The sequence below is a fragment of the Eulemur rufifrons genome, chromosome 18 (genome assembly GCF_041146395.1).
Source record: "Eulemur rufifrons isolate Redbay chromosome 18, OSU_ERuf_1, whole genome shotgun sequence".
Lineage (NCBI taxonomy): Eukaryota > Metazoa > Chordata > Mammalia > Primates > Lemuridae > Eulemur > Eulemur rufifrons.
In genome coordinates this window covers 52,033,903-53,186,299 of record NC_091000.1, presented here as the reverse complement: position 1 = coordinate 53,186,299, position 1,152,397 = coordinate 52,033,903, and the positions used below count along the sequence as shown (strand labels likewise).

General features: G+C 38.7%; 3 protein-coding genes and 2 non-coding genes across 6 annotated transcripts; 3 read left to right on the top strand and 2 right to left on the bottom strand.

Annotated features, from left to right (window-relative positions):
• The first annotated feature begins 138,002 nt into the window (after nt 1-138,002).
• E2F3 (E2F transcription factor 3) lies at nt 138,003-213,039 on the top strand. 2 transcript variants are annotated; one of them, XM_069493780.1, is made up of 7 exons: nt 138,003-138,740; nt 202,216-202,327; nt 203,546-203,765; nt 205,160-205,318; nt 208,292-208,406; nt 209,719-209,854; nt 211,165-213,039. In XM_069493780.1, the coding sequence occupies exons 1-7, from the start codon at nt 138,354-138,356 to the stop codon at nt 211,425-211,427; spliced, it is 1,392 nt and encodes a 463-aa protein (XP_069349881.1). In that variant the 5' UTR covers nt 138,003-138,353; the 3' UTR covers nt 211,428-213,039. The 2 variants fall into 2 exon arrangements, with proteins under 2 accessions (XP_069349881.1, XP_069349882.1); XM_069493781.1 differs by lacking the exon at nt 138,003-138,740 and adding an exon at nt 139,725-139,936 and having other exon boundaries at nt 203,564-203,765.
• Nucleotides 180,010-180,113, bottom strand: LOC138399213 (U6 spliceosomal RNA). The gene has a single exon (XR_011236110.1). It is a non-coding gene; the product is annotated as a U6 spliceosomal RNA (small nuclear RNA).
• Nucleotides 213,040-252,486: 39,447 nt separating the features above from the next.
• Nucleotides 252,487-834,722, top strand: CDKAL1 (CDK5 regulatory subunit associated protein 1 like 1). Its single transcript, XM_069493178.1, has 15 exons — nt 252,487-252,518; nt 265,034-265,208; nt 267,018-267,130; nt 344,633-344,717; nt 412,169-412,265; nt 430,915-430,963; nt 448,013-448,133; nt 505,418-505,521; nt 593,153-593,319; nt 626,765-626,910; nt 686,198-686,378; nt 725,980-726,042; nt 803,846-803,929; nt 806,926-807,090; nt 834,255-834,722. Exons 2-15 carry the CDS (start codon nt 265,039-265,041, stop codon nt 834,444-834,446), a joined length of 1,737 nt encoding a protein of 578 aa, XP_069349279.1. The 5' UTR covers nt 252,487-252,518; nt 265,034-265,038; the 3' UTR covers nt 834,447-834,722.
• On the bottom strand, nt 603,528-603,631 carry LOC138399259 (small nucleolar RNA U13). Its single transcript, XR_011236147.1, has one exon. It is a non-coding gene; the product is annotated as a small nucleolar RNA U13 (small nucleolar RNA).
• Nucleotides 834,723-1,110,068: 275,346 nt separating the features above from the next.
• Nucleotides 1,110,069-1,112,982, top strand: SOX4 (SRY-box transcription factor 4). Its single transcript, XM_069493304.1, has one exon. It carries the CDS (start codon nt 1,110,812-1,110,814, stop codon nt 1,112,258-1,112,260), a length of 1,449 nt encoding a protein of 482 aa, XP_069349405.1. The 5' UTR covers nt 1,110,069-1,110,811; the 3' UTR covers nt 1,112,261-1,112,982.
• Nucleotides 1,112,983-1,152,397: the final 39,415 nt, after the last annotated feature.

Here is a 1,152,397-nt window from a genome sequence, read left to right as displayed (position 1 = left end):
CTTTCCTCTGTAAAGGCTCCACGTAGCGCCTTTACATGGTGCTTAAGGTGGCAAGATGGCCGCCTGGAATTTCAGGCCAACATCCTATGTAACAGAGTGTTAGCAACTGCAACATGCTAGCAACCAGTGGGCTTCTGTCCTCCCAGCAGAAATCCCAGGATGGAGTCTCATTGGCTCTGAACCAGACGAGGTGGTGCATTTCTCTGATTGGCCAGGCCTCTACCATGTGCCCATCCCTGGAGCTTGAGATTGAATCAGCTCCACCTAATTCTTTCAGACTCAAAGGGAGGGAGGGGTAATTTCCCAAGGAAAAAATAATGTTCTGTTACCAAAAGAAGGGGGAATGGATATCAAGTTTTCAATAAAATCAGATGTCCACTTCAGCTCTACATTTTGATGATATTCATCCCTGTAAACTGAACTCATTGTTTTAATTCTAATGTTGATGTCTCTAACTTTATGGTTTTAGTTAAACCATTTTACCCCTTTGAGTCAATTTACTCACTGTAAAATGAAGAAGAGAAGAAGGTGAAATAATCACTAAAGCTATTTTCACTCACTTCTCTCATTTTCTGATGTATATGTTAAGTGCTCGGAGGAAAACAAGACTTTAAAATGTATTCTCAATTGAAAGCAAAGATAAAATTGAAATTCCTGTGGCTATATAGTTTATCAAGTATGCTAGCTCCCTGGGAATCCCTAAATTAAATTCTAGAAATTGTCATTGAGTGTCTACGACCAATTAATTGGCAAGTACTCCTGTAAATGGAAAAAGGCTCTTGGGAAGTATTCAAGAGAGGAATTCAGATTTCATAATTGCAAATTATCACCAGAAAGAAAAAAGAAGATGAAGATCTAAAGAAATAATTTTAATTGCGGGCTCTATTAAATTCAGATTTTTTAAAAGATAGGAGGAGGAAAAAAACTAACACAAGCACAAAATGATATTAACCTACAAGAAATATCAGGAAGTCCGCTATCCAGAATAATTTGAGGCATGACTTGCAAAACTTGGCATGGTAAGAGGCCTTGGCTCAGACAGAATTGCATGTAAAAGTTTCTCTGCTCTTACTACTTGCTGGCTGCAGGAACTCAAGCAACCTACTAAGCCATTTGAGTCTGTTTCCTTGTCATTAAGATGGATATAATGATTTTACCTCAAAAGAATGGGAATTATATAAAATTAAGCCCCTGGCACTAAGAAGTCATGCAATAGATTCCCCTTCATCCTTCAATAGGCCTGACCTTAAAAACATTTTTATCAATGACTTGTATGAAATCATAGAGAGTTTTGTTGTTGTTGTTGTTGTTGTTGTTGTTTTCCTTTTGAGATAGGGTCTCACTCTTTTGCCTGGGCTAGAATGCAGTGGCATCATCATAGCTTACCTGAGCCTCAGACTCCTGGGCCCACGCAATCCTCTTGCCTCAGCATCCAGAGTAACTGGCACGTGCCACCACACCTGGCTATTTGTCTATATTTTTTTTTTAGAAACGGGGCAACTATGTTGCCCAGGCTGGTCTCCAACTCTTGGCCTCAAGCATTCCTCCTGCCTCGGCCTCCCAAAGTGCTAAGATTACAGGCATGAGCCACCATGCCCAGGTAAGACATTCTCTTGATATCATGAATGATATGAAACTAAAAGGGATAGGAATATTAGATAACAGTCAAAGTCCAAAAAGATGTCCTACTACCTGTGTGATTTTTGACATCCCTTGAACAATTTAAACGTTAGTTGCCTCATCCATGAAATTTAAATAATAATTACATTTACCTATTTTACAGATTATTGTGAAGAGCAAATTATACCACTTTTGTAAAAACCTTTTTTAAACAGTAAAGTACTGTATAAATCAATGTTCATTTAGGGGTACCATGTGCAGACGTGCAGGTGGTGCACTGCACAAAGAACTGCATTTAAAGAGGCATCATTCATTTCATAGACATCATAGAATTGTATATCTACTGCAACAGTTTTCCGCTTGGTGGCAACAAAATTTCTCTTGATACAAAATTGGTACATTACAATTTCCTACAGAGGAAAGTGCCTTGAAAAGGGAGAACCCTTTTATCATAATTTTTTGCACGAAAGCACCTCATAAGCTAGCAGTGTCCCTATGGCTATTTATTCTAATTAACTCTAAAACACAAAACTAATGCATAAAAACTATAGAGGAGAGTGTTTGTAATAATCATAACTCTGAAAACAGAATGGACAAAGTGAGTTCCCTGTCCTTTGGGGTATTCAAGCAAAAGCTGACTCACCATTAATGAAGGATATTATACTAGAAATGCCTAGAGCAAGTAAAAAGTTAAAATTACTCATCTGCACAAGGAAGAGTTAATGTTTATTAAGCATCAGCTATGTGCTAGGTATTGTGCTAGAAGCTTCACATACTGTTATTGAATTCTGTAAAAGTCCTTTAATGTCAGTGTTTTGAAGTGCCTGTTTTGAAGATGAGGAAATCAAGCAACTTGCCAAAATTCATATAAAGCTGATAAGTGGCACCAGGGACTGTCAGATTATTCTTTTCCTATAGCTCCGGTAAGGAATTTCCACAAACTTAGTGGCTTAAAAACAACACAAATTTATTATGTCACAATTCTCGAGGTCTGAAGTCCACAGTGGGTTTTACTGGGCTAAAATCAAGTCGTCAGCTGGGCTACATTTCTTTCTGGAGGCTCTTGAGGAGAATCTATTTTCTTGCCTTTCCCGCTTCTAGAAGCTGCCCACAACTCCTCGACTCATGGCCCCTCCATATGCAAAGCCAGCAATGGCTGGTTGAGTCTTTCTCACATCTCATCACTTTGACACTGACTCTCCTGCCTCCTTCTTCCATCTTTTAGGGACCGTTGTGATTATATTGGGCCCACCTGGATAATAGCCCTCCTTCCAGGTCTGCTGATTGACAACCTACATTCCATCTGCAACCTTAATTCCTCCATGCCAAATAGCCTTTTTTTTTTTTTTTTTTTTTTTTTGGCTGGTCAAGCTAAGCAGTGAGAGTGGAGAAGGTGCAAAGGAATCTGTAACTGGTACTGATTGTGATCAATTACTTGTAAACAAAATAGCCTAATAGGTTCCTGGGATTAGGACATAGACACCCTTGGGGATCCATTATTCTACCCACAGAAACTTTAAAGCCCATGTTGTTTCTTTATCTCATACTCCCTTATCGCTACACCTCTAACATCCTTTCCAATTCTAAATGAGGACTATGGGAAAAGTAAAAGACATCATCCCTGCTCTTAAGGAGCATCCAGTATAGGCCAGCTCAGTGGCTCACGCCTGTAATCCTAGCACTCTGGGAGCCCGGAACGGGAGGATCGCTCGAGGTCAGGAGTTCGAGATCAGCCTGAGCAAGAGTGAGGCCCCCCGTCTCTACTAAAAATGAAAGAAATTAGCTGGACAACTAAAAACATATGTAGAAAAAATTAGCCAGGCGTGGTGGTGCATGCCTGTAGTCCCAGCTACTCGGGAGGCTGAGGCAGGAGGATGGCTTGAGCCCAGGAGTTTGAGGTTGCAGTGAGCTATGATGACACCAGGGCACTCTAGCCCGGGCAACAGAGTGGGACTCTGTCAAAAAAAAAAAAAAAAAAAAAAAAAAAAAGGAGCTTCCAGTATAGTAGGGTAGCAAGACTCACTCAGGCCCAGTGCAATGCTCAGTTCAAATCTGTGAGGGAAAAGCCCTAGGATAGAAATCACAGCTCTACCTCAGTTTAAAGAATCTCTGGCTGCAGAAACCTGATGTACCATTTTTGAAGTCCTACCACTGCTGTGGTCACAGAGACAGCAACTTTCTAATTCTGTGAACCCAAACGATGACATAGAACCCGTTTGGGGACTGGGCTGCAGGGAGAAAGTGATGTCCCAGAGGCAGGAGGACAGGGGGAGGTGCTGAGGAGGCAGCAGGGTGGGGGCTCAGGGCAGGAAGGTCCCGGGAGGGAGCGTGAAGGAGGGGTGCCACGGGGGTGGTGAAGGGAGAAGAGGCCACAGGGGAAGGGGAAGCCTTTCCTAGCACAGACACCTCAGGGTCAGGCCAGACGCTGAAACCCTCCTCGTGAAGTTTCTGACAAGAAGCACGCCCTCGGAACGCTTCCGCTGTGGTCCTGGGGATGGCAGCAAGTTTAGGAAAGGGGGCCGTCGTCCACGGCCACACCACCCTGAACGCGCCGATCTCGTCTGATCTCGGAAGCTAAGCAGGGTCGGGCCCGGTTAGCACTTGGATGGGAGAACAGGGGGCCGTGCCTAAAGATGGAAATCAGCAGTCAAATTCTCAAGCGAGTTATGAGGCCTGTAAAGGGAGGGTTTTGAGTGTTGTTGAAATGAAAAAAGAGAGCATCCCATGGGAAAAGAGCCACAAAAGGAAAGCGTCTAAAAAGAGAATAAACAAGGAGAGCGTCTCACAGAAGGCTCTTCTGCCAGTGGGTTGTCGTTGTGCGTCCCCAAGCCAGGAGCACTAGAAAAGCACCCTTAAGGTAAGAGGCCCTCGGCTGCAACAGGCCTCAAAGCAGGCTCAGACTCCATCTGCATCAGAATCGCTCTGGGGCACTTGTTAAAAACGCAGATTTGACGGAGGTGGGGGTGGGGGGAGGGGGAGGGGGTGGGGGACGGGATGGGTGCATACCTACCTGATGAGTGCGATGCGCACTGTCTGGGGAATGGACACGCTTGAATGTTCTGACGGGGGCGGGGGATGGGGGAGGCATGGGCAATATATATAACCTGAACTTTTGTACTCCCATAATAAGCTGAAATAAAAAATAAATAAATAAAAACTGCAGATTTGAGGGATGGTCTTCCTGTCAGCCCTTCCCAGTCAGAATGGCTGGAGCTGGAGACCAGGAATATTCATTTCAAACAAGACTCTCCAAGGACACACAGAACCAAGGCGGCGCACTTCCTTCACTGTGGAGAGGGACCATTAAAAATAGAATAACACCTCACCATCAGGTGAAGGTCGAGAAACTGGGGCAAGAGGGAGAAAATGTGAAGGAAAAAAAGCTTTTGGTTTCCTGGAACTGTGGCCGCCGCAGACAGCAGCCTTGAGAACCGCAAACGTGGTTGCTAACAGACAAACAGGCTAGCCTCCCTAAACCGTCTGCTTTCAGACCCAAACTTTTGTGCCACCGATTACTCAGTAAGCCACAGCTTACTAAGAAGGTAGGAACAGAGCTGTATTGTGCTCATTTAAATGGTGTTAATTTAATCATTTTATCTTGTATAGCTATAACAAGCATATGTAATAATTGCAGCGAGGAGAAATATCAACAGCATTTAAAGGGAGTGTATACCCCGTCAAGCATGCATTCACTGATTGGCTGATGACTGCTATAATTTTTAGGCAAATTGTAACAAAAGTAACCACATGGATGCACACTGGATATGGCTAAAAATTTTTTTAGTAAAAAAAAAAAAAAAGACACAAAACAACAAATATATTACTATGTTTGCCATTATTGATTTTATTCCAGATGGGCTTCTAGATGTGGCTCAAAATTCAAACTCTCTTGAGCTGACTTACCTTTTAAAATCCTTTAAACATTCAACACTACTTTTTATCATAATCTGCAAAGAGGAAGAAATGCTTTCACATTGCTAAATTGCACCACACCTTTCTAGAGTATTTTGTCTCTAATGGGTGTGGCCAAGGCTACAGCTAAGTCTTTTGTATGTTCAGGCCAACTGAGAATTCTGTGGCTGGAGACCAATTCTTTCTGTTTTTTGGATGCTTCATCAAGACAAGTTGAGCTACATTTTCAAACCTAGATAGGTTCCTCCTATCGTATGTACATTTAACAGAGAGCATTTTATAGGGCCAGAGAGAAATTTCTATTTCTCTTTCCTCCTTTCATTTCTTTATATTTCATTCCATGGTCCATTTTCTTAAAAGATTCCACTTATTCTGGGTTTTTTTCCTTTTTTTATTAGAGATAGGGTCTCACTGTGTTGCCCAAGCTGGACTGCAGCGGTACAATCAGAGCTCTCTGCAGTCTTGAACTCCTGGGCTCCTGGGCTCAAGCAACCCTCCTGCCTCAGCTTCCCAAGTAGCTGGATTACAGACTCATGCCAATGCTCAACTAATTTTTCCTTCTTTCTTTTTTTTTTTTTTTTTTTAAAGATGGGGTCCTGCTCTGTTGCCTAGGCTAATCTCAAACTCCTGGCCTCCACCAAACTGTCCACCTCAGCGTCCCAAAATGCTGGGATTACAGGCAAAAGCCACAGTGCCTGCCCCCCACCTATTCTTTAAACTTTCAACCCTTGATTCATTTATTCTCCAAGAATGATGTTTGTTTAGGTGTGTCTTGCCATATTCAAAGTTCACAGCCTTGGCTATGTACCAGGATCACCTGGGGATCTTTTAAAAAATACTGATTCCAGGGCTCTATTCCAGACCAATTAAGTAAAAGTCTCCTGGGGTGATCCCCAGCAAGATATAGGCAAGCTTATTGCAAAATGTATATGGAAAGGCAACAGACCTAGATTAGCTAAGACACTTTTTGAAAAAGAAGAATGAAGTGGAAGGAGTCACTCTAACTGATATTAAGTCTTATATAGTTACAGTAATCAAGACAGTATAGTACTGATGGAAATATAGATACCTATGTGATCTGAGAGACCAAAATAGATGCCCCTTATAAACTAAGATCTTAAGGTTAAGGAAACAAAAGTTACCTATGGGTTGAGGGTTCAGGACCTGGCTGGCATGGCAAATTTCTGAGTTCCTAAGACTACAAGAACACCACACCCTTGCTAATCTTCCTAACCATAGGAGCTATCAGGCTGATTTAAAACCCAAACCACTGCAAGTCTGATTGGACAGAGGACTGGCCTTAGAAACATTCTTTTCCTAGTAAGTAACTGCAGAACTTAAGCCAGTTTCAACCAGTGTACAGAGGCTGCATACAAACTGGCTTTGTGCCCCACAGTTCACCTTTTGACATAAAGAGCCAAATTCCACCCCACTTTCATGCTAAAACTCTGCCCCAAAATGAACATGGGATGTTTGTTACATATATGTTTACTCAGTGTGCATGCACTCAGCTCCCCTTATAAATATGTATAACTTTTCCCCTAAAACCTGCTAAATATGTATGACTCTAGTGGGTAATATAGACCCTGAAGCATGAAAACTCAACCTGCCCCTCCCTTTTCAGAAAGCACCTTCAGCCCACGCTGTAGACATCTCTCACCGGTTTGCAAACAAGCTCTTCTTTTTACTATTTAGCCATCTTGGTGGTCTTTTGGATGATACTATTATTGAAACCACAAGGAGGTTTCAGCCCAGGTTTAGTTGCTCATCACATAAAGATCCAATCATTGAGACAATGAAGATTGCCAAGGGAGAAGGGACTTTTTCAATATGAAAGACATCTTGTCGGGAGAATGGGAGAAGCTGCCTCAACTCCATCTCCCAGACCAACGGAAACCATGAGCTTTTTAATGAGGGGCTATGTGCCTTGTGCCTTAGGGCAGGTCAAGGGCGCTGGTGAGTCTTGGCATCAGGAAGTCTGCCCTGGGCCTTCAGAATCTCACCTCCTTTGTCTTGCAGAAAATCCACAATTTCTGGGAAACAACTCAAAAACTCAAGTAGTTAATTAAGGGAGAAGATTATAAAAAACATAATAGGGGTTATTAAAATTTGTTCTTGGAGCCAGTTATAATACATAGTGTTAGGCTTAAAGAATTCACCCTCCCCAAACTTCCATCCAAACCTCCTATGAAACCTATTCCTCTCCCCTTCCTAGGGGTCTATTAGGTAGCATTCGCCAGACCCCTAGGGAGATAAAGGAATGGAACGCAAGAGGGGAACTTACTTTCCTTATCCCTCCTGGTTGTTTAAAAAGAATTATATTTACTCCTCCCAGAAAAACCCTGCATAAACCCAAGGCTCTCCCCTTTTCTCTCAGAGACGCCTTTTTCGGCCTCCACCCGTCGGCACCAAGATGCTCAAAATAAACAGCATTTTGCTACACCTGAGGCTTCGTGTGTCTCTCTCTTGGCTCCGGACCTAACACAGATCAATGGAACAGAAAAGAGAAACTAGAATGGGACCCACACGAATATGCCCAACTGATTTTTAAAAATTATCTTTAATCGATACATAATAATTGTACATATTTATGAGGTATATCATGATATTTTGATACTGAAGGAAATTATAAATATTTTACCCCAAAATATAGCATTTTGACATGTTAGACCGACTGAAGAAGTCTCAAGGTCTCTGTGACCTCCCCCTCTCCCCCACCAGCTTTCCCAAAAATATTGGTTTCATTATCTTCCAAAGATCCAGATCCACTTAGGAGAACAATTGTTCTTTTATTTCCCTCCCTCTAAGACCAGGAATATGACCACACCTGAACAGACAACTTAAGAAGAGTATGTCTCTCAGACTCATTCAAATTCCACAGACAACTATTTACAGTTAATCTTTGTTCCCCATCCATTCATCTTCCTAGCAATCCTTTATTGTCCCTCAACAAAATTTCTCTTTTCCCCCTTCCCATAACCCATTTTACCAGAAAGGCATATAAGCTTCTAAACCCCACTGGGGAGTTGAATCTTCATCCTGAGTATTTCTGTGTATACACTTTAAATAAATTTGTATCTTTTTCCTCCTACTAATCAATCTGCCTCATGTCAGTGATTTTTTTCTGGCAAACCTTAGGTGGAGAAGAGCCTTGCTCCCTACAAACACGTGTGTAATGTGTAATGATCAAAACAGGGTAATCAGCATATCCATCACCTTAAATATTTATCATTTGTGCTGAGAATATTCAAAATCCAATCTTCTAGCTATTTGAAAATCTATAATAAATTGCCATTGATTTTTGACAAAGGTGCAAGAACAATTCAATGGGAAAAGGATAACTTTTTCAATAAATGATGCTGAGGCAATTGGATATACATAGACCAAAAAAATGAACATCAGACTGAACCTCACAATTTATACAAAAACTAACTGAAAATGAATCACAGACCTAAATATAAACTATAAAACTATGAATCTTATAGGAAAAATGTGGGAGAAAATGTTCAGGATCTAAAGTATGATCCATTTTTATTCACACAACACTTCTGACACCCAATGTGTGAGTTTTTTCCATAGCACCAATTCTCCAACTCTCCAAATACCAACTAGTATTAAATCCTACAGATAAAGGACTCAGTCCCACAAGACTGCCCCCACTTGAAATGTGTCAAAAGACAAAATTACAACCAATTTAGTTATAGATCTATTGTAATTGGCTTTTATTTGTGATCCATGACTTGGGTAACCTTTATTTTATGAAATAAAATGAGAGGTCCCACCAAGCAATAGCAGAACAATGGGCTCTGTAAGATAGGAACAGGGAAATAGAACAATAGAAAAATAAATAATTGATTAATAGCAAGTTACTTCAGATTACTTTTCTTGGCAAGGGTTAAAGCAGAGCCTGGCCTATTTGGGAATTTGGCTATTATCTCTCTCTCTCCTGATTTCTCCAAAGGTCAATAAGCAACTTGGTTCCGATTTGGTGATGTGGAACTATAGCATGAGTGACTCCATTTTGGTTTTTAGTCTGGTGTGTGGGGGCCTACTACAGAGCTTACTCCCAGACAATGGCCTCCCGCGATTTTTGCTTAACAGATGCCAATTGCAAGTCCTGGGCCTGCTATCCTCCTGACTGGCTATACATCAGGTTCCTGTGACCCAGGTTTAATAATTTGCTAGAATGGCTCCCAGAACTCACTTATTTACCAGTACCAGTTTATTATAAAGGATAGTCCAGAAGGTTCCCAAACACAGTAGCTTCTGTCCCTGTGGAGTTGAAGTGCAACACTCTCCTGGCACATGGATGTATTCACCAACCCAGAAGCTCTCCAAGCCATATTGTTTAGGATTTTTTATGGAGGTTTCATTACGCAGGCACGATTGATTACATCATCAGTCATCGGAACCCCTGGATGTTGGAGTAGTGGGACTGAAGGTTACAACCCTCTGATCACAGGGTTTGTTCCTCAGACAACCAGCCCCCATCTGGAAGCTACCAAGAAGCCCACCAAGACTGACTTCATTAGCATAAACTCAGGTGAGATTGAAAGGGGCTTATTAGGAATAACAAAAGATGCTCCTTTTACTATCACTCAGAAAATTATAAGGGTTTTAGGAGTTCAGTGCCAGGAACCAGGGACAACAACCAAATATATATTTCTCAGTATTTCACAATATCATACAAGGCTAGGTAAAGAGTTCTTAGACTCAATGCCAAAAGCATGAGCCATAAAAGAAAAAATTGAACAATTGGATTTCATTGAAATGAAAAACTTTTGTTCTGTGCAAGACTCACAAGAGAATAAAGAGGCAAGCTATAGAGTGGGAAAAGATATTTGCAAACCACATATCCAACACAGGAGTTGTGACTCAAAAATATAAAGAACTCTCAAAACTCATAGCAAAATAGCAAACAATCCAATTAGAAAATAGGCAAAAGTCAGGAAGAGACATTTCACCCAAGAGGATATACAGATGGTGAGTAAGCACATGAAAAGATGCTCAATGTCATTAGCAATTAGGGAACTGCAAATTAAAACCACAAGGAAATATCATTACATACCTATCAGAATGGCTAAAATTAAAACTTGTGACACCACCAAATGCTAGCAAGGATGGGGAGAAACTAGACTACTATAGGAGAGAAAATATCATTTCTTTTCTTCCCCTTGTGGGTTCTTAGTTGAGACATTCTCCTGAAAATAAAAGGATGATCAACAAGAGAAAAACCATCAGAAATTTATTAACAAGTGCTGTACCCATCCGGGGAGACAGGTCTCAGTTCAAAAGTATCTCTCTCTTCAGGCAGTGGCTTAGGGGCTTTGCTTAAATAGTATTTTAACAAAGAGCTGTAAGTCTTATGTAGTGACAAGACAGGGAACACTCATTCTAACTTATAGAATGGGTGTTGCTTGATTCTAAAATAAAATTTAAAAAAAAAGAAAAAGAAAAGACCATTTTCAGGCTTCCAAAGGTGAGAAAATGTGGGAAGGTAAATTTATGGGAAGAGTAAAGAAAGTCTGCTTGTAGATCCTCTGATGTGGCTGTCTCTGAGCTCTGTCTCTGAGCTGATAAGCAAGCTTTGTAAAGGGGCCTGGTTTTATAGGGAAAGGCAGAAGGAGTCAGGAAGACCTTTGTCTTCGCAAATTGCTGTCCTGCCCTCAAGCAAGTGGAGGGAGGACAGCAGAGTGTCCTCTTGCATTTTAACTTTCTTCAGCTCGACAATCCCCAGTACTTTAGAGAGAAATATTTTGGTTTCCTTTACTACTCATACACTGCTGGTGGGTATGTAAAATGGTACAGCTACTCTGGAAAATAGTTTGGCGGCTTCTTATAGAATAAAACACACATTTACCTTACAACCCAGCAATTCCACACTTGGTCATTTATACCAGAAAAATGGAAACTCATGCTTGCACAGAAACCTGTACACAAATGTTTATAACAGCTTTATTCATAGCAGCCCCAACCTGAAACAACCCAATTATCTTTCAGTGGGTGAATGGTTAAACAAACTGTGGTATATCCACACCATGGAATACTATGCAACAATAAAAAAGAACAAACTTGATATATGCAACAATTTGAATGGATTTCAAGGGAATTTTCCTGGGTGGAAAGAGCCAATCTCAAAATGTCACATCCAGTATGGTTCCATTTACATAACATTCTCGAAATAACAAAACTCTTAGAGATAGAGAACAGGTTAGTGGTTGCCAGGGGGTTAGAGATGGGCGGATAGCATGAGGGAGCCTTGTGGTGATGGCCGTGCTCCGTATGTTGATTGTAGTGGTGATTATACAAATCTACACATGTGATAAAATTCCACAGAACTACACATGTACACATACACACGTATATATGAAACTGGTGAAATCTGAATAAGTTCTGCAGATTATACCAATATTATTTATCTACAATTGATATTGTATTATAGTTATGCAGGATTATCATTGGAGGAAACGAGTGAAGTGTACATAGGGCCTTCCTGTACATTTTTCCAACTTCCTGTAAATTTATAGTTATTTCAAAGTAAAAGTTTATACTTGCATATATTGTTCATGCTGAAGCACATGACCAATGATACAGAGACGTTACTAGGAAGAAAAAGAAATAGTTTTAAAATAAATGTATATCTGCAAGTGAATGTCATCTTTAGTGATGATCTTTGGAAATATTACCATTTTGATGACAATGCTCAAAATAGTCCTAGAACTTGTTTGTTATAAAGCTCTAGACACAATCTTAGCATATGCAGAACCTGGAGCAAGAGTACAAATTGAGACCCACATACCATATGTCTAAATAATTAAAAGTTATAAATCAATCTAACAGTTAAATAATACATGTTCCATTCTTCTCATTTGACAATTATACCTTTGTAGTAAAAGAAAAGAAAACTATGTGAAAGACATGGTTTTTATATGCCTGAAAGTCAACAAAATGTCAAAGGCAACTTAGTCTAATTATTATTGCATAAGTTTGGATATTTTGTTGATGCATTGGCCAATTTGGATAAGTAAAAAAAAAATATGGTACACAGAATTAGTAAGTTATTCCAGAACAGTTATTTTTCTTTCCTGCCTATCAGCAAACATCACCAGTTATGTTGTCCTAATCAAGATTTTCAGATAATTTGTGTCCTATTGTTGGTAATTATTTAAAGAATTAAAAAATGAAATGTATTTTTAATCAAAGTTTATATTATTTGAGTGCATTTTCCTTAAAATGTAAATTAAAACAACAGTTACAAATCAAAAAGTTAAAATTATTTACCTCTAAGCTTTCCAAAAATGTCATTTTTCTTCCAAACTTAAAAAATTATCTATGAAAACAAGTGGTAAGTTACAAATTATAATTAATGAATGTTAAAATTTAAATCAAAATATTTGAATAAAGCTGACATTTTTTGTTCTTTTTCCAGATTTTAATTAAACATTATTAAATAGTTATAAAAATATAACTACTCATGATTCTAGTCTTCATTGTCCATCTACAGTATCCCCCATTACCTGGGGTTTCACTTTCTAAGGTTTCAGTTACCTGGGATCAACCTCAGTCCAAAAATATTAAATGGAAAATTCCAGAAATAAACAATTCGTAAGGTTTATATTGTGTGCTATTCGAGTAGGATAATGAAATCTTCATTCCACCTGGGAGGCGAATCATTCCTTTGTCCAGTGTATCCAGGCTGTGGATGCTGCCACTTAGTTACTTAGTAGCCACCTCGGTTATCAGAGCCACTGTGCCTCTATCATAGTGCTTGTGTTCAAGTAGGCCTTATTTTACTTAATAATGGCCTTAAAGGCAACAGCAGTGATGCTGGCAATTCAGATATGCCAAAGAGCAGCTGTAAAGTGTTTCCTTTAAGTGAAATGGTGACCTTGATGTTCCTTGGCTAAGGTTCAGAGTTCAGTACTATCCTAGTTTCAGGCATCCACTGGGAGTCTTGGAATGTATCCCCCTCAGATCTGCGATAAAGGGGGACTACTGTAGTTGCTAATGTAAATATTTAGTATCATACTTCGTACATGTTACATATATACGGGTAATATGAATTATTTAGTATTTTAAAATATTTCTCAGCCACCATGCGCAATTCTGTGGACTGTCTCCTCAATCACATATTGTAACACAAAGAGATGGGGGAAAGGAGACACTGGACGCTAATGGGAAACGATACTTCCTTAAGCAAGAAGCTATTGCATCCAGCTCTCTGAGAAAATGTGTTTGAGCAGTTCATTGATTTATCTGTTCTCTTAGTTTATCTTTTGAGTGCTTCCACTGCTCAAAACTCCTGGGCTCTCCAAAGCATTGTCCACAGAGGTACAACCTCACAGTATTTAGACATAGTTTCCTTTTTTGCAAGGTTATCATAGGTTTTGTGCAGAAACTGTTAAGAAGTATTTTCCTGGGGCCGGATCAGTGTTAATCATGAGACAGCTGTTTTACAGTTATGAATTGCACATGCTAGTGCTGAGCACTGGATCCTGAGTGATAAAGGCTCCATGTGTTCTTCACTTTTTCATGTGTTTGTAATATATGCAGAGCCCCCTAAATCATGGGCCCATTATCTTAAGTGAAACAATTCAGACAGACAAATACTGCATGTTCTCACATGTAAGTGGGAGCTAAATAATGTGTACACATGGGTGTAGAGTGTGAAATGATAGACAATGGAGACTCAGAAGTGTGGGGGTTGGGGGTGGAAGATGAGAAATTACTTAATGGGTACAGTGTAAATTACTTTGGTGATGGATACACTAAAAGGCCAAATGTACCACCATGTAACAAAAATATGTAACAAAATTACACTTGTACTCCATAAATTTATATAAATAAAATTTTAAAAATAAGTAAATTATGGGCCCAACAGAGAGCCTCTTCCTACCCAGTTCAAAGGGTAGAATTGCACAGATTCCATAAAATAAGTCTCATTTTATTGTTTATCTCTCAATTGTATGTATGATCCATTTGATTACTCATCTTTATTTCCTATAGTGGGCTCATAATAAGTTTGATTGTTCTAAAAATTAAGCTTGTCCACAAATGATGGTCTTTTTACCATTCAAAGATTTCCAAAAAAAGGCTGGGCACAGTGGCTCAAGCCTATAATCCTAGTACTCTGGAAGGCCAAGGTGGGTGGATCATTTGAGCTCAGGAAGTTCGATACCAGCCTGAGTAAGAGCGAGACCCTGTCTCTACTAAAAATAGAAAGAAATTAGCTGGACAACTAAAAATATATATATATATATAAAATTAGCTGGGCATGGTGGCGCATGCCTGTAGTCCCAGCTACTCGGGAGGCTGAGGCAGAAGGATCGCTTGAGCCCAGGAGTTTGAGGTTGCTGTGAGCTAGGCTGATGCCACAGCACTCTAGCCCGGGCAACAGAGCAAGACTGTCTCCAGAAAAAAAAAAAGATTTCCAAAAAAAAAAAAAAGAAATCCAGAATTGCTTTGGACTTACAGGAGAATCCAAAAAAAGGTTGAACAGTGGCAGCATCCCTGGAATATCTGTGTAGTTTTTCAAGGTAAAGCATTTCAAAGTAAGAATATTGATTTGCTTATTAAATATCATGTTATCTTAAAATCCTATCTTGAAAGCTCACGAATACCTGGCTACCATCCTGCAAAAACTAGATGAGGCTCAGAAAGCTGCTGAGAGAGAAGTTTGAAGGTTACTGCAATTGAGCTTGATGATACAGAGAGAGAGAGAGAGAAGGTGGAGTTCCAGGTGGTGTAACTCACAGGAGCTGAGCACATTACAGGTGAGGTAGATTGGAAGTAAGGGAGGGGCTGCTGGGTTGGTGGTGGTTGTGCAGGACTTGGGAAGGCAAAGTGCTGTCATTGAGAGATGGATAAACAGGTCAGACTGATGGGCCAGAATGTAAACTGTCCAGATGCTGCTAAAAAACAGCGCTCTCAAAGGAAGGCACATGAGCAACAGATAGAGTCTTATCGTTAATCCAAAGACGCAGAGATTAGGTTGTGCTTGACGCGAGATTGATAGCCACAGTGGAAACGGCAGTGACTTGGAAGCTGAATTGAGATGCACCAACAAGAAGCACCTCTAAACACAAAAAATCTTGGGCTGGGTTTTGCTGATACTGAGTGAGGTGTGGCGCATCCTCATTCCTGTGCTCAGCTGCTCCTTCCTGACTTCACCTGAGCCTACCTGTCCAAAACTGACCTTTAAACTGGAGGCTCACCTTTACCTGGAAGGTGGCTTTCTTCTCCTTCCTTCCCAGATTGTTTGTGCCACTCTCCCCAAAGATCCCAGCTAGACTCTGGGCCAAATATCTTTGGGAACAACACCGAAGAAAATGTGAGCACAAGGTAAGTGTCTCTAAAAACATGTGTTGTACACATTTTGCAGTTACCTTTATTGATGTTGTTTATAAAACATTCCAGATAATTCTACAGCTCTTAAGCTATATCTAAGCACTTTCTCAATTTTCAAAGGTAACTTTTCAGCCTAATGTCTGTTGGTCCCTCTCTCCTTAACAGAGCCAAACACAGAAACTTCCCTTAACCACCATCCTTTTAGGCAGGGCCTTCTGCAACTAAATCTCCTGCCCCCACATCAAAACCATACTATGACACAGAAGGAGGACAAATCAGAATTAAAAGACGGTCAAATATCCTACCTTAGTATTGTATGTTTGACCTTTCTTCCTCATATCTCTGAAAACCCAAACTTGATGTGATGTTTCACAAAGTGCTCGAGAGGTTCCCCTGAGTTTTGTAGGTGGAACATCTTTTCCAGACCCTTGAGAAGGCATTTTTTTGGTTCTGTGGTGGCCATGTCACCTCAGAAGTAGCCCAGCCAATTCCCAGCAGTGACGGAACCTGCTCCCTGGGAAGATTACCCATCATGCCTCTCTGCCCTGCACCACCCTGCACCTACCAGCACCCTCAGCCAGCCTTTGGGGGCAGGAGGAATCCTGAAGCATAGAGAAGTTCTTGCTCCTTCAGAAGTCCCACTCCTTCTACCAGTCACTTTCTCTCCCTCAGCTAATTGACTGGAAGTTCTAGTCGCTCTATAACTGCCATTTTTGTGGTGTAATTTCCTCGGTGGTAAATCAAAATAATGATATAAGAGCAGGTGTACAGAATGATTTGATGACTTATAAAAATGATCAGGTCTTCAGAAAACCTGTGTGCAGGTGTTTTATTATGAGGCATTTCAAACAGACAATAAAGCAGGGCGAAGAAAACAATAGGCTCTCAGTCACCACCATCCAGATTTAACAAATGTTCCCATTTTCCCAGGTTTACTTCAGATGTTTTGAAGGAAATAAAATATCACAGATGTAGTCAAAATCCTCTTTATGCCTGTTCTTGAAGTGGCAGTTATTATTTTTAATAATAAATAAAATTTTAAACTTAAATCCTTAGGTTGTGAGCACAGCGGTAATAAATCTGAAAACAGCATTCAAAGGCGAAGTGAAAATTTTATTCTCATGTTCTATGGGCTTTAATTTAGCTAGTCATAGAGCTATATTTCCCTTCTCGTTTATGGTGCCATTCTTTTTCAGTTTTCAAAGAATCTCAAATCCAGAATTAGAATTCATTGTGTGCTATTAGACTGTGAACAAAAAGCAAATCTAAATTTGCTGTGAAATTCCTACCTGCCTTCAATCTAAATTATGAAAGTTTAAAGTGTCCAAAGATATCATGGAGATCTTGTGTAATTTCACAAGTTAAGATATTTGATTTTATATTTTACTTCCCCATAGAAATAACCATTTAAGGTTGCATAGCATTAGGTTATTAAGTACGGAATGTCCTATTTCCTTAAGTACTAAGTTTGACAATTGATATCTCTGACATTTCACTTTGACTCCTCTTTTTTTTTATGTGAAAATACATCCTCATTCTTTCAAATGCATGTTTTGTTTTGTGATTATCTTTCAAGTTTTTTTGAAGAGCAATTTTTGTGAAACCATAGATAAGTCAAAAATTTGTGTTATTTTTGAATATGAGTTTGTCATGGAATCAATGCAGCACAGACAGCTCAAAATATCCACGAAGTGTTTGGGAAGGATGTGACTAATGAATGCACAGTACATTGATGGTTTGAGAAGTTCCATTTTGGTGACTTTAATCTTAAAAATGAGCCATGTAGTCTCCCTGAGACCAAGGTGGATAATGATGAACTGAAAGCTGTAGTGGAAGTGAATCCTTCTCAACCTATGTGTGAATTAGCAGCAAGGTTTGATGTTACTAGTCCAACAATATTGGACCACTTGAAACAAATGGGCAAGGTAATTAAGCTGGATAGATGGTTACCGCACGAATTAAATGAACGTAAGCAGAGAAATCATCTCCAAGCTTGTCTTTCTTTGCTGTCACGACATAAAGGCAAACTATTTCTACACTGTATTGTTATGTGTGATGAAAAATGGATTATTTTTGACAATTGTAAGTGTTAAACACAATGGTTGGATAAAAATGAAGTGCCAAAACACAGTCCAAAACTGAATATTTATCAAAAAAAGGTAATGGTGTCTGTTTGGTGGTCCAGCGCTGGTATTATCCACTGCAGCTTCATGAAACCTGGTCATTTGATTACAGTGGATGTCTACTGCAACCAACTGGACAAAATGATGAGGATGCTTGTGATTAAGCAGCTGAGATTGGTCAATACAGACAGGCCAATTCCTCTTACAAAAAGACAACACTCAACCACATGTAGCACAAACAACACTGCTCAAACTACAGAGACTGGACTTGGAAACTGTCATCCACCATATTCACCAGACCTGGCACCAACTGACTGACACTTCTTCTGGGCTTTGGACTATTTCTTGCGAGGAAAATTATTCAATTCTCAACAAGCTGTGGAAAATGCCTTTCACAATTTCATGGCCACTTGCTCTCCAGGCTTCTTCGCTGCTGGCATAAACAAGCTACTGTTAAGATGGCAAAACTGTATGGATAGTTTAGGTGCATACTTTGATTCATTGTACTGCTTCTTGTTTGAGATATAATATACTACACCTTTTATTTGAAATTGGACATGTCATATTTAATGACCTAATAGCTGAATGCTAAACAAATAAACAAAAAATTGAAAAACGGGAGGGGCAAAAAGCCAAAAATTAATAAATAAAGAAATAAATGGGGGGAAAAAAAAAGAAAAGAAAAAACTCCTGAGTGCTGCTCTTGCCCAACTGAATCTTTCTATTTAACTCAGTTTTTATTCATTTCCATCAAAATCTGAATGTTTACTAATTCATTCAAATTTACATAAATCAGGGAGAGAGCCCAGAAAATTTAATAACAATGTATTTTTTGTTACTAACTAAATTTTAGTTAGCATCTAAATTTTTACATTCTATAAGATTGAACTATCTAGATGTTAAAAGGTTTTTATTATTTTCTAAGGACCCATTTGGAAAATCCAGACTTACCCTGAAGTTCATTAATTTAAATTATTCTTTAAGAAATAAAAGGCATCTAAATAGAAAAGGAAGGTAGTGATATTGTCACTGTTTGCTGACATGATCTTATATATAGGAAAACCTAAAGACTCCACTAAAAAACTGTTAGAACTAATAAATGAATACAGTAAAGTCACAAGATACAAAATCAATACACAAAACTCACTAGCATTTCTATACACTAACAACAAATTATCTAAAAAATACATCAAGAAAACAATCCTACTTACAATAGCTACAAAAAATAAAATATTTAGGATTAAATTTAACCAAGGAGGTAAAAGATCTGTACATTAAAAACTATAAAATATTAATGAAAGAAATTGAAGAAGACACAAATAAATGGAAAGATATCCATTGTTCATGGATTAAAAGAATTAATATTGTTAAAATGTCCATACTGTTCAAAGCAATCTGCAGATTCAATACAATTGCTATCAAAATTCCAATATCATTTTTCATGGAAATATAAAAAAAATCCTAAAATTCATATGAAATCTCACACACACACAAAAATCCTGTATAGCCAAGGCAAAATTGAGCAAAAGGAACAAAGCTAAAGACATCATACTACCTGATATCAAACTACATTACAAAGCCATAGTAATTAAAACAAAGCTGTAATAATTAAAACTGGCAAAACATAGACACATCGACTAATGGAATAGAATAGAGAACTCACACATTTACAGTCAACTGCTTTTCAATGAAGGTTCCAAGAACACACAATGGGAAAGGACAGTCTTTTTAATAAAGAGTGTTGGGAAAAGTGGATGTCTATAAGCAAAAGAATGAAATTGGACCTTTATCTCACACGATATAAAAGAATCACTCAAAATGGATTAAAGACTTAAAAACATAAGACCAGAATACAGTAAAGTCTTAAATATAAGACCTGAAACTGTAAAACTACTAGAAGAAAACATAAGGGGAAAACTGCACGACATTGATCTGGGCAATGATTTTTTTGGATTTCACCCCAAAAGCTCAGGCAACAAAAGCAAAAATAGACAAATGGATTATATCAAACTAAAAGGTTTCTACACAGCAAAAGAAACAACAGAGTAAAGAGACAACCTGCAGATTGGGGGAAAATATTTGCAAGTTATACAACTGACAAGGGGTTAATATGCAAAATATATAAGGAACACAACTCAATAGCAAGAAAACAACCCAATTAAAAATGGACAAAGACCTGAATAGACATTTCTTGAAAGAAGACATACAAATGGCCAACAGATACATGAAGAAAATTCTCAACATTACTAATTATTAGGGAAATGCAAATTAAAACCACAGTGAGATATAACTTCACATCTGTCAGAATGACTGTTGTCAAAAAGATGATAAATAACAAGTGTGGGTGAGAATATGGAGAAAAGGTAACACTTGTACACTGTTGGTAGGAATGTAAATTAGTACCAACATTATGGAGTACACTATGGAGGTTGCTCAAAAAACTAAAAATAGAATTATGATAAGATCAAACTATCCCCCTTCTGGATATATATCCAGAGGATTTGAAATCAGTATTTTGAAGAGATATCTGCATTCCCATGTTCACTGCAGCATTATTCATGATAGCAAGTTATGGACTCAAACTAAGTGTCCATCAGTGGATGCATGAATAAAGAAAATGTAAAATATATACACATATATATATGCACACACACACACACATACACAAAGGAATGCTACTTAGGGTCTGAGAAAAAAAAGAGATACTGACATTTGGGACAACGTGGATGAGCCTGGAGAACATTATGCTAAGTGAAAGAAGCTAGACACAGAAAGACAAATACTGCATGTTCTCACTTATTTGTGGAATCTAAAATAATGGAACTCATAAAAGCAGAGAGTAGAATGGTGGTTACAAAGGCTGGGGGTGAAGGGGAAATGTTGAGATTTTGGTCAAAGGGTACAAAGTTTCAGTAGATAGGAGGAATAAGTTTTTTGAGATCTATTGCATAACATGGTGACTATAGTTGGTAATACTATATTTTTCAAAATTCCTAAGAGTAAATTTCACATGTTCTCACCACAAAAAGTGATAAGTATTTGAGGTGATGGATATGGTAATTAGATTGATTTAATCATTCCACATTGCATGCACATATCGTAGTATCACTATTTACCCCATAAATATATACAATTATAATTTGTCAAAATACAATAAAATTTTAAAAACCAAATTATTATTTGACAAAGCATTATGGCCATTCTCAAAGAAGGAAGTCACCATGGGCATGTAATCACTTTCCCCACCTAGAAGCCAAAGGGTAAAGCAACTCTTAGTCTTTCCAAGAAGTTCTTAAACCTTCTAAATTATACAAAATTATTCTTACTTTCCTCCAATACAGGAGTTTCCATAACACTTTCTACTTCTTTTAATTTGTTATTACATTCTTCTATCTCATAGTTGTGAACAAGTCCTATATTCCCTTTTAGACATTGGAAATCTTAAGGGAGAGCTCTATATCTTACCTTATTTTTAATTATTTTAATCTTCCGTGGCACCTAACTCCATGTTTTGCACAGAGGAGAAGGAGTGAAGGAATGAATGACCTAATGAACAAAGAAGCATAAATGTGGAGACAGATGCTCACTCATCCCTATATGGTCTTGCTTGTTTAAGAAAAGATGACAACCGTGAGATGTTCCCTGGCAGGAAGGGAAGGGCAGTGGTGAAGGACAAAGCAGTGCTGATCCATAGGAAGACCGTGACCTTGGGGATCAGATTCTTGCCTTTTCCAATCTTAGCTCTGCCATCAGCCATTCAGAGAATCTTTGGTAAGTGGCTTATTTTCTCTTCGCCTTGTTTTCCCTAAAGTAAATATCATACTACCTATCTTGCTAAGATGTGTGCATACTAAGTAACATAGCACATGAGAAAGTGCCTTGCTTTCATAATAGATAAATAATAACTATCATGATTGTTCCTGGAGAGGGTGCTTGCTCAGAGCAAGATGGAAGATTCAGACTCCAGCCCTGGTTTTGCCACAGGCTGAGCAGCTGTGCAACCTCAGGCAAGTCATTCACCCTCTCTGGGCCTCCCTTTTCTATTAGTGAAGTTGAAGAGATGTGCGTGTAATCTTTGAGGTCTCTTCCAGCTCTGGGACTTAGAAAATAAATGTTTAATGTATCAATTCATCTTCATAGTATTTCTGGGTTGAGGAACTCCATAATTTCTCTTGTCTTTTTTAATAGCAACACACATGACAAATTTATGGTAAATACTACTAAGTTTTGTTTCACTCCATAAAAAAAAAATAATCCAATTTTTAGAAAAATCTATGCATCTTTCAGAGAGAAGTATTTAATTGTCTCTTTATATGATACCATCCATTGAGCATGTCTTCAACATATTTTTCCTGAATGAATGAATGAATAATGCTTTAGTGGGTGTTCGCCAAAAGTTCCAGGAATAGTAACTTATATTTCCTGCTAGTTTTGATTCTTTATAGACAGTCAGCTTAGCTTTTTTTTTCCCTACCAAAATTGGTTTAGAGTCACTGATATGAATCATAACTTTAAAAAACAGGTTGAACCTGAAATTGCCCTGGCAGGAAATGAGCTAAGGAGCATAGAACAAGTGAAAAGAAGAAGCCCCCCACCAAGAACAAAGCAAAACAAAACAAAACACAAGTATTTTTTTCATTTTCTGGTTCCCAATGTGAAATGAGGAAACGTCAACAAGCAGCTTTATTCTCATCTCTCTCATGACGGTTGAAATAGTAAAATCAAATGCAAGTGCACAGCAATTCAATCTCCAGGATCCCAGAGGCATATTTTCCAGGTGTGGCTGCCCTCCCCACTCCACCCCCAGATGAGTCACCCAACGGGAGGTAAGCAGAGGAAGAAGGATTGGCGTCCTGTGAGCGAGCAAAGGTACAGACTAGGCTTCAAGGGATCCAGGTCAGGCTTTGACCCACAAAGAGATCACTGATGCCCGACAGGGAGAGACTGATGGGAAGAGCAGAGCACTGACTATGAGAGAGGAGCAGATTATCTAGCGTGGCTGGCCCTGCTGGCATCCTCGAAAGGGGAGAAAGAGCAGAGCAGCAAGATGCAGAGGTGACTCGGGGTGGGCGTGGAGGGTCCTGCCTGGTGGATGGAGGCCACACACTTGCTCATTACAGATGCTTTGCCATGTTTCAAGAAGGATCCGAAAAGGTAAGACAGAGGTTTCAGTTCCCTGCTTTCAACATCCTCTCTGCAATCCAAGCTTCCAGTAATATCTGGCAGTTTCTTAGGAAGCCACTTTGCCCTCTCCTGGGCTATTTTCCCATGGTTCATGGCATACCCTAGGTTTTTACAGAAGCCCACAAAAGTAATTATTCTAGGAAAGTGAGCAAGACACTCTGGGAGAGTAGAACGCAGTTAATAGGAGCGGGGTGGCTTTCAGCCCTTAGTCAAGGCAAGGAAGTTTCCCAGTATCCACCCTACCACGTGGCTAAGAAGAAACATGGACCTCATGTTTTAGAGAGTTCACTCCACTCTTCTCTGGCCATGACCTCCCTTCAAGGCCAAAGGGGCACACCTGCCTGGAGCTCATGGCCTCCCTTCTAGATCACACTCCAGGTACTCAAGACCCCAGAATTCCCTTTCCAAATGGCCCTGAGTCCTCCCCTAGGTCACTGGTCTCTTCCCTGGATCTACCCCAAAGGAGAACAGAACAGCTAGAGTACCCACCCTAGTGCTAGCCCTGTGGGTGGCCCTGGGTAGCCGTTGGGGAGGCAGTGGAAGGTGGATAGAGCTTGTCCATGGAAGACTACAGTGTCCATACATGCACCATGTGCCACAGGCCTCTGCAGTACCAGAGAGGCCAGTGGTAAAAACAGCAGAGGGGCTCCCGGGGGGACAGGCTGCAAACTGGGGACTAGACCAGCTCTCCCCACATAGCCACACTTCAGTGTGCAACACAAAGTAGTCCAAGAATTCTAAATTGGACTTTGCCTTCTACGTGTCATGAAAGTACACTTGTTAGTCAATATAGGAGGATAGACCATATTTCATTTAACAAGTTATTAGCTTGGTTTATAACCTTTAAACCTATGTCATGTGGGCCTCCATTTGCACTCTTGCTTAGGTCCTGAAAATGCTGGAAAGCGGTGGGCACAGCCTGTGTTTCAACCCAAGACTGGTTATTTATTGTTTTTATGGTGACAGAAGGATTTGAATTTGGTCAGTAACGAAAGATTGTTTCTTGGATACATACCAATTTTTCAGTCTGTCCAAAAGATTGTCATGCTCTATATCCTAGAGAAATATTTAATCTAATGTCAATAATTCATGACAATACCAGAAGAGGGGGCTAGAGTTTTTAGTGTAAAGGAAAAATGAAGGTGTTAGGTTGGATTATGGCTTCAAGAAGTTAACTCTAGTGATAGCTTCTTACTGTATTTAAATTTCTAGACACTTTTTCTAAGCATCTTTATTAAAAGACTTTGTGAGGTTGAGTATTTAGCAGATTAATAAATATTCTGTATTTTAGTTTATTTTCAAGAGAGCACTATCAAAATATTTAAACATCTTTAATTCTAAAAAAAATGTTTAATGAATCTCAAAATTTGCACTAGTTATTACTATAGCAACTATCCGGGGCCGCTAAGCTCATTTATCTTGCTGCTCTACAAATCATAAAAATACCAAATAGACACCAAAGGCTTGTTAAATGCATCCTGACACAGTACAGAGTTCTGTTTTGTCTCCAACACTGTTTCAGGGGCTTAGCTGCCAGGGAACCTCATCATCACAGGCTCTTGCTTGTGCTGTGGTCCTAACAGCAATCTTGGGGGACAACATCATTGTAAAATGCCAATTACCGTGAAGGAAAATGCTTTGAACGTCTTTAAAAAGAGGCAGAATATATTTTACTTTTCTTAGCTTCATTGTCATAGTTATCTGGGCTTTGTGCATTTAATTAATGATTCTGTAATAGAAATTTCATTCCATTGTCTTATGGGTTGGATCACGCAAAGTATAGTGGTAAAAAAATGTCCCAGAGAGAATATGAGTTCACTCACTAGCCAGCTGAGACCCAGTAGATAAAGATCATTCTTTTTCAGTAGACAACACCACCGGGCCAATTCAAAGTCTTCAGAAGGAGGGGAGAGGTCCTCCCTCATTTCTCCCCTTCCTAAGGAGTGCATGTACCCCAGGGATCACCACAGATGGGCCCTGCCAATGACATTCCTCACCCTGACCCTGCCAGCCATCACCAATGTCACCACCTCTGGCCCTGCTGGCTCTTTACAGCATCAGTTCCTTGGAGAAGCTAAAAAAAAACGGAGAAGGCACAGGGGGACATATAGGCTACAGACTTTCTGCTCACCGCATCTGCTCACTGCAGATCCTTGACCTTGCTCTTTTACTGGAACGGCAGGAGTCAAGGCAGCCTTCTATCCTTCTGCACAGAAAGGCTGGACAGTTCCACTAATTTGCTCTGATTACAGGATACTCTTTAGCATCTTGGAGGACCCCTACCATACCACGTGTCTGTACTTCCTTGTATTTAGTTGACCACAAGCTTTGTGAGGGCAGCGATTGTGTCTACCTTTCAAATGGTTATATGCCTAACACCTGGACCTGCCACACTGTGAGTGCCCTATAAATGTTCCTTGAACTCAACTGAACCCCAAAGTTTAGGATGACAATGGTGTGGGAATCCCTTCAACACCACAGTGGGTTGCATTTCTCTTCCCCAGCTCTCATCCACCTTCCCCACCCAACAATCTCTTGTTATGGTCAAAGAGAAACCCCTTTGTCACCTATAACCAGCCCTGGTGTCTACACCCTGTGTCCCAGGGCATCTGCACGGTGTTCTGGATGGCAGGGTTGCATTTTAATCTTGGTGATTTTGGTTATTTAATACAACTACTCAAAATTAGAGGTGTGACCTGGACAGGAGGGGGAGGCACGTTTTGTTTGGGTGCAACAAGGGACAGAGCACAAGCTCCCTGCTCTGGAAGCCACTCTCTCCATTTTAAGGGCTTTAGCTTTCAAGCTGTGACACATCTGTGTTGATTCATTTGACTTGTCTGGGTAGCAAAATGGGATCAGGAGAGTTGGGTGCTATAGAAATGGAATAGAAGAATGGGACGTGGAAGAGGGATGTGTATATGTTCATTCTTAACTACTGATAAAGTCATAATTAACAAAATTATAACTTCATTATCCTCCAAGAGGGAGATAATTCTAACTTTCCTTCTGGCATTCAGCATTTGTGGGTGATACTATTCAGAACAATTCTTATCTGAGTGTGGAACATGACGATATCCACCAAGGCAAGCCCAGCCAACTTACCATTTTGAGATGCACAGATTGTTCCTTCGTTTGGAGTCACAGCTGCCATTTGCAGAACCATGATGATTTTATAAATCATCAAAGAGGCTTTGTGGGTCTTGGACATAGAATGTAAAAAGACATGGTCCCTGGCCCCGGGTAGCTAATAGTTTTATGTGGGAGAAAGACCCAAATAAGCCAGTACTTACAGCATGTTTACTTGGTGTTATGATGGAGTTATACTTGGGGTACAGAGAAATATCTGGAGTACAAAAAAAGAGCATTCAGCTGGGCGTGGTGGCTCACGCCTGTAATCTTAGCACTCTGGGAGGCTGAGGCAGGAGGATCACTTGAGGTCAGGAGTGACCAGCCTGAGCAAGACGGAGACCCTGTCTCTACTAAAAATAGAAAAGAAATTAGCCAGGTGTGGTGGCACATGCCTGTAGTCCCAGCTACTTGGGAGGCTGAGGCAGGAGGATCACTTGAGCCGGGGAGTTTGAGGTTGCTGTGAGCTAAGCTGATGCCACGGCACTCTAGCCTGGGCAACAGAGTGAAACTCTGTATCAAAAAAAAAAAAAAAAGCATCCATTCAGACTGAGGGAGGGAGTATCAGGAAATGCTTCCAAGGTTCGTGGTTCAACTAAATCTCAAAGGCCAAGGCTGGTGTGGAGGAGGTACGGAGGGGAAGAGGAGGGCAGGGGCATCCTAGGGAGAGACTTTGGTACATGCAGAGGCACAGCAGTGCAAAGGCCTGGTACATCCTAGGAACTGCAAATACAGCAGGTCAGGGAACAGTGGGAGGTGAGACTGCACAAACTGGAGCCGATGAGGGAGGATCTGACATGCTAAGCTCAATTTAGAGGCCCACAGACTGGCTTAGGCTACTCACTGTACTGTAAGCTCCACAGAGGGCAGAGAGCTTACGTTCCTCGTCTATTTCGCATCTGCAGTGTCTGGTCCATAGTAAACGCTCAACAGATGTGTGTTGGATAATTAGATTAATTAATTAATCAAACCCTATCAGTGGGAGAAGAATGCAATATTTATCATGACAAAAACAACAGCTTTTACTTCCATTAGTGTATGATTACTGAAGGACAAAGGAAAAATAATGTGAAACACAAAGTTGCTTTAAATTAAAGATAACAAACATTCAGCACCCACCACAAGTCATATAAGGAGGTTTAGAGTCCATCTCACAGGCCCTTTTAAGGATGGAAGGAGTTCTGGGGAGTTGAGTCTCTTTTCTTGTCTCATCGGAATCACAGCAGAAAATATCTGTGAAGTTTAAAGTGCTGTGCAAGTTTTCCTCTGAATTCTACATCCACACGCCATGTCCCATGCAATACCCCTTGCTTACACTAAAAAATTATTCATTGTTTATCTGACATTCAACTTTAACTGGATGTCTGTACAATATTTTATCTGGAACTGTATTTTATGGTCAAATAGGTTTGGGAAATGTTGAATTAAAGTAAAATTAATACCTTTTCTGCTGGTCTTCACAGAGCTACTAATATGTTCTGGTAACATTTTTATAGCATGTATTTATTTATTTATTTATTTTTTGAGACAGAGTCTCACTCTGTTGCCCGGGCTAGAGTGCCGTGGCGTCAGCCTAGCTCACAGCAACCTCAAACTCCTGGGCTTGAGCAATCCTCCTGCCTCCACCTCCCAAGTAGCTGGGACTACAGGTATGTGCCACCATGCCCAGCTAATTTTTCTGTATAATTTTAGCTGTCCGTATAATTTCTTTCAATTTTTAGTAGAGACAGGGTCTCGCTCTTGCTCAGGCTGGTCTCGAACCCCTGAGCTCAAACAATCTGCCCGTCTTGGCCTCCCAGAGTGTTAAGATTACAGGCATGAGCCACCACACCCGGCCCATTTTTATAACATTTAATAACATTTCTCTGAGAGGAGAATTAAGGATGCAGTTTTTCCCAAACATATTTGAACAAAAAGTCCATTTTTTTCCAATGAGCGACCTCAAAAAGCTAATCTGAAGGGCAATTGCTCAATTATTTTTGGAGGTTGTCTGTCTATTTACTAAGTGTTTCTATGATTTCCTATTAGATTCTGATCAAATCATTTCCCCATTTAATATCATCAAACCATTTCTCCTAAGAGGAAGTGCGAAATCCCTAGCATGAAATTCAGGGCCTTTCCCAACCTGTCAGGTAGCTTTCTAGCTTCGCTCCCAGCTTCTCCACGCCAGCACACGCACACACACACACACACACACCACCCTGCCTGAGGGTCTTGCTGAGCTCCCTCGCACCTCCAGGACAGTCCACGCTCTTTCAAATCCCTGTGGTCTTTGCACATATTTCCTCTTTCAGAAAGGCCTTTCCCCAGCTCCCTGTCGTCTCATGGAACCTAATGCTCTCACCCTTAAGACAGGTGAGTGAAGCTGCTCCCGACGTCCCACCAAGTGCGGTTAGTCCTTCCTCCCTTCCTCCTCTCACAACTGTGTCATTTGTCTGTATTTGCCTCACTGTATTATAGTCATCCATTTACAGGTCTTTCTCCTCCAGTAAATGGTCAACTCTTCAAGGGCATGGTTTACCTTATTCATCTTTGCATCCTCAGCTCATAGCCTGGTATTTGAAAGACAGCAGATGTTCAACAAATGATTGATGAATGGATGAATGAATGAATAGTAAATGTGATATAAATGTAGAGGCAATGAAATTAGGTAGATTTCTGCAAACATAGTATTTATCTGTGCATCCTTTGCCTTCCCATTGATTATGGTTATATTATAAATTACTGAATGATCCTGTTCTTTAGTTACATAGTAACATATTCAAAGAGGTTTACTGACATTTAATTAACCTGTTTTCTTCCAAACGTGAGGCATTTTTATTCCCGCTTTAAGAGGCATGAAGGTGTAAGACATCTCACCCAGAGGAGGAGAGGCCCTCTTTAGGTATTAGTTTCTTCTTGACTGGCTTGACCACGGCTTTGGCACAACTAGAGACCATAAATGTTGCTAGGATTATCTGACTCTGGTATCTCTCATAAAAGATATGCAAAGGGATTACTTCAAAAATTCAGGACTTCATAAATTCAACAAAAGGACTAATTGAAAAGAATGAACCCACACTACAGAAGGAACAATATGCAATTTACTAACCACAGACACATCAGTAAAGAGTCAGGTACACAGAACCTTCTCCCAGCTGAAATTTGCTCTCAAACAAAGTTCTTATGTGTACAGATTTATTTTTCAATACATTTTCAAAGTAAAAGGGTTTCATTTTAAGTGTATGAAAATTGTTACTCCCTCTGTCGAGGAAACTTAGAAAAAGAGAAAATTAGAGACAAAGAAAAGAAAAAGGGAGTCACATGGACAGTAGTAGCATGCACAGTACTTGGTATACAGTAGGCCCTCCAGTGGTGTTTGCTGCACGGAGCTGAATGAAGGTGGGGACACAGGGGTTTGTGCAATGAAGCAAACAGAAAGATAAAAAAAAAAAAAAAAAAAAAAGCTGAGGGAAAGTGAATCCAGGCCTTAGAAATGTGCTATTGGATATACTAGCAATGAGAAGGCTGTGATGAGTAAAAGAGGGCCTGTCTGACAGCAAACAGATGGCCCTGAAGCCACCGAGGGTGGCTGTAGAGCAGAGGGAGGCTGCTGTAGAGCAGAGGGAGGCTGCTGTAGAGCAGAGGGAGGCTGCTCAGAGACGTGGCCCTCGCACGTCAGCAAAGCGTTGTCTGGTACGAGCACTCAGGTGAGGCTTTATCGCTGGAACCCCATAAGGACCCTAAACGTGGGGAATGAATTGTTCTCCATCGGAAAACGAGGACTCTAACTCCGGGCTTGGAGGTCCGGAAAGGCACGAGGCAGCCTCAGAGCCCCACTGAGCACCTTTCAGGGAAAGCCTGGGTGGCTGATAGTGCAAAAGGTGACAAATGGACAGTAGCTCTACAGACCTCATGGTCTGCAAAGAGCACGGGAGATAGCATGGAAATTGTCCTTATGAATGGGTCGCCTTTGTGGTTCGATTTTAGTGACATAGGTGTTAGTAATGATAGCTAATTGTTCATTTCCAGGCTTGTTCTAAAGGCTTTACATATAGGGAGTCATTTAATCTAATTAACAACCCCATGAAATTGGTGCTGTTATTATTTTCATATTATAAACAAAGAAACTGATACAGAAGAAGATGGTTTGGCTAGTAAGCAGCAGGGCAGCAATGCGAGCCCAGGCAGTCTGACTGCGCATGCGCACACCCAAACAGCCCCGGGGTGGGGTTCTGCCCATCTCTCCTCCTCAGTGGAGTACTAGGAATGACGGAGCCGGCGACTCTCAGGGACCCGTCGTAGGGCTCTCCAACATGAACAAGCATCCCAATGGTCCTGTCTATGCTAAGCCACCTCCTAATATAGAACCTGTTCACTCTGGGCCCAAGAAGGGAGCACAACTCGGGCGGGGTCAACATGGAGCCCACGCGCAGACCACAGTGCCAGTTCGAGAGGTGGGCGTCGGAATCCAGTCTGGACAGTCTGAGCCCTTCCCTGGGATCTTTCTAACCGAGACTGAGAAAAGTATCTTTTCATCTCTGGTCCCAGATCTTTCAGGATGTGACTTTAACACTTGCTGACTGCTGTATTTCCTGCTGGGCAGAGAATGTCCATCTCTATTAGCAGAGAAGGAAGCTTAGGTGGAGCAGAGGGGAGAGAGACAGAGAGAGAGAAGCAGAGAGAAAAGTGAGCTGATAATGTTTGGGTTCCTGGTCCCACGTCCTGGGACCCCAGAGTGGCTCTGAGTCCTGCTCATGATCCTTTGGGCTACCCCTGTGTTCTGCAGATAAATCACTCTTTTTGCTTAACCAGGTTTGGGTTGGTTTTCTGTCATTTGCTGCTCAAAGTGTCCTGTCTGAACACTCTTCTCCCATTACAGAGCTCCTTCAGTTCTTGTCCTTGTTCTTGGCCACCTGCCAAGGTGCTTCTGCATTCCACGTGGACCACATGCCACGACAGCCCCCTTGCCAATCCGTACCTGTCCACACCACACTGTCTGCATTCTGATTTGTGTATTACAAATGAGCTTTCGGCCACTTAGGCCTGAGATTCTCAACGTTTAGCTTCTCAGACACATATATTTCATATTTATAGTGCCATCACTTTAGGTCTCTCTATTCTAATTGCTAATCTAAGAAAATGTAGAGATGCAGGAAGTACTACAAAATTTGGGTACTTTTCTTTCTTATGATGAAAAGCTTGAATCCTTGTCCTCAGGTAGAAAATAAGTAACTTGCAGGTAAAATGCAAGCTGGAAAACTTTTTCCTAGAGGTCTGTCCCTCCCTAATTGATAGTCTCTGGTGGGGGTTAAAAACAGGCTATTTCCTTCCTCTCTGGAGTTTTGTTTTTTAACTATTTAATCTCTACCATATGGAAGCCACAGTATGACTAAATATTTTGCCTAAAGTACAGCTGATTAATAGATAAGTAGGTCTTCTCCCTCAGTCTATGTCCTCGTAGGCAACACTGTCTCTAAATATGTACACAAAAATTAAAGGACTTGAAAGTATAAATTAGCAAGTAGATGAATCAAAGTTAAAGATGACAGCCAATAAAAGTTGAGATTTAACTGACTTGTATTGTTTCTTCTCATAGTTTGCAATAAAAAGCTAAATCTTGGATAACAGCCAAGTTCCATGGCATTGGGTTCTGCCTTTTTCTTGCATGGTTTTGTACATGGTAAACTGATAGAAGCCTTCTCCTGACATGGACACAGCTGCTTTGATCAACTTTCAGCATTCCAGCCATGAGCACAGGAACCTCCTGACCCTCCCCTCTTTTGCTCTGGGGACAAGCCTGCCTGGTAAAGCAATCTAGAAAGTGATTTTGGTTTCTGAGTAATGCAGAAGAAACCCTCTTATAACGACTACTTAAGCTGTCGGTCGGGAAATATTTATTGAGAGCCACCTTCAGGCCCTTCAGAAAGGAAACAAATGCCAAAGACAACAGAGGAAGTCAGTGCCAAGGGTGTCAGCCACCCCCAAAGGCTCTAAGTAAAATTGAAAAATGGGAGAATTCTATATGTCTTCTTCCTTTCCTTTTTTTTTTTTAAGTTACATTTTTTCTTCTCTCATTCTGTTTATTTAAATGTTTTACTTATGTATGTATTTATTTTAGAGATGGGGTCTTGCTATGTTGTCCAATTTGGTCTTGAACTCTGGGCCTCAAGCAATCCTCCCACCTTGGCCTCCTAAAGTGCGGGATTACAGGTGTGAGCCACTGCATCTGGCCCTTCTTCCTTTCTTTATGGCCTCCTGCTCCCTCTGCACCTATTCCTTTTCTAATGTAACCAGTGTCTGCATGCTCTCCCACCCCCCCATCCCCCTGCCATTCTGTCATTCCTACATGCACACACTTATTCATTCAATAAATATGTATATTGGCCACCCACTCTGTTTTAGGCACTGTTCTAGGCAATGGTGATATAGCAGTGAATAAACAAAGTCCCCAGCCCTCAAAGAGCTTATATCCCAGTGATTTAGATCAGCATCAGGGACTATTTTGGCATCAGGGACTATTTTCATGGAAGGCAATTTATCCATTGACGGGGGCGGCCGTGGGGGGGGGGCGGGTTTCAGGATGATTCAAGCTCATTACATTTATTGTGCTCTTTATTTGTATTATTATTACATTGTAATATATAATGAAATAATTTACAGCTCACCATAGGCTGGGGACCCCTGATGTAGACAGAGAAAATGAAATACACAATAGGTCAGATGTTGCTAAGTGCTGTGGAGAAAAATAAACTAGGCTGAGAGGGACAAAGAGCAGGTAGGCGTATATGTGCTATTCTCTTGCAGGGTGGTCAAAGGTGGCCTTGTTGACAACATGATATTTGGGCAGACACACAAAGGAAGTGAGGACGCCAGGGCATGTGGCTGTGGGACCCTGGGGTAGGAGGGTTCAGCCAGAGGAAACCACGAAAGCCAAGATGTGAGTCAGGAGAGGGCTTGGAACGTCGCCGAAACTGCAGGGAAGCCAGCAAGGCTGGAGTCCAGTGAGGGAGGCGGGCGGGAGGAGACGAGGGCAGGCCAGACCCTGAGGACGGACATGGCGGGATTCAGCTTCTCTGTGGGAGATGGGAGCCCTTAGAGAGTTTTGAGCAGAAGAGTAACAGAAGCTGCCTTACATTTTAGCAGAATCATGTTGGCTGTTTTGTCAAGAACAGCTGGCCAGGGCTGACAGAGCGGCAGCAGGGAGATGGGTGGAAGCCGTGATGTGATCTAGACAGAAGGTGGAGCTAGTTTCCAAGATCTTGAGAAGTAGTCAGATTTTGGTTATATTTCTGAAGGCAGAGCCAAAGGGATTGAGTGATGGAAGGGAAACCCATGCATGGATTATTCTACTAAGATAATTACCCTGGCAGAGTTTTATAGGTAGAATCATAGGAGAACGTAGATCTGGCTAAAATGTAGGTTCTCCATGGAAACATGAACTCTCCTCAACATTGTGTCCTGAGCTTCTAGAAAGGGCCCAGTATATAAAATGTGCTCAATGTGTGTTGAACCGAATTCAGCTGGGGAAGTTAGTACAGGCTTCAGAGAGGAGAGGGTTTTTGAGCTGATACTCAAAGGGTAAAAGGAGTTTTCCAGGTGACAAATGGCCCATGGGCTAAATTTATCAACCATCCTGACACCTCTCCCCGGCCCCAAACCAAAATGATCTTTGCTTACATAGTATAAACTTGGGGAGAGGGAGGAGGATTTAAATCACAGATCTCTGAGTTCTAAGATCTTTACATCTGTAAGTATGCAAGATGGGTGTTAAGAAAATATGGGAGGCCGGGTGTGGTGGCTCATGCCTGTAATCCTAGCATTCTGGGAGGCTGAGGCAGGAGGATCACTAGAGGTCAGGAGTTCGAGACCAGCCAGAGCAAGAGCGAGACCCCATCTCTAATAAAAAAGAAATAGAAAGAAATGATCTGGACAGCTAAAAATATATAGAGAAGAAAATTAGCCAGGCATGGTGGCGCATGCCTGTAGTCCCAGCTATTTGGGAGGCTGAGGCAGAAGGATTGCTTAAGCCCAGGAGTTTGAGGTTGCTGTGAGCTTGACGCCAAGGCACTCTAGCCCAGGCAACGGAGCGAGACTCTGTCTCAAAAAAAAAAAAAAAAAAGAGAGAGAGGATATGGGAGAAGGTATCTTTGACCTCAAGGTTAGGCAGAAGTCTATAAACAAAACCCAAAAGCATAAACCGTAAAAGAAAAGACTGATTAAATATTGTGGGTACATTAAACAAAGTGACATGATACAGATGGGGAAAACATATTTAGAATATAACTGAAAAAGGTTATACAAAGATTTCTAATAAATCAATGAAAAGAGACAACCTCATAGAAAATGAACAAAGGATGTAAACTGTCAATAGCCAAGAAGGAATTCCAAATAACAGAGAAACATGAAAAGATGCTCAATTATTAGCAACCAGGCAGATGCAAATGAAAACAATAGATAAATGCCATTTTCTACCCATCAGTTAGGCAAAAATCAGTTTGATGGTAGCAAGTATTGGAAGCATGTCCAGCAGCAGAAACTTATTATGTCTTAATATTACTGGTAACTTGTTACAAGCATTCTGGAACCCAATTTGGCAATCTCTAGTAAAGCTGAACATGCCATTCCTGTGATCCAGCACTCTTAGTCATAGTTATATAATCTAGTGAAATTCTACAGATATTTGTACAAGGAGACAAGACCAGTAATGCTTATGATAGTATAAAGAAAAATTAATTTGAAATATCTTAAATGTCCATTAATCATTAAACGTATTTATAAATTATAGGGTTTCTAACAGTATAACTATCAAGATATCCTTAAAAAAATCATTTCACTGAGAAACACCCAGACACTGGATTAACTACAAAAAATAATTTTTAAATGCATTGCTAAGTTATAAAAAGTAAAAGAAATCCCCAATGAAATCCCACCATAGAAAAAATGTACAGGTTTCTGAAACCAAAGTGGTCTGTGACTACAGAAGCTGGGACTTCCCTGGGAGCAAATGCCAGTTCCAGGAATGCAAACCTTTGAAGATCAACTGCCAGCTGCATGAGGAACAGGATGCAAGGCCACAGTTCCTCAAAAGGTAGTGTAAGGGGTTCCAAACCCACATGCACTTAAATCTGTGACCGTCAAGGGCCCTTGTTCTCTGTGAAAGGGTGGGCTAAATGAAAAGCTTCCTGACTGTATAGCAAAGAGAACAAATAAGAAATCAATCTCTCTACCAAGGAAGCAGAGGGGCAAAAATTCTTCCCTAAGAATTAATATCACTGAGTTTGTGTACATATGGATCTCTGTTTTGAACTTAAATATATGGGCAACTGCTAAATCCTCAAACTGAGAAATTATTAATAAATCAAAGTGGACCCAGGTTATTAGTACCACCCTGGGCCAAAACTAAACAAATGAAAATCCTCTTTGGAGGAAAATATCCTCATCTCGGGGCTTCTAGGATTCCCATAGATCAAGTTCACAATCAAAAGGTATGAAGCACTTGGGAAAGGAAACCCCATAAACAAGAGTCAGTAGAAACAGCAAACAAAAAGATTTAGAGTTCCCAATGACTCAGATGTTGAAATTATGAGATATTGTATTATCAGAGTATAAAATAAATGTGTAAAATGTTTGAAGACATAAAAATAATTTTAAACTATGAAAGAAACATCAGTATTAAATATGCATAGGCAGATTTAATAAAAAATCTAGTAGAAATTCTGAAAAAAATAAGATGTTGATCATTGAAAGACAAAACTGAGTAGATACGTAAAAAACAGATAAGTGATGACTGAGGTAGGTAGATCTGAAGAAATTGCTCATAATTTGGCACAAAGTAAAAGCAAATGAAAAATATGAAAGAAAGTTTAAGAGCCATGTAGTTTAGAATAAGAGAGCCTAAAGCACATGTAATGTGAGTTCTGAAGAAGAGAATAGAAATAATAGGCTTCTCTTGAAGAGGTAATAGCTAAGAATTTCCTACAATTGATAAAAGGTATAAATTCTCAAATTTGGGAAAAATAAAGATAAATCTATACCTGAACACAGTATAATAAAACTTCAGAATATCAAAAATATAGAAGATATCTGAAATAAGCACCAAATATATTGCTAAAAAGTACTCATAATGCTGGAGGAAATGCAAAATGGCATCGTCATTTTAGAAAACAGTTTGGCAGTTTCTTGTAAAGTTAAACATACAGTTACCTTAGGACCCAGAAATCCCACTCCTAGATATTTACTCAAAAGAAATGAAGCCATATGTTCATAAAAGCTCTGTAACTATTAATAGGAACTTTATTTATAATCACTAAAAACCAGAAAAAAATAAATGTTTTTCAATTGGTAAATAGATAAACAACTTGTGTTGCATCCATACATGTAGATACTACTGAGCAATAATAAGGAAGAAACTACAGAGCTATACAACAACATGGATTAATCTGAAAACATTATGCTAAAGGAGAGTAACCAGACTTAAGGGCCATATATAGTATGATTCCATTTATATGCTATGCAGGAAAAAGAAAAACTATAGAATAGTGTTTGCTAGGGCCTGGAAATGGGAGATAAAAACTGATTACAAATGGGCATAGGGAATTTTTGAGTTGATAAAAAATATTCTGTATCTTGATAGTGGTTGTGGCTGACAAATTGAATATATTTGTCAAAATTCATGGAACTGTACATCTAAAATGGGTCTATTCTACAGTTTGTATATTATACCTTGATAAACTTCACTTTATTGTTTAAATGTTTAAAGAACAAGAAAAAGAAGCATCCAGAGATAAAAGACAGATCACTATAAAGGAATTAAAATTAGGCTGACAGCAGACTTCTCAACAGCAACAGGAAAATCCAAATGACAATGGAATAATAAATGATGAGAGAAAATCACTGTGAACTTAGAATTATATAACCCCCCAAAAAACTTCCTTTCTATAATGAGGGTAAAACTAATTTCAGATTAAAAAAGAAATAGAAAGAATTAACCTTCAGTGTGCACTGAGAGAGGCATGACAGCATGAGGAGCTCTGCAGATCTGCTTCCCAGCAAAACTGCTGAAAATTATTTAAAAGAAAAGCAATGAACCATTTAAAGTTTCTTTAAATGGACCCAAGAACATGCAGCAAATAAAGAAACAATTACTCCAGAAAATCTAAAATTTCGTAAGAACAGCAAGAGTCTGTGGTATTTGAACAGCCCCTCCTTCCTTACTCCCAATTCAGTAAAATGGCAACTCCACTCTTGACAAGTGCAGCCAAGAACAGGGCAACCTCTCCCCACAGCTGGATCAGAAGCCTATCTTCTCAGGAGAACGAGGACATTAGCATTTCTCATGCTGTTCTCAACTATCTGATGCTGAGGCAAAGTTCCAGACAAGAGTGGATGAGAGGTGGGAGCTCCCTTCTTCCACCCAACTTCCATTTGTGGGATAGAGGCTCTACCTTGGCTGTGGCACTGCTGAGAATGCTGGGACTCTGATTGTCCTTGCCCCAGCTCATAGGACAGTGGTTTCATACCAGGACAAGCTCAGAAGACCTGAGACTACTGCTCCCTCTCCACCAAGAGCTCTGCTCTTAAGTGGGGGTGTCACTCAGAGAGAAGTATGCCACTGTCCCCACCCCCATCTCCAGCCTCCAGACAGGCTCAGAGATCTTGTCCAGGGAGAGAAACAGGCAATAAAATAAATAGCTCTTAATCTCTTCCCAAAGGAACTGAATTTTTTTGTAACAGGGTGTGGAGAAGTTCAAGCCAAAGGACATTCACAAACAGTGGAGGTTGTGGTGAAATGTAATTGGGAGGAAGTTAGTAGGTTCATTGGACATATAGGCTAAACTATAGTCTGATTAGTTTTCCTGAGAGAACTGGAGAAAGAGACAGCTGGGAAGAGCCTGCCTAGGTTCAGAATAAATCTCAAACACCAACCTCAGAAATTATCCCTTCAAAGAAACCTGAGTTTAATTTGTTCAGTCTATGGAGCAATGTATGACCCAGGGCATTGTGGAAAACAATAGAGCAATCAGCCAGCAACAGTGGAATTTAACAACTAGTTGTCATAAAGGAAAGAGAAAGTCAAAGAGGGCCCACACTACCATCATTCCAGGCTGACTATGGGCATACTCAAAGCTGAGCCCCCTGAAGAGCAACATCAGAGGCTTAACACTAGGGGAAAGGGGGAAAATCAACTGCTCTAAAATCATCCATTCAGTCACTAAATAAACAAATAGATAAATAATAACAAGCCCTAGAGTAGGGGGATTACTACCAAGATTGCTGCAATATATTACCTTAAAAGCCCTGTTTTGGCCAGGTACGATGGCTTGTGCCTATAATTCCAACACTTTGGGAGGCCAAGACAGGAGAATCACTTGAGCCCAGGAATTCAAGACCAGGGCAACATAGTGAGACCCCATTTCTACATAAAAATAAAAAAGTTAGCTGGGTGTTATGGTGTGTGCCTGTAGTTTTAGCTACTTAGGAAGCTAACGCAGGAGGATTGCTTGAGCCCTGGAATTCAAGGTTACAGTGAACTATGATCATGCCACTGCACTACAGCCTAGGTGACAGAGTAAGACTCTGTCTATAAATAAATAAATAATCCAATTTCAACAAAAAATTACATGACATGAAAAGACATACAAAAGTATTACTCATATGCTTTAAAATAGTGGGCATCAGAAACTGCCTGTGGCATCAAACAAATTGTAAGATTTAACAAAGCCCTCAATGTAGCCGTTATAAATATGTTCAAAAATGACAGGAAACTATGACTAAAGAAGCAAAGTATGATGACAATGTCATGCCAAATAAAGAAAAATTGAAATTTTTAAAGCCAGGAGCTTTTTAAAGGAGCTCAACAGAAACTTGGACTGGTAGAAGAAAGAATTAGTTAACTCGAAGAATGCTCAATGTAGATTATGCAACCCTAAGAATGCAGAAAACAAAATAAATAAAAATGAATAGAGTAGCAGATCGTTATGAGAAACCATTAAGTGCACCAATATAGATGAAATGGAAGTACCAAAAATAGAGGAGGGAGAGAAAAAGAAATTTAAAAATTTTTTTGAAGAAATAATGACTGAAAACTTCCCAAATTTATTGAAAAACAATAATTTATACATCTAGGAAGCTCAATGAACTCCACGTAAGATAAATGCCTAGAGATCCACAAAGAAACACATCAGAGTCAAATTACTGAAAGCCAAAAACAAGGAGAAGATCTTGAAAGCAGCAAGAGAAAGATTAGTCATTAATTACAAGGAAACTCCAATAGGATTAACACCTGACTTATCAGGAGAAACAATAGACTAGTAAACAGTGGAATAATGTATTCAAAGTGCACAAAGGAAAAAAAAAAAAAACCCTTCAATCAAGAATCTTATATCCAGCAAAGCTAATCTTTCAAAAATGAAAGCAAAACAAAGATATTCCCAGATAATAAAAAAATTGAGAGTATTTGTTAACAGTAGACCCACCTGACAAGAAATACTACATTCTTCAGGTGGAAAGGAAGTGATTCCTGATGATAATTCAAATCCATGTGAAAAACAAAGAGTACCAGTAAAGATAATTATGTAATTTAAAATGACAGTATAGATTCATATTTTTCTTTTCACAACTGATTTGTAAAGCAATTTCTCAAGAAAAAATATATAATGTATTGTTGAGCCTATAACATTTATAAATGTGATATATTTCCCAATAACAGCATGAAGGATGTGGGTGGGAGCAAAGCTGTACTAGACTAAGGAAATGATTCCAGATGGTAACTCAACTCTATAAGAACAAATGAAGAGAGCCAGAAATGATACTCTGCTTATGAGATTATCACAAATTATATGTAAGCTTAATATAACAAAAGCTATAGATATATACTTGCTCTTGTTTCTTTTCTCAGCTTTCTTAAAAGACATAAAATTATATGAAGTAATAATTATAACAGTGTGTTGTTGGGTTTGTAACATTTATAGATATAATATGTAAAATGATAATACTACCAAAAAAGAGGAAAAGAGGATACAACTAAATAGCAGTAACATTTCTACATCTCACTGGAATTAAGATCATATAAATCTGAAACTGATTCTGGTAAGTTAAGATATATATGATAAACCCCAGAGTAATTCCTTAAAAAAATAGTGATAAAAGACAATAAAGTGGAGAAAAGCAAAGCTAATTCAATGGAGAAAGGATAGTCTTTTCCACAAATGTTGCTGAAATACCTGGACATTCACATGTTAAAAAAAAAAAAAAAAAATCTGTCTAGACAAAGACCTTACACTTTTCACAAAAACTAGCTCATAATGGATCACAGACCTAAATGTAAAACTGAAAACTATAAAACTTCCATAATATAACATAGGAAAATATCTAGAATTTGGTAATGACTTTTTAGATACAAACCAAAAAGACATTTCATGAAAAAAATAATATTAATAAATTAGGTCAAAGAAGAAATTCAGAGAGATATTAGAAAATACTTGGAAATGAATGAAAATGAAGATGTAGTATATCAAAAGTTATGGGATGCAGATAAAGCAGTGCTTAGGAGAGAATTTATTGTTGTAAATACATAAATTAAGAAAGAAAAAAATCTTGAATTATAATCTAACCATTCACCTTAAGACACTGGAATAAGTAAAGGAAACTAAGTCTATAAATAGAGCAAATTAAACCTAAAGCAGAAAGAAGGAAATAAGATTAAAAAATAAATTAATGGAATAATGAATATAAAATAAAAATAAAAAGCAATGAAGCCAAAAGCTAGTTTCTTGAAAAGATTAACAAATTGACAAAACTTAAGCTACACTGACCAAGAGAAAAAGAGTGAAGAATTAAATTACTATAATCAGAAATGAAAAAGGGGAGATTAGTATCAACCTTATAGAAATAAAAAGGATTATAAAGGATACCAGTTCTATGCCAATAAATTAGATAACTTAGATGAAATGGACAAATTCCTAGGAAGACACAAAGTACTGAAACCATCTCAAGAAGAAATAGACAATCTGAATAGACATATAACAAATTAAAGGAATGAATTTGTAATTTTGAAAAAAAAAAACTACCCACAAAGAAAAGCCAAGACTCAGAAGGCTTCACCACTGAAATCAAGCAAACAGTGAAGAATTAATATCGATTCTTCATAAACTCTCCCAAAAAATGGAAGCGGAAGAAATATCTCCTAACTTATTCTGTAAGCCCAGAATTAACCTGATACTAAACCAGACACGGCATCACAAGAAAAGAAAACTAAAGATTATCTCATGAATAGAGATGCAAAAATCTTCAGCAAAATACTAGCAAACCCAATTCAACAATTTTAAAAAGAATGATACACTATGATCAAGAGAGATTTATCCCAGGATGTAAGGTTTGGTATAACATCTGAAAATCAATTAATGTAATACACCATATCAATGGAATGAAAAGAAAAATCCACAAGGTCATCTCAATAGATGCAGAAAAAGTTTTTGACAAAATACAACATCATTTCATGATTAAACACACCAACAAACAAGGAATAAAAGATAACTTATTCAACCTGATAAAGGACATCTACCAAAAACCTACAGCTAAAATTATACTTAAGGTTGAAAGACAGGATGTTTTCCTCCTATGATTAAGATGAGTACAAGGATGTCTGTTCTCACCACTTCTATTCAACATTTGTAGTTATGGTGGTTAGGCAAGGGCATCCAGATTGGAAAGAAAGAAGTAAAACTGCCTGTTTTCACAGATGACATGATCTTGTATATAGAACATTCTAATGATTCTAAGAAATTATTAGAATTAATAAATGAGTTCAGCAAGATGCAAAATCAATATACAAAATCAATTATATTTCTATACTCTTGCAATAAATAATCCAAAAATACAATTAAGAAAATAATTCCATTTATAATAACTTAAAAACACAGGAATAAATTTTAAAAAAATGTAACATATACTCTGAAACTATAAAACAGTTTTTAAAAAATTAAAAAAGATATAAATAAATGAAAGAACATCCAGCGTTCATGGACTGGAAGACTTAACATTGTTAAGTTGGTAATAACACCCAAATTGATCTATGGATTCAATGCAATTTTTGTGTCCCAGATGACTTCTTTGTAGAAATTGACAAGCTGATTCCAAAATTTATGTAGAATTACAAATGACCTAGAATAACCAAAACAATCTTGAAAAAAAAAAAAAAAAAAAAAAACAAAGTTGTCAGGTTCACATTTCTTGATTTCAAAACTTACTACGATGCAACAGTAATCAAAAGACAGTGTGGTACTGGCATAGGATAGACACATAGATCAATGGAATAGAATTGAGAGTCCAGAAATAAAATCATGTGTCTGTGGCCAAATGATTTTTGAAAAGGGTACCATAACCATTCAGTGGGGAAAGAATAATCTTTTCAATAAATGGTTCTAGGACTACTGGATAAACATATGCAAAAGAATGAAGTTGAACCCTTACCTCACACCATACACAAAAATTAACTCAAAATGAATAACAGATACAAATGTTATAGAGTTTTATAGCTAAGACAACTGAGAGGTAAGTCTTCATGACCTCAGATTTGTCAATGGATTCTTATATATGTCATCAACAGCATAAGCCACAACAAAAACAAATAAATAAATTCAGCCAGGCACAGTGGCTCACGCCTGTAATCCTAGCACTCTGGAAGGCTGAGGCAGGAGGATTGCTTGAGTTCAGGAGTTCGAGACCAGCCTGAGCAAGAGTGAGACCTCATCTCTACTAAAAATCGAAAAATTAGCCATGTGTTGTGGCACATGCCTATAGTTCCAGCTACTCGGGAGACTGAGGTAGGAGGATCGCTTGAGCCCAGGAGTTTGAGGCTGCAGTGAGCTACGATGACACCAATGCAATCTACCCAGGGCAACAGAGCAAGACTTTGTCTAAAAAAAAGATTGTATACGCACACACATATATATAAAAATTGGAGTTCATAAATATCAAACACTTGGGTTCAAAGGGCACAATCAAGAAATTGATATGTTCTGGTACTGTGAACACAGAAAGAAGGAGAAAGAAAGAAATAATTTAAAGAAGAAAAAAATTAAAAAAAATAAAAAAAAGAAAGAAAAAAGGAATTGAAAAGACAATATCTTCCACAGAATGGAAGAAAATATTTGCACATCATATATCTGATAAGAGATATATATCTAGAACATATAAGTAATACAACTCAAAAAGGCACATAAGCCAATTAAAAAACTTGGACAAAGCATCTAAATAGACATTTCTCCAAGGAAAATATATAAATGGCCAATAAATATACATGACAAGATGCTTGACATCACTTGTCATCAAAGAAATGCGAATCAAAACCACTATAAGATTTTTCTTCACAACCACTAGGATATCTAGAATCAAAAAGTCAGATAACGACACGTGTTGGTGAGGATATATAGAAATTGGAACCTTCACACACTGCTGGTGGGAAAGCAAAGTGGTGCAGCCACTTTGGAAAACAGACTGGCAGTTCCTAAAGTAATTAAACATAGATTTATCATTTGATCCAGCAATTCCACTCCTAGGTATATATTCAAGAGAAAAGAAAACATATGTGTCCACACAAAAACTTGTACCCAAATATTTACAGTAGCATTATTCATAATAGCCAAAAGGTGGAAACAACCCAAATGTCAGTTAACTAATGAATGAGTAAACAAAATATAGTATATCCTTACGATGGAATGTTTTTTGATCATAAAAAGAAATGAGGTATTGACTCATGCTATAACATGAATGAATTTTGAAACTACTATGCTAAGTAAAAGAAGCCGGATGCAAAAGGCTACATGTTATACGATTCCATTTATATGGAATTGCTCAGAATAGGTAAATCCATAGAGATAGAAAACAGATTAGTGGTTTCCAGGGGCTGCGGAAAAAGGGGAATGGGGAGTATATTAGTTTCCCAGGATTGCCATAACAAATGATCACAGACTGGTGGCTTGAAACAACAGAAATTTATTGTCTCACAGTTCTGGAGGTTAAAAGTCCAAAATCTAAGATATCATCTGGGCTACTCTCTCTTGGGGTGCTCTAGGGAAGAATCCTTCCTTGCCTCTCTCTTTCTAGCTTCTAGTAACTTCCAGCAGGCCCTGGTATTCGTTGGCTTGTAGCTGTGTCTGTCTTCATAAGGCCAGCTTCTCTGTGTGTCTCTCCTCTTCTTACATGGACACTAGTCATTGGATTTAGAGCCCACTCTAATCTAATATGACCTCATCTTAACTAATTACATGTACAAAGACCTTATTTCCACATAGGGTCACATTCTGAGGTTCCAGGCAGACCTGAATGTGGGGAGACACTATTCAACCCACTGTGGGGGATGACTGCTAACAGGTAAAGAGTTTCTTTTTGAGATTACAAGAATGACCTAAAATCAACTGTAGTGAGGATAGCACATATCCGTGAATATACTAAAAAATGTTTAATTATACACTTTAAATGGGGAAATTGTGTGGTATGTGAATTATATCTCAGTAAAGCTATCTAAAAAAGCAAAAGGAATTAAGATTCAACAAACTCCCAGTAAAAGAACTTCTCAAAGAGATACAGGAAGGAGAAGGGAAATGATTCCAGGAGGAAGGTGTGAAGGTAAGAAGGAACAGTTAAAATGAGCTGGAAATTAAGCCCTGGAAGGTCAGGACTTCATCTTGCTCACTGCTGGGTCCCCAGGGCTGTAGTAGGTGCTCAAAAAATATTTGCTAGATAAATAGTTGATGAGCAAACACATTGGTAAATAGCAGCATAAATCTAAATAAACGTTTTATTAAATAATAATGTCTAGTTTTTGTGATTAAAAACAAGAAGATAAAACAAAAACAGCAGACCATAGCACGTAAGCTGGGAGAGTGTGATCAGAATTCCAGCAATGAAATGTCTTGGAATTTTTGAAGTATAGGCTAAAGATACTGAATAATTTGGGGCTCTGTAAGTGAAATATGCATGAAAATATTTCAAAAGTAAGCATTAAGAGAATAAAGAGGGTATAACTTCCTAGCTAACTGAGCAAAAACTTGGGGAGAAAAAAGAGAAAGAGAAGCTCGATCCAACAGAATGCTGGGAAGGAGGAAAGTATAGACAAGGTGGGACATTCAAAAAGTAAAAAAATGAAAAGAGAGGAAAAAAATTCAAATATGTCAGAAATAGCTTTAAATAGACTAAATCTTTCATTTAAAAGACAGCTTGTAGATTAGAAGCAAATCCAGCTAAATGCTACTTAAAGATATATATCTAAAACATAATACAGAAAAGATATATTTTTATATACATAGTTCATATATATATAGGAAGAGAAAGAGAGAGAGAACGCCACAAACTCTTAACTCAAACCCTAGAGCGAAATGCCAAATGTGTTTCAAATTGAGATTAACTTTAAGTTAAGGAATTAATATAGGGCATATGTCATATATTACATAACACCTGCAGTGGGGTTTAAGGCAGCACCCCGTAATCAAACAGTAATATTTCTGAAAGAAACATATAAATATTCACACTAAGTAGAATAAATAAAGACATAAATAGTCTCACATCAGCTTAGATCAGGCTTGACTGCCAAAAGGATTATAAAAATAACTTTTTTTTCAGTGCCTTTTGATTTTTCAGAACTGCAGATACGCAATCACAGACCTGAACCAGGCAAATATTAGCAGAGTCTGCGTACCTGTGGCAATATCAAACACAACAGATTCTCAGGCAAACTACATTATTAGCGGTTACCAAATAATGATATTTTTAAAAGCTTCAATTCACCAGGAAGATAAAACAATTCAAAAATTTATAGGGTTTTACTGAGATAGCGTCCAAACACATAAAGACAAATTGATAGTACGACAGGGAAATTTTGGTAGACACATCAAATAACTTCAATTTATTATACCTTATCTGTTCCATCTTCAATGTGTGTCTTGTCTTATAATAGCATATAATAAATCAGTGCTGAGTGGGTGGCGAAGCAAAACAGCAGGGTGCTTTCATGGACCGCCTTCGGGGAAAGGCTCTGGCCTGGCCTCTTCACATGTCCTCCTTTGAGCTGCATGACCTTGCAAAGTGGGAATTGTCCCTTTGTTGCAACAAGAAAAATTAAGTAATTTGCCCTAATTACCAAAGTCACACTGCTAAGTATGAGAGCTCAGATTCAAACTCAGCTCTGTTTGTCTCCAAAGATCCAAGACCTTTTCAGTGTATCGTGAAATAAGCATAAGAGATTGTTCCTTGATTTAGTGAAATTTAAATGGCAGCCATTCTATAGGGTGGACGGAAGTTGGGAGTAGGGATCCTATACGAACTATCCATTTATTATCATTTCCCAGGAGGCGTATCATCAAGTGTCCATGCCTAAGAGACACGTTCTGAGAGCTCACACAATCGTCATCCTTCCCCCAACCTTACCATTTTCTCCCTGACCTTAAGACATCGTCTAAAATGAGAGGAACTCACAATCCCAAGACATTCTGATATTGCTCAGCCTTAAACATACATTATGCTTTTAATACAAAAACAAAAGAGTTATCTGAATAGGGAGTGAACTTAGAATTTAAAATGTTAGACCTTTTTAAACCTATTTAAAATTTTCCTACTCTCATTCACTAATTATCCTCCATAAAATAGAAAGGGAAAATATAACTAAAATTGGTGGCAGTAACAGCAGTTGGCATAAAAATATACGGTCAAAAAATAAAGTCTAGAAATAAAAACAGCACATCTGCCCTTACGTTTAAAGAACATCAGAGACTACTCAAGAAGTAACATCAAACAGGGTGTACTGCTTTTCACCCCAGACGTCAGAAAACGCCCCGCCACGAAACACCGTTCACGTCTCACAAAGAACATTGGAGAAAGAAGGAAACGCGCATACTCACAATTCACCACAAGAGGGCGATCATCAAAAGGGAGTGAAAGGTCACCCTGCCCGAAGGCTACACCAGAAGAGTAAATCCCTTAAGGGGTTGAGAATATTTTTATAATCAAGGGCTGCTGCTAGAATTGATAAATTCATGATCCAAATTAAGATTTGTTTTTCGATACTATTTTTGTGTTTTAATCCCATTTCGATAATGAATTCTTGGAGAGATTATAGAGAGACTAACAATTTTTCCCGTCTATGCAGTGAAACAGAAACCAAATGAATTACTCACATAAAGCAATTCCAGTAAGCCTCAGCATTAAGTGGGGATTTTGTTTGAGGTTGACTTTACCAAAAAACGGAGAATTAAAGGGATTCAACCTGCATTCGGGTTTTTAAAAGATGTGGATTTAAACAACCTTGTATCCCTTATAAACTTTTGAGAAGTGAAAAACGAGTTCAGTTTAGCGGTGGCTCAAGCCTGTAAATCTAGCACTCTGCGAGGCCGAGGCGAGAGGATCGCTTGAGGTCAGGAGTTCGAGACCAGCCTGAGCAAGAGCGAGATCCCGTCTCTACCAAAAATAGAAAAAATTAGCTGGGTCATCGTCGCACCAGCTGCTTGGGAAGCTGAGGCAGGAGGATCACTTGTGCCCAGGAGTTTGAGGTTGCTGTGAGACACGATGATGGCACTGCATTCTAGCCAGGCCGACAGAGTAAGGCTCTGTCTACAAAAAGGAAGGAGGGAGGAAAGGAAGGGAGGAAAGGGAGGAAGGGAGGAGAGAGAGAAAGACAGACTTGAGTTCCAATCCCAGTTTTATTATCTTTCAAAAGTGGGTGAATGGAGCAGCTGTCTCTCCATGTCATCAATACCGGATTTCTCTTAGATAACTCATTCCTTCAAATGGCTTTCCACTGACAAATAATCCAATTGATCTGACCTGTCAACCAAGAATCCGCTGGGCTTCCAGGAGCCAGCTCTGTAGGATGCGGTGTGTGCCTACAGGGCAGAGCAGGCTCTGGGGGCTGCGTCTCTGTGTTCTAACACATTTCCAGGTTTGAACACAGGCTACACTTCCTCCTGGCCATATATCACCTTGGATCAGTCTCTTAATCTGCCTGCGCCTCTGCTTCCTTATCTGTAAAATGGGAATAATAATAGTACCCACCCCCCAGAGCGATTGCAAGGATTCAATGAGACAAATAATGTAAAGCGCATAGCAACGTGTGTAGTCCAAGAATAAGCTCATTAATGTTAATCATTATAATTTATTTTTTCACAAATATTTATTGAGCATGTATGATGTGTTATGTACTACTCTAGGTGTTCAGGATGTAACCATGAACAAAATAGCCAAGGACCCCTGCCAGTGCGGGTTTGCGTTCTAGCAAGAGGAGGCAGACAGTAAGTGTTAGCATTCTAAATAAGTAAAATATGCTAGCAGGCTAGATGGTAGTAAATGCTGTGAAAAAGAAAAGACACAGCAGGCTGTAGAGACTTGGGAGGGGCAGTTGCATTTTAAAGGGGGTGGCCAGGTAAGCCTTATGTAGAAGGCAGGGCTTGCTTAAAGAAGTAGAGAAGGTGTGGGGATACCATGTAAAACATTTCAGGCAAAGGGACCAGGCAGGAATATGCCTGGCCTGTTCTAGGAACAGCAAAGGAGCCCAAGGCAGCTGGGGTGCAGAGAAAATCTCCAAACTGGATGACCCATTCTTGCATCAAACTACACGAGGTCCACAACAAAACATTGTATCCCCCTCACCCCACCCCATCAACCCTACTGTTAAATTTCCCCTCTTTATTAATGCTAAATTCTTCCCAAGATCATAACTCTGAAGTCACTGTTTTAATCTTTCTCTATTCGATTCCTTATGTTCTATTTGTGTGTGTGTGTGTGTGTGTGTGTGTGTGTCTTTGGGTTTAGCCGTTCTTTCCATCTCCACTATCGTGACACAGAGACAAATTATTAATAAGACCTGACCTGAGGACCAAAAAAGGTATGGTGCCCTTCTTTGTAAGTCACGAAGGTCTATAAAACTTCATGAAAGCTGAGGATTTCTCATTTTTAGGCTTTGTCCCTGAGTATGTGCTTAATTGGCCAACCAGGATTCCAAAAGTGCCGTTGCTCTGTCTGTATTCTTATCACCCGCCTCACTGGTTAGTTCCATTATTTCTTCCATACTCTCCCCCTTCAGTACCTCCCAGCTATGATCTATACGACACAAAACTTTCTGACTGCCGTTTTTGTTTCATTCCTTAATCATCTCTATGCTTAAGGACCCATAATTATCATTTATTACTTACCAGGGAAAGTCTAAATTACAATGTCCTCATACTTACGAACAACTTGATGTCAGAAACCTACTTTTAAACTTCTTCTGTAATCTCAGAAATGCTTAGTATGTCAGTTTACATAGTGACTTTCGGGTAAAAATAAATATTAAACAAATAAAGAAAAAAAGAAATGCTTCGAATGGTAGGTGATACATGTAAACATCCAACACTTGTTGAATTGATTTGAGCAGAAAAGAATATTGAAAGAAGAAAATAAAAAATGAAACTCACATAGCACCAAGTTCGTCTAGCTCTGAGGACTATATTGATTTTTTTAAATCATAGAATATAATTTACATACAGTAAGATGGACTCTGCGGTGTACAAATCTCTGAGTTTTGACAATTGTATATGGTCACATAACCGCCATCATAATCAAGATATAGATCGGTTCTCTCACTCCAGAACATTCCCTTGTGTCCCTTTGTAGTCACCGCCTGCCCCTGCCTCCGGCAATCATTGATCTGTTTTCTGTTCCTATAGATTTTCCTTTTCTGGACGTCATAATGGGATCATCCAGTATATGGGCTTTTGAGTCTGGCTTCTTTCACTTAGCATACTGCGTTGCAGATTCACCCATTTTGTTGCATATATCAATAGTTTGTTCCTCTTGTTGAGTAGGATTCCACCGTATGGATGGATCATAGTGTGTTTATCCATTTATCAGCTGAAGAACATCTGGATTGTTTCCTGTTTGGGGCAATTATGAATAAGGTTGCTATAATCATTCATGTCCAGGTTTTTGTATGAACATATGTTTTTATTTTTCTTGGGTAAATACATGGAAGTGGAATTGTTGGATCATGTGGTATGCTTAACTTTTTAAGAAAATGTCAAACTGTTTTTCAAGGTGGCTGTAACCACTTTACATTCCCACCAGCAATATATGTCAGTTCCAGTTGTTCCGCATCCTCACCAGCACTAAGTATTGCCATTTTTTTTTTATTTCACCAACTTTAATAGGTATATTTTATTGTGGTTTTTAAAATTTCTTATAATGTATTTTAATTAAGCTAATATATCCAAAATATTATTATTTCAATCTTTAACAAATATTCAAAATCATCAATGAAGTTTTTTTATTGATACATAATAGTTGTACAAATTTCGGGAGTACATGTGGTATTTTGATACACACATACAATATGTAATTTTTGAGCCAGGGCAAATGGGACATATGTCACTCCAAACATACATCCCTTCTTTGTTCAGGGAACCTTCCAAGTTTTCTCCTCTAGTGATTTGGAACTATACAACAAATTATTGTTAACTACAGTCACCCTACTGTACTATCAAACAAGAGATCTTATTTCTTCTATTTAACTGTATTTCTGTACCCATTAACCAACCTCTCTTCTTTCCCCCCTCCTCCCTACACTTTATAGCCTCTGGTAACCACCAATTAACTCTCTGCATCCATGAGATCCACTTTTTTAGCTCCCACGTATGAGTGAGAGCATGCAGTACTAGTCTTTCCATGCCTGCCTCATCACTCAACATAATGACCTCCAGTTCCATCCATGCTGCTGCAAATGATAGGATTTCATTCTTCTTCTGACTGAATAATATTCCATTGTGAATATGTACCATATTTTCTTTATCCTTTCATCCACTGATGAACACTTAGGTTGATTCCATATCTTGGCTACTGTGAATAGTGCTGCAGTAAACATAGGAGTGCAAGTATCTCTTCGACATACTGATTTTCTTTTGGATATATATATGCCCAGTAGTGGGACTGATGGATCATGTGATAGTTCTATTTTTAGTTTTTTGAGGAATCTCCATGCTGTTTTTCACAATGGCTGTACTAACTTACATTCCCACCAACAGTGTACAAGTGTTCCCCTTTCTCCACATCCTTGCCAGCATCTGTTATTTTTTGTCTTTTTGATAAAAAGCCATTTTATCAAAGATAAAGATAATATCTCATCATGTTTTTAATTTGCGTTTCCCTGACAATTAGTGGTTGAGCATTTTTTCATATATATGTTGGCCATTTGTATGATTCCTTTGAGAAATGTCTATTCAGATCTTTTGTCTATTTTTAATCAGATTATTTGGCTTTTGGCTTTTGGCTTTTTGGGGTTTAGTTCCTTATATATTCTGGTTCTTAATCCCTTGTCAGATGGATATTTTCTCCCATTATGTGAGTGATCTTTTCACTCTGTTGTTTCTTTTTCTGTGCAAAAGATTTTTAGCTTGATGTAATTCCAATTGTCTAATTTTGCTTTGGTTGACTGTGCTTTTTAGGTCTTATCCCAAAAAGTGTTTGCCCAGACCAATGTCTTGAGGCATTTCCTCAATGTTTTCTTCTAGTAGTTTTATAGTTTTGGGTCTTAGATTTAATCCATTTTGAGTTGCTTTTGTATATGGTGAGAAATAGGGGTCTCGTTTCATTCTTCTGCATATGATTATCCAGTTTTCATAGCACCATTTATTGAAGAGATTGTCCTTTCCTCAGTGGATGTTCTTGGTGCCTCTGTTGAAAATGAGCTGGCTGTAAATGGATGGATTTATTTCTGGGTTCTCCATTCTGTTTCATTGGTCTATGTGTCTTTTTACGCCAGTACCATGCTGTTTGGTTACCATAGCTTTGTAGTATACTTTGTTCTTTTTGCTCAGGATTGCTTTGGCTATTAGGGGTCTTTTGTGGTTCTCATATAAATTTTAGCATTTCTTTTTCTATTTCTGTGAAGAATAGCATTGGTATTTTGATAAGGATTGTATTGAATCTGTAGTTCACTTAGGGTAGTGTTGACATTTTTAACAATATTAATTCTTCCAGTCCACAAGCATGGGATATCTTTCCATTTTTTTGTATCCTCTTCAATTTCTTTCATCAGCGTTTTATAGTTTTCCTAGTAGAAACCTTATACTTCTTTGGTTAAATTGATTCCTAGGTATTTTATAATTTTTGCAGCTATTATAAATAAGATTGCTTTCTTGATTTTTTTTCAGATTGTTCACTTTTGGCATACATAAATGCTATTGATTTTTGTATGTTGATTTTGTACCCTGCAACTTTACTGAATTTGTTTATCAGTTCTAAAAGTTTTTTGGTGGAGTCTATAAGTTTTTCTAAATATAGTATCATGTCATCTGTGAACAAGGATAATTTGACTTCTTCCTTTCAAATTTGTATGCCCGTTATTTCTTTCTGTTGCCTAATTGCTCTGCAGAGGATTTCCCATACTATGTTGAATAAAAGTGGTGACAGTGGACATACTTGTTTTGTTTCACATCTTAGAGGAAAGGCTTCCAATTTTTCCCTGTTCATTATGATGTTAGTTGTGGGTTTGTCATATATGGTCTTTATTGTTTTGAGGTATGTTCTTTCTATGCCCAGTTTGTTGAGAGTTTTCATCATAAAGAGATGTTGAATTTTGTGGAATCACTGTGGTTTTAATTTGCATATCCCTAATGACAATGTTGAGCATCTTTTCGTGTACTTACTTGCCATCTGTACATGTTCCCTGATGAAGTGTCTATTCAAAACCTTTGCCATTTTTAATTGAGTTGTTTGTTTTCTTATTGAGTTTTGAGAACTACTTTTTTTTGAGACAGAATCTTGCTTTGTCACCCAGGCTGGAGTGCAGTGGTATGATCATAGCTCACTATAGCCTTGAGCTCCTGGGTTCAAAAGATCCTCCTGCCTCAGCCTCCTGAGTAGCTAGGACTACAAGCGCATGCCACCATGCCCAGCTGAATTTTATTTTTGTAGAGACAGGGTCTCACTGTGTTGCCCAGGCTGGTGAGAATTCTTTTTATATTCTGGGTACACATCCTTTATCAAATATATGCTTTGTAAATATTTTCTCTTAGTCTGTGACTTGTCTTTTTTTATTTATGTACAATAGAATTGACATTGGTGTACAATTCTATGAGTTTTAACACATGCATAGATTCTTGTAACCACCACTACAAACAGGATACAGGACATTCCAACACCCTAAAAATTCCCTCATGTTCCCCCTTTGGTCAGACCCCCTCCACACTCCAACCTCTGGCAACTTATTCTCGGTTCTTATAGTTTTGCTTTTTCTAGTATCTGAAATAAATGAAATCACATAGTATGTAATCTTTTGAGACCAGCTTTTTTCACATAGCATAATACCGAGCAGTATTCTATTATCTAGATATGTCATAGTTTATTTATCCATTTGCTCACTGAAGGACACTTAACATTGTTTCCAGTTTGGGGCAATGAGAATTTATGGAAAATACATGCTATTTTCATGAGGAATAAATGCAAAATATGAGATGGTCATCAGGAAAGTGGAAAGAAAGGCTACCATGGGACTGGCTCAATTAGAATGATATACTTACAGGAAATGAGAGAAACCAAAAATCAGTATGAGGAACAAGAGGAGCCAGGAGGGCAGCCCGGGTCAGCACTGGACCCTGGCTTGCAGCTGAGTGCAGGAAATAATGTTGCACATTATGAGGCGACAACCACATCAGACATTTTATTAATATTTATGTTTTTATAATTTCTCCTCCCTTCTTCTCAGAGATCATTACAATAAAAAGCTATTTTTCAGTAGGACAGCTGAAAACTAAATCATAAATAAAGTTCAGAAGCCACACAGGAAAAAAATCGGCTGAGAATCTGAAATGAGATGCTTACTTATTATTACTTATGATCTAGGGCAAAAAGAGATGATGATTTTTATTCTTTTGATTGTTCATTGAAAGAACATCAATTTTTCAGGAGAGGAAAACTTTTTTCTGCCCCTAAATCTTCAGATAAATTTGTCACATATAATTTCAGATATAAAAGATCCATAAGAAATATTAAATAACATCATGAAAGACAACAGTTTTGCAAGGGTTACCAAAAAAAATGTCTTCCTGTAAGAAGTTATTGCATCTGCCTTCAACATAATCCAGTGGAACACAGCATGCAAAAATTTGGTGCATTCACATCCAGCTTCTCAAACATGGTCAGCGGTATCACCCAGATCAAAATCACCTGGAGCTACACAATAAGCATACAGATTTCTAAGTCCCATCTCAAATCAACCACATCAAATCTGGGGGAGACAGGTCTCAGGAACCCAGTGCATTAAATTTGAGAACCAGTTCTGTGGAAAAGTGCGGCTGCTTTTAGGTCATGTGGTAATGCAGAAACAGAAATGGAAAGATTTAGAAAAATGAGTAATTTTTTTCTTTTTTAGATGGGTTTTCGCTATATTGCCCAAGCTGGTCTCGAACTCCTGGGCTCAAGGGATCCTCCCACTTCAGCCTCCCCAGTAGCTGGGACCATAGACATGTGCCACCACACTGGCTAATTTAAAATTTTTTTTAGAGACAGGGTCTCATTATGTTGCTCAGGCTGGTTTTGAACTCCTGGCCTCAAGCAGCCCTCCCACCTCAACCTCCCAAGTAGCTGGGATTATAGGCTCGAGCCACCGTGCATGGCTGAGAATTAATAAACATGTCTTTGAAACCATCTCTCTTGATACTAATTGCTTCCTTTGTGCTTTTGGCAGCCCATTAAGGGCTGAGTTCTTCGGTAAGAACCTCGGGTACAAATCTTTGGTTTGGTATTATTGACTGAACTTTGGTAATTTAAATACTTTAAATTGTGTAAGTCTACAAAAGACACTGTACTATTGCTCACCTCTTAAAAAAATCTCCATAAGCATGGAGAAATAAAGAAAATAAGAGGGTTCATAATATTTTCATGTCTATTTGCTCAAGCAATCTGCTCTATGCATGTTAGCACACTGTGTTAGTGTCTACACCGTCCATCACAAATGAGACATAAACACAGACCAGGAGGCCCTTGACATGGAAACACCTTGCCTGCAGCTTTTGTTTATGTATGTGCCTGAAAGTAATAAACTACAGTTCTTTAGAAATATTCTCTGGTTTAGATTGTGCTCCCAGTGTTAGTCAAAATTATTGAAGTGTCACAGTTGGTGTTTTATGAATCTCCTTGTTCTTACTTCAAGAAACCAGTAGAGGATTTGGCAATTTTCTCTTTAAAAGCAGGATAAATAGATGAGGCTAACTAGTGAGAAATAAGCGGAAGTTTCAAGTCAATAAAACGTATTGCATTTATACTATAATCCCATTTATTTATGCTTAGATCTTGATATACACGTACTTCCTGGGAGAAGATGTCAGCCTGTATATTTGAATTACTGATTAGAATGAACTTGCATTTCTATTTAACCCAATCCTTTTTGCCCCATGGGTTGAAATATTCTAAGTTTCCTACCCAATAAGGGACACCCTTTCTTTTCTCCACTCCCACCTTTGACTCTTCAGGAATGTATTTCCTAAAGGAATTTTATGGTCTATATGGTCTATATTCTCATTTCTGCACTATATGCTGTATTATTTATACATAGAAATATGTGCTTTGTGATTCTTGCCCCGAAAGAGCTTTGGTTTGGCTGGTTACCCTGACAGTCAATTTCTTTTCAATCATGCCATTGACAATAGCTGGAAGTTCTCTTAGATAGTTGCCCAATTTTTAAACATTAAATATTTTAGACTCATTCCGGGCCATTTCCTTTTCTAGTCCTTGACTCTTTCTTGAAATGACCCCTTTTAGTTCAGCCAAATGTAAACAAAACTGAATTTTCGCTCTGCTCTTAGGAGAGCTGTGTTTAGACTATGATTTGCTCCAGGCCAATGCTTTTCAAAGGGGAGATTTTGATCTCTGGAGAGTCCTTAAAGGTGAAAGATGCCAGGGATAGAAAGCCAAGATTTTAAAATATATATACATATTTGTTCATCATAACTTATGTTGGAATAAAAAATGACATTTATATGCAAGTAAAAAACATCCAAGCATGGAGGGCCACATACATAACTCAAAAATGCAAAATTATTTTATAATTCTTTGCAGTAACAATTTGGACTCCCACCTAATTTCAAAATGGATTTTATGATTCCATTTGTAAGAAATGTCCCAAATAGGCAAATCTATCAAGGCAGAGAGTAGATTGGTGGTTGCCTGGGGCTGGGAGGTGAGGATGGGGAAATGTGGAGTGGCTGCTAATGGATAGGGGGTTTCTTTTGGGGTGATGAAATGCTCTAAAATTAGCTAGTGGTGATGGTTGCACAACTCTGCGAATATACTAAAAACCTCTGAATTGTACACTTTATTTATTTATTTATTTATTTTGAGACAGAGTCTCGCTCTGTTGCCCTGGCTAGAGTGAGTGCCGTGGCGTCAGCCTAGCTCACCGCAACCTCAAACTCCTGGGCTTAAGCGATCCTTCTGCCTCAGCCTCCTGAGTAGCTGGGACTACAGGCATGCGCCACCATGCCCGGCTAATTTTTTCTATATATATTTTAGTTGGCCAGATAATTTCTTTCTATTTTTAGTAGAGACGGGGTCTCGCTCTTGCTCAGGCTGGTCACTCCTGACCTCTAGTGATCCTCCTGCCTCGGCCTCCCAGAGTGCTAGGATTACAGGCGTGAGCCACCGCGCCCGGCCTGAATTGTACACCTTAAAAGGATGAATTTTATAGTATGTGCCTTATATTCCAATAAAGCTGTAATTTTAAAATATGGATTTACATAATTCCCATCAGTCAATAGGAAAATGATAAACAATATAATAGAAAATGAGCAAAGGATATGTATTGGAAATTCGCAAAAGAGGAACCACAATTACTTATTTGCATGAAAACAGACACAGTCACAGAAGTGCCTGGGAAAATGGAAAACAAAACAAGATATTTCAAATCCATTGTATTGGGGAAAACTAATAATTCCAAATGATCGCAGGATGTGAGTATGAGAATCTCATACGCAGCTGGTAGGAATGTAAATTGATACAACAGCTTTGGAGTGCCATTTGGCAACATCTCAGAGTTGAAAGTAAGTATCCCCTATGACCCAGTAGTTTCGTTTCTCAGTGTACTCTCACATGTACAAGTAAAGATATATGCACAGGAACCTCCATCAGCATAGGGAAAAACGCAAGCAATTCAAATACCTATCAACACAGGGACTCAGAATTAAACTGCAGTACATATATGCCATGGAATACTATGTAGCACCAAAATTAATAAATTAGATTCACTAGAAAAGAAATGGACAAAACACATGCCACAGGATTTTTCTAAGGGAAGTAGAATAGGAAAAATAACATTAAGCTAAGGGTTCACACGATGCATGGGGCAAAGTGTGGTTCACCTGTTCTAGATGATTTGGCTTTAAAGATTTAGCAGCTAACATAAAAAAGGAAATGTGATCAATGACAGAATTAGACTGTGTTATGAAAACATACAACTATTCCTGGCACTAAGATCAGAGAGACATTTCCTCCAGGGCTCCTGTAAAGAGGCCAGCATGTAAGGGGAGTAATAAGCAATATCGCCAGCCTCATTGTTCCATCCATGGGACTGATTCGTGTTTCCTCAAAGGCGTGTTGGAGTGCTGCAGTCTCCAAGTGTCTGGCTTTATCCAGACATATCACATTCATTTTTGGGAGCAGGTGTTAGAAATTGGTGTACCCAAAGTATTTTGTTTGGCCAGAACAGTGTTTAAAAATTTTGCATTTGAATGCCTTAGGTGAGACTACTTTTTAGAATAGCGCTGGCAAATGACTTTCTGCAATGATGAAACTGTTCGGTATCTACACTGTCCAGGATGGTAGCCAATAGCTGCATGTGGCTACCTACCAAGCACTTGAAATGTGGCTAGTGAGATGGATGAACTGAATTTACATTGTATTCAATTTTAACTAATTTTAATGCAGGCAGTCTCATGGGGCTAGTAGCAATGCTACTGCACACTACGACCTTGGAGAACCACGGGTCCCACCGTTCTCGACCTTATCAACCCCCCACCCTCAGCATCTCACATTTCAGTTCTCAATCTGGCTCCGGAAGGTGTTTTGGTTTGTGATTTGTATTTTAAAGTGTTGTGTCTCAAGTAATGGATAGATTGTCTATCATCCTTTGTTCTTTTATTCAACAGATACTCCTTCTACGTGAGAGGTATCGGTTCTGTGTCTGACACAGCACTTACCATGAGAAGTGGACCGTGGACCAGGGGGCAGCACCTGAGGTAGGAGACGCAGGAGGGAGAGGAGGGGTATGGCCCGCAGGCAGTGCACAAGAAGGGGCATTAGAAGGACTAGCCTGCACTCGGTGAGACAGAGAAGTGCCCTCTCAGGGAGAGCTAAGGGTAAAGACTAATCGAGTCAGTGAGGTGGGGACCAGGTCTCAGAAGAGGAAATTGCATGGCCTGGTCTAGGGATTCAAGGAAATTCACTAGAATGCAAAGTGTGAGGGTGGGGGATTCTGAAAGACTGGCAAATCTTGAGATCCAGATCACGCAGGATGTTTGAGCCATGTCAAACTGACTTTGGACTCGGTTCTGAGGACAAGAGGAAGCACTGAACATTTTTAAGCAAAGAAGTAGACTTCTGTTATCTCTACATGCAAAATAAACCCACCAGAATTACCATATGATCCAGCAACCCCACTGCTAGGTATATACACAAAAGAATTGAAAGCAGGGGCTCAAAGAGATATTTGTACACCCACACTCGTGGTAGAATTATCGACGAGCCAAGACCCAAATGTCCATCAACAGATGAAAGGAAGAACAAAATGGGATATCTACATCCAATAAAATATTATTCAGCTTTAAAAAGGATGGAAAGTCTGACACATGTTAGAACATGGATGAATCTTGAAAATAGTTTACTAAGTAAAGAAGCCAGACACAAAAGGCCACATATTGTATGATTCTATCTTTAGAGAGAAAGTAGAATAGTGGTTGCGAGGGGCTGGTGAGAGGAGAGAATGGAGAGTTAGTGTTTAATGGGTACAGGGTTTGGTTTGGGAGGATAAAAAAGTTCTGTGATGGATGTTGGTGATGGTTGCACCGCAATGTGAATGTCCTTAATGCCATTGAGCTGTACACTTACAAATGGTGAAGATGGTAAATTTTATGTTATGTATATTTTCCCACAATAAGAAAACGCAATAAAATAAATCCACCATTATCTCTTGCCAAAACCATGCATAAGCCTCCTAACTAATCTCCCTGCAACCATCCTTGATCCTGAACAGTTTATTTTCCACAGCACCGAGAATGATTGCTTTGAAACATGAGTCAGGGCTTGTCTCTCCCCTGCTGAGAGCTGTGAGGGGCCCTTGTCACCTCCCTGGCCTCATCACCTCCGTTCTTCCTCTGACTCACTCCACTCCAGCCTCACTGACCTCTCTGCTGTTCTTTGAGCACACAAAGCAAGCTTCCACTTCAGAATCTTTTCCACCCTGGAACATTCCTTCCTCGGATATTCACCTAGTTTGCTTCCTCCATTCATTCTGCTCAAATATCACGTCTCCAGCCCCTCCCTTGACCACACGATCTACAAACATCCCTTTCTTGTTTTCTTCTATAGCACTTAGCCTACACATCATTTTGTTATATACTCATTTGCTAGTTTGTTTATTATCCGTTTTTTCTACAATTTCCATGAAGGCAAGGACTTTGCTTTGTACAAAGGCCTCGAACAGTACTCAGCATGTGGGAAATATTCAATAAATATTCGCGGAAAGAAAGAATAATTCAATTTGCATCTTAGAAAGATTGCGAGATGGATTGGAGTGGGAGGCCACAATAGGAGACACCACTCCGGTGGCTGCCATCATCCTTGCACAAGTGACAAAGAAAGCCAGGATAGTGACAGGGGGCAGGGAGAGATTTGGGGATACAGAGATATTGAGAAGGGAGAATTGAGAGTCTAGATGGAGGGTCCATTCACTGAGCTAGAAATCCAGGAGGAGGAGGAGCTGGTTTTTAGGAGAAGAGGATGAGCTTGGTTTTAAGCTCATTCATAGACTATCCCAATAGAGATGTTCAGTGGGTGGCTGGGTACGTTCAGCAGAGAGATCTGGGCTAGAAACATGGACTTAGCAGTTCATGCATATAATCTTAGTGGAAAGTCTGCTAACTGCTAAGCAGCAGTTAGTTGGAGCTTATACATTTGAATAAGTACTATAATGCACATATTCAGTGTTGCCAATTAATGTCAGATTCATGTGCTTTCATAGTCTGCCAAGCTGGTCATATTTTAAAAACCACGTATGGAATGCAGGAAATGAAACTTCTATTTTAAAATAAAAAGTCATACTTTTTGTTCATTATAACTGGATTAACTTTAATGGATGATATCCAATTCTAAGGCCATATATTCTTTAATGCATCTAATTAAATATGTAACTAATGTTCAGCCTTTATGGGGACATCCTTATCCTTCACATTTAAAGGAGGTCTCCTAACACAACTTCAGTTCACACATGAAAATAAAATCCCAGAGACATTAATGACCTGACCAAGATTACACGATTGGACAGTGGCAGAGCCAGACCAGGGTACAGGTCTCTTACTCTGTTGCTAAGCAGTTCATAATTGTGGGCACATTGTTTTGATTTGTGTTTCAGTTTATCCTTGGAAAGACTTCATCAAAATTGCTCATTGTGATCGTGCTGCAGTTCATCAATAGCAAGGCTACCTGGGTGTCTTGCAGTTGTCCATCTGTTTCACCCAGCGAAGCCGTTGTCAGACACTGAGTTTTCATTCTTTATTACCTTTCAGCAAAATTTAATTGCCTGTTGAATATGTAGTGGAACTGCTGGAGGGAAAAGATACGATCTCTGAGGCGTGTTCTGATTTCACACTGCTAAAAAGAATGGCCATTTCTACCTTGCAGATTTAAAGTCTAGACTCGGGTACCACTCAAAGGCTTGTCTTGAATGAGTTTCCCACTTCATGGAAAAGTGTTATCAGAGGGTGTCCCTAAGGACCAAAATTTAGTGACTGCTTTCAGCAATGAAAATCCTATATTAAATGCAGAATAAAGCGTGATATCAATTGTCAATCAGACACAGCTGGTAACTTTTTTGTTCTTTCCAGAAACTAATTGTCACAGGTCCTTGGAATGGCTACCCCTAAAACCACAGCCTCTTCTCCTTGCCTTTCCTACTGGCAGTTCTTCCTTGAAACTGGAGATGGTCAAGAGACCCAATTCAGGATCCCAAGATATAGGCAGAAGCCTTTCTGGACGAATGCTTGAAAGTTGGCATAGTCGCCTTTCTCATTTCGCTTCCCTCCATTGGGACAAGACGGCTTGGGCTGCAGTGGCCGTCCTGTATTTATGAAGGAAACGGTCAAGGGGGCTCCCACACTGGAGGTCCCAACATTGTCTAATTGCTAAGCAAAAACCTACCAACTACAGATTTCTTGTTGTATGAGAAAAATTATTCTCTTTTTATTTAAACCACTATAGTTGTATTTTCTGTTTTCTATAGCTAAATACCATTCAAACCAAAATACTAATGAAATAACTCAAGTTGAAAGGGTTAGGAGTTGGGATGGGGTCTATCAGAATATTTGTGGGTGGGCCCCAGGTGTGTATATATATGTATGTTTGTGTGTGTGTGTGTGTGTGTGTGTGTGTATTTTTTAAGGTCCCTAACACTCTCGCTTCCCAAATGGAAGCTACTTGTGTAAGATTTTCTTTATAGCTCCAGTTTTGTCTCTTTTACACAGCCACAATCAAGAATGAAAAAAAAAAAAAACCTAGAGAGTTGGTATCAGAAGACAACTTCCACACACATGGAAACTTTTCTAATTTGGTAAGCTGTGACTATCACTAAAGGATTTGAGATATATCCTAGGAGCATGAAATTATAAAAACTATTAGAGACATTGTCAGAGAATTTGTGAAGCTCTATAGGGCTGCACCCACGTGACCCAGTGCTGAGGAGATTAGGGACAATCTGCTTTGCCCAGCCGGGACTTGGGTGCTGCTCTTGTCCTTACACAACCTTGGAACAGCCCACTCCCTCGTCTGTGCAGTCAGCTCCAGCTGACTAAGCAGTCGCGAGCCCTGGGCTCTGTTGCTATTAGCGCCTTGGCCAGATCACCATAAACCATCTGCTGGCTCTCCCTGCATCCATCATTCTGCAAAGATCACGGTTCAATCTGTTCTACCACACTGAGGCCAAAGCTCCTCGATTGACAATGTTAGTCAATTCAAAAGTGAGGATCTTGCCAACAAATGGCTTCTTTCTTACATCCTTTGTGCTCCCCTCTCCCAGTTTTACAACAGCATTGACAGTAGGCTTCTGAAATCCAGAGGCATGTCCTAGGTTCTCTAACGTTGCAGGAAACAGCTGGGCGGATGTCTGAACAATATTTCATCATCCTTCTTGAATTTACCACCAGCCCACTGTGAAACGGGTGAAATCTGCCCCTCCTAGCTGTGCTAGAACACCCCTAAGCACCCTCAGAGCTTCCTCTTCTTGCAGCCTCCACCTTGGGACCCCCTGACTGCCCAGAACCACACCCTGGAGAGTCTGTACACAGGTCTCCCCAGCCAATCGTCCGTCACATCAGGAAAAGTGGTCTCCTGAGCACGCTAGCCTAGACTTAAGGTTTTATACCATCTGGACACGGGCTCTTTTAATAACCACTTCAGATCCAAAAGAATGAACCTGGTGATACTATTTCCGGCACCAGTGACAGGCTGCTGGGAGATATTTTGCACCAATACCAACCCCAAGCATGCCTAGACTCAGCCCGCCTTCATTAGGGAGGCTCTGTAGTCTCACTCCTGTGAGACGATTTGATTATGCTAGCACTGAAAAAATAACAAAATAAAAATAAATACAATCTGTGTGTGTTTCATTTGTCCTCTTCCATCTATCAGCTATTGCTTAAATCAAGGCATCTCTTTTGTTAATTGTACGAGTTAGATAATAGTGTCCATGTTTGCGGTGGTGGAAATCCTAGAAGCTTATGGAACCAGTCGATCTGTACCACACCACTGTAACCACACACAGGCAAAACTTTCTATCCAAGTGAACCCGAAAAGCAGTGCACTGGGTCACTTGCTTTCAGATCAGTGGCTCTAAGTGTCATTCGATTGGTCTCCCATAACATGAATGTTCTCCACTGTGACCTACTCTCTATTTTTGTTTCATGAATGAATTCCTTTGTTTATTCTGTTTAATACACATGAAACATCATTGGATGATTCTCTCATTAAATGCATCATTAGGCTCTCCCACTAATTCTGGAAATTATTCTTTTCAGTGGTATGTGGAAGCTAGCAGAATAAGTGATCTGTTGAGTATTTGTCCCATTGCAGTGGCTTTTGAAGAAAAAAAAGAGCATGACAATTATGATAGCAATGTTTTGGGGTACTTAAGGCTGATGTCATAACTAATTTCAAAAGTCCTTAAAATCACAACCTCCTCTCATATCTCCTGCGAGATTTTTTGGGTCTTGTTAAGAGTGCTTCTAAAATCATGAGAAGTATGTTCAAAGTAATTTAAGAAAACAAACTTTACACCTTTGCAAAAATAGCCCACTGGGACTTATTGGTGTCAATTCCAAACCCTGACAGATTGCCTGGTGTGAATTTCACCTGCCACTTGTTAGTACCCAAGGGCTTCATACAGGGCAGCCTGGGAAATAAACAGACTTGTGTAAATATAATTAGAAGGGGACCCCTTGTCCCACGAGTATTTTTTTATTTCCTCCTTGCTCTCTGTAGAATGAACTCCCAGCCTAAAGATGCTACCCGTTAGAAGAAGCCTAACAAGCAATGGGCAAATGCACTCCTGTCTGTGACGCAAAGCACACTCCTGCTCTTCACTCTTACTGGGGAAAAAAAACAAACCAGCGTGTAAACAAAATGCACCAAGCATGTGAAGTCATGGATAGAAGATTTCACCTTACAGGCTGTTATGTCACGTGGTGGCAGGTGCTTAAATGCATTATCCATCCTATTAACCAGTCCTGCTGCGTGCCCTTCTCTCTGCATATTTCCCTGGTGAGCCCTCAGAGGAGGTTTCTGTTCTTCCAGGTGTGAAACAAGCACAGCGATAATCTCACACATTAGGCATGTCACCAAGGATCGGCCGCACAGCCACATCACCGTCACCGTCTATGTCTGTGTCAACTTCACTTGCCTGCGCCTGCAGGAGGCACATGGAAATCTGCAAGGGGAATTTCTGTTTCTTTCTCTGTCTTCATCACAGTTTCTTTTCTTATTCCTGCTGCCGATTCTGTCTTTCTAGTTCTACTAACTTCCATCTGGCTGCCAATTCCGTCCCACAAAGCCAGATGGAATTACAACCCAACACTGTACAGTCTGAATGTGGGTTACCTACTTGTCCTATACATTCTATCTGTACTTGGATAAAATGAGAATCTTTGGACATCATAAAATGATTACTTTTTAGTGTTGCGTGTTCAAAGGTCAAGAAAAAATATAGGAGGAAGAGTCGTATTCAGTTTCTTTTTTTAAACTGTACATTTCCAATCAATCCAGTGGGATGATGTAGTAAATTTGTGTAAGAAGTAATTTTGCATCGATTTGCTGCTAATCTGAAAAAACATGGGGAGAAGGATAGTGCTTCAGTGCAGTGAATTAGCTCAGGCTTAATAAGTTCCTACAATGACTGCTTTGCTAGGTAAATGATATTTTCACATACCTTAAGGATTAGAAAAACCTAGTGCTAGAAGAACAAAATGGATCTGTCAAACAATGCCAACCCTGCCAGTAGTTTTCCTTGCTTTTATTTCTGAAGGGAATTGGGCTTAGTATAATTTTGTGACAAATTTTTTAAACCTAGGATCAAATTATTGCTCCCTCCAAAAAATCACTGAGGGCCATGTGTGGTGGCTCACGCCTATAATCCCAGCACTCTGGGAGGCTGAGGTGGGAGGATCACTTGAGGTCAGCAGTTCGAGACCAGCCTACGCAAGAGAGAGATCCCATCTCTACTAAGAATAGAAAAATTAGCCAGGCATGGTGGCATGTGCCTATAGTCCCAGCTACTCCAGAAACTGAGGCAAGAGGATCGCTTGAACCCAGGAGTATGAGGTTGCAGTGAGCTACGATGACAACACTGCACTCTACCAGCGGCAACAGAATGAGACTTTATCTCTTTAAAAAAAATCATTGGGAAGGCTAGGTGCAGTGGTGCACCGGTAGTGCCAGCCACTTAGGAGGCTGACGCAGGAGAACGTCTTGAGCCCAAGAGTTCGAGGCTGTAGTGGGCTATGATCGCACCTGTGAATAGCCACTGCACTCAGCCTGGGCAACATCTCTCAAAGAAAAAGTTTTAAAAAAATCTTTGAGAAGTAATGCACTTAATAATGCAATACTTAAAGGCAGTGTTTGGCTTCAGACTGACATAGGTTCAAATCCTGACTCTGTCATTCACCAGCTGTATGAGGCTGGATTGGTTACTAAGCCTCAGTTTCCCCATCTGCGAGAGGAATGAGAAGATTTCTGTGAGGGTTAATGACACTGTGTATATGAAAGCGGAACAGCATAAATGGTGATGTGGAATTCCTGACTTGGGATCAGATCCAGGCACAGCTTACCAGTTAGGTGACTTTGGGAAAAGTACGTAACTTCTCTGAGCTTAGATGGTGCTATGATACATACACCACAGGGCTGCTGAAGGATTCAACAAGACTTTAATACAGGGGTCAGCACATTTTTCTTTCTTTTTTTTTTTTTTTAATTCTTTTTTTTGTTCAGATGGGGTCCCGCTATGCTGCCCAGGCAGGATCTGAACTCCTGGGCTCAAGTGATCCTCCCATCACAGCCTCCTGAGTAGCTAGGATGACAAGTGTGAACCATCACAGTCGACTAAACTTTTATTTAAAAGCTAATATAGTAAATATTTTAGACTTTGTAGGCCATGTGGTCTGTGTCACAACTACTCAACTCTGCCCTTGTTGCACAAAAGCAGCCATAGATAATATTTAAATGAACAGCATGGCTGTGTTCCAATAAAATTTACAAAGGCAGGTGGGTCAGATTTTATCTGTGAGCCATAATTTGTCAATTCCTGCTCTAGTAGATGATCAATAAATGATAAAACTCTAGTAAGAAATACAATCATTTTAATTAAGATACTTAATAAAAGATGAGATATAAAGTGAAACCATTAAAGATTATAATCTTTCTTTAAACATACGTAATTTTTACACAATTACTCCATGTTAGATTCTCAAATGAATTCTATGAACAATAGTGCAGGTCATTTCCTTCTGACAATATCTTTTTTTTTTTTAAAGTTGTAATTTCTGGCAAAAAAAAAAAATACAGAAAGAACAGAGACAAAAAATACAAACTTTCAAAACAATAAGAAAATCTAAATGTTTTTATTACAGAAATCAAATAAAAAGAATTACAAAACTGAAAAGGAGTGGAAAATGATAGAAGACAAATTATGCACAATAGTGGAATTGGCAATACTCCCCAAAGACTCCAAAACAATAAGAAATCATCTGATATTAACTAGGCCATGAGAGAGAAAAGAAGAAAATGTGACTACAAAATAACACATGGCAATACAGAAAGATTTCAATCAACTTGTAAACACTGTGAAGAAACAACAAAAGAAGTCCACGAATTTGTAAAGAATAGAATTAATGGAGAATGCTCCATGGTGTGCTTAGAAAACAAAAGTCACACGCAAATAATGCAGCAATCAATAAAAATGGAAAAATAAATGGCAAATTCAAAATAAAGACTAAGAAGACCCAACTTAAGGATAATAGAGAAACTAAACAGATAAGGCTGTAATGGAAACTACTGCGTGCAGACACTTTTAGTTGCCAACTTGATATCACTCTCATGAACACGAGAGAACCATCAGGAAGAAAGCCATATGCTAAGAATGGCAGAGTAGAAAAATTGAAGGAAACTGGGTGATTGATGAAAACCACGATTGATGACATCATGGAGCTGCTAGACCAGCCTGGGACTGTCTGTCTCTATACTTCTTGGCACATGAGAAAAATAAACTGTATTTGATTATTTCACTTTAGTTCAGGTTCTCTCTTATGCAGCTGCTTATAATCCTTAACTGATGTTCACACCAGATGTTATCAAATCTAAGATGCTGTAGATTGTAAGATGCCCCATTATTTTGTGCACAATTTACTAAGAAAAAAATATTACCAAGTATGCTATAGCACAATGCCAAGGTAGTCATATTAGCTGTGTGAATTGACCATACTTGGCTTTCTTGCTTTGAAATTTATTCCGTTTATTCTGAAGGATTTTGCAGTTTCTTTGGCCATTCATTTCATTGCAGGGGGATGATATGCAATCTGTTTACACATGTCAGTGACTACACCAAACCTACTTGTGCGCATCTTCTTTCCTTAGGTCCCACAAAGCACTTGGCTTTTGCTTTTCTAGGCTCCTGCGCACAGTTGTGTGGTCTGTGCTTTGTACAAAAGCACCTGACCAAGTGGGGAAAACGAGAGCTGAAATCGAGCTTGAACTCTTATATTCTGGCATGTGTATGCCACCAAACGGAGAGAAGGAAAACTTTGGCAACTCATCTGCCTGGAGAGAGAACTTTCTCTGATTTGCACAAAGGTTCCATGTGTGGTGGCTGCAGCCCTGGGCCTGAGAATATGGTAGCGGAAAGGAAAGACATGGCTCTTGAATTGATAGCTTTTGTCTTATGGGCAAGAAAGATCGCAAATAATGAAGTGTGCTGATGGCTATGAAGGAGAAGATGGAGGCTCTGGGAACATGAGACAAGAGTGCCGAACAGTGGGGGGTCAGTAGAGGCTGAAACCTGCCTGTTGAAGGGGCTATGGTGGGAGGAAGAGAGAACCACATGTGTGATGGCTCAGAGGAATGAAAGAGACATGCCGCCATGGAGGACAGTGTGACTTTATGAGGAGAGCGTGGACGTGGGGATTTAAAAATAGTGAGAAAATGATATGTTGGCCAAATAAGGTAGGGATGTGTGGGCCGTGATAAAGATTCTTAGACTTCATCCTGAGGCAAATGGAGACCCATTGAAGAATTTTAAGCAGGAGAATGGTATGACTAGGCTTGCATTTCGGAAGACAACTGTGGAAGAGTGGATTGGCGATGTTAGTTTAGGAATCTAACACATAGTCCAGGTAGGATGTACTGGTGGTTTAGATAGGATTGGTAGCAGAGGGATGGAGAAGAGTGAATGGATTTGAGAATTATTTAGAAGGTGCAATTGACAAAATAAGGTGAGATTGGCTTGTGTGGAGGGCAGGGTCTGGGGAAGAAAGGGGTGAGAGGAGCAAGACAACAGCCTGGCAGAAGAGAAGAAGGAGAGGATAGGCAGTCGTGCCACTTACTGAACTGGGGAAGAAGAGCAAGTATGGTCTAGGGATCATGATTCCACTTTGCACGTGTTGAGCTGGGGGAAATCCTGCGATACCCAGGCAGAGACAGGCCTTTCCATCTCTCCTCACTCCCCCACCTCCTGGCACACTCCTCCTACCTGCATTTCCCCTCTTCCATGCTCTGTTTCTCTCCTGGGTCCAAAGCCTCCCAACCTCAGGTCTTCAACTGTCATCAGAGGAAGCAAACAAAAAAATTTTAAAAACCATATAAATGAGATGGATTGACTATATAATACTCCCAGAGAAGACAGTCCCAAGAAGACACTTAGCAAACTATTTCATATCCGAGTCTGAAACATCCTCAGTTGGAGTACGTCCGCTGGTCGGGAGCCTCCCCAAAATGACAGTTGGGTGCTCACCTTGTATCTGCTGAGGAAAAACAGTCTCTGGTGGGATCTTTCTCAGGAGACAGCAAGAGAGTAACTGAAAAACAAATTCCAGCTTCTCTCCTCAGAGCCACCAGGGATTCCAATTACCCTGGTGCACGTATGACAACACAACTGAATTAGAGCCATGGTTTTTCCATGGTGTTCAGTAGTGGAAACTTTTGTCCAAGGACAGGTTCCCTAGAAGTAGAACCTGAGATGGAGATAGTTGTGCAGGTGACCTGTGGAGGAAGCGTTTGTAGAGAAGAGGGTGAGGGGAGTGGGCTGGGGGAAAGGCCGAGCGGGATGTGGTCTCTGCGGAGCCTCTCTGCAGCAGATGCCCAGGGGCCCCCAAGCCCAACTGTCCTCCTGAGTCTAACACCCTGGAGGCAAGGGGCAGCCTTCTCAATCTCATCAGCTGGTGATGGGGGCTGAGGGCTGTTGGGTGGGGCTGTAACTTCTGCAGGGGGGAATGGAGGGGAGCCCCAAGCCCAGGGGCGTTGTCTGGAGCAGGGGGAAGCTCTGGGGCATAAGCAGCCACCGCTCAGCAGCAGGGGATGCGCAGGGAAGCCATGGCTTTCTTTAGACAATGCACACACTCACACTCAGGGACACACACACTCACACACACACTCTGCTGGTGGACGGCCCAGCCTGTGCCTCTCTCTGCCCCTGAGGCAGCTTCACAGAAAACCTTTTGATTCCTCCTCACCCCCAGTAGGGGAGAAAGTTCACCAGTTCGTATGAGAAACCTACAGGAGTAAGTGTTATAGTAAACACTATGTTTAAATAATTAATGTTTAAAAATGTTAGAAAAGTAAGCAAATTAGATAAGATCATCATCATCTCAAAGGAAAATTATGAATTTAAAGCATACATTTAAAACTCTGTGAAAGAAGGAAGAAAGAATAGCAAAAATAAGGATAAATTTTACAAAGAGATGCCAAAAAAGAGGACGGATCAATTACTGGACCCAATAATTGGGTGCTTAGTGAAGATTTGCTGAATTGAACGGAACTGAATTGAATATCCCCCCAAACATCATATACCAGATGTTTAACTTTTTAAATTTTTATGAGAATACTTAAAACCTACAGACATAAGCAACCCAAACGTGACAGCAGCAGTTTCCATGTGTCGTCTGCTGTCCCCATCCAAGAAAATGCTCTTCCACAGAGATCCCTGAGAATTGTTGTTCAGCCACAGAGCACTTTAGCACGTTAAGGATCTGAGAAGTCCTAGAAAAAAAAAATCCATTTAAATATTTTCGAATTGATGTGTCCCAAACTTATATGATCCCAAAATTCCTTCAAGTTAATTATTAATTTGCTGTTAAGTGTTGAACTATGACCCCTCAAAATTCATATGTTGAAGTCTTGACCCCCAGTACCTTAGAATAAGATCTTATTTGGAAACGGGATCTTTACTGAAGTGATCGAGTTCAAATGAGGTCATTAGGGTGGGTCCCATTCCAGTATGACTGGTGCCCTTATAAGGAGGGGAAATTTGGACACAGACGCACAGAAGGAAGACGGTGTGAAGAGACACAGGGAGAAGACGGCCAAGGATCCTTCCCTCTCCACCTTCGGAAGGAACCAGCCCTGCCCACACCTTGATTTTGGACTTTGAGCCTCCAGAACAGTGAGGCAGCACATTTCTTCTGCTTAAGCCACCCCGGCTGTGGTGCTTTGTTCCTGCAGCAGCCCCAGAAGACTGATGCCAAGGAACAGATTTGGGGACAATACCAAGGAAGGGGTGGTATAGCCTGCATGTTTGATTATTAAAAAAATTAAGAGTTGCTGTCTCACTATTTGATTTCAAAATGAAATAATAAAGTCATTATGTAATGATAAAAGGTACAATAAAAGGTGCCTGAGAACACCAGAACATCATAAAAGGAAAACATAGGCAGAAACAGAATTATAATTTGAAATGTCAGTGTTCCACATGGCAAATCAGGAGTATCCAGATTTAACGAAGAAAGTGTGGAGTTGATTAGTATAATAAATTAGGTAAGGGCAGTGGGGCCTCCCGAGGCCCTGTGGCCGTGTTGCTCAGCAATATAAAATTTTAAAAAAAGAAAAAAAAATTAGGTAGAATTAACAAACATGTAGAATCATAGCAGAAATTACTATATTTTTTCCAGTGAATGGGTCATCAAAGATATTGATCAATTAGGGCACAAAAAATTTCTTCATATGAAGAAAAAAAGAGACAGAATCTATATACCATATTACCAAAATAAAAAAGGATGCAATTTGAAATAAAGAACAATATCAACATTCATTAAAATATTTAACTAATCTCTTAAATAATAACCTACATCAGAGAAGAAATCTACAACATAGTCCCAATATATTTTAAAAAATATATTTCTATTACATAATGTACACATATGGTCAACAATATAAAAAGTGCATATGGCTTACACATAATTATGTAAATATATACAAGTAAATGCATCAAAATAACCATGGTTGTCTTAGGGTTGTGGCACTGAGCCATAATTTTTCTTATTTTATAACTTTTCTAAATTACCTGTTTCTTAAAAAGAAAGAAAGGCATCAAGGGAAAGTAAGAAAAGGAGAACGAATAAAGCAAGCATAAATAAAGTGGGAAACCTACGGAATCATTAACAGAAGGCTCTCTGACAATTTTTAAAAGTCTTAATCATTGAAATAAAAGGAAAACCCAAATTATTAATATTCAATATAAGAAAAACTATTATAATTCAAACCATAATTTTTTTTATTTCACTGAAATAGAGAAATATTATTTCTAATTATATGTTAAAACACTTGAGGTAGGGTGTGGTGACTCATGCCTGTAATCCTAGCAGTCTGGGAGGCTGAGAGTTTGAGACCAGCCTGAGCAAGGGCAAGACCCCATCTCTACAAAAATAGGAAAATTAGCTGGACATGATGGTACATGCTTGTTGTCCCAGCTACTTAAGAGGCGGAGGCAGGAGGAGCACTCAAGCCCAGGAGTTTGAGGTTGTAGTGAGCTGTGATGATGCCACGGCACTCTAGCCCGGGCAACAGAGCAAGACTCTGTCTCAAAAGACAAACAAACAAACAAACAAACTCACACTTGATAACCAAAATGAAATGCAAGAGTTTTCAAAAATATAAAATACAAAAGCTAACAAAACAAGCAGAAAAATAGACTTCATTCCCACTCAAGCAGCTTCCCAAAGAACATCTCATGAGATTTTCTAAGAACTTCTTTAAAAAGTTCTCTATGGGCATCAATTACCTTGGTTATTACACCCTGGAGTGAAAAATTAACAGATGATTTATTATAATAGACATATTATAGCAGGGTGGGGGAAGCTAACAGAGAGAAAGAGAAATTAGCCAGGTGTGGTGACGTGCGCCTATAGTCCCAGCTACTTGGGAGGCTGAGGCAGGAGGACACTTAAGCCCAGGAGTTTGAGGCTGCAGTGAGCTATGATGGTGCCACTGCACTCTAGCCTGGGTGACAGAGCAAGACCCTGGAAAGGAAGGAAGGAAGGAAGGAAGGGAGGGAGGGAGGGAGGGAAGAAAGGAAGGAAAGAAGGAAGAAAAAAAGGAGGAGAGAAGCCCTTGGCTCTGCTGAATTTGCAGATCTTTCAGATAACAAATAATTTCAAATAACAAATAACATGTTGATTGCTTAAAAAAATTGAAAAAGACAATCTGTTCCTCAACTGATTTTATAAGTTAAATATGGATTTGTTTCCCAAGGCTAAGACCAATATAAAAAAAGAAAATTATCAGTACAGATGCAAAGGAAGAAAGGGGAAATGGAGGAAAAGGGGACATGAAGGAGGGAAGATGGGAGGGAGGAAAAAAAAGAGGATGTAAAAGGAGGAAGAAAAGAAAAAAAATGAAATCATTCCAAGCACCTAAAAACAATTAATCACTGGTGACCAAGTAAGGTTTATTACAGGAATGCAAGGTTAATATAATACATAAAACATTATCAAGATGATTCATCATATTAACAAGACAGAGTAAAAATCATATAATTAAATGAGTGGGTACAAAGTGTTTGATTAAATCCAAAATATTTTCTGGATTAAAACTCTAGGAATTCTTCTTTCTTTTTTTTTCTTTTTTCTTTATTTTTTTCCTCAGTTCCGAAAACCAACAAAAATCTTCTTTCTTAATATGATAAAGAGTATATATTTAAAACTGATAGCAACTATCACACTTAGCACAGAACATTAGAACATCAGAAATGTCAAACTTCCCTTTGTCATTAATTCTACTTAATATTGTACTAGAAAAAGTGTCCATCATTATTTTTTTGTCTATCAGTATTTAAAATAATCAATGATATGTAAATATAGAAGGAAAAAATAGAAGGGAAAAATAATATATCACTTTTTGCAAAACATTATAAATGAGTTTCACAAAAAAGCAGGCTGTAAGAAAGATTCATACATTTTAATTGACTTGCCATATATTAGTGACATACCATAAAAAACAACCAATGAAATCAAGTAGATGTTTTTTTCTAGAAACCAGCCAATGATGAAAACCAAGAAAAGAGTACAAATTGGGAAAGGATCCACTATTTAATTAATATTATTGGGATAACTGGATATCAATATCAAGAATTATGTGAATTATTACCTTATATCATACAATGAAATAAAACTTATTTTAAAAACTAGGAGCTTTAAGAGAGTTTTACAGCAATGAAGGGTTGATAGTAACTGTTGTCAATAAAAGATAAGACATCAAAGGAGATATCTTGAGAAAATACAGCGTGAGAAAATGTAGCAAAACAGGCCAGGCGAGGTGGCTCATGCCTGTACTCCTAGCACTCTGGGAGGCCGAGGCGGGAAGATCGCTCAAGGTCAGGAGTTCGAGACCAGCTCTGAGCAAGAGCGAGATCCCATCTCTACTAAAAGTAGAAAGAAATTATCTGGACAACTAAAAATATATAGAGAGAAAATTAGCCAGGCATGGTGGTGCGTGCCTGTAGTCCCAGCTACTCGGGAGGCTGAGGCAGGAGGATCACTTGAGCCCAGGAGTTTGAGGTTGTTGCTGTGAGCTAGGCTGATGCCACGGCACTCTAGCCTGGGCAACAGAGCGAGATTCTGTCTCAAAAAAAAAAAAAAAAAGAAAGAAAGAAAGAAAAGAAAATGTAGCAAAACAGCACATACAAAATTCATAGGCTTACCATCAATTATGGAAATCAAAATTTAAATAACCCTAGGATTAGGGTTAGATTAGCTTGTTGAAGTAAACTACAATAGAGCCCAGGCCTGAAGAATCCCCAAGCAGATAAAGCCAGGTAGGCCTCATGAGTGCTCTTAACCTTGCTCCATCTGCTAACATTAGCCAAACTTAACTTGAGCCATTTCTTGTGAATACTTACATTAAAGAAAAACTGAACTTAAGCTCAATCAATCAGAAGTAGCCAAAAAATATATAATTCTATAACTAGGGACTTTCCAGCAGGATAGACCAAATAAGGCAACTTTATAACCAACCAATCAAATATTTTTTTGTATTACTTCCTAATTCACTTTATAAAAACCTGTTCTTAACATTTCTTCAGCGGAAACCAAAACTTCTTTTGGTTTGGTGCTTCCCAATTCATGAATTACTATTTTCTCACAAAAACTCTTTAAAATGTTGTTGTGCATCTCTAATCATCAGGGAAATGCAAATCAAAACCACAATGAGATATCACTTAACCCCAGTGAGAATGGCCTTTATCAAAAAAACCCAAAACAACACATGTTGGCGTGGGTGTGGAGAGACAGGAACACTAATACACTGCTGGTGGGACTGCAAACTAGTGCAACCCCTGTGGAAAGCATTATGGAGGTATCTTAAACAGATTCAAGTAGACCTGCCATTTGACCCAGCAATCCCATTACTGGGCATATACCCAAAGGAAAAAAGGTCATTCTGTAACAAAGGCACATGTACCCAAATGTTTATAGCAGCACAATTCACAATAGCAAAGATGTGGAAACAACCCAAATGACCATCAATACATGATTGGATTAGTAAACTGTGGTATATGTATACCATGGAATATTACTCAGCTATAAGGAATGATGAAGATACGACATCTCTATGGTTCTCCTGGAGAGAGTTGGAACCCATTATATTAAGTGAAGTATCCCAAGAATGGAAAAACAAGCATCACATGTACTCACCAGAAAATTGGTTTCCCTGATCATCACCTAAATACACATCTGGAAACGACACCAATTGGACATCAGACTGAGGTGGGGGGTGGGGGAGGGGATGGGGATATGCCTACACAATGAGTGCATTGCGCACCGTTTGGGGAGTGGTAACACTTGAAGGTGCTGACTCGGGAAAGGGGGAGTGGGGAAAAAAATATGACACTATTGTTTTTTAAAAAAAAAAAGTTTTAAAGAAAAAAAAATTGAAAAAAATATTTAGAAATTAAACATTATATTTTTAAATAAAAAAAAAAAAAAGAAAAGAAAAGAAAAGAACCTGAACAAGGCTTACGTTGAACCTTCAAAATGTTATTGAAAATACTCAGATATCAACATCATGAGATTTGCATCATAAAAGCAGTGGTTAAATAAATATGTACTCAGTGTCACATCCTTGAAAAAACTTTTAAAATATTTACTGGCCAAAAAATTGCATTCTGGTTTGTTTACTAGCAGTAAAAAAGTAATAAAATAAGTTCATGATCTTCATAAAAAAAAATAAAAAATAAAAAAAAAATAAAATGTTGTTGTGCTTCGGTTTACCTTTAAACAAGCTAAAAATTGATTTATGCTATAAAAATCTGATATATTGGGACTGTATACAGAGGAGTGTACTAACAATAGTTGGTAAGCTATAAAGTGGTGTGCCTTTCCAGAAAACAGTCAGACAATATTTGAAAGTATTATAAAATTGTTTTGCATGTTGACAAAATAATAATTGAGATATATAATCCCATTCCTCCCTAAATTCCAAATTATAAAAATAATTTATACAAGAATGTTCACGGCAGCATTTTAATAGCAAGATATTGGCAACAGCCCAAATGCTCGACGGTGAGTGGACGCCCAAACATATGATGGTCAATGTCATGTTAAGTCTCTCCTTTCTCTTTCTTGCCGTGTCTCAGTGAATGACAGGATCACCCACATAGTAACCCAATGGAGAAACCTAGGACTTCTTCCTTTACTTTATTCCAGGCCTTCCCCATCTATCAGCTTCCAACTGGTCTCTGTCTCCAGTGTCATCTTCCTCCAGCTCATTTTCCGCAGTGGTGCCAGAGTGCTAATCATGAAACTCAATTCTACTTAAAATCCCACAATGCCCATCCCCCTCTCCACAATTGCCCATAAAAATGAAATTCAGACAGCATGGCATCCAAAGTCCTCCAAGACCTGACCCAGTCTACCGGTTTGTTTCTTCATCATCACACACCCTACTCTCCAGCCATCTGGACTATTTTCAGTTCGATGAGTCCATTGCACTATTTACAACCCCATTGCTTGCCTAGAATGCCCTCCCTGGCCTTCTCGTCCTCCTGACAAATGCTCCTCATATTTTGACCTTAACTCAAGTTGAGCTTCAAGTCCTCATGAATCCTTCCTGATATAGCAGGGTTGAAAGACATGCACATCCACTCACGTATGCAAAAATAGGATTTTCTTTCTTTTTCTCTCTATTATACTATATTATTCGTGCTAATGATAGGGGCAGTGGAATGGGATAGCCCCAGTTTGTCAATTAAGGGTAATTCGGTCTCTTTAGGTTTACAATTGTTACTTTCAGGAAGCTAGGGAAGGTTCCAACTTCCCATGAGACTATAAGCTCCAACTCTTCATCAGACAATTTCTTCCCTTTCAAAGAATCTCACTCACCTCCAACACTTGCCAAGATGGCATCTCTATGCAGGAAAATATATATCTTCATTTCAGTGAAGTGACATGCTTCAGTTTCCTCCCTGGCTTTGCTGAGATGTCACTTGCCTTATCAGGTTTTTGAATATCCTGAACTGGCAGCTGCCGAGATATGGCCTGTCCAGCTTGGGTTTTTTTTAGACGTTGTGACGATACCAGCTGCAGGAATCCATGACCTCTGACACCCCCGGTTGAAAGACCCATATTCTGAAGCCTCTTCATTCTGAGCCCAGGGGGCTTTTCTGACCTCCTGGCCTTCTGAGCCTTTAACAGCTCTGTACCGAGGCTTACGGAGCTGCTTCTGGTTGTCCTCAGTGCCATGTGCAGGTTGTGGGCACTTGGCGGGCTCACTGTCTCACTCCCGCCTATTTGGGCCTGTCTTCTGCTGATGCTATTCCGCTGTTCCTGTGGCATATTAGATGTGATGACCTGATGAACTGCCCCCCAAATAATGCCCAGTGAAGCACAGAATATGCCCCAATATTCTTGGTTACCGCAAAACTATTAATACCCGAGTGCTCCTATACCTTCCCCCAGTCCTGAAGAGGGAGTCCAACATTCCCGCCTAAACACTTGCCCTTCTCCTCCTCTCTCCTCAGCACCTTCTTTCTCTTAGCGCTGGGATGGGTTTCTAATCTCCCTTCTTGATTTATAAGAGTTTCCCTGGCCAGGTACAGTGGCTCATATCTGTAATCCTAGCATTCTGGGAGGCCGAGGTAGTAGGATCACTTGAGCTCAGGAGTTCGAGACCAGCCTGAGCAAGAGCAAGACCCCATCTCCACTAAAAGTGGAAAAATTAGCTGGGCCTGGTGGTGCGCACCTGTAGTCCCAGCTGCTTGGGAGGCTGAAACAGGAGGATCACTTGAGCCCAGGAGTTTGAGGTTGCAGGTGAGCTAGGCTGATGTCAGGGCACTCTACTCAGGGCAACAGAGTGAGACAAGTTTCCCTACATCAGTGAATATAAATCACCTGGGGATCCTATTAAAATGCAGATTCCAATTCAACAGTTGTGGAATGAGGCCTGAGAGTCTACATTTCTAAGAAGCTCCCAGGTGATGCCAACCAGGCTGATCAGGGATGACTCTTTGAGAAGCAAGGCTGATCATTCCTCCTCTTTCCCCAGATTATAGCTGCTTGTCCCATCCCACTTCCATGGGATAATAATAGCAGACATGGTGCAAGGAAAGAAAATAGGTGAGCAATGGGAATATACGTCAAGAGGTGTTTCACAAATATCATGTCAATTGCGCTGACCGCCACCACTTCTTCCCTTCCTGCTGGAACCACCACTGCTTCTTGGGGACTCATATGCTATGTAAATTTCAGCCATTTCCCCTGTATTTGATTATATGTGTTCCTCCCTAACTATACTGTAATTTTCTTGAAAGCATAGAGCAGAATTCCCAAACTGGTGGCGACAGGCTGCATATGGCCCCACAGATGTTTTGTTTTACCATCCCAGTGTTTTTAAAATATATGAATTGGTTGCCAAATGTAAAGCACTGATTCTCAACCCCAACTGCACATTAGAACCACCTGGGAAACTTTCAAAAAATGTCAGTGTCTGAGTCCCCCCCCCTTAGCAATTCTGCTTTAATTTGTCTGAGAAGGGTCGTCAACATCAGTATTTGTTTTTAATAAAGCTTTAACTTTGGAACAGTTTTAAATTTATAGGATTATTGCAAAGATAGTACAGAGTGTTTCCATATACCCCACACCCAGTCTCCCCTCTTATTAGCATCCTACATTAGTATGGTACATCAGCCACAATTAATGAACCAAAACTGCTACATTATTATTAACTAATGTCATACTTTATTCAGACTTACTCAGTTTTCCTCTAATGATTTTTTTTTCCATTCCAGGATCCCATCCAGGACACCACATTACATTTAGTTGGCGTGTTCCCTTAGGCTCTTCTTAGTCGTCATAATTTCTCAGATTTATCTTGGTTTTGATAATCTTGACAACCCTGGGGAGTAGTGGTCAGGTATTTGTAGAATGTTTATCACTTGGGGTTTGTTTGATGTTTTTATCATGATTAGATGGGGATAGACATCCGTATTTTATAAAGGATTCCTTGGTTATTCTATTGTCCAGCTAGTGTTAAAAACTATTGATTTTAAGAATGTGAAGAGTTTGCAGGAAAGTTCAGACTCTGGCTTCTCCTGACTTGTGGGGAGAGCTGACTACATGGAGACTGCAACTGTCCATGGAAATAATGGATTGACAATGAGAAGTGGCTGCTAGCACCATCCAGTACTCCACAATCTGCTTCAATATTGGTTATCATCTTCCTGGCCTCTCCTTGCATTCTTAATACATTGACTACCACACTAGAATAAAACAAGTTTTTCCTTGGGGCCATGGAAAATAAAAACTTCAAAAACAAAACTATCCTTTCTAATTTAATGAAAAATTTGTTATCTTGCATTGTTTCATGTGTTTTTTCAATAAAAAGGTAATATAAAAACTTGAAAATTAGTAATGTGAAAAGTAATGTGAAAACTTGAATAATAGTTCATAAGGGTAAAGTGTTTTTCTTGACTTGTCAGGCTTAAGTGTAATTTAAAGGTAAACATAAATAGAATAACGAAATGTATTGACCTCTATTCATTTAATCCATGTTTTTAGAATTAAATGGTAAATATTAATTGTAACAATAAGAACATCAATAAGTTCGATTTTCACAAACCAACTGCAGGGTTTTGCCTAGGGGGCCACCCATCACATAATGTGTATGCTACAGCATGGCAGCGTGAGTTGCCTGTGCACCACACGGCTCCCAAGGTAAAGAGACATGTGAGTTACATATGCGGGCCAGGCGCGGTGGCTCATGCCTGTAACCCTAGCACTCTGAGAGGCTGAGGCAGGAAGATAGCTTGAGCTCAGGAGTTCAAGACCAGCCTGAGCAAGTGCAAGACCCCGTCTCTACTAAAAATAGAAAAATTATCCCAGTGTGGTGGCACACACCTGTAGTCCCAGCTACTGGGGAGGCTAAGGCCGGAGAATCCCCTGAGCCCAGGAGTTTGAGGTTGCTGTAAGCTAGGCTGATGCCACAGCACTCTCTAGCCCAGGTGACAGAGTGTCCATCTCAAAAATAAAATAAATAAATTAATAATAAATGTTTAAGTAAATGAATGAATGAGTTTATAAAGAAATGAATATGTAGTTACTGAAAATGACAAATTTATGGATTATATGATCAGGTTAAAATGTTCCAGATTGATTTACTTGACATTCATTCTTTCTACTTTCTGTATAATAGAGGCTTGAAAGCTAAAAATTACATTTTCCAGACTCCCATGAAGCTAGGTTTCCTCTTGGGAGAGTAGTTCTAAGATCCTCCTTGACAAACTTGGAAGAAGGAATGAAGCCACGTGAGAAGAAAGCCATGCATACGTAGGGAGATGGGTTTTTCTGGAAAGCACAGTAGTGGAGACACTTGGTTATTCTAAGACCAGCAGCTTCCTGGCTGGTACAGAGGCAGCACGGTGGCGGGCCCAGAAGCTGCCAGTCCTGCGGTGTGGTTCTGGGAAGTTGTTCCTTGAAGCATAGCCTCATTGAGTCTGTTCTTTCAATCCTACCAACAATTTCTCTGTAAATTTATAGGATGAATTCTGTTATCTTCATTTATTCAACTTGAATGATACAATAATTGGATAGAAGCTGCTAATTGCCTACCTGAAATCCATTCTCATCTTCACTGACTTCTGTATTTGGGAGGTGTAAATATGTCATGCTTTAAATATATATTCTATTTCCATATTCCCTTGCAGAATGGAAGTCCAAGGAGATGAAATGGAAGATTTGGGACAGGGCTTCTGGGCAAGCTCTTTAAAGGGGTCTACTCAGCTGGCAAGCACTCATTTGCCCTCCTGTTCCGACTTGGATGTGGCGTTTTTAGCTGCAGCAGCCATCTTATGAAAATAGGAGCCACATGCTAAGGATGGCAGAGAAGAAAGACAGAAGGAGGCTGAATATGGACACCACTGGACACCACCATCTTACCTGCCCTTGACCATCTACGCCCAGACATCTTGTCATGTGGGATAAAAACAAAATTGCCTTGTCTAAGCTAGCATTATTTGGAAATCTCAATTCCTAAGACTATAAAGCAGTTTCTTAATAATATACAATGCAGGAGAATATCCAGCTGGAAATTAAACTTTTTGAGTGTTTTTCAGCTCTAGCAAGAGGTGCACCAGAAAGTCAACTTGGCCTTTCACCTGCCCAGTCTAATCTCCTTTGAGTCATCAAAAATATCTCCCTCCACTTTCAGTGCTGTTTAAGTTCTCTGGACACTTATGTGGGTAGCCAAGGCTAGGAGGGTGAGGGACAGCCCTGTTATCTGGCAAGGAGATTTGTTATCAGCTTCTTCATATTTTCAGAAATCCAGACAGAGCCCTAGGGAGAGATTAGGAAAGGGAAGGCAGGTGGAGCTTTGAATTTATTTATTTACACAGTGCTTCCTAAGTATTTATTATGTATCTACTGTATGCCAGGCATTGTCTAGGCACCGGGGTGCAGCAGTGAATGAAAGACAAGATCTCTGCCCTCATGGAGCTTCCACTCTACTGAGGCTTTTGCAAGGAAGCTGAGCTGTGTCACAGAATCAGCTCAGTGGGGTGACTATGCAGGAGAACCTGACCTCAGCTAGCGAAGGTGCTGCAGCCTGGAATAGAGACCCTCGCCCTTTGGGGTGAGCCCCGTGAGTCTAGGAATTTAGTACTTTTCAGCAGATCTTACTGAAGAGTACATCCAGCCATAAGAAATACTTGACAGTGCAATAAATATATTTGCCTTTGCTATTTCTGTCATTTACATGACCTGTTTTTGCTGTGGAGGGGGCTTAATGCCAATTACTGCTTCTCTAAAGAGAGAAAAACATTTTCCTTTGCCATTTTCACTTGCTCAGTCTTTGACTAAGACTGTGCGGTCTTCAGCAATATCCGCCAGTTAATGGAAATGCACAGACTAGGGGAAATTGGAGAAGAAAAGGAGTTGCCAGAATTTTTTTCCAGACCACTGGATCCTCCTAGAACTAATTAGCTTGAGGCATGTGAGGAAGAGAGATTGTGTATGTTTTATGGGCAGTAGGAGTGTAGGCTAGTCACCAACTGTTACCCTCCCCAGGCTGAGGGAACTTACTCCCCCGGACAGAATCAATCTCTCTCTCTGCTCTACCCCCATCACACTCAGAACACAGCTCTACGTTTGCACTTACCACACCGTTGCGTGGTCTGTAGTTTGCATGTCTGCCCCCCCCAGCATCAGAAATGCTGTCTTTTCACCCATCTCTATGTCAAAACTCAGTGTTGATGGCAAATGATATAAAAGCTAATTCAAACTGGTTTAATCCATTCTTGCCTGATGTCTGTTAAATAAAAAGAAATAAAAAGGAAAAAAAAAACTGGCTTAATCCAAGGAGGAGTGGTGGGGAGGAGGAAATCCCTGGCCCTAAACTCGTCCATCTATAGTTGACGTCGTTGAGAATCTATAATTGAAGAGTTCGGGGCTAGGGCCAGATTGATCTAGCCTGGATCTAGCAGCTCTAATAATAGCTTCAGAATTCCATTTTTCTCCATCTTAGTTCTGCCTCCTGCAGTGCGGGTTTTAAGTGCCATGTGGGGGCTCCGAGCAATTCCAGGATCACTTCACCCTTTCTGTAAGTAACCTGGCGGAGAAAAATATCTTCCTGGTACTTCCCGGGTAAGTCCTGGGTTCATTCCGATTGGAGGAACCCGTGTGACCCAGTCCCCTCTAAACCAATCACTAGCCGGGGGAATTCAGCGCGGTGATTGGCCAGCCCTGAGCCACAGGCTCCCTGGAGCCAGGGGTGGGTGGCGCCCACCTAAGCCACGTGGACTAAGCAGAGAATGATTCCCTCAAGAGATGCAAGGAGCTATTACCAGAAGAAAAGGTGGATTGGATAGTAAGCGACAAAAATAACACGTTCCCGCAGTATCCCCGCTGTCTAACACAGGGCTTGACACACAGTAGGTGCTCAGAAGTCTTTATCCAATTTATTGTTGAAGAAGGAAGTGTTGCTAGGTGCAGCCTTGGGCTAGGAGGGGTGCTGTCACTCAGGCACCCTGTAGTGTTGGTGAGTGATGCTCGCCGTGGCTTTCTCCTTTCTCTGACTCTCGTCCTCTGTGTTTCTGACTCAGCCTAGTAACCTTCACTTGATCCTGGGTGACTTCCTCTGTTTCATAGCATGCCTTCTATTTTCCATTCATGACTAATCTATCCTCTTTCAACTGAAATAGAGCTCTTTAAAAGGCAAGGCCCAAGTTGCCTCCCTTCCTGGTCTGTGGAGCTTAACTGGACCTGAGCTGTCTTGGCGAGACACAGTTGGGCCGGGTACATTGCTGTGCTCCCGGCTGAAGGTCGGGTAGTAAAGGAATGCCAGAACTGAAATTCTATTCCACAGATCCCCCATTCCATCCTCTTTCCAAGCAGCCCATGGCCTCTTCCCTACAGTTTATCTGGATGATACCTTGAGAATAAGTACAGTGGCCTTTCAAGATGGCAGCAGTTAGTGTCTGAACAGCTGCCCCGGTGAATTTCCATCTCGCAATATTTTATAATTGATCCAGGGACTGTTGTGCCCTTGGAACATTAAGTCCGTAGCTAAGCCCTGCATAGCATCCATGAGAAGATACACTCATTTCCATGCTGCTATGATTTTGGAGGCAGTCTTTACAACTCCAAAAAGAACTTGAAGTTGACTTGAATCATCCTATAAAACTCTTATGCTAAGATAGCATGACAAGATATTAACAATTCTCCTTGTTTTCCTACAATAATGAATTAAATTTTCTTATCCTTTTTAAATCAATGCCCTCATTTAAAAATTTAATAAATTTTTCAATTTATTATTTTCTATAATTTTTTATAATATGTTATCTATAATTTTAAAAATTAAAAAAAAGGAAAGGCAAATATACTTATTGCACTGTCAAGTATTTCTTAGGCTGGATGTACTCTTCAGTAAGATCTGCTGAAAAGTACTAAATTCCTAGATTCACATGGCTCACCCCAAAGGGGGAGGGGCTCTACTCCAGGCTGTAGCACTTTGGCTGGCTGAGGTCAGGTAGCAGATTTCATCTCCATGTTCACCTCCACTGAGCTGATTCTGTGACATAGCTCAGCTTCCTTGCAAAGGCCCCAATGTATACACTGCAAATTATAACAATGATTGAACTTTATAAAAAAAAATCTACTGTGCTCCACAAGATAAAATATCCAATTTCCTATTTTCACAACCCATATGCTTTTAAATAAATCTGCAATTTAAGACACTAAATATAGATCTGTATTCCGGTTTGGGCTTCATATATAAACCTTGGAGTAACTAATAAACTTTTGATTCTTATGCATTCCAAATAAGAATTTTAAAAAGAAAATGGGGAAATAATCATCTAAGACAGGGAACTTCCATGAATACCTGAGAATTTGTCTTAGAATATTGCTTTAGAAACTGAAAGTAAAATATAGTGTGGCTTACAATATGAGGTGTATCCCATATCTGTGCAGTACATTTCTTCATAGCATTTTGTAATCCTTATCTTGATGATCTTTATAACTACAAAGAGAGTTGAGTAGGCAGTCCAATGACTCTATTTTACAGATAAAGAAATTGAGGCACAGAATAATTGTGTTTCTCAAAGTCACATACATCAGAGATAAAGCTGGGAATCCAATCCAATCCCTTAATTATCAGTCAGTCCAGAACTTCACCAACTCATAGTTTTAAAAGCTAAGACCCATTCAGCTTGCTTATTAACCTTTATTCTGCATGCTGTTATTCTTTCTGTCTTCCTTGAAATCCTGTTCTTATTTGCTTCCCACATGTCAATTCTCTCCTGACACCCGAATTTTTTTTTTCTAATCTTTAGTTGCCTCTCGGTATAAATTGATTTCCTGTTTGTGCTCCTGAAGCTCATGAATGCATTCATTTTACCAGCTAGAAGACACAAGCGCAAATCCTCGTAACATAGATTGTAATGCAGTCAAGTTGTTAAATGGAGCACAAAATGTTGCAAAATCAAAATGCAAAGGTGTACGGGTACCCAGTGCACAGGTTTTATGCTCTTCACCACTGATTTCCAGGAGGCACGTGTCTGCCCTTCCCTGATGTAAGTCTAAATGTGACAAATTTATCTTTATTTAGCCAGTGTTAAATAACTTTTAATTTCCCAGGAGAATAACTTCCCTTAGGTGTTACAGGAAAATGTCTTTGCAATGCTTCATCCTGGCTAGGTGACAGGAAAGTTGAATCTTTGGTTTTTAAATACGCTTTTGACAAGCAGTAAGTACAATTTTCAGAATGTTTCCTATGGCTTGCACTCAATACCAAGCTGTTTCTTGATCATACCATTTGTTCTTCAACATAGGGCACCCTCCAAAACCGGGAAGCATTCATTTAGCACTGATGGCCTTCTAGGATGCAGGGTCTTCTAGGCGCTGTCTCCCTGATCAAAAATGTATTGTTGAAAATTAAATACAGTGAATAAAGAATCTATATTTGATTAGGCCTCTGATAGGAGGGTAGAGGATGTTGGTTGACAGCATGGGCTTCTGAGAGATGTGGATTCAGAGCTTAGCTCTGCTGCCTTGGGAAAGTCACTTGATTCCCTGTGCCTGTCACCTTACCTATAGAACAGTGCTAAGGATACCTCCTTCCTAGCATTGTGATGAAACTAAAATGAGATGACATATGTAAAGTGCTTATTATGCTCAATGAATAGCCACTGTTTGAGGGTACACTTGAAAATAAATAAGGGCCAGGCATGGTGGCATGCGTGTGTAGTCCCAGCTACTTAGGAGGCTTGAACCCAGGGAGGATCGCTTGGGCCCAGGAGTTCAAGGTTGCATAATCAGGCCACTCCAGCCTGGATGACAGAGGAGACTCTGTCTCTAAGATAAATAAATAAATAAACATAAAAATAAATAAGGTTTCAGAAGCTAAGCAGGGTCAGGCTTGGTTAGTACTTGGATGGGAGACGGCTTGGGAATATCGGGTGCTATGGACTTTAAAATCAATAAACAAACAAATAAATAACTCTATTAATTGCCTTTGTGTGTATGAGAGTATTCAAGACAATTTATTCCTGAGGATTGGTGATAACTTGACCTCTGAATCCTGTTCTGTTCATTTTACCTATACGGGTATATATCAAGCATAAGGTAACAATTCACTGGGTTGTCCGTTTATAGTTTGTAAAAGTATAGATAGTCTAGCCCTCTGATCTGCATGTGGCAGAGCGTTATGTTCCCATAAAAAATGAAAAAACTGATTTCCCATCTTACAGAGAGGAGGTAGACAGAGTTCCTTCCACTTCCTCTGGGGTCACCGAAAAGTTCTATGCATCCTTGAAGAGTAGAGACTGGTTACCTTTTTTTTTAGATAGAAAATCTTTGTGGATGTGAGGGAATTGAATTTAGCTCTTTTTGCAAATAGTCTAATATGAAACTTGGGGCAAATTAAGGCAAACAAAAAAATCTTCACTAAACATTGAACTAGAACTGGAGCTTTTTATACAACCTTTGGCACCGCTGTAGCCATAAAATGGCTGAGCCACAAGGGCTTAGATGCAATCTAAACTCAGTTTCTCTCCCATCTCCTTCTCTGTCTGGTGTATTCTGCCTGTACTTCTGTGCTCTGTCTGTACTTCCTTACAATCCACAAAGCAACTGGAATTGCCACCAGCGGGGCTTTATTCATGAGCCTCCGAGGTGTCCGTTCAGGCTCACTCTGCTACAGGCATGGAGTGCCCTGTAGATGCACAACGGGTCGGGGTGCTGGAGATCACAGCGTGGGTGAAGCTTGTCAGCACGCCCATTGCCTGTGTGAATGGGCCAAGGTCATGGTGTTCTATCGGGTAGGAGCCAGCTGCAGTTAGACCAATAACCTCCTATGAACCACCGGCCCCCTTTACCCCCTGGCTGGCCCACCTGTGGAAAGCAATACCATCGCAGTGACATCCCCTTCACTAGGAACCAAGTCGACAGGATTCCTTAATGTTGTGGGAAGAGGACAGTCCTGCTGGAGAAAGCCCCTCCTACTGTCATCATTGGGAACAGCAATGCTAAGTGTGTATTAGGAATAAAGTGGGAAGAGTAAGGACTTGGAATGAATCGGGAAGCAGGATTCAGACAAATAAACATCAAGTAATGTTGGTTAGCTATTGTTATAGTACACTATTTTTTTAACCACAAAATGTGTGCATGGGGGCCACAAAAGTCAACTAGTATCTGTCAAGCAACAACCTTGAGCACAATATTGAGTTAGATGTGGTTGGAAGTACATTAGAAGTATCTAAATTCCACCCATCTTTTAAGGTCCAACCTAAGCACCACGGCTTCGGAAAGCCTAACAACACAAGAATTGTCCTTCCCTTCTGTGACTCTCCATTCTACTCATTGTCTACCACAAAGCTTTCACAGTCTTTGAAGCCATAAGATTTTTTTTTTTTTTTGAGACAGAGTCTCACTCTTGTTGCCCGGGCTAGAGTGAGTGCCGTGGCATCAGCCTAGCTCACAGCAATCTCAAATTCCTGGGCTCAAGTGATCCTCTTGCCTCAGCTTCCCAAGTAGTTGGGACTACAGGAGCAAGCCACCATGCCCGGCTAATTTTTTGTTTCTATTTTTAGTTGACTGGCTAATTTTTTTCCATTTTTAGTAGAGACAGGGTCTCAATCTTGCTCAGGCTGGTCTCGAACTCCTGACCTCAAGCAATTCTCCTGCCTCGGTCTCCCAGAGTGCTAAGATTACATCCATGAGCAACCATGCCCAGCCAGCCATAAGACTATTGTGGACAAAAATTCTACAGAAGCCAATGTGGAAAGCAGACACAAGACGAAGGGTTCTGCTAGCTGCAAGGTGTGGCAGCCTGAGCATCTCTCTGTCGATAGCCTGAGGAACCCTGGGGTACTATAGAACACAGTTTGAAAATTTCCTGTATCATTTACTTGGCAGTTCATCCTACACTGTCCTATGTTTTCCCTTGATTCTTGTAGATTTGCTAACTAGATTACAAACTTCTAAAGGGCAAAGATTCAAATGAAGGACAACAGAAACAGCAAAAGCTGGGAGGGGGAAGATGGAGGTTCCGTGCCTGGCACTGCCACCAGCCAGCCCTTGCATGTGAGCGTGCTCAGTGTGCGGGGCCTGTGAGGGCTAGACAGTACATGAGAAAAATAACCACACTTCCCATGATAGTCCCAGCTTACACTTGCTTAAGATCAAGTAATTATTTAGGACTCCTTGCACTCCCCAAGGTGTCCCAATTGGGACGATCAATCATATGATCTCCCTATATATATAAGGCTCTCTTTGATTTGTAATGCCATGTGTGTGCTGCACCCTACTCATTCACCCCACCCTCGGATCTAGCACAGGGCAAAGGACATGATAAGGATTCAGTATGTATTAAATTAATTCAGGATAATACGTAGTTATCACTCCAGAGTAGCCTGAGACCCAATTGAAGAGATGATGACTTACACAGATGAAGCTTCCAGAAATCAATACAAACCAGTGTGTGCATGAGGGAGGGGGAGGCGGTTAAGTTGTGAGACACATGAGAAGGGCCACAGGCACACCCCATGTTTTCTGAACTGCAAGCAGTCCTTCATTCCCATTGGAGCACATTAGATTTTGAACATGAGAGCCAGGGAGAGAGGCCAGATGAGGCATGGCCAGACACCGGGCAGACCACCTCATGGAACACGTGGTTGGGCAATGGAGTTACAAGGCGGCGAGTGCAGGGGGCACAGTTGGACGGGCCTGGGTGGATGTCTGGCCGGCTGGCAGCACTGCTTGGGGGGAGGCAGTCGGCAGCGATCCAGGCAGGCAGTTGGTGTCAGCGAGGTCCATATGCGGGCGGACCCACAGCAGCGTGGGCAGCGTGGCAGGGGAAAGCCAGGCACCCCACGCAGCCTCCAGCCCTGGAGAAAGGGAGCACTGAGGCGAGAACAGAACACTGCCGCTTGGGGAGGGACTTTCTGAAAGCTGGGGGAATGCGGACTCTATAATTTGGGCTGATTTGCCTACAGGGCATGCGGGGGTCTCAATGGTGGGTAAGCACTGAAAGAATGAGCTAAAAATTGGCAGTGACCAAGCACGAGGGATTAATTTGGTTTTGGGCCCGGCCCCCAGGAAAGGAGCCAGCTGTCCAAACCACAAACGAGGGTCTGACATGGGCTGGTGCCAGTGTTCAGATCTGCCAGCAGGAGCCCAATCCCTGTTTGTGCTGTCAGGCAGGAGCCGGCAGAACTGCTGGGGCAGATCCCATGCACTCTGGTAGGTCACCGGACAGGGCATGTCTTACCCGGGGCGATGGTTACTGGGGCTGAGGCTAACGGCAGAGGCTGGGAGTCACGTCAAATCTTTGATAGCAAACCCAAAACCAGGTCATAAAACAAGTTCAGCTGGGAATAGTTTCTGAGTTAAAGAGCCCAACGGGAGATCATGAAACTAGGGGGAAATGAAGATTAGAGGATCAGAGAATACAGGATACTTCCCAAAGCAGTTTCATAGCAAAGTACAAGCTTTTGTGCAAGCACCATACATATATGGTGGCCTTATATGTAGTAGTCCCAACATGGGCTGACATGCACGTGCTTGAGCCATGTAAGTGGGGGGCTGACAGGGTGCAAAGCAAGAACACATAACCACCTCCATGTAGGAGTCATGCGTGTGGTCATACGGGAGAGGGGATCTTGGTCTGGGAGAGTCTGGCAGGCTGAACACAAGACCCCATCTGGCAGCTGGAGGGAACAGGTTCAGCCCCCTGGGGAGAGGATCTAGGCAAGGCTGGGGACAGATGTGAGGGTCTCAGCAAAGTGAACTGGAGTCAGGGCAGGGTGAAAGTCAGGACCCAGGGCAGAAGCACAGTGACACAGGCAGGGCACACACACGTGAGGGTGGGGTGGAAAGCTGGAGCTTGTTGGATCCACTCCAGGCAGACCTGATATTGGCCAGGGGCGGCAAGATTTGGGGGCAGTGGAATTCAATCTATGCTGTGGACTCGACTAATTGGGAGTTTTAATCTTGATTCTATCATTTACTGGCTGTGAGGCCATCAGCTAGTTAATTAACATCTCTGAGTTGTGCTTGCCTCATCTTTAAGATGGGGGCAACAACATGTATTTGGCAAGGTTGTTGGGAAGACTAAGTGATGTAATGTGTATGAAGCACCAACCTTGGTGCCGGGCACCATCACAGATGTTCCATAAACAGAGCTATTACTATCATTAAGGCAAAACCCAAGCCACACCTGAGGGAGGGAAGCAGGGATGGGAAACACACTGCCAGGCTGGGCTGCATCCCCAGAGGATCTGAATGGTGCTGAGCCTGGGATGTAGAGCTGGTGCTGAGAGAGTGCTGAGAGGGTGAAGCACTAGCAGTAGGCTTGGTCCTATGGAAAAAGCAAGGGCATATTTCTAAAACAGAAGGTCAAGTTCAGAGAAGGACTAGCTGTGAGGTGCCGACTTACTGGTCTCTGTTTCCAGCTTAAGGAGCACTGAGCCTACAAGCAGGTTCAAACAACTTTTGCAAAGAGGGAAGAGACATGAGATGAGGGAATTAACCAACCCGAGAGTCAGTGGACCCTGTTATCCCCAAATTGCCACCTCTCCTTAATTCAGGGGCAACATCCCCCCAAATTCTACCATTATATATTCATTTCTTTTACTTAAATATTCTCCCCAGGCATAATTTTTCCAAATGTAAGTGTTGCAGGATATGGAACACACTGAGTCCCTCGTGCATCCAGGCCTTGATCTGCTGAGGTGCCTGCAGCTCACCCAGAGGACCCGTGTGAGCATCCACCTTGCCAGACACAGGCAGCCAGCACGAGACAAGAGGAAGCACCTGCAGGACTATGACGCCTTGGGAAGAAATTGGGAAAAGGTGGAAGCTCACACGATGTTTGTTCTCCTCTTCCTGCTGGCATTGGCAGGATTTTGTGGGATCTATTTTACACATTCAGTTACCTTTATGGCATAGAGGGTCCCAAGCAGCATGAGAACTAGGGGTCTGGTTGTGGGGAAGGTGGTCTAGAAAGACAAGGAGATGACACTGTCTGTATGATCCTCTCCCTGGGGCCCAAACCCTTGATGGGACCTTCCTCCTTTGGTCTCCAAACTTCTGCTGAAGACACTAGTATCTATAATCCTTGGCCATAAAGCTGGCGGAGGTAGCTTTGAATTTAGGCACCAATGCCACATCGGAAATGTGTGTGTGTCATCGGCTTGCAAAGGCGAGTTTTCGCCCTAGTCACATGTGGTTCCTGAGCCCTTGAAATGTAGTGGGTCTGAATTGAGATGTGCCGAGTATAAAATACACGCTGAAGTTCAAAGACTCATTATAAAAAGAAAAAGAAGGTGAAATGTCTCTTTAATCATTTTATATGTTAATTACATGTTGAAATGATCATATTTGGGATATTTTGGGTTAAATAAAATATACTATTAAAATGAATTCCACTGGTTTTTTTTTTTTATTTGTTTAACGTGACTACTAAAAATTTTTAAATTCCATATATGGCTCGCATTGTAGTATTTCTATGAGATAGTGCTGTTTTAGATAAATTAAAGAGTTCCTTTTGCCCAAGGAGACCCAGCCTCTGAGGGTCTGACCACTCCCACTGTGACTCATCAACCTGGTGTCTACCTGACCTTTGGCCAGTCACAAAGGAGTCGGCTCCTCTGGGGACAAGCAGGGTGGTGGCTCTAGGCAGCCAAAGATAACCAGACAACCCCTTATCCCTGCTGCTGGGATCTTTTAGGGGAAGCACTATCTGTCCTCTCATCAGACAGGAAGAACACACTTAGGCATTTGAGACTCTCTCCTAGTCCTCTCTGCCAGTCATCACCTTATGACCCCCACTTGAGAACTGGGAAACAGAAACTTAACTTTCCTGGTTTTCACCCACTGGTACTTTGGAGGGACAGTGTTGTTGTTAAAGCACCTTGTGGTTTTTTGGGTTTTCTTCTTTCATTTTTTTGTCTTGGTGAGTTTGAGGCTGTACGACCCTCTCATCTGAATCAATAAATCTGCTCTAGCTCCATCTCAAAAATGAGAAAAACTACCCCCTTATTAGACTAACAAAGGTACAAGCTCCACCTCATTTCTTCATTCATTCAGCAAATATTCAGGTAGCATCTACGACATGCCCAAGATGCAGGAGGAGAGGTAACAAAACAGACGTCTGGTTCTGTCTAGCTGCAGCATCTCATGCCTCCACCTCTCCTTCCTTCTTGAAAAACTTGCTTTGCTTGACCTCTGGACATCCCTTTGTGCCAGTTCTTCCTATTTCACTGCCTGTTCCTCCAGTTCCTTAGCCGGTTCCTGGGTGTCCCGGTCTTTGAATATTGGTATGGCCTCGGTCTCCAGACCTCATCTTCTGTAGCATCACAAATTCCCCGAGCATTGCTTTATTCCAGTGGCCATTAAGTCCAGTCTGTGCCCTGACAACACCTCACTTCCTGGTAACCAGATGCCTCAGCCCTTTCTTGGACCCCGGACTCATATCGGGCTTCCTCTGTTCAGCATTTCCACTGGGATGTCTGGTAGGTGTCTCAAACATAACACGTCCAAAGCCAGATTCTGCTTTCTCCTTCACAATCTGTTCACGTTTGATATATTGAAACTCAATTCTTCTAGTTGTTTAGGTTTACAAAAAAAAAAAAAAAAACAACTTAGGATCATCATTGACTCCTCTCTCACATCTCACTTCTAATCTGCCAGCAAATCCTATCAGTTTCTCTTAAAAATCTATCCAGAATCTGACCACTTCTCTGCATTTCCATTCTGGCCACTCAACTCCCTTGGGTTAATTCACCGTCCTCCCATATGGAGGATTATTGCAATGGTTTCCTAATTGGTCTCTCTGCTCTTATCCTCGTCTTCCTATATAGCCTATTCTTAAGTCTACAGCCAGAGTGATGCTTGAAAAATGTAAGTTGTAGCCTATCTCTCCTCTGCTCAGAACCCTCCAACAACTTCCATCTCTCTCTAAGTGAAATATGAGTATTTACTGAGTCTGCCAAACCTCCCATACATTCAATATCTCTGAGCTAGCCACTCCCACCTGCTTGCTTTTCTCAAACAGGCCAGCGAAGCTGTTCTACCTCAGAGGCTTTGAATTTGCTGTTGCAAACCTAGAAAACTCTTACCCCAGGTATCTGCATGGCTTGCTTTCTTACTACCTTTAGGTCTCTGCTGAGATGTCACCTTCTTGGGGAGATCTTCCCTGACCACCTTGTAGAAAGTAGCACCCTGCGCCATAGCTTTCTATCCCCTTATCCTGCTGAGTTTTTCTTCCTGGTGCTCGTCTCCACCTGACATGTTGCATCTTCACTTGCATGTTGTTTGTCTGTCTCCTGTTAGAATATGAGTTCCCTGACAACAGGAATTGCATCTTTTTGTTCATTGCTGTTTCCCAGCATTTGGTACAGTGCTTGGCACGTTGTAAGTGCTCAGTAAATATATTTGTTGAATGCAGGAAGGCTAAGAAATGGTTTTCCTTCATAAAGATAACAAGCAGAGGGCAAACAAGAATAAATATATTTTGTTACACATTGTGACAAGCACTATGAGAAAGCTGACAGGTGCAGTAATAGAGCACCTATTTTAAATAGGTTTTCCAGCTGGTCAAAGGGGACATTATGAAAGAAGTGACATTTAGTTTGGGATTAGAAGGGTGAATGGGGCCAGACCTGCAAACTGTGGGAGAAGACCATTCAGGGAGGAGAAATATAACACATTCAAAAATCCTGAAGCAGGAATGAGTTTGCTATCTTCAAAGAAATGAAAGGGAGCTAATGGGAAATGAGAAAAGTGACACCAGGTGATATTGAAGAGGTATTAAGGCCAAATCATAAAGGACCTGGTAGGCTGTGAGTTTAGATTTCATCCACAGTCTTGTCTAAGGCTAGGCTGGTTAGTAGCAAGTTGAGGAAAATCTGGGATGGTGTCCAGAGGTGGGATTTGGATTTCTGGACCATTAGCTTAAGCTTCTGCATAAAGTTTCTTAGATGGAAATGGAGCGGTCTTCACAAGGTGAGTGCAGACCAGTTCTCCTACAACAGGGCTTCCAAGATGCTAATTCCTGCACAAGAAACAACAGCTTTCTTCCTCTTTCAGAGCCAGTCCTCCATTGCTCATACTCTTCTATTACTTGTTCCTTCTTTAATTATGCAGCCAGCCTGATCTCCGACTACAACAAAATGTCACCCATGGCACTGCCAATCTAGTGGCCTAGTCCTTGTTCTCCTCTCTGTATCCTCACTGCTGTCCCTGGGCCTTTACTCATGCTGTTTCCCTGCAAAGAAATGTCTTTTGCTTCATCCATGTCTCCAAAATCCAGCTCTAATTCTACAGTAACCATGAGATCAGATTTATAGGCCTTGGTCATGATCTCAAATTTACTTTATTACTATGGTAGGCTGAATAATGCTCCCCCCCCAAAAAAAAAGATTTCCACATCCTAATCTCTGGAACCTATAAATGTGAATTTATATGCAAAAAAGTACTTTGCAGATGTGATTAGGGATCTTGACATGGGGAGATTATCCTGGCTTATCTGGGTGGATCCTAAATGCAATCACATCTGTCCTTCTAAGAGGGAGAACACAGACAGAAAAGAAGGCAGTGTGACCGTGAGGCAGAAATTGGAGTGATGCAGCTACAAGCCAAGGAACACCAGCGACCAGACTCTGGAAGAGGCAAAGAACAATTCTCCCCAAGAGCCTCTGGAGAGAGTGAGTGCACCCCTACCAACACCTTGATTTTGGCCCAGCTATAATGATTTTGGATTTATGACCTTCAGGATTGTGCGAGAACAGCTTCTGTTGCTTTAAGCCACCAGGTTTGTGGTAATTTGTTGCAACAGCCACGGGACACTAATATAATTACCTTGCCCTGTACCTTGGTACCTGTCTTTCATATCATCCTTAACGCTTTCCTGTTGCCCTTCTTGTTGAAGTGCCAGGTACAGCTGCCCTGCATCTGTGGGTTCTGCATCCACAGATTCAGCCACCTGCAGATAAAAACTGTAGTTAGGGCTAGGATGGTTGTGTCTGTACTGAACATGTATAGACCTTTTTATGTTGTCATTATGCCCTAAACGACACAACTATTTACATAGCATTTACATTGCATTAGGTATTATAAGTAGTCTAGAGATGATGTAAAGTATACAGGAATATGTGCATAGATTATATGCAAATACTTTGAATTTTGGTATCCATAGGGGTCCTGGATCCAATCCCCCAAGGATACCAACGGTCAACTGTATTTCCTTGTTCTCTTGTCCACTCATATTTAGTGCATACTAGTTTCACAGGTTTATGTAGATATTTTATTTCTCCCACTCTTTTCATTTGCAAAGCCACATGATCAAGCTAGACAGACTCCAGGCAAATAAACTCATGGTAACAATAAGCAGGATAGATCATGGCTGACGGGCCTGGAGCCTGAAGCCCGGGAGGAGGCCACTTCAGTAACCCCTCCGAGAGCAGACAGAGGCGTGAACTAGGCCGTGGCTTTAGCTGGTTAGGTTGTTCTGTTTTTTGAACTTTGACAGTCCTAAGTGCCTGAAATTGTTATCTGTTATCTGCCTTAGCAGCCTCTGCACAGAACTATTCACTTCAAACAAAGTCTCCAAGCACTATTATGACCAGGGCTTAGGGACCTGAAAAGCAAAAGAAGAACTGACAGGACTTAATGGCTGAATGGCTCTAGCTGCGTCCTCAACCCCCTGGCCGAGGCCCAGTCTGGTCCGTGGCCTGTTAGGAAACAGGCTGCGCATCACCGCCAGAGCTCCTCCCAACCCCCCACTACACCCCACCCCTCCATCCTCGGTCTGTGGAAAAATTGTCTTCCATGAAACTGATTCCTGGTGCCAAAAAAGTTGGGGACCACTGCAAGAGGATGAAAAAAAAAATAGAAATATCAGGTCTTAAGCGTGAATCACTGGGAAAATAGTAGTACTATTTACAGCAACAGAAAAATTAGGAAGTAATGAGTTTTAGAGAGGAAATTATGAGTTCTTTATTTGACGTGTTGAATTTTAAGTAAAGAAATGACCACTTGAAAGTCATCTCCTATGGGAAGTTTCCCCACCTCCACCCTCAAGTCTGATGCTTCCAGAATCCTCTGGTTATACCTTTCTCCTAGCAGTGATAACCCTGTGTCATGAGTATATGTCTACTTTTCTGTCTTCCCTGACAGTCTGTGAGCTCCTTAAGGGGTGAGGCTGTGTCTTATTACATCTCCACCATCAAATATACTACCTGGCATCTAGGAGATTCTCCATAAATAAATTTTAAATGACTTAAAGGCAAGGGATGGAGCTCAAACAAGAGGTCTAGGCTGGAGATGAAGATCCTGGAGTTTACTTTCACAGCTGAGAGTTGAAGCCATGACAAATGGCACAACTGAAAGGATGACAGTTTGATCTGTCATCAACTGAGCTCCACCATAACAGAAGGTGGTTCTAGCTAAACAGTTTTTAAAACGTTGACCTAATATTCAGGTGTCAGGGATCATGATAATTGAATAAGGAAGAAGACAGGAGGCTGAGACTGCCGTCTTTCCAGGGCTGTCACGAAACTAAAAGTCATTTTTCACTTGCCAGCCAGTTCAAGGTTCACTCACCCTTATCAATGTTGTCACGCAACATTATAACAAGCAACAGTCAGAGGCATAAAGATATTCTGCGTATGGTATATCTGGCTTCTAGGTACTTATATTTTGTGCCATATCAAAAATCTGGTCAGGTGGGAAACTCTAGGGGGAATATACTTTTTTCTCAGATATTGCTACTTCTAAAAAGCTGCCAAAGATATGGACGATTCTTAAAAATGCATTTCAAGCACTATAGAATTCCCTCCCTTATATTCCCAGTCTGGTCCTTTTTATACCCTTGTAGACATTAGGGTGTGGGGGTCAAATTCTTTTGAATGACAAAAAAGATAGACAATAATCCTGGCTGGGTAGACAGTGCTCTTAGCTTTCTGGCCTTGACTTGCAATCGAATTTCCTTGGGAATTTTATGATATATTGATTGAACTTAATTAAGTCAAGGACCTGCTCTCTGTTACCTGCCTTTAGCAGCCTCTGCGCAGAGCTATTCAATTCAAATAACATTTACTAAGCTACTAATAAGTACAAAGCCCTGTGCTGGGCCTCTGTGAAACACAAAGATAAATAAGTTGTAGTCCTTTGTTCTCCAGCAGTCCACAGTCTTAGAGCAGTTAGAGGATATGTACAATATACAGTTAGAGTATATGTACAATATACAGTTAGAGTATATATACAATATACTCCAACCCAGGAAAACTAAGGTGAACGCTCTAGAAGAAATGTACAGAGCTATCAACCTTAGCACAAAGTTGGCCATTAATTATTGGGTTGAAATGGTAAAGACCTAAATGACTTGTTTGAAACGGTAATGACTCATTCTACACCTTTTAAAGCGTTTGTTCTTTAAACAGCATGTAAGGAATACTGAATTACTTGGTATTAGGTACCTGTGATTTCCTTCATAATTAACCCCGACACATTCTTCTGGTAACCATCATTCTCGTTCCTCTACTTCCAGAGCCCTTGTTTGAACATACACAAGCAGACTGAGGATTATCTCCTAGGGGAGTCAGGAACATTTTTAGGATGACCATGGGTAACTTTTGTTTCTGTAGCTGCAGAATCTCTTTTTCACATTCTCATTACTTGATTTTCGGTTCCAGTAGGTCAGCTGCAAGTTGCCCTGAAACTTTGGACCAGTAAGTTTTGACTTTCTTACCTGTGACTCTCCTCTCCATAGGACGCTCCCTACTATCTTAGCAAAGACTGGGTGGTGCTGAGAAGTGCTTCCCAATTCTTTCCTGCTTCTTCTCCCTTCTTTTTTTTTTTTTTTTTTTTTTTTTTGAGACAGAGTGTCACTTTGTTGCCCTGGCTAGAGTGAGTGCCGTGACGTCAGCCTAGCTCACAGCAACCTCAGACTCCTGGGCTTAAGCAATCCTACTGCCTCAGCCTCCCGAGTAGCTGGGATTACAGGCATGCGCCGCCATGCCCGGCTAATTTTTTTCTATATATATTTTTAGTTGGCCAGATAATTTCCTTCCACTTTTTAGTAGAGATGGGGTCTCGCTCTTGCTCAGGCTGGTCTCGAACTTCTGACCTCGAGCGATCCACCCGCCTCGGCCTCCCAGAGTGCTAGGATTACAGGTGTGAGCCACCGCGCCCGGCCCTCCTGCTTCTTTTCTTTTCTCTTGAACCATATATGAAGCTGAAAAATTTTCTTTTTTTCTTTTGAGACAGAGTTTCGCTGTATTGCTCCAGCTAGAGTGCAGTGGTGTCAGCCTAGCTCATGGTAACCTCAAACTCCTGGGCTCAAGAGATCCTCCTGTCTCAGCCTCCCTAGTAGCTGCGACCATAGGTCCATACTACCACACCCGGCTAATTTTTTCTATTTTTAGTAGAAAGGGAGTCTCACTTTAGTTCAGGCTGGCCTTGGCCTCCCAGAGTGCTAGGATTACAGGCGTGAGCCACTGTGCCTGGCCTCTTTCCTGCTCCTTCTCATGAGAAAGACTGATGTTCTTACACGCCTCTATTACTGCCAAGGCTCCAAGCCAGGCATTTAAGAATTAGATAAAACCAAACTTTTAAACAGATATCTCTCCACACTAACGTTGAAGAAAAATTATGTTCAAGGAAAATAACAGCTATTTCTCTAGAATATCATTTTGCATAACCCTATCACATAACTTCAAGATAAATGGTACTAGATTTATAATGTGTGTATGTATACATGTATATGTATATGTGTGTGTGTGTATACTAACGCCTATATACAATGTGTGTGTAAACTTGTAATTTCAAAGCTCATGGTTATTTTCAGAAACAGCACCCATAATTAGAGCAGACTACAACCAGACACTAAGAGCTTTGATTGCATCACGTAGACTTCCAGACTTAAACTGTACCTGTGGTTAATTTAGAAAGTGATCACCATGCTTTCCCTTAGCATATTAGCTTGAGCAAGTCACTTAACCTAAGTCTTTGTTCCTTTTACAAAGTGGGAATTCTAACACCTGCCTTTCTGAACTTTATTTTTTTTAAATTTTTCTTTTACAATTTTTTTGCCTTTTTAAAAAAATATCGTTTTCTTTTCTTTACTTGGTTTATTACGTTTTGTTTTGTTGTTTTGGTTGTTTTTATTTTTCTTTTCCAGTGAGCAAAGAGCTCCAACCCTTCTGAACGTTCAAGGTGGTTATAAGGAACAAATAGGATGATGTTAATAAAACCACCTTATCTAAAAGAAGTTGTTATTATTCATAAGTGTCTTCTAGACCTTTGCAATCTATAGATCACCAGGCAATTTAGCCATGGAGGGTATTAAAGGTGGACTTCTTTCTGTCTTTCCATTAAAATTACATATAATCTTGGACCCTAAAACATCTAAGACCAGAAGCTATTCCACTCAGAAAATTCTAGAACCTTACCTGACATTTATTCAATAAGTGTTTTATTAAATGTTCCTCTGTACCAGGTATAGCAACAGACCCGGGAGATGCTAAGACAAATAATTCACAATCCCTGCCTATAAATGGCTTGGAATCTGGCAAAAAGAAACAAATAAATAAACGCAATAAAATTTTATCAAAGCTAAATAGAGGCATGTATGGAGAACAAACAGCCAAGAGGAGGGAGTGGTTGAATTTAGCAGTGGCCTGGGAGTGTTCATTGTGGCCTAACAATGATTCTTCCCTTTCCTTCTCCCACTAAGTAAACTGGAAAGTCAAATGCTGTACTCCCTTCCTCATTGTTCTTAGCAACTAAGAGTGCATGTGACATAGACGTGTTCAATGAGATATAAGTGTAAATTTGCTGAGTGGTTTCTGGGAATGTGTTGATTTCTTAATCCAAGAGCTTGTAGCAGTTTGTGTTTTTCAGAGATGGCCATAACAATATCTCCCACCCCATGTCCTCTTGCTACAGTGCAATCTTAAATCTCCTCCCCTTAGGAGATGGGCTCAATGTCCTCTTTCCTCTTCCTTCCTTGATCCTGGAGTGAGCTTTATGATTGTCTTAGCCAATAAAGTGTGGTGGAAGTGACACTCTGTGACATCTTAGGCCATATCATAACAATGCCATGCATGCCCACTTTGTTGTTTCGGGATACTTAATTCTGGCAGCTAGCAGCCATTCTGTGAGGAAGCCCAAATTAGCCCAGGCCAAGAGACAACAGGGAGAGGCCATGAATAGAAGTTCAGGATGACGGCCCAGTGAAAGTCCCAGCCAATAGTCTGCATCAACTACCAGACATGTGAGTGAGGACATCGCTCAATGATGGCAGCTCCCAGACGTTGAATCACCCTCAACCCTCAGGTCTTCCTACTTGAGACCCCAGACATTGTAGAGCAGAGACAACCTTTCCCACTGTGCCCTCCACAAATTCCTGTGCCGCAGGATCTGTGAACATAATAATATGGTTATTTGTGCCACTTAGCTTTGGGGCAGTTTGTTTGTTTCATAACTCTAGTAAGTGGAATATAAATATGGCCTTTCTCTCTTCTTCTAGCCTTGATTCTAGGAGCTGGGCAGGGTGGGAGTGGGTGACATCTTATGACCACATGCTATAAAAGCATAATGTTGGCTTTGACAATGTTGATTTGCTGAGCCAACATCCACAACTATCTATCCTCAGACCTCTTGGAATGTGATAAAAATAAATAATCTTGTTTGTTGAAGCCACTGAGTGCCAGATGATTTGTTACTTGTAGTTAGAAGTACCCCCACCCCATGCAAATGACCCCTACTTGAAAGATTTGGTGGATTTGTGGCAGATAAAATTCAATTTTAAAATGTTGATGAATGTCTAATGAGAATAAAAGTTGAGATAGCAATTGTAGCCTAGTCTTCTAAGAAGTTTGGCCATAAAGAAAATGGGAGAAAGAAATTGGTAGCTAGAGGAATCCTAAGGGCAAGTCTTAGAATCTGTGAGGAAATATCTAGTAGAACCAGAAAGATTAAAAACTGGAGCAGATTAAACACTGGAGCAGTTATTGTTACAGTTCAATGCTGCATTGGCCCTTCTGTCTTCAAGACGTCTCAAAGACTCTTGGAAATTTTTAAAAGCAGGACCAGCTTCATAGACTTGTGACTAGTACAGTTGTCCAGGACCCCATGCTTAGAGAGACCCCATATTTGAATTAATGCTTTACTGTCGCTGTCTTGAAATTAATAATTTTTGAACAAGGGGCCACACATTTTCATTTTGCACTGAGCACCACAAATAATATAGTCAGTCCTGCTTAAAAATTTCCTGATCCCACTTATGTGGGTGCTTAGAAACTATGTGGACTCTGATTACCAATGGATCTCTGTCTTAAGGACATCACTTTTTTTTAATTCACATGGCCCTTGGATCCCTTGAATTTATTCTGTATATTTATGTAAACCAACATGGCTGTTTTTATTGGAGGCCTATTTTCTTCTGATTTTAAATCACACGCACAAGCTGTCATATATACATTTGACTCTTGAACAACATGGGTTTGAACTGCCTGGGACCACTTAGAAGCAGAATTTTTCTATAAAAGTGACCCTGAGTGTGCCTGCCTCTCCTGCCTCCCTTTCTACCTCCTCCACCTCTTCTGCCTCTGACGCTGAGACAACAAGATCAACCCCTTCCCCTCCTCCTCCTCCTTCTCAGCCTACTCAACATGAACACAATGAGGATGAAGACCTTTATGATGACCCACTTCCACTTTAATGAATAGTAAGTATATTTTCACTTTCTTATGATTTTTTAATAACATTTTTTCTCTAGCTTACTTTATTGTAAGAATACAGTATATAATACACATAACATACAAAATATGTGTTAATCAACTGTTTATGTTATTAGTAAGGCTTCCAGTTAACAGTAGGCTATAAGTAGTTAAGTTTTTAGGGAGTCAACAGTTATATGCAGATTTTCAACTGCACAAGAGCTGGGGGTCAGTCTCCCTAACCCTTGTGTTGTTCAAGCATCAACTATATGTGTCCTCAGATAGCCACTAAGACAGTGACCTTCTCCAACTGGAAAATTTTCCAGCCCTGTGGAATCCTGGGCTAGATGACTACAAACCCAGTTAGACTCTTGTCGCTCCTTGTTAGAACCCTGCCACTCAGGCCCACGCATCCTCTGCCCAGCACCTGTAACATGTGTCCACCATTATAGTGTCATACAGAATAGTTTCACTTCCCTAAAACCCTCTATGCTCCACCCATTCATCCCTCCCTCCCCCTCACCCCTGGAGACCTCTGGTCCTATTATTTACTGTCTCCATAGTTTTGCCTTCTCCAAAATTTCACGAAGGTGGAATCATACAGCATGTAGCCTTTTCGAGTTGGTTCCTTTCACTCAGTGATATGCATCCACATTTCCTCCACGTCTTTTCATGGTCTCATAGTGTGTTTCCTTTTAGCACTAAATAATGCTGTCTGGATGTACCACCGTTTTTTTATCCATCCACCTATTAAAGGGTATATTGGTGGCTTCCAAGTTTTTGTAATGATGAATAAAGCTCAGTGACCATTTTTAAAAAAATAAATTTTAGCATTTGTTTTTTAATTACAAATGGAGAAGTACTGTCAGAAAACCCAAAAGCAGAAAACAGAATTCTATCCATCCAGAGTAAAAGCCCTGGGTCTTTGGTATATATCTTCAAGACCTCCATTCCCCCCCCCCCCTTTTACTTATTTATTTATTTAAGTTTTTTTGTACAGACAGGGTTTCACTATATTGCCCTGGCTAGTCTCAAACTCCCAGCCTCAAGCAATCCTCCCACCTTGGCCTCCCAAAGTGCTGGGGTTACAGGTGTGAGAGACCATGTCCAGTTATCACTCAGCCCTAACACCTTAAAGAGGCATGTGATCCACAGGTATGCTTTGGTTTTTTTTGAGTCAGAGTCTCACTCTGTCACCCAGGCTAGAGTCCCGTGGCCTCAGCCTAGCTCACAGCAACCTCAAACTCCTGGGCTCAAGAAATCCTACTGCCTCAGCCTCCCGAGTAGCTGGGACTACAGGCATGTGCCATCATGCCTGGCTAATTTTTTCTATATATTTTTAGTTGTCCAGCTAATTTCTTTCTATTTTTAGTAGAGATGGGGTCTTGCTCTTGCTCAGGCTGGTCTCAAACTCCTAAGCTCAAACCATCCACCCGCCTTGGCCTCCCAGAGTGCTAGGATTACAGGCGTGAGCCACTGTGCCTGGCCCACAGATATGCTTTTAAAATCCCCTTTTCCTCTCCCACCCACTGTCCCACACACAACAGCTCAGTTTTTGCTTCTCAAAACCTCCCAGAAAATATCCTCCCCCAACCCTATCCAAGGTGCCTCTTATCTTTCTTCCCCTTGTTCTTTCCTCTCAATTCTTATCACAAAAACCCTAAGGAGTTCCTCTGGCAAGGTAGGTTCTTCCACAGAAGATGAGGGAAGGAAAGAAACCTAGTGGGCAGAGTTAGAATAAGTCTCTTTTGTGAGTGGAGAGAGGGGAAAGGTGAGATCATACACACTGGTATTCACTTTCTTTTTGAGACAGAGTCTCACTCTTTTGCCCAGGCTAGAGTGCCATGGCATCAGCCTCGCTCACAGAAACCTCAAACTCCTGGGTTCAAGCAATCCTCCTGCCTCAGCCTCCCGAGTAGCTGGGACTACAGGCATGCACCACCATGCCTGGCTAATTTTTCTATATATATATATTTAGTTGTCCATATAATTTCTTCCCATATTTAGTAGAGACAGGGTCTTGCTCTTGCTCAGACTGGTCTCGAACTCCTGAGCTCAAACAATCCACCCGCCTCGGCCTCCCAGAGTGCTAGGATTACAGGTGTGAGCCACCAAGCCCGGCCTGACTTTCTTATGTTATATGTGCATTTTTAAAAAATGGATGTCTTTCTACAACAATAAATAGTGTTCTGCGGAATAATTTTGAATGGCTTTAGGGTATTCTGTTGTATAGATAAACCATAATTTCTTTAAACAATCTACTATTTAGTGTATTTCCAACTTTCATGTATATAGAAAGATCTGTGATAAATTTCATTGTTACCTGAATCTTTGCACATATCCTCAATTACTAACTTAGAATAACTCTTCAAAGGTAGAGATTCTGGTGCATTAGTTACGATATTTTTGGCTACATGTATGACAGGCAGTGGCTTAAATAACATTAAAGTATATTTATATCTCAGAAACAGTCAGAGCTAGTATGATGATCCCATGGTGTCATGGACACAGGTTCTTTTGATCTCATGGTCTGCCATTCCTAGATATATTGCTCTGTCCCTCAGATCTATCATCACATTGTATTCCAGGCAGCAGGACAGGAAAAAGGGGGAACAAAAGACCACACCCCTGTCCTTTTAGGGCTCAACCCAGAGGTTATACATATCACTTCTGCTCTCCTCCCAGTGGCCAGAACTTTTTCAGATACCCATTCCTAGCTGCAAGAGAAGTTGGCAATACAATCTTTTTGTTCTGGGTAGCCTGGCTAAAAATCTGATTACCAGGGAAGAAGGGGCTAACAAGCATACATATTTTTAAGGTTATGGGTATATGCTACCTTATCAGTCTGCAGGGAGATTATAGCAATTTAGGTTAATACTTCCACCACCCTTACCAACATAGGACATTTAAAATATCTTGCCTAATTAAGCTGGGCACAGTGGTGTGAGCCTGTAGTCCCAGATACTTGGAAGGCTGAGGCAGGAAGATCCCTTGAGTTTAGGAGTTCAAGACCAGCCTGGGCAACTTAGCGAGATCATTGTGCTATTTTACTTTGCATTTTCTTAACTTCTAGGGATGTTTGTATCATTTTTTTCTATTGAAATACATCTCAGAAGTGGCTACAGCAATTGATTTGGAATGCAGGGTTAAGTGGGAAGTCCAGATTTAAAGATTAGAGACTTGAAATTCCCACCACCTCCCAGGGCTGTTGTGTTACGGACAATTCTAAGCCTGGTTCTCAGGTGTTTCCCTTTCCCTTTGCCTCGTATGAACTTACTGTTGCCAAGTAGGTCTGCCCTCAGGTTTTACTATTCAAAGACTTTCATGGCATGGTGAGGCAGCCCCCTTGAGGCTAGGAAGAAATTACCTGGACCTTGAAAGGACTCTTCCTTCTAATTCCAGCTAGACTAGGTTCAGTGCTATCTTTGTTCATTTAGTGTCACAGGTCACCCAGGATCACCACCCCAAGTCAGACTAGACAGCCTGATCCAGGTCCACTCGAAGTCCTGCCGGGTCTGGGAGATGTTCCTGTATCTGTCAGAAAAGACTCAGTTATGCTGAGGTAACACATACTCCCAAATTTCAGTGGCTTAAAACAATGAAGATCTTTTTATGCATATGTTATTGTCCATCTTGGGTTGGTGTTGGGGGGGCCCTATTCCATGTCATCCTTATCAAGGGACTGAGAGCCTCACCATCTGGAACATGGCCAGTCATACACTTGCTCAGAAAGTCACTTCCTCAGAAGTGACATATGTTGCTTCCACTCACATCTTATTGGTCAAAGCAGGTCACATGGCTACACCTAGCTTCAAAGGGGAAGGAAGTGCAATTCCACCATGTGCTCTAAAGGAGAAGAACCAGAAATACTGGGGATAGTGCTAACAACTACCATATTCTTGTTCTATGGAAGTGGGTGGTGGAGAGTGGGCTTCAGGTTTCAGGAGGGAGTGTCCAGAGTCCTGTTGGTTGGTTTCCTAAGAGGTCTAGGCATGCTTTCCCTGGACCTTGTCAGCCTACAAGCTCCTTAGAGACAAGGTCTTATCTTCCTTGTTTTGCATCCCTGGCACTTGGAGCATCTATTAGCATGTGGTAATTGCTTAGCAAACATTTATTGAATGAGGAATGAGAGAGGGGATACTATTCCTGCAGTAGCTATTATATAGAAAGATTTGGAGGCTGGAGAACATTGGACTGAATTGTTAGGAAGGGTGGTCTCTTACTTGGGACAGTCCAAGGCACCACATTGGAAGGAGCGAGAAGTAACAAGTACATGTACTATAACTAGAAGGTGTGGGGAAATAGCAGGTAGCGAGCTAGAATGGCAGAATATTGACCCAGTACTGTCACTGTCACACACCCATACCTGTACAACCTTTACTCACACACACACTCCCAGCTTAAGTTCCAATGATCACGTAATGCTACGGGTACATATAAACATGCACACACGTACACCCAGTACTAGCTGATTATAAGTCTTTTGTTCACTCTTAAAAGAGGCTTGGTAATAATCACCACCACCTTGAAAAAAGCAAGAATAGAAAGCCTAAAAAGTTTCCATGATTTAACTCTTCCTAGATAAGAGGCCAGAATGAATTAATTCTTTATGTTTTATCTTGTTAATCTTTTAACTAAACAAGTCATACATATTATGTCCATAAAGATACTTTTGCAGAACACCCTGAAGTTAATTTAGGCTAACTTAAACCAAAGATAAAACAAACAAAAGAAACTGGGTGATCCTAAAATCAAAGAACCTCCTAAAGCCTCAAGAAAGACGGAAACCAGGGAAATTCCAGGGGTCACTTATGGCTCTGCCAACAGATTTGATTCTAACCACCACCCATCCCTATGTATCTGTATCAAGGTTCAGATTCCAGGAAAGTGCCTGATTCACAAGGCTTAGCTAGATATATATTCACTTTTATGTTGGGTGGGGTTGGGAAGGTAGAAGAGAAGGGGGGAATTTTCTTAGTTCACAGGACATCCAGAATCACATGGACTGAAGGTAGGCATGGCACTTACCCAAAGGAAGGGACACTGGTCAGAACAAAAGTAATAGATGTTTATGACATGTGCATATATTTTAAAAAAAATAGAATATCAATATACAGAAAGAAAATAAAAATCACCTGTATTCCTACCGCAGTTCATATTTTGGTAGTCCAGACATTTCTCTAAAACTATATAATTTTTTCCTTGCAAAACTTGAGTTATATTATATATCCTGCATTATAATTGCCTTTTTTTTTTTTTACTTAAAAATATTCTGTGAAAACTCTGTGTAAAGAGTGACAGGATCAAAAGATAATTCAGGGTAGGGAGACTCAAATTAATTGCAATCAAAGACAGTGAGCAGTAGGCTAATTAATCAATGTTATAGTAAGGATTTTGGAGTCATGATTTCTAGACCTATAGCCCTACCCATGAACAACTACTACCAATACATCTGAATCTCCATCTCTCTGTCTATATATCTGTCTACCTGAATACATACCTGTCCATCGTCTAGCTAGCTACCTACTCTACTGATGATTGGCTAGATTGTGATCCAGTACCAAACAACCGAAACATCAATAGCTTCATAAGTGTTTTCCTCCATTTTACCATGTGTCCAATGCAGATTGGGAAGACTGTGCTCATTTAGACAGTTGAAATAGGCTCCATTTCAACCCAGCAGAGAGATAGCATATGGCAAAGCACACCTTGGCTCTTAAAGCTTTACCCAGAAGTGATACATGTTTTTACTTTCACTCACAATTTATTGGCCAAAGTAAGTCTCATGGCCAAGCTAACACCAAAGCAGCAATCCTGCCATGCAATCCTTTCCTGTCCCCAGAAGAGTCTAGAATATTTGCCAATGGCCCAGATGACACTTTGTTTGAGTTTATAAACAATTTCCTAGTAGAAATTGGGTTAGAATGGAGAGTAAAATCTTTCCCGATTTGAAAATCCTTTAAGAGGATCAAATGATTTAACCATATTAGTCAGAGTTTGCATCATAAATCATTCCCATTTCTGTCTCCAACTATACTTCGTCCCTCCCCAATCCTCTGCTCATACAATATCAAACAAACCAGAAAGTACGGAAGTAGATGTTGGTAATTTACACAGAGGACGATTTTGTGATAAGCTAAAAATCCCAGTGTTATTCATTCTATGTGATCTAAAACAAAATACATATAGTTTTGATCATTTAAGTAGTTTTTAAAATTATCCCAGAGAATTGAATAGTAACATTAGAGCACTAAAAGGAGTAATTCAGACCAGGAAACTGTTATGAAAATAATAATAGTAGTAATATGTAGTTTGGATACCAGTTTACTTCAAATGTTGCCTAATGAATATATTGACTGATAAAATGTTTGAGATCCTTCCACAAACATTAGTATAGTGGTTAAAGAAAAGAAATGAAAGAAGTAACAATATTTTTATTCTAAAAATTAAAAATGTTTGAGGTCTTTTTTAAAAAGTAGTATATTATATAGACTATGAGAAAACTACATCTTTGGCTACTGTATTATGAGTCTAAGATATTATGATCTATTAAATTTATTAATGGGTCCCAAGATACCTTGGCCTTGGGGAAAAGAACAACATGATCAGACATCAGAGGGTACCTGAGATGAGGACAACTTGGATATTCATTGGAGCCAAAGTCTACAGCTGTCTGTCTTAGGTAGGAGCTGAGACAAGAAGTGACAGTAGCCTGTTAACTGTTGTTGGAAGCTACAGACTTTGAGCAGGCAGTTTCCAGGTATGCCTCTGGTGAGACTAGACACATATGCTCGTTTAGAACCAGCCTCATCAACTCACTGGCAAATGCACAGGAAGAGCACAGGAAGAGCAAAATGGTAGAGATGGTGGCACTCCAGTAATGATAGTTTGCAACTCTCAGAAAGGAAAAATATGAACATTTTCCTATGCATTAAAAAACTCTAACACTATTTCAATGACCATTCAACATCTTAGTGATTTACCAATATTTGTTCATTTTCCTATTGCTAGTCATTAAGTTTGTTTCTAATATTTCATTATTATAAATTATACTGAAAAGTATATATATGTGCATAAAGCTTTGTCTACATTTTGAAATATTTTGTTAAGATAAATTCCTAGAAGTGAAATCATTGGGTGTTGGGTCAAAAGACATCAACATTGTGGCAGTTTTGAAATATGACCCCAAAATTCTTTGACACTCTTCCCATGGAGAACTGCGGTCTTTTCCACTCCCTTTTAATCTGGGTAGACTTTGGACAACTTCAGCCAACAGAGTAAGCAGAAGTGATGCTGTGTGATCTCTTAACCATGCGGCTGGACCGCTCAGGCTTGGAGCCCTGAGCCACCATATAGACAATCTGACTACCCTAAGGTCACCATGCGGTGAGGAAGCCAAGTCACATGGAGGCCACATGAGGCACTCCAGGTTCCTAGTTTTTGTGTCACACCAGTCCAGGTGCCAAACTCGTGAGTGAACAAACCTTCAGAAGGTTCTAGCCCCAGCCTCTGAGTCACCCCTTTACCGGCTGACATGCTACACATTGTAGGGCAGAGACAAGTCATCACCACTGTACCCTGTCCAAATTCCTGATCCACAGAATCTGTGAGCATAATAAAATGGTTGTTTTAAGCCAAGTTCCTGAGTAATTTTTTGTACAGCAATAGTAACTGGAACAAACATTTTTAGGGTTCTTGATGTCTCCAGTCAAATTGTTGTCTAAGCAGCTCGTAGCAATTTGACTTCCCACCTAGAATATATGAGACTGCCCATCTCACTGTACCTGATCCACACTGACACGTTTCAGAGTTCATCTATTTCATTATTTTTAAGGTTTTATTGTATAAAATGAATATTCACAAAAATGAGAGAGTAGTATAATGAATACCTGTGTACCCATCACCAAGTTTCAGTAATTCCTGCTTATTTGATCTCTCTGCTTCCTGTTCCCATTCCTGCTTCCTATCAGCAGAGCTGTTATATTTCTATATCATTTCTCTTAAGTAAAAGTATATTTGCTTCTTCTGGTCAGTGAAGACCAGGAATAGCTAGATTAGGTACTAAGCAAATAAACAGCAATAGAAGAAAAGAAGATAATAGCTCTTATATAACAAATAGTTACAATGAGCTAAGCTCCATTCTAAATATATTACACAAAATAACTCATTTAAGTTTCATAGGAATCCTAACAGGTAGGTAAAATTAATTCTCATCATCCCATTTTACAGATGAGGAAATAGAGATACAGGAAACCAAATAACTTGTCCAAGTTTGCACAGCTTGCTAGTTAGTGGTAGAGGCAGAAACTGAACTTAAGCAGTCTGGCTCCAAAATCTGTACTGATAATCGCTCTACTCCATCACTGCTCTTCTGGGAGACCTGTTTCTATGGCTGGTTATAGCAAATTAGTTTGTGCGGCACATTGAACCGATTCCCTGCTCTACCATTACTTCAGTTACTGAGGAGATATTTGAAAGCTGGAGATAAAATACGGTGCCATTTGATTAGGTGGCTCGAGAAGTATTACTGGTTTATGTGCAGAGCCTTGTAAAGAAAAAGCCAGCCCAGAGAGAAATTATAGCTTAATAAGGTCAGGGTTTCTATGTCATAAGGAATAGGGTCTCATCCATGCTAAAAGGAAAAAATACAACTTCTGGATTAATATGGAGGAATGATGCTGCCTCGTGGCTAATTCCAGCAGCAATTAAACGAGGAAAAGAGCACATTCCAATACCATAAACCTCAAAAAAAGGTGGTCCAGGAAGAAAACAAGATTCTGGAGCTAAGCAGGGCAGTGTCTTGGTGGGGCTGCCAACCCCAACTCCTTTTCTTATGAGCCATAAAATCCTAAGTATTCTCATCAATATTCGAAATCTGCAAAGAGTCAATCTGTGTGCTTTATCCTTATCTTTCCTGTTTTCCAATCATAGTTAATGAAAACGACCGCTGGGGAGACATTGGGTGATACAGTCAACTGGAATAACATGAATGGGGAGATTCCAGGGCTACGCTCTGAATCGGAGCAGGGAGCCAAAGCCTGTGGACATGGGGTACACCGGGGGGAGTGAACGCTGAGATGGAAATAAGCATGAGCTCAGGTTATCTAATGAAGAGTACACACAGTCTCAGCCAAGCCCCCTACCATGCAGAAAAACAGGAAACACTGAGCCTGCAAATTATGGCACTTTGGGGAAAACAAACTGGTCTCAGACAAGGTGGGAGGGCAGTCACGAAGTTACCCACACTCCATCAGAGCAAACAGGGGCTTTGAGAGAGCTGCCCGAACTTGAGCAAGATAAAAAGAATCAGCCCTGGCAAGGAGGCGATGGTGCCTGCGGGGCTGGGGGCGGAGAGGGGGTGGAAGGAACACAGCCTCAAGAAAGTCAGCGCACACCGCAGCCTGCACGAAAACTCAACTCAAGGAAAAGAAGGAATTGCCCTTACCAGAGTCCCAAGGCCAGGGCAGAGCCAACCCGCAATCAGAGATTTCAAGAGAGGACCACTATAGAAAGGAGACATGGAGGAGAAGAGAATAGAGAACAAGAGAATCTCCACATGAGACTTGCTCTCACTCCTTTGTGTGATTCAAGGCAGTGAGTCAGCTCCAACGTGAGGCCCCCTACATGAACCCTTCAGAAGACAGCTACTTGAGCACACAATGTGAGAAGAGCACTCATCTAATCCTTACGGCAACCCTACAGGATAATTGCTATTATTGTCCCATTTTACACATAAGAAAACTTGCCCAAGAGCTCACAACTCTGGATCCAGAGTCTATGTTCTTATCCATTAAACTCCCCTGGCCCTCCTTTACTCAAAAAAGAGGCTTAATCTTCCTCCAGAGGTGGAGAATCCTATGGTTTACTGGGTAGACAGGAGAACTAGGCACAGACTGCCCAGCCTGGGAGAGGTTAAGAGTTCTTTGATTTTCTTCCTACTCCTATCCCCAGAGAGTGGCTGGGCAGGAAGGAGGAAGGCAGCCCCATCCGGTTACACTTTCTTTTGCTAAGAAACCTTATTTTATATGTAAATAACCTGTTGAAATTAATCTGATCGCTACTAAGTGTTAAGATCTTTCTCTTAGGTAAATGAAAAATCCCTTCACCAACAGGTTTAGCTTCCCAGGCTGTAGACTACACCCATGCATAAAACACCCACACAGGCACACACGGCTTGCAGCAGTGTTTTAATACAGACATAATTATGACTCACAAATAAGCATGGCTGGCGCATAAAGCACTCAGCTAGAAGTTACATAAGCATGGATGACATCCATTTTCTACTTGAGCAATACCAACATGATGCATTGTGGATCGGAGATTAAATTAACAGAGGGCAGAGTAGGCCATTTATTGTGATGAATTCCTGCAAGTGGGGATCTGCCTTGTAATCACCAGTCCACTGTGGGGGTGTAATAGTCCACCGATTAACAATAAACCCAAATGTTGCTTCCAGAAAGGCACTTGGCCTGCAAACCAGTAACTCTAGAAGCTTTCTCTCTAGACCTCATATCTGCTGTTCCAGAGTTGATTATCCTTCAGTGATCCCATTACCACCAGTGAATAATGATGGATTTCGATAGCTCCAAGAAAGTATCTAAATTATATCAAACTCAAGTGAAAAATACGAAAGATGAACAAAGCCAGGACCCTCAGTTCAGAAGTGTGGGGAAACTTGAAGTGCCTACAGCACGAAGGGTAGCAAAAATGGCCCCAATGTTGTTCCCTCCTCCCTAATTAGCCACCTCTGTCTTATATTTGCTCTTTGATCCTTCTCTAGAATTTTTGATGTGTGAGTATGTGGAACACTTGTGAGTATAGGAGAGATAGCAGCTGATTACAGCCCTACCTCCAATGAGCTATTCTCTATAAATATTATTATATATTATTATCATTACTGTAGAGAGTGCCAGTGACCTTACATGGAGGACAGTAACTGAGAGCTACATTGGCACAGGTCACAGGCCCTCCCTGAGGGATGTGGGCTGGTACAGGAAATGCTCTCATATCTTGGGAGACTCTGAGGGCCATCCCTGAGACAGTTTTGGGTGTTTAGATTCAATTTAGAACAAGTCAGTAAGGACTACTGCTATATAGGGACATTTGGGTATAAGAGTATTGGGGTGTGTAAATGTTTAGGGGACAGAAGGAAGTACATCCGTGGAGGAATTAGAAAGAGCACAAGAGAAAGAGAAGGATCAGAGGGAAACCCACAGAAGCCAAGAGAGTAGAGAGTTTCAAGAAGGAGGGGGATCAGATCATGCTGAAAAACTGAAACAAAAGAGAAAAAAAGAGGGGGAGAGTTAAAAGTGTCCAAATATTAGGCTTCTGGAATCTTTTGACTCCTTTAAAAAAAAAAAAAGTCCTTTCTGGAACCCACACATACCCCTCCCACTCTCTCCCCAGCTGCTATCCAACCACATTCTTCCTCAAGAGCCCGTTTCTCACTCTCAACCAAATCCCTGATTGATTGGTTCCGACCACCTCTTGTCTACATGCTGAAGACTCTCAAATCTATTCCTCCTGCCTAGACCTTTCTATCCCTGTGGTTTAGGCTTCCCCCCCCCCCAACTGCCTGCTAAATAGTTTCACCTGGGATTCCCACCGTCACAGCTGAACTCGTTTTATTCTTCTCCTTAGTCTATAGCTCTCAGCTGGACACACCATTATCTAACAAGTACCCAAGCTGGAAACCTGGGAGTCATCTTTGATAACTCCCTCATATCCAATCCCTGAGACTTGATACTTTTGCCCTTGAACATTTCCAAGTTCATTGCCCCTTTTCCAGCCCTAGTACCAGCCTCATATCTCTCTCTTCTACCACCCCTTGAGTCTCCTGTTATTGGTCCGCCATCTCTTGTCCTGCCTCCCTCAAATCCTTCCTTCCCACATCCTCAGAGGCAGCTGGATGCACAGCTTACCATTTCACTCTCCTGCCTATTTTTATTTCTGTTCTATTAGATGCTGAGCTCCTTGAGGACTTGCTGGATACTTTCCCTTTGCCCATCCACATTCATTCTCTGCACGTCTCTTTCCAGCTATGCTCCAGGAGGCTGATTTATGGACACCATCAGGGGGATTCCTCCCTCACTGGTTCCAGCTGGTTTGGAAGGAGCACCGGTGGGCTAAGGAGAGTGAGGTCAGGGTACTTCTCTCCCAGCTCTCTCTTTGCCAGGCAGCCATGGACTGCCTGCATCCTTGACTTACGGTCATACCCCATCAGGAAGCATCTCCACACAGCTTGCTGGTGCTTCTCTCTCACCTCCATGTTCCAGTAGCTCTGCCCCCTTCCCCCTTTTCAGCCTAGGATGGTAATGGATTCCCACTATTGCTGACCTTAGGAGACTACACTAGCCTGTGTGGTTTCCCTAAACTCTTGTCTATGTTTTCCTCAAATTACCCATTTTGAAATGCTGCCTGTTTTCTGCCAGGTCCTAACTGGTACAGGGACAGAGGTGGCTTCTTATTTATCTCTGTAGCCTCATACCCAGCATAGTGCTTGGTATACAGTAGGTGCTCAGTAATGGTTGTTGAATAAATAAATGTGTCATCCTGCTGCAGTTCACCAAGTCATGCCCAGTGATGTCTGAGATACCAGAAAATGTGGTAATTAGTGAACTCATTGAACTTAGGTTTAAGAAGAGATAGAAAGAGATGCTTCCAACAGCAGAGGAGGGATATTAGTCTCAGCAAGGGGATTTATAATCAGTTAAGATGAGAGGAATGGGAATGCTCTGAATTTTTCTGGCAAATTGAGGAGAAAGGAAGGTTTGCCTCTGGAATGTGAAGAAGTGGTGGAACGATTTGATGTGAGAGATGAGGTATGGAAGATATAGAAAGAAGAACAGTCAATTGGCAGAGAAAGCTGAGTGGATGTTAGTATTTGTTTGCATTTGTGCGTATTTATAGTAGGCCAGGGCAGTCATTCTCAGACTTAGACACCGGAACCAAGTTCAAAGAAACATTGATGAAGCGCTCCCAGGTACCAGGCATTCCGCCTAGGATCCAGAGACATGGTAGTGAATAAGACTCGATTTCTATCCTCAAAAAGTTCACAGTAGAGTGGGGAAGACCAACACATAAATAGATCGTTTCAGACCACCTGGTAAGTACTGAAATGACAGTATGTAGGGAATGCCAACAGATACGGCGAGAGCCATTCAACACAGCCTAGAGCAGAGGATGAGAGAAAAGTCCAGAAAGACTTTCTGAGGGGTTGAGCTCTGAGAGGTGTCCCAAAAGAGTCAGCCAGATGAAGAAGGGCAACCTGAAATTGGGGCTAGATATAGTGAGCAGCGGAGACAGTCCAAGGGTTGAAAAGCACAGGATTCGTATACCCTAACCCAAGCCCGACATCCAGACACTATGGCCTACTCGGAAACATCTGCCATTTTTTTAATCATTGGGTTTAGTTACAAAAGATAAGATTAAAACATATCTATAAACAATTCAAAGAAACCAAAAGAGGTTTTCTGAGTAAAACTAGAAAGTCTGCTTTCACCCCACTGGCAATCCTCCTCTTTCCCAAAGGTAAACACTGCTAATAGCCAGACAGGTGTCCCAGATCTCCTTCTGCGTGTGGTGCGACAATACTTTGGCAGATCAATCACTATGATTTTGTGTTCAATATTTCTTGTTTTAGTTTTTATTGGTTTTAAAAAAATACTTCTTGTTTGTTTTAACTCTTTTTGTCATACTCCTCTCTACATTAAAGCAGGGCCATGAGGTGGGAGCATTGCAAGAATCAAGATGACTCATGGCCAAAGCTTTCAACTCCACAGACCTGAGCTTTGGGGAAAATAAAAATATTTTCAGTTTCCAAATGTCTCTATTAAAAATCAAAATCAGGCCGGGTGCGGTGGCTCACGCCTGTAATCCTAGCACTCTGGGAGGCTGAGGCAGGATTGCTTGAGCTCAGGAGTTTGAGACCAGCTTGAGCAAGAGCAAGACCCCATATCTAATGAAAACAGAAAAATTAGCTGGGCATGGTGGTGTGCACCTGTAGTCCCAGCTACTCAGGAGTCTGAGGCAGGAGGATTGCTTGAGCTCAGGAGTTTGAGGCTGCAGTGAACTATGATGACACCACTGCGCTCTAACCTAGGAAACAAAAGTGAGACCCTGTCTCAAAAAAAAAAAAAAATCAAAGTCCTAAAGTATTTGGGGCTAAAAGCTCATGGCATGAATAGTCATTTGGAAATAGAATGGATGAAGAGCCCAACTTCCTTGCCTTAGAGAGTAGACAAGAAGTAGAGTGACAGATGGGACAGGGCATGACAGGGGCCTATGTGGCTCAGGATGAGGGGCAGGACTGGATGCAAGCACAGCAATAGGAGAGGGGACTGCCACCTTCCTCCCTCGGAGCACCAGAAAGCCACCAGAGGCCAGAATGCTGTCTGCAGGGGCTCCAGCAGCCGCATGAATGAGCAGAGCCAAAGAATACTTCAGCAGTTCTTCCTATGAACAGTAGCCAGCTGGATGGCCATCAGCTGTGCAGCAGATATGAGCCTTGTTTATGCCAAGGTCACTCACAGGTCTCCAAGATGGAAAGTGGAGCCACGATACATAAGAAGGCAGTGTGAGAAAGCAAGCCCCAGCATCCACATTGGGTAGACTGAGGAAAGCCAACTTGAGACTTCTCCATAGCCTGGACAGAAGAGCCCCCAGCTCAATATACATTTGTACACAGGTGCAGATAATTGTTTAACACTTATTGGATCATATTACATGGACTATTCCATAATGTAATAGTTTTAACTTTCAGCACCTGCAACCACGAGGATGAAGTAAGTCCTCAATAAACATTTGATGGCTAAATGGATGATACATGGAGTGATCTTTCCATGCCAGAAACATATAGATTTCCATTATTCTTTTTATTGGCTGCATAGTATTCTATCTTATTTAACTATTCCCTACTAATGGATATTCCAGAAAATCCATTTCTGTAGATTAAATACAAAGTACAATTGCTGAGCCAAAGTACATGGACATTCTGATAGACACTGCCAAATTTCCCTCCAAAGAGGATGTACAAATTTCCACTCCTAGCAAAGGTAAATGATAATGATAGCTAATGTTGACTGAGAGTTTATTGTTCTCAAGGCACCAAACATTATGCATGGTTTGATTTGTTTATTCCCTAAAACAGTCTTTTAAGATAGGTATTTTGGTCTCCCATGTTACATATTTAGAAACTGAAGCATAGAGAAGTCAAATAACTTGACCAAAGTCATGGATTAGCAAGTTGGAGTCTAGAGCATGTCCTTACCACATGCCTCTGTAGGGAATGTACTATTTCCCCACAATTTCACTAGTAATTAGGACTTAGGCATTTTTGTCAATCTCTCGTGAGATGTAAGTGAACATACTATATGATCTCTAAAATGGATATAAAGGATAAGTTAGAAAGTGAACTCCAGGTGGTTACTTCTCCAATAGACCCAATTATTTATATTTTTGTGACTAAAAGAAAAGTTCTAATATTCTTGTTGGCAGTAAAAGAGTATTAGTTGGGGATCTGAGTTGCAGACCACAGAACCTACTCTAGCTAGTTTCAACAGAAATAGATTTATCATTGCTATCTAAGCTTAGAGTTTTCAAGAGGGACAGAACCAAGTTTGGTGGCCACACAGCCAGGAACAGTGCCACCCAACCACACAAGGACCCTAACACCAGGAAACCTCTCAGCTACTGCTGAGACCAACAAATCCCGACAGCTATGCCACCATCATGGCTGCCCCAGGAGAATGACAGTCTCCACCACAGGGTCCTATCTCCCCATGGACTGTCACTCATATTGCTCACTCCATCTTCCAAGTTTCTGGTGGAAGTTACTTGCTACAGTGTTTCAGAAACGTTGTTTTAGCTTTTCAGACTCTGAGATACAACCCAGAGTGAGTTCTACACAACCAGTAAATTCTACTACAAGAAAACATATAATTTTTCTCCCTAAGGAGTCAATAAAATGTCCTCTGTGCATGAAAAAAAAAAAAAAAGAAGATGTGATTTTTAAACATCTTTATTTTTCCTGAATTGGCTCTCTTGTGATTTGTCCTAAACTTTAGGGCAGGGCTGAGCTGTGAGTGAGAATTGAGTGGCCTCAGCTGTGAGAACAAAGAACAGACTAGGAAACCAGTGAAGATATAACATTCCCAAACCAAGATAGCTGAGCACCTGTTAATACAGATATAACAGCATAGGACATCAATGCATTGTCCACCCAGCATTGCCCTCCTGCTCCTGAGGAGTGCACCTCCCACCCCTACTGCCACCCATGTGGCCACTACAAGACCTGCCTTACTCATTTGTGCTCTTCATAATTCTTGCGTGATTACATGTCCCTGGCCAAATGTGATCCTTCCGATCTGGTGTGGGCACCTGACTCAAGCTAAGACAACTTGACTGGTTTTGAATTTGCAACTCAGTGGTAAAACTCATAAGATATGAAATTACAGAGCTGTAGGTAGCCCTGTCACTTGCCACGTTGGCAAAGCCAGTCTGCAGTGAAAGAGAAATAAACCCAACCCAGATGAGGGGAGCCAAGGTCACAGAGAGCTCCAGTAGTGTTTGCACTTCTGGTTCAAGTAGTCCCTGAGACCCAGATGCACTACACTGACAGTCACAATTACTTTCAGGGTAATTTGATGCTCTTTGCAATTCTTCTGTAAAATAATTTTTCTCTCTCTTGAAACTTACCATATCTGATCAAGTTTAAGACACTATCAATTAAAAGGTGCACCACTATATTGTGTGTATCTTCCATGTAAAATACACTTGCAATTAAACGATAATGTATTATCAATCATTAGACTCATTCTGTTTCAGAGATATTGGAAAGAAACATAAGGCAGAGTTTAAAATCAATGAAATAGAGTAGTTATTCAACTCCTCCTTGGAGCCCAAGCAAACTCAAGTTGGCTTGCTGTGATGTATGGTCACAAGCAGAACTAGTATATTATGGACTTACGTATGTGAATATGATGCAGAGGAAAGTTCCAGCCTGGGAATAGGATAATGTGAAAAAGACTCGGCAGTAAGTACTTCTTAAGGGAAAAATTATTTCACAGAAGAATTATAAAGAGCATAAATTACTCTGAAAGTAATTGTGACTGTCAGTGTCCTCGTTTGCTCCAGTATTAACTTAGAAGCACTCTAGTGACCCATCTTGAGGTAAAGAACTAATGACAGTAACGACAGTTTCAAGCAAGCCAATTAAGATATTTGCCTATAATTACCACACATAAACACAATTTTGGATATTGGATAATATCCATGAGCTTCTTCTCCAGAGTAGGAAAGTCCTCAGCATCCATCATCCTAATATAATTAAATTTTGTTGATAACAATTAGTGATGAAAGAATGATTCAAACTGAAAAAAGCTTTGCAACTCTACAAATAAGCCAATTTTCTTTGGTAACAAAACAAGTTGGAAACTAAGATTTACCTTTGTCAGTGCAGGTAAAGGGCCCTGTCTGAAAGGCTGCAGACATTTACAAGCTGTTAAAGATGGTAGCCCCACCGAGAAGACCGTAGGCAGCTAAAGGAGAATTCATTCTCGCAGGTACGACTGTCCTGTAGCCCACTTTTACTTTAAATTTGGCTTGTGGTCTTGCTTCTTGCTGTAATGTGAGCTGTGAACTCACACAGCCTGCCAGATGGCAGTGGGAAGCCCATTAGTTATGCATCACACATCCTGATCAAAACTGAAAGAAATTATGCTCAGATTGAGAAGAGAGGCTCGAGAGTGAGGCGACGATTAGAATTTTCTGTATTTCTACAGAAAAACGTCACATGATCATTGTCCATAAATAAACTCATTCTTATGATCTCCAGACCCAAATCTGGGATAAGTTCCAGAGAACCTCCTCTCATGATTTGGGTCATAACACACACGTTCCCGTGGTATTCATTAAGGAATGCCGTAGAGCTGATGCCCTTTCAAGGTTATCTAGAAAAGTCTGAGAACCAAGGTGTAAGTTAATACATTGCAGGTTGTGCCTTTCAGAGGAGATTCGTGCTTTAATAGGTGCTGGGAAGGAAATAGAGGGATTCAGTTACAAGGGAAGCTTATTAGGATCTTTTGGAGAGAAGCAGCTTGATGAAAATACATGGGAAATGCAGTATATAAATACTGCTGATGAGGAAGATTCTAAGTAGTACTTTGAAAGGGGCTGAGGGATCCAAAGTGTATAAAATAACATTAACTGATTGTAAAGTTTATAATCTTTCAAATGAAACATAAGATTGTGTTTGCTGCTCAACACAATCATGAGATTGTATTGTAATCATACGTTACCAGTTTTCCACTAAATGGAAGACATTTATATCAGGGCTTATTCTAATGTACTTTCCTGAGAAAAGATCTTTCTTTTTGTTACTTAAGGAGAACCAATCACCGTAAATATGTCCATGGAAGCTAGTCCCAGCACTGCTTCAAATTTTTAAATTGTCTTTTTTGGCAGGAAACAAATGAATAAATATCCCTAGTCCTCAGTTTTCCCATCTATAAAATAAGAATGAAATGCCTGTCCTCCCTCACCCACCGAGATGCTGTGAAGAGAAATGAGTAAGAGAGAGACATTTCAAAAGAAGAAAGCTCTGTCTCAGAGGAAGAGAAGCAAAAAAAAAAAAAAAAATCTTTCTACCCTATTCTCAAATTTTCTGAGAAAGCTACACTAGGTTAACAGACATTCACTGAGCATCTATTATAACTCTAACAATCCTTGTAACCCAAAATCAGCTCTGAGGGAAACGTAGCAGACCTCAAACATGCAACTGCAGTAACAGAGGTAGGGAAATTCGTGCTGGGGTCTAAGGTGAACATTGACCTCCAGATGTGAGGGATGCACGTGAACTCTCCCTGCCTTTGTGGAGCATCCAGTCCTGTGCTCAGTGGCGCCCTGGAACTGTGGTTTCCAAGCCTGGCTCTGAATCAGAATCACCTACGAAGTTTCCTAAGGACACCGATCCCTGAGTGCCTCTCCCCAGATCCAGTGAACTGAAGTTTGCAGAATGGGGAGGGGCGTGGCTGACAGAGGTGATTGAATGACGTCACTGGACTTCCCATTTGGATTTGCATCAGTGTAGCTCTGCCCTTATTTATGCTCAGCAAGATTTCATCTGAACAGAGAATTCAACATCTAAAACAAAACAATATCAAAAAGCCCTTTGATTGTGAAAAGCCATAGGTCTAATGGGTTTCCGCATAGGAAATTATTTCTAGAATTTCTTTTATTCATTTATTCATTCAACAAATATTTATTGCATGCCTGCTTTGGTGCTGGGTCTCGGCAGTGGAAAAGACAGGCAAAGACCCAGTTTTTAGGCATCAATCCCCCACACAAACTGGACATCCAGGCCCCCAGCTCTTTCTTTCTTTGGGGTTTATTCTTTAATTGAACCAGATGTTCTTTCAATAATTCCATGCATTCCTTCTTACCCCCACCCCCTCTCTGCCACCCTTTCATCCCTACAGAAATCCATTTCTATTTATTTGCAAACACAGATTCTAACGCTTGTTCATCTGAAATATATTAGTCCCTGCATATTTCTGCCATCGGCTCTGAACCACGCGGCGCAGTAAAACAAGCATTGTCTGTGTAACATGTGCGTGTTCCCTTGCTTCGTTTTCTTCTGCATGATTTGATAGGCAATGCAGACATAATCAATCAATCAGCAATAGGCATGGAGACGTTCCTGAAAATAGAAAACAATATTCTCATTCTCAAGGAGCGTATGGAGCCTCCAGGGAGGGCCACATCCCTTCAGGAATGTGAGCAGAAGGGAAGGAAGGATTTTCGAAGGTGAGGGGCAGATTATTACCTCTTGTAGTCCAAAGCCAAGACAGTGACTGCCTCATAGAGAACAGCTTTGGTAGTAGGGTCTATTTTTGGTTTTTTTTTTTTTTTTTTGGTGCCATGCAAGAACAGGACTAGTGGGTGACAGAGGGACAGATTAGATTTTCACTGTTCCTGATGGCAGCTTACCAGCTTTGGGCAGGACAAATATAAGGTCAACTCTAAATAAAACCAGCTAAGGGGAAAGATGACCCTCTGAGCATTATTTTCTATTTGTTCCTCCTGCTCCCTCTCAGCTGTGCTTTCCTGTCCTCAGCGCCTCATCAGCGTCCAGCCCCATCATTCTGCTCCTAGAACCCTGTGTGCTCCCCTCCTTACTAGGGTGTGAGGACGCAGCATTTGCAGCATACAGACTCACCCCCAACCTCCATTCATCAACAGGACCGACCCAGCCACTCCTTGGTGGGCTGGGTGGCTCTTCCTTCCTCCTTACTCCAGATGTCCCTCCTGAAGCTGGCTGGTCCAAGGGAGAGGATGACCTTCCCAGACAGAGAAGGACCACTGTCCAAACAAGAAGCCCGCCAGTCTCTCCAACAACCCTCCAAGTTCTTGTTACTGTGTTTTCTCCACCACCAAACAGCCTCTCTGATCCAGATTCTTTGACATTGCTGGTAACTTTTAGCAGATCAAGTACATTATTCCATGCTAAGCGGCCAAGGGGAAAAGAGCCATAGAGAATCTAAACACTCACCTTCTACCTTTCTCAGATGTCATCTGGGAATTATTCCAACCTCTAAAGACAACAAACAAGGTCCTGACGTTTATTCTCTAACCCAAAGGAATGACTCTAAGAAATTTCAGGCTAGCATAGGAAAGGGCTGGAAATACATTAGAACTGTAGGGACCTTCACCTTATACTACTATATATAGGTCATTATCACACAAAACCAGTTCAGAAGAAAAAATTCAGTGACCTTCTTACAAGCCATCTTCTGCAAGGAGAGAAAAAAATAATATATACTTCAGATAGTATTCATGCTTTATAAATTTTCTGCCATAGTTTAAGTTGAAAAGGTTTTCCTACAACCACAATGTATAAGTATTTCTCTACACTTTTCCAATAAAATGACCTCAGAATTTTAAAAAATGTTGTAATAAAGCATTGGGGAAAATAAGCTTAGAGACTATCAACTATTTGCCATTAAACCAAGGATTCGTTATTTTCTTTGAACTCTTAAACCATCATTCAGTAACTGAAAGCTATAAATTTTTGTGTGTGTTTGTTTGTTTGGTTGGTTTTTGTTTTTTTAGAGACAGGGTCTCACTCTGTCACCGAGGCTGGAGTGCAGTGGTGCATACAACCATAGCTCACTATAACCTTGAACTCCCAGCCTCAAGCGATCCTTGTGCCTTGGCCTCCCAAAATGCTGGGATTATAGGCATGAGCCACCATGTGCCTATTTTTGGCTTTTTATAGAAGTTTTGTTTTTCCTTTTTTTTTTTTTTTAACAACTGAAGATATAAACAGAAAATATTACCCTGAACAAAAGAATATGATTTTTTTTTAAAGAAAAAGTTTTTAGCCAAGGCATTTACCTTTGTTGTGTAGGATTTATTAGAAAGGAATTTACTTGGTGTGTTAATGTCCTCGGGCTACCACAACAAAGTACTACAAACTGGGTGGCTTAAACAACCGAAATTTATCATCTCACAGTTCTGGAGACTAGAAGTCTGAACAAAATGTTGTCAGGATCATGCTACCTCTGAAACCTTCCTTGCCTCTTTTAGCTTTTGGTACTTTGCTGACAATCTTTGGCATCCCTTGGCTTGCAGCTGCATCACTCCAACCTCTGCCTTCGTTATGAGATGATGTATTCTCTGTGTCTCTCTCTGTGTCTTCGTATGGCTGGTCTTCTTATGAAGAAGCCAGTCCTATTAGATTAGGGGCTGTCTTCTTATAAGGATGTCAGTCAGTCATATTGGATCAGCAGCCTACCTTATTCCAGTATGATCTCATTTAACTTAACTAATTATGTCTGCAATGACCCTATTTCCAAATAAGATCACATTCTGAGGTATTGGGAGTTAGGACTTCAACATACCCTTTTGGAGGGACAAAATTCAACCCATAGCATATGGGATCTGCAGTTTTATTTGAGAATAACTTGGAAACAAGATCTTTCTCTCTGGAGAAGCTGAGTACTCAGTTTAAACCAGTTTTCCATTTTCAGAGCTGTGTCATTTATAGGCCACTGGGCTTCCATTGAATCAAGAGTATGAACATCAGAGTTAGAAATTCTGCCATCTAGCAGGTATGTGGCTTTGGGCTAAGCATTTCATATTTGTAATGCTGTGTACTAGAGAGGGTAAAAATACCTATGCTTTGTAGAAGTAGTGTTACAGAGCCTCATTACTTACTGTGAATATTTTGTTTGAATTTCTTACAAACAAGAATGTATTCATATATTACTTTAAAATTAAGACATTTTCATCTATAAAGCATAAGGCTTTACAATCTGTAAAGCACGCACAAATTAAGATATCATTATATTTAATAAATCAGACCCAATATCTTTAACATGTTAATATTCCTTCTTACGTATCTACCGTTCATCTTAGATTTCGCTGGTGCAGATAAATGGCATCTGAGACCCTTGTCCATAGCACTTCTACAGTTCTGTATTCTACCTTTTTTCTCTTTGTCCTCTGCTCTTTCACCTTTCCCACTTGTTCTTCTTTTACTTTTCCTCTATGGTTTCTCTTAGGGCTTCTTCTCCACCCAAGGGCATTCCTAAAAGCACTTAGGATGAAAAGAGATTGCTGGCCACTAACACAGAATCTGTCCCATTTGTAGCCTACCCTCTTAGTGCCCTGTGTCACACTCATCCCTGACACACCTTTGATTTCAGAGTAAATGCTGTGGACAGTTCCACGCACCCTGATGCTGTTGCACCTCAGGTATTCGCCCAATATCTCCTTACTCTTCTGCCTGGAGTTTTCTCCAATGCTGAGGAAGCCTACTCAGCTGTTGCACCAGTGACCCCAAATTATTGAGGAATTAATGACCCCACGGTTAACTCCCAACCAGTGAGGGATTATCAGAGGTGCTGGATAAATGCCCCAGTTTCCTTTCCCTTGGAGGGACAATTCTGGGACATTCTACCCAGAGTATCCCCAGCAGGACTGAGCCCCAGTTGCCCTTAGTAGGAATCAGCTCATTAACAAACCCTCTTTATGGGCTTTTCCTCTTTTACTCTCACTGTTCCGTCACCCCTGCTTTCTGATATCATCTCCCCCAAAAAGCTGCCTGCACCCAATTACTATCTCGGGCTCTGGAACCCAGACTGAGACAACATCTAACAGGCTTGAACTCCGTATGTCTTTAGATACGAACCATCCCATTTGAAATAACAGAAAGCCAATTCATACTAGCTTAAGCAAAAAGAAGGTACTTATTGACTCACATAATGAAAAAGTACAGGAGTCCAGTTTCAAGTATACCTGGGCCTAGGAGCTCTAATTATATTATTAAGACTCGAGGCTGAGTGCAGTGGCTCACACCTGTAATCTCAGCACCTTGGGAGGCCAAAGCAAGAGGATCGCTTGAGCCCATGGGTTTGAGGTTACTGTGAGCCACAATTGCACCACTGCACTTCAACCTGGGCAACAGAGCAAGACCTTGTCTTAAAAAAAAAAAAAAAAAAAGAAAAGAAAGAAAGAAAGAAAGAAAAAGGATTTGGATTCTCTTCTCTCTCTCAGTCCCATTTTCCTGTGTTGACTTCATTCTCAGGCTTTCTGTCTTCAAGTGGTAGCCCTTAAATCATTTAGGCTTATTTCCTCCCAGCTTCAAATAGAGCAGAAACAAAAAAGGGTTCCCTTTTTCTAGTAAGTACAGAAAAGTCCTAAGTTGAGTTTCATTGGCTTGGTTTTACCTGCCCACCCTTGACATGAGATTCTACTTCTATTATATGTTGTATGTATGTATGTATTTAGGTGCCATGCAAGGACAGGAATAGTAAATACCTGGAGGGGTAAACCTTTCACTTTTCCTGATGAATATCTCAGCAGCTTTAGGCAGGACAAAACCAAAATCAACTCTAGGCAAAATCAAAATAAAGGAAAAGATGGCACACTGAGTTTTTAAGTATTAAAGCCAAAGGCCTAGAAAAGACTGGCCAACCCCAGAGCACATTCTCACCCTTAGTCTGGGGGTAGGGGGGACTTGATCTCAGCTAAATCAAGTGGGATAGGAATGGTTCCTGGCAGTAAAGAATAGGGGACCAGCTATTAAAAGCAGCAGATGCTATCTATCTATCTATCTATATATATATATATATATATATATATATCTCCATATATATATCTACACATGGGAATATCGCACACATAAATAGACATACATCCATTTCTTCAACCAACGCTAAGCCAGTACTATGTACTAGGCACTAAAAAGACAAAGTTGACCACAGAAAGAATAATCTTCTTTCAAGATGTTCACAGTTTAGTGAACATCTTGAGAGTAGAATAGAGAAGAACAGAAAACAATAAGAAATCAAGACGATGTCATCTTAATTCACACACCGTGGAAAAGGAGAAAAGAACACACATGCATTGGCCTGGGTTGTCTGGCTTGATTCACTAGGTTGTCTCACCTAGATAGATCAGGAGTAGGCAATTTTTTTTACGTAAAGGGCAAAAGAGTAAATATTTTCAGCTTTGTGGGCCGAACTGTCTTTGTTGCAAGTACTCAACTCTGTGTGTGTAACTTGAAAGCAGCCACAGACAACACGTCCACAGATGTGCGTGGCTGTGTTCCAATAAAATGTTATTAATAGAAATAAAAATTGAATTTCATTTAAGTTTTCACTTGTCATAACATATTCTTCTTTTGATTTTTTCCCAAGCATTCAGAAATGTAAAATTGTAAATATCATTCTTAGATTGTAGGCTACGCAAAAACAGAGGTCCAGATTTGGCCCAGGGACCACAATTTGCTTATCCCTGGCTTAGATTATTGCCAAAGTCCTGGCCCCTCTGCCCCTCCAATGCATTCTCCATACTGTAGCCAAAGGAATTCTTTTTTTTTTTTTGACATGGTCTTACTCTGTCACAAGGTTGGAGTGCAGTGGCACAATCATAACTCACTGCAGCCTTGAATGCCTGGGCTCAAGCAATCCTCCTGCCTCAGCCTCCCAAAGGGCTGGGATTATAGGCATGAACCACTGTACCCAGCCAGGAATTCTTCTTAGACCAAATCTTATCATGCCACACATCTGTATGAAATTTCCTAATAAGTTTTCATTGCCCTCAGGATAAAATTCAAATGTCTTGATAATTGTTTATAAGCTTTTTCAGGATTCCATGCTGAACCACTTTCATTTCTTCCAACAAGTCATGAATTCCATGTTCCCTGTTCCCATCCCATATTACCAAAATAATTCCTACTCCTTCTTCTACCATTACCTCCTCCAGGATGCCTTCCTAGGTGCTCCCCCAAGCCTGGGTTAGGCATCCTTCTGCAGTATTTTCATACCACCATGTATTGCCTCACATTATAGCACTTATGCATTCTTATTATTAATATTACATAACATATAATCCTATTATTAATATTAGTCCCTGTTTGCTAGACTATATCTTCAAGCTTGATGAGGGCACCCTTAAGTCTATCTGTTTCTCACATCCAAAATTTCTAAATCGTGGTCTTGCACAAAATAGATGCTATGCTGAATAAACATTTATTGGATAAGTGAATACTATTGGGAGGGAGGTGACCTGAGGACATGTTCTAGAGAAGGCATTGCCTCAGCTGAGTCCTAAACAATAAGTAGTAATTTACATTCACAGGGGAATGGTAGGCATTTTCAGGCAGTGTAACAGCTGTATCAGACATGGAAGTGGGAGAGAGCATTTGAGGAACTGCAGGTAGTTTGACATGGTTGGAGTACATTCTGCCTGTTGGAAAATGATGTGAAATGAGGCTAGAGAGATAACCTGAGAACTTGGAGGCTAAGATAAAGAATTTAGTCTTAATTCTTCAGGTAAAGGGGAGCCTCAGAAAGACAAAGTTTTTTGGATTCACATTTTAGAAAGTTTAGAAAGATCTCATTGCCCATGTAGATAGTCTAGATCCAATTAAAATGTCTTGGATAAAGTAGACAAGATCATCTTGGCAGTAGAGTTGACTGGAATTTGATGCCAGCTTCACATTAGGAGATAAATTTGGAGTCTGCAGCAACGGTTCATATAAGAAGTAAGGGCCGCATGAATTAAGAAAATGTTCATGGAAACATATTGGAAGTATGTATTTGAAACTCAGAAAAAATGGTCAAATTGGAAGTACTGAATTAGAAAAAGCCACAGCCTATAGATATATACTGTCCAATACACTAGCCCACAGGTAGCTATTTAAGTTTGAATTTAATTAAAATTAAATAGAACTTTAAAATTCTGTTCATTGGTCATACTAGCTATATTTCATGTGCTAGTATGGCTACCATATTGGACAGTGAAGAATTATAGAACATTGGCACCATTGTAGAAAGCTCTACTTGACAATACCACATAGACTGTAGTTAATGTTTTAGCTTAGTTCGAGATTGTGCAGTGAGTTTCTCAAAAAGTCAAACATAGAACTACAATATGACCTGGAAATTCCACTCCTAGGTATATATCCAAAAGAAGTGAAAGCAGAGACTTGAAAAGATATTTATATACCAATAGTCATACCAGAATTATTCACAATAGCCAAAAGGCGGAAACCACTACCCAAGAGTCCATCAACAGATGAATAGATAAACAAAATGTGGTGTGTGTGCATATACACTGTGTGTATATATATATTTACATACACACAGATATATATATATATATATATGTATATATACAGTGGAATATTATTCAGCCATAAAAAGGAATGGAATTTTGATATACAGGCATACCTAAAAGATATTGCCGACCATAGCAAAAACAAATATTGCAATAAAGCAAGTCACATGACTTGTTTGGCTTCCCAGTGCATATCAAAGTTATGTTTACACTATACTATAGTCTATTAAGTGTGCAACATCATTATGTCTTAAAAAAGAATGTACATACATTAATTTAAAAATACTTTCTTGCTAAAAAAATGCTAAGGATCATCTGAGCTTCCAGAGAGTTGTAATCTTTTTGCTGGTGGAGGATTTTGCCTCCATGTTGATGGCTGCTGCCTGATTAGGTGGGGGGTGCTGAAAATTGGGGTGGCTGTGGCAATTTCTTAAAGTAAGACAACAATGAAGTTTGCTACATCAATTGACTCTTCCTTTCACAAAAGATTTCTCTAGCTTGTGATGCTGTTTGATAGCATTTTACCCACAGAATTTCTTTTAAAATTGGAGTCAATCCTCTCAAATTCTGCTGCTGCTTTGTCAACTAAGTGTATGTAATATTCTACATTTTCTGTTGTCATTTCAACAATGTTCACAGCATCTTCACCAGGAGTAGATTCCATCTCAAGAAACCACTTTCTTTGCTCATCCATAAGAATCAACTCATCCATTCAAGTTTGATAATGAGATTGTAGCAATTCAGTCACATCTTCAGGCTCCACTTCTAATCTAATTTTCTTGCTATTTCCACCACAACTGCAATTGCTTATGCCACTAATGTCTCGAACCTCTCAAAGTCATCCATGGGGATTGGAATTAACTTCTTCCAAACTCCTGCTAATGTTGATATTTTAACCTCCTCCCATGAACCAAAAATCAATCTTAATGGTGCATCTAGAATGCTTAATCCTTTCCAGAATGTTTTCAATTTACTTTGTCCATATCTATCAGAGGAATCACTGTCTATGGCAACTATAGCCTTATAAAATGTATTTCTTAACTAATAAGACTGAAAAGTCATAATTACTCCATGATCTATGGACTGAAGAATGAGTCTTGTGTTAGCAGGCATAAAAACAACATATTAATTTCTTTACAACTCTATCAGAGCTCTTGGGTGACCAGGTGCATTATCAATGAGCAGTAATATTTTGAAATTTTTCTGAGCAGTAGGTCTCAACAGTGGGCTTCAAATATTCAGTAAACCATAGTATAAACAGATGTGCTGTCATCCAAGATTTATTGTTCCGTTTTTAGAGCCCAAGCAGAGTTGATTTAGCATAATTCTTAAGGACTCTAGGATTTTTGAAATTGTAAGTGAGCATTGACTTCAATGAAGTGTAACCACCTTCATCGGTGATCTTAGCTAGACCTTCAGGATAACTTACGGCAACTTCTACATTAATGTGACTCTTCCTTTCACTTGAACAATTAGAGGCCATTTAAGGGTTATTAACTGTTCTAATTTCAACATTGTTGTGTCTCAGGGAATAGGGGGGCCTGAGGAAAGGGAGACATAGAGGAAAACAGCAGTTGGTGGAGCAGTCAGAACACATATGACATTTATCGATTAAGTTCACCGTCTTATATTAGCATGTTAAGTGGCACCTCAAAGCAATTACAATAGTGACATCAAAGGTTACTGATCACAGATAACCATAATAGATATAATAATAATGAAAAAGTTTGAAATACTGTGAGAATTACCAAAATGTGACACAGAGACATGAAGTGAGCCTACACTGTTGGAAAAATGGGGCCAATTGACTTCCTTGACACAGGGTTGTCACAAGCATTCATTTTGTAAAAAAACACATCTGTGAAGTGCAAGAAAATGAGACATGCCTGTATGTTACAACATGGGTGGACACTGAAAACCTTAGGGTACGTGAAATAAGCCAGACATGGAAGGACAAATATTGTACGATTGCACTTAAATAAGGTACCCAAAAGAGTCAAAGTCATAGAAACAGAAAGTAGAAAACTGGTTACAAAGGACTATGGAAGAGGGGAATGGGGAGCTTTTGTTTAATGTGAACAGAGTTTCTGATGGGGATGATGAAAATGTTTAGGGTATAGATAGTGGTGATGGTTATACAACATTGTGAAAGTATTTAATTGTACAAAACAAACAAAGGGTTAAAATAACATATTATGTATATTTTATCACAATAAAAAATATAGTCCAGGGAGAATGTATAGAACAGGAAGAAGAGATTTTTAAGGCAATATAGAAGAAAATGAAGCCATCCGTGCGATCTGGAAAGTCAGAGGGGCAGAATGGGAATCGAGAGAGAGAGTGCTGTCAAGGAAACCAAGGGAGAGAAGAAAAGGTAATTTTCTACCCACAGGCCCATTTATGATATGCTGCCAACAATGTTCCCTATTTAAACCCACAAGAAAGAGGTACGATCAGCCTACTAAATATGAAAAAGTAGTGTGTGTTCCTCTGCTTCCTCCCAAAATGTGTGGGGAACCTGCGGCCTCGGGGCCACGTGTGGCCTTCTGGATCCTTGAGTGCGGCCTTTTGACTGAATCCAAATTAATAAAGGGATTTGTTCTGTGAAGTTTGGATTGGGTTGAAGGGCCACACTTGGGGATCTGGAGGGCCACATGTGGTCTTGAGGCTGCAGGTTCCGCACCCCTGCCCGGCAGTGGGAGTTCTTTGACGCCCATCTTTTCCTTCAACTCACTTTGGCAAGTTGTCTCTGAGAAACTGGGAAGAAAACCACTCATAATTCTCCTTTCCTCTAATGCTTGGGGAAATGCCTGCCTACATGACATTGTTTCCATGGCAATCCAATATGGTGGGTTCAAAGTACATGTTTAAAAGGGAAAGGAAGGTCAGTCTGAAGATGGGGATGAGGCAGCATTGCTCTCCCACCTCTCCTTAACCCCACAGGCAAACACAAAGGACTTCTAGATAGCAAAACCAAAACCCACAGGCAATGTTTACAACAGAGTAACCCCACGAATCCCAAAGTACAAATGGGTGGGGACAAACCACCAACTGCCAAAAGAGCTGTGTGGTGTCAGCAGTGAGGAAGAAGGAAATCAGATAGTGCCTGCCAGACCTAAGAACAGGAGAACCCCCGAGCAGCCAACAGGTCTTCACTGGGATGCCAGCGAGCTGGTGACATGAAGACGGCCCCAGAAACCAAGAGGGGTTTTGTCCTCCAGCGGCAGATGAGAACAAAGGGCTGTGGTAGGAAGGCCTGAAGGTGCTGGAGCCGTCTAGCCTGCCTCCCTCTCAAAGCCGACCCCACCCCAGGGTCCTACACTGAGGACAAACTGCTGGGAGTGGAATCAAAGTTGATCAGGACAGGAATGAGAGAGAAGAAAGAAAGGGAAGGTCTAAACTAGACTGAAGTAGGGAGTGGGGCAGAAAAAAACAGGAAATCTCAGAAAGTCAGCCTCCATATGCATGAAAATAAAAGGAGATGGAGCTCTGTGCAGTTGGACAAGCTTTTCTGAACGCTTCTCGCTCTAAAAGTCCAAGAACACTAACTTCACATAAAAACGAGCAACAGATAAGTACTAAGGACAATTTTTTTTTTTTTTTGAAACAAGATCTCGTTCTGTCACCCAGGCTTGAGTACAGTGGAGTCATCATAGCTCACTGCAGCCTCCAACTGCTAGGCTTAAGTGATCCTCCCGCCTCTGCCTCCCAAAGTACTAGGATTATAGGCATGAGCCAACACATCCAGCCTAAAGACAAATTTAAATACAAAATTATTATAAGAAAGAAAAAAAGAAAAGGAGCATGATGATTGCTAAGATCACAAAATGAGGAACCAGCTGACACGATATGCCTCAGATTTGCCAAAGGGATCAAACCTGAGTGGGATTCACCCTGCGTGTGCAATCTGCCAATTCTACCATGAAGTTAAATGGCTCAGGTTCTTTGAATGAGTTTCCTGGGTTCATTGTAACAAAATACCACAATCCTGGTGGTTTAAAACAATGAAAATATATTCTTTCACAGTTTTGGAGGACAGAAATCCATAATCAAGATGTCTTCAGGTTGGTTCCTTCTGGAAACTCCTAGGGAGAATCTGTTATCCCCTCTAGGAGTTTCTAGTGGCTGCCAACAATCCTTGGTGTTCCTTGGGTGGTAAACACATCACTTCAGTCTCTGCCCGCAGTTTCACATAGCCTTCTCCTCTGTGTTTCTCCTCTTATAAGGCCACTTGCCATTGGATTAAGGCCCATTCTAACCCAGGATGATCTCATCATGAGATCCTTACATTAACTATTCTGCAAAGGTTCGTTTTCTAAATCAGGTCAAATTCACAGGTTCTGGTGAACATATCTTTTGGTGGAGCCACCATTCAACTCACTACATTCTTTAAGATAAATTATAAGGTGAATGACAGGGATAGATGAGGAGCCATAGGTGAAAAGAGACTTAAAGGACATATCAACCTTTTTTAAATGGGCAAGACTAAACTATATCTCCTAGAGATGCATATTTGCTTGGTGGAACTTTAAAGAAACACAAACTAGTGAGGATTGACAATGTCAGGCTAACAGTTACTTTAGTGGGAGGGAGAGGGTTGTGCTCAGGATGGGGCATGGGAAAGGGATTTCAAGGGTGCAGGCAAAGTTCTATTTCTGGACCAGGCTTTTAGTTATAAGGGTGCTCACCTTACAGTAATTCATTAAGCCATACATTTGTTTTGTTTTGTTTTCTTTATATGTATATATATGTATTTTATGATACAATAAAAATCTGTTTCAAAAAGGCAAGGAAACACATATATTTGAGATAATACCTTTCTTTTCGATCCAGTATATTTTGTCTGAATCACATTACTTGTTAACTGAGCAAGAAGAGCTTTAGTAAAAGAAGCAATCTGCAATCACTGTACAGTCTAAATAAACAATTACACTAACAATGGTAATATTTGTTGCTCAAAAGATATTACCTGCAAGGGAGTTTTCCATGCCATAATTGCCAGATAAGCCAATTTACAGTGTAGAGATTGCTAGGTCATGGATGGCAGTGTTTCTCAAAGTGGGTTCTGTGGACCACCTGCATCAAAATTATCCTGCTTATAATGCAGATTCCTGGATCCCCACCAGAGATTCAGATTCAGAAGACATAATTGAGAACAGTGCTCTATGGAGAAAGTTCATCCTAGATTTATTTAAAAATACAGAATCTCTATCCAGGCAGTACCTTCCTGGTCAATAAACTGAGGACAAGAAACTCTATACTGGTATCTACATCACTATCTATAATGATTACAATGGTCAATTTTGTAGGATAAGTACTTAGAAATTTTGTTATTGGTGTTTGATGTGGTAATGGCTAAAGGAAATACTCCTCTTTCTTTCAAACCAGGAAAATACAACAGAGAATGTTATTTCTTTGTGGGCAACCAACTGAATTGCAATTAAAAAAGAAAACCTTTAAACTCCTAAACTTGTCTTCTCTAGACCCTAAAATTTAAAATGATACACTGCAAAACTAATGCGGCAACCAGATTTGATTGAACTAAATTAAAGGCACATTTAAATTCTTGATGTTCCAAAGACTTTCTGGGCTTATGAGCAGTTTCCTTAATCTCCTTAAACTATAATTTTTCCATCTGAAGATGTAACATTGAATTCCCATGCAACTGTTGAATAGTATTGTTTCTTGGGAGTCATTTATATAGACCTTATGGATGTTGGTCAAATTGTTTCTAAATTGAAAACGAAGACTTTTAGAGAAAATTGTAATGTCAAATTTTATATAGACAGTATGTATATGTGTGAATATACATGTATATATAAACATTTGTATATATGTGTGTGTGCATATGTATGGTATCCAGAGCTTATGATAACTGACAAGATGGGAAGGGAAGGAGATTAGAAACACCCACCAAGGCATTTAGGCACAGGGCTGGCGATTCTAGCTGTAGCAGCAGGAAGTAATAGGAAGAGGTCTTAAGGCATACAGCTGACTCTGGCCTTTGGGCTCTAGAAATTACCTGGAGGGACTTGTGAAAAGCAGATTCTCAGGTCTTGTCTCAAAGGATTTTGATTCATTAGATTGGAGTAGAGCTCAGGAATCTACATTTTCACAAGCTCCTTAGGTGAGTCTGTGTCTGCTGGTTAGCAAGTCTTGCTTTGGAAAATCTCCAATAGGGTCTATAGTTCAGGCTAGCAATTCATATCATTGGTATCCAGCAAGGAATGATGGTATCTTGGCAGGAATAAAAACAAGTAGAAATTGAGAGTAGAAGTCGAGAGAGGGTTGAAGTTTCAGGTAGGCAGGATAACAGGCTGTATTAGTTTCCTAGGCTGACGTACAAATTACTACAAACTGGGTAGCTTAAAACAACAGAAATTTATTCTATCACAGTTCTGGAGGCCAGGAGTCAAAAATTCAAGCTGTTTGACAGGGCTCTGCTCCCTCCTGAGGCACTGGAACAGATTCTGTTCCTTGCTTCTTCCAGCTTCTGGTGGCTGTTGGCCTTCCTTAACTTGTGGCTGCTCACTCCAATCTCTGCCTCCACCTTCATGTGGCTTTCTCCTCCTCTCTGTGTTTCTCTCCTCTGGGTGTCTCCTGGGTGTCCTATCCAAGGACACTTGTCATTGGATTTAGAGGTCACTCCCAGATAATCCAGAATGATCTTATCTCAAGATTCTTAAACTTACATTTGTAAAGACTGCCCCCCATTCCCCTACCAAATAAGGTTACAATCACAGGTTCTGGAGATTGGTATATAGACATATCTTTTGGGAGGCCACCATTCAATCAACCACACAGGCCAATTCTGGCCCAAGTGAAAGGGAAAGGGGATTTTAGTTGGTAAGAACACATTGGCTCTAGTGCTAGAGGAATTCATCTTCAAGGCAAGGTGAGGAGGGCTCAGACTTAGGAAAAAGCCAGAAACTGGCCACTAATAGATAAGCAGGTGGGATGAACCTGTTTTATGTTATTATTCTGAACTTCTGTATCAGGGTTGTATAATCCCTACTAACCAGGACGTGACTGCACTCCTCCTCTGGGACAAAGCTAAGCTGCCCCAGCAAATGAACATCCAGGAGCTCTAAGAAGATCAGAGGCTGGGAGTAAGCCTGGAGTACAAAGAGTTGCAAAGCATGGTCCCACAAGTAAGTAGAATCATAAATAGCTACAATTTATTGAACACCTGCTATATGCCTGGCATTTTACATTTATTATTGCCCAATTTCATCATAATCTTGCAATATGAGTATTGAAATATGGGTTCCCATTTAACATATGAGAAAACAGCCTTTTGAAGATTAAAGTTATATAGCTAGTTAAGTGGCAGAGCCAGGATTTAAACTCAGATCACTCTGACTCCAAAGCCCATTATCTTTCCACTAAAAACATGCTACCTCTTCCACAAAGTAATAGCCTACCTCCAATTTTAGCATCTTATCTTCCCATACCTCCTCTCTTTGAACTCTTCTCTCCATCTCCTCATCCTGGGGTTCACTAGACATAAAATGTCAAAACATTTGTTTCTCTACCAAATACCCTACATTAAAAAATATAACTTGGGTAAAGTAGAATGGTAAATATTTCAAAGCTTTCTAAACAAGAATTCCAGGTATAGGTCTGGGGTGTGAACACTTGCTTTCTTGTGGCTGTGTCATATTTATCTTATCGCAATCACTTACAGGAGCTAAAGCAGAGATTCTGTGCATAGTCCCAGGCTCATCTCTAATCCTAAAATGCAGGTCTCTACTGACTGTGTATGTTGCACCACTGCTCCCTCACAACCCCTACTACCAACAGCAAATGCATGCTCCTGGTGAGCATGCAGATGGCACCATCCAAGTAGTGACAGTACTAGTTTCTTCCATAGGTACCCATAGTGGAAAGCAACATTGATGGAACAAGATCAAGGAAGTTGCAAATATATTACATCTCCAACTCAACCAGGAATTGATAACCTTTGAGCACCACTTAATTTGCCCTAAATATAGTGTCAGTTCTATCAAATGTTTGGTTCCTAGGCCATGGATCCTCAACTAGCTTGAATGCAAGACCAAAATATTCCTGAGCCTGATGAAAGATTTAATAGTGCTTTAAACTCATCTTATTTCAGAAAAGGTAACGGGACTGTAATATTAAGGAGTCCTGGCCTAAACTGACATTATCTTGTCAGGCCATTCAGAGCATTCTGAGTATATGAGTTTTGGGAAATTAATAACAGTCATAATAAAAATAATAATAATGAAAGTCTTGTGAAAGGGCTCAAAGTATTGAAATCCTCATGACCCACTAAGCACCAGCTCAACGGCTGTTTACCACAATTCTCAGTGACAGGAACTATAAATAATTACCTGGTCGCTATACATACACCTTTCCCCACCTTCCTGCAGGAGTCTCTTTTCCTGCTTAGTCTCATAGGAATAGGAGCAATCTTCAATTTTAAGACCCATGAATCCTTGCACCATTACAGAAGTCAGTTCGACAATCATTCCATAATATTTTTCTTATGACAATTTCTAGTTCACAAAAAAAAATATTTTAAAATATTTTGGGATGGGTTTGGGTCGTTGTGTTTGTTTTCAGAATTTCATAGGAAACCGAAGAAGTGAAGCGCTCTCGCCCAGGCGTGCAGCGTTCGTTGGGGGCAAGACGTCATTGTGGGAAGCGTGTACTTCCTCGGATTACGGCTTGGCGGATTAGAAACCCGCAGATCGGTTGTAGGTTAGCCCTGATTAACTTGCCCTGGGTGCTTCTGGGCCAGAGGGGGTGTCTGCTGGACTCTCACCAATACTCGTGGTAAGACTTCATTTGACAAAAGAGTTAATTTTTACTTAAACCCAATCCAGGCTAATAATGAAGCTACCAGGAATGATCTGGAATGTTAACTAAATGGTGCCCGCAATCGCGTCTGCTGAACCTTCTACCCCCACGATTCTGTCTGCCCACATGCTTCTGTCTATCAGCCTCGGCCTCGGGATCAGCTCTCGCCGCGTCACTGGTTGGATTTCAGGAAGGGAGAAACCCACTATTTAAAGGGCTCCTTCTCCACCTGCCAGCCATCGTCCACATGGTCCAACTTGCCTTTGGCACATATTTGGAAGAATCTCCTGCTGTTCATATATTACATTGACTGGTCAAAGAAAAGAGAGTTCCCGAAAGTGTACCGTTGGTCACCTTGACAATTTCCAAAAGCGAAACTTGCGCTCTAGACTAGATTGACACTGAGTCTGCGGGGTGCGGAGTCCCTGCCCAGGTCAGTAGCGCCGGCCCTGCGGGCGGGCGGGGCCGAGGGCGGAGCCCGGGTCAGGCGTGGTCTGCCGTGGGAGAGAAGGAAAGGCTTTGCCCCACCCCCTAAAAAACCTGCTCTGCTCCCAGCCAATCAAAGGGGCTTATGCAAATAGGGCCCCTGTCGCCCGGGTAACCGTGATGCATGGAGCCAATGGAAACCAGACAGTCGCGGCCCTGCTCCATGATTGGGACCGAAGTAAGGGAATAGAGACCCAATGGGCTGTGCGAACGGGCCTCGGCGGGTTGAGGGGCGGGGATATGCAAATATAGTTTGAAAAGCCGGCGGGAAATCCGAGTTTCGCGGGAGGACCTTGGCGCGTAAACCGTATCCCTTCATTCATTGTCAGCAGCAGCTTCCTGGAGCCATTTTTCAGCTGCCGGCCGCAGCACCCGGGCTGCCGCCGCCGCCTCGCAATCCGTTGCATCGGCCGCCCCCGACGCTTCCATCCCCTCTCCGGGCCCGATATCCGTGCGGCCTGGACCCTCCTCTCTCCAGAGCCCCGATTATTTTTGGCCCCCGGGGCCTGTGCGGTGCGGAAAAATAAAAAGAAAAGAGAGAGAGGGGGCTCGGAAGCGCCGGGCGGGGAGGAGAGAAGGAGAGACTTGGAAACTCCGACTGCAAATAATAAAGAAATTGAAAACAATACGTTAATATACCGTAACACTAAAAAGAGCAGGAGCGAGAGATGAGAAAGGGGATCCAGCCCGCCCTGGAGCAGTACCTGGTGACCGCCGGGGGTGGGGAGGGGGCGGCTGTCGTCGCCGCCGCCGCTGCAGCCTCCATGGACAAAAGGGCACTGCTAGCCAGCCCGGGCTTCGCCGCCGCCGCCGCTGCCGCCGCCCCGGGCGCGTACATCCAGATCCTCACCACGAACACTTCCACCACCTCCTGTTCCTCCTCCCTCCAAAGTGGCGCCGTTGCCGCCGGCCCCCTCCTCCCCAGTGCCCCCGGCGCGGAGCAGACCGCTGGCAGCCTCCTCTACACCACGCCGCACGGACCCTCCAGCAGAGCCGGGCTGCTGCAGCAGCCACCAGCGCTGGGACGCGGCGGCGGCGGCGGCGGCGGCCCTCCGGTAATACCCTCCCACCCCACCGTCCCCAGCCCAGGCGGGAGGTGGGCTCGCACCGCGCGGGGTGGTGGGCGCGCTGCGGGCAGTCCCAGGAGCGCGCGGGGCCGAGCATCGTGGGCCTCGGAGGCTGCCCCTCCAACGAGGGCTTATTGTTAGACTTGTGTGCTCCCCCCAGCGCCAGGAGGGTAGGGGGGCTCGGCCAGGCGCGCGGGGCGGCGGGGATTGCCTTGGCGCGAACCACATCAAACACTCCAAAACTTTTCGCTGCCCCCCTTCTTTTCCTGCACTTTTCCCTACCCCCACTCTCCCTTCCCCTCCAACTCGAAGCTTCCTCTTTCTCGGGCGTAGGAAGGGGTCACGCCCCGGATGGAGAAGGGGTGGGGGAGGGAGTAGTGAACTGGGGGGTGGGGGGCTCCGGGGGGTGGAAACCAGGGGACTGTAGGGGTGCTCGTCCTCGGTCGGCCTCGGAGGCCAGTTGGCGGCCGGGGGTCCCTGAGGCGTGCTCCGAGTGCAGGGGCTCCGCTGGGCTGCGCTTGACACATTTTGGGATCTGTAACTCCGGGCAACAAAGGGGCTGGGGGAGGTGGAGGGGAGTCGGGGTGGGGGAGGTGGAGCTGGAAGCCGGGTGCGGGTTGGGGCGTGGGGCTGTCTGGGTGAGAGGCTATGGGCTGGCGCTCCGGCCTGGGCGCATCCTGGCGGTGGCAGCAGCGGCGCCCGCGTGGCCCGAGCGCCCAGGCCTTCGTCGCTGGGCCCCGGGCCTGCCCTTGACCCGCCTCTCCCCTTGCCCCTTCCTTCCCCGCCCTGTCCCCCTCCCCGCCCCCCGGCGACGGAGGGCGGGGGCAGCCGGGTTCCCGTCCCGCCGCCTGGGTCTGTCCCTCTCCCCGGGACCCGCCGGTGACGTTTCGCACACGTGCGCGGAGGACGCGCCTGTGACTGGGGAGGAGGCGGCGGCGGGAGGGGGCGCTGGAGGGGGAGAGGGGGGCACCCACTTCCTCCTGCTCGCCGGCTCCCTGGCCTGGGACCGTCCCGGCGCCCTCGCACCCGCCCCCGGCACCGCCACCCTCCCTCTCCTCTCCCCACCGGCGCCCGCCCTCGCCCGGCGCCGCTGGTCTGTTCGGCCCTCCGGGCCCCCTCTCCAGCCGGCCCCCCCACCTCCCCCCGGAGCCAGGCTGGTTTCGGAAATGCCCTTACAGCAGCAGGTTAGTGACCCGGCCGGCTCCGGGCCGCCGACGCCGCGGGGGCACCGGGTTCTGTTGGGGGCTGAAGCCGTAAGGGTAGGCGGTTGAGCGGGGTTTTGGAGTGGGAACGGGGGGTTGGGTGCTCGAGGGAAATGAGTAAGCAAGAAAAATCTAACTAAGTAAATGCCCCGGCCTCCGGTCCTAGGAACCTCGGGGTGGGAGTGTCCGCCCCAGGAGGTGGGTATGGTGTTTACGTATATTTTTTCCAGGGGGCGGATGGATGGGCGATGGAAAACCGGAGGGGGCTTCTCGCCAATGGCCGAGTTGAGCTCTGTTTTCTGTCTTCCCTTGTGCTGGAGGGGGAGGGGGGCGGGTCAGAGGGTAGGGTGTCTGTAGGATTCCCAGGCCACCCGCCACCCCCTCCCTTTGTCCCTGTAATTTATAAAGCGCCTTTGAGAGATGATTTAGGTCAGTATGCGGCTTCGCTTTTTGTTGGTACTAGAAAGAAGTGTGGCCCGGAGGTCTCCCCCTTTCTCCTTTTCTCTCCTTCATTCCCTTCCTCCATGCCTCCTGGTCTTCGCCCTCGTGGTGAGGTTTGGCCTCCACGAGGCTAGAACCGAACCAGACTCAGATAAATGGTTGCTTGATAATACCAGGCGTGGACCTCACCTTGTCTCAGCTCCAAATGGGTTTATTTTTTGGAGAATCAAGATTTCGTGGGGGTCTTTAAGAAAGTCTCTGCATAAGCCAGGCAACACTTTGGGAAATGGGATAGGTTTGGGAATAATTAAAATTTTTCTATTTCCTTGCTGTTCTCAATTTCTCTCCGGGTTGGATCTTAACTGCTTTCCAGCCCCAGAGATACTTGCTGGGGATGCGTGATGTAGTGTTAGTCAAAGAAGCTCATCATTTTTTACTGACTGGGGTCTGCCAGCAGGGGGGAAAACGGAGTATAGTACCTGCTTACACATACAGTATCCGGAGTGCTGGACTCGCAGTCACAAGAATATTCCATGCTTCTATTAGCATTAAATACTCTCACTGACTTAACCCGATCGTGTATGGGCATATTTTAAGCATATTTGCCCCTTGCACAGTTCTGTTACTCTGTTATAAACCTTAAACAACCAGGTATTGACATACTTCTTGGATTGGATTAAAATTTATTGGGGGGGTAGTTTTGATGATGGGAAATTGTGAGACCACTAAATGGCTTTATTAAAAAATCTTAGAGTGCTTGCTGGGCCAGGTCTCCAAGATTGTCTAGTCAAATTTATTATATATAGTTCATTGTATTTAAGGTATAAAAAATTGCCCTCGCCATCTTCCAAGTTATTTCAAAAGTTTATCCTCTTTGCCTTGAAATTATTATTCTGGGAATATATATCATTTTGGATTTATGTGCTCACAAAATATTTTTCATTACAGGAATGTAGATGTTACTTTTATATATACTTATATACGTATTCAGAAGCATTTTTATATAAGATTGCTATGTATGCTGAATCATTGGTTAATCTACACTATTAAGAGCTATTTCTTCTGGGAGAGTATAGGGAATTTATCTAGTCAATGCATATAAATTCCTAAGCACTGAATATAAAGTTTGATTTTTTCCTTATAAAATTATATTAAACTTCCATTTAAGTCTTGGGATTTTGTTGATATTCTTTTCCCTAAGCAGGACCAATGGGATGGGGATAGATAGCTAAGTGATTGGCTGAACAAAGAACATTTAAACACTTTGTGTCTAAGACAAGGTTGAAAATTCTTCAGGTGGCCAGAGTTGCAGACCCATCTGGTTCTGATTTCAAGTTCTGTCTCAAGAACATGTAAGAACTTAACCAGAAGCAAATTCTTCAGCTTTTTTTTAATGGGAGAAAAATATACGAGTACTACCTTACTACCTATATAGCCTCTATTGTTTGAGTTTTTAGGCAAATAACTTCATCTCTCAAAGCTTGGTTTCTTCCGTAAAATAGGGGCAATAACAATACTAACTTTAAGGTTCTTTATGAAAATAAGAGTTAAATATGATGATGCTTATAAAATACTTAGCACAGTGCCTGGCAAATAACAGATAGCCAATAAAATTAGTATTCAGAAAATTATTTTTTCTAACTTAGAGAAAATAGTATAAGACCACATGCACACTGTCCCTTTGTCACCTATATGAGCAGAATGGTTAAAAGTTTCTAAAGATATACATAATTAATTATACCTGATTCATTTGAGTTTTAAAATTTATAAAGCACAGTTATCCTAGCAAATGGGCAAAATAGGGACATTTCAGTAAGACATGCCCATATAGAGATGGTGGTGTTGAACTGTCTGAACATGTGCCTTGAATTGTGACAAATTTAGGTCAAATCCTCCTTACTTTTTTGCCAGAATTCCACCCCTCCCATGACTCCATGGATCTGCCAACTTTTGGGTGCAGTTTATGCTTAGTGGCTTTTGTTAGAACTGAACTTTCAACCTTCACCATGTCAGAGACATGTGCTAGATGAATTCAGTTTTACATGGTGAACTGTTGGGAAATTTAAGAACTCTAGAGAAACTGTAGTCAGAAGTGCTATTCACTGGGACAGGTAGGGCTTCATCATTTTATGCCTCTTCATTCTAAAAAGAAGCTGAACTTATTCTAAAAAGTTTGGGGTCTATTAATGCAAGAGACCATAGCCTGTCAAAGTCATAACAACCTACTGATTATACTTTGGGAAAGATCCCTCAATGCTTGAAGTTTTCATCTAAGAATGGAGGAACCATAGGTGCTATTTCAGCAGGGTCTCTTTTCCTCTACAAGTATAAAAGAAGAAAAGTGCTGGGTTCCTGTGGTTATGTACTCAATAATCTTGCTTCTGCTGAGATATATGGTTGGTGCCAAGTTTAAGCTGGGAGAGAATTTTTAGTCACTACATACCCCAAAATGGAAGTTTTAATATAATGCGGTGCCCAGACTTGGGTAGTACAAATAGCTCCACTATAATCAGTACCAAGGGCGCCACTCTAATCATCCTTTGAAACAAAGCACCCTTAAATGTGGCACTGCAAGCTGAAGAACCCAAGTTTGTGAACAGGAAAGGATTTTTTGTTTTTCTATAAATCACCACCTTGTGTAATACTTGGAAGAGTAGATTCTGAGATTAATGTTGTGCTGTGCAAAGCTAACTTGAAAACAGAAAATAATACTCTAAGCTTAGACATGAATAAATAGCACCTGGAGATTGAAAGTCTGGGGGCAAAAGATTTTATTGTGGTTTCTCAGATACTGCCATCTGTAAAGATAATGCCTTTAACCTCTTTCCAAGGGACTTGGACCCATTTGGCAAATAACTTCAAATATATGGACATGAAGTTAGTTTTCTGGCTGGCTTTCTAACTTAACCTGATTTACAAATACTCCATTTGTATGACCAGTTTATATTCATTTTCCCAAGCTAACCAATTTCCATTCCCTTTTAACTATCTACCTTCTACTAACATTTTTAACTAGGATGAATGAAAATCATTTGCCTGTGCTCACCAAGACAAGTCCCCCATAGAGTCTCATGAAACCACCCATGCAAATAGTGCAAGGTAAAGAAGGTAGATTTCATTTCTTATCAGATTCAGTTTCATTTTGTTTTTCAAAGAGGGGAACTTCCTTGAATTCTTTGAGGTACTAAGTATGTGGTTTAATGCATATTTTTATGCTTGTTAGCAGCTTAAAAATAGTGTTTCTGGGATGTATTTACAATTGCTAAAAAGCATTTCATCTGCTTATCATTCTTCATGGAACTAAGAAGGGAAGATAACTGGGAATGCAGTAAATATAGGAAAACCACTAATGGTATCTCCCTCCTACCCTGATCCTCTCTTTGGGTTCAAAGAGTGACTTGGGAAAATATATCTTACACAAAGGAAAGTTATACAACAGAAGGTATAAAAAAGCAACAGCTGAGATGGGGGACGGGAAACTTATAGCATGGATGTGAGGGTGATTAGAGAGGGATAACACACCCATCTATTATTTCAGTAAGAGGGAAATCGGTTTACTTTCTGTTCACATTTTTGCTTCAGACACTCTCCCATAAAACCAATGTGTTTTTAGAACTGAAGGAATGTATGTTACAAGAATGCATTGTCAGTCTCCCCCCAACATCAATGGGGGGGTCAGTCTTGCGACCACCCACAATCGTCTACTCTATAACTTTGAAGGAGAAATGATAAAGCCTACTGGTTGCCAGGTTGTATCATAAAGCCCCCATGCACTTTGCTCTGCTGGAGAATCTGAGCAACACAGGCCCCACTTAGTTTTGTAAACTAAGGTAGGGGTTTGTGTCACCTTGAGATTGAGAGCAGTGAGAAGAGCTGATGGAATAGGGAGGGGAAAAAAGGATGATTGACTTTAGTCTGCTTTCTATTACTGTAGCCCAGCTGTCTGGGGCCATTTGTCTGGTACAGGCAGCATTCTTATAACTTGATAGTACTTTGGATTAGCATAGGCAATAATTGATATTTACACTGGTGCTGGAATCATAACATTTGAGAGCTGTAAAGCTGCAGAGTCCTCATGTGCCCAACCCTCTTCATTTTGCAGGTGAGGAAATTAAGGCCCAGTGCTGTCAAATTACTTGCCCAAGGTCACTGGTCTTAGGTAGTGGCAAAGCCAGAACAAACTAGAGACTATTGAATTCTTAGAAGAATCCTCATTCACCAAGAGAAGGTTCACTATGTCTCATGACCCCTACATGGGAAAACTGGGATGTGTAGAATACATTTTGGGTTTCTTTCAGGAGCGGTTACATTAAATATATATATATACACACACACACACATACACATATATATATGAACTGTCTTTTGAACAGTTGGCTGTGGTATAATAACTTATTCCCAAAGACACAAAATAAGCAAGGCTACTTTAGAAGTTAAGTGAAAGGAGATTTAAAAAAAAAAAAAATAAAGAAAGAAAGAATGACTCTTGAAAAGGAGATCATATTTTTAAAGCTTTATATTTGCAAATTGTTTTCTATGGTTATGACATTTCTGGTGCCCAAAAAGTGAAACATATACTTCACAGAGAATAGAATCTAAAAGGGTTTTTGAAACTTTCTTGGAGAGAGGGACACAGTGCAGCTTTGGTATTGGAGCTTTTGTCCTGGCGCATCCACATCCTGAGTGACTGTCGTGGTTTTCAGAGGTGCCCAGGCCCTTGCCCAGTAACACTGAACAAGGTGCTCTTCCTCTGATTAGCTCCAGGAAGATTTCTGCTTTAACAAAGTGGCGGATCAGTTAACTCTTGCAGAGGAAGTCATCATCCCCTAAAAGCCAGAACTACTTTCCTTAAAATGCCTTCTTTTACTTGTTGAACCAAGAAAGCTTAAAAATAGAATTGCTGAAGCCCGAAGCCTGAAAGTGAAACATAATCCAACATGGCTGTGGTTCATTGACTCGTTAGGGGCAGGGATATATGGCTTATCTATAATCCACAAACCAGAAAGGTGCCCTGTGTGGACATAGTCTAACAGCCAGTGAGCATTAAGTAGCAATTGATGAAAGTGTGGTTATCAGTGAAACTGATTTCCTCTAGAAGATTTTTTGGCAAGTGGAGTCTGTCTTAGGGAGTGGAGTTGAATGCCTTGGTCCTCCCAGCCAGGTGCTTCTTGACTGACTGTTGAGAAGGGCTTCTCTCTGTGCTAGTTTTCATGATCCCGAAGTATGGTGGCTCTGGACTCCGAGGATCGTGGGCAGTGAACTCAGGGCATATAGATTTCACTCCACTCTGCCCTTCCTCATTTCTGATGCTTTGGAGCTCCAGGAACGTATAACCAGAGCAGCATCCCTGCAGCCCACGCCATCCCATCCCCTCTGAGCCTTTCTGCATCTGGCAGCCCCTTGGAGAGAAGGAGGCTCATGTATATATAACCAGCACCCCCCCCCCCCCAAAAAAAGGCAAGGTGAGGGGCAACTGTGCGTAAGGTAAAGTGACCAGACCTGGAGCCAGAGTGCCTAGGTTCTTGTCCCGGCTCCACTCACGTGGTGGAGTTGCCCTTCCTTTCCACAGCCATGTCTTGGGCTGTCCTTGTGTGCTTTATTTTCTTAACTAGCCCTTAGTGTTTCAACCCTGCTGCACCTGTCTGGAAGCGGTGGCGATGAAGAGGAGTGAGCTGTGGGACGGCTTAGGCCTAGTGCAATCTTTAGGGTCTGCAGAGCCTTTGTGTTTCTTTATAAGCTGTCCATTGACTTGGGAGAAAGAACAGAAGAATAAGCTTATTATAGTAGTACTATCGATAGTAATAGTGTCATGAATAAACCTTTATTTCTGTGATTAAATGTGTTAATAAAGTGGCACTATCAGCACGAATTACACTATTAACATAATTTCACTTCTGTACAGTAAACCATGGCTTCAGTCTGAATGGCAGAAGTCAGGGTGTCTGAGCTCCTGGACTCTGGGTAGACTCAGTGGCCCCGGTCAGCATGTGCATGGGGGGTGCGGTGGGGGCCTGTCTTCTCGCCCCTTCTCATCGCCCTGTCACCCCTCTTTTTTTAAATGTTATATCTGTTCCTTCCCCGTCCCTCTCCCTCTGCCAGGCTCTTAGAAGAATGCAGAGCCTTCAGTGGCTGCTTCCCGGAGTTATCAAATTAATTACAACCTTTTCCCGGCGTGGAGCAATGCTGAAATCTTGCCTTTCCTGTCTCGTTTCCCATTCCTCCCCACTGGGACGCTGCTGTGGTGCAGTGTTTCCAGTGGCTGCAGGTTGCCTTGAGTGCATCTGCTCCCACGCAGCATTGCTCCTTTTGCCACCCTGCTGCCCACTGGCCCATCGAGACCCATATCACGGGAAAGCTCCTGGCAGACCCTTCCTGGGATCCCCAGGGGCTTAGACCTCTCCCTCCCCTCAGGTCACTGCTTCTTTCCTGTGGCACTTCATGGTCTGCCTTGCACCCTGATCTTTCTTGTTCTTGACTTACTCCTCCACACCTGTAAGTGCTGAGCTATGAGTCTGCCCTGTTCATCGTGTGGTCCATGCGGTGCCTTCCACACTGTGGGCTCAGATGTTTGAGAAGAGGCGTTTTCATTAGGCACCTGCAATGTGCTTGGCACCCCATTAGTCCCGCTGGGGATGCACAAGAAGTATGAGGTGTGATCCGCCCACTCTTGAGTTTACAGTCTGTTTGGGGAGACAAGCTTTAAACACAGTTGATCTGCAAGCAAGACTAAACAGGAGTCGGGAAGAAAACAAGACTCATCTAGTCCTTGGTTATATGGTGTCAACAGGGACTACCAGAGGAGCAGGCAAGAGTCACCGGACTCCAGCTGGCCCCTGGGAATGAGGAGGCCACAGCTCCAAGGCTGTCAGTCTTAGAGCACATTAGGGCTCACATTCGAATCTCCCGGGTGCTTTTTGAAAATACTGATACATAGGCCCCACCCAGACTAATTAGAATCTCTGGGGGTGGGATTGAGACATGGGTTCTTTTTTTTTTTTTAATGTCCCAGATAATTTTAATGTGCTATTTCAGATGGAACCGCTGGGCTACAGGGAGAGGGAAGGCTGGGGCAGCTGTTCCTGGCCAGGAAATCACAAGCCAAAGGTAGGGAGGCGGAAAGGCTACCATGAAGAGGGACCAGTTGGACTAGAGTCACTAAGGGAGAATACCAGGACCGAGCCTTGGATATGTTGGTAGAATTGGTCTAGAATTGGAATTGTCTTGCTATGAGGGCCAGGCAGGGAGTAGATTGGGGGTGGGGGTTGTGTTTGAACAACTCAGGGGGCAGTGGGACCAGGCAGTGGCTGCCAGAGGTGGCGGCAGGCCCTATGGGTTGCCAGATCTTCAACCTTCTCAAAATGCCAGAAATCTACCAGTTTTAAAATGTTGGCTCAATTAAAAAGAAAAATGCGCAGGCCCAACAAAATAGGTCTTTAGGCCAGATTTGGCTGAAGGGTTGCCACTCAGCAGTCTCTGGTCTATGGGATAATAATAGCTAATGTTTATCGAGTGCCCGCATGTGTTGAGGGCACTAAACTAAGTGCTTTCCTCGCATTAGCGCATTATCCACATAACAGCCCATGAAGTGGGTATTACCATCCTTGTTCTACACGGGAGGAAACGGATAGCCAGGGGTTAAAGGGGCTGGCTCGGGGCCCCACTCATAAGTGGGGCAACCGAAATCAAACCCAAGGAGACTGGCTCCAAAATCTCAGCTTTTTTCTAGTTTTTATCCTCTCTCTATGGTCTCTGGCATTGTATGAAGTAGTAGAAACCCAAGATACCTGTCAAAAAGAAAATCCAGTGTTTTCCGAGTTTACCTAGTAATAAGAATAAGAGAAGCACCAAGATCTTCGGAAACATTTGAGAAGCACTGCTGTAGGTAATTGAGCACAGGTGAATGTTCTGGAAGCCAGATAGTCCAGGTGAAGAGTGGAGCCTTCTGCAGAGTCCTGCATATAATGCCTACCTCAGCTCTTCCTCGGTTGGAGAGCGCAGGCCTGCAGGCCCCAGGGAGCCAGGCCTCATGCCTATGCTGGTGGCAGCAACTTACGGATTTCCAGGTCATTGCCAAGGCAAGCCGAACAAAGGAGGGTCACCTGAAACTTAAAGGGACAGAATCAAGAAGAGGTTCCCAATGGGAGAGGTGTGGGCACAAGGAAGGAGATGCTCCAAAAAAAAAAAGAATAAGAGGTTCCCAAGTGGTTGAGAATCTAAGCTGGGGAGGTCGAAGTGGGCACAGTTGCTGCGTGCCAGCCACCAACGCCAGCTGGGTACCTGCCTTGAGTGTTTACTTTGTAGTAGGAGGGCTTTCCATTCTTGCTGGTCTGGGCCTGCCTGGAACAGGTAACCAAGTGGACAGAAAGCCAGAAGTTTGAATGAGAATAGAACCAGGGCACATCATTTAGAGTATGGGTGCTGTAGAGCTGATGAGTCTGGAAGCAGGATGGCAACAGTGACAGTGTGACAAGGCAGGTGGAAGTAAGGGACAGGTTAAGGAAGGAAGAAGTCCAAGACCTTTGACTCCCCAGATGTTCAACTCCTGGAGCTGGAAGATGGGATGAGGCTGAGCTTCTCCTCTGTCTGGGCGTGCAGTGCATGGCAGGACGGCTTAGTTAGAATGGTTGACTTGGTTGTGAGTGATACCATGGGCCGCCCAGCTTCCTGGGGGCCTGGGGCTGAGCACTGGAAATGTGACTTTGGCAGAGAGGGTTATAGTGGAAGTCTAAGGCTGAGCGCAGTGGCTCACGCCTGTAATCCTAGCACGCTGGGAGGCTGAGGCAGGAGAATTGCTTGAGTTCAGGAGTTCAAGACCAGCTTGAGCAAGAGCAAGACCCCATCTCTAATAAAAATAGAAAAATTAGCTGGGCATGGTGGCATTCATCTGTAGTCCCAGCTGCTCAGGAGGCTGAGGCAGGAGGATCCCTTGAGCCCAGGAGTTTGAGGTTGCTGTGAGCTGGGCTGACGTCATGGCACTCGCCCAGGGCAAGAGTGGGACTGTCTCAAAAAAAAAAAAAGAGAGAGGGTTATAGTGGAAGTCTTGATGAACAATAGCAGGCCAACTGGTCTCCCTAGCTTAAAAAAAATGCAGTACCACAAAAACCCTTCATCATTTTCACTTCTCCCTCTGTAATATGAAAACGAGACAAATTCATCAGGTTGATTTTTGGGGATCGATACTGTCAGGGCTCCGAGAGACGAGCCATCAGATGTTATTTATTACATGCTCTACCAGGGCTGCGCCTGGCTCCTAGCTGCCTTGAGAAAGCGCACCGTTTGCAGCCTCTCAAAGCTAAGAGCCAGCTGGAGAGTGTTGTGCGTAAAGAAAGGTCACATAGTTACGTCCTGAACCAAGATGGCTCTTTTTACCATTGTTGCCTATGCTTTCTGATTTTGCTGATTTAAAAAAAAAAAAATCTCAAATTTATTTTCTTAAGCTCTAGCATATTAAAGTTTAAAACTGAGAGTCTTTGAGTGCTCCTCTGGAGGAAAGAGCCATGTAAATTCTAAGTATCTTTATAATTGATTTTTAAATATGTAACTTGTGTTTAAGCCTATTTGCAGCACTCCTTGAATTGACTGATTTGGTTGCTATATTGGGTAGCAAAACCTGTGACACTCACAGTAATGTGGTAATGTATCTAACCTTTCATGCTGCTGTTTTCCTTGTTAGCATCTCAGGTACCCTAATTCTGGAAATGGTCCCTAGGAGGCAAGCTTTTCAGCCCTGAAAACCCGTGTGCGTTGGTAGTGATGTGACATGGAAGGCGCTTGGACTTAGATCTGGCTCCAGAAACATGGTCTTCCGCCTACTAGTGTGTGACCTTTTACAACTTACATCTGTGAGCTGAAATTACCTAAAATAGTGATCCTCTCTCCCTCACTGGTTGGAAGGATTAAATGAGATAGTGTTCATAGGAAAGGTACTTCTGTGTTCCTTAGTGCCTCCGGCCCCATGGTGGGAACTCCTAAGTGTCTGTCGAATCTGAACTCTCAGCATTTTTGCCGCCTTCAGGGAAAACAAACTATTGGACAAGCACTTACTGAACACCCACTTTGTGTGGAATGCAGTTCCCAGCACTCTGGGGGGTTCCAAGGTGACGAAGGTGTCCTCCTGGCCCTCAAGGAGTTCATCAGGAGGCAGGGGAGATGGAACATGTTCTTCAGTAACTAGGATACAGTAGAAGGCTGTGAAGACTATAGGAAAATATTAATGAAGTTTCTTAGACACCCCAGCTGGCAGGAGAGGACAAAGAAGGCTTTAGGAAGCCTTTTTTCTTAAATTGTTTTGGTATTGGTTTTCTTTTCTTGTATAATATTTATCTTAGGAAGTTTTAAACTAGAGCAGGGTTTCAACATTATTGACATTTTGGCCAAATACTTTTCTGTGGTGAGGACTGTCCTGTGCATTGTCAGATGTTTAGCAGCATCCCTGGCCTCCGCCCACTTAGATGCCAGTAACGCTCCCAGTTACGACAATCAAAGTTGTCTTCAGATACTGCCAGGTGTCTTCTAGAAGCAGAATCACCCCCAGTTGAGAACCACTACACTAGACCCTGAACAAGGGGCAGAAATAGGAAATTGTGTGTATATCTTCTACATATAGTACATATGTAAATTTTAAAATACGGTATAAAATTTTAAAGCAAATGATTTCTCATAACTGGATTTTAACTTTGGAATGCCTGACCATGCCGTGGAACCCAGAATTGGGATTCGCTACTCCCACTCTTGATAGTGCTCTGTGTAGCCAACTGAAGCCCTGTCTTTTTTAAGATCAAACACATTAATTGGCTGCTGGAGCCTCTCTGTAACTTGGAGAAGAAAGAATCAAAGTGTGCAGTTCAGAGAAGGAAGTTTTGCACTTATCATTGACCCAGCTGGGTAATTAAGAGAGACCTTCTGCTCAGGATCAACTTCTCATCATGGTTTTTAATCTCAGCTTCACCATTGCACAGTTAGATGATTCGAGTGCATCACTCTCCCTCTAAACCCTGTTTCCTCGTCTGTTAAATGAAGAAAATTATGTTTTCTACCTCATATTGTGAACATTGAATGCAATAATGCGTGTAAAATGGTGGCTCCAGTCCTGGCCACATGCTAAACACTCTGACATATGTGTGGTCTTCATCGTCTATATCGTTATTGTTGTCATCATTGTTACTAAGTTGAGCTTCCCTTTCAGGGCAGTTCTGCAGTGAGCGGTCACTCCCTTTGCTAGTGCTTCTGCAACCGCTTTCCTTGCTCACCCATCCCCACACTGGCCGTGGTTTCAGCTGTGGGGTGCACTGACTCATTTGACTTGTTTAGCAGATATGTATTGAGTACCTAGTCTATGCCGTCCACCATTGTAGGTGCTGGGGAGGATACAGCAGTGTCAGAACAGAAAAAATTCCCTGCTTTCATGTGGCTTGTGTCATTATCAATGAAGATTTTGCCATGTAATAAATACCCTGTTCTTGTCTTTGTTGGTTTTCTGGTCTGTTTTTTTTTTTTTTTTAGAACAGTGGTTCTTAAATGCGTGGTCTTGAACCAGCAGTATTATATTTGAGCTTGTACCCCGGACTTACTGAGTAAAAATCTGGTGGGGTGGAAGGCAGTGGTGTGTGGTTTAACAAGTCCTCTGGGTCATTCTAGTGCACCAAGTTTGGGAGCCATTGTTCGGGAAAAGGAGTGGGAAAACCCCAGGGCTTAATTGGGCTGCAGTGTTACGTGGTGCCGTCATATAAGGTATTGCTCATATCATGTGATTTGAATAACATCAGAGTGTGCAAAGGATAGTCTTAGGTGTACCAAGGCAGTTAAAACTGGCAGTGCCCTTTGATCTTTTCCCTGGGCCTGGCCATCCCTCCTGTAAATGGAAGGGCTTTGGGAGGCCTCTGAGTCCCACAGCGCAGGACTCAGTAACAGAAATTCTGAGCCTTCCTTGGGCCTTACATTGCCTGATGTACATACAAGGAAACTCCAAAGACTTTTTACATGTTTGTTTGACAATTATTTTTCTTCTTTTAATTCCTTCGCTTTTAATTGTCCTCTTACCTGGCATCTTTAAAAATCTTTCTGTCTGTAATCAAGTTACCGGCCAGATGCACAAGGCTTATCTGGAAATGAAATGGTGGCTCTCCTTCCATGTCTGGTAATTGGGGTATTTGAAGATATTGTGAGGAGCAAATGAAATGAGAGACCATGGGAAACACTCCAGCCTGGAGCTGGGCACAGAGGGGCCATTCGATAGATGTTGGTGCATTCCTGCTCTATCCCAACTCATAAAAACCAATCAAGTCATTAAATGGACATCACAGTTCTTTGTAAGAAAAGCTTTGGATTACGCCCAATTTGAATGAGTAGGAATAACCATCAAATAAATTATAACCAACATCAGAATCAGAACTCCGGATTACTCAAAACTTTTATTTTAAAAAATATGTAATTAAATATTCTTTAAAAATATGTTACCTGATTTTTCTTTTCATGATGGATTAAAAAAAAAAACCCAAATAAGATTGGCCAAAATACTTTACTTCTGCACTAGCCCCAAACCTGGGTCTGCTTATAACTAACTTGTCCCTTTAACAGCCATTATTTAATTGACAAACACTAATTAATTACGGCCATGTTAAAAGGAGTGTTTGGGATGGTTTGGTGGTTGCTTTTGAAAAAAGACTGTATCTTAACAGTGCATGTGAAATATTATGGCCCAGGTTTGTCTTGGTGGTTCTTTTCTAAAAATATCTTCCTGGCCATTGGTGGGCATTTCCTCTCCCTTTCTGTTCACCTTCAGCCAAAACAACTTCTGGTTACAGTGACAGTTTTAAGTTTGCCCATTGTGATTGATTATATTATAGAGGTTGGGAAAGGAAGACAAGCTGTACTCACTTGTTCCTTCCTGCGTTGCTTTAGAGTGTAAGGATCAGCTTCTCTAATTCCTTGATTTTCAAAGTGTGTTGCTCTATATAGTGAGGGTAGAGGAGATATGGCCCTTAAATGCCACCTGGAAGCCTGGCGTGACTCAGCTACTGCCACCCGTTCCAAAACCAGCTCTGGGGACCGAGGTATGGGCCTCCCCTCTGACCTGTGAAGAAAGAAATTGGACTAGAGGAGGCACTGTCTATATAGAAGTTTTATATAATGAATATTTGTCAGATGGATCTAGAGACACATTATCAATTTGACGGTAACAAGTGGCCAAATGTTGAGCTCTTTTGAGTCTTGCTCTTCATTTCCTGTAATGTAAGAATAACAGTATTAAAATGGCTAGCCAGTTGGCTGCCTATTTTAGGTAAGGCAGGTCTGCAATTTTTGCACCTTAGATCTCTGTAGGAATAGATATAGCCCCCAACTGTGCAGGATTAGGAATTCAGATTTATTGCTCTAGAGGACTACTTTGTATTAATCAGAGTTCTGGAGGCTGATGAACTAGAACGTGAACTTACTAATTTACCTTGAGAAATAAAGCTGCCAAGTGGACAGTTGCAGAAATTGGTATTGCCTGTGTTTCTGATCAGAAGGTTATTAGCTGAGTCAGAATAAAGGCGTTGAATGATCCTATTAGTATCCTCCAGCTGTGATGGCTTTTCTAGCGTGTACCTGCAGAGGCAGGGGTGCTGCTGGCTGTTTAAGGAACATATGAACACTGTCATTGACTCAGGTGTCCAATTCTGTGACTCTGGTATAAAACACTGAATTTGTTTGTTGCCTTTTTTTTTTTTAAGAAAATATTTGTTTTCACTACATGCTTATTTTTGAAAATCAAAGACTATATAAGGAAGTGGAGTGATAGTGAAAATACTCGCTTCATTCCTTCCTCGTCTTGATTCCTTCCTAGAGAGAACCATAATAACAGGTTGGCCTTTTCATTTTATAACTGTTTGAAAATATATATTTTATATAAAAGTACAAATGATGCAAAAATACAAAAGAAGTACAAATTGTGGCTTACAGTTTTTTTTAGCAAGGTATTAGATGTATTTCCATATCAGTATATAGTGATGATCATTACTCTTTGTAATAGCTGCATTGCCACTCATTATATGAATATGCCAGAATGCTTTTAGTTATTCCTATTTGATGTCTCTTTTCTATTCCTCTTGTCTATTCCTATTTCTGTCTCTTTTTTTTTTTTTTTGAGATAGGCTCTCATTCTGTTGTGCAGTGACATCATGATAGTTCACTGCCACCTCAAACTCCCGGGCCTAAGCGATCTTCCTGCCTCAGTCTCCCAAGTAGCTGGGACTACAGGCGTGCACCACCACACCTAGATAATTTTTCTGTTTTTTGTAGAGACAGGGTCTTGCTATATTACTCAGGCTGGTCTCAAACGCCTGGCCTCAAGTGATCCTCCTTCCTTGGCCTCCCAAAGTTCTGGGATTATAGGCATGAGCCACTACGCCTGGCCATTTCTGTCATTTCTAATTTTAACTTTTGCTATTTTAAACAGTGCTACATGGGATATCCATGCACATATGTTTTTGTGCCTATGTGTATGTCTGTAGGCTACATTTCTATATGTTGAATTTTTGTATCACAGGGCATATACATTAAAATACTGATCCATAGGGCAAAATTGTCCTCCAAAAAGGATGAACCAATTTATATTCCTACCACTAGTGTAGAAAACGCCTGTTTCCTCATACTCTTTCAAACACTAGATAGCATTAGTTCTTTTTGCAGTTTTTCTAGTGAAGGTTTTGCTAGTATGCTAGGTGGTATTTTCTTTCTTTCTTTTTTTTTTTTTTTTTGAGACAGTCTCGCTCTATTTCCCAGGCTAGAGTGCAGTGGTGCAATCATAGCTCACTAAAGCCTTGAACTTGAGCGTGCCTCCTGCCTGAGTGAGACTCCTGAGTTGCTGGGACTACAGGTGTGAGCCACCATGCCCGGCTTTCCTTATTTTTATTTTGTGTTTCCTTAATTATTGCTACTGCTATCACCACCACTGCTATTGTTACTACTACTGGCTAATGTTTATTGAGTGTTTTTATGTGTCAGGAATAGTTTTAAGTACTTCAAGTGAAATTTACTAATTTAAACTTCAACATCCCTATAAAGTGAGTATGATTATTGTTGTTGTTTTATAGATGATGATAAAGAGATGGACTAGCAAATTTAGGCATATCTGCCCATATTTGCATTTTTGTGAATTGCTTCTTTGAATTCTTTACCATTTTTGTTTACAAGGCCATTTACGGTTTTCTCACTGAATTATTGGAACTTTTAGTGAATTATAGATAATTGGCTTTCTCTGGTGTATGTGGTAAATATAGGCATACCTCAAAGATATTGCCAGTTCAGTTCCAGACCACAGCAATAAAGTGAATATCACAATAAAGCAAGTTGCATTAATTTTTTGATTCCCCAGTGCATATAGAAGTTATGTTTGTACTATACTGTAGTCTGTTAAGTGTGCAATAGCATTATTTCTTTAAAAACTTAATTTAAAAATACCTTAATTTAAAAATATTTTATTTCAAAGAGATGGTAACAATCATCTGAGTCTTCTGCAAGTCATAACCTTTTTGCCGGTGGAGGGTCTTGCCTCAATGTTGAAGACTGTTGACTGACGCATTAGGGTGGTGGTTACTGAAGGCTGGTGGCTGTGGCAATTTCTTAAAATAAGACAACAGTGAAGTTTGCCACATCAATTGACTCTTCCTTTCACGGAAGATTTCTCTGTAGTATGAAGTGCTGTTTGATAGCATTTTACCCACAGTAGAACTTCTTTCAAAATTGGAGTCAGTCCTCTCTAACCTTGCTGCTGCTTTATCAAATAAGTTCATGTACTATTCTAAATCTTTTGTTGTCATTTCCAAAATGTTTATAGCATCTTCATCAGAGTTAGATTCCATCTCAAGAAGCCACTTTTTTTGTTCCTCCATAAGAATCAACTCCTCATTCATTCAACTTTGATCATGAGATTGCAGCAATTCAGTCACATCTTCAGGCTCCACTTCTAATTCTAGTTCTCTTGCTATTTCCACCACATCTGCAATTACTTCCTCCACTGAAGTCTTGAACTCCTCAAAATCACTCATGAGGGTTGGAATAAAATTCTTCCAAACTCCTGTTACTATTGATATCTTGACCTCCTCCTGTGAATCACAAGTGTTCATAGTGGCATCTAAAATAATACAGCCTTTCCAGAAGGTTTTCAATTTGCTTTGCCCATATTTATCAGAAGAATCAATATCTGTATCCTTATGAAATGTATTTCTTATATAGCAAGACTTGAAAGTCAAAATTACTCCTAGATCCATGGGCTGCAGAATGGATGTTGTGTTAGCAGGCATAAAAATAACATTAATCTCCTGTACATCTCCATCATAGCTTTTGGGTGACCCAAGTGCATTGTCAACGAGCAGCAATTCTGAAATCTTTCTGAGCAGTAGGTCTCAACAGTGGGCTTAAAATATTCAGTAAACCATGCTATAAACAGATGTACTGTCATCCAGACTTTGTTGTCCCATTTATAGAGCACAGGCAGAATCATTTTAGCATAATTCTTAAGGGCCCTAGGATTTTTGGAATGGTAAATGAGCGCTGGCTTGATCTTAAAGTCACCAGCTGCATTAGCCCCTAACAAGAGAGCCAGCTTGTCCTTTGAAGCTCTGAAGCCAAACATTGACTTCTCTCTAGCTATGAAAGTCCCAGATGGCGTCTTCGCTGAACAGAAGGCAATTTCATCTACATAGAGAAGGTGTTTAGCCACCTTCACCAATGATCTTAGCTAGATCTTCTGGATAACTTGCTGCAGCTTCTATATCATTAGCACTTGCTGCTTCACCGTGCACTTTTATGTTGTAGAGACGGCTTCTTTCCTTAAACTTCATGAACCAACCTCTGCTAGCTTCAGGCTTTTCTTTTCTTCTGCAGCTTCCTCACCTCTCTCAGGCTTCACAGAATTGTAAAGAGTTAGAGCCTTGCTTTGGGTTAAGCCTACTTTGGCTTAAGGGAATGTTGTGGCTGGTTTGGTTTTCTATCCAAACCACTAAAACTTTTTCCATAAGGCTGTTTCACTTTGTTATCATTTGTGTGTTCACTAGAGTGGCACTTTTAATATCCTTCAAGAACTTTTCCTTTGCATTCACAGCTTAGCTAACTATTTGGTGCATGAGGCCTAGCTTTAGGCTTGTCTTGGCTTTCAATACGCCTTCTTCACTAAGCCTAATCATTTCTAGCTTCTGATTGAGAATGAGAGACATGTGACTCTTCCTTTCAGTTGAACACTTAGAGGCCATTATGGGGTTATTCTTTGGCCTAATTTCAATACTGCTGTGTCTCAGGAAATAGTGAGGTCCAAGGAGAGGGAGAGAGATGAGGAATGGCAGGCGGGGTGGAGCAGTCAGAACACAGGCAGCATGTTATCGATTAAGTTCACCATCTTATATGGACGGGTTTGCTGGTGCCCCAGAACAGTTACAGTAATAACAGTAGTGATCTTTGGATCACTAATCACAGATCATAACAGACATAATAAAAATGAAAAAGTTTAAAATATTGTGGGAATTACCAAAATGTAACCCAGAGACATGAAGTGAGCACATGCTGTTGGAAAAATGGCACCAATAGACTTGCCTGATGCAGAGTTGCCAGAAACCTCCAATTTTTTAAAAAAACAAACAAAAAAAATCTGTAATGTCTGCGAGGCGCAATGAAATGATATATGCCTTTATATTTTTCCCAAGCCTCTTGTCTTTCTTGATTTTTCTTGATTCTTTTAATGATTTTTTTTCTCACTACAGAAGCTTTGTACATTTTTTATATAGTCATGCATCACTTAACAATGGGGACATGTTGTTAGACAGTTGTGTCATTGTGCAATCATCATGGAATGTACTTACACATACCTACAGGGGTATAGCCTATTGCTCCTAGTCTATAAACCTGTGAGGCATTTTAGTGTACTGAATGCTGTAGGTAGTCGTAACACAATGATAAGTATTTATATATCTAAACATAGAAAAGGTACAGTAAAAATACAGTGTCATAATCTTATGGGACCACTGTCATACTCAGTCTGTTGTTGATAAAAACATCATTATTCCTCAAATGGCTGTATATAAAATTACAACTTTTATAGTTTGAGTTTGGTGGCTTGCTTTAGGAAATCCTTTCCTAATCATCAAATTATAACAATGTTCTATATTATTTTCTCTTGACGTCATAATTTTATTATTTTTACCTTTAACCTCTGCAGGGGTGTGTGTGTATGTTAGTTAAAGGTGTGACTTTATTTTTTTCCTACATGGATAGCCAGATATATTGGTGCTGTTTGTTGAATGGTTCATTCAGCCTTTCCCCTAGAATTTAAAATGACCATTTCTCACATTCAAGAGAGAGTGTATACGTGCGTGCATATGTACTGTGTACACATGTGTGCCGTGTGCATGCATGTCTGTGTTGTTCTGTATCTGGAGACTCTGCTCTGTTGCATTGATATCTTTGTCTTTTTATAAAGAAATAGCACACTGTTTTAAATACAGTAGCTGTGTGGGAAAATCTGCCCTCTTTTATCATATACTATTTTTTTCATTAAAATTACAGATTTCATGATTACACTTTCTTGCATTTTTACAGATTGGGGCTCCTTCTTCCCCATCCACTATGAGTTTAGGATTATAAGAAAGATAGTAACTGTCTACACTTACTGGATAGTTTTCTGCACTGGGAATGCAGTAAGTATTTATAGTTATTATTTCCCCTAATACAACAAACCTTGAGAATTGGTGCCAGTATCCTCTGTAGATGAGGAAAGTGAGGCTCAGTTATTAAGCAGTTTGTCCAAGGCTGCACTTCTGGACATTGGTAGAACCAGGGTTCCAGACCAAGTCCAGGTGCTTTTGAAACCTCTCTTGACATTATGCAACCCAGACACATGGAGTTTTCTCATGGGACAGGCCACTGTCTAGGATGGGTCATCAGGCGCTTCTGCATGTCCTGCGGGTCAGTCAGTGACTTTTACAGGGTAAGTGTGTGTGAAGTGAAGACCTAACAATTTACTCTCCTAAGGAGGGTGGTTTGGAATACAAAGGTATTGTATTCTGACACAAATGTCAGACACAGCCCTGGACATTAAGGATGGGGCAGTGTGCTGGGAGAAACCATATGTACAACCCTGGGAATTTTCTGCTTTTTTGAAGAAAACACAACATGTGGTAGCTCTCTAGTAGAAGCACAGAGGTCTGAGGTGGATCTAGAAATGCTTTACCGTGGAGGGGCATTTAAACCGGAGCATTACTCATGTGTCAATCAGTCTACCTAACAATCTGTGTCTTCCCTTCCCCCCTGGGCGGTAGCCTCTTGGTTTGGATTCTCTCAGGTGCCTTCTGTTGGTTCTTAGGGGTGAACATCAGGACAGTAATTTTCTTTGGAGAACTTTGAAGCTGCCTCCCAAACAAAAGTCCCACTGAGCTCCCACCGGGAGTCTTGGAAAAGTAATCCTATTTATTAGGAGTAGCGTATTGATTTTGTGTGTAAAATGGACCCAGAGGCCTGTGACAATGAGTCCATTTCAAATTATAATTTTAAATATCCAACAGAATAGCTGTGCAGAAATACTACCCCAGAATATAAATGATTAGATGCTTAGTGAATTTCTCATGTGCATGTAATTAATTGGCAATTTGGGGGGGGGGATTCAAGTTTGTTTTCAAATCCTAAGTCCTTGAATTTATCTTTTCTTCAATAATTACAAGTGTAAGTACAGGGAAATTAAATCTTACAGGCCTTCATAAAAACATATAGTTTTGCATTGTCATTCATTTATTTGTTTATCGGTCCACATTACCCGATTTTGTGTTATACAACAGAAGGCACCTAATCAGAGACTTCTCATTTTTATTGCATGGCTACACTGTTAATTTTGTGAAAGCATAGAGGGTTTCCTTCCAGATTGGAAGGTAAGTGAATAACTGTTTTGTTATTTATGTAGCACATGCTGCCCCGACCTTGTTTCTTATGTCTGAAACATTTACTTTATTCCCAGACTCCCCGTTGGTGGCATCTGTCTGATCACCACCTAGTGTCACTTTGGGATTATGGCGACACATGGGCCTTCCAGGGCCCACTGGTGCTGGTGACCCTGAAGTCTGGGCTTGGCCTCGCTGTCCAGGCTTTCCCTCATGCCCAGGGCTTAAACTTGAACTCTGCCCACTCTGTTAGCAGTTTTTCTTTGTATTTCCTTTAAAATATACTTTCACTTCTTCCTTCCCATCCCCCCCAATACAACTGCCTGGCATGCTGGCTTTTTCCATTCTTGACAAATGATCTGTCCACTGTAACTGTAGCTCGGCTGTGCTGATATCTGTTGAAATTAGACCTAGAATCTAAATGTGGCTTCATGAAACTATGGTTGAGACATTTTTCTCTTCAAATAGTCTGTGGTCTGTTGGCACCCAAAACTGCCTATCAGTATCTTCTCCACTGTGGTGTTGGGGGAAGAAAATGGGATAAAAGTGATTTAGAATTAAAGGTTCTATATGAGGTACAGTGTTAGCTGGTTTTTGCATCTATAATAGAGAAACATTCGCCACCACTGCTGCCTGCCTCCCCAAGCACGTTGAACTGACTCCAACCTAAATGCGTTTTCTTATCATGTAATAGGAATCACAAACCCTCCCTATGTCCCCTCCTACAGCTCCTTCTTATCCTAATGAGGCTTTGTAACCAAAAGATTAAATGTTTCACTTATGCTCCATTGACTGAGTTACCCAAACACTTTGTATTTGGCCCTTTTCCTCTTAGAAGTTCAAAACAATAATTTAGTCCTGAAATTGCTCCTGCAAAATCTAGGTCCGTGACAAATGTGACTCCGTTACGCTGGAGGCGGGCCAGACTGCGCGGTGATTACTTGGACCGCGCACTAAGGGAACGGCAGGCAGCTTAGGGAAGAGGGGCTGGCCAAGGCAGGGGCAACCGTGGGGTTTGTTGTACGGTCAGACTTGGGGCACCTGGGACCTGGCACGGGTCGTGGTCTGGCTGGGTGGGATCAATTCTTCCACCTCTGGGCTCCAGTTTCTCATCTGTCAAATACAAGTGATCTTTAAGGCCCCATTCCGCTCCGGCGGTCTTTGATTCTGCCCACTGAGCCGCAGGGACTGACTGTGTCCATTGAGTTCTTGGGGACTGTGGCGAGGTTTTGCTGCCAAGATGGCCACTCATTCTGCCACTGTGCTTTTGGCCTGCCATTTAAAGTGACTCAGGCCTGTGCGAGAAATGTCACCGTGGGAGTTGGTCCCTCCTACCACCTGCCAACCCCCTCTACCGCCAGACTTGACGTCCCTTGCTTCTCCTCTATTCAAAGTCCTCGGGGTTACTTATGATATTTATTATTTACATACACATTCCTGAGTGTGCTCTTTCAAAGTGAGTTGGCACCAGTTCATTTTAAATTTTAAAGTAGATCTCTGAATTAGGGTGTGGTTCTTCTTCCCTTTGAGATGGGCAGTGCTCAAATGTAGCAGGCCTCGGTGACTGTCACTGCCTGCTGGGTGCTAGGACTTTGGTCCCTGCCTGCCAGTGACTCAGAACTGCCTTTAAGTTCTTAATGCGGCTCTGTGAAGTCCTGAAATGTCATTTCGGAGTTAACAGGTGAGGAAACCAGGTCAGAGACATTTAGTGATTTTTCCCCCGAGGTAAGGGGAGCGGTTAAAGCCTTGGACTTTGGAGTTACTTGGGTTTAAAGTCTTACAAGCTACAGGAGCTTAGGCAAGTTATTTCACTTTTCTAGAGCTGAGTTTCCTCATCTGTAACATGGGACAATTAAGGACCTACCTTGATTGGGGAGCAGGTGGCTGAATGAGAACACACGTCTAGAACACAGAAAGGGTCAGAAAGTTTAGCACTTCCTGGGTATGGTGAGCCAGGAGAGGAGGTGGAGTCTAAATCTTCTATTGGCACACAACTTCCCATGTATAAAGAAAATTAGAGGCAGTAAGTAGATAGACCTATTTGTTTTCATTGTTCCATAAATATATTTAGAACAATTTTAGTCAGCATGGATTTGGTACAAATTTCATTGTAGCTTTTTTCCCCCCCTTTTGTTATTCTAAGCTGCCCTAGAATATTTTTAGAAATTTCTGGGAACTCAGGACTATGTAATTGCCAGGGCAGAGCCAAGACACTGAAGGTTCTCCTAGACCAGTGGTTCTCAACTGGGGACAGTTCTGCCCCGCAGGTGACATTTGGCAACCTCTGGAGATACTCTGAGTGTCATCACGGCAGGTGGGGGTGCTCCTGGCATCTAGTGGGTTGAGACCAGAAATGCTGTTAAATGTCCCACAATACACATGACAGCCCCCCTCACAACAAAGAATTATCTGTCCCCAAATGCCAAGAAATCTTCTCAGGTAATCTTGTTTCTGTTGCAGACAGTCTTTCTCCCCTAATTGCAAACTATATAAGCTTTCCCGAGCTAGGTATATAGTAGTCTCCACTTATCACTTTCCATGGTTTCAGCTACTTGAAGTCTGAAAACATTAAATGGAGAATTCCAGAATTAAACATTTCATAAGTTTTAAATCGAGCACTGTTCTGAGAAGTGTAATGAAATCTTGCACCATGCTGCCTGGGACATGAATCGTCCTCTTTGACTAGCATATCCATACCATATATGCTTCTCCCTCCCCCTTTACTGTGTAGGAAAGAAACATAGTGGATATAAGGTTTGGTACTATCCGAGGTTTCAGGCATCTACTGGGGAGTCTTGGAAGTATCCCTCTCAGATGAGGGGGGACTACTGTATCTTGGTTTTCCATGTGAATGATCTTAAAAGTCTTGAAAATCTAGGACCATTTCTCTAACTGTAAGGGAAGGAGGAAATTGGAGAGGAAAGCATTTTTCTGTTCTTCCACATAAGTTTGAGGTAGGTAAAACTTTGAGATCCCGTCAGAAATTTTTCTTAACTACTTTTTTTGGTGTGTTTTTTTCCCCCAATATCATAATCCACTTTGATGTTTTAGTTTCTATAAGCACTATAGAGTGGCAAGCTATACAAATAAAATGTGTACTTTTACATTTTAATTGCTTTTTTTTATACAAGTAATACATGGCTTTCTGTTCTTACACATTGATTCCTAGGGAAATTTTAATATTTTATTGAAATTTTTTCTTTCAAATTGAACTACTCTAGTTGTTATAATGAAACATTAGTTCTAAAATGAATCCTCTCTATTAACATAGCAGCTTGTTCTAACTAGCCATGCTTTGAGTGTTCTGCTGTGGTTAATCAAAGTTAAAACGAGAAGTTTTATTTTAAATACCAGTTCTACTTTTAAATTCTAATTTTGCTAATTTTCCATTCTGGACTATTAAGATAGGTAGGGTTGCCAAATAAAATATAGGATGCCAAGTTCAATCTGAATTTCAGATAAACAACAAATAACTTTTTTAGTATAAGTAGGTTCCATGCACTGTTTGCGATATACTTATTGCAAAGAAATTATTTATTGCTTGTCTGAAATTCTAATTTAACCGGTGTTTTGTATTTTTATTTGCTAAATCTGGCAACCCTAAATATAGGACTCGGGATAATTGGAACATACCAGGAAATAGCATTCATATTTGACATCTCCCTGCATAACTTTATCTTTAATGTTATACTTTATGAAAGTGTTAAGTAATAAATCTCAGATAATTTGCCAAAAAGAAGAAAATAAATTTCTGAAGGTAATGTAGAAAATTTGTTCCATAATCACATTTATTGGTCTTAAAGGGTAGCTTGTATAAACTGGATTTAGTAATCTAGGTGACATTCAAAAGTGCCATATTTGATCTACCACTTCAATTCCAGAGGGGAAACCTGGATGAGAGAGAAAATCCTTTTTATGAGTTGGCTTTTAGGGATTACCTAGAATTTAAGTGAGATGATTCTACAGTATCTAAACTCTTTCTGCTTTTCCTAAGTAGTAGAATTCACTCTAGAGCGGAGGGCCGGTTACAACAAGTGGAACAGATTGAGTGTAAAAGAGTTAGATTAGCTTGGGAAAATAGCACAAAAAAAGCCTAACCAAAATGTTCATAATTCACGAGAGTCAACTGAAAATAAGCATGCCGAGACACTTATTCTTCAACACTTATCTCCATCGTCTAAAGACACCCGTGTATCTACCTTTTGGGAAGAAAGCGACTGTCCCAGGCTATCTTTGTGGCCTCAAAATGGGTCCATTTCAGAATCTTCCTACCTTCAGCGACCTTAAAGATTTTTTTTTTGCCTCTGGAGGAGGAACCCACTGCGTCAACTATGATCTGCTAACTACCTGCAGTTTTCCCTCTGGTCCACCTCTTATCCCCAGGGCCCACCATGGTTTTCAGCCAGTGTCCTGTGAGCTGAGATTCAGCTCTGCTGACAGTGTCTTGCCTCAGGTGCACGCAGCACAGCTTTTTGCTTTCTCCCTAGGGGCAGAATGTTTGTACTGCACACCTGCAACCTACAAGCTACAGGAGTTAATGCCCCCAGGGTGTCCCTCCACCCAGTGAGAGTGGAAGCCAGGGTATGATCCTGCCTCCTACAACAGTTCTAGGGGGCTTTCTGGATACTTCTTGGGAGGCCTCAAAAGAATGAAGCTCCTGTTAGCTGTAGCCCGTGACCTTATTCACACACCCTTAAACAATACACCTGCCTCACTCTCCCTGCTCCTGGGATCACTTCCAAATAAACCACCTGCACCCAAGTCCTTGTCTCTGTCTTTGCTTTTGGAAATATCTAAATTTAGACACCTATTCTATTAGTGTGGAAGGGCTGCCATGACAAAGTACCACCGACTGGGGAAACTATCCTCTCACAGTTCTGGAGGCTAGAAGTCCAAGATCAAGGTGTCAGCAGAGTGGATTTCCTCCAAGACCTCTGTCCTTGGCTTGCAGATGGCGGCTTCTTTACAGGGTTGTCTCTCTGTGCACACGTGCCCTGGGTGTCTTTTCCTCTTTTTGTAAGGTCACCAATCTGATTGGGTTTGGGCCCACCCCAGTGGCCTCTTTTTAAATTAATCACCTCTTTAAAAGTCCTTTCTCCAAATACAGTCACATCCTAAGGCACTGTAGGTTTTGACTTCAACATACAAGTTTGTAGGGACGTAATTCAGCCCATAACATTTGTGAAGAAGAAAAACTTGATCTAGAACACAGACTACCCCAATGTAATTACTCGGCCTCAAGATTGTGGCTGTTTTCACAATATTTTCCTATCTGTCTAAACTTACCTACTCTAGGGCCTTGGGGGTGTGGGTCTGTGAACTGCTCGGGGAACAAATCATATTAGTTGGCCATCTTCCTTTAAATTTATTGAGCAGCCGCTATGTGCTCACTTCTGCTCTGTACATTCCGGAGGAGACATGGAAGACAAGGCTGCTGCTAACCTGAAGGAGCTTCAAGTGTAAATAAGAAGACAAGACCATTAGATATCAGTAGAGAATAATTTAAGTTTGTTTGAGACAGACACATGGCACAGACCACAAACTTAGAAGTGTAGAGGAAACACACTGCTTCAGTGGGGTCGAGTTTCTTGTTATAGAAGGAGTGGTTGGAGTTGATGATTTATGCAACAGCTTCTGCCCTGAAATCCTCTGATGGAGAGACTGGTATGCCCTGGAGTATGTGAAAATGTGGTGGATGGAGGGAAGGTTATGGGAAAAAGAAACAGGGCCTCTTCCAGGATCTTGAAGAAACCAGAAGGTTTATATGAAGAAATGTCAAAAGGGTGTGGTATGGTGAGGTGTGTTAGGAATAGGGAACTTTTTATATGTTTGAGCATGAGGTGAGGAAGGCCTGTGCCAAGCTTCTTCCTGCCTCAGGGCCTTTGCACTTGCTGTTCCCTCTGCCTGGAATGGTGTTGCCTCACATCTTCCCATGTAACCTTGGCACCTTGTCATCACTGATTGAACTGTCACTTCAGAAAAGCCCTTGATACCATCCAGTCTACCAGTCATTCTTTATCCTATTTTGTTTTGTTTTCTTAACATTCATCACCATCTAAAGTTAGATTCTCGTGTTCACCCATAGCCTAGAATGTTGCCTGACACTTGGTGCTCTGTGGATATTTGCTAAGTGAACGAAGAACTTGAAGTAGGCTGGCAGTGGGTGGACTAGCTGAGATTTGGCGGTTTGGAAGATTACTTGAGGCTGCATTGGCCCCTTTCTAATAGTTTAAACATTTTTAAAACCTGACTCTATTTGACTCAGTTTAATTCACACATTTGCTAAAGTGCCTATTTGTGCCATGCACTGTGCTAATTAGATCTCAGAAATAAAAAAAAATGAACCAGACCTTAAGGAGATCATAGACCAGTTTCATATCCAGGTTCTTCACATGGATCCCTGAATAGAATTCTAGATATTACTTTGTATTTTTACTGCCCTCTAACTGAAATTTAGCATTTCCTTCCATTATGAATATAGGCAGTAAACCATGGTAGAATTGGCAGTATCTGTGACTTTGTCACCCATAGAAATCACAGATATTTTCATATCACATTACACCCTTGTTACAGAGATCTCAGAATATTGTTTATGGTCATCATGACTTCAAAATTGCAGTAATTTTTGACCTGCTGGCTCTTTTTACTTAATGCCCTAACAAAGAAGCACATAGATGACTGTGTCCTAAATTTCGTTTTGAAATATTTTGAATAGCTATTTCAATACGAAGTGTTTCCTTTGTAATCTTATGTCTTTTACTTTAGGTATATAAAAACATTGGTCTGAGAAAAGGGGTCCACAGCCTTCTACCAGGAGGCCAAAGGAGTTCATGGCACAAAAAAGGTTAAGAGCTCTGGTGGAATTATATAAAAAGAGAGGTCCTATCACCTCATCTTAACTGACATTCCCAAAGATTCCTATCAAAAGTGATCTCCACCTCCTGCTCTGGGCTTGTTATTTCCCTTTGAATCTTCTCCCCACCCCCATCTTTGTTACTTTCAGGATGGACTTTTGTGAGAGATTCTTTTTTCATAGTTGGGTTGGAAGGGGTGCTCACCTTATATCAGGACTGTAAGAGGATATTGTAAGCTTTGATGATGGAGCACAAAAATCTTAGGACAGCTGGTCAAAACAAGCTTGTCCTGCCTTGTGGGAGGGACAGAACTTTCCAAATGATCTTTTGGTTAAGACCTTAATTAAAAACAGCCTAAATTCACTTGTGGCAAGGATTTATTAAAGGAAAATAACCATGAACAAATTCATTTTGTGGTGTAAAGAAAGCAGTACCCTTGTGGGAATCTGGCTTGACTTCTGGTGAACTTAGCACAAAGGAGCAAGAAACTTTGGACTGGTTACTTAACAATTTTCGATCTGTATAATTAGGGGGTGGATTGATCTCTAAGATCTAAGAATCTGTGAACTTAAAGACACTATGATTTGTGGTATAATTAGATGTAGCTTAAACTGTGATATCAAGGTGTCAGAAGAAAACTGTACAAGAAATACATGTCAGTTTCTTTTCTCCTATACTCCTTAAATTTTAAACCCACAAAAAGCATCTAAATACATCAGTGGATTTTCATTATTACCAAAAAGTGTTCTGCTTGCTCTTTCTCTATAAACCGTAGAGAGAAACACAGGTTTCTCCCACAATGCCTTATTAAGTTTAACTGTTGTACCTACGGTAGAGCTTCGATTCTTTGGTTCATTTAGGACGAGGAGGGCCCCAGGTAGCTGAATACCCCTTGCCTGCCTTGACACCCTGTTCACTGCTGTGGGCTTTATGATGCTTGTGTTCATCCTTGGTGTGAATGAGCCCTGGGGACCGCACCGTGGGCAACGCTGAGCAGAGCCAGGCTTCTGCTCATCAGAACTAGCAAAGGCGCACGCACGGAGTGAGAGCACGGCAGATGGGAGGGTGGGGGACCTAGAGAGGGACCAGTTCCAGGCCTCAGCAGTGGAGAACAGGGCACGGGAACATGATGCCAGAGCCAACTCACTTGGCACCAGCCCCAGGTCCTCTGCACAGCACCCAGTTGCACATGGGTGTGGCCCGAGACAAGAGAGGTCCTGCTGGATTATTTAAGAATATTTCTTTGTGATTTTTATTTGTTCTTCCCAGCAACAGCTCTTTGAAGTAGTTTAGTGGTGTATCCATTTTACGGAGGAAGAACTTGAGACCCAGGTTGGTTAGAACATGCCCAAATTCATGTACAAAATTAATAGTCAACCCAGAATATGTGGGAGACTTGAGTATTGCTGGGCCTTTTGATTTGATAGTGAAACCAGATCACTTTAACATAATAAAAATTAGAGCTGGTTACCCAGCCAATTTGTTAACTTAAAAAAAGAGAGGGTTACCCGAGCGTGGTGGCTTGCGCCTGTAGTCCCAGCTGCTTGGGAGGCTGAGACGGGGAGGATCGTTGAGCCCAGGAGTTTGAGGTTTCTGTAAGCTGTGATGAGGCCACTGCACTCCAGCCTGGGTGACAGTGAGATGCTGTCTCAAAGAAACAGAGAGGGAATAAAAGACTTGTCCTTATGACGAGAATGTTTGACTTCTAGCACATTTATGGTAGAATGGAGGTTCTAGATTGTATTCCTCTGTCTCTCTATACTGGATGCTTTCCTACATTAGTAACCCTTTTCCCCTCTCCCTTAAAATTACCAGGCGAGAGTAGGAAAACTTGAATTCCAGAAAGGGTTTAATACGGACTTCTATGAAAGCATAACTATTAAGTCCACTTAGGCAGTGGGGAAGTCTTTCATACTTTTAAAAACATCCAAAGTCAGTGTTCCCAGGTGGGATGTACTACTGAGAAATAGAAGTCTCTCAGTTGGACCTAGCTTATATGGAACATTAAAACAGCAGTCATTGCTGACTATAGGTGACAGGTAATTTGAGCAAAATTTGATAGCTTTTAAATGGCATCAATTTAAAAGGAGCAGTTTTTGTTTCTTAATCCAGGGCAAGGCTATTCTTAATTCTGGTTTCTATCTGAAGAGTATAAAAATTGGCTGATGCAAATCAAGATTGGAAATGCAACTGAGCAGCATAGTCACCCACAGAAAACATTAAATAATTCTAAAAAATGTCTGTCCCGCAGCGTTTATGTATTGTTTTCCTACTTAAATTAGGCAAAAATTGGTAAAAATGCATTTTTAGAACCCTATTTTCATTTAGTTAAGAAGAATGGAGAGCCATTGACTTGGAGAAGCTTCTAATATCCAGAGGAGGAAGCAAAGTGACACTTTACATTCTGAGCAAGCGTGAACAGGAAAAACAGAAGCCACTTAGTTTCATAATCAGCTTGATGCGAAGGGACTTGAGAGGTTCTCTCCATTCTCTCCCTTTACTGGTTAGGAAGCTGAGTCCAGGAGAAATCCCTTGCCCAGGGTCAGGTAGAGCTAATGCAAAGCAGCCTTCATCGTTACCACCCTCCCGAGCACTCTGCACTTTCGAGCCAGGCGTGGTTGTAAGATTTATTTAACGACACGTGTGACTCTAAGACTATTTGTGATGGCGAATACTACAGATTTGACTGGGTAATGTGATATTTGTTATTTGCTTTAAGTTAACTTTAGCCTTTAGCGTGGTGTGATGGAAAGGGCACTAAACTTGTGATCCAGAAGACCTGGGTTTAAGTTTCAGCTTTGACATTAGCTTCCGCAAAGCTGACAGCCCTATTTTCTTAATCTATGAAATGGGAATAATAATACTCACCCAAGTTACCTTATGCAGTTGTGAGGATTAATTGTGAAGGGCTTTGTAAAAGTATAAAGTGCTATATAAACATAAGGGTGTTAATCTCATGTTTTTGGTGACAGGCTAAAAAGACATAGTTTTCAAATTTCGGAAACTCTTTAATTTGCATAATCTTACACATTCTTTCTCTATTTTTAGTGTATTTTTTCCTTTAGAATTTCTTTTGTCAGGAATTATAATATCTCTCTTCATCTGGGCTTTGTCTCAAGGTATAAACTCAAAGCATTTCCCTGTGTGCAATCTGTGAGTCCTTTGGCATATTTGAAATTTTTGATAAGTTTATTCAATATATGAAAGCCATATCCTATAAGGCCATAGGACACTTACACAAATATTCAAATTTATATTGTGAAACTTCTAGCATGCTCTTTACTGGGGACGAAGGATTGAGGATAGTTTGTCATACAATCACTGCCTTAAAACAACCCACCTAAGCACAGCCCTGGCAGCACAGATTGGAAAGGGATTTGGTAATTACACTCTTTAGTTCTTCTATGAATATAACCAATCTGGGCAATTTGGGCACCAGAGTGAATTTTTAGGCATGAATTATCTGGTTAAGTTAGCCAGATAATTGCCAGCTGTCTCCTGTGCTCTCTGCTTTGTAGACCCCAGCCTGAATAATTGTCTTCTGTTTACTCATGCAAGCAAGTCGCTGGTTTCCATTTTCAAACAAAAACTAACTGCATGTTAGAATGGTATTTTAATTGAGCTATTTTTGTTGCTGATTCAAAGATCTCCCGCCCTTTGCCAAAGGAGTTGCCCAGATCAGAACCCATTAATTTAGTTGATTGGGGGGGTCTTCCCTTGTTGACTTTGGGGAAGACTTAAATGTAATAAAAGAAATTTGTAAGTTAATGATATGAGGTTTTGTGAAACATTCAAAACTTATCTCAAATTCTGACCAAACATTTTTCTACTAATTTTCTTAACTAAATGGAAACTCCAGCTGTATAAATAATGATTTTTGTTTGAAAATATTTCTTCCCTTGTTTTAGAACCATCAGGGGAATTAAATTATAAATAAGTAGCAGCAAAGAACTAGTTTGTCTATGTGAAGCAGAATGCAAAATTGCTTAAATTCTGAACTTGAATTACAGGACGTAGAGACCACCTTTTAGCCTGGGTTGACGAAGCAAGCTGCTCTTTGGGGAAGAGGAAGAGGCTGACTCAGATGTTTCCTTTTTTGTTTGTTTCTTTATTTTACTTAATTAATTTGCCCATTTCTCTGTCAGATCTGCAAGTCTTTCCATATACTCTTTACTGATTACAAGTGCAATGATGTGTCCCTCTGCAACCATCATTTTTTTCTTAAAAAAAAAAAAGGAATTAACATTTCACTTACCTCACAAACCTCATCCTGTTTACACATATATAATGGAAATATTTAAGTTTGTGACCAATATTGATCCTTTTCTCTCTATAGGTTTGAGTTTTGGGATATAAAGTCCAGTGGAGAAAGCAAGGGCACCTCGACCCACCAAGGTGCTCTACTCTGTCCTTCCTCATCTCTTGCAGCAAAACCTCCTCATCAAACAGTACATGCTACCTGGCCCCCTTTGTCATACTTCTTCTTGCACTTTCATTATTGTATATCGAAGATTTACCCATGTCACTGAACAATTGGTTTTTCATCATGTATTTTGAACTCATCTTTTGTTTAAGGGAGTTGTTTTTTATTATATTCTTCATTCCACAGATACTTAGCCAATGCATATTTTGTGACAGGTACATTACTACCAAAGAAATCGTAACAATAGTTATCCTGAAAAATTATAATAAGTTAGTAGTGCCAACATCATCTTACTTTAAACACTTTTCCAGAATGTTCCAAAGGAAACAAATGGCCGCAGTGAATTCGTTAGCCCCAACCTACTTCTGGGCCAAGGCAGTTGTCCCTGCAGAACTGTATCCCTCAGTGCAAAGCAAGAGAGGAGAAAACTTGGCCCCTGCGTCAGGGAGGGTGAATTCACCGTTCTGCACCGGCAGGCTTTGCTCCTCCTCTGGCCTCTCAGGCTTCTTGTTAGGAAGTCAGTGATACCCTAGAAAAAGGCTGACTCTCTTACTTAGGATCTGGTCTGCTCTCTGCAACCCGCTAGAGAAACTGAAGTTTTCTTTCCATAATGATGTGAAGTGTTGATAGTTGCCATTTCTGTGAAAGCTCGTTAAGAATGACTTATTTTCCTTTGGAAGAAGAGCTCTGGCGCTGGAGCTAGCAGTGGAAATGTCAGGACTAAGGAGCATAAGGCTTCTGCTGTGACTCTGGTTTCCAGATTTATTTGAGCCTATTTCTGCCAGGAGTGATTCTGTGGGCATCTTGAACGTGGAAGCGTACAGATGGCCAAAGAGAGGGAAAGTGGTCACAGATAGGGGGAGAAGACCCCGCAGTCCAGACCCGGCAGACAAGGGAAGGACCTGCAGGGGTGAGGGCATACACAACACAAAAGTTACTATTTCAGCCATTTGTAGGTGCACCATTCAGTAGCTTTAGGTATATTTACAGTGTTGTGCAACCATCACTGCTCTGTCTCCAGAATTTTTTCACCATCTCTAACAGAAACTCTGTACTGTTAAATACCAACTCCCCTCCCCTTCCTTCCAGTGTCTAGTAAGCTCTATTCTACTTTTTGTCTCTATGAACTTGACTACTCTGGGTACCTCAGTGTAAGTGGAATCGTAAAATATTTGTCTTTCTGTATCTGGCCTATTTCACTTAGCACAGTGTCTTCAGGTTTCATCCATGTTGTAGCACATATCAGAATCTCATTATTTTCTTACGGCAGAATAATATTCCATTGTCTGTATGTACCACATTTTGTTTATTCATTCATGCATCAATGGACATTTGGGTTGTTTCCACCTCCTGGCTGTCATAAATAATGCTGCAGTGAACATCGATGTTTGAGTATCTGTTTGAGCCCATTTTCAATTCCTTTGGCTTTATACCCAGAAGTAGAATTGCTGGGCCTATGGTAATTCTGTATTTAACTTTTTTAGGAGCTGCCAAACTATTTTCCACAGTGGCTGCCCCATTTTACATTCCCGCTAGCCCTGCACGAGGAGGGAGGACCCTTGCTTTGACCCCTCTGAATGTCACCCAACTGTATTATAATTTGCTAACCAGGTCTCATCCTCATTCATCACTGGGTCTCCCGTAACTGTTTTTGCTCTTTGGTGAGTCTGCCTGCCCCTTTGTGTTGGCTTTGGCTGCAGAAAAGAGCATATCTGTCTTGTCCTTGACCTGGTTGGGTATGCCATTCCTGTTGGTGAGGTGTTGGAAGGCTTTCTCTGGCTGGGGAGTCAGGTGTTGTGCGCCTGTCTTCAGTGTGAAGGCGAGCCGGTGTGGCGAAGCATGCTCGCCCTGCCTCCTCCAGAAACAATCTGCCTTTGAGTGTTTTCATTCTCCTGGTAACCGTCTTCCTTATTAGCTGTGGCTTCATCTAAATGAAAAATTTATCTTGTGCTGCTTACCCAAAGGAGAGGCTCCTCACATGTCAGATATTATTTCACCAATTATCTTAGTAACTTCTGCACTTTTTATTCCTTAAAGCAAAGTTTAGAATGATAGGAGTTTCCATAACATGGAACTTCTTACGAATTTTTATTACTATGTAGTTCTAAGAAATGAAACAAAATTTAGAATTATCTGAAATGATTTTAACACCTTCAATTTAATACGTAGTTGGGTGTATATTCATGTCAGGACGATTCTTTTCATTGGCCAGTGTAGACAAAGCCTTTAGCTAGAGTGCAGTGTCGCAATCATAGCTCACTGCAACCTTGAACTCCTGGGCTCAAGTGATCCTCTTGCCTCAGCCTCCCGAGTAGCTGGGGCTACAGGCCCGTGCCACCATGCCTGGCTAATCTTTCTATTTTTTGTAGAGTTACAGTCTTGCTATGTTACTCAGGGTGGTCTCAAACTCCTGGCTTTAAGGGATCTTCTGGCCTCGGCCTCCCAAAGTGCTGGGATTACAGGTGTGAGCCGCCACGCCCGGCCTCAAATCCAGTTTTTAAATTTAGCCTTGGAAACAGTTGTGTGATGCACATGGCCCCTAGGCACCATTGTCTTCTTTTGGCAGATGAGGAAACTGAAGCATGTCTGTCCACACGGAAAGCCGGACCTGCCCAGGAAGTGCTGTCGGGCACACTGGGAGGGAAACGAGCGGGGAGTGGGGTCCCAGCTCTGTGTGCGTGACTTCCCTCCACAGACAGACCCTTCTCAAAGTCCGTGGCTGCCCTTTTTGGGTCCTCATTCTGTTTCTCTTCGTGGAATTATTCTGTGGGGTCTGTACATAATTCTGCCTGCTGACACATAACTTTCCCCATACCTCATTGTTTACAAAATACTTACTTTCTTGGTCTGAAATCCCTGTAGTTTCTTGTACATTGTCGGTATACACCACATATTTATGATATGAAATGGTATTTTTAGGCAAGGAGATTTTTTTAATATTAACGACTCATGATTCATAACAAGTTCAGTCTTTATGAAATAAACTTCATTCAAATCCTTGAATTCCATTTTGCAGTGTAGCTACATAGTTGACACATTAGACAAATTAAGATGGTCTGCTATCTTCATTCCTTCAGAAAACAAGAATGTCTAGTATCTAATATGATCCCTAGTGGGCCCTCAAAAAATATTAGTTTCCGCCTCCACCGAAAGTCGAGTTGTGGGTTCTTTTATCTTTATTCCATTGTTTGTGCCTTCCTTGTTGTAGCTGTATGTGGAAGAAAATGCAGAAAATCAGTGTGGTTCCTGCCCTTGCAGTTTTGCACAAGCTGTTTGCATCCTCACCCTGAAGCAAGATCCTTGGAAATGAAATGTTATATCAAAAACAGACAATAAAACAACCAAAACACATTTTCATAAACATTTGATTCAAGACTTTGTTAAATCTTGGGTCTTGGAAAATGTTGCTAGTCAACCCAAAGGTCTTGGGAAGTCCCCCTGAGTCATGAACGGGTGTGGTAGTATTGGGATGTGTACCTCTGGGCTTTGGTTCTGATGCGAAGTCCCCTGAGGGCAGCAGTCTGCAAAGCAGCTGTTTGGTCTCTTTATCCCCAGGCCCAGCCCAGTTCCAATCACGTAATATTAATAGATGCTCATTCCATGGCTTTTTTTTTTTTTTTTTTGTTGAGACAGGATGTCACTGTATTTGCCCAGGCTAGAATGCAGGGGCACGATCACAGCTCACTGCAACCTCAAACTCCTAGGCTTAAGCAATCCTCCTGCCTCAGCCTCCAGAGGAGCTGGAACTACAGGCATGCGCCACCATGGCCAGCTAATTTTTCTATTTTTTGTAGAGATGAAGTCTCACTATGTTGTCCAGGTTGGTCTGGAACTCCTGGCCTCAAGCGATCCTCCCCCTCAGCCTCCCAAAGTACTTGGATTACAGGCATGAGCCACCGTACCTGGCCTCATTACATATCTTTTGAACTGGCCTGCATTGACCTCGCCACGCCTCCAGACCCTTGGACAAATTATAGTCTTTGGTCACAAGTTCATTCTCAGTTGGGGTAGGGAGTGGGGAGCAGGTCCTAGTGAGTTGTTCCTTTTGTGTAAGAATCCCTGGCAGCGGTAGCAGCACCCTGTACTCAAACAGAATAGTATCAGCATCATCTTCCTTTGCAGGATTACAAGGCTTTGCAAAAATTAGAATGAGTATATTTTCTCCATTTTGTAAGACATGCATTTTTTTCATTTGTACATATGTCTCTCAGCATTGATCTCCTGCTACATTTATTTATAAAACAGTGGTACATCTTGTAATCAGTAGCTTCTTAGAAATGAGGAATTCATTTTCTCCTCACTCTGGGAGGCTGTATAGCTCAGTACAGTAAGTCCTCCCTTAACGTTTTCGATAGGTGCTTAGAAACTGAGACTTTAAGCCAAATAACATATAACAAAACCAATCTGACCACAGGCTAATTGATATAAGTAAGAGTTAAGTTCCTATGATGTGTTTCTAGTCGCAAAAACATAACCAAACTTCTAAATAAAAACCAAAACACTTCTAATATTAAATTTGGAATTAAAGATGAAGTATACATACATTTAAGAAAGATTAATAAAAATAACTATGTTAGTTATTTACCCTGTCAGGCATAGTGGCTCATGCCTATAATCCCAGCACTTTGGTACACCAAGGTAAGAGAATCATTTGAGGCCAGAAGTTCAAGACCAGCCTGGGCAACATAGCAAGACCCTGTCTCTGCAAAAAATTTTAAAAATTAGCCAAGCATAATAGACTATAGTCACAGCTATTAGGGAGGCTGGGGCAGGAGGATCACTTGAGCCCAGGTGTGGGAGGCTGCAGTAAGCTGTGATCGCACCACTGCACTCCAGCCTGGGTGGCAGAATGAGACTCTGTTTCTTAAAAAAAAGTTATTTAGCCAATTATTCCAGTTCCAGTTCAGTGTGGAGAGTGGCCAAAGCCTATGCCGGCAGCACAGGGCCCCAGGTGGGAACCAGCCCTGGACAGGAAGCCGTCCCACGGCAGGTGCACTCACATACCTCACACTCACGCAGACAGGAAGCATGTAGACATGCCAGTTTACCTAACATGCACGTTTCTGGGATGTGGGAGGAATCCAGAGGACCCTAAGAAAACCCACAGAAACATGGGGAGAATGGGCAAACTCCACACAAGACAGCGGCCCCGGGTGGGAATTCATTTACTTATTTATTTTTTCACATCAATGTTACAGCAAAACAACATTGAACAAAATGATGTTATTTGAGGACTTGGCTATAGTTACAAATTGGGCGTTAGACTTGTTCAAGTCTCCACTTTGCCACTCTAGCTGACGTTAAGTTTCTCATCTGTGACTTAAAAGTTTAGGGAAGATGAAATGATATGGTTTAGCACAGCAATCTGACTTACAGCAGAGGGTCAGTACATATAAACTGTAATTGTTTTCACAAAATGATCTCACCAAAAGCTTAGGGACTTATCCTTGAAGGCATTAGGTGTGCCTACTTGACACATGCAAGTGTTATGTGTCACACCGCAGGTAGCACTTAAGGTTAGAATCATTGCTGACCCCAATGTAAAATACCTATTTCTGGACAAGGAAATGGAAAGTGAAATTTGCAATCCATCCTCTGTATTATTTTTGACAGGATAGACACCTCAACATTTGGAGGGGACCTAAAAAGTTAAAAGTAAAAACAAATCTTTATAACAGAAAGCAGCTTCTTGAAATGTCAGTTTTACTGCATCTTTATAAAGAATTGCAGCCACCTTAGAGACTCACAAGATGATTCTTTTTTTTTTTTTTTTTGGTCTTTCTTAGGTAATATCAGGATGCAGTGTAATAAGTTAGATTAACATACTAGCTTGCATCTTTTCGAGGAAAATAGAGCACAGAGAAGGGAGGGACCTCCACATTAATTACCCTGTCTAATGTCATACTGAAGGGAAGTATGACCAGCCAATGCCTGGTGCTCTGTAGCTTGGCACAGATGTGGGGGAAGGATACCGCCTTTCTGGTGAGGTTTCTTGCCCAAGGGAAGCTAAGCAATCCTGCATTATTAGTGGGGGTGTGTGTGTGTGTATGAGAGAGAGAGAGACAGAGAGAGAAAAGAATACACACAGACAGGGCCAATAAATCTTGCCATTTTGCTTTCTATCAGACGACCCGCCCCCAGCCCTCAGCACAGGAATGTAGTCATAACCCCAAGCCACTGCTTTTTCCTCTAAACTTGAGCAGGTCTTGGGGGCAGTTCGCCACTGCACCAGACAGACCCATAGCAATCTTTTGGGATTTTTTTTTTTTTCCTTAATGGCAGCGATTTGCACCGATCCAGCCTCCAAGGGTGAGGGCCATGATGAAATAGAGAATTTATTTTTATATTATATCATCTTGTGCAGAGACTGCTGTATAATCAGGAGTCAAAAATCTAAGGGGTTAGGCTGTGAAGTCATTTTGTCCATGAGTTGGGTACAACACATTCATTCATTGTAAACAATCGCCAACAGTCACTGCCATAATTTATTCTTACCAGTAAGTTGGGTTTTCAAGTGACAGAGTAAGCCATCAGAATCCAGCAAGCACGAGTTTTCAGTGCCTGAGTGCTGGCAGAGACTTTTGTGAGACTTCAGGTACCCCCACCGCAGCTTGGAGATGAGCAAATGGAAGTGAGCTCCAAGGTCAATACTGGGTTTGGGCCATGTTGAGGACTAAAGCACTGGTGATTCTTGACACTCTGTCCTTTGGCCTTGCTACTCCACTTCCTGATGACACAGTGGATAGGATTTTGCTCCAGTTTCATTCCTAGGGATTGATATCAAACTTTTTTCCCTTGTCTAACCCCATTCTCTTTCTGCAAGAAGATTACAGGTGGTAATTTGAGAAACTGAACAAGGGATGCGGAAACCTAGTTTGTAGTGGGCTCTTTTTGGTTTGGTTGTCATGAGTGCTCTTGATGCATAGCTTAGAAACCTCTCCAGAGAAATAATAATCAGCTCTCCAAGGAGTGCTTAGTGCGGACTGGCATGTTGCTGTGCTTGCTGGTGTATATCTTCCAGTAAATTCCCGGTATGGAGAATCTGTACTGGAGAAATTGGCTGACTTGTTTTCTTGCACTGTTGTATGACAATCATGGAAATATAACTCTGGTACCTTGTGATGTGCCCAGAGTAAGTTAAATGTGTTTGCCTTTATTTTATACACACACACATACACACACAGAGCAGTCTGAACATAGGAGGTGCTTTTAAAATATGATATTTTAGAGAATATGTAAAAACTTCCTTCTCTTCAGATAGACATAGATGTGTTAAAAAAAACCTTGGTTACTGTGACTTATATATTCTATGTGGTGTATTTTATACAGTATCTAAAGGTATTTCCTCATTTTAAATTAGATAAAAGGCAAATTTGAGATTTGGGGTAAGGGTAGGTTGTATTTCTTGTCTGATGTGGGGAATTCTATATTCCTGAAGTCTATAATTAGGTGCGTGTGCTGATTGTTTATTTATTAAAACGAAGCTGGGGGCAGGGGTGAGGGGAGTGCCACATAGTGAAGAACATTCTATGGCAAACATCTCGGCTTCACTTAAAAGCATGGGCTGCAAAGAAATGTAAATTCATTGGCTTAATTAGAAGAGAATATTTATAGAAATTGAATGATCCAGTAAAACTAAAAGCCTGGCTTCTTTCGTCTTCAGAGACCTGCTTTAGTAAATGCTGTTCTGAAAAGCCCTTTCCTGCAAAGTGGACTTTGCCATCTAATTTCTGGCCTCCTGGAGGTCAATAACTTTGGCCTAGCCCTATCACTTGGCTCGTATTTACTAAAGTACTTTTCTTTTTCAGCTTTGGATTGTAATGAAAATGTACATGTAAAGAAAAAAATGTTCATGTACACCAAATTTTTCTGGTTTTTTTATATGGTTCCATAGTTTGATTTTAGTAACTGTTATAAAAAAACTTTTCTGAGAAAGTACACTTTGCACATCTTCCTGTCCAGCCTGTTCCCATGTACCCTGCCCTCCTATGTCTTTTATAGATCGGGATTTCCATTAGGTTCATGTAAATTCTTCTACTATTTATGCAAATTCAAAACATTAAAACATGCTTTTTATTTTTTCTTCTTTCCTTAGAAACAGTGACTAGATGTTATTGTTCACCTTGTTTTTACCTTTTACTTTAATGAGCTTGTTGTGTCAGTACATACAGAGCTGCCTCCTACTTTTTAGTGGTGTGTAGTATTCCACTGAATGGACATCTCCAAATTATTAACCAGTCCTGAATAGACCCCTTCATTCTTTCCATTTTCTGCTATTACAAAGTTGCAGTGAATAATTTTGTGTGAATATCACACATACAGGTCTATCTGTAGGGTAGTTTCCTACAAAGAAGATTGAGATTTTGGCCAGCAGATATACATACATACGTATTTGTGATAGTGTTACTTTCCCTTCCTATGGATTGTTTTTGTTGTGGTTTTATGGAACACTTCACAAATTTGCATGTCATTCTTGCACAGGGGCCATGCTAATCTCTGTATCATTCCAATTTTAGTGTATGTGCTGCCAAAGCAAGCACCCCATGGACTGTTTGATTTATACACTTCTACTAACTTACAAGGGCTTCACCAACAGCGTGGGCTTTACCAACAGTGTGGGCTTTACCAACAGCGTGGGTTTCAAACTTGTGGATTTGTACCAGCCTCATACGTAAAATATACTATATTGATAGGGTCTAAGTTTGCATACCTTTAAAAAAAAGCAAGAGGTTGAACATCTTTCAATAAATTTAAAAGCCACTTGTATTTTTTCTTTTTCTGTTTTTTCAAACTGTATATTCCTGTACTTGATTTACTCTTTTATTGGGTTGTTGATCTTTGATTGATTTGTACGGGCTCTTTACATGACAGGGAGATTAGCTGTAAGTCTGTGATATGATCTGCAAATATTTTTTTCAGTTTATCATTTTCTTAGGTCTTTGACGGTTTTTATTTGCCGCACAGAAATTAAGCTTTATGCAGTACATTTTTTCCATTCTTTATTTTATGGTTTCTGGGTGATTTTAAGTCACAGAAAGCATCTTCCACTAACCCCCGTCCACATACACACACATGCAGGAATTGATCTATATTTTCTTGCAGAATTTCTGTGCTATTACATTTTTTTTACATTTAAATATTTGATTTGAAGTTTATCCTCTTAGTCTTTGAGTGTGGATTCAACTTTTTTTCTAGATGGCTACCCAGTTGCCCTAACCTCTTTGTCAAGAAGCCCACTTTTCCCCCACTAAAATGCCACCATTATAATAAAATAAACATTTTGTAAATGAAAAATAGCCACTAATCCTTTGTAAAACAAGAAACCACAGGTCAACAATTTTTGGAAAGAATGTTTAGGTCCTTATCTTTTTAACTTAACACACCTCTTCCACCTTCTCTTCCAAGGGTAATGTTTACTCATGAGTGAATGAATGACGTAAACTGAACCCACCTGTTTGTGACTAGTAGGGGAATGAAAAAATTTTACCTGTTGGCACAAATGCCAGGATTTATCTTGAGACAGTGTCTCCTTTCACTCAAAGTATTTGTTTCTGTGTCACAACGCCTGAAGCAGCAGTAGAAACATTTGTTACTCAAGGACCGTGCCTTTTGTGAGCCCTTAGAACAGGAGCTCTCAGTGTGGTCCTCACACGAAGAGCATCAGCATCACCTGGGAACTTGTCAGAAATGCAGAGTGCCATCCTTGACCTGCAGAATCAGAGATCCTGTGTGGATGGACCCAACAGTCTGAATTTAACGAGCCTTCCAGGTGATTCTGAGCATGCTCAAGTTTGAGACGCCCCCCATGACCTTAGAAGTCATATTTAATTTCATAATGGCAAATTGCAACCCTGTAGCGCTGCCTTGTGGGTGGCTAGGTTTAGTCCTTATCTTCTTGACATGTAAAAATGTAAAGACTAGCAGGAAGTGACAATATTGGTTCTTTGACAGTGATATTCTTAGAGTGGGAAACTTCTCTGGGTTTTTTCCAGAAGTCACAAAGATATCTCACTAGTGCTTTGGATTAGTACATCTTAACTTCCAAAAAGTTGCCACTGGGTCAGTGCTTCCCTTTGTCATATAGTAAAAAACCAGCAAAACTGGTTTCTGTAATATGCTAGGAAGTTTTGTAGCATTGAAGACTTGTCTTACCCCCACAAAAGCATCATTGTTTCTTCTCATCCCTTGCCCCTCTGCCTTTAAAAATAATTTGATACCAGAACAGAATACCTCTTATGACTGTTAGCCACACCATAATGGCACTTATATTTGACAGGTTCAGGCAGAGTTCCCATAAATAGCAGTACCCTCTGAGCCTAATTGCCAACCAGGGTTCAGCTTAGAGCAGTAGTTCTAAAACTTTTCTGTACAGTAGAATCCACTGAATAGCTTTTTAAAATCCTGCTACCCAGGCCACCCATGTAACTAACTCCGTATCTCAGGGATGGGGAGACCCAGGGATCAGGATTCCAAAAAAATTTCCCAGATGTTTCCAAGGTATATCCAAGTTTGAGAACCAGAAACTTATACATTTGTTTTAAAAGTAATTTTTGTTATCATACCAAGGACCGTAAGAGAGACCAAATATCACATGCAAGAAAGTGGTCCTGAACGCTGGTACAATCAGAATAAGAAATTTATAGTTTAAATAGCAAGTTGCTTGCAAATTAAATCACCTCCTTTTGGATGGCTTTCTCGTCTAAAGAACCCACATTGTAGTATGTGTTTCTCTCTGCATCCTGTGTATTTCATTGTAATAGTCCTGCTGATTGATTTTGTTGGCTGCAAGCAAAGTGATAAAATGCCAGTGGACGCCTGTGCCAGGGAGGTTAGCACTGGACTTTCCTATTTGGCTCCATTTTGATGCATTTAGCAGATTGAATCCAACCCTCTTTGGAGACTCTGACCTACTGAAGTTTCTGCTGTCTTTGAGAGCTCCTGGGAAAGCTATAGTCCTTTCTAGATCTTCTCCTACCTTTTGACCCTTCAGATAGTGCCTTGTCCACAGCAGCAGTTGACAGTCCTACAGAGAAGTCCATCATATTCATTGACTCTGCTGCACAGTTTTCCCTGTAGCGAGTCATAGTTGGCTGAAAAGGGAGATGAGGATTAAGAACAAAACTTTCTAAACATCCTGCTTTGCCTGAAGACAGAGCACAATCGTAATAGAGTAAGCATTCTTTTGCACAGGCCCTGGAGCAAGGGTGTCCCAAATGCTTGGACAGGGGTGCCGTTTGGGTCATAAATAGTGTGGTAATAGGGCGGGGACAAAAAGAAATTCTCTCATCCCTTTTACAGCTCTAGACAATTCTAGAATCAACCCTTAGGAACCCGGGGAAAGAACTCATGAAATGACACTCAGCTGAGGCTTGCCACAGCCACCCCTCAAGCTTAAGCCAGGCAAAGAGCTTATGTGATTGGCCACAGACTAAGTCACAAGTCAAGAGACTTTTGGTATTCTTCAATTTTTGCTTTGGATTCTATGATGGTTTTCGAAGTATATTTTGCTTACTTTATGTTCTTCACTGTAATCTAGTAAAAGTTTCTGGTGAATTTAGCATTTGCCAGGTTCTGATCAGTCTTGCTCAGAGATGGCAAGGGGAAATGAACAAAAGAGGTAAACCCATTAACTATGATCACTATGTGAGGCTTCAGAGCCTCTTACAGGCATTCAAGCCCTGGAAATATTTCAGGGAATTTTCAGTCTTCTCTTTACTTTGTACAAATGAAGAAACTGAGGCCCAGGGAGGATCTGTAACTTGGCCAAGGTTTCTTGCCAGTCCTTCAGTCCCTCAGTTAAAAAAAAAAAAAAAAAAAAATTAAGTTATATTTTGCATACTGACAAAAAGAATTACACAACAGAAATAAAACTCATTTTAATGTATCCGTTCTTGTAGTTTCTTATTTTATTCACCTTTATAAACGACTCTGAGAACACTGTCATAAAGAGAATTCTCCTAAATTGGAATGTGATTCAAATAGTCCTGTCTGTTTTCCTCCTTGCTTTTTATGAAATGACTGCCTACACACACTCACACACATATTTTAGTGAGCAATGCAGTGTGTGAATACAAATAGAAACAGATTATGTAAAAAAAAAAAAATGTCCATTAGTTGAAAAAAGTACCAGTCATTTTAAGATTCATTAACCATATGTTTAATAAAACTATCAGGGTTTTTTTTTAATTAGGTAACTTTAACTTATAAATAATGTTCTCATATTGGTAAACTTTAATTGATCTGTACAGATCATGAAGTTTTATTTATTGCACAGTTAAGTATCCATTGCTTTTAAAATAACCAGGTACTTATTTTGCATTTGTAATGATTTCATTGCAAAAAGTTAACCCTGATAATAGGAATCTGAAGATGAATTCTCAGGTCAATCTCATGTGGAGTTCTTTGAAGTTCACTTGGGGTCATTCATCAAGAAAAGCAATGCATTTCGGGTTTGTGACCTCACTTTGCCCACAGGTGAGATTTCCAGGCTGTGAACCAGCAGGAAGAGAGGCAGTGCAAGGATGTGAGGTAGGTAGGGCTGCAGAGATGAAGAGAGTTTCTCCTCCGCACCCCCCTTGCCTACATCTGAAAATAAGTATAGCCTAGGGAGAAATTGTTCTCCGACTTGTCAGTTCAACTAGAGTACCTCTTGAGATCCTTGGTTCTCTCTTTAATCTTCCAATTAACAAGCATCTATTGAGGTAGCATCTAGTGCCTAGAATTGTTGCAAGGTATATAGAGTAGAGGTAGTGAAGAGCTAAGTGGGTTGGAATGTAAGTGCTTGTAAAAAGGAGACAAACTCTGAGTGGCCACCTAGCTACACCTGCCACTGTTGCCCGCCTGCCCCCCATGCCCTGTTTGCTCCATCTGAGCTAAAGTCCTGTTCAAATAAATTGTTGCTCTTCCTGTACTCATCAGGCTGCTGCATGGAGCCAGGGGTCTTGATAAACTTTATAGTTTGTTATTGACTTTATCATTAGTAAAGGTTAGTATTATCATTATTCCTTTCCTGCACAACACACTAGCATTTTTTTTCCAAAACTTATTTAGATAAAGAACATTTTTCTTTGTATACATGTTCAATGAATTCAGTATTACCAAGTTGGTTTATTTTTATAGCTTCTGGATCACTATTCCAGCCCGCATTTTTTAAAAAGCAATTTTTTTCCTACTATTTTTTTCAAGATCTTTTTATGTGCATTTAGAAAATGAGCATGATTTCCTATGTATTCATTAGCAATCAACTGCCGTAGGCCTTTCAGTTTGATTTTTCTTCTGAACCTCAAAGGTAGTGGCTCGTTATGAAGTAGAAAAAGGCTAAGACCTTGTTCTGAATCTATGGTGGGCAAGCCAGAGGCTTCTGAACCATCATCTCTATCAAAGTGTTTGCCCACATTAGCCTAACAGGGGATTACAGTCTGATTGAGGATGTGACTGGGGGAATTTGGCGCCTTTGAAAGAATTGTGCGTGCATTTTCTATTTTGATGGCTGGATTGTTTTGCCCGGTAGATTTAAGAAGAGGAGATTCATACTTTGTGTACCCCACGTGGAGAGGTCAGGAGTCGCTCTGCCCATTGACACTCCTGCCCACTCACCAGCCCAGCTCTTCTCTGTGCCTCCCTCCCAGACCATTTCTCCATTTCCTCGGCCTTAGGAAAAACAGCTCACTCAATGTGCTCACTAGCGGAGCTTGGAGATAATTTTCTGTTCTTTGTTTTTGTTTTTAAGAAAGCAGAATTCTCTTCTTAGAGCCATTGTATCTTATCAGTGGAACTTTACTCACTTTCTAAGGATTCTATTCTGTCCTTAAAATACTAAATTTCTCTAGTATAAATAAACCTGTTGGTAAAGCTGTGTCATGACAAAAGGGCTAAAGTATTGCTTTTGTATGTGGTTAATGCATTTTTAATATTCTGCTCCCCAGAAATGGTTCCAGGATGCTTCTCTGGAAGTTTCAGGGAAAAACAAATAGAATAAGGGAGGTTCTTCCACTGTCTGCCCCCGTGTGGATATTTTGTTTTAGGATGATCCTGTCACCTCAAAAGTTGTTTAATCCTGTATTTACCTTGTTTGGGATCCTATGAAATGAGGAGTATGTCAGATTTTCCACAGTTGTTTTTTCTTTAGTGATATGGCCAGGAAGAGCTTCAGGGGGAAGAATAGCAGGAGGAATGTCAAGTCCCAGGGATTATCGGAAAAGACTTAGTGATCCCAGAAGTGATACCATCTGTAACCAAGTACCACTTCTACCCTTAGATGAAGAGCCTGTTCTGAAATTCTCCTGTTACCAATAAATTAATTAAATAGTATAGTTCTGAATAGTCAGTGCATTAGAGAATTGACATCACTATGTTTACATTTTTAAAAATTTTTTTTCTTTTTTTTTTTTTTTTTGAGACAAAGTCTCTCTCTGTCACCAGGCTAGAGTGCAGTGTCGTCTTCATAGCTCACTGCAACCTCAAACTCCTGGGCTCAAGCCATCTTCCTGCCTCAGCCTCCCCGGTAGCTGGGACTACAGGCGCTCACCACTATGCCCGGCTAATTTTTCTGTTTTTAGTAGAGACGGGGTCTCGCTCTTGCTCAGGCTGGTCTGGAAATCCTAACCTCAAGCAATCTTCCCTCCTCAGCCTCCCAGAGTGCTAGGATTACAGGCATGAGCCACCGTGCCCAGCCTACATTTTTTAAAAAATTTTTTTCATCTTAACAAATTAAAGGTTTGTTAGAGCAGGGGTCCGCAACCCATAGTGAGGTTGTATAATTATTTCATTATATATTACAATGTAATAATAATAGAAATAAAGTGCACAATAAATGTAATGCGCTCGAATCATCTAGAAACCATCTTCCCCATCCCTGGTCCATGGAAAAATTGTCTTCCATGAAAATGGTCCCTGGTGCCAAAAAGGTTGGGGACCACTGCCTTACTAGATAAAGCAAAGATGTACCTTGCCCATTAAATACTGTAGGTACGTAATGTTCTATATTATGGATATATAATATAGAATGGTTACATAAACATTCCCTTATTAATGAACAATATAGTCATCTAGATTGTTTTTAACTTACTGCTATTAATTACAATGCTGTAATAAACATCCATATGTATGCCTCTCTGCACATTCTTTAGTATTTCTCTAGGATAAATTGATTCCCGGAAGTACACTTGTAGAGTCAAAAGGTTATTCATGTTTAAAATATTAATATTGCCAGATTATCCTCCAAAATAGTTATAGTAAGTCACATGCTCATCCTTCTCCCTCACTAGTTGACTTCTCATTTTTAGTTTTTAAAAATCTACTTTAAAATATTTCACACATAAAGGGTAGAAAGAATAGCACCCATGTAATAACATTAACAATAGTTAATAAAGATGCTTTTGTTTTCCTCCCCACTTCGTTTTTTTCCTACATTTCTCTGTGTTTCTCATATTTTTTTATCTGTATTATGTATATGTACTTTTACTATGTATTGATTATTTTAATGCTATTTGGTTTTCTTTTTTTTTTTTTTATTTTATTTTTTTAAGACAAGATCTCACTATGGTGCCCAGGCTGGTCTTGAACTCCTGGACTTTGGCAGTCCTCCTGCCTTAGCCTAGAGTAGCTGGGACTATAGGCCTGCACCTCCGCGCCCATCTTCTAATGCTATTTAATAATGTTTTCAATGTTTTAAAATTTTATAAAAGGATATCATATGTATTCTGTGGGGTTTTTTTTACTCAGTATTATATTCGTGTGATTGATCTGTATTGATAACTATAGCCAGGTACTAATGCTGCTCTACAAATTCTTGTTCACATGCCCTTGCGAATATGTACAAGAGTTTGTGGTGCATGCTGAGGAGTTGATGAAAGTCACTAAATAGTGATAAAACTGTTCTCCAGAGGAGTCACCCACCACCTTGCCTCAAGCAGGGTGTCATGGTTTCTCAGGTTTATAGCACTTGGTATTCTCAGACTTTATAAGTCTTGTCATTCTGATGAATGGCCAGTTTATTTCATTTTTATTATAATTTGTTTCCTTGATTTCATAACTAATATTTTCAATCATATTTAGTATCCTCTTCTGGGAATCACCTATTCCTATCTTTTGTCGAATTTTCTCATGCCCTTTTCTTACTGGTTAGAACTATAATAATTCCTTAACCTATTCTCGATAATAATTCTTAGATGGTTATGTGCATTGTCCATATCTTCTCCTAATGTGTTACTCAACTTTTCATTATATTGTGGTCTTTTGATGACCAGAGTCAATTTTAATATAGTTTTATACATGTATGATTTGTACATTTTTGTCTTCTTTGAGCCATCCTTCCCTCCTGTGCAGTCAGAATATTTTCTTCATTGTCTCTTGCTCCCTTCGTTAGGTCTGGAGTTGAATTTTGTGTGTGATTTGAGGGAGGGATCCATCCAATTTTATTTTTTCTTCTCAGATAAACAATTTGTTAAATAGTCCATCCTTTGCAGTGATCTGCCCCGTTTGCAATATATGACATTCGCATGTATTAGTATGTGCAGAATTGTTTCTGGGTTTTCTATTCTGTTCTCGCGGTCTGTTTGCCTATCCTTGTGCCAGTACACATTCCACTAGTTACTACAGTTACACACTAAAAGTCTGGATATCTGGTAGGGCAAGTTGCTCTAACTTGTTCTTTTTCTTCAGAATTGTCTTGGTTATTCTTGGCCTTTTGCACTTGCCCTTGCTCGCTCTAGGCTTGCTTAATGCTGTACCCCTTACCTTACAATGTCCACTGCCATTTCTCCCCTCTGACTTTGATGCTAGTAATGTGATGCATTTTACTTACACATATGTTGTTATGAACTGCACAATACAATGTACTATTTTTTTAGGTAGTCAAATATCTTTTGAAGAGATTTAAATATAAGGTGGGGGGAAACTTAACGTATTTACTCACATAATTACCATTTCTGATGCTCCTAATTGCTTTGTGTAGATCCCTATATCCATCTGGCATTGTTTCCTTCTACTTGAAGGACTTCCTGTAATATTTCTTCTAGTGCAGGTCTGCTGGTGAAGAATTCTTTTAGCTTTTGTATCTCTGGGAAAGTCTCTATTTTGCCTTTGGATTTTTGAAAGATACTTTTGCTGCAGATGTCTGAGAATTGTAGAGGAATAAGCAAAATCAGTTTCTCCTGCTATACTTTCCACAACACGATTCTGACACCAGATATGTGGAGGGTTCCCCAGACATCAAGGAAGCAATCAGTTCTGCCGAGGACACCAGCTGGGTGTCCTCCAATTCAATTCCGACACCGTCTACCTGGACAAGCGTCAGATCCCACAGGCTGAGGGCTCAGTCCCACAAGACTGCCCCCCCCCCACACTTCCACTGCCAATCACAAGCCTCAGGCTGTTTCTCCTGTGCTTCTGACCCACCGGCTATAAATCGGGGATCCTATGACCCCGCTCTTCGGGTTGGATTAATTTGCCAGAGCGGCTCACAGAACTCAGGGAAACATCTATACTGGTTTATTATAAAGGATATTGCAAAGGGTACAGATGAAGAGATGTGTAGGATGAGGTATGGGGGAAGGGGTGCGGAGCGTCCGTGCCCTCCCCAGGGGCACCACCCTCCAGGCACCTCCACGTATTCAGCTATTCAAGAGCTCTCCGAACCCAGTCCCTTTGGGTTTTTATGGAAGCCTCACTATGCAGGCATAACTGATTGCATCACTGGACATGGGTGATCCAATAGGATGATGTCTGTTCACCTTGGAACTGCCATCCATAAACACAGCAGCTTTGTCGGTCAGTTGAGAGCTGTTTGTAGGGCACTGCAGAATCCAGCAGCTCCTCATAGTTGCAGAGTCAGTCCTAGGGGAAAAGAGGCTCCTTGCTCGTATCTCCTCCTTGCACTCCCCGGGTAGCATGATCCTGCATAACCACTCCCGTTTTATTATGGGACTCTTCCTGGCACTGCCATCCCCCTTATAGTGTTTCTCTGATATCACCCAAAACATGGGTATTTCAGGTTTCAGGATTATCTTATGTTCGTCACTCATAGGGGTAGCTTCAATAATGTCCCATAGCAAGGTAGTAAATGTCCCTCAAGTGGCAATTCTCTAGTCCAAAGTCCCCAGTAGTTGTTGCTGGGAGGCGCTTACAGGCTTTTGCCATAACACCTAGTGTAAGCTCCCCCAGGGCTATGGCACCGGGAATTTGTCCCCACCAGGACTCTGGGCTCGGGCAGTCTTCCTGGTTCCCATTTAGTGTGTCTAATTAATATTGCTTGAGAGGCAGATTTACATGGCTCTGTTTCACAGTCCCAGGTAGGGACCTGTTCCCCAGGCAGGGACAGCGTCCATCCCCATAATACAGTCAGGTAAAAGAGATGCAACCACTTCACGTGGGGTGTGTTCAGATATACCGCATCTCCTATAAACTTTTATCTTAATTCCGTCAACCCTCACTTTCCTAACTGTAGCCTCCATTCGGCCTTTATCACCAGGCTTTGGTTTTATTAATACAGTACTGGGTATGGGAAGTGTCCCCCAGCCAGACACAACGTGCATTCCTGTAAAGCATTTAGGTAAAAGAGACATTTGTATATGTAAAGCCTATTTAAATATCCCAACTGTTACAGTCCTGTCAGCCCTTACATTCTCACATTCCCTCAATCTAAACGTAGCCCAAGTGCAGGCTTCCCCAGTGGGTTTTGGTACCACGGTGCGTGGCAAAACATGGGGCTCCGTAGCAAGGAGTCCCGGAATTTTCTACAGCACCCCCCGGCCTTTTTCCCACTTGCACACATAAGGCTTTGGGTCCCCAACAGGGGGTTGGACCAAGAGACCCTTGCTGTTGGTCAGTCTTTATCTTGATTCATCTATTACCCGAGGCAATTTCAGATAAGATTTTTCATTGTACTTTCTGCCTTCTGACTTTAAATTTCTTCAAACTAGGATAAATACAGCAAACTTGTTTGGAACCCCTTAATGTTGGGAAACCAGCTTTGCTCCATCCAACCTTCTATAGTGTTGCGTTAATAAGACCTTTGCTTTAACACCATTTTATTCCAATCCATTTTATTCATCTCATTTCTTAATAACCGTCGAAAGATTTCCACCCTAATGGGATAAGTCCCTTGACTTTCCTGTTTCTTTTTCCCTTTAGTTTCATCCTTATCAATGCATTCTTTATTCACACTATTTCTTAATAACCATTTAAAAATTTCCACCTTCCTGGGATGATTCCTTTGACCCTGCCCTATGCCTTTCCCCGTTCTCTTGTTAATTAATTAACCCAGTGTTTTTATTAGTATCTGTAAGACTCACGAGGGGCAGCTGAAACAGTAAATCTCACAAGGCTTCTTGAACTGCCTCTCGATTTTGCAGCAGCAAGTTTATATGGGGCGTCCACATTAAAGGGACACCCATAGCCACAGCATTTGCCATGGCCTGGGTAACAGGCATGTTCAGCAGGTGAATGAATATCCCGGTTGTCATAGAGTCAGTTTCACATGGCTTGAATACAAAGCATATCAGCTACTTCATCTGGGGTGCTGCACTTGGCATTTATAGGTGGGGTCTGGCAGCCCCCCTTCTTAGGGTAGACAGACTTTGCAGTCCACCAGGCTGGCTGTTCCCTCAGGAATGCCCTCCTGTGTGTGTGGAACATGTACAGCTTTCTGTGGTTGCTCAGTAGTGAGCTGTGGGTCCCCAAACTATGCTCTTCCACTCTGCAGCACTCACAAAGACTCTGCTCCCAAATTAGTTACTCCCAGAATCCACGTTGGTAAAACCTCTTCAGGAAGCTGATGGTACCGACCTACAAAATGAAACAGTTCCTTCCCACGATAGCCTCTACTGTCAGTAGTCTCTTGGTTTTGCCCTTCCCCCACACTGGCTGCCTTCTTAGTGACCAAAGGTCCTAGAGGTGCTTTCTGATTCCCCTGTATAATTTTTCCCTTGGGGCATAGCGGGAGCTTGGAGGCTGGTGGCCAAAGCTCAGACCAACTGAAATCTGAGCTTGGACTAGCATCAAGGTCCAACCCAGCACCCTTTTTACTTTCGTTTTAGCTATCACAGATAACAATAACTGAGGGGATCGCACGTTTTCCTTTTTTCTTTTTTCTTACTAGTTTGCATTTCTTAATACATCCAGTGAAACAACTCGCTGGGAGGCGAATCATTCCATCTCTAAATTCCCCAGGTAACTTTTACGGTTAGTAACTCATTGTTGATTGCGGCTCAGCTGCAGCTCCATACCATGGGTGACCACGTGGGCACCTAGGAATCCAAGATTTCTCATCCCCCACCCTTTTATCCTTTTTCTTCCTAAACCACCTGTTTCTGTGAGCCAGGCTGCTCTAGCAATCCCAGCTGACACCCATTCTGAGACTATAGAGGGAAAAACAAATTCAGTTTCTCCTACTATGCTCTCACAACACACTTCAGACGCCGGATTGGGGTTGGGAGGGGATCCCCAGACATCAAGCAAGTAATGCATTCGGCAGTGGACACCAGCCAAGTGTCCTTCAATTCAGTTCTGACATTACTCAGAGAAGCATCAGATCTCACGGGCTGACGGCTCAGGCCACAGGACTGCTCCCACTTCCAGTGCCAGGGTTGTTTTGCCTGTGCTCCTGACCGACCGACTGTAAATCAAGGTTCTCACTGATTGGGGAACACCTCTCAGGTTTGATTAAATTGTTAGAGCAGCTCACAGAACTCAGAGAAACACTGATATTTACTGGTTTATTATGAAGGATGTTACAGAGGATACAAATGAAGAGATGCATAGGGTAATGTATGAAGGAGGGGGCACAGAGCTTCCATGCCCTCCCTGGGTGCACCCCCCACCTCCAGGCACCTCCACATGTTCAGCTGCCCAGAAGCCCTCCATACCCTGTGCTCTTGGGTTTTTATGGAAGCTTCCTTACACACACACACACACACACACACAGACACGCATGATTGATTTAATCATTGTCCTTTGGTGATCAATTTAACCTTTAGCCCCCTCCTTCCTCCCTGGAGGTTGGGGGGGTGGGTCTAAAAGTCCCAACCCTCTAATCATGCCTTGGTTCTTCTGGTGACTGGTACCCGTCCCGAAGCTACCAGCCATCACTGAACTCATTAGCACACAAAAAGTTACTTCATCTTCTATAGTAGGTGGCTTGTCTCACATCAAGACAATAAAAGTGGGAGATCTTCTAAACCTAGAAGAGAAAGTTCAGGTGCTGGGCAGGCAAATAAAATGACAAACGTCCACCCCAGCCTTCAACACTACATACGGTGAAGGAAAATGGCCGAACGACAGCCATGCAGCAGGCTTGGAGAGCCTGGAGTTGGTGTCAGGTCTAGATAGCAGGAGGTCCAAGAGCTTCAGGCAGGAGGGAAAGTGGGCACTTGCTAGAATATCTGATATGATGGTGAGGTGGAAAAATGTTGAGGATTTGGTGAAGACAAATGGTACCAAAGAGCAAGAAAGACAATTGGAAATGCCAAGGAAAACAAACAAGCTTTACAAGAAAGGAAAAGCAATCTCAGTATAGTATTTGACCCTCTGGCAAACAATATTTATATAATCCTGATGTACAGCACTGTTTTTTTTATTTAACCAAAAATAATGGTGTAATTCTTGGGGGGAAGGGAGGAAGTACGGTAGGTGTCAGTACATAATAGCTGAAATAGCTAAACCAGAAAGAACTGTGTAAGCATATTAGAGATACAAAGAAATAATAAAGTTGATTACCTCAAGGAGGTAGCCATTATAAGCTCTCGGAACTAGTGGACTTTTAAAACTCATGTGCATCTATTTATTTTTTAATTGTCTTAAATTATTCTTAAAACCAAAATAAATGTATATGGAAAGGAACATCCTTTCTTCTGCCAGGCCAGGTGACCTGTAGTCCTGGCTCTGCAGGAGGATTGCTTGAAGCCAGAAATTTGAGACCAGCCTCAGAAACATAGGGAGACCCCATCTCTAAGAATTAAAAAAAAAAAAATTTTTAATAAATTAATTTTTTTTTAAAAAAAGGAACACAATCACCAGTTCATAGGTAAATGGCTTCTACTACAAAAGTTGTAAGTCAGTTTAAGATAACTTTTCCTTTAGAAACATACATATGTATGTGGTTAGAGTCCCAAACTGGTCTTCAAATAAGCCTATAGTGAAATTTAAATACCCTAGATATTTTAGAAATCAAAATGACCAACTTTGGAGTCCATCCTATTAAGAGTAATCCAAGTGAGAAATGATGGAGGCTACAGCTAGAGTTCTCTGCATACCTATTCAGTTCACCATTTATTCTTTTCTAAGATAGTTTGGTTTCTGATTAGGCTTCTCACCTAATTGCTGCTCTGATGAGATTCTGAACTTACCTCTCCCTGAAAGAAGCTGAAGACCTTGGAGCTCTTCATCTTAAGTAACCTCATCTCCATGACAGGTTGACAGGGGAGCATGGTTATTAGCGTAGCAAGTAAGGGACTGTGAGCCGGCCCCTTCCTCATCTTTCTGCACCCAAAGCCCTTCCCTACCCACCAGCACCTCCAAACCAGGGGTCTTCAAGTGTGTGTGCTTCTGTCCTTGTTTGGACAGCCCATTCAACTCCCCTCACTTCACTCCTGCAAGACAAAGCTCATTCACCTACGAAGACACAGCTCAGATAACCCACTTAGATCTCCACCACTTCTCCATGCAGCCCTTCTTCATGCCCTCCTGGAACCTGCCCAGAGCTCACTGCAGCATTTATAATGCATTTCCCAGCTGGGTGCAGTGGCTCACACCTGTAATCGTAGCACTCTGGGAGGCCAAGGCCGGAGGATCTCTTGAGCTTAGGAGTTCGAGACCAACCTGAGGCCTGAGCAAGGGCGAGACCCCATCTCTACTAAAAATAGAAAAACTTAGCTGGGCGTGGTGGCACACACCTGTAGTCCCAGCTACTCAGGAAGCTGAGGCAGGAGGATCACTTGAGCCCAGGAGTTTGAGGTTGCTGTAAGCTAGGCTGACGCCACGGCACTCTAGCCCAGGAAACAGCAAGACTCTGCCTCAAAAAAAAAAAAAAAAAAAAAAAAAATTGGTTACCCAGATTGAGTTAATATATAGTCACAACTGGAAACGAGGTGTTCTTTTCTTAAAATCCTCATGCCCTGACCCACTGACCTAATGGCCAGAATCCAAGTGAGATTCGGCTGTGGTCTGGACTCAGGCTGGAAATCTCCTTTTGGTTATTTCACTGAGGTACTGAACTTGTTCCTCATTCTGTTCATTTCCATTTTCTTTTATTTTCCCTCTTTCTCTTTTCAAAATGCCCTGTCTCATCTTTGGCTTGGAGACAAACTGTACCATGTATCTAGTTCTTTCCCTCTCCCAGATCTCTTAATTAACCAGGGGGAAGGGAGTTGATTTCAGCAGTCACAGTTTGTTAACATACAGCAGGCCATGCCTTGTTCTTGATTTAATTTTTCCTGTGGCTCAGGTGCATGGCAGATATAAGAACATCACTTCCCTTCCCACCATGAAGCTGATCTCATTTCTGTTTTGAACCCGTACACATTGAACAATATATAAGATGTTCAGCAGTCTAAAAAATAAACCACCAGACTTCTTTTGTTTAACCCCAAATGGAAATGATTTTTGCTTTGCTTGTTATGCAAGTAACCCACGCTCACTTTAACATGATTTTGAAATATAAAAAGCTAAGAAGATGCAAGTAAAATCACCATAAGCCTACCACCCAAAGATTAATGCTGTAAAACTATTTGATGTGTGGTGTGTATCCTTAGTTTCTTGCTTTCTATGCACATAATTTCCCACAAAAAATACAGGTTTACTATTCACACCTGCTTTTTTAAAAAAACTTACATATATAGATGTGCATCATTATTAATTGTATAACATTCCATTATATAAATGTACAGTAACTTACTGAATTTTTCTTTTGAGGTTGGGCATTTATATTGGACATAGGTGGAAAAATACAAATAATAAACTGGCTGTGGTATTTTTAATAAACAAACCCTGGAAACAACATAAATATTCAAGATGTACTCCAAGAAGTGGAATTGCTAGTTTGAATAGTATAAATTTAATGTATGTAGACACATCACCTTTTTTTTTTTTTATTTTTAGAGACAAGGTCTCATTCTGTCACTCAGGCTGAAGTGCAGTGGCACCATCATAGCTCACTGCAGCCTTGAACTCCTGGGCTCAAGTGATCATCCTGCCTCAGTCTCCCAAGTGGCTGAGATTACAGGCATGTACTGCCAAGCCTGGCTAATTTTTTTATTTTCTGTAAAGATGGGGTCTCCCTGTGTTGCCCAGGCTAGTCTTGGATTCCTGGGCTCAAGCTATCCTCCTGTCTCAACCTACCAAAGTGTTAGGATTACAGGCATGAGCCATGACACTCAGCCAACATATCACTTTTTAAAATACAATCAAATGCTGCAGAAATTAAAACATGAAGTCATTACTCCATCTTTAATTTTCCTTCCTGAGATAACTACCATGAGCATTTGATGTGGATCTTTCTAGACTTTTTCCCTCTGTGGATATATGGAAAATTATTTATAATGAGCTCTATAGTTTTATGTTAATAGGTTTTTACCCTTATGGGATCATACTATACATATCTTTCTACAACTTTAATTTTTCCCCTTTATATTTCTTGACAATCTTTTCAAGTCATATGTAGAAATTAAACTCCAGCCTCTCTCTTGATCTCTTTCCTTATTTGTTTGTTTATTTATTTATACACACACATTCCTTCTCACACATCTATCCCTTCTGCAGGTTGGTAATGCTGGAGCTTTGTAATTTAACTGCTAAGGGACTTTGGGAGTTTATTCCTTGGTTTATTCAAAATAAATAAGTCAATCTGATGGAGTGCATGGTACGTGCTATATGCAAGGCTCTGGGGAATCTAAGCTGCTTATGACCTGAGCTTAGAGTCCAGTGAGAAAACGTGGAGTGTGTATTTGTCAAGACGGTAAAATCATGCAACAGCAGCCCAGAAGTTGCTGTGGAAGCAGAGGAGGGACATCGCAATAAGGCCAAGGAAGTGGTCACTGACAAATTATTTGAACGGACCAGGGTTCAAATCCTGGTATCTGTCACTTATTAACAGATACCTCAGGTAAATTCTTAATTTCTCTGCCTCAGTACAAAATGGGTAAAGTATACCTACTCCACAATGCCAGCATGAATATTCATTGGGAAAATGATTATAGTAGAGGAATGTTGCATGTCCATTAATAGATGTCTGGTTAAGTGAATAAATCATGATAGATGAATTAATACAATATTATGCAGCTATGAAAAATAAGTCATTTCTGTATGTTCCAGTAGGAATCAAATTTGGACATCTGTTATTAATAGAATAGTGTGGTTTGCTGCCGTTGTGTAAAGATGCTTTAAAAGGTATATGTCTATACACGTGCTTGCATTTGCCTAGAGTATCTGAAAGAATATCCAGGCAACCGAAGGTGCTTGCCTTTGAGAAAGGGAACTGGGGATGGGGAGTGGGAGAGAAGCTTGCTTTCCATGTATGCCCATTTGTGCTAAGTTCCCATGTGCATTTATTATGTAAAGAAGACCTTTTAAAAATTATGAATAAAATGAAGTTACTTAAGCTTATATTAAGATGTTGTCAATTTAATATAGCTTTTCAATGTTTTTATATGGCAATTTTTCATAATCTTTTCATGAAGTATTAAATAGTTAATAAGCACAGACTTTAATAGGCATACTTACCTATTCCACTTTCCAGCGGTGGAATCTTGTTAAAGTTATTTAAGCACTCTAAACCTCAGTTTTCGTCTGTAAAATAGGAAGTAATAATAACTACCTTATAGAGTTGCTGTGAAAATGAGATCACATAATTGAGTGGGAAGCAGGTTAACATGGTATATTGTAAAGCATTCAAATGTTCATTGCATAATAATTAATTCTAAAGGTCTGTATCTATCAGATATTGATTGCAAGTGTGAACAATCTAACGCAGCTGCCTCATACCAAAAGGAATTTGTTGGCTGACACAATTGAAATTCTGTGGTATATCTGCCTTTGGGCATGGCTGTATCTAGCACCTCTCTTGAAGGCATTGGGACTCAGCCTCTCTCCAGCTCTTTCTTCTTCTATGTTGGCTCAGTTCCCAACTGTGTCCAGGCCTACATCCTAGTGACCTCATAACTCCCAGTGAAAAGAACCCAGTACTTTCCCAGTGATTCCCAACAAAAATCCCAGGTTTGACTGATTCATCCCGGGTTATTCCTGGGCCCATCCTTGCACCAGACACTTTAGCCCCAGGATTGGAATACACTAATTGCTGGGCAAGATAACAGTACTTACCTCTGCAGCCTTGATGGGAAGGATCGGCCTAAAATGTTGAGCAATCTCAGGCCTTTTATTTTCAGGCTTGGAGACTCTATAGGAACCACCTGAACTAAGAGCTGTGGAAGAGTTCCTTCCCCAAAGGAAAACAATAGGGGCAACAAATACCAGGCAGGCAGAAACTGCAGATGCTCCCCACAACCCACTGCATGGCTGCCCAAAAGTGACTCCTCTTTTCATACGTATGTTTTCAGAAATGCTTAACATTATAACTGTTTTGTTACAGAGGCATGTTATCTTACATGGGTCTGAGGTTCTGACGTTAGCACATACCTTGATTATAATCAAAGTTACCCTTAAAATACTGTAGGAAGGTGCCAGTGGAGCTCTACGTAGCATCTCACATATCCAGCCTTTACCCCTGCTTGGAGCTAAATGGCTGGTCCTTCCTTGGAACACCAGATAGGTTAGTTGTTTTACTGCTCAGGGCCACGTAATATGAAGATCTGCATAGAAATGATAGAGTAGCCCTCCATTCAGCAAGATGCTCCCACTATAAACAAACAAAAATTGAGATGGCAGAGGAGATTATCATCTATTTAAATCCTACCATCTAGTTTTTTGTTTTACCAAGCATGTGTGCTTGAATTTGCTAAGTTAAGCATTGAAATAATGATGCTCCATCATGTATCAAAATTCTTAGCCCTTCTTCAAAAGGGAGTCTGATTATTGCACTCATGTTCAGATCTGGGACCAAACAGGGAATGTGTGGTCCTCTCAAATCCAGTTCAGCCCTCCCCATTCATTAAACATCGGGGGAAAGGTAACCATTTGGAAAAGGGGAAACAATGTCAATTGGTCACCTTCCAGAGCTTGTCATGTCCTCCTCAACAGGGATGGCAGGCACTTGGTGACTTGTTTTGGGGCCGCTATGACTGCCCTGAGTGCCACCCTCTGGGAGGAATTTCTGAAGCTGCCTTTCTTAAGACGTCATAGTCCTTTGCTTTCTAGATTTAGCGATTCTCTGGCAATAAAAGTGCCTTTAATTTTAGGAGATTGTCTTATCTACTATTTAGGTTTGTTCAATTTACGGCTTGGTGCTTAGTAATCAAAGTCACACATTGAGCCTAGTCCTAGTCCTTGAAGTTAGATCTCCATCTCTTAACTGGAGAGCTCTGCAATGTCCCTAATCTACAGCTAAATGCTTCCATCAATCTGAAACAATAGCCTGGAATGAAAAGGCAAAGCTAATATGCCCTCGGGCTGCTGGCCAGTGGCTAGTTCTCATGGAGAGTACAGCCTTAGGGGCCCAGGAGTTGGGATGGGAGGCAGTACCCCAAACCCTTTTCTAATTTTGTTATCCTTCTGTTGACTTTAGTTTGGGCAGAGGATGTAGCTCTATGTCTTCTTGGATTGTTTTCTACAGAGAAAAATGGCCTTCATAGCAAAGCCGTTTTCTTTTAGGTGAACCAGCCTCAACTGAAGCTTATCTCTGTCTGTCATACCTCCCTGATGACCACAAGAAGTGACCAACACACTCTGCCCCTCTAACAAGGCTTGCCAGCTCCCCTTTGCATCATAGCCCAACTAGACTCAGCCAGTTCCACAGGCTGTCACTTGCAACACTTCCAGGTTCCCAACTCAAAGTGCTGTAAGCAAAAAGGAGATTTTCTTGGCTAATGCAACTGTAAAGTCTAGGCAAGACCAAGTGCCCAATGCATGACTGGAGTCAGCGTTTCCGTGGTGGTCTGGGTCCCTTTCTCTCCGTCTCTCTTCTCTGCTTTCCCCCGGGGAGCCTCCATTCTCAGGTAGCTTCAAGCCACCAGCTCATCAGCCCTCCTGAAAGGACATACCTGCTCTTTGCCAAGTAGTTCCAGAAAAATGTCTGGGGTTAGCCCTTGTTCACCCAGGTTGGGTCACGTGCCACTTGACCCAGTCACTCTGGCGGAGAGGAGGAGCAGGATGGGACACAGTGATTAGCCGGGCCTGGGTCACCTGTGTGCACAAATGTACTCAGGCTGTGAGAGGGCAGGGGTGGCTCCCCAAAGGACAGTCACAGGGCTTCTACTTGACGAAGAGGGAATGTTTGCTGGACCAATCAAAACAATAGGCCCACACGAAGATTTGACAGAATAGCCGGGAGGGCAAAATGAAATTGAGAAAGCAAATTGCCAAACTGTCCTTCCTGTGCCGGCACAGTAACGTTCAGCTCAGCGCTACCCAGTAGAAAGATAATGAGCGCCCAAAATGCAGCCACATAGTAGAAAAACATATGAAAAGACACAGGTAAAATAATTCCCATACTACAGTTGACCCTTAAACAAAACAGAGGTTAGGGGTGCCAACTCTCATACAGTCAGAACTCCACATGTAACTTTGGACTCCCCAAAACTTACCTAGCGTAGCCTACTCTTGGCCGGAAGGCTTACCAATAACATTAACAGTCAGTTAACATATATTTTATACATTAAATGTAATATGTACTGTATTCTTACAATAAAATAAGCTAGAGAGAAGAAAATATTTTAAAAATCGTAAGGACGGCCGGGCGCGGTGGCTCACGCCTGTAATCCTAGCACTCTGGGAGGCCGAGGTGGGCGGATCGTTTGAGCTCAAGAGTTCGAGACCAGCCTGAGCAAGAGCGAGACCCCATCTCTACTAAAAATAGAAAGAAATTATATGGACAGCTAAAAATATATGTATAGAAAAAATTAGCTGGGCATGGTGGTGCATGCCTGTGGTCCCAGCTACTCGGGAGGCTGAGGCAGGAGGATCGCTTGAGCTCAGGAGTTTGAGGTTGCTGTGAGCTAGGCTGACGCCACGGCACTCTAGCCTGGGCAACAGAGTGAGACTCTGTCTCAAAAAAAAAAAAAAATCGTAAGGACGAGAAAATATATTTGCTATTCATTAATGGAAGGGATCATCGTAAAGGGCTTCGTCCTCAGCTTCACATCAAGTAGGCGGAGGAGGAGGAAGAGGGGTTAGTCTTGCTGTCTCAGGGGTGACATATAAGTGGACCCATGCAGTTCAAAGGTCAATTGTATTTTTCATTTAGTAATATTTTATAAAACCAAAATATCATTTGCCATGTAATCACTATTAAAATTGTTGTGATAGTTTACCCTTTTTTATAGTAAGTCTTCAAAATCCAGTGTATATTTTACACTTAAAGCATGTGTCAATTTGGATGAGCTAGTGGCCAGTGGCTACTGGGGTGGACAGCACAGGTTTAGCTGATAACAGAAGCTGGATATCTGTCATCGGCTGATAAGTTATCACTGGTGTTTCCACATCACGGGGAGTTATTTTGAAATTGCAGATCCCCTCACTGGAAGAATCTACCGAAACACACATTGCCATGCCGGGTGTCTGGTTGGAGCCACTTCTGCCTAAACCCGTCATACTCATATAGTCAGTACTTAACAATTACTAATTTAATCATCTGACTTCTGGCTGGACTCAAGGCCTGCAGAAGGCAAGGACCCTTATCTATCTTGCCCATTGCCCAGTACACAGAAGGCACTATGTGGATATTTTAAAAGTGAAATGGAGTTAAATTAAAAACTTAAGCAATGACATCTCGTTTGCCAGGCTTAATGACAAAATGGAGAAAGTAATATTGGTTGAAGCCCAAGATTGAGTGTGTGCGATATTTGTTTTTCTGATGAAGGACCATTTGTAGTCTGTGGCTAGTTGTGGTACTATTCAATCACTCTTTCTTTCGTTGAATATACAGTATATAGAGAGAGTGATTGAATACCTACCGAGACCCAGGCTCTGTGCCAAGCACTGGGTATACAAAGATAAATGGGAAACAGTCCCTGCCTTAAAGGAAATGAGAAACAGATAAGTAAAATAACTCTTACGGTAATACCCAATAAGTGTTATGGTACCCATAAATACAGAGTGTTTGGGGAGCCAGAAGAAGGGGGTCCATTGCCGCCGATCAGAGAATCGGAGGTAGCCAGGAACAGCTCACTGGGGAAAAGTGAATTTAAGTTCTACGGCGCCTGCGATATTCTTAGTATCTAGCCCCATGCCCGGCACGTTTGTTGAATCAATGAGTAGATGAACAAAGTGTCTCCCAAACCTATGGCTAAAGAATCACTGGGTTTGTCCATCTGAGTGTGGACAGGTGACCGCGGCAGGCGAAGAGAGAGAGTGCGTGACAGCCAGGCCTCCAGAGCCAGGCTCCTGGCTCCAGGGAATGACAAGATGCTGAGTGGGGTGGAGCAGAGGGGTGAGAACTGGCACGAGGCAGCAGCATTTGGCAGGGCAGACCACTAACAGCCTCCCTTCTTGTTATTGTCCATATGACCAGTGACGAACGAGCACACTTTCTTATTCCAGGCAAAGCGAAGGCTGGAGCTAGGAGAAAGTGGTCATCAGTACCTCTCAGATGGTTTAAAAACCCCCAAGGGCAAAGGAAGAGCTGCACTACGAAGTCCAGATAGTCCAAAAAGTAAGGATTCTTTCATCTCTTTCCTTATTCTCCTCGGTGTGGGATTCCCAACTTTCAAAGCTTGTGGCTGGAAGGATGCCAAGGTGTGAATAATTTTGGCATGTTTTGTTCTTTTTCATTTCTTTCTGTGCTTATCCAAAAAAATAAATACAACGTCTGCAGACAGCCAGCGAAAGGCTACAGAGTCACTCTGGTATCTGAATACTGACATAAAGGACGGCTTCTTTAACTGTATGCAGTTTTCATTTTTTTAACTCAGAATACAAGCTTTGGGCATCGTTCTATAATCAAATTGAATTTTAACTTCCCTTAATGGACATTGCTTCAGAGTCTGAGGCAAACTGGGTGTCCATGAGCTATGCCAGAGTCGGTAATGTCTGTGCCGACCTCAATCTCCAGCTCAGCATATGGTAGCATAAGAATTGATTAAGCCCAGTAAATTGCAGCTTTTCTCCCTTTCCATTAAATACTGTTATTGTTTCTTGAGAGAAAGAGAGAGAGAGAAATAGGTTACAAATAGCCAAATAGTTCCTTTATGCATGTTGCGGTTAACGTAAAGACTTTGTTCTTTCCTGTCCTGCAGTTTATGCATTAGGCAATCCACAAATTGTGTGTGATGCTAAATTAAAACCTGGATCTGTGTGCCTGGAAGGGAATAAGTGCAATATTAAATAAGGAAATTTCATCTAAGAGAGATGGGGAGAGTTGATAGAAAAACTGCCAGGTATTACTCATCAAAATGCAGCATCATTTGAAAAAGTAGTGAACAAGTGATACACACGCACAGATACTGAAGCCTAAAAGGCCAGGTAAGACGGGTCTGGGTGAGACCCTGTCCCGCAGCGCTGGGGAGATCCCTAGCCTGGCTCCCTCAGGGGAGACCCCCATGCTGATCCCCTGAGGCCAGAGCACTTTTTTGCTCAGCAGATATTTTTGAGCACCTACTGGGTGTAAGATTACTCATTAAACCCAGGGTAAGCCAAAGGAGAAACTCAGAAATTCAAAGTGAACTGCTTTAATCAAACACAGGAATTTTTATGGTGCCTTCCTCGTCTAATAAAGCAATTCCATAGCTTTCTATCACTTGCCGAAAACAACAACGACAGCTTTGCTTGGGCTGCAGTGGGAAAGAGGGCTTGCTTAACTGCAAAGACACCCTTCATTTCTTTACCTTTCCCCCTATCCCCCCCACCCGCTCGGTTTTTGTTTTTCTTTAAGCTCCAAAATCTCCCTCAGAAAAAACGCGGTATGATACGTCCCTTGGTCTGCTCACCAAGAAGTTCATTCAGCTCCTGAGCCAGTCACCTGATGGGGTCTTGGATTTGAACAAGGCAGCAGAGGTGCTAAAAGTGCAAAAGAGAAGGATTTATGATATCACCAACGTTCTGGAAGGCATCCACCTCATTAAGAAGAAGTCTAAAAACAACGTCCAGTGGATGTGAGTAGGAGTCTACGGCCTCCCCGGGCCCCAGGTCTGAGGGGGTCATTTCAAACTGCCCGTTCCAGCTTTCACATCCATGCCCACACATCACTTCTTCTCTCTCTTTCTCTCTCCCTCCTCAGCTTCTCAGCCGGAAGTTCGAAGTCTCTTTACAAAGAGACTCTCTGTTTAGATATTGTCAGAGGTACAAGGATTTGTATTTGTTCAGTGTCCAGCAAGGGGACCCTGCAGTTGTAACTGGAGCGCTGTTCACGGGTTACGCAGATGTCTGTGTGTCTGCTCATATGATGCCTACACATGTCTTTGGCTTGTTTCTAATAGGAATTTGGAAATTAACTGTGGCTTAAGAGTCGTCTGTGTGTACATTCACATTCGCACAATCACAAAACATCTTTATTCATGGTTATAATAAGAGATTAACTCACTTTCTGTATCAATTAAGGCAAGACTTAAATGTCTCAGTTTCTTCTGCAAAGCAGGGATGAGAACACTTGTTACCTGTACGCCCACACGTGTGATAATGTCATTTGTGAATTTTGGACAGAGCATCTGAACAGCCAATTTTTATAAGGACAGGATTGAACTATTAGAGCATATTGGAAGTAATAAATCTGTTATGGGGTATCTCTGAAAAAAAAATACTAATTCAGACATGATAATCGGTAACTTCTTTGCGCTTTTTGGAATTTTGTGACAGTTTGGTAATCCATTTTGGGCTATGATTTAGAGAAACATACTGGGCACTGGTCTTTGTTCTTGCATACACCACACACATCTGTTTCCTTTGCTTCCTTTTCTTTTTAGGTGTTGGTATAAAACCCTCAGAAATTACCTGAGCCTTTCATGCTTTTTGGATGATTTGTTTTGAATTTTGAACCGTTTTGGCTGGGCGCAGTGGCTCACGCCTATAATCCTAGCACTCCGAGAGGCTGAGGCAGGAGGATTGCTTGAGCTCAGGAGCTGAAGACCAGCCTGAGCAAGAGTGAGACCCCGTCTCTATTTAAAAAAAAAAAAAAGAATGAATTTTGAACCATTTCATCTTTTCTGTGTTTCTATCCTTTCTCCCACCCCACCTTCCCCCCCCTTGGAAGGCATGTTGGGGAGGAGTGGAGGTGGCTGCCTTCTTTTGCCCTCTGGATTCGAGCCCTCTGAAGAAAGAGGCCTCCCCTGGAAGAAAGAACCCTGAAAATAGCAATGCTTTTTCACTTAATTTCTATGGTGTGAAAAGTGCAGGACTGTATTCATGAAAAAATGTATGTGTTCTAATTTTAACACTTGGCCAACAAGCAATGTGACCTCCCGTGTCAAGAGGGGACATTCACCCAAACGGCCATTTCTCCCTCGCCTCCCTCTCATGAGTAGCCATGAAGAGTCTGTGTTTGGGTTTCCAGGGGCTGCAGTCTGTCTGAGGATGGGGGCATGCTGGCCCAGTGCCAAGGCCTGTCAAAAGAAGTGACCGAGCTCAGTCAGGAAGAGAAGAAATTAGATGAACTGATCCAAAGCTGCACCCTGGACCTCAAACTGTTAACCGAGGATTCAGAGAATCAAAGATATCCTTTGTGCCACCAGTTCGTTGGGGGTTAGTGCTTTCCAGACTATTTCCAGTGTTGACAATCTGATTTATACACAAGGTACATTTTCACTCTGGTTTCATGCAAATCAGTGTGTGCGTGTGCGTGCGTGTGCGTGTGCGTGTAACCCACTTAGCTTTACCTAAGAAATCGGTATTTATGGTAAGATAGTCATCAGACTGGATCCTATCCTTATCTAGTTTGATAGCCAGGTGGGAACTGCTTTTTAAAGTATTTTATTCATGTGTGGTTGAGACATATGGGTACGCTCATAGCGTAAGGCCATACTATTAAAAGATACATAAGGTGTCAGTATTAATATTAATGACAACACTAAGCAGATTCATCTTTGGCTTTCCAGATTTTTGGTGGGTGTTAGCTGTCACTGTTGGGGTTTACACATTCTATTTTCTTTTCATCAGATATTATAGCAATTGGAATTTGTTGAATCTGTCTGATGGGACTATAGTTGAAGGTTTGAAAGAATATAGGAAAATCATACTATAACTTTTAAAGTGCATTATGCTGATTCCCAGCACCAAAAACTGATTTCGGAAGCACTCCCGAGACCTGAGAAATCTCAGTTCGTCTGTTCCTTTACAAACATGAGTCCTCGGAAATAAAAATATGAAAAGCCAATTCTCGTTTCCTACTTGCTGAAAATCTGTTGACCATCTCAGGAAAACTTGCTTTTTATCACCTCACTACAGACAAAAGAGAGAGATTGCCTCATTATGCTAGCAAGATTTGCCTATAAGTTCAGTTACTAGAAGACAGAAAACAATATTTTAAGTTACCCCATCTCTAGTTTGAGTTCCAAACTTCTGATGATTCCACATTTACCTTTATTAGACAGAAAATGAAATATATTCTGCCCAGATTCTTCTAATGTCTCATCTTGAACAGGCCCTCCCTTGAAAGGTACAGGGACATTTAGTAGCATTTTCCAATGCTGGCAGTTTTTTAAACCTGCAATTGTTCATTTCCTGTTGACCAAAGAATTAACCTTGTCAGCTGATAATTAGTGAGATGGAGAAGAGGTGTGATGATTTGGCCTCCCAGCAGTGGCCAGAGTGGGTTTATAGGGGGAAAAAACCAACAATTGGGCTGTTTCATTCATTGTTTAGTTGGGAGCCCCATTGTGGAAGAGATGTGTGGTTACACATGATTGGCAGCCTTCTGGAACATGTGGTTTATACCATTGTCACCTATATGGCTTTCTCTGGGGCCTTTGTTGTAGAAAATGAAAGCGTCCTTGCAGGGGACTGTGAACCCAAGGAGCAAATTTAGGAGGGAGCCACAAAGGAAGCACTAAAGTTTGTAAGATTAGAAAATATGTTTGCACAATTTATTTCAATTCGCCATTCAGTTCCCAAATTGGTACAGCTTGTTCACAAATGTGTTGAAATTTTCCTTCCTGCAGCATGTTGAGTAATTGTAGATGAGTTTTTATTTTAATAAGTTCTTGTCACATAGCTTTCTGACAGTGGGCTGTAGAGTAAGTACCTGCTTATCAGTTTTCCCCAGTGTTCTCAGTCAAAATTCGGAATTGCCCAGTTTTCTGTAAAGGCATGAGTTGGCTTTGTTGATGGGATAAGTGGCACCCCCAAACCCAGAATCCTGCAAGAGCTACCACGATTGAGCTAGCTCAACACTGAATTGGCTACTATGCAACTGTAGAGACTTGAAGAAGACAGTCTGTAATAGATGCCCCTAAATGTATATGCAGATTTTGTGTGGATGTGCTTTTTATCTGGGGAACAGTTTCATAGCTTCCTTCAGCTAGTGATAAGAAGCTACTTTTCTAAGGGACATCGTTTCCTCTAGGCTGTCTAATCACTTTTTCTGTATTAAACTTGTTAGATCATAGACTCTATTTGCTGTATTACCTGCAAAATGCCTTCAGTGATTTGTTATTTGCTGTTTTATCCTGGAAATTTTTTGTGGGTTCATACAAAAAAAAAAAGTAACTGGCTAAAGACGTTGTACATCAGTTGTGTTGCTCCATGTCCCTTATAAGAAAGCCATGTGCCAAGTGTCAAGCTCACATGTCATATAATATCACTTTTGTCATATAATAAGTACCATATTCTTTTATGATATCCTTTTAGGCTTGGCTGCCAGTACAGTTAAAAGAATTATTCAGTGCTTAGAAATAAATAACCACCAAAAGTACTGAAATATCATTCTTTTCTCTTTTCTTAAATCAGTATTTCTCAAATTCATTCAGGTCACAGAGCACCTGGAAGCTGCTTTCCTCCTTGTGAACACTGAAATATCGATAGAGTTACTAATATGACACAAAGGATAATTTTTCTAACAGAGAAATAATGACACTTTTATCTGTGGGCAATATATAATCACAACCAGCCCAGGTGCACTTAAGAAAACAAGCTGTCTGAGCGGTATCTTTGAGTTCTTCCACTAATATATTTGTTACTTATTCATTTATGTGTAGCTGCTGACACTTGCTAATAGCAGATAGAAGTAACTGGAGTTTCAAAAACATTATGGTTAGTAGAGCTGAAATGTTTTCTGCAAATTGGGATCTGTCATCATTCAGTTTGAGTGACAGAACACTTCACTGGAGATCATGGAAAACCTGTGTTCCAAAAGACCCTGGTTTCAAAATTCCTGACTTAAAAGGGTTTTGATTTTCTTTTGATAGTTTATTTTAACTATTCCATTTATGCATTTATTCAGTATTTTATATAGCCATAGACTCTTTAGAAATGGGCAAGATAAAGCTATACATTTCTTTTGTTGTTTAGAATATCAACCAAAAAAGAAGATTCATGGGGGACCCAATATATTTGAAGATCCAGAAAGGGAGACCTATATGTGCTTATAAGTCATAAAATACTTCAGATTTTTTCCATGCATCTATTTTGTCATTTTCATAATTGTTACATCTGAAGCAATTAGGTGGAAGATTTCCTTAACACTCTTTACGTTAGCTTATGTTACATATCAAGATATTCGAAAAATTAGTGGCCTTAAAGACCAAACTGTTATAGTTGTGAAAGCCCCTCCAGAAACAAGACTTGAAGTGCCTGACTCAATAGAGGTAAGGAGACAGCGTCTTTGTTCATCTGCAAAGATCTTTCTGGAATGCCTAAAATTCATGAATCATTGACGTGTAAAGTCTGTCCCCTCCTAAGAACTTGATCGTTTTTTCCTATTTGTTTTACTTAACCCTAAATCTAAAAACATTTCAACAGCTCAATGTCTATTGACTGTTCAAACAGTCAAATTTAACCTGGCAGGGCATTCAGTTCAAACTATTATAGGATGTCCTGTCCCTCATGTACTTCTTCTTTTTCATAATTTGTTATTTGGTGGTTCTGATCAATTTGAACGACTTGTGAAAGTTTATATTGATTACCCTGTATATGGTCCCCACCATGAATAGAGACATGAATGTTTTAAAGTATCTCCCTAACTTAGAACATTTTAAGAATTTTTTTTATTATTTATAACATATTTACTTTTAAGAAATAAAATGGGGCTTTAAGTTAATTGATAGACTAGAATATTTTAAGACAGTAGGGAGCATATTTTTCGATTTTCAAATATACTTTGATAGTATAGGCCTAGACTTAACTATGAGATAAGAACTATAGTAAAAAGAAAATACATGGAAGATAAGAAAGGGATGAAATTTACAAGTTCCCATCTGGGGTAGATGTCTCACCTTAAAAGATAATAATAGCTCTCTGACCTAGATGAAAAAGAATTTTAAATATTAGTGTGCTGTATTCTCTTATTAAATGCAGTTCTTAGCACTTAAGAATACTATCCATCAGTTGGTTGTTAAAGTTCAATATTAAAAGCCCTATCATAGAGAACAACATCATGGAAACACTGTATTTGGAACACTTAAAGAATCTTTTAATAATTTGCAGGAAAAGAATATATTTAAAGAACACAATTTACTCCACCCATAGCACCATTTTCAGACTGACCCCCCAAAAATGTTTTCTTTCTCTGGGGCAGAACTCAGCAAACTTTTTCTTTAAAGTGCCAGATAGTAAAGATTTTTGATTTTATGAGCCATACTCTGTCCAGACTACTCAATTACTCAACGCTGCCATTGGAATATGAAACTAGCCAGAGGCAATACATAATCAATTGGGATGGGCATGACTCTCTTCCAATAAAACTTTCTTTACAAAGCCAGCTGGTGGACCAGCTTGGCCCTCAGACTGTAATTTGCTGACCCCTGGTCTAGCAGGTGACAGTCATTGATAGAGTTAGACTGGCAGGGAAGAGGCAAAATGAAAATGAACATTACTCTTACTTTCCGTTTTTAGATGAAAATTACTATGGCTTTTATTTCTAAAAGAACGTCTGGTTTGAACTTCTGCTTCTGTTCATAGAGCCTACAAATACATTTGGCAAGTACCCAAGGACCCATTGAGGTTTACCTGTGTCCAGAAGAGACTGAAACACACAGTCCAATGAAAACAAACAATCAAGACCACAATGGGAATATCCCTAAACCCACTTCCAAAGGTAAAAATTCCGCTTTTGTCTTTTGGAAACTATGTTAAAAGTGAAGGTGACTAGAAGGAGCCTGTATTGGAACCACAAGTCTAGGCAAGAAGCACGAACTTCTGTTTTTAAGGTAACATTTTAAAAAAGATACTCTGGCCGGTTTACAGAATGAAATGATGATTTGGGGCAAATGGCTCCCTTCACCCACTTACAGAGTCGCTTTAGGCTTTTGCTGTTGGCAGAAAACATTTCCTCACGGTGTTTTGGAAAACCAGCAGGAGTGAGAGCTAAGCTGTGAGCTGTGCTTGGTGTATCGTCAACTACACTCGGCCACACACCTTTGAATGAGACTGCAAAGATTGTTAGAGAGGGACATGAAAAAAGTTTGGACAGAAGAGCCTTGGTCAGAGAATTTTTGTCTTATTTCTCCCTCCAGTGAGTTGGGGGAAGGATGTGGGAAGAAAACCCCCCAGGACAATAAACCTAACTTCTTCTTCCCTCTCTGTCCCTGGAGCAAAGGAAGCTCTTTGCAGTTTGGTTTTTTGAGGGTTTTGGTTGTTGCTGTTGTCTTCAGTTTTAGCCTGGGGATATGTATTTAATTTTTTTCCCTGCTACATCCCATTCTAGCAGCAAGAATAGGGATGATTTTACATGAACAGTTCTGATTTAATACTGAGCAAAAATACAGCACCTGAAATGGTAAAACAAAAGGCCATCTTTTGCACCACAGAAATTCAAAGTGGAAATGTCTTATTTATATGTATTTTTGGAGGTAGCTTTGATAAGCTGGTTGTTCAAAAAAGACTGAGTTAAAATTGGTGAGTTTTGCCTCTATTCCCGGCTACTTGGGAGGCAGAGGCAAGAGGATCGTTGGAGCCTAGGTGTTCGAGGCCAGCCTGGGCAACATAACAAGACCTGTCTCTTAAAAAAAGGTGGGTTTTTTTTTTTTTTAATTAGAAAAAATTGGTGAGTTTCTATTAAGGAACCAACTCTTTAGTAATTATATTTTGTTTTTTGAACTTGTTAGCCTCTTCTCATTGAAGCTATTTGCATTCTTGTTTGTTGACAGTATTTTAAAAAAGAAGTGAGTAGACTAGGCCAAAGAAAGGTCACAAATCACTCTTTTGTGTCTGTCAGCATAAAAGGCGATCTGCCTCATTGTCGTTATTAGCAGAGAGTATGTGCTTTTTTATAACAGCGCATATTCATTCTTCTAGAAGAATCCATTTGATTTTTCTCCTATAACAGCGCATATTCACTCTTCTAGAAAAATCCATTTGATTTTTCTCCTAACTGATTTTTTGTTCCCACCAATATTTTCCTTTCAGACTTGGCTTCAACCAACTCAGGACATAGCGACTGCTCCATTTCTATGGCAAACCTTTCTCCCTTGACCTCCCCGGCCAACCTTCTACAGCAGACTGAGGACCAAATTCCTTCCAACCTAGAAGGACCGTTTGTGAACTTACTGCCCCCCCTTCTCCAAGAGGACTACCTCCTGAGCCTTGGGGAGGAGGAAGGCATCAGCGATCTCTTTGATGCTTACGATCTGGAAAAGCTCCCATTGGTGGAAGACTTCATGTGTAGTTGATTACGCTTTGTGTGAACTCTCCTTACAAACCGGTATTTTTTTATCACGGAACCAGAACATCTGTCATGCAGTGTTGTCCCTTCCTACCTTCTTCCTCCAAGAGAGTATCATGAAGTAAACTACAAACTTCAGAAGAAAGCTGACATTTTAATGCATTTTTTAAAAAATAAATAAATAAACAAATTGTCTAAACGCACAGTTGCAGGCTCCCTTGGGAAAGCCCTGCTTTGCCCAGGCTCCAAGATCTCCTGGATTCGTCAGCAAGTGAGAAAATGTGCAATCAGGTGTCTCTCACCCAGACTTTTCCTTCCTGCCCCGCTCCCTTCCTCCCAGATTGGCTTGCTGTGCCTGACGGATGGGCTGTAGAATGGGGTCTGGCCCACTCGGAAACAGCAATCTTCCTTAATAGCATTTCAAGCCGTGCCTTCTCCGCAGAATGCATGTCTTTGGGGTCTGCTAATATGGAATGGAACTGCAGCAATTGCAAACTTGAAGTCATGCAAAAGTATGAAATGAATTTCTTCAGCTCTTCTTAGGAATATTTAAATTACTGTCATAATTCAGTGTAAGCTATGGACTGTGTGTCCCACTAGGAGGTCAAGAGAACCTCCACAGCCTTTCAGATGAAGAACCTGTTTTCAGATATACTTGTTGCAGATACAGAAGACTAATAGAGTTCTGCCACTCTAAGCTGTTGTGGATTTTCCTGTCTCCATAAACCACTCCCACTCCCCTATCCCCAACGTGTTTGTGAGTCTCCATTTGATTTGTAGCAAATACCTACTTAGGAGTTCTTTGTGGATTGTTTTAGACTTTTTATTTTTTTAGCTGCCATTTAAGCATTCCTGTGGCACCCATCACCATTTCAATTTAATTGTTTACTTTGAAGCAGTTTTTGCAAATTCACATTACTTAAGCAGAGGGAGAGAACCTCTACTGATCAGAGCATCTAAACCTGTGTGATCAACGGTCTACCAGCCTCTGCAAGCATCGTCCCATCTTGCTTCCTTTCCCGGTAGGGGGAGCTTGGAGCGAGTCAGTCCTGGGGCTCGCTGACAGGGGTGGCCCATCAGAAAGGAGAACCAGGTCAGATGACATAGCAGTCCCAAGGAGCAGCAGGCATGGATCCCTCCGTCCTTGGGCTTCCCGGGCCCCTGCGACCGGGGAAAGGGCTCTCTTACTCCGCACTCAGGGAGACCACTTCTCAGGATGGGGTCAGATGGAGAGGCCTCTAGGTAGAAAGACATCCCCATTGTGTGAGTGGCATTTCCTTAAGCTGGTAAGAACAAGGAGCTCCCACTGTGTCGGGAGCTGGAATAGTTCTGGCCAGAACCCGTCCCCCTTCCTCTGTGAAGGAACAAGTAAGGGAAGCTGGGACGTAGAAAATGAAGGGAAAGAATGCCAGGGCGTCTTCACTTTACTCTTCAGGAATGGCAGCCCATATTGGGGGCTTCGTGTCAGCTCCAAATCCTACAGGTTATGTCCAAGAATGGCTTTCCCGTTGGCAGGTGGCCCTGGCCATCTCCCACTGGGAATGTGGCATCATAGAACCTCCAGTCCATTCCTGGGATGCTACGGACTGCGGGAATGAGGGAGTCGGTTAAAGAACAAACCTCAGTAGGAACAGTTAAATTGAAATGCTGTGTGCCTGCCCCAGCGGCAGGCACCGTAGTAGGCACTCAACTCATACGTATTTAATTGAATTGAAAATATCCCTTAGGAAAAAAAACAAAAACAGAAACCACAAGAGCCCCAGCCAGTTTACTCTAGGTAGATGTCCACAATATGCAAAGTGGTGGTGGGGTCAAGTCCGATGACACCAGCACTTTAAACTCTTTGTGTGGGTATGCATGGGTGTATGTTTGGGAAGAAAAACAAAGGTGCAGACTATCTTCCTTTTTCTTCTTCAGCCTCCATCCCCGGCCTCCTCCCCTCACACACACTGGACTTGGTACAAAATATCGGTGTGGTCCGAGATGAAGCTTTGGGGTGGGGGAGGCAGGGGGAGCTTTGTGTTAAGTGCCTACTGGAAATGCACTGTGGGGTTTTTTCCTGTATGGGAAACCATTTATGCCAAGCTTTTCCCCATTTCCCATATTTATCTCATCTGGTTAGCTGCCTCTGCTTCCAGCTTTGTGTCATTCTCTTTGCCAGCTGCACAAAGCTGATTTTTTCCAAAGTCTAAAGACTGAGCTCACCTGGCTAGGTTGCTGTGTGTTTTGTTGACTTTCTCGTTGAACCTTTTCGTAATGTAATGCCATATTTATTGTTTTAAAAAATGAAAGGAATACTAATAAGTCTTAAAAGTTCCTTCATGCATAAGATTTTTCCAGTTACTGGGCGTAACTGGTGTACATTAATTAGATGTCCATACTGTATTCTGTTTGCATTAGTCATTTTCTTTTTGACATAGTATCTGGCACACAAAGTGGGTTAGTACTACAGTATTTGTGTTACTTTAAGTACTAAGTATGCAGGTCTCCTGGTACCATTGAGTTGCTGCTATTAAAGCTCACACATGAAATGGCTAAAAGTTACAAGTGTGCGAATTATGACTGCGTGAGCCTTAGAAAATGAAATGTATAAAGGGCAACACATGAGCTGTCAAACAGTGTTAGGTGTGTGTTTATATGTACAGAGTTGTGCATAGCGATCGTTTTATTTAAGTTGATATGTAGTCTACTCACATTTTCATTATTTAGCGATTTTGTACAAAAATAGCAATTAATTTGTAAACACTGCCAGAATATTTTCTAGCTGGTTTGTAATTTTTTAAGAGTGTTATTTTGTTTGGTTTTTTTGTTTTTGTTGTTGTTGTGGTTCTTGTTTTCATTTTTGTTGTACGTGTAGATCTGTAAATAAAATTGCAGTATTTAAAGCTTTAGCTTTCAGGAAAAAGAAAATAAGAACTCAGTGTGTGCATGACAACTCGTGTGTATGAGAGGGAGGGATTTGAAGGAAGATGCCTTGCAGAGTAAGTCGGGTGGCAATTGTCAGGGTGTGGGAATTTCTTTTCCTACGGGGTACATGATTTTGTAAAAAGGAAGTATTTCTCCCAAAATTGGGAGTAGGCAAACTACTAATCAGTTTAGCTTTGTGTTGTATGCTAGTTTAAAAAAGAAAATATGTAATATAATGTAAAAAACAAAAAAAAAAGCTTTTATGATGGATTTTGTAAATAGATTTGTTACAGGGTGACCTGTTCTCTAGCTGTGATCTTACCACTTCAAATGGGTGTAATTTGAATAAATTTTGTATGGTAAAGGATCAATAAAATAATTTTTTTTATGAGTTCAGATGTGTGGATGGACTTTCTTAATATTATCCTATGCTCCTACATTAATTTAATTTTTAAAGACAGTCTTTAACAAGTTAAGGAGAAAGGTTCAACAAAAGCTCAAAACATCGTGTGCTTTACGCTTTCTTTGGGACTCTGAGAACATTAAGCAAGTATTTGAACACCTGTGGTGTGCTCTGCACTCTGAACTTACCCTGTCCCTGTGACCTCATGCAGAAGCCACTCCTAGGCATTGAAGGAGGATTTTTACACTGAGAAAGTGACAAATTTTACTCCTCATAAGGGATATGAAGCCAATAAGTTTTAATTCTCATTTCGCAATTACCTAACATGTTCTAGATTCTCTATTTCTTATAATGCCATCTATGAGATCAGAATTATTTGACTGCCATGTCACACACTATTAACTCTGAACTTATCCAGAAACCCCAAAGTGCTATGTATTGTACACACACACTCAAAGTCAATATGGAAGGATACGAAGTAAAACAAATACAAAGGAAACCTTACCTGGCACACCCATCGTATTCACCCAAGATAACCACTGTTCTTACTTTTCTTGTATCATCCTTCCAGTCCACGCATTTTGTAGGCATGTATAAACACATGTGTATGCATTGGCATGTGTATTTTAACATGGTTTTACATAAATCATATCATATGTGCTGTTCTGCAGCTTTTTTTTTCACTAGATACATCGACATCTTTCCATGTTAGTACTTATAGATCATGTTCTTCAAAGACTGCATAGCATTCCAGTGATTAAAAATTTATTTAATCATTTACTTACCCAGGTAATTTACTGTTTGAGAGATATTTTTGTTTGTTTTATGATAATATTTTGTAAAATTTATAGAATGCTTATAATAATTATGTCAGGTACTATTTTTTTAATATGGCACAATACACAAAATTAACCATTAGTGACATTGAACACATTCACAGTGTTGTACAACCATCACCTCTGTCTAGTTCCAGAATATTTTTGTCACCCCAAGAGGAAACCTTGTACCCATTAAGCAGTCACTCCCTATCCCCGCCACCCCCAGCAGCCTCGGGCAACCGCTAATCTGCTTTCTGTCCCTATGGATTTGCCTAATCTGTATCTTTCCTATAAATGGAATCATATAACATGTGGCCGTTTGTGTCTTCTTTCACTTAGCATAATGTTTTCAAGGTTCATCCACATTATAGCATGTATCAATAGTTCATTCCTTCTCATAGCTGAATAATACTCCATTGTATGGATATACTGTGTTTTGTGTATCCATTCATCAGCTGATGAACATTTGAGTTGTTTTTAGGAATGCTAGGAACTATTTTAAGTGCTTTATACAAGGGTACTATGTTTTTTCAAAGCAGCCATCACTATTTCTTCCATTCGCTCTCTCCCTTCTAAAATGTGAGCTCAGTGAGGAGAGGTGCAGTACTTTGTATGGCTCACTATTGTGCCCCCAGTTCCTGGAATGATGCCTGGCAAACAATAAGCACCTAATAAATACTTGAACGAAATATTCCTATTTTGCAGATGAGTAATCTGAGGTTTAAAATTTTTTTTTTCAAATGCCCCAAAGCAACACACAATGACATAGTGAGCTCAAAGGCTTTTTCCCATACACTGTCCTCATCTTCCTCATCTTGTACTTTTTTTTTTTTTTTTTAACATTTTTGCATTTCATCTTCTTTAGTTCGGTATAGAGTCTTGTTTACCCAGACTTTGGGAGCCTGATTTCTGTCATCCAACATAGCTGCTGCCCTACCCAGGAGTCTGCATATTTGGTCAGCAGGCAGTCAAGCCAGTGATAAAGCTGAATGAAACAGTACAAAAACATATCCCTTCGTCCACGTAGACTACTGATGGGGGAAAAAGCCAGCAGATAAAACAAGAATTGCCCATCTACGAACGCAGGTGAAAAACAGAGACAAGATGAATTTGAATCAATCATGTAATGCTGCTTTCTTTAAAAAGGTGAGTACAGGACTATAATATGTATAAATATTTTATAATTCAGAACCTTACCCAAGTACTGTTTTAGAAATGGGCCTCAGTAATATTAAGAGAGAGAAAATAGGACTATTACGGAAAAGTGAATTATATTAAATGTCCATTAAGGGAAACAGTTATTCATTTATTCAGTTGTTCAGTCACTCTTTAAATCCATATAAAGTGATGACTACATGCCAGGCACTGTTTGGGTGCTGGCGTCCAAATTTTAAAAGGCATGGTTCCTGTCAGCAAGAGGAAGTTTGCAGTCTAGTTGGGGGAGAAGCAAGTTTGAGCTAGGAGAAGCAAAACGGAGGGCCAGATCTCAAATAAGCTATTTTTCTTTCTGAGGCCGTTTTTGGAAGAATTGGAAGGACAGATGGTTAGAGGCCAAAACAAAAATGGCAGGTAGGTGTAGCCTTGCCACCAGAAAGCTTTACAAAACAGCAGAGATCCTGAACTAGAGTGGTTTGGGGGCAATTGCCAGTCCCAGGCCTGTGCGTCTGAAGGCAGGAGGGCTTGCAGAGGACTGCCCAAGGTAGGCATGACTCAAAATAAACTAATGGATTCATTTTCTGGGATCAAGGATCTGGGGAACCCCAATCTACTTCTAAACTACAACTCTGATACAAAGGAAAATGACAGGATTAAATTGTAGGACATGCTTCAGGATATTATGGAGAATATGAGCACCTAGAACTGACCCTCCTGGAGGCAATCAGAAGTTAAAGGAGTGGCATTCATAGCAGGAAGTTACAGAGCTCCACAGAATACCATCAGCAAGACTTCATTGTGCCCTTAAATCTAGGACTCGAAGACTGAAAGGCAAACAGAAGAATTTATTAATGTATTCTGAAATTTTTACCATACCAGGCATCACTATTATGCTTTTTGTAGTGTGTGAAGCACACTGTCAAAAAGTTCCGGAGTTCCTGATGCTGGAGTGTCTGGGCAGTGCTGTGGGAAACAAAAGGAACAAAGTCCCACGTTATCAGGGACTTGCTGCAGAAGCAACATTGGAAACCCCAGCATTCCTTCTGCCAGGGTGTTCTAGGGCTTGGGCACGTATTCTGTCACCGAATAGACAGAGTTAGTGCCTAGTTGAAGGACGAGCTGTATCTTCTCTTCCCTATGTCAACCACAGTGGCTGAGTTCACACAAATCAGGAGTACAGAGACACGGGAACTAAAATGTAAGAAATTGAGATAAACCAACAAAACCATGTCAGCTGGTAGAATCAGATACTATAGAATCATAATATCTCAGTTGGAAGGCCACGTCACATCCAACAAGGAGCTGGTTTCATCATGTGACAATTCAGTGATCAGTTGGGTTATTTTTTTCCCATCAATAACAGCTTCTATCCTCCCTCCAATGCTCTTTCTCTGTATCTGTAAGGTCTCTTAGTTCCCTACTTAGATATGCACATAAGAAACCTGCCTCTTCCCAGTGTTAGCCCTGGAACCATAGCCCGGCTGTCATGATTAATTAATCATTTTGAATTAACATGAGCTTCTGGAAGATCCCTGTTTATATTCTCTACCGGCACTGTAATTCCTTCTGCTCTTCCATACCATGTTTCATTGGTGCATGGTGGTCATTATACTATTAGCCTGTGTGCAAAGCAACAAATTGGGAGACATGGAAACCTTTAGGAAGCATGAGTTTGGAGGCCTTCTCAATGCTTCTTTTGTCCTTAGTATTTGATAAGAATGGATTTGCTCTATTTAAATGGAGGAAGAATCAAATTGACAGCAGCTTCTAAATAGGGTGTTCCATTTCCTCCTTGAAAGACTTCTCTTCCTCTGTAGACCTCTTTTCAGCTTCAGGAGGCTTTAAGACAGTTTTTCTGCATAATCAAAGTCAGGGGCATTTGCCTCAATTGAAGCCTAAATTATACTATATATCTTATGCCTGAACAGTCCTTAGCATTGTAGGAGGCTGTACAGTTTGCAAAGTATTTTCACATGCCTGTCTCTTCATTTAACGCCATTGGTAACTGATGGCAACAGCTGCAAAAGTAACTAATCAATCTGAAAATGACAGAACAGTATGTGGGCAGTGCTGTAAATGGAGGAAGAAAAGCATTTCGTTCTGAGCTGTATGTACCCTAGAGACCCAAGGACCAAAAAAGAGCACTACAGTTCCACAGGAGAGACCTGAAATAATGATGTCAGTGAATAAAAGTTAAACTATGCCAACAAAGAGAACATGTTTAAGTGGGTGGGAATAAGAATAGAGAGAGAGAGAGAGAGAGAGAGAGAGAGTATGTGTTTACAAATGGGAGGAGACAGAAGGAGACCCAAGATGTTTAAAAAGAGCCACAAACTAAATTCTGTCCTTGGTAAGAAACCAAAGAATGAATGTTCCTTTAGTCAAAGAGGAACTACCAGCACCATGGACCGAGAGCTTGGGTATCTGTTAAGGGAAGAGAGTGGGTGCTAAAGAAAAGGACAAGCAAAGGTGTGTAATGAAGGAAAGGGGAGGTAGAAAGTTTAGAAACAAGTCCCATGCCTGGTCCTGGGAAGGAGATGAGCCAGCAAGTGGGGACCAAACTTAGATGTAAGTACAGAAAAGAGAATTGGGTGGCACTTCTGCTGCTGGCTATATGACAAATTAGATAACCAGGAAACTTCCTGTTATAAAACATCTAGATTCAACCAAAAACATAATTTTGTTTTGTTGCTGAGATTATAGGAAATTCCCAAAGGACCAGAAGAACAAAAAATAACACTTAGCTGAAAAGAAAGGTTGAGAAGCATGCATGTGAGAAAGACACCTAAGGACACCTACCAATTTTGTTGCCAATATTGTTACTGGAATTGAGAAATAAAGTCTTGGGCCAACAGAGAAAGATTGAAGAACTGAACCTAAGACTCCCAAATTAAGCCAGAGAAATTGGAAGAAGGCTCTAGTGCTCTCAGATCATAGTCATCTTCCTGGCTATCAGCAAAAGCAAACACAAATCCTCTCTGGACAAGGCATCCTTAACATAGTATCAAAGATGGGATCTACCAAATATGAGCTCACAGTCAAAGATCATCAAATATGTAAGGAAATAAACCACAATTAATAGCAGAAGCTACAAACGTCAGATTTAGACTTGAAAGGATTCAAATAATGGAATTATCAGATACAGAATATAAAATGAATATGTGTGAAATGCTTAAAGGAATAAAAGATGGTATCACAAAAATGGCTGAGCAGCATGAGATGATCATAAATTGCCAGATAGATTAGAAAAAAAAATTTTTTTATGTTAGAAATTAAAAATACAATTGTCAAAGAAAAGAAAAAAAACAATTGATAAATAAACGAGCAGATTAGATCTAGTGAAAGAGATAGCAAACTAGAAAATAAATCTGACAGAATTACTCAGGATGTAGAACAAGGAGAAAAGAACATGAAAAATATAAATGTTTGGAGATTTGGAGCAGGGTTTAGATTTTTTCTTTTCCTGTAAAGAGCCAGATAATAAACATTTTAGGCATTGTGGGCCATAAGATCTGTCAAAACTACTCAACTTTGCCTCTATAACATGAAAGCAGTCATAAATCCTATGTAAATAAATGAGGATGGCTTTGTTTCAATAAAACTTTATTCATGGATGCCAAAATTGTATTTTCATGTAATTTTCACTTGTCATGAAGTAATATTCTTCTTTTGATTTAGTTCAACCATTTAAAAATATAAAATTCATATTTAGCTCATGGGTTGTACAAAAGTGGCAGGCAGTTTCCAGTCTGCTGTGGCTTTGAATATTTGTCCCCTCCAAAGCTCATGTTGAAATTTAATCCCCAAGGTGGCGGTATTGAGAGAGGGAGACTTTAAGAGGTGACTGGGTCATTAGGGTTCTGCCTTCACGAATGGATTAATCCATTCATGGATTAATGGATCATGGGAGTGGGACTGGTGGCTTTATAAGAAGGGGAGGAGAGATCTGAGCTAGCATGTTCAGCCCCTCACCATGTGAACCCTCGTGCCACCTTGGGACTCTGCAGGGAGTCCTCACAAGCAAGAAGGTCATCCCCAGATGTACCCCCTTGACCTTGGACTTCCCAGTCTACAGAACTGTAAGAAATAAATTCCTTTTCTTTGTAAATTACCCAGTCTCAAATATTCTTTTATAAGCAACAGAAAACAGACTAAGATAGAAAATTGGTGCTGAGAAGTGGGGTGTTGCTGATAACAAATACCTAAAAATGTGGGAGCAACTTTGGAACTGGGTAATGGGCAGAGGTTGGAATAATTTGGAGGAGGAGAATAGAAAAAGCCTATATTCTGGTGAGGGCTTAGAAGACAAGAAGACTAGGGAAAGTTTGTAACTCCTTAGATATTGGCTAAGTGGTCATCACCAGAATGCGGACATAAATATGAACAGTAGAGGCCATTCTGACAAGGTTTCAGATGGACTTGAGGAGCAAGTTATTAGAAACTGGAGTAAAAGGCTATCCCGGTTATAAACTGGCAAAGAACTTGCCAGCATTGTGTTAATACCTTAGGGCTTTATGGAATGCAGAACTTAAGAGCAATGAATTAGACCATCTGGCAGAAGAAATATCTAAGCAGCAAAGCACTGTTAGCAAAAGTTGCTGCATGGCTACTTTTAACCACTTACATTAAGCTGTGAGAGGGAAAAAATGACTTAAAGACTTTAATTTATAATATAATTAAAAAGGAAACAAAGCAGAAGCATTGGAAAACTCTCAGCCTAGCCATGTAAAGTTAAAAAGCATGTTCAGGAGAGGAAACCAAGGGTGTGGCCCAACATCCTTTTGCTAAGAGTAGTTCAGAGAGTAGAGATCACCAAAGCAATGGAAGAAAGACCTTGAAGGCATTTCAGAGATCTTCAAGGCTGCCCCTTCTACCACAGACCCAGAGGCAGAATGGGTTTTGGGAGACAGACAGATATCTGCACTTCTCTGTTGGATTGCAGCATTATTCACAATAACCAAGATGTGGAAACAACATAATTGCCCATCAATGAATGAATGGATTAGAAAATGATATGTACATACAATGAAATATTATTCAACCTTTAAGAAGAAGGATGTGACAACATAGATGAACCTTGAGGGCATTATGCTAAGTGAAATAAGCCAGTTACAGAAGGGCAAATACTACATGATTTTATTTATATGAGTATCTGAAATAGTCAACACATAGAAGTAGAGAGTAGAGTAGTGGTTGCCAGGAGCTGGAGGAGGGGGAAATGGGGAGTTGCTAGTCAAGAGATCTAAAGTTTCAGTTATAACAGATAATTAAGTTCTAGAGATCTAGGGTACAACATTGTACCTATAGTTCACAACATGGTGTTGTACACTTATAAATTTGTTAAGAGGGTAGAGTTCATGTTAAATGAGAGCACTTACCACAATAAAAAATTTAAAAAATATATAAAAGTAAAGGGATGGAGAAAGATATACATCTGAACACTAATCAAAGAAATCTGGAGCAGCTATATTAATTTCAGACAGAGCATACTACAGAGCAAGTAAAATTATCAGGGATAGGGAGGGGCATTATATAATTATAAAGGGCTCAATTCTCCAAGAAGACATAACAGTCCTTAAGGTGTATGCACCTAACAACATAGTGTCAAAATACAAGAGGCAAAAATTTATAGAACTGTAAGGTGAAATAAACAAATCTATTGTGATTGGAGATTTTAACATCCGTCTATTAGTAATTAACAGATCCATTAGGCAGAAAATCAGTAAGGACATAGTTGAACTGAATCAATTGACTAGATCTAATTGACATCTATGGAATATTTCATACAACAGCAGAACACACATTCTTCTTAAATGCACATGGAACATTCACCAAGATATAATAGAATACTTTCTGGACCACAAAAGATACCTTCACAGATTTGAAAGGATGGGAGTCACACAAAGTATTCTCTTGGACCACAATGAAATTAAACTAGAAATCAATGACATAAAGATACCTAGAAAACCCTCAAACACTTGGAAGTTATATAACATACTTCTAAATAACACATGGATCAAACAAGTCTCGAAAGAAATTTTAAAATATTTTTAACTAAAATGAAAATACAACATATTAACATTTGTGGGATGCAGTGAAGGCAGAACTTAGAGCCTTTGTACATATATATTGGAACAGAAGAAAGATCTAAAATAAATCATGTAAGCTTCCACCTTAGGAAACTAGAAGAAGAAGAGCAAATTAAATCCAAAGTGAGCAGAAGAAAAGAACTAATGAAAATTAGAGCAGAAATCAATGAAATTGGGAACAGGAACTCAGTACAGAAAATCAATAAAACCAAAAGCTGCTTTATCGGGGAAAAAATGATAAAACTGATAAATCATTAGCCAGACTAAGAAAAAAAGAGAGAGAGAGAAATTGCCAACATAAACAAAAGAGTGGCCATCACTACAGATCTCATAGACATTAAAAAGATAACAAAGGAATATTATTACTAACAACTCTATGACTGCAAATTTGATAACCTAGATGAAATAGACCAACTCCTTGAAGACACAATCAATGAAAACTCATACAAGGAGAAATCTGAATAGGCCTATATATATTAAAGATAATGAATCATTAGTAGTCTTCTGAAATAGAAATCATCAGGCACAAATAGGTTCACTGGTGTATTCTAGCAAACACTTAAAGGAGAAATTACACAAATTATCTATAATCTTTTCCAGAAAATGAAGCAGAGGGAATATTTCCTAACTTATTCTATGAAGCCAGCATTATCCTAATACTGAAACCAGACAAAGACATTACAAGAATCAAAAACTACAAATATCTCTCATGAATATAGATGCAAAAATCCTCAAGAAAATATTAGCAAATCCAATGGAATAATCTATAAAAAGAATTATATACCATCACCAAGTGGGATTTATTCCAGTTATGCAAGGTTGCTTCAACATTCAAACATCAATTAATATAATTTATTATACCAACAGACTACAGAAAAATCACATGATCTTATCAATAGATGCAAAAAGAACAGTTCACAAAATCTAATATCTATTCATGATAAAAACTCTCAGCAAACTAGAATTAAAGAGGAACTTCCTCAACTTGATAAAGAACATCTAAAAAACCGATAGCTAACATCATACTTAATGGTAAGAAACTTAATGCTTTCCCCCTAAAATTAGGAACAAGGCAAGTATATTTCCTCTTACCTATTCTATTCAACATTATACTAGAAGTCCTAACTAATGCAATAAGACAAGAAAAGTAAATAAAATGTATACTGATTGAGAAGGAAGAAATAAAACCATGTTTGCAGATGACATGATTGTCTAAGTAGAAAATCCCAAAGATCAACAAGAACAACAACATAAAAAAACTAGAATTAATGTGATTATAGCAATATTGTAGGATATGGTGTTAATATACAGCATTAATTGTATTCCTATGTGCCAGAAATTAACAATTCGAATTTGAAATTTAAAATACAACACTATTTACATTAGTACCAAAAAAAGAAAAATACTTAAGTATAAACATAAAATATGTACTAGCTCTACATGAAGAAAACTACAAACCTCTGATTAAAGAAATCCAAGATCTATAAAAATGGAGAGAGAGTCCACATTCACGGATAGAAAGATTCAATTATTTTCAAGATGTCAGTTTTTTCCAACTTGATCTATAGATTCAACTCAGTCCCAATCACAACCCCAGCAAATTGTTTTCTGGATTTTGACATATTCTTTCTAAAGTTTATATGGAGAAGCAAAAGCAAAAACCCAGAATAGCCCATACAAAGTTTGAGAACTGACACTACCCAATTTGAAGAGTTACTATAATGCCACAGTGATCAAAACAGTATGGCATTGGCACAAGAATAGACAAATACACCCATGGAACAGAATAGAGAGTCCAGAAATAGACCCACATAAATATAATGAACTGATCCTTAATGAAGGAGTAAACATAATTTAGTGGATGGTCTTTTCAACAAATGGTACAATAACAACTATATAGTCACATGAAAAAAATTTAGACACAGTCTTTACATCTTTCACAAAAATCAACTCAAAATGGATCATAGGCCTAAATATAAAATGCAATCTATAAAACTTCTAGAAGATAACATAGAATAAAATATATGTAACCTTGGGTTTGGTGATGACTTCTTAGATACAACACCAAAAGGATGATCCTTGAAAAAAAAAAACCTCATTAAGTTGGATCTATTTTGATACAATAGTATTGGTATCTTGTTCTTAAGTTTAGTTCCCAGGTGCTCAATTTACTACTAAGCATCATAATTTACATTTATATTACAGATACTCTTTTTATATATGAAATTATTACATAATTTAAAATAATTTTTTTAAGATTGGGTCCCAAAATACCAGAAGGATAAAGGTAAGCGACTGACAGTCTTTTAACAACCAACTGGTCCATAGGGGGCCAAATGTGATGCTTCCTTACCCAATGTATTGCTAATCTAATTATAGTAAAGATCTAATGAAGTATCCCAAGAATGGAAAAACAAGCATCACATGTACTCACCAGAAAATTGGTTTCCTTGATCATCACCTAAATACAAATCTGGAAACGACACCAATTGGACATCAGACTGAGGTGGGGGGTGGGGGAGGGGATGGGGGTATGCCTACACAATGAGTGCATTGCGCACCGTTTGGGGAGTGGTAACACTTGAAGGTGCTGACTCGGGAAAGGGGGGGTGGGGAAAAAAATATGAAACTATTGTTTTTAACTTGCACTGTTCACTTAATAATTTATCATGAATATTTCCCATATTATTTCATATCATTGTACAAGAAATAATGTATACATTATGAGGACATACTGTATCTAACAAGATATACTGTTAGACTCTTTGATTCTGTAAAATTAAATAAAAAAAAAATGTAGCAGAAAAAAAAAAGATCTAAATTAGTTATAGAAGAATACATATCATAGATTGAGTTAATCTCTTAGTCTTGCTGTGTGCTGCAATAAAGGCTTCTGATAAAGAGAGATAAAAATAGAGAATTGAGTTGAATTCAGAGAAGGGCAAAGCTTTAAAGTTCTTTCTTTTTTTTTTTTTTAAAGCCAAGAATTAAATCAGAAACAGAAAACTTAGAGGTTTTATTGCATCAGGACTATTGAGTGCTTTGCTTAGCCCTTCTCTGAAGGGCTGGTATGTGCAGATGGTGACAGGAACTGTCCTTGATAAAAACTGCTTTTCCTCCAGGCCCCTTGTCCAGCTGTGTTCAGTTACCTTCTCCTCAAAAGCTCCAGGCACGACTACTGGTTGGTGGAGAGATGCCAACAGGGAGGGCCGATGAGAGCAGGAGGCGCTAAGCAGCAAGAAAGGCTACTGATACTGTACCATCTACCCTGTCCCTTTCTTAGTAATTTCATGATAATACTAGGGGGGCGGGCGGAAACCCTCGAGTTAGAAAGGCCTTTCTAAGCCATTCTTGCTGATTTATTACTTCTCGATTCTGTCTCACCTTCAAATTTCATGGCCTGCTTCATATGTCCTTTGCTGTCCCTCATTCTTTCTTCTCCCAGGCTGGTGTGTGCTTGGCCTGGATGTACCTGCCCAGCACTGCCACCTTTCCCTCCCCGCGACCCCTGCAAGCCCAAATCTCCTCCTGCCAGCCTGTGTTGGGACTTGGCATCTCAGATCTTACTATTCCAGTTCTGGCTTTCACAGCATGCAGTTAATGGAAGAGCAGAGACAATAAAATAATATTCTTATTAAATACTTTTTGGAAATAGCCACTCAACTCAGTTTAATATCTGCTTGAGACATCTGTTCTTTTCCCCCCTCTATTTATTGTAGTTTGGGGGAAAATGTCATGTGATCAATATATACTTTTCATCCCTTAATTATTCGGCTCCTTCAATAAAAATGACAAAAATATTCATTTCATGGTGAAATTATCCATTTTTTCCTCTCATATTTCTTCAGGTGACTATTTGGCATATCTGAAATGGATAGTACTAACTTTTTATGAAATTTTGTGTTACTTATAAAAACTTCTGTTTTAGGACTACTATTTTTTTTTTAACCAGGTCAAGGAGGTGACAGGATGATAGAAATAAAAATGGAGATTATCTTCTGGCCTCTTCTTATTTTGGCACATACCATATAAAGCTGCCACACGCAAAGACTGCTTGCAGGACACTAACTGAAGACAATATGGAAAGCCTCAATTCTTAGAGTATCATAGTGAAGTTCCTCTGGCGTTCTTTACCAAATATATAGTGGTTTCAATGTAATCTCCCTCACTTAAATTATATAACTAGATGGAGGTATAATTAAGGAGACTTTCCAGATTGTTCAGGAAAATTCTAATGCCAGCCATGTTTATTGAACAGATTCAGATATCATCACACATCTCATTCTTCTCTTGGTTCGGTTTTTGCTCTCAGCTCCTCTCTCTTATTTTTGCCTGATTTTTCAGTTCTGCCACTACTGAACAAAGGGCCACTTTGAGAAGTCAACATTTTTGAAGATCTGAGAAAAAGAACATATGTTTTGAGATGGGAAAGGAAGAGCAATTTAAGCTGGTAAAAAAAAAAAATTGCCTGAAGGTGTTTTGACAACATATTGCAGCATTGGACACTTGACTTTCATTATGCTTTGAATGGTAAGAGATTGATGGTATATACTGAGTTTCTTTTAAAACTGTAAACAGGAATTCTGGAATGGAAGGGATGTGGGAATCAGATCATCTGACGACTTGAAAAATATCAACTGCTCATTTCAGAATCAGTAAAAATGAAGGATGTTGGTCTTTGCTCTATGAAAAGTAGATCATGAATTTTGACAAGTGCTATCTTTCTTTATTCATTCATACTCTTCCCATAAAGGGGTGTTAAATAAAATAAACTTGACAAACTAGTGAGGCAATCGAGAAATGAAAAATTCGAGTTGTCTTAAAGATAATATGTAGATAAGAATAAGATTAGTGTACAAAATGCCTCTGTTGGGTACTGCACATTTGCTAGAAAAGAAACACTAATCCAACTCCAACTTTTCTAGAACTAAAATGAAAAGAGAAATATGATCTGTTACATGATTCAGGGTTCATGGGATAAAACAAACCAGGGCTCAGGAGAAGGCCTATTACTGGTTCTGAGATCCTCAAATCACAATTTCTCTGATGATCTTCACAGAGTGAACACCATTTAAATGTAGTGGGCAATAAAAATAGTTCGATTCGACAAATGCTTATTGAGCATCTGTGATAGTTAATTTTATATGTCACCTTAGCTGGGCCATGATGCCTAGATACGTGGTCAAACATTATTCTGGGGGTTTTAGTGAGGGTGTTTTTGGATGAGATTAACATTTAAATCAGTGGATTTTGAGTAAAGCAGCCTGTCCTCCCTGATGTGAGTGGGTCTCATATAATCAGATGAAAGTCCTAATAGAATGAGAGACTGACTTCGGAACAAGAGGGGATCCTACCAGCACACTGCCTTTGGACTTGAATTACAACACCAGCTCCCCCTACCCAGGTCTCCAGCTTGCCAGCCCACCCTTGAAGGTTTGCACTTACTAGCCTCCATAATCACACTGAGCCAATTCCTTAAATAAATCTCTTTATACACATACACATACACACACACACACACACACACACATCCTGTTGATTCTATTCTCTGGAGAACCCTGAGTAGTACAGCATCTACGTAGCAGAAAGTTTCTTAGTGTCTGCCCTTCCTCCGCTATCAAACCACAAGGTCACAGATGAGTCCCTCATTATCACATGACCGTCAGCTGATTGAACACATTCCCTTCCTCAGAAATTGGAATTGGTGTTAAGAGAAACTAGCGTCATCTTGAATGGAGGAGATGTAACCATTCAGGAATGTTGCTCAGCCATCTTCCAAGTGAACTGAGTAGCACAGAAAGCCTTGGCAATTAGAGAAGAAAGAAGCCCAGGAGTTGAGAGAAACAGATGAGAGACAAAGAGAGAGCAATGGGTTCTTGAGCTTCCTGAAGCCAGCTGCACTCTGGCCCTGGAATTCCCATCACAACAAATCCTTTGTTGCTTAATTTGGCTTGAGATTGTGTCTACTATTTGCAACCCAAAGATCCTAACTAATATAATCTAGTGTGTCAGATAATTTGCCAGCCACTAGAGAATCAGATATTTAAAAAAAAAAAAAAAAAAAGATAATGGTTTGCATCCTGCCATCCTCCCAACCCCTCACCAAAAAAAAGACATGGTCCCTTCCTGCAAGGAACTTCCAGTACCCTAAGGGAGGGGAACACACGCAGGTAGATAAAATCTATACAGTATAGCAAGTAAGGAGATATTTAGTCTTATTTCTAAATCTTGCCAGATTTAGAAAATAATAACAAAAACAGGATGCCTGGTTAAATTTGAATCTCCGATAAACAATGAGTAAATTTTTAGTGTGTGTAGCAAATATTTTATCTGGCAACCTCAGAGATATACAGTATACAGGTGTCAGAGAAGGGGGGCTTACCCCAAGTGGAGGCATCTTAGAAATCTTATTTTATTTATTTAGTTAGTTAGATGGTTAGTTCTTTCCTGGAGGAAAAAATGCTTGGGTCAAGTTTTGAAGGATATGTACGAATCCACCAGGTGAAGAAAGGTCGGAAGACTTATGTGAGTGAGAAAGAGAAAACAATAGAGAAGGCACAGAAGCATGACACAGCAGTGTGTGTGTGTGTGTGTGTGTGTGTGTCTGTGTGTGTGTGTGTCTGTTGGGAACTCAAGTATTCTGGTGTCACTAAAGCTCACAAGTGTTGTGCTTAACACATTGGGTTGGGATTAAGATGGCATGGTAATCACAACGATGTCCTCCCTTCCTGTGCATACCCCTATTGGAATGTGAAGAAAGATGTTTTAAAAAATAGTAGTTCATAATGACACTAGAAACCTAGAAGGGCTTAAGCAGCAGACAAAAGATTTGAGAAATTCCTGGAACAGAACATTTATAGGATCAGATTAGCAAAGAAACAAGATGGAGAAACTATAGCCAAACCCCCCAACAGGAGAAAGTCACTTCAATGATATTTCAAGGGGAAGAATAGATTTTCCCAAGGAAACCCCAAGTTCATTGTCAACAAGTAAAAAAAGAGAAGAGGCTGAATGCTTCATCATTACCAAAAGACCTGACCTGAAAGAGCAGGACCTGTTGGCTCTCTGTTCTCTCCCCATGTGCCAGACCACAGTTTGTTCCCAGGATAAAACCCTGAGAATGTGTTTTTCTAAACATGGCAAGGAAGGGTTAGGGTTAGAGTTAGAATGATCATGAATATTTGGGTCAGAGAGCAAAGCAAGGAAGAGCCAGAGGGAACATTAGACTTTGGCCAAGACTATAAAGGGTGAAAAATTCCAAGCTAAAGTCATGAGCACCGCTCTCTGAAGAGCTGTGTTTCAGAAGATAACTAGAATGCCCCAGGTAAGAGTAAGGTGCCTCCATAACTTTAAGGCATCTGTGTGCTTTCTCTCTCTCTCTCTCTCTCTGTATTTATATATATATATAAAATATATATGCTATCTTTCTACCTTGACAAATACTCTTTTGTAGCAACAAAATTTTTTAAAGTATGCAAAGCTATGATTTTGCAAACTATCAAAGATATCTGACTTTTACTAGTATTACACCTGTCTGTATATTTGTTATGGACTAATCATGTTTAGATGTATTAAAAAAAGACATGAAATTCATAAATTATTATATATTTATTCCATAGAATTTATTTTTCTTGACTTATTTCTATAAAAACACTATATTGTTATAATCAAGATTTTCACATAATTTGGGATCTATTGACAGTAATAATATGAGGGGTTAAAAATAACATGTAATTAATTATATTTAAAGTGTACAAAATTTAACTGGGCACACCCATAGTCCTAGCTATTCAGGAGGCTGAGGCGGAAGGATCAGTTGGGCCCAGGAGTTTGAAGCCAGCCTGGGCAACATACTGAGACCATGTCTCTAAAATAAATAAATGAATAAATAAATACAGTGTACAAAATTTTAAATTGTCTTTATCAAAATGTGTAAGTTAAAGTAAATGAAAAAATTGCCAAGTGAAGGCCGGATGTGGTGGCTCATGCCTGTAATCCTAGCACTCTGGGAGTCCGAGGCAGGTGGATCACTCGAGGTCAGGAGTTCGAGACCAGCCTGAGCAAGAGCGAGACCTCGTCTCTACTAAAAATAGAAAGAAATTATCTGGCCAACTAAAAATATATATAAAAAAACTTAGCCGGACATGGTGGCGCATGCCTATAGTCCCAGCTATTTGGGAGGCTGAGGCAGGAGGATTGCTTAAGCCCAGGAGTTTGAGGTTGCTGTGAGCTAGGCTGACATCATGGCACTCACTCTAGCCCAGGCAACAGAGCGAGACTCTGTCTCAAGAAAAAAAAAAAAAAAAAAAAAATTGCCAAGTGAAATTATTTTTCGCATAAGTTTTTGAAAAATGTTATTTTCTTCTGAAGTATTTAAAGTTATCTATTAAAGTTAAATGACAAACTACAAATAGAAGTTAATGAATATTGAATTTTTAAGTAAAAATTTTTTAAAACGGAAATTTAATTTTTTGAAATTTTAATTAAATGTTATTAAGTTTTAAATCAAATGACACTAAAAGCTGCTCACAAATCTAGTTTTCAGTGTCCACCTTGCTGCCCATGTAGAGCCAGCATCATGCTATGTGGCTATTATGTTTAGACCTATTTATACAAATCTAAGGGTAATGTGAATTATTTCATATTGCAAAATTTTATTCAGCTGTCATGGACAATTGTTTCAAATATTGAGCTAATCCAGGAGAACCTCCAGATCCACAAAGACAAGCGAGAAAATGAATGCTCAGTCCTCTTAGGGAATAAGGCTTCATTATGCAAGAACCCATCGCATTCATCTAGAGAGGAAGGATTTCTCACGATAATTTTTTTTTTTTTTTTTTTTTTGAGACAGAGTCTCACTCTGTTGCCCAGGCTAGAGTGAGTGCCGTGGCGTCAGCCTAGCTCACAGCAACCTCAAACTCCTAGGCTCAAGCGATCCTCCTGTCTCAGCCTCCCAAGTAGCTGGGACTACAGGCATGCACCACCATGCCCGGCTAATTTTTTCTATATATATTTTAGCTGTCCATATAATTTCTTTCTATTTTTAGTAGAGATGGGGGTCTCGCTCTTGCTCAGGCTGGTCTCGAACTCCTGAGCTCAAACGATCCGCCCACCTCGGCCTCCCGGAGAGCTAGGATTACAGGCGTGAGCCACCGCGCCCGGCCTATCTCACGATAATTAATTTGTATTTTCTCTTTCGGCAGTGTGTCTGTCTGCCTCTCAAGTCCTCCATGCTGAAGCAATATTCATGTCTGAACTGGATGGGGCACCACTCACAAACCTTCAGACATTTGGACAGCATTGTCTTCTTTTGTTTCAAGGTCACGGACATGAGATAAGGAAAAGTGTTTCTCTGAGGCTTGAACAGTGTTAGCCTGAGAGTAGATGTTTAGGGATGGAGATTCTGCTGTGCCAGGACCGAATGCCATATCCTGAGTGAAAAATGCACCTATGTAGTTTTTAATACCTTAGTTTTGTGCAGCATCCTTCACGTTCAGGTCTAAGAGTGTGAATGCTCTGCATTGCACCTCGCCGCGGGACCCCGCTCTCAGCTGCAATCATCAGAAATAGCTTCCCGTGATCACAAATGGAACCCACAGATAGGGGTTCAAGTCTCATGTGAATAGAGAAACAGGCTGTGTAATCTAGACCCACACAGCAATAACGAACAAGAAAGAAAAAAGCAAACAAAGCAACAGCCACCAACGCTACAGAAGAGAGTTGCAACAAATAAGAGAACTAACCCTTGAATACACCGTGTTAATGAGAGGAGAGGCAGACGGTAGCCAGGTCCTGACAGGCCTTATAGGTCATGCTAAGGAGACTGGACTTTCTACAGCTGTCAGAGGGCTGCTGAAAGGTTTTCACCAGGGGAATGGCTTTATCATATTTGTGTTGTATACAGGTCATCGGCTGCAGTGTAAACAGTTTTGAGGGGGATAAGATTAGAGGCAGGGAACCATTTAGGAATCTATTTAATAGTCCAGATGGGAGTCGATGGAGACCTGAACTAAGGCAGTGGGAGTAGGGATAAAGAAAATAACCTGAAAGTACTTAGTAGTTATAACTATTAGAACATAATGGTTGACTGGATTTGAAGAGTGAAGAATAAAATCAGTCAAGGATAATTTCTGGTGTTTTGACTGTCTGGATTGTTGTGTTACTAATGGATTTTGAAAAACAGGAGGAGAAGCAGCTTTGGTTAAAATTAAAATTTAAAAATATGCAGTGGCTTGCACCCGTAATCCCAGCTACTAGGGAAGCTGAGGTGAAACAATCCTTTGAAGCCAGGAGTTTGAGACCAGCCTGGGACATATAGCAGGACCCTTGTCTCTAAAAAAAAAATACAAAAATAAATAAAATAAAATTTAAAAATAAAAATATTAGTAATAAGAATAACAGCAAATAATAATAATGTATGACATTTATTGAGTTTCTACCATGAGCTATGATTCCATTTTAGTCTTTAAATTATCTATAATATTTCATTTAATATTATAAACATCCTAAGAAATGGATACTGTTATTAGTCCCTTTTTTTTTTTTTTTGAGACAGAGTCTCACTCTGTTGCACTGAGTAGAGTGCAGGTTAAATACTTCGCCCAAACTCACAGACAGCACCTTAATGAATAGTGTTATTATTAATACAGAAAATCATTAGGGTTGTGTTTTATAATATCTGCTTTGATCTATTGCTGCCTAACAAAACATCCCAAAGCTTATTGTCTTAAAACAACAGTACAGTTTCTGTGGGTCAGGAATTCGGGAGCAGCTTACCTGGGGTGGTTCCTGCTTAGGTGTCTCATGAGGTGGCAGCCAGGATGCCAGCCACGGTGGTCGTTATTTGAAGGCTTGTCTGGGGTGGGAGGATTTACTACAAGTTGGCTCACTCTCATAGTTGGAGGCCTCAGTTCCTCCCCATGTGGACTTCTTCATAGGGCTACTTGAGTGTCCTCATGAGTGTCCTCATGACATGGCCATTGACGTCCCAAGAGCAAATGATCCAAGAGCAAAAAAGCATACTCTATAATGTCTTTTATGACCCAGCCTCAGAAATCACACGGTGTCATTTCCTCAATACCCTGTTGGTGAAGCAGGCCTGCCATATTCGATGTGGGAGGGGCATGTACATAGGTAAGGCTCATCGGGATCATCTTGGATACTGGCTACACGTGTCCCTTAATCTGGCCATGTGGCATTGAGTCACAGCACCTTTCAACAGTGCAGTCCAGCTCTCAACTCATCTGACTTAACCCACAGAAAGATTTTTAGAGACAGGCATGCACTCCATACCCTTAAGGCAATCCTCTGTTAATATTGTATCTGTCAACCAAGCTTTAGTCAATGTTGAGCATCAGGCAATTTGTCATTACAATCTCTGACAAGTTTCTTGAGGGCAATAAATATTTCTTGCTGGTTAAGGGTAATGAAGGCCCAGCGTAGCTGATCTCTGCCTACTTCTAAACTCCATCTCATGCCGCTCTCACTTCATTCATACATGTTCCAGCCTCACCTGCGTTTTCCCCACCTGAGAGCCCTTCAACTTGCAGTTCCTTCTGCCTGGAACGTTTTCCCTGGCTTCCTCACACTCTTGCTCCCCTTGGCTCCTTTTTACTGTATGCTTCTGCTTAAACATCACCGCTCAGAGAGCAATCAACCATACAGCCTTCCCCAGCACTATGATTGAACAAAGAAAGTGAGTTTTAAACAAGGGAATTCAGAAACTTTTTCTTTTGTGCCCACCATGCACAAAACACAGAGTCAGGTACAGAAGTAGATGTAAATCTGGGAGCTTTTCAACATTTGTAGAAAAGCAATGAACAAGTTGTTTTAAGCTGTGCCTCATCAAGAGACAACCCAGGTGGTAACTGCCAGACTCTACAAAGCTTCAATATACATTCCCCCTCGGGTGGGACCCTTAGAAAACACCTCACACCACCTAAACTCAGGTTTTGGTGGCCAGCACCCATCCACCCTGCCTTTAGTGACAGTGCCCATTTTGCTCTGGGAAACCTGGCCTCCCAACTTGCAGTCCAGCTGCTTTAAATAGTGTCATTCCATGTCCTACTTCCAAAGAGTTCATACGAGGTAGATTTTATGGCACATGAATTGCATCTCAATAAAGCTGTTACTTTGGAAAAAAAAAAAAAAAGACTTCCTGTGACTTAGTCTGGCTAATTAGAATATTACATTCTTCTAGCCACATGAATTTGTTCAGGGATAGTTATAAAACCCAATCAAATGAATGCAAAGAAATTAGACCTTTTCTGGAATTATTGAAAGGCACACTTTAAATTTTTTTTTTTTTTTTTATTGAATTGAATCTGGGAAGATGACACTGCCAGCAACCATCTTGTTATCCCATGGAACCGAAGAATAACACCAACCTTCTCAAGACCAGAAATTGACATGGTATTTCTGGATGACATTTTGGTTTAACCTTCCTCCCAATCCAGTGAAGGGGAGGAAATGTAATTTATTTTCTCAACCCTCATAAGTTTGTAGCTGGGACATCTCTGTAACAAAAGAAAGACTGACAAGAGAAAAACAAACTTATTTATTTAAATTATGCATTTGTGAATTTATTTGAAATAGGGTCTTACTATGTTGCCCAGACCAGAGTGCTGTGACCCCCATCATAGCTCACTGCACCCTCAAACTCTTGGGCTCAAGTGATCCTCCTGCCTCAGCCTCCTGAGTAGCTGCGACTATAGGTATGTGCCACCATGGCCAACTAATTTTTTTGTAGAGACAGGGTCTCACTATGTTGCCCAGGCTGGTCTCAAACTCCTGGTCTCAAGCAATCCTCCTACCTGGGCCTCCTGAAGTGCTAGGATCGAAGGTGTGAGCCACGGCACCCATCCTGCATTTTCATTTTTAATGCATGCTCTGCCCATCACACAGAAGAAATCTCTGTTTAAAAGTATCTCTCAAAATGGTGGCTTAGGGTCCTGGCTTATATAGCATATGTAACAAAGAACAATACATTTAGAAGTGACAAGACAAAGGAACAAGCAGCATTAAGCTTCCAAAAGGTGGGAAAATTATGGGAAGGTAGTAAAGTCTGCTTCAAGATCCCTTTGGCCTGGTTGGCACCAGTCTCTGAGCTCCGATAAGCTTAAGCAAGTGATAATTCACATGTCTGTCTTTATGTGGAGAGGGGAGACAGAAGCCCTTTTGCATCTTTTTCACAGGAATTTTTATGGTCTGCCATAAGTAAGAAAGGGCAGCTCAGACAGCCCTTTTCTGTGACTGCTGCTTCCCAACTGTCGCTAGCTTAAAAATATTTATGCCGAAGAGGCATATTTTGGGGTGAAATATTCTGGTTTTCTTCACTAGCCTTGGTTGAAGCAAGATCTAGACCAAGATTTTTCAGTTACATAAGCCAATAACATATCTTTTTTAAAAATTTAAGCCAATTTGGATTGTGTTTTCTGTTATTTGCAACTAAAAAGAAGTTCTAAATGATGAAGAAATTCATACCAGAATTGGATATAAAAGCCACTAAATTGTAGAATCACTTAAGATTAAAGGGAGTTTCAAGAAGAGTAAAGACCCCTCTGTCCTAGGCTGAAAGTTGGTAATCTCAACCCTTCAAATGAAGTGGAAACAGCTGGTCAAATGACTGTCATATATTTTATCTTGGAACACAGACCATTTATGGACAAGGGATAGAATGTTAGAGACCAAGGTACAACAATGTCAGAATTTCAGAATGTGTTGGCTATTTCTTGTGGCTTATGTCATGGCGCCCCAACAAGGAAGGCTTAGGTGGAAAGTGGCTCATCTGAAATCTAAGAGCTAGCGTCAATATTTTTAAATCTTTTCTGATCCCGTAGGTCTCATTCAAATACCTCCCTAATGCACTTCTGCCTGACAAAGTGGGCAATTAGCATCTACAAAACTGTGGCTGGAAGGCAGGCCTGGAGCAGATTGGCCTCCCCTACCTGCCCCAGAACATCATTTTAAATTGCTTTAAGACAGATGCAGAGATGAAGGCCATTAAGCTAAGGGCTAGGAAAGAAAGATGGAGCATTAGAGTCCGCTGCTAAGAAATAGAAGCCCATATATCCAGTTCTAGACTCTACTGGTTATCTGGCTTTGGTTTTTAGCTCAGAGAATTGCATGGAAGCAAGAGCTAACTAAAGCCCAAGCCCAAGTCTGACCAAAAAAAAAAAAAAAAAAAAAAAAAAAAAGACTGGCGATTATTTCACTTCAAATACACTTGCCACACTATTGGTAGTAAGAAATTCACTGTACTGGCAGGGTTGGGGAACTTGCTAATCCTGTCCAGATGTTTATGATGTGTACTAAGGACAGGGGACCACTTTATTTTTTACCTATTCTTCCATTTTCCCAAAAAGGGTTGACAGATGCCAGTAACAAAAACAAAAGATGACTGACACAACACTACACCACTTCTACTACTGATTCTGTTCTCCAGCTACTTTGATACTGGGAATAGAGTGTTGTGTTCATTTGGGTTATACTACTGTAAAAAAAGATCAGGGCTAATGCATATAAAAGATAAAAAGAGAGCAAGTAGGATTGGGTAGAGAAAGCCTTCAGTTAGCAATGCAGATTATACAGAGCCTGGGCCAGTGTAATGGAGAGCTCTGTAGCAAAAATTGTGGTATAGTCGTCTGCGTTGGACAGAAATGGCTGGGTATGAATAAGCCTGTCATGCTTAGTCACTGGCTGGGGGTTGCTTCAGCTGGAAAGCTGGGGTGGATCCTGAGGGTGCTGCCATGGAGGCTGTTAGCTAATTGCACTCCTCGCAGCTGAACAGCAAGTTCTCTCTTGAGAACTCATCTGAGGGTTGTACTTCCATGGCGGCCACAGGTGTAGTGGCCAGTTGATATGACTATGACAATCTATGAAATTTGTTTCTCTCTTTTTAATTTTTTTTTCTTTCCAGTTACAACAACCAAAATGGCTCTCTCTTTACCATTATACCTTGCATATGCTGACGTGTGTGTGAGTGTGTGTTATTTTTATCACTTGAGTTGGGCTTTGCTAGATGATATAACGTCACCCAGAGAATTTAGACATGTATTTCAGTGAAGTAACTAGACAGGACTTGGAGTTGTCTTATTTTAAGGATGGAGTGGTTGTGTTTTGGCTGCATATGGTATTTCAGTATGAAAGTGTGGGCATGTTTTAAGGTATATTCTATGGGAAGGAGAGTGTGTGGGAATGTTGAGCAGCTAAAAGGATGTAAGTAGTGAAAATCCATTTTGCTACCCAGCATCCAGTCATCATTCTTCTAGCAAAGTACCCCAAGTTTCCTCTGTGGAACTACCCTGTCCCACACAACCAGCCCAGATGCTTTAGAGAGAGCTCATGCCACCCTTGCTTCTGGGAGTGGGCATGGCTCACCCAGGGACAATTAGGGAACTGCATTCCCTGTGCCTAGAGATTCTACAATGATAGCAAGACTCAAGTCAGAGCCAGTGATTTGCAGTGAAATCTTTTTTTGAGATTATTGAGTAAAGAGTACATTTTTTTTCTTTTTTCTGGGACTTGAACCTGGAAATTAGCCTGTAGGCTGACAGCTATCTTGACATGTGGTGGTGTCTGAGAATGAAGTCAAGATGAATGATACAGTTAAAAGATGGAGAGATATAGGTCCTGGGTGAAATCACTCGGGGCTCTAAATCCATTTTTGCCTGAAGCATGAGCCACTCTAAGATTTAAACATTTCCTGTTTTACTTAAGACAGTTTGGTTAGTATGTACACACACACACACACACACGTTATATACTGTGTATCTGCATCCACAGGTCCTGCATCTCCAGATTCAACTAACAATAACAATTGTTATTGTTCAACAAAAAAAATAAAAGGTATCAATGCAACAATAAAAATAATACAAATAACCAGTATAACAACTATTTACATAGCATTTACATTGTGTTAGTTATAAGTAATCTAGAGATGATCTAAAATATAGGGGAGGCTGTGTGTATGTTATGTGCAAATACTACACCACTTTATAGAAGGGATTTGAGCATCCGAGGATTTTGATATCCTCAGGGGTCCTAGAACCAATCTCCTAGGGATACCCGAGAGGACTGTATATATAATATGTATACACACACATATGTACACATGTTGTTCCATTTATATTTATTTCTTTATCTATTTCTGTATATTAAGGACCATGAGTTCACACTGACATCATCAATTCAAATCTAATACCACAGGGTTCATTCTTAGTTTCTCTCTTTTCCTGTATATAATTCTCTTATTTGAAGTAAGAAACTTGGTTCTCGTTATCCTCAATATATTAACTTACTTGCTTAATTCTCCAGCATGTAACCAATCTCCCATTGTGGCCACCATACCTTCTCCCCTGCTTCCCCACTTGGAATCTGACACCCCATGCTGTGTCAGTCACCACCCTCCACTCCTTGGCAAACACCATTCTTACCCTGGTTGGGTTCTGACACTTTGTACCAGGCTGGTATTGGTGCCATCCTATAGGGATGTCCTCTTCACCCCACTTCAGCTTTGACATTCTAAGCTGGGTCCCCACTGCTCAGCAGTCAGTACTCCATACCATGCAGGTACCATAGTTTGTTTAACCATTTGTCTATTGAAGCCCATGTTGGTTATTTCCAGGGTGGGGCTATTACAAATAAAGCTGCTATGCGTATTTGTGTACATGTTTTTTGTGTGAACATAGATCTTCATTTGTGTGAGCACAGATCTTCTGGGATAAATATGCAGGAATGGGATTGATTAAGTCATATGGTGAGGGAGGGTATGTTTAGCTCTTTAGGAACTGCCAAACTCTTTTCCAGAGTGGCTCTATCATTTTACATTCTTGCAGTCTAATAGCTCTTTCACTAAATTGTTCAGGAAGGGGAGGGCAAGGGAGGGGAGGGAAGACAAGGGAAAGTAAGGCAAGGAAAAGAGGATAAGGAATAGTTAGTAATAAATTATTATTTATATTTAAGTCTTTGGTCTCTCTAATTTTTTCTTTTCATCTAGATTTCTGTTTTCATACTATTTTCACATTATTTTAATTTTTATTGCTATGTAACATTTTCTTGTAAAAATTTTTTACCTGTAATTTTAAGCATTATTCTTTAATATTTTTCCATTAAATTTTTTAAAAGTTCAGTTTATTTAGGTAGAATTTGTGTATGGTAAAATTCACCATTTTTAATGTACAGTTCTAAGAGTTTTGACAAATGCATATAGTCATATAACAACCACCCTTATCAAGATATAGAACATTTTTAAAACTTCAAAATGTTCCCTCATGCTCCTTTATAGTCAACTCCTTACCTACCCCCAATTCCTGTTAATCAGCGATCTGTTTTCTGTCCCTATAGATTTACCCTTTTCAGAATGTCATACGAATGGGATCATATAGCGTGTACCCAGTAGAGTCTGGCTTCTTTCATGCAGCATAATGTATTTGAGATTCACGCATGTTGTTGCATGTGTTGCTCATTCATTTTTCTTGCTGGGTAATATTCTGTGTATGTATGTATATAGCAAAGTTTATCTGTTTACTAGTTGAAGAACATTGGGTTATTTTCTTGGTATTTTTCACAGTGAATTTTATAAATATTTCCCTGATTCCTACAAAATTCCTTTGTATGATTGTTTTCCCTTTTAATTTTATATTCCTTTCAATTTTCTTGCCACATCTGCCTTCCTGTTTCCAAGTATGTGTGTGTGTTTCTCTATATTGTTATATTTGTCATTTATTCACTTTGTTTCTTTAAAAGAATCTTTTGATTTTGTTAAGTGTATTTAAAATTTTTAATTTACTTACATATGCTTCTAGTTTTATTTCACTCAGGATTTAAAAATTTTCTTCTCTAAGATCTTACACTGAATGTTAATTGTCTTTCTCTTAATAATAATTTAATGGCATGGGTTTTTTAAGAAGAGTTTTTCTGCATTTCATGGTTTTTGAGAAGTACAGTTGTCTGAGAATACCAAAATCTGCAGATGCCTAGGTCCCTTATATAAAATGGCATATTGCTTGATGACTTTGGACACAGAAAAAAAATGGTGCATATAACTTACGCATTTGTATATAACTTACGCTTAGCCTCCTGCACACTTTGTTATTATTTTTTAGAGACAGGGTCTCACTCTATTGCCCATGCCGGAGCACAGTGGTCATAGCTTGCTGTAGCCTCTAACTCCTGGGCTCAAGTGATCCTCCCATCTCAGCCTCCCAAGTAGCTGGGACTACAGGTGTGCACCATCAGGCCTGGCTAATTTTTCTATTTTTTGTAGAGACAGGGTCTCACTATGTTGCTCAGGCTGGTCTCAAGGCATTCCAAAGTGCTGGAATTAGAGGTGTGAGCCACTGTGCCTGGCCTTCCTGCATACTTTAAATTATCTCTAGATTAGTTATACTATCTAATGTAATGTAAATACTGTGTAAATAGTTACCATACTGTATTGTTTTAAAATTTATATGATAAATATTGTTTATATTTGATTGTTTATTGTTATTTATTTATTTTTTAATATTTTTGATCCAGATTTGGTTGAATCTGTAGATTTGGAACCTGCAGATATGGAGGGATGATTATACTTTTATCATTATTTTTTAATTGACAAATAATAATTGTACATATTCATGGGGTGCATGATGATGTTTTGATACATGTAATGTACAGTGATTAGATCATAGTAATTCGCATACCCATCATCTCAAACATGTATCATGTATTTGTGTTGGAAACATTCAATATTCTTCTTCTAGCTATTTGAAGCTATATAATACATTACTGTTAACTGTAGTCGTCCTACAATGCTATAGAACACCAGAATTTATTCCCCCATCTAGCTGTAATTTTGTATCCTTCTACAAATCTCTTCCTAGCCCTCCCTTCCCCCACTACTCTTCCCACATCTAGTATCCCCTACTTTTTACTTCTATGAGATCAACTTATTTTTTTTTTAGCTTCCACACATGAGTGAGAACATATGATATTTAACTTTCTGTTGCTGGCTTATTTCACTTAACACATTGTCCTCCAGTGCCATCCATGTTGCTGTAAATGACAGGATTTCCTTCTTGTTTGTGGCTGGATAGTATTCCATTGTGTATATCATTATTATTAGTTCTAAACAGACTTTTATTGTGTTCTTGATTTTCTTCCCGATAAGTCTATTTTTAGAAGAATTAACATTTCTCATGTAATTATTTTGTTTTATATTTTGTTAATAATTTGTGTTTTTATCATAACTGAGTGGTCTTGAAAACATTTTTTATTAATCTATCATAGCTGTACATATGTGGGGGGTACATGTGATGTTTTGATACCTGTATACATTGTGTAACGATCAAAACAGGGTAAATGGGATATCTATCATCTCAAATATTTATCTTTTCTTTGTGTTGAGAACATTTTAATTCTTTTCTTCTAGCTATTTTGAAATACACAATAAATTATTGTTAACTATAATTTCCCTACTGCACTATTGAACCCTAGAACTTATTCCTTCTATCTGACTGTGTTCTTATAACCCTTAAGCAACTTCTCTTCATTCCCGCACCTCTCTTCCCTTCCCAGCCTCTGGTAATCACCATTCTACCCTCTTACCTCCATGTGAGCCACTTTTTTTAGCTCCCACATATGAGTGATGTCATATTTGTCTTTCTATGCCCAGATTATTTCACTTGACATAATGATCACCAGTTCCATCCATGTTGCTGCAAATGACAGAATTTCATTCTTTTTATGGCGGAATATTATTCCATTGTGTATCCATACCACATTTTCTTTTCTTTTCTTTTTTTTTTTTTTGAGACAGAGTCTCACTGTGTTGCCCTGGCTAGAGTGCCGTGGCGTCAACCTTGCTCACAGCAACCTCAAACTCCTGGGCTCAAGCGATCCTCCTCCCTCAGCCTCCTGAGTAACTGGGACTATAGGCTTACACCACGATGCCTGGCTAATTTTTCTATTTTTAGTAGAGACAGGGAATCTTGCTCTTGCTCAGGCTTGTCTCAAACTCCTGACTTCAAGCCATCCTCCCTCCTCAGTCTCCCAGAGTGCTAGGATTACAAGTGTGAGCCACTGTGCCCAATAACAAACACATATTCACCGAGGATTTTACATCTGGTTTCTTAGTCTCAGAGTTCCTTTATCTCTATTCAACTATTACTTCTTTTTAACAACCCACTCTTTCAGCCACATCCTGGACCTTGCTGCAATTTAGGACTCCTCTGCCTTTGACATCTCACTGTCAGAACACACCCTCCTTTCTTCCCTCTCAATACCTGACTCCCGCAAGGCAGCAAATTCATCTAACTCTGACTGCCAGCCTCAGCCCTGTCCCTTCTTCTAGTTGGGTTTATCCTATTTTGAATTCTCTTCTCAACCCAACTTGACCCTCATTTTCAGCCACTTCATCTGTGTTCCCACTGGTACCTTCAATCTCCTTCCCCTCCAGTCTTTCTACTCTTATCTGCCCTATGAATTCCCACCCCTGGATTAACACATCCATCTGCCTTCTCTGCTCTGATCTGCAGGGGCTGCAGAATTAGTAAAGAATCTTGATTGACAATGAGATTTCAAGGGGAGCTAGCTTCGAAAAGGAAATTAATACGATGATTCAAATTTGTACCCTTAGAAAACCACGGGTCAAGAATGTTCTGCTCTGGATTTGAAGGATCAGAATCAGTACATGTCTCTTCAGTTTTTGTCTCTGCTTCTCTCTGCCTGACTGCTGCTTTCTTCTCTTGTTCTCTCTCTAGAACAACTTTCTCTTCTCCCATAGTCATGTGGAGGCTCCCTAATATAGAACTCTGTTAAAGTGATGTCAAAACTGATACTGGAATCTCCTAGTCTTAATTTCCAATTCCTGGGGAAAGAGCTCTGATTGGTCCAATTCGGCCAATTCCGCTCTACTCTAGACAGATCAGCTAGGGCCAGAAGGGCATGGCCATATTTTATAAAATGACAGCTGGGAACTCACAGCTGTTACCATGTGTCACCCATGAACCTATTGCCAGGGGGGATAGGATATGCCGTACATGAGCACATGTACAGGGTTACATGTACTTATGAAATCCACTACTGTGGCCAGAGGAATACTAGGCTCTGATTGAGCTGGTCTTAGTTACATGCTCACTAGTAGAGGTTGACATAGTCCATGCACACCTGAACCGCACAGAATTAAAATAGGTAAGAGGAGGTTCTTCTGAATAATGAGAAACAATGACTGACACAGTTGCTAAATGACAGATAGATAAGGAAGCTGTGAAATTTCCCGGTGATTAATTACCATGCATCTATTGCAAGTTTAATATGTGCAGGGCTAGGCTACGAGCAGAATATATTTTTACTCAGTATGGTTTCATTGCTTTATTTGAAGTTTTTGAAGATCTTAGAATGTTAAGAATACCCACATTCATTGCTACACGTCAAACAATTTTTTTTCAAAATCAAATGTAAGTGACTTTAGATTATTTTGGATTAACTACACCATTGTTTCCCTCCATTAGCCAAGATAATCAGTAATCAGATAAACTCACATATGTCATTTGTCTAATAATACATCATAATTATGTAAAAACAAATCAACTTCAGGGAGTACTTTTGCTTTGAGCAAACTCATTTCAGATATGAATTCTGCCCATGTTTATACATAATTAAATATATGCTTTGAAAATAAATATTGTATTATCCAGTGAGTGCCTTTTTAATAAGCATTTTTATGCCTTCATAGCAATCATTTATTGAGAAATTATAGAGGGAAAATATCATAATACAACAGAGGATAAAACAAAAAAGTCTTTTTCCTGTATTTTGTCCCAGTTTGCTTTTTCTATTGATCTTTGCTTTTACTCTCCTATTGAAAGGACAACAACCCCAACGTGGGCCTTTGAGAAATTTAGAATAAGCAAATAAACCAACATGAATACTTCCCTCTCCTTCTTCTCTCCCAGCTATTGCAGTTTAAATCTGCTTTTTCTGTAGGTTCAGGGAATAAATTCTCATGAAATCAGCTGCTGCAAGGATTCTGTTCTGTTCTCTGACAAAGAGCTTCTCACTAGTGAAACCCTCCTTGGCCTTTGGTATTCTCACCACTGACTCTCAAAGAGAGTTGCTCTGGGTGGAATTGCAAATCTCTGAATTTCTCCTACAGATTTATCACTTGTAAGAAAATATTTGGAAAGAAGCCAGTGAGAGATGTAGCTAATAGAGAACATTTAGTGAATGCATTTTTTTCCCTTAAATAAAAGCCATGAGTGCCTTATGATTAAAAAAAGAAAAAAAGGGGAGAAAACGATTTTCTCTTTCCATATCTTCCTGGCAGTGACCACCTTCTGATACTTGCCAGTGGAATATATTTCCCGTATAATATTATACTTTAGTTGACTGTTGACAGTCACTTCTAATGTCTTATTAGAAAGCTCTAGTTTTTTTTAAATCACATTTCTTTAAGGGAGGGTTTTAAAATGACAGCCAAATGTATTTGATTTTTACAACAAGGTAAACATCACTTACTTATTCTCCAACTATTTATATGTCAGGTACTATCACACAATGCTTAGAAAATTGTCACAGCCCTTTCTCAAGAATATCAATTCAGTGGTTCCTCCCTTCTTTCTGCTATGTGATTAATTTCCCTGTCTCCAGAGGATTGTTGCTATTTAGCATATAAGCATGCTTTTATATGCTAAATTTTCTCCTATCTTAAAAAAAATTCTTTCCTTTTGAACCTGCTTCCTCTACTGCTGCAGTCCCATACTCTGCTTCTCTATGCGGCAAAACGTCAAGAATTGTCTGTGCTCAGAATCTTTGGTTCTCTCCCCTTCCTCAACCTCGAATTCGCTCCATCCATCTTTCACCCACATCACTTCACCTAAACTGCCCTTCCACGTTGCTCAGTAAGATAATCAATCCTCAGTCTTCATCTTGCTTGACCCATCAGTATCACTTGACACAGTTGATCACTCCCTTTTCTGTGACATGCTTTTATCATTTGGCTTCTGGGACACCGTACTCCTAGTTTTCCTCCTACCTCCCTCATGGCTCCTTCCCAGTATTCTTTGCTGGCTTATGTTCTTCTCCTTCATCTTAATATTGGAGTGTCTCAGGCCTCAGTCTTTAGTCCTTTTCACTACTTATTAATGAACAACTCCCACATTTATGTCTATAGCCCAAACTTCTCACCTAAAGCTCAGAATCATAAGTCCAACTGTGAAGTTAACAATACACTTGGATGTCTAATAGACACTTCAAGGTTAGCATGTTTAAAACTGAGCTTCTGAAGCAGTGACACCCAACAGTAAGGAGCATACGTGGTGCCCATCTCTTGGTTTCTAAATACTATTTTGTACCAACAGGAACCACGGCTCCTTGGAGAACTGGCTTATTCCAGGGTTGGGGAACAGAAAGTGCAAAATGAGCACCTTGTAGTTCCAGAAAATAAGGAAGTGCTAAAAAAAATACATATAGATGTATATAAACACACACACATACAATGTAGACATCTCAAAAGAATACAGAAGCCAACCTAAAAGCCAATGTCCAAATCTGGGATAATTTGAGCAGCAAAATAATGCTAGTAATGGATTATACACCATAGCATAAAATAAACATTCATGAGTCCACACTGATATAAATAAACAGTTGAGTAGATAAATTCATGGGGGAGAAGGGACAGCTTATCTAATAATGTCAGTAGAAGAAATGATGGGAATGGAAAGTTACCATTTGGCAAACACCACAGTAATAATCGTTGCCTACAAGTATCATTAACAGATGCTAAAATTAGTGGGCAATAACGTGCTATGAAACAAGATACTTATGTAATCTCAAAGTATCTTCCCACAAGGCACTTACTAATAACAAAGGGAAAAACAGTAATTCCACAGTGAAGAGAGCAAGTGTTCAAAGTATATCATCGCTAATGAGACATGTGCCTCCTGATGCGATGGACCGAGAGGGGCACAGCATCGCCTCTGTAGTGTTCTTGCCAAAAATTCATAACCTGGATTTAGTCACGAGGGAACACTGGACAGACTCAAATGGAGGGACATTTTACAAAATAACTGGCCATTATTCTTCAAAAAGTGTCAAGGTCATGAAAGACAAAGAATGAGGAGCTGTCCCAGATGGGAACAGTTAATAGTTATCATGGCAATGTTAATTTCCTGGTATTGATCATTGTAATTTGGTTCCCTAAGATGTTAATGTTAACATCTGCGGAAGCCAGGTGAAGGCTATACTTGAATTAATTGTAATGTTTTTGCAACTTTAAAACTGTCTGGTTATTTCAAAATAAGTCCAAAAAATTAAAAAATTAAAAAAAACCCCAAATCCTAAATTCCTGATCTCCCTCATTTCTACTCCCAAACCCACTCCTTCTGCAATCATTTCAATCACCGTTGATGGCAGTTTCATTGTTCTTGTTCAGGCTAAAAACTTTAAAGTCATTCTTTCTTTCTTTCTTTCTTTCTTTTTTTTTTTTTTTTTACTGTATCCCAATTCCAACCTTCAGGACATTCTGTGGGCTGTATCTTCAAGCATGTTGAGAATCAAAGTGGTCCTCCTCACCTCGACCGCTGCCCCCCAGTGCAGGGCATGGCCAGCGCTTGCCTGGATTATTGCAACTGCTTTCTAACTGACCTCCGTGATCTCCTCCTCTTCTCCTAACCCTTTAGCGGCTCCCATTTCTTTCAGAGTAAAAGTCAAGTACGGCCTGTGAGGCCCTACATGTTTTGTTTGCTGTCTACATGATCCCATTTTGATATGTTAATGCTCACTCGCTCACTCTCTCACTCCATTCAAACTGATCTTGCTGTTTCTCAAGCAGGTCTGGCATGCTCCTACCTTTAGGGTTTTTTCACGGGCTGGTCCCTTTTCCTTGAATGGCCTTCCCCCTGACATTCCTTGGCTGACTACTCACACTTTTCAAACCTTTGCTTACAGGTATTTTTCTCAGCCTCCTCTGACCACCATCTTTAAAAATTGCATGCCCTGATTCTTGCTTCTTAATCTGCTGTAATTTTTCAGCAATGTGTATCACCTTTGAACATACTATATCATATTTGTTATGATTTGTCTATCTCTACCTGTGAGCATATAAACTCTTAAGAGGGCAGCGATGCTGGTCTGTTGTGTTTCCTGAGCATTTACAACAATAGTCGCTATACTGTATGCACTCAATAAATATTGACATGTTATTATGTAACTCAGTAAGTTCACAATTTATGAGGCATATATTACTGAAGGACAAAGAAAATATTACATGTCCCCTTCCTACAGATACGTATAAGCAATCAGGGAGTTAGACAACAGATGTAAATCATTATTTTTTTAATCATTAAGAGAATATGTAACAAGAAGAAGTTTGGCCAGGAGTCTTTTGATTGCTAGTCATAGAAACCCACTCAAATTTGCTTTAATTAAAAAAGGGAGGATTTACTTGTTAACAAAACCAAACAGCTTAGAAGTAAAGTTAGCTCCAGGCATGCTGGATGTAAGGGCCTTACAGTTGTCTTCAGAACTTATTGGTTTCTCCCTTCATCTCTCAACTCTGCTTTCCTCTAAAACATTGCTGGTCTCAGGCAGGTGTTCTCCACGTGGTAACTCTGGAAGCTTTAGCCTCCGATTCTCACAGTTGACTGACAGCCCAGAATTCACCCTGGGCTGGTGTGGGTTACACGCCCAGTGGCAAGGGAATGTAGTGTTCTCATTGCTCTGGCCTGGGCCACAGGCCGCTTATTCAGCCCCTAAATCACTTGTACTGAGAGCGGGAGAATGAAAAGATAAAATTAATTACAGAATTGAACCAAATCTATTTGTGTTAAATTGACAGACTAGAATAGCTGATATTAGAAGTATAACACTCTGACCCCTAGTGGTTAGATTATACAGAGAAAATTTCAGCATTAATCCAAAGACAACAGGAGGTTGATTTATTTCACATCATGTTTTTATATGATTTTTTTAAAATTTAAGATTCTTCAGGCTGACATATGATCTTTGATCAGTTTATTTAAGAACATAAGCATTCTTTCCTTTTATTCTCTACATTGAAACATTCACGCATTTTTTGGCAAATTTTCCCTGGAACTAGATCTTGTATTTCTTCTTCTTTTTTTTTCTTCCTATATTCCTACTGCCATCATCTTTCTTCTTGGGTTCATCCAACACCTGAAAAATCTTCCCAAGAACTGCTTTAGTTGTATGGTGTCCAGCTGGGGAACTTCATTCTGACACCCAATTTATTAGATATTATCAAAATCTTTGGATCTAGCATTGATTTTCATGTGTTTCTGACTCTTGTTGCTTAAGAAATCAGAATTGGATTTTTGTGGCAAGCCATGGAAAGCTAATATAAATAACAATATATTTGCCTGATGCATGGTGACCTGCTGAACCTTAAAAATTAAGATCACTTATTATTTATATTTTTCACATTTCATATAAGAACTAGATTAGTTCCTTTAAATTTCATTCTACTAAATTTAAAATTTATCTAATCTTCTACAGAGAAAATTTTTTGTATACTTCATTTTTTTTTTTCTTTTTAGAGATAAGGTCTCACTATGTTACCCAGTCCCGAGTGCAGCGGCACAGTCATAGCTCAGGGTAGTCTCAAACTCCTGGGCCCAAGTGATCCTTCTGCCTCAGCCTCCCAAATAGGTGGGACTATGGACACATGCGACCATGCCTGGCTAATTTTTCAGATAATTAAAAAAAATTTTTCGTAAAGATGGAGTCTTGCTATGTTGCCCAGCTGATCTTGAACTCTTGGGCTCAAGTGATCCTTCTGCCTTGGCTTCCCAAAGTGCTGGGATTACAAGTGTGAGCCACCACACCTGGTTTGTTTTTTTTTTTTTTTTTTGAGACAGAGTCTCACTCTGTTGCCCAGGCTAGAGTGAGTGCCGTGGCGTCAGCCTAGCTCACAGCAACCTCAAACTCCTGAGCTCAAGCGATCCTCCTGTCTCAGCCTCCCGAGTAGCTGGGACTACAGGCATGCACCACCATGCCCGGCTAATTTTTTCTATATATATTTTTAGCTGTCCATATAATTTCTTTCTATTTTTAGTAGAGATGGGGTCTCGCTCTTGCTCAGGCTGGTCTCGAACTCCTGAGCTCAAACAATCCGCCCACCTCGGCCTCCCAGAGTGCTAGGATTACAGGCGTGAGCCACCGCGCCCGGCCACCACACCTGGTTTGTCATGTACACTTCTTATAATTTTTAAATTTTATTTACATTAATTAATTACTATTAATGATTATTGTTAAATTTATTATTAAATTAAATTTAAATTTAAATTTTAAAGAGTTTATTCAACAGATGAATTATTTCTCATAAAAAAGTTATTGATTACTTTCATTTATGAAATTTATCTATTAAAAAATTTTTTTTAGGGACATGGTCTCGCTTTGTTGTCCAGGCTGGACTGCAGTGGCTATTCACAGGTGCAATCATAGCTTACTGTGGTCTTGAACTCCTGGCCTCAAGAGATCCTCCCACCTCAACTTCCTGAGTAGCTGGAACTGTAGGCGTAAGCCACCACACCTGCCCTATTTTTTGAATAAATAATACATTAACATGGTACAATAATAAAAGCTTAAAAAAGGATATATAGAAAAAAGTAAATGTCCCTTGAGCTACTCAGTTCCCAGAGACAACCTCATTATCCTATTACCCAGTTTCAATTCCCAGAGACAACCACATTATCTGCTACTTACATATCCTACCAGAGATAATATATATATTTACTCCAGTTGCTATGTACAACACTGTATATACCCCATCTTGCAACTTGCTTTTTCCACTTAAGAATGTATCTTGGATAGTACATTAAAAGCAGATTCCTTCTTTTTCAACAGCTGTACAAATACTATAAATATGGTTAACCAGTTCCTTGTTGAGGAGCTAGAGAGGGTTTTTTTGTATTTTGCTAATATAAGCAATGCTTCAAAAAATACTGTGGAATATAGGTCATTATGCGTATTTTTGCAAGATAAATTCCTAGAAGTAGGGTCACTGGCTTTTCACTTGATTTATACTAAAAGGGCCTAAAGAGATAGATTTCACTGAGGAGGTATTTGTGTTAGTTGCTTTAGCCAAAAATTTGGAAACATCCTTGTATCCTCTTTTTAAACAGCTATCAATCACTAAGTCTTCCTGATGCTACCTGCTCAATCTCTCTTCAAATCTGTCCTCCCTTCTCATTCCTCACAGCCAACAACTCAATTTAGGCTTTCATTATCACTTCCTGTCTGAAGTACTGTCTTCAAACCCACTCTCCTGAGAGAATAATCTATTCAGACACTTTTATGTTGCCTAATAATGAACATCTAGAATTAGGTCTAATGTCCTTGTTTTAGCATACAAGGTTCATTTGATCTGGTCTCTGCCCTTCCCTTTTCCTGCAGCACTCTTCCATCACCAGCTTCACTCTTTACCTTTCTACTGTAGAAGAGTTCATCGTTTCAGGTGTGCACACCTTCATTTGCTTTCACTGTCTCTCCAGCCTGGAATGCCTTCATTTATTTCCCTTACTTCACCTGTGGGCCCCTGTGAGTTCATCCTCCGTAGTAATTGGTATTTGCTATTGAAATGATTTCCTTGCAGTAGTCTTTTCTTTCTTTTTAGCTTCAGCATCTAGCACAGTGCTTGTGCTTACAAGATGCACGCTCAGTAAAATTTCCTTAATGGAACTTAACTAGATATTGAGGAAAAGGGGTGGAGTCATTCATTCATTCGCTGTATGTTTATTGTGAGGCTATTTGGTACAAAGCTATGTGCTAGGCAGTGTGATTACAACCAAGAAGATAACTAGGGCCTAATTTCGGTCTAGTGAAAGAGATGGGGCAACATAAACACACACTTCTAATTCAGCTGGGTTAGGACTGCATTGGATCCTAGGTAAGTTTATTTTATGGATATGGATAAGCAAAGAAAGGGGGTGGCATTTTGATTAGAGGAAATTGTACTAGGAAAGGTATTTGCAGAATAAGATAATTGCTCCAAATCACCATGAAACCCAAAGTTAGACACAAAACTCGTGATTTCTGACTCCTGTTTCTGGCTTGTTACCTTTACTTTTTAAAGGGATGTTATTCTGGTAAACAGATGGTCAAATATAGTTCTTGGGTAATGAATAATGAAGTGAGATAACATGTGAAGCAGAAGTATTACAAAACAAAAACCAGAAAAACCTTCCTGATGCTAAATGATCTTTATTAAGTTTAATCTACCAACTGTTCTTACTGTATCCTCTTCTACTCTCTTACATGAACAAAACCTCTTTTCACAAAAGTTTGAGGAAGCTAGTAAAATGTAGTGAAAAGAGCAGGTTCTTTGGAAGTCAGGCAAAATCAGATTCAGCTCAGGCGGCAGTCACTACTAGTAATTTATAGCAAGTACTTAAACTCCCAGTTTCCTCTTTTGTAAACTGGGAACAATAATAGTAAATAAATTGTGAGATGTTTATGAAAAGTGCTTAGCACATTGCCAGATACATAATAAGAGCTCAGCAGAAGTTAGCTATCATGCAATTCTAAGAACCCGAGGACTTGGGGGTGTTATTTTCGCTCTGGCAACCAAAGGAACTGAAGTGTAATCATTACTAAATTAGGTTAAACGAGAACTCGCGCTTTCAGCAATGATGCAATTTGATCTCTTCGGGCCACCGTCGCCGAGCATGCGTATATAAACGTGGCGGGACGGATGTGTCATGGCGCTCTCCATCTAAAGTCTGCAGTTTCCGGTAAGTGGCGTGTTGATTCTCTCACTTTGGACTGGTTTTTATTTTCCGACTGCTGGGTAAGAGTGGCGATGGATCAGTGTAGGGCAGAGTGTGGCCAGAGCTCCTTTTATGGCGAAGCCTTGTTTCTCTAGTTCCAGTCTTCTCGGGCTTTTTGCTAATTTGTTTCCTAGTTAAAAGGGGACTTGCCAGCTGGGATAGGGGAATTGGGAGGCAGATAGGGCTGCCAGAGTGAAGACAGGGTCGTCGGCCTCAGGTGCTGCCGGGTTGTTAGGAGTATTTAAAGTACCGCTTGTAAGGCTGGAGGCAGGCATTGTTTTTGGCAGGTCTGGTGGGCTTTTTCCATTAGGGAGAGGAGGGGTGAGACCAGCCTTACATCGCTTTCCTTCCTTATTGTCAGATTTAACTTCATTTGTTCTCCCACTTTCTACGTTAGTGAATTTGTGGATATGAAAAGGCTTTCGCAGTTTTTTAACTTTCACAGAGCAGTAGCATAATAAGAATTTAAACTGAAGTTGGCCAGAGGAGCAGGTGTCTTGCTCTTTCACTTTTCTTTCTCCTTTACTCATAAAACCTGAATCTCGGGATGACACGTGTCTTTCGGTTGAAAGGTGATGTGGATACCTACCTTATTGCCTTATTCTTGTTTTGTAGTTGTTGGTTACTCGCACTATGCAGACGTTGTAGTGCTGGACGTATTTATTATTAAGGGTAGACACTGGATCACAGTCTTGGCAAATGTCAACACACCTGTCGTAATCAGTAAGAAGTTAGAAGTATTATGGAACATCATTAACCCTCCTGTATAAAGTGGTCTTTTGTGGAGTTTAATTCCTTTTAGGTAGTTTTAAAGAGTCCTTGTAGTGGTTTTGTGAACTTATGGGATGCTTGCTTTTCCTAAGCAATTTTTGTTTTCCAGAATCATCTTTCAGGAGGACTTTAGACTAATTGCAGGTAATCAAAGTGCTAACTTATTTTAAACATTTTATGTTTGAGTGGCATGTTACACATGAGACTATGCAGAAAGGTAGCCCAATTTCTTAGCCATTTGCCACCATCATTTCATGGAAACAATATGATTTCCATACCACTACATCCAAGAGACATTTTTGTTTATTTTACTTAACCTTTCATTTTCATTCAGCAGCCCTGACCATGTCCACCTCCTTGACATGCCGCCTTCTTCCTTTGCCTTTTCTGGCCCACTGATTTTTTTCCTTCTCTGATGGCTGTGGCTTGATCTCCATTTTAGGCTGGTTCTCCTTTACTTGCTAGTTAAATTTGGAGTTCCTCAAGGCTTGGTCTTATACTCTTACCCAACTCTGTTCTCTTTTTCTTTCCCTCTGGGTAATCTAATTCACATAGTTGTCAATACTTGTCTTTCTGATTCTAGCCATTCCAGTGGGTGTGAAGTGGTATATCATTGTACTTTTGTTTTGCATTTCCCTTATGGCTAATGATGTTGATATCTGTTCATGTGCTTATCAGCCATCTTTGTATCTTCTTTGGAGACATGTCTATTCAAATCCTTTGCCCATATTTTAAATTGGGTTGTCTTTTTATTATTGAGTTGTAGGGGTTCTTTATATATTCAGATACAAGACCCTTACCAGATATACGATTTGCCAATATTTCCTTCCATTTATGGGTTGTCTTTTCACTTTCTTGATGGTGTCTTTGAAGCACGTAACATTTAATTTTGTTGAAGTCTAAACTATTTTTTCTTTTGTTGCGTGTGCTTTTGGTGTCTTAACTAAGAAACCAGTGCCTACTATAATATCAGGAAGATTTACACCTATTTTTTTCCTAAGAGTTTCATAGTGTTAGCTCTTATATTTAGGTCTATGATCCATTTGAGTTAGTTTTTGTACATGATGTGAAATGAGGCTCCAGCTTCATTCTTTGCATATGGCTATCCAGTTGTCCCAGCATGATTCGTTGAAAAGACTGTTTTTTCCCCATTGAATTGTCTTGTCATACTTGTTGAAAATCAGCTGACCAGGTAATATATTTTTTGACATGCATTCTGTGTGATTTTTATGAAAGAATAACTCTGGGACAGTGATTATCAAACTTCAACGCATATCAAAATCACGTGTAGAGCTTGTTAAAGATTGCTGGGCTTTACTCAAAATATCTGATTCAGGACATCTGGAGTGGGCCCAAGAATTTTCATTTCTAATAAGTTCCCTATGATGTGACTAGTCTTGCTGGTGTGGGAACCACACTGTGAAAACCATTAATCGAGGACGTTGGTTTGCAACTGTGGCTATACACGTGAGAATTACTGCAAAGTTTTTTGACAAATGTTGATGCCTAGGCTCCATTTTGAGAGATTGATTCAGCTGGCCTAGGGCTCAGGTGTTGGCAATTTTCAAAAGTGCTTTAGGTTAATAGAATGGATGTTCAAGATTGAGAATCACGGCTGTGGGAGAATAGTGGTTCTTTTTGGTTTCGTTTTTTTGAGACAGGGTCTTGCTCTGTTGCCTGGGCTAGAGTGCAGTGGTGTCATCATAGCTCACTGCAACCTCAAACTCCTAAGCTCAAGCGATCTTCCCACCTCAGCCTCCTGAGTAGCTAGAACTACAGGCACACACCACCACGCCCAGCTAATTTTTTAAACACTTTGTAGAGATTGGGGCTTGCTATGTTGCCCAGGCTGATCGCAAATTCCTGGCCTCAAGGAAGCTTCCCACCTCGGCCTCCCAAAGTGCTGGGATTACCGGCGTGAACCACTGTACCCAGCCAGAATAGTGGTTCTTAATCAGGGATGATTAGTGGAATTACCTGGGTGGTTTCTGAGTTCACGTGCCTCAGGTCTACCCTTGCAGATTCTAATTCAGAATGGAACCTGGGGATTTGATATTATAGAAGCTCCCCTAATAAGTCACCTATGTAAGTAACCGCTACTCTCTGATATCATTTTCAATATTTCCTTTTTTACTATTTTCATTCCCTTTATCAAACTTGATTTTCTCTACCTTTGGGAATACATTTTATGTGATCCTTTTGCTCCATTTAACTATCTTGTTTTCCTTTTATTTTCAAACTTCTCTTTTTATAACTTATTTAAATATTTCTGAAGGCTAAATAATTCCCTCTCCCAATGTGTTCGAAGTAAAAACTTTATTAATAGTGATGAGTGAGATTGTTTAGGTGTTTATGATATGCAGCTAAGTTTAGGAACCTCTGCATTATATTTGTCTTGTTTGTCTCCCTGGAGGGAATTTCTAGAAATGGAATTGTTGGGTCAAAGGATATACATGTGTTAAAGTTTGATATGTATTGGCAGATTGCCCTCCAGAAAGGGCATACCAGTTTTATCATGCTTTCAGCTAACAGTAGCGTGTTTTTTTTTTTTTTTTTGACAGAATCTCACTCTGTTGCCCAGGCTAGAGTGCCGTGGCATCAGCCTGGCTCACAGCAACCTCAAACTCCTGGGCTCAAGCAATCCTCCTGCCTCAGCTTCCGAGTAGCTGGGACTACAGGCATGTGCCACCATACCCGGCTCATTTTTCTATATATATTTTTAGCTGTCCATATAATTCTTTCTATTTTTAGTAGAGACAGGGTCTCGCTCTTGCTCAGGCTTGTCTCGAACTCCTGAGCTCAAACAATCTGCCCGCCTCGGCCTCCCAGAGTGCCAGGATTACAGGCATGAGCCACCTTGCCCAGCCAACAGTAGGGTTTTTGTCAGTCTTTTATCAGTGAGGTAGTTGAAAAATAACTCATTTCAATGTTTGCTATTAGTGTGGTTGAGCATTCTTTCCTATTTTTATTGGCTGTTTGTATTTCTTAAGTGAATTGCCTGTTTTTCCTTTGCCCATTGTTTTCTGGGATGTGTTTACTTCTTTGTTTCATATTAGACTCTTGCATTGTTTGTGCTTTGCCAGTGAGGCAGGGCCGTAGTGGAAAGAGCATGGTATTGAGAAGAGGCCTAGGTTCTAATTCTGTCTCTATCAGTGTACACATCCTTTTGCTTCTCTGGACTTCAGTTCTGTAAAATAAAGAGCTTAGCAACCTTCTCTACTTTCCTAACTCTGTAGTGATAGGGTATGTTTACTGCAGTGGACTCCTGTCATCCTCTTATTCCATTCTGTTTCTCTTCAGTGGATCTATACCCAGTTGGGTATGGGATGTAAAAATTGTGTAATTAAAAAAAATGGCTTTTAATGTTATTCAGTTATTCATAATTCTTCAGTAGTTCCTTAGTAACATTCAAAGATATTACCTAGTCTTAGCCTTTCTCAATTTTTTGATAGAATAATAGTGATAGAAGAAATCCTAGGGGTTAGGCATTTACTTCAACTCTCCACCCAATGTAAGAATTTCCTCCTATGTTATAGGAAGACTAAATTCAACTTAAGCATTGTATTCATTCATATAGTCAGTAAATACTGTGTGTCTGCTGTGTGCTAGGCATCATCACAGGTGTTGCAGAGATAGTACTGAAAAAGAGAATGATGTCTTTGTGCTTGTGGAACTTACATTGTAATGAGAAAGACACATGCAGTAATAAATATGGTGTCAGGTAAGTGCTATGAAGAAAAATGAAACATGCTTGGGCAAGGTGGTTATTTTAGATAGGGTGATTAGGAAAGGCCTCCTTGAGGAGGTGTTATTTGAGTGCATAAGTGGACAGCAAGACATATTAATACAAATATCCGGGGGCTGATATTCCGGCAGAGGCATAGCAAGTTTGAAGGCCCCTGAGTCAGAAACTGATTTGGCATCTTCAGAGTATCTATATCCATATCTTGTTAGACTGTGTAACCTACATTAAAAAATGTTTATTTTTAGAGACAGGGTGTCATTTTGTCACCCAGACAGGAGTGCCATGTTGTGATCATAGCTCACTGTAGCCTCAAACTCCTGGGCTTGAGCAATCCTGCCTTAGCCTCCTGAGTAGCTGGGACCACAGGTGTGTGCCACCGTGCCCAGCTACATTAAAAAGTATTTATTGAGAATCTACAATATGCTAGACATAGTTCTTAAGCACCTGGGATAAAGCAGTTAACAAAGCACACACAAACCTTTACCCTCATGGGGTATATGTTTTAGTAGAAAGAGATAAACAGTAAAAAACGAAAACAAATAAATATGTAAGCAGGTGATAAAGTGCTGTAGCTAAAAAACAGGCAGGGAAAGGGAATAGGAAGCGTGTGGGGGAGTGAGGTGGGGGTTGCTCAGAAAGTCCTCTCATGACATTTAAGCAAAGTCCTGAAGGGCTTGAGTGAGTGAGTCATTCAGGTGTCTTGAATAAGAGCATTCCAGGCAAGAATAAGACTGTGAAATGAGTGCCTGGTGAGTAGAAATAACAAGGAAGCCTGTGTGACTGAATGGGGAGAGAGAGGAGAGTGGTAGGAAATGAAGTCAAAGAGGTAACAGAATTGTTGATGTCCTTGCAGATTTTTGTAGCAATTTTGACTTTTTTGTTGTTGTTTTAAAGAGCTGGTGTCTTGCTAGGTTGCCCAGGTGGCATAATCACAGCTCACTGCAGTCTGGAACTCCTGGGCTCAAGCAATCCTCCTACCTCTGCCTCCCCAGAGGCTAGGACTATAGGCACTAGCCACTTTGCTTAGCTTGTCTTTTTACTCTGATCTTGAATACCACTGGAAGGGTTTGATCAGAAACTTGAGATGAACTTGGGTTTTAAAGGGATCCCTGACTTCTGTGCTAAAAATGCTCTTGGGGAATTAAAGTTGAAGCAGAGAGACTACGTATTGCAATAATCCAAGCAAGAGTTGATGTTGGTTTGGACCAAGAATGTAACAGTGGGTGTGGTCACATATAGATTCTGAATATATTTGGATGATAGAGCCAACAGGCTTTTGTTGGTGGATTGGATTTATGGTGAAGGAAAGAGGGGAGTCAGGGATGATGCCAGGATTTTTGGCCCTAGCAGGTAGAACATTAGCCCCCAACCTTTTTGGCATCAGGGACTAGTTTCATGGAAGACAGTTTTTCCACAGATCGGGGAAAGGTGGGCTGGGAGGATGGTTTCAGGATGATTCAAGTGCATTACATTTATTGTGCAGTCAAACCTCTCTGCTAATGATAATCTGTATGTGCAGCTGCTTCCCAATGCTAGTATCACCGCCTCAGCTCCACCTCAGATCATTGGTCATTAGATTCTCATAAAGAGCGTGCAAGCTAGATCCCTCGCATGTGCAGTTTACAGTAGGGTTCGTGCTCCTGTGAGAATCTAATGCCACTGTTGGTCTGATAGGAGGTGGAGCTCAGGCAGTGATGCAAGTGATGGGGAGCGGCTGCAAATACAGATGAAGCTTTACTTGCTCACCTGCCGCTTATCTTCTGCTGTGCGGCCCTTACCTTCTGCTGTGTGGCCTGGTTCCTAACAGGCTACGGACCGGTACTGGTCTGCAGCCTGGGGGTTAGGGACCGTAGAGGTAGAAGGTTGGGATTACCTTTAAGTGAAATGGGAAATTTGTGAGAGGGTCAGGAATTCAGTTTTTTTTTTTTTTAATTTTTATGTATTTATTTTTGAGACAGAGTCTGGGCTAGAGTGCCATGCTGTCAGGCTAGCTCACAGCAACCTCAAACTCCTGGGCTCAGGGGCTCCTTCTGCCTCAGCCTCCCGAGTAGCTGGGACTACAGGCATGCGCCACCATGCCCGGCTAATTTTTTTCTATATATTTTTAGTTGTCCAGATAATTTCTTTCTATTTTTTTAGTAGAGACGGCGACTCGCTTTGCTCAGGCTAGTCTCGAACTCCTGAGCTCAAACGATCCACCCGCCTTGGCCTCCCAGAGTGCTAGGATTAAAGGCTTGAGGCACCGCGCCCGGCCTAGGAATTCAGTTTTGACATTTTTTTTTTTTTTTTTTTAGAAGTTCCTATCAGAGGAAGATTGTTTTGACTTTTTAAAAAGTCAAAACAATAATTGAAATTATTCACAATAAGTGAAATAATTACTAGACATTCAAGCAGGGTATTGAATCGGCAGTTCGACATATGAGTCTAAAGTTCAGGGGAGGAGTGGAGCTGGTTATGTAAGCATATGGTTGGTGTTTTGAGGCCATGGGACTGGATGAGGTCAGCTAGGGAGTGCCTGAAACTAGAGAAGAGTCCTGTAACAGAGCCATGGGGGAATGTTAATGTTAAGTTGGAGAGATGAGGAGGAACAAGCAAAGGAGACTTGAGAAGTGGCTAATGTGGGAGGAGGAGAACTAGGAGAGTATGGCTTCCTGGAAGCCAGTGAAGAAAATGCCTTGATGAGGAAAGGGGTTTATAGTGTCACATGCTACAGATGGGGTCTGGTAAGATGACTGAGAATTGATTATTGTGTATATCCTTGGAAGTCACTGGACTCAATAACAGTCAATTTGGTGGAGTGGTGTGGATGGAAGCCTGGTTCAGTGAGAGAATGGGAGGGGACACTGGAGACTATACGTGTAGACCTCTTGCAAGGAGCTTTTATTTAAAGGAGAGAAATGTGGTAGAGATCAGAACAGGAGGAAATGGGGTCGAGAGGGGTGTTTGCTTTTGTTTTTATGTCTTAAATGGGAGAAATAGCTATTTTTAGATGGCAATGATTAAGTAGAGAGGTAGTGATGATACAGGAAGTGGGAACATTGCTGGAATTCTGTGCTTGAGTTGGTTAGAGTAGAAGGATTTCTCTTAGGGAGGTGGACAGTTCATTCATTTTTTAAAATTTTTTTGAGACAGAGTCTCACTTTGTTGCCCAGGCTAGAGTGAGTGCCGTGGCGTCAGCCTAGCTCACGGCAACCTCAAACTCCTGAGCTCAAGCGATCCTCCTGTCTCAGCCTCCCGAGTAGCTGGGACTACAGGCATGCACCACCATGCCCGGCTAATTTTTTCTATATATATTTTTAGCTGTCCATATAATTTCTTTCTATTTTTTAGTAGAGATGGGATCTTGCTCTTGCTCAGGCTGGTCTCGAACTCCTGAGCTCAAATGATCCGCCCACCTCGGCCTCCCAGAGAGCTAGGATTACAGGCGTGAGCCACCGCACCCGGCCTGGACAGTTCATTCCTTAACAGATTGGAAGGCAGGATATGGACAAAGAACCAGTTTCTGGTAAAAGAATGAAGTCATCCATCTGTGCAGGATGTAAGAGGGGATTTGAGGGTCTTTGTTGTTCAGGCCTTCTATTTTCCATCCCATCTTTCCTCAGAGGAGATTTGTGAAAAATGGATTTTTAGAAAATTCCTAAATGAATTTAAAGTTTCTTTACTGTAGTTCTTCTCAGTCTTTAATAATGTGCATTGTGAATCTAGAAGAAGGCAGAATTTCCTAAATTTATTTGGCTACAGAATCATTTTTTCAGGTAAATAGCACCAGTTGGGGAAAGACTACCATGCTTCATTTTGCCTTACCTCAATTGCTGAGTTGGCCAGGGCTCTCGTTTGCAGGAACAGAAAACCCAGCTCGTACTGATTTAAGCCAGAGAGGGGCTGTATGGGCTCGCGTGACTGGGCAGAGCAGGGCTGCATCTGTCTTCAGGCATTGGTTGGATCCAGGTGCTCCAACAATGTCAGTAGGGCTCTTTATCTTTCTAGCTCTTATTCGGCTGCATGCCTTAGGTAGGCTTCCTCCCTGTGGCAGGCAAGATGGTCCCTGGAATCCCCAATTTGACGTCCTTCCAACTTAGCCACTTCAGTTAAAAGAGAAGCCATCTCTTCTGTTAGGTCTCACAGTGATTCTGATTGGCTGGGCTTGTCATGACCTGCTCTGAATGGATCATTGTGGCCAAGAGGATGGGTTACTCTGGCAGGCTTAAGTCATATGCTCCTTCCTGTGTCTAGGGAAAGGGAAGTCTGTGATTGATAATCCCACCATGACCACGTGGTATGCATGTTAACCAGTCCTTTACTGATTGACTTTTGGGTTATTTCAAATCTTTTTGCTTACAACATAAAGCCAGCTGAGATTTGAACACAGGTTTTCTGATTCACAGCACATCATTTGTCATGGTTGTAAAGAATGCATTACAGAGTAAAGGAGCCTGGCTAGAAACCACTCTGTTAATGGAATGATGTGAATGGAAAGATGGGAATCTAGTAAATGAAGAGAAGGAAAGTTCATCAGAAAGGCTTGAGGCTAACTGAAAGAATATAAGATCCTTAACATTGTTCAGATGACTCAGAGGAGGAACAGTGGTCATTCAGTAGGCACACATTAGGCAGTAGAGTACTGTGCAGCGTATGGGCTTGGACTCATCTGGCACGGAATCCTCGTTTTGCTTCTTTGGGCAAGATTGCTACTCTGCGTTTCAGTCTGCTCATCTTTAAAGTGAGGCTAATAATACTACCTACCTCATGGAGTTCTTGTGAATGGTTGATGAGATGACCCTGTAAAGGACTTGCTTTGTGTCTGGATTCAGTAGTGGTAGTAGTACTATCATTAAGTGTATCCAGCAGTATATTTTCTTTGTCTTTTTATCCTAGAAAGTGTTTTTTCTTAATTATTTTATTTTAACATAATTACAGATTCACATGCAGTTGTAAAAATTATGCAGAGATCCTTGTACACTTTACCAAGGTCTGTCAATGGTAACATCTTGCAAAACTATATATAGTACAATACAGTGTCATGGCCAGGATGTTGACATTGATATAATCAGGATACAGAACATTTCTGTCACCACAAGGACCCCTCATATTGTTCTTTTATAGTCATACCCATTTTCCTCTCACCCCATCCTCTTTTTAATCCCTGGCAACCTGTTCTCCCTTTCCATAATTTTGTCATCTCGAGTTTGTTATACAAATGTAATCACACTGTGCATAACCTTTTAGGATTGACTTTACTCAGCATAATTCTCTGGAGATCCACCCAGGTTGATGCATGTATCAATAGTACATTCCTCTTTATTGCTGAGTGGTGTGTATGTACCACACTTTGTTTAACCATTCACCCTTTGAAGGGCATCTGGGCTATTTCTAGATTTTGGCTGTTATGAATAAAGCTGCTATAAACATTCATGTACAGATTTTTGTGTTAATGTAAGTCTTTATTTCTCTTGGATAAATACCCAGGGATACAATTGCCAGATTGCATCATAGTTGGATGATCAGTGTTTTAATAAAATGTCAGACTATTTTCTGTAGTAGCTGTACCATTTTACGTTCCCATGGGACCGTATGAATGATCCAGTTTCTCTGCATCCTTGCTGATGTTTCACGTTTTCACTATTTTTAATTTTAGCCATTCTAATGGTGTGTAGTGATATCTCATTGTACTTTGCTTCCATTTCTGTGGTGGCTCATGTTAAATCTCTTCCTGTGTGCTTATTTGCCTTCTGTATATCTTCTTGAAATGTCTTTTCATGTCCTATATCGATTTTCTGATTGCGTTTCTTTTTTTACTGTTGTGTTTTGAGTTCTAGACACTAGTCCTTTGTACTTTCTCCCACTCTGTAACTTGACTTTTCATCTTCTCAAAGGGTCTTTATCAAAGCAAAGGTTATACATTTTGACATTCAGTTTATCAATTTGTCTTTTTATAGATTGTGCTTTGGTATCAAGTCTAGGAACTCTTTACCTAGCTCTAGATCCAGAAGATTTTTCTCCTGTGATTTTTTTCTAAAAATTTTATAATATTATGTGTTATACTTAAGTCTGTGATCCATTTTGAATTTTTGTATAAAATATGAGACTTAGGTCAAGGTTTGTTTTTTTGACCCATAAATAATCCAATTGCTCTAGCACTAACTGTTGAAAAGGCTACCTTTCCTCCATTGAATTGCTTTTGCACTTTTGTGAAAAATCAGTTGGCCATATTTGTGTGGGTCTGTTTCTGGGTTCTCTGTTCTGTTTTCTTGATCTGTGTTTCTGTACCTCCACCAATACCACAGTCTCGATTACTATAGCTATCTAATAAGCCTTAAAATCAGGCCAATTCCTCTTACTTTACTCTTTTTCTTTTCAAAATTGTTTGAGATATATTAGTTCCTTTACCTTTCCATGTAAGTTTTAGAATAGTCTTAGCTGCGTCCCCAAAAAAGTCTTTTTGGGATTTTGATAGGAATTATTTTAAACTTGTATGTAAGTTTGGTTTCCACTGACCGTGTGGATCTTTGTTACTGGTTGGTTGGTTGGTTTGAATGTCCGGGGTCCCTCCTTGGCCTTCTCTGATTCTACTCTGGTGGGGTGTGTTGGGTGCTTTATGACAGGGTGGAAGTCAAGGCTCCCTCCCTACTTGGCCATTGTGGCTTGCCTGCCTGTGTGTTTGGCTGGAGTAGAATGGTTAGTATCTATAAGTTTTCTGTCTTTCTAAGTTGCCTTTTTCTAGTTATTTGATGTGAAAGCAGGTTTTTGTTGGGGGCTTTTATTTTCTCCATCTGTTGGCATTTCTGGATTGCTGGCCTTTTCAGTTCTAAGTCTGGGTTATAGGAGGCAAAAGAAAACCCAAGGAACTCACTGTGATGTTCCTTGGGTCCCGAGGTCCCTAGCCATCTGCTGCCTTCTCTGCACCTTTCAAGGTCATCTTATATTTGTTTTAAAAATGATGTTCAGTTTATTTTAGTTGTATTTTGCTGAAGGGATAGGGAAAAGTATGTCTACTTTGTCTTCCTGGAAGCTGTGTTCACATTTTCTTTTTTGAATTATAAAAACTTTGGGCTGGGCTTGGTGGCTTATACCTATAATCCTAGCACTTTGGGAGCCCAAGGTGGGAGGATTGCTTGAGACCAGCCTGAGCAATATATCGAGACCCTGTCTCTACAAAAAATGGAAAAAAAATTGGCTGGGCATGGTGGTGTGCATATGTAGTCCTAGCTACTTGGGGGGCTGAGATGCGAGGATGGCTTGAGTCCAGGAGTTTGAGGATGCAGTGAGCTATGATGATGCTGCTGCAATCCAGTCCCAGGCAGCAGAGAGGGACTCTGTCTCAAAAAAAAAAAAAAAAAAAAAAAAATTCTTTTTGAAGATCCGGACTAGAATAGGATATTGAATATCAGCAGACCTATTTTCTAGATTTAAAAGTTGTAAATGTTTTTCCGTCTGTCTTATTCTATTTTTTTCTGAGCTGTTTTAAAGTAAATTGTAGTCATAATGACATTTTACTTTTAAATCAATATGCATCTTTAAAAAAATTTTTTTGACCATATAGTATTTTATATATAATGATTTATAGTAATATTCTCATATTATCGAATATCCAGTTCATATTCTGATCTTCCTAGTTATTCCCAAAATGTCTTATAGCGGAATGAACAGAGATCCAATCAAGAACATAAATTGCACTTAGTTGTTAGGCTTTTAAGTTTTCTTTAATCTTGAACAGTTCTCCTTTTTTATTTCCATGATACTAATTCTTTGAAGAAATAGTTCCTGTTGAACTTTGGAATCCCACTATGAATAGGGCTTGTCTGATTGTTTCCTTGTGTTTCTTTATCTCATGAATTTTCTGTAAACTCGAAGCTAGATCTAAAGGCTTGATTAGATTCAACTTTGGTGAGAATATTTCATAGGTGATGCTATGTTAAGCAGATTTTCATAAGCTTGTGTTATTTACAACTTCTTTATGTGATAGAGAAGATGCCTTCTGCATCCTGTGATACACTGCTGGATGACATAGAAGATATCGTGTCACAGGAAGATTCAAAGCCACAAGATAGGCATTTTTCGAGAAAGCATGTTGTTCCAAAGGTACGAAGGCGAAATACCCAAAACTATTTGCAAGAGGAGAACAGACCCCCGAGTGACAGGTAAGCTTTTTTCCTTGAAATTATATTCAGTTTCATTCCTGGGATATACATAATATCTGTTTTTTAGAATCTTTGAACTTTTGACAGGAAGTACAGGCTGAGTATCCCTTAACTGAAATGCTTGTGACCAGAAGTGTTTTGGATCTCGGATTTTTTTGATTTTGGAATAATTGCATTATGTACTTACCAGTTGAGCATCCCTAATCTGAAAATCCAAAACCCTCCAACGAGCATTTCTTCTGAGTATCATTTTGGTGCTCAAAAAGTTTTGGATTTTGGAGTATTTGCATTTCAAATTTTTAGATTAGGGCTACCCAACCTTTTTTTTTTTTTTCCTTCATGTTTTTAAATTTGGCAAGGTAATTAGTTAAAAAAGAAAAAGATGTCAAATTAGATGTTCCTTGCAGACAGGGCCTAGGACAATGGAAATCTCTTTGATGTAACTGTAGTTGGTATGTAATTGTGTTACTTCCAAATTTTTATTGGAAGTTGTGATTTATTTATTTGTTTTGAGACAGGGTCTTGCTCTGTTGCCCAGGTGAGAGTGCAGTGGCACAATTACAGCTCACTGAAACCTTAGACTCCTGGGCTCAAGCGATCCTCCCGCCTCAGTCTGCTGAGTAGCTAGGACTTCAGGTGTGTGCCACCATGCCTGGTTAACTTTTTAAAGTTTTTGTGGAGATGGGGTCTCACTATATTGCCCACGCTGGTCTCGAACTCCTGAGCCTCCAGTGATCCTCCTACCTCAGCCTTGAAGAGTGCTGGGATTACAGATGTGAGCCACCACGACTGGCTGGAATTTGTGATTCTTATGAGACATTGTTTTGGACATTTGATTTTTTCTTAGCAAATTTACAAATACCTATGGATTTGTGCAAATAGGTACAAATACCTAAAGGTACAAATTAAGTACAAATACCTAAAGGCTTTGGGCACAAAGAAATTATTGCCCTACTTATGCTATTTTGGCAGGTCTCTAGTCAGTGAAATTCTAAGACAGCCTAACTAGAAAGGATTATGTAATTGCATAGTGTTAATAAGCCTGTGTTTATCTAGTAAATTGTTGAAAAGTTTTAAGATACTTATTTTGTTTGGAATATTAAGCCTTTACAATCTCTGAATTTAAATTTGCTTATAGTTTAATGACTAATGTTTATCAAATTTGTCCTGAACATGTCCTTAAGGTAAATTCTGTTTACTTACAAATTATTAGAACAATCCAAGTTGAAAGTTTGTTTCTTTCTTCCTAAAAATGTTACTTTTTTTTACAACTCTATTTTTATAGAGTACTTTCAATAATAATGCTTTAGGGTGATAGTTTTTAATTTTGATTGTTATTTATTACATATCTAAGTTTTAAAGGAAAGATTGTAACTAGTATATACGAGTCTGTGAACAAATATTTGTAATTTTTCCTTATTTGCTATTGCTGCTAGAACCATTTTCTTGGCTATTTTTATTTGTACATACCTTTCTAGGAGTTGAACTTAGTGATAGTAAGTTAGTAATATGAATTTAAAATATAATTCAGAGAAAAAGGTTTTTTTTTTTTATGTAGAGAGTCTTAAAATTTTGTGGTTATTTTATCTTGATTTTTAGAGTTTTGATGTAACAACAGATTTTGAATTAAGTTGGTGCATTTAATGGATAGCTTGTCAGTTGATTGCAGTGAGTTCATGTGTGCGTGTGTGTATGTGTGTGTGTGTGATGTGTGTGTGTGTGTGTGTGTGATGTGCCCTGAAATCATCTAGTGTTTTTTATTCTAAAAATCAATGAGACTTACTTTTTAAAAAATTGATTGTTTAACAGCACAATTCCAGGCATACAGAGAATTTGGATACGAACATGGGGTTGTTCTCATAATAATTCAGATGGAGAATATATGGCTGGACAGCTAGCTGCTTATGGCTATAAAATTACAGGTAATGAGATTTGTAATGTATTTTATTGATTAAATTTTTCAGAGTTAAGTGTTTTGGAGATATGTATTCTAGCTTCAGAGACTAAAGGATATTTTAGCATAACTTACTGATTTTAAAGCAAAACAATGACTATTATAATTGCCTAGATAACTATAGATATCATTTTTTAAAACTTTAAAAAACTGTTTTTAAGTTGAGACTTTGTGAAAATAGAATTAACAGAGTTCATGTGTACCCTTCACTCAGTTTCCCCTAATATTAATATCTTACATAATTTTAGTTAATAAACCAGGAAATGAACATTAGTGCAGTACAATTATCTAAACTATAGATCTTACTTTAATTTTACCAATTTTCCCATTAACTTTTTCTGTTCCAGGATCCAATCTAGAGTCCGAACTTACATTTAGTTTTAATGTCCCCTTAGTCTTCTCCAATCTGTGATAGTTCCTCAGTTGTTCTTCTGTGACCTTGCCATTTGTAAAGAAAACATTATTTCTTCTGAAGACAACGTTACCTTGACACTTCTGAAGAAAATGATTTGTTATTTTGTAGAATGTCCCTCAACCTGGGTTTGTCTGTTTTCTCATGATTAGAATGAGGTTGTATATTTTTGGCAGGAAGAGCACAGAAGTGTTTTTCTGTCCTTCTGAATGTGTCATGTCAGGGGGTTAGGATGTCAGTGTATCTTATTACTGGTACACTAACCACCATGCCTAGCTAAGAAGATAGCCTTAAAAAAATAGTCTGGGGCCATCGGTCTGGCCCTGGCCTCGGCACCCCACCAAAAAGAGGGGGAAAAAAAAAAAAAAAAAGCCTTTAAGATAATGTCCTAAAATGTCAAAAAAATTAGGTGTTGACTTTTCCTACCTGATGTTGAATATCTAATACATTTTAAATTTTAGTCCATTAGCAGTTTGTGTTTGGCCTTATGACAGTATTCTTCTGTATAAAATAACAATCATGATACAAGAATATTAAGCTTTGTTATGCACACCTAATTTTGGTTTCTTTTTTGAGAATAGTTAAGGGAGAATTAAGGAAGCAATTATTTGAATGTGAAAATTTTTTTGCTAATGTAGTGTATTACTTTTATATACTTATATTACTGATATATATTTGCATTAATTTTATCTACTGTTGATTGTCCTCACTTTAGAAATTCATAGTCAGTTTTTAATTCTATCCTAGCTTGCATGCAGCAGAATATAGGACCACTAGTCTAGGTGCTGTAGGCCCGGAAAACATAAACGATGTTAGCTTTTGTAAGACATGTAAGGAAATCTCTCTAGATCTTACCTTTAGATTAGATATATGATTTGAATAATTTCTGGATTGCCTATGCCAGTAGTATCTTCCATTATTATGGAATAATGGGGGTTTATAACAATTATTATTTAATTATTTATGTTTTTGTTAATCAAATGTAGACCCTAAAATCAAATGTGTAATTGATATAAAATATGGATTATGTATAATGTGTAGAGATTATTAAAAATAATATGCAGAGAAATTGAAACTATCTCAATTACCAGTTATAGATATTTTTACTATTTGGGGAAAAAAGATTATGTGTGTATATATTTGAAATTGCTACTTTTAACTATGTGAATCCAGGATATAATTATTCCATAAAGAAACTTTATAAAGACTTAGAGCAGTTAATTGTTCATTGCCTCTTTTCAAACCCTTTTTATTTTGAGGAAAAAGGTGCTTTGTATCTTTTAAATAAACTATTTTAAAATAACTCCTGCTTGCTTCTGTTTCAAATAATGAAACCTATTGAGGAGAAATGATGTTAGTCCCTAAAACTCAGAACAATTAATTGTATCATGGGTATGTGGATGCATGATATAATTAAATCAGTATCATGGGAAGCAATTAAACTTTCCCTGTGGGCACCATGGTTTTTTAAAAGAAATATGACTTGAATGCATACATTCCATGAATGTGTTCTTTTTAAATAAGCAATTTTTGTAGAGTAGACTACGTTTTTTTTTTTTTTTTTTTCCAGCAATCCTTTGATTATTGTTTTTGGTTTATTTCTTTTGGGGATGTTGGTAAATTATTTTCAGTGTCCTCATCAATGGCAACTCTTCCTATCTTGAGAGTACATTTAGTGTTAGAAATGGTCACAGGTCATTTGAGGCCAAATCTTGTGAATAAAGTATGTGCTGTGATGTTGAACAATGCTGTTTTAGTTAAAGATAGGCCTTTTTGTTTATCTTGCTTGAATTTGGAAACAGTTCTAAATGAATTCTGAAAGAGGACCAGTGATGCTTTTACTTTTTGGATTTCTTCAGAACCTCACAGCTCTTAACAGTTTCATCAAAGAATGCTTAATTCACAATTCATAATTACCCAAGTCAGAATAGAATGTTTAGATTAGGTGCCCACAGTTTCAGAAAAATCATTTAAAAATTGCTGGACTGTTAAAGTTCTTGATAGCTTCTTTTGTATATTTGTAGTTTATTCATTCAGCAAACATTCTCTGAAGATGATATGTGTTATAGGGTAGAATGCTAGGAGGCATGAAGATAAGAAAATGGACTAGCCATGGATTCCAGAGGACAAGAAGTTTATTATTTTTTGGCAAAGGAAAAGCTTTCATATTCAATATTAAAGCTTAGAAGTTGTTTTACTAAATGCTGAAGCTCTTTGTGGTCTTTCATTTTTTATAATATATGGGAAGTAGGAGTAGGACCTGCTTTATTAAAAGAACTTTTACAGTTTATATTTTAGAAATGCTTTGTGATAATGTCAAGTCAGAATACGGCATCTTCTATTTGAATTAAGGAAATTAATATCTCTTTGGAGAAACAAATACGTACTGATTTATTTGCTTTAGGAAATTTACAATGGAATGACCAAAGTATATAGCATATTTCCTGGTCCTGGCTGTTTAATTTGAAGTAGCTTTACATTTTTGTGACTGAGGTCAATGGGATATGTTTGATTGATATATAGAAATGTTTCATAAGGAATACACAAGGAACATACTAATGATTAGTAGAATTTAAAGGACATTAAAACTATGCTTTTTTTTAAAAAAAAAAACAACTCTGCTTTTTTATCTCAGTTTTAAGAACTGGTGACTATGATATTTTTACATTCATATCTTGAGTTTATTTATATAATAAAATATATTAAGATAGGGAGAAGATTCATTCTTTGGGAAGCTCTGCAGTAGACTCCTCCAAATACAACTTCTGCAGAATATACAACTAAATGAAAAATGTGTGAAAAATGCTTCCCTTAGGTGACACAATGTTTTGGGCAGGCTAGTTCTAAGTGAAATCAGGATTTCTGTACACATATTTAGGTAGGGGAGCTGAATTAGTTAAAAGCCTACTGTGTGTTAGGCATTGTTATTGCAAGGATCAAATGAAATGGCTGTGGCATGAGGTTACTGCATATTTTAAAGTGAGGAGATTGAGACAGGGAGAAGGAAGACACGTGACCTATACTTCATCCCATTAATATGTGCTGGAGCTGACACTGACACTGACACAGGTTTGTGTGTCAGCACAGCCTCCTCTTTGCATTATGCTCTCTAGTCTCTCAAGAGTGATGTTTTCAAGGCAGTTCAGGATGTAAATTTACTAATATTAATGGTTTTTATTAGAGTAATTTTTGCTACCCAGCGTTTTGAAATTTTTTCCCTTTTATGATTTTTTTTTTTTTAATACACGACCCTTATTAGAAGCCTTTCCCTTTGCTTTTTTTTTTTGGAGGGTGTAGGAAGAATACATACCACTGTAGTCTGGGCCACAGTAACATGCTCGGTTTATTAATTGCAGTGCTGAGATGGGAGTTGGAAATAAGCTGTTTCTTTAGTTATAGATAGCAGCGTCAGCAGAGAGGTACCTGGTCCATTCCCACCTCCTTAATCATAAATATAAAGTCATCACCCAGTGGAACCTGCATAAAAAATCCTCCTGATTTTTGTATTCTTCTTGAACCTCTAGTGGAATGCAATGAAAGAATCATCAGCTATCTTAGCACAGGGCTGTTAACTTGCTTTCACATATACCTCTGTAATCTAGCCTTCTTGCTCCTTCACCATCACCATGGTTATTTACATTTATACAGTGTCTTACAGGTTGTGAAACACTTTTGTATCTATTGCTAATTTTATATAGCTTGTGTCTGAAGATAAAGGCAGGACAAAGACTTTAACTGAGGCTTTTAAAAATTACTTTACAGTATCCTGACATTTTGGTTTTTGACTTAAAATTATATGTATTAGTAATAAGTATTTACAATGAGGTATTTAGTTATGTGTTGGATAAGTACATTTTTCTTAATGTAACTCGATTTCCTTGCAGAAATTCTTTATTCTGTAGCTAAAGGTGATGATGCCTTTTATCTTAAAGTCCTGAAGTCCACCTGGAATTATAGTGAAAATAAATTCTACTCTGACCACGTGCAGAGTGTCTACAATGCAAGAGGTGACCATCAGCTTATAGATACAGTTGAATGTTAGCATTATCCTAAGGCTCAGAAGTTAAATGCAGAAAGAGTTATTAAAACTGGAACTCTATCTGTTGATCTGTAAAATGTCCTACTATGTGTATTTCCAGCTAATTTTATAAGCTTCTTTATACACACAACACACACACACACACACACAATCTTCTATGTGCTGCAAAACTGAAGTCTCAAGATCACTATTTAAAAGTACTTCCTTTAACTTGCCAGTAATTCACTCTCACCTTTCCTTCCTGATTACTGTGGAAATATTCTTATATTAGGTTATTTTTATGAATTGAGATTATTATTCATTAAGTTTAATATTTTTCTAGTTGTTTTTGCCACTGTTATTTCATGTAGGAAGTTGAGAATTATATTCAAAGCTGCCTTTGTGTGAGGATTTGACAGCATAGGGATAGTAGAAGAAAACATTTTTCCAGAAAGTGACTCCCAACAAAATAAGAGTGAAGTACCAATTGTGGGAGAGTTGGCAGTGCTTATTGGGTAACTGAGCTATATTCTATCAGTTCTTTCCAACAGTCTCAGCTTTCAAGGAGGGGGAGATAGAAGTCTTTTTTTTTTTTTTTTTTTTTTTTTGAGACAGAGTCTCACTCTGTTGCCCAGGCTAGAGTGAGTGCCGTGGCGTCAGCCTAGCTCACAGCAACCTCAAACTCCTGGGCTCAAGGGATTCTCCTGTCTCAGCCTCCCGAGTAGCTGGGACTACAGGCATGCACCACCATGCCCGGCTAATTTTTCCTATATATATTTTTAGCTGTCCATATAATTTCTTTCTATTTTTAGTAGAGATGGGGTCTCGCTCTTGCTCAAGCTGGTCTCGAACTCCTGAGCTCAAAGGATCCGCCCACCTCGGCCTCCCAGAGTGCTAGGATTACAGGCGTGAGCCACCACGCCCGGCCAGAAGTCTTAAATAGGTTTGGTAGCTTCCCTACCTTTTATCTGCCCAGACAACAAAAATAAAACAACAATGTTAGGATTTGAGGAGGGAAAGTAATTTGGAGATTTCTAAATGTCAGATGAGACCTCTAGGCACATTGCGTTGCGGTATGTATAATAAACAATTGGTGTTGAAACAGTAAATGTGTGAACTAGACAGCTTTTATTTTTTTGGCCAGACCTGGTGTTATAGGTGAATGAATTTGGGAATCCTATACTTGGAGTTCTGGAATGGCTAGCCTGAGCCAGGAAAAATCCCTTTATGATCTCAGAAGGAATTAAGAAGATTTGTTCCTCACACCACATTTTCCTGTTGTCAATGGAAGTAAACTGGGAATAGTGACAAAGTAAAAAATGTTTTGGTTGAAGTTGTGGAAGATGAGCAGCAATTGAAGGGGGTTAAAATACATTTTTAAGAGTGGAAATTGCAGAGAATAGACTTGATTTCCTAAATAAAACAGGATTGCAATGAAAGTCAACCTAAGAGAATTAAGTAGGGCCTATTGTCTGCATGCATATATCTGTGTGTGTGTATTAATGAGTGACTCCATCATTTGGAAGGATGTGGACACACTGTGTACTTGAAGAACCATTTATATAGTACAGTCTTAAAAGTGCTACAATTTGATACATAGAAGTCCATTGATACATAAAATTAATTGCTGTAACTTTCTGGAAAACTATCATTGTTGCCTTTGTGGCCTCAGGGATAAGTACACCTTGAAGTACAGTAATGTTATGTCACTGTCAATGGAGCCAACTATATACATTTCTTAAGAAAAGCACTGTGGTAAAGATATTGCATAGCTTAATTTGTGTATTATGACCAAGGTTTTTCTTATAAATTTTGAACACCTTAATCAAGTATAATTTACATTAGATTTACCCATATAATTTACCTGATTTACCTATTTTACCTATAAGATCTTGTAAGGAGGTTGTCCTTATTTTAAAATGAGTCCAAGATGACTGAGAAGGGGGCGGAGGGGAAATGGCTTTTTCTATCATATGGAATTATATTATATTTTATTTTATAAAGACTGAATAGGATTCTCTATTCAAGTTCCTACAATTTAAAGTCTATATGTTGAGAATTTTGTTTAAAATTTGCAGTGCTTTTAGTAGAATATAACATTTCAGAAAGGTGTTTTAATGTATTTCAAAAGGGTGTTTAATACCCTTCATTACTGTGATACAAAATAGATTGCATGATTTTTCTGATCTCTACATTTTAGCTTTTTTTCCTTCAAATAGAGCACAGAAGTATTTAGTTTGTTATTTTTCATATTGTTGGCCCAGGAATTTCCTCTTTTTGTCATTTTATGAAGCACAAAACTACTTATGTTTGAACTAATAAACTAAGTGGCACTAGTTTTGATTTTGTACTAAGTTGTGTGTTATTTTTACAAATTAAATTAGCATCGACCTTTTTAAAAAACTTCTGAGCAGTATTTTTCTTATGTTTGAGAGTGGACTTGTATTAGAATCTTCATCTTTTGAAGGGAAAGAGAAATCTCATTCACTCTTGTGAATTCTAAGATATTTTGATTCCAAGTCCTAATTTTTCTTACCCTGGCATTGTGTCCAAAATGAATGCCCAGTAATAGATAATAATGCTTATGGTAATTAAATTATTTTGATAAAGTTCTTAAACTCTTGTTCTTAATTTTTCCACTAGTAAAGATGTGGGAAAAGTTCATCACTTTCTATTGTCTTTCTTTGTGAACTTGAAGGTCATTTTTCATCCTGTTCAACTTTTGGCCTGACCTTTTCAGGTCACTTACATGTCTGGTTTACACTTTTTGTAGCATGTGAGAAATATTACAATTCACATGTAATTGTATTTTTGTGAATAAACTGCTGTGGAGTGAGTGCTAAACTGTTACGATGCCTTGTCATTTCAAAATTGCTGGCATTCTGGTATTGAACAATTTAAAATATTTTCTCCTTTTAATATTTTAGAATTTTTATGAGAGAAATCAAAATATACTCAGATTTTCAGAGACTTGACATTTACTTAATTGCTTAATAATTCAAATTACCTTTAGAGATTTGTAAAATTTTTTTGATAATTCATTTAGAAATAGCCTATGTTTTAACTTTAATTTTTTTTTTTTTTTAAGGAAAATGGGCAGATGATAAGTTACCATGAAAGCTTCATTTAAAAATATATTTCTTTCAATTGTCTTTTTTAATTTTGGGGAGAAAAAAACTTCTGAGATGTTGGCAGTTGAACATGTAAAAAGCTGTTGGCTCTTTTTTTTTTTCTTTTTTCCCCCACTCACATTTTATAGATGAGACCTTTGGCTCTTTTAAAAGGCCTTTAATTTAAAATTATAGTGGGTTTGGATTAAAGACGTTGTAATTTTAGCTATTGGACAACAGATGGCAGTGTTGCATTACCTGATCAATGCAGCTCTATTACATATGAAAAGTGAATTTCATGTTACAAATGTTCTTCTAATAAAATTATAAGAAGTCATTAAATTAGTTAACACTTTATCCTTTCTGATTTATTGGTTTTATTTTCCTAAACATTTTAGCAGTATTTATATAAGAATTGGACAAATTGACCTTTTCAGAGGCAGCATGATCATGTGCTGATATCAGCCTGCAACATGCATGCTGGGACCAGACATGAAATTATTCAGTCATTGGTTACTGCTTGACACCTTTGTTGCTCTGTTGCCCTGACTGAGCTTGTCTTAGAATCTGGTCATTGTCCTCTTTGTCCATAGGAGCACATTAAAGTGGGAGGTTTTGATCTGTGAACAAACATTTGTTACCTTCACTGCTGCATTTCTTTCACACTTACTAAAAGCTAAACCTTTGCATAGGATGCAACTTGTGCATCTCGTTAATCCTCAGCTCTGTTAACATATTATGGTTAAGGAGACATAATATTAAAACAGAATGGAGTAAACTACTGTACTTTAAAGTTTCCTACCCATTTCTACTTGACCAATGTGTGTTTGATGGTTAATCTAAGGGGGAAATGAGTTGAATGTCCAGGCATTTGCAGAAACTTTCCTTTTGCCCCTCTTTCATTGTAGCTTGGTCATTCTCAAATTTAAGAGTTTAAGAATTTTTGCACAGTGCTGTATACTCAGGTTAACGTATATCATATTGTTGATTTAAGGGCTTTTTTGGTGATAATTGTGACTATACATGATTTTTACCTAATCTGATTGTTTTAGATCTTAACTCCTTGTATAAGCTGCAACTCTACTTGCCCAGCTGCCATTAGCTTCTGTCCCCTTGCTCAGAGGCAGAGACAGACACTTCAGCTAGTCCCTATCTTAGGGTAATTTATCTGTTTTACATTTTCTTTCCTATGGTGTGTGAGTTCTATCTTACTCATTTTTACCTTTGACATCTCAGAGACACTGTTGCTTAGTGATTAAGAACAGACTGTAGCCAGCTATTAATATTTAGCCAGACTGTAAAACCAGCTATTGCCATCTATTAGCTATATAACTTTGGGCGAATTGCAGTATGTCTGTGCCTCAGTATCCTTATGAAAGGAAGATGACAACAGTAGTCCTTCCTGAAGATTACATACAGTATATGTAAAGTGTTTAATGTGTACTTTGTATTATTATCATCATTAAACATGGTACCTGGCACAAAGTAGGAATTCAGGTGTCTTTTTTTGTGTAGTAGTGAACAAGTAAAAGCAGTATTTTGAACATAAAGTATGGAAGTAACTTTATTTTTTTTTATCTTTAAGGAAGTGTAAAAATTAAAGTATATTCTAAAGGTTAAATAAACATAGGGTGTCTGTGTGAAGCCCTTGGGTTTTTCAGTAGAATCCTATTTAGGTGGCTGTCAAGTCCTGTCTGCATAGTCTTGACATGTCTTGGATAAGATCCTCATACTATCGCTTTCCCTGTCATGGTCACTACAAATTATATTGAATCAGAAATCTAATTTAATCCATTCCTATTAAATTGGAAGCAGTAATTTCTTTCAATTTAATGGGATTGGATTCAGTATTAGAAATTTTGATGTTCCTTCAAACTTAATAAAATATGGCTATATATATCTTTCCATTTATTTGTGTGTGTTCCCATGTACTTGCAGAGAGAGAGAAATGATCTTGAAGTATTACATGTATCCACTTAAGTTATTTGCAACGATTGGTAAAGGGGCATATTATAAGGATGGGAATGAGAATGGCACTTTCTCATTCTTTTTTCACTTTCTACCAAGGGAATAAAGCAGAGAGAAATAAAAATAAGGGCTTTCAAAATGGGATTTTCATCCACTCAGAAATAGGAGAAGGAAATTAAGTCTTTAGAGAAGATCTGGAATGCTGTTTACTCTTGAGGGTGAACATCCAGCCCTCCTAAAGATGGGGGGAAAAGAGCTTTGGGGTGAAATGAAATCCTTCAAAAATTTAGCATGTTATTTCAATCTTCCCCACTAAATCATATTTAGAGATAGCTCTAAATGTGTTTGCCAATTTTCATGTCTTATACTGTACTTGAATATACTGTGGACAAGAGATAAGGCTAATCAATGAGCTAAATGCACTTCTGAGTCGGTGTCTAATTACTGCTCCTGATCGTGGAGTTCCATTTCACAGAAAATGTAATACTTGTGATTCATCCTTCTGGTTCTTCCTTTGTTTTCACTCCTTCAGTGTTTTCAGTAGCCATTTTGGTGATCTTTTTGGCTGTTTTCTTTCTGTTCTTTTTAATGGAGTCACTGTATAATTTAAAATGGAATCATTATGTTTTAACCGTGATTTTGAAGTCTGCTCTATAAAGAACTATTTGATGACTGCAGTTTAAGTAAAATTCATGGTAAGAAGTGAGTCAAAGACAAGGATAGGTGATTGGGAATATTTTCTCCTTTGCATGTGAAAGCTGAATTGTCAGCTGGCTTACAAAAATGAAGGAACTGTGAGGGTGTTCTAGAATAAATATGACTTAATAAAACTATTTGGAAAATCATTGAAAAATATAAAAGTAGAAGATACTGAAATGGTATTATGGACATCTAATAGATCAAATTAAGGAAAAGAAGCTTTAGGGAGAGTATGTGAAACTTATTTCGATCTCATTTGCAGCAGCTTTTTATCTTGTGACTTAGGTAAGGTATAAATCACGTGCAAGCCATAAACAGGGGCTTTTTTAAAGGGGAAAAAAATAAAAGGCTTTGCAGTTTTCAGTGAAGGGTTTTGTTTTGCATTAGCATAGTGATAGGAAGAATACTGTATTAGATTAAAAGTTTTTGCATTTGTGAAATGTAAACAGCTACATGAATGTAGTCAATGTTTGTATATCCTTCATTTAATAATTTAAACATAAACATTTTTTCCCAGCCAAATACATACAAAAACATTGTGAAAGCAATGAAACTATTTTACAAAATCTTATGTAATATAGAAATGTGTGCGTTACTTGTAATGCAGGACAACTATATAATTTGGCTCATTGTGTAAGTTTAATGAATTAATGTTAGAATATAAAAACTAGCCATTTTTAACTGTGGGATTTCTGGGTCAGTCATTAAAATTTTCTGAGCCTCAGTTTCTTTAAAATGGAATGCTACTCTACCAACTTCATGAAACTGATGTGAAAACAAACATGAGGTAATATGTTAGATTTTGGAAATATTTATAAGCTTATAAATAGCCTGCCAGATGCAGTGGTGTGTGTCTGTGGTCCCAGCTACTTGAGAGGTTAAGGTGGGAGAATTGCTTGAGGCCAGTAATTCAAATCCTGGGCAACATAGTAAGACCTTGTCCCTGAAAGAACAAAGCAAAAAACCCAAGCTACTGTGTTTATTAAGCTTAAATGTTATGAAATTATGAACTGATGGGTTTTGAATTCTTTGCTCTACTCCCTTTCATCTGTGTTAAAGATATTTTTGTAGAATTTAGCTCCATTCCTAAATATACCAAAAGATGGCAGTGTTTACCTATGTTTAATATTTTAATTTTTTTTTCATGGAAAAGTATGTTGGATGTTTTATCTGCAAATATATTAAATTGAGGTTATATTTTTTGCATTTAATTTTCTGTTTTGTAGGTGGATCTTTAATTCATGTAAAGTTTACTAGGACCAGGTTTCATTTTTATTTTGAAATGGTTTGGAAATTCGGATATTTGACAATCATTTTGTAGCTACAAATTTCTGTGTAATCCAGCATAATTAATGATAAAACCTTGCATAAATGTGACAGCTAATGTTTCATGGAAAACATAGTTGCTTTTGTATAGCAACCATTAATTTTTTTAAGCTTCTAAAAACAATCCAATGATTAAAACATAAGAGGCATAAATAAATGATTTGTGTGGCTTTTAGGTCACACCACCTGGGTTTATCCATCTTAGAAAGTTATTTTATGTTAAGAGTACCTTTGAAAATTTAACAAAACCTTTCATTGCTTGAATTTCCTACTGGCAGTATTGTGATGAAAAGAGAACGTAGGTTCTGTGAGTAGCTTCTCTAGCTGAGAAATGCAAAAAATTAGATGATATGAATTTGACTTGAAGTGAGGATTATTTATATAGCAGGATGTGGTAAATACACTTCCCAGTTAGGTGAAAACTTCCTGATTTTTCATTCATAGAGCATATCATGTCCAATATAGTTTATGACTCTAGCAAGAGAATACAAGTAGGATTTTTTTGGTTCAGTCAAAGCTATCTATAGTTTTTTAATATAAACAGCATTTGCCAGTGGTTTTTACTGGAAGTAGAAAAAACACAAAACACTTCTGTTACTTTTGTCATAAAATGCTTGACTTTTGGGTGAGTTTAGAAATCCAAGATAATTTCAGGTGTACTTCCACTGTTTTGTTTATTTCAAACTAGCAACTGTTTTGAGTCAATATAACTTGCTCCTTTCAGTTATTATTTTTCTCTGAAAATCACTTTTTAGGGTACTATGTCTTGGAAATAAAGAGTTTACATCTTTTCCTATGAACACCCGTCCTTATAACTGAAGTGACTGTTTCAATTACTAAATATATGTAGTTGGGGGGAAATGAAGACACACTTGGCAGTTAGAATTTTGTGTTCATGGGAGTATATGTGCTTATATTTAAGTGTTCACTCTTGCTGCCTTTGTTAGTGATATGATACATATGTGATTTGTATGAATTGTTTAAAAATGCATAATTAAAGGAGGATTTGATTATTCAGCAACAGTTCCAGTAGCTGAAGACTATCATCTAGACATTTTCTTCCAGTATTTGACAATGGTTCTGTGATCTGTGGATGGTGTGAAAAAAGGAATATGTTGTGACTCTTAAATATTTGAGGCCGTATACTCTTAGGATATTCTTATTGTAGAGATTAAAAAACAGGGCTTTAATTATTTAACAAGACACTGAATTGCTATTTCACCTCTTTTTGTAGTTGTAAAATTCTGTGGGTTTGGTACATAACAAAGGCTTATTTTCCTAAATGGCTATGTTTCCAGATTTTTTTTAAGGAAAATTAGAAAAAACAAAAATGCTGCCTGGCACAGTGGCTCACCCCTGTAATCCTAGCACTCTGGGAGGCCGAGGCAGGATTGCTTGAAGTTGGGAGTTCTAGACTAGCCTAAGCAATGTGAGACCCCATCTCTACCAAAAATGGAAAAAATTAGCTGGGAGTGGTGACGCACACCTGTGATCCCAGCTATTCAGGAGGCTGCGGCAGAAGGAGCCCTTGAGCCCAGGAGTTTGAGGTTGCAGTGAGCTATGATGACACCACTGCACTCTATCCAGGCAACAAAGTGAGGCTCTGTTTAAAAAACAAAAAGGAAAAGGAAAAGTAAAAATGCTCCACAGTGATTTTCATTTTTTTAACCTTTGTTTCTGGACAAATGGACAAGGACAACTTAGTGTTCCCAAAATGGTTTCAACAGATTTCCCCCTCCGCATACATACCCAGGCTGTCCATAATTTCAAATTTGCATCTCAGGGTGGGAGCTGAAGTAGTAAAATGTGTTATTAGACTAGCAATATTTTTTCTCCAAATAATACTTGTTATTAAAAGAAATTCAATCAACCAGTGTTTCATTATAAAAAAAGATTTATCATGCAGATTTTGTCTGGCTCCTTCAGATGCCTTGTAATCATGTGCTAATTTATGGTGATGATCTTACCTTATGACCCTTCTGTGTGGCCTAAATATTTTTTTTTTTTTGAGACAGAGTCTCACTCTGTTGCCCAGGCTAGAGTGCCATGGCATCAGCCTAGCTCACAGCAACCTCAAACTCCTGGGCTCAAGTGATCCTTCTGCCTCAGCCTCCTGAATAGCTGGGACTACAGGCATGTACCACCATGCCCGGCTAATTTTTCTATATATATTTTTAGCTGTCCATATAATTTCTTTCTATTTTTAGTAGAGATGGGGTCTTGCTCTTGCTCAGGCTGGTCTTGAACTCCTGAGCTCAAACAATCCGCCCGCCTCGGCCTCCCAGAGTGCTAGGATTACAGGCGTGAGCCACCATGCCAGGCCAGCCTAGATATGTTAATATGTTATAGCTTTTTAATTTCAATCATCTGTGTTGGTTAAATATGCTTGTTAGTCCATAGTACCACTCACCGGTCTGCATCAAGGACTGGAAAAGAGCAAGAAAAATGTATCTCAGAATCAAATTCTTTAAGCATGCATTAGTAATGGAGGAAATTATAAAATAGACATAATTTTAATAGGATTGTTATGTCTGAATATTCACTGAAAATAGTAAGTACTCCAAGTACTGTGAGCTTTTAATTAGGAAAGAGAGTTGGGTCATTGGTTATATTAAACAAGGGCTTATTAACATCTTTTGATTTTTTTCTTAATGTCAAGGTGAAAATATTACAAGAATGAAAACTAGACACCATAGGCAGTTTTTAAAGAAGGAAACCACTTTTATTACACCCATTTTTCTATTCCCTGAACTTTGAGGGTAGTGCATCTAACAGTGCTCCTGGAAGGGAAATTCTATTTGTGGTTGAGAAATTCAGGACCTCATGGTGAAAATCTATTTCACCAATCTATGTCTCTAGGGAGACCAAGACATAAAACAGATGTGAGAACTCAAATATTTAAAAAAATATATTAAACTTTCCATAGAAGCAAAATAATACTTTATATACCTTAAATATAATTTTATTATCTTTCCTCATCTATAGAAGCTTCTTAATAATCATTTGTATCTCTTCTATAGACAATATTTATACTTAGGAAGGATATTTTTTCCTTCTTATATTTGGCCTTTTATCTGAAAGTGTAATGTAATAATCATTTGTATCTCTTCTATAGACAATATTTATATTTAGGAAGGATATTTTTTCCTGCTTATATTTGGTCTTTTATCTGAAAGTGTAATGCCGCTTTAGCTTTATCTTGAAGTTATCATCTCCCCATTTTTGGTCCCATCTTGATCGGAAAGACACTGATTAACTCAAATATCTGAAAATCTTGGTAATTTTTAAATTGACGTACTTGGCATACTGAATAAGTGTTTCTTAAACCTCTCTAGGCCTGTGATTCCTTGTCTCTGAAATGGGTTATAACCCATTTGTTGTTGTGACAAAGAATGGTTTGTAAATATTACCTATTATTAAAGAAAATTCACTCTTAAATGTAAATGTTTTAAATTTGAGTCCCTGAAATTAACTGGTAACTTAATGAAGTTGGATTTCAACACGTGTTTAATCCATTTTAATCTGCTTAAATGTCTCTAAGTTTTAAGTTTTTCTCTTGTGCACCTTTTTCTGATGGTGAGTGTTAATTAGGAAATGAAGCAAAATAGGATATATGATAGATGGCTTCTTTTGGTAGCCAGTGAGGCAGAATGGAGTGACTTCATAGAAGGAAGACCAGATTAGGAATAGGAAGATTTGGTGTCTTGCTCCATAGACCCCAAATTTGATTATTGGGGAACTTACTGATCTTTTCTCAGCTTTTAAATTTTCATCTGTGAAATAACCCCTTTTGACTGTTTCAGAAAGGTGAGGGGACAGGTCGTTTTTTCATACTCATCTTACTTTGAAAGAAGTAAATAAAGCACTGTTTTAAGAAATGTCAGGTGTGCAATCCTTGAACATTTTAAACTCTATTCCTTCCTTCCCTGCCCCCCAAATCAAGCTTTTCCTTAACACACTACTGTGAGCTAGCTTATCTTTATCTCTTCTTGTAGCACTTATTAGACTCGATTGCAATTATTTGTTTATGTAATTTGTCTCCTATTAGACTGACCTTGAGTACAGAGATAGTCCATTTTCCTTGTATTCATAGTACCTACCACCATATTTGGCCTAAAATAAGCACTCAATTAGTGTTTGTTGAATGAATTTATATCAATATTCATGTCATTCACGAGAAATGAGTGAAACTTATATAGAGTATAAAGGTGGTTTCTCATTGGGTTATTTGTGTTTTTACTGTTAGATCTAAAACATTGAATGATTTGTTACCACCTGAAAGAATTAAATTTAGCATTTTTCTTTTATAAGGTTTTGGGACTGTTTATGAACCTGACCATAGAAAACGGCCTTATTGGAGTTTTCCAAATGTTGTGATTCATGAGCACTTAAGTATAAATTTCATGGTTAAAGTGACTGAGTAAAATAGACACATTGTTCTTTGTTCGTTTCTTCAATTGATTCTTTTCATTTTCTCATTCTTACTGGTGATTCCTTGAGGCATCTGGCCAGTTTCGAGTATTTCTTCCTGACTCATCATTCTTTCTGCCACCTGCCAAAGAAATGCTTTTATTATACTTTGGTCAAGAACATTTGGAATGAGTTAGATTTCATTATTGGTGTAGGTTATGGACCACCTGATAAGTCTAGGCATGTCATATTAATTAGCATTGACTGCCAATCTCCAGAATCCTTAATTCTGGTGCTATGCTGTTATAATCCTAAAAGTGTTATGGAGTATGGAAAATTTTTTTCTCTGAATATGAAACTAGGTACTAAATTTGGAGATCTCCCCGTGCTATTTCCCTTTGTGTGAAATTTCAATAGATTATATTAAATTTACTTTTAATAAGTCTTTCAGAATCATCAGAATTTTTTTCCTGAGGTATATCTAAGTCACCTTTTTGGAGCTGATTTAGAAAAGAGGAAATTGAGGATTGAGAATTAAAAAGGAAGAAAAATGGCTGGTAGTTAACATGTAAAGGTTTTAACCTTTCAGCTCTGGAGAGAATTTTGGGCTCTGGTACTTACTGTCTTGTATCTGAGAGCTGGGAGGAAGCTGTGTTGGATGGTCCCTGGGACCTGGTGGGACCTCAGAAAATGGGGATCTGTCATGAAGTAAGAAAGGCATCCACTGGACTTAAAAATGTTTGGATACAGGCGAGGTGTGGTGGCTCACTCCTGTAATCCCAGCACTCTGGGAGGGCGAGGTGGGAGGATCGCTCGAGGTCAGGAGTTTGAGACCAGCCTGAGCAAGAGTGAGACTCCCGTCTCTACTAAAAATAGAAAGAAATTATCTGGACAGCTAAAAAATATATATAGAAAAAAATTAGCCAGGCATGGTGGCACATGCCTGTAGTCCCAGCTACTCAGGAAGCTGAGGCAGAAGGATTGCTTAAGCACAGGAGTTTGAGGTTGCTGTGAGCTAGGCTGACGCCACAGCACTCGCTCTAGCCTGGGCAACAGATCGAGACTGTGTCTCAAAAAAAAAAAAAAAAAAAAAAAGTTTGGATACAATGAAAGCTTTTTAGAATGCATTTTATCTGCTGCAAGTCAAAAATTTACTCACATTTGAATGAAACTGGAGAAGGGAAATTCTGAATTTTCTAGATAACAAGCGATGGTTAGAGAACCTTAAAAATGTTGTATCCATCGTTATGAACTGAAAGGGTAAAATGTCACCTTATAGTTTACTCATTTAGTGCAATGTCTTTATTGTGGTAAGTTTTAAAATATCTATAGGGGCTTCCATAGGTTCTTTTTCTACTTTTGGTCTCCCTATCCTATCTTCCCACTAGATCTTAAAATTCCCCCAAAATATATTCTCTTATGGGGATTTTTTGAAATGTTAGCCCCCTGATTGGGGAGGGACTACTTTGTACCTATATTTTTGGAAGAACAAGCCTATGTAAATCTCTAGATCTTACAAAATAAATACTACAAGTAGAAGGAAGATTAAGAAAAAGCTTGATGTTAAAGGAGCATCCACTGAGTTTTCTTTCTGTAGGCTGACCAGCTCACCTTGTGATCTTAGACAAGCTATTTAATCTTCCTGAGCCTCAGTTTATTCATATATAAAATGAGCAAGTTCAACTCCAGTGTTCTCTGGTTCTTTATAAATTCATTTATTCTTAGATATTCATCATACTCCTGCTGTGCTGTGTATTCAGCAGCCAACAAGACAGATACAGTCTCTTCCTTGTAAGAAGACTTCTGTTTCCCCTATCTCTGTTGACCTATCCTTCTCCTTGTTTTCTTATCTAGTACTTGGGTGGATAACAAGGAAATAAAGCAGTATGAAGTGATTAACTAGAAATTTTGCAACTCTGCTATTATGTACAAAGTGGATCAACTTTTTTTTTTTGGGAAAAACCCCATGAAAAACATAGTTTATATATGTTAAAATATTATTAAAATGAAGTGAATTAATTATCTGTTGGTGGTAAATTAATTGGATGACTTGAAAAGAGTGAAACACTGAGCTAGAGAATGATCTTATCTAAATCTAAGTGTAGCAGGCATAAAATGGAAAAGATTTGTCTTTGATGTAGAAAAGTAATTTTTTAAAGTATTTGCACTTCCTGGGAGTAGTTACTCATACTGTTGTAAATGCTGAAGTTCAGATGTAATTTGTTTTTTTTTTTTTTTGGCAGGGGAGAAAACCTCTTTGGTATAAATCAGGCCTAATATCTTGAGTTTTAATTGAAATTTATTATCTCACAAAAGGGAAACATAATTTGAATGGAGTTAGTACAAATGAAAGGAGTAAAATTTCACTTAATTTAGAAATACAGTGAGGCATCCAAAATGAAGAAAAATCCCTTATTTGGCCTCCAGATCTAAAATGGTATTCTGATCTGTATGGGTTGGTTCAAGAGCATTTTAACTCTGTTGGAGGCAGCCAGGTTAGCTTCACAGAATTTAAATCTCTGACTTCTCTCAAGGGACCGATGAAAGCAGCTAAATTTATTGGTTATTAGGCAGCAAGAGTAAGTTCAATTTTCTCTAGACTTGTGACAATTAGAGGTTGGTTCTAGCATATCTAATGCTTAAGTTTCAAGGCTACCTCTATTTGAGAGCTGTTTTGGGGAGATAACCTTGTAACACATACATTTTAATGAGTACATTACTTTTACCACCTGCTGAAGTCGACTTGGGGTGACTACTGACCTGAAGTGAGTGCCTGTGTTCAATATTAATACGGCATGTCTGGATCCAGACAGCAATCTTTCATTTTGACATGCACATAGTCAAAGTAAATTAGTGTTTAAAACCCGAACACTTTAAGTTCAGCCAGTGTGTGCATTCCATAATAATCCTTCAGAAGCAGTTTACATAGAAATGCTGAGTGCTTTCTTATACTTTATTCATCATACATATTGGGTCCACATTGCAGTATTTGTAACAAGATTTGTCCAGTGCTGTTTTTGTCATTTGTTTTGCTGTGGCTAAAGCAATTCTTTAGGATTTAGTTTCTGCATATTTTAAGTAAAAGTGTACTCTATAAAAATATATCCATATGCCTGGTAAGACAGTATTTCAGTGACTAATTTTCAGTTATATTATTTTTAGATTTTTAAGTCAAATTCCATACTTTATTTCTCCTCAAATAATCATTAATTCTTAAAAGTATAGTGGTAATAAAAAAAAAAAACTAGGTCCAGAGACAGTATGTATGTGTGACTATCTATGTAACAAGGATATTGTAGAGAGGATTTTCCTTTTCTTTCTTACATACCATTTTCTAAACTTGCTTTTATTGGTTAGAAAACATTCGTGGCAGATGTAGTAATGGGAAATTATATTAACATTTAAGTATTAAATTAGCTTGTAGCCAGAGTCTCCTACTAATATGATGACATTTAGCAAGTTCAGGATTTTAAGGACCATGTTGCGTAACTCATTGTTACACATTTCCTGTTTGCCTTTTTTGAAAAAGTATGTTAGATCTGGTTTCTCAGATTGGAAATTTCCACTGTGGATGTCAATGTTATTATTTTACCTTGCTTGTCAATGTTGATTATTTATGTATTAAGAATATGTGTATAGTGACCATAATGAGAATAGGTTGTGATTGGAGCCGTATGCAAATGACAGTTTTTGTAACACTTTTGCAGTTTAATTTCAAAGGAAAATCTCAAGTTATATTTATTAGCAAATATATTTCAGTGAGGGAGTTTTTCATGTTCCAAAAAAGATGGCAGTTGGAAGTGAACCTAATATGTGTTCAAAGAAAATATGCTGCACTTATTTAAAATTATTTCTCTTGTATCAGCATGGTGCTTTATATGTTGTCTTAGGGCTAAAATAAATGCCATACTTTTGCTGTAAAAATAAAAATTAGATTTCTATGTTTGACAGAATTTGTTTTCTATTCGGAAATAAATATGCTATTTGTATTAGGATATAAGACGTCAAATAATAACTGTTAGATTATACTTAATCTGATATCATTTTCTGAATTTTGGATATCCCTAACTTCAGAAATGTATGTGCTTTACCCACAGCATAGTGGATTTAGCTTGGATTTGGAAACATTGTACAGAGAACACCCATTGTTTCCATTGCATGAAGCATGCCTTACAGAGATGAGCTTTTTGACCCTCTGCTCTTCCAGTAGGAATGGATTTGCACTGATTTGAGCAGAATATCCTGTTTGGTCCTGTTTTCATTTCTCATATGGGATGGCTGGGTAGCAAAATCAAACATCTGCTTTGGGGCTGTGGAAGGCAGTGTAACTAGCTGGCTCATACTGGTTCAAATTTACAATGTTGGCTTGGTTAGTTTTTACTGTCACTAGCTGCATTAACTAGCTGTGGATAAATTGTCTGTATTATTTGAACATGTTCATTTTTGTTCTGCATTGAAAAATATTTGTCCTCATGTAAGGTTTTATAAAATGTTTTATTACCTTGGGTTAATTGGAAAATAAGCATTTTAACACTACCTCTCCTCCAGTCAGGGACTTTGTGAATGATTTCTCCAGAAAGAGAATATAAAAGAGATGAAGTGATTGGGCCTGTTACTCCTGATCTGATTTTAATTTGCTTACTTTTATAATTTTTCCACCAAAAAACAGCCATATTATACCTCTCAGAAAGTAAGAGGATGTAATCCTAGCTCAGTATGGAGTCCTCATGTCTTGGGCTATTTTAATGGAAGCTACCCCTTTACCTCCATGGATAGAAATGTGATGGGGCAGATATTTTCTTTGGTTAAAAGTATAATAGATCATGGCTGACTGTGATATCCACTTCTTGCAGCCTTATGAACTTACTTCAAGAGGACTGGTTACTGAGAGCAAAATATGTGCTTGATTACATATAATCAAGGTTAATTTTTATCAAGGGTCACCATGTTTTTGCTATGGTCTGACAATCATGACCTACATTAAAAGAGCCCTGTGGGTCTGTCTGGTGTAGTTTTGCTTGATGTCTGGGTAGTTTATTTCAGATGCTTGTCAGTTTCATTATATATTATTGTTTGGGGTTCTTGTTGATTTTCAGGTATACCATAAAAACACTGCTCTTTGCAATTAGATTGTCATGAGGTAGCTTCTGTTTTATGGTGTGTAAACACTCTTTAATCTTGAAGGGTGAGTAATTTTGGGTACATTTTCTATTTGGTGTTCAATTAGTAGATTATTTTGGTGTTATGTTCAATTAGTAGATTATTTTGAAATAGAAGCTCTACAACTAAGATTCTAGATTTGGTTCAGTTAATTCCTCTTTAGTGAGTTTTTCTTGGAAAAATATTTTAGAATTTTCAACTCAAATGCATTTTACTTAAGAAAAATCCAGATGAGTAGTTTATTTCACAACACAACAACTAAATAGGACTTATAAGGCAGAAATTTGCAAATATTTTCCCCTTTTGCTGGGACAAAGGCAGTGGTAGGTGATTTTTAAAAATGTGAGTTAGGACATTTTGGCAACTCAAAGACAAACCTTAATGGCTGTTAAAACTGGGTATTTGGTTTTGTAGTTTTGAAAGCATATTTAATTTTGGCCATATCTATCTTATTTAGTAGTTTAACGGGTAAACAGTTCAAACAGTAAGAAAAAAGCAGTTTGTGTTTTGTCAGTTTTCAACTTTGGATATCAGTAAATCATTGCTGTAGCCTTCTTTATCTTTTGTTTGCACAAAAAACCTGTTAGAATTATGTCTGGGGGGACCATCTGCTGTGGTTCCCAGTCTTGTCAGTGTGATAAGGGATAAGCTGTATAAACAGGGGCACCACAAAAAAAAAAAAAAAAAAAAAGAGAAAAGAAAAAAGCAGACTGCTTTTAAGAGGGGAAAAGTATAATGTGGATTTAATTTTATAATGTAGCCACAAAAAGTCAGGATTTTGCTCATAATTTATCAGGATTGAGTTGGTAATATATTTATTCAGAAACCACAGGTCCAAGTTATTTCTGTGGTTTATTTTCACATTAATATTATATCTTTCTTTTTGATTATAGGGTTCCTATTTTGGAGGTCAAAGCTTTTAAAAGTTCTCTGAAAATATATCAGTATAGCCCTTGACATTGCAATATTTCCTAGATTATCTATTTAGTTTTTAAATCTTTTTTTCCTAGCTGATTAATTTTTCTCTCAGCTGAATCCTCAGAAATCATCCTTTTCCTTTTTCATTTGCAATGAGGTCATGGTGCTTCATAAGGAACAAGCCAGTCATTTCCATGGCAACACATTCTATCAAAACATCACAAATCTGTCTTGCCCCTTACCTTTAAACTCTCAAGTGTGAGAAGGAGGAGGTGTATAAGGAGCGGTATTGTTCTTACAGCACACAACTGAGAGATCACAGGAGGAAGAGGAAAGTCAATTAAAGAAAATTAATCTCAAAAGTACCTTAAATTCACTTAGCTATAGACATATGTAAGGGATTTATTTTATATTGTATTAAACATTGTTTTTAGAATGGAAAAATGAAGATTCCGAAAAATTGATTTAAAAATCATCATTTAGTGTCTATGAGAAGAGTAAGAGAAGAATAAGTGGCTGAGTTGTGTTATACATGTCAACATGTCACACAGTTGCTCTAGTCATGAGAAGTCTACCTTTGCCTAAAGGCCCATGCACATGTCTAGTCACTTTGGCTTAAGCTAGAATTTCAGCAGGATAGTGGCACATTGAACTTTTAAGTTGAGTTCCAGAATTTTGTCAGTTTTTTTTCCCACTAGAAGGTACTATTGAGAGAGGGTTTGATTACTTGTTTATGGTATAGGACAACAATTGTTGTTTCATCATTACTGAAAATTTTATGCCCTCTGACAGCAGGCATGAAGTACAGTAAAATTAAGTAGTTTCATGAGATTTTATGGTAAAGCAGTTATTTTATTAACTTTAAGTTTTCAGTATCTTTAGCATTTCCTTTTATTAATTCTTCCATAGCATTTTATTTCTGGGTAGAGCATTTATTTGTGTGACCTGTGAAGATGGTACATGTTGGGAGACTTAGTGTCTTCTGTTCCCTGTTGTTCCTTGTCTTGCCGTGCACTCTGTGCCAGGCCTTAGCCTAGAGCGCCCCCATTCTACTCTAGAGTCAGTTCACCCGACTGACTCCTCCCACTTCACTGCAGCCACCTTGGAGGCAGGAGTTTGCTTTTCTCTAAAAGTGTGTGGCATGGTGTGAAATAAGTGTTTGTTGACAGAATAATTGGAGTGAGTTGATGATAAACTTTTTTTTTCCCCCTGTGGTAAAGGTATTAAATACACATTTTAATTTTTTTCTATGTATGCATAAAATGAAGTTGGAATATGTTCTCCATACCCGTTTTGTCATTTCTTTTTTTGTAAGTATATTTTGGTATCTTGGTGGGGCATCTCCTTCTGCCTTTTCAGGCCTCATGTGCAGCTATGCCAAGAGGATTCCTACGGCTGTCTCTGCTCCCTATTTCCCTTTGTTGCTGGCGAGCTCACCCTAGCAACTGTGAGCTGTCTGTTGTGGGAGAGGGGGCTGCTGCCGGGGAAGGCTCTCAGTCTGCAGGCACTCCTTGGTGGCCAGCATTAACAGTTTTTATTGTGAAATATTTGACAGAAAATGATTAAAAGAATAAGGTAAGGAACAGTTATGTACTGCCTACCCAGATTTAGAAATAAAACATTACCGATATAGTTGAAGCCCCCCATGTGTGGGATGGGGGTGAGGTGGGAGTAAACATGTTTTTCATTTTCCCTTTTTGCCTTTTTACTCCAGAAAAGCTTCAGCCTTCAAAGGAAATCATCTCCTGCTCTGTGCTTTCATAGGTACTACCCCAGGCCTGAGCGTGCTATTGAACCTGCCAATGTATTATAACCATCTGTTCAGATGTCTGTCACCTCTACCAGGCTGTACTTCATCTTTGTGTTTTCAGCCCCGGACAGAATAGCTGGAATGGAATAGGTGCTCAGTAAGTGCTTGTTGCATGAATGAGTGAATGAATGAATAGGTACAATTCTTTTCTAACAAACACCATGTTAATGTAGGATTCCATTTAGCAAAACTATTTCCTTGTCTAGCCCATAGTTATAGGGCTTTGCTGCTCTGATTTGAACAAATTGAATTAAACATAAAATTCTGCAGAACAGATGCATTTACAAGTCTCTGCTCACACAGCTGCTGGTCTATTTAATAAAAACATTGCTGTTTTGATTGGGTATTCATAATCTTTCTTTTTTGTTAACTCTATTAGTATCATGGTGTAAGCAGAGACTACAGACTAGAGGAGATGAGTGGGAAGAATGAGCCAGTGATCAGAATCAAGAGAGACAAAAGGAGATGCATGCAAGGAGAGATAGGGAAAAGGTTTTATTCTTAGGTGTAGTTACAATAAAAACAACAAATACATATATTTGTCTTCCGTGAGCCATAACTCGTAAGTCTTTGACTCCATATTTCTCAGGCAGTTACTCTAATCTTCCCTTCTCTAAGTCACCTAAGTGTGTATAACATTCCTATTCTAAATTACAAAGAGTATGTACTGATGCATTTGCTTTTTAAATTTTCTAAAATTTCAGGTACAATTTATATCCAATAAAATGCATAGATCTTAAGTGTTCAGATCAATGATTTTTTTCCCCACTTATATAATGTACCTATGTGTCTGCCGCCCCGAACAGGGTAGAGAATGTTTCTATCATCCCAGAGAATTTTGTCATCTGTCTTTTCAGTCACTTCTCCTGATTCTGATCTTGCTTGTTCTTGGGAGTCATATAAATGGAATCATAGTATGTACTTTTATGTCTGGCTTCTTTCACCCAAAATAATGTTTTTGGGATTCATCCATGTTGTTGCAAGTATTAATTTGATTTGCATCTAACAACAAAAATGTGTACACTAGCAATCAAATACAAATTTATTTTTACCTTAAAGATGAGAGATTGAATAGCACTTTTTTTAGGAGAATTGTTAGTAGAATTAATAACTTAACATTTATAGAGTGCCAGTCCCTATGCTAAGTGCTTTACGTGCATTATCTTATTTAATTATGTTTTGTGATTGCTTATTTACTTATATCTCTATCATGTTTACTTATATCTCAGTCCCATGAATGAAAGACTTAATGTTTCCAAAAGAAACTCTTTTGTGATGTAAAATTCAAATTGTTTTCCTCAGGACTAAGCACTGTTTATGGCAGGTGTTGAGCTTAAATCAAGAGCCAGGAGGAAAAGTGTAAAGGGGCAATGGCAAAGAGACATTGGGTAGGAAAGAGAGCAGTGCAGTAGCTCATTGTGGGTTCCTTTTGTACTGGTTGTGAAAAACTTGCCTTTCTTCACAGAAGAAAGTTGTGAAGTATATATGACAGTTGTGTTAAATCTTTCAAAGATGCTCATAATTAATGGCCGCCTTTCCGTTCAGAATTATGTGAGCTCAGTTTTGAATTTTTGTGTATAACATTTATTTTACTAGCACTTATATAATACCTGATATGTGCCATTCTCTATCCTAACTGCTTTACATACATTCTCATAACTTCACAAAATGATCATCTTTCCTTTATAATCTCTGTTTTCCACATGAGGACACTGAGGCAGTGAGAGGTTATAGGACTTGACTGAAGTCGCGTAGGTAGTGGGGTGGAGCTGGGAATCTAAGCTGGTGGGTCTGTTTCAGAGCCTGGGCAAGAGCTTTGTATGCCACAGTCTCCCCATACCTGGCACAGTCCTCACTCTTCCTTGATCCTGGTGATGATGCTGGTAGAGTTATTTCAGGGGCTAGCAAGGATCCACAATATCAAAACAGATGTAGTCACTGGAACTTTTATAATTTCTATAATTCACAAACTAAGTCTTAAAATTGCATAGTTCAGGTTTTCTTGTGGGGGAGGGGGAGGGTAAATAGGAAGGCTTGATTAACAATTTGAAATCTGTGGCAGTAGTAGTCAGAGCGAGTACCTTAACTCTCAACAGAGCTAAATGCGTAACCAATTTTGTGGTTATGTGTGTAGTCATAGTGGATTGGTGCTGCTTGGCTAGTTGGCTGTAGGGAGGGTCTCTGAATGTATGTCTGTCTGAATTACACAATGGCAATGGAAAGTATTGTAATACCACATGACGTCCTTGTACTCAGAAAGATTGGGCACACCTACAGTGGGTCCTTGACATTTGTGAATTTAACATTTGGGGTTTCAGTTATCTTTGAGCATCCAGAAAGTCCATGACATTTGGTAATTTGTTATGAGAAAAATATCAGTTTCATAGAGTTGTGGGGTTATGAGAATTAAGTAAAAATAATAAATGTAGGAATGAGCTTCATGCTGGTCATTTGGTTAGTGAGTGAGGCTAGGAGAGGTTCTCACTTGTCTACCTGGGACATTCATAAACTTGGGAAGGTCTCAGAATGCATCATTTGCCATGTCAAGGGTGCCCTGTTGCCATTCCTTGTCCTCCCAGGTCTGCAAGTTTCTTCCCTTGACTCAGGCCTGCAAGGCTACCTCTGCCCCTTTGTCCTTCATGGAATGCTTACTTTTTACTTCTGTTTGGTCTTTAAAGATGAAGTTCCATTACTTTTTATTATCAGACTTCCTCTCCAGGTTATAAATAGGCTGTTTTTGGCCATCACCTTTCTTAGCTATGGGTTAAAGCACTGTAGATAGTATTTTCTCCTTTTTATCACTGTGCCATAGCCTTTGTGTCTCTCCCTTTAACTCATGGTTAGGTCAGTTTCACTGGCACTTTGTCTACTTTTTACTTTTTTCACTTTAAAATACTTTATTACTTTTTCCAAGAAAAGCCCAGATGTTTTTGTAGCTCGACCTCCAGAGCCTTGGTCCCCGGATGCAGTAGATCATCTCCTTGCTTTCTACTAACCTGGAACACTGGTTGTTGTTTGTAAAGGAGTAATTTTGCCATTTACCAACTCGTAAAATAAGCTGCCTGTGTTTATTTGGTAGGAAGCCTTATCATCCTTTGCATTTCATAAGGAATCATATTCATAGAGCCCTTTCAACATATACTTACTGTGTAAAAGATACCAAGTTAGATGCTGCGGGGCCGCGGAGATGAAGCCCTGTTCTTTCTTGCAAAGTGTTCATCCTTTTAAGACCCTTGCTTAAACTCATGGTTTGGGGAAACCAAATATCACTCCTTTTCTTAGACTTTAGGTAAATATTTGGAGAAAAATTCTATATCCGATACTAAATTCTTAATTTACCACAAGTTTCACTAACCTTCATTTTTAATGCTGTTCCTCATGAAATGCCAGTGTTAAAGTGACCCCAGTAGTGTGACAGACAACAGGGTCAGTAGTGACAGCTTCTTTGGCAGCATTCAGAATTGAGCAGTGGGAGATTTACAGCCAATATGAACTGCCTGCAGTAATCATTAAAGTATAATCTTTAGTTTTGGTATTATTTTACTTATCTATAATTTATAATAAATGTCTTGGAATTGCAGGTTTTTTTCTTTTGCAATGAAATAGAAGTCAGTAGATTTTGTCACAACCTTTAACATTTGAGTTTTTGGTTTAGCAATTCGTGGTAACTCCTAAAACTTACTTAGGTTTTACTCTGTGCCAGGTGTTTTTCTGAGTGCTGTACATACATTAACTTTATCTTAAGGATTAAGCCTAGTTGGAAAAATACAACAAAGTTGCCTTATGGACCCTGGATTTGGAAAGCCGCCTCTTTTAAAACATGTGCATTCAGATGTATAGATAAATATATTTTCAAAAATAGACACACAGCAAATTCATAAGTGATTTTGAGGATCAAATATTTTCTTCATGTATCTAACCCATAAAAATATTCTGATTTTTTTTTTCTACAATACGTTTTATGGAGACTTTTTCATTTATATGAAGTAAAATCTATTATATTGTTTAACTTTGTAACATATTTGAATATCTGTGAGATACTATGCTATGTGCTAAGAGAGATAATTAAAAAAATAGAAAAGATTTGATCCTGGTCTTTATTTTTTCAGTTATTACAGGTGGCAAACACAGATGACTCCAGTATAAAGTGAGACCTCCATTTTCCCAATGAGAAGATTAAATGACATGTTTTGGCTAACTCAAATATATAAACTTTGGGAATAAAGATGAAATTGTCACATATCCCTATATTTAATTATGTTGTATGTACATATTTAAAATAGCAGCATATAAGATAATTTTAAAATACTACTCTTCTCCCTGGCTTTTCATGAAGCAATTTTAAACTCTTAAAGTGTATCTTCAATATAAGGGTTTTTTTCTTCCCTAGAACCTCTTTTTGAGTTGTCTGACACAGTTTTCTGGGCTTCATTTCCATTTGACTTGTTTGAAATCTGGCATAGTTTTGTTTTATTTATGATGTGGTCACTGGAAATTTTCTCCTAGGTGCCTGTTCTCATAATTTAAGAACAGTTGGTTTTGTTTTTCTTGTTTTGGAAGCATATATGTTGATCTCTATAGTGTAACCACTTATTATAATGCTTTTTTAAAAAGTCATCTTTGAGAGGCTTGTTTACAATGAAACCAATATTTGCCAGTGTGAGACAATATCGCTAGGAGTCAAATCAGGGTTGAATCTCATTGCAGCATTTACTGCAGTTTTACTGATTCAGGTGAGTGTTTCAGGGGACTTCTCTAGGCTTCCAGAGATCCTGTTGCTCAGGGGTAATGTCTGCTCCAAGTGCTACTCTCTTACTCGAAATAAGGAAATTGAGAGAGTAAGAAGAGCTCTTGCTAATAAAGACTTTATAATGAACTTTAATAATAGAAATACAAAATAATTTCTTTTCTGAGGGATAATATTTTGGGAAAAATAAACTTTGTGTTTACTTTTGGCCATTTGTTTAGTTGCCAGCTAACACCCTGGAGAGGAGAGGGTAGATTGTGTTTTAACCCATTTTTTCCTTGCTATTCTGTTCACCATTGTACACTGCTTTTGCTTGCCATGAATATTAGCTCTTCTTACCCAATTCCTCATTTTCACATTTTTCTGCTTCATATTACCTTGTTAAGACTTTTCCTCCTTGAGTCAGATGAAGAACATTTATCAGATTTGATGTCTTCAGTATCATAAATATCTGTAACTCTTATTTTGGGTGTAAGAATAATATTCTGATTTACTGTTAAGACTCTACCAAATTGACTTTCAGTACATATTGATGTATTTCTGGAATGAATGTTCCTGTGATCTTTGCTTGCTGTTTAAAACCTTAATATTTGACTCAGACCGGTGCAATGTGGAAAGACAAAATACACTCTTGAAATTATTTGCATGATAATCTACTATGGAACAAAAACACTTAGTGGGAGTGGTGGTAGAATGTTTCCAGGATCAACACTTGAATGCTATGGGAGAACAATTTTTTTTTTAATGGATGGCAGGTGGCAGGGTTGAAAAACAGGTTTTTATAATGGAAATGCTAAGTCTTAGCTATAGGCTTGTGAATGGTATTGTTAGTATAGATATAATGGATGTATTGCATTATCTTATCTAATCAGACACTTTTGTTAGTAAAAGCTTCCCCCATTAATTTCAGTCTGCCTTAGCAGAGAGTAACTACTCTCAACAATTTTTGTTACTCACAAATTTTTTGAGATTAAAGATGTTTTTTATCTTTGTCAAATTTTAGCAGATTTAGTAAGCATAAATTTATTTTATTAATATTTTGTCAGGAAAGTAAGTATAGGAAACAGACTAGCTATATTAGAGGATATGCATTTGCCTCTTTAATGAACGTCAGTTATGTTGGTGATGTTCCGCTGGTGGTTTTTTTTTTATGTTACTAATATTTCACATTTGATTTATTTTCAATATCCTTATTCTTAGAGGCTCAGGAAATTGAATTACATTTTGTATGTTTAGTTCCTAACCTCATTCTTATTTTAAAATCTGTACAAATTCTAAAGATTTTTTGTAAATAGGGATCTGTGTTGTCTATAAATCTGGGGGGCAAGGAGGGAATCACACAGGAGTCAGGCTTGAATAAGGAACTGTACAGTATGCTTAAAGGCACAGGGGCTCAGTTAAACTCTAAGAAAGAGCAGAACTGGTTGGCTTCTTCTGAGAAAACAGGGCAGTGTCTGAGAGGTCAGGTAAAATAGGAGTGGATAGTTACTATTTTGGGATTTTGATACAATAGGAAGTACTTTCTGTATTCGCAGGCACACAGCCTTCCTACTCCATTACTGAGCAGTATAGTGTGGGGAAGGAAAGAGAGGTGGGATGTGGTTGCTGATAGCCGTGACCCCTTTTCTTCTGTGTAATGCTGAGTGTTCACAGTTCAGAACCAACTGGTAAGTCCTTGGTGAGTTTTAAGGCTTAAGCTGAGGTCCCTGGGTAGTTAGGTAGTTCTAAGAATGTATTTGTTCAGTAGAACTCTTGAATAATTTAATGTGTACCAGCTTGTTATTGCTAGGAACACAAAGACAACTAAAACAGCCCATTCCTTTGAAAAGCTGTCAGTCTAGTGAGGTACATAATTATTTAGAACATCAGATGAGAATATCAATACTTCCTTGCACCAAATCTACCTGCCTGTGTGAATTCATTTTACATACAGACTCTGAGGTTCCTCCTTGGCACTTGATGATTGGTCTGTATTCTTACATGAGGCCAGCTTTATCGCTTGTGTAATCATCCCCTTACCTGCTCAAGGTCATTGCTCCTGCAGTTTTTCTCAACAGAGGGATCATTTTCCCTCTTTACGGGATCATTCCTATCATCAAACATTCTGTGATATATCCTACCTTAAGCTAGTCTTCTTTCTTGACACCATGTACCTCTCCAGCTGTTCTGTTTCTTTTTTCCTTTTTAATAACAAAACTCCTTGTAAGGAGTTGTTTGTACCTGCTGCTGCTTTTTCTATTTCCAGTTCACTGTGATCAGGCCATTTTACTTAAAAGTGCTCTTGTCAAGTTCACTGGTGACCTCTGCGTGGGCAAATGCAAATGTCACTTCTCAGTCCTTATAGTCTTTATCTGTTCACACTTCCCATAACTGATCACTCTTTGTTTTTAGAAGTACTGTCTTCACTGGGCCTCCTGGACACTACTTCCCCTCGGCTGTTGGTTCTCTTCCTATTTCACTGGCTGTTCCTGTTCCTTCAGTCATCTTTGCTGGTTCCCCCTCATTTTATGATACTTAAATGTTGGAGCATTCCCAAGGCACTTCTTTTTTTACTTCTCCACCTGTACTCACTTATTTGCAATTTTATAAAGCCCCACAGTTTTTAAGTGCTTTCTATAAGTTGATGCTTCCCAAATATATATTTTCTTTGAACCCTGGGCTCTCTGCCTACATAACATTTCAGTTGAATCTTTAATAAGCATGTCTATTTACCATGTCTAAAACTCTTAATTACCCCATAGGTCTGCTCCTCCGTAGCCTTCCTATTTTAGTAAAACGAACCTGTGTCTTTTCAGTTGCTTGGGCCCAAAACTCTGGAGTCAAGGATAACTACTCTTGTTTTCACATCACACACTGAATTGATCAGCAAATCCTGGCTGTGCCTTTAGGACATATCCAGAATCCTATCATTTTGTTATCACTTCTACTTACGCTACCACCTAGGTCTAAGCCAGAATAATTTCTTGCCTAGATTATAATAGTTATCTGATTTATCTCCCTGCTTTTCCCTCTACCATGTGTTTTCCACACAGCAGTCAGAGATTCTTTGAAATCCTAAGTCAGATTGTTTCACTCTTCCCAAAATTCACAGTGCTGTCCAGTAGAATTTTCTGCAACAATGGAAATGTTGTACTCTACCCTTTTTAATATGGTAGCCACTGGCCACATGTGGCTGTTAAGCACTTGAAATATGACTAGTGCAACTGAGGAACTGAATTTTAAATTTTATTTAATTTTAATTAATTTAAATGTAAATAGCCACATGAGTGAAAGCCAACGTTTTTATCATGTTCTGAAGTTAGAGGAGTTGGACAAGCAGAACTCCTCTTCTACTTCTGTTGGCTTTATCTCCTAACGCTACTGTCACCCTCATTTTCTTGCTGTTCTTTGAACATACCAAACGTGTGCTCACACTTGCTGTTCCTTCATGCCTGGAACATTCTTCCCCCAGGTATACACTTGTTTTGTTCCCTCATTTTAGGACTTTGCTCAAATGTTACCAGAGAGGCCTTCCCTGATTACCCTATGTAAAATAGCACCCCCTCATGTCTAACTTTCTTTATTTTCTTTTAGTAATGATCACTACCTGAGGTGTTATGTATTTATTTCTTCACAATCTGTTTCTTCACACTAGAACGTAAGTTCCATGAGAACAAGAGTCTTGTCTGGTGATACTGTTGTAGCAGGACCTAGAACAATTGCCAGCCTGTAGTAGAGACTCAGAAATATTTAGTTAATGAATAGTAATTAGAGTCAAGGTGATATGCTTTTGTTGGCACATGAACAAAGATGGAAGTTGCAGAGTTGTAGCGTTACAGAGGAATTAGTAATGACTTCTGTTTCAGGACTTGGGAGGGCTTCATAGAGACAATGACACTTCAGTTAGGCCTTACAGAATGAGTAGAAATTTGTCTAATTTTAATAGATTAAAACTACCTGATTAACTTTATGTTTTAGTTTTATCTTGTTTTAAATAATGAAGTTTAGGCAACAAAAATAAGTGTATGAGTTCTATTATCTGGTGAACACTTTGCTGGGCCATGGTGATACCAAGAGGAATAAGGTGAGAAAGATGCTCTCACTTCTTTAGGGAACTCAGTGTACACAGTGTTACAGTGGTAGCCACTGAATGGTACTAGAGTAAAGTAGTGAAAAGTTCAAGTTCAGCTTTATTTCTATTAGCCTTTAAAATGGTATATTTAAATATTGAATAATTAAGAGATTAATATGTAAAACATATAGTAGGAGAAATGTGTCTTTTTGATCCCATCAGCACCTGTGTAAGCACCTATGTGATCATTCCTCCTAGTAGTAGTTGATTTGCTCCAAGTTGTGGTTGATAGGGACTAAATGTTTCTTGATTTCATCTCCCTCCTTCTCGTTATAGGATGGGAGTTCTAAGCTAATGGAGATAATACAACTCAATAATTGTCTACAAACTTTCAAAAATTAAAAAACTGAATTGTTGAGATTTTCATTTTAAAAGAGAAGATCTAACTAGGTTTATATGATAATCTTGGACTGTTACAGAGTAGATGCTATGTAAATACTTGATGACTTTAATGCTTGTTAAACTTCAGTAGAAATAAATTAAGGCTGTGCCTTGGTTCCCTTTTCATGTTATTGTGGTTCATTTAGGTGTTGTGGGTGATGTATGAGCTTTTTAAAAATACTCTTCCTTTTCTGTAACCCAAAGAGTATATTCTTCAAAGCTACCTTCTACATCTCTGCTTCACCCAAGAATTCATCTTTCTTTCTAGCTGCCTTATGTAACTCCTATTTCTTTGTGCCCACCTTTGAATTTAGGACTTGTAAAATTATAAACATTTATGAATGTTTGATCTCTGTGTTCATGGGACAGCTTTAAAAATCTTTAATCTCTGAGATGAGGCAGTGAAGAAAATAAGGCATCTTCGATTACAGAATCTCTTTGAAGTTTTCTATTTCAGTTTTTCCCTCTAGCACTCCTATTTCGGGGCTCTGAGGTGGATTTTTTATTAAAATTGTTTTCCCTTTTGCTTAGGTGTCTTTGGCAGTCTTTCAAAAGTTGAGACAAAATTAGTAAAATTATACTTTGAACTTTATTTTCTAACTCTCCTTCTCTACTAAGTTGCATGGGATAGAGAGAGACCTCCTTCTAAAATATTTTCATCTATTTTACATTTTATTGCTGCTTCTGTTGTGGATATCATAGTCCTAAGAATGAGCTGTTATTTTCCTTGACTAGACTGGAAAGCTCAAATTAAACAATATGTCTTGTCTAGTTTAGCTACTGTCTGTTTTTGTTTTATAGGATTGTATGCTTAAGTTTATTTTAAATCTAATAATGTAAGATTATTGTTTGTGGTTTTACATGAGTCAAAAAGTCCTGGTGCAGATGACATAAAAATCTCACTACAAAAAGAAAGTATCTTTTTTTTTTTTTTTTTCATGCAGGCAACCCTGCGTGAAATTATTGGTGGTGGTTTTGTCTCCATGAATATTTACTGCCACATTGAGAAATTTTCTTTGCTTTTTGTTACAGATTCTCATATTATGAATGTTCAGGCTAGACAGCATTAATTAGAATTATTAAAATATATTTATCATATTTTGCATATTAATGTTATGTTTTTACTTCAGTGGTAGATTCACTTCTGTTTTTCTTTTTCTTTTTTTTTTTTTTTTTTGGAGACAGGGTCTTGCTTTGTTGCTTGGGCATGAAGGGCAGTGGCGTGATCATAGGTCATTGCAACCTCAAACCCCTGGGCTCAAGTGATCTCCCTGCCTCAGCCTCCTGAGTAGCTGGGACTATAGACGAGAGCCACCACACCAGGCTAATTTTTCTGTGTTTTTTTTTTTTTTTTTTCCTAGAGATGGGGTCTTCCTATGTTGCTCAAGCTGGTCTTGAACTCCTGACTATAAGCAATCCTCCCGCCTCAGCCTCCCAAAGTGGATTACAGGGCACCACGCCCGACCTGTTCTCTTTTTTCTTTGAGACAGAGTCTTGCTCTCTTGCCTGGGCTAGAGTGCCATGGGGTCAGTCTAACTCACAGCAACCTCAAACTCTTGGGCTCAAGCAATCCTCCTGCCTCAGGCTCCCGAGTAGCTGGGACTACAGGCATGCGCCACCATGCCTAGCTATCTTTTTCTATTTTTGGTTGTCTGGCTAATTTCTCTTTTTTATTTTTAGTACAGACGGGGTCTCGCTCTTGCTCAGGCTGGTCCCGAACTCCTGACCTCAAGCGATCCTCCCGCCTCTGCCTCCCAGAGTAGTGCTAGGATTATAGGCCTGAGCCACCATGCCCGGCCTCTTTTTTATAATTGATATTACACACACATAGTCTCTCTCTCTCTCTCTCTCTCACACACACACACACACACACACACACACATATTCTGAGAAGAAAAGTTTCAGATTGCTTCCTATTTGAATTTGGATGTAATGGATACCCATACTGAAAGAAAGCCAGTGAAATTCAAAGGCTTAACTTTGTTAGTAGAGTTTTTGTTTCTTTAATTCTGTAGTTGATAATATTGTTTCTCAAGTTTCCTTTGGCCAGTATTCTCATGGAACATTCCAGGAACTTGTATAATACTTCTTGTTTGATTAGAAAATGATTCATTACTTGCCTTTCAGCCCTTTAGGCAAGTGTAGGGCCTCCTAATTCACATCAGTGGAATTGAATTACAGAAAAAGAATCTATTACTAAAAATACTTTTGTAATTATTTTGTTAGGTAGTTTTTCTCATATCTCAATAAAATGTTAAAAGTGAAGTCTAAATTTATGTTTAAAGGTTTGCAGTTATTCACTGACTGTAGAATTGCATTGCTTTATTTTAGAGATTAGAGAGGTGGTACAGCATAGCAGTTAAGGATGTGGGTGATGGCACCAAGAGCCACTTAACTACTTGTGTGACCTTGAGCAAGTTGTTTAACATCTCTGAACCCAGTTTTTTCATCTATCAAATAAGGATAATAGGGCCTATTCCATATGATTGTTGAGTAATAAATGAATTTAACACAATGCCACACTAGAATTTTTTTTTCCTTCGAGCTGTGGTGTTTTATTACAAAAATAGAATAAAAACTTCAAAAACAAAATGATCCTTTCTAATTTAATGAAAAATTTGTTATTTTTTATTGTTTTCTGTGTGTGAGTTATATACAACTTAAAAATAGTCCACGTAGCTCCCAAGGTGAAGATGTGTGAGTTACATATGCTTCATGAAGCCCTGGGCTCAAAACTAACGTGAGTTAAATACAACTCACATGGCAGTTCATGTGTTAAAATATTTAAGGTACTTAGAAATGCTTAGAAGTGTACCAAGAAGAAATACTTAATCCAAAAGTAGTAGGCTGCTGCTACTTTATTGTTGTTATTAGTATTAACAGGTAGTCCTGTGCTTTAATTCTTGCTTTGTCGTTTGATAGTCATGTGACTGTCCCAGCTTACTTTGAGTGTGGTTTTTCATCTTTAAAACGAAGATTATATTATGTTGTACCTAATAAGATCATCATGATGATTAGAGACCAGATACGTAAGTGCCTACTATGGGCAGAGTAGGGGCACCATAATTTTATTAATAGTAGTTAGAGTTTTTACATTTTTTTCTCCTGAAAACCCTGCCTGATATCCATTTTCATTTTCTTTATTATAATGTTTAATGTATCTTGCTAAGTGGATATCTGTAGAGTTTCTAAAAGGAGGAACTCTTTTGAGATTCAAAGCTTTAGACACGATTGAAATAAATGTCTCTCTAATTGTGGCGGTGAGAGAAACATGGTAGTGATCAGATCATTAAGGTTCCACTACTGAGTGTTAAAAAAGGATGTGAGTGCTGAGCCAACATTTTTCTCTTTCCTTTATCACCTTTTATTCCTTCTTCTGTGTCCACTAGTATCTGTTGTGAGGTGGTTATGGCGGCTGGAGTTACGGTGCAGACCTGGCAGTGCTTCTAATATGAACTGCAGTCCCTTCGTTTTAGAGTGAGGACATGGGGGCCACAAAAGCTGTAGAGTATTGGAGCAATAGAAGAGTTTCAGAACTATTATAAGAAAGATGAAATTGTATTTCCTTAAATTCTTACATTTGTGATGGTTATACTTACAAAAAGCATTGGAATAATCTGGAATCTAGGGAAAACTGTGATGTGGGCTGCTTTTGTGTCAGTATTTGCTTTCATTAATGTCACATACCAATTTTCTTTTTCCCTAGAAGGGAAAATTGTTTCTAAACTGGAACCTCAGCTTACTGAGCTTTCATATTGATTTTGAGGACTGCATAGTGATGACTGAAAAATAGGTTACGGCCATTTTTGAATATAGAATACATTTGAACTTTTACATGTGATACATGTCTGATACATCTTACTAAAGCAAGTCATTAATGACATGACCTCCTGTCATGAGCATAGACACATGTTTTAAATTCTTAAATGGTGGCTTACTGAGAAATGTCTCTTGTGTTCATTAAAATATGCATATGAAACTATAATCAAATTAAACATTTCAAGTAGCTAATTTTATCAACTCTTAATAATTAGTTTTTAGCCCTGAAAATGAAGATAATTAAAATAGATTTACTACATGCTATAAGATTTTTGCCTCAGGAAGATGAAGGGGGACAATTATTTTTCATATACTTAAACATTGGCATTTCTACTGTTCTGTGGGGGGTTTTGTGTATAACAAGATTTATTGAAATTTTTTATTATAAGCTTTTTAGTCTGCCGAAGTTTAATTTCAGGCTGTTGGAATGTTAAAATTTCATTTTAAATTTCTACAATTAATAAAAAAGAGTCTTTTCTGCTGCTGTGATATATTGTCATGTCATTTTATTTACATTTTTATTTAAAGTGGGTCATATCATCATATCATTTAAAATACCCAAAATATAATGACAGAACTTTTGTTCCTGTCTGAATTAATTATTTGCTTGGTTGTCATATACTCTCCAATTAAAAACATTAGTTTCTTGTCTATCCTTCCATAGTTTATACAAATGCAAGTAAGTACGAATACATATTTTACTTTTTCTTTGCTTTATCACATTTTAAAAAGTATAAATCCAGAGATATTAAGTAATAGATAATAAATGTTAGGTGTTAGATAATAACTTATAAAGAACAAAATCATAATATTTTTATACTTGTAAATAAATTCATTCAATTACATGTCCCTCTTTCCCACCATTTATTTCAGGTTAAGTATACGTGTTTGCTTCATCTTCAAAATAGAAAGTTCCTGGAGAAGACCTACCCTTTCTATTATAGAACTGTTTTTGTTTGACCCATCCTATGCAAACTTAGTCATTCAGGCAAACAGTGGGTGCTTTTTACAGATATTACCACCTGTATTTTTTATTTGTGTTTCTCAAAGAAGTTTTGGTAAAATTTGCATAATGACTTGGCGGCTCATTTAGCTTTGTATATTGTTAAGAGTTCAAATGTTGTGGATATGAAAGATTACAGTGTGTACCAAATAAAAAGGTGCTATGACAGGCAGTGTTCTCAGGATAACTCTGTCTTAGGTATTTAAATCTAATTTGCATATTGAATCTAGACCCATGATTATTAACCCAACTCCATTTACAGTTGATGAAAATTTGCATAAAATTGGTCTCCTTGATAGCTTAAGGTATAGTGAGCAAAATGTTAACTCCTTATGTAGCATGTGTGACTTGTATGATTGTCAAGATGAAAAGCTAATCTAAGTACATTTGGTTTACTGATAATCTTTCTAGAAATTAGCTGTGCTATCATGTCAGAATGTTAGAAACATTTCTGACAGTTTACCTTTTCGTACTGGAAATGGTAGATGGCATGTTTCAAATTCTAGCAGCTGTGCTGAATCAAATCCTCTCTATGTGAATCTCACTCTTGGTAGTTGGATCATTTTGGAGTGGTACTGTGGCCTGAGATTTGTTTTATAATTTTGAAAGAAATTACACTAATCTTCTGCACTTTATGTTGACTCCTGCTTTATTATAGGCTTTATTTCTGGCATAATGGATAACTTCTCAATCATTTGGTCCTTTTTGTGGTGGTGGTTGTTTGGAGAAGGTGATTCTTTTTATTAAGTATTTATTATATGAGCGTATGCATATGGAAGTTTACTGGGCAGTAAGCTGATACAAATATCCTTTTCAGATGAAGTTCACAAAGGTTGATTACTTCTGAGAATAGTGATCGCCTCAGATTTGCAAAGGCAGAGGAAAATCACACCTCTTATTTTACTTTTTTCCATCTGTGGTTAAACCAATTATAAATATATTGGTAAAGGTTTTAGGCACTTGAAGAGGCCTCTGTATTTGAACAGTTTGATTCTGTCAATTTCATTGAAGTCACTATTGTTTGTAGGAGCTCAGGATGAATACTGCTGTCGAGGCAGTGACTGAATAAACTTCTGTCCTTGAATATTTTCTATTAAAATTTTCTTTTATCATATGAGCAGTCTCTATGCATTTTAAAATAAATTTTACATAAGATGATAGTTAAATAATATCCAAGATATGATATTTACTTTTATTTATAAGGATTTGGTTGCCTTGAGCAAATCTAATGATCAAAAAAAGCTGAATGGATATGAGAGAGAGAGAGAGAGAGAGGGGAGATAAATTATTCTGTAACAGTATTTATACATTCTTTAGTTCTGGCTAGCAAGCATGCTTAGTGTATTCGAAGTATTAGATTTCTAAAATTCACTTTATGTACAATGTTAGATTAGGATGAGTGTTACATAAACTGAGGCACTCTTCTATAAAGCCTGGCATATTTTCGTTCCCAAATTCTGTGTGCTGAATGATAAACAGTCATGTTTTTAGTCAGATTGATCCTGGATACCCCGAGGGAACTGGCACTTTCCCCTGGATGGCATTGCTAAGTCTTCAGTTTTCTTTTTGCCTTGCTATCCCTGTGGCCCACACTTAGATCAGTGAGAAAATCAGTATTATTGATGAATGCCTTGTACATGATTATAAAAGTCTCAATACATCTGAGAAAGAGCAGAAACACATAATTAAATGCAAATGGTGGCAACTTGTTTAATCTTGAGTTAATGTAGGTTAATCTAGTGTCATTGATCACTTGGGGGTGGCACCACTTGAGGTCTCTCTAATAAAGATCATAATAAGTTCTTATTTTTTCTTGCAGATTAAATTAATATTTAAATTTGAGGATAGCAAATTTTTATTTCAGAACTAGTGCTTAAATTTTGTTTTTTTATTTTGTTTTTGTTAAGTTTTAACAAAAGAGTATTTTTTGGTGGGGAGAGAACGGTATATGATGATTAATGTTGTGAGTTTAATGAATGGGAGGAAGAAAAATAAACAGAATTGATTTAAATTTCTCTGTGGAGAAGAGAGGATTCAGCATTCTCAGAGCCTCTCCTCTGGTAGTTGGCTGGTCGTTGATGAGGATGATGATATAAGCAAAAATCTGGGAGGACCAAGCATAGGTATACTAATAACACAAAACTTTAAAATCTGTGTGTGGTTATTGCATTGTAGCATTGTAAAGGAGAAAAGAGCTCTTGACAACAGTTAACTCAAACTTGTTTTATAGCTAAGAAAACTAAGGCCCACAGAGATTTGGAGACTTGTGCCAAGTCATTGAATGAGTTACTGGTAGCCTGGAATTCAGATCATATTTATTCAACCTTGCGCCATTCTCTGCAGTACTCTCTTTTCATGTTTATTGCTTATACATACAGTAATTATTGTTGGCTTGCCAGATGGTTAAGTATGATTGAGAAAGGAGGTAGGAAGACCTAATGAAAAAGTTTATTTCACAATTCTGCTGAAGACCAGGGACACTGATAGTTTATAAATAGTAGCTAATATAGCATTGAGGACTTGCTATGTAAGAGGCACTAGGCAAAGAGCTTTGCATGTACTTATGTGTAATCCTCAAAAGAGATCTGTGAGGTAGAAAGCGTTATGCTATTTTGTAGATACAAGGGCTGAATCTTAAAGAGATGAAGTTATTTTTCTAAAAATACATACCTACTAGGTGTGGGAGCACAGATTTGAACTCCTGCCATATTCCATTCTGCTTCCCATTGTTTATCAATCAGCATTTAAGAGAGGGCCTTTGAACAAATCCAAAGCCCTTGTCAGCTCTAAAGTCCAGTGACTACTGGATTTTAACTTTTTTCCCCTCTTCTTTTTCTTTAAAAATTTTTAAAATTATAATATTAAAGTCAACTAATTGAATCGCACCCCAACTTTCAAGGGTTTAGACTCCTTCATGTGGTAAAGTTCATTTAGAAAGATCTACCAGCCCCCAGGGAGGAATGGGATTAGCTTGCTGTTATCTGGCCCTTAGGATTTCAGGCTTTTCCCCACTGGTTAGTGGTTTATTTCCGTAATGATTATAATCTATAAAATGACATGATTAAAATCTTTTGAGGATTGATGGCAAATGGACAAGTTACCCAGTTTACCTTTGCTTAAAAAATTGGAACACTTGCCCATCTCTTGTCTTTCCACATTACCTTCTTTCTCCATGATTCCTCAGAGGTTACTTACGGATTTGGCAGCCTCACCTGCTTGTTTTTTCATTACCCTGGCATATCAGTTCTCTGGGCTGGGATTAGAGCAGTGAGGCACTTTATTCTTCTTACCCATCTTGGCCTCTAATTCCTTCTAACCATATTCACTATATGCTTTTCTCTTCTGAAGAAGATGGTCATAGGCCGTTTCTCAATGCAGGGATAAAAAAAACTCAGTAGTAATCTTTGTTTTGGGTCTACTTATTGATGAGGAATATAGTCCTACTGATTAAATATCAGAAAGATGTAGATTTAGGGAGTGGCATCCACTTGTTCCCACTGAATTTGGAAACGAGGATATTGTGAGCAGAGGTTGTACTCAATGATTTTTTTCCCCCTCCTACCTTTTCCTTTTTCTGCTTATTATTTGCCTCTGACAAGTGCCAATAAAAGAATTGCAGGGCAGACCTCTAGGATTTTAGAGCAAATCCATGCCTTCTTCGTAGATAATGGTTTCTCTTTTGAGAAATAGCTCCTGGCTTGCTATTGGGCTTTGCTAGAGACTGAACACCTGATCATGAACTATCAGGTTACCATGTGGCCTGAGTTTCCCATCATGAATTGTATGTCGTCTGACCCATTTAGCCATAGCTTGAGCACACAGCAGTGATCCATTATCAAATGAAAATGGTGTATAAGATACCAGGCTTAGGCAGGTCCAGAGGTATAAGTAAGTTAAATGAGCAGGTGGTGCAGACTCCTTTGATGCCAATTTCTGTTTCATTGCTTTCTTTCCTTCACTTCATGCCTCTGGCTTCCTGGGATATTCTTTATGACCATTAGAGTAAAGAAAAAACTTGAGCCTGGTTTAAAAATGGTCTGGATGATATGCTGGTATCACTTAAAAGCAGACATTGCAGCACTAAAGCTTCACTCAAGACTGACCATGAAGGATAGTGGTAAAAGAAAATCCACCCAGTGGGCAGAACTTTGAGCAGTATGTTTTGTTGCCTAGTGTATCTGGAGTAGATAACCAGAGATAAAGATCTACCTTGGTTAATGGGTAATTACTAATGTTTTGTTTTAGTGATCAGAGACCTGGAACAAACAGGATCTGAAGATTGGTAATAAGGAAGTCTAGGGAAGAAAGAGGTGTGGACCTCTCTGAATGTCCACTGATTATGAAGATTGAGTCCCATGTGAATGCCCACCAAAGGGCATCTCTGCAAAGGAGACTCTACTGATGACGTGGACAGAACAATGTGCTCTGTGAATGTTGGTCTCTTTCTCCAGCAACCTTAGGCTTGCTCAGTGGGCCCATAAAAAGTGGCTATGTTGGCAGGGTTGAAGCCTCTTCATGTGTTCAACTACAAGGACTTTCCCTTAACAAGACTGACCTGGCTAATATTACTGCTGAGTGCCTAATTTGCCACCTGCAGAGTCCAACATGTGTCCCTGATATGGCACCATTCTCCAAGGGAACCAGACATCTATCCACTGGTGGTTGATTATATTGGACTTTTTCATTAAGAAGAGGGTAAAGATGTATCCTCATAGGAATTTTCACATATTATGCATATGAATTTGCTTTCTTTACCTATAATATTTCTGTCAGCACCACCATCTGTGGACTCAGAAAACTATCCACAATTATGGCTTTCTGTACCCTATTACCTGAAAGTGGCTGGCCTAATAGAAAGATAGAATGGCTTACTGGGTACTCTTATTACAATGTCTGTTAAGAGACAATACCATGAAAAGATGGGGTTCTGTTTTATAGAATGTAGTATACACTTTGAGTCAGAGACAATTATATGTGCTTTCTCTACAACAGCCAGAATTTATGGCTCTGGGAATCAAGGGGTGGAAGCGAGAGTGGCTTTGCTCACTATTATACCCAATAGCCTCCTTGTAGAACTTTTGCTTCCTGTCCTGGAAATACTGAAAGCTTTGCTGAGCTCTGATTTGGAGACCTTAGACTGTAAGGGGAGAATGTTTCCACAGTAATGGTTCCATTTAATTAGAACTAAGAGATTGCTTCTTGGCTATCTTGGGTTCCTTACACCACTGGACCAACAGTCAAAAAAAGGGGCTGATTTCCTCACTGGAGTGATTGATCCTGATAATCAAGGAGAAATTGGGTTTCTATTATACATTGTCAAGGAGACAATGTCTGGAATCCAAGGGGATTCTCTGGGCATCTCTTAGTACTTCCATCCCTAATAGTAAAGGTTAATAGAAAACTACATTGGCCATAAAAGGGCAGGATAATTTGTGACTCAGATCTTTCCAGAAGGAAGTTTTGGGTCACTCTACCAGGTGAAGAACCCAGAGCAGCTGAGGTAGTTGCATCTCTGGAGCTTTGATTTGGGTCTTTTTATATATATATTATATATATATATGTATATATATATATATCTTCCCAGTCTAGGCTTAGTTTTTGTATATGTTAATATAGTTGTAATAACTTTTTAATAATTTGTCTGTTCTAACATCTGTGTCAATTCAGAGTTAGTTTTGATTTAATAATTTTTTTTCATGGGAGCATAGGGATCATATTCTCTTTATTTTTTACATGCCTGGTAATTAGATGTTAGACCTTGTAAATTTTACCTTTTTGGATGGTGGATATTTTTATATTTTTACAAATATTCTTGAGCTTTGTTTTGGGGTGCAATTAAATTACTTGGAAACACTTTGGTCCTTTTGAGCATGACCTGAGCCATGCTCAGTTAAGGGCTAATTATTCCCTGCTACTGAGGCAAGATCCTTCTGTGAAGTCTACCCAGTGTCCCATGAATATTGAAGTTTTCATGTCTGGCTTGACAGAACAGGAATTATCACCCGAGTGAGCTCTGGGCAATGTCAACCTCTATTCTTTTGAGGTCATTCTTTCCTCAGCTTTGGGTTTCCTCACTTGTATGCAGTGAGTGATCAATACTCAACCGAGTACACTGAGTACTCCTCTCCAGTACTCTGTCTTACAAACCATGGCAAGCCTTGGTTTCCTCAAATTCTTAACATTCTCTTTTCAGAGTGGAGTCCTCTGGACTGCCTTACTTAACTGCAGCTCAGGTCTAGGCACTGTCAAGGCAGTAAGCTGGGGCAATTGTAGGGCCCACTTGGTTTGTTTCTCATATCTCAAGGATCCCTGTCCTTCACTGTGTTGTGTTCAGTGTCTTGAAAATCATTGTTTTATATGTTTTGTCAGGTTTTTGGTTGTTTCAGGTGGGAACTTTTAATATGATTTTTGAGACTGTATCTTCATGTAACATTTAATAGGCTAAGATTACACAGAGAACATGTTGATTATTTAGAAAGTTAAAAGAAAACCTTTCTGCATAATGGGAGTCTATTGTTAGTCATTTAGAAGCACTTCTTAATCACAGCAAGATATGTTGTTTTATTGAAGATTTATGTCTCTTCAGATTTTCTCCTTATAAATAGTAGAACATAGAGAAGAGAGCAAGCAGATAAGATCGACCTGATTGTCTCTGCAGGTTTGTGTACCTAGGGAAGATGAATGTGCAGAATTTCAAGAAGGTATAGAGAACTCTGGGAGTAGTTTATCCGAGCACCAAAAGAATCATTGGTAAATAAATGCAGGAGGAGGAAAGTGGAGAATCAAAAGAGAAGCCTTTGAAGCACAATATTCCTATGATCTTGTCTTAAGGATACATTTATTTCTGTGTTTGTTTTTTTTATTGATTTGAGATCTGCTTAGTGCATGTTAGAAAATTTATGGGGCCAAAAGAGTTGATCCTAAAATGCTGCAGAAAAGTTGGATATGAAATGGGAAAGAAAACTTTCATGAAATGCTTCATAAAAATCTATTTCAGTTCTGGTTGAAATTGCAAAATTGTATGTCTGCCAGTGAGGTTTTTTGATGGATACTCTGGCTGTGTGAGCCTTATGAATTGAGGTTTTCTTTATTGGGCTTCTTTTTTCCTGACTTTGTGCCAGGTACTTTACATATGTCATTTCGTCTTGTCCTCTTGATAAATCCTGTGAGGTATGTGGTATTAATCTCATTTTAAAGATAAAGATTTTGGGGTTGATAGGTTTAGGTGGTTGACTTAGGTCGTAGGTAGTAAGCAGGGATTGCACCTGAGGCTTTGATTGCTAGGCCTCATCACACTCATGGGCTGCTTTTTCTAAAGGTAATAAGATTTCTTTCCTTGAGTAAAAGAGCAAAAAATGAAGAATGAAAAGTAGTTCTTAGGTTATCAGTTTCTTCCGGTCACCAAATTAACAGAAAAAGGGAAGTATAGACTGAGTAGCCTATGCAACCTAGGCTTCATGTTTCCTCTATTATTATTCTGACTAAAGTAATATTGAAATGCCCACATTTATTTTGTTGAAATGATCATATATGTTTTAAAATAAAATTGTTACATATTTTTAAATGTATATTTTAGTCAGTTAATTATGCATTCTTATTAAATGATGCATAGATGATGAGATTTTTATATCAGCTGGCACCTGGAGTCACAATGTTAGCATTAGAAAGAAGATTCAGAGGGCCCTTTTTCCAAATAAAATTATCTGACCCTGAAGTACAGTTTAAATAATACTATAAAAGCAGAGTTATTAGGAGAGGGAACAGTGGCTACAGATACTTTGCCCTTTTTTCTTTTTGGGGTTTTGTAAGAATGGAACACATTCAATGCCTCTATGTTTTTAAGCCTTTTGCATCATTATTATTATTTCTTTTAAGAGATAGGTCGTGTTCTTTTGCCCAGGCTGGGCTCAAGTGATCCTCCCAAGTAGCTGGAACTACAGGTGTGTTCCATCATGCCTGGCTAATTTATTTTTTGTAGAGATGAGGTCTCAACATGTTGCCCAAGCTAGTCTTCAACTCTTGACCTCAAGTGATCCTTCCGCGTCAGCCTCCCAAAGCACTGGAATTACAGATATGAGCCCCTGAGCCCAGCTTCTTTTGCATTATTAAGAGTGTTAAATACTGGTGTACTGAGATAACTCTCAATAGATACAGAGATATGTCAAGACACTTTAAATCTGAGCATGTTCTGGTGTTCCTGAAATAAATTAACATGTATATTAGACTCTAAGTTATTACCATTTGGATAGATAGAAGTTTACTGAGGATGAGAGTTTAGTGTCTGTCATATAAACAATATCATTACTTTAGGTAATGTCTGAAGTCTGTAGGCAAAGTGAGAAAGTTTTTGAACTGATAAAAATAAATTTTCATTGTGAGAGTGACATTAAGTACTTTGTGATAAATATATATGGTTTGTATAGGAAATCGAAAATTTAAGAAATTAAAAATCTCCTGCTTTTTAGTACTTTCAAGGTTTTTCCCTGATTCCAGGTTAGTATCAGTTTATATAACTGCATTGTACTATGTTCTCCTCTATCAAAAAATAAACAAGTAAATAAAATCCAGTGCGTTATATCCTTGACAAGAACACTATTTTGTTGCTGACATATGGTTAGTCATTAGTTGTATTCAGTACCATACCTTCCTCGTTTAACAGCACCATCTGTTAAAACTATGGCTGCTACCAGTAGAGAGGAAGCCAATTATTTTTTAGTTTGCGAGCATGGGATAAATGAGAGTATGTCTGAAGTTGCCTATAGTCAAGTACTTTACGACTGGTTTAGTCAAACAATTGGAGCTAGAGCTACCTTGGGAAACCCCATCAGGAAGGAACATAATGCTTATTTAGCGTCTTTATCTACTCTTAAAAAGGATGTTATGTGTTATAAAAAATAAATGAACACTTATTTAAGTTATTCACAAAGATTTGCATGATATGGTTTGTTTTTAATGCTATGAAACTGTTGGTGTTTGAGGTTTGTGATCATAGCTGACATAATGAGAGTTGGTAAAGGTCTTTTCACGATGAGGCAAAACCTTTACAGGAATGATCTTTCATAGGTATTTTGGGCAGTGTTAAAATAATCAAGTAGATCTTAAAATTAGCAGACATTTATATTTGGTTCTTTTTCATGTCTGTGACTTTATCAGTGTCATGAAACAAAGTTTTAGCATGTGTGGAATTATAGCAGAATTACTGGCCTTGAGGGAGGACATTGGTTTTTTTTTTTTTTATTCCAGACTTCTGTCTGTCTGTGTGGTGGCAGCAAGTATATGTGCCATCACTTTTTTGTTGCCTCCACCTGGGCTCTTGGAACATTATTTTTTTTTTTTTATAGTAATGACTTCGAATTATGTGTGGCTGTGTTTTTGTCCAATTGCTCCTCCCGCTTCCCTCCTCCCCAAACTCATTTTGGGACCAATAACCCATACCAGGCCAGGCCTTTTCTTCTCTCCCTCCCCCTCCTTTTCTCCTCTCTGTGCATAAATCTTATCCAGATGGTAAAACAAAAATTAACAAAATATAACTGGTAGAGAAATAATGGCAAGAAAATTCTACTTTGCCTAGGCTAAAATCTAATTCTTGAGTAATTCAGGAGAGGTATGGGTGGTAAATTCTCTATGCTCTTACATGAATGAAAGTGTTTCATACTTGTTGGAATGGGTCTAAATTTTTAGATTGGAAATCATTTTCCTTCAGAGCTTTAGGACATTTTTTTTTTTTTTCATTTAGAATTCATTCTAATAGTTAAGAAGTCTGATGACAAATCTGATTTCTCTCTCTCTCTCTCTGTAGATATCTTTTCATATTTTTTTCTTTTTCAAAAGCTTTTAAACTCTTTTAGCCATAGTCATCTAAAATATCAGAAGGGTATTTCCAGTGTGGATGACTTTTCAGCTGCTGTTCATGCTTAGGACTCTGTGGATTCTGTCAGTTGGGAGGTTGATGTGTTAGCTCTGGAAAGTTTCTTATTTTGTTCTTTATTTCCATACTTTTATTTTCTTTATGATCTCAATTTCCGGCAATCGTAACATATATGGGTAGCCTTTGTGGACTAATCCTCTACGTCTTTTACTTTCTCATATTTTGTTTGTCTTTTTGCTTTGCTTTCTGGAATTTGCTTGACAGTGGTACACCAAAATGTAAACGGTAACAGTTCCTTTTATTAATACTGCATATTTAACAATCCGTATGTGCATTAACCTTGCCTAAAGCAATCTGTATTCAGCATTCCATGTTTTTATGCAGATTATTCATGTATTTTCGATTATGTGTGCATAATATCTTATATGCTAGGATGACCACCTCTTTATTTTATCATCAGTAACTTCTGAGCTCATCTTTCATTCCTCTCTGAAACTCTTCCGCATTTCCCTGCTGTAGGTTGCTTTCTTTTAACCACTTAACTACCTTTTGCTTTTTTTGCCTACTTTTTCTGCCCAGAGGAAGTGCTTTAGTTCACATATACCCACTCTGGAATAATTTTCTTCCAATTGTGACCACCTTATCATTTTACTTTAGTACAGAGAAAGTTACAGGGAAACTATGTATTGCTCCTTGATAATCTATGTTATTAATAGTAAATATAATGGATAGTAGATTGTGCCTGCTACCTCTCTAGATGTAGGAAATATTTAGATAGTCTCAAGGAGAGCAAATTAGAGATTAAAGATTATTTTAAAGTGATAGTGTTATTTTTCAGGAGGCTAACTCTATTATTGATATATTTTAGATGGGGGGGGCGGATTTTTCCTGTGACCCAGGATAAACACATTTGTCATGTATTTCAGTTTAAAATTAATAGTGTATGTAACCAAGACTCTGGTGTTTTACTATTACTGTCATGCTTTTGGATCAAACTAAAAATATTAAAAACATTTTTCGAACAGATATTCACATGGCACAAAATTCAAAAGGAACCAACAGTTATATAATACTAAGACTTCATCCATGTGCCTTAGCTACTATGTCTTTCTGAAGAAACCCAGTGTTACAACTTATATCTGTCTGTCCATCCATTCATCCATATATAAAGGAGGATATGGATTTATAAGAATAAATGTACACATATATGTTTTCTACCTCCTTCTTTTACATAAAAGCTAGCACACGATACACATGGTTTTGCACCTTGCTTTTTCATTTAACTATATGATTTGGTGATCACTTTCTATCATTTCATTACACAATTCCTTATTCTATTTTTTGAAGTAGTATTGTATTCCATTATATGGAAATAGGATAGTTTATTTAAGGAGTCCCTTTATTCTAGACATTCATGTTGTTTCTTTTCTTGTCTTTTGCTGCTACCAAAAATGATACAGTGATACCATGTGTGTGTATATATATTTAATCATTTTGAACACTTGTAAATATACTTTTAGAATAAATACTTGGACTTGTAATTACTGGGTTAAAAGGTGTGCAAATTTATAATTTTGATAAATATTACCAAATTGCCTTCCATAGAGATTGTATTAATTTATTGTCCCATCAGCAATGTATGAGCCTGGCAGTTTCCCCAGAGCCTTGCCAATATAGTTCTATATATTATGAGCCTTTTTATCTTTCCTCATCAGATGAATGAAAAAAATGGTATCTCAGTGTCTTTTAATTTGCATTTCTCATAAGAGCCATTTTATTTCCTTTTCTGTGACTATGCATATCCCTTTATAATTTTTTTCTATTCGATGATGCTTACTAATTTGTAGACTCTCTGTTTGGGAAATTAATCCTTTGTGATAGGATTTGCAGATTGTCCCCCCTTTGCTGTATTTGTCAGTTGTTTATGGTTGCTTTGCCCTCAAGAAAGTAATTATTTTTTACGTAGTTGATTTTATCAGTGTTTTCTTTTACTCTTAGATGATGATGATAATTCTGATTGTTCTGCTGTTACTGTAATGGTTTCGTTTTCTTATATTTAAATCTTTGAGTTACATGGAACTCCTTTTGATTTATGCATGATGGATGGATCCAGCTCTCCTTCCCTGCATATGACTGTTTTTCCTGATACCATTTATTGAGTAATTTATCTTTTCTCCTCTAATTTGAAATGCCACCTTTATCACATACTAAATTGCTGAATATATTCCTTCTTTCATGTTTGAGTTAGTGTTTGTTTATTATCAGAAAGTTCAGACTTACACACAAGTCGAGGGAATAGTTCAACAAAACTCCAATAATTAAGATTTTTCTTTTTTCTTTTATTTATGTTTTCGCTGAAGAATTTTAAGGCAATCCCAGATACCATGTCATTTGACCCTTATGTACTTCTGTGTGTAGCTCTAAAACATGTAGACTTTTAAAAGATAAATTAAATATTTGACTTTTTCTTCCAAATTAAAGAGAAAAACTACTCAGGGATGACATTTGGTGTCTCTGCTTTTAGTATAATACTAATCAGCTGCTTCAGAAAGTGATACCATATCAGCCTTTTAATTGCTTAGTGTTTTATCATCATGAAGCTTTCTCCCCACACTTGTTTTTAGGGGAGATCTATCTATGTGTACTATGGTATTGGAATGTTTTGTTAGTGTAGAGATGTACAAATGATTTCATTAAATAAGATGGACCACCTAATGAGCAGTCTGTGTAGGCTGTGTGAATAATAAAATTGTAAGCAGTGGTTAGGTATAGCCATGTATGGATGGGAACTGAGGAAAAATACAAAAACACTTCAAATGTAGCTTAATCTATTTTTGAAAGTGTATATAAGACTTAATGCTGGAAATTGATAACATTTTTTTCAAATTCATAACTGCATTCTTGAGAATAAGGGTGTAAGGGCATATGTCCTATTTGATTCTAGAGTTATACCACTAAAATTCATGCTCAGTTTCAGTTTTATCAATTTCTTATGAGAAAATATACTTCCATGATATTGATGGGTACAAATATTTTACGTAACTATACATTTCAGTTTAGATTATATTTGTCAATCAGATTCCATGGATGACATGTCTACCCTGATAGGACTTGTTATTGGTAATTGAGATATATCCTCAGATATACTGTTGGATGTCCCTCTATTGGAATTTGTCTAATGTTTTTCTCATGATTAGACTGGAGTTATGGGTATCGGGAGGAAGATCACACAAGTAAAGTGCCATTTTCATCATAGCATATCATGAATATATATTAACATGATTTACGACTAATAATGTTAATCTTAAACCTGGCTTAAGTAGTATTTGTCGGGTTTCTGCACTATCAAGTTACTCTCTTTTCTCCTCCTTTCCATACTGTACTCTCTGGAAGGAAGTTCACTATGTGAGCCTACACTTAAGGAGTGGGGAGTTATGCTCCCCTTTCTTTAGAATGGAGTGTCTATATAATTTATTTGGAATTCTTCTACACAGATTTGTGTCTTCTCCTACATTTATTTATTCAGTCATTTATATCACTGTAGATACATGGATATTTATACTTCAGGTTATAGTTCAGTATTACTTTTATTTTGTTACTTAAATTGTTCTAGCTTTTTCTGTTGGAAGATTTTTCAGTTGCTCCTGTGTCCCTTTAACATAACGCTCATCAGTTTTTGTTTTTGAGCACTTTCTGGCATTACAGGATGCTCCAGGCTTATCTTTTGTATATTTCCTGCCCTTAGTCCTAGACTCAGCCATTACTCCAAGAAGCCCTAGTTCCTTTTATTGGAGAATGGTATTAGAAACCAATATCTGGGTGCTAAATGTGCTTGTTCTTAGTGGGGCATCATTTCTTTTAGACCTCAGTGACAAAGCAAGTAAAAAATATGTGTATATACTAACCTAGAGATATACACATATATATCAGTATTTCTATATTTATCTATATGAAGTTAAACATGAGTTATTGATGTCTCCAACTCTAATTCATCGCAACTCCTACTGTTTAAGGGATTTTAAAAATATTTTAAAATTTTATGGCAGTTTTATCCAATCCTGTAACAGATACATTTTTCTTTTGTTTAGCTGTGGTTCTATATTTAGATGGACTCAGGGTTTACTGCTAGTTGTGTCATATAAGGACTTCTTCATTCCTGAATTACTTTTATTCTTTCACTTGTTAACTAATTTTTTATATGCAAGTCTTTGTTTCCTACCCAAAAAAGTGTTCATGGGTACTGTATTTCCTACCTTTTTACTCACATGTTTGAAATTATAGTTTTTTTAAAAAACAAGAATTGAATCTTATCAAAGTGATATTTGAGAATTTTATCCATTCACCTTTTTATTCTCATAGTATTGCTTTTTGATTTTGGATGGATAATGTAGAAAAAGGGAATGGAGAATAGCATTGGGTTGATTACTGAAATATTTTGCTTTTTGTTTACTCTGCTTTCAGGTGACATTTTTCAAAAGTTTATAGATTAAGTTTGAGGCCGTTCCCTAGTTAGAACACTCTTGGTGTTTTCTTTGCTAATTTTATTTCTTTTATTTAGTTCATTTGGTTTTGAGAAAGATAGGTTCAGTGATTCTGTATTATTCTGTCATCTTTTACTTTGACCAGCATGGTTTTTTTTGCCCCTTAATGCCCTTTATTATACCTTATTGCCTCCGCAAATTTGCTATTTATATTTAAGTACAGTCATTTTATCTAATTGGTATCTTAGGTGTCATCTAGTACAACTCTCATTTTATGGATGAAGGAACTTAATTGGCTATTGATCATTTGCATTAGAGACTGACTCAGTGATTTTTTTTTTCTCACTAATAGTCTCAAACAAAAAACCACTTGTCTTTGCCAGGTTTTTTTCAATAAATGTTTTTGTGGCTAAGCATATTTGTGGTGACTAATTATACTGTTTTTGTATGGATTTTTTTGGGAAAGGAAATGTATATTAAAGGTTTTTTGTTAGTAGGGTAAAATAAGTCTTTGTATTTCCAGGGCATAGCAAGTATAACTTCTCTTCGAACAGATTGTTTTAGGCAACTTTGGTTGTTGTATAAATCTCATTCATTTTTTAGTAACAACAGAAAAAGAGCTTAAATTTTGGTGAAATATATACCCTTATTTGGGAAGAGTGATAATTTTTGAAAAGTCTTAAGATAATCAGTATATAAGCTAATGTTTTAAAAAAAGCAAACTAATAAAAGTTTATGCATTGATGCACTGGGGTATGGGGAGTAGGACATGACATCATAATATAGCATAAGTCTGCCAGTTTAGACTTATTTTGTAGCACTTACGATGTTCAGTGTTTTAAAGGTTTTAAAATGTGATCCTTTACAATATACTTTCCCCAACTCGTTGAGAAAAGGGAAAGTGCAATGTTGTGTTCAAACCTTGTTAAAATCTTATCACTATAGTTACAGAAGAGGCATAGTGATTTAAAAAATATTTATACAGTGCCAGATGCTTGCTGTATATGTTTTACAAAGTAAATCAAGGTGGGGGGATAGTTATTTAATAGGGGAAGATTTGTTAGTTCTTAAGCCATGGTGCTTGACATAGAGAAACTTAGCACTATGTGATAGCCCTTTATTTTATTATTGATGTGTTTCAATGTGCTTTTAAATGCATTTAACAGCAGTGGTGATTAAGGTTGCAGAGTCTGGAGTTAGACTGCTAAGTTCAAATCTGTGTTCCATCAATTGTTAATGTGTAGCCTTGGCCAGGTTACTTAAGCTCAGGTTCTTCATCTGTAAAATGGGGATAATCACGTACCTGCCTTGTAGAATCCTTGTGAGGATTGAATGAATTTATGCATTTAAAGCCCGTAGACCCTGGAATAAAGAACATGTTCAGTAAGTGATAGCTATGTTTAAATCTTTTTTTAGGAATGTTGGCTTATTATCATTATTATTGTTTTGAGACAGAGTCTCGCTCTGTCACCCTAGCTAGAGTATAGTGGCATCATCATAGCTCACTGCAACCTTAAACTCCTGGGCTCAAGCGATCTTCCTGCCTCAGCCTTCTGAGTAGCTGGAACTACAGACATGTGCCACCATGCCTGGCCCATTTTTCTATTTTTTGGTAGGGATGAGGTCTCGCTCTTGCTCAGGCTGGTCTCGAACTCCTGACCTCAAGTAATCCTCCCACCTCGGCCTCCTAGAGTGCTAGGATTACAGGCATGAGCCACCTCACCAGGCCCAGGTTTATTATTATTATTATTATTATTATTTTCAAGAATCCTAATGACAATCAAGTGTTTTATTATGTATATGTTTTCTTTGAAAGACTGGAGAATTTTTGACATGCAGCTTATTGTGGAGTTCTTTTTTTTGACATTAGATCTTATGCAATTTAGGAGTGTTTACTACTTAATTCAAGAAGTTTGTTTTCAAAGTTTATGAGCAGATGTTTGGTAGTTTGGGGTGACCATGAGGACGAGAAACTATTATATACAAAGGGATGGCTGGTGAGCTCTTGGTAGAGACTTTTTTTTCTTTCTTTCTTTTTTTTTTATATGGTGGATTAGTGGTGTTTAGAATTGAGGCCCATGGAGACAGCCACCACCACACCATTCATCATTAGTCATACCATTTCCCATCGTTAGTTAAGAAAACTCATTAGATTTTATGGTTTTTTTTTTTTTTTTCTTTTTTTGCTTAGTCTTCTCTTCTTGTAATCTTCCCTTCTGACTCAGGGGCAGTCTAGGCAGACAACAGGTATATAACTTCTGCTCCATCCTATATATACAATGTGAAAGTCCTGCCTTTGATGCATTAATCTTTGGGTCCCTGGTTCTCTTCACTGTAATGTTTCTTAACAACCTGCCACTACCCTGATCCCCACAAACTCATTTGAAACTGGGCTATGATATCACAGGTTAGATCTGAGGGCTAGAATTAATTAAAAACCATCCATTTTTGCAAATGAAGGGCATAGTGGGGAAAAAACAGATATGAATATTTGAGAAACATTTCAAAGTACATTAAGATTGCTTGGTACTCAAATTTTTTTACATTAGCTTCGGTATTTAATTCTGTATAGCACCAAATGTCTATAGAGTGAATGGAAGCCAAATTTTGGTTGGTCTAATTAAGTTTATTATATTCACATCAACAACTGGTATTAGGGTAGGCTATGGAATAGGTATATCCTCTTTGTAATAATGATTTTGTTGACAAAAAATTCTGTCTCTAATGCTTTTATATTTTTGGCATAGATTATATCATTATGGTTTATAAAATAGTCTCACCTCCTGTCTTCATCTGTTTTCTGAGTAGTAACATGATTTTCCAGAATACCTAGCACACCTAATTCAATAAGACAATATTTGTCTTTGCTCTGGTTGCAACAAGATAAAACTCTGAAGCATCTGGATAAAGATATTACAGAAAGTGAATTCCTAGGAAAAATTATTCTATTTCTGTTGGAGGAAGGTATAGCTTTTTCTAAGATTATACCATAGATGAGACTGGTATCTGTTTTTGTAACTCTAATCTTACATATTCTATTCTACTTCAGCAAACATCTTTTGAGTATATTATAAAGCACTCAAATTATTTACCTAGGTTCTCTTTATCAAATATTAAAAAGCTATTAGAGAAAAATTTATTAGTGAATAAGTTAAAATATTAGTGAAAAGTTAAAATCAGTGTGCATCTATTTTACATTTTCTACATGGGTTAGTTGAACAAGAATACCAGAGGTATATTTTAGTATGTTATGGTTCACAGTTCTCCCCAGGGAAGCATGTGGAATTTACTAAATTAATTGAAAAGTTTTGAATATTTTTTGTAACTTATGATAAATCCCTGAAAATTAGGGCTTTCTGAGGAGTTAAGTTATATAGATAGTATTTAAAAAGGGAATATATTGCTATATGGTACAGTTTAGTATGCATTTAGACTATTTGGCTGAAATATGTTCTGTGTATTTTAATCCTCTTAAGTGATTTGTAATATTTAGATCTATTTTTCATATGGGGTTAGGTGGAAGTAAGACATTTCAATTAATGAATTGCTTCTGGGTAGGGTTCAACATGAATAAATTTTGCTGTAGCAAAGATTATAAAATATCATCTTGGAAGAAAATGTAGACTGATACGTAAAAAAAATTAAGTCAGGTGTTACAAAACTTGTAATTGGGAAACTCTCTACCCCTTTGACCCACTTTAACTTATAAGCCTTTCTTACTAGCTGAGGCTTAAAACAATAGCGCTGTCTCTAAGACCGTCTGTCTTGTGTTCCTCCATCCCCAACCATTAGATTCTAACTTAGGGTCCATGTTTTCTTCGCTGCAGTTACTTTGGTGGGTGGTGTAGAGGTTCAAGAATGTGAACAAGTGTACCTTTTTCCTACTTCTTTTATTTTGTAATTATTTTACTTCTAACTTCACTTTTGTTACTTTTTTCTTCCTTGACTCACTGAGCTAGAGTTAGTCTCATCATTCAGAAGCTCCCTTCCTTTACTGTTTCTTTTTTCCAATGCCTGTGTTATATGCAGAACCTAGCTTCATTGAGTCATAAATGTTGTTGTTGGGAGAGATCATCTCCCATCTTTCTCATTTTGCAAGTGAGCTTCCTGCTAGAAAGTTGCCTGGGTGGAAGCAGGGACCTTGACTAAATTTTGATCACCCTCTGTTTTCCTGGCACGTAGAAGAGTGCCTGCCGTACAGTTGGCACTCAGAAATACATGTTCAGTGGGAAAAGGGGTTTGAGGTCCAGAGACGTTAAGTGAAATAATACACGGGAATGTACAGCATACAATATCATATGAATATATGTTGTAAAAGTAATTGAAGGCTTTAGAAATATTAGTTGTTTGTTATTAGTAGTATTAGTGCAATAGGATTTTTTGGTATATGCTCCTTACGTATTTCAGATAAATCTTGTCTAACTTTCTGAGTGTTTTCTTATCATGAATGGGTGTTGGATACTTTGTAGGTATTTAAAAGGGAAGGGAAAGTGGATGTTTCTTTTTTTAGTTGCAAGTAGGCTAGTATGTGAATACTAGAATGATAACGTCTGAATGTTGTCAAAGACATATAATACTTAGGGTACCAAAGACATTATCTGGCTCTGAACCAACTTCATGTATTTCTTCCTATATAGGGAAAGATTTATTAAAATAATTACATGTGAATATTCTCTTTTCTTGGCTTTTAAAAATGAATGTTCCTTAACATAAACATTTAAAAAAGCACATTTTCTCGGTATTTTTTTTTGGTCTTGCACTGACATTATTCCCATAAAACTGACCCTCATTTTACTATCAGGAAAAAAAATACTTCCATGTGGTCAGAGAGTCATGTTCCATGCTTTATGGTGCCTTCCATTCTCTTGCAATTTTTTTTTGTGGTAGCTGTGTATTCTTATATTGCAGCCTGCCTCTTTAATCTTTTCTTTGTTTTAAAAATAAAACTTAAAAATCTATAGAAAAGTTGCAAGAACAGTACAAAAAACTTTTTTTTTTCTCCTGAGCCATTTGATAGCTATTTACTTGATGCCTCATCATCTCTAAATGCTTTAGTATTTCCTATAAAATCATTCTCCTACACAACACAGCCATCAAAAATTGTGAATTAACATTTAGGCATTACTACTACCTAATCCTCCGACCTCATTCATATTATTGCCTTAATGTCCTTTTATGGTAAAAGGATCTGATTTGAAATTACGTTTTGCATTGAATTATTGTGTCTCTTTAAGATACCTTTAATCTGGACCAGTTTCTCTTTCTCTTGCCTTTATATCTTTGACTTTTTTGAAGAGTACAGGCCAGTTATTTGAGAGGTTGTCACTTGATTTGAGTTTGTCTGATATTTTCTCCTGAGTAGGTTCAAGTTCTACGTCTTCGGCAGGAGTATCTTCAAAAGTGATGCTTTCTTCCTCTCAGTGCATCCTATCAAGTGGCACCTGACTTTGGTTTGTCCCATTATTAGTGATGTTAACTTTGATCCATTGATTAAAGTGGTGTCTGCTGGGTTTCTCCACTGTAAATTTATTTTTCCCCTTTGTAGTTAATATGTGTTTTGTGAGGAGGTTCTTTGAGGCTCTGTCGATTTCCTGTTCCTCTTCAAACTTTTACCCCTTTTGAACTCCTGTGCTTGGCACCTTGCTGCCCCTCTACAGGAACACCCTTCTCACCCTTCCTGGGTTCCAACACCTGGTAGGGAGGCTCTCCTGAAAGCACACGGGGCCATCCTTCTGCATGGATATAATGTACCCCTCGCCCCATTTATGCTCTCCTGCCCCATATGGGTGCCCTTTTCACTTCCTGGACTTTGACACTCCAGCTGGGGTGTCCTTTTGTGCAGATACACATCTCATTGTGCTCCAGCTCTAACACCCCGGCTGCAGAGATTCCCATCTTGCTCTTTTTGGACTCTGAGACTCTGTGCTGGGCAGCCTGCCTTGGTGGATGGTTTCACCCTGTTGAACTCTGACACCTCATGCCAAACTGCTCTTCTTTGTGGCCACCCTAACCCTTTTTTCTCTCCAGTGTTGATAACCCATGTCAAATCACCCTCATACAGATGCTTTCCTTATCCTGCTTGTGCTTGGATACCCTCTTCCTTCTGGGTGGGCTCTCATATACTTCCCGAGGCTGCCCTCCTGCCTTCTCTTGGCACAGCTGCCTGCCTTCTTTAGCCCCATGTAATGGCTTTATGTCAAGCTGGTATAGAAGGGTAGGGAGGGTAAGGGCAACTCCAGTCTCCCCTTGCTATTCTTAATCAGCCCCCTGTTGTTTGCCTTTTCACCCATTTTTTTCCTACCTTTTCATGAAGAGTAGAAATAATTTATAATATTGTGAATGTAAAATTTATTTTTCTTATTGGAAACTAGGTGACTATAGTACATTGAATAAATGTGCAAAGCCTGGTTGTTTCAGATATTATGAAAGAAATAATCCCGGTATGTGGGTGTTAAGACAACCAATATCACAATACCTTACTTTGGATGGGAAATAGGTAGTATAGACTCAACTTGCCTCAGTTCGACCTTCAGAGCCAAAGATCCATCGCTGGCCCTGCCTCCTGGTTTCCTTTGCAAGTCACAATATCTCTTTGTCCTTCTATCCCTGTTTCTTCATCCGTAAGATGAGGATTATAAATACTTACCTCATGCAGCTGTTGGGGAGCTCAGATGAGATTATGTATTTGGAAATGCTTTTGCAAGTGGTAAAATGCTATGTAAATGTTATTTGGTTATTTGGTTCTAATTTATAACATAGTCAAAATTGAAATGTATAGAAAATTAAATCAAGCATGTTAATTGCACTTGTGACTTGTAGGCAAATTATCTCTGATTCATAAGGCAGAGAAGAGGTCAGCATAGTTTTTGCTTTTTGTTACCACTTTATGTCCATTGTTCTGTCACCATTATTCAATCAGGCAAACACTTCTCTTTTGAAGCCCTGCCCACCCATTATGCCCACCCAAAGTGACATATTTCTACTTTGTAGGTGATTTTTACCCCTGGTGTATGATTGTCCTCCCCATCCCAGAGCCTGCCGTCTGTCATCTTTAGTGACATCAGCATCATTGACCTTCTATGAGTTCTTTCATGCATTTATAATTGCTTGTGGCACAGTTCTGCTTGTATATATCACCTGATAGGGATCTTAGAGTGAACAAGTCTAATGCTGAAGGTAATGCTCTTCCCCTCTGACCTGCTCCTCCCTGGAGCTTCCATTTACGTTACAGGTGTCACTCTTTGTATTAGCCTTCTGAGTTGGAAACCTTTAACTCTTTGCTCTGTCATCTCCTGTACCTAGTCAGTCACTAAGTTCTTTTATTTTTGCAAAAACCTCTTTACCACTCGAGCCTTCATTTTCCCATAATTAACAGTGTACCTGTGGCCCTTATGATAGAATCTCTGAACTTGTGACATAGCCGTTTTCAAGGCATACATTAGGACCTTAGCTTGCCAGGTCCTAGCCTGGGCCTCTGTTGAATATTTGGATGAAAAGACCCTTGGGGCCTAAGCCAGTTCTCTGAGAAGCCAGCCCTTCCCAATGAGCCAGGTGATACAGAACATGTCTCCAGAGATTTGTGGAAACATCCAGAGGGTAGGGTTCAGGCTTGGAGAAGACCTGCCCTGTCAGGCCCAGACTCATGCCTGGAAGCACCTAGAATCTAGAAAGACCTGATCTCTAGAGCATGAGTTTCATCCTCTAAATATAGCTACTGGTAATATTTTGGAGCATTTTCTTCTTATCTATTTTTAATGCATAGTTTTTTTTTTTTTTTACTTTTTCTATAATTATGCTATATGTATAAATTTTTATAACATCTGTTAAATGAAAACTTTTGAATGATATTTTAGTAAGCGTGATTTTCTTTCTATTGGTGTGCAATACAGTTGATTTTCGACTTAGGATGGGGTTACATCTCTATCAACTCATTATAAGTTGAAAATGCATTTAATACACCTAACCTGCTGAACATCATAGCTTAGCCCAGCCTCCCTTAAACGTGCTCGGACACTTACATTAGCCTGCAGTCGGGGAAAATTATCTGCCAACACAGTACACCAGTGGTCCTCAACCTTTTTGGAACCTTGGACCAGTTTCATGGAAGACAATTTTTCTGGGGGAAGTGCGGAGGGGTAGGTGGAGCTCAGGCGCGATGCCAGCGATGGAGAGGGGAGTGGCTGTAAATACAGATGAAGCTTCACTAGCTCACCTGCTGCTCACCTCCTGCTGTGCCCCACCCCCTTCCTAAGTTTCGTGGAAGGCAATTTTTCCATGGAGCGGGTGGTGGGCGGCAGAGCCCTGCAGCCTGGTCCCTAACAGGCCACAAACCGGTATCACCTGTGGACAGGGGGTTGGGGACCACAGCAGTACACTGTAGAATATCTGGTGTTTACTCTTTTGATGGTGTGGCTGACTGGGTGTTGCAGCTCACTGCCCAGCATCACCAGAGTGTTAACACCGCATATCACTACCCCGGGAAAAGATCAAAATTCAAAATTTGAAGTTTGGGTTTTACTGAATGCCTATTGCTTTCACATCATTGTTAAGTTGAGAAATCATAAGTTGAACCATCATAAGTTGGGGGACTGTCTGTATTTCATGGAATGAAAGGGTGTGATTTTTGTTTCTGTTAGAGCAACAAGATCCCCTGGAAGAAATACTACAGTCTCTATCAGAGCTTGACCCCAGCTTCTGCTGAAAGTGTTTGTCTAGCATTAACTTTTGAATGCTGATAATTAGTTTGTTTTCCTCCTAACTTGATCTTGATGCTTACTCATTACCATACCTTTCTGCCTTCTTGGTCTTTGCTTGTATGTTTGTTCATTCATTCATCAATAAGAAGAGCATATTCTTTCTCTTCTATGTCCTGAGCTGGCTATGGGGATTTAAAGATGAATAGTCCATTGAGGGACTATTTATTTTTAGTTGCCTGGATATGCCACATGCTCATCTGTGGGCACGTGGGAAGTAGTGCCTTCCTCTTTCTGGAAGAAAGCTTTCCAGGTGGGAGGAGATAATGGGTAACCTGATCTGTGAAAGATGAGTAGGAGTTTGCTAGGGCAGATGGGTGGAAAAGATATTTAGACAGTGGGCACAGAAATGACAACAGTGGGGATGGTGTGGATCAAGCTTGTCTCTAGGTAATTTTTTTTTGGCGGCATTATTGAGATAATTCCTATGCCATAAAATCCACCCATTTAAAGTATACAATTCAGGGGCTTTAGTATCATTACAGAGATGTGTATCTATTGCCTCAGTCAATTTTAAAATATTTTCATCACCCCACAGAGAAACTCCACATTCTTTAGCTGACCTCGCCTTGGTTCTGCTATCCTCTTGCTCCTAGGCCGTCGTCACCAGGCTATATTCAGTGCTACGGATTTGTCTTTTTTGGACATTTGATTGACATAGGATCATACAGCATATGTTCTTTTTGTGACTGATCTCTGTGACTTAGCATAATGTTTTCAATTTCATCTATTAGGTCATTAAATATGAAATGTTTTATTTTGAATCAAAAGTATAGTTTATTACATCTCAAACAAGAAGCAGTAAAATTAATCAAAGTATGCACCTAAGATGTGAACACAGTTTTGCCATCTTAATGGTAGCTTGTTTATGCCAGCAGTGAAGAAGCCTGGAGAGTGAGTCGTGATGAAATCACCAAAGGCGTTTTTCCACAGCTTGTTGAGAGTTGGATATTTTTCCTTGGAAGAAATGGTTCGAAGCTTGGAAGAAGTGGTAGTCAGTTGTTGCAAGGTCTGGTGAATATGGTGGAGGGCAGAGAGTTTCCAAGTCCAGCTTCTGTAGTTTGCGCAGTGTTATTTGGGCTCATATGGTCACATGTTGTCTTGCAAGAGTATTGTCCTATCTCTATTGACCAGTCTCCGCTGCTTAATCATAAGCATCCTCATCATTTCGTCCAACTGGTTGCAATCGACATCCACTGTAATGGATTGACCGTGTTTCATGAAGCTGTAGTGGATAATACCAGCACTGGACCACCAAGCAGACACCATTAGATTTTTTTGATGAATATTCGGTTTTGGACTGTGTATCGACACTTCATCTTTATCCAACCATTGTGCCAAACACTTGTGATTGTCAAAAAGAGTCCATTTTTCATCACAGGTAATGATACAGTGTAGTGCTGCCTTTGTGTGATGACAGCAAAGAAAGGCAAGCTTCGAGATGATTTCTCTTCTGATGTTTGTTTAATTCATGCGGTAGTAACCATCTATCCACCTTCTTTACCCTGCCAGTTTGTTTCAAATGATCCAATATTATTGGAATAGTAATGTCAAACCTTGCTGATAATTCATGAGTAAGTTGAGATGGATTTGCTTCCACTATAGCTTTCAGTTCATCGTTATCCACCTTGGTCTCATGTGGATATTTTCAAGATTAAAATCACCAGAATGGAAATTCTTAAACCATGGACGTACTGTGGGCTCATTAGCCACATCATCTCCAAATACTTTGTGGCTATTTCGAGCTGTATGTGCTGCATTCGTTCCACGATGGAACTCATATTCAAACAGAACACGAATTTTTAACTATCCATGGTTTCACAAAAATTACTCTGAAAAACAATTTGAAAGACAATGAGAAGCCAAAACATGCATTTGAAAGACCGAGGATGTACCTTCACAATAAAAATAAAACCAGAAGTGTCAAAGTGAAATGTCAGAGATATCACTTGTCAAACTTAGTACTTAAGGAAATTGGACATTTCATACTTAATAACCTAATATGTTGCATGTATTGGCACTTAATTTTTTATTTTTACTGCTGGATAATATTCCACTGTATGAATGTACCACATTTTGCTTGTCTCTTTACCAGTTGATGGACATTTTGATGTTTTCCACTTTTTGGCTATTAGGAATAAAGCTGCTATGAACATTGATGTACAAGTTTTTGTGTGAACATGTTTTAATTTCTCTAGGGTAAATACCTAGGAGAAGACTTGCTGGATTATATGTTAATTCTATGTTTAACAATTTGAAGAACTGCCAGATTATTTTGCAAAGTAGGTACACCATTTTATATTTTGATTAGCAGTGTGTGAGGGTTCCAACTTTTTCACATTCTTTTCAACACTTACCATTTTTTTTTTTAAGTATACCCATCCTAGTAGATATGAAGTGGTATCTTATTGTGGTTTTGATTTGCATTTCCCTTATGGATAATGATGTTGAGCATCTTTTCATGTGCTTATTGGCTATTTGTGTGTCTTTGGAGAAATGTGTATTCAGATCTCTCTCCCATTTTTGAATTGGATTATTTCTCTTTATCATTGAATTATAATAGTTGTGTATATTGTCTCTAGTTTTTTTGAAGCAAGATTGGGAGTAGAATACATTATATTTGACTTTTTAATTAGGGAATATAGTGAAACAAGTAATCAAAATAAATTTTGAATCACCTAAAAGAAATAGAATTTAAATCTTAAAGGTAGATTTGGAAGGGGATATTAGTATTAATTTAAAAGTTGGTAACAGTAATACATTTCATAGGTCAAATTCCAGTTAAATGATCTTAGTCATTTTATTAAGGTAATTCTCTCTACTGATGGGCTGGGCATGGTGGCTCACACCTGTAATCCTAGCACTCATGGAAGCTGAGGCGGGAGGTTCTCTTCAAGTCAGGAGTTCAAGATCAGTCTGAGGAAGAGCAAGACCCCATCTCTACTAAAAAATAGAAAAAAATGAACCAGGCAACTAAAAATAGAAAAAATTAGCCGGGTGTGGTGGTGTGCACCTGTAGTCCCAGCTATTTGGGAGGCTGAGGCAGGAAAATTGCTTGAACCCAGGAGTTTGAGGTTGCTGTGAGCTAGGCTGACACCACCCACTCTACCCCAGGCAAAAGAGTGAGACTCTGTCTCTCAGAAAAAAAAGGAAAAGAGAATTCTCCCTACATATGTACAGTGGTGTCAAATAATTAAATACCCACTTCTCTCCTCAGGAAGTCCCCAGCTACAGTGACAAATGAGTAAGGTTTTCTAATAATTCTTCTTTCTCAAACAGTCTTGTAAGACAATATTCTTTTTCTTTATGGCTACTTATTCTTTGTCTCAAATTGATGAAATGTATTTGTAATCTTAGAAAGTTCAACATTGTCATTTTGTTATTATTTCTGAATATCAATTCAACAACATTTAGGTATACAGCTGGCACATTTTGTTTCTCTCTGGAGGTCACATTCAAAATATTGACCATGGGCATGCATGAGCACTGGTAAACCAGAATGGACACTGGCCTTGACTGTGTACTTCATTCTTTACATTCACTTTCATTATTTTATTCATTAGATCTTTGATGTTATTCTTTGTACTTTGAAGTTTAGCAAACCTATACCTAGTCCAAAGCTTTATTTTTGATCTGAGTCTTTCCTATCTTGGCAATTTCCCATGAGTATTTTCTTTTTAGTTACTAAATTGGTAATTGTTTAGATTCGGTAAGTTTGCTAGGTGAAAATCCAGAAGTCATTCTTCTATTCAAGATCATATTCTGGACGCCATGGCACTCTAGCTTGGGCAACAGAGTGAGACTGTCTGGGGAAAAAAAAAGTCACATTCTGCAGATAACCTAAACCTCTTTTCAAGGAGGTGTTTCTGTACTGCAGAATTGGTGATGATCCTGGAGGTGTACCATTCTGAGATGATTCAAGTTATTGATTTATGCTGAGCAGTTGAGGGTTGTATATAATCTGAATGGAAACCAGATGTTTTGGCAATTTGCTAGTGAGTGAGTTTTTCTTGGTTAAGATTTTCTCCTTGGCTAAACAGGCTCTTCAGTGTATGTATCACTTTAAAAATATTTGCGTAAGGAAGGAAGTTTTTTATGAAATACACAAATTTAAGGATACAGTTGTATTTTTTAAAACTCTTTTTTTCATGTGTAGTAAATTCTCAGTGACTTATTTTCTCTTTCATCAAAGTAAATGTTTAACTAGTTGCAAATAAGTATGTATTTATTCACCCAGTTTTCAGTTATGCACATGTATAGATCATCCGTGACTATTCAAACAACTCTTGCTTTCCTTTGGTTTGTTGCTTATTTTCTGAGTTGTTTTAATGGAAACCATAGGGAGAAAGGAGATTATTGCAATGGTCTGGTCTGGGTGTGACATGATGGGTTATATAAGGGTGGTGGCAGTGACGATAAATAGCAGATGTATTTTGCATTCTTTTGGATATAAAATCCACTGGAAATGGTTGGATTTGCTGTGTGAGATGGTGAAGTGAAAGGAATGATTAAAGATGATTTTCAAGTTTTTACCATTTGGGTAGATCTGCCATTTATGGAGATGAAGAAGACTGGAAGAGATGAGGTTTAGTCAGTTACCCATTGGCTTCAGATCCAGTTCTCTGACCTCCTCTGTCCTGTTCTGTACTTCATGGAACTGCATTTTCCAGATGTCCTTACCTTTTGGCTTTTGTGGGTAGATTTGGGCAACAGGAGGCACTGATGGAGGACTAGAGGGTAAGAGTCGGGGGAAGGTGGCGTATTTTCCTCCCTCTCTTTTTGCTCTGGGTGGTGTCCTGGGAAGTGGCAGTTTCATTCCTGTGGCTTCAGCTCCTGTCATACAGCTCCTTCCTTTGTAGTCCCAAGTCCCAGTGGGCAGCTCCTGCTGCTGTTCCAGCCCCTGTTAAATAATCCCAGCTTTTGGGCTTTTATAATAACAGACTGAGTATTCCTTATGTGTAATGCTTAGGACCAGAAGTGTTTTCGACTTTGGATTTTTTTTTTTTTTTAAATTTTGGCATATTTATATACTTGTTGAGCACCCATAACCTGAAAATCTGAAATCTGAAATGCTCCAATGAGCATTTCCTTCGAGCATCATGTGAGTGCTGAAAATGTTTTGGATTTTGGAGCATTTTGGATTTTAGAATTTTGGATTGGGGATACTCAACCTGTACCACCTCTTCCAGTGAGTCTCTGCAGCCCATAGGCTGGTAGTGGTTTCCTGCTGGGCAAGGAGGGGCAATCTTTTTAGGTTCTCTGGGTGAGTCTGAAAATCAAATTGACAAAAATTAGCAAGAGAAAAACATACAAATTTATTTAGTGTAAGTTTTATGTGACCCAGGAGGCTTCATAAGGAAATGGTGACCCAAAGAAACAGTTAAACCTCAATGTTTTTTTTATGGTAGGTTTGATGAAAAGTGGAGAGTTGTGGGGAAATATGATAGGGTAAATGAGTATGTTCTAATGGTAATAAACTGGGAGAAACTCAACCTGGCCTGTTCATATTCTTCTCTGTGTCCCTTCATTTTCAGAGATAAGGGTATTCCTTTCCTCCAGGTATAGGAGGGCATATCTCCCATGAGGGTCTTATGACCTACTTCAGAGGAGGGTCAGATATTTTTTTCCTAGGTTTTATGACTTTCTTCTGGGGAAAAGAGAGGGAGAAGGTCAGAGAGGCCTTCCTGCTTGTGCCATTTTCTAAATTCCTTTAGTTTAAAATACTAAGTATGCCAAGGTGCCATATTTTTGGGGCAGTGTGTTCTGAGCCCTGTCACTGCCATTACTCATCGTGGGGTTGCTTCATCATTCCTCATTTGGGGTCTTGGCTCTTCCATTGCCCATGTAACCACATTTTTATATTAATTTTTCTCTGTTTTAATTCGTAGAGTGGCTTTTGTTTTCCTAACTAGAACTTGATGAATACAGGCTGAAAATTAGAGAGTTCAGTTTCGTGATTTGTGTCAAGTTTAATATTTCTGTGATACATTCCAGTGGCAATGTTGTTAGGTGAGTTGGGTAGTGAGCTCAGATGCATGTCTATACTCGAAGTATAGATTTGGGTATCATATTTAAAACCATGGGAGAAATGGATGGAATCATCTAGTAAATAGAAGAGAAGGGAATCCAAATCTAGGTCTTGAGGACCTCCAGCTCTGGGGGGATAGGGTTGGGAAGGGAGGTGGAGAAAGTAGAGAGGCCGAGGAGGTAAGAGTTAAAATAGGAGAGTGATGCTATTGCTGCCATACAGAAAGGGTTATTTAACTACAGCAGACATTTTGCCAAATGTCTATGGCATTTGGTATCAGTTACCTTGATGGAAGCAGTTTCAGGGAAATGGTGAGTGGATGAGGGTCTTTGCCAAAAATGAAGCAGTAGAAGAGCGAATGGGAAGATGACCTGCAGACAGTTCTTTCAATATGTTTGTCGATGAAGGGGAGTCAGGAAATGGGGAGATAGGAAAACATTAAGACGAACTACAGTTTTTATAATTGTCTTTATTTTTAATATATGTAAATTTAAAAATAGATTTCAAATAAAAATGTAAGTTATACAAGGAAAAGCCTTCCTTTTATTTTGTCTTCCATTAGCCTAGTTCCCACTCCTTCCTCCCAGTTCCAGCAAATAGAAACAGCTATTTGTTTCTCACATATATATAGAAAATTTTTTTTATGCAAATACAAGCAAATGTGATTATGCATTCTATATTTCCCCCTTTTTCTCCCCAGGAGTAACATACTGTGTATATTTTTTAGTGTCTTTTTCTTTTCTCTCAACAATATGATCTGGAGCTCTCTCTACTTTGGAACTTAGAGATTATTTTGATTTTTCTTTTGTGAGCAGCTTTATAGGAGTCTCCATTCTGAAGATACTAAAATGTCTCTAACTAGTTACCTTTTACTAATACAAATAATGCTGCAGAAAATAACTATGTACTTGTGCAAGTATGTTTGTAGTAAGCTAAATTCTTAAAAAGTGGGACTGCTAGGACAGAGGATATACTTTTGCAATTTCGTTAGATACTATCAAATTGCCCCCATAGGTGATGGTCTAGTTTCTATTTCCACCAGCAATGCATGAGAGAACCTGTTTCCTCACAGTTACATTTGTATAGTGTATTATTAGACTGTTGGATTCTTGATAGTCTAGTAAGTGGAAAATGGTACATTTTTAAACTTAGTGCAGTCTTACATTCCATTTATTAAGAATGAGGTTGGAGTTTTTTTGTATGGTCAGAAACCATATATGTTTCCTTTTTGGTGAACTCTCAGTTCATATATTTTGCTCAGTTTTTTCCTATTAGATTTTATTCTTTTCAGTTTTGAATTTTATATGTTAGGCCAGGAGCCTAAAAGCTCAGTGTGACGGGAACGTAGCCTGCGAGATGGGCTGATGAGCAGTGGCTTTGCATAGGGGTGGTGGCCAGATTATGAAGTACTCTGTAAAGTCCATTTGGTCTTTATATCGGCTCTTGGTTTATAAAACTTATTTAACATATGGAAGTAGATATCCTATTAGGAATTCTTTAGACACAATAATATCTGAAGTAACTATGTTACGGGATCAACAGAGCAATTTAATTTGGAATGAGGACAGGGGAATATTAGCAATGTTCTTTTCTACATGGTAAGTCTAAAGTCTGTCTTATACTCTGATTTTGATTATGTCCAGGCCTACTTAGCTATATAATTAATTTTCAGTAGTTATTGGTAGAGCTGGGCCAGCTATTATTTTTCATTTAAAAGAAAAAAAATTTCTTTTTCCTTCATACAATAAACAGAGTTCAAGCTGACCCTTGGTTTCCTCATCTTATTTCTGTGAAGTGCTCAGCAGGACTATTTTAAAAGAACAAACTCATTGTGTGAGTAATTTCCAAGAATAAGTGCTTTTTCTAGGAGCTCCTATGCTCTGCTTCACTCAGAGACTCGCCATACAACCACCAGCACTGTAGGGTGGAGGGGTGAGTTCTTGCTTGGAGAATTTCAGATTGGGAGTGTAGGTACTCTGTCAGTCTGTCTCTCTTTCATTTCTCCTCTTCCTTTCCCTCTTCTCTCCTCCTTCCTCCTCTTCTTTTCTCCTCATCCTCCCACTGCTCCAACCTTAGCCAGCTAAAGGGAGAATACCTTCTCATGAATCACTAACATTGCCCTTAGAAAACAGATTTTTGAAAGCATGGCTACTCAATGCCGAGCATTATACAGTCCATATAAAGAATAATAAATGAAATGTAGAGGAAAAAAAATTTATCCATTGACCAGAATTTTTATTTTATCTTTTATTTAAGGAGTTATTTTTTCAAGATGCATCTTAAAGATGGTTTTAAATTCTCTTATTAAAGCGTACGTGATTCTCTAAGTTTTTAGTAGGCACTCATTGATTGTATTATGTAAGTAAACTCCCTGGGTATGATTAAACGTAGTACACATTTAAACTGGACTTGTTTTGTCTTCCAGAGTTCTGTGGTAAAGAAACTCTCAAAAAATGCTTTTGGGTCTAAAACAGTCAAACTTTTCTCTCTCTTTGTTTTGTTCTTAGTGAACTTTTATTTGTATCAACCTACTTACCCTCCTTATTTAAATCTATGAATAGACTCCTTTTATTGTTTTATGTTGCTCCTCTGGTTGGCTTTCAGATGGAACAGTTGTGTAAGATAAATGTTTTGTTCTCCTGAGTAGAGTTGATGTGAACCATGGTGTCCCTGCCATAATGCCACCGTTATGCAGAAGCCTGCAGGGGGAAGGGAAGATTGGTGGTTGTGTGAGTCTGCCAGTGCTTTGGGGTAATAGTCCTGCATTTGTTATTAATTCTCCCTTTACTTCTGTGTGTCCCGCTGATTACAGAGGGCCAGGAGCTGACATGTTCAAAATCTTAGAAATTATGAATAGAGCAAAACAGCTGCTTTTGAAGCTTGATTATTGGTTGTCTTAGAAATATCATGAGGCAACCTTAAGGCAGTGTAATGTATTTTGTTTTTAGATATTGTGTGCATTATTTTTGATCAAGAGGCAAAGAGCCACTAATGAGGCATTCTAATTTCCTTAAATTCATAGTCTCTGGAGTCAGTTTGTCTGGATTTCTAAGCCTGGCCCACCCTCTTACTGTGTGATTTTAGGCAAGTTGCTTTTCTTGTCTAAGCCTTAGACTACTCCTCTGTAAAATTGGGAAGATTACACACAAAAATGAATATGACATGCTTGGCTCATTGCTAGACATATAATATGTACTCAATACTGTTAGCTATTGTTATTACTAATCAGATTTTTAGTACTCTAGATTTAAAAATAATTTATTGTATATGTAAAGAAATAGTTTGGAAAGTAAATGTGTTTTGATTAAAACAAATAATAATTTATTTCTCTTTCTTGGTTCAGAGAATACAAAAGCTTTTAGCAGCAGGGAGAAAAGTCCCTTAGAAAATGTATATCAGAATACTGTTTTCCTAATGGAGGACAGCTGGAAAATAGTTTGTTCTCGCCTGAAAATGAAAGGAAGCTGTTGATTATAAGCTGTATGGAAAAGGAAATTTAAAAAAAAATTAAAAGGCTTGATTAGTTTTTTAAAGAGAAAACAAGCAATGCATGCTTTTAAAAATTCAAACAATACAGATGAATGCAAATTAATTATTCATGTGTCTCTTTTTGGAGTAAACTTTAAAAAATTAGAAAGGTAATGTCCATGCAAGTTTTAAAAAAAGAGAAAGAATATAAAGGATGTACATGAATATCATATTGGAGGACAACTGAAATTTCATCTTACTTTCAAGGGGCAAACACCTCAAATAATTTTGTATATATGCTTCTATAAATTTTCTTTGTTCAGAACAGAATTTCCCTGTTTTTCTTTTTCCTTTGTAAAACACAATTGAGATACTGGGCCCTTTCTTTTACACCTTGCTTTGTTTCACTTGATGATATAACAGAGATTATTACAAATTACCACTTAGAGATTTATCTTGCTTTCTGAACAGGTGCATGATATTTCAGCTGCAGTGCCATAATTTATTTAACCAATCTCCTTATAATGAATATGTAGGCTTTCTAGGTTTTTTGCCCTGTCAATAACCTTCAGTGAGAATATGTGTGTGTGTGTGTGTGTGTGTGTGTGTATGCATGTGCGTGTGTGTATATGTATGTATGGGTATGTAATGCAAGTATCTCCTACAAGCATGTGTATGAGAAATTCTAATGTGCATTTAAATGTTTGATAGCAATTACCACCTTGCTTTCCAAAGAGTTTCATCAGTGTTGACTGCCATCAGCAGAGGAAGAGATCGCCAGTTTCCCTATTCCTTTGCTTGTACTAGGTAGTATCATACTTCTTAATATTTTCCAATTTGACATGAGAATATAAGATCTTATTTCATTTTGCATTTTAAAAATTAAGTGATATCAGTGTATGTCAGGATAAATTCCTAATGGATCAGGGATCTAAATGCAAAACCATGTGTGTATTAGAAGAAAATATGGGTGAATTTCTTAGTAATTTGGGAGTAGAGGAAATGTTTTAGTTATGAGTCAAAATCCATGAGCAATAAGAGAAAAGGTTGATACTCTTGGTATCCTAGAAATAAAAAAGTATAATATGAAGAAATGCTATAAAAAAGTAAAATGACAAACTGGGAAAAAATGTTGCACCTTTTTCATAGACATAGAATTAATATCCACTGTGATGTGTGTATATAAGTAAATTAAAATTTGATATGAAGACGATCATTAGCCTGATAGAAAAAATGGGCAAAAAATAGGAACAAATGAAAAACAAATAACTGCAACTGACCCTTAAACATTGGAAAAGGCGTTCAACTCATTCATAATTAGAGAAATGCACGTTAACCCCTTACTGGGGTCCTGTTTCTCACCATATTGGCAAAGTCCAAAGGTTTGATAACACACTCTGTGGGCAAGGCTGTGGGTAAATGGCACTTGCGTATCTTGCTCATGGGAGTGCAAAGTAGCACACCCCTTATGGAGGGGGATTTGATGGTATGTAATGGAATTTCATATACATTTATTCTCTGACCCAGAAATCCCACCTTTTTGGACTTGATTCCAAAGGCAACCTGGGGAAAATAAGAATGATATATACACAGTGCTACACATTGTAGCACTATTTGTATTAATAATAGCAAAAGACTATAAATAATCAAATATTGAAGTCTAGATTCTGCCTGGCTAGCCTGAAGTTTGCAGCCTTCCCAACTGGACCTGGTATCCCAACTCCGGCATGGACAACATTCGGCTTACGTGCAGACAATTTTCACTGCAAACAAGGGGTTCTCAGTGCTCTCGGCCAAATGTCAGAGTAGGTAGAATTCTTCCTTGGGTCCTCTCCAAGTCTGTGCCTTCAAGTGTGGTGCCTTCTCACTTCCTTTCTCTTTCTTGGTCCATTCTTGACCATCTCCTTAGTGCTTCTTTCCCTAACTGTTCTTCTCTAACATTGCTTCTCCTTCCAAGGCACTGGAGAACCTGGCATGAATGTTCGGAGTAAGGCAAGACCCAGTGTTAACCTTCTCTTAGATATTTACTCCAATAACCAAATCATCTAAAAGTGGTAGTGTTTCTATACACTTTATTCCACTTCCACTCCCCCAAAGTAATGTTTGAAATTGGAATGTATCTTAAAATCAGTAAGAACATGAATGTAATGCCCCACCCCTCTGGAAGAGCAGTTATAAAGCTGATAGTGTTTCTTGCATTTGATGGCATCTTAGAAGCCAGGAAATGTGTTCATGAGGGGGTAAACCACGTGGAATTCTTTATTTGCAAATAGCCATATAGTTTTTCTTTTCGGTTTTGTAGTGAATTTGTTGTATTACTTAATAAAAAGGGCCTCTTTCAGTTGGCACAGAGAAAGCAAATACTCTAAATGGAGAAAAGAAGAAAAAGTATGGAGTATTATCATTTTCTTAACAATATTAGCATTTATATAGATATATCTTGAACTAGCATTTAACAGAATTGATTCTTCCCTCTTTTTAAAAAATATTTTCTCCTCGGGGTTTCTGTGACACCATGCTCTCTAGTTGTTTCCCTTCTATCTTAGGGCTACCTTTTTTCAATGTCCTTTTCTTATTTTTTGTACCAGACCTTTGAATGACCCAGTGTTCTTTCTCCTCCTCTGCCTCTCCCCTCCCTTTTCCTCTTCTCTCCCCACCCTTCCCATCCCTTTCCCCACTCTTCTCTCCTCCCCCAAAACTTTCTCCTTAGGTGGGCTCTTTCATTCCTGTAACTTCAAATATCTTCTGTAAGGTGGTGATTCTCTCATTTATGTCTTCAGCCTGAAAGACTCCCCTGAGCTTCAGTTTCCTATATACAAATGGGTGATCAGTATTTCCAGCTGGATATTTAATAGAGATCTCAAACGGAACATGGCCAAAACACTACTGATTTCCTGTTCTGCAAATCTGTTTCTTTCTAAATCTTCCCCTTCTCAGTAAATGGCACCATAAATAGCTGATGCTCAGGCCAAAATTCTTTCCATGTTCTTAGGAATCCTATTTGATTCCTTCTTGCATGTCTCATGTGCAAATTCTCAGTGAGTTCTCTAGAGTCCACCTCGAGAATATGCCTCTAGCTTACTTCCCACTCCTGCCGTTGCTCTAGACCCAGTCTTTTACTTACACTTAGACCAGTGCATCAGCTTCCAGCTGGGTTTCTTGCCTTTACCTTTTTCCCCATTAATTTTACTTTTGCTGTCTCTATAGTCTTCACAGAGCTACCAGAATGAGTGTTATGAAGTAGAAATTAACTCATGTTTGAAATCCAATGGTGGCTTCCTGGTACACCTAGAATAAAATTCAAAGTTTTTAATGTGCCCTCGTAATCTGGTTCTTACCTACCTCTCTGACCTTTCTCTCCCGGCTCTGCCTGTGTCCACTCACATTGGTCTTCTCTCTGCTACCAGAACATGACAAGCTTGGTCCTGTTTCATGACCTTTGCATTTATGGTGTTGTCTTCTCAGAGCTTGTTTTCTTCCAGTCTTTGCATGACAGATTCCTTCCCATCATTTACGTCTCCACTCAGATTTCAGCTTCAAAGGGAGGCTTATTTTCACCAACAGCTCCAAATTATTCTCTATCACCCACTTTTTTTGTCCTCATATCATTGACCAGTGCCTGAAATGATCTTGCTTGTTTCCCTGGTTTTGTTTTTCAAAATTCATTTTTAATTTTTAAAATCAGACTTCCTCTTCAGAAGTGTAATCCTGAAGGTAGAGTCTCTTTTCTCTGCCATATCCCCAGTTCCTAGAGTAGAGCCTGGCACAAAATATAAATCCTCATTGTATGGTGGTTCCTGACTGACTTATGCCTCTAAGGAGAACTATCTTTTGATAATATTAAATAAGATATTAAATATACTAACACAAAACTGTTCAGAAATAATTAAGATTGCGCTGTGTTCATTGGAGAAGGGACATTCTTTTTTGGGAGGTGGTTTCCTAAAAGGTTATGTAATTTTGTAGACACTTGTTGTATTCACAGGATTCCTTTTGATTCCAATGACTGGATCATCAAGCGTAATACAGTCATGTATTGTTTAATGGCAGTGATAAGTTCTGAGAAATGTGTTGTTTAGCAATTTTGTCGTTGTGTGAACATCATAGCATGTATTTACACAAACCTAGATGATACAACTTACTACATCCCTAGGCTGTATTGCTCGTATGTTACAAACTTATACAGCATGTTACTGTACTTAATACTGTAGGCAGTTGTAACACAGTGATATTTGTGTATCTAAATGTATCTAAACATTAGAAAATACACAATAAAAAATACATAAGATTAAAAAAATGGTACACCTGTTGTAGGGTACTTACCGTGAATGGAGCTTGCAGGACTAGAAGTTTCTCTGGGTGAGTCAGTGAGTGAGTGGTGAGTAAATGTGAAGGCCTATTGGACATTACTGTACACTATGGACTTTATAAACACTCTACACTTAGGCTACGCTAAATTTATAAAAAAAATACTCTTTCTCAATAATAAATTAAACTTAGCTTACTATAATTTTTTAGTTTTTTAACGTTTGTAATAACATTTATCTTAAAATATACAGCTGTACAGAAATATTTTTTCTTTATTCTTCTATAAGCTTCTATTTTTAAATTTTTTTATTTTTTTACTTTTTCAACTATTTTGTTAAGAACTAAGGCACAAACATACTCACTAGCCTAACACTACACAGTGTTAGGATCATCAATATTACTGTCTTTCACCTTCACATCTTGTCCTACTGGAAGGTCTTTAGGGCAAAGACAAGCATGGAGCTGTCATCTCCTAGGATAACAATGCCTTCTTCTGGAATACCTCTTTAAGTACCTGCCTGAGACTGTTTTACAGTTACCTTTTTTTTTTCATAAGTAGAATTATACTCTAAAATAATGATAAATAGTATAGTATATACTGGTGATAGGGATTTTTTAGCTTCATTATAATGTTATGGGATAATTGTTTTATATATGCAGTCTGTTGTTGGCCAAAGCATCATTATGTGCTTCATGGCTGTATTCACTTTATTTCAAAAGATAGCATTGGCAGAATTCCAGACAAAATATATTACTTTGCCTTATTTATTGCCAGAGTGCACCTTGAAAGGGTCTATGGTAAGAGTTGTTTAATGACTTAAAGGTGACTAGGTAGAAGAATGTGCCGGTCTGATGCAGATAGTTCTGTCATTAAGATTGATTGTTTTTTGTTTTTTTTTAAATAAATTGGCAATCACTATATATTTTTTTATTGTTAGCTAACAGCCATTTGTAACTTTTTCTTACCTGCATAATTCATTGCGCATAGTATTGCTTTGTCTATTGAAATTCAGCATTCATTCAGTAAACATTTAATGAGTATCTACCATGTGCCAGGCACTGTAATAAATGCTGGGGATATATCTGTGAATAAGGTAAAAAGTCTCCGTCTGAAATATTTGTTAAATAAATCAGTGACTTTCTTGAAGCTCAATTCAGAAGATGAGTATGGCCTTCAGAGTTTTGGTTGGTAGAAGTGCCATACACATGTGGTCCCACACATTCTCCCTCTGTCATCCTTCCCTCATCCTGAACCTACTTGGACATCGTTTAGTGTTTCATGGCGATTTAAACATCTACTCTGTGCCCATCACTGTGTTAGGATGTCGACATTCAGAGATGGGAAGAAGGTGGCTAACTTTGGGTAGGCCTTGGATACCAATTGGAAATCACTGGGAGATTGAAATAGTGCTAGGATCAGACTGATAGCAGAGGAATGTCATTCAGGTGGCATGGTGGGGAATAATTTGGGAACTAAGGAAGTAGGTGACTACTCATCTTTTCTGAGTTTGAGCAGGGAAGTGACAATCAGATTTATGTTTTATATAAGGCCACTTTGCTGACTGGGAAAATAGAGCATGGAGTGTGCATAGGGGAAAGAAATGAGAAGGAGGGAGACAAGTTAGATGAGATCACAGTATTCAGGGATATATATTAATAGTTTTAAGGAGCTTCCCTTGCCTTTTATTGTTTCAAGAATTTTTTGATACTGCCTTTTTATAAAAAGATTTGCCATCTTTATAATAAAATGTTGGGGAAATGTTTTTTTTTTTCCAAGTTAGATGCTCTGATGTGCTCACCATCCTTCTAAATGTAATGCTCTTACTTGAATCTTCCTTCCCACATAGAGAATGTACACACAGACGTCTGTATGTCTTCGTAGTTCTTCATGTCACTTGACCTTAGCTTCTGTTCTTACTGAGATACTGTTGAAGGTGCTGCCATTTTCAATTTTGGTTTTCCTTTCTTTATGGTAATTCTATTTTAATGTATAAAGTCCTTTTAGGCACCTAAAGCATCTAAAAGGCAGGTGACATGGCACCTTTAGATACTATAAATTTAGATATTTATAAATATCTAAATAGCACTTTAGATATTTATAAATTCATTTTAGTTAATATGGGTTTGGATTATTTGTTGCATTGCCAGTGACTTTATTGTAGTTTATAATTATTTAATCAAATTGGTGATAGGAATAAAAGGCTCACTTTGAGGTAAATCATTAATTTTCAAGGCAGACAAGTTACATTTTTAATAACTTCTCCAGTTAAAGAAAGGTTGGTATATGCCAATACCTGTGCCTGAAAAATCTTAACACATACTCCAAAAGGGGGCAATTAATCTTATATTCAGAAGTAAGATTAGGGCCAGTTTCACTTTAGTTTTTGGAAGTTATTAAATGGTACTCTTCAAGGATTAAAAATAAAGGAAGGGAAGAGAATGCTTATCCTCATTACATTTTAAGTGGAAAGATATAGCACAGATTATACATTTTTATATTTATTGCTCAGAAAAATTTGTTTTATAGCAATTGCCTACTGTGTTGCATTTCCTGTTTACTGGACTCTGCCCCTCCCCCAGCAGTCCCAGTGCCATCCGAGTAAGCACTTGGATGTTTTTGAATGATTAAATGTGCTACTTACTTTTCTTTTTTGTATTCCTTTTTTTAATAGAAAATGCATCAGATGCAGATTTATGGCTCCTGAACAGTTGCACTGTAAAAAACCCAGCTGAAGACCACTTTAGAAACTCGATTAAGTAAGTAGAAGTTGATTTTTTTTTCCTATTTTATATAATTAAAGTAATAATTAGTATCAGAAAATTAGCTTTTAAAAAACTCCTAATGTCAATATAAATACTTAATATATATTACAAAAAGTATGAGTTGGACTTTTCAGGTTATTGTGTTTTGAATTTGTCTGAGTAAGAATGATATTTTAATGTGGGTTTTTCTAACAGATGATTTGAGTATTTGTGAAGTTAGCTATAGGTGATTTGAATATTTGTTAAGTATTAACTATATGCTTTTCTCAGAGAATCCAGTGCATACTTTGTGAAATTGCCTGACATTGCCCTTGCCTCTCCTCTCTTTGCTGCCTGTTAGCACTGTTATAGGTGCTATAACCCCAGCCTTCAAGAGAATTACATCTTGTTGAGGAAGGCGGGCATATATATCCTTGTTGCTTTGTCCCTTCAAGTTAAAGTGGAAAAAGTATCCTTTTTTTTCACATGTGCTTTGAATCTTATCCCCACCCACCTTCTTTGAAACCTCCTTCTGTAAATTATTTCCTCATTCTATATTTTGAACCTCTCCAACTCTGTTGGTGCTTTTTCATTGGTATTTAAACACACGTAGGTCTAATCAGCGCCATGTACCCCTGTTAACTATTGCTCTTTTTTTTTGTTTTTGCTTTCCCTGCCAGACTTCTTAAAATTTTCTACTTCTTAACTTTACTCTCATATTCATTCTTTTCCCCATTTATTGTGAAATATATTTTACATATGTAAGCGTTTATAAAGCATGTACAGTTTAAATAATAATAAACTTAACACCTATGTATCTACCACCCCAAGAAAGATAACATTGTCAAGATCATAGAAACTGCCACGTGTCCCTCTTTCAATTGTACCCCCCAAGAAGTAACCTTTTTCTTGACTTTTGTGAGTCATTCCTTTACTTTTATTAGTGAATTTATTATTTATTAAGTGTATCTCTAAACAACATGTTATTTTGTTTAGCCCTATTTTGAACTCTGTTTATTGGACTTGTACTGTTTGTGTTCTTCTGAGATTTACTTCTTTTCCTCAGCATTATCCTTTTAGATTTATGCACGTTGATGGGTGTAAAATAACTATGGCCGTTCATAGAATTTGCTACAATTTATACATTTTATTATTGATAAGGCTTTGAGGTTTTCTCAGTGTTTTGCATTTATGAACACTGACACTATGAATGTTTTAAAAATGTTTTCTGGTGCACATGTGCAAGAATTATTCTAGGATATGTACCTAGGAGTTGAATATTGGGTCACAGATATGTGCACATTAAAACTTTAGTAGCTAATGCCTATGTCTTTTTCACAAATGGATGTACTAGTGTTTATTCCCACCAGTAATGGATGTCTGTGTGTGGTGTTCTCTATTCTGGCCAATACTTGCTATAGCCAGGCTTAAATTTTTGCAAGTCTGTTGGTGACGATGGTATCTCACTATGGTTTTAATTTGCATTTCCATGGGTTTATTAATGAGGTCGAGCATCTTTTTATGTGTCTGTTGGTCATTTGGATTTTTCTTTTTCGTAAAATGGCTTTCCAGGTCTTTTGTTCATTTTAATGTTTTTTTTCTTTTATGTATTTGTGGGTATGTATTATATGTCTTGTATATCCTAATTGTTAGATATTATACGTGCTGCAAATATCGTCTCCCTGTTGTGGCTTATCTTATAACTTTCTATAATGATGTCTTCTGATGAAGAGAAATTCTGGTTTAAAATTTATCAATCTAGTCCTTTTGGCCTATGTTCTTATTGTTTAGAAGTCTTTCCTTACCCTGAGGCTATAAGATATTCTCTTATATTTTCTTCTAAAAATTTTGTGGTTTTACTTCTTACATTTAGGTCTATAATGCATCTGGAATTGATTCTTTGTGTGTCTGGTACCAGGAAGAGGTCCAGTTTTATTTTGTGTTTTTCTGTGTAGATATCCAATTGTTTTAGTATCATTTATTGTTTTTTTAAAAAAATTTATTCTTTCTCCTTTTATTTGTGCATTACCCGTTCTTTCATATGTTGAGTGTCCATAGATGTTTGGGTCTGTCCCTGGATTCTCTGTTAAGTTCCATTGATCTATTTCTTTATTCTGGTTCTTGTTCTACAGTCATAAGTAGTATAGGTTTGTATTAAGTCTAGATATTTGATAGTACCTAGTACTTTTTTGTTTCTCTTTAAGAGTATCTTGGCTCTTTCATTGCCCTTCCATATAAATTTACTATCAGTTTTTAAGTTCAACAAGGAATACTATTATACTTTTGATTGTGATTACATCACATTTTTAGGTGACTTGGAGGCTAATTGAATCTTCACAATTTTGAGTTTTCCAACCCATGAATTAAATTATTTAGGTCTACTCTGACATTTTAAGGATTTATAATTTTCTCTGTATAGCTCCTGTGTGTCTTTTAGATTTTTTCCTAACAATGTAGATATTGAGTTGTTCCAGTATCATTTACAAAAGTAATCTATCCTTTCTTCTTTTACATGTGCACTAAGTATTTTATATCTTTATACTATTGTAAATGGTAAACTTTAAAACATTTTTATTTTCTAACAATGTTTACTCCCGTGGTCTCAGAGAATTAATTGTAGTATCAGTGTGAAGGATAGTTGTGTGTAATTGTAAGGAAGAGCGTAGATCAGGGGTCCAGTTAGGACAGAGTTGCAGTAGTTCAGGTACAGATGGTTGCATCTAAAGACCCCCATCTCTACAAAAAAAAATTAGCCAGGTGTGCTGGCGTACGCCTTTAGTCCTAGCTACTAAGGAAGCTGAGGCAGGATGATTGCTTGAGCCCTAGAGGTAGAAGCTGCAGTGAGCTATGATCGTGCTAGTGCACTCAGTCCTGAGCTACAGAGCAAGACCCTGTCTCTAACGTAACATAACATAACATAAAATAAAAAATAAAGTGGAGACATTCAAAGTTGGAAGGAAGAATTCTTTACACATTCAACATTGTTGAAGATGCCTCCAAAGTCTCTGGCTAGAATGAAGTAAGACATTCCAGAAGGGGAGTTCAGTTTGAGAGATTACATGTTTTGGTTTTGAACATGCTGTATTTGAAGTCACAGCTCAGTATTTTAATAAGATAATGAATATATTTGAGTTTTATTGAGTATCTTCAATGTGACAGGCACTGTCCTAAGTCTTTACATGAATTGGATATTGTCTAGCTTAATTCTTGCAGCCTATCTATGAGTTATGTATTCCATTTTTATTCCCGTTTTACAGGTGAAGCAGCATCTCTTTTACAGATTAAGTTCTCTAAGGCTGTTCAGTTCCTAAATGGTGGAGGTGAAATTTTACCTAGGTAGTCTGACTAGAGTCTGTACGTTTAAGTATTCTATTACTGTGCTTCCCAGATAAGGATGTCTGGTAAGCAGATGTAGAATCGAGGCAGATAACAAACAGGTCAACAGTAGAAATACAGATTTAATATTTTTTTGCATAGAAGTGATAGCATCCTCAACTCAGAAAGGAAGAAGAACACAGGAGTTCTTACTCGATCTATGGCAGGAGGCAAGGGAAGGGAGGATGGAACAGGGGAGTTAGTGTCGTATTTAGGAGCAGGAAGAAGTAAAGTAGAGCAGAGAATGGTGTTCACTAGATACCATCCATTTTTCCATTTTTTCAATATAGGAAGGGTAAATAAGATAGTGTTACTAGAGAATATAGTTTCTATAATTATCAGTTTTGTAATGTAATTAATGGGTATACTTCTAGACTGTTTCTAAATGTTTATTTAAAAACTCAAATATAACTTATGTGAATGGGTTTTGTTATATATATAATGTGGTTCAAAGCAATGATATGCTGTTTGAGTGATCATGTAGTAATGACACATAAGAAAAGTTTGTCATTTTAACATTACAAAGGTAATGGTAGCAAACACAAGTTCCTTAATGTACTATTCTACCTGATTGAAAAAAATGTAAAAAGAATATTATATATGATTAAGTATTTTTTAATGGCTTTGAAGGCTTTTGATCATCACAACTATTTCATCATCACAACTAGTTCCTATTAAGGTAACACTTAAATTAACATTTGATTTGTTTCCAGAATAAATATAGTCCTGTAAAAGGCACAGTAATAGTTAACATTTAGAAAACATCAGATTCAAGTGACATTTATACATTTGAAGAGTTTCAGTGATAGATTACTGCTTTATTTAGATGCTTTACCCTTGTTCTCACCATTTCCTAGCTAAGAAGTACAAAGATGAGTAGTTCATAAACTTCGTTATATGTTAAGTCATGCTACACGTTGGTCTTTTCTCACCCTCTCGCTCCAGTCTTTCCCTTTGGCCTCCTCTCTTGCATGTATATTTTTTTCTCCATGTGATTGGGGTGAAATTGAAATTCAAGGAGAGTCTTCTCCTTAAATTCAAGGATGGTTCTTCTTCTGTTGCACCCAGTCCTTTATGCTCAAATTCAAAGATTCAAGACAGCAGAGTAGGAACTGTTTTTTCTAACCTGGACTCCCTCCCACTGATGCCTTCACTTTGCCACTCATTCCTGAGTTTTATCATCTCTGATCATCAGCTTTTGTTTTCCTTCCAATGTATTCTTGGTATTTAATTGTTTTTAATTACATACCACTTCATTTTTGTCTCCCTTGAACCAACAAACAGAAGACCACCTTGTTTTAGCAGGAGTAAAGAAAGATAACACTGAGGAACTTAACTGTCTTTCATGTTATTAATACAGTCTCATTGATTATGATCCGGGAAGTGTACATTTGTGACAAGACAGCCATGGACTGAATTTTTCGTTTGTTTTTTGTTTTTGTTCTTTTAGGAGTATTTTTCCTAAGATTTCACAATGTTTGTATTGTTGATATTCAGATTGATAAAAGAGTAGGAGTTTTAAGTAGCAAAAATAGGAGAATATTTTTTTGGCTGCCTTTTGAATTTGAAATCTTAAATGTTATTGCCTGTACTGATTTAGAAAAAATCACTAATGAGCCCCATGGCCTATGAGGCTAGCCTACTGAATGCATACTCTTTCCTCTTGAGCATTTGTCAGTTGCCCCAGCCTTGATTTAGACAACATGGCCTTTAAGTTGAGGAGTTCTTGAGTAAATGAAAAAGATCAAAAGTTTCAAAAAAATTAAATTTGCTCTTAATGAGTGTATCACATAAGAAAACTCTTTTGGTTAATGCTTTATAGAAATGTGGAATCTTTTCCATGCCACCTAAAGGAGGTCATTCAAAGGCTGGTGAAAATAAACACATCTTGTGTGTTCTATATAAATGACAGAAAGAATAGCCAGCTTGCTTTGATCATAGACCATCAACCTCTGCTTGACCTTGTGCATTATTAACCCAAATGGGCACTGTGGTTTAGCCATACTGATAGTGGACGGACAAGAGTCACTCGTTTGTACTGCCTATGCCTGTAGAAATAAATGGTAATGTTGAAGGGATGGCTTAGATGTATGGGTGAAATTACTTAAAAGAATAATTGAAAATAAAGGGAGAACTGGATAAAGAAAAATGTGTTTGAGATAGAGGATACCTGCTTTGTATAACATCTTTATCTATACAAAAGCTCCTTAACATTCTGTTGAGCAAATATATAAATTATGGGATTGCCATTCCTATTATGCAAATATTTTTTGTTTTATGTAGATTTATCTTTCAGTTCTTTTTCTTCATACGTTGAAGGTGGGGGAGGTACCAGAATATTATTTCAACTTAAATTTGTAAAGGAAATTGCCTTCAAAAAAGCTGTCTTAAGAACAGAGAAGTGCTTTTGCTTTCAGTTAGTAATTATCCAGTTTAAAAGAAAATAAAAAACTCTACTGATTCTATTGTTAACTAGATTCACTAGTAATCAGGTTTTTTTTTAAACTAAAAATTTTTTAGTCAATTTTTAATTAAAAAAATTTTGGCATTGGAAGCTAAAAACCACACTAGATTTTGGGTTGGCCTTTTTAGGGAAACAGGTTAGATTATGCAAATTATTTGAGTTACGCTTTTTAAAATACTGTACTTTGAGTTTTGGTTAAACTTAGATATTTTAATTTTTATTTTCCTAGTTGTATGAAATAGCTTTAGTATTAGTTTTATCTTATTGTTTAAAGTGGCAGTAGCAGATACAGTGAATCACTGGATGCTTTTACTAATCAGCTCATTGTTTCAGCTGTCCTTGCCTAGCAAAATTTTTCCTTTTTGTGGAAATTTAGTTCAAAATATTGGACTATTTGAGTTAATATATATTATTGATCAGGTATTGTGTAATAAGATTTTTTTTCTCTAAATGGTGCTATGCTTGGTATGAATTTACATTTTCCTACCATTTCTCATCTACTTCCATATTTAGATACCCTCCAAATGCAGATTACTACCAAATCTTTGTTTCTGACCTCAATTTGTCCTTCCAAGCCCCAGACTTGTATTCCCACTGCTTCCTGGACTTCTCCATTTGGATGACCCATGGACACCTCAAGTCATCATGTCAGAGCCGCCTCCTTATCTACCTCACCTTCTCCCCAGCTAGTGTTTACATGAGCATTGCCTATCTTATTTGGTTGCAGTAATCTGAAAATTGCATATATTAATAACTTTTTAGGGTAACAAGGTATTTTTTTATTTGTTCCATGCCTACCTATCCTACCTCTTTTCTTGCCACTCCCCCATAGAATTTTACCTGCCACTGCATTATAAAGTTTTCCAAGCACATAATATGTTTGCATATGTTCTTCCTTTTTCTTGGAATATCCTCTCCCTTTCACCCAAATGCGTGTGTGTGTGTGCGCGCGCGCGTGTGGGCACTCACACTCACCCACCGCATGTTAATCCTGCCTGGCTGAAATATTAATAGTTCATCTTTGGAACTTGTGTCAAAGGTAATGTCATCTGTGAGGTCATTTCCCTTCTAACCCTCACCTCTTACCTCCAAGGTCCACAGAGATAATCATTCTCTGTTTTGTGCTACTTCTTTATCCCATACAAACATCTATTGTTGCACATTACATTTTATTATTTGTTTACCTCTTTGGGTCCCTACTAGATTGTGAGTTTTGAGATCACGGTATTGACCTTAGGAAAAGTCTTGACCCTCTGAGTCTACTATGTAATGATTTTCCTTGTCCTGGGAAAGAGGTACCATTAATAAACTAATACTGCTTGTCAGCTCTTCTATGAATGGTCTCCAAGGATGCTGTGAGTCCCTGGACAGGCACAGGGTATATATTTGCAAAAAGAGGAGAGAACATTCCAATTTTCAAATTTCTAATTTTAAATTTCTCATATTGTATTAAAGGGCCCCCTTTTAAGAAATCATGTTGTTTTGCTTTTTATCTCTTGCTTTATAGGAAGCTTGTGTTTGTCACTATTGGTCTTCGGCTTCTTTTCTGAGGGGCATAGTAAAAGGGGTAAGAATACTCCTTCATTCTTGGGGTAGTCACCCAGTCGTGCTGCACAAGCTTGGCTGTGAATGGCAGGATCTTGTTCTCCTCACTAACCTAAATGAGCTGGGCCAGCTTGAGGATCCTGGCCATTGGGTTAATTGAAGCGTCTCATCTTGAGTCAGAGGGTAGGAAAGGTGGATAAAAAACCTGGTAGTGTTTTGCTTTGAGTTTAGCCCACAGTTATTGAGCACATATTTATATAATTAGGTTGAACTGATTCTTCCCTTTTTTTAGGAAAGAAGTTTGGTATTATTTTGTTGTCATTGCATCAAGTCATTGTTAATGTATTATTTTATGTTAAGTGTATTATAAATTATATAAGCAATATAACTATTAAATATATTAATAGCCAAACACTTGTCTTACATGTGAGTATCAAATTGTCCAATTTTGATGAATGAGCAGAAAACACCAGATAACCACCAAAATTGGAGAAAAAAATCAACCGGCTGTTTGGGGGAAGAAGTAGAAGTGTTGGAAAGGTTAACTAGATCTACGATCTTGTGAGAGGAGTGTAACGTCTGTAAGGATAATGTCGTCTGTCTTCTTTACTGAGGTATCCTTGGTCTCTGGAACAGTCCCGGGTAAATAGCTAGCATTGGGTTATTCACTGAACTGAATTGAAAGCTAATTTGAGGAAGGCCAAATTTCTCTGGATAGATTGTTGTTTATGGTTTAGATCTTTTTATCCACCATATGTGAATTTGTTTTATTTGAGTCTCGTGTCACAGTTCTGTTTAGTCTGTTGTTGCTAGGACTTTCCCCCCATGAGCTAGTTTGGAGATGATGAAATTGGAGGGACAAGCTTTCTGGAAACATAGATGATGAGTTTTTTGTTGATTGCTAAAGTGAGGGGTGAGAGTTATGTTCAGAATAGATTTTCCTATAACAGGCTCTAAGTTGATTGTCTTTTAACCATGGAAGCATGTGGAGATAAATGAGAGGGAAGGCAGATTATTGTGATGTATTCTAGTGAGAAATTTGATTGGAAACAATAGGAGAAACTATATTTTAGTGTTGAATTCCTGGCTGATTAAAAAAAAAAACAAACTGAAGGAATAAACTTACAGTTAAAAGATTAGTAACTTAATTTGCAAATCAGGAACAGCAAAAGCAGTTCAGAGGTAGTAGGGCATTTTAAAATGCAAAACTGAGTTTTACAGTTATCTAAAATCTTTTTGAAGAATAGTATTTTGCATATTTCATGATTACTGTTACATCAACAGTTGCTTTGTTTTTGCCATTTTAAACAAGAGTGAGTGAAAGAGGTCAGTGTATTATGTACTGGCAACAGCTGGCTGATAGCATTGAATACTTACGTAATTAAATATATGTGTTGGCTGTTGTCCTAACAACTCTGTAGGTGGAGGCTCCAGAAAGCATGCAGAAACTTGCTTTAGCAGGATTAAAGGAGAAATCAACATGATCTAAGCCTGTTCTTTCAGCCAAGAGTGATTTCCTATTGTTTTGGTTTGAAAGACATTCTACTTATTCTTGGTGTGTGTGTTTATACAACAGCAGGGAAAAAAAAGACACTTGTTTTTTTTCTTCCCTTATTGTGTGTTCTATGACAAACATAATCTTTTCTAACTTTTAGTAAGTCAGTAGTGCTGTTTAATAACTGATAATAAATGAAATAAAAGAGAAACACATTTTCTTTAAATCCACAGGACATGCTACTAAAGTATTAAATATTAACTGTTTTTGTTCCTTACTTATGATTGCACTTAGGTTTAGGTGTTCTCTGGGACACAGTAGCTAAGTTACTTAGATTTTAGATTATATTAGAGCATGGTTTTCTATGATTCTGGAAAATTGGGTATAGGAGGCAGTGAAGGAGAAATAAACTCCATAGGTTATATGCAACTCTGCTTTTAGCTAGTAGATGTGGATGCAAATCCTGCTCAAAGTATACTATATTTTCATATTTTACTGTTTTTATAGCTGTAAGGCTGAGGCTAGTTCCTGCTGTACCTGTGATGAGAGGATGCCACCTTTGTGGGTGTTAGAGTGTGTAGACACAATCCAGCACAGCTATGTATGGCTGCTCCATATTAATAACTGTACTTTAATAATCTCTTTCTCTGTACCCCTTTTCAAAGTTCCTTAGTGGGAGCCACTGTATCTTTTATCTGTATCCCACCACCTAGTACAGTGGTTGACAATGATAGTTGAACAAATGAATGAACCATCTTATATGTTCGCTCCGTATATATATTTATCTTCCCAATCCCCTACACCCACTTCCTCTGTCAGAACAGAACTAATGTCTTCCTCTGTGGATTTTCATAGAACTTTTTCAATATTTCTATCTTACTAGATTTTAAGTTCATCTATCCTAGAAAACCTAAAAATTAGAGGCTTAAATAAGATAGGAGATGTATTTTTTTTTTATACGATGCAAAGTCCAGGGTTAGGAAGTTGCTGGCTTTCGTTTACCAGTTCTAAGGTATGAGGGTGTTGAAGTCTCTGTAGTTTTATTGGTCTTTGCCTTATGATGTCAAATGGTTGCTACTCTCTAGCCATCACATGTGCTTTTCCAAAAAGAGGAAGTACCAAAGTGAGCATGCCAGATGAGTCTATCCTTCCTTTAAAAGAGCTTTATGGGAAGTCCCCCTCAAAACCCTGCGCTTGTATCTCACTGTATGGTCACATCACAGGACTACCTCTATTTGTAAGGGAGGCTGGGAAATGTAGTGTTTTTTCATTTGTTTTATACTGTGCAGGTAGTTGCACTTAACAGAATTGGGATTCTGTTAGTGAAGAAGAAAGGAGAAATGTCCATTGAGGGCTAAGGTGATGTTTCTTCTATAGGGTGTAAACTTTGGGGAAAGATACACATTTTATTTATCTTTGTCATTTATTAGGACCAGTGTATTGGAGGAGGTCCTCAACATACTTGTGAACAAATGACCCTTCTTTCTCCTGTTACCTTTATTCTGAACATTTAAGAAATAATATAGTAGACATTTGAGAACCTTTCTTCTTTTTGTTTACTCTGAGTGGTGTCTGATGAAGTCATAAGTAAATACACAGGAGAACTTCATGACTCAGATGTTACACACATAAATTTAAAAAAAATTGGGACTTCCAGGCCGGGCGCGGTGGCTCACACTTGTAATCCTAGCACTCTGGGAGGCTGAGGTGGATGGATCACTCGAGGTCAGGAGTTCAAGACCAGCCTGAGCAAGAGTGAGACCCCTGTCTCTACTAACAGTAGAAGGAAAATTAGCTGAACAACTAAAAATATATAGAAAAAATTAGCCAGGCATGGTGGCGCATGCCTGTAGTCCCAGCTACTTGGGAGGCTGAGGCAGAAGGATCGCTTGAGCTCAGGAGTTTGAGGTTGCTGTGAGCTAGGCTGACACCACGGCACTCTAGCCCAGCCAACAGAGTGAGACTCTCTCAAAAGAAAAAAAAAAAATTGGAACTTCCACATATTTTATACTCTTAAGACCTGCATTGAACATATTTGAAGTGGAATCTATAAGGAAAGCAGGTTTGTCATTCATTGTTGCTGAGATTCAGTTCAGTGACATAATAATTATAAACCTGGTTGAGAAACTAGAAATTTTTAAAAGATTTTAGACAGAAAAGTATAGTTTATAGTGATTGCCATAGAGGGTCTTAACCAATTGGAAAACAGATTGAACAGAGTTAAATTCATTTTATAATTAAATGTTAGAAAATAGCATTTTGTGTAATTCTAAAAAGTTTAAGTTACAGCCAAGAACAATGCTTCCTTTTACTGAGATTGAAATTTGTTTCAGATTTAACTTGAAGAAAATGGAGAATTAGATGTAACCAGTGAAAATCTAACCAGTGGGAAGAGTCCTATAAAACTTACTGTGGATTTTCTGTAGGTTGGTACGATTGGATATTATCAGAGGGAAGATAATGATAATCAAATTCTTATCCTAGAATACAACTGGCACATTCTGCAACAGTGTCTTTTGTGTTTTCCTGTAGAGATATATTATTGAATCATTGTCCTGGACAACTGGACACAATTATGTTCTACTGGCATATTCTTTAGTGTTTTTCTTCTGATGTGTGTGTGTGTGTGTGTGTCTGTGTCTGTGTCTGTGTCTGTGTTTGTTTCTATTTGCTTTTCTCAAAGTAGGTGCGTTAAGAAAGAAACTGACAGAATCACATGATAGAAACTGGATGTCAAGAATCTCTTTAACAATGTGTTTTAGAAGTCAACAGTTTATCCTTTGTGCCAACCAATGATTTGCTTTCTAGCTCATAAATTTCTATTACAAGAAGAATCAGATAAGCAAGTTTATGGTAAAACAGAAAAGTTTAATTTGGTGCTTTCTTTAAATGCCTGTTAATATTTTATGATAATTACTGAAGAAAAAGACTTATTTTTCTTTAGATGAGAAAATTGTTTGAGTCAACATGTTTTATAGTATTTTGGTCATCCATGGTAGAAACATTGATTAATTTATTGTTCAGAAGTTTTTACCATTTTAATAAATAACAAAAGATTTGGTATCATTGATAAAGTAAATTTAAAAAAAGCTAATTTTAAAACATTGGGAATAGAACTGTGGATGGATATTCATTGCATAAGTTCTAAGAAACTTTTACAAATTCTTTTTTCCTTCTAGGCTATAAGCTTTTTCTTCTTTATCTTGTTATTTCAGGTAGTTGTATATAGAGAAATTTGTAGGTGGTAATCAGTGGCTTGAGAGGTATACAGTATAATTAAGACTTTAAAAACTCAGAGTGATCCTGGGCAAATGGTGCCCCGAGTACATCTTTCTGATCCCTTCATTGTCACACTGCCTAAATACCTTTGGACAACTGTTAGAGCCATAAAGCCTGGTGTTGTAGGAGAACACAGACGCAGCTGAGACGCTGGGTCTTGGGCAGAAGGTGCACTGTATAGATGGGGTGGGGGACCTTATATTCCTGGTGGTGATGGAGAAGAGAGGGTCCAAGTCCAAGAATCTGGAGAGTCTTAGCTCTCCTGAAGACCTGGGGCAGTGTTTCTGAACCTCATCAGACTCAAGGATCCTTTTATATAACAAATGTTGTACAATGTTTCCGTTATTACTCTGAAGTGAAATTCATGAATTACAAATCAGCCCAATGCTCTGAAAGTAGTTAATGTAAGGAGAAAATAAACAGAAAAAAATGATAATGTAATATATGTTTCAAAATAGAAATGTTCAGGCACAAATACACTAGAAGACTTAATGAAATGGCCTGTATGTAGAAGTACAGTGAAAGTGAGAGTAATGAATGCAGTCTGGTATGTGTGTAGCTTTAACAGCTTCAATACCGAGAACAGCATTGCCTTAGCGATATGTCTTTCCAGAATGGATGACAACTCTTGCTAAATTTCTTAATAAAACAAAGTATGTTCTTTCCTTCATTTTCACAGAAGTGGGATTCCTGAAACTATACAAGAAATACATTACAGTAAGTCCTCACTTAACATTGGTGATAGGGTCTTGGAAATTGAGACTTTAAGTGAAATGACACATGATGAAACCATTTTCTTCTCATCAGTATAACAAAATGATGTTGAACAAAATAATGTTATTTGAGGGGCTGCTGTATGTCATTTTTCTTAAAATTACAGTTTCTAAGAACCTTTGGTGACATTACGTGAGGCCTTACTCTATGATGAAACCAATTTTACCATAGGCTAAGTGATATAAACAAGAATTAATCCCCTATGGCATATTTCTGGTCACAAAAGCATCACCAAACTTCTAAGAAAAGACCAAAAAACTTCTGATATTAAGCATTGAAATAAAGGTGAGCTGTATATACATTTAAGAAAGATTAATAAAAACAAGTAAGGTAATTGTTTACACAGTTACTCCAGTTCAGGCTCACAGGTGGGGGGATCCTCTCCTGGCAGCTGGGGGAACAAGGTAGGAACTGACCCTGGAAAGGACGCTGTCCCATGGCAGGGCGCACTCATGTGCATGCCCAGCTTACTCAGACGGGGCCCTTTTAGACACATCGGTTCACTGAACGTTCACAGCTTTGGGAAACCAGAGTACCCAGAGAAAACCCACCCAGACGTGGGGAGAATGTGCGAACTGCACACACAAGGGCCCTGGCTGGGAGTCAAGTGTTTTTCTCACCAACGTTATAATGAAATGATGTTATTCGTGGACCTGCCATATGTAAAATAGAGATAGGTTCTAATGAGATATTGTAAGTATGTTTTTTACTCATGTGCCTGTTATATGGGACATGCAGAACTCGTGCAGAACACGTGGAATTCTTTGTCCAGCATAGATCTGTGCAGTGGAAGACGTCTCTGACTTCTGCCCATTTACTAGCAATTGCATCTTCCAGTGTCACAACCAAAACTATTTGATAGATTGAACCACCTACTGATGAAAATTTCTATGTGGCCTGAAGCACCCAAAACAAGATAAAAAATAACAGGAGAATATGGATATGAATAGACACGACATGATTATCAGTATAAATAAATACTGTTAAGGAGCCCCTTAAAATAGACAACTTAATTGAAAAATATCCAAAGGGTATGAACAAGCAATTTATGGAAGAGGAAGTGCAAATGACAAAATAAACATGGAAAGATTTTCATCCTTATCAGCAGTCAGGAAAATACAGATTAAAATCGGATACTGTGTTTTTCTTTCTCACTAGACTTTTTTTTTTTTTTTTTTTTTTTAACCCCCAATAGGTACAGCACTCCTGAGAATGTGGGGAAATGTTTACTCTGATACATTGCTGGGGGGAGTTTGGAATTGCTGTAATCTTCTGGGAAAGTTACTTTCTGATAGGTATAGAAATTAGAAATATATCTGCCCTTTGATTTAGCAGTCCTGGGGTTTATGATCCTTTCTTACAGATATTAAAACACCTGTCTGCAAGGATAGGAACATAAAACCATTTATTGCATCATTGTTTATAATACAAAAAGTGTTATAACAAATCTCATACCTTCTTAGATATTCTCTTTGGGCACATATTAATACATTTTAGAGTAGCTAATTATGGAATCTGCTTACATAGGTTTGCCCAGATGAGAAGCAATTTGAGGGCTAATCTACTGTATTTCAAAGCATCTTCTTTCTGATTTATTGGTGATAGGGATGACATTTCCTTTTATTAAACTCATTCAGAATACACAGAAATATGCCCTGATGACGTTTTTGAAGTGTCTGGATTGTATTTGTTGCTGTTTACAGATTTAACTAGTTCTTTCTGTTAATTAAGATTTAACTGTGCCAGCCTCATCTTACCACTAGAATAGCAGGAATGCAGTTTGCTTCATCTTTCCATTTTGGGACTGGTCAGAAGAGACAGATTTCAGACATAGTAACTAACTGAACATTCTTCAACATAATAGATTTGGAACTTTTATCTAAAATAAATGTTTATGTTCTCTGGCCTCTGTGTTAAATATGTATGGTATGTCTCTTCCATTTGGTAACAAATATTCATTGTGTTTGATTTCAGTTTTCCCTGCCCTTGAAAACAAAATATACTTGTCCTGAATGACAGTCTTATGGGTTTTCCAAAGTAAATGATGTTTGTACCACATCTGGCCATTTTTATGTGATATGTAAAAAGAGTCAGTATTCATTAATTTGACAAATGTTTGTTGAATGCCTACTATGTGTTACAGCCTTCGGTGAATCAGAGATTAATTTTTAAAGACATAGTCACTGCTCTAGGGAGATGGTTAGTAAAAAGGGCAGAATGTCAGCCAGGTAATTATTATACTGCGAGGTAAGTGTGGTAAAACTACTCTGTGGACAGTGATATCTGAATGCGTATAGATATATTTTGTTGTTAAAAATCTTAGGTCTTATTCAAGTCTATGCTCATGTTATCTCCATGTATCTTATTTCACATCCCTTGTCCTCCGACAATAAGCAAACATTATCATCTCAGACAACAAGAAGTCTGGAGGGAGGGCAGCTCCAGGTTTGATTAATTCAGGGGTTCGAAGATGTTATCAAAGAACCTAGGCACTGGGTACTTTCTATTTTTTCCTTTTTTTTTCTTTTTTTAATGTTCTGTCATATTCAATGTGATGGCTTGGTCTTCAGCAAGGTTATGATTTACCACATTTATTTTACTTTTCTTGTATATATGATATTTTCATGATGACTAAAATTTCCAAAGAAACAAAAGGGTATGCAATGGAAACTTCCTTATAGCTCTGACACTAGCCACCTTATGCTCTCCACCATAGAATATACAAGTGAGTGTGTAAATACCGTTCCTCCATTTCTCCTTTCTCTTTGTTCTTCCCTCCCTCCAACTGCATATCCTGGAATAATTCCATACAGGTATATAAAAAGTTTCCTCATTCTTTTATTTATGGATTCATAGACTACTTTCTTAATTTTCTTATTTATGCATTCATAGTTATATTTTATACATAGGAAATTTTATTTCACCATTCACCTATTGACGTATGTTTAGTTTTTTCTAATAATTGGTTATATAAATATTTACAGGTTTCTACTAAAACTTTAGTTACTTATATAGTATTTAAACAATTTTTGACTTGCATCTTGAAATATGCTTATTGAAAATTTGCCAAAATAATGCAAAGCCTTCCCATAGACCTTTTACCCAGTTTCCTGTAATGTTTAATATTTTACATAGCCATAATGCAATTACCAAACCAGGAAATTAATATTGATACTATACTATTAACCATTATATGGACATTGTTCACATTTTGTCTTTTTTCTGGTTCAGGATCCAGTTTAGGATCCTACATTGCATTTAGTTGTCATGTCGCAATCTCCTCCAATTTGGGAAACTTCCTCAGTCTGTCTTTGTCTTTTATGACCTTGACACTTCTGAAGAGTACTCATCCGTTGTGTTACAGAACATTGCTCAGTTTGAGTGTGTCTGATGTTTCCTCATGACGAGATTCAGATGTTATGCATTTTACCAAGAATTCAGGAGTGATGGATGTTGTGCTGTTCTCTGTGTCATACCAAGGAGATTCAGGATCTTGATGTATCTCTGTACTAGCTAACTTTAACATCTAGCAACTAGGTGTTTACTTTATTTGAGTTGGTAGCTGTTGGTTTGCTCCACTGTGAAGTTACTATCTTGGAATTTGGAATTAATAAGTATTTTGTGATTCTTTGGGATTATGCAAATATCCTATTTCTTACTATGCTTTCACCGTTATAATTTTGGCATCCACTGGTTATTCTTGCCTGCAACAATTAATACTATGGTATTTATCAAGCGATTTTTCTATTTTCATCATACCTTCTCCATTTATTAATTGGAATTTTACTATAAAGAAGAGCTATAGAATGAGAATGAGTCTCTTTCCCCCCTTTTATTTATTTATTCATTCAGTTATTTATATCAATATAGCCTCATGGTTATTTATTTTGTGGGACATGATCCATAACTATCATTATATTATTTGCTCATATTGTTCTGGATTTGGCTAATGGAGGCTTAAGTTGATCTTATATCTTTTTTTTCTTACTAGAGAGGATTTTAATAATCGTCTTAACCATTTTTAAGTGTATAGTTCAGTGTTAAGTCCTTTCACGTTGTTATGCAATGTTCCTGTGTCCTATTAACAGGTCTCTTTCCTTAGTTTCTGGCACTGTAAGATAGTTCAGAGTCATCTTGTACTCTCCTTGATTCACGTCCTGAATTGAGCCATTTCTGCAAGGAGCCCTGGTTTCTTTCATTGTTGAATGGTGTAAAGGAACCAGGGTCTGGGCACTAGGTATGCTCATTGCTACTGGGATGTCACTGCTTCTGGGTACTCCTAGTGAGCAGAACTAGGAGATGTATGTATGTACACAAACATCGGTATCTATTTCTATATATCTGTATATGTATGAAAAAACATGAGGTGGTACTATTCACTTTGATTCCATTTCAGCTGCACAGGATTCATTCTAGCAATCTCTCTCTCTTTTTTATACGTAACTGCATTCTCTAACAATGAAAAACAAGTCTCATATTCTACAATGTATTTATATTGTTTGTTCAGTCCTATTAATCATATACAGTGGCTTCAGAATTACTGACCCATCCACATGTGAACAAGAAATTTTACAAACAGGAATATAATATCTATGTTCAATTCCTTTTGTCAAGTTACCTAGGTTCTTGCCTTTGCCACCTTAATCAATGTGGTTCTGTTATTGATTTGTAATACAATTAGGTTAGTTTGTTACCACTTTTATTCTATTATGGATTCTGCTCACTTCCTGCTTGGTTTTAATTTTTTAAGTATGTGAAATAATGGCATGGTTCTCAAAGTCAGAACTATATTAGATGGTTTACTTAGAGACGGCACACAGCCCACTCATCCTTTTTATTACTGTAATCCCCATTACTGCATTCTTTCCACCCTGAGCCCACCTGTCTCCTGTTAGCTTCTCACTTCTCCTTCCTTTTTTGGGGGGTGGGGTAGAGGTACAAACAAGCAGAAGTAAAGTGGTGATTTTTCTGTTTTGATCATGCCTTCTACATTTGTTAATTGGAATTTTACTATAAGGAAGAATGGTCTCTTATCCTCCACTTATTTATTTATTCAGTTACTTATTTTTATCAGTATAGACTTATGGTCTTAGTTATTTATTTTGTGGGTCATAATCCCACTGAATAAATACACAGAATTCTGTGTATGGAATCTATGTAAGTTTTAAAAATTTCCCTTTAATTTTTACTTAAATGACAGTATACTATAGGTATTCTTTTCTTTACTTTTATTTGGTAATATAACCTGGGAACTCTGTGTCAGGTGATAGAAGTCTTTCTCGTTCTTTCTTATGGCTGCATAGTACTCCAGTTAGTGGAAGTATAGTGGTTTTTTCAACTATTAATACTTTCCTATGTATGTGTGGGCATCTAGGTTGTTTCCAATATTTTGCAGTAAGAAACAGTGCTGCAATGAGTAAACTTTTACATAGTATTTTTATACTTTTGGAAGTATATCTTCAGGATAAATATCTAGAGTAGAGACTACTGGATTGAAAGGTAAGTACATTTGTAGATATTGCCAAGTTACTCTGCAAAAGGATTGTAAAAATTTGTATTTTGGGGCCGGGCGTGGTGGCTCACGCCTGTAATCCTAGCACTCTGGGAGGCTGAGGCGGGTGGATTGCTCAAGGTCAGGAGTTCGAGACCAGCCTGAGCAAGAGTGAGACCCTGTCTCTACTAAAACTAGAAAGAAATTATCTGACCAACTAAAAATATATATAGAAAAAAGTTAGCCAGGCATGGTGGCGCATGTCTGTAGTCCCAGCTACTCGGGAGGCTGAGGCAGAAGGATCGCTTAAGCCCAGGAGTTTGAGGTTGCTGTGAGCTAGGCTGATGTCACGGCACTCACTCTAGCCCGGGCAACATAGTGAAACTCTGTCTCAAAAAAAACAACAACAAAATATATATATATATAGCTATTTATTTTTACTGGAAGAATGTATCTTTTAGAAAACAATATGATCAATATGTTGATTTTTTTTTTAAAACTTATTTTGTAGTAATTACAGTCTCCTAAATATTGGAAGTTTTTAAAGATTCACCTTTATATTCGAAATTAGTTTTCTTACAAATATGTATCAAACTAAGGAAAATTGAAGAATTTCCTAACAGTAAAGCACTTTTAGCAGTGTTTGATTTCTTACATTCATTGCTTAAGCCACTACTATTCTAGAACTAGTCCTTTTTAAGGATGGTTAAAACTAGGGCAGGTTGTCACTTATCTAGAATTGTTCTTTCTATAGGGAAGCCTTTATTAATGCTGAATGTTGTCCCCCCTCTGTCTGTATCTGTGATTCTCTTAAAGACACTTCATTCTGATTGAATGAAAATCTTTGCTTTCTACCTGTATGTAGCTTTAGATAGAAACCTGGCACGACAGGGCACTTCTGGATCAAATCCTGAGCCTTAGTAAACACTGAAAAGTATAATCTAACAATGATGGTTTTGTTCAGCAAGGTGAGGCTATTTTTGTAGCAGGGCAAAAGTTAAACCTGTGTTTCTTGTTTGCTAGCCCACAAGAAGGCATCTTGCTTTATTATCAAAGTTTTCTGACATCAGCATGTGATTTCAAGAAGAGGAAAATACAATTTTTGACACCAAAGATACTAAAGTATTTAATGCCTTAAATGAAAATCAGTATTTGTGAACAGTGAAAAAACAGGTTAGGAAGGATACGCTGTTTCTTTTTTGTTTGTTGTATCACATTGGTTAGAAATATTTAGCTTAAGCCTCTTCCCTGTTGGCCCACCTCACCTCAGTTGTTTCATTGTTGTTGTGAATGTATTCACTGTTCTTTTAAAAGATGGCCTAAGTAGATGGATCCTTATAAAGAACATTATAGAAAGTTGTTGTAACAACTCTATGTGTAATCTGGAGTCTAAAATGTTTCTGTGCAGCAACAATCCTTTGCACGCTTGACCTTTGGGAAAACCAGTTCTCTCCTGTTGCTTATTTGCATTCTGACACTGTCACCCCTCTTGTGCCCAAGCTGTCTTGAACCAGTATCTGCCTGACTCTAAATTTTGTATTCTTTCCATTTTAGTGTGCTTTACAAATTTATTGAATTACTACTTTATACCAGGCATTGTGTTAGGGGCCAAAGATAAACAGATGAATAAGGCAGAGTCCTGTCTGTTATTCGATAGGAAAGACAATGTGCCAGTTATTGTTTTTCAGTCTCTGATCCAGCCTCCTTTGCTCTGCTTTGTGGAATGGGAAGTGGACCCTGAGATTGTTGTGCTTTGTTAGCTGGTGTAATGGTAGCTTTGTTAGTACAGGGTGCTAGAGGTAAATCACAAGGTGATAGCAGGAAAGCACTTTTCTTCTGGGTTCCAGTCCTGCATTTTTCATGCACCACAGGAACAAGGAATGGGTCTGTGGAGGGCCTGGGGGAGCTCACACGATAGTATCAATCCTGCCTTCTTTACAGTGACATTGCAGGCTGTCTTAGTCAGCTTGGGCTGCTATAACAAAGTACCATAAAGCAGGTGGCTTATAAACAGTAGAAATTTATTTCACAGTGCTGGAGGTGTGGAAGTCCAAGATGCTGGCAGATCGGTGTCTGGTGAGGATCCGCTTCTTGGTTCATAGATGGCACCTTATAGCTGTGTCCTCACATGATGGAAGGGGTAAGGCAACTACCTTTATGGGGTCTTTTTTTATAAGAGCACTAATCCCATTCATAAGGGTTCCACCCTCATGACCTAATTACCTCTCAAAAGTTCCACTTCCTAGTATCATCACATTGGGGTTCAGGTTTCAACATATGAATTTCGGGGGAGACACAAACATTCAGACCATAGCACAGGCCATATCCCTCAAGAAACTCTGGTTCTAGCTGTTAACAGTTATTGTGCTTACCTGGTCTTCCATTCCTTTGCTAACTGTATGACATTTAGCTTTTACTATCTAGATCCGACAGCACTTCCCTGTTGAAATCTTCCCTAAACTCCCAGCCCAAGTTAGCTTCCCCAACCTGTGCTCCTTTAAGGCATCCTGAATTTACCATAAACTGTATTATCCTATTAAACTGTATTATAATTTTGCTTGGCTTGTGTTTTTCCTCCTGTAAACTGTGAGCTCTTGTTATTTTTTATTTTTTTTGCCGAGGCTAGAGTAGCTCACAGCAACCTCAGACTCCCCGGCTCAAGCAATCCTTCTGCCTCGGCCTCCCGAGTAGTTGGGTCTATAGGCACATGCCATCATGCCCAGCTAATTTTTCTATTTTTAGTAGAAATGGGGTCTCGCTCTTGCTCAGGCTGGTCTCAAACCCCTGACCTCAAGCGATCCTCCAGCATCAGCCTCCCAGAGTGCTAGGATTATAGGTGTGAGCCACCGTGGCTGGCCTGTGAGCTCTTTTTTATTTCAGTATCCCCAGTGCCTAACAGCTCACAAATGCTTACTGAATTGTTTTATTCTACTCTTTACCCCTTCTTTCCACTTAGAAAAACATAGTTTTTTTTGAATACGGGTATCTCTTATTAAGTAATGTGTTAGGCCCTTTTATATACTTTGTCTTATTTAATCTCATTGAAACTTAAGGAAACAAGTTTAAAGAAGTTAAGTATCTTGTCTCAAGTTGACATGGCTAAGAAGTGATGGAGTTGATTTTTTAAACCTGGATCTTTCCTACTCCAAAGAGCCTTAAAGATCCAGAAGATAATAAAAGTTAAATCTTTGGCATATAACTCTTATTTGTTTCTAATGTTTATTTTCATTGTAATTAGTATAGATCCATTAGTACCATAGTAATCCAGCATTTGGTGAAAAAGTCCTAGTTTTATTTATACTTAGAGATTTATTTGTTAGCAGATTATTGCTTATTGATAGTGTCTTTTACTCTTCAAAATCAGAATTAATAAAATGGTCCTTTCATCTCTCCCATAGTGATTTTTTTGAATAGACTTTATTTTTTAGAGCAGTTTTAGGTTCTCACCAAAATTGAGAGGCAGGTACAGAGATGTCCTGTATATCCCCTGCCTCCACCATTATCAGTGTTACCCACCAGGGTGGTACATTTGTTACAACTGATGAACCCACAGTGGCACATCATCATCTCCCAAAGACCACAGTTTACATTAAGGTTCACTCTTGGTGTTGTACATTCTGTGGGTTTTGACAAATGTATATGACTGTACAGTGACAGGTATCTGCCATCCTGGTATCATACAGAGTAAATTCACTGCCCTAAAAATCCTGCTTGCTGTGCCCCGTTCATCCCTAACGCTTGGCAACCACTGACATTTTTACTGTCCTCCATTACTGTCTTTTCTAGGATATCATATAGTTGTTTTTCAGATTGGTTTCTTTCCCTTGGTAATATGCATTAAAGTTTCCTTTATATCTTTGCATGGCTTGATGGCTCATTTTTTAGTGCTGAATAATATTCCATTGTCTGGATGTACCAGTTTACTTTATCCATTCATCTGCTGAAGGTCATCTTGGTTGCTTCCATGTTTTGATAATTGTGAATAAAGCTGCTATAAATGGTGTGTGCAGGTTTTTATATGGACATATGTTTTCAGCTCTTTTGGGAAAATACCATGGAGGGGGCAATTGCCAGAACTTTGGTAAGAGTATGTTTAGTTTTAGATTACGTTTAGAAATTGCCAAACTGTCTTCCAAGTAACTATATCATTTTGCATTCATCCCAGCAGCAAATGAGAGTTCTTGTTGCTCCACATCCTTGCCAATATTTGGCATTGTCAGTGTTCTGGAGTTTGGCCATTGTAATAGGTGTGTCGTGGTGTCTTTACATTTTCCTGGTGACATGATGTGGAGCATCTTTTTATGTGCTTTTTTGCCATTTGTATGTCTACTTTTGTGAGGTGTCTGTTAATGCGCAGACTGCTGGTTTTATACAATAGACACATTGGCAATGGGCTCATATTTAGAGAACACTTCTCGTAGATCTCTTTCTGTGGTGTACAAGCTCAACCCAAACACTCTAAGACAACAGTTGGGGTCGGGATTCGCCCAGTTCTTAAGATGATGGCTTCGAGTGGACATGGAAGAATGACTGTGGCTGTGCCTTCTGTGATAATCCTGACTGTAAGACCTGCTCTGGGATTATCTATGGGAGCAGGAATGAGACTGTGACATTGTACAATGCCTTTGAGAGCTTATTCTGGATCTAGACCTGGATTCAGATTTGGACCTGGACTTTGATCTGGAACGCCTGGAATCTTCCTTGGAGTGAGACCTTGCAGGGGTATGCCTTACAGATTTCCTCTAACCGCGAGCACTTCCACTTCTGGAAGCAGAACGGGATTCTTAGTGTAGTGCTTTCTGATTCCAGATTACTTCTTAACTTCATTTTTATTTCTCTTCTTCATTCTTCCATTTCAAATTCTGACTTCTTTCATCTTCCCCACTTCATACAAATTAACATTCTACAAATGGGACATCTGGTCTGATAATTAGCATGCATTATTTCTTTCATTTTTTCAAATTTCAGCTTCACTTCTTCCTGAGCTTCAAATACTCATTTATAAAACTTGTCAAATGACTACTTCTGCGTTTGCCTCCTTCAACTTTAACCCACTCATCGTAGTTCCGCTTGCTGCTGTCACTTCTGACTCCTGGCTGCTGTTGCCACTCGATGTGCTTCAATCAAAGCTGCCAACCTCTTGCGCCTTCCTTAAAGAGGCTGTGCCACAGCCTCATAACAATTTGCTATTACTTTTTGAGGATTTTGCATCCCATCCATTTTCATGAGAAACATTCATCTGTAGCTTTTCTTGTGTTGTCTTTGGTTATGGTATTAGGATAATGCAGGCCTCAGGATGAGTTAGAAATTAACCCTCTGATTCTAATTTCTGAATGAGATTACAGAGAACTGGCATAAATTTTTCCTTAAATGTATGGTATAATTCACCAGTGAACTCATCTGGGGCTGATGCTTTCTGTTTTAGAAGGTTATTAATTATTGATTCAATTTCTTTAATAGATACAGGCACAAGTGGTCTTCCCACCTCAGCCTCTCAAGTAGCTGCGACTACAGGTGCATGCCACCATGTATGGCTAATTTTTAAAAATATTTTTAGAGATGGGGTCTTGCTATGTTTCTCAGGTTGCTCTCAAACTCCTGGCCTCAAAGGATCCTCTTCCTCAGCCTGCTGGGTAGCTGGGATTACAGGTGCCAGCCGACTCAAGGCACTGTGCTGGTTTGATAATCTCTTTTCATTGGTGATAATCTCTGGTAATAGTCTAAATCTGTGGTCCCCAACACCCCCCCTCCCGTCTGCAGAGTTCAGCCCCCCTTTCTGTGTCCTTTAGGAAAGGGGAGGGGCACAGCAGGAGGTGAGTGGCAGGTGAGAGGGGCCAAGAGGGAGTGAGGGAAGCTTCACCTGTGTTTACAGCTGCTCCCCATCGCTGGCATCGCTGCCTGAGCTCTGCTCCCCCCTCCCCAAATCCATGGAAAACTTGTCTTCCATAAAACCAGTCCCTGGTGTCAAAAAGGGTGGGGTAGGGACCGCTGGTCTAAATGATCATTGACACTGAAAGTGATTATTGATGTAATTGGATTAATACCTACCATATTTGTTGCTTTTTTGCTCTTTGTGGCTTTAATTAAGCATTGTGTTTTATTTTCTCTCCACATATCAGTTATACTTTTTTTTCTACCTTTTTTAGTGGTTGCTCTAATGTTTGTGGTATATATTGACAACTAATCCAAGTTCACTTTCAAATAATGCTATACTGCTTTATGGGTAGTGAGTACCATATAATAACAAAATAATCCTAATTCCTCCCTCTTGTTCCTTGTATCATGGCTGTCAGGTATTTCACTTTTACCTAGCATAAATATGCACATACATACACAAGCGTATGTAGTTGAATATGTTGTTGCTCTTATTAGTTTGAACAAACTGTTATCTTATCAATTACGGATAAGCAAATTAAAAATTTTTATTCTGCCTTCACTGTTCCTTCATTGATGTTCTTCCTTTCTTTATGTAGATCTGCATTTCTGGCTTATATCATTTTCCTTCTCTGTGAAGAACTTGTAATATTTCCTGCAAGGCAGATCTACTGGCAATAAATTCCTTCAATTTTTGTTTGTCTAAGAAAGTCTTTATTTCTTTTTCACTTTTGAAGAATAATTTTGCTGGTTACAGAATTCTGTGTTGGTTTTTTTTTTTTTTCCTTAACACTTTAAATATTTCACTTCACTTTCTTCTTGCTTGCATGGTTTCTGTGGAGAAATCAAATGTAATTCTTATCTTTGCTCCTGTATAGATAAAGTGTTTTTTTATCCTCTGGCTCCTGTCAGGATATTTTCTTTATCTTGGATATTCTGTAGTTTTAATATGGTGTGCCTTGGTAAATTTTTAGGGAGGCGTCATCCTGCGTGGTGTTCTCTGAGCTTCCTGGTTCTTTCAGTTGCTATATGACACTAAGCTAGGGAAATTCTTAGTGGCCACTGTTTCATTTATTTCTGCTGTTCCTTTATTTTCTACATCTTCTTCTGGTATTCCTGTTACATGCGTGTTATATTAACACTTTTTGTAGTTGTCCCACAATTCTTGGATATTCTATTCTGATTTTTTGTTTAGTGTTGTTTTTATCTCTGCTTTCGAATGAGAGATCCTCAAGCTCAGAGTCTTTCCTCAGCCATGTGTGTCCGGTCTACTAATAAGCCTATCAAAGGCATTCTTCATTTCTGTTACAGGGTTTTTGATGTCTGTCATTTCTTTTTGGTTCTTTTTTAGAATTTCTATGTCCCTACTTTCATTGCTCATTTGTCCTTGCATGTTGTATATTTTCTCCATTTAGCACCTTAGCATGTTGATTATTATTGTCTGAAATTCCCGGTTTGATAATTCCAACATCTCTGTCATATCTAAGTCTGATTCTGATGCTTACTGTCTCTTCAGATTGTGTTTTTGACTTTAGTGTGCCTTGTAGTTTTTTCTTGATATCCAGACATGATGTACTGGGGAAAAAGGAACTGCTGTGCATAGCCCTGTAGTAATGTGGGATGGGGGAGAGTGTTCTGTAGTCCGATGAGGAGGGCGCACTCTTTTCTAAGCCTGTGTTTCTGTGCTGTGACCTTAAGTGCTTCTCAGCTACCCTCTTTCCCCAAGACCAGAAGGCAGACCTTGTCTGGAGTTGGGTATTTCTTTTCACCCAGGTCAGTTAGGCTCTGATCAAACCCCAGCAGTTTAGGCTGTGGTTAACCAGTTTCTCCTGAGGGCAGACTTTTTAAAGAAGAACAGAATACCCTGTTGTGTTTCCAAATGGTTTCTTTTACCCTTCCCCTGCTGGGAGCATGAGGGGATTTTTCTCAGATACTCACTTCAAGAACCAGGTCATGCTCTGAGAGGTAAAATTCACACAAGTGTGGGGACCCCAGTGACTGAGTCACCCTGGAGGAGTTTTTAATTATAAGTTGTCCACACTGAGCCTCCAGCAATTCAGCAATTACATGGTAGCTTCTCCTACCTCAGTACTGGCTCCTGGAGAAATTTCTGCTGAAGGGGTTTCTGCTCACGCACATTGTGATTTTCTGTATCTGCCTGTCAGTATCTCAATAGTAGGGGTAGTGGTTTGTCTGGCGACCTTAATTTGCTCACGTATCTAAGAAGAGTTGTTGATTTTTCATTTTGTTTAGTTTTTTTTTTTTTTTTACCTGTTGGTAGGATGGAATAGCAACTTCCAAGGTTACATGCTGAACCAGAAACCTGAAGTTCTCACGGTTATTTCTAGGGGAAGAAAATCACTGGGGAAAAACTATAATGTTAATGACTACTGTATAATTCCATCTGGGGGTAAATGGTGTTTTTGTTATCATCATGTTGTTTGTTAAAGGTTTACATTATGACACTGATTTTCAAAGAAAATTTCATGTGTATATTTTAATTTTCTTTATGGGAAAATGGACCCAAAAAATAGAGAGGTATTTAATTTCAATAAACTGGTCCTATATCCCCCTCTCCCAAAAGGAAAATTTCAGAGTAACTCAGAATTGGATGATAAGGACTTCTGTTTTTCTTATATAGGGCTTATCAAGCTGGTCTTAGTGTTAGAGAATAGCTAATTTTCAGAAATTTCTTTTTTCTTTCTTTTTTTTTTTTTTGAGACAGAATTCTCACTCTGTTGCCTGGGTGAATGCCGAGAAATTTCATTGTTAATCCATGGACTTCTAAAACTCTTTTTCTTCCCAATTATAAAAAAATAGCTTGCATCTTGTAGAACATTTGGGAAATATGATATAAAAGTCACCTGTATTCCCTTTTGTAGTGGTTACCATGGTTAACATTGCCGGCAAATGACTTTCTAATTTTTGTCCTATATTGATTTCTCTTTTACATAGGTGAAATTGTTTTTATATATTTTTATATTCCACTTTTTAAAAGACACATTTATTACATGACATGATATTTTAAATAGCTGTATAATATTTTATTATATGTTATATATAATATACATATTATATATATTATAATTTATGTATGTTTCTTGACTGAGTACTTAGATTTTATCCAATATTTTATTTGCTACTACAAATGCATTATAACCATCAAATAAATGAACATCTTTAGCTCTCAGTCTTACTCTTCATTTCCGGTTATTGCATTTTTTTTTTTAATGTAGATCAGAGTCCTGAAGGTGGAATTTTGGGTCAAAGAATGAGAATTTTAAGAACTCTAGATGTATTTTGCCACATTGTTCTCTAGAAAAGATGTTATCAGTTAGCCTTCCTACCAGCAGTATGTGAAAATGAGGGAGACACACTTCTCCTTCATGTGCTTTTAATACTACCAATTTCGTTTTTGCTAATTTAATGGGGATTGGAAGGAAGGCTCATTGTTTTAATATGTATCTGTTGACCATAGAAGAAATTGAACTTTTTACATTTATTTGGATTATTTACCATTTATATTGTCTTTATAGACTTCATGTTCGAGTATACCTATGAGCTTCTTATATATTGAGAATTAGCTATAAGGTAACTTTTAAAGTCTTATCTGCTTTAACATGCTCATAAAAACAATTATAAAGAATGAATTTAACATTCAGATCTTGAGAGAAGGCTTTGAAGATATAATATGAATTAGTTGAGTAATATTCCTATGTATCTCCATGTGTGCTTGAGTAGTTTCATTACTACAAAAAAAACCCAAAAAAAAATGTCAGATTCTAATATGGTATGCTGATTATTTTGCTCATAAATAAGGATGAATATACTTTTAAAATAAGATGAAATTACAAGCACTAATACTATTTTAGTAGATTTTTAGAAAAGCATGAGTTATCAGAGGTAATATGCAATAACGACTTTGAAGTTCTTTAGGGACTGTGGGTGGGCAAAATACTTTATGTCCCCCTCCTCCCAAGAGATTATGTGGCTCCCATTTGTAAGCTGCCATTTGTTGTCTTGTGTCTTGTCTTTGGCTCGTTCCATCTTTTCTTCCCAAATCTTTGGACTAGTTCCTGCAGAAAATATGAATTCACAGTGGTGCCCTCCAGGCCCAGGCATATCTGGGCCAGCAGGCCCTGAGCAGCTACTGCTGCTGAGAGCAGGTGTGTGTACAGATGGCATGGTGGGGCCAGCCTGCCTTCTGCTTGGTGATGCTGGAGAGGGTGATTGATAACAGAGCTTATGCTGAGTAATGGTCTGAGGCAAGGCGAGCTTGAGTACCTGGCTAGGTGGAAGTCATAGCTGGCAGAATGAATATATACACTTAATTTAGTCTGTAGTTTTATTAAACTTCCTCATCATTGCCCTTAACCAGTGACCTTGGTGCTTGCTGTTTCACCTCTTTGCCTTGTCTCTTGCCCTGTGTCTTCTGCAGGAGGTGATAGTAACAGAGAAAGGCTGAAAGCAGCTGTCCTGAGTTTGAGAAGCCTTTCAGTCGTCAGTGCTTGTGTAATTTAGAGTGGACTCCAAGGCCACAGTGAAAGGCAGCTGACAGTCTAAGGCAGCCTGTCACCTCTCTTCCTCCACTCTAATTTCCTTTTCTCACTGTTTTGTAGCCAGGATTTTAAACTGAAGTTTAAAATGTCAAAATGACTAACAATTTTAGAGATAACTAGTATAGAAGTATTCTCAGTCTGTTATTTAACCTCCAAGTTTACCTGCAGTTTTATAACTATTTTAGGCAGCATGAGATCTTGTGAATTCTGTCTATTACTAATCAATAAGTGTAATGAGTGTAATTTATCTCTGGTTTTCTTCATTTTCAGTTCTTTTCATCTGCTGTGCCTATAATGTTTGGAACCATTCTGGGCTTTTGATTTGGTAATCCGCAGAATTTCCTTCTTGGTCATAAAGGGATTACTTGTTTTCTAGAACTCTGAAATTTCATTATTTTTGAGCTTCAAAAATCATGAAACCTAAAGTGAAACTATGATAGAAGGCTTGCTGGTGGGGTATATCAGCTATGAAGGTTTATAGTAATTATCATTTTTATACTTTTTCCTGGGATAAATCATTTTTTGAGGCTTAATTTTTAGTTTAGCAGCGCAGAACATAAAGAAAAGCCTAATTTTTTGGATAAATTTGGAAAACCAGTGTTTTGAGGGGTCACAGTGCAGAGATGAGAACTTCCATAATGTTAAGAAGTTAAAAGAGAGCCAGAATTCACACTGGAGCAAGGAAGAGGATCTCGGGCTGTGCCTCATGGAGTTATACTTCAAAGTCTAAGGCAGCCTCTCACTTTTCTTCCTCCGTCCTAATGTCCTTTGCAAATATTTTAAGTGTGCAACTATTTATTGCCTTTTCTGGTTAGTCAGAAATATTCTCCATTAATCAAACTACTAGTCATTTCTGACCATTTACCCTGTTGAAATAAGATAGTTCTTGTTATTCAATTTCAGGCCACCAAAATCCCTCTAATATTAAACTTATAGAACTATCAGTTATTTGAACTTCTTGTGTGCTTTTTATTAAGAGGAAGAAAAAGCAGTCACTTTTTCCTTTCCCAAAAAAACAGGACAAATGACAGAATTATCTTTCCAGGTAGGTGTGTTTCTCTTAGGGACAAATGCTCCATATTCCGTTCTTTTTAGTTAGTATACTTCATATTAATGTGTGCTCAGCACTACACACAACAGCAGCCTTCTTTTCTTACCTATGGCTTGGTGAAGGTCAAGACCACAGAAATACTTTTGCCTTCCCTTGTCATGTCTTCTCCATTTAATGAGGATGATGGAAGTCTAATACTAAAAGCTTTTGTAAGACTTAGTTGTACTTGATTTTGGGATTACTTAACTCAGAAAAGTTCTTAGTTTAATTAACAGGTAACCTGTTCATTGATAGGAATCATGCTTGGCACAGGTTTTATTGAGAACCTGCTAGCTATTTTCATTAGAATCAACGTTTTTTACTCTGGATCCAGGGAGACCCCTTCAGTTCCACAGAAGGAGAAGAATGAGCATCTCTACCTGTGCATCAGGATGTCATTCTTTGAATTGTACAGAGAAAGTTCTATTCCCACAGCTTTCGCATATTCTCCATATCAGTATTATTCATGTTATGAAGCATCAGCTCAACAGAGGTAACAGGAGTCATAGCTACATTAATACCAGGGCTAAAGACCTCCCCCACTTCACCAAATAGACCATAAAAGTAATGAGGTAAGTCATGACCCCACGTGCATTATAAATACCACAATGAAGGCCTTTGTCACTGCCTTTCATCTCAGTGAAAAAGTGGTGAATGTTTTTAAGTCCCTGTTTAAAGCAATACTGGCCGGGCATGGAGGCTCACACCTGTAATCCTAGCACTCTGGGGGGCCGAGGCAGGTGGATTGGTTGAGCTCAGGAGTTTGAGACTAGCCTGAGCAAGGGCGAGACCCCACCTCTACAAAAAGTAAAAAAATTAGCTGAGCATGGTGGTGCACTCATGCAGTCCCAGCTACTTGGGAGGCTGAGGCAGGAGGGTTGCTTGAGCCCAGGAGTTGGAGGTTCCAGTGAGCTGTGATCACACCACTGCACTCTACCCACAGAGCAAGACTCTGTCTCCCCCCTCCCACCAAAAAAAAAAAAAAAAAAAACCCCACAAAAAAACAGTGCTGCTGCTTTTCTAGCCAGTAATTGTGAAAGATGTAGATATAGTCATACAGTTATTAGGACTGTATGACTTTTTCTTTCTGGGAAGAAATCAAGTTGTCTGTGGCCTTCTGAACTGGATTTTCTTATTATTCTAGACAGCATTTGGCACTGAGTATCCACAATTGTTTCCTAAAAAGTATCAAGGGCATTTGGCCCACCAGCCACTGACCCTTTATTATCTGTTGCATCTCTCCTGTGTATATCCTCTGTTTCTGTTCTACCCAGCTGAAGGACTTGCTATCATAACCATCCTTTTGGACTGCTCAGGTTAGAGGTCTATCCACATGTTCATAAATACACATCGTTTTCTCCTTTAAAGCTGAGCCCAGATATCAAGTTATAATGGAAGAAATGATATTTGTACACCACTGGAAAGCTCTGTTTGTTCATATCTGCCAATTTATTTGTACCACCTAGTTTCTTGATATCTGTTCCTTCTGCTTCCATTATTCTTTGGGGTTCTGGGTTTTTTTTTTTTTTTTTTGTCTTTTTTCTCTGGCCAGGCAGATATACTCTGGATTCCCAACCATTCCACAGAGTGCTGAGGGCAACCATTCTGGTTTTCACTGATGTATTTTTTTTTTTATTGTGGTAAAATATACATAAAATTTGCCATTTTAACTGTTTTTACCATTTAACTTTTTTGAGTGTACAGTTCAGTGGCATTAAGTATATTCACATTGCTGTGCAACCATCACAATTATTCATCTCCAGAACTTTTTCATCATCTCAGACTGAAACTCTGTACCCATTAAATAGAAGCTTTCCGTTCTTCATTTCCCTAGTCACTGATAACCAGTATTGTACTTTCTGTCTCTCTGTATTTGACTGTCCCAGATACCTCATATAGATGGATTCATTGATATTTAAAAAAGAGATATGGACAGGCACGATGGCTCATCTCTGTAATCCTAGCACTCTGGGATGCTGAGGTGGGAGGATAACTTGAGGCCAGGAGTTTAAAACCACCTGAGCAAGAGTGAAACCCCAACTCTACAAAAAATAGAAAAATTAGCTGGGTGTGCTGAACCTGTAGTCCCAGCTACTTGGGAGACTGAGGCAGGAGGATTGCTAGAGCCCAGGAGTTTGAGGTTTCAGTGAGCTAGGATGACGCCACTGCACTCTAGCCGGGGTGACAGAGGAAGACCCTGTCTCAAAAAATAAATAAATAAAAAATAAAAAAGAGATGTATAATAGCTACTGCCACATTTCTTGAGTGCATGGCTTAAATTACAGGTTAAGTTTGCATTTCTTCTCTTAGCAATGGCCCAAGGCATTCCACATTGGTCAGCCTGGAGCAGGAGAGCAAAACATGGGGAGATCCCAGAAATAATGTGCCTTCCTCCTTTTAATAAAGACTGATCTTGAGAGCGCATCTAAAAACTAAGCAGATTTCTTCCCCATATTAATTTTATATCCCTCTGTGATAGTTCCAAAATAGGGAGAATTTCATGTTACCTAGGCTCTACTTAAGCTCTAAGTTTCCGGAGATTTTTAAGGCTAGACAGTGAATTTTTTAAAGAAATCCAGTAGCTAAAGGCATCTGAAAATATTTAGTGAAAGAAATGAAACCCATCCTTTAGAAAACAAAAATTAGAAGTTAGCCTGACAATTAACAAAGACACTTTCCTTTGGTTGAGTCTCTAAAGCAAGAATACATACTTTTTATTTTGAACTTATTTCCATCATTTCATGCTTGGATTAGAGAAGAAAATGTTTGTATTTTTAAGTTTAAAAAATATTTTAGTAAAAATTGTTTAAAATTTTAGCAGATATTTTTAAAATTAATTTTAAGGCAAGATGTATTAAATTGAAAGGTATTATAGAATAAGAATCACAACTTATATAGTATTTAAATCAACGTTGAGTAACCCTTTCATTAAATGTTTTACAAGTAGTCTACAACCCTGTCTGCTACACATTTCTTTCCACCTTTCCCCAGTTAGGACTTGATGTAAACAGAATGTGTTGAAGAGTATTTTGTATGACATGGGTACTTAGCATTTTCCATCATATTCACCTGTAATGAATTTCAGCATTTTCCATCTTTGCTCATGAGTATTTAAAAAAGTCCTATACATTGCTTTATCAAATACTTGACTACTGAAATGATAATCTGACTGTTAGCAACATTGCTGGTCACTGTGTAGAATGTTACTTCCTTGTACTATTTCATTCAAGATGAAAAAAATCACTAGTGAGATGCAAAAGGAAGAAAATTGGCTGTTCTTTTCTAGGATTGGATGAACTGGAAACTACAGGATGTAGTGCAAAAACTTCGTGTGAAAGTCCTGTAAAACATGACTGAAATAAACTGATTTTTGTTAACACTTACTTTGCTGAGATATATAAACCATTTGCATCTCTAGGTAAAATAATGGTTTGCCATCCAAAAATGTATTGTGCATCATTGTTTGAAAATAATGGTTTCTTCTTAAAGTTTGTTTTCAGCGTTAGGTAAGATGTTTGAAATGTCAAGTGAATTGTATCTCCCACTAGTAAAGATTTTATCTGTTTTTCAAAGATATGAGATAATTTAGATCAGAAGAGAAGGCCACTTTTTTGGGAAAAATACAAATTGTGTAATTTAAGGGACAACCGATTTTAATTTTGAAGAAAGCATTGCTGGTTCACTTGATTTTTCAGGACTATGGTTCTTGATGATTTTTGAGTCACAGACCGTTTTAATAATCTGATAAAAGCTATGAACATTCTGCCCCACACCTTTAAAAGGAGCAGATTCATAAACATGTGAAAAGTTTTTATACAATTTTAATTGGATTTCTGGAAGGCCATACAAGGATGTCAAGTTAGAAACTCTATAAGGGCTGTCATGAGTTGATAAAAGTCAACTTTGTTATTCACATAACGCTTAGTTTTTGCCAAAGAAGTTTCAGGTGAGTGAACTACTTTTCTACAAGACTCAGACCCCATTCTGCTGCAGAAAGATACTTATTAATCATTGCTATCTCTTGAAATGGGATTCTGATTAGAGATTAGAATGCCCTGGGGTTTGCCTTCTTGACCAAGGCAGCTGAATGCCGTTAGACTTGAAGTTTGAACTACACAAATCTATCTCAGTCTTTATGCATAAGTATTTTAAAGTAACTCACAGATATTGTAAAGGACATGGCAGTTTATATGCTTTATATCAATGGGGTACCCATATCCTTTTAATCATTTTCTTATCAGTAGTGGATTTTAGTCCAGTTTTATGATATTCCAGTGTGTTCACATTGATTCTGTCTCACAGTGATGTTCCTGGTGCCTTGTGTTGTGCCTGGCTGCAACATAGTGGCTATTCAGTGAATTTGGTTGAATCAGCATTCTAAACCCCACTAAACAAAATTTTAGACAACATTTTATTTTAGAATAACTTTATATTTACAGAAAAGTTGCAAAGATAATGTAGAGAGTTTCTGTATACCCACACCCAGTTTCCCTGTTGTTAACATCTTACATTACCATGCTGTTTCTTACAACCAAGAAATTAACATTGGTACGTTCCTATTAACTCAGCACCACACTTTATTTAGATTTTACTAGTTTTCTCCTGATGTCTTTTGTTCTGTTCCAGGAGCTCATCCAGCATACCACATTGGGTTTGTTATGTCTTCTTAGTCTCTATTCTAGTCTGTGACAGTTTCTCAGGCTATCTTTATTTTTGATCCTTGACAGTTTGGGGCTGGTCAGCTCTTTTGTAGAATGTCTTTCAATTTGGGTTTGTCTGACGTTTTTCTCACCTTTAGAGTAATGTTGTGGGGTTTTGGGGGATGACCACAGAGGCGAAGTGCCATTCTCATCATAGCATGGGAACATACTAAACAATGGAGAGATGGGAACAGCAAGAAGGTAAAATTTAAATCAGTCAGTTTTGCCATGGTAAAAATTGTGGTAAAGATAAGATGAGAGAACTGAATCTAAAAGAAAATGTATATTTATCTGGGGGAATTCAGCCCTTGGTATTTCTGTCATGCCTCACTTTGAATGTTTAAGAGTTGGTAGTATTTGCTTTATTTAAATGATATAAATCAGACCCATGAAAAGGCCAGTGGTTTATAGATACACATCAAAGCAGAATTTGCAATGATAATTTTTAAAGTCTCCCAACCAATATTTTTTTGAAGTCAGAAAAATTCTTAATTGGATTTCTTCTTTTTCCTCTGCTACTATATATTTTTTCTTTCCCTGTGTTCTTTTGCATTGCAGTTTATGTTTTTCAAGTTCAGTGAATGATATTGAGAAATATTTCAAAGCATCTGTCACCAGAGTGGTTTATCCTTTAATAAATGGTGAGGTGGTTTTGCAGACAGGTGACACATTTTAATGTATTACAGAGACTAGTCCTGATAGTTATTGATTAGTCATGAATAAATTACTGCCATTTTTAATCATAAGAAAATTTCTTTTGGGGATAATTAATCAGATTCATGTACTTCTTAAGCAGTGTAGCATTATCATCTTTTTTAGTTACAAGAATGAACTTGCCTGCCTCTGCCTTGAGTAAATTCAGGGCAGAGGCAGACAGGTTTCTAGATTTATATTTTGATCTTTACTTTTATTAAGCAGATGAGAAGTGTACTTGCTTAAAAATTACTTCAAACTGCCTTTCCTGTTGAGTAGGTTTTGAACTACCTGCTTGACAGATGGTATTGGAAGTAATTACTGAAATCATGTGTTTACCTGCTCATGGACATGTGTTCACCAGATGCACCCTGTTTACCCAGGGCTGCTGATTTCTTAAAGAAACATGCACCTTCTGGATAGAGTTGCATAACTTAGGAGAATAAAGGCTCTTCAAGCCAGAGCTCTCAATCTCTCTGTGGCAGAATCAGCTGTAGTGAAAAAGATCCATTTACATTTCTTAATGAGTGGTCAGGTTAGCCCACAGAACCACTTTCAGCATTATTTTACCTTTCTTTCTTTTGATTCACTTAGTACTTTTCATTTTGCCTGTCTACTGAATTATTTAACAAGTAGCTTCCTAAATTGTTGATTGAACTGGAGGCAGTAGTGACTAATCAGTCTTTTTAACGTGATGGTTTTGGTTCATTATGATGTTGTGTTATTTTTTAAAACATGTTTTCCATACCACATGTTAAAAATGTACCCCTCTCCCCCAATTCTAAATTCTAATTGTGGAGGTCTGGCTTTTGGATTAAGCATTTGTATTTTTTTTTTTTTTTTAACAACTCATGGATAATTCCTATGTTCATGAAGATTGAAAATAGCTACTTTCGTATTTTATTTACTAACCATCCAAACCTAATTTATTTTTCCACCTTATTTCTATTTCACGTGAGTTAAGACAAGTTGAAAAAACTGAGTGATAATGATCCCCCTTAACATGTGTGCCTTAAGTGTTCAGTTTTGAAACTGAGTACATTTAACTGTCTATAAACCCTAAGAAACAAGGAAAGTCTTTGTTTTAGGATTTTGACAGGTGCAAAACTGTAAATAATTACAGGCCTGGGCAGAAACTAGAACAGAAGTTGCACAGCAGCTGGGAGGCCTGACCTGTGACGGGTCTGACCTGAGTTAAGTAGCCCAAATTTCATGGCAAGCTCAGATTTGTTTTATAGTATGAAATTCACCTTCTGCTACAGAACGATTCTACTGATGGAGGCTTGATAGCTGCTGAAAAGGGAATAACATATCTGCCCACTGAGCCACCTTTTGTATGACTTCAGGACCAGATGGGACGTGTATAGATGAATTTTAAAATCAATTTACATTTTTACTGAAATAAATCACTCAGCACCAAATGGTATGCAGTGGTTATAGCTGAGGAGGGTGGTCTGGGGGATTTTTTTTTTTTTTTTACTTTTTATGTATTTATATTACTAAAACATTTTAATTTTTAGACTTAGGAGCATATCTGACTTTCGTGAAAAGGAAAACAATTTTAATTATTTAATATTTTGGAAATACCTGAATTGTACTTTTCTTGGTCTTCATAGAGAATAATGCAAAATTTTTATGAGATTTTTATCACCTTCAGGTTTCTAGGCAGTTCCCCACCTTAAAACACCAGATTTGTTGCTTGTCCATAAAGAAGCCTCCCAGCACTTTCCGCCCCCCACACTGCGCTGTGACCCTGGAGAGCTGCAGTTTAGAAAGGATGGGGTTCTATTAGAGCAGGGAGAAGAAGCTGATGATTTGTGGGCTCAGTCTAATCTATAGATGGATTTTCTTTGGCTTGCACAGTATTTTAAAAATTTGACAGTTTTACATTTAAAAAAATCTGTTTCTGGTTCTTGGAAAACCTGATGATTTGGCAACACTGGGCCTGCGTTGCCACTATTGGCTGGAACTGCATAGCAACTGCCCCTTTTAGAATCTGGTTTGCTCCAGGCCTTATCATTACCTGTTGCACTTTCACTTCTGTGACCTTCCTGTAGACTTTTGAGTTAATGACCCCTGGACTAGAGGATATGGGCCTCAAACCTGCAGAGAAAGGACAATTTTATAGGAGCAGATTTGTGGTGCCTTCATCCAGTTAGGATTGGTTTGCCTGTGGTACCTGCTTCCCTCCTACCCTCTCCAAGCTTTTCCCATTTTTTCCCTACATGATACTTGCATTTCCCCTCTTCCTTGTTATGAAAATTATACCCACTAGAACTTTGAATTATGTTCTCTCTAGCTACCCTTAGTAAAATAAATATCCTGAGTATATGGAGTAAGACTTCTGTGAATGTTTACTAGTCCTTACTAATGTGAGTACACATTAGTATGTTTAATCAGCTAGTTTTTCTTCTTGTTTTTAGTAGAAATCAGCTTTATTAAAGGATGAGAGATTGATTAGAAACTCAATATAGACGTTTTTAAAGTTCTGGGAACATGGGGAATCAGGTCATGGTGTAATGCTGTAGTGGGTGACTTGAGAGACTGATAGCAATGGAATCCTTACAGAGGATAAGAGGAAGTGGAAAGATGCCAGAAATTAAAGTTTTTGCAGAAAAGGGAGAATAAATGGCCTTCTTTCTTCTTCCCTTTCCTACCCCTTTACTATTTGGTGTTTTAACTCTTAGAACCCAGAATCTATGGAATAAATATGATTTGTTTTTGTTCCTAATTGGGGGAAGAGAGGAGAAGTGAGGAAGAGTTGAGTTTCACTTGCCTAAGAATCTCACAACTAACTGTAATATGGTTTCTGTTGGGATATATGTTGTGGATATATTAAAAGTTAAAAACAAAACCTCCATTGTAAGTTGATTTTTGGCAGATAGGTCATGCATAAATTGGGTTGTTCTGGGCTTTGTTAAATAAAGTTACTATAGAGGAGGTGATGTAGACTGGGGTTTGGCATACAATGGCCCTCAGGACAAATCTAGCTTACTGGCTGATTTCGAAAATAAAGTTTTATTGGAACAGGATCGCACCCATTAGTTAACGTACTGTCTGGGCTGTGTTCATGCTGTTAGGGTAGAGTTGAATAGTTGTGACAGAGACCATCTGGCTCACAAAATCTGAAATATTTATTATTTGGCCCTTGGTATAGATGGTTATGTCCAAAAAAGACAAGAACCCAATCCTTTTATGTGCTCTAAGGTATTTTTTTATAGCAACAGAAGAAATTGGCCATGTGATTCATTTTACATGGCTTTTTATTTTGAAAATGTTTTATAGAGTTGTTATTCCATTTGAAGTAAAAATTTTATAATATCTTGGACTACAATTGGACTACAATTTCATTATGTCATTGACTATAGCTTTTTTTCCTAGGGAAGATTATGATAGTTAACAGGAAAACATGAAGTAACATAAATAGTAAAAACATATTAGTAAAAATTAGTAAAATAGAAATTTTATTTTGGGTCACAACTTTTTTGGAGGGAAGACTATAATAATAGTAAGAGTAAAAACATGCCACATAATTAGTTTTACGTATTGTATTTTGAGGAATATATTTAATACACAAATGTGTGCATATGGCCCATTGTGGTGTTAATTTAAACCTTGAAATCTAAAAATAAATAGTGAATTTTCATTTAGTTATAAAATTAAACACTAATAAAATTATGTCTTTATTGTTTTCAATTTTAAGAGCATTTGAAAAGAGCAGGGCTGTACATTGTGGAATTCATTCAACAGAATTATTGCATGTCTCAAGTATTAAGCACTGTTTTAGGCACTGGGATTTCAGTACCAAATAAAACAGAACACTGCGTAAGCTTACATGGGAGGGGGAGAAACAAACATTCATTGACTCAGTTATTTATTGAATCATACGAAGTACTTTTTTTAAGTTTTGGGGTTACAGCAGTGAACTAAGTAAATTTTCTACTTTCATGTAGCTTACATTGTAGTTGGAAAAGAAAGGTAACATAGAAGTCTGGTAGCACATGTTATGAAGGAAGTGAAAAAAAGGTCTTCAGAGAGATGGAGGTTGTTCTTTTGGGTAGCATGGTCAAGAAAGACTTCTCTGACGAGATGATATTTGAGCAGAGACCAAAATAAATAAGGTAATGAGTAATGGGAATATTTGCGAAAAGAACATTGCAGAAGAGGGAATAGCAATGGAAAAACAGTGGGGGAAGAGTGTGCTTTGAATGTTTAAGGAATAACAAGGAGAAGCCAGAGTGGCTGGAATAGAAGGAGCCAGAGGAAGAATGGTAGGACATGTGTTTATTTTCTGCTTGAGGAATGGCCGTGAATATGTATCAGAGGTAAAGTCATATGAGACCAAGCTAAATTCTATATGAAGTGACAGCAGTATAAAACTAAAAATCAAGGAGCTATGGAAGAGGTTTCTAGACCAGAAGTCAAGAAATAATAGTTAATTTGCTCATTGTTCCTCAAATTAAATCTCACTTCTGTGAATCTCTTTGTGATTTATTCTTTCTAAGTGGAATTTTAGATGGTATAGTCCAGTGCCCTGAGGCCTATACAAATTGTTGAATTTATGGTGTGCCCATACCATTATAGGGTGGTCATCTGGTTAATTTGCAACAGAGAGTATGAGGCTTGGAATCAATGGGTCAGAAAGCCTGACTAAAATGAGAATAACAATTCACATTCAATTAAAATGTGCATAGCCTGCAATAATTTCTCATTGTACTAGGGTAAAGGGGAGAATAGAAGTAGGATGATAATTAATAGTTGTAAATTTAAAAGTGAGCTGTATTCTAAGTGTTAATTTTTCCTGGAAGTGTTGTACAAAATGGTCAAGTTCCTGAAATTGTAGAAACACTGGTCATGGTATTTATAATTGCAAGGCTTGCTTGGTAACTGACCTCAGGTGTGAACTAATTAACTTAGGGTTTGTGTAATGTGCTTTAGCAAAAGTAGATATTTCAAAATAACTGACTTTTTTTTTCATTTTACAAATGATATTATATATGGCATTTTAATTTTGTTTAATATTGCTGAGCATAATTTTTATGGTCATTCTTTCAATTTTAAAGCAAGTATCAATAAATGAAATTTTGTTTCTGGCATGATGAGATTATTACTTAAGCTTGTTCACACAATATATATTTTTAGAAAGAACATCATCAATCACCACCATTATTTAGTTACTGTTTGTGGACAGTGCAGGTTTTTGACACTCAGCAGTTAGTAATGATTATTTAAATACCATACAAAGATAAGACAAATGTATAACATTCAGACATTCAGAGAGGTATTCAGGTTGGCCCCTACATTTAAACAGGTTAGGTTAAAAAAAAAAGCTCCTTTGCAAACACTTGCTGGAACTCAGGACACATTTTTACTCAGGAGTAATAATACATACGGTAATTCCATTCTCAGGCAAACCCAAAATGTATTAGGAATCTGTATACATTTCGTGGATTTTAAAGGAGTCTATTGCTAGTTTTGAGCAGGTCTAATTTCATGTGAAAAACCTATAGCTTTTCTTTCCCTTGGTGTACGTGCTTCAGTAGAACAACCCTTCTCAAGTCTGTTTGGGATGACTTTTGTTTGCTGTCTGTGTCAGTTGTCCCAGGTGGTGGGTCTGGTAGTCTGCGTTCATAGAGAGTTGCTTTATGAATTGGATCCATAGGTGAGGCAATTATTGACATTGCCAAACATTTGAGCCCGTCAGTAACTCTTCCAAGGGCAGCAAGTCTTACCCATGGCTGCCCATGCCCACGATTATAAGCCACAGGAAAGCTGAGGTGGTGGTGAGGGCCATGTCCTGGAGCAGCCATTTGGTCTATTCTTGATAGGACGGTAGTGAGGTGGTGACTGTAGGCAGGCACAGCAGACTGGGACAAGCAGGCCCTCTCTACCTGAAGCCCTGGGGTGCTACCTGGGAAAAGATCCCTTTGCCTTAAGTTGGCTGCTTTATCAAAAGATACCCGTGCCCCTCACTAGCCTTGCCTGGTGTGGGGAGGCAAAGCTGTTTGGGCTAGACCTTGACTGTAGGGTTCTGTGGTAGTGGGAAGTAGGAAGAAAGGAAAAAAATTTCTCAGCCTAACTTCTTTTACTTTAGACTTTTTTTTTGGGGGGGGGCGGTGAATTTGAGGTGTTGACTCAGATACCCATAGGCTGATCCAACCAGCTTCTGCTTACTTTCCACTCCTACATTTTTAGCAAAAATATCCTACAATTTGAATTTCAGTGACACTGGACACATTTTTCTCCTCATTCCTCTTTTTATTTCAGATTTATAACATTTTACCTTTATTTACTCAAACCAAAGTGCCATTTAATTTAGTTCCCTACTTTTACAACTGGGGTAATAGAATACCACCAAATATATAATTCCACTTAAATATATCTGTGTATCCCTGTGTTCATGTATATCATTATAGATCTGTTACACAAAGTCATAAATAATCCAGGAGTACAGCATCTGTCTCACCTGCTGCTCTCTTTATGATGTGAAGTGATGAGTCACATGAATAATTGTATTACTTGTATAAAGTACTTGGAAGACAGTTTCACTTGCATAAGTCCTGTGCTGCATGTCATAAAGATGAAAAGTTTGAGCCATCTGTTACTTTAAAAAAAAATTACCCAAGTATACCACCTGGTGTTTAACTAGGCCTTGGGATTTGTTCCACATACAGCACTGCTTCATTGAACAAATATTGGGGTGAGGGTGGGTAGGGTTTGGTGATTACTTCTGGGGCTTGGGAGGGACTGAGTCCTGAGCAACGTTATTTGGATCATTGTTATTTCCTATTGTGGTTTGTCTGTCATTAAAAACAATTTTGTCTTAATTTTGAAAATTGGATATGAGGAGTTACATTACACAAAAACAACATTATACAATGATGGAGATAATGTTCTGTGCAGCATGATTTAATTTGGAGCAGTGGATGGCCACCTGCTAGGCCTTTGTTCTTGTGGCGGTCTGGCAAGTGGCCCCAGTGTTTTGGTTCTGTTGTTGGTCACGTGGCTGTTGAGATCTGCCTGGGTTAGTTGCAAACCATTAATCCAGTAGCACAGAATGATGGAATATTTGACTACTGGGTGTTTGAATTAAGAAAACAAATCCCTTTTAAAGTTATTATTCAGCAATCACAGAATGCTTTTATCATGTTGATACAACATCTGAGTCTTTACATTTTATCTAAGGGTAGCTTATTCTTATCTACAACATAAAAAAGAAATCTAGGTAATATTTGGCATTATGGTAACTAGCTACCATATAGCACCTGTCTGCTTCCCCACTGTGGTGGGGTAACCAAATAATTCAGTGACTAAAATGGGACTCTTAACAGTGACAGAGAGCTACTAATAATTATGCTGGCTTAAGAGATGTAGATAAGGGTATATGGTCATTCAACTTACTAGGTATGGCCATTTTTACCATACTCTGTGATCAAGAATAACTAAATATTCATGTATTTAAGGATAATTCCCATTTTTAAATTGCATTAATTGTGGCTCCTATGGTATCTCATACAAAATAGATAATAAATAGTTGCAAATTGAAGAAATGCTTATACTTAATAAAATCTTAAAGTTTCTTGCCAAATATCTTTAAAAATGTGCATTTTAGGAGAGCTTTGGGTTAAGAATTCTGTATATATTTTCTTGACATTAAGGCCCAGACTCAGGCATCCACATAGTATTATTACTTACTGACCTGTGATTTGAACTCTAAAACCATTTTAATATAGGAAAAGCACTTAAAAATTGCAATTACCTATTGTTCTGTCTAAAATAATTTAAACTACATGCTAACAGTGTGAGCCATTTAGTCCAGTGCTTATGACTTACCCTGGTAACTTATTTACTTTACCTTTTTACTTGAAGCTGTTAAACAATTCAGTGGCTACTTAGTAATTCCTTAAATTTCTTCTGAGAAAATAAGGAAACCAAGTCATTTGATTTACTTGCCTGATAATACCTTGTTAGAGACTTTCATGGTATGGAAAGAAATTTTGGATAATTTTTCTGCAAATTTTTAATTTTTGTATGACTTTTAGAAATTTTCTTTCCTTTTAAAAAGCTCCTCTCTCCTTACAAGCCCTACTTTACTATATATGACCTGAAAAAGTGCAGGAATTTCTATCCTTTTCTGTGTGATGTTTCTTGCCTCTCTGGCTAGCTCATGAGACAGATTGGGTTTAGCTCAGCACTGGAATGTGGGTTTTGGAAAGTCAGTTGTGGTTGAGAGGGACTCTGTGAAGTGAGCTGGGAACTTTGGTCTATTCTTCTGATCTAAGATAGGGTTTTTAAAAAAGATGTCAGAAGATCTCAGGTTCAAGACCATGTTAATTGTTTTAACATCCCATCTGTCCTAGTCTCCCTATTTCAAATATGACAGAGTTGAAACAAATGCTATTTAAATCCCCATTTCTTTATTCCTTTTTTTTTTTGTATGTGCATGTCTGATGATTTTATAGTCTTGTTCTTTCTACATCTTTCCTTTTTTCTACAATTCTGTTCTGATTTATTTTACTTTCAGTTTTTTTATGTGTTTTCTTTTTGACTTTTTTTCACTTAAGTGAAAGAGTTTACCAATTCTTATATATGTCTACCCTAATTGATCATAATATTCAGATACTGGTCATGATAAAACTTGCTTGGGTACTTCATGATTTTTATATAGTAGAACTAAATTTATGAAGAAGATATTTACTTATTAATTACCTCGCTTTTGCAGTGTAAGCTTCAAGGACAGATACTATGTTTTGTTTACAGCTGTATCCCCAGAGCATGGAAGTGTGCTAGGTGCCTAACAACTATTTAAAAAAATGAATAAAAATGCTTTAGTTTCCTGATAGTTTACCAAATCAGATATTATTTGGGGAGAGTCTTAGAGCTCATTTGCTCTACAGAAAATTCCAGAACCTTGGCTAGTATTTGAATCATCTAATGAAGGAGAAAATACTTTTTGAGAGGTTCTTTTTTGTAATACCGTAGGTTTATACAAGTTGAGCATCCCTAATCCAAAAATATGAAATCCAAAATACTCCACAATCCAAAACTTATTGACCACCGAGATGACACACAAAGGAAATACTCATTGGAGCATTTCAGATTTTGAATTTTTGGATTAGGGATGCTAACTAAGAATAATGCAGCTATTCCAAAATAAAAAAAAAAAAAATACACACTCTAAAACACTTCTGGCCCCAGGCATTTGGAATAAGGGATGCTCAACCTGTAGTCTTTTCCCTTTCTAATGCTCATTGTCCCTACACTTGGTTTTACTACTTTATCAGTTAAGATGCTTTTTGCTTCCAGTAATAGAAATCTCAACTGAAACTCATTTAAACAATAAGGAAGTAGATTATGTTGCACAGCAGGAACTCCAAGAAGGCTGATTGAGTTCCTTGTTGTCAGAAGAGACTCAGGTTGTTTTTTTTTTTTTTTTTCCCCCTTCCCTTTGCCTTCTTGGCTTCATTCTTAGAGCTGATTTTTTCTTTGGTTATGAGGACAGGAACAACAATTGGATCCACATTTTTATTGTTTATATCTACAAGGAAAGAGGCTGACCTATCTTCCCTTGCAGACCTGAGCAAGAACTTCTTTATGTTTTCTTGGTCCAAATTGGCTTCAGACTGTTTTCTCCTAAGTATTGGCAAAGGAGTTGAAATTATAGCAATTGGCTTGGACTGATCATCTGAAGTGAAATGAATGTTGGAATCAGCTATAACACTCACTAAAATCTCATGTGAATTAACCTTTATAAATAAATTTCTAAAGACTGTTGATTTCCTGATCTTCAAGTTAAGACTTCCCAGAGTAATTAGGGTCATAACCAAGAGTATGCTGAGTGCAGTCAATATTATCATGATAGTTACTTTATGAGGAAAAGTATAGCATTTAAATAAAAACATTTCCTATCACTTTGTTACATTGTAGCCATCATGACATTGTAGCACAATTATTTTTTGATAAATTTAGTTTAGCCTCAGTGTGCAGTGTTTATAACGTCTACAGCAGTGTACAATAATGTCCTAGGTCTTCACATTCACTCATCACTCACTCACTTGCCCAGAGCAACTTCCAGTCCTGAAAGCTTCATTCATGGTAAGTGCCCTATACAGGTGTACCATTTTTTATCTTTTATACCATATTTTTACTGTACCTTTTCTATGTTTAGATATGTTTCAATACAGAAATACCATTGTGTTACAGTTGCCTACAGTATTCAGTACAGTGACGTGCTGTTTGTTGCCTAGGAGCAATAGGCTCTACGATATAGCCTAGGTATGTAGTAGGCTATACCATCTCGGTTTGTATAAGTATACTCTATGATGTTTGCACGACAAAATCGCCTAATTTCTCAGAATGTATCCCCATGGTTAAGTGATGAATGACTGTATATAAAAATCAGTTAGAACCATGATTCTGCCTTAAGTGTGTTTGAAGTGATAACAATTAGTATGTTTGAGTTATTTAAATAAAATAAAATCTTGACTAGGAACATGGAAGAGATAACTAGTACATAGTGTAGCTTACTTAAAAAATAAAAAGTCAATATATAAGGTAATGTGCATCTGCTACCTTAACTTACTAAAAGGTTTTGATTTACTTGAACATACAGTAATGGATTATTTCTGTTTGGCCAAGTACTTTGGGTAAATATTTAATAGGCAGCTTGGATATTGTGGAGAAAGCACTGAATTAGAAATTGGAATCCAAATTTCTAGTTCTGGTCTGGTCCTGTCTATATGATTTCTAGAAAAACATTCAAACTCAGCCATCATTTGTTTATCTGTAAAAGATTACATTTTTAGTTTTCTAAAAATGTCTTTTTCTCTTCATTGGTTGTAACCACCGCTTTCCTGGGAATTGAGTGACATATGTCTCTCCTCTACAGGTGTGGCTTTTTAGTGGAATTATTATATGTGATTTAAGTTTATTTGAGTAAGGAGGGGCAGGTAAAAAGCAAATCAAAGTTGTGAGATAAGTATGTATTCTGTTGTCAGTACATACAGTGATTGTAGATAAGAGTATTTCTGTTTTGAGTGTTTTGTAGGCGTAAGGATGTTACATTTTCCCAATACTTCTGGTACCTTTTTAGCCAAATATGAGCTGCTAATGACAACTGGCATCTGGAATGATGTCAGACTAATAAGTTTGTAAATAAAAGGCAGAAGCATAGATTCCCTAGATCACCTGTAATACAGTAAAAAGAGGTTTAGATTTAGAGCCAGAAGACTGGAATGGAATCCTGGCTCAGCTAGTTGAAAAAAAAGTATGCTAGTATAGTGGAATGATAATCTGAACATGGGAGTCAAGCAGAGGGAGAAATGGGTTTGATTTCACCACTTACATAAATGCATTTTGATGAAGCTGTTTCAGTTTGGATACCTTTGGCCGTATGGAACAGCAGACTCAACCAAAAGTAGCTTGAATTATAAGAGTTTCATCATTTCATATAACAAGTCTGGAGATTAATTCTGTGGCTTAATGATACGTGCAGCACAGGAGCCTTCCACTTTTTGGTTCTGCCATTCTTTCTTTGTGATATCTTCCTTCAAGGGGGTAATATTGATGCAGTAGCAATAGTTTCAGATATTATATGCAGTCATGACAGCCAGTGAAGAGAGGTATTTTTCTAATGATTCAGAAGTGAGTTTCCCTTTTTCCATCCTCCACTGGCTTTTTTTTTTTTTTTTCATATTTTCTTTTAATGCTAGTATCTTAAATTCTTTAAAAATGATACTACATACTAAGAAGAGTACACGATGTGAACCCTTCTTGGCTTCTCATACTTATTCTCCAAAGATGTAGACGTTGTATTAGGAGATTGATATCCTTTTTTCTTGTTACTTGGGTAATACATTGGCCAGTATATTATGGAGAATGCTTGCAAGGCAAACCAATTTTTCAGGTAACTCAGAAAAAGAGTATAGTGAGCAATTTTACAAATAAATACTTGGTACACTAGGATTCATACAATGTACAATGATAATTAAGATTTTATAGTGATTTTGACTTATGTGTTTTAATTTTCTTTTCTCTTCTTGCTAAAAACAAAACAAAAATCTAAGCTCAAGAGATGTAATAATTACAACCACAATAAGAAATTCAGACATGTTCTTCATCTAAAGAGCTTTATAAATACCTTGTCACAAATCATCACAAGATGAGTGTGTGTGAGAAACTAGAATCACCTACTTGGTTTGGTTTGTGTAAAACCCAAATGTGGGAAGGATACCTATCTTTTATATTAGCAAGGTCTTTGAAATATATCAGTGATGCTCCTTTTAATCATATTTGGTCTTCTAAAAACTTATCCTCTCTTTACAAAAAAAGAAAAAAGAAATGCAAATGCAAAGAAAATGATTTTCTAGGATTTTTTTAAAAATTAAAGTTCTTTTGTCAAGATAAATTTACACTTAAAAAAAATAAAAAGCAGGATATGTTGAGCTGGATAAAAAATGTTTGTTTTTATCATCACATTAACATGAAGGACAAATCACCACCAGCTTATGGGGAAGAGATAAATATTTTAAAAATATTATGCTAAAAAATGGTTTTTGAGAGTGTCCAATTGATCCAGAAGAGAGTAGCATAACTCTGTTAGCTGTGCTAGCCTCTTTTCTTCAATATTGGAATAATTTTTGCATATGAATTCTTTGTCATAATCAGTGATGGTCCTGAACTTAATGCTTTTGTTAATATCGATAATATTATTATCTATTCTTGTTTCACCACCATGAGCCATTCATTTGGTGTGGGTGACATCTTTGCTTTTTTCATTGAAGTGAAAGTTGACGGACTTTTCCTGCTTCTTTAATTCCTGCAATGTTAACTAATGTTTTCCAGTCTAGTACTTTAATTTAAAAACTAATGTCTTCTACTTCTACATTAAAATAAAACACTTGACATACATGTGAGTTTATAATCTCTGTACACCTGAACAGTGTAGTGACAAGAAAATTGGGGATGATTTTGAAGGTGAGGAAATCACATCTATCATGCTATGATTCTGTTAAACTGTTTTTATTTTGTGATGTAGTAGCCTTTTTCTAAAAATAAATTTTATTGTGTATATTTAAGGAATAGAATGTGATAAGGTACACATATATAGTCAAATTGATACTATGGTGGAACAAATTAACACATCCATCATCTCATAATTACCTATTTTCTACCCCCTCCACTCCATGGCAAATCCATTAGTAAATTTACTAATTTAGCAAGAATCCTGAGTATAATACACTGTTATTAATTGTAGGCTTCGTGTTGGATCTTCCAACTTTTTCATACTACGTATTTGCTGCTTTGTATCCTTTGCCTATATCTCCCCATTTCTTTCCCCCCACATACCCACTGTTTTAGTCTCTCTCTGTGTTGTATTTGACCTTTTAAAAATATTCCACATATAAGTGGGAGCATACAATATTTTTCTTTCTGTATCCAGCTTATTTCACTTAACATAATGTCCTGCAGGGTCATCCACGTTATCGTGAATGGCAGCATCTCCTTCTTTTCTAAGGCACAATCATATTCCATTATATATATTCATTTTTCTGTTTCCATTTGTCTGTATCCATTTGTCTGTTGATAGACACTTAGATTATTTTCGTACCTTGGCTCTTGTGAATAATGCTGTGGCAAACATGGGCATACAGATATCTTTACGAGGTGCTGATGCCATCTCCTTTGGGTAAATACCCAGAAAATGGATTGCTGGGTCATATGGTAGTTCCATTTTTAATTTCTTTAGGAACCTCCCTACTGTTTTCCATAATGGCTGCACCAGTCTGCTTTCTCACCATCAGTGTACAAGGGTTCATTTTTCTCCACACTGTCACCAACACTTACCTTTTTTGTGTGTGATCATATAGGATATTCTTTAAGTATTTAAAAAACATTCTTATCTTTCCAGGTCAGTATTTTCTGACTTTTTCCTCTCTAAGTTATGTGTATTGCTTTTGTAATAAACAGAAGCATTAACAGAAACAATTGAATAATATTGGAAGAAAATGGAAGATATTGTAGAATTTACCATTTTGCTCCGGGTTTATTTTATTATTTGTAGTGTAGATTTGTATTATGGTTTCATTCATAATTTTAGTTTTTTTTAAACTTAGGTGGGAAGAGGAATGAGAATGTGAGAGACGGCTAGTGTATAATCATGCGATATGACATTTGAATGGAAAAGGATTTGATTCAATTTTAGGCATTTGAGAAAATTATTTGGCGCCTGCAGTAAGCTAAGTACTGTTCTGGCTATGTGTCTATGGTGATGATTAACCGAGTTTCTCAGCCTTGTGCGGAGGAGAAAGGAAATAAATAGTTTAAAAATAAAAACAGTATTTCAGGCTTGGCATCGTATCTCAGGCTTGTAATTCCAGGAACTTGGGACTAAAGTGGGAGGCTCACTTGAGGCCAGAAGTTCAAGACCAGCCTGGGCAACATGGTGAGACCCCATCTCTAGAAAAAAATGAAAAAAAAAAATTAGCTGGATGTGGTGGTATGTACCGTTAGTCCCAGCTATGTTGTAGGCTGAGGTGAGAGGATCTTTTGAGCCCACAAATTCGAGGGCACAATGAGCTGTGATTGTGTCACTGCATTCCAGCCTAAATGGCAGAGCAAGTCCCTGTCTCTTAAAAAAACCAAAACCAGAAAAACAGTATTTCAGGTTTGGATAGGCTCAATGATAAGAAAAGGAGGCAGGCATAAAATAATGGGAGTACTGAGGTCAGAGGGAGCCTGTTTTATGTGGTATGGTCTGGGAAAGCTTTTAGAAAAGGGTGTTGTTTGAACAGACTTGAATACTGTGAGAGAGCAAAACTTCACGAAGATCTGGGGAATGAGATTGTAAAATTGTCATGCTGGTGCACAGAAAGTACAAGCAAGAGATGACTGTGGTGACAGTGGAGATGAGAAGGGCTTGGATTTGAATTCTGTTTCAAAGGTAGAGTCAGTAGCCTTTGCAGGTAGATTGAATGTGGAATGTGAGAAAAAGAGCAATTAAGGCTAACTCCTAGTTTAGTTTTGTTTTGGTTGGGGAGGGGTTGAGTATTGGGCATATGTTGGTAACATTTATCTGAGATGAGAAAGAACAGAGGAAGAGTTTTTCTGTTTGTTTCAGGTAGGGCAGGTGTGGGAATGGGAAATCAAGGATTCTATTTGGATCATGCTTAATTTGAGATGCTTACTAGATAACTGAATTGATGTATAAATGAGGTTGGAGTTCGGTATATAAATCTGGGAATCGTATACTGTAAATGGTATATAAAGCCATGGGACTGAAGATCACCTAGGGAATGAGAGGAGACAGAGAAAGAGAGAACCAAGGACTAGGAGCCAGCAGAGGAGGCTAAGTGCTGATTAGTACAGGTGGAAGAAGCCAGGAGAGTATTTTAGCGAAGGATGCCTTTCCAGAAGAGGGAGTGATCAGCTGTGTAAGTGCTGCTGAGAGATTGAGTTAGATGAAGACTGAGAATTGATCTATTGGATTTGTCAAGAGGGAACTGGTGGTGGTTCTTGATGAGCAGCTTTAGTGTAGAGGCGGGGATACAAGACTGATTTGAGTGGTTTTAAACAGAATGAGAGGCAAGTAAGTGAGACAGAGTACAGATTGCATTTTAGAGGAGGTTTGCTATCAAGGGAAACACAAATGAAGCTAGAGCTGGCCTGGGTTGGGTGGAGAATCAAGGGAGAGTTTTTATTTTGTATTTTTAAGATGGGTTGTTAACTGCATATTTGGATGCTATTGGGTCTGCTTCATTATAGAGGGAAAAATGCTTAGTAGAAGGAAAGAGGATAATCACAGAAACAGTATGCAAGAAGGGCTGGGGTCTAGCACACCAAGCAGAGACATCACACTTACAGGGGAATAAGGACAGTTGATCTGTTTTAACAGGTGGGGAAACAAATATGTTAATACAGAACAGGTAGTTTGATATGGTGTAAAGAAACAACAGTTCCCTTCTGATTGTTTCTGTTTTCTCGGTGAAATAAGAAGCAAAGTCACCTGCTGAGACCCTTAATTGGGGGAGGCCATGTTAGAATAATATAAAAGGTTTTATTATTAAATAATACCTTACAAATATATTCTTCATTTAACTATTGGTTTTTTGTTGTTATGTAGTTAGCAATCTATGCCTAATTATATTTTATTTAAACAGGGAGAGTTGAGTCACTGGGCCATATATGGTATAGATCAGAAACCTCCCTTTGTGAATATGGGGAATTTGAAATCCAGAAACCTTGTAATTTTGCCTTCTCTCTCTTCTAGTTCTGTTAATTTTTCAACTGGCACCGAGTACAGGATGAGAGGATGGTGTCACTTAGTCTAGTGAGCTCATTCAGCTGTTCCGCAGCAGCATTTGGTTGCTTCCAGGACTTGAGAGTTGTGAAGCATCATCCCTTGCACTGTGAAATGTCCCATGCTGGGCTGCACCACTGTAACACAGATGCCTGGGCTGAGATGTTCTTTTTGTTCAGGTTTTAAAGCGAAGTCCCCTTCTCCTTCATCAGGTATAGTCCCCCTAAGTATATTCTATTTTCTTTGAAAGTTCCAAGTGCCCCCTTTTGCTTTAAGTAGTAAAGGCCAATGTGAAGTCATCCCTTATTCTTGTATTTCATTTTCTAATTCACTTCTCTGAACCACATTTTCATTATTTTTAAAAATTTATTATTTCTTTAGAGACAAGGTCTTGCTCTGTCATCTGGGCTAGAGTGCTGTGGTGACATCATAGCTCAGTGTAACCTTGAACTCTTGAGCTAGAACAATCTTCCTGCCTTAGTCTCCCAAGTAGCTGATACTACACGTGTGCATCACCACGCCTGGCTAATTTTTTTTTTTTATTTTTGTAGCGATAGAGTCTCGCTATGTTGCTCAGGCTGGTCTCAAACTCCTGTCCTCAAGAGATCCTCCCACCTCAGCCTCCTCATTTTCCTCGTTTATGAAGTAATAATTCCTCACTCATGGTTTCTCCATGAGGGTCTCATGAGGCAACATGTGATACATGTGAAAATTGTTCTGGAAAAGCCTAAAACCCTATGAAAAGAGAAATCCTATTGTCATGGTCATAATTTTTATTATTCTCTAGAAGATATTGACAGTTACACAGGACCACTCCTTAAACATGTCTTCCTTGTTACAAAGACATTTGTTTCTCATTTTTTTTCTTCTTCTATTAGAGGCTTAGTGTAGTGACTTGGGTATTGTTACGGGTTTTGAAATATGGGGTTGAAATGTGTATGCTACAAACTGGGGGTGAAAGAAAGGAAGCCATGATTATATTGCCTGTTTTCAAACAGTTTATTCTTCTAACTTTTAAAAACTACAAACTCTCCTTCTTATCAGTTTTACAATTGGATAAAATGAAAGTTGGTAGAATAAAACCAGAATTTAGCATGTTAAAATGTACTTTGATTTTACATTTTCACTTGCTAATTTTCAAATCTGCTAAAGATAGTGTCTCTTGTATCAGCTGAGTATAAAAAAACACAGATTGCAGATTTTGGGGTGGGGGGTTTCAAAGAAATTTTACTTTTTCTACTTAAGAAAAGCCTTTTACTATTTGGAAAAGAAAACATTTCTGATGACATCATTTACTATTGTGGTGTTTCTTCTTAATCTTACTGGATTTCGATGGCCAATGCTACCTCTGGATGCAAATATTTCCCATCATAATCATAGATTTTTAGTGCTCGAATAAGTCCTCAGGGTTCATGTTGCTTAACCATTTTTATTTAATATATGAGAAAATTAAGACTAAGAGGAGATTTGTCTTTCTCTCAATTCATGGTAAAGTCAGGATCTGAATTGAGGTCTCCAGACAGTTATTGTAGGGTTTTCCTTCTTAAAGTGCCCTACCCTGCTTTTAGAAGCTTAGTTGTGTTCTCAGAAAGAGAAATAGTGAAGTTGCCCAGACGCAGTAAGAACAGAGGTGTGTTCTGTGCACCTTTGTGTGTTTAATTTTCCTGTCCTCTTGAGGATATAGGTTTTAATTAATTATCACAAAAATATAGAAAGCAAACAATTTCTTTGGTTGTCCTCTCTTTGAAGTCTCTTTAATAATAATTCTGAATTAGTTGGTCTTTTTAATGTCATCCTGGTTACCTTAGATAAGGATGGTCAGAGGACCAAATACAGTTTTGCTTCTGCAAGCATATATCAGAGTTCTTCCAACTGACTGTGACATCCTGTTTATGTACCATGGGTTAAAACCACTTTCATGTGGGTTCTGAGATATACATAAGAAGGTTCAAAAGACTTTAGAGATGGCTACCGCAGTTTTCTCTTCCCCTTTTTGTTTGCTGGGAATTCTTGGTTATTCAGTTTTAGAATTTTTTAAATTAAAATATTTATTTTATTTTTAACCTTTTTATTATAAAATACAATAAAAAATTGAAAAATCATACAAAAGTTCATAGGTTAGCAAATCATTTTAAGTCAAATACCCTTGTAACTGCTACTCAGTTCAAGAAATAAAACATTGCCAGCCACTCTGGAAACCCTTTTATGTTCCTCTTGAAATCACGGCTCTCTTCCTACCTTTGTAAGTAACCATTATTCTGACTTTTATAATAATCACTTCTCTATGTTTCCTTGGGGTTTTTTTCTGCTTAAGTGTTTGTCCTTAGACAACAAAGTCAAATCTTGCTCTTTTAATAAAAACCTGATATGTATTTTAAATCTCTCTTAATCTATAAGTTCCCCTCCATTTCTTTATAATTTACCTGTTGAAGAACCTAGGCCTTTTGACCTCTGGCCTTTTCATAGTCTGGATTTTGCTGATCCCATATTCAAAGATGCCAAGAGCATGATTGGCTTCCGGGTGGGATAAGAGGGTTGCTGGTCTTTTAGGTGTAGTTTTTGGCCCTGTGGTGGCTTTGAGTCATTTGGTGGCACTGTTCTGCTTGCTGGTTGCAGTGCTAATGCTTACAGGTCCATTTATAAGAACTTCTACTTTCATATTTAGAGCTGTCCATGTGATCTCAACTTGCGGGGGACTCTGGAAGCCAACTGCTGTGGGGGCTCAGGGACTAAAATTATTATCTGTCCATCCTTAATTATGGAGGTTTGCTTTCTCAGCCCCTTTCACCTTTGATTATGGCTTTTCTTTGGAAATGTGCTTTTTAAAAGTTTTACACAAATTACCCCATGAGTTGGGTTATTCATGGTCCCTTTCCCAGTTTTTCATCTGTGCCCTGGGTTTACTCTCATTTATATGTATATTTTTGTCTCATCTGTGGAATTCTGGGAAGAAACAAAGGTATGGGCTTCTGTTCATTTGGGCATCTTCAATCCTGTACTGCGATAAAACTACATAAATTGGCTTTACCTTTTAGAAGGATTTAGAAGATAGCAAATTCACATACTTATTTTTTGTATTTTACGCAAGGCTATAGTCACAGGAGCTACTGTGGTCCAGTTATAACTTGTTCCTCCTTAGTAATTTTTCTGTAGTAATTCTCTTGTTTTGTTCAGGGCCCATTCCTTTTGTTTCTAGCTTCAGATTAAGAATTTTTTTATATTATTTATGTGACTATAACAGTTTCATTCTCTTCATGTGTAAAAATACAAACAATATGTAGCCCCTTGATTATTAGTCTGAGATTAAAATGAAGTGACATTAGCCTAATAGAGTCTTGGTTTTCTGTCTCATATGTGCATGCATGTACATGTGTATATATGTATGTATATACTCGCTTCTATGCAGTAGTAAAATATACAGTTACTTAAAGGAACTTAATTAATTTCAGTAGAATTCAGAGAAAAATCTCCAGAGAGAAATGGAGCTTTTAAATTAACCATGAATGTCAGCTCACCCTAATAATTGAAAAAGCATCACAAGAATCACATGCTTTGTTTGTACACATAAAGTCAAATGGATAATTAATGGAATTACGTAGTTAAACCAAATATATTTTCTTCATCTTTAGCGGACATAATTTTTGACTCCAAATATTTTATACCTGCTAAATAGTGATTGCTCAATAACTATCAGTTGATTAGATAAAAATTTCCTACTGCTACAGTCCTATGTATCATTTTTCATGTATACATAATTATTTTTTAATTTTATTTTTTAGCCTTTTTATTGTTGTAGCTGTTCCTTAGGGAGATGACAACATTGAACCTAAAAGAGGCACTCTGAACATGTTCTTTTCCAAAGCTAATGTGTCTCAAACCTAAGTCCCTTTCTATATGATTCTGCTGAGCTTAAGTTTCTTCTACGTAATGGACAGTGGCAATAATGAAAGAAAAACCTGGTATATTATGGTATGCGTTGGTTTGTGTAGGTTATGTTGCTGAATGGTGAGTGTAATTCTCTTGGTTATTTCAGTTGATAATTTGAATTGATGTTAATGTGAGTTAGTTTTTTGGCTGGCATTGCAAACAATAGAAACTTGACATTTCCCCAGTCCCAAGATGGATTCTGTTTTGTCCATTAATGTTGGTATTAGGACGTTTTCACACAGAATAGTGGGCAGTGTCCGTTTCACAAGGTTGCTGTGCTCTCTGGGATTAGAAATCGAAGGTTTGTCTGTGTCCAGCTATGTTGGCTATTATTGTAAAAAAGAAAAAATCCCCCCTCTAAATTAAAAAACGAGTTGCATTATATTGCATAGCTTTGTGATGAATGCCATTCAGATTAGGTCAGATTAGTTACAAACCAATAGCTTTATTAGTTTTCTGAGGATATGATGAAAACAGAAGTTGTGTTTTTTTGTTTTTTGTTTTTTTAAGAAGGAGAAATGGAGGGGGCAAAGGGAAAGAGTTGGAAGGAAAATGGTGCTGTACTAACCTAAGAAAATAATTTTTTAAGAATATGATAATCTTATAAACTATTTCTTAGATTTGTGAAAATGAAAATAAAGAGTTTACCATAAAATTCAAACATAGATAAATGACATTGACGCCAACCAAATACACTTCATCTGATTGGATTATCTGCATTTCGGATGATGAAAAAAACATGGATTCCTTTTTAATGATGACCTCATTAAATTTCAAGAGACAAAGCATGGCTATTAATCACAACTTACTTAGTAATTGATTCTATCATTATTTCTTGGCATTGGCTTTTTTTTCATTTATCAAATTGCAGAATATTTCTTGACAATGTACTCTGTGTTATGTAAAGTGAATCATATCTAGGCCTTGCCCTCAAGGAGCTTATAGTCTAATAGGGAGAGATGTACATAGAAAGAACTAGTGTGCTATAAATCAATGCAGAATGTTTTAGATCATTTGCCTTAAGAACAGTCCAGGTAATTTGGGATAATGATACATTCTGAAATAGCTAGTTCACCAAGACTATGTTAAAAAGGAGTTCTTTAAAGTATCCTAAAATACTGATATTCTCTGCTTCTTGCCCCTCCAGTGAAACCTGCTGATCCTGCAGGAGTTATAACTTGCTGAAGCCCAGTTGAGGCAGCTTTGAAGGAAGTTAATGTCTTCTTTTGTCCCTGTCCAGTAGGTGGGGGATTTCATGACTGTGAAACTTAGCCAAGGAGACAACTCCTGCAGATTCTTCTCTTTCCCAGGGGTCAAGTGTCTTTTGCTTTACCTCTTTTTATTTTATTTTAAATAACAAAGGGCTTTTCTGTTTCTCCCTCAAGGGATCAGCTTTTATATTAATACCTCTTTTGAAAAGTGACTTTGAAAAAGATGTAAAAAGAATCTTTGTAAAAATTTTTAGTGACCTTTTATAAGTTTAAAATGACTTTTTATTCAGATTATATAGCCAATTCTAAATGTGTCTGGGTCTTCCACCAGACACCAGGTTGGGCTCTAATAGTATTCCAGCTCAGATAGCATGGAGGTAGATGGAGCTAGAAATAAATCCAAGTACACATTTTCTTCAGGACTTCTTAACACTAAACCAGAAAATATTAGAAGTATGTTATTAGCCTTATCCCTTTAACTTAAATTCTTCATAGGAAGGAGAACTGAAAATTTCCTCCTCCCCTACCCAAAAATGTAACATAGATGTATGTCCTCATTTACTTTTAGTCATTCTTGGTGAATGTGATAAGTGCAATAAGATATGCAAATTGGATGGTGAATTCAATAAAGGTAACAGCTGATTCGGCTTCTCTTCTCAACATCACTTTATGAAGGTCTTCTTCTTTTTTTTTTTTTTTTTTTTTGAGACAGAGTCTCACTCTGTTGCCCAGGCTAGAGTGAGTGCCGTGGCGTCAGCCTAGCTCACAGCAACCTCAAACTCCTGGGCTTAAGCGATCCTACTGCCTCAGCCTCCCGAGTAGCTGGGACTACAGGCATGCGCCACCATGCCCGGCTAATTTTTTGTATATATATATTTTAGTTGTCCATATAATTTCTTTCTATTTTTAGTAGAGACGGGGTCTCACTCTTGCTCAGGCTGGTCTCGAACTCCTGACCTCGAGCGAGCCACCTGGCTCGGCCTCCCAGAGTGCTAGGATTACAGGCGTGAGCCACCGCGCCCGGCCTATGAAGGTCTTCTGATACATACTGATGTACACTTGAGTCTCCTTTTTTTTTCCTCCTTTTCTTTCCTCTCATTTTGTCCCTGTTGAAAGATATTAACTTCTACATTATTGTTGAGAGTAGAGTATCAGGATATTGGTCTTAGGGGATGTGAATTAATTATAGATTTGGTTTTTCCATTTTATGGGGATATTCTTCAGAATAGGAATATACAGTACATGTCATATACTTTGGGTTATTCGTTTATGTTAATTCTTTTAAGAAAGGAGTGCTTTACTTACTTCAGCTTGCTTAACAAGAAGGAAATAATTGATTCAAATGCTATGTGCTGTGCATGGTGAGTTTTGAATACACCAAGGTATGATATGTATAGTAGTCTGACTCTGCCTTGGTTTTTGAAGTTACATAAAAATAACATTGAACTTTAAACTTTATGATATAGGGGAGGAAAAAAGCTCTTCCTCTACCCTTTTGGTTCAGTAGCTGGGGTCTGTGAATCAAACTGATAAAAGACAGATTAACAGGAGTGAAAAACATAGTACAATTCCATATGGATGTATGGAATTTCACAAAGGCATGTAACTCAAGGAGGGAATTGGAATTTGGGGCTTTTACACCGTATTAACAGAGGGGATAACTTGTAGAGATAGAGGAGTGGAAGGAAGAAGGGTGTGGGGCTTCTGGAGAGGCTAAATTGTGGGAAAGTGACTGAAAAAGATATGGTAAATAAAGGTCATTTGTAGGTTTTTAATGCAAATTAGAGTGTTCTTAGTTGTTATGAGTTGTCTCCAGAGTAGCTCTGTTCTGTACTGGAGAGGGAGACACCTTTACAAATGGAAATTTATGTCCTGCTTTTTAGCCAGAGAGCTTTTCCCCCTGTGTCTGTGGTTTCTTAAATGCCTTCAGCTCCAAGTAATACTTATGCTATTGTGGTATTTTGGGGTGGAATATTCTGGTTCCCTTCCAAGAGGAAAGAAGTTCTTAGGTGACTGATAAAATTACAGTAGATTTTATGAAGGCTGTTAATCCTCTATTTGGGCCTGCAAAGACACCTCTCTTTGGACTCAGAACACTAATTTTCTTTTGCAGTATTTCATTTAAAAAATACACCAATTTTAAGGTATATTTTATAATGTGTGCAGTATATTACTATAATATTACATGTATGATTTTTATACAATTGTATTAATATGTATTATTAATATGTACATCAGGTTTTTTTTTAACTGGTGAGTGCCTTTGTAAAATGTCTAGTGGCCACTAGTCTGCAAACTTATTTGTACTTATTAATGTACTAAACTTTTACTTAAAGTGTTCATTTTTATTTCTACATAATTTGCATATTTCATTTTGGGGAGGTCCTTTTCAACTTCCTGTGTATTCTTTGAAGCATGAATTCCTCTTGGTATGACAGGCCTCTAAGCCTATATTGTATACATAACAGGCATAAAATAAATATTTGATTAATAATTTTGGAAAAATCATATATAAAATGAAGTTGTTGATTTTCATCCTTTACTCCAGAAATTTTCATAGATTCATTGCATAGCAGTTAGAAATGGCCACGGTAGATTGAGTAGACAGGTGAGAAACTGACATATTGAAAAGTAATAGCTGACACCTGCAAAAGAAAGAGAAGAATCAATATATATGACCTCCTGAGATTATTTATTATGGGGCCATAAGGCCTTATGCATCTTGGTAGCCCCTAGCTTAGGGCATTATTATATGGAAGCGAAGGGCAGTGATGGATGACTTCCAGTCCCGACTCTGTCTTTACCTTGACCTGAGGCAAGCCATTTAATCTTTCTGATCCTCAGTTTCCTCTTTTATAACCTGAAATGACAGGGCTAGAAAGTTGTGGACGTCTCCTACAGATGTGAAATTCTATATCCGCAGTGATTATCTAAGGCAATCAACTACAGGTTCAATTAGATTTGCTGTATTCTCTGTAATAAGAAATGTGAGCATGTCACGTATCTCAGAAACATTTCCTTTAGAATGATTACATTTTTTGGCCAAAATGATTTGGGGTGTAAGTCCGTGTAGGGGATAAAGCTTTTTGAGGTTAAAGAAGGCAAATTAGGATAGATAAGTGGGAACTATATGGAGGTAGAGTTTAATAATCATAATGTATAGTGTTCCGTGATTAAATAGGAAATTTTGAAGTAATGAACTCCCTGTTTCTGAGGAAGTAAAGCAGAAATACGTGGCCACTTACAAGGGATATTGTAGAGAATATTGAGCATTTGGATAAAATCTGTTTAATTGGGCAATCTTCCTACCCAAGAGAAGCTCTACGAATGTTGGGGCAGTCTTTGAGGTTACCTAAAGCAAGGTAGGAAGGTAGATAGGGAGGTGCTGCATATGACACACATGTCTTCTTAGATTGGTGTTGATTGTGGGGTGATGCCCTCTGTGGAACTTATCAGGATGCCTTACCACAGCTGCTGGGGGTCTCTTTCCCTTTGTTCTGTTTTGGTGTCAAGGATTTAACAACAATGTTGGACTCTCTTCTTTATTTTCTTAATGTCTTATCCAACAAAGGTAGTTATTTACAATTTGGAATTTTTTGCATTTACAGTATATTCTGTGCGTATATCTTCTCGATACCTTCTTTATAAAAATGGGACGTAGTTTACATTCTGTTCTCTATATATCTTGCTGCTTCCTTGTAACCATATATTAGAGACATTTTTTCTTGCTAGCACTTGTAGATCTCTATAATTCTTTTAAATAATAGCGAATGTTTTTAAAGTACTTACTATGTGCCAGCACTTTTAAAAGTGCTTTTCATGTACTAACAACATTTAACCCTCACAATCTCATGAGGCAGGAAATTTTATTGCAGATGAAGAAGTAGAAGCAGAGAGATGTTAAGTGATTCCCCTGTGGTTACGTAGCAGATAGCAGACCAGGTATTGGAAGCCCGGCAGTCTGGCTACAGTCTGTGCTCTTAACCATTTCACTGCCCCGCTTCTCTGATGACTGTGATGTTCCTTTATATGCCTATGTCATCATTCATTTTCGTTACTCCTCACAGTTCTACTTTAGTTTCCTCCCCCTTCCTTTTTGATACTACAATGTGCTAGGCATGGTCTAAGTCTGGTAATACCCCTGTGAGCCAAAACACACAAAAATTCCTGTCTTTATGAAATGTTTCCTCACAACAGCACCAAAAAGAGGGTTGAATCAGTCTGTCTCTATACAAAGCAAGCAGTCTTCACTACTCAGCATGTGAGAATTCTCTGCATTCAAATATTCAAATGAGAGGACACCTATATTTTGAGTACTGATGTGTAGGCATGCAGCTGTGTGAAACACATGAAAACACCTATGCAAATAATGTAAGGGAAAATAACTAAGAAGCTATGCTTTTGATATAACTCATTGACCGTGATGCCTTTCCTAAATTTTGGAAGCAGTCAAGGAGGAAATAGTTTGCACCAATGCAACTGTCTACCTACGTGATCCTGTTGTCAGAACTTGGAGAGTTAGACTATGAGCTGTAAATAGTTGGAAAATAAACTTATTCTAAGACTAATAGGTTTATCAGTCTGAAAAAATAATCCACCTAAATGTATTCATATATGTAACTGGGGATGTATGGAGAGATGCAAATCCAAAGTAACTGGGCTACAATCTCAGGATCACAAGACTGTATGTTATTTTAACTAACAAATCTAGAAGATAATTGCACATTTTATGCCTTGTGTGAAGAAAGAACGTTGTAGCAAGGGGAATAGTCTTCCGTACACTTAGTAAAGAGGAATCCAAAGGGTAAACATTTCTCAATGTCAGTGACACTAGCAAGCAGAGTAGGCACCCTAGGCAGACGATTAAAATAGCGAATCCTCTTAGACATAGACAGGCATTTAAGTGTATCGACATACGACAGCCTACCACACACTGATGAAGCCACCATATAAAACGACTGAAGAAATCCCCCTTTGATTCCAGGTTCCACTGGTTTCCTTTATTGTACTTATTGCCAATACCTATAAGAACAATTGTTTATTAAAAAGTCAATAATTCAGTATTTTGTGTTTTCATTCTATCATTCATTCATGTACCACATGCCAGACACAAGGAAAAACAAAAATAAAAAGATAGTCACTGATCTCAAGTTCAAGTTCACGGTCTAGAGCAAGAAGGAAGAAATGTGTTTAGAAGTCAGGTTTTCATGTGAAAAGGAAGATAGAGATCCAGGGGTAGCAAGGAGAGCTGCAAGTAGTCCTATAGGGCAATCAGCGTGCACCTCTGTCAAGAGACCCAAGGATACCAGGATTAAGAAGAAGAGGTGGCTTTTCCTGAAAGCAGGGCTGCCTCATTCTGATTCCCACTGAGGCCCTGAGGGACCAGGCCAGTGGCACTGGGAAGGCCATGCAGCTGAGACCAGAGTCCTCCATCCACAGTGCAACCCATTACTGTGCGTTCATCCACTTTACATAGCAAGGGTCTGTGAAAGATTTTGTTTGAAGAAAAAACTTTGTGGCTTTATTTTAAGGGGAAAAAAATGAAATCTTTAAGGATATAGGCTTCTGTGAAGAGGTTAAAGGAAAGTTGGTCCATTATAAAAAGGGAAATTCAATGAGACATACAAAAAGGTTTTAAAAAGAAGCTGTAGGGGGAAGTGAAGGGAAGAAGTCGAAGGAAGTACCAGCAAAAATCAGAAAATGGTGGCTATGGGGCCTGTACACTGGGTAGAGGATGAGAAGCACAGTTTAAAAAAATTAAAGCACCAGGCTTAACTAGTCTCATGGCTCCAAAGGGAACCAAGTGCAGACAATAGGAATGATTCCTTAGGCTTAATGGAAGAGGCTTCTCACTGAATCCTGCTAGGCTGGCTGGAAGTTGGGAAATTGGCATTTCCCCAGGTGCCTTGGCTGCGGGGGCAGGGGGCGATCCCTGTAATCCTGAGGGGCTGGCTGCTGGTGGCTATGGTCTCATGGGCCTCCATGACAAACTGAACTGGTGAGACCTGTTGCTCTGTGTTTGGTGCATGGGCCTATTTAACTCTAGGTAAACCTACAAAATCAACCTCCTGAACCTGCAAAACTGAATGTTTTATACCCTGGAAATTATTGACAACATCTAGTTACATCACCTGGAAAGCCAGCTTGCCTCTATGACATATGTTTCCACTTCTTTAAAAGTGAAACCCCAATACTTCAAGATAATTAAGCAAACATACCATCTGGCTTCTAAGACTAGTGGCTGAAAAGCTGTATCTGAAGTACTGAAGGCCATCGGTTTGTTCTTTGATTCAAAAATTCAGCATCAAGACACTTGTGTAAATTCACAGCAAATCAGTCAACAGTAAGTCCATCCTTCCAGTTCTTCCCCAAACTCTTGGAATTTGTTCCTTCACATTCAACCCATTAGCAAATCCTGCACACTGTACTTTGGCAATATGTCCAGGTTCTGTACAAATTAGTTCTTACATTTGATGCTTGGAAGAAAAGAGGGAAAGGCCTCTTTGTTTTCTGTATTACTCAAGTTAATGCTCTAGACAAGGATACATTTCTATTTTTTTTTTTTTTTTTGAGACAGTCTCACTCTGTTGCCCAGGCTAGAGTGAGTGCCGTGGCGTCAGCCTAGCTCACAGCAACCTCAAACTCCTGAGCTCAAGCGATCCTCCTGTCTCAGCCTCCCGAGTAGCTGGGACTACAGGCATGCGCCACCATGCCCGGCTAATTTTTTTCTATATATATTTTTAGCTGTCCATATAATTTCTTTCTATTTTTAGTAGAGGTGGGGTCTCGCTCTTGCTCAGGCTGGTCTTGAACTCCTGAGCTCAAACGATCCGCCCACCTCGGCCTCCCAGAGTGCTAGGATTACAGGCGTGAGCCACCGCGCCCGGCCTACATTTCTATTTTTATTTAGAAATATGTTTCAAGAACATATGAACCATTATATTAAATTAACTTTACATTCAATTTTTATTTTAACTAACATTTCAAGGCTATCTGGAAATTCATATCATCTTAAACTTTCTTAAGGTATTAATATTATCAACATTCATATTTTGAAGGATAATAGCTATTAAAAACATGTCTGTGTCAGGCACATTTTTTTTGTTTCCAGAGCTATACAAGAGGATGTCAGGTACATTTTTAAAAGGAAAATTTTTTTTAGGTTTTTATTAACCTGAACAAAGCTTATTAAACAAAGAGAGCAGTGTGTAAGAAGGGAATATTTAGGACAAGAATACTCTCAGAATTTGCATTAAAGCTTTTGCTACTTTATTTGGTCACATATAAAGTGTGCTATTACTATTCCATGACAGGTAGGAGTTTTGGCTTATAGTTCTAGTCTGTCCTAGCATTTTAAAGCCAAATTTAATAAAAGCACAAAATAATATTTTTAATACATTATTTAATCATGCATTTCAATTTTGAACTTTTCCTCTTAGTTTTATGGTGTTCTTACTCCCTTGAAATCAACCCTGGCCTGTTTCGTGACCTAATCTGGTGTTCATGTCACCAGAACATTTTCCCTGGGTTGTTATGTATTAACTGTACTGTTTTCAAATATTCTGCATAACTAACTACATAATGGTTATTACCTTGCTGAAGTACCATTGTGTTAACCACAATTATTATTGTTACAGTATTGTTGTTGGTATTTTTCCTTTTTGGTTTTCTGTAGTGTTATTTTTATCTGACAGAAATGTTTCTACTTAAAGAATCACAATGTTTTATGTGCAAATGGATTCTGTCCACATCCTTAGGGACTGCTGCATCACTGTCACCACCCATCACTTTGGAAAAACATTTCCCAAATCCACCTCCATCTTAATTCCCAGCCAGCTGACTTGCATTTCCAGAGATTTGAAGGACATTACCAGAACGCCAGATTTAGCGTCCGATGTGAATTTATTACCTTCTATCCCAATACTCAGTCAGTTCTGACAGCTAGTGGCACTACTATTCTTCTCTTTTCTTAGGCTGGGGATCAGCAAACTATGGCCCACAGGCCAAATCTGGCTTGCTGATTGTCTTTGTAAATAAAATTTTATTGGTACACAGAAACACCCATTCATTTAAGTATTGTCTAAGGCTTCTCTTACACTCAGGTGACACAGTTAAGTAGTTGCAACAGAGACCTATGACCAGTAAAGCCTAAAGTACTTCCTGTCTGGCTCTTTGTAGAAAAATTTGCTGACCCTTGCGTTAGACTTTGATTCTTCCATTGGGATTTCCCAAGTATATTCTAGTAAGAGAACTAATCTCCTTTTATTTAATAATTTAAAAAAAAATCTGTCACATGCATTCTGCCTCTCATATCCTTTTGTGTAGGATATTAAATTAATTTCCCCACCTCTTGGCTTCTTTTCCCTTGTATTTCATTTTGCACTATGCTACCAGTGTCATGTTCTCAAAGTTTGGTTCCACTCTATGTCCACTCTGCCACCAAAATTTAAGAAGTTTCCCCATTGCTCACTAAATTAGAGACTCTCCAGACTCTTCCTTAAGGCTCCTTCCATAGTATAATCCCTATCGTTCTCCAATATGCAGAAGTGCTTTCTATAATATAATGAAATACTTTCCCCCTTCTTGTCTTTCTTCATGCTGTAACAACTGCCTAGAGCTTTCTCTGCCTCCATTTCCATCCTCTCCTACTCCTGTCTACCAATAAAATCCTCCCAAATTTCTTTGTGAAACTTTTTCCTGTGTTTTTTCTTGTGTGTACACATTCTTTTTGCCTTCATGGCATGTTAATTGTACAGTTCTCTGTCACTAAGGGCATCTTATTTGATGCTGTGTTGTTTATGTTCTTTTACATCTCCACGTTATAAACCATAAACTTGTTGAGTGCAAGGTGCTTTACTTCCTCATCATTATGTTCCCTTAAACACTTACCATAATGTCTTAGATGTGCTTAATAAGTAATTGAATTGCATTATAGAAAGCAGGCTTTTTAATTTGGATTCAATTATCAGTGATCTCAGAGTCTCTCTTGGATGTTGGGCAGTGATTCTAGGAGTTATAACTAAAGTTCTTGAAGAAACTAGATTTTAACTTTTTTGGGTAGACTGCTAATGAAAATGGAAATTTTTTTTTTGTTTGATAAATTATTTCACATTTATTACAAGAAAAGTATTTATGTGCAGTGATGTGTTTGGTACTGATAAGAAAAGTAAAACCAGGGGGCAGAGCCAGGCAATAATTCTCTTGAATGTTGTTATGCAATCTACTAAAGTCAGATTTTCAAAATTTCGTTAAGTTTTTTCAGGATCCCAAGTGGAAAAATGATTTCAAAGTGCCCTTAACAAGTTATTGAAATGAAACACAGGTGCTGTTAAAATAGTATTTTTTACTCTGCATATTCTTTCATTTACTCATTCTCTGCATACTTCCCAGAAGATTTTGATATGGCTATTTATCACAAAGAGCTAGTCCTGTTAATCCCAATTTGTTGTTAATTTATAGTTCTGAATTTGTACTCTTGAAAAAGTTGACAAAGACAAAAAAGTGTGCAAAGTGTAGAGATTTTTCACTTCATAGTTGTATAGTCTAAAGTCACACGTCTAGAAAGTGGGCTGCTGATACCCTCAGCTTTCTCCTTAGGCTTCAGAAACCTGGAGATTGCTGAGGGGGCCGGGGACCCGGTTTGGTGCATAAAATGCAATACCTCAAGACTCGGCAATAAAAATAAACAAAGCAACAGAACACCCCAAAACACGTATTACATTAAACAGAATTGAAGACTTGAAAATTTAATTTTAAAAAGAGCAATGGATATGAATAGTTTCTAGGAAAAGATATAAGTTCTGCTTTGTTCACTACTGTCTTCTAGGACAAAATCTATGTTTGCTCTATACATTGCATGCCTGAATGAATGAATAACATCCACATAAAAAATATATTGCCACCTCCCTCTTGAGTAAAGAAATGCTTAATAAAATAACTAGATAATGTATACCTTTGAACCAGCATTTCTACTTCTTAGAATTTATGCCAGGAAAATAATTACACAAATGAGCATAGATTTCACATCTAGGTTTCTGTAATCCAGAAATACTTTCTCAAATATTCATATATATGTATATAAAAACAAGTCTGTTTGCACATATATGCTTGCATATGTGAGAGAGTCTGGAGTCTGGGAGTGAGCACAAGCAGTCAGTAACTGCAGGTTTTCTCTGGGGAGCAGGTCTAGGGAGATGTGGGCATTCCCAGGATGTAGGGTATCATGCCTTTTATTTACTCTTCTCTCCTGTCTGAATTTTCTTAAGGTGTATTTTACTCTTATATCGGACAAAAGACTAGGAAAGAATATATTAAATTTTAGGCATATTTTCATTAATATTTGAAATAAGTAACTTACTTGAAGGGTTAGCTTATCTTTGTGGAAAATAGGGTTTTCAAGACTGATTCATATCCTTGCAAGTCATGTATAAGGGATTTTTGTTTTGTTTTGTAATGAGATGCTAATGAATAACATTATCAGATTGGACTGCTATTGTATTCTTTATGATAAATAAATTACAGAAGTCTTACTATATAATACGCTTTCTTTAAGCAGTTGTAAGAAAATCCTGTTTTGTGCTAGATGGGCCTATTATAATATTATTTGGAGAGTTTATATGCACTATCAACAGTTTCCAAGGGTATACTTGTGAGCAAAAGAATTCACACTGTTTTTTTTCTTTAATCTTTTAGAAAAGCTCAAGAGGAGAACAAGAAAGTCGTGCTGGCTGGATGCGTTCCTCAAGCCCAGCCTCGGCAGGACTACCTCAAAGGACTGAGTATCATCGGGGTGAGCTTGGACCTGATGGGGAAAAAAGAAAATCGCATATTGTTAACACATATAATAGCTCTACATTTTATTTTCTATTTCTAGGTTATTTATAAGCTATGTTACACTTACAGCTGTCCTAAACATACTTGCATTATGGCCCCTGAAACTTAGTCATGTCTGTGTAACTTTTATCTTAGCACAAAATGTGTTCTAGGCTCTCTCATTAAGAAAGAGTGACGCGATAAAAAGCCGTAGTATGGAATGTACATACCTTAATAACCTGGTCTTTTTCTGGATGCCCATTACTATTTTTTTCCATATCATTACAATTTCCCACCCACTGACCTACTTACTTGTCGTCCTTAGTATGCAGATGCCTTTTTGGAATGCCCCACCTCCCTATACCCACCCCCACGTCTCAGCTCCAACAGAACATTCTGTAAAGCCTTCTCCGAACACTCTGTAGTTCTGCAGAATCCTGTCTCTGGATTCCCTCTGCTTATGGTGCAGTTCCTGTTGTTTGCTCTCTTAGCACAGAGTTGTGATTCTAGGTTTACTTACATGATTCTTTGAATAAAACTCCTCTATTTAAATTGTTAGCCTGAGTAGGACAGCTTTTCAGTCTTTTTTTTTTTTTCTCTCACCGTGTTTCTCCAGCCTTTTCTGCAGTGCCTGACACACCGCAGGCACTCCTGAGTATTTGTTGACAGACTGAAAAACCTTCCTGTTATATTTTTGTTACTGGCATGGTGTTTTTCCTCTTGGGCAGTCAGCTCTCTGAACTCAGGAGACTATTGTCTATTCTCTAACTTATTTTTTGTAGCCAATGACTATTCGCAAAATGCTCTCTGGTAGTTGACGTTCAGGCAATACTTGACCAGATGGTGGTGCTTCTTCCCTCCCTCCCTCCTACTGCAGCCGTGCTCAGTAAGCTCATCAAGGATCTTCTTTTAAAAAAGACTTCATTAATTTTTTTAAAAAAAGTATTGTATGCTCATAGGAAAAGTTTATATGAATAATTGGTGTCTGAATTAAGTTTTATAATGGATTTTTCCTTATTTGATGTACTATTGACAGGTTCTTACATTGTGTTCTCAGTGTAATGAATTTGTTTTCTGCTGTGAAGTCCTTACTCCACTAGCAAATTTAATAATCTTTGAACAAACATTCTCAATTTAAACAAACAAAACCTGTATGTTTGGTAACTTTAGTTTGTGTTCACTCTTTGTTTACATTTTGATTCCTCTTGGTTTAAGGAATGAAATGAGTATGGGACTCCTGAGTTATCTTTGCCTGTTGGACTAACTTTCTCTATAAACATACTCCTGCTGTGTTAGGGAAATAGGAAACTAGTTAGAACTCTGTTTCAGAGATGGAATGTGGTTAAAAGCTGGGAGTTCGTCTTAGATTTCATCTCGAGGAATTAAGTTACTGGAATAGCAGAATTTCCTTAGTGTAGCAAAAGCCTCTTCTCTGCATATGTTGTGGTAGTGTTTTTTTGAACTCCGTTGTGTGTAGGGAAGAGCTTAGTATATGTTAGGATGTAGAGGAAATCCTCCAGATACAGTACAAGGAGGACACCAGTGCTGTTAATGTGAAGACAGCTTTTAGGGCTCATACAAAGCTGTGACACTGGCAGATAGACATTTTTTTTCCTGTTTAATCTAGCATCCTTTTTGTTCTGTCATGTCCCATTTTATTACCATTGACGTTCTTTAGATTTATTTTTATTTTGTTCATTTATAATTGGGGAAATAAGAACACATGTTTTGAAAAGCGAATAGAAATAAAATTCATACTTCTGTCACCCTAATGCAATTATTATAACTTTGGCTGTCTCTTTCAGACTTTTAACCTTTGCATCTTTTACTTAATTGTAATCTCAAAACTACTTTGTATCCTTATTTTTCTGTTATTCCATGAGATGTTTAACCATTTAAAATCCAGCATTGATGTTCTGTTGAAGGATGTACAATAATTTACTTAACTATTACTTAACTATTGGATATAAGTATTTTTTAATTTTTAGGAAATATACATAATACATTAATGCCCACAGTGGACTTTTTATTTTAATCTAAAATTAGTATATTGTGAAAAGTTTCTAAAAGTGGGATCATACTATCATTAACATTTTAGAGTTGTAATTTAATTGTATATTCACCAGCCTTAAGTATTATTAAAGTATAAGATTATTCTTTGTCAATATCATTTCATAGAGCATTTTTTCTGTGGCAGTTTTGTGATATTTATCATCAGTGACTTTATATGTATGAAAATTATGCCCACAGAATTGAAAATTTTGAAAAATTTAGATTAGGAAACTAAAATCATCTATTATTTTATGTGTAGAGAGACGTACTTCTGAATAGAATTATTAGCATTGCTACAAAATTAGAAACCTTCTGAAATTTAATGAGTTAAAATGAAATAAAGAAATGAATTATTTTATACCAAGAAAAATAATTCTGAAGTATAAAAATGTTTAAATTCAGTGGCTTGGGATACTGTTTTTAGCAGGGAGTTTGGAATTATTTTGGATGATTGGTTTATGGACTGAGTAAAGAATGTTACTCCTTCACAAAATTTCTATGAGGGAGAATGTTAGAGGTAGAAGAAAGAAGTGCTATAATTGCATTCTGTGCTTTTACCTTCTGCTAGCATTTGTCTAAGTCACCTCATAATACAGAGAGGATGTGTCAATTCTTGACCAGGTGTGGGTGAGCAAGCTACTTATTGCATACCTGAGTTAAAAGACTTACTATGCCTACCCATATTTGAAAGTACTTGTGGAATAAGCATTTAGGAAGATATTTAATAGATAAGAGGAGATCTTACTACCATCATACCATGGTAATTTCTATCAATACCAGCCTTTAGAAATGGGGCATTTAATTTGCTTTAGTAATCAGAGCTAGCAATGTGGTGAGAGCACATGGTAAGCAGTGATTTGACCCCTGGGCCTTTTCTTATCATCTGTCCCACTGTCTCCTGGAATTATCTAGTTGTGATTAATATTATTTGTGTGATGATGCATGGAAAGAAAATAACAGAAAATCAAAACCAGAAGTAAAGCCTATCATCCTGTGGGTCCAGAAGCACTGGCTTTGTTGGCCGTAACCTCTGTACTTCTCCTACCCTGGAGCACAAATCTGTGCACCAGCCTGTCTAATTTCTTCACAATGGGAGAGGAGAAAGAAAGAACAGATTTGAAAACATGAATGTCTTGAATAAAAAGATCTTTTTTTATCCCAGAGCCTTTTCTTAGCCCAGAGCTTTTTCTTAGCATGAAGTTTATATTTTATATCTAGAATATATTTGTTTATAGGTGACCAGTAGAGAATCAAGATCTTTTTTTATTTTTTCAGGATCTTGAAACATTTTACCTTACAGTGAAAAATTTTCCTTTGGATAGTTAAGGTTAACCATCTACCTTACAATTTTATGCAATGCTATTTTTTATTATTACTGTTTGTTTATATCAGTCACTCTGTAGCTAGCTGTAGTTAGTTCCATGATCTTGTGACTATATTGAATGCTACTTTTTTTCTCTTGGGTTAAGTTGTTGGTGGAAAGTTTCTTTTAGTCAACCAGAAAACAGGATAGGAGTCAGAAAGCCTGGCTTCCTATCCTAGGCCTGCCACCCATTATTTCTTCAGTTTGGCAAGTGCTTACTAAGTGCCTACTATATAGTTGGTACTGTTCTAGGTGCTGGGAGTACAGCAGTATGTAAAATTGTCAGGAATTTCTATCCTCATAGAGCTTATATTCCAGTTCTTGGAAATGACATCTGGTTTGAGCCTAGACCTTTAACCCCTAGAGAATCTGGTGGGATGGGTCTCTAGAACATAGAAAGATTGACTAGTTGGGAATTTCTCATTAAGGCTTACATGGACCTATACTTTGTGTCTATCAGTTGGGAGTTGTGTTAAGGAGAGATGGGTGAAATAATATCTATGTTGAGTTCTTCCTAAGAGTATTATTTCTCAGTTATTACAGTATACTTTACTAATAGCAAAGGCATTTATTAGAAAGACTGTTGTTACTTTTAGAGGAAAGCATGTTTATAAAACTACATTTTGTGTAGATCTGTGTTAATAACAAGGACTACATTTGAACTTGGTCTTGGTGTTGATTCACTAGACTTATCTTTATAACTGATTTATAGCTCCAGAAATCTTAAATAAACTGCAGATTAATACAAAAGTTCTCACATTTTAAAACATGCAGTTTACAGCAGAATATATAATTTGATATTGAAAATTTGTAACTAACACAACTTCCTCATGTGCCAGCTGTGAGCCCTGCAGGCTAGTGGACATTTTCTTTGGAGACTTGAATAGAAATCTGGTTTAACACAAGTGTCCTCTTATCTCAGGGACTATTACCAGGTTGATGGGCAGTGTTTTTTTTTTTTTTTTTTTTTTTTTTGTTGTTTGTTTTGTTTCTTGGGTTTTTTCTTTGAAACAGATTCCTGCTCTGTTGCCCAGATTAGACTGCAGTAGTGTCATCACAGCTCACTGCAACCTCAAACTCCTGGGTTCAAGCCATCCTCCTGTCTCAGCCTCCTGAGTAGCTGGGACTGGTGGTGCGTGCCACCATGCCCAGCTGTTTTTTCTATTTTTTGTAGAGACAGGGTCTCACTCTTGCTCAGGCTGGTGTGGAACTCCTGGCCCCTGGCAATCCTCCCGCCTCTGCCTCCCAAAGTGCTAGGATTACAGGTGTGAGCGACTGCACCCAGCCTTGCAGTGGTTTTGAACATCTTTTCAGGCAGGCTTCTCTAATCCTGAAATGTCAAACGGGATTGACTTTTGACTTTTTCAAATGTGAACACTTTAATTTTGAAAATCATGTGTATAATTGAAGCAATATATGAAAGAAGCTAATATTTCTAACTTATGCCATGTTGCAAAACATAAACACATTAGTAAGTGGAGCAGTGTCACAGTAACAATAGCATTGATATTGATAGCAAAGCTTGAGAAACTCTGTCCTCCTGTGAATCCCTACTTCCTGTCTTCTAATATTTCTTCTTGTCTTATTCCATAAGGCAATATTGTAACAGAATGACCAGTAAGTTTAAAAATCCATTTGTTTTTCTCTTCCTAGACCTGTTGCTTTCACTTTTTCATGGCCTCTTCCAGGCTTACCTATATACATACACATTTTTCACCAGTTAAATTATTAAAATGTATATCATAGTGATTAAGAGCATGTTTTCAGGAACTAGATTGCATGGGTTCCTATCTCTGTACTTCTTAGCTGTGTGACCTTGTACAAGTTACTTGACCTTTTTATACCTCAGTTTCTTCATTTGTTAAGTGGTAATAATAACAGAACCTGACTTTTTTTTTTTAAGCATTAAATTAGTTAATACATGTAATGGGTTTAGCATGGAGCCTGGCCCATAGTGCTCTGTATTAGCTATGTTTTTAAAAATAATGAATTCATTTACTAGTAGTGCACATTGAGTGCACATTGAGCACAACTATGTGCCTGGAATGAAACAGTTTTCTAGAGACACCAAGCTGAAGACAATGTATCTTTTCCCTAAAGACCATGAAATCTGATGAGAACTGTAAATCATGATAACTACGCTTAGGGACAAAGGGCTGTGGGCGCACAGAGGATGAAGCTGTCCTTGATTTGGGCTTCAGAGGTTGAGTAGTTGTTTAATGAGTGGAGAAAGGAGAAAGAGCTTTCAGGCAGAAGCAACAGCATGTTTAAGAAAAGACATGTATTCATTAAGGGTGCTTGGGGGCAAGAAGGAACAGCAAGGAGTGAGTGGAGTGGGAATGTTAAGAAGTGTAGATTGGAGTAGCGCAGACTCGTGGAAAGTAGGGAAGTGAGGGTGGAGAGAAGGGACTGCACTCAATGTAGTGTGTAAGTTAGAATCAATGGGACAGGGTGAAAGGCTGTGTTTGGGGGAACATGGCATGAATAGGTGAGTATGAGAGGCAATATGAGATAGTGGTTGTCTCTTCCTGCCCTTTATTCATTATCCGTTCATTATGGCGATATCAATCTTTATTAAGTCACAGTTATTGAGGTATAGTTAACAGATAGATATTCACCTTTGATGAATTTTGATAATCATGATATAGAACATATCTATTGCACCAAAAAGTTCCTTTGTGCTCTTTTGTAGTCAACCCTGCCCACTCCCCTCAAGTCCTTGGCAATCATTGAAATGATTTCTGTCCCTATAGTTTGCCTTTCCGAGACTGTCAAATAAATGAATGTTATTAAATACTTGCATCTTCTTTCTTTCACTTGCATAGTGCATTCAGTATTCATCCATGTTGTATTGTTTATCAGTAGTTTTTCACTTTTCATTACCTAGAATTATTCACTGTATGGGTGGGCTACAGTTTATCATTCACCAGTTGATGAACATTTGTGCTATTTTCAGGCTGTTATAAATAAAGCTGCTATTAATATTCATGCACAGGTCTTGGTGTGGATATGTGTTTTCATTTTTCTTGGGTAAATACCTAGGAATGGGATTGCCAGGTCATATGGTAAGCATCTCTTTCGCCTTTTAAGAAACTGCCAGTTTTCCGAAGTGGCTATCCATTTTGCATTTCCAACAGCAGTTCCAGTTGCTTCACTTCTTCGTCAGTACTTGGTACTGTCAATTTTTACAATTTTAGCAATTCTACTAGGTGTGTAGTGGCATCTCATTGAAGTTTTAATTTGCCTTTTTCTGTTGACTAATGATGTTGAACAGATTTTTATGTCCTTATTTGCCATCCATACATCTTTGGTAAGGTGTTCAAATCTTTTACTATCTTACCCCCCATTTTTTTGTGACCTTGAGTAAAGAAACCCTTTCTTAGAACACAAAAAGCACAAACTGTGAAAGAAAAGAAATTGATAAATTTGACTTCATCAAAAATAAACATTTTTGTTCCTCAAAAGATACTGTTAAGAAAATGAAAAGATAAGCCACAACTGAGAGAAAATATTTGCAGCACATATATCTCCTAAAGGATTTATGTCCAGAATATATAATGACTTCTACAACTCATTAGTAAGACATCAGCCTATTTTAACATGGGGAAAAGATGTGTCAGTCTTTTTATCATTGTTTTAAAAAATATTTTAAAAATAAATTTTATTGTGTATATACCTATACTGTATAATATAGTGGAGTAATTACTATAGTGAAGCAGAATAACTTATCTATCATCTCACATAGTTACTATTTTTTTGTGACAAGAGCAGCTAAAATCTACAAACACAATCCCTAATATAGTACAATTTTATTAACTATAGTCCTCCTGTTATACATTAGATCTCTAGACTTGTTTGTCCTGTGTATCTGCTACATTGTATCCCTTGCCTTACATCTCCCCATTTCCAGCCCCCTTCTTCTGTTTTCATTCTTTCTTTGTGCATTTGAACTTTTTTTTTAAAAAAAGATTCTACACATAAGTGAGATAATGCAGTATTTTTCTTTTTGTGTGAGTTATTTCACTTAGCATAATATCCTCCAGGTCCATCCATGTTGTGGCAAATGGCAGGATATCTTCCTTTTCTAAGGCTGAATATTATTCCTTTGTATATGCACCACATTTTTTTTTTTATCCATTCATCTGTTGACAGACAGGTTGTTTTCATATCTTGACTTTTGTGAATAATGCTGCAGTGAACATGGAGTGCAGATATCTTTATGAGGTGGAGATTTTATCTCCTTTGGGTATATATGCAGAAGAGGGATTGCTAGGTCATATTTATCATAATTTTTCATTAAAATTTTGATATATTAAAGACATGGAATTTTGAGGGTGGGTGGGTAATTTGTTATGTGGTTTCAACACTTAAAAGTTATGTGCCCCAGAATCTGGAGAACATATCTGATAAAGTAATTAATTTTCTCTCTCTGGCCTTTTTTTTTTTTTTTTTTTTTTTAAGTTTGGAAAGGATTTATTCAACTCATCAGTCTATTTGCAGCTTGCTGTGGTGGATATTTATTGATAGACTCCATAAAGCCCTGGATTTTGTTATTATTTTACATTTTTTTATACTTTACGTGTACATTCTGTGATTAGTATAATATCTGGCTTAGTAAATATTTGTTGAGCGAATGTTTGTTAAACTTAAGGTATTTATTTAACTTTAAATTTTTTCAGATTGTTTCTAGTTATTCCAGTAGTATTTTAAATTTTTTTGTTTTCTCCTTTTATGATGTTAACTCTCTCATTTGTTTATTTTTTAATTAGCATATTAGTTTTCTATGCTGTTCTAACAAAATATCACGAACATAGTGGTTTAAAACAACATATAGTATCTTATAGTTCTGGAGGTCAGAAGTTGGACATGGGTATTACTGGACTAAAATGGAGGCATTGACAGGGCAGCATTCTTTTCTGGAAGCTCTAGGAAAGAGTCTGTTTCTTACCTCTTCCAGCTTCTAGAGGTCACCACAGTCCTTGGCTTGTGGGCCCTTCCTCCATCTTCAAAGGCAGCAAGGCCGTATCTCTCCAACACATGTTCTGTCATTGCCTCTCTTGGTACACAGGTGGAAAAGTTTCTCAGCTCTTGAGACTAATGTGATTAAATTGGGCCCAACTGGATAATCCAGGTTAATCTTATCATCTCTGGTCCCTAATCTTAATCGCATCTTCAAAGTCCTGTTTGCCATGTAAAATAACATTCACAGGTTCAGAGAATAGCACTTGAACATCTTTGGGAGGCCATGATTCTGCCCACTACGTAGAACACTGTTTATTAGTTGATATTTTATATCTCTAATGTGTGTTTCTGTTTTAGTTCTAGTAATACTGTGTTTGCCTTTAGTATTACTTTTAAGATAATTTTTTACTTTATAATATATTTTATTATTAAGTAGGAGTATTCTGATGTCCCAAACAATGTGATTGAGGTTAGCCTGTTGAATTTGGTTTTCATTGCTGAAATGGTTTTTGTCTCATGTGCCCTCATCCCCCACCCCTGCAGAAAGTTTTATAGATGTTTTAATTGGATTTAAGAGGAAGAAATGTTCCTGGTACTGATCCTCATTTTGCTGGCATCCTTCTAGCCTGCCCTCATCTTTCATTAGTAATTTTTATCTCTAACAGTGTTAGTCACTCACTGGTACCATTCAGGTAGAAAATGTGTTTTCAGTGATGTGAGGAATTTGCTGTCACATAACTTTGGTTGAAAGGGCTGTTTCTACCACTGGGAAAGAATCTCTTTGAATGAAGAGATGAAAGATGATGAAAATATACCAGCAGATGAGAAAGTTTTGTTCAAATTAAACCACATGTAACATCAAATACTCTTTTGTGTAACATATTAGCAGACTTATTCATAGGCTTGTGAATTCAAGAAATGTTTCTTGTAATAGAATTGAAACGCATTAAGTTAGCTTAGTGACTGTTGTGAACTTCCCCCAAATTTAAGAGCTTTGGAATTTGAGTTCTCCCCCAATACCATTTAAGGTAGGGACTTTCTGTAATGGCTTAGGGCAAACTTTTAAGAGAAAAACATTTTTTTGTAGAGAAGTTAATATTGAATTTTTACCTATCAGATAGGTAACTCACTCAATCACAGCTGATTATTGGATCAAATTCCCATTATGATGAAAGCAAAAAATTTGGACATACATTTGATGGAAAAGACTTTATATGTACAGATCTTACAAGGAATGGAAAAAACATTTTCCCCTTTTTTATTGTGTGTATTTAAGGTATACAACATAATGTTTTGATATGCATACATGAAATGATTACTAGAGTCAAGCAAATTAATCTGTCTGTCTTCCATAGTTACTGTGTGTGTTTGTGTATAATAAGAGCACCTGCCATCTACTCTCTTAACAAATTCTCAGTATACAAAACATTATTATTAACTGTAGTCCTCTTGATGTACATTAGTTCTCTAGACTTACTCATCCTGTATAGCTGAAAGTTTGTGTCATTGGACCTACTCCTCATTTCTTCCCTCTCCCTGCCCCTGGTAATTCCCATGCTACTCCTGTTTCTATATATTTGATTTTTTTGCCCATTTTTTAATCTTTTTTTTTTTTGGTATTGTATGAATTCTTTGTATGTTTTGGATATTAGCTCCTTCTTAGGTATATGGTTTGTAAATATTTTCTGTTAGTCCATAGGCTGCCCTTTTATTCTGTTGAGTGTTTCCTTTGCTGTGCAGAAGCTTTTTAGCTTGATATGGTCCCACTTATTTACTTTTACTTTTGTTGCCTGAGCTTTTCGTGTTACAGCCAAAAGATCATTGCCAAGGCCAATATCAAAGAGCTTTTCCCCCTATGTTTTCTTTTAGGAATTTTAATGGTTTCAGGTCTTATGTTTAGGTCTTTAATTTGTTTTGAGTTGATTTTTGTGTGTGGCCTAATACACAGATTCAGTACAATTCCTATCAAAATTCCAATGGCATTTTTCACAGAAATAGAAAAAAACAATTGTAAAATTTGTATGGAACCATAGAAGACTCTGAATAGCCAAAACAATCATGAGAAAGAAAAACAAAGTTGGAGCCATCACACTTTCTGAGTTCAAATTATATTACAAAGCTATAGTAACTGGCATAAAAACAGACACATAGACTAACAGAACAGAATAGAAAGCTCAGAACTAAACCCAAGCATATACAGTCAAATAATTTTTGAGAAGGCCACCAAGAAGACACAATAGGGAAAGGATAGTCTCTTTAATATTATAAATGGTGCTGGGAAGATGGGGTATCCACATGTAAAACAATAAAATGCGACTCTTACGCCATTTTTTTCTTTTAAAGGTCAAATGGAGTTTTCAGGTGGTTTTTAAAGTTTTGGTCTGGTATTTCTTTTTCCTTTTCTTGGAGAGGGGAGACAGTCTGGCTTTGTTGCCTGGGCTAGAGTGCTGTGGCTTCACCTTAGCTCACAGCAACCTCAAACTCCTAGGCTCAAGTGATCCTCCTGCCTTAGCCTCTCAAGTAGCTGGTACTATAGGCACACACCACTGCGTGCGGCTAATTTTTTCTATTTTTAGTAGAGACAGGGTCTTGCTCAGGCTGATCTCAAACTCCTGACCTCAAGTGATCCTCTTGCCTCGGCCTCCCATAATGGTAGGATTACAGGCATGAGCCACTCTGCCTGGCCCCTGGTATTTCTTAATTAGAATGAAAATGACAGGTTTTCCTTTCATTAATATTTATATACAATCAAGATTAAGAGAACTAATGAGAAAGTTCCGTGTGTGTATATGTTTATGTAGATCTATAATGAATTAACCTGTTATACTCCTGAAAGAATTTGAGGTATTCTTGGGACAAAAATCAAGGGATAGTAAATCCCCAGCCAGATTCATACAAGTATATAAAGAATCACATCAAGTAATAGAGAAATGTGGACAAAGCACAGGCTTTGCAAATTGCCAATAGAATTAGCTGGAATAATGCTGTTAAAATTGTTCTGTTAACCCTCCAGTGGCTTTCTTTTGCCAGTTGAATAAAATCTAAACAGCGTAGCATGAACTACAAGGTCTTACATAATCTTCCTTCCCTAACTGTCTGCCCCCATTTCCTACCACTCTGTCCCTCATTGCTGGGCTACTTTTGACCTCACAACCCCTCTGTGTCGGTCCAGTCTCTCAGTCCTTGTACTTACATTTCCCCCTGGAGGTTCACATTGATGCCTCTGCCTTATGGGTCGGGTCTCTGGGTTAATGCTACCTATTCACGTGTTTACTTGGGCCACTGTAGCAAAATTATCCTATCCATCTCCTTCTACTCCTAGATTTTATTTTCTTCATAGCATCTGTCATGATAGGAAATGAAGATTTTCAGTTATTTGCTTGTTTGTCTCCCCAGTTAGAATGTTAGGTCTGTGAAGCAGGGACTTTGTGTTTTTCACCATTATGTGCCTAGTTCTAGGACAGTGTGCAATGCATGGTTAGTGTTTAATAAATGTTTGTCAAGTGAGCATATTCATGGCAATGGTGACTTGGGGAGATTTGGGGGGAATAGTTACTGCCTCGGTCTTCTGAAAGTCCAAGTTCAGTTGGATAGCATTCTGTGGTCATTTAGTAGTGACCTCCATGTGCATAGAAAAGGGAAATTCATCAAGTGGGCCATCTAGGTGCCATTCCTGGACAAGATCTACTGAGAATAATTGACAAAAATGGAAATAGCCCTAGTATCTCTTGCCTAGAAACATTGTGAGAATTAAATGTGATAATGCATGTGAGGTGTCAGTACAAAGCCTGAAACAAAGTAATTGTTTAAGAAATGTTAGCTGTCACCGTGTTATTCCTAGTCATTAACTTATTTAGCTGCTGGTTGTTCAGGAAAAAAGATACCTCATGTGCACACTAAAGCAGAACCTCTCACTACAGAATAGTATCAGCTTGTTCTGTGATAGCCTCAGGTCAGTGGACTTTTTTTTCTTTTTTTCTTTTTTTTAAAAGCCTAGTTGGCAAAGTTGTGTTTGAGGTATGCATTAGTTACCTAGGGCTGCCTTAACAAATTACTGCAAACTGGATGACTGTGTTACCTATTCCCTAAACCCGTACAGTTTAGTGTGGGTGCTGATAGCCACACATGACTATTTAATTCAAATTTAACTAAAATCAAATTCCACTGTCACAGTAGCTATGTTTCAAGTCTGTAATGACCACATGTGGCTAGTGACTACCATATTGGGTGGCCCAGCATATAAACATTTCTATCAGTGCAGAAAGTTCTCTTGACAGCAGTGCTCTAAACAATTAGGAACTTTTAGAATAGCACTTTTTATTTGCTTTAGGTGCCATTGTATAGGCTTGTTTCTTCAATACATGTTTAGTTATAAATTTAGAGTAGTTCATAATAGCTGAATAAAATATTTTTATGGCTTTCTTTTAAAAGTTCTGCAGCAGAATGACTCATTAATGTTATTTATGAATTGTTTATACACCAACTCCTTTCTTCATTGTTGAGAACATATGGAGTCAGTAATAGAACAGACTGCGTGTCTTTTTTTCTGTATATTTATAACTAAGTGCCTGAAGGACACATGATACTGCTTTATTTATTTTATTTGAATTATATGCCAGAGAATAAGCTTTTGTGTATTCAGGGCCTCAATTTATAGTATTAATTAAGAACAACTTTCCTTTTCTCCCAGAATGAATTTAATATGTTCTTCACTACTATGTGTGAATTTTGAGTTTGTCCTCTTGCTCATGATTGTTTTTCCCCCTTTTCTTGCCTTCCACCCTGTAGTTCTTTGCCTCCTAACTTCTCTCTCTTGCAGGTAACTCCTCTTCCCCTTCCACTTCCCTCCCTTTCTTCTCTGTCTCCCCTTTTTTCATTCTTTTCTCCCCACTGTGTCCTCCACACTTGAAATAGAAGTGGACATAGTATTTTCTTTAAATCATTTTATAAACTTCTCCCCTGCTTGTTTGTAGTCAGATAGTTTTTTTTTTTTTTTCTTTTAAGTTCTGTTAGGCCATTCTCTTTGAGGTCCTGGAGTTCCCCCACACCATCCAGTAATTTAAATTACCATGTGTGGGCAATATCTAACTTTTTTTTTTTCTTTTGCCATTAAAAGAAAATCTAATTAGGTACTTCTGAAAAATTAGCAGATATATTTTCAGTTATATGCGTTCACACAAATTCTGTGTGACCATCAGGGTAAAAGAAAATCTCTCTTCATTTTTTCCATGCACACATACTTAAACCTTTTATTTGGACATAATATAACCCTTACAGAAATGTTGTAAAAATAAACAGGGTTTTCATATACCCTTTACCCAGTTTTCCCAAATGTTAATATTTTAACAAATTTGCTTATATTCTCTTTCTATGTATGCACATTTTTTCTGATCCTTTTGAAAGTGAGTTGCAAGCCTCTTACCCCTTTATTTCTAAATATTCAAAAACCTGTATATTTCAAAAATTAGGACATTCTCTGATATCACTATAATACAGTTATCAAAATTGATGTAATGCTATAAGCCAGTGTATGGACTTTATTCAGATATTGTCAGTTGTTTCAATAATGTCCTTTATAGGAAAAGAAAAATCCCATATTCGTAGTTGTGTTCAGATCTCTTTGCAAGCTCCTTTAGTCACGTCTTTTTAGTCTCCTTCAGTCACGTCTGTTTAGTCTCCTTCAATCGGGGACATTTCCTCAGTTTTTCCTCCACTTTCCTGACTTTGACATTAGAAATTTGACCCGTCTAAATTTTTTTTTTTTTTTTTGGTAATAACAACTTTATTGAAACATAATTCACACACCCTACAACTTACCCATTTACAAAAGTGTATAATTCAGTAGTTTTTAATTTGTTCACAGAGTTGTACAACCATGACCACAATCAATTTTAGAAAATCTTCATCATTCTAAAAAGAAACCCAATATTTCTTAGCACTCCCTTCCATTTCTCCCTCTGCCCATCCATAGGTAATCACTAACCTCTGTGGGTCTCTGTAGATTTTCCTACATTTGGACATTTCATATATGTGACTTTTGTCTGACTTCAACATGCTGTACAGTTTGTAACCTAGGAACAATAGACTATATCATATAGTCTAGGTATGTAATAGGCTCTACCATCTAGGTCTGTGTAAGTACACTCTGTGATGTTCAGACCATGACAAAATCACTTAATGATGCATTTCTCAGAACATATCCTTGCCATTATGCAATGATGGATGTGTTTCATTGTGAAGATATGCCACGTTTTGTTTGCTTAACAGTTGGTGGACACTTGAGTTCTTACCTTTTGACTATTATGAACAATGCTGCTATGAACATTTGTGTACAAGTTTTTGCTTGGACATATGTTTTCATTTTTCTTAGATGTATATCTAAGATTGATATTGCTGGATTATATGGTAACACTATGTTTAACCATTTGAGGAGCTGCCAGCCTATTTTCCAAAGCAGCTACATCATTTTATTACATTCCCACCAGGAACATATGAAGTTTCCAATTTCTCCACATCCTCACCAACGCTTGTTATCTGTCTTTTTGATGATAACCATCCTAGTGGGTGTGAAGTAGTATCTCGTTGTGGGCTTTTTAAAAATAGTGGTAAAATAAAACGTACCATTTTAACCATTTTTAACCGGAATTATTCAATGGCATTAAGTACAATCACATTGTTGTGCAACCATCACCACCATCCATCTCCAGAATGTTTTCATTTTCTCAGACTGAAATTGTGTACCCATTAATCACTAGCTCCCCATTTCTCCATTGTGGCTTTGAATTGCATTTCCTGGTTGGCTAATGATGTTGAGCATCTTTTCATGTGCTTTTTGGGCATTTATGTATCTTCCTTGGAGAAGTATCTTTGCGATTTTTTTCCCATTTTTAATTGGTTTATTTGTCTTTTTATTCTTGAGTTGTCGAAGTTCTTTAGGTATTCTACATACAAGTTCCTTACCAGATACATGATTTGTAAAAATTTTCTCCCATTTTCTGCTACCTTGTGACTTTCTTGATGTTGTCCTTTGAAGTACCAAAAGGTTTGAATTTTGGTGATATCTAGTTTATTTTTTCTTTGATTGCTTGTATTTTGGTGTTATATCCAAGAAACTATTATCTAATTCAAGCTTTATGTAGATTTGTGGCTCTGTTTTCTTTTAAGAATTTTATAGTTTTAGCTTACCCTCAGTTGTTTAACAGACTGCGTCCTCTACATGTTGTTCTAACTCTTCTCTAGGAATATGACTTCTTATTCAGTCTGTGTGCTACAAGAATGGATGCAGTGCTCCCTTTGAGCTTTTATATTTCTCACTGCATAGGAATGCATTTTTGTTCTGGCCCGTCATTGAATTTTCTCCTGTTTTCCTCCTTGTATTCCCTGTCTTTTATCCTCAACTGATACCTTGGTTATTCACCCACATTCACTGGGAAATTGACCAACTCTTCCTTGTCCTACCCACGTCTCTATTATCCTGGGCAATCTGAGCATCTGTATGTAATCTCTTACCAACATTATAGCCTCTCACTTTGTTATATCTCAATCCCAGTTGACGTCACCTCCTTCTCTGTTACAGCAACCTGTTCCCTTTGCCAGATCTTGGACCTTGCTATACTGCAAAAAACACTAAATGCCCATATCTGCACTCTGATTATATTTCCTATTCTCTTTCTTTTCTCTTTTTTTCCTTCCTTTCTTTCCTTCATTCTTTCATTACCCCAACCCGTAGGCACTTCATTTCTTCTTTCTGACTCTCTTTATTTCTCTGTCTAACCTATTCTCCAAGCTTCGTCTCATCCAAAATGCATAGTAAACTTTCATTCTTCCATTTCCTTCTAGTCCATTCCATGAATCTCTTAGTGTGGTTTCCTCAGCCCTTTGAGCCATTCTGGTATATATTAGATGGTCAATGAATGATGAGTGAATAAATAGCAGAATTAGCAAACCTAGGATCCATTAGACAAAATCCATTTGTCTCTTTGGCTCCTACTCTAGAACTGCTGGGCCTTGAGAAAAATCACAGCTGCACATTGAGTCATTGTTACAAAATCATGGTCTCTAATTTCAACTGGTAGCTCAATACTGTCTCACAATTTTTACATGTCCCTAGTCATCACTCTTTTATTTTCTGTAACAGTATTTATAAACATTCAGTCTGTTCTTATTTCACAATATGCTTTTTCACTCTTAGCAGATGAACTTGCTTCTTTTTTCACTGAGAGAAAAATGAGACCAACAGGTGGGAATTTGCTTAGCATCCTCCCTGCCTTGTACAAGAATAGTAGCATCTGTTCCCAGGCTTTCCTCTGACCTCTTATTTCAGGAGAAGACAACTTGGCCCTTTTTTCATTTGGGCTTGTGTCTCTACCTGTGTTTTCCTTTACCCTGTCCTCCTCTTGAGGGGCCTTGTTCCATCAGTTATTTTTCCTATCTTCAACTCGTCTTTGTATATTGCCTTTCTCCCCTCAGCATGTAAACTTAAAAAAAAAAAATGAAATAGTTAAATGTACTAACTAACCTAAACCAAAACAGACATTTATTCAATATTGTCTAGCCACCAGGAGTCCTGTTTCTCCTTCCCTTTCTACCCAGCTTTTTGTAAGAGTAGTCTTTATTAGCTGTGTCCATTTTCTTATTTATGATTCATTACTACTGAACTCACTGCTTCTCCTGAGTTTATTGACTCCCTTATTGTTAAATCAAGCATACTCACTGTAGTCTCCATGTTAACTTATGTCTGTAGCATTTGACACTGTTGGCCACTCCCTATTCTTTGCAATGTCGTCTGTTCTGCTGGCTGTTTTTATCACATTTTATATGGAAGTCACACGGGCTCTCTTAAGAAAACCGAGGCCTAATGGTTGCAACATTTTCAGGTAGACGCATCTGCAGTTAGGTAGGTTTGTTGAACAACAAAGACCTAACATTTTCTGAGATTTACTTTGTCTATAGCGGTTACTCAGTAATTATTGCTGCAACTAATACCATGCTGAGCTGAGTGGTCAGAGGTAGAGGGTGTCCAAGTGTGCTCTCCAAAGTCTTTATTTCCTAGTAGGCATCCATAGTAGGCAGCTAATAAGATGAAGTAGACCTATATGTACTGGTGATGTATAGGAAAAAAAACTCAAGGGACAGGTTTATTTTGTATATATATTTATATATTTGTACATACATGTGTTTTTTTCTCCCTTATCATTTGTAAAAAAGAATTACACTGCAGAACAGATCTATATATAAATATTTGACACCAGAAAATGTCTTGGTATCTATTCATCAAACTATTATAAGTGATTTTATCTGAGGAGTGGAAATAGAGAATGTTATGGGTTATTTTAACTGTTTCCTCTTTATATTTCTATTTTGTTTGAATTTTTCCATGATATTTCTTTTATAATAAAACAATGATAATTTGGAGAATTAACTTTGACTTATTCTTCTTTTAGCTTCTTGAATCATAATATTACTTCACTTTTTCATTTACCTTTGAAACTCTAGCCATGTTTACTCAGTCTCCTTCATGGGCTTCTCCTCTTGTGATCCTGTTTTTCATAACCTCAAGAGTCACCTCTGGTTCCCTAGGCGGCATTCCTGGATCACTCGGTCTGATTTTATTACCTTTCCTCCGTGTTCCTGTGGCACCCTGGGAAATCTTCCTGAGTCACTGGTGTATAGAACAGGAGCTGTATTATTTGACTTTGCATTTCATGGAACTGAGTGCAGTACTCAGCACATGATAAAAATTCATTAAAAGAGTTTTGAATCTTAATAAAAACACAGAATTTGGAATAGATCTCTTTAATACTAGCATGTCTTTATGTGTAGGTTGTCATTTTTTATTTTATTTCTTTTTCTTTATACAAACTATAACATCAGTCCATGATAGGTTGTCATTTTATGCCATTTTTCATGAATTTCTGTGTGAGAAGACATGTTTTAATTAAACTGAAGTTTATATCTCAGGATGTATTGAGTTTATGTTGATAGGCTATCCTAACACAACTCCAGACAGTTTATTTAAATGCTATATGATTTTTTTAGTTATTACTGGAGACAGGAAGGTGATAATTTCATACTTCATTGTAACACAGAACATTAATATAGAATATCTTTTGTAATATCTCCAAATGCATTAAAGAAAACCTTCATTGATATGCTTAGAAAATAAGTAACATTGACACAAGCAGAAGGATAAACATAAATTTTTCTTCCCTGTGTGAATTTTTGCCTAATAGTTTGTTTTCTTTTCTAGGTTCAACAGATAGATCGTGTGGTAGAAGTTGTGGAGGAAACAATTAAAGGTAATTGTTGACAGTGAGCAGAGCAGATGTATATATTTTCTGAACTACGTTATAAAAATACTCAACACTGAGCATCTTTATAAAGTTACAGTTTTAGATATAAAATCATAAAATTTTTTCCTTAGCTTCATGCATTCACTAATGTAATATTGGAGGCAGGAACTCGATGTTTGGCTTATAAATAAATCAGATCATGGTCAGGCTTTTTTAAAATCTTATTTTTATATAAAATGGATTTAGTTTGAATCTCAGATCAGAAGACAGAACTTAATCAATTTTAAAATAAGGAAATTTTATTTGCATATTTTCATCTCACATAATTTGTAGTTTTTTTTAAGTACTTTTAAAAGCAATATTTAATTTTGATATGCTTCAAGATGTAATTTTTGTAGTTACACTAGACAATAGAATTTTGCTTAGGTATTTCGTTAGCCAATCTCAAACAGATTCTTATTGAAGTCACTGAGAAATAAATCATCCTCAATTTTGTGTTTTAACATTAAATATTTATAGGCTATTTTTCCTGTGTTAGATTAGCACAAATAAAAACCAGTAATATGACATTGAAATAAGTGAATTGAAAATCTCACTTAAAATTGCTGTTTTGTTATAAATGAGAAGTTTATGTTTTTAAAAAACAAATAGACTGCATCTACCCAATTGAAATTTTTAACTCTATACTTTTCCTGCTGGCTTGTGTCTACTACCTTCCACATGCTTTTATTCATTATTTTTGAATTTTTGATTTATACTAAAGATTGATTATCACAGAATATGAGAATGAGACTATACCTTAAGCTTTTGAAATTCCAAAATAAAATGAAATATCAGGATTAAAAATTTACAGCAATGATAATTTTGAATGTTTTTTCAAAATATACTTCAGGTCCCATCTTGGAGAATCCAGAAGTACCAGCATTTATTGTGTACTTAGAGTGTGACAGGCACCCACTCTGTATCTTGATCTGTGTCCCTGGAGGCTGACCTGTATGGATTGCATCGGTAGGATCCTTGCCATGTGGTGTCCAGTTGGATTCAGCCAACTGGAGGTTGGAGGGTGTGACAAGAGAGAAAGATGGAATATTCATTCTCTTCTCTCCCTCCCTCCTTGCTTGTTTTGGGTTGGCTCCTTTCTTTACCTGAAAGCCAAGCGCTAGTCTGGTAACCCTCTCTATTCATCTCCTTCTCCAGGTTCCTGTAACCGTTCTCTTTCTTTGCCTCTGGGTTGGAAACAGTGCCACATTGTTCTCTGCCTTAGAGTATTGCATTGCATTGTCTCCTGTTGGTTTTCCTAAGCCTGCCCAAACTTTAGTAAATAGTTCCTTTGTGAAAATCTCTTAAGTTATGCAGTGTGCCATCTGCTATGCTGGTACCCTGACTGATAAGAAGTTAGCCGTGGAGAAGCAAGGCTCAATCCAGAAGGGCCAGATGGAATGCAGCCTTACAAGAGAATTTTGCTATAACTGTCTTGTTTCCACATTTGATGACTGAGGAGCTCTCTTCATATCTCTTCCTTGAAGGGGCTTTGGACATACAGCCTCTGCCACAGCCTGTTTGCATTCTTCTTATTGCTGCTTATATTACACCAAGTAATATTTTAAAATACTTTAATATTTTAAAATAAGGTACACTGCTACTGACAGCATTTAAATCTATTGTAATTAACATAAAACCATACAAAACATGTTTTCATTTGTATATGTCTTGGTTGCATCAAAATGGCAAATTCTAAGTTATTCTGAATGAATCCTCCTTGTTTCAGTAGTAGCCTGAAAATTCTGTCCATTTATAGTTTTTGCTTTAGGAGATAACACATTATAATGAATTTAGGATCTTTTCCTGTATCATTTTGATAATTTAACATGATACGTAATTGAATCTAAGGGAAGAAATACAATGTCTAAAGGATTCATATTTATTTCTTTTTTTTTAAAAATATTCACATATGCTTTAGTCTTGGCTTACATGGTCATTAAAAACTTTTATTGTCCGAAAGATCTGAAGGGAATAGAAATCTGCATTTCTTCCAAAGTGTACATGAAGTCCTCCGAAACAAAAAAATCATTAAAAATAATCTCGTCTTTGTAAAAGGATAGTCTAATTGAATCATTTATGACAAATGAATGCAAGTAAATATTTCCTATTGAAATTAGAAAAAAGTTTTTACTGTTAAGTCATAATTCTTCCCCATTCAATCACTGTTAGAAGAGTTCCCTCTTACTATTAATGTGTTTGCTGGCATTTCATTCAGTCTAATAGCAAATACCTCAAATAGTGGTAATTCAGGGTTTTCCTATCCCAATATGGTAAAATCTGCAAGTTTAATTGATTTTCTGTTTCCCCTAACTTCTGAGTAATTGATACCATCTTGTATTAGACTGACCTAAATTCCCAGGGTACTTTACCAAAAGCTTTCTTATTTAAGACATTGCTATTAATCTTCGCTTTGTCAGGTTTTGTGCTTTGCATGTGATACTTGTTCAGAGCATAAACTCTTTATAAATTGAGACTGGAAGGCAGAACTATATCAAGTGTGGTTTATCAGTGTTAATGACTGAGTAATCGCCCTACAGAATCCAATGCAGGTTTATTTGAGGATGTTTTCCTAATTTAATGAGTAAGTGATTGAGCTTGAATATGTAGCATGGTACATCTGGGACGATATTGGGACAAAAGCACACCTGTTTCTTCAGTATTTGTTTTTCAATATAATTTTTATTAATTTTTAATATAGGCTTTGAAAGGGCACTTTTATGCATTCTCTTATGTATAATTTCTGATACAATTACTATCATCTGGACATAGTGGAAAAGTTTGTGTGTTAGGAATGCTTTCCAGTCTTACTGGTGTAAGTAAATAGGTGGTAACTTCCACCTTTTAGTAACACAAAGAGCCAGGGATTTATTACTGTTATTTATTTAGTTTTTTGCAATGAGCCTGTTTAAGTTTATGCACCATGTGAATAGGTGATTACAGTTTGGTAACCATTGTGTTTTGCCGCCACCTTTAATGCAGTTTGTGTCCTTGGCTATCTTCTTTCCTTTCTGTCCCCTCCTTTAGTTCTCCCAAATTAATAAGATTCTAGCTTTACTTATTTGTCTTCTATATGCCTACATACATTATTGCTAGAATAAACTTCTTTTTATTCATTGTATCTCTTTTAGGTAGCATTTTTCAAATCATAATGTTTTTAACAACAAGAGCAGGCAAATTTCTTTGTGATCCCAAACAGGAAAATTTTACCATAGGACTTGTAGTTGATTTTTCACATCACTTCATTTTATACTTTGGTTTGAAATAATGGCTGGGAAAGACTCTCTATTAGAGAAACCAGCATATCATGGCTTGTCTGTATTTCTGTGACTTATAACTTTATTAGCCAAATTATTATATTAGTCCCGTTTCCAGCTACACACATACTGACCAGAAGCAGCGTTATCTGTCTACTGCAAAATATGTAATGGATGCTCTAGAAAAATTCTTCTTTAAACATTGTAAATAGTCATTTTTACTGTTTTTTTTAAAAATGAAAGTGGTTAAGTAACTAAGTTTTTCTAATATTTTTCAGCCATTAAAGCTTTTAAATTGCAAATGAATATTTTAACATTTCCCTCAGGTAGATTCTACTGCTTTCAAATTGTTTTGTGTGTTTTTGGTTTGTCTTACTTTTAATTATACTGCTTTAGTGTGTTCATCGCTTATATTTCCATTTTTGCTCAAAGATGCATTTTTTTAATGATGTGAAGCCACCTTTTATTATTAATGGAATTTATTTATATGAAGAGTATTTCTCTACCTTTTGATTTCTTCATTTTAGGGTTGGAGGGGGCATAGTGTTAAATGGTTTAAGTTGATAGTCTTATTGTAGCTTTTAGATAACACACTGTCATAAATAGTTCCCTGGATGTGGTTGTTGTAAACAAGGAAATGAAATTCCTTTAGACTTGAACCTCACAGGCTTCCCATGCTACAAGCCTTCTGTTAATAGTCTCACTAAACTGGTTAAGTAGCCCCATCTTTCCTTGTATACATATTAACAAGGACTTGCCTATTGTTAAATTGGGCTGACATGTTAACTTTTGTTAACATGAGAGTATTTTTACAGATTGTGTGAAGGTGGGACTGCAAGTGTTGTTAATTCTTTAAAAATGTATTATTCTTGTCTAACCTTTTGTGGAAATTATTAATGTGAACCAGTTTATGTTTAAACATCTTTGCTTTTAAGTCTGTATATCAATTGTTTTCATTTCAGGTATTAGGTATTTTCAGATATGGCAACTTCTGGGTCTCAAAGTTCTAATTTCACAATCATATTAACTTTTATTAATACATAACTTATATAAAACATCAGGCCTAGAGAAAATTTGTGTTATACCTAAACTTTATACTATTTACTCGAATAGGAATTTTCATAAAAAAACACCAAGTATATCAATCATATTTTGAGCCTTTCATACAAAACATGTTCACTTAATGTATATATTTTTAAGAACTTTAATATACTTTGAAAAAAGAATTTTTTCATATGACTTTGTTATAATTAACTTTTAAGAGAATTGGCATTTGGTACACCACTTTTCTACACTGCACACATGTGCTTTATTATGTGACTGGAGAAATTTTATTCTTCATTTAGAGAATCTGTTTTTAACTAGTAAAATGTAGTGAGAATAGTTGAGACTATAAACTTAGAGTATAAAAATACTGGCAACTTCATTGTGCATTTTTCTTGTCTTTTTCTTTTCTTTTTTTTTTTTTTTTGAGATAAAGTCTTGCTTTGTTGCCCTGGGTAGAGTGCAGTGGTGTCATCATAGCTCACTGCAACCTCAAATTCATGGGCTCAAGCAATTCTCTTGCCTCAGCCTCCGAGTAGCCACCACACCCAGCTAATTTTTCTATTTTTAGTAGAGACGGGGTCTGGCTGTTGCTCAGGCTGGTCTGGAACTCCTGAGCTCAAGCAATCCTCTTGCCTTGGCCTCCCACAGTGCTAGGATTACAGGCGTGAGCCACCGCGCCAGGCGCATTTTTCAAATAGAGGGTGAAGTTGTACATTAATTGTGGTATTTTCTGTTTTGTTTTGACTGTTCTTAACACAATAGTAAATTGTATTGGTAATTCTCCTTTAGTACGTTATAGCTGAGTTTCCTAAAAATAGAAATACAAAGTGGAAACCGGGTCATGTTAGAAATGTAATATCTAAAGCTTTGATAGGAAAACATACATAAAATGATCATCTTCAAATAAAAAACAAAGATTTTATTGTCAGGGAAATGATTTATTATATCAACAGCCATGTGAAAAAAACTGCAACATAGAATAATTTTATAGCTGAGAAATTTAAATCTGATTTTCTCTTTTTCTTGAAATATTTCATTTGACAATTAGAATAATTTAATCAGTTATAATATGACCTCTCTTTAATGACATAATGAACCTTTCTTTAGAAAACCTAATATTGATATTAATTGGCACAGGGTAAGAATGTTCAATTGATTTTAACATTTTTTTTAATCTAATGTTTTGCACATTTTTTCTTTTAAAAGTTCATTTTGTAACACTACAAAGCATGCAGCAGATAGATAGGAATGACTTCTGAGACTGAGAGAATAAATATCAATTTCATTTACTTAGTTTGAGGGGGAAAAACTCATTTGCAGAACCTCCAGTTAGGGTATCAACTCTGGATGGATTTTAGGTAGAAGTTTATCTCAGTACTACCATTTTATAACAAAGTATACGTTTTATTGAGTGATAAAGAAATAGTAATTGAAATGTCCTTATAAAGGATGGTTTCTAACACATTAAATCTTTATTGTAACTCTGAAAATTCAAGTGCACCATTTCTTTAAGCTGCACTGAAAAGTCGGCTGCTGTGAGGGGTGAGAGTCCTGGATTGAGACTCTGAAGAGCTATGTTGAAAAGCTTGTTTCTACTACCAACAATGTCACCTTTTTTTATTTTTTAATTTTTAATTATCATGAGTAAAAAGTAGTTGTAACAATGTTATCTTTAACAATCCATGTCATCTCATTGGTTCTCAGTTTCTTGAGTTGGAAATTGTATGACATGGAAGGTCCTTTCCACCCTGAAATCCTTGAAGTGTATAAATCTATAATATAAAATTGAGCATCAGAGTCTGTCATTAGAATGAGACATTGACATTTTAGACGGTGATCTCCAGCAAAAGTTATTAGAATGTGACTAGCCTTTTTCTAGCATCCCAGTCTCTACATGTCAGATTTTACTTTTTCTTTCCCTATGCCTTCCTACTTAGAAAATGAAGCTGAAGCTGTTTGAGGCAGACATACCCCGTGTTTTTCTTTGGTGTATCTCTGTATTGTCTAGCGAAGAATGTCTTGAGTAAAGCCTAGTTCCCGGACTCTTTTGCCTTTACTCCATTCAGTTGTATTACAGTTCTGAGCTGGGATAGGCAGTGTACTTGCCAGCATTCCTCACGAATTTTGTGTGTCTTTGAAACTTTCATTTCTTCCACGAGGAATGTTTATTTTCAGGATTTGAGGCAGGTAGTTTTAATCTTGGTGGATGACTTTGGGTTGCTGAGGGAAAAAGTTTGTGAAGATTTAATGTAAGGTAAGAAATACCACCTGGAGCAGTGATTCTCAAGGGTGTTTGCTGGGAGAGGGATGGTGGCTGAATGGGACCCTAATCAGAAAGGGGAGATGACGGGCTGGTTGATCAGAACCTGGGGAAGCTGGGGTTTGGAGATTCTGCCCTGCTACCCCTCACCTAGATTCTTGGCCATTGTGATCCACTGTTATGGCTGAGTGAGGATCATACCACTCAGGTGTCCCCAGGTAGAAAACCAGTCATGATACTCCACTGTGCTTGTTTCTGGGTACATGTGCTTATTTATTAGACTTACCTAGGACCATGTGCAGTTCCAGGTTCACTGCCTATGCCTTCTTCCCCTTCCCTCACATTCAGGAAAGTGTATTACAGTACAAGTGAGTGATTTCAAAGGGATGACCTTGAATCTACTTTAATTTATATATTTAACAATATATTTATATATTACATTTATATAATAACAAACTTGGTTATTATTGTCCTATTTCCTAGCCCTCCAGAGCTTTTAAAAGAAATGGGTCTTACTTAAACTTCTAGTGTTTAAAAGTTTTGAAAACCTCCTTGCCACCTTGCCTTTGAGAATCGTCATTAGCACTGTAGGTCTTGATAGGAGTACAGTTGCATTAATTATAGTAGCAATTGTAATTAACTTCTGTCCAGCTCTTTGTAGCTTACTCTTTTCATTTACATTAATTCATTTATACTCCACAGGAAGCCTGGCATTACTGACTACGCAGCCCAGCAGCAGTGTACTATAATTTGAAACCTAGTCCTCTTGTCCCAAATACCCTATTCTTTCTATTCCACGTAGCTGTTTATATTAAAAGGAGGGAAGTGAGAAAGTGAGGCCCATTTATTATTTCCTTTCCTCATGCCTGGTCTTTAAGATAGCTGCTCACTTTTTTCTAGTTACCTTTAGATCCTCTCTCAGATATTTCGTTTCTTCATGTGTCTCATTTCTTCTTTGATCTCTTTTTCACTCTTCCCTTTCTGTTTTATTTGCCATTTTATTTTGTGCCAATATAAAAACGTTTTTGTAAGAAGTTAATAAAGAGTTGTTAATTTTTTTTTTTTTTTTTTGAGGCAGAGTCTCACTCTGTTGTTGCCTGGGCTAGAGTGCCATGGCATCAGCCTAGCTCACAGCAACCTCAAACTCCTGGGTTCAAGCAATCCTCCTGCCTCAGCCTCCCTCGTAGCTTGGACTACAGGCATTCGCCTCTATGCCTGGTTGATTTTTCTCTATATATTTTAGCTGTCCATATAATTTCTTTCTATTTTTAGTAGAGACGGGGTCTTGCTCTTGCTCAGGCTGGTCTTGAACTCCCGAGCTTGAACAATCCTCCCGCCTCGGCCTCCCAGAGTGCTAGGATTACAGGCGTGAGCCACCGCGCCCAGCCAAGAGCTGTTAATTTTTAAAAGAAATTTTGGGTAAAATATTTTAGTCTTACTGTGCTGTAAGGATGCTTAATTTACAAAATGAGGAGTAAAAGTATTAACTATAAGCTAACAATAAGAAAGTAGTCTAAGCAAGAAAAAGCTAATGAAGAGATTCTACAGAGAAAATTCTCTTGAGTGTGTGTTTTAAGGATAATTTTTGAAGGTTTTAATGTGAAACATGCTTTTTACAATTTTTACTGTCATAGGTTAGTTAGTTAAGAAAATTCTTCCACATTTTTTAAGGATATGTTTTAAATCCTGTATTCTAGATCCTAGTTATATATTTAGGCCAGGTATCACAGCTGTAGCCAGAGTATTTTAATGTAGATAACTTTCAATTTCTCACATTTTGTAACCAACACTGTCATTTCTTTAAATTTTAAAATAATGTTTGATTAGTCTTTTTGTCTAGAACTAAGAATCTCAAGCCCACATAATTTCTACTTCATAAATTATATTTAGAAGCATTTTCACTTTGGAAGGTGTGGTTTTTCACTCTAGGGCCCTTTCATGCCAAGTTTTAATAAATCTTTTCAGCAAATTCTGTTTTTAGCGATAGGCTAACTAGATCGGTTTTAAGAAGTGGAAGATGAGCCAAAAGCAGGAATTTTAGCAAAATGTACCGTGAAATAGACATAATTGTGTATATAAATTGTATCCTACCTGCTCAGCCTCACAGACTATAATATCACCTCTCCCTGAAGCCTTTCCTGATTTTCCCTGGGAGAGTTGACCGCTCCCTCATAGTGTCCTTCTGGACTTAGAAACATTGATCAGACCATCCCTGACACTTCATTCCAGTTATTTATTTACGAGTCTGCTTTCCTCAAAATCTTAAGTCCCTTTAAGGCAGAACTCAATGTGGCGGCTCAGGATGGAGTATGCTTTTTGGAGAGAGGGGTATATTTTGGGAGGCTTTATGCTATATTTAAATATTGATAAGATAATCTATGCATCATTTTCTACATTCGTATATGTAACTCACATGGCAGTTAGTGTATTAAAGCTCCAGATGCCTCCTCCCGTTTAGATTGCCTGTAGTACAAGACTGTTCAGCTCCTGACTGGAGTTGAAATGAATGGCAGTAAGGTCAGGCAAGCATTTTTAAAGATACATGGATGGGACCAGTCTCTAGCTTTCTCTGCTTCCCATCTCTTCTGTCACACTTTTTGGTGGGTTGAGTTGAATAATAGCGGGAGGAAATATGAACTTTTCATTGGTGATCAAAAGTGGGGATCTGAGCTTCAGTTTTAACAGTTAAACATGGCTTACAAGTTCCTTATGTCTTGCATTTTCCTATTCTCCAGCAGCTTGAGTGTCATTTATCCTAAGGTCTGTTATCTCTGCTTTCATCACTGGGTACCGTAACTTTGGGAATATAGGTTTGAGCATGAGAAATGATCATGTTTTTTATTGCTGCCGTGGATGCTTTACATACTGAAACAGAAGCATTCATGGGCTTTGTTTTTGTAAACACAAAAGCCTTGGAACTATTTAACGAATGTAGAATTCAGGAGAGTCTATTGTAGCAAGACAGTGAATGATCTGAGGAGTCCGATTACGAGTCAGTACTAATGCTGAACTATTGATGTAGGACTGCTTTGACTTTTGAATGTTTTGATATGTACTTGATGTAGATTGTGAAAAATAAATTGGCACCACACATCTTCTCCCACTGTCACAAAAAGCATATCTGCTTGCAAAAGATATAGTAATTAACACATTAACTGCCACGTGAGTTGTATTTAACTCATGCTAGTTTTGAGCCTGGGACCTTGTGAAGCATATGTAACTCACAGATCTCTTCACCTTGGGAGTCACAAGAACTAATTTTCAAGTTGCATATGATTCACGTACAGAATGCAGTAAAAAATAAATTTTTCATTAAATTAGAGAGGATCGTTTTGTTTTCAAAGTTTTTATTCTATTTTCGTAGTAAAACACTGTGGCTCCAAGGAAAAAATTTTTTTTTTCTAGTGTATCAGTCAGCGTGTTAAAACGTAAAATTAAATGCTTATTGTAATTTGCCCCCATAAGGCATCTCTATTTAAGAAATGTGGAGTATTTGTTATATGTATCCTTTGTTTAATATAAATTATTATTATATTTGCAATAGTGTGCAATTAGAAAAAAAATTGCCTAGGAAAATTCCATTCGAACAAATGTTTTCATCTTTCTGTGTTCTTTTCTATAGGTCCCATTTGTATGTAAATTTCACAATATTATAGATTTTTTTGTGTGTAATAGGAGTTTTAATATTAAATATTTCTCAGATTTCCAGGGATTTAAACTGTGTACTATGATCTTATCTTAGTTTGTCTCTTCCCCAGTCCACCTTCCTGCCAGGTAAGGCGTTGAACTCTGGAAATGTGCCGAGGTAACGTCCGTACCTTTGTACGCCCTCTTCACTTACACTCTGATTTATGCTTTGAGTTCCGTCTTTTTGGACAGTTGATTCTTATTGTTTCCTCATTTTAATATCTTTTTCTAGGTATCATTGTTCTAATTAACATTTAAACTCCTCATACTTGCTGAAAGAAATTGTTTAAGTAGCTAAGATTTAGAACTTAAGTTGTAATGATGTGGTGGTGTTTTTGAGTTAATTCTAGCATTACATGTACAGTTTTCTAACCTAGACTTGTAATCAAGCTGCTGCTTCCATTTAACCCAATTTCCTTTTTTTATATTCCTTTCTTCTTTTAATATGAAAATATTTCAAGGGAGAGTCACACTTTAGTATGAATATCAGAAAATTCTTTTTTTCTCCTGGGAAGTGCCTACATATGAGGAGTGATACTTTGACTATAGGAGTCAAAGGAGGCAAACTTTGACTATACTTTTGGTTTTCTTTGTAATTGAGTAGTTAAAAATGACTGTTGAGGACAAGTCCAAAGATTTTGTAGAAACACAGATTAAATTGAACACTTATTGCATATTCTTAAATATTCAAATTGATATGACCAAATTTACTTAAATGAGAATTGATGTCTGTAGTCTATTTACTCATTGTTTTTCTTTTTGCTTGAATTTGCTGCCAGTCTTCTGCGCTCTGCCCCACCATCTTGTTGGATTGCTTTACTAGGAAGATTTCCAGCAGGCCGACCCGGAGCTTAGGTTTCAGACAAGTCTTCTCAATGTGTACTTAACAGAACTGAATTTGTGTGAAGTAAGAGCAGTCAGCAAGAGATCAAGAAAACTTGGCATGAGTCCTCTCTCATGGTGGTGGAGGTGGGCGGTCACGTATTCAGGAAACAATGAATGGCCTTTAAAAATAGATGGGTTGAATAAAGCATTGAAGAAACGTCTGGCTGTTTATAAAGCTTTTAGAAGAAAAAGAAATTAAAGGGAAAAAAATAAACATTAGGAGTCCAAGTTGCCAGATCATCGATATTTCTGTAATATGTAATGATATGCTAAAGCTAATATGTACCACCCTCTTTAAAGCTTGTGAGAATTAAAGGAGGGAAGACTGGTTTGCGTATAGGAGCATAATTTAGTTAATGGATGTGTTTTATAGGCAGTCGTATTTCTATCACCCAATTAATATACATGCTTATGTTCCAGGGGTTGGTTCTTTTCTATTTGTGAATGACCAGTATAATTGGCTTCCTGATTTGGGCTTTCTAGTATATATGGGTGGGATGTTTTCCCTCAGCCCTAGTAATATTCAACGCAGTTAGCTCTATGGGATTTAGAAAAGATTTTTGCTCTTAAAGATCAATAGGCAACATTGAACATTGATTCAACTAGTATGGCAATTATTGTACAAATAATGTACAGTGCTTTGGTCTTTACATGGGTTTTTCAGTATTGTGAATTCAGAAATGTGCACACAACAGTGAATTTTATAAAAAGCTTTTTGGTTCAAAATTTTATAATATAATTTTAACTGGTAACATTCTTTAGTGGATTAGATCAAATGTAAAAGCCAGCATGGAATCAGGGGTTTGTAGCTGATTTATAAATAACTGCTGAACCTGAAGGCTTAAAATTGAATTTGGTTTTAACAGGGTTGAATTTTATGTGACATTGTAAGTAACAACTTAGAGAGATGTTTAATAAAGATGGTTAATAAACCTACGGAGACACATTTGACCATTATTTAGAGGAGATAAAATGTGAATTTACATTTAAAATGGAAAAGATAAAAGATCTCAGAAAAGTAACATTTGATTATGTCTCCTTCTGTATACATGGCAGTCTTCTTTTTGTATCCCTGTATTAAAATTGCATGTCCCTATTTTAATCACTTTACATCTTTATTACCATCTCCTCAGTGGTCTCATGTCATTCATTATCAGTTGATCTGGTCACACTGTGCATCATTCTTCCCCATCTGTTCCTATTAATACTTCCTCCTTTAATTTGTTACTGCATGGGATTGAAATGATGTAAAGAAAAAAAAAAACCCCTCACTCCCTTGTTCTTTGCAACTCTGTTGTCCTGGTTTCTTTCTTTTCTCTCTTTCCCTTCCCTCCAGCCAAAAGAGTGATCCACAGTAGTCACAAAATCAATCAGTTCTCATTGAGTAACCATCCTTTTTCTACCACAGCGCTAGATATCAGTGGCTAGCGAGAAGGGATCAAAAAAGAAGGGACGTGTAAGTGTGTAATTGTGGTCTTTGCTTCATGGTCCCCTCATAAGTGTAGCATGTTCATTTTCAGGGTAAATTTGCTCCAAAAATTTCTTTTTTACCTTTCACATCTCAACTCCCTCAGCATGTTTCTCTGGGGCTGGAGTCCTTGTTTCCTCGCCTTTTCTTTCCAAAGACATCATCTCTTTAAGGCATCTCATTCAGTTTTATTCTTTAGTCTGTCAAATTTCAGTTTGTTTACATGGCAGCAGTATTTATAACTGCATGTAAAATAGGTAATGATTCACAATATGTTTTGATTCTGTCTTCTATGGATTTAAGGAATTAATTTGAAACACCAGTTGTGTTTGAAAGAGGATTTCTAAAAGAGATGGTATATCACAAATAAAAGTTTTATTCCACTAGTCTATTTTTAAAGAAATCATTGTTCTGTGGTTGAATTTTCTTCCTTTCATCTTCGGCCAGATATAACAAGTGACTTTTATGTTATTTCCTACTTTGTCTTTAGTGTACTATATTTTTCAATTAAAAAAAAACACAGAGTATTGTTAGGTCTGCTGCTCTTTAATGAATCATTGGATTAGAAAATAACTCATTATATCACCAGGCAGAGATATGTTCCTTTATTTGAATGTAGACAGAGAAGATGAATAATTTATCAAATGTTATTAGTGCAGGCTGCATATTACTGGAGTCTCAGCAGGATATAATGAAATTTTTCTCATGCTAGTATGAAAATAGCATGCCTTTGCATAGTCATTATTGAACTTTTGGCATCTCTCAGAGAACTATTATGGTATCATGCCAATCTTGCTCACCTCTTCATTAACTGGACTTTTGACTGAAGAGTTTAACTTATCTTGAAAATCTGTGGAATCTGTTATGCCAAATGCTTGCTTGACTCTAGTATGTTTCCATGTTAGTGCGGAAATTTGCAGAATGAATGAAGTGCTTAATGTTTCTTATTAAAGTGATTAGTGCAAAAAGGGTATGACTGATGGTTTTATTACTACTTCTGGTCATGAAAAGCTATGTATACAGGAGATGCTTAAGCAATATATCTTTCTGAAATAAGGGGTGATGAAACATGTATATAATTACTTAGAATCTTATATCTGTACTAATTATGTATTTGAAATTATCTTAATTGCTTTTAAAAAGTTGCATTTCATTTGCCTCTGGCATGATTGCATGAAGAGGTGAACAAATCTTCTCCCCAAAAGCAATGATAAAACTGGACAAATGGTCAAAAACAAATTATGTCAGTACTCTGGATATCCACTAAACATGCTCAATAAACTGAGATATGTGTATTCATGAAAACAACTGAGCTTTGGGTAAGAACTGTGAGTCTGTGGTGTTGGTGCTGAGGCTGCTCCCATTTTCCGTCCTCAACTCTGGGCAGGATTGTTCAGCTAGGGCAAAGCAGGCTGTGAAAACCAGGCAGCTCAGCTGATGTGGAGAACTGTTAGGTACAGTGGAGACTGTGATGGCAAATGACAGGGAAAGTATGCGGCTCTACTGGACTGAAGTTGCTGGCCTGTTCAGTGCAAGCAGTGGACAGGCGGACTAGCCAGGGATTTAACAGGGAATTCTGGGAGATGAGGCAGCAATAGGAGGCTTGAGAAGCTCTGCACATACCTAGAGTTGACTGGAGGTTGTGCACATGCACAGATTTATAAGAAATCTAAAGAAAGTTCTTCAGGCAGAAAGGAAATGGTACTAAGTGATAACTTGAATTCCAAGGAGCAATGGAAAGTGCTAGAAATGACACTTATATGGGTATATATAAAGTATTCTCTCTATGTTTTTACATTTTTTTCTTATTTAAAAAACACACAATTATATATAAAACAATAATTATAGCAGTATATTTTTGGCTTTACAGTGGCCCCCCCCTTAACCATGGGGGATACATTCTAAGACCTCCTGAAACCATAGATAGTACCCAACTCTGTATATGCTAGGTTTTATCCTGTACATACATAGCTATGATAGTTTCATTTATAAATTAGGCACAGTATGAGATTAACAATAACAATAATAAAATAGAACAATTGTAACAACATACAGTAAGAAAAGTTATGTGAACATGGTCTCTCTTTTTCTCAAAATATCTTATCATACTTATTATTGAAACTGGCAAGCAAAACCACAGATAAGGGGGACTACTGTATACAACTATATATGTTAATATGCACCACAACAATAGCACAGAAGAGGAAGAAGGAAAAGAAATAGTACTGGGACAATTGAATATTCATATGAAAAAAAATGAACTTAGGCCCTTACTGTATATTAAATACAAAAAGTAATAAAGTGGATCCTAGACTTAAATATAAGAGCTAAAACAATGAAACATTTAGAAGAAAACATAGGAGATATCTTTGTGGTGTTGGGATAGGGAGAGTTCTTAGATGTGTCACCAGAAGCATGAGCCATAAAAGAAAAAAGTTGATGAATTGAACTTTATTAAATTGAAAAACATTTACTTTTCAAGAGACACCCCCATGAAAGTAAAAATATAAGCCACAGACTGAGAGAAAATATTTATGAATCATATCTGATAAAGGTCCTATAATCGTAATATACAAAGAATTCTTACAACTTAATAAGACATACTCTAATTAAAATATTGGCAAATACTGGAGTAAACATTTGTATTAGTCAGGACTGATGTGTATACAGAAAGAGCTATATTATAAGGAATTGGCACACACAGTTATGCAGGCTGAGGAGTCCCAAGATCGGCAGTGGACAAGCTGGAGACCTGAGAGAGCCAACGTGTAGTTCCAGTCTGAGTCCAAGGCCTGAGAACCAGGAGAGCCAGGGGTGTGAGCTCTAGTCCATACGCTGGTGGTCTTGAAACCCAAGAAGAGCCAATATTTTAGTATGGATCTGAAGGCCGGAATGGACCAGTTTTCTGGTTCTTACGGTCAGTCAAGAGGAACTCAGCCTTTTTGTTCTGTTTGGGCTTTCATTTGATTGGATGAGGCCCATTTACATTGGGAGGGCAATCTGCTTCACCCATTCTACCAATTCAGATATTAATCTCACACACCCCCAGAGTAGTGTTTGGTCAAAATGTCTGGACACCCTGTGGCCCCGTCAAGTTCAAATATAAAATTAACCATCACAGCATTTTACTGAACAAAAAATACATTTTGCAAATAATCACATGAAAATGTGCTCAACATCACTAGCCATTTTGGAAATGCATATTCAAAACACAATAACGTACCAATACACACCTATTAGAATGGCTGTTATCAAGAAAAGCCATGATGTATTGGCAAGGATATGAAGAAACTCAAAACCTCACACATTGCTGTTGGGAATATAAAATGGTAGCACCACTTTGGAAAACAGTTATTTCTTAAAAAGTCAAATTTACCACATGACCCAGCAATTCTACTCCTAGGAATCTATCCAAGAGAAATGAGAATGTGTGTCCATACGAAGACTTGTATGTGAATGTTGATAGAAGCATTATTATAATAGCTATTAATTGCAAAAAATCGAGATGACTGTCAGCTGGTAAATGGATTAACAAAATGTGCTATATTTGGTATGGGAATAGAGATGCACTGTAATAAGCTTGAAGGAATTTTTTTTGGAGTGATGGAAATGTTTAAAAACCGGGTTATTGTGGTGATTGCAAAACTGTATAAATTGATTTAGAAGCATTGAATTATACTCTTACATTTTATAGACTATGCCTCAGTAAAGTTATAAAAATAATATGTCTGTATATAAAGAGCAAATGACAAAGTAAATATGGTAAAATAATAATTAGGGAATCTGAAGGGTATAGGAATTCTCTGTACTATCAAATTATTTCAAAATTCTGTAGCTCTTAGAAGTGGTCTGATTTCCTCTGGGAACATTTTGTAAAAAGAAGTTTAAAAGTTTTGTTTGTTTAAAAAAAGAAATCTAGCCCTAAAGTGCCATTTTATCTCATCTTTTTGATTGTTTACTTCTTTGATTTGTTGTTTGCTTTGCTTTGAGCAGATACTCTGGTTTTGCTTTTTTTTTTTTTTTTTTTTTAACTAATTTTTTCTGCAATGCAGGCAGGCAGGCCCGCTGCCCAAGTGAACCCTTCCTACTACGCATGCATGTCTGGTCTGTGCTAGTGAGCATTTATGCCTGCAGAATGATATTTTGAGTATATTTCAGTTTCTCGTTCTCATCTGTGCAATATTAAAGTACAAATATTATAAGCAAAGCACTTTTGCCTGTAGGTCTTGAACACAGCTGTTTTTCCTTTTGACAATATTTTTTAGGCTTAAATAATCACATGTTCTCTAGATTGTTTTTTTTTTTTTAATCCACAAAAAGAAAAAGTTAAATGCAAGCATTAACACATTTGTTGAAAGCATTAAATTAAAGGGAAGTGTGTGACTCATGCTATTTATGTGCTTGATTTGAAGGTCACTCTGTGAGACTGCTGGGTCAGAAAAAGGATAATGGAAAGCGGTTGGGGGGAGCACGATTGGATTTGCCCAAGATTAGGAAGAATCCACTGATAGAAATCATTTCCATCAATACTGGGTAAGTGTCTCTGAAACTTCCTCATAAAATATTCAGTATATGCCATTAATTCAATTTTTTTTCCTGAACATGTGACATAGAAAAGTATTTGAACATTTTCTCTGGAAAGAAAAATCACAAAAAGCTCCAAAGCACTCGAATATGGTTCCTTCTGAAATGTTCCCTGTATGTAAATTACACTTATATTTGCAGCAGGGTTTTATATCTTTGACTAATATTCTTCTTATTTTTAGTAATAAACATGGCTTTCATTTTCCAGCTATGCCCTTGGTTAAAATCTTTGAAAAAAGAATATTCTGTGAAATGGTTAACAGACCTGTCATCTTCAAATGTTTTCAGTAGAGTTATGGTAAATGTTGCCCAAGATACTAACCATGCTTTGATTATTAACTATATGAAATGCATATTTTAAAATGTTATACTTATCAGTTTTAAACTAAAAAGCAGCATCAAGACTGAATAGTAAATATTCTTTTAACTTCCACACCTTGGTCTAAAGTCTTTTCTGGTTATAACTCTTGGTATACACATTTTATACTTATTTAAATTTGCATTTATTGAATTTGGGTTCTTTAAATTATAACTCCATCTGAAAAAAACACTTTTCCCTGAAAATTTGATTAGATTAAGGGCTTCTATTCTGTAGATCACAAGGAGTACCTACTTACCCATACAGCCACCTCACATTAAATTTAAGCTGTTCTGTTATTTTTTGACTTGATCTTCCCTCTTATTTGAAGTTGTTCTCCTCCTGTCTCTTTCTTCATGCTACTTCCCATTGAGAACCGTGGATTTAACTTCCTTCTCCGGTATCTTCCTGTCTCTAAGTCAGTGCCTTCATTTCTTCTTTAACGATGACACCTGTGTTGTCATTGGTCATCTTTTCTCTAGTCTCACCTCTTCTGGTTCATCCTTCATACTGCTGCCAACAACTAGAGAAGGTTTAAGAAGTCATTTGGTTTTCCATGAATTGCCCCATGGGTAGCATTCACTTGACTTGGTGGTTTTTTGATCTTTTTGATGTGTGGTTTGGTTGAATCTGTGGATGTTGAACCCATGGATACAGAGGGCTGACTGTACTCAATAAATATTTGTTGAATAAATGTTTTATTTTACAGCTATTACCATTTTTGTTGCTATACATTAATTAAAAATTAATTCTAAAATTATTTTTCAAATATTTATAATTTAAAGTTTTAATCCATATAGCCTGGAATTGAGATATGAGTTTCTATCCTTCTCAGACTGCTAATCATTTTCTTGAATCATTTGCAGCCTTACCATTTAATGCTCCAGTGAAAGTACCCTCATGATTGTCCACTTAGCTTGGATTTCATTTTTTTACTGCTTGTGTAGCTCACTGCTATTTTTCATTAACTTTTAAAATGGTTATACTTATTATTTTTCAGTAGAAAATTATCCTTCCCACTAAAATCCTAACACTTTTCAAAGTTTTATTGCTTTCAAATTAAATGTGGAGATAAGCTTCTATAAATTTTCAACTTTTCATTTAGGAAAAGGGTCCCATTTGCAGCAAGTTTTATTATATGTATTAGTAAGTTATTGACGTTACCATCAGACTCTGCAGAGTTTTATGCTTTGTTATTTTTTCTAACTTAAAATATAAAAGGAGTACTTTAGTTTCTTTAGACAAGAATGAATTTGAAAATTTCATATCACGGTCAATTTGGATGAGCACAACAGGATCAGGTACGTGTGAATATTTATGTAGAGTTAGGAAAAAAAAGTGTCAACCAAGTGGTTGGTGTAATAGGGAGTGAACATGTATATAAACGAAAGAAGTGAGGTGAGGTTGAAAAGCTCAGTTTTGTCAATGTCCTCATTTGTGTGATTCCCTTATTTTTTCTAGCAGTGGGAATGGATTGTGGAGACAGAAAGGCAGGGGGTAATGTAGGGGATGAAAGTAAAAAATTGGAAATTGGAGAATAAGGAAAATATGTGTTTTATTTTGCCTTTTCTGTCACTATTAAAGTCATAATTTTTGACAGTCCCTTGGCAATTTTCATCTCCCAAAGCCAAGAGTTGGATACTGTTTAGCAGATCTTACATAAGTTATATCATTTTGTAGATATGCCTATCAGATTATTCCTAGTTTGAAGGTTTGAAATCCTCCCTCTGGCTAAACACATCTTAGAAAATACTATCTGACCCTGTAATACTTTACTGATGCTTTATCTTTTAACATTTATCTTTTTTTTTCTTATTCGTTGCCATCAATCAGACATAAAGGTTCCCATATATCACCATTTTAAGAGGAATCTAATTTTCTTTGAGATTATGTACTTGAATTTATTATCTCTTTTTTAACAGTATTTACTCTGCTCCCCCTGCCCCCATAACATCCTAGCTTTGGGAAAACTAAGTTGGATGTTTCATTTTCTTTCTGTAATATCCAGAATTTATCCGTCTCTATTTCAGTTCCAGATACATAGGCTCTCTGTAGATATTTGAATGAATGAATGACTAAATGAAAGAACAAGAATATAAATTTATCTCACATAAGTGAAGTTGTTCTTAGAGAAATATAATTGCTACTAATAGCATTTTGTTAGCTTTCTGGTTCTAAGGATTAAAACATAAAAGAGTATTAAACAGATACATTTGAAACAGTACATTTGAAAATATAATTATTATGTGCTTACTACATTATGAAGTATTTTGTTAGGCATTATGATACCTACAAAGATAAATAAATGTTTCCCAAATCAACAGGTAACTGTCATGGAGTGAAATAATCAAAACATGCAGCTATAAACACGGAGTTAATTGCAGGTCCTGTATGGGGAAGATTTGGATTTCATCTGGTCTTTGTTTGGGGCAATGCTTTTAGGTCCCTGCATGAGTGTCTTTCCAGGGGTGAGAATACTCAGCAGTGACTCCTTAGACCTCTCAATCTAAGAGCTGTTAGATGTGCAGATGTCCTCTGACTGCCCCTCTCTCTGAGATGCAGTGGCAGCTACATAGTAAGAGGGCTGCTTCTCCTTGACCTCTCCCATCAAACCAGGCTGCTGCCGTCATCAGTACACACGTGGGAAACATAAACCTCAAATGCTATCTTTTTCTGTTAGTCTTAAATTATAGCTTTCGGAAAATTATATTTTATAGAAAAACTATTTTTGAGGTATTTAATTAGAAATATTTTTTAAAAACTTGAATTGATGTTCCAGGGAATCTTGTCAGAAGTTTGAATATATGTGACATCACACTTACACTATGGTGAGTCTTTTTAATATGTTGGGATTTCTTATGATCCTTTTGAAAAGACTACACATTTTACTTTAGTCAATACTGATTTATTGAGTCATTACCTTATATCTTAGCATGGTGCCAATAACCAAAGACACTCTTATTTTTTCAGTTCATGCTAGACTGTTGTTCAGATATTCTGATTATGTAAACCATGGCTCTATTCTGAATGTGCTCACTTGAGGGTAGCTCCTTCAGCCTCATTGCTATCCTCAGAGACAACTGTTAGATCATGACGTCTTTGTCCAAGAGGCAATATCTTAAGGTAAAACATTTCTCAAAAAGAACTCAGCATACTTTATAGTCATTTATTAATTTTAAAATTATGGGTCAATATAACTTTTTGATTATTATTATTGTTTTAGAGACAGGGTTTTACTCTGTCACCCAGTCTGGAGTACAGTGGCACAATCATAACTCACTGTAACCTTGAACTCCTTGGCTCAAACAATCCTCCTCCCTCAGTTTCCTAGGTAGTTGGGACTGCAAGCATGTGCTACCACACCTGGCTAATTTTTTTAATCTTTTGTTGACCCTCGGTTCTCACTATGTTGCCCAGTCTAGTCTCAAACTCCTGGCGTCAAGCAACCCTTTTGCCTCAGCCTCCCTAAGTGCTGGGATTATAGGCATGAGCTACCATGTGTGGCCAATATCATTTTTTATATATTGGGTTCTGATGGTTGCATATTAACCTAGGCCAAATTTTGTCATGTAAAATTCTTAGTGGGTTTTTTTTTTTTTTTTTTTTTTTTTTTTTTTGTTATGTAGGCAATAGTAGCTACCAATGAGGATTAGTTACTTTTCTACAACTCAGCTGTCAGGTTATAATGAAAGCAAGCCCCAGCCCAAAATCTGCAATAAGAATTTATTAAGCAAGCTGCCATAGTCCAGCTTTTCCTTGTAAGCTTGGTGAAGTCCTCATTCTCTATTTTTTTTATTTGGGTGATTAAATCACACCTTGTTCTAAAGGTTCGCTTGAGCCAGATGAGACAATATGGTGTCTTATTACTACTACAGATAGCACATCCTCAGGCAATCAGAGTCATCTATCCAGTATCTGGAGTGAAGGTAGGTCAGGGATCAAGCCAAGATCACATCCTTAGTGGTCTAGGCCAGTGCTAACCGAGGTGTGTTCTGTGGACCAGTTGTCTATTGATTGCTGGGCTGTGACAAATACAGGAATTGAGAGCAAGCATTTTAGAGACTTTTAAGGCAGTTTCACATTGCTGCAATGTCTTGTATTTCCTTTTCATTGTATTTTACACAACTACTGGTTTATAAGAGGTTAGAAATAAAAATCCCGGTCTGTCACTTTAGATAGTTCGAGAGATACTGGTGTAGGCTAGTCTGTTGCAAGATTCTTTACCCTGTTCTGGAAAATATTTTAGCCAATCTTCTTATCTTGAGTGTCCCTGATTTCACTCATGAGATCCTATTTCTACTATCTTTTATTTATTTATTTATTTTTTAGAGACAGGGTCTGTCTTTGTCACCCAGGCTGGAGAGCAATGGCATGATCATACCTCACAGCAGCCTCAAACTCCTGGCCTCCAGCGCTCCTCCTGCCTCAGCCTCCCCAGTAACTAGGACTACAGGTGCACACCACCATGGCTGGTTAATTTTTAAAATTTTTTTATAGAGACTGGGTCTCCCTATGTTGCCCAGGCTGGTCTCAAACTCCTTGCTTTGAGCAATCTTCCCACCTTGGCCTCCCAAGTTGTAAAGGTGTGTGCCACCATACCCAGCCTCTGCTGTCTTTTATGCTATTAGTTAACTACTTGTGATTAATAGTTCAGCATTACTTTCAAAAGTGAAAACTTATGTCTATTATTTATTATGTTAACTAGGAAAGCCTCTAGAGTTGGCCAGAGTTAAAAGATAGCTAAAACCATACACAGTAGTCTCTTGTGGAAGGTTGCCTTTCTGATTAAATACTAGCTAAGAGTAGCTTAAACCAACTCACAATTTAGATTATGCTTTCTACATTATATTCTTTCAAAAGTAAATTTATAGACGTCTTGACATGGTGCTTCTGAAACTTAAAATCTAGATGTTATAGCTGTTACATTGGCACATCGCTAAGATGAGTGCAAGAGTATAAGAGTTGTTTTAATTCATGTTCTTCTATAAGCTTATGGAGGCCAGGAAACTTATCTTTCAGCCGTGAGCCTACAATGGGACACCAGCCTATTCTGGAGAAGGTGGTGAAGTCTATGGTACGGTGGAAAGAGCGCCGCACTTGGAGTTTGGAGTCATAGACACTGTTGTTTTCCAGCTGCAATGACTCAAGTAAATTAGATAAGATCTTAAAATTGATGTCTTTTCTGCCATGGATACAGTGCTACCTACTATATGTGTAGCCTGACATATTAATAAGCATTTTTTTTAGAATATCGATACTAATGTATCTTACACTCTGCCAACATTCTCTAAGACCTCTTGTCGTCTTCATTTCCTTTCATTCTTTCTGCTATTTAGGCAAGAAATTTGCTGTAACTAGAATGTGAAGTTAGGACTTTATCCTATACATCATCAGTTCTTCAATTTCCTATTTTACCTGTTCCATTGTAAGTGAATGTTTGGCAAGCAAACTTAAAAAATATCATCTTAATCTCTCCTGTAGCTTTTAGTACAGTGTCTTCCTCACAGTATTCACTCCATAAATATTTGTTAAGTATTTTAGTTGACAGCAGTGTTACTTAAATGCAGAAAAAATTTTCTGGCTAAGCTGGAATATAGTTCTAATTGCTTCTCTTGCTATAGATGATTGTTTTGTAGAAAAAAGAATATGTTAATTTGGACTATGAATGAAGCGAAACTTATCTCAAACAATTAAATGTGTGAAATTGAAGTATTTATGGCAATTCTGAACTTGTTACAGCATTTTTACTCTTTTATCCAAAAACTAGTAGTCCTGAAATTTGCAGCCTTTTACATGTCTTCAATGGAATTCCAAAATATCTTGTTTTCACTTAAATATTGTACAAATGAAATTTTAAAATAATGCCTATTTCTAGTGCATTAAAAGACTGTGCTTGGGAAAGATCATTTGTAGGAACAGTGGATGGCACTATTGGCTCATACCTGTGAAGTAGTTATTCTTAAGTTGCAGAACTTTCGAATGTAAGCTTGATAAATGTTTTTGGAGTGAGCGGCTTAGTCAAAAAATTTAGACGGTATTAGGATGGGGATTTTATGTTAATGTTAACTCTTCATTAATCATCATTTTATATCAACTTTGAAATGAATGTGTAACTTTCTTAATCACTAGCATAGGGAAATGGCTAATTTTTAAAAATTGTTTTACATTCTGTCATGTTATGGGATTCTATTGCCCTATCTAAAAAGCGCGTCTTGCTTATCACATTTTTGGCAAACAAAACTATTTAGTTTGAAGAAGTGAGAATAACTTTGAGTTTGGATAAACAGCAAACATTTAAAGATACTCAACTTTAGTTACACCATTAAACCTTAGTTTAGAGTTGAGTAGGATGGTTGACACTTTCTTCAACCAGTTCAGTTCGTGGACCGTATAGTGAGGCTATACATTAACAGGAAAACTTAGAGATGCATTTATAGTTTAGAAAGTTTATTATATTTGTAATTTTTACAAATCAGCTTATTTTTTTCATATGTAAAAGTTTTGTATGTTTGTTCTTTAAGAAAACTGAAGGTGGCCGGCGCGGTGGCTCATGCCTGTAATCCTAGCACTCTGGGAGGCCGAGGCAGGTGGATCGTTTTAGCTCAGGAGTTGGAGACCAGCCTGAGCAAGAGTGAGACCCCCGTCTCTACTAAAAATAGAAAGAAATTATATGGACAACTAAAAATATATACAGAAAAAAATTAGCCGGGCATGGTGGCGCATGCCTATAGTCCCAGCTACTAGGGAGGCTGAGACAGGAGGATCGCTTGAGCTCAGGAGTCTGAGGTTGCTGTGAGCTAGGCTGATGCCACGGCACTCACTCTAGCCTGGGCAGCAGAGTGAGATGCTGTCTCAAAAAAAAAAAAAAAAAAAAAAAAAAGAAAAGAAAAAAAAGAAAACTGAAGGGCCCTGCACCCGGACATTGATTTACTCAACAAATGTAGTTGAACATTTATTAAGTGCTGAGGATAAAAAGATGAGTTCATCTGGTGTCTGCCCTTGAGCATCCCACAGAACAGGGAATGAAACAAGTGCAAAACAATTAAATTATAACCTAACATTGTACGTACAGTAATACAGGAGTGAACAAAGTTATCTTAGGACCATGATGGATTGTTTGGATGAGTTGGAGAGGGCCTTCCATGGAAAGTAATATGTAGACTGTGTCTTAAAATTTATCTTATAGTTGGGTTCAAGGCAATTCAAGCAGAGTGAGAAAAACAAATCCAAACCTGTAAACAATGGTGTTGAATTGTGAAAGGCCATGTCTTGCACAGAAAATGATGAGTGAGTCAGTGTTTTGGATAAGGGAATAGAAGAAAGGTTAGAAAGGTAGTTTGAGATTGCTTGGGTTCAGATTGGCTTAAGTTATCAACTCCTCTATAGGTTTTCATTTCCTCATCTATAAAATGGGGATAATAATAATCTTGTGAGAATGAAAAGAGATTGTATGTTTAAAGTAATTAACTCAGTGCCTGAAACATAGTATCTGTTCGATGCACAGTATTATTATTAACTTTATTACTATTGCAACTACAGAAGGACAAACCTCAGGCTTAATTAGATTACAATTTGCTTAAGGCCACAGAACTAGTAAATGGCAGAGTCATGACTTGAACCACGTCATCTGACCAGTTCTTTTCCAATAAACCACAAGGTCAGTGAATTCTAGCCCTGTTTTCTATTCTTGGATTGGCACTGTAGTTGTTTGGTTAATTGAAAGAAAAGCCACCTAGAGCTAAAGTTTGAGACTCATCTAGAGGATGGCCTATCAAATCTGAGAAAAATGCTGTAGGCACCAGATTTTACAGAGAGAATGGAGAACGTGAGCTAATGTAGTGAGTCAGTCAAGTGGAGGTGGGCTATGAGAATTTCTACTGCTTACTTATATTGTATTTTGTCAGATTCCTCTTCAGATGCATTTATTTTGTCCAGTGGAATGGAATGTGAATTTCCTGTTCTGATTTTAAAGGATGGGACTGCTAAATTATTTAGGTTTAGAGATATATGACTATTGTACCCTCCTTTCTTGTCCTTTTTTTTTTTTTTTTTGGTAACCTCTATTTGAGTTAAGGTGTATGGAAATGAGTTGCACTTGGAAGGACACAGTAGGAGTGGATGATTGGATGTATCCAAAGAGCCACCATCTGTCAGTTTTCCTGTTGCTTTAAGAAAACTTGTTTTCCAGCCCTATCAGGAGAGGAAAAAAAAAAATCCTAAAACTTGTGTAGGCTGACTTTAATTAAGTATAATTGGATACACATGTGATTGTGGATGAAGGCCTGTCAGTTTTTTCCAATACAAGAATAATATATGTCTCATATATTTATTTTTGAAAGCACTTTGCTTTTATTATCCTACATCTCAGTATGGTAGCACCAGTTGTTTTATTTTTTCTAACCCTGACAAAGCAGAATGTTTTGTTTGGCTTTTTAAAAAGGCAATAGTGCATGTAGTTAAGACCTCATTTGCTTTATCTGATGAAATAGTCTCTGAGGAGTGTCTGTTTTTCTGTAAATATACTAAGGAAACTGGGTTTAAAACAAGGTCATTTTTAAAAATACTGGTTTCAGTTTTTAAACAATATATGTAGCTTTGTGATTTGTAATGTATATTTTTGTGGTTCTTTTTAGGGTAACCTTAAAATAAGTATTAATTGTGACATTATATAGGTTTAGGAAGCTGTTTTTCCCTTGTAAATACCTTGTATGTATTGTTCTGTTACTGCTCTTGAGGAAAACATAAACTATCTGAAATGGGATTTTTAGTTTGTCCTTCTCTCCTAGTTCCTTTTACTCATCTATTATTTTTTCGTCACTCATCTGTATAAGTTTGTAAGAACAAGGTATGCAAAGATGGATTGATTTATTTAGGACCAATAGACTCTTGTAACTGGAAGATATCCCAATCAAGATTGGTGGTCTGTTTTATTCATTGGTGCATTTATATATTTGTTTGTTTATTCTTTACTCATTCATTCCACACACATTTGCAGCACATCTATATGTATTGGAAACTGTACTAAGTGCAGTAAAAGAAACAAGACCTACCTAGTGTATCACTGCTCTTGAGAGTCTTACAGTCTAGTGTAGTTTAGTTAATTGGTAAATAGTTTTGTTTTAGTCTTCATGTAATATATAATAAGAGTGCTTTTTGTATATGTGGGACTTAGAGTTGTGTACCTAGAAATTACCACAAATATAGATAATATATAAAATAGGACTTGTTTAATATATGATGGCTGAAAATGGGCTTGTACGATAATAATGTACAACGTGCGTATCATGTTAGCTAGTAGGGCTCTCTTTGGTAATTGGCCACTGTTGAGAATCAGTCACCACCTTCACTTACTGTTCTCAGTGTGGAATGCAGGCAACCCATGATCCTTTGAGTGTTGATTTTATGCTTATGCTCTCAAAATTACACCTCTGATTTCACTTCCAAAGAATAGAATTGTTAAAGCCCTTTTCGGCCTACTTCAGCTTCTTTCTCATTCTTATTTCTACTTTTGGGTTTCTTTTTTTCATTTTCCTACCTTAATTCTCAATTATATGCAGGGGAAGAGGCAAAACAACAACAAAAAAATGACAAGGTGTCAATAGCAGCACCGGTGTTGACACATTGAACACATCTTGGAAAAAAGAGGTGTCTGTCTGTGTCAGATGCCCATGAGGAAAGAGTCGGGCTGAGATTCTGCTGCTGCTGGAAGCAAATTTTACTGATGTTTCTGGGATGCATAATAGTGGCTACATTCTGTTTGGCATATTGAGGGTCTTCTGTGCAACTGAGTTGACTTGTACTTAAGTAGTTTGCTTTTTACAGTTATTTATCTAATTATTTTCTTAATTTTACTGGAGTTTTTTCATCCAAATATCCTATTCAGGATGTAACTCATGTACTTTAATACTTCATTAACTTTCAATCCTAATGATAGAATTTCAAGGATGCATAATGGAAAAAAGAATAATGTAGCTGTTTTTAGGTTTTGATCTTTTTTTAATTTTTAATTTGATTTTATTACATTTGTATATACCTAATTCAGAATCCAGCTGGGACTGGGACTCATACATAGAATATTTTCCAACATACTTCACAAATGCTTGTTTGGAGCAGCATCAGTATGGCTTGCCTAATTTCGTATTAATAGTTTCTTTTCTTTATCCCAATACTGCTTTGCTTGTTATATCTTAAAGTTTCCTAAACTTAGAATCCTGTAGATACTATGCAACTTTAAGTGATTGATCCTTTAATATTTAAATTTTTTGTTCCTTTATCTTGTAGTCTCTTTATCTTCTTTAAATTATTGCTTTGTTCTCATCCTATTTTTCTATCTTCCGTGTCTTCTGTCTTTTCTTTTTGAACCCACACTTTTGTATAATTATGATGTTTTATTAAAAGTCTCTTTCTTTTGATTTAGTAGATGAGAAAAAACTAGTTGAACTTAAATGTATCTACTGTAAATATATGGATTTGTCCTTTGTAACATTTCCTTGCCAAGTATTTGGGTGGATAGTGGAATAATATGATAGTTTGCATAGTGAGCAGCAGTTTGATTTAAGCTATTTATTAATGGGTTATACTGCTTAAGATCTTTTGCCAACTAATGAGAATGGTCTGAGGCCTTTTTTTTTTTTTATAAGGGATAGAAAAAAAAACCTTTTAATTAGGGATAGACTTTGTAAAATATTTAATAAGTTTCTTTATTATTTGTAGACCTATGGCCAAATACCAGCTGCCCACACTCCTTCTTAATGCAGATGTATTCTTGGATAATTAAAAATCCCTTTGGCAGGTTCATATATTCATAGACCATTATAGCTAGAAAAGATTTCAGAGATTTAAAATCTTCTTTTCATAGATGACAAAACTGAGGCCCAGAGTGCCTAAAATCCCAATATTTGGTGGTGCTTATATTACACTCACTTTTTTTTTTTTTTCTTCCCTTCCCACCCCTCTACACTCACTCTTAGAATAAGGTTCGTGACAGAAAAAGGTTATAAAAATGATACTTTATGTTAGCTTGTATTGAAGTATATCTAGGTCAAAACATGAGAAAATAGTATTAATGCAGGCAACAATGTTTGGTGAATAAACAAAGGAAAACAATGAGATTATCTTAAATGGATTTGATTACATGAGATAAAGATGCTATTGAGACTTCTCTTTTGGTGTGTGAGCATCTTCTCAAGAATTCTAGACTTCCTGTCACCTGTGTTACTCTTCTGTTCGCTCATTATTTGCCTTTCCCATCTACATTCCTGTTCCTAACATTTACCTTTTTATTCCTATAGGTTTGTATGTTTGTATTGTTAGCACCTAATAGTGACCAGCTTATGGAAGTTCTCAATAAAAAGTTTTTATGACTCAAGTTTCCAAATGCTAGGGGTATACTTTCATTCTAAAGTGTCTCTTGCTGTTTCTTGAGTCTTCACCATCTATTCCACCCTTTCTCAATTTGTGTTCTCGGAGAAGCCTAAACTTATACCCAACTGAATATTCTGGCTGGGTGCAGTGGCTCATGCCTGTAATCCTAGCACTCTGGGAGGCCGAGGCAGAAGGGCTTCTTGATTGCTTGAGCTCAGGAGTTCAAGACCAGCCTAAGCAAGATCGAGACCCCAGGTATACAAAAAGAAAGAAAGAAAGAATGTCCTAAGGCTGCAGTCTCCAACCTCTGGGCCACGGGCCTGGTATCAGTCCGTGGCCTTTTTGGAACTGGGCTGCATAGCAGGTGAGTGGCAGGCGAGCCAGCAAAGCTTCATCTGTGTTTACATCCCCTCCTCATTGCTCACCTCACTGCCTGAGCTCCACTGCACCCGCTGCCCTGCCCCTAGTCTGTGGAAAAATTGTCTTCCATGAATCCAGTCCCTAGTGCCAAAAAGGTTAGGGACTGTTGCCCTAAGACATTCATTGTTTGTGCTGAATTCACTTCTCTCCTAGGCATCCAGAATGATAACAGCTGTGTACCATCCTTGAGAGAATTAAAAAGTGGTCACTCAGATTATTTTCTGTAGTACATAGTTCTCTTGGAATGCTGGGTGAGAAAGGATGATTTAGTCACTTCATCAGATACTCCTAATAACCACCTTAAAGCTTGCTTTTCTAAAAAAGGCCATCATTGATTGACTTCATTCTAATGTTGTTATTTTACTTCACATTTCCTTAGATGGCATAGAATTAGTTTTTACTAAGGGCTATTGCTAAGTTGGTATTATGCTGAATGGGTTAGAGTAAATGTGGCTTTTTCCTTAAAAGGAAACATAAGCAATAAGTATGTAATAGATTTCTCATGTTGATGTATTTTTCTTACGTAAAGTATATGCCACTTGAATGTTAAACTGGTCCTTGTTTGGGTGGGTGTGCGTGGGAGATATGCTAGGTTCATGACAACACAAGTCCCAAGGGCAAAGGAAGGAGACTGGAACTAGTAGACTGAGCATGCTTAACACTGACTTGGCCACTACAACTCACCCTTGAGAGTTAGCTCTGCATTTAGGCATGGCATCTAAGGCTAGTAACTGCCTGAGCTTATTTCCAAAGGAGTCAATTTCAGATGTGTCAGGACCAAATTATATGAAAATAAAAAAAGAAATATAACCACACCTATCCACAAATGATGTGGTTGTCTACGTAGAAAATCTCGTGGAATCCATAATAAAACTCCTGGAGCTCATAAGTGAGCTTAGCGAGGATACAACATAAACCCACAAAAATCAATTATATTTCTATATACTAGCAATGTATAATTAGAAACTGAAATAATTTTTTTTTTACACAATAGCGCTAAGAAAAATGAAACATTTAAGTACAATTCTAACAAATCATATGTATGATATGTGTGTAGAAACCTATAAAACACAAGAAATCAAAGAAGACCTATATAAATAGACCATGGCATGTTCATGAATTGGAAGACTCAATGCAGTACAGGTGTCAGTTCTCCTCAAATGCATGTATAGATTTAAAGTAATTCCAATACACATTCCAGTAGGATTTTTCTTGTAGAAATGGACAAGCTGATTCTAAGTTTGATGCAGAAAGGCAAAGAAAGTAGAGTTATCTAAAACAGTTTTGAAAAAGAATAAAGTTGAAGGACTCATACTACCCTATTTTAAGACTTATAATAAAGTAGCAGCAATCAAGACAGTGTGATAGTGGTGAAGGGATAAACACGTGAGTTGTTGAAATCAGAATAGCAAGTCCAGAAACAGACGCACACAAATATGACTAAATGATTTTTGACAAAGGTGCAAAGTCCATTCAAGGGAGAAAACAGTGTTTTCATCAGTTTGTACTGGAATAATTGGATATCCATATAGAAAAAGAATAAAATCTTTGACCCAATCTTCTCATATATGCAAAAATTAACCCAAAGGGGATCAAACATCAAAATGTAAAACTGCAAAAATTATAGAAGAAATCATAAGAGAATATTTTTGTGACTTCTGGTTAGGCAAAGAGTTCTTAGACATGACACCCAGAGTATGCTGTATAAAAGGACAAAAAGTGGACTTCATCAAAATTATCAACTTTTGCTCTTGTAGTGATGCTATTAAGAGACTAAAAAGCAAGCTACATGCTGGGGGAACATATTTGCCAATCACATACCCAGCATAGGACTTGTACCAGAATACATATGGAACTCTCGAAACTCAGTAGGAAAATAAGTTAGCCAATTAAAAAAATGGGTGAAAGACTTGGACAGACATTTCACCAAAGAGGATATACAGATGGCAAATAAGTGCATGTAAAGTTTTTCAAGATCATTACCGTTAGGGATAGTACAACTAACCTAGTAGATGAGCTAAAATATTTGACAGTATCAGGTTGCAAAGCAACTGGAACTCTCATACATTGTTGATGGAGATGCCAAATGGTACAGCCATTCTGGAAAACAGTTTAGCAGTTTCTTTAAAAAGTTAAACATACTTTATCACATGACTAACATTCACTTTTGGGTATGGGAAATGAAAACTTAATTTCATAGAAAAATGTATATATGAATATTTATAGTAGCTCCCTTTTCTAATCACCCAAAACTAAAAACAACTCCTGTATCCTTCAGTAGGTGAATAGAAAAATAAACTGTGCTATGTCCGTTCAATTGAATACTGCTGAGTAATAACAAATAGTAAACAACTGATGCCCTGGACATCTTAGATGAATCTCAGAAGCCTGATGCCGAGTGAAAGAAGCCAGTCATCAATGGCTGTATATCATGTGATTTGTATATATGACATTTTCAAAAAGACAAAACTATAATGATGGAAAGAGGGCCATGAGGGAGTGTTTTGGGGTAATGGAACTTTTCTGTGTCCTTATTTTGGTGGTGGTTAAACATATCTACACATTTGCTAAATTCGTAGAACTATACACTCTCCAAAAAAATTAACTTTACCATATGACAGTTTTTAAAAAAATTAATTGATCCTACAAAGAAAATATATTAAGAAATGTTTATTAAGTCTCATATATGATTCAAAAGAAAAGAAATGTTTATGTGGAGAACCAGGGTAGATTGAAAATTATGTTAAAAAGGTTTGCATCTCATTTAAATAGGAAGCAAAGACTTCTTGGACAGAGAAGAAGATGGATTTGGCTCTGTATATTTGAGAAGAGCTGAGCTTTGGAACAGTTACTGAGGGTAAATGAAGCATTACTGAATTTATCCTCAGTAGTGAATGGAATAGTGTCACCTCTAGGTAATATGAGAAAATAATAAGACAGTTAAATATCAAGATTATGTCATGATTTGATTCATTAAATAAAACTTTTTAATTACTTGGTGTCATTTCCCATTAGAGAAAACGCTTTCATTTTGGCAATTCCCGCCAGTTCCCATTTGTTAATCACAAGACAACTTTCAGAAGCATTCTATTGCTGCTGGAGGTGGAAATGGGCAAGGGTAGAATCCAGTTAGAACAAAAATGTCACAGTCACAGAAGAAAGGGTTTGGCTTACAAGTCAGCTGATATGTGTGTCCCGCCCTTACTTTTATGCCCACTTATATACCAACTTTATGATTTTTCTTGCTACTTTTTGCATAGAGAAATAATTATTGCTTTGGAAATTGTGCCTGTAAAAACTGCAGAAGTCTAAAAGTATATGGCCACTTTGCTCATGATGATTTATTTAAATCTTTTTCCATCTGAGTAGATACTGTGAAACTTAATCAGGTTCTCATATTTACCATTTAATCATTTTAACCATATATTTGGAAAATTGCAAATCCCTCTTGTGCAGGGGCTCACTGTAAAAGTCTACATAGTGGTAAAGCAACAACATGGATTCCCCACAATATCTGAGAGCATCTAACTCTGCTGGAGCTGCCACACCAGCATATGCCTGCCTAGCTGACTTTTTTTTTTTTTTTAAAGCAAATGCTCATAGCAGCTTTGTTTGTAATAGCCAAAAACAGGAAACAACTCACCATCCATCACCAGAAGAAAGAACCAAGAAACTGTGAGACAGGCATTCAGTGGAATACTACACAGCAAAATAAAGGAACTAACTATTGATACATGGAAAAGCATGGATGAAATTCAAAATAATGATGCAGGTAAAAGAACCCAGACAAACTGATGGCATACTACATTATTTTATTTACATAAAATTATAGAAAATGCCAACTAATCTCTAGTTAAAGCAGATCAGTGGTTACCTGACGCAAGAAGGTCTGGGAGCAGGGAGTGGAGGGATTACAAAGGTGCATGGAGAGATTTTAGGGGAGTTACGTGTATGTTCACTGTCTCTATTACAGTGATGTTTTCATATATATGTGTGAAACACTTCTGAACTGTCATGCCCATTTTCTTTAATTCTTTTGATACTTCATAGGAATTTTTAAATGTTTTATTGTCATTCTTTCATCTTTTTCCCCAAAACATTTCCTATCTTCATCCACCACCCTAGTGTCTTCCTTAGAATATAAAGAAAAAATCAGAAGAGAGAAAAAGAGAAGAAAGCAAGGAGAAGGTGTAAACTAGATCTCATTTTGCTAGTAACAGGCGACCAGTGAACAGCTTTATTTGCTTTCCTTAGCTGTGCGTGTGTGTGTGTGTGTGTGTGTGTGTACACACTCTCCTGGTGTTTGTGTCTAGGCCTCTTAGGCAGTTATTGGCACATGGTAGGTAGGCACTTAGGGCTAACATATTTGTGACTGTTCCTTTCTGAATCACTTAGCTTTGTACATTTATTGACTCTCTTCACAGATTTCATTTAGAATCCAGTTAGGGCTCCTGAATGCTTGTTATGGGGTACAAGGAAGACGATAGAAAGCTCCAGTGTGGAAAATTACCTTCACAGGTAATTCAGCCCACTGACTTATGGACAGAGAGTTAGTACTGTCATCCTCATAAATACCTTATTATGTAATATACCTATATCTATAAATACATTTCGGTGATTTTTTTTACCTGTTTTAATTCATATTTGATTTCTGCTGTGGACATTCTCATCAGAAAAAGAAAGGACACACACACATAACATTTTAAATGTTTCTATATATTTTGATGGGGCTCATAGAATCCTTGAAACCTTTATGTATGCCGTTAGGGATTTAGGAACCCATATTAAAAACCTCTGGCGTAGGGGGTGATATTTATGATTTCCTACCTCTTTTTACCTATCGTCTATTTGCCTTGGCTGGCTAGAGTTCCAAGCCAAGGGATTACATACTTGTGAGAGATCTGTTTATTGGATGGGACTGCCTGAAAAGCATTGTTTTAGTTTCCTATTAATTTTTACCCATAGACATAGTCATATAAAAAGGTACAGAAGAGAGTCCCCAAAGTCTGCACTCCCTGTAGCAACCCTGTCCCTTTGATGGGAAAGTTCAGTCTCCCTGAGCCAACATCATATCCCCTCTCCACTTTCCTGGAATCATCAGGTGTGTTAAGTCTCAGCTTTCAGTGCAGTGGAAATATCATCAAGACCCCTAGCAGAGTGATCCTCAATGGCTATTAACTCTTCCAAATTAATTCAGAATCACAGGGAGTTTTAATAAAAACATTAAAGTGGGTGATCATTAGGTGTAATTGTGAGAGGCACTATCCTGCCGATATCTTTGGGTGTCCAGATGTTTGTTTCCAGGCAAGAGGTAGAGTATACACCACATCTTGCTAGACAGGGTTTTAGGCTTGCTGAAGAGGATCTGTAGATGCTACCACAGCAGACTTATTTACATTTTCTCCCCAAATTTTATTAAAAATTTCAAACAGCCAAATTGAAAGAATTTTACAGTGAATACCTGTATACCCACCACGAAGATTCTGTCAACATTTTACTGTCCATATTATCACATCTTTCTTCATCCATCCATTTCTGTTCATCCATCAGTCCTTTATTTTTTTCAACACATTTCAAATTGCAGACATTAGAACAATTCCCTCTAAATACTTCATCAGATATGACATCATTAACCAGAGTTCAATAATTATTTAAAGGTTTTTATGTAAAATTTAGAAAGAATAGAATAAATACATCTTAGTAGTATATAGCTAAGTTTTAACAAATACACATACCTGTGTAACTCACATCTCTATTTTTAAAAAAACCGTGGACTAGATACTTGGTATTATTTACCATAATTTATCTATAATATTTGCAATAGGAATATAGTAACCCTTGATTTATAAGAAAGTATTGGTAAATATCCCATATTTGCTGTTTCAAGAAAGCACTGTAATCCCCTTCCTTTCTCCCTCCCTCCCTCCCTCCCTGTAATGATGGAAATAATAGATTAGTCAGTTTTATAATGTCCTTCTTAAATGTGTTAAGGATTTTCAAGTGTGCTACTATGCAACATACTAGATAAAATAATATTTTCCTTAAAAATATGTTTCTTTACTACTTGCAATATTTGCCATTAACTCTTAAAAAGTGTGAATGTGAGTTATTTTCCTTTAGCAAATAATTTTTTTCAGGTTACTTTCTAAAATACTGAATGCATGCTTATATCCTTACCCTATACTCTCCAAAAAGAAAACAAAAAACACTTTCTGAAATATTCTCAATTTTTGTATGTATTATATGATTAGACAAATAAAAAGCTCATTACAGTCTTTATGCTATATATGTCCTGAAAATTAACCATTCTTTCCAGTTTGGTGATTGCAAAGGGGTACCACAAAATAGTTAACGGTAAGTTGATTTAAAATACCTTGACTCACAGGCATTTACAAATAGTTCAATAGAATTTTTTTTTATTTCAAAGTATTATGAGGGTACAGATATTTTTGGTTACATGGATCACTTTTATAATGCTTGAGTAATGTTATCTATAAGTATGTTCTTCTAGATATTGGCCTAGGCAAAGAATTTATGAAGAAGACCCCAATGGCAATTACACCAATAACAAAAATAAATAAATGGGGCTTAGTTGAATTAAAAAGCTTCTGCACAGCCAAGGAAATAATCAACAGAGCAAACAGACAACCCACAGAATGGAAGAAAATATTCTTAAGCTATACATCCAAGAAAGGGCTAATACCAGAATCTACAAAGAACTCAAGCAAATCAGCAATCAAAAACTCAAACAACCCCATCAAAAAGTGGGCAAAAGACACAAAGAGAAGCTTTTGAAAAGAAGATAGACAAATGGCCAATAGAAATTTTTCATGTTCATTTTTGAAATTTTTAATATTTTCCTTAAAAAAAAAAAAAATCAACAACAAACAAGTTCTCACTGTGTTGCCCAGGCTGGTCTCAAACTTCTAGGATCAAACCATCCTCCTGCCTCAGCCTCCCCAGTAGCTGGGATTACAGGTGAGAGCCACCTGTCCCAGCTGATATTCTATTTTAAAATGCAAATGCATTTCTCAGAGCAGGAAGTAGCCTTGTAAATAAATCTGAATGCTGTGTCTATAGATGGCTTTTTAATTGGATAGAAGGAGGGTACTGCTGGAAGTACTTGAAAAGGAGTTACGTTTCTAAAAGGCAGGGCAGGCGCCCTTACATGTTGTCTTGTCAGAGGCCATGATTATCTGGGGGCAGTAATGGGCTTGACCTACAAGGAACTGATAGAATGTCTAAACCTAATCAGAAATTATATTACTATTAAATAATCTGTAGCCATACTTGTTGCCATTTCTCAAGTATATATTGAAGTCATGAGGAATTTTTTACTTAACATTTGCTTGTGTGTGGGTATGCATTTATGATGGAGTTCCAGAGTTTTCAAAGAAGTTAGAGGAAAAGTGTTAGCAAGACTGGCAGCATCTTAGGGTGTTATAAAAGCTCTATGCCTTCTTCCAGCCCTCTCTCTCCTTTCCCTGTTATACCTAACGCTCATCAGTGCCAAACTGCCTATCTCAGCAGACTATTCTATAACATGTGTTGATGTCTTGGCGTATGCTGCTGTTTCTGCTAGGCCTGCTGTTGTCTGCTTGGCCAACTCTACTTATCTTTCAGAACTTGCTCAGATATCACCTTTTTTGGGGAAGTCTTCTCTCATTCTCAAGGAATAGTTGTTCATCTTCCTCTTCAGTGCAATTTTTTTCATGACAAATTCCCAGAAGATTGAAAGAGACAAACAGTTGACGAGAACTAAAAAGAAGCCATTGGAGTTGATAGTAAAGAGTTCATTGGTAACCACCTGCCAGCAATTCCAGGAGAGTTGTTTAGGTGACATGCAGACTGGACTAGCTGGATGAGTGGGCAGGAGGCGAGGCATGGGGACAGCAAGCTACCTTTTAAGAAGCTGGGTGCCATTGGGAAGGGTAGAAGTGGGGCTCTAGTTGGGGAGGATCAAGGAAGCAGATGTTATTCTTGTGGTTTTAAGAATGAGAGTGATAGATAATGTTACGTTCAGGAGAAATAGCTACTGGGAAAAAATAGAGACTAAATGAAAAGGAGGCTGTTTGGTAGAGTAAGTCTGTGGTGCATATGGGATTGGGAATGTATGTGGAAGTACTTAGGATAGCATAACACTTCTATGGTGGGAAGATACTTAGGAAAGGAGGATGGATGAATTTTAATTTTTTTATCCTGTTTAGGGAAAAAGAAAATGAAATATAATAGAGCATTGGTCAAAAAAATTTCCAAGGTTATATTTTTTATTATTTTCTCTTTTATTGACATCTATGGTATCCTGTTAAATCTTTGGATATAATTACACCATACCATTTTACAATGACTACAGATTTTAGAAATATCTTTAAGGTTTAAGAATTGCAATATAGGCATTCAGCAAAAATACCTTGAGTACTTACTGTGTGCTAGCTACAATGGTAGGTGTAAGGATACAATGATGAAATAAAGAAACGGTTGTGAGTGAGTTGTAAAAATTCAGAAAAGAAACAATGGTAGTATGAACTCAGGGAGAGACAGTAGAAGGAGAGAGGCAAGAATAACTGGGATTGAGAACACAGAGGGTGGGTTAGTTCAAGGTTTGGCAAACTACAGCCTGTAGGCCAAATCCAGCCTCTGCCTTTGCTAATACAGCTCGTGATCCTAGAATGGTTTTACATTTTTAAAAGCTGGAGAAAAATTCAAAATAAAAATAATAATTTGTTACTCATGGGGATTACATGAAATTTCAATTTCAGTATCTGTAACTATTTACAGGTATTTTTTATTCTAGAGAAACAGCCACAGTCACTCATTCGTTAATTGTCTTTGTCTGGTTTTATGCTACAGTGGCAAAGTTGAGCAGTTGCAGCAGAGAATGTGTATCATGTGCAGGAAAGAGTTAGTAGAGCAGGTGTGAGTCTGCCATCTTTAAAAGGATCTGCTTGGGATTGGGGGTGTGGGGATTGGGGTTGGCCATCTGGTGGCATTTGGAAACTTGACTTCTAGAATTTTCCCTAAGTTGATGAAAGCATTTTGCCTGCCTGGTGTACTGAGCACTTGCCTTCCTCTGGGGAGTCTGCTTTTATGATAGTCGTGACTATTGTGCCTTGGTGGCCAGTCAGAAATAAAGCCCTGGGCCTCTGATAGGCTGTCCAGGGCAGAAATATTACGTATGTGTGTTATTGCATTTCATTGTTGAAGGAAGGAGGGTGTTCTGTATGTCTCCTCCTGGGAGGAAAAACATAGGGAGTTTGTGTATAGATTCCTCCAGACTTCACCTGATGTGTCTTTTTTTCTTACTGATTTCCATAGTAAACTATAGCCGTGAGTGCAGCTGTCTCCTGAGTCTGTGAGTCCTTCTTTCTAGTGAATTATTGATTGTGTGTCTAGGGTCCCCTGCAACAGGAGCTTTCAGTGTTTGCATTGCTGCTCAGCATGCTACAAATTGCAGTTATAACTAATTCAACAGTGTTTTGAGTGGATATACGTCACTGTTTTTAATTTTACTTCATTTTTTATTAGCAGGGTAGACCCATTATGCCAAAAGTATACTTTGAATTTCCCACTTTTAAGGCACCGTGGAATGGGAATTACTTTGTTATCAAATTAGATGGCAAAGCATTTGTTTATTATGCAGTGACTCTATAGCTGTGCTAAAAGAATATAGTATGTTTCAACATTAGCAGACTAAGCATTCATCACAGTATTCCCAATTCGCAGGAAAGCAACAGTCAGAAAAATTAGACAGCTTAAAATGGAAAATCTATTCACAGCAAAATTTCTTCCTAAAAGTAAAAAATGAAAATGAGGCTTCAACCAAAGTAAGTTTCTGATTGGCACATCTGTTTGCCAAGCAAGGAAAGCCATTTACCATTAGTGATTTTATTAAATCATGTTTGATTGTAGCAGCTTAAGAAGTGTTTCCAGTGAAATAAATTTAAGACTATTAGCTGTTAGGTGAAAGTGGTTGCTCAAAGAGTTGAGGATATGGGGAGATAGATTAGTCATTAATTTAAAAACAAGGCAAATGATTGCAAATGGTTTTATTAGTCAACAGATGTTTCCAATGCTGGTTGATTGTTTATTAGGGAAGTTAATGACTAGTTTGAAGTGAATGAAAGATTGGCTTATCTGAATAGGCTGTGTGGAACAACAGCAGGTGAGAAAATTTACGAAAAAAGTCAGTGCAAGCTGAAGTGGAATCTGCTAAGATGTTTTGTAAAAGATAGGGTAAAAATATGTGTGGAGCAGAAAAAGTCTTAGATTTACAAATCTGTGAAAATATAGCTTCTTTAAAGCATATAGCTATTATTTGTATTTGTATTCATTGCATTTGTATAGTTATTTATTGCATTTGTAATATTATATTTGTATTCATCAGCAGATACAGATGAAAATATGTGTTTGTCACGTGTTGAACCAATAGTGTCATTGGTAAACTTCATTTACTCTTGAAGACTTAGCCTTTGTCAGTTCCATGAATTATTATCAGAAACTGAAGCTGAATATCTTGACCTACCCTACTACACATAGCAGTTTGGTGGCTTAGGAATGGCAAAATTTCAGTGTGATTTTCTTCTTTTTTTTTTTTTGGGTCAGGGCTAAAATTGAAATTTTTCTGAATGAGAACTGCCCTCGGCTCCTGTTTCTGAACGCTAAATGGCTTTGGAGATTAGGTTTTGCTAAAGTTTGATATTTCTTGATGAAATTTATCCAAATTTAAAAGGCAAAATGGCACTTACATGTAAAATATATTACTGTAAAGTCTTTTTGATAGCAACCAATGTTTGCATTATACATAATGTCAAGCTGCTTTCTACACTTCATGTGCTGTCAAAAGTTAAAGCAAGAGGCAAGCTCCTTATTCCCTCCCAAATTTGCAGATGATAAGTATTCTGAGCTTGAACTACAGTACTAGCAGCATTTGTTTGGACCTCCATACAAAAGCAAAGTCAATTTCCATACTTTGAAATCCATTTACATGTACAGTGAGCAACTCCCACCTAACCTTCATTGGAAGTGATGGATCTGCATTGTAAATGACATGCTAAAAGGCAAATATCAAGACTAGAATTCTATAAATGCCTTCCAAGTGATGAATTTGCTCAATTAAAATCACATGCTTGTTGTTTGCCATCAGTATTTGCCATTACCTGTGTGAAATATATTTTTAAAGGTGAAATAAGTAAAATCTTTGCATGTGTCAATATTACCAGATGAACATTTGTAATTAATTTTGTTGACAGGGAACTTTACCTTTGTACCCAAATAAGTAAAAATACTAATATTCTCCCACAAAACATTCCATTTTTCTCCTTAATTGACTTGTATTACCAAAAATTGTATTTATTTTATTATTATATTTTAAATGTTGTCAGTAAAAAACTTTAGGAAATAGGTTTTCATTCTTATTATATAAGTACCTACATAATAACTTTGATATTGCCTTTTGTCCTGGAAAACCTGGCCTGGAAAAATATTTACTATCTGATTCTTCACAGACAACATTTGCCATCCCTTTGTTAGTTGATTGGATGTGGAAGGCGGGAATGATGGAAACAGGGAGAGGTGGTGCCCAATGTTTCTGGAACATTATAGCACTATTCTTGCAGAGAGTTAGAGGGCATAGGAGGTTTGGTGGTGGGGCAGCGGTGAGTTAATTGAACTTTGGACCAGTGTTTGAGATGCCTGTGAGTGATTTTCAGCAGTCAGTTGAAAATTTGGGCCTGGGTTTCAGAAGAGAAATTGGGGTTGGATGGGTTGTTATTAATATAAGATGGTAATAGAAAAACCATGGGTGTGGGTTTTTTTTTTTTTTTATTTCCTATTCTGTATTCCTTTGGAAAATAAATCTATTTTTCTGTTATATTTTCTCTTTTAAAACAAGGCTAATTTTTCTTTGAGCTCCTGAAATAGACTCTCATCCGTAAGTAACTGCTGTGCTTTGATTTTTGTACTGAGGGGAATGTTTCACATTCTCTTCTTGACTACAGGACACAATTCTTTTTCCCTACATACAATTTTAATTCTCAGGTATAATACTTGAAGTAGAATCTAGAAAATCTTTTTTGAAGGCAGAGCATACATGCATTTTGGCTCCACTGATACTGCTTACAGAAACCGCAGTGTTTTTATCAGAGGGAAAGCAAAATCTTGTTTACAGTGGAAAGCATAACAAAATCTGTGATCTTTTTGCCTGAGGACTCTTTCCAAAACAACTTACTATAACAGACATCTAAGGTCAGTGTTTCCTAATTAAGAATATTCATCTGGAGCTTCCAGTCCCAGCCATCACTCATAGGGCCTTTCCTTCCTTAATATAGTGTATATTTTAAGTTATTAGTCAGCATCCAGTAGCCATATGTTTTTTAGTTTAAAATAACATGATGAAGAATTTTGTTTTACTTTGTATCACTAATGATTTTTAACTTTTTGGGGGTGTCTTTTTCTGAAACCCAGTTCAGAAGTGCAACGTGGCAATTGGTTATTTCTTTTTGTTAACCATCTTCGTGTAGCCATCTTTAGATGGCTAACAAAAAGAAATAGATTGACATTTTAGTATATTAGGGATGATTTTTAGATCTGGAGTAGGTGAGGGTGAAGCCCTTTTTTTCTTGGCCTCTGAGGAGACAGCATAGTTTTCTCCTTTTTTTCTGTTCTTTCTTGTTCTCAGAATGCATCATTGTAGTGAATACTTAGTAAATATTTGTTCAGTTGAATTGAATAAAATCAGCAAATTAGCAGGCTCACAATTGAAGAACACAAATGTAGGAAGAAAGGAGATACAGATGAATGGCTCTAATTCTTTTTTTTTTCTTTTTTTTTTTGAGACAGAGTCTCACTCTGTTGCCCAGGCTAGAGTGAGTGCCGTGGCGTCAGCCTAGCTCACAGCAACCTCAAACTCCTGAACTCAAGCGATCCTCCTGTCTCAGCCTCCCGAGTAGCTGGGACTACAGGCATGCACCACCATGCCTGGCTAATTTTTTCTATATATATTTTTAGCTGTCCATATAATTTCTTTCTATTTTTAGTAGAGATGGGGTCTCGCTCTTGCTCAGGCTGGTCTCGAACTCCTGAGCTCAAATGATCCGCCCACCTCGGCCTCCCAGAGTGCTAGGATTACAGGCGTGAGCCACCGCACCCGGCCGGCTCTAATTCTTGAAGAGTAAGTATATCAAGTGACAGAAAATCAGAAAATGATTTGAGTCATCCTTACTTTTTATTGTATTCTTAGCTGATTTTTGTCTCTTTCGAGGTATAGGACTCCCTGAAGAAAGATATTTTTTATTTTTGAGGTCTTATGAATAGAAATTTTTCAGAAGTATTGACTGTTTAGCATTCAAATTTTATAATAGGAAAAAATTTTTAATAGATACAAAATGGAACAGGAAACAGGAAGCTGGTTTAAAGATAGATGCAGACATTTCTAAGGATGTACTGAATCACATGTACACTTTTATTTTGTGTCCTATTTTTCTACCTTCTACTCTTCTACGTTTTTTAATCCTTTATTTTTTTGATTATGGAAAACTTCAAACATATAGAAAAGAGAAGGTAGTAGAATGGACCCTCAAGTACTTACCAAGCTGCCACAATGATCAACTCATGGGCAATCCATATTATTTCATGTCTACTACCACCCCTACCCCTTCTTCTGCCCTTGTACAACTGGGTCATTTTGAAGCAAATTCCAGACATTATATCATTTAATTGGTAAATATATAAGTTATATATTGCTAAAGAAAAGTTCTTGTTTATTCTTTCTCTCTCCTTCTCTCTGGAAAACAAAACAACCCAACACTATTGTCACACCTAAAATAAAATTAATTAGATTTCCTTAGTATCATCTAATACCCAGTCAGTCTTCAAACTTTCAGCTGGTGCTCTTGTTCATTCCCCCTCTCCCTTTTCTTCTTTCCACCCACCCCATCCCCAATCTTTACAATTGGTTGTTTTGAATCAGGACCCAAACAATATCCATGCAACACTCTGGTTGGTATGTCTGCACCCCCACAGCTCTGGTTCTGTTCCAAGTTGCCCATCAGACCCATGAGACTCAAATGGCTTTGATTTAATACTGCTTTTATTTAGATTCATGTAAGGACTACAGGCAAGAGACACAGCAGGTACAGCATCTGCATGGCATCAGGAAACCTAGCAGTACCCCAATATATAGCTGTTTTTAGTTCCTCACCTAAATTGTTTCAGCTGTCATAGACAAGAGCCAAAGCGTGTGAACGCCACCTTGACGTGGCGAAGACCCAACCTCAATTTTTCACTGATTTTTATACTGTTCTAGTTAAGTAGGCCCAAGGCCTGTGTACCATTTCACAGCTTCCTCAATCCGGGGTCGGTTTCATACAGAAAATGAAGCAGACATAACATTCGGCATTTATCTTAACTATTGTTTCCAAGGAAACAAATGTCAGAAGAGGGGCACTGAGGTCATTCCCAAGAAAGTGTTCATCAGCCCAGACCAATGTTAACCCTTTACTCACATTGTCTGTTAAGTATCTTTTCATCTGTTGTTTCGTTTTTTATTATTTCTTCTTCTTTTTTCTTTTTTGTAATTTATTTATGCAAATCATTTCATTTGTCCTGTTTCCCACATTCTGAATTTTGCTGATTGCATTCTCACAATGTTATTTAATTTGTTTCTTTATCCTCAGTTTCTGCTCTGAATTGGAAATTAGATCTAGACACTTGATCAGAATTCTGAATTTTGGCAAGAATGCTTTATGTATATTGTGTCATGATAGGATGTCATGATATATCTGTTTGTGTTTTGTTAATCTGTGGGTTATGTGTTGTTAATTTGATCTAGTCTTTATAAAGTTTTATCAACCTTTTACCTAATGGTAAAAAAAAAAAGACTGGATTATTGCCTGGATCAGAGGCAGGCAAACCTATTCTGTAATGGACCAGATAATAAATATTTTAGTTTTTGCTAGCCACATAAATCTCTATCAATTAATTTTCTTTTTAGTTCCCTTTACAAATATAAAAATGATTCTTAGCTCCCTGGTCATACAGAAACAAGGCATGGCCCAGATTTGGCCATTTGGCTGTAGTTTGCTGACCTCTAGCCTGGATCTATTATTTTGATAAGGATTGCAGAATAATGATATTTTAATTCTGTGGCTTTTTCATCTTTTAGTTGGAGCTCCTCTGAAAGGAAATTTTTTTCAATTATTTGGTCACCCTGCTATATAGTTCCGATAGAAAAGGCAGGATGAATGCCTGATTGTTTCTGTTTTATTTACAGTATTCAAAAAATAAATTGGTTCTCTAGCATTCTCCAAGGGTACTTAAGTATTTGGGTTTCTTTTTCTTTCAATTTTTAACTGAGAATCATTGTTCACTTATGGATTTACTGTAAAAAAGGACTTTTGATGTGGTTCAAATCATTGCATATTGGCTAGCGGGGGCTTCTTCAAGAAGCCTCTAGATCTTTTAACATGGTCCCAGCAGTCTTTCTAGAGTACACCCATGAAGCCATCACCACAATAATGATTCTGAACACTTTCATCACCCCCCAAAATTTCTTTATACTCCTTTATAATCCATTCTTCTCTCCATCTCTGTCTGTAAGATCTGGTCTGTTTTTTGTCATTATAGATGAGTTTGTGTTTTTTGGAGTTTTATATAAATAAAACCATACAGTATGTTTCTTTTTTTACTGGTTTCTTTAATACAGCGTAGATTATTAGATTCATTTTTATTATTATATATATAGTAATTTATTCTTTTTTATTGCTGAGTAGTATTTCATGGTAGGGACTCAAATTTGTTTATCCATTCACCTGCTGATGAATACCTGGTTTGATTCTGTTTTCTGATTACAAATGCAGTTGTTTTGAACATTCATTTGTTAATCTTTTTGTGAATATATGCTTTCATTTTTTTTGGGTAAATATCAAGGATTGAAATGGCTGAACTGGTTGTACCATTTAAGAGAGGTCCAGTTGCTTCACATTGGCACGAACACTTGACATGGTCATTGTTAGCCATTGTAGTGGGTGTGTAGTTATATCTCAGTGTGGTGTGGTGGTGGTTGTTATGGTTTTTGAACATCCACATATCTTTTTAGGTTAAGTTCCTGTTCAAATCTTTTGTCCTTTTTTATTGACTTGCTTGGCTTACTGTTTAGTGTTAAGATTTTTTTAATATGTTTGACACAGACTATTTACTGGATATATATTTTGCAAATATTTTTCTCCCATTATGTGACCTGTCTTTGGATTTTCTTAACATTGTTTTTTTTTTTTGAAAAGCAACAGTTTAAAATTTTGGTGATGTCCAGTTTATTATATTTTAAAATAGAATTTGTACTTTTTGTGTTGTATATCTAACCCAAGGCCACTAACATTTTCTCCTGTTTTTTTTTTTTGTTTGTTTTTCCTCGAAGTTCTAGAATTTTAGCTCTTACATTTAGGTCTCTTATCCATTTCTGGTTAATTTTTGTATGTTAATTAGGTAAGGTTCATTCTTTTGTATATGGATATACAATTGTTCCAACACCAATTTGTTGAAAGATAATCCTTTTCCCTTGTCTTATAACTTTCTCAATTGACTGTATATATATAAAATGTACACACACACACACACACACACACACACACGTACTTCTGGACTCTCTGATCATTGTTCTCTGTGTTTCCCTTTATGCTTGTGGTCCTGAATCTCCAGGCCACAGACTAGTACCAGTCTGTGGCCTGTTAGGAACTGGCCACACAGCAGAAGGTGAGTGCCTTTTCTAGCTTCTGTGGGTTGCTGGCAGTCCTGGGTGATCCTTGGCTTTTGGCAGCATAACTCCATTCTCTGTGTCCGTATTCACGTGCCCTTCTTTTCTCTTTGTATGTGTCTAAATTTCCCTATTTTTTAAAGGACAACAATCATTGGATTAGGGTCTTACTCTGTTCCCATTTGACCTCATCTTAACTTGAGTGTATCTGTAAGACCCTGTTTCCAAATGAGTTCACATTCACAGTTTCCCAGTAGATGTGAATTTTGGAGGCATACAATTCAACCCAGTACAGTGTTCTATTGTTATTTTCCCTACTATTGATTTCAAAGCTTTCTTTGTACTTTATTTCTATAAGTGAATTTTACGGTCTGCTGCTAGGTAAAATCAATACTGGAGTAGATCAGCATTGTGATGTGCTAGCAGCTAGTTAAACTACAGTTTACCCATAAATACAAATTTCCATCATGACCTAAAAATGTGTCCTCATAGAAAAGAAAATCAGAGCTCATTAAATTTACTTAGAACTTATATCCTGCATACGTTTAAATGAGAATGTTCTTTTTTACATTGAAAATAATTTAATTGTATTATGTCTTTAAGTGAATGGAATAAATGAATGTGATATTTTTTTTCAAACCCAAATTAAGAATCATAAAAAAGCAAATAGAGGCAATCATTTTGGATTAGAAAACACACACAAAAAAATGGTGGCTTGAGTGTTTTTGTTTGGTGTGATATAACAAGCCATTCCTGGACTTTTGTTGTTGTTGTTGTTTTTGGTGACATTCATCCTGGTTTTTATGTAGGCTACAACACTCTTTAGTTATCTTCCTTACTTCTTGGACAAATTTTTTATCTACCATCTCCATTGCTGTTTTTGTTATCTCAATAGTCAGTAGCTATTCAATATTGTGATGAATTAAATATTTATTGTTGTGGCTGTGTTTAACACTATGCATTTTAATTAGTTCTATATAGGGAATTGTGGAGGGAAGGGTATTGGAAAGGACCCCAAATTCTTTGAGGACACTGTGCTGTGTTACATGTTATTTTTCTTTAACTCCTGAAACTATCTGAAAGATAGGCATTACACCCGTTTTAAATATTAGAAAAATGAAAGCAAAATCATATCACTAGTTAATGGTATAATTGGAACTAGAACTCAAGCCTTAACTGCTAGTATTTTGCTTGTAGCACTTGTTCCTTTTTTTAAATTAATTTATGTACATGCAGGCTCCAGTGTAAAGATAGGGAATGTGTATAAACATCCTCTATAAAGTCTTTTATAAGACAACCTATTTTTAAAAATTAAAGTATAATTTTGCTTAGTTTTTTTCTCTTAATTGTTTAAATTCTCCTTCGTGCACTATCTCTTTATAGCAAATTATAGGTTAAAAAAAGTTCTCTATTAGCGGTCAGGGTCATGTTTTTATGCTACTGAATTTTTATGTTATATTAAATGATATGGAGAATTTTAAGTGTTTGCAAATGTCTGAAGAGAGTTCACTGATTATTATCATTTGAAGGGTGAAATGGTAATATAAAGTTGTCCTCTACCTCCAGCAAACATACAAACCATACCATTTGTCCACACCGCTTGATGTGAACCAAGAAAGCACAGATTTACTATTATTTACTAAGGGTTTTTATGGTTTACATCAACAAGGAACTTTTATCATAGGGTTTTTGTGGAAAAAAGAATTGCTTGATCTTATGGAATACTTTTTGTGAATAATGGCAGCCTGCAGGAACGTGATTATAACCTGAAGTGCCTGGCTCTCAAAGAAGCCTCCTCTTCCTGAAGAAAGAGGCTTCAACTCTTCCAAGTCTTTCCCTCTCACTCTCAGTCCCCATCAGTCCTCTTTACCCCGTACTCATTTACGTTATGCTTCATAGTGCGGTATCAGCTGTTCCCAAAGGTTCTCTCCTCAAAATAGTGAGTCATCTCTATGACGATGACTTATTTCAGAGCTTTCGCAATTTCTTATTTGGTCTTGTGGGACCAGACATCAAAGTGTCACAGTCAAGGGCTAGCTTTTGGTTTTTTGATAACATGTCTCAAACTGGAGTTAGCAATTTCTTCACTTGAAGTATGTTTCTGGGTTGAAGTCTATGAACTAACTGTTCAACAGTCATAATGTTGTGTGTCTCACATTTTCACTTCAGCCGTTACTCATACACTATGGAGCAAAAACCTCAAATTATTATAACATTATTAGATCGTCTATATTATAAATAGCAATCCCATATCCACCAATTATCTTTTTTGTCTAAGTGTTTTGTCTTGAAGAAAAGTGATAAGATTCTTCTCATTAAAATTGAGCTATCATTACATTTATATCTTTAATAATTGAAATCAGTTACTTTTAAAAACATTATAGATCTATGTTATGACCACTGAAAATAAAGAAATGTGATTTCTTAATTGCCCAATCAGGTCATAAAATTTATAACGCATCAGCATCATTCATGATGAAAGAGTAGGTTTTGTTACAAGAGATCCATTAAATTTAAGAAAACATTTAAGATTTCATACTAAAAATTTTATAAATATATTAAGCTACGGCAGTATGGTACATATATTTTTTTTAAATTGCTCTGTTACTGTGAAGTCACAGTGACATGGTGTGGTACCCCAGAGAGCAGGGAGAGAGGTTCTCTGCTCGCTCTCTTATGACATGTTTTGATGATTGCATTATGTTTAGAATTTAGGTTGTATAGAATGTTTTAAAATCTTTAAAATTTTAACTAGTATGTTACTGACTAGTATAGGAATGTTTCATTAGTTCATGGATGATGCAAGTGCTTGGCTGATTTATGCTTTAAATTAAAATACTCATTTCATTGAACTAGAGTTATTTGTGTTTCACAACATACTCATTTGATCTGGTTGTTCAGAACAGTTTCTGAGAATACCATTTTCACATGGTATTTTTTCCCCTTCCATGTAGCTACCATACATTATTGCAAAACTTTGGTTTAATTTCTGCTACTTTATTTTCCCTTGTTTTGTGAGCTTAAATGCTTATCTAGAATATTTTTTTGACCTATATTAGTGAATAGTTTTTGACAAGACGACAGTCTTTTTGGAGTATCCTAAAGAATTTTAGCTGTGTTTTAAACAAACATCTCTCTTACTTGGATAGACAAAATAATCAATAGTTTTGTTTTGTTTTGTTTTGTTTCTTATGAAGCAGGGTCTTGCTGTCACCCAGGCTGGAGTGCAGTGGTATGATCATAGTCCACTGCAGCCTTGAACTCCTGGGGTCAGCAGATCCTCCTGCCTCAGCCTTCTGAGTAGCTGGGACTACAGGCATGCATCACAACTCACCTGGCTAATTTTTTTTAACTCTTTGTAGAGATGGGGTCTCACTATGTTGCCAAAGGTAGTCTCAAACTCCTGGCCTCAGGTAATCCTCCTCCCTCGGCCTCCCAAAGTTCTGGGATTGCAGGTGTGAGCCACCACACCCAGCCTAGAGTGTATTTTTGGAGAATCTCTGCTAGATGTGCCTTGTGGTTTCTTCTGACTCTGAGCCACTGTGAATATAGTTATTTCCAATTTTTAAAAGATGGAGCATTATATTAATTGTTATTGGCAAAATGTGTTTTTTGCTTTTATTCATTTAGGGATTTGTCTCCTGTATTCCTGGTGGCCAAACTGATGCTTGAAGTTTGCTGCACACGTTTTGTGACTGAAAAAAATTATCCAAGTAGATGTTATGCCAAGGTGACCAGGTATTCAGGCATGAAGTAATCTAAAAATCATTATACACATGCCTCTTATGCTATATTAAGAGCTTTGATCAGTAAACAAATGAGGCTCTTTTCTATACTTGAAAATAAATGCAAAGAATGAAGATATTTTAAAATGTATATGAATTTCTTTGTACTCTACAGATGGATTTTCATTATAGAAATAGGAAGATGGCAGTAACTATGATGTCAAAAATTTTTAGTTATTATTTTTGTTAGCTATTTAAGAAGCAATCTTGTGGACCACACCCTCAGCTAGAAGCCTCACAGCAGTGCCAACCCCATCAGTAATCCTCGTTGCCCCCCCTAGAAGAGGCTTCCTCTACCTGGAACTCCTGTAGGATTAGGACACCACTTCACATGGGCAAAGTCTATTGTGTAGCCTGTCATTGGGACCAGTAGATTCCCTCCGAGAGTGTCGTCGTCTTGTTTTTTTTTTTTTTTTTTTTGAAACAGAGTCTTGCTCTGTTGCCCAGGCTAGAGTGAGTGCCGTGGCGACAGCCTAGCTCACAACAACCTCAAACTCCTGGGCTTAAGCGATCCTCCTGCCTCAGCCTCCCAAGTAGCTGGGACTACAGGCATGTGCCACCATGCCCAGCTAATTTTTTTTTTCTATATATATATTTTTAATTGGCCAGATAATTTCTTTCTATTTTTAGTAGAGACGGGGTCTCACTCTTGCTCAGGCTGGTCTCGAACTCCTGACCTCAAGCGATCCACCTGCCTCGGCCTCCCAGAATGCTAGGATTACAGGCGTGAGCCACCGCGCCCGGCCTCGAGAGTGTCTTCTTGCTTCCTCTCAGTGCTTCCCAGATTCCCCTAAAGTAGATACAGGATCATGGACCTAAAAGTGTGTAGGCAGCATTGTCACCTCCCACTGTTCCTCCCACACAAGGATTGCCATAGTGCTGGCAGAAGAGGGTGTAGATTTCTGACTCTAATCACACCTTCACACCTCCTTTTGCTACCTCTGGTTATGTCAGAACATGCAGTCTGGTTGGAGTCAAGTTTTCATGCCTGAAAGCCATTCCCCTCTAATAATAATAATAATAACAACAATAATAAACACTTGGTGAGTACTTACATTGTTTCAGTCTTGTTCTAAGTAATTTGCAGATGTTGTTTATTCTTCCTGTCAACCTTGTAAGGTTAAGGACTCATATTATTCTGAATTTATAGATGAGGCAAATAATGATTAAGTAGTTTATTTGCTTAAGTTTACAAAGCTAATACCAGGTTGGTGTTCTTAACCACCAGGCTAACTTGCTCTTAAAGTGATACAGCCACACATGATCTAGACAGGGCTAGATAATGTGTGTAGATTTATTAATGACTTCTCTATTTCCATTTCCATTTCCGTGAGGACATGCCTTAGGGGCTATTTAGCGGGAAGCGTTGGCCCCGGTGTCCAACAGTTTTAAGCTCGAGTCCTGGCAGGGCCACTCTCTCGCTGTGTGACCTTGGCAAAGCAGGCGGAGGAGATGTAGAGCTATTTTGGATGGAGACATTTTAGGGATGGCCTTTGAGGTACTGATGTTTGGTCTGAGATAGGAAGGAAGTGAGGCAGAGACCCATGAGGTTATCTGAAGAAGAGTGTCTCGGGCAGAGGCAAAAGGCCTTGGAATGGAAAAGCAAGGAAGCCTCTATGAGCAGTGTTAGGAGGGAAAACGGCAGGAAATGAGACTGGAAGGCAATGAGGAATCAGCTCAGACTTTGGATTTTACTCACCATGCAACAGGAGTTGGCATGGACAGTTGGCATGACCCGATGAATATTTTGGAAGCATCGTTTGGCTGCTGTGTGGAAAAAATCCTGTAGTGGAGTCAAAATGAAAGAAGAGAGAATCAAATGCTACTTTAACAGTCCAGGTGAGAGATGATGGAAACAGCATCCTAGTTTGAGCCCCTCCTCTGGAGCAACAGTTCCCAGCCTTTGTGGCACTAGGAACCAGTTTCATGGAAGACAATTTTTCCATGGACAGGGATGGCAGGAGGCAGAGCTCTGGTGGTGATGCCAGTGATGGGAAGCTTTGCTCGCCTGCTGCTCACCTCCTGCTGTGTAGCCCAGTTCCTAAGTTTCATGGAAGATGAGTTTTCCATGTAAGGGGGTGGGGAAGGCTGAGCTCAGGCGGTGGTGCTAGTGATGAGGCACAGCTGCAGTCTGGTTCCTAACAGGCCACGAACTGGTGCCCGTCCACAGCCCAGGGGTTGGGGACCGCAGCTCTGGAGGATGTTTCTTCCAGATGTCCCAGGCCTAACCTGGCCACACTACTTAAGACTGCCACTCCCCTCATTCCCTGACATGCCCAAGTCTGGTTACTTTTCTCTATTTCTTTTCTTCATAGCACTTATTACTCTCTAACATATTGTGTCACTTATTTATTAGGTTTATTGTTCATTGACATTTATCACTCTCTAAAACTTGCTCCTCAAGGGTAGGGATTTTTCTGGTTTCCTCTGTCATGTGTCCCATGCACCTTGAATAGAGCCTGGCACAGAGTGTGTGCTCGGTAGGTATTTGCTGAATGGATGGCTCAAGTGCTGATGGAGGAGGCGAGAAGAGGTTGGATTTGGGGTGTATTTTGAAGACAAAGCTGACAGGATTTTCTTTTAGATGTTTTCATCCGTTTCTGGAAGTTATTCTAATAGATTAGAGGTAATAGACTTAACTTGGTACCTGAGATACAATACAACCTCACTAAAAATTGACACCATTATATCATTATAAGGCCAATCTGCAGAAAAGAGTTACATTTTATTCTTTTATATGAAAGTAAATTAATGGAAGAAAATATAGAGTAGAGGTCAGCCAACCATGGCGCATGGGCCAAACCCAGCCCATTGCCTGTTTTTGTAAATAAAGTTTAATTGCAACACAGCCATGCTCACTCATTTATATATTATCTATGATTATTTTTGCTCTACAACAACAGAGTTGAGTAGTTGTAACAAAAATGAGTGGCCCTCAAAATCTGAAATATTTACTGTCTGGCTCTTTACAGGAACAGTCCCAGCCCCTGATACAGAACATTATACTGAGTTTGTAGTGTTATATATTTTATAGTACAAATCATAATACCACTTGAAAAGTTGTTATAATGAAGTAATATTGATGAAAGCAAATATTGGATAACAAGAATGTATTTAGGTATGAATCAATATAGACTTATCTCTACTGAATTGGTTTATTTACAAAATATGAAAAGGCAGAATTGAAAAGGAATTTCTTTAATTGATTAATCAAGTTGAAATATCACCAAATATTTTAGGTCTCCATTTGGTTCCACACTCCATAATCACACTAGGCAACGACATAAGTCTAGCCCAAGGGTTGCTTCTCAGATAAACAGTTCTTGAATCATACAACACCAGGCCGAATGGCAAACAGCACCCTTTTCTCTAACCCAGTGTGTTTAAAATTTTGCTATGGATTTATAATAAATTAAATACAAACTTCTCAGCCTGGTGCTCAGTCTCCTCTCCAGCCTGACTGTATCTTAAAATCTCTCTTTTATACTCGTACTCACATACATATTCTCTCTCTCTCCCCACCTCTCCCCCTCTCCCTTTTCCCCCTCTCCTATCTCTGTTTCTCTGTCTCTGTCTTGTTCTCTCTCTCTCTCTCTCTCACACACACACACACACACACACACACACATGCGTGCGTGACACGGCAGTTTGTCACCTTCTGAAGAGAGAGTGTCATTCTCTGTAGCCATATGTGAAATTCTGCCTTCTTAGTCAAGTCCTGTCTAAAATGCTGTCTCCTTCATGAAGGCTTCTCTGGTTCCAATTATGGTTGTTTCCTCCCTAGATTTGGCCATTCCTATGGTCCTTGTCATATTTCCTTACGTAGAGTTACCTGTGTACTTGTCTTATTCCACCCCATTAGATTCTTCTGATGACATACTGCTTTGTACAGAGTGAGTCCTTAATAGTTGCACAATTGAATTGATATAATAAATGTTTACATGTGGTGCGTTCTAATATTTTCTCATCTATTTTCATAATTAAAAAATAAAATGCTGATAACTCACAATTTAGAAAACTGCTTTAAGGTATTTTTGTGGTTGACCAAGATATGTGGTTACCGTTGTGAGTTCGGAGATCCCCTGTAAGTCCACCCTCAAGTGGATTCAGATGTGGGGTAGGACTACCAAAGTGTGTCCCTTATTGCTGCTGCTGTTTCTGCTACTCTCACTGATGCTTTAGATGGTCTGGTCTGTAGTGTAGCTAAAGTTATGTGAAGCCTCTTGAACCTCCGTCAGAAGGACTGTGTTCTTCTGGCCATCAGGTAATCATATAGGTAGAATGGTTTGACAAATCTAGAGGCCCTATATGAGTTATCTATTGCTGTATAACAGAATTGCTGCAGACATAGCTGCCTGAAACAGCACACATTTACCATCTCACCATGCCTGTGAGTCAGGAGTCTGGGCGTGTGTAGGGTCTTCTGCCAGGCTGCAGTCAAAGACTACGGGTCTCATGTGAAGGCTTGGCTAGAGAAGGAAGCTCTTCCAAGCTCACATCATGGTTGGGAGCATTTAGTTCCTTATAGGCTGCTGGATTGAGGCCTTCAGTTTCTTGTTGGCTGTCAGAGGCCACCCTCACTCAGTTCCTTGAATGTGGCCTGCTCCATAGGGCAGCCTACAACGTGGCAGCTCCTTCAAAGCCAGCAAAGGAGAGTTTCTCTGCTAGTCAGATGTTACCATGTTATATAACATAATCATTCAAGTGACATCTTGTCACCTTTGCCATATTTTATAGCGTAGAAGCAAATTATAGATCCTGCCTGCACTTCAGGGGAAGGGATCACACAAGGGCATGGATTCCAGGAGGTGGGATTATGGAGGCCATTTTACAACCTGTTGTTAAGAAGCACATACAAGTATAACATTTTTATTAGCGGAATCTATCTAGAAGGAGTGCTATGGTTCATTCAGTTATTTCTATTTAAAAAACTCTTGACTGTGAAAATGGCACGTTTGTGATTATTAGCAAAAAGAAGCAAGATATGTTAGCTACAACTTTCTAGCAGATAGGTTGTAGTTAATTAATAATTCTAGTTGAATTTCTATTTCTATTTCTGCTGTTTCCTACCAACTCTTCTAATGAATAGGCTGGAGAGAGAATGTACCAGATCTTGACCTCTTGGCAGGATCTGAGATTGTTGATGACTTCTTCATCTTTAACCCTTTCCCTTAGCTTCCAGGTATCTCCTCTTCTGGTTCTCCTTCCTTTCTTTTTGTTCCTTTTCCTCCTCCTCTCTTGAATCATTTTCTTTTTTATTGTAGTTTAATCACTTTTGTATTCCCCATACACACTTTATATGATTAGTAATGGTGTGTGGAATGTATGATTTAAACAACAAGATAATAATTTTGAACTTGATTTAATAAGCCCGAGGTTTCCAAAATGGGTTCTGTTGAAACTGCAGGATTCTCGGGGGTTGGAATCGAGAAAGCTAAGCAGGTAGAGCTATAAATCAGTGCTGTTCAAAGTGTGGACTGGTACTGGTTTGAAGGATTGTTACTGGTCAAAGACAAGCTACAGAAATAGAGCATGTTTAGAAACTTTTGTAGAGTTTCCGTTTTTTGTACTTCAGTTGTAAGTAATAATATTCCATCATGCTCTATGCTTTTAGAACAGCTCTCATGAACTTTTAAAGTATGTCTTGATTCTTCTTGGCAGTGCTTGTGACATGAAAGCATATCCCTTGGTGACAGGCAGTATTTACTGTAAATACTCTAAAAACTGTTGCAGACAATATGAGTGTAATTAATGAATTTTAAGTGGTCCAAGTTTCCAGATATTAACCCAAGTTGATTATTAGTTGTGATTTAATAAAATATTGCCAACTTCCAAATATGGGCAAGCTACATAGACAGGTCCCCAAACCCCCTGCAGTCTTATGATTATGGCACTTCGTGTTGGGTTTGTATCTCTTCTCCATTCTATTTTTTACTAGATCACTTTGGGAAGATTACTACATTACATTATATTTCATTTTCAGGAGAGTAGCTACTTTCTCTTTACTCACAGATAGGACCAAATTTGGTCACATAAGAAGTGTTCTTGCTACATGTAATTATATCATGTACTTTTCAAGGAGAATGCATATTTAAATAGATGTAGCAATCTTTTGGACTAACCACAGCTTTTCTCCGTTGAGGTAGAAACTGGAGTTTTGAGGAACAACTTCTCTAAGCAGAAGTCAGTTCTCCATACAGTGGACTCAACCTAGATGGTTTAGGATATAGTTGACCTCAGTGAGTTCACGTTAATACAGGGAGGTGGGAACCCGCTCAATGAATACAGTCGGTGTGATAAAAGTCTTTTTAGTTTTTTTCTTTCTAAATACTCTAACTTCTTACTGTAATGTTTTATCCTCTGGCTTATAAAGTGTGTTTTTAGTTTTTCTTTCTTGTCTTGTGAAATTTGCTATTTTCAGGTGTTTTGAAATTTTTTTGGAAGTTACAAATGAACTTGTGTTTTTCAGAGAGGTCAGGTTTAGAAGTCATTACTCATCATGTGCCTATCTCTCTTTTTTATTTTTAAATGGCACACGAGTGTATGACTCGCACATGGTATTTCTTGCTTTGCAGGCTGGTGCCAGACTCAGTGTCTTTTGTTTTTAAGAGATAAACGTCTGGTGGTTTTTGTTTTGCTGTGAGATGCCTGTGAGTCATACTTAACCATGAACTCTGCCCTTCCTCCAAACCTCTAATTATTTTGGACAATTTACGTACACCTCAACATCTTGAATCTAATATGTTGAAAATTTCAATTGCATGTCTGTTTATAAAAGTTCTGATTTGTCACTTGCACTTTTCATTTCCTTATAGGTTTATACATTTATTTCTTTGTGAGCAAACTACCAGTCCTGTTGGCTTCGTTTTTATGCTTGTTTATTGATTGCAGAATTAGCAAAATATTTAAAACAATTAACTCTTAATCTCTGTGGCTTGCCTTCTCCTTGGTCATGGATAGCAAAAATCTAAATTTTATCAGTGTCTTTAATGCTGTGACTAACACTCTTCTGGTACAGTGGCTGATAGTTAAAAAACAAACAAAACCAATAATAGTATGACCAAAAAGACAACTGAAATATTTTACACTATCATTAAAGAGCATGTTCAGCATTATCAAAATCATCTTTATTTCCCCAATATGTTATGACAGGTATAATGGTTAAGAGTATGGATGTTGGAGCCAGACTGTCTGGGCTCCACCACTTAACTGGCTGTGTGATGTTTGTGATATTTGCCAACTCACTTTACATCTCCATGCCTTAGTTTCATCTCTCGAAAATAGGGAATAGTAGTACCTACCTCATAGGATGGTTTTCAGGATTAACTTAACTAATATATGTAATGTGCTTATAATAGTCTCTGGCACTGCCCTGTATGTACTGTATAAGTCTTAGCTATCATTGTTCATCTTTGTGATTGTCTAGTTTTACCAATGGTTATTTTAAACAACAATAAATCTTTATTATGAGATATTAAAAGCACTCATTAGGATTTAAGTTTTTTAAGGTAGAAACTTCCAGTAGAAGTTTGTTTTCTATAACTCTTAAGCAATGAACAGTTGAAGCTAAACACTTTTTCATTATTAAGGGCTTTTGTAAAGTAGTGTTTTGAACATTAAAAAAAAAGTTGTTCCTAGAATTACATGGAAGACTAAGTAGTAATGTGCTTTGCCTTTTTTTTTTTTTTTTTTTTTTTTTAGCATTCTGTGTTCTTTTAACATTTGCTAAGTTCCTAAATGGAGACATAAGGATAGGTGATTTTTCAATGAGGTAGCTATAAAGTTTTACATGTCCTATATCTAGAACTGAAGTTTTCATTGAGTTACCTCTTATTTTCTTAAGACTGTTGATACACTTCCACGTTATTGTTTTAAATAGTCTTTTTTTATTGGGAACATTTCCTTGAACATTCACTTTGAGTATCAAAAGAAGTTTTTGTTTGTGGTTGGAAAAAATGTCTTTAACCTGCCAACAGAACTTAAAATTGCATAAGAAAATGGGTGTTGATGCTGAGAAATGGTGTGTAGGCAGCAGATCTCTTGTTCTGTCTGAAAACAGTGATGAAATACAAACAACAAATGGGGAATTGCTGTTGCTCTATTTTAGTGTGGGAAAGACAACTTCAGAATAGTGAGGACAATTTCTGCTGTTTCAATAAACTTTTATTTAGGCATGGGATTTAGTTGGCAATCGTTACAGGGATAACACAAAGCTAATTTCTACAAAAAGTACTATGATGCCTGTTTCATTATCTTTGTGTTGAAATTTAACAGGCATCTATAACTTGGGTTTCACTGACGATCTTTAGGTGATCAGTGAACTTTTGAAATTGTAGAATTTTATTTTCCTCTTGAATCTTTTATGATGCATTGGTATCATTAACCAGCCTTTTACTCTTTTGTTTTTTTTATTGTGGTAAAGTATGCATTACATAAAATTCACCATTTTAACCATTTTTAAGTATACGGTTAAATGGCATTAAGTACATTCATATTATTGTACAACTTTCCTATCTTCTCAACCTGAAACTCTGTGCTCATTAAACAAGAACTGCCCATTCTCTCTTCCTCTCAGCCCCTGACAACCACCATTCTACTCTCTGTCTCTATGAACTTGACTGCTCTAGGTACTTCATAAAAGGAGAATCATACATTATTTGTCATTTTGTGACTGGCTTTTTTTCACTTAGCATGTTTATCAAGATTCTTCTATGTCATAACACGATGGTCCCCAACCTTTTTGGCACCTGGTATCTCAAACTCCTGGGCTCAAGTGGTCATTTTTCCTCAGCCTCCCAAGTAGCTGGGAATATAGGCATGTGCCACCATGCCCAGCTAAATTTTTCTATTTTTAGTAGAGATAGGGTCTCGCTTTTCCTCAGGCTGGTCTCAAACTATTGGCTTCAAGCAATCCCCCTGCCTTGGCCTCTCAAAGTGTCAGGATTACAGGCGTGAGCCACTGTGCCCAGCTAGATTTCATTTTTTAAGGCTATATAATATTCCATTGTATATATTAATATATACAACATTTTGTTTATGCATACATCTGTCAGTTGACATTGGGTTGCTTCCATATTTTGGCTATTGTGAATAATGTTTGCTATGGTCCTTGCTATACAAATACTTGTTTAAGTCCCTAGTTTTGATTCTTTTGTGTATTTCACCAGAAGTAGAAATGCTGAATCATATGGTAATTTTATGTTTAATTTTTTTAAGCGATTGCCATACTGTTTTCCACAGCAGCTGCACATCATTTTACGTTCCCACTGTCTGCAGAATTTTTTATTGTGTATATTTTTCTTGAGAATTGGTCATCAGATTTCATTAAAGCCTCAAAGTGATCTGTTCTGGTATTTGGTCCTTAAAAGAATTCTTTCAATTCCTACATACTTAATACAATGAATAATACAGATATTAGTTATATTAGGCCTATTTACTTATTTCCTTATTTCACCAAAACTTTCCTGGGTAGGTGCAATGCAAAGCATTCAACTTTAGACATATAGGTTAACATCAAAATAGGCAACTCTAGGATTAGGTAGAATCTTGTGTGCAGGAATCTAGAAAAACAGTATTATTTATCAAGCTCTTCAAAATACTAAAATGACAAAAAAAGTAGCATCAAATATTTTTTCTGAGGTCCTTCTATACTGAGATTATGGAAGTGGACTGGCATTAATAATTTTGATTTCTAGGATGATGGCATTTTTAGACAATAGTCTCCATCCTCCTCATTTGCTGGCAAATTAATAAATTCCTTTTTTCTTCCTCTCAAACCATGTCTTCTCGTTCTTCTGATAGGGCCTCGAAGACAAGTGTTGAGCTTTCTGTAACAGACTTGGTGTGCCTGAGTGGGCTTATTGGTGGCACCCTGGTGGAATGGCACCCTGCAACTGCTGGAAGAGGCAGGGAGCAACTACAGGTCAAGCTATGGGCAGGAGCATCACCTTTTTGAGGAAGCAAGAAAGAGATTCTCCCAGAAGGTACTGGGGCCTGTTTAGCTCCAGGGAAGTCCCATCTCTTTCTCCCTGAATGGATGCAGCTCTGACCAACCTGAACTGAATTGAGGGGAAGGAAGCAGATTTGGGAAGCGTTGCAGCAGCCATAGTTATTTGTAGGTAAAGTTACCCCAGATGCCGAGACCCTGTTTCTACCCATATGGGGGACTTCAGAACTCCCTGTTTGATTTGTTTTGAGGTGCCAATTTGGGATGGGAAGTCAAGAGGTTGAACAGAACTAGGGAACCTGGTTTGGACTGAGCTCATTTGTGGTTCCCAGGAAACTAGAGGGGATTGGAAGATGTTGGTTCTTTCATCTGAGAGAATTTGGTTCTCGATTTATCCCCTTTGGACTAGGAGAATTCAATTCTCATTTTGTGGTTCCCATTTGGTCAGCCATGGGAACACAGCCATTTTGTGTTGGGGATTCCCTGTAGTGTCTGTGTTTGTTTGTTTGTAAAGTTGTGTTGCAACATGAGAAAGTTCCATGTAAAAGTCTCCTGGGAAAAATTTTAGCTGAATGGTCAACTTATAGCTACAAACCTATGTGTAAAGGGAATAGGGTTATTATAACCCAATATATGTGCTGGAGTGTGAGGAGAAGTGGCTGTTAAATGAAAATTATATGAAAATTAAAAAAAATAATTTTGATTTCTCAGAATCATGGAAGAGATAAAAGTCTAGAAACACTACCGTGTGCCTTTTTGGGTACTTTAATAAACTATTTACAATGTGAATATGATAATTAATTTATGTAAATTGATTTTACAGTAGGTTTGTTGTTTACTTTAAAATGGATTATTATCTATCAGTTACATTATTATAGCTGCACCTTTTTGGAACCTAAACTTTAGAATGATGACTATCAAAAAAAAATGATAGTAGAGGTATGACTCCCTTCTTACCTTTTTCGAACAAATAAGAGTAACCCAGTTATAAACAAAAGTGCAACAGTATCTTTTGTCTTATACTTTTATAGCACTTTACAAAGATTATATGAAGTTGAGAATATTAATCTGAGATATTATTCAAGATGCCATTCATTATACTCTGTTTCCTAAGGTAAAAGAATTTGTATGATATGTTTCATAAAAAGTTTTAAATAAATTTTATAATCATATATTTTAGGACCAAATTTTAAAATCCAATACAAACTAACAGAAAATTGGGTATAACTTCTAAAGTAATAAGGCCACAGTGAAAGAAGTTGTCCCCCTCAGCAGCATTGGTTATGTTCCACCCCTATCCCCACTCTCCTTTCTTCCTATTAAGGATTACTGTTGCTGGTGGGACTGGGGCATATCTCATTGTTGTCTTTGACCAGGAAAAAGGGTTGAGACTCGTTGGTGTGGAAGTGTTAAACTGCATTTCAGAAAACCTGAGTTTTGTGTCTTCAGATTAATTAGCTGAATCACTTGGTCTCCATTTCTTATTTTTAAAATAAGAAGATTGAACTATAAATATGTACTTTTTGAGGTTCTAGCTCTCATTTTTTTCTTATGATGTTTGAGTCGTAGCAAAACACAGAATTCAGAAACCTAATAGATTCCCTGTGCCATCTATTTTATAGAGTCTCTGTATTTTGTCTGCCCTATAGTACTTCTCTAGTTTGAAGTGAGCAACTATCTATTCCTTCTGTAAATTTCATATGACTCAATACAAGGTATTTCTTAAAGTTGGCACCTAGAAAGATTCAAATACAAAGATAATTGCTCAGGTTAAGGAGGATATAAAATTACTGTGGTCAACACCATTTCGTTGGTTCTTTGAAGCTCTTCATGGGTTCTAGACTTTTATATTTCAACTGCAGGTTATAGGTAACCTGATGATAATGAGATGTAATGACTTGTATAACGTAAAGTTAAGAGGTGAACCTTAATCTACTATCTTGGCCACATTTTTCTGTGATTTTCCTGGGTATACTGCCTCTGGCTTTTAGTCTGAGAATCAAATGGTCCTGAGTGCAAACTTGTCATGATATCTAAAAGGAAAGGACTCTATTTTATGAGCAAAGCAGCATTTTCCCCAGAATCCTCAGCACATTTCGTTGATAGGAATTTTGTCTCATGCACATTTCTGGACTAATTCCCATTTTGATGAGAATGCTATGTGCGGATTAGGTCTGAGTTTCTGAACTAAGCATTTATTGGAAGAGGAAAAGAGATTTCCCTTCGATTAACAATGCTCTACTCTAGAACTGGTGCTAGGATTAGTTTCCCTTGCACTTTATGGACTGCGTGAGAGAAGAATAGATTCCTGAACAAAATCAGTATTTTTTTTAGGAAAGAGAGTGGAGATAAGCCCTGAGTAGGAATCTAGCAAGATGTACCATAGTTCACCCCTTTTGCCCCCAAACATCCACACACATCCTTCCTCCCATACAAATTCCTAACTAAAACTTGCCCTTAAACAAAACACTCTTACTACCTCCCTGAACAGGAACACTCAAAGTCTCACCCATTTCAAGAGCTAGCTCTCCGGGTGATACCTAGTCCTTTCTCTCAGGTCTGATGTGGCTCTTCATGATCTTGCAACCTATAGCTAAATAAGTCATGTAGGTCTATTCATAATGCTGGAGCAAGAGTAACATGATTGCAATAAAAATTCCCATTTTAAAAGGATAACAGATAAAAACATGCTTTGGTCATTCTTTCATAATCTAGGAATGCTAAGTACTCTCTGTACTTGGCAGGAAGCTAATTTCTTAATTTCTTAGCATATTTGATAACAACTGATTTTTTTTTTTTTTTTCCTCTCTGAGAGTGTCTCCTTTTCCTTGTCTTCCATGCCACAGCTGAGCTGGCCTTTGGGAAAGACCATTCATTTGGGGACAGCAACTTCTAGCAGCCCCGTTATCATTACTGTGAGGTTGGGTGGGAGAGAGCTCAGGTTGCCTTGGGACAGTGGTTCTTAGTGTGGTCCCAGGACCAGCAGCGTTAGTGTCACCTAGATGACAAAGTTTTGGGTGTCACATCAGACTTCCTGAATCAGAATATGGGGTCCAGCAATCTATGCTTTGACAAGAATTCCCAGAAAATCTGAGGTACTTTCTTATTTAAGAACCATTGGCATAGACATTCAGCAGGTTTCTGTGGTTTCTTTGGCAAATCAGTTCCCTTAAAACTTAGCCAGTCTATTTGCAAACCAGTTCTGTTTGCACTGACCATAGTCAGAGACCTTGCCTGGTCATCCTTTCTGAGCCTGGAAATTTCTCTGTCACAGCAAGAAACTTCCACCCATACCCCAGGACCTTAAATGAAAGGCCACTACCCTATCTTGGCGTCTGCTTGTCCCTTGCTTTTAGGCTACACCTCAGCTGCATTTTCACAATGAACTGCTTTGTCTGTGTTGGGCAAGGGCATGCTTAGCTGTGCTTGGGAAAGGACAGCTGTGGGGGTAGGAGTTAGATGTCCTCTGGGCTCCAATCTCATCTCTTGTGGAATCTCTAAGTTCCCAGTCTCTGCTTTCACAAACCTAAGCTTGACTTCTGCAATTTGGCTTTCTGTTTGTTTGGTTGGTTTTTGTTTTAACCCTACTGGAGTCCACATTACCAGACTTTTCACAAATGGGTGTTAGAGAGGCAAAGAGGGACTTTCATATCAGTGGTGTGTTTTCTCCCTTCTCTGCTTTCAGCCTAAGCTTATCTTTATCTAGACTAGAAAAAATAGGCAACACATTTTATCACTCTTAATTTTTCTACCATTTAAGGTTCTTTTAGTTGAAGCAGTCATAATAAATACTTGGAATAATCATGAAATTTAAGGCATTAGTTCATTGTTTACAAGTTTTGATGTTACACTTTCCCCATCAGAGTTAGAAACTAGTGTTATGAATAAGGACAGGAAGCAAATTAGAAAAAGCAAGTCCCTTCTCTCTTGTCCAGCCTTTCTGTCTCTCTCTGTCTCCCTCTACTATCATGGCCTCATAGGGAGCAGCTGGCAAAGCATGGAGTCCATGGAATCGTACTCAGCAATAAAAAGGAACGAACTATTGATGGCATTCTGCAGTGTGCATGGAAAAGCCAGACAAAAGGAGTACATACTATAGGATTTCACTTATATAAAATTCTTGAAAACAAATTTATCATGAATACTAATTTATAGTGAAAGAAAGTAATTGCTTGTATACTGGGCTGAGGGTACCAGAGGGACTGCAGGCATGGATGACTGCAGGCATGGATGACAAAGAGACACAAAGAAACCTTTGGGGGTGATGGATATGTACATTATGATTGTAGCGATGGTTTCCCAGATATATTCACATATCAGTGCTAACCAGATTGCACACTTTTTCTTTTTTCTTTTATTTGGAGACAGAGTCTTGCTCTGTTGCTGGGGCTAGAGTGCTGTGACATCAGCCTAGCTCACAGCAACCTCCAACTCCTGGGCTCAAGCGATCTTCCTGTCTCAGCCTCCCGAGTAGCTGAGACTACAGGTGTGCACCACCACGCCTGGCTGATTTTTTTTTTCCTTCTATGTTTAGTCACCTGGCTAATCTTTTCTATTAATATTAATAGTAGAAACAGGATCTTGCTCTTGCTCAGGCTGATCTTGAACTCCTGAATTCAAGCAATTTCCCCCCCTCCCCCCACCCAACCTCGGCCTCCCAGAGTGCTAGAATTACAGGCATGAGCCACCTCGCCTGGCTTGCACACTTTAAATATGTGCCGTTTATTGTATGTCAAATTTACCTCCATAAAAATGTTAAGATTTTAATGTAATTATTCATTAAAATAATGCATATTAGGCAGTAAACAAGGTTGCTCCCATCCCCCAAATTAAAAGAACCTCTTGAGTCATTTCTTATCAATAAGAAGGGGTGGGTACAAACACTAAACCTAGCCCTCAATTAATCTGTGTCTTATAACCCCCTTTCGATGTGTTTTCTTATTTGAAAAATGGAGCTTCTACTGCCTGCACCAAGCATCCCTCTTAAGGAGGTGGTACATCATCAAAATGAGATGTGTTTGAGGGAGCCTTGCTTTGTGTACTTTGACTTAGTAACTACTTTGTTCTCCTTTTCTTTCTCCTGATTGTTGGAAAGATACCCAGGCGTTTCCACTCTCTCAGGCCTCTTTTTTACTCTCTCTTATGTAGGCAGAAAGAAAAAGTGAGAATGTATCACGTGTGGATAGGTCACACCTAGACTTTTGGATGGTGAATTGGTAGAGCAACTGTGTCATTAACTTGGAGATGCCCTCAAGAATTAGCAGTGGGAAAAGAGAAGCCTTGAAGTAAATCAGACTAACGATCGTGTTCCAAAGGCTGGTTGATTTGCTGAGTTTCAGTCATCATATTACCAAAAATATGTCTGAATATTGTAAAAATATTTCCTTTAAATAAAAGCACAAGCTCTAAGGTAGCCATATGTAGAAACTTAGCTTAAACTGCAGTTATTCTGTGACAAGTTCAGTGGTGTTACAGTTGAGAAAAAATAGAGGTCAGGAAGCCAGGGCTTTCTTATGATTCACTTTTGCCTCTGTTATAGGATGTCCTCTCCAGGGTTACACTCCATGGACGTGACTGCCTCTTGGGAAGGAAGATCTCAGCTGGCATATTGCTCGCTCATCTCTAAAATATTAGTCTTTAGCATTCCTAATTTAAGGTCTTAAATTAACATATTTCCTCCATCTGAGATGCATTTTCCGTCTTAATATTGCTGCAGACAGCATGGTTCTTTATAAAGGATCGAATTCTGTATTTAATGCGGGTAGTTTTATCACTCCCTTCCCCTGTCGCAATAAAGAAAGAAAAGATCTCCTATTGAATTGATAGGGATTCCTGCTATTAGTCCAGGAAATAAGGTGTGTAGGAGCCAATACACTAAAGTGCATCTGAGGTCTCTGTGGGCAAAGCTTTCTTCTCATGGATGTTTCGGTGCTCGACTTGATAGCCAGTGGATTGTATGTTAAGAGCCTGCTCGTTCCCTCATTTCCTCTCCAGTAAGTGACATTTTGTCTTGGTTACGCTTTAGGTAGTAATCTCCAAAAGGTAAAGATGGGCAGTTGAATTTTACTGGAATTATTGTGATGTTAGTTAGAATTATAGTTCTCAAATTTGGAGAATTGTTTGAAGTTAAAGTGGTGGATAATTGCATAAATGCTTAGGCGTTACTTTTTCATTTCAATTTAAAACACCTCATTTCTCTTCCTTATGTAATTACTCACACCATTATTTGACCCACACAATTTAAGTTATTTTCCCACACAGGTTTGACGTTTATCTGAATTTAGCTTTCTAGTTTCAACACCCTTGAAATATAAGATTTTTTTTTTTCTTTTCCCAGGATGTTTTGACCAGTGTTAGAACAATACCTTTTATCCCAGGCGCCAAAATATGGTACCTGTTATATGTTATAGAATTAGCTTCAACCAGTGTTTCCTGTGAGATTTCACCTTAGCAGACGTCAGCCTTCAGAGCCACTGAGGAAGCAAAAACAATAGCTTTCGTCACTGAATCTCTTTTAGTTTTAAACTATACTTTGCGGTCCATTATTCAGATTTTTTTGGTTGGTGTATTTAGCATGTGGCTTAGTTAAATTTTCAGATTAACCCTATGGTTAATCTTTGTTAGAGATGACATCCCATATGTTGACCTTTAGAATATTTGAAGGTATAGCTTTAGTTATGTTTAGTTTATAGCAGATGAGTGTTAACTGTCAATTTACAGGAATAACACTGCAACAATACTGTCATCACAAATTTGGCTTCAACTCAGTGTATGATAATAGTACTACTTTTTACAAATATGTATGTTTTGTTTACATTCTTGCAAATTCTGATTCAGTAAGTCTGATAAGGGGGCTAGATATCTCACCAGAAAACAAAAAGCAAACAAATTTCAAGACAGAACAGTTAGGGATGGAAGTAGGAAGAAATTGTGTGTGTACTTGTATGATAATTTATATATGTGTGTGCAACTACTTGGTTTTATAATTTTTAAAAGGTTTTCCATTGCTCCCTTTTTAACTTTACAGTATATTAGAAATGTGCATTACATGAGAATTTTATTTTTAAAGGGTAAATTATGTCTATATATATGATTAATATATAAATAAAATCTCTTACCATGGTAAGAGTTATGTAGTTGCATCCATAGTCCTGAGTTCTTTTTCAGCTTTGACATTCACAAGTTAATTCAAATCTGTAGTGCAGAGTCACTTTCTATGGGGTCTCCAGCTGAAATGGCCATCCAGGTGTCTTTGCTTCACCAGCAAATATTATTTGGCAACTGTAGCTATCTCCACTGCTATGTTTGAAAGGTATAGATAATATTTTAGTCTTAATTTTTTGACTGTTGTCATTGTTTCATAAAACTAAAAAATGTAGATGGACAGAAGAAAATCTTTGAAAAGTATGTGCTGTACGGTTGACAAAATTTCCTCATCTTTCACCATGCTATTTTAGTAAACACAGTCAGAAAACAGTTGCTGCTGTTATGGGTGTGGGACTTTGTCTCCCAGGGAGTAAACCACTAGCTACAAATAGAACATGTTGAAAATCCAACTGCAATTATCGCTGCTACTTATTAATTCTGTTTATTCTACATGTTGTACATCAATTAACATATTAGCTGGTTGAGGTTAATAGTCAGTTAAAGAAAGCCCTTTTCTTGTTATTTATTTCTTGTACCTCTTCAATTCTAAAGATTATCATCAGAATGTACGTAAAACTTAGGGAGATGTTAAAGAATCATCTGCAGCAACAGTTTCTGTAGACCTTGATGGATTTTTGCTGGTCTGTGGTAAAATGAGAAAAATACAGTTTTTCATGAAGCTGCATGTAAGCTTTCATTATGATATTTCTCCATTTTGGTGTTGAAATCATCTATTTTCTGTAAAATAGCAGTGATAGTACAAGGTAGTTTTACTTTTTTAAAAAATGTTTCACTTGGCAAAATCAAATGTTGGGACCCTGTTTGGTGTCCAGTTTTATGTGTGTGCATTTTCAACGTGTTGCTCCATAACATCCCGAGGTCTGGAAACTACTGATGGAAATTGGAAAGATAGTGAATATTGAAAATGGATGATTTTTTTATTTTTTAAGAGACAAGGTCTCACTCTGTTGCCCAGGCTGGAGTGCAGTGACATCATCATAGCTCACTGCAACCTTGAACTCCTGGGCTCAAGGGATCCTCCTGCCTCAGCCTCCCGAGTAGCTGGGACTAAAGATGAATGATACCAAGACGGGCTGATTTTTTAAATTATTATTATTATTTTTTGAAGAGATGGGGTCTCACTGTGTTCCCCAGGCTAATGGATGATCTTTGATAGATACTAAGACCCTTTGATTTCTCTTATTTAGTAGTCTTTTTGGCATGGTATACAGATTGTATTGTTTATATCCTGTGTAGAGTCCCTGATCTTGTAGTTCTAGTTCCAAGCTTTAGATTCCTGTTCCCACCTTTCTGACCTCTAAGAGTGTTGATTCTTTTGCCTGGCAGGATCTCTATATTGCGCCATGCCGTCTCCATTCCTGACTTCCCTTTCCCTGTTTTGTTGTGTCTTACTGGTTACCTTCCTGCTTAACACTCCTCCTAGCTGTGTAGCTAAGTATTAGCTTGACAACTGGTTTGGTCCACTATGAAATCACCAAGAGCTTTCAGTGTTTATTGGTATTAATATTTTAATAGTGCACAAGGCACTGTGTTAAATACTACAGCAGATAGTAAAATGAGTGAGATATATACCTGTTCCCTAAGTAAACTGCAATTTAGTAAGAGTATTAAGGTAAGCACAATCATCATGTATTCCTACACAGAGTAAGTCATTGTGTCTTAAGATAAGCACAGAGTACAATTAGTGATAAAAGAATTTCAGATGAGAGTGGATGGGTCTTTGACTTAGCTAGCTGTGTAACTTTGAGCACGTTTATTAATCTTTTTGAACCTCAATTTCCTCTATGAAAGTTAGGGATAATAATACTTAAATCAAGATTGATTGTTGAGGGTAAGAAACAATGTGAAATGCATAACTTAGTATTATGCATTTTAGGTAAGCATTCAACAACCGTCTTTTACTATTATTGTCCATTCTTCTACCCAAAGCGATTCTAAAGATTGTGACTATTTTTACAGGGATGGATGAGTGATAGTGATAGGATAATTCGTTCAAGTGGAGGGAATGATAAACAAAGGTAGGGAGTTAAAATATGCTGGAATAACTTTTTGAAGCAAGGGATTGTAGTTAATGGGGATAGAATAGGAGAAAATATAGCTGCAATTGTTTTTTAATTTAGTACAAATATTTTAATGCAGAAGGAAAAGAACTCCAGAAAGGGCACAATTAAAGACAGAGATGATAATTATTAAGATAAGACTCTGGACTTGGGCGAAAAGGTTGAGTCAGTAACCCAAGTGGGGGATTCATTTTAGGCAAGAGGAGTTCTGGCCATAGGAAGTGAAAGAAATTCGAGTTTTGTAAGTATATTTATTCTGCTAGTTTTTCAAGTATGTCATTTTTCCTTTTCTTGTTAAGGATTTTGATCTTAGCACACAGGCATTAATTACATTATCATTTGAAAATCTAATCAGATTCTACTGGTAAAAGTGTCTCCTGTATTTCTGTGATAGACAAAAAAGTTTGTAATTTTCTTGGAAAAATGTTTAAAACCAAGATGAGAGTTCACAATAAGCTATATTTACCAATTAAGCCTGGCACAGCCTACATTTTGTGAACTTTTTGTTTCTTTGGTTTTTATTTTTTCTTTGCTTGGTGGTGCTTCCATAGGGAAGAATGTGACTAGACCACAGTAGGTTTTTTCCAAAGTTTAGCTCTTATTAAAGGCTTATTACTTTGTAACATTTGAAGCTTTGAGAACAATTATACTCTATCAATTTATTAAAAATAAGGATTAAAATATGTGAGTGGAATGGAATATGCTGGTTTGAAGCACTAAGGCTTTAGTCCTAATAGTTTTTGCACATTCTATTTATTTTTGACCTGAAGCAGAGAGAAACAGAAGACTGGGTCAGATAGGCTTTTTTCCCCTCTCAAACAAAAAGATATAAGTATGGTTGACTTTTTAAGAGTATAACTCTGCTTTTGAAATTATTCCAGAAGTTATGATATGTAAAGATACTTTCTTAAAAAAAAATTGATGTTAAAACTCTTAGTTTTCATTTGTTTTATGTAGTGTGAATATTAAACTGACATGTTCTTATATGTTCAAACCTTTGAAATAGTTTATGAAAATTCATTATTTCATTTGTTTAGTTTATGTAACATTCTGCCACCGATACACAGAGTTCAGAGTTATACTGCTAAATTAAATGCTTAATCTCTCTATGCATTTGGGATTTTTAGTTATTTCTTGGCCTGTGTCCATACAAGAACCTGTGCCAAGATTAGTAGGTGTAGTGTGCTAGCTTTATCCTTTCATCACATCAGTCTCCAGGCCTATTCAGGATTTTGCATCTTCCTTGTAGTTCAACAGCCATCTCAGTTTGGGTTTGGCTTTCAACAGTCAACCTTCAAAGATCTTTTGTTTTCTGACGGTTGAAGAAACTGGCTCAGTGTTCCTACTCTTAGACAATTATTTAATTGTTTACAGATAACTGAAACTATCTAGTGAGGGTTTCTATTATGAATTTCTTTATTTTGTGGGAAGCTTGTCATGTGGAAGTGACTGGTTAACATAATTCCTGACTATTGAAAAAATTGTTTTTAAACCAAAAAGCATCGAAAAGCTCATTCTTTTCTGATTTTGTACTGTATGTTTTTTTCCTGTGTATTATAACAAATCTCTCTCCTTTTTAAAAGTAAGACATGGCAGATTTAATGCTTGAGTCGGTACCGTTATAGCATGCTTAAAGAAATGTGCTTTTTAGAAATTTTTGCTATTTCAACATGGTATAAAGTATTATTTTGATAACTGTTGGTAAGGGCGAACTCATCTTATACAATAAAGAGTTGGAACTTCAAAAATGTGTCCCCAGCCATAATTAACCCCAGGGGAATGGTTTAGTGAAGAATATGTTGAATTCTTAATGTGATATTTATGTTTACTGGCTTATTTTGAGTAATATAAATGTTTCAGAATATCACCTTGTTTAATTTAAACTTTTTAGTTCATTTTCATTAGTGATTTTCCATGAGGGATACATTTCTACATTTATTAAGTAAGACAGTAGGAAAATATGATTTGGTTTCCACAGTTGGCTTTTAAGTCAACCTATCAGCAACACATCTTTTCCGTAAAGTTGGTTACACCTGGAACATGATAAGGCATAATTATTTCCTTACAGAATTGTTTAAAAACAGTCACATTAAACTACTGGTGTCCAATACTTACCAATCACTTAACTGGATACGGACACTATTTTAAGTGTTTTACATCACTCTATTTATGTTATAAATGTTCAAAATATGTTTCCCTTCTCTCCTCCTTCCTGGTTTCCTTCCCCTGCAGTGTCCCTAAAGACAGTAACTTTTAAGAAGTAGCCCAAGTCAGAAATACTAGTATAGGTTGAGTATCTTTTATCCAAAAGGCTTGGGACCAGAAGTGTTTTGGATTTCAGATTTTGAGAGATTTGCATGCATACAATGAGACATCTTGGGAATGGAACCCAAGTCTAAACACAAAACTTAGTTATGTTTTATAAACATCTTATACATATAGATTTCATACAATATTTTAAAATAATTTTGTGCACGAAGCAAAGTTTTGACTGGATTTAGACCTTAACTCATCATATGAGGTCCGGTGTAGAATTTTTCACCTGTGGTGTCAGGTTGACACTCAAAAAATTTCAGATTTTTTGTAATAGAACATTTCAGATTTTGGATCTCCAGATCATAGATGCTCAATCAGTAACTTCCATTAAGGTTGTCCATTTAATTTACAGAGCTGTCCATGGGTAACAGGATGAATAAGAGAAAGAGATCATGAGACCTGCAGTGGTATTAGGAGGTAGACATGGCAGATTGCTTGGAAGGGTGTGGATTTAATGTGGGTGAATGCCAGTCATAGCGGGAATCACAGGTGAATGACAGGGCTTGCTGCACTGAGTGGACCATGAGACACTTGAGGAAACAAGCAGAGAGAACACTGGGCTTCCAGAGAACCCAACAAACAGCTTTGAGAATCTGTGCTGTAGAATTTAAAACAAGGCAAGTCAGATGAGGTGACACATTTTGCCATAGAACCAGCAGGAGGATGAAAAACCGAACCTGGAAACAAGGATGAAAGTAACATGTTTGGCCCAGTGGTGGACAAGAAGTCTGGCCGTAGATTTCCAAAGAATAAAGGAGACAAACATATATTTTAAATAAATAGCTTCATACACAAGAGGATAAGTGCTGGCTGTATCTTTGCATATATATGCTATATTACTTCATTTTTTGAAATAAGAGGTGGAGTCTTTCTCTGTCTCCCAAACTGGAGTGCAGTGGTGTGATCATAGCTCCCTGTAGCCTTGAACACCTGGGCTCAAGCAATCCTCCTGCCTCAGCCTTCTGAGTAGCTGGGACTACAGGTGTGTGCTACCAGACCTTCCTAATTTTTTTATTGTTAAGTTTTTTTGTAGAAGTGGTGTCTGTCTGTTGCCCAGGCTGGTCTTGAACTTCTGTCCTGAAGCGATCCTTCTGCTGCAGCCTCCCCAGTAGCTTAAATATGCTATGTTACTTTGTATCTCATGTCACATGATTTGACAATCTTATTTGTATTTGTATGTAGTTAGAATGTTTGACACACACGTATTCTCAGGTGGGGGAGCAGAGCTTGGTATGGAAACAGTTTGGAATTTGAAATCTGACAAGCCTGGATTTGAATCTCAGCTGTTATGTGGCCTTGACCAAGCTACTTATCTGATTTTTTGAGGTAGATTCTTGTCCATAAGATGGAGATAAGAACATCCCAGTCTGGAAGGGTTAAATGAGATAATATATGTAAAATATCAATAACAGTGTCTGGTACTCAGTGCTTAAACAGAGGTGAGTTACCCTCCCAAGGAGAGGACAACAGAATGGTTTTCTCCTTCTTGTTATGAAAAGGATAGAAATTATAAAGAGAAGACACTTGTGGGGGGTGGGGGGGCAGAGCCTCTATTCATAAGAGAGAGGCCATACTTTTTGTTCATTAAAAGATAGAAATTGCTTAGGAGGAAAGAAGTGTTGGCAGTTTAAGATTATGTGGTCAAATAGTAAAACACATTTCAAAATGTATGTGTTACTTAAGGATTCCATGCAAAAATTATCAGAAATTAAGCATTGCATATTTGCTAAGTATAGTGATTCATCTGTATTTTAAAGGTGTTTATTAATAGAATTACATATTGATCAGGTTCAATTATTAAAAGTTCAGGTTTTCTCATTGTGAAATTTTAAAGCATTTGTATAATGATGGTCCTTTAAAACCTTGCTACTCATTAAAGCAATTGAATTACTGAAGAGATGTTCTTTTTTGTCTTGTTTAATGTTGTTGAGCCATATCTTTTTGGCATTCAGCCTTTTTACTGTTTTGTAACTGTTTCTTTCATTTTGTAATAAGAAATTTATTTAAATCATATTTTAAAATTATAAGAGCAGAACCAGCATCTTAGTTTTAAAAAGACAGTTTCCTTATGTCTAAAGACTATTGGAAAATAAGTGTTTATAAATTTTTTAAAGATAATATTGTCATTATGCTTTTTTACTTTGACGGATGTTATCCCAGAGAACATTTATTGGATACGCTTTAATATTTTTTTCTGATTTTAAGGAGTAAAATATATTGTCTAAAAATTGCTAAGGGCCTATTTTCTTATGAGAATGCTATGTTGCCTATATGTTGTTACATCATTAGTTAAAAGTTAAATGAGTATGCTTCATCATTTCTGAATAATAGAGTATGTATAAGTGATACATACTCTAGTTTCTAGTTATATGATGACCAAAGAAATGTCAGTGGTTTACCAAAAAATAATGTGGGTCTTGAATTTCTTTTGATTAGTTAATCATCGTAGACATTTATAAACTATGTTCCTCATGGATATCTGCATTTTTAGATAATATGTGATTTGTACAGCTGTTCTTAAGTAGTTGAAACTTATAAGAATTTCAAATTTCTGTGCCTGGTGGAAATAAAATAAATATGAGGCATGGTAAATATTTGTTTTTTGAATCTCTTTTTTTTTTTTTTTGAGACAGAGTCTCACTCTGTTGCCCAGGCTAGAGTGAGTGCCGTGGCATCAGCCTAGCTCACAGCAACCTCAAACTCCTGAGCTCAAGCGATCCTCCTGTCTCAGCCTCCCGAGTAGCTGGGACTACAAGCATGCGCCACCATGCCCGGCTAATTTTTTCTATATATATTTTTAGCTGTCCATATAATTTCTTTCTATTTTTGGTAGAGATGGGGTCTCGCTCTTGCTCAGGCTGGTCTCGAACTCCTGAGCTCAAACGATCCGCCCACCTCGGCCTCCCAGAGTGCTAGGATTACAGGCGTGAGCCACCGCGCCTGGCCTGAATCTCTTATATAATGTAAACAAATGTTACTAAAATAGTACTTCATGTTTTGGGGTTCTCCCATGTTGAGTACACATTATCTTTAAAAATTTGAGTCTTATTTTTTGCTGTCATTTGAACAGGTGCCTCAACGCTTGTACCTACTGCAAAACTAAACATGCCAGAGGAAATTTGGCCAGTTATCCAATCGATGAACTAGTAGATAGAGCCAAACAATCTTTTCAAGGTAAGAGTTTCTAGAATTATATGCAAAATTAGTCTTCTTAATAAGTTGTATTAGTCTTCTCAGTAACACTTCAATTTAGATAGCTACCTAGCTTTCTGAAGAGTTTACAAATATTTCAGCTTAACTAATAGAAGATGGTAGCAGATTTAGTCACTCAGGTATGTTTACATCAATTACTCTTCTTTTACTGTTCTTCTATTTTCTTATCTCTCGAAAATAAGTGACATATTTCAAACTTTATTATCTATCTCTAGACTCCCTGGAAAAGACAAAACATAAACAAATGAAATAAAATCCATGAGCCTCTGATATCTGTTAAGATTTTATGGACTGAGTGAAGTTCTCAGATTTCTCTTCTCTTTCTTTGGTATTTTTGGACCATTTGGAAAATAGAGTTAATTAGGGTTTCCAGGAGTCTTGAAGGAGAAAGTGGTAGGTTTTCCTATCAGCCAATAAAGGAGGCTGCCCTCCTTATTTACAGGAATGTTGGACCAGTAAAGCGTGGTTCTAGAGGGGAGTCTTAAGGAGAATAATGCTTTGTGTGGGGAGGCTAGCTACCTCTGAGTCATCGCAGGCTGAAAAACGTGATTATCTAGGTGTCTGTCAGCTTATAGTAAGACTTATCTTAAACACGAGTCACAGTTGCATTGACATATAATTGGTTAAACCGTAAACTACTACTTTTGTCTTTGTGTACAAGATGTGTAGGTAACAGTGGTGTGCTTTTACTGCCAACATGAGATAACCTGTTGTCTCTTAATCTTGTGGGTTAATAGTTACTGGCAACGTACTTTTCCTTTTAGCAAATAACTTGGAGTGCTACTTTCAGTACTTCAAACCCTGAATGTCAGAAAGTATGAGTTCTAAACTCATTTCTTTATTTAGTGTATATAAAGGTTTTAGCAACATGAATTTGGAATGTTCCTTTTAATAGAAAGAAATATACACTTGGTTGATTTATTGACACCTCTCAACAATTTTTTCTCTATATTCTCAGCTCAGTCCCCTCGTCTGTTCATATTCAACTAGTATTGAAAGACAAATAAAGGAAACTCATTGACTCTTGCCAATGTTCTATTTTTAGAGCCAAGTTATTGTCTAATGTGAGGAGAAACCTGGGTGGTTATCTTTTCTGCAACATGACTATTATAAGAATTTTTTAGAAGGGGCAAAAATTTGCACAGAAATCTAATCTGTTTGAAAATGATATCTTTGCATTCTTAATTGGTATTTTTCCATGTACCAGGTAATGAGGGTATTAAACATATATGATCTATCTAACAAACATCACAAATTAGAAGGCATGCAAATTAGTACTTTTTTAACGTTATGCATTTCTAAGTGCAACTGTGTATAACTTTTTAAAATCTTCTATTTCATTTTACTTGAAAATTAATTTGAAAGACATAGAACTGTAAAATCACCATGTAGGAAGTGTGAGAGTATTCTCTTCACTCTGCATATCTATCCTCACCTGTAACTTACACTAACATTTTGGTCTGATTGCTCATGACTTTGTATGGACACATTTATGTATTATATGTGACCTGAGGAAAAAAAACAGAAACATAATTTCTACAAACTGATTATAGAATTTTTCTGAAAATGTTTAACTTAGCTCTCTGATTTATCTTTAGAAATGCCTTGTGAGCAACAGAGGTACAGTGTGTTGCTTCTGTAGGACTTCAGTTAGGTAACACTGTCACATCCTAGTGGGTTGGGCCAGTTAAGGTGAGTGGTTCAAACAACATATCAGAGGTTAACGGTGATTTAGTTGTGGTTTGCAGAGAAAGTATTAGAAGATTAGTCTTATCATCATTGGTAAGATATGTATCTTTTTATTTCCAGCCATAAGGCTTTTCAGTTGTCTTGGTATCCGTATATTAAAGTTGAAACTGAATGCTAGTTTTTGGAGCCAGTGTGTTCAGGAATATTTTTAAGTCCTCGGTTATTTGGTGCTCTTTGCTATAGGCAGAGCTTGGGTTTGAAACACTGCTCTGCTGCCCACCAGCCACACGGTCTAAACGAGGTATCTGACCTTTCCAAACTATGGTTTTCTCATCACTGCAACATTCAGTGTTGTTTGTTGTAAGAATTTGAGGTAACGTGTGTGAAGTAATTGGCTGTGTCAATATTATAAAGACAACGTGTTACTTAAACGAATTTAAAGTGAATCCAGGAAGTCTAATTTTGAGTGAGAATATTAGAACATCCATAACAGACATTGATTAGAATCAAATGACAGTTTTTCTTTTGATTCTAAAATGGTTTATGAAAAATTTCTGTGTAGGTAGAAATTATTTAGTGTGACAGTTATCTTTCATTTTCTAAATTTGAGAAATACAAATTCATGCTAAGGATGGCCTTATAATTCCTTTTCACCAAAGAAAATAGCAATCAATAAGGCCACATTTTAAAGACATTGAGTTAATAGCATTATCTTTTTTCTGCAAAAGGCATTGGAATTTTAATGGTCTTACAGAAATCCCAAGTTTGATCTTTAAAATTTTGAAGAATAATTATAAAGGTAAATATAATAGAAGAAATAACCCATTTTCTTATTTTTATGACTTTTGTCTATTTAGTTCTTTAATAATTCAGGTGTTAGGAATATTGTTAGGGCCAGAAACCCTTAAATTCTACATTCTACCATGATTAGATTGTCTGTTCTATAATGAATAACAAACACAGTTCTATGAAAAGTTACTCTAAGATGAAAAATCTAAATATGCTGCCAGTGAATTTTAGTACTATGTTTAAAGTCACTCTGTGGAAGTTAAATTTCCCATCCTTAAAATGACATTTCCTTTCTTTCCTTTTCTTAATTTTTTTAATGGCTCCTGTGTGTCAGAAATACACATTGATTTTCAAAACTTTAGGCCAATTGTAGAGTGGGATTAGAACCCAGCTTGCCTGTCATATGATGGATCTTATTGATATTATATACAATGAGATCATAATTTTATTCTGAATAGCATATTTATGAGATTTTAGTCTAATGAATGAAGAGACTAAGGGCTAACTCAAAGGCAAGAAAACATTCAAAAGAGGTTCTGAAATAAGCATGAAATCATTCTGAATATAAAATAGTTTCCCCAAATACTAAAAATGTGCTGAATGTGCATTCAGCTGCCAAAAAAATGAGAAAGAGGGCTCATTAATTTCTGAATGGATAGCACTAAAGTAAAAATTATTTATATTATTACAATAGAAACTTTAGTTTCTCTTGTACATAAAATGTATTTAATTGGTTTCCTAGCTTTCTCTCTCTCTCTCTCTCTCTCTCTCACTTAACCTAGTCCTCTTGATGTTTTCATTGACTATTTTTACCTTCTCGGTGAAAAATGTTTTTGGTTTTTGTGGAAAGTTCTGCATATGAGTTTAAGATTTTACCAGGTGACTTCTGGGTGTCATCTCATTGTTCTCACAGATTGTTGGGGACAATCTTCACTGCTCACCTCTGCTGACATTCACATTTTAAAAATTCCTAAGATTAACAGTGTTTGGAGGCCGGGGTTGCTGGCCGTGACAAGGTTGCCTTTTAGATATCTAGAAAAACATGTCAAGCGGTGACCAGGACTTTGTTGGGGCCAGAATGAATTTACAAGCTAGTGTTTTCTAGGATATTTGTATTGATTTTTCTCTAGCAGCTAATCAATCAGTTTCAGTTGTATAAGTGATGGAGCAAACCTTTTTAAGTGTGCTGGGTGAGTGGTGTGGAAACACCACCTTTCACTGCTGTCTCTGGCATCAAAATGTAGAGATGATGGATGAGCTGTTTTTATAGCTTTCGTGTGCTTTTCTAGATCTCATTTGTGTGTTGCTACTTTTTTTTCTCTTTCATAAATCTGAAGAGCCCCTGCAAGATAAGTGGCATAAACTGGTTATGGAAAGGTAAAATAAAGATGAAATATTCAGAACAGGAAGAAAATTTCTTGATGCCTAGTAATTTCAATATTAATGTTGGAATTTAAAGAAATAAATTCTGCTGTATTTTAAGACTTGTAAAGATAATTTCTATTGTATATGAGATTAACTATGAAATACAACTGGAAAACATTGCTTCCTGCCTTTGTAGAAGTAGGAAAGAATATGAGCAATGTTTGATTTTCTGTTGTATAAGCTTCATGTTGTTCAGTTATATGGTTTATATCAAGCCCCATTTGACTTTAGAGATGATTAGTATATATTGATTTTGATCCAGGATCAAAAAGTGGCCAATAACTGCATTCTATTAATTTATATGGCAGTTAAATTTAATGTCTCTTTAATTCCTTTGTCTTTTCATTTGTGCTGTATTTAAATAAAATTGAGAAATCCATGTTTTCTATAGGATTAATGATGTTAATTTGCATGTCTGTACATTGTCAGCTTCCCAAAAGGATTTTGGGCAGCTTGTACTAAATGATTGTATGTATTAGACCATGGAAATAAAAGCTGTATAAAATGCTGTATTATGTTTTGAAAGAGAGAAGGTAATTTTACCAACTGATGAGTCTTGGCTCATCAGAAGCATAGGGAAATAGGGTGATTTATATAATTTAATATGAGTATATAAAAGGAAGTAAATAGTTTACCATGAGAAATCTACGTGTTTCTAGGCTCTAAACACTGAGAAGTATTTTCATACATCATTTCCAAAGAGACATTGAATAACATAATGAAAATGCTTTTGACTAGTCATATATAGAAATTAAAGATATGTTCTCTACAGAGTTTTTTCTCTGTTGACTCTTAAAAAACCCCAAAAATATAATATTAAAATGTAAGTTTACAGAACATATTTATGAGAATTAAATAAATGTAATGTACGTAATACACATAACTTGATAGGGGTCCCAGTGCCTAAATAGCTATTTATCAGATATTCAGTTTAAATAAGCTAAGAGTAATCACTTTGATGTCAGGGAATGTTAAGGCTATCCATGACAACAACAGTATAGTTTACGTGGCCTTTGCCTGTTCAGATTTCTGAGTTTCTGTCAATGGTGTTCAAACTTTTCTTAGCAACAAAATGAACCCTTCTTCAAATGAAATTTGAAATAGTAGAGACAAAACTGCTGTGGTTGAAATAGAGGTGGGGCCCCATTTAATGAAGCCTTTCCTAGTAACTTAGGATCCAGCCAGAATCTGCTGGTTTAGATTAGTATTTCGTTGGTGTGTTCCTTACCGCTGGAAACCAGAGGTGGTAGACTTTTCCTTAAATGGCTAGATAGTAAATATTTTAGGCTTCATGGCCATAAGGTCTCTGTTGCAACTATTCAATTCTGCCCTTGTAGCATGTAAGTAGCCACAGTCAATATGCATAAACGGATGTGGCTACGTTCCAATAAAACTATTTATAATAGGAGTTAATGATGAAGGGGCTCCATGGTCAACTTTGGGGAAAGCTAACTTAAAAAAGATTCTATATGGCACAACTTTCTGTTGTCTCCACTATGCTAACACATTGTAAATCCCCAAGAGAAGGATATAATCTTTAGGAATTAATGTTGATCTAGAAGAGATCAGTGTTCTCAAATCTGGCTATTTGAGTCATTTTACAATCTTACAAAACCAAAAACAGATTTATATCTGTGTCCCATCCCTGATAATTGCATCACAATTTCTGTGGATGAGGCCCTTGTGTTTTCTAAAATACAGGTGATTCTATTGTATAGCCAGAGTTGAGAACTAGGACTGAGAACCACTAGTCTAGATAATTGTTTGATTAAAGATATAAAATGAGCTGACCTTGTCAACTCTGTAGTGAGAGGGACTCTGAGGAGGAACCCTAGTTGACCATAAAGAATGGCTAAGTTAGGATAGTTGTCAATTTGCTGATACTGCCCTAGATAGGTAATGGATGGTTTCAAAATCCAGGTGCTTATTTAAGTTAAAAGGCTCAATGATTTTTGTTATCATTCAAGGCATCACAAAGAGTCAGCTGACATTTAGGGAAGTCCTTACTGTGCTACGTGTAGGAATTAAAAAGATGAAAACCACATGGTCCTTGTTTTTAAGGACTCCTGCTCCTCCTAGTTTAGAAGGAACGAGAATAGCAAGTTGGACGAATGAAAATTCAGCTGTACAGAACCAGGAACCAAGTGTTGGGTTAACAAAAATTATTGAGACTGTTAATTTAAATAAGTACCTTTGGATTTTGAAGCCATCTCTTATCCATCTAGGGTGATGTCAGCAAATTAACAACACTGTTTTGCCCCTCCACATTCCCTAACCCAGCCTATTCTTTACAAATCCACCAGGGTTCCTCCTTGGAAGCCCTCTCTGCAGAGTTCTCATTAGCCACTGCCACTGGATTATGCTTAGTAGTCAAGATAAAATTTACTCGCATTCGGAATCCCAAGGCTTATGTGATGCTAGAGGTCTATGAAAGAAAGAAACCAAACATTGGCTGTGTAACTGAAGTAACTGTTGGAACTATGTAGTTGTTATTTTTCCATTCATCCAACAAATATTTGTTGAGCATTTATTAGAAGCAGTTCCTGTTTCTGCTAATAGGCACATGCTTCAGAAAAGCTGTGATAACAATACATTATATACAATCAGTCTTTGATTACTTCTGCCAATGAGGTGGGGAGGACAGCAGGCGAGGTTTGCTGATAATTGAGCAAACAGCTTATCCTTGCTGTGGGAAACAAGGACATGATCCCAAGGCTCTTTTACAGATGACATTTGTTCATAATTCTGAGTTTTCATAGTTCAGAGTATATTTAACCCAAAGTACAGAAAATTTGGAGCCTCTAGAAATATCTTTTTATATCTACCCTTATGAAAATCATAGTGTAATCACTCCTCACTGCTGTTGGTGTTATTTTTTACTCTGTTGTGTTCTACAAAACAACTTATAAATATACAGTTAAGTATAAAAGGTACATAAAATGATGAGACCCTGGGGAAACAGACGAGAATAGGAAATTCAAGACTTGGTGGGAAATTGGGACATAGGAAAGTCCACCATAATCACATGTGATTTCTAAAATCAAGCTGCAGTTTTGACTCTGAACTTCTTGAAAGCTTGTTGTCTTTAAGGGGGAAAAAATACCAGCTTGGCATTAGATTGGAAAAGAGTTTTCACACAGGAGCTCAGATAGCGAATACTGAGGGTGGTAGTAGGTCTCAACAGCATCCCTTCAGCACTCACATCCTGTGTTTCTGAAAGTTGTCTATTTTAGCATTCCTGTTAGAATTTGAAGGCATGACTTGGAAATCATCATACCCTGAAGAGACTTCTTGGGAGGCTAAGGCAATACAGAGTATTTGTGACGCACTGATAACTTGGCCCACTTCCATGGCCATTGGGTGACATAAGGGAACCCTCATAGAGGCACACCGTAGGTCTGTGGTCCCCAACCAACAGGCCGTGGACCAGTACTGGTCTGTGGCCTGTTGGGAACTGGGCTGCACAGCGGGAGGTGAGTGGCGGGCAAGTTAGCAAAGCTTCGTCTGTATTTACAGCAGTTCCCCATCTCTTGCATCACTGCCTGAGCTCTGCCTCATGTCAGATCAGTGGCAGCATTAGATTCTCACAGGAGCACGAACCCTACTGTAAACTGCGCATGTGAGGGATCTAGGTTGCGTGCTCCTTATGAGAATCTAATGCCTGATGATCTGAGGTGGAGCTGAGGTGGTGATGTTAGCACTGGGGAGTGACTGCAAATGTATTAAATGTAATGCATCTTAATCATCTCAAAACCACTACCCCCGCTTCTGGTCCATGGAAAAATTGTCTTCCATGAAACTGGACCCTGGTGCCAAAAAGGTTGGGGACCAGTACCATAGGTCATTTTGTGAGGTTATATATCTAGATGCAGGAAGAAAGATTAGAATTCATATTTATTTGTAATTTTGCATCCTTTACATTTTTCTTTTGTGTGTGTTTCATATTGTATATAACATGTTAGTACAATAGTGTGTGAACATAGTTATTGTACATCTCTGGGAATACATTTTAAATTTTTAACTGATTTTCAGGGAAGTGATACTCAAAAATGTGGAAACTACTGATTTAGAGGAACAAATGGCCTGCCGCAGCATTTTCCATTATAAACATAATTCTTTTAGCCAGGCATTTGGTTTGAATAGGGCAGCAGAGTTCTGTGTTCTCTATCAAGATCCTGAAGTGCTTGTTCTGGTTTGATTGAGTGAAAATCCATCTGCCTTTGAGATCAAAGAAGCAAATAATGAAGTTTATGCCCTTTGGAGGAAAACTGATGCACTTAATGAAGGCTCTTGCCTTCATCTTCAGACAGCCATGTATCCGTGCTCAGAGGTAGAGAGAAATGTTGCTTTATTTTCCCATTTCTTCCATCTGTGTTTTAGGGCACCAGAAGAGTGAGCCAAGAGGGAATTACTGTCAGGCCTATGTGGTAGTGTGTATATGGGTAGGGGCTCAATGACTATTGAAAGGGTGTCTAATGTAGACTTGATTATGCCTGATGACATTCCGTATGTGACTTAGAACCTATAATGAAAATATAGTATGGAAAAGCCATATTTCTAAAGTGGGCAAGAGATATTGCTTAGTTGCAGCTGCTCTTCCAGCACAGTTGAACACTCCGTCTCATAACATGGGGCTGATATGTAGTGGTGGTTGCTTTCCGCAATTTGCAACAGAGAAAATAACTCACTTTGGGAAATCATTTCCTGATAATTAACAGTTGTCTAACATTTCACTAAAAGGGCAAAGGGTATGTCCACTTAGGTCCACATTTATAGTTATAAATAAATATATATTTGCTTAGATATTTTTCTTTTACTAAACAGAATTCTATGAACAATTTTCAGTGACAAGAGATAAAAGTTAACCAAGTGTTTGCTTTTACTGTCTGAACTGAGGCTGATCAGTCTCTGGAATGATGTTGGTGAACTTTAAAGGCTGCAAGTTGGTTTTGGAAAGTTGTTTAATGGAATTTTAATAGCCCTGGAAAGATGTGAAAGTGATACTGCTACCTGGTGGTTTGTAAACCTGACCTTTGTGAGATGTTTTCTGGGCAAAAGTACTACTTTGTGATGCCAGCAGCTTTTATTGATTCTGCAGACTCTGCAGTTTTCTAACACTGGCTGTCAATTCATTCCAGTTGAAAAATTATTAAATTTCTTCTCTTGCTTGTGTGGATATTAAATTGCAGTAAACATACTTGCGCAATGTCAGGTACGGCGAGCACAATTTTCTGCATGGGAAAAAAATGTTTGTTAGTGGGACCTTGGCTGTTCTGCAGAGGTTATAAATTTCTGCATTTCTTTTTATTTGTTGCTCTCAGTTATGTTTTTTATTTCTCTTGGTAAATTCCAACACATTTCTTGTTATTTGTAATATAAAAAAGAAAAGTTTGATTTAGATTGCTGACTTTTTAAAACACACCCTTTAGTTGATCATTTCTGGAAGGTCAACAAGAGTGAAAGCCCAGGAGTAAGAGGATTTAACTAGTGACAATATAATTGGGTACGAATGAGAAAGATTTGATGAAAGAGTGAATTGAATGAAAAAGAAATGAATGATTAAATCATCATACACGTCACATAGGTCTTTTTGATTTGTTGAATTTTAGTTAAGGAAGGTGAGTGATGGTGAGATAGTAATCATTTTATAGAAGTAGATTTTAAACTTTGTCTCTGAGAATATCCCCTGGACCTTTGGGATACCTGGCCAAATTCCCAATTCAGTAGCCTTGCCATAGACCATGCAGTCTACATTTTGCAAATGAATCATTCCAAATGTTTGGGATGCAGATGATACAAAGACCACTTCTAGAAACTTTTGTCTAAGGAACTCTCTTGATTAAATATACTGAGACATGTGATCAAAGTATTAAAGGGAAGTGGGGAAGACATGTACCATTTATGTGAGGTAATGAAAGTGTGAGCCAGTTTTCCCCATGTGATGGATGTGGGGACCAGCTCCATTCCTCCCACACCAGACCTTTCATCAGATTCATTTGGCGAGTTTTAAAATACAGATTCCCAGGCTCCACCTAAAAAGATTCTGATTCTGAGCTGGGCTTACATGCCTGGGAATGTCTATTTTAAAAGCTCCACCACTGTGGAAATTGCTAACCTAGATCTTTTTCGGATTTTAGCTCTTTTTAGTCTGTATTGATTTTTCCGTCTTTATCACTTTTTTGGTACAGTTTGAGTCGAGCCTTTCAAGGAAGAATATCACACTTTTAAAATTAGAAGAACACAGGGAACTTTAAGTCCCTTAAACATATTTTATGAAACAAATATGCCTGTATTATGCAAATAATTCTTCACTCTTTATCAACATGGATGAAGTAATTAGTTCATTTGTTTTTATAGGTATAGCAAGAATATGATTTGTGTAGTCTTGGAAGATATCTTTATTTCCTTGAGATAGGGTATGCCTTTGTGTATTTTTCTTTATTTGAGAAGAATTAATTTAAGAAATGCTAAATCTTATTGTAGTGGAAATCTATATTTCTACTAGCTTAGAAATGCTTAATTTTAATACATTTACGTGATGTATTATTATACAATTGTGTATGATAATGTTTACAGACTTTAAAATAACCTGGAAAATGAAATGTTGATTAAAAATTATGCTGTGAATTCATATGTACTATATGTTCGACTATTTTTAAAAGGAAGTAAGCAAAAAGAATGAAGAGCAGAAAAAGAAGTAATTAAGCCAAAATGTTAGCTTTTGTTAGAAAGACAAAACAATTTTTTCTACTTTTAATATTTTCTAAATTTTCTGTAAGTACATATCACTTTAGTTGGACTATATAAACAAAATAAATTTTAATTTTAAGCTATTGCATATTATCAGTTTTTCAGTATGAAAATTAAATCACATATATTTTAGAATGAGTTACTGTTTATTACATGACTAAGACATGGAGACAGAAATATGACCCTGAAACATTTGATGAACTAAAACTTATTGGTACATAACTTTGAAATTGGTGGTTTCTCTCTGATCATGAGATAGCCTGATACTTTGAGAATTTACTTTTAACAAATAATAGACTGGGTGTGGTGACTCATGCTAGTAATCCCCGCACTTTGGGAGGCTGAGGCAGAAGGATCTCTTGAGGTCAGGAGTTCAAGATCAGCCTGGGCAACATAGCAAGACCTCGTCTCTACAAAAAGATAAAAAAAATTATCCAGGCATGGTGGTGGCTAGCTACTCGGGAGACTGAGGCCCAAGAATCACTTGAGCCTAGAAGTTTGAGGTTGCAACGAGCTATGATCAGGCCACTGCACTCTAGCCTGGATGACAGAGTGAGACCCTGTCTCAAAATAAAATAAAATAAGAAACTGTATTGTGAAGACTTGCTTCAGGAGAAATCTGGAAGCCACCTGGCTTTCCTTTTCTATTTCCTGGCTACAGGAAACTCTATAGTCTTAACTACGAATCTATGAATAAGTGGAAAGAATTATAGAATAGGAGGGAAGCTTGGCTATTACCTTTAGCCTTTCATTTCCAGGTGAGGAACATGAAACCTAAAGAGTTGGTAGGCCCATAATAAATACTTGCTGAATGAATGCATGAATAAAAATAATTTATAAGTTAATAGAATCCTATAGAATTTAGATCAGTTTAAAAACTTTTTTTAGGAGCATAGTTATGTAATGGTTGTCTGAATGTTCATCTTATTAGGAGAAATGTGTGTGCAATGGGCAAAGCCCACTTTTGACATGAAAATTATTTGAAATATTTAAGCTTAGTCAATTTTTTACTATGCATAATTATTTGCAGATTTCATAAATATATTTTTAAAGAATCAAAGATTTAACAAATCTGGAGAATCTACAATTTCTGCTTTCTTCTCTCTGTATAAAAAGTAGATAAACTCATCTCAATTCTCCTCTTCAACCATCGTCTCTGATCATTCTGTACCACATAATCTGTTCTTCAGTCACCAGAATTTTTTCTTCATAGATCACTAACAGTGATTACCAGGTTTAGATAAAATGATTTGTTTAAATGTTTATATCTTCTACTTTACCTCCTCTGCCATTAGAACTGCTCAGGTCTTATTTATCTTGATATCACAATTAATGTTCAATAAATGCTTTTTGAATGAATGCATGCATGCTTGCCCCTGTGATTCTCAGAACCGTAGAATGGAAACTTCACCTTTTGCCTTACTAACTGGAAGTAGTGAGCATTCCCAGAATGAGCTTTGAAAATGTCTGGCTGTGGGTCCTGGAGTTTGAAGGAATAGCCAGCAAGTACTCTTGATTGGTAATGAGAAAAAGATGGATTGTGAATATTAATATACACTCATACTATATTATATAAGCAAATAATGGCAAACTTAGGTAATATTTGAAACAAAGTAAATCTTCTATGTAGGAAATGTTGAAGACAAATGGAATTATTATGAAAGAAAATAATTTTCCTTTGAAAAATTAGATTGCTACATATTATATACAAGTGAATTCATTTCTGTCTTTACATCTATATTTGTTCACTCTGAGTATATCTGTTCTTTTTCAGACTTGAACTAACTTATATGCAATGGCCTGACCTTCATTTACAGTTGTACTGACTTTGAGATATAATTCATTGTCTAATTAGTTATAGTAAAAGGGAAGGGCAGGGATTGGAGAAACTTGGCACTATGTTAAGTAGAGAATAAATTGATTAAAGTTTTAAAATAATTTCTCAAATGGAATGCCCAGCATTTGAATGTTTCCAGCAATAACATATCTGAAACTAAATTTTCAAATAGTAAATACTTTTTGTAAATTCATAAATATTGCAATCACATGAAAAATATCCCTTTCCCCATGAATTTTGTATATTTGTAATTTTTTTACTCAGATCATCTAACATTTTGCATTTTATTGTGTTTCTTGATTTAAAATGATGGCATTTAAAATAGATTTCTTTGAGTAAATATTAGAGAATGAGATTTTTTTTTCTAGCACATTAGCCAAGGTTAGTGTGTACATTAATCCTAATTGTTACTACTATTATTTGTTTATTTAACAAATATTTGTCAAGTACCTATTAAGTGAAGAGTTTGTGATAGTGAAATGCTGTTTACATTTTCTGTAGTGAATGCTGGAACATTAGAAAAAGATACTTATAATTTCTAAATATGATTGATAGCAAGTTATGAAACAAATATATATATTTTTTCACTGAAATATAAGACTGCTAATAAATAAGGTGTTACTTAATGATGGCTGGCTTTTTCAGAATAAATAAAGGGGAAACTAAATGGAAATATGGACCAATGTTATTTCTCAAGTTGGATAGCAGCTAATTCTTGACATCTTATAATATAGGCAGCCACCATATTGCTAATTATTCTTAAACATGGACTCCAGGAATCAAAATTACTGTCTCTAAATAAATATAAATTTATTTTATATGCTGCTTAGTATTTATTGTATCGTACCAGTAATACACATAAAATAACACATCACTGATTTTATTCCTTATTTTCATTCTTTTTTAAAATAATGATTGGTTTTTATGAATACAGATGTGATTATAAATATAATTCAGGCATTATGCTGTTTTAGGTGTCCTTATATAAATACAGTTATCTAATAAGTAGTTATCAAATAATTTTCTTTGTACTTTTACATCTAGCTTTTCATTTCATTCTCATAGTCACCTAGTGAATTATAACTGCTGGTGCTTGTTATCCCTATTTTACTGAGGCACAGGGTGGTTGTATTTCAAGTCCGAGGAAGAGTATTAAAAGAGAGATTTCCTGATTGATGGGCCAGTGCATTTTGCACTATCGCATGCTGCTCCTCGGGGGAAATGATGTACTCAAATACTTGGTATTGCAAATGTATTGGTTGCTATAGTGCAATTTAGTTTATTATGATAACTGGGGTCATTTCATCAGTTGGGATCATTTTGAGAGAAACCCTTAGTGGAATTGCAATCATATGGTTCTTGAACAGCGGCTCTGACACATTTCCCGGGTCCTCACTTTCATTGTCCATAGCTGTTTCAAAAGATTAGATACCTGTTAAAAACAACAGAATGCTCCAAATCAGATGCAAGCAATAATTTTAGGCCCTGGGAACCTTACTATATTATGAGGAAAGTGTTTTAATATATGTATTAGTAAACAAGATACATTTAAGTACATTCACTAAAAAGTTCATTGAGGTACATTTAAAACTGAATGCTGAAATTGTAAAAATACCCATGTTTGTCAGGTTTGGAGATTTGAAAATATTTAAAGTAAAAGAAAACTCTATTTCATATTTTAGAAATGTACATAAAAAGGATATACTAATGATGTTAATGATGGAGAAAGATTAGTTCTGCTACATATACCTATTAATTTGAGGCTTGGAATCCATGAAGATAGTCTCCAACGTACCCAATCAGAATAGCTTGATTGCCTAAAATCTATGTTCTCCTCATGGCACAGACTTGCATTAAATGAACTGCGAATTTTAATTTGAAATGTATTTGCAAACCAATTCCTATAAAAATGGATTTATAGCTGGAAACCAGGTACTTCAGAAATGCTGAGTAAATTTTGTTGATCTCCAGTTGCTATTTGTGCCTGTTTTTAATTTTAGGCGATTTTATTTGTGACCTGCTCTTGTTTTGCTTTACTTTTTCAGAATCACTGCTCCAAAGAAAGAAAAAATAAACCCACTTTTGTTCCTAGTTTATTTGCAAACCAGGTCAGCCTCCCTTGATTAGCTCTCAGTTGGAGGATAATTTGAACCTTGACAGATTGAACCCAAACAGCAGGGTTTCTCTCGTCTGGCCAACAGATAGAAAAAATAAAATAAAAGCTAATTCCAGTTCACAAGCTGTACAACAAGACTGAATAAATGTGCAACTGTTAATGAATAGCTATTTCAAATATTTACAAAAGGCCCAAGAAAAAAGAAAAGATTAGCATCTTAGGCAGCTGTTCTAAGGGAAACCTATTAAAAATAAACATGATAAATGATGCTCAAGAGCTAATATATCTGTCAAATATCAAAAACACTCAAAGAAAAAACTGTTTCAAAAAAAAAGCTGTTAAGATGCTTTTGGGCACAAGAGCTACCTTGCTTTGTGTTTTACACGAGAAATTTGTTCTCATTCTTTTAAAAATTTATCCTTTCTAGCTCCTTAAATAGATTCACACAGATACTATTTTATAGATTGTGAGGCCATGGGTGAATGAATAGAATCATTTGAGTTGTATCCATTGTGATTAAATTGGTTAGAAATTTTAAAATGCACCCATATATCATTTAGATGAAAACATACTGTTAATTGTTATTTTATGGGATTGCAGGTTATATAATGGTTTGACTATGACAGTAACATCACTTTAGCATCATGGCAATTTTCCTAGGAAATGCTACATAAAAGCGGAAATTATTACTGAGGGCTTGGTTCCCAATGCAGAGTACAGGTACAGTTGTTATACCACATTGCATAAATGTGCTTGACAGTGTTTCTACAAACCCATTCCAGTCTCTGTGTAAAATATCCTTTTCTCACTAAGCTAAAATTAAAGCAAACTGTACTTGACAAGTATTAGTGAATTATATAGTGGAACCTTGACGTTCAGGACTAACCATTCTTGTTTTTAACTATCTCTCCATACCCTGAAAGTCTGTGAAGAGAAGCGATTTGAATTTTCTGGGGCTTGAATTTGTGTTTGAATAGCTTGTACTCTGAGGTTCAAATGGAGGATCCAGTCATTTATTTGATGAGTGAGCTTAGCCAGCAGCTCAGCATTTATATGTTACTGTAATAGAGAATAAGTCTCCTACAGTTTTTTTAGTTGTAAATTAATAATCTTTGTTTCTGTGTGGAAAATGTCAACTAAAGGAAAGTCAATTATTAGTGGTATAACCTTTGTGAATTTAGAGATTTGTAAATAATAAGGATCCTACTGTATTAATATTTGAAAAATTGTCAGATAATTTAGTTATTTTGATTTGCGGTCATTTCTAACTTATCAAAGTGTGATTCTTCACCAGCGTGTGTCATTTTGTGAAAGTTCAAAAAACGTATTTGTCTTTGGGGTATTTCCTATTCAGGGACTGATGATTTCTCTGGTGTAGATATAAAGCAGTTTAGTCATGATCTCAGGTAGAAGGCAGTAAGATTAGATATATTGTATTATTAGGGCCACTATATGTTTTCAGGCCAGTTTCAGAACCAATGCAGGATTGTGGCCATCCTTAGCCCCTTTTAGACAGGGTAAGTATTATAGCAGAGACCATGGTGAAGGCTGACAAAGAGTCATGGGACTTCGTGGTCTGGCCCTACCTAGCCTATTTCTCTGACTTGACATTCCATTCCTCTCTAGGGGTGCACTTGTTTCAGCAGTATCTTTATTGATCTAGTTCCTCTGTCCTCAACCCAAACTGGCATGATCAAAAGCATTGTAATTACCTGTCACCTAGAATAGCCTTTAATCACCAGTAATTCACTTTTGCTCACTAATGTAAAGGTTAAAAAATGGGAGGAAAATGAATAAGGAGCATGATCAATAGATCATATATATCTATACATCTATATGGATGTATATATAGGGATCATGAATAAGTAGGAAGGAGGTAAGGAAGAAAGCTAGGCAAATTTATCCTTTCTTTTGAGCCACATGTTGCTTCTGTATAATAAACAATGCTATCCTTATATTGATGTTTAATTAGTTCAAATGCACATATGGGCGTATACTCATACATAAGGCGAATTATAGTATGATTTATACATATAAGAAGGGAAGTAGGAGCACTGTTGATATTTTTAATGATGACTTCCTATTTCTGCCGTGTTGAGAGCGTACTAAAATATCACCCCCATTCTAAAAGTAGTCTTGGTGAAATCTGAAAGGTCTGCTCCTTTTTTATTTGATCTGGACTCCATTGATAACACTAAATTTTCATGCTGCTCTGAGGTTATATTAGACCCTTAAACTTAGACTCTCTTTGTACTTCATCATTGTAATTTACACACTGGGTTGGTACATTCTCTTCAAGACAGTTTGTCTTGCGCCTCCAGCTGCTCCCCAGTAGCCATTGTGCTGAATAAGCACTTATTTCAGTATGTCCTTGATACAATTAATGCAGGCATCTGCAGAAGCGGCCGTGGCAGCAGCAGCTGCAGTGCCTTATGGAAGCCAACTTCTGCTTAGCATTGTGATAAAAGAAATAGTTTTGAGCTGGAAGCTAATGTTGGCTTATTTTTAGCATAAAAAGAGTTGCACCTGCCAGGGCTAGCGGAGGACTGAGGTTTGTTGATTACACGTTCTTGTTAGTGCCATTGTTATTGGTAAAATGGGCATGATGTCATCCTTATCAAACTGAATTGGCACCCTGTAGAGTGACAAATAATTTACCCTCTGTGGTTTTATCAGCATGGGCCGTGTGTTAGAAGTGACTAGAGTGCTGAGTTTTCACAGTTGAATGCTATGGAACTGCAGAGGTGTATGAAAATGAAAGGGATTGATACTTGTAATCAGTGCACATAGTAATGGCCAAGGTGTAATGAAACATAAGTGCACATTTAGGGTAATTATGCTGCTACCAGGTGGGGCCCTGGGGCTTTGCATGTATAGAAGCTGCTTGAGGTGGCGGATGTGCAGCGAGGAATACTGCGGCACCATCTGGTAGATTCTCATTTTCTCATTAATTCTTCTGTCCCCTAAGTCTGGGCTGCATTGACTTTGAACAGCACTTCATCTGTTCAGTATCTCATCTCATTTTAGTTGGGAGTTGCTCTCAACAGTGGTATTGATATGATGTAATTCACAGTCTTGGCTATGTGAAATGTATTAAAACAAATCATCTAGTTGGTTTTCTGTTTGAGTAAAGCTAACTGTCCTTGGTAACATTCACATAACCATTTAATTCTAAACCATTTACCACTTTTATAGTTATTTTTTAAATAAAATAGAGTCTGTGTTTAATTTATAATGAATTAGCCAAATGACCTTTGTCTTTCAAAATAATTTGTAAGTGTAATATATATCTAAAGAGTAAATAGTTATTAAAGTTCATTTTTGGTCACTTTTTATGTATGTTTTATTTCTATAGGCTGATATAGTTTTTGCCTCAAATATAAAAAAAATTATTTTTTAGTCAAGCTTCAGAATAAGAAAGTATATGGTGATGGTTATCCAACAATATGAATATACTAAATGCCACTTAAGAAATGTATGGTAATCACAAAAAGAAATGTAATAGTATTCAAGGGTTGTATATTGTATATGGAAGTAAAATGCTTAAAACTTGGTAAATTAATTTTTTATGAATAGTTTCACACAATATTAAAAATAATATATTTAAGGCACCTAGCATGTTAGTAGGTAGTTCGTATATGGTTGTCTTCTTTATCAATGTGAATATTAACATCAGGAAAAAATTTAAAAGAATCTATAGTATATATTCATATCATAACACAGTCTCAATGAAGTAGCATCTGATGGCTGATTTTTTATACTATTTTATGACAGTATGCAGTATATCAAAATAATCTGGACAGTCGTCTAGAGTCTGAAACTGACATAAGAGTGATTTCACAATTTCTTTAATAAGTACAAATATAGCATTTATATGGTCTGAGTGCTTTAAGAGCTTTCTATAAATAATAGAAATGCCTCCATTAAAATTTTCCACTGAAAGAGTCGCCATGCATTTTGTCATTTTATTTCCATAAATATTCCTAAAATGGAAAATAAGTGAAAAACATAGTAGCTTTTTCCAAAAACCACATGAATGCTCCCAGTGATGTCCCTGAGGTCAGTATTTGTCAGTGTAGTACCACAGTGGCGTGGAGAGCTTTTCAGTTGATGACACTGCTGGCATTTGAATGTCCCTTCACTGATTTCCAGCCTATGTCCAGATACCTCAGGATCCATGAAAGGATAGAGTTACAAGCTATTTGAGCACCTTTAAATGCCCAACTAAGTTTTTTTCCACATTTACTCTGAATGAGCTCACTGTAAAAGATTAATAAAATGTATCTCATTTCCCCCTACTCTATTTCTATAAACTCATTTAGAGCAGCGTTGATAAGTGTGTTATCTTTTGGAAAATTACTTGATTATTACATAATGTATATTGTGGTGGTAGACAGAAAGTTTATCGGCAGTACTTTAATTTCTCTCCTGAAGTTTATTCATTTGTGTACAAAGCATTAAAATAGCAGGATTTTTTCCCTCATATATTCCATCCACATTTGCTAGATCACCTATTTATTTATCAGACTGTGAGTGTAGTGAGAGCTTGGGCAGTGAAGTTACACCACTTGAATCCTGACTTGGGCACTAGCCAGGTATGTGAGTTTAGGGTAATCTAACATTTCCAAGCCTCACTCATCTCATCTATAAAATGAAAATAATAATTCTTTACCTTACATAGGATCTGTGCATAGGCAGTCAGTAGATGGTTGCTCCTGTTATAGTGCATGTTTACCAACAAAGACCCATGGCACAAAAATGATTAAAAGCCATAATCTAATATTTAGACTATCTTCACAGAAATCATTGCACAGGAAAAACACGAGAATAAGTCATTATCTTATATTTGCTAGTACTGCACATTCATCAGGGGCAAGGATGGTCTCATATACCTGCACAATTCCATCGTGTGATGGACAAGAAATGCCCACTGACTGAAGGGCATTAATCAATTAGGAGAAATACTTGTGGATCCCTACTCACAATGACATTTTTAAATGTATAAAATAAAATTCATAGGATTAGAAGAAAAATGATACTGAAATATCATCAATGTATGAAAAAAACATTTTCATAATATAGTAATATGTGTGCTTCTTTATGTTAAATAGCAAGATGCAGCTGTGTGTGTAATAATTATCATAATTTCAAAGTAGTGTATGATATTTCAAGATATTTGAAATAATTGTAATGTGATAGGAAAATATCTGTAATTTCTTATGGACAAGGTCACAGGTACTGCAAATAGCTATAACTTGTTGCCTACATTCATAATGGTAGAAATGCTAAATTTTGAATTTTGGCAAAACATAAGTGAAAACAAAGTGGGATTTTTTATTTTTGGCATCGAAGTTAAGGCTTTCCCCAACCCCCTAAGTCAACAGATACCTTTAGGATTTCTGGACCCAAGATAAGAACCCTTGATAAAGTATAGCTTTAAACAACAACAACAATGACAAAAACTTATAAAAATACTTATCAACATCAAGAAAATAATCCAAAACATGATTCAGACCAGAAGGTTTGAGTTGTACTGGCCCTTGACCAACACTTCTAGTTGATGGGTCCTTCAGTGTTACCTCTGTCAATCTCTTTCTAAAAGATTATCTGTGTCTTAGGTATTAGTACTAACTAGTTCCTTGTTACTTGATTATGATCCAAATGTACTTACTATTTTATCTGAACTAGAATTCAAATTTTCCATGAAATTAACATCATTTCCTTTTGAATCTATTTAGCTGTCACAGCTCTATAACGTGCAGTTAGTTTAAAAACAAAATATCTGTCCCTTTACCTATGAACAGAGAATGTTAAGAACACAATAAGCTTGGAATTTGCAAATGGTTTGGCCTAAGTTTGAGTAGATACCTAAACTAAAATCTTGAAGTTATTTTGCCCAAACATGGAACAAGAGAAAAGACTCAAGCATATTCCTTAGAGATTGTAGTAGTATAGTTTTAAGATTTCTTTAACTATAGAAAGACATAGCCACAAAAATATATCATGTATTTAAAAACGTATCCAACAGCTTGTATTATTGAAATTATTTTAATTTAAAAATATGTATTTTAGAACAGTAATATTTTCTTTATTACTCTGAAAAAAACTTATTTTTTGTAATTATCCCTAATTAGAAAGCTTACTTTTCTATGTCCTGGTTATCTCTTTAAAAGGTTAATTCATTTTTACAATTTTGATTATCAAAATTGTACTCAGAACTAAGCACACAAGAACTTAGCAAGGGTCATCAGAGTATGTACAAAGAAAAATTAAATTTGTCTTTCAAGATGGTGCAGAATTACAGAGGAGGTGGCCTTTAAATTAGGTTTCAGAGGACACTTTGGGTTTGGTAGATGGGACAGTGATCTGGAAAAAGACATTCCCATTCTAGGCTGGAGAAATAATACAAGCAAATGCTGAAAGAAATGGGCATGGATGTTTAGTCAGGGAACACTGCAGTCTGAGTAGCTGAGTGTGATGGGATTCTGTAGGGGCGAAAGTTTTGAAGTGTTATGTCCTGTTCTAAGAAGCTTAACCATTATTTTCTAATTATTGGAAAGAAATCAACTTTTCCTTTATCTTTTTAATCAAAGAGAACATATGAATGAATGTACATTTTAGGAAGATAATTCAGGTTGTAACATAAAGGATGGTGTGAAAAGGGAAGACGTGGGAGACAAGGGAGATCATTAAGGGCTGTTAAAATCTTCCAGGTGAGAGACTTAAACTTTGGCAGTGGTTATTGGAAAGGGTGGGTTAGAACCAAAGGATATTTTAGAATACAGATTTGGAAGAATTGGAGAATAAACAAAAGAATGCAGTCACAAATGACCGAGGATTGTAGCCTGAGTGATTGGAAAAGGTTGTGTCAGTAACAGAAATAGAGATCAAAAAAGGAGCAGCATGATTTCAAGGAAAGGGTAATTTTAGTCTCGGGCTCCAGTGTAGTGTTGTAAGTCTTTCTTTGTAGAAAAATATAGCTGTCCATTCCAGATTCTCATCGGAAGCTCAGTTTAAAAATTCAAGTTCAAATGAAGTTTTTGAGAGTCAAACATTGGGGCCGAAAGCTGAAAAGATGCCAGCTATTTTGCAGAGGTAGAGTAGGATAAGGTTTAAGAAGATATCATTGAGGTGACAATTAGGAATTTATTATATTAAGAGAACAATTTCATTAAACTAGTCATTCTCAGACTTTAGTGTGCATAAGAATTATGTAGGAAGCTTGTCAGAATTATAGATTTGGGAATTCTTTATCATAGGTCTCTAGAACCAAAGTAGGTTCTAGAAGTATGTATTGATAATCACTCAGATGATGAGGATGAAATGATGATGATAATGGTAGCTGATATATATTGAAGACTTCTTATATGCCAGACATTGTCCTAAGTTGATTATATTTGTAATCGCGATCTCAAAAGAACCATACTGAGTATGTACTGTAATTTTCCTGTTTCACAAATGAGAAACTGAATCACAAAAAGGTTAAATAACATTCCCAAATTTACATAGCCAGGATATGGTGATTTTGCAGCCAGTGATTTTTTTTTTTGGAGACAGAGCCTCACTCTGTTGCCTGGGCAAGGGTGCTGTGGCGTCAGCCTAGCTCACAGCAACCTCGAACTCCTGGGCTGAAGTGATCCTCCTGCCTCAGCCTCCCGAGTAGCTGGGACTACAGGCATGCGCCACCATGCCCGGCTAATTTTTCTATATATTTTTAGTTGTCCAGCTAATTTCTTTCTTTCTTTCTTTTTTTTTTTTTTTTTAAGTAGACACGGGGGTCTCATTCTTGTTCAGGCTGGTCTGGAACTCCTCAGTTCAAACGATCCACCTGCCTCGGCCTCCCAGAGTGCTGGGATTACAGGTGTGAGCCGCGGTGCCCAGCCTGTGGCCAGTGTTCTTGATCATTCTGTTATTCCCCAGGAGTGTTGCGAGTCAGTCTGTAAAGCAGGGCCCCAGCAGACGTACTTGCTGAGGGCCATTGGTCCAGCCTCACATCAACTAATGCCCGCAGTCATTGTGTTTATTTCTGTGGGTGTTTTAAAAGGCATTGTTTTGTTTCATGTTACAATTCTTTGTAACACTGTTTTGACCTTGCTTAATTTTTAATATTCTTTGAGCCTTAAATGTAAGTGACCAGGTTTCTTTTAACTTCCAAGAGGCCCTAGTGAGTGATGGCATAGAAAGTTGGATTGCAGTGAATTGAGTTGCTGAGGAGAGATGAAGAAATCAAAGTAGCCAAGATTTAGAGGTTAAGGAGTAGTGGCAGGTCCAGAATTCTGTGTAGAAGGAGATTAAGAGTGGCAGTCCCAGAGTGGGGGCTGTGGTTTTAAAAGAGTACACTGATTTTACTTAGAGTTATGTTTATTTGTACTGGCCTGAAGGCCATTGGGCTTGGGATATAGAAGTAAATAATTGGGGTTTTGGGGGCGAGTTGGGGGGAAGATTGCTAAAGCCCCATAAAAGCTACCCTTTGGTGCCCCCAACTATGGAAAGAACAGAAATGGTATGATAGATGATGAAATTGTATGGAGGAAATGATACCTTTACATTGGGGGCTATTTATGCATGTTTCTAGATGACAAGGAAGTAGAAAGCAAGATTTTACTATTACTGGAGAGGGGCAACTTAATTGATGGGAGGGACTTCAAAGGAGATAGGAAAGGATGGTAAGATTGGACAATCAAAAGACTAGGGGCATTTCCCACTCTGACAAAACAAGGAAAAAAGAGAGTTTATGTCAAAAAAAAAAAAAAAAACTTGAGAAATTTTGAACTGATGAGAGGAAGGTTAAAGACTTTCAAAATGAGTAATCTCTAGCTCTTTTAGTAAGTAGGTAGCAAGATCATCTACTCTCGTAAGCACTGGGCATTTGAAGAGAATGGTTTTATATGACCTAATCATTATATATCTTTGCAGACCTTTGAATTGATAAAAGAAAAATAACAGGAGTGCTTACAAGTCTTATAAAATGTTTCAATGTTTAGAATTAAAATATTTCGCCTTCACTGTTGTTTTGAGATGTGGCGGGGAGGGAGGTTGGAAGACTGATTCCAGGAGGGGGCAGCAGCGCTGTAAGCATTTAATTTGGGTATATTCATTCTCTTGTTCACTTGGCTTTTAAAAATTAGGTAATAATATGTTTTGTGTCTCTATTACCTTCACTAATGAAAAAAAATAGGGTCTGTAAAGCTATTTAATAATCTTACGATTTATTAATTTATTAGACTCACATTACTAAACACAGCAATTGTGGAAAATACAAAGGTACTGAAAATTATCCTCCTATATAATAGTTCTATTTGAAATATTTTGGTATGACTCAAGCCACATTTGTCCTAACTGTATGTGTGATTTTCATAATGAGAAATTTTAAAAAGGCTCACCAGCTTAAATAGCTTTAGAAATATGAACTCTGGGAATAGAGGACTAATTGGGCTTCTTGAAAGGGTTTTTGACATATAAACATTAATTTTTATTGAGCATGGACAGAATTGAAAAAGGCTAAACTTACATGTTAAAATAATGTGGCAATCTAACTACAGATTCAAAATTTCTGAAAATGTAAATAAATTAAAATGTAGGCCATGTTTTACCATCTGTAATGAATTAGCATTCCATTTTTACCAGCTGCCGCTGGGGTTTTTGAGCCTGACTCAGGATCTGAACACACTGGTGAGTTGCTGCTGATAAATACAAGAACCTGTAGTTTAGAACTAGCCGGGCTGGACTGGTGATTAGAAAAGTCACTGCAATTTTAAGCAGCAGATATTTCCACTTGGGGCAGGAAATAAAGGTATATTTTCTGTAAAGATGTTGCCAGTAAACACTGAGGAGGATGGGCTAGTACTACTTGCTGCTAACATGTCAGAACATTCAAGATATCACTACTGCTCAGTATGGAATTATCCTTGGAGGAAAAACAATTTCTTTTAGCAGTTGTCTCTTAGGTAGTGGGACGTACGTTAGCAAAACGGCAATATTTGTACATTGATGGGAAATTGCGTACTCTGGATTAAGTTTGTTAATATTTTTTCTTCTTATACTTTCTCATTTCCAGAGCTTTTATTTTAAGCATATTAGAGATAATGATTTTTTCGGAAAGAATATGAGTTTTGAAGTCAGGCAGACCTAGATATGAATTCAGATTCTGTCACTTCTTGGCCATTTGATCTTGTCAGACAAATTTCTTAAATTTTCTGAGCCTCAGTTTCCTCATCTGTAAAAGAACAGTAATAATATCTACCTGAGAGAGTTGTAACAATTCACATTCCTTGAAGAGCCACCTCAGTCTGCCACTATTTCTACAGGCCTGAAAATACATAAATAGAGGGAGAAAAACAACCTTGGCCTGTTTTGATCACTGTGCCATTCAGAGGGAATAACGCCTATCTAGGTGGTCCGTTAAGGTCACACACCACGTTGAAATTTGTGATACTCCGACGAGTAATGAAGAAATAGGTAGGAAGGTTTAGCATTTGTTATATAATAATGTATCCAAATTAGTATATTAATCTCACAGATAATAAATTACTTTTGTGGTTAGTATGTTATTACTGCTTTTCCCTTGGATGGAATTATTAAAAGGAAAAGTTTTTAATGAAAATTTTTTGTTTGCTTCAGAATTGAAACAAAATGTTTAATGATTTAAATGCTTATACATTGTTTCTTGCAAACTCAGTGTATTATGATTCTGTAAGTAGTAACAGATAGACCTAGAATTCAGAGTGTAATCATTAAACATTTTGTCTTCTTTCCTTACAGTGATGAGGACAGTTAGTTTTCTTCTGAGCATTTTGCTTTAGCACCTTTAATTAATGAAAAACAGTTAGTTGAAAGGTTGACTAATTCCTGATATTGTGGCCACATATACACAGAGTCTATCTATGTCTCCTCTCTCACTTCTTTATTATCAATCTTCCTATTACATATTAGACTTCTAGGTATTATAAATTTAAGTGCTAATCAGAACCAGGTAAAAAATCAATATACTTATTCAATCAACACATTTATTTGGCATATAGTATGTGCTGGGTATTGGAAGGCATGGTGGTGACAGTTCCAATTCTGGCCTCATGGAGCTTATATTCTAAATGGGGAATGGGGAATGGTGTAGACGATTGTGAATACGGGAGAATCAATAAGCATTTATAATGTGGTGTGATCAGTCTTGTGATGGGGGAGATTTGTGTGGTTAGGGAAGCTTTCCTGCAGGCAGTGATGTAAAATATGGAACACTTCACCAAAAATATATTGGTAACAGCAATTATGACTGAGGGATGTGAAAATGCCTCAACTGTTAAATAAGCACAGCGATTCTGACCTGGACAGATTTGTAAATGTCATATACGAGCCTTTATAATCTAAAACCTAATGAGATTTAAGGAATTTTTATTCTAATAACTTCAAAGAGTCCCTGGAGTTTCAGATCTTCCCTTTGTCTAAAATTGCTGGCCTGTTCCCATCCATCATCACCGAACCTTCCGGTGTCACAGGCTGACTTAGGACCAAGATGTACCTATCTGGCCATTATACAGGTTGGTCTGAGCTCACTGCCCTGGGGCTAAGACCTGTGTCATTGATTTACTAGTGACTCACTGTGTGTTACCCTGGCTGGCCCTGACTCTGCTTCCTCATTTGTACTTCAGTATGAACTCAGAAAACCTGTTTGCAACCCTAAATTAGTCCTGGGTACACTTTTTACTGTTACTTATCCATGCATGACTCATGACTCAGTCCTTGTTTTAAACTTGTGCCTCTGGGTCATTGAGTCTTCCTCCCCCTAGAAGCAGAATCTCTTACTTATCCTGTTTTGACTCGGCCCTTGAATGTTTGAAACGTCTGTAGTTGGCTTTGTATGGTTATAATCCTAGCTCCTTAGGCTGGGAATTTTGGCCATTTGTGGTCTCTATTTCTGGCCTTGGCCCCAACCACCCCACTTCCTGCTGCTCCTGTGAAACACCTGCTTACTTCTCCATGTACGTCTCCCGCTTTCCTACCAAGATGATGGGTTTTTGCTGACGCTGTTTTCTTCCTTCAGGCTTAAGCTCAGAATTGCCACATCCAGTTTGGGAAGCTGCCCTGATTTCTCCTACCAGAAAGAATTGCTCTCTTCCTGGCACTATTGTGTATTTAATGATATTTTACTTTTCTTCACTTTCCATAATAGTTATTTGTGCTATGTCTTATCCCCCCTACTACAGTCTAGTAAGATGTTTTTATCTGTATTCCATATGGTGTTTTATACATATAGGTCCTGAGTACAGTTTTGCTAGTGGGCTGGTGTGGAGACCCAGACTGTAGGCAGTAACTGAGAACAGCTAGGTTGAATGCCTTCTTATCTGTTCTTACCTGATAAGCTTCTCCCTCTTTCCCTGCAGACTTTGATCCACAGCAGCCCTTTCTATGCTTACTTACCATAGAACCTACCCTGACCTCCTTCTTGTCTACACCATTGTCCTGGACTCCTTCAGGTGTTAAATAAATCAATAAATCTTTAAAGCTAACCATAAAAAACCCATCAGATTTTAAATAAATCACCGCCATTCATGAATGTTCCAGTACTAAGAGGATAAAGAAGTATTTGCATAGTCTTAGGACTGCTGTTCAAGTGTGCTCTCTTTGCGTTTCTGAGGACCCAGAAAACCTCTAGTACCAGCGACAAAGCCAGGCTCCCAAAAGTGGCAAAGGCCACTTTGGTAGGGTGAGGAAGGGGCAGTAAGAATCTCTAGTTAGTTTTGAAGTGTTGGTTCTCTCGAGTCAGGAGCAGTAAAGTACATCTCTTGGGTTCAAAACTGTTCTCATATGGTTAAAAAACACTCAACTAATAATATTTCCTGCCTATTATGTAACAGCCACTTCAACAGTTTTTGTGCCATTTAACTCTTCAAAACAACCTTTTTGAATAATCATTATTCCTATTTTTATAGATGAAGAACTGGAGATTCAAAGATTCATTAAGGAAGCAAAAACGTATCTCCTGGGGTCAAGCTTACTGTTGTCTGGCATTTTGAAATTTAAACTTCATTCTTCTTTGACACTTGATATCAGCAAATTCTTTTCTCTCCTTGCGGGATATCCTAGACTTCTTGCTGGTACCCTCCTCTGGCTTTTCTTTCCTCTCTGGTTCTAAAAATCATCCCGATTCCCTAGATTTCTGATTCCTGTTCTGTGCAGTGACCCTTGCTGTTTGCTACCCTGCCTCGGATCCAACCTACCGAAACAAGAAATTGCCTAAAGTTTTGAAACAGAGCCTTTTCCTTATAGTCAATTAAAGGTTCACTGTGTTTTTCAACCAGAGCCCAACACTTTGATAATGATTGTCTTTCTACTTCTAACCTTTCCTCATTTTCTGTTTTATTGCATTTTAAATCTGCATGCCTTTTCTCAGTTTCAGGCCTCTCTGGGTGTCATGAGCAGAATTGTCTGCCATTTTCTTGCCATTGTCTTGCTGTCAGAAAATGATGTTTTGCTTAAGATAGTAGTTTCAGTTTTCTTAGAGTCAAGTGATTTTTTAAAAATCATTTAAAAATTGAGCAATTAAAAAAAATCTTTTTGTAAATAAATTCTGTCTTCTACATTACATCCATCTAGTAAAGCACTGAGGGGCATATTTTGTTATATTAGAATTTCTATAAGTAATTCCCTTATGCATCAACATAAAGAAATTTGCCAAGGGTTTCAGAATGCTTAGAGTGGGAATGAGAGGTAATGGTAACTATTTCTATGTATTTTATGCCATTTTTTATCCCATCTCAAACTAAATTCTTTCAGTTTTTATAATGTTTAAATATATAACCAAGATGCCATAATATAGCATGATATGGAACTTTTCTGTTATTTATAATTTTTTCTATGACCTATGTCTTATACTGTATATACAAAGCCTCCTAAATTTATATACAATGTGGATCTGCAAATATTTGAAAGTTGATTATCTAAAAGTCAAATAATTAACTTATAAAGAGGGAAGAGTTGCTAAATAAGTTTTAATAAAGCTATAAAAAGTTTATAAAATTTGTTAATATTGGTTCATGCACACTTGAGCAACTCAGCAGGTGGAGGAGCATTCACACGTGACTTGGTGGATGGCTTGTGGGCTTCCTTGCCGCGGGACCATCAACTCTTTGAGAATTAAGGGAGTCATCCAGGGATCTTTCTTTCCCATGAATTTTAATTTTATACACAAGAGCCAGATAATCTTTCCCAGTAACTCATCAACTCTTTATCTATCTGGAACTTTATATATCTCCCTAAATATGATCTGATATTATATCCTTCCACATAACTAAGCCTTTCTGCCATCACTGTTCATTACATAGACCAGGGATTCTCTAAGTGAGATCCCCAAACCAACAGCATCAGCATCTTGGTTTTCAAACTTTAAAGAACATCACAATCACATGGCTGGCTTGTTAAAAACTGAGATTGCTGGGCCCCATCCCCAGAGTTTATGATTCAGTGGGTCTGGAGTAGAGCTTGAGAATTTTCGTTTCTTTCAAGTTCCAAGATAATAATGATGCTGCTGGTCCAGGATGACACTTCAAGAAACACTAAAAAAACACGACTTTCCTTTCATTGTCAGTTTATGATCCCTCTTTGCCATATGTATTCATAGCATATATTTTGTGTATGTAACTCGAACAGCTTTCATTTTTAGATTCTCAATTCTATACATTTGTTATTAAGGATTGATTTTTAGCTCACTCTTCTTGCGAGTGGACCCTTTCTGTTGTATCCTCTAACTTCATCTCTTGTATGTGGACAAGTTATTGATTTTGCTATATTTATCTAGACATTTGATTGAACTTGCTTATTAATTATTAATGCTGTAGCTTTTTAGTTGATTCTTTGGAGCTTTCAAGGTAAACAGCCATATTATTTCTATTTTTCTCTCTGAGCTCTGCCTATTCCTAAAATGTTTGTGAAACGTCTTTCACATCTGTTAGCATTTTACTTTCCTTCTCTCTCTCTCTCTCTCTCTCTCTTTCTTTCTTTCTTTCTTTCTTTCTTTTTGGTTATGGTTCTTATTTTTCAAATATATCCTCTTTAATTTGTTTTTATGCAATCTCAAATCTCCTGTTTGAGCCTGCAAAGTAGTTAATACTTTTTTTATTCATATATTAAAATGGACTCTTTTTGGAATCTGTAACCATCACTATCATCAAGATACAGAATAATTTCAGCACTCACCAAAATTCCCTTCCTGTTAAACCCTCTTCTTACTACCAGCCCTGACAACCACAAATTTGTTTTATGTTTCTTTGGTTTTGCCTTTTCCAGATGTCATATAAATGGTATCATATAGTACATAGCCTGATAGGGTTCAGAACATGTCACCCCAAAGTATGGCACATTGGCATATTAAATATTTTAAGCTGAAGGGATGTGAGAATTGGCAGATGGAGGAAGGATTCTCTGACCTTCACTGGGGACATAAGATCATCATGTAAGAGGTGACTCCTCTATACCTGAAGTAAAGGAGCACCCTCATTCCAAAGCCAGAGGGACACTGAGGAATCCAAATAAATAGGCCTTGCTAAGCCTCTCTCACTTTGCTACCTTTAGCTCATACTCTTTTGTCCTATCACATTTTTCCAGTCTTTATCAAACCTAGTATAAAAACACTACTGTTTAACCATTTCCTGTTTAACCATCTTCATTTCCTTATGAAGACTCCTGTGTCACACAACACTTATATTAAATAAATTTGTTTGCATTTCTCTTTTTAATGTCTTGTATTGTTCTAATTTGTAGGGCAGCCAGAGAACCTAGGAGGACAAGGGCAAAAGATATTGTTTTCCTCCCCTACAAGCCCTTTTAGTCTGGCTTCTTTCACTTAGCATAGTGTATCTGTCCATATTGTACCATGTCCATTCCTTTTTATTGCTGAGTGGCATTTTATTGTATAAATGTAGCACAATTTGTTTGTCTGTTCATCAGTCGAAGAACCCTAGGTTACTTCCAGTTTTAGGTGATTATGAATAAAGCCACTATAAACATTTACATAAAGATTTTTGTGAAAGCACGTCCAGTGTACTTTCTGATTTTCCTACCAGGTTTTTCATTTTCATGTAGTCTTTACTTATTGTGATATGTTTTCTTCTCATAATGGTTTTCTCTAATTCCTAGAGTCAGTGTCCTTTTGTGTGTTAAGAACAAGATTCAAAAGCTGAACAAAATTATTTTTTTATTTATATTTTGTACAGATAGGAATTAGTCTCTCTTTGGCACTTTGATTTCTTTTCTTTTTTTGCTTCTGAAACTTATACATGCTCTACACTGGTTTTTCTTTGCTTATCCATTATAAAAGAGAGGTCTACAGTCATTTTTGCAGTACAGATAAAACTGCATATTTAAGTATTGCTATGAGTTCTGACACAGATTGGTACAGTGCCCCGCCGATAATTCCTCCAAAAGGACCTTCCCAAATCCATAATGAAGGAAATAACAAAACTCAACTCTCAATGGGTGGCTGGATGGGAAATGGAGCATGGGGAATGAGATTTGAGCTTCAGGCTTCTCATTTTCTCTGTATACGTTGTCTTCCCACTTGTTGCATTTTAGTCAAGACAAGTATGACTAATTCCAGGCAGATGCCCCTTTCCCACATATGGTAGGCAACGTTTTAAAACGGTCCCCAAGATTCTCACCCTCTACTGATCATACCTGGTATGGTTCCTTCCCCTTGAGTGTGGGTGGAATTTATAAATGTGATGGGCTATTCTTCCAGTCATTATATAGCCACATGGAGCTGTTGAACATTGAAATATGAGCAGTGTCACTGAGCAGCCAAATGCTTTATTTATTTAATTTTAACTCATTTAAAAATAAATAGCCACATGTTGCTAGTGGCAGCTCTGGTTAATAATGTGTTTACCAAAGTATTTTGGGTGAAGTGTACTAATATATACATATTATTTTGAAATGCATAAAAATGTAAGATGGATAGTTATGTGGTAAAACAAATATAGTACAATGTTTAGCATAGAATCTAGGTGGTGGGTATATGAGGTTCACTGCAAAATTATTTCACCTTTTTTGTATATTTAAAAATTTTCCTGAATATGGGAGGAAAGCTTTCAATGGACTTTACTGGAAAAAAAAAAAAAAATTATACCCAGTAAAGAAAAGTCTAGGGCCAGATGGCAACACTGGTGAATTCTATCAAAGACTTAAAGAATTAACACCAATCCTTCTCAAATTCATCCAAAAAAAAAAAAAGAAGAAGAGGCGGGAACACTTTCTAACTCGTTGTAATAGTGACACTGTGATGCAGCAATTCTACTTAATTACCGAAAAGAATTTTTTAAAAAATGGTCCTCAAAAGACTTGTCCAAGAAAGTTTATAGCCATTTGATTCATAACAGCCAATAATTACCAAAGCCATGTCTCCATCAATAGAAGAATGGATAAATGGAGTTTATTCACAAAATGTAGTATTACTTAATGATTAAAAGGAATGAACTACTGACTTAAGCAATAACAGGGGTGTATTTCCACAATATTATGCTAAGTAAAAGAAGTATTACTCAAAAAATGCACAGGGTATTATTCTATTTACATGAATCTTTAGAACTACTCTGTGGTGGGGAAAAAAATCACAATATTTGCTGTCTCCAGCCATGGGTGTGTGGAGAGATTGTCTGATAAGGTGCATGGGATCACTTTCCAGAGGAATTGGTGTGGTCTATATCTTTAGAGTAATTTGGGTTACAGAGGTGTATACATTTGGCAGAACTCAAGATTTGTGCATTTCATTTTATGTAAATTTTGCATCCAATAAAAAACTAGTTAATGATATGAAAGAAAAAATAATCTGGAGCTTCGACGATGTTAGTCACGCCGTGACATAAAACAACTACATGTTTATGGGACTGTTAGCACTTGCCTTGGGCATTACAGCCTGGTGTTTTACAGTGTACTCACCACATGTGTTAGTAAGTAGCACTGAAAGCTACATCTTGTTTCTTATTGCTTAATTATCAATTTGTGGACTCTAAGCAAAATGCACAAATAGTGTTTATGGAAGTTTTCCTTCTCAAGAACTTCCTCTCTAGTGAAAAAATAGTTGGTCCCCAGATTGGAATACTATAAGCATTTGTGAAGGAAAAAAGTGCTCAGCATTATATGTGGAAAAATCAGTGTGCAATTGATAATTCGGTATATTTTCAGGAAAGAAAATGCATTTACAAAATCACATTTTTCTGTTAATGGCCACTGTAGTTTCATGCAATCTGATGGAAAATAAATGTAGTGGTTATCATAACCTTCTGGTGACATTCAGAGTTCTCTCTCCAGAGCGCTCTAGTGTTTCTTTAACATTCCTTAAAATAAGAATCACCTGGAGTGTGGGTTCAACAGATACTTCCCACACTGTCTTCCTGGAGATTCTACCTTAGTGGGTCTGGGATGAAGATCGTACCAATTAGGCTTTTTAAGTGTATCAGGTGATTTTCATCAGATTGTTTGGGAACCATTGTACTTAGATTATAGGTAAATCATCAGACAGGAAGTACTCTTGTAATTCTTAATGTTGACCAATAATAGGTTAATAATTCAATATAATAAAAAACAAGATAATACTGTTGGATGTTTATTAGGCAATTACCATATTCCAGTCTCTCTTCTGAATGCTTTTTTTCCCATTAACTTAATCCTCACGAAAGACAAAGGTGCTATTATCATCTCCTGTTACAGGTGAGGAAAGAGGAGAGAGAACAAATAATTCCACCTCCCACTCTCAACCCCCCTCCCTGCCACATACAAACCTGGCACAAAAGTAGTAGGTGACAGGGTCTGGTTTTAAACCCAGAAATCCTGGCTGCAGAGCTCATGGTTTAGCCAGTAATTTACATGGCTGAATATGGGTTATGGAAGGAATGGCTTGTTCATGTTGGGGGTTGGAAGGAATTTTTCTACCAGAGATTGATGAGGTGCACTCATGGTCCAATGCCCTAGTCCTCCCTCTCCATATCTCACCACTCTTGAGCACTGGTGATCTTGAGCTGAATAGGAGTTGGAAAGCTTTGGATTGAGCTCTCTCACGATCACTTGTTAGCAGCAAGAAGGTGGGCGCGTCATAGCCTGACCTTACTGTAGGTGAATAACACTCCCCATGGTGTGCAGATCATGGGAGGTGATGCCTCTGAGAGCACTTGACAGATGCCAGGTGGTGTCAGTCACCCTCTGCTTCTTATGCCATCTTACTCTGTTTCCCATCCTGCTGATTCCTTATGTGCATGTGGGGCTCTTCTGCTTTTTTGATGGTCTTCTATTTTTCTTGTTAGTCTTGTCTCCAGAGTTTCTCCCCCTCAACTCTGCTTTCAGTGGCTGCAGCATCCTTAGAGTTGCTGTTATTTTTGGCTTGCCTCTTCTTCAGCATTTTTGTGACTTGTGGTTGTTGCATGTGTATCTCCATTAAAAACGAATGTTTCCACACCCCCTCCCCATGAAGGAAACTTACTAAAAAGTTGAATTTGATTATGGTAATGTAGAAGACATGGGGACATGGTACACTACTCTTCAGGGATGCAGTCAGCAAAATCCAAACTGTGAAAAACTTTACAGGACCAAAGACCCGGTTCTTCAACAATGAAAGAAGTGGGGAGCAGTAGGGAGGCAATGGGTGAGAGAGATATGGAAGTGGGGGCTTTACAGATTAAAAGAAATTTAAGAGACAGTTTCGATATGTGGACCGTATATGGATCCTTACTCAAATAAACTTTTAAGAAATGGACCATTATGAGACAGTTACAAAATTGAATACTGATTTATTTTAAAAGTTATTTACAACTTTTTAGATATGATAATGAAATATTTTTAGATGAAATGACATATCTGAGCTTTGCCTCAAAATCCCTGCGGGGAGGGTGTGGATAGGTGGCCATGGATTGATACTTGTTGAAGCTAAAAACATGAGGATTCATTATACTATACTGTGTATTTATATACATGTTTCAAATTTTCTGTAATAAAAAATTAAAATATAGGTTCATAACCCTTCTTCTACACAAACCTCCAAAATTGTTAAAGCAGTTCTCAATTTGAAATTGATTCTAAGGAGTTTTCATTTACTTCATGTTTACTATCCACATCCACCTTGGCCTGGTAAGATTTTGTTCCAGTATTTTCTGACAGGCTTTTTTCTCGATAAGACAAACTTCTTGGAAGCAGTTGCCTTAAGCATCTGTCAGTAGAGTCTGATCAGGTTGGTTAAATTGAATGAATTAACTGAGGCAAAGTCAAGTGGATGAAAACCTCCTGGTCTTCCACTAAACATCTGCTCCTTGTGACAGGCTCACAAAGGTCACTTTTACTGATTTACCTGAGTTGAATTTGAGAGAGCAGGTGCAGAGTTGTTGGCTTCTTTTGTCCTGCACCTGCCTTACCTCAGGTAAGTAGAAACAGCTGTTGAAAGCAGAATAGCATTACCCTGTAGGTGGGTCTGGAATGATCCCAAGTATGTGGCTGTTTGTGCTGCCTCATTTTAAATAGCTGATATTTTTGACTTGGCATCACAAAAGAAGCACATTAGGACATCTTAATAACACACTAAATTCTTTGGGATTTTGACTGGAGTCAGTTAGATAATCATGATTCATTCAAGTTGCTGCACTGAATGCAGTTTATAACCTACTGCCATAGAGGGTTTGCTGGCCCTTTGCTTGCCTCAGAGCAAAAGAACAATGGGGTTTAGTGTGCCTGGCTCCCCGACCTAACTAAATGGTTCTTGGCATAGTCAATTTAGATCTCATGCCTGTAGCAACTGCTTTTTAGTAACAAGAATAAAGAGTAGGAGTTATATCTTAAGGGTATAAGTATATGGCTGGATTATTTGAGCTGGAGGGCCTGACCATGGGGGAAAGATAATGTAAATTTTAAAGTGTATTTGCCTCATTGTATAATTTTTTGTTCAGGACATAACTACACTTATCTATGTTGTTTCTAGGGTTTTCTATCTGGTAGTATACAGAATATGCAGTGGTTAAATACTTGACTTCTGTAGCCCAATGAAGCACCGTTCTTCTATCTGCTAAATCTGTGTAACTTGGGATAAGGTATTTAACATTTCTATCCTCAGTTGCCTAATCTGCAGAATGAGAATAGTAACAGAAGTAACTTCATATAGTTGTGGTGAGGATAAAATGAAAAAACATATGCAAAGGGTGAAGCACAGTACTGGGCATGGAGTAAGTGCTCAGGAACTTGTGATTATTATTATTAGTAGTAATAGTAATCTAGTATGTGAACAAAAAGATTGGATGTATAATTTTGGACCTTTCTTATTAGAACAGAAATTAACATTATTTTAGTCTAATAATATGGTCCTAGTCAAAGCCAAAGTGGTATGATTATAAATGAAATTATAAATACATAAACATGTTTCAAACTTTTTGACATATAATTGTGTGCTAAGTACATTTTAATTAGAGAATAGAATTATTGTAGAGGATGTTAGTACTTCGTTAGCTTATTGGCTGCATACTAAGTATCTGAAATGTTACTTTGGAATCAGCCTGATGCAGTAGTTTCTAGTTCAGCATGTTATTGACCTCAGCTGTTTGATTCTTTAAAAAATTAGCTTACCTATTTTTTAGTTAGGAATTGTTTTATAGATTAGTATATATATTCAACAATTTTTTTTTATTCTTACCATACCATTCAGATGGTCTTAAATTAACAGTGATAAATTTGCCAGTATTACAACTTGGAAGAATTAACCTCTTAGGTTATATTCTTTTTTTTGTTGTGCTTTCAAATGTATAGTAGATAACTCTCCATGTGGTCTCAGGCAAAAAAAAAAATATTAACACCTTAAATTGTTGTTTGTTCTGCTTTGTTTTTATAAAGATGTTTGAGTAACACTCAAGGCTACTTTTCTGTGTCAGAGATTTTCCATTTTGGAAAGTTCAAAGAAGGTCTTTCATTTCATGTTTAGGTTATAGGTATAGCAACTGCCCCCACATTTATAGAGATAGCAATTATTTTAATTTGTACACTAAGTTATACACTTTTTAATTTTAGTTTTTGACAAATAAAAATAACACATAAAATACAAAATGTAATATAGCCAACACTGGTGTATTTTCCACAAAGAATAAAAAAAAAGTTTTGTCACATGCTATTTAGATTACTTTTGTTTTTTAAATGAAATAATATATTACAGATGTCATTCTCTGTGATCTCCTACCAGGTTCTACTCACCTACTTCTCTGCCAAAAATAACTGCTGTCATTAGTTAGGTGTGTATCTTTTCCCTGTGTGCTCATATTTGTGTATGTTTTGTAAGTTTATAATAATAAGAAAGGGTTTCATACTCATATTTTTCAACTTTGCTCTTTTCACTCACCATTTTGTTTTACAGAACTATCCATATTTGTCCATATATCTGTTTCACTCATTTTAATAGCTCTATAGTATTCCATTATGTGAATTTATAATTTATTCATTCATCCGGGGATGGGTATTTGGGTTGTTTCCAGCTGTGAACAGTGAAATTTTAATGAACATCCTTGTACTTATCTTCTTTTATACACATGTGAGAGTTAGTTCAGGATACATTACCCTATAAGTGAAATTCTGAGTTAATGAATATGCTTATTTTAAACTTTGCTGGATATTACCTAACTGTTCTCAGTAGTGTGTGTTTCCATTTCTCCACATCCTTCCTCAGCTTTTTATTTTTAGAATTCAAAATCTACAATGTCTATCAAAACAATGAACTTAAATACCTTATATCTTTGTAAGATGATAGATGCATTCATTCAGTAGGTATTTATCACCATTGCGTTGATAATTTCCATTAGATTTAGAATTTGCATGTAACATCTAACATTGGCAGTTGTGTGAGTTCTCTCATGTCTCCGTCTCTTTAGCATTGTTAAACTACTACTATTTATAATCATTCCTGGAAAGAAGGGGAATGGCTTCCCAAAATAATCTGCCCTCCTGCAAGCACTACAGTGTCCAAACACACACTTGGGTGCATGATTATTCTATGGAAATATACATATTTTAATGGTCACTTCGTAAAGTTTTGTTCTTCAGCTTTCCTTACCCATTGGCTCTTTTGATAAAATTAAGTATCTTATTTCCCTCTCTCCACTGCAGCCTCTGATATGCTGCCACTCACAGCTTGGTCTCCAACAGCATTGGAGCTGTGTCAAAAAAAAATTAGCATTCTGGGCAGTGACTGAAAGTGAACACTGACAGATAAGAATGCAGAGATTGGGATTGGAAGTGGCTTTTTTTTTTTTCTTTTGAAATCATTTTATGCAATTTAAAAGTAGAGTGAGGGTGAATAGATAAGAAACCTTGGTCAAGACAAATTTGTAAGTATAACATTTGTATATGTCTATTTGACATAAAATGCATATTGTTGCAATTTCTTAAATGAGTAGTTTCTATTGCTAAATAAAATAAAGAGTTAAGAATACTTATTTAAAATCAATATTGAAAGCCATGGTTTAAGTTTTGTGGGTTCGAAATAAATAAATATAGTTGGGTTTGATTTGTGAACTCATCAAGTTACTGTGGTTCTTTCATTTTTCAGTTAACATTTCAACTCAGTTTAGGTTTCTGTGCCCCATTGTCAGAGACTGAGACTGCCAGATATCGCCAGGTTGAGAATGGAGAGTGGGAGAGATCATGGGAATGAAAACTCCCTCCCCTCTCCCTACCTTTCTCAAAATAAACCTTTCTTCTCAAAGAGAGCTGTGGCCTTGGGACTCTTTTATGTACAATTCAATCAGGTTAAATGTTCTTGGGTTCAGAAGATGGTCTCAGAAATTATTTTCTACCTGGACCTGTGCCTTAGTGCATTTGGGCTGCTATAACAAAATACCTTAGAATGGGTAATTTATAAACAGAATAAATTTATTACTCATAGTTCTGGAGGCTGAGAAGTCTAAGATCAAGATGCCAGCAGATTCGGTATCGGCGAAGGCTTGCTCTCTGCTTCAAAGACGGCACCTTCTAGCTGTGTCCTCCCACGATGCCAAGGGGGAGTAAGCTCTCTCAGGCCTCCTTAATATAAGGATGCTAATCCCATTCCTGAGGACAGAGCCCTCATGATCTAATCACCTCCCAAAGGCTCCACCTCTTCATACCAAGAAGACCCCAATCCATAGCCTTTAATTAAAGATGATTCAGTTTCAGAGATTTGTTCAGAAGTGAGTTAAGTCAAATGGGACACCACAAGAAAAGAAGCTGTGTTTCCTAACCTCCAGTAGAAATGAAGAGCGCATGAGCAGGGATGGGAGGTGCAGGCTCAGACGGAGAATTGACTGGCATGCCAAGCCCCTTAAAGCAGGGGCTGTTCAATCCAGCCCCAAACCAGACTGAGAGTAAGGTCACATATCATGGCCTCCGTGACCTTGGGAATCTGGTGGGCAGCCAGGTGCCTCAGACAATGTACATCTATAATATAGAAAAAATTAAATATTAATTAGGGAAATCTTCCTAGAAATAGTTCTAATTTTGTGTCTTTTTCTCACCAAATATTCAGTTTTATATTCTGAAAATAAATCTACTTTCTAAAGTAAGAGACCACAATATTATCCTAATTATATAGGAAAAACTGATGTCTGTGTGTATATAGTGAAAGGACTAGATTGAAATAAAATCTCTAAGTGATTATCTCTCAGTAGCAGAATAAAGTTATTTTAATTTTGTATTTTCTGAAATTTTTTTTACTGTGAGTGTCCATTATCTTTATTTCTACAGTGAATTGAATTAGCTTTGTTTCCTAATTATAAAATAATTTAAAATACATTTAATTAATAAACACATTTTAAAGTAATTAAAAACATAATAAAAACCTCAGATTGGATTATATGAATGACCCAGTCAAAAATCTAATGGATTGATAAAATTATGGTTCTGAATCTGTAGAGAGGACCATAAAGTGTAGCTACTCTTCAGGGTGCAGTCTTATTAATCACAGATATTTACTCATTAATTTCTATGTGGGGAAGCATAGCTCCTCTTGGGTACGTGGTTTATGATAGCTGCATTCTGGAATAAGGGACTAATTGGGCTCTTTTTAATGTTTTTACTTGGGCTGAGTTTTGTTTCATTTACTCCTACTTACCTCCTTGTCTCTTGTTGGTTTGTGTATGTCTTCCTGTCCTGCTTGTCTTTCTCCATACCTCTGGATACTCTCTTGGTCCTTAGTTATGCTGTATATTTCATATTCTCTCTCTCTCTCTCTCTCTCTCTCTCTCTCTCTGTCTCCTATGACATTATGTTTGGAATTTCTTCTTGTTCCTGATGATTTTTGAAAAAAAATTTTTTTTAAGTGTGAAACAAAGTTTATTGAGGAAGGACAAGTTAAGTTTACAGAGCAAGAGCACAAGATATAGGTCTACAGAGTAAGAGCAAGATACGTTCGCTATAGAATGGCCAACAGGCCTCTTGTTGTAACAAAAAGGGCCTTGTTCCTGATGATTTTGTAGCCTTTTCCAGTTGAAATACTTTAAATGAATTTTTTAGGCTAGATAATAACTGGAGCAGATTCTCTAAATAAGACTGTCATTTTGAGAGTGGCTTTCTTCTTAGGCTTCTCATGTATTCTTCTCAAAATTCTAAAGTAGTCTACTCTTGACTAATAACTATTTTTCTTGGCATCTGAAATTGAAGACATGGAAACTCAATTCCTCTTTCTAAATGCTGTGAATTCAATAGCATTAGGAACACTAAGAGTACTTGATAAACCAAATGTTACTTAGATGATCACATAATATAAAAAATATTATTTTTTATAATTAATTTTTTAAAGTAATTTTTTACGAATGTGGAGACAGGGCCTCCCTGTGTTACCCAGACTGATCTCAAATTCCTGGCCTCAAGCAGCCTCCCTACCTTGGGCTCCCAAAGTGCTGGGATTACAGGCATGAGCCACCATGTCTGGTTCATCATGAAAACTATTGAATAGAGTAATGTTTTGTGCTACTCAGCCACAAAAACCGATGATGATCTAGCACCTCTTGTATTATCCTGGATAGAACTGGAGCCCATCCTACTAAGTAAAGTACCACAAGAATGGAAAAACAAACACCACATGTACTTACCATCAAATTGGTATTAATTGATCAAGACTTATGTGCTCATATAGTAGTAACATTCATCGGATGTCGGGCAGGTGGGAGGCAGGAGGAGGGGCTGGGTATATTCACACCTAATTGGTGCAGTGCGCACGTCTGGGGGATGGACACGCTTGAAGCTCTGACTTGGGCGGGGCAAAGGCAATATATGTAACCTAAACATGTGTACTCCTATAATATGCTAAATATGTAAAAACTTTTAAAAAATGGAAAAAAAGAATATTTTGTGAAATCAATCATATATTAGGTCGTTAAATACGAAATATCCGATTTCGAATCAAAAGTGTAGTTTATTATAGCTCAAACAAGAAGCAGTACAGTTAATCAAAGTGTGTGCTTAAACTGTTGACACAGTTTTGCCATCTTAATGGTAGCTTGTTTTTTTTTTTTTTTTTTTTTTTTTTTTTTTTGAGACAGAGTCTCACTCTGTTGCCCGGGCTAGAGTGAGTGCCGTGGCGTCAGCCTAGCTCACAGCAACCTCAAACTCCTGAGCTCAAGCGATCCTCCTGTCTCAGCCTCCCGAGTAGCTGGGACTACAGGCATGCACCACCATGCCCGGCTAATTTTTTCTATATATATTTTTAGCTGTCCATATAATTTCTTTCTATTTTTTAGTAGAGGTGGGGTCTCGCTCTTGCTCAGGCTGGAATGGTAGCTTGTTTATGCCAGCAGTGAAGAAGCCTGGAGAGCGAGTGGCAATGAAATCACCAAAGGCGTTTTCTACAGCCTGTTGAGAATTGAATATTTTTCCTTGCAAGAAGTGGTACAAAGCCTGGAAGAAGTGGTAGTGGGTGCAAGGTCTGGTGAATACGGTGGATGAAAAAGAGTTTCCAAGTCCAGCTTCTGTAGTTTGCACAGTGTTATTTGTGTGACATGTGATAGAGTGTTGTCTTGCAAGAGGATTGGCCTGTCTCTGTTGACCAGTCTCGACTGCTTAATCACAAGCATCCTCATCATTTTGTCCAATTGGTTGCAGTAAACAACCTCTGTAATTGATCGACCAGGTTTCCTGAAGCCTGTAGTGGATAATACCAGTGCATGACCACCAAACAGACACCATTAGCCTTTTTTGATGAATATTCAGTTTTGGACTGTGTTTCAGCACTTCATCTTTATCCAACCATTGGGCTGAATGCTTGTGATTGTCAAAAAAAAATCCATTTTTCATCACATGTGCCAATACAGTGTAGAAATGGTTCACCTTTATGTTATGACAGCAAAGAAAGACAAGCTTCGAGATGATTTCTCTTCTGACGCTCGTTTAATTCATGAGGAACCCATCTATCCAGCTTCTTTACCTTGCCAATTTGTTTCAAATGGTCCAATATTGTTGGAATAATAACGTCAGACCTTACTGCTAATTCAGGTGTAGGTTGAGATGGATTCGCTTCCACTATGAATTTCAGCCCATCATTTTTCACCTTGGTTTCAGGTCACCCATGTGGCTCATTTTCAAGATTAAAATCACCAGAATGGAACTTCTCAAACCATTCATGTACTCTGCATTCATTGGCCACATCATTCCCAAACACCTTGTTGATATTTTGAGCTATCTGTGCTGCATTCATTCCACAATGGAACTCATATTCAAAAATAATACAAATTTTTGATTCATCCATGGTTTCACAAAAATTGCTCTAAAAAACAATTTGAAAGATAATCACAAGCCAAACCAAAGACTGAGGATGTGCCTTCACAATAAAAATAAAACCAGAAATATCAAAGTGAAATGTCAGATATATCAACTGTCAAACTTAGTACTTAAGGAAATTGGACATTTCGTACTTAATAATCTAAATATTTTCTTATTTTTTTTATACAATAAGAGTCTTGTTTTTATTTTTAAGAGATAGGGTCTTGCTCTGTTGCCCAGGCTGGTCGTGAACTTCTGTCCTCTAGTGATCCTCCCACCTCAGCCTCCCAAAGTGCTAGGATTACAGGTGTGAGCTACTGTGCCTGGCCAGATTCCGTATTTAAAATGATTTTATGATGAAACTTTTTATAAAACAATTTCCTACTAATTTATGTTAGCTCAAAGTAGCTGACATTAAGATTAAAGGGCTCCCAGAGTTTCACCTGTAACAGAATATTAGTGCCAAGAGGTATCTTGATGATCATCTTACTGAATTCCACATTTTATTTGAATAGAAACTGAGAGGCAGGGGGCCACGTGACTTGCTTGTGTTATATAACTAGTTCTCTGAACAAAGTACGACCAAGACACAGTTTCCTGGGATCCTTTCTCTTCTAGTTCTTTAGCTACCACATCACACTGCCTCTAATTAATGAACTGTTATTTTCAGGGCATAATGTGTCTTGTGCCTGCTGCAGTGAATCTTGTAAACAGAATGCTCACATTTAGAAAGCATTTATTGAAAGTATAATATTTAAAGCCATTTATTGGAAGTATAATATTTACCGGTACAATGCTAAGCAATTTCTATATCATCAATTTTATTTTTATTCTCACAATAACTATGACATTGTTACTATTATCCCCATATTACTTATGAGGAAACTGAGGCAAAGAGGATCTGAGAGATTTAACCAAGATAACATAAGTTTTTACTTTTTATGACTGCGTTGTGTTAGCTTTAAGCACTGATAGAATGCTCCGTGACTAAAGGTACTTCCAGCACTCTCTGTTCTTACTACCTTGGGGAACAGTTTATGATTATATTTGATCTCTCAGTATTCTAGTCCTTAGCTTTTTACTTGTGATAACTTTTATTCAGAGAGAGTTTGAAATTAAATAGCACCTTTTTGTTCAATTTGCACCACATAGAGTTTGGCACACATACGCTACCTTAGATATTGTATAGTGGCCCAATCCTTATAAAAAGTTGCAAGAAACGTTTACCTAGAATCATATTAAAGCCAATTTCTAAAGCTAATAGGTAAAGTGATGGAATGAAAACCATTTTTTGATGGCTTCTACCATTTAAAAGATAGTCTCCCAAGGGCTGTAGTGAAATATGTCAGTGCTAAAGATTCTGCTGCTTTCTTTAGTGTTAATCAGTTGTGAGAAGCTCAAGCCTTCTATCCTGATGAGCGCTGTCACGTGGCTGTGCTCTGGAGCAGTATGCAAATTAAAGCACCAGCACCTTAAGTAGATATTGCTAGTGGCACATCATATATGGGCCACTTGAGTGAAAAGGGCTGCTGTTAAATTTAATGATGAGGCTGAGTGTCATTAACTGTGTGCTTATTCAAAGAATTCCCCCTCTAAACATCTGTTCCCTTGTCAGAAATGTCACTTTTAAACAACACCTGTGTGGTGGAGTCATTTCCAACTTTCTCTTCATGGCATCACCTTGTTTGTGCTCGTGGACTTCTTGGTAAAGGAGGAAAACACAAACTCTCTTTTTCAAAATCTTACTGTAGTATCTCTGCCTAAGTAATGTGCTGTAAAATGTAAGAAAATGGATAACATTCTTGAAGGACATCTTTTATAACTTATGATAGAATGTTTTATTATTTGTGTGAATTTTTTTCCTGCAAGTTAAATACTAAAATTAAATGAGAAATCATAATTTTTTAGGGTTTACATAATTTAAAATAGCTTTAAGAGCAGTCATATACTGAAAATCAATGGAACATGTCCTCTTTCATATTCAGGAAGAGGTAATATCCATTGGAGCTCGCGTATTAAAATATAAGCATTTGATTTTCCTTTAAAATCTAGAGATGACAGCCTCACTAGTGCTTGCTCTGTGTGGGAGAGAGAGAAAGAGGAAGAGGAGGGGAGGTAGCATGTGGGCTGAGACTGGTCAAGAGACTGATGCATGCCAAGTAGCCCTTTTGGTGATGTATGTATATAAAAATAGTGTTTTTGTGACTGTTGCCTCTATTTGCAGAGTCTGCATTTTTCCTCCTGGATTTTTGTTTAATATTTTTATTCAACTATAACATAAATACAAAACAAAAGTACAACTCTTAAGTGTACAGTTTGGTGATTTTGACAAACTGGAAACAATCATGTCACCAGCACCCAGATTTCAAAACAGAACATTCTCAGCAACTCAGAAACCAGTTTCTTATCCCCCAGCCATCTACCTAGGGTAACCACTATCCTGATATCTAACACTGTGGATTAGCATTGCCTTTATAAATGACCAGAGATTAGGGATGTTGAACTTTAGCCCATGAACTATGGGAAGTTATCAAAAGGTTTTAGGCGGTGAGATGACGTCCTCTGATTTGCATTTCTAAAAGCTCAGCAGCTGCAGTGTGGAGAAGAAATTGTAGGGGTTCAGAATGTAACTAGGGGGACCAGATCAGAGGCTATCTGAAGAAATTACATGGTGGCTTGACCTAGCACCATGGCAGTAAAGATGGAATGAAATGAACAGATTTTAAGATAGACACACACACACAATTTATTTATTAGGTTAAAGAAACTGAATTTAGACGTGGGGTGTGAGCAAAAGAGTGGGAGGCATTGATAGTTCCCAGATTTGTTGATAAGGTATAATGTACTGAATGGGGGAAACTGGAAGATGCAAATATTTGAGTAAGAAGTTCTAGAGTTCCAGTTCAGACCTGTTATTTTGAAATGGTTGTGAGCTACCAAAGGGGAAATACCAGGAGGCAATTGAATATATGGCTACATCTGAAGTATGAAAAAGGAATCTTGGCTGGAGATCTAAATTTGAGAATTATTGACATACGGGTTACATTTAAAACCATAATACTGATGAAATCTCTTAGAGATGAGTATAGAGTAAAAAGAAATGATAATATAGGTATGACATACAGAAAGGGAGGCACAAAAATAGGAAGGTTTCAAAAAGGCAATCACAGAAAAATGGTCATTGGCAAAGGGGTGACAGTGGGTCATTTGGGCAGTCTAAATGGATGACAGATGAAGGATGTATTGGGGCAGGACCCACCTAGCAGAGCAGTGAAATGCTCAGTTGCGATCCTAGGGCTTTGGCCCACAGTAGTAAGTCATCCCTCTGTCTTCTGCTTTGGCTGTCGCTGTATTCTATAGACTGAATGGCATTCAGCTGTAATAGGAGATTACAGATTTTTGTTGGAAAATGGACAAGTTTGAATTTGTGACTTCAGGGTGAAATAGACAAATTATTTTTAACATATCTATTTGCCAGTCCTGTTCATCAAAAGTCTATGCCAAATGTCTGTATTTGAATAGCGAAATTGAAAACATCTCCCCCTCTCCTCCTCTCTCTCTTTCTGTCACACACACACACACACACACACACACCCCTTTAATGCTGAATATCTTAATTTTTATTTCAAAGCTTTTCTGAGAATGTTAGTGTTTGAAACACTATCTCCTTTAATCTTCCCAAGCATCATTATTTAGAGATGTGTTCTTAAATAAAGTGCTGCTGGAATTGGTAAATGCATGTTCATTACTTTACTCAGCCTGAGTTCCTTTGAGATTTTATAATTGAACATTAGTAATATGCATCATTTTAGAAGTCTTCAGAGATCGATCTTGATGTTCCGTATTTTAGCCTTGCTGCTTTTACAATGCTCCTTATGTACTTATGGAAAAAGATTAGATGATTTTCTGCTCCTATATGCTTTAGTTTGATTGCTCATATACTTGAACGTAGTGACTAAGAAGAGAGAATTCTGGTAACAAAGGTGCTGCTTCTAAATAGTAAATGTTTTATTCAAAAGTGCTTATAACCACTCCTAACGAATAAATGAAATTCTGAAGCCCGTGTGCAATTATATCACAGGGCAGAGTTGCACTTGCTTTATTTTGTCGTAATAAATATATACTAGAAATTATAGTCTGTAAAGTGACTATGCAAAAGGAGATTCTGGGAAGACTACAGAATAGAAAGCACCAGGAATCTGTCTCCCCACTTAAGCAACAAATGCACTGGCAGAACCTGTTTGTTGTAACTATTTTGGAACTCTAGAATCTGTTGAAGGCTTGGTACTTCTAGGGGAAGGCATGGACGATAAATTGTGATTAATTTTGGTTAATTTTAGTTCTTAGCAGGGTAGCAGCTACCCACCCCCATTCCTCAGCCCTGAGGCTGGCAGCCATGCACTCCTTTCAGGAGAAGCTTGCATGCAGCTTGCAGGAACTAGTATGGGCAAAAAGGACCCTGTCCTCCAAATATCGGGGATATATGTGCTGATTGCTGCTTTTTATCACAGAGCTGCAAACAAAGAAGTGGATAGCCATCGTTGTGGTACCTCCCCCCATTGTTGCAGGCCCTTTCCCCTTCAGCTGAAGTGAGTTTCATGGAAAATAAAGGTCTGGTCCCCTTTTTTCCCCTCTTCATTTTTCTCTTTCTTTTCCCCTTTTGGGAATGAGAGTTTGGAAACTAGGACGTTCAAAAGTAACCACATATATGAGGGAAATTAGAAAGTCACCACATTTAGCCAGGGAAAGGCACAGGCTCAGAAAAGATCTCAGAGGACCTTAAGTTAACACCTCCGGCTGACCTTGGCCGGAGACAAGACAAAACAAAACAAAAAACCCAGCAAACCCTTGGGAAGGGAGAGAATCTGATTTCCAGGGTTACCGCATTATTGGATTGGATATCTAGTTTTCAGCAAAAAAATCACAAGGCATATAAAGAAACAGAGTATGGCACATTCACAGGAAAAAATAAAACCAACAGAAATTGTCTCTGAAAAAAGACCTGATGGCCCGTCTGCTAGTCAAAGACTTTGAGACAACTGTCTTCAATATGTTCAAAAAAACCAAAGGAATACTAAAGAAGTGGGTGAAGTTAAGAAAACAATGTATGAACAAAATGGAAATATGAATAAAGAGATAGAAAACCTAAAAAAAAATTCTAAAGCTGAAAAGTACCATAACCAAAATGAAAAATTCACTAGAGGGATTCAAAGGCAAGTTTCAGCAGGCAGAAGAATGAATCAGTGAACTTGGAAATAGGACGATAGAAATGATCAAGTCTGAGGAACAGAAAAAAGACTGAAGAAAAGCGAATGGATGTAAAGGGCCTGTGGAACACCATCAGGCAGACCAGGTCAAACATTGTAGAAGCTTCAGGAGAAGAGAGAAAGGGATGAGGAGAATGTTTGAAGAGGTAATGACTGGAAACTTCCCAGATTTGATGAAAGACATGAATGTAAATATCCAAGAAGCTCAACAAACTCCAAGAAGCTCAGAGACCCACACCGAGACACATTATAATCAAACTGCCAAAAGAGAAAAAGAGAATCTTGAAAGCAACAAGAGGGAAGAAACTCTTCACAAAATAAGCCTTAATAAGATCATCTGCAGATTTCTCATCAGAAACTTTGGAGGCCAGAAGCCAGTAGGCTAATATAGCCAAAGTGCTAAAAGAAAAAAAAACCTGACAAAGGGAGGAGGAAATTAAGATATTCTCAGATAAACAAAAGCTGAGGGAGTTTGTTACCACTAGACCTGCCTTGCAAGAAATTTCAAAGAGAGTCTTGCAGGTTGAAATGAAAGAACACTAGACAATAACTTGAAGGCATATGAAGAAATACAGATTTCAGTAAAGGTAAATTCATGGGAAATTATGAAAGCTAGTATTATTGTAACAATGGCTTGTAACTCAGCTTTTTGTTTTCTACATGATTTAAGAGACTAATACATTTTTTAAAAAGGCAATTATTAGTCTAAAAGCTAGTATTATTATAACTTTGGTTTGTAATGCCACATTTTGTTTTCTACATCATTTAAGAGACTCACACATTTAAAATTTCTTAGTTTATATTTTTGGAAACAATGTATAAAGATGTAATTTTGCAACATCAGCAACTGAAAGGAGCAAGGACAGAGATGTAAAGGAGCAGAGTTTTTGTATGTTATTGAAGTTAAGCTGGTATAAATCCAATTAGAGTGTTATAACTGTAGGATATTAAATGTAATCCCCATGGTAACCACAAAGAAAATACCTATAAAATATTAGATGCTCTTTGACTTACGATGGGGTTGCATCCCAATAAACCCATTGTAAATGGAAAATACCTAAGTTGAAAATGTATTTAATATTCTGATAAACCCATCATAAAGTTGAGAAATTGTACATTGAACCACCTCCTATCCAGATATCCCTTGACTTATAATGGGGTTACATCCTGATAAACCCATCATAAATCAAACCATTGTAAGTTGGCAATCGTTTGCACACAAAAGGAAATGAGAAACATTTCACCACAAAAAATCAGCTAAACACAAAAGGAGACTCTAATACAGGAAATGATGGACAAAAAGCTTAAGGCATTTAGAAAACAAATAGCAATGTGAAAGAAGTAAGTCTGTCCTTGTCGTTCATATTCTGACATATGCTACAAACAGAGAAGAAAACTTTAACATATGCTACAACATGAATGAATCTGAGGACATTATGCTAAATGAAATAAGCCAGTCACAAAAAGACAAATATTGTATTGTATTAACACATGAGTACTTAAAATAGTCAAAATCATAGCGACAAAGTAGAATAGTGGTTGGCAGGGACTGGGAGTAGAGGGAAATAGGGAATTATTTTTTTAATGGATACAGAGTTTTGGTTCGGGAAGTTGAAAAAATTCTGCAAATGGATGGTGGTGATGTTTGCACAACAGTATTAATCTATGCAATACCACTGAACTGTACACTTAAAAATAGATAAGATGATACATGGAATATAACATTAAAAAATTGATAAAAGGTGAGTGTGAAGGAAAAATAGTAATAAACTCACAAACCAATAAAAATCCCCTAGGTAGTCCTCTCACAATTGTGTTCTAGAAGGTATGTATGTATGTCAATCAAGCGAAGCTGAACCACCGTGAGTTACGGGACAAGGGCTTTGTTACAGGAATTAGACCTCCCTCAGTGCGGGAGGGGCTGGGAGCCAGAGGTCCAGGCGGGAGCTGGAGGATGAGCAGCTCTGGGGAGCGGTGCCTCTGTGGTTTGCTGCCAAGCACTTGGCGGTGGGCCTCGGGCTGCTGTTGGTCACCAGGGTCAGCTGGGACAGGGGAGCTGGACGCAGGACAGACGACCACGAGCATGAGCTGGGACCCGCCTGCCTCTCTGCATCTTGTGTCACCACTTCTAACTCTGACGACCTTGAATCGGAAAGTGTTGGCTGCTGCTTCGCTTCTGCTGCCAGTTCTCGTGTGAATTTCTCCTTGGGCCAGTATTAACCCAGAACCATTCAGGGAGGGCCTTCTGGGGACCCCACCATTTGACACAGAACAAACTACCATAGGATAGAATCTGAAAATTGATATTTTTTATCTACCACTTCAAATACCACTACTATTAAATGGAGACCAAAGAAAGGTGAATGTATTTTTCACCAGAAAGCAAATGACAGTCTTGAATATGCAAGATCAATGTAAAAGAATTGAGAACTGTCTATATTTATCACATTTGGATGGGCCTAAGTATAATTACTTAAAAATAGTTAGTATTGATTAAAAACGTCCTGATTTGTTTAACATAGGCAGGAATTCTAAGTACAAATTTAATTGAAGAATTATAATGAATTCTTTGCTGAATCTTGACTGACAAGCAGATGAAACAGCACACTGGGCTGGACGTCACTTGATCTAGATTTTAACACTGGCTGTGTCGTAAATCAGCTGTGTGACTTTACATAAATATTTAATTTTTCTCATCTTTAGATTCTTTATGAAAATTAAAAGAAATAATGTATGTGGAAACTATGAAGCATTATACAATGTTCAGCTATTGCCATGCCTTCAGGGAAAAAAGTTTATTCCGCTGACTTATATTGAAGTTGACTTACACAATATACATTTTAATCCTAAGTAACAATTTTTGAAAGACTAGACTCCCTGAATTACATATTAAGTCTGATTCCATTGTAGTCAACCTCAAAGTGATTGTAATGTGACAGAATATTTTTATTAAAATTTAAATAATCTTATTTCTTGGTTATTTTTCTAAGAGGAATTTTCATTTATATTTTCAGTGAAAGCACTGGTTTTGCTTTAGTCATGAAACTATTACTCATTTTTATCTTAGAAGTTACATCCTTGGGTTTTTTTCTACAATATATGTGAATGAGTACTAGGCATTGGTTCTGTTTTAATCAATTTTCTAACTTTCTGGTTGTATACCCATTGTTGCAGCATTCTTTTCTAATAAAACCATATGAAATAAAAATGCAAATACTATAAATTAAAATCCTAAAGCTACAATAATCTGTAATATGATGAATGTGTGTATGATTTGTGTATGAAGTGATATATTTATATGTATATATAAAATAATTTTGTTGAATTTAAGCCTCTATAGGACAGAGTTCAGCTTACGTAGACCTCAGAAATCCTTCTAAACATCTAATACAAGGGGAAAAATTGGGATTAAGTAATCAGAATTGCTGAAGGGACCAAAAATGGGTCAGACTGTCCAAAAACTGTATCACAATTTGGCATCTTTTAGAATTAGTGCAAGTCTTTACTTGTTGAATTCACTATATTTGGTTTTACAAAGCAATGATGTTTTACTTAAAAAGGCCACTAGTCACATCTAAACTATTATGGCACGTGAAGTCAATGAAATTTATTTAAATGCTTTAGGTGCTTTATTTAAAGTCAACTTAAAACACAGATTTTATTTTAATGTGGCACTTGCCTTGGTTTTGCTTGTTTTTATTTTTTCAGTGTTGGAAACATATTTTTAGTTCTTTGAGCTGCAGTGAGACCCCTAGGCAGAGTTCTACCCTTAGAGTCTACACTTGTAGGGAGAAAGATTGTTTCCCTGTGCCTGGGAGGTTGAGAGTCCGGAGGCAGCGGGAACACCCTCCAGCGCAGGCCTCAGATAGCATCTAGGGTGTAGTGCTGAGAGGGCCAAACATTTGCACCGGGTGTGGAGTGAGCCCAGAGGAAAACAGTCTTACTAATAATCACACCCACTCCCACCTCCCCAGAAGGTAAGCATTATTTATGGTTATCTAGTCCTATTTCCTATGTTCTCACATTCTAAATTAGAAAAACATTTGTTATTCCCAATAGTTAATTTCTTGATTTTTGTTTTCACTTTATCATTCTTCTTGTACTAACTGCTCATCAACTGTTTTTTGTCCTCATCTAAGCCATTGTTTTCCAGATGTCTTCTTTTTTAATGAAATATGTACTTTCCAAAAAATTTTGGTTTTTTATTTATTATTATCTTACCCATTATCTCTTCTCTTACCCTTATCGTCCCATCTCTATCCCATAATGCTTGTGAATTACCTGGTATATATCTTTCCATACTTCTCTGTATATTTGTGGATCTATATTTATCTACATCAGGAACATTTCAGTAGGCATTTTTGAGCACCTACCACCTCAGTGTGAATGAGACAAAAGAAACTTAATCCCCTAAGTAGTTTATTGAAAAGCTGGGGAATGGTCTCTGTAAGATCGTTTACGACCAGATGCTGCCTTGCATAGTGCGGATCTTGGAGAAGAGTTGGGGAAGGAAGAGGTCAGCATGGGTAGTCGCAGTCGGGGCCTCTGGTAGTTTGTACAGTCTGGATAAGCAACAAGATTGATAATTTCCCAGATGTCTTTGATAAGAATTACCCGAGCTACTGACTAAACACATAACTTTTCAGATCCTCCAATGAAGAATATGATCTGTGGGTCTAGGATGGAACCTGGGAATTTGTATGCATGTCAAATACCTCAGGTAATTTTGGGGGAAATTTAAGTAATGCTGCCTGACCTTGAGAGCTCAGCATGGCATGCAACCCACCTATGATTGGGGTGGCAGCTAAGGAAATAAAAATACAGGAGGGTCATGGGACATACTCACACTGAAAAACTATTCATTGTTTATTTGAAATTTAAATTTAACTGGGTACCTTATCTGACAATCTTACCTGTGGAGAAAATAGATTTATGACTCAGGATCAGCTATTTGAACACGTCACCTGAAGGCCAGATGAATCTAGCCAGGAGTCAGAGTTCCCTTGGACTTAGGAGGGAGGTGTTGCATCAGACTCTCTATGTGTGCCCTGATTTGCATGGTGTTAGGGGTTAAACTGTGTCACCCCAAAATATATATTTAAAGTTCTAACCCTGAATACCTTCGGAGTGTAACTTTATTTGGAGAAAGATTTTTACAGGGGTAATCTAGTTAAAATAAAGTCATTTAGGTAGGGTAGGCTCTAATCCAATATGACTGGTGTCCTTATGAAAAGAGAAAATTTGGAGAAAGACGGATACACACAGGGAGAGCACCATGTGAAGATGAAGGTTGTGATCAGAGTGGTGCTTCTACTTGTCAAGGAACGCCGAAGATTGCCAGCAACCCACCAGAAGCTAGAGGAGAGTCATGGAACAGATTAGCCCTCAGTCCCTTAGAATGAACCATCCCTGTGGATACCTTGGTCTTGTACCCCTAGCCTCCAGCAGGAATTTCTGTTGTTAAAGCCATCTAACTTGTGGTGCTTTGTTAAGGTAATCCTAGCAACTAATGCACATGGCAATACAGAAATTGGGCTGATGAACTCCCCTCTCATTTGTGTGGTAAATCTATGGAATGTAAAAGCTGAAGCTTAGAGTGGTTAAATGACTTTCCCAAGCTAGTAATACAACAAACCATTAAGTTCATATTTACCAACATTTATTAACATATAAATATGGAATATATGACTGCAATAATAGCCTTTGTAGAGTGATTATCATGTGCCAGATACTTTGTATGCGTTATCTAATTTAATCTTCAGGATGAACAATGAGGTAGGCACTGTCATTAATTCCATTTTACTAATGAAAACTGAAGCTCAGTAAGAGAACACGTGGTATAGTCAAACAGTAGCTACTTACTAAGTGGTGGAACCAACAATCAAGTCCAGGTCTTCTCGTTCCAAGCACAATTATTCTACTCCTACACAGGAAAGGTGCTCACCAGTTATATAACTTCACAAAAGGCTAGATGAGGGAAAGGACACTCTTTGTTTAGTGATTATTTTCTTTTTGCTGTAGAATTATGTCTTGTTTCACATACTAACTTTACATCTATGCACATGAATCAGTAATCTTTGATGTAAAGAAGATCACCCCAAAATGCCTCTGTTCATGAATTTCACCCAGAATTGAGGGAATTTGAAACATCGTAAGTACAGTTTTCATATTATTACAGACATTCTTATTTACGCTCTTTTAGTTTTACCCTTCAACCAGAATAGACATAGTTAAATTTATTTTCTGAGTTTTGTATTCTTGTTGGTGTCTAACAGTCTCCCTAAAGGATTGATGGCAATAAAATCTTTCTGATACGGGGAATAAGACGGATTCTACCTCCCCCCTTTTCCTTTCCTGTATATTCCCCGACCTCTCAGATCTGTGGCGCAGACTTTGACTCCTTTAGGTTTTCCTTGTAATGTTCCTAGTCCGGCATTCTAATAGTTAATGTTTGCCTAGTGCATTGGAAAGGAGACGTTCTCACCAGAAGTGATTTCTGGCCTGCAGAGTGTGTGGCTTCTGATATTTATTATTTTTATAGGGTGGAGAAGTTTCTCCAGGCTATTTCTGTGAATGAGAGATCAAAGTCAGACAGATCTGACAACTTTCCTCTGAGAAAGACCACCCAATAGTTTGATAGTTCTTGTATTTTTCTACCACATGGTGATTGATGTACCCATGATTTACTGCCATTTTGTTTTGAATGAAAATGTATGAAGAAGCCCCTATTTCTGCTGTTGATTTTTACCAGGCAATTTTATTATTATTGTTTCATTCAAATTCATAAAAATTTCCAATGTTCCTCACCCTCTACCCCCCCCTCCCACTTTGTGTTTAAGCTAATATTTTTTTCTTATCCCTTCATTTGAAGTGGAGATCAGTTAAACCTGTCTGACTTCCCCTGCCTGGGTGGGGAAGTAGCAGGCTTTCTTGGGCTGGGTCCTAGGGTAAAGGGCCAAGCCTCTCCTGAGGTGAGGTTGGTCTCTAGTTTCTGCAGATGAGTAATTTCATGAGGGAAGAGGTATGCTGGTCAGGCCTAAGCGAGGGTGAGGCATGCAGGAGTCTAGACACAAGTGAGGGGTGGAGGTGAAGTCCTGATTCAGGAATAGCTGAATGAGGCAGGTAATCAAGAGTGAAATCAGAGGCACCTTATGAAAGCCAGATAGCCCAGTAAGCCGGAGGTAAGAGTTAGAGGCCCAAGTGGTCAAATAATGGAACCGAGGATCAGCCTTACTGGAGAGAAATTTCTGAGGATCTCTCTTTCCATCCATCCCGTGTAGGAGGTTACCCCTGGCTTTAAGGAGTCCATGTTATACTCACATGTCACCTTCTCAGGTTTTCTTTGTCCACCTTCTTTAAAATAGTACCCACCACTGCCCACACCTCCATCTTTTAATCTCTTATCTAGTTTTACTTTCTAAGAATTTATCATGATCTGGCTATGTTTGTCATTTTTTCCCTCTACCCCATCCCAACCCAGTGTGGATTCTGTGAGAATTTGCACTGAATGTTTTTTTTATTACTGTATCCTCAGAGCCTAGGACAGTACTCTGCACATTGTATTAATAGATGGTCAATAGAAATTTGTTGCTGAATTTTTGAATGACTGTCTTCATGGCAACGATGTTAGAAGTACCTGGCTATTTCTGCATTGTTTTCTGAAATGCTTCTATTTAGGCAAGTTTAAAACAATTTTTACTACTGCATAGAACATAATAATTTTCTGTAGCTGGATGTAGCCCCCTAAAAAGGTCTTTAGTAGGCATTTGAAATTTTTCCATCTTTTTAATGTGTAGATTTTTTCATAACTCTGATACCACTTTGACAAAATTTGAATATCTTTTATATCACCGAGGTATTGCCCACCTCCAAACTCACAGAATATGCTTGAACATATTTTTTTACTTAGTTTGCCATGGTGAATGTAAAATTAGGTATGTGGTAGTTTGTTTTTACTCCTTCTTATAGAATTTACTTGCTGAAATACTAATGGACTTTAATATAAGATGTTCTTACCATTTTTACTGATTCTCCATTAAATTCTTAATTCTCAGCTAACCAATATGCAGATATCCAAAAGAAATATGTTAATTTATTATAAATTTGTTTATATTTTAAAATCACAGATTATATAATGGGAGGAAAATTAAAAAGAAGTGATGAGCGCAGACATCCCTTCCTATTTCCCAATCTTAGGATACTTTAGGTAAGGGTTCTCTAGAGATACAGAACCAATTGAACCAATTTTATGTACATAACCAAGTTTATATGTATGCAATTGGTATAAAAGAGACAGAGATTTTAAGGACTTGAGGAATTGGCTCATAGAACTGTGGGAACTGGCAAGTCTGAAATTTGCAGGGCAGGCTGGGGCAGGCTGGAAATTTCAGTAGGAGTTATTGTTGCAGTTTTGAGTCTCAAGGCAGAACTCCTTCGTCTTCCATGAACCTCTCAGTCTTTTATCTTTGATCCTTCAACTGATTGAAAGAGATCCACCCGTGTGGACCCCCCCATGGAGGGTCATCTGCTTTGCTCAGAGTCTACTGATTTAAATGTTAATCACATCTAAAAAATATCTTCCCAGCAACATCTAGACTGGTGTTTGACCGAACAACTTGGTACCACGGCCTGGCCTAATGGAATTAACCACATAAAAATTAACCATCACAGGTACCATATGACCCAGAAATCTCACTCCTATATATTTAAATTACAGAAATGAAAACTTATGTTCACACAAAAACCTATACATGAATGTTCATCACAGCTTTATTTGTAATAGACCCAAACTAGAAATAACTCAAATGACTTTCAAGTAAATGAATAAACAAATTATGGTATATCCATACAATGGAGTATTACTCAGCAGTGAAAAGGAGAGGTATTGATATATGCAGCAAATTTGTTGGCTCTCCAGAGCATTACGTTGAGTTTTTTAAGAAGCTAGTCTCAAATGAGTACATATTCGTGAAGTGACAAAATTATAGAGATGGAGAACAGATTAATGATTACCAAAGTTAGGGAGAGTAATGACTACAAAGGGATAATCTGAGGGAGTTTTTGGGTAGTGAGGGAACAATTCTGTGCACTGATTGCAGTAGTAATTACATGAGTTTATAATGCAGTAAAACTCATTGAATTATAGTCCCTTCCCTCCCTAAAAACGTGAGTTCATGATGAAAAAAGTCCTGTGATTGAGTTAACAGAATGGTAACAATGTCAATTTCCTGTTCTTCATAAATGATACTATGATTATATAAGATGGTATCCCTGGGGGAACCTGAATCAAGGGTACATGGGGACTCTACTATTTTTGCAACTTCCATGTGAGTCAAACTAATTGAAAAATACAAGTTCTTTGAAAGGGTGGAGAAAGTGAGAATTTACAAATAGTAGAGAAGTCACTGATAAGTGGCAGATTTGATGGGCAGGAGGCAGAAGAAATACTAATAACAAGAGCACGGAAGTTGGACTGAGCACTGGGGATGAAGGTCAGCGAGGAGAAAGGCCGATGAAAGAGGATTATGTGCTGAGAAGTAGGCGGGAAGATGGGATGCATAGGGTGGGGCCTCGTTGCAGGCCTCAGTTACATGCTTGAGGCATTCGAAACCTTGTCTCCAGTGGAGAAAATAGAGAGCGTTCATAGGATTTTTCACTAACTCAGGATCTATTTAAAAGGACATTTATATTTTAGGTCTGAAAAATGCAGTGCATCGAGAAGCTTGAAAGGCTGTACTTAATAATGGTACTACTGAAGTATTCTAAGAGCATTAGTCCATTTGTATTTTCTTTTTTGGTATTATTTTGTGTACTTAAGTCCTAACATAGATTTATACACAGTGAGACCTTTCTTTGCAGGATGAATTTCTGGTAATAATAAATAGGAGATAGTGCAAGCAATACAATCAAATGTCTTTCTAGTGGCAGGCTTTTTAGATACATTTCTTGCACTAATAAGTGAGTAAAAATGTATATATTTTTAAATTACACATTTAAAAAATTCATAAAAATAAGCTCTGTAATTGCTCATGGTTATATTTATATCACACATATTTTTAAGAGATTGAATATACCTGCTATGGTCTGAATGTTTGTGTTCCTCCAACATTCATATGTTGAACTTAATCCCAAAGGTGACAGTATTAGGAGGTGGGGCTTTTGAGAGGTGATTAGGTAATAGGGACAGAGCCCTCATGAATGGGATTAGTGCCCTTATAAAAGAGGCCTGAGAGAGCTTGTTAGCCTCTTTTGCCATGTGAGGACATATAGAAGAGGCCATCTATGAGAATCTGGCCTTTATTAAACACCAAATCTGCTGGCACCTTGATCTTGGACTTCCCAGCCTCCAGAACTGTGAGCAATAAATTTCTCACAAATTATCCAGTCTAAGGCTGTGGTTCCTAACCCCCAGGCCATGGCCTGATACCGTCCTTGGCCTATTAGGAAAAGAGGGCCGGCATCACTCACCAGCCCCCTGCACCACCCCTCCCCAGCAATCCGTGGAGAAATTGTCTTCCGTGAAACTGGTCCCTGGTGCCAAAAAGGTTGGGCACCACTGGTCTAAGGTATTTGGTATAGCAACTTGAATGTACTAAGACAGTACCCTTCAAATATTTCAAGCTTTACCCGATTTAAAACTTTCTCCAGTAAACGTACATACAACAATGTTATTTTAAAAGGAAAATGAGAATCATAATAATCTTGAATTTTGTTGGACGATACGAGTTTTTTTTATATTGGGAACTATACATAAAGTCTACCTGTTTTCCTCTGATTGGAGAGCACAACACATGTTCATTGTGCATCGTAAAAATACAAAGAAGAATAAAACATACACATTCTGTAATTCTACCTAAATAAAAGTGCTGTGAAATTTTGTGTGTCCTTCTAATTTTTAAGTCATATATGTGCAAATTATTTGTTTTGGGACTTTAGGATGAAAGTGATAGTTCTCTTACTTCCACTTCTTGGTTTCTTTACTTATATTCTATCCCTAAATATGGTTTGCACATGAGAGGCTACATAATTTATGTTTCATGATGGGCCTTAGGAAACACTGATCAGTCCATCTGCCTTGTGTTTGTCCATACAAGGTGCTGAGGTGAGGAAGAATGCCAGCACTTAGTGTTCGTGGGCATTTCCACCTTCCAGTGTTGGCCAATAGCGATATCATACCCTGGAATCCTTCACTTCTTGAGTCAGAACAAAGTATTCATATTACATAGGTGGTTTCGCTGGTTCTGCTTAAATGCACATGCTTAAGGATGAAAGTGGTTTTCTGTGAGAACTCAGTGAGAACTACTGTCAGTAGTCATATGGATTACTATAGGTGTAAGGAAAAGGAGAAAAGGAAGGATTAAAGGGGACCAAATTAGCCAAGGTGTGACATAAGTCAGGATAGGGGTCACGAGCATCAGCAGTGCCTATCCATGTCTAAAAAGTCAAGAATAACTGATAGGTATTGGAACTGTTGGCACTAGGCAGTTAAGAACACTATAGATTTTTAATCTGCATTATTCATAGCAGACTTAAATCATAAATGGAGACATTTGCTGTATCCAAGCCATATTTGTTTGCTATGTTTATGATTTAATTATTTGCTTTAAAAGCACATCTCTTTTCCAGAGTGAAAGAATGAAGACTGTTCATTTTTTTCTGTATGTGGGTGTTTATTTGGTATTTAGCAATTTATAACCCTGCACAGTTGGCATTAGTGGTGTTTTCTGGGTGCCCAGTACCTTTTGAACATTCTTGCTATAATCTGGGGAATTTCTAACCTTATGAAAACCACTTCCCCGTGACAGAACACAGAGAACTAATCTGCCTTGTACCTAAGGCACCAGAATGTAACCTAGATCCTACCAACAAACCTAAATTCTAAAATGAGCAACTTAAGGATGGAGGCCCCACCTAGAATCCAGTTTTGCTAACGGGAGTGGCAGTAGTGGCATCTGGCTCTTAGGGGTGGTAGTGTTTGCAGGGTTGAATTCTTGGTGCAATAGCACTGGCAGTTTTCTCATTAATCTCTTTTGTGGTATGTTGGGCATTGTTTCTGGAAGCTGAATATTAAGCCTCATTCTTAATATCCTTTGAATAAACTTGCTTTCCTATGTGATTACTCACAATCACTTGCTGTTGCTTACAGCTAAATAGTGAAGGATCTTATTTGGTCTGGCTGTGTTTCAGGTAATAGCAGAAGGCAGGGTCTGAGCTCAAAAGTTGAATGATGTCATTTTTAGAACTAGACCTAGAAATGGAGACCTATAAATAAGAAATGAGTTAGACATTGAGGTTTGAGTAGGAATAGGGCCCTACCATAGGAAGAGCTAACTCCAAGATGAGGTGAGGATAGAGATCAAAGTCAGGGAAGTGAATGGAATAGATGAGATTCATGCTTGATGGACAAGTTGATATCTGTGTAATTTTTGTCTTGGCATTAGGAAATTTTAGATTTCAATACATTCTTTGATTCTGACTTCCCTTTGTCATATTTCCAAGATTGTAAACCTAAAATAGTTTCAAAGACTCAGGTTCTTTATCCAATGTATACAGATTTGACTAAACCAAAATTATTTTTATTTTTTTATGATTTACTGACATCTACAATTCTATTTAATTAGTATTAAAATAATGATGCTAATTTTCTAATTGTTAGTAGGCTGTATACTCAAGAAAGAACTTAAAATGAAAAAATACTTCCAGAGAAGGTGGACCTATGAAATCATTATTCAAATACTCTTGGTTTATTTAGTACACTGATTCTCATATTGAGAGTTTTACTTACCCTTTATAGAGAGAATTACAGACCCAGTAATTTGGGGATATGGCAGTTAGGAGACTGTTACTTTAGTAATGTGGCTCAAACTGCTAAGTGCCTATCTTTCTAGAGATTCATGTGGTTTAGATAGTTAAAGACTCTCTCATAAATATATAACTGAAAATTTCCTCTGTAAATTTTCTGATTAAAAAATAAAATGATAACAATAATAGTTTCCATTTATCAAGGGCTGACCGGGTGCACTGTGCTAGATTCTTTACATGAATGATCTTTGAGCCATGTAAAACCCAGCAAGACAGGTTGTTATTCCTGTCTTACAAAGAAAACTAAGGCTCAGAGTGGTTAAGTGACTTGCTCATGGCTATCCAGGTTTAATTTTAAGTTGGTGTTTCAGGGTAATTTTAAGGAGCCTAAGGTTCTCTTCTTAGGAATTTTTAATTGTTATTTATTTTCTCAACCTGATCCTGGAGTCTAAGTAGAATGGCCCTTAGGTCCATCCTAACCTGTAACTTCAGAGAATAGTTGTCCTTAATCTAACCAGCTCTGCGGCTTGATTTCACAGGCTATTTATCTTTTAGCAGCTGGCAATGACTACAAAGATTCATTTCATTTCACTGCCTGTTGAAGTAATTTTTCAGATTTAAGCTTTACTTTCTCTAGTTCCTAGTCTTCACACATGGCCAAAACAACAGATGAGTAAGAGAATGCTAAGTGGAAATTTTAACTTTCTTTGAGTAGTTTTTCAACAATTGCAGATATCTCTGCTATTTTCTTCTTTTAGGAAGGAGGAGTAACTCAAACTTTTCTTCTCAGAGTGGGAGATGCCAGGCCTGATTTGCAGTTACTTTAGAAGACCTAATTTACTTGTATGCTGTAACTGTCAGTGAAATACCTCAGAGAGATTTTCCACAGCTGTGTTGTTAAAGGTGCAAAACATTTTGTATAAAGCATAACAGGATACTTGAACAAAATTTAAACTGGTTTTGTAATAAAGGCATACATTCTTCACCAATGACAGAGAGAAGAAGAACCATATCACACTTTTTCAACCCCGTGGTACTATTTGAGGAACAAATTTTTTGTTTGAACAAATCATTGCCCCATTAACATTCAACGAGTCCACTGCACTTCCAGAATGAATCACATATTCAAAGTTAGACATAAAAGAAATCATTGTAAAAGGTTTTTGACATCTTAGGCTGTAAGGAAATACTGATATTGAAATTTTTCTTTCTTCACTCTCTTACAGTATTCCTGATTGCTGGGAAGTTTGGGTCAGAGTAGGAAAGAAATGTAACAAAGCAGGGAACTCACTTAGGAAATATAGGAGCCATAAGGAGGAGATGTTGTCTAAGTGAAGATTTTTGAGTCGTTATGCATCTAGTAACGTGTGTGTGTGGGTATGTGTACTGTGTTGTGAAGAATTGCAGGCAAGCTGCGTAGGGAATGAATAGCAAGGGGAAATTGGGGGCTGCTGATTTCCCTGTGCATCGCATTCAATATTAAGCTTTAATTGTTCGAGTCAAACAACTCATTTTTTACCCAAAGCAGTCTGCCATTTGCAAGATCTGACTTGGGACTGGGATGAGAATAGAGAAATAAAAGTTGAATTTTATAACTTGTGTTTATGGTTATTTAAGCAACAACTCATCTTGGGATACTTTTTTTCATCACAAAAATAGCTTGTTTTAGGGAGTCCAAATAATGCACAGAAAATTGCATCATTTACTAAATGGTTTATAATTTAAGCTGCATCTGTATATCATTTGGAATGACTTTTTTTAAAAATGTTTTTAACCCTCTTTATTGTTGTTGATTTTTTTTTCATTTCAAAATATTAAGGGGGGTACAAATGTTTTCATTACATGGATACCTTGTATAATGCTTAAGTCAGGGTTTTTGGTGTGCTCCTCACCAGAATAGTGTTCATTGTACCCAATAGGTAAGTTTTTATCACACACCAGCCTTCCTTCTTGGTTTCCAATGACCTTTACATCTTTTTGTGCCCATGTGTGCCATCATTTAGCTCCCACTTATTAGTGAGAACATGTGGTGTTTGTTTTTCCATTCCTGGGATACTTCACTTAGGATAATGGTCTCCAGTTCCATCCAAGTTGCTGCAAAAGACATTATTTCATTCCTTTTTATGGCTGAGGAGTACTCCGTGGTGTATGTGTATTAACAGGAGTTTGCAGTATGTTGATTCTGACCCTCATGGATGATGTTGAGGGGTTCAAGACTTCAATGGAGGAACTAGCTGCAGGTGGGGTGGAAATAGGAAGAAAACTAGAATTAGAAGTGGAGTCTGACGATGTCACTGAATTGCTGCAATCTCATGATAAAACTTGGAATGGATGAGGAGTTGCTTCTCATGGATGAGCAAAGAAAGTGGTTTCTTGAGATGGAATCGACCCCTGGTGAAGATGCTGTGAACATTGTTGAAATGACAACACAGGATTTAGGATGTTACATAAGCATAGTTGATAAACCAGCAGCGTTTGAGAGAATTGACTCGAATTTTGAAAGAAGTTCTACCGTGAGTAAAATGCTATCAAACAGCTTTACATGCTGCAGAGAAACATGTTGTGAAAGGAAGAGTCAATTAATACAACAGACTTTATGGCTGTCTTGTTTTAAGAAATTGCCACAGTCACCTCAGCCTTCGGCAACCCTGATCAGGCAGTAGCCACCAACATTAACACAGGACTCTCTGCCAGCAAAAAAATTACAACTCGCTGAAGGCTCAGATGAACTTTAGCATTTTTTTAGCAATAAAGTATTTTTAAATTAACATATGTATGTCATTTTTATAGACATAATGCTATTGCACACTTAACAGACTACACTACAGTATAAATATAACTTATATATACTAGGAAACCAAAATATTCGTGTGACTGGCTTTATTGCGTTATTTCCTCTATTTCAGTGGTCTGAAACTAAACCTGCAGTGTCTCTGAGGTATGCCTGTATTTAAGATCTTCAAATTCTAGTAGAGAATATTGATATAGTAACAGACTGATTTGTCATGTTAAATAAATAACTCTGTGGCTTACATTGTAAATACTATGATAGTGATATTTAGGAATGTACTTTTTGTAGAATATACTGTTATAAGAGTAGAAAAATCGTAATACCTTGTTTAATAAATGGGAATGTACACTTATTTTACATTTTTACTTCTGAATAAGGATACATCTTGTAATTGAGGGAATTTTATAATTATTTGAAAGCCTTTTACTGTTTTTTCCTTAGTACACTTTTTTAAAAGGTATATGTTTCATTGTTGATATCTTAGATTCCATAAAATACAGTAATTCTCTTGTAAATAGACTTACATATAAATGATGCTAATGATAAGATATGGGAAGATACTAGAACCTGTTAATAGTCAAAATATCAAGCCAAAGATACTGGTCAGGATGTACTATGACATTTTGAAGAATACTTCTAATCAATTTTGTTTCTCTCTTTTATGATAGAGTGATGCTCCATCTAAAAATCAGGGAAGAAATGAATGTTAACTATCTTGACATAAATGAAAATGTTAACAAGTTCTAGCATATTTTTTTCATAAGTATCTTAGAAAAATAAATTTTTACATGTTGTAGGATATTATATAGTGCTCTGGTAATAGCCTGCGAATGGTTTTCCCAGGTATTATTAGCTTGGAATAATAGTGCATTTTATTTAGTAGGTAGAAGGAAAAACATACAAAGGGTATTGATGCATGACATTAGTATGGGAGAAATTGGTAGCATCAAGAGAATAAAAGAATCTGTGGAGATTGGCTGTGGAAGATTTGATCAAAAACATGAATAGCTATTTAGCATGTTGAACTGTAGAGTTGTTTATGTAAAGAATTTGGGCTTGGCACTAACCGCCAGGAAAAAATCATCTGGGCAGCACACTTACATTATGTCAAGGATATGTTGTTCTTGTAAGAGTTAATGTTACTTTGGGGTATATAAATATTGAGAAATAATTATTGTGTTACACTGTGGAGAAATTCAGTCAAAAATGGTTAGAAAGAGAGACCTCTGAGAAAAATTAAAAGAAGTTGAAATTGTTTGATTTTGACAGAGTAATCAAGAGATTTGGAGTTATAAGGAGAAGAAGCACCAGCTGTTCTTTATTTCTGTTAAGATAGAGTAAGAATAAATGGATATTCATGAGAGTGGAAAATATGCTGGTTGGTTGTTAGAACTGTACTAGAAAAAAAAGGAGCATCTTTCCTTGGAAATTTTGAATGCAGTATGTAATTGCATCTGATAATAACTATATGTATTCATTTGATAAATACGTATTGGATAGCTTCCATAGATAAGTCTAATGTTAAGTGCTGATTTCTGTTTGAATACACGAAACTAAACCTGGGACTCGATATAAGGTTCTTTCTTGTTCTGTGACTTTTCCAAACATTCTTAGTGTGTTAAGTGAGACTTCTTGAGAAATGGAAAACCTGTTATCATATCCTTTCAGTGAGGTAATGTACCAAGATGTTTTATATATTTTTATATACATGTAGTATAGAATAGAATGGCTGTATAAAGTTAGTCACCCTATGATGTCAATTAAGCTGACCTTCATATCTGTGTCTTTTTAATATTCCTTATGAAATGTCAAGAGAAGTAAGAGAAGTTTAGTAATGCTGCTCATATTTTTTGTCATTATGTACAGTGTATTATGTATACAGTGTAATCCATCAGCCAACTTTAATTTCATAAGCTATTCATTGTTTTTAAACAGCGCCTTTCTTATATTAAATATTTATGGCAGTCTTTGGGAAGAATACATTAAAATAGCAGATGGGGGTCGTTTTAAACATTTCCTTGATTGAAAGCAAGGGGACCCCCTTGTGAATTTATAGTCTGCTTTCAAAGAAAGTTCACAATGTCTGATAATAACCCAAGGAGGCAAGAATTCCACCAATTCCCAGCACTGTGATTTCAAAAAGCAATGGCTGCAAACAATCTTCATGCTTCAACACCTCCCATTTTGAAACTGTTTGCAAGGGCAGTGAAGAATGGTGAATGAAAGCGTTTATAGTTGTATTGCCTATTAATAATTCAATAGGAGTACACCTCTTTTGCATTAATATTACTTTTTAATCGATTTTTAACCACAAAAGCAAAGATAAATGGAAAATCAAATTTTTGACCTATGTGGGACAGGAAGATGTATCCTAGACCCTGGAATTCTAAAACTTGAAAGATATTTTGGGAATTATGTCCTAGATTTCCTAAAGCAGGGATGTGCTTTTTTGCATTATATTTTCTATTTGCTTTGGTAACTAATAAGTCTGAATCTGGAAATAATGGTTATTTTTCTCCCTAGAATGGTGTCTTCTCCGAGTTTAAACTTGGAAGAACTATACATTTTTAATTACATTATTTTCTTTAATAGTCATCTAAACCTTTATAAGCATTACTGAATATAAAAGTTGTCAATTTTTATTAAAATCTTTGAAGATTATTTATTAAACTGTCATTTGACTGTTGATAGTTGAGGTGGTTCTTTCTTAACCAATCTTACTCAGTTTTTCTAAGCAAACAGCTTGCGTTTGGTGTAAAAGGGAACGGTTTATCTATGAAAATCTTGTTTTAGCATTAACCAACTAGTTCATTAATATTTGGTGAGAGCTTTGAATGTTTCAGGCCAAGGAGATTATGACTCCTGTAGTACTGAAGACACTTGCTAATCAACAGTGGCTATCCTCAGCTGATATAGTGATCGTTTGACAATCATGTAGAATGTCAGGGTGTGTGTGGGTACCATGGACAGACTGGTAATATCAGAGTCTCTTTAAACTTACATTTTGGGAGTAATTGTTCAATGCTTATTTAGTGGGGAGGTAAAGAAACTGATTTCCTAGTAGTAAAAATTGTATACCTTTTTTAAGAAAAGGTTTTGTTATGTGCACTGACTGTAACGTTACATTTTAACATATAGTCCAGGAGTTTTTACCAGACGAGCTTCCAAGGATCTGTGAATCGCCCAAAACATTAAGCCAAATGTTGTATGTGGCTTGTTTTTGGAAGAGTATCCATACCTTCCATCAGTGTCAAAGGGATCTTTAACCCCAAAACTTGACCTATTTTGTCTAAGCTCCTTATTTTCAAGGTGAAGAATCTAAGATGTGACAATATCAGTGACTTATTTAAAGTGAGACAATATTGGAATAGCTACAATTAAAATCATTTTTTTCTACTGTAAACTCTCCCCTGAGGTTTCCAATATTGTTTTGTAAGTTGTTTAGAACTTGGAATTGAAAAAATTGTGAACCTTTTCCATACAGAAATCTATTTAACTCCAAATATATATGAACTAAAGTCCTGGATTCATAACTCAGGATATTATTTTGAGTTCCATCTGAGCTTGAGGGTGATATCTATAAAGCCAGCCAATATTTATTGATATCTTCTAAGTGAAAATATACCCCCTCCCACATTTTTGACCCTACAGAGTAGAAGTGTAGCCTCTCCTTCTTTTAGCAGTTATTAGAATAAATCCTGACAGTTCCAGGCAGCATGGAAAATTCCCAGCAGACATGGAAAAGATCCCCACTTGAAAGTCCATGCTTAGTTTGGTAACTTTCCTGGGCAGATGGTGGCAAGAGATGACTTTAACGTATGCAACCGCTGCTAGGCTAGATTTTCTTTAGTGGTATTCCAAGTCTTCCCTAGGGAGAGCACACATAAAGGTATTGTCTTATTCTTCCTGGTAATAAAGATTAACCTTGGGGGCAAGGCTAGCAGTTTCCTGTGCAGCACAATGTGGGAGACAATGGAAGGGAAAACCCAGAAAAGCGGAGATGTTCCCCAGCAAGAGCAGTAGTAGGGAAAGTAAGATAGTCAAGAAAGCAACGAGAAGTGCGTGTTTAGACAGGGGCACTCATTCACAAGGAAGAAATGATAGCAGATTGGATGTTTTTTGTTTAATCTGTGTCTTGTGTATTTGATGTTACTAGCGGTGATTTTTGCTTTATATTTGACTTTTTCTTTTATGTTCATAATTGTCAAAATAGACTTTGTTATTGTTGCTTTGTAGCAGGCAGCATGCAGGCTGATTCATTATTTTTATTTTAATTTTTTCTGGCTGATACCTGAAGATCTACCACCTGTCCACTTCAAGGGGCAGCGGCAGGTGTGTTCTTCCCTACTGGCAGATGGGCTGCAGTGACCCCTTCTACTGCCCGACTTGACTTAATGTCTTCTCCCATCCTACTCTCTAAAGAACACAAGAAAAAAGGCTCACAGACTTAGCACACTATTTTTAAAGCCATGTCAGTTCCTGATTTATGGTTTTGGTACTTGTTTAAATACTCCAAAACTGTGTTTTCTTTTTTCCTTTCATTTAAACTTGTCTTCATAAAGTTGGTTTACAAGAAAAATTCTTTATCAAGTTGATTTGGATTTTCTGGGTCAAAAGTATAAGTGATTTCTGGACTTTTTTTTTAACAAAAAAGTACCAAGAAAAGCTGCATTAAAACAACAAATCTAATTTTAAAAACACTTAATGAATTAAAAAGCAGACTCAAACCAAACTAATGAAAGCTATTTAAGAGAAGTCGGTTGAAGTGGTTTTAAGCATTTATTTCATGCTTTTTTAACTCCTTGACTGTTAACACCATAAACGTGAATTTGAAAAAAATTAACTTGTTTTTGAACTCTATAAAAAGTATTTTTTTTCTTTTAATTAACTTTATTGTTTTTTAAAGCCCTGCATCAAGCTCTATTTCTGTGCTTGGGTAGTTCCCATTTGCAAATAGAGCAATTTATGCATATAGGTCTAAACAGGCTATGCCACAATTATCCTTTTTATTGTAACTTTACTGTCAAAGAAGTAGTTTTCCTCTTCAAAATGGAGATTCTAGAGTAACTCAAATACCTTAGTAAACATATTGTCATTTCCTGTTTCCAAAGGCAATGGCCCCTGATCCAGCAAACAAAACCCATATTGGGACCTGGAATGGATCCATATCCTCTCATTGTTCTTTTGGTATCCTATATAATAATAACACTTGCTAGCATTTGCTTTTTACTGTGTGCCAGGCAGAGTGGGAACTGTATATATGGATTATCTCATTTAATCTTTAACATCACCTTTATGAGGTGTAAGTGTTATGATTATCTAAATTTCACAGCTGAGGAAACCTAAGCTCAGAGACAGTACTTGAGGCTACCTTGGCTGCCTAGCTAGTAAATGCTAGAGCCAGAATTTTAACCCAGGCTGAGTCTAAAGCCTAGCCTAACATGAATCACTATTTTATACTGATATGTGGTATGTACACTTATTGATATGTATGCGTTGTTTTTCTAGTTACAGTTCATCTTTGAAGTCACTTCAGCTAAGAGGAGTTACGCTGTATAATAATTGGCCTTGTGCCAGCCTCAGGCCCTGTGCCGGCAAATTTGTTGTCATTGAATTGTAATAATCCAATGTCACCACACAATTTTATAAACAGGACCTAGGAGATATTTATGTGCTCATTGTCACTGCCTAGTAAGAGCAAGATTCAGGGGAGGCTTTCTCCAAATGAAACTATTCTGTTGCTAAGAACTACTTGAACAAACTACACAAAGAGATTAAAGTATAACTAATTTCTTTCTAAAAATGTGGTGGTATTTGTCTCTGTGGCTTCTGATTATCTTTAGGACACTTTCTAACAAATGATTTCCAACCCACAGTAATATTGGAAAAAATTATTTTGAAAAACTTTTCCCTTGCCTAGAAGGTGAAACATTTGCAGCATTTCCCTCCTTTCTGTCCCATCCCTTTCCTTCCTTTAGCAAACATTAGTTGAGTACGTATCATGTGCAGTAGTCACTGTGCTAAGGGTTTGGTGTACCTAAATGAACGAAACACAAGACCCTTATCTGAAAGAACCTCAAAATATTTTTTGAGCAAGTACTGTCTAGTACTTTCTTTGAAGATTATAAATAAAGGAGTAAAGTTTCAAAAATCTTTAATAGATTTTACAGTACAGATTATCTCCACATATTTAATGTGCATCTCAAATGTCAAGTTCTGTCTCTGCGCTTTAGTACCCACACATAACTGTAAAAATCTTGCCTTTGTATCATACTGATCTCTCCCAATTCTTCATTTCTTTCAACTGTAGTGGAAAACCTATATATCATGGTGACACAGGAACAATTTCTAAGCTATTTTTAAGAAACTGGAGCCTATAGTCCTTTTGAAGATCAATAATTGAGAAGAATGAAATCATAGTGTGAGTGTTAACTAAATTTATGGAGGGACTCTTAAAAGTTAAGTCGTTGTTGCTGTGTACTCTTATAAGCCCAAACCTCGTCTTCTCAAAGTTAGGTTGTCAGAATCACCAAGACACACAGTCTTGGACGTCACCCCAGACCTGCTTAACTAGAATCTTGTTCACTCTGCTTCCCACTTGAATTTTTAACATGATTTACAGGTGATTCTTAAGCATAGTAGCCCATGAGATCCATTTTCTTGTTGATTTTGTTTATATTTAAGCATAGACAGAAATGTTGGTTTAGGTAAAAAAGTAATTACACAAGGATACCTGATGACTTGTGAGCCCTAAACCTCAATTTCTGTAAGTTGAGTTGACACAATGCTATCTGGCCCAACACTTGCCTTCCTTAACAAAAGGGAGTTTCTTCAATGGTTCTAAACTAGAATGAGCCCAGATTCCCCTAACACCAAATTCCAGAGTCCTGAAAACTCTCACTTTTTAGAGAGTATAATTTCCCAACCAACACCAAAAATGTTTCCTTAAAGTAAAACGGAGGGGAGGATATTTTCTACTTAGTTCTGAGAGATCCCTTTTTCTGATGAATTCATGTAATCCTCATAGATGCCTCCTAAGGGAACCCAGCAAAGAGTACTAACTTTTATTATTAATATATACTTGCTATGGAGCCAGGACATCTATTAGGTGTTTTTTATGTCATTCAATTAGCAGTCAAATGAAATGGTTATTATTTATCTTTAGGTTAGTTGAGTAACTTGCCCAAAGTCATTGAGTGAAGGAGCTAGGAATCAAACCCTGGTTGGCTGGATTTCAAAACTGTCTTACGAAGGAGAAAAAAAAAAAAAAGGAAGACAGTGTTTCACACTCTGAATCACAAAGAAAATAAATAAATAAATAAATAAATCCATCCCAGGAAGTCACCATCAGCAGAGTAGCATGGAATAAAAGGACTATCTTCAGCCATCCTGAAGAAAAAGGGTCATCTCCTTTCTTGAATTTAAGTGTTTACTTTGCACAGAAGAATACACTACCCTTTGCTTCAAGGAAATAAGATAATTGTTTTGGTTTCAAAGGTCGGTCTTCCTGACTCTTACAGGATTAGAATAAATAGAGGTGATGTTTATGTCAACAATGTTATTTAGCCAAATAGGTGACACTGTCAGTTTGAAAGCTAGATGGTAGTTGACCCTAAGGGCTGAGATACTTATTAACCAAGACTTGAGATTCAAAATTAAGAATGCCTTTGCAACTGTAACTTTAGCACATTTGCCTGAATGTTATAATGTATTCACTGTAAAGTCTAGAAGCCTTATAAATATATGACTGGCAGTTGCCTCAGGCAGAAATCTTTTACTGATGCAATGAGATAAAAGTAATTAAGCTACATGTAGACTGATGGGTAATTAAATCCATGTGAAGCATTTTGTAACTAATTGCTATGTTCTAATCACAGATTGCTTTCTATTTGTCAAGGTAAGTGTATATAATTACACAGTCCTTATTTTCTTTAATCTGAAATCATCCCAGTTGGGTGAATATTTTTAAGCACTGTGAATCTTAGACTATTTAGTACATTTCTTGCATAAAGATAATTTGCATATTTTGTAATTTGAGGGCCTTTTATAGTAAAATAGCTTTTAGAGTCACTGACACCAATTATGTGGTCAGTAGAGATTTCTGCAATCTAGGTTCATCGTTCATTGTTTTATCTTTTTTGTAATAGTAAAAAGTGTTTTGTTATTTACTGAATGCTGGTAAGATTCAAGGCATTATATGAACTGTGGTCCATATAGAAAAGATCAAGGATCAGTAAGTAGGTTAAAAATAGATTTAGATTGACACAGAATGTAAAACAAGCAAACAGCTTTGAAGACTGGAGAGTCTCAGTATGAGAGAGCAATGTGATTCAAGGTATGGTTGGAACTCCTCATCAGATTGTAGCTGGTGTGACCAGGGCATTTCTACAGTCAGGGGACTAGAGTAGATTTCCTCTCTTGGTAGGAATAGAATTGTGGATTTAGACAACCCATTCAAAGCCAGGTTTTTAAATACAAGTTGCCTCTGCTGCTATGAGACTCTAGACAGTGCAGGATGTATGTCTTATTCATCTTTGTGCTCTTAATGTGTTGCCTAGCTCGTGGAGCCCACTCAGTTAACATTTGTGGCATCACTATGAGTAACATGTAGACCACTTGGGAATCAAAGGTCATTTCCTTCCTTGCTTCCTTTTTTTTTGAGGCAAAGTCTCACTCTGTCATCCCGGGTAGAGTGCAGTGGCATCATCATAGCTCACTGTGACCTCAAACTCCTGGACTCAAGTGATCTTTCTGCCTCAGCTTCCCAAGTAGCTGAGACTACAGGTGTGCACCACCATGCCTGTCTAATTTTTTTTTATTTTTGGTAGAGATGGGGTCTTGATTTTGCTTAGGATGCTCTCAAACACCTGACCTCAAGAGATCCTCCCACCTTTGCCTCCCAGAGTGCTAGGAATAATCCTATAAAGGCATGAGCCACCACGCCCCATCCAAAGGTCATTTTCTAGGTTTATCTTCATTTGTGAGCTTCCTTTTCTCATTTCTTAGTTGGATAGAGAGCCTGTTTTCTGACCTTCAGGGCATATACATTAAAAAAAAAATCCTGTATTTAATTCTGCTTTTTACATACTTTTTACTAAATCAAGTATTTCACATCATTTTTATTGCTAATGACTTTTAATAGCCTTGTAATGTATAATGAATGTCATTCTAAGTTTGGTCTTCTCTAAGTGGTAATTATTATGAAAGGCATGGTTTTCTAAGGCTAAATTGTAATATATTTGTTAGAGAGCCAGGTCTTTTCCCCCTCATTCTTCCCATTTGTCATCCAACAATTAAAGTTGCCCTGTGTAGTGTGTGGAATTGGAGTCATCTGCTCCCTGCATACCAGACTGGCTTCCCTGCACTCTGGTTGGAAGAGTGTGTTGCCAGCCTGCTAGCCAATGGATTTTCTCTTTTTCAGATACAAATGCTATGTTGATTTGTTCATGATACTAAGCCTTGTCCCATAGCCTCTTCTTTGTGTTAGTGTAGATACACACATGCACACACACACACATATATATAGGATAGAGATGTAATACATTTTATGTTCACTGTATCTACGTTTAATACCTCAAAAACATAGAATAAGTATTCTTTCCCAATGGCCACTGACATCATTTTTGCATCTGTCTGGCATACTGCTTTTGGTTATACTTACCTATTTTATAAATATTTAACTTAAAATTTTTCTGTACACTTATTTTCTTTAATTCTATGTCATAAGTCTTTTTCCAAATATGTCTTGGGAAACTTCACCTGGGGCTTGGTAGCAACTATTAATACTTAGTAAACACTATTTGGTGATGATAATGGCAGTATTATGACATGTTTCAGAAGGTGGTCTTTTAGTTCCTAATTGCAAATGGAGGATGTAAGAAATGCTCTTTTTTATGTAGTGTGTGCGGCTTCTTATTTGAAAAAGAATGTGTGTGTTTGATGGATTTCTTAAAATAAGTTAATTTTTAGAAGCATCCTAACAGAAGCTACTTTAAATCAGGAAGCTTCGACTCAGTGCTGAGAGAAATAGGTTCTTGATTTGCATTAGGCAATGACTGTGTTGGGCCTGCCTTACTTAAACTTCACCTGAAGCTTGTGGAGTAAAAGTTGGTAAGCAAAGGTTTCACATCCTCTGAGTCCTTTGCCCTAATAACCAATACTCTGCCTTAATCTTTTTTCTTGTGACTTACAAAAGTGTTGTAAAGATAGTACAGAGTTCACATTTACCCTTCATCCAGCTTCCTCGAATATTGATATCTTAGCATGACTGTTGTACAACAATTATCAATACCAGAAGCTTAATGTTGGTAAAACAGTTTTATGTGATCTACAGATCCTATCCAAATTTCACCTGTTGTCCCACTAGCATCCTTTTTCTGGTCCCAGATTCAATCTGGAGTCCCCCATTACATTTAGTTGTCATGCGTCCTTAGTCTCTTCGCTTCCAGGTCTTCTGTCTTTCTTTGTCTTTTATAATTTTGATATTTTTGAAATGTAGTGGCTAATTATTTTATAGCACCTCTCTCAATTTGGGTTTGTCTGGTGTTTCCACATGATTAAATTCAGGGTATGTGTTTTTGGCAAGGGTACCACCGAAGTGACTGGAGTGCACTATGCAGGGCATCACGATACATGATGTTAAGATGTCTCGTTTCTGGTGGGCTTAATTTTACCACTTAGTTAAGGTGATACTACATTTCTCTAATGTGAAATTATTACTAATACTTTTCTCATTTTAATAAGTACCTTATGGGGAAATACTTAAAGGCGATTCAACCAACCTCTTTCTCCTCACTTTTGCCCACTAACTTTACCATTCTTGCCTCTGACGATTATTACTGTGGTGTTTGCCAGATGGTGATTTTTCTATCTTTGCTTTTACATTTAGTAATTGGAATTATATTATATGGAAGAACTGTGTGTTGTCCTCCATTTATTTTTTTAGATATTTATTTCTGTAAGTATGGACTCATGGATATTTATTTAGTTCTCTACTTTATATTCCATTACTATCATTATTTATTTTATTGCTCAAATTGTCCCAGATTGGCCTTTGGGAGCTTCTTCAAGTTGGCGCCTGTGTTCTTTTGATATGCCATCATATTTTTGAACAATTTGTTACTTTTTGGCACCAGAAAACATTCCAGGTTTGTCCTGTACTTTCCCTAACCCTAGTCCTGGGGAATCACCGATTTCTCTAAGCAACCGTGTACTTTTTATTGGGGAATGGTGGTTTGAAACTAAGATATGATCGCTAGCTGTGTTCATTGTTTCTGGGGCATCATCTTCTGCCTTGATCTTTTACATTTCGAATTTGTGGAGGTGTATTGAAACTGAAAGATAGCCAGTGCACTTCTGTGTGGACTGATGATCTTCAAATGAGTCTCTAGTGAAACTCTCCTTTTTTCTAATTAAAATGCTATTTTTTCTCATTTTAAAGGGAAAATGGATTAAGTTAATTAATAGAATCATTTCGAGTTTTTGCATTTTTCAGAAAACTTTTTATCGTTTTGATGACTACTCTCCATTTGTTTGGATGTATAAAAGGTGATAAATGAGTGTGTAAGTAGGAAACAGATATTAACAGAAGCTCAAACAATTTATTATTTTTACAGCTTGTTTTGTGGGGAGTTTTTCTGTTGAATACATATATTCTAGGCATTCTCTGTATAATTTCTAATATAATGGGAATAAGCATTTATATCTTGTGTTCCGTTTGAAATACTGTGTGACTTTCCTGTTTCCCACCATGTAAACACATCCGAGAACTGCAGCTGTAGGCTTCTACTTCATGTTCTCATCTTGGTATCTCCTCCTCCTTTCCTGCCCCTGGTATGCTTTCCTTTCTTCCCATCTTTTTATTAATTTATTCATTCAGTCAACAAATATTCACTGGATGCCTAGTATGTCCTCAGGCACTGTTCTATTGCAGGAGATACTTTGGTGAACTAAACAGAGGAAAATCTCAGTGTAACTGTATCTTTCATTCTAGTTAGGGGAGGAGTGAAGAGGCAGTACACAATAAACATAATTAGAAGTAAATTACATAGTATGTTAGAAAAAGATACTTCTCTCCGTTTTTTTTTTTTTTCCCTGTCTACTCCTCCCTCTTGCTACATTTACTTGAGTAATTGCTTTCCATAGGACACAGTTAGAGATCTTTAAAATAAACAATGAATGAAAGAGACCCTCTCTAGGAGCTCCTTAATCCCTAAGCAGCTGAAGCCACAGGAAATAACACAAAAGAACTGGGGAGTTACAGAATGCGAAATGAAAATTTATTTTACAAGGGTTTTGTAGAATATTTAAGTGAACGCAATTTGAAGCATCAAAATGGTTTTTCCTAGAAGAGATTTGGCAGACTTAATAGAAGTAAATAAAGCATTTGAAAAACTTAACCAGCACACTTATGAAAGATAACAAAATGATTTTGCTGTAATTGGCTAAGTTTGGGCCAGTGCAATTATAAGTATTCTGTTTTCTTTTTAAATCATAGTAAGAAAATTCCACAGTAATATATTGGCTGCAGAAAAGGAGAAAGGTAGAGTGGTTCCTTGTAATGGTTTTATGGAGGGGAATTGAGGGGTGGTGAATTTTAGTCTTAAGTTAACATGAGTGCTTTGATAATGATATTTCACATTTTCCTAAAAAGTTGTATAAGTCACACTTGGAAATTAGGATCCTTTGTTTTTTAATGCCTCCAGTATATCCGGAAATGGGAAAGGAGCCTTTTAAAAGATTTCTATTCCACTCATGTATTGGTTAATCATAGGCAAGTCACATATTGTACCTTTATTCTATATTTGTTTTCTCATTTATAAGTTATGAGATAAATGCTTGTTTATAATTAGAGGCAATTTATAGATCTTTGTATCAAAAGTTAGGAATGCTATTTGCAGTAAAAACAACTAGACGTGTATTTTAATAGTGAGATTTAAGGAGTCAAAGAACTTTCAAGTATGGTTTTAAGTGGAACAATTGTCTTGCTATTTTTAAGATATTGTGAGCCGTATAAAATGTGCATGTCTGAGATGACGTAAAGATAATACACGAAATGGTTCTTGTAGAGTCTAGGGGTTGGTGAATGGTATTTTTTAATATATTAACTTTATGTTATATAATTTTGTGAATCTTAATAAAATATATCGATACAATCAAATAAAATAAATATTCATAAATGAAGTACAAAATTTATATGTATAGCATCTTATATCTATCAAAATCATATTATTTAACCATGAAGAATTTTGAGTTTCTGTTGATTATTTAGAATAAAATTTATTAATATATTTTTGTCATTTGAATTAAAATTCATGTTAATTCTTTCAGTGTTTTGTTGTAGACAGTTCTGTGGTCTATAACAATGCTGTCCAATAGAAATACAATGTGTGCCATGTCTGTAATTTAAAAATTTCTGGTAGCCACAGTAAGAAAAGTAAAATGATACAGATTAAATGTATTTTATTAAGATATTTTAATTAACCGAATGTATCCAAAATAATCATTTCAACTTGTAATCAATATAAAAAATCTGAATGAGATATTTTACATTTTTTTCGTAATAAGTCTTTGAAATTTGATATGTACCTTTGCACTTGCATCACATCTTAGTTCGGACTAAATGCATTTCAAGTGCTCAGTAGCCACATGTTGCTCGTGGTTATATTGGGTAGTTCGGGTTTATTACTCTTAATGCATCTCATGTTATTTACACATTGTTTTGGTTTTCTACAGTCCTTTCTTATTTCTAATGCTACTAACACTTTATTTTGAGGTTTCAGTTGGTACTTCTCAAGTTGCCGTAATTATAGTCAACATTTTATAGGTGTTCTCTTTGAGTTGCTGAATTGGCATAAAAATAATTTTTTTAATTATTTTTTATTTCAGCATATTAGGCGAATACAAATGTTTAGGTTACATACATTGCCTTTGCCCCACTCGAGTCAGAGCTTCAAGTGTGTCCAACCCCCAGACCGTGCATACTGCACCCATTAGGTGTGAATATACTCTTCTCCTCTTCCCCGCTCCCATGTGCCCTATACCCAATGAATGTTGCTGCTACATGTGCACATAAGTCTTGATCAATTAATACCAATGTGATGGTGAGGACATGTGGTGCTTGTTTTTCCATTCTTGTGATACTTCACTTAGCAGAACGGGTTCCAGCTCTATCCAGGATAATACAAGACCTGCTAGATCACCGTTGCTTTTTGTGGCTGAGTAGTACTCCATTGTATACATATACCATATTTTATTAATCCACTCATGTATTGATGAGCACTTGGGTTTTTTCCACATCTTTGCAATTGTGAATTGTGATGCTATCAACATTCTAGTGCAGATGTCTTTTTTATAGAATGTCTTTTTTCACTTTGGGTAGATGACCAGTGATGGGATTGCTTGATCAAATGGTAGTTTTACATGTAGCTCTTTGAGCTATCTCCATATTACTTTCCACAGAGGTTGTACTAGCAGGCCCACCAGCAGTGTATGAGTGTTCCTGTCTCTCCACATCCACGCCAACATTTATTGTTTTGGGACTTTTTGATAAAAGCCATTCTCCCTGGAGTTAAGTGATATTTCATTGTGGTTTTGATTTGCATTTCCCTGATGATGAGAGATGTTGAGCATTTTTTCATATGTTTGTTGGCCATTAGTCTGTCTTCCTTTGAAAAGTTTCTGTTCATGTCCTTTGCCTACTTTTTAATGGGGTTTGATTTTTTTCTTGCTGATTTTCCTCAGTTCTATATAGATTCTGGTTATCAGCCCTTTGTCGGATGTGTAGCATGCAAATATTTTCTCCCATTGTGTAGGTTGTCTGTTTGCTATCCTGGTAGTTTCCTTGGCTGTGCAGAAGGTTGGAATTCCTTCTTGAAAAGTGAGAGACTAATTCTAATGCCTGCTGTGCTGCTGCTTATTATATCACTTTGGGCAGGTCTCTTAACCTTTCTGATCTTCACGGTCTGTGTTTGTAAAATGAAGTGGATAAAGTCTTTTGGCATTTTCTAACCACATAATTCTTATTTCTTAAAATTATCTATGCATTTGTTATTCAAATATATTGACTATTACTCTAATATGCATTGTGTTAGGCATAGTACCAAAAAAGCCCCATCTAATGGGATCTATTGTTAGTGAACCATGGTGGTACACCATAAAGAGACAGAGAGAGATATAGAAGTAGCCTTAAATCACTCTCAACTATGGGATTATTGCAATCTTATATCATATCTAGGTACAAATTAGAGAGCCCTGATTTGGCTAATTGGGACAGGAAAAGGTGAGGGCAACAGAGTTGTTGATGTGTTTTTTTTCTTCAGTCACCAACTGTATTTTATTTTACTTTTTAAAAGTTGAATTTTTGATGATGAAAATGATCATTTTTTCCCTCATGAGATAGGTTTTTTGTTTTGTTTTGTTTTTTCAAGAGACCGGGGTCTCGCTCTGTCACCTAAGCTGAAGTGCAGTGGCGTGATCAGAGCTCATTGCAGCTTGGAATGGAGATACTTCTGCTTTGACCTTCCAAAGTGCTAGGATTACAGGGCTGAGCTCTGCACCTGGCCCATAGTCAATATTTTCTTACTTGTCTGCATGCCTGGTAATTTTTCTTTGGGTGCCAGACATTTTGAATTTTACATTGTTAAGCTTTGGATTTTTTTGTGTTTCTTTAAATTTGTTTTTACTTTGTTCTGTGATAGAGTTATTTGAAATTAGTTTGATTTTTAAAAGTTTATTTTTATTTTTTTAGAGACAGGTTTTGCTCTGTCGCCTAAGCTGGAGTTCAGTGGTGCAGTTGTAGCTCACTGCAGCCTTAAACTCCTGGGCTCAAGTGATCTTCCCGCCTCAGCCTCCCAGAGTACTGGGATTATAGGCGAGAGCCACCGTGCCCAGCCAGAGTAGCTTTTAGCTTAACATTAATATCTCTCTACCACCGAGGCAGTACCCTTCTAAGAACTCCATCCAACAACCCAGACATTCTAAGGTGTGTCTTTTTGCTTGTAGGAACATGAACTGTGCTCGGTTCGGTGTGACTTCTGGGAATTGTTTGACCTAACGCTTTTCCGTGTTTCTTTCCCCAGCTTTGGGATTTAGTTGCTTGTCACGTACACCTAGTCTCACCCAAAGACTTTAGGGGAGGCTTCTTATCTGTGGAGCTCCATCTTTGTCAGCTCTCTCCTCTATGGTATTTACCCTGTGCATTGTAACCTTGTGAACTCCAATCTTTGACTCTTCTATTCAGCAAGATCATCGAATTCTGTTTGGTTTCTGACTTTCTGTATTGTGCCTGGAAAATGCCTCCAGACAGTAAGATGGGAAGTCATAGGGCTCACCTCATCTGTTTCTCTCACCATTCACAGTCCTGCCCTGCCTGTTGTTCCTTGTCTGATGATTTGTTGTGCCTTATATTTTGTCAATTTTTCTAGTTGTTTACAGCATTAAGGTAATTTCCGTAGCACTTGATCTTTCCTATGTAGAAATGGAAGTCCTTACAATATTTTCTTTTAATTAAATTTTGGTGTTCTCATTAATATGGTCAGAGTCAACAATTTGTGCTGGATATTACATATTCCTGTACATAAGCAGATATGTTGGTAGATAGAATTTTGATTAGCATAGTTTTGACCAAGTTATAGAATTCCTTATTAGAATATGTTATTCTGTTGTAATAGATATTCAGATTACTTTTTATTAATACTAGCTGCAAGTGTTTGTGGTGCTTTGTTCTTAGAAATTTTAAACTGAAGAGGTAGTTGATTATTAAATTCTTGGAATCTGGGGTATCTGTCACACTGTCCTATTCTGATGATTATTCTTCTCCTCAAGGCAGAACCACTAGCTGTTTCATAAAACTTCCAACTTTTAAATATTTCTCAGTCCTAGAGTTGCACTTTACGCTTTCTTCATGTAGAAACCGTGTTCCCACACACATACACAAACCCCTTTTTATTCACCAGAAAACATGACTGTCTTCTGATCTGTGCTATATCCACCATAAGAAAGGCACATAAGACTATTTTAACTAACTCACTTTTTGGTTAGTTGTCAATTGTAGTACAGGTTGAGTATCCCTAATCTGAAAATCTAAAATCCCAAAAGCTCTAAATCTAAAACTTCTTGTGCACTAACATGACGCTCAAAGGAAGTGTTCCTTGGAGCATTTTGGATTTCAGATTTTTCAGATTAGGGATGTTCAACTGATAATGTAGTGCAAATATTTCAAAATTTGAAAAAATCCAAAATCCGTAACACTTTTTGGTCCAAGCATTTCAGCTAAAGGACATTCACTTGCAGTGATAGTGCATATTCATTGCATATGACATTGCATAGCTTATCAACATGTCATTTTTGCTGTCTTAGCCTACCCCATGAGCTTGAGCCTCTTGCAACAACTTCCATCCATACTGGCTCCCATTTTACAATTCTTTTTCCCCACAAACGCCTGCGTTCTTTCTAGGGGTATGAAAAAAAGCCCGTATATGGGACATAACACACTGTGGTATAAGAAAATAAACTTAATCTGCCTCATTCAGGCTTATTTCATGTTTTCAAGACTGGAGAGTCAGATACCTTGTTTTCAGAAAGTGTGTCATCTTTTCATGGTGTTTAGTTTGTTTTTAACTTTCTATTATTTCCAAATTCTTGCAGAAGTATGGAAATAAACAATATTCTTCTGATCACAACCTTTCAAAAAAATAGATTGTTTTTGTTTAGCAACATTATTAATTTATGCCAACAATTTTTTGTCTGTGATCAGGATAATCACAGTTGTCAAGTATGTTCTAGAAATACCATCTCTTTGTTAATAACTCTTCTTATTAAGTCAATAAAAATAGTTTTAAACTTTAATTGTTTTATGGGTAATTGATCTATCTGAACTTAATCTTCATACCCATAAGTACAAAGATGGCTCGTATTCAGTTGCTGTGCTATTCAGCTGTCAATGTCGGCTAATAATGAACCTTAAGCAAGACTGGTAATCTTGTATAGAAGTTAAGGAACTATGCAACAAACTTTGCAACATTCAAGCTGCATTTCCTTATTGTCCAAAGAATATTCATTTTGATATTTTCTCATTTCATAATATATAACCTTCTCTACTTTTGTGCACAAACTCTCTCTCTGTATATGCGTGTATATGTGTGTAACACATTGTCACATATGTGTTTGTATGTATGTATATTTATATGTGTGTAGGAGAAGATACTTTTCAAATGTTAGCTGAAATATACACTTAAGTGAACTGTGCACATCTTTTTTACTGAAAGCAAACTCATCAAATACATTGATTGAAGGAACCAAAATGTATCAAGGGCTTGCTGTGTGCTAGGCATCATAGTAAGCTCTAGGTATACGCATTTTAGTAAGATTTTTGCACTTCTGCATGGGAGAGGTTTTTATCTTGAAAGGGGAAACAAACCAACCAATAATTATAACACATTGTGTTACAGAATCACTTACAAGATGATTGGGAGTACAAGAGAGGAAGATCTAAATTAGTTTCAGTGGTCAAGAAAGTTTCCCGGAAGAGATATTCCATATGTAAAGGAGAGTAGAAGGCATTTTAGGTAGAGGATACAGCATATGCCTAAACCACAGAGGCCTGAACTACAGTGACTTGCCCAAGGAACTGTAGGTAATTCAGTCTGGCCGGAGTGAGAGTACTAACTGCATTGTGATTATGAGGGAGAATGTTCTAGATTTCAGAAGATATATGCTGATATATTTAGAGGTGAAGTGCCATAATTTCTGCATCTAATTCTCAAATGGTTCAGAAAAAAATATACATGTGTTTGTGGATATGGGAGATAGTGCTCACAAATGTAGCAAAATATTAACTGATGAGGCCAGATAAAGGAGGTACAGATGTTCATTGTACTGTTCTTGAAACTTTTCTGTAAATTTAACATTGTGCAAAATAAAAAGATAGAGTAAAAATACTCTCAGGTCACTAATAAAACTTTTTTTAAAAAGTGTGCAATAGCAGTGTAAACATGTAATTGGAGAATTAACTAATAATTATTAATATCTTGTATAGTGGCCTGTGAATTGGGTTTTTCTCAGTGATATTATATAAAAGATAGCCTTGGTTAGTCCTATTATGATACTATCTTTTTTTAAAATTTATTTTTATTTTTTAGAGACAGAGTCTCACTTTGTCACCCAGGCTCAAGTACAGTGGTGTGATCATAGCTCATTGCAACCTCAAACTCCCAGGCTCAAGCGATCCTCCTATCTCAGCCGACTGAGTAGCTGGGACTACAGACACGTGCCACCAAACCCAACTAATTATTTTATTTTTTATAGAGACAAGGTCTCACTGTGTTGCCCCGGCTGATCTATAACTCCAGGCCTCAAGTGATCCTCCCACCTCACCTCCCAAAGTGCTGGGATTACAGGTTACAGGTGTGAGCCAGCGTGCCCAACTGATGCTGTCTTCAATAAGATTATTTAAATCCTTTTTTATCTAAAAAGAAAACATAAAACCCATCCATTAATGTCTAATAATAGGATTAGAAGGGACTAAAAAGTTATATAATTTGCTATTAAATGAATAGGCTAAATAGGCATATGGCTGTCTATACAATAGTCCCCTCTTATCTGTGGTTTCACTTTCAGTAATTTCAGTTGCCTTACGTCAAAAATATTAAATGGAAAATTCCAGAAATAAAATTCATAGGTTTTAAATTGTGTGCTGTTTTGAGTAGTGTAATGAAATCTCACATTGTCTCGCTGTGTCCTGCCTGGGATGTGAATCATCCCTTTGTCCAGCATATCTGCGTTGTATATGCTGTGCACTCGTTGGTCACTTTGTACGCTGTCTCAGTTATCAGGTCAAAAAAAATGTAGTATATTCAGTATAGGATTCGGTACTATTGCAGTCGCAGGCATCCACTGGGGGTCTTGGAATATATCCCCCATGGAAAAAGGGGGATACTTAGAAACACCCCTTTGAAGAAATTTCTGTGACCTTTCTAATGCTTAAGCAGAGGGTCACATTATAATAATTTCTGAATGTTCTAAGATTATTTTTTAAGAAGAAAGAGCCCATGAGAATCTAATTAATATGCACTGTAACCCTTAGAAGAAAGTGGCAGAGAGTAAAAGTAGATAATTTAATGCACATTAAATAAGTATAACATAATACCTCTCTAATTTATAGTTCTTAGTGGGAGAACGAAGGCCGGAATGGATGGTGGAGAAAGAATTGAGGATACAATTGAGAGGAGAAGGGAAAAGACAAAGGATAGGAATGGAGAACAAAAGACAGGGCGAAGCAGAGGAGTACCCATTGGGGAGTAGAAGATGGATTTGGCAGATTCTGAGGTGTGTTTTATATTATGTGCAGTTGATGTAGGTTTCTCTGCCATGTAGTTCCCTTTAACTGTTAATCCCTGTAATCGTAGTTTCCAGTTTTTTTATGTTTTTTATCCATATTTTTAAACACTACTCATAATAGGATAATTGAAACAAGTTATAATGTGGAAATTTTCTTCAATGATAAAGAAAATGCTACTAGAGAAATATCACTTCTCTGACCAGATGAAATCAGGCTTCACCCATATTTTAATTTATTACAATGAAACTCACACATAAGAAAAGTTATAGGGAGTCGTAATCTTTTGAAATTGAGTTTTGGCAAAGTTTGACTTTTCAAACAGGATTTTCTATGTTATAAGACTATTTTATTGAGGATATTATCTTTCTTTTATTATTCACCTTTAATGTCTTCTACTTTTTCCATCCTATGTCATCTCAAATTACTGTGGAGCAGAGATTGGAATTCAGCTGTTGAGATTGCTATCTATTCAGGGAAAAATAGCTTTGTGTTTCACCTACAAGCTGATCTGTAATTGCTTGGGTAATATGATAATGGATTCTAATAACTAAACTTTTTTAAAGGGTTTTTTCCCTGTACAGTACATTTTGTTCTTCCTAGTATTTGCTTTTCCTTTTAGCAAAATTAACACATCAAAAGGATGATAGATGATATGATGAACCTAATGTTCATTTAAAAAGTCAAGTAAAATGAACAATTTTAGGAAAATGTACAAAAGTCAGGTAGGTGGACAATTTTAGGGAAAAAAAAAATTTCTCCTTGGATGCTTTTAAAAAAAAGCTAATTTCTGTCTCCACTTTCCTACCCACCGCTTTCTTTTCTTGCATGTATTTGTTTTTACAGGCATGAGAGTTTTTAATGGACATTCACTTCTCTTATCTTAGTTCTTCCTGCCTGCTTCTCTTTTTCATTTTCGTGTGTTTATTTTTCTGACATGTATTAATCAAAGTCCAAGTTGCACTGCAGGCTAGAGCTATCTGGTTGAGGCTGAGGTTTTATCTATTTCAAGCCCTGCTGGCCCTTCATTTTGGCTTCCAGGGCTGTGTTCTCCAAGACCATCCCCTTCTGCCCCCCCCCCCCCCCCCCACCAATAGGGATGGACTTGAAGTTCCCAGGATGTCTGTCAGTGTCCCCTTGCCAGCTCCTGGCTAATAGCCAGTCTGAGATCACAGAAGTTTAATGGTGAATTCCTATCTGTCATGAACTAGAAGGGCTGTTGGGCACATGGTAGGTAAGAGCCTGATAAATGTTTGTATGAATAGAGAAATGAATGTGCAAAAGAAGATAGCTCATAACTGAAGTCCTTAAGGAATGAAGCTGTTTAAGCAAGCACTTCTGCCCATAAGTATAGCCAATTAAGTGTGCAGTTACAAGCATGCATGTGTGTCAGTGTGTTTCCATTAGATTACTGCAGCCCTCAGGTTCTCTGGTGAGTTTAGATGCAAGCGTGGCCTGGCTGGAACTGCTTGTGCTATGAGTAATCAGGAGACTTCCCAGGAAAAAGGATGTCAGAGGCATGGGGATTCCACATTTAGCTTCACTTTTAGTATGAAATGACTTCTATATCCTATCTATTGGAGGGACCAACTCTCATTAGAATTAATTCTTGAAATACAACCTTGCAAAGTCCGAACTTTCTCACGTTGCCTAAGAGCAAGATCGTCTTTGATAAATTTTTGCATTGAATTGGCAAGGCAAAATTCTCCCCAAGTCTAGGGGTTTCACATTTTGCACATGCTCTCTCATTCCATTGTGGTTTAAACCAGGTTGCTATTATACAGGGTATTTTAGCAGCCTTGATCTTGGAGACATCAAGACCATTATTCCTGTTGTTGCTGATTTAGTGTTACAGCTGCTTCCTCTTTATGTGATTTAATTTGAAGTTTCAGCCCACCAGGGGGCTATTGGTCCCCACCTATGCAGCTTTAAGAGCTGGCTGCTGTTTTGTGCTTGGATGTTATTTCCATTCCTATTCATAGTGATTTTTCCCCTTCTATATTCATCTAGCAACAGCAAGGCACTGTTCCAGGAACTCGCTTTCTCTACATAAGGCATAACATGGAACCATTTGGATGGAAAAATTATAAATTAAAATTATTCTGTTCATTTTAAAATATTCATATTGTGTTGCTCAAATGCCAGTAACTGGAAAATCATGGATAATGTCCTGTTTTTATAACCTCTTTCAGAATGTTTTAAAATCTGTTTATGTTGTTACTTAGCCATCTCTTTTCCTGGAGTGGATTTTGTGATAAGATTTTTTTTTTTTTTTTTAAAAAGGTGTATTAATCCAGTGTCTGTGGCATATATAATATTAAAGATGATACCACTAGTTGCAATCCGTTTTTAAAATAGAAAAATATTCCATGTACAGAGAATATTTATAAAATTATAAGACTAGAAAGATAGCCTGTGGACATGCCAGACTATTTCTTTGGAGGATAAAGCTTTTTATTAAAACTAAGCAAAGGTTTCTTATTTCTGGAACTAGGTATTTAATTTAAACTAAGAAAACCCATATATTCATAAAACTACTGATTTCAAATACTAAAAACATTTCCAATTGTTTTTTAATAGAGCTGTTTTTTGATGTCTTCTATTCTCAGTGCTAAGTTATCGATTCTTTAATTTTGGGAAACTAAAATTTTATTTCTATTCTTGTATTTTCCATGTTGTGTGGGTGTGGGTGAGGATGTGCATGTCTCAGAAAGATAGACAGGCGGGAAAAGTGAAATGTTTTTATGTGGTTTAGATAGTTTTTTGTTAAAGTAAATATATCCTTTATTCTAAAGGAAAGAATAGTGATTGGGGACCTTAGCTTTATGCTGTGTATTTTTCCACCTCTGTGGAACATACTAAAGAGAATGAAGATCTTTATTTTTCGCTTTTTTATTCTGTAAGTTTTAAGTCCACATTCACATAAAAGCCATGTGTTTTATTTGTTGTCTCTCTTGGCTAGGAGTATTTAAGTGTATTTTTGAAACTCTTCCATCAACTAAAGACAATTTAAAGTTATTTTAAGACACTTTCTAGAAACTTACACTTTGGTTCAGGCTAAAGTCTTAGCTTGTGTGCCTGTGTATGTGTAGAGGTTCTTCAGAAGCAGCAAATCACTTGAGCATGAACAAATTTCACAGGCTCATTTCGTTGTTTGTTTTAGCCTTGTGAATCATTTGGCTTTTTAAAATAGCTAATCTTTTAACGGAGTATGCGTTCAGAAAAGTTCTGTGTGCCATGAAAACATGGATGGTTCTTGCTAACTCTATTTTATTTGTTTTAAATAACCCTAGGTGATCCAAAAGTATTTCCTCTCTATTTTTGAAGGGATATTATGGCAGACTTTAATATTTGAAGTCAGGATTCTTTATAACAACAAACACACACACACACACGTATATATATGTTTTCCTAAAGTCTGATTTATGAAAAATAGGATGCAAGCTGTCAGTAAACAAGTTTTCCAACATAAACACTCAGTGTATGCAGCAACTGACTTTTTTAAACATAGCAATAAAATGAACACTGTTTTTAATTGGATAAAGAAGATAGATTAGAATAGTTATAACAGGAAAAATGGCTACCTTATAATTAATAATATGTGAGTTAAACCTTAACTCTACTTGACATTTTTCCTTGGGCTGGCGACACACTGATTAGTGAGTTAACTGCTGGTAGTCTCTAATCTGTGGAGTGACTGTTTCAGTTCCAGGGCTTATGGTGTTCAATAATATGGGTATTCTCTGAGGTGGGAATGAAGCTTTAGTCTTGATCAAAGTGCTTTGGAGGAAGCACAGTTGAACTGATTGGCTGTGAATGTTAATCACTTCCTAGGATGCACTGATAATTTACAGCATTGTTGTAACTCTCTGGTGTTCATAAAATGAACTTAATAACCCACTGCCACCATGGGATAAGCTGCTTTTTCTCTGCAATTGAATACCCAGACTGCCTGAATAATAGGGTTGAGAAATACTGCATTAAAAAGAGTGAGCAGCTGTATGATGAAGGAAACAGCTCTGCAACAGATTTGTTAATTATCTCCTTTGATTCACAGAGGGTGTTTGTGAGATATGGTTGACCAGTGAAGACACAGGGGCTTATGGCAGAGATAATGGCACCAATCTCCCCACACTCCTGTGGAAATTGGTTGAAGTGATTCCCGAGGGAGCAATGCTGAGGCTTGGCATGACAAATCCACCCTATATTTTAGAGCATCTGGAGGTAAGGAAAAGCACCCCATTTGCATGCTGACACAGACACTAACCAATCCAGACAATGTGGCAGCCTCAGTATCGTTGCATGAGCTTCATTTAAAACCACTTTCACATTTTTTTTTGTAGCCCCATATTACCAAGAATGAATTGAGACTTTCAATCCGCTGCTTTGGCAGTCAACACTTCTTGTTTTTGCTTCCTCATCATTAAATAACACTGAGCAGATTTTTCGGTACTTGCTACTTTGTCATGGTTCTCTGTTTCTTCATTGTAGCCCTTCAGTTTTCCAACACATAAATTTGCCCGCTCCTCCATTTTGAACCTTTGTCTAATTCAGAACTGCTAATGTGTTGTGTTAATTTTGCAACCAATAGTCAATGTTGCAGGTTTTTGTACTACTTCTGTACTACTTTTAGCCATATGAGTAAGAATACTGTGCCTTAAGGTTGAAGATGAGTTGTCAATTTCATCCCATCATCTGGAGATACTTAGGGGTGACATGGAATCAAAGGGACATAGAGCTTGGTACTCTTCTGCTAGATTTGTACATAATTTACTATGGCACCTGTTTTCCCATTGCAATGCTTATTCCCAAATAAATCATTTTCTTTTAGAGAGTCTCACTCTTTGTTATTTAGGTTGACATAATGGTGATCACTGTAAACAAAAAAGGAGGTGATTCTGAGATCCCTGGTTTCATGGTTATCCCTTCCCTGGATCAGGATGATTACCCTTAAGTAGCTAACTGTCAAACTAGAAAAATGGGCGTGTGTCCAGGTAACTGTGGGACCTGAGGACAAATGCCACAGTAAATATGAGCAAAGAATATGGACAGGGAAGCAACCATGTAAATGAAAAAGTACATACTAGGATCTGTGACTCTTATTTGAGAAATAAAATAATTACCCACACCTGTAGTCATGGACATGGAACCTGGTAAGTGCTGTGGGAAAGTCACTTTTCTTTTTAATCAGGTGTGTTTTTTGCCATATGTTTATCCAGAAAAATAGCATTCCAAAAAGCTGTAAGCAAGTACAGTTGCTGAAATTTAATGCATAAATGCTAGTGAATATCTACACATTTAAAAGATTGTTTCTGTTGATTTGATTTAGGACTGTACTTGTTGAGGCTTTTATTGAACAGCCTCCTTAATATCAACAATGTATTTTAGAAATTCTGAAAACAGCGTTAATAATATGACTGTAATTTAGCAATTTCAATTTTGTTATTTATGTTTTCCTAGCTAGATCTTTGTAGTAAGGGCATATGATTTATATGTTAAGTTTGGTACTTTAGACAATGTGAGATGATTATGATTTGCTATTTAAAAATAAGTTGCAGGCATGTCAACTTTTACTTAACACTTTGACTCAACACTTGAAAAAGCAAGTGATTCTCTGTAAAAAAAAAAAAAAAAAATCAAATATGCTAAGAGCTGTGGCAGTCTTGCTGTGTTTGCAGTAAATGTGAGGCATAATCATGAAGACCAGGAGATGTGCTAGATGTGTGGTGGGTAGGAAGAGAAACAGGCCCCACCAATGTACAGCGTATTATAAGATGCCAGTTTCTCTGAATTGAAAACGATCTGATCAGGGATCCAGGAACCCCGGGACCCCTAGTAGCTAGAGTCAGGGAAGTTCAGGTAGGGAGTAAACACAAAGGAAAAAAATCACATATTGGCTCAGAGGTGACTAACCAAATACTTCTTGGAATGAATTTAGCATTTTAATTGATTGCAAGATTGCAGCAGGTGATGTTGCATTTATAGCAGATCCTAGCGCTCAGCACCTGACCAGAGAGAGTCATTGACCTCTGAATAGATAACTCTGGGAGAACTTCTAACAATCAATAGAAGATATAAAATATAACTTTATACTTTACCTGGAAAACACCAGATGTTTAGTTCATAGATCATAGTTGGAGTGATAACAAGTTCTGATTGTCACAATATATTTTTTAAAATCTTGCTTCAAAATATGTGTAATATTTGCCTTCCCTGTTATATTGACATCTTGAGGCAATGACCTTGTCATCTCCATCTCTGGATTGATCCCACCCAATAGTGGCTCCATAAATGAGTGAATAAAAGAATAAATAAAGGATAAGGCCTCCTTCATAAAATAAACTGTAGAACCCACACTATGGTCTTACACTTTGAATTCTTAACACTATGGCCAGAAGAGGCAGCCAAAGATGACGAATTAAATGGGCTTCAAGGGTGAGAGTTTGCCCTCAGAGAAGGCCACCCACTCCTATACTCTACAAGCCAGGGATGATCCAAGCTGTTGTACCACACCAAGCCATCCAAAGGAAACAGAACAAAAGGAAATAAACAAAGGTACGTAAGAATCAAAGATCCACGCCATCCGGAACTAAGAGCTTTCAAACTCTTCCTTTGTCACTTTGACAAGGCCTTCACACCTTGGTGTTTCTTCCCATCCTCCTCTGCGTGGCAGAGCCCAGAGCTTGCCTTGTTACACAAACACATCCTCATGTGACAAAGTAGAGGTGACTGAACCCCAGAAGGTGTATGCGGCTTCCCAGTGTCAGAAAGTGCGTGAGGAAGGGGCACCTAAGCCTGGTGATCCTCAGTCCGTGCCCAGCAATACATTGTGTTTTTCCATTTTCCTCTCACTACGCTTAGCCCACTCTGCAGAAAGCATTATCTGGAGAGTGCTGAAGAAAGTTCACCGATAAGAAAAAAAGACAAAACCCAGAAGATGAAAGTGATTTTAGAAATAAATAAATAAAACCACAGTGAATGTAGGGACAAAAGGAACCCACTCTTGAAATAAATGCCCTGATGCTTTAATACCTTCAGCGTAAGGATTTCTTGAGAATTTTATTGGTAGGACTCGAGCCTTCTTGTGTTTCTGCAAGATGCTTCACACGACAGACTTTAATTATAGAGCACTTCACTGGGCTGTTTTCCTTCCTCTTCGTTCTGTTCACTTCACCTGACTCAGATTTTTTTTTTAAATGCTTCACCAGCTTTTTTTTTTAATTGAACAGCTTAAAGGAGAAAAGATTTAAAGGAAAACACCAGTTTCTATCATATTATTTAAAAATATGCTGTAGAAAGATCTGTTGAATACATTTTATTAAGTTTCCCTAAGAGTAAAAGGTACATATTACATTTAACATAGGATGCACTTTTAAGGTTTTATGAAGAGTCTGACACTGTGTATGGTATTTTATGTAGTAGATATTGAATAAATATGTACTGAATAAAGGAAGGAAGGGGAAACTCTAACAGGCAGACAGGTAGTGAAGTATCTGTCTGGAACACCTACAAACCCTATTTTTTTACTTATCACTGCCCTTAAAAAGCAATATAGGATTCATTTAAATTATGACATAGATGACAAAGAGATATCTCAAACATATATATAGTGGAAAAACACCCTGGAATTGAAGAAACATACCTAATTTGCATATGATAATAGAAACAATAGATAAAACAATAAATTAAAAAAACTGTTTTACTTCATCTTAAAATCTACTGGTGTCTCTCCATTGCCTCAAGGATAAAGATTTATACTCTTGAAATTTTTACTTTACCTTTTTGCCATTCCATACTTACCATCTGATGACAGTTGGTGGTAATGTGTTAATCAGATATACTAATATTTGCTGCTGCACGTCTTGGCTGATATACTGCCCTTATAGTGGCAAATAAGAGAGATTTTTCCTGTGTTTGCTTTCCTGTTGATAGTGCTAATGTAATAACCCTAGCATATTCCTCTTTAATAAACTCTGACCTTATAGAAAGTGAAGCAGCTTTTGAATTTGATCACTGTTGAAACTACATTGCTTAGTTTTGCCCTCCTGGTGGCAGGTAGCCCACAGCTGAGGTATTAATTCAGACAGAAAATAATGCATGTGAACCCAACAAGGTGTGATGAGACCAGCAACAGCGATACAGTGGCTGCTAATGAGGCACCAGAAGGCACTGGTAACTTTTCCTCCAGACTGAGTACAAATAATAATAATGACAAAATCTGTATACTTTATGGAGTACTTGTTAGTTTCAAGAAACCATGCTGATTGCTTTACATGTGATCTCTTTTCCTTCTTACAATAAGCTAGCTGTATAGATATTATTCATAGTATCCTTATTTTTTTTCCCCATTTTTTAGAGATGAGTTGCCCAGGCTGGCGTACAATGGCTGTTCACATGCACAATCCCAGTGCACTACAGCCTTGAACTCCTGGCCTCAAGTGATGCTCCCAACTCAGCCTCCCAAGTACCTGGGCCTACAGGCGCACACCACCGCACCTGACTATTATCCTTATTTTATTAATTGAGAAGCCAAGTGTTAGAAAGGTTAAATAACTGGCTATACCGCATAGCCAGCAGCTGCTGAAGTGGTTTCTAATCTAGTCTAACTCTAAAATGCTCGTACTATACTCCATCTTCCGTGAAGCCTTCCCAAGCTCTTCCACACACCTTCTGTGCTTAGTAGTACCCCTGTTCAGCAGACCTCTGTCAGTACTCATCATGATGCACCAAGACTGATTACAGATGTGCAAATTCAACACAACTGTTATCTTTAGGGAGGTGCTGTCTTATTTGTCTTTGCGTTTCAGTGCCTGTGATAACACACACACTTGATAAATGTATATTGAATGATGTGGTAGCTCAAAATTTAACTTATTAACTGTTCCTTGACTATATGCCTCATATATTGAAATATCTTCATGTCTGCTGAGCATGTGCTTTTGGAAGTTTTTAGGAATGGTTGGCATATATATTTCTCATAAGTCATACTTCTGTGAAGATATACTGGATGGTGGGAGAAAATTCATGTAAAGGATACATTTTATTTATTTGCCCTGCTAACATACCATAGTGATAGATAGTATCTTTAGGACTATCTAGAGCAAATGAGCTCATTGTATTATTATTATTGAATCTGTAGATTATCTAAGCTATTAACTTCTTTCTTCTCCTTCCTGCTTCTTAGCTTTTGCTGCTTTCTAAAATCTCCATTAGAGAAGTCAGCAGTGAATAGTCAAGGAGGAGAAATTAAAATCAGACAATTTGTCTTGGTTTTAGTTTGTGGATTGGCTGATAGGGAATAGACAGTTGAAGCTCTTGGGCGGTAAGGAATATGGGAAGCGTCTGTGGATTTTATTTACCTAAGGTATCCTGGTCCTTCATGTGTTATGAATACTTTAACAATTATCTGCCTTTAGGAGACCTATATGTCTCAAAATCATAGCAGAATTTTAGTGTATCACTTACAGCCTGCTCCAGAGAGGGCGAGTTGATTAATGTAGAGTGCAAGTGCTTTTGATTAAGGACTTTATAATTATAATAAAGCAAATTACATATTTTTAAATTTATATTACTTTTTAAAATATTGCTGAAAAATATTGATACTAATATTCACATTGATATTATACTACATTTTATTTGCTTGAATTAAAATGTCTAGTATTGTTCAAGATTTACATTTAATATGTTTATGTTACATGTGATTGTAAGGTTAATTACAATGATATTTTAAATATTCCATCTGTGTTTGGTTTGGAAATCTTTTAATCACTATAGCAAATCAGCTTCCTGCTACCTTTGGTTTTAGTTAAATGACCTTATATTTTTACTTAATTATATATTTAGCCAAATAAATATATCTGGTAAAAGACAGTAGATACTTGTCAAGGATTTTTGTTGCATGTTAATTTATGAACATTAATAATATGTTTGGCTTGGCAGACTTTAAAAATGCCTCATAGTTTCAAAATAATAGCAAACTTAGTACCTGCGGTGCTTGCATTTCATCGAAGCAATACAGAATTTCCAAACTGAACTCAACTGTTCAAATGGGGTCTATAAAATTGTTTTTTCTTAGGGTTTATACTTTGCAAAATAATAGAATAATATGTAAGTATATTCTGTATATTGTATACAAAATATTTTCTCCCTTTTGATGAATGAAAGGACATGCTAGATGATTTATTTTGAGCAAAGAAATAGGAAAAATCCTTTATTTCTGCCATCCACATATAGCTTTTGAGACATGTTGGTATGTGGTTTGATCAGACTGTTGGTACCTCGTTTTTCCCTATTCATAATCCTCAGTGCTCTATTTCATTCTTGCCCTGGCAGTCGTGAATAAATTTCAAGAGGTCAGTGAGCATTCTAACTGTTCAACTTCTCAAATGGATCTGGGTATGAGCATCAGCAAAGCTTTAGGCAGGTCCTTCCACTAAAAAACTTGTGTCTCTGCCCTTGTGTCTCAGCCTCTTGGTTCCTGTGATATTCTCTTGTTCCCTTGTCCAGGTGTCAACCCCTAATTCCAGCCCTACGTAAGAAGCCTAAGCTTTTCTTGAGCTAAACAACCCCTCAGAAAAATTTACATTGCTCATTGCTTCCTACTGCTACTGAGCCTTGGTTTGTAATGTTAAGTCTGGATGATTAAGCATTATGATCATACACAAACTAAAGGATCCAGAAAAGAAATGAACTCCTAAATAGATAGACTTGATTTCAGAACAGATTACTCTTTGTTGCTGCTGCACTTTATGTTATGCTTATTGTCCCAAGTATGTTTTCAGGAGAAAGTGAACTATTTTGTAGGTGAATGTTTCTCGTGTTGAAAATATTGGATATCTCTGTCTTCCTTAGCAACGCAATGGAAAATGCCTTGTTTAAAACTCCTATTTATATGGCCATCAATTATTTATACAGAGACCTACCCTGTGCGCTTTACTGCTACTCTCAGTTCCAGTGTCTAAATTATAAGAAAACATGCATGGGAGTCTAGACCCAATGTGGGAATATCAATGGCCAACATTTATGGTTCTTCTATTAGTATAAAATGCTTTAATCCACGTTGTAATATAAACTTCTGAACTTCTCAACCACTATCATTCAATTCTCTTTCTCTTGCCATTGGGCTAAGTTATTGAATATTCCTCGTGAAATACAGTGACACATGGATATTCATTCCCAAAAGAGATAACTTTCCTGAGAGGAAAAGAACATAGGGATAAATTGGGTGGCAAGGTGATGAGTGAAAAGGCCTTAGCAAGGCCTTTATAAGGAAACTGATGTTACAGTTGAATATCCTGAGCCATGTCTGTGTTTATATCTTTTAAGAAAACTTAAAAAAAAATATGTATATTTCATTCTAGCATACTTGAGAAACCTGGGAATTTACATACTTTAATCGTGGCATACATATATTCCTACTTTCATCTTTTAGTAGTCTAGTGTACATTTCAGTTTATATAGGAGGCATTAGGTATGTATATGGTTTAATTTGCATCTTAAAAGTCACTTCACATTGTCAGTCCCCTGAATCCTTAATCTAATCAGAGTAGCTGAGAAGACTTCTATGTCATCTGTCAAAATTAGTATAGTTCAAACTCCACAGTACACCATCTGGGAGCTTTATCTTCCTCATTAATTTAGGAAGTCAGTTGTACTCAAACCATTGAGAAAAGCTGCATTTGATTTTCCTTCACAAGCACAGAGAATGGCTAACATATAAAGCAATGCATGTAGTTTCCTTTACACTTTTTTTTCTTTTGATTCTAAGATCCTTTCAGTATTGACTTCTTTGCTCTAATAGTCTATGAAAGGCTACTTTAGGCACTTGCTAATTCAGCACTTAGTAAAATGAAATCCTCATATTTTATATCAGGTAGGTAATGGAATTTTCAGGTGATTCATGGTGTAGAACAGTAATGTTGATAATGAAGTTAATGGTTCATAGAATAGTTGAGGGACATTCTGCCTATTTGTCAGAAAGCAAACTTCATTTCCTTGGTATGTTGCTGTTTGTTTCAAATCTACTAAATTGTGTGCTTAGGTCTGATATGTATATCTGTTCTTTTCTCCACATCTTCCTTTCCCTATCAAAGAAATAATCTGCATGAATATATTAAGCTTTCAAAATTTAAGTCCAAAAGTTCTTTAATGTCATTTAAAGTAAATAATGATTGTGTTCTAAATTGGAAACAATAGGGTTCTTATTATCATTATTACTTCTACTGCTAAGAACTCCCTTATCCTTTATTTGCATGTGTTGTATCAGAACTATCAAATAGATTATAATGGGCACAAATAGTCTATGTGTCATAAATCATTTTTGGCATCAGAGGATGTTGCATGGAGCCCAGAGAAAATCATACTGATTGTTTAGAATAATGTTGAAAGTTCTCCAGTTGTTCATTAGTTTGAAGGGAAAAAAATCTATTTCTTTTTATAGCATATTTATTGTATATTTTTAAAAATTACTGTGGAACTTTTACTTCGTATATAACATTGATTAGAGAAAATACTGTGGATAAATCTGCAATCAAGAAGTAATATATGATAATCAAGATGCAATCTTCATAGTTTATGTGTTAAAATATGTTCAAAAGCAAGCTTTCTATCAGCTTTTATTTTGCACTGGAATATCAGCCCGTTCTGATCAGTTGAAATTTCAGATATTAATCTTTTAGTTAAGTGGCTCATATATTTCTAGGCTTCATTTTTACTACCTCAGCAGATCCTTGTTGATTTTTTGTTGTTTTTCCTCTATTCTTCCATTAGTGCCTTTGTATTAGTTTAGCTGCTGTAACAAAGTACCACAAACTGGATAGTTTCAAATTTAAAAAATTTCTGTTAGTGAGAAATCCAGGCGTTAGCAGGGTTCATTCCTTTTGGAGGCTCTGAGGGAAAATCTGTTCAATTCTTCTCTCCTAGCTTCTGGTGGTTGCTGACAATCCTTGACATTCTTTGGCTTATAGACATATCACACCAGTCTCTGTCTAAGTCTTTACATGGGATTCTCTCTTTCTGTGTGTCCAAGTGTCCTCTTCTTATATACTGGTCACTGGATTAGGGCTCATCTAATTCAGTCTGACCTCATTTTAACTTGATTACATGCTAAGACCCTATTTCCAAATAAGGTCACATTTGGAGCTACTGGGGGTTAGGACTTCAAAATATCTTTTTAGGGAATACAACTGAACCTATAATAGCCTCCTTTTGTGGTAAGTAGAAATTCTTTAGTGTGCCATTCTAGTTCCTTTGTTTCTTCTTTTACTATTTTTGTTGTTATTGTTATTTTTATACTGGCTACCTTACGGATTAGATAATACTTAACATCATAATTTACAACAATCTGGCTTGGATAAATATCAACTTAATTGTAATAACATATAAAAACTTTGCTCCTGTGTAGTTCCCTGCCCTCCCTGCTTCTTTGTGCTGCTATTGTCATAAGTGTTACATCTCCATACAATGTATGTATGCTCATCAACACAGATTTATAATTAGTGCCTTATATAGTTGTCTTTTAAATCAGATAAGATAAAAACACGAATAACAAGCAAAAACCACACTTACACTGTCTTTTGTGTTTATTCATGTGGTTAACTTGTGCCCTTTATTTCCTCACGTAGAGTTTCTCTCAAGTGCCCTTCCATTTCAGCCTGCAGGACTCCATTTATCGTTTCTTGTAAGACAGCTCTGCTAACTACAAATTCTCTCAGTTTTTGTTTTCTGGGAATGTCTTAATTTCTTCATTTTTGAGGGATAGCTTCTCTGGATACACAAGTCTTGGATTACAGGTTTGTTTTTGTTTTTTTCCTTTTGGCACTTTATGTCATCCCACTGCCTTCTAGCCTGTGTGGTTTTTGACAGATCGATTATTAATCTTACTGAAGATTCGTTATCCATGATAAGTTGCTTCTCTCTTACTGCTGTCAGGATTCTCTCTCTGTCTTTGACTTTCAACAGTTTGATTATGTTTCTAGGTATAGATCTCCTTGAGTGTATCCTACCTGGAGTTCCTAGAGCTATCAGGATGTGTAGATCAATGTTCTTCAAATTAGGGAGATTTCAGCCATTATTTGTTTAAATATTTTTTCTGCCTCTTTCTTTCCTCTCCCGGAAATTATGTGTATGCTGGTATGCTTGATGGTATCTCACAGATTTTTAAGGCTCTGTTAATTTTTATTTATTCTTTTTTTCTTTCTGTTCCCCTATCAAGTAATCTCAAATGACCTATCTTCAAGTTTGCTGATTCTTTCTTCTACTTGTTCAGATCTCTTACTGAGTCCTTCTAGTGATTCTTTTATTTAGTTTTTATATGATTTATATCAGAATTTCTATCTGGTTGTTTTTATCATTTCTTTCTTATTATTGATACTCTATTTGGTGAGACAATCTGTTGCTTTTCATTAATTTTTTTGAATTAAAATGTTTTTTCATGTCAGATGAATAACATGCCAACATTATAACAAGGTTTGAGGGAGACACGTCTCACACAGGTGTATGAAAACCCAATCATCACCTTTGTGAACTAAAAAAGGATCTCTGTTAGTTCTTGAGACATGGTTTTCTTTAGTTCTTTGAACACATTTAAAATGCTAATTTAAAGTCTTTGTCTAGTAAGTCTAATATCTGGGCTTTCTCCAGGATGGTTTCTGTTGACTGCTTTTTTTCCTGTGTATGGGCCATATTTTCTTGTTTAGAGGTCTTTGGTGTGGTTTGTGGGTAGAGAGAACATTTTGTGATGTTTTTGGGGGAAAAAAAACAGACATTTGAGATAATGTGGCATCTCTAGAAATCAGATTCTCCTCCTTCCTCAGGGTTTGTTGTTGTTTAGTGACTTTCTGAACCACCCTTGAACAACATGGGGGTTAGAGGCACCAATGCCCCACTCCCTGTGTATGCAGAAATCCATGTATAACTTTTGACTCCCCAAAAACTGAATAACCAATAGTTGGTCATAAGCCTTACCAATAACATCAACAGTCAATATATATTTTGTATATATATTATATATTGTATTCTTATAATGAAGTAAGCTGGAGAGAAAATATTATTAAGGAAATTGTAACAGAGATTAATATATTTACTATTCATTAAGTGGACGTGGATCATCATAAAGGTCTTCACGTTGCATAAGCAGAGAAGGAAGTGGAAGAGGAGGTGTGTTGATCTTGCTGTCTCAGGAATGACAGGGGCAGAAGAAAATCTGTGTATAAGTGGACCTGCACAGTTTAAACCCATGTTGTTCAAGGGTCAGCTGTAACTCTGTAAAGTCTGTACTTTGTCATGTGTGGCCAGTAAAATCTCTACCCAGGTAGCTTAATGGTCAGCTAATGTTTGGACAGAGATTTCCTTAAATGCCTGTAACCAATAAGTCTCTCAGTTTTTGCAGAAGGGTCCCCTGTGCATATTGGAGCATGCCTTTGATGCTCAGTCAGGTAGCTTACAACGCCACCTTTTTTTTTTTTTTTTTAAGAGAGAGGATTTTACTCTGTTGCTCAGGCTGTAGTGCTGCAATGTAATCACAGCTCACTACAACTTTGCACTCCTGGGCTCAAGTGATCTTCCTGCCTCAGCCTCTTGAGTCGCTAGGACTATAGGCATGCACCACCATACCTTTCTAATTTTTTAAAAATTTTTTGTAGAGATGGGATTTTGCCATGTTGCCTAGGCTGGTCTCAAACTCCTGACCTCAAGCAATCTTCCCACCTCAGCTTCCCAAAGTGCTGACATTACAGGCATGAGCCACCAAACCCTGCCTACAATTCCACTTTTGCCTTTACTTCCTGTTTGTGCAATGTCTCATCATGTTTAGCCGGAGATGAGAGCTTAGTGTCTTCTCAGCTACATACTGAGCATGTACACAACCTGAACACACACACACACACACACACACAGCCCTATGCATGCATGTGACTTCTAGACTTGCAGGACTATGTCAGTGTTTTTCAAAGCCCCCTGTGGATATCACATTCCCTACCTTTTCTATTTAAGCTTTTGGGTTTGCTTACTGTTTGCCCCAGCTGTTACACACAGCCTCAGGCAGCCATGATGTTAAACAATTGCAGCTGATTATTTTTGACAAATACCCTTGGGCAAAAGACTGTTCTCACTGGTAAGGACCAGGTCAGGTTAAATAAGCAAGCTGTGTGGGTTGAGTCTTCCTTGGAACCACCTGAAAGTTCAAAAAAAATGACAGTTTTCTGGGAATGACAGATTTGAGGGAGCCTTAACCCTATTGTGCCCCCTCCAATGGCTACCAGGCTGCTGGTTTTCACCGTGATTGAAGGCTGTTGTTTTTCAAGGCTACTGTGGAGCTGGGGAATAGGAGGTGAGAATTGGGTAGGTTAAAAACACAGTATAACTCACTGTTCTTACCAAACTTCAGTTTTTCATGAACAAACCCTACCCAGCTTGCCGCCAGCCTTTAGTTAATTTCCAGAGTTCTAAAAAAGACCCTGACAATTTTTATCAGTGCTCTCCTTGTTTTTATGGAGAAGATGATTTTCAGAGGCTTTTATTCCACAATTCCCACTGATGTCAGTAAAAATTATTTATGCCTGGAAATGGACTGCCTTTTTATTTGTCAAGACATTAGCATGTGGGGTTGAAACACTTTTGGTTATTTTTTGTGCTCTATGTCAGAGGTACACATTAGCCCTTATAAGTTTTTGAGGAGGAACCCATGTCATCCGCAGGTTACTGACAGCAAACAGTCACTATTAATTGAGTCACCATCACAGAGATTTACAGACCGAAATGTATTCTTCATTAGATCCTTACAGCTCTGGGTACCATACATGAAATAATGTGGCATACATAGACTAAATCTTGCTTATGACATTTTTGCTTCTCTCCCTTTTAAATATTCTTTTCTTAAGAACCACATCAAATATTATGTTGTTATTTCTATTCTAATAGATTATTCAAGTTCCACAATCACTGTCTGACATGTAGTTGAAGCTGCTGTTGGTTTAGATTCATTAAAAAAGTTTTGTTTTCATGATAGATGACGTCCCCTTCACTATGCCATGTCCCATCATCTGTGTGGTCTCCCAAAAGCGGTGCACATCAATCAATTAAGCATTTGTTAATCAGAAAAAATATGTTTGCTTTTGATGCTGCTTTACTATATTAAAAGATTTATCATACTTGAAATTAATAGCTATAGACTCTAGAATTTTTAATAAACCACTGGAAAATATTGATATTTCAGAATATTCATTTCATGAACTAAAGACTCATATTGAAATCTGAAGTACATTGTTTTACTGTCATCGAAGTAAACACAGATTTTTTAGAGTGCATCAATTTTATTACCAGTATATTTATTATATCTGTATTATGTTTTTATTCTGTTATCCTTCCAACTGAATGCATCATTATTGTATTGAAGTATTCACTGAAGTAGAAGCTTTGAGTCTGAATCAGTTTTGTCATTAATCTGGCAAATTAGTTGAATTTTGACCACTCTATTCACATCTAACTCTTTCTGAAAGGGGAATACCATTTTGAAAGGTTTAAGCTGAATGAGGTAGATATTTAATTTTCTACTTGATCTCTAATTCTGAGTCTTCTAAAATCTTTTCAAACTCATTTTTTACTGGATGTGATCTGGAATTTAAAAGAAAAAACTTACATGTCAAAAAACTGCAGTGCCATTTCATTATCTGGTATTTGGTGTGAAATAATCATCTCAATACTTGCTTCGACAGTGGTGTATCATTTGTATAACCCTGTGTCAGAGAGGCCTGAACGCCAAGGGCTTCTGTGTTTCTATAGTGAGCTGAGAGAATCACTCGCTTGACCTGAGTCCTCCACCCAACGTCTGAGAAAGAAGCATTCCTTTTGGATAGCGTGGCTTTCCTCACTTGGAAGTGCTTTTCATGCTGCAAATAATACAGTGTAAAAACCAAATTTACAGAAAATTAACTCTCAATGATCTCTCTATTACTCAAGGACTGATTGTTCTGTAGACGGACTGGACTCTTCTTGTTCCCCACCCATGGCCCTGGAGCCGGACTGGGCATCATTTTGGTGGCCAAGTTCATGAGGCCTCAGACACAGCCCTCTGGTAGTCACTCCCCATCACCCAGGCTTGGGACACTCTCTTGGCTCTTTGTGAGCCTTTATAAATTTCCCAGGTACGTTCTCAGTTTTATCAGTGGAAACCTACCATCTTCTTTTTATGCTGCTTCTTCCCAAAGAAGAAAAATATCCTTCAGATTTTTTGAAAAAAGTTTTAAAAAGAAAACTTGATAAATAATAACTTATTTTTATTTCTTTCTTGCTCTTCCATCAGCCTAGCCCACTTTCACCTCTATTCGTTCCCTCAATGTCAGGTGCATTTCCTGCTTGGAACATGGGTTATCAATGAGTTAATCCATGGCCCTCAGTGTTTATCTCATGGACCTCCCTCCTCTTCTCTTAGGCAGGTATGCTTGATTTTAGAACTCAAAGAGAGTCCATAAAAACAGAACTGAGTGTTGCTGATTGTTTGATGTCAGGGCCAGTCTCTGATATAGCCCTGGATGTGCAGCTGATTTGCGTGGAGCACTGGACAGACTCTCACATTTCTGTGGATTTGGATGTGTTCGCATATCAGCTGGGGCATATTAGCAGTTACCCTGTGTGAAGAATATTAGATGATATATCAATAGTGCCTTGTGAGATGCTATGTAAATTTAAGATTTTATATAATAGAGTAGCATTATTTAGCCTATAATAGAGTAACATTGGTCAAACAATGAATTGATATATGTAGAATACTTAGAATAGTCTCTGGCACGTAGTAGGTGCTTAATAGTTATTAGCTATTATTATTGGGATTTTGTAATTTTACCTCAAAAACAGCGTGTCGGATCTGAAAATACAGAACTTATTCTATATTTTTCTGTGTAAAGATATCTTGTAGATCAACTATTTCCAATTTTTATGTATTTTCTCATCAGAAATCTCATGATTCATAGCACAAGCCAAAGTCTAAAGGGCCTCTTGGGAGGGAGGAAGCTAGTCAGTGAGGAAATGGAGCAGGACCTGTGGGGAAGTGTGAGATTTCCCAAAGGCTGTGGACGGAAGGGTGGCCCCAAGTGCCGGTCACTGCCAGCACACATTAGAGGTATGCCCATGTTCACCTGGGCCTCTGCTTCAGCTGCTACCATCTTGGTGCCGTAACAGAGGGTATGTGTTCATAAGCAACATAGGTTATCATTTCTAACTAGCAAGGACTATAAAAAATGTTTAAGAAATTATTATAGAAGATATAAAGCCATGCAGTGTTATGTAGAAAATGCTTACATTGAAGCCTTTATTAGCAACGTGTCTGTATTAGTTAAGGAAAATCTGAATAGGATTTAACAAAGAGGCCCCAGTGGTTTATAGAAGTTTACTTCTATCTGATAATCACAGTGCAGAGATGGGCGGTCCAAGGCTGCTCTGGAGGCTCTGCTGTCTTCAATGTGTCTTGCCTCTCTAGGTCTAAGGTGGCTCTTCTTTGCCCTGCCATCATGTTTGCATCCCCAGCCAGCGGAAGGGGAAAAGGCAATGGAAGGACATGCCCATTTCTTCTACTGGCGTGACCCAAAAGTGACCAATCTCTTCTGCTCATATCCCTTTGCCCCAACTTAGTTATATGGCTGTATGGGAAATTAATCTCTAGATTGGTGGCTATGGGTCTACTTAAAATTTGAGAATTTTATTACTGAAGCAAGAAGAGAAAAAGGATATTAGTAGGTAATCAGCAGTCTTTGCCACAACTTCACATTGGATGGGGAAAATGAAAAGAACATTGTGTTCCTTTTCTCTCATGATAATGATAAATATTTGGTTGTTCAATGCTTTTTCTTGATTCTCAGGCTCAATGTTTGAGAAATAAGAATTATGTTCTACAATTAATAGATAGCATTAATATGGTAATGTTTCTGGTTTTTTTGTTTTCCCCTTGAAAGGCTGTTATTGAATTGATGGTGTGGTTTATGATCAGCTGCATCTTAGAAATAAGCTAATTGGACCATGGCTTCAAAATAAGAAGGCAATTTTTAGCAATATGTTAATATACATATTTATATTACATGCTTGTATCTGCCTCGAAGAAAATCCATTTGTTTATAATTGGAGCTAATTGGGAGGAAAAATACCAAATTAGAGCTAGATCTTTTGGCCGTCTAGACAACTATGAACCCACTGACTGACCAGCTATTAATAATTTCCATCGTCTCCAGGTGGCACGTATCATGCATTATTAATAGATGTCACTGCTACAATAACCAGGTTCATTTTGGGTTCCAGATTGCCTAATTTCACCATCTAGACTGTGCTTTTCTTGTGTATTCATCTTCAGACAAGTTCATTACTTTGTATTTAGTAGTCCTTTCTTGAAACTGTATCTGTGATATGCTCTGATATATAATTTATGTTGCCAATAATTGTATTTGATTTTACTGCATTAGGTAACTGAACTCATTATATATATAGTACATATGTTTCACATATATATTTCATTCAAATGTTATTGCACAAATAACATCTATTCAATAACATCAGGGCAGTTCTCCAAGATGTGTGAATATAAAGTGATTTTAAGCAACAAGTATCATTATTATTATCATTAGAATAGAAATAGTCTCTTTGACTTAGTCATTTCATATTTAAAAAGTTGCTAGAAATTCTATAGATCTTCAGTTGCACACTTGAAAAGAATTGCTAAACATGGATTAAATGCATGCTTTCCCTGGCAGTTAATAATTTTAAGGTACAAATATTTAAAACGATATTTGACCAAAACCAAAATACCTAAGAGTATTTGATTCACTATTTGACTTGTTCCCTAAAGGGCCAGGATTCTTGGAGTTGTACCTTATAGCACTCTTACCTAGGTTGTTACTACTCCAATTCTGTTGTTTGCATTAAGATTCACTTTTGATGTTGTGTGTTCTGTGGGTTTTGACAGATGTATAATGACATGTCCCCACCATTATGGTATCATACTAAACAGTTTCACTGCCCTGAAAATCCCATTTGTTCCACCTGTTATCTCTCCCTTCTCTCAAGCCCCAGACAACCAACTAATCTTTCTACTGTCTCCAGAGTTTCACCTTTTCCAGAATGTCATATAATTGAAATCACATAGTGTATAGCCTTTTCTGATTGGCTTCTTTCACTTAGTAATAGATATTTAAGTTTCCTCCATGCCTTTTCATGGCTTGATAGCTCATATCTTTTTAGTGCTGAATAATATTCCATTGTCTAAATGTATCACAGCTTACCAGTATAGAATTTTTATTTTAAAAATATTCATCATTAGATATTATATTGTTAAGTAAAATAATATTTACAAAGGGGTAAATAGGACAGAACAGGAAAAACTTCCCAAAATCAAAATCTGCCACTGGAGTTAGAATAAATGAATTCTGTTCCTTTGTTCCTGACAACTGGACCACAGCTCCTAGACTTCCATCCAGATCTCATACATGGTGCCAGCCTTTACTTCCTTTTTAAAAAAAAAAAATGATACAACATTTTATTGTGTATAACGAATACTCTAAAGTGTGGTGATCTTAAATGCATGGTGAACCTTTACAAATGTGTACTTGGTTGTGACTACCACCTGATCAAGAACAGAACATTTCCAGAGTCCCATTGATTTTCTTGTGCCCCGTCACAGTTAACACGCCCAAGAGCCAACCACTGTTCTGAATTAGAAAATTTTGTCACCATTAATTTTTGCTTATTCTTGAATTTCATGTAAATGGAATCACACACTATGTACTCTTTTGAGTTTTTCTTTTGTCCAACAGAACGACCATGAGAGCCATCTATGTTGTTATGTCTTGGTAATTTGTTTCTATTTTATTGTTGAGAAGTGTTGTGTTGCACCACTTCGTTTACCCATTCTCCTTCTAAATAGTAGGTTAATTTACATAGTTCAACTATTTTGAATAAAAGTTTCTGTGCAAATTCTGTACATGTTTTTTTGTGGACATATGCACTCATTTCTCCTGGATATAGCAGAATGGGCATAGGTTTGGCTTTAATAAAATTTGCCAGTCATTTGTAAAAGTTGCCATTATTCTATTAAGTAGACTTTGGATGGGAAATAGTAAAGACCCTTGAAAAAAGGTCCCAGAATAATATTCCCCCCAAAGGGGGAAGTGTTTGGGATTGGTTGTGATTTGTTTTTTTCCGATAGGTACTGAATATGATGCCTGTTCAAGGGAATGAAATAATTCAGAATATAGGGATTTTATTTATGTTAGCTATAATGGTGGCAGATTGAATATTTGAGCCTCATGTTCTATTAGAATACATGTTGGTACAATGTAGTTAAATCTATAATAAAAAGACACAAGTTGTATTTAAGAGGGCATTGTTCTGAAAATCTGAAGACCTTGGTTCTAATTCTAATTCTAGCACTATATAACTGGGTGACCTCAGGCAAATTTTATAACCTCTTTAGATCTTTATGTCTTTATCTGGAAGTAGAAGTGATGGGAGGAGAGTTTAGTCTGTATGATCTCATAGATTCTTTCCAGTTTCCTCATCTATGATTTTTAAAATAAGTCACTTAAAGTTACTTAATATGTTTTGTTGCCTTGTACATCTAATTCATAAATTGATGATCTAATTAATTAAATTTCATGGACTCAAGGAAGAGAAAATAAACAGTTACAGACTCAAAGTCATGGGAGTAAATCTAAAATTTCAGACTACTGAGATGATACAGGGTTTACTAAACTAAAATTGTATGTTTTTTAAAAAAAATACTAAAAACTTCACTGGCAACTTCTTAGGTTTTGTAATGTTTCACAGATGTGCCTACTTAGCTACTACGTAATTAGAATCCTAAAGGATATTCCACATATAATATTGCAAAGTTTCAACTTTGGACTGGGTTTTGTAAAGTCAGCTTGAAACAGATTCAACTAATGTGTGGCTCTTCAGATCCTACAATGATTCAGAGCTTCGCATGTGGTGAGTGTTTTTCTTAAAGTTATTAGTAGGTGCCACAGTGTAGGAAAAGGGCAGTCAGCTGTTTGTTATGATTAAAGGTAGACGTTTCCTTTCACAGTCTTGCCATTTCAAAATTTGATTCCTTTATTATATCCAGATGAGACTGCAGGAGGCTTGATTTTATACTTTTTCTTACTGCATAAATATATATCTAGTAATGCAAAATGCTCTGTGAAAATATAAACAGGAAACAGATGTTAGGTTAGATGTACAGATATATAAAGTTGAGCTATATTTGAGACTACCGGGTTTTCATGCTGTCTTTGTAGTATGAGCTAATAATTTTATTACTGAGTGATGAAATATAGTCTTTTTCCTTTGAAGTGGACTGTGGGAATTTCTCATGTTGCACCGCTTTAATGTGCAGTGAAAAATTAACATGAATTTAATCATCATTTTATAATTGCTGTTTTAGTGACATGAATAGTAAAATGGCTAGTGAATGTGGAGTTGTGTTGTCTGAAGGAACGTTGTTTGGTCACTGGCATAGTGTTTGAGTAGTATCCTCCACTCTTCAGCTCATTTTGCTCATTTGTGACCTCCTTGCATATTGTTTATCTTAAAAAGGATTTTAATTTCAGGCTCCTATAATTTAGTCATTCATAATTAGTCTTTCATACTTGCAAATGATGACAAATTATTTTGGGTTAACGGTTCATTAAGAAGTTCTCCTGTATAAAAAGTAAGAGTATAATCTTCAAGTTTAAAATGCAGAAATTTAAGTATAAACTATCTAAAGTTGAGGTTTCCCTAGAGGCACATGCCAGATCATTGATCAAGTCAAAATGAAAATTATTTGTCTGTAAATATTGAATTGATGGCTGTTTCACTTAAGCATGACTCTTCATAAAATTAGCTGCTGTTCAACTCAGTTCAACAAAAAGTTACCAAACTTTTTATATATGATGTAGTATTGGGATTATTGGAGAGGGATGCTAAACAATTAATAATGTAGAATGTGGTAATTGCCTAGTAGAGATACAAAGTACTCTAAATGAGAACAGAAAAGAAAAGATTAAATTCCTTGGGTGCATTTGGAAACACAGGAGAAACTGACGATCCAAGTAGGGATGTAATTTTAGCAGGCAGGGGTAGCTTGGAGGTGGGCAGTTGCATTCTAGATTGAGAGTAACATTTGAACAAGGGCCTGTGCCCATTTGAAGACCCAGACTTACATTTTGGTTTGTAAGACAAAATTGTGAGGCCTGGATAGTACAAAGTTATGTTCAGGATGTCGATATAGCAAAATAAGAGACTACTGAGGAGAGTTGGGTAGCATCAGTAACACATAGCAACTGATCAGGTATATTGGATAAGGATGAGAAATTAGAGATTTTGAAACTGGGTAACTGAGGCAAGAGGAGGCTGCGATGTTTTGGCAAGGAATATTGAGTTCATTTTTTGTTTGTTTTTTTTGGAGACAGGATCTTTTGCTGTCACCCAGGCTAGTGTGCAGTGGCATCATCATAGCTCACTGCAACCTGCAACTCCTGGGCTCAAGCAATCCTCCTGCCTCGGCCCCTCAACTAGCTGAGACAACAGTGTGTGCCACAACACCTGGCTAATTTTTGTATTTTTTGTAGAGACGGGGTCTCACTATGTTGTTCAGGCTGGTCTCAAACTCCTGGGCTCAAGAGATGCTCCCACCTCGGCCTCCCAGAGTGCTAGGCTTACAGGCATAAGCCAGCACATCTGGCCTGAGTTCATTTTTGAGCTTCTTATATATAATTGGTGATTATGGGAAATCATTCAATAGCTTATTAAGGAGAAAATAAAATCAAACATCCAGACAGGAGTATCCCATTTGTTTTTATTTTTAATGAGTCACTTTGAATGTGTAATCACTGAACTTCTAAGGGATTGAATTTCCCTTTCTTCATTTCACTCAGACATTCCAGAGTGTTAATTTTACTCAGGGTGGTTTCGTGCTTAGTATATGCTGCTTCATCTAGAATGCGTTCTCCCGCTTCTTGACAACATGAGTCAAGGGACACCCCTTTCAAAATAATTCCCAGTTTTTTTCTCTGATGAACTGTGCTATTGCTTAATTCTGTGGAGAGATGATTTAGGGACCTGTGAGGATGGATGGGGCAAAAGCAATCATCTAAACATTATACAGAAAGTTGTCATTGGTCATCCTCTCCATCCTGGTTCACTTCATATTATACATTCTCTTAGACTCTTCTTTGAAATATTTCTTTTATTCCCTGTCTTCTGTATTCTCAGTCTCTAGCTAATTTTGAAATATTAAAAAGTCAGAGTACTTGATTTGGAAATCACTTCTTCTCACCTAAGGTAGAAAGAAATTCTTAGCACGTAAAGTAGTGCATTAATATCTCCTTAATCATTATTATGTAGACTCATGCTTATCTAATTCTTTAGCCACATAAAATAGTCATAATATAATTCATAACACATTTTCTCATTGGAAAGGTTTGATCATTGGCAACACATTGGAGAGTGCAAAGCCTGCTCTACTGGTTTTCTTTTTAATTTAATCCTATAACAATAACCAAATTTAATGTTTGAAAATGTTATGTGGCCAGGCGTGGTGGCTCACGCCTATAATCCTAGCATTCTGGGGACTCGGGGAGGCTGAGGCAAGATTTCTTGAGCTCAGGCATTCGAGACCAGCATGAGCAAGAGCAAGACCCCGTCTCTACAAAAAATAGAAAAATTAGCCGGCATGATGGTATGCACCTGCAGTCCTAGCTACTCGGGAGGTTGAAGCAGGAAGGATCACTTGAGCTCAGGAGTTTGAGTTTGCATTCAGCTATGATGATGCCACTGTACTCTAGCCAGGGCGACAGAGTGAGACTTTGTCTGGGGCAAAAAAGAAAATATGCATCAAATTATTGTTTCTGTTAGCATTAGGCAGAACCTTGCATAAAGGGTGAGTTATGCAAGTTACAGGAGCTCATTGTGTTTAAAAAAGTAGCAGGTTAGAATGTCAGAAAATATTCTGACAAGGTGTTCTTAGACAAACCAGTTTACCGTGCAGTAACTGGAAGTGCTTTCATTTAAGTTCCAATTAAAAACTGACACGTGACAACACTTTTACCAAGTGAAAACAAGGTAGAACAGATATAGAATATGTCCTTCTTTGTTGCTTTATTTAAAAAAAAAGCCTGTTTATCAATTTGTACTTAAAATCTATATTTTTAGTAGCAAAATACTTCAAAGATTCCATTAATTTATTATCATTTAATTTCAAGTAATATAGTAAGAGCTATTTAATTTAAACATCTGAAAAAATCCACACATTTCTGACAAAACTGACCTAAGGAAAATTTTGCAAATTAGCAAAATTAAAATTATCTTAATACATATAATGTTACATATAATATATCAGAGACTATAATATATCAGAGACTATAATATACATTATGTATTTTTTATGTTTTATTTTAGAGAGACTACTCTCTACTGTTTTTTTCCTCATTAATCCCTTAAACAATTTATTAATATCTTCATGCAAATTAGTGTGTGCTATTCCTCAAGAATGACTGTAGGCCTAGGGAGGGCCACAGACAGATCAGTCCATAGGAGTGATGCTTTTGTGAGACACCTTTGATGGAGCAATGTCAAGGAGACTGTGTTTATATTCCAGCTCCACCATTGTGCCATGGGCATGGTAATCACTCCTCTGAATCTGAGAGTGAGTAAAGTAGAACTGCTTCCCAGCTTTGTTCTGAAGTTTAAATGAGATGGAGTGTGACTCCGATAGTGTAGTGTCTAGCACATAAAGAGGGTAACTGCTACCATTACTGTTACTACTACTGCTGCTACTATTATTACTTCATCACTAATAGTATTATAGTTTTGAAAGGGCTGGGGAGCTTTCACTGTTCCTCTGTAATCATTCCAATTAAATGACTTCTTATGGTCCATATTTTTATACTTTTTTTTTGTAATTGACACATTGTAATTGTACATTTTATATGAAGGGTGAAATTCTATGTTTCTGTTCATATATATGTTGTATAATGATCAAATGATGAGGGTATTTAGCGAGACCGTCACCTCATGCATTCATCATTTCTTTGTGGTGAGGACATCCAAAAGCCTCTCTTCTAGCTATTTTGTAATTATAGTCCGTGTTTTTAAGACCTGAGGTCTTAAAAAACTTTTAAGTCTCCCCTTACATTACAATAAAATTGGGAGGTGGAGAGAATTGCCTATTCCTCTTTTCTCCTTTTACTTTCCATCTCTTTTTATACTCTTTTCAAACAAAGACATTATTTTTCATTTTTATGTCTATTTATTTTTTTCTATTCTCTGATCATAGGTCCACCAGGGACAATGTTGCTGTACAGATAATAACTTCTTCAGGAATGATTCTAAGATGTTTTGCTGGTGCTTATCTTTGATTCTCCTTTGTTTTCTGTTTTCATATTCAGATTTCTTTCTCCTGTTATGCTAATATGGAAGCATTATGAACCCCTTGAGTATAAGTGATTGGGTGATAGGGACCTTGCTTAGAAGAAAGGTTTTTTCTTCTTTTTGAAGAAATTGAGCTTGGACCTAATGATGTATTGTCAAGAAATATTGTTAGTCTTTGAAAATCATTTTACTTTGTCCAAACTCACTAAACAGTATCAGATATAATTTTATAACTTGGTTGTTTTAAGATGATAGAAAAGTGGTGAATTTTTCTTTTAATGATTGTCTTTGGCAACAATTAGTTTTTCCTTAGTGTATTTTTCTCTGTATTTCAAAATTTTAAAAATGCATTGCTTTTATAATAGAGAAAAATTCATTTTTTTAAAACATAGTTTTTTTTTCCATTATTTTATGTGCACTAATTACTTTATCCATCTTTTTTCTAAAGGAATGGCACAGGTTCAGCCTTATAAGATACTATAAGCCCAACCTTCATATGAACAATTTTCTCTTTAGAACGATTTCAACAAAGAATGTAGTAATTGGTATATTTAATAAAAGAATAAAGAGATTGAGAATTATTAAGTGATCCCTAAGTATACTTATTTTTCCCAAATGTACTTTTAAAGAGATATGATGTTAGATTAAAAAAAGCAGAACTGATAAGGCAGGTCACTGGATTATTTTTTAAAATATACAGCCCTTTCAGACACTGGGTATATTATGTGTGTCAAAAATAAAATCTGATCGACTTAGAATTTTAAGAGTTTATCATGCATACAAAAGAACAGTTCATGAACTGGGAGACCTCAAACCAAAAAATGGCACAAAGTTTCAATTTTGCAGCAGCCACAGCACAGTTTATAGACCATAAAGGAGGAAGTATTTTGACCTTTTTCCTGACTGGCTGTCATATATTTTTTAAAGCAAACAGAGGTGTGTAAACTGAGTTGTCATAGCTGAGTGGTTTAATTTCAGAGTCATCGGGACAAAAAGCTGATGTGAATGTTTTGTTTAGGCTTATTGTTTTGGGGAAATAAAAATGACTTAAGTTTTGATTACCTATAGACAGTTGGCATTGGAGCATCTAAACCATGGCTTCTGTTTTTATTTATTTTTAACATATATCTGTTGTAGTCTGCCTGGAAAACTTTTTATTTATCATTCAAAATTGAACTCCACTTGGGGTAAAGCCTTCTGTTACCCATATAACAGTTAATTTCTTCCTCCCCTATTCTGCCTTTGTTATTGATACATACTTTCATTTCAGTATTTATTGGAAATTGGTTAAGAAAAAGGACTCTGTGGTCCTATAGACTTAGTTTCTAAATCCATTTATTCCACTTAATGCTGTTGATTGTAGATATATTATTTTAAATGTCTCTAAACATTGGGATTTTTTTCATATGCTGAGAATGTGTCTGTGGATTAGTCAAAGTTCACCAAAGAAACATAATTGTGCGTGTGTGTGTGTGTGTGTGTGTGCGCGGGTGGGTGTGTGTGTATGAGGAGGTTTATTAAGAGAATGGTTCATGCAGTTGTGGAAACAGAAGTCTCACCATCTGCTGTCTCCAAGCTGGAGAACCAGGAAAGCTGGTTGTGTAATTCACTGAGTCCAGAGGCTTGAGAATCAGGGAAGCCTGTGGTGTAAATTCCAATGCGAGGCCCAAGGCCCGAGAACCCAGGGGGCCCACTAGTGTAAAGTCAACGATCCAAAGGCCCAAGAACCAAGCATTTCAGTGTCCTAGGGCTGGAGCCGGTGGATGTCCCAGCTCAAGAAGAGAGAGAGAATTCGTCCTTCCTCTACCTTTTTGTTCTTTCAAAGCATCGAATTTGGGCTTTCAAAGAATTGGATGCTGCCTGCCCCCGTTGATGAGAGTGTATCTTCTTTTACTCTCTCTGCTGGTTGAAATGCTCATCTCTTCTGGACACACCCTCACAGATACCCAGAAATAATGTTTTATCAGCTATCTGGCCACTCCTTAGCCCAGTCAAGGTGTCGCATAAAATTAACCATCCACAGTCAGTAAGGATAAACTAGGTTCTGTTGTATAATAAATGACCTATATCTCAGTGGTTTATAACAACAAAAATTTCTTTATTGCTCATGTTACATATCCATTGTGTACTGGCTAAAGTTCTGTGCGTATGTTCTCCACTTCAGAACTTAGATTGTAGAAGAAGGGTGGAGGGAAAGAGACATAGAGAACAACTGGTTTTAAACCTTCCATCCTGAAGTAGCACATGTCACTTCTGCCCACATTTCACTGGTCATGGCAAGTCACATGGCAGCTGCTGAGTGTAGGCAGGGACTACACTACTACTCCCACAGGGATGGAAGCCAGAATATTTGGCAAACGATGCAATCTACCATAGAAGTAGTAAAAATACCTCCATCACAGAGTGATGAGTGAAATGAGATACAGTTAAACTGTTCAACAGAGTGCCTAACCCAGGATAAATACTTCATTGTCAAATGAGACAATAATGTGTTTAAATGTTTATAAAATGTGGAGAGGAGTTTATTGTCTGCTTTGCATCCCCAATCACAGAAAGATGGTTTGATGATTAGGAAGTGCCTGCCTAGCTGCATCGTTTTGTGTACCAAGGAACTCATAACTAAAGCACTTAAATCACTGTACCACTTTCTACCATGTACTGCCTAAAACGTGAAACAAAAGTTGTCTAAGGTAAGCCTCAGTTTGTATAATCAGATCATAGATAAATGACTTCAGTATTTTAAAATGAATCTTTAACATCTGCCTTTCGATTGGATTCCCTAATTATTTAATCATATTTAAGAGAAGCCAATTTAAGACAATAGAAATATCTGAGCTGACTATGCAATCTAACTGGGTTGCCCTTTCTCCACTAAATTGATCAGCTATTGATTCATTCATTTAGTGTTTAGTATACCTAATCTTTTCTTAAATGGAAAAAAGTAACCTATAAGTGGATTATACATTTTGTTTAACATATACCTATCCATATCATGTAGTGTTTGAATCACAACAGATTTTCCTGTTTTTCTCTGTTATTTTATTTTAAAATTAATACAATAAAATTGACTTTTAGGTATGTGTTCAGTTTCATATAATTTTAGGATATGTATGGATTTGTGTAACCACTACTATAATCAGGATACAAGAACTGTGTTTTCATTTCTTGGCCTTAACCAAAGCAGAATCATAATTTAAAAATAAAATAAAACACTGAGAACATCGGTTGAAAATAAATGTGTTTGTGTGCATAATTATAACTCTTAGCATTTTGACATTAGTATCAAGAAGTGTATTTTTACCTTGGTAATGTAAAGCCTGATTGTTGACTCTGACACTGAGACGAAGTGGTCCTGGTGAAGGAGCACTGAGGTCCTTTTGCATTGCTGTGAAAGCTAATTAGAACAGACATTTTATTTCAACCTGTTTTAGTGCAAATGCTGAAAATGTTAACTCTTTGCAGCTTAGAAATGAATTTTCTGTTATAATTATTATAGATCAAGTGTAAATTAGAATCTGTTCTGAATATCTATTCCTTCCCATTTGGGGCATAATGATTGGAAATTTTCCTTCCTCTGCTCCCCCATTCACTCTCTGATGCTATTAATGATAATTTATTATTAAATGGCTAGAGTAAACGTAGGTACTGATAATTCACTTCATAACTGTTGTGATGTAATTAATGAAGTGATGGGTGAAATATGTTTCTTGGTTTATTCTATCTTGACTTATATGACTTTGTGAGTGTTGAATGTGACTCCAAAATAGGATCTCCTAGAACACTGGCATTGCTGTTGTGACCATTACCTAGAAACCTTTGTAGGACTTACCCCAAAATAACCATGTTGATTAACTGATTGAGGCATCCAATCCTTCATACATTCAACTACAATTTAAGTATTTAGGGCCAGGCGTTGAGCAAGGAAACAGGGAGATAAAGATAAACAAGATAGTCCTGTGGGGTTTGAGGATGTATGGTTTAATTGCAGGACGGGAAAATAAGTGCAAATAGAAGTCTACACAGTGTGCTCTGGCATTGAGAGTAGAGCTACCAACTGCCTGGAAAAAGAGATATAAACAAGCAGCATAATATTGCCACTGGAGGGATGAACCTTGAAAACATTATGCTAAGTGAAATAAGCCAGAAGCAAAAGGACAAATATTACATGATTTCACTTACATGAGCTATCTAGAGTAGTTAAATGCATAGAGACAGAAGGTAGAATAGTGGTTCCCAGAGGCTGGGGAAGTGGGGAAGGGAGAGTTGTTGTTTAATGGGTACAGAGTTTCATTTGGGAAGATGCAAAGGTTCTGGCAACAGATAGTGGGTAATGGTTGTACAACCTGGTGACTAAACTTAATGTCACTGAATTGTACACTTAAAAATGTTTAAAACAGTAAATTTTATATATATTTTACCACAACAAAACAAAAAAGAGTAAGAAGAAAGCCCCACATAATATCATTATCATTTATAGCCCCTGTTGTTCTCATTTCAAGAGAACCAATTTTTTAAGGAATTTTTATATTTTCCTCCCATCTTTTGTCTATTAAAATTTTCTAATAAGATCTATACCCGCTAATCTTTAGCAAATTAATGCCATTAGGATATTTCTGTTAAAGCCAGTAAGTGTGGGTGAACCTTGCTTTCCCATTGTAGTGAAGCTAATAATATTCAGAACATATGAAATAGTTTTGCATGAAATGACATATTTAATAAATTCTAAATTTCTATGTTTTATTGTTTAATTGAAATAAGTGCTTAGATGCTACAACATAGATGACTCCTGAAAACATTATAAATAAAAGAAGCCAGTCACAGAAAACTATATATTGTATCATTCTATTTATATGAAATGTCCAGAATAGACAGATTTATAGAGATGGCAAGTAGACTAGCGGTTGTTCAGGGCTAGCAGAAGGGTTCATGAATAGGGGAGAATGGGAGTGACTGCTAATGGGCATAGGGTTTGTTTTAGGGAGGAACTGTTCTAAAATTAGATTGTGGTGATGGTTTTACAACCCTGTGAATATACTAAAAAAATTTAATTGCATACTTTGAATGGATGAATTGTATGGTATGTGAATTATATCTCAAGCTATTTTTAAAATGCTTAAAGGGAATGGTATAGTTTCTCTTTTTTTGAAGATTTTTTTGCTTTATCATTTAACTTAGATTAGTTGAAAACAACAAAGCACTGTAAAGTTTAGCATTTTAAACATGCATATACTTCATAACTAAGCTATAATCTGAGAGGGCTTTATGATAACTATCAGTGAGTTGCAAATGAATCTGAATGCAAGTATTAACATATTTTATAAACTCTCACATACTGAGTGATTTTGTTAAGCTGATAGTGTATGTACATTCAAAACTAGGTAGAATATGATGACTAATTTGATTTCATTTTCAATAAAAATGAACTTAGCAGTTCTTTTAAAAATGTACCCATACATAGGAATGCTTTGTAAAATTAAATTTGTTTTCATTCAGTTTATTTTTTATTTATATTTTAAGTTCAGAAAAAATAACAAACATTTGGGATGACTATCACTGTGCAAGAAGAGAACTCCAAGTAATAGTATCAGATAGAAACACTGTTTTATTGATCTGACTAGCCATTCTCCAGTCCCTGCCTATAAAAAAGTCACCATGTATATTTTAAGCAGCTTTGATACGTCAATCCTTAAATTATAAAAGACTTTATATTAAAACAGCTACTTTTTCCATGCTAGTTGCTACCAGAGTGCCTCAAATCCTCCATCCCACACCCAGGCACACACCCTGTGTGCACACACATGCCCACTTACATACCTGCCCTTCTGCTCAGACTCACCCAGCTCAGAGCACACAGTGGCTCATGGCTGCCGTTCTTCTGTCAGCCACGATTTGAACTAAGTACTGCTTTTTCCTTTGGTGAATCTGGGACCCTTTTCATCATTTACAAATTACTTCCATAAGAAAATACGTTGTGACTCCAATCTAAAGAAATATAACCCATGATGAGGCTAGCCACCTTTAAAGTGTCTTGACTTTTACAGTCATACCCCAGAGATACTGCAGTTTTGGTTCCAGACTACACCAAAATATGACAAGTATCGCAATAAAGCAAGTCACACAAAGTTTTTGGTTTCCCTATAAAAGTTATGCTTACAATGTACTGTAGTCTATTAAAGATACATTAGCATTATGTCTTAAAAAAGTGTACATACTTTGATTTTAAAATACCTTATTGTTAAAAAATGCTAACGATCATCTGAGCTGTTAGTGAGCTATACTATTTTTTTTTGCGGAGAGTCTTGCCTCCATGTTGATGGCTGCTGACTGATCAGGGTGGCGGTTGCTAAAGGTTGGGGTGGCTGTGGCAGTGGAACTTCTTTCAGAATTGGAGTCACTCTTCTCAAACCCTGCCTTTGCTTTATCAACTAAGTTAATGTAATATCCTAAATCGTTTGTTGTCGTTTGAACAATGTTCCCAGCATCTTCACAGGAATCTGTTCCATCTCACGAAACCACTTTGTTTGCTCATCCATAAGAAGCAACTCCTCATCCCTTTAATGATCATGAGATTGCAGCAATTCACTCATATCTTCAGCTCCACTTCTGATTCTAGTTCTCTTGCTGTTTCCATCATATCTGTAGTTCCTTCCTCCAATGAAGTCTTGGACCCTTCAAAGTCGTCCATGAGAGTTGTAATCAGTGTCTTCCTAACTTATGTTAATGTTGATATTTTGACCTCTTCCAATGAATCATGAATGTTTTTAATGGTGTCTAGAATAACAAATCCTTTCCAGAAGATTTTCAATTTACTTTACAAAGATCCCTCGAGGAATCACTATCTATGGCAGCTATATAGCCTTACAGAATGTATTTCTTAAATCATAAGACAAAGTTGAAATTACTCCTTGATCCATTGTCTGCAGATTGGATGTTGTGTTAGCAGGCTTGAAAACAATATTAATCTCCTTGTACATCTCCATCAGAGCTCTTGGATGACCAGGTACCTGTCATTGAGCAGTAATATTTTGAAAGGAGTCTTTTTTTTTTTTTTTCTTGAACAGTGGGACTCAGCTGTGGAATTAAAATATTCAGTAAACCATGCTGTAAACAGTTGTGTTATCTTCCAGGCTTTGTAGTTACACTGACAGTGTACAGACAGTCAATTTCACACAATTCTTAAGGGCCTAAAGATTTTCAGAGTGGTAAATGAGCATTTTTTCAACTTAAAGTCTACCAGCTGCATTAGCCCCTAATGAGAAAGTTAGCCTGTCCTTTGAAACTTTGAAGCCAGGCATTGACTTCTCCTCTCTAGCTATGAAAGTCCTAGATGGCATCTTCTTCCAGTAGAAGCCTATTTCATCTACATTGAACATCTGTTTAACGTAGCCACCTTCGTCAGTTGTCTTAGCTATATCTTCTGTGTGAATTGTTGCAGCTTCTACATCTGCACTTGCTGCCTCACCTTGCATTTTTATGGTATAGAGATGGCTTCTTTCCTTAAACCTCATGAACCAACCTCTGCTAGCTTCAGACTTTTCTTCTGCAGCTTCCTCACCTCTCTGTCACGTACTGATGAGAATTTGTCTTACTATCAAAAAGCAATTAAAATTTAAATATCTTTTTATGCATGTTGATGTAATTTTAATACATATCTATTTTTGAATGTTCAGTGGTGTGCTAAGCACAGTGCTAGCTATCGCAGAGATCCAGAGAGAGGAGTAAAATAATTCCTGCCCTTGCAGAGCTTTCAGTTCTAGAGATTCATTATCATCTTGCCAGGTAGGACTAAGTACACATTTTAGTAACGCCAGGAACAGGTTGCTGAGAGATCATAGAGGAAGAAGTTTTTGAAAGGTGAAGAGAACGTAGGTTATCCTTAACCAAGAGTGCTGAGTGAGAAGGCGGGTAGAAGAAAAAAGAAAACAAAAAATAACCTACTGTGTCTCTTTGGGGCACATTAATCTATGCTAAGTCATGCTTCTCTTCATGGCAGAAACATAGATTTTAATTAAGGGGCAGGTTTATTTTTATTTTGTGTGCTTGTGCCTAGCAGTATAAAGTTGCAAAGTCTGTAGTATAAAGCTGAAAGTAATTACTAGTGGAAAGGTTTATTTTGAGAACCAAAGGGAAAAACCACCACATTTATCCTACTTGTTTGCTATTAACATTTTAATTTGTAAATTGACACACTGTGACTGGGCAAAACTTCATCTAATGCAGTATCCTGTTTACAGTAGGAGGCCACCCTGAGTGTTTCTAAGAGAAACTGCACTGTCTTTTCTGGCCTGGGGTCACGTTTGCTTGGGTACCCCTTTAAAATTTTTTGTTATGAAAATCAGCACCAGTTATCTCTCCTTCTCTTGCTAGTTAGGGAACTAGCTTATTACTGATAAGGTTCCCATTAATCTGGATGAAATTACGGTACCAGGAACTTTAAGTACTTTCCAAGGAAGAGGAATATTAGATGATTTATATACTGAATTGCCCTCATTTATTTTCACAGTAGCTCAGTAACTCTATGAGGTGGATATTATCACTCTCTCCATTTTACAGATGAGAAAAAGGCACAGAGACTGAGAGTTAAGTTTCATCTCACAGTGTCAAGATACCATTTCTCACCACAATAGGTATGTCAAAAGCCATCTAAAGCTGTGAGTCCTGCTCCTTGAGAAAGCAAAGATCTTAGTACAATTATTTCACCATAACTTTTGGGGGATTTTGATGTTCCAGTGTGAAAAAGCTGAAGGGCAGAGAATCATAGCGGAAGGCCAGCATATTCACTGTAGGGTACGAAATGGTAAGTGTCACAGCTGTCTACCCGGTAGGTGTTGACTAAAGATATATCCAGTTATTTTTCGACTGAATAAGAAATTCTTCAACTTCAATTCCAATTTAGTAGTCTATATATACCAATGTGTATAAACATATTCTTGGTAGAGAAGATGTGAATAAAGGATATCTATCTATGAGTAATTTTATTTGGCAATCTGAATTTCTAATTGAAAGGATATTTCTTTAGACAACCAAACTACTGCTAAGAAGGTGACTGATTTAAGTTAATCTCTGGGCTTCCACTTTGGTAAAAATGCTCACGTGCACAGTCGATAGAAAGAAAATGGAGAAACAGTGCGTGGTTGGTCCCTGTGCATGATTGACCCCTGAGTAACTAAGAAGTAACTATGGAATGAGCTGGCTCTTTGACTCCATATGATCCTTCACAATATTGTTTGAAGGTTGAAATGAGATAACCAATTTGAAAGTACAGTACTTAGAAAACTAAAAATCAATGGACACATGCAGGTTATTAATGAGCATCTCCTTTTTGACATTTTTATTCACTGCTGGACTCTGTATGCTCTCTCATTTTTCTCCGTCTCTTTCAGTGTCTCCTTCCCTTTCTCCTCCTCTCTCCCAGATTGATGAGCTGATTGCCTGCAGCAGTGGGAAGGGCCACGTTAACCGGTTTTCGTGATGCTTGCATAGATGGTTAAGTCATACAGCTTTACTTCTCTCACTCCTTTTTGCACCCCCTTCGTATCCTCGGAGAAATTTTAAGAACACTCTTGAGTTTCCTAGTTTGCTTCACTCGTATTTGCTCTTTTTAACTTTGCAAGATACATTCGTCTTCCCCTTCGAACCTTCTGTGTCTTCTTTTTTGCATCTTAAACATGGATGTCAGTAGGTGCCCATGGTGAGCTGGTTGGTCTGGTCTTGTGCCTTTTGCATAGTAGAGTCTCAAAAAATATGTTCGTTAAGTGACTTCAATAAGGAAAAAGAAACAGGTGAGTTGTAAGGCTTTTTTCTTCCTTCAATATTAAAAAAAACTGTGTTGTCTTAACCTAAATTGGGAAACTTTCTCTATTCAAGTACTTGGGATTATGAGGTCTCAACTGTTTGTCTTAAATATTGTTGTTTCTCCTTGTAATGTAACAGGCAGAACATAAAACTTCTTTGAAGTGAAGTAGGAGTGGTGTTTTTTTGAAGTACTCAAAAATCTTTTTTTACTCCTTAGGAATTATATAACTTAATCTCTGTTTTGTCACCTAGGGAAGATAATGAGCATGAGGAAATAATTCTTCTGTGGAATTCTGGGAAAGTAATATTAAATTCTAACATATCATCATAGAGTATTACCAATCAATGTTCACTTTAAGAGCCTTGATGATTGGTCTGTTTTCAACTAGTATGTTTATCTGCTTGCACTTGTGAGTGTTGATCTGAAGGAATCCATTCCTCGATTTGTTGAAATGATTAATGTTTTCTCCTTCCATTTTTTTTTAAGGAAATGGCAAAAATCCTCAATCATCCCAGAGTCTACGCTTTTCTGCACATACCAGTCCAGTCCGCCTCTGACAGTGTACTCATGGAAATGAAAAGAGAGTACTGCGTGGCGGACTTCAAAAGAGTAGTGGATTTTCTGAAAGAGAAGTAAGTCTGTTAGTACTTAAGAAAATAACCATTTCTTTTTTCTTTCAAAAGCATGTGGCAAAATGCACTTACTGCTGCCTCACACTTAAAGGTACAAGAGAGGAGGCGAGACTTTCCAAGCTTTCAAAGCCTTTAAGTTTCCTTGGGCCCCTTTGATGTGGGTTTTTCTTTCTCCTCAGTTTATATCCACCTTCCATCTGTACATGACACACCGTTAATTTGTGTAAGATTGCCAGTCTTTTTAAGGTAATGCGAAATGTGATTATTTTTATACCTGAGCTGGTAGATGAAAACTGCTTTAGCTTTGCTCTGCTTAAATCTCCTTTAATGTGGCTTTTTGAAGTTGTGAGCTGATTTTGACATGGAGGTAGGCCAAATCGTGTCACTACAAAATAGATAATTTTCTACTAAATAGCATTTTTTTTTAATGAGTATCTGAAACGTCTTTTCTTTTACATACTAATCCCTGTAGTTTGCTTGAAGAGTTGTGATTTATAAGGAGGTCTGAGGATTCTGTTTTTTAAAGTTCAAATTGCTATTGACCAAAATTAAGGCATATTTACACAATCTCAGACATGAACGATAATTTTGTTTCCACAGAAAACACTTGCAGCCCATAATTATGTTCTTCAAAATCCTATTTCTCATCATCACCAAACACTGTGTGCCTTCTGTGATTATGCAAGGCAGGAAACAGAAGTGCTGGCCAAGGTCATACAGAGTCTTCTCAAGTCTAGGGCACTGTTCTTCCCCCTGGGGGTGTATCTTTTATCTCGGCATATTTGTGGCATGGGTCCTCCTACTCTCCATAAATTTTTTCCGTAATTTTTCTTCTCTCGTTTTTCTTAATTAAGATACAATTTTTCATTTCCATCTTCTTGTTTATAATTATGTACCTTTGTACTATGTTGAAGTACTACATGGATATGATTGCTTTATACAAATTGTAAACAATTATTTTTTCCAACTTTAATTAGTCATTTATCCTTACCGCATATGACTGTTTTCAAATCTTTTTACTTTTTCCTTCTTTCTGCATCTTTCTTTCATGTATCTTTCTGATTTTTATTTTTATTTTTTTTTTTTACCTTTAGGCATTTCTTGACTATCCTAACTACTGATAATAAAGACACTTAGTGTGCAAATACAGCTGATCTTTCAAATATTCAAATCAGTGACTAGAAGGGATATTTATTAGAAGATTTTATAATTATTTAGTACATACAGCCTTCAAAGTAGAAAACAATAACAATAGATCTCTGCCGTCTCTAATATTTTCATATCTTGAACAGAACTGGACAAGGCTAAAAAGTAAAGCTTTTTATGTTACATGTTTATTGTTGGTGCACATCCCTTCCTTGCATTTATTCTAAATTACCGCAGGTAAACTTGTCTCGTGCAAGACAGTTTTTTTGGGCACACTGGTGCTAGTGAACAGAATGTTTTCAAAATTGCAAAAAAATTGTTTTATCTATGAAATTTCTCTTGCCTCTTTGCTTATTAAAGCAGTGGCAAATAATGTGCACGATTCATACTTGTTACACAATACATTGCCAAGTGTAGACATGCACCCCATTGTGCAGAATAGTCTAGAACACTTTCCAAATAGTTTTTTCATTAGTGTTATTACATGAGGTTAGGGAATTAGCACCTCTCTTTTATCTCCATTTGGGTGAGTACTGACTCAGTTGTTTGGGGAATTACTGTGACTACTTACCTGGGCAACAATTTCACAACAAGTTCTGGCCTTTTATGTTGCTCTGAAGATGGACCTGTTAAATCTGTTGCATCTTGAACAGTTTCATCAGCCTCTGTGAGCTGTATAGAGGTGAAAAGATGATCACAATAAGATATTAAAAAATAGTCTCTTGCCTATATTTATGGACTAAAGTCAGGGCTAAAGTCCGAAAGAAATCCTTTCTTTGGATTATGAGTCACTGTGAGGCATCCATGTAGCTCTTCTAGAAGTGTTCGACTAACTGGATCCTAGAACCAAACACATTGCCCAGGGACATCCAGTATTTCCAGCAACAGAAGTATCAGAGATCCCCAGAGAGGATATTGGAGATGCCTGGTGAAGACACCCCATCCCATACCCATCCATCCACAAATTCACTTTCAAATGCTGTGAATCACTAGAATTGTGGAGTATGAGTCTAGCCAGTTAGCATCTCCAAGAGACTTTAAAATTAGCACTGTATTGTGTATATGCAGCAAGGGCAGAAGCAACCTGGGTATATAATTTCACATTTAGATTATTATAAGTAAGATATAGTGGAAAACTGTAGCAGGCAGCCGATATGATATGCCGGTATGTATATCTGCCTACATGGCAGATGACTGAAAAATTTTCAGGTACCTTATTTTAAAATAGAAGAAGAAATCAGGTCATCACTGCTAATAAAGTGATCCTTGCCTAGTTTTAGACGATTCATCAGAACCATGAATTGTGTGTTTCATCCAGTCCATCCTGTTGCTTGTGAAGAATAGTACAGCCTTACTCCTGTGAGGACAGTATAATATAGTTTTGCCCTTTAGTAAAAAAAGAGTTTTCCTATCCTCTTGGGTAAGTCCATCCAGTGAGTAATTTTCAACCCCTATGGACATTTAAAAATAAATGAAATATTTTAAGCAAACTTTTCTTATATTTGGCTTACTTTTCTCCATAAAAACTAGTATAGCTTTATGCCAGATAGATTAGTATTTATTTTGGAAACACCAAAGTTTCAGGGCTTTCTATAGAACCATTAGTCTGGGTAACTGATCTAGCACAAATTTTATTTGTCCAGCCTTTATTAAAATTCAGTACAATATCTTCATTCTTAGAGGGCCTAACACTATCATGTTGCCCAGATTTGTGCCTAACACTCGTTCATAAAATGATCTTGACTTAAAATAGTATGTTTGGTGCTTTCTTCTTCTATTTGCTTTTAAATCCTGTCTAAATGTGGACTTTTTCGTTTATATTTCATTTGCTCTGAAGTCTTTGAAGCATTTTTTGTAATTAACCTTTGACAAATAAGAGTTTCTCTCCCTCTCTCTCTCTCTCTCTCTCTCTTTTCCTGTCTCCAGCAGTGTGAGGCTTCTCAAATAGTCATGATATGAATTAGGGACAAGGCATTACCTGATCTGTTTCCTCGACAAAAAATCCAGTCTTTAAAACAACCTACAGCATTTAAGACTGAAATCCAACCTATGGGAGTTTACCTGAAGCTGTAGGCTTTTAAACTTCTAATTCAGTGATATTTTTAGAGCCATGTTTCACAAACAGTGGAGGTGAAATCTTTTTAATTAATTTTCTTTACAGTTGAAAATGGCCCATGTTTTAGCTGGGAGCAGTGTAAGTTTACATATGAGCCAAGTTGAAGCTGATTCATTATTCTCTTCAGTTGTTTGGAAGTTGGCAGCTATTACCATAACAGCAGCTGGATCAAAGATAACCTAGTAGTGTTGGCACATGTTGAGGCATATGGGAATTTATTAAATCATGCAACCTTTGCAAAGAGAAGTGTGTAAATTACTTAATATACTAATTTAAAACAGCTGGTCATGAACAATCATATGACTTACATTATTCTATTCAGATTTATTAATCCAGTTTAACATTAACTAAGTAATTTGATGTTTTTATTTAAATGGATAAAATGATTTTTTGAACTGTATGATGGGATTTATAGGACTATTGGAAGAAAACTATTAATACATAGAATAAGCAAGAGGTGCAAGTCTAGTTTTAGAAAGAATCTGTACTTTTATATTTTTTAATAAGTACCTCATAAATTTTACTACTTTCACTCATTATCACTTAACTGATATCTCTGTTATCTTTTTAACATATTACTGGAAACAAAGAAGAGTATAAAACTTGAATGATTCGCTTTTTTTCATGTCATCTTGAGAGATTTTGTGCTTCGTTATGTTAAGGATGATATAATTAGGGTTCCCAGGACCTTGAGGCCTTGGACATGGACTTCAGTTGGGCCCCTCTCCTTTGAGCAGCCGTGAATTTACAATCACTTTCCAACATAAACCGTGTGTTAACGTACACCCAAAAAATGACAACATGCAGAGTTCTTAAGCATATGTTTTAATGCTAAGTAAAAGAATCTGAATCCTCAGATTCACACGTTAAAGTGTGAAGGAAACATATAAGAATATCCTATTGATAGATATATTTTAAAAAATGAAAGTTTATGTATTAAAAGACCTATCTGTTTAGACAAATTATTTTGTTGGAAGTCCAGTGAGTTTTTGGTTTATCTTAACTAGACCTTAACTAGTTAACATCTCCATCTTCCTCACTTAGTAAATACATTTTGAATGAATTAACTGACAGTTATGTATTTACCTGCAAGTTGCACGGATCTAGAGTAAGTTTCATCTTCCTGTAGCATTTTCATGTTGATCTTTAATCCTGTGATATCAGAATTTGCCATTATCATTTGTTAATGTACTGTGTCCTTCAAGATTAATTTGTTTTGTTTTTGATAGAATATTAACCCTTTTAGCACTGTGAGATTCGTTCCTATTCCCCTAAGTTTATCATACCCAGAGATTCCCAGTGAAATGCCGCAACTAGTAAGCAATGAGCATCTATTCAGGGGTAAAGGGGAACCCTTTTTATTTATTTATTTATTTATTTATTTTTGGTGGGAGAGCAAACTAGAGGGGAAATGGCAGCCTTGCAGAGAGTTTCATCATCTGACCTCTCCACTGTGCACTCATACATGTGAAGGGGCACAAGGGCACAAAGCCAGTGTCACTCTGGCAGGATGAGTTCTGTGAGTCACTGAGTTAACTCCTATTGTCCAGCCTATCCTGTGACCTACTTTTCCTGTCTTTCTGCAAAAAATGATGGTAATTTATTAACATCCTGAGTTATTTTTCTCTCCCATTAGTCCCTGTGTCCTTATTGGAACATAATCTTATAAAAGAGAAGTTACATTAAGTGTGTATTTTATTATTCCTTATTCATCTAGTTTTATTCCTAGTGCTTGGAAACATAAGCAGAATGTTTGTCAGAATAGAGAAAAAGAAATTACAAAAAGCAAAAAGACCCACACATGATTCAGCAAGGATTAGACAATTATGTTTTCTTCCAGATGCATTCCCAGATGTGTTTCTGTTCATTGAAGAGCCACCTCCAAAATAATTTAGGCAAAATACTTCCCTTAAAAATGTTTTCTGGCTTTTATTCATCATTTCTAATCTCTGTAAGTAGATTGTTGTTTTGGGTATCCCTAAGGTCTTGTTCACTGTTTTATCTTTGGTCAAATGTCTTTCTGAGGTAATGAAGTTCTTTCCCCCTCTTTCCATTGCTACTTTTAGAACTTTTCAAGATAATAAATATCTATTTGATATATCATTGGAATAGTTATCTAGTAGGAAAATATATTTACTTTTTTTCTTTTTCAACATGATTTTATATTTAGAAGATTATATGCTGAATAGATTGTGACATCATGTACTATTAATAAATACCATATGATTTGGGGACTATCTCAAATTTGATTAATTGGTTGACATCAACTATGTTTTCTCTTGATTCAGTTTTCCATTTTCCTTCTAGCCTCATCAGGAGAGAAATCTCGTCATTCCTAAACTCCACTTTATATCCATCCTTTATCATATGATTGTGTTATTCCTTTCAGAAACCATTTTTCTTTCGTCCTTTGTACATTTTTCCTGCCTTAGTGTTGTATCATAAAAATAAGGGTCAAATCACCTATCTATGAGGTAGTATACTAACACCATTTTTCCTTTTATTGACAGAGTGCTTTTCCTGTTCCACAGAGCTTGTATAGTATCTCATGATGGTGTTACAAAAACTTAGTCAAGTAGGTAGGATAAATATTTTTAATCTGCATTTCATAAAATGTCAGAGCTCAGAATGGTTAAAAGTATTTGTTGAAAGCCCACAATGAATTAACACATAAAAGGACTAGATCCTCAGTTTTTGCTCTGGTTCTTTTTCCTGGTTCTAATAACATATGTTAATTAAATGATTCATTTTTTATCATTTATCAGTTGTGTGCCTAGAACTGTAATAAATGCAATAATTAAAATACCAATAATAATATAGAAATAAAATTATCTAATATTTTTCAGTGTTTACTTTTGTGCCAAGCACTACTGTGAAAACATTACATGTGTTGGCTTATTTAATCCTCAAGGCCCAAAGATGTTAAGTAATTTGATGTAGGGCATACAGTTAATGATAGAACCTTAATGAAAATCCTAGCTGGGCATGGTGGCTCACGCCAGTAATCCCCGCACTTTGGGCAGCTGAGGTGGGATGATCACTGGAGCCCAGGAGTTCAAGACCAGCCTGGGCAACATTGTGAGACCCCCATCTCTACAAAAAATTTAAAAATTAGCTGGACGTGGTGATGTGCACCTGTAGTCCCAGCTACTTGTGAGGCTGAGGCAGGAGGATCACTTGAGCTCAGGGGTTAGAGGTTGCAGTGAGCTATGATTGTGCCATTGCACTCCAACCTGGGCAACAGAGTAAGATCCTGTCTCTAAAAAAAGAAAGAAAGAAAAAGAAAATCCAGGCCATGTGTTTACCCAGCCAGTGCTCTTAATCATCGTGTTGTACTGTTGGTCTAATCTAAGGCATGTTGCTCTAGCAATGGAGACAAAAAAGTGGATTCAACAAATATTAAGGAGATGAAATTTACAGTGTACACTTAGAACAGAGGATGAAGAAGGCTTACATGTGTGTCAAACATAGCTCCTTGGTATCTTAAGTAAGACGTGGTGGAAAGTGATACAGTTAACCAAGAAGATAGGGGAATGAGCCCCCTTACACTCTAGAAAATATGGGTCAGGTGCCCAGAAGAGATATGAGGGACTAGAAATAAATGCTTGGGAGCAATCAGCATTTGAGTAGTAGACGAAGCTATGGACGATGATATCATCTGGAAGAAAGAAAGAGGAAAGGTTGGAATAGGAATCTAGGGAACACCAATATTTAAGTGATGGAAAAGGAGAAAAGACTCTGTGACAGGTTGAAAAGGCAGGGTCAGACCAGTGTAGGAGGAGACCCAGGAGGAAATTTAATAATACCACAGAAGCCAAGGTTTGACACAGTTTTAGGAAAAGGAAAGTAATAAGGGTCAAATGTCAATGAGAGTTGCCTTTTGTAAGCAAGCTCTGGGCTAGGTACTCTGGGGAATATGAAAAAAAGGTATTGTTAGATTATTTTCTTTTCCAAATACTATGAATCTTCAAAAGCTGTTGGGGTGTGCTGATGTCTAAAGTCAGAAGCCTTCATGGTCCTTTGTTAACTGCTGCATCCCCAGATCCTAACACAGTGCTTGGTTTTCCCTCTCTGACACCCACACATCTCTATATTGTGTACATGGCAGGGAGGGTACAAGAGCAAGAAGCAGGCATGATATTTATTCATTGAATGAATGGCACTTACTCTGGGCCCAATAAGAGTAAGGCCCAGAGTAGTATTTCTCAGTCTATGTTAATTAAAGCTCTCTTTTCGTAAACAAGAAAATTCTCTGCTCCTTGCAGAGAAACTGATATATTCCCTTTAGTGGAACATAATACTTCTTAGAGATTCTGTGTTCTGTGAAGCCCTGCTGGCTGATAGCTAACAGTAATTATTAGCCTATTGAGCCTGTAATATGTGGAAAGCAGTGTGCTAAGTGCTTTGTGTGGATTAACTCATTTAATTCTCACAATGGCACATATTAGGTAGAAAGTATTATTATCTCCATTTTACAGGTAAGAAAATTAAGGCAGATAGAGGCTAAGGGACTTGCCCAAAGTCACAGAGTTAAAATTGGCAGAGTTGTGATTCAAGCTCTAGCCTGTGAATCTCCAGACTGTATTCATTGCTATTATAATTATTTCCAGATAGGATAATTTTTGGAAATATTATAACAGGGATGATAATTTTCCAATTAAAAATTTTACTATGCTATTAAATAGAAAATTTTAAATTATACATGCCTTCTCTTAGAGGTTCAATACATCTTTTTATAGTCAGTATCTCTTCCTTTTTACCTTCACTCTCTATCCAGTCACTGGGTAAAAGGGATGATAAGGTTCTGTGTTTATAAAAACAGAACTACCATATGCTCCAGCCAGCCTACTACTGAGTATCCAAAGGAAAGGAAGTCGGTATGTCAAAGGGATGTCTGCACCCCCATGTTTACTGCAGCCCTGTTCACAATAGCCAGGATACGGAATCAACCTGAACGTCCATCCTCAGATGAGTGGATAAAGAAAATGTGGTATATGTACCCATTGAAACACTATTCAGTATAAAAAGAGAATGAAATCTTGTCATTTGCACCAACATGGATGGAACGGTAGGTCATTGTGTTAAATGAAATAAGTCAGGCACAGAAAGACAACTATCACATCTTCTCGTATGTGGGAGCTAAAAAAGTTGATCTCGTGCAGGTAGAGCGTAGAATGATGACAATTACTAGAGGGTGGGAAGGAGTTGGGAAGATGAAGAGGGGTTGGTTAATGGACACAAAGATATACTTGGATAGAAGAAATAAGTTCTAGTGTTCTATAGCCCAGTACAGTGCCTGGAGTTAGCAACAATTTCTATTTCAAAATAGCTAGAAGAGAAGATTTGGAATGTTCCTAATACAAAGAAATGATAAATGTTTGAGGTGATAACTAACTAAATAACCTGATTTGATCATTATACATTATATGCATGTTTCAAAATATCACATACACCTCCACAAATATGTGCGATTCTTATGTATCAATTTAAATACAATTTTTTTAAAGAAGCTGTGTTTGAATGTGACCATGAGGAGAAAAACTACAAATAGAAGTAATGAGTGTTTTATTTGTAACAACGCCTTTGTAAAACTGTAGAGTTTCTTAATGCACTTATAAAACATGCACTTATACATATTTTAAAATAAAATGTTGTCCCAGTGGTTGTTACAGATTACAGAGCTATTATCCTTCGCAGTCTGCTATGTTTCAAAAACTTTAAGTCCTCATTTCTTCCTCCTACTTATTCGTCCTTCTTAGAGCCGAGTATGTTAAATATCTAGCTCAAACTCCTGCCCGTGAACATGCTACGTTCCTAACCACTGATCCATTTCACCACTTGCTGCAGGCTCAGAGAGAAAGAAAGAGTCAATTATTGGTCCCTGTTGCCTCCTCATACTCATCCTTATCATCATTCTCTGTACACATTTACTGAGTCCTCATTATTTGAATGGTCTACGAACTTTATCGTCCTACTGAAAACCAGGAAGAAATAAAGGGAGCATGTACAGTGCATGTAATTTTTGAATGTTCTACTGGACTTTGCAGTAATTTCTGAAAGATACCATTAATTAGTAAAGTCAGCAGCAAACAGTGAGAAGAAGACTGGGTGATGTAACCCATAATTGTTTTTTAAGACTGAATCTCACATTATTAAGATCTGACCAGTTCAAATTCTGGAAGTAAAATGAAAAAAAAAAATTGCTGTTTATTAACATTAATTGCAAAAGAGCCTAAGTTTTGCATCTATTCAACTAGTACTTTTCAGTCATAGAATATGTGTTAGGCACTTGTAAGGTATAGAATACTGAGAGTAGTAAAACTTGATAGCTGTCTTCTAGGGACTGATAAATCATGATTAATACTATATATAAATGCTTATAGCCAAAATGTTTGATAAGTGTAAAACAGTGTTAAATCTGATATGGGAGAAACATGCCTGTTTATTATAGGCCTATTACGGTTAAGAAAGAAATACTGAATTACCATTCTTAGATAGGTTTAATTTTATTTGTGGTATAATTAATCTACCAGTATAGGGAAAGGCTTTAACTAGGTTACACACATACACACGTGTGCACAGATATATCTATTTATGTATATAAAAGTCCTACTTTGGCCTCATTGCAGTGACCAAAAAGAGTTATGGCATAAAGAAAATAGAAGTTTATTTTTCTGTCAAGTAAATGAAGTTCAGAGTTAGGCGGTGGGACTCAGAAAGGCTCCAGCGTGTCAGGGATGTGGGATAGAACTTTCATCTCGAGGTCCAAGCTAGCTACTTAATCTCCAGCCATCAGATCTGCATTCTAGACAATAGCAAGACAAGGTGTGTTAACAGGGGTGTGTGTTCTTTCCCTTTGAATGCTTTCTGAAAGTCACACGTGTCACTTTGATTATATCCAATTGTCAGAACTTAGTCATATGAGCACACATACTGTAAGAGAGGCTAAGAAATGTAGTCTTTCGTTCGAGTTGTCTTGTGCCCCTCTAAAAACTAGAGTCTCTTGGAAAGAAAGGGAGATGAGATATTGGGGAGCAATTAGCACTCTTTGCCACAGTCTCCCCTGTTTGGCCACTCTTCTTGCTGCGTAGAGAATTTACCCTTTGTCTAAGAGATAACCCCAAGTCTTCTCTAGTTACCCTGTCCTCTTATGAGTCCATGATCTCTGGGAGATGCTCTGTCCTTTCCAGGAAGTCTAGGTCTGGCTTCCTGTGAGCTGATAGACGTAAACTAAAAAGCAACCCAACCTTCCCAACATAAAATGGAATAGAAATAATTTTTAAAACTCCCATTTGAAAAATGAGAGAATGTGAAACACACATCAGCTTTCAGCAGGAATTATAAAATGCTGCTTGGTGGAAGTCATGAAGACTTTCTGCCCTAGCACTGAAGGACATTCTCTAGTACCTCATATGATAGTGTCAGGTTTGTGTGTTTTTCCTGGTTCTTTGCCTCCATGCTTGGAAGAATCACAAGCCGGGCCAGGATGATGGAACACTTACAAGCAAAAAGTGATTTATACACATGCAGCCTTTATTGTAAAGCGAAAGTACGTTCTGAAAAGACAGTGTGTCTATTTCTGAGAGTGGAGACGACCCTGAGTTTAAAGACAGAGTAGAAAGTATAGTACACTCTCAAAGTCAGTAGACAGTGGACTGGCCTAATAAGGAACAGCATTACCCCAGGGTTAGGTTCTGTTTTTTATGCTAATCCCTAATAATACGTTAAGCTGGGGGTGGAATACTTGTGAATTTGGAGGGAAAGGATAGAGAGTTTTTGGAATGGTGAGTCCTCCTGATTTTTAACCTTGTAAGGCAATTTCTGGAGGTTGCCATGGCCTTTGTACACTGTCATGGCACATGTAGGTGTTATTTTTACTATGCTAATGAGGGTGGGTCACTTGAGAACACTGTTACCTTGTTTGTGTGTATGCTTCAAAGACCTCCTTTTGTGGCCTTGATCATATCTGCACTTTATGGGTTTTTTTGTTTTGTTTTGCCTCTTTCTGGTTGGTCAGTCCTTGGAGACCCCCTATTGTAGACCAAACATCTGTTCAGTCCTTGGAAGCCCCCTTGACATGGCATCTGTTCCTTCTTTGAAGCCCCCTCTGGTCAGTTTGTTCCTCCTATTGTAGACAAAGCATCTCCTAGTGCCATCTGTTCCTCTTCCTCCTTAACCCTACCTAACAATAGCCCCTGGTTTTCCTCTGTGGAAAATAGTCCTTAGTCTTTTGTCTCTTGTTGCTTCATCCTCTATGGCCATATCTGAGGTAGGTGCTAAGGGGTACGCTTTTCTGGTCTGATTTGAGCCCTGGAAATTGCTTTAAAAGTTGTACAGTAGCAGGTGATACAGACCATCCTGTATGTTGGGAATCCACTTCTCTGACAAACTTTGTAGGCTTCTAGTCTGTTGCCTTTTGGTTCCATGAACAAGTATAGCCAAAGTTTTTATCTGGACATTTTTGAACCTTAAGACTGTCTTTTATTTATTAGCCTTTGTCCTCTGTCCCTCTCTGCTCTTGTGAACTTACTGATGACTCCCTTGAGGCCACGTGAAGCACTCTTAGTCCCTTCTCTGCCAGGAAACTAAGCCAGTGTATGATGGGGCACCAGTCTTCTGAGGTGGCTATGGCATCATAGCCAATGCTTGTATTTGCTTTGCTTGGCTTTTGCAGACCTGCAAACCTCAAAGTCAAGGGACTCTTAGTCAAATTTGATTGTAATTCACAAGGAGAGAGGTTTTTAAAAGAAAATCTCAGTTTGCAACATTGTAGCCTCACTGAGCTTGTTGCTAAGAGCAATAAGATGGAGCCAGCTAATATTTAACATTCTGAATTGTTTGTAACACCTTTGCAGCTATAGACTTAGCTAACACTTCCTCTGTCTTCCAAGGTTCAGCAGGGGACAATGTAACTAAATGTTTTGCCAATATATAACATTAATTAGCTTTCTAGCCTGCTGTATGCGTCCTTGTTTCTTGTAGCTGCCCAACTAAACTAGGGCCACATTTTTAGGTTCTGTCGTATATAGTAGCCCACATTAGATTGGATTGCTATAGGCTGTGAGTGACCAAAAACGTAGAACAATGTCTCAGACAAAATAGATATATGTTACTCTCTCACATTAAACAAAAGAAAAAAAAAGAAAGCTTAAGAGGTAGCAATCTTGTGCTGGTGGAATGGTCCACAATATCAAAGACTCAGGATTCTGTCTTGTTGCTCAGCTATCCTCAGCAGGAGTTTCTATCTCATGGTCCATAATGAGTGCTTAAAATCCAGCCATCAAGTCTGCATTCCAACTAGCAAGAAGAAGAGAGAGAGTTAAAGAAGTGTGTACCCCTCCCTACCTTGAAGGTTACTACCTTGCAAATTATACGTGACAGTTCCACTTATATCTCATTGATTTTAGGACATGGTCACCCCTAACTGCAAGGGAAACTGGGAAATATAGCATTTCTTGCAGGCATCTGTGTGTCTAGCACAAAATGTATTTCTATGGAAGATGAAGGGAGTGGATATGGAGGGGCTACCAAAAATCTGTGCCACAACATGTACTTTTTAACAGTTCTCATGTTACAGTTTAATAACTTCCCCTCAAAAGAACTGAATTTATAATCATACTTCTAATTCTAGGTATCTAGGTATTTTCTCTTGAGCATCATACCTGGTTTTTTGCACATGACCCAATCATTTGGTTTTGTTCTTGGTTGATGCAAGTTTCATTTTAAAAAAATGTGTACTTACTAAAATAACCTCACAAATTAAAGAATTTTTGGCTGATTATCAGTTGTCTATTTTGAGTGCCTATCAGAAAATACTGCTTTATATAAAACGTAAAAAAATTTAACTGCTAGGGATTTTGTCCCTAGTATCAAACAGGAATCAGTGTCATCTCAGTTTTCTCATGTCCTAGATTTCCTTTTTGTAGTGTGTATGTAGCAATTGTCTCAGCCTCACAGTGAGTCCCTTTTATGGTTCTATACCATCTAGGGCATATCCTTCCACCCACTGCTTCCGTCACTCTAGACTAAAAATAGATGCAATCTTTATATATTTCTTCTGCTACCATTTCCAATTCGAGGCAACTAGTACATTACAGTTAGCATGCTGCCAGAATTGCTAAATACTTTTACGTTAGAACAGAAGAGAGAATCAAATTTTTCTTCGTTTCCAACCCAGTATTTTCTCTGATTTGTGTGAAGTTATTTATGTGATCTGCTTTTGCTTTTATTTATTTTATATATCTTAGATTCTTCAAGGCATTTTTCTCCTTAGAAACCTTTTAATTGATTTTGATCAGTGAAATCAGTTTTTTTGTTAGCAGCCTTTAAAGAGGTAAACAGATTTCTTTTCCCTTAATTATTATTTAGAGCAAATTGTTTTTAGTCTAACCACGTAAATAAGACCAAACATCTAATTTCTTTCAGAAAATACTGTTTCCATTCAACTAATGATGACTTTTTCATATGCTTTTTTCTAATTTATTGTGATTTAATCTCTGAAGTGTATTATTGGCAAAATATATTATTCTTTTTGAGTTTTGTTTCTGAAAAAAATTATTTCATTGTCCAGTTTGTTCTTTTATCAACAGTCTTGTTAATGGGTTTCTTGATTTTTTTTTCCCTTTTAAATAATTTGTGCTTTCAAGAATTATGATATAATTTTTGAAGAGTTTATCTACTTATCAAAAAGTCAGACTCCATCTTAAAACCTTTCATAGTGTAATCCCCTGCATTAGTATGCTCACTGCCTTCGAATAATAATTCTGTTAATTACTAATATTTATTGAGCATTTAAAATGTACCAGTCACTGTTCAAATTGGTTTATGTATGTGAACTCATTTAATTCTTACAACAACCCTATGAGACAGGATCTCAGTGAAACGCTATTGACATCCATATTTTGTAGATGAGGAAATGAAACACAGAGAGCTTGAGGTTACATAGATGCTAGGTAGTAGAGAAGAATTTGAACCCAGGTTGCTAGTACAAGAGCTAGTACTTTGCAAACTTTTTGTCACTACTCCACACCAAAATTACTACTGAAATTGAAGGCAGGCACTTAAAAACTTTTGTCATCATTTCATATTCCCAAGGCATCAAATTTATGTTTTTTAGTAATTGATTTTAATTGTGTTTTAGAAAAGTATCAGTCCATGTGGATTAGGGGAAAACTGGTTATTCACTACAGATAGTTCAAGAAGTGCTGTTCTAAATAGAGTACATTTTATGGTCATTGGGTGTTTTTAAATTCATAATCTCATTCAGTTCTCACAATAACCCTGCAAGGTAGATGGTCCCTACTGTTCCTGTATCTTAGCCTGGGAAACAAGATGAGAGAAGGGACATAGATGGTGGATCTGGAAATTAGAGCCTGCTTCTAACTCCCACTATTTTATTTTGTTCCTGGTGGCATTCATAGTGGAAGATTTAATTACATATGTAGATTTATTACATTCTTTCCAGATATTTTTTCTTTGTACCAATTATCTTTATAAATGAGAACTTAAATTGAATAAACAAGAATTCACAAAAAAAAGACTCATGAAACCTAAAGAGAGTAGTGTAGCATAGTTATTTATTCTTTGTTTTGATTTTTATTGTGACTAACACAGGTGAGTCTTACTTTAATGTTTATTGGCAACCCTGATTCCACTTATTACTAAATATTTCTAATCTTCGAATGGGAAACTCAGATTTTTTTATTTTTGCTACTGCTTCTAATTGTAATGGCTGAAAGTGAGTTAGCATTCCCTCAGTTTCTTCATCTGTTAAATAAAAATGATGAGTTAAATTATTTTAAATTCCATTCTAGCTCAAAACCTCTATAATTTTTTTCTTTCCTTTGTTAGCTCTCTCCCGATGAGCTTTCCAGTTATCTCTGTTCTCCAGAACCTGGTGTTGAGTCTGCACTGGCCTCTGTGACCTCCCCGCTTCACTCCTGCTCCTTGCGCAGGTCTCTGAAGAGTGGCCTCCTCCACCTTCCCACCTTCCCACCTTCCCACCTTCCCACCTTCCCACCACTTCTCCATCCTCTGTACTCTGGTTTCTGCTTTCTCTCCTTCACTGTATCTGCTCTTGTTAAATTCCTAATAGTGGACTCCGGCAGGTGATCTTCCATCCTTATTTTTTCTTTCTCAGGTTGGCCATCCCACTCCTCCTTAAATCAATCAATTTCAATCAACCAGTCCTCCCCCCTCCTATATCTGTCTGTCTGATTGGCTGTCTGGCCTGGGTGTGCTTCAGGCACTCATCCAACCAACCTAATGAAAAGCACGGTTTTTTTGGACTTCCTTCTTACCGGCTCCCACCCAGCCTAATGTGCCACTGGTCCCCTCAGTGTGATCTTCTAAATGACTCAGATCTGTTTTCTTCATGCCCTCTGTCACATCCCTTAAGAAAGTGTAGGTGAAAAGTTCTCTTGAATTGTGTTGCCTCCCAGATTCCTTTCATAACTCCAGGCTCACTCTCTTTAATCCACCTTTCACTGTATTGCCAGAAATGTTCTTTCTAAAATAGAAACCTTGCATTTCTTTGATCAGAATTCTTCCATAGCTCCCCATTGCCTATGGTACAAGAAACAATAACAACAGCTATTATACCAGCTACCACTTACTGATTTATACTATTAGGTTGGTACAAAAGTAATTGCGGTTTCAGACCATGAATTTTAAATCATTATAACTAGGCTCATACACATCTTTATTAATCAAAATAGGAACCATTACAATCAACACGTTTTTGCCGATGAGAAATAAGTTTGTTTGTTCCTGTAGTGTAAAAATCTGTGCTTCAGGATTTGCTGAACTCCTGGAAAGCATTTTCTGCATTCTGCTGATTGTGGAAGGATTTTCCCTGCAAAAAGTTGTCGAGATGCTTGAAGACGTGGTAGTTGGTTGGCGAGAGGTCAGGTGAATATTGCGGATGAGGCAAAACTTTGTAGCCTAATTCGTTCAACTTTGGAAGCGTTGGTTGTGTGATGTGCGGTCAGGTGTTGTCGTGGAGAAGAATTGGGCCCTTTCTGTTGACCACTGCCAGCTGCAAGCATTGCAGTTTTCAGTGCATCTCATCCATTTGCGGAGCATACTTCTCAGTTGGAATGGTTTCACTGGGATTCAGAAAGCTGTAGTGGGTCAGACTGGCAGCAGACCACCAAACAGTGACCGTGACCTTTTCTGGTGCAAGTTTGGCCTTGGGAAGTGCTTTGGAGCTTCTTCTCAGTCCAGCCACTGAGCTGGTTGTTGTGGGTTGTCATATGAAATCCATTTTTTGTCGCATGTCACAATCCAATTGAGAAATGGTTCATCATTGTTGCATACAATAAGAGCAGATGACATTTCAAAATGACAATTTTTTTGATTTTGGGTTAGCCCATGAGGCACCCACTTACTGAGCTTTTTCACCTTCTAATTTGCTTCAAATGCCTAATGACCGTAGAATAGTGGAGGACATTGAGTCCTTTGGCAACTTCTCATGTGGTTCTAAGAGGATCAGCTTCGATGATTGCTCTCAATTGGTTGTTGTCAACTTTCAGTGGCCGCCACTGCTCTCCTCATCTTCAAGGCTCTGATCTCTTTTGCAAAACTTCTTGAACCACCATTGTACTGTATGTTCGTTAGCAGTTCCTGGGCCAAATGTGGTGTTGATGTTGCAAGTTGTCTCCGCTGCTTTACTACCCATTTTGAACTTGAATAAGAAAATCGCTTGAATTTGCTTTTTGTCTAACATCATTTCCATAGTCTAAAATGAATATAAAATAAACAGCAAATAAATGCACATGAAAATGATGTATAGCATAACCACATTTATTTAAGAATGTATTCCAGTATCAAATGGGAATTTTCAACAATGCTAAAACCACAATTACTTTTGCACCAATCTAATACACGCCAGGAATTGTGCAAAGAATCTCACATAGACAATCTCCTTATAGATTATCTCCATTGTGGCATGTGCCACATTGTTCCATTTGTTTGTACCCATGTAGCCTCCCTTAGAGACCCCTCCATATAACTTCATGAGTCTTTTTATGTATACAGGCTCAGCACCTAGTATAGGGCCTAAAATGTAAGCTCCTTAAATCCTTGTGGAATGAAGGGTTTCTGTTGTCATAGAACTAACTTGTGTTTATTGGATGTGGAAACTTCAGAATCTTGTAGTGGAAGGAAGTAGAATCCCACAGGAGGGACAGCAAAGGTTTTGCTGACTTGGGCAGAGTACTAATCTAGGTCAAGGGAACCAAACATCCTGTTAGCCACCTCTTTTAAGTCCTTATGACTGCATCATCACCTGCATAAATGTGGCAGGATTTGGGTAATGGGTAAAGATGACTCTCTAGGGTTTGTTCAGTACATACAGCCTGCTGGTGGCAGTTGCACACCTAGATGCCCCCATATTTTAAGGCAAAATGTTAATAATTGTATTCTGGAGGAAATAGGCTTGTAAAGTTGATTGCCTTCCTAACGCTGGTTTGTCTAATCCTTCATTAATGACTCTCTTCACTAAAAGCCTGTGATTTCATTATTACTATTGTAAGACAGCTGGTTCTTCCAAGCTGTTTTACATTAATATTTCTCAAATGATCAACCTTCACACAGCATTGGTATCACATGTTTAGCAGCAAAAACTGTTCTTACTGCACTTACTTGGGTGCTTAGTTTAAAATATATAAAATTTAATTTAATCCCTCCATTTCTGAGATGTTTTAAAGGGTGTAAACTGAGGTTACCAACACTTTTAGGTCAGGTTACCAATAGGAATTTGACATTTATATGAATAAGAGTAATATCAAGTGTTACAAAAGCTAATATGGAATTGCAAGGGCTATCAAGCTCTGTGCTTGAGGCCATAAATTGATTGCCAGCAGGGGTCAAGCAGGAGGCTCTGCTTTCTCCCTTGGGCAAACCACTATAGTATTCGGTGCACCAGCAGAAAGGGCAATGTGAATTTACACCTTCCTCAAAACAAATGGCTGGAATAGTCACCTCTTAAGAGAGCTGTGTATGAATAGCACTTCTTACTTAATAGCTAAACATAGAGTCCAAGATTATTTTTCTAGAAATAATAGTAAGCCAAGGGAAATAAATTTAATAATTTAGTCAAGTGTATGCAGTCAGACTCCGTTTGATCCACACTGGTATGTTTGTAGACAGGGTTATATTTCTGGTTTTTGCTGTAAAAGCTGCTGTGAAAACGAACTGATTGGGTGCTAATTTACCTAAAGCAAAGTGCTAATGCCAAAGTTGGTTTTTAAAGTACAAATATGGACATGTTGCAATTTTCACTGACGTCATGTCACCTTATTGGAAAATATTCTTCTAAAAATGAAATTCCCTTTTGTTGTTAAGTATTGGAATAAGCTTCTGCCTAAGTAGTAGCAGATACATTGAAATATAAAATGGAAGGATTGCCTACTCTCTTGCAAATATTATGACACTGGGTGCTTTTGGTAAAATTAACTCTTTTAGATCAGAACAAACCTTTAGTGGCCTAAAATTGAATAATACAAGTTTGTACATTATTATGTTTCTAGTCATTGGTTTTTATTATTTATTGTGGTAGTGTTTTTCTTTGTGAAGGTATGGAGTGACCTTTTTGTTATACACTTCCTCACAGGTTATTTAAATGAAGTTCTATCCTCATATAAAGTAGGTTTATTTTCTTAGTGATAAAAAGGGAGGATGTACCTGGCCACCGTGTTTTACCTCTTTTGTTTTATTATCTGTTGTACTCCTTGTTTATTAGGCATTTGTATTTTTTTTAATTAATTGATTTCTTTTATCCTAGCCATTGAGTTATTCGTTTTCTCACTTTCTTTCTCTGTCTTGTTTTTAAGAGAAATTATTTCTACAGGTGCCCATTTGTTATAACACTGCAAACATATTACATTTTTTCTCTAATTAAGATCCCTAGTGGTAGTCTTTCTACCACTGCTTCAGGTGCTGCGTGTAGAATTAGAGTTCCTAGAGAAATTTTGTTTTGCACTAAAAAAATAGACTTGAGGCTATATAACATAAGTATTAGTGATTTAGGCTATGTTTAGATACATGAAATTTAAATAATACCTTTGCCAGAGGCCTTAGGGGTTCACTCAGTTGTAGCAGTAGCCTGTGGTTCTGTTGTGAATGATTAACTGCTGTCTTTGCATTACAGTGATTTTTTTAAAAACTTTCTTCTTATGCAGTTATTTGGGTGTACATAGGAATCGTCATCCATACAGCAGCAGGCAAAATTTAACCTATTTAAGTTTATCCTTCAAAATGTTTCATATGCCAGCAAGCCACTAGGAGATGCTAAATAACAATATGGCCATCTAATGTACTTGTTTGAACTAGCATTGAAGAAAGAACTTTAAAAGTTGCTTCCAGCTTAATTTTTACTTTTTTACTTTTTTTCCAGAGCATTGTGTTTATATGGTGGACATCGTCCATTTTTTCCCCTTTGTTATCCCAAAAATACTTTATCTCCAATGTAAAAATGCTTTTGTAACACCAGTGTTTTAAATGGTACTGTTCAGGAGTCTGGGAAGCTGTGGTGCTAACCCTATTAGAAACAAATTTTTCTTTCTGTTTTCCTTTTCTTTCACTTGTTCCTCCAGAAAACAAAACGAAATTAAGGGCTAAGATATATATTTTTGCCAATTTAATCAACATGATCATGACCATGTTGGATTAGATGGAAGCTTAGAAGTCATAGTGTATCCTTCATTTTCAATTGCCCAGAGAAGTTAATATTTTTTTCTCTCTTTCACGTATATTTCATGACCAAGTCAGTCACTGGTTTTCCTTGGCCCCAGTGGCATAAAGTCTTGTTTACTCAAAATGTTAGACAGAAATATATAAGTTGGTTGTATTAGAGATAGCCCCATATCTTCAACTACTTTTTGCTGTTTTTGACAGAAAGAAACTCTAACAGATTCATAGGTACTATTATGTAAATAAAAATGAAGAGCCAAAGAAAGAATGCTAAAGCAAGTATTTGATATATCTGCCACTTGGGTAGAGATTAATTGAAGTGAGGTACTATCAGAATTTTCTTCCAACAAGAATGTCTGTGTGGGAGTAATCGAAATCAGAATATTGATGATAGAGAATTTAATTTAGCCCAGTAATTGAGAGCACAGGTCAGATAAACTGATACACAAATTAGATAGATAGACATTAAATCCCGACTGTCTTTGTGACGTGAACCAGGTTACTTAACCTCCCTTACCTTGGTTTGCTTGTCTGTAAAATGAAGATAACTATACCTCTTCTTTAAGGTTTTCGTGAGAGTTAAATGAGATAATATGCGTTAGGGTGGGCTTAGCATACTCCCTGGTAAGCACTTATTAAATGATTGCTGCTGCTTTTTCATCTAGTGGTAGCAATAACAAAAACAACAACCATAAAACAGAACATGCCTAACAGATAAAGACAAAAATTTGATGTAGGTTAAAGGAAAGCCAACACTCATGGCCCATTTAATCTGAAATGCACAAAAGAGTATGAAGGAAGAAAAGCACACCAAAAATATTTTTCTGTTTTATTTTCTTTCTACAAGTTTCTGTAAAATGTCCTCTTAGACTGAAAGTACAGTTGAATGGGTAGAACTCACCCAAAAGATTGAGAAAGCAGGGTGAGTAGGTAACAGTTACCTATTAATTGATGTTCACTAATGTCCCTAAGAATGATGCTATCAATTGGGGTTCTCAGAGTTGAAATTAGATTTTTTTTTTTTCAGGACCAGGGTTTTCATCACCATTTCTAGACGTTTTTTTCCTTTATTTCCCTCATCTAAGGTAGCACCCCACACCCTAATTCAACCCCTAGGAGTGCCAGCCTTCCAAACATTTCAGTCTTTGCTCTTATACACCTTTGCTTTCCTGGGACACCTCATAGTCCTCATCACTGGAGGTTAATTTTGTATGAAGTCATTCTCTTTGAAGTGTTGATGGTTGATAATGCCTGGAAACTTATCTTTCTTAACTATAATTTGCATTTGGCTGGGGTCTTTAATGTCTTAAAGCAAAAGAAGAAATAACAGAATAGGTTAGGAACTCTGAAGAGCCAATGTGCAAGATATTTTTGTTCAGGAAGAAATTTCAGCAACTGTGGCCCCTGAGCAGAAATTACGAATTTTTTATGACGTACTCACCAACACATTTTAGCAAAGCTATCAAGATATGGAGGGTAGTGACTCTCAGCCCTGCCTCCTCTTTTCCAGGTCCCCAGATATGAAATTTAGTTGCACTTAAAAATCAGAATTAGTTCTCTAATCTTCACATAATGTTAAGCATTATCTTGTTCCACTGTTTGTTTAAAAATAAATGAAAGAGTGTTTGTCCCGAGTTTTTCTGCAGGTTCACACCCAGCCACAGAGTTAATTTGGAGCATTATTTGCAGTGCAGGGGGTAAATTATCTTAAAAACTCTCATGGATTGGCTACTGCCCAGAGTCCTGAGAGATGTAATCAGTTTCAATTAATTCTAAACAATAGACTGTGGCGGGAACTCGGCTAAGTGGCGGGCTGACTGCACCCAAACTGTTGATATAAGTGGTCAAGAGAGCTTGACTCATGCATGCTTAGATCTGACACCAGTTCGGGTCAGCTGACTTAGCTGTAAACCATTACCAGTAAACTGTGTTTCTTTTGTATGTGAGAAGGAAGAGGATGACCACTCTGGTCCGGGTGTCTCTCCTTGAACTTGCTGCAGACTCCAAGGCTACGAGGTTCTTTGAGACTTTTGCTGTGTTCACACTTCAGTCTCTTCACTCACACATGCCCATCGCTGGTTATCTGGCCATAGGCCTGAGTGAACAGCCAGGACAGTGTGTGCTTTGTGTGCTTGCTATTCAGTTTTGTTGATGATATTTAATAGGAAACACATTGTTATTCATATATATATATATATATATATGTCACTTCATGCTTTTCACAGAGAACTCATATCTGTCCAATATATTTTAGGCTTGGGCAGGGCAGGAATTACATTGCATCAGCATTAATCATCCTTGTTACCTTTTGATTAGACCATTCAGGTTAAATACTGGAAGAATGATCTAAGGTTGAAAGCATGAGGATAAATATTGGGAAAACATTAGCAGTTTGTTTAATGTGAGGTGTTTTTTTTTTTTTTAAAGTTTGAAGATAAATGTTTCTCAGTTCATAATTTAATTTGTTTTCTTTCTACCATTAGCCTTTGAACATTCGTAGCAGCAATTTATTTTTATTTAAAAATTTATACGCAGATATAAATGGAAACTTGTTAAGCCTTGGATACTAGCTTAAATGTATTTACTCTGAGGTGATTAATGCCCACGTGTAGGTGTATTTGTTTCAGTAGGTTAGATGAAAGGATACCTTAATTTATCGATGAGGTACTATGAAGAACTGAACAGGGAAGGGAACCAAGGTGACTGTAACCTTATGCTCTCCTGTTGGTACCTGGCTCAGAGTCTCAGGAAACCTTGAGGGCAGTGTTTTGATATGAATTGCCTTTGTGTTCTTTCTGTAAATTGGTTTTTGGTATGGAAAGCCAGAAAGCTCAAGTCCTGTAAGTACATAAGTCAAGTGGTTTTCTTTTTCCATATCCCTATCAAACTTTGTACACTTATCTTTTTCCTTTTATAATTTTGAAAATCTCCAAATCATTCAAATGATACACTTCTCAGTTATAAAGGTTCCATTTTCTAATGACTAGAATTTTGTCTTCTAGAGAATATCTGCTAAAATTCTTCTTGATTTTTGTTTTACTTTTCCAATTTGGTTTTCATTTATCTTAGAACAGTGTAAAAATTTCCACCAAGAATAGAAACAGTAAACAGCATGGCACAATATATTTTTATTTATTATAGATCATATCCATTTAAATTTTTTATTGCAAAATGGAAACAAATCCATCGGGGCTCTTTCATCATTTTCCATTGTGCCATTCACTTCAATGGGGTACGTTAGTTACTCACATGATGTGACATGGGAAAGGAAAGTTACGATTGTTTTTCTTTGGTTTACATACTGTCTTCAAATGAAGGGAAACTGTCCTCAGTTGAGGAAAGTTTCATGAATTTTAATGTGTAGCATTTCCTTTTCTATTAATTTGTAAATATGTGATAGAGATAGTAAAATAGCAGAAGATTTGGTAGTTACATTTTAGCCAAGAAAATAGTAAGAAATACATATTTCTTTATGTTTAGATTATACTTTACTATTATGAGATGAGGATTAACTTTAGAGATTAGTTAATAAAGATATAAATATTAGAAGCCACTTTCTTTCCTGGAACAAAGTATAGAACAGATAGGTGACATGAACCTGTGCAATGTTGGCCTACTAATAGAGTTTATTTATTTATACCAGGAATTGAAGCAGTTTACAGAGAAACGTGAGATGTGGGGTTTTTTAAAAATATAGTTGAAGAAATCAAGAGAAACGGCAAAATTAATGTAGGAAAAATGAGGTGATTCCAATGGTAAAGTTACCAAAAAAATTACATGTCCTGCAGTCTCTCATACACTATTAGAGTTGGACTTCATATTTGACCACAAACTTTCTATTAATAGATGCCAATGCAAAGAGGGAAATATTTTCAGTTATATGATTTACACAGTCTGTAATACAGATTGAAAACATCTGCCCAGAAACACAGCTATTCCTGGTAGTAAAACTGGAGTGAAAATTCCACCTGTGATCCTTCTTATGACACACCGTGTCCTCATCACTGGTCACACAGGAACTGTCTTCCTTCCTTCCTCCTTGTGGGTGACTGAGCACCAAATCACAGTTCAGAAAAAGTCCAGGTACAGTCTTTTCACAGCATCGCTTAATTCAAGAACAAATTTAAACCATCTAGAGGAATTGGTGGACCCCACATCCTTCAGCCAGTCATCTGCTATTTCTCACAACCATGTTTTTGATAAAATATTAGGTAGCAGAAAGTGTGATATTGTATTATCTGAACAAAACCTGGAATACAGATGTATTTTGTTGCCAATGAAGGACAGAGCCACAGGCTTAAAAAAATCCACTTGTCTGATATAAGTTTAATCAATTCTTACTGTTTATGTGAAATAAATCATGTTATAATATAGTTCTAATTAACTGTGGCTTGTACATTCAGTCACCTCTTCTCCATCCTTTCTCCTCCCTAAAATTCTCTTTGCTTTTTGGACTATAAAAATCAGCTAGGTTAGTATCTTTTATCATTGTCATTAATAGTCAGGCACGCTGTTTTTCTTATTAAACATACTCTTATCCATATGCTTTTCTATATGTTTCAGTTTGGTTTTCCTTAAAGACTTGCATGTCTGCTCTAGTTTTTTGGTTTGGGTTCAGTTTTGCTTGTTTATTTTTATTATATATTTGAGCAAGTTTTAAAGAAATGCGAAAGTAGATGAATAGCCCTAGTTTCCTTCTAGAACAGGCCATCCTGTCTGATTTCTCTGTCCATTTGGAAACACATAGATTTTGGTTTGTTCGTTTGGGAATAGTAAGGTAATGAATAATGAAATGATGATGAACAAAAAGACAGAATTCAAATAATTATTTTCTCTAGGTCCTGGAAACTAAAGTTCTTAGTGTGTTGTTTGAGCATTTAGTTACTCTAATCATTCTCATTGAAATAAACAAACAGTAGAATGATTTTATAAGCCCCTGCCACTATTTGTAGCTGTAAAGAAACTTATCAAGAGAAAGAAAGCTTCATTCCAAACTTCCCTGACAGCTTGCTCATTCATCTACTTGCTTTTTGTTGTTTTATATTATGGACATGGAACAACTTTATAGAAAAAAGAATACAATCAATGCTAAATTACAACTATTTATATTGTTCTCTGCATTCACAACTGAATGCCTATTAATTTTTATTCCATTTCTCTCATCATTATTTTGAATGCACATTTCTGTGATTCAAGATATATTTATCCTTTTTTAGGGGTTACTTAACATTTTATTTACATTCCTTTCTTTGCTTAGTCATTTCTGATTGTTGAACATTTGGATTGTTTTCAGTTTCTGTCATGTAAAGAGTGGGGCTATGAATTCATTTTCCATTATTTGAGGTAGAGATCATAGGAGCAAGTTAAAATCAAATATATATAACCAATATATTCATGTTAGATAACAGCAGCTAATATGTTAATATTAGGTAATATAAAACTATGATAGAATACAGTTGTATTTTTCTGTTCTGTAGGTTCATTGCTTTTTTTTTTTGAGATACAGTCTCACTCTGTCACCCTGGTTAGAGTACAGTGGCATCATCATAGCTCACTGCAGTCTCAAACTCCTGGGCTCCAGGGATCCTTGAGCCTCAACCTCCCGAATAGCTAGAACTACAGGCCCATGCCACCTCGCCTGGCTAATTTTTCTATTTTTTGTAGAGATGGCAGGGGGATCTCACTCTTGCTCATGCTGGTCTCAAACTCCTGAGCTCAAGTGATCCTACCGCCTCGGCCTCCCAGAGTGCTGGAATTACAGGTGTGAACCACCGTGGCTGGCCCACATTGCATCTTTATATATTCAAAATACACTGTATAATTTTGCTGGTTTTGTGGGATTCTTATGAAATAGGCTCTGAAGACATTTGGGGATCAAGAAATAAATTTTTAGTTGTTCTTGAATTGGGAAAACTGATTTAATCTGATTTTGAGTCTCATCTTTTGAATGAGAGGACCAGATTAAGCAAACAGGTTCACTTTTGCCCTAGAATTTCATAATTTTAATATCTTGGTATACAGTTTTACTATTTTAAATCATTATACAGGTTTATTTCATTTTTGCCTTTAATATATATTCTTGGTCTTATCAATAAATTACTTACTACAGAGTCCCAATCAAGAGAAAAACAATGTTTTTATTATTCCTGTGAGAAAACGCAGACTTTTATGATGCATTTTCCAGAAATTCACTGGAGAAAAAAGCAGAGATTGCTTGTGTATGAAACCAGACATATTTGCAATCTTAACTAAGATGTTATCAGAGAAAATTGTTTTCCTTCTAGACACTTCAGGTTGTTTGGCCATCTTTATCTGTTATTGGACATGACTTTATGAATTATTTTGTCCATTTGCAATAATGACTAACTGCCAGAGAGTGCCTCAGACACTTAGTGTGCTTCAGCCCGCCTCGTGTTCTCCCGTTCCTGTTCTTCATCCTTATCATGAACTCCCTTCATTTGACTTCTCCTAACTTCCCAGTCTTCTGGCTTCTACCTGGCCAGGACCCCATGTCCTCTGTTTGGTGATGCCTTTCGTAGCAGCTGTGGCATCCCTTTACTTCTAATCCCGCTCATCCCCCAGCCATGGCCCTGCCCTCGGCACCAACCTTCTTCATCCTCCCTCCTTCACAATTCTAAATGTGCTTGTCGAAGCCTGGCTTAAACCTTAGCAAAGGAGTTGTGTTGATATTATTTAATTTCCACTGAGCTTTCTTTGCTGTCCAGTCTGTTTATCTTTTCAGTCCATTCCTCCATGTCAGCCATATCAAATCATCTTCATTCACTAAAACTATAATTCTCCACCTTGACCCAACCTGTTCTCAGCAGCAAGATGGGACTTCCCAACATGTAACACCTCAACACCCCTCCTTATCATCCTCAAAATGCAGTTATATATTGATCATTTTCTCCATCCTTTCTGCCTAAGAAATTGTCCCTCCCCTCTTCAGCAGGCTGAACTAGATGCTGATGGGCAGTGCTATGGATTGAATATCCCCTCCCAACCTCATGTTGAAATTTAATTGCCATTGTGATGGTGTTAAGAGGTGGGGCCTTTAAGAGGGCTTTGCCCTCTCGAATGGATTAATGCTGTTATCATGGGAGTGGGTGAATTATCGTGAGAGTTCGGCCCCCTTTTTCTCTCTGTCTCAAGCACTCACTTGCCCTTCTGCCTTCCCCTATGAGAAGGTGCAGCACGAAGGCCCTCAGCAGATGTTGTTCTCTTAGACTTCTCAGCCTCCAGAACTGTGAGCCAAATAAACTTACATTGTTTATAAATTACCCAGTCTGTGGTTGTCTGTTAGCAGCAGGAAATGGTGTCAGACTGGGGGGGGGGGGGGGGCGGGGAGGAGGTAACATGCGTGGTAGTGACAGATCTGGAGACTCTGCCCCATGCTCCAGAAAACAGAATCAACCGGGGAAGAGCCTGTGCAGAGTCAGCCAGAGGCTCTGGCCTAGGAGCCCGAGGTAGAGCTCGCTAGGCCCAGGCTGCTAAGTAGAGCCAGAGTGGAAGAAATAGGGTGGACTAAGCACAGGAACTGGAGAGGGGTCTGAGGACCAAAGAACAAAGCACGGGGGCCCAGGTACTAGGGGATCTGAAGGAACTTAGTGTGATAGGGTCATCTGGGCAGAATGTATGTAGTCACTATGATGAATGGAAGCCCTATATCTTACTTGGAATGTTGAAAGAAATTCATAATTGGTCATTTTTTTCTAACGCTGGCTCACCTCCTACATTTCCAACAATGATGATACTTACTGTTTAAGGGTTTGCTCTGTGCCAGGCAGCATCTTAGAATGGTATAGACATTATCTCATTTGATCTTCGTAACATTCAGCTAATGTATTTATTATTCTGCTCAGGCTGCTGTACAAAATACCATCGATTGAATGGTTTAAACAATAGAAATTTATTTCCTCATAGCTCTAGAAGTTGTAAGTCCCAGATCAAGTTGCCAGCAGATTCTGTTTTTGGTAAGGGCTCCTTTCCTGGCTTGCAGATGGCTGCCTTCTTGTCATGTCCTCACTTGGCCTTTTTTCTGTGTGTGGCATGAGGGGAGAGAGCCCTGGTGTCTCTTCCTCCTCTTAGAAGTACACAAATCCTATGGGATTAGGGCCCCACCTTTGAGACCTCATTTAACCTTCTTACCAAAAGGCTCTGTCTCCAAACACAGTCATATTGCGGGGTTAGCGCTTCAACATATGAATATTAGGGGAGATACAGTTCATTCTCTAACAGCTAGTTAGGTATTATCCTCAATTTGTAGATTAAAAAATAGAGACTTAAAGATGCTTAAGGTTACATAACTAGTTACCAAGTGCCTGGTAGACTTTTTAACCTGGATGTCCTATTGACACTTCAAATTCAGTTTATCTAAGACAGAAATCTTACTCCCTTGCCCAAGCAAGCTTCACATCTTTAAGGCCCTATTATTTCTCTTTATTGTACTTAGGCTTTCAAAGTCACTGAGTCTTAAGTCACCAGGACTTAAAATTTGGAGATTGAGCTTGATACTATTTTCTCCCTTGCACCTTCCATCTGGCATGTAACTGAATGTCACTGGCTCCTTGTTTATGGTAACATTGATCAGTCTCTGCATGAACAAGAGAGAAAAAGGAAATAAAATGACAGTAAAAGCAGGCACTGGGACTCTGGGTGTAAAGGCAGTCATGGGGAAGAACCATCTACTAGGAGATTTCCTCCAAAACTCCTATTTAGGGTTTGCCCTTTACGATAAGCAGGGTATGATATATGAGTTAATTCCCCTGACTTCAAGCTCATGTGAAGGTATCAGCATCAATTTTCTATCAAATCCCTTCTTTTGGTGCTTTTTTAAACTCACCTGCTGATACGTCATCACAAATATATATTTTTTTATTTTGTAGTAGGGAATGCATACATGTGCAGGGGAGAATGAAAAAAATTTTGAAAGGGGATACATGGAAAAAAGTAAGTCTCTCAGTCCAGCCACTCTCTCTGGGGGATTTAAGAGGGGACAGGAGTTGATTTAATCACACTTCTGGCCTTTCACTTTTCATTGGAGTTGGCAGGGGTGCTGGTGTATGTCTAGTATTTCCCTCATTTCATACTCTGTATTTGTTTTCTATTGTGGTGTAACAAATTACCACAAATTTACTGGCTTAAAATAACACAAATGTATATTCTCACCATTTCTGTAGATAGATAGAAACTGTGTTTGGCACAGTGCGGTCGAACTTCTCAGTCTCACTGGGCTGACATCAAGGTGCTGGTTGGGGCTGTGTTCTCATCTAGGGCTCCAGGTCCTCCCCCAAGCTCATTGGTTGTTGATAGAGTTCATTTCCATGCACTTTGATGACTGAGGCCCCTGCATTTCTGCTATTTGCTGGGATCATTCTCAGCTCCTAGCAGCTGCCAGCATCCCTTTGCCACATGGCCCCCTCAGGTAGTTTACAACATGGACGTTTGCTTTCTTCCAAGCCAGCCAGAGCATGTCTCTCTGACCTCCCTCTCTGCTTACAAGGGGAGAAAACACTCTGCTTTTATTAAAGGGCTCACCTGGTTAGGTCAGGCCCATCAGGATAATCTCCTTATCTCAATGTCTACTAATTTGGGACCTTAATCACATCTGCAAAATGCCCTCATAGCAACAACTAGATTAGTGTTTAGTTGAATAACAGGCTGGGAGTGTGGGGACCATCCTGGAATTCTGCCTATTGCACTTCAGTTTATGGTTTGTCTTGGATGATGAGGGCCAGGCCTGGCTTGGAGATAGGGTGGAAAACAGCACTTTGGAGAGTTCAGGACTCGGAGTGGGTGGAGCTCAATGGAGTTGATTATTTCCATGATGTAATTGGTTTGTAAGTCTGCCCCTTGGTTTGGAGGTTAAACAACCCCTTTCTTTATCTCCTGTACTTTTATCCCTGTAACAGGCCCGATCTCTTTCAGTGGATTATTTGCATGATTTTTGAACATTATTCAGAAAATGCCTCGATGTCCTAAAGTTTTCCAAAGGTGTGAGGTCATCCAGCCCTTTATTCCCTCATTACTTATACTTTGTTTGCTGAAGGCCATTCTGCTTATGCCTAACGTGTTGGCATATTTATTAATAGTGTCTGCATTTGGAGGATAAATTATATATAGACACGATATCCATGCCATTTAGGCTCCTGTAAGTCCCATCTTTCTCAGCCTCTCCTTCCTACCATCCTAGTGCTGTTTATGTTATATACTGACAACCCATGGACCTTTAGCTCATTCCAGCCAAATGGAATGAGGAATTACCCACTCCCGGCCCTTTCTGTGCCTCAATAGCAGGAGTGGCTATTTTGGTTTCTCTCTATGTTGACATTGTGCCCAATGGTGCCTGCAAGCTTTGTATTTGTGTTGAATGTTGGAAAAAGCTATAGGCAGGGAGACTTAGCTACTTCCCCTTTGTTTCTTTACTCCAGAAATGCTCTAAAGGGTAGAGCTCTGTCCATTTTTGTTTAACACGTTACTTAACCATTCTCCCTTTCCTAATCTCCCAAATGGAGCTGATTATAATACATATCCTCATCAGTTTGTTATAAAAATTAAAGAGATTTTTTTATATCCAGTAATGCACCACATAATGACATTTCCGTTAACAAGAGACTGCATATAAGTCAGTGGTCCCATAAGATTATACTTGTTGAAATCTTTCTTTTTAAACTAGTGATTGACTAGTTATAAAGGATACTACAGATTGACTCAAAGTTTTCTAGCTTGGGTGGCCAAGAAATAATTGATGTCACTGAAAATAAGACACTCACAACCTCAGAAGGGAGAAAGAAGCTATGGGTGGACATGGGGGATGGACTTTAAAGGTACCTGTGGAGGAGGAGGGGAAGGTTAAGGAATCTGAGGAAGGAAACATATGGAATAGTTCCCAAGTCAGTGTGAAACCCAAGCTCAGGAAACAGTGTTGCAAGAGGAGGCCTCCGTGTCTTGTCATTTTCTTGGAGTACTGTCCCTGCCTACCTCGCTAGGTCAGGTCCCTGCTGTTTCTGTTCCACCACCCACTTCATTCCTAGACTGTGCACTCTGTGAAGGCAGCAGCCACAGCCCCAGAACCTGGCGTGTCATAGGTGCGCAGTATACACTTGTCAGATGCACAGTTGAGAAACGGATGGTTAATAGTGTCAACTACAGTAAATAGGTCAAGTGGAATTAGGACAGAAAATAACATTAGTGGCGTTGCCAGCGATGAGATCATAATTCAATCAGCATGTTGGGGCAGGAGCCAGGTTACAGAGGGTTTTCCAGGAAGTTAATAGTGAGGAAGCAGAGGCAGCAGCTATATTCCGTTGCTCCAGAAGTCTGGAAAGAAAAATATCTGGAACCAGTTAGAGAAAGGGGATAGAGGAGTTGGGCAAGACAAGCTGGGTTGATTTGTCCCTTAACATATTGAGCCTGAGTTTCAGGGGAAGCGTGTGACAGTGCTAGAGAAAGAAGCAAGGAGAAGAACAAAGTCTGTCAGGGGTTCTAGAAGAATGGGATCCAGAGCACAGCTATCAAGAAAACAGCAAATGTGTTCCTCAGAATCTGGAAGGAAGATAAAGAAAGTTAAACCAAACTACGTTGACACATGTAGACGAAGACAAAATTCTGGTGTTGCCAGATGGTCTCTGTCTTCTCAGTGAAGGAGCTGGTTTTATCTTCTGTATCTACTCCTGAGCTTTGTAACGTTTATGAGTTCCAGCTTTACCTTTGAGCCATTACTGTCTTATCTCTAGAGATTCTAACATCCTTTACTTTAAGTATTTTTAATAAAAAAAAAGTTTATAAAATAAAAATCAGTGTTTACAATTACACCTGTTTATTTTCAACTAAGTGGCCAATTAAAACAGCTCACAGATGAGCTAGTCTGATAGGTTTTATTTTACAGAGATGAATACAATTTTTTAAAGCACATATGTAGCTTGATACCAAGAGCCAAATCACTAAGGAAAACATCTGTTTTGTTATCAGGCCAACACAAACTGCCTGCAAGTTTAACACATAAAAGACTTGTTCATGTGAGTATAGGGTTAGCTTAGTACAGCTGTTTGTTCATCTAAGCAAAAAAATGGATAATCTAATCTCAGCAAATTATTTTTGTTGCTGTAATTTAAAAAATAACCCATCTTGGTGTGACTTGATAAATACAAAGAAGTCAAATATGAATAATTCACATATGACATTTTCTCTATCTAAACAAAAGGTACAAAGGTATAAAAATTCATTTTAGGAATCTTGTGAATTATAAACTCAATTACTTTCAAAATCTTTTAATCTGTAAGGTTTACACTATGGTGGATTGTCTACATGTCATATATGAAGAGATAATTTTTTTTACTGGGGCCCATTTTAGTGAAATAGAACAAAATTGAAATGACATATTAAGAATTTTTTATATTGAAATATTTATTAATGTTTATGCATGTTGATGTTTGTGCTTGAGATTCACTATGGATTTTATTTTAGCATATTTCTTCCTATCAACAGCAATCTTAGGCAGTCACAGGAACATATAATTAAATATTGCTTCAAGAGTTAATTCCTCCATAAACAAGTTTTCTGAGACCCATGTCTGGAGACTGGGCCTGTTTAAAACCTGCTCAACTTCTCTTTATAGAATTTTTCAGAATAAAGCATGAACAGTTCCTGAGACAAGGCACATCTAGCCTAGTACCCTTTTGAGAATCCCCTACATGCTGATGCTTTTCTTTACTATTTTAAAAAATTACTGAGTGGCCATAGATTTTTGTTTAAAGTATAGCTGATATTTGAGAGGAAAATTTTACTTCTACGTATACTTTAAACTATTCAGGATCATTAGAAAACCATCTAGTCTAAGGATCAGCAAGCTTCTTTTGGTAAAAGGCCAGACATTGTGTATAGGTGGGGGTCAGGGAGTATCAAGAAGAAAACACATTTCTACAAATTTTTTATTGATGAAATTTAAAATATAATATTAATATAGTATTATTTTTTTTAAATATGGGTCTGTTAGTAAGAAGAATAACTTTATTTGGGATAAAACATTTCACTTATTAGAGTTCAAAGTTTAGTGTGCCCCTATCATCAAAATCAGTTGTTAAGGTCGATTTGTCAATGCTGACGTGCAATGAGATTTTACATATTTCATCTTTGAAAATGTCTTTTCACACAGATGCATGCTGCCAAATACTGGTGTCAGTTCCTGATATTAACATATCATGGTTTTAATTGAGCATTTATCACTTGGAAGGCATTTAAAGAATTCTGTTAGATTCTTCTCTTTCTGTTGTCTTTTATCAGATCAGTCACTTCCAATTGAAGGTTAGGTGGAAACGCCTCTCAGTTACACAGTTAAATGGATTTTTACATATGGGCATTTCCTTTGCTTTTGCATCGAGGTCTGAAAATTGCTGTTGGAAATGTAGTTTGAGCTCAGGAAATATATCCGCTCCATATTTGTGTGGGAGTAGAGATCATGCTTGTTGCAGCATGGTAAATGTATAAAGCAGCTTGATATTACTTGTGCTTTAAATGTTAGTTGTTGTTACAAATGACTTTACTATGCTGTATGTTTAGCATAAAAGCAAAATTTTTCCATGTAATTTCAGGTTGAATTCATTAAGAAACATTATCAAGTCTGTAATAAAAGTTAATTTACAAGTGTTTGATAATAGTGGCTGAAGGTGGTTCTTTCCCCGGAGAAAATTTTCAATCTCAGCCATGAGCTCAAAAAAAAAGAACACAATGAAACTTTACCACTGCTAAGCCATCAAACTACTATGTGGCAGGGAAAGTCAAGATATTCAGTTTCTGTTTCATACAAAAAAATCACAGAACTAATGAAAGTTAAGTCCACGAGAATGAAATCCACTGTTGAGACTACTGGCTCAACAACATATGAGATTCAAATATTTTCCAATGTACCTACTGATAAATAACACCATAAGTTTATATTTTCACAAACTATTCTAAATTAGTTTACCTTTCTGTATTTCATACATGTTTTTAGCTACAATCAATTGTAACACATCATAGCAGATTCCACTTCAGGTTGGAATGAATTAAGTGCGTTCTCAACTTCTTTGAATATATTCTTGCCTGTAGTTATTCATAGAGGCTAATTTTTAGTCACTTCAATTTTGGCATTGACTCCACAGATAAACAACAACTTAACAATATTGGTAACATTTGTCAATTCATGACAGACAAGGAAACCCACTCAAAATCATTTGCTTTGTTTTATAGCTGACTGTTGATGTTGGTCCCAATGTCTTTAACTCAGAGTGTGTAAAACATCGAGAAGAGGAAGGTAGTGTGAGGAAATGAGACCAGAGGAGTCCGATTATGATGGGCCTTGTTTGCTTGTCATTCATAAAGGCTGGAGATGTATCTTCCAGGACATTGGTTTTTTGGACTTTTTTTATTTGTTTGGTTGGCCTCATTCATAGTCCTTTAATGGGAAAAAAAAAAAAAATTTAAAGGGAAACCAAATATGTAACAGTTAAATCAAAAGCTGTTTTGGTTGGAAAGTTGATAAGTGGAAGGCCCAGAACCCCACAGTCCTGAAGTGCCACCCAAGCTCTTTCTCTTTCTTGCAGAACAGTTTGAAAACCATTGTTTTTATCACGGAGTAAAAAAATAGCAGTTTTACAACAGGGGAGACTGTGATAAGATATACTTTGAGCAAAGTGTCTTTGCATTACAAGAGAAAGGGGAAGTACATTTGTTTGATCACCTGTTCCATGTTTGATACTAAGCTAAGTATTTTAAAACATTTCATTTGATCTTCATAGCAACACAATCAGTAGATATTATTGCCATTATATAAAATGAGAAAAGATCATTTAAACATATAGTTATGGATCGATTTGGTTTTTTTTAAGTTCTGTCAGTTACAGGATTGCAACTCTCAAGAATAGTGCTGTCCAATAGAACTTTCTGCAGTGATGGAAATGTTCTCTATTTGTGCTGTCAAATATGGTAGCAACTAGCCATATGTGGCTGTTGAAAACCTCAAAGGTGGCTGGCTAGTGCGACTGTACCTGAGGAACTGAAATTTTAATGTATTTGCTTTTAACTTATTTTAATTTAAATAGCCACGTGTAGCTAGCATATGCTGTATTGGATAGTTCAGCTCTAGATAACAGTCTCATTCAAACTGATTCATTCTCCAGTGATTCTGCCTTACTTTGTAACTTGCTTTGAAAGAGTATTATATGATTTACATTTACCTTAGACTATTTTGTTGATGTATCACATTAATATTTAATTTCACCTACTCCAGATAAAAAAGTTGACAATCAGGTCTCAATAAATATTATTTATGGGATTTGATTTTTCTTCCTTAGAAAGGGAACTAATTAATAAGTCTTTCATTGACTCATTAATATGTTTTGAGCACCTACTTTCTGTCAAGCACTGGGATAGGAGTGTTGTAGCATGTAAGAAAGACATGGCCACTGTCCTCAAGGAACTTAACAGCAGTCCTAGTAGAAAAAAACTTAGAAATAATAAGCAATTATAATCGAACATTAGAAAATACAGGGAGTTTGGCACCTTGGAAAAGGCACCGATGATAGTCTAAGTTCAAGGAAGGTTTCCTAAAGGCATAGTTCTTTACGTAGAGGCCTGAGTAGGGTGGAGTTTACCTCTGTTGAATAGATTTAGAGGAACAGTGAGGAGAGCATTCCATGTGTGAAGGCCTACAGGTTAGAGAGCACAGACACTGGGAGAAGGAATTGAAGTTCAGTGGGGCTGGACCGCAATGCGTGAGGTGTAGAACCTGTGTGGTACATTCTGTAGGGGAGAGCCTTCTGGGATCACGGCAGGGCAGACAAGGGGCTGGGGGCGGGAGGGACAGAATTATCAGCACAAATCATAAACCTAGAAGACATTTAGAATTTTAACAGAAAGAAAACATTTTCTACAGTGGTATTCAGAGATCCCCTTTTTTGTTCAAATCTGAAATTTATTTTGAAATGGTCATTCTCTTTTTCTTAAACTGCCCTAACATATTGTAGAACTATAAAGGTTAATTTGAAAGATAACCAATGTATAAAGCTTTTCCCTAGTTTTACACTTAATCCTTATTTCCTTATCTATGAATAAAGAAAATATTAATTATCCAGTATATCTAGCACTGGTTTAGGTAATAGCATTACCTAGGAATGAATATCCAAGAATCAGTATTATATTACATTTATTCTCACACTTAGCTTCTTTGAGAGCTGAGTCTTCAGAAGCTGCTTATACAGGTATCATGCAAGTAGTATAAATTTAATAAATGTTGGTGATATTGATACTAGGAATTTCACTCAGCAGTTAGTTTTCTTGTTCTTATACTGTTAACCTAATGGAGAATGGGCAAGCCATCATTGCTCTCCACAGCTCACCAGTAAGCTTTATTATTCTCCTTATGGAATATAGAGAACACTCCATGTCCATCTTTATCCCTGTATTTTTGTCTGTTTAGTTTCTTGTTTAATAAACTCCATAGTTTCAAAAAGATTTGATTAATTTTAACTTTTGGAATCATATTAATGTATAAAATATGGAAGCAAAAGAGTATCATGCCTACAGGAATCACTCAAAATGTTTTTTTAGAGACATGCAAAGTATGATTGAAACATGGGGATGATGGAACCATATGAACCGATGTCAGTCAATAGACGTGCCATATAATTTTTTCTATTTTGATGTCTACTATTCCATTTTTTCTGTCCATGCATGACAGCTTTAATGTTTTACATGGAGGAGTTATAAAAAAATTAGTGTAGTTTCGGTGGCTGATTTTGTGCAGAACATTAAGTCAGTTCCCATGAACAGCCCCCTGGTGCAACCCTTAATAAATGCAAACTTTATTTTTAGTAATGACCTTTCGTAATGTGAGCCTTGATCCGTTGAGATGCTTTTCACTTTTGATGCATCTCCAAATCCCTTTTTTTATGCATTTTAAATCAACACACGCTTGCTCTGAATTTATGCATGTGGATAGACGGAGATGTAATTTAAACACATCTGTTCAAATATGCATTTCAGATCAACTTGGTGCCGATTCTCATAATACGATGGAGTTTTTGACGGGTATTATATCCCTAAAGTACACAACAGATGGTATTTATTAGAGAATGAATAGAAATGAAGTTTAAGGATGTTGAGCTTTTTGTCTTAAGTCACTCATTTTTTTTAGTCATAAAACAATAATGATCTGAAGTCCTGTGTCCCTATGTTAAAGCTTTGTGTGAGACTGTTTTCTTTATGAATGTCTGTCTCTCAGTCAAGTTGAGATTAAATATATATTTTTGTTGAGTAGTCACCATCACTGAGAAAAGTTAGATGAGAAAGGAATAAATAATAGGTTATTAACAATTAAATACTAGCTACAATTAATACTTAATAAGTCATGTAAATTATGGATTGAAATAGATTGACCAGCCTCACTAAACTCCTCATTCACTTTAGGTATATGTCAAAGAATAGTTTCAGATTTATTAAAAATAATTGTTATACTTTGGGGTTATTATTTCAGTGCCTAAAATAATATTTCTTTCTTAATCTCTAAAGCTGACTTTTTTTTCCCTCAAATACTTGTAGTAAGAATAAATGACATAATATAGCCATAATATGGTGACCTAAAATTCTGATACAGAAATTCATTGCCTTTCAGATTTCCCATTTTCAATTGCAAGCTATACCTAAATGATTGTCATTTCAACAAATACAGAAAAAGATGCCACAGACATGTATTGTTGTTCCCCTAGTTCCTCACACCCCTGTCTTGTTCAAGCACTGTGCCCCCGTCTGCCTTTCTGCCCACACCTGAAGATGAGAAGCTGACATGACTACAGTTGCCCATGTGATGATAAACCCTCTGTGGGAGACCAGTGATTGTTGCAGGGTTTGCAGAGCTGCAATAACTAGCTCTTAACACTTTTTTCCCCTCTCTGGAATTTATAACATTGGGAACCAGTTCAAAAGAGCTGGATCAAGGATAAGAAACAAAATATAGATCTATATATGTATGCCTTTTCCTTGCATTTGATAGAAAGCTATGTTCTCACGTCTGCAATCAGATGCAAGTAAACCAGACTAAGATTACTTGTAAACTCTTATTGACATCTATGCACAACATTACAAATAAGTCTCTTTCTCACAGATTCAGACAGAGTGCAAAAGGAAAGCAGTGATTTGTGAGGTAACCTGCAGTTATGTTAGGCAGTAATAGAAAACATTTTAAAATATTTGAAATAATATAATTGCTTTGCACTGGGAACACGTACATGAATAAAAGATGTTAGCAGGTGTCCTGCTAGTATGGAATCTCATGCTGTTGTATTTATTGGAAATATGCACACCATCAGCAGATTTAAATTTGTAAAAAGTAATCGAAACAGAAGGATTGAATAAAAAACCCAGTCTTGAAATCATGTAACTCCTTTAAACTGAATTTTCAATTTAATAAAATACAGTTTTTGTATCAAATTTCCTTTCTGTATTAGATTTTTTCAGTGTTACTCTGCAAATCATATTTTTTTTTTTTTTTTGGTATTCCAGATTTATTTTTCTTTAAAGTACTTTATCACACAACATACTTGTCTGTCATATTTGGTACTGAATAATTTGATAAAATGTTTTGTAGCATTTTTAATTTTTGATGAATAGGGACTTACTATTTAAGATATCTTTGGGCTATAATTTTTGTGGTTCCATACAATCTTATAAAATCACATTACATCAAATCAAAATACAAAGAAACATTCATTTCCTTAATGTTTCATGTTCACTCAGTAAATTGATTTTGTTAAAATAAATTTCATTGGTAACACACAGATTTAGCTGTTTATATTTTCAAATCTTTGATGCAGAACTTTAAGGACATATCCTAGGTTGGAGGATATATGGTATTCATTTTGAATCCGATGTGTAAATGCAGCCATCTAGAATGTAATTTGTTTTCCGATGAAAGTGTTTTCCTTCTTCTTTTTCTGTGCTATTTTTATTAACATCTCTTTATTTTTTTTTTTAACTACCAGGGTAAATTTTGAGTTGAGGTGCTCAAGTCTTAATTCATTTTGAGTCCACTGTGGCTCCTTTTCTAACACTTCTTATAAATCAAATACATAAATTCCATTTGTTGGCCCTCTAGCTCATCTTTTAACTTCGCACTCATCTCCTATCCACCTACTCCACCACCACCTCCCATCCCATCCCTGCTCCTCTAGGAAAAAATGCTGTTTTAAAACTTCACTGCGCATCACTGGATGTAACCTGGTCCCTGCCCTCACGGCACTTACAGTTCATCACTTATACAACTTAAACCTCTTCATGCCACTGGGGACCGTGGTAGGTGTCTTGGTTAATGGCCTCACTCCCCTTCCAGTCACTTCCAGGGTTAAAACCCTGGAGTCATTTTGACTCCCTTTTCACTGTCTCTACTCCCTCCCCCACCCACCTCCACTGAGTCAGTCGCCTAATCAGCTATTGTAGTTGAGGCCAGCACTGTCTTCTATTCCAGCATGTCTCTTTCATCTATAGAATTCTTAAGATATTTCCGGAATCATCTTACTGATGCACAGCTTTAAAGGTGATACTCCCCACAAAAGCCTTTGATATCTCCTTTTTGCCAAGTTTGTTTGTTTGTTTAACCTGAATGCCTTTATTCTTGCTTTTCCTTCTGTTGAGCGTATATAAAAAATAAAAATAGAGATGATAATAGCACTGATCTTATGGTAGTGCTAGGAGGATTATGAGAGTTAATATATGGAAAACACTTAGAACAGTATCTGGGACAAGGTGCAACATAAATGTTTTCCACAACTACTAATGTTACTATTACTAAACTGCTACTTCTACTACTACCACTTCTACTACTACTGGTGTACACCTGACTTACCTGTGATGTGAGGTCTTTGAGGGAAGATACAGCATCTTGTCTTTGGCATCTAGCCTACTGTTAGGGCATAGAAGGTCCTCCTATGATGTTGATTAAATTGATTATCAATTTAATTGGTAGTGTTGATTAAGTTGAATTTTCCAAGGGAAGTCATTAAAGGCCAAAGTAACTCTTCTGCCCACATTTTTTTAAAGAAAATGATTTCATTGTGAGGGGGACTACTTGAACATTTAAGGTTCTTTCGGACCCCAAACTGTATAATACTGGCTCTTCCTTCTTCCCACTTTTATTCCCTTAGGGATATTTCCAGGGAAGCACATGTAAGTATACTTCCAAGGCTGCCCCTCTCTCCCTTTTCAAAAAGCATGTTTAACTCACTTAATGTCGTATCTTCATGCTTTCATCATTTGTCTCTGAACTTTTATGCCTCTGAAAATTATTCTGTTCATCATCCCTAATTTAGTGGCAGGACATGCCTTTGCATTTTGCTATCTCAAGAGTCATTTCCTTGTGATTTGCTGTTATATTCAGTTTATTTATGTTCACACTTTGTAAAAATGTCATCATACAATTAAAAACAATTCTTTTCAAGGCTGGAGAATGTGACATTGTCTTTAGGAGATCACTTAGCGCAGGAAGCATGGAGTCACTATACCACACTGTCTTGGACCTTTAGCTGCGATGAGATATAATCATTACTTTGTGTTTTACCACCCCAGGTGTTTTCATTTACTTTTTTGATCAGAAATTGATTTCGTTAAAGCCGTTTGCTAAAGGAAATGTTTACTGTAATTGGAGCTACATACATAGATTGGAGTAAAAATTATTAATAATAACATTATTCATTATAAAGTTGATATAACTAATCACTAATAAATATTTATAATTAATAAAATTGTTATGCTAAATAATTTCTGAAGGCTATAAGTTTAGCTGGTTTGAGAGGCAATTGTGCTCAAATCCTGATTCCTCTGTGCAAATACTTCACCTTTCTTGAACCTCTGCAAAGTACACATGTCACCCCTTCCTTCTCAGAAGATTATTTCGATGTCTCAGTGTCTTAGTCCATTTGTGCTGCTGTGATGAAATGCCCGAGACTGGGTAATTTATAAGCATCAGAAATTTATTTCTCACAGTTCTGGAGGCTGGAAAGTCCAAGATCAAGGCGCCAGCAGCTTCAGTGTCTGATGAAAACCTGTTCCTCATGGATGGCGCTGTCTGGGTGTCCTCACTTGGTGGAAGGGGGGGAAGGGCAAGAAAGAGTGCTCTCTTGAAACTCCTCCCTTTTTAAGGGTGCTAATCCCATTCATGAGGGCAGATCACTCATGACTTAATTCCCAAAGACCACACTTCCTGATACTGTTGCATTGGGGATTGAGTTTCAGCATGAATTTTAGAGGAGACCCCATCATTCACACCATGGCACTCAGTAAAATAACATACAGAAAAGACTATTAGCAGTGGTCTTTTGTGAGTCTTTATAGTCATTGGTTGGATATGAATTATATGGCAGAGATACTTTGGTTTGTGTGTCCAGCTATGAACTCTTCAGTAGCTGGTATCAAGCACTGCTATAGTCATCCAAAAAAAAAAAATAGTTTCAGATTCTTCTGCCAAAAATGATGTAATCAGTGCTACTTTCTAGACCTTATGATTTGGGACATGAGGCAAAGTGTTAAAAATTAGCAAGATTTGTTGTTTTCTCACTGACTCTCTAAGACAGCCTAGTTGTATCTATTAATGTTTCTAGTATCACGGGGTCTTATCTCTCCCCCATTTTGGCACCACTGAAAATGTGGGTGATGAAATCTGAGCTTTCATGGATATCTTTTTGTTGGCTGCCAGCACAGATATGTTATCTGGTGAGGATTTTTTTTTCTGTATTTCTTTTCCTTGGCTAAAATAATAAATGTATAGTAAAGCAAAAGGAGTCAGAAAGCCTAATCCCAGGCCTCCTCTACTGTCAACTAACTCTGTGACGATGACCAAGTGACCTTATCCTCAGTGCCCCTGGTTTCAGACTAATAATCTATTAATGGAAGAATGAGAAGATAACATTATGTGGCTATTTTTATCTAGTAGTCACTAGGGGTCATCAGATGGCACTTGTGCTTTTAGACGGGAGTCTCAAATGAGTCATTGTTCAGTGACACCTGATAGTCATTTTTTCCTGAGAAAGTAGACCTTTTGGAACAAATGTATCTGTTACTTTTTGATATTCACTGCCCTCCATCAGTAGGAGGCAGTTTGTCATTTAAGATAACAGACCATGAAAACAGTGAGGATTCAGATCCAGACTCTACTGCTTATTGCTGTGTGACCTTGGGCAGGTTACTTAACCTCTCTGCTTCCATTGCCACATCTCTACTAAGGAAAATATTGCCTATCTATTGACTACTCTGAGGATTAAATGAGTCGATATATGAGAAGCACTTAGAAGAGTGACTGGCATGGAGTAAGCACCCAATAAATGTTAGCAATAACTTATTAAACATACTACTCTAGGTTCAGCAAGGCTGATGTCAGAAGACGCCACAATATCAACTCAATGGTGAGCTAGTTTATGTGTGACTGATGCTGTTTTCTTCCCTAAATTGTGATTTGGGGGATTATTGTAGCGTCCTGATGTTCTCCAATGTGGTGACTTTGTTCTTGAGTTTTAAAATATTCCTTGGTTTATGGTCATCTGCCACCAGCATTAAAGCGATGGCCAGTATTCGAGCACTGCTGAACCCAGTATGTAAAAAGAAGAGGGCAGCAGGCTGCCTCCAGAGCAGCAGTGTGGCAAGCGTAGACCTGTGCTACTCACCATCGGGAAGAGCCGAGGGGTGTTCTGTGGGCCGTGAAGCCTGTTGTAGGCAGTGCCGCGTGGCTGTGCGGAGCTGTGAAACAGCTGCAGCTGGCAGGCCAGCCAGGCGTGGTGTGAGACAAGACAGAGTTGCTCTTTTTGAGGCAGAGATTTGCGCCAAATGGGAATCCAAGAGGCAGTGTCGTAGTGAGTGACAGGCCCTTCACATAAAAGCTACAGTGTCAGAGGAACAGGCATATTTCATGGAGCTTCGCATGGAAAGGGCTCTTGGCTACCTCTGCCTCTGCCGAGGCAGCCCTCGTCGGTGTTGACTGTTGGGAACTGTGCAGAGAACACACCGTCCAGCTAATAAATGAGTTTACAATGATGGGACTTAGCTCCTTCAAAAATAGAAGCAAACAACTGTAGCCTAGAATTAGAATGAAAACTCCTTTCCATCTCCTCCTTGGAAATCTTGCTTCAATTTCAAAGACTCCATCTTATACCTCTTTCCTCAAAATTTTAACTGAAAGTTGCAAGTAAGCTCAGGTTATTTAAAATGAGCATTGACCAAGTCTCAACATTGTAATAGTTTCTAGAAATAGAAATTGAAGGTGAAACGATTTTTAGTTAACTGCTACTTTTTTTACATGAAGTATTCACTTGAGAAACAATGGCATCATTGTCAGCAGTGCAAGTTGGCTCTGGGATCTGGTTTCTCGGCAGCGTCGGCCTGGCCTGTCCCCGGTGGCAGCTGTCATTTCCAAAGCCCTGTGACTGCCCACTTTGCCCTTCCCTGCCCGAGTTAACTTCTGGGACTTTAAAGTAGAATGTTAAGATAGATGTTAGTCAAAAGAGAGATTAATCATTGATAGGTAAAGAACACCTACTGCTTCACTGAATCCATTTATTCATTTTCCTGTCTTTTTTCCCCAAGTTCTCCCTAGTACTTCACCTTTAATTCAATGAGCACCTTTATGGAGCCTCAGCTATCCGCGTGGCTGCTGTCTCATTGCTGCCGAGTGTGAGAATATGAATATGACCCCATCTTGTCCACCAGGTGCTTACGGTTTACTAGCAGCCATAAGACTAGAGAACAGATGTGAGAAGTACCAAGCAGATCACAATAGGGACATCACAGAGTCGCAAAGGAGGGACTGGAAATGAATCAGGATGCAGAAAGAAAATCAAGAAACATTTCATCACAGAGGCAGGCCACAGAGGGTGAACAGTATGGATAGGTGCACGTAGCTTGTGCAGTGGGATTGCTCCAAGAGGAAGTATTCTGATGTGAATTGTATCAACAAGAATGGGGTGATAATGGAAAGGTTGATTAGGGCTACATTTGGGAGAACATCATATGCCCACCGGCCTTCTATCTCGCCCTGGAATGTTCCTGGGAGTTCCTATCAAAAGTTAGGGTTGTGGGTCTGGTTGGTTAGAATCTTAGCAGATGGTAAATAATTTTGACTTTGTGGATCATGTGGCCTCTGTAGCAATTTTCACAACTACTCAGCTCCGCTCTTACAGCAAAAGCAACCCTGAACAACATGTACATGAATGAGTGTGGCTGTGTTCCAATAAAGATTTATTTGCAGAAACGCAGTGGTCAGGTTTGGCGCATGGGCCATAGTTTGCCAACCCCTGATCCAGTCAGGTCAACTGAATTTAGGGTAAACTGAATGTTTAAAAAAAATAAAACGACAACAGAAATGAGTTCAACTAATAAGAAATAAAGTCATTATAAATCTGTTTTGATTTAATAGATTTTATCATTTCTATTCATAGATATAGCTCTTAGTTTCTCTCCCTAATATATACATATATATGTGTATATGTGTATATTTATATTCCAATTTGTATGTATTGCTGCTCAGTATTATTTAACATGATGCTATACAAATTCTACTTTAATCTGATGTAAGACTTGACATGTAATATGTCTAAGTGCCATTTGTTAATGATACCACTTCCATTAAAAGTAACAATTTGCCTAATTTCTTAATAATGGACTGGATATATTAGAGGCAACTGCATTATGACTGTGTTCTTTTATGAATTATTCTTCCTGAGACTTGATGTTTAATCACTTCCACTTATGCTTTCCCATTAAAGAATGCTATGATCTGGGTTTGAGTCTCTAAAATTTCAATAAGTGAGGTTTTTTCCAAAGTTTAATTTAAAAAGATTTAAGAACTTGCCCAACTTTGTAGATTTTGCCCTGTCCTGATATTCATTTAATTGGTTCTGCTAATGTGAAAGTCCTTTCAAATATGAAAAAATAAAGCCAGAGAGAAAAGTTGATTATTTCTATAATTGGATTTTTTCTTGAATAAAATGATTTTACTCACTTTATCTTTCTGACTTAAGGGGTGGGGATGGGGATGACTTTTCTTTCATATTAGAGAAAGAAGCAGACAGAAGGAAGTATAGTCTGTTCCAAGGTATCAGAATGGTGTTTTCGTTGTAATTAATTACTGACGCTGAATATACTCTGGCCCCTGCTTTCATCCCCAAATCTAAATTTCTACTGTGTGTAAAATAATTCCATCCAGGAAGAATTCTAATTACTTTAGTAATTATCATCTTATCTCTAAATGAAATTCAGACATTTGCTGTAGTTTATGAATGTTAGAAATGTTTCATTTCCTTTTCACCTTGAATAACAAAAATACACATTACTGAATCCAGCTTCATTGAACCTTATAATTCACGTTACCATGGAAACAGAAAAACTCATATAAGGATACAGTACCATAGATAGTAAATACCTTCACTTTAACTAGCGATATCATAAAATGATTTTAATAACAGATGTGTAAAAATTCTGTGAAATTTAATATGATTCCTTTGAAATATTATAACAATATTATCCAGTATGCTCATTATTAATTTTTAAAGCAATATCTTTGGTCTTATGTAAGGCTTTCTGCTTATTTCAAAATATTTGCCGTGGAATGCAAGCATAGTGTTACAGGATAAAAAAACTTACTTAACATAGTATTTATGTAATTTTTAGTTAGCAGTGATGACTCATTTGATTTTTGCTTGAAGCCAAACCGTATATTGTGGATTTATACCATGTTTAGAAATGTAATGGATGACACTAAATTTTTTGGTGTCATCTCACCTGGTTGTCCCCCACCCCTTTTTTAGCCTATTTGACAGCCACTTTTCTTTCTGGGTTTCAGAAACAATTTTCACCTACACTTGATCAATTTTTACCACAGTTATTTAATAGTTGAATTTAGTTTGCTTTTGGTTTTTTGGTTTGTTTGGTTTTTTGCCATTTTAAATTCTGATCTCTCAGAATGTCTAGAAATTTCCAAAGCTTTACAAACCATTTGTCACTTTATGTATTTCTCCTTTTCCTTGGGTCATACCTATTATGTTTTTTACCTTAAAAGAGTGAAATTGCACCAAATTTAAACTAAATAACCATCTATATTTTTATTTTTGCTTATTAAAAGTAGTTTTATTACTTTCACAGAGAGAATTATTAAAAAACTAACTGCTACTAAATTTTCCTCAAAGACCTTGAAGTGCTATCTTTGATTATAAATATTATGTATAATTAATGTTAGTTATATGTTAGCATATAGATTTTGCCTAATATTTGAGAACAATTTTGTCAAACAAGTAGATTTAAACTTATCTCTAAAGTACAGAAATTGTATAGGTATTCTACTGTGCAAAAGATCATACCTATTCATTTATAGGAATATATTTACATTCTTATATTCAGTTTTCAGACAAATTGAGTTGAGATTTTTCTGTACCTTTTTATTAATTTCTGATTTATTATTTTATATTAAGAGAATGTGAACTGTGTAAATGTGATCTCATTAAAGTAGCAGAATATGAACACTGGTGAGTTTGATGATTTTGATCAGTATTTCTAACAGAGGATATTTAATATAGGTAATTGGTTACACAGATGTTGAAAGACCAGAAAAGCAAAAATAGGGAGATGCGGCAACCAGAGAATACTAACTACAGGCCTAAGTTACTGCCACTGGGGCTGGGAGAACAGAAGGGCGTGTTACTCAGAGCTTGGTGTACAGACCAAGGGGTTGCTGCCTCAGAAGCAGGAAGGAACCACTTCCAGAGACACAGAAGCTTCTCTCCCACTGCCCCCTTCCAATTTCCTGTCCATGTTTCCTTTCTCAGGACCTAACCGGAAGCCAACTGCCAAAGGAACCTAGGAAATGTACTTTTTGGATTTCTAGCTCCAATATTACAATACAGAATATATGACAATAGGCATAACACCAGTTTTCATCATCTCTGAAATAATAGTTAACAGAGTGGGGACTCATTTTACATTAATGACTTTCTATTAGGTTAAACGATATGAAATTGATGATACCTGGCTATTTTTGATTTGCCTCCCTGCAAAAGCAATATCATATGGCTCCACTTACAGATTCTACTAAATCTACTAATGCAAAGATGATTATTTCAACCCAGATTAGTCAGATGAACCTTACCTTCTCTGTTTAAAAAAAAAAATGTGTAATACACAGACTATGTAATTAGATCAAAAATTACCTATTGTCCTATATAATCCATTTTTTCTAATATTTTCTTGGTTGATCCAAAAGCATTCGCAGAAATGTTTACTAATCTTATTTGGGTCTCAGAAGCCTTTAAGAATCAGAAGAAAACTGTCATCACTAACTTCAGAAAAATACACATTCAGTTTTGTGTACAATTTTAGAGTTCCCATAGACACCAAGTAAATAACCTTAGAGTAACCTTAAAAAAGGGGGGGGGGGGGCAGCGTTAGCAAGGCACTTCATTTACTTTGCATTCCTTTAATCTTTATTCACTATAAGCATGCCTACCTGAAATGCTGTACTGCACACTTATACCACCCTCTCAAGAATTTACAATAGCAAAAGTGATTCTTAAGCAATGAATATCTCAGATAGAGAGGAGGATGAATGGATGAATGGACAGACGGATAGATGAATGAATGGACAGATGTTTATTCATTTGAACAAACGTTACCCAAAAGAAAATTGTGATGGAATTGCTATTTTAGCCAGTTATGTTCTGAATAAAAACCTGTCTGAGCTAAGATTATTTTTAGCTTTTATCTTGTATTGACCGGCATTTAACTGTGCAATCACTTTTAACATAATAAACTTCCCAAAACAAACTAAATGCCAGTATGACTCCTTCATTCGATATTTTAGGACTTTTTGTCCATTTGCACCACAGCCAGAATATTATTCAGAGCTAGAGCATTTTAGAATTTCTTACACTTTATACATAAACCACCTCACCAAATGTCACTGTCTTCCAATTTCGATTAATATTGTTTGTGATAAAGAAAATCAAGCTAGTCATGTTATAAAAACTCTCTTTAAGTGTCTTTTGTATTCTGATTATATACTCCTTCCATAATGTTCTGCTGTTTACCTGCCATACCAGATAACAGAAGAAATGAGAGCAGAAATATGAGCCATGGTGTGGTAAAAGTGAAAGAGTCCAGGTTCAGGGTAGTTGGTGCAACTTTGATCCTCACTTCTGTTAGTCTCTTAAGAGGAGTGCAAAAGCAAATTGACATCTGTTGAGCACCTACTGAGTGCCAGCTGCTATTTTTTTTTTCCTTTTCATTAGTTTATTCCATCATAGTGCAGTCAACATTTAATGATTTATAAGATCTGAGAGAACAGATTCTTCCAGTTAAAGACATTGATATTTCAATGATTCTGGTCAGTAATAAGTGTAATTTGGAAGATGAAAGAATTGTGGGAAAGGAAAAAGATCCAAATCTAGCAAAACAGTGGACAACTTTGCATTCTTAGAATCTTCTGGAAATCAAAAATAAATGTTAATGAGAATTTTTATGACCTAGTGCAGCAAGTTATTTTTTTTATTTTGGCATATTATGGGGGTACAAATGTTTAGATTACATATATTGCCTTTGCCCCGCCCAAGGCAGAGCTTCAAGCATGTCCATCCCCCAGATGGTGCGCACCACACCCATTAGGTGTGAATATACCCACCCTCTCCTCCCCCTCCCACCTGACACCTGATGAATGTTACTACTATATGTGCACATAAGTGTTGATCAATTAATACCAATATGATGGTAAGTACATATGGTGCTTGTTTTTCCATTCTTGTGGTACTTCACTTAGTAGAATGGGCTCTAGCTTTATCCAGGGTAATATAAGAGGTGCTATATCATCATTGTTTTTTGTGGCTGAGTAGAAGTCCATGGTATACATATACCACATTTTATTAATCCACTCATGTATTGATGGGCACTTGGGTTGTTTCCACATCTTTGCAATTGTGAATTGTGCTGCTCTAAACATTCTAGTGCAGATGTCTTTTTTATAGAATGTCTTTTTTTCCTTTGGGTAGATGCCCAGTAATGGGATTGCTGAATCAAATGGTAGTTCTACTTTTAGCTCTTTAAGGTATCTCCATATTACTTTCCACAGAGGTTGTACTAGTTTGCAGTCCCACCAGCAGTGTATGAGTGTTCCTGTCTCTCTGCATCCATGCCAACATTTATTGTTTCGGACTTTTTGATAAAAGCTGTTCTCACTGGAGTTAAGTGATATTTTATTGTGGTTTTGATTTGCATTTCCCTGATGATTAGAGATGTTGAGCATTTTTTCATAAGTTTCTTGGGCATTAGTCTGTCTTCTTTTGAAAAGTTTCTGTTCATGTCCTTTGCCCACTTCTTAATGGAGTTGTTTGATTTTTTTCTTGCTGATTTCCCTGAGTTCTTTATAAATTCTAGTTATTGGCCCTTTATCAGATGTGTAGCATGCGAATATTTTTCCCCCTGCTGTAGGTTGTTGTTTGCTCTCGTGATAGTTTTCTTGGCTGTGCAGAAGCTTTTTAATTTGATCAGGTTCCATTTATTTATTTTTGTTGTTACTTTGATTGCCTTTGGGATCTTCTTCATAAATTCTTTCCCTAGGCCTATGTCTGTTTTTCCAACATTTTATTGTAGAATTGTGATGGTTCGGGTGGGTAACCTCACAACTAATGGACGCAGTGAACCTTGTAGAGGGGAAGGGCATGCCTCTAAGCCTCGCTTGGGTGAGGCAAAGTCATAAAATGTAACCAAAATGTTTGTACCCTCATAATATCCTGAAATAAAGATAAATTTTAAAAAATGGAATTCTGATAGTTTCATGCTTTGGGTTTAAGTCTGTTATCCACCGTGAGTTGATTTTTGTGAGAGGTGAGAGGTGCGGATCTTGTTTCAGTTTTCTATTCTAAATGCTTTACATTCATTACTTAATTTTCACAATGATCTCAGAAGGGATGTGTTGTTACCCCCATTCTGTAGAAGAGGGTCCTCAGATCAGTAAGACAACATGGCTGGTAACTGTGGGCCCAAATCTGTCTGGGTCTAAATCCTGATTTCTTTTCACTGACACTATTGCTTTCTTCCTCTGAGCCATCTGTAAATAGGAAGAATTGTATCTTTCATGAGTGAGATGATAATGATAAAAACAAGAATAAGAATAAATTTAGTTGGGTTATAACCATTTCGGTTTTAAATTGCCTTTACATTCACAGGGTGAGTAGTGGAAAGAACACAGATTGAAGGAAGAAGGTTTGGGGTTGAATTCTGATTCCACCAGCAGTAGCTTGGTGACCTTTTATAAATCACTTGACCTCTACAGACCATAGTTACCTTCTCTTTAATGCAGGCAAGTTTTACTATATTGTAGTAAATTGCTTTACAAATATTTTATTAACAGTAAGTTTTGTTTTCTGTTAACTTATGATCAGCCAACGCTTATAGTTCATCAATTCAGTGAGCACATTGGTGACACCAGTAAGAGATAAGGCTGCCTTGGGTAGTGATTAAAAGCTTCAGATCACATCCCTCCTTTACTGTTTACTGATTCTGTGACTGTGGGCAATTTACTCCACCTCTCTGAATCTTATTTCTCTAATAGTATTTTCCCTATTTCTCATGGAGACTGAAATAGGATCTATCTTCTAGGAAAGTTGTATTAAACAAGATGTAAGTTGTTAACATTTTGTTTGGCACTTAGTATTATATAATAAATGAGAGTTGTTATCATCTCTCTGACAAGGTTATGATAACAGCTAATACATATTAAGCACTATGTGACAGGCACCATCCTGAGCAATTAGTACATGTATTAACTCATTAATCTTATCTATGAACACTTTCACTGTATCCATGTTATAGAAGAGGAAATTGAAGCATACTAAGGCTAAAGTAGTTTGCCCAAGACCATGCAGCTAGTTAATAGTGAAACATCTTAGTAATGCAAAGGAGGATTTTTCTCCTCAGTATTCATGTTAAAAGATTAAGAATAAACTCCCAAGCTATACCTGTCTGTCTTTGTCTTCATGACTCATGGCTTTTTAACCTTCATCTAAATGTGTCAGTGCTTTTCCTGTTTTTAGCCCAGGTCATTTAATAATTTTTTTTCACAAAATTATGAGAATAAATTCAGAGCTGCTGAAAATATTCTTAAATTTATTTGAAAATGTTGAATTGTTTCTTTTTAAATTTCCTCCTTCAGTATAAGTAGAATGATTCCCTGTTATGATGATACTTGGGAAATAGGTCCAAGTTTTCCATCTTCGAGTCCTACATGATTTTATTCTCTGCACATAATTCCTTTATGCCTTGTTTTTTTTAATTATCTTTGCCTTTTGCCCCTGTTTGTTTTCATTTCATTCTTGGATTACACCCTGTCAAAAGTTCAGCTATTAAGACTTCTTAAAAGAATAGGTTATGGAGGATTCCTGCTATCTTGCTGTCTTCAGAAAGTTTTTTTTCACCTTTAACTGATTTATTGTGGATATAATTTAGATAGCATACAATAGTCACCCCATGTAAGTGTATGGTTCGAAGATTTTTAGTAAACTTATACAATTGTGCAATTGTCATCACAATTTAGTTTTAGAATGCTTTCATTTTGTCAAAAAGTTTCTTAATGACTATATGCCGTTAATTCCTGCTCCCACCTCCATCCCAGACAGCCCTGATCTGCTTTCTGTTTCTTCTAAGTCTTACTGCTTTTAGAAATTTCATATAAATGGAATCATACAATAAGTAATCCTTTGTGTCTTCCTTTTACTTAAGGATGTTTTTGAGATTCATCCATGTTGGTGCATACATCAATTGTTGGTTCTCTTCTATTTGGATGTAAATTTCCATTGTTTGGAGGTGCCACACTTGGTTCACTCACATTTGGACTATTTCCAATTTGGGGCTATTATGAAGATTGCTGCTATGAAAATCCACATACCAGTCTTTGTGGGGATGTATGTTTTCATTTCTCTTAGATAGAAAGCTAGGAATAGAATTGCTGGGTCTCAGTAAGTGTATGTTTAACTATTTAAGAAACTGCCAGATTGTTTTCAAAGTGACTGCACCATTTTAAATTCCTACCTATAGTGGATAAGGATTTCAGTTTCTCCGCATGCATACCAACATCTGTTATTTTTCAGTCTTTTTTCAGTACAGCCATTCTTCTGGACATGTGGCATCTTACATGGTTGAACTTGCATTTGTCTGACGACTAATATTGAGCAACTTTTTATGTACTTATTAGCGAGTCACGTATCTTCTGTAGAGAAGTGTTGGTTAAAATCCTTTGCCCATTGTATGATCATGTTGTCTTCTTATTAGTGAGCCATAAGAGTTCTTAACATAGTTTGAGTACAAATCTTTTTATCAGATATGTAATTTGCAAATATTTTCTCCCAATCTATGGCTTGTCTTTTCATTTTCTTAATAATGTCTTTTAAATAAGTTTATCAGTTTATGCAATTTTTTTTTGGATTGTGCTTTTGGTGTTGGTATTATAGCTAAGAAATATTTGCCTAACCCAAGTCCACAAAGACTTCCTTCCATATTTTCTTCTAAATGTTTAGTAATTCTTACTCTTACATTTGGGTCTATGATATATATTGAAATATTTTTGTGTATAATATAAGGTTCCAATAATTTGTTGGTGGTTTTTTGCATATGGTATAGTTGTCCCAGCACCTTTGTTGAAAACAGTTTGTTTCCTGCCTTCACTAAATTGCATTGGCAATTTTGTTGAAAACTATTTAGCCATGTATGACACATAGGTATATTTTTGGAGTCTCTGTGTTGTCTTATTACTCTATCCTTATACTGATACCACCCTGTGTAGATTGCTGTAGCTTTATAGTAAGTCTTTAAAACTGGTTCATTCATTCCACCAACTTTTTTATTTTGCAAAATTGTTCTGGCTATTCTAAGTCCTTTGCATTTCTGTATAAATTTTAGGATCAGCTTATCAATTTCTGCAGAAAAACATGCTGGTATTTTGATAGCAGTTGCATCGAATTTGGATATCAATATGGAAAGGCTTGTCATGTTAACAATATTGAATCTTCCAATCCATGAAAACGAGATGTTTTCCATGTATTTAGATCTTCTTTAATTTCTCTCAGCAAATTTTTTTCTTTACCGCTAGGTTGCTGACTCCCTTTTGGCTCTAGGTGGCGCCTTAAACTCGGGTTCTCCTCAGCTCCAGTAAACAGGGTGCTGCCCTTCCAGAATGGGATAGTTCCCAAAAGGAATGTCCTGGCACTGGGGGAAGGCTGGCTAGGAGTTTGTACCCAGGGGACCTGTGTGTTGAACCTCCTAAAATATGGTGCTGCTGAACAGCCAGTCCATCTTGGCATCACTTTTGGGCCAGTTACAGAGTTTCCAGGGCTGGGGCTGGTGACCACCTACCCGCTGTCCTCAGGGATATTTTTCCCTTGGAGCACTCCCTGTGCTTCCTGAAAGTTAAGGCGAGGACAGGTCTCCTGCCAGAGAATCCAAGATGGTGGAGAAGCTGGTTGTCCACCTCAATCTTACCCTTTCCAGTGTAGAAACAGTAGGTTGGGGGAAATTTTTCTACATGCCTGGTGTCAGGCAGAAAGTGAGGAGGGTTGTCACAGATGTAGATGTCAGATTCTGTTATCATCTACTTGGAATTTTTTTGACTTCTCTCTGTTCATGGGAACTGTCTCATCTTCACATTTGAGTTCTGGGATATTTCTGGTGATAATCTTGGGGCTGTATATTTGTTTTTGGTTTTTTGTTGCGGGGGTGAGGGGGTGGTGTGAGGGGAATGAACCCAGCTTGCTTCTGTGCCACTATTTTGGAACTGGAAGTTCTTTCAAATTTTTCTTTAAATTTTCTCAGTATTTAGCATAGAGCTTATACTTCTCTTTTCCAAATTTATTCCTAAGTATTTTTTATTCTATTGGGAATGGAATTGTATTCTTGATTTCATTTTCAGATTGTTCAGTTCATTACTAATGTTTAAGAATATGATTTATTTTTGTATATTGATCTTGTACCCTACAGCTTTGCTAACTCACTCATTCTAGTAGGTTCATTAGATTCCTTAGATTTTCTATATGTGAGATCATATAACCTGCAAAAAAGGATATACTTCTTTCTTTTCAACATATATGCCTTTAATTTCTATTTCTTGTTTTTCTGAACTTACTAGAACCTCCAGTAATATGTTGAATTGAAGAAGTGAGAACAGAAATCTTTTCTTTGTTACCAATCTTAGTGGAAAAGTATTTCATCTTTCACCAATAAATATATTAGCTGTAGGTTTTTCATAGCTGCCTTTTATCAGGTTAAGTAGTTTCCTTCTGTTTCTTATTTACGGAAAGTTTTGATTTTTTTAAATTATAAATGGGTGTTTGATTTGTCAACTGACTTTGCTGCATTTATTACGATTACCATGAGGTTTTTGTTTTGTTATTTATTATTTTCATGTGGTGTATTACATTTATTAATACTTGCATGTTAAACCAACCTTGCATTTCTGGGGTTAAAAACATAGTCATGATACCTAATTCTTTTTTATTATCCTGGGTTCAGTTTGCTAATCTTTTGTTAAGATTTTTTTCCTCTGTATTTATGAGGGATATTGGTCTAGAATTTATGTCTAATCTCTTCTTCTGATTTTTATAACAGGGTACTGCTGGACTATTAGATGAGTTCCTTTCTTATGTATCTTTGAAATGATTTCCATAGAATTGATTTTATTCTTTCTTAAATGTTTGATAGAATTCACCATGAAGCTATCTGGGCCTGAGTTGTTTTGTTTTAGTGGCAAGATTTTAAATTAGAAATTTTTGTAATCAATAAAAGAATATTCAGATTTTTTTTGCCTTCTTGAGTTCTTTTTTATAATTTACATCTTTCAAAGAATTTGCCCACTTCATCTATATTGTGAAATTTTCGGCATAAAGTTGTTCATAATATATTCTTAAGTGTCCTTTTAATATTGGTAGCGTCTGTAGTGTTGTCTTCATGCCTAATATAAATGCCTGGTCATTTATATCTTCATTTCTCTACTCAGCCTAGCTAGTACTTTGGTTAATTGTATTAAGTTTTTTTTTTTTTAAGCTACACCTTTTACTTTTATTGATTTTTCTCTATTTTCTATTTCACTGATTTCTTCTCTTTTACTATTTTCTTTCTTTGTCTTATTTTGGATTTGATTTACTCCTCTTTGTTAGCTTGTTGAGATGTAAGCTTAGAGCTTTCAATTTATATCTTTCTGATAGACATTTAAATCTATGTATTTCTCCTTACATACTGCTTTAGCTGCATACCATATATTTAGATATTTTATGATTTCATTTCCATTCAGTTAAAGATATTTTTCTCCCCTCCCTCCAGTTTACATTTCCCAAAAGTATTGAATAATTGTTCTGGAGTACATCTCCATAGAATGAAAAGTGTTTTAATCATGGGTTTTGTTTATCCTAGTAATTTTGATGGGTCCAAGTCTTTGCTGATCATGTTTTTTCTTTTTTCTTTTGAGATAAATAGCATGTGTATTAGTCCTACTTTATTCACATGTGAAATTTGAAGCTCATAATTTACTGATCTAAAGAATGAAGTAGAATCATCATTTTTCAATTTTTGCCACTGAAACACCAAATTGCAAGTGAAAACCTTGAGATGAATTAAAGCACATTTTACATAGTGTTTTAAATATTCAAAGTGTGGATTCTGTGTACTTTTATTCAAGATAAAATAATTAACTTTTATAATATTTAGGGCTTTCTTAAATCCTAGCCTAGAACCAGCAAATAGTGTGTATCGTCGACATGTTCCTGATAGATCTTCATAAATGATCATATCACTGTTTTTGACAAGGTCAGATGTATAATTGGAATCTTTCTTATTCCATTCCCAAGTGAGTTAATAAACCCATTTTCCAATACATATAAAACAGAAAAAATAATGGGTCAAAATTTCCCTGTTATTTAACTGAACATTTTCATTTTCATCTTTCTTTCAGAATTATTTTCTAAAACTAGTATGAAAATGTAAACATAGAAAGTTTTTAAAATTTGAGAACACATATTACTTAGTAATTACATACATTACACTCACAGCTTCAATAAATTTGTGGAAATGATCATTTAAAAATTTACTATTTTGAAAATTCATGGCATCTCAAAAACAGCATTTACCCAGAATTAGCATCTTAAATATTTGCATTAATATTCTATTTTGCACCGTTTATAATTTACTCTTAGCTACTTAAGTCATATGCTATTAATTTAGAATTTGTTCCACTTCAGACTTCTTTGATTTTCTCATATACTGAAGAGAATTATTTGCTAGGCAAATTAACACTGCAAATGAGATTTCAGTTGGTTCACCTAAGGAGCCAAATTATTTTCAAGAATGTAAGTAGCATCATTTGCATATGTAAAATTAATGTATAGATGAGCCTCATCTAACAAAGTGTAGTCTTTAAAAACATAAGCAATCAGTTTATATTATATACTTTGAAACCAATTGAACTGCTTTTACTTTTAAATATTGACTAGTGTAAGTCACTAATTCATAGTGGCCTCCTCCCTCTCCTGTTATTAGTCAACTTTTTATATAGATTATCACATATATCCATGCATTGAACATCCCCTTCCTCAATATTTATTATGAATTTTTTAAAGATTTGTCTTTTCTTTTTCACTGTGGACCTTAAAGCCAAAGTAAGCAGGTGTTACATAACACTGAGCCCAACCATCATGGATCAAGAAGGATGGGGGGAAATCAGTAAGGTACTTTCCTTTGGGAATACCCCTTAATCTAGTGCCAAACTCATTCCAATTTGTAGCTTAGGACAATAACCTTTGTTTTTGCAGTATTTCACAGGCAGTTTAGTTTCTAAGATTTATTTTTTTTAATTTCCTGGGGGAAATAGACTTTTCTTTGTCATTATCTGCTGTGATCCATTACTTTTATTTTTAGCTATAGATTTCTTTTGATCAGGAGTAGTTAAAAGGCAAGTGTAAAACTAGCTAATTGAAAATCATTCACATAATTTTTCTGTTTCACATGCTTTAGGTAGTCTAGAAAAATGGTCTTTTGATCTATAACTTACTGTAAAAGCATGATTTTTATGACTTTACAAATATAATTGTGATAATTACCCTTAAAGAAGAAACAATGTGTTTATAGCACGACAAAAATTTAAAATTCTTTTTCAAATATATTGTTTTATTTTGTCCCTTTTTCTATTTATCATCACAGAGAAAAGTTCCAGTCCTTGGAATTTATCTTACTAATTAAAGTACAGCCAAATTAATAGCTAGGTGAGACCAAGTAGAAATCAGGAACAAAATTTTTTTTTTAAATAAATTTGTCATACTTCTTTCACACAGGCATTAAAGTAGTATGCCTACAAAGTAGGGAAAGCTGTTGTTTTTATGAAGCTGTTTCTACTAGGAATCCAATAATTTGACTATGCTCATTGATACATCTCTTGTTCTGTCTTATGCTCTAAAATATCTCACATAATTAGATAAACTGTTTTATTTGTCCACATAGAACTGCATTTAGGTGATGGGAAAATTGATATAGCTATTTATTCAGTGATTTGAAATGTTTGCAGCTGTTTTCCCTGTTGTTCATGGATTCAGAATAATACTGGATTTTTTTTTTAATACTGTGAATGTCGTTCTGTTGTTATTATACTCTTAAAACACAATAGGATATTGTAGCGTACTTACGGAAAAACTGAATGACCACAGAAAAATGACTTCCAGATTGCTAAATTTGAGCCTATCAAAAACAGGACAGCTTGCTACCTAATCATTCTATGATGAAAAGCATTCAGTGCTTTGCTCTTAAATATGAAAGGACAGCTAGAAATTAGTATTTATTGGTGGAAAGTCTGAACCATGAATGTGAGAGACCAAATTCACAACTGCCGTCACTAGAAGAAAAATTGCAAAAAACTTTGATATCCTCAGATAAATAAGATGTTGCATCTCTAAAACAAAAATAGGATGCTGTAAATAGGAGAATTAGAGAATGAGAAAGTTCTGAGAAATTTAAACTATAATACTGAATTAATTTTTTTTTCAATAGAAGAGATGGTCAATCCAGTAGTTTCAACATTCAAAGTAGAGGAATCCCTGAGAGTGGAAAATTATTAAAGAAATTATATGAGAAAATTTCCTAGACCTAAAGACCATGAGTCTCCAAATTGTACCTTGTATGAAAATTTAAAGAGACAATCCAAGGCAAATTATCATGAAACTTTAAAACATTGAGAATGAAGTTAATATCCTAAAAGCTTTCAAAAAGAGAGTGATGTATGCACATGTAAAGAAATGTGTATCAGAGTGAATCTAAACATCCCATCAGCAATTTTTCCAGCATTAAAAAAAAGAGCAATGCAAAATTCTGATGGATAACACTTTTCAACTTGGAGTGCAATGCACAACCTTACCATCAATCAGTTGTGAGGCCCAAAACATGTTCAGACATGCTAAGACAACAGCAACACCATCCCTGGTTCTCTTTTTGATGAACCTTCTGAAAGCACACTCCACCAAATGAGGGAGTTAATCAAGAATTACGAAAACATGGATCCAGGAAAAAAGGAAGTTGAAAAAGGGACACCAAGGAGCCACATTCAAGGATGGCAGCCAGTTCATTGTAAAAGCAACAGACACTTGAAGAAAGGAGTGGCATTTCTAGGGGAAAAAACAGGACTGGTGAATTGTATAATACATTGAATATTTAGAAAATAGTATTGGTTTTTGATAGGTCTGATGCAGCTTCTAGAAAACATTAGCATAGGTACCTAGAATATTAAGCATTTTTTAAAAAGAGATAATTCTTAACTCTAGGACAAAGTAAACATTGTAGAAAAACAAAACTTGATGGTATACCAGTTGGCTCTACACATTATCTTTGCAATCATACCAATGGAAGTACTGTATTATTAATTTAACTGGAAGTTGTTCAGTGATTACTTGGGGGGGAGGGTAAAGATAGAGTAGTTTAAGAGCTAAAACCTCACTTCCCATAATAGAGAAGTCAGTAACTATTGCCTAGAAATCAATAAACCTGGAAATAGCAGAATAAGCATCTATTTTTAAATATAGAGGAAAGAACAAAGAAACATTTAAAAGAATTAATAATGGATGTGTCTGGGAATGGCAAGGGGCCACTATTTCTCATTTTAATCTTTTAGTATTTAGAGTTCTTTAAAACTATTTGTTAGTGTCCCTTTCCTAAAAATAAATTTTAATTACCAAAATAAGGGTATTTAAAATGTCAGGGAAATAGAATAATTATGGCTTGTAGTCAACTTTTATCCATTTTTGTCTTGTTATTTTCTAGAGTTCCTGGAATAACTATTGCTACAGATATTATCTGTGGTTTTCCTGGAGAAACAGATCAGGATTTTCAAGAAACAGTGAAACTTGTTGAAGAGTACAAATTTCCAAGCCTCTTTATTAACCAATTTTACCCAAGGCCAGGAACTCCTGCTGCAAAAATGGAACAAGTTCCAGCGCAAGTGGTAAGATATTTTTCTTGTAAGATATTTTTTTTTTTTTTTTTTTGCCAATAGCTGTAAGAATGCAACTGTGTTGTCTGCCTTCACACAACTTGCTCATGGTATAACCCTTACAAAATACAGGGAGATTTCCAAGTTGGGGTCAGGGGGACCTTGGATGAGTTAAATAGCCTTAGGCAACTAAAATATAATCACCTTTTTCTTCTTTTGAGGAGTAAGATTCAGATGACTTTGAACAAGAATTTTTTTTCTTTTTTTTTTTTTTTTTTTTGGCAGACACAAGGTCTCACTGTATTGCCCAGGCTGATCTTGAACTCCTGGCCTCAAGCCATCCTCCTGTCTCGGCCTCCCAAAGTGCTGAGATTACTGGCATGAGTCACCACACCTGGCCAAAAAAATTTTTTTTTTTTATTTTTTGTGGTAGAGTCTTGCTCTTTTGCCCAGGCTAGAGTGCTGTGGCATCAGCCTAGCTCACAGCAACCTCAAACTCCTGGGCTTAAGCAATCCTTCTGCCTCAGACTCCCGTGTAGCTGGGACTACAGGCATGTGCCACCATGTCCGGCTGATTTTTTATATATATTTTTAGTTGTCCAGATAATTTCTTTCTATTTTTTGGTAGAGATGGGGTCTGACTCTTGCTCAGGCTGGTCTCGAACTCCTGACCTCGAGCCATCCTCCCGCCTCGGCCTCCCAGAGTGCTAGGATTACAGGCGTGAGCCACCGTGCCCAGCCACCTGGCCAAAATTTTTAACTGATGTCCAGTATTTACCTGTGTTTGTAAGTTAAACTTTTAGATGTTTCAAAATAAGGCAACATTTAGATATTTGTGAGTAAATGAAGCTTTATATTTACCCTACTTTTTAAATAATGTGTTACTTATTGAGGGTCCCATGGTTTTCCTAGTTCTCCCTAGGATAGATTTGATGCTCTCTCTCTTTCTAGCTATCTAATTTTTTTTTCAGGTGCATGTTGCTTTCACAGTGAGCCGCCATTTAATTTCATCCTTTCATACTTACAGATGTATTAGAATAAGATGTCTCAAAATAAATGTGAATAAGTTTGAGATCCAGTAAAGGCCAACTATTTTCCCATAATATCTCAGAAATTAATGGTCTCAAAACCAGTATTTTATAGATTCATTGGCTGAATATGGGAAAATGTAAAATAAACCTTAAGAGGACATAGAATTTTTTGTAACTGAAAATTTTCTACTCTGTTTCTAATAAGTAAAAAAAAAAAAAATTATACCCTATCATTAACTTTCCTCAAATTTTTTATGAGTAAATATGAAAAGGAATAACTCAGAGCTTACTATTATTTTTCTTATGCCATATCTGAATATTAAACATAACATTTATATGTATATTTCTCATGTCTGTTTTTCCCAAAACCAAAAATGAATGTCATAAATCCAAAGTGAATAGCATTCTTTGTTTTTCCTGATTTTTTTGTTTGTTTTAATTTTACAAGTTTCTGTCAGTACGAGGGTAAGAAGATATTTTGGAGATAGACCATTTAATTTTCTTTCTAATTTAATGAGAAAAGTAGATTATAACACCACAGATAATTAAGTTTCCACAAACATAAAAAGAAGCCAAATTCATTCATTCTCTTTTATATCCAAAGTATTTATTGTTTTTTTTTGTTTTTGTTTTTTTTTTTTTTTTTTTTTTTTTTGAGACAGAGTCTCACTCTGTTGCCCAGGCTAGAGTGAGTGCCGTGGCGTCAGCCTAGCTCACAGCAACCTCAGACTCCTGAGCTCAAGCGATCCTCCTGTCTCAGCCTCCCGAGTAGCTGGGACTACAGGCATGCGCCACCATGCCCGGCTAATTTTTTCTATATATATTTTTAGCTGTCCATATAATTCTTTCTATTTTTAGTAGAGGTGGGGTCTCGCTCTTGCTCAGGCTGGTCTCGAACTCCTGAGCTCAAACGATCCGCCCACCTCGGCCTCCCAAAAAGTATTTATTGTTGAGGTATAGCTTTCCTACAGCAAAACTCACTCTTTTTGGTATGCAGTTCTATGAATGTGGCAAATACCTACAGTAGTGTAACTCTATCACAATCCAGGTATAGAAAGGTTCCATCAGCCTCCAAAATTCCTTCTTACCCTTTTGTAATCATCTGCTCCCTGCATCTCCAGCTCCTGCCAACTACTGACGTGTTTACTGTTTTCATAGCTGGAGTCATTCTTTTTTTAATTCTACTTCTTTAACCAAAAAGTTTTTTGTACTATAGCATCGTTACAAAAAAGTATATGGCTGAGCATTTTCATAAAGTGAATACTTCTGTGTAAACACCAGTCAGATGAAGAAATAAAACATCGCCAGTACCGCAGAAGTCCCTGTCACACCCTCCATTTACTGTCCTCTGCCATTCCCCAGAGGAAACCACTGTCCCTCATTCTAACCCTATACATTAGTTTCACCTGTTTTTAAACTTGATATAAATGAAAGGGTTTATCTATGTTTGAATGTTTGAGTTTGAAGGTTTGTTTGGTTTGGCTTGGTTTTGCTTAACATTATGTTGGTAAAACTCTATGTTTTTAAAAGTAGCCATACTTTCATTCATATTCATTGTTATATAGTGTTCCATAGCATGCATATATCACAGTTTCTCTCTCCTACTGTTAAAGGGGAATTGGGTATTTTCAACATCCTGATATTAATATTGCAACTAATATAGCTGTCAACATTCTTGTTTTTATCTTTTGTTTCAATCGTGTGGAAACCTTTCCACTGGGTGGTTAGCTAGGAGTGTATTTGCTGTGTCGTGCAGAATGAAATTGATCTGCTTTACTGGATACTGCCAAATAGTCTTCGAAAGTAATTGAATACATTTACAGTCCCAACAGCAATGTATAAAAATGCCAGAAGCTTCATATCCTTGCCAGCACTTGGCATTGTTTTGTCTTTAGTGTTAGCCATTCTGATGGGAATATAATGTAATTCTAATTGTGGTTTTATATTACCCTGTTAACTAATGATATTGAGTATCTTTTATATGTTTATTGGCTATTTGGATATCCTTTCTCGTGAAGTACCTGTTCAAGTCTTTTGCCCATTTGTCTGTTGGCCTACGAGCTTAATTTTTTCCCACCCCCCTGATTTACAGAAGTTATTTAGGTATTCTAGATACAAATCCTTGGTAGGTCATGGTAATTTAAATATCTTCCATTCAGTCACCTGACTTTTCATTCTTTTCTTGGTACCTTTTGAAGAACAGACATGCTTAATTTTAATATAGTAGAAATTACCAATATTTTCCTTTTTGTGTTAGTCCTTTTTATGTCCTGTTTAAGAAATGTTTACCTTTTCCACACCAGTATGAAGAAACCCATCAATGTACTATTGTAGAAATTTTACCATTTTGTCTTTTACCTTTAGATCTAAAATCAACTACAACTTATTTTTAAGTATGAGGTATGTTTGGGTTGGGGGGGGAAGTTCAAGGTTGTTTGCTTCTTTTTCCATTCATGAAAATATCTATTTCAGTCAATGCCGTTTATTGAAAATCTCATTCTTTACAGGTCACCTTAATCATAAATGAGGTGTCTGTACATGTGTGGGTCTGTCCTCTAACTTTATTCTCTTCCTTGGTCTGCTGCTCAATCTGTCCACCAACACTCAGGGTCAAGTACCATAGTTTTATAATAAGTCTTGACATTGGTAATATAAGTATTTCAACTCTGTTGTTTTTTCTTGAAAATTGTCCTAACTATTCTTGCTCCTTTGCTTTTCTTAATTTGTCAAGTTTCGCCAAAAATTATGCTGGAATTTTGATTAAGGTCATTTGATTCTGTAGATCATTGGGGGAAAATTGACATTGTAATAATATCAAGTTTTCTATCCGTTTTGATCTTCTCTAACTTCTATCAATAATATTTTATAGTTTTCTGTATATAAGTCTTGCATATCATTTATTAAATTTATTCCTACACGTATGTTCCCTTTGATACTATTTAAATGGTTAATTTTCATATTGTTATTGCTGCTACTTGGAAATATGATTGTATTAAATATATTTATCTTTATCTAAGTAACTTATTAATTCTAATAGTTTTTCTGTAGTGTTTTCTTTTCCAGATTTTCTATGTATACAATTAGACATCTAATAGTTACATTTTGTTTTTTCCTTGCCAATCCCCATAACTTTTATTTCCTTGTCATGTGTTACAGCACTGGTCAGAACTTCTAGTACACTGTTAAATAGAATTAAACATCTTTGTCTTTTTCCAAACTCAAGAGAAGGGTTTTCAGAAGTTTACCATTAAGTGTAAAAGTTAGCTGTAGTTTTGTAATTAGGAAAGTTACTTTCTGTTCCTAATTTTCACAGAGTTTGTGTGTGAGTGTGTATTAATCATGAATAGGGAATGGAATGGAATTTTATCGCATGCTTTCTCATCTGTTGAAATAATGGTATGATTTGAGGTTTTTTCCTAATCTGTTAATATTATGAATTACAATGAATGATTTTCAAATGTTAAATCAACCTTGCATTCATGGAATAAACTTTACTTATGTATTACTGTTGATACAGTGTATCTGTTGATCTGGTAATATTTTGTGAAGATTTTTGGCATTTTTGCTCATGGAAGATACTGATCTGTAGTTTTCTTATAATGTCATTTTAATTTTGGTAGCAGAGTAACATTGGTCTCATAGAATGAATTGGGAAGTCTTCCTTCCTCAACATTTTTCTGGGAGACTTTGTATAGAATTAGTATTATTTCTTTCTTAAATATCTGATGGAATTGCCCAATGTGGTAAGCAGAATTCTAAGTTGGTCCCCAAAATTCCTTCATCCCCTTCTTGCCCCCAGGGTACCTACCCTGCGTAATCCCTGGGACTGTGAATTTGATATTTGCTCTACCTTTGGTTGCTTGGTTCCACTCTGTTGAGTCATCTTCCCTTTTTCATGAAAGGTGCACATGTTTTTACAGCTGTGTAATTTTCTCAGCCTGATCCTACCACTAGAATGTTAAGAGTCCGACAGCCTCTTTTTATTTAGTACTGTCTGTTTCTTTTAGTCTACACTGGCAGTGGCCTTTTTTAGATTTGGGTTTGGGGCTTTTTTTGTTTTGTTTTTGTTTGTTTTTTGAAACAATTTTCTCAATAATTTCATGGGTCTTCCCTGGATTTCACTGGAATTTACTCCATTAGACAAAAGCAAGTCTGTAGGAGATAATCCCTGCTCTGCCTGAGCCTCCTGCTGGCAGTACCTTTCTTTATATTCATCCTGCTTGGGATTCTTGGTGCTTTTTTACTCTGTGCCCTCTTCTCTTTCCTAAAGTTTGATAACCTCAGGTGTTCATTCTTCAGATATTTCTTCTACTCTATTTCACCTCATCTCTTCTGTGATTTCAGTTATACATGTTAGATATTCTATGTTCGCCATTATCTGATATATTCTTTTCTATACTTTGCGTTCTTTGTTCTCCATGTTTCTATCTGGATATTTTCTCTTCACCTGTTTTCTGGATTCCTGGTATTCATAATTATCCCTGGGCCAACAGCAGCAGCGCCCGGTGTGGTTCCTGAGCAGCTGCGCTAGCATCACCTGTGAGGCTGCCAGGAATGCAGATTCTCGGGCCCCACCCAAGGCCTGTTCGGTCACAGTCTGCATCTCCGGGGGATTGTGTATACATTCAAGGTTGTGGGGTGCTGTTCTAGTTCACTAATCCTTTCTGCCTCTGTTTTTCAATCTGCTGTCAAACCATCTGTGGAATTTCTAATTTTAGTTGATTTATTTTTTACCTCTAGAATTTCAGTTTAATTTTTTCATAGATATCAATGTTCTAGTTAAATTCTTCATATTTTTCTTTGTGTTTTTTGAACATATTACTCAATTATCCCAAAGTCCATTTCAATTCTCTAATATCTGGATCTCAGATTGGTTTGTCTCTGCTGTCTTTTTTGTTTTTGTTTTTTCTTGATCCTCGTTATTTGTCTTCTCTCTGTGTGTACCCAGTAATTTTTTTTTATTGAATGGTAATCATTGTTTATTAAAAAAACAAAACAAAACCCTATACATTTCTAGACTATCATGTGTCTTCCTCCAGGGAAGATTTAATTTTGCTTCTGTGAGGTGCTAAGGAAAGGACTGATTATTACAATCTATCTGAGATTGATTTTTGAGATCGTTTTGCACTCTTTCTGAGGATTGGTTTATTTCTGGCTTGCCCTTACTTGTTGAATGCAGCCAGTGATGTGCTGGTAAATGTTTAGCAATTGACTCTCAGGAGGAGGGATTCTGATTAGTAGTGTCTGGCAATTCCCATTGTGTAAATACTTCCACTGTTGCCAATTTCAAACTACCAGTGTGACATCACTGAACAGGGAATTGGGAAGAGATGCACACAGCTAGCTTTTGTGAGCTGCCACAAGCTGAATCTAACATACCACCAAGAGTTTCTCTTCCAGATCCCAACTGAAATTCTGTGGTGCCTTTTCTTCATGGTAGATCTTCATCTCTAGTTTTCACCTCCCTGGGCTCATGAGAATGCATCCGGCATAGTGTCTCAGCCTCTTAGCTTTTGCTTGCCTGCTCATCGCTCAGCCACTACTTACAAATTTTTAAATGCCTAGCCAGAAAAAGTCACTCAATATTGAGCTCTTTCTGTGGGCTCTCCTTTTCTCTAGGATCTTGATCTCTCAGGTCCTCACCACCGTGGTATCTTTTTGATGTTATTCACCTTTTCTAATTGTTCTTGGCAAGAACATTGGTCAGATATAAGCTAGTTTGCCTTAGCCAGAAGCAGAACTCATTGCATAAGATCAGCCTTCAAATGCCTTTTTTGTCTTGTCTTTTATCTTCTAAACATAGCCCCTTAGCATCTTGCTCACATTTTTAGACTTCAGTCACCCAGTCCTGGCATAGCAGTAATACTTTTTTTTTTAGAGTTTATTTTTTAAAGCAGTTGTAGGTTCACAGCAACTCTGAGCAGAAAGTACATAGAGTTCCCATGTGTTCCCTGCCCCCACATGTGCACAGCCTCCCCCACTATCAGCATCCCTCACCAAAGTGGTGCATTTGTTACAATCAGTAAACCTACATTGACATATTATTTTCATCCAAAATCCATAGTTTACCTTAGGATTCACTGTTGGCGATATACATTCTATGGGTTTTAACAAATGTGTAGTGAATGTATATTCCATTATAGTATCATCAGAATAGTTTCTCTGCCCCCAAAATCCTCTGTGCTCCACCTGTTCATCCCTCTCTTCCCCCGGCCCCTGGAAACCACTGACCTTTTTACCAGCTCTATCGTTTTGCTTTTTCCAGAATGTCATATATTTGGAAACATATAGTATGTAGCTTTTTCAGATTGGCTTTTTTCACTTAGTAATATGCATTTAAGATTCCTTTGGGTCTTTTCATGGCTTGATAGCTCATTTCATTTTAGTGCTGAATAATATTCCACTGTCTGGACATACCACAGTTTATTTATCCTTTCACCTACTGAAGGACATCTTGATTGCTTCCAAGTTTTGTCAGTTGTGAATAAAGCTGCTATAAACATCAATGTACAAGTTTTTGTGTGGACGTTAGTTTTCAGCTCATACCAAGGTACGTGATTGCTGGATTGTATAGTAAGAGTATGTGTAGTTTTGTAAAAAAAACTGCCATACTATCTTCTAAAGGGGCTGTACCATTCTGCACTCTCACCAGCAATGAATGAGAGTTCCTGTTGCTCTGCATCCTCACCAACATTTGGTGATGGTAGTGTTTTGGATTTTGGCCATTATAATAGATCTGTAATGGTATCTCATTATAGTTTTAATTTGTCATTTGTCATTCACTAATGACATACGATGTTGAGTATCTCTTCATGTATTTATTTGTCATCTGTATATTTTGTTGGTGAGCTGTCCTGGTCTGCTGCCCATTTTTTGATGGTGCTGTTCATTTTCTTATTGTTGAGTTTTAAGAGTTCTTTGTATATTTTGGATAACAATCCTTTATTAAATATGTGTTTCGCAAATATTTTCTCCCAGTCTATGGCTTGTTTTCTCATTCTTTTGAAGCAGAGTCATTTTTGTTTATTATTTAGCACTTGTTGGGAAATCATCAGCTTTCCACTGTGCTCCAATCTGAAATAGTAACCTTAGGTTCAGGGTTGTCCTTGGCCAAATGGTGAAGCTGTTTAATTTTATCATTCTCAGTTACACTGTTTTGTTCTCAAGAGCCAATGTTTTAGGATTCTCTATCATTGTTCTCCCCCTCACACAGCTTTCTCTTTATTAAACCTCTTTGTATCAGTTTCCTAGAACTGCCGTAACAAAGTACCACACACTGAGGGGAAGAAAGTTTAAAACAACAGAAACTTACTGTTCTACAGTTCGGAGGGTAAAAACAAGTCCCCCAAAAATGTCCCCGATAAGTGACATGAAATAAATTTTAGTATATTTTCCCTTCATAACTACTTTTATGTAAATACTAGCATTAATATAAATAAATTTCAGTATTTTAATGTATTATAGTAGAGCTTTGATAAATGAACTAAATTACATGTATTTCTTAACCATTTAAATCACCAAATGGATAAAGCACCCTTAAGTTGCGTTTTGCTTTTGCATGAGGGGCAAGGGTGAGTCCTTTGCCAATCCTTTATTTACTTACTGAAAAAAAAAAGTATAACCCTCTTAAGTTTATAATGAATACAAATTAAGTGTTATATTTTCATAAACAAGGTAAACTAAAATTTTTTTCTTACCTTTTTCAAGATTATTAATGAATAAAGAGATTAAATGGAGAAATTCCTAAGCCAAATGAGAGAGTGACCTTGGACTTTTAGATGAAAGGTCAAATTTGCATGTTTATATTTCCTATTCCATTAAATCTTCCTTCATTAGTCTTCATTCAAGTAATTCCAATAGTATTTTTAAATTGTGGTTGAGATTCTTAGTCTGCCTAGAAAAGGTCACTTAAGTTTAAAAAGTCTTTTGATCCTTAGCTATCAATTCCAGACTTCCCTTTATAGAAAATTTTGATGAAAAATAATAAAATTGTCATAAGAATATTTAGACAGAATGAGTGGCTGTTAGAATGTTTTTATTGGTTTTAAATGTTTATTTATGATAGTAAATCCACCTACTTGCTTGTCTTACATCTTAGAAACAGAGTAAAGGTAATGTCTCTAAATATATGTAAGCATAAAAGAATCATAGTTCACTCACCTGCAGTTTCTAGAACTTTTGCCCTTAGGATAACAAGGCCACGGTGGACACTTCCAGCCCTGAGGAGTGTGAGTCAATGTTCCTAAAAGGACTTGAGGGACATTCTTGGGGTGGATAGAGGCAGCTTTGCCAACACTGTCCATGATCAATTTTCCTGTGAGGGGTTTTATTGTTGCTGTAGGTGTTCAAACCAAGGTAATATGACCACTTGGAACAGATGTTGAATAAAGAATGTTCTTAAATCATATACAGAAGCTTGTTCAGTGACAATATAATGGCTCTCCCAAATCTAGCTGCCTATGAACTCAGTACATACACACAATGTGTTTATTTTAAACACATACACACACAGAAAACAGGAAAGCATAGCATATAGAAAAGCTTTGTCACTTTCTTTTTGTGAGAAAGTTTTTGTTTCTGAGTATGATCCTGAAGTTTAACAACTCAGTATTTTAAAGAACATCAAGTTGCCTTAATGACCTGGGCATGGTGGCTCACACCTGCAGTCCCAGCACTTTGAGAGGTTGAGGCACAAGGATCACTTGAAGCCAGGAGTTCAAAACCAGCCTGGGCAACAGGAGACTGCCATCTCTTAAAAATAAAAATTTTTTTTTTTTTAAATTAGCTGAGCAGGGTGGTACACACCTGTAATGCCAGCTACTCAGGAGGTAGAGGCAGAAAGATTGTTTGAGCCCAGGAGTTGGACGTTGCAGTCAGCTATGATTGGGCCACAGAGCCAGGCAACAGAGCAAGACCCTGACTCTTAAAAAAAACAGCAAAAAAAAAAAGTTGCCACAATGGAAGAAATCTTGATGCTCTTAGCTTACTTGATAACATAATTACATTATTTATGCAGTATCAGATTTTCAAATTAAATATCTTTCTTAGAGGGAGAGGAAAAAAATATTTTGAATTAATTTTATTGTGGGTTGATTCCCAAGCACGGCTATAGGGAAGCCCCTTTTCTCAAGAACTTTTTCATCTTCCCTATTTTTAGAAGGGCTATCTTGGCATTCTTATCCAATTGTATTTGATCACTTCCAGCTGGTCCTTTAAACTTTTCTGGACACATGATTTGTCTTTTTGCTTCCATTCTTAATAGCATTTTTAGCCTGGCCATAATTTTGTTGTATCTAGACTTCAGGAGATCACTTAACAGAATTTTTTGTGGAGATTTTTTTGGTAACAGTAGGAAAGTATGAGCCAGATTATAATCAGAGAGATGGTTGAGATCCCCCTACCTTGTGAGGGTTTCTATATAGATGATATTCATTTAACAAACAGCAAATCGAACTTAATGATCTCTAAGGCCCCTTGAAATGCTTGATAATCTTTGATTCTCTATCATATGGTTTTGAGGCCACTATTCAACCTATATGTAGAAAGGTTTAGGTGCTTTGTTTTTCTAGATGATTGGGTTAAATATGTGATCTCCATTTCCCATTCTTTCACCTCCTACTCTATAAATCTGATGACTGTTTGTTTGTATAATCAAGTGATCAAATTTTTCTTGAATTTAAACTAGAAATACTAAAACATAATTATTAGTCATTATGGGGGCTCAAATGACAGCAATGAGACCAGCTGTGGTAGACAGAATAACGGGCCCTGAGAGATATCCACATCCTAATCCCAGTATGAATATGTTACCCTACATGGTAAAAGAACTTTCAGATATGATTAAGGTAAAGCTCTTGAGATGGAGAGATTATTGTAGATTGTTTGGGTGGGCTCAGTTTAATCACAAGCATTCTTATAAGAGGAAAGCAAGAGAGTCCAAGATAGAGGAGATGTGAGAAGAGAAGCAGAAGTCAGAGTGTTAAGCTTTGAAGGTAAAACAAGGGGCCATGAGCTAAGGGAGGCAGGTGGCCTCTAGCAGTTGGAAAAGGCAAGAGCAGATTCTCCCCTGGAGCTTCCAGAAGGAATGGAGCCCTGTCAAAAACCTTGATTTTAGCCTGTAAGGCCTGTTTCAGATTGCTCACCTTCAAAACTGTAATATAATAAATTTGTGTTGTTTTAAGCCACTAAATTTCTGGTAATTTATTACTGCAGCAATAGGAAACTAGTACACCAACTGTGGCATATTTTGATCTGAGAGCATTGCTTGGCTTTTGGAGACAGCTAAATTAGTTGATCTTCCATTGCTTTATGCTACCAAGGGTTTGCTGCGCCACTGGATGACACATCATTCCTGGGTCTGTGAACACTTATCTAAATGCTACCCTACAGTCATAATAATGTTTGGGCCTAATCATAATAGTGACATAACAAAAATAACAGTAAGAGTTGGCATTTAGCCATGAGTATGTGTCAGACATTGTCCTGAGCACTTTGTATGTATTATCTAATTTCATTCTCACAGCAACTCTCTGAAATAAGCACTCTTATTATTGTCATTTTGCACATCAGGAAACTGAGGCTCAGAGTAATGAATTAACTTGCTCAAGTTCACAAGAGGTTCCTGACTGCCTTTCCACTCTTGGGTCTTGCCACTCCTTCCAACACTCTTTCTGTTCCCACAACATCTGACCAAGAGTAGTTCCCAACCTATTCATCTCCCCTGCCTCAAATTCCCTCCTCACCCTCCCACACAGTGGAGGACACGGTGGGTGGGGAGGAGAACTTGGATCAACTGCACTCATCACTTAAGCCTGTCCCCAGGCTTCCCCGGTCACCACACCAGGTTATCCTCCTCCTCTGTGTTCCCGGGGGTTCTGTGCTTATTAGTACCAAGTCCACTTATGATGTATGGTTGCTTTTGAGCAATTTGGGGACCAATCTTCCTATCCATGTGCACCTGGCACATTACCTGGCATATAGCAGGAATTCAGTGTGTGTTGAATTGACAAATGCTGTAAAATTGAATGCTGAAGGTTGAGGTGCTGTCAACTGTGAAAAGTGGAGGGTGTCTGTGTGAGAGAGGAAGAACAGTTACCAGTTAGAGGGAGCAGCATGTGATGAAACCTGGGCACAAAGAAAACATGGAACACTTAATGGGCATAAAATTGATCCTCTTTGGGGCAGGAAGATGTGTTAGGTTTTTGTTTGTTTTTGCCGGGGTGGAGAGCAACATGCAGGAATAGGCTATTGTCAATAAATGAGTCAGGAGCTATAGGTAAGGCTCACGTGAAGATGGCCTTACACAAATGAACTGTCCTGAGAGCAGTAGGGAGCTGCTGAATAGTAGTGGTCCTGTGTTTGTCTTTGAAAGCTCTTTCTAGGTACAGTGCGGAGAATGAAGTAGAGAGGGAACAAAGGAGTCAGAGAGCCCAATTAGGAGATAGTGGAAGAGACAGGTTTGGAAACTAATGAGTGGAGTGAAAGAATCTCTGTGACTTATTCCTGATACCTTAGATAAACATTCTCCTTTTGGACTTAGTAATTCTAAGTCCTAGACTTAGCTATGTCAGCAAAGTTAGTCTGTGGAGAACAAATAACTCACTCTATAGAATTGGCTTTTCATTGACTACAGACTCACAGATCAAATATTGGTAGGTCAGACCATTTTGAACATTGCCTAAAATTCGGGGCAATACAAATTGTTTCTGCCTTTTTCTCCAGATGGTGCTGTTGACGTTACATTTCCTAATGGTCATGAGACTGCTCTTTGGACCAGGCCTGGACCTCTTCTACTCTGGAGTAGAAATGTCAACCCCTCCAGACCCCGTCCCTAGTACACTCCCTATCCCTTCCCCGGCTTGATTTTATCTTTTTCCAAGCTGTTTCAACTTGCAGCTACAGTATTGGCTTTTTCCTTGTGGCCTCCTTATCTATCTTTGTGTTTTTGTTGTTCTAAGTGCCACAAGATAAGCTTATCAAGTGTGTGTGTGTGTGTGTGTGTGTGTGTGTGTGTTTGAACCTGTAAAAAAACTATCTGGATTTGGGAACATTTGGAGAAGCTGGACCTCTGTCTGGATTGTTCTTTTTTTTTTTTTAATCCTACTTAAATTGAGCACTTCTGTTATCCTTTTATCCACTCTCACACTAAAAAACTAAAGGAAAAGCTGGTGATAATGTTGGGAACTTTGAAGAATGTGAAGGTAATAAAAATTGTTGTTAAGCCTCAGCTGTATAGAGGAAAGTTTGTCAACAGTGATAAATCCTTGGCTTTGCCAATCCTATCCAACCCTTTGTCTACCGTCTTGAACCTGAAATGTTAGATAATTTAACCAATGTGATTAATCTGGAGCAGAGTGTCTTGTCATGCTCTCATGAAAGAAAAGAAGTGCTATTTCTAAGAAGGTGGTGCTCTTCGGGGTAGAAACAGTGTGGGTGGTGTGGGCTGATGCAACACCTCACCCCCCAGGGACCTGCACAGGGACCCAGTGAAACATCGCAGTAAAGAGGTGTCATCAGTGAGAACTCTGTTAATTTTTACTGCCTCCAGTGTTTTTTTAAGAGCATGCTCCTGATTCCTCTCGCTCAGAATCACCCTCTCAACATCCCAGCCTTTTCCCTGTATACCCTCACTGTGCCCCCTCATTTTCTACCCCCTGAGTCTGACCTCTTGCCTACCTGCTATAGGGGACTGCCCAACTTTTTCTTCAGCCCTGATGTGACAATGATGAACTGAATTCTATTATTAATATCATGTAAATCAACTTTGTGTAGTCAGACCCATAGGAAAATACAGGTACTGTACAAGTACAGACTAACCCTGGGATGGAGCCATGTTTTTGTGGGATTGGTTTTTGTTCAGGATGGTAAAGATAAGAAAAAAAAGCCCACAAATTTTTGTTGATAGTAAAAGCCCTTTCATCTGACTCTTCTGTTAATTAACAAGCCATTGCAAGAAAAAAACAGAGGTGACTATACATGGGAATGTATGATTGGTCTTGGGACTCTTAGCATTTCAAGTTTTCTAAAATAACCCACCTTTAGGGATAATGAAGAGTCAGGTGTGTTTTGAGAGCCTTGACTTCAATGATAGTTTTAATTTGTGCATTGCAGTGAGCTTATAGAAAATAATTTTTTTAAAAAACCTATAAAAGAAATATACTCATCTCATTTCTTATGAGTGTTTATTTTTTTTGCTTTCCTTTTGGCACTTATTTTTTTCCTGCTGATTTTGTGAATTTGTAATTATCAAAGGAGTAAGAAGATATATGGTTCTCTTAGGTACTGAATGATGGTAGATATTAGGGTTGAGAAAGACTGAGTGAATTTATATTAAATAAAGAGAGTATAAATTCTATCCTTTGAAAAGTCATCTTTATTATATTTCAGTCTAACTTTTTTCCAGTGGTGATTACATGCCTTGTTTTATACAAGTTTCAGAAAAATTGCAAGGATCTACATAATTCTTCTATGTCTTTTATATGAACTTGATTTATTAAAATTGTAATATTCAATTTGAACTCATTTTTATTACCTTAATAACAACTTTAGAAGTGAGGAGATTCTTTGGAATAACTTCTAAAGATAAAGAACCTTATAATGATATATCTTATTTTTTAATCTTATTTTTTCTGTGTTGACTGTGGTCCATTAATAACTCCATATTTATAATCTTCCAAGGGACTTATAAGCATAGTTCCAAGTACAAGAACTAGTGACATTTAAATGTGTTTTCAGGTCAACAGAATATATTTGGTAATCTAACATAAAACTCTTTTCTAACTCTTGCTCCTTGGAACTATGTTTACTTCATAATTAATGGCCAACTAATCAAATATGAGCAAATAAGCATTCAAATGGAAAAAAAATATACTAATTGTGTTCCATCTGAGATTTTATAATCTAAGATGAATGTCCTGATTCTTTAATTTTGCTACTCATCATAAAGTGCCTTCAGAGAAGTGCTATATAACTGTGGGCCTCAAGCGCCAGGCCAGGGACTGGGACTGGTCCTGTTAGGAACCTGGCCGCACAGCAGAAGGTGAACAGCGGGCGAGAGAGCAAAGCTTCATCTGTATTTACAGCTGCTCCCCATCACTTGCATCACCACCTGAGCTCCACCTCCTGTCAGATCAGTGGCAACATTAGATTCTCATAGGAGCACGAACCCTACTGTAAACTGCGCATGCGAGGGATCTAGGTTGCGGCTCCTTATGAGAATCTAATGCCTGATGATCTGAGGTGGAGCTGAGGTGGTGATGCTAGTGCTGGGGAGTGGCTGCAACTATAGATTATCATTAGAGGTTTGACTGCATAATAAATGTAATGTGCTTGAAAATTATTCCTAAACCATCCCCCCAACCCATTCACCCTACCCCTAGTCGATGGAAAAATTATCTTCCATGCAACTGGTCCCTGGTGCCAAAAAAGTTGGGGACTGCTGCTGTAGAAGACAGAGGGGCAAGGGAAAAAACCTTCTCCATTATTTGAATGTTAACAACGTGCCAGAAACAAACAGCTTGTGCTTTTCATGTACTTTGTCTCTTGTTATTCTTTCAACAATAATTTTAAGTATTTAGTGGTATTTTTACTTTGCAGATGAGTTGGCTGAAGTTCAGAGAAGTTAAGTACACTTTGCTCCAGGTTACGTAACTTTTAAGTGAAAAGCCTGAGACTTAGACTTCATTCTTTCTGACTTATTGTTCCTTGATCTTATAAACAGTAAAAGAAATATTCGTCCCACAAATTCAAAGTAATTTTAGAACATTTTGACCAAAAAAGCATTGGTTTTCAAAGTTATTTTTCTACTATAACAATGAGTTTATATTTATAGGCCCTAGAAAATTTTTGAACTTCTTAAAAATGATTTTAGATTTATGGAAAAGTTGTACCATGACTTCCAGTACAGGTTGAGTGTCCCTTATCCAAAATGTTTGGGACCAGAAGTATTTCAGATTCTTTCAGATTTTGAGATATTTATACAGAATGAGATATCTTGGAGACAGAACCCGAGTGTAAACAGGAAACTCATTTAAGTTTCATATACACTGTATACACATAGCCTGAAGGTAATTTTATACAATATTTTTAATAGTTTTGCACAAGAAACAAAATTTTAATTGCAACTCATCACATCACAGATCAGGTGTGGAATTTTCTACTGTGGCATCATGTCGGCGCTCAAAAAGTTTTGGATTTTGAAGTATTTTGGATTTCAGATTTTCAAATTAGGGATATTCACCCTTTGTACCCCTTGTGGAGATTCTGCATTTTTAACATTTTGCTATAATTGCTTTCTCTCTTTCTGGAGAGAAAGACAGACAGACAGATACAGACATAGTCATAGACACTTTGCCCTGAACAGTTTCAGAATAGTTGTAGACATGATGCACCTTTACCCCTTAATATTTAGTGTGCATTTCCTAAGAACAAGGATCTTATGTGACCACAGTACTATTATCAAAATCAGGAAATGCAACATTGACGCAATACTTTTATCTAATCTGCAGTTTGTATTCCAATTTTGTCCAGAGTCCTGACAATGTCTGTAGCAGTTGTTTTCCTGATATAGGAGTTAGTCCAGGCTCGTGTCTTGCATTTAGTTGTCATTTTGCTGCAGTCTCCTTTAATCTAGAGAGTTCCTAAGCTTTTCTTTATCTTTTATGATATTGACATTTTAAGAATACTGGCCACTTATTTTAAGGAATGTCCCTCAAAGTTTGAGTTTCCTCATGATTAAATTCAGGTCATACGTTTTGGCCTGTTAAACTGAATAAAAATGATGTTTTATCCTTCTCAGAATATCTGAGAAGTTGTGTGATCTCCTTTTACCCTTTATTGGTGATGTTAAATTTGATCACTTGGTTAAGGTGTTGTCTGGTTTCTCCATTGCATCATTAACTATTTTTGGATAAGAACTTTTAATCCCAAGTATTTAATAGGATCATAGAAGAAAGAAAAGGAAGGCCTGGGAAACTCAAAAATCTTAGTGGTTTAGTACACATTTTAAATTTTGTGATGACTTGAACTGTTACATTATGTAATCTAAAAGATTTTTCATTTCTAAGTTTTAATCTATTCTAAATCTTTGAATTATTTCTAACAATTTTTAATCCTTAGGCTTATTTAAAAAAATAAGAGATTTTAAATTGGGTGTGCAGTGACAGAAGAGCCACTGAACTTGGAAAGGCAGAAATTGTTTTCACTCAAGTGCCTGTTTATTTACTTGACGATAATACATGTAGAACTTTCATCCTCAAAAATTGTGTAGATCAAAACATATGTGGGTTAAGAGAAGCTACGTAAATTCATGGATGACAAATCTTTAATTTGTAGGGGGAGTTCATGGGTCATGAGTGAACCATTTCTCCTGAAATACTGTGATTTTGACTCACCAAATCTATCTGGGTAGGACTTTAGTGTCAAAGGCATACTATTGGAATCAAAAATATTATACTTTCCATAAATCTTATATTCTTTTACTGCCTTTCCTCTCAACCTTTGTTATCTGCGAAATCATAAAGTATTCTCTCCAGCTACTTTCTGGGTGCTTTGAACTTGTTATTTTAGAACAAACAAATATAAAGAAGTAGAAGAAGAATTCCCCACATAAATTCCAGTTGGTTCTGGAAGCAAGCACAAGAATATATGATTGATATCCCTGGGGCCATTGCAAAGTTATACAAAGCAGTAATTGATGGATCTCTTTCCAACTAACTTGATGTTAAGGCTTAGCCAAGAGTCCCAAGAGCCCCGAGGTTCCCAGAGAGCAGCCTTCTTCATTCTTCTTTCCAGTTAACCCAGCATTAGTCAAATGCTATTAAAATGAAAATCAGTGTATTCGCTAAAGGTTTAAAAGGTTGTCCAAACTGATAATTTGTCAGATACCTGAAATCCTATCCCATTAACAGACCTAAAGACTACTGTGAAATAGTTTAATTTGATTTTATCTTCTATTAGCAGCCAGAGTTATCCAGGGGGAGATTGGAAGAAGGCTCTTTGCTGGTATGTTTCACTACTGTCTAGTGACCACAGCAGTCATATTGTCCATAAGGACCCAAAACATGGCTCTGGGGAGTCATTTAAGTCTCTTGATCACTTTGGCCATCAGAACTAAGCTATTTGAGAATTATAGTTAAAACTATGGTTAAACTAACAGGAGTTAATTTACCGAGTATCAAATAAGCTTCTACTATATGCACGAGACTGTGCTAGGGGGATACCCTGCATCTTGAGACGACTCCCAGGTGTACTTTACTTTCAAGAAGCATGCAATCCAGAAAGGAAGAGAAAGCATGATGCAGACGACACTAATACGAGGAAGCATGTCTTGACTGCTATCACAGTGATACAAAGGACTATTAAAACTTAGAGAGGTGTGATCAAGGTCCCTGGTCAGCAAAAAAAGGACTTTTAAGCTTAGCTTTTCACTATATGAAATATATTAGGCATAAGGTACAAGATGTTTCTAGAAAATGATAGGACGGTTCATTCTTCTAAAATGCAAGGTTTGTAGGGAACAATGAGAAGGACTTCTTAGAAGGTGTTTTGGGGCCAGTGAGGGAAGTTTGACTCTATAATCCCCTTGGATTTACAACCTCCTTGGCCTTGGGGAGTGTTCCCAGGTAATAAGCTGAGCCATCAGAAGTATGTCATCTGCACTCAGGAGGTAAGGAGTGACACAATCTAAGGAGTGTTATAGGAAGATGAAATTGTAATAGTAACAATATGCTGTATGCATCAGAGTGGAAAAGAGCTGCAGGCAGGAATTGAGAGGGTAATGAAATAGTGTCGCTATGAGGTGAGAGAGGTCTGAGCTTTGGTGGCAAATATGAGAGGCAGAAAGGAAAGAGACTTTGAAGGAGGACTCTCTATGGCCTGTACACTGGGTAATACTAGTGGCTTACACCTCATATAGTGCTCACTGCCAGGCATTGTTTTGGTGCTATGTATAAATCATCACATCAGCCCTACGGGTAATGACTGTTCTTCTCCCCATTTTATGTATGAGGAAACTGAGGTACGGAGCATATAAGCAACTTGCTCAAAGTCACACAGCCAACAGTGGACTTACAATTCAAAACCAAGCATTCTGCCTCTATGTGCTCTTTCTTAAACATTCTATTTATAATAAATTATATTGGCAAGGGAGAGAGGAAATTAGTGCTTAAAATAAAATTCCAAGAGACTTATTAAAATATAGACTCCTCAGTTTCTATTTTAAATGTCTAGAATTTTAGAGCCAAATTTTTACTCACTTAAAGGCAAAGTTTTTTAAACTAATGCCACAACTTAAAGACAAATTCTATGTTCACAGAGGTTTGGGAGGTAAAATTATTTACCCAATGCCTGATCCATGCTCGGGCCAAGACGAGTGAGCTGACAGAGACCATAGGCAGACACTGGTGTCCTGGCTCTTAAGGGGTGTCTTTAGGTGTTTAGGGTCAGGGTCTTGTCTCTGGCCTGCTGCCAGGCAGCCCCCTTTGCCTTCCCAACAGTTCCCAGAGACCTTTCCTTTTTTAAACTCTTCGCCATGTTTTCTTTTCCCGCAAGACCAGCTTTAAGTACGATCCAGGGTTTAAGCTCTTCATTGCTTTGCCCAAACTCCTTTTTCACTTTGACTTTTTTTTGCTAATCTCTGTAAGTAGGAGAACAGAATGCAAACTTTGAGGATATTTACAATGGTTAAAAAATACCATAGTCCCTCATTTTTAATTATCTGTCTTGTTAGATCTAGATGTCATTGTCCTAAAAAAAAATTTTTTTGGTGGGGGGAAACAATTTTGTATCAAGTATTAATTAGGATTGTACCCTGAACCTCTGTGGCCTAGTAACATTCTTTTGTTTGTTTGTTTGTTTTTAGACAGAGTCTCACTCTGTTGCCCAGACTGGAGTGCTGTGGCATCAGCCTAGCTCATGGCAACCTCAAACTCCTGGGCTCAAGCAATCCTTCTGCCTCAGCCCCTGTGTAGCTGGGACTACAGGCATGTGCCACCATGCCCGGCTAATTTTTTCTATATATTTTTAGTTGTGCAGCTAATTTCTTTCTATTTTTAGTAGAGATGGGGTCTTGCTCTTGCTCAGGCTGGTCTCAAACTCCTGAGCTCCAATGATCCTCCTGCCTCGGCCTCCCAGAGTGCTAGGATTACAGGCGTGAGCCACTGTGCCTCACCCCTAGTAACATTCTTGATTCATAAACGTGATATTCTTTCGCTTGACTATATTTGTTCACCCTTCCATATGTTTTGTGGACTCTTTCATTTAAACATCTAGACCTAACAAAACAGTTTGTAAACTGCATGAAATTGAGTGTAAACTATGTGCCTTGTACTCTATCCAAAGACTGAGCAGGGGATGCCAAATGTCATTGGAAATAGAATAAGATGGAGGAAACTCTTCAAAACCAGAACTCCTGTTAGGGAGAAGGACTGTATGTGGGTTGTAACTATTTCTTTGAGAAGTCACCAAAAATGTGGCTTCAGGCTCCCAAAGGATATCCTTGTAACTACCTTCAAAGGAGAGCAAGCCTAGTTAATGTCACTTTTTTTGATTTGCAGAGTGGAGAGTACAAGCTAGGACACCACTACTGGTGCTGTTGTCTTCTACTCCTTTCTATATAGTGCTCAGCTGATCCTCTAAAAACATCAAATATTTAAAGAAATTGGCTTTCATGGCCACCAAGTAAGTGGTTTATAACAGGATCCTCTAAGAGCACTTTATCACTAATTCTTGGTCAATGGTTCTTAACATTTTTTTTGAGAGTCTGATTTTATATATATACACACACTGTATAAATGTATATTTAATGCATGCATATGCATGCGCACACACACATACGCTTTTCCTAAAAAATAGGAGGTTTGTCTAAAAATCTTAATAAGTTTTTGGAACACACAGACAACTTAAAGCTATCCTGGGCCTGATAAGGACCAATGAGCTTAGTGATTTGTGTCACCTGGCTGGCTTACTACTGTCTCCGTTTATTTCCTATCCACAGTAGAATGAGTCACCTTAGGGCATTTCCTCAAATGCAGCAGACACTAGCAATGAGTGCTTGTTGAATGGAAAGACTAAATGTAGGCTCGTCATGTAATTATCAAAGAGGCTGGACAAAGATACTAATTTGAGAAATAGATTCATTCATGGGAAAAGCATATTTGAATATGTGGCTAGTGAATATACTGCACATAAACCTAAGAGAGAAAAACAGATCAAAAACAATGATAGTGCTTCCAGATTCTGGACCCAGGGAGATCTTAGAAAGAAGAGAGACCACTACACAATTAGTCCAATTAACCTGAAACTGGAAAAGAATTCATTTCCCTATAGAAGCAGTTGATAAATGGTAGCTAAATATAATTGCAAAAGCACATATAATCTACAGGCATGTAGTTAAATAATTGGTTAGATTTTTTGGTTATCATTTGGGGTTTGGGGGCAGTGGAGGTTGTAACAGAATGTAAAGGTCATTTGTAATGGAAAAAAAATGCAGTCTTACTATAACTAACCAAGTACAGAACAAAGTTGTAGAGCATAGCAACTTTTGTACTCTGTAGTTCAGAAGTTAGGAACGTCCTTATTTCTTATTGTTTCCATTAATGCTTGGCTCCATAACACTGTTTTTGTCTTGGAATTGACACGCTGTTTCTACAAGTCTTGAAAATTAATGTAATATAGATAGTGTTAAATGATCCCCTCACACTGTCATTTGTGGGTGCTGGGTCATGCACTATGCAAGCTTGCAATATATTGTGCTTATGAGAATTAAAATTGTATCATTTACTTTCCTTGATTTTCAAAATAATGAAACAAAAAAATTAATTGGCATTCTTTACAAGGTCAGTTGATGGTGACTTCAATGTTCTAAAATTCCTATGCTTCCAAAAATGTGCTTTCAAGTCCAGTATTCTCTGGTAGATCCCACTTGAAGGACTCTCCTAGTCTAATATAAGAAGCCATGCATATAAGTACTATGAAACTTAATCCTCCTTCACATTTTTTAGATGTGAGAATGAAGATTTTTGCCAACCCTAACTTTAAATCATGAGGACTGCCTTCATGTTTTTTACTCATTCAACAGATATTTTTGAGTGCTCCGATGTGCCTGGCAGTGCAAGGGTGAACAGCATAGGCAATGACTCACCTCTCCTGGAGCTCATATTCTAGCATGGGGAGGAAGAAAACAAACAAAAATAGGGAAAATAACAAAGGATGATAGAAGCTATATGGCAAATTAGATTAATATAATAAATAATGTGAGTAGGTGGGTCCTTTGGATTGGCTAGCAAAGGCATCTGAGGAGGTGGTATCCGAGTTAAATCCGAATAAGGAGCCAGCCTTGTAAAGATCCTAGGAAAGAGAATTTGGGACAGAAGAAATAGCTCACACAATGACCTTCAAGAGGAATTGAGGGGCCAGACACAGCAGCTCACGCCTGTAATCCCAGCACTTTGGGAGACCAAGGCAGGAGGATTGTTTGAGGCCAAGAGTTCAAGACCAGGCTGGGCAACACAGTGAGACCCTGTTTCTGCATAAGATTAAAAAAAAAATTAGCTGTGCATGGTGGTGCTCTCCTGTAGTCCCAGCCACTCGGGAGGCTGAGGTAGGAGGATCACTTGAGCCCAGGAGTTCACGGTTGCACTGAGCTGTGATCAGGCCACTGCACTCCAGCCTGGATGACGGAGCAAGACCTTGTCTCAAAAAAAAGAAAAAAAAACGGAAATGAACTTGGAGAAACAAAAAGGAAGGCATTATGGCTAAAGCATTGTGGGTAACGAGGAGACTTGTAGGAAATGAAGTGGGCCAGATGGTCAAGTGTCAGACCATGGCAGGCTTCCTGAGTCAGTGTAAGGTGTGTGGAGCAGGGTAAGCCATAAATATCTATTCTATAAAGTGAGATTTGAAGAAATTGGAATCCTTTCTTTGCTTCTGAAATATTGAGAATGCATAGCTACAACCAAATGAAATTGGAATTTCCTTATGAACTAAAGTAGTGGTTAGAAAACGGCAGCTTACTGTTTTCTGATGTTGCTGTACAACATGTCCATGTCAAAGTCGTCATCATTCTTTGAATTTATGGAGATACATCATCTAGTCATTAATGAAGAAAGTTCACCAGGGTCATATTTTTGTAACTGTAACTAAATAGACATCTGTTACTCTTCAGCTCACGACAAGATAATGAATACAAGTGATATTATTGGACATCACAGAATCATGTGAATTGGAAAACTAATTAAGAACCTTAAATTTTTGCATACTACACATCAGATAAAGGACTGATAACAAGAATCTATTTAGAACTCAGGAAAATCAGCAAGAAAAAATCAAGCAACCCTATCAAAAAGTGGGCAAATGACATGAATAGAAACTTCTCGAAAGAAGATATAAGAATGGCTAACAAACATATGAAAAAATGCTCAACATCCCTAATCATCAGAGAAATGCAAATCAAAACCACAATGAGATATCACTTAACTCCAATGAGAATGGCCTTTATCAAAAAAACCCAAAACAACACATGTTGGCGTGGGTGTGGAGAGACAGGAACACTAATACACTGCTGGTGGGACTGCAAACTAGTGCAACCCCTGTGGAAAGCAGTATGGAGGTATCTTAAACAGATTCAAGTAGACCTGCCATTTGACCCAGCAATCCCATTACTGGGCATATACCCAAAGGAAAAAAGGTCATTCTGTAACAAAGACACATGTACCCGAATGTTTATAGCAGCACAATTCACAATAGCAAAGATGTGGAAACAACCCAAATGCCCATCAATACATGATTGGATTAGTAAGCTGTGGTATATGTATACCATGGAATATTACTCAGCTATAAGGAATGATGAAGATACGACATCTCTATGGTTCTCCTGGAGAGAGTTGGAACCCATTATATTAAGTGAAGTATCCCAAGAATGGAAAAACAAGCATCACATGTACTTACCAGAAAATTGGTTTCCCTGATCATCACCTAAATACAAATCTGGGAACGACACCAATTGGATATCAGACTGAGGTGGGGGGTGGGGGAGGGGATGGGGGTATGCCTACACAATGAGTGCATTGCGCACCGTTTGGGGAGTGGTAACACTTGAAGGTGCTGACTCGGGAAGGGGGGGTGGGGAAGGGAAGGATATATACCTACACGATGGGTGCAACGCGCACGACCTGGGGAACAGACACTCCTGGAGCTCTGACTTGGGGGGAAAGGCGGTACAGGAGCAACGTATGTAACCTGCAATTCTGTATCCCCCATAACAAGATGAAATAAAAAAAAAAAAAAAAGAAAAAACCTTATATGAGCTAACATTTATTAAGTGATTACTATATACAGACACTGTACCAAACATTTTATTGACATTTCATCTAATCTTCATGGCAGTCCTACAATGGATGATATGCATGTCAAGTATTTAAATTAAGCCTTTCTATAAGTGCCAGCTGGGCCAAAAGGATAAACACAGCTTTAACACCTTTGATTGCTTTTCATACCCAGGACACACAATTTCTTCTGTCTTTGAACACAATTTTTAGAAAATACAAAATCAGTTATGCTTGGGGAAATAAAAAGAGTTATAACATTCTATTTTCATAATCCCCTTTGCTGATAGAGACTGATCTTATGGGTTATGCGATTATATCCTCTCCTACAGCCTTTGGAACAAAGGAATGCCACTCATATATTAAGTATATATAAAACAGCATTTCTAGCCTTACCCCAAACTTTATTTTTTTATTTGTCTAGGGGATACTAATATTAGATTATCATTTACTTTATTTATATTGATTATTTTGTAAAATAAATTCATGAATTTCATATGTTTATGTATGAACTAAGGGGCTACCTTTTTTTAAAGTGTACTCACAATTCTTCAAAGAGTAAGTCTGGTTTGAGGTTTGGAAGGAAAAATGAAAACAGATTGAATTTCATTCTGTCCCAAATCCTGCCAAAACTACAGTGTAGGGATTTTTAGTACAGGCATTATTAACTCACAAAGATAAAGAGGGTAGGAGAAGAAACAAAGAAACAACAACAAAATTGTAATATTTATTAATGTAATAGAAAGCAGATAGACAATTGGCAACCAACTTCAACCTGGAGAAAACTAAATATCAACCCAACAGTGGGGAAAAGCCAAAACCCAAGCTGAGAACCAACTTGATATATACCAGAAGTTCCTCAAATGGTCAAGAAATTAGCACTTCTGGAAGGGAGAATGAGGCAGGGAAGAGGTCATTAAAATAAGAAAGATTGTTTAAAAACTACTTAAGAAGCAATTGGATTCCTCCATTCCCTTCCCAGCTCAGGCTTCCAGCTTTTCTCATCCACACCAATGGAAGACTGGAGGCTTGTCTTTGAGGGAAAAAATAGGAAGTGTCTGGACTAAAGGACCCTAGGTACAGTTGAGGGCAAGGGGGATTCAGTTCATATACGAGTATCAAATGCCCTCTTTGTTCATTAAGCAAGTAGAATACTGGTGGTGGTCATGTATGCCTTTACCTTCCTGGGAAAGGTTTAGAAGAGTTTCTCTGGAAAACCTGATGAGTTTGATACTCAGAAACATTGATATCAGAGGTTTGAAAATTAATCCATCCAGATCATCTTATTTTGAGGCTCATATTTACAAGCATAGCCAAAGGCTCAGAACTTTCGCTCAGCTTTTTATAGCCCCTTACTCTTAAACATGGATGGCAATCAAGGATTACCAGACATCTAGGGAAAGCCACTAACTAGTGTGAAGAATAGGACCAAAGCAAAAAGACAGGAGTAGGGTGAGAAAAAATGAACAGGACTATTCAGGAAGAAGAAAACTTTTTTTTTTTTTTTTTTTTTTTTTTGAGACAGAGTCTCACTCTGTTGCCCAGGCTAGAGTGAGTGCCGTGGCGTCAGCCTAGCTCACAGCAACCTCAAACTCCTGAACTCAAGCGATCCTCCTGTCTCAGCCTCCCAAGTAGCTGGGATTACAGGCATGTGCCACCATGCCCGGCTAATTTTTTCTATATATATATTTTTAGCTGTCCATATAATTTCTTTCTATTTTTAGTAGAGATGGGGTCTCGCTCTTGCTCAGGCTGGTCTCAAACTCCTGAGCTCAAACGATCCGCCCACCTCGGCCTCCCAGAGTGCTAGGATTACAGGCGTGAGCCACCACGCCCGGCCAGGAAGAAGAAAACTTAAAAAAAAAAAAAAAAATCATTGATATTCTCTCAGATAAATGAGACAAAGCATTATGTTCATGAAATAAAATGAAGACGCCATTAAAAAAGAATGAGAAAGTGAAAAAAGAATTCTTAGAAATTAAAAACATGGTAGCAAAAATAAAAAATTGAGAAGAGCTGGGACACAAAATTGAGGAAACCTCTAGAAAGTAGAACAAACAGAAGTGAGGTGGAAAAAATAGGAAAATCAAAATACCAATTCAAGGGGCATCAAACATCCAAGTAATAGGAATTCTAAAAGGAGTGAACAAAGAAAGGAAGAAATTGGCAATGAAATAATTCAAGGACATTTACAAAGACTGAAGGACATGAATTACAAGACTGAAAGTGGTCACCCTGGACCCAGGACTGTGGATGAAAAATAGAACTAAACCAGACGAGAGAAAAGCCAGGTTATAGTCAAAGGATCAAGACTTAGGTTGGCTTCAGACTTCTCAACAGCACCCAGAGAACAAGTGAGTGATACCTTAAAGAAAAATACTTTCCATCCTAGAATTTTATACTCCACTAAAGCTTCCCTCATGTTTGAGGATACCCGTCTCTTAGGAAGCTTTTAGAGAATTCTTTGGCATCATCAAAACAAGAGAGTAAGCTAACAAAGAAGAGACGGACTAAGGGAAACAGAAGACTCAGCACAGATGAGATTGAGCGAAATCTGCAGGATGATGGTACAGGCGAAAGTCATGTACCAGAGCTTGAGAACAGCCAGATTACATCAGAGCATACCAGAAGCTCCAGAGAAAACTTCTTCAAGAGGATGAAAAGGTTTGAATATTTGGGATTGAATTCATGATAAATACATAGAAAATCAAGCAGATTTTTAAAATTACTTTTTTTTTTATCTCCAGGGAAAACAATATACAGGGAAGAAAATGTAATTAGTTATTACGTGGCTGAATTCTGAAGACCATGCATATGATATTGGGAAGGGAAGGTGAGAAATATGCAGATAGATGGAGAGGGCAAAGGAGGGGATGAAAGCTCCTCTTCCATAGTGGGAAGTCAGTAGACAGTATCTAGTACTAAAAAATTAAGAATAGCAATAAAGACATGTTATTTGGCAACATGGAGGGAAATACCAAAGAAAACTAAAAGAATTGAAGGAAGTTACTTCTAAAGAAGTAGAAATGGGAGAGGGAAGCTGGGAAACTATGTTGAACTGGTTGATTCTTTTAGATATAACTAATTTTGGGGGAAAAAACTGAAAAAAATAAGCAAATGTTTCAGGGAGTTTAAGATTCACAGAGTTGCTAAAATCAAACAACATACTCAGAAAAAGGGAAACTCTCTAAAATAGAATCCTTGTTTAGGTGCACATGAATATAAAGAGCTAGAAAGATGCTGGAATTAAAAAAGAAAAAAAAAAAAAGCAAAAGGAACATGTGGCATCCCTCTACAATGAATAGAGTGATAAAGAACTTCTAACATTGCACAGAAATAAAAAAAAATAACTTAAAGAAGTTTATAGTAATTGGCTTTCAGTGACAGAAGACGACACTAGTTGAAGGGAAAGGGATTAATTTACTGATACAATACATGGAGCAGACATTCAGTAAGTCTTTGTTTTTTGTTTTTGTTGTTGTTGTTGTTGTTGTTGTTGTTGTTTTGGAGACACAGTCTCTCTCTGTTGCCTGGGCTAGAGTGCCATGGCATCAGCCTAGCTCACAGCAACCTCGAACTCCTGGGCTCAAGCAATCTTCCTCCTGCCTCAGCCTCTCAAGTAACTGGGACTACAGGCATGTGCCACCATGCCTGGCTAATTTTTTCTATATATTTTTAGTTGTGCAGTTAATTTCTTTCTATTTTTAGTAGAGACGGGGTCTCGCTCTTGCTCAGGCTGGTCTCGAACTCCTGACCTCAAGCTATCCTCCCACCTTGGCCTCCCAGAGTGCTAGGATTATAGGTGTGAGTCACTGTGCCGGACCAAAATCTTTGACTGAATGAATGCTTATCATTAAAATATAGTTAGGAACAGTTTGAAAATGTAAAGTACTATATAAATGTCAAAAGAATGTTTGGACTTTGACATTGATTAAACTTACTTTAAACGTAACTCCTTTACAATTATAGGTAGTTTGTTGAGCTCTTCAAAGATGCTCTTGTCATTTTGCATCTTCAACATGGATATATATTAAACCAACTGCCTTTTTTTTTTTTTTAACACCTTAGGATCCTCTTCCAATGAAAAAACCTGAAAGCATACAGTATACATAATAAGTAGATGGTGGGCCTTCTCACTTCTTAGCACATCTCTCTGAAGAAGTCAAAAAAGGAAAGAGAGGCAAGAAATAAGAGATTGACAGGGGTGGGTGGGAGAGCAGCGTCCTGAGGCTGAGTGGACAGGCCTAGGCTAAGGCCCTGAGCACGTGCTTCAGGTGATGGGCACAGGGCCCCTCTAAGAATGGAGGGATGAACGATGGAATAGCAGTCCGTCAGCCCCCAGGGAGGTCCACGGTGTTAGACAGTCAAAGCATCACATTCTGCCTATGTCCTCATTGCTTAAAATAGTCAGGCTTGTCATTTAGTACAGAAACCTATACTGTCTGGGCATCTTTTTTCCTACCCGTGTGAACATGGGTTAATTTCTGAGGGAGCGATTATAAAACATGAATTATATAAGACTAGAGTTGTTTGAGGTGTTGGAATGGGTGCAGGGGAGACCTCAGCTACTTTATTTTTCTTCTGCCTTGCCCTTTTCTAATTTCCTAGCCCCTCAGCCCCCATTCCCCTCCCCGCACCCCCATACATACATGGACGCTTTCTGCCAAGGACTGAAAATAGTGCTTGGCAAAGAGCCAGCCTGAGAAATGTTCACCCACTGGCTATCTCTGTAGTATCCTTGCTCGACAACATAAAAAAGAATCGACTGATTTCTGCAGTGACATAAAGACGAGAGAATGAAGAAGATTGAGCTGTATATTAAATTGTCTTCTGGTTATCAAATAAAGACTTCTTTGTCATAAAGGCCAAAGATAAAAAAGAAAATGTGTATGTTTAATATATGGAACAAAAATAAGTCTATTTTTGACACAGTACTTGAGGAGAAGATAGGTCAAAAAGCCCAGCCACCCCTGAAATGAATTTTAGACTCTTCTTATTGGTGTGATGGGGCAGAGAGAGATACCAGTGATGGTTGCATTGCTGATAGAAATGATTTTTTACAGTAGGTGCTAAATTAGATGTAGAAAGGGGAGTTATCAAACCTACATTGTCACGTCTGACCTTCCAGGTCCCAGTCGTGGAATCATAATATAAACGAGTTGTGGGCTTATCTAGAGATGCAGCAATAACTGGCACAGAACAATTTTCGAGCTTCTCTTCAAATGGGGTGGCGCCAGGGGTTATTTGGGGTCATGAAGGAGATGCATTGGCTTTGATCAGGTTTTAGAACTGTATAGCAGCTTATCTGTGGGTCAGAGAAATTTAGTTTCCTCCATTCTTTTTTCATCCCTTTTTCCCTTGGGCACTATGTGGATTCTCCTCTGGAAGCCGGTATGAGGCTCCGAGCATTAATACAGTTTGTGCAGATCCAGACTCTGTTGTCACAATATTGGGTCCCAAGCTCATCGTCACTGAATGTCAGATTCGATAAAGGAACATTACTGTCTCTCCATAAATAAAAGGAAGAGAAATACTTAATGACAATATAGAAATACATAGAACTTCAGGGTACTAATTAGCAAAACCCACACTGCATTTATTTTATTTTATTTTTTAAATAAAAGCGTTTTATTGCAATTTGGACATAAAAGATGATCTGTTTCTGAGGACCTCACAGCACTTCTTTTTTTTGATCATTTTGTTCCAATTAGTGAATACATGTGGTGTTTGTTTTTCCATTCTTGTGATACTTCACTAAAGAGGATGATGTTCAGTTCCATCAGGTTGTTACAAAAGGTATTAGTTCACCATTTGTCTTATGGCTAATACTCCACGACATACATATATATATACTACATTCTATTAATCCATATCATCCTGAACACACCCGATCTCTTCTGATCTCAGAAGCTAAGCAGGATCAGGCCTGGTTAGTACTCGGAGGGGACACTCTGCCTTTATTTTATCCAGTCACGAAATGTTACTCTCTCATTAGTTACATCTCTAATATGACGTCTTTTTTTTTTTTTTACTTAAATTGTATTGCTTATCCTTACTAAAATAATGTACAGATATTAGACATTATTATGAAGCAAGCAGAAAAAAGTTAAATAAAACCACTTGGCCCTACCCTTCCTAATTTCAAAAAATTTATAACAGAATTTTGAAGACAAAAATAAAAACAGTAGTACATAGCTAGCAGCAAATTTGTTGCCCCGCACTATCTGCTCGGTGGTGAGGCTCAGACAGACTTTGAGAGTTTTAACACTATAACTGCTAATTCTTCTAAAATGTCACTGTGAGAATAGTTATCTTGTCATATGTTGAAGGAATGTTTTAAATTTTAGAAATAACAGTGAAACCTCTTCATGCATGGGTAAAATTTAAATCTATGAATTGATGTAGAAATACTAAAATTTGTTGGAAAGAAAATTCAAGGGATATTATTATAAATTAACCCCTATTTGCTTTGCTTTGTAAAACAGTTTAGCTTCAGAGTAACCAAAGGGACAAGGAGGAACTTGGTGGGGACACAGTATTTATCCTTGTGCTCTCAGGTGTTTGGTACGTTATAAAACCTGTTGTCTTGTATATAGATATATGGAAAGCAAATCAGTTGTCGTGACTACATTCTGAACTGTTATTGGTTGTTTTTTTTTTTTTTTACTTGTTTTTAAAGTAAAGGTAAACCATGCTATGTAGCTGTTGACTTTTTTCCTTTCTTAATCTTTGTCTACCCAACAAAAGATACTGAATGCTATCGTTCCCCTATCCTGTATATAACTTGAAGGGAAGGGAACAAACTTTATGAGAGTGCAAATATGCTCCAAAGAAATTCGTGCCTAGAATATAAATTGACTCAAGGCAAAATCCCATAGGAGACAAGTTTCAAATTCTGGAACTTTTACAGTTATCACATTGAAGTACCATTTATAGTTATAAAAGTAATAATTCCATCCAACATAAAAATCTGCATTTGATTTAGTAATCTGCTTAAGAATCACGAACAGGTCATTTGTTGGCACTTGGTAAGCTGTATTAATACCAAATGTTAATATTCAGAATTTTTGGAATTCACTCAGCAAATATTAAAGTACTTACTGTGTGCCTGGTTGCTGGTTAAGTACAATAATTATTTATTTGTCTGCACCAGTGTGTGGGGAATTGAGCCCAGTGGCCTCATCTGGCTTGCTTTCTGTCTCACTAGCACGTACTGGCAGCATGATGGGCACGAAGATGTGTTAAATAAATGTGTCATTCAATTGGTGAACTAAGTTCTAGAGCTCAGAGAATGGATTACAGATATAGAAGGGGAGAGTAGAGACAGAAAAACTGGTGGGGACGCTCTAAGGAGGAGTAGAAACAACAGTTTGAATATCTACTCACAGAAGAATGACCAAGCAAAGCTGAGGTGGCCTAAGTCTACAGGTGCTCAGAGGTCAGGTGATTGGATTCACATAAGGTGGAAAGTGGGAGGCTGTAGGGGGAATTCAGGACAAAGGAATGGAGAGGAAGCTGAGGTTACTGACAAGGAAATAGTTGATGTGTTATGTCGTGAATTGAGAGCCTGGAGGGAAAAGGTCACCTCGGTGGATAGTTTGAGGAAGTAGAAGGCTCAATGAAGGTAAACCCAAAATGTTGTGGGATTTAGGGGATGGACAGCATTTATTGACCATCTCCCACACACAAGGCACTTTAATCAAATGTTCCAGAATGGAGGGACGCTACCCACATGACCAACACATGGTTTCTTTCCTCAAGGAGGAGTTGGCACACAGTGAAAGTGGTAGAGAGATCTGTGGAAGCACACAGCTAAGAAGGTTCTTTCTGTTGGGGGGATTCAGCACCGGAGAAGTGATCTTTGAACCGGGCTTTTTGGAATGAACTTAATAAACGGAGGTCGTGGTGGGGAGCGTTCCAGGCAGAGGGAGTAGCGTTAGCAAGATGTGGAGTCAGAAAACCGCAGGGTCTGTCAGGAACAACACGTTGTCTTGAGTGTTAATAGGAAAAGTGGGACAAGCCTTAATGTAATACTTGAAACTTGATTCTCTGAGCAGCAGGGAGCCCTAAAAGAGGAGAGTGACATTAGATAACCATTCATTATAAAACTCACTCTGGCCTCAGTAAAGAAGTGGATTAAGCAATGGTTCTAAACCCTGGCTTCACAATTAGTATCACCAGGAGAGATTTTTTAAAATCCTAGCTCCCAGGTTGCACCCCATATCAATTAAATTAGAATCTGTGGCACTGAAACCCAGACCTCAGTATTATTTAAGTCCCCAGGTGATTCCAACATGCAGCCAGGGTTGCAAACCAGTGGTTCAGAGCAGGGGTTGGCAAACTCCAGAAAGGGCCACATAGTAAATATTTTCAGCTTTATGGGCAACAGGGTTTCTGTTGCAACCATTCAACTCTGCCGGTGTAGCGGAAAAGCAGCCATAGACACTCCATAAAGGAATGAGCCTGGCTGTGTTCCAATGAAACTTTAGGTGTGGAAATTTGAATTTCATGTAATTTTTACATGTCACAAATGTTGTTCTTTTGGGTTCTTTTTTCAGTCATTTAAAAATGTAAAAACCAATCACATACTATACAAAAATAGGCAGCCGGTAGTATTTGGCCCATAGACCATGTTTTGCCAACCTTGATTTAGAGGGTGAAGATTGGGCCCAGATCATCCAGAAAAGAAAACATTGCTATGATAATCCAGATAAGAAGTAAAGTTAACTCTTCTATTGTGTTCAGTTAGAAGGGCAGAGTGAAGGTTAGAGATACTGAATTGATATATACAGCAACTCATGTTCTTGTGTGGAGACCTTTGAGCACCTAGAAGTTACCATACAAAGGACATTTGAATGAACCATTGTGTGGTATGTGGTACTTAGTACCTTTCGACTTTGTCTTTTTACTTTGCAGGGATTTGACCTACTTCGTAGGGCTATTTCTGGCATAACTGCTCATAGGCAGTTCGTTTTGGCAACACCTATTACCACAAATTGGTTAGGTCTCCTTCCTTTCTCATGTGCCAGCCATGCCTCTGTTGCCAAAGAATGACCTTTCCTTGCAAACAAATGTTCTCTTTAGAAAATAAAGTGAGCTTGATAGGACAAGGTATGGCTAAACTTGGATTTTTTTGTATCGGATATCACTAAAGGAACACAGAATTCCCTGTCTGCATTTTCTTTAGCATTTGTTGTCTAGTTAAGGTCCTGCCAGGGCAAATGGTGCCTGCTCCTCTACCCCCGGCCCCCATTTTCCACCCCCTGTGAAAATGAGAGGCTGATGGTTGCACCCTCCTTCCACGAGGATTATTTTAAAAACCATAAGGCTGAAAAAAAGCGTTTCCCACTGATCTCGACTGTGCTTTAAAATCAGCTGCACGTTTCCATATTTGCCTGGTTATTTTATGTGAATGCCATTATGGTTGGGTGAACAAATTCACTTATCATTTTCTAACTTCTACTCTTAGAGAAGTCTGCTATGTTGGTGTCCTCTAAGAAATACCCCCCTATTTGGAGATGTGAGAAACTAATGAACCTGGTAACTTTCCTTGAATTTGCTGTGACTGGATGGAGAGAAGGAAATTCAAGACTGCAGTGAGCAGTGTTTATGATCATCTCAGTTATTTTGCAGCTCTTACTAGAAAGTAAGGACTGACAAAATATATAGGATAGAGTAGGTTTATTTTGTTGTGGTTTTCCCTGCTGTTCTCCTAGTAGAGTTATTTCTCATAAAAGAATAAGGAAGTATTATATATGCCTTAGAAAGGAAAAGCAGATGAGATTTTGAAGAGTTTGCCTGTTTCCCTGTTGGGGTTTTTTTGTTGTTGTTGTTGAGTATTTTTGATCATCAACCACATTTCATATCATTGATTTCTAAATTGATTTCAGTTCATTGTTTAAATTCCAGGGACCTTTTTTTCCTTCTTCTCATTGATCTTGAATGACTATTATCTTAGGGATACTGTTGAAATATATATAATATAAAAGTGAGATTGTGATTGAGTGCTGATACTGTCAAGTGCTTTTAATTAAGCTTCTGATGTTATATACATTGATAACAAAATAAAGATTCAGATTTATTAAATTAGCTTTCCATTTATTTTTTAGAAGCACTCACCACATAGTAAACTAAATATATAGCAGCAGCCTGTTCTGCAGCCAAAGCCTTAATGTGCCCCAGAGGAATTCCTGTGTATAGAGTCCATTTTTGAGTAAAGGAAGAGGTCAGGAAATAAGGCAAAGCTGCAGGTGTAATGTAAAGGTTAAGAATGAAAAAACCTGATAGAATTCAGAACATAGAATGGCGATAGCCAGGAGAGGGCAGGGAACTGATCTAGAAGCGTAGAGGTTAACAGTTGGAAGAGACCTGAGGGATCATCTTCACTAGTGATTCTCAACTTTGGCTACACATTGGAAACACCTGGGAGCTTTTTAATAATACACTTGCCCAGGTCCCACAAGACCAATTAAGGCAGGGTCACTGGGGATTAGGACTGGAGCTTTGTTACATTTTAAAAGTTCCCCACTAATTGTAACCTGCAGCAAGAGTTGGGAACCATTGGCCTAATCCAACTCCCTTATTTTCTGTAGGAGTACAGAGCAGATAGCTGGCCCAAGGTTAGACAGCTGTTTGCTAGGATTTCAACCTCAGTCTTATCTTCTTGCCTCCCTCACTCTGTATTCTCCCTGTGTGATCTCATCCCTGTCCTCTTTACACCAATGTGCTCATGACTCCCAAGTCCATGGGCCATGTCTTTCTTCTGAGCACCATACCCTTGTATCTAACTTGTTCCTCATTCTTTCTCCAAATGTCTCAGTCACCTCAAATTCCCTACATTCAAAACTGAATTCCCCTTTCCTCCTCTAGGCTCCAAAACCTGCTTCTCTGTCCAGATTCTTCTGTCAGTAAAGGATATTCCCTCCCTTGGTTATCTGAGCCAGAAATCTTAGAGTCCTCCTCTGCTTTTGCCTCTGTGTACTCCTATCTAATCAATCACCAAGTGCTGTCCATCTTGCCTCTTAGCTATGTCTCAAATCCATCCCACCCTCTCCCTTTGTCCCCAGCTTAATTTGGGATGTTGATATTTTTTTTCTGAATTATTGCAACAGCCTCTTATGCTATCTTCAGCCTCTAGCCTTGCTCTCACGTGGGCTACATCTTTAACACTACTAGGAAGCTTTTCCTGAAACCTGAATTTGATCACTTGTCACTACATTTTTTGCATCATGTGTTCTAATCATTTAGCCATTTCTTCAATTCAACAAAGCTACTTCCTTTTCTATCTCCCTGTGCCTATACTCAGACTTCCTTACAGTCTATAAAGGCATAATCTATCTATAGACTCAGTTTTTTTTATTCCTGGAAGCTGCCCCTGCTGGAAGTACACTAGAAGATCCCCAGGTAAACATGAGAGGTACCTTAGACTCAGGCTACATCCTTGGTAGTTAACACCTTCATTTATCTGCAATATTTACTGGTGACTTCATTTCCTATCCCTGACTTCCATGTCTCTTGTTGCTGCTTGTTCAGCCTTTGTGCTCACTGTGACTGTCTCAGTTCCTGACCAGTTCTTCACCAACGACCCTTGGACTCTCAGTCATTTGTTATTTTTGTCTTGTGCCTCTTTGCTATTTCAGCCCTTTTGCCTTAGGACGTGGATCTCTGACTTTCCTACTGAATGCCTGTCCCTGGCATATATTAAGTCACCAGTCCTTGGTCTCTAGCCTTTGTTACCCAGAATTTGACTCTGGTCTCTCGGGGAACTTTTTTAGAGCATAACCCTCTTAGTCGCCAGCAGACCATCAGGTGCCCCTGCATGACATAAAGTTCAGCCGTTCAGAACCTGATTGTCCAGTTCGTGGTTGTCCTGGCTCCATACCTTTTCCCCTGCCTTTCTGCTGCTGCCTTCCAGTTGTCCAATTAACCACTCAGGCGCTTTGCCAAATAGGGAGCAGGAAAAAATAAGTACGTTGAAACTCAAACCTGCTCATTTGGCTTCTTACAAAGTATGGTGGAGGCTTGCTGAACATTTAAATTTTATTATAATATACCTTAAACCCATCAAACTCTTCAAAGTTTACAGTCTTTACCATTTTTAAGAATCTGTATGTAGAAATGAAGTCCATAGTCTTATTGTAGCTTTACCTTACATTATAATAACACTATTTGGGAAAGCTTTAGTCAACAACTAGAGAATGGGCACAGAAAGTACAGATTTGGTTCCGGGAGCCAAAAGAAGTTAGTAGATATTGCTAAATTTCAATTGCTTGTATAACCTCACATCCATAATACAGGTTCTTATCACATGTGGAGCCTCTTTCAGATCTGAGCTCTGTTGCGCACCTTTGATAAAAATTGAAATGACATCGTCTAACAACCAAAACTGTTAGAAATGCTCCCTTGGGGCCTTCAGTTTTGTTTGATTTTGTCTGAAAAGGAGTTTAAACATGAGCATAAGACAAAAGAGGTCATCAGTGTTTTCTTTCCTTGGAGAGTGGAACACAAAAGCAATTTATGAAGTGCCTATGGGATGGAGATTGCGGAGGTTCAGCTTCTCAGTAATCTAGAAGTTTTATCAAGCTTGCTTTCTTACTGCCTCATTTTTTTAAAACCCAACGGCAGCCCACATAGACTGCAGGACTGAGCATGTAGTTACTTTTAAATATCTTCTCATCTCTGTGGCCCGTACCTTGGGATTAATGATGAAAGTGACTTGAAGGTACCACGTACAATCTGGGAGAAACATTTGCTGTACTCACTGTACTTTGGCCACCATCGTTACAAGTTCATCACACAGCTTGTTTAACATGTTTACTTTTTAAACACTTGGAGAATTAACAGGTGGTTGCATGACTGAGATGTTTGTTTTAACAGGCTAAAAAGTGGGAGGTAATTTAGACATGCACTGTGATGCAATAGGAAAATACCTAATTATTCCATGTTTGGCTCAACTTTTAGTTTCAGTTAAAACTACTGATAGCAAGGCTTAACAAGTTTTGTAGAATAGTACTCTTAACATTGCCTACATAGGAGAAACTGACATACTAGTAATAATGGCCATGGTGTAGTTGCTTGTACATGAAACCTTCAGTGTGGCTTTAGTGCTAGAACTTAGTAAGGGAGCTATTCTCAGAGCAGCTATCATCAGCAGTTACAGTGTGAATACAGAATGTTCTGAAAGCCCCATATCTAATTCAGCATGCTCCAGAAACCAACTTGGAATACTCTCTACTATATATAGAATGCACCGAAGGTAAAAAACCTATATCTGCCTTTTATCATAAGCTACATCATTTTGGGGAGGAAAGTGGAGTATAAAAAACCTATATCTGCCTTTTATCATAAGCTACATCATTTTGGGGAGGAAAGTGGAGTATAAGTAAGTAAATAACACTATTTGTATTAGCCCCAAAAGAAGCCAGTGAGCAAACAATGCCCTATTTTCTGACAACAAGTTTATCAGACATAAATACAGTAAAGTTTTAGCTATGAATATTGAAGGTTATATGCATTAATCCAGTTAACTGAAAACCATTGCCCTTCCTCCTCAGAGGCCATACAGCCCCGAGCTGTATTTTCTGAAATCTGGAACAGGGCAAAATATGGCCCATTGGCCTATCCAGCCTACTGCCTGTTTTTATAAATAAAGTTTTACTGAAACACAGCCACTTCCATTTATTTGTTATTATCTATAACTGCTTTCATGCTATAATAGCAGACATGAGTAATCACAACAGAGACCATATGGCCCACAAATCCTAAAGTATTTACTATCTGGCCCTTTACAGAGAAAGCCACCCTTCGTCTAGAATCTCTGCCCCGACCATATCTACTTCTGACAGTAGTCCCTTAAGCCCAAACCAAATGAACAACTATCCAGCAAAATTCCTTGGTCCTACTTGTTCAATGAAGACCATACAAGAACCAATCATAACCTATATCCTGACACATTAGGATGAACATAGGAGGCATAATAACAATTAGCTGTCTTGTCCCCATAAGGGATTGTGGATCTGTATATCCAAGCATGGAAGTTTGACAAGGATAAATTGTGAAAAGTGGATAAAAGTAAAGTTCAAAACAATGTACAGTCAGTCCACCCTCCATATCCACAGGTTCCACATCTGCAGACTCAACAAGTTGTGTATCAAAAATATTCAGGAAAAAAAAAACAGTACAACAATTAAAAATAGTACAAATGTAGACAATACAGTATAACAACTATTTACGAAGGTATGATAAGCAATTTAGAGATGATTTAAAGTATACAGGATTTGCATAGGTTATATGCAAATATTACACAATTTTATAGAAGGAACTTGAGCATCAGCAGATTTTGTTATCTGTGGGAGTTACCAAGGGATGATTGTATATAGAATGATATCCTTTCTTTGAAGATAATAATAACTGTGAGTGCATATGTATGCCTAGAATATTTGGAACCATACATAAATTGTTCATTGTGGTTATGGGAGCTGGACAGATCATAGTGGATGAGAAAACAAGCTGCTTTTAAAGTTGGCTATAATAGAGAACTCCAGACTTCTTGCTTGTCACGGACACTGGGGAACAGGGATGGAGGGGGACTCTGTAGTGTCTGGGTTCCGCTTGAGAAAAACACATCATTAGAAGTGAAAAGAGCCCTCTCTTTTCATAGCTATATATGAGGCACATATATGTCATCAGTACAGATACTAATAATTATATGCCTATCTAACTCAGATACATTCCTTTATTAATTTAGCCAGTAGTTACTGGGTGCCTACTACATGTAAAACACCATGCAAGGCACCTGAGCTATATAGCAGTGACAGAACAAAGGTATCCTCACAGCTGCAGGCTCGGACAGACAGACTGAAGCTATGACCGGGAAGCCTGAGGAGGTGGTGGTTTAAAGGGATGCGTTCTGAGGAACAGCAGTTGGTATTACAATGAAATTGAAAGTGCTCTAAATGTGTATTGAGTTTTCTTTCTTATCTCAGTTTTTTTCCTCCTTTTAGTCTCTGAGTTATGCATTTTTAAATAGGGATTTTGATGGTGATTAGTGTTTTAATTACAAAACCTTCTAGGAAGAGGTTGCCTAGCTGCTTCTCAACAGTGAGCCACATAAACTATCAAGTGACTTTGGTTTCTAATTGCATCCATGTGTCTCCTCGGCTTGCACAAAAGAAGACTCTCTAACTAAAGAGTAGCTTTATATAGATAGATATAGATATTTTTGTCAGCTGTCAACTCAATTGTGTTTTGTTTTTTCCACAGAAAAAGCAAAGAACAAAAGATCTCTCTCGGGTATTTCATTCTTACAATCCGTATGATCACAAGGTAAGAGAAGCATGTTATTAGCGTATTAGGTATTACAAGTTTTCCTGAGTACGCAGCACAATTTTCGCCAATATGTGGTGATTCTGAAACATACTTACCAATTACATTTTTATTTCAATTTTAATTTTTCAACTCTATCCCTCTTAAAGAAAACAGAAATTTTGTATTTCTGAACTAAAATAATTATATTTTATTCCCATTAAAATCTAGTTACATATTAGCACTGAAATCTCAAGGACTGTGAAAAGACAAATTTTTGGGGTGTTTTTTGTTTGGTTGCTTTTTGTTTTTTCTTTCTAACCACTGTAGTGGTTGGCTTTTGGATTGGTAAAGATAGTTGAAATATTGAGTGCCAAATCTTGGTTCTCCATCGCTCCTGTTAGAAAGTTATTTTTCTAAATAAAAATCCTGACAAAAATCAGTACACAGCATTTATATCTGAAATACCCACTGCCAAGAGTTTTACTATGCAGAAGACCAAATAGCATAACAACCCCATGTACCCATCCTACAGCTTTGTAGATTCATAGCCAGTCTGGTTGCATTTATACCCCACACGTTCTGCCCTCCATATCTGAAGAATTCCCAGACATCTTTTCACTTCTAGGTATTTCACCACATACTTGTAAAAAATGAGGACTCTTAAAAAAAAAAAAAAAAAAAAAGCCCATACATAGCCATTTTTAAGAAAATGCTTAACACTACATCTTCATGGGGAAATATATTACAAGATTTCTGAGACTTGTACAAAACTTCTATGCCATGTAAGCTTCCAGTAAATCTGTTAATTCGAGGTGATTTCAGAAGCAAACAAAAAATTTACACAGTTGAAATGCTAATATAAACTTAAATCTTTATCTATGAATTTACAGGGAGACATGTGGTGGGGATTTTTTAACTAGCCAAAATAAGTAGTGTGAAAACTACTTTCTTCAGTTGAGAATCCAGAGATGTCTGGATTCAGGAGGAAAAAATTGTGTCATTTCATAGAAATTGAAAGAATTTGAATAGTTTCTAGTGTTTCTATAGACCAATTGACTTAAGCACCAAAAATTTGTAAAAGAGGTGTTTATGCTCCATGTGACCATGGTGATATACAATACTAAAAATTGTATCATTTCGAGTTACATTTTTCAAGCTAAATCAATCACTTTGCAAAATACAGCAATTTGTTTGAAAGAGATTGAGAGAGCCAGTAGTGTCTGACAATGCAGACAGAAGGTGCAGGCTGATAAGTAATATAACAGCAACAGGAATGAGATTGGCCAGATTTCTGCTGGTAATGTTGCATTTTTTTAAGATGAAGTCATTTAATGAACATAAGTGCAATAGTGGTTAAAGTTAACATTTAACCACACACACACACACACACACACACACATGCACACACACGGCTACGACAAATCAAAGGTTTTGCCTGACTTGCCTAAATTTTGCCCACTTCTAACATTTTTTAATTCACAGTTAAGGGAAATTCCATTATTCTTTTATTAGAACTCTTAATGGAACCTAGCCATTTGCAGCTTCTACCGGCTTCCTCTTCATATCCTTTGTGGCATTGTATCAAAGTCACCTCAGATTATTTTGGCTTCCCTTCATTCCTCTACAAATTAGGCATCAGGCAATGAGGAATTGAATATAAATGTTAGATGGAGTTCCTTTTGATCTTTACTTTAAGATCGGTAATAAATTACTGTAAGTAGCTAGACTGCTTGATGAGTGCTTTTTGAAGCTCTTAAGATGTGGCCTCTTGGCATTCTGTTTTATTCTGTATGTGTGTAGTGAAGGAAAAAGGAGAAGTTTTGTTGTAGGCAGCTCCTGGCCCCCTTGTAGCCTCCTCCCATTTTTCCAAGCTCTATCCAGGCAAATCTAACCATATTACTTTTAACCTTGTCTCTTGTTTATTGGAATGTCCAGGAAGACTGGAACCATAAGGATAAAGTAACATGCACTGATTTCTCAATCTGAGAATATTGCTTTTTTCCCGCATAAATTAATAGATGGTTGTGTTTCACGTTATTTTGTCATTTTAATTACCCAGTTATATTCAAGCAAATTAGCTTTCTAGGCAGATAGGTTTTAGTGTAAAATGTTTTACAAGATATGGTTAAAGTTGGTATAAACATCTCATGCTCAAGGAGATTTCTGGAGTGATCCTTAAGAAAATATATATACAAATATTGTAATGAAAGCTTATATAAAATATAATATCCTCTGGGATTTGCTTTTTAAAAATTCAAAGAGAGGAGTGGATAGGGTACAGTAAAATAAAATTCACCATGTTTTGATGACTATCAAAACTGAGTGATGGGTTTGTGGGGGTTTATTATTCTATTCTGCATATTTTTCTATATGATTGAAATTTTCCATGATAAAAAGATGCAAAAAGTAAAATAAACTATGGTCTGCTCCTGAGAGTGAATGTTGTGATATTCTTTTCCTCATTAGCCCAATTTCCTTTAGTGTTAATTTTTCCCTTGACATAAATTTATGCCAAAGAAAGGATACTCAGCATTTCAGTGGGTTCATTATGCTGAGTAAACTCAGAAATGCAACTTCTGCTCTAAAGTTGGCATAATTTCCTGGGATTTCATCCCAAATTATAGTGGGTCACTTAAATGATAGCCTTGCTTACTAGAAACTGTTAAAACAGTTGTAATCACAAAAGGGTAGGTAGGACACTCGTTTTGTTCTCAGTGAGTCAGTTATATTTGCTCTTCTTGCCACTCCCCCAACCAAGATTCCTGCCTGACCCCAGATGCAGGAAAGTCACCAGGTTAAACAAACGTGTCCTTTGAGTGAGGCCAGGTGCATTTCTTAATCATACCCTAAAGCCATTGTTTAGATTGTAAATGGTCAGTTGTTTTTCTCCTAAATGCTGTTGCAAAAAAAGCAAATAAAGCTCAGAGAATAATGTGTACCCAGAATGAGTCTTAGGAAATACTTGATTTCTTACACTAAGAAACGTTGTTTAAAACTGGAATTTAATTTTGGACTGTTGTCTCTGACTCCATGTCCATTTTTTGAAAATTGTTTTCAGGAATTCTTATAATAAAAAAAGACTGTACAAAAAGGCCTGGCTAAAGCTAATTCCTATTTATCTGTCCTAACAAAAGGGAACATTAGTAAAGGTAATCCAAAGTAGCAGGTAATCTGGTTATATTTTATGCATTATATTCTTTTCTCTGTTATTTTAATAAACAGATAATAAACATAGCTTATAGTTTCTGAAAACACAGTGTTCTAACTTCCACGAAAGGTTACAGGGCCTGAGGCCTTCCAGGTCACAGAAAGTCAACCTGGAGTTGAAGTTTTCTTTTAGATAAGTCCACAAGTAAGTTAGCATAGGCTATAATTATAATAGAGCACTTTTATTAAAGCCATGCAAATTAGCATGCACTCTGTGTCCTTGGCCTGAAGAAAATATTGCCATGCACTAAAAAACGTCTCTTTCTTTTTCATTCTCTCCTTTTTTGTTAGATTTTATCAGAATTATGTGTTTAGGGGAAATCTAGGTTTATTAGCTAAACACAGATGTTTATAATCTGCTAATGTAAAAAATTAATATACAAAACGAAAATGCTTAGAAAGAAAAAGGTTGGAAATTCTCTTTAGGTCTATAGTGATTTTTAACATCTGCAAAATTGAGTAAGTTCCTAAACACAATCTGTTTGAATTTATGTATACTCCACCATTAAAAGTGAGTCTTCAATAGGTAGTCACTATTACTGTTTCTGTATTTTGTGAACTGGACTTCTCATTTTCTTTTAGTGACTTATTAATTTTCCTACATATAGAGACATAAGTCAGTGGACACACTTAGGAAACATTGTTATGTAACCCCTGTGTTGGTGAAGTGGGCTTTTGTTTTTCTTTTGGTGACTACCATTATTTTAAAAACCTTTCTATATACATAGACCTGTATCAACTGAGCTGTAAACAAATTCATATGTTCAAAAAACAGTTGTTATATATGAATGCACTTGATAAATTCGCCTATTCTTAGAAAGGATACAAACATTAGTGCTTTACTCCACCAGAGCCATGTTTTGGGCAGCAATCTCAGCTATCTAAAACACAGCTCAGAAGCTCCATAAAAGCCAGCTTGGGCCCAGACTGTTCAAATTAGTGTTTAATTCTCTCCCCCAGCTCATTCCTTCTTCAATCCCCCATTCACAAAACAGTCCACTCTTTTTTTAAATCAATTCTAGCAAACATAGGTGCCTGGTTTCCCAAACCTCTGTCAACACTAATAGCAGTTAAAAAGAGAGTAGTTATTGTTTCAAGAAGTCAGAGCTCCACTAAGAAGTGACAGCATACTAAATGGAAGCAAGGACAGGCCATAAAACTGCAAAGTCATTAACAAAGGAGCTCTAAAAGTGCAGCTGCCCAAGACCAGTTAATTTAGACCCAAATACCCAGATCTCCTATACATTTCTATAGTCCCGGGGTAAAATAGTTGGTATTAATTTACATCAAGAAACAGATGTTTTGTTTAAAAATAGTAGATATATATCCTATTTTTAGAAACATTGATATTTTAAGAATAACTTTTACTTATCTTGAAAACTCTCTTGGGAACAACCAGTTCTTAATAAGTTGGGATAAATGAAGTATTACTCGAGATTAGTGTTGGTAGTTGGAGGAGGGACAAAAAATGTGTGTGAGCATAAAAGGTGAGGAAAGTAGAATCAATATTACCCTAAATTATTTATTTATATGATTAGATACTACAGAAATACTAAAGTCTTTGAGATTTATTATTATATTTTTATCTTGAAGATTGTTCTAGGCATAACTTGAGTAGAATAATTATTAGTATTTCAGTGTAATGATTTTTAATTATAATATTAAATACACCAAAAATATTGGTATGTATTTCAATAATCCAAACTTCCTAAGACTACCTTAAGAACTGTTGTTAATACAGACATGTCTGGGAATTCATATCTACTAGTGTACAGTGAAATATTACATGATAAAAATGTAAAATAGTATTTTCTACAACTTTAGGCAAAAGCATACAGCAAAAATCTGTCAAAAATCTTGGGTTATACTGCCGTCCTTTCCTCTCTCAGAGTCCAGTAGTCTCTATGACACCAAGCTTCATGAAAACATGCATCATACCTCCTAAGCAAAAGGGACAATTTCATTTCAGAAATCATTTATTGATTTACATTTCTCTGTTAATCACATTTGCCTAGTGATTTAAAATTACAAAAGTTACTCCACGCAGCTCTTTGTGTTCGAAGAATAATGACCATTTGACTCGATCCTGAGGCAGCCACAGTATTGTCAAGCCTTCATTATCCCCTGTGCTTTGAATAACATAATGTAACAACAGAGTGCTTTGAGTTGTTCTTCTAGAGAGAGAGATGTGAATTTGGATTATTGCCTGCTGGCCCCGTGGAGCTTTGAGCTATCTGCTGTCTGGAAATAGCAAATTCAGTTTTTAATGGATCCGGCACTCTATGATAGCCAGATTTTCATGGCACGTGCAGATAAAGAAACAAGTTATTGATTTGGCATGTTTATGCCATGCTTAAAACAGTTCTCTGCGGCAGATTGTCCAAAGCCATTTGTGCACTTAACTCTATTTCCCTTCTTTGGCAAAAATAAAAAAGTGTTTAAAAAGTAATTTTAGGACTGTTGCCAAATATCAGGAACAACCGAATAAATGTGTAATTGATTGAGTTTCCTTATTGTTATATTGACACATTTCCTTCTACTAAAACCATGTTCAGGGTAAGGCCTTGAAAACACAGGGAAGGGAGTACTTCAATAAATAATAAATTCATTTTGTCAACTTCACTCTAAAGCCAAATGAATAACCCAGACATGAAATAAAGGCATACTGAAGAGCTCTTTTGGTGTAAAATCTGTGCTTTCATTTATTAAAACATCTTCCCTCTAAGGTGACCATATAATTGTCACCAAAGACACAGATATAGCCCAGCTGTTTCCTGCTTCGGCAGAGCATATCTCTAACCACTCCTTGCATCCTGATCTATGAAAACCTAATCCAAACCTAATCCATTTTTAACCTTCATCAGTTTGTGAGTTGAGTAGCAGATCATGTTTCCTTGAGCTTAACTTTGATATCGTACCTATATATTTTTCCCTTTTTCTTTTAATATGGCATTCTAAAAACTAAACATTATTTTTTACATATTGGTTTAATAATTTTGTTACTGTAACTGCAAGAATAGGAGGAATGGAAGTATGTACAAATGGCAGAGATTTTGGTGCTATAAAAATGATAGATCCAGGTACCCATAGATGCCAGAACTCTACTCTGCCAGTTACCCTGAGGATTGACAAAGACAACGAAATTTGAGTAGACTTTTATTAGGATGATTATTATCATCATAAAGCAATCATTTACAACATACCAAGTAACTGGCATTATTCTCAGAGCTTTACATTCACAAATAAGTCATTTAATCTTTATTCCAACCCAATAAGGTGAATATTGTTGTGCCATGTTTTCAGATGAGGAAACTGAGACACAGGTTAAGTAACTGCTCAAGGTTACACAGCTAGCAAGTTACAGGGAAATCTAGCTCCAGAGTCTGTGCTCATCATTTCTACATTCAAGTAGCTGAAAATCCACAGTATCAAATGCTCTAAATAAAAGGAGGATTAACAAACACAACTTAAGCTCAAGGTCAAAGTGGGCCTTCTTACTCTGCCTCTCTTTCCCCAACCCCAAATGTAAATCTAAGTAGGTAAACTCTTTGTAGAAATAGAGGTGTGGCTGGGCACAGTGGCACACACCTGTAGTCCCAGCTACTCAGGAGGCTGTGACAGGAAGATCACTTGAGCCCAGGAGTTCAGGGTTGTACTGTTGTATGCGCCTGTGAATAGCCAGTGCACTCCAGCCTGGGCAACACAATAAGACCTCCATCTCTAAAAACAAAAAAGAAGAAGGAAAAAGGAAATAGAGGCATGAGTAAGAATAAAGAGAGACGGAGAATGGAAGTAGATGGGGGGAGCATTGAGGATTCCACTGAATGACTGCCCAGTAAATCAGCCCGGAAAGCAGTCCAGCCTGTTCCAAAAACTGCCACCCTCACCTCCCCAACCTGATTAATTCAACATCACCCTGGGGCGAAAGAAACGTGATTTAAACTGGGAGTTAGGGCTAATATCCTACAAAGTCTAACAGTTGACTGTTAGGTTACTGCTGGGCCCTGGGTTTCTCATAGAACCCTGTCCAACTTGCTTTCCTCCCTGAGTCCCCTACCATGGGGATTGGAGGATGGCAGGTTGTGTAGGAGCAAGACTACAGGGGATATCCAAGCCAGAGAAGCAGACTCAGCCAGAGCCTAAAAGACTAAAACACTGAGAAAAATTGAGAGGAGAATCACCTGAAGTTACTATACATGGAGATGGGAAAATGGCAGCAGGGCAGATCAGAAGAGGTATTTAATAGAATACCATCCTGTTCTGTTGATTAAGACACCAGCTAACATCTGTGACTTCCTTTTCTGGGCAGCTGGGGTCATGATGCAGAAGTTGGAAAGTTCTCCAGGTCAGTGTTTAGGAATGCCCTATTTAGTAGCATATTCTCCTCTCCCCTCTACCTGCCCACCCAGGCACTCCCAGGAGTATCAGTAATAGGGAAAAAGCAAAAGTTCATGATCAAATCCTTTGTGAACATTCAGTATAAAAGAATTGATTAAAAAAATTAATCAAAAAATCTACATAGATATGACAATTAACTGTATTTTCAAATTATTCATCAAGCCTAAAAGTACCTCAGTTTCTACTGTCACTGGTTCTGTACTGCCTCCATGAAATTCACTAGCATAAGAAAGAACTAGGAAAGGGGGGAAGAGAGACTGCATTGTACCAAGAGCCATCGTCTGTACCACCCATCCCTGGGCCACTTGCCCCAGGCTCTGCCACCAGGCCCAGGCATGTCCTCTGTCATCAGTCTTTGCACCCAGGTCAGATGTATCACCATTCTCTTTCTCTATTGACAATGTCAGGGTCTTAATATATCCCCTGTCCCATCAACTCTTTCTTTCTATGTCTCCCCACGAGTGTGCACCTACCAATCTTTCTCATCCCCATCCAAAGGACAGACTTGGCTAGCACACTATCTGCTGGGCATGTGAGGCCTGTTGCATGCCAGAGTGAGCAAATAAGAATGCAGGACACCCAGTGAAATTGGGGTTTTTGGGTTTTTTATTTTCTAGAGACAGGGTCTTACTCTGTTGCCCAGGCTAGAGTACAGTGGCATGATCACAACTCACTGTAACCTCACACTTCTGGGCTGAGATGATCCTCCCACCTCAGTCTCCTTAGTAGCTGGGACTACAGGCACGTACCACCATGCCCAGCTTATTTTTAAATTTCTTATGGAAACAGGGTCTTGATATGTTGCCCAGGCTGGTCTCAAACTCCTGGACTCAAAGTGCTGGGATTACAGGTGTGAGCCACAGTAACCAGCCCTACATTTGAATTTCAGATAAACAGTATTTTTTTAGTGTAAGTTTGTCCCATGCAATATGTGGGACGTATTTATATTAAAAATGTATTCATTATTTATCTGAAATTTATATTTAACCTATGTGCCCTGTTTTTAGCTGGCAACCCTAGTTGCATGTGCAGTACACATTTCACTTGGGCAAATTGAAACTTGAAAGACAAAAAGGAAAATAATGTCCATGATGTAAGAAATTATCTTAAAACTTCCTCTTCATTTCATGTGAAGACCTAAGGAAGTTCCTTCCTATTCCTAATCCCATCCTTGTGGAATGTGCCTGGCCTCCCCATCAAAGGCTAACACCTGTGTCCCATATAGTTTTTCAAACTTTTACTAGTTCATTTAACAAGAGAAAACAACTTTTTCATTTGACTTCTGTTCTTTCAAGTCTTATGACAACATTTTAACCTGGGAAACCTACTTGGAAAATTGCTTGGAAGGTACAAAGAAATTAATTTCCAAAGTGCTCCTACCATATTTTCAAGGAAGAAAATTGCCAAATCTCCCTCTTAAAGGGTATAGTTTTTTTCTCAGCAATACATTTTTATCATAAAATATAATTAATGGCCTTCCTTGTAGCTGAAGTTATTTTTATTGAGATGTACTGAGAAACATTAATGCCACTGATGCTTAAAGCAAGTAATATTGGCATCTGCCAGAGAAGTGAGGAAGCTGTTATTTCTTTTTCCTTCTTTTGCTCCACTGCTCACGTCCTTAGACCGTCAGGACCCTGTGATTGGTGGAGTGTGGGCTGATGCTGCTCGCTCGGTGGGCTCCCCAGGCCTGCCTTTGTCTTCCTCAGCACGTGATTAACAGCAGCTGAAAGGCTGCTCTCAGATGATTACCAACCTACAATACAGATCCAGGAGTTCCACAAAACAATTTCCAGACTTGTGTTTACAAAGAATAATGAGATGAAAGTATTTCCATGTTTCAATAATTTATTCTCTCTAGGGTTTTTGTGCAAGATTAAGAAGACATGATTACAGTTAGCATTTATGGCACTTTTTAAATGTATACATTAATGCTCTTGAAATTGGGAAATGAGAGAGTTTTAGCATCTGGGAAAAAAATAAGTTAACCAGCTTCTTCTAATGACTGCTAATATTTTTCCATTATTCAACACTCTGCCTTTGGGTGCCTTTTAGAATTTCAGAGATATCTTAAATGCACATGTGTCAAATAAAAATAAAGGAATTTTAAAGACTCAAATTGTGCTGAATTTAATTATCATTATGTGGTAGACACATGGGTAAGAAAGGATACTATTCCATTTTTAATTACTGTAGAGTGTAACAGAATCCAGCTACTATTCATAAAACAAATCTAATTCAGTTTAGGCTTTTTGAGAGTGGGGGTTCATTTTAAAGCTGTTTCTTTGGCTTTATTATTCACTTTTTATTTCTCATCAACACTTTCTTTTCTATAATAATTTAAAACAAAATTTTAAGTTGATACAGTTAATGTTTTTATGATTTATCTCTCTCCCTCTCCCCATCTTCCCCTTTTCTTTCCTCCTCCCCTCTTCTTCCTCTCCCTTCCTCTCTCTCCCTGTTAATAGCCACCATTTCCCTGGTTTACTTTCTATTTTCAGTTTCTCCCTCCATGCATACTGTTTATCTTCTATGCATTCTTTGTATTCATATTTTCTTAATATTCCACCTACTTTTGCATTTCCTCACAATTTCTTTGTTTTTTACCCTCCATTGTGTTCCTGCTGGAGGGAGTCTAAGGGGTGTAATTTGGGGGCTTTTCAACATGGTACGTTGTGCTATTAACAGTTCTTTCCTTTCCATTAGAGACAGTCATATGAAAGCTCAATACTAAATTTGTACATTCTCCCTGGTTAAGAGTCTGAAACTATAGAGCTGGGAAGGCCCTTAGGGCTCATGTAATCCCACCACCCTCCTCTATCCCACCTCTGTTGTCCAGGGAAGGAAAAGGCCTATTGATTTTTTACTCATCTGTTTTTCAAGACTCAGTTTTCAAGACTCAGTTTAATTTCATCTTCTTTGCATCTTTTCTCATATACACAGAGAATTGTTCTCTCCTCATGCTACCCCCACGACTTGTATGTGCCTTTGTTATTTGACTTGTCATGCTCTCAGGATTCAGTTCCGTTCAATGAAGATTTGAGTTATTTCCTAGGAGACGGGCCCAATAACTAGGGTAAATGGCTTAAAGTCCAGTGGGACAATGGGGTGAATGACAACATTACATCATAATTATTTTGCTGTTATGTATTTATTTGTTGACATCACTATTCCCCCTGCCACACTGTGAGTGTCTTGAGAACAAAGATCATCTTACTTGTTCTTTCCCCCCACCCTCATCAGGGGAAGACATTGAATTAAGGGCTAGAATTTAATATATTACAAGTATGAAGTGTATTTTATTCTTCTTTGGATATGTGTACCATAACTATACCAGGCACTTACCCACCATCCCACAGCAAAAACAGGGCTGAAACCCTGTCTTTTAATTCCCAATTTCATGCTGTCTGTACCAATGCACAGTCAGAATGTCCCAGTAGGGATAACCACAGCTGTGGGAGAATGTACTAAGTTTGTCATTGGTTTTTAATTATAAAATAACTAATACATGTACTTCGTATCATATTCAGAAAAAGTCTCCCTCATAACCTTATCCTACAAACAGACCCCTGTTCCCCTCTCCAGATGCAGCCACTGTTTCTGGTTTTGTGCATATGTTTCTAGAGTTATTTTGTGCATCTACAAACACATACCTTCATAGAAATGTTGGTATGTGTTTTTATATAGATACATACTTTTTTAAAATTCAAATGTTAACATACTATAAATTCTTCTGTTTCTTTTTACATTTTACAGTATATTTTGGAGGTATTTTCCACCAGTACATAAAGAGCTGTCTCATTTCTTTTTTAAAAAAATAGCTGTATATATTCTATACCAGATGTGTACCATATTTATTTAACTAGACTCTTACTGATGGATCTCTGAGTGACTTCTGATCTTTTGATCTTACAAACAGTGCTGCAGTGTTTAATCTCACAAGCATGCCATTTCATGCATGTATAACTATTAACTGTAGGATAAATTTCTAGAAGGGAATGTCTAGATATTAGGCGTGTGCCTTTTAAATCATGCTCGATATTGCCAGATACCCACTCAACAAGATGTTCCAGTGTACATTCCCGTCAACAGTGTGAGAGAGTGCTTGTTCTCCCACCCTCCCATATACACTATGTCAGCTAACTTTTAACATCTTTCCCTGTTAGGGCAAAAAAAAAAAAAAAGGTATCTATTATAGTTTTAATCTGTATTTCTCTTATGAGTGTACTCACTCAGTTGTTGGGAATAGCCACAAAAATAGAGTAATTTGGTCTTTGATCTCATGTAGTTATCTCCACATTCAAAACTTCTGACTCTTCTATGTGCCAGTTATATGGTGTTGGGGGATATTTAAGTTTCCTTTGCCTCAGTTTCCTCCTCTGTAAAATGAGAATAATACTCTCATTTTACATTGAGAGTTTTATAGACTCTAAAACACTATTAATTGTAAGACCATTAATTTATATAACACAAAGAAAGGGAAAAAAATGCCCATTACAATGTTGTCTTAAATTGAGAGATGCTAAATATGTGTCTTTAAGTATATATAGAGATAGATAGAGAGAAATGTGCATCTTAGAATCAATGAAATTTGCTAGTACTTGCTTTATAGGGTTGTCATAAGGATAAAATGGAAAGCATCTAGAATAACGTCCAACACAGAGTAAGTGCTCAATAAATGACTATTATTCTCAAAGTAAAGTTTTGTATAGTTTCTAGAATGTCAGCTCCACCACTAGTACTTACCATGTAGTACATTTTCAATAAATAACTGTTGTTGTGGCTATTAATGTAAAATTATAGTTACTAGAATGTGAGCAGGGATTTTGTCTGTTTTGTTCAGTGCTGTTCTCCAGCACCTGAAACAGTGTTTGGAATATGGGAGCTGCTCCATAAATATTTGTTGATTGAAATAATCTGTTTCCATTTCTAAAGCTTTAACAGAGTGTGGAGATCTTAATTCTTCCCGAGCGGCAGATGCAGTGGTCGTGGGTCTCGGCATTCTGTGGTCTTTACCTCTCCCCCCCCCACCCTCGTACACACCAATACCCCCAGACTTTATCACAAACCACTTGGTTTCATTTTCAAAATAGCTGAGCCCTCTGGAGTTCAAACATTTAAAAACCTTTATTTATAAAACTGAAAACTTTGAATTGAAAGGGCACTTTAGAATATTGTTGATATAAATTTTTTTCCAAGCAAGATTCAAATTATGTTTTACGTAATCTGTACAGAATCCTAATAAGAATTTTATAAGATCTGTGTAAGTCCTACATTTTAGAATTTGTATTTTTAGAATATATTATACTGTTTGTACAACTGATATGGTCTTGGACTATTGTTATTCAGTATATCCACTACAGAAAGTATAAAGAAATAAAACCTTTTATTTTAAAGTATCATATTTTTTTTTAACTGAATGTGAGCTCATCGGAGTTTTTTTTTTTTTTTTTTCCTTTCTTTCTTTCTCATCTATGAGAGTATGGACTTCAGGAAAGTCTTCATTACTTCATAGAGTTTATATCCTTTATGTTCTTCTTTTTGAATTTTAGGATTTTCTCATATTAGACTGTTTAGCTGTACAGACTCTGCTTTCTTCAATTTGGTTCCAGGTATTTGAATATTTCCATATGGCATAGAGTTCTCTGTTTTTGATCTTTGAGAATTGGAAATGTACTGATTTAGTTACTTCAAAAAGAGGAGATAGGAAATAAAGACACTGAGCATGTGCTTTTGTAAATATTTGTGTGTATAAATATGTAAGTATGTAGATAGATATGCATACTGCCGCTAAAATATGAACCCTGGCTAATATTAAGATTCGCTGGGATTACCTGAGTCTCCACAAATAGCCCAGGTTTTCTGACTAATATTATTTTTCCCACCTTATGCATAACCTGAAAACTCTGAACAGCTTTGAATGTACCCAGAATTCAATGTGATCTTCTTACCTTAAATTTAGTTGATAATTCCTGAGTCAGAGTCTTGCTGAAAGCTCAGCCTGTCTGGGACAGTACAGCCTGTCCCTGCTTCCAGGCCCTGTGTGGAAGGAACTGAAGCACTCTTGCTCTGTGTGAGCATCTCCATGTGGACGAAGTTCACTCCTACATGTTATAAAAGTCCATTTTTATCACAGACTCATTTTTGATGTGTTTATCTGACTTTACAGTCACTCACCTTTCACTTACTTGAAGAAGATAAGGTCAAAACCTGAAAATTTGCTCCGAAAAATTGAGGCAAGCCTAATATCCCTTACTGAAATACTGTCACGGTCTGCGGTAAGGCTCAGAACAACAGATTACAGTTGCTAACCAGCTATCACTGAATTGGCGCCCCCAAAGGTCAGCCGGTGCTAACGCTCCAGGTCTATCAGGAATACCTCCATAGGCCTGATCCGTGACTCATCATTCCCTTTTTGTGCAAGATAGGTTTAAACACTCACAAGTTTTCGCTACAGTTGTAACTTGCAACCAAATGCTCACATCTCTGCAGCTGCTAAGCCAAAGCCAGTGTGCCATCCTGGGCTCCTGCCTCTCCCTTTACCCACTACATTTGATTGCTCAAATTTTCCCACATCTGCTCCTGTGGTTTATCTAGACTTGATGTCACCCTCTGCATGGCCATTACCATCGTGTAGACCTTTGGCAGTTTTCTCCTGGACTCCTTCGTCTCTCCCAAACTAACGTTCCTATTTCCAGCCTCACTTCTCCTAAAACCCAATCCATTCTTCCACTGCTTTGATGGGCATACTTACAAAATGCAGTTCAGATTGTGTTAATCCCCTGCGTGAAATACTTCTCTGGCCCTCAGTCACTTAGGGAACAAAGCCCCAGCATGATACCTAAGGCCCTTTGTGGCCATTAGCTCCTTGCCTTTTAACTCATATTCCATCCCTACCAAATTATACGCCTTTCCCAAATACTCCACACCTCCTCTGTTCTCCATGTCTGCACAATCTGTTTTCTGTCTCTGGAACCTGTGGTTGCTTCATGCATCTGTTTCGTCTCTGCCCCCCTCAGAAATCAGAGCCAGTGCTTCCCTCTGTGAGCCACCCCTGCCTTCTGCTACTCTCACCTCCGGGGAATCGGGGATCCCTTTCATGTGCTTCCACAGTCTCTGCACTTCCCTGACCTCATTGCCCATCTGTCTCCCCTAGATGACTGACCTGAGGACAGAGCTTGTGTTGGTGAAGTCTGGAGCCCAGGAGGAATAGTACAGTGGCTGACACATAGTAGATGTTGAATAAAAGTTCCTTTAACGAATAAGCATGGGCCGGGTGCAGTGGCTCACGCCTGTAATCTCAGCATTTTGGGAGGCTAAGGCAAGAGGACCTCTTGAGGCCAGGAGTTCAAGACCAGCCTGGAAAACATAATGAGACCCCATCTCTACAAAAATTTTTTTTTTTAAATTAGCTGGGTGTGGTGGTATGCACCTGTAGTCCCAGCTACTCAGGAGGCAGAGGGAAGAGGATGGCTTGAGCCCAGAAGTTTGAGGTTGCTGTGAGCCTGTGATGATGCCACTGCAGTCCAGCCTGGGCAACAGAGAGAGAACCTGTCTAAAAAAAAATTTTTTTTAAAGAGAATGAGCATGATGTTTTTCTGATTCTCACGTATGTGGGTGCTCTGGATTATGTTTCTTTAAAGCATCTTTTGTATTCCATGCATACACAGGAAATTAAAAAGCTTGTGTGTACAGCAGCGATCCCACAGGATTTCCATATTTCATATTTAAAATCCATCTTGTCTATTCCCAGTTATGTTACATTTATATAAAATTAAGGAGAATGATATAAAAGCAGTCTTGTCTTTTCCCTGTAGCCATATAAAGAATGTACAAGCTCCTCGTAGTGGAGTGGTGGCACCTCCATTCCAGAGACTCTCAAACTTGCTGGCACATTAGAATCACCTGGGATATTATAAAATATACCGATGCTTGGGTCCCACATGTCTATGCAATGGGTGTGTTGTATTGCTTCCAAATGTTATAAATGAACGAATTATGCTAATTGGCTTTATTATGAAGTTATCCATTCCTATCTCAGCTGAGTACTCAACCTTGATCCTTTTATGCCTCTGCAGTGAGCTCACTTTCCAACTTCTCCCAGTACTTATTCTCCACTTCTTCACTTCCCTCAGTGTCCGACCTTCCCCTGGCCTATGCTGCATCTCCCTGCCCCTCATGAATTGGTTTCTATTTATATTACACAAAGTTTGAGTTTGAGCAGCATGAGTTTGCCATTTTGAATTTCTAGTTTTACCTATATTCTACTTAATCTGATAACGTGACATTTCCCTAAGGATATTAATAGGCTTATTAGATATTTTATTTAGGGCTATGTTGTGAACAACCCAACACATGCTGGTTTAAACAAAGAGATAATTTATATTTGTAATTTATTGGCTTCCTTAATTGAACTGTCAAGGTAGTTTTTGCATTAAGCAAGGCTTGATTCAGGACTCGAATAGAGTCACCAGCAGCCCTCACTTGGCAGTCGTTGATTTATAGACTATTCTCAGGCTCACCTGCTTGGAGGTAGCACAGTGGCTACCCCAGTTCTGTACCACACTCTTCATGCTTCCAAATATAAAGAAGAGAGAAGGCCTCTGTCGTGGAAAACTCAACCAAAGTTCCATCAAACCTGATTGATTTGAGTTATGTGCACTTCCCCAGATCTGGCCAGGGCACTGATGTGTTGATTGACTTAAGCCAATAAAGGTTTTCACCCCAGGAGCCAAGAGTGCCATTGATCTCCTCATTGGCTGGGGTACGAGGGATGGAGCAGTGGTGAATTCCCCCAGGAATGAAGAATGAATGTAGAACAGACAAACAACACATGTTCACAACAATGCAGATTATGCTTATATTATCTGTCTCGAAGGTTTCATCGGTATTTGAGCAATATATATTTAATTTGAAATGTCATACATGTAGATATAGAAGAGTTGATTGATCATATTGGACCATGTTGAATTTCTAGTGAAGTGAATGCAAAAAAAGTTATGCTTCCTTTTTATAAATAAGAAATCATTTGTGTCATTGAATTTATGAACTCTTTTTGCTAATGTTAAAACTTCACTAAGTATTAGAAGAACAGTATAATAGAGTCAGAAGAACTGATTTTCAATCAATGCTTGGCCACTTAACTACCTGGGTGACCTTGGACAAGTTATTTTCTCTGATCACTGGGTTTGTTTTCAGCTAGATGCAGATGCAATACACCTCACAAAGTTTTTGTGAGTATCAAATGAGATAATATATGTTAAAGCGTATATAGAAAGTCCTCCGCTTATGATGGTCTGACTTACGATTTTCCTTTTAGACTTTACGATGGTGTGAAAGCAATATGTACTCGGTAGAAACTGTACTTCTGTTTTTTACTCTCAGTATACTATTCAATAAATTACATATGTTATTCAGTACTTTATTATACAGTAGGCTTTGTGTTAGATGATTTTGTTCAACTATTGGCTAATGTAAGTGTTCTGAGCACATTTAAGGTAGGCTAAGCTAAGCTATGATGTTCAGTAGCTATGATGTCTGGTAGGTTAAGTGTATTAAATTCATTTTCAACTTAGGATATTTTCAACTTAAAATGAGTTTATTGATATGTAACTCCATCATAAATTGAGGAGCATCTATAATGAAAAGTCAAAGTTAATGTTACTTTTAATTTTACTACCTTGTCAAGTTGACTTTACCTAACCAAACAAAATATCATTATAATTAAAATGTAATTCTATTTTACTAACACATTGCCTTTATTACATAAAACCTCTTTTGTTTTTATTTTTTCTTTTTGCTTTTGTCTAAAGAAGCATCAGAGTAGCTTATATAAAAAGTATATAGTAAGATATTTTAGGATAAAATAAAAAGACCTGTGTTGTTCACTCACAAAATCTGAGTCATTGCGACAGTTGAGAATAAAAGCCTGGGCTTCTGGGAAGCAAAGGCAAAAAGACAAACATAGATCTCATTTTGTAATAACAGGATCTATATCATTCAAGAGGAGTGACAACCTTTTCTTAAGGCAAACTTCTAAGTAGAATATATCCCATCAATCTTTCTATTAAGGGATATTGAACAGCACATAATAGACCATTGTACCATAAAATTTAGAAGACCCAGTAAGTTTTGACACTGTTTTGGACAATTTTCAGTGTAGATGCAGTCTACCCTGAGTTTAAATCTGCTGTTTACTACCTGTGTAATATAGGTAATTTACTGAACTTCCCTGAGGCTCAGCTTTCTCGTCTCTAAAATGGGAATAAAAAAGTAGTACCTCCCCCATGAGGTTATCATAAGGATTAAACAAGAAGAATATATGTTGAAGAGATTGGCACAGTACTCTGAATGTAGTAAGTGCTGGTTAAATGTGAATTTTTATAACAATAATCATTATAAATTCTGTCAGTAAACATTTATTGGTATAATTAGATATCTGTAAAAGAATATTAGCAATGAGATCACTTTATTGTGATTGAAGAAAATGTGTGGTTCAATACTGAAAAATATCACCAGAGTTCTCCAGCTAGATAAAAAAAAAAAAAAAAAAATCTAACCAGCTAGAAATCCAAGGGAAAAATAGAAATATTGTTCTGGTTCTTTCTGTGAGCCAATTAAAATTTTCTGTTGTTTTTTAACACAAGTCATTTTAGAATAGCACTGAAACTCTCTAAGATACTATAAGTCAAAAAAAATCTGTGGGTAGGAAGAGTCAAAAAGCTAACTGACATACGTGAACCCAAAGTAGACCTCATGATTCACAACTTCCTGAAAGTCCTGCATCTGCTTAGATGTGTGTAGGCTTATTAGCATATGGTGGCCAAGTCATTGTGGTTCAGTCATCACTTACATAAATAGTAATGTCTTACAGGAGATTGTACATTCTGACTCTAGTTTGCCCAAAAAAATAAAATAAAGAGGAAAAAAATAGAATAATTATTTATACTGATAATTCTAGATATAACCCAAAATAAGATTACCTAGACTATTTCACATGCTAATACATTGGTTGTAGATGTCTTTTTAAGTTTGTCCCTTACATAAAGTAATAGGGTATGCATTTAGAATATTAAATGTTAGTACAGAGAGGAATCAGTAGTTTGTAAAGGTCCGCTTAATACAGTTCCTTCTTTTTACTTTAAATATGGAAACCAAGGCCCACAGGCAGTTGGCTAATTAATAACAAAACTATACTATAAAGTCAGATTTACTAACTCTGAGTCTGGTGGAGTCTGTGTCTTTCACCCCACCACAGGGTGTTTGTTTTTTGTTGGTGGTGGTTTTGGTTTTTTGTTATTGTTTTTTATTTTTGTTTCTGTTATTGATTTCCAGTTTTTGCATTCAGCAGAGCAAGAACACCCTTTATTTCCGATTATGCTGTGATTCACAACTCCAGCACACTCTACCTTCTAGCAAACTGAACCTAACATTTTAATAAGCCCCTGAGATCGATTTGTTCCACTAAATGTAAATTTCCAGGTTATTTGGCTTTGATCTGAGGCCAAGCATACAGATTGCAGGAGAAGTTATAGCGGAATAGTATAACACAGCTACTGCTCTGGGGTTCTACAGACCTACATGAGCGTGTGTAAAAGACAGCACAGGTAGCTTGCCCTTTTTACTTGCCTACTGGTGGAAAGCCACAGAGTGGAAAGCCAGGCTGGTGGTAGTTCTCTGCTTCCTGACTGCCATCACCCAAAGGAATACAGTGTCTAGGGTCGAGGAAGTGAGGTGGTGAGAGGAAAGTATAGCAGAAATCACCAATGCTAGAACAAAGAGGCCCTGCCAGTTAGTTCTAAGTTGGAATTCCTCATTCTTTAGCAGTGCTGTAAGTCCCCTTATCCTCTGGTTTTCCCTTTGCACCAGCTACCATGGTGGAATTAAAAGAAGTATGTTCCTGAAGACTACGTTATCATGCATCTTCATTACTTTGGTGTGGACTATATTGTTATATGTGTATCAGAAAAGTCACCATAAACAAGTCAAAAGTGATTTGTTGCTAACTACGCAATATGTAAGTTTTGGTAACGGTCCAACAGAGATACATATCATGAGAGAGGGTTACTGGGAAAGGCAGCTGTCATTTAACATTCTTAATACTGAAAAAAGCATAAAACTAGATGGCTACCTTAAAATGTTATTGATCAGTTCAGAGCATTTAGTTATGTATGTTAAATTTTTATTGATTTGAAGTGGTTTCAGGGGAGACCTGTCTGCATTTAGTGAAAAATTTTTATTTTTAAATTTTTTAAAACATAATACCATTTATTACTTTCAAGTAATCAGACAAATTCAGTATTCTAAAGAGGGGTACCTTGTGATTCTTTTAATGAATAGGTAAGAATGATATATTTTCTAAGACATCGATAAGACTTTAAAAAGGAAATTGGTTGTTTAACCACAGAAAAATTTTTAACCTAGGTGGTAATTAAAGCAATACAAATTTTCAGTCAACCCCATTAAAAAGTGGGGAATAGAAACTTTTAAAAAGAAGATAGATTAACGGCCAATAAACATATGAAAAAATGCCTAATGTCTCTAATCATCAGGGAAATGCAAATCAAAACCACGATGTGGTATCACCTAACACCGGTGAGAACGGCTTTTATCAAAAAGTTCCAAAACAACAGATGTTGGTGTGGATGCAGAGAGAAAGGAACACTTGTATACTGTTGGTGGGACTGCAAACTAGTACAACTTCTATGGAAAATAGTATGGCAATATCTCAAACAACTAAAAGTAGACCTACCATTTGATCTAGCAATCCCATTATTGGGTATTTACCCAAAGGACAAAAAGTCATTTTATCAAAAAGACACTTGCACTGAAATGTTTATTGCAGCACAATTCACAATTGCAAAGATGTGGAATCAAACCAAGAGCCCATCAATACATGAGTAGATTAATAAAATGTGGTATATGTATAGCACGGAGTACTACTCAGCCATGAAAAATGGCGAATTATCAATAATACCTTTTGTAACAACCTGAATGGAACTGGAGACCATTCTCTTAAGTATTGCAAGAATGGAAAAATCAAACATCACATGTACTCACTATTAAATTGGAATTTATTGGTCAACACTCATGTGCACTTATGGTAGTAAAAATCAACGGAAATCAAGCAGGTAGGAAGGGGAAGAATGGTATGGGTAAATACATACCTAATGGGTACAATACACACTATCTGGGTGATGGGCACATTTATAACTTTGACTCAAACTGTACAAAAACAATTCATGTAACCAAAACGTTTGTACCTCTGTAATATTCTGAAATTTTTAAAAAAATTAAAAATTTTTAATTATAATAAATTATTTTCGCCTTTAAAATTACTAAAAATTTTTGAATTGAGACTACTGGCTGCTGAATGAGAATATAAATTTTAGAAAGAGCCTAAAAACTTAAATCTCCACCATTAAGGAAGTTAATTATATAAGTAAATCATAATATACATGTGCAGTGGAATAATATCCAACTGATAAACATTATTTATGCAGAATTTACAACAGCGTGGAAAATGCTCATATTATTAAGTGAGAAAGATGGTAACAAAATTTTACATAAGTTAGGAAGTCAGTCCTATTTTAGAAGTGCATATTAATGAAAAGGAAATGCCAAAATGTTTTAAGCTTAACCATTTTACTTAAGGTCTTATTTATGTTAATATGCATAATCATTCTTTTTTCCATTATTGCTACAAAAGTAAAAATAGGGCTGTTCTCTTTCCAAATTATCTCAAATACTAAGTTATGAGGGTCATAATATAATTTTTTTCTTAAAGCAGAAATATTTTTAGATAACACATTGAGGTTTTCCAAATTTTTTTACTTGCACTATTCTTTTATATTTGAGGTTTTTAATGTGTTATTTAAGTATGTGATCATTTTGCTACATTACTCTTCTGGAAGAAGTTGTGTTTTCTGGTATTTTCTCCTTGCTTGCACCTCTGTCTGTCCCCTAACCCCCAACCTCTGAGATGGTATTTCAATGTCTATCAGGATGTGGAACCTATATATTTGTTTTAAAATTTTTGGGGGAGGTACAGTACATAGGGATTATTTAACATTTTCTAAGCACACATGATCCATTTACAAAGACAAAGTACCTTGTGTTTCTATAGTTATTTTTATGTAAAGCTATTAAAGGAACAGGAAACATCTTTCGGCTGCCTTTCTCCCTACAACTGCCCCAAAAATAGTCATTAGTATTAAATGTAACAGAGACTAAAATTGTTTCCCATAGATCCTTGGAGAAAGGCTGCAAAGTAACACTAAAGCATTTGGGGTTATTTATAATAAAGCCTGTGCGAAAGAAATAAGATGCCAATTCACGTGTCAGGCAGACAGTGGCAGCTGCTTTGTTACTACATGGCAATGTCCCATCCTAAATCAAATGGGAAATGGGTACTGTTTGACAGATACTGTCATCAGCGCAAACATTATTAAAATAATTAAAAAGCTTCTTCTTTTTTAATCTTAAGGACAGGACATTGGTTTGTTCAGGCTTTCCCAACTCTGGTGTTCTGGACTCCAAGGGTGAATATTCCTACACCAGATTTTTTATCTAGCCAAGCCCAAGCTATGACTTTTTATCCCAGTGGGACAGTACAGCTATGTTCTTGGCGTTTTCTGCCTATTGCCAGCTAGGGTCTGTGAACAGAATCTTCATTTGTGAGAACCTCATTGTGGATAGCACGCAGTGGTCTTTTCATTTTGATTGATGGTTCTGGTTCTGCACCATCTGGCTTCTGATAGGCTGCATTAATCATATCCTGAACTAAGAAAGTGTAGACATGTCTGCTTAATATGTACCCATACATAATGTAACATTAGTTATTCATTCAGCTTGCAAAGCAGAGTCATAATGTATGCAAGGTCTTTATATAGTAAAACATAAATATTAATATGCGACCCATTAATGCTGTTTTTACTTGTACTAACCTCCTACTAGTACATTTGTTTATGAAGATTGAGGAATTAAGAGAAAGAAGACCATGTGCACATTTACATGAACACATATAGTTTTGCTGATGTCTCATGTGAATTTAGAGTGATGTATATCTGTAACGCTTATTTACTCGTATTTATTTTACATATCTCTTTAATTGCCTCTTGAAATACGGGTTAAATGCAAGCTGCAACACAGATTCATTTTTTCTCATGTGAACTCTTTGCACCAAATGTAGGTCATCTGTTTGCTAGGGTCGCTGGGGGCGTATGTGGCCCTGCTCTTTTGTACTGCCTCTGGCTGAGCCCACTCTTGACACATTCTGTCCCCTGCTGTGTCAAGCAAAAAAAGGAGAGGCCAGCAGAGGCAGGATAGGAATTCACCAGTCAAACAAAGTTTGCTCCAGATTTAGGACTATTATACTTATCAGCAGCTCAAATTCGGTTTTAGAAATTTGCTAGGGCCTTTTCCAGTTAAGAGAGATTTAGTGTGCATTAATCATAATCCTTTCAGTACCTAGAGAAGGGAGGGTAAGGGGATTTAAATTCTCCTGGGAAGTTACCTTGTACAAAATTGCTAGAGCATATTTCTTGAAGTAGCAAATTAAAACCATAACTTCATAAAACACATTTTATGTTTTATTAATTATGTTTTGTCGTAACAACACTGTATTCCTATGTGGTTACATCTTCTTGTATGTGCCTCAAATTTAAAGTATGTGTTTCAATGAATTATACTATTGAAGAATGAACGAAGATTAATGCTTGTATGCTGCATAATGCAAATACAATCCACACTGTAACAGTAATCAATCATGGGATAATGCATGGGAAACAAGGCAAATGATTGTAGTTTTTGTTGAGAAATAAGTAAACTACAGCTTCTGTTTGAAATGTAATTTCAGTGAGGTTTAATTAGTCGTATAAGCACGAGGAGCAATACTAATAGAAATTATATAAAATGTAATACATGAGTTCAAACTGATGTCTTAAGAGTTTAAGCTATTAAGATAACATTGTGTAGAAAGCTGGAAAAAAATAATTTCAGAAGTAAAATCAGTAATTTAATGTTCAGCTCACCCATTTCTCATTTTAAAACTACTTTTAGCTGTTTCTTCCAATAATTTACATCCCATTATTGCTTAATTCATTCTATTAATTGATTTAAAAAAAAATACACTCACTGCCAAGAACAATGCATTAACAAACCGAACTAGAGAGTAGAAAATCTTAGATAACCAGGCTTATGACCATGAGAACACTGATATAGTTCTAGGAATTTATGAAAAGTACCGATTTTGCTGTGAGAAGGCAGGGTTTGTGTCTTGGCTTTGCCTCCGAACTAGCTGGATGATCTTGGAAATAGGTTTCAAACTGGCTGGCCTATTTCCAGGTTAACCCTCATTTTAAAATATAATACTCTTAGTGAGCTTTTTATCTAAAAAAGAAATATTTTTAATAACCTCAAGCCTGGTTTCTTATCTTGAAAATGGAGATCATCCCTGCTCTACTTAGCTTTAGTTGCTTGTGAGGCTCTCGTGAGATAATGCATGTGTGTTGTAAAGTTTTAAGGACTATAAAAATATATGTGCTGTCATTTTTGTTGATTAAACTTTCCTGGATTTCATCTGCTATATTCATGAGAGTATTCACGATAATACATTCTCCTCCCATGTCACAGTAAATTTTAAGAACCAATGAAATGATGAATACATGTGTTTCCTGGTGCCTGAATTCCTCTTCTTGTATAAGTTCCCTCTAGAGTTTACAGCAACAGTTAAAAACTATTTTTCCCGTATAAAGGACCATATGCTAGTGAAATACAACATAATTTATTTCCTTCTTCGAGCAACATATAAACTATTGGACTGTGCTTCTTTAAAATTAGGGACATTCATCCTGAAGCTCAGACAGAACTGAGGAGGAAGGCATTTTAAACCAAACCATTTCATCAGCCCAGGGAGGCAGTGCCAGAAAGACAGCTTTTGAGAGGCCAGTGCTTCTCTTCTCCATTGGAAAACGGGACCATCCAGGAGGGGGCATGAACAGATGGGCAAGTTAGCAAACCTGACAGCTTTCCTCTCCCTCCACAAGTCGTCAGTAGACTTTGATTCGAAATGCAGTAAACTCCCAGAATGCCAAATAAACCTCTTTCAAGTATATAAATATCAAAACACAAGTGATTTTTTTATTTGTAACATTTTAATGAATCTTAATGTTTTTGCATGATCATGAATATGTGAGCATTTACATCGGTACTGTTGAATTTTAAGCACTTTTTAATGTTGAAAGCTTGTCGGAGGGACAACCGGACATATGTATCGGTCTGCAAATCAGGGAAAAATAACTTTCATTCTAGGCTGTATTTTGTGTTTACTTGGAGTTTAGGTGAAGTCAGGTGTCCTCTGTACACTTGTACCTAGTGTCATAGAGCAGATTTATATGTGTGCAAACAGTAAGTCTTTGTAAATAAGACTCAATAGTCATTATACAAAATTTTATAAAACTCTCATTTATTCAGTCCCTATGCACAAGGCACTGGAAATACAGTAAGATACTGTGTGGTCCCATGTGGACACACTCTCAGTCTGTTGGGGAGGATGGAGGTGAACAGCTCATTTTTATTCTAGCAGTCATACATAATGCCAGTATCACCAGTATTATTAATTACTCTTAGTAGTAAGTAGTGTTACTAGCAAAACATAAATGTATTTTAAAGGAACTACATTATACAAATTTAACTTGAAAGATCACTTGAGACTTTGAAAGCACAAAATATTCAGTACTAGCTTCATGCCTGAAACCAGTTGTAGGAGCCACAACTCAGTAATTATTTGGTTCAAATAAATTTATTCCTCTTTCCCCTAATAACTAAAAATGTCTACATTTTTTTTTCTAAGACCAGTATTTGCAGGTTTTTCTAGACTGTTGCCCTGTGCCAACTTCACCAAAAGCATGATGGTCCCAGGGTACCTTTTTGAGTTTCACATCTGGCTTAAATTGTAACCAAAAAACTGAGTTGCATACGCGTCCAGATAACTGTCCAGTACTTTTCCCTGAATAGCACTGAACTCTTATGTGTTATTTCTTTTGACTCTATCTCAAATCATAAAGATAACACTGAGGAATTTCCTCCTAGCTATCTTTACTATACTGCAATAAATTATTTGCCTTCTGCTCTTCCCAAATACCTCCAAGGTGATTGATAGCCCAGACCAATGTCTACCATTGCCATCGCCTCACACTATCTCTTACCAATGTGTCCCACCCCACTCCATGCAATACGGATGAGAATAAAAGCAGGAAACTATTGAGAAAGGAAGAAGGTTGGGACAGTCATGCATTATGCAGAGTTTGTTAGCATTAACATGAACAAGAGGTCACCAAGACTCGTCAGATTTATAATGGGGAGAGAACATCATCCTTTGCTTTTAAAAATTCCTCATTTGTATTAACCTAGTCTGCTGCAATCAGTTGGTTTCAGGTTGAAGATACTGTTCTTAGTGAAAAAGCTATTTATTTTTAATCATAGTTGATTAACCTATGTATTACCAGTCATGAGGTATTTCAGTTATTTACAGTTTATACTTCACTCACTGCCAAAGGCAGATTTATCATATAAAGAAAGGAACTACTCGCTTTATTTTCTTTTTCACAGCCTATTACAATTTTCAAAAAGTAGTTAAAGCATTAGAAACTATAGGCTGAAGTCATCTTCTATATATGTAAGATATCCATCTTTTGAGATAATCCTTATAATTTAGGGATTTTTAAAAATAACATACATATAGAGTGTGAGTTTTTTTTCCTTTTCTAAAGCAATAATTTCATTAGAATTCTTCCTTAACGAGCCTATTCACCGGGTAAAATGACAGCATGATTGCTGTTTAAGCTCATTATTTTCAGATGGCAGAAACACAGAATAATAAAAGGAAAAGCCTCTAATGTGGTTACCGTAACTCAGTGTTAGAGGAGATAGGAAATGCTTGTCAGAACCAAAGGACTTACAAGCCATGGTGTCCATGTTTTCCCCAAGAGTGGAAAGCCTTAATATCACAACTATTCAACTTTCCATTCCACAAACACTTATTGTTTATCAACATTTCTAAAACAACTCTGTGTAGCGCACACATATGCCTTGTGCTCAGAGACAGTCTCCTCCGTGTTCCTTTTTCAGTTTTATTCATTTTCTCCCTTTTCCCTTTCATATTAACAAAGCAATTCACTATCATAGGTATTACTGGAGTGATATGTTTGTTTCAAATGATAATCATATCCCTCAACCCCAAAAAGTCTGGGGTAAATAGTTTACTGCCATCTGTATTTTGTCATGCAAAAGAAAATGGCTCCTCCAGATAAATTCAGTGACTCAGCCATAGAATAACCAACGTTGTATGTGTGGGGGTGGGGGTGGGGAACTATCATTTTATCATTTCAACCACAGACAACCACACCCAAACTTTTTAAATGCCCATCCTTTAACAAACGTACTTTTATTTCTAACATTTTTGTCATCCAAATTTGCCAAAACATCTAGGCAGCATGCTGTACATCAGAAAGAGAGAGTGCTTTGCAGCCAGGCAAACCTGGCTGGGAGTGTGCATTCTCTCATTGACTAGCTGGGAAACTTTGGGCACATTTCCTAATCTCTCTGACCCTCACATTTGTCATCTGTGAAATAGGGAAAATAGTATCCACTTTTTGTGAGAAATAAAACTCTGAAAACAACTAATTCATGGTAAGTACCCATAAAATCTCCTGCCCATTTCCTTTTCCTTTCTTCTAAATAATTACTATAATATGCTCAATAGTCTAGACCCCTGGAAATGCTGAATTATTAAATATTTTCATGTTTCATTTCTCACATCTTGCAATGACAACTGGAAAAAATGCGTTACAGTGAAGACACAAACACCTCATGGATTAGATCAGTCAAGCCCATTTTTATACAGAAGTTCAAAGATCCTGCCCTAGAGAACATTGTGCGGCAGAGTTTGCCTCCTCCAGCAGGTCACCTCCTTTTCCCCTCTGTGTGCCCTTCTCACTGCTTATGAACCCTGCGACCTCTTCTGTCTCCAGTCATCCACAGTCAAGCCTGCTTTCGGGAGAGAATGTGATAAGCACATCCATTATAAGGTATAAATTATTGAAAAGGGTCGATAGGAGAAACTCCCTGGCTATTTTCATTTTAACAAAAGAGACAAGGATTTAAGCCAAAGTATTAACTACTAGTTGTTGACTCTCGTGTGTTAGTGAACCTTTCTGTTTTCTAGCAGACTTTCTGGAACTTGTCGGTTATGGGGGTCCCTGAAAATTATCGTTTTTAATTGACTTTTTCCCCTTTAAGAGGTCACTTTTGACGACTTCTGACCCCAGCAAAGAGATCCACAAATCACTGGAAATTGTTCCCTTCTGGCAGAAGCCCATTACACTTGTGACCGTGTAGTCCAGTAAAATGCGGAGTCATCAAGAAGGGAATGGGAACAGAACAGAGAATGCATCTGCAGCAGACTGCTCGCGGTGGTTATTTCTGTTCACCAACATGTCTCGAGAAAGACGTAATCAAGCTGAAGAAGGTAGAGAAAAACAATTTCTACCTTCAGTACAAAATCAGTTTTACTGTGCTTTTTCTTTAAAGTCTTCACTTTTAGAAAATATCTGAAAGTGAATGAAAATCTTGTTAATTATTAAGAGAGAGATATATGTATTACAGGCAAGAGTATCTGTTTTTCCCCTCGGGTAAATTACAATGCTATTTTCTCCACAACCCCTAATAAGGGAAAGACTGGGAAAACTCATAAGTAATTGTTGGTAATCTCAGATTTCTGCTAACTTTTTATTTCTTTCTTTGTTATACTCTTCTGATAGAGGATTTGGGTCAGATGTGAAAGATTAAGGAAGAAGTATAAAGAGGAATCTACTTAAGTGCTAAATGTTCCCATGAAATATATGAATAATAGATTGTCAAACGCTGGATTATATACTGCCTTGTTTATTCGCTTAATTACATCTTAGCAACTAGATTGTAAATTTCTCAAGAGTAGGAACTATGTCTTATGTTTTCAAATGTCCTTAAAGGAACCTAGGCTAGTAGTTGACATTGAATAGGTCCTAAATAAATTCTTGCTGAGCAAAATTGAATTTATGGTGAAGGTACTTACAAATTACTTGCATTGAGACCAGGTGTAAACACCAAAGGAGTCTGACATGGTTTTCTTTGGACATACCTTGGACGTGGTAGATGCCTCCCCCTCCTCTTTGGGCGTAGCTTTAGGATGTCACTTTAATTCAGGCAAATTGGTACCACCGCATCTTCCTAAAAGATTTGTCTGCTTTCTGAGTAAATCATTTTACCAAAGGTTCTCAAACAGGGTTGATGTCATTCTATCAAGGGGGTATACGGAAATAGGTAGGGGTTGGTTTTTGATAGCTATGCTATTGGTATTTAGTTCCCAAAGATCAAAGAATCTAAACATTCTGAATGTTGCATAGCATAGTCCATCACAGCAAAAAATTATTGTGTTCACAATACCATTGACACTCATATTTAAGAAACAGTGGATTCCTTAAAACCTTGTCCTACTTACTGTGCAGCCTCATACTTCACCACTCCCCCACTGCAGTCTGTGTGCAAGCCTCACTGAGCTACTTGGTTCTCGATCATGCCAAGCTCTGTCTTCAACATCTTTGCAGGTTTTGTTTCTTCTGTCCTACTGCCTTACTTTCTTCTCTAGCGAACTTCAGTTCAGGCGCTACCTCCTGCACGAAGCCTTTGCTTATTACAAACCCAGACCGGGATAAGTGGCATTTTTCTGTGCCTTCAAAGCACTCTGTGCTTCCCTCTGCCATGACATTGATCCAAGTGAATTGTGTGGAATTTGTTTACTTTCTTGTCTCTCCCACTTGACTAAAAGCTACTTAAGAACAAGTTGCATGTTCCAGTAATTCATTCAGTGCCTGACACATAGTGGGTACTTAATAAATAATTTTATGAATGAATTGATCAGTCAAGGACATTGTCAGACAGGAATTAGTTCATTCAGCAAGTATTTATTGTGTACTCTTTGTACCTAGGAAGACACGTGGCATGAGGCAAGCTAGGATATCAGCAAAGCTGGCATTATGGATGGGAAGGAAATCTTCCTTGTACAGGGGTAGGCAAGAGGTAGAGAGAAGAGATAGAGAAATTATCCTTACAACGGGGTTAGCTCAGGCTTGATTCACTCAGTAGTCCCTGAGACCGTGAGTGGGATATGGTGGCAGGAGGGACCCAGCCAACGCTATTCAAAGCATGGTCCTTGGACCCAGCCAGTCCACAAACATATTGATCCAAAATGAGAGAACTACAGAAGTTGGAGTAAGCATTTAGGAATTTGACAGAATCATTTTATATCTCTTAAATCTTATACGAAAAACATTGGAGTTTGTCTTTAATTCTATTTTTCTAGTCTTTAGTTTTTATTATATTTTATAAATAAATTGGTTCCTTATGGATCTGAAATTTTTTTCCAAAAAGGGAGGGAGGGAGGAAGGAAAGAAGGAAGGTTTTTAAATAGCTGGTTTTCACCACGGTGCTTCACCAGTATGAGCAGCACTGGTCTAGGCATTCCCAGTAGTGAGTCTGTTTCATACCAGACTCCAGGTTGGATGCTGAAGAAGCAGAAACTTGCTGCCTTGCTTCCCTTCCTTCTCTTCTGTCCTGGCAAGGGAGTGTTAACTGAGATAGAGACAAGTGGTTAGGATTAGGGCCCTCTCTTGAGTACCTAGATTTCTAGGTAAGGCAGTAGTACCTGACTAGAGCTGCCATACCAAATAGAAAACAAAACAAATCTACTTGTGTGCCTTAACCCCATCTGGCAAGAGATTGGGACTCCACAGGATTTGGGATGCCCAGTTTTCCCCCTAGGCAGCAAGATTGTGGAAGCACAATTAAGTCTAGCACCTACTTCCTGGTGAGCTGGTCACTACCAATGTAACTCTCCATACTGACAACGATTAGCTCGAGAACTAAATGAGGCAGGCTGGATTCACAGGCTAAAGACCTTCATTGGCAGCAACTGAGCGGGTTATGGGAGACAGTGGCAGACATGCCTAGGATATGGGGAACATTGTGCTGGGTATTATGAAGATTTAGAGACAAGCAGTGTTGTTGATAATTTGAACCAAAAGCATGGGCAAGAGTACGAACAGAATGCTTTAGGAGAAAAGAGAAGTACAAAATGTAATAAAGCAACCTTAAAGAATAAATGTGAACTAGCTTGTGTGCAGATTCAAGCAAGGAAACATTATTTGTACAAAATTATTAGAATAAGTTGGAGATGGTAATGGCAAAAGTACATTTATTGACTGTTAAATAAGAAGCAGTATGACCCTCATAAAGACTGTTTATGTATAGCAGGGTTGAAGTGCCACATGATAAAACTCATAAGCTTTACTTACAAGAGTTCTAACTAGTGCAGGGAAAAAAAAAAAAATCCTGCCAGACAGCATGTCTGCTTTGTTTGGAATAGAAGCATAAATATCTAATTTGCCTTGTTACAGAGAAGAATGCATGATCTATGCAGCATGTAGCCAAATAATCATTCTATCAGGCTCAAAATGTAGGGAACGTAATTAATTTGCTGCTTCGCCCTAATCCTTATTCTCAGATGGTGAAACAGAAATCTCTAAATTTGTATTTCATTTAGTCGTATTTCATTTCTTACAAGCTAAAAACATAATTTTGCCAGAAGATCAAAAATAAAAGCAGCCACTACAAGTCAGTATACCCTGAATTAGGAAAGTTAAAAACACACACAGTAATAAATTTCTAAAAGTTTGTTTTTCTCTTGGCGTTTTTCTAGTCTGTAGGCTTTTTTCTTTTCTATGTAAGTGTTGTGTCACGAAAGCAAGTGTGTCTGTGATGATAAATATGCCTCATGAGTGCAAGGTAGGGCCATACAAACCTGTACTATTAGCATTTTATCACAAAAGTTCCTCTGTTAATTTTTCTGTTGAAGAAAAATGAGGGTGTCTAGCAGCCTCAAACAAAATCTTAGTTTTGTTTTTAAACAAAATTGACTTGATGCTATTTAAGTTAGAAACTGACTTTATGTTTTAATTTTGTCAGGCATTTACTTTCTAGGTGGTGCCTTGCCAGCCAACTGCCATTCTATGTTAGGTTTTTCAGTTTCCTGGTGTATTTTGTAATACACAAAACCAAATGCATTTTTCTGAAACCATAAAAATGATCAACTATGCACTCTTATATAGAATGCTTATGTGCAGCATAATTGTTTAATACTGTTTTCTTTCCACAGTAAGTCAACCTGAAAGACTATTGATTGCTGCAAACACTGTTTCTTAATGCCATAATTCTCCAGACCTGTGTCTCAAGGGACCCAAGGCAGGAGGGTAATTGTATATGTTGCTGCTCTCTGTTAAATGCCCAGCGACAGCCTGTCTGGGTTGACTTAGGTCGTAGAACTGCATTTCACGATGCCGAATTGCCTGCAGTTGTGACGTGAAGGGTGGGGGGGGTGCCTCCTTGTGTATGGCTAAGTGAAGGGGGAGTTTGAAGGTGAAAAACACCAAAATTTTAGTAGGCATATTGTATTCAGAAAAGAGTAAAATACCATTCTATATGAAGATTTGAATCTTTCCTTAATTTATAGACATGTGCCAAAATCATCATATTAATTACTTTCATTTGTATGATACTTTATACAAAGCACTTTCCATGTGAAGCATCTCACTACCAAGCAAGCCCTATTCTCTTGAACAAGTTATTTAACTTCCTTGATCCTTAGTTTTCTGATCTGTGAAAGCTGGCATAAAATTGCAAAATGTCCTCTTAACCTCACAGAGTTGTGAAGGTCAGATGCCATAGAGCTTAGTCATGCAAATGTTAAGTATTTTCCCCTCACTAGAGTAAAGCCACATAAATAAATAACAACTGTTTTAAAGCAACTACCATGTGCTGAGTGCCGTGCTGGGAGCGAGGGAGCCCAGTTTCCTGCGCTGGGAATGGCTTCTGGCATTCTGATGGCAGTTCATTCTGAATCACCTGTTTGTTCTCAAAAACCAAAGGAGATGAGATCAGGCTAGCTGAGGGTGGGGGGAGGAGGGAGACTAGGAGAATGCCATAGCTTTACATATGTTCTAAGATTTTCTGTTGGAAGTGTTCTTATTTACTCTAAATTGAAGATTTATGCAAAGTGGTTTCAACGTCATCATGTGTCCAAAATGAGTTCTGTTTTGCTAGGCTTGAACCCTAGGTGGTCATGTCCCCTCAGGCCACCTGGAGCCTTAAGGATTGTAATGTCTTACACGTGTTTCTGGAGGGCCTCAGGGCTGGGTGGCAAGGAGCTGGTTTGCATGTTTGATTCACAACCACCATTTCCAGGAAGTCACATCTTCCTTCTCAGAACAATGTCCTACCTGTTAAAAGTATGCAGATTTTCATGTTCGTTCTCAATGATGAAGAGCAGAAGGTCTACAAAAAATGTTAAATTATGGTAATAATGTAAAAGTCTTTGTTTATTGAGCTGATCTTTTCACATTTAGAATAAAGATCTCCTTTGTAGTAACTCCTTAAAAAATTCCAAAAGCTTTGTTTTTAGCATTACTATGAGAAGGGATTTTTTTTTCCCTCCTGTGAAACTGTGTTAGCAAGATTGGAGAAAACTGGAATTCTCTGGTAACCACAGGGTCAAGCATCCGTTTCCACACATATCTATTCTACCTCATTTATAAAGGGGCAGTTTATTCTTAATTCCTATCTGCTCTTTAGGGAACAAAGTTAATGTCAACAAAGAACAGTAAATCAGATTTGCAATCTATAATATTAGGGAATAGGGTGATATCAAGTAATTTTTGTTACAATCATAGAGATCATCTTATCTAACCACTTCACAGTCCAGAGAACCTAAGTCTGTCTAAAAGTACATGGCTGATTTTTGGCTGATTCTATAGTTTACTACTGTTGACCACAGGCAACACAAAGTGATATTTCCTAAAGGTTATGGTGGACCAGAATGTACCATTTTTTACTAAAATAAGTGCATGTGAAAACTGGCTTGGTGATTATGCATTTCTAAACTGCAGATGTCCAATGTTACATCTATTGTCCTTAATGGGTCTGGACCACGTGTACCACAGTTGCTTACTAACATCATCCAATACTGCTTTGGGTGCCAGGGACCTAGCATTTTTCTGAACTCCAACATGTATGTTCTGGGTCTTGGGTTTTTTCCCTACTCTGAAGTGAGAATAGTAAGAGGGCTGACATGACCAACTAACATCTCCATGGAGTACCATTCTTTCATAAAAACTACCAAAAAAAGATTGCAGTTCATGGCCAATAGCCCAGGGAGAAGAAGAGTTTTTGATTTCTGACCCTAACTTTTCCAATCTATCCTACAAATTCCAAGTAGGTTTAGCCCAGAGTAAATGTGGAAAGACCCAATGGACCCAGATACTTCGTACTTAACCTTATGAGTTGTGGAGTAAGGAGGAAAATATGTAGAATCGTTTCTAGAATCTCTCATGTTACTCAGGGGATAGGCTGGTCCCTCTAAGATACTCTGGAACTTAACTTTCCTATCCAGGATTTCTTCAGTCCTATGATCAAAATAAACCTTCTGTTTCCCCCTGTACTTCTCCTGTCTGATCCAGGCCCAAATCTACATTTTTGGAAGCCTGCAAGCGTTCATGAACAATAATGTTCATGGATACCCTGACCAAGGCTTCTTCAGCAAGCATAGGCAGAGGGCTGATTGGGGGAAACATCAATTCCTGCTGTCCAACAAATAGTTTTCTGCTGTGAGTGTATCACGAGGTCCAGGTGAGGACCAACTTGAGTTTCTAGTACATGAGGTTGTTTTATTCAGATGTTTTTTGGCGTATAAAAAGGAGTAACTTCATTTAGTATGGAGAATGCTTAAGATGAAAGTCTGGAAAGCTTGGGCCCTCGACTTTATGGTATATTGTTTTTTACTCTTAAAAATGTTTTTAACCTTTGCTCATCTAAAAAGTAGCACCATGCGACTAATTCCTTATGAAATTGGCAAATAGAGTGTGGTGGGGGTTAATGGGACTTGTGTCGTCAGGAAGTCATTCTGTACTCCCTGGGAGAAGATCTGACCATCACACAAAGGCTTAGAGGTTAAAATAATAAGAATAACAAAGGCTAACTTGTAGCTCTGTTTCCGTTGTCATTTCACAAGAGCCTTGAAAGTGATCTAAGCCAAGCTTAGTGCCCTGCAACAAAGACCACCCTCTCTCTCCTTTGGTTCTTTGGGATTCTGATTCACTTTGACTTGAGAAGAAGCTAATTATGGGTTGATTTGTGGAAAGAATGATTAATAATCACTTCCATTTGGTGGAATGTAATCTGTGGAGGCAACATTAATGTTTTTACTACCTTATGAAGCAACATGAGGGAGAAGGAAAAAAAACCATGCATAATCTTTTGCAACAAGCTATAAAATGATATATTTAGTCTTTAATAATTAAACAAAAACATTTTTATTCACATACTGTTACAATCACATTGCTAATACAGCTTAATGCTTACTTTTTAACTAATTCATTTTCTCATTTGTGGCAATCTAGAAAGGTTTATTAAATCTAATGACTGTTTTAGGATTAAGTAGGGGAAAAGCATGTTCTAATTACAGGGATGGCTAAAAGGAAACTAATTAACCAAAAACGTGCATTTCCTTCCTCGTAGATGTCTGGTCAGCCATATCCAAGATGAACTTGGGTTACCCAGCTCCCTAGTTTTTTAATCATGTTTTTAGATTGCATTTTTTACACCATCTGTACCATTAACATGACTGTAATTTCTGTCACAGTTGGAAGCTTCAGTTAATAAATGTTTTGTTTTGGAGGGGGATGGGAAGCCAGACCAGGAGATGGAACTGTTTCTGAATGAACCAAAAGATGGGATTATGCCTTAACTGAGGGGCCATGAGGTGAAAATGCTGAACTTCTGTAACTGTGAATTTGGTGTTGTGCTTTCCCGCCCCACCTTACAAATACTCTTAATCCATCCTTCTAAAAAAAAAAAAAAAGGACCTAATAGAAAATATTAACCACCAGCTAGCTAGTCAAAATCTAAATAACCTCATTCTTATACAACAGAATATATAAAGAACAATGTAGAAGAATGTGCGGTTATTTTATAAAATTTGGAAGCATTTATTTTCAATGTCTTATATATCATGAACAAAGCACAGCATTACAGTACTATAGTTTAGAGTTCCAAATAAATTATCTTATCCTATTTTTTAAAGAATTACCGGTTTTCTAGATATGTTTTTCTTTTTTCACTAATAACTACTGCTACAGGCTTTTAAAAAAAACACTGATTATGTTTTCAAAATTGAAGAAAATGATTAGCGTTTTAAAACATCTGATTATAATTTCGGAGAGTGGTAGTATATTGATTAAAAATAAGTCTATAGGAATAGATAATAAAAGTTTGGTGGTGGGCGGGGGGTGCGTAGCCAAGATACAATGTAAGCTGCCAACTTATTGACCAAAAATAAGGACACATACTTTTCAGTTTGAAAAGATGACCATTCATGACTAAAAACTTATCATCTATATAAGAAGACTGAATTTTTAGTTAAGTCCTAGAATACTAGGGTGAAATTTTACATCTAGAAGCATGAGACATTAGCTTTAGTGCTATATAGGAAATAGCAGTATATATTGTGTGCCTGGAAGCCTCCCTCAGGGAGCTTACAGTGTAGTAAACATTTGGAGGACAAAGAGTTACAGCGAAATAGAAAATGTAATTTACTCCAAAAAAATTTTTAAATGATGATTTATATAATAAAATTATTTTGGTAGTAGACGATGGAAATAGTACTTGCAGTAGTTTGTATTTAATGGTCTTTTGATATTTGCTAGTGGTACATCCTAAAGCCTTTGTGAACCCTCAAATTCCCAAATAGCCGTGTAACATACAGTTGTACCCTTGAGTTATGCTAATAAAAGTAATTGAAAATTTAGAGTGACACCTTGAGGCCTTTCTGAAAGTGACCTGAGTGCACTGACAGGAAAGAAGTCACGTAGATGCAAACACTGGGCAGCTGGCTAAAGTCATTCAGTGAGTCCATCCCACCTACCAACCTTGAAGTAATTTGGGAATTCCAGATTATACATCAGCAAAATAACAAATAAGTATATGTCCTGAACATCCCTGTTCAAACTAGGAGAAATGAGGATCTGAAAATTTCCCACATAAATTGTATATTTGCCAAACAGCACATGCTTCCAGGAGCAAGAAAAGAATGGGTGTTGGGTGTTCACAAGCAGGGTCCACAGGTATTTCTTACTTGCTTTGTTAAAAATCAAAACTCCTGCTTGCTCATTAAGGTTTGATTAATTGGAGTTCATGGTGCAGGCATGCTCGTACGGCCCTTCCGTTAGGCCAGGACCGTGTTTTCTAGCAATGCATTCCGTTTAACAGAATCCCACCACTGATGAGAACAGTCAAGATATAAAATTTGTTGTAATGCAGTTTTCCCTATATGACTAACCTTCACCCTTAAAACAAAACCTAGTTAGGATAATGAAGGCACATACAGCCAAAGCCTCCATAAAGTTTGCTTGGAACTTGACTTTTAGTGTGTGTCAGCCAAACACTTTTATTGATAAAGCCAGTGACCTTGGAATTGATCGGATTGAGCATTCAAGTCAACTTAATATTTAAAATGCTTTCAGATAATTGCTACAAAGTCTTATGAAATACAGCAGCCCAAGTGCAGCGTTGGACTGTAACTTGGTCCTGACAGGCTTTCCATATTCCATCACTGGCTTTCTAGCTTACTCTTCACCAGGCTGAAATCAGAGTAATGAAAACAGTCAAACTGCTCATAAAATGTCACATTACTATGAGAGCACACATTATTTCCACAGATATTTTCTGTCAGTCACTAGATCACTACTCCAATGACAGCAGTCCCTGCCTGCAACGTGCTTTAAAAGTGACAGTCCTGTACTGTAAAGACTACTTCAGCAGTAAAATTTACTGATTTGTCCCTTTGATCTCAGCCTACAAAAGATACCAAATGTTACTCAGGAATAAATAAAACATTTATAGAAAAGGGGAGAAAAGGTTATATGCTTCATTTTGCTTATCAATGTCATTTCCAAGCCAACAATTTTATTAGGGGTAGGGGTATGGTGACATGCTATTTTTAGTTTGTGGGGGAGAAATGTGACATTTAGAACAAATGTCATAGCATTTCTTCAATAAAAATCCATGCTGTCAGCTGCCTAGCTCTAGAGAATTATGGAAAAGCTGTACTGAACCAAAGGAGAGGCAACAATAACTTGATTTTTAGTTTAACCCTCTCAGACCCAGCCTGAGTGTGGGTGGACAGTGGTGACGGTTTTGTGTGTTGCATAGCTCTGGGAAGCAGGCCTGCATTTGCACAAAGGGTATTTTTTTTAAATAATCTATTCCATCTACCCAAGAAATGGTTGTATTCAGCCACAGCCCTATGACCTGTTTTGTTCACTGAACCCTGAGAAGAAACAATTTTTTCACAAGCATAAGAAGAACTCAAATATCTACTAAAATAACTACTCCAATATGAAAGCCAGAAAGTGAGTTTCTATTGCCTATAAACAACAAAATTAACAACAAAAACAGTTGAGGACATAATTATTAGACTTCAGCATAAAAAGAAATAGTATGTAATGAATAGAGTTCTCATTATGGAACATTTTGCCCTTATCGCGTCCTTTTTTTTTTTTTTTTTTTGGCATATATTCATATTCTACCATGCAATATCTCTGGGTTGTTATTTAACTTTTCAGGGACAAGAGCCATATCTTACATTTCTCTAAGTCCCCCACAGTACCTGGCACAGTTCTTGATAAAAAAAAACTACTGAACAATTGAAGCGTTGGTTTGAAAAAATATGGTCCATATCTAAAGTTTTTTTTAACTTTCTAGCTCTCCCTAGCATGCCACCCCCACCCCCAACACACACAAAGATTACTTTCAGCCTTTGCTGTTTTGACGGCTCAGAGCCCACTTGCTCCACCCTTACTCCTATTGAGTAATAACAGCAGTCTCTGCTGACAATGACCTGTGCACTTTCTAAATATACGTTATCATTTTCATAAAGAAGATGGACACATCTGTGTCTTTTTCAATGCTCTCTCCTTTCTTTACCTCTGCAAATAATTCTATGCTTCATTCATGATCTTTTTTCTTTCCTTCCCATCTCAGAAGAGGGTCCTCTCTTCCTTGACAAAGCTCTTCCCCTAAACTCTCCACCAGATCCCTTCTGCCTTTCCTAGGATCCTACCAGTTGTCCCCAGTGATCTATCTCTGTCTTCCTTTTTCTGTGACTCCTTCCCCTTTGCTTTCAGATGGGCTTAGTATTAAGTCTCCAGTTTAACCTGCTGTCTTCTCTAATTACCATTAATTTGCTAAACATGACTTGGGCATTCAGTAGGTGCAGGCAGTAAGCCAAGTAATAAGGGTATAGTCTTAAATAAGAGAGGCCCTTCTCTTAAATAGTTCACACCTGCCGAAGTTATTCAATGTATCACCTCCACAAACATTCATTCCGCAAACATTTACCGGTCAGATTCAGATGACATGATGACTGCTAATGGCAGTCATTGCTCTCAAGGAGCACATCATGTATGCTTTTCCTAGCACCTCTACTAGCTGGACGTCTCATTTTCAAATCTTGCTTATTTCCTGCCCTTAATTATGATTTCTGTTTTATACATATCTATCATGTGCTTATTGCAGTTTTTCTCCAATTGCTGTGAAACCATTTTGAAGGCAAAGTCTTTTTCAAAACTGAATTACTTTTTATATTTCAGGTCATTGCCTGACAGAGAACCTAAACACAGGTCCACCTCGTATAGCCGCACCAGCTGTATACTGCACAGCTCCACAGTACCGAACACATCTCAGTTTAGGTGGCCTTGCACATTGGTGCTTAAGAAATATTTTCTTTTGACTCTTAGAATACCAGCAATTTTTGAAACAGCATTCCATTTTCTAAAATTCTTTTTTTAGTCTTTTCTATCTTCTACTCTTTTTAATTCCCCTACTATATAAAGCCATGTGAATAATTCATATTCATTGGTTCAGAAGTAGGTGATGTTTTGAAAATTCATTTTTATATGAATTAGATATATATGATTTAGTAATTTGTATATGCCCCCAATTATATTCTTAACCTGTTTTTTCTAATAGTGTTTTGACATGACTTTTTAACGCTTGTCATCTATATTGACAACCTCATTGGCAGAGTGGAGGTATGTGATTTCTTTTCTTTTTTTTAATCGTTTAAGCATTGCCGTTTCTAACCATGGATTCATAAAAACAAAGAAAAAGAATTGCTTCTTTATGGATTTATTTAAGACTTTAATGAATCAACCTAATGACATTTGAACTTGGATTGCTTCTGCCTCTCTTCTGATAAATTAGTGAACATATGTCAGGTTTATTCTATCAGGCAGCTGTTTAATCATCAATAGTAATATTTTATATTACTCATAATAGAGGATGTCTCACCTCCATATTTGTGTGTCCATTTGGGGAGAAAGGTATCATTCTCTTAGCTACCAACAGAATTCCTCTTAGGAAGGGAGCTGGCTTTGCTTAGGAAACTATCTTGATAAACAGTTCAGTGGACAAAGTAAGAACCTGAGGGCATGAGTTAGAAGGAAACTGCTGTAAAAGAACTAACTGCTTTGCAGTAGGAAAAAAGAGGAATTGTTTTCTCTTGGCATAAATGAGAGAAAGAGTAATAAAAGACGGGGAAGAAGTGGAGAATAACTAGTATTGAGTTTTAAGTGGATTACGTTTTTTCCCTGTGTGCACTCAATCACAGAACTAAGGCAGAAGACCAAAAATTGGGAGCTAGATAGGACCTTGAGAATGAGGGGTGGTCTAGACGTTTGAAGTCACTTAAGAAGAGTACTGGACTTTTTTCCCATAGGGCAAGGAGTGGGAGGTTGAAGCCAATCTAACTAGATCTAAAGGGGCAGAGAGACTCCAGATGACATCTGGACTTCATATACAGTCATGCCTGCCTTCAATTCCCAGCTCTGCCTTTTACTATCTGTGTACCGATGGGTAAAATACGTAACTGCCCTGTGCCTCAGTTTCCTCATCTATAAAATGGGAATAATAAAAGAACATTTTTTTCAATGAGTTGTCTGGTGACTAAATTAATACATGTGAAGAGACTGGAAAAACGTTTTACATATAAGCACTAGGATAAATGCCACATGTATCACCCATGCACATGGAAACACATAAGATACAAGACTGGGTTTGCTTTTTATATGTATGCTTTAGGCTTAATTACAAAGAAGTAATACATCAAAAACCCATTCTAAGGAAACCAAATTGGCTCAGTATCCCTTCTTTCTAGCAACTTCTTTTCTCCTTTAAATATAAAATATTTTATGCCCTGATCAAGTAAATTACTTAATGAGTAATTTACTATCTATATACCAATATTATTGGGCTCCATCTGTCCTCATGTATTTACAAAGATCGAAATTTTATCAAAGTCTTGATATATTTTCCAATTCTTATATATTTGCTCTTTGAGAGAAAATATATTGCTTTGTTTCTGAAACAATAATATAACTAGGTTTCATTAGATATAATGTTAAAAGTTTTAATCATTTGGCTCTTATCCACATGCGATGGAAAATAAATTGCTTTATAAAAGTCATTAAGCCTCAGTGGTGGCTAAATGCTATACTGTGTAAAATATTAAAATACAGGAATGATGACATTATGTTAAGAATATAATTACTGTATATTTTGGTTGCTTCCATTGAAAACATATTACTGCTGACCAACTTTGGTAGCCATTCATGTTCATTAGAACTGTTTACCATACTGATTACATACAATATATCTAGAAACTCAGGAAAAATTTTATAATTCAAATCCTCATAATCTCTTAGAAAACATTTAGATTTAGATTTTTAAATGTTTATAACACATTTTTCTCTAAGTAATTGTTTTATTTTATCTAGATTTTTTTTTTCCAGAATTATACTTTCTATTTGTAATGGGGGCGGGTGGAGGTTGGGGAAGTTAATTTTAAGATGCTGTTATATGTAGTAGTGATTCCTTTTATAAAGTCCCCCAAGAGGGGACTTTCGAAATAAAATATTCTGTTTTATCCCAGCTCAAGCCAGAAATAGAAATTAGAAGCATGGAGGGAGAAGGGACATGGTTGCACTAGGAAGAGTGAGGAATTTGAATAGAAGAGCACGGAGAAGCCTGGTCTCCCCACGACATCACTGCCCATTGTGGCACCTTTCACAGTCTATTGTTAACACTTCATTTCCTGTCTTGAGACAGTGAAAGCTCTGTAAGAGCAGGGACTGTGACTGCTTGCTGTATCCCCAGTACCTAGCCCGTATAGAAGGTTAATGAGTATTTGTTGAATGAATTAGCTGATTCACTTAAGTCACTTTGCAATTTGGTGATTATTCATTATGTTCAAGAGACCCATTTCCCATGCATTAGTAATTAGTCCTGCTGGGAAAGAAATTTCATAAAGTCTGTGAGAAGGGCAGCCTGACAGTGTGTATGAAGGCCTTCCAAATGTGCCAAGGAATATATTATAAAGAAATAGGCGTGGATCTGAGTAAACATAAATCTGTGAGGATGTTCATTGCAGAACTGTTTATAACAATAAAATGTTAAAGAACAACCTAAATATCCCGTAATAGGTGATGAGTTAAATAAATTTGCTGCATTCATATGATGTCATGCCACACAGTCACTAAAATGATGTTATAGAAGAATATTTGATGATGGGGCGGTGAATATTCATTGATATATCAAAACTTGAAAAAGTATTACAAGATAACATGTATACATGATATCAATTTCATAAAAATATCACACACTTGCTTAGAAAAAATAAGACTGGTAAAATATATACCACAATGTTGACGGAGTTATCTTTAAGTGGCAGAATCCCAGGTAATTTTATTTTCTTTTTTGTGCTTTTCTATATTTTTGAAAATTTCTAAAATGAACATTTATTCCTTTTGTAAAGAAGGGAAAGTAGGGGAGGGAAGGAGCAAGGGAAGTTTTCCCATGCAGTCTTGTCGAGCACTGGGACAAGCCCATCTGTAAGGAATTGAAACAGGAGTGGGAGATGTGGGAGAGAGGACAGTGGACATAAGGAAGATGGAGATGGGCCAACAGTTAGTAGCTGTGGCCACCAAAGATTTTGTGCGGTGAGATCAACAGGATTCAAGCAGCCGGAGAGATGCGGCGAGATCCCTGGGAGTAGGATTGGTGGTACGCATGCTGTTGTCATTGCTTTGGCGTGGAGCCCTCATAAGAGTATCAAGCCATACGAAGTAGGGTGGGAAACAGAACCCTGCGTGCGTGATAAGCTTTGCCAAGGAGAAGGGTCTCCTGTCTGCCCCGACTGGTTTTCAGCATAGGATTTAAGCACATTTTAGCCATGCATTCCTTTGGCTCTTCATATGTGTTTATTGATTTCTTTTTCTACACCATATTCTTTGTTTCTGCTGTGATATTTACAGAGACAGTGAGTGGGGTGGAAAGGGATGGGCTTTGAGCTTGGCGGAATTCAGCAGACGTAGATTTGATCCCTGCTCTCTCTCTTTTAAGCCCTATGACCTTGGACAAATTTGCTTTGATGCTCTGAGCCAGCAGTGTTAAAATGATTCTAATAACAATCGCCTTGTGAGGTTTTAAACAAGATACATAGATGTAAAGTCTCCAGCTCAATGCCTTTCACAGTAATAGACAGGCAATAAATGCCACCTATTTTAAGATTGACTTTTCTCATTGTTCTCGATTACACAACACAGTATATCTTATAATTACGAAAGCATATGCTTGTGTTGATATCTTGTTTTTTGTTTTTGTGGTTTTTTTCCCTTAAGTAATGTAAAGAAAATAGCTAAATAAAAATCTTCACCAGTGAAAGCAAGCTGCTTTGTGACTTCCAAAATCAGTAGTTTGGTAGTACTTCTGTTTCATTATGACATGTACCAGTCACCTAAACTGGCCTCACTGAAACAAAACAGCCTTTGAGAAATGCAAGCACATCACTCAGCCTTGTTATGGAAAACTGGCAGAGCACCTGGATGTGCCCAGAGGGACTGTGATTTCACTTCTCACTCCATAAGCAACATCCTTCTGTTGTGAATTAAATCTTCACAGTCAAAATCTGTGTCTGCATGTGCTTGTTTATTTGGAAAAGAAATGTTATTCAGAGGCTTTTTATTTGTAATACTTGTGGAGCAATATGATATTAAGTGAGTTTAATATTGGTAGAGTGCTCTTTTTATTTTAAAGATTCTTTACAAGCTTTTTTTTTTTCTGGTTTTACTACCTATTATTAGGCCAACAGACATGTTATATTTTAAACATATGTGTAAGTATGTTGTGCATGTGTCTGTAACACATGAATATTATGTATAATCTACATGTGAATTGCTGTGTGTATCTGAGGATATGCATGTTAGTGAACTGGTTTCAGTTTATACAAGGAGGTTTCTTTTTTCTGGGTTCACCCAACCTCACTTTATGCAGGATAGTAAATACTATCCTCTTATCTCCCATCCCAAGCTGAGTTCAGCATCTGGAGAAGCTTAAGGTCCCAATGCATCAAATTATCCTGCTCAAACTGTTGTTTATTACAGTCCATTTTGTCCTGTCATTGCAGTGACAGAATGTCAAAGCTTTTCTTTCCGTTGCCTTTCAGCTTTCAGCCTCTGCCGGGATCTGATACGCTGCTCCCGCCTTCCTGGGAGGTGGGGCAGGCAGGCTCACAATCATGGCGGAGGCTGCAGGCCGGAGTCACTGTAGCACTGGTTAACTTCCTTGCTAAAGCTCAGGATGGGCGCATGCCCCACCATTTCACTTCCAGGGCCACAAACATGCCCTCCATTTTATGAATGTTGGTTAGTTCTTATGTATTTCCATCTCTCTTCTTTTGAGACCTGAGCAACCACAAGCAAAGCTTATATATAGAAGTGCTGACATTTTAAGTCTAGAAATGTAATGTGAATTTCATCACTAACTACAAATGTGTTCTATAATCTGAGCAAGTTAATTTAGATAAATAGAAATATTTTATCTTTTAAAACTCAGACCAGAATAACTAAACATTCACATGAACTTCCCATTTAATTTTTTAAGTCTTCAACTTCTAACCTTTATTTTTTTTCAAATAGAAACATATATGTACTTATTTTTAGTTTTATACAATTGTGGTCATATATCTAATTATACATGATTTACCTTTCCAGGATGAAGTTTTGTTGTGACAAAAGATGTTTTCCAGATATGTTTGTTTTGACCATTGTCAGCATAGTTGATAATTCGTAGAAGTTTGCCCAATGCCGTACTCTGGGGCCTTTTGACCCTTGTTTTCTAAAACTTTTTTTTTTTTTTTTAATTTTTAAATGACTTCATTACAAATATCCTGTAATGGTATCTCATTGAACAGGCAGTTTCTATAGTATCCTTAAAAAAATGATTGAGACTAATAAATTTTCATTTCCAGGCTAGCATGCAACTTCTCTTATTCAGAGAAGAGAAAAATCTGCCAATTGTGACACACTCCATACTGATTCTAGAGTAGGAAATATTTGTGTGGTTCTACTTAAAATCACCTCTAGCCCAAGTCGCACTCGTCTCTTGTCTGGACTATGCAGTGGCCTTCTAACTCATCCCTCCACATCCATCCTCGTTCTGCTCTCCGATCTGTTCTTCAGCAGAAAACTGGAATGACGTTTTATACAAACAAATCTGATTATATTACTTCTCTGCTTAAAACTTCTTAGTGGCTTTCCATTTCTTTTAGGGAGAAGGCAAAACCCTTATGTGTCTGTATTGCCAAATCCTCTCCTCTTCCTAGCCCCACACTCCTGGCCTCTTGGAGTCCCCAAGCACACACTGTTCCTTCCTACCCTGTGCTGTGAACAGCCTGAAATGCTCTTGCTACCTTTCTTCTCATCGTCATCTCCTGGTCACCCTGCAGGCCTCGTCCCTAGAGCTTCTTCAAAGCACCTGTCCCTGACTTCTCTGACTATTTCAGATCACTACAGTATATGCTCTCTCAGCAGCCTGTGACAGCCCTCTTAACACACATAGCAGTTGCCATTTTACGTTTGTGTGATTATTTGATCATTGTTCATCTCCCTTACTAGACTGTAAGTTCCAAAAGAACAGGGACCAGGCCTGGCATGTGGTAGATGCTCAGTGAAGAGTTACAGAGTAATTAGATGAAGATGATTACATCTGTATTATGTTTTGTTTTATGAAAGCATGTCCTCAGTTGCGCTGGTTTACACAGTTCTCACAGGTATCCACTCTTAACAGTGACACCTAATTCACTTACCACTCTGCTGAGATCTTACCTCCTGTTCTCAGTCTGAACTATAGACTAGCCTTTTAAAAATTAAACTCCCATTTCAGGCAGGGTTTGAGATTCAAAAATATTTTTACCTAAACAGTGGTTAATCGAGTCAAGGAGTAGATCCTGGAAAGTTAAAAAATGCAAATTAAGGAAAAAATAAGAGTCGTTTATAATGCAGGAAGCCCCTTTTCTTGGCTGGGTGGTGCAATGAAGGTGGGGTCAGGGAACAGGGAAGACGACCTCCTGGCCTTTTGTGTCAGCACGAAGTAACCCTGCTCTTCTGGGTTAAAAGACATTGAAAACCTTCTATGAAATGGGATCATCTTCCTTATGTACTTGAAAAGGCTATTTTTTTTTTACCTTCCCTCAAAGATACTGTATAAGGTTGACATTATCAGAATAAAAATAATGTTGATTGCTCTATTTTTCTAAACAGCAGCAGATCAACAAACATCATTTTATAAGTAACAGTGACTACCTGCTTCAGTAAAAAATTATTTATGTGCTATAGAAACACAATATTGGAATGACAGTTCCAACAAACATGTTGTATCTCTCCTTCCAATCAAACAGTAAGAGATAAACTGTTAGCAATAATAAAGAGATGCCTGCTGTACTGAGAATATGCTGTTTTTGAGATAAATATCTTTTTGATGGTTTTAATCACTTTTTGCCTTGCAAGAGAATTTATCCACTTAATATATTGATAGGGATAATCTTCGGTCCAGATTTATAATGTTTCTGAATATGTGTTTTTTAACTGTACACATAAAAATTAAATTTAGAGAAAAGAGTCTCAAAATTCACTCTTCTGTAAAGCTAACATATAAACTATGTTCCTACAATGCTTCCTTTATGGGCTTGGAGTAATTAAGCAGACATAATATAACACATAAAGGAATTTATTAGGCTTTTATTAAGGCTTGATAATTTGAGTTTCAGATTTTAAATCTCAAAGGGCTCATAATTGTTGTCATTTTCTACTAAAAGCTACATTTAGAAAGAAGTTAAACCATGGTGCAAAGGAAAGGCACGTTTGAATGGAAAATACAAAGTGCCATTTTCATTAATTCAGCACTTGAATGCCAGTGTCTATTGTGCCTAGCATGAGGCTTTTAAGAAGTAATACAGACACTGCTTAGATGAGTTAATTTATGCTGTTATTTTCTTGAAACTGTGTTAATTGTAGGAATTAGAGGTTTGAGATTGAGATATGCCTCAGTAGGGAGGAAAGAGATCGATTTCAAACTCCAAAAATATGAGTGATTCTAATTTGCCAAGCCAATTTAAATCTTCAAAGTAAGGTTTTCAGTTTGACTTGACTCCTGAAATATACTGGGACCATTCCAGGTCTCTGCAGGGTGAATTCTGGAATGGTTTGTGACATTGAATAGACATCTTCTGGTTAAATATCTCTCCTTGTTGACACCCAATTCCCGATAAAATCTTCATCTATTTGGGGTCATGAAAGTGTACATTTCCCCAACAGAGGCAACACTTCAAAATTAAAGAGACCCTAGAACTGAAAACTGTGCCTAGGATGGAAAAGGGATAAATGGGGCACCAAACCATGCGGCTCATTCTATTGGTTCTGCCCAGAATTCCAGTTCATCGAGAATTTGCTCTAATATTGAAAATAAAAACAAAAGCCACCTGGCTCAGTCATGCATTGTATCACATTTGTAACTTCCCTGCCTCTTGTTTGTTTTGAAGGACTGAGAAGCTTGGCTTGAATATCTTAACTAGTGCCACAGCTGCACCCTTGTATGGGGATCCATCGGGGGTTTACTTCACAACAGTCAGCGAGGCCAATCGGGATGAACATCAGGACGTCTGCCCCCAATGCATAAAATCTGACCTTAACTTCATGCCTGATGTATGAAGCTAGCAAATGCCCTTTTCACCCTCTCTAAACCTTCAGCATAGTCTTGCCTTATGGAAAAGTCACTTCTTTTGACGATGCTGAAGATGAAGTGGCCGTTCCTGGGCTCCCATTGGCATCAGCCACCTCCGGGGGAGGGGGGAGTTGGTTTTGTAACTTTCTCCACTTCACTCTCAACAATGCAGAGGCCTCACATACGTCACTCACTGCCTTGGACTGGATCCTAGCCTCTTAATCTTTGTAATAACACAAACACACGCCCATTTGGGACCACAGGCAGAACCCACTGTGGTCTGGGGATAAAGTAGCCTTTAGTGTCTTGATTTCAAGTCGCCATTTTTTTTTTTTGCTTTCTTTGTGCACATATTTCTTTTCCACCCTAGTCATTTGTGCTCTCCCTCTAAGATTCTCAAACCAATCATCCAAAATCCTTATTCTGTTGGAGGCTTCTAAAGCACAGACATTTGTTAAATGAAAATCAGAAAAAGGCATGTGGAGTTTAGTCATATAGCAGATCTTATCTTAAACTTTGTGGTCTTAATGCGATCATTTTAATTATTAATTGGGATCCCTGTGCCCAGGATTACCCAAGCTGTGTCTTAATTATTGCCCCAGATTGATCTATCCCAGGGCTCCTAATTATTGGTCTGCCAAGTGCTGGTTCAGGACAACATTTTCACCAAACTGCAGACATTAGAAAAATAAACACAATACAATACAGTCAGCTTAAATTCATCATTTAAAAGACTGTTCTTTAAAATCGCTTTCTATTTTGAAATGATTGTGATTGTGGATACTAAATTTTAAAAAATGATGTACCTTCTTGAAAAATAACAAATGAACATCCTTATAAACAAACACTGGGTTTTTTAAGTTGTGTTTCCTCTCATTTTACGAGCATTTAGAATCCAAAAGACTGGGAACCATAGATCTAGCCAGAAGACAGATTTAACCATGTCACTGCCATGCCCTCATACCCTACTGAAGCCAGCACAGTCTTCAAAAGCAAGTCTGGGTGCTTCAACATAACACACACAAGCCTGGACCAGCCCACTTTCCATCATCCTCTCCCACTATTCCTCGTCCTGGAACTAAATTGGCTTGGTGAAATTCATGCTTGAAATTGCTAGCCTGGTAAAAATCCATCACTGATGGTCAGTTATAAACTTAGAAACTTATATTCACAAACAGAGTCCAAAAATCCTCAACATCAAAAGTGAGATCAGAACACCCTCTCCTCTTCACTGGCCTTTTCTGATTGAAACAGCCTTCTCACCTTTATAAAACTAATTCACTTGTGTTCATCCTAGAAACTCGACTTGACTGGCTTCACCACCAATGTGCCGGCCTTTGAGCTACACTATACCTTGTTCTTGCTTCTTCCTCATAGCATGTACACATAATATCGGAAAGAACCTCTGTCTCTTTTTTAAAAGTCTGTTGCCATCATTAAGCTGTAAAGATCCACGAGAAAGATCTGTCTTACACATCTTCATGGCCTAAGCACACGCTCTGAAGATTTTTTTTTTAAAGCTGAAATGAACGAATACACAGCTACGATGTAGTTAATCAGTGTGAAAGCAAAAAACTCTTTCCTCCTTCCCTGAGTGTCTCTTCAGAGGAACAAGCTTCCTTCCTGGCTAAAGCCTTGCTGTAAAGTAATTGACCACAGCTTTGGCAGCAGCCAATATGACCTCCTCACATCCACTTCCTTAGCCCTTTCCTTCCACTTTCTGTTTCATGAGAGGGGGGACCACTTAGTCTTCATTGAAATTACCGTGCTATTCTAAGAATTTCTGACTGATCACTCCACTCCCGAAATCAGCTGCTGCTTTATTGCCCAACTCTTCCTACTCAGTGTGGTGCTGGATTTTTTGTGTTGTACAGTAAAAAGAACATTGTTATTATGGATTCTAAATTCAGACTACAAAGTAGTTGATAGTTAATGGAAATATTATCTTTATTTGCTCAGAACAGCTCTGAAAAGATATAAGTATATCGATAACTTCTTTTTACATTTTGGGTTGTTTTTTTTTAAAAATCTTTATGGTTATCCATTTTCTTTATGTTTCCTTATGGAGAAAAAAAATATTGAAGTTAAATACCGTGGTTTGAGAGCTCTTAGAAGATACACGATTAGTCAAGTACTGTGTTGACATTTAGTTCTCATTTGAATAATATTTTTTATTCCATTCAACCAACGGGAATTGCTTTAGCACTGACCGTGTCCTGAGCGTGTGGAAGCTGCCAAAGGCAGAGGATGAGCGGGACACTACTCGCTGCCCTGGTCACAGAGGCTAGTCGGGGAGTGTGTGCCATGCCGGGATAGCACAGTGCGCGGCGTGCAGCGAGGCTGCTGGCTGAGGACAGGGGTGTCCTCACTACCTGAGGGCAGGGGGCCACGCAGGGGAAGTTGCACAGAAGAGTTGACACCTGAACTTAAAGGCTAGGTCTGTGGTTAGAGGGTGACTCTGGAAGCAGACTGCCTGGATTCATGTCCTGGCTCTTGCGTTTACTACTGCTGTGTCCCGTGTGGTGCTCCTGTTCACGTGTTCATCAGTGCTGGTCTGTTACAAGGGCAGGTGTGAAAGTGGCAAGAAAACAACCCTTGGAGACAGAACACCCAGACTGACATCTGTTTCCATCACTTACCAGCTGGGTAACCTTGAGTATGTCACTTAACCTCTGGGAGCCTCAGTTTCCTTATCGGTGTCCTGGAGATAATGATACTTCAAATAGTTGTCATGAGGAACAAATAAGATAATGTAGGGGAAAGAAATGTGAAATCAGAAAAGCAGAATAGGCCCTGTGGCTTGCTAAGCTGTACTTCTATATTTAGCTTGTGGTTTATCCTCTAATGAATTTGGGCTTAGTTTCAGGGGTGTTTTTGAGCCAGGTGAGGAGTTTGAGTAGTAATGCTGCTAGATTTTGATTTTAGAGTTGCTTTTTCAAAATATGTCTGCCAAATGTACTGTCAAAGCTGACGATTGATTGACTTAATCACTTCTAATGTATATGCCACCCAAAATAACCAGAACTGGTTCGTATGAACCATAGAAGGACTATACATACCAGAAAATATTTTGATTAGCTTAGAACAACAGACAACAACTAGTTAATAGACATGAGGACCTTAGCCAATAATCGCTACTAAACTTTATCATTTAGCCTGTGTCGCCAGAATTATTTAACAATTTTAGGCCTCACTGTGGTCAAGAATATACACTCTATTCACATCACATTTATGGGAAGTTCAAGAGTCTCTGTATTCTATTGTTTTACCTTCCTCTGACACAGTGAGTATGCCCACTCATAGCTACTGCAAAGTTTCTAGACGGATTAAGTGCCCAAAAGTCTAAGTATGTTACGGATCGATGGCCACTTGACAGTGCCTTATCTAATACATTCTTCATCACCAGTGAAATAAATCAGGATTGTTGTAGATTCCATTTTATTTCATTTAATAAAATGTATTTACTCAATGGCTTCATAAGCCTTCCTCAAGGAAACACAAGGACCTGCAAGCCAGTGTCAAGAGTCTGTCTCTGAGCTTCTGTGGCCCTCTGTCATCTCATTCTACAGAGGTCTGCAGAAGCCCTTGAAACTGTTGTGTGCTGATAAACAGACTCTAGACATGCACCCCCAATAAGCTATGCTAGATTATAACCAGCTTTGCAGAGTTGGCAGAGCATTATCATTTGACAATAAACCCGAGGAATGGTGAATTTAAATTCCAAGCTATATTTCAGACACCCTGCATGTAGCCAGAGATTGCAGTTGACCGGTGACTAGTGGCTTGAGCACAAAAGCAGAAAAGGCAATCAAGTCAAAATCAAGGTAGTCAAGTCAGCCCTGCTTTGTGAGGGCAATTGAAAACTTCTAACACCAACATGGCCGCCACCTCCTAGGGAGAACCAGATTCCACACAGGTAACATCCAGGTGCTCCAGCTATTTCATCAGTGTAGCTCACGAAGGGCATTTGAGATTAAATCAGGATGGGATCATTATCAGGGTCCTAATATGTCAACCAGCCTGGAACAACAACTCATTTGATCAGCTGCTCTACAAGTAACATATGGAAGCTACAGAGAGATTAATTTTGATTCACTAGTGGGAGGAAACTTTAATACTTAACTGACATAGCTGCACATGAGGGAAATTTCTTTTTTGTATGATTGCACTTTCTTGGACTCAGCGCTATTGTCTTACAAATCAGAAAGTAATACACCACAATTGGGAAAAGTTGAAGGGGTAATTTCAAAATCAAAAGCATACCATCTGTTTCTAAGAGCTAAAGGGAAAATTCTAAAAATCAGTGTAGTTTCAAAAAGCTATAAAAACAATTTCTACTGTACTGTGGTACCCATAGCCCACATAAATTGCAGACTTTTTTAGTGATTTTCTTTTAAGTAATATATTTACCAACCAACAGAGCTTCGACCAATAGACTTTTTTGGTATTTTTCTGTATCTAGCTCTGTCTCTGTCTTGCTTTTAACTCCCATCTGTCTCTGTTTGTCTGTCTCTTTCTCATGCACCCTTTTCTCCTCTCTTCTTCTTTATAAATATCTTCCTTTACCGAAACATAAATATGTAAGTGTATTCTTTTCTGCCCAAGACAGGAGCTAATTTAATGTGAATGCACCTCTTGGGCTGCAAGACAAAGTTCTGGGTCAGTGAAGACTTGTGAGAAATTCATGTGAGGAGCCAGAAAGAAATTATTTATTTAGAAAAAATAGGAACCTACACAGGATGGTTTTTATCAAGATGAAAGGAATACAGGCAGAAGCAAAATGAGGTGGTCTACAGACTGGACATTAAAACAAAATACAGTTAGAATATTTCACAAAGTCCACCACATGATGATAATAGAGATGAGTGGATATTACAAATGCCATGCACCTGTGTCACCACCAAAAACCTGTAAAATTTAAAAAGCGATCTTTACCAGACTAGCATATCCTCAGTGGGTTTGTCAAGTTTTTTTTGACGGAAATGAAGAAAAAGTGATGGAAAAGCCATAAAAATTCTGAAGAATGCAGATGAATTTATACCCACCAGTGAGAGAAGCAAAGTAATGGTGAAGACAGAAGTGAAGTTTAGTGTGTGCTGTCTACAGCTTTATCTGATAAAATACTGAAAGCACGCCACCCAAGATGATCACCAGGGCTATATTTTACTGTCTGCAGAAGATGCTCTAGTGGATAAATCACCTCCTATAATAATAGAATGAAAAATAACAAAAGTAGTTTTATTAGTTATCTTATTTCATATACACTATCTAAGGACCTCTAAAGGTTTTCTTTCTTCCCCATAAAGTTTGGAGTAAAAAAGTCATGACACTGTTTCTAAAATGTTGCTGATGCAATGAATTTTATTTTTACTGGTATTTTCACATGGAAGGTAGCCTGTGTAATTTACAGAGGCTGAGGGAGATGGTCCCCTAAACTCTTCAGACCGATTCTGTTGCTTTAGCAGGAATTACTACTATTAAGCTATTTAGAACACTTGTAAATGATAGTCTGTTTGCAGCTCTATCATTAATTGGTAATATTGTTAAATCTTAATACTAAATAAAAAGTTGAAGTAACATTGTCATTATCATCACATGAGGAACAGTAGCTCTGCTGAGCTGATGACCTGCCTTTATTAGTAAGATATTTTACATGGCTTTTGATTGCTGGAAAAAAATGGTTATTACAGAAAATCTGAAAAGTAAAAAGAAGGAAAAAGGAAAAAAATACTAATCATCACAACCCCAGCACCCAGAGTTCACCATTATGACCAGTTTGGGGCATTTTCTACCTTTAGACCATGTACATTTATTTTATTTTACAATGCTGTTATCATACTGTATATATGAGTTACCTCTAAAAATCATATTGTGAACACTGTTTTGTGTCATTGAAGTTCTCCGAAACTTTTTTTTTTAATGGCTACATATGATACTATTGAACAGATACATCAGTTTATTAACTATTTCTCTATTGTTGGGCATTCAGCTTGTTTTCAATGTTTCATTAGTATAAATTACTCCGTAAGTATATCATGCATACACTTTTCATCTCAGTGGCCATTTTATTTAGATGTCTTTTTAAGAGCACAATTATTAGGTTAAAGGGTTCTCAGTAGATACTGCCAAATTGCCTCCTAGAAAAGCTGTCCAATGTTCACTCTCATTCCAGAGTAGCCTTCAGCTCCAAAGATTAATCTTTTTGGATCAATACTTCTTTTAGTGTGCCATTGTATTTATTTTGCTTGTATTTCATCCAGATTTTTGTTCTGCATCTATACTCAGAAGTAAGATTAATGTGTAGCAGTGGATCTGAACATTTGGGGGGGCCATGACTCATGCAAGAATCTCATGAAAACCATGAGCTTTCCTCTCAGAAAAATGAATATACTGACACGTAGGCAGATTTTTACCTATTTTAAAGGGACCATGGACAGTCCTCCTCCCAATGCCATCCAAAATTTTGTTGCTCACATGGTATTAGGTGCTTTATATGAGGGTTATTTCATTTAATCCTCACAATCTGGGGCATCACAGAACAAAGTAACTTGCTCACAGTGGCGTGGCTACTAAATGATAAAGCTGGGATTCAGCCTGCAAACCCTCTTCTCCCACCCGTGATACTACACTACGCCAAGTTTAGGAAACCCTTGTATTTATCCTTCTTTTTTCATGCTACCTTGGTTATGTTTTTTCAGTCATAGTTATGCTGCCTTCCTAAAATCTAATGGGATCATTTTCCATATTTTTTCTATGCTCTGAATCTGTTTTTATAACATTGGGGTTATGTTTCTTGAAACTTTAAAGGCTTTCTTGCCCAGAGTCATTAAAGAGAAATTGTTTAATAACCTTTTCAGTTGCTTGTATGCATATTAGTTTCCATTTTTTAAATTTTGAGTCAATTTTTATAATACTTTTCTACAATACTTATTTCGTTGACTTTCTTTTTCACATTTATTACCTCTACTCACTTGTCTATCTTTATCTTTATCTTTTCTTTTTTTTTCTTGAATGGTTTTGCTAAAGTTTTGTCTGCTTCAGTATTGATTTGTTTTATGTTATTTTGTTTTGTTTTTGTGAGGTATTTTCTCCCCCACCCCCCACATACAAAAATATGCTTGGATAAGTAATTGTACCTATTTTTATGTTTTTCATTTTTGTTTTTTAATTGCATTCCTCCTTCATTTCTTAGGGTGTAGATGTTGTCGGGGTTGTTGTTCTTATTTCTCTAAATGCCAAAGTTGAATATTTTGGAGTTTTCTTTTTTTAATTCTTCCATTCCTGGTATATAGTGTTCTGATCTTTTTCATTTTTAAATTGACTCATTTGGAGTTTTTCTCTCCTCTTTGATTCAGTGCTTATTTAGGAAAGTGTTTTTAGTTTTCATGTGTTATTTTCATAGGTTAATCATTAAGTTTCGTACAGTAAAATTCTAGTTTCATTTTGTCAAGAAATTTGACCATTGTGAAGGGAGAAATGAACATGCATTGACATCCATTTATGAGAAGAGAAGTATAAATCTACATTTCCAATTTTATTTAGTTCAAAAGTGTTTGTTAATTGCCCACTATGTGCCAGGAGTTGTGCTAGGTAGTGGGACCATGACAGTGAAAAGTTAGAAATAATTTCCTTTGTCATGAAAATTTTAATCTACTAGAGAATACAGACAAGTACAAAAATACAAGGGAATTAACTAAAAAACTAATAAGACCATTGACTTTGAGCTAGCTGCATGATCCCATCAAAAATAAAAGAATAATTTAAATAAATGCAATAGAAGATGATCTCATTCAAAAAAGAAACTTAGCAAATACTACCCAGGTGCAGTGGCATGTGCCTGTACTCCCAACTACTTGGGAAGCTGAGGTGGGAGGATCACTTGAATCACTTGAGCCCAGGAATTTGAGACCAGCCTGGGCAACATAGCGAGACCCTGTCTCAAAAAAAAAAAAAAAAGAAAGAAAGAAAGAAAGAAACTAAGCAAATACCTCTGAAATAAATCTGACAGAAGAAATAAACATATAAGACCTTTATGATGAAAACTGGTACTTTTTTGAAGAATATGAAAGATATATTTAAATTATAAAACATAACATATTCCTGGATAGGACAATGTAATAGAATAATAATATCAACTCTCCCCATATTATTTTATAGAGTCAATATAATCTTAAACCCCCCAACAGGATTTTTGATAAATTTTAGCACAAAATAGTAAAAACTTCTATGTAATGAATGATATGAGAAACAGAATTAAAGGTAAGCAGAAAACCAGGCAATATGGTTGCAATAATTAAAATTCAGTAATTGTAACTCAATAGAAAAATGAGCAAAGATGTTCAATAAATGTATAAAATGTGTTCCCTCTCTCTGGCAATTAGGAAAATGAAAATTATAACAAAAACGTTTGTTCATCTTTTATGTTGGAAGTGTTTTTTTTTTCATTGATAATATACAGTGTTGTTGCGGGTAGGAAAGAAGCCCTCATTTCCACATGGGAAAATATAAATTGATAAAGCCATTTTAGAGGGCAACTTAACTGTATACATGAAAATCTTAAGTGTAAATATTCTTCCTTCAACCTAGTAATTCCATTTCTAAAAAAATGTGCTCATCCATATATCCAAAGAGACATGTATTATTGTTGGTAATAGCCAAAAATTGGAAATAAGCCAAATGTCTCTTAATAGGAAAGTGGTTAAATAAATTATGGCATCTTCATTATATGCACTAATTTTAAAAATAAAGTGAGGCTTCATGTGGCAACATAAGGTGTTGGACTTTCTCCTCAGAGCAGCGAGGAGCTATTGTAGGGTTTTAAGTGGAGGCATGACATGACCAGACCCGAGTTTTTAAAATATCTCTCTGGGCAGATTATGGGAAATGGATCAGAGAGATATAAAATGGAGTCAAAAATCCCATTAGGAGGCCGTTAATCCAATTGGGCATTATTGGTGGCTCCAAGCTATGGCAGAGCTGAAACTCCTGTTACATAGCCAAGAACACTTATGTAGCAATACATTTTGGTATTTTATTTTGATGTATTTTGGGCAGCTTCTACATACTAAGCACTTACCTAGACAAGGATGATAAAATAAATTTCCTGACTGTAAAATCTATTTACTAAATTGGGTAGAATTATAAGTCTGTTCATTTTATTAAATTTGCTTTGCAAATGAAGCCTCTCATCCCCCTTTGTTGAAACAATGGAGCTCATCTAGGTGACCCTGCTTTTTTGCCTTGACTGTCAGGAAGCTCAGAGACAAATTCAGCCCCTAAATGCAGTGAACTAAACGTAAATTTAGAGTATAAGTAGCTTCCACTTTCTCCTCCACACACTTAATCTTTTATTTTCGTTTTCAAAGGCTGCACAGTTATGTGTGCCATTTATTGTACACTGATTTCTTCATTTTTAAATACTAGAGAGGTTTAAAATTGCTAATAAATAAAATGAACATTAAAGTTACCATCTTTGTTGCATAGTCTCTTTGATCCCTTGGCGACTTTAAAGATGTCATTTGACTTTCATCTCCTGAAGTTGTGAATATTTCATATTGGTTTTACAAAGGTCTTCTGATAAGAAAGGCACCATTTTAACTTAACAGCAGGGTTCATGATAGTTATCAGCTCCCCAGGATTAATTAAGCATTTGTAACATTGCCTTATAATTGTCACTTAACTTTAAAATTGAAAAGATATCATAGCATGGTAGTTTCGAGTTTAGACTCTGGAGACAGACTGCAAGGTTTACACATGGGCTGTGCCTGTCCCCTACTAGCTAAGGTGCTGTAGGAAAGGGCCTTAGTTAGTGCCTGTGGGTCTCAGACTCCTCATGAAGAGATCGCTACTGCATGAGGTGTTTTGAGCACTGAACTGGCTAGTATTTGTAAAGTGCTTACTATAGTTATTTGTTAAATGACAAATGAAATGGAAATTCTTTCCAAGCCTGCATCCTTAGATGGAACAGACGTTAATTACTTCATTTAACACTATGTGATAAGAGGAGCATTAAAGGTTTAATTAACTCTTGATTCTGGTTTTTCATGCATGCAAGTACAGTTCTAAAAGAGAAGAACATTTTTCTATACATTAATCAATTTAAAATCATAGTTTGTTTATGAGTGTTCTGGACTGATTAATTTGGTGTTACTGTTGCAAAGCCAAACAGTGAAACATAAGAAAGTGAACAGACTGGCATTTAAAAAGACATGCAGGTGAGGCAAGAGGTTCTGCTAAATATGCAACTCATCTCCTCAATAGTGAAATTTTAAATCTGCTTGGTTTCTTTTGTAAATTATAATGTAAATACAGAAGACAAAAATACTGCTTTGAATTTATGTGTATAGCTGTTATGTGTATAACACCCTACATGTGAAGGGTGATACATATGTGCTAGAATGTGAAATTTTATAAAGCACAAGGCAGTTTAGGCAAAGGGTCTTCCTGCCTCTGTAGTCTGAAGATGCCGTCGTGGGATGGACGCTGGTTTCTAAAAAGCAATTCTTGCAGCCCCCTGACTATTAGAGAAGAATTATGATTAGAAAAATCCACAACTCTGCTGTTCATTTGAATTATTTATATAAGCAAGGCTTCTCCTACCTTAAATTAGAATCATGCTGAAATATGCTTTTTTAAGCTTTTGGGTATTCTCAGTTAATTTAAGTAGAATGAAAATCGATAAAATATTGCATGGTTTTTAAACTTAGGTCTCTTCCCTTCTACTTCACAGGTTCTTTCCTCCATTTTAATACAGTGGCTTATTTCCATTTTTATGATATTTATTTTTTATATATCATAATTATGGTTTTGATAAATTGAACATCCGCTCCTTCCTTCTCCCTCCCCCTTACACATACACACTTGATTCTGTTAGTGAGTGTATCTGTTATCAAATGCAGGAAGAACTAGCTCTGGTTTGTGATGATTATGAATTTTTCATAGATTTGATTTAACTGTCTGCCTAGTTCTGTTTAGAAACTTCAATACATAAGCTTTTTTCTACTCTCTTTTCATTAACTACTAAAAATGAATACATGAGGAAAGTAAGTATTTTGAACAAAACCAGAACACTTGATTTATAAAAGCAAAGGCTTGATTTAAAAAGTGTGATATGATCTTCAATCTGGTTGGGTATTATTTAAGGTTTTCCTCTGATCTTTTTTTTTTTTTTCCTTTTTCAGTAGCAAAGAGATATATTATCTCAAAAATGGCTACTGGATCTACTCAAACATTGGTTCTGTAAGGAAATTGAGGAATCATTATTTACTGATGTATTTGACAATTTTCCAAAACGATGATGAGACTAAACACATGATATAATAGTATATTTTTGATAAAAATGTTCTTATAGCCTAGCAACCTAATCAGAATGCTGAATAAACCAATATGAAAAGTGAAATTCTGAAATGCATTCTGTAGTATTTTAGTCAATATTTTTGTATTAAAATATTAATATATGGTTATTTATTATAAGCTTTTCCTATTTTATAGATGGCAAAACTAACAGCTTGTCCAAACAAAAGTCAGAATCTCATTTGAACTCGACCAGTTTTATCACCCATTGGTACTTTTTCTAGTCTATCAGCTCTGTAAGGAAATATGACTTAAAAGATAATCCCAGCTTGTGTTGCCAGCATCAGGCAGAGGAGAAGATAGAAGAGGGAAATTTAAGAGACAATCATACAGTATCCAAGGAAAGGGCCATATAATGGGGAAAGGGTACGATGATAGAGAAAAGGAAACAATCAAGAAATTACATTTCTTATTATTCTAAATAATATGATGGGTTATATATTTAAGGATCTTTTACCATATAAAATTCTTGCACAAAGCCAGCACCTATAGTTTCTTTGTAAATCTTGTATCATTTATGTTGTAATCCTACTGATAATGGAGAAAATATGAATGTGTTCTTAAGACAATGTGCCCTGTGTGATTCTGAACTCAAATAATGAAGAGGAAGCCATATTTATTTATTTAAAATATGGAAACATGATTTTTCTTAAAATTTGTTTTTAATGTTACTTTTATCTTGTATGTAAGGCTTTTTATTTAGAATAAAAGGGAGGATCACATGGTGAAAGGTGATCTTGTTAAAAGTCATTGCAACAGGAGTTAATCTGATTGAAAATAATACCAAAAAAAAGATTTCACTTGCGCTGTCACAGAACCTTTCTAGTTATAATGGTGATATCAGTATCCCAACAACCTACTTTCATATAGCAATTGTCAGTTTCTTAAGGGATGGCACCTGTTCTCATTTATTAAATGAGCTGGTTCTACTTGCATCTAAGCGAGGACCAAAGCGGACTTGACTTACCCAAGCATCCAAGGGCTCAAAGCAGATCTCCAACCTAGGTAGGTTCCATGGTCTTTCCAACACTCTGGTAGCTCACTAGCAGAGTACGTAGCGTAGGAAATGATTCCAGCCTACCACGATTTTTCTTAACTTTTAACCAAACAACAAAATTTCAACTCTAAAATTTGATAGAATTGTGAGGTTTGACAAGCTACGAAACTCGTATTTGCCAGTATCCCTGTGAACTGTTCCCGTCGAACACAGCAGGTGATGCCGATTACATGGAGAGGGATTTCTCCACTGCTGCCGAGGCACTGCCTGTCTGCCCTCATCTCTTTCCAGGGTGAGGAAAGGCCACGATAACTTTGTAAAGAAGGTCACAGGTTTTCAAAGAGAGGGGCGAATATAGGGTGCCTGCACGGAGGTGGGAGTGGGGTTGAATGAGACCATAATAGAAACATTACCTGAAATTGACTTGCAAAACAAATTGCCCTGAATCAACAATTCATTATCATTACAGGGTTTGCTTGTCCATAGATGTTTCCTTCATTTATCAGTCTGGGACCTTTTTTAACCTCAAGACCAATGTTCCACAAAGTCATGCACTAAACATGAAGGTGGCTAGTCAGGGGCAACTAGTTCTTCATGGGGCATTTTCCACATATCTTCCAGGAAATGCTGTGTGTGGGAGGGTGTATTTTCATAATTGGCATTAAATTAATTTCAAATTTTTGCCTAGTAGCTTTCTGGCAAGCTAAAGAATTTAGAAGTAATTTATTCCTAATAATATAATCTTTGTATTTTATAAAAATCAGAAATGAAGTTTTGGGAACTGAATATGTTATGCTATTATTACTTTCATAAAGCAGCGTTTCTCTTTGCTGCACAAGTCTCTATCCATGTATACTTCAAGTAATAGAATACTATCACCTTGAATTGTAGAATATTAAAAAAAGAAAAAGGAAATCACCAGCTTTACCATTATAAACTGTGTGACTCTGGCTAAGACCATCTCAGTGAGCCTGGTTTACTTATCTGTAGAGTAACAAAAAGAAACAAAATCAGTACATAACCCATAGGGTGTTTGGTGATGGAATAAGGTCAGCCATTGCATCACCAGAACATGAGTCGTGGTGGTGGCTGTGCTGTGGTCATAGTCATCATGGTGGTTAGTAGAAGTAGTAGAATCAAATTTTCTCTACTAATGCTTGAACTTTCTCATGAATCCTTCCAACCCCCCTACCCACCACCACCTTTATTTGAAGCAGTAACTCTAAGACCTTTAGGTTTGATAGCAAACTTTGTGATACCAAAGAATATGTCAACTGGAATACACCAGTGAGCTTGGTTGAGTCAGCTATTTACTACTGGTGTTTTTAGAAGCAAGCAGAAGTTAGCTGTCTGGTCCCAGTCATAGCTATCTCATCTTTCACTGATTTTTGAAAGCCTCAGAGGGAGACTGCCTAAGCCAATCAGAAATAACTGTTAGAGACACTGGATTAACATTTTGAATTTAAAAACTTCTTCCCAGGTGCCTTTTTGACGGCATATGAACTGCCCTTCAGGCTACCAGTTTTGTTTTACTAATGTTTTTTTTTTTTTTCCACTTTATATGTCCCCTAAACCAAAAAGAGCAATTACTTCTTGTGAAGAACTTTTTGTGGTTTTATCTTCTTATTGTGATCTGGTAAGCAAGGAACTGTTTAATTTTCCTCAAATCCCCTAATCTCTGAATGGTAAAAGCCCAGTGTATCTTCAAGTTGCTGAAGTCCATTTAGAGATTTCTTTGCTTTGAATATGTGCCCAAAAGGTCATGTGGCAGAAACTTGTCTCAGTCTGTTTTCTGCTGCTATAACAGAAAACCACAGACTTGAGTAAATCATAAAGAAAAGAAATTTATTTCTCACAGTTCTGGATGCTGTGAAGTCCCAGAGCATGGTGCCGGCATGTGGCAGGGGCCCTCTTGCTTCCTCATAATGTGGCAGAGGTGTCACACGGTGAGAGGGCGTGACAGAGGGGGGGCAGAGGGGAGGGAGAGAGCACTTGAGAGGGAGCCAGTGCAAGAAGGCAGGAGCAAGAGAGCTCAGCAAGCTGAATCACTTTTAAAACAACCTCTCAACAGTGTTACAATGGCAATTAAATTTCAGTGTCTGTTTTAGAGGTCAAGCCATTCCAATGTGGCAGTATTGGGAGGTGGGACCTTTAGAGGTGATTAGGCCATGACAGCTGTACTCTCATGAATGGATCAATGCTATTATCACGTGTCCCCATTGTGCCCCATAGGTAATTTTGGGGCACCAAATTTCCCTCACCCTCTCCCACCTTCCCCCCTTTTGAGTCTCCAACGTCCATTATACTATACTCTGCGTGCCCTTGTGTAGCCATAGTTTAGCTCCCACTTACAGGTGGGAACATGTGGCATTTATTTTTCTGTTCCTGAGATACTTCACTTAAGATAATGGCCTCCAGTTCCATCCAAGTTGCTGCAAAAGACATTATTTCATTCTTTCTTATTACTGAGTAGTACTCCATGGTATATATACCACATTTTCTTTATCCGCTTGTCAGTTGATGAGCACTTATGTGGATTCCATATCTTTGCGATTGTGAATTGTGCTGTGATAAACATACAAAGGCAGGTATATTTTTGATATAATGGTTTCTTTTCTTCTGGGTAGATTATATGTTGATTTTTAAAGACAATTTTCTCAGTCTGCATTAGCAGAACATTAGCTGTTCTGTACTTGATATGTTCTATCCTAATACAAAACAGAGGACTCTAGACAGCCATTTTGAGAAGATATTTTAATTACTTTTCATCTTTCTCTACTGATAAGTGAATGGTAATAATGAAAATTTCTCTTTCATTTCCCATCTTTTTCTGCTTTACTGTGTTGATAGAATGTCTATTATTTGTAGTTATTATTGTACCTCATTTTCTCTCAAAGAGCTTGTTCTATGCTTTCTTCCAGATGCATAATAAGTAGCAAAGAGATAGTACAGCATTGTATACTGAAGAAAACACTGGGCTAGGAAGCTTGGCACCTGGGAGCGATGTCTAACTCGGATAGTATCCTTGACCAAGTTACTTAAATTTCATCGGAAACAATGAAAGTAACATGTGAAAATGAAAAATAAGGAACTATATGAAATAAGATTATTATAACTGCTCTTTGTTATGAAGATGGTATTATAACAGAAAAATGCAATTCTTCTAAGGCCCTGAGAATAAATTATAGAATTAAATCCTTTGAGAAAAATACCACTGATGATTTGATTCCAATGTAGCAATTTTTTTTTTTTTTTTTTTTTTTGAGACAGAGTCTCACTCTGTTGCCCAGGCTAGAGTGAGTGCCGTGGCGTCAGCCTAGCTCACAGCAACCTCAAACTCCTGAGCTCAAGCGATCCTCCTGTCTCAGCCTCCCGAGTAGCTGGGACTACAGGCATGCGCCACCATGCCCGGCTAATTTTTTCTATATATATTTTTAGCTGTCCATATAATTTCTTCCTATTTTTTTAGTAGAGGTGGGGTCTCGCTCTTGCTCAGGCTGGTCTTGAACTCCTGAGCTCAAACGATCCGCCCACCTCGGCCTCCCAGAGTGCTAGGATTACAGGCGTGAGCCACCGCGCCCGGCCCCAATGTAGCAATTTTTAAAAAGGTATCAGTGCTTGACAGAATAGCCAGAAAGATATAACTACGTACTTATTCAAAGAGCTGGTTCATTCATTCATTTATTCAACAGATATTTGTTGAGAGCCTACTATGAGCTGGGCATTGTTTTAGGCACTGCGGTTAGAGTTGCAAATAAGAGTAACAAAATCTCCACTCATGAAATTTCGAATCTTGGGAGCTTTCATCTAGGTTATTTACCCTAAAAATACTTAAGGTAATCAGTTTGCTCAAATTAAATAGAGTATTTTTCCCTGCTGTAGTGCTATACGTATGTTCTTAAACTTCATGCTGTCTATATGCTGTTTAGTAACAGAGAATTGTTTATTATTATGATTCTGGTATGCTAATGAAGAGGTACTCATTTGCAAATAACTGTTTAATCTGTAATTAAAATCTGGCAGCTCTCTTAAAAATAAGGACAGTTAAAATGCATAGTCACTGGCCTGCTGTATTGAATATGCAATTGTAAAACATTAAGAAAGGCATATCCTATTTATCACTTTTAATGAATCTTTCACCCTGATTCCACTCTAAGCCCTTGATGGTATTCCTGTCATCCCATCCATATCCTCCTAAAAGCATTAACTGTTCTTGGGTCTGTGCATGCCTTAGTATAGAATCAAAATCTCTAGGTTTTGATCACATTTAAGCTAGCTAAAAAAAAAAAAAATCATTATCATTACCATATCCTCATTAAGATGATGGGCCTCTGACCATCTCTTTATGTTTGCTTAGCAATCTAAAATTCATGTATGCAAAGGGAATTTTTCTTATCCTTTTGAAAGAAGAATGATAAATATTTATACAGCCTTAACTCTTTCAGGCAGGCATAGGATCATGTCTTAGAAATGACAGGAAGCTGCTCTGGGTTTGTTTTTATTTAGCATAATTCATCTTTTCCATAGCTACTGAAAAAGTGCATTGCAGAATTATCAGTTTAGGAAAAACTTCCTCCTTTCTTCCCATTAAATATGTTTTGTCTTACTTTTCTGCAATCCTTTTGAGTCAGGGTTTCAAAAAGGGGGTTAAAGAGTTCTCTCTGCTTTTCAGGCAGGCTTCCTGCAGAGGACCGGCAAGGCACCCACCGGGAATGCTAACCTGCACTCCTTTTCTGGGATCCTAACTCCTCCTGCAGCCTTCTACTTGGTTAGTGTCTTTAGCAACAACCTGGACTCTAACATTGTTGCTTTGTAAAAGTTACTCCTATTATGAAGCAGCAATTGGACAGAGGCCTAAGCCAGTTTTCTAATTAAAATTAAAATTTCCTTGTGACTAGTTGAATAAAGGTATCCAGCAGTAATGTTGAAGTCATGAGCATGTTTCAGCGCACTGAGCTGTCTTCTTATAGTAAGTGGAGGATGCGTGAAAAGTTGGAATTTAGTTCAATGTAGACTCTCCTGTAGGCAGCAGGAGTGCTGTGGGCTGTATTACCAGTAATAGTCTAACTTTTCCAGCACCTACAGTTGGACTTCCTCTGTAGTGTTACTCCTGCCACTGACGCTCAAAAGCCAGGTTATTAATCTGAGAAAGCTCAAGGCTCCAGCCACATAATTATTTTAATGATTTCTTTCAGAAGGTGAACTGAATCTCCAAAATGTTACTTCTGTTCTTTCTTTCATTCATCCTTTGGCAAACATTGTTGATCCCAGGCGGTGGGTGGGGCAGCACTGGAGTGAAAGGAAGCGACAGAGGTAGTAGACTCATGCCAAGCTGGCAGGCAAGGGCCAGCCCCTAGCCATGTGCATGGGAGGGCGCGGTGGCCACCACTGCCACCTTCTCTGCAGCCAAGGCCAGCAGAGCCTCCCTTGCTCCTGTGGGCTCCCAGCATGAATGGCAGGACATGTTACTGGCTCTGTTAATTTAGAAACACAGACTGTGTGAGCCAGACATGTCTTTCTAGGCTGTTGATCACACACACACACACACACACACACACACACGCCCCACAACCCTTTTTTTTCAGATGAGGAAACCAAGGCTCAAAAGTGAAAAGATCTGCTTGGAGTCAAACAGCCAGTTAGTGACAGAGGTGGAACTAGAGGCCTTCTGACTCCCTGATTAGTCCTCTTCAAGCTCTTACCCCACTGGCTGCACCCAAGAGAGAAAGAAATCATACTAGCCTTCCCACTGGGACCATAGTTGTTACGAGAGATCTATTCACTGCCTGGGGATCAAAACACAAAATTATTGTGAATGAACTTTAAAATATAAAGCAACATAGAATTCATGATAATGTGTTACATTCGCGTACTACTTTTTGACAAAACTTTAAAGTAGAAATAGGCAAGAAGTAAAAAATATGTTAATGCATGTGTGTGTATATATGTATCTGTGTATATGTATATAAAACTATATGATTTATTAAACAGAAGAAAATCAGTGGGAGAAAAGATAAAAATATCCACTTCACCCGGGGGATGGAAAGGGGGGGTGGAAGGTGCAAACTGGCTCTTGAATGCTGACACAAAGAAAAGGGTCTTTTAGGATTTAAGTGATGTTCCAAGGTTTATTTTAACTGTCTACTGCCATGTACAGAGTAGTATAGTATTAAAATGTCTCACCTTAGGTCTCTAGTCTATGATTTTAATGACTTGAATATTCTCAAGGTCTCTCAGTTCTTGCACTGCAGTAATTTTGTAGCAGTTTGGAAAACCCAGACATACTAAATAGGTTCAGTAGGTTTTCCCAGCTACTCTTGTGAGTTGGCTCAGTTCCTGCTATTTAGTCTCAGGAACGATTGCAGTGGTTCCTATCTACATCTGTGATAAACAGCTTTTCCTAGAACAACTTGCAGACATGGCAATGTTCAGGTTTAAGTAGACGATGTAATATTGTGTTTGGCAGGAGAAGCCATTAAAAAACAAATCAAAGCAGCCCTCCTACTAAATTCCCTTTCGAAAGGTGTTACAGATCAAAAAATGTAGCTCAGAATTGGAAATTGTTTGGACTAAATAACTGTGTCCTTTTCTCTACCCTCCCCACTCAAAGTAGATTGATTATGAAAAGTACATAGTATTACTTGAAGCTTTCATCTTTCTTAGTAATCACCCTGGAAGAATTTTTTTTTTCATTCTTGGTTTAAATGTACACAAAAACTCCCATGTGCTCACCTGCCGCCTTGATGTGCTTGTGTTGAATTTCATATATTTTCTCACTTATCTATCACCAAGAGGAAATAGAGAGGAATACTTCAAACCACTACCCATTAAAATTGCATGATGTGTGCATGTATCTATGTGTTTGTGTGTATGCATGTACACGCAGCTGATTACTGGGGGTTGCAAAAAATTTTGTAGAATTTCAATTTAGCTTCATTAAGTCTGCAACAATGAAGTAATATTAAAGGGGAAAAGCAGAATAGGTTTAAGAAAAATAAATATAGATCAGTTTTCTTTAAATAAAGACATTTTAGACATTTTATGGAGGACTAGCATTCGTTTTTTAGGGTCATCATTGACATTTCTCAATATTCTATTCCTATAAACTGCATAGCAGGACTTGTGTGTGCTTGAGGAAGCTACATTTTCACAGCAGGAGAGGAAATCGGAATAAAGCATTGAGATGCAGGTGCATCATAATACAAGTAATACAAGTGGGCTCTTTCCCTGCAGCCTGAATGCTTGCCCAATAAAGCAGAAGCTGGAGCTGAGCTCTCAGGGTCTCCCGGAGCTAAGCCAAGAAGTATTGGGTGGGGGGCGGGGGAAGAGAGGAGAATAATTGTTATTCAGTCTTCTTTAATGAGATGTATGGCCTACTGCTGAAAGATTGTGGCAGTGTCTTTTGTTATGCTAATTAGACACCATTAGAGCTTGGCTGTCTTTGATTTCTGCTTAATCCTTTCTGCTTCCTCAGCCTCAATCCCAACTGGCAAATGGTTGAAAGATGGTGGGGTGTACTGCACGTGTTATTTATTGCTCACATCTATGCTGAGTTTTTTGGTAATGGGGGGTGTAATGAAAGATGTATCTTACCAAAGGCAGTACGTATTTTGGACATTCATTTCTGGCTTTTTTAAAAAAACAAATTTGAGAATGATCAATTTCTGCCTTTTCAGTCCAAACGCCATTGTGTTTTATGTGGTTGCTTTTGCAGCCACACAAAATGGAAAATGACAGATTGGAAAATTTAGATGGCATCTCCTTGGTTGCCTGAATTTCCCTAAAAACAATGAGCAAATTGATCATGGCTTAAGGTTTTAGGGAGGCTGTGGTCAACCAGGAAAATGAAAGCAAGAATAATGAATAGTCAAAAAGAGCAATTTAGCTATTCAGAATTTCTGCCTTTACAGGATATGTATACATTCTTTATATGAGTACCGCAATTAAGTGTTGTAGTGAATTTAAAAAAAATTATTTTTAAATGACCAATATGATCCTTTTCTAAAATAGTGAAATGGGGGGGATTTCTGTTAAATCCTTAAAAACAACATCATAATGTTTTAGAACAGCCCTGTCCAATAGAAATATAGTATGAACCACAGATGTTATTTTAAATTTTCTGGTAGCCACATTAAAAAAGTAAAAGGAAACGGGCAAAATTAGTTTTAATAATATATTTTATTTAACCCAATACATCAAAAGTATTATCAATTCAGTGTGTAATCAATATAAAAAATGAGATATCTTACATTCTTCATGTTAAGTTTTTGAAATCCAGTGTGCGCTTTATACCAATGTGCATTTTATAACACATCTCTATTTGGATTTGCCATATTTTGAGTGCACAGTAGGCATGTGTGGCTAGTGGCTACTGTACGGGATGGTGCCGTTTTAGAGTAGTTGAAGAATTCACCACTTGCCCAAAACAACTGTCAGCATAAAATCCATTTTTAATATTGTGGATCAAATATTATGAGCTGTATGACCTTGACCAAGTCACTTAATCTCTCAGGGGCTTTAGTTTTCTCATCTGTAAAATGAAGACTTTGGACTAAATGATCTGTTAATTCCTCCCTTCCATCCACTCCAGCTCTGAATTCATGATTTTATAGAGTCACATTTACAGCCTGGGTAGGCTGGAGCTTATCCATCCTCTCTCCTATTTGAAAAGGAGCTTTCTTACTCCACAAGAAAATTGGGAAGTGTCCTGTATACCACACCCACACTTTTTTTCCTCCAGATGTCTGAGTCTTTGAGTTCTTCTGAGTCCTCTGCTGTTGATAATGTGTTTGGGAGCGTAGCCCACTGAGGGGCCTGGCGCTCAGCAGCCTTCGCTCCCTGCTTTTGGAATGAGGACTTGGAGCCCAGAAGGTATGAGGAAGTTGACAAGTGGCTACTGCCGGTTACTGGAGTACATACACACTCAATCTCGCAGACGCAGCTTTCGCTTTTTTTAAAATTTGGCTTATTTATTGTGTCATCAGTGAGACAAATCTTTTGTAAGCACCTTCCAAGAAGCTGACCTATTAATACGTGTGGTTACTGGTCACTTTTGTGTCCTTTTTTTGGCTGAGGAAGGGTGTGAAAAAAACTTTTTTTCAGAAACACAGCATGGTATTCTTACATATTTTTGCTCATTTGTAGAAAAAAGTATATTTCCTTATTTAGTGCTTGTTTCTCTGAGAGTGAGGTAGAACTTTTTTCATATATGTACCGTATGTGGATAATTTAGAATTTTTTTTGTTTTGAATTGCCTTTTCAGCAGTTTGTTTTTCTATTGGGACATTTATTGTTTTCTTACTATTTTATAAAAGTTATTTATGTATATTGTATAATAGATATCATACATGTCATAAGTGCTACAAATTTTTTTGTTTGCTTTTTAACTTTGTTTATGGCAATTCTTGATATAAATTAATTTTTAAAAATCAGCATTTAAAAGCTTCTCATTTATGCAACACAGCATTATGTTAAAAATGTTTCATCAACAGATTATGTGACTAATAATTCATATTCAAGTATTTTGTGGTTTCTTTTCTTAAACTCTTTTTTGGGGTATAATTGACAGATAGAATTATATATATTTAAGGTATACAACCTACTTTTATGAGTACATCCCTTTAGGAGAATCTGTTCATCAAAAAAGATTGGCCCTTGGGTATATACACACCTAATGGGTGCGGTGTACACCATCTGGGGGATGGACACACTTGAAGCTCTGACTCGGGTAGGGCAAGGGCAATATATGTAACCTAAACATTTGTACCCCTATAATATGCTGAAATAAAAAAAAATTAAAAAAAAAAAAGATTTGCCCAAAGTTGCCAAGTAATGACTGATAAAGACCAATGGGAAAAGCTCAGGAGGGTTTAAGTGACTGGAGATTATGTTCAACTTCTGGGATTGAGCTTTTAGTAAGAAAGAATTCTACACACATATCCCTCTTAGTGGTCCCATTAATAAGATCTCATGGGTAGATATTACTGGTAATATCTGACCATAGGACTTTACATAGTTTTAAATGTTGAGCATTTTCCCACACTGCCTGGCCATTACAGAGTTCGCCCAGTGTGGGGAAAAATAGATGTAACATATTTGTGCTGGGTCTGTGATAAGAAAGGTCAACTTGTTTGGTTTTGTCGAGAAGATAGGTCTCATGTGTTTTATCATAATTAAAAAAAAAATTCACAGAAGCACTGTAGACAGTACCTTAGAATGTTCTAGAATCCCAAGAATGTCTAGGCAGGTAGTTAAAACTTGGCTTTTGTGTGTGTGTATGTGTGTGTGGAAGAGTCTTGCTCTGTTGCCCTAGGTGGAGTGCAATGGTGTCATCATAGCTCACTGCAACCTCATACTCCTGGGCTCAGGTGATCTTCCTGCCTCAGCCTCCCAAGTAGCTGAGACTACAGGTATACACCACCACACCCAGCTAATTTTTTCTATTCTTAGTAGAGATGGTGTCTCACTCTTGCTCAGGCTGGTCTCAAACTCCTGGCCTCAAGCAGTCCTCCTGCTTCAGCCTTCCAGAGTACTAGATTTACAGGCCTGAGCCACTGAGCCCAGCCTTGGCTGTCTTTTGAATTGGAGGTTCAGTCAGCACTAGGTATAGATCCCTGCTGCTAGAAAGGGATCCAGTAGGCATTTGTTATCTAATGTTACTACAGGCTACAATCAGCAGATGAAAATAACATAGGATTTTGCCTCCAGCTGGAAAGAGACTACCTTAACTTGTCTCTCTCTTACTGGGGTGGGTGTGTGGCTAGAAGAAAACCATCCAGCAATTGAAGAAAAAACCACAAGAGAGTTCTTGTTAGAAGAAACTTCATAGTCGGATTTGACTTAGTAGAACTGCCTTGGGTCTCATCTTTGTATCTTGCATCATTGCTTTGGGAGGAAGGACTTTCAAAAAGCCAGACTGTTTTGAGGTTTTCCTTTGTGTTTAGGTTGTTTCTGAATTACAAGGAAGGACCACTAAGATTCTCATGGCAATTAATATATATGAACATATATTTAAAAGTATGGATACTCTGCTTCAAAGGAACATTTTTCCCCTTCCAAACACATTTATTTCTATTAATAAGTGTAGCTAAAGAATTTTTTTTCACATGGAGGATAACGTTTTTAAAAAATATAACAGAATGCATTTTCTGTCATTGTTTAAGAGTCAGATACCAGTCTAGCCCCTTTGAGAATAAACTGTCCAACATCTTCTTTCAAGAATCCTTAAGTAGACCAATAAACTGATGGCTAACATTTTGAATTCAATGGACTTAGAGGCTCATCACTTGTTTTCTATGCTATCATCATTTTTGACACACATTACTGTGTCATGGCCCTATTTCATTATAGAATGGCATTGTGGAATAAGGATGATATTAAATTTTAATGTTATTGCTATTACTACTGTTGACTGTTTTTAGCATAAGTATGCCTGGTTCTTTAATTCCAGCTTCTGCAGGGCCAGAAAATAGAAGTGTGCATAAACAGTCAGGAAAATTACGGTATACTCTGGAGACCCAGCATCGCATGCTCTGCCTGTTGTGAATGATGAATCAAAATGGAAAGGTTATCATTTTCATTAGCTAGGAAAGAACAAGACCATACTTTTCTCCAAGTGTAATTACAGCGGTTCACTGGCAACATTACACTGCAGTAATTAGTCTAAAGGTGTATGTGAGGGCAGGCTTTTGCACAGACACTAGAAATATTATTTCAGAGTTTAAGGTCACAGCCTTGTGTTTAACATGTTCCAGGCAGCTTAGGGGAAAAAAAAAACTAATTTGACTGGAGCTAAAGAAAGACATTTGACATTTCCCAGAGTCATGCATTCAGAAACCAGTCAGGTAGAAAAATTGTATTTTATTATCTACAATAAAGAAAAAAAAAACTTGGTTGTAGAAGGAGCACGTCAGAATATTTTGTAGCATAAACAGAGATAAAATTCAAGTTTATTAGTACAATGACATAAATGATTATAAGAACTTTTGATATGTGTGTTTTGATCTCCATTGTTTTCCTAAGGCAAAAGAATGGACAGAAAAAGTAATTCTAAGAAACTTTTCAGGGGAAGCAAAATAATTTCTTTACCACCTTATAACTGTTTTCAAGAAATGTTTATCTTACATAGATCATCATATACTATACACATATATATAGGCTTTGTGAATTTTTTGATACTCTAAATAGTTATATTGAAATATTGAAATTTTTTTATAACCCAACACTTCAAAATAGAAATTTGATTGACATTATTTTCCAAAGCCACATCTTGAGTTTTCTGTTTAAGTAAAGCAAAAGTGAAAAGGAAAAAAAGTAGTAAAGAGAAAAATAAACTTTATAGAAAGTTTATATAAAGTTTAAAGCAGTATATGAGTATAAGAGAAACCTTTTTCTTCCAAGAGTACTTATACAAGTAACATTTCTTACTGAGTTAAAGGTGTTAGCCCGCATGTCCTGATGTCTTTGTTTAATTTGGGTAATGTCTGCCTTTCTTCAAACAATTCTTCTCAGTTTCTCTCTTTAAGGCCTTATATAGCCTTGTAGAATACTGTTTGTTTCGGGACAAATGACGAAATAAAGTGTACTTGATGAGCATTCATTCAGCAACAAAATTCTGTTGGAAACCACTGCTTTTTAAATGCAAGTGTGTGTTTTATCTGCAGTCTCCGGCCATATGGTTAGAACTGATGTTTTTCACAACTTCAAGCACTTGGGAAATTTAAGCATAGATGTGACACAAATGACATAGCTAGCTGATTATGTAACACACTGAAAAAACTCTACCCAAAAATTGAATTTAAAAAAAACATTGTTATTTGTCTGTCACAGATGTTTCTCTACTCAAGGAAAAGTCAGACACTGCAGAATTAGATCCATGATGTTGTAAGTTTTCTACAGCTAGCAATTAAATAGGAGGCATCAAGTAGTGGGAAGAATTCAAAGACTTCCTTTTCTTCTCTCTGCCACTGCCACTGCGCAAATCGCCCATCCTGCGGGACCTTGGTTCCCTCCCTGTGAAATCAGAGAGATTGCAAAGCCCCCCTCCACATTCTTACATCCTTTGTCTGGTTAGGCCTAAGGGAATACTGCCTTTATTTTCTGCCTTTGTGGTTGAAACAAGAAAAAAAGAGCTTTTCTCATATCTTTTCAACAAGGCCTAGAAAATTGTACCGCACGTTTTTTTTTTTCACAGCCCGGGGGCAGTATTTCCCAAGAACTCTACGAGACCACTAGTAATGCAGGGTCTTGCGGGGCCTTTTCCCACACCGTCCTTCGCTTCAATGACCCAATCTGTAACAGTGAGGGATGGTTTTACAAGGCTACTTTTATAATTCATTTTTCATAAAATGTCTTTTAAAATAAGGTTAAAATTACTTTCTCTACTTACATTTGGAGGATGTCATTTGGATGAATAAATTATAAAGTGTGCCTAGCTTGTTAAAGCAAGTACCAGAACCAACAAGTCCACAGAGCTGAATTAAGTAAAGGAACAAGCTTTGGAAGTAAGAATTGTTCTTTACTTCAGATAGCCAGAATCAAGTTACTTTCCCGACAAATGTCCTGAAGGTCAAAGCTTTGTAAATGGAAACTGAGTTTCCCTTAGAAATGCTTTAGCTAGCAGGGGGTTGTATTCCCAACTGAAGCTCTTGAGCTCTAATATGTTACAGAACTCAAATAAGCATTTTATTTAACCAACTATAAATTCATGCTTATAAATCAAATCGGAAGGAAAAGGGACATTTTAGGATTATTGAAAAGGGCTTTGTTGAAATTTTGACAGACTTCTTTAAGGAAACTTCAAGTCACTCGCTAGCCTTTTGAGAGACTTTGTCAATGTTTCTTGGTGCTGTATTAAAGATCAAGTTGTTAGTTTAAGTGCAGCAAGAAAGTAGCTGTAATGTACAGAGGCCTCTGAGCATACATTTACTGTAAATAAGAAAAAAAAGAGAGACACCCTCGATTTAGAGTACATAATTTCCTTCATCTGATTCCCATAAAACCTATGGGCATACCAATCCCTAAGAACAGATTTTCCATGAGCGATGACTTAGCTTTGGGACTGAAAGGTCCTTTAAATATTATAATCTACCTCTTCTTCAGTCCTACTGTCTTCAAGTCTCTTTCCTCTTAAAAATAATCTACTCAGACCTTGTGTCCCCCCGCCCCTCACCAATCCAAATATGTGACATTTGATGTTTTTGAAGAACCCTCTTCAGACTCTTCTCCCTGCTAGAGCTATGTGCTTCTGTTTCTGACCCTTCCTTCTCCATCCAAATCACCTTCCCCTTTTTTCCTGTCCTTGAATGTCACAGTTCTCTTGAAGCTACCCCTCTAGACCATTCTTTGGACTTATTATTCCACTTGCATCTTAATTATCTCTGCTGAATAGCTGTATTGTTCTGTGTCTTAGTCCCTTTTCTGTTGCTGTAACAGAATGCCTGATACTAGGTAATTTATAAAGAAAAGAAGTTTATTTCCCTCATAATCCTGGAGGCTGGGAAGTCCAAAGTCAGGCAGCCCATCTGGTGAGGACTTCAGTCATAGCAGAAAGTGGAAGGGCATGCAAAGAGACCAAATAGGAGAGGCAGCATGGATTTATAACAATCCATTCTCATGGGAACCAATCTATTCCTGCAAGAACTAACCCAGTCTCTTGAGAAAGACATTAATCTATCTTAACAACTTAATCACCTCTTAAAAACATCACCTCTCAACACCATTACCTTGGTAATTAAATTTCAACATGAGTTTTGGAGGGGACGAACTGTAGCATGCTACCAGTCACAAATTTTATGAAAACCATGATTTTCAATCTTTTCCTTACTTTGCAGGATGTTGTCTGTTTATTTTTCAAAGTGATATAACCTTGCATTCCTGTTGGAAGTTCCAGCTGTTGGGCAAATTTCTGTCCGTGGTGATTAGGTAGGCACAGACATCTGCTTCTCAAGCAGAATGTCAGACAAGCATTTGTGTAGCATAATATTGCCTGAAACACAATTGCCCTCTCCATCATTCTCTGTAAGATAAACTCTGATCCCTTCTAGTGAGTTGTCTTTGCCATTAGCATAACAGGTAACTGAGTGGTGTGGTCCTGGTGGCCTAAGGATATCTACAGCCTTGCCCGTTTTCTCCATGCGCTCTGCCTTTTTCTTCCTTGTTCTGACAGAGGAACTCAGGATATGGCAAGTCAGGATCATTACCCTAAATCTTGTGATGTGAGGGTCTTTGACCACACAGGGTTTCTGTGTGGGACTGCGGAGACAAGAGATAGAAAGCACAGGGGGAGATGGTTCATTTAAAAAAGAAACTTGAGACTTAAAAACGTTCACTTAGCCTTCCTTTATTGTCACCAAGGCAAGGCTGCCTCTTCCAAAGGTTCATCTGAACTGCCCCTTCCTTAACTTCATTGTTGATTTTAAGATTATTTGAAATAGCAGATTCTCTTAAAGATTGTATTTGATAGTCACTTCAATGTGACTTCATTCATTAAAAAAAATATTGAGGAGAGCTTTTATTATTTTTATATATATGGGTGGGATTGATCAAAGCCCTAGCCTTCTCATTTTTTTTCTGTTCTTTTCATCTTTTTTCTTTTTTTCCCTTAAGGAGCCTTCCCTAAGTCCCACTTATGCTCACTTTTGCTCAGTGTGAGCTGGGGATTTTTAAAGGCCTCACCAGTGAGACAGGGTCCCCAGGTAAGGACACAAATAGGGTGACTGGAAACGTGTTTGCCACCATACATTACTTCACATAGCAGTTCTTCCAAGTCACTATTGGCAAATAATAGTTAAATACTCACCTACAAATGTTCTCTGATGGTTGATCGAAAGCCCAGCTCTCCACTGTAAAAACAGGGAGTCTTTCTAACTCCGTGTGTATATTACTGTCATCGTTATCATCTCCAGATGAAATAGAACAGCCCAGAAATGATGACCAGAACTGTCCACATTGATTCTAATAAAAGGAAAGAAGCAGCATACATTTTCAGTGGCTCTACAATTTCATATTATTGTTAGATTAATTTCCCGAAAACTTAATGTTAGATGAAGTGTAATTGCAAATTCCCTTAAGAACCATTGACAGATACTTATCCCAAGTTACAAGCAACTCACACTGTGAAATGTGTGCAAACATCCTAAGTTTTCTTCCCGAAGAATATACTTCAGTGAAACCCAATATTCACCAATCTTTTTTGATAAACAGAGCCATCGAAGCTAGAAGTTAGGGAATTTTCTTTTTGTTGCTTGATTTTTTTACAGAGATTAATGTTGCCAGAACTTTCATTATTTTTCAGAGAGTGAAATAAGTCTTTGCTAAGTATCATCTCAGAGACCTTACAACCTTTTGCTAAGGGAGCTACATTTTGAAGGAGATAGCAAACTAGATAGTAAATTATGGTGTATTTAGGTATTGGCATTGTATGATGGAGAGGGGAATTTAATTTTTTTTTTTAATTGTTAGGTGGTCTATTTAGCGCAGCTGTGTTTATGTTTCCTACATGGTAACTGCCTGAACATGGTGACAAGTCTCTACAAATGAGAATAGGAATTTTTTAAAAATCATCTTGCCAATGTGCTTTAATTTCGGGGGTTGTATTTATTAAGTAGCAATGGCAAAGATAATTCCGGGCACAATCATTCAATACAGTTGGTTTGCTACATCAGACATTTTGACAACCCTGTAAAAAAGAGTAATTGATACTTTAAATGCAGCATTTCACAGTAGAATAAACTTGGAAATGGTAGAATGTTTTTAGAATAGTCACATTTCTTTAAGCATTGTTTTGGCTGATTAAATTCTTTTTTTAAATTTATTAAAAAAATTTTTTTTTTATTTCAGCATATTATGGGGGTATAAATGTTTAGGTTATGTATATTGCTTTTGCCCTGCCTGAGTCAGAGCTTTAAAAATGGGTACTTAGATCATAAATGTTGATCAATTCTGTAGAAAATTAACAGTCTATAGTTTTGCTGTCTTTTTCTTTAAAAAAATAAATGAACACAGGGTCATGGCTACAGCAAAGAGATGGTTGTGATAGAGAAAATGTATATAATAAATAATTGTATGAATTAATAATTTCAGAATTGTATGCAACATATGAAATGTTAAGGTGCAGGGGCCTAATGACTGGTTTTTGGAGGCATTTTCTTTAGTGGTACATCTCTCATAACTCAAATTAACGTTTATTACTATTCTTTCATATTGCCAAAATATTTTCATGAATTTGGATTAGAAGCAGCTTGTTCTGGCTTGTTTTGCAACTTTGTTTCAAGAAACAAAGTGATATTTAGAAGATTTTTGTATGTCATAGAAGCTTTAATTATCTTGCTTATGTTGAAGGAGGAAATAAGATCAAGTTCTGTTTCATAGTTATGTAAGAAAATAAGAGTTTATACTATGTTAATTTTATATTGCCCCATAATTAATGTCTTCCAAGAAATTTGAATCAGTGATTTGAACAGTGTTAGCTGTTAAATAACTAACAATCTAAAGTCTACTTTAAATTCCAGAGGACACTACTGGCTGCAGACCTATGTAGACAGACCTCTGTTTTTGGATTCTCAGGTGTTAACCTTATCTTTCCTTTTCTTCTTCTTCTTCTCTCCACAGATTGGTGAAAGGCAACGAGTGTTGGTAACAGAAGAATCTTTTGATTCCAAGTTTTATGTTGCGCACAACCGATTCTATGAGCAGGTAAGAGGCATTTTGGTCTTCTTGAGTTTTCTCCAAAACGAGAGAGTTCAGAAAGTTTAAGCAAAGGGGATTGAAAAGGGGAGAGGGTTGAATCTTGCCACGACCAGGCTATTTGATAGCATGAAGCCAGCCAGGCTAACAAGTGGTTTATCTTTGTGACTTACTCTGTTGTAGCACATTCTATACAAAGGAGTAAGTGTATTTAGTGTGTTTGAGTCCACATTAGTCTTTGACAGGACCAGCCTTGGGCATTTGGGAGTTTGGAACCAGGCAATTAGCGTGGCCAAAATTCCCACAGCCTGGCAAGGTAGAAGGGAGAGTACTGTGCAGACGACAGGAAGGGTGTCTACGTAGGCGACATCAGCATCAGAGGGCAGGGATTTCCTCTCACCAGCACATCACCGTACAGTTTTTTTTTTTTTAGATGGTTGATTGGTTAGTTGGTTTTTCATTTTTCTTTAGTTTCAGCATTTGTTTTTTTAACGTCTACCTTGATAAAAATGCTGGGAGTAGAGGAAAAAGAATCTATTCCTTGGACTCAACTCAAACTGTGTGAACAACTGTGCAGACCAGCATGAGGATTGAACCAGCTTCACTTTGAGAGTTTTGTTGGCCATCCCTAGGGGACTACCCACTGACTAGCCTTCCTTCCCCGCCCACCCGCGCTAGCCTGCCTTGTCCCGCAGGAACCCGACTTCTGTTTCAGCACGTGGGATTGCACTCCTCCAGGTGGGAAAGCAATTCAGAAGTGACTAAAGAAAACAGATGTCTCCTTCAGAGGCATGGATCCTGGCACGGGCCTAGGAGGAGGTGGGATATGCCCTCCTGGGTAGGAGATTCTCGTGGGAATGTAGGGATTTTCGTAGGTCATCCTGGACTGGATTAACTTTTCTTAAAATCAAATGGGTTTTCCCACTTTTTTGTTCCTTTCTCATCAGATGCGAAGTGAAGATTTTTTTCTATGGGTCGTGGCTGGAATTAGAGATTGGGAGGGCTCTTAAGACCAGAGAGGACAAGTGAGATAAGGGCTGGGCAGGGGGCACAGGCCGCCTGCACTAGGACCCAGGAAAGCAGGGCCTGAGGCAGCCTCCAGCTTTCATCTTCCACGTGGATCATCTCAGACTGCACCGTGGGTCCCCAGAAACGTGAGGGGAGCTTTTCAAAGGCCAGATTAAACATGCTGTGTTCTGTACCCAGGAAAGATTTCAGATGGGGAAGATCCCAACGCTCCCTGTTTGGGCTTAGTCTCTTCCCCATTTCCCGTCTCATTAACATACTCCAAAGAGCCATTTTCCTATTCAGGCCAACCTTCTGCTCAGCCCTGGGGAGGAGCTTGGTGGTATTTTGGTTGCCTCTTCCCTCTCCTTTCTCTTGCCATCTGGGTTTTTGCCTCAGCAGGGAACTTTTTTCCCTTCATTTTAAAGGCAGTGGCACGCCTCATTAGCTGTTTCCTCCAATTTAAAGCAGTCGGGCTTTTTCCAATTATTAAAACTGGAGGAGGAAAAAAAACACTGAGCCCTTCATTCAGATCAAGGCAGCAGATCAAGGAGGGTTATTTTCCCCCCGAATAGTACCAAATCTCCCAGGGATAGTTTGCTCTAGAGATTTTCTTATTTTATAAAAAATGATTTAAAAGGGCTTTCATATCCTAATACTAAAGCTCTTTTAGTTCGTTTGCTTGCCGTGAGTAATTCACCACCCAGGTGACCTTTTTCCTATACTTTGATGAAGCAGTGTACTCAGTGGTCATAAAAATCAAACTCAGAAAGACCAAGATCCAATCTTGCCTCTCAGAGAAATTGGCTGTGGAACTTCTGGCTCCCATCTGACTTTTCTGTCTCTACAACTAAGCATATCAAAGATTTCACAGGAATTATTTTTTCTAAATAAGATGAGTTCCAGAGGTGAAGATTGTATCTAGATATCAAAGTATTGCTGGATTAGAATTGGTCTATTTATTTTGGATCCTAACTTTAAAAGATTGGCAAGTCGCTGCAGTACTAAAATAGGAGTGCGAACGAGACATAATGCACACAGACTACCTATAAGTCCCAAAGGAGGAGGAACATTTGCTCGAGGTAAACAAGTACTTTTATCGGTAATCTCTGGTGGAAAGAGACCATCTGACAGTTTCCTGTGAGCTAGCCAAAGTACTTGTCAGAGTAGTTGGTTCTGTATGGAGGGAGGCTCCTAGGACTGACAGACATGCTTTCTTTTTAACAGAGCAAAAATAAATAAATACATAAATAAATGAAAGCTATTAGTTAGGGGAGTCATTTATCTCCAAACACCAGTGTTTTGGGTTACTGAAAAGGTTACTTTTAAATGTTCTTCCTCCTCCCCTGAAACAAGCGCATGCATGTGTGCACATACACACACACACACACACACACACACCCCCACAAATGCAAACATGCAGGCCTTTATTTGAAGTGTCTACTCAAACCATTACTCTGACAGCTAACTTGGAAATTATTAGAAGTATAAGGCTTTCATCAGCATTGTCTCAGTTTTCTTCGGTGCATGGGACAGCCAGGAGCAGAATAGCAAAGGCCTGGCTGATTGTTGGGGGATTTTTCAGGTCTGCTCTCCACGTGCCTCAGGACACCAGGCATCCTGTAGGGGAGGACACTGTCCCCAGCCCAGGAGCTGCTCCCAGAAATGCCTTCCCTTCTACAGGGTCCCCATATCCTGGAGCATCTGGAAGATAGAGCCCACTTTGAGTGGGATCCCAGAATAGAAAAATGACACTAAGGGACAACTAAGGAAATCTGAATAAAGTATGGACTTTAGTTAATGGTAACATATCAATTTGGCTTTATTAATTGTGACAAATACACCGTAATAATATAAGGGTATTAATAATGGGGGAAACTGGGTGTGGGGTATATGAGAACTGCCCATATTATCTTTGCAATAATTCTATAAAATTAAAACTGTTCTGAAAATAAAGTTTATTTTTAAAAATTAAGCCTTCTGGGAAAATTTTTTTCAAGGTTTTAGTGCCAAAGAACTCCTCGTTCATGGGGAAAATGGTTGAAGTGGACATCTATGAATCAGGAAAACATTTCATGAAAGGGCAGCCAGTATCGGACGCCCAAGTATACACGCCATCCATCAGCAAACCGTTCGCAAAGGGAGAAGTCTCAGGTTTAACAAAGGTAAGCAGAAGATGCTTTCCTCTCTCCCCTGCTAGTAAAATGGCAGCTGTGAAAGCACAGTGATTCCAGACCATGTTTCTGTTATCATTTATAGTTCCCTTTTTAGGTATGCATGAGGCTTTAATCCTTTCTGACAGATTGAAATCTGAATTAGAAAGATGTGTTTCTACTGGTGCCTATAGCTTTGCTTCTCTCCCTGTAAAGGGAATAAGCTGTTTCTTCTTCCAGGCTAGAAGCAGAGAGTAAAAGCCATTATTTGCAGGTGAAAGATTTAACATCGAAGATGATCTGATCCAGTGTGTTTCTGTGTCAGTAGCTCCTGAGTGGAAAGGGATGAGGAAAGGAATGTTTTCTTGCCTTACGAAGCTGTTTATAATATAGTAAAAACCTACAGATGAACAGGCACTAAACCATGTCGTACATGCGGTTATGGTGCCTTTTTGTAGGGTGTTAGCTGGATATCTACTTTAGTCATGTGGAGTGAAAATTAAACATTTTTTTTCTTTCTATAAAAAAGTAACCTGACCCCTATTTTATACCTTGGTAAATATGGCTGTTTGCCAAGCTCTCTCTTACATTTCATTGAGCTACAGTTGTAAAAGCTGATGGAGTGTGAAATGAAAATGTGTATCACATTTCTAAGCATCATTTGATGTCCTTTCTCCAACACAATTGTTAAGTGCTCAAAAAAAAAAAAGGTATATAGCAATGACTTAACATATGGAAAAAAGATAACTGATATTTATCTGGCCATGTAATTCCAAAATTGTTTTAGTTTATGTATTATCTCTTCCCTCAAATTAAATTGCAAGGGCATATTCAGTAAAATAAAGGAAGTATAGCTTGACTTTGGGAATAGCAACAAAGAGGGTACTATTATCTACATTCTCACTGATGGTGGTGCTGGACTCTTGTATCCGATAGTAGTGACACCTCGCATGTGCTTGACAAGTGCATGTGAAGGATCTACACAAACAGCCATCTAACCCAAAATAGAATGGTACAGACTAGCTTTTGTCAAAACCTTGCCAAGTGTGTTAGCCTGTGCAACCAGGAGAGAACTCTAAAACTTGATAAGCATAAGCATTAATTTTTGTTATTTTGTTTTTAAATCATACTTAGGGATTAGTATGGATAGCCAGGAAAGAACAGTGTAATCTAGCATTTAAGTGATATTGCTAGAGACTGGGCGTGGTGACCCACAACCGTAATCGCAGCCCTGTGGGAGGCCATAGCAGGAGGATCACTTGAAGCCAGGAATCCAAGACCAGCCTGGACAACATAGTGAGACCCCCACCTCAACAAAAATTTTAAAAAATTATCCAGGTGTGGTTGCGCGCATCTGTAGTCCCATCTATTCAGGAGGCTGAGGAGAGAGGATTACTTGAGCCTAGGAGTTCCAGGTAACAGTGAACTATAATTGCCCCACTGCACACCAGCCTGGATGACAGAGCCAGACTCTCTGTCATAAATAAATAAATAATTGCTAGAGATTTGGCTTTTGATATGTTGGCTAATACTTTAGAAATTTTCTAAAGAAATTGTCCTTTTTATTATTTAATTTTCCACACAGTGTGTTTTACAAGGTTGATTTTAGATTGCCACAGTGAAAAGGGTTTCTCAACAAGTGGCAGTAGTGGGCAAATAATTATTTCAAAGACGCTGCCTGGTTTAATTCCTTCTTGTGTGCCTATTAAAAAGGGTATTGTTCTAAAACATCATCATTAATAATACATAAATAAGGAAAAGTAGTATCCCTCTATGTTAGGTCTGAAACTATGGTGTTACTTTCTAAAAGGGAAGCCCCATTTAAATTCTGTGGAGTAGCCTTTTCTACTCACCCCCCACTTCCTCTAGTGTAGAAAATGGTGTCGTCAGTTCAACCACCAACCTGACTCTGAGCCAGGATGGCCCAAAAGTCCTCGATAAGGTGAGGAAAAAGGTCAGTTGGCTCTCGCCCACTGGGTCTTTAGAAGTAGTCTTATAGCATGCATCAGGCCAAGGGTTAGGAATATTGATTTGAACGTTTACATTAAGAGAAACAGGGAAGTCTTTTATCACCATTGTGACGTCCTATAAATTAATGAACATTTACTCTTCGTTATCATTTGTTATTTTTAAAAGATACGCCCAACTCATTGGGGTCAAAAGGCACTGTTTAATGAATTTATTCTGCTATTACACATATTTTTGCTGACCATATGAACTAAAATAATTAAGCAGGAAGAGAACAATTTTCATTTTTGTAGAATTTAAAAGTAGGTGGTAGAGGTTATCATCATGTTTCAGGCATTTTGAGCTTTTTGATAGCTCATTAAGGTGCTGAAACTGTTGAATGCAGAAATCAACTTCAGGTGGTGTGGGTGTACATGCCCTTGGGGTCTGAGAGTCGGGGTTGGCATCTGGACTCACCAGTTCACCCTGGGCATGTGACCCCTCTGACCTTTAGTCTGTTAAATGAGAATAATCATGTCTACCTCATAGTGTTGATGAGAGGAATACATTCAATAGCGCATGTGAGCCACCTAATGCTATTCCTGGCACACAGTAAATAGTTACTAAGCAGTTATTCTCCTTTCTCCCTAAATCTCATTGCATCTAGAAAGAACAGACTCTGAAGACTACCTTGGTACTAACGATTTTCTTCTTTTGGTAGCTATTTGAACCAGGATTTCGCAGCACAAGTTGTATTTGGTGGGGGAGGGGTGCTTCTCTATTAGAATAATGTGTTGAGTCCCAGGGAAACAGTCCCATCAGAATTTCTCTCTTTCTGAATTTTCTAGGCTTTCCCTGAGCTTTTCTAGAATGATAACCCCCTTACACACACACTTTGTAAAGAAATCTATTAACAGAAAGCCCAAAGCATCTAAAGCAAAATACTGTGTTAAAAAATTCTCTGCTATAGTAAATGCCTTTCCTGAATTAAGAATTTTATGATTATTCTTTAAGTATTTAGCCCTATGCTTTGGACTTATTTTGTCTCACTTTAAGCCCTGTTGACCCCTTTTGATGAAACTGGTGCAAGGGAACAGTAGGGAAGAACAGTCTGGGAGTCAGGAAATCTGGATTACAGGATTCCGGCTCTTGGGGTAACAGACTCGTTAACCTTTTGTTCATGACTAGGTTCCCTGAACCTCAGTTGTCTCACATGTAAAATGTTAGTGAATGGTGATCATTAAGGAACTTTCTAGCTCTAAGATTCTATGACTGAAATATTTCATTTAACAAAAATAGGTAGGATGCTTATCCCGTGGTAGGACTTTGAATTTTATAAATATTAGTATAATCAGGTCTTATTATTTTTAAATAATAATAGGTAAATGCCCATATCATGGTGGAAAAGGAAAACTATAATAAAGTAAAAAGGTTACTGTCCTCTAAGAAATTATATTCTAATGGAAAAGGCAAATAGTAACATCTTTTTATGATTACTTTCCTCTTTTCAGTTTGATTAGAGGAATGGAGGAAGAGAAGGAGAAGAGAATAGAAAAGACAGACAAAATTAGTCTGATTATTTTTAGGGAAGATGGAAGCCAATATGCCACCTCCAACCCAATAAGGAATGTTTTTTAATAAGTATGATTAATTTCAGAAAAAGAGTATATAATAATTATTCAATAGTAGGTATCCTAGAGATCAAAGAGGTAAATACAAATCAAACAAAAGCATAGATCATGAGTTTTTCTGGGGACAGTGTCAGGGGTCTTTGTTCTTAGGATGGAGGAAGGGTTGGGGGAAGCAGGAACCCATGAGTTTTCATAGATGTTCTCGGGCAATAATTCCCAAAGTGTGGTCCTCAGACTCACAGCATCAGCGTTATCTGGGAACTTGTGAAAAATTCAAATTCTCGGGCCTCACCCCAGGCCTTCTAAATCAGAAACTCCAGGAGTAGGACCCAGTAATTTGTTTTTAACAAGCTCTTCAGGTGATACTCATACACACTGAAGTTTGAGACCCACTCTTCTAGGAAAGTGATTCCCAAGTGGGGAAGGACTGTTTGATATTTATAAAAGCAATTTAATATTTTAATGTAATAGTACCAAATTTTCCCAGTGCCAACTTAAGAAACTAGAGTATCTCCTTGAATGATGGAGATTATCTCCCTTCTATGTGTTAATAATTTTTCAGAAGAGTTTTTTCAAAATGATGGTGGGCATGGGTGAAAGGGACCAGAGGAATAGAAAATTGAGAAAAACACAGTTTCAAGATGTTAAGAGCATTGATATTTTTATCCTTCTCTCATATGCACCTAATTTTGCAGTAACCTGTTTATTGTGATGATCTTTTTATACAACGAGGTTTCCCTGGAAAAATTGCTGTGCTGTTCAGTCATTCCACCTGAAGAAAATCTATGGCTAGACAGGACCACTAGTGTCAGCTGTACCAAATTCGTGACCATTTAATAGTAAGAAAAATTATCTGAGAGCCATCATCAAAGACTGGAATCAGTGATTTGTTTGTTTGTTTGTTTTAACTCTATTATGGAAGTCTATTTATGGAAATTTTCAAGCATATACGAAAGTAGAGAGAATACCTGTTATCCACACTGTTGACAGTTGTCAGCTCAGAGCCAATCTTAGCCTCTGTGCTCTTAGGTGACCCCTGTTCCCCCACCCTGATTATCTTGAAGGAAACGCCATTTATCATTTTATTTCATTTAGAAATAATCAGTAAATATCTCTAAAAGATGAAGATTCCTTTTAAAAATATAATCACAATACATTATCAAATCTAAAAATAATTACCCGTAATTGCCATTGGCTAGATTCCCCATGCCTGCTGCTGTGACCCAAAATCAACATTTATGGAGTGCTTATTATGGGCCAGATATTGTACTAAGTATCATACATGCATTCATTCATATTCTCATAGCCCTGTGAGGAAGGTACTATCATTATCCCCATTTCACAGATAAGGAATCTGAGCATCAGTAATTCAGTAAATAACTCAACTGGAATCACAAAATTAGAAAGTGGACAAGGCAAGTTAGGATTTATATCTAGGTCTTACCAACTTTGAAGGCTGTGTTTTTGTTTTTCAACTGTGGCAAAATACATATAACATAAAATTTATCATCTTAACCATTTTAAAGTGTATAGTTAAGCAATATTAAGTACATTTACACTGTTGTACAGCCAATCTCCAGAACTCTTCTCATCTTGCAAAACTGAAACTTACTAAACAGTAACTCCCTTGTTTCTCCCTTCCTCCAGCCCATGGCAACTTCTCATCTACTTTATGAACTTGACCACTTTAGATACCTCACATAAGTGGAGTCACGCACTCACCAGTATTTGTTTTTGTGACTTGCTTATTCCACTTAGTATAATGTCCTCAAGGTTCATCCATGTAGCATGTGTCAGAATGTTTCTCTTTTTGAAGGCTGAATAATATCCCATTGTATGTTTACGCCACATTTCATTTATTCATTCATCCATTGATGGTCATTTGGGTTGCCACGACCTTTTGTCTGTTATGAATAATGCTTTCTGTGAACATGGATGCACAAATATGTCTTCAAGTCCCTCCTTTCAATTCTTTTGGGTATTTACCCAGAAGTGGGATTGCTGGAGCATATGCTAACTCTATTTTTAATTTTCTGAGGAACTGCCATACTGTTTTCCACAGCAACTGTACCATTTTACGTTTCTACCAGCAGTGCACAGGGTTCCAATTTCTTCACATCCTTGCCAACACTTATTTTCTATTTTTTTGATAGTAGCCATCCCAATGGGTGAGAGTCAAGCCTACATATTTAAGCCCAGGTCCATCCTGCCTTTACTTTTTCAGTTGCAGGAGTCTTATTTGACAATAGTTTTCTTTTATACACCAAAGTAAGCTTACACTGGATATAAAAAAAAATTAAAGGAGAGAGACAGAGTGAAAAAATGGGTACTATTAATCATCTGTGTGTGTTCAGTTAAAAATTGTATTAGCATCTGCCGTAGGAATATAAGAGAATATGAACACTCCTGCTGTCTATCTTAATAAAGGCCGACTAGTTCTACTGCTGATGTTTTTTACTCCGCATATGGCCCATGCTATAACAAATCACTTGACTCTTACCATTTCTAAGATCGATACTTAAGAAGTCAGAGCTATCCTTTGCCTTGTAGAAGATAGAAAAGAAGAATGTTTCCTCTTCTAATTTTAAACTTATAGTCAGTTTTATTGCAGAGTTATTTGTTTTCTTTTTGAGTTCATTCTTTGTAGTAAAGAATTGATTTAAAGAAAGAAGAGGTAAAGCAGCTGCATGAAAAGAGCTCGAGGATCTGTAGCCTGTCAGGTTTGGATTCAGATTACAATGGCAGATCCTGTGGTTGTGTACAACTTTCTTGAATCACAGTGTCTTCATTTGTAAAATGGACATAACCAATTCTCAGAGGATTAAATCAAATAATGTGGCCAAAGTGCCTGATGCATAAGTTGGTATATTAAATATGTGATGAAAGGATTTAATAAGTATAGCTTTAAAAAGCAGTGATTTCTTAGCTTATATTTTGTTTTTTTAACTTAAATTTTTTTCAAAATTACTTTACTTCTATTGGTTTTCACCGTACAGTATAGTATAGCAATTAAGAACCTGGATTGCAGATTCTGATTACCTGGGTTTGAATCCTTGTTCTACCACTTACAAAAAATGGGACTTTGGGCAAGTTACTCAATCTCTCTCCACCTCTGTTCTCTCCTCTGTAAATGTACCTGTTGCATAGTGTACACATGGACGTGACTTAGCAGTCGATTCATGTTGGCTACTATTATCATTACTAATGTGTGATACATGCCAAGGCATTATTTTACTTTAATCAATGAGGTAAAAATTGTACAGTATTTTATCATTTCAAATGTTGTATTCATCTGCCATTGGTTTCTGACAACATGGCACGTGAAACCAGACCAGCTCACAAGGTTCCTCCACATGAGGAGAATGACAAATTAACAGAAAGAGATTCCAGTAACATTCCTATAATTGGCTGTTCTGGCTGATACACATTTCTTCCTCCTTAGGTCCTTTTTTAAAAGAGAATATTCTAGAATGGAGACCTGGACCCGCCATTCTGTTTCTGACAAGTTAAGGGAATGCTGCCCCAGGGTGCCTCACTGCCACCTGTTTCTCATCTCTTGGGACTTTGATCCTATTAATGGATTCACTTGAGTGGTTAGATAGCTCAGGACCAACACAGCTGACTGCTCTTGGGAAGGAAACAGAAGTTTTCAAGGGTAGCATGGTTTGCCTCATTACCAGACAAAGGGCCAGCAGGATATTCAGGTGTACTGAGTTTTATGTACAAACTATACTATATTTTCAGAGCTTTGACCCTTGGAAAAACACCACTAAAATGCTTTCCTCTCCATCTAACATTCATTTCCAGAACCACTGAAGTGAAAGGGTCTATTAGTTCAGGGCCAGATTTGAAAGCACATGAAAACTGCATTCATGAGGTTAAGAAATGGCTTAATAATTAAGTTAAAACAGTTGAAAGTGGATCTAATTTCAAACAGATCAGCTAACCATGCTAGAAGCAAATGAGGGTGTGTTTCTTCCTACTTTTCCTCCCACCCCACCCCCCAAGATATTGGCACCCATCCCAAGCAGTTTTTCCAGTTCCTTTTTTCTTGTTAAACTTTATGTAAGACTGAATTTTTCATTGTCCATATTTTAAATTGGTGTCACAAACAATTAAAACCATAGTACATTTAATATTTGATGCATTTCTTTCTTTCATATTGCATCTCATTAGCTTCTTTTGAAGCCTGGTTAGGATATTTGAATTCCAGAGTCTGGATACATAGCTTTTATTCTGTGCTGCTGAGCTGTATTTTATTGGACATTGCAGCTGAACTAGTGAGATTATGTCAGTTCAAACTGTGTTTAGTATGTTTACAATACCTTTTGTGTACCAATTTGAGTACCATCCAAAGTATCATCAGAGTGAGCTGATGGTAAACAATTAGCTTTCATTTCACTTGCATCACTAATCGTGCAACCACTGATGATAATTTTCCTCCTCCTGAGGGTTGTAGCCGGGGCATAGTGAGGGGAATCGCATGCATCAATTATTCCCCAAGAAACTAATTGTGCTTTGATCATAATGATAGCTACCATTTAGTGAGCCTCTACTATATGCTTAGTATTGGGGCTTTTTATGTGTATTACCCAAGTTTGTTATTCTAGCCTGGCCTAGGGCAGCTAGAACACACTAAAGTGGTGTTTATACTGCAGTGCACACCCACAAAGAGGCATCATAGGGTGGGACTGGGCAGGCATTTTCCCTACCTCTATATCCTTTGCCCACATTGGGGGTAGCGAGCAGAAGATGGCAGTGAGCATGAGACAAAGGAACAGGCAGACTCCCACGGCAGGGAAGGCTAAGGGCAAGAGGAAAGAATCGGGCCCCTGAGCTTGAATCACTCATGTGTACAACATGCAGGCAACGGCTGGGCTCTTACGATATGTTTCAGCTTTTATTGAACGTAATATTATCTAGGCACAGGACTAAATATTGGAGATAGAAATAATGAATGTGGTTTTGGTCTTTGATGAGATTTTGGTCTGGCAGTTCTTCTGGTAATACTGCTATTCATTGTGGCCCTTGGGGAGAGGCGCAAGGGGTAGGGAAGTGGTCCTATGTAAGTACACTCGCTGCCCTGTGTGACAGTTACTCGTGTGCTCAAAGTTTTATGGATGATTTTCACCAAATCTAAAATGAATCTCATAAGAGCAAGAGGTATTCTTCATCATGAAAGCAGTGAGTGGAGAAAGCTTTCTTATGAGAACCAAAGCTGTATTCAGCAGCAGCTGAACCTGAAAGACCATCTAAGGCCAGCCTCCTATCCCTGCAGGCTACGCCCAGGGAGACTCCAGGAGAATATCATCTCCTGTGATGGTTTGAACCCAAGAGTCCAGAACTGCTCTTTAGTACTCTCATTTGAGCTACATTATTTCTCCTTGTAAGTGTCTTTATTATTCGGTCAAAAATTATCAGTGCCAAGTATAGTATGTCTAGGACAGTCCTAGTTTATACCTGTTGTTCTGATACCATTAACAATAGTGCCTTTTTTCCCCACTCCCCAAAATATCCTAGTTTGGATGATAAATTGTATGGTCATCCTATGAATTCCTAAAGTTGATCTAGCACTGTGCCAAGCACCCCTTGGGATACAGATGTCTAAGATGTAATCCTGCCCTCAAGGAGAGAAAATCTAGTTGGGAAGAGAAGATAATGTCCTATGGTCTGGATGTTTGTCTCCCCAAAATTCATATGTTGAAACCTAATCTCCAATGTGTTGGTGTTAGGAGGTGGGGCCTTTGGGAGGTGGTTAGGTCATGAGGCCAGAGACCTCATGATTGGGATTAGTGCCTTTATAAAAGAGGCCCCAGAGAGCTACCTTGACCCTTCCACCATGTGAGAACACAGCAAGAAAGCACTGCCTACAAACCAGAAAGCCCTCATCAGACACCGAATCTGCTGGCACTTGCCAGCCTCCAGAACTGTGAGAAATTTCTGTTGTTTAAAAGCTACCCAGTATATGGCATTTTGTTACAGCAGCACAAAAGAACTAAGACAATATGTGCCTATGAAACCAAATCTGTAATATCTCAAGTACTAAGTTGGATGGCATCAGATCATAAGGGGTTGGAAGATAGGAGATCTCTAAAGACTTGAGTATCAAGGAATGTATGGGTCAAGGATCTTTGCAGACAACAGAAAACAGTTGAGTTAGTTTAAACGGGAAGGGGGTTATAAAGGAATACAAGATGGTTCAAAGAATTGTTGGGAGGGCTGGGGAATGAATAATCTTGGCTGAGTTTTCCAGAACCATGTGGGAGCTGCTGTTAAGAGGTGTTGCCTCTGCCCCACACCCTGTCTGCTTCCTCATGAAGCTTACTTCCCAATCACTGTCTCACATGTTACCCCTGATTGTGGAACCAGGGTCTAGTGTTTGCACCCTGGGGACAGAAAGGTTGGAAATGGTTTTTGGAATCTGTATTAGTGGGAACTGTCTGTGTGGAAAGAGTATTCAAACCATTTCCACTACAGAGGGTTTCGTGGATGTGGTGGGATTAGAACTGGACTTCCAAAGTGAGAAAGACTTAATAAGGCAAGTGAAAAAGGAAATTGTTTGTGAAAGTCAAGTGACAGAATGCACAGAATAAATCTTTCTTTATTTGAGCATCCATAAGCAGTGTGGGCAGTTGGAAGGCAGAGGGAAATAATATTCCATATGAAGAGTGGGACCTCTGGGTTCTGAAGTTAAATAGGGTTTTTACCTAACACATTAGACAAAGCACATGTCTTAGTCCCAGCTAAGGTAGGCTGTGTCTTGGTAACAAATTAACCCTGAAATCTCAGGCTTAACGTAACAAAGGTTTGTTTCCTGCTCACACTAAGTGTCTAGTACCATTTAGTGGGTAAAGTCAGGGATCCTCTGCTCCACAGAGTCACTCAGGGACCCAGGTGGACTGCCTGTCTCCATGGCAAAGACAGAGAATTGCTGTCAAACCAGGCTTTTCACTGAGTCAGCACAGGAGTGGCACATAGTATTTCTAGTCATATCCATTGGCTGGAACTATTCACGTGGCCCCCCCTAACTTCAAGAGTCTGGAAAATACATATTTCTATATAAACACAAAGGAGTAGATATGGATGAATACCAGAAGTTTCTACCATGCCTGTGGGAAAGTTTTTGAGCAGGAGTATAAATACAGTAAAAGTCTTTTATGTGAGGGAAAGCCCCTAAGGGCAGGGTCTGCTGGTCTGCTTACCACCTGCTCCAGCCCCCAGCACAGTGCCTGCCCCATAGTTGGTACTCAGCACATATTTGTCAAATGAACTTGGCTTTCAGTGATATGCAGGGTGGAGTGGATGAGTTCTACACCAAAGGCTGGGAAGTTGAGAAACAGGGAACCTACATAATAGCTTGAAATCTTCTATTACTTCAACAGAGGACATTAATATATTCTTCTAGGGTTAAAAAAAAACATTAAAGTCAAACCACTCAGCCTGCTCTTTGAAGTCATTTGACATCTTGATAAGCAGATTGCAAAAGCCCATTCTTAAACTGATAATAATCTTGCAAATTTAAATTCTTTTCATGGGAATTTTAAGGATGGGTACTTTAGAGCAGGATTTGCTTCTGACCATAAATTTTAGTTTCCTTCTTTCCAATGATGAAAGTGACAGCCTCTTTCTTCTATCACACTCAGAGTATTGACTTTATGTTATGCCTAAAATAATAGAACATTATTTTTAAATAAATAAAATGGAGTACACTTTACAAAATAGAGTATGTTTGTTTTCTAACATAGTTTGCAATGTTCTAAATTTAAAGGACTTTGGAGAAACAAATTTTCTCCTTTCTATCTCCCAAATGCAATTCTATGAAATTACTGAGAACCAGAAATATTCAATCCATATGTCAAGTCATTTATCTGGGAAAGTTATCTGGTAGGAAGTCAACCCATAAAATTAGGATGCTGTACCTTTCACATTTACACCTCTTCAGAGAGAGATTCAAAGGACAATAAAAGCAAACAATCATTGCTGACTTTATCAAGATCAGCATTTTCCTTCCACAGGCACCTGGATCCCAGGGCCTCCTTCTTGAAAACATCTATTTAAAAAGAATAGAGTACTCTTAAGCACATGAGCTTTAGGGTGGGAATGTGAGTTTGGAATTTTGTCTCTATCCCTTACTAACTGTATGACCGTTGTCCTATCACTTACCCTCCGTAGATATACTTTCTTATCTATAAATTGGGAATAATAGACCCATTTGATAGGGTGGTTTTGACAGTGAAGTGAGATAATGTGTGGAAAGCAACCAACACTACCTGGCACAGAGTAAGTGAACAATGAATATGTGGTCTGGGATTGATGGGAAGGTGATAGTGAAGAGTTATTTGGGACCTAGTTAATCAAGATACTTACCAATAGTGTCTTGTCCTTGGGCATAGATGATTTGCCCCAATCACATATATACCATGAGAAGAGGACTTGGGGCATAAAGTATTTGTAAGCAGCAACAGCATTTGTAAAGGGCAGTTACCTAAAATAAATACTTTGTGATAGTGTTTTTAAATCCCTGCTTTTCACTGACTTTCTTTTATTATTAATACGAGGGCAGTTCCTCTGAACAATCACAAAGCCTCCATGGTATAGGATAGTGCCGTTCACTGCAGTCTTCTTCTCTTTAATATTATTGTGGGAGGTGATTTTTCCTTGCCCTGTATTATATTAGCTGAAAATAACACAAACAGCCTGGCTAGTTAGTCTCCCTGTTTCTACCCTGAGTAAAAATCCAAATTGTGTCCCTCTTCTGCTCAAAACCATAGCATTCCATATGACCTAGCAATTCTGCTCCTACATATATACCCAAAAGAATGGAAAGCAGGAACCCAAACAGATACTTGTACCCCAGTGTTCAGACCAGCATTATTCACAATAGTCAAAAAGATGGAAACAAGCAAGTATCCATCAACAGATGAATGGATAAACAAAATGTGGTCTGTGGCACAATGGAATTTGATTTAGTCATAAAAAGAAGTTCTGACACATGCTACAACATGGATAAACCTTGAAAACACTATGCAAAGCAAAATAAGCCAGATCAAAAACAGTCAAATATTACATGATTCCACGTATATGAAATATCTAGAGTATGCAAATTCATAAAGACAGAAAGTATGTTAGAGGTTTTTCTGGGGATGGGGATGGAGAGTTATTTCTTAATGGTCACAGAATTTCTATTTGGGGTAATGAGAAAGTTTTGGAAATAGTGGTAATGTTTGTACAACGTAGTAAATGTAATTAATGCCACTGAATTGTGCACTTAAGAATGGTTAACATGGTAAATCTTATGTTACATAGACTTTACCACAATAAAAACTTTAAAAAAAAATCTAGGGTTTCCCAGCATGTTCAGAGGGAAAACCAAAGACTTTACAATGGCCTGCAGGGCCCAGTGCCTGGACCTTTCTCCCCTCAAGCACCGTGGGCCAGTCACCCTGGCCTCCATGCTGCTCCTTGAACATGAACACACCAGGCCTGTTCTCTCCGGAGTGCCTTTCCACCTGCCAGTTGCTCTGCTGGGAATACCCTTCTCTTAGATGTCCACATGGCATGGCTGCCATCCGCTGTATGCAGATCTCAGCTGAAACGCCACCTTCTCACTGAGGTCATCCTGGGTGACCCTCTGTAAAATGACAAGCCCCCACCATCTGTCACAACCTAGTACTCCCTATTCTTACTCTGTTTTTCACCATGGTGCATTTACCACCAAACATAATAAATATTTACACGGCTGTCTCCAGTTAAAATGGAAGCTCCATGCATGCTAGGACTTTGCTTCTTCCACGTCTGTGTTCTTAATGACTAGAACAGTGCCTGGCATGGAGCAAATGCTCAGGAAATGTCTGCTGAGTGAATGAATAAATGAATGAACAGATTTGTTCTGGAAATCTATGTATACCCCTTACTAACAAGGATTGCAGGACTAAATATATGGCCACTATGTATCAGTTATCGTTTGCCATGACTAACAACCACAAAACCTCATGGAGTTCAGCTGATCTCGACTGGGCTCACTCACTCATCTGCAGACAGCTGTAGGGTAGCTCAGCAGCTCTTCCAGTCTTGGTGAGGCCTCGCTAACATGTCTGGAGGCTCTGCAGGCAGTTGGATCTGGATGGCCTCAGCTGGGACTACTTGGTGAATCAGCTGTGCTCCACTTGTCTCATCCTTCAACAGGCTATCCTGAGCATGTTCTCATGGTAAAAGCAGAGGAACAAGAACAGCAAACAGATGTGCCCAGGTGCTTTTCAAGTCTCTGTATGCGTGATGTTTGATAACAGGCCATTGGCCAAGTAAGTCACATGGCCAAGACCCAGGACAGCACTACAAAGCTGTGGGAAGAAGGCACAGGTACAAGGAGGTCTGAAGAATCGGGACCATTAATGTATTCAGTCTGCCACAGCCTATGAAAATCTTAGCTTTTTTCCTGTGCTCTGTGCAACTTTCCGCCCTCTTTCTATATCCCCACAAGAAATCACATTCTGCTTCAATCTTAGATCTCATCCTTCTAGCCCTACAACTCAGTGTCTGGTTTTTAGATGTTGAGGTGTAAAGTTGGAAGGGCTGGATCTAGCAAAAAGAATCTGAAATGCTAAAAGGTAGTGGAAGATAAGGGACCTTCTCCTGGTCTTTTCTATGAGGAAACATCAAGTTCAAGTACTCTAGAGAGTGGATATTTTTCCCTGAGGTATAGTGTACCCAACAACTCAAAATTTATCACCCTTGGGGCCTGTGGTAGGCAGAATAATGCCTCCCCTCTTACCCCCGTGCAAAAAAAAAATGTCCACATTCTCATCCCTGGAACCTGTGTGTGTGAAATTGCATGGCAGAGAGAATTAAGGTTGCAGATGAATTCAATTTGTTAATCATTTGACCTTAAGGAGAGTAGCCTGGATTATCCAGGTGGGTCCAATATAATCACAAGGATCCTTGCAAGTGAACAAGGAAGGCAGGAGAATCAGAAGTCAGAGTGATGGGGATGCTGGCTTTGAAGGTAGAAGGGGTCATGAGCCCAGGATGCAAGCTAAGAAAAGGCAAGGAACTGATTCTCCCCTCAGCCTCTGGCCTCTGGAGGGAGGCCACACCTCACCTGATTTTCATCCCCTGAGACCTGTTTTTGACTTCTGAGCTCCAGAACTATAAAATGATAAATTTGTATTGTTTTAAGCCACTTGGTTTGTGGTAATTTGTTACAGCAACCATAGGAAAGTAACATAGGTACTGATTTTATCCTGTAGAATTCAAGTAAAAAACAAGACAGTGTGTACTGACAGCTAAGTGGCTACTTATGTCCCATTTATTTTCCACATTGGCCAGTCATTTTTAAAAAGGTGAGGGTAGATGGGTGGGGAACACCTTAGGAAGTAGGGTGCTAAAGGACAGGTTAGTTACTGGGGCCCATCTAAGAAAAGAGTTTTTTAGGGAGACAGCTTGGAGAGTTAATATTCTCAGGAAGCCCCAACACAGGTCTTGATCCCCACATCCTGGGCCACTTTTTCTACCTTTGACCAACCCCTCTCCCACCCCCATCTCCAGCCAAACTCTGCTGGAGCTTCTAACTTACATCCCACGAGCCATGATGGGATGTAGAGGCTAAAGCAATTCCATCTTGGATGCGAATCCACCATGTTGACTTCTGATTAACCCCAGTTCCAGGAATGCCTCTAATATTTCTACTTTACTGTTACTATAAATCCTGCCCTTAGATCAAAACAACGTTGATGTTATATCACTTTTCTGAACGTTCCTTCTGAAGCATACATGCCCCTTGCCTGTGGTATATAAGCCCTGGGTCTGGGGGTAAAGGTAGTAACAGTGTGGGTGTCTACCATCTTGTGGGTACCCAAGACATGGCTTCTGTTTGTAAGTTCCTATTTTAAATGTTTCTTTCTGAGAAACTGGATTTGCCAGCTTCTTTCTTTGGCCTCTCAGATCTCTCAGCCTTTTTGGGTACGTTTGCATAGACCTGCTCACCTTGGAACATGGGGACTTGAGATGGGCACTTACCGCAACAGTTTCCCAGCCTGGGTGATACACCTGGGAGTGGGTGCTGGGTTGGCCAGTGTGCACAGCTCCCACAGCCCCCACTTTACCGGATAATGCCCCCTATTTCCCAAATGGCTGTTTAATGTAAACCATGAGCAGCAGCAGTGTCAACGTGTTCTGGTTCCTCCACATTGTCACCCACACTTGATACTGTTAGGTTTTTTACTTTTTCCATCCTGGTATATGTGTATGTGAATTGGTATCTATGTTTTTAACTTGTATTTCTCTAATTAAAAGTGAGATTAAGCATTTTTGATATATTTACTGGTTTCCTGTATATATTTATTCTGGTTTTCTTTTCAGTGAAGAGTCTGTATAGAGTCTTTTGCCCATTTTCTTCTATTGGAATGATACCTTTTTATTGATTTTTAGGATTTCTTTATATAGTCTAAAGTCAGCTATATGTGAAGCAAGTGTCTTTTCCCAGTTTTCAACTTGTCTTAACCTCCTTTTTAAAAACTTTGTATATTTTTGTGATGCATTTAAGAAATTTGTCCCTACCTTCTGGGTTATAGACAGGTTTCCTCCCATATTGTAAAGTTTTGCCTTTGCCAAGTAAATGTTTAATCTACCTGGAATTGATTTTTAAGAATGGTAGGTAAGGGTTAAATTTCATTGCTTTATGTATGTATACCCAATTGTTTCAGAAAATTTTATTGACAATCTATCTTTCCTACTATTCAGCCATGCCTCCGTTACAGTCTGGTTTCCACACGCATGTGAATCGGTTTATAGCCCTCCCCTTGGCACCTTCTTGTATTAGTTATCTGTTGCTGTGTATCAAATCACCTCAAAACTTAGCAGCTTAAAACAACAAACATTTATTACCATGCAGCTTTTGTGGATCAGAAAGCCGGGTGCAGCCTAGCTGGGTGCTCTCCTCAGGCTGCGGTCGGTCGGGGTGGCAGCCAGGTAAGAGCGGTGGAGTCTCAGCCAGAGGCTCGGCTGGGGGTCTGCCCCTCACCCGGCTCGTGTGCTGACAACTGGTTTCTCACGGGCAGTTGCACTGAGGGCTCAGCCGTTACTGACTGGAGGTCAGAGGCCTCCCTCCGTGCCCTCCCACGTGGGTTTCTGCACAGGGCAGCTCACGGCGTGGCAGCGGGCCTCCCTAGGAGTGAGCTAGCAGAGTGTGAGAATAGTGGAAGCTACAGTATTTTGTGATCTAATTTCAGAAGCGATACCCGTCATTCATGCCAAGTATTATTAATTAGAAGCAAGTGAGTAAGTTCAGCCCATGGTCAAGGGGAAGGTTACATAAAGGTGCGGACACCAGGAGGTGAGGATCACTGGGGCTGCCTCCAAGGCTGCCTACCACACCTGTGTAGCAATATGAGTAATTAAATCTTCTAATATTAATCTTCCCAGTTATTTTAAGTGACATTCAACACGACCATTATTTTTTACTTCTTAAAAACTATTTGTATTCAAAATAGAAAGGGAGAATGGGCATGCCGTGGAATGGAGTTTTGGACGAAGGCGTAATAGAACTGAGGGATTGATAGGAAAATAGGTAGAGATGTGATCTTTCTTCAGATGGTTGGGGTGAGTGTAGTGTAATTATGGCATATACAGTCGTCCCTCGGTATCCGTGGGGGATTTGTTCCAGGAGACCCTCTGTGGATATCAGAATCTGCAGATGCTCAAGTCCCTTATATAAAATGGTGCAGTATTTGCATCTAACCTAGGCACACTCTCTCGTATACTTTAAATCATCTCTAGATTACTTATAGCACCTAATACAGTGCCTACACATCACTTCATTCATATGAATTCAATAAAGTACTCAGCATGTGACAAATTCAAGTTTTACTTCTTGGAACTTTGTGGAATTTTTATTTCCAAGTATTTTCAATCAGTGCTTGGTTGAATCTATGGATGTGTAACCCACAGATATGGGGAGCCAACTGTATGTACCAAGTAATCTTTCCTAACTAATTGATCTGCATTTTCCAAGCTGAATAACCATCATGGTGATCTGTAGGAAACATTTTACGTGTTAGCTTACCATTATGAGACTCTCTAAAACAGAATAAAGTACCTGCCATCTCCCTTATTCATTTTATGCAGTTCATGGAGCTCAATGATGCTAAAACCATATTTCCAGTGTCATTGAAAATGATACTTAGAACAGGATGAGAGGGTTACATTGTAATAACAGTTAGCATCACACGTGGCTTCTTTTTCATTTAAAATATAAACCAAACATCTGCCAACACACTCTCATGGTTACTTAGTTGGAAGGAAACCCTTAGGAACAATTATTTTGAGTTGAATTGTTAACTTGAAGATTAAGTTGAATACACCCAATTGTTATGTTCATCAACATCCTAGTTCAGTGCTTCCTGTGTGCACTCCGTGGAATGAGAATGGTTTCGGTTGTGGTTTAAGTGATCATTGAAAGGACTTCATCATCAGTAAAACATCTTGACCCAATTCACTTTTCATTTCTTCAGCTTTGCCACAGCCGGGGAGCAGCTTTTGTTTGTACTGATGCTTATCTCCAGTCACCTATTCGGAATGGATGAGTTCGGATTTCTGCATGAATGCTGTGGTTGCATCCTCCATACTTCTAAGTGTGCCCCTTGAGTCCTTCTTTATGTCAAGGCCTCCTCTGTGCATGTGTGCATATGTGTGCATGCATGTGCACATGTGTATTTGTTCATACGTATGTGGCTAATGTTTAGTTAGCAAGAGACTTACATGACAGGTTCTATAGTAATTTCAAAACTTTGACACGATAAATAAATAACTTGGGTTTTCCTTCAGTGTAGCTAGTAAGAGAACCTTCTCCATGTGCCTTTTCTTTGGATAAAAATGTTTAAATAACAATGAGGAAGCAGTAAAAATGAAGGTATCTCCAGCTAAGATGCCAGACCTCTGATGCCAGACCTCTTTGGTTTACCTTTTTAGCAAAGGTTACCACCACTCATTTTTCGTGGAACTGGAAAAGTTGTGTATAAACAAATGATAGTGCATCACCGTTGGCAAAGGTTTTTATGTTGTTATTAATTCTCGATCTGATTCTTCTGCCCTACTGCGCCCTTCCCTTGTTTTTGTGAATGTAACAGGCTCAAAATTAGGAAAATGTAAGCTGATTTGAATGGATATTTGGTGTTAAGCTAAAGAAAGATGAAGAAGGTTAAAAATGAAGGTATTCAGAAAGAAGCCCACCACTGCAGTGTCGAAAAGGCATTACAGTGACTGAGGAGACACCTTTGTTCATTCTTTGTTATCAAGAACAGACGCAGCAGTTTCTACAGGGATGCTGACTTTTGGGGGTGCTTCCTTAAGTTTATGTTTGAGGGATTAAAATATAATTATAGAAATACCTTATAATTTTGTATTCAAAGCAAACTTTTCAAAATCAGGAGATTGTGAGATTCTTTTCTGATAGTATACTGGACTGCATAATGTATGTTTTAAGAGCATTTCCTTGTGTTGGTCCCATATTTGGTTTCAGTAGGTCTTCCTCATAGCCCATATGCTCAGGCTCAGTGGGGAAAAAAAGTCTATTCTAAGCTCTAATTTTTCCTGAGACATGAGCTATCAGACATTTTTTTCTTTATCCCTGTTAGCTTGCACTTCAAGCTCTAACAGTGCCTTGGAGCCATGAGAAAAATTTACACTTAAGAAATGTTTTGAAGCCATTAAAATAAGTTCAGAGCTTAAGAGTTGTTTTCACATCTCTTGAGTCGGATGAAATGAAGTCTTACAGAAAGTAATAACTAGTTGAGGGCAGATGCTGAGCTTTGGGTTTTGATATGATTATCTCTTTCTTTTATTTGGCGCAGTGCAAGTCCGAGGGTCAGGCATTCTGGAAGAGAGGGATCATTGAGACCATGCAGGAGCACATCAGATCTATTCCTGTGGTGGATGTCAAGGCAAAATTATTCAGAATATAATCAGAAATGCATTTGATCGTACAGTGGATAGTTTAATAATTTATGTTCAGCCTTATTAGCAAAGCCCTGTGTTTACTTTGCTATCACCAAAATAAGATAAAAACCCATCCATGATATTAAGATTAGAGTGTTTTTGTGTGTGTGTGTGCTCAAGCTTAAAATTTTTTCTTTGCAATTTTAATGACCTGATAGCAAGTATACTTTTGGGGGGAGGGAATGAGGGAACAATTTCATATGAATAGAGTCTGATGGAGAATTGCTCATTCCCAAAAAGTGATACAGAAAAGCTAACAGTATTGTGCTCTCATCATGTGAGTGTGTGACAAAGGCCTTAAGATGTAAATGTTTTTCCAAAATAAATGGAAAGGCATCATTAATTCCGACTTCAATGTGTTTATCCTGTTACATTCCAGTGTATGTATAATGCTGATGGACTATGCATATAACAGTTTTTGAACATAGACTTAGAGTAATGGAAAATACTAACATTTTTGTTTTAGAGATAATTGGGTACTCTGGCACTCCTAGTTATATGATAATAAAATGCCCCCAATTTGGGGAATGTCTGGAAGAATAATGGAGAAAGATAGCTTGGTCCCCTTAATCCCCTGTATGTCCTGGTATCTGGTAATGACATGAAGCACAGGGACAGGGTTGTCTTGTCAATTTGAGGGAGCTGGCACGTGGGATGCGATTACGGGCCCTGGCAACACCTGCAGGTGTCAGGGACAGAAGAACTCATTTAGAAGCTGCACTGCAAGATGGGAAGACAGGTGGCAACTCTCTTACAGGGATATCTTTTATTTGAGCAGAACCAGACCAACTGTTCCTCATTAAAACACATCTCGCAACGTGTTCTAATGTGAGCGCATCAAGTACGTGTGCACTTGTATGTGTGCGTGTGTGTGTCTGTGTGCGCAGAGCACACTCAGCCACGTGCCATCTACAGGTCACATTTACAAAGTCTCAACATGGCTCAGAACTGCAAGACAGGTAGCATGAAATGTCCCTGCATAACTTGAGGCTGACTTTCCTAGAATGGCCCTCTGTAGGAAGACACAAAATAATACCATTACCTCCAGGAGATGCAGTGGCAAGTAAAATTGATAAAATCTATTTGGCGGGAATCTTGATATTGATAGTCATTTTAATGATTATGCAGCACCTTGTGTTTTTCTCATTTATTTATATCAGACTATAAATATGTCTCTGATATATTGCTATGGGGCTATGCTTAGTATGAGTAAAGCCAAGCCTCTCATCTGCTTCACCATTTCTACCTGCCGTCTGAAAGTTGTGCGAGTGACTTAAAGGCAGGATTAACTCGTATTAGCTACTCCATTGGGCAGTTTGGAGGATTAAAGGAGAGAATGCACATGGAGTACTTAGAGCCCTGTTAGGTACATGGTGAGTGTTCTGTAAATATTACTTCTTCTACTTAGTATTTTTACACAGAGCCTGTCCTCTGCCTTCCTTGCTGGATCCTTATGCTTCTGGTTCTGCAGCCATATTCTGTATTACAGTTTGTCAATATTTTTGATGAGGAGGAGGAGGAGGAGGAACTGCAGGAGAGACCTCTGAACAGTAAGACTGCCTTCCATTGGAAGCCCATCTAGCTCCTAAGAAAAGGATACTTGCAACTATATGAAGATATGAGCATAGAATGCAAAGGAACAGCTCTACCTGAACTGAGCACACTTTATGGTGGGATGAGAGCTTGGGGACTCACATGTGCCATGAGTGGTAGGCACAGTAATGCTCCCCACCCCCAAAGATGTCCACGTCCTAATGGCCAGAACCTCCAGCTATGTTACCTTGCTGCCAAAAGGTACTTTGCAGATATGATTAAGTTAAGGATCTTAAGATGAGGAAGTTATTCTGAATTATGTAACTGACTCCAATGTCAATCATAAAGATCCTTATATAAAAAAAATCCTGTGCTACAGGCTTTGAAAATGGAGGAAAGGGCCACAAGCCAGTGGATGTGGGCAAACTCTAGAAGCTAGAAAGGACAAGAAAACAGATTCTTTCCTGGAGCCTCCAGAAGGAGTACAGCCCTGCCAACACCTTGATTTAGAACTTCTGACCTCCAGAAATGTGAGAGAATAAATTTGTGTTATTTAATACCCTAGGTTTGTGATACTTCTCTGTTTTCCAAACCACACCCCTATGATGTAACCATAATAGCAGCCCTTTGTTCTGAACCTTCTGTATTATGGGCATTCTGCCTGCCTCTGGGCACATTATTTCTAACCCTTTCAACAACATCTTAAGGTAGGTGTTGGCATTCCTACTTCTCAGAAGAGGCTTGGAGAGCTCAAACCACCTAGGATCACATGGCTGTCTGACTTGGATTCAGTTTCTGGTATGCCAGAATTCAAAACCCCTGCTCATTCATTACACTGTGCCTCTTCTGATGATATATTCATAGGGAACAAAAACAGCGTGGGTCAATTAATCATATCTGAGAAGCAAATACAATAGTGACTTTGTAATTTTACAAGAATATCTGAGGCCATTTGTATTCTTCTTTAGAACCACAAAGTACCATGAGTTTTAAATGTTTAAGACACTTAATATATACATATATATGTGTGTGTGTATTTATATATATATTTCATTTAATCCTCAAAACAACCCTGTGATGCACAAATAGAAACAGTACCTCCTTTTTGCAGGTGAGGAAATGGAGGCAAAGAGAGGATGAATAATTTGCCTAATAATCTTCAGATGGAACTGAGATTTGGAGCCCAGAGCTGGAGCATTTAACTGCTCCTGAAACCAAGTCCTGTCTGTTCCTCATGGTGTTGTTAAATGTGCTCGAGTTAAAAGCATCTCTTTCTATTCCCCAGCAATACACGTATAACTGCTAGAGAAGGGGGAAACAGAGATAGACTGTTGTTACCATCCCAACTGTCTTTAACTGATCGAAATCTGATCCCTAAAGTTTCTGAACATAAAAGTTTTTTTGTTTTTTTAAATTTCAGTGCACATACTTGGTTCTGCTTTAACAGATTTATTACTTTGATAGGCTTTGATAATCTCTACTTTTAGAAATTAGTAGAATATGTTTAAGAGTTAGCAAGTAAGTAGGTTTAGAAATCAATCAAGGGAGCAGTGAGATTTACAAGGGAGGAAAAACCCATGTTAATCAAAGTTAACACAGAGTGCATGATGGGAATTCTCAGTGTGCACCTTAGTCTATTGTAACTGGATAAACACATGGATCTTTCTGATTGAACAAAGGTCATATCCTGCCTTGTTTCATATTTCTGTTTTGAAAAAGGCATCTCTGAGTGGAATTCAAGTTCTTAAAAATTATATTAAGTCTCAGAGTTGACATTCAGTTTGTTTTAATAAGCAGTAACATTTCTCAGATTTGGTATATTATACTTTGAGAGATGCAAATGCATCTTGAATCTTAGAAATCAGTAAACTCAATCATGTTTAAAAGGTTTAGGGAGGGTTGAAGCCTTCCGTTTACTTTCCATAACTATTGACCATAGTAAGTTTTCTTCTAAAGTCAATTATATGCATTGCTCCGTGAGTGTTTTGTGTGTGTCAACTTTTATCTTTCTATTGGCTATCTATAATCACTTCACCTGTAAGCAATTTTTATTACATTATAGAAATGCTACATTATTTTCTATTCATGAAGCTGGGTTCTGACTGTGTGGACATCTGCCACAGTGTACATTTACATGTTTGACCATCTTGGACTTCATGAGAAAGACCTTGTATTTCCCGTATTTCTAAATTACTTTTCCTTTAGTATCACAGTGGTAGTGACAACTGAAGTGTACAAAGCTAGCTGGCTACTGATTATTCTGTCATCTGAGAAATATTTTTTCAATCTTCTATTTAAAAATAGCATCATCAAAATCCTTTAATCAATATCTTGATTTGGGCCGGGCGTGGTGGCTCACGCCTGTAACCCTAGCACTCTGGGAGGCCGAGGTGGGCGGATCATTTGAGCTCAGGAGTTCGAGACCAGCCTGAGCAAGAGCGAGACCCCATCTCTACTAAAAATAGAAAGAAATTATATGGACAGCTAAAAAAAATATATAGAAAAAAAATTAGCTGGGCATGGTGGTGCATGCCTGTAGTCCCAGCTACTCGGGAGGCTGAGACAGGAGGATCGCTTGAGCTCAGGAGTTTGAGGTTGCTGTGAGCTAGGCTAACGCCATGGCACTCACTCTAGCCTGTGCAACAGAGTGAGACTCCGTCTCAAAAAAAAAAAAAAAAAAAAAAAAAAAATCTTGATTTGGTAAAATGTGAACATAATAAAAGAAGCATAGCGCAGTAGAGACAGGCTACCTTTTCCCTCTCCTGATCTGTTGCCAAGCTTCCATCTTCAAGAGAGTGGCAGGTCACATGGGCTTTTCATGGCTGCATGTGCCTGCTTCTGCTTTTCCAGGTGATTCTGGGATGCAGACTTGTCCACTAGGAGTAGGAGGGAGTTTCAGCACAAAAATACTTTTTATGGGACAGTTATGTTTCAACGTGTTCAATGTTTAAGGGGTGAAAAAAAAATAATGCTCAAGGAAGAATGATTAAGTTGAACTGGACCACAGATAATCCACTCTGCTCATTTAACAGGTAACTGTTACATTTTGAGCAAAATTTTATGAAAAATGAGTTGGAAGGAAGAAGAGAAAGAAATTTTATGAAATGGTTATCAGAAATGTAAGAGGTTTCTTTCAGGCCAAGAGCATAGGTACATTGCCTGTACCGCAGCTGTATAAAGCAGCATGTATTATAAACCCAACCAAATGCTTAAGGCTTTAAGACTCACCTAGTCCTGCCTGGGTCAGCCTGACCCTGGCTTGGCACCACTAATCACAGAGCAGCAGCTTCTTGAATTTCAGGTACAAAAGCAAGGTCAAGCATTCTGAACTGGGGCTTACAGGCAGGATAGATTTTCCCTGAAGCTAGTGGAGCCAAAGTTTCAGGGCCTCTCACTTTTACAGACCCTTTCCAAGACCCTACACCTGATTTTGTATTCATATTTTTTTTCCTTAAAGAGAAGGCTTCTAGAGCCACAAAATCTGTATCCATTCCTGGGTGAGGGTGTCTGTGAACCTCCTGAAGTAACATACAGACTGTGAGTATGGCTGTGTGCATATGTACATGGGGCCTCCATGTTTTTCTCGAAGAGTCTATAGTCTTCATTGGCATCTTAAAACCATCCATGAGCTGGGCACAGTGGCTCACTGCCTGTAATCCTAGCACTCTAGGAGTCCGAGGCAGGAGAATCACTTGAGGCTAGCAGTTCAAGACCAGCCTGGGCAACATAGTGAGACCCCATCTCTAGAAAAAAATAGAAAAATTAGCTGGGCATGATGGTACATGCCTGTAGTCCCAGCTATTTGGGAGGCAGAGGCAGGAGGATCACTCAAGCCTAGGAGTTTGAGGTTGCTATGATGATGCTGTTGCACTCTAGCTGGGGTGACAGGGCAAGATTCTGTCTCAAGAAAACCCCAAAGAAACAAACCATCTGTGACTCAGAAAGGTTAAAGAACTCAGGCTTAGGAGAAATTAATAAGCCTTTAGTTCTAGTCTTATAAAACCAAACTTAGGAAGTGATGGTTTAATTGCTAGAGGCAGCAGTCCATGACTCATGTTAGAAGAGTGCCCTGAATACATCACAGGATACATTGGTTACCAGAGACAGAGATGGGCATGTTCTTGATGGTTACACATCTCACTGGAATACACACCCTCATGTTCATTCATTCCTAAATACTTCCTGAGTGTCTGTTCTATACCTGCAGCCATGCTAGGGTCCACGAGTTCAGAGATGAATTAGGCAGCCTTGCTGCTTTTACGCAACTCACATAGCTTCTATCATTTCAGCCAAAGGAGAACTCTGCATTCTTTCTTAAGGTTGCCACATATGTATGATTTCTCTCCTTGAGACCCTGAGGTCTCATTTTTAATCAAAATGGAAGCTTGTCAACATATTCCCTGCTCCAAAATATCACACAAAAAGCCAGTCCCATAAGACAGCTGTCTCCTGAGTAGCTTGGGTGCACCACGGAGCTCCTGCCATTGCCGCCTCCTGCTGTGGGAGAGATGGCTCCACTCTGTCCAGCTGTGTGTCGCCCTGTTAAAGACTCCGAGTGCAGGGAGATCAGCATGGTATCGGCCCAGATACCTGAGGAATGCAAAAGTAAATAATGGTTTGACTATCATTGGGGTTGAGAGATTTACCCTTGTTGCTAACTGCTTTATTAATTTTGCAGTTAGTCTCCTACAGTCAAAGCCAGAATTCTTCCCACATCAATCCCATGTAAATATTAGCCCATGGAAATTGGGTAGTAGATGTTGTTTTCATTTCCCCATTCCATTCCTATTCTTCATACCTTTCATCACCCACTTATTTGACAATCCTGCTGACCCTACAGCAAAAGTCTGTCATTCCCTCCTTTCCATCCCTTCTGCCATTGTCCCGATGTAGGTGCTCATTATCTCCCATGTCATCTGTGACCATAACTCACCACTAGATTCTCCGCCCATTCTTCTCTGTCCCCTCGGTCCACCCCACACGCTCCTGTTAGCGATACCTTCTGTAAAGCACCATCTCCCGTGCCTCTGCTGTGCACGGTGAGATACAGCTGCCCCCTCAGCAGCCGAAGGTGCACCAGGAGATTGTCAGAGAGCTTGCAAGGGAAGACTAAGCAAAGTTAAATGGTTTTCCACAGCATTTTGTGCGTCCTTGTTTCTTGTTCTTCCAGAGACATGCTCTGTACTGCACGGCCTCTGGGTGCCCCTCCTCACTGTTCCTTCCATCCAGTATTTCTCCTCTGCTTCCCTAGCTTACTCCGTCTCTCAAAATGTCATTCAGGTTTCAACAAGGGAGTCCGTGTTACGTGGGAAGGCACCGATTCTAAAGCAGGTACATAAGGTGAAAATCTCATATAGTGGAATCAAATTGTGCTTCGAAACAATAGAAACTCCCCCGCCCCCTGAAAATAGCCAGGCGCTCCTTTCTGCGCTTCCCTGGACACTAGTTAAGAAGCCCCTGAACAGAGACCACCTAAAAAGCAGGGCCATCGGTTCTTGAGCTCCTTGTGCGTTCTCCAAGCAGGGTTTTCCAACCTTTTCCATGTCTGGCATTCAGAGACAATGAGAGTATTTGTATGGCACATCAGGGAACATTGAGGGGACTGCGAGGAGGGTGGGTCCCTCTTGTCTCTCAGACCCCTCCAATCCCTCCTGCAGCAGCGGACCAGCTGGGAATCTCTGGCCTAGGGATGTGTTTGCTGAATAAAATGGCTTCCAGGTTTTTTTCTGCCACTCTTCTGTTCCTGAGAAAATATGGTTACATCCCTAAAAGTTAAATACATCTGTGATATAACTCCACTGTATACAAATTCTACCCTTCATGAATTCTGCCTTGATTCTCCATAAACACTGTCCATCTCTCTCATATAATTCATCTGTGGTCTGTAAAATCATGAACTTGGCTGGTGCTTCAAGGAAAGAACTGTGACTTATTCATACTTACCTTAGGGCCACCTGGCCCAGGGTGGGTGTTCAAATGAGCACCTTCTAGGAATGAATTGACTTGACTGATACCACAACAGGACTTTCTCTGCATCTTAAAATCATTTTTTCTTCTTTGTTTGTCTCTTTATAGGAATTTAGAAATCGGTTTGGGAATCACCAGAGTCCAATACCCAACACCCCTGCTGCAACTTCACGTGACTCAGTGAGTTCCAGAATGGCGCCGCAGATGCAAAGACTACACCAGGACTGGGCACTGAGGATGTCTGTGGGTGTGGCTCTGTGTGGTCTTCTTCTCACTTTTTTGGTCAAGATCTATAACTAGAACACAACTAAATGAAGCACCTGTGAAGAAGAATAAATTTTCTAATTAAAATCTTCAGTGAACAGGAGGGCGACCACATCAGTTCTCAAAGGGTAATAATTCGTATGGGTCCCACTGCCCGCCCTTCAGCCATGCTTTTTCATGAGGCTCCCCAGTCTCACATTGAGTTGGGCCCACTGGTTATTTAACCTAAAACCCAATCACAGCTACCATAACATATCTTTCAAATTAAACTCCCTTTGGTTTATTTTTAGCAAGAAATGCAAGTGGCAGCATTTCTCCAATCTTCAAGTCAGAACCTAATTGTACAGTGGCTCTGGTCATCTTTTCCTTATATGGAAGAATTTTCAATGTTTAATAAACATTTTTAAGTGTATCTTCCTCTTCATGCTTTGTTTGGAGTCCCAGTGCTACGAACATCTTATTTTTCACAGCAGATGTGTTCCTGAAAAGTTTATATGGAAACCTATTTGGGGAACTTGAATGCTTTTGGAATGTGCAGTGAGAGTCTTCCAATTAACAGATGCCTGGCAACGTTCTGTGAAATACGAGGAATCACCCACTTCTGTAGCACCCACAAACTTTGGAAAACTGGATTTGTCTAAAACAAACTGTGCCCCTTTTCTGACACTTTTGATCAGTTAGATCAAATGCTTTTATTTCTTCCTGACATCATTGGTCCTTACTAATTGTAGTGATTTCTCTCAAAAAAAAAAAATAGATATAATAAGCAAATCCTTTGTTTATCAGAATTAAAATAAGCTATTTGTGTGGTATAGGCACAGGACAATCAGGTGCCTGGTAGTTACCATGGGATTTTTTTCATCTTGAAACACCTCCCCACTCCATTCAGTTCCTCCTTTGATCTCAGAAGAGATGTTTCAGCCTTTTATGTGTTGTTTCAGAAATCTAAATTAAAATTTAATTATGTCATCAGTTGGTGATCTAAAAAGTATATACACTTTAGTGTTAGTACCTTTCTCCTGAACCTGGTATGTGCTCCTAAGAAGTACTTACATTTAAAATACAAAGATCTTCCTGGGCCGCCTTGAGTCCTTCGGGTGAACATGCACTCGGGAGCACCCCCGCTGCTCAGCAGGGACAGGGAGAAGTTGACAGGTGCCTACCGTGTCCCTCCTTTCTTGAGCTATTTGCTGTCATTTCTTTGTTAATAAACAGAGTGGGCTCCAGTGTGGTACATATTTAACAAAACCCTAGCAGAGAGAAAAATGCCATCCAAAGCCTGGAGTCACGCTAGATAGGACTTAAGGAAAGCTTTACACCCATAACTGATAGAGACAGAAAGGGTTTTTTTCTACTTCCCTTTTCTCTTTCTCCACTCTTTTCCTCACACCCACTCATCTATTTCTTTCCTCCCTTCTAGCTCTGTGCTTTCCTCTCCTCCACTCCCCTTCCTACATTTTTTCTTCCTGTAAGAGAATGATCCTCTTGACCATCTGAAGCCACTGCGCCCCATCACCCTCCAGGGGGTGGCTCCCCAAGGACGTTTAGGGGGAGGCACGTGCAAGGGATTTTCTCCCCTCCTTGCTACCACTGGCGCTTACCCTCTATTAGGCTGCAGCTCCACTCTGCCCTTTGGTCCAGAAAGGGACCAAAGCCACTGCCCTGCAGCAGGGACTGGCCCCTACATGATGCCGTCACCATATGGTGACCAATTGGTGAGGGGGTGGCCCTCTCAGTGGTCTAGAAATCCAGCTTTCTTTTTTCCATGAGCTCCTGCTAGAGAGATGCAGAAGAGAAGGATATGGTGGGCATCAAAAACAATTCTCTTGTGCACAGGACTCTGAATGGGACTGAGCCCGGGAGCCACAGGAGCAAGTGTGGTCATCAGTAGAGCTATTATCTCCCAGCCCATCTGCTTCCGCGCCCCCTAGGCCCATGGTGCACCTGTACTTCTCCTGCCCCTTTGAAGTTAGGCATGCCCACGTGGCTGGCTTTAGCTGATGAAATGTGAGTGGAAGGGTTGTATCTTTCTTTGGGGCAGACATGTTTAGATTTTTGGTTCACCATGTGCTCTTCCCACTGCTGCGGTGATCATGAGCCCACGTGTCGGAATGAAGCCTCCCTCAGCCCTGAGTTAGTGTGATGAGCAGAGCCCCCCACCCACGTGTGCTAGACATGCACCGACAAGCAAGCAATGTGCTTTTGTTGTGTTGGGGGTTGTTGGCATAGCATAACCTGATTCGTACAAAGAGTCAGCCATAATAGGATGCTTGACTTGCAGGTTGTAAACATAGTTGTTATGTTTTCTTCTGATTTTTTTTAATCTGTCACTCTCTCCTCTGCCAAGAAGGAAACCTATGAAGAGATCTTTTCCATGGTTTGGTCAGTTTATTTATTAAACTAAACTCTTTATTAAACTAAACTCTTTACTAAAGTTAACATATATATGTACATAAATCACAGGGATTTCCTAAAAGCAAACACATATGGTAGCCAGCACCAGGAGGCTCCCCATGCATCCTCCCAGCCTGAAAAGTAATTAAGTATTCCCCCTAAAAAGTAACCACTATCTTTATTTCTAACACTCTAGATTGATTTGCCTATTTATTAACTTTATATAAATGGAATCATAGTATGCACCATGTCTTGTCTGCCTTCGTTTGCTCAACATTGATCATGAGATGCATCTGTGTTGGTGTGTGTACCAGTAATTCATTCAGTTCATTGCTGGATGGTATTCCATTGTATGAATATACCACATTGTATTTATCCATTCTACATTTAAGTTTCTCATTTTTTGGCTATTATCAATAATGCTGCTATGAACATATTTCGGCACGCATATATAAATATTTATGTGGTGAGTATATGTCTAGGAGTGGAATTGCTGGGCATAGAATTTGCATATGTTCAGCTTTAGCAGACACTGCCAAATGGTTTTCTGAAGTGGTTGTACCGGTTTACATCCCCACCGGCAGTTGCCATGAACTCTGCCATTCTCCCCACTATTTTTTTTCTTTGTACCTTTATATTCTTCAGCAGACTTCGCTGTCTCCCTTCCCTGGGTCAGTCCTATTTTAATAATAATATTGATAAACAGTAACTCTCTAGCCCTTAAATGAGCTAGATGTTATGAGGTGTACTTTACAGGTCAAGCAGTCCTGAAGAAATAACTTTGATATAGGTATTATTATTCCCATTTTACTGAGAAGAAAATCTAAAACTCAAAAGATTAAGTAACTTGTGAAAGAGGCACAGAGCCTTTAAATTTAGAGGCAGGACTTGAAAGCAGCCCAACTGCAACGTGTATGCTCCTCTACTATAAAATTTTTCTACTGCCTTGTCCTGTCTTTGACCTAAACTTGACCTGTGCCAACAGATAGGTATCTAGGATTGACCATGCTAATGCCTGGGTTCTGGGAGAGACCAGCCCTTCACTCTGGATTGTCCTGCTCCAAGAATGTACATGGCACTTGATAAACTTTTAAAATAAAGATTTATTAATCAGATTTTTTTCCCTCCCTCCCTCCCTTCCTTTCTTCCTTCCTTCCTTCCTTCCTTCCTTCCTTCCTTCCATTTGAGAATGTAAGGAATTCTTTGGTAAAAAACTTTGCTTTGTTTCTGGAAAAATGTGTCTAAACATCAGATTTCCATATGTCGTTCAGTCAAAACATACGCTGCTTCTATTGCCATCACTCCAGGTTGAAAACTGCAGTGTATATTGTAAGCTGTCATGGAGGGAGAATCAGAGTTACAAATAAAACTTCAAGAGGTTTTGTCATCATAAAACAAACATAGAAAAATGAAGGAAGGAAGAAAGGGAACAAAGGTAAGAAAGGAGGGGAAAGAAAAGGAAGGGGAAATATATTCTTAAGGCTTGAAACAACAGCAAAAAAAGTAACCATGTGAGATGATGAACAGGTTAATTTGCTTGACTGTAGTAAGCATTTCGCTAGGTATATGTGTATCAAAACATCATGTTGTACACCTTAAATATATACAATAAAATATGAATATGCACATTTTTCAAAAAGGTTTGCCTGGCCCCCAAGGCACCCCATGGTGCTGCAGTAGATTCACGAGCGTGCCCTGGGATATTTTAAATCTTTGAAGGAAACACAGCAACATCTGTCAGATGCCAGGCAAAATACTAGCTCAAAATAGTTCACAGTTTTCAACATTAGATTGTGCAACTTTTTTTTGATGACACCATGTCTTTATAAGACTGAATTTTCAGCAGTTGCTGTGCTAAAAAGCAAGTATCAACTGAAAATAAATGCGGAACAAGAAATGAAGATTGGTGATCCTATTCCAAAGTTTGAGAAGTGATGCAGGGCCCAAAAGATGCACATCTGCTATTAATAAGTAATTGTAATTTTAATATGAAATAATATTTTTCAAGTATTTTTTCCAACTGTTCTTATGAAATATTAAGGCATAGATACTGATTAAGTTGTCAGGATCTACCTACTAAATAAAGAGGAGGGTGAGCTATTTCTTTTGTCCTAGGGGTGCCATGAATCAAGAAAGTTTGAGCACCTCTAGGGTACAACCTAAGTTAGAGGATCCATGCCAAGTTTAATCCGGAGTCCTAATCACTTCTTAGTATATTTTCTTCTTATTTTAAAGAAATAGCTTGTCAGTAGCATGTTTTGATAAATTTATACTTGGGTTGCCATTGAGTTTGATTTTTATGATGTTGGAACTGTAAAGGAGTTAAGGATCTGAATCAACTGGGTTCACGTCCCAGTTGTTTGCAATACAAATTTGAGGCAGTTACTATAAGGAAAGAGTGTGAAATTTTTGACATCGGCAAAACTTTGATTTAAATTCCAGCCAGGCCGCTGTGTCTCTTTGACCCTCATCTATAAAATAAGGTCATTGAAAGATGAAGTGATATCATGTATATCGTGTGCCACATATCATATTTTATATTAGCCACTTAAAGGTGAAAACCAATTTTATAAGTAAAGTTAGGTGTTTTAAATTCTGATATCAACACGTAACCACCAAAAAGATTTATATGTGGAATAAAAAGATTCTTGCCCCAAGAGATTCTAAGTTTGATTCTAACAAATGCAGTAAAGGAAGAAAAATTCAAAGAAAATGGATTGCAGCTGTATTTGAGGAGATCAAATTAATGAATAGTGTGGAGCACAGATTTGAGTGGCCATTCTAAGATCAAGAAGGAGACTTTCCATAGCCAAAGATGAAAAGAGCAACCAGATTAATAGGGAGGCCTAGAATTCATGCCCTCCCCAACCCTGCCTTGGGGATAAAAGGAAATGCAGACACTATTATTCTTCATTAGTTTTCTGTCAATTATTTCCTCCCAGTACTGTTTCCCAGAGTTCCATAGCCAAAATATCTCAACTGTGTAGAAGTCGAAGCAAAGAATTTCATTTGGTCTCTTAGTCTTCCCAGTTTATGGGCATCTGAATACACTTATGAATACTAATGAAGCAAGTCCCCAGAAAGAAAAGGAGGGAAACAACCTTGGGTCAAGGTAAGGGAAGACCTGGAATTCAGAAAAGCCTGAAGAACTAGGAATTTTAAGTCCTGGGTTTATCTAATCTGCTTTTAACATGCCTAATTAATCATAACTATAGATGTCTGATTCTAAGGCCCAATACCTGCTTTTACCACTGCTATTCAACATTGTTCTGGAAATTCTACTGAGAGCTCTTAGACAACAAAAAGAAGTAAAAAGTTATCAAGTTGCAAAGGAAGAGGTAAAACTTCTCTATTTTCAGATGACATGATCTTATGTATAGACAATCCCGAAGAATTCACAAGAAAGCTACTAGAGCTAATAAATGAATTTAGCAAAGTTATAGATTATAAGACCAGCACACAAAAATCAGTTGTGTTTCTGTACACCAGCAATGAACAATCCAAAAAAGAATCTGAGAACACAGTTCAATTTACAATAGCATCTAAAAGAATTAAATACTTAGGAATAAATCTGACAGAAGAGGTGAAAGACTTACATGCTAAAAACAAAAAAAAAATTTAAGAATATCTAAAGATGAAAAGTCATTCCATGTTCATGAGTAGGAAGCCTAGCATTGTTAAAATGTCAGTACTACCCAAAGTAAGCTATAGATTCAAAGCAATCTCATTTGAAATTCCAACAGCCTTTTGTGCAGAAATGGAAAAGCCAACCCTCAAATTCATATGGAATTGTGAGGGACCCTAAATAGCCAAAATAGTCTTGAAGAATAAAATTGGAAGACTCACACTTGCCAACTTCAAAACTTGTAATAAAGTTACAGGAATTAAAACTGTGGTACTGGCATAAGGACAGACATAGATACTAATGGCATAGAATAGAGAGCCCAGAAATAAATTCTCTCACATGTATGGTCAATTAATTTTCAAAAAGGTACCAAGACCATTCAATAGAGAAAAGGCAGTCTTTTCAACAAATGCTGCTTGGAAAACTGGATATCCACATGCAAAAGAATAAAGTTGGACCTGTACCCTACACCATATATAAAAATTACCTCAAAATGGATCAAAGACTGAAAACTTAAGAGCCAAAATTATAAAACTCATAGAAGAAAACATTGGGGAATACATTGGATTTGACAATGATATCATAAATGTGACACCAAAAGTACAAGCAACGAGAAAAAACAGATAAATTGGACTTCATGAAAATTAAGAACTTTTGTGCATCAAAGGATGCTATCAAGGAGGCAAAAACACTACAACCTACATAATGGGAGAAAATATTTACAAATCATATACCTGACAAGGGATTAACATCTAGAAAACATAAAAAGAACTCCTACAACTCAACAAAAAAAACACAACACAATTCAAAAATGAGTAAAGGACTTGAATAGACATTTCGCCAAAGAAGACAATGGCCAATAAGCACAGAAAAAGATTACTCAACATCATTAGTCATTAGGGAAATGCAAATTAAAATCATGAGATATTATCTTACATCCATTAGAATATCTGCTATCAAAAAAAAAAGATAACAAATGGTGGTGGAGAAATTGGAACCCTCATAAATTTTCAGTAAAATGATCCAGTCATTGTGGAAAATAGTGGTTCCTCAAAATTTAAACTTATAACTACCATATGACCCAGCAATTCCACTCTTAGCTATATATGCAAAAGAATTGGAAGCAAGGACTCAAACAGATGTCTGTATGCCAGTGTTCATGGCAACCTTACTCACAATGGCCAAAAGATAGAAACAACCCAAATGCCCATTGACAGACGAATGCATAAACAAAATGTGGTATGTACATACAATGGAATATTATTCAGCCATAAAAAGGAGTGAAATGCTGCAATATGGATGAACCTTGAAAACATTAGAGTCAGTGAAATAAGCCAGACACAGAAGGACAAATGTTGTGTAACTGTACTTACATGAGATGCCAAGAATAGGCAAATTTATGGAGACAGAAGAAGGCAGAATAGAGGTTACTGGGGGCTGAGGGGAGGGGAAAGGAGGAGTTATAGCTTAATGGATACAGAGTTTACATTGGATATGATGAACAAGTTTTAAGTGTAGATAATATACAAGGGAAGTGTCTGGAAATCAGACCAAGAAATAAGCTCAGGTCATGTTGTGAAGGGTTTTGATGCCATGCTAAGGAATCTAGACTTTATTTGATAGTCAACAAAGAGCCACTGTAGCATTCTAAACAGGCTTCTAAACATCGCCGGCTTTGAAGAGATTCTTTGAAAAGACAGCCAGTGACAATGTGGAGGGTGGCTGGTTCTTCCGCTGGAGCTCATGGTCAGTGGGGTCCCCTTACCTTACCCTGTACTGACGCTTTTGGAAACATACAACATAATAATCACCTTCTCGGGGACCATGAAGTGAGGCTTGGGAAGAGTTAGCTCTCTGCTGTTAAGCTTCCACACGTGCCCATTTCTAGGAGAGCTATTAGCAAGCCTCAGCTTAGCCGGTTGGTGGTGGCTCTTGTTCTTGTCATTGCTCTTACTGATGCTAGTATTGTTGCTGATTTTTTGCAATTGCTGCTGTAATACGTAGTGGGAACTGGATGTGTGGATTCCATCATTATCTTAATTAAGAAAATGCCTCAGTAAGAGGCAAGCTCCTGTCTTTGTAGTTCAGCATCTTTGATCCTTATTTAATCTTTGCTTTGGTACTTCCACACCAAATAGCTTCTGGGGACCTAGCAACTCTCTATCCCTCCAGCGCCTGCTACCTTCTCTGCCTATCTACTGTGACTTAAGTGATTGACTCCAGCTTTCTGCTTTGATCTTCTGTATCTCAAATTCTCTTACTACACCTGTTCAGTTAAGAATTCATATGCTCTTTCTTAATAAATGGATATGAATGCTTTATAAAAAAGCCACTTGTGATAACTATCTCAGGCCATGATCTTAGAGCACAGATGCTTCTGGTTTCTTGTTTCTGTGGTTTTTTTTGTTTTGTTTTGTTTTTTCATCCTGATTGATTTCTGCAATCTTACTTGGTATCATTTGAGATGTAAGAGAAGAGCTTCTGCTACCATAGATACCACTTCATGGTTCACCACCCTTAATTCCAAATGTCACAGGAAAACTCTAAATTCCTGATCATTGGTCCATTAAAAGTGTTAAAATGTAGATGTCTACAAGACCAGAAAAACTAGACTATAATTTGGTCTCAAGTCCACGTTTTGAGCCTGAGTGAATAGCCCTGATTATAACACAGTCTCTCACCCCGAAAACAGTGGTGAATAGTCAATATCACGTCTTATTTGGTTCATATCCAAGAGTAAAATCAGAGGTCAAACAGAAAAGAAAACAGGAGATGGAGGTTTATGGAGTCTGGGTCCCAACCACAGGAAGTAAAGGATCTTTTAAATTCTACTTTTAAATATTTTACATGGAGACATGTTCAGGATGGATTGGGTTCTGTGTCTTTTAACAGAATGATCTTCAAGCCCCCAAAGGAAGGTCTGCTATGACTGTTGCTCTTAACTACTTCATCTTTCCCTGATTTTATCTCTCTTTCATCTCTGATTCTCTGACAGTTTTTCTTCTCATACATTCCTCCTCCTCCCATCCATGCAAGGCAAGAACTCACACCTTAAATTAGGATTCCTCTTCTCTTTTTCCCTCTTACCCCAACAACCTCCAAGATTTTTGAAGGCAGAAAGGTTGAACGTTTCAAAACGATACTTAGAAAAGCAGAAGTTGGTTGGATACCAATCTAAAAATTTTAATCTTATCAAACCAGATTGCTTTGTGCCCTCAGAATTATGAAAAGCTACAAGAACATTCAGTAGCTAAAAATGTAGTTCAGGTTGGAGAATATTTTTAATGCCTTTAGACATACAAATCAAAAAGAAAGTGGAAAAAAAAAAGGCAATTTAACACCAGCTTTCCCTCATGCTATGTGGCAAAGTCAAGCTGTATATCTGAGGAGCTGCAGTAACTCCAATTAATATTAAAAGCAAAACCTGTGGCAACCCACATTGCAGTCACAAATTTAAAGCCCCAGAAAGTCACCACTGGCTGCCATCTGGTAATCAATCCTAAACAACCTCTGTCTCTCTGTAACGTGTCAGGGAATTTAAACTTTCTTACAGTAATAGTTGAAAATTCGAGCTGAGATTTGAGTAGGTTGTATGGAAAGACTGCTCTTTCTCAGCGCTGGCTAGAAGGGAATTGGTGTGTGTCTCTCTGGTCTTTCTTGAAATGGCAAGGGTGGCGAACTCTGCAGGGCAGCCTGGAATAAGAAGAGCAGGAGGGGCTCACGAAGCACGGCGTTGGACCTCCTTCTTTCACAGATGGAGAAACTGAGATTAGGAAGAGTTAAGTCACTTGTCCAAGGCCACCCCTCTAGGGCGGGGCATTTCTAAACAAGGATCCCAAATGTTCTCTTTGGTGTTGAGATGCTTGGGATGGAACTCTGTGTTTACCTGTTCGGTTGTATTTAGTGTGTTCACCATTATACTAAATATCACTTGATTTACCCTTGCCAGAGTGGAGGCTCAGCAAATGAATGAATAAATGGGAATGAGATCTCAACATATCTAAACACCAGATTACCAAAAAGTGATAGCTGAACTGCCTGAGATTTCAAAGTTTCACTAAGAAATGGGGAAGGACTTGGCATGGGCTTTGAGTCAAATGGGGATGTCTCTTCTTCACACCAACTATGTATCTGTGGGACCCCAGGATTTGGGTTATAGTATATCTGCACACAGATTATGCAAAGGAACCACTCGTCTTTCCACTGTGAAACCAAACAAAATCCTGCCTACCTCAGCTCATTTGTCAGACAGTCTCATTGTCTACGTATGCCAGGGAGACCTTTCGCAGTATCTATGACATGGCCACAAACAAATTGGGTTTTTATAAGATTATATTGGTGATGGGAAAAGAAGAACAGGATTTTTTAAAACTCTTCCCTCCATCTAACTAAAATTATAAAGAGATTTTGTTCACTTGGAGGGGAAAAAAAAATACTTGGCATCCAGAGGAACTTGGAGGAAAACAAAACTTACTGGGCCCACATAGGAAGATAACATCATACAGGCAGGCTTTCAATTACTTAGTCAACTATTTACAACAGTAATGGGAATAAGATAGCACTCAAAACTGACAACAATAACAAAAACAAACCCAGACCCTTGCCACCATCTCTTACTGAAAGATAGCAGGAAGGGATGGGCACCAGTCCAAGGGAAAGTTTCCTTTACCTGGAAATATGAACTCTATTAAATGCAGTTTGCTCTAAAAATCATCAAATGAGGAAAAGAAGAGCCCACATCTGAATTTTCTCTAATGTCTAAAGCAAAAGAGCAATGCCACGGACTGTTAATATTTTTCTAAGAAACTATATTTAGTGCCTTCTCTCTCTCTCTCTCTCTTTTTTTTTTTTTTTTTTTTTTACCTTTCAGGAAGACAAAATTTATGTCAGAACTGCTTAGTGCTGGTCAGAACTTGCCCTGTTTTCAGGAGATGACAGGTACCAGGCCCTCCCCTCTGTAGATAATTTTCCCCGTCTCTAAATGTTTTGTAATCAGATGTGGTAGCTCCAGATTCTCCTTATTCCAAACATAGCCAGGAAGTAATTTCTCAGACAGTTTAACTTTGATAGCAGGTAATTTCAATCCATTGCAGACATCAGCCTGACATGGACTTGTTATCTTCATTATTTTAATTACTCTTTTGGGCCACTTTTTCCCCCCCTACTCTTTCCAGGAAGGAGTGAATAAAATTGGCAGCTTTAATCTTATCATGCCATGGACCAGATAATTTTTTTTTTTTTTTGCTTAATAATGACATCATTTCGCTGCATACTTTAAATAATGAAATTTGTTTGTGAAACTCTTTATCTTAACAAAAAAGGGAAAAAGTTACCTCTTTTTTGATGGGAAGTCACCCACCTCTGTCACACCGTTGTCTGGGCTGTTCGGAACAGCTGACAGTTTCCGTTAATTTAGTTTCACTCCCCAGTTGAACTTCTCATATGGAAAGCTGGAGTGATTTTTGAATAACAGCAAGTAATATCTGATGTGGCAGCGACTGGCAACTCTGACATTGAGCTTGGCCGTGGCCATTACCCAAGATCCCTCACTTCTCCTTGAGAAGCAATTACAATTTCACAGGCTGGAATTAAAATTCCCTGTGGTATGCAATAGAGCAACTGACACTGTCAAAGTGATTTCAAGCTGCTAATCTCTTGCTGGAGTATGAGTGAAAATAGAGTTCCTCTTCGTGGAAGCGGAGGTCTGACAACTTTAAAACTCAGAATCTTTGATATGTTTTAATTCGCAACTGAGGTCAGCGGGCACTGCCTCAACCAAACAAAACTTGCACTACCACTAGATGGTGGAAGACAGGGATGTTTGCACTGAAGCAGGCCTGGGAGGAGGAAGAAGTGTTCAGACTGGGAATGAAAATTAGAAAAACAGGCCCAGCTTTTGTATCAATCAAATGAAGAAAGAAGGGAATGTGGAACGATTTATGAGATCTAATCTGGAGAAGGACACAGGATAAATGCCCTTTATGGTAGTTTCTCCAGCGGTTCTTCCTGGATATCTTCTTCTCGCAAATCAGTGAGTGCATCTCCCCACTGGGCAAGGGAGAACCCAGAGGCAGTGCGTTGGAACAGAAAGCTCAGACTTGGGGCACTGGACCTGGGTTTATATTCATCTCTTCTGACTCACTGTGTGACTTCTCACGATGAAATTTAAACTCCGTAAGGCTCAGCTTCCTCATTTGTAAACTAGGCTCATATATACCTACCTTGCAGAGTTGTGATGGATCAGATATGAAGAGAGCTCTTCACAGTGGCCCATACAAAGTAGATGCTGATTAAATATTAGCTGTTATTAACAAACAGGCCTTGTCCAGTCATGAGGTTCCTCAACTTCATGACTTTTGTCATAGCCGATAACCATTGCCAGAATTATTTACTTTTTTTTTTAATTTTTTTTTTTTGTTGTTGTTGTTGTTGTTGTTGAGACAGAGTCTCACTCTGTTTCCTGGGCTAGAGTGCCGTGGCATCAGCTTAGCTCACAGCAACCTCAAACTCCTGGGCTCAAGCAATCCTCCTGCCTCAGCCTCCCGAATAGCTGGGACCACAGGCATGTGCCACCATGCCCAGCTAATTTTTTCTATATATATTTTTAGTTGTCCATATAATTTCTTTCTATTTTTAGTAGAGACGGGGTCTCACTCTTGCTCAAGCTGGTCTCGAACTCCTGAGCTCAAACGATCTGTCTGCCTCATATTCCCGAGGTGCTAGGATTACAGGCGTGAGCCACCACGCCCGGCCAGAATGATTTACTTAATAGATTGTTTTCAATGACTCACTTTTGAAACTTAAATTTACTTTAAAGGAAAACTTTATGTCATGAATAGAAAACCTATACCTCTTGCCATACATAGTTACCATTCAAAACAATGAAATATAAGAAGTGTTAATGAATTCTACCTAGACGACGTTGTTTGATGAAGGCTCTGGACTTGAGGCTGATGGTATTCAGTTAAAAAACAAATGAACCACAGAAAAGAGGAGACAGAGAACTGCTAGAGGGGTGGCAAAGCCATCCTTGCCCCAAACTGAGCCTTCGCCGTCAGCTGAGGTCTTGAGCCACCATCCTCACCAGCCGCCCACCTGTGCCTGCCTTCGTGGGCCTGGTCAATTGCTATTAGCCTGCTTGTCCCATTTCCTGTAGTCTCATTTTCATCCTGCATTTAAAAATAGGGAAGGAAGAGTCTAGCAGAGAAGTGAATCAACCCCTCCCAGTTTTTCTTTCGCTTGACTCCCTGGACCCCGATTTGAGTTTACAAGTGAAAACATGTGGATAACACTCATTTTCTTTCTTCCTCACAAAGAAATACACAGCAACTCCAGTTGTAGGTTTGGTAGGAATCCAGCAACACCCAGGCCACTCCTGAATTTCATGGTTTTGGGGCCCTGATGGAGCAGAGCCAGTAGATGTTCTACCCCGACTCAGACTGCATTCTCTCCTTCCCGAGTGCCCAGCCCTACGATGCAGACAGGAGCTCGGAAGCCTCTTGTTCATTCTCATATTTCATGTCCAATTACACCCTGGGTTGGTTATGTCTGTTCTGACCAGTTTTTCAGTTCTCTTGGATGCATACCTAGGCGTGGAATTGCTGGGTCATGTGGTAACTCTGTTTAACCTTCTGAGGAACCTCTAAACCATTTTCCTAGAAGTCCACCTTTGGCAACTCATTCTGTTGGATTATGCATTTCCATTTCCTTAGATCCTCTTAATAATTCGCTATAAAAATTTTCAAACGTATCCAAAAGTTCAGAGTACAACAAACCACATGCACCCAACTCATCTTCAACAGCCATCAGCTTTCTGCCACTCCTGTTTCGTCTCTTTCCCCATCCACTGCCCCACTTTTTAATTTTTGCTGGAGTATTTCAAAGCAAATACCAGATAACGTGTAATCTTCCTCAAAGAAACTTAAGTGTACAACTAAAATGGGGAGCGGCATATAATCACCATAACGAAACTATCAATAACACTGATTTCTTAATATCAACCAACACATAGTCTATATTTACATTTCCTCAATAGTCTTAAAATACTGTCTTGCCTTTCATTTGAATCAGGATCCAACAAGGTCTACTGTGCTTGATTAGTTAATCCTCTGAAGTGTCCTTTAAGTTGGTTTTAGTCTCTTTCCCTTTTAGCTATCCTATTGACTTGTGAAAGAAACCAGGTCAGGTGTTTTGTAGAATGTCCCCCATCCTGAAAGTAGCTCATTTCTTCCTTGTGGTGTTGCTTATATGTCCTTTTAAAGTAAACACTATTTCTGCAATAGTGATATAGTCAGTTCCCATAGCTGCCACTCTCAGGTTTTAATACCAACCGCAAGCATCACCTGAGATACTTTTTTAAAAAAATGCAGATTCTTTGTCCTTGTGCCCCTCATTCTCCTGACACCCCACCCTGTTCCAGAGAGTTTGATTGAAGAGGTCTATGTTGAAGTCCAGATATCGCATCTTTAGCAAGCTCCTCAGGCAATTTAGATGCAAGGGGTCCCTAACTAAAAGGTAAAAGAAGCACCTCTCTGTGGCAATGGAGTTTTATCAGATTACCTTTGCTCCCTGACTAGAGAAACAGTCTCTGTTCTGCTGAAGGAATCCCAAAGGTGTCATAGGGGCCTAGCAGAAAGGCAAAAACAGATTTCACCTTCTGCACAATTTGGCCAACTTTGGCCAGCTCAGCCAGGGACCATTCTGATGACAGGTTAAGCAGTCAGGGGCCTGGCAACTCTGGGATGAAGACCCTCTATGGAAGGAAGTCACTATGCACAGCCCACGCTGAAGGAGTAGGGAGTCATGTTCCACCTGCCTGAGAGTAGACATGTGAGGGACAAACAGGAATATGTGGAAAAATGGAATTAAGATAAAAATTAAAAATATACACTTTATCTCACACAATAAGGTCCACCAAGGTCAAGACACTTTTGTAAGCGATGATACCAGCCATTTAGTTCATCACCAAAGAGCTGAGGGTCCTGGGAATTTCACAATGTCAATGCAGTTTTTTTTTACATTATTAACTGAAGAAAAAATGTTGCCCTTTAAAGATTTTGTTAAGATTAGGAAACAAAAAAAAGTCAGAAGGAGCCAAATCAGTACTGTAAGATGGATGCCTAATGATTTTCTACTGAAACTCTTGCAGAATTGCCTTTAATTGATGAGAGGAAAGAGCAAGAGCACTGTTGCTGTTGAAGCTTTCCTGGGCAGTTTGTTGCTAAAGCTTTGGCTAACTTTCTCAAAACACTCATAATAAGCAGATGTTATCATTCTTTGGCCCTCCAAAAAGTCAATAAGAAAAATGCCTTGAGCATCCAAAAAAACTGTTGCTATGACCTTTTCTCTGGATGGGCCCACTTTTGCTTTAACTGGACCACTTCCACCTCTAGGTAGCCATTGTTTTGATTGTGCTTTGTTTTCGGGATCAGATAAAACTGTGTTTCATCTCCTGTTACCATTCTTTGAATAAATGCTTCAGGATCTTGGTCCCACTTGTTTAAAATTTCCATTGAAAGCTCTGCTCTTGTCTGCAGCTGATCTGGGTGCAAAGGTTTTGGCACCTATCAAGTAAAAAGTTTGCTCAACTTTATTTTTTCAGTCAGAATTGTGTAAGCTGAACCAATTGAGATGTCTGTGGTGTTGGCTATTGTTTCTATTGTTAATTATTGGTCCACGTCAATTAGGACATGAACAAGATTAATTTTTTCCTCACAAATTACGTGGATAGTCTGCCACTGCAGGCTTCATCTTCAACATCGTCTTGTCCCTTCTTCAAATGAGTTCTCCATTTGTAAACTGCTAATTGCATTGGGGCATTGTCCCCATAAACTTTTCATAAAGCATCAGTGATTTCACCATTTTTCCACCCAAGCTTCTCCATAAATTTGGTGTTTGTTCTTACTTCAACTTTAGCAGAATTCATACTGCTCTGATAGTCTCTTTTCAAACTGATGTCTCATTCTTCTCAGTGCTTCAAACTAGATCCTATTCAGACATGTTACAGCAAGTGAGTATGTGTTTATTTTGGTAGCAAAAAAAATTGAAATCAAAGCATAGTTTTTTCATAATGTACATTTTCCATGAACTTTTTGAAGACCACCCTCAGAGATATGAATTATTTGGAATGCTTCTGCACAGATTTGTCTCTTCTCCCTAATTTATTTAGCTATTTATTCAATCATTTATTTATATCAGTATGGACTCATAGATAATTATTTTATACCTTGAATTATAATCCAGTACTACCTTATTTTATTGCTCAAATTGTTCCAGCTTTGGTCATTGGGAGATCTTTCAGTTGGCTGCTGTATCATATTTCTTTAATATCAATGTGGTAATTTTGTTTTGTTTTGTTTTGTTTTCATCACTTCTTTACTATCTGGCACTACAAGATACTCCAGGCTCATCCAGTATATTTTCTGCCCTAGTCCTAAAATCAATCATTTCTCCAAGGTGCCCTGGCTCCTTTTGTTAGACAATGGTATTAGAAAACAAGATCTGGGTGCTAGGTATACTTGTTGCTATTAGGATGTCATTGTTTTTAGACCCTCTTAGGTGGCAGAGCAAGGAAATGTATGTGTGTGTACTAAATCGTGTATACATGCATTTTTATAAATATTTCTATATGTATCCATGTGTATCTATATGAAGCTAAATATGAGTTCATATTAATGTCTCCAACTCTAAACTGTTACCACACATATCATTCTAGCACAGTTCTTTTGTACAGTTCCTTTTGTCTTTAGGCTTACAGAGTCCACTCATTTCCAGAGTTAGTTAGGTCCACACCTTATTCCTCCACCCTCTTCAATGAGGTTCTTTCATACATTCAATATAAGTTGATATTCTTTTGCCACATTTTGCATTCCGTCCTGACCTCTGGAATGATTTTTTTTAAATTGCATCTATTAAGGTTTATTCTTTGTGTTGTATCTTTCCATGGGTTTCAACAGATGTTCAACGTCTTATATTCACCATTACAATATGATACAGAACAGTTTCACCGACCTAAAAACTCGCTATGTTTCACCTATGCAGCCCTCTTGCCCATTTTCTGAATCCCTGGGAACCACTGATCTGTTTGTCATCTCTCTAGCTTTTTCTTTTCTAGAACGTCACGTAGTTGGAATCAGCCTTTTCAAACTGACTTCTTTCACTTAGCAATATACACGTAAGATTCATCCATGTCTTTTTGTGGCTTGATGGCTCATTTGTTTTTACCACTAAATAATATTCCATTTTATGGATGTACCACAGTTTGTTTATCCAGTCACCTTTTAAAGAACATTTTGGTTGCTTGTAGATTTTGGTAATTACTTATAAAGCTGCTATAAACATTTGTGTGCATGTTTTTGCATGGATTTAAGTTTCCAACTCATTTGAATAAGTACCAAGTACCAAGAAGTGTGACTGCTGGATCTTATGGTAAGAATATGTTTAATTTTATAAGACACTGGCAAACTGTCTTCTAAAGTATCTGTACCATTTGCAATCCCACCAGCAATGAAAGAGAGTTACTGTTCCATATCCTTGCTGGCAGTTAGTCTTACCGATTTTTTGGAGTTTAGCCATTCTAATAGTTATATAGTGGTATCTCATTGATTTAATGTTTTCTTTTAAAGGGAAACAACACAGAAGTGTTTATTTCATAGAGCACATGATAATTTGTGAGCTCTGGAAACTGTATCAATCTGAGTATGACCCCTCCATGGCCCTGCTTCCCTCACATCTCATACCCCCAAGTGACACAAAGAGAGGGGGGCTCTTGTAGCTAAGGAAAATTTATTATTGAAATGGCCTGGGAAATGGCACACATTTGATATAAAAATGTCTGAAGACATTTATTAGCAAAAATCAGAGTAACCAATGGTGGCAAATTGTTCTATATCACAGATCATACCAGATGCACAAAAGCCCCCCAGTGGCTCCTTTAGTCTGTCTAGATATCAGTTTCCATTACAAGTGTCTTATGCTGTGACAGACAACAAATCATGAGGATAGATACTGGAAAACACTGAGCCACTCTGCAGACAGCCGGTGTCCTCTCATCCCTACACAGTTTTCTCCAGAGTGTGCACACTTCGAGCAGTTACAGTACAAATCATTCTATCATCTGCACATGAGGGAAAAAAGCAAAAATCAAAAAAGAAGGAAACACTTAGTACACAGAGTCTCAAACCAATAAACACTATCTATTAAAATCCACATATCCAAATAAGGAAGTTCAGAAGTTCTCTTAGCCAGCCCCACTTAACTAACAATGCTGACTCACTGTCCTTCCCCTGTAAGCCATACACCCCCTGAAAACCAAGGAATAGCTCTGGAAGCTGCTCCACTCACTGCCTGGACTTCTACTCCAATAGGTGGGTCAGTTGTTTGTCCCCCAAATGACATTTTACTTATTATAACTATATAATTTATTATATAGTTATATATATTATGGTATATTATATAGTATATTATATTATGCTATATATAACTACTATTATATAGTTATATACATATTATATATGTATTATGGAAGTGAAATATGAATTTCAAAAGGAGAGTTGTGGCCATGATCCCAATGAAAATTAATTGAATGCTTTGTAAAGATATGATGATAAAGATGAATTGCTGACAAAAATGGTGACTAAAATGACTAAAAAAGAGGAAAAGGTTGTGCAACTATAGAAGAATCTTGTGTCCACATTTCTTCACAAATGACCAAATTTTTCCTCCTCATTAGAGAAACAGAAACTGGAATTGAGGATGCAGCTTGTGGATGTGGTTTATACAAAATGATTCGATTCCAGTCAGTAGACCCACACTGAAAGAAAATGCTCTGATGGGACAGAAAAAGATAGTCAAATGAATAGACATTTATTAATTAAATATGAAAGGTCCGATTTCCTTAAGTACTAAGTTTGACAGTTGGTATCTCTGACATTTCACTTTGACACTTGTTTTATTTTTATTTTGGAGGTACACCCTCATTCGTTCAAATGCACAGTTTGGGTTGTGATTATCTTCCAAAGTTTTTTTAGAGAAATTTTTGTGAAACCACGGATAAGTCAAAAATTCCTGTTACTTTCGAATATGAGTTCCATCACGGAACCAATGCAGCACAGACAGCTCAAAATACCAACAAAGTGTTGGGAAGGATGTGGCTAATGAATACACAGTACATTCATGGTTTCAGATGTTCTGTTCTGGTGATTTTAATCTTGAAAAGGAGCCATGTTGGTGACCTGAGACCAAGGTGGATAATGATGAGCTGAAAGCTGTAGTGGAAGTGAATCCAACTCAACCCACATGTGAATTAACAAGGTTTGATGTTACCATTCCAACAATATCAGACCATTTGAAACAAATGGGCAAGGTAAAGAAGCTGGATAGATGGGTTCTGCCTGAATTAAATGAGCATCAGAAGAGAAATCATCTCGAAGCTTGCCTTTCTTTGCTGTCACCACATAAATGTGAACCATTTCTACACCATATTGTTATGTGTGATGAGAAATGGATTCTTTTTGACAATCACAAGCACTGGACCCAATGGTTGGATAAAGATGAAGTGCTGAAACACAGTCCAAAACAGAATATTCATCAAAAAAAGCTAATGGTGTCTGGTGGTCCAGCACTGGTATTATCCACTACAGCTTCATGAAACCTGCTCAGTCGATTACAGTGGATGTCTACTGCAAACAAATGGATGAAATGATGAGGATGCTTGTGATGAAGCAGCCAAGATTGGTCAATAGGGACAGGCCAGTCCTCTTGCAAGACAAAGCTTGACCACATGTCACACAAACAACACTGCTCAAATTACAGAGGCTGGACTTGGAAATTTCTGTCATCCACTGTATTCACCAGACCTTGCACCAACTGACTACCAGGCTTTGGACCACTTCTTGCAAGGAAAAATATTCAGTTCTCAACAAGCTTTAGAAAACATCTTTCACGATTTCATCACCACTCACCCTCCAGGCTTCTTTGCTGCTGGCATAAACAAGCTACCGTTAAGATGGCAAAACTATGTCGATAGTTTAGGTGCATACTTTGATTAATTGTACTGCTCATTGTTTGAGATATAATAAACTACACTTTTGATTTGAAATTGGACATTTCATATTACATTTCATATTTAATGACCTAAAGCCATTTTTATTCCCCAACTTTAACCATGTATTTTAACTAGCCAGCCAATATGAGAAAGTATTAGAAAAAGTATTGCTACTGTAATGCTACCTTACATAAACCTATCATTCGCTGCTCTGATTCAACCACACTTTCTACAATTTCATTATCCAATAAAATGACTACATTCAGGTTCCCAAAATGCTGCCAAAATATTGATTTCTTCAGCCTGGGGAAGCACAGGGGAGCCCTGGGATAGCTGGCCTGGTTTCTCAGTACACTTCAGTTTGCTGTGCTGATACCATCATGTTGTCCATTCTTGTCATTGTTGCCTATGTTGGTGTGAAATATGTTGCAAAGCACTGGAAAGGGTGCTAAGTCAACATCTGATTGATGAATCTAGCTAACTAATTTTCACTTTCATTTCATGTTAAAACAAATATGAGGTGACAGATAGGTTATATCAATCAATGTGGACATCAAATGCCTTATTTTGGACACTGATGCTCATCAATGTTCTTTTCTGAGTGTTTGAAACTGGCAACTATAAATGTCCAGTGGTTTTCAGTTTTATATTTTTGTTTGTATGTCCTAATAGTAGAAATGTTGACATTGTAATGTATAGTTGTGTAACAGATTATTTGGAGTATCTGAAAAAAGCCACATTTATTCTTATAAAGCTATCCTGTTAATTGCCTAGCAACTACTGTTCCTTTTTTAATTTGTTAAATCATTGCCCCATCCAAAATTACTCAGTCATATAATTTTACTTAACAAGCACTAATTTTATAAATCATTTTATGTGAATGAAAGCAATATTTGAGTTTTAAAATAGCTTTGGTGATAACTTTCAAATTACCAGTGGAAATTTGCTTTGAATTGCCTGATTCACTTTTCTGGGGAGATCATTTATTTTGATAAGCTCTTAAAATTAATCAGATTCTCTAAAATAAATTTCCTTAAACATCAGTATTTGAATTTTATAGTAATCAAAGGATAATACCTATTTTGGTACTTGCCATCCCTGTGCAACTATAGATTTTTGAAATCGACAATCATCTATGAGGTCATTTATTTCATTTAAGATTAATTCTCCCACCTCCTTCTAAAAAGATCTGAGTTTCTTGGATCTTTATATCTTCACATAATTACCATCCTGGCATTTACAAAATAAAGAATTTACTTTTTCTATTCATCATTAGCTTTATCCTAAGAGGTTTCAACGTTTCCCCAGAGCAAATTTACTGATGTCATGAGGCACAAAACATTAACTAAAAAAAAAAGAGGTTGTAAGTTCACTGCCCATTCACATGAGGAAAGCACCTAGAGGAATGAGACCCAGGCTTGCTGTCTTTCATGAGGACATAATAGAGCTGTCATCCTCACAGCTGTCAGCCACTTCCTAGCTCCCTACGCTATGACTTACTATAACCAGTCGTCCTATTGTCAGAAAGGATTAGAGAAAAAGAAAGAACTAAAGATTAAGAGGAGAAAAAGGGAAATAATGGAAAATTGGAAGGTAGTCCAATTAACCATTTAATTTTAACAATTACTCTTGATAATTTTTCAAAGAATTACCTCATGGTAGGACTACAAGAATAATAACTCAATAAGTTTAAATCCCTGCCGTGAACTAGAACTAACACTTGGAAAAGCACTTCCAGAAGACAATTATTATTCTTAATCAAAAGAAGGGAAAAAGAAAACAGTGTGTGCTTTTTCATTTTGCCAGACACCATAGTAAGTATTTTACAAGAATAATCTTATTTAACACAGTTAATAGTCTTTAGAGTTATCAAAATTTGGAAATAGTTCATTAATTCACACAGTGTTGAGATAAGGTCTGTTAATAATGAGATGAAGACAAATTAAAGATGATTGTAATTTCTTTAAGGAAATCCGTAGGTATAGTTGACAAAGCTCAGACAAGAAACCTAGAAACAGAGAGGATTGAACTGCATAATGAAACAATACTATTTACAAAGACCCAACATTTAAAATGTCCCATATATAATCATTTCATATGCATGCTGACAACAAAACTGCCTTAGGCCAACTGCACCACCTAGTGGCTAGTACAGGAAGTTGTTTAAAAGCTGTTCTTCCCCATTAATTTCCCTTCCACTATGGAAGGGTTCCTGCCCCCTCCTGACATATCTATCCTTCCTCTTTCTTTTCTTCCAAACATTTAATGATATCTGTTAAGTGCTAATCTCTGTTAAGTACTGCGGATATGGAGGTGAAAGACACAGTCTCATCTACAAGGAGCTAACAGTCTTTAATAGGAAAGAAAGCCATGCAAACAATACTATTTTCGGGGCTAAAGAAAATGTCTATGCCAGAAAATGCTAGAATGGTTTCACATGATTATAATTTGTGTATATATATATATGTTTGAAATAGATGGCACAGCCTATAATTCTAGAGTCATAAATATCGAAAAGTAGCCAGATTCAAGAAAACTACAAAAGGGGTCATGGAACTACAAGATGACAAAACAAGAGGAAGAAAAAACAAAGAAGAAGATAACATTACCCAGGTAGGCTATCCTTAAAATATAAATGTTCTCTACCACAGTGTTTTTGTCATGCTTTCTGTTTTGATTCTTTGTTACTTTTTCTGTGGATACCTTCCTTCTCCTATTGTTTTATCTTGTGACTTTCTTTTTTAGATGGCGTAGCATACAGTACAGAAATAAGATTAAAAAATTTAAACAAATTATGGGGCAATTCTTTCACATACAGTCTGTAGATAGGCTGGCATGGTGGCTCCCTGATGGTTTCAGAATCCTACACTCTTTCTAGCTTTCTGTGCTAACATTCATAGTGTGCTGTGGTTGTGTCCTCTCGGTTGTAAGATGACTGTCTATCTCCAGGCTCACATTTGTGTTTCAGGCAAGAAGAAGAAGGACAAAGGCTAGTTGAATTGGCTTCTTTTTAAGAGTTTTTCAGAATCCTTGCCCTATGCCTTCCACTGACTAAAGACATATCACATGTGCACCCATCGTTGCAAAGCAGGCTGGGAAATGTAGTGTTTTAAAGGCAGGCCCATTGCTACCAGAACAAAATTGGTGTTGTGTCAGTGAAGAATGAAGGGGAACATGGATGTTGTGCATGCGACTAGCAGTGAATGCTGAGACTGTGTCCATCCCAAGTCAGTCGGGTCACCCAAACAGTTCTCTCCTTTCTACAGTTTTCCTTCATGTGGGTAAGTCTTTGGTGATCTGTGCTATGTCCTTCATCTTTGTTTTATCCCATTCCTCAGGGCTGCCGTTAGCACAGGACTCTATGCAAGAGAATTACTTAGGGATCTTCAAAAATCCCCCATACCATTCCTATCACAAACTCTAGCACACCGGTTCTCAAACTTGGCTGCACATTGGAACCACCTGAGAAGTTTTAAGAACTACTGACACCTGGGTGCCACTTCTGGAGAAAATAATGTAATTGGTCTGGGGTTCAGCCTGGCCATTGGGAATTTTAAAAGCTTCCTGGGCGGGTGATTCTAATATGGAGCAAAGTTTTAGAACCACTGTGCTGGGAGTGAGATGCAACCATCAATAGTTGTTCATGCTCCTCAGGTGATTCCAATGTTCAGCCAGGGCTGAGAATCATGACATTAAAGCATCTTACTGAGCAGAGCTCTCACTGGTGCTGGGTTGGGAGCAGCTGGGGGCACCTTGCAGGTCCTTAATAGCTGGAAATTTGGAGTCCACACTGCGTGGGCCTATAGACAGACCACAGAGAGGAAGCTATTCAAAGACAAATATTAAGAAAAGGGAATAATTTAGTCTCTACAGGCTTGTAAGACATTAGTAATTGGCATCGATTAATAGATTTGTGAAGGACTTTGTAAGGGATTTCCCATCCATCCACATTGTTACATCTTCCATCCCTTTCCTGCATGAGGGCCTTCTCAACAGTTGGGTCAGATTTCCACCTTTTAATTGTGGGGAGTGGGGGATGAGGGTGCTGGAGCAAACTCTCTGAGTTTAATAGCTTTTCTTCCTGGGGGTAGCCCATGAATTCTTCTGACTCTTACTGTGGATTTCTTTTTCAGTGAATTTTGTCTGTAGTCATACTACACTGCTAATTCTGGATGGGTGAGAGAGTATGTTGTGTTCACAACCTGCCTGCTTCGAATTGAACAAGAGGTCAAAGCAAATATGAGATTATCTTTTCCACTCGTTTATAATTAATAGCAATTAGAATAATTTCATATTATTGCTTCACTTATGTTTGAATTAGATGATTTCACCTACAGCAGAATGTATCATTTCAGAGGATTTGTTAGTGATTAAAAAACGCTTTTAAAGCATTTCCAGAGCTGGACCATTGGCCCATAAGCTTGTTTTAGGGATAATCTGAGCTAAGGCCACTTTAGGGAAACAGTTCTACAGCAGAGTGAAAAGAGATAAAAACTGGAGACACCGATAATTCCTATGAAATTAAGTTTTGAAATTTGAGAACACAGATCTGGCTGTCAAGGTCAAGGTGGAACAAAATATAAGTAGGGAGTTTCCTGGACAATTCCCCAAAATGTCATCCTGACACACTATATGTAGGTTGGTCCTTCTTGGAATTCATTCAAAGGTTTTAGAGACCTTTGGAGGGTATCAAAACAAGTTTGTTATAGTAATGGGCACCATGTATTAAGCACTGTATTAAGTGCTGTGTTAAGTACCGTATTAAACAGTACCAGATGCTATTCTAGGCCTTTTCTGCTCTTTACCTTATTTAATCCTTCCAACAGCCCATTTTACAGAAAAACAGATTGAGATTTAGAGGAGTAAACTGAGTTGGCTGAAGTCAAATATCTAGTAAGTGACAGCAGGGCTGGGACTTGAAAAAAAGTCTCACCTTAAGGGATTCCTTTAATTGCATTATTTGAAGAAGGAGGAGGAGGAGGATGAAGAAAGAAAAATAGAAGTCTAAACCTGTTACAGAAATGCTCAAACATCTGTACTTTATTTTCTCAACATATTTTAATCTGATGACTCCACCTCCACATTTATTTCTAGACACAGGATGATCATTTTATCAGCCATGCTAAGACGGGGGTGGTAGTGGTGGTCATGACAGATCCTAAGTATAAAATGACTTAATGAATGAATGAATAGATGGATGGATGGATAGATGTGGTTTATGCCAAGTTTCCTCAGCTATAGGTGAGAGCAGGGCAGACCAGAACACGCATGTTCAACTCTGGATAGCGGCAGGGACGCGTGGTGCCAAATAACGTGCACACAGTTTTCACCGTGACGACTAAGGCATTGGCAGCCCCTGTGAGCACAGAGTTGTTCTTTCTGAGAAAATTAGCTTCTGTTTGTATCATTGTGGAGCCTCCTGTCTGTAGTGGAATGAGCAATGGCAGCTAAATTTGGAAAATTGATGTGCATGGTCTCATCATCCCTTTCCATGGTTCCTCCCTCTGACTCTTTGAACTCGTATCTGGTAGGATCTTATTTAGTGCCTTCTGTGTGCCCACCATTATCCTGGATATTGGGCACATTCTCACCATGATTTCCAAGCCATGCATTTATTCTATATATTTCTATTAAAAAAATCTTAGCGCTAAAAGTGATTTTATGAACCGCTGTTGGCTACCGGTAGCCAACCATGTAACACCTAAACTTCTAAGCTTAATGTAAAGTTTTCCCTTTGTGCTGCCAACCTGCCTTGACAAACTGGTGCTTGCCAGTCATCTCCCTGACAACTCATGGCAGCTCTTCTGGGATTTTTATTATTTTCTGGGCCATGCTTGGTCAACTGATGACTCTATGCCTTTGGTCAACTGATGTCTCTATGGCTTTGCATGTACTATGTCTTCTGCTTGAAATACCTTTCCCTCTTATCTATATGGTAAACTCCTATTTATCCTTCAAAACCCTGCTCATCTATTCCTCCTCTGTAAGGCCTCACTGAGTCTTTCTCAGGCAACGTGAGTTGCTGTTCTGTTTTCACAACTCTGTTCACATCTCCACAACAATATTTCCTGTTGGAACTTCTCCCCCCATAGAATGTGAAATCCTCAAGGGCTGGGACTATGTGTTATTCATCTTTGTCTCTCATGCCTGCCTGCCTACTGTAGGTGTTCAACTGAGGTTCTGTTGAATAAATTAATAAAATGGCACAAAATTGAAACTAAGTCAGATAACTTGGTGTACGGGAGTAATAGATATAAGAAGTGTTTGTAAGAGGCAGGAGAAGTGCTGGAGAAAATATCATGCATAAGTATGTAAATTTTAATATGTTTGGAGATAGTAAACGTGAAGAAAATAACTGGGCTTAAATATGTGCTTAAAATGAATATATTGCGTAGCATTTCTAAGGACAACATAACGAAATTCAAAGCAGAGGTATGGTGTCTGTTGACTTGAAATGATTTCTGGAGGCCTCACGGAGGCGGTAAATTTGGAAGCTGTGCTTGAGAGACGGGAAGGAAGGATCTCTTTAGTTCATGGAAAATGGGCCCACAAAGCCATTTCCAGGAGGAAAAAGAGCATGAATCTGAAAGTGTGGAGGAGCTGAGTGCTCGGCACCTGGCAGGTCCCCAGTAAGTGTCTGATGCCGTCAGCGTGTTTCCAGTGTCCACTACACATCCGTCAGCCACTCCGATGTTTAACTAGAGAACAAGCACAAGATGCCAACCGGGACAGTGGTAGCAGCCTCATTACCCCAAGCTCACCTTTCCTGAGAAACGGTGGACTATGTGGGCTCCACATCCTAAACCCAAATGTGACACCTAAACCCCCACGGACTTGCTGCTCCCCAAGTCTCAAAGGCTGGGGGCTGGTCCCCACCTCTTGGAGAGCTGGGACTGCAGCAAAGGTGCTGGTGATTGTCGCGGCTGCCTGATGAGCCCAGTCCGTGGCTCCATGGAGAGCACCAGAGCGTGGAGGAGAGAATCGCGGGTTCCTGAGGCTGCTTCTAGAAGGAACACCCCGGGCCCTGCCCCAGAGGAGAGCCACAGGGGACCCGGAGCAGGAGCTGGTGCACTGCAGTCCCCCTCCAGCTTGTGCGGAGGACCCCAGGGAGTGCGGGGCAGGGCGGTGGCTCCCCACCCACTAGTGCCACAGTCTCTCCCATCAGATAAGTGGCTCCTCTTCTGTTCTGCAGGGGCGAGTAGGGTGTCCAAAGAGGGGCTACCAGAGTTCACCCCACACTGCTGTCTCCTTGGCAATGCATGTAATTCCCTTCCCCTCTGCAGAAATGTGGGGAAAGGTGGGTTGGGAATCATCATTTCTGCAAAAGACTTGCTGAGTGGAAGGTGCCCAGGGGGTGGCATGGCTGCCCGTGTGTGCCAAAGGCTGGTCCAGGACAGTGACGAGACGGGCCATGCATGGGTTGTGGGAGCCAACAGTGGCCCGGGCAGAAAAGTCCCCAGAGGAGGCAGGATGAGTCAGTGTCATCTGTCAAGGCCAGTTGCATCATGTCTAAAAGTAGCCAGCGAGCATTTGGGCCAGTTCACTCCTTGGTCTGAATCTGTGAAGGATGTTGTAATCCCGTGTAACCTTGTCACGGGCATGCCAATATTAGCAGAATCACAGGATGTAAGAGCCAAAAGGGACTTGGACAGCAACTATTCCAACCCTCTTATTTTACAGATTAAAAAAAAAAGCCAGAGACCAAGAGGGATTCCATGTCAGGCTTACAGTTTGATTACACCCCTCAAAAACGTCATAAATTTCCGCCATTGTTCTGCGGTGACACTCAAAAGACCATCCTTGTCATTTTCAAAAGGTGTCAGGTGGGACACGAACCTTTGATTTACAAGCACGCCCCTTCACCACGCAGTCTATTTCGGTTCATTCTCGGTTCATCCTTGGCGGCTGCAAATTTAAGATCCCCGCAGTGTGAAGGAAGTGTTAAACTATACCGCTAATGGAAGTAGGTTGTGCTAAATTGGATATCTGCGAGCAGTTTTATGAGCCATAAAAGTCAACATCTTTCTTTCATTACCTTTAAAGGCTGTTTACTTAAAAGATAAGGCTGGCCGGGCTCAGGGTACTCACTGCGAATTAGTGGGAGGGTCTGGCAGGAAGGAATAACAGGAAGAGATTTGGACTAAACGACCAGGCTGTGGAAACAAGCAGCCCGTGGACGCAGGGACTAGCACGTCACTTGTTTCTCCGGGAGCCCACTGGTCACACTAACGTGGGACCAGGCTCCAGATGGAGGACCCAGTCCGAAAGGCAGTCGTAGCTGGTACTTCATTCTTCCTTCCCCCCATGTGGTTCCGTGAGCAGATTCCCCACCTCCAAGTAGCATTCATTCCACAGATCCCATGAACGCTCAGACAAAAAAGTTTAAAAATTGGCCTGTTCGTACGCCATACATATTTTCAGGGTCTTTGTAAGTCCTCAGCGTTTTCAGTCTTATTCCTAAGCCCCTACAGGAACGCCTCTCTGAACCAAACATCGTGTGGCGTGGGTTGCACACTCACCTACAGAGGAAAGGCAGGTTCTTTACTTTCCCGTCAGATGACTTGTTCTTCTTTCAAAGCCTCCCACCTCAGTGAGTAATTGGCGGGGAGAGAAGGGAGTGAGAGAGGAAGGGGCAGGAAAATGGCCCTCAATCAGTCTGAACTAGCGATCTGGTCATAATGATGTGAGAGCTAACGTGTTGAGAGCTAAGTCTGTGCAAGGCACCCTTCGTTCATTGGATAATCGTAACACAATGCTCTGGGGGCCGCTGTGAACCCCTTACTACAGATGCGGAAACTGGGCACAGAGAAGTTGTGTAACGAGCCCACAGCGAGTAATTGGCAGAGTGGGGACCTCTTTGATGACATGTAAGTGATCAGCCTCTGACAGTTCTACCCCTTCCCCTTGCTCTTTTTAAATATGACATCTAGAAAGATCTAGGGTAGGGCTGCGGTGACAGAGAAAAGGACTGGTTCCTATATCCACATAGTGGCCTCTGTGTCCTCTCTGGTCTCTGCAATGGAGTGGTTGACCCTGAGTAATACCTGCCTGGCAGAAATATGGGCTTTAGCCTTTCAACAGAAATAGATCATCTTGTAAGTCAACACGCCACATCAGCGTTGAGCTTATGCTTGTGAGATCTGTAGAGAGTGTTTGGGGGAAATGTGGCCCCTCAAATCCCTATTTCAAGCTAGGCGGAGGTAGTAGAGGGACTCATTGGGAATTCAAGGATGAGGAGGATACCCTCCTCTCAGAGAATGCCATTCAAAATCCATTAGGATGACCTGAGGCATCAGAAGTTCCAAGGAACAAGGTCTTAAAAGACTGCAATATTTGCCACAGGAGTTATAAATGTTTGCGAGTAGAAGGTGGAGATTAGTTCTAGTTCTGATGTGTGAATAACTACATCCTTTGGCAAAGAGGCAGAGGCCAGATGTATTCTTCATGATCAAACAAGAATACAACTGCTAGAAATTGCTTGTCGAGGTACAGTTGAGTTCTGAAAGGGACCCCATGAGAACTGATTTAAACCTCCAGGACTCTCTTCAAGGTCGTTTGTAACTAACAATTCCATGGTATATTTTGGTTGTGAATGAGATGTGAAAGTATGCACAGAGAAGCACAAGGAGAGTTTTAGCCACAGAAGAAGAATTAAACATTTAACTCGTCACTTGTCTATCGATGTTCATAGCAGCATTATTCACAATGGCCGAAAGGTGGAAGCAACCCGAATGTCCAATAGCTCAATGGATAAACAAAATGTGATCTATACATAAATGGAATGTTATTTAGCCTTGGAAAAGAACGGAAGGAATAATAAGGAAGGAAGGAATAATAATAAAAAAGGACCTTCTGACACATGCTACAACAGGTTGAAACTTGAAGACATTATGCAGAGTGAAATAAGCCAGTGACAAGAAGACAAATACTGTACAATTCCACTTATATAAGGTTTCCAGAGTAGTTGAATTCATAGAGACAAAGTAGAGTGATAGTTGCCAGGGCCTGGGAGAAGGGAGGAGTAGGAAGTTGTTGTTTAAATGGGTATAGAGTTTCAGTTTTGCAAATGAAAAAGTTCCGGAGATTGGCTACACAGCAATGTGAATATACTTAACACTACTGAACTATACACTTAAAAATGGTTACTTCACCAGTAACCATTAAACTATTAAAATGGTACTAAATCCTACATTTAAAAATGGTTATTTACCCAGGTGTGGTGGTGCACATCTATAGTCCCAGCAACGGGAGAGGCTGAAGTGGGAGAATCACTTGAGCCCAGGACTTTGAGACCAGCCTGGGCAAAATAGCAAGACCCTGTCTCAGAAAAAAATAAATAAAATAAAAAATAAAAATGGTTACTTAACACTACTAAACTTTACACTTAAAAATGGTAAATTTCATTATATGTATTTTACCACAATTAAAAATAACAGCCAAAACATTTAACTCATCAAAACTGAAATGTGCAGTTATGATTGTAATAACTTGTTTCTATAGTAAAGGAAAATGCTTCCTAGAGTATTTCTGTAGCTCTCTATTCTTAAACCAGCACATTGTGAGGTGCAGTTGATTCCTCTCTATATACTTTCCCAAGAATTAAAAAAAAATTGTTGTATTTGAATGAAGCTCTATACAGATTCTTTTTGTCCTGGCATACAGAGGTATGTGAATTCAGTAATGAAAGACTAGGGGGGCCAGGCATGGTGGCTCTCACTTGTAATCCTAGCACTCTGGGAGGGTGACACGGGAGGATCACTTGAGGCCAGGAGTTCAAGACCAGCCTGAGCAAGAGTGAGACCCCGTCTCTACTAAAAATACAAAAATTAGCTGGGCATTGTGGCGTGCGCCTGTAGTCCCAGCTACTCAGGAGGCTGAGGCAGGAGGATCTCTTGAGCCCAGGAGTTTGAGGCTGCAGTGAGCTATGATGACATCACTGTACTCTACCTGGGAAGACAGAGCAAGACCTTGTCTCAAAAACAATAACAAAAAACAAAAAACTAGTGGGTAGTCACCTCAGCTTCCTTGCCAAATTCAAGCATCTTTATTGTGTCTTTGTACTACAGTCTCTCTCTTTGGGTTCTTGGTCAACCAGGTAACTTGAAGTTATAGTAGGCCACTCCCATGCCCTCTACTTCCTGCCCCATGCCCACCATTGTTTTTGTAAATCATATTGTGGGTCACAAAGGCAACTGGATGAGAGTGTGGAGTGATGAGCACCAGTCAAACAAGGCCAACCGTCGGGCTCAGAAAGTATCTGCTGCATTAATGAACCAAGGGATGAGTGAGGCCTGAGGATGTATCTCACACCTCCGTGAAGGATGCTCAGTGTCCCTGCCCTGTACAGAGGCCTACACGGTCTTATGATGGCATCATGGGGTCGCACCACACAGATTGTACGTTGGCCTGTGCTAGCCGAGAACCACGCTCTCAACCCAGAAGTGCTCACACCCAAAGGACCCCAAGCCAACAGCTCCTTACTGGCCTTTCCTGTCCTGTCAGCAGTTCTCCTGTCCTCTCAGGGAGGTGCTTGTGGAAAAGCTGTCTCCTCCTGGCACCAGAACTGAACAGCTTCAAGCATGTCTGCCGCTTTGGCGCTCGTCTCAGAGTTGGGCTAAAGCAGTGAGAGCCCCTCTTCCTCGGAATAGCAGCGCGTTTGATGGTTGAGAGATGTTCCTGCTCCCTCCCATGTTTAAATTGGGGATTGAAGCTGGTTTAAAGGAATGTCTTTAAAACCCCAAGGGGAGGGTGGAAGTATTTTTAAAGAGATGCTAGCTAGGCTGTCCTGTCCCGGTTTCCCAAGGCTGCCATAACACATTACCCCAAAGTGTATGACATAACACAACAAAACAATTTATTCTCTCACAGTTCTGAAACCAAGGTGCTGGCAGAGCCCTGCTCCCTCTGACGTCTCTTGGAGAGGATCCTTCCAGCCCTCTTCCAACTTCTGGTGGCTCCAGGCCTTCTTTGACTTGGGGCCACAGAACTCCAGCTCCTGCCTCTGTCTTCACATCACCTTCTTCCCTGTGTGTCTGAGTCTCTGGAACCTCCCTCTGCTCTTCTTTTATAAGGACACCTGTCACTGGATTTAGGGCCACCCCAAATCCAGGATGATCTCACCTTGAGATCCTTAACTTAATTACATCTGCTGAAATCCTTTGTCCAAATGAGATCATATGCACAGGTTCTGTCAGTTAGGACTTGGACACATCCTTTTGGGGGCAGCTAGTCAGCCCACTACCCATGGTGACGTTTCAGCCAAGATGGTGGGAAATAAATGGAAACATCTTTGGAGCAGTATTGGCCCCCTCCTGTTTTGCATTCCTCTGTCCTCCCAGCCTAGGCCCAGAAACCCAGAAGCCAAGTCTCGTCCCTCCCCTGCTCCATCTTCCACCTCTCCCCCACCTCCAAGCTGAAAATACCCTTTTAAGCACACGGAGCTGGAGAAGTTAAGCATTTCGTGCAAGGTTGTACAAGTTAGCGGAGGCAGGGCTGGAGCTCAGAGTTCCCAATCCTTAATCCAACGACGTCCTTTCTCAAAGTTATTTTAAAATCGTGTCGCTGTGGTTATCAAGCATGGAGAATGGAGTATTTGAGCTAGAACATGAAGCTTCCTGCATTCCTGGCAGCCTTTACGGGCTGTTTCCAAAGAAACTTATCAGCCTGTCAACGTTCTCACCAGCCCCTCTTACCTTCCTGGTGTCACAGGCACCACAAAGTGCAGACACACGCGCTTCTCACCACCTTCCCAGCCAATAGCGATCCAGGCAATTTTTCATGTCTCCTGTCCAAAGCGTGTGATGGCAGTGACTTCCAGGCAGCTGGGCGGTGGCACTAGCTCTGTGAACTGTGCTGTCAATTTTTATTTTAATCCTCCTTTATTCACAGTTTGATTTCATTTAGGATTGGCCTCACTTCCTGTTCAAATGCCAGGCCCGTGGCCCCGCGGTAACTGGCAGAACTACCTCGTCATCACTACAAAGAGAGAACTCTGCTCCTCTGCTCTCATAGCAGAGTTTGGCTTCCGTGTTAACTTCATCTTCCCGGGCAGCTCCCAGTCCTAAAGCAGCAATCAAGAGAGCGTGACAAGGAATTCTAGCTTTACTTTCTGTTTCTTGGAAGTACACCGGCTTGGAAATCATTTGCTTTTTTCTTTCTCATATCCAGTTTGCTTTCTCATGTTGTCGAGGAGTAGGAATAAATAGACCACATTGCAGACCTCAGAAATGATAGCCTTCTTGAAAAGACTGTAAAAGGGACATTAATAAAGTCTTCTGAATCTGGCCTTTGGGTGCTTATCAAGTCAGAAAATGCATTCTTTGGTAAAGGACTCATCTCAGGTCAAACGTGAAGGCTGGAAGCTGATCTTTACAGCAAACACTAAATGGAAACGTGGTATAGAAAACAGAAGTGAGGCGAGAAAAGCACGCTGCCCTTCATTTGCAGTGTGGCATCCCAGGGTGACCAGCAGGAGGTCAGCCACAGCAGCGAAGGGTCAGAGAGTGGCTTTCTGCCTGACTGCCTTAAGGGAGCACCACTGAAAGTCGTGGCCGCCGTGCCCATATTCTCTGCTTTACTTGGTATAAATCTACTCTGAATGTCTGCCTCTTTGTGAAGCTCATTTCCAGTTGTTGTTTGGTTTTGTTTTTTCTGCAGGGATAGTAAAGCCCTCAAAAAGCAGATGCAAAGCAAACCTGAGGTCAAATAGGAGCTGAGTTGGAATCCCAAGAGTTAAAGAAGAGCCAGGAGATAAAGGGAGATGGATGCACACCAAGTAGCACAGCCCATGGAGGACAGAGAAGAAGTTGGAATTGAGTAGGAAATGGATGGAGTCAAGAGCCAGGGACAAACGCAAAAATGGTGTTCAGATCTTCCCGACTTTCCAACTGGGGCCAGAAGTTGTCGCACGCTCCCGCTGAGCATACACTGAGATTCGTATCAGACAGGCCCTATAAAAGAATGACATGTAGACTCTTGAAGTTTTCCACACTTTTCAAGCTCAAATACTATCTTTTCCTAAAGCCTTTCCAGGTTTTCCTTACTGTTTATTCTAAATCAGCAGTTGCTTCTTTTGTACACCCATGAATAGGACTTTGTGCCTCTTTTGAGGCACATGGAAATGACAAAATTGCGGCAAGTTAAGAAATTTTCACAAGTTCACACAGCTAGTAAGATTGAAAACCCATGGCCAGTGGGTTTTTTTGGGGGGGGGGTTGTTTTTTGTTTTTCTCTATTTGGAGGAAGATAAATATTTTAGGTGCACGAGTTTGAATGGCCAACATGGCACCTGTTTGGGGATCGCAGCAGGCAGGGGAGCAGTGGGTCAGGACGTAGAGGATGGTCTGGGCTAGAAGTGTCATGTGGGAGTCATTTAGTTGAGAGTTATGGGGTTGACGAGACTGTTAAGGGAGGCAACATCAAGGGAAGCATAGAGCCTGGTGATAAACCTGGAGGAATTCCTTGATTTGGGGATTGAAGGAGAAAGTCTGGGCATACAAAGGAGAGAGAAGGGACCATCAGAGAGGTGGGAAGAGAATCAGAAAAGGCGAGTGCCATAGAAACTAAGTCCAGAGAGTGTTTTAAGAAGGAGGCAGTGGTCAAGAGGATTTCATTGAAATTACTAGTTCTCAGGGGAGAAGATCCAACAAGAGTTTATTTGAGTTAAATAAGCAATTGACCTTAGAGGTCATCATTCTTAGGCCTCTTTTCTGAGTTCTCTACTTGTATACTGAAGAGTTTACTTGACTTCCCAAAGGTACCTCAAATCATATATTTTGATGTCCTGAACTTACATTTTCCTCCCTTTATTCCATTCCCCAAATGTGATACTCTTATTGGCTCCTATTTCAGCGAATGTTTCCACCATCTATTCTGTTACCCAAGAGTAGCCCTTGGCCATATTCTTTTCCTCGCCTAATGTCTACAACCCAACATCTTTCTAGCTGCAAGGGAGGCTGGGAAATCGGCTGGCATTGGCTTGGACCAGGGCTTGGCCAATGTTTTCTCTGAAGGGCCAGATAGTAAATATTTTAGGCTTTGCAGGCCATATGGTCTCTGTCACAACTGCTCAACTCTGGCCTTGGAGTGCGAAAGCAGCCATAGGGAATAAGTAAATAAATAGATATGTCTGTGTTCCAATAAAACTTTCTAAGACCAAGTGGTGGGCTGGATCTGACCCAGCGGTAGTTTGCCAACTCACGGCTTAGACAAAACATGGCCTATTTCCAAGACTTGGGCACATGGTGGTTCCATAGTCAGGGTTCTGTAAATAAGAAGTCAAAGGGGAATATATTGGTGGGGCTTAATTGTGTCTGCCACACGTGTTCAGTAGGATTTATTTCTCAGGGATGGGAACTGCCTCTCTCTATGACTAACAGGTCTAAACTATTGGAAGCCTTTGTTGAATTATGGGAGCTGTAGTTTTGGTTTTTAATAGAGTGCAGTTGGGTGTTTTATTTTCTCCCCTAGCTATTGCTGGTTAAAGACTTAGTCACTCTGACCAGTGACTTTGGCAAAGGGCCCCACTAATTCTACAAATCATCAAATCATACAATTTCTAAACTGATGCTCAGGCTCTTGAAACCTGATGGAAAGAAAAGTACGATGGAAATCGCTGAAGGGAGCCATGAGGCCAGAGCACCTGCGCCGGGGTGTATGTTAATTTGTTTGGAAATATTTATCTATGCATATATAGATGGCGCACTTGATGAGTAACTATATTTGTGCTGCACTTACATGCTTTTTCCTCCGCCGTTAATGCAATCAGTGTGCATTATAGAGGCATGAATATGCAAATGTTGAATAAAGCTTGAATTTTTTAATTAAAAAAGCTAAATCAGGGGAATTATAAGCACCCAATTTAACATTTTAAATATGAAATGAAATGTTCTCCTTCATTCCCACTCATTGCCGTGGATTTTGTTGATATTCAGCAAGGAGCTTGATTATTTTATCCCGATCTGTTTTTAAAGGAGTTGGCTTGGGTTTCGGTGAGATCAAGGGAAGTGGGGGATGGAGGAGCCGGGTAAGGCTGGGAAGAAAATGTCTAAAGAACGACTTTTTTCTTGTCCTGGTTGATGTCGCTGGCACACGACACAGCTTATTGCTTGTGTACTTGGGGAGGGTATCAGCATATAAATACTCAGTTGGGAATTAAATTTCCAAAAGGAAGCATTTTCCCCACTCAATTTTCTCTTAATTCAGAAAAATTACTTTTAAATTGATGTAATACAGCAGCTTATAACAGTTACATTATTCTCCCCCAGGAATAAATACAGGCTTCTCTCTGCTCCCTTTTCAAACTGGTAAACAATTGCTCTCTCTTCAGGCTTGACTCTTTCCGAAGAGGAAAACGAGCCTCTCTACTGACTCGGGATTAAAGAGTCCACACTGCAATCGTTTGATTATTTATTAAACACTTCCTCATGTGGGATTCAGTACTGTCCATAATTAAATTACAAAGACCCATGCAAGGCTCTTTGGAGCTTAGAATCTTCCATGGTCTAAGCAGCTGGGTGATCTTGGCCCAGTGGCTGGTCATGATATCAATAGTAATTATACCTTATAATTATGCAGCACTTGATTCAAAGCACTTCTGCCTATGTGTCCTCCTTTAATTTGAAACCTACCTCTGGGCCTCTGGGGGAGAATGGGTTAGGCCATCTCTAGGTCCCTTATGGAGCTGCTGCTATGAGTTCTGTAAGGTGTTTAAGTGGGGGAAAAGGAGAGGGCTAGACTAATGATAATTACATCAAATTTAGCCCTAATTCATGTACTACTGTGAATAAGTAGTGGGAAATCCTGTGCAGAGTGCAGTGATGAAACAATGCTTAGTTCATGCTTCCCAATAAGCCTTAGTATTTATAAAGCTTCGCGCTTTGCTTTCCTGGACTAGTCATTTTATGAAGGAAATTCTTCCTACAGTTTGTCTTATCCTTAATATGTTACACCAATTACTACCCTCCTAGCTCAAGGCATGCAATCTGAAACTCTTTGGAGAAATTCTTCTTCTTCTTCCTGTGCAGTAGGAAGGCTGAGGAATAAGAAGTACTTAAGAAGTGACCAAACATTCTAAATTAGCACTAAGTTCATAGCTACAGCAAATTCTAACCCATGTCTCTGGATTCCCTTGTCTTTTCTGAGATACGAGGGTGATCTTGGCAAGATGTTATTTTGTATACCCAATTTAAAGTCGATGTTGCTTTTATTTACACCCACATGAGGAAAATATGTATATTTTTCAATTTTTAAAAAATGTGAGTTTTTTTTGTCAAATAATAAGTGTACATATTCATGGGGTACATAGTGATGCTTCCATACATATAATGTATAGTGATCAGATCAAGGTAATTAGCATATCCATCATCTCAAATGTGTATCATTTCTTTGGAATAATCTTGGATTTACAGAAAAGTTTCAAAAACAATACAGAGTTTTTTGTATTTACACACCTCACCCAGTTTCTACTGATGTTAACATCTTGCATTACCATAGTACATTTGTCAAATCTAAGAAATCAACACTGGCTAACTAAAGTCCAGACTTTATTTGGATTTCATCAGTTTTGGGAAAATATTTTTAAGTTCTAAATATCTGAGTTTGTGTAGAGGGATCAGCTCAGCTGTTTCACACTCTATGAAACTGAGCTTATGGGATCCATGTTGTCAAATCATGGAATGGTACATCAGCAAAGAATTTTAGGGTCTATATAATGCTACTTTTAAAATGAAACCTCATTTTTACAAATGAGGTGAATACGCTCTTTGATGAACGTAAAATCATTCAGCACCAACACCACTTTAGCTGCAGAGCGTGCTCTACTCAAACAACTCTGAATAGCGGTTGCTTTGGTCTTGGCTGCCCTTTTCTTGGTGAGAAAGAATCCTTGCATGCACATTCATACTGCATGGAAACAAAAAGTCCGTGAGATTGTCATTGTCAGGTGGAGTAAGAACCCAATTCTCATGGTCCTTTCAATCTATGAAAGGAAGAATTCTGTGACAGAACAACATTTTGCAGAACAGATAGGTGGAGTTTGTGAAGAGGGTGTGATTGAGGGCCATTTCCACCTTTGCACACTACAGCAGTGAAATAAGTCATGCTAAAACCCTTTGGGTTTCCTGGGAGTAGGCGTTTCATTTGGGCCGTCTGTGTGGACATGGGTTAATCCCAGGTGCTTGTAAGGTGGTGTGATTCTGCATATCAACACAGCAAGGAACACAGGAGACACTCTGTCAACACGAATAACCATTAGTCTATCTACAGCTGATGCCTTTGAGTCATCTTATGGAGAATCAGGGCAACCCGAATAAATTTCTCCCTGGCAGTACAGATGGATACCAGGAAACCGAGCAGATGCATCGTAGCTAATCAGGCAGAGGCGCAGCAGGCTAACTAAAAGCTAGGATTCACATGCCTTCATGAACCTTAATTAAAGAGCTCGGTGCCTCTTTTTGTTTTATCTGTTGCCAGTGTTTGGTCTCCTATTGTGACAGTTTTTTTTTTTTTTTTCAAGTAACCATCAATTTGCTGTGATAATCTAATGGGGAGACAGAACAGTCCTGTGTCTGGGAAAGAGCAGTAATGGTTGTGGCTGCCCAGGAGTTAAGGGGCTGCTGCTCCTGCAGCTGTAAACCGGTGATTATAAGAGCCAACCACAAGGGAGGCAGGAGGGAGAGTGGGAGGAATTTGGGATACCTCAGGACTCATCTCGCACCGTCTTATGCAATAGCCAACAAAAACCCCAAACCAAATGTCTTTAAGGGAGAGAGAGCTAAATTATTGAGCAGGCTCTTAACAGCAGGCAAGAGGAAAAGGCATCTGCAGATCCGTGCTTCACGCTCCAGTAATAAATACAGTGTTGAGAGAAGAAATCTGTCCCAGCAAACTCACAGGGATGGGGACAGCCTCCAGCAGTTTCTTCCCATGCAGATTCGAGGCAAAGGTTGTTGGCTGTGCCCAGTGCCCTTCCACGTGAACTGGGAGGGGTGTTGGGGGTGAGGAGATACCAAAGCTCATAAATAACTCGGCTTCCAGTAGTTCAGGGATTAACCCCACAGCAGTTCAAGAGGAGCCAAGGAAAAACTGTTCCCCATGGAGAATGTATTACAAACATATCTCCATGCAGAATTACAGTTTAGCAAGATGAAAATAATTTTGTGGATGGACAGTGGGGATGGTTGCACAACAGTCAATGTACTTCACACCACTACACTGCATGCTTAAAAATTGTTAAGATGGTCAGTTTTATATGATGTATATTTTATCACAATATTTTTAAAAAAGTAATTTGCATGCAGTGTTTGGATTAAGAGGGTAAATGTGTTGCCCTTCAAATAATTTCTTATTTATTTATTATCTCTCTCTCTAGTTTTTTGAGTAGTCCTTGGCACGTGGTATTCCACTCAATTAAGGTTCCTTGGGTTTAGTTTTGTAGATGCTTCTAAATGACACAATCTCACATGGGTGGCTGGAAGGCAGTGGAAAAAGGCATTGCATCCTAACCAATTTGCACATCAAGGCAGTTGGGTAGCCTTGGAAAGAGCGTCAGATTAGGAATCAGAAACCCTGAGTTCTATCTGTGGTTCCCTTTTAAATTCAGAAGGTCACTGGCCATGACATTTAACCCCCTCTGGCCCAGTGTCTCAGGAAAATCCTATATGATGGTGACAAAGTGTGCTAATAGGCTCCTCCCATGGCTCTAAGTGGTAATGCTCCTTTCTGTCTTCAACACACCTAAATCTAGATAAATTCATATTTTTAGAAGACAGTCTCATGTCCCTCCCTCCATCATTCCCCAAAGCAATGAACTCCAACTGTAGGGATTAGAGAGACCAGAGGTATCCAGAAATGAAGCTACTTAGATAGTTTGGGCGGTGGGCCTAAGTGTGAGATCAGCCCTGTTTTAAAATCCGCTAATTCTGTGCCCCAACTGTGGCTCTTCAGAAGAACTGTGCTCACTCACACATCACTAAGAGCATGCAATCACAGTGGTCTGGGCTCAGTGACCTTATTCACTCATCCTGCAGGGCCTGCTTGACTTGCAGCTCTCTGCCCCTCCCCCTGGCTCTCGGGCCATCTGGCTTCATATTAGGGATCGTGATATCGATCTCAGGTCCGCCATGTTTTGTTGACCCACTGGACTCTTCCCTGCATGCTTCTCTGTAGAACACAATAGATCCAAAGTGGTGACAGAAATGAGTCTTGACATGTGTGAGTTGATGCCTGGTGTTTAGTCAATTGCAATTAGTAAGTTATTAAGTCAGGCCAGAAACAGAAGCATAGATTGGTTTTATTGTAGTCTCAAATCTCACAAGAGACCAGCCAACAAACCACAAAGAGGACTTACGCGGTCCACATTTGGAGGAGCCCACCATGCGTTTTCTTCTGAAAATGATGGGATATCCCTTCTGAGATTGGTTGGCAGAGGCATGTGAATTCTGATGGAAAAAGAATGGGGAAGAAACCATTCAGTAGCTCCCTTCTCCTCATTTGCTAATAAGTTTTTCTTTAAAGTAAACATCTTTCAAAAGTCCAAAATCCTTTATTACCATTACTTTAGTTACTTGTGAACTAGAGTGTGGCGTTCATAAACGAAACATTGATATTATATACGAGTGAAGCTTGATTTGGTTTTAAATTGAACTGGTTGAAGGCATCCTAATTTGCCTTGAAATTAAATCTTGAAATGTATGATTTCCTGTTCTTCAGTTTTTGAGCTATACTGCGGACCTGGACTACAGAGTGGAAAGTGCAGGTGTAGATTCACCGTTTTGACTGGAGGTGTCAGTTGGCTGGCCTGGAGGCCCCTTGGATTCGAGGAACCTTCAGTTTATAGCTCATGTGTTAATTTAGGTTTATGGCACAAATATTTCTGTAGTCCCAAACTACTTCCGATTTGCTCAAGTGCACTGTGGGCATCTGAGTGCCGCTTTGGGTTTGTGTTTATTATTTCCCTGTACTACACACTGTCACTTGTCTATCTCTAAAGGGCTAAAGGTTTGCTTACTGGTTCTCAGTAGAACATTCTGGAGAAATACACCCCTACGTACTCTCATCAATCCTCTAATGGTATTTCTAATGTCAGTTGGGATTTGTGTTCATTGTCTACTGGTGACTCAGCATTTGAGGCTAAATGAGCAGGTCAAATTTGCTCCAGGGCATGTTAGAAAAGTGCTGGAGTTAGGGAGTTGATGCAGCTTTTCTACTTTTTGTTTATTATCTTTATGATTCAACCTAAGACAAAAACTGAACTCCTACTGGATGGGTGCTGGCCAGCACCCTGGAAGCTGGGGAAAACGACACAGAATGGAGCGGTCTGGGTTCGTTTCTGAGAATGTACATGTTAATGGCAGAGAGGGAAGATAAAAAGTGAAAGTGACAGAAACAAGTTAACACACCCATGACCATCTCGCCATCGTATGGCCTAGAAATGACCCTTCCAGTGGACTGATGCAGGTAGCATTTCACCTGCTTCTAGAGCACCTGTGTTGCAGTTTTCCATTTGAACCCCATCTAATTCATTACATGTTTTTTTAAAAGTTGTTTAGATTTTAGCGACACATACACCAAGTTAATGAATAATGTTACTGTCCACTCGTGTAGGGCCCAGGATACAGTTCACAGAATTTTAGATAATGTAGAGGTAGGTGGTAGGGTGAGGAACGAGCTCATGATACGTTTCACTTTAGTCCTTCCTCCCCTGCCCTCCCCTCGTGTCTTCCACAAGTACTCTTCATTTTAGAAGTGTATGGTGTGACAGGGAATATTACTGTGACCATTGAAATGGAAGGAGTGGAATCCAGGTGGGGCCCTTCCTGCTGCCTACGTCCACCAGACATTTGTGCTGATCCAGCCCCTCCCACCCAGATGCAACCCAGACTCTTGGGAAATCAAGACCTCCAAGGCTTATGATGTGACCATGTCCTCAGGGTTGTGGTCCTTTGGCTTTTCTCTCTCCTGCTTGATTGCAAGGCCTGTCCCCACGTACCCCCAGAGCTGTCTCACTGCCCCTCCCCCTTTTACAGATGGCCCAGGGATGCTCCAGCACCCAGGCAACTGACCTTATCGGCTCTCCTTTGAACCTCTGTAAGGCGGTGCAGTCCAGAGCTGTTTTAAATGTTCCCTAGTAGCTTTAAGGACAAGCAGACAAACCTGTATGCATTTCAGAAGTGGTTTGGGAAACCCAGGATGGGACCCATTAGGGGTACGGCTGTGGTATTACCTCCCCCTTACGCAGGTGGCCGGTAACATCTGTGGTGCTTGAGATCACTGCAGATGGTCGTGTGAGAACTTCCTCTTGCCATATGCTCTGTTTCCCTTCCCAGATCTTGTCTCATGAGCAAAGTCTCCATTTCTAAACATCTCCTTCATAAATATCTTGAGCCCAGTGGTCTTTTAAGAGTTTCTGGGTATTTAACAGAATCTCAGGCGTGCAGACAGCGGGAGGTGAGTTAACTACTATAACTGCTTAAAGCAGTTAGAGTTCTGAAATGAAATGAGCTGGATGCCTCAGGAGGCAACAAGTCTCCCCATGGCAGAAGAAGTTAAAGCAGTAGCCAATGAGGATGCCGTGGAGAAGACAGAAGTGTCTACGGGGCATAGGTGGCAGGCAGCCTCTGAGATGGCCCCAGTGACTCCACTTCCTGGTATTCATGCCCTTGTGCAATCTTCTCCTCTTAGGTGAGGATTGCACCTAGTGACCTGCTTATAATGAATAGAGACAACAATAGGATATCACTTCTGAGACTGGATTGCAGAAGGGTGTGACTGTTTTGCTCTCCCTCCCGTCTTTCCTTCTCCTTTGCTTGCTTGATGAAGCGAGCTGCCTTCTTGTGGGCTGCTGAATGGAGAGGTTCACATGGCAAGGAACAGAGGGAGGCCTCTGGCCATCAGCTCATGAGGAATCGAGGCCCTCAGCCCAACAGACCAGGAGGAGTTGACACCTGCCAACAATCTCTTGAGTGGGCTGGGGAGCAGATCTTTCCCCAGTTGAGCCTTCACATGACAGCCTCTGCCATCTCACCAGGATTGCAGCCTGTGAGAGACCCTAGAGCAGAGGACGCAGCTAAGCCACACCTGGATTCCTGGCCTACAGAAACTGTGAGATAATAAACGTTGTTTCAAACCACTAAGTTTGGGAGTCATTTGTTACGTAGCAATAGACAACTAAAGCAGCATTTTCAGTAGATGACTTCTGATGTCCCTTCCAGATTTAAGATTTTATGAGTTTTCAAGGATTAAAAAAATGAGACAGGAAGATATTGACTCTGTTGATGTTTAAGCCCTTCTTTTTTTTCTTTCTCCTGTCTTAAGTCCAGTAAATAGTTGTGCTCATCTGTTGGGATTCATTTTTCTTTGTGTTCAGGCTTGTCAGCTAGCTGAAACCTTATTAGGCTGGCTGGAGAAAGTGAACTAATTTAGGCATGGATCTTTGAAAACCCTAGGAAGTCCACCAAGGAAAAGGAAGATACCATCTGGTTGCTAATGCAGTGTGCTTTGCATGTGAAATAAGAGCGATCACAGCTCAAATAAGTAATTCCAAGGTGTCATTGATTGCTCTGGGTCTGGACGGTTTTTTCTAATCTACCCTATTATTTTCACCTTTAGCTCGGGGGCCCATCATCTATTTGAGGAGCTGCCACAATTGCTTTCTGCATAGATATATTTGTGACTTAAATGCTCTTGGTTCAATAAAAGAATTATAGTGCTTTATTGTGACTTGAGGACGCCCAGGCAGATTTTGCCACTGCTGCCTTGAAGATCTATGCCTCTGCCAGACCAGCCCACTGAGTTTTGTATTAAGATTTCTAGTCTTCCTTCCTTAGAAACAGAGAGGCCAGTGACTTGCTCATACTTGATGTTGCTGAAAGAAATAAGAGATGTAGTTAGAAATTTAAACGATTTAAATAAAAGAAAAATCTCAGTATGGTAAACCAAACTGCCCTTCTTTCCCCACCAGGCACACAGGCAGACTTCACAATGCTTGAGCAACATTGTATTTTAAACCAATGAAATGCTCTGGAAGACAGACCCAAAGGAGTTCAACCGTGTGAAAAATTGTCTTGTGCTTTCAGCATATCAAGTACCTAGAATACATTAGGAACAAGCACAACTGCCTGTTTCTGTTTCTAAATAGTATTCTGATGGGAAATTGTGACCAGCAATTTATCTTGGGTGCTGCTTTGGGGGTGGGGGTGGAGAGAGAACAAGAAATTGAGGAGACTGTGTGATTGTTGGGGGGAGTACAGCTGCCGCCTCTGATGCAGTCCCAGTCCTAGTGTCCTGGATGGTTTTGGCCATTGCATGTGTGTCTATCACGATGGTTCTTATATTCCACTTACATACACATTGGCAAAGATTTTCACAGAGTAGTTTATTATACGTGTCCTGTAACATCTCAAAGAAGATAGATCCAAGGATATAGTGGAGGAAACAGAAACCCAGAGGTTAAATCCTTTCTTTAAAAAATTGTGGTAAAGCACATATAACCTACAATTTACCATTTTAACTATCTTAAGGTGTGCAATTTAGCGACATTAAGTGTGTTGGCAATGTTGTGCAACCTTTACCGCTATTTAGTTCCAGGGCTTTTCATTACCCTAAAAGGAAACCCTATATCCATTAAGCAGTCATTCTCCATTCCCTCTATCCCCATCCCCGGACAACCACTAATCTGCTTTCTGTCTCTCTGGATTTGCCTATTTTGGATATTTCATAAAAAGGAACTCATGTAATATGTGCCCGTTGGTGTGTCTGACTTCTTTCACTGAGCCAACATTTTCAAGGTGTCCATGTGGACACTGTATCCGTGTGTCAGTCCTTCCTTCCTCTTTGTGGCTGAATAATAGCCCATTATACGGATGTACTGCATTCTGTGTATCCATTCATCAGCTGATGGAGACAGGTTAAATGCTTTCAACATGAATTAACAACAACATTAATTAAAGTATTTTCACTATCTACAACCAACCAGTAGATGACTATTTAGTAATAACCATCATTTAGGATGAAACTTAAAAAATGAACTCCTTCTCTTAGCCAGCTGATCACAGGAATGGACTCCTTTTGCTGAGAGCAAGATTCAGGATTCATCTTTATCTTCTAAAATGCTGAGACAGACAGAAAGGTATCTGAAAGATGTGATTCTCCTGAGAAAATGGGTCTACGGAATGCTATAGGATATTTTTACTGATTCTGGCATTGGCAGGCCAGAGTTACTATGGGAAAATTTGGTCCCAGTAGCACAGTTGTGGAGAACTTTCAGGGAGGTTCCGGGAGGGAGCTCCAGAAGCTCTCTTAGGTTACATGTGTCTGGAGGTTCTGTCCCTCTGCCATTCTGGCTAGAGTTTTGTTAATATTCACGAATATTTCTGCTTTGGGAATTCCAATGATTATTCCCCATCAGAGACGTCCCGTGGGGCCGGGATTTCTGCGACTTGAGTGTCTCAGTGTGGCACTGTTCAACTTGGGATGGAATATGGGATGGGAGAACCAACAGCCAGAGAGAGTCTGAGACGGGAAGGCCGGGTTAGCACGGAGAGTGGCATCTCTAACCCATATTCACGAGGACAGCAGGAGCTATTCTGGTTCACAGTCAGAAACACTATGTGTAAAAATGAGCTGATTTGGGAACTTGTGAAGGTGGTTAGATGTCTTAGAGAAGAGGGATGAAGACGCCTCAGACACATTTTATTCTGTAGTTTACACAGATCTCAGCCAGATTTAATTGACTATGTCTTGGATTTAGAGACTCTTAGAGCAGAGCTGTTTTTCATCATACTTCTTAGAATCTGACAGTTACATCAGAGGAGGAAAAAAATGCCAGCTTCTTCTTAAGCTGGGGAGGTGGGGACATAGGTGTTAGCTTTAGCATGATTCTTTATACCTCTTATACATTGTATCAAAAAATCACGCAGATGCTGATTTTGTAATAAATTCTTAAAACGTCCCACACAAGCCAAAAAGTTACAATTAAAACGGGTAATCATTGCTGTTCCGTTTAGAAAAATAGCCCTGGTCCTTAATCAGATCACCGTGCATACAGCACAGCACCTGTTGGCGTGGTGCTTGCAGGGAAGTCTAAATGAGCAATATTGAATAAAAACACCCTGCGTCCTCCACTGCTGCAGCTCCCAGATGTGGTCTGCCACTCCATTTTCTGGTATTAGAACTTCTCCCTGGCCCACCTCTGCAGTGATTAGGACTGGATCCCAGATTGGCTCGTGTCTCCGAGGGAGCATCATGTGGGTTGAAGTGATTCACAAACCATGGACATGATTTATCTACTTATGTAGGATGGTTTCCACAGGGAAGCTGCATTGTTTTTCCGGAAGATCATTATCATAGTACCTGAGTCATGATAATGCAGCACACCCTGGAGCAAATGCACATGATTAAATACAAGCCAAAGGTAAAAGAAAACTAACGTATAATCTGGAACACAGTAGGTGCGCAGTACCTCATCCTTAATTTTGAAAGCATTGGCAGAAGTCTGTGTCAGGGGACCTAGAATATTTTCCAGGTGGAATGGACACAGATGAGCAAGGCGTATGCCAGGTTGGTTGGCACTACTTGCCAAACACTTGTGTTTTTCTTTAAAACGTGACGAAAAAGATTTAGTCTGAATCGATGTGAATTCTACGCACCTCTCATGACGGAGCTTCTGGACTGAGGCTAGACTTGGGTGAGACACCTCCAGGTGTCTCTAGCGGCCAGCTCTTCACACAGAAAGTTTAAATTGTTTCCAGCATCTCTGCTGAATGGACTTCCGTCTATGTTTGAACATCTCGGCCAGCAGGAATCTCACTACCCTTATTTCTGAAAATGAAACATTTGCCTCATTTGTACTCTTTGCACTTTATGTACTTTATGCTGCAGTTCCTCATAATTCTCAACCAGATCAAGTGTGTGATGGGTCAGTTGCATTAACTACAAATTGCTGGAGGAAAGTTGCCCCTAAGTTTCTTATCACTTGCATTAGTTTCCTAGGGCTGTCCTAACACAAAGTAGGTGGCTTCAAATGACAGAAATTTATTCTCTCAGAGTTCTGGAGGCCAGAAGTCTGAAATTAAGGTGTCAGCAGGGCTATGTTCTCTTTATGAAGGCTGTGGGGGAGGCTCTTTCCGGCTTCCAGTAGACCCTGGCATGCCTTGGCTTGTAGACACATCACTTCAATCTCTGTCTCTGATGTCACGTGGCATCTCCCCTCATGTGTCTGTGTTTCTTCTCCTCTTCAGTCACATTAGATTAAGGGCCCACAATACTCCAGTATGACCTCACTTTAACTTACTTAATTATGTCTGCAACAACCGTATTTCTAAATAAGGTCACACTATGAGGTCCTGAGGACTTCAATATATCCTCTTTTTTTTGGAGTGGGTGCAGTTCCATGCATAAAAACCACTCAATCTATTCTTGCATATTCAAAAACTGAGCTCAGCTCTGCTGAATCCCTAGGGAGAAGATGTCTCAAGATTTGTTAAGAACTGGGGAGCTGTGAAGCTGTCCCCTCCTGTTGTTATACCCAGTGGTATTACAGAAGGTTTTGCAAATAGATACAGCATTGTTGAGGAAATGGGGCTGTAGTTCAATGTTATGATTTATTCCTTATGGGTTCTCACTAGATTTCCTTTTGTTCCATTCAAGTTGCAATGCTGCTGTGTTTCTCAACCTTTTCAAACCCAAGTTTATCCTCTGTGTATCCATGCCAGCCAAGCTGATTTTATTGAACTTTACTTTTTTATAGTTTTTGGTCATAAACATTTAGTCAATTCAATGAGCTTTTTTGCTAACTGCACATGCGTGATCTCTGTCTTCTGATGCCTTCCTCTGAGCGGGGGCTCCTTCCTCCTGCCCTGCCCCCACTGCCTTGATAATTGCTGCAATAATATACACTGCTACTGGAATTTAGGGTGGCGTGAGCTCAAAGAGGTGGTGAAGACCCCCTCATAGCCCTTTTTTTGCAACTCTATGCACATTTCATCTCATGTCAGAGGACAGGTGCTCCTCTACAAGTTTCATTAAAGTCACTGCTATGGAAGGAATGATTGGAAGTGGGTGCAGAGAGGGAGAGTTGGGGAGGAAATGGGGGTGGGGAGAGAGCAGACCTCCTTAGCCATCAGGATTATCCAAATAGCTCCTGGAGGTGGCTAGGTGGGAGACACTGGCCATTTCCACATCTGGATCACCTGAATTATTTGCCAGACAGTTCGACAGCAGGGCTCCTGGTCTTCCAGTGGAGTAGAAGGAGAAAGTCCCAAGTGGGGGTGATAAGTGGATACTGATGGTTTATGCAGAAGCTTTAGGTTAATATGGATTATATTAATAGTGCCTCCACCTTTCTTATTTGTGTGATTAATGAAACTCCATTTCCAGCTGACTGCAGGCTTATCAATTGTTGTCTTTGATTATAAATACCTCCTTTTCATCATGAGGCAGATTGGTTGCTTTTTAATAGCCATTTCATGAATTAACAAGTCAAATCTGAGGTTATTGGTATAATATAATTGGTAAATTTTCCCTGGCAAGAGAAGTTTTAAAACAAATCCATTATTACTCCAATAGTTCCAATTTTGCCAACTCCTGGACACATCTGCTTCCTTTAAGAGGGGTCTGCCCACACGACTCTTGACTCTGTGCTCAGACGTGGCTCACCTGCTGCATGGACAGTGGGGCGTCTCTTTCAGTGAAGTGAGTCCTTTGCTATAAGGAAAAGGAAAGAGAACAGGAGAGTGAGACCAAAAGGCCAGGAGAGCTGGGGTGGCATACGGATACTCTTCTCTTCTTTGGGAATTCCATTTAAACCTTGCGGAGAAGGCATTGCTCAAACCCTTAGTGTTTCTGGAAAAACAAAGGAAGTTTGCATCAGAAGAATTTGTTCTGTTCTTAACATAATTTCTGGTTTCGGAAGCAGCATATAGTGGGGTGGACAGTGTGGGCACCCTAGTACCTACCGCAGAGGCTGCAAAGCCCCTAAATGGATTCCAGTACTTTCCATTGCATTGCATTCCTACTGCCTTTGTGAATAGCAAGATTTTGAGCCCACTGACATTTCTCATCTACTGTAAAAAAAAAGAGTGTGCTAGCTGTGAAATCAGCATTTATCTGGTATGTTAAAATATAGGAACTAAACTTGTCAAATTCTCTGAGAATTAATGAGAACAAAATTATCATCATGTGGTCTCCAAATAAAAAAATACACACACACAGATATTATAAAGATATGAAAGTTTTATTATAGAATATTTAGAAAGTGGAGAAAAGCCCTAAAAAGAAAATAAAACTCTTCCAATCTTATCTTTTAGTGATAAGCATTGGCACTTGGATATATTTCATTCATAAGCACACACACACACACACACACACACAATCCCAATATGGATTGTATTGCTCATGGTGTTTTGTAACATTTTGCCCTTAACAGTATTGTTAATGTTTTCTTCTGGTGTTAATTATTCCTCTAAAACTGACTTTAAATAACTGCATAAGATTTCATTTAAGTGACTGCATAATACTTCATTGTATGGCTATGACGTAATTTATCTAACCTTCTAATTATTGGACATTTAGCTTGTCTCCAGTTTTTCACTCTGATAAATAATGCTATAATAAGGATCCCTGTATGTAACTGCCAGTGTATATCCTTATCAGATAATTGCTTTGTTGTGCCCTTTCCCCTGTTCTTGCTATTTTCTTTATATATATGCATTCATTCAGCAATAGCAATTTTAAGTTGTACTCATGTGCTCTATTAAAAAAGTTCTTGTTTAATTTGCTCCCATCCATGAAGCAAATGTATTTTCTATTTTAAAAGCAATTCTTAAATTTAAGTAATTAGTTTATTCTAATAAACTTAAAAATTATTATATTCAGCTACAAAACACACTGGAGCATTGGACTGTATTAATCAGCTTGGGCTGCCATAACAAAATATCATAGACTTGGTGGCTTATATAACAGAAATGTATTTTCTCATGGTTCTGGGACTGGAAGTCCAAGATATGTTCTCATATGGCCTGTCTTAGTCCATTTTCTGTTGCTTATAACAGAATGCTTGAACTTGAGTAATTTATAAAGAAAATAAATTTATTTTTTATAGTTCTGGAGGCTAGGATGTCCAAGGTTTAAGGCCCCATCTGGTGAGGGCCTTCTTGCTAGTGGGGACCCCTCAAAGTCTCGAGGTGGTGCAAGGCATCACATGGTGAGGAGATTGTGCTAGCTCAGGTCTCTCTTCCTCTTCTTATAAAACCACCAGTCCCAATCTCATGATAGCCCATTAATCCATGAACCCATTAATTCACAAATGGATTAATCTCATCTTAAAGGCCCTGCCTTTCAATATTGCCACACTGGGGTGATAGCCTACAGGTCACATTTGGCAGGCTTCCAAATTAACCACCAGGGGAAGGTCTTATTATTCGTGGCTTACATCCTGTCCCTGAGTAAAGAATCTTACTTGGAGTCCTTCAAATCTTATTGTTAATTTTTCAAACTGTCGATGTAATGATTAATATATAACCTACTGACATGGAAAAGGGCACTAATTTGTTTCTGAATTATGAAGTTTCATTGATTGTCTTGCACGTAAAACATTTTAGCCTGTATGTTGTCATCTGTAGCCAATGATTGTAACCTCTGTATTGTACCCTCCAATGAAAAAGGACAACTCCGATATGAGGAACCCCTTCCCTTCTCCTACATTTTCTTATAAAAGGCTTCCAACTTGTAACAGACTGTGGAACACACCCAACTTTGTAGGTGTGCTTTCCTGGGTCAGTCCTCACATGTGGTTTCCGATAACCCTTATCAAATTATTCTGCCTCCACATCCTTAATTACGGTTGACAGAGTATTAAGTTCCAACATGAGTTTTGGACGGGCAGACATTCAAGCATAGCCTGGCCTTTCCTCAGTGAGCATGGTCAGAGAGAGAGAAAGCACAAGAGTGAGCTCTCTGGTGTCACTTCTCATGAGGACACTAATCCTATTAGATTAGGGCACCACCCTCATGACCTCATTTAACATTACTTACTTTCTTTGAGGCCCCATCTCCAAATATAGCCGCACTGGGGGTTGGGACTTCGACATAAGAATTTGTGGGGACACAAACAGTCAGTCCATAACAGACTGAGATTTTAAAGCTTAATTAATATCTTTGTGGTACTTTTTATTTTTCAAGCATTTTTACATATATTATCCCATTTTTTCTGAAACAAGTCCTATCATCTTTAAATCTTCCTCAGGTTACCTTCTGTAAAAGTTAATTTTTCTTTCAAAATAATACATGGATATAGTTTTCAAACTCAAATAGTAATAATAAAAGACTTATAATGACCACAACTAAAGTAGTCCCGAGGTCCCTGTGTTCTTGCTCACCGCGGACATGGATGGCTCTCAGCTCCTCAAGGCTGCTTGGTGTTCCTGGCCTCGTGGCCCTGTGAGGGCAGCTGATTTCTTCAAGGCCAGCAGATGACCTCTCTTTCAACGCTTCCACTTGATTAAGTCAGGCCCACCAAAGATACTCATTTTTGTTTACCTCAAAATCAACTAATTTGGAACCTTACTTGCCTGAACCAAATCCTTTCACCTGTGCGTTGTTCTATCAGCTAGAAGCAAGTCACAGACTCCACCCTACTTTAAGGGGAGTATGGAAGGACATGGCACAGCGGGCGTCACCTTGGAGGGTGAATACCATAGTCTATAAAGCGATGTCTTGACAAGTTGGATTTTTATATTACCGAGTTCCTATTTTGATACGTAGGCATTTTACTATTCTACCTTCCTCCCCCTCCTCTGTCTTTGCCTCCCAATTTAGTTATATCACTTCCTAAAAACTTAAATCCATGTATTTATGTTACAGTATGTTTTATTATTATGTTATGTAAATGTGTGGCGGACAGTTATCACATTTTGTACCCGCGTAGCCTCTTTGGAACTCTGTTGCTGTGTTGGAGGAATTCTCTGCCTACTGAGTCCCACCCGTGTGTCTCCGGGGTCTTCCAGCCACTGTGCTGCTGCTGAAACACCCAGTGCCGTTCGGATCCCAGCTCCTCTGCACGTAGCCTAGGCTTTTCCTTTCTAGAAGCATTCAGTATCTCTTCTTTGTTTCTAGTGTCCTGAAATAGAACCATGTGTCCTGTCCACCTTTTTGTTTTCATATTCGCTCGGTGGGCATTTCTAATTTGGAGCTTCAGCTCTAACATTTTTCTTGTATCATTATCATTACTATCACTGTATAATGTTCTCCCTAATGTTTTCTTTTTTTCTAGAACTCCTCTATCATTTGTGTGTTAGACATTCTTATCTAACCCTTAATTTTCTTGCCTTTTTCTCATCTTGTCCTCTGTAATATTTTTTTTAAAAATTCTGCTTTATCTCCCAATTGCTTCATCGAATTCATGAGTTTGACTTTCATATTTTTTAACTCCCAGGAACTCTTAACTGCTGAGCATTATTATTATTATTATTATTTAGAGCAGCATCTCATTCTTGTTTCACGGATCTAATATCTTTTCTTTTGCTCTCTGCGTTGTGTTTATTTCCTCTGAAGTTTTTGGGGGGGATATGGAGGGGAAGTTCTTTGTTTACAGTTTTCTCCATTTTGGAGATTCTCATCAATAAGGGTAGAGGAGGAGAACAGGGTGAACTTGTTTTCCTTATAGAATTACAAGCAGTTTCCCTGTGTTTATCTCCTGTCTCATATGTACATCCATCGTGCGGAAACAGATGTCTCCAATACCTGTGCCTTTCTGAATTTCTGAGCAGGCAAACTGACTTATTTTCCAGTGTTGTCATCCTCACCAAGACTGAAGCCATTCATTGCTCCATTTGCGTTCCACCTCCACACATTATTGTTCCAGTTACTGGTATCTTCTAGCTTCATTAAAGATAAACTTGGTGTTTCTGTATCTTTGCTGTTTTAGGGTGGCTTGAGGGGTTCTTTTCAAGAGAAAGGGGCGCATAAACACTTTTGGTCTGGTATCTTAAACCCCAAAGCATCCAAGATCTCTTTCTAATGATTTGCTACTTCCCTGATGCTAGGGGCGGGCACAATGATTCCCTTGTCAAGACAATGGACTTTGAAGCCAGGAGAGAGACTTTGCATGTCACAGAGCAGATCAATGGATGTAGAAGAAAACTGGAAAAACTCAAATCCCATCAAGGTTTTTGAAATGCAGAAAATGGATAGCTGGTCTATTTGAATTATGGAATTTCCTGTTTGATAATGCCCATTGCCTGTAACTAGTTGGTCAAAATTAGATTTCACAGAAACATTATGTCTTGATTACAATGTTAGAATTCTACAAGCAAGACATAAAATGTGATTTGAAGTCCACAAACTCCCTAACTGTCAGACTGAATTTTTGTAAGCCATACTTGTTTAGCTTTTAGAAAAACAGAAAACTTGGCAGAACTCTTCCAGCCTGCATGAAGCAGAGTGGGAATAACCCTATCAGGTTTAAATTGGGGATGATAGAATGCTGCCACTTTTTTTTTTTTTTGTAGCAGTCAAGTGAAGGTGAGCATTTGCCAGTGACCCATGAGAAAGACGTGGAAAGCCCACAGGTTTGGGCTTTCCCAGGGTTCAAAATGCTATTCTGGTTCCTGCTCTCAAGGTGGGTGAAGGAATAATATTTTTCAAAAAGCTGTAGTCATTTTATATTTGCTGTTTACTGAACTCAAAACAGTGTGGTTTGCATTAGCAGGACTTCTGAAAATTGTTTGGAAGGGATTTAAAACAATTCTCTAGCTTGTACGAAAGGTGAGCCTGTGACTCTTGGCCTCTCGGAGTTCCTTGTGTGAGTCCTGGTATAAAGTGATCTTCTACATGCCTGGTTGGAACTGTGAGCTAAGCAACATCTGCATTTTTAAAAGTAAACATTTTGCATGTAGAAACTGAGGTTTTCTTCTTTAGCCTTTTTTTTTTTTTTAGTGCTACGTAGATTGATTGGTCATATACACATACTAGTACTTAGAGAAGAATTGTCAACAGATTTAAACTACACATTTGGGGGAGAGTCTATGGTGATTACTCTGTAACCATTTTGGAGTCGGGGTTGTCCACTTTCTTTCCAAACATTTTTTTGTGTTACAGGAAAATTCCTGGTAGCCCAGTTTCCACATCCAGATGGGTAAAGTGGCTTTTCTCCTCTACCTCTCCAAATCGTTTATTGAAGATATTACCCCCAATAAAGCCTTTTATTCTACAACTAGAGACACATTCTACACTTTAGCACCTTTGGGAGAGGTAATACATTGATTTACATTTCTAAATGCACAGATGTCTGATTTCTGATTGTGAAACCTGCTTCTCAGCATGGAAGCGACTGAGAGGAAGAGCCGAAGATGTCGGGAAACAGGTGGAAAGGACTGGGTTCAAAGGAGGATTTTATATCGAGACGGGCAGTCTGATTTGACAACCGCAAACTCCTTGGCTGTCAGACTCAAGTTTCAAAAGCCCAAAGCCAGGAACTTTGCAGAGACTAATGAAGGCAAACTTTTCCTATGCTGCAATTTTTCTGAGGGCTAGCCCTGCAGATGGGCTAGGAACAGAAAACTTACTTGTTGTGCATTGCAAAAAGACAAAGTAGCAAACCAGAGCTTGGAGTATGGTTTCCCAAAACATCAGATTAACTCTCAGTTAGGGAGAATAAGGCTTCTTTCTACTAGCACCTCAGCATTCCTGGATCACGAACAGAATTCCTCATCTTGACAGTGTGGCTCCAACCGGGAAGGATGTGAGTTATATTTCTAGAAGTATTTGATCATAAAGGGTTTCTAATACTTAGTGAGATAATGTTTATTTCTTGGAGATGGTGAAAGGGATAGGAAACAATCCTAACTTCTTTAAAAGTAAGTGAGGATGGTGGTTAAAAGTAATAATTTAGAAGGAGAACACCAATGTCTTTGTAATCCAGGAGAAAAGACTGTGTGGCCATGACATTCTCCAGGAATCTGATAAAAATGTTATCAGATTCCTCTGTATCTCTAATAATGGCTCTTTACCTATATGAGAATTTTTTAAAAAGCTCTTCTCAGGAAAACGTATGTGCACACATGCACACAGACACGCACACATAGACTTTTATAATTTCAGGGCCTTAAACATTTTCATTTGAAGAACATTGACCTACGGGAAAAGTCCAAATTCCATAAGCTTGCATTCTAGGTCTCCCATAATTTGGCCCCGATGCACTTCTCCATTAAGGAATTATTTCTTTGAGAGGAGAGAGTACCTGGAAAGAATGCTCAGATCTAACCCAAAGCAATGTGTAATACTGGAAACTCCAGGCATGGTGTAGAGGAAGCTATCACAGCATAGTGTGGAAAGTACTAATGTGGGCATTAAGTTTTGTAACCTAACTTGTTTTGTCACTTTTAATGGTATAACTTTAGGGGGGGACATCATTTAGTCTTTTGGGGACTCAATTTGCTTATCTGTGTAACTAAAGGTGGTGAAATGATCTCTTTGCTTTTAGCCCTAAGTTTGTAGAGGTTATGATTCCAGGTTACCACCGCCTCCTGAGGGAACAGTCCCACGCCCGGGAATCATTTATTAGGTTGCTTGTTTTGTGAAGGGCGTTGTAGAGGATTCACAGCAGTAGAGTGTGGGACCCTGACTACCTTGTTGGGAGGCGGGTCCAGGATGCATTTGCAGCCCTATTCCGCGTACAGAACAGCTTGTGACCCAAGTCGGTGTTTGCCTCAAAGTCTCCCTTTTCTGGTGTCTGATTCTTTGAGTCCTTGGCTAGAAAGTACCCACTGACTCATCAGTGTGCAGATCCAGCCTTTGCGTAGTCCCTGCTGCGTTTGATCCCTCTGAGAAGTGGGTTTCCTGCCTCTGACTTGTTTCCCTCCCCAGGCCTCCTAGTCACACATACACTCTTCTGGGACCGAGTCATGAGCCCGGCTCCTCTTAGCTGCCGTCTCTTGGGGCCACCCACATCTCATCTCTCTCCTTCCTGACCGTAGACTGAAAGGGGATGAGAAGTGACTTCCAAAGAAAAAGATAGAGAATTTGGGGTGGCGGTAGAAGATAAAGAGAAATAAGGAGCCTGTAGGTGTTTGAATTTGCATTTACTTATTATTTCCAATGTTTCCAATTTTAGCTCTAGAGGACCTCTCTGGACCCACATCCAAATATGTGATAAGTGATAAACACATAACTTTCACACTGAAACAACTTCTGTGTCGAAAGGAGAGGTTTCCTGGGAACATGTTGGACTTCATTTTGAAACGAATGGAGTGGGAGATGGTGGCAGTAATTGAAATAGAAATTCTTAAATTATCCTCCTCCAGATTCTATAGACCTCCTTTTCCTCAAAGGATCACGTACAAATTTCATGCATCCTCTGGCAATATTCAGGCTGGAAACAAGTGTCTGTCATAGATGACAAAAAAGTAATCTGTAAATGATTCCATCCTGGGCCTTAACAGAGCAGGATGTTTCCAAGTGGTCACCTTTCTGATGAAGGACTGGATGAGCAGAGACCACCAAGCACATTTCAAGAAGGATATTAGATTTCACTGGGGCCAGGAGCTCAGAAGCGAGTTATTAGAGGTTTGTTTACTATGCCCTCTGGCTATATCCTTAATTAGGTGGAACTGATAAGCTTGATAAATTTTGAACTATTGCTTTCTGTTTGCCAATAACAAAATATTACTGTGTAGGATGTTAGTTATTTTCCGCATCAAACCCTTTCTATTTTCCTGAAGATATCATTAGTTTCCATTTCAATGGGCCTTTTGTTTAGAGGGAGAAGAATGTCCTTTTTACCTTTTTTAATTAAAGCACCTTGGTGACTAATATACAATGTCTTTAGACTTTCCTCTGAACTCCATTCTCTGTACTTCCTTCACTTCAGGGCTCCATGGCTTTGCTTTCTCGGGTAGTTCTCGGGTAGTAATTAGAGCAAACAAAGGACACAGACACAGGTTATTTCTTCCCAACTCTCATTTGCATTTCCTAGCTAATATTTCCTTCCTTCTCTCCCTTGCTTTCTTCCTTCTTTCCCTTCCCTCTTTCTTTCTTTCTTTCTTTCTTTCTTTGAATTACACAAACCCTGCTGTCAAGGATATTGTACCTATAAACATTAGATTCCTATTTTTAAATGATGGGAAGCTGTATGGGCAGTATTTTTAGAAACCCCAAACCACCAGCAATAATTGCAACAACAGAAAAGCACAGAAAGCAAATATGTATTTACGTTGATGAAGCAATTACATGTATACTAATAGGTTTATACATATACTTAAACAGGTATGATATGTTGGAATATTTCTTTAGTGATGTTCTAAAACCATAATTATATTTTAATAAAATATTTAGTCAAGTTTTATCAGGCCCAAGAATAATTATTTTATAATTCTTTTTGGAATGCAAACCGAGAAGTCTAAGAGTTCAATTAATTATATCTGTGTTAAAACAATTTGAATGCAGAAGGATTTTATTCCAGGGCAGTGTTTATAATAGATTTAAATCCGGGTTCAGTTGTTGCACTCCAGAAAGATAACTTCCTGCTAACCCCCTTTCAAAAATATCTAGGAAGACTATTCCAAGTAAACACAACTGGGAACTGAACCAGCTCATTGAGAGGTTAAGAGAAACACCAGGATGTTAGAAATGCACAGCATATGAGGTTGCCAAGAATATATGTTGGAAGAAGTAAATCAGCACTTACTCAAGGAGGAGGTTCATGAGTTGTAGTAAGTTACCCTCGAAGCAGAAAAATGTGAATGATAGGCCGCAATGCTCTAATTTTATGCAGGAAAATTGTTTCTAGGAAGAGGCTACGTAGGAAGATGGATGGTGCTGGAAACATTTTTGAGAGTTTCTTACTTTTAAAATTCGTATCAGAGATCTGACTTCTGGACAGCCTTTAGTTTCAGGATGTTTTCTGTGGTTATCACCATGTTTTCCTGTGGCTGGATCACTTTGGGGGAAGAGAAAGTTGAGGTAGAGAATATGTAGGGAGAAAATAAAACTAAGGGCCAGAAATGGCAAATATGGGATAAATATAAAAGACAGTATGAATTTATTTTTCTCATTTCTTCTCCTAACTTCTTTAAAAGACATTTAAAATTGTATAAAGCAATAATTATAACATTGTATTGTTGGGTTTATTTTTTATACATGTAATATGTGTCACAATTATAACACAAAAGAGGAAGGAGAAAATGGAGCTATATGGAAGAAAGATTGAAATATTTTACCAGAATTAAGTCAGAATTAAACTGAAGTAGATTGCTATAAGCTATGATGCAATGATAATCCTTAGAGCAATCATTAAGAAAATAACTTAAAAAATAGAATTAATAAATAAAAGGAGATGTTAAAATGGTCCACCAGAAAATATTTATTTAATGCAAAAGAAATTAGTAAAGGAGGATCAGAGGAACAAAAAAGACTTGAGATGTATTGAAAACAAATAGCAAAATGGTAGATGTAAATCCAACCAAACCAATGACTACATTAAATGTGAATGGACTAAACACTCCAATTAAAAGGCAGAGGTTGCCAGAATGGATGAAAAAGCAAGATCTAACAATATACTGTCTAGAACAAACACACTTTAAGTTCAAAGACACAAATAGATTGAATGTAAATAGATAGAAAAAAATAGACTGTGCAAATAGTAACCATAAGAGAGCTCGAATGGCTATATTAATATCAAACAAAATAGACCTTAAGTAAATTTATTAGCAGAGATCCAGCCATTCCACTTTTGGATATATATCCAAAGGAATTTAGATCACTATGCCAAATGGATATCTATACTCTCATGTTCATGGCAGCATTATTCACAATAGCTAAGATATGGAAGCAACCAAGGTGTCCACCAACTGATGAAAGGATAAAAAAAATGTAGTATATATATATATATGTATATATATATACTATGGAATACTATTTGGCCATAAGAAAGAAGAAAATTCTGTCATTTGTGACAACATGGATGAACCTGGAGGACATTATACTAAGTGAAATAACCCAAGCACAGAAAGGCAAATACTGCATGATATCATTTATACATAGAATCTAAAAAAAGTTGAACTCATAAAAGTACAGAGTGGCCAGGGTTTGGGGTGGGGGAGTTGCATGGGGAAAAGAGAGTTGTTGGTCAAAGGATACAAAGTTTCAGTTAGACAGGAGGAATAAACTTTAGTTATCTATTGCACACAATGGTGACTAAAATAATAATGCATTGTATATTTCAAGATTACTTGAAGTGTAGATGTTAAATATTTTCACCTCAAAAAAATAAATGTCTGAGGTAAGGGATATGTTAATTAGCTTGATTTAATTACAAAGTAAACATATGTCAAAACATTACACTGTACTCCATAAATTCATAAGATTATTATTTTTCAAAAATAAAATTAAAAAAATTATTACTAGGGACAAAAGGGGACATTTCATAATGGTAAAGGATTAATACATGAGGAAGATATAACAACTATAAGTGTGTACATACCTAGCAAAAATGCTGCAAAATATATGAACTAAAACTGACAGAAGAAAGAAGAAATGTTAAATTTAACAGAGTTGGAAATTTTGATACATACCCCACTGCCAATAATCTATAGAACAACCAAAGAGAAAATCAGCAAATATATAGAAGACTTAAACCACACTATCAAACTTAAATAGAATTTATAGAATACCCAACCCAACAATAGCATCATATATATTCTTTTCAAGTGCAAAAGAAATATCTTCCAGAATAGACAAGTATTAACAAATTTAAAAGGATTGAAATCATTTAATCATAATAAAATCAAAGTAAAAATCAATAACAGAAAGAAATTTGGGAACTCCCCCAAATATCTGGAAATTAAACAACACAATTCTCAGTAACATGTGAGTATAAGAAAAAAATCAAAAGGAGGATTAGAAAATATTTTTAATGGAATAAAAATAAGAACATAACATGCCAAAAACTATGAATGCAACTAGAACAATATTTAGGGAGAAATTTATAGCTTTAAACACCTGTATTAGAAAAGAAGATCTTGAAAAAAATGATCTAAGCTTCCACTATAAATGAAAAAAAGAGAAAATTAAACCCAAAGCAAACAGAAAGAAGGAAATAAGAATGGTAAGGGTAAGAAATCAATGAAATAGAAAGCAAAAAAAAATAGAGAAGACTAATGAAACTAAAGTTAGTTCTTTGAAGAAGTCAAGAAAATTGACAAACCTTTAGCTGAACTGGCTAAAAAAAAGAGGAAAGATACAAATCTTCAAAATCTGGAATGAAAGGTGTGTCACTACTGATATTACAGAAAGGAAAAGAATTATATGGGAATATGTTATAACTTTAAGCTAATTAATTAGACAAATTTAATGAGAAGGGAAAATCCCCATAGAGGTATTAATTACCAAAATTAACTGAATTAAAAACAGGAAATCTGAACAGAATTATAACAAGCAAAGAGAATGAAATACAGGTAGAGTATCCCTTATCTGAAATGGTTGGGACCAGAAGTATTCCAGATTTTGGATTCTTTCAAATTTTTGAATATTTGCACATATATAATGAGATATCTTGGAAATGGTATCAAAGTCTAAACATGAAATTCATTTATGTTTCATATATACCTTATACACATGTAATTTTATACAATATTTTAATAATATATGTGACCAGTCACATGAAGTCAGGTGTGAAATTTTCCACTTGTGGCATCATGTGTAAAGTTTTGGATTTTGGAGCATTTCAAATTTTTGATTTTCAAATTAGTATTGCTCAACTTATTGTAGCTAAAAATCTTTCCACAAAGAAAATCCCAATTCCAAATGTCTTTATTGGTGAATTCAACCAACTATTAAAGAAGAAATAATATGAATTCTATACAAATTCTTTCAGAAAATAAAAGAGGAAGAAACTTCCCAACTCATTCAGTGAAGCTGGCATTACCCTGATACCAGAGCTAAACAAAGACATCATAAGTAAAGAAACAACAAGCCTATATTCCTCATGTACATAGATGCAAAAATCTTAAAAAAAAATTAGCAAACTGAATCTATAATAGCTGAATCTATAAAGAAACTAAATCCACAAAGAAACATGACACATCATGCTCAAATGGGATTTATTCCAGAAATGCAAGGTTGGTTTAACAGCCAAAAATTAATTAATATACCATACTGTATTAATACAATAAAGGCCAAACCTCTATGATTAATTAATAATAATCTCATTAAATGCAGAAAAAGCATTTGACAAAATCCAACACCCATTTATTATAAAAACTCACAATAAGGAAGAAAGGGAGCTTTATTCATACATGCCCTAACATAATACTTAATAGTGAACTGAATGCTTTCAACAATCCTATTCTACATCATACTGGAGCTTTTAGCTAGTAAAATAAAGTAAGAAAAAGAAATTAAAAGCATCTAGATTAGAAAGGAAGAAGTAGAACTGTCTTTGCAGAAAACATGATCCTGGATGTAGAAAGTCCTAAATAATCTACCAGAGCTACCAAAACCAATAAGAGTATTTAGCAAGGTTCCAGGATAAAAGGTCATTATACACAAATCAATTTGTTTTTCTATTTAATATAATAGAAACAAAAATCCAAAAATGAAATTAGGAAACAATTCTATTCACAGTAACTTCCAAAAGAATAAATTACCTTGAAAAAAAATAACAAAAGAAAATTCTTTTGTTAAAAACATTGTTAATTGAAATTTAAGATCTAAATAAATGGAAAGACATTCCATGTTCATCTACTGGGACATTTAATATTGTTAAGATGGCAATTCTCCCCAAATTGATTTATAGATTCAACACTATCCTTGTCAAAATCCCAGCAGGCTTTTTATTTTTTGATAGGAATTGGCAAACTGATCTTAAAGTGTATATGAAAATTCGAAGGACCTAGAATAGTCAAAACAATTTTTTAAAAGAAGAACCAAGTTGGATTACTTATACTACAGAATTTCCATTTTCACTGTAAAGGCACAGCAACTAAGACTGTAGCAGTGGCATACAATAAACATATAGCTCAAGGGACAATTTAGAGTCCAGAAATAAATTCTTACATTTATGATTTACTGGTTTCTTATCATAGTGCAAAGCCAGTTCAGTGGGAGAATGAACAATCTTTTCAACAAATGATGCTGGAAAAACTGGAAATTTTCTTCATAGGAAAAAAAATCAAACTTCTACCTAAACCTTACACCATAAACAAAAACCAACTCAAAGTGGATCATAGACTTAAATGCAAGAACTAATGCTCTAAAACTTCTAGAAGAAAGCATAGAAGAAAATCTTTGTGACCTTGGGTTAGCCAATGGTTTCTTAGACACCAAAGTCATAATTCATTAAAAAAAAAAAGATAATTTGGGCTTCATCAAAATTAAAAAACTTTGTCTTCAAAGGATACTATTAAGAAAATAAAAAGACAAACCACAGGATGAGAAAATATTTGTAAATCTGATAGATAACTTGTACCCAAGTATATCTATCTATCATCTATCTATCTATCTATCTATCTATATCTATCTATCTGTCTATATCTTACTGCAAATCCTAATTTGTATAAATTTCTGTATCTGGGCTTATACCTATAATATATTTTTTAAAACACTCTTACAACTAAAGAGAACAACAACCCAGTCAAAAAATTGGGAGAAAATTTAAATAGTCATTTCACCAAAGAAGATATACTAGTGGCTAATAAGTACTTGGAAAGGTGTTCAACATGACTAGTTGCATTTTCCATCAAAACCACAGTAAGATACCACCACACACCTACTAGAATGGCTATAATCAAAAAGTCCAACAATACCAAGTGTTTGTGAGGATGTGGAGAAACTGGAACCTTGATACATTGTTGGTGGGTATGTAAAATAGTACAGCAACCTGAGATAATATTTGGCATCTTCTTAAAAGGTTAAACATAGACTTAACATACAACTCAGCAATTACATCCTTAAGTATTTACTCAAGAGGAATGAAAACATGTCCAAGCAAAGACTTGAATGTGAATGTTCATAACATCATGTTTTATAAAAGTCCCAGACTGGAAACAGCCCAAATGTTCATTAACTGGTGAATGGATAGACAAAATGTGGTATAGCTGCACAATGAAATCCTATTCAGCAATTATAGAAATGAAAAATATTAGTATTTTAAATTTATTTTTTAAAATTCAGCAGTTAAAAAATGAACCATCAATACACATTACATCATGCATGAACCTTAGAAACATTATGCTAAGTGAAAAAAGGCAGGCAGGAAAGACTACATGATGCAAGTTACATGAAATGTCCAGAAAAGACAATACTATAGAGACAGAAAACAGGTTAGCAAGTTGCCTGTGATGGGGATTGGGAATGAAGACTGACTGCAAATAGTCACAAAAGAATTTTCTGGAAATGTTTTAGAACTGGATCATGGTGGTGGTGTGATGATTATACAACTATATGAATTTACCAAAAATCATTGAATTTTACCCTTACAGTGGGTGAATTTTATGTAAATTATGCCTCAATAAAGCTATTTTAAAAAAAATAAGTTTAGATACTCACAGAGAAGGTTGCATAATAGAACTATCAAAAAATTGTCTATTCTTCTTTGTCTCTTGGTACATGTTTTGAACTCTGGATGTAGCTGAAGTTTGTTCTGGCGTCAGTCTTCACACTGCAGTACTTGGTATAGCTGGCCAAAAGTGTTTCAAAATGTATTGTGTAATTGGGTAATGGTACTGATGCTGATGCAATATATTTAATTCCAACAGTAAATTTTCTTACAGAATATTATCACCTACCCCCAATGAGTTTCACTGTTGATTTTATAAATGACCTTTTGCAATTTTGTAGGAGAATATATTTAGTGTACCATAGGAGACTCAGCCATATAGACTGTAACTATTATCTTGTCCTTTTCTGATGTGGTTAAAGCCATTATGGGCTAGCCAGGAAAAGATATATTGTCAGAAACAAAAGTAATTGGTCTTTCTCTATGACTTTTTAATGGGATCTTGCATTAATGTGTATTAATGTATCCAGATAGGTGTCATTTTTTAAGCAGCAGAAGTTTAGAAACTGAACCAAAGGAATACTGTCACTTCCTTTATGTTTTATAAAAGTGAAACTAAACAGAGTGGATGATTATAATATGTGGCTAGTTTGCATGTATTATAATTACATTTTATTAATATTTGGCTCATAACCTCAAGAATAATGAGATTCTAGATGCATGCCATTAGAATCATGACAATGTCTCTAGTGAATGAAATATAAACATGCAATCTCTGCCTCTCCCCTCCATCATCCCAATGCACACAACATATCATAGGATAGAAAATCGTTAAGTCTGATTTTTAAAAAATACACATGCTAGAAATTATATCCCAAAGACCTCTATCAACTTAATCATTTTCTGAGACTATAAGCTTATTAAAACAATATTGCTCAAATGTTTTTGTTGCTCACACCAGTTTTAACTTTTTAAAAAATGCTGTCAGAACTTGTCTCAGATTTTTTGACATAGTAAAATTGACAAATCTTTGCCCTTAGAGAGTTGATTTGATGTTTGGAAACAATTGAGAGTCTTTCAGGGCCAAATTTGATGACTAAGATAGTTTATCAGGCTGAAGAATATAATGTTTAATTGAAAACAGAATATGCCTCTTAAATATTGAGATATTTACTTATGTTATTTACAAACTGTCTTAAGAAATGCCAGTATTTGTAGATACTGGAGAATTCCTTTTTTTTTTTTTTTTTTTAATGGAGATGGATTTTGTAGCGATTTTGAATGGAGGAAATCTACTAGTCTAGTAGTTAGTTACCATGTAAGTCTGGGCAATCACAGAAGTTATATAGTCACACTGAGTTGGAAATCAGGCAACACCATGGCTTTTGAGAATTCTTGGGGAGTGGGAGAGGGTCAGAGCTCCCCATCTACATGGAGATGAAGCTCCGACTTCTTCTGGTCCATCATCTTCTATGTGTTCTCAAGAGTGATATTTTAAAATGATAAGTTTAGTGTCTTCTCACTTTTAAATTTTCAGTGGCTCTCCCAAGTCTAAAATCTTGTAACTGTGAGCCGCTTCACTGGAGTCTCAGGTGGGAGTCATCTTCACAGGTGTCCCCAGTCTGCCATTCCTCATTCCTCTGTCCACGCCCACCAGGGAGGGAGGGGACGCGTCACCCAGCTGGCAGCAGCACATGGCCTCCACTCCACTTCCCTCCCTCCCAGCGGAGGCTCGCTCCCTTCTCTGTCCTGTCTCTGTCACCATCTCCGGACTCAGAGCGCGGCTGCTAGCACCACTGTGGAGACCAGGCTGCTGCCGTCTCTCTCCTGTTGTCAGGGGGTTTATTCTCCCATCAGCACCATTTGCTTCCTCTCTGGCCCTCATTCTTCTTTTGCAGCTGGCAGTGCCTTTCTCTTTCCGAGGAAAGACCCACTGCAGAGGGACGAGGGCCCCTAGCGAGATGTCTCTTGCCATTTTCCCACGGGGTCCCTCCTCTGCCAGGGCACGCTGGTCCTCGGGGTGGGGGTGGGGTGTGGACGTGGACCTCACCCTGCATCCAGCCTCCTCCACCCTTTGGACACTGGGGCTTGGGCACCCAGTCCAGCCCATCCCTTCAGTTCCTCTTCTCTCAGTGACTCTCTGCCAGCTGCTGTTGTTCCTCTGCCCTCTGCTGGTTCCTCTACCCACCCAAATTTCTTTAAGTCTTCAACTCAAAAGTGACTTCCTAGAGGAGTTATATCAGCCCCCTCCACCCCACGGCCTTGGCAATCGCGGCACCATCTTTTCATGGCTGGCGTGGCTGGTGTGCGTGTCTGGCTCCGTCCCGACCACCAGGCACTGTGGCTGGTTCGTCACCACTTTCCAGGTCCCGGTGCAGTGCCCACCCACGGTCCACAGCACACGTCTGTCGAAATGAAATGAAGCTACTTGCTGAGGTTTGAGGGACCACTGTCAGCCTCCCAGCTGCCACTTGGCAAGGGTGCGTTTTGACAGTGAGAGACCTTTCCCCGTCTCGTCTTTTCAACGTTGACCGCGGCTGTGCCTTCTGAGGTTCTGGTGATGTCAGTTGAAGGGTGTGTTTATCTAGGACAGCAACGTCTGGGGGCTCGGCATGAGCAGGACAGACTGTGATTATTGCCACATCTCAGATTCCAGACGTTTTAAAGGTTTCTCAAGTCCTCCTGTGGGCTGTACTGACTTAGCAAGATTTCCGAACAACATTCCCAGCCTTCTCGGGATTTTGCAAACCTATTACTTTCATTTGTTGTCACAAGCACCTTCAGCACAACACGCCATATAAGCAATGCTCATATGATTTCTTTTCGAATAGTGCCTGTCTTAACTTCCTCTGGATTATCATTTATGGCGATGCTAAATGCCTGCAGTGGAAGGCAGACGGGACAGACCCCCAGGAGAGCGAGCCTTTCTCTTGGCCCACGCAGCTGCTACACGGGGGACGTGTGCAGCAACCTGCGGACCACCACCACTTGGGGCTGAGCTGGAGGGTTCTGAGAGTGAGACTTCAAACCAGAGAATCTGCTCTCAATTACCAGAGAGCTAATCAAAAACGATCAAAAACGCCTCTGATGTGCATTAGGATGTACAAAAGCCCCTTCATGGGGATCTCTCTTCTTTGTGCTTTCTCCTCTGCCTCATTCTCCTGCTCACGTTCCTTTTCTCTCTCATGTTCCCTCCCTGATTTTCTTCACCTCTTCTTTCCCTGGTCCCTTGCTGTCTCTCCCCTGTCCCTGCTGGGGAAAACACTGAGGCCACAATTACTCTACATATCACGTATTGTGCATTGTGTGCATGCTCTATGTTGTTTGCACATATATCAGCATTCTACATATTGCTTGACTGTATGTTGTAAAGCTTCCTAGTTCCAGTTTTTCACTTTAAAATAGGTGAGTTAAATATTTTATATTTTTTTCTCTTGAAAGCCTTTTTGCTTTGTTTTTAACATGTGGTGTGTGAGTCTTCTTCTTCTTTTTTTTTTCTTTAAGAATCAATGTCCCTTCCCCGGTGCCTCTGCATTCGTGCTTCAGGCTGAGCAGGAGCAGGGGAGGGCAGTGAGATGAATTTGTGCAGGGTGGGGCCGGGGAGCAGGGATGCTGGGTCCCAAAGAGCTGCTCCCTCTTCACCTTTGCACTTTTCCCAGCTTGAGCTTTGGACCAAAAGCTTGATTTAAAACAGAAGCTGCTTTTTTCCCCAACAAATATCGAAAGCCATCCGTCCCCTTAACAGAGGCGCTTTGCTGTCAGCCACACTCTCATTTTTCAGGGACAGCTTGAGTTGCCGGCTCAGGGCATGGTGCCGGGGAGCCTTCCTCAGGCTGTGCTCCGTCTCTCTTGTCACTGCAAATGAACCAGAAAATTCTCTGAAGCGACGGGACCCGGGCAGATAGAGGCTTGATTTCTTTTGTGTGCACATGTGTGTTATGCATAAGAAATCGTTATCTTTCCTTAGACTAGGGTCATCTTCTTCCCTCTTTTTCTACAGGGCTATAAATTTAATTATTTGGTCACTGCTGCTTTAATTAAAAAGTCTTACTTATCTTTAGAGGTTTCCTTTTTAAATTTCTAGAGATTAGGATTATCCACAGCATGTCAGTTCTTTTTATGTCCATATACTATATGGTTTTTTATAGTAATATAAAAATGAATTACCGAGATACTAGAAGCTAATCATATTCTGCATTTCTCTGCTAATAATCCCAGATTACATTAATCATAAATGTCAGCAGCGTCTCTAGATGACTTCTTGACTTTTGACAAAAAGCCTTCATTTTGGCCCTTTAAATTCCAAGGTCAAGGAGAATGTAACATTCAGAATAATTATTAGCATTATTTTACCCTGACATTTCATCCCTGCTTCCAGTTTAACATTCCACCCAGGCAATGAAGACGAATGTCATCTTTCGATTCACTGGAGGGAATTGCCCCAATTAAACCTGACTTAAAGGCTATTGGAAACGCTGTATTAATTTGCTGTTCTCCTTTAAAATAGAAAATATTTCATGAAGGAGAAGAATTTTCATTAAAAGCATTAAGGATTTACCATGACATGAACAAGCAATTTTTGAATTGACTTTTTTTCCTCCCCAGGCTAGAATAATAATCACCTGTGTGCCTCAGCCAGACCAGGGTCTCCCCGTGGCTGGGCCTTCCGTGGGGACGAGCCTCCTTCTTTTCCTTTTTGCTCAAAGGTCATCGTTACAGTTTTGTCACATCAAAGACGATTAGAAGTGTCTTCTAGAAACCCTGGCCTTTCCATGTCACAGGGCCTCCTGCCAGTACAACCTCTTGATTACACCTATTTCTCCTAAAACCTCCCACCCCCTATTTAAAAAAAAAAAAAGTCAGGATAAGTTTGTTGGGGCATGTTCTAAAAAAGCTTCTAATCCTACACTGGCTACAATATTTAAGATGGGAGTGGTGAGCTGCTTTCTAGAACATTCCCTTCATGAAGACGGAGACCTTTTCTGAGGCGTTCAATGCTGTATCTCCAGCACCTGAAGCAGAGTCAGTTGACGTCAACAAATATATTTGATGCAAATGAAAGGGGACCATAACACTGAGGACTGAGGGTGTGAGCTCTGGAATCAAACAGGCTGGGATTGATCCCAGTTTTCCCATCTCCTAGGCTTGTGTTACTGGCAAGTTATGTTACCTTTTAAAGCCTCCATTTTTTTTTTGTTTGTTTGTTTTTGTTTTTTGTCATCTGTAAAATGAAGATGTACCAACGTCATTGGGTTGTTTGCGAGGATTAAATGAGATAATGCACATAAGTAAAGTGCTTAGTTCCAGGCCTGGCAGATGTTAAGTCCTCTCAAGTCAGGCAGAGATGGGTTGGGGTTAATTCCCTGCCTCCTAACCCCCATGCTTTGCTCTGTCTTCTCCAGGTTGTTGCACTTGGATGCAGGGAAAGCTCTGAACACCAGATCCTCTTTGGTTTGGGACCTCTGCTAAATTGCACTCATTCATTTTCTAAGCATCCGCTGTGAAGTTGTAGGAATCCAACCTCCTCCCTAGAATTCTAAGGCAAAATTCCTAATCCAGTCCTGCTTGACAGAATGGAATTCTCGTTCCAACAGCTAATCTTGGCTTACTCCCTGAAGCGAGTTTGAACTTTGGATGCCTGTCTATTTAGATTACATTTTTGGACCCAGCTCACCTGGGTCTCACCTATGCCTGCACCACAGCTTCACCTTTCCTGCTGACTTTGGCAGTGTCCCTTCAATTCATGACATTGTTGTCCTCTTTGCCTGTATTAACCTGCCTGATGTCCTAATTCCCATGACTGGTGGCCTGACATGGGACACATCCATCCCCTGCAGTCTGGCCCGGCTCTTGGTTTCAAGCCTTTGTCATTGTCTTTTCTTCACTGCCACCTGCCTCTTGGTGCTCCTTGATGTCTTTCCCTGAACAAAATTAATATTGCCCTGTATTTGGGCATGTCCTCACTTCTAGTGTTCATTATAGCAAGGGACATTTCTTCCCTAATGCTACTTTCCCAAATAAACAGACAAAATAGTTGAAATATTTCAGACGTGCAGAAAAAAAGCAAAGACTAAGATAATACCCACCATGGACATTTAACAAATGTTAACATTTAGCTGTATCTGCTTCATATTTTAAAAGAACCAAATGGAGAAAATATAGCTGAACCTTTTTTTCCAGATCTCTTCTTGATACCCTTTCCCTCCTTTTCTCCCTCCTTGGAAGGAAGCCCTATCCTGAAGTTGGTCTTTTTCTTCCCATTCACGTTTTTAGACTTTTACTATGCATTTATGTGTCCATAAGTAATATGATGTATTGCTTTGTATTTAAAAAAATTTACATAATTAAAAATTTTACATATTATACTCTATGTATCTGTTATGAGTGGAATTGTGTCATCCCCTCCCCCTCGTTCATATGTTGAAGCCCTAAACCCCAGTAACTCAGAATGTGACCTTATTCGGGAAAAGGATCGCAGCAGATGCAATTAGGTAAGTTACAATGCGGTCATACTGCAGTAGGGTGGGTCTCTATGACTCGCGTCCTTATAAAAGGAATGCCATGTGCAGAGACAGAAACGTACAGGGGGAGATGACGTGAAGGCACAGGGAGAAGACGGCCACGGAGAAGCCAAGGAACGCCCACAAAGTTGCTTTCTTTACCTCATAGTTATGCCTTCTAGATTTAGCCGTGTTGGGGGAGCAGCCCACCACTCACATTTTAAATAGCAAATGTAGGCTTAGAGGCTTTTTAAAAGAACATACCTCAGTAACACACATGGCTCCAGTTCATTCTTTCGTTCAGTAGAGATGGATTGAGCACCGGCTACGTGCCAGGCTCTGGGGAGAGAGCAGAGAGAGCTGGGGAGCTCAGGGGGAATATTTCTGGCTAGGAATAGGAAGGGTGGCCTGGGGTTGTGAACATAATGCCAACAGGAAAGGGTAGTGGACAGTATGTTTGATGACATGAGTGACTAAACTGGTGGCTTCTTGGGAGGAGAGAGAGACTGGAAGTGTAAGGATGCCCAGTTGCTGGGGAAGCTAACTCCTTACTGCAGTGCTTCTCACACTTCCGCAGCCATCAGAACTCCCTGGAGGGCTTGTTAACATGCACAGTACTGGGTCCCACTCCCAGGGTTTATGATTCACAAAGTCTCGGGGTGGGGCCCGAGAATGTGCATTCCTAACAAGTCCCCAGGTGGTGCTGATGTTGCTGTTCCAGGGAACACACTTTGAGAATCATTGGTCTATTGTATTTGATGACTCTTATTGTAGTGTCTTTACGTATTAATAGTTTGTATCATGTTTATATGAATTAACTTTCAGCAGGATTTAAAAAAGAAATCTGCACGGCTGTGCGTGGTGGTTCACTCCTGTAATCCTAGCACTCTGGAAGGCCGAGGCGGGAGGATCGTTCAGGGTCAGGAGTTTGAGACCAGCCTGAGCAAGAACAAGACCCCATCTCTACTAAAAATACAAAAAATCAGCCGGGCATGGTGGCGCATGCCTGTAGTCCCAGCTATTCGGGAGGCTGAAGCAGAAGGATTGCTTGAGCCCAGGAGTTTTAGGTTGCTGTGAGCTAGGCTGATGCCACGGCACTCTAGCCCAGGCAACAGAGTGAGACTCTGTCTGCAAAAAAATAAATAAGAAATCTGCATCATGCCCTGGGTTGTGAAATATTTCCTCTGATCAGGTTTTTGTTTTTAGTTTCTGATGATGGGGTTGGTTAGAGATTCTAGTGGCCCCAGACCAGCACTTCCATGTCAGTTCCTTAGCTCACAGTTCCGGCATCACACAGGGAGGATAGGTCCAAAGCCCACCTCTGTACATATTATAAGCTTGGGCTTTTACTTTTCGCAGGTGAACCTTCCCCCTTCCCACCTAAGGCTTTTGATAAGCGGTGAGATTTCTTACCCTTTCTTGCTGCCTCTCTAGGCCTATGTGTAGGGCTTTTGTTAGCCTTTGTTATGGAATGAATTGCATCCCTCTAAAATTTGTACGTTGAAGCCCTGACCCCCAGTACCTCAGAATGTGTGACTGTCCTTGGAGATAGGGCACAAAGGTAGGCCTTAATCCAATGTGGCTGATGTCCTTGAGTGAAGAACAAGAGACAACAGCGATGTGGACATGCAGGGGAAAGGCCACGCGAGGATACAGCAAGAAGGTGGCCATTTGCAAGCCAACAAGAGAGTCCTCAGGAGAAATCAAAGCTGCCTACACCTGGTTCTTGGACTTTCAGCCAACAGAACTATGAGAAAATAAATTTCTGTCACATGAGCCACCCAGTCTGTGGTATTTTTTCATGGTAACTCTAGCAAACTAATACGACTCCTTTCAATGGCCATGGTAGTTCTTTGCTCAGGACTTCACCCTTCCATCCCTTTCCATCCCCTTCCATCCCCTTCCATAGGCAAAGGCGCAACCTCTTATCTCCGTGGGCGCTAGAGACTCATTGCTCTGCATCTAGGAACTCTGGAAACCCCGTGAAATACCAGGGCGCTGCTTCTCCATCAGCTTGTGCTCATTCTTCTGGCTTTGATTTCTTTCATTTCTGGCACTTGGGGGTTTCCCTTATTTTCCTTCAAGCTCAGCCCTCCTTCTGTATTTTTAAATGCTGTATTTTATCCAGTATGTGGGTGTCTTTGTAACTAGAAGAATCCAGTCCAGCTCAAGTTCATTTGCCACGTTGATGGAAGCTCAATACTATGTTCTTAAACCCATTTAACACTTTCTTGCATCCAATTTGATCCACCTTCCTCCTGACGATTTTTATAAGATAATATGACCTCCCTCATGTTACAGATGGAAAATGAAAGCTCAGAGTGTTTAAATGATTTGTCCAGTGTTGCATAGATAATAAATAATGGAACTTGTCCTGGAACCTAATGTCAGTGTTTCCTCCACGCCACCATGACACCTATTACAGCCCCAAGTATAATGGCAACATTTCTACAAGGTATAAGAAAGAGTAATATTCTAGCTCTATAGGATACAGCTTTATAAAAATGTCATAGAATATGCTTGAAAACTCTCCAAATTTCAGGAAACACTGCTAAAATTCTTCCAAGTAAAGCTGTGAGATGCTGTCAGGAACATCCACATTTGACTGTTTCTCTTCCATGGATCTAAAAGCATCTTTTGAGAACCCATGAAAACTTTCTTTTCCACACCATGCATGCCATCAATCCTAAGAGACAGATTTTCATTTCTGTTTATGCCTGAATTTAGCAGACATGCTCTCTATTTTCTTCTAGTAGATTCCAATGCCAGCATCCAAAGGATTTTCCTCGTTGGAATATAATCTTGGAACCCTTTAAGTGCAATGTGTATTACAGAATGAAGATTATGGAAATATAACTTATCCATTTGGATAAAGATTTCAGGTGCTTCGCTTAGAAATAGATTTGAAGGTGAGTTTGTTCTTGGCCCCACCGGCTTGGATATAAGAAAGGTCCTTCCTGGAGAGGGACTTCCCCCATCGGGGCAGTATCCTATCAGGACCTCGCTCTGAGTTGGCGTGAGACTTGCTGCTCTAGAACCTAGAATCAGGGTCTTTTGATCTGTCTTTACCCTTTACCCTTAGGCTGGGTCAAACAAATTGCATACTATACTTCCATCCATGAACTCTGGAAGGATCCTCTAGTGTCCCTTAGTCTCCTGCCCTGACTCTATCCCGTTTCCGTTCACTTCCAGCTCTTTTTGTCTTAATCTCGTGCATACCTCTTGCCAGTACCCTTGCCTTTCCTGAAACTCATTTTCTGGTTGGTCTCAAGAGAGTGGCAGCAGATTAGCTTTTGATTCCTTGTAACTGCTTATTTTTGTTTCTTTACAGTGGCTTTCAGGAGGCCTCCAGTAGAATTTGTGGCCCAGCTCTTGTGACGTACCGGACCTGACCGCATGCATTTTATGTACTACAGACGTTACAGACTTCATTCTACTGTTGTCTACTCTCATGTCATTCTGTTCTTACTTCCTTACTGGCTTTTTTTTTTTTCTTCCTGTCCAAAGGAATTTTCAGATTGGTAGGCAAAATGCTTCCAAGTCCTAAGCTTTCTTTAAAGAATAGCAAAGGTCATTGTATTTTTACAAGTATTTTTAAATTTCATTAAGGAATGCACAAACTTATAAAAAACGTCTTGTTAATGAGGAGTCGTTTCATGGGTATAGAGTTTCAACTTTGCAAGATGATAAATTTCTAGAAATTGGTTCCACAACCGTGTGAAGATACTTAACACTATTGAACTATACACTTAAAAATGGTTAATATGGTACATTTTATGTCATGTGTATTTTACCACAATCTGAAAAACAGATAACTTATTTTAAATGTTATGCATTTTGGGGAGCTGCCCAAATTATTTCTGGAACCAGGCTACTCACAATAAATATATATGGCATTTACATTTCCACCATTTCTTTGTGTCCATCTGATTTTGGCATACAAAGCCCACCTTTCCTTCTAATTGCACAATATTTTTCACGGACACAAAGGGACAATTATAGTATTTTTTAAGGCACAAGAGTTCTTCTTACCCTCACACATTTTGGCACTTCCTCATTGACTTTTTGTGCCCCAAACATACCTGTCCAGAAGGATGTCTGTGCTCAGAGCCTAATGGCTCCTTTATGGTCCTGGGTACCAGGGTTATCACAGTAGTAACTACCCCCACCCCACCCCTGCCGTCTGTGTTCTCAGGAACATGTTATGCTGTAGATAATCACGGAAAAGAAAGTTTGTCTTTGGAGCAATGTCCTCTAGCTCTGTTTTCTTGTAATTTATTAAATATGAGGAAATAAGTTTGGGGGCAAGGCCACGTGGTCCTATCAGCACAAAAGGATGTTTTTCAACAAAACCATGCTGGAAGTGTCAGGCTGACAAGAAGTCGTGAGGATACTATCAAAGCAACTTTGAGACGCATTCTCTTCTAGGGAGAAGACACACTACTTCCACCTGCCGAGCGTCCTCTGATCACTACCTCTGGCTTCACAACGTTGCTTACAGGCTACCCAGACTCGCAGATGGCCTCCACTACGCCCGGAATCTGTTTAATTGTCTAACACTGTTTAAAGCTTCTCAGGAGATTCAGGTGATTATTTCAAACAGCAGGAATTTCTTTTAAAATGGTCGTGGGGTGGGGGAGATAAAAAAAAAAAAAAATCAGAAACATAACAACACTTAGATCACTTTTGAAGTGCATCTATTTTGTTTTCTGTCTGAGACTAAAATGCTCCTGGCAAAGTCTGTCCCCGAAATGATAAATATCTTAAGTCATGGAGTCCAAAAGGAGGCAGGGGGCCTCGTGTACTACGAACTAAAGTGGGAAACAGAAATCCAAATTAGAATATTTGCCTGGGACTACCTCAGTAAATGAGGCCTTGGACAAAACAGAACTTTCTTCATATGGAAAAGAAAAAAAAAAAAAAAAAAACCTCTACAGTTATCAATCTCCCCTTCCTCACAGTACTGTTTGGCTCCAACAGCAGATTTTGTTTTGTTTTATTTTATTTGAGACTGAGTCTCACTCTGTTGCCCGGGCTAGAGTGTCGTGGTGTCAGCCTAGCTCACAGCAACCTCAAACTCCTAGGCTCAAGTGATCCTTCTGCCTCAGCCTCCCGAGTAGCTGGGACTACAGGCATGTGATGCCCGGCTAATTTTTTCTATATAATTTTAGTTGTTCAGCTAATTTCTTTCTATTTTTAGTAGAGATGGGGTCTCGCCTTTGCTCAGGCTGGTCTCAAACTCCTGAAGTCAAATGATCCACCCGCCTCGGCCTCCCACCCAATAGCAGATTTGAAAGCGCCTGAGGAGTGTGGCGAGGTTTCTGCATCTGCATCTGCAAATTAAATGCTCTTGGAGTTCTTTCTAAAAACAGCAAAAGCATCATCTGAATAACTGCTATGAAGGACTGCAGCTTCTCAGATGGACTTTCAGAGTCAGTTGGGTTACCAAGATTTCTTGTCTGCCTTCCCATCCTTACTCATGTATGTTGGAGGAGAAATCAGCAGATGAAGCCACTGTGCTCAAGATACATTTTAACTTTTACATCTTCTCTCAATCCGATTTCTTTTACGCCTGTTTGGTGAATCCTTATTTTTGTGTTTCTGCTCATTTTCTCAGCTCTCTTTGAAAAGTTCTAGCACCTAGATGTCTTCAATTAGCTATATCTGAACCCTGAAGCTACCTTGTGAAGTATACAGGGTTTTGGTTGTTGTTTAAATCAGTGCTTCCCCAGACATTCTGCACCCTATGGTACTAAGAGCAGACAGTAATGGGAAATGCATTGCGCCAGGCACATTTGTTAGCGTTTTCAGTAAATTAACTCATTCAGTCCTCCTGTAGGCACTGTCACCCTGCAGGAATGGAAACAGAGGCACAGAGAGGTTAAGGAACCTCCCCAATGTTTTACAGCTACTAAGTGGGAGGCTGGGAGGGGAACCCAGGCCTCACCCTCCCCAACACTCTTGGATTCACTACTGTAGCCTATTTAGCAACAGGCTGTCAAACAAACAACAAAAAAAAGAGCCCTATTTGTAGCAACATCGGCTGATGTCCACGGTTCAACACTCCCTCTATGGCTGGCTCAGGACTCCAGCGGGAATTCAGCTGGCGTCCACACTTCCTGAGAATGAATCATCTGCTTTTAGGAGCTGACTCCAGCACCGCCTCTCTGTATTTTCAGTAGCAACAACTGAATGAGAAATGTGTGCTGCGTCCAGCTGCCTTGACAGATAGTCCTGCTTCTGGGTGTCCGGGAGTCTTTCCAGGGACCGCCGGCCCCTTCTGCACCTGCCTCGGGCCTCCTGGGCCCCACCACTGACTTCTGGGTGGCTCCATCTTTGTGACAGGGGTGGAGTCTCCTTGTCTTGGCAGCACTGTGGTGGGGAGATTTAGGAGGGGCCCACTCTCAGGTCCAGTGGAGGAGAACAGGTGGCAGTGATGGGGTTCAGGACATGGTACCCCAAAACATGGCACTTTAGCACTTAAGAAAACAGCAGGAGCAGGAAGGTCTCTCTGCTCTTCTCCTACCTTTCTCCCGTGAAGCAGCCCACAAGAGGATTCTCTGACCTCCTGAAGCAGGTCATGAAACTCTCAAGTGAAAGGTGCCTTCCCTATACCTGGAGGAAAGGAATGTCCTTATCTCCGAAGACACAAAAACGCAGAGAAGAATCTGAACAAACGGGTCTTTCTAAGTTCCCCTTGTTTCTTACCATTAGGCATACCCCCTTTTTGTCCAACCATACTTCTGCATGACTGTCCATTCCTCATCGAACATAAGCATAAAAATAGTTTTCCCTGGATCTTGGGGTCTTTATTTCCGAAGGCTCTTAAAAATTCTATTAAATAAATTCGTTACGCTTTTCTCTTGTTAATCTGTCTACTCTTCATCAAACCCAAACATTAAAATGCACAGGTTTTCTGGCTTCTTCGGGACTGCATTTCTGAAGTCCCCTGTGTCATGTAAAACCTATACAGTACTGTATTAAATAAATTGGGTTACGCTTTTCTTTTGTTAATCTGTCTTTTGTTATAGGGATCTCAGCCATGACCTTAGAAAGGAGAAATTTTTCCCTCCTACAGCAGCTTGTTTTGGCAAATAAACAAACACAGGGAAAATGAATGGGATCTTTTTGGAGGAGTGAGCAGGGAAGGGCTAAATTGCTAGGAAGAGGCTAGGAGGATAGCACTTGGGAGCTAATGAGATCCATCCCCACTGCTCTAGCTGAGGACCTGGACTCTGTAAGGACAACAGGCCCAGTTCCCAAATCTGAGTCTCCTGAGAAAGGGAAATTTAATTTTAAGGATATTAACAGAGAAATGTATGAATACCCCTGCCCCTAGGCTGATATTTATTGATCGCTGACCTCATGCCACAAAAGGGGCCTGGGGGTGCTCTGGCATTGAGCTAGCAGGGAGACGGCCAGGAGGGAGTGGTGGGCCTCCTGCACCCAGGGTCCGCAGACGCCCACATGGCTTCCATACTTAGCTAAGACTTTCAGGTTGATTCTTTGGGGATTGACCTGGTGGCATTCACGCTGTGTCTCAGTACAGCTTTCCTGGAGTCTCTGGGTTTTGCCTGATGTCCACAGGCACCTTAGAAAGAGCTTAGGTCAACACAAATGAAATCAGCGCCTGAGTTTTCTGAGGGCAGCGCAGGAGGTGGGGGAGATCTGCTTGCGGCTGCTTCTGTTGCAGTTGCTGCTGCTCAGAAGGGGATTTTGGGTGAAACACGAGAAAAATCACGATTTATTTATTTATTTATTTTTTTGAGACAGAGTCTCACTCTGTTGCCCGGGCTAGAGTGATGTAGCATCAGCCCAGCTCACAGCAACCTCAAACTCCTGGGCTTAAGCAATCCTCCTGCCTCAGCCTCCCAAGTAGCTGGGGCTAGAGGCATGCACCACCATGCCCGGCTAATTTTTTCTACATATGTTTTTAGTTGGCCAGATAATTTCTTTCTATTTTTAGTAGAGATGGGGGGTCTCGCCCTTGCTCAGGGTGGTCTCGAACTTCTGACCTCGAGTGATCCTCCCACCTCGGCCTCCCAGAATGCTAGGATTACAGGTGTGAGCCACCGCGCCCGGCCTTTTTTTAAAATTTTAATTTTTGTTTCATTTATGTATTTGTTTGTGGTGGGTTTTTGGGGGGTGGGGGTTGCTGCTAAGGGGAAGCCTCCTTGCGTTCCACTGTCAATGATCCCGCTCACTGCCTGATGCCCGTGCTTTTCCAGTTTGCATTTCCACCGAGAGAAAAAGCTCATTCCGTTTCATATTCCATTAGGGCAAAGAACTGCTTTAGGGGTGTGAGGGGGCGGGCGGGGACCTCACCTGCAGTGCAGGCCAGCGAGGCGGGAAATGACACTCTTCATCACGGGGTGTGCGCCTGCAGCCCGCTCCGTGCAGGTGGACAGGCACCTTCATCATCACCGTGGAGGCCGACGGGCTTGCCACACCTCTCCCTGCTTCCGGAGGGTTCTCTTTGGGCTCCAGACAGAATGATTAATGGCCCTTTGGGCCAACCCTAAAAGACAGAGGAGACAAATAGACCTCATTCATGGGGAAACAAGCCCCAGGACATATATTATCTAGGAAAAATGAGATGGCCAATGAGCTATTTCATTGGGTATTTACCCGCTTTATTGTAGACTTTATTTGGTTAAAAAGAAAAAGTATATGTATGTGTGTTTGTGTGTGTATATATATAGAGAGAGAGAGACAGGGGTCTCTAATTATGTATATATATTCTTAACTGTATATACATATATAATATGTAGATACATATTAAAAACAATAAGAAGGAAGCATCAGATTCTAGATTATTCTAATTAAGAGATAGCTTTTTTTACATTCTTTTTCTTAACACAAAAGGTGGAGAAGACTTAGGTAAAAGTAAGCATAAGCAAAAAAAAAATAAAAATGATCTGTACTTTTTAATTCACATAAATAAACCACTGTCGACAATTTGGTGTGTATCTCTCCAGTTATTTATCTACATTTATAGAAGCATTTCTTTAAACAGTTAGGATTATATTGTGCATACAGTGTTATAATTGATTTTTAAGTCTTAATATATTGTGAGGATTAAACAAGAAACCTTATAAAAAAATTTTAATGCACTCCCTAGAAGTATCCCTTAAATAAAAGTTAGCTGCTATAGTCATTATTATTAATTTCCTTCTGGATCAAATATCATCATCTATTTTATTTTATAACTCCATTATTGAACCTTTAAGTTTGTTTCTAGTTATAATGTTACAATGAATATTCTTATGGATAAATCCCTGCATACAGGCATTATTATTTCTTTATTATACATTCATGTATCTTACTGAAGGGGATGCATTCTGAGAAAAGCATATTGTGCTATTTTGTCGTCATGTGAACACCGTAGGCGGGGGGGGGTGTGGTCTTAAGGCCGCAGGGTCCCTACCCCTGTCATGGAGTGTACTCACACAAACCTAGATGGTTCAGCCTACTATTCACCTAGGCTATATGCTATAGTCTATTGCTCCTAGACTACAAACCTATACAGCATGTTACTGTCCTGAATAGGCAATTGTAACACAATGGTATTTGTGTATCTAAATATGTCTAAAACTAAAAAAGGCACAGTAAAAATACTGTATAAAAGATTAAAAAAATGGTACACCTGTATAGGGTACTTACCATGAATGGAGCTTGCAAGACTGGAAGTTGCTCTGGGTGAGTGACTGGGGGATGAATGTGAAGACCTAGGACATTACCATACACTACTGTAGGCTTCATAAACACCGTACACTTGGGCTACACTGAAGTAATTAAAATGTTTTTCTTTCTTTAATAATAAATAACCTTAGCTTACTGTAATGTTTTTACTTTATAAACCTTTACATTTTTTTAGCTTTTTGACTCCTTTTGTAACAACACTTAGCTTAAGACACAAACACATTGTACAGCTGTACAAAATCTTTTCTTTCTTATATCCTTATTCTATGAGCTTTTTTTCTATTTTTAAATTTTTAACTTCTTTTACCTTTTCAACTTTTTTTGTTAAAAACTAAGACACAAACACACTCATTAGCCTAGGCCTACACAGGGTCAGGACCATCAGTATAACTGTCTTCCACCTCCACATCTTGTCCCACTGGGACATCTTCAGGGGCAATGACACACACACAGCTGTCATCTTCGGTGATAGCAACATCTTCTTCTGGAATCCCTCCTGAAGGACCTGCCTGAGGCTTACAGTTAACTTTTTTTTTTTTTTAAATAAGTAGAAGTATATTCTAAAATAACAATGGAAATACAGTATAGTAGGTGCATGAACCAGTGACATAATCATTTATTATCAGTACCAAGTACTATGTGCTGTACATAATTGTATGTGCTATACTTTTATCAAACTGGCAGCACAGTAGGGTTACACCAGCATCAGCACAAACATGTGAGTAATGCCTTGCACGACGACATTGCAACAGTCACAACAGCCATGACAGCTACAACATCACTAAGTGACAGGAATTTTTTAGTTCTATTCTAATCTTATGGGACCACCATATCATATGCGGTTCGTTGTTGACCAAAAGCGTCATTATACAGTGCGTGGCTGCAGTTCCTTGGAGAATCGCCTTGTTGAAGAATATTCATTCATTCATTAAACGTTTTACTGAGTGTTTACTATTTGCTGCCAACCATCTTAGGAACCAGAAATAACAACCAGAGTAAGAAGACATACTTGGTACCTGCCCTGGTGGAGCTTGGACTGCAGGGAGAGAGAAAAGCAATTGAAGGGAATTCAAAGTAAAGCAAATTTAAATGGCAAAAAAAGTCAGATGTACAAATGTTCAACCAGTAGTGAGGAAAATGCAAATTAAAACAACAATGAGATGCCACTTTGCAACGATCAGATTGACAAAACAAACCAAGAAACAACAAACATCTAATGTGGAAGAGAAAGTTGCTCGTGTATTCGTATTGCTGGCTGAAATGTGCATTATTGTTATAGCCCTTTAGGAAAGTAATTGGGTCACATCTATAAAAAATAAAATGCCCATGTACTTTACATCAGCAGTCCAGGAAATTTATCCCATAGAAATAGTATTTAAGGACGTACATCCAACAGTGTTTATTGAAGCTTTGGTAATAGTGGCAAAAAACTGGAAACAGAGATCAAAAGAGGAATTATGATATAGCCACACCATGGGAATTTTTATGCATCCATTATTTCTTGTATATTATCCCATATATGTGACATTCCATGCATAAAGAAATTAGGAAAACAGTAGAGGTAAGTATATCCTACTGATGATGGGGTACAGGAAATGCTATCCCGGCCGGGCGCAGTGGCTCACGCCTGTAATCCTAGCACTCTGGGAGGCCGAGGTGGGCGGATCGTTGAAGCTCAGGAGCTGGAGACCAGCCTGAGCAAGAGTGAGACCCCGTCTCTACTAAAAATAGAAAGAAATTATATGGACAGCTAAAAATATATATAGAAAAAATTAGCCAGGCATGGTGGTGCATGCCTGTGGTCCCAGCTACTCGGGAGGCTGAGACAGGAGGATCCCTTGAGCTCAGGAGTTTGAGGTTGCTGTGAGCAAGGCTGACGCCATGGCACTCACTCTAGCCTGGGCAACAGAGTGAGACTCTGTCTCAAAAAAAAATAAAAAAAAAATAGGAAATGCTATCCCAAATTATGGCACCTGGGCTTTAAGAAAACAGCAGAAGTAAGAAGGTTTCTCTGATCTTCTTCCTCCCTTTTCCCCTAAAGGCCCTCATGTGACAGGTATCCTGTCTATATCTAGAGGAAAGGAATGAAGACACAGAGACACAGAAAAATCTGAACAAATGAATCTTGCTAAGTTCCACCTAGTTTATTACCATTAGGCCATACCCCTTGTTGGTTTAATCATATTTCTACAGGACTACTGATTCTTCATGGAACCTAAGCATAAAAATACAGTTTTCCCTGCGGCGCTTTGGAGCTTTGTTTCTGAAGTTTCCTATATCATGTAAAACTTATATTAAATAATTTGTTATGCCTTTCTCTTGTTAATCTGTTTTTGTTGTTGTTGTTCGTGGTGTTTTTAAAGGGGTCTCAACCATAAACCTTGCAATGGGTAAGGAAAAGATATTACCTTTTCTCTCCTACACTAAATAATCTAATAATATGATATATCATTGATATTAAGCAAAAGAAGGAAAGTTAGAGTGATGAAAAAGATATGACTCTTTTGGTGACAAAAGCCAGCAAACTCATAAATATACATACAAGCTTATATGTCTTTATACAATCAAGGAGAAACGTGTGCACAGACACCCAGCACAATATTACTATTGGTCCTCACTGGGAGATGCGATTGAGTAAATGCTTAGCTTTTTTCCCCCTACACTTTGTATTGTGTTATTTCTGTAAAATACAAATAAAGATAATTGTAGCAACCATCAGTTTTAATAGAGCATGACAAATACTACAAGGAAAGTGAAGGGTGTTCTAGAAGCTCATAGCAGAAGCACCTAGCCTCCTCCCTCCAATTTCAATACATATTATCCATCTGAAGGGCTGGGTAGAGGCCAAATCTTTTTCCAGGAAGACAGAGGCCATGAATGAGCATAGGTAATAAGTTGTGGCCGTAATTACCAGTCATTGTCTTTATTTTTTAATTTCTTTTTTAATAGAAATGAGATCTCCCTATGTTGCCCAGGCTGGACTCAAACTCCTGGGCTCAAGTGAGCCTCCAGCCTCGGCCTCTCGAGTAGCTGGGCATTGTTTCCAGTCTGTGAGATATTATTCACTTGCATAAATACCATCCCTTGGGCTCACTGTAGTTAATGAAAGAATTTTAACCGGGGCACAGAATTGAAATACTTTATGTAATCCAGAAAAAGGGTCAACTTTGAACTCTGGAACATTCTACTCTCTGATCTTCAAACTTTTCATATGTGTGATGGGTGCCTTCCCCTACCCCACCTCAAAGGATAGTCAGAAAGATTGCATGAGAGAAAATATAGGAAAATGCCTAGCACAAAACCGTGCACAGGACAAACACGCAAAACATGTCACTGATCTGCACCTGTCCACTCAGTCTTGCAGCACTGCGGTAAAGAGCAAAGGGGCAATAGGTATGAGGGCGCTTTCGGGAGTGAGGGGTGTGATACGCAAGCCAGGCCTTAAGAAAGACAGTGAGGGCGCCAGTGTTAGAACTCATGGATCTTGGCATCCTCGTCGGTTCTTGGTTTTGTGTTTTGCATACTATTGCTGCGAAAGTTTAGCAAAGTTCAAGAAGTGGGTTACTCGTCTAAAGGCCGGGAGAATGAGGAACTGGATGAAGTGAAGCGCTCCAAAGGAATGTTTGGCACAGAGTACTTGTTTCCAGAACTTTCCAGTGCTGGCAGGTATGAGATTGTGCAGTCACCAAGCGCCTTGCCAAGGAGGTTCAGTGCTAACTGCCGAACACGAAGGGGAAAGTCCCCTGGTGGGCCGTGTGTGCTGTTAAAGGCAAGTCACAGAAGAGGGTACAATAAATATCTCTTCCAAAAACTCTTTGCAGGCATTGAGACTTGGCCAATTACAGAGGCAGAGTGTTTTGGCCAGCTCCAAAGTGTGGGGGACAAGAGTGATGAGACATCCTCCTAGCATGTCCAGGATTCCTTTTATAATGTTCTGCGTGCACTCAGTGTCTCATAGCATAAGGCGAAAGTATTTGCAAAGAAAAGGAAAAAACACTGGTTTATATTCACGAAGCTGAAGCCGTTGAGTATCATCATTTCCTCCCCGTATCCACCTAAAACACATAAGAGTTCCAGTCTTCTTTCAAATCCGGCTTTAATTATCCCACACAACTTTTTTTGGTTATCATATGCTTTGACCTTGAGTTGGAAATCTGCTTCCAAACGATCTCCAGTCTCAATCTCTCTAGTGATGACACAGAGCTACTTTGGATGGAGGCCCCCACAGGTGCCCCACTCACTGATGAAGGGCCCCAGGCAGGGGCAGCCTTGGGTCTGCAGGTCCCTCAAGGCAAAGCGCTAAGGATGTGACCATGACCAAACACGTACACCTTGGTTCTGAGTTCTGAGGCGAAATGGTTTTCAGGGTCAGCCTCCTTTCTTACCCCTCTCTCGGTGGCATGGTTATCTCAAGGTAGGTAGTGCTGGAAATCTCGGTACATAACTGATCTCAAATAATACATCCTGTGGTCAACGTAGCAGGAGAGAGTCATTAATTAAACTTCTGGTGCTTGCTGTTTCTGGTGGCCACGACCACACCAAGGCTTTGATTAAAAACAGCGGCCACTAATCACAGCTCCCTATTTCCCTGGGTTTAGGTGACCAAATATTCAGAAAAATTAAGAGAACTCTATATTAAATAGCTTTAAAAAAAATCAGGCACACAATCACTGTATGCAGAAAATCAGCTCTTCTGGGCTACTCCAGGCCTAGTTCTGTGGCTATTTACGAGGGTGAGAACCTCACCTCTCCGGGACTCCTTCTTCTCATATATAAAATGAAGAGGCTGAATGAGATTTCCACGATTCCTCTTTTCAAAAAAAAAACCAAAAAACAAAATCTATGATTCCTCTGCCTCAAGCAACAGTTTAGGATGACTAGATTTAGCAATATTTGGGACAAACTTATTCTAAAAAACTATTAATATTTGTCATTTATCTGAAATTCAAATTTAACTGGATGTTCTTTATTGTATCTGGCAACACTATGACAGTTAAAACCCCTGGCTCTGTCCCCTGGCTCAGGCAACAAGGGACAGGGGGCAAGGAGATAGTAGCTGTGAGAATGGGGCCTCCCCAACCCCTTAGATCCCTCTGTGTCCCCTGGCTGCAGAGCAAGAAAAGATGCCACCATCCCAGCAAACTAAATGCTCTCCAATTCTTTTTAGGCAGAAAAGCTCACATTTATATCTAATTTGGCCTAATTTTCCATCAGCATTTTTTTTTTTAATTCTCTTTCACTACAAAGAGACAATTCTTTTTCTTTCCCTGTGGAATTAAGTTCTAACACATGACCGAGGAGATAAATCACTCCTCAGAAGGAAATCTTGGGCATTGTGTACATCAGAATAAAATCAGCTCTGTGAGGGTGCCCTGTCCAGCACCTTTGGGAAAATAAGAGTACTCTGGATGGAAAAGCAAGATTTGCCTTAAAAAGAAAAAGAAAGGAAAGTATATCTATAGAGCATTTGATAGCTTATCAATTTTTTAAAATAAATATTTGGGGTTTCTTGTTTGCTTGTTGGGTTTGAGTTTTATAAATAACCCATTGAAAGAGAGATTGTGTAAGTTCCATTTTGCAGGTAAGGAAGTTGGCTTAGAAATGTTAAGTGATTTACCCAACTCACCCAGCCGGTCAATGGAAGCACCAGGGCTGGCATCCAGGCCCTTAACCAAGGTTATCGTGCTCTTTCCACCCTTGCCCCTGCTGAACAAGGACTCTTCTTCTAAAAGGGAGTCACATATTTACAGGGTCCCTATGGGTTTTTAGAAAGTTCCAGTGCCTTTGATGCTTTTGATAGAGTGGACGCATGCCTGTCTCTACTCAGGCCCCTTTCTACATCCCTGTTTTTCTAGGTCTGTCCAGATAGCCACAGCCCAGAGGTGTTTGGAGCTTGCTGGTAAAAACCAGCCAGTCTGATAAGCCCCTCTGATTGTTGAAATGGGAGCCTAGACGTTCAGGCAAGCCACTGTTAACGTCCTCTCCCATCAGCGATAGGGCTGTGCTCAGCCCGGGCAACTAGGGAGATATTCTGAGAAAAGCTTGAATTCGGAATAGGTAATAAAGGGCACGCACATTGCCTAGTAATGGCTGTAAGGAAGGCAGCGCATGCTCTTCTTTCTCTCTTCTATTGCCAATACTGGGACGTGCTCTGCGTGTGTGTTTGATCAGTGACTAACAATAACTCCATGGCCACTGGCCAAATTCGGTCCTGTGGTCTCTAGCTGGATAGCGTAGGTCAGCTTACAGGGGTTGTTGGTGAAAGGAACTACTATAGAAAATTGATCAGGACTGTACATTCGCTGCTCTGAAATGATCGGCTAGTGTTAGGGTTTTGAATATTAAATTGCATTGTTTTCTTTTACATGGATAGCCCAAAATATTTTTTTCGCCTTCAAAAGTATGTGATACTGATTTTATATCATATTTAGTTAAATTTTTATGTATTTACCCCCTGGAAAACAAATTACTCGCACCGATTGTATCTTCTGCGTCTAATATTTGTATTCATTCATTGTGGTTTATATATGTATATTTGGATCATTTGTGGGGAAACAAGAATAAAAACTACTGAATCCACCTATGACAAATGACTGAGAAAATAGGTACTAGCTGGGATGATGGGTGATTTTTAGTTTCTTCTTTCGCTCTCATAAATACAAAAATCCTTTTTGAAAAACATGTTTTAAAAAAATGACAAAAGAAAGATCTTTCTTGCCCAAACCTCCATCTCAAAACCAATCTCCCCAACTGCCTCCCAGTCTCATCTCTTGTTGTTGACAAACAACACACATTAACATAATCGAGATAATTAAGGGTGGTGCCAGGTACTGTTATCCTACAGACTTCTGCAGTTCAGGGACTGCCAATTTCCACTCACTCCTAACAGCCTGAAGGCATGGAGATTAACACCTACAAAGTGTGGTCGCTTGAATATAGATGAGAGGAGAGAGACAGGCTGCTTCCTTTGATTAAAACATTAGAAGAATAATTATTACAATAGTGAAATGGCTTAAGCCTTCTGTTGAGTTTTTTTTTTTTTTCTCCTCCAGTTTACTATGTATCTCTGAAACTTTTTTTTTTTTCATTTCTCCATATGGCAAATTACTGTCAATTGAAAATCTTATACTTCAAGTTGAGAACATTTTGTACGGATTGAGTTAGGGGCCCCCAAGACGGGGTAATTTTCATTGCTGCTGAGGAGAGGAGAATATTACTTGTGGAGACCCAGCAGGCATTTTATTAAACAATTGTACCAGCTGGAAACAAATTATTGCCTTTATTCCAAACTACCATTTAGGAGTTAAGGCTTTCATTTCAGTGGGAAGGAAGTGTTGGGACCAGCTAGGGTTCTTCTGTTGGTGGATTTCTTAGCGGGCCAACCTAGACCCAAATCCTGACCAGCTTTGAGGCCACTGGCTTTTACACCACGTCTGTGATTACTTTCAACTTAGAAACTGATTTCACTCTCCCTCCCTTCTCTGCCTAAAGCTCTAGAATATTTATGCAGGCACAGAGGGAGGGAGACACACATATAGGGCAAAATTCAAGTGCAATCTTTATGCACCCCTTCTTCAGCTGTGATTTCTGCAAAACTATTACATAGAACTGTTGCTGCAGCCTCTGGGGCCCTTCTCTGGTATGAGGTAAGAGAAGAGGCAGCAGCACGTTTTTGCAAAGGACAAAGAAATGCTGGCCATTATTTCCAAAGGCCTTGTGAGCCAGAACTTAGGTCTGTTTTGGGGGCGGGGGGTGGGGAATGCCTCAGCCAAAAGTAACACAGGCCATGGTATCAGCTAATATCTTCATTCTGTATATTTAGTGGGCAAATAAAGTGTATCAGGACAGTATAATTTAGAAGGGTGGACATAATTTCCAGGGCAGGGAAAAGAGTGCTCTTTGGTGCATTTTTGGTGAAACTGATCTGTTCTGGCAGTGACTATCAGCTTCTTCTTCTTTTTTTTTTTTTCTTTTTTTTCTCTGCATAGTCTTTTTTTTTTTTGTAATGGAAAAATACAGCACATGACCCTGAATGTTGAGAAGTGGCTACTGGGAACACTGCCTATTGCTTTCTTATTAGAATTTGCTTACTGCTAGCTTCTTGCTGGATACCTGTTTATCAGAAAAATTAAGTGCCTTCCTGTCGGAAACTTAATTGAATTGGGCTTTTTCAACTCCTGAGGGAAAAGTGCCTTTTGGTCATTTCATTCCTTCAAAATCTGCTATGCCTTTGACCTAATTGATTAAAAACAAAAAACCCTCTGTGTGTGTGAGTCAGGAACCCAGATAATTTTCTCAACCAAATCATCCTCCCCAAGCCTCCCCCAGGTCCACCCTCGCCTTGTGGTTTGTCGAGGGAGACAGAAGTTAACTCTGGGTAACCAGCAGCTTTTTCTAAGATGCACCGATAAAATTAAAACATTGTACTAGATTAAGTGGGGAGGGAAAATGAGGGAAGTTTGCACTTTAAATTACAGTCCCAGGAAATTAGCCAGATATTAAATAGAATCTCATTTCAGTAGCTCAGACGCTAACTGTCAGCAGAGGCGTTCCCACTGTTTTGAGCACAGTGAGAGGACGAGGACAAGTCTGGTGGCATTGACTTAATATTTTCTCTGTGAAACACAAGTCAAAGCCTTGGTGAAAGTTTGTGACTCCCTCTGCTATGATTCGAATATGTGCTCCCCAATTTCATGTGTTAGAAACTTAACCCTCAGATTCATATGTTACAGTAAGTAGTTGGAGTCGAACTTTTGGGAGGTTAGGAGGATTAAGTATGGTCACCAGGGTGGGGCCCGCATAATGAGACTGGTGGCTTTCTAAGAAGAGGAAGAGAAACCTTAGCTGATGTGTATGCTCTTGCCCTCTGCCACATCATGATGAAGCAAGAAGGCCCTCATCAGATGCCAATGGCATGCTTTTGGGCTTTCCAGCCTCTAGAACTGTAAGAAATGAATTTCTCTTCTTTATAAGTTACCCAGTCTCAGGTATTCAGTTATGGCAACAGAAAACAGACTGAGATAACCTACTACTCCACCTAATTTGGCTGGCTGGTTGGTCCTGTGAGGAGATTCCCTTCCTTTCCACACAAACAGCAGTTCACCAGGAAGCCGAGGGAGATGCTACTCACCCACCGGAATCAGGAGAGGAGCTGAGGTCAGGTCTGTGCAGCAGGCCTGGTATGAGATCTTGGTACTTGGAGGTTCAGAATTGCAGATGCTCAACACCAGTGAGTATCTATGTGTATGGTGGTATTTGAAATTTAACAAAAAGTGAATTTAAAAAAAAATCGATGGCTTGTATTTGTTTCTTGTGGCTGCTATAACAGATTACCACTAACTGGTGGCTTGTAACTACAGAAATTCATTCTCACAGTTATGGAGGCTAAAAGTTCTAAATCAAAGTGTCAGCAGAGCTACGCTGCCTCCGAAGGCTCTAGGGCAGAATCTGTTCTTCGGCTCTTCCGGCTTCTGGGGACTGCCGGCATGCTTTGGCTTGTAGCTGCGTCACTCTAATCTCTGCCTCCATCTTCATATTGCTCTTTTCTCTTTGTGTCTCTATTAAAGATACCTGTCATTGTTTGTAGGATCTACCTGAATAATCCATAATGATCTCCTCCTCTCAAAATCCTTAACTGCATCTACCAATACCCTTTTCCCAAATAAGGTAATGCTCACAGGTTCCGGAGATTAGAATGTGGACGTATTTTTCTGGGGGCCACCATTCAGCCTACTACAGTACCCCAAAGTGAAGTTTGCTCATATAAGGAAAATGTTTGGAATAGGTGCATTATTGTAAACTGGTTGATCGATTTGCCTAAATGTATTTCTTATTTATATGTATTCATTTGTTCCAGAAAGGTTTTAAGATAAATATTACAAGCGCATACATTGTTTATGAAAAGAAATGATTTGTAGTCTAGGTTTAATATCGTCCTTGCAGTACACTCTCTGGTCTCTGGGACTTGCAAGTCCTTCTCCAAGCACAGAGGGCACGCGCTCACAAAGGGGGGGAGAGGACACTTCTGCTATTGCCTTGCCCGTATTTTACCAAGGACCTGGTCATCCCAGTCATGCCTCCTCTCCTGGTAAGACACAACCACAAGTCCTTTCACAGGCAATGATTCTCTACTGTCTTGCAGTTGTAGATGCTTGTTTATTGTTTATTGACTTGCGCTCTTTCAAGAAGGGCAAGGGAGGAAATGTCCTCAACATCCTAGAATACTCCCTGGAGAGGTGGCCACAGATAAAGAGACAGAGGGCCTCAAGTGACTAGCAGATGCTTCTTTGTCTTATGACAGGCAGTGCAGCCACCAAGCTCAAGTGAGCCATGGCGACTAGGCCTTAAAACGAAAGCCATGTTCCCCTCTTCTGTGTGCTTCCTGTCTCTGTTCCCTGAGGCTCACACATCGTTCCTCTCTTGCACACTTTCTTCTGTTCTGTGTGCACTATAGTAAACTGAGTCAGGATCCCTCTTAGGGTCCAGTCATATATTAAATTCTAGCTCCCCATAATCATGTCCAAGTGTGCTGGTCCCGATTCTTGGATTTGGTATCAAAGGGCGAGTGGTTCCCTCACTTAGACCCAGAGCCTCAGCTGTGGGCTCCAATCTTGGTTTTATCAGAGAAGCCAGCATTGGGAGTTTCAGAGCACTTTTGTGCCATTACCAAGAATATGAATTTTGATTCTTCTCCTGGTATTGTTCCTTGAGTATGGCTCTCTCCAGAATCCTGCAGGATGAGGTGTTTGCAGTCAGGGCTCAGGCATTCCAGGGTTCCTACTCACAGTGCCTTCAAAATATCATCAAAACCCCTCTCCAGAGACACCAACTTCTTCGGTTGGCTCAATGAAATATTTTACTAATTGTAATTGGCATCTGACATCCTAAAAAGGAAGGCTTCTTCAGGAACTGTGGACTCTAAACCAAACCCCATGCTGCATCTTGGCTAGGGCTCATGCCCTTTGCTTGAGAGATTGCAAACGAAAACAGGCCTCCTATCAACTTGGATTGTGATCGATCAGATTAGCAATTCCTCTATGGAAGGCAAAATAGCAGAGGCAGTTATAGGGTGGGAAGAACAAAATACATTTCCCTCCTACTTCTTTCAGTTACCTTGGTTGGATTGAACTTGGGTGTGGGGTGTGATGGCTCCTATCTCATTCAGTTATCACTCTGTAGGGTCGAGTTATGATCAAAATCTGTGATCTGTCTTAGGTGGGCTGCCATGAGGGACTTAGCCCGTCTGGGATCTCGGTCTGAACTGTCATTTCCTCTGTAACTTGTGTTGATGCTTTGTGAAGGGTCACTGATGCTGATCCAAGAAGTGCACGTTCTAAGAGCTTCTTTGACAAGAAGAGAAAAAGGGTCTGACATCTCAGCATACTATAATCCGCTTTTGGAGATTCATAATAAACAGGAAAATCCTCCTTACCCTTGGTGATTGTGGTATTTCCCAAACTCATTTGACTTCAGGTCTTCTCTTTCCCATGACACCCATTAATAGGGAGAGGTGCATTCTGTGAGATACTGGTGTGGTAGAAGACACATTGGACTTCGAAACAAAAGGCCTGTGCCTGAGTCTTGTCTCTGTGATTTTCTGACTGTTATTAGTGAGCCTCAGTTTCCCTATATGTAAAATGGGCATACAAAACACCATTCCTACCTGCCTACCATTTTTGTGAGAAACAAAAGTGTCTGTGAAATCATTTCCAAAAATAATAACAGGTTATGCAAAAATATTGTTATGTAAATGTACATGTATAACAGAAGTTGGCTAACTATGGCCCGCAGACTAAATCCGGCTCATTGCCTGATTTTGTAAATAAAGTTTTATTGGAACACAGCTGTGTTCATTTCTATGCCTTGATGATGTGCTAGTGGCAGAACTGAGTAGTTGAGACAGAGACCGTAAGGTTCACAAAGCCTCACATGCTCACTACTTGGCCTTTTACAGAAAAAATTTGCTGACCCTGATCTATAATAATATATAATTTATACTCAAGGACACATTGTATCTGTGGGAGGAGAGATGACATAGATATGGTTCTGCTCCACCAGGGGGGAAGCTGTGATGTGGCAATAGGGCAAAACCCTGGCCTGGATTCTTGTCTCATTATGCCCGAGACATGATGTCTTGGCTCTGTCTCCCTCACCAGGTAGAGCAGGCGATAAGGTCTCCAGGAAGGTGCTGAAATAACTGCACGCAGACTTTCTCCAGATAATAACTTGAATGATGAACATGCCTGGACACTTGTAGCAAATCCTGGAAGGCTGCCCAGCCCACCCTGAGTAGCAGGAGGAACCCAAGAGCGTGCAGCTCCAGGCCTTCGGGAGGGGCAGAGTGACAGTTTGTCACTAATGCATTATACAAGTTGCAGCTGAAAGCATAATGTTTCCGTGAGTTTCTAAAAAACTCAGGGACCAGAGACAGGTATTCATTCGCAAGAGAAAGTCTCAAAAGATTAACAGAACGTTGAAACATCATGGTGACACTTCCAAACATTGTATCCTTAGGTGCCCCACGTGTGCAGGTTGGTGTTTAAGACCACTGGGTTCCCACTTTCAGAATGGCCAAAACACTCAGAGAGATCTTTGTTCTGAAATTCATCTCAACGACTCTCTAGAGTGCAACACCCTAAACTCAGCTACCTCGTGTTCACAGACTAAGAATGCAAACAGTGAAGCACAGAAACAAGGCGGTACACCCTGGAAAGAATGTTCTCCACTTAGCAAAGGAGTGAGTAGCATGATAAGAGCCTTAATGCCAGATGCATCACTAAGGTCCCTGTTTCTGGCCGCCCCAGTCACGAGCTGCTAACAGCATCTGGCGTCCGTAACCCTTACTTGAGGAATGCTCGCTGGGCTATTTGTGGAGCGTATCTCTGAGTGCTCACTTACAGCACCTCATACATCTCCAGCCTTCCTCCCCACCCAGCCTGGGGGAGGAGGCTGTGATTGTGTGTACCACGAGGAAGGATGAAACGTTTCTGAGAGTCACCGTGACATTTCAATGCTCTGTTATTCTTCTGAGAATTGAATGCTTACTTCTAGTCCATAAGGATTTTAGAAACCCCTAGAAACAGAATAAAACTGACTTTATCATTCTGCCTGCTTCACCCTGCAGAGCAGTCAACTTCCCTCCTGCTTGGATCCAGGTCCCTTGCAGTCTGGGGGCAGTTTTATTCCCTGTGACTCTCTCTCCGTCCCCTGCAGGCAGGTATCCATCACTGTCCCCCCTCGCAATAGTCTAGTCCAGACCTGGCCTGGCCCTGCTCATGCCATTCCCTTCCCTCCCCACCAGCCCCATCTTCTCGAACCTTTCCCGGCATCTCTAAGCCCTTTCCTCTGAACTCCCTCAGAACCTAGGTTCTGTACTGCATTTCAGCATTGAATTGCATACTATGATTCACAGGTCCATTTGACTGAAATCTACATTTCAATCTTTTCGCTCCAGCAAGAACATCAGCTCCTTGAAGGCAGAGACTGTTTACTTCATTTGAACACCCCATACCAGTCTAAAGTAGTGGTTGGTATGTGGTAGGTGTTTAGGGGGCCTCTCTTTCCTTACAACATTAAAAAAAAGTATACGTTTCAGAGTGATATAGTGGTGTCAGCTTAAGAGTGTTAGCTGTGTTCATTCTAGGACTCAGACGTATCAGAAGGCTGGCGGTGAGCCTACCTGCCAAGATCTATTTGCATTTGACCTAAGTAGTTTTTCTGGAAGGAATTCATCCTCAGGGAAGAGAGAGTGATGGGACATGATCTTGGGACAAAGAGGGACAGAAAGGATGGCTGGGTCTCCCAAGCTGTCATAACAAAGTACCACAAACTGGGGGCTTAAAACAATAGACATTTTTTCTCTCGAAGTTCTGGGGAACAGAAGTCTGAAATCAAGACTTGGCAGAGCCGAGCTCCCTCAGAATCCTTTGTTGCCTTTTCTAGCTTCTGGTAGCCCCAGGCAATCCGTGGCTTGTGTAATTCCAATCTCTGCTTCCCTCTTCTCTTTGTATGTCTGCGTCTTCACATGGCATTTTCTCTTATAAAGACACCAACTGTATAGGATTAAAGGCCCACCCTAATGACCTCACCTTACCTTGATTACATTTGCAAAGATTCTATTTCCAAATAAGGTGACATTCACAAGCATTGGGGGTCAGGATTTCTGTGTATCTTTTGGGGGGATGAAATTCCACCAGTAAAGAGAGGCATCTTTGATAAAGAGTTATGTGTTATTCTTTAATACTGTTCTTAACCAGACTTCAAGGACTGAGCTAAAACTCTAACAGAGAAAAATCGGTAAAAATAGAAGATTTTGATAAAACCTTGGTTTTATATAATTTATTTATATATATGGGCTTATAACGCTGCCTTGGGCTGTGAATGAAGTACGAGTGAGGCTGCAGGGCGTTTTCTCTCCTGCAGACGGAACCTGGTGGAACCCGAGTGGTCTGAGCGGTGAGCGAGGCCTCCCTCACCTGGAGCAGGAAGGCAGCAGGTGTGGCGCTTTGATAGGAGAGAAAGAGGCTGAGAACACTGTCCCTGTCCCTAAGCACCTTGGAGAAAAGTCAGACCACACCAGAGAGCACGAGGAGCACTCCCTTTCTACTGGCCTCAAAGCTCTCCGCCCAGCTCCAAATCCCTGCTTACCTCTTCTGTAGGGAGTGCTCCTCATTCCACAGCCTCTCACAACCCTGTGCTGCCCTCGCTCCACTTTCTACCCTTTCTTCCCCATCCCAAGAGCTGATCCAGGCACTTTATTTAAAAGAGAAAAAGAAACAATTTTCTCCTCTAGAGAGTGCCAGTTAAAGATAGATAAGGAGATAAGTAGATATTCCACATGGATATTTTACTCTATTATCTATGTGTTTATAGTTCTGTTAACTCTGTCTTTCATGATGTGACTCTCTAGGAGGGTATCCTTGCACCTAAAAATGAACGGCCACTGCTTTTGCTGAGGTATGAAGTCACTTGTGGGGTGCTGTGGTCTCTGCTACTCCCTATATTCAGAGCATTCCCTGATCTGCCCTGCCCAGCGAGTTAAGGGGTACATACCCTGTTGTAGCTTTAGGTGGAGAGATGCGTTTCTGGTGAACCCCCTCCCTGCACTCTCTCTTCCCCTATCTACCCTACTGGGCAGAGGGTAGAGATTCTCAGATGCTTCTAAGTGTCACAAATGCCCTCTGGCTGTCATAGCTCTGACCCGGCCCAGGATTATGTGGATAAGGCCATGCATACCTGTCATTGGCTAAGCCGACTTTTAACTATCCCAGTGAGCTCTCTTGTCACCCTTTTTATTTGGTTATGGGCATCACCTTATCTGACATTAAACAGAAATTAGACTATCTTTCGTCTGCCTCTCGGTTTGGATGCCCTAATTTAGTATCTTGGGGGAAAACCTGGGGTGGAAGGCCAGTCTCTGCTCTGTGCCAGGGACGTGCTCCTGAGGACGGCTGCAAAGGCAGAGTTGCGTCTGCAGAAACCACAGCCCTGGTGGATTCTGCAGAGCTGGGCCTCTGGGGACCTTGTGACGGGAAACCCGAGCTTCTGCTGGTCTCACAGGCCTTCTCATAAGGGGCGGAGGAGCAGGGAAGGAATGAGCTCACCCTTCCTCTCCCTGGCCGTCCTGGCCCTGGCTGTGCCCTCGCTCACCTCCTTGTCACCCAGGCTGATGCAGATGGGGTAGGAGGATGCTGGGCTCACAAACCTGCCAGCCAGACCCTATTTGATGCTTTTGCAGAGTGTAAATCAGGGCATGAGAGGGAACTAGATAAAGCGAAAGGACAAAGAAAGTCCTGAGATTTGGGCCAATGTTTAGAGATTGAAGAATCTTTGTTAATGTGAGGGATGATATGTTCCCACATATGTTTGTGCTCACATATTTACTTACAGAGGCTCAATCATTACATCATGTTGCCCCCTAAAGATGTTCTCAGCAGCAACAAAGCTCTTGGCATGAAATATATCATGGCAATAAAAACTACCCGTGACAGGCAGGATGCTGCTGGAGTGTGTAAAGTAAATTTTAAAAACTGGGTTGAAACAGTAGGAGGCATGATCGTCTAGCAGAAATAAAAATGACAGTTGGAGATTGTCAAATCTAGATCCTTTCTTTCCTGAACAATCCATGAACTATTTTTAGCCGTGTGTGTGTGTGTGTGTGTGTGTGTGTAAAAATGATGATAACAATGCCCTTTTTCCCAGTTCCTGCCCAGAGCTTCCTCATACTCCTCAAGTCTGGAATCAATATAATGTTAAAAAGAAAAAAGAGGTCATTAGTTTTGGGATTGATAAATTGATTCAACAAACTGGGTTAAGAATAAACTAGGTTAAGAAGCAACAAACTGGCTGGGGGAGTGGGAAGGAAGGAACTTTAAGGACATAAAGCATACTTTCATGGTCTTAATGAGTTTCTTGTCACCTGAAACAGGCTGTGATTTTTAGCCTGATATCGGTGAGTCAAGATTAGCAGTATTGACAACGTGACTGGCCTGCAACGCATACGGCAGCATGCTAGAGGCTCTTTTTTTTAACTGCTCAATTAATCACACTGTCTCCCGGAGGAAAGTGTAACACTCCCTGTTCTATAGATGATGAAATGGAGCCTCAAAAGACCAGATATCTGGCCCAAAGACACACTACCAATGGGTATTGGAGATTGGCTAGGATACCAGGAAATGAGCTAGTGGAGATTCCAGGTGTCTTCAATGTCGATGTTCAAGCCTAGGTGTTCTGTGGGCTTCTCAGCTATTTTCTATCGTCTTCTCCCTTCCCGTCCTCCAAGAAAACCCCCTCTGTATGCTTTCTGGGCTCCCAAATCCTTAGCTACTTACCCAAACCCATTGGAATAGGCTCAGAACAAATAGCAGCAGCAGAGACTTTGTGAGTTAGCATAAGAGATGTTAGAAAACATTTTTCATTGTTGAGACAAATGGTTCTCAAGGTGTGTGGGCTGGCTGGGCATGGTCCACAGGTACCTCTGCCCTCGCACAAGCAGGGAGGAAGTACATAGTGAGCCCAGTAGCTTGTACTGCTCAGAATAGCATTTTGTTTGGCCATGATTCCATTACCCGATACCCACTGAATCCTGCCTTAAAGGAGTCTTTTTCAGGAATCTCTTGTTCGGGTGCCAAAGGGGCAGAGACCTGGGACTTCACCCACCTTCTATATCACCTGATGTGACTGCATATGTGCCTGTTTATTAGTAAATATTTGCAGACTCAGTCTGAGATCTGCTTTTGTTGTAACATATCCCTGGTGGTGACTGTGTCTGTGTGTGCATGTGTGCTTCTATGTGTGAGAGGTGATGATGTACCTCTCTCAACCCTGCATTCAGTGACATCACAAATTAGCTTGAAATTTGCCCCAACAATGGGCGAATGCTACAAATCAGGGCTTTCATTTTTTCCTGTGAAGCTGGTCATTAAACATTTACCTGCACACCACTGCCTCGAGCCTCTGGAGGCTGATTGGCAATGGCCAAATTGGTTTAGGACCGTTTGCAATATCATTAAAATAAATCAACCTGATTACCCCTATTTTTAGTCCATGATGATGCTTAAAAAAGGTTTAATCTGTCTTATAAGAACCTGAGGGTTTTTCAATATACATGTATTTGCAAACAAGGTCTAAAAACAATAAAAGCAACACACACCTATTATAGACTATTTAGACAATACAGAGAATTTTTTTTTTTTTTTTTTTTTGAGACAGAGTCTCACTTTGTTGCCCGGGCTAGAGTGAGTGCCATGGCGTCAGCCTAGCTCACAGCAACCTCAAACTCCTGGGCTCAAGCGATCCTCCTGCCTCAGCCTCCCGAGTAGCTGGGACTACAGGCATGTGCCACCATGCCCGGCTAATTTTTTCTATATATATTTTAGTTGTCCATATAATTTCTTTCTATTTTTAGTAGAGACGGGGTCTCACTCTTGCTCAGGCTGATCTCGAACTCCTGACCTTGAGTGATCCACCCGCCTCGGCCTCCCAGAGTGCTAGGATTACAGGCGTGAGCCACCTCGCCCGGCCAATACAGAGAAATTTAAAAAGCTGAAATATATCACCATTAGCTCTACCAGCCAAAGATAATAATTATTAAAATAGAATTTTACAAAGTTAATGTGTTTGATCAAGCTTTATCTTTAAGAAAGAAAGCAAAAATAAGAAAGCACTCTTCTTAACTATGTTGAAATGAGCTTTATTCATCGTGGAAGGCCAACTGAGAATGATTTCCAGTCTTTCATGATCACTTAAGTCAGCCACGATTCCAACAGGAAACCATGCTTTTCCACAAACTTAAAGCAAGTGCCAGTTCCTTCCCCCCATCTTTGAATCCAATGTCCAAAAGTTATATTTTCTGTCTTTAATGTGTTAGTAAGAATTTTAGGGTTTATAAAATAATAAGCTGAACTGTCCTCAAAATTCTCACAGTTTATTACATCTGAGCTCCCTGAGAAACGGTCCTCTAGAATGAGCTCAGCCTTTGGGATCATTTAAACATGAAGGCTTCTTCCAATGGCACCACAAGAAAGTCAGCAGTAACTGCTGTATTCGGCGTTCACAGAGGTCAGCTGTCAGGGCCTGGCTGGATAAGAAGCACACATCAGGGCGCATTAACTGAGACGTGTTTGCTTTGGAACTAAGACTGTTTTAGAAATAAATAGAGGATCCAAATGTAATGAAAGAAGCAGGGACAAGATTCTCTTCTCCGTAAACAGCATTTGAAACTTGTTACCGTACAGTTTGATGCTATCACAATGCAGTTTGAGTTGAACACCCTGCATCTGGTATTGCTTAAGTAATAATATCAGTGTTTCCCACTGGCCTTATAGGGCAAGACAATCCCTTTCTTGAAAGCCCACCCACGTGATGTCATGGAAACAGACCCCGATGACTTGTTCAAAGTCATGCCGGTGAGAGCAGTTTTTATATTCCAGAACTTCAGGATAAGTTCATCTCCATGTCTATACAGCATATTGAAGGGTGTTGGAATTACAAAAAACTCATTTTTGAGGTCCTTGTCCTCATGTTGTCTGTCCTCTGATGGGGGAAGTAAGGTAAACATCAAATCATCATAGCAGTGCCCAAATCACAGCACACGTGCTACAAAACCCTTTGCTAAAAATGCTCCCATTCACCAAGAGTGAACCCTAATGTAAACTGTGGAGTCTGGGTGATAATGATGTGTCACTGTAGGTTCATCAACTGTAACAAATGTACCACTCTGGTGGGGGATGTTGATAATGGTGGAGGCTGTGCATGTGAGGTGTATGGGACATCTCTGTACCTTCTTCTTAATTTTACTGTGAACTTAAAACTGCTATAAAGCATGAAGTCTATTAAAATACACACACACGCACACACACACACAAGCTTCTGTTTTTTCCGAGAAACCATTCCCAGGGTGGGAAGAATTAACTACCAGAGCTGTGGCACTTTTGGCCCCACCATGAAAGCCAGAGCCTGAGTATGTGTTTGGGGATGCTGTGGACCTTGGGTCATTAGAAACTGGAGTTTTTAAAAGGGAAAGAAAGAAAAGAAAGAAAAAAAAAACAAAAGAAAAGAAAAAAGAAGGAAGGGAGGGAGGGAGGGAGGAAGGAAGGAAGAAAAGAAGCAAACAGGCAGGCAGGCAAACATTTGAAAGCCTTTGTTTCCAATAAACACGGCAACCAGTGACTTGCAAAGGTTTCGGTTAAAAGCGATATGAGAGATGCCACACGATGGCTCCTTTGAGAACATTGTTTTCTGAAGATTTAATTTGCTCTTTTCAGTGTGGGGGCACATGGGGTGGGGGGTAAAGGAGAAACAAGGGATATAGATGAAGGTTGTGTGATCTGCCACGTGACTCCTTCCTGCGAACTCACAAATCTCCAGTAAAATCTGTGAGGAAAAAACATTGTCAAATGCCTGCTTCAAGTGGATTTATTGAAGAAATTGAAGAAGGGGCTAAGTTTTGTGTTCTGGGTGTCTCTGGGTGGAACAGGACAACTCCTGTGGGCTTATGAGACTGAAGGCAAAAGAGAAGCATGAAAGAGAATATGACTGTCAAAGGAAAAATAATTTGATTAATGCTGGTTTTCTTAACTGCAGTGGTCAATTTGGGGAATATTGTTACAGCCAGAAGGATCCCTCTGGTGGATATATTACACCCCTACCCTAGAAATGGCTGACATCAACACTCAAAACAGATGGTGGTTTCTTAAACAGGTTTAGTAATAGAATCCAGAGTTATCACAGAACTTCAACCACCAGACCGGCTTAATCCAAAACGATGTGAGGAAAATGGAACAGTGACAGACAGGATAGCTCCAGCCATGTGGAAAAGTACTCGCAACCTACTAATCCTAGAAGATTATGATAGAAATAGAGAAATTAGCTGGGGATTGGCTGCGTTTACTGCTAGAAGATAGATTGAGACCGGGAGCAGTGGCTCATACCTGTAATCCCTGCACTTTGGGAGGCCGAGGCAGGAGGATTGCTTGAGCCCAGGAGTTCGAGACCACCCTGGGCAACATAGTGAGACTCCATGTCTACAAAAAGTAAAAAATTAGCTGGGCGTGGTGGTGTGCACCTATAGTCCCAGCTACTCTGGAGGCTGAGGCAGGAGGATGGATTTAGCCCAGGAGTTTGAGGTTGCAGTGAGCTCTGATGATGCCACAGCACTCCAGCCCAGACAACATAACAAGACTCTGTCTCAAAATAAAAAAAGAAGAAGAAGAAGAAGAAGAAGAAGAAGAAAGATTGATAGATTGAGCCCTGTCAGGAGGAAGTCGTAATATCTGCTAAGGACTTTGAACTTGGCCAGAAAATCCTCTGTCTTCTCTTGGTGACTGACTTCTCCAAGGTGGCTTTGATAGGACACATTACTTTTCAGCCTATTCACAATCAGACAAGGAAAAGCATGACAAGATTTTAGTCCTTTTAGATGCTCAAAAATGCTTTTGGGAGAAACACCTAATGTACTAACTTTCTCTTCTGCTAAATGTGGACAGAACTGAAGAATATCTTTTTGTTGGATGCATGGAGACGGGGGCGGGGGGGGGTGGATCCTGGGAGGACAAGGGTACTTCAAGGGGTGGACAATGGAACCTACACGCATTCAGGGCCCCTGAGATGGCAGGGCCTTGGCAGTGGGGTGTTGATGGGGGGCTACAGCACCATGACTCCTACTGATAAGCTTGGTACTGAGGGAGTGGAGCTGACAGCGGGTCCACCTGACTTTGAAGGGCTCCCGTAGACCTAGGGAATGATAGCAATTTGACTGCCAAGACTGGGCCTGGGCCCAGAGCCGTGTTTCATGAGCAGGGTAGTTACAGCTGCCCAAGCATCTATATCATGTTCTAACTTCATCTACCTCCTTCCATGCCCCTTTTATCCAGGTGTGATCTGTTCCCTGTCCTTCCCTAAGGTTAAGTTCTTGCTATCCATGGTAGAAGACAACTACCTGACCCAGTGGAAAATAGTTAAGAAAACCTTTAGCTCAATGCTTCTCAATTCTGACTTCAAATTAGAGTCACCTGGGGAGGATTTTAAACAGAATGAGTCCCATGCCCCATTCCCAAACCCCAAATTTGGACTCTACTGGTATGGAGAAGGGTTGTGCACTGGATTTGGATTAAAGCACAACTCAGGTGAGCCCTGTGATGTACGGCCAGGCTGGGAACCGCTGCCTAGCTGGATCTGCGTCTGAGTTCTGTGTAAAGTTTATCTTACGCTTCTATTGTATTGACTCCTATTGAATTGACCCTGTACTGAGCCTCTTACCTGCCTGGGCTCTGACCTTTGAAAATCATCTTGTCTATAGGGCCTCCCAACCCTGCTTGGCCTCTGAGGCGTGCATTCCCCTAGCCTTCTTGAATATGGCTTTTGCTAGAGAAAACCCCAGTCGTGTCAAAAGGCATTTTAGTAGAACCTTTGCTTCTAGTGACCGGGACATGATTTTCTGGTTCCTTCTTTCGTCTTTGGCCAACAAAGGGAACAAGTGGCTGCAGGAGCATCTGGGATCACAGCCCCAAGGATGTAGCATGTCCTTAGCGTTCTGCCATCCCTGGAGCTGCTTGAGCTTAAGACTCAAGAGAGAGCTGGAAGGCAAGTGTGGCTTGAGGGTTCTTAGGCTCAGAGCCAGCACTCTGATAAGAGAACTTCGCACAGCTCAGGCAGGTGGACAGAGGGGGATCAAAGCTCCCCCTCTGCCTGAGTGAAATTCACTGCCCAACGAGGCAAGCTTTTAGTCTGAAATGCCTGGTCTCTGCTATGGGATTCCTGTGTGTTTTCTAAACTTCTTCATTATTTTTTGATTAACAGGAAGGACAGTGTGTGGTTTGCAGAATCGAGAAACAAGGTAAGACTCCCAAAAGCTTTTATTGGGCCTCACAGACACCTTCCCCATTTTGTACCTGTTACTCTGAGACCTGGCTTTTCAGTGTTGCAGTCAAAAAAAAAAAAAAAAAAGAGTGAGAACTTTTTGCTTCTCAACAGCTTTGGTTACAACCCCCAGGAGACCTGGGCTCTTGCAAGTGAGAGGTTAAAGAAAAAGTTTAGAAGCTGTGAACTCTTCCTTTGAAATTCTCATTTGCCTTTGAACTGTACTCTTCTGCCTCAAAGAGGAAAGCCACCTATATCACCTAAGGCCCGGGCTGAGAATGGGAGTTCTGCAAAGCTAACTTGGTGTTGTCGGAGGATTATTTCCTCTTCTTTCTTAAATGTGTTTGCCATGTTGAGTGATGGTTTTCCAGAGCTCAGATTCTGTGATCTGATGTATCACCCCTGGGTTACCAACCTGAAATATGGCTTTAAAAATCCAGACAGATAAGGTGGTATTTGGAAAACAAAAACCAAAACAAAACCAACTAACCAAAAAAAAAAAAAAAAAAAAAAAAATTCCCCACTCCCAAATAGACGTATAAGAGAAGTTAGCCTCAAAAGTTATTGAAATCAAGTATTTGCTAATTTAGACAGAACTATTGTTTAAAGCAGTTTTCTTCATTAGATGACCCTCTGTTCATTATGTGAAGAACTCATGGAATTTCTAATAACGATTTTCTAGTCTTGCTCCCCCTTTGTAGTTACTGGTAGTGGTGCTAATTTTTCAAGAAACTAGAATGGGTATTTAAAATAAAATATGGGTTTTGGCTGCCTAGTGAAATTCAGTGACATCAATAGGAAGCTCCTATACTTCCATTCTTAGTGTTGGAACTAAGGAGGTGTCAACACACATACATTTCCCAGTAATGAAACTTCAACATGTGCTTCTTAATGGAAGATAATCAACTGCAATGTGACTTTAATGAACTCTGATGTTGAAATGCAAACCAGATCTAATATCCCATGGGAAATTAACCTAATCAATAATCTAATTTGAAGCTTTAAGCTGTATGACCAATCCACGGCACTGACCAAGTCTACCTTTTCAGATGTTCCCCCACAGGGATGGACCCCTTCTCGGGTCTATTGCCCATGCCTGCACCTCACAGTATCGGCTAAATGCTTCTGCTGTGATCCTTAACGAGGATGCTGTCGAGCTTATATAAAACTCATCTGAGCTCGTGTAAAAGAAGAAGAGGAGGAGGAAGGCCTTTCTCAGCCAACTCGGCTGCAGTTTGATTCAGGCATCCACCTCTCCACAGAAGAGCTCCCTCCAAGCCTTGCATAACTTTTCCTACTTTCCTTGAACCATAATGAACCTCCCTTAGCTGAGCTGGCTCAGAAAATGGGGCTATTTGCTCTGCATCTACGCTTCAAAGTCAGACTTCCTTCCATGGTTCCATGGCCTTTTATCCTTCCTTCAAAGGGCCCTGGAGAAGAGACCACCTTCGGAGTACCCCCTCCTTCTGGGGTAAACCTACTTCCTGTGATTAAAAGGTGCTTCACCTCCCACCACACCTTTTGAGGAGTGTTCTGCAATCGGTTGCATCCAAGAGGTTTTTCTCCATGGAGCTCCCTGGTGCCCAAGTGGAGCAGGCAGTTGAATATGTGGGTCTGGAACTCAGGAGAGAGATCACAGCTGGAGACACAGGTTGTGATCATTCCCATGGAGCTATTAATATCATGAATTGACATCATAGCAGAGGGTGAGAGTTTCAGCTAAGGAGATGGAAAATATAAACAAATTTCCACAGCACTCGAAATCCTCTGGAAGGTGTGGACAAGCTCCATGAAGCCTGGCCTCCTGCATATGAGAGAGAGAAAGAAAAATAAGAGAAAGTGAGAGGGAAAAAAATATATAGCAACTGGGAACCCACATTATGCAGCGAATGCTTAGAAAAAGCACAGAAAAAGAACACGAGGCAATTTTGTGAAGCTTTTCCTGAATTAATGAGGAACACAGGTTATTCAGCCTTTTGAAGAGTATTTTGGAGGCAAACAAAGTCTTTTGTGACAGTTAATTTATGAAGATTTATAGACTTTGTACTGAACAACTGTACTTAGAGTAAATGCATAAGGGAGATGAAAACTTAGCAGGAACAGCCTGGAACAATAAGGGGTCATCCTGGCGCAGTTGGTGCAGTTTGTGGTTTGACATGAGACGAAGAGAGGCTGTTTCCAAAGCTACATGAGTTAAAGGTTATTCTCTCCCCACCCCCCAGTGCCTTAGAGAAAAAGAATTGGAGGAGTGTGTCAAAACCCACTATGTAGACTTCATTTTGCGTAAGGAATCATGGTATGCATAGTAAACTGAATCCGGGTTTCCAGATTTAACAAATAAAAATATGGGATGCCCAGTTAAATGTGAATTTCAGATAAACAATAAGTAATTTTTTTAGTGTATGTCCCACGCAATAACCACCTGGCATTTTATCTGACAACCTCAGATTGAATCTAGTTCTCACGAGAGAGTCATATTCGACATTCTCAACAAAACCTGTAGTTTTCCTCATAAGGGCTCAAGTTAAAGGCTCTGTAGGTGTTGGTGTTTTCCTCTGAGCTGACTCAGTATCCTCAATAGCTCCACTATACATTGTTTCTCCAATTTCTCTACAAAAAGCTCCATTCAAAGAAACACTGCAGATTTTCACCTCTCAAGTCTGCTAGATGGTTCCAGTGGTTTTCTATTGTTGACATTTTTCTTTCAATTTTTTTTTCCTTCCCCTAGTCTCTTACCATTTGCCTTTTGGATGGTACCTGCTTCCCAAGGTGACCCATTTCCTCTGCCAGGCAGCCACAGCTGGGAGACAGCCTTGCCCACTTCCAAGTTGTAAGGAACTTGGAATCATGACCAAGATAGCGCTCTGCACCCTACTCATCCAGCTAGCAAGACAGATCTCATAGATCTTCCCTAACTATTTAAGAATTTCACGTCCACAGCAGTTGAGATGAGGAAAGAAGTTGCTCTTCCAGAACACTGTCTCATTAAGGCTGAGTTCTGCATGGTTTTGCACGGCAATAGAGGCTGGGGAGTGAAGAACCCATTCTTAGTTATCCTGCGGTTAAGGCAGAGGCAAACATATCTTGTCAAGATTATTTTTACACTATTTTATTTTATAAATACTAGGATGAGGAGCATTGCAGAATTTTCTCAGGAGCTTTAGATTTAAGCTCAAAGCCTAATTCCAAAGAACCTTTTCATATTTATTCACCCTGAAATAAAAGATTTTAATTTGAACTGACAATCTCGACATTTCATTAGAATTAAAATCATGTAAAATCAATTCATGTTACCAGGATTGTTTATTACAGAGAAGGAATGAAAAAAAAAAAAATAACCCAATGGTGGCAGATCTAACCCAACAGTGATGTAGAGAAGACACCCTTCTTTGCTACTAATGTCATGAGTCCACCTGGTCCCCCCGAAACCTCTCCTTGGGCATCTCTGTGGTTATGTGTCAGCATTTCTTGTGACCTGGAGCCTTAAGAGTTCTGTTCTTGGTCCTCAGAAACATTTTTATCCTTTGCTAAGGCTGGTAGTGATAAATGCCTTGTCTTTTTCAACCAGAGTTTTAATTTCTACCAGAGTTCTGTTAACGTCTTTCTACCGGTTTGTTACCTGGGTCTAGTTTCTGCAATGGCTCAGGATGGGTTCAATCTGGGCAGGATCGGGACAAGGTCCAGGAACCACTCCCAGCTAGTTAAAACATTATTTCCATGTGAGCTAATGCCATTCCTACAGCTTTTCATGGAAACAGCTCAGCATTATCTAGCAACATCTGGAATGACTCTCCTCTCTCTCTTTCCTCCTCAAAGCGTGAACGCCGTGGGAGATTTTTACTTCATGTAACTATATGCCCCGTAGATGTGAATATCGTTGTGACTGCGTTTATCCATGTGGACAAATGAGTTCGTACATGTAAAAATCTTTGAGGCTGAAGCCAAACAAGGCCCCTTTTCAGAAACACAGACTTTTCCCACCCTTCATTCCTTGGAGCTCACAGCTATTTTTATAGCAGCACTAGAGTCTGGAGATTTGGGAAGAAGCCAAATGTTTTGGGTGTGTCTGTAGAGACTTGAGGATCTTTGGAAAAAAGCAGCAAAAGAAAACTGTTTTTTTTCCCCCCTGGTGTCTAAGCATTTCTGTTAATCTGTATCATCTATGTGAGTCTTATGCTAAATTGTTTTGCATTTGGCAGGTAGGCTATGTTTTGATATTCTCTGTAATCTTGCTTTTCTGTCACTTTTGAGCCCTTTTTTCTACTGCCAAATCATTGACCTGTCTGACCTTTGCAGCAGGGATAAACTCTGACCTTCATGGAAATTCTATCATCTCGGTAAAGGAAAATTTTAGCTCCAGCCAGGCCTAGAATTCTACAATGAAGGGAAGCTGGGATGAGATTTTTATTAGAATAATGTACTCTCCAATGGTTTACTAAAATGAACATTTTAAATAATTCCTTTTTAAAAAAAAAAATTATCCCTAGAACAATTATTTTGAAGTATGTTAGATGGTGCCTGGAATTAGATGATAAAAAATAGTAAGATAATAATAAACTTAATATTTTCTCACAGTACACAGATCCTAACTTCAAATCCTACAATTTTATAATAATGACTATCATTCTTAATATCACTCATATGAAAAGCTATTTCATAAATTATTTAGTCTTTCTCTTCCTTACCTACTCATATCTCACCCTAATTCTGAAGGGCATTTTCCATCATTAAATATATTGTGATATTGCTTTTCCAATCACTTAATTCCATAGGACATGGAGGGTTTATTAAGATAGGCATGATTCCAAGTACCACAGAAAAAAGTAAAAAAAAATTTTTGGACAATATCAAGTCATAATACTTGATACTTATTTGCCAAAGTGTTATTCGATTTCCAGGGAAGAATTTACATATCAGTTTGAGGTCAAAGAGTCGTTAGCCAATATGAAAGGTGGAATAGGCCACAGTGGTTAGGTTCAGATTCTGAATAAAGTCATCCGCTACTGACACAGGAATGGTGGAGCTCTCCCATGGGAGAACAGAATGGGACCATCTTTCCAGACCCACAGTCTGAAGGGCTCTGGAATATGGAGTGGAAATCACTATTAGCTGACTGATAAAGTACATCGAGGACCAATAGGTAAAATGCTATTCGCATGAGCCCCTTCACCCACACGTTCTCTTACTGGCGTTTCATAACCCTTTTTCTCTCCACCAAAAGCAGGAGAGGCCGGGTGCAGTGGGTCATGCCTGTAATCCTAGCACTTTGGGAGGCCCAGGCAGGAGGATGGGTTGAGGCCAGGAGTTTGAGACCAGCCTGAGCAAAAGCAAGACCCCGTCTCTACAAAAAATTAGAAAAATTAGCCGAGCGTGGTGGTGCTCACCTGTAGTCCAGGCTACTCAGGAGGCAGAGGAAGTAGGATTGCTTGAGCCCAGGAGTTTGAGGTTGCAGTGATCTATGATGATGCCACGGCACTCTAGCCTGGGCAAAAGAGTAAGATCCTGTCTCAAAAAAAAAAAAAAAAAAAAAAAAAGGGTTGGGGGGGAACGAGAAACAACCAAATAAATATCTCTGTTGAGCACCTATTATATGCCATAAGATATTTTAAAAAAGAGGAAGACTGGGTCCTTGCCTTGCTGCCCAGCCTTGCTAGAGAGCTAAGCCACTTTCACCCGAACTCAGAGTCCTGCAGGAACACATCTGCCTGCTGACTGAGTACTTCATATTTATGCTGTGAGACAGGGCATCACGATGATCACAGTCCCCTGGGGAGCTTGTTAAAAATGCAGACTACTTTTATGTCATCCCCAGAGGTTCCCATTTAGTTAGGGTGACACAGGGCGCAGAAATCTGCATTTTCATGAGCACCCATAGTTTAATGTAGCTGACCAAAGTTGTCCTCTTTCACATCAGGTTTCATCTGTTAAGAAAATGTTAGGCAGGAGAGATTGGCTCTAGCTAATAAGATTTTGTTAGGGTCCATGCACTGAAAGATAGCCTTGACGATTAATGGGTTTAAAAATATATACGTGACCCCGTCTCTACTAAATATAGAAAGAAATTATATGGACAGCTAAATATATATATAGAAAAAATTAGCCGGGCATGGTGGCACATGCCTGTAGTCCCAGCTACTCGGGAGGCTGAGGCAGGAGGATCGCTTGAGCCCAGGAGTTTGAGGCTGCTGTGAGCTAGGCTGACACCACGGCACTCTAGCCCGGGCAACAGAGTGAGACTGTCTCAAAAAAAAAAAAAAAAAAATATATATATATATATATATATATATATATATGTATCTATCTATAGATTAAGGTACTTGTGTATATGGTCACCAGTTTGATTTAAGTTTGGAAAATATTAATGCCCTTTGGTATTATTTACCATATGAGAATTATTTTTGGGAAAAAAAAACAGCAGGAGGCTATTCTCAAACTCTTTTAGCTGGATTCTAAAAATCACTCAAGTCCGTTATGAAGACTTCCTGTGGCAGAAAGTCTCCATGTCATATGTACCTAAGGAAGTTGTGTGCATGTAAGGAAGAGGAGAAGAAGGAGCAGAGCTCTGTAGAGTTTTCCTTCAGTCACGTGCTCCTGCAACAGGGACTAGAGTGCCATTGTTACAGCTGAATGTGGGAGCAAGTTCAGACCCCCGAAAGAGAGGGGAGCACATTCTTCAGACCAACATTTCATTTCAGATCCTTGGCAGCACTCCCGTTTTCACAGTTTCTAAACCGGCATAGGTTTGAGGCACCAGCTAGTCAGAGAAAATAGGATATATTAATAGACTCAGGTGGTGTGAGCGAAAGGCAGTGTGACTTTTACATTACAAATAAAAAACCCTGGTTTTCAAAATGTCCCCAGCCCTCCACCCCCAGCCTCCCACAGTCCTTATAGATCAGTTAGGATTCCACATGTTCATGTAAGAGAGGACAGTGCCTTCCGCTGAAAATACCTGAAATGCATTAGCACATTGGCTGAACTGCATGCTAAGCACAGGAAGCAGACCTCAAACATTACCCTAATATGCTTAACCACCGGGGCTGGGTGAAGCCAGGAATTTGTATTTAACGAGCACCCAGGAGTTTCTGATGAGGGTGATGCTTGGACTACAATTCCACGTGTTCTACGCTAAGGTGGGCATGCCTGAGGTTGCACACCTCCAAAAGCAGAGGGGACCCTGGGCCCATGAATCATGGGGAAGGGCAGAGAAATGGAAACCCTGGGCATAATGCCACCTCCTTCGCTGTTTTTCTCAGCATTAGCCTTTGATAATCTTCTGTACTAGGCAGATGTTTAAACTATAGAAAGAAATGGGAAAGAATTGAAAAAGATCTTCACTTTCTCAAGTTCAGTATGGGTAAGATCATAAGACGCACTGCGTTTTGCCAGAAGAGGAGAGTCCAAGGCCTTTAAGTTTGCAGCTCAGGGAACCCGTATCAGCTGCGGTTGGTCTGGATGGGGACAGCTGGGGCGCGCACTCTTTCTCACACTTTCCTCATCAGGAGCACGAGCACCTGGGCTCTGAGGGCCCAGACGCTGCACCGTGAGAAAGACTGAGACTGAACTTGTGACCAAGGGTTTGGGAAGGCTGCCGAGGAAAATGCTTGGCATGAAATGTATTTTCCATCCAGCTTTCCAGGAGCAGCAAGGGCCTCAGAAAGGCTGTGTGGAAATGGGCTGGTCCTATGTCAGAAGGGAGCAGACTGGGAAGAACTGCAAGTGGAATGACCTCTCGAGAGGAACCATCTGGGAGAAGGTGCTGGAGCCTTCCACGAAAGGCAGGGGCAGGTGGGAGTGGAGCTCACAGCGGAAGGCCCATGGGCCTGGCGCAGGAAGCTTCTCGCCTCTCCCCAGTGCCCACAGGGCATGTGGAATGCTACCCATGGGTGATCCTAGTTGCCTAGCGAGTGCTCAAGTTGAGCAAAAGTTTACTCCTCGCACTTGATGCCAGTCGTTTCTATGAGGTTGCATTTGTGCCAACAAGCCTAGAGTAATTTAGTTTGCAGATAAAAATCTCTACTTGTGCATATAACTTATTGCAGAGCACACATTTGGTTATATGTTTGAAATCAGAGTTAGGGGCCAGTTATGAAAAAAGTAGGAAAAAAAATAAACTTTTCCTTTTGATAAAGGCCTGGAAGTAACTCTTTTTTTTTTTTTTTTTTTTTTGGCTTAAAGGACATGATAGGTGAAAACAGTTAACTTGTTCTGTAAACAGCAGACTGGATGTTGGGAGAGACAGGAATTAAAAGGTTGTTACTTAGAAGATTTAAGAGATCATCCTAAGCTAGATCATTAGTTTCACAGATGAAGAAGTGAAATTCCAATGTGGTCAAGTGATTAGTTCCAGGAGAACAGCTCGTGGCACTCAGGCCTCTGACTCTGGTCCCTTGTCCCTTCGACTGCACCAGGGCTCCTCCCGCTGAAGCCACAGAGTCAGGAATGGTGGGTGGGGAAGACCCAGGAGAAGCCATCGAAGCCTTTAGAGACAAGGCAAAGTGGTGTGGAGAAGAGCTGGGAGGAGAGAATCTGCCATTAGGCAGAGCAACTAAGAACAAGATCAAAGTCAACAGGGAAGTTGTAGCAAAGGCAGGAACCACATTGAGTAGAGGGAATTGGAGAAGATTTTAGGAAAGAACAGCATTGGCTGAAAGGACCTTAAAGAAAGAAAGGGAGGTAAAAGCCAGACGGGGAAGCCGGGGAAGGGACGGGAGCTCAGGATGCCGTCGAAACACTTGAGATGTCTGTGGTCCTGTCTGCTGTCACAGACAAGGCTGAGAGACTGGCTGGGGCCGGAGCACAGGGCTGTTGCATGTCAGGCTCAAGCTGTGTCAATGTGTGTCACTGGTGTGTTCAAACAGGTGAGTACTATGATCAAGCCCATGTTTCGGGAGGATTAATCTGAAGGCAGCAGGTAAGATGGGCAAGCGTGGAGTCAGAGACATGAGAGAGATTCTTGCAATAGGAAAGGGCGTGTTCACAGCACCTGAGCGAGGGCAGTGGCAATTATAGCCTTTGGGACACATGAGCTGGAAGTGAAGCTGGGCTTGGTTGGGGAAATTATGAGTTTGGTTTTGGACCTATTGCATTTGCCGTGCCGACAGGCTATCCCCATGGACGAGTCCAGCTGGCAGCAGCAAAAATGAGCCCGATGGTAGGAGCACCAGGTTGGAGAAAAGAGCCTAAGGAGCTGCCTGTGTTTAAGGTGGGGGAAGCAGGGGAACGGGGAAGGAGGTGAGGGAAGGAGAGAGAAAAGCAGGCACCCCCTGTGTGAGAGCCCACTGCAGTGTAGCAAGACAGAAACCAGGGAATCCAGGAATTTCAAGGAAGAGGAGGAGGAGGAGGCAGTAAACAGTGTCACCTGCTGCAGTGAGGCCAGGGCTCGTGGTCCCTGGGGCTAGGGACATAGCTGGGGTTAGCCACACAGCAGTGTGTGCAGGACAGCTCAGAACCGAGGCATTGAAGCGAAGGAACAATTTGAGCTTAGGCCAAGGGTGTGGTATAGTTGAAGGGAGGATTTTAAAAATGTGTACTCATTGGTTCATTCATTTGTTCACATACATTGGTGTGGAAAAGACATAGGTGTGTTTGTCAGCAAGGGACAAGAGAGCACAGAGACCAAAGATGTGCGCCGGCCGCGTCTGTGGAAATGGCTCAGAGACGGCTAGAGAAGGTGGCATGGAGAACAGCGTGAGGAACGAGCCTTCGCTCGGGAGAGGCCCCTTTCCTTCAGGCACGCTGGAAATTGCCGGGGAAGCCACAGAGGAAGTTAAGTGAAAAAGGATGTTGTTCAGTGGGGTCAGAATTTCACTTGGGGATGATGGAAAAGTTCTAGAAATGGATAGCAGTGACAGATGCTATTCACATTCACAACAATGTGAATATGCTTGAGGCCACTGAATTGTACACTTAAAAATGGTTAAAATGGTTAAGTTTTATGATATGTATATTTTACCACAATGAACAAGAGAGAGGGAGAGAGGGAGAGGCTGACCATAATTTTTCAGTCAAGTGGAGGGTGAGGGCGAGTGCTGAGAGGGGGGTCTCTGAGGGGGAGGATGTGGGGAGAAGAGATTTTGAGCACCCACACCAGGGAACTAGGACTGAGATGAGAGTACCCGAACAAAGAAAAGATGCAAACGTGTGTTTCTTTCATATTTGAGCTCTGCATAGCAAACTGAAGGTTGTCAGGCCGAAAAGCCCATTCGATTCCCACTCCCATTTATTCAGTGCCCAATACCGTCTGAAACACAAACAGGAGTAAAAGCAAGTATTGAACAGTTGCTCCAAATCAGTGCTTGCACTTTATACATTAGCTCATTTAATCCTCACAATAGCTCTCTATGGTAAATATTATATAATAATTTCTCAAAGGATAGTGAGCAAGGTAGCAAAGCCCTCATTAAACCCAGGTCCCTCTGTCTGCCGACACTGGGCTTTTCCCATTCTGCTAGATTGTCGCCAAATGTACGGGGCTTCGCATTCATGGTCACTGCTACTGAGGAGATAACAACCCCAAAGCCATTGCAGAGAGGCTGGAAAATGAAGGTAAAACCCTCAGAAGGTTTGCAGAGCACGTATCTTCTATGTGTTCATGTGAGACAAGTTGGTCCCTCACACAACATTTATTACCAAATTACTTGAATTCAGGCCTAGAATCTTTTCTTTTGCAAAGGAGCATTTAAAAATACCTTGCCCAGACTCATATCGTAGAGTAATTACTTGATTACTTGATTGGAAAAGTGCCCCCACGATGGAAGTGCCGCATGTTGGGTCCCATTTGCACCATCCTTCCTCCCCTCTTTGAGCACCAAATGCTGTCTTTGGCATTTTGCAGATTGGACATAAGGTGTTGCCTTCAGGGCCATAAAATGAGAGTGACAATTTTCTCCCCTGCTTAATGCTATACCCAATTTTAGTTTTCTGTTTATACAAATTATTAGGACCAGTAGTATAGGGAGCAGATTTCGGGTGGAGTTTTGTTGAAATTTCAGCTTGGGAGCTTGGAAGGAAAAAGTCAGATCAAAGTGAAGTAATGTGAGGAAACGTAAATATTAGGGTTGGTGGTGGTGAAGCTGGGGGAAATGGCTTGGAGAGGATGATGAAATGCCCGTCCATCTGACAGCAGATTTCCAAGGAGAAATGTTTTTTCACGACGGGCTCACATGTAAATAGTCAACGGAATGGATTATTTTTTTGCAAAAGTGAGTTCAGAAAATCTACTTGATAATATTCATTCAATCTGCTTTGCTTTCCTGGTGATGTCAGCATTTTCCAGTATAAGCAAGCCCTCATAAGACTCGTGGAGGGTGCGATCCGGGCAGGAAGCCTTCCCAAATCAGTTTCCTTTGTGCAATGGACAGACAGTTCCATTTGGAATTTGCTAGAATAATTTTGAATCCTGGCAATGACAATCACAGGCCCAAAAGAAATCAACTAGGCCGGGCGCGGTGGCTCACGCCTGTAATCTTAGCACTCTGGGAGGCCGAGGTGGGCGGATTGTTTGAGCTCAGGAGTTCGAGACCAGCCTGAGCAAGAGCAAGACCCCCATCTCTACTAAAAATAGAAAAAAATTATATGGACAGCTAAAAATATATATAGAAAAAATTAGCCAGGCATGGTGGCGCATGCCTGTAGTCCCAGCGACTCGCGAGGCTGAGGCAGGAGGATTGCTTAAGCCCAGGAGTTTGAGGTTGCTGTGAGCTAGGCTGACGCCACAGCACTCTAGCCCAGGCAACAGAGCGAGACTCTGTCTCAAAAAAAAAAAAAAAGAAATCAACTGGTACTTCGAGAGATTTCTGCCTCCCTTCCTGACCTTAATAAATGGTCTTATAAACAATACAGAAATAATAAATTTAAGAGTTTAATGCAGAATTGCTGTTGCATGGCACGGGAAGCGTTAATGTTACGGCTCCATGAATTGCTTTTTTCCTTATTTTCATTTGCATCTGTACTGCTCCTGAGGTGGTGGGAACACACATTTGACAGACTGAAGTCACGTGAAGCACACAGTAAATTGGCTTTGCAAGAAACACAGGTTTAAGAGGATCACTCTCGTCTTCATCAGCCCCCAGCCATGTGGGAAAAGAATCAACCTATTCATAATGTGAAGTGGACAAGACTTCCCCAGAGGAAGTGGCTGGAAAACAATACATTTTGCTTTTAGTCATACACCATACAGATTTCTCTTCATTGCGATGAGAATCTCACACCTCCCTCTGAGCACGAAGCTGAGCGTGAAACCTGTAGAAAGCCGTGCGCAGGTTAAGTGGATGGTCACACTTCTTCTGTTCACGACTGGAGGCCCCTGTTTATAGATCAGAGGATTTGAAAACACAAAGGTGCATTAGTTTGCTAGGGCTTCTGTAATAAAATACCATCAACTGGGTGGCTGAGACAACATTGCACGGTCTCACAGTTCTGGAGGCTGGAAGTCTGAGATCAAGGTGTGCCAGGATCGGTTCCCTCCTTGGGCAGTGAGGGAGACTCCGTCCCAGGCCTGGCTCCTGGCTCCTGGCGGTTTGCTGCCAGTCTTTGGTGTTCCTTGACTTGTAGAAGCACCACCCTGATCCCTGCCTTTGTCTTTACACGGTGCTCTCTCTGTGTGTATGTGTCAGCGTCCAAATTTCCCCTTTTGATAAGGACACCAGTCAGATTGCATTAGGGCCCACGCTAATGACCTCATTTTAATTTAATCACCTCCACACAGACACTATCCTCGCATGAGGTCGTATCCCAAGGTACTGGCGTTAGGACTTTGACATATGAATTGGGGGTGGGGGGGGAGGACACAACTCAACCCACACTAAAAGAGTTGACTCTTGACTTGGGAGCTGATCAACTAGCTCACAGATCATGTAGGCTCCTTATTTCTCCTTTCTACCTTTTTTTGCTGCCCAATTTCTTGTAATAAAAGTTAAGTTAAAAAAGGGAAAAACAAGCCAATGTCTCTCACTTCGTTGCGTTAAGCTCTGGTGTCAGGCTGGGGGTCAAAACGAGGCTTTAAGTCTGCGGTGTGTGCAGATGGCTTCCTGTCACCATGCTCGACACAGCGTGGTGGCTGCACTAAGTCTGGAATGCCAGACCTAATTATAAACGACAGTGGTGCAGTAATGTCATCCAGTTTGGAAGTGGGACCCACAATATACAATATGCCCTCCTCTAACGATGCTGGCTGCCATGCGATTTGATCATTTGATAGCTTCAGCGAGTGTGTGGCGGAGGCAGGGTCTGCCGTAGGCTGGAAGGGTGTGAGGCTGGAGACCTCAGGGAGCCCGCACTCCCCGGGGCAGAGCCAGGGCAGCCGTGCCTGGGGGCCCAGGACCCGGGGGAGGTGCTGACTCGCTGTCTGTGCTTGCTACAGAAGGTGGCTCAGACCCAGGCAGAGCTGGCCAGCTTCATACAGACCAGCACTCTTGCTTCCAGGTCAGAAGGTGATTCGACTCTTATGGAAACCTCTTCCCACACATCACCACCTCATGTTTCCTTCTCACCCCTTCCCAAGATCTCCCTCATGTGAGACACGCCTACTTTGCCCTATCTTTCCATCTCATTAACTTATTTTAAGGGAAATGGTTTTAACAGCTTTCTCCCAGGGAAATTATTCTGAAATTTTGACCACCAGAGTTTTTCCAGAACGCAGCAGTAACTTTTTAAGGTATCAAGGGGAAGACGTTTAGAAAGTAAAATTTCATTTTGCTAATTGCCACACTGCATAGCTCTTAGAGGGCTGTGGTTAGGATTACGGGAGAGAGGCTCCAGAGCGGATTACAACACAGGGCTGACCTTTTGCCACCCAGCTGAAGCTCGAAAAACAAAACCAAATCCCATCTTACTAACCATACCTGCGTCTTTTCTGGGAAATACCCCCCGAATACAAGTTTGTTTGTTTTTTAAGATGGTTTTTCCTTGCCTGGGAGAACAATCCCAAAACTTAAGTCAATAAAGTTCTCATGCTACATAAGCATTTTGCCTCCTTGGGTTGGGCTCGAGGTCTTTTTTCTCTTCCTCCTCAAACACACATCAAGTGCCTTAGATCACAGCTCGTCCTGGGCAGGTTATGCAATTTTAATCACATAAATGTGAAAATGAAAGGCCTAAGTAGAGCTAAAACAGGACACTTTGTTTTTAAACCAAAGTAAGCAAAGACAGCAACAGAGGGGAAAAGAAATTCATTAGGACCCTCTCTGGGGCCAGTGTGCATTTGTCCTCGTTCCTTTTGCTTTGTCCACTGTTTTCTTCACCCCATCCCACTGTGCTCAGCATCCTGTATCTCGTCTCCCTTGGTGCAGCTCTGGTGTTCTAATGCTATTCCACTTTCTTCCACTGCAATCATGCAACTTAGAAAAACAAATTTAATCTAATGTCTTTGTAACAGTGCATTTTCTCTTCTCAGGAATAAAGTGGGGAGTCTGAGATGAGGTGACACTTAGCACTGTGTGAACTGTTTGCTGATGGGGTCTGGTTGGGGGGCCTAGGGGGCAGAGGTATCTTTGCCTACTGGTATGGCCCCTGTTATGAATAATAGCTAATATTTAGTCAACACTTATTATGTGCTTGTGTGTTAGCTTGTTTCTATTTTATAGCAACCCATAACGAAATGGAAATTGGTTTTATTTTACAAGTGAGGAGTTTGAGGGTAAAAGGAATGATGTTCCTTGGCAACAGCTCCTTGGCAATCCTGGGAGAGCTGGGAAGGGAACCCAGGTCTCTCTGACCCAAACATTAACCGTCACCCGGTATCTAGTCACAGTTAGAGGAGAGCCAGGAGATAGGGAGGCAGAGATCCCTTAGTGATTTTGAAACAGAGTTATTTAAGATTCAGAAGATGGAAGTGCCAAGAAAAGTCATTAAGTTCTAGTGTTTTCCATTCTCCTTTAGCCCTGGGGAAGGGGGATGTAGACATGACTTAAGATGAGGCCTATGGAAAGGTTAAAGCCTCACACGTGGCCATACGGTGGAATACTCTTTAGCCTTCAAAAAGGACGTCCTGCCCTTTGCAACGACGTGGACGAACCTGGAAGACACCATGCTCAGTGGAATAACCCAGTCACAGAATGACAAATACTGCAGGATTCCACTTATATGAAGTGTCTAAAAGAGTCTCGCTCGTAGAAGCAGAGAGTAGAATGGTGGTTGCCAAGGGCTGGGAGGAGGGGAAAATGGGGAGTTGTGAATATAGAGTTTTAGTTATGCAAGATCAGTAAGTTCTGGAGATCTACAGCACAGCATAGCGCCTATAGTGAATAATACCGTATTGTACCCTTGAAAATCTGTTAAGAGAATAGATCTCTTCTTAAGTATTCTTACTACCATAAAATAACACAACACAACACAACACACCAAACCCTCACATGTGCATGAACTTCTCCCAGCCATAGGACGGGGGTTAGGACGCAGGCAGTGGTGGTGGATTAGCGGGCAGAGCATCAGAGGAGGCCCGGGGCATGGAGGGTACTGGAGAGAGAGCATCTGGAGGGATGTAGGGTTCCATGCAGGGAGACAAGGAAATAGGGGCAGTAAATGCAGTCACTTGTCTTCTTGGGACTCCCTCTTGCTTCTGGCCTCCTGGTGACAGCATGTCTTCTACCTCCACCTGTCAAGCCTACTTTTAAGACGGATAAAGAAAGGTGCCAGATATGTCTGTCCCCTTCATCAGGCAAACACTTTCAAGGACACCCCCAGCAGAGCCGTGCTTCTGTCTTATTGGCCAGAACTATGACTCACGGCCACCCGAGGCTAAAAAGGAGGCTAGGAAAACAAGTCGGTCAGCTGGGATTATAGCCACAAGGAAGAAGTAAGGGTGAGCAAGCAGCTGTATCTGCAGCTGCTGCTGCCGTTATTCACACCTTAGTGTAAATAGCTCATCAGGTTGCTTTTTACCTGAGACCAGTGATGGAATAGGAAAGGAATTTGTGCAGGATAAAGACAGACCCAATGGGAGCAACAGGAAGAATGGGTTCAGTGTATGCTGTACTTTAAGAAAGCAATGTGAGGGGTTCAAAGTGTAGATTGTTGTATAGGCAGAAACTAGCCAGGGAGCCGGTGGGCCCAAGATGGAAGTAGGGCCAGGCGATGGGGGAGACGTGATGAAAGCAGAATGAAATGACAGTCATGATGAACCTGATTTATTTTGTAATTTTCCCAGGATTGACAACTTCTTTGGGGTACCAGTTCTGATGCCTTCTTTTGCCATGCGAACTTAACTTCAGATGCTTGCTGTAAAAAAGCACACCCAGGACATTTTCCAAGAGGTTAAGAAAGATGCTAGCAACCTGCAGCATGGCCGAGCACTGCAGGCAGAGGGGCCCAGGGAGCAGGCTGTCCTGGCTATTGGTAACTGTTGTCAGGGAGTTGGCCTGGCCGTGCCCCGAGCTGTACGGCCTCCAGAAGTGGCGTGGGGGGGACACCATAGAAGGTGCCTTTGCTGAGCTCCAGACCATTAGGGCCAATCTTGAATTTGTTGACCAAGAACAAGGTCAATCGTGAATTAGTTCAGCAGAAGACCCAAAAAGAGGGAGATAATGAATCATTCCATTTAATTCCTTTTCTCTCATTTTTTTCCTGGTTAATTTTCCTTTAATTTCATTTTTGGAAGTTCCTTTGGCTGTGGAGCTTGGGTTTTTTCCTGTTGTGAGGTCAGGCCCCTGGGCTTTGGAGGGATCATTTACATCCTTGGTCTCTTGATGGGTAGGGCTGCTGTCTGCTCTCAAAGGCAGACACTGACTCTGGGGACACTGCAGTGGGTGACATTTCTTCTGTGACTTGCCAAAGGCCATTTACAGAGCTAGGGAGGAGCCACTATCCTCGGGGTTCTGGTTGACCTTGTAGCCACAGGAGGCCCAGAGAAGGTTTCTTTGCCCTTCAGTATAACTTGTATCACTTCCGCCTCAAGCATTTGGCATCAAATCACTGGAAGATGATTATTAAAACTTGCCTTATTTAAAGAGATTCCGTTGATTTTTCATGCCAACCAATGCTGGTACTTCCCCATATGCGAATAAGAGTGATTTATGACAATATTTTTATCTTCTAAAATTGTACCTCATGAACATGGGTGTATTTTTCTTCTGGGTACCGAGTTGAATCACTCCATAATGAGCTCTCATTGCACGAAACAACCCATTTCCCTGCTTATAGTCAAGCTCTTTCTTCAAGGCTAGGTTTTTGTACCCGGTAGTTTGATATTACATGCTCATCCTTGCTTACTACAAGTAAAAAAATTTCTGAAAAAATCAACTATATTTATTTGGAGAAAGTCGGATAATGGGGACTGTACTACTTATTTTAGAATTTTGATATTCTAGTGAGATTGATATGTTGAAACAGTGTCACTAGTTTTCTCAAACGCCAAAGTATATTTATCAAGTGCCTATGCTAGCGTGCTGTCCTAGGACTTTTTTATTGGATAAAGAAAAAAATATATACAGTCTCCTTGGAAGTAGCTTTCAATCTAGGGAATAAATTGGTATTTTCTATTTGAGTCCATAAAATTAATTTCAAAGTCATTTGAAAATTACTTGTATCATAGACTGTTTTTAGGTTTGTCTTTCCTTCCTCTGCCATCTCACAGATCTTTGTAGGTTCCTCTGTGATATCACATGCCACACTGAATTTCACAAGTCCCTTTATTTGCTTTGTCTCCTCTGCCAGCCAGTAAGCTACTAAAGGATTCTGGATAAATAAATAAACATCTAGGAATGGGAAGGAGAGTAAAATTGAACAAATAGTAATGAGTTAAAATAATCCTTATAAATTATTGGAACAGAAATGCACATTTTAACTAAGGCACAGACTAAGCAGCATAAAAACACTCAGAAATATTTGCACTTATTCCCCTAAATTTAGTTAGGCTCCTTTTGGTGGCAGAGATGGCAGAGAGTGGACATGAAAGTTTCATTTTTGGATATCAGTATGTGTTTCTCCATTCAACTCAGAGAGGTCCCACTCTCGTTAACACCCACACCATCTCTGGGGTCCCACGGCAGCAGCCTCCTAGTTTGATATCCCTGACTATGATGGTCTGAATGTCTGTGCCCTCCATAGTTCTTTTTTTTTTTTTTTTTTTTTTTTTTTTTTTTTGTTGAGACAGAGTCTCACTTTGTTGCCCAGGCTAGAGTGAGTGCCGTGGCGTCAGCTTAGCTCACAGCAACCTCAGACTCCTCGGCTTAAGCGATCCTACTGCCTCAGCCTCCCGAGTAGCTGGGACTACAGGCATGCGCCACTATGCCCGGCTAATTTTTTCTATATAGATTTTTAGTTGTCCATATAATGTCTTTCTATTTTTAGTAGAGACGGGGTCTCGCTCAGGCTGGTCTCGAACTCCTGACCTTGAGCGATCCACCCGCCTCGGCCTCCCAGAGTGCTAGGATTACAGGCGTGAGCCACCGCGCCCGGCCCTCCATAGTTCTTATATTGAAATCGTAACCTCCAAAGTGATGGTATCCAGAGGTGGGAGGCTTTTTGGGAGATTATTAGGTCACCAGGGTGGAGCTCTCATGAATGGGGCTAGTGTCCTTAAAAAAGAGACTCCAGAGAGCTCACTTAACACTTCCACCCTGTGAGCACACAGCAAGAAGGTGCCATCTGTGAGCCAGAAGGTGGGTGCTTGCCAGACCCTCCATCTGCCTTGATCTTGGACTTCCCAGCCTCCAGAACTATAAGAAACTTCTGTTTATAAGCCACTCAATTTATGATTATTTCTTTATGGCAGCCCCAACAGACTAAGACACTGACCCCTCCACTCAAATAACTGTCCAAATTATAGGCCTCATTATGTCATCCCACCATTAAAGACCACCCAATGCCCCATTATCATCTTAAAAGAGGGGAAGCCCAGCATCTCAGCCAGGCCTGAGTGTGGCCACACATCTGACTCATCCGTCCCCAAATCCACCGTGTAATCTTCTTGCAGCCCTGGAACTCGCCATGCTGTTTCACAGCCCCGAGTGGACTGTTCTTCTTTCCGCCTGGTAACCCCATCCCCAGCCTTCCATATTCAGGTCAAGTCCCTTGGAAAGCTCCCCTTCCTTCTTTCTCTTCTTTTGTGACTGACTTTATCTGCTTCTATTATCACGTCTCTTATTCCACTGGTGTGATTTTGTTTGTACGATTGTCTTTTGGGAACTGGTGGGAACTGGGTCTAGCTCACCCGTGTGTTCTGAGGATCCAGATGGAGTTTTGTACGTTGTTGGTGCTGATTCATGCCTATGGGCCTGAGTGAGTAAGGGAATGAATGTGACTTCCGTGAAGAGAGAGGATTGCAGCACAGTTTAAAATGGCGGGGATGAGAGGCGTGGAGCATCCTCGAAATCCAAAGTGTGCGTGAACTTAAGTTCCAAATACTTTGTATTATTTTTAGTGAAGCCCCCTTTCTGGTCCCAAAGCAATGGTTCTCAAAGTGGAATCATCCAAGCAGCATCAGCGTTACCTGGGAAGTTGTCAGAGATACAAATTCTCAGGCCCCAAGTCCAATCCACCGAGCCAGAAACTCTGGGCTCAGACCAGCGATCTGTGTTTGAAGGAGCCCTCCAGATGAGTCTGCAGCAGCTCCAACTTGAGAACCATGGCCTAGCAAATGAGGAAGGCAGGATTGCATACCATGCTGGTGTCCTCACTCAAATTCAGTGCAGATTAATGAGTTTACACTTGCTCACCTGCAGAAGGGAAAGTGCTAGTGACAACCTTCAGCTGACTTAAGCTCCTAAGACCTCCCACCCCCATTCAGATCCTCTCCCCTTTCTTACCCTGGATCTCCCGGGGCTCCTCTGCTTCTGACAGAAGAACAGAGAGTTCTAGAGGATAAGATCTAGAGCTTTTGATTAACAGTGAAAAGAGATATCTGGAATGAAAAACAGCCTATTTATGTTGGAACAAGTCCACTAGCCTCTGGGTTTGTTTTACTGGGGAGAGGGAAGGAGACAGCAACATGTAGTGAGCAGATCACTCCCTTGCAGTTAGGGACAAGTTAGGGACGCCTGGATTAGAATCCTCCCTCCAATACTTAGGAGCTGGCAAACTCCTTAACTGTCCTGGGCCTTAGTTCCATCAAATGAGAAAGGGGAGTTATAGTACCTACCAGGGGAGTACTGTGAGGGTCAAATGGGACACCTGGGTTGCTGGCACTCAGCAAATGCTAACCCCCTCGTGTCCCCCACCACTTGGTAAGAGGTCTGGCCTGGGCCAGATTCCCAAGGGGATTTAAGGGTAGAGCTGAATCAATCTTTGTTGCACTCTGAGGCCGGGCTACCCGTGGCGTTCCAGCAACTTTTGGTGACGGGAACACTGGTAGGGTGGCCAGATAAAATATAGTATACCCAGTTAAACTTAAACTTCAGATAAACAATGAATAATGTTTAGGGTAAGTGTGTCCTGTGCAATATTTGGCATATACTTGTGCTAAAACATTATTCATCGTTTATCTGACTTTCGAATTCCAGTGGATGTGCTCTGTTTTTATTTGCTAAATCTGGCAACCCCCGGGTAGAGGCAAGTCCCATGGCATGACTTTTCTCCCCGCTCCCTGATGTTTTAGTAAAGGTCATTTCTGAGCAGAACATGTAGGGCACATCTGACGGGAAAACCTGGCACTGGAAGGACTCTGGGGGGTGTGGGGCTGCATGGGAAGTCCCATCCAGTTGTCTTGGGAATGTGGGGGCAGGGCAGGGGGAGGGACGAGGCTGATGATGATGGGTGATGCCTCAGATTCTTGCCTCCCTGAGCAGAAGGGGCAGGAAGCCCCCTCTTCTCCTCACCCCCAACCCCAGGCACCTCTGGAGCTACAGTTGCGGTCATTGCCAGGCTCCTGTGCACTTGCTGCACAGCTTTAAGTCAGAAAGGTATTTAAAAGCAATGACCATCCTTTTGGATTCTATGGCATTATTTTTATTTTCCAAACGTACTAGCATGGTAACGAGGCTATAATACATCCAGCAAGCGAGTTGGAACTTAAAATATTTGCTTATTTTCATCCCTTTGAAAATGCTCAGCAGTTGAATTATTTAAACTAGAAAGAGATGGGGGAGTGAGAAGGGAGGGCTGCTGGCCCCAGGCACAGCCAGGGAGGGTGCTAAATGCGGCTATCAAGAGATCAAAGACCCAAGGAAAGACTCCTTTGATCTGATGCTTGTCAGAGTTGCAATTAGATCTTGGAGACGCTGCACTTGGCCACTCCTCCCTTCTTCAGTGTTTCTTTTCTTCCTGGACACCTGGAAGTGCTCGACCAAGGCATGCCCTAGAAAAGGCCTGTGCGGCTATGGGAAATCCAAGTGTGCCTGCCCTGGGACAAAAGGACATGATCACGCTGGAGGAAAACCCCTTTATAAACACAGTTACTTTCATTCATTGTTTTCAAGGGGAAAAGAGGTAAACGTGAACCCCACCCCCATCGCGTTATATACCTGCAAATGCACGTCCCAGTGTGTGAGCTGGCATGACTCAAGCTGTGGTTTTAATGCTTTCCCTTTGATACAGATAGCAAAGGTACCAATTGGCTGGGACTAACTTTGGGTTGTCTGGATTTTCCAAATGTTTGGGGGCAGAAAATCCATGGGTCTGTCAAATCTGAGCAATGGCTGCTTCATTCCCAAGCCACATTCTACCCTTTCTGGTTTTGTGACTTTCATTTGCTAAACAACATGGGACTACGCAGTCGCACTTACAGCCCTCCCAGCCTTCCAGTACTTGGAAAAGCTGCTTATGGTGACCTTTAAGATCTTATTTATGGCAATCCTCTAAGCAGCCCTAGTCTTATTCTGAGAATTATTTTACACATTTTGTATTAGTCCAAAAAGTTCAGGAATAATGGGTACATTTCTGCAGCTGAGCCAAATGCTTCCTCCCTATCAGTCTGTGCGTGATACAGAATGTCTTGTGGTTTTAATGTTTGTTTCCCTAACAGACAAGATTTGATATGTGTGTTTCCTAATTCTGAGCTATTGAAATATTGATTCTCATCCTGACCTGGCCTCCTGGGAACGGAGCCAGCATATTTGCATCTCTGGGCTCTGAATTTAGACTGTCTCCCTGCTGACCTAGCCTGTGAACACCAGGATGAGATTAGATTTGCTTGGGGGTGGGAAATGTAAATCCAAGTGAAATAGCTGTCTGGCCTCATTTCTATTTGATGGAACGGGCAGCCATTCCCAACATTTTTGTCTGGTGTTATCATGTGTTTACCCTGGTATCACTTTTTTCTTTTTCTTTTTTTTCCTATTTGATTTTAATGTATAATATATAGGCTGTCCAGTGAAAACAAGAAAAGAGAAATCCTAGGTAAAGATTCATTTGAACTTCTGACTAGGATTGTCCGAAAGATGTAAAATATTTTGTAAGGAATTCAACAAAGATGAATAATTTATACCACATCAAAAATGTGTCCTGACATGGAAAAATATTAGAGGCCTTTCTATTCCTTCTGTGACATTTGAATGCAGATAAAAGATGGTTTGGAACCATGCTGTCACAACCTGCTGCTGGGCACAGCATCTAATAGGCCTTAATTCCATCCCACTGGAAGATGAGGAGGTAGGGAATATGTATGTGTGCCAAGTGATGACTTATCATCCATTAATCCAACCTCTTCAGATCATGACAATATTTAGGAAATGGAACAAAGGTGAATCCAGAGGAGACTAATAGATCTTCCCATACCACGCTTAATGTCTACTAAATATTCTCAACTCCCTTTCTTCACCCTATCTCTTCTACCATTTCCCTAGATTGGGCCAAGACAATAGTCAATAGTTCACCTGCACCAGGGTGAAGTGGCCTCCCTCCTAATTGGCCTCCCTTCCAATATTTATCCTCTGTACTAAGGCCAGACTGAGGTTTTGAAAATACCTACGTGTGTACAACCCTCTAGGGCTCCCTCTTACCCAGAGTCCCATGTCCTTACCTAACATATACAGTCATTCATCACCTGACCCCCCTCCCTCTGCAGACTTGGCTTCCTTCCAACCTCATCTTGAACTTCACCTTCTAGAAATACTGAAATGCTATTTTCCACCTTTGCCTTTGCTCTTGTAGTTTATTTTTCTTGGAGGTTCATTTCTTTCTCTTCCCCCACATTTTCCCTCCTTTGCAACTGCCCTCAAGGATGTGTCCTCCTGGAATCCTTCCACAGTTGCCTTCTCTCCTTTCCACTCCCTTAGCAGCACCTGCGTTTGCTCCCATCACTGCCCTCACCACATTGACCGACCCACTGGCCCATCTCCTGACTGCCCTGCAAACTCCCTGAGAGTAGAAACACGCCTTATTCACTGTGATATCTACGGTGACTTAGTGCACAAAGCAGAGAGGGTGCTTATGCACTTCTCTTAAATTTATTCAAATATTTAGCATTTTTGGAACTAAGTTCAAGAGAAGATGCTGAGAGTAGAAACAGGAATAATAAGGGCAAGAAGAAATGGGCATCGATGACATTCTGATTCTGATAACAACCTTTTGAGGAAAGATTATTATCTCCCTTTTACTGATGAGGAAACCGAGGTCTTAGCAATTAAGAGTTTGTCCAGGAGTCACAGATAGCAAATGCAAGAACAATAGTTTGGCTTGTGAGCACCTCCAGGAAAGGATCAGTACGGATCAATAAGTGTCTATGGAATTGAACTGGTTACCGAAAAGTCTGCAAGCATTACTCTGGAGCGGGTTCATCATCAGACCACATGTAGGAAGAGGTTCTCTAAAACCCATCTAGTTTGTCTTCTTCTTTGTGTAGGGTTTTTTATCTCAATAGCACCAACTTGACACAGTGACATTAGGTAGCAGTCTCCTGGATTTAAAAAAATTATCTGTTAATCCATTCAGCAAGTGTTTACTGAGTATTTAATATATTCCAGGCACTGTGCACGTGGGGATGTGACTTAAACCAAGAAAACCTGCTCCAATGAAGCTATTGTGGGAAATAATCTGCCTAAAAAGATTCCTCTAACATTGTGGAATGCACTAACCATTGACTCACCAGTGAACGAGATATTTTGTCAACTGGACTCATATAAGTCATGCACACTGGTAGGCACAGATAGCTAAAGCCAGAAGCATTTATGAGTCACCAAGGAGTTCCTGGATCTTCTAGGTTTGTTAGCTGCAACAGAAAGAACTTAAGCATAAAAGAAAATTAATGAATTCATTAAGAAACTTCATGTCCTAGTGGCTCAGAGAACCACTAGGACAGCTGGAGGACCAGGCTTGGGAATTGGGCAGAAAGGAAGGGAAGCAACACATCTGATTCTTGGCTAACACTCCGCTGCAGAATGGGCCAGTGAGGACACTACTGTGCCATTGGTTCTCACTAGTGGCTGTGGCCTGCCCAGCTGCCGGTGCTTGACTCAGATGTTGCTAGTACCATTGGCACCACCAAAAAATAATTATTCTCTATCCTCACATCCTAATGTCACTAACTCCTGTTCCTTATGGGTACGTATAATTGGTGAGCCCTGTGCACACATGAGTTTTGCCTTGGCTGCAAGGGACACAGGGAATGTGTGGGTACCCTACTCTGTGGCCACTATAGAGGATAGGGGCTCTGCCTTCCCAGAAGACTTCTATATAGGGGAATTCTCCAAATATAGGAAGGGCATCTGGACAGCCCCAAACATGGCCAATATCCACCATAGTCACAACAGATTCTTTTTCTTTTAATCTTAGGATTGACGTATTTCACCAATGGCCATATCGTACAATATGAGAACAAATAAATATTTACTTTTCCCTAACTCTAATTGAATTCCCGAACTGCCTTTGGTGATTAGATCCACCTCCTAATTTTATAGAAATAGTTTCTATAGAAAGTGTTTTATAGAAATAATGATCAAAGTTTAACCACATGCCTTTCTTTCTGGAAGTGATAAAAAAAATGAAAAACAAGGAAAATAATGTATTGTGACAGTATCTGTCTTCCTTCCTTCCTTCCACAAATGCTTATTAAGTGCCTACTATAGGCTAGGCATTGTGCTTGGTACTAAAAAAAATCAAAGATAAATAAATAAAACACATCTTTACCATCAAGTTTTTTCCAGTATCATGGGGGGGGGGGGAGAGCAAGACATGGAACAAATAATTGCCCTGAAGTATTAGTGGTGCTAGGTTAGAAATCTACACAGGGTTCATTTGGGACGAAAAAGCTGGAATGCTCCCTGTGGAATTGAGAAGTTAGAAAAAGCTTCATAGAGAAGATGATAGAGTCTTCAAAGCTGTAAGTGGTCACCAGGCTGGAAGCTGATGGACATTCCCAGGGCAGGCCACTCATGTTGACAGAATGGGGGCTTGCACAGGAAGTGACTACTTAAAGGACCTTTGAGGGCTGGGGATGGCCAGACACAGAGTCTGGGGAGGAGACGGGTGGACCCTGAGAACCAGGGCCTGAATAAGAGAGTGTGAGAAGACGTCCAAGAGGCCCGTGTTGCAGGCACGGGGGGATTGGAGCATATCTGGACGGCCTAGAGAGTCATAGAAGGGAATAACATGATCAGATTTATATTTTCAAAAGATCTCTTTTTTTAGGATCTTAGAGGTGGCATCTCAAAAAAAAAAAAAAAAAAAGTCTATTTAATGGCAGTGAGGGCTTTTGGAATGGGATCAAAAGCCAGTGAACCACTTAGTCCAGGCAGAAGATGAGAGGATCTTAAAGTGCCGCAGTAGCAGTGGCAAGGGAAAAGAGGAGATAAAATGATTTTTCAGGGGTTGGAATCTGTAGGACTTTGTATGGCTGAGAGGAAGGGCTGGTGGCGCCATTCCCTAAACAGAGAACGGGGGAGGAGTAACAGGATTGATTTTGTTTGGGGAGAGGAGACTGTTTGGGTGGAGATGAGATGACATATTAGGTTTTGACCGTGTTGATTTGAAATGCCTGTGGATTATCCACATAGAGACGTAGCATTGGTGGTTGGATATAAGCGACCGGAACTCAGGAGAAAGATGCAGGATTAGGGTCAAAAATAAAAAGATTCAGTTCTATAGTTATTTTACCAAGGAACCTTTAGGCTCTCCTAGTGACTAGAAGAAACCTAATAACATATGTCCCAAAGTGTGAAACTGGAAAATTCAGGCTTAGTCTCTAAATGCCAAAGTAGGAGCTAAAGTTTGCAGCCTCTTAAATCTCAGACTTGCACTTAGGAGGAGTTGCAAGGTTTTTTGTTGTTGTTGTTGTTGTTGTTGTTTTGTTTTGTTTTTTTGAGACAGAGTCTCTCTCTGTTGCCCTGGCTAGAGTGCATTAGCGTCATCATTGCTCACTGCAATCTCAAACTTCTGGGCTCAAGCGATCCTCCTGCTTCAGCCTCCCAAGTAGCTGGGACTACAGGCATGTGCCACCACACCTGGCTAATTTTCCTATTTTTAGTAGAGATGGGGTCTTGCTCTTGCTCAGGCTGGTCTCGAACTCCTGAGCTCAAGCGATCCTCCTGCCTCAGCCTCTCAGAGTGCTAGGATTACAAGTGAGAGCCACTGCACCAGGCTGCCAGGCCGAGTTGCAAGTTTTAACAATGGAAAAGACAGTGGGGTGGCGGTCCACTCTCTGTCTTTCTGTACAAATTCAACCCATTGCTTGCTTTGTGATGGGGGTAGATTAATCTGGACTTGATTAGTTCTTCTGTGCAAAATGAAAATGTAATGATCTCTGTGGTCTCTTTTGCTTCTAAATTAGCCTGAATGACTAGAATCCCACCCTGGGTATAAATGAAGCCACATCCTCTTGTTTTTCAAATTAAACCTGACTTAAGCTTTCAGAGATTGGCAGGGTATCCCATCTCTCTCTCTCTAAGTTATCCAGATGATTCAGTTCAGGTAAAAAACACCTTTTGGAAAGAAAATGACTGTGACCAGTCCACTAGGCAGCCCACCTGAGGCTGCTTTTGCCTTTGTCACTGCCTCACTGAATACCCACCTACACAGTGACAGTTCAGTGCACTCCTCCTCTCCTGTGACAGTGCCATTGCTGGCCCAGATCTTTGCAGTGAGCAGCTCTTCAGGGGAATGTGGTGATTTACTCCTCTGGCCCTTGGTTTGCATGTCTTTGCTCAGCCGTGTCCTCCCAACACTTGTCCCATGGCCAGTCCTGCAGGACCGTACACCAGAACCACCTCTCCATCACTCCCCTGTTGTGGAATTGGGGGCACATTTCTAGACACCACCCTTGACATCATGGTGAGTTCCCCTTTGGGGACTCTTGGGGTCTTCTCCTGCTGGCAGACCTTGGTCAATCCACTCCAACCCACCAGAGAGTAGCAGAACTTATTTATTTATATTAATGTTATTCTTTCCAGAGCAAGAGAAACCTCCAAGAGGACTTGCTATCTCTAGAATGGAGAAGTGGCTGGCAAATTTTCAATGGCTGCCTTCTTTCATTTAACATCAAAAAGTAAAAAATTCTGACCGGGCGCAGTGGCTCACGCCTATAATCCTAGCACTCTAGGAGGCCTAGGTGGGAGGGTTGCTTGAGCTCAGGACTTCAAGACCAGCCTGAGCAAGAGCAAGACCCGTCTCTACCAAAAATAGAAACACTAGCTGGGTGTGGTGGTTCATGCCTGTAGTCCCAGCTACTAAGGAGGCTGAGGCAGGAGGATGGCTTGAGCCCAGGAGTTGGAGGTTGCAGTGAGCTATGATGACGCCACTGCACTCTACCTGGGGCAACAGAGTAGGACTCTGTCTCAAATAAATATTTTAAAAAATAAATAAAAGGTGAAAAATTCTGATTAACCACAGTAAGAGAAAGGAGGACAAGAAAGGAGGGATGAGGAAATCCTAGTCTGAGAAGTAAAACTTGTCAGTCAGCTTCCCATTAAGTAGGGATAGTCACTGGTTGGAAATCATCTGTCAGGATCCAACTTTTCAACCGAGTCTGTGGGAAGGTCTTGTGGCATGTGGGGGGGGGAGGGTGTCCATTTTCATGACAAATAGGATGGGCAGTGGTCACCACCATCCACCCAGCCATCGCACAGCCACATATGGTGGCCACATGCCGAGAGCAGCTCTTCCTGCTTTCTCTCCCCTTGGATATAAAAGTGAGGCCAACCACAGCCTGCCCAGAGGGCTGGGGGTGAGAATGTCCACACCGCAGCATCACAGGAGGGTGGGTGGAGCTGAGTGATTTTCAAAGAAGAGAAAGGGCAGCTTTGCAAAGCAGCGTGGAGAGAGCAAGCTGGGGTGATGCATAACAAGGCAAAACAACCTAGAAAAACATCACCATTGCTTGCACAATCATCCTCTGAGCATGTGTCATCGAGCATGAGACCATCCTTACCTGGCAATAATGCAGTTGAAATCCGTCATTTAAGGAGTTTCTCACTATTACTGAGCCCAACATGGCCTTTAACAGATAACCATTCCATAACAAAAATACTGACATAATAGCCTGACGTGCAGGAAAATTTTATTTACTTTATAATCAGATGAAAAGGTTGTGGGGACAGAGCCAGAGAATTGGCTTGTATTGGATGTTTTTTGATGCTTTAAATTTAAACAGCTGGGTTTTTTCTTTCTTTCTTTTTTTTTTTAATACAGTAACTGCACTATCCTATTCAACTTTTTGAAATGAAGGATTTGGGTTTATGGGGAAATCTACATTTCATCTTAAAGCTGGAACACAATATATATATATTTTTAACTTTGTTATTCTCTAAAGATGAGTTCTTTGAGAATCAGGATCCTGTTTTTGCTTCTTGTTCATCTTGCATGTCGGGCAAACCATAAAGACAGAGCCCAGCAGACTGACTTCAGCCAAGACAGACTGGTTTAAGGAACGTGAAATATCCAACTCACAGTTTCAGGGCCCTACATCCCATCGGATGCAAACTCAAGAAGGTGACTTGCTGATCCCTGGTTTCTTAATTAGAAGTTTGCTGGAATAAACCAAGTCAAGAGAAAAGGTACACTTTTATAACTAGTGGTGGCTGTAATTAAAGTTATTAGTTAAGGAAGGGCTTTTATTCAGGGCAAAACAATCAGAAGGAAGTTTTAGCAATTAGGTCAAATTCACTGCGGTAGTGAGTTATTTTCCTCTCTTTCTGGAAAACAAAACAACCTCGGGCGAGTGTCTGTACTTCTCAAAGAGCATCTTGACTCTGCAGTGAGTGGAGAGCACACGGTGAACACAGTGAACTGTGCTGTTGACTCTATCAGGAGTTTAATTATGAAAGCTGTTAGTGATGATACAAAAGCTGGCACGCTTTCAGTTCGTATTGACAAAATCCATGACATCGGCAGGACCGATGTTTGTTCAATACTAAGAAGACATGCTAGAGGCATTTAGGGGAAAAGGCTGACAAAGGAAACTTGCTGTCTAGAACGGGATGTTCTGTCTGAATGTAAGCAGAGCTGATCATTTGAAATTCCACGTGCCTTTTCCTCTCCTGTAAGTTATGTAAGCAGAGGTGTTTCGGGCCTCAGGGCGGGTCTGGAAGCCCGGTTCTCTCCTAATGGAGCGATCACAAGGGAACACTGGTTTAGGAGTTGGGAGACTGGGTTCTCTGGTCCATGGAGCTGCAACTAACGTGCTATGTGGTTTGGGACAGTGGCTAGGCCTTTGTGAGTTTCCATAGCCGGACTATATGTACCTCAAATGCAGTCCAGTCTCAGAAACACAATAAACGGACCTTTCCTATGCAGCATCTTCCTTTGGGGAAGATGTGTCTGGGTAGGAGTGCATTGCCCGAGGGCACGACCTCTGCACCGGGTGGGCTGAGCGAGAGAGAATCCCTCCCGCTCTGGCTGCTGCAGGGTCTGGGCAAAGACGGATGAGGAGTCTGAGCGGAAACAGTGTTGGGAGTTGTCCTGTGTAGGCAAATCCTGAAGACAGACCTTCCCCAGGACAAAGCTTCTAAGTTCCCTAGTTAAGCTTTCTTCTTCCTTAGGGCTTAAGTGCCCTTCTCCTCTCTTCCCCCCTCTCCCCTGGAGCTCGTTCCTTGGAGCCACCATGAGCCTCTTCCTCACGCTGCCATCAAGCACATAGTGCTTGTAAAATTGCGCAGAGAAGTGGAAAAGGAAGAAAGATTGCTCTTTCTAGACCTGGAGTGGGCCTCCACCCTCTTCTCCCGTTCTCCCCTAGGGAGGCCACAGCCGGTTCATTCCTAGCTGGGACTGGCCCAGTGCAGGAGCCACTAGGGAAAGGGGGAAGGGAGAGAGAAGGGGCCCCTCACAGGTGGCCCTGGGAGGGAAGGGGGATGTAACTGATGCACTCAGGATATTTCAACACAGTCACGCACCACCTCAGACATGAGTTCACAGCACGGTTTCTTGAGGCCTTTTCTATCTGTCAGTATTTGAGCATCTTTAGTGCCCTAAGCTCTAAATTTAATCCTGTGGTATGTTGGACCCTTTCAAAGTCTGGTTTGGTAAAAGGGAAAAAAGTTGACTCTCAAAGATGAGTTCATAGATTTGATTAAGAAATTCAAAATAAATTTAAATAATCTCACTTCCCCTAGTGTGTAGGAGCAGGGATATTGTGTGCCTGGAAGAAGTGGCCAGATGGCATATTTAAAGAAAAACTCCAATGAAAAGGAGAGGGAGGAGAGAGACCCCATACGTGAACATGGAAGGGCCCCAGGACATGCTTGGGAGAGTCTCAAAAGCAAGAGTGGAAGAAGCGGATGATAAGGACTTGGGATGAGCAGAGTTGCAGGAACTGAGCCCAGAAAGTGTAGAGGGAGATGGACGATCACTCTCAGGAACCAAATACGCCTTGAAGTAGATAAGTGCACACTCCCAGGACTAGCTTCTATGGCAGAGGCACAGGAAGGGACTCTGCTGCTTCTGAGCAGTGCAGTCTGAGTAGCGTGAGACCCTATTGGTTATTTATCTCTCATGCAGTTTACATCTCACACTTTCTCCCTAGGATGGTCTAGCTCAGTTGAATTGACTAAATGCAAAGAGGAGGAAAGCTAGTGAAAATCTGTCACCATATTTTTGGTTTGTTTGTTTTTTTGAGACTGGGGGGGTCTCACTGTGTTGCCCAGGCTGGTCTTGAATTCCTGGGCTCAAGTGATCCTCCTCTCTCAGTCTCCTGAGAATTGGGACTACAGGCCACGGTGCCCTGCTCAACATGGTATTTTTGACAAGAAGTCATACAACTTCCCGGTACATGTACAATCTCTCTATTTCCATGAGTTTTTTTTTTTTTTTCTTTCAAGCCTCTGTCATACTCCAATTATATCTTTTCCCTGCTCAAAATCAAGTATGTCTCTTTCATGACTATGGAATAAAGTGCAGACATCTCAGCCTGGTTCTTGTAAAGGCTCCTAATTACCTACATCCACACATGTGCTAGACAAACTCAAAAAGAGAGCAACCTATATTGGATATTATTCATCATTTATCCAGCATTTTTTCCTCATTCCTTTATCCTACAAGAACCCTTATTGTCTTCAGATATTCACTTATCCCATACATAGAAATACATCTTAGGGGGAAAGGGAGGCCGTGATTGGTCTAAGACTAATCCAAAACCACTTGTCATGGATTGGTTCAGGAATGTGCTGAAACTCAGTTCTGGCCAATGAAACATGAAAAGTATGTTGGAAGACTTCTGTAAAAATTTCCTTGCTCTTGAGAGAGTCACAGGGAGAGGCAAAGTCTGTCTTTGGATGTTGCCATGTTCGACTGCGATTCCTGGAAGTAAGCCAACCCCAAGGATGGAGACCAGCGGAGAGAGGGGAAGAGCCTGCGACCTTCATGCCATTTCCAAGCTGCTGAAGCCACTGACTCACAAACCCGCCTTACCTCTGGAGATCCTGTTAGATTATGTCACAAAATTCCTCATTTTAAATCAATTAAATGAGCGTTTCAACTACTTTCAGCCAAAAGCATTTCACGCAATACCACTTCAATCTTGCTTTCCGTTTGAACTGTTTCCCACGTGCATCTTCACCTTGCAGGGTCCCCGGCCAACACACCTATGCGTCTCTGTCAATGCCCGGGTAGCTTCCTCCCTCTGCCCAGCTACTGAAACTGTAGCCATGAAAAACCTCACTAAGACATCATTGCCACCAAGCTACTTTCGACTCTCAGCTGCCAGAAAGTTTTCCCACTTTTGAATTCCACAGCCCTTTACTTGTGTTATCTTTTAGGCATTTTGTATATTCTTGTTTGCATCATAGTTATTCATGTGAATGTCATGTCTTTTTTTCTAACTGGAAAGTTCTGGAAAATATGGGCCATATTATACATATCTTTGTATTCACCCTCCACCTAGAATAGTGCTCTGTGTTTCACATCAAGCACTCGCTTTGTTGAAGGGAATCAGATATCACTTGACTGATGTATATCACACACCCTCTGAGAACTCAGCAAAAACTAATTGGTGTAACAATGAAAGTAAAAATACTAATTATGCAGTCGATTTTTAAAAATGTCACTTCCATGTGAGAAAAGTACAAAAATGAAGTTTTAACAGTATGATCCCTCTGGCAGGTTGGTTTGAATGAAATTGAGTAACAATTGAATTACATTGTAAACAATAGTATCGATTGCCTGGGAAAGCTCTTTGCATTTAAAATGTAAGAGCAAATCATCTGGAGAGCCTGACTGTGGTTTTCAGTGGAGTGAAACACTCAGATGCCCAAATTTCAAGAGCAAAATCACAGCAAAATGGGAAGAAAAGACAGTGCAGAAATTGTGCTCCCAACTCATTTGATGAAATATTGGCTGATAAGATTTATAACACTGTGATGAACCTAATGAATTTGGGAATTGCCATCTTGGTATGAGACGAAGATTATATTTTTACACTGTGAAGCGGCAATAAAATTATGACTCTTCACTCTGCGAAATCATGGGTTATGAGACTTGCATTTCTCTTAATAGAGTCTTTTTAAAACAATGACATTATTCACTGATCTCTGATCTATGTCTCATTAAAAGGATACAACTGAGGTTGGAGAGACATTTTAACTTCATCACGTTTTATTTATTTTGATTTAAAATATGTTACACATGCAGAAAATCACAGAACATAATATTACAGCCACTTCATACACCCAGCATCCTGATTCAACATGGTAATATTTTGCCACTGTGGCTTTCAATTTTCTTTAACAAGATAAAATATTACAGATAGAATTGGCTTCTCTCTCTCATCCTATTCTGGATAAATTTCTATGCAAACTTTGAATTCACTAATTTGTGATTCAGTTAAGTTCATTATGATTTCCTTGTGTTTTATTTTTAATTTAGGCAAAATTTACATAGAATGAAGTGTGCAGCTATTAAGTGCAAATCCAATGACTATATACACTTGTGTAAACAACACCCCAATCAAAAGTTACATTTTCATCACTATAAAAAATTCCTTTTTGCTCTATTGCCATTAATCCCCTTCAAGAGGCAAGCACTGTTCTGTCAAAATAGATGATTTTCACCATTCTCAAGCACCATTTAAGTGATATCATATGGTATGTGCTGACTTCTTTCATGTCTGACTTCTTTAGCACAGCATAATAATTTTGAGATTTATCCATGCTGTTGCAGGTTTAGTAGTTCTTTTCTTTATATTGCTTAGTAGTATTCAGTTTTGTGAATATACCACCATTTATTTATCCATTCTTCTGTTGATAGACTTTAAAGTTGTTTCCAATTTGGGGACATTATTTATAAAACTATGGTGAACATTCTTGTACAAGTATTTTTGTGGGTATATGTTCTTATTTTCTTGAGTATACCTTGAATGGAATTGCAGAGTCATAGGGAGATGTGTTTGCAACTTTATGAGAAACTAGTGGTATTCATTTCCTTTTGTACAACTGAGTTTCCATCTGTTATCCTTTCCCTCCAGCCTGAAGAACTTCCTATAGCCTTTCTTAATGTGAGGATCTGCTAGTTACGAATTCTTTTTCAGCTTTCTTTGATCCAGAAATTTATTTAAAACTCATTTTCTGAAGGCTATTTTCACTGACTGTAGAATTCTAGGTTGACAGTGTTCTCTGACTGCTTTACAGATATCCCATTGTTTTCTGAACTTCATTATTTTTTATGAGCCGTCATTCATCATCCTTATCTTTGTTTCCTGCTGTATCACGTCTTGTTTTCCTCTGAATGCTTTACAATTTTATCTTTTAACTTTGTTTCCAGCAGTTTGATTACGATGTGCCTATGTATGATTTTCTTGATTGATTGATGTCTTTCATTGATTTTGAAAAATTCTCAGCTACTATTCCTTAAATTTTCCCCCATTTTCTCTTCTGTCTTGTATCTCCATTTACAATATGCTAGGCTATATTGCCCCACAGGTCACTGAGACTTTGCTCATTTTTATTTCAAGCTTCTTTCTCTGTCTTCATCAGTTTGGAAAGGGTCACTGACACTTTCTTCTGTAGTGTCCAATCTTCTATGAAGACTTTCTAGGGATCTTCTATTTCATATTTTTCAACTCTACTATTTCCATTGGCTCTATTTCTTATAGTTTTAACATTTTGACTGAGATTGCTCATGTCTTACTTTGTAGTTGTTCATATTTTATTACGTCCTTAAGCACATTTACAATAGGTGTTTTAAAAGTTTTGTCAGCTAATCTCAACAGCTGAGTCATTTCACAGTCTGTTTCCATTTTTTTCCTCCTTGATTATGGATCATACCATCTGCTTCTTTGCAGGTCTAGCAATTGTTTATTACATGATAGACATTGTGGATGATACATTGTAGGGAGAATGGATTATGTTGTCTTCCTTTAAAGAGTGTTGATCTTTGGTTTGGTAAGCAGTGGCAAAGGTTTGGTAGGCAGTGCCAAAGGCAGTTACATAATTGGTAGATCCAGTCAGACTTTGTTTTAGGCTTTGTTAGTGTAGTCTAGTTCCATTTTTTTCTGGGTATGGCCCTTTCTGGTTTTGACCCTTCAGGTGAGATTTTTCTAGGATTTTGATCTAATGCCTTATGTATTTAGCAAGAGTTCTTCACTCTGGCTGGGCCATGATCCCAGTGTCTCTGCACAATCTCTCATATCTCTGTTCAGCTTGCAGCCTTGCAGCCATGGGCTCCCCTAAATCAAGCTCTGTCCATGTGTTTCCTAGGTAGGCTTTTAACATTTTTCAGGTCCTTAATATTTAAATTACTAAACAGAATAATAATAAGCTTTCAAATATAGGGTGCTTTTTTTTAAAAAAAAAAAAAGGGGAGGGAGGATGGGGGAATACTTAAATCTAACCTACAAAGGCAAGTTGATTAATAATAGTGAAAAGAAGTTTATTCTGCATTTTTCTACTTGTGCCTCTAAGACCATTGCCTATTAAAGACAGAGTTGATATTGCGAATGAAAAGAATTTGGAATCCTAGCTCTGCCACTTATGAAGCAAGTGATCCTGTTTGAGTCACTCACCCTCTCTGACATTTAGTAACTATCTCTGTAAAACAGGCTTGGGAATCACTGCTACCGTGCAAGGTAAATGTGAGGGTCAAGTGTGGTGATGGGTGGGGACGTGTATTATAAACAGTAAGTCACTGGTCAATGGTTGTGGCTATTCCTTATTACCTGTGGTCTCCAAGGACCACACAGATGACATGGGACGTCCCCTGTTTAGGAATGGGCTGTGGGAAGATTCTCTTTTGGCCTTGTTGTCACTGCCCACCGCTGGACTCACTGTCCCGGCTATGGGGGAGCACTTCCTGAGGGTCCTGTTGTTGTATGGGGAAGCATGAAAGGGAAAAATGACCCACTCTTTTCTGCAGAGAGAGGAAAAAAGGAAAAGGACAGAGACAAATTATTTGTCCCTGAGTAGAAAAGGAAGAGAGAAACGTAAATGACAGTCACTACTGGAGAGAGGGACTGCAGCAAAGACAGGATGCTCGCTCTGCCTCCAAAAGCCTTGTTAGGACTGTTTCTTTGCTTTCCCCAAAGAAACGGTGGGATATTTATTAACACTCCCATTTGATTGCCGTAGGGTTTGAATAAATTTCAGCAGGCAGGCCTGGAAACAGATGCATTCTGGATTTTCAAAAAAATTTTACAGAGATTTTGTAACATGACCCACCTTTCTCTTTCTACCCAGATCCTTTAAATACCTCTAACTAGCTCAGCCTTGAAATGCCAAAACATACGGCGGTAATGCGCATGAAGGATTCTATGTGGGCAGGAGGCTTTTAGATGGCTGAAGAGTGGTGATCAAGCCTCAGAATACATAGCAGAGGAAAGCAGCTCTCCTGGTTTGGAAAGCCATGAAAATGTCTCCAGAATGGTCTTTGTTTGATGAGCAGTCAGCAGAGCATCTGGTTGAGCGTTAGATGCTCAGGGCTGCTCTGACACCAGGCAATAAGAATAAGAGAGAGTTCCAAGCAATTTCAGAGTTGAAACTGTCTTAGAAAAATCCAAGAAAGCTTATCCTTGGCTAGGTGGCCCCTGTTTTACACGCACGCAGACATAGTAATTAAACAAATGTACACATGTGCCCTCAACCTGAGGCTCTGGGTAATAAAACTACTAAGTATAATAATTAAGATGTAAGCACATTCACTTGAACTAATTTAACTTAGGTTTCAGATAATGGGTGAGTGAAGTTCCTGGAATTCAGCTCTTCTCATTTTCTTTTTTTCCTCTGCATTTAAGTCTTAAGTTCATCTAGGGGTTTCAGTATTTTGGGAGATCTGAGATATACCTAAAATAGAGGCAAAGAAAAGCCCTCTCTATAATAAGAGCAGAGCATGTTTAACGTTTCAGCTCAAACACACTCCAGACAGCTAAAGGAGAGGTTGGGATGGTAGGCAGCTGTCTGTTGGTAGCATGATACTTACAACCGCTTCTCTTTTTGTTTGTAATGTTATCTGTTTCGTTGGTAGCCTGGTTTGTTGTTTTTTAGGAGAATCACTGCAAAGATAAAAATATGCTTCACTGTTGCTATTCTTTTGGCTTCCAGAATCCAGGAAACAGGCCTGCCTACTTTTCCATTTGTCTCCCTTGGGAGACACAAAATTGATTTATTCAGTCAGACTAGCTTGGGTTGATGCAAAGAAGTCAGCTACTATTAAAAAATAGTGACCGGGGCCGGGCGCGGTGGCTCACGCCTGTAATCCTAGCACTCTGGGAGGCCGAGGTGGGCGGATCGTTTGAGCTCAGGAGTTCGAGACCAGCCTGAGCAAGAGCGAGACCCCATCTCTACTAAAAATAGAAAGAAATTATATGGACAGCTAAAAATATATATAAAAAATATTAGCCGGGCATGGTGGTGCATGCCTGTAGTCCCAGCTACTCGGGAGGCTGAGACAGGAGGATCCCTTGAGCTCAGGAGTTTGAGGTTGCTGTGAGCTAGGCTGACGCCACGGCACTCACTCTAGCCTGGGCAACAGAGTGAGACTCTGTCTCAAAAAAAAAAAAAAAAAAAAAAAAAAAAAAAAAAATAGTGACGGAAAAAGGATTTTAAAAAAGAAAACAAGATGGCAGGAGAAAAAAAATAAGAAGGAAGTGAAGATGATGATTGATGTTAATGATGCAGCTTTAACGGAGACTTTTAAAGGCTGCAAAACATTGAGAAATCAAATTAATGGCCTGGAAAATAAACTCAGATTAAGAAATGTCAGGTTGGAGGATAATCTTGATGAGGTAGAAGTAAGAGAAACAGTGACCTTTCCCCTCTCCCCCCTCCACATACAATGTTGCAAAACTGCTCTGGATGAATAATTTTTAATTCCTTCCACAACCCATATCTTCATTCCCCCAAAGCTTGAGACAGTGACAGCAGTCCTTACTTTACATGTGGGATGAGAAATTCTTGCAGGGAAAAGGCAAATATCTTAATTTCTTCTGGCTTCTAATGGCTTTTTGTTTCTGTAGGGAAGCTGACCAAGCCACCCACTTTGATTATTTTCTAGAATAGAGGGCTTCAACCTAAGTTGTTAGGAATTCAAAACATTATGAGACAAATGCTTATCTGGGGTTGACTCCAATTATCATATTTAATATATAAAATCCCTGGGATTATTATCTTACTAAGTATCTTGTCTAGATTGTGCTGAGTCAAAAGACTTTTTGACTAGCAAAGAGGAAAGTGTTTTAGAGAGGAAATGAGATGCAAAACACTTTCTTTCTTCCTGATCCTACCTGGAGATTCCCAGAATCTGTTCTGGAATGCTCCAGAATCCACGAAATCTAGTTACAGTCATGTGTGGTGTTTTATTGATGGGGTTGGTCATGGCACATAATTATTACCCCAGTAATAGATAACAGCAATTGAACATTTACTCTATTGCCAGACATTGTTCTAAGTGCCTTATATAAATAAATTCAGTTAGTCTTCACTACAATTGAGAGAGGGAGGTATTAGTATTATCTCCATTTTAAAGATGAGCAAAGTGAGCTCATTTTAAAGATGAGCAAAGTGAGTAGGGTTACGTCACTGCCCGAGGTCACACAGCTATGCCAAGAGAAGCAGGATTCATAGCCAAGCTATTCCGGCTTTAAATCCACACTTTCAACCACAATACTGCAGTTCTGTGTTATATAAAGACACTAAGATTTAAAAAAAGAATCCATTTCTGGCCATTTTTGGAAAAATATATTTATTGAACCTAGGAATAGTTATTTTAGCAATAGGAAGTCTCTTTTCTGTTACCCATTCATTTTATAAAATGGGTTTAAATACAAAACAGGCCATAATCTTTGCACTGCCAAAAAAAAAAGAAGAGAGAAAAAAAAGTATAGTAAGGTGTGGAGAGAAAAAGAGAAGCACGTGTTCAGGAGGGACTTTGTATTACCTCCCTGGTTTGAATGGGAACGACTTTGGTGTATTTCCTTTTAAACATTTGGAGATGAAATGTGAATAACTGACTTTTAAAAATTAATTTTAATGTATTGCCTTTGACATAATGACCGGTTTAAATTACTCAGCAGCAGCGAATGATACAACAAATGTTTTAGTTAAGAGCACAGAAGAAAGGATCTCTTTTGAAGCGTGTAAGTCAGAAGGTGTGAGAAGCTCCTGAGTTATCAGAGGCAGAGTCAGCCTTAGAAGAGAAGAATGATTTGGCTGATGCACCCATGAGAGCAATAGGAAGTGCGCTATCTTTTGACACGACGGGCATCTCGACACCACGGGGTTAGAAACAGCATCTGCCTCTTCCATCCAAAGGATAACTCAAGCAGCCTCTCAAGATGGTCAAAGAGGCTATAAACTGGCTAGTGTTCCTTGAAGCATGGAGGGTGCAGCGTGGAGCAAAATAGAACACAGTGCAAGAGATTCGCCCCCCAAATGAAGCAGAGGGCTGTGCACAATCAGGAAATCAGAAAACAGACCAAAGGATGGCCATTTCCAACCCAGTTACTATTACACCTGTCATTTCTTTCTTTCTGTTTCACAAGGTATGATGTTTGACTCAAAAATGGAAGAAAATGTCCTTGTGATTTGAGAGCACTAATTGGTAAGAAGAAACTAACCTGAAGAAACAGTGATTAAGAATTAAGAAAAAAAATGAAAAGCCATGGAATTCCATAAAAACTCAACAGCAATAGCTGTACGTCTTGGATACCATCACTTTCTAAAATCAAAGGAAGCCTTTAGCTTAGACTTCTACTTTCCTTATTGATATTAGGGAAAAGTAACTTTTGTAATTTTTTTCTGGCTACATGAAAAAAATTCTTCAAAATTTTGCATGAGGAGAGTTGGCTCAAACAACTTTAGGAGTTATCTCTTTTGCGAGAAGAGTGTGTCCTTGCAATTTAATTCATTAATTTATTTGTTATAGCATGGTTTAAACTTATGTTGGATGAAAATGTGGCCATAACAATGATTATTACAGTGGGCGAAGAATCCAGCTTTTGTGCTTGGAAGCCCAGGCAAAATAGGTACACAAATAGCAGATATTGCTATTTGAGAAATGGGGACAGCACTTCTAAGGGTTTTGTATTAGTGAAGATTAATGAGATTATGGTGTTTATCATGATTCAAGGTGCTGCAATACGCAAGGCATTACTGTTATTTGTAATTGTTTAACACATTGACTGCCACACTAGAAAAAAATTTTTTTTCCTTGGGCCCATGGTGTTTTATTACAAAAATAGAATAGAAACTTTGAAAACAAAACGATCCCTTCTAATTTAATGAAAAATTTGTTATTTTTATTGTTTTCTGTGCATGAGTCATATGCAACTTGAAAAATAGTTCTCGCGGCTTCCAAGGTGAAGAGACATGAGTTACATATGCTTCATGAGGCCCTAGGCTCAAAACTAGCATGAGTTAAGTATAACTCACATGGCAGTTAATGTGTTAAATTATGAATTTATATATAGCAGCTCTTATTACAGATTGCACATAAAGTTTCTCAAAGGCATTTTACTTCATGCTTTATGGTGTGGTGAAATTATGATCAATGTTACACAAATCCAAAGAAAGAGTACAGGTTAGGTTAGGTTTCATGTGGGACATGAGATTTCAGTATAACCCACATTTCTAATGTGGCCCATATAATGCCAATTTATAACTTGGATGAAGAGTTAAAATGCTACTGAAGATTTATATTCTTTTCTTGCAAGGTATATTCTGTATGTATTTTCCAAACGTATGCACCTTATAATTTTATCATAAAATTAATACCTGTATTAGTCTGGGTTCATCAAAGAAACAGAACCGATGGGAGAACTCTATGAGGATGTGGAGGTGGGGGGAGGGAGAGATTTATTATGAGGAGTTGGCTCACACGATGATGGAGTGTGAAAGACCCTTGACCTGCTGTTTGCAAACTGGAGACCCTGGAAAGGTGGTGAGGTAATGCCGGTACAAGCCTGAAGACCTGGGAGCCAGGGGAACCCATGGTGTGAATCCCAGTACAGGGGCAGGAGACTGAGGTCCCAGCCCAAGCAGGCAACAAGCAGGAAGGGAGCAAATCCAACCTCCTCCACTTTTGGTTCTATTCAAGCTCTCAGTGGGTTGGATGGTGCCCACCCACACTGGGGAGGGAAATCTACTTTCCTGAGTCCACCAATTGAATCGCTGACCTCGTCAGGAAATGGCCTCACAGACACGTCCAGGAATAATGTTTAATATGGGCACGCCATGGCTCCATCAGGTTAACACATGAAGTTTACTGTCATAATACCCACTGGTTAAAATTTAGAAAAGTACAGATAAATATAAATCTCTTTTGAAGAGTCGAGTATCTTGACCAATTCCACAAGTAGTGAGAGGTGAAAGTGAAATTATGAAACCAAGGAACTCTGCTTTCAAAGCCAATGTTGTTTTCACTATATCACAGTTTAGAGTTTAGCTAATTTAATATTTTGTGGATTTTACTCAATATTGCGCAGAAGCATATTTGATGTTAAACTTTCTTCGGGGGAGGTGTAATATTTTATCAAGTACCCCAGCCAACAGTGTTTTTGAACATTGAAAAAATATATATCTTGTGGAATGTCAGTGTTCAGGGGACACTGGGATGTTTGTACTATGGTATCTGGGCCTTGCTGCACACTCAGGTTTCTGCCTGGCAACCAGCTCCCCTCAGCCCTGTTTGGGTTTTGCCTAGTCAGTGGGAGGGGGCAGTGACCACACCTGTCTTTATCTTTAGAAAGTCAAAGAACTGGGCCGGGTGTGGTGGCTCTCGCCTGTAATCCTAGCACTTTGGGAAGCCAACGTGGCAGGATCGCTTGAGGCCAGGAGTTTGAGACCAGCCTGAGCAACATCGTGAGAGCCTGTCTCTATAAAAAACAGAAAAAACATTCAGGCGTGGTGGCATGTGCCTGTAGTCCCAGCTACTCAGGAGGCTGAAGCAGGAGGATTGCTTGAGCCTAAGAGTTTGAGGTTGCTGTGAGCTGTGATCATGCCACTGCCCTCAAGCCCAGGCAACAGAGCAAGATCATGTCTCAAAAAGAAAAAAAAAAAAGAAAAGAAAAGAAAAGAAAAGAAAAGAAAAGAAAAGAAAGTCAGAAAACAGTTTAGCAGATTTTAGTTGGAAGGGAAAGAATTCCTGGGAGGGATATTTAAGTAACAAGATAAGAGAAAGAGAAATTTATTTCCCAGGGATGTCTGAAGGAAAAAAGAAGAAAATCTAAGCTAGCCAGCATGGTTAATTGTGTATTTGCACTAAGATGCTATATGTGGGTGTGTATTAGCTATTTCTAAACTTTAGATCTATAGGGAATGAAAAAAAGTAAAAAGATCTCTCCTCCCCCAAAAAGACTAATTCAACATAACACTCTCAAAAGCCAAAGTTGAGTAATACTAATGCCCAGGCTATTCTAGGACATGGATTTTACAATGACAGGATCACAAAATCTTCAATTTTTCCCTAGCTGTCCCCTCTACCTTCCTCTACTGGTGCTCTGCTCTCTCCCAGGAAGCATGTTGGCTGTTCTTTTCTAATGCTGTGTTTTTTGTACTCCCCAAGTTCTTTCCAGGAAACCATTCCACCCCAACAAAAATCCGAATGTTCCTTGTCATGCATACCTTCAGATGTAGATTCACTGTACGGTTACTGAAGTATCAGACTCATTGAACAGCATGGAAATTAATTGCAAATTCAGTCTCAATCTCTCTGGCAAAGCTTTTGCAGCCAAGAGTTGCAGCTCAGATCCGGTGCCTTGAGTGGTCCCCACCACCCCACCCAGGAGCAAGATCTGTTTCCCCTGCAGAAGCACATGTATTGCCCCATGCTGACAGTCACTCGTTTTAGCATTGGCTAATCACCAATATGTTCTGTTAAGTGAGATTCATAGATGCTGATTGCATTTATTGCATAAATTACTTCATTATTAAAATCAGGTCATTTGAGCCCCCAAACCATTAACATGAAGGCTATTAACATAATTTCATAAGCTAATAAATCAAGCACAGGAAAAGAATTAAAGGGTTCTTAGTGATAAGTGTTTCTTCAGAGATTAAGGAACACAATTTTCTTATGCATATATTAACATTTTATGAGTGGATTCATGCACGAGCAGTTTTTTCTCTCAGCATACATGACTACATGACTCGCTGCGTCTTCTTCGCACTTGGCCTCTGAAGCTGGTTTTCAAAATTAAGGGTTTTTTTTTTTTCACCTTTCAAATAACTGTAAAGCAATTTCAACCGAACTCATTGGCTTTCTGTGATATGCATTACCTATAAAATTCTTATCTTTTCATATTTCTTAGACTGCAAAAGCTTTGGGGTGAGGAGACGAGGCAAGGTAAGGTTGGAAGCAAAAATACCTTGGATTGGTTTCAGATAATGCAATTTTCATTCTAGGTGAATTTCAAATGTATGCCTGGTCTTAAGAGGTTCTAGTGAAGTTCTAATTATCTCTCTAATTACAACACATACTGAGGTTAACTGTTCTTATCAAATGGTGCATTAAAAATGGGTTTTATTCCCAGGCTAGATGTAATAGACTGTGATACTGGCCTGAACACACAGAAATTGGTTCCCTCGTTCATTTCACTTACCAGATTGTGAAAGATTCTGGGGGTCGGAGCCATCATTATCCAGTGCAATGATGTTGCCTAGAAACGAAGATAAGTTCCAATGTAAATTAGACTATAACAACTTTATCCTTTGTGCAATTTGTATAATGTTTTTAGCAAATAGCAACTGATGGATCATAATTGAAATATGCGGAATGCTGTTAGCAGGCACTGTGTGTGATTTTATTGGTGAATTTGGGAGGCTGGTGGGACTGATGGTTCTTTCTAGGAACAAGTGTGGTGACCACACCAACTTTCTTCTACATTTCTTTAGTGACTATGAATATTCCCCTGTATAAAGTTCAGACTCCCCCGGATCCTCTCATGTCTGCCTATTTACAACCCTTCAACAGTTTCTCCTTGCTCTTAGAAGAAAAAAACAAAACAAAGCACTTTTCTAAACATGGCCTAGAAGCCTAAGATGGTCTAGCCTGCCCTTATTGGTCCACCCTCCTCTCCCAGTATTTTTTGCTATGCTGCTGCTTTTCATTCTTTCTAAGCGCTGGTTTCTTTCCCATCACAGGGCCTTTGCACAGGCTTCCCTCTCTGATTCTAATGCTCTTCTCTGTTCTTTGAGCCCATTAACTCCTATTTATTCTTCAGATCTCAGCTCAAGAGCCACTTCCTCAAGGAAGCTTCCCTTGATCTCTCTGAATAGGTCAAATCTTTCTTGACTGCGGTAATACCATGTGTATCTCACTTATGTATTTATCACAGTTGCAAATTCAAGCTTTTTGGTGTGGTTATTTTTTTTTTAAATTATTAACATGTTTACATGGTGAAAAAATAAAAATGAAAGAGAAAGATGTATACTAAACCAGCTAGCTTTGATTCCTTTTCTCTCTTTCCCCCTTACCCCTTTCTTTGGAGATAAACATTTTTCATTAGTTTCTTATTTATCTTTCTAGTATTTCTTTTTTTGCAAGGACAAATGCACATATATATGCATGTATATGTGTGTGTATATATGTATATATGTGTGTGTATATATTCTTGTTTTCCCCCTTTTAACATAAAAGATAACATACTTAATGCATATTTTATATCATGCTTTTTCCCCCTTAATAATACATCTGTTCTATATTAAGACATAAAGACGCAAAGAACCCCTTCCTCTCTTTTTTTATGGCAGATTGTATTCCACTGTGTAACTGTTCTATTGTTTATGGAACCAGTTCCTAAGCTGGCTGTTAGGTTGTTTTCAATCCTTTGCCATTGCGAATAATGCTGCAATAATGGCCACGTGTGTGGGCATTATTTCATGCCCGTGCAGGTTCCATGTAGAGTATATGCCCAGAAGTAGGATTGCTTTGCTGGGTCAGAGAACAAATGCTGCCGTCATTTTGGTAGGTAGTGCCATTGTACCCTCCCCATGGGCAGGATTTCATCAACAAAACAGAGTCTATTTCTCCACAGCTTGCCAGTGATGTCCACCTTTTAATGTGGAGGTGAGACGTGGTCACCAGTGTTGTTTTAATGTGCATCTTTCTGATTTTGAGTGAGGTTGACTATCTTCTCATGTGCTTAAGGACCACTTCTATTTTTTTCTTTCTGTGTGAGCTGCCTGTTCGTGTTCCTTGTCCATTTTCTATGGGGTGCTTAATCTTTTTCTTCCTGTTACCTACATGCGTTTTATTAGGGAGATTAGCCATTTTTCCGTGATATGAGTTGCAAGTATTTCCCTCCGTTTGTTGTCTAATGACTTTCCATATGGTGTCCTTGGATACTTAATGTCTCTTTTCCCTGTTAGAAACCAATATCAAGGACAACAGGTCCCACATCTCTTTCGCTGCCTCTGGGTCCCCAAAGCCATTGTTTCTTCATCTATAAAAAATGTGATGCCTCTTTGGTTCTCCTGCAGAGAGTTGGACCCCATTCTATTAAGTGAAGTATCCCAAGAATGGAAAAATAAGCACCACATGTACTCACCAGCAAATTGGTTTCCCCGATCATCACCTAAGTGCACATTTGGGAATAACACCAATAGGGTATTGGACAGAGGTGGGGGCTGGGGGGAGCGGATGGGTGTATACCTACTTGATGAGTGCGATGTGCACTGTCTAGGGAATGGACACGATTGAAGCTCTGACTCAGGGGGATGGGGGGACAAGGGCAATATATATAACCTGAACTTTTGTACCCCCATAATAAGCTGAAATAAAAAAAAATGTGAAACTTGTTATAGACGGTCTTTAGGGCCCCCTTCACCTCTGAAAGCCTGTGATTCTGTTTTCTGTTCCTGCATTTGGTCTACTGAGGTTCCTCTGCCGTCCCCTCCTGCTGCATCTCTGAGCTTGGGCCAGGGTTGGCACGTACACACTGGGGTACGTGGTAGCTAACACAGTGTTTCCTAAGAAGTGCCTAGAAGTGCTCCCTCCCCTGAGTTTCCCACCTCATTTCCATTTGACATTTCACCACTAAGTGATCCATTCTCTCCTCTCATTCCCCACTGCCTTTGTTTGGGTCTTTGCCATCTCTTGTCTGGACTTAGGCTGGTTTTCAAGTTGGTCTGTCTGGGTCCTGTCTCTTCAGTCTGTAGTCTATGTGCTGCCTGCAGACAGCATTTCTTATAGACCAGCCCTGCTCAGTGTATTTTCCCATCTAACTTTCTTGTATTGCCTATTTCCTTTATGATTAAAGTTCTGAGGCCCTCCATGACAAGGTCTCAAACCACATTTTTGGTGGGGAGTGTCATTGTGCCCTCCCTGACACACTCTGCTCCATCCCACAGACAAGCCACCATCATCTGCCTCTTTCCTCTTCTCAGCCTGGTCCTTCCTGACATGCCCTTCTTCTATCTGGGTCCAGTTCTACCTGGGAAGTAATACCCATTTCTCACCATCTTCTCCCCAACTGGGAGGAGACTCTGCTCTGAGGACCCTTAATAGTTTGAATAAGAGATCATATTGTATATTTTTCTTGCAAGCTATGTACCAGGTAGAATCTACCAGGTAGAATCTCTTTGAGGATAGAAATGTATTGTATTCTTTATAATTCTCCTAAAGTCTGCAAGAAATCACCCTAAGGCATTTATTGACTATAACTGAAGCAACAACTCACTCCTGGGAATTTTAATTTAATTTTCTCAATACTCCCAGATGGGCAGCGAGTTAAATCTTAAGTAGATAAGAGTTAATTAGTCTAGCAGGTTCTTTTTTTTTCTTACATTAGTGTACACTTCTGTGTGGGTATGAAAACATTAGTGTACACCTCCGGGTAGGGGTGTGTGTATACACATGTGCACACACCATCACATGCTGGTGGAAGGGGAATAATGTTGAAAGGTAGGAAAAGTATGTAGGGAAAGAAGTGAAGGCACTGAAGAGAACTTTTTTACTTGATGATTTTGCCAAAGAGCAACTATGCTTATTCTTCAAACAGCCTGCCCCATTTTCCTGCCAATTTATGTCTTATCTGTCTTTTTGATTTTGGATAAAATTTATCCATGAAAACTTTTCTAGTTAATCCATAATAACCAGCCACCTGTATCACACCGATGGGTTAAAAAAGTTCTATATGGATGTGTTAGGACATTAATGAAGCAGACTAACTGTCTTTAAGTTGCTTTGTCCATCCTATCTCCTCTTCAGATTGTCCCTCCAGAGACAGTCCTTCCTGGTTTAATCTTAACATCTTTCTAGAAACAATAGCTCACAGACATTTGGTAGTGAAAGAATTCTTCAGAATATATGATCTGGGACAGAAATTCTAGTAATCTTCTCCCACAACACTCTCATTTAGCTCTGCCCAAGACTGTCTGGAATCAAGATTACATTTTTCCAGCCTCCCTTGCAGCTAAGTGTGACCACGTAACTAAGTTCTGGCCAATGGAATGGAAAAAGAAATGTCATGGTTAAGTCCAGAAGTGGTCTTTAAAGTAAGAGGGTGCCACTTTTTGCATTCTGTCTTCTTCCTGTTGAGAGAAGGACTGATGGATGAAGTTCCAGCAACTGTCTTGGAGTATGATGTGGAAGTCCTGCACTAAAAATGGCGGTACAGCAAGATAGAAAGAGTCTGAGCTGATGGTGACTTTCTGAAGATAGCCTGCTAGACCACCTAGTTTCAGCCTTCCATTACAGGAAAGAGAAATAAGACTTCTTCTGTCTTGTTTAGACCTTTTTTATTTAGTGTTTCATTGTTCACAGCTTAATTTATTTTTTTATTTTTTTTTTTATTTTTTTTTATTTAATTTTACAGAATCAAAGAGTCTAACAGTATATCTTGTTAGATACAGTATGTCCTCATAATGTATACATTATTTCTTGTACAATGATATGAAATAATATGGGAAATATTCATAAGTTATTAAGTGAACAGTGCAAGTTAAAAACAATAGTTTCATATTTTTTTCCCCACCCCCCCTTTCCCGAGTCAGCACCTTCAAGTGTTACCACTCCCCAAACGGTGCGCAATGCACTCATTGTGTAGGCATACCCTCATCCCCTCCCCCACCCCCCACCTCAGTCTGATGTCCAATTGGTGTCGTTTCCAGATTTGTATTTAGGTGATGATCAAGGAAACCAATTTTCTGGTGAGTACATGTGATGCTTGTTTTTCCATTCTTGGGATACTTCACTTAATATAATGGGTTCCAACTCTCTCCAGGAGAACCATAGAGATGTTGTATCTTCATCATTCCTTATAGCTGAGTAGTATTCCATGGTATACATATACCACAGTTTACTAATCCAATCATGTATTGATGGGCATTTGGGTTGTTTCCACATCTTTGCTATTGTGAATTGTGCTGCTATAAACATTTGTGTACACGTGCCTTTGTTACAGAATGACCTTTTTTCCTTTGGGTATATGCCCAGTAATGGGATTGCCGGGTCAAATGGCAGGTCTACTTGAATCTGTTTAAGATACCTCCATAATGCTTTCCACAGAGGTTGCACTAGTTTGCAGTCCCACCAACAGTGTATTAGTGTTCCTGTCTCTCCACACCCACGCCAACATGTGTTGTTTTGGGTTTTTTTGATAAAGGCCATTCTCACTGGGGTTAAGTGATATCTCATTGTGGTTTTGATTTGATGCTTAATTTAATTCTAATTGAATATAGTCATAGAAAAGAACAGGGATCGAAGAATTACAAGGAGCCCTCAAACATGCTCAGTCTGGGTTTTTAAAAAATCATTAAACGAAAGAGGAAGAAGATCAAAATTGTATGCTAAAGGGCATGCTCCCTTCTCCTTGGTGAGAGCAGGAATGTCAACAGCATCTGTGCTGGCGGCTTCACGGTCAGCATTGAAGGGCCCCCTCAGGCCAGTGTCCATAACATAGAAGATTCTGGATGGGCAGGAAGTACCAGGGAATGGCATCAGGGGCAAGAGGGAGATCATGAAGTGTTAGGGAGGCTTGAATGTAGTGAATGCTGGCAGTTTAGGTTATCACCAGCTGGATTTAGAACATGCAAGATGTGGGATTTGGTGGCATAGTGTCTTCATTTCTCAACCATGGAGTTAATTTTCATTTATGGTAATAAGCATATTAAAATAACTTTGTAGTAATAATATCTCTCCTTATTTAAGCTATTCCCAGTCTGGCATTATGCCACAAAGCAAACTACTCGAGGAGATTCTTGCCAAGAATGCAAGACATCAATAGAGAAACTGAGATCCAGAAAGCAAAGTGATTTGCCCTAAACCGGCCCGCTAGTTAGTTACTATCAGAGCTGGGCTTTGAACTCTGCCCCCTTGAGGATCCTGGGCCAGTACTCTCTTCCTGTACTCCCTTTTATCAGCCCATTAAGTCTACTCTCTATCAGAAAAATTGGTTGTGCTCTGGAAAAGCTGGGCAGAAGTGAAATGAAATATTCACCTTCATTGTAAGTTCAAGAGTAATCAAACACTGAGCTGTCATCTCAAGAGACAAATCCAAGAGAGAAAAATTTAGCTTTTAAAATGTCTGCAAAAAAATAAATTCTTTTGAGTTGTGTTTCTGACTGTAAAAAACAAGATTTTGCATAAGATAATTTGTGACACAGCATTTGTGTGTGGAGAAGTGCAGTGTCCGCGCAACACAATGCTCTAACATCTTTCCTGGGGGGGGGGGGGAGGGGGTTGAAATCTCCAGGTGCTAAGGTTGGGCAGGTGGACCAATCACAGTGACAGTTACAAAGTTTTGCTTGGGATAACGAAATGAAAAAATAAGTATGACTAATGTTTTCTTTGGTATGAGAAGACAATTTCCCAAAGCATAGAGCTCTTTAAACAATAGAATTACTATTTTTAGAAAGCCCTCAATATGTTATTTCTTTCTGCCAAATCTTTTAGTATATTTCTAACTCATTTTTTGTTTGTTTTGTATTTTTATTTTTGAGATGGGGTCTTGCTATGTTGCCCAGGCAGGTCTCAACTACTGACCTCAAGCGATCCTCCTGCCTCAGCCTTCGGGATAGCTGGGACTACAGGCTAACACCACCGTGCCCAGTGGTTCCTTACTCATTACAGATTTCTAACACCTATATTTGTATAAAGGTCCCAAATCCATGTTGGATATAATTATGATATAAGTCCTTACACAATGGAAAATGGGTCCTTTCACAGGCTCTCTTCCCCCACTGCTTTGTGTAAATCTTGGAATGTCAGGTTTTTAACAGTGAAAGAAACCTCTTTCTTCAATATGTAAATAATCCAATCCTCTCTTTTACAAATGAGAAAAATTGAGGTCCCAAGAGAAGAAAGATTTTGCCTAAGGTCACGAAGCTAGTCGAGGTTTTAATAAGTGTCGCTTCAATTCCTTTCACATTTTTGCAGAACAGATCAAAAAGAAATATTTTTCCTCCCCTTCTGTTTTTCTCACCCACCAAGCATTCCAGATGAGGAGTGTTTGGAGTCACAAATATATAACAAAGTACTATCATATACATTTTATCAAATAACTTTTTTTTTTTTACTCTGTAGGAACAAAATGTACCATAACCACTCATTCTTTCTCATTTTTGTTGTTCAACCTTTTATGCATGGGTTGAACTGGCTGTTCTTTGCATCAAGGTGTGTGTGAAAATGTCACCTGTTGACAGCTAATTAGTAGCATTTCGGAGAAGGAGTAGGCTTTGCTAACACAACCAAGCTCTGTGTCACCTTGAGGCTGGATACAGCTGCTGCTCCCAGGTGTCAATGAAGCCCAGTGCAATTAGAGACATTGGTCCAGGGCTGGGAGAAGATTTCTGAAAGCACCGACATCCTCACTTGGGGCCTGCCAAACAGCTGTATTGGCCATTGGTCTGAGCAAACTGTCGCATGCCTGAAGGGCCCTGGTAAGCCCAGCCTAGCTCCAACACCTCTTAGGGATATCCACATGGGACAAATCCAAAAGGGACAACAAATACTTGCAAAAAGCCCCTAAGATTGTAGCTACCACACTATCTCTAACTGGGTAATATTCCAATTCCTATCCACCTGTGTTGTCAAAATAGTATTTTTCCAAACTTTCATTCCTTGAAAATGAAGGAAATTAATGAAATAGTATGCTTTGGGGTGGGGGGGGGGAGGAAAGGTAATCACCATATTAATATAGTATAACTAGCGGGTAATAAAATCCACATCTTCTATATATAATTGATCTGACCTGCTACTGACAGGATAACTAGTATATGAAATATCAAAGCTCTATTTGATGCTTTCCAAGGGACTTCAATATTGTACCTTCATTGAAATTGACTAGGACGTCATAATTTTCACTGTCCTTTTAGGATATCTAGAATTAGTAGTGAGCTTCCTTTCCTAGCTTCAACTCAGAAAGAGACAACTAATGAATTCACCATGTGTTTATTTAGTACCAGCTCAATATGCATTGGCCTGTGCTTCGAAATGCTGGGATTAAGGCACAGACCTGCATGATTCTTGGAGTACATTTTAGGCATCTTGTAATTCATACAAATGCCCTCTTGAGCACCTACTTTGGATCGGGCAAAGTAGGCTATTCTTACATTACTATTTTGAGATTGTAACTTTGATAATTGCTACCTTTACTCCATTTTTTTCCCTTTTCAGGGGATACAGACATTTCTGAGCTTTGGTCACTTGTGTTTAATGAAAACTAATGGAAATTGATTGTCAAGCAGAACACAGAGTATAACTGGTTCCATAACTACTTGGTGCTCCTAAAAAACAAATGATAGGGACTTCTTGCTAGACATAGTCCTTTAAAAAATAATAATTATACCTCCAATCCCTCTCAGAGTCCCACTAAGATTACAGTAAGAGAATAAAAACTAACATCAGTAAGAGCTGTAAGAACGAAAGAGGGAATAGTATTGTTTCGAAAGCTAAATAGCAGATGGATGGGCAGTAACCGACTTGCTAGATAGGGGAAAGTTGCATGGTAAGAGCCTGTAGTTCTAGCCAAAAGCAGTGCGAATGGAGCCACAGAACCCTGGAGAATCTCAACAGTAGAGGCACCAGCTGCCTCCCAAGGGGGGTGGGCAGATTGAAAACAGGAGCAGTAGGCCGGGCGCGGTGGCTCACGCCTGTAATCCTAGCACTCTGGGAGGCCGAGGTGGGCGGATCGTTTGAGCTCAGGAGTTCGAGACCAGCCTGAGCAAGAGCGAGACCCCACCTCTACTAAAAAATAGAAAGAAATTATATGGACAGCTAAAAATATATATAGAAAAAATTAGCCAGGCATGGTGGTGCATGCCTGTAGTCCCAGCTACTCGGGCGGCTGAGACAGGAGGATCCCTTGAGCTCAGGAGTTTGAGGTTGCTGTGAGCTAGGCTGACGCCACGGCACTCACTCTAGCCTGGGCAACAGAGAGAGACTCTGTCTCAAAAAAAAAAAGAAAGAAAAAGAAAAAAGAAAACAGGAGCAGTGGTTAAAAGTCTGTTGAAGGAGTAGAGTGACCGTCAGATTCCCTATGGCACCCTGCACTGCTGCCACCATTCCTTCTCTAGTCGACACAAGACTGGAGGTTTGGTGTCATAAGAAGTTGATTGAGAAGGTTCTGGATGGGGGGACACTGGGCACAGCTGAGGGCACTGGTGTCATTTGGAAACGAGGGAGGATAAAGGGCACCTAAAAACCAAATGGTAGCAACACCACCAGTGTCCTCTTGCCCCTAGGGTGCTGACAGCCAGGCTTGCCCAGACACTGGCAGGAGAAGGGGGTTCTTCTTTGGGTAAAATGATCGGCCCAAGAAAAAGTATCTATAGATACTGTTTAAGCAGAATAATGTCCACGTCCTGATCCCTGAAACCTGTGAGTACGTTCGGTGACATGCAAAGGGGAGTTAAGGGGCCATACGAAATGAAGGTTGTTTAACAGCTGACCTTGACGTACGGAGAGCATCCTAGGTTATCCAGGGGCTCATTGCAGTCACCAGGTCCTTAAAAATGAAGGAGGGAGGCAGAAGAGAAGGTCAGAGTCAGAGGAGTGAGAACGACTTGGCCCTCTGTTGCTGGCTTTGAAGATGGAGGAAGAGGGTCAAAAGCGAAGGAATAGAAGCGGCTTCTAGAAGGTAGGAAAGGGAAGAAAATGGATTCTCTTCTAGCAGCTCCAGAAGGAAATGCAGCTCAGCAAACATTGTAACATGAGTCCAGCGAGATTGTAAATCAGCCTTTTGACCTTCACAAGAGTTGGATAATAAATTTGTGTTGTTTTAAGCCACCAAGTTTGTGGTGATTTGTTACTGCTGCAATGAAAAATTAATATAGATAATAGGAGGGACCCCCCGCAAAAAATACCTGACCACCCTGCAGTGACTCTTACCAGTTGGAGATCCCACTCACATACTCTGGGCTACCATGAGCTTTTTAGGACGTCTCTTAAAAATGGACAGTCAAAGAGCAGCAGACATTTGAGGGAAATCTCTAACACAAAAGGCTAAGTGCAAAATGAACAAACATAACGGAGAGAAGAAACTTTATAGGGAGCAGAAAAAAATGTAAAAATAAAACAAAACCCTTCAGAGAGATAAAAGATATTGTATCCATGAAGCAAGAACAGAGGGCTCTTTAAAAGGAATATTCAGAAGACTTAAAGAGCTCTTAGAATATAAAAATATGATAGAATAAATAAATATTAAATAGAAAGGTAGAGAAATAAAGTTTTAAATCCCTCCCCAAAGTAAAATGAAACAGTTTTAAAATAAGAAAAAAAGAAGAAAATTAGGGTATCTATCCATAAAGGGCATTCAAGGCAAGTCCCAGAATAAAGTAGAAAAGTTATCAGATTGCAAGAGTCAACATGCCCATAACAGGGATGAATAAAAGACCTCTCTTGAGCCACACTGATGTTTTTTTCCAGAAGTCCTATAATAAATAGATGATACTAAAAACTCCTAGACTGGCCGGGCGCGGTGGCTCACGCCTGTAATCCTAGCACTCTGGGAGGCCGAGGTGGGCGGATCGTTTGAGCTCAGGAGTTCGAGACCAGCCTGAGCAAGAGCGAGACCCCATCTCTACTAAAAATAGAAAGAAATTATATGGACAGCTAAAAATATATATAGAAAAAATTAGCCGGGCATGGTGGCGCATGCCTGTAGTCCCAGCTACTTGGGAGGCTGAGACAGGAGGATCGCTTGAGCTCAGGAGTCTGAGGTTGCTGTGAGCTAGGCTGACGCCATGGCACTCACTCTAGCCTGGGCAACAGAGTGAGACTCTGTCTCAAAAAAAAAAAATAAATAAATAAAATAAAAATAAAAATAAAAACTCCTAGAGAAGAGAATCTGATTATGCACAAAGGATCAGGCATCAGCATGGCCTCAGAGGTCTCAAAAATAACATTGGAAGGTGGGAGAACAATGCCTTAACAATTTTGAAGAAAATAATTTCCACCTTAGAACTTCCCTGCAGGCTGTCAAACAAGTGTGCAAGTGGGATATGCATTGTCAGACATTCAAGATCTCAAAAATTGCCTCCTATGCACCCCTTTTCAGAAAGCTATTGGAAGATAAGCTCCTCCAAGAAGGGAATAAAATCAGAAGGTGCTTTGAGCCAAGAAACAGGGTGTTCTATGGAAGAAAGTAGCAAAGGCAACTCAGAGAGATTACTATGTAGCAGGCCCAAAGAACAGCTAGTGCAGGCTGGGGACAGAGGGCTTCAGAAGGGACGAATCCAGGGGGATGGGGGTGGTGGAAAGAAACTGATAATGCATCTGTTGTTCTCAGGAAATGTATACTTTGTGCAGAGTGTGGAGCAGAACTAGTGGTAAGTACACAGAAAAACTAAGCAAATGACTCAAGACAATTATGTACTCTGCAGATTGCAGCAGAAATCCTCACATAAGAAAAAATAATAACCCTAGTCCACTATGAGGCCTAGTTATAAATAAACATCCATTGTCCTAATAGGGTAGATACTGAATACTGATTTAGCTCAAATTAGCAATATGTGTTATATGTAAAGAGAATGGTGGTGATGGAAAGTGTGGATGTGTGTATATATTGTGTGATGCGGTAACTTGCAAAAATGGCCACAACTCTTTTCCCTGTATTCTTTGCAATGTAATTGTACAGAATCTTCTACTAGGAGGTGGAGTCTCTTTCTCCTCCCCTCAAATGGGACTGGCCCTGCGAGGGAATGCAGCAGAAGTACCAGAACACCAGTCCAGAGCCTGGCCCTCAGGAAGCCTTCCACACTTCTGCTCTGTTGCAATCCTGCCCATCCTCTATGTCTGTGGTCCCCAAGCCCTAGACTGCAGACCGGTACCAGTCCATGGCCTGTAACGAACCAGGCTGCACAGCAGTAGGTGAGCGGTACCAGTCCATGGCCTGTAACGAACCAGGCTGCACAGCAGTAGGTGAGCGGCAGGCAGCTGAGTGAAGCTTCATCTATATTTACAGCCACTCCCCCATCGCTCGCATCACTGCCTGAGCTCCGTCTCCCCCCAAACCCCCAGATCCTTGGAAAAGTTGTCTTCCATGAAACCAGTCCCTGATGCCAAAAAGGTTGGGGACTGCTGCTCTATGTGAACAGGCCTGGCCTGGCCTGGTGGAGGAAAAAAGCTCGAGGAGCATGGAAGAGCCATCCCAGCTGAGGCCACTTAGGTCAGCCTGCCCCCAGCCAACCCAGGAACTGACCACAGCTGAATGAATGAGCTCAGCCAAGGCCAAACGGCTCGCCTAGCCCAGTCAAGTTCAAATTGCTGATCCACAGAATTAAGAGTAAATAAACAGTTGCTTTAAACCAGAAAGTTTTGGGGTGGTTTGTTACACAGCGAAACCTAACTGATGCTGTGTGCATGTGTGTGCAGAGGAAGCTGTTAATGCAATAAAGATGAGTGTTTGTCTTTTCCAGTGGGAAATCAACACGTCTATCTAGATCTGAAAAATCATGCAGCACAATAGAAGCATGTTATTTAGAAACACAGAAATGAAACCGGTCACTAGATTTTAAAGTAGATACTCCAAGGAGCATAAACCAAGGGTCAGGAGGGGATAGAGCAGGGAACTGTACTTTTTCATTATAGGTTTTGTAGACTTTTTTGATTTTTTAATTATGAACACATTTCATTTTATAAAATAGCAAATTAAGTGGAAACCAAAAAGAAAAATAACTAAACTTCCAAGTGATTGGTAGGCAGCTGGTGCACAGCAATAGTCATGTGTTCGACACATGCCCTGGTGGTGAGAGGAATTTCCAACTAAGGCAGTGCCACAACCAACCCAAATTTCCCCTTTGAGTAGCATTCAGCCTTCGTGCTGCATGCTTGTGGTTAGTACACAGTGGGTGAACTGAAAAACAGTGTATGGAAAAGTTGGATACAGAATCTCAGACACTGCAGGTGTTCTCCAAGTTGGGATTCTCCATTCCAATAGAGACCAACAAGGACCACAAACATCAAAAATAACGAAAAACTGGCTGCAACCAAAATCAGGGCATGGAAAAATTGGTCATTAAAAATTATTCTGTGGTCACATTTTTGAATTGGCACGGATAAAAAGTAGAGCAAATCATCACATTCAACATGGTGTAAAAGCAAAACAGACGAAAGCCACACACACACACACAATGGCAGACAAAACAGCTGTTGTCAGATGACCCCTCTCTTCTTCCTTATTCTGGTCTCTGTGTTTTACATGTAATTTTTTTCTCTTTGAAATTATCACTTTCAAGTGTGTTTATTAAATTCCCTCTCCCGTGTTAGGTTGGCAAGAAGTAAATAGTATTTGACAAAAGGTGAAAATAAGATATGGGATATTAAGTGATGTGTTTTATTAGTCAGGACAGGCTAGGGTATGCCACAGTAATGAAAACCTCCAAACCTCTGCAACTTAACATTTCACACTGCCTGGACAAAGCGGGTCTGCAGAGGGACTCTGATTACCTAAGTACCTCAAGAATCTGCTGCCATTATCACTTTCTCTCCAAGCCGACCAAAAGTGACATGCGTTGCTTCTGCTCATATTTCATTAGCCAAAGCCACTCACATGGCCATGTCTAAATTTAAAAGGGTGGGAAAATGCAATCCTACCTTGTACCCAGAAGGAGAACTGGAATATTTGTGAACTATTCCAACTCAATCAGGTATTTTTCTCTGCTCTTCAACATAGTCATAGATCATATAAAATATAAATTAGGTATGTTTATTTTTATCCAAAGTATACTTTTCCTAGATACATTTTACTCCAGAAAATCATTATACTTTAAAGGCAGATGATGAATCTGGTTAGAGAGGGAGGGCCTGGAAGGTTATATGAGGTACTAAAGTTATGTAAAATAATGTGGTTTCCTTTTTTTCTTCCTGTGGTTCAATGATGCAACATAGTATTTGCAGGCCAGTCCTGATCTTCCTTAAGTGGTTTCTATAACAAGATAATTTTCTTTCACCAATTGCTAACCGTTTTAGTTTTGCTTCCAAGTGGAGCTTTATTTGCGCCTGAAGATTCTGACTTTAAGGGAATACCACCTTCTGCTTGTTTAGGAAGTAACCCAAGGTGCCCTGGACATAAAAATGTGAATGCAAAAATGGGAAAGCTTTATTTATCTATATCTCAATGAAACAGTTGTGCTTTGAGGAGAGGTCGAGGTAGCAGGACCTGCAGATCTGGAGATGCAAAGAAATATAGTTTTCAGAATGAGACAGTATGGAGGGGAGAAAAAAATGGAGTAGGTTTCCATTCCTGGGGACAAAATAAGAAAATTTATTTTCCTGCAGTTATTTGTGAAGAGCTCCAGTGATAAGCACTGTGCTTCGCCCTTCCATAAAGTTAGAACTAGAGAAGTAGGGGTTCCAAACATTTAGCCTAAGTCCCCAAACCCTTTGATCTGACAACTTCAAATACTTTGTGCATCAAATCCAAGTATGGTTACACCTCCTCGCTAAAACCCAAACAACCAGAAAGCTGAAATAATCAGAACTCTTTATTATATTGGAGTCAGAAAAAGCACATGGCACGTAAACCAGTTGAAATCAGGCACATCTTCAAAAGAAAAGCAATTTCCAGACTGTTACAGGGTTAGGACTGACTTCGGCCAATTTTTTAACTTCTGTAAAACACATGGCATGCTCAGGCAGAGATAAATTTAATTGAGATGGGTTACTTACCTAACTTTGCTCATTTTGAACTCCAAAATCTTTATTATGGAAGATACCAACAAATCTGAATTATAAGTAATAAGGTCTTTAATAGAGGACTTAATGAAATTTGTTGTGAATATTTGTTGTGACTGCTCAAACCCATGAATATGTGCCACGAAATACAAACCATCTATTAAGGGTTCTGAGAGCACCTTGAGTTCTTCCTCATTAACATGCTGGTGACATGTCACCACGACAAGGATCTAGGCTGGTCTGCTCTGGATTCTCTTGTCTACTTCCATGTTCTTTTGTGTCATGCTATATGTATGGGAGGCCTCTGGCCTCAGTCCTTTCATATTGCAAATGTCAATTTAGTGATCATAGATTATTAGATCATGCATATTCCCTTATATACATTTGTAGATTATTCACTCGTTCACATTAAGCTCTTTTGATACGTTACTTGGTTTCTCTAGAACAGGGTTTTTTAATTTTGGCGCTATTCACATTGTGGGCAGATAATTCTTTGCTATTGGGGGAAGGTTGTCCTGTGCATTATAAGATATTTAGGTACATCCCTGGCATCTACCAACTAGATGCCAGTAGCACAGTAGATGCCAGATGCCAACTGTGAATGTCTCCATACACCTTGGGGACCAAATTGCCCCCATTTGAGAACCACCAGGCTTAGACCACCACTACCTAATAGAAATATATGCTAGACACAGAGGTAATTTTAAATTTTCTGATAGTGACATTGAACAAAAGTGAAAAGAAACGAGCAAAATAAATTTTTATGTTTTTTATTAACCCAATATCCAAAATATTATCATTTCAACGTGTCATCAATATAAAAAATTATTAATGGGATATTTTCCATCCTGCTTTAAGTACTAGATCTTCAAAATCTGGTGTGGAATTTATACTCACAGCATACCTCACTTTGGACAAGCCTTACTTCAAGGGCCGTATGTGGCTAGTGGCTATTTTGTTGGACAGAGCAGGTCTAGATGGCTGTTATGGACCGAATCTCTGTGTCCCCCCAAAATTTGTATATATGCGCGGTGGCTCACTCCTATAATCCTAGCACTCTGGGAGGCCGAGGCGGGTGGATTGTTTGAGCTCAGGAGTTTGAGACCAGCCTGAGCAAGAGCGATACCCCATCTCTACTAAAAATAGAAATAAATTATCTGGACAATTAAACATATACATAGAAAAAAAATCAGCCGGGCATGGTGGTGCACGCCTATAGTCCCAGCTACTCAGGAGGCAGAGGTAGAAGGATCGCTTGAGCCCAGGAGTTTGAGGTTGCTGTGAGCTAGGCTGACACCAGGGCACTCTAGCCCGGGCAACAGAGTGAGACTCTGTCTAAAAAAAAAAAATCCGTATGTTGAAACACTAACCCCAATGGATGGTTGGGGCCTTTGGGAGGTAATTAGGTTTAGATGAAGTTTGGAGGGTGGAGCCTTCATGATGCAATTAATGTCCTCACAAAAAGAGACTAGGGTTTACTCTCTGCGCCATGTGAGGATAGAAGCAGAAGACCATTATCTGCAAACCAGGAAGAAAGCCCTCACCAGACACCAAATCTTCTCATACTTTGGTCTCCGCCCTCCAGAACTGTGAGAAATAAATGTGTGCTGTTGGAGCCACCCAGTCTATGGCATTTTGTTATAACAGCCTAAACTGACAAGACAATGGCTCCTCGTTTCCCCAAGATCCCTTGCAAAATTTTGCCTGTTTTGCTCATTTACAGTTTGAACGCTGAGGTTCTCTGTCTTCCCAGTTAGAGTGCTAGAACATAAGTTCTAGAAAGTCAAGGGACCAAACCTACCATATTCACAGCTGTAAATTCATTGCCTAACATAGCACCTGACACAGTCATCTCCCATTGCTGAACAAATGAGTGTGGGCGTGCACAAACACAGGATGCATCTCTCGGTCAGCCTGCTGGCTGTGGTGCTGGGAAGGTCAGATGTATCACAGGCATTTCTGTTTAGTCACTTCATGCCAATTATGTGTGGGTGCATTTGCACCTAAAGAATTGTACAATGAGAACTAAAGATATAACTGACCAACTACCATGTTCTTTAATTTATCAATACAATTATATTCTGGTTGTTTACTGTTAAATACATTATATAAATGGTAATGTGATATTGTAAAATACATATTTGATCTTGGACTTGTTTCCTGGCATACAACTCCTAAAATCCTTAGAATCTCCAAACTGGTATCATTTTGTGTGCTAATGATTGACGGGTGGCTGGCAGCCCTTTGATAGCTTCAGGATGGGGCTGGTCACCAGAAAGACCCAGGCAGGATTAGAGGGTTGGAATTTTCAGACCTACTCTGCAACCGCTGAGAGGGGAGAGGGGCTGTAGGTTAAGCTGATGACCAATGACCAATGGTGTGGGGTTTTTGTTTTTTTTTTTTGAGACAGAGTCTCACTCTGTTGCTGGGGCTAGAGTGCCATGGCGTCAGCCTAGCTCACAGCAACCTCAAACTCCTGGACTCAAGCAATCCTTCTGCCTCAGTCTCCCGAATACCTGGGATTACAGGCATGCACCACAATGCCCGACTAATTTTTTCTGTGTATTTTTAGTTGTCCAGCTAATTCCATTCTATTTTTAGTAGAGACAGGGTCTCACTCTTGCTCAGGCTGGTCTCAAACTCCTGAGGTCAAACAATCCACCCGCCTTGGCCTCCCAGAGTGCTAGGATTACAGGCGTGAGCCACTGTGCCCGGCCATGACCAATGGTTTTAATCAATCGTGCCTACGTAATGTTGCCTCCATAAAAACTCAGAACAACTGAGTTCAAAGAGCTTCCCAGATAGCCAAACACATGAAAGTTCCCGAAGGGTGGCATGCCTGGAGAGGGCATGGAAGCTCCGTGCCCCTTCCCACATGCCTTGCCCTATGCATATCTTCATCTGTATCCTTTGTAATATCCTTTATAACAAACTGGTAAATGTAAGTGTTTCCCTGAGCTCTGTGAGCCACTGCTGCAAATTAATCCAACCCCAGGAGCAGATCATGATCCAACTTGATGAAACCAGTTGGTCAGAAATTCTGGAGGCTGAGACTTGCAACTGGTACCGGAGGGCAGGGCTGTCTTGTGGAACTGAGCCCTCAACCTGTGAGATCTGACATCATCTCCAGGTAGACGGTGTCTAAATTGAATTGGAAGACACCCAGCTGGTGTCTGCTGAAGAACTGACTGCTTGGTGTGCGGGGAGAAACCCTCACACATTTGGTCACAGAAGTCTTCTGTGTTGACTGTTGTGTGAGAGCAGAGGAAAAGCAGTTTGTGTTTTTTTCACTCACAAGTAAACACCCCAATTACCAATTTATCACAATGCTGGATTAATTGAAATTCTCTACCAAGTTTTCAAAAAGGAATAGTAAGTTTGTTGTTTTGTTTCATTTTCTTATGATTTGGGATGCATCCTATTATAACACTAGTTAATAGAACTGTGTACAACAAAGAGACTAAAAGAAACCACAGCAATGGCCATTCTTCACAGTAAAGATCTCTTTTTTTCATTCAAGAGAATTAAAACAAGTCACAGAATAACACTTGAATATGAGCTAGTGTGCCGGGGTCTATTTCTTCCTTAGTAAGAATTATCTCCTCTTCTTTGTGTGTATTTTTCTTTGTGTTGGGTTATTTGTGAGTCTCTTCCCCTAACAGTCAGCTCCAGAAACGCCAACAAGCTGATGATTAAGACACCCTCTGGCCCAAATCACCTCTCTTTAGTTCTTTCACTCTAAAATAGAGTGTTTTGAAATCTTCTAATATCATCTGCCTTCCAAACCTGCATGCTCATCAAAATCCTTTGGGGGGAATTTTCATAAGACTAAAGGGACAGAAAATATAGAAAATGACAAACAAAACAGTAGATGTGGAGAATTATGAGAAGCAGGACACTTCCAAACAGAAACTAACAGCAATACGGAAGTGTGTCAGGCAGTTCATTAGTAAACGTATTATGGTTTGGGTTTTTTTTTTTTTTTTTTGGAGAAAAGAATCTGAAAGGACTCCACCTCCAGAGATTATGTTTTATTAGCCCTGGTGGGGGACCTGATTAGCTCCAAATGACCACTGCTTTATAGCACCTGGTCTCAAATTTATTTCCCCTTGGAGTCTCATAGGGGATGTACTGTATGGTGCAGAAATAGCATGTAAGCTCGGCCCAGCAGGTTTTACGATGGGTGTGGGACGGGAGAGATGGGAAGGGGTGGTACTGCAGATAGGAACTGGCAAGAAAGGTGAGGCCCTCATGGGTGATTTTGGTGACCAAACTCATTTGGGAACCAGTGGTGTAATTTCCTGTATGAACTAAAAGAAGGGGTATCTGATATCCTACAACCCTTTGTTTTTCTCTTGTGAGCCCTTCTGTGGGCTAAATAAGATCTTGTCCAGTGATGGTGACATCCTGGACATAAATGAGATTTAGTGAAAAGAACTTTGAGCTGAAAGTCAAGACAGCTAGATTTGATTTTATCATTTATTGGCAATCTGTCTTTAGACAAGTCATTTATTTTTGCAATCAGTTTTTCTACCTGCAAAATGGATTTTGTGAGCAATGACTCTTCCTTTATGTCTGTCGCAAATGTGATTTGAAATGTATTTGGGCCGCAGAGGATACATTAATTAAAACTATTATGACTATTGACTGGCATATAAAACAAAAGATCAGACTCTCTTCTCAATATGTGCCCCCAGACATGTTCTTGCAGGCTTATTCATTGGTAGAAGATCCCTTTTATTGGTCCCATAAAAAAATCATCCTCAAACTCAGTTTGATGGAGATACAGACAAACACAGTATGACCACAGATAGATACAGAGTAGAGAGACATAAATAAATACATATGGTTTCTCTGTTCTCAAGTAAACTCTCAAATTAACATAAAATTAGTTCCACAAAATTATTTCCTATTGTTTCATAGTATATTTTCAAATATATGTCTCTTTTATGTGAATGATAGTATTTCATATTTAAAGTATAGAAATTTAAAACATTTATGGCATTCCCTTCTTTTGTTAATATTTTCTAAATGATAGGGCCAATTGCAATGAGATATAAAACAAAATTGTGGTTAATAACTAAGTATGAAAATATGGCTAGTTAGAATTAATCTGCATATGTAAACTTAATTAATGTTTATTTTATATAAATTGAGTAATTTGCATAAAATTTGAACAGTATTTATTTTATGGTGTGTTTTCATTTTGTTAAAGCTGTGATACTTTATGACTATCACGTGAACTTCAAACAGTTACTATTCTGAGACAATCAGAATGGTATAATGGTGGCTCAAACATGGTGGAGAATTTACTTTCATGGATAGCCATTATTGTATAATCCATCAAGTGTGGTTAGGGGTTATCTTCAGAGACAAAGAAAGAACACATACCCTGCACAATCTCCATGATCTAGAAAGATGGACGGTAGGATTGTCCAACGCTGGGGTGTTTTGCCGAGAGGCTGCTTCTCTGACCGGTTTCTTATCCATCCTGAGAAGTGGTGCACATGTGGAAATCATCACGGATGGAAGCCGGCCCCCCATATGCCTCTTATAAAATACCACCCTTCGAGGCTGTGGAGAAAAGTTCTTTATTCCCATCTCCTGCAACTTCTGTGAGGTCACAGAACTCGGGGAAATAGTGACACTTCCTGGCCTAGATTTATCACATCTGGGAAGCAGAGTGCAATCCCTGACGCTGACACTACCGTTTGCATCTGCCACACTCTCAGGAATTCATCAGCCACAGGGCAATTCCAGCCAATGCACGTCACCTCATCCATTGGAAGGAGGAAGAGAAAGAATGGGGAGTGTGTCCTGCCTCAGAGCGTCTGTTTGCTACCACATCCTGTGTAAATGCCTGAGGCTGCCTTCCTAGGCCAAATGGAATTTGGCCCCATCTGCCCATTTCTCTTCCCAGCCAAACTGGTCTCACTGGTGCCTGAACAGGCTCGTGCTGTTCGTGGAGATCGTTGTTCTTCCCTGTTACCTCTCCAGGGGCAGCCCAATCTCAGTCTCCTAGGCGTCTCTTCTGACTCCTCCAGCTCACACCACTGCTCCTGCCTTCTGACCTCACAGTTTTGTCTACAATAAGTAATTTAGAACCTAATTATGTGATAGGATGTATTGTTCTGTGATTGTCTCGTGTGCCTAGTACCTCCATTAAATTGTAAGTTCCTTAAGGATAACTGTTGTTATTAGTCAATGTCTGTTTGCCAAACTCTCCTCACTTTGCCGTTCCTCCAGTGCTATAATTCATAGAGGTATAGATAGGCCAACAAACACTGCTGTATTAGAGAAGTAACCACATCTATGGCTTCTTTCTCCTTCCCTCCCTTCCTTCCTTCCTTCCTTCCTTCCTTCCTTCCTCCCTCCCTTCCCTAATTTTTATTCATTTATTCATTCAACAACAATTCTTAAACACCTACTTGGTGGTGACTCTGCTAGGCTCTGGGTGTATAAAGGTGACTAAGGCCTAGCTCAGTCTCTCGGGAAAGACAAACCAATAAACACAATACAGTGTGAAAAGAATTATTGTGGAGGAAGGTTGAAAATTGCAGAGAGAGCATCTGACTGCCCCAGAGGGTCTCAGCTGTGCAGTCCTGTAAGGTCAAAACAGATCCTCACTGAGGCTGAGCTAGTATTGATTCAATCAGTAAGATCTGCTACAGATTCTTAGGAGGGAAGTGACTAAAGTTAACTTAAAATCATACAGGAAGTTTGCAAATTATGTGCCAGTTGTGTCCTAAGAGTTCATTGCTAAAAATATTCTTTGGAACTTTGGAATACCTTTTTCTAATTCAAACAAAGTTTTGCATAGTGATTATTCCTTAGGGTAGCACATAAAAGCCTATTATACCCACTATGTACCTGAAGTTTGGCATGGTATAATATTAATGCCATAGACTCTAACCATACATAAATTCATTTGTTCAGAAAGCGGTGGTCTTCCAGCCTTGCACATTGGACCCATGGCCCCCTAGCCCTCCTACCTGTTTTTCTGCGTTCTCCCTACCATTAGGGAGAGGGGCTGTGCTCTGTCCCTATTTCCTTCACATGAATGACATTGGACTAAAGAGTCACTTATCAGGGCAACCTCAAACCAAAGTTTTTGAAGGAGAAGTTGGGAGAAAATGAGATTTAAAAAGCTTTCTGTAACATAACCACTTTTTCTCATTCTAAAATGAGGATAAATTGCATAACAAAAGGTTTTTGCAGGGGCCGGGTGCTCATGCCTGTAATCCTAGCACCCTGGGAGGCCGAGGCAGGTGGATTGTTTGAGCTCAGGAGTTCAAGACCAGCCTGAGCAAGAGCGAGACCCCGTCTCTACTAAAAATAGAAAGAAATTATCTGGCCAACTAAAAAAAAATATAGAAAAAATTAGCCGGGCATGGTGACGCATGCCTGTAGTCCCAGCTACTCGGGAGGCTGAGGCAGTAGGATCTCTTGAGCCCAGGAGTTTGAAGTTGCTGTGAGCTAGGCTGACGCCACGGCACTCTAGCCCAGGCAAAACAAAGGCTCTGTCAAAAAAAAGGTTTTTGCACCATTTTCTTGGTGGAAGAGGCAGTCTGGGAGGTGTCTTTTTGGCACCAACTTCTGGAATTTCTGAGACATTTTATCCCATCCTGGGTTGTCGTGGGGATTAGAGATAAGGTAGGTAAAGTATCTACCTGTGTAATAATGACAATTATGAGTAAAATAAATTTAGTATTTATTGAGTGCTTACTATTACTACTAGATACTATTAGATATTAAAATAGATGGATACTAAACTATGGATTATGTTATCACTTTTAATTTTCCCCACAACCCAATGTACTATTATGGCCAATTTACAGATGAGAAACCAGAAGTACAAAGTTAAGGAAGGTCACCCAGTAAACAAGTTGCAAAGCTGAGATTCAAGACTGGGCATTCTGACCCCAGAGCCCAGCGCTCTGGGTTTTGCTACCGTTGTCTGCAGGGCTGGAAGTGCCAAACACTTAGAATAGGTAAGTCGCTTTCTCAGAGTTTCGGGCCTAATATCAAACTTCCAGTTTTTGCTTGCACGGTTTATAAGAACCAGGGCTCCCTTCTTGCTAGATCTCGCAGTCGTCTCCTGTTCTGTCATCCTCAGCAAACACAAGGCAGTCTGGAGCTTTCGCTCTTGCTCCTCTTTCATCTTCAGTTTCAGTCAGAGGGGAAGAGGGATTCATTGGATTATCAAAGCTAACTGCTGGTTCTTCCCAAACACCATGCTCTAAAGCAAAAATTACTCTTTTAGTAAAATGCCAGCCTCAGGGTGCCACTGAGGATGGGTTTCCAGAGCAGAGGAAAAGAAGCGTCAGGGGCGTCTGGCTTTTCTCCTGCCCTCCTCCCGTTGACCGGCACCTTTATCTGTTCTGAGGTCACAGAGGCTGTCCTGCCCAGCCCCGTGCGATAAGAGGTCCTGCCTGCCAGCAGGAGGGTTGAGCCAGGGGCTGGTTGTGCGCAAGGAATGGTATCAACAGACCCAGGGACGTGCATGTGCCTGCACTATTTTTTTCCCCACACAATTAAAAAGACTCATTTGACTTTAACAACAACAACAACAACAACAAAAGACACATCATGCGGAATCATTGTAGAAAAATCAGGATGACTGTTGATCTAGATAATACTCTTTCTAATCTGTTTTTATCCCATGCAAATAATGGAATCTGCGGTCATCTCAGCTGCCCACTCAGCGTTTGTGGTTTTACGTTAACTTCAGATTTGAGAGATAATCTTAGATTTAGATTGCCTTGGGTTCATGAACATAAAGTACTTCAGTAACTCATTTACTTTTGGTCCAGGCCAAAAAAAAGAAAGAATAAAATCGGTCAAAATAAAAATAACAAGGTAGACAAACTTTAAGACCAGTCTTTTAATTTTTTCCAATTGAATATATTCACAACCTGTTTGTTTCTTTTTGTTTCTTTCTCTCTCTCTCTCTCTCTCTTTCTTTTCCCCCTGCCCCCATCTCTCTCGGGGCAGTGATTTTGCCAACCTGTAGAGAAACGAGCTGTCTCAGGAGCATTAAATGTTATAGCCAACAACACTGAAAGATGAACAGGCAACTTTATACAGTTGAAAAAGAACCCCATTGAGGGCTAGATAATATTAGAACAGAAGAATCCTGAAGTGACAACCAGGAATTGTGTTCAGGTGACCTCAAACTCCCAGAGAGCATCTGGAAAAGAAAAAGTGAAGCTGGTGACAGCCTTTTGTGTAGACAGAAAGAGAAAGGATATTGACTTACTGCACAAAACCACTCATTCCCTGGATGGTCATTGGGCAGAGTTTGGAGGGACAGGACAGCTCAGGATGGAAGTTTTGGAAATTCCACACCACATCTGTATATATAGAGGATGTGTCGAGAGTTTTGAGGAGTATCTTGTAAGAACTAAAACTATTCCTCGGCTGGGCGCAGTGGCTCACGCCTGTAACCCTAGCACTCTGGGAGGCCGATCGTTTGAGCTCAGGAGTTCGAGACCAGTCTGAGCAAGAGCAAGACCCCCGTCTCTACTAAAAATAGAAAGAAATTATATGGACAGTTAAAAAAATATATATAGAAAAAATTAGCCGGGCATGGTGGCGCATGCCTGTAGTCCCAGCTACTCGGGAGGCTGAGGCAGGAGGATCGCTTAAGCCCAGGAGTTTGAGGTTGCTGTGAGCTAGGCTGATGCCATGGCACACTAGCCTGGGCAACAGAGTGAGACTCTGTCCCAAAAAATAAAAAAATAAAAAAAGAATAAAAAATAAATAAAACTGCTCCTCCTCTTACCTGGAAAGGTGCGTGACCTTCAAAGCAAGCTTGGTCCCCCTATTCCTGCTTAGGAAGTGCTGTTGATGATGCAGTGGAACAAGCAGAGCTGGTCTAGATTCACCCATACAAATACAGCAAGTTAATTGGGATCTCCAAAGCAGTATCCAAACCAAAATAGTGAAACCTTTGTAATCTCTGATATAAACACATTTATTTTGTTCAACTCATATCTGCTGTGTGGCTATTACATGCAATACATTGTGCTGGATGTCATCATGGCAAATAAAGCCTGGGGCTTGCCTTCTTCTTAAGGAGTCATATCCCCCAAAAGTGTCTCCTGGTTCTTGGTTTGCAAAGTAAATGTGTGTCTGTCTCCTGAATGGGAAGACGGGAGGGAAATCAAGAAAGAGTATCCACTCTAAGCTTTAAGCCTGAAGGAAATGATCTTCCTGTAGGTAAACACCGTGTTTGTAATTAGAACCAAATCAACCACCAGCCTGTACTTTGCTTCTTAACTTACGATAGGTAACCTTAAAAAAAACAACACAAAAACAAAAATTAATGGAGGCAGAATAATACAACATTAACAATCACAGGGACCACTTTAAGGGAAACCTCCTCCCTGAGCTCCTTGGTCTGTGTATTCTACAGCTGCTTTTCCATTGCCCAAAAGGTAATTAAGAGGTGATAATGATATGTATCCTCCCTTATCAAAGTCATTAACACATTATTATTGTTGTGAGGCTAGCTATTGCTTTGTTGTGGTGATGCCGCTTTAGGCAAAAAGTCTTTATTAGTCTACCAGGGATTTCTGCTGTGATGAAGAAATTGCAGTTTGGGGATGAATTAGCAGGTTACATTCTCGGGACTCTAGAGTGTCTTATTTCCTTTTGCAGGTTTCTGAGAACCCCCAGGGCTATTCTGACTCTCAATTTGACCTACAACTTTCCTCCCTTCCAAACTGTTCTCTGTGAATCAGGAATGGATGGATCCTCTCCTACCCGTCAACTTACACTATTGTACGTGAAGATCTGGCTCAGACCCCATCTGTCCGTGGTGTCTCCTCTGTTTGAATTTGGACTCAGATAAAGACATGACAAATTCTCCCCACACCAGTTGGTTTCCCTGCCTTGGTTAATAAGGGCTACCATTTACAAGTATCCACTCCAACCGTGGTAAAAGGTTTGTAATTAATCTCTCAAACATCTTGGAAAAACATGGAGGTATCTACTCATATAACTTCTTCACACTTTAAATATTTCTACAAACTGGAGAGAAGAAGGGGCAAATATATTCAGACTGGTTCTGAAATCTCCTAGGCTTTGTTACATTGGAAAACCGTCTATGGTTGTTTGTTTGTTTGTTTGTTTGTTTTTAGATTTGTGTTTAAATTGTATGGTCCTTGAGGGCAGAAATGTATCTAATTTGTTAATCATAAGACTCCTTAGTAATAAGAGTTATGGCACCTTACTGTTTTTAATAATAAGTGCAAATTTATCCAAATAAATGTACACATTTTAAAATATCACTAAGTATTACTAACGGGCTTTAAGAAATTAAAGAAAACAAAACAAAAACACAGCAATTCTCCTGGCCCACCCTCTTCACCACTGGTTCTACTCCCTGGAGGGAACTACTTTAAAATAACTTTTTGCTGTTTCTTCCAGTATTTTTCTCCATATTTCTAAATAATATATATGTCCTACTAGATCATTATTTAGTGACTATCACAGTGGGTGAGGATTGAAATCTCTTATTCCACAACACTGTTTCCTCTTATTCCCCTTTTCAGTTAAATCAATATTTAGGGTTTATATTATTATAACTATGTAAATAATGTTCTCTGCTGAGCTAACCCTACACTATAATTACTCTTCCTTTCTTGTACAACTTTTTGTTTTTCTTGGAGTTAATAATCGCCTAGTTTTTTCACCAGGCTGACTTTGTATATAACCATCCCCAAGTCCTGCCACAACTTCCAGCAGTTTCCTGAAAACTTTCCACGTGGGAATATATAACACATAGTCTATCAGTGTCTCAGGACCTCCTTTCTGGGGCTCTTTTCTTTCTTTCTCCAGCCCTGACTGGTTTTTCTTTTGGGCCACTGTTACCACTGTTGTGCTGGGACTTCCCTGCCATCACCCTGGTGATTCTCTTCACTTTCTCCTTGTGCTGGAGCCTCTTCCTCCTGGGCCCCATGTCTTCCTCCTTCTTGCCTTCTTCCCTCATTTCGGTGACACACCCTTCCTGAGAAAGGGTGCATGGGAGGTAACTGTACCGAGAACTTTCCTGTCTGAAAATATCTTTATTCTACCCTTGCATTTGTTTGGCAGTTTGGCTAAGAGTTGAATTCTAGGTTAAAAATAATGCTCATCCTGAATTTAAAGGCATTGAGCTTCCTCTAGCTTTCAATGTTTCAATGTTTCTGTTTATAAGTCCACTGTCATTCTGATTCCCTGTCATTTTGATTCCCTGTCATTTTTGTGTGAACATTGTGTTTTCTCTGGAGTTCTGAAATTTCAAAATGATGTGTCTTGGTTAGATCTGTTCATACGTATTTTGGTGGGCACTTGGTGGTTGTTTAATCTAAAGATTCAGACTTTTGCTAATGGCCCCAATTTCTCCATCTTCTGTACCTTGGGTCTTTGGTCCTAATCCTTTTTGGTTCAATTCTTAGAGAGAATAAGCCACCTGTCTCTGAAGGTGGGAGGTGATGATGGTGGATGGACCCAAGAAAATAACTTTATATTGACTTTCAATCCACCCTTGACATCGTGCTGTACCTTCTGCAGGGCCCATGCCACCAGTTCCTGAGCGTTCCCAGAGTTCTGATGAATAACTAGCTGGTTTTTTATTGGGATGCCTCTATGGGCACATAGAATCTAGCCTTTTCTGTTCTGCTTAAACTGTTATGACTTCTTCAATAGCTTTCCATCCAGCTGATATTTGTTGACATTCTTCTCCACTGTTGTCCTTTTTGCCACTCCATTTGTTCTTGTGGACTTATATTTTTGTATTCTTTTACTGACACTTAAGTGGTTTTCAAGAAAGAGTGGAGGTAAGTGTGTGTGTGTATGTGTGTGTGTGTGTGTGTGTGTGTCTGTTTTCAATGTTCCATATTTAAGTGGCTGTTAATTTTGTAATTTGATTGATAATCACTTCCAAGTTATAGCTTACTTGTTACGAGATGTAGAACTTTAACATACTGGTAAACAAATTCAGAATGCAAATTTATATACCGTATTTTCCTAGCATTAATTTTAGTGTTGATACCTGCAAAGACTGGGTTTTCCTTTATAAATCAAACCAATAATATGTGAGAGTTAGATGTGCTATCCAGGGCCAGAGTTGGTCTTTTATTCAGTTTTATGTTGATCATTCTCTTAGGACTTAACACAGACCTTTTCAAACAAACTTAAAAACAAAAACAAAACAAAACAGAAAAACCCACAATGAACTAATAGAGTTGCAGTTTTTTTCTTTCCTTCAATAAACATCTTAATGGTTACCTACTATGTGCAATGACTTGCTGTTTGAGCTGGATGTATCGTGGTGAATGGAACAGAGTTCCCAGACTGGAGAGCTTCACAGTTTAGTGAGGGAGATTGATGAAGCAACAGGTAAGTATTGTGCACCCAAAGCCATGAGAGTACCATTCCCCTTTAAGGTGATAAAAACACCTGGGTCATTTTTCTTGATGCTCTTCATGTACCAAGCCTTGGAATCCAAGGCTCTGGCTACTGTGAAGGTTGCAAATGGCTCCATATAGTTATAACATCTTAGCAGGTCCTGTGCCTTACAGAAGATGTCGTCAGAGAGCACCAAGCACACATCTTCTCCCCAGGAAAGTCCCCAATCTTTGTTCTTCAAAGTGGATTCAGTGTCATGTCCACAATGCTCCTTGGTGCTGAGAAGAGCCTTGAGTAGGCCTTGGGAATGATGTTATTATTAAAGAAATCATATTTTTGATATTTGTAAACACATCTGTGCAATCTTTGCAGGCTGGTTGAAGGTCTTATTCATTTCAGGGAGGCCTCTGGTGCCGTAGAAAGAAGGTGGTCTTTGAGGACAGGGGAGCTGGGTTTCAATTCCACGTGTCAGCTGTGTAACTTTGGTCAAGTTGCTTGATCTTGCTACACCTCAATTTTCTATTATGTCAGACTAAAATAGTAATACCTAACTCACAGATTTGTTGTATGAAATGAGCAAGAGTAGGTAAAGAGCCAAGGGTGGTTCTTGATGGGATGTAGGTGCAAAATAAATGGTATAATAGATATTTTTTTCTTCCTTGGATGCCAGACCATGAACCTCTCAAGTGCAGAGACCACATCCTATTTTTCTGGGCAACCCCACCCCTTGTGCAATGCTGGGCATAAAGTTGGCAGTTAATGCATATTTATTGAACAAATGAATAAATAAAGGAATGTTTGAATTCCACGGGTTGAGGTATTTTCCTGCTATATGAATCATCATTTGCTGCCTTTTTCCTGTAGACTGCACTTCTGTAATTGTTTGCTGGTACTAATAAACCACCATTCTTTTCTGAGCTCCTGGATTACTAGTTCTGTGGTACTGCAAATAGAGCTAAGAAATACTGACACTTTTTTTTTTTGAACACCCAAATAGCATTTCAGATCCAGCCATGCCTATGTACACTGTGGTAAGGAATATTTAAAAAAAAAAATAGTGCCTCTGAAGTTAAAGAGGTGTCTGAAGCATCAGGTTGTTTCCATTCTTAGTTTAAAAGACCATTTGGCAATCATTTCCCCTGGCAGCCTCCACGGATGATAAGGGAGGCTTTGGCTGTGAGGCCCTGCAAGGAAAGTGTAAAGGCCAGAGGAGACAGTGAAATGAGGAGTTCATGCATTTTTTCACGTGTTTTGTAGCTTTCACCCACAGAGCTGGAGTGTGGTATTTTCCAGTTGCATCTCCCATTCACTGATACATTTGTGAATGCAGGAGCAGTGTTTGGAAATCATTCTTTTACCATTATCTGTCTTAAGCAATGACGCTACATCAATGTTATTAAAAAAATAACAAAATGAAAAACCCAACCCTAGCCTCCATGCTGCTCTTACTGCAGCAATCAGGACCGTATCTGCCTCTGCTCCCTCTGGGGTCAAAGTCCCCCCAGCAGACAGCATCTATTCTCGTGGCTCTAATTATTGCGTCTATGCTAATGACAACCAATCTGCACACTCATTTCCACCTCCTAGGAAATTCACAATCAATATACCTAAAAGCAAACTTATCTTTTTACACAAATTAGTTTTTCTCTTTTTTGGAATTTGTTTTATTCCAACTTGTATTTAGTTGTTATTTTAGTATGTTTCTCTTGATTTTAAACTCTCTCTTTCAAACTATACCTATCAATCTATACCTGCCCTCTCTCTATATATAATACATATTTATCCCTATGCCTTCCTTATCACTTGGCCCATGTAGATGCCTAATGAATGTTTGATGGTTTTTCTTGATTCACTGTTCCTGCCCGTATATTTAAATAAGATCAGGTCAGAAGGGCAGTGCTTTGAGCTGAAGATCCTTCCAGTCTCATTGAAAAAAACAGGTACAGTGTGTGTTCTCCAGAGAAGATTATAGGGCTTCAGACAAAAGAGAGCTTATTTTATTTTATTTATTTTTTTGGGGGGAGCTAGAGTCTCACTCTGTTACCTGGGCTAGAGTGCAGTGGTGTCATAATAGTTCACTGCAACATCACACTCCTGGGATCAAGTGATCCTCCTGCCTCAGCCTGCTGAGTAGCTGCGACTACAGGCTCACGTCACCATGCCTGGCTAATTTTTTCTATTTTTAATAAGAACGGGGTCTCACTCTTGCTCAGGCTGATCTCGAACTCCTGACCTCAAGCAATCCTCCTGCTTTGGCCTCGTAGAGTGCTAGGATTACAGGTGTGAGCCACCACAACTGGCCCAGACAAAAGAGATTTAAAATAAAATTTTAAGTACACAAATACACAACATTTTAAAGTCGATTTTATCAGGGACATCAATCAGGCCATTACAATACTATATCAGCTTATCTGGAGCATCTAAATTAGTTCCAGGTTGGATTTTTGAAGCATCTAGTGGTGAGATTAGAAAAATGTATGCAACCTTACAGAGAACGTGAGTTCAATCATCTTTTTTAGAATAGTTTCGGGGAATACAAGTTTTCATTATTTCCAAGAGATTCAAGTGCGGTTGGTGAAACACAGGACAGATAAGGAGGTTGCCCTTCAAAAGTAAGTGTTATACAGACTCACGTTACCATAAGCACGTAGTGGGCAAGACCACGGGACACCCCAACTCCAGTGGGTGCTGTTAAGGCCCAGACTCGATCAGACCAAGGAAAGCCCACTGAGCTTGCTAAGCCAAAGCCAGGGTTAACTCCTAAAGTCATTTACTACTGCAGAACCTTCCCAGTAAATCTCTCCTCCTGCTGCGATCATCTACTATGGTGCTTCAGAGTTACCCGTGTTCTGCATGCCCAAGCATCCCAGCGGTGCAAAGGCTTCCAAGCGAGAGCATCAGAATCCGCTGCTTCCACTCTGAGGTGTCTCCCTGGAGCCTCCGCTCTGGTCTCTGTCTAGACTAGACTTTTCTCCATTAGCCACTTGGGAAGGGGGCTGTGAAATTTACAGTGCGATTCATATCGTGGCAAGAATATTTTAAAACAGTGGTTTACAGTGTTTAAGAAAGCCCATTAGTGAGCCAGGATTTCTGCCGCTAGTCCTCAGGATGGAAAGCTAAGAATAGCTGGCAGCGTATCTGTGTTTGGGGTTTTGAAATGCTTTGGTTTCTTGAGCCACATTATCATCGACTTCACTGCATTTTCAAACAACGCACATAACAAATGACTTCTCCAAGCATCACTGTAAGGCCTACCTGGATCCCTCTCTCCTTGTTTTGCACTCAGTAATCTGTTGCTTACATTCGAAAGCCTTCTGGAGACTGTTTTTCATCTAGCTCACTAGAGGGGAGCAGTTGTTTTCTATGAAGAATTGGGTTGTGGAAGTCAGTGTAATTCTTCTTCCAAAAATCTTGGCACCAGGAGTCAATTTACAAATGTATACATTTGACTGGGTTACCTCAGCTGGGTCTATTTGTGATGGTGGGTTTTGGTTGAATTCTCAGGCCTGTACACAAACATTCGTCTGCCTCACCTCTTTTTATGAAGCTGACATTTATTCCAGCGAAGTCTCCAGTTATTTGAGGTGGAGAAATTAGAAACGACGAAACTTTACATGCAACCTTGAGATAGAAGCGTGTTAATGAGAGGATCCTAGTGGCCTGGCAGGATTTGTGAGAGCAGTCCTACCTGACAGCGACAATGGCAGATGATTAAGTAAACGGGCCGATGGACTTATAGATCAGTTAGCACAGGGTAGAGCTCCCTGCTTCTTTGAGACTCATGCTGTCTGTAACCAGACATAATTAAAAGATTAAAAAGACGTTTAGAAACATAAAGCTGGTCACTTTTTAATCAGGGAGATTGATTTTCCAATCCCAATGTGAAGGTGGAATTTTAAATAATTTATAGGGTAGAAATCAGTGGCTTGTCACAACTTGGCTAAAAGAATAAAGGCTGGATGAAGAGAGGAACTCCCCCCTACCCACCCTCCCTCTCTCTGGGTGCCTTGTGGAAGGAGTAGGAACAGTAGTGAGCCATGATTCAGTTATACAGGAGATGCTTTGCAGCCTCTGTATCTCTGCTGGAAGAATGAAGATTAGTTGAGTTCCCTCCCGTCCTCCTTCTTTTTCTGCCTCTGGCTGGAGGTCTGGACATGTTCTCTTCGCTGCTCAGCAACATTTCTCTTTTATCCTACAGATACCAGTCAGGTTCCAATCAGGTTAAAACCAGAGTCTCCTGAGCAGGGATCAGGCCTGCTGCACAGTGATGCTTCCATTAGCCGAGAGGGTGCATTCCTGAGGCGCATATTATCGGAGACTTTGTAATCAAAGTCAGAAATAACATAGGATGGTGAAAGGAGGGTTCTTTGATGCTATATCGGGGAAATTCTGGTACTAAAAGAAATGGAGCCTTCCAACGTTTATGTAGGTCCCAGTAGATATTTTCGAGAAAATATAAAATATGTGTCTTGGAGTCTTGGCGCTAAGAGGAAGAATTGATTGGTTGATTGACAGTCAGAAACCAGAGGAAAGCCTGCAGGGAGAGGACAGTCAGCAGAGGCTATTCTTTTAACGGTAGTATGGGTTTGGATTTAGAAAGGACTGAAAAAATTTCTTCTACTCCCAGCTCAGGTTTCCAGTGACTCAGCCAAGTTGGCGGATCCTCCCTAAGTCCGGGAGTGCCTGGGTCATAGCGGCTGTCTGTTGGGTTCCTTCTGAGCGTGCACCTATTATAATGCCTCTCCCCTTTCCCAAAAGAGTTCACAAGACTAAGGCAGACTTGCCTTCAGACCAAGCAATAGGCTGAGTGAAATTTCAGGACTCGATTAGCCCTCACCCAAGACCTCTCTGTGGCTTTTAAAGTATGGAGTGGCTTTGCCCAAGTGGAGGGAGGAATGGAGAAACCCTTTTATGCCACAAGTGCTCTATGCGGTCATTGTTGAGTGTGGATGAGTTGTGGTAAAAATGTATCAATCAATAAACTGAAGTAACTGACGGCAGCCCCTTCCTTCTCTACCAGCTCAGAGTCACCTGTCCTTTCTCGTGGGGAAGGAGGGAGTGTGGTGGAGAAGAATAAGAATAGATGAAGGCTGGAGAGTGCACGTGGAGGGGAGAGGGAATTAGCACTCCTTGGAGGGAAAAGAAATACAGAGGATGCTGGGGGAAACTATGGCCTCACGTGGCATCTGTCTGCGGTTCATTTGGCTGGGACAACTAGAAGCTGGGAACTAAGGCATTTTTGCCACTCATCAAGATCCATCGATTGAACCATTCATTTATAGGAGATTTTCTGCCAGCGAACTTACTGACTGGAGATGGCACTCTAACAGGGGCCCAGAGGCTCTTCATGTGAATTGGCTAAGATTTCCAGCCTGCACCTTCTGGCCCCTGAGGTGGTTGGATTGAATGTCTGGCCCCTGGATTGAATGTCAGGAGCAGAAACCAACACTTCCAATAGCAGACTGTGGGGTTGGACGTAAGGAGGAATTTCTAAAGATGAACAGCAAGCAAGGGCCACGCTGCACATTCATGGTTTATATGCATGTATGTATGTTCCCATGCAAAGTATAACTAGGAATTGCTACATTACGGTTCTATCATTTCTACAAGCCTGGCTAACCCTAAAGCAGGGTTTCTCAACTGAGGAACAATTGACATTTTGGACTGGATAATCCTTTTGGGGGGAGGCTGTCCTGTGCATTGTGTCATAGGATGTTTAGCAGCATCCCTGGCCTCTACTCACTAGATGCCAGTAGACCCTGTCCCTCACTCCACAGTCGTGACAGCCAAAAATGTCTCCAGATATTGCCATAACCTCTGAGGGAGTAGAGCAAAACTGCCCACAGTTGAAAATCACTGTCTTAAAGAAACCCATCATTTGTATTGAATTAGTAGGCCACTTACAATTCAGGTTGCATCTGCCCTTATTTATTAAGCTTTCATACAAATAAATAATAAGACCACATTAGGCATGTGCTTGTGGGTTTGAGCCATACTGGAATCATTGTCTTGTAATTGTTACCTACTCTGGTTGCACCAATGTTGCAATCTGGCCCTTAATAAAACTGTCATCACACCAAGTTTCATGTTACCACCTTTATTTCAACACTCTTCCTCTTTCTCTCTTTCTGTAGCACCCCCTTTCTACTCTCTTGGCCACCAAACTGACTTAAATATGATACCCTTTTGAAGAATGTTTTGCAGAAGGCAATGGTTAATGTAAGGGAACGACTGACTTGTGGTAGAGTTTCGGGCAGCAGGGCTCAGGTGGTCTGGGAGAGATTTCTGCACAGAGACCTCTCCACTGTCCTTAAATCATGCCAGGCAGAGGCCTCCAAATCCTTCTATTTGCACGGTTGGCTGTGCCAGAAAAGAACTGTCATTAGTATCCTTTAACAACTGGCAACAATAGTCAAAGAGTTTTTGTTAGTTTTGCTGGGAAACAGATCTGGTTCTGAAGAGAAGGATCTTGTCTTATAGGAAGTGGAAGCATTTTGCCCCAGGAAAGGAATAAAAGCAATCAATAGTTCTTACAGAGCTTTCTGCTCAAGTAATTTTGGTCAGGTTATGTGTGTCAGTAAATTGAACAAAGTGTTACCATCATAGATTATGAAATGCAGAGTCTAATTTTAATAAGGTTACCAGTAAATGTGGGAGTTCTAGGTCAACAATGGGGAGTCTGAGTGAGTGCTAGCCAGGGAAAAATTAGTAAGACAAACAACCCAACAATAACCTGTAGGGTGACTATAAAGAACTGTTTACTTCAACATTTTATGAGAACAGGCACCAACATTTCTTCTCTGCATTAGCATGGTGCTGCAAATGCATGTTGACCATTAGAGGGGACCCCTGTCCTAAGGGGCTTCTAGTACCTCTGCCAGCAAGAGGAAGGAAGAGGAATTTTAGGCCTTTGATATCTAGTTTTAACCCACTATTGAGCTCTGTATAACAACCATTCCTTCCAGCAGCACAAGCTGGTCTATTCCTTACCATTCTGCTGGTTGAAAAGAGTGAAAAAGAAATGATCTTGTTGGTTAATATTTTTCATGCTATTTTTTCTGAAAAGTTTCTTCAATTGTCTTACTACCAATACATGTGCTTATTCAAAATAATAAAATGAAATGAAACAAGGTGGAATAAACTCATAGGCAACCCATTCTATGTTTCTAGCTTTCTTGAGCTAAGATACCGTTCGTGTTAAGCTCTCAATTTCCCTGGAATTTGTAGAGCAGACGAGGCCATGTAACCAGCAAGCTGTGATGGGTGATCGTCACCCTCTCCCTTCTAAATCAGCTCCTCTCTATCTTTGGGGACATGCCGTCTTTCCAGTCTGTACATATGTGTCGACTCTCTTTCTTGAACCATTTTGAGATGTCTGGTAAAAGCTGGATCTGGCCTATAAATGCTTGCTGGGCTTCCAACCTCTGTTATGATGTCTTCCCTCCCTATATAAACGATCTGCTTCATGTAAGACTTCAGGCTGTCTGGTTTCAATTGATTTTCAAACGTGGGGTAACTCACTCCTAGGTGATCTCAGTCCTTTTATTGCTTGCTGATGTCTCCCAAAATTACCTCTCTGGTCCAGACTTCTACCTGAACGTCTGCTTCTTATTCAACATCACCCCTGGGATGTCTCCTCGGCAACTCAATCCTAATGCCTTCAAAACCTTAATTCCTGATTCCCACCCAGCAAACCTGTTCTTTCTGCAGGCTTCCCCGTTTCAGCAAATGGCAACTCAGGCTTCCATTCCGTCAGGCCAAAAACCTTTCTATCATCTTCCCGTCTCTCATTACCCACATGCAATCCGTGGGCAAAACTATTGACTCCACCTTTGAGGAACATCTATCCAGAATCTAGCCATTCCTTACTGCTTCCATACCTGGCCTGAGCCACCCTTGTCTCTTGCTTGGTTAAATGCAACAGTGTCCTAACTCATCTTCTTGTCTTTTTGCTTATGCCCTTATAGTTTGTTTTCTTAGCATAGCAACTAAAGGAGTCCTTTTAAAATCAGGGCTCTGCACAAAATCTCCCAGTCTTCCTATCTCAGATAACAAGGCCACATGCAGTCCTCCCATTCCTGGTTCTCTCTTTCTCTCTCTCTCTCTCCCTCCCCCCTTCACAGTGCTCCAGGGCAGGCCCACCATCTTCCTTGTTATTCCTTGAACCCACCAAGAATTCTTCTGCATCCAGGGCTTTGCACTTGCTATTACATGCCTGGATTGCTGTTTCTCTAGAGAGCAACCTGCCTCCCCCCTTTGCTAAATTTGGGAGGTTTTTTTGAATGTCAGTTTACCAGTGAGAGAATCCTGGACCCAACTGGATAAAGCAGCATTTCCACCCTTCCTTCCCCATAAAGCTATCTACTGGTCCTCCTTCCCATATTATTTTTCTCCATGGTATTTATCACTTACACGGTAATATTTATTTATTTACTTTGTCTTTCAATAAAGGGATGTAAGGTTTATGAAGGCAGGACTTTGTTCTGTTCCCTGCTGTATCCCTAGGGCCTGTATCAATGACTGCTACGTTCTAGGTGCCCAGTACACATTTGTAGAATGAGTGGTGTCTCTAAATTTCATTTAAATGTTACTTTTTGTAGGAGATCTTCCATGATCCTCTAAGTCTGGGGTAAACGTCCCTGTTTTCATCACTCTAAAAGGAAACCCCAAACCAAGTAGCCACTCCCCATTCCTCCCCACCAGCCCCTGGCAACTACTAATCTGCTCTCTGTCTCTATACAGTTGCCTATTCTGGATGTTTCCTGTAAATGGAATCATACAAATGTGGTGACCCGTTTTGTCCATGAGGTTTTAATATATGTGACTTAGGAAGTCTTTAATACAGCAAGACTTTGTTTTAATCCTGCCGGCATGTGTAGCAATAGATTGAAACCGTATCTCTTTTTCTCAAGTACATACAACTTGAAAAGGCCAAATAAATTAATGTGAAGAACTTTCTTCCAAGTTACCACTGGTCTTTTACCAGAAGCCTTTTCTTGTGCAATGACCACTCCTTCTGAGCCTTCATCCTTCTCCCCACCCTCCCCATTAAATGTCTTTCTCTCCCCCCCACCCCCACCCCGTGACCCCCACCTCCCCAGTTCACCATCTCTTCTCCCACCTCTTCCTTGATGCTTGCTGGGATGAAAGGATTGGTGATAAAAGACTAAAGCTGAGGGGGACTGATGAAAGCCCATGAAATCATGAAAGGTAGGGAGAATCTGTGTAAGAACTTGTTCCCCAAATCTCAGAATCTTTTTGAAGCTTAAAGGAGCTAGTTTAAGGGAAAAATAAAAAGAAGTTCTATTTTATATAGTAGATTAGATACATACAGAACTTGTTACCCTGGTGAAAAGATAAATAGCTTTAGGGTTTAGACAAATATACAGACAATAAATCAATAACAGGCTGTTGAGAGGAAGCTAGGGAGAGGAGTTAATATCCCAGGGGCAATCGGTATCCTTGCCCACAAAATGCCCCTCACCGGGGCAGGGCACTGCGCTGACTCTGGGCCCCGTGGCAATTTCAAGGGCAGCCTCCTCAATTGATCTGCCAGACTGTCTCTTCCTCAGAAACCTTCCTGGAATTGCAATCAGGTTTTCGGAGGCTTAATTTTACAAACTATAAATAAATTTGCCCTTGGGATGGGCATTAGCATTTTTCTGACTTTCAGCTGTTTCAGAACTTGGAGGTGAGAGGGTGACAGAGGAAAAGTGAGCCCTCGAAACCAAGAAATTATTTTTCTTTGTTACCAACGACAGATTCTAATTTTATCTTGGAGGAGGCAAAAGTAAAGTTTGTGGGTTACTTTAGGTTTGCAACATAGCTCTCAGTTAATTACCAGAGAGCATTTGAGAATTAGCTGAATCGGTTCGAAACTTTTCATTTGATTAAACACCTTATGGCAGAAACAACACTTCTATTTTATGCTTTGACCTTAGCTTACTTTTTTACTTTTAGAGTTTGTAGTAATTTATGATTTGGCAAGGGTGTACACAATCCTAGGTTGAACCTGTTGTCCTTAATTTAATCTGCTGTAATATCCCAATGTCTGAAACTGATTTGGCCCAAAAATATTGCATTGTTTACTGGACTAATGTTAATACCTATGGTTTAAACCAGGACATGACAAAGCTCCTCTGAAACAAATAAATGAACAATAACCAAATATTGTTTCCTTTTGCCAGTGAAAGCGGATGGCTAGATGGATGGGCTGAGATAACTAACACCGATGTGCTGAGATTTATTTCCACAAGCTGAGACCTCTGAAACGGAGAATTAGAAAACTCGAAGGAGGTTTTACTTCTGAAATTGAGGATGTGCTGGGTTTTCTGTTTTTGTTTTTTGTTTTTTTAATTTGGTGAAATTTAGCATAAAAGGGAAAATAACATGAAGGTTTCAGGCACCATGGAGAGACTATTAATCTGGGAACAAAAGGCATTTGGCCAGTTACAATAATAATTTTAAACAAGGACTACAACTTGCCTAGCCATGGCTGAAACCCAATTAGGTCTTCCCGGCTGGAGTCGTAGTTGGTTCTTCCAGATTATGGGGTTTGGCATGATACAGATTGACTAAACTTTCTTACATGGGGAAAACATAATCAAAAGAAAACAATGCCATAGAGTAGCTTGACTTAGCTCGTATTAATGAATGGGAGAGACGCATTTATTGCTCAGAAAAGAACATATTAAAGCCTCGGGGTAGGGCAGTCACTTGAGAAGAGACAACAAATCAAAAGACAAGTGTTTTTGATTTGTGCGCTTTTTTCCAGTAGGAAATAACTAATCAACTAACATGTATTTACTTAGAGTCTACTTCATGTCTAGCCCCGTACTAGGTATTGCTGACCCTGCAAGAACTTCTCTCATTTTGGATCCTCACATCACTCACCACCACCACCACCTTCGATACAGCCCCCATTTAATGAACACCTACTATCTGTCAGGCACCTTAAATTTATTTAGCTGAATATTGGCAAATTCCTTGCAAGGGAGATATTATTTTGCCCATTTTATAAATAGGAAAATTCATGTTCAAAGAAATTAAGAAACATTCCCAAAGTCTTTTACCAAGCAGTAGAGTCAAGATGAAAGTTCGAGTATGACCACAAAGTCCTAGCAATACACCATGCTCAATGTCTGTGTACATGTTTATATGAAACATGGGTTGTTCTGTGCCACTTGTTTTATTAGTCTTCCCTAACTAGAATAAAGACCAATATCTTCAATATTACCCATTTGCGTCACATTTTTTCAGTTAACAGAAATTCAAATTAGGTGGTCAGAAACTAAACGATTCTCATGGCCCAGTTAACCCAACCATCTTTCTTAAAATTACAATCAAACACTCTGCATTTTCAATATCTACTAGTCTTATCAGAATTTCCTGACTTAGAAAACAATCTATGCTAAATCTTGTTATTTTTAATTCTCAATTATTTTGAGGAAGTTTTAGTTCAAAGCAAAATTAAATTTCTTTTCTATAAAATAACTTAAAGAATTTCTCCAACCATTTCCATATAAACATATTATCAGTATATATGGCAACTATTTTAAGTCATTTTGAGAGTCATCTTTGGAGCTTTAAAATGATTTTTAATGTGTACAAATATTAATGGCAAGGAACAAACCTTTCATTCTTCGAAAACAATTCCTCATAAGTGAAGTACATCTCATTTTGTTTTCATCTTTCTTTATTTGAGAGGCCTAAGTATTTTTAGAGATATATAATTCACAGACCATACAATTCCCTCTTCTGTACAATTCAGTGGTTTTTAGTATATTCACAAGATTGTATAACCATCACCACCATCTAATTTCAGAACATTCTCATCATCCCCCAAAGAAATCCCATACCCACTACAGTCCCTCCAACATTCCCTGTCCCCATAACTCCTAACAACCACTATTCTACTTCTGTCTCTGTAAATGTCTTTATCCTGGGCATTTTACTTAAATGGAATCATGCAGTACGTGACCTTTTGTGTCTGGCTTTTTTCATGTAGCATAATGTTTCCGAGGTTCATCCGTGATATGGCATGTATCAGTAATTAATTCCTTTGTATGGCTGCATATTCTGTTGTGTAGATATGCCACATTTTGTTTATGCATTCATCAGTTGATGGACATTTGGTTTGTTTCCATTCTGACTGGTATGAATAATACTGCTATGAATATTTATGTGTAAGGTTTAGTACATGAATGTGAAAAACATGTTTTAAATTCTCTTGAGTGTATACCTAGGAGTAATATTGTTGGGTTATATGATAACTCTATATTTAACTTAAAAAAAAAAAACCTGCGAAACTATTTCCTACAATGGCTGCACCATTTTATGTTCTTACCAGCAAGGTTTGAGCTTCTAATTTCTCCACATCCTCCCTAACATTTATTATTGTCTTTTTTTATTTTATAGCCATCCTAGCAGGTTTGAGGTGGAATCTCATCATGGTTTTGATTTGCATTTCCCTAATCACAAATGATATTAACTATTTTTACATGTCCTTCTTGGCCATAGCATATCTTCTTTGGACAAACATCTATTCAGGTCTTTTGCTCATTTTTTAACTGGGTTGTTTACTTTTTTTTGTTGGGATTTAAGAGTTCTTTACATATGCTAGATACTAGACATTGACTAGTCACATATATAATTTGCAATTATTTTTTCCTATTCTGTAAATCACCTTTTCACTTTCTTGGTAGTGCCCTATGAGGCAAAAAAGTTTTTAATTTTGATAAAGTTCAACTTATTTTTCCTGTTGTTGTTTGTGCTTTTGGTACCATGTCTAAGAAAACATTGCCTAATCCTAGGTCAAAAAGATTCACACCTGTGTTTTCTTCTCCAAATTTTATAGTTTGCTGTCACATTTAGGTCTTCAATACATTTTGAGTTAATTTTTGTATATGGTGTGAGGTAGGATTCCAACTTCATTTTGTTTTTCTATTGCTAAAATTAAATATCTTGGCAGAATGGCATAGTGGTTAAAAGCTCAGGCTTTAGCATCTAACTGACTGGAGTTACTAGTTATGAGATCTTAAGAAAGTACCCCAATTTCTCTATGACTCAGCTTTCTCATCTGTAAAAGGAGATATAGTAGTACCTGCCTCATTAGTATATGTGTGCATTGAAATTCAAATCATAAAATTGTCATAACAGCTGAGTCTGTGCATTTAAAATGCTGATACATGGTAAACATTGATTATTAGTTATCATCATCTCTGGCTCCATGAATTCTCCTCACTTTAGGATTATCTCATCATCTTGTCCAAGTATGCTTCCAACGGTGGGGTGGATTACACACCCAATGTCATATCAAGAATAGGACTTGACAGATAGATTTTTAACATACCTTAAATGTTGTAAAAGGGTTGAATGTGGGCTGAGTTTATGGCTATAGCTCACCACAAAAAGAAGCAAAGTATTTGGAGAAATCAATTTCCAATCTTTTTTAGAACTTCATACAGAAACTAAAACAAGGCAAATGTATTGGTTTGCTAGAGCTGTTGTAAGAAAGTACCACAAACTGGGTGGTTTAAACAACAGAAACTTATTGTCTTACAGGCTGGAGGCTTGAAGTCCAAGTTCAAGGTGTCAGCAGGATTGGTTCCTTCTAAGGGCTATGAGGGAATCTGTTCTAGTTCACTTTTCCTCACTTGTAAATGGCCATCTTCTCCCTATGTCTTTTTACATTTGCAATGAGCTGAATTTTGTTCCTCCAAAATTCATATGTTGAAGCCCTAACCCTCAACGTGATGGTATGTGGAGATGGGGCCTCTGGGAGATAATTGGGTTTGCATGAAGTCATGAAGATGGAGCCCTCATGATGGGATTAGGGTCCTTATAAGAAGAGACACTAGAAAGCGTGCTCTTTCTCTGTGCCATTTGAGGACACAGCAAGAAGGCTGTCATCTACAATCCAGAAAGGAAGCCCTCACCAAGAACTGAATCAGCAGACACCTTGATCCTTGACTTCCCAGCCTCCAAAACCATGAGAAAATACATTTCTGTTGTTCAGCCACCCAGTCTATGGTATTTTGTTATGGCAGCCCAACTTGACTAATACAACACTATCTTCCCTTTATGTGGGTCTGTTTCTGTGTCCATATTTCCCTTTTTTATAAGGACACCAATCATATTGGATTGGGGCTCACCCTAATAACCTCATTATAACCTGATTACTTCTGTAAAGACCCTACCTTCAAATAAGGTCATATCCTGAGGTACTGGAGGGTAAGACTCCAACTTATCTTTTGGGGGAGGGTGGGGGTTAAAGAATTCAACACGTAACAGCAAAAAAAAAAAAACAAGGCAAATGTGCGTAGCATCCTTGAGAGATACTGAGAGAGTAAAGGAGATAATGAAAAACGAAGGGAGCACTGGAAGATAATAGGGACCAGGAAGTGAGAGATGGTAGGAATGGTGAGCTAAGAGAGGAGGGTGACATGTCATGGACTAGAGGCCTTAATATGCTTAGGTGAACATGGGAGTTTTCATCTATGTAGAAAAATAACTGAGGCCGGGCGCGGTGGCTCACGCCTGTAATCCTAGCACTCTGGGAGGCCGAGGCGGGTGGATCGCTCGAGGTCAGGAGTTCGAGACCAGCCTGAGCAAGAGTGAGACCCCGTCTCTACTAAAAATAGAAAGAAATTATATGGACAACTAAAATATATATATACAAAAAATTAGCCGGGCATGGTGGCGCATGCCTGTAGTCCCAGCTACTCGGGAGGCTGAGGCAGTAGGATCGCTTAAGCCCAGGAGTTTGAGGTTGCTGTGAGCTAGACTGACGCCACGGCACTCACTCTACCCCGGGCAACAGAGTGAGACTCTGTCTCAAAAAAAAAAAAAAAAAAAAAAAAGAAAAATAACTGAAATTCTCATGGCACATTGTGGTACCAGGGAGTACAGACAATATAACATCAATACGTGTGTCTCCAGCCATTCCTGGCTGCACCATTCACATAGAATATTTGCAGTACCCCACGGACACAGAATCATGGTGGACCCCCGTGCATGGGAGTTCAGCAAGACTCAGCATGAGTACAAGGGAAGTGTGTTATGTCTATAACGGAGTGAGTGGGGGTCTAAAAGCCCCCAGGGGCCATCTTTTCCCTTTAAACCAGAACTTGCTTCTAGCACAGAAAGAAGGCAATGGTGTTTAAAGAAACATGAATGGCCAAGAAATCCTATCTTATACTGCCCTTTCTCACTCACGTTCCTCCCCCGTATTAGCCACTCCCACAAGCAGAAAACAATGACGTGGAAGGAAAGGGAAAGATAAGACCTTCCTTTCAGACCTTCCTTACTCATTGGTGAGATGAAAGTAGATTGTGTGGTTGTCAAGATGTGAAATAAAAACAGGTGAGATCATTTTGTGCAGTTTCCACTGTTCTGGTAAGAACAAAATACTTATGCATGTATGAGCTAGGAAATACAAATTGTGTCATTTTGGTAATTCTACCAATGAGTTAAATGCCGCTTAAAACTTTCATTGCCTCATATAAAGACTAACAGTAACATTCATGCCAATAATTTAAAATTTTAAGTTTCCTTTACTTAGAATGAATCACATATTTAATAGCAAAGAAAAAATATAAAAAGTATCATGGCAATTCAAGAGAAAGACCATAGAAGAGAGAAAAAGGCTTGATTATATTTTAGTACCTTTAATGACAGCCTTTTCCTGCTTTTTGAATGGAGAGCACTGCCTGCTGATTTTGCACTGGGCCCCATATATTATGCACTTTGACCCTCAGGTTAGTTCTTCTAGGGCGGTACATTTTGATGCAGAAGTGGAGGCAATGATTAGCAATAAAACTGATGTATTTGGTATGAAATGCAGACATCTGCAACAAGCCAGTGAAGGAAATGCTTTGGAGAGGGACACACTCCTGTTAACTCTCTAATCACTTCGTGTAGGCAACCAACGGCCTCCATAGAGAGTCAGTCACACTGAGATGAAAGATCCTTACTTTGGGTGGCTTGTAGAAAATATTTACCAGGAAACTTTCAGTGCACCTAACAAGAAACTTCCAGGTAATTTAGAATTACTTGCCTTCCTACGTGAACTTAGTGTGCGCAAAAAGAAAAGTGTTAGTGCTTCCTGAGATTCGACTTCAACTAATTAATACACGGTCGCTAACTTCATCTAAGGGAGCAGGCAGGGGGTAAAAAGTGTCACCTTAGGGAGACTTTTGTCAAATAGATAATTCAAAAAAGTCATTCCTTTTGAGCTTGGAGTCATTAACTCCTCTAGTAACCAACTGTGAGAGTTATGTTTGAACTTGTCTTGAAAATTGCTTTATAAAAAGGAATGGACAAGGAGGCTGCTGACTTGGGTGCCAGTTTCTTCACACATCTTCAGCAAGAAGCTGCATAACTTGTTTTAAAACCTGTCTGGAATACGGCTGGTGTTCTCTAGTAATCTTGCAGAAGAGCCCATCCGTGTCAGAATCGGCACCTGCTACAGCACGGCACAGGCTCAAAAGTTGCAACCAGCTCTGAAATCACTCATTCCTTTTATATTTTTGATCCAGGAAAAGTAATATTCAAGTACTTCTTACGTATGCAATCATTTGAACAGTACAACTCAAAGGACACTCTTTCAGACTAGCTCACTATCTAGTACCTTCGAAATGTTGGAAGCATCAAAGCACTATCGATTCTATTGGTTCTTATTCATGTTGATGAACACAGGCAAGGGAGAAGAATTCCAACGATCAAAGTATTGGGGGGTGTGCATTAGTTTGCTAGAGCTGCCGTAACAAAGTACCACATACTAGTGGCTTAAACAACAGAAATGTATTGTCTCACACTTCTGCAGGCTGGAAGTCCAAATTCAAGGTGCCGGCAGGGTTGGTTCCTTCTGAGGGCCGAGAGGGAAGGATCTGTCCAGCCCTCTCTCCTTGGCTTGTAGATGCCCAGCTTCTCCCTGTGTCTCTTCACATCCCTTCTCTGTGTGTGCATCTCTGTGTCCAAATTTATCCCTTTTTAAGAACACCAGTCAGATTGTATTAGAGCCCACCCTAAGGACCTCATTTTAACTTCATCACCTCTGTAATGATCCTATCTTCAAATAAGGTCACATTCTAAAATACTGGGCTTTCTAAGATACTGGACTTCAACATGTAAATTTGAGGGTGGGGGGACAAAATTCGTCCCATTATGGTGGGATGGGGTGACATTTAGTGAAAACCCATCTGAGAACTACCTACCACTGTACAGGTACTGACCCGTGGAGGCCTCATGGATACACTCAGCACAATAACAAATGCTTCCAGCATCTCAAAAACAATCCTTCTAGAAGCAGTCAAATTAAGTTCACTCTGATCTATTAACTGATGCACAAAAGTGTTCAGTACTTTTTGGAAAGATTTTCACCAAAAAGGGTAAACACTTAAAAAGCTCAGTGTTTGCAGAACCATTATTTTAATTATCAGAGACATTAACTCATATATCAATTCGTCATTCACTGATATTTCATTCTGAATAACTGAGATTTCTATATTTAAAATTGTGCTGAGGACTACTTTATCCTTATCCAGAGGATGCCTAGGACAATGTGTCTTCCACATTGAGTAGCTGAAGACAATTCGACGTGATGCTTTGTTAAGACACCACACATTGGCGACTGGTAGTTTTGCCTATTACAACCTGGATTACTTTGGGCATGTCACTTCATTTCTCTGTGCCTTTCTTTCCTTGTCTGTAAAATGGCATAATACCTGCCTCACAGAGTTGGAGAGACGGATGAGATAACGCTGATAAGTTCTTAGTCTGGGATCTGGCGTCCAGGAGATGCTTAGTGAATGGTAGCTGCCCCTACTTTATGATTGAATTTCATATCCTTAGATGATGAGGTTGTAGATCAGGGCCAAGTCTGCAGTGCCCATGGCTGAGAGCAGGTGGGGAGGGTCACTTGTCATGAGGGGGAGTTTTTGGAGTTGGGGGGAGCTTTATAAGCAGGGTGATGCTGAGGAGAGAGAAATGGCCAAAGGTTGTGATATGACCCACACTCCCAACATCCCACATGGCTCCATCAACTGCAAAAGTCACAATATCATTAGTAGGAGTGGATTTCCTGTGGAAGGTGACATGAAGTGGAGGTTGGCACCAGTCTGGAATGGAGTACAGGGAGGGGACAAAAAGTCAAAAGGGAGTGGGGACAGAGGAATCCATGAGCAAATAACATCTGACATTCACAGAGTACTGACCCCTTTAATCATCTGCAAATAATTGAATATGTAAAGACTATGCTCTTTAAGATGTGATTTATCCATTGACATAAAATCAGAAAACTCTTCTCAATCTCGTTGGTTTCACTATTCTTTAATATATTAAATAATTTATGCTTTGCTTAGTTACCAATTTTCCTGCCTAATATCCATTCTCTTGGCCTTGGTTTGGTTCTCTTGTTATTTGCTCACTCACTTTCTCATCCACATAATTAATCTCTCTGTAACTTTCTCCCATACAGTATATGCAGTGATACTCATTGCTTTCTCTATACTTCTGGTTAGTTCCAATTGTTTACAGTCATCCTGGGGAGTCCTTGCTTGATGGAGTTTACCCCGTACAGCAGACAATTCCAGACCATCCAGAACCTTCCTCCAAACCATTTTTCCAGCCTCATTTGCCATCATTCCTTACAACAAACCTTCTAATCAGGGCAAATAAGTGACTAGCTGCTTCCTGAGTTCCCATTTGCCATGTTGTTTTGTCTCCCTGGAATCAAGCTGTTTATCTCCTCTTCTTCACCCTCCCCTCCACACCTCTCACCCAAAACACACACACAAAACTGGGGTTTCCAAGTTCCAGCTCAAAAAACACCACCCATGACCTCCAGAGAAGAAGCAATTCCACCAGTTCTTACATAGGATTTTCTTCAGAGGGCATTACACATCTCCTCTGACAGTATTCTTAGCTGTGTTCCCAAGTATCTGCAGGGTGACACTGTAGCTCTCCTCTGCCCAGAGCCTAATTCACTGCCTGACAGAGTACAGGCTCAATTCAGGTTTCAGTGAAGGGGTAAATGAATGAATGGGAGTGCACAATAATAGGAAAAATCCCAAACATTAGACAATCCAAAAATAATCCATATGTGCCTTTGGAATGCATTTTATACACACATTCAGAGAACATCAAACACAAAACTTCAAAGTAATGAAGCCAGCCTGTGCAGATCCCAGTTGGGTGGGGTGTCCTGGAAAAAGGGTGGGATCCTAACAGGAAAGGAGGGGCCTCTCACCAGCCAACTACCCTTTCCCAGCCTCTTGGCTTATCTGGAAATCAGAAAGAATCCAAATGGCCTAGAGCTCAAGGGTACAGAGCTGGATAATTAATAAATGATTGTAATGCCTTTAGAAATCCAAGTGCTATGTAAATGCTGAATTATAATAATACAAAAATAATAATCTTCCATTATCTCCTTTAAAGATGTAAATGGCATACTCTTTTAAATCTAAAGTGGGTTCAAGAAACAGCAATAAGTTTAACACAGGGGTGCACCAAATGATCGTGCAAACCCATTCAGTGTTCTAAATGCAATTACAGTGCTGACCGTCAACCCTGAAAACAAATTACAGTAGCTAATGACAGGGAACAGTAATCAGAATGTTTTTAGAAAATTACTTGGAAACAACATTGTCAACAAAGATCACTTAAATATAGCTGTAAACAGCTTAAATAACAGAATAACACAGTGACCTATGCCCCGAGTACCATGAAGAAGACATAAAACACATTCTGGGTCCCAAATCACTGTCTTCCAAGTGACTATGTAGGTTGTTTTTAACCTCAGTATTTCTGGGTCCTTCTAAAGGCGGGGGAGAGCGACATGCCCTTGAACGGTCTGCTGTTTAGCAAGTCTTATCCTGGTTCACTCCTGCACTCTGGATAAGTCTCCCTTTCTCCTCTCCTTTGCATTTTTTGTTATCTTTGGCATTCGTTTTTGAAAAACATGTGCCTCACTTGGAACCAATCCATTAAGGCAAACAACCTGAAAACTTTCCAAACAGCCCTGACTGTCGTGGTTCCCTGGCATCTCTCAGGGTTCATAGCGCTTGCAGAGATCCTGGTGGAAGAGTTTCTTGTTAGCTATAATAGAAACTGACATTTACATATCTCCATTTTAATTCCCCGGAGACTGGTGTAGCTCAAGTCTGCGATAAGTGAGTGGGGGTCTAGAAGGAAAACCGGCGTGGGTGGAGGAGGGTCTGGAAGGGGAGGCCAGAGGACACATTGCAAGCTTCGAGACTGAAAAATCATCGTCATAGTGCTTCATTAGCAACAGAGCAAAATGAGAAACATTGGAGAAGATTGCTTCTATAAATTGCCATTTTTTTTCAGAAAACCTCAGGTATAACTCCTTTTATTGCCTGCAAGGGAGAAGGGAGCAATTCCTTGTAGTCAAGGTGTTTTTGGTTATTTTTTTTAGTTTGTTTGTTTCCTTTTTTTGTTTTTTCCTGAAGGCAAAACAAGCACCAAAAATACATTTTGAAAAGAAATGAGACTAAGTGGAATTCTTTCTAAAATGTGTATTCCTCATGCTTCTCTGACTAGACAGTGTCCCAACTAGGGTGAGTCTTGCTATAGAGGACTCCAATGTTATTATTAGAGCCAACTGCCATAGAAAATGCTAGAATATAGTTATGGTTGGCACCCAATATTAAATCATTTTCAAAATGTTTTGGTCCACATTAGGGTGGTTTCCTCTACCTCTGGACTTTACTGTTAGGCTGGCAAATGTCACTTTTTGCAACCCCATCCAATTTGCAATTTCCTGCTTCTCACATGCTGCGGCCTAGAAATTCTAGCTTGTTAGAATTGTGGCAAGAATGAGCCGAACTGGCTTTTCGGAAGAGGCTGTGAGTAAAGCATATGGCTTGGACATTCATTTTGCTTGCTAGAATCCTTTCACCTTTCACCTTTACTGCTTTCCTGACCGCATTCCAGAGAGTTGCGCTGACCAGTAAACGGGTACCCCTGAAATTAATCAAAGGTGAATTTACAGCACGGTATTTAGGTATCTCATAGAGGTTTATATGAGATGCTCAGGTTACACGAAACTTCATTTATTTCAATTCTTTGACTTAAAATTTCATATTCTCAGGATGACCAGTATGGTAAAATTACATTTGTTTTTAATTAATTTAATTTGTCTATTTACACCTAATGTTATAGAATGAATATTTTTATTATAGAGAATTTGTTATACAGAGAACAGAAACAACAGCAACAAAACAATCCATAGTCCTTATTACCCTAACTCTACCATGCTTTGCACTCTGGTGTACTTCTTTCAGTATGTTTCCTACACATGCATTTGCAAACACACTTTGCTGCCATTTTCTATGTAAGTTGATATCCTGCTCTTAAAATGCACTATATCATAATTATTTTCCTTGTTGCTATATGTCTTTATGCTATCCTTTTAGGGACTTCAGAATATTCCATGAGTAGCTATATAACCATTTACTTACCCATTTGCTCATTATTGGGCCTTTAGATTATTTTCAAATTTTTACTATTTACTATAATTACCCTGCAGTGAATATCTTCCTGAACATAGCTTTTGTTTGCTTGATTGGCTATTTTGGGATTATTCCTTAGGAGTCCCAGTAGTGGAATGACATAGAAAAAGACCATGACAATTTATTTATTTATTTATTTTCCATATTTATTTTTTTAATTTTTTTTTCCAACCAACTATGATGTCTACAAGACTATGACAATTTAGAACCAAGTTTTAAAAAAGGAAAATTTTGGATGGGTATTGGTAGCTCTCTTGGTCCTTAAGTATATTTCTTGTTTAATGTAAAGGAAACAAAATGGTTATTTAAAAAGACAAAAGAAATACTTCCCTGAATCTACAAGCAGGGAAATAGGGACCTTTGGGCCAGGCATAGGTGCCTATTTTGTTTAAAAGAACATCTAGCTTCTCTGAATCTTCTAGAAGAAATAAGTTGCAACAAAATAACCGAATGATTTCATATAACAAATTGGCAGAAAGTCTTCTCCAGTGGGTGAGAGAGATAAGGGTTTAGGAGCCTTGGAATGGGGAGAAGAGAGGTAGGTGGGAAGAGGATTTTTTGGGTTCAAAGAAAGAGGAGGCTTGTCAACGTGCCGAGGAGAGAGAAGCCAGGGAGTAACCTTGGCTTAGATGTGTCTTTATTCAATGTCAAGTTGTTGCCTATTCCGTACTTGATATGACCCCTTTATTGCTCAGACTACATGTAGAGGACGGCAACTACTCACAAGAGCTTGTGTTGGTGAAACCTGGGGACTAAAGGCAAGTGACTGGCCCTTGGGATGGGGAGTGGAGAACAGAACAGCCTCAGGAGCAGGAGGCAGAGCGTACTGGACACAGAAGTCAGGGTGAGAGACAACAAAGAAGACGTGCGGTTTCCAAGAACCCTTATAACCGGGGAGAATGCTAAAGCTACCGCGTTACAGTGTGTGGTATGGGGCCTCAAGTGTACATGGATATTGAATGAAATAAGAACTCAAAGGGTCAGGGTAAGCGGGCCCCCTACAGCAGACTCTGGAGCTACAATGATAATATTAGGTGAAGGCCTAGATATTCCGAACCCACAGATTAGACAGTTGGATTGAAAATAAAATTTTAACAGCTATTCCATAAACCCGAGAATCGATATTTTGAAAGCAAAGTCAGTATGGTGTCTTTCCGGTCCAGGCCTGAATTAGAATTTTGTATGGCTGATGTTTTTTTAACTTATATTTTTGTTTTTATAAAAGGCATGCAGACCGTGCTTTGGTGAGTCGTCTTCCTGTCACTGTGGACTGAGTTAGCTGCTGTGCCCGTGGGAAGCTTGCTCCTGCAGTCCAGGAAGCTTAGTGAGGCGACGTCAAGTAAATAAGAACTGGCTTCTACTCTCAAAGAGCGGACAGACCACGCTGAGGATTCAGTGGGTGATGGAATTGTTGTGAGGCCTCAACCATTTGTCTTTGCAAGCCCACAGGGGGACATCAGGAACAGCCCCCTGACATGAGTCAAGGCCATAGATAGCAACTGAGAGCAACTCCTAAAGCTGCTGGCATGAATCCCAGAGATGAGAGGCACTGGGCTAGAGAAACGTGTTTCACAGCTCTGCTGCTATACTGCTCAAGTGCACGTACTGTTGGACAATGATAATAAGGGCTTTGCAATGTGTTAAATAAGAAATGTGAAAAGTGTACGTGAATCATTGCTGATATATGGCAGATCCATGGGGAAATCTGTATTGCGGTCCAAATGGCAGGGATTGCCTAAGACAGTCAATGATGAGGGGAATGAGGCCATATATGTAGTTGAAACCCACTGAGGCACATGGGAGGGTTGACACTTAAACAAAATTGAGGCTCTGCCAGCAAAATATGGGGGATCTGGGATTCCAGACTTTATATTATGAGATATATAATAATAGTTAACAGAGTGTCTAGTATGTGGTAGATACTGTGCTAGGTCCTTATACATTATTTTAAAATATATAATATATATAAATATAATTCTAAAGATTCAACTCATTCAAGTTCCCGCAGCTAGTAAATTACAAATTTGAACTTAAGTCTCTCTGAATCAAAAGCTTGTGCTTTTTCTGTTACATTAGTGTTCAGCCTTTTTGGGTCATTGGCTCCTTTGAGAGTTTGATAAAAGCTATGGGAAAAATGCATGTCATCATAAAAATGCAAAAGTGCACATAGATGGTAAAATTTATATACAATTGTGGGAGTGTTCACAGACCTCCCTGGGGCCTCAGCTTGTTAATCCTGTACTGCACATACCGTGATGCAAAGGTCGGTCGACTGTGTTATTTGTGTATTCTTACAGGTCTTGTAGCCAAATCCATGTGGAGACGTGTTTTCTTTAATTCGATCATGAAGTTCCCAGGTTTATCAAACTTGCTTTTTGAAATAAATTATTTTTCTCTTGATTAAAAAGAATCCTCTTTTTATTTCTTGCATTCAGTGGGAAGACATTTTAGGCAGGTTTGTGCTGTCTGATGAGGCACTCTGCCATGGTTTTTCTTATAGAGAATATCATATGTTTGGATTGTACGGGGTCTACCAGAATCTTCATCTTATCTGGACAGGCACAACTCCTGATGTAGGATCTCCCTTTCTGCCTCCCATGAGCTCTCCTTGATTGATTGATTTTAAAAGCTCCTGTGGACCCATTCTTAGCCTCTCTTTTTTGTCTAAAAGACAAAATGTGCCTAAAATCTAGATAAGTGAGGCTCTATTCTGAAGCATTTGCTTTAAAATGCAATTTTCTTATATGAAACCAAAGTAACATTAAAAATTGTGTTATAATTAAAATGCAGCACAGAACTTAGAAATAATATAGTTTTCTTCTAGTTGCCAATGACCCTAAAAGGTATTTTTACAATTTCTATTTGGAAGCTTACAATATAGGAATCTATGTAAATTATTTATGATTTTTGGTATGCATACTCTTGTTAAACAACCTAAGTTGGCCATTTAGAGTGGAAAATTACAGAAATACACAAAGAAAACAAAATTAAACTAATCTCGTCACCCCAAGATAATCCTTTTTAACTTTTTGTGAATGGGCTAGCGATCTGATCTTTTCTGTTTGTGCAAGTACATGCAGACACACATAATTAAATTGGTTTTAACTAGTGGCATTTGTATACATTTCCAAAATTCTGTGTTTTCATATTTATTGACTTTAAGATGCAGATTAAACTATAATACCAAAATATTCAATAATACAAATACCAATAACTCTAGTATTAGATTCCATATTTCAAGATGCAGGTAAAAATTATAGTATTAGATCTGGATATTAAGCCTTTTTATTTAATGAAAACAATGTAAAAGTGACAACTCCTTTAGTACTGTTTTGACAGTGTTTTTCTCCATTTAAATCATATGACCACACACCATCGGAGTTTGGAAGAAAAAATAAAATAAATTTTATGAGAGTCAGGTCACAGTGAAAACAAACAAAGAATTCAAGAATAATCTGTCGAGTTTCACACTGTCATGCTTACAACTTCGCAGCAAACCTTTGGGATTAAATTGTGACATTTCTAGGCTGAGAATCCAGAGCTCCAAGCCCTCCTCCTGTTTTATTTCACTAACGTTTGAAGAACGTTGGTGGTCTTATAAGAGAACCTGAAGAGAGGGAGGAAATAATCAACATTAGGGAATAGCCTAGGGAAAGAAAAACATGATTTCCTTTCTTCTACCAGAAAATATAGCTGCTCAGCCAAGATTAGGCCTTTTTTGCACAAGGCCATTTCTTGGGATGCAAAAAGAAAATATTAAAACTCTTCATTTTTATTTCTTCATTTTAAAAATTATATTTTCTATCTACATTTATATATTTTATAATATATACTATATTAATGTAGTAGGATGTATACATATTGTATAGGTATATGTATATGGGGGTTAACTGAATATTCATGCATATTTGGGGATGTATGTGCTCAAAACCTTTTTCAGGAGAGGAATGCACAGCCAAAATATTTGGAGATTGTTATTAATACTTACCTCCCCTCAAAATCACTTCTTTACTGGAGTCTTGCAATGGATTTTATGAAGTGGTGGAGAATCATATCCTCAACAAAAAAAATGCACTGTTTAAAATTGCTTTTTATATATGTCTTCTTGACGACCAAACTAATTACAGAATGGAGTCTGGTGAAGGAAGAGGAACTTCAGCCCCATCCCCTTCTCCATGCTAAGTGAAAACACATTCCTTCACTGGTTCAGCATTTATTGAGTGCCCCTCGACACAAGCACTGTTCTGAGGACTGTGAAGGGAACAGATGATTAAGACTTGGTCCAGATGATGATCCACAATTGGAGAAAAAGTAAGGCCTCTGTCCTGGGAAGCCTGGTGCTAGGGGAGTGCAGGGGAGGGAGCTCTTAGTTCAGACTGGAGGTGTCAGGGAGGTTTCCATGGGCAATGGAGCACTGGGCGTCCTGGATAAGGAGCCAAAGAGAGCCCTGGAGGGGTGGGAAGAGTTTGCTCTGCCGGAAAAAGCAACTCATTCAAAGAGGTTGGATCCCAAGGTCCTGAGAGTGATAAAGCTGATAAAAAGTAGATAGGACTGGAAGGGATCATGAAGGTTCCTAGATACTGGGCTGGAGAGTGTAAGCAGCAACTCTTCGAGATCTTTTTAGACATGGAGAAACTGAGACTTGGAGAAGCCCAAAGTCACAATGTAGGTATACCATGGAGTTGGCCTCTAATCCAACATTCGTTTCACTTGTAATTTATAACAGAAGTATAAAAACGAAAATGCAATATAAAATGCTTTTCTGCATTATTGGTTAATTGTCGTGTGGATTTACAAGAAGTAAGTTGAAGCAACTAATAAGACTTAGCAGCTGTATTATTGGTCCTTTAAAATCAGCATGTTTGAAGACTTGCCAAAGCGCTCACAACTGCAGTTGTTAAAGTGTTAATGACAGACACTGAAACCTGTGTGCCTGGACCATAGCAGGTGCTCCGTAAACGCAAAGGAAATAAAACCGGTTCTATTTTCATTTTAGAGTAAAGCCTATTAAATTTGAATTCAATCAAGGAAGTTGATTAGAAGTTGATTAGAAGATGCACACACACAAATACATTTGAAATGAATTTACATTCTTTCATTATGGATTTGGTATTTTATTTATGAAAACTAGGGCCTTTGAATTTCCAGTTGACAGCTATCTAATTTTTGTAGTATTGACAGAGCACACTGGTGGAAAGTACACAGGGTTAGGAGTCAGATTCAAGTTCAAATTTAGGCTCTACACTTTTTTTAACCTTGGATAAAACCTTATTTAATCTTGGATAACTTCCATAAGTTTCCATTTTCTCATCTGTAACATAGGAATATTGATACTACTTTATAGGATTGCTGGAAATATAAGAGATTAAACTACATATAAAGTCCCTACATGTAATGATATGTAAAGATACATAAACTACATATAAAGTCACATAGTAGGTACATAATAAATTGTGGCTATTGTCATTATTTTCTATTTTCATTTTTTAACAATCTATTACACTTCTTGACAGTCATTTTTCTGGATAGACTTCCTAGCTCATGAAACCTGTGAATATGTCCCAGGGCCAGATAATTTTCTCAAGCTTTGAACATTAAAATTAAATTTAGAATAATCCCATAGATATGGATAACTTCAGCTCAGCTGTTACCTATCTGTGAAAATATCACAATTTATTTAATAACCAATGTCAGAATAGGGTTAAAGCAGCCCTACAGAATAGTAGTGAGACTGGGTTTAAACAAATCTATTTGTTTATATTGAATTCCCTCTACTTTCTGATACGATGAACAGTTTTATTAGAAAATAATCAGTGTGTGGATCTCTTTTTTCCAGCACATTCTCTCCACCTTCACTACGTAGACCCTCTTAATCTCAGTGATTCTTGTCGAGTTGGTTCTTAACAGATAACAATGCATTTTAAGCATAGTGGTGACCGCATTCTTCATTCTGTGGGGAAATTGATTTGATGGGAACAATAGATTTTGAGCTCCAACCTGGGGCAGTGTGGAGGATTTACAGAAAAAAATAGATAACTCGACAAAGTAAACAATATCTTTAGAGGACTTATCATTCCCTCTCCAGAAAGGGCTAGCAGAGTCATCCTTTTGCTATGTATCTTATTTTGTTAGACACATAAATCCCAGTTATAAAATCAGTTGAGGACTCTACTATGCAACTTTATAAACCACATGCCTGAGAGCTTCACACAGTTTCTACATGCTTGGAGCACCCTGCTCATACCCCGTTCCCTCAGGAATTTTTCATTAGAGGCCTGAGAGACGTGAGTTAATAGGGTTCATGATCCCCATTCTGTTTTTCCTCTAAGCAGGTCTCCTAGGAGCATTAATTTACACATTCTATTTCAACAGAGACTTTAGTATGAAAAATGTCAAATTATTTTTGACATGTATTTGTCAAATTTTTGTCACTTATTAGAGAAGTCTCACTTGTCAAAGTCCCTCTTCACCTGAAAAGTTTGGGTGAGAGGAGTTCCAACTTCTTTGCAATGATTCCAGCTGAAATTTAGCATTCTGGAAATTCTGCCTGCAAATCTCAACCTGTAGGCGAATGTTACCTTTTAACCTTCAACTCCTCCTTCAATAAAGACAAGTTTCATCCTGTCTGGGAGTAGACATTAGTTAAATTCTAACAGTCCAATTTTCTTTTTTCTTTTCTTTCTTTTTTTTTTTTTTTTGCCTTTGTATCAGCCATTCAATGTCCCTAAGTGGTTTGCTTTTTCAGTAAAAAGGAATTTTTAAATTGGTAATATTCCATACTGTAATGGGCTTTCATTTGGGGGCAAGAATCCAAAGTTCTTTACAGAGGGCCCCTTGCAGTTTGCTTGACCTTAGCCAGTCACTATGGAGGAAAAACAGGTGGGAGAACTTGGGGTGCCCCCACAGACCCCCACTTCCCTGCCTAGTGCAGCTGGCAATCCTAGGTCAAGCTGTGGGCCCTGCAGAACTCCACACAGAACCCTGACTAGAGGCCTGGAGAATGGATCCATTGATTTACAAGAGGTTTTCCCTGACCTCATAGAGTGACTGAGAGTTGGACCCGAGCTATCACCCACTTTAAAGGAAAAATGCAGCTCCTTGTGGCTTCAGAGTTCCAGCAAGGACTGCACTGTCTGCTCAGATGCCAGGTGTGGGCCTCTAGCATTTGGCCAAATACTCAGCGCAGCCCAGGTTTGAAGTTCAAAGGGCAATATTCAGGCAGAGCCCCAGAGCAGATTGTTGCCTCCAAGTCCCCGCTTGCTTCTCCTCGTGTTTTGGTTGCCTGGGTCAACCTGATTCCTCCCTGTATTCAGGACTCCAGAGAAAGCATCATTTGAAAACTGCTTGATCTTCAGGGAACTTTCATTTTAGGTGGTTTTCTACTGAGGTAGAAGGTGGAAGAAGGGCTCAGACAGATGGTGTAAAAATTCAAGTTTACCAAATGCAAAGGATGTTGCCCGCACTGTGACTTTTTTTTTCCTAATGCTCCTCTCCTTGCAGGGAGAGAGTAGTTCTGATTTAAATGGCAAAATCTCTCGCTTCCAAGAAGAAAGGCCTCCTCAAATTAGATCATTTCACTTCTCTGCTCCACACCTTCCCAGAGATTCACATCTCCACAACAGCAACAAAAAAACAGTGATTAAAATGGCCATGGCTCTCTGTGTGCCTTTTGTTACTTCTGCGACCTTAAGCCTCCCCTCTCTTTCCTCCTCCCTTCCAGCCTGAGTAGCCTTTTCACCACCCCTCCAGTGTTGCACACACAACTATCCACACTCCTCTTCCCGTCCCTTCTCTTGTTAGCACTCACTGCTGTCTAATGTACTATTGTTCAAGCAAAATAAACAGGAGGCCATTAGCCTGGGGCTGTCTCTGTACTCTGTGGTCCCAAGTAATAAACCCCAACCTAACTTACATGTAAACAAACCAAAACCTAACTTACTAGTATTTTTTTTTTTTTGGTACCACTATAGCCAGGTTTCAACCAATCACAGGCAGCTAGCTCATCACACCGTGCCCAAATAAGGCAAACGGCCTAGCTATAGCCAATCAGGTGATTTCTCTACTTTCCTTCCAGGTTTGGCTCATGCTGCTAGGGGAGCACTCTGAACCTCTGCCTCTGAGTGCTGCCTCACTTATGAATTGTTCTTTGCGTAAATAAACTCTGTAAAATGTCATTTGTCTAAAATTTTTTGTTTTGACCCTATGTAGCTTGAAAAATGTATCTTTTTATCTGTCAGCTTTTAAAAATAGGAGCCCTAATGGGCTCACGAGGGCAAGGATTGACATTGGTTTTGTGTTTTGTTCATTCCCGTATTTCCAGCACCTAGAATAGTATGCGGCACATATTAGGTGCTCACTGAACATGGGTTGAACACATTAATGTATGAATGAGGAACAATGTGAGGACCATTTACTGCCATTCCTGGCAGTCCTCAGCCAGTGATGCCCACCTCATACTTCCCTAAGGGCCACATGGCTCTCGTGCCCCTCCACGGAAGAGCAGAGGTGCTGCCCAGACTGACAGTGCTCTTGAAAGCCTGAAGTCTTCTGGATCCTCTTTTTATTGGCCATTGTCCTGGCTGGGTCTGCAATTGGTATTCCTTAGTTCTTTGTATGCATAAACCGAATATTTCAAGCCTCACCCTCCTGTGGGTACAGATGAGATCTTATTTACAACGAAACATAAATCATAACAGCTCTTAGCACCCCCTCCACCCCACATAATTGCAGGACCTCTATACATCTCCGCCAATGGATTCTGTTCACACTCTTCTGTGCCAACATTGCCAAGGCACCTGCCAGGGCCCTTGTGAGAAAGGTCCCCACCATGCCTAGCACCTGAACCACACCGAGAGTCCCCTCTGCTCTGCACTGGAGCTTCTCTGTGTGCTCTGGAGGAGTGAGGGGAGGAAGGCAGCCAGCTCTGTTTCTGCTTGGACTCATGAAATCTTTAGTGACCACAACTACTTTGGGGCCAGAGTCTACGAGTTTCAATTACACAGATTGGAGGCAAACCCTCAGGCAAATGGGAGAGCAGAGAACTTGTGTCCTCTCCTTGCTCCGCTTCTCCTTCTCCTTCCAGGTGTTTATGCAAAATAACACCCCTCCAGTCCTGCACCCGACACAGGTGTTTCTGCGAAAAGAGACACTAAAAATTGAGTATCTGGAGTTGTCATCCATGTGCCAGAAGTTTCTAGTCCCTGACTTTATAGGACTCTTTGCAATTCATCCTCATTCTACTTAGAGGGTCCCTCAGTGTGCCAGCCCACTCTCTGTTTCTGGCTCCTAAATTCACTCATAGCTTACCAGAAGGCGATTCTTACTCTCCCATTCATGAGATTGTAAGAATTGCCTCTTGGGAACAAAACATTAGTTCCCTTAGGGTTTTCTGTAAAGATCTACTGCAGATTTCTGTGTATAAACCCACTTCTTTCTTTTGTTATACTTGGCACCAGGGACCGGTGGGGCTGGTGTTATGGAAGACAAATTTTCCACGGACGTTGGGGGGCATAGGGGGAGCACAGGCGGTGATGCAAGCAATGGGGAGCGGCTATAAATACAGATGAAGCTTTATGTAGCTTACCTGCTGCTCACCTCCTACTGTGTGGCCTCGTTCCTAAGCTTCATGAAAGACAATTTTTCCCATGGAATGGGGGAGGGGGGAGGCAGAGCTCAGGTGACCCAGTTCCTAACAGGCCACAGACCTGTCCCACAGTCTGTGGCCCAGGGGTTAGGGACTGCAGCATAAGCTCATCGACAGAACACAGACCAGTACAGCCCTACTGGATTTAAGGCCACTTGTCTCTTGGAAAAATCAGTATTCTTGCATATCACAACTAAGAGTTTCCTGGTAGAGGGAAAAAAAAACATCATCCCAAGTCATCCTCTCACATAACTCTAAGATGCCAGATTATGACCTTTCTTCATCCTTTCCATGCATTTAGTCCCCTCCTTTCATCCACACAAAACCTCAGCCAATTTGTGATGCTCTACAAGGCTTGGATTGGAAAAATATGGAATTTAGCAAAATAATGCATGTCCTTCAAAAGGGAAGATGCTGTTTTCAGCATCTTTTAATGATTTAGTTGTAGCTCGAAGGTGCCTATTAGGTGTAAGCAATGGAACCAGGAGATACTGTTGCGGGGAGTGTTTGGTGCTCACCTTGGAATTACGAACAACAGTAGTTCCTGTTCTAACTCCTGGGTAGTGAGCTACACATAGGTACTTCGAAGGCTGTTCCTGCTGCAGCCTGCGTCACTGGGCACCACACTTGCTGAGCCTCCTTGCACACTGCTTTGCACACTCGCCCTGCTTTGCGGTAGCGTTACGACTAAGAGAAGTTTGCTGAAGCTTCCAACATGTGCTTCTCTTTGAAAATGGCTCAAAGCTGAAAAAACATTGAGGATCAACTGTTCTCAGAGAAAGAAAAAGAAAATATGTAGTGTTTGTCACTGCCAGGAAAAGTGGCCCTAAACTTTCACCCAGAATTATATACTATGCTTTTCATAAAGGCTGTTTTTAAACAGTCCCTGTTAGTTCTCACATGGCAATAAGACAGCCTGCAGACCGTTTCTAAACCCTTTATCCAGAAGCCTGCAGGCTGCAGGCCAGTTCCAGTTCAAGTTCTTTCCTAGGTAGTGGTCTGCCCTGCTGCTTTCAAGCACAGTTCGGAAGACCACAGGTTTTATAAATAAGTGTTTCTTGTGGGAAGGGTCTCTTAAGGTTGCTGCTTCGAGGATCTGTTTTTACTGAAAATGTGAACCGTTTTTATTATCAAATGTCTTTTAGCCTTGTGACCTGAAACAAAGTATCACAAAGGTTTAAATGTTACAAACTTAAAAACAGAAAACCTGCCTGCTTCAGCATTTTGATAAATGAAAGTGTCAATTTGTAGTTAAGGCTCAAGTTTTCAATAGCTTAAGTGGCTGACACAGATTCTACTTGGAATCACTGCTGATTTATTTACCCTGGAATAAATGCAATGCCATTATGTCTTGGTGACAACAGAAATACACTTTGGCCAGGTCTGTGCATAGTTTAGGGATGAAGAAAATAAGTTTTGAAAGGCAATGGGCATTGCTGATTATAGATTTTTATTAGGAACAGATGTGGGGCTATGGTTTTTTGGTGGTAGACAAACTGTTATTGAAACAAGTCAGCTAGTGACTAAGAATCACATCTTTTCTAGGAGGGAGAAATATTAACAAATTTAATTCATAATCTGTTTCTTTAAGGGATCACCCAATCATCAAAACAAACTCTAAGATATTTATTTATGCATATGTTGAGTAATGCCCAAACAGGGTGCACTATTTTTATTAACATATCTTCAGGCTGAAGCAGAAGTTTAGGAAGTAATTATAAACACTTCTTTTACCAGGGCACTAAAGCTTCAGATTTCTCTACTTGAAATTTGTTTATGACTTCCCCATTTGAACAGCTTTCTCCTCTTACGGTATAGCCGTGCCAATGCCAAGTTATACACAGTATGGTCATTTTATGTATTCCAGGGCCATTTTTCTCTCTTCAAGTACAGCACAAAATTTTGGGTTACTTGCTGCCCAATTTTGGGCTGGGATGGCTAAAGGGGGAGATTTTAGACACTATGGATCATTTCCATCTCTCTCTGACATTTGCCTTTGTCCCCAGTCATTTGTTGAGATCCCTTCATTTAAGGATACTCCCTGGAAATTTCAAATGACACTTCCAGTCATTTACCAGAACTTATTCACATGGCCACACCTGGCTTCAGAGGAGGCTGGGAAATGGAGATATTCTGAGCAGCAATGTGCCCAGTTAAAGAATCAGGGTTCAACTTTGTATTCTAGAGGAAGGGAAAATGGGTATTGGGACCAGCTGTAGCCTGTATCACAGGCATGCACCAAGTTACTCTCTGATCAACAGAGCTCTTCTTCCTCCATCTTTTCATTAAAATTTGGTATTGTCAGACATTTTGATTTTTGTCAATTTGATGGACACATTTATTTTTTTTTAATTATACCCATATCTTCCTTCCATTCCGTTCCCTCACAGATAACTGTTCTAATGTATTTAATACATATCTTTGTTCATATTGTACACAATGCATATTCTTTGGTATGCATCTGTTTTTAATTCTTTCATTAGTAAGATGACTCCATTATACATCTTTTTTCACTAAGCACTGTGTTTTAGGGTCCGTCGTGTTGCTACATGTGCATCTATTCTGTTCTTGCTGATTGCTACACAATATTCTGCAATCTTCACCCACACATTTTACTCTGGCAGTGGTGGGTACTCAGGTTGCCTCTGACTCTCTAACATCACTTATGCTTTGCAACCTGTGTGATAAATATCATCATTCCAGTGTTACAGATGAGAAAACAGAGGTTCAGAGAGGTTAAAGAATTTGCCCCAGGTTCTACCATTAGGAAGAGGGAAAAAGTGCCAGGGAAATCCCCTCATAAGTGGTAGAAAAGGTGATTGTGTCTCTGGTACGCTATCAGAGGTCTAGGTAACCTCTACAACTCTGAATGCTCCAAGGATGCTGCAAAGTTAAATGTAGAGATTCTTCAGGCACAGGTATCTTTTTTATAAAATGTCATTTTTTCCTTTGGATAAATACCCAGTAGTGGGATTGCTGGATCAAATGGTAGGTCTACTTTTAGTTCTTTGAGGTAGCTCCATACTGCACCTGAATGTTTATAGCAGCACAATTCACAATTGCAAAGATGTGGAAACAACCCAAGTGCCCATCAATACATGAGTGGATTAATAAAATGTGGTCTATGTATGGAGTACTACTCAGTCATAAAAAGGGGGGAACTAATGCCTCTTGTATTAACCAGGATGGAACTGGAGACCATTCTTCTAAGTGAAGTATCACAAGAATGGAAAAACAAACACCACATGTACTCATTACATTGGAACTAATCGATCAACACTTACGTTATGGAAATAACACTCATTGGTAATCAAGCATGTGGGAGGGACAGGAGAGGATGGGTAAATTCACACCTAATGGGTACAATAACTTTGACTTAAACTGTACACAAGCAATGTATGTAATAAAAACATTCATACCCCTATAACATTCTGAAATTTTAAAACATGAAAAAATAAAAAGTAAACCAAACCAAAATAAATAAATAAAAGCAAAGATTGTTTTCTTTGACTTAATGATTCCTCTCTGATCAGAATCCAAAGAGATTGTAAACCTCATTGGGTATTTCTGCCTTGTGGGATTAGGTGAGCTGTATAGCTCTCGAGGGTTTACAGGGTGGTGTATCAGTTGGGAACTTATTCAGCTAAGAGTGTACGAAAACCCAACTAACAGCTATGTGAATGTGTTATACATTAAGTAAATAAGCCCAAATGCTTTTCAAGTTCATGTGACTTTAGTAATCTTTCATGAATAGAGTTTTAAAAATCATTGGTAAAATATGATAAAAATATCTTCAAAATTTAATTTAGACATTTTCACCTGAACCTGCGGGGTTAAAATGTCTCTATCTCTGCTAGACAGGTTAAGGTCATAAAACTACTGCTTCCATAATGTTTTTAATATTTGGCTGGACTAGACTGTGAGCTTATGGAGGGTACCTATGTAGTTTAAAAATTATTTTCAATAATTTAAAATCTTAAAATCACGAAATATTAAGTTAAAAAGGATAATGATAAAATGTCTGAGTCATTTGTAAGTTAAGATACTAAAACATTGATTATTAAATATAAGTTTAAGTTTACATGCTTTGACATCTTATTTTATATGATATAGAAAGCTAAATGTATTTAGATGTACTAATTAAATTGGAGACTGATAAGCGTTCAGTTACTTTAATTTTCCATGTTTTTATTTAAAATGTGAGTTACTAAGAGTTAACACTGTAATTAATGTATGTAATTAAAACTACCAGATGTAAGAGAAACAATTTTATGTACAAAATACGAAAAACCAAAATTGGATATTTTTTTAAAGGTTGTAAGAGGATGTAGAAACACGGTTTTGGGGAAATTAATTTTGCCTAACTCAAGGGTTTTAAAAAATAGTTTTAAACAAATAAAAGTAAATGAATATAAAAGTTTTTTTTTTAAAGGGCTAAAAAAAAAAGAAAGAAAGAAAACTCAACTAACAGTGGCTTCAACAGATGGCAGTTCAGTTACCTAAGTGGTTCTTAAAGCGTGCTCTCCAACCCCTGGCCTCAGCGGCGTCTGGGAACTCATTAGGAATGCAAGATTTCAGGCCCTCATCCCAGACCTTTTTGAATCAGACCTTCCCGGGGAGGAGCCCAGAAATCTGTGTTTCCATGAATCCTCCAGGTGATCTGTGTGCCCACAGTTTGGGACCCACAGGCTTATCCTCTGTAACAGGACACCCAGGGTTAGGCAGTCAGGGTGGCACCATAGTACCGGCAATGCCCCTGAGCACAAAGCTCCTGCTTTTCCCCCGCTCTGATGTCTTGAGCGCATGGCTTTCATGTTCGGGCACGAGATGTGGTTTAGATACCCCATCTGCATTCCAGACAGGAAAAAAGACAAATTCAGAATGGATGGTGCCTGTATCAAGAAATCTTTCTCAGAATCCTCCGCTTATGGTCTCCTTGACAATAAATGTCCCACAGCCATGGCCAGTGCAGCAGAGCCTGGAGAGGTATGCGTTACCTGTGCACATTGCCATTGTCCTCTTGCCCCCAAACTGGGATTCCATTAGTAAACAGAACGGGTTTACTGATGTCACGTGTGAGCAAACTAGAGCAGGTTCTAACTATTGTACTTAAACGCAGAAATGGGAGAAGCCATGAGAGTAATAAGTGGTCAAGAATGGCCTTAACCTGGTTCATGATTTTTCTGGAGGCTGGAGCGAAGAGATCTCGCATCCTGTACACGTGAAGGAGATCGCTGTCTCACCTGAACCACAGTCGTTCGGATTTGTGGCTGGCAGTTCCCTTTTGTCCTTGGAGATCAAGAGAAGTTCCATGATGCACAGTCACTAAATCTGAAACACTACCCTCCGCACCGAGACTGTATTCTATCTTGCAAAAGCCACAGAAGCGATTAGCAGTCGGACACAAACAGATTAAGAAGGGCTTGTTAGGATGTTTGTTTACACAAGCTCCCCGCTGCCCAGGAGAAGGGATCATTTATTTTTGTCTCTCGGCCTTGAGGCTGGTTCTTTTTCTTTTTTTGCCCCCCGTGAGTATTTCTGCCTGTTGACGTGCTCTCCAGCTCCGGAGTTTTTCCGCTTACTTTCTAGGTGTACTTAGCAGCAGGCCTCTGCATGGAAAGATAGCATGTATCTTTCTCTTAGTCCTCCAGGGGCAGTCTTGTGAAAAAGAAAAGCCAGGCCTGCCCTGTCTTAAGCGCTGAGAGGTGACAAAGTGCACCGGCAGTCCCCAGCACGCTAGCTTCCTCCAGCCTTCTGTCTGGAAGGGGCGGGGCTGTTGCCGCCGCTTACGGGAGACCTTTCATGTTTCCTCGCTCCTAGGAGTGGGTTGTGCCCGTCAACACTACAGGTGGGTCCCAAGCCAATGCCAAACAAGCAGCTGCACAGCCCAGGAACTTTGAGCTGTTTGCAGCTCTCTTGTCTTTGTACCCCTGCCAACTCACACACACCTGGGATTTCACCAGCTGCCTGCCCACCGAGCCCTCTTCCCCCCAATGTGACCTAATCCTCATTACACCTGCTCCTCTTCGGGGCAGCCCGCCCATCCCCACCTTGCCTAAATAAGGCCTGGGGAGATCTGAACAAGACCTACGCTATTCATGCCTGAAACAGCCAACTCCCACTAATTTCATGGCAAGTTACGAGGGATTGAGGTTGACTCTGAAGAAAGGCTAGACCTGACAATTAATCAGCTTGGTCATTTGGGGATCAAAATTAAACTGGACCCGAGGCCTCGGCTCCAAAGTGGAATTCAATTCTCTCTTTCGGCCTGGTGTGTGCATTGGGCTGAGAATACAAACACAGGCTGTCCCATCCTCCTCCTGCTTTGCATATAGATGTTGGTTTGTAATTTTAAAACTCAGCAAGGGGGTGAGGCAAGTACTACAATTTGGGTTTTTCAAGTGAATGCAGGTCTCCTATGTAATTCAGCAAAGATTTGTTTTGTCGTGTTTTCTAAGAATTCTCTCAGGTGCTAGGAGTAAGAAGTCTTAATAATAGCAGATTCAGGGAGCTCAAAATCCAGTAAAGGATGTAGACACACTATTAGTATAAATTTGACTACCTAGCACAAGAAGATAGACAAAGCCATACAAACTACTAAGTCTGATTGGGAATTAGCAATACCTCTACAGAGGGGGTAACATTGGAGCTGAGTCTTGAAAGATGAGTAGTAGCTTTGTACTTTCTTTGGGCAGACACTGTGGAGTGACCTGCAGTCAGGATATTTCCTTTAGTTGTGTCTGACATTGTTTGCACCATTATTGCTCCTAACACTCGGTGCATGAGTACAGTCCAAGGCTAAAAGCAGTAATCACCTTTGGAAACTGCCAACAAATGAAACTCTTCTGGGGCCAACTTTTCTCAAGGAAGTAATAAAAGTACTCTTGTGGCTCATGGCAAGAAGCATGAAAGTCTCTTTCTGGCTCTGTCACTGCCTTGTGACTTTAGACATGAAACACAATATGTCATTCTGTTGCCTCTACAAATGTGGTTCTTTATGATGGTGTTAATCAATCCACAAATGAGTTGTAAGCACTTACTATGTTTTTGGTGCAATTCACTGCCACTTTTCTGAGTGACAAAAGTACAAAAAAGATGAAAAACAGGGAGTAGAAAGCATGCTAATCATAACATATGAGTAAACAAATAGTCTTGTTATTTTAAAACAGAGTATCATTTTTCAGAAATCACTGGAGTGACCACTAAAGTTTTTTATATAGTTTTCAAATTCTAGAATTCTAATAACTGTTAGTCTTTCATGCACCCTTGATCAGACATTACCCACCAAGGCAGACTGGGAACCACCAGTGCTGCTTGCTGATATTTTTAGTTCCTTTTTTGTAACACAAGGGACTGCATTTCTTTAGCTCCCTGAGTTTAGGCCTGGCCATATGCTTGGCTTTGACCAATGAAATATGAGTGGAAATGATATTTCATATCAGAGTCAAAGCATCTAATCACCAGTGCTTGGCTGTGCAACCTCTTCTGCCTTAGCATCACAGAAGCCTATTTTGATAAGGAGATGTTTTGCTGAGCCATCCTAAGTAGGAGAGCTTCCCCAAAGAGTCGTGTGGGCCTGCTGTGGTCTTGGCTTAAGTAAAAACAAAAATACTAATAGTAAATCATTTTTGTTTCTTTAAAAGCCACTGATATTTAGGGGCTGCTTGTTACTGCGGTATAACCTAGCCCATCCTAACTAATGCAACAAGTGATTCATCATTATTAACTGTGTGAACATGTAAGAGAATGGAATTAATCAGGACACACCCACTCTAGGTAGATTGATACACAGGAGTCATCTCAAGGTATTTCTGTGTATGCTAAGGCCCATTTCCATTCAGCATCAAAGAAACCAGATGGGAGAATGTGGATGGAATGGGGAAAATTGATCCCAACTTCTAGAGAAAACAAACCAGGTAATTGTTCAACAGGGTCATCATTATGGCTGAAACACAGGTAAGATTTTTATTTACTATGTAGAGTAAACATCAACAAAAGAAAACCCTCAAAATTTCAAAAGCTCTCAAGGTTGTCAACTCTATTTTTCTAGAAAAGGTGGTTGTAACCCAACCAGGGCAAGTGTTTATCAGTCCTAACCTCAATGATCTCCAATAAAGTTTTCACCATTTCATGCAGTAATTTGTTTTGCCAGGACCCCTGACTATGGATAAACTCTGAAGTTTCTCCATACTTGCATATAGCTTTGCAGTTCAGTGTCAGGGTTGTTATACATACACAGGACAGAGTGAAGCCCTAGGAGGGCAGGGACCATAGTGATCTTATTAATTGATAGTTCTCAGTGACTAGTTTAATGCCTGACAAGTAGTATGCCCTTAGAGACATTTGTTAAACAAATAAATGAAGCTAAAGAACCCATGACCACTGACATAGAGTACAAAATAAACACAAAAATAAGAATGTGGTTTTACCAAAATGAAAACTTGATTTAGCCAATCATATGAAGGGACTGTGCCCTGAGATCTGCTTAGGTAACTATAACTAAGTTACACAAGTCTATTTGAAATCCAAACTCAGAAATGGAAAATGATCCCTCCCTGTCCATTTAAGCTGAAAACCTCCTTAAGTTTTTCTGTTTTTGCACACTAATTTAATATTAATAAGAATTATATTGCTATTCCTAATCTATTTGATGAGAGAAAAAATTTACATTGGGGGATTTTAGAAATTTTTGATTGGGGAGGTGCTGGCATCTGGACCTGGCTTTCACAAGTAGGAACAAAAGCTCAGTTGAATGAGGGAAGTAAAACTCAATGGAGAGCAACTGGGGGGAATGGGAACGTACCCAACCTAATGGGTACTATGAACACTATTTGGGTGATGGCCACACCTATAGCCGGGACTCAAGCATTACAAAAATGATCCATGAGGCCGGGCGCGGTGGCTCACGCCTGTAATCCTAGCACTCTGGGAGGCCGAGGTGGGCGGATCGTTTGAGCTCAGGAGTTCGAGACCAGCCTGAGCAAGAGCGAGACCCCATCTCTACTAAAAATAGAAAGAAATTATATGGACAGCTAAAAATATATATAGAAAAAATTAGCCGGGCATGGTGGTGCATGCCTGTAGTCCCAGCTACTCGGGAGGCTGAGGCAGTAGGATCGCTTAAGCCCAGGAGTTTGAGGTTGCTGTGAGCTAGGCTGATGCCACGGCACTCACTCTAGCCAGGGCAACAGAGTGAGACTCTGTCTCAAAAAAAAAAAAAAAAAAAATGATCCATGTAACCTAAAACATTTGTACCCCCCCTAATATTTTGAAATAATAATAATAAAAGAAGCTCAGTTGAATAAGCAGTGGACACGCACTGCCAAGTTGCTGGGTAGCAAGAGGTTATTTGAGGAAGCCCATGTTCCTCTTTGAAGTGTAATCCACCTGGTTTAACAATAGCCACTGGGCAACTGGACGTTTTGAAGCATCCATTGCTTTAAAAAATAAACAGTTCCTCATTTGACGAGTCTATTTCCAATGTATGTATCATCATTCCACGGTAAAAGTAAAAGACAAGAGTCACCAGAGAGATTTTATCAAGTATGTATGTGTAGATACTATAAAGATGTAAGATATGTCATGCACACACAAATGTAGGCCACAAGAGTCAGGCTCCAGGAATTTACAATTTACTTTGAATGTGTCTGCTCTTCTTTGAGCTATTAAACCAACTCTGGGCCCATAGTTCAATTTCCTTTCCTTCCTGCAGTTAGTTGTTTTAGGAAAAAGTTTAAATGAGTGCTTGTCCATTAGAATCATACAGAGGGATTGTGTGTATATAGGTAACCAGGTTGCAAGCTCTTTGCAGGCACAGTCATATAAGACTCATTAAAAAAATCCTTTTAGCAGTTTGCCTTGCATTAATTAGGTGTCTAGTAAGTTCCTGTCAAGTAAGCTAAGTATATACTTGTATCCAGTAATAAAGCTGAGTTTATGCTTGTACAAACTCTACAACAAACAGGTTACTGTCAGCTTGTTGATAATGGGAAACTGGGAAGCTGTTGATTTTGCTTTTAAGATTTATTGGGTTCGGTTTTACACTCATTATAAACCATGCTTCATTTGGAACTTTCAACGTAATCACAAATTTACAGAAACGTAGGACCTATAGTACAAGGAACTTTTCTGAACCGTTTGAAGGTAAGTTGGTGACCTGATATCCCATCACCCAGAATACTTTAGTGTAGATTTTTCCTACCATCGAGGAACATTCTCCTACTGGACTATGATACAACCATCAAAACCAGGACACCAACACTGGTACATTCTTACCCTCGAATCCTTAGCGCCTATTCACATTTCCCCAGTTGTCTCAGTGATGCACTTCATAGCGAAACACTCCAGTCCAGAACCACACATTGCATTTAGCTATCAGAGCTGTTCACTTTTTGTCTGTTAGAAAGAGTTCCTGAATCTTTTTTTTTTTTCGGTTTTCATGAGTCCAACACACTTTCAAAGTGTACGTGCAGGAGACTGGCTTGATAGAATGCCCCCCACCCGGACGGTCCCTCATGGTGAGATTCAGGCAGTGGTGCTGTGTTCTTCCCTTTGCAACCTGTTAGGTGGTGCGTGATTTCAATGCACCCCCTTACAGTGGTGTTCAGTTCAGTTGCTTTTTAATGTGTGCCAGGCTTGTCTGCTGCAAAGTTACTCTTCTTCCCTAATGAATACGTATACTATACTGAGGGCAATGCTTTGAAAGTATGTAAATATCCCATTCTTCTTCAAAATTTTCACTTTGTTTCAATTGTTCACGTAATGATTTATAACGATGCTCCAATTATCCTGGATTTGGCCAGTAGGAGCCCATTCAAGCTGGCTTCTGTGCTCTTGTACATGACCCCATCATGCTTTGAGGATTTTCTTGGGTTCTGGCATATTTCTCCAAGCAGCCCTGGTTCCTTTCAACAGAGAAGCCAGGATCCGGAGCCCAGTGTGCTCACTGCTCTGGTATCACTGGTATATTACTGGTATTACTGTTCCCAGCACTCTTGGTGGACAGAGCTAGGGAATATACAGGCCAACACACATTTGCACACACATTTACATCTGTATTTATTTCTGTATCTATCTGTATATTTAAAATCGTCACCTGATTTCTCCATTTCCAGTCCAACCCCACAGGTTCGTTCTAGTTTTTTCCTGTTCTGTTTTTGAACTTGCCTTCTCTGGTCATGAGAAACATGGTTTCCATTATTCTTAACATATTTAGTAATTTGGTCACTCTTGCTCACTGGGCTCTGACCCTCCATGCGAGGCCACCCCTCCTCACCCTATTTGGGCTCTGATTTCCCATTCTGGACCTGTGTGTGTGTCTCTCTCCCCCAGTTGTGAGCCTCTACCTTCCTCTGACTCGTCTCACTGGCTTTAGGAACTGTTCAGGAAGAGAAGGAAAGTAGTTTTGTTTAGTTCCCTAAGATATCACTTGATCATTTGGAGAGATGTTATTTTCATCAAACAGAAGTCTGAAAAGGTAATTCTAATCATAAATTTGAAGCTAGAAGGAACCTTAAAGATAATCTAATTCAATCATCTTATTTTACTTACAGTAACTATTTAATTTTTAGGGATAAGTGTGCTTATTTTGACTGAAGGGAAATTGAGTCTTATTTAAAAAAAAATTTTTTTTGCATGAATGGAGATGTGGTTATAAAGAAGCTTCTGGAGGCTGGGCATGATGGCTCATACCTGTAATCCCAGGACTTGGTCAGGCTGAGGTGGGAGGATTGCTTGAGGCCAGGAGTCCAGGAGTTCAAGACTAGCCTGGGCAAAATAGCAAGATCCTGTCTCTACAAAGAAAAAAAAAAAAAAAAAGAAGAAGAAGAAACGTCTGGAGTCAGAACCACTGCTTTATTAGAAACTCCTTTTTATGTATAGAAGGTCTGTGGTTGCCAGGAATGATGGAAGAACTAATGCTGCACGGCATTTTCTAAGTGACCTATGGCTATCAATGGAGCTTCTTCATCCTGTTTGATGTATTTATCTTGCCTCTCTTTGCAATTCCAGTAGAGGGACTTGTAGAAGCAGAGGAACTGGGCTGTAACTTGACAATTTGTTTTGTGAGGAAGTTAAAATGGGAAGCATCGATGATTCTATTCCTCAAACTGAGAGTGAACTGAGAGGAATGGAATTAATTTTATTTTTATCCTTCCCCCCATAAATTCAAATCAGGACATGTGGTCTAACAAGTGCAAATGCATTCACAGAAACAATGGGACCATGTGGCTACAATTGGGACCCCAGGAGAAACTCTAAGCAACAGAGTGACCACACAGAAGGGTTTCACTGGGGTGCAGGGTGCTGCCTGCAGGAAAGGCACCTAACAAGTACATGCCTTTAAGGATGGAGTGGATGGGGGGGAAGGGGAAGTGGACCTGGGATGAATGGAGAAAGGCAACAAAGGAGCCAATGCCTTCCGGAGCCTGGTTTGATTGGAATGAGGAGGAGCTTATAAGAGTGCAGTGCAATGGTGCAAAAGCAATTTATATAACCAAAACATTTGTACCCCCATAATCTGAAATTAAAAAAAAAAAAAAAGAGTGTAGTGTGAGAACAGAGCCTACCTTGGGAAGCTGAATAGATTTATGTCTCTTGAGTCACGTGACCTCTTTTGGTGATACATTTCAGACAGGATTGAGGTCAACTGCAAACGATAGAAAACTGAAGGATAGTGGCCTGAAGGAACAGGGATAGATTTTTCTTATTAGAAGGTTGGAGGCCAGTGGTCGCTGGCAGTGGTTCAAGAGCTCAAAAATGAGAGCTAATGTCTCTGATTCCCTTGGCCTTGGCCTCATGATTCCAAGATGGTACTGCACCTCCGGGTACCACTTCTGCATTTAAGGCAGGAAGAAAGGAGAGGCAGCAGTATCACACACTTTGGGTCATGTTTTGTCAGGAATACAAGAGCTTGTCCAGAGCCTGGCCTGGGCGCCAGCCCCAGGAGGTATTCATCCACTGAACACCAGCCTGAGCTCTCACACCCTCGCTCCCAGCTACAAAGGAAGCTGGGAAAGTGAGTATTTAACTTTCCCAGTTTCTAATAGTAGAGGAAGGAGAGGAAAAAGTGATTAGGATGGGTATCGGTTCTATCAAGCTATGTGTCTGCCGCAAGAAGACAGATCAATTATTTTTCATATCTCATTTAGAAGACAAGAGAAGTCTCAGTCGGACATAGGAAAAACTGTCTTAACCCTCATGTCAGGCTGCCGAGGCAGTCAGCCATGCCTCTATCTTTGGAGAGCTTCCAATTGAGAAATACTCATTATTATGTGTCTTGGAAGATTTAGACATTCAGTTTCCTTAATCCTGAGGACTGGCCAGATGATTTCATGAAGTCTGTGATCATATGATTCACTATTTCAAAGCTATAATTTCTCACCTCTCAAGGCACTGTGAGATACCAAAAATACAAGATGCTCCCTGCCTTCTTCAGTCCTTCTAGCCCTCTATCCACTGCATTGGAAGACTTCCAAAGGCACTTTGTTTTAGAGGTTCTAAATGCAATGCCATTCCTCTTATTCAAAATTGGTTTCAAGTATATCATAAAAAAAGGTACTTGTACTCAATGAATGAGGCACATGTAAAATATCAAGAAATCAAGATTTGTTTAGTGTACTGAAATGCATTTGGATAAAGCTAAAAATTAATCTAAGATCCTCTTAGGTAAATGCGACACAGCTACTTGAATATGATGTGAGCATTTTACAGTAGAGTCACAAAACTGCCCCAGACATAATATCATAAAAGATTGTGTGTTCTGCTAATTTTAAAGTAAACACAGTTGTAAATCACTTGGCAAACATGTCGAGAGCCCACGGTTTCTCTCTGCTTCCCATTGTACTGTGGTTTTGGTGACACCAGGTTCCCTAATGGCAATTTGAGTGAACCTTTCTCCCCAGGGGAGGGAAGACAATGCAGCATTGTGAACTTACACAAGGTTTGCAAATGTGGTGCAATTTTGGTGTACCAGTGGCCTGAATGTCGCAAACCCACCAAAGATTCCAGCCAGTCTGTACTCGATATCCAGAAAGCATGAGACAGACTGAGGTTGAGTCCTTTATCTTCACCATGTTTAAAGATAATTGAAAAGAGACTTTCTTCCCTTCTGGTCTTTTAAGTTACCAGAATAAGAACTGGGATTGGTTGCACAGTAACTGAACAAATGATCTCTTTCACAAATATTTATTTTTACTGCGTGACCAGATTTGTTTAGGGAAATTCATTAGCATCTATATCCTCTGTCGTTTGGATAGCTGAAAGCTCTTGTTTTCACCAGGTTCTATGCAAAGTGCACTGTAAGTTAACTCTAATTCATTTCATTCATTTGACGCATGCTTCTTGAGCATCTATTTAGGAGCTGGTGTTTGATGTTGGGAGTACATGCTACTGCGAACCCTAAGAACATTACAAGGGAATTGTTATTAGCCACATCTTAAAAATTAAGAAACCAAGGCCTGGAGCAAATAAAACAACTTCTCAAGGTTGTACAGCTAGTCTGTGCAGGCCAAGCTGGGAGCTGAAGGCCAGCCCTGTCACACTCCATATTCTATGGTTTTTACCTAGTGTCTCCCTGCCTTCCTCCCGTCAATGGCCCTCATCACAAAAGCCCAGCGCTCTCAATGCATGAAATCTTTTTTGAGGCTACAATTCGTAAACATTTCAGGTTACTCTGCCAAAATAGTTAACGCTCCTAGTACAAAACTTAAAAAGACGGCCTTACCTTTGTTGAACTTGGTATAAAAATTCACTCAATCCTTCTCCTTCCAAAGCTGCTCATCTTCAACATTCGATCTCAAGAGGCTTTAGTTCTAAGGATAGCTCACCCATGCTTCCACTCGCTGCCTTGGTAGGCCAGCCTTGGATGGCAGGAATGGCTTCCGAGAGGTGAAGAAAGACCCCGTGTCTGCAGGCGGGAGCCCCCGCGCGTCTGATCTGCTCGGTCACCACCAGGATAACTTTCAGTGGTTTAGCTTCTGTATGGTTCAGCTGCAGGGTTGTGAGAAATACATAACACACGTGAGGTCTGTTTGAAAATTGGAAAGTAATCTATAAATAACAACCATGATCCTAGTTTGCAAAGGAGAATGGACTGAAAATTAAAGGCAGTGTGAGAACTCTTTTTTTTTTTTTTTTTTTTTGAAACAGAGTCTCACTCTGTTGCCCGGGCTAGAGTGAGTGCTGTGGCGTCAGCCTAGCTCACAGCAACCTCAAACTCCTGGGCTTAAGCGATCCTCCTGTCTCAGCCTCCCGAGTAGCTGGGACTACAGGCATGCGCCACCATGCCCGGCTAATTTTTTGTATATATATATTTTAGTTGTCCATGTAATTTCTTTCTATTTTTAGTAGAGACGGGGTCTCACTCTTGCTCAGGCTGGTCTTGAACTCCTGACCTCGAGCGATCCACCCGCCTCGGCCTCCCAGAGTGCTAGGATTACAGGCGTGAGCCACCGCGCCTGGCCGGTGTGAGAACTCTTTAGCTTAGTTTTACAAAACTTCTAATAAAAGTCCATTTCATTATAAGACTCCAAGGAGGGATAATGAAATTAAACATTTTCTGCCTCAGCCCCTTCCTTACTGGTATCTGAGATGTGAAATTCTGAAGAGCACTCCTTCTTGTTGAGCATAAACGCACCTGTGGCCAAGGGTGCATCCTCTTGCCACCCCCATCTTCTCAAAACCAAGCACGACGATTTAGCAGAGAAACGTCCCTTGTGGAATATCGATCACAGCTTCTGGATGGAAAGTTCACAGTGTATTGGAGGCAAGTGGAAGGCAGGCAGCCACTTTCCATTGGGTTGGTGAACTTGGAGTTGCCTCCATGCGTCTGTGGGCATGAATCACAGAGGCAGATTTTAAAATGTCTTATAAAGAGGCAGGCGCAAAGGAAAGAAAGCCAGAAGGACATTCAGTGGCCTAAAGTTCTCTGTGGAAGCGAGTGGTAGAGCTCAGATCTGCTTCTCCAACCCAGGGGCAAGGCACATCACCTGCACTCCACTCTCCACCTTCCCAAATCACCTCCCCAAACCCTGGTCTCTTCTGCTTTCTCTCACCAGCCTACGCCACGCTTCCAACCAGCTCATTCGTCTCCAGGTTTCATGCTGCCGACTCTCACTTTCTAACCCCTCCTTGGAGAGATCAGCCCTTCCTTGAAGGCACACATGGTGTCTTCCAAAGACTGGTTTACAAAGATGAAGCTGTGTGACACAAAGAAAGCACTGCCTGCCAGGAGGGGTGTCAGCGGACCGAGCCTCAGTCCCAGCACTGCCTCTTGCTTGCTCTGGCATCTTGGACAAGGCCTTTAACCTCCCTGAGCCTCTGTTTCCACATCTGTAAAGTGGTTTGTTCCCTGCTTGTGGGTTCCGTATGGATCAAATGAAATGTGCGTAGAAACGCTTAAAGCGCTCTGAAAATATAAAGGGCCCTGTTTCCCCCCAGTGATACTATGACAAATGCAGTTATTCAGCAAGCGACTACTGAGCACCTCTGATGGGCAATTGAACTAACCCTGCTCAGCCTCAGAAGTGAGCATAAGAGGGGTGCCCAGCTCAGACTGAAAGGTTTTGCAGGGAAAGGGCTAACATGGGCGCTAAATTTGGATGGGGGATAGGATTATTCACCAAGAAAACAAGGGGGTAAATGTCATTCCAGGCAGAAAAGCAGCATGTACAGGGGCAGGAAAAATGAGACTGTGGCAAGTTTGGAGGATAGAAAGTATTGCCTTATGGTGGGGCCCGAGGTAAGGGGCCAGGGAGGCACAACACGGGGCAGCCAGGCAGGAGACGCACTCGGGTGTCGTGCTGCACGCTCATGGTGGTGATGTCTATACCATGCTCATGGGACAGCAGGTCCTTCTCTAGTACATTCCATGTATTAACTCTTTTAATTCTCCCACCAACCACATGGAGTGAGCCCTATCGCTACCCACTGCTTACAAAAGAGGAAACTGAAGCTCAGAGAAGTGCAGGAGCTTGCCCAAGGTCGCACAACTGGAAAGTTTGCCATCAGGTGGGATTTTGCCGTAAGGCTACCGAGAATCCACTAAGAGATGTTAAGCAGGTTTTGAGGGGCCTGATCAGATTAACTTCTGTTTATTCTAGTGCCTGTTTCCAGTCGTTTAGATAATTTCTTGACAGTCTGCATAACTAATAAAGTATATGTCACTTTCTCATGTGGAAATGTATATTGTTTGTTTAAGGACATAATGATTAACTATCTCTTGGGTTTATCAATAAAGCAATCCAGTAATTGAAGTCTTCTGGGATGGGGTAGATTATAAATGGAAATTTATACTTAATGGTCGATTAGTCTTAATGATCAATTAGCTTGGCCAATTTTGCTTTTCCTCCTTTCCCTAATAACATTTTGTCAGGGATAAATAGAAGAATCAGTGGACTTGAAAAATACAAAACTTATAAATAAGATTCAGTATGTACACAAAGCCTTGAAACATTCGGACTCATTTTTTTTTTAAGTTCATTTTATTTCCAGGAATTTATCCTAAGCAAATAATCAGGCACACTAAGCTACACAAGCAAGAAGAGTGTTATCCAGGTAACAGGCATGAATTCCTCCTGATGCTTGGGTCCCTTATAATGTTTCTAAACAAATTAAATCTGGTTTTCACCACTAGTCAGTGTCCGAGGGAAGCTGAATCGCGTTTTGGAGTTCTAGTATCCCTCTTCCATCCCTTTGGATTGTGGAGAATCCTTGGGCATAAGCAGGACTGGAATTTAGGAAAGGGAGTTCCTGGTTTCCCTGTCTAGGCTCACATGCATATTGTCACAGCCGGCACCTCTGCTGATGACATCACAGCCCTTGGGCAATCACCCACTGGGACGCAGGGCGGTCCCCACCATCCCTGGTTGTACAAAGCCTCCAACACTTTCTTATCTAGAGATCCCCGTTGACTTCCAGTTGACTCACCTCTGCGAGCACTTTTGGAAACAAGGGACTGTTCACTTGCCGCTGGGACTAAGAAAAGCCCAGACTGCCGCAACCCAAAGTCCCCCGCAGGTTCTTGGGAAGAGAAGGGAAAGAAGGCCTCTGCTGTTTTATAGTGAGCCTGCGGCCTAGAAGGCAGGCACAGTTTATTCTCAACGTATTCTGCCACATTCAGTTTTTAACAGGTCATCTGATTACATTTATGCTAGTGAAAATCTGGAAAACCCTTCAATGTTCTACAAAAGGGATTATACACTGGAATAATATACAGCAATTAAAGGGCTCAATTTTTTTTTTAAAAAAAGGATTTCAGTGATTTGAAAACATACTTTTGATATACTCATTTTTTAAAAGTAGGTTACAAAGCAGGGTATGCAATTTAAAACTAATCTCAGAATTTATTCACACTCATGATTGTGTCATAGACAACCAGTGCTTATATCAACAGCAGTGGGATTATGATTGAGGTTTATTTTCCTTTTTATGCCTCTGTGCATTGTCCTAATTTTCCTGATCTCTTCCTGTACCTGTATTACTTGTGTAGTGATACCCTGTGGCACAGTACAGTGGCGCTTGTGTGAGTTGGGAGGGGGTGGCATTTGCTCTTTTTATAGAGTAGTTAACACACATAAATGAAATACTGACCTGTCTCAACAGACTCATTGGTTGGGAATAAGAAATTAACTTGAAAAGGGAATAAAATAACAATATTGAAAGAAAAAATATAAAATACGGAAGGTATAAAACAAAAACTTAATTTTTGTGCGATTTTTAGAAATAGGCCTAATGTTTGAATATCTGTGTTGGGCAGGGCATGGTGGCTTGAACCTATAATACCAGAGACTTGGGAGACTGAAGCAGGAGGATTTCTAGAGGCCAGGAGGTCGGGACCAGTCTGGACAACACAGTGAGACCCCGTCTGTATAGAAAAAATTTAAAAATTAGCCGGGCGTGGTGGCTCACACCTATAGTTCCAGCTATTTGGGAGGCTGAGGCAGGCGGAGCCCTTTAGCCAAGGAATTCAAGGTTATAGTGAGCTATGATTGGGCCTCTGCACTTCAGCCTGGATGACAGAGTAAGACCTTGTATCTGAAAAAAAACGTGTTGGATGGTGGATCTTTCACTAACTCACTGTGAGATTGAGAACAAGTTGATAACTTCTCTGAACTTTAATTTGTTCATCTTTCATTTTTCCTTTGTTAGTTAACAAATGCTTCCATGGCACCCAGTATATTCCAGACACTCTTCTAAGTGTTTTGCAGGTATTAACTAAATTAATCCTCATTCCTGCCCTAAGAGAAAGGTACCATTGTCTTACTTTTTGTATAAGGAAACTGAGAAACAAAGAGGGGTTAACAACTCATCCAAGGTCACGCAGTTAGTAAGCAGCAAAATCAAGATTCCAGTCCTGGCTGTCTGGCTTCAGACGCTGTTATCCTAGCCCCTGTGGTGTGTCATGCTGAACAGAATGACGTTTAGACATTAATAATTTATTGTGTGTAAAACACCTGCACAATCCCAGGCATATTACCTCTCTATACTTCCTAAATCTCTTTCTCTTTTTGTTCCTTGAATTTTCTTCCGAAAATTCAATTGAGAAAATTATCAAACTTAATCATTCATTGGGGTCCCCCAAAAGCTGAAAGCTAGGGATATTTTTAGACCTTAAAAAAAAGAGAACTTTAGTGGGAGGTCCATTAGGATACACAAATCTGGACATGGAAGAGAGGGTAGTCTCCTGGGATCTAAGAGATGACCTCAATTGGTGCACCGTCAGCTGAGTTGTCAGAGGATGGCACATTCTATTGAGACGATGATGATGATGGTTATAATGACACTAATACATAGTGAGTACCAATTAGGCGCCTGGTATTGTGCTAAATGCATTATATAGGAATTGTATATAATTTACATATAGAAATGCCATTTAATACTCATAGCGACCCTTTGAAGAAGTGAAGCTTAAAATACTTCAATAATTTGCCTGGAGTAATGCTGCTAGTTAAATTGTAAAATTGAGATTATAATCCAGGTTTGTCTTACTACAGAGCCTAAACTCTTAACCAATTTGTTAAATCTAATTACTACCTTATAAAAATAGTCATATTGGTAGAGTTCCAGCCAAGGTTCGACTCAGTGTTAACTATCCAATGAAAGCTTTAGGCATGCTGAACTGAATTAAAAAAAAAGAAAAAGGCCCGAGGAAAAAGTCCCACAGAAGGTGACTGCCTTGTCTCCCCCAAACAGGGGGGTAGAAAGCTCTGGGAACTTCCCCACCCTGGAGGCCAAGAGCCAAGGGCATTAGGCCTTGTGAAGCTCCTGAATGGAAATGCCACAGACCAGGGTTAACGACAGGAAGCTGTAGTCTATGAAACTCGGTGGATTTTGGAAGCACAGAAAGTTCCCTCATTCTTAGGAGCTACACGAACACAAATCTCAGAGAAGCTCGGTGCAGGGTTCAGTTAAAGGAGGAACGATAAACATCATCCACAAGACTGGATCCAAGAGATGAATTAGTGACGAGGTCTTGAGAGGGCAATCCTCCACTCATTTATGTTTTAATTAAGACCAGGAGAAACTAATCCGTTTAAGAGTTCTTGTGATTCTTTAATCCCTCATCTTTGCCTCCTATAACCATTTCCATGAAATTGAGTGCGGTAGAATGACTTGAGAAATGAAGAGATTTGTTCCCTTGTTTCTGAGGAACAAAATTTAGGAGTAGGTAGAAAGTGGAAAAGAGAAAGCCAAGTGGGCAAAGTCGGGGAAGACAGGGAAGAGGCAGAGAAGAGTCCCGGTGGAAGAACAGTTGGTGATTATTCAAGAGGCCAATGGGTACTTCTCATGCACCTGTGGGAGAGAAAGGAAAGATGGTCCACGAACAAGAATAGACCGTGAGAATTACTTATGCATGCCCTGACACTTCCTCTGTCCCAGTCCTGATGGAGAGCTGCCAGCGGTCCCTGGCTTGATGGAGAAGGCTGACCTGGGGGATACACAGAGACTGAGGCTCAACCATGAATGGTTTCCCTTCACCACAAATGACAGATTTGTACCTTCCAAGTTAGAATATAGGAGCATGAGGGTTTGCATCCAGCTCCTCATCATGTCAAAGGGATACACTATGCCACATAAAATACACCAGTGTGGTTTTTTCCAAAATTCTCTCTTTGTACATGTACAACTCTTACTTAAAAGTAAGCACTGTAAACAAATGTTGAATTCTTGTTAAACATTTTAGCAGGCATATCCTTAAGGGTGAGGTGTTACCAATGTCTGCAACTTACTTTGAAATGGATCCAAAAAAGAAAATGGATTGATGGGTGAGTAGAAGGGTGGATAATTGGATAGACATGTTACAAAGCAAGTACAGTAAAATGTTATTTATAGAGTCTAGGTGGACGGTATATGGGTGTTCACAGTTTTTTAGCTTTCCTGTATGTTTAAAAATTTTCATAATAAAATGCTGGAGAAAAGATACAAGATTACCAACCTTTTTAAATCATGCCATTAAAAATTTTGGAAGCTCACTAAATAGAGTGCTTTCTTTTATCTTTACCTGTTTCTTATGTCTTGCTTGCCTTTTTTCTTTGGCAGACTAGAATAGGACAAATATTGGTACTTGGTAAAGGCACATTTCATTACTACCCACTTAAAACTTAGGGGGACCACTGTCTGGGGGATGGGCACACTTGTAGCTCTGACTCGGGTGGTGCAAAGACAATATATGTAATCTAAACGTTTGTATATTCTGAAAAAAAAAACTTAGGGGGAAATATACTATGCCATTGTTCTTGTAAAATATGTTAGTTAGAGAAATTCAACTATGATTGTCAACTACGAATATCCTATTTGATTATATGTAAAATACCTGCATTCACTAGAGTATTTGTTAACTAATCAACAAAGGTTCAGGAGAAATTAATATATTGTCCATGAAGAACTTTAGTTTTGTTTTTTACTCCAAGCTGGACTTCAGTAATGAGAGGAAATCTAAAAATATACTAATGTCCAGAAGTGACTGCTATTATTAAGTGATAAAATTTACTCATTCTATCTTAAAGCAGTAGACATTTTTGTGGATTCCATGAGTGTGTTTTTGGGTATTTAAATTTTAAATCACTGCTTGTAACTGCAGCTGAGGCGCTGGAGTGATTGGGAGTTGGGAATAAGGAAGGAGGGGATAATTTTTTACCTGTCTTTCTCATGCCCACCAAAAAAAAAAATTAACCCATGAGTGTCTGAGATTTCACCAAAATTCACCCCTGCTAGTATACTTCCACAGCTGATTCTTTATTTTCAAATTGCCTGCAATTGTAAAGTTATCCTTGTAGTCTTTTTCACCTATGTCATGCTTATCTAGAGCATTATAAGTAAGATATAGCCATAAATAGTGAAAACATTGCCAATGATGGATTAAAAAGTAAATAATGAACTTATTTTAAAATGTTATGTTCATTTACAATTGCTTACTTAAAGTTTGAAAAGAAAATTTGATTTCAAATAAATAGTGGAGTTCAGGATTTTTCAGTTAGCAGCTCTAAATGATGGATCTTATCTTTTTAGTGGCAAAAAAGTGAATTTCAATCTCAAGCACTAACATACAATAGTTAATTCGTACTCATATATAAAAGACTAATATTCTGGCACTTACATCCTAAAGAAACAAAACAAACCCCTTATTATTTCCCAAGAACATAAAGTATAAATACTTGAATCATAAAATGACAAGCTCTAAATTTGCCATTTTTATCAAGTAAATAGAATTAGTTTTTAATGGGTCTCCCCAAAATGACAAAAGTCTGATTTCCAATTATTCCTAGATGATTTTAGGATTCCTGTATTACTTAAATATGAGACACATAAACCAATCTTCTCAGTAAATGATTACCCTGCTCAAACTTTGACTATTGAACACCTTTAAAATGCCAGAACTTAAAAACCCTTTGCAGAACATCAAGACTATGTTTCAATAAAAAAGAAAACACTTTGGCACATAGGCAGCAAGGGCTTTTGAAAAGCCCTTTGTCACTAACAGTTAAGCCTCTCTCGAGAAAAAGAATAATGGGTTCAGCATTAGAAATGTGAGTTATCTAAAGAAAACAGTGTGGTAACATAATTGATATCTAGTGAATTGCTTACTATTTTGAAATCAATTATTCACTACGTAAAACTGTTTTCCCCTTTCCTTTGAAAAGCATTAAAACCTTGAATGTATTTCATTAGATAAAGAGAACAAAAACTATATTTAAATCACTTTTATAAATAATCACGTTTTCATTTGTACTTAGAAAAATACAGGGGGAAAAAGTTGTGAGTTTTTTCAAGGGTAGCGAGAATAAACAGTAAGTGGAAAGAAAGGATTATATAAAAAGCAATGTACTCACAGAAACCAGACAATGAAGCATACATGCAATCATACAAATGATTGAAAACACAACTTACCTCCTCTGACAAAGGTACCTGTGGGGGCACAGGGTACAGGAAGGGGTAAAGCCATGATAATGGATTAAGGAACATAACAGAGCTAGAGGTCTCAAGCAAAAAGCCCAGAATATTAGACAGGCATGTTTCAATCCTCCCTTCCTCCCAGATGGTTGTCATACCTCCAAAACCTACCTTAGAGAATCGAACGTAAAGAAATCACTTGATTAGCAGGAACTTATCTTCATGCTATTGAAAGTAAAATTCCAGAAGTCATTACGCCTATTAAATGATTATAGTCTGTTCTCCAGGGAGGATTTATGATCCACGCCACCTTCTCAGGAATCACAATTACCCTGAGATGAACTGTACAGCCTGTCAGAGGGAAAGTTCTCTTTAGTGCAGACTCCTACCCGAGAGTGAGCAGGTACAAACGCAACCAAAGTCATAGCAAAGTTTCATTTAATCACTGAATCAGGCATACAGGCTTTTAATGAAAGCTCTACAGGGTTGTTACCGGTTGTGTCTTTTGAGCTTCTTTTCAGTCTGAGAGGTTTTTAACACATCACACCAGGGTTACATTTCCCTGAAAGCAGACAGGGGTTTCAAAGAAGAAACAAACACATACATTACATCTTGGCTGCATTTTAAAACTACTCTCCCAGAACAGAATCTTTCCTCCCTTCTAGTAAACACATGCTTGCATACACTAAAATAAATAGGGTATATAAATCAGCAAGTCAATGCTCTTCTGTATCAAAAAATAAACCCCCAATCCATGACAGGCTCACCATTTCCCAAAACAGGTATTTGGGATGCAGGCATTGAAAAAAAAAACCCAAAACAGAAAAATGAAAACCAAATGAAAGAAACATTGTAACCTAGGAGAATGTTCTTTGCTGGCTTTCGGAGTTAAGGTAGCGCGCGCGCGCACACACACACACACACACACACACACACTATGCCACTTTTGTTCCAGCACGAGATAGCTCCATGGATGCTGGGCATGGTGACATACAATGGATATTAAAACCACACAGCCAGTCTTAGCAAATTAGGTAAATTAGAGATCATTTGATGGTATCCTATTGTTGCTATTGTAATCACAGTAATTTTCCCTGGTAATGGTGCTTCGTGATGAAGTGCTGTTCTCACAGGATAATTGTGAAAGATACCGAAAGATTCAGGGATGCAGCATCTGGTTTTAAAAGCTCTTCAGATTCAAATTGGCATTTTACTTTATCTTGAAAATTTATTAGAGATTCAGATCATGCCAGTTTAAATGGAAAGGTGAAAGCAGGGTAATTTCAATCTATGAATTATTCAATCTCAGCCTGGCGAAATTGCCATCCACGAACTGATGCTCTGACAGTCCCTCCGCAGAGCCTCCATTACGCTTGTCATTTTTATTTCTTTATCTACGATCTCTTTCTCAGTTACTGAGCTCGTCCCTTAGGGCTCAGCTTCACAAACCAAGTATTCCAAATTGGCAATAACCTAAATGTGCCGCTGTCTCAAATCGCCGTCTCCACAGGCTGTCTTTTTTTTTTCCAAAATCATTAAAAACCACATCCATGATGATATCTGTTAGGCTCTTCGATTAGATGAATTAAAATACACACACACGCACATGCACACACACATAGGAAAGCATCATTGCGATGAAGAGTCATGTTCCGCTAACAACACAAGAGAAGATAAAGTGATGCTTTCTGCTTCCTTCTTTGTTGTCAGCGTGACCCATCCTAGTTGCATAGCATGATGCAGGAAGGAGCCACAGCTAAAGCCGGCTTGCCTGGCACCCTGATTTCCAGCCAGAGTTGATGAGGACTGCACGGCAGGTAGGCTAATCCAGACAACTGTATACTGAGTGAGCACGGTTATTTAGGAAAATAAGAAGAAGCCATCGGATGACCGAAATTAGGCTGTCATTCTCCCAGGCTCCACCTGCACCCAGACTGCAGTCGGCACGATTCTCCACTTGATGGCTGGTTGTGTCACTGCTAGTCGACAGCTGCCCTGCATCCAGAGAGGACTGGGATTGATTTAGGTCAGGGAGTCTGGTTTCTCCTTTAAACCGTGTTCTAACTGAGGAGTGGGGATCTGCGCCAGCCCCGTGACCAGCCTTAAATGGGAGCTGGGGAGTTACACAGCGTCACTGCGGTGAGTCGCTCGCACAGGCCCCAGCCAGACAAACCATGGCAAGCATCCTCTCCTTTGTCCTAGACTTTATTCCTGCAGGTAGAGCAACGTGGCACAAGAAGCCCCCAACTATTCACACACATGGTGGGAAACCAGCCGTGCTCCATCGGAGGCAGTTTGGTTACAAGGCTCGGAGCAGTACTTGCTCAGCTGAAAATTCATGCTGCAAAGTTGCCATCATGTGCATGCAGACTGCTTCTCTGCTCCTGGCTAAACAAAGGTAGAGACTCCTCATATAAAAAATGCTAAGTAGTAGCAGCAAAAGAACACTTTGAAACTCTCCTGCTTTGTGCCTAGTCGTATGCCTCTGCTGTGCTGCATTGCGACCAGGACGCTGCAGGAGCCAGAGCTGGCAGTTTCGATAACGCAGACGGCAGCAGCTCTGACACAGCAGTCAGCTGACTTGCAGGGTGTTATCATTCAATGTCCTCTGCAGAATCTGGCCAGTTTCTAAGGTGGCACCAGACAGATGACCTGGAATGGAAAGTGTGACTTTGAGGAGGGCAGCCTTTCTCCGTCCACACCTGGCAGGAACATCTTAATGTTGCTTTTCTCTCTGGCAGAGCTTTTAACTCACAGCCTCTGGGACACTTAACTATTTGTGTCCTGGTGGCTAAGATGGCAGGTAGTTCTTGGGGTGACCATTCCAATGCTAGAACAGGTGAAAACCATCACTATCTGTGACGTTTTGGCTAGTGTCAGCATCACAAGAATGATTGTGGGAGAATTCCTGCCCGTGTTTTGGTTTGCAAAGCACACTACTTTTTGAACAGGTAAAAATTGCCTTAAGCTACTTGTATGCTGTAATGAACTAGAAAATTGTACCTAACAGAATGGCAAGAGCAATAGGGAGAACTCAAGAGTAAATTAGTCCAGCAGTAGCCTTAAATCATGGTCTGGTTGCTATAAAGCAGTGTGCATGCTCTGTCGTGAAACGCAGGTTGTGCATCCCAATTAATCTGACAATGGAGCAAAAAGCCTTATATGGTATTACCCCAGTGGTTTGAGGAATTGCTAAAATAAGAAAGCCGTCATTACCAGGCATTTGTTTAATGACTGTAATCATACTGAATTAATTTAACTTGCTGCAGTGTTTAACAGAAAGTCAATTATAAATTTGTGCTAAAAGAATAACAATATTAGTATTTGCATAGCACCTTCCTCCGAGGAGACATCCTCTAAAGATAACCTCATATCCTCGGCATTTACAGAGCACTCAGAATGTGCTAAGTGCTCTACAGAACAATCCATGACTGGCCTCTCTGAGGACAGGTGCTTATGATTGTTAGCTAGAATGATACATCCATATTGCATGAATAGTATACGAGGGTCACCACATTGACCTATGCTACTCGCTTTGTAAGGGTTTGCAGTGATTTTATTTTCCATTTCTGTCTTATGAATTTTATGTTTCTGTTTGCTTCTCATTTGGTTCTCTTGACATGAATCCCACTTGAAAGAGGATGTTTCTAGACAGCAGAGAGGTCAAAAGTAGATGAAAAAGCAACATCCATGTCATTATAGAATTACAGTGGGTATTAAGTGATATTCAAATAAGGGACTGATTCCACTTTTAGAGTGAGCTGTAGACCAGTGCTGAGAAGTGCCAAACATGGGCTTCCCTGCCTGTACTCTCTCTAGCTCTCATTAGTAGAATCCAATAGTCTGTAAGTTTATCTTGCTAACTCCTTTCAAAACCTGCTATCAGGAAATGAGCCCAAGTGATACAAATCACTAATAAGTTTTGGCGTAAGACTTTGGAGGCACTTCTATTTTTGAAGAAAGTAAAACTTCCGGAAAAGGTATGGCTATCCAATTGTGGGATTTCAGGCACCTACTCTCCAGGTAGGAAGTCATTTCTGGCGGTGAGGAGCTCTTCTAGGGAGGCCACTTCTTCTGCTTCATCATGCGGCAGCTTCTGTGCCCAGGGTGCTCGCCACCCAGTGGTGGTAAGGAAGACTTGGCCCGGCAGCCCCGAAAGCCAAAGTGTGCCATGTATGTTGGTGGTCAGTGTGGGTCCCTGGAGCAAGAGATACTCTGACAGCATCTCACCCTCTTTGAGGGCATCTTTTTTTGCTCGCAAGGTTTTTTTAAGTCCTTGGGCACTAGGGAGAAGTAGCCCAAGCACTGGTATTTTTTAAAAGCTCCCCAGGTCATTAATTCTATCGTATACCCAAGATTAAGAACCACTGATTAAATAATGCCATAGTTTTGGTTTTTTTGTTTTGTTTTGTTTTGTTTTGTTTTTTGAGACAGCATGTCACTCTGTTGCACTAGCTCGAGTGCAATGGCATCATACTAGCTCACTGAAACCTCAAACTGCTGGGCTCAGGCAATCCTCCTGCCTCAGCCTCCCGAGTAGCTGGGACTACAGGCACGTGCCACCATACCCAGCTAATTTTTCTATTTTTAGTAGAGACAGGGTCTCATTCTTGCTCAGGCTGGTCTCAAACTCCTGACCTTATCGGCCTCTCAGAGTGCTAGGATTGCCGGTGTGAGCCACCGTGCCCAATCCACGCATTTTGTTTTTTGCACATGTGAATTTGTGGTTGGAAATTCAAATACATTATATATGTTATAGTTAACTACGAAGATGAAGAAATGAAAATGAGCCCTTAAATTTATCTGTCTTTATCTTTACTATTAAATTCTGTACAAATCAATAAGAGGGAAATTATTTTAATAGAGAAAAATATATATAGCTGTGATAGACCCATACGTCCTCTGTATGTGGGGACATTCTGGCCACATGTGGTGGGCACACCCTTCCACAGCTCCTTGTACCTTCCTTTCTTACAGCGCTGGCTGACCACCTTGTGTCCTGTATCCTGACATCTTGTTCACCTAGTGTCCTCCTCAGTGGACTTGGGAGCTCTTTGAGGACAAGGACACAGAGACGTGACACATTTATCTCGATGTGTGCCTTCACTCTGCCTGGCAAGTGGTAGGTCCTCAGTCTTCATTACAGGATTGAGGGAATGCTAAAGTCATCTTCCTGTTAGAGAAGAAAGCTCAGAGACATCCCAGTTTCCAACCTGAGAACATAGAGCTTTTCTTTCGTTGTAGATTACCCTGAAATCACCTGCTTCCCAATGATGGAAGGAATGCTATTTCTCAACTATAAATATTGACCTAAAGACTATATAGCAAGACACAGAAAAAGGGAGGGGGTGGGAAAGTGAATAACACACTGTATGAAAGAAAGTCAATCACATCTCAATATGCCTGATAAATTTCAGTGAATTTTAGATATTTATTCAGAAGTAGAAGGCATATATTTGATTTTCCTTTTGCATTTTTGAGAGAGAAACCAGTGAGAATGGTGGCTTTCAATGCCTTTGCTAGAAATCTGCCCTCTTCAGCACAGACAAGGGAAAATATTCTCTCTTCCTAAGCTCTCTGGAATTCTCCATTTTGATTTTTTTTTTTTTTTTTTTTGCCACACACTCTGTGGCCATATTATGAAGTCTGTGGATCACTTCTCAATAATGCTTTTATGTGCATATGCAATGCAATAAATAGGATTACAAAGGAAACTAATTGTATTAAATACCTCACTTAAGAAGCTTTGCCTTAGAAAATAAAAATATTTCCAAGGTGAAATTGCAAAGTGACATTGGTTGTCTCTGTTCCAATTATTGCCCAATAAGGAAACAAGTTCAAGAAGAGCCCAGACAAAATGTGGGAGTAGGAAGCGGAATAAATGACTGTATTTATTGAATTGCATTAAAGTTAAAACTGGACATTTCTTCTTAAAAGTAACCTTTTCAGTGACTAGCATCTTCCCCATTTTCACATTAAAAAAATTACTATACATTCTAAACTGATTAATTCACATTACAAAAACCCTCCCTAAAGCTCCTTGGGGGAAAAGAAAAGAAAAGAAAAGAAATTGAGTCTTTCAACTTTTTTGTTTTACAGCTGAAGAAGGAAATTGAATTTCAAAAACGTTGAATCATGCTATGGCATTTTGCAAGTAAAGAGGCAGGAGACCCCAACACTCAAGCCTCCTAAACCTACATCGGATTCCCTCCTTTACATATTTATAGTCAATGGCATGCTGGAGCCAGCTGGTGAAAGAGGCCATTTTTAAATACTCAGGAATTTTACAAGCTGAGTACTGAACCATTGGCAGCTTGAAATCAACCATAGTATTTACACCACAGAAATTGGCAAACACTATAATTCTGTTTTTTTTTTTAAGACAGCTGGTTTACATGTTGTAATATATTTAATTATGCCAACTTGTTTCATGCATTCCTTTATTTCAATCCCAGGATCCAAAATGCTTAAAAATATAAAGCACATTGGTTAAGCATAAAGCTCTCAGATCAGCTGGTCTATCTTTGAGTTCTGCCTACACCAATTATCTGTGTGACCTTGGGCAAGTTAATTCCCCTCTCTGGGATTCATCTTCCTCTTCTGCACAACATGGCTAATAAAAAGTGTGCTTCTCAGGTTGCTATGTACATTACACAAGTAAGGATCCTCGCACATGCCAAGCTTCCAATGACTGTTAGCCATGAATATTTTCCATTCCTCTCTCTCCTTCTTCTTTTTTCTTATTTAATGGGCAGATTGACATTATTTGCACTGATATAAAGAAAAACATTTTTTAAGAGATTATAGGCAAAAAAAAAAAAAAACCCCACAAAAACAAAAACACTATATACAACCAACTCGGGATTCTGGAGAATGGAGATTTATTGTGTGGTTCCTCACTCTTATGGTTCATGGAGATTTGAAGAGATGGTGTTATTTTTGTATAAATCCTGTAATCTAAGAGAGCATTACAGTTCAACAGGATATTTAATGATGCACATAGTTTCAGCATGATTTTAGAGAATTTAGAGAAACTAAATAAAAACTATATACTGTATTTAAGGAATCAATATATTCAAAACTTACAATCGGGCCTCTTGCCCCTACAGTTACATGGCCTCATTCACGACTACGTTTTCACTTTTGGAGTCTGATGGACAATTTGCACACCTGCTGAGAGATACTGTGTTTTTCAGAGCTAAGAATTCCTCTATTAATGAGATTGAGCTTTTGGGGAAAAAGCTGTGCTTGGAGGCCCTGGAAGACTCAATTCACAGAGGCCAGAGAGTTGGAATGTCACGTTGGCTCTTCTCCGCCTTTTCTGTTGGCCTTGGCATGCCTAGGGAAGGCGTCCCTCAAGTTCTGTGGCATCCCTGCCACTTCTCTGCAGTCAGAGTGTGATGGAGAGCAGGACCACTACCACGGGGAGAGGGGAGAGGAGCAGTTGGAAAGAGGTGATGCAGAGGCCCCCTGACTTCCGCTCATCCTGGCCCAGTGACAGGAGAGCAAACGGGAATAATGTTATCACCATGGTGCCCTAGGCTCACATACAATCCGCTGTAAAAGAGAACACAGAACAAAGTTGAATGCAGTTATTACAGACTGAGAGTGACAGGTGGTTCGCTTCTGTCAGTTCAGAGAAAGGAAAAGGCACCGCTCTCCTGCCCTGCCTCCTGCAGGCTGCGGGGCTCCTGGCCCACCCACTCTGGGCCCACTCGCTTGCAGAATTGAAGGTCCATCCCCGAAAATGGCATCATGTGGCAACAAGAACTTTCTAAATGGCCAGGCTGTGGCCCAGGAGACACCAGCCTTCCAGCACCTGCAGAAAAAGATATTTTAACCCAAATACCAATTCTGTATAATAACAGAAGTGCAAGAAGAAGAATAGAAACAATTACCATTTACTGAGAGTCCACAATGTGCCAGGTGCACACGAAAGCCTTAATCTTCCTTATCATACATTCAATAAGAAATGTATACATAGGGCTTCCTCTTGCTTTCCCAAAGTGACTGAGGTATGACTGACAAACAAAAATTGTGTATATTTAAGGTATACAACATGATACTTTGATATACATATGCATTGTAAAATGATTACCACAATCAAGACAATTAACACATTCATCACCTCACATAGTTACAATTCACAGGGCTGTCTGTGGCCAGAGTTCCAAGTGCTTTACATATAATAATTCATTTAATCCCTACAACAACCCTATAAGGAAGCTATTACGGTTATTCCCTCAAGGACACCATTACGTAGGTATTATTACGCACCTTTTGCAGAAAACCAAAAGCATGAAGAAATGTGTACTGCCCAAATCACACGTCTGGTGAATGTGGGCTGGTGGATTCAAACCCAGGTGTGTCTAATCTAGGTTCAAATTCAAATCTTGTTCTCTGAACTATTAATATTCAAATATGGGCTTCTTACAAATTAGTGATTAGTTGTGATAGTCTCCTAGTGGGTTGGAAGAGCCTAAAGAAAGAAGGAAAAAATAGAAACCAGACTTGGAGTCACTCAGGGAAAGGTTTAAAGTCTAAGAGTTGGTGAGTAGAGAGACCCTGTCCCATAAGAATTATCAGAAAATTGGGCATTTTCACTAATGGGTTCCTTTAATGACACTTGAATTCAGTGGTGTGCTGGTACGTTGCCTCTCTGAGGGGAAAAAAGACCTGGCTTGGAGTGTTTGCCAGTTTCCATGGCGTAAATACTCCCTTCGTGGCCAATTTCAAGATTCCAACAGTTTAACAACCTGCTGACAAAATTGCTGGACATTTAACAATTAGTTCCCACAAAGCCAGTAGGGCTTGGCTTTAGGACACCACAGTTTGGGCTCAAGTAGCAGATTATTCTGCCCTTTCCAGAAGCCATATCCTTTTATAATATCTGTGCATTCAAGGCAGACTTTGTATTAAACACAGAGTCCTCTGATGTTTAAAGACCTTAGGTGGCCTCCTGTATCTTGCATGCTGTCCCTCTCAAACCGTGTACTTTTACTTCTCCTATTTAATGACAATGGTTTTACTTTTGTTGTTCTTGATTTTAAAATGAGGTTGAGACTTTTATGTTTCTTTTCACCTGACCATTGAATAAATCTACCAACTGTGGGTTGCTTCTTAAATGGAGTGGCCCTTGATTGACTGGGTAAAAGGTTTGTTTCACCCATGGGAAGCTGGTCAGCCTTTGCGAGACCAAAGGAACCTGCAGGTGTGTGTTTATGTGTGCACGTGTATGCATACGCATGCATCCAACAATGTTTATTGAGAGCTCGGTATAAGCCAGGAGAGTGTATGAACACATAGCACTCACCATTTGGGATTTGCACCTGTTCCTAAGTGCTTTCCCACAATATTTTGAGGCCCCAACAGCCATGCAAGTCCCCCTGTAAGTACATGATTACTATGAGGTCATGATATGAATTCAGACCTAGCAAATTAAATGGCAATTACCCTTTGAGAAACCATGTAACTCCAAGGATAATCACCATGTTCTGTGTAATTTTTTTAGATCTTTAGGGGTGCTAATTTGTAAAGCATATATAACCAAATGAATAATTACATAGCAAGGGGCTGAAAGGTAATTGCAAAATAATTGCATGCTATTTGATCCCTCCATGAAAACATGTTTAATAGAATATTCTCCTAAACTGTTTCTTTTACCTATGGAATACTTTAAGGATATTGGTTTTCCTTAGTTCTTTTTAACACTAAGCATTAACTCTTTTGAATAACATTACTTGGTAAAACATACTAAAGTGTAGGCTCTAAGTGTACATTGAGAAACTAGGTATGCAGTTTGGTTTCTTTTCTACATTATGAAAAGGTTATTCACTTTTAAAAGTTGATCGTCAAATGCAGTCTAGTTTTTTAATAAATACACAGTGCTGCAGGATTTTTATCTGTTTAATGTAGGGCTCTTTCTAGCATCTGGAGGTACTAGCATTTTCCAAGTATCACTAACTTCTTTTTCCATTTAATACTAATAGCAAGTCTGGTTGCATTTCTCTCTCTCTCTCTCTCTCTCTCTCTCTCTGTATCACTCTCCCTTGCTCTCTCCTCTCACTTCAGGAATGGAAACTAATGGAAGTCAGAGATAAAATTAAATAAGTGCATGTTATGTAGCATCAAGGAGAGATCTTTGAGCCAGGAGATAGTAAACATTGTGCAAATCACTTATCTTCTCTACTTCAGGCTTAGAAATCTTAAGCTGGGAATGAAAACATTTTGTGAGTAATGCACACAAATGCATAATGCATGTGAATGTGCTTTAAAAAGTTTGAAGTGCTGTTTTATTTTTTTGTTTTGTTTTGTTTTGTTTTGTTTTGTTTTTGTTGAGACAGAGTCTCACTTTGTTGCCCAGGCTAGAGTGAGTGCCGTGGCGTCAGCTTAGCTCACAGCAACCTCAAACTCCTGGGCTTAAGCGATCCTCCTGCCTCAGCCTCCCGAGTAGCTGGGACTACAGGCATGTGCCACCATGCCCGGCTAATTTTTTCTATATAGATTTTTAGGTGTCCATATAATGTCTTTCTATTTTTAGTAGAGACGGGGTCTCGCTCAGGCTGGTCTCGAACTCCTGACCTTGAGCAATCCACCCGCCTCGGCCTCCCAGAGTGCTAGGATTACAGGCGTGAGCCACCGCGCCCGGCCCTGAAGTGCTGTTTTAAAATACAAACACTGATATCATAGAATTCTCTAACATGAGTAATTCTATTCATCTAAAATGATCTACTTGCATACCTCTATTCACCTTCCATCCCCACAGCTCTGGGACCCTGCCTCTCATTTTATTCCCTCTTTAGCAATTTCTTATTCCAATCATGTATGCAAATAGTCAAGGGCCAAAAGTTGCAAAATGCGTATCTGGCAGAAAAATGATTAACAAGATAATATTAATTACTGTTTCACTTCTACCTTTAGGAAATTTGAAGATTTTTCCTTGAAGAATACGGCTTGCTTCCATCACTGCATATGGAAGTGGCCTAATAGTTAAATTAGCAAGAATCAGAACTTTCCAACACCCCCAGTGTTCTTAAAATATTCTAGATGGCCAGGTTTATAAATATAGTTATGTTATACTTGCAATTGGTACTTATGGTTTTCCATGCCTTTATGAAATGAGCTACTTCTAAAGTGTTTTGCCAAAGTGACTCACGTTTGTTCTATTCTCAGAGGATGTAGTGCTGGAGAATGACAATCCCAGGTCGATGCAGACTGACAATGGGTTTTCCTTTCTCAACCCTTGCTATCTCTGATGCTTATTACGCCAACAATTCAAAATGGCACTAGGCGCTTTTCGTTCCCTTTATCACTCAACATACCACTCTTTCCATGCTAAGTTAAATACTGTTACAGCCAACAAAATTATTTCCTAAGTATAAAAGAGCAGAAGCAGTCAGTCTTCTTGTGCTAAGATAATATAATGAGAAAACCAATAGAGAGCTAACAAAACCATGCAGAGTTTAGGTTCACAGTTTCGTAGTGAATTGAAAGTTATATTGTTTCAGTAGTAGCAGAGAATGTTCATGAAAACTAGACTTCTGAACAGATTTACGAATGATTTCTATATGTACGTCAGACAAATGAGTAACCCTTAAAATGTGATCATCCGGTTTGTAAACATCTTTGTCTTAGAAAGATAGTTGTCACTGAGGACGGACGTATGTTTTGCAGTTGCTGGGGATACGAGACACTCTGGGAAACTGAGGAGAGTGTGTATGAGGGCTAAGGAATGGAGACAGCATGGGCTACATATTCTGTGAAGAAGTGTGGGTAACATGGACTTATCAGAAGCAATAGTGTACAGGGTATACATTTCTACAAGTGAGGTTGTGTGTGGCTTATTTATTTAGAATGGAAACTTTCTGAACACATTTAGTGGCTGAGAAAAAAAGAATTCATAGAATGTGCTAAGTTGGAGACATGGGAGGTAGAAGGGTCCATTCGTGGAGTTCCAGAGGAGACAGAGATGGGACCAAGAGCAGTGCAGAAGAGCTGGCTTTGAGCATCCTTCATGTCCTTGGAAGCTAAGGCAAAGGTAGCACGGATGCACCTGAGTGTGAGTTCCAGAATTAAGAACAGTGCTGCATGTATCTTCTGATCAGAAAAGACAGAGACTACCATCCTTCTAGACATAGATATCATGACACTATTAATGCAGTGCAAGATATACTTAGCTTTTTAAGACAATAGATCACCTTTCCTTGGAAAAATAGTATAATATAGAGGTCAACAGCAAGGGTTCTGGCATTAGGTTCAAACCTTGGCCTATCCTCCACTTACTTGCTGGAGGTCTTTGGTCAAGTTACTTATAATTCTCAGTTTTCTCAAAAATAAAATGGGGATGATAATAATAATATAGCTACCTCAAAGAATTACCATGAGAATTAAATGAGATAACTAATGGTAAACATTTAAGAAATGCTAAATATTATTTTGATTGCTGATATTACTCTTACGGTAAATTAAAATGACTAAATATTTTTATAGGGCGCTGTTGAGCAAATTTCCCCCATTCTGTCTGTATACAGTTAATATTTTAAACTCAGAGGTAAGACTTTAATTTAACCCGATTGACCTCTGCATGTTAGATTCACTTTGTTTTTCCATTCTCCTGAGATCCTTTTGAGTTCTGATTCCAATATGCAATGTATTTATCATCCTCCTAGCCTGTGTACTCTGTGAATCTCATAAGAATCCTGTGACAGCCACTACTAATTGCATATTTGGTAACTATTTTCACCTTCTTCCTTACTGCCACATCCTTAATTTGGTTCTATTGTAGCAGTGGAGCTGGTTAAGCCGTCTCTCAGCATCCCTTGCAGCTAGAGGTGGTCATGTGATACAGTGCTGGCCAATGAGGTAAAAGCAGGAGTCACTGTGTGGGTGTCTAAGCAAGCTTATTAAAGAGACCAGACACATGAGAATGAAAACCAGATTCTAAGAATGATGAAGAAGAAAGAAAAGTAGCTCGGGGCATGATGCCATTGCAGAGCTGCGCCAGCCCTGTCCTGTGCACCTGCAGTCATGTAACTTCTTGTCATATGACAAAAGCAACTGCTATTTAATGAAACCTCTGTCACTGGATTTCTGTTATATTTAGTAAATGCAACTGGGACCTGCTATGTAGATACCATCTATAGTCTCATCTAAATATTTGGAGGGAAAAAGGAAACTCGAACAGAACAGAGCTAAGGATAAAATACTATGGCATATCATTACAAACCATCCTCCAGCTTGACTATTTTCACACTTATATATCTTACTTTGTAAAAAGTGTCATGTCAATAGGCAATTGTTTTACCTGTGTTAATTTCACCCCCATTATTAGATCATATAGATTGTATTTTATTTCCTTTATAATTGACACAGCGCCTACCCCTATCCTGGGTGAGTGATATGCATTCAATATAGATTTGTAAAACTAAAAGAGGTCCTGCCATGATCACCTTCTCATTGTACAGATAAGGAAACTGGGGTTCAGATGCCCCGTCCCAACTCAGGCATCCAGGAAACCCTAGAGCTGGGCTCATATTTTGACAACCAGTGTATGTTGCACAACTCTACACAGTTTGAATAACTCACACAAACCTTCCTTTTGTGCTATACCTTCTTTTCAAGATCTCATTTGACTTTACCCCAAATTATATTTTTAACCTCTTAAATATCCTTGGGCATTAATGAGGGAATTAAAGAAATTTTTTTTGTTTTTCAGGTGAACACACTTTGGCTTTGAGTACCTGAGTATCCTTCCTGCTCACAATCAGAGAACCAGAGCAAGTAAAGAAAGTAGATTTAAAAACTTTTGCAACTGTAAGGGCCACTGCACTGTAAACGAATCGGACTGATAAAGGGTCCCAAATTTCCTTCTGGACCTGGGATGGATCAGTGGGCCCCTACCCCCATTGTTAGGATCTCAGTAAGAATGGCTTTTCCCTGCTGACGATTGTCCTTCTCTTCAAGTAGAAACAATTTGTAAGGTTCTCTTAGTATCCTGCAGTAGGACAGTACTGGTACAAACATTTCCTTGATATTTAATAACTCCCTAACTCCCTCCAACTGCTGCAGCTGCTACATGACAGGCACAGGGCAAGATTAGATAGGCATTTGCACCTGGCCAGCCATAAACTGCTTCTTAGTTGCATGTGAAGGTTAACAGGCCCAATTCCGTCTTCTCCCTGGACCCAGAGTATTGAAACATAAAAGAGAGCTGTAATTATTTATAAACAATAAAAGCTTCTGTGGAGTATATAAAATGAATGGATTTATTTGCCTACTCAGAGTGGAAGTAGGTATTTTCCTGGTTGTTGACAACTTTGGGGCTGTGATTGGAAATGCCTTCTCTTCCCCTTGTGCTTTATATTTGACTGTCAGACTATGGGTTTTTTTCCTATCAGAGTGATGGGGGTGGACTCAATATCTACTGAGTGCTCTGTCTGCTTGTTAGTGACCCAAACCTTTACAAACTAGGACCTTTTCTCTTTGTAACTTTGCCTTGGTACTTTCTGGTCCATCTGCCTCCAGCCAGCCTCTTTTGTCTCTGTTGGTCCTGGTTTCCTGACCCAGCAATGATCCTGAGGTCGGAGAAGTGCAGCTCAGCTTGGGACATAGGGTGGAGCTGGGTGCATTTCGTTGAGTTCTCTCCTTAATCATGATTCAGTAGATCCTGGCTAGCTCAAAGCAAGATTAAAATGCATTTATAGACCGCTACAGCCAGCTGTCATCTGCTTAGCTGCAATGTGGTAATTTGAGAGCATTAAAAAGAGAAAAACCAAACACTCAAAGAATCCATATTAGCAGACTGTTTGAATGTGTTGCCTTTTTCCACAAACCCTAATGCTCTACGCTTTTGTGACCAGTGTGTTATGTAAGCATGACTCATTCTTAAAATTGAATGACTCCATTGACCATGGGGAGGTCAGAGGCACACAAGGAACTTTAGTTGAAATGAAAACTTATATTGGTGACACTTTCTACTCTTGGTTTCGAGTAGTTTCCAGACTTTTCAAGTGTGAGAGGCTATTTTTTAACCTAATAATAATAGTTTTGTTTTAGTCTCTATTGATTGAGAATACCAAAAGGTACTATGAAAGCAGCATATTTTGTGTTATTAATCATTACCATAGCTACTTACATGTGAAAAATAGTAGTATATATATTGCAATACATTATTTATTCTGTCCTTGATAATACTTGGTGTAAATATAGATTTCAGGACTCTTTCAAGTAACTCCAAGGCTTCCCAGGGGTTCAAGGTCCAAATTATAAATGCAGCCACCCTTTGAAATAGAGAATGACTCTTGTAGAAGCATTTTAAAGAAAGGGCCATTGTTATAAAATCTTCTTGCGAAAACTTGCAAAATAAGATCCATTGGTACACCATATTCCACAGGACAAATGAAGAGAAAGCTGGGGAGATAGCTTTTAAATTTCCAGTAATAACATTGGCTGCTATACTTCTGCTATCTAGCCAAATTATGGATACAATATTTTTTAATGGACTAATGTAATTAGATAAAATTCCTAATCAACTCAAAGCTTTTTATCTTCTTATAGTGCATAACCCTCAGCCAGTAAAATCACTGCATTAGCAATAGTGAACTACACTTGAAAATCTCTATTTAGTAAAACTGCATTAAGTAAAATAAAAAAGTATATGATGAGCAATCTAATTTAATTTTTATATGAGATTACTAACACATATTGAGCTATCTGTAATTTTAAAATCATGTTCTCTCTATTTAGAACTGTAAAATAATATTCACATAATTGAATATGTATGAAAAGTTATTTCTACCTTTGTTTTGCCTTTTGAATTGGGGCAAGCAATAGTTCCTAAAACAGCCTCCCATTCACATCTTAAAACACACAGCAGAATTCTAGGGTAAATTATGTCATTTCTTCTCTAAAAAGTTTGGAGGAAAAACATGCTGTATATCATTTTCCAGTAATCCTCAGCTGTTAATCCTTGACTGTTTATGTTTTCTCCTTGGAGTCTACTTTTCCTGATGGAATTATACTTGGTTTGTAATCTAAAGACCTGATGTTTTCACTGGGTGAGAAGAAATGAGAGGATCAGCCTTCCACTCACTAAGCCAAACTACTCCCTGGCTAATCCTCTGCAGACAGCAAACACCAGAAAAGCAAAGATAAACCTCACATGGGCAACTCCAAGGCTACACATTCCTAGGAAGGGGACTTCAAGACCTCTGTGGGTGCCTAGTAACAAAAGCGATACAGTCCACAGGCAGAAGAGATACACATTCCCATGCGGAGTTCAAACAAGTTAAATAGTGACCCGAGCAAGCAGGCAGGGGACCTGATAACCTCTCCTGGTCGGGCTGCCCAGAGAGATCTGCGAAAGTCAAAGGCCAGATTTCTGACATAAGTTCCACTGCCCTGACAATGTGCAGCTGACCCGCCAACATCTAATAGCTATGCACCTATGAAGACCTTCCAGGATGGCAAAAATCAGGGCTTCATTCTCAGTTCTGTTCTGAGCACAGGGTTGCATTCTTGACATAGTGTAACACGTCCTTCCTTAAACTTCAAAGACTCCAACTCCCTCTCCTTGGAGTCCACCTCTGAGCCCACTTGTCCTGGATTTGCATCCAGGTGCAAATTCATATGTATGATGGGAATCCTTCATCCAAATGCAAATCATTTTGCAAGGTCAAAATTCTTTTGTTATGGGACTGTAGGGGCCAGCCTCTAGAAAAATTTGCATTTTGACTGGTTATGATAGGCACAGCTATGGGTTCTAGAAATGAAGAGACAAAGAGATCTTTACAAAATCAAATTAACAAACAAATGAGATACAAATATACTCTATTAACTATCTATATTTTTTTTTGAAACAGGAAGAGACTAGAATTTAGAATGCTGAAATGCATCCAACTGAAAAGGGACAAAAAAGAATTTTAATGAATTACAACACAACTGGAGATACAGACTGGATAATTAGAGTCTCCAGGACTGTAACTCAGGGGAAATCTGGCTTAATTTAGTCCCCTTCAGCTGATTTGTGAGGGAAAATGACTGTATGTCAAAGCAAGAGTTCCATATAGATTGTAGTTTAAGACAGCTTAGTTATAAAGAATATTTAAGCTAATATTAGACCATTTTTAAAACATTTCCAACCAAATATTTTAAAATGACTTGGTAATATAACGTAAGACAATATTTTCTAAGTCATAAAAAATGAAACTGGAAATTTTTTCCCAAATTTAGTTCTAAATATTTTTCTCTTAAAGTCCTGTGTTACTTTGTTCTTTATTTATTTTCTTTTTCTTTTTTTTTTTATTTTTATTTTAAGAGACAGGGTCTTGCTATGTTGCCCAGGCTAATCTCAAACTCCTGGGCTCAAGTGATTCTCCTGCCTCAGACTCCCAAGTAGCTAGGACTATAGGTATGTGCCACTGCACTGGGCTTACTTTGTTCTTTAAATCATCCTCCTTAATTCAAATATATCAACACTGAGAAACCAAGATATCTAGAGCCAGTGATGTGGATAAGTGTGAGGGTAATAAAAAAGACTCAGGGAAGCATCACCCACAATTTATGAGATAGAGTTGTAAGTATTTTGACTACTGAGGACACAAACTTGGACAATCACCAGTGTCACCTACCCTTGATCCCTGAGGTTGATCCAGACACCTGCCCCCAAATCCCCTCCAAACAGACATGTAGATTCATACCCTCAAGAGCTTTAGGGTTATACACTAGCCCTGGGCAGACCTGGGGCACCTCTACACACAGAAGTGGTTCATAGCTCACCTGGAGATGGATCTCCTGAATCAGGATTTGCAGAACACAGTAAGATTGGCCTTAGAAACCATGGAGGATGAGTGACACCAAATGTGTTTTTCTTGTTTCTAGGCCTTCCTGAGTATGACTAAAATTGCTCATGGAGATATTAGAATTGCTAATGTAGTGTCCCATAAGATTTAGTCTTGTCTCCCCACGTAGACTGCAAGTTTCTTAAGGTAGGATAAGTCTTCCTACCATGCCCCTCCCCCAACCAAGTGCCCAACATTTGACCCTTGAACCATTGGCCAGGATAGTATCTAGTTCTAGGCTAGATAACCTGAGAGACCCTGTTTGGAATCATTTAATGTGATTACTGGCACATGATAATCACATATTGATCTCTCTTTCTCTCTCTTTCCTACCTTCCCTTCCCACCTTTCTGAAACCAGAGCAGAAGTGTGTGTGTGTGTGTGTGTGTACACACTTGAGTGAAGGTCCTGTGCACATCTAACTCTAATTGTAAAACTCTTTCTTATCGCCAGAGACTTAAAAGGGTTATCTTTATGAAAAGAAAGAAAAAACTTACCCGCCCCACCTTCTTAACCCTCCTCCATTCTAGCAGTAAAATTTCCATTGGTTGATGTCCCAGGGAGCCAGTAGTTATGCTTTTACAAACTGTGGTTTAATAATGTCTGCCTTAAAGGACAGGACACTTTACATTTTTCCCACTCAGTCCTTCCCCAGGGTCAATATTGGCTGAAAATTCAATTATATCCCAAGATCTATTGGCAGTATTGTATGGCATGGTCAATTTGGGAAGCACCAAACTCAGTATCAGGCATGTAATAACTATTCAATAACTATTCAACTATTCGATATTATCCCTTTAAAGCTACCTGAAGGTTGGATATAGCTTATATCCCGTGATATCTACTCTAAGAAGCTCACAGCATTTGCAAACCATTTGATTGCCAAGCCTCTTTGTTTTCTGAATGATTTTAATCTTACTCATAGTTCCTGGTATACACCACTACTGCTTGCATTCATCCTATGGTGCATTCCACAGATGCTCACGCAGTGTCATTTAGGTAGGGTGCTATGTACAGTCCCACAGTGAGGCTAAGAGGCAATATAGTGTTGTGGTTAAGAGAGTAGGTTTAGGAATAGCTTGGAGCAAATTACTTAAATGCTGTTACTCAGTTTCCTCATCTGTAAAATGGGGATAATTAGAGTACCTATGTCCCAGGGTGGTTGCAAGGAATAAATGGGGCAAGTCATGTGAAGTGCTCAGAACAGCATCTGCCACACATTAAGCACCTCTTAGGTGATAACTATTTTGATGCTTCCAGGAGCCAGCGCAGGGGTTCTTGAGCAGGGGCCCATGGATTCCTAAGGCTCACAGATGGAGACTGTCCTAGAACGTCTTGAAATTATTTGCAAAATTTAGAGTAATTTGTCTAGAGTTTATAGTTTAGAATTTAGAGTTTTCATCAGATTCTCAAAGGGGCCATGAAACCACAAAGGTTCAGATCCACTGAACTGGGGCAGTAGAGATACAAGCTAGAAATTTTGCCCTCCATGACCTCACAGTCTAACAGAGGAAACGGACATTTGATGACAAAAAAAATGTGATAGAAGTTATGTAGAAATGAGCCCCAAAGGCAACAGGACACAAAGAAGGGCCACCGGAGAGAGTGATGCAACAAGGAAGGCTTCCTAGAGTAGGTGGCATCTAAGACAAGTCTTGAAGTATGAATAGGAGACAGCAGGTGGAAAAGGGACATGGGCATTCCAGGCACAGTGAGGGTCACGTGGAAAGGTATGAGCTAGTGTGGGCTGTGCAAGGTAAAGAGTTGAATATAAGTGGACCAAGCAGAAACTGGAGAGAGGGAGGCTAGTGAGAGGGGTAGAGGCCTAGGCACAAAGGACTTTCACTGAATGTTATGCTGATGCATTTACACTGAATATAGAAGGCCAGCATGGTAGACATTACAAGTGCTCACCAATATTTCCAATTCTCTGCCCTGCCCAGACAGAAGATACATCTCCTTGCCCCACTGCAGCTGACCAGGGCCATGGGCAAGCTTCTGGCCAATGCACTGTGACTTGAGGTAAAGTGCCCTGTTCAGGACAAAGTCTTTCCATGCTATGGTATGATTCTCCATGTCCCTCTCCCTTGCAGCAATTACAGAGGAGGACTTGTGTTGCTCCACCAGTGAGCTAGTCCCGTTCCATGGCAGACTTCGAATGAGTGAAAACCAAATTGTGATTGTGTTTTGCTGGTAAAGATCAGAGGTCGTCTAAAACCTCAGCATCTCTTGACTTAACGTAACTTAGTATAGCCACAGAAAGCCATTACAAATGTTGTCCCTGAATATTATAAACAGCAGTTTACATCTTATAGAGAAGGTACTCTGGAGCTAGTGATGGATTTTAACCAGGGCAGCGATGTGATATTTGGAGTAAGATTGCTCTAGTAGCAGTGTGAACTACCTTAGGAGGCGAGGAAGCTGAAGGTAGTTAGGAGGCTGGTGCATTAGCCACAAAGTGAAGCAAGCAGGGCCTCAACTAAGGCAATGGTCTCTGGTGGGGGACTGTGGTCACCCTGGGTCCTTTCTTACACGTCGGGGGCTCATGACTCTGCCAATTCATTATTGCAAATACGTACTGAGATACATTCCCCAGCCTATATGGAAAGCATACTGTTCTCTCTATCCATGCCTACCAACTATGGTCACTGATTTTCATGGCAGAATTAGGAAAATCCATTGAGAAAAAAAGGGGCACATTTGAAAGCTACTTATGTATAAAAAAGCATATCCAACTATATTTTAATTTGTTGTGAAATCCACTTGTAATGAACCTAAGTATCTCTCGTACATGCAACATAAAGGACATCTGTGATCATTTCAGTGGTGGTGACTAGTTTTACGTACTCTGTAGTTAAACATAATCGATACTGTAGCTTCCTAATGATCTGCCCTCAGGAGTCATTATTCCTGATGGCAATTAATCAAAATTAGAACAGACTGCATAGAATGAAGCAAATTCAAACATCCAGCCTCAGTTAGGAGCACCTGCACATTAAGATTAATCATGGGCCCTGCTAGAGTGTGACAGGTATATCAATATTATAGAGAAAAGTTACATTTTCCAGGCGAGTTCCAAGTGGATTTCCAAGGAGCAAAGGTTTTGAGCCCGAGTCTAGATTGAACAAAATCACATAAAATCTATAGTTGTCCATGGCACTGAAATTAAAATTGTCTTCTTCCAGAAAGCTTAGGTAGTTGTGACAATTTGCAAAACCCCAAATGCCACTGTAGAGATTCCAAAAGAAATCAGGCCAGTGAAACGTTTACTTTTGTTTGCCCTGGATAGTCTCAGAAAGTAGATAGGAATTTCCCTATTAGATATTCCTAAATTTAAAATCAAAATGTACTTTTGTGTTTTTCTCAAGCCTCTTATTAGTCTATATTCATTATTTTAATTGCTTCCCCAAACCACGCCACTCTATGATAGAACTAGAGAGGCGGTTCAGCAGAGTGATTAGGCACACGTCTCTGAAGGCAGTCTTCCTGGATTTGAATCCTAGTTCCACCACTACGAGCTGTGTGACCTTGAACCAGTTACCTCATACCTCTGGGTCTCAGTCTGCTGCAAACCGGAGATAACAGTAAGATATACCCCTTAGGGATGAGGATTCCTATGAAAGCAGTTTAGAATGGTGCCTGGCACATGGTGAGTGCTTTATAATTATTTGCTATTATTATTGTTGTTATTATCATTATTAGGCAAATTACTTTAAGCTCTCTAGGCCTGTTTCCTTATTTGTAAGATAGGGATGATTGCCCACATCATAGTATTGTTAGGAGGACTAAGTGAGATAATGTTAATATGAGGGTTTATTCTCCAACTGACAGATAATATAATAGCAATGATGATGATATCACTTATTGAGGCTTATTGTGTGCTAATCTCTTTGCATCATCTGTCTCATCTATCTTCATAGAAAGTCTACGAGGTAGATAACAGTTTATTCTTTTAACACATGAGAAAACTGAGGCGTGGAGAGATGACATTACCTGTCTCTGCTCACACAGCTTAATAACCAGCAGAATCAGCACTCTAGCTTCTGTCTCATTCAAAAACTTGTGCTTTTAACAACTATCCCACACTAATAAGAAAAGGAGAGAGAAAAAATAAAGTGGTTTGTGCCCTATAGCTGAAATTCTATATTGCAAATAATTAGACTTAGAGTCTAGGTTACCCATTTCCATCAGTGTAATTAGAATATAAGTGCAATTTTAGAATACTTTTAAGTGAGAGAAGAAAGCATCTGGATTAGAGGCATGAGTAAGAGAGAAGTTTTGAAGTTTGAAGTTTGTAGAATTGGGTAGGAACCATAATGGTAGCTTTTTTCTTCTTAAATACAAACATGCCCAGCTTAATCAAAATTCAATTAACAGAATTCAAATGATAATAGGCATTAATAAATGGACATAAATTTATTTTTATGAAAGAAGAAATTAACAACAAACTATTCAAAAAAGAAATCAAGAAAATAATCCCATTTCTAATAGCATAAAAAATACCTAGGGAAGATCTGTACACTGAAAACTATAAAACATTGATGAAAGAAATTTAAGAAGACACAAATAAATGGAGATACCCTATGTTCCTGAATTGGAAGAATTAATATTATTAAAATGTCCATATTACCCAAAGTGATCTACAGAATTAGTATAATCCCTATCAAAATTCCAATGACATTTTTCACAGGAATGGAAAAAACAACCCTAAAATTATTATGGAACTACAAAAACCCTGAATAGTCAGTCAAAGCAATCTTGAGCAAAATGAACAAAGATGAAGGCATCACACTACCTAATCTCTAAATATACTAGAAAACTATAGTAATCAAAATAGCATGATACTGGCATAAAAACAGACATAGAGACCAGTGGAACAGAAAAGAGCCCAGAAATAAATCCATGTATTTATGGTCAACTGATCCTCAACAAAGGTGCGAAGAACACACAATGGGGAAAAGATAGTCTTTTCAACAAATGGCATTGGGAAGATTGGATATCCACATGCAGTAAAGTTGGACTTCCATCTCATCCCATATACAAAAATCACCTCAAAATGGACTAAAGACTTAAACATAAGATCTGAAATTATAAAACTACTATAAGGAAATATAGGGAAAAAAATTCTTGGCATTGTTCTTGGCAAAGATTTTTTGAATATGACCCCAAAAACACAGGCAACAAAAGCAACAATAGACAAATGAGATGACATCAAACTAAAAAGTTTCTGCACAGCAAAGGGAACAATCGATAGAGCGAAGAGGCAACCTACAGAATAGGAGAAAATATTTGCCAACCATACATCTGATGAGCGGTTAGTATCCAAAATAAATAAGAAATTCAAGTTACTCAATAGAAAACAAACAAATAAACAAACAAACAAACAAACAAAAAAAACCCAAAAACTTGATTAAAAAGTGGGCAAAGGCCATGTTAATGTTAACTTAAAAGTTAACTTACTTAACTTAAATTGTTAAGTATGTAAGGTCCTTCTCAAAGGAAGGTTAACAGATAGAGATGGCCAACAGATATATGAAAAAAAAAATGTTCAACACCACTAATTATCAGGAAAATGCAAATTCAAATTACAATGAGATATCGTCTTACACTTTTAGAATGGTTATTAGCAAAAAGACAAAAGATAACAAGTGTTGGTAAGGATGTGGAGAAAAGGGTACCCTTGTGCACTGTTGGTGGGAATATAAATTAGTATAGCCATTATAGTACAAAGTATGGCGCTTCCTCAAAAAATTAAAAATAGAGTGACCCTATGATCCAGCAATTCCACTTCTTGGTATATATCCAAAGGAAATGAAATCAATATGTTGCAGAGATATCTGGACTCCTGTGTTCATTATTGTCACCGTTATTCACAACAAAGATCAGCCTAAATGTCCATTAGTAGATGAATGGATAAAGAAAATGTGGTATAGACACACAATGGAACATTACTCAGTCTTAAAAAAAAAAAAAAAACAAGGAAATCTTGTTATTTGCAACAAAATGGATGAACCTGGAGGACACAGTGTTAACTGAAGTAAGCCAGGCACAGAAAGACAAACACCACATGATTTCACTCATACGCAGAATCTAAAAAATTCAAACTCATAGATGCAGAGAAGAGAATGGTGGTTGCCAGGGGCTGGTGGTAGGGTTGCGGAATGGGGAGATGTTGGTCAAAGGATACAAAATTTCAGTTAGATAGGAGTAATATGTTCCGGAGATCTATTGTATAGCATGGAGACTATAGTTAATAATAAGGTATGGTACACTGGAAAATTGCTGATAGTGGATTTTAAATGTTCTCACCACAAAAAAGTGTTCAGTATATAAGTGCTAGATATGTTAATTAGCTTGATATAATCATTTCACAATGCATACATATATCAAAACATCATGTACAACATAAATATATATAATTTTTATTTGTCAGTTTTTAAAAGAATAATAAATATAAAGGATTAAAGAAAGTCCTTTAAGCTAAGCACAATGGCGTGCCCCTGTAGTCCCAGCTACTCAGGCGGCCAAGGTGGGAGGATCACTCAAGCCCAGGAGTTTAAGACCAGCCTGGGCAATGTAGTGAGACCCTGTCTTTACAAAAAAGAAAGTCCTCCTTAAATGCAAAGAATTTGAAGGTTCCAAGCTACCATCTTGTTCATACTTCTTTTTATACCAAGTAACAAGAATAATTACCTACTAAGGTTTAAATAAAATTAGTCCTATGCCTGACTTACCATTGTCAAATGAACTCATAATCCCTAACGAGATCACTAGTCATTGTTTGGAGAGAGAGAAAAAAAACAAACAAAACATAAATTAGAACCTAAAAGTAGACCGGGTCAAATTGCCACTGTGCTCACTACCTATCATAGAGTGATTTCAAAGAATCCAAGATCCTGGCCCTCCAGAAACAGGCCAAGTTGAGTGAGACAGGAATGACCCCTTGAGCATTCATCCATTTAACAAATATTTATTGAGTTTCTACCCTGTACCCTAGAGCGAGTTACAACCTAGGAGTACAACAACAACAAAGGAAAAAAAAAAAAAAAAAGAAGGAAAGGAGAAGTAAGAAAGGAAAGACAAAAACACCATTCCTGTCCCTAGAGAGTTACAGTCTAGTGAGAAACAGAGCTGAGTCAATAGTCAATTAGTGTCTAGTGTAAGAGGTGCTTTAACTGGGAAAGGGCAGGGTATTCCTTTAGATAGGTCCCTAGAATTGAAAGAAAATTGAAAAAAAGCTTCTCACAGGAAGTCACATGTAGACTGAGATCTGAAAAGCGTAGGGCGATATAATCAAATCTGCATATTTAAATGATCACAACCTAAAGGAAAAGAAAGGATCAGAGGGGGACAGTCCTGAAGGGAGGTGGGTAGGAGATGGTCACAGTGATCTAGGCTGGGGCTGTGGCAGTGGGAACCAGAGAAGTGAGAGATGATAATGAGGCAGAAGTGACAGAACTTGGTAATCGACTGGGGAAAGGGAGTGCAAAGAAGAATGATGTCTTACTTTGCTTTCTTCCAGAAACAGACCTCAAGGCAAGTATTCACGTACAAGTAGTTCACCGGAGAAGAACAGCGAATGTTGGTAGGCAAGTGACATGGAGAAGGAAAAGCAGCCAATGAAGGGTGCGTTATCAAGCCAACTACACTGTGAATGTCTGGAGCATATTCCATGGGGAAATCCTGGGAAATGGTATAAAACAAATGCCACCAAGTTGTGCCACCCAAGGGGCTGAGGAGCTGGGGAATTTATAAGCCAGTACTCGCGAGTCGTTGGCTGATGGTTTAATTCGCCAGCATTTCTAGCCTGTTCTGCACAAGGCTGAGCAGCCTTTCACTGCTTTCTAAAAGGCCCTTGGGCAACAATGATACAGATTCAGGCCTTTGGAAATGGGCAGGAACACAATGGGGTAGTGAGGCCCAAAGGACATCTGCTCCAGATGACGCCGGGGCTCTGGTTTAGGTGAATGGAGTAAGGAGTGACCGAGATGGGAAATCCAGGACGGCTGACGGAAGAGAGAGAGGTGCTCAGAAGTAGAGATTATGAGTTTGATTTTTGACATGGTTCATTTGCGGCATCTGTGGGAAACATCTAGGTGAAGTTGCCTGGTAAACAGTCAGATATGTGAGTATGAGTCTTCAGAGTGATCTGAGCTAGAGGTACAGATTTGGGAATTGCCAGCCATAAACTCAGGGGAGTGGCAGAAATCCCATGGGAAACTGCTTAGGATGAGGAACAAAGATGGCCAAGGACAGAAACCAAGGAACAGTGAGAGGAGGAGAAGCCTGCAAAGAAGAATGAGAAGATACATCAGAGAGGGAGAAAGGGCAAGAAAAATAAAAGGCAAGAAAAGGAGATTGGATTCAGCACTAAGCAGGTCTTGCATGACCTCAGAGTGGTGGGGTGAGAGATTCTATTGAATCTAAGAATGGATGTGTATAATATAGACAGTAGATCTATTAATAGATAACTCAAGAAGTTTAACTGAAAATGGGAAGACAGAGAAAATCAAAACTGGTGGTATGGGCCGGGCGAGGTGGTTCATGCCTGTAATCCTAGCACTCTGGGAGGCCGAAGGGGGCAGATTGTTTGAGCTCAGGAGTTCGAGACCAGCCTGAGCAAGAGTGAGACCCCGTCTCTACTAAAAATAGAAAGAAATTATATGGACAACTAAAAATATATATAGAAAAAATTAGCCGGGCATGGTGGTGCATGCCTGTAGTCCCAGCTACTCGGGAGGCTGAGGCAGTAGGATTGTTTGAGCCCAGGAGTTTGAGGTTTCTGTGAGCTGGGCTGACGCCATGGCACTTTAGCCTGGGGAACAGAGCGAGACTCTGTCTCAAAAAAAAAAAAAAAAAAAAAAAAACAAACGAACTGGTGGTATAGTATACCAGTAAAATAGTGTATAAATAAATAAAACATAGTATAATGATTTTTTTAAAAATGAAGGTGAATATCAGGTTAAGGAAGGGTTTTGTGGTAAGGGAAGGATTGTTTGTTTATAGAAAATGGAAGAGACTTTTAAAATTTTGGTAGGAAAGGGGCTGTGCTCAGTGGCTCACACCTATAATCTTAGCACTTTGGGAGGCCAAAGCAGGAGGACCGATTGAGGTCCAGAGTTTGAGACAAGCCTGGGCAATACACTAAGACCTCGTCTCTACAAAAAATAAAAATAAGAAAAATAGCTGGGCATGGTGGTACGTGCAACTCGGGAGGGGGGGAGGATCACTTGAGCTCAAGAGTTCGAGGCTGCAGTGAACTATGATTGTACCACTACACTCCAGCCTGGGTGATGGAGTGAGAACCTGTCTCTAAAAAAAATAAAATAACATAAAATTTTTTATGGCAAAGAGTCAATGAAAGGGAGGGTGAAGGTACAGGAGACAATGATACATAGACATAGAGATCTCCAGAAGACAGAAAGGGATCAAATCCAGACACAGGGGAAGCAGTTTAAGACCTTAGATTGACTGTTTCTTTTGACGATGTGGGAAGGAGAAGAGTGACGGGTGCAGATTAAGGTTCATTTGTAGATTTGTTGACTTGAAGTTAAGAAGGTACCTATGTGTTTTCTCCATATATGTAAGAAGGTACCTGTGTATTTTCTCCATGAATTAAGAGTTAAGGCAGGGCGTGGTGGCTCATGCCTGTAATCCTAGCACTCTGGGAGGCTGAGGAGGGAGGATCTCTTGAGGTCAGGAGTTCGAGACCAGCCTGAGCAAGAGTGACACCCCATCTCTATAAAAATAGAAAGATTAGCCATGCATTGTGGTGCACGCCTGTACTCCCAGCTACTTGGGAGGCTGAGGCAGGAGGATTGCTTGAGCCCAGGAGTTTGAGGTTGCAGTGAGCTATGATGACGCTCACTCATCCGTCATCCATCAGGCACTCTAGCCTGGATGACAGAGCAAAACTCTGTCTCAAAAAAAAAAAAAAAAAAGAAAAAAGAAAAAGAGTGTAGAAAAAAGGTGTAAATGCAGGGAAATCGGTGATATCACAGGTTTAAGGAGCTTACGGATGGAACGAAGAGCCCTGCAGAGAACCTAAGGGAAAGCTGACTAGGTGAACAGTTGTGTGATTCCCTCTCACAGCCCAGGTGTGAGCCCAGAGACTAAAGAGTTGAATTTATTCAAGGCTGGGTTCCAGCAAGTGGGTAAAAGAGACAGATGATAAGGCAAGAGAGTTGCAAGAAGGAGGCTGAGATAATGACAATGGAAAACCTCAGCAGCACCGGAAAGAATTAAAGACAGGAGGGAAGTGACCCACAGGAATGATTGCTAGGAATGGTGTTTTAGGTTCCAATCAAGGGATTCTATTTCCAGGGTTTGGGCTAAGGAGAGACCATGCAAAGAGGGGGACTAGTCACAGTCAGAAACTTGTGTAACTGATGAAAGCTGATATTGACTAGCTTGTCATGGGAGAAGCATAAAGCAGGAGGTGACTCAGAAACCAAAAAGAGGGAAGAAAGCAGGGTAGCCATGGCTGAGATGAGATGTGGCTGGACCAGAGTCTAACTAAAGATCTAACTCAGTGATCATGGTCTGGCCACTGTGCTGTCCCTTTGTTATGAGTTGAATTGTACCCAAAAAAAGATATGTTGCAGTCCTAACCTATGACCTTACTTGGAAATGGGGTCTTTGCAGATGTAATCAAGTGAAAATGAGGACATGAGGGTGGGCCCTAATCCAATATGACTGGTGTCCTTTTCAGAAGAGAAGAGACAAGAGACACGGATAAAAACATGCAGGGAGAATGCATGTGCCAATAGAGGCAGAGATCAGACTGACTTGAGTCTACAAGTTAAGGGATGCCAAGGATTGCTGCAACACCAGATGCTAAGAGAAAGGTACGGAACACAGTCTCCCCTAAAGCCTGCAAAGAGCATGGCCCTGCTGACACCTTCATTTCAGACTTCCAACGTCCAGAACTGTAAAAGAATAGGTTTCTATTGTTTAAAGCCACCCAGTTCACGGCATTTTGTTAGGCAGCCCTAGAAGACTAATATATCCTCTATGCTTATATATGACTTGGCCCAGGTCACAGGTATATTTCCTAATGTCATAGGGTGCCAACAGAGTCAGCCTCTGGTCAGCAGATGCTGGGACAATCCTTCGTTTCTAAGTAGAAATTGGACATTTTTATTCTCATTAAGTTTGTTTTCAACTCTCATCCAGTGATAGGATAATGCCACGTACTCTCACTACCAAGCAAAGATATCCAAAGGTAAGTTCATCCAACAGGGAAAGAACTAAAATTTACCTCTCAAAATTCAGAAACATTAGGATATTGTAGACTAGAGTCAATCATAGTGCCAGAATAGCTGATGTTTACTATATTTTCACTTTCAGAAAGAAGTCAGTGCACTTTTTTTCTAGTGACAGGACGTGCCCATTCTGTGTACCAGAACCTTTTTTTTTCCCACAGCAATGTTGACACACATGATTTAATGTTCCCATCTCTACTGATTGATTTGGCACAAACAATGCAGGCATGTGCCAATGAATAAGACAGAGCTACGTGACCCCTTACACACACACACACACACACACACACACAGAGAAAACAGAAAATGCATCATTGTTTTTTACATGAACCAATATTGAATACAATATTTTAATCAATCGATTAATTAATACCCCACCTTGTGCCCAAAAGGCTCAAAGTCAGGGTACTTTTATTAGTCAAAGTCTTGATGAAAACTGGGGATTTTCTGTGGCCTTCAAATTTTGTTAGGTTTTAACTTTACGCAAAATTATTTAAAACTTAAAGGAATAAACAGTTTATATAAATCAGGGAGGCAAACACAACCGCCCTCAGGAGCTGGGCAGGTAATAAAAATAACTGAAGTTGGCCAGATTGTATTCTTGGGACATACTTTGTTTACACATTAAGCACGCAGCTTCACTTCCACCCAAGAAATGTGTTTTCTCCCACTTTTCTTGAAACACCAGGCCCTGTTAAGTCTATCTTTCCTTTCTGATCTTCGTAGAGGCATGGCTACGCAATTAGCTCACCATGTTATTAATTCCGAAAAGAGAAACACCAAGGTGAGCGCAGGGTGACAAGAACACACTGGGGAGTGGCAGGAGGTGCCAGCTCTGACCAAAGCGGGACAAGGCTGTCCTGGGAGCCACCTGATCCCACCCAAGTAGGAATGTGGGCCCAGAGTTCCTAGATAGCCCAGTTTTTCAAACAAATTTTATACAAAAATCTCCAGATGTTTAAATGTTGGAAACTGACCTCATTTTTTTCCTTTTTTTACACACATTGGTGGCCAGAATGGTTTGAGGCTGAACAAAACATGTCTCAGGGTGAATTTAGTCAACAGACTGCTAGTTTACAACCTTCACTAAACATGGCTTTTTTTTTTTTTATTGTGGCAAAAATATATAACATAAATTTACCATTGGTTATGGTCTGAATGTTGGTGTCCCCCTCAAAATTCATATGCTGAAAACTAATCCCCTGTGTGACGGTGTTAGGAGGTGGGGACTTTGGGGATGATTAGGTCATGAAGGCTCTACCCCCAGGAATGGGATTAGTGCCCGTATAAGAGAAACCCTAGAGAGCTTTCCCCCTCCCACCATGTGAGTGCCCAGCAAGAAGGCACCATCTATGAACCAGGAAACGAGCCCTCCAGACACTGAATCCATTGGAGCCTTAATCCTGGACTTTCCAGCCCCAGAACTGTGAGGAATAAATGTCCGTTGTTTATAAGCCACCCTGTTTCTGATATTTTGTTATAGCAGCCCAGATGGACTAAGACACCATTTTAACCACTTTTAAGTGTGCAATTCCGTGGCATTAAGTACATTTGCAATGTTAAGCAACTATCACTGCTATTTATTTTCAGGACTTTTTCATCATCCCAAACAGAAATGCTGTACTTGTTAATTTGTTGTATACTTTTTTCATCACCTTTATAATGAAAAGACAGCTTTAAAAAGCAAATGGCCCCAACATTGCCATACTTGTTGTAAAAACAAAACAAACAAACAAACAAACAAACACCACTTTTCAGACTTCAGTATCAGGCCAAGTGCCCACGTTCTTCCAAAAGCTCTTCAGGAGTAAATCCTCTGCCAGACATTAGAGTCTCTCCAGAAATCCTTTATCTTGTCCTTTCTCAGCCCCAACCGGCCTACTATACCCATCACTCCATGTGACCCAACCTGGACCTTGTGATGTGCTTGAAAATGCCTGCTCTGTGCTTAGCAAACTTCCCAACATTCTCCACCTCTGCTCCCCACCCTCTTCTATGATTTTCCTCAATGAGCCCCAAGAACTGTCTGAGAACATCAATTCCCCTGCCAGCCTCTTAGTGGAAATTGCTTATTCTCATTTCCAGTTTGGTAGTTGGTCGCTATTTGCCTACTTTGAGACGTTAAACCTGCTTCCTCTTGTCTCCTTTGAGACACATACCGTACAGCTGAATCACACCCTCCTCCTTACTGCTGTCATCGGCTGTCACCCCTCTTCACTCGTTTGAGACTTCAGCACCTGGCTGGCAATCTTCCAGTCCATCTTAACTGCTGTCATCATTTTAGGCAACTTTAACATAGCTCGAATGACCCATCCAAAATACTAAGCCGTTAGTTTGTTAACTCTCTACCTCAGCAGCTTATAAAATCACAAAATCAGACATCCCCTTCTGAAACAAAGCTGCGTTATTTTTAGCATATTCACTCAAGCACCCTGCTCTTCCACCACCTTCCATCTGAAGACTCCCAGTGCAGCCCCATTGCTTTCCCATTTGCCCTTACAATTCCATTTATTTAGGTGCCTACAGCCCCTCAGTGAAACTCCTTTGCAAACATTATAGTAATTATTTACCTTGCTTCTTCCCCCTCTGTCGAACCCACCAAACTCCAACCCTAGATGAACCCAACCATCTGTTTTCTCTGTTCTCGCACCCAAGCTGGAGAAACACACTTGAACTAAAAGGTATCACTGAAAAATCAACATCTCCAACCTTAACATTGCTTGGCAACCTAATTATGTATCTCCAGTAAACTCAGTCAATCACTTTCCTAAATGATTATTTAGTACTTCCCACTCTTTTCAAATCTTTCCCTCATCTCTCTAAATGAGTCCATCAATAAGTTCTAGGAATTTTATGCCCCAAATATATCCCTTAACCATTCACTTCTCTCATTCATTGCTTTGAAAACCACCATCATCTCTAGGCTGGGTCACCAGAGTATTCTCCTAAGGATTCTCCCTTTCCTGCCACCTTATTGTCCTCTCCATGAATGCTCCACACAGTCACTAGAGTGATGTTTTAAAAATGTTCATTAGGTTATGCCATTCACCTATCGGTCCCTGACTTCCCATTGCATTTAGAAAAAAATTTCCAAATTCCTTAGTATAACCCGGTAGCCTGTATAGTCTGATTCTATTTTCATCCATGCCTCTTTTTTCTTGCTCGTTACATTCCAGCCAGAGTGTTTCATGTGCCAAGCTTCCCCTTCTCCTGCCTTGGCACGTTCTCTTCCCTCTTCCCTCTGCCTGGTGTGCTCTCCCTGCCTCCTTTTACTCCTCTCCAAACTTCACCTGGACAACTTGTATTCATCCTTTTCTTTTCTTTTCTTTTTTCTTTTTTTTTTTTTTTTTTTGAGACAAGGTCTGGCTCTGTCTCCCAGGCTGGAGTGCAGTAGCGCTGTCATAGCTCACTGCAGCCTCATATTCTTGGGCTTACGTGATCCTCCCATCTCAGCCTCCTGAGTAGCTAGGATTAGAGGTACAGGCCACAAGCCCGGGCTGTTATTTTTATTTTTTGTAGAGACAAGGTCTGGATATGTTGCCCAGACTGATCTTGAACTCCTGGCCCCAAGCAATTCTCCTACCTCGGCCTCCCAAAGCGCTGGAATTTCATACGTGAGCCACCTCGCTGGGCCCCTCTATTCGTTCTTTAGGTCTCACATTTAATGAGTGACCCAATCTTAGAGAAGTCTGCTCTGACCAACCCCATTTTTAAATTATGTCTCTTCATTCCTTTTCATGTGCTAACTTATTTTTTTTAAAACACTTGGATAGCTACTCATTTCCATATGTATTTACTCAATTTTTGACCTTTATCAGAGTTCCTTGAAAGCAGGAACCACTCCTAGTTTGATTTTCACTATAGAACAGCTCTTCACACCATGTTTACTACATAATGAGTGTCCCAGAAATATTTGTTAAATTAACGCTGAGTGAAAATTTCATTCCTGATTTAGTGGAGGAGAAGGGAGAAGGTCTAGAAAAGAGAGGAAGATGGGAGAGGTATTTTATAACTACTTTGGTATGATTATTGGCACCTCTTTTTGTTTTTACCAAAAACAAAAAACAAAAACACTGCTTTAAGTACTTCTAAAACAATCACATTGTATTTGGGCTAGAAGAGACCTTACCTCATATTGCAGAAGAAGGAATTATATTTTATGACTTATTTTAAGTATATCTTTGCTAAAGTTTTAAAGCAGGAGTTGGTAAACTATGGCTTGCAGGTCAAATATGGCCTGACACCTATTTTTGTAAATAAAGTTTATTCAAACACAGCCATGCTCGTTCATTTATGCATTGCTATAGCTGCTTTTATACCAGGACAGTAAAGTTGAGTAGTTGTGCCAGAGAATATGGCCTTAAGCATTACTCAGATAAACATATTGAATTATTTCAAGTCTTCGAGAAGGTTCTCTCATGGCCATTTCCAGTGAACCCTTCATCTACAGCCAACCACTACTATAACTTCTATCACTAACAATTAGATTTGCCTGCCCTTGAACTTCATATAAATGGAATGACATGACACATACTCTTTTTTGTACTTACTAGCTTCTTTTACTCAACATATAATGTCTGTTATTTCTGCATAGCTTTCCATTGTATAAAAATACTACAAGATATCCATTCTGCTGTTAATAGGCATTTGGATTATTTCCAAGTTTTGGGTATGAACATTCTTGTATGTGCCTTTTGGTGGATATATACACATATTTCTTTTGAGTATATATCTAGGGGTAAATTTGCTAAACATATTAGCTTAATAAGTAGCAACAGTTTTCCAAAGCAATTGTACCAATGTACATGCCCACGAAATATGTGAGAATTCCAGATATTCCACACCTGTAACAACATTTATTGCTCTTAATTTTAGCTGTTCCTGTGAGCCTACAGTGGTATCTCATTGTGGCTTTATCTTATATTTCCCTGATACATATCTTTTCATATGGTTAATGGCCATTAACATAGCCTCTTTTTTGAGTTGGCAATTCAAGTCTTTGCCTCATATTTTTAAATGGGAAAAAATATATCCTTCATTAGATATATATATATTCAGATATAGAATATATATTTTTCATTATATATATATATACACACACACACACATATGAATGGAATGAATATCTTCTTCCAATATTTGGTTTATTTAATGCTTAGTATTTTTTGTGTCCTGTGTAAGAAATCTTTGCTTAATCCAAGGTCATAAAAACATCCTTTTAATGTTTTCTCTGCACATCTAGGTTTGTGATATATGATAAATTATTTTCCATATATGGTTTGAAGTACAGATCAAGGTTACTTTGTTTCTTCATGTTTATATACAGTTGTCCCCACACCGTTTACTGGGGGAAAACAAACCCACTATCCTTTCCTCACAAAATTGCAGTGATATCTTTGTTATAAATCAAGTGACTCTCTAGGTGTGAGTCAATTTCTGACCCTCTTTTCTGTTCACTTGGTCTACAATTTGCCTAATCTCATACCAGTACTACACTGTGTTAATTACAATAGCTCTTAAACTCTGGTAGTGTAATAAATTCTCTATCTTTGTTTTATTTCTTCAGGATTATTTTGACTATTTTAGGTCCTTTGCATTTCCACTTAATTTTATAGTCAGCTTGGTTATTTCTGCAAAACAAAATAACAAAAAAAAACATGGAAATTTTTTTGTGATTGCATTGAATCTATGGATCAGTTTTGGAAGCATTACATCTTTACAAAATTGACTTTTCTAACCTAAAAACAAGGCATATCTCTTAATTTGGGTCTTTTTAAATTTTCAGAGAAGTTCTATAGTTTTCAAGATAAAGGCTTTTCACTTCTTTCATTTATTCTTATGTACTTAATGGGTTTTTTTCTTTTTTTTTTTAGATGGCTTTACGAGAAAATATTTTATAATTTTGATGCTATTATAAATGGTATTTTTTTACATTTTGTTTTGTTTGTTGCTAATACATGCAAATACAATTTATTTTTGCATCCTGAATATGTTGAACTCCCTTATTAATAGTTTATAGATTCTTTGGATTTTCTATATACAAAAGCATATCATCTAATAAAAGCAATTTTATTTTTTTCTAAGATTTATATATTTTATTACTTTTTCTTGCCTTATTATTTGACTTGGATCTCCAGTACAATAATTGAATAAAAGTGGTGAGTGTGGACATCCTTGCATTATTTCTCACTTGAGCCAAAAAGTGTTCAAAATTCCACTATAATTTTAGGGTTATGAGATTAAGAAGATTCCCTTCTGCCACTAGTTTGCTGACAGTTTTTATCCTATCTGGATGTGAATTTTATCAAGTGCTTTTTATGAATCTATTAAAATGATAATATCTGGCCGGGAACAGTGACTCATGTCTGTAATCTTAGCACTCTGGGAGGCCAAGTCAGGAGGATGGCCTGAGGTCAGGAGTTTGAGATCAGCCTGAGCAAGAGCAGGACCCTGTCTCTACAAAAAACATAAAAATAAAATTAGCTGGGCATGGTGGCGCATGCCTATAGTCCCAGCTACTCAGAAGGCTGAGGCAGGAGGATCACTTGAGCCCAGGAGTTTGAGGTTGCAGTGAGCTATGATGACACCACTGCACTCTAGCCATGGAGTCTAGTGAGACCCTGTCTGAAAAAAAAAAAAAAAGAAAAAAAAGGTAATATGGTTTTACTTCCTTATTCTGTTATTCCTGTGACCCCATCTCTACAAAAAATTTAAAAATTAGCTAGGCATGGTGGTGCATGCCGAAAGTCCTAGTTACTTGGGAGACTGAGGCAGGAGGATTGCTTGAGCCCAGGAGTTCTAGGTTGAAATGAACTATAATGATGCCATTGCACTCTAGCCCAGGAAACAGAGCCCCTGTCTCAAATAAAAAAATTAAAAAAAGAAAAAGGCCCTCGCCAGAGGCTGGCACCTTGATATTGGACTTCTTAGCCTCCAGGACTAAGAGAAATGAATTCCTTTCCATTATAAATTACCCAGTGTCAGGCATTCTGTTATAGCAGCACAAAACAGACTAAGACATTGTCCTTTTCTCTTTCCAGTTTTATATAAAACCCATTCAATGAACTCTTAATTTAAGACAGTGTAATTTCCATTTCTAGAATGTCCATTTGTTTCTTTTTTAAAGATTCTAATTCTCCAATTAAATGTTTCATCTTTTCATCTACATTTTCCATATTTTCTTCTATTAAAAATATTTATAATAGTTAAAGTCCATGTCTGTGAATTTTAACATCTGGATGATCTATGGGTCTGCTTCTGTTGTCTACTTTTTTCCTTGATGGATTATATCTTCCCTGGAGTTTTGCATATCACATAATATTGTTTTGTATGATGATGAACTTTTTATATAAAAGTACTATAGAAATTGAACTTGTTGCTCTTTCTCCATCTAGAGAGGGTTTATAGTTTTTTCTGTTAAACAGACAATGTAAGGAGCTGATCATCTCAAGTCAACTAGGAATGGTATTAGTTTGGAGCTGGCTTACACCTTTAGTTAGACTCAGTCCATCCATGGTTTTAACTATCCTGAAGGCAAGACCTTCTTGTGTTCATTGCAAATTCCACTCTCCAGTGGAACTTTGTCTCCTAAGTACCAGGAGACTTCAGGAGATTTTATTCTGCCATTCTAGCCCAACCCCTTTCTGGGCATGGCCTTTCTGTAGTTTTGTTTGAGAGATTGGTAGGTTTTCTCTCTATTTCCTTCACCCTAAAAGTTCTGTCCTTCAGATGTTTGGAGCTTAACTATTTGGCTTCCCTCCTCATCCAGGTTCAAAATCTGGCAAATGTTTTGGAATGGAGACATTATGTTTTGTTTTGTTTTGTTTTGCAGGTCTTTTCCTCTAGCGTGACTTGGCCTGCAGCTGATTTCTCTCTGTCTTTGTGGCTCAGCCTACCAGTCAACTATACTGCCCTAGTACTCAGCAAATGTCCAATGGGGAAAAATGGCTATTCATTTGATGATCCTGTAGATTCCAATCTGTCCATGCTGACCCACATGGTCATAAAAAATTCTGTTTTTTCCCTTTACTATAGTTGCTTGCTCTGTCTATGAAGATCTGTGCCCAGAATCAGCAAATGCCCCCAGGCAAGAAAGTGGCCAGCAATCTCAGTTCATGTAATAAAAGCTTCTCTCTCTCTCTCTCTCGAATTTATTTCTTCTAGTCTCATATGCTTCAATATATCTCCAATATCTTTAAAAACATGATTTTTATAATGTGTCTTTTTTTCTAGTTATGATAGCTTTCTATTACTACCACATGATACTCAAAAACAAAAGTATTCATGTCTAATGTTTTGAATCTTAATATGATTTAATAAAACAAAGAACAATATTCTAAAATATGAGTCCAGGTAAAAAATTTTCCTGGAAGAGCATACCTTTGAATTTCATATTGCAGCTAAAAATACAATAGTATTTACTTAAAATAAATTCACTAAAAATTTGCTATAAATTTTATAGCAAATTTAGAGATATATCAATTCCACAGGTAATGTGGAATAATGTCTAGTATTCACCTATATCCATTTTTCCTCTTTCCTGGGATATAGAGGAGAGCCATGTTTCCAAACCTTTAGGCAGGGTCATGAGCGAACTTAAGTCCAATGAGCTATGAAATGAGATGTGTCACTTCTAGGTACAGGCATTTAAGAGTGAGTGTTTTCTGCATTGTCTCTTTCATGGCAACAAAGAATGTCACTTGTGTAGATATGGAGCCACTCACTCTGGTTCTCTGAGCCACGACTGGGAAAGGGAGTCACTCTGGAAGAGTTGCTGGGCCCATAGTAGACTGTGCATCAGTAAGAAATAACTTAAATACATTGAATCATTGAGTTTTTAGGACATACCTATATCTCAGCATAGTCCATTTTATCCAGGCAAAATACAGTAAGGAATACCTAAACTAACACAAAGAAATAGTATTATCACTGATTGTTGTTGTTGTTTGAAAGAGCTCCAAAATCTAATAATCTAGAAACCGTGGTTTGGGCTGCTAGATATAACAGGCAATGGTTATCATAATAAAATAAATTCTAAAAGAAGGTTAGTGAAGAATATCCTTCAATTACATGGTTCAGAGTTTCCTTCGGAGTCTTTTTTTTTTTTCTTCTTTCCTTTTACCCTTGAGGCATATACATGAAAAGAAAAGCTATATCTATTCTGAGCCAAGCTATAGCATACCTTAAACTCGAAGTAATTTTAGTGATACTATCTTGCATATTAACATCAGGGACTTTCCAGTCTCAAGAAAGTAAAGTTATGTGTTTAAAGGGGGCAGTGAATTTGAACTTTTCTCTTCCTTTTCTCATCTGTCGTACCATACCCTTGTGCTAGAGCACTACACTCCAACCACTCCTTCTCAAAATGATCTTCTCTCTTTCCCTCTCCCGGACCCCTCTCATTCACGTTAAAACCTACTTGAACCTGTTGAAAAAGTTATTATAAAGAACTGTACTGTAAGCTATCATTGTCTAATAGCAGATGAATAAAATACCTTCTTGGATCACAGGCATTTTAATTACAAAAAATATATACATTATAATCTAAAGGGATGAATGCTAATTATTGAAACTTTGCTGTTATTTATTGGTTGGAGGCGTCAGCCATCAGAAGGGATGGCTGAAGATCTTCCCCCCCCTTTTTTTTTTTCATAAACATACCTTTTCTGGGTGGATACTTATTCAACCTATAGATTTTACTTGAGTAAAATCATTTTTCTAAGGTGGACTGGTGGTAATCATCTGTGCTGGATAATTTTATGTGTCAACGTGAGTGGGCCACAAGGTGCCCACATATTTGTTCAAACGTTCTGGGAGTTTCTGTGAGGGTGTTTTTGGATGAGTTTAATATTTAAGTTGACAAACCAAGTAAAGCAGATTGTCCCCCCTAATGTAGGCAGGCCTCATCAGTTGAAGGTCTGAAGTGAACAAAAAGGCAGACCCTCCCCCTAGTAATAGAGAATTTCTCCTGCCTGACTGCCTTCAAGCTGGGACACTGGTTTTTTTTTTCCTGCCTCTGAATTGGAACTAGACTTGGGCGCTCCTGAGTCTTCAGCTTGCTGACTGCAGATTTTGGGATTTGTCAGCTCCCATAAACATGTGGGCCAATCCCCTACTTCTGCAGTTCCCCGTACAGGTCCAAGGCCTGTTAGGAACCAGCTGCTCTGCCTGCCCCTTCCAACCCTCCTTCATCCAGCCCCGTCCATGGAAAAATTGTCTTCCATGAAACCAGTGCCTTGTGCCAAAAAGTTTGGGGACCGCTGCCCTACTTCATAATATATGTATCCTATTGGTTCTGTGTCTTGGAGAACCCTGCCTAACACCCTATCCTGTGGCATTCCAGTTACGCCCTGTAGGAACACACTTCTGCAGGATGCGGAGCATTGGTACTCATCCCACCCTCAAAGATGGACTGAAAGAAATTTACAAGCAGAAGCAATGGCAGAAAAGCCATGATGAGCTAAAGAAACAAACTATTAAAGGCTTAATATGGTTATCATTAAGCTTAATATGCTTACTGATCATAAGTAAATAAATGTTCAAGCAGTAGCAAAAAATGGAAAGAAACAAGAGCAGGAGGAAGTAAAAAGAACAAGAAAAAAAATGGAGCCAAAAAAGCTGGTCAGGAAAGGCTACAGACATCAGAAGGAGTGACAGAGAAAAACCACCACCATGCTGGTGAGCAGCAGGCCTCCTGCCCAGAGAAAAGATTTCAGGGAAATCTGGCAAAATGGCAAAGGAGCACAACTTGCAACTAGGACAGATAAGGTATCTGGGGTTATTCCACTCTAGCTAACCCCTACATCCACTATGAGCATTGAAGAATATATTGACTGAATTCACAATGAAGATCTGGAGTCATTAAGATAAGGTTACCCTCTTGTGTGGACGTGCACTTTGTCATCTATCACATGGTATTGTAATTAATACTACTACTCTGTCCTCAAGCCACCCAAAGCACGGTGATTTAAAACAACTTATTAGTTCTCATAATTCTGTGGGTTGTCAATCTCAGTGGTTCTTCTGCTGGACTTATCTGGGATCACTCATGTGGCTGCAGTCATCTGACAACCCAACTGAAACTGGAGCATCCAAAATGGGCTCAGTCACATGCGAGGGATGCTGGCATTCACAGGGCACCTTGGTTTTCCCTGTGGGGCCTTTCATCCTCCAGTAGGTTAGAGTAGTTTCTTCGCAACATGATGGTCTCATGATTTCAGTGGACAAAACCTAAATGTAGGCATTTGTCAAACCTGTTTTTTTCATGCTTGGTAATGCCTCATTTCCCTAAGCAAGTCAGGGACCAAATCCAGAGTCAGTGAGGAAAAGGTCCACATAAAGGCAAGAATACCAGCAGGCTGATTTATTACAAGAATCCACCACATCCCCTGCAAATTCAGGAACTCAGACTATCAACAGCATGCCCATTATTTAGTACTTGCCTGGCACCCACAGTGCACATCTCAGCCGTAATACTCCCTAGGGAGAATTTTTAAATTTTTGAACAACATTCTGGTGAAATATAGCCCTACCATGCATATTTGAAGTGTATATTGTTTTATTATGAATTACATATCTGGTATTTCTCCTTTGTATTGTAGTTTGAACACTGTATTGATTTTTAAAAATTTATGTGCATAGTAGAATTTTATTTCGGGATAGTAGGGTTACATTACAAAATATATGTTACGGTAAAACAGTGTTTGGGGTCTGATATTTTTTAACATAAGGAGTTAAGTTTGAGAGTTTCAAGAATACGCCTTGAGTTATTTGTGAACCCTGATAGCCAGATAAAGTGTCACTAAATTATTTTTTAATCTGTTATTTTTAATTTTGATCTGTGTTTGCAAGAGTGTGGAACAGGAAGGATGGGGAGATTCATGCTTCAGGAAGCAGTGAAAAATCACAAACACCTCTGTAAGTGTAACTGTGCCAGACCCAACACTTCTGACCTCCGAACTACCTCAATCACCCTCTTTGGCTTAAGAATTATTTGCTTATGCATTATTGTTCTAATTTTGAACTTACTTTACGACAACATACACAGAATTCTTTTCTAGCTTGCTGGATAACAGAACAGATGGTGCAGTTCCTGAGCCCGGCAGCTGGAGGGGACCGAGGCTGTGCTCCGCACACAGTAGGAGCACCGTAAACATTGATGAACTGAGCTCGCCTCGGCGGTTGACGCGAAGCCATCCACACCCACGCAGCACTCTTATCTTTCTCCAGGGCCACACCCAGAGCCCGAGAGGCGTAGCTGGGAGCAGATGGCGAGTCCCGGGAGCCAGGTGTGCAGCACTCCCGGCGCGCGCTGGGACACTGGGTTCTTTGGTCCCTGCCCCACCCCACCCCACCCCACCCCCATCCCACCCCACCCCACCCCCATCCCTACGAGCGCCCCTACCGCAGTTTGCAACACCTGTGACGTCGGGCTTCTGGGGGAGCAGGGGAGGGGACAAGAGATCGGCTGCCTGGCGGAGCCCGCGCGTCCCACGCCCGCTGCCCGCCACGCGCCCGCCTCTGTTCTCTGACCCGCGCCGCTTGGCAGCCAGTACAGTCTCCGTGCTTTCCCACTCCCCCTCTCTGCAGTCAAGAGCCTTTCTTCCTCCCCGCTCCTCTTTCTCTTATCTGACATTTTGCTTCGCTTCCCTCTGCCCACTCCCCGGCGGGTTTCCCTGGCTGGCAGACGCGCCCGCCTCAGCCCGCCCTCGCACAACCTCCCAGTGCAGGTCAGCCGGCTCGCTAACGTCGGCTTAGCGTGGCTCTGGTTCAAGCGTTTTTCCATAAGCGAAATCAGCTTTCCCCACGGGGCTCCACTTGTAATTACTTCTACTTGGCTCCTGGGCTGGGCTTGGGGAGCCTGCGGGGCGTGTCCCACCCACACCGCGCGCCGGGGCCACTGGGGTGGTTTCGGGGCGCCCGGGGCGGCGTAGGCAGTGAGACCAGCGAATCCAGGGGGGACAAAGCGAGCCCAGCCCTTCCGCAGAGCTTGGTTTCCAAGTAACTGCGCCCAGGGCGCAGCCTCTCCCAGTTATCTACCTGCCATATGCTCCTTTCTCTGACCTGAAACCGCCTCCTACAGGTGCTGGGGGTGGAATCGCCCGGAGCGTCGGGCGCGCCCCTTAGCAAGGGCGCCTGGCACCCTCCGGCGTCTCCGCGGCCCGCGTGGAGTCAGCGACCCCCCACCCCAGCCTTTCCCCGGGCCAGCGAGGGGTTAGGGAGAGCACCGATGCACGCTTGTCCCTCCGAGGTCCCCGAGGAAGGGACGCTTGACGATTCGGGTGCAACCAATTGTCGACCTCGTTTCGCTCTAGTCTTTTCCGCCCCCCGCGCCGCGCACACACCCTGCTCTGCCTCCTGAAGGCGACGCGGCGGCTGCGCGCTCGGTGGGGCCTCAGCCTGCGGAGGCCGGGAGGGGTGGGCACCCGGCCGGCGGACGGAGGTCCCCGGCGCACTGCGCGCCCCGTTCGGTCCTAGCGAGGCTACAGAAAGCATTTAGGCGTCCGGAGCGAGGGGTGTCGGACACCCGAGAGAGCAGGGGCCTAGGAGGCTGGCAGTTCCGGTCAGCGACGGAACTGGGCACCGTCGCCGCGGGCCCAGGCGGCTCTGGGCGTGGGGGGAGGGATGGAGGAGCCGAGGGCCGGGAAACGACCTCCAGGCTTGCGGCGCCCGGTGGCAACTTCAAAGGAAGGCGGGGAGCCCGCGCGGGGGCGTCTTCACTTGGGCTGCGCTTGTGTGTGCGTGTGTGTGTGTGTCTCTTCAGCTCCTTCCCCGGTCGTAAAACCTAAGCGGAAGACGGGTGTTAAAATGCTGCTGACAGGATAGCCCGAAACATGTTTACAGTAGGAAAGATTTTTCTCCAAAAAGCACAGGCTGAGTCGATTCCAATTTGTCTCCCCCCTGCAACTGCACTCGGGAGGCGAGGCTCGGCCGCCGCGGCGGGACGGGGCTGAGCACCGCGGTCCTCGGCGGGTCTGGGCCGGGGCAGCGCCGAGCCTCGCGGCCGAGTCGCTGCGCTCGCCCGGAGAGGCGTTCTGGCCGGGGAGACCACTTGTTTTTTTTTTGTTTTTTCAGGAGGAGGGGTGGCCTTTGCTAGTCCTTAGGTAACGCGCGCCGCCTCTGCAGCCGCTCAGCGAAGCCGGAGAGCAGCTGGCGGAGAAACTGCATCCGAACCTGTTCCCGCTTCAGCAGGAAGAGACGGACATGGGAATGGATCATCTCCCGAGTTCTGTTGCTAGATCCAAACCGGAGGGTAGTCTTGGCTGTCCCAGTCACTGGGAACTTCTGGCAAGTGAACAGGAGGCGGCGGTTGGTGGCCCTAAACTTAGATTTGTGGGAAAAAAAAAAAAATCAGAATTTACCGACATACCCCATTACCCGCTGATCGTTTAAGCTGCTACCTAAAGCAGGTAAAGTGGTGGTGGTGGGGGTGACAGAGGTTCGGGAGAGGAGGGAGGGGGAGAAGAAAGAAATCGGACCGTCCCCACGTTTTCCCACGTCTCCTTGCGGACGAGGGAGGCTCACTGCTGCCACCTGGCGGCTGCGTCTCCCCACATTGGGAGCCGGCTGGCTGCAGAGCAAAGCCAGGCTCTCCGGGGGTGCCATGCCTCCGCGTCGAGAAATGGAGCAGAAGCCGGTATTGATGTTTCCAATCTACGTGGGCCATGCAAACATTCATTTTCTGTTTGTTGTCATGGGAAAACAGAGAGGAAAGGAATAATGTGTTGGCACTGGTATGAAGAGCCTACTTGAGCCTACTAAGTGCTGGTCACTGGTTATGAGGGAAAAATGGTAAAAATTATTAGAAATGCAGGTTTCTTATTTCTTAGCTTATTCTAAGAGTAAAAATAAATCATAGATGCCATTTACCCCAGAATCCTGTTTTGATATTTTGCAAATAAGAATTACTTCCATATATTATTTTTCAATACCCCCACCCCCGGTCCAATTCCAATACAATTGCATCAGCCCAAAAGGATGAAGTGCAAGTTATGTTTGTCTACTTGATTGAGAAGTATATCAGGCTGGGATGGAAGATTCTTTTCCACAAAGTGTGGAACCAAAAAGCCTGGGGCCTTGCAGTTGACAAAGGCCAATGACATCAGATATCCCAGGGCTTCTTCCCTGTCAACTACAGTAACAATGAAAGGGTTCGTCCCTCCGCGCCCCCCCCCCCCCCCCCCCCCGCCCTTTTATTTTATTTGAATTGATACTTGTCAGGTCAGACAAGCTCCTACATCTATAACCAAGGCAAGGCAAAATCTTGCAAATCATTGCAAATTGAAGAGATTTGTTAAATTAATTTCCATTCCGCCCCCTTCCCATGCTATAGGAACATATTAAGCAGTGGGATAGAATCTTATTTCCATCTATACCCCATACCATTTTATGGATGTGAGATTTTATGTTGTGCAGGTGTGTGAGAACAGAAGATAAGAAATGCATTAGCAGATATTACACTTAGATCTCAAATGGAATTCTGTTTTTAATGGAATAAAATAAAATATTTACCTTAATTCAAAATTTGTAATATCTAACATCATTGCTAATAAGGACAATGAGTTCATTATTCTAAAGCAGTATTTTTTTTTTGTAAAAATATCTTGAATTTCTGTTAATACAGCTAAAAGAGTAGCATTAAGAATTACTTCATGTACTGCAAAGCCAGCAGAGGGAACACTGAGTACTGATTTAGTAGGGGCCACCAAATATCTGGTATTTGGGGAAAAAAATGTCAGTAATGGAGAATTGGTTACAAAGCATATGAAGTGAGGTAATGAGAACACAGAAATCTTTTCTCATTATTTGGTATTCAGAGGCCAAACACATCCCAGTGTGCACAAACTTAGTTGGTGAGAAAGATAACTTTAATAAAAGGCCATTTGTCATGTTTTCTTACATTCTAAGAAAAGTACTAACATAGAAGAACAGACCTACTTCAAGAGCCTACGCATATATATGTATATATACCATAATCATCTTATAAAGTCAGTATAAGTTATTAATACCACATTTTGTCAATTCTAAGAGGAACTTTTGCTTTTCATTTCAACACCCCTGAAATAGGGAGACATCTTACAGTTAGGGAGATATCACAGTTTCATTGGAAGTTTTTCTTCTTTGGTGGCATATAATATAATGGTGTGTCTTAAAATTTGTTGGATTTGTTGAAATACAGAAAATACCTCTAACAAAAGAATGAGGCTAGTGGCTATTTTTTAGTACACCCTTTAAAAAATATGTGTACTTTCCGTGGAAACATAATTATTATGACTGCTTTGATTAACTTCCACATTTCACCCATCTTTTTCAATGGTGGAAGCATAAATGACTTTACAAATATAATGAATAATATTGATACTCATATCTTGACTGAATTATCAAACAAGCTACACCCTCAAATCATTAGTTGATATAAATCCCCAAACAAATATATTTATTCTCTTTTTTTATCCTAGTGAAAACATTGATTTTACAGGTAATAGACTTATTAGAATAATTTTTATGTCAGATTGATAATATTTAGGGGTGTGTTTTTATGCATATCAGAGAAAATGAAATGTATAACACACCAACATTGTTATGCAAAAAGGGTGCCTGTGTGTTTGTGTTTTTCAGGATTTTTTTTTTTAGGATTAGTTTCCCCTCCTTTAAAAAGAAGTATATAACTTGAATAGCTAATGGTCAAAAATTATTTGCTTTTACTCACAAAAACATTCTTGCTTGTGGTTGATCCTTAGAGATCCAGTCAGATGTCTCCATAGGGTGTTCTTTCCAGTAAAATTCTAAATCTGACAATCTGGGCCTCTTGCCAGCCTACATACTTTAAAAGTTTGACAAGATAAATAGGAATCCACTGTCCAGCAACTAGCTTGATCTGAATTGAAAGCTGACTTAATTATGTTGGATTGGCTCGACCTAACTGCCTGTGGTTGGCTTGAAGAAAATTTGTTTACTATTATAGTGTTAAGGAAAGCCAACTTCTATCAAAATTCTAATTTTCAGACCTTGAAAAAGAGAAGTAATTTTGCAGCCAAATTAATATGTATTCTGAACACCTAGGTACCCTTTCCTTGCCATATTCTTCATAGTAGTGTTCATGAAGTTACCTTCTTTTAAAATCTTTAGAATGACAGGGTTGCCACTATTGTCCCTGTATGGTTCACATCTACGATCTGTGATTACTTTTCACATCAGTGGCCATCCTCAAGTGTAGTCTCTTGAACAACATGAAGTTTTTATTAGGAGTGTCTCTGGCATTGGAATTACAAAGGAAGGTTATTAGCATTCATTCAGGGCTTACAATAATATACATCAGGTGCCTTATACTAATAGTTACAAACTACTACAATCATCACAGCAATCCTGTATAAAAGTAGCTCCTAGTGTGCCCATGTCACAGATGAGGAAAACTGAGACTTGGCCATATCCGCACAGTCACAAATCCAATAGGAAGTATTAGCAGCCAGGTCTAATATGAATCCAGAGGCTCCATTTTCTTCTGCTACCAGTTATCACCTCCTTCTACAGTTTCTCTTTGTCTTGGTCTTTTAGTGCCATTTGATTCAAGTAACAAATATATAGGAGGAAATAATACAAGAAGGAAAGGAGGAAGGCTTTAGGAGGAGGAGAGGAATAGAGAGTGAAACAATCTTTAATTTTGAAAACATGGAAAACAAATATTTAGAAAGTAAAATAGATTTCCATCCTTTATTTGCCATTATTATCCTGAATAAAACTCTATGGAAATCTGTCTATTGAGGTAATTGTGTAGTACTGCCTAATGTGTTTCAAGGGAAAGCTCCTCTATTTGGGCTATCCAGGATTCACAGGGTAGTTTAAATCACTAAATAACCATGGTTAACCCGTTTGGTTAAGAGAGTAAGCAATTATTGCAAAAAGTCCTCTTCTCTGCCTTACACAAACAACACAGAAACTGTTCTGAAGGGATTTACACAATACATCAACATCTGTGCTGTACGTAGAGTTGTTAAAAATAATTGTGATGACAGGTGTCTAGGTACCACTTTCTTAATGGTTTTCAATATCTATTGATTTATTGTTGTGGCTTTCCCTCTCCCTTTACATCTTTGACTTTAAGAAGAAACCGAGGAACACATTTTGCAATAGAGGCTGATTCTTTATTCCAATGCTGAAAAGAACTAATAAAAATAATCACTTGGCTTTTAAGCAGAAAGCTTCCATTTACAGTATTTCACCCTAACCCCCCCCCAGCCCCTTGTTATCTAACATAATGGTTAGAATACATTTCCGTCTCTCCCTTTAATAATTTCATGCATTAACATCCTCTTCACACCACACACACACACACACACACGCGGGCGAACACACACACACACACACACACACACACACACAGCAAAAGGAAAAAGGCACCAGAAATCTCAGCTGTACTTCTAGCCCTTTTAAAAAGTTTGCTCTGTAAATTGGAATGAGGTCAGATTTGGAGCTTCTCATTGCACGCGGAGATTATTATTGCATCGGGTTCCAAGCCAATGGGAAGCCCGGGGGAGGGGCTTGGCATGAGGAAGCGTTGGTTACAGCGGCTGATTGGCTGCGGCCAAGACTGTGAAAGGATAAAGAGGCGCGAGGCGGAATTGGGGTCTGCTCTAAGCTGCAGCAAGAGAAACTGAGTGTGAGGGGAAGAGGCCTGTTTCGCTCCTGGGTCTCTATTTCTTGCACGCTCTTTTAAGAGTCTGCATTGGAGGAACTCTGCCATTACCAGCTCCCTTCTTGCAGAAGGGAGGGGGAAACATACATTTATTCATGCCAGTCTGTTGCATGCAGGCTTTTTGGCTTCCTACCTTGCAACAAAATAATTGCACAAACTCCTTAGTGCCGATTCCGCCCACAGAGAGTCCTGGAGCCAGAGTCTTTTTTGCTTTGCATTGTAGGAAGGGGACTAAGTGATAGAGACTATGTCGCTTTCCTGAGCTACTGAGAGCGCTCGTGAACTGGAAACAACTGCTCCAGGGGGGAAAAAAAGACTTGCCTGGGAGGCCTCGAGAAAACTTGCATTGGAAGCTTCAGCAACCAGCATTCAAGAAACTCCTCTCCACTTTAGCACGGTCTCCAGACTCAGAGCCGAGAAACAGAGCAAACTGCAGCGCGGTGAGAGAGCGAGAGAGAGGGAGAGAAAAACTCTCCAGCCTGGGAACTATAACTCGTCTGCGAGAGGCAGAGTACTCCTTCCCCGCATCTTTTGGGGACTTTTCTCTCTTCGCCCACCTCCGCCCCTGCGAGGAGTTGAGGGGCCAGTTCGGCCGCCGCGCGTGTCCGCTCGCTCGGCGTGTGTTTGGCCCGAGGAGCCGGGAGGGCCCGGCGATCGCGCCGCGGCCGCCGCGAGGGTGTGAGCGCGCGTGGGCGCCCGCCGAGCCGGGGCCATGGTGCAGCAAACCAACAACGCCGAGAACACGGAAGCGCTGCTGGCCGGCGAGAGCTCGGACTCGGGCGCCGGCCTCGAGCTGGGCATCGCCTCCTCCCCCACGCCGGGGTCCACCGCCTCCACGGGCGGCAAGGCCGACGACCCGAGCTGGTGCAAGACGCCGAGCGGGCACATCAAGCGGCCCATGAATGCCTTCATGGTGTGGTCGCAGATCGAGCGGCGCAAGATCATGGAGCAGTCGCCCGACATGCACAACGCCGAGATCTCCAAGCGACTGGGCAAACGCTGGAAGCTGCTCAAAGACAGCGACAAGATCCCTTTCATTCGGGAGGCGGAGCGGCTGCGCCTCAAGCACATGGCTGACTACCCCGACTACAAGTACCGGCCCAGGAAGAAGGTGAAGTCCGGCAACGCCAACTCCAGTTCCTCGGCCGCCGCCTCCTCCAAGCCGGGGGAGAAGGGAGACAAGGTCGGTGGCAGCGGCGGGGGCGGCCACGGGGGCGGCGGCGGTGGCGGGAGCAGCAACGCTGGGGGAGGAGGCGGCGGCGCGAGCGGCGGCGGCGCCAACTCCAAACCGGCGCAGAAAAAGAGCTGCGGCTCCAAAGTGGCGGGCGGCGCGGGCGGCGGGGTCAGCAAACCGCACGCCAAGCTCATCCTGGCGGGCGGCGGCGGCGGCAGCGGGAAAGCAGCGGCCGCCGCCGCCGCCGCCTCCTCCTTCGCCGCCGAGCAGGCGGGGGCCGCCGCCCTGCTGCCCCTGGGCGCCGCCGCGGCCGCCGACCACCACTCGCTGTACAAGGCGCGGACTCCCAGCGCCTCGGCCTCGGCCTCCACGGCGGCCTCGGCCTCCGCCGGCCTCGCCGCGCCGGGCAAGCACCTGGCAGAGAAGAAGGTGAAGCGCGTCTACCTGTTCGGCGGCCTGGGCGCGTCGTCGTCGCCCGTCGGCGGCGTGGGCGCGGGCGCCGACCCCAGCGACCCCCTGGGCCTGTACGAGGAGGGGGGCGCGGGCTGCTCGCCCGACGGGCCGAGCCTGAGCGGCCGCAGCAGCGCCGCCTCGTCGCCGGCCGCCGGCCGCTCGCCCGCTGACCACCGCGGCTACGCCAGCCTGCGCGCCGCCTCGCCCGCCCCGTCCAGCGCGCCCTCGCACGCGTCCTCCTCGGCCTCGTCCCACTCCTCCTCCTCCTCTTCCTCCTCCTCCTCGGGCTCCTCGTCCTCCGACGACGAGTTCGAAGACGACCTGCTCGACCTGAACCCCAGCTCAAACTTTGAGAGCATGTCCCTGGGCAGTTTCAGCTCGTCGTCGGCGCTGGACCGGGACCTGGATTTTAACTTCGAGCCCGGCTCCGGCTCGCACTTCGAGTTCCCGGACTACTGCACGCCTGAGGTGAGCGAGATGATCTCGGGAGACTGGCTCGAGTCCAGCATCTCCAACCTGGTCTTCACCTACTGAAAGGCGCGTGGGCAGGGAGAAGAAGGGCCGGGGTGGGGGGCAAGAGAGGAGAAAAAAGAAGAAGAAGAAGAAGAGGACAGATGAAGAGTTGAAAGAGAAAAGGGAAAAAAGAAAAAAAAAAGGAAAAAAAAAAAGTGAGCAGGGCTGGCTTGGGCCGCGTCCTCCTCGTCGGAGAGGAGCGCGGCAGCGTTTGGGACCCGCGCTCCCATCCCCCCACCTCCCCGGGCCGGGGACCCACTCGGCCCAGCCGGAGGGACGCGGAGGAGGCGGAGGGTAGACAGGGGCGACCTTTTATTGTTGTTATTGATGTTGTTGTTGATGGCAAAAAAGCTACTTCGAGTTTCCTCCCCTTTGCTTGAAGAGACCCCCCCTCCCCTTCCAACGAGCTTCCGGACTTGTCTGCACCCCCAGCAAGAAGCCGAGTTAGTTTGCTAGAGACTGAAGGAATCTCTCCCCTGTCGCTTCGTCACCGTGGTGTTTTTGTTTTATTTTGTTTTTTTGGTCAAGAGAAGGTGGCGTGGGGGGAGGCGGAATCCAGCGCGCCCCCTCCCTTGGTTTTCTTTTCTTTCTTTCTTTTTTTTTTTTTTTGAAATGCCTGATGAAGACATAAGGCTCCGGGGTGATGAATTTGGCGGATGGCAGATGTTTTGGGGGAGCGCCGAGGACTGAGAGACTCCACGCTGGCGAATTCTCGTTTGGGGTTTTTCTTTTTTTATGTTCGTTTTTTTTTTTTTTTCTTTGTTTCTTTTCTTTCTTTCTTTTTTTTTTTCCTTGCCCCTGCAGCCGGAGGAGGAGATGTTGAGGGGAGGAGGCCAGCCGGAGGGACCGGCGCTAGGAAGTGACCCGAGAGCCTAGTTGGAAGCCGCAGCAGCCGGGGCGAGGGCGGGGGCAGAGAAGGACACGAACTGGAAGGGGCTCACGATCAAACCGAAACGGATTTGCACGTTCGGGAGCGGGCGGCGGCGGCTCCTGGGCCTCCGCCTTCTTTCCCTGTGAAATCGGTGAGGTGAGACTTGCCAGACCCGGAGGCGTGGAGGAGAGGAGACTGTTTGACGTGGTACAGGGGCAGCGGAGGGCGAGTGGTATGGGGGAAAAAAAAAAGGTTTTTTTCTTCTCTTAATCGGAATCGTGATGGTGTTGGATTATTTCACTGGTGGGGTTAATATAGCATGTTATCCTGTCTATCTTTTAAAGATTTCTGTATAAGACTGTTGAGCAGTTTTTTAAATAGTGTAGGATAATATAAAAAGCAGATAGATGGCGCTATGTTTGATTCCTACAACAAAATTATCACCAGCTTTTTTTCATTCTTAACTCTTTAAAGGATTCAAACGCAACTCAAATCTGTGCTGGACTTTAAGAAAAACAATTCAGGACCAAATTTTTTCTCAGTGTGTATGTGTTTATTCCTTCTAGGTGTAAATGAGAAGACGTGTTTTTTTCCCTCACCGATGCTCCATCCTCGTATTTTTTTTCCTTGTAAATGTAATCAGATGCCATTTTATATGTGGACGTATTTATACTGGCCAAACATTATTTTTTCTTATTTTTGTCCCTTTTTTCTTTCCTTTTGCTTTCTTTTCTTTCTTTTTACTTTCTTTATTTCTTCCTTCCTTCCTTTTTTCTTCTTTCTTTCTTTTCTTTCTATTTTTTTTTTTTTTTGATAGTAGTTGTTACCCACGCCATTTTACGTCTCCTTCACTGAAGGGCTAGAGTTTTAACTTTTAATTTTTTATATTTAAATGTAGACTTTTGACACTTTTAAAAAACAAAAAAAGACAAGAGAGATGAAAACGTTTGATTATTTTCTCAGTGTATTTTTGTAAAAAATATATAAAGGGGGTGTTAATCGGTGTAAATCGCTGTTTGGATTTCCTGATTTTATAATAGGGCGGCTGGTTAATATCTCACACAGTTTTAAAAAATCAGCCCCTAATTTCTCCATGTTTACACTTCAATCTGCAGGCTTCTTAAAGTGACAGTATCCCTTAACCTGCCACCAGTGTCCACCCTCCGACTCCAGTCTTGTAAAAGGGGGAGGAGAAATAGCCAAACACTGTATGCTTTTAAGAAAAACAGATTTTTAAATTAAATACTGTTCTGTCCAGAGGCTTTAAAACTGGTGCATTTACAGCAAAAAGGGATCCTGTAGCTTTAACTTGTAAACCACATCTTTTTTGCACTTTTTTTATAAGCAAAAACGTGCCGTTTAAACCACTGGATCTATCTAAATGCCGATTTGAGTTCGCGACACTATGTACTGCGTTTTTCATTCTTGTATTTGACTATTTAATCCTTTCTACTTGTCGCTAAATATAATTGTTTTAGTCTTATGGCATGATGATAGCATATGTGTTCAGGTTTATAGCTGTTGTGTTTAAAGATTGAAAAAAGTGGAAAACATCTTTGTACATTTAAGTCTGTATTATAATAAGCAAAAAGATTGTGTGTATGTATGTTTAATATAACATGACAGGCACTAGGACGTCTGCCTTTTTAAGGCAGTTCCGTTAAGGGTTTTTGTTTTTAAACTTTTTTTTGCCATCCATCCTGTGCAATATGCCGTGTAGAATATTTGTCTTAAAATTCAAGGCCACAAAAACAATATTTGGGGGAAAAAAAGAAAAAAATCATGCCAGCTAATCATGTCAAGTTCACTGCCTGTCAGATTGTTGATATATACCTTCTGTAAATAACTTTTTTTGAGAAGGAAATAAAATCAGCTGGAACTGAACCCTAAATCTTGACTTTTGTCATTATTATGCCCAATGCCTAAGATTGGGAGGGCCTTACAGTGTGTAGAGACTACACAATCTGCCTTAGCTTTGAAACAAGTAAGTTCTCAGAGAGGAGCCTGTCAGATGCCATCTTACTGAGAAATACTAGAATTCCTCTTGGCCAGATTTGGCAGGCCCAGACCCTGAAGTGATGGCATCAGCTGAATATGTGTCAACTCTATGTAGCCTTTCTAGGAATTTTCTGAGTTTACCCCATTTAAATAAATGCCCTTTGTCTTGAAATTTTAAAGGGGGGGAGGGGCAGCATGGACGGAATTCTTCACAGAAGAAACTGGCTTGCAGGCTTGCAGATCTTTTTTTTTTTTTCCTTAACTTGATGCTCCTAAAGCTGCTTTCTCCTTAACTTGCCCATATTTACCTCCAGCAGTGGCTAGAATTGTTTTCCACAGGTTGAACAAATAAGCCTTTTAAATTACCAGTAGACTGTGGAGGAGAAAGCCTTTACCAACTAGGAAATGCAAAAGGTGTATACATTTTTTCCTCCAAAGCAGAAAGGTTAACATGGTGCTTAAGTCTCCATTTTGTGCCGTGCCCAACATTGGCTCCATGAAGGCTCAGAGGAAAGCCCCTCCCCCACCCAAGCTGCACAGCATTTACTTCAGCTAGTGGAGATTTATACCTTTTGTAAGCATCAGCACAGCAGTATTATTGAGACCTGTATGCAAGGAGAAAAAGTATCTCAGATTTTCTTAGGTCCATTAGTCTTTGGTTTGGAACATACAACTTATTAAGTAGCACTATATCCTGTTTATTTTCAGTGAACAATTGATATTAACTAACAAAAGCCATCTTCACTTCCAAATGTCTGTTAATTAAAAATGTATATTTTACAGGTCTTCTAGTTGAGCGCTGGAGAGAAGGGGTTAATTAGCAGAAGTGTTTGGAAATAATCCCTTAATCATCTGAATTGCTTGTAGGTAAGGGAATATCTTTCATCCTACAGCTGGAAGAAAAGATTTTTGAAGACTATAGTCTAAAGCAATTTTTTTTTGTTGTTCAAGGAAAAGGAATAATTTCACCCCCCCAATGACATGTGTTTAAATATAATTCATCTCTTAAAGATAGCTATTAGTTTCAAAATATTTTTCATGTGTGCTGCTAATATATTTAGTTTTAATTGCAGTTTGTGTTCTGCAATTGTAATATTCCATTTTTTAAGGAGACCTTAAAACAACATGACATCTTAAGTTTCTTCAAAGACCTTTGCAAAAGAAGGAAGAACTCTTCTATAGCAAAGTGCTTAAATTTAATTTTTGTTCATTATAGTGATGATAATATGATTGTTTAGCTTTTTTTTTTCAGATCCAAGCTATCAAAACCTTGACAAAAATGAAGTTTATTTCATGCATTTTTTTCAAAAATGATGCATGCCTTTAAAGTATATTTTTATTTTGTAGGGTTCTGCTAGAATTATGTTTATTTTCCCTTGACTTTCCATATAAGAGCAGATGCTTTAAATATTTTCTTTAAGAATTTTGATAACATTGCTTTTAAAAATTAAAGCTGAAATGTGTGTGTCCTTCCTAGCAGGTGGTAGAGTAAATGTAAGAAACATTTTTATACTCTGTCTTTCCTCTAAATCAGTTTTCATTCATAGGGATACTCATGTGTTAGGTGGTACAAGGCATAATAAACTTGAGAAACCAAACAGTTTAGTATGATTTTTTTCTTTCAGATAACTTGGATCAATAAAAAAGATGAAGTTTCAGATTTTCTTTTAAGAATATCAAGCAATTTTCTTTTAAAGACACTGCTTCTGGCCCTTGGCTACATCAGAAATGTTAAGCAAGTTTTGTCAGTTCCTGGTTGAATCCCTTTAAGTGCCAAGGAAAAATAAAGAGCAGGCACGCTGATATGGTGGGCCCAGTGCCTGAAAAGGCTTTTCGGATTTGTGCTTACACTGCCCTGGGGTGGGGCACTGAAGGCATGAAGGGATTCTGGAAGTAGACATCACCATTTACCAAGAATTTCCTGTGTTTATAGGGCACACAAGAATTAGAAGACATAGCTTAGGGAATGCCATGGGTGAGAGGCTTAATCATAAATTTAAAGCAATTTAGGGATCCCAAGGAAGTATTTGGAAAGATACAAATGTGCAAAAAACCTTACAATTCTAGGAATACAAGCCCATCTTACCTATTTGGATTTTTAGGGTGGAAGGTTGGTATGCTTTATTTTTCTTTTTGGTGGTTTTTGTTTTATTTTGTGCTTTTCACACCTTTTCCTTTGAGGCCTGTGAAATACCTCTCTAACCCATATTCACTAGGGTTTATTTCCCTCTACCCATCTCATTCATCCTGGAAAATTATCTCCATACACATTTCTAGGATTTTTATTCTGGCTATCATTTGAAAGGTAAAATAGAAGGGTGGGAGGAAGCATCTCCAGGCTCTTGGGTGGTATGTCAGACTCTTCCAAATATCTTCCAGTATTCCCCTTTGCGCAGGATAAAGTACAGAATTCACATACTGCTATTCAAGGCCCTGCACAAAATGGTTTTAGCCCACCTTTCCAGTTTTCCAAAACTGCGGTATAACCAAACCACTCTCTCCCATTAGACTGGAATTCTTGGAGGACAGGAAGTAGGCTTTGAATACCTCTTGTATCCCCCAATTTGCCTTCCCTGGTTCTTTGCACATAATAAATGCTAAATTCTTACTTGTTGACTTAACATTTACATTGTTTCCATGGGACCTTAAGAGCTTCTAAAATGCATTTGCATTTTATGCTGCCTGTAGTAAGTAGGAACCCTGGAGCTAGTGAAAACCTGCCTTAGAATGCTACTTCCAAGACCAACTAGCTGGAGGATCTTGGTCAAATTTCTTAGCCCCTTTAAGCCTCAGTGTTTTACATGGTTAAATAGAATTTTATCCAATATCTAAAGATGTGTAAAGCTGTTGTGAGAATCGAGTGAAACTGCACCTGTAGAGTACCCTTACCTACAGTATGGGCTCATTAAATGCTAGATGCTTACCTCATGGGCTGCTATAAAAAGGTAATGCATGTACAAGCCTAGCACAGTGCCAGCAATACAGAAGACACTAGGTTCTTAAAAATAAATCCTCTGAATCAGTGTTTCCCAGGCTGGTACATGAACTACCAGCATCAGAATTACCTGGGTATTCTTATTAAGGGTAAAGACTATATAGATTCCCGGCCACAGTCAGACTGTAGGGGTGGGGCACGAATGAGCCCCCCATGTATTTCTAAGGCTCACTGAAGTTTGGAAATCACTGCCCCCACAATATTTTGGCATATTCTCCCAATAAGTATGCGGGCAGAGGGTTATTTCTGCCCCCTTTCTTTCTTTTTTTACATAGAGAAATTGAGTTGAGAATGGGTCAGTGAGTAGTCTGAGGTCAGAAGGTCAGAAGTACCAAAAAGGGCACTGGAGCCCTATGTCCTGAGCCCTAGAAGCAGCCCAGAACTGATTTCCCTAAACAGATGTCTTCTCCATTTCAGCAATGGAGGAACAGATTTACCCAAGGCCTTGGTCGTCTGGTGAGGCTTGGCAGCCCCTCGACTGCCCTCAGCTCTCAGCCTCACTATCCATTTTCCCAAGCCATCCCTGCCATCCTCAGTGAAAGTGTAAGTTTAAGTAATTAGCTGGGTTAATATGTATATATATTCCAGTTAAACAAATACATGTTGAAAAATGAACACAGGGACTGATTTTTGAAAGAAGTAACCGATGCAGAGGAGAATAGAAATGGTATAAATAAAGTGAGTGGGACTTCTGCTTTGTTGCCAAAAAGAGCTTTCAGCAAGTGAGAAAATTGGAAATTATTCAGAGGAGCACTCAGGCTTTATAGAGAGGGCTATAGTTTACCCATTATATCCTAATGAGATTGACCGTTGGCTACAGTTAACTTGAAGGGTTTTATGGTTTCCTGCATGTGTTGTTTTTCCTTCTCTATGTTAAAAAGAAGAAAAAAAAAAAAAAAGAAAAAAACCTCACATCACCAAACAGCATTTCCCAGGGGGCCGTTTGACCAGGCTGCTGCATTTTTGTTTGGGCCTTACTTAACAATGCACCTCCGTGTGTATGTCCGTGGATACAGGTGATAATAAATTTAGTCCATTTTATTTTCTTCTGACAGTTTCAATTCAGGGCAATTGGTTTATGGAGTACTGCCAAACAAGTCAGCCCTAAGTCAAGTCATGGCAGGAAGCTTCATGTAGGGCCTTCCTTTACCCTGAAGATTGTTTAAGGGCAATGTTGTAACTCATTTGTGCACCAATACACAAAATTCCTTTGCATCACACAGAAGACATTCAAATGATATTCCATATGAGGCTTCTTTTTTTTTTTTTCAAGAATGGGAGATAAGAAAAAAATGCAACATCATTTACTTAGCCCACTTGCTTCTTTAGATATTTTCCCCAATACATAATTCTTGAGACTAATTTTTAAACACATAATGAATGTGCTATTTCCTGATACAACATGCAATTGAAAGGCAGGAGGCAAATGGAAACTATTATGCTTAGCAGGCTCTCTGGCCAGTGACTGCTGGGCAGTGTGGCATGATGCTTGGCTAATATATATGGTGCATGGAACTGCTTTGATAAGCGCTAAGTGGCCAGGCCCTATTTAAAGATCAGTTAGCTCCTGTTGTATGTGTGGTTAATTGTCACTTTCTTTCCTACCGTTCCTGCCCTCACTTCCCCAGATCCAACACCTAAAACCTGTGAAAACAGTGCCTTTCTGAAACTCCTGCTCTTCATTCCTGTCTCTGCTTTCTCCCTTCCAATTCCCACACTCCTTCTGTGTGTCTTTCATCTCCCCTGTTTGCCAATCCCCCTAGACTTTGAATAATTTATTTGAAGTTCCTGGGAAGTCATGGGGCTCTCAAAACACACTGCACTTTGTTCCTCCCCCAGGCAGAAGTAGGTCCAGAAGCCTGTCTTTGAAAGAAGTGGTGCTAAATACATTTGGAGATTTGCTAACAGTTTTAATTTAATTTTTTGGATGAGCACCCAATGAATCCAAAGACTGGAGGGAAAAAAAAAAATTTGGGTGGAAAAAAGATGTTGCTGAAAGTGAAAAGTACTCTGCATTTTCCAAAGAGTATCAAATAAATTAAGGAAACACTGGCTAAGAAGATTTCCAGTTTTTATTGTTGGTGTATTTTTATACATGTCTTTCCATATGTGTGGGAGTTTTTCTTGAGTAGCTACTAGAAGTGGAAAATTGCTGGGTCTTGTGTTATAGACATAGGCTTTTGACAGTTTTCCTACCCTGGAACTGGTTAGGTGTAAAGTGGTTGTTGGGGAGAAAATTGGTGATATGTCTAAATGAATGAAGGTGAAAAATTAAACCAAATATTGAAACAATCATTTTACCCCCCAGAGAAGGTGAATAGATAATTTTAGCAGGTAAGTAGAGACATCTGCAAATCATACTGGGATGATTTTTCTATCCCAAGTCTCTGATAACATATATAAGTAAAAAAGAGAGTGATTACCAAAATAACCTTGACACTGACATGGTGCCAAGGGTGGGGATTTTAGAACTACTGAAATGAACATGGGAACAGAGATCAACTCTCTTGGTCTTTTTCTTCTTCCATTAGAAGTCACCAGGCTGATTCCCATTTCTGTGTTATTGGCCTTATTTTTTGCTAGGCTCTATGATTGCAAGGAAGAGAGAATCACTCAAGGAACCTGAAATCATGGGGCTTTATTGCAAAGAAACAGAAGACTATAAGGGAACTGGAAATTTCATGGGAGTTCTTGGAGAAATAGCTTTTAAGATCCACAGCAGCTCTAGAGAGCACGTTAAGCAATTGCCAACTTAGCATTAAGACGATGCAGATAATTAATATTTCTCAGGCCATCTCCTAGCCTTGCTAATGTGAATTGACTTCTCCCAATACCAAATCTTGCTTCTGTTTTTCATATTTTGTCCTTCATATTCTCTTATATTCCCTTTTAAGACAACTATGCGTACCCAGTCATCTCATCAATTACTTCCCAACTAGTGAACTGGCTGCTTCTGGGTTATGTGCCCACTTCTGGACCGATCACTGATTAATTATATTCTTCACTCTCCCATCCCTCTTTTATCCTTTTGTTCCTGGGGTCTGATGGCTTTCATACTTCCTCTCACATTCTTTGGCCTCCATATACTAAGGGAGGGTAAGCCCAAGGTTCTTGGAGGGCCCACACTTCCTCCTCTACCCTCCACAATATCCTCACTTCAGGCAGACCAGTTTGGCTTTTATGTATTTAATATATTGGTTTTTTTTTCCCCGTAGCTCTAATTTTGGCACTAAAGCCTAGACATATAAACGGCAGGGATTATATATATGACATTCTAAAGAGAGTGTCCAATGATTGGGGCCAAAGCCCTAACCCCAATAATCCAGAGCAGAATTGACCGTACCATAGTCAATATTCTCTTCCTTAACACTGCTCCCCCAGTCCAAATAAGCATGAGATTAGAAAAAGGAAGGAAGAGAGTCAAGGAGTCCTGAAACATCCTTGAGGGGGCCATCCACAGGGCACACTTGCCCCATTCCAAAGTCAAGCAATGGGAAAGTTCCAAGGGACTCTCCAAGAGAATAAGTCGTAGAGATGAGGGTGTCTATAAGAAGGGGAGACAGGCATTTTATTGTAGTCAGGCATCTGCTTAGGCAGCTGATTTGTTCTGTCAGAGAGAGATGGGGTGGAGCTGCAGAACCAGGCTGGGAGTGGGCTGTTGGCCATCTGCTTTCTGCCATTCGGCACAGCAAGGATTCGAGTCTCTATGGGTCATGGGCATTGAAGTAGGAATCCAAGAAGCAAGAAGGCTGTGGGGAGTTCTGTGAGGAGCAGGAATTAGAGTGCTAAGGAAGAATTCTGGCTGGAGTCCTCCAAGACAGATGGGACTATCAGAAAAACCCACATATGTGCCCTTAGGGAAAGCAGCATTTGGAGGCCCACCTTCCAGAAGGCCATCCATGGCCATGGTATTATCTGGAGAATTAGCTCCCAGTGACATACAGAGGACTCTTAGCAGTGGCCAGTTAAGTAGAGGGGTACTTGTCCTGTTCTCCGGCCCTGCATCCTTTCCCTAACACTGGAAGAGCTAGGCTTTCAAGTGGGAGGGGAGAAGGTATCTTCTACTCCATGCAATTCAAGTTAACTCAGGAGGAGAGGAGATGAGATTTGTCATGTTTAAGGGTAAATTTTAAAACTGGATTGACCTTTCTTTCTTTCTTTTTTTTTTTTTTTAGAGAAAGGGTCTTGCTCTGTTGCCCAGGGTGGTCTCCTGGCCTCAAATGATCTTCCCACCTCAGTCTGCCAAAGTGCTGGGATTTCAGGCGTGAGCCACTGTACCCAGCCTGGATTGACTTTTTTAAATAACTGAAAGTAACTAGAAAGTTATGGACTCATACCACTATGTCATCAGTACTTTTTTTTTCCTTGTACCATGATGCTGATCATTTAACACCATATTCTCCTGCTGGAACATCCATGTGGCAAACTGGCAAACCATTTTGGGCTGGGTTTAGGGCTAATTTGTGGGATTTCACCCTTATCTAGTGATCACAGAGCCCAAGATACACTACCCCTTTTCTTACTCCTTTAGACAGATGTGCTCAAAGAAAATCCACACATAAACACAACCAGAGCAGTTCCTCTTTCATCTATTTTACATAAATGACTCTGCTTTAAAAATGGAAAAAGCCCCACTACTTTAGGATATGATCATAGAATCGGATCATAGAATTTTAAACTTTCTAGATTACAGTGGAAATTTAGAGGCCATTTGACCCAGCTCCCTGAGTCGATCCTACCAAATCCCCCAACCCTCACATAACCTTCCGGCCTGTTCTGCCCTGGATAGTGGTCCATGCTCCAAAATTAACTGTTATTATTAAAATCTCTGCCCCCTCAGAATAAAATGAAACCCACTGTCTTTCCTTTATGACTGCTGTTAGGTAGGTGTTATAACAGCAATATGACTGAAACTTTGATTAAATGGTCCTCAGTCTCCTAACCAGATATATTTACGTTTTAAAAAGAAGATGCTAGTTAAGTTCAATAAAACTGTTCACTTGTAGAAGTGTGGGTAGTTTGACGAAATGAAATGAGAACTTTCATTCAGGAAACGTGGGAGGAGATCTCTTTAGCTGTAGGGTAGTAACTGGCCGCTGTTTTGGCAGGCGGGCTGTAGCAGGCTTTTGGGAATCTGCCGGAGGGTCGATTCCTCTAAATTTTGTTTCAATTTCTCCCAATTCATTCCCCTTCTCTACCCAAACCTACATGCTCTCTAAAAGAGTAAGAGGGTGTTCAGGGCAATGCTTGCAGGTTCAAATACATATTGCTAACAAAATTGGCTTTAGGAACTTCTCAATAAACCATAAGCATTTTATGAACGAAATAGCCCCCAATATTTAAGGAGTAGAGAAATCCAAGATATTCCCACTTCCTCCATGGCCATTTGGAAGAAGACAGACATGTACACTTGGGACCACCAATTGTTTTTGCTCCCAGTATGGGAGGCCTTAACAACTGTGGAACATTTAAAAATAACCTTATGAAAAAAATCAATGAAACTATTCATTTCTAGTCCTCCCTAACATAAAAGTAGCTGGAGCCCACTGTGGTGGTCTGACCTGTGCACACTCACTGGGCAGTCAGGTGAGACCTTCCTCAGAGAGCGTTTCCCGCCCCGGGTCCCTGCGTGGCTCCGTTCCTTGAGAGGGAACACTTTCCCTGTATCTCTGTGCCATCTCTGAGTCAAGCTCGTCCATCTGGAAGTAATATTACCCGAGCGTTTCTCCCCTAAGCCTGGCTCTCCACAAGTGACTGCATGTTTCCTGAAACCAACTATTGGCAGCTGTTACATAGGCATTTTCTGCTTTTTAGATACCTATAATTACACCAATTATGCCAATCATTGATGTTTATAAAGGATTTAAAATTTTACACACCCAGAAGTATCTATCAGGAAGCAGCATCTCAGACAAAGTGACACCCCACAGAGGGGCCTATTTGGCCATCGCAATTGCTGCTCAGAGTCCCTTAAACGGAGCGTCAGCAGAGTAAGTGAGGCTTCTTACAAGCCTGTATGTTTTAGGCAAGTTAATCCTGTCACTGGAATAAAATTGTGTTTGGTTAAGGACTACAGAACTCAATCTTTTATTTTCAAAGGAAAGAACAATGTGGCCAAGTTGATGAAATTAGGCTTTTAACTTCAAACTCTCTCAACTGCAACAGAAGGATAAAATGGTTGTCATCCCTCTGTCCCAGCCTCCACCTGTGGACCCAGTGAGACAGGACAGGGACCATCCGGCTAGCATGATGATGGGAGAGCGAAGAGCCTTCCCGGCGGTGCTGGGCAGATCTGTGTTGGAGCCTGAGGCAAAGGGAAACCTTGAGTAAAACAGATCCTTGTTTTTATTTAAAATTTTGATACTTTGTTCATCATTGATTTTTTTTTGGCATTAACTTTGAGTTTTAAAAATACTGCATTAAGATATTATTTATCTTGGTTACTGAGTTTTTTGGCTCTCTCTTTAATTTTGTGCCTGTCCCAGCTCTGGGTTCCTAGTGGTAGATTTGGTGTGTGGTTTGCTCGTTTTGGGACTGCTCCATACATCTGAGTCCTTTTTTTAGAGAGAGGGTCTTGCTCTGTTGCTAAGGATGAAATGCAGTAGTGGTAGCATTGTAGTTCACTGCAGTCTCCAACTCCTGGGCTCAAGCAATCCTCCTGCCTCAGCCTCCCAAGTAGCTGAGACTTCAGGCATGCACCACCATGCCTGGCTAATTTTTCTTTCTTTCTTTCTTTCTTTCTCTTTTTTTTTTGAGACAGGGTCTGGCAACAGCTCAGGCTGGTCTTGAACTCCTAGCCTAAAGTGATCCTCCCACCTTGGCTTCCCAAAGTGCTGGGATTACAGACTTGAGCCACGGTGCTGGCTAAATTCTTTTTATATGCCTGCATTCTATGTATATGCGTTTTGCCCAGCAGTGTATTGGGCAGGATTTGCTATTTTTAATTGTGCTCCTGAAACATTAGAACAACTGTCCTTAATTGTTAGGATGCATAAGGATCATCTAGGGTGCCTGTTGAAAATGTGGATTTCAGCCCTCATACCCTGAAATTTGGATTCACTATCCCTAGGTGGAATTAGGACCTCTGTATGTCTACGTTTTTAAACAAACAAAAATGTTTCCAATGCAGGTGGTTTGTAAACCACACTTGAGAAATTCATTACAAACATGTTTAAAAGACTCTACTTGAAGGGATAGTTACTTCTGGTGGGTTACACCCTGTTTCATCAAGGACAAGGGAGGTTACTAGGAAATGGCAGCTGTCTGCGAAATACTATAGCCACCAAAAAGTGACAATAACAAACTTACTCTCCAAGGCAACCCTATAAGGCTTGGGTCCCCAACCCCCAGGCTGTGGCCAGGTCTGTTAGGATTTGGGCCTCATATCACCCCCTGAGCTCCGACCCCCTTACTCGTCCATGCCCCTCAACACTCTCCCACCGTCGCACCCCCCTCGTCCCCCATATCCCCTCTCCCATTTGTGGAAAAATTGTCTTCCGTGAAACTTAGGAACTGGGCCACACAGCAGGAGGTGGGCGGCAGGTGAGCCCATGAAGGAAGCTTCATCTGTATCTGTATTTACAGCTGCTCCCCGCCACTGGCCTCACTGCCTAAGCTCCCTCCCCCAGTGGAAAACTTACCTTCCATGACACCGGTCCCTGGTGCCAAAAAGGTTGGGGACCACTGCTATAAGGAAGAGAGAGCCACAGCCAGAAACTTCAGTGCCAGTAGGCTGGTTGCAGTCTCCAGCAGGTAGGATTTTCTGATAATTCTGCAGACGGTAAATAAAACAACACGTGTAAGCACCTCATGTCTACAGGCAGCTCACAAATGCAAGGAGTTATTGTTATTACATTTATTCAGTGTTTCGGAGACACTTAACGTGCCACAGAACATTGCATTCCTTTACAAATCCCCATCCTGCCAAATTCTCTAAATTTAATAGGATTATCCCCTAATGGAATGCTTTAACAATATTTCTCAAATTGAGGTCTGAGAACTACCTATTTAGTACCTAAATCCACAAAGGATAGGTGACTTTTCCTGAAAATGTTATCTAGAGCTCCCCGCCCCCCCCCCCAAAAAATGCTTTTTTATAGCTTCAGGCACTTGTGGAAAGTTGCAAAATTATCCAAATCAAGATGGGAGGGATTTCATAACAGACGCTAACACTCACAGTGCTGCGGTTGTATAGGTTATCAACCTCATGTAGCTGTCTCAGCGCAGGCATGGTTTCTTCAAAACCAAGAAGCCAGTAGTCGGCAGAGGCAGGATTTGAACTCAGAAAGTAAGACAGCAAGACCCGGACACTTAACTACTGCGCTATCTCAGGCAGCAACAGGGAATGTGCTCCTGTGAGATTAAGTCTCTTGCTCTCCAGGGGAATATTCCCAACCAGGTTAACACTTCTCCATAGGACAGTATTCCAGGTGACACCCGCCCTCCCTCGCCCCCACCCCATTCTTAGTTCCCTGGGCATATCGTGTTTGTGAAGGGTCTTTGAGGAACCTATCACTCAGTAGAAAACATACATAGAAGTCACCCGGTCTTCAGTGAGGTTGGTCACACTGTTGCTGCTGCCTTAGAGCTTCCTGCCCTCCACAATGTGGGCTCTTTCTCTCATGTGGCTGCTAAGTCTCAGCACCCTTATCTGATGCTTGTGGGACCCATCCTTGATCCCACTCGATTTTATTTTAGAGTCGTTTTAGCTGATGCGGCATGATTTTGATCCTGTTTCTTCGATGGTGCTTACACCATTCTCCACCTCAACTCCACTTTGCCGGCTTTGGGCCAGGCATGCACCGTGTTTCGCTGGCTTTGGGCCAGGCTTGCACCGTGTTTGGGCTTCTTTGTTATCTTTGTGGAACAAGATTGGCCCAGGGCAGCCGGTTAGGTGAGTCCTACAATGTGCTTCCTTTGAAAGGCAGGCAGCAGAAGAGGTTCTTGCTGTTGCTCTGCTGTCTACTCTGATGCAGAGAAGGAGCTTCCAGTCCAGATGATTTCTGCCTTCCTTTCTCAGCGGTTAGAGACCTTGCTAACCCCCTTCGCTTTTCTTTTTTGGCAGGTGGGGAGCAGGGGGTGCACTGGGCCGGCATGGGAGGTGTGGGGAAGAGTGGAGAGTGAGCCAAGCCTGAGAATTACCAGAAAGGTGTTGTACTATTTTTTATTTTATGTTTGGAAGTTAACAGGATGAAATTAAAAAGGAAAGCTAGCTTTCCTCCTTCCACACACACAAAGCATACTCAGTCCCTCGTGTCATACGGTTTCGATCACTGTTCTCCTGCTGTTGCATTGCTAGAAGAGGAAGGTGATATTTTCGAAGACATTTGATCCATCTAATGGAAGAAGAAGAAAACAGAGATGAGATCAGGGGGGATTTCTGGGAAAGAAACTCTGAAACACAAGGGACAAAAGAGTGAGTCATTGGGCCACAAATAATCGTGAGAGACCATCTGGCTCAGTGCTACCCAGTTTTTTAGGGTATTTGTAAATTTCTAAATGAGTTGACAATTACCTGTTCCGCTGCATTGGGAGAGGGGGGTATTTGCTTATTTACCTCTGACAATGAACATTTGTGTAAAGATTGAGGTAGGGCATTATATTTTAACCTAGGCCTCTGAAATGAGCCTTTGAAAATTATATATCTGGGTGACAATGAAAACGAACAACAAAGTTATAATAAGGTGGCAAACGCAGGTGCAACTTTCTCCAGGCTGGCAGATCCCCGTTCCCGCTGTTGTGGCTGGAAATAGCAGAGACTCAGTTCCCAGCCTCCCTTTCTGCCAGGGGCAGCCACGTGTCCAAGAAGCTGGCCTAAGGGCAAGTCTGCAGGGAAGGGGAGGGGCATGTCCAAGAGTCATTTTCCTGCCTGATAATGGGTGAGAAGCCACCGATGAACACCTATTCCTGTTTCCTTCCTGCTTAGCATGCAGAGGGTGTGAGGTTTGGAGCAGCTGCATGTGGCTGTCCTGTGGCCAGGCACAAAAGCCAAAAAGAATGGCAGGGTGGCTGACCCAGAACCCTGACATGGTAAACTACAGAACCAACTCAAGAACAGCAACGCTAAACTTCTTGTTAGGTGGGGAAAACAGATTCATTTTGACCAAGCCACTTTTAATCAGGTGGTCTGTTGCCTGCAAACAAAAATCTTACCTGATCCAGATAGCGAAGATGATTTTCACGCAGAAAGTTATTGATTGGCTTGCTCTGGGGCCTAGAAATTACCACTAAAGTTCACCACCATCATTACCACCACTGCTGGCATCAACAGCAACATTTATTAAGCACTTAATATATACTTGTGCTTTATATCTATTGTTTCACTTAATATCAACCCCACGAGATAGATATTATTTATCCTCATTTCATAGATAAGAAAATAAATGACAGAGAGGTTAAGTAATTTGTCCCAGGCAATAGCTGATAAGAAGTAGAACTGAACCTGATTCCACAATTTACTCTGAAAAATGTTATCTGGAGCTCCCCAAAGCTCTTTTCCAGAGGTGTAAGTCACAAATTTAAAGTACAGCATATGTTTTAAAGTAATTTTTAAAAAACAGTTAGTCACATTTTTTGTTCGTATATAATAGCATTCACTTAACCATCATGTATTTACATTGATGAACCTGTCCGTTTTTACAATTATTTTGAATGGTAATTTATTAGATTTCATTTGCAAGATTTTCCGATAGCTGAAGGAATAAAAGTTTTTCAAGAATGAAGTCACACAAGAAAACAAAAGGTATTCTTGAAGAACTGTGGACTCTCAGGTTTGCAAGGGACTTGGAGAATGTCATCTGACTCTGTGAAATGTTTTGCTGAAATTGGAATTTACCTTAAATATATCATTCATATTGACCAGAGTAGTAAAGCCTATTTGAAAAAAGAGAAACAGATAGGTAGTGATTTTACTGAATGTAATTAAGTGGACACCATGTGATGGCTGAATTATTTTCTCAATGATCACGATTGGTTCAATAGAAGGAAAATCTTGAATTTTTCTGGAGTGTAATGTGAAGCATTCTGGACTGTTGTTCATCTTACTCCTTCCCTTTCCTCTTGAAATAAAGAATATTTGCCCCTCTCCTCCAAGATATCCCGGGCAGCCCTTCTGTCATCCCGGAGTCTTTCTGTTCTCTAGGATGTCCTCCCGTGGGGCCTCAGACACTCAAACCTGGGGAAGCAGGCAAGGTGAGCTCTCACTGGCCACCGCTAAACCATTCGGGGCCTCCGTTGCTTTCAGCAGGAATGTTCTTCTCTTTCTGGGGTAAAGACTCTTGATGGTGAAGAGAGAAACAAAATGGAAGCAAAATTATTCTGATTTTTCTCTAAGCCAAGCAACGGGCCTGTGCCTTTCTTTTTGTGCTTCATGTCTAAGCCACAGACCTTTTTGCACTCAGGGATTTGCTTCAGAGGCCTCTGGGCATAAAACTTTCCAAATCTGTTTCAGGTCGATGCCCTTCTCCTCTCATCATCCTCGGTCACGTGTCCCTGCTTTCATCTTCGGCTCAGGCCCTTTTAAAATCTGAGCACACCAGGAAGCTTCTCATGCAGCTTTCTTTAGCCTGTCCTCACCTTTTCTTCCTCATGCAAGTTCTAATAATATAAGCACAAATGATTCCAGTTTTGAGAGTCCCTGTTCTGTTGCACTCTTTCTTATTCTCAAATCTCTGGCCTTCTAATTGTACCTGTCTTGGAGTATTTGGAAATCTGCTTTCCTAATCTCTAGGTGAGTACTTTGGACTCAGCTTTCCCTCTCTCTGCGGGATAGCTAGGATTCCTTGGATCTGCTTCCCACCTGCTCCCCAAGTTTCTTGTCATTTCCACTCTAGTAAAGAATTATTTTCCTCACTAGAATTAAATGCAGAGGGAACATCCAGATTTCACTTTAGAAGGGAAATTCTAATTACTCAAATTCCAGAATAGGAGGGAAATTCACTTATTTCAAAATTAATTAAAATTTTGAAACAAAGGAAAAAATTATTCTCTATTCTTAAATCAATTCTATATTCTCCTTCTTGCTGGAATAAATATAACTGTGTTCCTCTTAGGATGTTGCAATTTATAATATTAGATCAAAAATCATGCATGGTTGTGTTGATGTAATTTAAAGACTTTGAAGTAATTTTTTCTCTATTTTTTTCAAAAATATAATGGGCACAGAACTTGAAGACTTTATGTATCTTTTCTTATTAACTGTAACTGATTCTTTTAAAAGTGCTATGATCTTAGTTGCACTATGGTAAAAAATTGAGTTTATTTTTAAGAATCCTAACTTGATTATTTCCTGTTTGGTTTTTTTTTTTTTTTTAAATGGGAGCTATTTCTCTACCCTAACTTTTCATCAACTTAGCTCTTGCTACCTTTGTGTTGGAACAAGGTAGCCTTTTTCAGATTCTTTAGAGAAATCAATGTTGACTAAATGGTGCAACTAAATCTCCCTTTGTTTATTAAGTTACAAATGAAATTCATCCGCTTCCAGAACCAAATGTATGGTCTTGGCAGTGCATAATGCACTCTGTATGTGTGTATCGAGTATAAAATCAGTTTGCTCCATTGAGAGGAACCAAACACCCTATTAAAAATGTGTTTAATTATAAGTGTCACTATTTCACCCAACAAGAAGTCAAGTGAGCAGATCCTGGTTGATTCAACAGCTCTCCAGTGTCATGGACCCAGTCTCTTTCTTTCTTACTGCTCTGCCATCACCAGGACAAAATAAGGGGTTAAACAACTCCAGGCATCTTATTCTCACTGAACTCTCAGAAGCAGGACAGGAGAAGAGGGAATTTCTCCTCCTGTCTGTCCTTTCTTTCTCTTTCTCTGCTCTCTCTCTCTCTCTGTCATCAAGTAGGAAAAACTTTTCTAAAAGCATTCCCTCAAACATGCATCTGCACACACGTCTACTTTTTATCTCTTGTATACATGTCATTACAATATTGAAATTTACAAACGTGGGCTACAATTTAAGTAGTGTCATGAACATTATTACAAGAAAAATTAATTCTCCTTGCCCTCATGACTTAAAATATTAGATAGGTAAACTGAGAAAGAAGAAATCGTTGAAACAATACAGGAGATAAAGATCTTTATTACCCTGATTTGGGGATGTTTGTTGATAAATCCCATTCTCTGAAAGAAAACTCTATCAGTCAAAACCTAATATAATACGATTAACTTAGGGGTTAATTTTAACCCTCTGGCATCAACACTGAAAAAACAGTTAATTCTATTAAAATCATCTTCTAAAATATGTGTACATGTGCAAAGCAACAGAACATTTCAGGGCTCAGTTTTATATTAATCACTGTAGTATTTCTGCAAATTATCAAATTTGGAATCATGTTGTAGGTTTCTTCTAATCATAATCCATCTAAGCAAACCACATGAACTGGTTCTAGTTAATGATAGCTTTTGCCTGTAAGCCCAGGTTTAACCTGATGCTGCAGCAAACCCATTGTACAGATGAGGCTGTTCGTACATGAAAGTCAATACATTATGAAAGCTGTAATTAAGAAAAGGGCATGGACAAGTACTTTGCTTATTTAATTGCCAACTAAATGAAAGTGCTTGAAAAAAGTGTAAAGTTTACAATTGGCGCAAAGCCTTTAGTAAATATGAGTTATGGGTGATCTCTTTGTTTCATTCAGGAAATTCTATCAGATGAGAACTTACGCCTGGCTTCCATTCCCACAACTCCACTGACCTGGCTCTCACAAAGTCAGTTGATGTCATCCTTGTTGCTAAATCCATTGTGTGCAGTTCAGTTTTTATCGTACTGGCCCCATCTGAAGCCCCAGACGCTGCTGATCGTGTCCCCTTTCTTGAAGCTCTCCTCCCTTGGCTTCTGTGACACCATATTCCCCTACGGTTCGTTTCTCTGTGTTTGCTTCTTTGTTCTCTTCTGTTGCCAATTACTCCTTACATATCGGTGGTCTGTGGTTCTCTCTTCTCACCTCCACCTTCTCCAATGAGTAAGAACATCCAACTAACATGCTCTTTTTCACTCCTGGAATGTGTGCCTAAGTGCCCTTGCCTCTCTCCTGAGCTCCAGACCTACTAAATAGCTCCATTTGGATGTCTCACATCGACCTCGAATTCAGATGTCCAAACGTGAACTCCTGGGCTCTTTCTCTAACAGTCACTCTCTTTTTTTTTTTTTTTTTTTTTTTTAATAGAGACAAAGATCTCTCGCTGTTTCCCAGGCTGGATTCAAACTTCTGGACTCAAGTGATCCTCCCTCCTCAGCCTCCTGAACACTGGGACTGGGACTACTGGTGTGCACCCCTGTCCCTGGCTTACTCACTCTTTTTGATGAATGACACTACTGTCAACTCATTTGTGTAGGTCATTAAGGGGAATGGTTCTAGATTCCTTCTTCAGCTCTCTTTCACCTCCAAGTCCAGTGATTTACGAAGTTGTCTCCGTTTCACTTTGCCAATGTTTCTGCAGTTTTCCTCTTTTACCCCATCCCTTCTGCCACTACTATAGTCAAGAACCTCATTATCATTTTCGAGCCTTCAGTACTGAGGCAGTCCCTGGACTGTCCTCTCTGTCTGGTCTTGCGCCGCCTCAGTCCCTTCATCACACATCTCCAGTGTGATCTACGTGCTCACAGCACAAACCCAATCAGTCCACTTCCTTGGTGGGAATCCTTCAGTGCCTCCGCAGCACCGTGAGGAGGGTGCCGATGCTGCAGTGCGTGCACAGTGCCCTCGGGAACTGGCCCTGAGTTAGCTTCCTGGTGTCATTTATTATCACCTCTCTTTCCTTTTTCACCCCCAACCTCTGTTTTCTGTACTCTAGCAATACTAAAATATTTCTAGTTCCCAGTATATACCACACTTGCTTTCTTGTATGCTCCTGGACATGCTTTTCTGGCTTCCTGATACCTTCATTTTCCAATTCTTCACCAGGCTGCTAACAGCATAGGTGTCCTTTAGGGATCAGCACAGGCGTCCCTCTTCTGGGAGGCCTCCCTGAACCAGTCTGGTTTGGGCCACTGCACCTCTGTGATAACAGAGTCCTTATTTTATAGCCACCTGTTTGACTGTCTTACCTACTCACTATGAGATCCTTGAGGAAGAAACTATGTCGCATTGGTTCTTGTAAGCTCCCACCTTTCATAGGCCTGTTACTTCTTAATATATGCTCACTGACTGGTGCATAAATGAGACAGCTAGTTAAGACATTAAATACGTTTAGCCATTTCTTTTAGAGAAAAACATTAAATGTATTTACACATAGCTATTTGAGGTCATATTTTGATCGGGAATATGGACACTTTGATTGTAGTAGAAACACATTATTTTACTTTTTTGTTTGTTTGTTTACTTGATTGCCCCTTTGTTGAGATGAAATGACCTAGATGTTGGTGGCAAACAAACTTGTCTTCAAAACACCAGCCAATCTCTTCTAGCTGTTTGCTTTGGGTGAATTACACTTTAGAAACTCACTTTCCTCATTTGTAAAATTGGGACTGTATTCACCTTCAAAGTGTGTTGTGAAGGTTAAATGAGAAAACTATAAAAAGTACCAGGGGCCAGGCTCGGTGGCTCATGCCTGTAATCCCAGCTACTCTGTAGTCCCAGCTACTTGGGAGGCTGAGGCAGGAGGATCGCTTGAGCCCAGGAGTTCGAGGTTGCAGTGAGCTGTGATGACACCACGGCACTCCAGCCTGGGAGACAGAGTGAGACCCTGTCTCAAAAAAAAAAAAAAGAAAAGAAAAGAAAAGTATCTGGATATAGTAAGTGTTCAGTAAATATTGATTATCTTTGTCTTCTTGGAGTAGCTTATTAACTTAATAGGTTAATAGATTGTGTCATTTTTAGATGAGGGAAACACATCATTTGGCCTTTGGATGATATAGCTTATAGAATCTAAGTATCTAACAGTTTAATTCTTCAATTATGGTAACTTTGTAAGTTTTGGAATAAACTCATTTTATAGTAATTAATATTATATAAATTATCTTTTTAGTATCATAATATAGAAGAATTATCTATGATTTTCCTGATTATCTATTATAATAACTAGTCTATTATATTGACTAGCACATTAATAAAAGTGGCCTAATTTCATTCTCTTCTTGAAAGCATTTTTAAGTACACTGAATAATGTATAAGTGTGCAGAGTTAAAATAAGTCCAAATGATAATCCATATATTGAAAATTACTATGTGGAAAGTCCTACCGTTTATAATTTATTTCTTTGCTGCTGCAAATGGCATAAAGCACTGCTCATAATTCTGGAAAGTAAATCACATTAATGTGGGAAACCGGATTAAACGAGAGACTATAATTCAGATATTACTAAAATAAGTTTTCAGATAAATAAGCTAAATCTGGGCAGTAAATTGGACAATATGACATTTTTTAAGTGTTCTACAAACATTTGAGATGGCTTTTTAAAGTTTTCCTAAAGTCAGCTCTGTCTTTTGTAGGGTAAATAATTGCTTGACTTGAAAGTCTTGGCAAAAGAAATAAGGCTCCTGTTCTCAATCCCCCTCACTTTATGAGTTCTTTCACCCACAGATCTCTAGCAGGTTAAACTGGCTACACATTGGCTTCTTTTCACAAGATAGGACTAATTATTTTAAATTGCTCTGGTTTAGTAAGTGAAATCTAACGTAGCTTCTGTGCCTACCTGACATTTAGTTAATGAGCACAGTGGTACCTCCAGGAGATTAATGGAACTTTGATAAAAGGGTAGTTTAATTGGTGAAATAGCATATCTGGATTTCATTGGGAAAAGGGTGAGATAATCCATATATTTGAATGCAATTTAATGTAATTACATTGTAATTTTGGTTATTGCCAAAAGATGGTTTGTCATTTGAAGTGAGAACTGAAGATTAACTAATATATGTAATTGAAATTGATCAACAAATATTAATGTGTACCTACTATGTTCAAGGCTCTGGAGTATTATGACAAATACAAAGAAACATAAGACATATTAATAGTATCTATTCTTATGTTACATACAATACAGTAAACAAATTAATTGGGAAATGTATATGTGTGCATGACACCATCCTGGACGCTTCCATATATTTTGACTTTATATTTTAGTAATCAAGTTCACAATGGTATCTATGTGGAGGACGTTGTATTCCCCAGGAAGTATTAAACATGATTTATTCTTTCACTGAAAGTTTGTTTAGGGAAATAGGGCATTGAGGTAAAAAGAAATAAGTAAAAGGCAACATATGATAAGGTTAAATATTAATCATCCTTTATATTTGTGTAATGCTTCTACAAAATGCTTTCCTAAATGCTTTATATTAAAATTATTCTTCTTAGTTCTGCTTTCCCTTCATGCTATAAATCTACCCCACTGTGGTTCAGATTGCCTAAGAGTCAAGTCTACTTTTTTCTTTTCTTTTCTTTTCCTTCCTTCCTTCCTTCTCCTCCCTCCCTCCCTCCCTCTCCCTCCCTCCCTCCCTCCCTCCCTCTCTCTCTCTCTCTCTCTCTCTCTTTCTTTCTTTCTTTCTTTCTTTCTTTCTTTCCTTCCTTCCTTTCTTTTTGACACAGGGTCTCCTTCTGTTGCCCAGACTGGAATGCAGTAAGAGGATTATAGCTCACTGCAGCCTCCAACTCCTGCCCTCGAGCAATCCTCCAGCCTCAGCCTCCCAAAGTGCCGGGATTACAGGTGTGAGCCACTGCACCCGGCCTCTACTTTATTCTTACGTTCTCACCACTTCGCTTTTCCCTCACCTTTCAATCCACTCTAATGCAATTTCGCTTCTCCATCCAACGCTTTTGAAGCTTTTCTTCCATTAGCCAAATGTAATGACCCCTTTCAGTTCTCTTACTATCAGATCTCTTTGTCATGGTTGATACTAGAAACTATTCTCTCTCCCCCTGACTTCTCTAGTACCATTTCCTGCTGCTTCTCTTTCCCGAGGGATGGAAGAAATGACCTAGTGCAGTGTTCTCGAGAGTGGCAGTTGTGCCCCTGGCAGCACTGGGATAACGGGGTGACTTTTCATGGGACGTGGACGCACACAGAGGTGGGGGAAGCTACCAAGGGAAACTGACAAGGACAGAGGGAAGGAGGGCAGGAGTTATGGGGTGAGGATTTTAGGAAAATAAGGATGGGGAGGGGAAAGGGTGGTGATTTCTCTGACACCAGGCCTTCAGTGGTGGGTCCCTTCACATATTCTCAAACATCAGCCCCAGATTTCCTTCTCTCTGGCTGCTCTGAGAATCTGCATGCTGAGCAGCCCAAGGTGCAAGGCTTGAGGAGGGCCCAGGCTATACAAAGGCTTGATGGTGGGAGTCTGGGATTAAGTGGTTCGAGAAGACCAGGGATCTGTAGCTTTGAGGTGCAATTCAGCAGCCACCAAAAGAAAGAATGGAGTCAAGAGTAGGTCTGGAGCCAGACAGGCTGGGGTTTAAATCGAGCTCTCCCACTTACTAAGCTATGAAACTAGAGGAAATTTGCTCACGCCACAAGCAGGGAGTCTTTGCTTCTTCTCCCTCCCTGTGAAGTCCCCTACACACATCAGCAGGTCCAGTCGACTCTACCCTCAAGTCCACCCCCTCCTCTGCATCTCTGCCACTGCCCCTCTCATCCTGGCCACTGTCACCTCTTGCTGAGCAAGTAGATAAGCTTTGAATTTTGTGTCTTCTTTTTCTTTTTGTCGCTTATACTCTATTCTTCACACCGCATCTGGAGGGATACTTTCAAAATGAAATCAGATTATGTCACTGTCCTAATTAAAACCCTCCAAATGTTTTCCACTGCAGAGAAACAATTCCAAACTCCTCATCATAGCCACAGGGCCTTATGTGACTGCAAAGCTTACCATTGCTCAGCAGATTCCAGCCATGTGTTTATTTCTTGAACATGGCAAGCTTGTTTTTGTCTTACGGGCTTTGCAGTAGCTGTTTCTTATGCCTGGAGTGCTCCTTCCCAGTCTCTGCCTGCTGATCACTGCTCCAGATGTCCCAGATGGGACTTCTTTGACCAGCCACTGCTCCTCTTCATAGTTTACTACTTACTGCCTCCTAGCTTATCATTACTGGAAATTATCTGGTTTGTTCTCCTCCCCCCACCCCCCACCATCACTAGGACACAAAGGGCCATGTCTGTTCTGTTTGGCATCCCAATGCCTAGCATGGCACCTGGCACATAGGATGCAGTCAACAAATATTTGTTGAATGTTGATTAAATGAAGTCACTGCATCTCTTTGAGCACTAGTTTCCATTGAGAGAGAATTAAATGAGACTTTATATAGAGGCATGTATATATGACATGTATAATCTCATTTAACATCTAACATATAACCTCATTTCTGATATCTATCTATATGTAATATATAAAATCTCATTTTTATATGATATTTATATGTCTAAAATTATATACACATATATCTCCCACATATATGTTTTTTACATATGTATATATAACTTGGCAAAGTGCCTGGCCCATAAATGGTATACAATAAATGCTGGCTGTTATATTTTCTGTGTATAGTATATGGTAAACTCAGGATCCTAGGAGCAAGTCCTGAAACTGACATTCATTCTGCCAGTGATACTTATTGGAAACCTTGTAATTTTTTCAGAAATTTCATCTGAAGAATTTGCTGACAACAGTTTCAAAATTATGAAGAGGCCACTTGATGAAAGGTCTTCGTAAATATTTTCTCAAACCAGATGGCAATGATTCAGGGCAAGGAAATCTTGGTAAATCACTTTTCTGGGTTTTACCAAATAACCTGACCCATTTGGAATGATTCAAGAATTCACTTCAGAAGCCTACTGGGAAAAATAATATTTGTTGAACAAATGCCTATATCAATTTGATTAGGAATTAATTCTCAGTATTCAGCCTTTCTTGGGAAGGCCAGTAACTATCTTTTGGATATTTAGCTCATCTTTCTCTTGAACTGAGGAATAGTGAGCTAAATATCCATTTTCAATTGACTGGCAAGAAAGAAAAAAAACAGTTATTTTTTCTTAATTTCTGCTTGTTTTCAGGTATGCACTTTCGTAAACCAAAAGATCGTTATTTTGCTATTTTTTTTTTTAACTGAGTAGCATTACTTTGTTTTCATGGTATTTGATTTCAAATTTTCTATTTATTGTATAATAGTGATATAGCACTTGTAAATATATAGTATCATTTTAAATGTATTTAAATTAAAAATAATTTTGGTTAAAGTATTGAATAAATGATAACAATGTATAGATATGGCAGAGTCATGAGAGTGGATCATGGCCACAAGTTTGAGAATTAGAGGTCTAGAGTACTGTTTCCCTCTGGGAAAGGACTAATTTTGTTTCATTTTTAAAATTTTCAATCTGTTGCAGGATGCTACTTTTATAAAATACAATAAAAATTAATTACTAGAAAAATAAAAGTAAAAAAATCAAAGACACTAAAAGGACATGCTTACATTTTAAATTATTAGATTCAACATTCATAAAGTAACTCTATTGAATTGCTGTGAAAGTTTTAAATGCTTACTCTCAATTTCAGAACTGACCTCCTCATATATCAGTAACAAATAGTCTGCAGAGCAGCAGTTGGTCCGTGGACTGGGAGTAACATCGCCTAGAGAAAGGATACAGACTGGAGGAAGGGCAGTATTTAGGGGTGGAACAGAGGAAGGGTAATTGCAAAGCTTGCTTTTTCAGATCCTTACTTGCAGTTAGTTACTACTTCTAGTCATTCCCTCCTCCCCGTTCCTACTGCCTGAGGCCAGGCCCACTCTTACAAATTGACTATAAATGTGTTATTTTATAAAAGTGTTTTTTTCTCATCAAGTTGTTTTTTTAAAAATGAGGCCCATAAATATTTAATAAGAAATTATCAGGGCTGGGCTCAGTGGCTCACACCTGTGATCCCAGCACTTTGGGAGACTGAGGTGGGAGGATCTCTGGAGGCCAGGAGTTCACAACCAGCCTGGGCAAGATGACTAGACCCTGTCTCTACAAAAAAAAAAAAAAAAAATTAGCCGGGTATGGTGGTGTGCACCTGTAATCCCAGCTACTCAGGAGGCTAAGGCAGGAGGATCATTTGAGGCCAGGAGTTCAAGGCTGCATTGAACTGTAATTGTGCTCCTACTCTCCAGCCTGGGCACCAGAGCAAGACTCTGCCTCTTAAAAAAAATACAAAAACGTTATCAGATGACTGTTTGTCCTGTACATAGCTCAAAATCTCTTTGAAGGTAGAGCTGTAAAAATTCACTTTTGCATTTAGTATCAGGAAAATACTCTCTTCTTAAGAATGCATTTCCTTTTATTCCTTTAATCAAACAATGACTGTTACATAATACATCCTGTTGTATACCTCATGGTTTATTTGCTGGGGAAAAATCAGGGATAGATTTAATACACAATCACAGTAATTATATTCGTATTTCATATGTTTATATTCCTCTTATTTAACATAGGTTTTAATTTTCTAATACATGAGTCCCCCAACTGAGAAAAGGAATAGCCATTGGAAAATCAAGGATATCATCACTCTTTAAATATTTTACTTCTATCCAAGCAGCAGAAGTGAAAGAACTTACATCTTAAGAGAGTTAGTAGACAATGAACCTAAAATAACTTAACTATTCTTCCTATTTTTGCCTATTTCTGATGTCTTCTAAAAGTTTTGCATAGATAAAGATTACAGAGCTAGAGATTTAAGTGTGCTTTATTTTAATCGTGTGTATTTCACTGGCATGGAATTTAACTTGTCTTCTGAGAGTGAAACAGTTAACACATGATGGGCTCATGATGCATCTAGCTCTACATGTATTTTCTGGATATTGTTAGTAGACTGTTGGAAGTGGACCTAGATTTGTTCAGGATATGAAGTAGGCATGATTCATCTAGTTATTTTGAAAGGGTTGTCTGCCTCAATTCCGGGAGAGTTGCTGTTGTTTGCCTATTCACACTAAAGAGGAAGGCAGACTGTGAGGTGATTGTATGACACCATGATTACTAGCCTTTGATAAGGAGTCACAACCACTGTGTCAACTCCAGGACGTCCAAGCAAAAGTGGAGGGGAATGGGATTTGCAAATACCAGGAAGCAAAGTCCTTTCCTAAAGTTAGTTTAAACCTGCCTTTCTCTAAGTACATACTTCTTTTGGTTTTGTTTTGTTTCCCGAATGAATTTAACTTGTCACACATTCTTGTGGTAAGTCCAATCTGTCTTTAAGTTTTGTAATGTTTTCTGGCTGCTGAAGAACTACCATTCCAGGCCTGTCTTTAAGGTGGCCAGGGAAGAACCACTGAATGAAAGGTGAATTAGGACGTCAGGAAGATCGAAACTGAGGTAATGTAACCAGTGATAATGTGCAGAAAAGTAGGAAAATGTAGTTTTGGTGGCAATGCACAATCTACTGCAATTTGAGTTAGTATTAGGACTTGTCATCCATCATGAACAATGAATTAGGGTCAGAAGCATATTGTAATATCAAGATTATCATCCTTCGTTAGTGATTGGGTCTGTGAAGTCTTTAAGGGCTGCTCAGCTGACTTTATGCAGAAGAGGAAACAAATTCCTGAAATATTTACATTAAGAAAAAGCACTGTCTGCTTGCTCATCTTAAAAAAAAAACAAAACAACCAACCACACAAAAAAACTAATGCATTTAAGACATTTATATCACCATTACTTTAAGATATTATATGTGAGTCCTTGCTGCATAGAGTGTCCATTTTACTAGCAAAAATTTTAGTATAGAAGTTGTGACTAAATTAGTGATTTACCTGTGATAGGATGAATGAGATGATGCTTCCTTTCATGGAAGAAAATCTTCTCCAGCTGTATTAGGAATGTTCTGGAATGGAGCTGCAACGACATACCAAGAAGATTTGGCCAATAGACTAAACATTCTGTTTTATAATTTTTAAAAAATATAATAAAAAGCAATGGGCTTACTGATGTAGCAATATTGTTCATTTCATAAAAAACCCCAGTGTTACTTTGGCAGAGGAGTTAAGTAAAGTATGAACAGAAAAATGCATGCTAGTTATATTAGTAAGTGAGCAGATTTCACAAATAATAGGGACACATCTTATAGAACTAGAATCTCTCCCTTATTTTGGCAATAATTTAAAAAGTAGTATATTTCAACACTTACTTTAGCTCCAGAATATTTATACTGCCTAAGTCAATTTGACCAAAGCTGATGCTTGTACTGTTATAAATTAATTTTAAAGAATTATGTGATTTGAATGCTAAAAATAGCAACAAAATAGTAATAGTCCCTTCTAACCATAATGAGAACTGTTCATAATTCATATTAATATCCTTAAGTTATTCTATGTTCTAAGATATAGATATGTTCCATTGAAGCTAAATGATTACTGTGGGAGTCACTTTTTAAGATAACTAATTTATACCTTGACATTAGTTTGACTGTTCAGGTATTCTAGTATAAAATATTTAGTCACTGGGAAATTAGAAGTCCCAGAAGAAATTGTTTTATTTCTTCATATTCCATATTCTCTGGACAGTTTCCCACTAGGATGAAATATTACAAAAGTGTAAGAGAAAATAAGAACTTTATAAATGGTTTCTAGTATTTCCAGGGAATCTTTTAAAATACATTTCAAAACTTTTCATTTCCATAGTGACCATGGAGCCTAGCAACAGAAGAGAGTATATAAGTAATTGGCCTCACAATCAGTAGGAATCAGATTGTAAAATTTTCATATTCACTCTGCAAATGTTTTTCTAGACACTTTTGCTGCTACAGTGTCATGGCTTTCTGTAAGAGCTGATATACCAATACTCCTGAAACTGTTTCAAAAAATTGAGTAGGAGGGAACTCTCCCTAACTCACTTTATGAGGACAGTATCACCCTGATACCAAAACCAGACAAAGACACAATAAAAAAAAGAAAACTATAAATCAATATCCCTGATGAACATAGATACAAATATTCTCAACAAAACACAAACAAATTGAATCCAATAGCACATCAAAAAGATAATATACCATGATCGGTGGGTTTTATACCAGGGATCAAGAATAGGTCAACATAAGCAAATCAATAAATGTGATACAGAATTAAAGACAAAAGCAGTATGATCATCTCAATAGTTGCATAAAAAGCATTCAGTAACATTCAGCATCCTTTCATCATAAAAATCCTCAATAAACTAGGCACAGGAGGAACATACCTCAAGATAATAAAGGCCATATATGACAAACCTACAGCCCACATCTTACTTAATGGGGAAACATTGAAAGCATTCTGCCCAAGAACTGGAACAAAAAAAAGATGCCCACTTTTACCACTCTTATTCAACATAGTACTGTAAGTCCTTGCCAGAGCAATAGGCAAGAGAAAGAAATAAAAGACATCCATATTTGAAAAAGAAAGTCGAAATATCCCTGTTTGCCAGTGATAGGATCTTATATCTAGAAAATTCTAAATGCTCCATCAAAAAACTATAAGATTTGAGAAATGAATTCAGCAAAGTTTCAGGATACAAAATCAATGTAAAGAAATCAGTAGTGTTTCTATACACCAATAACAATCTAGAGGAGAACCAAATCAAGAAGGTAATCCCATTTACAATAGGTTAAAAAAAAAAAAAAATCTATGAATGTATTTAACCAAGGAAGTGAAAGATCACTACAAGAAAAACTACAAAACACTGGTGAAAGAAATTGTAGATGGCACAAATGGAAAAACATTCATGGATTGGAAGAATTAATATCATTAAAATGATCATACTATTCAAAGCAATTTACAGGTTCAGTGCAATCCCTATCAAAATACCAATGTCATTTTTCACAGAATTAAAAGAAACAATACTGAGGTTTGTGTGGAACCAAAAAAGAGCCTGAATAGCCAAAGCAATCTTGAGCAAAAACAACAACAACAAAAAAACCCCAGAAAACAAAGTTGCAGGCATCACATTACCTGATTTCAGATTATACTGCAAGTCTATAGTAACCAAAACAGCATAGTGCAGGTATAAAAATAGACACATTGATTAATGGAACAGAATAAAGAACCCAGAAATAAAGCCACATATTTACAGCCAACTAATTTTTGACAAAGTCAACAAAAACATACCATGGGCAAAGGACACCCTTTTCAATAAATGGTACTGGGAAAATTGGACTTATATACACAGAAGAACGTGTATGTCTCTCACCATACACAAAAATCTACTGAAGATGGATTAAAGACTTGAATGTAAAGCCTGCAACTATAAAAATACTAGAAGAAAATCTATGGAAATATCTTCTAGACATTGGTCTAGGCAAAGATTTCATGACAAGACCTCAAAAGCACAGGCAACAAAAACAAAGATAGACAAATGGGACTTTAATTAAACTTCAAAGCTTCTGCACAGCAAAAAGAATAATCCACAGAGTGAACAGACAACCTGTAGAATGGGAGAAAATATTTGCAAACTGTACATCTGACACAGGACCATTATCAAGAATTTACAAGGAATCCAGACAACTCAGCAGCAACAACAACAAACACCCTAATAACCCCATTAAAAAGTGGACCAAGGACATGAATAGACATTTTTCAAAAGAAGACAAACAAATGGCCAACAAGCATATGAAAAAATGTTCTACATCACTAATCATCAAAGAAATGCAAATTAAAACCACAATGGTGTATCATCTTATGTCAATCAGAATGGCTATCATTAAAAAGACAAAAAATAACAGATATTGGCAAGGATGTGGAGAAAAGGGAACTCATACACTATTGGTGGGAATGTAAATTAGTGCAACCTCTACAGAAAACAATGCAGAGATTTCTCAAAGAACTAAAAATAGAACTACCATACCATCTAGAAATCCCACTATTGGGTATCTACCCAAAAGAAAAGAAACCACTATATGAAAAAGATACCTGCATTTGTACATTTACTGCAATGCTATTCACAATAGATATGTAATCAACCTAAGTGCCCATCAACAGAGGATCAGATAAAGAAAATGTGATGTATGTACACAATGGGATACTATTCAGCCGTAGAAAAGAATGAAATCATGTTTTTTGCAACAACGTGGATGGAACTGGAGGCCATTATCTTAAGTGAAACGAGTCAGACACAGACAAATGCCACATATTCTCATTTATAAGTGGCAGCTAAATAATGTGTACACATGGAAGCAGAGTGGGGAATGATGGAAAATGGAGACTCAGGGGGTTGGGGGGGTGGGAGTGGAGTGGATGATGGGCATTTGCTTGGTGGGTACAATGTGTGTTGCTTCAGTGATGTAGGTACTGAAGGCCCTGACTTTACCACAATGCAATATATCAGTGTAGCAAAATTACACCTCTACTCCATGAATAGATACGAATAAAAATAAATGGGATAAAATATATCCATAAATTTGATTGAATCCCTATTCCATAATCCCTTGCTATTATAATGTGCCAAATTTTTGTGACGTCTTGGGGAACTAAGGTTATCATGGTCATCTCTGCCTCTGAGTTCCTTTGTTTGTTGAGTCATTTTAGATTTGAGATTTTCCATTCTTATGTTTCCCTGCTCTGCATCATGTTGGGTCAGATAGGGAATGCATTCACTTTTTTTTCTTCTTAAGTTCCATCAAAAAATTCACTCCCAAAGGCATTGCCATGTGTAGAAGAAGTCTTTACTGAAGATTTTGTGATGGCCGAGAGACTCATTCATGGAAGTGCAAATATCTTAAAATGGAATGTTAAGAAATTTCAAGAGCCTTTGACCTTTTCTAAATCTGGACTTTAGCCTCAAGCAATAGAGCCCTTGCTTTCTACTCTCTACAGTCTCTTCTTCTCAGGCCCAAATACTCTTTATTTCAAAGAAAGAGCTGCCTTTGAGCTGCCTCTTTTCATTGCCTTGGCCTAGGCCCTCACCTTTCCACTGTAATTTAGTCAGAGAATTTCCTAAACGGAGAAAGCTCCTTCCCCAAAATCATTCATCCTCCTGTATTAACAGTAGTTGATGCCAAGATGAAAATCCATGCCCTCTGATTTATTTTTCTTTCTTCATTGTTCTGTGTAGGACTTCCAGTACTATGTTGAAAAGAAACTATGAGATCGGTATCTTATCTTTTTTTCTAACAATCAAGAAGGGTCCAATATTTCACCACTATGTGTGATGTTAGATATAATTCTTCAGTTTTTTTCATTTTTAAGAGATATCCCTTATCACATTAAGGAGGGCTAATTTGTTCCTAATTTGCTAAATTGTTTTTATCATGAATAGACCTAGAATTTTAGTAATTATTTTTCTGAAATCATTAAGAAGATCTGAGCATTAGTCTTCTGTAACCTGTTATTCTGTTAAAAAACTTAATAATAGATTTTTCTAATGCTAAATGATTCATGTATCGTTAGGGCATACCATACTTATTCATTATTTATTACTTTTTAAGACACTAACTGCCACGTGAGTTGTATTAAACGCACACTAGTTTTGAGCCTGGGACCTCGTGAAGCACATGTAACTCACATGTCTCTTTCCCTTGGGAGCTGTATGAACTGTTTTTCAAGTTGGATGTAACTCACGCACAGAAAGCAATAAAAAATAACAAATTTTTCATTAAATTAGAAAGGATCATTTTGTTTATGAAATTTTTATTCTATTTTTGTAATAAAACACCATGGCCCCAAGGAAAAAAATTTTTTCTAGTGTGTCAGTCAATGTGCTAAAATACAGGGGTAGGCCGGGCGCGGTGGCTCACGCCTGTAATCCTAGCACTCTGGGAGGCCGAGGCGGGTGGATCGCTGGAGGTCAGGAGTTCGAGACCAGCCTGAGCAAGAGCGAGACCCCGTCTCTACTAAAAATAGAAAGAAATTATATGGACAACTAAAAATATATATAGAAAAAATTAGCCGGGCATGGTGGCGCATGCCTGTAGTCCCAGCTACTCGGGAGGCTGAGGCAGTAGGATCGCTTGAGCCCAGGAGTTTGAGGTTGCTATGAGCTAGGCTGACGCCACGGCACTCTAGCCCGGGCAACAAAGCGAGACTCTGTCTCAAAAAAAAAAAAAAAAAAAAAAATACAGGGGTAAATTAAGTTTTTCAGTATTTCATTAGTGTTCTTGGACCTATATTAATAAATGAGACTACACTATAGTTTTTCTTTTCTATACTATCCTTTGTCAATTTTGGTATGAAGGCAATAGTAGTTTGATAAAATGAAGTGGGAACTTGCTTACTTTTTCTGATTTTGGAATAGTTATAAAATACAAAGCATGTCTTCTTTTCTAAATTTAGTGAAAACTAATGGTAAAATTGGCTCTGATGCATTTTTTTGGAGACTAATGTAGCTGGTGACTTTAGGTTGAAGCCAATGTTTATTACCATTCCAAAAACCCTAGGGCCCTTAAGAATTATGCTAAACCTACTCTGCCTATACTCTATTAATGAAACAACAAAGCCTGGATGATAAAACATCTGTTTATGGCATGGTTTACTAAATATTTTAAGCCCACTGTTGTGGTCTACTGTTCAAAAAAAAAAATTCCTTTCAAAATATCACTGCTCATTGACAATTCACCTGGTCATCTAAGAGCTCTGATGATGTGCAAAGGGATTAATGCTGTTTTCATGCCTGCTAACACAGCATCCATTCTGCAGGCCATGGATCAAGGAGTAATTTTGACTTTCGAGTCTTATTACTTAAGAAATGTACTTTATAAGGCTACCACTGCCATAAATAGTGATTTCTCTTACGGATCTGGGTAGAGCAAATTGAAAGTCTTCTGGAAAGGATTTACCATTCCAGATGCCATTAGGAACATATGTGATTCATGGAAGGAGGTCAAAATATCAACATTAACAGAAGTTTGGAAGAAGTTGATTCTAGCCTTCATGGATGACTTTTTGAGGGGTTTGAGACTCTAGTTGACGAATCAACTGCAGATGTAGTGGAAATAGCAAGAGAACTAGATTAGAAGTGGAGCCTGAAGATGTGACTGATTTGCTCCAATCTCTTGATAATTTAAACAGATGAGACTGGGAACAGTGGTTCACACCTGTAATCTCAGCACTTTGGGAGGCCGAGGAGGGAGAGCCCAGGAGTTCAAGGTTGTAGTGAGCTATGATGGCTCCACTGTACTCCAGCCTGGGAGGCAGAGCAAGATCCTGACTCTTAAAAAAAGAAATAAATAAAATATTAAAAAAGAAAGAAAGAAAAAAACTTAAATGAGTGAGAGATTGCTTCCTATGGATAAGCAAAGGAAGTGGTTTCCTGAGAAAGAATCTACTCCTGGTGAAGATGCTGTGAACATTATTGGAATGACAACAAAGGATTTCAAATATTACATAAACTTAAGCCAGGTGTAGTTGTACATGTCTGTAGTCCTAGCTACTCAGGAGGCTGAGATGGGAGAGTCACTTGAGCCCAGGAGCTCAAGTCCAGCCTGGGCAACAAAGCAAGACCCCATCTCTTAAAAAAAAAAATGCTATCAAACAGCACCACATGCTATAGAGAAGTCTTTCAAGAAAAGAAGAGTCAATTGATATGGAAACTTCACTGCTGTCTTATTTTAAGAAATTGCCACAGCCACCCCAACCTTCAGCAACCACCAGCCTGATCAGTCAGCAGCCATCAACATCAAGGCAAGACCCTCCACCAGCAAAAACGTTACAACTTGTTGAAGGCTCAGATGATCGTTAGCATTTTTATCAATAAAGTATTTTTAATTAAGGTTTGTACATTTTTTTAGATACACTATTGCACACTTAATAGAGTATACTGTAAACATAACTTTAATATGCATTAAAAAAATTGTGTGACTTGCTTTATTGTGGTGGTCTGTAAACAAACTTGGCAATATTTCCAAGGTAAGTCTTTATTTTCTCATGACTAAACATGACACATATAGATAGGTGTGAACTCCTATCTCCTCTCTTTTTCCAGTATCAGTGTTACCGAGGTCTTTCTATGTTGATTATCTCAGTAATGTCTTTGTTTTCTATTTTATTAATTTCTGTTTGGTGTTTTGTTTTCGTCATGTAACCAGTTGTTCCAGTACCATTTATTATAAAAACTTTTCTTATTAAATTGTTTTGATGCCTTGGTTGAAAATCAAATGATTGTAGGGAGTTTTTTTCCTGGGCTTTGGATTCTGTTTCATTGATTAATCTAGTTGTCCATGTTTACATTAATGCTCCACTACCTTGACCACTGTAGCTTTAAAGTAGGCTTTGGAATCAGGTAGTGTAAGTCCTACCCTCACATTTAATACTTACATTTTATAGTCTGAAATTAAACTACAAATTACCTCTGTCCTCTTCCTCCTCCTGAACCACACAACGCCTGTTAGAATGTTTTAATTTCAATCTCCTCTTTCAATATTTGATAGTATACAGTCCCTTTGTTTCTTATCTTTTCTCTTTTCTTTCCAGGGTCTTGCTCTGTTGCCTGGGCTAGAGGGCAGTAGGTGTCATCATAGCTCACTGCAACGTCAAACGCCTGGGCTCAAGGGACCATCTTGCCTCAGCCTCCCAAGTAGCTGGGACTACAGGTATGCACCACCATGCCCGGCTAATTTTTCTATTTTTTGTAGAGACAGGGCTCTCACTTTTGTTCAGGCTGGTCTTGAACTCCTGGCCTCAAGTGATTCTCCTGCCTCGGCCTCCCAGAGTGCTAGGATTACAGGCATGAGCCACTGTGCCAGGCTGACATCTCCGTTTCTCAAGAGACTTTCAATGCAAGGTGTGTAGATTGGTGAAAAACGTCTCTACTGTGTCCCTTTGTGGCAGGGTGGAGTTTTTATGGCTCCTCTTTCACAGTATGGGCAGCTGTATGCCGGGATCTCAGCTGTAGGTATGGCATGGCATGGCAAAGATTACATCGCCTGTCCTAGCACAAAAAAAGCTATGGCCTCAATTGTAGTCTGCTACTCGTTTGAGTCTCAGTGTCCTTATGTTATGTCTTTACTACTTAGGAAGTTCTCTCTCTCTTTCTCTCTGGTGCTTTGGAGCTTCCCTTTTATTTTTTCAAGCGTGTGTGTGTGTGTGTGTGTGTGTGTGTATGCGCATTTAGTATTTCTATTGTTGGTAATGGTGATGTGGGGGGTCCACATCAGCTCAGTCTGCCATTTTGTCGGAAATTAGAGATCATCTATTTGAAAAACAGATTGCCTTTGCAGCCAAGGCAGAGTGATTTTCCATGATGCCTTGTGCATGGTGATTGTGTGACCCACTGAGCTGTGAAAGGCTGCAGTCACCACGATGTCAGTGTGGTCCAGCCCATGTCACATGGACATCTAGGTACAAATTATAATGAGTGGGAAAAAAGACCATATTTAAAATTCTAGAATCTTAGTGGAACAAAGGCATTTTACTTCTGAGAAGGAGGAATTTCCAATTTACAAGTTAAAAGAAAAATGTGTGAAGAAAAGATTTAGCAAAAGCAAGCTGGGCACAGCAATATATCTTTTGGAAAAAGGCCACAGCTAATCAGTCCTTCCTTTTGGTTTCTGCAGGTGAAAAGATAGGTTACATTTGACACACCCCTAACTGCACATCTACAAGGATTTCCTTATAAACACAAATATCATTTTTAAAAATTGCATGAAGACTTTATGTCTTTTTATTTTTATTTTTGAGACAGAGTCTCACTCTGTTGCCCGGGCTAGAGTGCGGTGGCGTTAGCCTGGCTCACAGCAACCTCAAACTCCTGGGTTCAAGTGATTCTTCTGTCTCAGCCTCCGGAGTAGCTGGGACTACAGACATGTGCCACCATGCCCGGCTAATTTTTTTTATATATAAATATATATATATATATTTTTTAGTTGTCCAGCTAATTTATTTATTTATTTATTTATTTTTCTTTTTTTTTTAAGTAGAGATGGGGGTCTCGCTCTTGCTCAGGCTGGTCTCGAACTCCTGAGCTCAAATGATCCGCCCGCCTCAGCCTCCCATAGAGCTAGGATTATAGGCATGAGCCACCACGCCCGGCCTAGACTTTATGTCTTAAATAAAACCACAAAAATATTGTCTAATTCTGACTTTAGTGTGAGACTTTGTGAGCAAAATGTATTCACTGCATTTAAGTCCATACATTTCTAGGGTTTTATGTTCAATGTTATGTTTACTACTTTCAGGTAGTCCAGAAGTTTTCAACTGATGTAATAATGACAATAGATACTTAATACATTCTTTTGTTTATTCAATTAATATATACGTTAGATAATGGTTTTCTAAAACACATGTTTTGAAAACTCAAAACTCACCAGTTCTTTGCCATATTTTATGCCTCATATTTTTTGCCATACTCTGTGTGCTATTATATTACTTTTTAATCACAAGCATCTTTTTGAAGTCAGTGTATCTCAATTATGGCAATATGAATGTTATGGAACAGATCAGGTCCCAGGAAGCCCTGTTAATAATCTTCATTATAAATTCAAGAGACACAGGGATTGTTTTACCTTAGAATCTGTGAGTTGTTTATTGACTGTATTGAAATAAATCTCAAAAAACACCAACACAGGGCCTAGACCCAATATTAAATGTTAATGAATAGTATCATTCCCTACACCAGGTTATACGTCAAGCCTGAGTTATAGAGGTTCACCAGGAGTGGTACATGATTGGAGTATCTCAGCTCTCTTCTGAATTTTCTAAGTTGCAACTAACCCACCATCCATTTCTTTTAGTTATAGCAAGAGCTCAAAGTTCAATTAGCCATTTCACAGAAAAGAAAAAGATTAAACAGTATGGTTTATACTTTAGAATGATTTTAGGAATCTTAGTGCAGAAATGAAAAATAGATGGGAATTCAAGTGAGCTGTATCTGGATTTTGAATTCTAGTTTTGTCTCTCACTAGTTTATGAGCTTGAGCAAGTTGCTTAGCCTCCCCAAGAAGTGGGCATGATAGATAATGCCTACCTTGCTGGGGGTAATGTAAGCATTAAATGAAATCATGAATATTAAGGCAGCATAATTGTCAGGCACAGAATAAGCTCATAATAAATATTTGTTTTTGCTCATTTTCCCAACATATTTCCTAGTTTTCTTACACATTAAAATTTAATTATAAAATTTGTCCAAAAGAAGGATTTTTATTCTGAATTTGTTTCAACCAAACATATAATAGGGACTTTCATCTGTCAGCACATGCTACACAAGAGTAAATAATACAGATTCTCAAGGAGTTCATAGACTGTGCCAGAAATTGATTTATGTCTCTATTTAATGTATTAACCTTCATAAATGAACTTGTGTTTCAAGTGGGTTTGTATTGATTTACCCATACTGTTTTCCTTTGTCCTTCATGTGACCCAGGTCACTCAGACTTCAGAGTGGACAGGACCTAAGTCAAAAGCGAAGTCTCACTGTGGAGAGAGCAAGCCCAGTGCCTTCGTGGGGTGCTGGAAGTCAAATCCAGGAGATTAGCATCCTAGCAGGGTATACTAATTGGCCAGCTTAAGGTTTGACTTTTAATGCTACATTTTCACTTATGCCCAAAACCTTAAAGCCAGCAAAAAATATTTTTTAAATTGAGATATTAAAAAAATAATAGCGTAGGAAGAAAATAACCCATTACTTGGATAAAAAGCAACTTTTCATGGAAGGGAAAATGAAAAGCATATATAGAAGGGAGTTTAACCCTGTACATGATGGGTAAAGATGGCACACCTGTTACCAAAGACTAATCAATAGAGCCTTCAGAAGTGGAAGTTGATTGAGGAGTTATTGTTTAGTGGGTTTCTGTTTGAGATGATGAAAAAGTTCTGGAAGTGGATAGTGGTGATGGTTGCACAACATTGTGAATGTACTTAATGCCATTGAATTGTACACTTAAAAATGGTTAGAATGGTAAATCCTATGTTGTGTATAGTTTACAATAAAAAAAATAAAAGCACAATGGAGATACAGCAAAAAAAAATGTGGAAGTTGGCAGGCTGAATCTGGGGGTTCTCTAGAAAACCATCCCACTTCCTTGTTTCTACGGCTAAAATGCTAAGGCATTGCACTCATCTTTGTTCTTAACTTGTCAACCTGCGTGTGGATGTATATTTATGCTTCCTGTGACCTGCTTCACTTAGAGAAGCTAGAAGCTTTGTATGTAGAATATTATGTAGAGATGATAATGATGTGTTTTCTGATTCAAAGCCATTCTCTAATTATCATTTAGCACTTATTTCTCAAAGTGTTTTTACATTTGTTACCCTAGTTGAGCTGCAGAGCCCAGGATTCACCACCATTGTTTTACAGATTTGAGGAAATGGAAATGCAGAGAGGTTAATGCTTCACTGAAAGTCTTAGTAGAAGCAGGACTAGAACCTGTGACTTCCGGGTTCTGGCTTAACATTCATTAGGCTGTTTGGACTTTCATTTTACTGGGCAT

Coding starts and splice junctions, on each gene's coding strand:
- E2F3 (XM_069493780.1), top strand. CDS start 138,354: ATGAGAAAGGGGATCCAGCCCGCCCTGGAGCAGTACCTGGTGACCGCC. Junction 208,407..209,718: donor AAGTGCCTGACTCAATAGAG/GTAAGGAGACAG, acceptor TTCTGTTCATAG/AGCCTACAAATACATTTGGC. Junction 209,855..211,164: donor CCCTAAACCCACTTCCAAAG/GTAAAAATTCCG, acceptor TTTTCCTTTCAG/ACTTGGCTTCAACCAACTCA.
- CDKAL1 (XM_069493178.1), top strand. CDS start 265,039: ATGCCTTCTGCATCCTGTGATACACTGCTGGATGACATAGAAGATATC. Junction 430,964..448,012: donor TGTGGAGGAAACAATTAAAG/GTAATTGTTGAC, acceptor CTTGATTTGAAG/GTCACTCTGTGAGACTGCTG. Junction 726,043..803,845: donor ACAATCCGTATGATCACAAG/GTAAGAGAAGCA, acceptor TTCTCTCCACAG/ATTGGTGAAAGGCAACGAGT.
- SOX4 (XM_069493304.1), top strand. CDS start 1,110,812: ATGGTGCAGCAAACCAACAACGCCGAGAACACGGAAGCGCTGCTGGCC.